The 1,153,433-nt window shown below is 46.2% G+C and overlaps 1 protein-coding gene, 1 long non-coding RNA gene and 1 pseudogene across 3 annotated transcripts; 2 read left to right on the top strand and 1 right to left on the bottom strand.

Moving 5' to 3' along the window:
• The first annotated feature begins 64,376 nt into the window (after positions 1–64,376).
• LOC138526411 (ubiquitin carboxyl-terminal hydrolase 7 pseudogene) lies at positions 64,377–69,196 on the top strand (annotated as a pseudogene).
• Positions 69,197–474,937: 405,741 nt separating this feature from the next.
• Positions 474,938–1,136,596, top strand: TMEM255B (transmembrane protein 255B). Of its 2 annotated transcripts, XM_069637126.1 has the most exons (9): positions 474,938–475,128; positions 601,738–601,880; positions 653,371–653,433; positions 720,733–720,822; positions 805,409–805,489; positions 870,709–870,794; positions 944,073–944,232; positions 959,961–960,104; positions 1,134,551–1,136,596. In XM_069637126.1, exons 1-9 carry the CDS (start codon positions 475,077–475,079, stop codon positions 1,134,716–1,134,718), a joined length of 987 nt encoding a protein of 328 aa, XP_069493227.1. In that variant the 5' UTR covers positions 474,938–475,076; the 3' UTR covers positions 1,134,719–1,136,596. The 2 variants fall into 2 exon arrangements, with proteins under 2 accessions (XP_069493227.1, XP_069493228.1); XM_069637127.1 differs by lacking the exons at positions 474,938–475,128; positions 601,738–601,880 and adding an exon at positions 615,580–616,891.
• On the bottom strand, positions 779,091–915,534 carry LOC138526410 (uncharacterized). The gene is made up of 4 exons (XR_011283571.1): positions 915,306–915,534; positions 870,416–870,518; positions 831,076–831,219; positions 779,091–779,876 (listed from the first exon to the last, which is right to left on the bottom strand). It is a non-coding gene; the product is annotated as an uncharacterized lncRNA (long non-coding RNA).
• Positions 1,136,597–1,153,433: the final 16,837 nt, after the last annotated feature.

The raw sequence follows: 1,153,433 nt of genomic DNA, 5'->3' as shown, positions 1-1,153,433 counted from the left end.
CTGGAGGCATGCACTTCAGCCCGCAGTTCTCCCAACAATTGGGCCAACTGGTCAGTCTCTGAGGTTTCCATAACGCCCAGGCAGAGATTCGGAGAGGCTTTGCGTTCTGTTACGCTCACCTGGTCTCTGTGGGGACGTTGGGGCACGGTTGGAGCCCTCCCTGGATTTTGTTTCCCTGGATCCTACTTTACCCCCAGCTGCGGCGATTTGGTCTGGTCAGGTTGCTGGCAATGCCCTTGGGGGAAGGTAAGAGGCAGTGAGAATGCTGTGACTGAATTGCGATCCCCTCGAACCCATCATGCCAGAATGAGATGCGCAAGCGTTTTCCCATAGGCTCTCACCTTTTATTTTGCAAAGAGGAGCTCTCCGTTCTGCTTCTCTTCAGCAGAGGCGCTATAGATGGACCCAGTTGCTTCACTGGCCCGTATGCGTAATGGCTCAGACCGGCTGCGACCAATCCTCGTGGGAGGTGAGTGTTGATAACAATGATTATTGTCTGTATGCTTCTATAAAGTCTTTCCCAATGATTATTGTCTGGATCCTTAATAATGTCTTTCTTTTCCCCAATAGGTGTTGAAGATGGCTCAGCTGAGTCGCGCTGCTGACAGTGTACCCACGCAGTATCAGAAAAGAATGGAGCAGACCCCACTAGAAGGTAAGTAGGGTTTCTAAATGAAACGCATGGCAAAGCGTTAAATGTGTATGCGGTTTCTAACCTTGTGCTGTCTTTATTTCTTGCAGGGATGGCCTGGCGTCGGAAAGTGGAGAACGGTTATCCGGGAAGCTGTCCGCGGCTGCGAGATGGAAGAACCGCTAGGATGCCTGACGAGAAGAAGACTACTGCGTGGATGAAGACTCCTACAGGTGAGGAAGAGGCACTCAACAGAAGATGGATTTGAAGACAGGTAAGGTGCGCGCTGGAGATACTGGCGTGAAGCTCGTAGTACTTCAAGCGGTGGTATGACTGGCTTCAGGTAAGGTGCACGCTGCGGATGCCGGATCGAGGTTGGATGCGCTCCGGGCGATGGTATAGCTGGATCCAGGTAAGGTGCGTGTTGAAGATGTACAGCTGGAATCAGGTAGGTGCGCGCCGAAGATGTGAAGCTGGAATCAGGTAGGTGCTCGCCGAAGATGTGGAGCTGGAATCAGAAGATGCAGAGCTGGAGACAGGTAAGAGCTTCAGACGGCGGTAAGCGTTACGCTGCATACAGCAGATTAACGCAAAGCCTCGACATGCGGGTGGGGCCGGCTTAAATAGTCTGGCCCTAGCCACTCCCATTTAGCTCCACCTTGTGGCCCCACCTCACCACTCCCATAGATGATTGCACATGCCTTCCAATGCTTTCTAATGGCCACGCCCGGCCGGGATAGACGCGCCTTGGATCCAAAGTGTGCAGAGCACACTTTCTTATGAGCCTGGCGCCAAAGGCGCCAGGACAGGGTCCATTTGGACCATTTGGACCCTTTGGAAGGAGGAAATAAGGGCCCTTGGTTAGTGGCCATGACAGGAAGGTCTGAGTCAAAGAGTCAACTTAAAAGTCTGTCTGTGTCCAAAACCTATGCGTGCCCTCACAACTATAATTAACCAATGTGTAGTAACGTCAACATCAAAAGAAATAGTGTTCAACTCAAAGTTCAGAGCTTCTTCCAGCTTGCAGCTTACTTTCAACTCCCCCTCCCCTAAGCACAAGAACGTTCCATAAAAAGTCTTTATGATTACCTTTCTTAAGTGAACGTTCCATAAAAAGTCTTTATGATTACCTTTCTTAAGTTCAGGATATTAAAGTTCAAAATCCATCCTTGGGATTCCCTTCCCCAAGTTCCAAGTAACACAATTCAAAACAAAAAGGATTCTAAGACTTCGTTGTCAAGACAACCGATGTAGTTCTTCTGCAGTGGATTAATTGGGCTGTTTCACAGTTTCCTTAATTCCACCATTCCGGGCTCACTGATCTAGGCACAGTTGTTAGACCGCACAGTCCGCCCATCACAGGTCACTCAACCAGGATCCCCTGATTCCTCAGCCCACACAGCTTCCTTGGCACTTGCTCCTGTACAACAAGTCACCTTTAATTAGTACCTTTTATTGGCCTCTTGGGTTTATGGGTATTCTTGTACTTCTGTGGCTTCTCCTTATAAGCCTCGTGTCTCAGCCACCATGTGTCACACACCTCTTGCCAATCTGTGACCTTAACTCACTGCAGTCACTCATCAAAGTTCACTGTGTGGCTCTCTTTAGCCTTTGATGTATTTGATTTCACAGTTCAAGTCGATGTGTGGTGCAACATACATTTAATATTGTTTTACTTTCAGTTCAGTGTCCCATGTGCACTTATGTTGCTCAATTATAAGATCTCATTCAGTTTGGTATTGAATATGCACTTATTTACTTCAAAGTTAAGTGTCCATTTCGTTCGGTATTCAATATGCATGTATTGGCTTCCAAGTTAATTTTCAATTTAGTTTGATATTCAGTATGCAAGTATTGGTTTGTATGCACGTACCTTTATTCATTTTTGATCCCTCAGAGGGGCCCCGGTGCCCACATGCCCTTCCGACACTCACTGGCTTGTTACATGTTATTCCGGTGGTTCCCGCAACTTCCGTCTGACTTTGTAGGCCGGGAAACCCATTGGCGTGAGTCCCACTCACCTTCGGTGTGATTCTCTGCACGCCATCGTCACAGCTTCTTCCTGGAGGCGGGTGGCGTCCTCTCTGCACAGGAGTTCTCTTCACATGCAACTCCTGCTCGTACTTGGTGATGATAGAGGCCCAGGTGGCTTGCTTCCACGAATCTCTGTCGCATCCTTACCATACTAGCCTATTTGTACAGTATAATCTCTGCCCCAATTGAAATATGCATCTTGCTGTGCCTCATACTGTATGCTTTCTGCTGTTTTCTTAATGCCCTGTTCATAAATGTAATGCATTTGTGTGCTTCTGGTAAATTTGAATGTAGGTGTGCCTTACATCTGTGCATCTTCCATTTTAATGCTGCATTTGTGTGCTTCTGGTCAATTTGAATGTAGGTGTACCTTACATCTGTGCATCCTCCATTTTAGTACTGCATTTGTGTGCTGTCTGGTAAATTCGAATTCCCAAAATCCGAGAAGATCCCTCTAAGTTTCAAGAGGGATTACACCAGTGCTGATCTTCACAAATTATTGAGAGTTGCTCTACCTGCTGACACATTCACCCTGCTTAAGCAGAAATGCAATTGGCCAGCTCAAGAGCTCAGTGCCCAAGACTTAAAAGTCTTTACCGACAGACTGGTACAGTCCTTTCTGGACATCTGCCCCAAGAAAACCGATCGGGCCAAAATCAAAGCATGCAAACAAGCTAAGGGTTAAAATCCAGCTGACCTTCTTGAAAGCAATGTTTTGATCAGTATTCAGGAATTCCACATGCTACCGCCACAGGTCCACAAGCCGTTGTCCGCCAGTTTGCTATGGGTCTGCTACTGAAGGTGGCAGAAAGAAAAAATATGTTTCACTTATCTCAGGACATAATGGGCAGCAATCAGAAAAAGCCACTGTGCCTTAACTGAGAGAACTGGGCACTCTTTGCCTCAGTTAAGGCCCAGTGGCACAGAGCCTTCTCTGATTGTTGCCCATTTTGTCCTGCGATAATTGAAACAGTGCAGCATGTTCTTTTTAAATACCTCAAGTATGTCTACATTCATAAGAAAAACTGGAAAATAGAGGTATACAATCTCAGATTACCACTGAAGAACTATGTAAATTGGCAAATACCTATGATTTGATATCCTCAATCTGGAGCTATCTTGGCAAGGCATGGTAGAGAAGAGAGAAAACCCTTAGCAACCTTAGCTAAAGATGTTTTATCATCTCCAAGGACAATTATTTTATGATTATTATCTTAACCTATTTATGAACTAGTATATGGTAATAATATTGGATTGTTTTAACCTATCCAGTAGAACGTGTAAAATATTTATGTTAGAAACTAGTTACTAAGTGATATTCATGGCCTATTATGTTATCGATTTTCCACAGGGATTTAACACTATAATACAATGCAGAATGACACTACGAGTAGAAAACCAATGGTAAGGAGACTATTAGAACAATCAATATAAAGATTATGTACCTAGAGGAATTCTTACTTCGAACTATAATTTGCACAACAAATTATAAAAGGCATCTACTATGATAGGAACAATTGCACTACTTGAATTTGAGATTTTAGAATAAAAAGAGTGGTACCTTGTGAGATACAATTGATTATTAATCTAAAATTATAATTAAAGTATGATTCAATGAAAGATCCCAACTATTTAAGTATTAACAACGACAAATGTACCAATGCCTCATGGTTTGCATAACCCAGTATATATTTACTTCAAAGGTGATTCTGATACATATACAATTTTCTTGTCTTGTTTCCCTTATCTCTCACTCCCTAACAATCCTCCCCGTCACCAACGCTTGAATCTCTGTCACCAAATTATACAATTTTATGTTGGATTGAATATGATTGTATATGAATGTACACCTTGACTTTACTGATACTATTTAAGTCTACAGAACTTTCTCTTTTCTTGTATGAAATTGTAAATATCACAAGCCCTGATTTGGAAAAGGCGGTGAACGCCGAAACACGTGTTATCACTAATGGCATCTTTTGAGAATAAAAACTAGCTTTTTTCACCAAACCTTGATGTTTAAAATTTAACTGGCGCAGATCTTCAAGAGTGTGTTACTTCATATTTTGGGCGGTTTTGTAGCTTTTTTGACTGCCACACTCAATAAGACGCGACACAGAATCCAAAATCAAAGAATTTGGCTCCAGCCAACGGAACAAACACCCTGAAATAGTTACATACAAAAAAGTTTTGCTAATTTGACCAGCCTTAACTAAAGCCAAGTTATTAATTTAATATTTTTGGGGGGTATTTGCCAATTATTGCAGAGTAAAAGTGGCTGATACTCCCCTTATCTGTAGGGCTGATTGTTCTCTACATTTATGGTTTCTAATCGAAATAAGGTATGCACTGACTGACTGAAAATCTGTTTTTATTGGTTTATAGCTTCTGACAGAAGTTTTTGTGTTGGCTGCACAGCACTTATGAGAAAACCGAAATACAGAAAGAAAACACAGACACAAAGATCATGGCTTTACAGATACATAAGTTACAACCCTCAAAGGTAAGGGGAGGTTTATGGCCCACTTCAGCAGGGCGGGGAAGGAGAGTAGGGAGAGCCCGCCATCGCAGCCTGAGTATGGGAGCAACAATGAAAGACAGACTGGGAATGTGTATGATGATCAATGTAACTATTGTAAAGAGTTTGGTCACTGGGAATTTGAATGTCCAAATACACTGCTGACCCAGGGCAAACAAGCCAGGACAGCCAACAGCCCCTCTCTCTCTCTCTCCTGCCTTTCCCCCACCACCACCGCCAGCTGTACAAAACATACAATAGGGCAGCCAGGGGGTTCATGAGATTATTGCCTCATTTATACAGCTTTATCCTACTGCCACTTATGTTGATTGTGCTGTTGGCGGACAAAAGGTTTCATGCTTGGTTGACACCGGGGATTCACGCTCCACATTAAAAACTTTGGAATTTCCTCCTGTTGTGAAGCCATCAATGCAGTTGTTATTGGGGGTACGCTGATACCCCATCCTACGTCCCGCCCTCTTACTGTTACCCTAGGTCCTATTTCAGAAGAACATGCTTTTCTGCTAAGCCAATGTAACCTCATTAACTTGCTCGGTTAAGATTTATTGTGCAACATTAGTTGCTCCATCTATTGTTCCCCTTAAGGTATCTTCCTTGACATTCCAGCTGCATTACAGGAAGAGGAAATTTTAACTCATAGCTCCGGAATAACCATCCCTCGTTGCAACAGTGATTGTTGGACCAGGTTCATTCCAAACTGTAGTCATCTCATGAAAATGATGTTGGATGATTACAGTATGCCAAACCTATAAGGATTACCCTGAATTCAGCCAGCCTCTTCCTTGCGTACCTCAATACCCCGTGCCGCGGGACTGAGAGTGTCCTAGTCTCAGTCATGGACGACCTGACACAGACTCGTGACCAGGGCGGCGTTAGTTCCCTGATTTTATTGCACCTATCTACCGCCTTTGATACCATCGATCATGATGTCTTGCTGGGTCGGCCGGCTGGGGCTGGCCTCTAATGGACCATTTTGGCCTGGTTTTCCTCTTTGCTTGCTGATCGTCACCAAATCCTCTCTCTTCCTCCTTTCTTCTCTATGGTCCTAACATGTGGTGTTCCTAAAGGGACCGCCATTTCCCCGGTTATATTTAATATCTATGTTCAGCCTCTGACCAGGTTGATAGTCTCCCACGGCATCCTCTGCTATTCATACGCTGACGACACGTAAATCATGGTTCGCCTGGATGTTTCCAGGCCGGAGTCAGCTGCCAGATTTCATGACTGTCTGGAGGCTGTAGGGGAGTGGATGCTTGATAATTGGCTTAAATTGAACAGTGATCAGACAGCGGTCCTAATGGTGGGCCCTCCTGCAGCAACTTCTCTGTGGACACCTGCATTCTGGCCAGCCTCCTTGGGCCCCTTCCCTCAACCAGTCTCCACAGTCAAGGACCTGGGGTAAACTCACATCTACCTTGTCCATGGAGCCGCGGGTAAGCTTGGTCTGTCATCAGGGCCATTTTCAGTTTAGGCTCTTGCGACAGGTCACTCCTTTCATTCCTGCTCACCTCTTGGCCTCCGTTATTTCAGCATTGGTCATATTTTCATTGGACTATGATAATGCCCTGTATCTTGGCCAGCCTGCATATGTTCTCCATCGCTTGCAAGTTCTTCAGAACTCTGCAGCCCTGCTGGCGACCTCCACTCCACCGGCTGCCATATCTCCCCTGTCTTCCGCAAACTTCATTGGCTACCAGTGACTAAACGTATCCAGTGCAAGGCACTTTGCTTGGTCCACCGGGCCTTCAATGGCCACGGGGCAGAATATCTTAGTGATACATTTCCTGAGCCGAGCACTGCGGTCAGCTAATGCTTGTCTGCTGATCGTCCCTCCAGTTAGGTATAGCCATATTGGCGTCCGCTCCTTCTCAGTGGCTTCTGCTATTCTTTGGAACTCTCTCCCTCTCTTGCTAAGAGCTACCCCTTCTCACCGCAAGTTTTGTACAGCTCTAAAAACACTCCACTTTTAGACTTTTTTTCTTTCACTGTCTGATAGGGAGCGCCAAGATGCCTATGGGTGAACGCTGCGCTTTATAAATAAAATTCAATTCAATCCAATCCATCTCCAAACAAGCAGAGGCAGGCATTCACCCTATTACTGAATCAGTGCTCAAACAAGGAATTACTGTGCAAACTCGCAGCCCTGATAAAATTCCCAGACTTCCAATAAGAAAAGCGGGTAAAGATGTCTATCGTTTTATTCATTCAGGCTCTACACACGGATAATGCCACTGTGTTACCTATTTTCCCTGTGGCCCCTTACCAAACTACCATCTTCTCTTGCATCCCATTGACAGCCATGCAGGACCACACTCCATCCTCAAGTGAAAGAGCCAACACATATCGAATCCCGACTCACCAAGTATGAAAAGCTTCTTATCTCTGCTGTCAATGTCACTCTTAGCCGATGTTCTGTTTTGAATCCGGCCTCTCTGCTTCCAACTTCCCAAGAAGGGGAACCACACAGCTACCTGCTAGTAGTTGAAAGCCATTTGTCCCCGGTGCTGCTTTCAAAGACGTCCCTTTTCAGAACCTTGACTTAATGCTCTTTGCAGATGGTTCTGGTTTACGATATCAGAGAGAGAGGACTGGTATCTGGGTATGCTGTATGTTTCCTCTATGATATACTGGAGGCATATCACTTGCCAAATGTAAAATCCTCCCAGGTAGCCGAACTGACTGCCCTCACTTGAGCATGCGTTTTGTCAACAGATAAGTCGACTACCATTTACCATACCGACTCCCAGTATGTTCATAGGGTTGGCCACAACTATGATGTCCTCTCTAGCAAAGGGGTTATTTGACCTCATCAGGTACCCCAATTCTGAACGGAAAATATGTGTCTGCTCCGTTACAAGCCATGCTACCCCCTTCTGCCCTGGCCATTGCCAAGTGCCATGGGCAGAAGGGGGTAAGCAGAAGGGAAAAGGCACAACCCCTCAGAATCCTTTACTTCTGTGGCCGCTCTCTTGCTGATAAAGCAGCTTGTAATGCAGCCTTGATAGGGGCCCTGACTCTAGGCTGGCCGTGCTTAAAGACCAAGCACAGAGTGTGAAAAGAAGTACTGGTCAATACATGACTAAGTTGTTGGCTGGCTCATTTTGACGCTCCCCTGATAGCCACCTAGTGTTGTGCAAAGTTCATTTTCTATACCTGGCCCAATTGGCACACACCATTGCACACTTAGGTAAAGAGGCTATGAATGATATTATGAACCGCAACTGATTTTCCCCTACGTTTACTACTATGAACCTGGTCCATTGTGAAAAGCGTTGTGTATTCCTCGCTCACATTGTGGAAAGAGCTATGAGAACCACGCAGTCTGTACATCTGGCAACAAAACTAGTTTCCGAAGGTGCAGACTGATTTTGGGCAGCTCCCTGGAAGCATGAGATACGAGTATTGCCTCACTGTGGATAATATTTTTCTATGGTTGAGAATTATCCCTGTCAAAAAGATGATGCTATCCCTATTGCGACAAAATGTTTGGTTTACTTTATTCAGCGGTTATTATAGATAGTGATCGAGATACCCATTTCAATGTACAAGGTATCTGAAAATTGTGCAAGGCACACAACATCGCTCGACAATTCCACTGCGCTTACGACCCCCAGTCTATCGGTGCAATGGACACCAAAACGATGACCTAAATACTAGTTTATCCAAAATGTGTCACAAATCCGGGTTAAAGTGGCCTCAGGCACTCGCCTTGCACTACTACACATGTGCAATCATCTTCACTGCAAGCATTGGTTGTCTCCGAACGTGATTCTCACTGGGTGCCTGATGCGTCTCACCCCTGGTGCCTCCTCGCTCTCTGAACTTGCATCTAGAAGATGAGACGCTCTTAAATTACTGTTAAATATTTGTGAAAACTGTAGTTCTCTCCACCTCAAGTTAAGGCTGCCCTGCCAGACCAGTCTACAGAGAACAGCTATCAGCTGCAGCCGTGTGAGCTGGTTTACATCTGGAGTGCATCAACAGAAGTCAGCCCGGAACCCTGCTGGCGAGGACAGAGCAGTTGCTGTTCACGACCCAGACCCCGCCGTTAAGTGACGAAGGAGTCACCTCCTGGACGCATGCTGCCCTTTGTCAGAAAGTGCTGTCCGCTACTGCCAACCTGGAGCAGGAGCTTCAATTAGCCATCCCTCAGGAACCGATTAACCAGGAACCTGCACAGTTCGAACAGACACCTCGAGTACTGAAGGATCGGTGACCGCAAGCCCACCATCCCAGCCTGATCCTCTTTGCTATTCTAGTGCATTGACGGAGGCTGACACTGCATCTCCTGTTCTACCTGTATGCCCAGGTCCTGAATTGGTATCCACAGATGCTGAGCCTGTCCAACGTAGTGGGATCTCTTCAAGAATTTCTGTTCTGGCTCCTTTGCCAAGCCACAGAGCCCCCACACGAGACAACGCAGATTCAGGGTAGACCATGCATCATATGGTGGCAACAGTATACTATTTTTCAGCAAGAATTCCATGGTTCCCGGAGTACAGCAAATAAACAATGATCAGGTTCTCACACTTTGGCGAGTAAACTTTGCAACAAGCAGTAGAAATTCCTGGATACATGTCTTGCCCACTCAGCGGTTTTCGATTGCAACTAAGGTTCTCACACAACTTAGGCAGTGCCTGTCCGCCTACTATTTCTAACTCTACCTGCAAAAACCTGCTCACCTAGCGAGGCAGTGAACTAAAACACATTTGCTTGTGCCAAACAGGAAATACATCAGAGGTGAGTAAAGCAGCAGTAAGCTGTATCTAGCATAGTATCTAGAATCACATTTGAGTTAAAACATGCATACAATAACAAAGGACAATGCAGTTAAGACAATGAGGAACAGATTAATATGAGAGCCGTGGGTGGCTGAACAAACAAGAGAGAGAAATGGAGAAGTACATAAACAGATGATCAAATACTATTTCTGACACCTAGTCCCATTTTCTGCCATTTTGCTAGCACCCTTTTCTTGAATACGAACAGAGTACTTTTGTTGTTGTGGATCTGTGGTTATCTTTGGGACTGTTGATCTGCCTACAGAGAACCAAGTAAATGGGTCCAGTGGTGTTTCTAGACTCGAAAGAAAAGACTGCTCCTATGTGAGACCTATTGACTCTCGCTTACGCCTCTTGGAACAGAACTTTTGGGATTTGACTGTAAACTTGTATGTGTATGTACTACATTTGAACTTATACCCCTTTCCCTTGGAGACTCCTGGGTGCGCACCTGCAGCGTGATTAGCGCATCATGACTCATTTTGTACGGTGCTGGTTTCCTTTACCCTTTTCGCTGTAAACACTGCGTTCAACACCACTTGTTATAATTACCATAGCTCCTCTGCTCATCCTTGGACTCACAGTGAGAACTCTTTCCTTCATGTGGTGTGGCAATACGCCTGTGTGCAGAACATTTCTAACTGTTGGGTTTGTGAGAACTTCCCTCACGATTTGTCTTCTGGTTTCCCTGTAGCTCATGTACCCTTTAACTGGGGAAAATGTCTGCTTGGACCTTTAGCTGGTATCCCAGACCCATGGTCCTAGACTCTGTGGTGGTTACTATTGCTACATGGGGTTTACTTGTACTCCAAATGGTCCCTCCTCAGATCAGTTATTACGAAGGCCTACCGCACTTCACTTCTCCAGCTACAGGTTTGTTGTGTTATGCAAACCAGGGAACACTTTTAATGGCAAATAATAAATGTCAGTATTACCTTTCAAGCTGTACTAGTGTGATTATCAATAACGTCCCTTTCACATTTAATCAAGGTTTCTCTTTCACTGAATCTGGGTTTGCCACCTACCCTTGGACCTACTTTATCTGTGCAGTAAATGTATATTCATGGTTGCCCAAAGACTGGGGATGAGGAGCTATATATCTTAATGGAGATGCATCATTCTAAAACCTTCCCTGACTCCCCACACCGTAAGAGAAATACTGGGTGGGAAAGTTTCATTAGCGTAGTTCTATACCACATTCCGGTATTGGGTGTGAACGTGAACCAGGTTAAAGTGTCCAAAATGTCTAGGTTATATAGGGAAGTCACCAACTCCACATCCTCTTTTCTTTTCTTGCTGTACCACGTACAGGTGGCCATCCTATCCATGCTACTCCAGAACCGTATGGCTCTAGACATTGTGCTACTCGATTCTGAAGGAGACATGTGCACTCTCTTGAAATTTGAATGTTAAACTTAGATACAAATTTCTGATAGTATTCTGATATTGTCTCCCATATCCACAAGACAGTAAAATGCCCTCCATGAGGATAACTCCCATGGGTGGTCATTGTGGTTCTGGTTCACGAATACCTTCAGCTCCTTTGGAACATCCTTCCTGCACATCGTATTGAGAATACTCATATTCATACTGTGAGGAACCTAAGGGCGTCCTCATTTCCTTCTCCCCAATATTCTCTGCTTGTTCAGGTGGCCAGGGAACGGACATTGCTTTTAAGAATCTAATTAATTGTGGTCATGCAATTGAATGGAAGGACTCACACCTGCAACCTGTTAACAGGTCACAGGTGCATAACAGGTGTAGCCGCCAGCAAGGAAGGGGAAACCATCAAGAAAACCAGCAGGAGAGAAGCCGGGCTGGGAGAGACAAGCCTGAGAGGGGAGAATTCCTTCCCAGAATAGGGCTGCCGAGGAGAGTGAGGGCTGGTGGCCAGGACGCCAGCTATTGCATAGGAGAGACAGTGACGTCGGGACTCGAGTGAGCCGTGAGAGGGGTCAAGCCATTGGAGTCTCCTCTGCCTGGTGCCCACAGCCGAACCCTGAGTGCTGCAGGCCACCGGTAGTGTCCGCGAGTGAACAGCGGAGCTACCAGCAACCCACTTTAAGATCCACAGAAGGCGAGCGATGCTTGCAGAGCTCCAGAGAAGTGAAAGGATGCCCAGAGGAGCCACTGAGAGCCGGTGAGTTCATTGAATGGAATATTCGTACCGGGGCGTTCCTGGGGATACACTGGGCATATAGTAATGCCGGATGAACTATGGGTGCAATTATTGTTGAACCCAAAGTAAGGTTTTCTTTAACACAATGAGTAAATTCTGAATTATAAGTAAAAGAACCTGACTATAAAGCAAGCATTATTGAATACTGAACTAAACGAAAGCTTTGATAAGCCTACGAATGAATTGAAAGGATGTGTGAAACACACATAATGAACACTTAAAGACAAAGAATTAATCTTTATGAATAAAGGAAAAAGCACAGTGATGTGCACTTATGAAGCTGGAAGAGCTGACGTCTTGGGGAAGGGAAACCTGAGACATTGTGAACTGTGCTGTCGCCTTAGGGAAGGGAACCCTGAGGCCTTTTTGGAGTTATAAACCTACTTTGATGAACGGAACCAAGAGGCTCGTTTGGAGCTGTGTTATCTTCTTGGGCAAGGGAATCCCTGATGGCTTTTTGGAAACTGCTTTGAGCCTAGGAAAGAGTACCCTAAGGCGTTTGGAACTTTGTTGCCACCTTAGGGGAGGTAACCTTGAGGCCTTTTCAGAACAGTGTTGGGGAAGGGAGCTGTAATGGTTAACCTGAGACAAAGTGCTTGCTGGCTCTGAAGAGAAACAATGCTTATCAGTAAATTAATGTTTCTTCTTTTTGGAAAAGAAAAGGTCTTGCTGCAGCACCATACTCCTACAACACCCCAAGTCCATGTGTAAATCATTCGGCATTGGCAATGAACCAGTCTTTCTGTTTGTGCTTCAATACCAGAAGGTAGCATTCATGATCTGAATGTATTGCAAACAAATAGCTCATTACACTCAGCGAAGAATATGCTGGAACATTAGTAGTGCAATAACCTTTTACCTGCATGTGATCTTCTCACAGTATTCACAGGGTAAGTCACTTTGCAATGTCCGTGCTGCATACTTTTACTGCAGCTAAAACCTGCGGTCAAAAGGCATACCAATTCAATTTCATGTCCAACAAGTAGTATTTGTTCAAATAGGATCAGCAAGCATGTCACACTTACACAATGCCTTCTCTTTTTTAATACCTGTTGGCAGTTTGCCATGTGTGAAGGCTACCACCAGGAATAAATGATTTAAAGAACAAAAAACAAGTACCCTATTTAGGGAACTCCCGTCCCCTGCACACTGTCAAAATGCCTAAAATAAGCCAAACTCTTTTGGGTGGTGGATCAAGTCACCCTAGGGTGACCAACTTGACTACTTTACAGCTTATGTAAATCTTAGATACACTTTAATAACTCTTCAGTTTGTTGAGAACTGTGCAAACAATTCATCAGGTCATTCAAATGACCATTCAATAGTTTAAATAAGTACAGCCATTTATTATACAATAGGCCCAACGCGTTTCGAGTAAAACTCTTCATCAGGGGCAGGTAGATGCACTATGAATCTACAAAAAAGTAAAAAATTCTAATGTTAATTTCAATACATTCTTTCAATTTACTATATTCATACCATTTGTTGATAACCATTGATAATAATTTATAACTCGGATTCTGAACCAAAAGTTCTTGGACCACAACCAGATTCAGAATATTTTTCTAAATTCCGAGAAGAACATGGCACATTAATTATTAGTGCATAACGAAATTATTCTACATTATTTGACTATTGTTAGGTCCTTGTTAGGTATTTAGTTTAATCTTTTTCACAAAATAAATGTGTGGTTTATAGTGATCCTGGGTCTAGGGCTATTCAATGTTTGTGGAGTCTCATGCTAGAAAAAGTCATTACATTGATGCAAAGATGTGTAAAAAATGTGTTAAAAAGGAGCTAACCTGTACTTCCATCCACACAGTGTCAAAGTTGAAAAGGAAAACCAGATTCTGAGTTCAGTGCGTCACTGATGTCATCCCTTTATGTATCCAGCAATCTATCTGATCTCCACTTTGGATGTCCAAGATTAACAACCTAATACATCATCCTCAATAACTACAGGCTTAGTGCTTTTTTAGAAGGAAGACATGAAGAGGGAAAAAGAAAACCGCTGCAAAAAAACAAATAGGACAACCATTGGTGCTTAATATCTCCTCCAAACAACTGTCAAAAACTCAAATAGACGCACTTAATTTAGGTATTTCCTTTATTCCTATTAACAACACCACTCTATTTGAAGAAGAGGTTAACCTCTTTAAATTAATCACGAAAATAGAGTTGAAGGTATTTTTTGACAATCTCGATACGACTACTAATTAGCAAGAAAAACCAGAATACCTAGAGAAGAAGAACAAAAGCTCCTTTCATCCTCAGATAAATCATCCATTGATTAACACGTTCAAATTAAAAACCACCAGAGACTTAAAAAGATTGAAATATCATGCTGGGCACAAACGTAACATCAGAAAACATCAACTGAGAATAATCAAAGAACTAGCGGAGGATAGTATGATTACAATGAAACAGGCGGATAAAGGTGGAGCATTGGTACTTATGGATATTAATCTTTACCACAATGGTTGCATGAAGCTACTGACAGACCCCAAAACTTATTTAACTCTAGACAATGAGCCGGTGAGAGCCATTAAAGAAATAATCAAGGCAACAATCAATAAGGCTTATGAAATGTATTGGAATATAGAAAAAACAAGTGAATTTCTGATCAAAAAATTCCCAGTTACGCCTACTGTGTACCTCGGGCGTCAAAAAAAAAGTTTAAAAAAAAAATCCCAGTTACACCTGTATTTTACACACTGCCGAAAATACACAAAAACAAACTGGACCCACCTTTCAGACCAATTGTGGCCGGAACAGAAAGTGTTTTCCATCCATTGGCAGTGTACTTGGATACAGCACTTCAACCATTGATACAAGCTACTCAAACTTACATGAAGGATACCACTCACTTCTTGCAAATCCTGGACAGATTTAAGATTGTGGAATCCAATCTACTTCTATTCACCATGGATGTGAATAGCCTTTATACCTCGATTCCCCATAATGAGAGGATTGAAGCAAAAGAATGGTACTTAATTCGACATGATGATACTGTAATTCACAAAGTTTTTGCAATTGAACTCATTATATCAGATTGTACAACAACTATTTTAGGTTCAATGGACAATACTATCTGCAGATAGCCGGGGCCTCAATGGGTTCTTCGGTAGCCCCTTCTTACACAAATATATTTATGTATTACTTTGAGTATACCCACGTCCCAGAGAAACAACCTTGGAACAGTAAGATCAAATGTTGGAAAAAATTTAATAATGATATCTTTGGTATTTGGGCATGAACTGAGGAAGAACTTTTACAGTTTTTTGACTACCTCAATGGGTGTTATGAGAGGATCACATTCACTATGGAAATAGGGAAACCATCAATCAATTTTTTTGATGTTAAGATTGAACTAACTGGAACTACATTCAGGACCAATATCTACAGGAAACCTACAGATGTTAATAATACGCTGCATTTCAACTGTTTTCACCCTAAACATCTAAAAGAAAATCTCCCATAAAGTCAAATACTAAGACTCAAGAGAATCACTTCAGAATCAGCCAATTTACAACAAGAATATGAGGATATAAAATCAAGGTTTGCAGAAAGAGGCTACCCAGAAGACATACTCAATAAATCAATTGTAAAAACGGATCCACTTAAAAGGGAAGAACTGTTGGAAGGCAAACCTAAAAAGGAGACCAAAAGTCTAATTCACTCACTCAAATATTCCACTCAGAGTCATCAAATTAGAGGGATTATCCACTAGAATTGGGGCTTGATTAAATCTGACCCAAACATCAATTGGTTGTTTCCTGAACCACCAATGTTGGCCTACAAAAGAGGCCACATTTTGAGAGATAAACTGATTACAGCCAAAAAACCGAAACACCAAGGACAAACCACCTTAAGTAAACAGAAGACTGGCACTTTTGCATGTCTCAACTGCCAGAATTGCTCCAACATTACAAAGGGTGATCATATTCTCCATCCAAACACTGGAAAAAAATCCCCTTAATGGATTATGCCACTTGTGACTCAAGAAATGTCATCTACGCATTACGTTGCCCATGTGGCAAGTATTATGTGGGGAAAACAAAACAAAGGGCCAAAGAGAGATGGGCCGAACACAGAACGAATATTAGAACAGTGAATACAAAATCACCCATGTTCAGGCATTTTAAAGAAAATCACCACAACATATCACAACTTAGATTTGTGATTCTTGATGTTATACACCCACTATCTAGAGGGGGAGACTTGCCCAAAAAACTTGCAAAACATGAACTCTTTTGGATTCACAAATTAGATGCTTTGACTGCATTAGGAATCAATGAGGAGTACTATCTGGATCATTTTCTTTGAATATAGATATTTCCAATGCAAGTGTAGGATGTGAGTATCCTCTAAGACTGTGAACTCCACATGAGAAAGATTAAGAGACATGGGGCCTCATTACAACTGTGGCGGACACAGTATGACCGGCGCCAGTAAGAGGCCGGCACCGTTCATACCGGGCTGCCACATTACGAGTTCTGCCGCGGATGCTGCTCTGTTCGCCTGGTCAGACAAGACGTGCAGATTGGCACCCGCTAGCAGAACAGGATGCTAACAATGATCCGTTATTAACAGGACCGTTGTTAGCATCCTCCCCATTCCCATTGAGCCCTCTGGGGGCTCAAATGGAAATGGGGACGTACCGGGTCTGGGTCCCGCGAATGGGAATTACCGGACCTGCAAAGGTCGGAATGGCCCAGTAATTCCCATTTTTCCAGACCCGAGTTTGGGGGTAGCCATGCCGGTAAAAACAGCATGGCTACCTCCAAACTCGTAATCAGGCCCATGGTGTTTGCTGTTTCAATCACTCTTTGATATGATGAGGAATGCGTTACATATTTTATTCCACATAAGGAATTGATCACCTCCTCAGGGTGTTGAGAATGTGCACTCTTTTATGAGACAGAATGAATTAAGCAACAGCATTGTTACAGGGTTTGTATTGATCCTGGGTTACTAAATTCTTTCCATGACAATGAGAAGAACAGAGCCCTATTTAACTACATTAGTATCCATATAGAGCAGGCAACTTTACACGCGTTTTATTAATGGCTAGCCCTTGGTACACTATGAGCACACATTAGTATGATCATCCGCATTACTTTAGACTTCACCTCTAACCATTTAATGCCTGACTGCTCCCAGCAGCAGTTAGAACATGTCCTTACACTGCATTCATTGGGTCTCCATGATAACACCCATCAAGTTCTTAGGAATAAGATCTCTTACCAATAATTATTATTCATTTACTGGATTCTATTACATTATCAGTTCAATTTCATGATAACTGACATTTTTTTTTTTTAAACCTGCGCAATTTACTATTAATTCGCTGGATTCTGTCTTTCCATAAACAGCAGTAACCCACCTTCCAACCATATTATTGACAAAGCGATGTAGACATCTTTTTTGAATTAATATAGTTGCACTATATACTAAGCGCACGTTTGTATGTGTTTATGAGCGAAATGGGTTTGTTTACCTGTGACGTCATTCACGTTACTACGTGGTGATGTCACGGATAAAAAAGCTGTAAATAAAAGCGGACATTTTGTTTGGATCAACAGACAGCACGGTGAGATCTTCTCGTGCTGACCTATTTTGGAGTTCCAGCTGGACCTTAGCTTAAAGTAAGTTCCTTTTCCCCAGTTTTCATTTGAAAACCTTACCTTTGAGAGTTATTCAAGGAAATCTATCCCTACTTTAATAGGGTAACGTGGACCCCTTAGGGACGCTTGAAAAAATATTTTATGAAAACCTCTCTACTTACCGGACATCACAGGATAATGATGGTAAATCATATTCTTTAATCTGCATCTCATCAGATAATTCTATCATTAAAACACTCATGACATCTTATATATATCTTTACAGATCAGATTGGTTTCTTGATACATGAAGGGACCACAACCCCCTAGGGACCTTTGGGGATAATTGGGGAAAACCATTTTATGAAAAACCTTGCTCTACTTACCTGACATCGCTATATATTTATGGTAAGCCATATTCACTTATATGCATCTCATTAGATAAATATTTTATTAAGATACTCAAGGCATCTTATACATCTTTAGAGCTCAGACAGATTGCGGGATACATGAAGGGATGACATCAGTAATGCACTGAACTATTTTTTTACACATTTTTACACATTTCTGCATCAATGTAATTACTTTTTCTAGCATGAGACTCCACAAACATTGAATAGCTCCAGGATCACGAAAAACCAAACATTTGTTTTGTGAAAAAGATTAAACTAAATACCTAACAAGGACCTAACAATAGTCAAATGATGTGGAATAATTTCATTATGCACTAATAATTCATGTGCAATGTTCTTCTAGGAATTTAGAAAAATATTCTGAATCTGGTTCTGGTCCAAGAACGTTTGGTTTAGAATCCGAGTTATAAATTATTATCAATGGTTATCAACAAATGATATGAATATAGTAAGTTGAAAGAATGTATTGAAATTAACATTCTACTTTTTTGTAGATTAATTGTGCATCTACCTGACCCTGATGAAGAGTTGTACCCGAAACGCGTTGGCCTATTGTATAATACATTTCTGTACTTATTTAAACTATTGAATGGTCATTTGAATCACTTGATTAATTGTTTGCACAGTTCTCAACAAACTGAAGAGTTATTAAAGTGTATCTAACATTTACATAAGCTGTGAAGTGGTCAAGTTGGCCACCGTAGGGTGACTTGATCCACCACTCAAAAGAGTTTGGCTTATTTCAGGCCTTTTGAAAGTGTGCAGGGGACGGGAGTTCTCTAAATAGGGAACTTGTTTTTTGCTCTTTGTTATTCACAACCTATATGCCACCGTTGTTGGTTTCTTCCCTGCACCTAGAATATTATCTATAGTCAGTTGTAACCATTCTAATCTATAGAAATACTAACTTAACATGTGTGCTTAGTTTAAACAGAGAGTTGTTATCAAATTATTTAAACCCAGACTTTCAACCTCCCAGGTTCAGCAGAGATTGTGTGGTGTGGCAATAGACTACAATCCTGTTTTTGAAACTTTTAAACTACCTGGAGTCTGCAGCAGCACGACTCAGAAGGGCAAAAATACTCACATATTAAACTCTAATCGTGACACCCCATATACTGTGTACGGCCTGCAACAGCGCTGCATGTATAGGGATTATGGGATACAAAAGACCCCCAAACCTGCAACAGCATAGCCATGACTAAAGAGTAGGTGAAGAGGGGTGGGAAAAGCAGGTTTGACGTTTGCAAAAGCACAAACTCCTGTCTCCTGCTTACCCTTCTTAAGATTGCAGCTGTAACTGGCAACAGTTTGGTACCATCCTCATCATTGGTCTCTGCTTGGAGACAAAAAAACACAGGCAGAGGACAAGGAGGGGCGGGGCTTTGTAAGTCCTTGAGCGAGTAAGTGTAAATTCCGGAAATTTTTCCCAACTTGGTTGGTTTCTGTTTGGGAAGGCACGGAGTCTTCATTTTGTAAGGACTGTGATGAGACAAGGGTGAATGTGAGGTAATGTCAGTTATTAGTCACTGTTCAATAACCCTAAACGATGAATCCACTCAAGGGATCGGAGAGGTGGCATACCTTTAATATTTCCTCAACTACAAACACAAAGGAAATCCTGCTCTGAGCTTCAAATGTGGACAGAACAGCAAATGGCATTCAGTAATAAATAGCCAATCAGGACTGTACAGTGGGCATATAAAATGATTCTCAAAGAGTATGGCCTTCATTACGAGTTAGCCTGTAAAATGCCGGTGATTCCGTTTTGCCAGTAGTGCAGTTTCCCGGAAACCCGAAAGCCGAATTACCAGCATATTCCAGGTCTGCAGACGCACGCTTTCTCCATTGCTGGAAACAGTACTACCGTCATGCAAGAGTCATTGGCATGAACATAAAAAAGATGGTGATTCCGGCAGAAATAACGCCTGGAAAAAACGTTACGGCACCTGTACTGCCAGAATCACCGGCGCTTGTGATTCTGATTCAACAATCCAGCATCCAATACATCAGTACCAGAAGCCCTGTGTGGAGCAAGTCCGCCTGAAGAGAATGCAGCAAGAAAGAACAGAGCTGCAACTGCCATGATCTCCACTGCACCCAGCTACCCAGCTCCACTGCAGCAAGCTATCAAGTACCAATGATAAAATGCGAGATTCAAACAGTAAGGAAGGGGGGATGAAAAGCTGTGTCAAAATGTCTGCCACTGTGGCACACACACCTCTGCCTCCTAAGCTACCTGCCTTCATCATCATGTGTGATTGGCCCATGCAACCTACAAGTGGACCAATGGAGGCAAGCCGGCAGGCGAAGCCGGCCCCCTCCAAAGGCCCACTCACAAGGTTGCTTCCTGTCTCACCCTGTCAGGCCACGAAAGGCCTGGACACTCTGACCAACCAATTACCTGCAGAACCATCCCTTTCTACTACATTAGGCTCCACTGTACACGAGGTAATGTCTCACAATTGCAAGTTAACAGTGTTAAGAAGGATTGCTGAACTCTGACCTGGAGGGGCAGAGGTTCCGAAGGCCAACCTAGTTTCTTGGAACAGGGTAACCTCTGGACAAGCCAGACCAATCAGGGTAGCTATGGCAGGCGCTCAAGACTAAGTCTCAAGAGGGGTGAGGGTGACTGAAAGACCTAAATGAGCACACAAAGCAAGGACAGTTACGAATTACTTCAGAAAGGTGTTATATTAAAAATATAGACACATTAATTACAAGGCCTTTGTAATATAGACCATAGCAAAGAATCACAATAATACTGAAGTAAACCAACACATCACAATCAACACAATATATATACAAGACCAGAGGGGTCTAACGGATTAAGAAGCACGAAAATATGTAGACCACCTAGATGGGGAGGAAAACAGGCAGTGCGAGTAATCTTTAGACCCAATTCCACATCAAGAATACACCTAACTAAGAGGCAGTCCAAGCCCTACGAAGAGAGGAGCTTTATGCTCAATTGTACATGCACACGCTTGTGCCACTGGAAAAAATAGGGTCTCTTCAAGGGTCACTAGCAGCTCAGGAAGGTGGATGCGGTCGATGAAGAACAAGTCCCCACTATTCAAGCAGGACCTCAACTTGCGGGCAGAGGCAGGTTGAGAGTGCGGGATAGAGTCGCTATTTTGCAACAGCGGTAGAAAAGAAATGGGCTCCTGCGCTACGGGCCACCGGTTGGGGTATGTACTACTCACCGGTCCCCGACGCAGGCAGACCCAGACTCAGGGACGTCATTTGGGGGGTCACCAGAGGTCGCAGAACGACCGCTGGCGATTGGCCAGCGACCCCTATCAATCTCTTGCGACCTCTGGCGTTGACCAATCAGAGGAGGAGGGGGCGTGGCCACAGCGTGCTGCGACGCTTGTGTTGGCCTCCATTTTGATTATTGTTGCACGTGAAACGCGTGTGGTGCGCTTCTCGTCTCGCTGGCGCTGCTGAGGCTGAGAGTTTGTTGTGTCCACATGCAGGCTGCATCCACGTCGTCGATCCACCAAGGAGGCCTCAGGCCAGAGTGACCAGTGACTTTGACTCGAGGTGAGTGACTGAGTTCAGCGGTGGTCGCCGCCGACCGACGGCAGGCAGGCAGCACCAAATTCATTTTACTGACATGCAAATATGTGCCGGCGGCGGCTTGTAAGCTGCCGCCGACACATATTTGCACGTTAGTAAAATGAATTTCGTGCCGACGGCAGGCTGAAGACAAGCAGTTGCAAGCACAGTATTCCAGAGACCCATGGTACGAGGGTACTAACATGAAATGTAAACCAATTTCATGCATGTGCCCTATGACAAAGATTATTAATTTGGCACACAAGTAGACTGCATACTTGAATGCCATTAAGAATGAAGCTGCAATGTCCTTGAAGCGATTTCAGGAAGACCGATGCATACAAGGAATGGTAGAGCAGCCATTTTACAACACAATCGCACACTTTAAATGTTTTGATGGCCACAGTACAACCATCAGTACAGCAAATGGGTAGAGCCTGAGGAGAAAAGCCCCCCCAAAGTGTGGCTGCAACATGGGAAGTGCCCACATGAGCTGCTTCTGGTAGCAGGAAGAGTAACATCAAATACCTAAACATAGTAGTACAGTGGAGGGGCGGGTGGTGATCCCTTAATGGTGGTGGCTCATAATAACAAATGGGGCAGACACATAAGACTGTGAAAGTCAAAGAAACTGCGATCGAAAACGTTTTAGCATATTTATGCTGTGTCCTTTTGTATTGATTATGTATAGTTTTTATCCTGCTGAACCGGTATTTATGAACAGGTTTGAATCCTAGTATCTCTGGAATTCTTATTAATGTTTTTGGGATTTGCACTGTTAATGTTGTATGTAGGTTCGGCTTATATGGCTGCATAGCTGAAATAAAGTGATTTGAATGACACATCTGTTAAAGTACTTTCTTATGTCAAAGGCTGGATATTAAGACCAATCGCTGACTTTTGTCATAGTTCAAAGATGTCCAATGGTCTTACAAGAAATCCTCCCATTGCTAGAACAAAGATTTCATGACCACAATAGACATGCACCTATACTTTACGTTCTTGCATTAGAAGAACAGTACCCAAGATTCAAAGTGGGTGCACTGCATTCAGTTCAGATATCACTTTCAGAATAAAATACTACCAAGGCTATTCAGATGCTTGCTTTTGATAGTGGCAGCCTACCTATGCTGTCAATCCGTGCATATCTAGATTGGCTGATAGCTTAGCTAGAAGCAGTGCAAGCCAGTTCATCATACATGTGCAAACGCCCCCATTGTACCAATAATGAACCAATTGGGGCTCAACATTAATGTAGCCAAGTAGCGCATAATACCAACTTAATGCCGGCAGTTGCACAGAGGGAGCTGGCAACAAGTGCACTTACATGCACTGCAGTCCCCGTCTTACAATTGTCACTGTTTTCACTCCGAAAGTGCAAATAATGCACTTAAATCCATGTGGTCCAGGCCTTATATGCATTATTTGCAATTCACAGTGCAAACAACATAACGGCCTCTCACTAAGTGCGCCGATGGGAGGCATCTCACATGGATTCCTATGAAATCCACCAGCTTTTAACAGGTGCTGAAAGGTCTTGGATTCCATAGTAACCTAGTGCATTTCACAGCAGCATCACAATGAGATGTTGGTGCAAATGCATTCGTTTTCGGCAAGCAGAGCAGATACAGGAGGCAGGGCAAGGTAATTGGGTTCCTTCTCTTCTATTCGCCTGCCACAATGAGCAGAATCCCACAGAGTATTTAAGCATGAAGAAAACCACGTGTACACCTTTTACACATGTTTTTTTTTAAATGCTGTAATACCGCAGGAACTTCAAAAGGCAGCACCACTGTCTTTTCTAGAGAGAGTTCAGAAGTCACCGTGCCCTAGGTGCATGGCAGCTCAATTCCTGAAATCCATGAGGAATAAGCACCCTACACTGCTGGGAGGGCACAGAGAAGCACAGCAAGTCTGGAAGAGCCCCGTGATCTGCATCTTCTAGGGCAGGGGGCGACGTGTGAACTCAGGTTGACATGATTTCATTGACATCTGCCTCATTACTGTGTTAATGGGGGGGCCCATTGGCAGCCAAGGGAACGTTTCATTGCAAGGGCATACGTTTCCTTTCCCCCACAAATGCACAAGAGAGACCCAGTGTAGAAAAGGAGCCCCACCAAACAAAGTTTTAGAAAGAGGGGTGTCACCCTCGAGAATGTTTTTAAAATAATGGACTACAATGGTACATTTTACAGCACACATTTTGTGAATGATTTGGCAAAAAGCCATGCAATTGGCAATCAGTTTTGTAGGGTAACGTGAAGAAATCGTCAGGTCACCAACAGTGCACGGTAGCATTTTCTAATGCATTTTCATGATTCCTTTGCCCACAATAAAGGCCAGAGTCTGCCATTGCAATAAGACATTTTTCTTCTGGCTGTACTCAGAACACCTGCTAGGATCACTCAGAACCCTATGAGCCCATCCAGAAATCAGAGGCTGGCTCTACCAAAAGAAAAGATGCCTTTACCTACACCTTTTCAAATATGGACCTGTAAGAACCACTGAGATTAAGTAACCCTTTCTGGTCTCCCCATCAAAGTGTGTCATGTATCCACTCTGCTGAGCTCCGATGCCCATCCGCACAGAAGCCTGGTCATGACATCCCTGCCAGCTAGAGCCCTAGAACCAGACGCGCGATTAGGCATGCCCCACACTAACACTTAAAATGTATATGTAAGGAGGAACATTTTAGGCGGAAAGGTCAGGAGAAAGAAACTGAAGTACAGAATAAGTGACTACGTGACAGGCAGATGCGGTGTGATTGTGTTACGCTCTGCCACTTGCCTTTGTTAGTGGTTCACCTAAGGGCTGTCCCGGCCAGAGTGCAGGGCAGAGTCACATAGCTGTCAGGTCACTGGATTTGTCTGAGTCCAATCAAAGTAATCACCTACCAGTCACTGTATAGAGAGAGTAATGTGTTGCATGCTATGTCCTGTAGCCTGCCTTAGAGTCACATAAATTACCTGCCACTGTAAAAAGCAGTAGGATCTGTCACTGAAATCTGTAGGCGGTAGGACTGCTTAAAAAGCAGTAGCCTACTGCCTAAATCTGTAGGGTTGGCAAGTATGTTAGTATAATGAATTCAGTGTTGGCACGGCAGCGGCTTTACATTAGGGAAAGTAAACAAGTCGCTGATGCCGGCAGCAACAAATTCGTTTTACTAACGTTACATTTTGTCTTTTATAGATCATGTGGGGGAGGGATTGAAGGCATTTTTACTTCCTGCTGTAAGATAAGTCATCGCCGGTTCCATGTGCCCCCGACCCCAGCCAGTGTGTCCATGTGTCCCTCGTCACTGTGTCCATGTGCCCCCTGCCCCTCGCCACTGTGTTCATGTGCCCTCCTGAGCCCAGTTTACAGCAACAGCTAATGCAAATTAAACTGCTTAAATTAACCAGAGGCAGATGAAATCCAAGTCATTTGTGGCCTGCAGCCTATACATTTTGCAATGCATTTAACTAGGATTTTACATTGTGACACGACATTATGTAAACTGCTCCTTGCCTGAGCCACACACTCAACCTGGGCCTGCTGCGGCCTACAGAGCTAATTCCTAGAGATCCTAGGGCAATGGTGCATAACATGCGTCCCTCTGAGTCACAGAAGGTTAATGATGAATCGTTGCCGGGCCTGAAGTCATTCTCTAGGTCTATCATGTGCAAAGCCTCCGTGGTCCAGTTTGTCTTTGCATGATGCGTGCACCCCAGAACTCTAAAACTCTATTAAAAATGAATATGGTCTGGTGTTGCACAAATGAATCTTTCTGATATTTTGTTATTATTTTCAGACCTGCATCTTCGTGTGGGAGTTCCTTCCTTTCTGTGTTCTCAACGCCAGCAAACAGTACCACCATTGAGCAGCTGACATCCAGCCTTATCTGTGACCAATGTGAGAGGTAAATGAACGTGAAGCAACATATTGAAAATGTGCAGCATATTTTAATGATCTGATCTGTTAGTCCATATCTATTTATGCATTGCAGCCTTGTTCTAGTTGTTCCAACATTAAAGATGGCTGTCTCTCTTCCATTTAATCAGAGAATACCACAAAATTAACTTCAAACTGTATGACACTGAACGCATGCTTCACTTCAGTTTTTTCGAACCCACAGGTTTCCTTTTTTTTAGGGGCAGAGTTTGAACAGGTTGCAACTGTTAATCTCTCAAATGTAAAGTATAACCCTGACAGATAGGACTGACCTAAAAGTAAGCTACGAAAATAAATACTTGAAATCACTGCTTAGGTATGTACTCAGTGCTCCAGATAAGATTTTGAAGTGGGACTATTGTATTCCCTATTTTGTAAACTTGGAAGTAAAATGATTTTTAGGGAGTAAAAATGTAAATCCAGTTCCCCACAGCAGTATTTTGTAAGCAAGTAAAAATGCTTTAACTGAAAAACAGAAAGGTTTTTCTAATAAATATGTTGCACCTAGTTACTCATACACATTAAAAGATCATGTGCATGTCTACCGATCGAGCAGTAATAATAGTACTTTCTTCCTTTGGAACTACGTGAGATACCTCTCCTAACATCCATGGAGCTGTGTGCGTGAAAGCAGGGGGGCAGGGTCTACAGTGTTTGTTTCCTATTTTTTGTTGGGAATATTTGTAATCTGTTTTTCTTTTTGAGGAGTACTCGCTTATTTTCAGGGAGTACAGTGATAAACTTGTAAGCCAAAGCAATACATTTCAGATTTGTCTCCTCTTTGGTATTCAGCAGAAGTGGTCCTCCAAAGAAGAGTGAAGCACAAAAGTGTTGGGAGGACACTGAGGAATCCCTCATTTGCTTGAATAATAGCTTCTGATTTAGCAGTACTAAAAGAACGAACATGTCCACACCTACAGGAAAACCCAAGGATCCAAAACAGAGGTCAATCGTTGATATGTTTTCTCCAAAAGCAAGAGGAGCTGGCCATACGCCAGGCTCTGATTCAAGCAAGCGCAAGTGGCAGTTCAAACACAGCTGCACATGTTGTCCAACCATCGACCAGCACATCAACTCTTGCTGGCAGCGAAGCTGCTTCTTCAGGTGCAGACAGTGCATCTACATGTGCTGACATTGGTTCACTATCTTCGCATGCTGACTCTTTGTCTACAGCTCCACCTTCCTTGGCTGACATAGCATCTCCTTCATTTGTGGTAGCCACCGAAGGCTCTTGTTCACTTGCAGACATTGCTGTGATGGTTTCACATGATGCTAATGACCTAAGCAACACTTCAACTTTCCTGGATAGCGCTGAGTGCTCTTTCAACCCTGATGTTGAGGATTGTTCTTCCCGTATTGGCATGTTTGATGATCCCCCCACTGTTGCTTGCTCTCCGACATTTCACTCCTCGGGGAGAGCACAGGCAGCTCTTGGTTGCAGAGTGATAACAGTATGCAGATGTCTCTAGCTGAGCAGGGCATTTCAAGAAGATCTCCAGCTCCCAATTTAGATGACAGTGTGATGACTGATCTGTCACCAAATCCTTGCAGTGACCCGGTACAGCCTAAACTTCCTACATACCCTGTAACTGGTTCCCATAAGTTTAACGGAGACTACCAAACATATCCTTGGTTGGAGTATTCAATTCTGAAAGATAAAGTATACTGCTTTGCATGCAGACATTTTGGTTCTAATTCTGGAGGAGGGGTGCGTGCACGTGGCAATGTTCCATTTGTTGACATTGGCTTCGCTAAATGGGAAAAGACACGTTGTTCTTTAAAGATGCACTCCTATTCTGATAAGCACAAGTCTTCGGTTGTAGCTTGGGCAGACTTTAAGCGTGTACAACAACGCTCAATTGTTTCAATGCTAGAAAAGGTTGGGACCAAGAGATTGAAGAGAATCGTCAACATGTGCTGCAGTTACTAAAGGTTGTATGTCTTTTGGGTCGTCAAGGACTTGCTTTCCGAGCCACAGATGAATCGCAAGACTCCCACAACAAGGGAAACTTCATAGCAATATTGCGTTTGCTGTCTGAAAATAATGAACTTCTTAAAGTAAAAATGGCTAGAAGATATGGGCACTACACATCTCCTGAGTATCAAAATGACATGATCTCAGTTGTGGCAAATCTTGTACGTCAGAATATCGTTAGGAAAGTGACAAAGCACTTTGCAGTGTTGGTTGATGAAACTAAAGACATTTCACATAAAGAACAGATGAGCTTTGTGATCCGGTTTGTAGATCAAGATGGGAACATTCAGGAAAAAGCCATGGGATGTTACCACATGGAGAAGTTGGATGCCTCCAGTTTAGCTGCAGCCATTGACAAATCTGTACGCAATGCTGGCCTTGACTGGAAGAACTGTGTGGCACAATGCAATAATGGGGCATCACTTATGAGTGGCTGTTTCAATGGAGTGCAAGAGAAAATAAAAGAAATTGCTCCACAGGCAGTTTACATTCACTGTCATGCACATCGTCTAAACCTTGCGTTAGTGCAAACTATCACTAACATACAAACAGTGAAAGATTTTTTCTGAACTTTGCAGGCTGTGTATGTGTTCCTTTCACAAAGTTCTACTCGACACGAACTCTTTGTAAAAGCTCAAACAGAAAGCTGTCTGGCAGTACAAGAATTAGAAAGACTTTGTGGCACTAGATGGTTTTATTGGTATGCTTGTGTTAAAAGAATACAGGCTCGATTTGAAACCATTATAGTTGTTCTCAGTGTAATATAATCATCGCAACACGTTACAAGCAGGCTTGTTCAGAAGCCAGAGGACTTCTCCGAAATATGCAGTGCTTTGAGTTTTTGCTAACTTTGTTAAGTATGAAATCAATTCTGAAAAAGATTAGTGCGTTATTTGATGAACTTCAGAGAAAGAATCTGGATTTGCCAGATGCGAGTAACCTAATTCAAGTGACAAGAACTGCCCTTGTCAACCTTCGACAAGAATGCCATTGGGTGAAAATCGTCAATGATGCAACGGAATTGGCAGAAAAATGTGGTATTGAAACAGTTGAAGACCACGACCGCAGAGCTTTAGCAGTAAAGCAGCACCAACTGAGCAGCAAACTAAAAGAATACCTTGTTGATACTACTGTAGGGAAGAGGCCTGGACATTATGAGCACTCTGAGGATCGAATGCCATAGACTGAACGGATAAAGCAAGAGGTGTTTTTCTCCACCTTGGATAGGTTTGTAAGAGAGTTGGATGCTCGTTTTATAGATAACATGGGGCTTATCAAGGCTGCCGGCATGTTCAATCCAAGGGCTAAAAGTTTCTTGGAGGACTCATCTGCAGAAGTTCTTGCTCGGCACTACCTAGGGCCCCAAGCAAATTATGCTGGATTGCATGCAGGCCTTGACATCACAAGGAGCTATTTATCTGACAAGACTTTAGCAGGTATTCACTCAATGTATTCATCTCAATGAATATTCAACAGGCTTTTGTGAGGTCCTAAACCTGTTGGATCTGGTTCTTGCATTGCCGATTACAACTGCAACAAATGAGAGGTTCTTCTCCTGTTTGAAAAGAGTTAAAAACTATTTGCGAAATAGTTGTGGAGACAACAGACTTAGTGATTTGTTGGTAATGGCATGTGAACCTATGGAGGTTTAGGGGTAAATTTAAGTGATGCCATTGACCTATTTGCTGACATGCGACACAGGAGGTATCCTCTGAAAAGATGAACCATTATATTCTTTGACACTGTTAGATTATAGCTCAATTTTCCAGTTAGGTCTTTCTTTTCAAGTCACGCAGACTTAATCAACACCACAGTCTTCAAAACCATCTGCTACTCTCCTACACTACCAGCCTCTTCTCCTCATGAAGTCAGCCATGATACATCGCTCATGCACTACAACCAGTTTGTCTTATCTTCAAAACACTGCATGGTATGCTGTTGAATTTTGTCAACATCCTATTATTTACCAGTGAGCTAAGCAACAATGGACCATTACGTCAGAAACATCATGTGTGTCTTTAAAATGGCAGCATCTGCCACACTGCCGGCATCCTACAGATTTTCAGTCTAAGCAACAGCAAGACATTCAATTAACATTTTCCTGTGAAGCCAGACAGGCACTACTAGTAGCACAGCCACAAGCATCTGTCAACCGCCAGTCTCTTAGAATTTGAATAGCCTCCATCAGCATCTTCTTGACAATTCAGCCAGAAGCTGAAGCACTGCTGGAGTTTTGTGTCATGAAAACATTTGCTATCCGATTCCCGCCTGGCTCTTCTTCATTTTCAGTCAATGAAGCAATGATGAGCCATCTAAGCATCAACTTCCTTTAAGCCAGTCACCAGCTGCCCCACAGCTACAGTTCTGTCTTCACAATGCCAGCACTGTATCCTTGATTTGTAGTCAACCAAGCAATGATGAGACACATCCAGTCAGTGTCCTCTGTTAAAACCAGCCCAGCACCATCGGCATCACAGTCAGTATTCTGGGACCTCAAAACAGCACCTGCCATACTTGCAGCCTCTTCTCTGCCAAACACCTGCAGCTCCACTACCAGAGTTCTGTCTTCTTGATCTGTTGCCATTGAACACTCACAGACCTCTCTCCTCTTGTTTCCGGTCACCTAAGCAACAACCTGCCTTCGAGTCAGAATATTCAGCTCACATGCCACTGAAACAGCAGCATCGGCACGTCTGTCAAGCCACTGTTCTGCTCAATCTGGTAAGAAACTACATTTTAAGTCTTATGATCAGAGTGAAGGAAGAGCAACTGTTGGGCATTATCCCAAAATCTATATAATAGTACTAATTGTTGGAATGTGTACCATTGTGGAGAGGTGCGGTGTGTGGAGGACAATGAACATGTAGGAACAGAAACCTAGGCATATAAAGAGTGTCGGTGAGTGTGGGAGTAATGCAAAATGCAGCCAGGATTTTTTTCCCCATAAAATATGGGGACAGGACTGATGAGGCTTTTGGTACTGAAGTTTGTATCACTCAGTAAAGCACTGTATGCCTTGAACACATTTTGAACTAACCTTTTGGCACCCAAAATAACACAAGAAGAAGAATCATAAAAAACTGAGGATGCCATACATGTTTTCTGGTGAAATATTCTCCCTCTCCCCTTTTATCCTGGCTTTCCCCTATCCCCATGCCAGCCTATCCGTCTCTGTCCCCCCAGAATGTGATTTCGCTCTGTAGTCCTGTTGAAATAACAGGGCAGATCCACATAAAGAGGGGATTGGGGTTCATACACTTCACGTGGCAACATCGACCTTGACACTGCTACATATGATGATCCATTCTTGTATGAAATGTCACAATACACTGATATCGTAACCATTTTTTTCTTAGTGCACTGAGGGATAATTCTGTATGAGGCCACGTCTGTGATGTCATGGTGGGGTCGTGGTCAAACGACATCACTTCCTGTGGCGTGTGGTCTAATGACATCACCTCCTGTGGGGGTGTGGTCAAATGACATCACTTCCTGTGATGTCACTCTTGGGGGCGTGGCACTGTGATGGCACTTCCGCTACCCCTGGCATTTTGGTGAAATGACATCCCTGCCCAGACTTCGCCAGTTCAGTCCACTTCACTGGCAGGTTTGAATGCGACAATCAGGACGTCTCGACACTGTGTAGTTTCTGCGGTAGCAGGCTTCAGGGTCAAGAGGGTCAAGAGGGTCACAAGTACAGCGAACTTGCCGGGCGCACTCGTCTCACTTCAGACCTGGGAATGCCAAGTGTACGAAATTTGGTGTGAGGGTGCCGTGGACACAGAGCAAGCAGTATACCAAGTTTCGAGGGCTTCCTCGAAACCGCGGCGATGACAGAGCAAACGTCTTGCGTAAGCTGGTCAGCCCACTGGTTGGCCCAGGGACACTTCCGAAGAGGCTTACTTGCAGGGTTTGATAAAGGTGCCGAGAATACTTGGTCCCACTATTCCAATGGGTCAAAGCGCCTTCGCAGACGTTCTAGGACGATCAGATGCAGAGGGGTCTCGCAGGACGACAGCGGGCTCAGGGTGCCAAACCTTCCTGCAGGTCACCGGCAGTTCCTTGACTCGACTTCTTGTTGCAGGATACTTTATTTTTTTAAAAAAATATTTTTGTTTAATTTTGAAATCAAACAAACACACTACAACTGTTTCAAAACATAGAACGCATCATTAGACCAACACATTTTCATTAGAACTCCCCAACTCACCCCCCCTTGAACTAGAGCCGGTTCTCACATGTCATTTACAGGAGCATCATCGGGTAGCACAGTACTTAGGCAGTCATCATCCGGGTCCTCTGTTCTGTTGTTACCCTGATGAGTTTGCCACAGAGGCCACCAATTGCCGCCAGGCCAGCAAGGGCCCTACTTCCTCCTCGCCCCCCCTAGTGACCGCTTCAAACCAGACTACAGATTCAGCTTCCGCCCACCTCAAGAGGTCCGCCCACCATAGCTCCACCCTAGGTCTGTGGGCCGTCTTCCAGCCCATGGCAATCCTGCGCTTGGCCAAAACACAAGCCAGGTCTTTCATCTTGCTTATGTGTTTTGAATGTCGGGGTCTAGGAAAAGCCCAAGCATGCATGACCAGGCCGATTCCACATCCAGCACCACCCCCCCACCAGGCAGTTTCATCTTAACCTCGTCCCAAAATCTGTGCACTTCCGGGCAAGCCCAAAACATGTGTAGCAGTCCCGCATTCACCTCCCCACACCTGGGGCATTGCTGCGTAGCTGGTCCCCCAAACTTTGCAATCTTCCCGGGGGTAACGTACAATTGAAGCTGTTGGAATCTCGCGTTCCGGGACACCTTTTTATGGTACCTCTGGGCCCATTCCCATTGCCCGTCTGTCATGGGTCCTCCCACCTCTTCCTCCCAATCTTGTCTTATTTGAAGCAACTCCTTCCCTGCCCTTACTCGCAGGAGCTCGTATATCCTCGATATTTCGTGCCCGCTCTCCGATACATCATACATAGTTTCCAGGGAGGAGTCAGGGTCTTCCGCTAGCACTGTCTGGGGCCATCTTTCTCTAGTCTTTTTCACAAGCCTAGTGTAGGTTATATATTGGCCACCATGTACCCCCGTCTCTTCCTGCAACCTCTGAAAGTCCAATGCCTCCCCTTCCTGCCATATGTCCCCGAGGGTGGCCAGGCCTACCTGTTCCCAGTATCTGCGGACCGATTCAAGTAGTTGAGAGTCGCTCCCGCACAGCGCCGCCAAAGGGGCCTGCTGGGAGTACAGCTCCGAATCCCCCCCAATCTTCCATGTCCTGTGCCAGATCTCCCAGCCTAGCCTCAGTAGTCGCCCCCTGCCCACCAGTTTGTCTCTGCGCAACCACACCACTTCCATCAAAAAGTATGGGGCTGAGTCTCCACGCAGAAGCCTAGCTTCCGCCGAGTCTTCAGCCGAAAGCCACCTTGTCACATATTGCAGCTGCCCCGCCAGGTAATAGAGTTAAAAATTAGGCAGGCCTATCCCCCCCTTGTCACATGGTTTCTGGAGCTTCCACAGAGCAACCCTATTCCTAGAGCTGCCCCACACGAAACCCCTACACACGCTGTGAAGCTTCGCGAATAGGCTCCTATGGATCAAAAACGGGACATTCACGAAAAAGTGCAAGAGTCTAGGCAGGACCACCATCTTGAGCAAGGCCGCCCTCCCCATCATGGTCAGGGGCAATCTAGACCAAAATACCATGCTGTTCTTGATCCCCTCTATCGCTTTTTCCGTGTTATGCTTGTGTTCTGCCTCGACCCTGTGGTAAATATTTATTCCCAAATACCTAAATGTCACGGGCTGCCATGGTATTGGCAGGACAGGCAGCCTCTGTACCGGGACATTCCTGTATCTGCCCAAAGGAAACAGACTAGACTTTCTAGGGTTCACCAATATGCCCGAAAGGGTGGCGTACCGTTCTATTACCTCCAGCACATCCTGCAGGTTTTCTTCTGGATAACGCAAATAAAGGAGCATATCATCCGCATATAGTGATATCAGGTGCCCTACACTGACAGTGCTTATGCCCACCTCCCCATATTGTAGTCGCAGGCATATTGCCAACGGCTCTAATGCCAGTATATATAGCATGGGTGACCAGGGGCATCCCTGTCTGGTCCCCCTGCAAAGTTGCCAGGTATCTGAGACTGTGGACCCTGTTTTGACTCTCGCCATCGGGGTGCTGTAAAACAACTGGACCCATCTGAGGTATACAGGTCCCATTCCGTACCCCTTCAGGACTGCTTTCAGCCAGGGCCATCGAGTCGAAGGCCTTGACCGCGTCTAACGACACTATAGCCAACTCGCCCGTGTCCTCCTCAGTTTGGTCAATGATATGGTGTAGCCTCCTGTGGTTATCGGTGATGTTCCTGCCTGGAACATATCCCGTCTGATCTGGGTCTATCAGTTTCCCAATCACCTTCTTCAGTCTATTAGCCAGCACTGCCGTAAGTATTTTGCTGTCCTGGTTAAGCATGGACAACGGTCTGTAAGACCCGCATTCCACGGCCGGCTTGCCTGGTTTCAAGAGTGGGATGATCACAGCCTCGCGGAGGGACAATGGGAGTTCCCCCAGCTTATAGGGTTCGTTGAAAGTGGCAAGCAGTGGCTGAAGCAGCTCTTGCTTGTATGTTTTGTAGAACTCACTAGGCAGCCCATCCGAACCAGGCGCCTTGCAAGGGGGCAAATTCTGAATCACCACCTCCAGCTCATCCGAGGTGACGGGTGCGTCTAACTCCGCGTGTTCTAGGTCATCCAGGGTGGGCAGTTCTATGTCCTTCAATGTGTCCAGTATGTCTTGACACCTATCCTCCCCCGTGTCCTCATACAAGTGTCTGTAAAACTTAAGGAACTCCTCATTTATCTCTTCCTGGGTGTTGCAGATGCAACCTCTCCCATCCATAATCTCACTGATCACCGAGCGGGGGGTCTCACTCTTATACAGCCAGACCAGCAGTCTGCCCGGCTTGTCGCCCCCTGCGTGTATCCTCTCCGTATATTTCCTGTAATTGAGTCTGCATAGCCTATCCCAGAGTGTGTTGCAGGACAACTGTAGCTCCTTTACTTTGGTTCTGTTATCATGAGCGGTGCTCTCACAGCGTGTGAGATCCTCTAGCTCCCTTTCCGCTTCTTGGAGTTCCCTTTCGATACCCCCCTGTAGCCCCTTAGCTTTGGAAATGGCTACCCCGCGCACCACCACCTTAAACGCTTCCCACTGTGTGCCCACAGAGCTTACGCTTCCCGTATTTATCTCAAAGTATTCTTTGATGGCATCCCTCAGGCCCTCCCGAAACCCCTCGTCCTGCAGAGCCTCGGTCCTGAGTCTCCATGTAGGAATCCGCGGTCTTGGGGGCTGGTGTCTCCAGTCTACCACCAAGGGCGAGTGGTCAGATAGTACTCAGGCCTTGTATTCCGCTCCCTCCATGTCTTTCACTATCTCAGCTGTTACAAACATGTAATCTAACCTTGTGTGCAAATCATGTGGCGCTGCGAAGTGTGAATACTGCCTATCCGTGGGATGCAGCCTTCTCACGCATCCTCTAGGCCTAGGTCTTTCAATAAGGTACCCAGCGCTTTGGCCGCCGGTGCCGTTTTCCCTACCCTGTCCTTGGACCTGTCCATTCTGGGATTCACGGTACAGTTAAAGCCCCCCCCCCACACTACCGTACCCCCTGCCAGGGGGCCAAGTTTACTGTAGAGGGTCCTAAAGTAAGCCGCTGTGTCGTTATTGGGGGCTTACAAATTTATGATATGCACTTCCCTGTTTTCCAGGAAACCCGTTACCACCACCATTCCACCCTCCGGGTCCACCGTAGAGTCAAGCACCCGAAACGGCACATGAGGCGCCACCCAAGTAATGACGCCTCTAGCGTACGCCGAGTACGCCGCCCCACAACATTGCCCTTCCATTTTCTCCTGACCACCTCCAGCCTTTCCCTAGTAAGGTGGGTCTCCTGCAGCAGGGCTATGTCTACACGCATCCTCTTTAAGTACAGCATCACTTTATTACGTTTCAGGTAGCTGTTAAGGCCCCGTACATTCCAGGTCACAATTCTGAGATTACCCGATGCCATCTGGTCGGACTATCCCCATCCCATCCCTTCCCATAATGCTCCCCGTGCTAGTTAGTTTCCTGGCTCTCTCCCTTCTATTCACAAACCATACCCCCCTCCCCCCCAACTTCACACCACTGCACACAACTCCCCCCTCCCACTTCCCCGCCAACCCCCAACAATAGCCCAGCTCCATCCCTGGATCTCAGGCCTACCCACGTCTGGACGTGTCTCGTGTCCGAGGACAAGGACCCCGCGGAGCGTCACCTATCTAACAGTGACCTAACTAAGTGTACTACTATTGGCTTCAGAGGGTGCTTCCCAGGAGCTTCCAGTCATCTATTTAGGAGAAGTGCATTCAACGGGACCCGCCGGCAGATACCATGACTTCCTCCCCACAAGCACAATATCGTACTATATTCCAGTTCCAATGTCATAACTATGGCCTCACGGGTGCCTCAGCAACGTGCTACTTATCTCCAGCCGCTTCTGTCTGGGCATCTGGTTCCTGAGGTCGACCCTGCATATCCAGCCACTCCATCGCTTCGGTCGGCATCTCAAAGAAGAGGGATCTATTCTTATAAAACACCTTTAACCTAGCATGGTAGAGCAAAATGTAGCGATGGCCTGCTTCTCTAAGCCTCCTTTTCACCGTTCCAAAGTTCATTCGACTCCGCTGTACAAGCAGCGTATAGTCCGGATATGCCGCTATTTTCGCTGACCCCCTTTCTATCGTACCTCCTTTCCGGAAAAATTCGAGGATCTTTCCGCGGTCACGATAGTTCAAGATCTTCGCGATCAACGGCCGCGCGGGGCACCTGGGGCCGGTCTCCTGGTCAGGCCTCCAATGCGCCCTTTCAACCGCGAACCCCTGGGTCAGCTCCCCGCCTGTAATCTCCTGCAAGAACATGGTTTCAACGTATTCCGTGGGGTTCGATCCTTCCATTCCCTCCGGCAAACATCCACTATGCGAATGTTGTTGCGCCTGGCTCGCCCCTCTGCCTGCTCTGCTCTGTCCTCCAGATTGCCCACTCATTGCACAAGGGCATGAAGCTCCTTAGCATGTTCATTGCACGCCTCCGTGGTCGGGGCCAACTCCTTCTCCGGTTCCCTAGTGCGCTCCGCGATCGTTCGCACGTCCTGTCGCAACAGGTTCACCTCTTCTTGGACCGCTCCGATCTTAAGGTCTAGGCCCTCCTGCAGCTCTTTCATGGCCAGGCCCAACTTTGTTTCCCAAGCCACCTTCAAGTCGGCAATTGCTGCCAGCACCTCCTGGATAGTACCCGGTGGGTCCGTCGCCGCCGCAGGGGCCTCTTTGCTCTTGCCCCCTTCCGCGTCCGGGGGCGACCTAGCGTAGGCCTCCATCGTGGGCTGCTTGATCCGGGGTCGCACCACCTTGGAGGACATCCTGCTGCGTCGGTTGGGCACACGCACCCAGCTGTGGAGCGCCTTGCGGGGCTCGCTGACCCCTTCTCAGCAAGGCTCCGCTGATCTCGGGTTCGCTCTGCTGTCACGCCACAATCCAGGGCCTCCTCAGTGGGGGCCCGCACTTATGTTCTTGCCACCAGCCAGAGACGCATACGACGCGTCCCTCTAGTTGGGCTCGCCCCCGCTCCGGCCGGCTCTGTCTTCCTCAGCTCCACGGACCATTTATGGTCCTTTGTCCACGAGCGGCCATCTTGGGTGCTGCCCTTCCACTGCACGACCGCCACCTTCTTCGGAGTCTAGTTCTGTGGATATGCAGTCTCGCTGGTGGGGAGGGCACTCACCATGTGCCCCCCACTTTCATGCACCCTTGGATGCACCGTGGGCTCGAAAGTTCGCCGGAAACCATCACTTCTTCCCAGGATCAAAATCGGATCATCGGGAGCTCCTCCAAGGAGCGTCCTCTCACGTAGCCATCAAGCCACGCCCCCCCTTGTTGCAGGATACTTAGCTCCTTATCCTTTGTTCGTGTGAACTCAGGAGATCGAATGGTAGTGGTGTTTTCGGCCTCCTCTTATCCAAAGTTCCCTTCAAGCCAAAACAGAGAGGACCCAATGGGAGATCTGCTCACAAACACTCACTCCATACGTGGACCAATCACGGACCACGGTGGTCCCAGGCATTCAGGACACTCCAGACTCTCTGGCACCCTGGATGTGTATTGGGAACAGACATCCCAGCCCACATCCTGGAGGCACACACACAAGGCATGCAGAAGCCCGCGAAAGCTTTGGGTTTCGCAGGAAAGTGCATGACCAAATAAGGACTGACCCGGGTCGGCTCGACCTGGGGAAGGTGAAGGGTCAAGATGGCCAACGGACAGGACAAAGAACCTTGTGGCATGGCCATTTTGGAGCCAGGCCACCTATTCGTGCCAAACGCGGTAAGCGCGGATAACATGGCAAAAAAGGGTTCAAAACATAAGATAAACGATAGCTGCCACCAGTCCTGTCCGTGACACATCTGCACAGTTCATAATAAGTCCAGCGAGAGTTTCTAGGGCCTTTGGAAATGACTAGAGACCCAAGGGTGCGGTAAATTAAGTTACATTGCACTCTTGTTACATGGTGCACAAAAGCTGCAACATGAGGAAAGGACTAAGGGAAACAAAGTCTCCCAGTACTGACTGTCTTAAGGGCATGTCAGTTTCCCCATAAGAAGTGAGCGAAAGCCCAGAGGAGAGCGGCTGAGGGCTGCGCTTCTCTGGCAAAGGTTAGATCAGGGTGTAAAACAGCAGCAAAAAGTTTGGGGGTTGACACATGGAGGGAAAATTACATTCAAATATGAAATCTTTCCTAACAAACAGAACTTCCCACCACCTGCACCTCGGATCAGCGTAATGCGCGCCTGGCCTGGAGAACAACCAGGCCCTCCCCACTGAAAATGGACCCTTACAGTTGCTCTGGAGATTCACAGGTCGCAGCAGAAAGCAATCTGCATTCCACACTATGGCGAACAAAAATCTCCTCTTAACAAACACTTTCTCAATCGCCCTTCATTTAAGGCTTCATCAAAACAGTGTCATGCCGGCACAATCTCCATTCACAACTGACAAGCCTGCAATCCGTGCTGCTTACAAGCAGCCTTCCCATCGTTGCTTCCACAGGAAGGAAAACACAACACGACTGTACAATAAGCATAAATCTCCTTCCGGATCCTCGGCCTACGCCATCAATTGTCCGGAGACAAGGTCGCTTGAAAATGCTGACACTATCAACAAGTGCTATGCTTACTCCGCCACCCTTATTGCCCAACATAAAACCAACAGCACCTTCACTCACCCTCCACATAGTCATCACGCTGACACTATTGAAAACACCTGCCATAGCCTCATGGCTCCAGCTCCGCAGACCTCCTGCGTTTAATCGCTAGCCCTCCAGCTGTTCCTAAACATCCGACCAACACGCAATCTGAGTCAGACAACCGCAACGCCGCCCGTAACCTCATGATCCCAGGCTCACAAACTTCCAGCAAAACACGTTTGTTTTCGAGTGCTCCAGCAGCTCCAGAGAACCTGCACGGCAATCAATCCAAGCTGGCAAACAGTAACGCTTGCTCTGACCCACAATTCAGAGCGTCACAGCCGTTAATCGAGTCAACGCCTCTTGCCCATGACATAATCTTTAACCCTATGCTCACCACCACGAACGACAACAATACTGTCCTCACTCCTACGAACACTGTTCCCACTGAGAAAATTATTCGCCCCAGCACAACGGAGTGTAACCAAAGACCTATCTTCACTTCTGACTCAAACGTACTACCTTGCCTTGCAATACATATTATGCACAGCCCTGTTTATTTGTTCGCACCTAGCCTTATTGATTTTAGTGCATCCAGCCCAGATTTAACTGTGCATAGCGCTATTGATTTTGTTGGTTGCAGCCAGATTTAACTGTGCCTAGCCCTATTGGTTTCATTGCTTGTAGCCCAGATTTAACTGTGCCTAGCCCTATTGATTTCGTTGCTTGCAGCACTGAATTATCTGTGCCTAGCCCCATTGATTTCATTGCTTGTAGTCCAGGATTTACTGTGCCTAGCCCTATTGATTTCGTTGCTTGTAGCCCTGATTTAACTGTGCCTAGCCCTATTGATTTCATTGCTTGTAGCCCAAAATGAACTGTGCATAGCCCTATTGATTTTGTTGATTTCAGCCCTGAATTAATTGTGCCTAGCCCCATTGATTTAAGTGCATCTAGCCCAGAATTAATTGTGCCTAGCCCCATTGATTTCATTGCTCGCAGCCCAGAATTGATTGTGCCTAGCCCTATTGATTAAGTGCATCCACCCCAGAATTGATTGTGCATAACCCTATTGATTTAATTGCAACTAGCCTGGCTGAACTGAGTGTGCATAGCCCTGCTCATTCAATTGTACCGGGTCAAACCGACCTAGCCCTACTGAACCAATTGAGCTGCCTGGCCCTACTGTTCCAAACGTGGTGCCAATCCCTACTGAGTGTGACCAATTGCCCATCACCCCTACTCAACCTAATGCATTACCTAGCCCTCCAGAATCATACGTGCTGCCTAACCCTACTGAGTATGACCACTTGGTCTTTTCCCCCGTTGTAGCAAATGTGCCACCCAGACCTAGCAAATGGGACCAACAGCACATTACGCCATCAGAGCCTAATATGATACCCAGCCTCATCGACAGCACTCTAACGCCCAGCAATCCTACTGAGCTAAATGATACACCCAGCCGTACTATTAACTCCCCAGCACACAACGACCTGAAAGACACACATACTACCGCCTACAGCGAAACTGCCATGAAGGGCAGTCTCATTAAAGCTAGATCACTTCCAGCACATGCCCTTGACATATCCGACCTCATAACCACAAACCAGCTTGACATCCTAGCGGTCATAGAAACCTGGCTGCACCCCGCAGCAGGCCCTGCACTGTCACTAGCCATACCTGAAGGCTTCACATTATACAGAAAAGATAGAACCACTGCCAAATGAGGTGGCGTTACCCTGATTGCTAAATCTAACCTATCCATCAGAGAATCTCCTAACCAAGCCTTCCCCTCCGGAGAACTTCTCTCAATCAAACTATCCTACCCTAAAACCGCGACTACCACTATGCACATCATATACAGACCACCAAGCGCATTCCAAACCTTCGACAATGACATAACCCTCCTCCTCTTAAAAAAAATCTAAACTATCTAAACAAATCATTCTAGATGATTTCAACCTTGGCCTTCACGATAGCCTAGATCCAAATGCAACAATCATTCACAACACTACTGCTGCTCTAGGACTTACTCAACGCATTGAACAAGCTACCCATAACAAAGGCTACACGCTAGACTGGCTTGCCGACCTAAATGTATCAACCAGCATTACAGCCAACTCCCCTTGCCCTTAGTCGGACCACAACATCATCACATTCACTATCCCTAGACAAACCCAACCTAACACTGCACCATACCTAACCGCAGATACTTTCTCAAGAAACACTTGCAACATCAAACGCACAAACTTGCTCCCATTACTAGGCCCTATCACAGAGGGGACCTGCTCCCAGGCCAACTCATCATCCATGGTAGATCTCTGCAACACCACTATCCGCCAAGCCACTGACATAATTGCACCACTCAAACACCGCAAACCAAAACCCACAGCTCACCTGAACTCATGGTTCACACCTGATCTCAAGATTCTCATATCCAATAAACGTGCTACTGAATCGCTCTGGAAAGCCTCACCATCCAAACATAATAGAGACCTATTTATCTCCTCCGCCAAAAAATGCAAACAAGCTATAATGCTAGCCAAGAACGTCACGTACAACGGGCGCATAGCAAATGCCAAATCGGGCAGCAAGGAACTATTCACCATCTTGAGGGAACTCGAGTCTCCTACCAGCCCACCAGACACTTGTAAAAAAGAAAAAACATGGTGTGCTAACATACAGCATGCACTTCTGGAAAAAATAGCAATTGCTCTAAACTAAAATCACTAACAGAAAAGAAAAGGTAACTATGCCAGTCACAAACACTGACCCTCCAACCAGAAGAAATCCTGTCCCCCCCATTCGTATTCAGGCCAGTTTCCACAAATGAAGTCATTAAAATCATTTCCTGTTTAAAACCATCCAGATGTCAAGGCGACATATGCCCTGCCCCAGTCATCAAAGACTGTGTTACAGAACTAGCCCCATTCATTACCTCTCTCATCAATAACTCCTTTTCACAAGGCACAGTCCCCAAGAACCTGAAAGAAGCGTGGGTCCTCCCACTCCTAAAGAAAACGTCCCTTCATCCCAGCATCCCAACCAATTACCATCCCATTATGACGGTCCCCTTCCTCCTGAAAAAATCCTTGACCATGCTGCCTACCTCCAGATCCAGGAACATCTGGAAACTAACAAACATTTGGGCCTATGCCAAACAGGCTTCAGACCAAGACACGGCACCCAAACGGCACTCCTCGACCTTAAAAATCAAATGGACACCATAATTGACAACAAAAACTTAGCCATATTACTCCTCCTAGACCTCTCTGCAGCATTTGATTTAGTGAATCACAAAATACTGTGCCATCACCTGGACAGCGCGGCCCAATTCTCACCTAAAGCCATCACCCTGATAAAATCATTCCTCTCTGAGCACACTATGAGAGTTTTCTTCAACCTAACTAATGCCGCCCCTGCCCCCGTTCTCTGTGGTTTACCCCAAGGATCATGCGTGTCACCAACGCTCTACGATTTATTTACCAAGCCTCTATTTGACCGCCTTGATGAACATGGAGTGTCCTATACATACTATGCAAACGATACGCAGTTACTTCTCCAATCCACTGGAGACTACAATACAGACTCTTCCATTCTCAACGACATATACCAAATGATCCAATCCTGGATAGCCCAACATGAACTTTGTCTAAATTATGACAAAACAGAGCTACTCTTGGTCGGTACTCAAACACGCCTCAAAAAACTTTACACCAAATACAAACACTTCATAATTGACAGGAATACCATCACCGTCTCCAAAGAAGTTAAAACACTGGGAGTGTATTTGTTCTCCTCCTTAACCTTCCCCAGACAAGTCAACTCAACAATCTCATCAGCAGCCTATACTGCCAAACTCATTAACGCTTGCAGACCCTACTTATCATCCGATAGCAGCCTAACCTTATCAAGAGCCCTCATTCTGTCGAAACTCGACTACTGTAATACTCTCTTGGCTGGCACATGGACTAGCAGTATCAATAAACTTCAGGACACTCAAAACAACGCCTTACGGGCGGCCCTAAACATACCAAGAAGAGAGCATATCTCTGAAGTCAGTTGTAAAGTGTGCTGGCTACCAGTCCAGGACCGAATCAAATTCAAAACTATGGCAATCACCCACAAATGCCTCACTAATATAGCTCCTAAATATCTCACAAACCTGCTTATTCCAACCCAAACCACCAAGCCCACACGCTCCGCCTCAGCCTTCCTTCTTACAGTTCCTAAATTCAAAAGATGCAAAGCCGGGGACGCAGCTTCCCAGTTGTGGCAGACAAAGGCTGGAACTCCCTATCTCTAGCTATTAGAGGTGACCCTTCCTACGCCTAATTTCGCAGAAAACATAAGGCTTGGCTCTTCACATCCAACCTGTAGCCCTCCTTTTTTATTTTTTCTAAATATATGTTTATTGTGATCAAAAAAGAGCATAACTTGGACATTGCAATATTCATTGGCATTTACAACTTTACTTTTCAACAAGGTAAGATTTGAACATTTTTCAGGACAACAAAGAGAAAAAAGAAAAAAAGAAAAATAATATATCTTTGTTATTAGACCTTTCGTGCCTGAGTGGGTATTTAGCATATTTTCAAAGCGGGTGAGGGGGCGTTACAGCTCCCCTTTCCATTTTGAAACTGTGAGGACTCCCTTCAACTGCAAGTGTGGAAGTGACTTGATACCTAGGCCCTATTGTGCATTCTCCAGTTCCTCCTTGGTTAGGAAGACCCTGCCTTCCACATTTGGCCTGCCCTAATTCGGCTTTGTTCGTATTGCGGCTGGAATCGGATCGGGTCTATAATTGAGTCTCTAATGGGGGGGAGGGGCCCAAATGCAACTGAGAGGGGAGGGCCATGTTGTGACTCCTGCCATACTAGGGTTCTTTCTATTTCATATTGGCCACAGCGCTTCTGGGATTGGATGTTCTTGTGCCTTACGCAGGAAAGATTTGAGAGGGACCCATAGTCATTCCCCTAGGGTTACTGGGGCGAAGAGGCCGTTTTCCAGATGGACCCACTGTTTAATTTTGGACTCTTGGATGTGGTCTACAAGGATTCGCAGTTTTGATGCCCTGTAATACTCGTGGAGGTCTGGGAATGCCAGGCCACCTTTCTCTTTCTGGAGAATCAGTGTATTGTACGCGATTCTGGGTTTCTTCCTCTCCCACAAGAAGGCCAGCGGGGCATGCTTTGCTGTGGTAAGGAATGAGTCTGGGACCGTGACGGGAGAGATTGGAAGAGAAAGAGAAGTCTCAGCAGGATGTTCATTTTAATGGCGGTTAGTCTACCCGCCCACAAGAGATTAATTTTCCCCCAGTTTTCCAATTCCTGCTGAATTCTGGCCCAGAGCGGTTTGTGATTGACCTGATATAGGTCACGCAATTGTTTGGTTATTGTAATCCCAAGGTAGCATATGTCGCGGCGAGCGACCCTGAGGCCCCAATTCTCGGGATTTGCATCTGGTTGTGGGCTGACTTCAGTGAGGAGGGGCTAATGTTTTATTACGATTCATGCGAAACCCTGAGTGAGCTCCATATTCCTCTATCTTGTTCAGAAGAGCTGGGATGGACTGCACAGGATTTGTGACATAGACCAGAACGTCATCTGCAAACAGGGCAAGCTGATACTCCTTCGTATTTCTCAAAGCCCTTTATGCTAGTGTCGGTTCTAATATTTTGGGCTAGGGGCTCCATGACCAGAATGAAGACATGGGGCGATAGAGGGCACCCTTGCCTAGTTCCTCTGGTAAGTGTAAATTGGGGCAACGCTACTCCGTTGACTGTGACCCTGGCACAAGTATTGTTGCACAGAGCTAGTGCCCCTCGTACCCATTCCGGCCCTGGGCCCGTTTTTTGCAGGATTTCCGTCATAAAGCGCCACTCCACTCGGTCAAAGGTCTTTTCGGCATCCACCGAGATCAGTGTGGAGTCTACATCTTGTGCATTGAGTCCCGCCATCAGGTCCAATGTTTTGCAGACATTGTCGGCGCCTTGTCTTTCTTTAACATACCCAACCTGGTCATTGTGGACCGACCTCGCTTAGTCTATTCGTTAGGCTGCTTGCATAAATGTTCGCATCTACATTTAGTAGTGAAATCGGTCTATACGAACCGCATTCCAGCCTGTCTCTTCCCTCCTTTGGTATGACAAGGATCCTGGCTTCTGTGAACGACGGTGGGGCTTACCCTGTGGTCATAATGTTGTTAAACAGGAGGGTTAAGAATGGGATAAGGGCTCTTCTCAGCCTCTACTAGTACGCTGGTATGAACCCATCTGTACCAGGTGCTGATCCTGCTTTTAAGTGTGAGATGGCATGGTATATCTCTTCTGGTGTTATGGGGGCATTTAGTTTGTCTCCGTCTGCAGGTTGTTTTGGGGGGAATGTGACTCTGGCCATAAACTCTGTTGTGCTTTCTTGTGTGGGGTTGCAGTCTGAGGTATATAGCTGTCCATAATATTGGGCGAAACAGGCAGTGATGTCTGTTGGGTTTACCAGAGTGATTCCGGAGGAAGATTTTATTTTGAGGGCTGCCCTTTCTGCTCTCTATTTTCAGAGTCTGGCCACTAACAAAGTGTGTGCTTTATCTCCCTTCTCGAAATACCTCTGTTTAACGTATCTGAGGTGGGTTAGAGCCTTTTCCTGCCAGACCTCTTTCACTTCCTGCCTGAGACTTCTAATTTCTGCTGTGGATTCAGGTGTGCCTCCCCCTCCCTTCTCTACGGCTGCCTCCTTAGTTTTGATTGTCTGCTTGATTTGGGCTTCCCTGGGGAGTATTATTCTTTTCACGGAGGCTCCCTGTGCTATAAGCAGGCCCATTATAGTTGTGGGGGATGTCTTCTGTGTCGTTTCTTTTAAATAAGTCCCGTATTTCCTCATCCAATAATTTCCTAAAGAGCTTATCTTTGAAGAGCGTGTGATTACACGTCCATCGTTTGTCTATGTGCCCGCGCTGGTGGAGCCTCACCGGCCTTCATAAGCCTATATAAGTATGTGATCAGGTGCTTGTCCCCCGATTCTCTACTAAGAAACTTTTCAAAGGGTGTGAGTTGTCGGGTCGCCGCTTGCTTTATCGAGGGGTGACTGAGCCAATGTCTTAGTTGGCAGTAACGGAACCTTTCCCCCTCTCCCAAAGTGAAGTCTAATTTACACTTATCAAAGGGCTTAACCTGACCCTCCCTAAACATGTCCCGTACCATTCTACATCCTCCCTGGTGCCAAGCCTGAAACGCTGACGTGTTGTAGCCCGGGGTAAACTGCAGATTTGTAAAAAGAGGTGTGTAGGGGGAAGGGTGCGTCGTTAGATGGGCCTGCTGAACCCCCTCGTCCCAGGTATGACCCACTTGGGCCAGGATTGCGCTACAGTACATCCTAATCGGCCTATCTCGCCTCGGCTTCCACAGGACCCCCTAGAGGTCCTCCCCCAATACCGCCCTATCTATGGCCCACCAAATTGTCCCCCGATCGTCCTTCTGCCAATCCCGAAGCACCTTCAACTGCGTCGCCCTATAATATACCCTGAAGTTGGGTAGACCCTAGCCCCCCCAGTCAGTTGGGGTTCGCATCACCTTGAGCGCTATTCTTGGGGGTTTGTTAGCCCACACAAACCTGCTAGTGATTTTATTCAAAGACCTAAAGAAGGATGGGGGAACATTCACCGGCAGGACAGCAAAATTATACAAGAGTTTTGGAAGGACCTTCATTTTTATGGTATTAATACGTCCTAGCCATGAAAGCGCAAGCGGCCCCCAGTCTATTAACTTTTCTTAAGTTTCTCCAGTAAAGGCAGGTAATTTGCGTAGTAAAGGTGTTCCAATTTTGAGGTCAGTTTTATTCCCAAGTAGGTAATGGAGTGGTCTACCCATCTAAAGGGTGAGCTGGCCTTCAAGTCGCCAAGTGCTGAGGTCGATACATTGAGATTGAGAATTTCGGTTTTAGAGGGGTTGACTCTCAGCCCCCGCCATGCTTCCAAAATGAGCCAGTTCGGCTTCAAGTGGCGGTATGGCCGTGCTTGGACAGGTAAGGGATAGTATCACATCGTCAGCAAAGGCTGTGATTTTATGTGATTCCCCTGCGAAGGGGATTCCTGTTATTAGATGGTTAGAGCGTACCGCTTCAAGGAACGGTTCTAGGTAGAGAGCATACAAGATAGGGGAAAGTGGGCATCCCTGTTTAGTACTCCTTTCGACATGTATTGGCTCCGATAGTTGTCCGTTCACCACCAGTCTGACGGTCGGCCTTCTGTAATTAGCTCTAATCCTGTCCATGAATTTAGGACCGAAGTCCATTCTCAGCATAGCCTCAAAAAGGAATCCCCACCCGATCAAATGATTTTTCTGCGTCTATTGCCATGAGAAGAGCGGGGATTCCTCCTTTATGAGCCTTCTCCACCAGGTGTGTCAGCCTCCTAACGTTATCGCTGGTTTGTCTGCCTCTAACAAATCCCGATTGATCCGGGTGGACCAGCTTCGGTATTAGATGGTCAAGCCTCTTAGCTAGAATCTTGGCATGGATTTTGGAATCAACATTAATTAGGGCTATGGGACGATAGGAAGCGCATTCGGTTGAGTCCTTGCCCTTTTTGTGAATAAGGACAACTTTTGCCTCTTCCATAGTTCGCGCAATTGCGCAGTCCCTACCCATTTGGTTGAATAACTTAGTTAGTATGGGGGCAAGAACTTCCCTATGGCTCTTATAAAATTCCGCCACGTAACCATCCGGGCCAGGGGACTTAAGAGTGGGCAGGTCTCTTATCGCCTCCCTTACCTCGTCCTCTGAAATATCTCTTTCCAAAGCTTCACTCTCTTCCAGCGTTATGGAGGGTAAATGCACCTTATCCAGGTACTTTAGCTGCTCCACCTGTACCGGGGCTTCAGACGAATACAGGGAGGAAAAGAAGCGAGAGAATTCCCTCAGGATATCTTCAGTATTAGTGGTAGTGGTCCCACCCCCCACCCTGATCTTGGTTATTAACTTCCCTGACTGCTCCTTTCGAAGCATTCTCGAGAGCAGTCGGTCGGTCTTATTGGCTTTGATGTAATATTTCTGTCGGAGACACAGCGGGCTCCGCTCAGCTGCCCGAGTGTGGATCAGGTCTAGTTGGCCATGCACTACTCTATACTCCCTTTTGATAGCCTGGGTCTGATTTGGCCCCATTTTGGCCATTATTCCCCTTAGTGCTTCCTCTAGGAGCGCCTCCTCCAATCTCAGCTCCCTGTCGCGTCTTGCCTTGATTGCTATAATAGATCCCCACAGCGTAGCCTTAAAAGTGTCCCACCTGACTTGTGGCGTTGTGTCCCCTTCGGGGGGTTTTCAACAAAGAAGCGTGCTATATCTTCCGCAATTTCCCGAGCCTGTACAGGATCTTTGCAAAGGGATACAGGGTAGCGCCACTTCCACAACCCTGCGGGTCTGGCCCCCATCTTCAAAGATATGGACAGGGGAATATGGTCAGACAACGTTGTAGATCCCAACGAGATGTCCAGCACACTCCCCAGAAGGTTGACTGATAGCCAGATATAGTCTATTCTTGAATGGGACCGATGGACGTGAGAGTAAAAGGTGTGCCCCCGAGCTTCTCCCTGTACCTCCCGCCACGTGTCTACTAGGGCCAGATTGGTGATTTTCTCCTTCAGGGCCTGTGATGGTCTCCCCTGCAGACCCACCCCTCCCAGAGTTCGATCCCTCGCTGGGTCCCATGCAATGTTAAATTCGCCAGTGAGAATGATAGGGAACTTAGCAAACTTCTCTAGTTTCGCCAAGGCATCCTGCAGGAAGCCATCCTGTGCAGTATTAGGAGCATATAACGTTGCCACCGTAATAGAGAGGTTGTTGCCCTCAAGAGACACTGCTAAAAACCTCCCTTGGTCGTCTGTCGTTTTTCCAGCTATACGTAGGTCCAGCCCATCCCTGAGAGCCAATAGGACTCCTGCTTTCTTTGCCGATTGTGTCGCCTGTAGTGCCCTGGCATAACCCCAAAACTTGACCCTTCCCCTGTCAATCGTTCTAATGTGTGTCTCTTGGAGCGTAACGATATCCGTCCTTTCTCGCCTGATGAAGCACTCCACTTTCTTACGCTTAATCAGTGAATTTAGGCCGTTGACGTTAAGAGAGAAGATCTTCAATGCTCGCTGGGTAGACATAATGGATCAATATACAGAGGAAGAAAAAAAAAGGACTGTCCCCTACTGAGCACAGTATGGCGGCTGGCGCTCCCTTGATGGGCCTCCGTTATCTAATTCGCTGCAGAGCCCCTGAATGTGTTGTGGACCCATGACTCTCCCAGGCCCCCCCAAACCCCCTAGCAAAATGGAACTACTGGCCTCAGACCCCCTCGAATCAAAACCTCGAGAGTAGTCCCTTCCAATGCTCCTCAAAAGTTCCAACGCAGGATATCCCAATCCCATTCCAGGCATCATATTTCTACCTCTTCGGCAATAGGACATACAGAGGAATCATTTCTGCACCCCCTGGCCACTACCCGTTTGCTGACTCCTCATGGGCGATCGGCTGGCCTTTTTCTTCGACTTCCTGGAGCGGGCCGTGGACCATTCCCAGGCCCTCCGGGTAGCTCTCTGATATAACGGAGGGGGTGATGGCGGCAGAGCCTCGTCTTCAAGCCCCAGCAGGGCTAAACCCTGGTCACATGAAGTGACCTTCTGCGCAGACCCTCAACATTCAAAGGCCAATCCAAAGGGGTGCAGCCATCTGTATCGCACACCTTGTGCTCTTAGATGGGAAAGAACTGGGCCCATTCTCCGTCGTTTGTTTAAAGTAACTTGTGCCAGGTCCTGGTATAGCGCAATCTCTGTGCCATTATAAGTGATACGTCCAGCCTTCCGTGTAGCTGCTAGCCTGCGCTCCTTCACCGTGAAGCTATGCATCGCTACCAGGACATCTCGGGGCCTGGCACCTGGATCCGCACGCTTGGGGCCAACTCTATGTATCCTATCAAACACAATGGGCCTCATTACACGGTAGGCGGTGGACCAAGGTGCTATTAGCACCTTGGTCCATGCCGGTAAAATACCGACACCGCCTTGGCGGAAAGGGGATTTACCGCCCCATTCCAAGGTTGGAGGGGCGGTAAATCCCCTTTCCGCCATTGCCCTTCCCCATTCCCATTTCTGCCCCATAGGGCTCTATGGAAATGGGGAAGGCGCTAATTACGGCACCGCAATTTTGCGGGCCGTAATTAGCTCCGAGGTCCCTTAGCGGGTTGGATATTAACGCCTGCAAGAGGCAGGCGTTAAATCCTCCAACCCGCAAAGGGACCTCGTAGTACGGCGGTAAGGGTTAACGGTCACCGTTGCCATTAACGGTGACCGTTAACCCTTACCGCCGTCCGTGTAATGAGGCCCAATATCATCTGACCCCGGCTCCTCCTCCTCCAGGATGTTCGCAAATATATCCTTCACTGCTTGGGGGAGATCTTGATCCAAGATGTTCTCAGTAAGGGCCTTTATCCAAATGTTCGAGTGCCTAGACCTGTTTTCCAGGTCCTCGACCTGAAGCTCCAGATTGTGAGTGGCAGTCGCCAGCATGTCCAGGAGAGTCTCGGTTGTCCTTGCGTCTTGGGCGATGTCCTGGATCATCCTCTCATTAGTGTCCACCCTTTCCTCTATTTTACTAATGTCCCTTTTGATCTCCTGGAGACCCTCCGCCAGATCTTCCCAGAGGGCATCCATTTGCTTTTGTCCAGCCGTGGTGATCTTCTCCACTATGTCGGCCAGCATGAGTTTCAGCGCAGCCTGGTTGACCGGTTGTTCCAACGCGTTCGTGTCTGCAGTAGAGACCCCCAAAGACCCCTCGCTAGAGCATGCTGGTTGGGAGTCCTCCATATCTTTAGCCCATAGCTTGGTGAGAGCATTCTCCTGCGGCCTCCTCAGGGGTCTTTTGAGGGGGCTGGGAATCCTTGAGTTTATTCTTGGACATACTGCTAAATGCTCAGGATGGCGTGATCAGAAACTGGAGATCCGGGGTCCCTGCAGGGCCAAAAAGGTATGTCTGGACGCCGATCTGAGGAACCCAGGGTCCGATGGTCACTACAGTCCCCAGCGCCCCACCGCAAGCCCCCAAGCACTGGGCGAAGATCTGCTGGATGTGGTAGTATGGCAAAGGTGAGTGGGCACCCAAATTGCACAGAAGTAGAGAAGCAGTCCCCAGCCCACACCTTCAATTCCTGGGCCGTACTGTCGGGTGCACCAACCAATTCCACCCCGAGGAGTGGTGGGGGCCCTGAGGAAGGGGGGGCCCGCAAGGTGGTCACAATCCACTGAGAGAAATACGAATGGAGGAGGAGCTGCTGGTTCCCAATGCAGAGACCTCCGTGGATAGGCGTGATAGTACTGGCCGGAGAGCCCCCCCTCTCACCAGGGCGGCGACCGTACCTGTGATGATATTTTCAGGAGGACCCCGACAGCCTCCACAGCTCCCACACTGCGGGCCAGACCGACTCCAGGTGGGCGCCGCTGCTGAAATGGACGCGGAGGGGGCGGCCCCCGGCAGGGCCTGCCTCTCTCCCCCAAGGCCTCCTCTGAGCGCCCACTCCCGTGCCAGACAGCGCAGCCTCCCGCCGACACGGGCTGATCACTGCGGTCCGCTTCACCCGCCCCTCCAAGCTGCTCCGTGGCTGGCAGGTACGGCAATTCCCAGTAAGGCACGGAGGGGAAGGGAGACGCCCCCCAATGCCGCGATCCTCCTCCTGTCCTCAGCTGCCCGCGGAACGAAGGCTGTCCCCTGCTCTGACGCCGTTGCGGCAGTCGCGGAGCTCCGACTCCGGCTGAGGCCGCCTGTGGTCACAGGCCACCAATGTCCAGCGCCCGCCCCCCAAACTGCCACGGGAGCAGGCTCAAAGAGCACAGGTGCAGGTCCTCAGCCTCCTGGGGCCCCCGCCACCGTAATCTGTCGCCTGGGGTGGCCAGCGCCGGCTAGATGGGCAGTAGTCAGGGTCTCAGGGGCCGGAGCTCGGCGGCTGTGGTATTCAAAGCACCGCGGCCATCTTGGAATCTGTGATCGGTTTTTTAAAGGATTTTCTGTCGGGGTTAGTGCTCCTTCCCTGTCGGACCTCCAGTCCAGGTCTGAAACCATGATGAAGTTAAAGTCTGCCCGCAAATTAGAGAGCCCGTTCTTTCCCTGTCTAATCGCGAGATGAGGTCTCTGCAGTAAGCTAGCTGCTGCGAATTTGGGGCATATGTGGAGCATAGAGTCACCGCTTTGAACCTAATGGATCCCTGCACTATAAGGAACCTTCCAGCCGGGTCTCTGTGTGTTTGCGATATTTGAAGCTCAAGAGATGAGCGATATATAATACCCACCCCACCTTTTTTATCTTGCCTGAGGCCCACAAGACTCTGTGAATTCTTCCCTGTGCATAAATGTGGTTTCCTGTACGAATAGGATATCTAACTTGGACTTTTGGAATGCCCTGACCAGCATGGATCTTTTCTGCGGCGAGTGGTAGTGTGCTTTCGGTGTTAGTCTGTATGTGTCCCATGCCTGTCTGTGATGTGGATTGTGTAGACTGGAATTCTGGACTTTCGGCTTCCCTTTGTTTTCCCCTGTGTTCTGAGTGGACTCTCCTGTACCCCCCTACTATTCCCCCGCTGAACAATAAGAAGGAGAAAAGAAAAAAGAAGAAGTAAAAGAAGGCTTTCTCCCAACAGTGGAGACGCCCTAGGTGTAAACATAGGGCCACACAATGGGGGGAGCCGCGCGAACCCCTTATGCATGCATTGCTTCTGCCGCTTATGATTAGCGAGTAAGCGTGATGGCAGCGTGTTCGTATGCCCAGCCCGGCTTATCTCGTGCAATGGGGCACTCGGGGGGCTGGAGGGGGAATGGGCCTCCTCCGTGGCCGCAGGGAGCTTTTCCTTTTCCCTTTCCCTGAGTAATAGTTCAAGCTCTGTTCCTTTTGTTTTTGTCAAGATCTCAGTTCAGTTGCCCCCCCCCGCCAGGCCCAATGGCTTTACAATGTTCACAACCCTGCGTTGCCCGTTCAGGGGGTGTTCAGCCTTGTAAACTTCCTCTTGCCTTTTGAGAGGCCTCTCTGTGGCCAGGGGCCAGTCGGCATCCTGACTGGTTCAGATGAGGATGGCATTTCTACACCTTCAGTTGGGCCTTCCATATCTTGCCTTTAGGACATTGGTTGCTTCCTCTCCCGAGGTCACTCTATATTCTTCTTCCGCTTAGGTGAACGTGAGTGCGGAGGGGAAGCGCCACCTGTATCTCGTGTTGCGCTCCTGCAGCCAAGATGTGAGGGGTCGGCAAGCTCTTCTCCGTGCCAAAGTCTCGGCTGACAAGTCCTGGTAAATGTTTACCCTCAAGTCCTCGAAATCAATGAAATCTTTGCCTGGCGAGTTTGACGATCTCCACTTTATGCTTATAATGGTGGCATTTAGCCAGAACTGATTGAGGGCCTCGTGGGGGACCCCCTGCTCAGTGCACTCTCTCAAACTCCAATTCTGGAGTTAAGGTAGAGGGCAGGAGGGCGGCAATCAGTGCCTTGATCCTTCTTTCTAGGTTCGCTGGAGTTTCGTTAGGTGGTTCTTTGAGGCCTTGAATTCTGCAGTTTGGTATCCTCTCTCTATTTTCTAAGTCATCGGCTTTAGCCTCAAGTTCCCGGTTTCTCTGCTCCTAGTCTTGGAATCGGCCTTCGGTTTTCAGTTCCATGAAGTTCGCCGATTGTTGGTAGTTTTCCAGTGCTTCGATTTTATCTTCTATCCTGTGCAATTTCTCCTGGAGTGCGTAGACTGTCGTGGTCATGCTGTTCCTGAACGAGCAGATCTCATCCAGTAGCAGGCACACATCCGCTTTAGTGGACGTTTCTTGGTCGCCCCCGGGGATGAGGGGGATCTCTTGTGATTGGGAGTCGGCCATTGCTGTGTGTCCTCGTCGAAACTTCTGCAGTCTTTGAATCGTGGAGGGGTCGATCTCTCTCTGCATGTACCTCTCACTGTTCATGCTCTTTCAGTGAGTTATGGTTGTTGTTTTGCTAGGAATGTTGCGGGGGTGCATCTGTCTCTCTTGTTATTTTGATGCGGCATGGTGTTATGAGCAGCGCCACGTAGACCTGTGGTATTAACTGTGGGCCCTTTCACAGGAAGAGGGGAGCATGACTAGTTCACTTGCAGACCCCCAATTTTGTCGCTTCCTGCCGTGAGTGTGTGCAGCTTCTGGGCGTCTATGTCGGGCCGAGTTGGACGATTGACGGGTTGGGTGTTAGGCTTTGGAGGGACGCTTCTTTAGTTGGCTCTTCTTGGAGCCTGGCTGCCTTTCTGCAGATAGCTTGCCTGTGGCTCCGAACTGCGGTTTTGCCATTGCACAGTGCCGGTGTGAAGCGTGGTGTTCTTCTGCTCTTGTCTGAGTGGACACTGGTGTTCGGGTCTCTGTTGGTTTCCTTTGCATTCCAATGCCTTGTGCGCCTGCCATAGGTCCAGGCTATGCTTTTGTGGGGGAGTCTTGGGGTTGTGGCCCTTATTGTCACTGGGAGAGCGATATTGCTCTAACAGATTGCAAGGGAAAGAAGAGTTTGCGTTCAACAAAGTTGTTAACTGCTTGTGTGAGGGGAGGTATTGTCGTTCCTCCAGGGAGGCTGGAGCTATCTGTCCTCTAACATAGCCGCCGTGAATACGGGTGATTACTTGCGGTGCCGGGGGTCACTTGCCTGCACGGGGGAGGGAGTTTTTCTGATCACCCCGAGGCAAGCCTTTGCTGCTTCTTTCGAGGTCTGTGCTGGAGCTGGGACTTCTCACCCTGTTTCGTGCCCGCTTCCACCGCTGGATATGGGGCTCTCCTGGGCCCGGCCGACAATGCCGGGTGGTGGGGCACTGAGGCCTCCTTGTCAGTTGTGGCGTCTGGGTTGGGCCTAGGCCCGATTATGCTTTCCCAGAGCCTCCCGGGCTTTATTGAGCGCTCCACTTATTGTTTGTGGTGCGGAGGGAGGACCTTGTTGGAGTTTGTCTAATGGCCACTGCAAGGCTATCTCCCCTTCTGTGGGCGTCCCACCGCCTAATGGTCGGTGCTGTGGCTTGCACTGTGGGTTTGATGCGGTCCGGTGTTGTCTCAGTCCCGGTCGTGTTATCTAAGAGGGAGAGATAGGGGGGAGAGCTTGCAGCACTCTTTCAGAAGTGAAGTAGCCGTGGATGCGCTGGAAATATGGTGCACAAGTCTGTGCTGGGGTCTCAGTGCTGTTCATTGCTGGCCTCCTCCTCTCTCTTTACCTGCCGTTCAAAGCTGTGCTGGTCTCGTTGAGGCAGCTGCAGCAAGGATCTTGCTCGCGCTTCCTATTCCGCTGCAACGGGTGGAGGGAGTTATCGTGCCGAGCTCTGCTGTTCCCTTACTGCTCTGGCCGACTGGGTAACGTGGAGTCGTGGCTCGGGGCACCACCGTACCGAGGCTGCTCCATCGGAGGGTGCCTCAGAGAAACCTCTCTGTGGCCGTTCTGTGTGTTGTTTCACTCAGAGCCATTTTCTCAGGGCAGCTGAGGTCCCGCCTGTTCCGGGACTGCTTCCCGCAGGCATAGCTGGGGCATCTCCTTTGTGACTCGGTGGTCCTGCAGATTGGTGCATTCAGTTTTCTGAGGGCGGCTGGGGTCCTACGCACCTAAAGCCGGTTTAGGTGCAGTGAGGGTTGCATGGTGTACGCTGGGTTCTCCAGCTTCTATTTGGCCACGTGGCTGGTCATGGCAGTGGCTCAACCATCGTGTGAGCACTGCAAGCCTCTGCTTGTCTTGCCCCGATGGCAGTGATGCAGGGTCTGGTTTCTTTCCGGAGTCGGTGTGCTTGATGCAGGCTCCTTCCACCCTGTTTACGCTTACGGGCTGGGCAAGCGTCGGTTCGCTGCTATAAACTGAGGGTTCTGACGGAGCCGAATGCTTAGGCGGCCATTTCGCCTGCGCCCCTTGGTGGTCTCCCCATGTAACCCTCTTTAATGAGAATACTCATCAAACCTTGCCTCTATGTCCATAGCAGCATCACTATACATTAATACTGTTTCTGTAAATACGTCTGAATACTGCATCTGCAAATACTTATGGGAATAACACGGTATCTGTAAATACTGATGATTACTGTATCTGTTAATATTGATGGGATCACTGTTCCTGTAAATATCCACTGACTGTAAATACGCTTCATCTGCTTCATGTCTAACATATGTCTTCCATTGTTGCCTGTGGTAACACTTGTAATTTGTATTACCTGCTTTCTAGCGCCGAGATACCCACCGGTTAGATTCACTCTAAAAATGTTAAATAAACATGTTCGAGTGTTCGAGTGACTTAGGGCATCTCACTGTCAGAGAGTTAATATAAACTTTACAGTGGCGATAGGGCAACTGGGAGTGCTGCCAGCTGAATCGCTCTTTACTTACTTGAAAACCCCAGCCAACAAGGAAAATAACATGTATGCAACTCTCCTGATAAGGGGAGACTTAAACACCATCTATTATCGCCCATACCAATTTCCTGAATTGGGTTCGACACATACAAATCATGTCAACTGGTTTGGAGGTAATCTAGTTTATCCACAAACAAATGCTAGACATGGACCAATAGCCACACCCAAACTGTCACTAGAATTTTAGACCAGTTTCATCCAAACCGCATAGGGTCCTTTTTACAAACAGACTGTGAACTACTGGCTAGACATTTTGACACTGTGCGTAATCTTGCATTGCAATATGCTGTGCAGCATGGCATAGTACCTGCCCAGCAGCCATAAGGACAGATAGACGCCGGAGGAGAGCAGCTACAGATATTGAGAATTATATTAGGGTCATGCCCTTCCAGAAATTAGGACACACCCAATTGGTATTCAGAAAAGCTAGGACAGCTGCAAGCCGCCTATCCCCAGGTTACACCACAGCATAGGGCACTGACAGTTAGATCCCAATTTATAGATGGCTTTATTTACAGCTGATTGGCACACTGTCTATCACAACGCTAGCATGAATATTGGCAAATATTATGGGAACACAGGGCGCTGCAGCCCCCAATAACTTAGGTTTGTCCATAGCATCCAATAAATATCAAATGGTTGAGAGCATAATTCTACCCTCATTGAAAGGAGAGCCTGCAAGGTTAGAACTTCATAGAAAATTGTCCCAGTTAAATGAGCAAGAAAAAGGGGAGCAATTTGGGGACATAGTGACGTCCACTTATCAATCACTAGGCAGAGATCACCTAGGCAGGAGACCTGCATAGACACAGAAGAAGGCTAACAAGGATAGTAAGCCAGACAAGAAGACACATCAGGAAGGGAATCCTCAAAAGGAAGGGGATTGTTTCAAGGTAAAAAGGGTGGTAAACCACATAGATAACAGCTTTTGCCAATAGAGGAAAAATACCCAGAGCATGAGCCAAAGAATGGGAGAGCTACAGGAGATAGGGATGCCCCGCAGTGGCAAGGCATTCACAGGGGTAGACGATCTTGGGGTGAACCTAGGGGGCAGTGCCAGTTTAGACCAAGCGACTATGATTTCAGAGACAGAAGACAAAATGAAAAGTCCACAAAAGTATGGCACTGATGAGAGTTCATCTTGTTCCTCACAGGCAAAGACGCCAGAACGTTCTAAAACAGAGAGAAAGGATGTGAAAGTTGAGAAAAAACACACTGCAGCCCTACGGGTTTTACAGGATGCAGAGTTTACGCACTCAGCGAGTTACTAACAAGAATAGCTCATTGTGAGGTCACCTTCTTAGGGTTCACTCTTACAGATGAGGGCAGAGACTTGTTAGCAGATTGTCTAATTTTGCTGAGCTAGTGAAACCTTTGTATGCTTTGATAAAACCAAATTTCAAAGCAGCTCATGGGTTGCCAGAGCACACCCCATTCTGCACCATGTGTACTCATTAATGACTAACACTGGTCCTTTGCAAGACAGAAATACAGAAAAAGACTTCAAAATAAACCTATTGGTGGGAGATGATACTTTCACATGCACAGTTTGTAATCTAAGGGAGACTAAACCAATTGCATAGATTGTTGCTTGCATAGCGTGCCCAATGCAAAAGCATTACATACTAGATGGATTCAATGGTCAGCATCCCAAGATGCTCCAGGTGTAAAGTATCATTATAAAGCAGAATTGCAAAGAATGAGTGGATTGTCTTGGACAATGGATACAGAGCCAAGCCAAACACCTCACTACCCGACATGCCATTGTTTGATTTTTTTCCAAATAATTTACTGTGATGGCTCAGCCATACCAGCTGTTGGAACACGTTCCAAATATGCTGCTGCATGGGCAACAGTGGTAGGACATTTTACACATGAAGAAGTATTTATACATACTGATATTCCAACAAAGCTTCTGGGAGACATGTCTCCCCAGACTGCTGAAGTGCATGGATTGCTGATTGCATTGCGCCAAGCAGACTCAGAGAACACACTAATAGTCTTGGATTCAGATTACATTGTCAAGGCTTATAACACTGATTTGCATTGGTGGATTCAAAATGACTTTAGAAACATTAGGCATAAAACTATTGCTTCCAGGCAACTCTGGAACCAGTTTTGGGACCTTAAACAGACTAACCCTTTGCTATGGGTGATGCACAGAAGAGCACATACTAAAGGGCACATTCGTAGCATTGGCAACGCATTAGCAGATAAATATGCCAAAGAGCGCACAGTGAGAAAAACAATAGCAGCCATAACTTGCTCAGCAACTGCAATGGATGAGGAAATAAAAGAAGCCTGTTTAGGTATTACACCTAGGCCGAAGGTTTTCCCAAGTAATTACATTAATGACATTGCGATTAATAAAGGAGTGGTCACAATTCCTATGAAAAAAGGGGATTCTATTCAAAGATGAATCCCTAATAGAGCAGACAGGGAAAAGCTAATAGCAGCCACACATGCTGGACTTGCATCTACCCATCATTTTGGGGTTACTGCAACTGCACAGCTGCTCCTTGACAGGTATTGGTGGTCAGGATTAAGGCAACGGGTTAAAGTACACATAGCGAACTGTTACACATGTCTGAAGACAACTGTGGACCACAGCAAAAAACCTAAAGAGACTCCTTTAAGAAAGGCAACCTCGCCTTTTGACATTCAACATCTGGATCATATAGGCCCACTACCAGCCATAAATAAGTACAAATATATTCACCACTTGTTTTATTATGTATCTATTCAAACATGCTCTTTACCTAAATGGCAATTTTGTTCATAGGTGTGATGTTATGTTATTTCTGCTTTTGCTTTCACTTGTTTAATGAAAATAAGAGCCCTCAGAAGATAGGGGGTCATATTAAATGCATTAATATGATAGCTCTTATGTCAAGTGTATAATTCAGAGTAATGCGTCAGAGTGGTATCTCTTTGAGTCACGAACTTTACAATTCCTGGCTGTATATGTTTAATCATGTTGATAAGCACATGAACCTAGGCATGTCTGTCTTTTAGCATTGAGACACAGAATAGGGTGAATGTTGATATGAATGACTGATGATCAAGGGTCTATTTTCACAGCCTCAGACGAGGTGGAGATAAGAGGCTTGTGGTCATGCCTAACTATAGGCAATCAAGACACTTGCTCCGGCCCAGCCACCACCAGCGGCCCAGCCTATACATCCTGCAGCCCACTCACCTCCTATACCAGTGGTAATGGCTGTATAGCCGCAACAACCCTGCCCACTACAAGACATCCCACACAAGTCCCCAGTGGCCCCATCATCACACCTGTGTGCCACCGGACCCAGATGCCACACCAGTCATCGGCCTATCCTGGCATGTAGAGCGATGAGGAGGCGGCGGAGAAGGAGTGGAGGGTGATGAATCAGAAGAGCAAACCCCCTACCCAACACCTTCATTCAGCCCAGCCACCATGCACAGCCCCCCTCCACCACCCATGCCCAACATTTGGACCATGGATGCTTGGACCTGTGGGATGGAGGAATGGCAAATGGCTATGGCCGACATGGTGCAACAACAACCTAATGAGTCGCGCCTCATGAGGGAGTGTGGGCAGGCCAGCAGCCCAGGGGTCTGATCCGCCCTCTATAGTGACCACCGAGCAAGTTCTCAGCAGGGCAGCCTGAAGCACCATTCCCATCGGCTAACAGGCACCTCTGGGTCAGGCAAGGGCCCCATGGACAAGAAGCAAAAAAAGTGGCACTAACGTTTTGACACTGGAACATTTAGTTGTTTGTGGTGTGTGGGGGCAGGATGTGCGGGGACAGAGTGTGTGGGGAAGGGGGTGTGTGGGGACAAGGTATGTGGGGAGGGGGAGGTGGGCGCAGGGTGTCAGTTGTAGTTAGAATATTTAGTTCAATACATCATGGTTTTCACATGTAGCTATGAGTGGACTTTCCTTCTTTTGGTGCAAGTATTTATTGTGTGTGCGTATCATATGCTGTAAGGTGCATGGGTAGTGCATAGAGGAAAGGGGACTCAGAAGAATGTATCAATGATTTCTTGACTTGCTATGCGCCCATCCCTGGCCTCCATGCGTATGTGCCTGGGCTTGGCAGGAGCTGCATCATCATCTTCACCCTCTGGTGGTGGAATGTCCAGATCTAGGGGCAGGGGTATGTTGCGTCTGATGCAGATGTTATGCAACAATTCACAGGCCGAGACTATCTGCCCCATCTTTTCTGTCCTGTACATGAGAGTACCCCCAGACAGGTGGAGGCATCTGAAACGTACCTTCAAGAGCCTGAAGGTCCGCTCGATGGGCGCCCTGGTCGTCACATGCGCCGTTATATGCCATTCCCTCCTCCGTCTGGGGATCCCTCGGGGGTGTCATCAGCAACAGAAGCGGCAGGTATCCTGAGTCACATGCAAGGGGTACGGACACAATGTTATACTTATCTTGCATGTAGCAGGACTGTGTGAATTAGACATATATCACACCTAGACTGTATGTGTAAATTAGCCAGATCATGCATCTGGACTAATGGTATTGCAGAGACTGGTGCTCCCTGCTGCCCCGAGACAGGCACTGTGTGACATCTGTATCGTGCTGGGTTCTGCTCCCTGAGACAGATTCTTGTGGGCAGGAAATGTATCACACCTAAATGGATCATATAGGGGTGGACAGTGTGTCACACTTGGATGGATTGCTGGGGGTAGGAAATGTATTGCCACTGACTGACCATAGTGGAAACACACCATTATGCGTTTGCAACCTCAAAGTCTGAACTGAACACAGCCATGCCTCTAACGTACCACTAACTGCATGCACTTCATGACACCCAATGTGACAACCAACCATAAACAATCATACATCAACACAACGTGACTTCTACCAAGCATGTAACACACCAACGCTCAGTGACCGGTTTCTCCAGACTGAATCTGCCAACAGCACATCAAAGCACTCTTGCTCTCCTCCCTCTCAATCCCACTTACAATCCGCCCCCACACCTATTCCATTGCAGACCCACTAGAGAAACAAGAGACTACGCAAGTGCCAACACTCCGCATTACAAGACCCATTTACAGTGACAAGTGTGAATAACGATGCCCAGCAGTGGTGTTGCCTGTGACAGCGCTATGTCAACGGTTTGTCTGTGCATGCATACCCCATGTATCACCAGGACAGACATCTCTTGGCTCTCGGTGGACTAGTCTACTGAATCACTTGCATTTGAAGGGTGGCAGTGTTGCATTCTGATACCTTTAGTGGAGTGCATGTTGATGTCCATTGTGGTTTTAAATGGCCTGGTAAGTGACTGATACTTCTCCAGTCATATGCTACTCCTGTGTGTTGTGGCCTGTCAATTGAGACTACACTGGTTGGTCCTGCATGTGACGGGCGATTGCCAGACATGCATTTGTGGCATTAACCCCCCCTTTCTTTGCCTGTCACCCATGCTACAATGTAGTTGTAAGTGCACATGTACTCACCCAACATCCAGGTCTTGTTTCCTCCGTGATGCGCCATGTGAACCGGCACAGCACTGTTCCGCAGGACCATGGATTTGTGGGTTGATCCTGGGAAGCAGGCACAGCAGTGCGTGATGGTCAGGTCGAGGTCGGCATCACAGGTCACCTGGGCATTGAGTGAATGGTACTGCTTCTGGTTCCTGTAGACTTCCTGAGGCGTGGGGGCCACCAGCTCAACATGTGTGCAGTCCAATGCTGCCAGCACATTGGGCGTGCGTGCAATCGCATTGAATCAGGACTTGGTGGCGTTTACCTGGGCCTGTCGGCTTGGGAGGGCAATGTGCTGGCCAAGTTGGCGCAGGAGGGCCTCCAGTACCTGCACCCTGGAGAAAGCAGGCTGTGATATTGAGTGCTGAAACATGCCAGTGGCAAGGAAGTGCAGAACCGACACCAGCTTCAACAGCAGTGGTATGGCTGTCCTGATGCCGATCCTGCTCCCAATGTTCATCCTGGATGAGGGTCTGGAGTTCAAGTATTGTCTCCCTGTTCAGGCGGAAGAGGGTGTGTATCTGGCTGGTTGTGAGAGCCCAGGATGTGGTCCTTGTGCGGGGAATCAGAACATGCCTCCACCTCATCACCTGCATCCCAATCATCAGCCTCCTCCTGTCCCTGGCGTCATGTCGCCACTGCTCCACCTCATCAGTTGCACTAGAGCATGCAGTACCTTCATGTCCATGGCAGCAACTATGAGTGGCAGCATGGTTGTGTTGGGAAGTCTTCTTGTGGTGGGTGTGGCCCGTTAGTACTGTTTCTGTGTGTATTGGGTGCACCTAAGTGGATTGGGTACACCTGTGGCCTTGTTTCCCCCACCTGGGTCCATTTACCGGCAGCTCTGTGGTGGTGATGTTTCCATTAATACCAGCATATTTCTGCCTGTATTACCAGCAACTCCATGCTCATAATGGGCCAGCTGTACCATCATGCCGGTATTGCACACTCTTCTTGACGTCATTGCCGGTACTAGAATTGCCTGTTATCATGGGTGGTGTTTCCAGCACCAGTGATTCCGGCTAATGATGCCCATGTCACTTGTGGTTTGCCGGTTCGGTAATAGTGCCAGTATATGTTATTACCGGCACTTTATTACCAGGCCAGCAACCTTGTAATGTGCCCTTATGAGTCTCATTTTCAAGTCCCAGCGTTATTCGGCAGTGGTGACCAGTATGCATGCATTTTGACGTGTACAGGTCCCCTCCCGCCGCCAAATTGTCTTCATTTGTATGGCTGAGTGCACTTCACCATGCAAAACTAGTAAACGCTGCGCAGCATTTACAATGGATTCCTATTGAGTCTGCCTGCACTATGCTGGTGCACAAAGCCGACAGACTCCATGGGAATCCCCAGAATTTGCACCACCATGAAAATGCATGCCGGTGCACATGTTGGGGCATTTGTATGGTGGAGAGGAAGGGTGGCAGCGGAAATAAATGCTATATAAATGAATGAAAATGAGCCATGGCGTCAATGGAAGGAATAGAAGCCTTATGCAAGGCTTTTACGTGTTCTATTCACGTTACGGCACTGATGAAAATGAGTCCCTAAATGCTTCTTTGAAACACATTAGAACTACCCATAAAGAGGAAAGAGGGGATCCTTACAACATATGGATACTATTTTTCGAATGCTGGGTTGTCCTTTTAAGGTTGAATGCTCCCTGGTGCATAAAACCAATTTATCCTACCAACATGTAAAAAATGCGCCTCACAGGTGGCATAGTGTTCTACTAATCTGGTCATCTGGCACTCGGAAGGTTTGCATTCAGGAGAAAGAGGCTAGCCTAGTCTCAAACAAAAATTAATTTCACTAGCATGCTTGCCTTCGTTTGAGGACCCTGAAAATATTAGTTTACCAGAATGGTTCTTTTAGTTGTAAATTAAACTTCCGATGCAAGGAATACGTGTTTAGCAGGAATACAATCGAAACATTACGGTTTTAACAATAAATAGCAACAAATGGCGAATTGTTATATATTTTGCAGGATGTTAGTGTAGCATCGCATTTTCAAGCTATTGTGTGTTAAATCATAGAAGCAATGTCTGGAAACTTGAAACGTACACCGTGTGCGTGAATTGCTTTGAGCGTTTTAAAATGTATCCCAACACATTTTAATAGGGCAATTACCCTATTTTCTTCCCTCTCAATATGTTCCACGTTTATATTTCAAACATAACAAAATATGTCAACCCATTAGAAAATATATGGTAATCTCCAAATCAAAAACGTTTAAAATGGTGTTCTTTCACATACCTATGTTATGACTGACACTTGCTTTAGTTGCAGGTGACTGACGAACGTGTTGTTTCAGGTCATTGATTCGAAATGGCGAGGACTCATCAGGCATCTAAAATCAAGCTTCTGATGAAGGTGGGCATGAACATGTGTTGAGACTTGGTAAGAGTTGGGCCTCACCAAGAAGCAACGCACCACGTGGTTCAGATGAAGCGCGCGAAGCCGAGTTTGAACAACTCCAAGCTGGAGAGCTTGACAGTTGGTGGGCGGAGCGCTGTCCCGGTTCAGTAGGCGAGCACGCGCAGGCACGAGAAAGATTGGGGGCGGGAAATAGAAGTTTGCACCGCCCACAAGGAGCGTAATATATACGCTTCACTCCGGATAGTGTGTCGGCATGAGCCAACCGGACTCAGGCGAGCTTGATGACATGGAAGTGGAAGCCGAGGCGGACGAAGTACGCGCCGAAGTGGAGCGCCCCGCCGAGGAAGAGGAGGAAGAGTGCAGCTGGCGCGCAGAGGCCTCATTCCAATTCATTATCGATCACTTCAGCCTGCAGCGGGGTCCGGTACTCAGCCAGCCCTTCTACGTCCGTAGCCTCCCGTGGAGAATCCTCGTGATGCCCCGAGTTGTGCCCGAGGGACCTAACCCTATCACAGTGGGCTTTTTCCTCCAGTGCAACGGCGACTCGGACTCGCAGGATTGGGCCTGCCAGGCTCAGGCAGTCCTAAGGGTCCGGCACCGCACGCATGATGCCCAGTCCTACGCCAGATATATCAGCCACCGCTTCCATCAGGGCCAAAATGACTGGGGATTTCATGGCTTTATATCAAGGCAGCAATTGACCCACCCAGCCAATGGCTTCATCCGTGATGACAAGGTGACTTTCCAGATATGGATGCAGGCTGATGCCCCGCATGGGGTGGCTTGGGACTCTAAGAAGCATACAGGCTATGTGGGCCTAAAGAACCAAGGGGCCACCTGTTACATGAATAGTCTGCTGCAGACCCTCTTCTTCACCAATCAACTACGCCAGGCAGTCTACATGATGCCTACAGAGGAGGACGACCCTGCCAAGAGTGTTCCATTGGCACTGCAGGGAGTGTTCTATGATCTCCAACACAGTGATAAGCCTGTGGCCACCAGAAAGCTCACCAGATCTTTTGGGTGGGAGACCCTGGATAGCTTGATGCAGCACGATGTTCAAGAACTATGTAGGGTGCTACTGGATAACATGGAGAATAAAATGAAGGGCACATGCGTAGAAGGCACCATACCCAAACTCTTCCGTGGGAGAACTACCTCCTACATACAGTGCAAGCATGTTGCATGCCGGTCCGAACGCATTGAGGATTACTATGATGTCCAAGTGAACATTAAGGACAAGAAGGACATATTGGAGTCCTTTGCTGACTATGTGGCAGTGGAACAATTAGATGGGGACAACAAGTATGATGCTGGTGAGTATGGCTTACAGGAAGCAGAGAAAGGTGTGAAGTTTCTCACGCTGCCACCTGTCTTGCACTTGCAGCTCATGAGATTTACATATGACTCAAGAACTGACCGAGATGTCAAGATAAACGATCGATTTGAATTTCCTGAACGTTTAAACCTCGATGAGTTTCTACAGAAGGCAAATGATTCTGATCCTGCTAACTACATTCTCCATGCTGTTCTGGTTCATATTGGCGACAACTATCATGGCCACTATGTTGTTTACCTGAATCCCAGTGGGGATGGCAAGTGGTGTAAATTTGATGATGATGTGGTGTCAAGGTGCACAAAGGAAGAGGCCATTGAACATAATTATGGGAGCTATGATGACGGTGTGACAATACGACAGTTTACAAATGCTTACATGTTGGTTTACATCAGGGCATCTAAGCTGGAGGAAGTGTTGCGGGAGGTCACAGACAACGATATTCCACAGCAGCTTGTAGAACGACTGCAGGAAGCCAAAAGGATTGAGGCGCTTAAAAGGAAAGAGCGTCAAGAAGTACATCTTTACATGGAAGTGCAGATCGTGACAGAGGACCACTTTTGTTCCCATCAGGGCAATGATCTGTATGATGAAAAAACGGTCATGTATACAGTTTTCAAAGTCTTGAAAAACTACACACTAGAAGAATTTGTTCAGATTCTCTCACGGAGCTTTGGTTTTTCATGTGATCAGATACGATTATGGCCAATGCAAGATAAAAATAATGGGACTAAAAGGCCAGCTATGTTAGATTACGAGGCCAATTACAATAAAAGAATGATTGAGGTCAGCAACAGTGAAAATCCTTGGACTGCGTTTTTGGAACGTTTAGATCCAGAAGAGGCAGTTAGTGGTGCAGCATTACCCAAGTTTGATAATGATCGTGATGTGATGTTGTTTCTGAAAATGTATGACCCAAAATCTCATACCTTAAACTACTGTCGACATGTGTTTTTGCAAGTATCTTCTCCATTGAGTGATTTGCTGCCAGTTATGTGTGAAAGAGCAGGTTTTCAACAGGGGACAAACCTTATCATTTTTGAAGAAATAAAACCAGGTGAAACTGAATTAATTAAAGACTGGAATGTGTCTCTTGACAAAGCACTCGACGAACTTATGGATGGAGATATTTTAGTGTTTCAGAAAGATGACCCAGAAAATACCAATGATCTGCCATTAGTAAAGCACTACTTCAGAGACCTCTACCATCGTCTAGACATAATCTTTTGTGATAGGTCAATTCCTAATGATCCTGGTTTTTCGGTCACACTGTCAGACAGAATGAGTTATTCTCAGTTTGCAAAAGTAATCGCACAAAGACTTAATACCGATCCAATGCTTCTCCAGTTTTTCAACCACCACGAGGATGGGCCAGGCAATCCAATAAAACATGACTATACTGGTTCTTTAGGTGAACTATTTCCTTCCTTAAAAACAAGACCGTGTCATAAACTTTGCTACCAGCAACTCAAAATGAAAATTACTGACCTTGAAAACAGGATAACTATAAAATGCATGTGGCTTGATTCTTCATTGAGGGAAGAGGAAATATCTCTGTACCCAGACAAACATGGATGTATTTCTGACTTATTGGAAGAATGCAAAAGTATAGTACAACTATCTGAGAATGGTTCTGGAAAATTAAGGCTTTTGGGAGTTGTAAACAGTAAAATACTTGCTATTTATCAAGAATCCGAGCTTTTAGAGCATTTATTACCAGCAATAAGTCACAACCTTCGAATAGAGGAAATTCCAGTGGACCAGGTGGACGTGGGTACAGATGAGATGCTAATAGCAGTGGGCCATTTTGAAAAGGAAGTATTCATAACATTTGGCATTCCTTTCTTGCTGAAAATACAACAGGGTGAACCTTTTAGCGAAGTGACCAAAAGGATTCAAGCAGGACTAGACGTTTCGGAAAAAGAGTTTGAAAAGTTTAAGTTTGCCATTGTAAGTGCAAGCCACCGACAGTATATAAACGAGCATGAATATGAAGTGAACTTGAAGGATTTTGAACTTTTGCCTGGTTGTGGGTTGCATCTGAGAACTTGGCTCGGGCTTGACCATGCCAACAAAGCTGTGAAAAGAAATCCATACTCCTACATACAGAAAGCAGTTAAAATCCACAACTGAGTTGAGTTCATATAACATGGGGCATGATTTGGTCAGGTTTTAATGAAATTGGGCATTACTACTAATGAACTATCAAAGAAATCATTGCCAAACGCTCCAGCAGCTGATAGCCTTGTCTACCAAAGCCTTTTTGTTTGCCCACTACGTCTATTGTCTGATTTGTCCACCACTAGTGTGATTAGAGTTGATGCAGGTGAGAGATTGTGACAACTAACAAGGCAATGAATGTCTGCATGCTTAATGCAGTGTACTAGGGCAAGGTAGTAAAAATGTATCTGAAGCAACATTGGAAAACGGCTGCCCCTATGGCCATCCTGGGGAGGTTCGCCTTTCAGCTCATATTTATTATGTTCACATACCTGGCTTCATTACTAAGGAGATTTCCTGCTAAATGCAAATCGTGTACATTCATGGTGTAGTTTTGGCCCTTTTATTAGTGGCTTTCATTTCATAAGTTTCACAGAATCCAATGCCAAAGCACAGTTCGTTTGTGTGTGAACCACTTCTTTGCATTCAATTTTGGAAAGCGGGTAACCTGGTGAAACGCTAAAATATTGTTTGCTACATGATGCTAAACTTGCTAAAATAACTGTGTGCCCGTCTGAATGTTTCCAAACTTGGCAGAAATGGGTGAAGGATTCTAAAGGTTTGGGATGAACAAAATAAGAAGGCTACAAGTAAACACATTAAATGTGAAGCCTCTTAGCACAGAGGTCGTGGTGTCCATGGCCGCTGATTCTGCAAAACTAAATCATTTGTGTATGTATCAGTTTGAAACTTGTTGATACATTTTTGTCCTGAGAGTCATCTTAATTTATTTCTAGTGATTATTGGCCCTTTACGTTGCTTCTTTATATCAGCAGTGTACACCAAATTTTTCTTTGTGTAGCGTTTTGCTGAAAATGTTGGACAGGCTTCCAAATTAATTTTCTAATAACTTGTAGGTGCAGTGGCGCTGACATTTAAATGAGATTTGTAACATGACACAACAATTTTCAATGGTTGAGAACATTGATACAGTAAACTGCTTTTTGTTGAATTGTTTAGCAGTTCAGTTAGCAAAACCAACATACTATGATGTTTCTAAAAAAACACCATATTAATTATTTCATGCTGACTTTTGTACTGGTTGAATGATTTTGTGTAGTTGTTTACATCAAACATTGTTCAGGCAGAAAACATATTAAGGTGAAGTAATCAGTGAAGCATAATAGCAAAAGCCGGGCTGTGAACGTTTTTACAACGAGAATGAAGGGGTTTGTGTTTTGTTAAAGCTAACACAACTACATAAGATTCAGGCTGTACATCCATTACTAAAGTGCAGCCCTATTAAAAAAGACCTGACGAGGCAAATTTGATGTATTTACAGAGATACGATTTTTGGGTGGTAAGCCTTCATGCTGCCCAGGGTGTTATTTTAGTTTTTCTGTAAGGTTAATGTAGAGATATTTCGCCAAATGGTGTGGAAGCCGTTTAAATATCACACACAAAAGGGTCTTTTGTAAATACAATCAGAAATAAAATTATTTTTATGAACTCTGTCAGATGTGCCTATGTTTTTTTTTTAATCTGTTTATGTTCCTACAGTTGATTTCTTGTAGTTTTGATAAAGTGTGTTTTGGGCATGCTTTTCAATTGCATGAGGGGCATTTGCTATGTTGTATCTAGTGATGTCACTTCGACTTGACCATTGGGACAAAAAATACATGTGGTTTTGTTGTTAGGGGTGCCTGAAAGATTTTGAAGTGGAATTATTTTAATCCTTAGTTTTTGAAGTTGGGAGTATTTTTAGGAGTAAAATGCTAATCCCACATGATTGGGCTATTTCTTAGGGATGTAAAATATTTAGTGGAACTCTAAAACAGATATCCGTTTGTTATCCATACTTTTCACATAGTAAATCATCCAAATCAAGGCACACCTTTACCTTAAAGATCATCCTCAGGCTCGGAAGAAGCAGTAGTAATATTGTAACACCTTCCTGTGGCAGTCTCAGCTGGTACAATAGATGGGATCATGTCTGTGGAGCAGCGTGGGTCAAAGCAGTGTGCAGGCACATGTGCCTGTTTCCTCTTTGGAGGCAGGGTTGGGCTCTTTGCCCGTCTAAGGGAGTACACGTGTCTGGTACACTTCTTATTTTTGGGGTTGATTTTTTGTGGTCTGTTCACACTAGCATTTCTGAGTTGACCAATAGAAAACATTTACATTATTTTGTAATATACATTCTGTTTGTATTTAATCATGTGAGTGTTTTGATAATATGTACTTTTTGTACTCTACAGATTTTTTAGAAATGTTACCTTCAACTACATCTAGCTTGCTTGAGTCCATCTGCCACAACTCTATACTATTCACATCTACCTGTTCAAAACGAACATGTATTAGAAATGCACTCTCACATGATGAAACTAAACTTTTATTTTATGATCTAAATCCTATATTTTCCAGAGAACTAAATCAGTTCTACACCAGACCGAAAACTCAATTTATGCCTTGTAATTGTCCCAGATATCAGGAAGAAGGAACATTACAAGTAGAATGCCTATTGCCAGCGCTTTTCCAGCTGCCATGAAAGTCATTGTTCCTTAATTCTAAGGCATGAACAAAAACACATACCTGCCTCAAACACCTGTTCTGTCATTCTTGAATTGATGACCTTTTTTTCAAAAGTGGAAGATGGATCCTTCAATAAATTCTACTTCAAGTAGTGTTGAATTCAAGTGCTCAGAGATCAAAATAAACCAGCAATAAGAGGTGCTAAGAGTAACATCTGGGTGTAAGACATCACACACTGAACAGGAGCAACCCCTGGGGAGCAAACAATATATGATTGTGTGCAGCAAATTTTACCTAATCATGACAGTTTGGAGCAATGTCACATATTCCATCAAGTTTGATAACTAAGTTATTGGCACGTCGTGTTTTTTGGTATGTTTTATATGAATCCAAATATATAACGTAAAGACTGATGAGCAAACTTGCTCATCTAGTTCTTAAAACCAAGCACACTAAAACAAAGTAAACTAATTATACTTGTAATTTTACTGATGATCAACAACTGACTTTCAAATGACACGCAAAGTGACTTGCTAAATTTGAATAATTCAAAAAAATCACATTTATGTGAATTCTGAATGCTCATTACAGGTGTAATGCTGGGTGTGTTTGTGTACACGTACAGCCATGGTGTAAATACATTAACACGTAATTGTTTCTCAGAATTGTTACTACTGCATATTTATGGGGAACAGGTACAGAACAACCATGTCGGTTCATACCGCTCAACTTAACTAAAGGTTTTGTTTTATATTTTGTAGGCCTGATTTTTGGGGTGCACTATGGAATATAACCTTACTTCTGAGTTTGAAGTGGATTTGGGTTTGTGCCTCTAGATGGGCTCAATATATAAAACCCCAGCCCTCTGTTTGAACAATGGGGAGAAGGATCTACCTTAGTTATATTGACACACCTGTGAGAAGGGTATGATGGAAATGATATGAACTATGAATGGACACCAGGAAATGAAACTTGAATCTGCACCAACGAAACATACATATATACAGAAACATGCATATATACAACAGTGTATAAATTAAGCAACATTGCTCTCTATGCAGTATGGGATTCAGTAATTCTAAAACAAACAAAAAAAGGAAATGTATTTGCCATTTCACTGCTCAGAAGTTGAATCATGATATCAATAATACACGCACACCATCTTGACCCTAAATCGGTATCTGCGGAACAGTCGGAGGTGGTGTGGTCACACCAGTACAGATAAGTTCTGCGATAAGTGTTGGAGCCATTAGCTTTGGTATATAATTAGCAAAATGCAGGTGTGGTATGCCTCCAGCATTGATAAAAATAACTCGGTTAATTATGTATGGTCCTGTGCGTGGTGGGCAAGGAATTCTCTCAGCAATGATCCTGGACATATTGTGAGTTCAGATGCTCAGCACTTTGCTGTAGCTGAGATTTGGAAATATGGAAATATAATGGGTATGATTGAACTGTCTAGGAGGTACAACTCCCAACAATGCTTGCATTTCTCCCATTTATGATAATCAAAAGGGCTTCAGGCGCTAATCTGCTATGTGCAAATAAATCCCCTTCTTTTCTGATGATCTCTGCAGCTCTTCTTTTCTGCTTGCATAACAACAAAGTGTTTCTCTTATTTTGGTAAATATTCATCATTGGCTCCACGCAGAGGCACACTGTCATTTGACCTCTGTACACAGCTGATAGCATGGCTTGCAGGTGATGTGAATTCTGTTTCTTGTCATTGCTCTAAGTGTATTAAGTGTATCCACCATTCTATTCCAGCTTTCTTTCAGGTGTTACTTGAAAGGTACCCCCTGGAGTCTCTTGGCATGTCTGTGCCTTTGCTTAGTTACCACTCCTCACTTCTCGTACAGTCCACAGTGTCATCTTCTGTGGCCACCAATGTACTTCTTAATGATGTGCTGATATATCAGCAGTCTTTCCCCTCACATAGTATTCCTCTGTGCAGTTTTGAGCATGACAACCATTTATATTTGATTTGAATTGAATCTTTTGTAATGTTGTAGTGGCCTGACAATTATTAAAGTTGAACAGCAAAAGAAAAGGGTAAACAAGTCAGATAAAAAAGCAACATCTTCATTCTAGAACCAGCAGCTGTAGAGGTGGCAGCACTCTTCCTCTCCTGATCTCCACATTACTGTCAAAGACTTTGGTGAGATATTCCACTTGCTTTGGTGAGGATATCCTGTAATACAGGCTCAAAGACTGCCTTCCCACTTAGAGACTCAGGAGGATGATGAGACACCAACTAGCACATAGTCTAGAGTGGGGGGAATGATACATTTATGGAGATGATGACCAGTGTGACCACTGGTATTGCTGAAATATAAAAGAGATGTACGTAAGCTTCAGAGCAAAAGACATACAGATCTACTTGAGGAGCAGGTAGCCAAGTGGGAAATCGCTGCACTACCACAGAGAGCTCTATACAGTCACTGACTGGGTACCAACAAACTATCTGAACAACAGAACCTCTGGAGAAGAAACAGCATTCACAGTTCTGGTTTTCAGGGGGAGGTTGAGAGGGGGAACATGTCTCACTTTCTGCATAAAACCTTACATAAACTGCTACTGTTGTCTTCTGGTAAGCCTTCAAGATTGAGCGGGCTTGCAGGTTCTTGCGCTCCAACCAACGACTGGGGAATTGATCAAGGCAGTTAATTGTCAAATTCTTACTCTTCCAGGAGAGGGAGATATTACTCAGGAAGGTTGAGGGGGATATTACTCAGGAGAGCCTGAGAGGTCAAAAATATCTTCTAGAAGAACGACAAGCAAATTATCATATTCTTTGCTGGCTTCATCTGAAACCACTTTCTGGAGAATAGAAAGTTGTTTCAGAAATCCAAAGAGCTGGCTGGGCAGCATCAGCTTCTTATATAGCATACCCTGCCTACCGCAACATTTTCTAGTGGTGTTAACACATACTGTTCTAGATCACAACAAGCTAAAGAGTTCCTGCTTGGTCCAGTTGGGGAACCTATGGAACATTTTTTACAGCTCTTCTAAAAGACATGCTGGAGTGACAAGACCACATAATTAGGGCAAGACAGAAGGTGCAAATGGAGTCAAACCTCTGTGACTATTTTTGATGATGAGTTACTTTTTTTGGTGATTTTTGAGTTATCTTGTAGAGGTTTCTGATGTGTTTCTTACTGTTCGAAAAGATAAGGCATTCTTAGCATATTTAACCCTTTCCTCTGGTTCTTTCTTTTATTTCTTTATTTTCTGTTATGATATTAAGCAAGGTACACAATTTTCAGGCACCACTAGCCATTCGCTAGTGATATTTGACTCTTGGCGAGTAAGAAATGGTGTGCTATGTGTAGGTATATATTTGAGGTGATTTTTATGGCTGACTAGTAGCTTGGTACTTGAAATGTTACCATCTGTTATTTAGGCATGTTTTACTTTTCTCAAAATGACAGGCTATTACTTGTCTAAACAGTTGTCAGAGAAGCCAAGCTCGAACATCAGTTTAGTGTAGTAGCAAAACAGAAACCGCTTTATTTGTATGGCAACACAAAAGACGAGATGCATCTTAACACAGCTGGCACTGACTGCAACAACCTAACCTGCCGCCCAGACTTCTGGCTTTGTAGTTCACGGTTAGGTGACCGATGTGAAACCTACCAGGAATCTTCAACAACCCTCAGTCGAGGCCTACACGACAGGAAGAAATCCTCCTACCCTATCAAGTTCATTAGAAACATTCCTTTAACAGTCTGTCATTGACACAGTTAGCCATTGGACAAATCACATGAGTTCCTTTGTATGCTCATTCCGAAGGGGATAACCTACACCGCTCTTCCTCGTATTCCCACGCACACATTCCTTTTGTGCATTCTGGTTTGCACTAGTTCCTTGAGTCACATGCTTACTAAAGTCCTTAGCACGACAGCAGTTTTTGATCCGTGCATGTCAAATAGCGCAATATAGGCACGAACAAGCATTGTACAAGCAAAATACTTTTCATTGTAGTTTAAAACAGAGAAGAATACATGACCAATTAATCTGCACCACAGGCCATCCTTTTGCACTGTAGTGCAACACAGAACCTTTTTGTAACATAACTTGTCCCTCTCCCTGTTACACAGTCAAAAGCGTTTCAGTGGAAACAGGTCTATGCAGACATCCATTCATTAATATTCCTCAATACAGTCTAAACCTAATTTCGAATCAGGATGTCAATCTCTTTCTCTATCTTGCTTTCAGAGTACCAGATGTATTTGTCAATCCAGACCCTAGGGTAGAATACTATACTGTAGAAATATTCAGAGGTCTGGAGGCATATACACTACATTTATTCTAACATCTGCTACATTTGCAGCAAAATATTATGAAACCTGTTACATTTTCTTGTTTCAGTTATCATACATGTAACATCTGATGGAGTGCTTTGGGTAGCATACCGTTGTGCGACCTGAAAAGTCTGCTCATCTTCATCAAAGACGGCTTTTGATATTTTTTCACTTCCTCCATTTTTTGCACCAGGAGCAACATTTCTAAGAGGTTTCAAACCTTCGTGGAATTAGTCAAGTTGTCTCACAGTTCAGCTTTCAAACTTGTCTTCTTTTCTGACTCCCTCTATTGGCCGGAAGAGATGTTAGGCTTTAATACTGGTCTTGAACAAAAGCAAAAAGTATACATCTACTGATGGTGTCCTAGTCATCTGAAATCAAATTCTGTTAGCTCTAAACTGTTCTATACGTTTTGTAAGGTGCTGCCTGCTGCCAATCGCTCCCAATATATCCTATTTCCTATCAGCATTACATATCCTCTAGCTAACTTGCTAATGCATTGCAGCTGTGGAGGTTGTGGGGCCATGATAACCAATTGGTGGTTAACTCTGTCCAGAGATCTGATGTTATTCCTTGGATGCTTGCAACAGGTTGGTGGTCCTTGGACTTTTACTTCCCATACACTACGGCAAGTCACCCAGTCCTAACTACAGCAAGTTCAAGGACGAGGTTAGATGTTAGAACACATGTGGTGGGCCAAATGTTGACACATGCGTACAATGGAAAAGATTACTGCCTCACAGATAACTAGGCTAAGTACATATCTATTTAGGATCCGTTCATCTCTTATATGAACGCTGAAGATCACAGTTTGGCAATTCCCCAGCAATGGAAATACTTTTTCTTTTGTCTTGTCAGCTTTTTTAAGTAGAAACAATCTCAATTCACCATCACCAGTGATATGGACTTAATGTTTGTTTGTTTGTTTATTTGATATTGCGCTCCAAGTCCTTTAATGCTGGACTCAGTTACTATAGACGTTGTTTTTATTTATTACTTTCATAATAACATCGACAGTTCTGACATTTCAACCGTTCTCATTGTTTTGTTTTCTCTTTTGTTATGCTCTGACAGGTTATGATTTTTTATTTGCTTGTTTCCTTTGCTGAAACCCAATAAAAATATATATTAAAAAAACTGTTTGTGGAAACAGGTAACCATTGAACGTATTGTATCGCGTGACAAGTTCCACTGTACGCCAAAAGGGCTTACCAACGCCACCTTCCATGACTCATCCTTGTATTCCCTCACTTAGTTCCTTTGTGCTTTCTCGTTCGTATTGGTTCCTTGATTAACTTGCTCACAAAAGTCCTTGGCTCTGGAAAGTGCCAGACAGCAGTGTTTGAGTTCTAATTCCTGCATGTCAAAAATAACACAATATAGGGAAGAAAAATAATTTGTCAAAGCCAAATACTTGGACAATACAAAATGCAAATAACCCAATCAGCCTGCTACAATAGAAGGTTTTCAATGGAGAAAGACTGCAAAATCACAGTTTCTCGAACATTTAATGCTAGTATGAAAGAAGGAAGAAGCAAACCGTCTGCACCTACACAGTGTTTGTCAATTCATAATGATTACTACATAGTTTGTGTGTTTAGAGCACTTCCTGAATGTTGTTATATTTTTTTAGATGTTTTTTTAACTAAATATATAGATTTTTTATAAATATTTAGCCAAAAAACAGTGGTTTGTAGTTAACACATGTGGCCACGGGACGGCAACCACTACTTGATCTTGACCCTGGGGGTAGCTATTTGAGGGAGGATCATATGAGAGGAGGCTAACCTCGGGGAGGAAAAGGCTCAATCGGATGAGATATGGTATTCCCCTTTCCCCTCTAGGGCTATCCCCTCCATTCCTCATGCCTTGATGGCATACTGTAACAATCCCCTTCAACAACTCGCAAAGTCTACTAACAGGATCCTTCAATATTCTGTAGCAAACGGACTGACAAAGACTGAGATGAGAAAGAACACTGCCCAAATGAAGATTACTAGGCTGAACCACAAATAGCAGTTTAGTGTTTGGAGGAAACAGATTGGTTTCAAGGAACTCCCTTCCTTGCAGCGGGAGTTCAATGATGGAACAGCTGAGAAAGAGAGAGTGTTCCGACCGGCTAGTCGCTGCTGGGGAAGCCAAGCTGTCAGGTGGACAGGCGAGCACGGAGACATGGGATAACCGTGGAGAAGACTTCCCAACTCGGTCAGAGAATCCAGGAGGCAGCGAGCGAGGCAGATAAGTGGCATGAAGAAAAGGGGAGGTGGCGTCTGGAAGCATTCCCGCCGGCTGGAGAGACACCGAAGTGGGACACGAGGCAAAGGAGCTTTGTGCCGCCAAGGGAAGCCGAGTGATCCGCAGACCACTACCAGCCTTTGACATGCCGCCCGAAGTGGAGAGAGAGCGGAAGCAGAGAAGGACCAGAGCGGGGTCGGATAAGCCAACACAGCCATCCTAAAGCTGGTGAACCCACAGAGGAAGGTCTAATCCCCAGGAGGGAGCTGGAGAAGGCCTTCCTGGTCCCTAACTGGAACGGGAGGCACATTTCCTATGGCTTACATCACAAACTGATTTTCAAAGTCCCAGTGTTTGGGGGAGATACTCCAAATACACCAGAGATGAGAGGAACTTGGGAGGTGTGGGGGGGGAAGCATATGACTTCAGATCATGAAAGGGGATGAACAAAGTGAGAGAACCTGGCAGGACAGTATACCAGGTGTTTTGCGAGTCTGGGACCTGCACCAAAGTTGTGGTATTTTTTTAAAAGAGAATTCTAAGGAAGATTCATACCCTTAGGATTGTGAATTGCATTGAATGTGGAAAAGACTTGGGGAAGGGTGTCCTTTCCCCTGGAGTGAATTGCAAACCCAAGCGGAGGGGGTTATCCTCTTGGGCTACAAAGAACTTGGTTATTCTTTTGAACTTTTGTTTTGCTGGAGAGAAACCTGGGGTAGGGAGTAATTCCCTTGAACTGTGAACTTTTATCGATTTGGATTTTTTGTTGGAGTTATACCTTTTGTTGAACTTGAACATTTGTGCACTTTTTGAAAAAAAGACAATTCCCACAACACCTTAGAGTTCGTTTTAGAATGTGAGGGCTAGGATAGGATTTCTGGCACAGGACATTTTTTGCTTTGGACATCTTGGAACAGGACAGACCGTTCATTTTTGTTCGAGGTAGGGAAATAATTATTTTAAATGCACAAAATCACATTTCCTTTTAAAAACGAAATGTTTCATAATGAACAATCTTTTTTGTTTTCCCTCTCTCTGTGAACCACTTTTTTTGATGTGATGTTCCTGACTCGTTCTTGCAGGAGCGTCATTCTTCGCTACTGGACTAGAAGTTTTGAGTATTTGTTCCTGGAATATGATAAAAGCGAAGGTAAGTTTTGCATTTTTTTCCTTCACACATCATCTGCCACCCTTCTTGCCCATTCATCACCGGACTACTCGCAATGACTATTCCCAGCAATCTTGTTTGCAAAGTTCTCAGTGCGGAACAGAATAGAGTTGGGTGTTCTAATGTATCGTCCACACCTTGACAAAAAACGACACCTGCAGTCCTTGAAATGCTTTTTTCTCCAACTTTCCAGAATCTCCTTTGCGGGGAATAAGTTGTAGCGAAATTTCCTAATTTCCTAATCGATTGCATTGGCTAGGACATTTTTCCAAGTATTTTGGCACACTGTTTTGGGCTTTAGCTGTGCCAGCTATGTTCTTAAAGAGTCTATATTTGTGTCTTTGGTCGTTGGTCTCGGACCAATCTCTATCCCACAGTCTCCTCTTTGCTGTCTCTGGGTTATTTCTTAAAGTTTCCACAGATTTGCCAATATCGTCCAGCAATTTTAGGCAGCAATTGTTCCACTCTTTTAGGAATGGTTCATCTTTATATTTGCAACTAGATTGCAGGATTACAAGCTGGGTAGCGCTGTCATCCACTATAGTTTTTCTATACAGCGATAGAGCACTCCATGTTACTCTTGAGTTGATGGATACTAGCCCCAGCTCGTACCTTATGATGCTGGTGGGAACACTCTTTGGAAGATGCAAGATTGTTCCCCAAAATGTGCTGCCCAACGTTGCCCACAAGCTCCAAGGACAACATAATGCACAATCAGCACTGTGGATTAGAGCAGGCACTACTTTCTGTTTATAATACGAGATTACTGGTAGGGAAATACCTCCTAGATTAAGGCATTTTCCAACCCCCTGTATTATTTAGTACATGTTTATACCAATCACCATGAGTCCTGTGTGTCTGTGTCTCATTCCTGGTTCCTCACAAGAAGTAGATATAGGGCTGATTTGTTTCCTGCTGCCACCTGTTCTTGGGGAGTGTCTAACTCTGGATTCTCTTGGTCAGACCGTGGGCAGGCTTGGACTGAAATGCACCTTGTGAATCTATCAGGGTGAAAAGCATAATAATACTCTGTGGTGGTTTGCGGAATTGTAAACAGTGGGACATGAGGTTTTTCCCCAAAATAGTGCAGGCAAATTGAGCAGGCCCGCCTGAAGCCACTTACGAGGGCACATAGAGGATTCTTCTCTGGAGAAATGTTTATAATATGTAGATATGCTGCATATAACAGCACACATTTAAGAAGATTTTTGATTAAAAAAGCTATAGGGTAACATTTCAGTAAAATGACCATGTGAATTATTGCAATTGTTCGGATGCCAGATTACCTACAGTACGCAGGAGCTTTCTACTGAAGAAAATCATGGATTTGCTTATTGGAAAAATCAAAAAGTATTGCCATATTTGTACCATATCATCATTGAATCAGTACCTGATAGAGTTACCACTCGCATTCTGGAAAAAATGTCAGTCAGAATTACATTATAAAATACGGAAGCGTTTGGAATAGCTGTTTTAATTACATTTTATGGTGTAATTTTTCAATATGAGTTTTTCATGCAAGGTAACCTTGTTGGGTTCTTTTTTCTACGTAAGAGTGCTAAAGCTGCACGGGCAATGTCGCACTAGACTCCCAAAGGAACATGGACTTAAGGATGATTGTAGATTCATGTTGGTCTTTAGATACTGAACATGTGAGTTCCTTGTTATGGTATGCTCCAGGTATCAGTGATATACCGTTTTGAGCTTCAGAATAATTGCATCTCTGTCTAGGAACAGTGACACATTTTTTTATATGGTCGCTGCAGAAAACAAATACCATTTGTTTTTCACTTAAACGCATTTTCATTCATTTTTCACCTTGCTTTAATATCCTATACATTTAGTATGTTTTGCTTTTAATACAATGGCACTTTCAAACAACCTGCAGAGACTCATCTCTGTTGGCAGTGCCTTTCTCGCAACTTATGGAAAGTGGTGCCACTAGTGCCGAATAACCTAATTTTTGCTCTACGTGTCAAAATGTGCACTGTTTGGGGGGCGTTGTTGCACATGAGCTAAAATGGCCGCGTGTGGTTCAGGCTCCGTCTGCCTGACGGCTTCACACAGTGCATCCTATTGAATTCCTGCACCATTAAACTTTAAAGCTGTAACTGCATATAGGCCGTGCACCCGACCTCCTGCGGACCGGCTTTCACGTTCTGAGGGGTCACACCGCCGTGGCCCGGCCTGTTTGTCTCCACGTCCCCGCCTGCCGTGACTTACTGACGCTGCAGCCAACTGGCCTGGGTCCTCCTTCTCTTCGGAGCGGACAATTCACGGCATCGATTGTCCACTTCACTGTGATCGCCCTGAGCCGGGCAAGCCTTTCCTCCAGGTGCCTTAGTACGACATCTCCTTTCTAGACTAGAGGTCGGAGCTCATTTGGCAGTGAAAGTGAGCTCCCGCTGTTGTGCGGTCTTCGGGGTACTGGAGGTCACGGCCATTCGGACCGGGCATTGGAGCTGTTTCCCTGCCTGACATTAAACCCTTAGCCACCCCCTGATTGCAGCTGTGGGGTGGTTCACGTGGCATCAGCTGCAGCACTGAGTTCCCGCCTGCCGAACAGACTCTGTCGCATGGCTGGTGCCTAACTGCTGATGCCTGTGCCCCGGACCTACAGCGGATTGGTGCGGTTCCCTGACCCACTTGCTGTCCAGCCTGGCTGCTCTGGGCTGGGTTGGGGGTACCACCTCCGGCACTCCTTGCTCTGCACTTGCTCCTCGTTCAGACACCCCTGGCTGTGGCTCCGTTTGGGGCTTGGTCTGCGTCTGGCTGGACGCTGCTCGCAGAGGGCTCCTGAGCTTCCTGGCCTGCTGGGAAGCTGCACCGACAGGGGCTCGTGATGTGCAGTTGGGAGTGGGGCCACACTGTACCACAGTAAGTGAGACATGCGCCGGCAGCCCTTCTATCCCTGCTGGGCTGGCCCTGGTTCATCTCTTCAACCCTCCCTCCTTCCTTTCCAAATCCCGCTGTCACCCTGGACCCACCTGCACATATTGGTCTGCCCTGTTACTGGGGCGACCGGCCTGCGCCATCCCAGCCCGAGGCCTGGTCATTGGGGTAGGCCTACCTCCATCCACTTGCAGCTGGCTTCCTGTGGCCCCTGACCCTGTAGACACCGTGAGGCTATGGCATCTGGCTGCAGGAGCCAGTGAACCAACAACACCTCCCATATAAAATGTGTGGCTAGAGACTGGTGCACCCCTTCTTTTGACCCAGGCCCGGGCCGCATGAAATGCGGGACGATAGAGGGTTTGTGAGTTTAGGCGCGGGGTGGGGGAAAACGGCACGAAAGCGTAGGGAGGGGCACCCGAATGGCGCCACAGGAAACAAAAGCCCAGGAAGGGCAGGAAACAGCACCTGGGTAGGTGCGAATTGTAACAGCAAGGGGTCAGGGGGGGGTAACCCGGCCGCCCCCGGGAAGGAACAAAAGGCCGGGGGGGGGGTATAAGTAAGCCTGGAAAAGGAGAGCACCTGGGTAGGTGCGAATTGTTACACCAAGAGGTCGGGGGGTTAACCCGGCCGCCCCCAGGAAGGAACAAAAGGCCGGAGGGGGGGTATAAGTAAGCCTGGAAAAGGAGAGGCGGCACAAAGGTAAGAGCTCACCTCTCTTGGGTAGGCTCTTGGTACCTGGAGAAGGGGAAGGAAAAACGTTTGCTCTTGCGGGCTCACGCATTTTCCTACCTCTTGGAATTCGGCCTAAACGCAGTGGCTACGAGCCCAACTGCGAACAAACAAAGGACTTTCGCCGTGGTCAAACGGGAAGCGTGGCTGACAGAATTCAGACGAGAAGGATGGCGGAAGGAAGAGCAAAAAGGGCCCAAGAATTCTCAGAATGGGCAAGAAAGGCAGAGAAGGAATACGGGGCACAATGGTTGCTGGAGAGAATGCAGAAAGATGAAAGGGCGAGGACAACGTCACCTCTGCTGTGCATAGAGCCCAGCAGCAGCGAAGGAGAAGACGAGGTACCGCAAGGACAGAAAAGGGGAAGAGCGGAGTCGAAGGGATCAGATGAACGGACAGACGCACCGACCAAGAAAAAGAAAAAAAGGATAAAAAGAAAGGTACTGTGAATAATAATGTGGGGAATAAAATCGTAAAAATGTTAAAAAAATTGCATCACAGTTTCGGGTAAGTCACCCAGAACCAATTACAAGAAGAGCAGACGGGGGAAGGGATCCAGGGAGGAGCAGCAGGGGAGTTCCTCAACTGAAGCAAGCAGTGATGACGAAGAAAGGGATCATCTAAGGGCTTGGGTAAAATGGAGGGGAATGGTCAGCAGGGAAAAACAGAGAGGGACAGGGGGGGCTGGGGCAGAACCCAGGGAAACCCCGGACCCGGCACCACAAGGGGCACCAGTAGAACCCAGGGAAACCCCAGTCACGGCACCACAAGGGGCACCAGTAGTCCCGGTGCCGCAAGGGGCACCAATAATCCCGGCACCACAAGGTGCACCGACAGGGCCTAACGTAGGGGCAGGGGACACACCACCGGGGGCAACACCGACGGGCAGGGGCAGAAAATGGGGGGCCACTCATGACGAAATATGACAGGCCAACCATGGGTAAAGATGCACAGGGCAGGTCAATAAAAGCGATGGCTTGGTACATAAATGAGAAGTAAAGGAAAAAATAGGGAGGAAGGAATTGATCGATATCTTTACATTGTTAGATTGTCAAAAGAGGGGGATGAATGTGGCCCTAGAGGACATGAAGGAGGACGAGAAAAGTTTACTTAAAAAGGGGCCAGTAGTAAGGAATTTTGACAACTGGTTGTCGACCTTCACCATAATGTCTACAATTATATTACAAAAATTCCCGCAAGACGGGGTAGCATTAGTTGCGTATCAACAGAGGGTGCTGAAGGTACACGCAGTGTTTGGAGGTGACGCATGGCTGGAGTACGATCACGAGTTCAGGAAGGAGATGGACTGCTTTCCGGATATGGGTTGGGATGAAGAAAACTTTAATGTCTACATATTTAATGTGCTAAAGGAGAAATGGGATTCCAAGGAGCGGAGCGCAAGGGGGCAGCAGGGAAGGCAGTATTGGCAGAAGGATTACAAAGCGGAGTATAGATACAACAGCAGTAAGTACAAATCCAGTTATGACGGAAATAGAGACCAGAGTTTGCAGAGCAGAAATTATCGGTCACAGAGAGAGTGGCAGAGCAGCCTGCCCCTGACAACGCAGGGGGGGGCAGTGGGAGCACGGAGACAACGCGAGCAGAACCAAGACAATGTAGGAGTTTTGAAAAGGGGGTACCATGTAGCTGGGGATGGAAATGCAAGTTCAGCCACAAGTGCGAGAGATGTAAGGGTGACCACAGCAGCTCCAAGTGCACAAGGGCCACAGCTCCAAGCGGCAGAAGCGATGAGACGCAGAAATAAGAACTGGGGCGGGAAGGGGGCCACGCCGGGAAAAATCGAGAGATGGAAAGGTGGCTCCAGAAATACACAGACAAGAAACGACCTAGAGCGATGCAACGGTGGCATATTCAGACTTCGAGGAGACAGTAGAACTGGTCAGGAAAGTGGGATAAGGGGCATGGATGGCATTCCGCCCGTTGCCAGTGAACATCAGATCGCGAAGAAGGTTATATAGGCATTGGGAGGGGGAATACTTTGTCGACAACTGCCTCCCGACGGGGTGCGCCAGCTCAGGCACATATTCTATCATAGAAATAACAAGCAAGTGGGGTTTTCCTCTGGCAGAGGGGGAAAACGGGGGGCCCAACGCAGATTATCCAATTCCTAGGGAGAGAAATGGACTCAAACAATGGAAGGTGCCGGATCCCGGTGACAGGAGGACGGATCTGCTAGCGACAGTGAGAGAATTGCAAGCGCTGGCAGGAAAGCGGAACGCCGCAGGGAGAAGCATACCACAGGGGAGGGCGTTCCAGAGAAGTAGTGAGCTGAAAACGAGAGGTGCTACAATAGGGGCACCACAGAGTCAGGTTAAGTGGAGGAATCAAGAAAGATCTGGGAAGAACTGCTGAAATCTTCAATGGGTCGGTGATATGGCAATCACCGGTGGACGAGGAAGTAAAAGGGTATTGTTCACCATGCAGCAGGTGGCCTTGGGTTTGGCGCAATACTGGGGAAACAATGGCGTGCAGGCGAGTGGCCAAAAAACATGGCAGGTGGCGGAAAGGACAAATAATATAACACGGTAGAGCCCTCCCCGATATGGGTCGCGTTATGCGCTTGGGAGGAAGAGCTAGGGAACAGGGAGTTAACAGTATGTTCAGATAACAGGGCAGTGGTGCACGTGTTGAATAAAGGAAGTGCGTCAGGCACAAGAGTGTTGGAAATAATGAGGGCAATCACGCTGGAAGGCCTAAGATTGATTAGATGCATAAAGGTGAGGCATATCGCTGGGGAAACAAATGTGGTGGCTGATGCAATCTCACGCGTGCCGTGGGAAAAATTCAGGGAGCCAAGACCAGACGCCGGCAAGGAAAGAACGCCCACGCCACGGAAGGCATGGGTCCCGGTGGAGGCAATAGAAAGGAAAGCACGGTTGGCCACAAGGTCGACTCAAAAGAAGTGGGAGAAGAACAGAGAAAAGAAAGGGTCAGCGGCAAGCTGACCAGGAACGCCCTAACGTAAAAGACGGGTAAGAAGTACGAAGAGCATGCAAAAGATGCGTTGGTGGAAACAGGTGTAAAAGAGGTGGAAAAAATTACAAGTGGAGAAAAAGTGTGAATTTCTCAAAGGGGCATTGGCCAAAAGGAAAAAAGTAAAGTGGGAAAAGAGGTGTTGGCGGAAACGGGCGTTAAGAGGTGGAAAAAATTGCTATTTGAAAGCAAGGTGTGAATTTCTCAGAGGGGCATTTGCCAAAGGGAAAAAGAAAAGTGGTAAAAAGATGTGTTGTAAAAGTGGTGGAAACACTTGTATTGATAAAGGTAGAAATGTCTCGAAGGGGCATTTACCAAAAGAGAAAAGTTAAAGCTGGTTGGTGGAGACAAGCTAAAAGAAGTAAAATCGCAATTGAAGAAATATGAGTAATTCTTGAAGAGGAATTTGCCAAAGGGAAAAAGAAAAGATGGGCGCCGGCGCACCACAAAAATGTCGGGCAGACGGAACCCAACCGACAGCACTAGAATAAAACATGCTGTGAGAGGAGGGGCTAAATTAGAGGGGAAGAAGCCAGGTAACAGTAGACGGGTGAGCTCTGGGAAGCTGATAAGTCGGTCAAAAGTATTATGGGAGGCAAGTAGCAGCACGGGCGAAGCCGCGGCGTTCAGGGCAGCACATTGCGCTGGCATATTACGGGGCTTTCAGGGTAGGAGAGCCGAGGGCCAGTAATGCGGTGGGAAGAGAAGGCCTGGCAAGGAGGGATGTTAGTATGGGTGACAAGGGGATGTCTATAATGCTAGAGAAAGCTAAAGCATACCAAACGGGGGAGTACAACGACAAAAAATTACAGGAGAGAGAAGGACCACTGTCCCAGATGCATCACACAAGAATTCCTAGACCCCCTACCAGAGGTCGACGGGCAGCTATTAATGCATAGGGACGACAGCGATTACATCCTGGTGAGGTCTCCCGGGGATGCACTGGGAGGACATTCACGACTGGCTGTCAGTCCGGATAGTTTTCAGGGCCCCCCCAATCCCCCGAGTTCTGGTTATACACCTCTGAGGGAACGACATGGCGAGCACAAATAAGGGGGAAATTACAGAGGAACATTTGCGAGCCGCGGCATAGCATAGCCCGCAGATGGCGAAAAACCGAGATCGTTATGACTGAAATAATACCAAGAAGAGTCTGGTATGGGGCACAGAGGAGGCACGCAATTGAAATAGCCAGAAAGAAACTAAATAAATCAGTAGAAAAGTACTGCAGGAGCACAGGGCTGCATTTCATAAGACATGGCCTACACCGGAACAATCCGGACATGTTTCACCAGGAGGGAGTGCACCTATCAAGGAAAGGGATGGGGTTTTGTCAACAACAATTTTAGGGCACTCCAAGAACGGGGTTGTAGGTAAGGTGCTTTTGGGGGGGACCTGAGCGGGCGTAAGGAACACCCGCTCAGGTGTGGCGGCATGTGCCCAGGAATGAAGGCCCAGGGATAACAAGGACGACTCAGGAGGAGCCTTGGGCAACTTCGGGACTGGACACAATGTGCCCAAAAGCATATGGCAGTGTAATTATATTGTTGTGTTGTATTTTCTGTAAGAAAATAAAATGCCTATGGCCTACAACTTTTCCATACACATAAGTTGTCTGTGTTTTATTACTTGGGTAGGGATCAGGTAAGATAAGCTAAGTGAACCCACACTACTCAGCCTATTGCCTCACGGGGAGAGGTATCACCATAAGCCTCGCTCAGTCTTCTGCCAGTCGCCTTGCACTTCCTGGTAACCAATGTTTCCTTGCTCTGGGTCGGCTGGGAGCTGCTGCAACTGGTGCCTGCCTCTTCTGCTCATTTGGGCCTCTTGAAAAGCTACGTGGCTGACCCATACGGTCAGGAGACCTACTCATAACTACACCCTACATCCGGCCCCCTGCTGCCTAATTCTACGTGCCTATTCCCTTAGTCCAGGGGTGCACAACTGATTTTGACAGAGGGCCGAAAGTACCTTACATGATGGCTATAGTGGGCCGAAAAGTAAATGTGGGTGGGGCGGTAGGCGCGGTGGGGCGTGGTGTGGCAGGAGGCTTTTTCAACCCCCAATTTTTATTAAACACTTGGAAAAAGAATACGTTTTTGAGGTGTAATGATTTTTATTTGTATTTCAAACTTACATTTTGTACTACACATTTTCCATTGTTATCATTTATTTCTATTTAGTTATTGCATATCGTCTGTTTAATTAAATTATATATATTTTATTGACCCTTGATTGGACATTCCATTATTTTGGACTGCTATACCTTGCTGTTTGGGTTGCCCAAGAGGAGTATGGCCTTTGTTGAGTCAGGTTTCCACAAAAAGCAAAGGATGTACATCTCCTAACTGTGCCTGTTTTAGCTTTATTTTTGGGTTCACTCTTGGAGTGTGACATTATGCCCCATGGTCCCCACCCCTCAACCAAACACTATGCCCCATGACACCCAACCATCAAGCAAACATGTGCCCCAAGACACCCACCCCTCAAGCAAACACTGTGCCCCAAGACATCCACCCCTCAAGCAAACACTGTGCCCCAAGACACCCACCCCTCAAGCAAACACTATGCCCCAAGACACCCACCATTCAAGCAAACACTATGCCTCATGGCCCCCACTCCCCAACCAAACACTATGCCCCATGGCCCCACCCCCAACCAAACACTATGCCCCATGACACCCACCCCTCACTAAACACTATGCCCCATGACACCCACCCTTCACCAAACACTATGCCCCATGGCACCCACGCCTCAAGCAACGAATATGCCCCATTGCCCCCACCCTCAACCAAACACTATGCCCCATGGCCCCCACCCCTCAAGCAAACACTAGACCCCATGACACCCACCCCTCAAGCAAACACTATGCCCCATGACACCCAACCATCAAGCAAACACTGTGCCCCAAGACACCCACCCCTCAAGCAAACACTGTGCCCCAAGACATCCACCGCTCAAGCAAACACTGTGCCCCAAGACACCCACCCCTCAAGCAAACACTTTTCCCCAAGACGCCCACCATTCAAGCAAACACTATGCCTCATGGCCCCCACTCCCCAACCAAACACTATGCCCCATGGCCCCCACCCCCAACCAAACACTATGCCCCATGACACCCACCCCTCACTAAACACTATGCCCCATGACACCCACCCTTCACCAAACACTATGCCCCATGGCACCCACGCCTCAAGCAAACACTATGCCCCATGGCCCCTACCCCTCAACCAAACACTATGCCCATGGCCCCCAACCCCAACCAAACACTATGCCCCATGGCCCCCACCCTAACCAAACACTATGCCCCATGGCCCCAACCCTCAACCAAACACTATGCCCCATGACACCCAACCCTCACCAAACACTATGCCCCATGACACCCACCCCTCATCAAACACTATGCCCCATGGCACCCACGACTCAAGCAAACACTATGCCCCATGGCCCCCACCCTCAAGCAAACACTATGACCCGTGACCCCCACCCCTCAAGCAAACACTGCCCCATGACCCCCACCCGTCAAGTAAACACTGTGCCCCATGACACCCACCCCTCAACCAAACACTATGTCCCATGGCCCCCACCCCCCAACCAAACACTATTCCCCATGGCCCCCACCCTCAAGCAAACACTATGCCCCACGCCACCAAGCATGCACCATGCATACATACTCATACAGACCCCAACCCCCCCACCCCTGCATACAAACTAACAAGTATACACCATGCACCCATACAGACCTGAACCCCCCCACCCCCGAACTCAGCACACAAACTCACAAGCATACACCAATACACTATGCACCCATACAGACCCGAACCCCCACCCCCAACTCAGCACACAAACTCACAAGCATACACTATGCACCCATACAGACCCGAACCCCCACCCCCAACTCAGCACACAAACTCACAAGCATACACCATGCACCCATACAGACCCAAACCCCCACCCCCAACTCAGCACACAATCTCACAAACATACACCATGCACCCATACAGACCCGAACCCCCACCCCAACTCAGCACACAAACTCACAAGCATACACCATGCACCCATACAGAACCAAACCCCCACTCCAACTCAGCACACAAACTCACAAGCATACACCAATACACCATGCACCCTTACAGACCCCCACCCTCAACTCACCATACAAACTCACAAGCATACACCATGCATCCATACAGACCTGAACGCCCCCAACCCCCAACTCTCCAAACAAACTCACAAGCATGCACCCATACGGACCCGGACCCCCCAACCCCACATCTCAACACACACTGCACTTGCACACAAACACATTCAGGCAGACCCGACACACACACCCCCTCCGCATCTCAACACACACTGCACTTGCACACAACACATTCAGGCAGATCCGACACACCCCACCCCCGCATCTAAACACACACTGCACTTGCACACAAACACATTCAGGCAGACCCGACACACACCCCCCTCTGCATCTCAACACACACTGCACTTGCATACAAACACATTCAGGCAGACCCGACACCCCCCCCCTCCGCATCTCAACATACACTGCACTTGCACACAAACACATTTAGGCAGAGCCGACACCCCCCCTCCGCATCTCAACATGCACTTTCACACAACAACAAACATTCAGGCAGACCCGACACACCCCCCCTCCGCATCTCAACATACACTGCACTTGCACACAAACACATTCAGGCAGACATGACACACACCCCCGTTCTGCAAATCAACATGTGCTTTCACACAACAACAAACATTCAGGCAGACCCGACACACACACCCCCTCCACATCTCAATATACACTGAACTTGCACACAAACATATTCAGGCAGACCCGACACACACCCCACACCCGCATCTCAACATACAAGCAGCACAAAGATCCGACACACACACACACACACACACAAACACACACTCACAAACATCCCCCCTCCCAAAAAAATCTGTACTTACCGGATGACGTGCTGGAAGGCAGGCTAGCTGGAACACTGGCGAGGTCCGGTACTACGGCTGGCGTGGGCGTGGCAAGGCTGAAATGCCTTCCGTCATCAAGCCTTACTGGCCACCCCAGCCGTAGTGCTGGCCCTCCATTGGTGCAGCACACACGCACTACATGGCTCGTAGGAGCTGCGTGGTGTGTGTGCCCTGAGCCAATGAGCCCAGTGTTTTGTCCGGCCCGGAAGACAACAAAGACTTTTCCTAATGGAGGGCGGCCGATTCTGCTTGCAGGCTGCGCTCCATTAGGAAAGTGTTTGTTGCTGGCGAGCCGGACAAAACGGCATGGCGGGCCCCAACTGGCCCGCGGGCCGTAAGTTGTGCACCCATGCCTTAGTCCATCTGACGGGACTGGCAGGCTGGCGGCGGGCCCCGCTTTACACACAGAGAGTCGATCATGTCCGCCTCGCTCATCCTCCGTACCAGCATGGACTCAGAGCTCCATTAAAATGTTCACCAAGTCATCAACGCCGAATCTTGCTGAAGCTCACTCAGAGGCCGAGGCCCTCCCCGCAGCTCCTAGTGAACCTACTGAACTTCAGAAAATGATGGAGTATATGCAGGAGGTGTTTACAGTGCTGCACACGAAATTGGACGACATAAGCGGGACGATCAGCTCTATCAAAGCCGGCTGGAGAAGACTGATACCCGGGCCACAGAGGTGGAGTCTAGGGTTAGCTCGACTGAGGATAACATCACAACACTCAGGTGCGAGGTGGCCTCGCTGTCTAGACAGGTCCAGGCAGTTAGTTAAAAGAATGAAGGTCTGGAGTCCAGGTCGAGGCGCAATAACCTGCGTATAATCGAAGTGCCAGAGGACAAAATTGATGGCCCCATGGAAGATTATGTTGAACACATCCTCCTTTCTCTAGTGGATGGCCCTTAACTCTCACCACAGTTCGCGATTGAGAGGATCCACCGATCCCTAGCTGCGAGACCCAGACCCGGCGCTCCTCCTCGACCTGTCATAGCTAGGATCTTAAACTACCGGGATAGAGATGCACTGTTACATGCGCCCAGAGCCGCTGTCAGATCTCTGTCCACCTTCCCAGACCTCCTCCTCACCTGAACCTTCAGAGGACTTGTCCTTGGTTGTAAAAGTTGTCTTCCTGCAGGACTTCCTCTTGTCTGTAGGCTGTTTCTCCTTGGACCTTCGGTCGTGTAAGTAGGGTCTGGCTCCCTCGGAGGCCACCTGGGCAGGGATTGGCACCTGCCCTTAGGGGACCCCAAGGAGCCAAGCCCCAATTCAGGAAAAAAGCCAATGGGCGGAAAAAACCCTGATCCAAAATGCACTGAAGGATGTCTGTAGTAATAGGCAACCCGGATCCTGTTGCATCAGCACAAAACCCGGAATCCCAGCATGAAATTACTTCAAAGGATAAAACCCACAAGTAGACAAAGGGAAGAAATTAGAATGAAACAAAAAGGTAAGAGATAGCGGAATCAGAAATAAGAAGAAGACAGAAAATAAAGTCATGCTACAGAAAGTTTACTCCTTCAGGTAAGAGAAGCATAGACTCCATGGGTGAAAATACACTAGGCAAAAAAGGTAATAAGGGTGAATAGCAAGGATGGCAAAGGCATATGGTGATAACCTTCAAGAACCCGAAATGGCTAGGCAGGCACCTGAAAGACTGTAAGCCGCCTGACCCTTCCACAGAAGTAGCCGCACAGAGCCACGGAAGAAACCCGAAACCGAAGGACGGTATCAAGTAAGATCGAAAGGCGATAGAACGCCAAGAGATAGAAAAAACAAGCAGCGCCTTTCTAAAGACGCTGACATTTACCCCAGCAGAATCGCAGAAGCGCCACGAACGAACAGAAGTAAGCTGAGGCTCGGTCAAGCGGAATCAGACTGGAGTCGCCCAGTAATCACAAACCATGAAAAAGAAACAAAACAGTAGCGGAACTAAAGTAGTTATAGAACCGTAAGGCACAGAAGAGGACTTTCCCAAAAACGCACGGGAAAAAGCACGGGGAAGGCAGAAAGGCTCTGGTAAGAATACCGAGTAAGCAGCGGAGCAATGTAGGGTGAAAAACAGATACAACACACAGAGTGGGGGGCAGAGTGGGGGTGGAAGTCCACCATCTTGGATGAGGACTAGAGCGGGAAATTGTTCCTATGGCTAATGCTTCCAGCTATGCCACAGCTTCCACCTCTGATTCCACCTCTGATTCCTGACAGAATACCCCCTTCCCCTTGGGGGATCCCCGATCTTCCAGGGTGTAACCGGTGGAACTTCTTCACCAATAGTGGGGCATGTATGTGAGTCACTGGTTCCCAAGACCTTTCCGCCGCCGGGTACCCCTTCCAATGGACCAGGTATTGGACTCGGCCCTTGTGATATCTTGAATCAACAAGATAGGCGACTTCATATTCGTCTGGAACCTGAACGGTAGGTGTCTGTACTCTGCGGTAGTGTCTCTGATAGGGATCTTCCTTGTATGCCTTCAGAAGGGAAGTGTGAAATACGGGGTGCACCCTCCGGAGATGCTGAGGCAAACTTAGTTTATAAGCCACTGGATTGACTCGAGATACTATGGGAAATGAACCCAAAAATCTTGGGGAAAATTTGCCAGAATAAACCCATTTGGGTAGAAATTTGGAAGATAGCCAGACCAACTGGCCTGCCCTCCAGTTAGGATTAGCACGTCTTCTCTTGTCTCCCCATCTCTTCTGCGACTGTTGACTAGCCTCATGAGCTCTCTCGGCTAGATTAAGTGCATCGTGCAGGTCTGAAAGCACCCTGTCCAGAGCTGGAACACTTGTAGATTGCATGCTGGACCAAGGTAAGTGTTGAGGATGGCAACCATAAGTGCAATAGAATGGGCTAATCTGTATGGATGTGTGGAGTGAATTATTATAGGCAAATTCTGCCTGAGGTAAAAAGCTAAACCATTCCTCTTGTTGGGAGGTGCAGAAGCATCTTAAATATTGTTAGAGGCTGGCATTAAGTCGTTCGGATTGCCCATTACTCTGGGGATGATATCCTGATGAGAGGGCTATGTGTATACCTAGTAACCGACATAGGGCATACCAGAATTTAGAGGTGAATTGGGTACCCCTGTCGGACACTATGGTTCTGGGTAGACCATGAAGTCGAACAATCTCCCTTAAAAAGGTGGTCGTAGTTTCAGGGGCTGAATGGATCTGAGAAAAGGCCGCAAAGTGGGCCAACTTACTGTAAGAATCCACGGTAACCATAATAAATGTCATGCCGTAAGATTTAGGGAGGTCAACAATAAAGTCTGTGGATATGTGTTCCCACGGACGTCCTGGTAACTGAGGTTGTTGTAACAACCCGATAGGTTTACCCGTTTGATATTTACAGGATGCACAAATGGGGCAAGAAGACACATACTCCTCTACATCCTTCCTGAGTGTGGGCCACCAGAACCCTCTGCTGAGTAACTCATAAGTCTTCCTTGTTCCTGGGTGTCCTGATAAGGTTGAATTGTGACACCAGGAAAGGACTTGTTCCTGAAGCTTCTTTGTGGGGACATAGAGTGCAGAATTATGGTAGTAGAGCCCATCGATTCCCTGTGTGACCATAGAGGGAAGGATTGTCAGACCCTGATAAATTGGAACCAGTTCTTGGAGAAATGGGGTGGCTGCAGCGATTATTCTCAGTTCTGGGAATACCCGTTCATGGCCCTGGTAGACCCCAGAATCCTCTCTGTGACAACGGGATAAAGCATCAGCCTTCTTATTCTCAGACCCAGGAATGTAGGTGATGAGAAAATCAAATTGTAAAAAAAAAAGCCCATCTGGCATGGCGTGCATTAGAACATTCCATCTGTTGCAGTACACGAAGGTTGCGATGGTCCGTCCGGATAAGAAACCTGTGAGCCGCTCCTTGTAGAAGATGGCGCCATTCTTGGCAGGCTAACTTGATGGCTAAGAGTTCTCTTTCGAGAACTGAGTAGTTGCGCTCACTGCTGGTCAAGGTCTTGGAATAGTAAGCCACCGGGAGCTCCAGGCCATCTGCTGACTCTTGAAGTAGAATGGCTCCGACCGATCCTATCGAGGCATCTGTCTCTAGGATGAATTGTCTGCCTTGATCCGGTTGTACCAAAACCAGAGCTGAAGTGAACAACTTCTTGAGAACTTGGAAGACTTCTCTGGGTTCCTGACTGAATGCAAATCTGACTCCCTTCTTAAGAAGAGATGTAATGGGTAACATTATTCTGGAGAAGTTAGGGATGAACCTACGATGAAAGTTCGCTAGCCCAAGAAATCTTTGTACCTCCTTAACATTCTGGGGTTCCTTCCACTCCAGATAGCCTTGATCTTGCTGGGATCCATCTCGATGCCCTCTTCAGAAAGAACGAATCCCAGGTAAGAGACTGATGTAACCTCGAACTGGCACTTTTCTGGTTTAATTAGTAGTCTATGCAATTGAAGGCAGTGTAATACCTTCTTTACTTGATGGCGGTGATCCTGTAAGGTCCGGGAAAATATCAGGATGTCATCTAGATAGACTACTATAGACAGGAACAACACGTCAGCAAATACCTTGTCCATAAACCTTTGGAAAATCGCAGGGGCATTTACCAACCCGAACGGCATCACTCTGTATTCAAACAGACCCAACGGGGTACGGAAGGCCGTCTTCCATTCGTCACCCTTCCTCATTCTTAGCAGATGGTAGGCTCCTCTTAGGTCAAGTTTGGTGAAACAGACAGCACCTTGCACTGCTTCCAAAATGTCTCGTATCAAGAGCATTGGATACCGGTCTCGAATGGTAATCTGATTTAGACCTCTATAGTCGATACATGGCCGAAGTTCAGAGGAGTCCTTCTTGGGAATAAAGAACAATGATGAACCACAAGATGACTTAGATTCTTGGATGAGGCCGTTCTGCAGGTTGGCGTCTAAGTATTCCTTTAAGGCACGCCTTTCTGGTAACGATAAAGGGTACATGCGCCCAAAAGGTACCGTCGTTTCAGGAATCAGGTCTATGGCGCAATCCTCGGCTCTGTGAGGCGGTAATAATCTGGGTAAGGTATCTTGGAATACCTCGGAGTATTCTTGATACTGAAGTGGGACTGCAGATATCGTCATGGTTCCGCAAACACTAGTCTCTTCCTCTTCTGTCTTCTTTTTTTAAAACATTTTTTAAAACTTTATTTTTGTATTTTAGTAAACATGTATACCAACAAGCCCAAACAGTGGGCTACTAACATGCCGCCGTTGCTCCCCTCACGCCCCCCCTCCCACCCTCCGACAGTCCCATCATACAACAGGCAGTTAACGCTTTTACATTTACACAGGAGAAGTCTGTGGTGTCTGATCAGTTGTCTCAGTTGGTGCTGCACTAGAGAGGAGGTGCGAGATGTACGGGCCCCATATATCTGGAAGTGTCTTTATAAATTCTGCTTCCGTTTCTTGGCAGTATGTGATGTCCCTCTTCCAGTTCGCAAGAGTGAGGGGTGTGCCTCGTCCCCACGCCATGGCTACTCTTCTACGTGCCAAAACCAATAGCATGCTTGCCAGTTTCCTGACGTGTGAGGACAGGGGTGTCATTAGGCCGAGGAGCGCCACCAGTGGTGAGTGTCCCACTCTCTCTCCGATTATTGCATCAGTTTCGTCGAGCACATCTGACCAGAATTTAGACACTGGCGGGCAGCTCCACGCTAGGTGCAGGAAGTCAGCATCCGGGGACCCGCATCGGTCGCAAGATGCATTAGACCCGGGGTGATGTCTGTTTCTCTTTTTAGGGGTATAATAGGTTTGGTGAAGATAGTTAAAGTGGATTTGTTTGAAGCGGGATTTTAGTGCCACTTTTTGAATCTGCTGTAAGATATAGCTCCAGTCTTCATCAAGAATGGGGGTTTGAAGCGTGGTTTCCCATCTTGTCTTTGTTTTGGGGTTCGAGGGAAGAGTGTCTGTGAGCAGGGTTTTGTAGATGGATGAGACTAGTTTGCCCTCCCCTTGTGCCTGAATGGTTCTATGCAGTAGTTGCCGGGTGGGAGGTTGTTGTGGGAATGATGGGATGAGGGCCTGCAAGGTGTACCGCACTCTGAAGTACAAAAAGATGTCAAGAGAGGACGTGACCCCCTTCTCCCTCACCTGCTGGGGTGTTATGAAGGTGTCTTGTATGAAGAAGTCGCCAAGTGTTTTTATTTTGCACTTGTCCGCCCAGATCAGATACACTTTCTCGGCGGTGAGTGGGATCCCGGGAATTAATTTCGCGGGTAGAAGAGGAGAGTATCTAAGCCGAATCTTGTACTTTTGGGCCATTTTCCGCCATATTGCGAAAGTGGAATGCACTATGTTCAGCATCGTGTGTGGCACAGCCTGATTGCTGATGATCACGGCACTTAGCAAGTTGGGTGAGGCTAGTGCCCGTTTGACCTGTACGTGCGGTTTTACGAATTGGGGTTCGTACCAGTGACTGAGAAACTGAGCTTGTGCTGCCCAGTAGTACCGTTCTAGATCGGGTAGAGCTAGGCCACCCTTATTGACAGGAAGCACGAGGGATGAGTATGCCAACCTTGCGGGTTTGCCCGACCATATGAGGTCCAGAACTAGGCTTCTCAGATTACCCAGGAAGCGCCGGGACAGCAGGATGGGGATGTTGGCGAAAAGGTACAGGAGTTTGGGTAAGATTACCATTTTTACCAATGAGGGTCTCCCCCAGAGAGTGAGCGGTAGCGATTTCCACCTGTTTACCTTGTGTCTTAATGATTTCAGTGTGCTTTTGTAGTTGTCTTTGAATATGTCTTGGTGGTTCAGGGACACTCTAATTCCTAGATATCGGACGTGGGCTGTCTCCCACTGGAAGTTAAAATCGTCTTGGACTATTTTGGTTTTTGTGTTTAAGGGGAAGACGATTGATTTAGATTGGTTAATTCTCAAGCCTGATACCAGCCCAAACGTAATTATTTCTCGCATGATCGGGTTAAGGTTTTCGCTGGGGTTTTGCATGAACAGGACTATGTCGTCGGCATAAAGGGATATTATTAGCCTGTGGGGTCCTATTTTAAGACCTCTCTGGATATGACGCTCCCTTAGGCCCGCTGCTAAGGGCTCCATCACAAGGGCGAATATCATGGTGGTTAGTGGGCATCCCTGCCTAGTGCCGCGCTGGAGGTTGATATGTGCCGAGCGAGTCGGCCCGAGCGTGATTGCTGATAGGGGCTGATTATAGAGGAGTGAGACCAGCTTGATAAACTGTTTCCCAAGTCCGAGCTGCTGTAGCACGGCGAACATAAAGGGCCACTCAACAGAGTCGAATGCCTTTTCGGCATCCAGCAGCACCGTCACTGCCTGCTGATCGGGGTCAAGTGCTGCCAGAACCCCAAACATTCTGCGTATCTCGTATGTGGTGTTTCGGCCAGGTACGAATCCCGCTTGGTCAGCGAGTACCAGTGCAGGCATTAATGGGAGAAGCCTATTAGCGAGGATCTTGGCCAGGATTTTGTTGTCCAGATTAATTAATGATATGGGGCGGTAGGACTTACAATCTTCGGGAGGCTTGTCTTTTTTGTGTAGTAGTATTACGTTGGCTTCTCTTAATGTCTGTGGGAGAATGCCGGATTCGATCGCTTCTTCGAAGACGTTTAGCAGGAGAGGGGCAATGAGAGGGGCGAAGTGTTTATAAAACTCACCAGTTAGCCCGTCGGGCCCCGGGGCTTTGGAAGGTGGTAGACTTTTGATGGCTTCTTGGATCTCTTCCAGCGTTATGGGCGCATTCAGTGGCTCACTGAGTGACCCCGCCACCCAGTAAAGTTCTGTGTCGTTGAGGTAGTTCCAGATCGCATCGGAGTCTGCTGGGCCCCCGGCGCTGTATAGATCTTGGAAGAAAGCCCTGAATACTTCGACTATGTCTTCTTCTTTGTGCAGCATATTTCCCTGTGGTGTCCGGATGCTGTCCACCCTTGTCGGCCTCCTGTCTGCCGCTATAAGACGAGCAAGAAGGGCTCCAGGCTTCTGGCCTTCGCCGTATTGTCTAATTCTGTGATTGTGACCCAGAAGTTTAATCTCCCGTTCAGCCAGGTTTCTAAAGTTCACAAGTTCATCTTTCAACCTCGCTTGGATTTGGTCTGAATTGTGGGCGGCTTGCTGCTTTTCCAATTCCTTCAGGTGCGTTTCGCTGGTCTCTAGTTCGCGTCTGATAAGTTTCAGGATTCTGTTTTCTTTGGCTAGGCAGACGCCTCTTATTTAGCATTTGAGAGATTCCCATAGCACTCCAGCAGAGTTGACGGTGCCTTGGTTAATGTCAAGAAAGGTGTTGATTTCCCCGCTTAGCTCGGTGGCGGATGTCGGATCAGCGAGGGATCTGGGTTTGAAGCGCCATTGGGGAGGTTGTGGCCTGGTGGTCGGCAAGTGGCATTCGAGTGTTACCGTGGTGTGGTCTAAGAAGGTTTTGGGGAGTATTTGACATGTGCCCCATTGCCAGTTGCTGTGAGCGGAGACCAGCAGATAATCAATGCGAGAGTTCGTATTATGAACACTTGAGTGGTATGTGTAGTCTCTGGCTTCCCAATTCTGGGTCCTCCATAAATCCGATAGGTCAAACGCTTTGCAGATCTCCTGCACTTGTAGGCTGGCTTTGGACGGGTGTGCGGTTGTTAACTTTGATTTATCTTTTTGTGGGTCGAGATGAGTATTCAGGTCGCCTCCCCAGATTATGGTAGCGTTTCGCACTTGCGAGAGGCAGGATAGCACCCAGTCAAAGTTGTTTGCGCCGTCTGTGTTGGGGCGTAGGAGTTGACGAACACCACCTCCTCTCCCCCCACTATGCCCCGAACCAAAAGAGCCCTTCCCTCGTTATCTCTTTCTGTTTGGATCAGGCGAAACCCCAGTGAAGAGTGCAGAAGAATAGTGACTCCCCTGGCATAGGATGAATATGAAGAGAAGTAGCGATGGCATCCCCAGCCGCGGGCCCACAGGTGCTTATTTTGCGGCAAAAGGTGGGTTTCCTGAATAATTGCCACCTCAACCTTGTGGTGTCTAAGTAATTGCAGGATCTTACGTGTCTTAGCCGGAATGTTGCCCCCTCTAATGTTCCAGGTAGCTACATTGAATGTACCAGTGATGATTTATATGACAACTGATTGCAGCAAGATCGGAGTCGGAGTCCCGACACATGGGACGGCTGGATTGCATGGGAGCAGCGTCAGGCGGGAGGGCGCGTGAGGAGTGGCGGCGGGGCTCTGGGTGAGGCCCGCGGTTAGGCAGTGGCGCATTGAGCGCGTTTTGAACGACAACAACAATAAAACAATTTTCCTTACACGGACAACCCCCAACTCGTCCGTTTGGAACCCCCCCCAACTGGAACATAAGGCGTGCTGTGCACAGGGCGCGGGTGGCCTTCCGAGGCTTAGTCCCCAACCTCCCGTCTGCGAAGATTGTCCTGATGGCTTGATTCCTGCTTGCTTTGGATCAGTGTTGCAGGTGTTTGTCACGGCGGGACTCTCTCCGCTCTTTCTCTGTTTGAGGCTCCGGGCCTTTGGTTTGCGGATTTACATCCCCGCCGGTCGAGGTATAGTGTGGCTTCTTCTGGGGAGTTGAAGAAGTGGGTATTTCCCTCCAGTTGAATGCGAAGCCTCGCCGGGAAGAGCCTCGAGTACGTAATCTGGTTGGCGCGTAGTCTGTGTTTCACCTGGGTGAACGATCTCCTTTGGGCTTGGACTGACGGCGAAAAGTCCGGGTAAAACTGATTGTCATCCCCGTCGAAGTGGAGTTTGCCCTTTTCCCTTGCCATTCTGAGGATGGAGTCCCTGACCTTGTAGCTTAGAAGCTTGGCAATGATCGGGCGGGCAGGGGCTCCAGGAGCAGGTCTTGTTGCAGGGATTCTGTTGGCTCTTTCCACTACGAACATTTGCAACAGGACTGCGGGACCGAATAGCTCCGTGCATAATTTTTCGATGTGTTCTTCCATTCTGACTGGTAGTTGTCTTTCTCTGACTCCGACTATCCTGATGTTATTTCGTCTGGAGCGGCCTTCCAAGTCCTCGTTTTTGGCGAGTACAGCTTTCATTTGCCCCTCAAGCGTGGAGACCCGGGAAGTGAGTGTTGATGTGCCGTCGTCCAGATCTGACACTCTCTGTTTGACGGAGTCGAGCATGTCGCTGTGTTTGTCGAGCCGTTGCTGTACAGGTCCACCTTGGACGAGAGCGAGTCTATCTTGCTGTCCAGGCCGCCTATCCCTGCTTTTAATTGAATCAGCATTTCCCTAATGTCTGTTTGTTGCTGCAGCTCTGCTTCCGACTCGTTGTTCGGGGATTCTGGGCGGTGTTCCGGCCTGGGTGTTTTAGGCGCTGGGCCTGCATCAAAATTGAGTTGTTTCTGGGACTTGTCCGCTTCCCCATCTTGAACTTGGATACAGTGTCGGAGCGTCTGATTTTCGGGTGTAGCAAAGGCGCGGGCGAGGCGATCAGATTTAGCCGCTTTATGCCGTGCGAGGGGCCGAGACCCAGACGCGCGGGGAGTCGCTATGGGCCAAAATGGCGGGGACGCCGCGGAGCGACCCCGGTTTGTTGGCGAAGCATAGACTCGCTGTCCTACCTGTTTTGCGTGCTTCTGTGGGTCTCTGCGCGCCTCCCGCTCCTCACCTGCAGGTGTTTCGCTCCGCCACAGTCCTACTGCTGGCTGTGGGCGCCCCGACTCCGAGCGATTCCCACCGTGCCGCTTTCCGCTGGAGGTGGCCGCGGCAGGTCCCGCGGGTGGCTCTTGTCCGTCTACTAAGGATTTTGGACAGGCGGGTCGGGTTTTACAGGCCACACGCAGGTCGTGGTTGTGCAGGCCGCACTACGCAGCGAGTTTCTCACGGAAGGCGAGTGTGATTCACTCCGAATTTTCGACAGGGATGAGATGCCACGCTAGGATAGAATATTTCTTGCAGATTTAGTGGTTTCGCCACAGGATTGCCACGATTAATCAGGATTCATGCGGGAGGTAGCCGGGAGCTCACAGGGGAGCGGCCATCTTGGTCGGCCCTCTAGCGCCCTCTTCTGTCTTCTTGAATGAAGGATTCATACAGTGGGATCCACAATATTTTGAATTAAAACTCACTCGATTGGAAGACCAGTCAATCTGAGGGTTGTGTCTTCTCAACCATGGAATTCCGATTACCAGAGGGAAGTGTGCAGCTCTGATCAAATCGAAGATCATGTACTCTTGGTGTTCTCCTAACTTCATCTTCATTGGTAACGTCTCTCTAGTTATGGGACCAGACGACAGAGGGGTTCCGTCGACTCCTTCTACTGGTATGGGTCTCTGCTTGGTTCTAGACGGCACTAGATTCTCTCTGGCCCAGTTTAAGTCTATAATGTTGCCTGCAGCACCACAGTCTAACATAGCCAGTACCTCCTTGGGTTCTGAACCAGGCAACCAAAGTAAGACTTTGCAGACCATAAATCGGCTGTCCTCTGTGTTCTCTATTGGTCTTGAAGTGTTGCACCGGTTGAGGGTTGCTCCCCCGATACTTCCCTTGCAACATATCGGGGGCTGGAGTTTTCCTTCCTCGCAGGTGGTACTTCAGGACAATTTCTTAGTAGGTGCTTGGAGGAACCGCAGTACATACACAGGCCTGCTTCACTACGTCTCCTTTGTTCTTCAGAGGTCAAAGGTCCTCGTATAGCACCAATCTGCATTGGTTCCTCTGCTGCTTGGCTGCTTTTAGGAGATTGGGAAGGTAGGCTTGTTGCCTGAGGAGTGACTCGAGGTCTTCGTCTTTCTTGACGTCGTTCTTGCAATCTGAACTCTATCTGTAGGGACAAAGTCATCAGTTCTTTAAAGGATGCTGATCTTGCCACCCTTGCCAGTTCATCCTTTATATCATCATGAAGTCCACGTCTGAAGATGGTTTGTTTGGCTGAATCTGACCAGTCCGTCTTAGTTGCCAATCTCAAAAAGCGGGAAATGTATGTCTGTAGATCTGTAGTTCCTTGACGCACATCCAAAATAGCTTCCAAGGAGGTGTATAGGACCTCAGGTCAGTCAAATCGCTCCTTAAGTGATCCCACAAAACGGTCATAGTCGTTTAAGGAGGGATCATTGCCAGTCACCAAAGGAGTAGCCCACGTTAAGCCGTTTCCCATCAGATTTGCAATGATAAATCCGACTCGGGATCTTGCCGTCTCGTAAGCATGTGGTCTGAAGGTAAAATATACCTGGAAAGCATCAAGAAAGTCCTTGAGTCTTCCTGGATGACCATCGTACTTGCCAAAAGATAGTGTCATGGGTGGTAGATCCCACGGTCGTCCCGATGTAGTACAACCTGTTGCCGAAGTGCAACATTCTCTGTCCTCAAAGCCTGGACTTCCACAGTGAGGTTCTGCATAGCTGCCACCAACTCCTGGTACTGCTCCAAGGGCGCCATGGGAAGTATCGGACGTTGTATGCTGTCAGACCTCTGTCCACCTTCCCAAACCTCCTCCTCACCTGAACCTTCAGAGAACTTGTCCTTGGTTGTAGAAGTTGTCTTCCTGCGGGACTTCCTCTTATCTGTAGGCTGTTTCTCCTTGGACCTTTGGTCGCGTAAGTAGGGTCTGGCTCCATCGGAGGCCACCTTGGCAGGGATTGGCACCTGCCCTTGGGAGACCCAGAGGAGCCAAGCCCCAATTCAGGGAAAAAGCCAATGGGCGGAAAAAACCCTGATCCAAAATGCACTGAAGGGTGTCTGTAGTAATAGGCAACCCGGATCCTGTTGTATCAGCACAAAACCCGGAATCCCAGCATGAAATTACTTGAAAGGATAAGACCCACAAGTAGACAAAGGGAAGAAATTAGAATGAAACAAAAAGGTAAGAGATAGCAGAATCAGAAATAAGAAGAAGACAGAAAATAAAGTTGTGTTATCGAAAGTTTACTCCTTCAGGTAAGAGGAGCATAGACTCCATGGGTGAAAATATACTAGGCAAAAAAGGTAATAAGGGTGAATAGCAAAGGATGGCAAAGGCATATGGAGATAACCTTAAAGAACCTGAAATGGCTAGGCAGGCACCTGAAAGACTGTAAGGCGCCCCGTCCCTTCCAGAGAAGTAGCCGCAGAGAGCCGCCGAAGAAACCCGAAACTGAAGGACGGTATCGGGTAAGATCGAAAGGCGGTAGAACGCCAAGAGATAGAAAAAACAAGCAGCGCCTTTCTAAAGACGCTGACACTTATCCCAGCAGAATCACAGAAGCGCCGCGAACAAACAGAAGTAAGCTGAGGCTCGGTCGAGCAGAATCAGACTAGAGTCGCCCAGTAATCACAAACCATGAAAAAGAAACAAAACAGTAGCGGAACTAAAGTAGTTATAGAACCGTAAGGCACAGAAGAGGGCTTTCCCAAAAACACACGGGAAAAAGCACGGAGAAGGCAGAAAGGCTCTGGTAAGAATACTGAGTAAGCAGCGGTGCACTGTAGGGTAAAAAACATATACAACGCACAGAGTGGGGGGCGGAGTCTGCTTAAATACGGATGTCCACCATCTTGGATGAGGACTAGAGCGGGAAATTGTTCCTAAGGCTAATGCTTCCAGCTATGCCACAACTTCTACCTCTGATTCCACCTCTAATTCCTGACAGCCAAGGGCGAGTTGCTACTGGGCTCTGCTAGGATCCACTTGTATCCTGATTTCTCCGTAGCTATCCAACAGGAGCGAAATACCTTTTTGGCCACCAAGAAACGCCTTCGGGAGCTGGTAGTAAAATACTCCATGTTATACCCATCGAAGCTGAGGGTCGAACATGCTGACAATGTCTTCTTCTTCACCATCCCAGAGGACGCCTCCAAGTTCCTTGATGAGCATTTCCCAGGCTAGCTCCTATTCTTCATTGCACTGTACGGACCCCTCTTGACCCTCCCTAATGCAATACCTTGCCCAAAGGATGGATGGTGTCCTGCACAGGTTTCACTTATGTTCCCTGCAGTGTAACTTTGATACTCCTGATATGTTTGTTTGTTTTAATATTTATAATGCGCGCCAGACCAGAGGGTATCACGGCGCAAAAGGCAAAAGAGGGTTGTTCAACTTGGGTTACATTGCTGTAAGATATCATACATATAGACACATTATGGCGAGAAACAATAAGAAACAATTATATACAATTATATACAATATATACATGGAGGGTAGGTGAAGTAATCAAAGTGTGGTAGAGTGTCAGATGTCATGTTCCTTAATCCAGTGGATGAGGTTGGATCTAAAGTGAAGATAAGGTAGGTCTTCCCTTAAGGACGGTGTGAGCGAGTTCCAGTATAGGGCATCTTTGACCGGGAAGCTGCTTCCACCGGTCTTCATACGTTTAAATCTAGGCACAAGTAAGAGGTTGGCGTTAGCTGTTCTCGTAGGGAGTTTGGGGGATTGTCTCACGAATCTGGCAATGAGGTATTGTGGAGCTGCCTGGTGTAAGCATTTATGTGTCAGGGAGGCTGTTTTGAGGAGATTTTTGTCTTTTGTGGCGAGTCAGTTATTGGATCTTCTGAGGTCATATATATGGGCTTTCTTAGGGATACTAAGGGCTGCTCTCAGGGCATTGTTTTGTAGAATCTGGATCTTATTAGTAATGTATTTGTTACTCCCTACTTATAAGGCATTGCAATGATCCAGTTTGGATAAGACAAGGGCTCTTGCTAAGGTGATGCAGTTATTAGATGAAAGGAAGGGCTTGGCTGTTCTGATTAGCTTACAGGTATAAGCCGTTTCTGAAGCCATGGAGTTGACTTGTTTTTTGAAGGTTAGAGTCTAGATAGAATCCCAGGCTTTTGACTTCCTTGGCTACTGTGATGATATTGTTGTCTATTTTGAAATTCAAGTACAGATCGCCCAGTTTGTTGAGGTTAGCAGGGGTTCTGAGAATGAGGAGTTCCGTTTTATCATCATTCAGGCATAGTCCATGAGAGGCCATCCATGCCTGGATGAGGAGGTACACTCTGTTCACAAAGGCCAAATCCTTGTTGTAGTTTCCCGTCAACGGGATGAGGATCTGTGTATCATCTGCATAGTTAGTGTAGGTGATACCCAGGCCATCTCGATCATCAAAAAGGGGTTTTGTAAAGATATTGTACAGAGGGGGTGAGACGCATGAGCCCTGGGGCACACCGCAGGTGATAGGTGTGGAGTCAGTGGCTGCTAAAGGTGAGAAAACCCGCATAGTTCTATTGTTGAGGAAGGTTCGAACCCAGCCTATGGCTTCTTGTGAGAAGTGAATGGCAGAGTCCAAGTGGTTGCAAAGAATCTTGTGGTCAACCAGGTCAAATGCAGCTGAGAGGTCGAGTAGCAGTAATAGTGCTGTTTTACCATTATCTCTCAGGGTATCTATTTGTGCTTTAAGGTCGATTAGCGCAGTTTCCGTTCCGTGTTCTCGTCTGAAACCTGACTGACATACTCCTAGAAGGTGGTTGCATTCCAAATATTGTTGGATTTGGAGATACACCATCTTATCTAGTATTTTAAGCAGGATGTGCATCATATTGTGCTTTTCTACGTCTTGCGTATGTGTTGAAGCCAATCTTGGCTAGCGCACCGCCCCCATGCAGTGCTGCTATTGTTGTTATTGTGGTTTATTGTTTAGTCAAGGTTTCACTCCTTTAATTGGGAGGGGGTTGAGGGTGGGGAGTGAAAGGGAGGGACAAAAGGTTAAAAATCAGCTTGACTTGCGATTGTCGAGGCGAGTGGAAATGTATCTCTGATTGGGTGACACCATGCATTAATCCTTTCTGACCTGGTCTAGATCTCAGCTGATCTATTCATAAGTCCATCAAGTTTACCCACAGGGTGACACATATGGATCCCAAATCTTATTGTATGGCTCATTACTGGGACGGGAGGTGAATTTACTTAATATATATGATCCAAATATTGATGATTCTGAATTGTATTCCCAACTATCTTCCATGTTGGCCGAGTTTCACCTTATCCCCTTACTGTGGGGCGGTGACTTTAATACCATTGTGGACACTGATCTAGATAGGTCTGGTACCAGATCACACCAACTATCCAGAGCTGTCAAGACCATCATAGAGGCGCAGGACTCACTGACGGTGGTTGACGCATGGAGAATGCTACACCCTAATTCCTGTGTTTTCTCCTTTTACTTGGTACATGATTTGTGTTCTCGTATTGATAGATGGCTAGTGTCAGATGTACTCGTCAGATGTATAGTGCAGATGTACATCCTGTCTAGGACTTTTTCTGATCATTCCCCGGTCACTGTGTCGTGGTGGGGTGAAGGCGGAGGGACGACGCGTTCATGGAGGCTGAAACCAAACGCTTTGCTTGATCCAGTGTTTGAATCGGAGCTGGGGTTGAGCATTGACGACTATTTTGAGCTCAATACCGGGTTGGTAGATACTCAGGCCACTCTTTGGGAGGCTATCAAGGTCTACATACACAGAGTGGCCTTGGTGAAGGACTCTGGGATCCTCAAAGTGATCCGTAGATCTATCGGATTGAGCAAGCTCCTCTTAGGCCGGCTTGAAGCACAATATGCCTTGTCTCCGACCGGTGCCACGCTTGGCGAGATAAAGGCTGCACTAGATTTCTTTAGGGCCCATGCAGATCGGAAACACAAGTTCCTTAGATGATCCACAGACTGCCAGACAGGATGGCGAGGGAGAACATCCCGGCTGGCTAGTGGCCAGGTTGATCCAACAGGAGAGGGGCGCTCCTCATATTCCGGCAATTGAGAGAGCAGGTGGCATACTTGCCCTCTCGGGTCATGAAATTAATGAGGAGTTTCGCCCTTTCTATGATGCGCTATATATAATTGTGGACTCTTCCCCCTTGGCAGATATTGAATCCTTTCTTGACAGTCTCCCGCTCTCGGTGCTATATGCGGAGACTTGGGAGAACAGCGAAATAATGTTCCCGCGTGAAACATTTTTTTTTTGGTTTGCTTATAAAGTTTTTTTAACTTAATATTGCATCAACAAGTGATTTAATCATATGACTCATCAATACATGGTACCTGTGTATATTAAAAGTATATATGACATCAAAACAACAGCATTTTGGTGGAACAAAAATATTATGAGGAGAAAGAAATCACAATTACATTCTTTTTTATTTTGTATGAAAAATATACAATAAAGTAAATAGACAAACCTTTTGGTGTGACAATAGACAAACAATGTTCACATGTTGTTAAGAGAGTTAATAAATATACTAATATAAGGAAGCGACAACCGAGAGACAATTATTAGAAAAACACAGTCAATGTGCTACAAAGCATATTAAACATAAAAAACTGACTTCTGAAAGCATGAAAGTTCATACCGGTGCCGAAGCAAAACTAAACTTACTAACTGGCCCTGGCTAATTCAAGTATGATATATCATTTGGACATCATTGTGTGCCAATAGACCAAGAAGCATCAAGATAAATTTTGGGAAGAAAACAATGAAAATATCATTGAGTGTCCTCCTGGCTGTTAAATGCCTGGCTGAGGCTGATAGAGAGAACTACGCCGTCTGCTATCATTGAAGCAATCTTATAGTGTTAGCGTGAAAGGCCAAACACTGTTATTGTAACTAATGCATTCTGTACATAAGAGTACTTAAGCGTAGGTGGCACAGTTGGCGTTTCGGTGGAGATGAAGATATACACCACCTTCATCAGGAAAAAATTGTCTCTGTTCAGTTCCAAGGTGAAGATGTAAAAATAAAATGTTACGGAGACTAGGGAGGCACTTGATCGCCCAATGACTAAAGATGAAATATTAGAAGCCATAGACTCACTATCGACCGGGAAGGCTCATGGGGCCGATGGACTCACTACCGAGTTTTATAATTGCTACATGGGGCACCTCGTATCCCGGCTGGTGGCCGTTTGGGAGGAGGCGTGCGTGATGGTGAAACTTCCCCCCTCGCTCCACGAGGCGATTATTTCTGTATTGCTAAAATCTGATAAGCCAGCTACACAAAGCGGCTCATACCGGCCCCTCTCTCTTATAAATTGCAATGTCAAGATATTTGCCAAAGTGCTGGCCCTCCGGTTGGCTCTGTATATGTTGTTTATCATTCACCCCGACCAGGCAGGATTTATCCCGGGGCGCTCCACCGCCCTCAACCTGCATCGCCTGTTTGATATCCTGGCACGGATTGATCCGGAGACGCAGGCTGTTGCAGCAACATTGGACATGCAGGAGGCATTCGATTTGGTCTCCTGGAGGTTTCTGTGGGCAGTACAAGACAAGGGTAATTTTGGCCCACGCTTTCTGTCTTGGGTGAAACTACTTTATGCATCCACTGTCGCTAGGGCCCGCATTGAGGATCGCTGCTCCATCCAGTTCGAGATTGCCAGAGGCACCAGGCAAGGCTCCCTCTCCCCCCCTGATATTTTCGTTAGCTATCCAACCTCTGGCAGACAGGATCCACCAGCGGCATGCACATAGCGGTATAAGACTCACGGGGGACCCAGAGATCATGGAAGTGAAAAGGGGAAGGTGGGCACCACTAAATTGAGTAGGTCATTCTGGTCATTTCAAAATATATTAGTAAGATTCCAAGGAACTGGCTGATGAGAGACACCTGGACCTAAAAATTGACGCTCAAAGAAAACTGAATGGATTAACACCCAGCTAATCAGTCGCTCACATACTGTGCCCCTTTTGGGGTTACCACAACCTTTGGAAAAGTTCAAAATACTTGAGTTTAAGTTCCAGTAATTACTAGCTGTGGAATTCTCAAAAAATTGAATCAAATCCTTAAATGTGCTCAAACAAATTGATAGTTTCATTCTTAAACAAAAAAGAAGGCCAGCTGTAGCCTCAACATATTAAGGGCTCCTTTTGCCAATGCATTTTGGAGTATATCACTCCTTCATCAAGGCTGGGCCCTCAATCTTGTAACCCGCCGTTCTTTAGTGGCAAATATTTGTGGAAACTGTTGCAAAATTTGCATAATGCAATTCTCTGCACGGTCTGTGCAGGCAAGTTGTGTAAAATAAATGCGTGCACTGCTTCACACTGGCCCTCATCAGGAGGTTGGAGGTAACCATGCCTCTTTTAGCAGCATCGTTGCCTCCTTACCGCAATCCGGGCCCGGGTCCATCGAATGAGGACTTACCGGGCCATCGCAACCTTGGCGGACCCGGTAATTCCCTGTCCGAGGAACCCGGACCCGGTCCATCCCCATTCCCATTCGAGCCCTCATAGGGCTCAATGCGAATGGGGATGGAGCTAACAACGGACCCTGGTGTCCTTGCGGGACCCGGTATGGACGCCTGGTTTTTCCAGGCACCCATTGCGGGTCCCGCGAGGAGACCTTGTGGTAGGGCGGAATGGGTTTACCGGCACCGGCACCTTTACCGGTGCCGGTAAACCCATTCCGCCAACCTTATGATGAGGGCCACTGTGTTCAAATGTCTCCGTATGGAAACCAATACTGAAGTCTGGAAAAAATGTATATGTATATAGGTTGCCAACTCTAGAAGCCACAAAGGACTATCGCAACCACTCTGTCATCTCACGTTGCCCCTGAAGCTGCCATAACTAGACGCGTAGGGCCTATCTCACAGTTTTTTGTATAGCCTGTGACTCATTTCTGCTGTTTTCAGCTATCTTCGTTGCTCTGAGCCCGTGTGAACAGATACTTATACTAGCATTAATATCTATTTTAATTTTGTAGTATAATGGCAACAATACAGCCCTAGCAGTACGAGCCAGAGTATTCCGAGGCAGAATTAGTTGATAGAGAAAGATGCGAAAACGATGGGGCATCGGACGACAGTTGGGAAGACGAATCACTGGATCCTGAGCCAGAGCCTAGTTGCATAGAAGACGTTTCCACCTGGTGTACCTCCAATAGGTGAGAGGTCATGCCAACAGAGGAGGAGAACTGCTGCTGCAGAGAAAACTCTGGATGCTTGGCCTACATATCGGAAGAAGACAAACCACTGCTATGCATTACCGAGCTGCATGACTTCAGGGCAGTCTGCCTCACAAGGTCCGTGGTGAGGATTATGATGGTGCTTATGCACGAACTTCGTGCAACAGTTCGCCCTCGCAATCCAAGTAATGAGTAAATGTACTCTAGATGTGATGTCACTTTGACCACTGAGGCCACCAACATTTCTTGTTTGTCTCCAATATTGTTGTAACTTTGATCTATCACTGCCAAATGAATGTAGTCTGCCAATTGAATACATTTCTTGCGCTTTAGGGGAAATCAGAGTGTTCATGTTATGTGTCTTTCAAGTTCAACTAAGAAACTATATTTCTCTGTGCCCCAAACGTGATTGATTGCACAGGTGTTCACTTTTGTAATGTTTCTTCACTTTAAAGCCCAAGTTGATTGATCCATGAAGTAACATTGGTACGGGCAACTATGCCATAGGATACAGGATGCACTTTCAAGTAAGGTTTGAACACTTATCAGGTTCATTGAAATACAGTATGTGTGTTTCTCTTACACAGGTGGTACAGGGTGGTGGCCTACCGTTAATTTACAGGGTGGCTTTATGGGAGACTTGGATTCCGCGTTCGACGAGTAATACCCGCCTTTGTCGTTGGAGCCATTCGCGCCAAATTCCCCAGTGACAGCGGACAGTACAGTGGATTTTCCAACACTGCTCTGCAACCCGAAGTATACAATGTGTAGTATATTTGTGCCAACAACATCAGCAACAGAATAAAATACAAAAGAGCTTTTATGAATATTTGTTTCAATTTTTCAGTGAATCAATGACACGCTCACTTGTCTATGAGGGACATGAAAGCATGTTTGGTGCCCTTTTACGCTCACCTCCTCTGCAACAATCCATCCCCCTGCGCTATCAATGGCAGTTCACACGTGTGGCTGTGCGCTCCCAAGGAGACTGGCAGGGTGGGAATGGCCAAGGTGCCAAACACCAAGTACACTTCAAAGGTATCTTCCACACAGGGGCCATTGTTTACATGGCCTTCTCAGACCCAGTGTCTCCAGGCTCCCCTGAAGCAGACCGCGCCCCTGCAATCCACATAAGTGTGTCTACCTTCAGCAGTGTTCCAACCCTTTTCTGCACGCCTCTTGCCCATCCATCCCCCCTCCCCTATCAATGGCAGTTTGCACGTGTGGCAGTGCGCTCCCAAGGGGGCTGACAGGGTGGGAACGGCCAAGGTGCCAAACACTATGTACACTTCAAAGATATCTTCTGCACAGGGGCCATTGTTCACATGGCCTCCCCAGAGCCAGTGTCTCCAGGCTTCCCTGAAGCAGACCGCGCCCCTGCAATCCACATAAGTGTGTCGCCCTTCAGCAGTGTTCCGGCCTTTTCTGCACGCCTCTTGCCCATCCATCCCCGCTCCACTATCAATGGCAGTTCGCACGTGTGGCTGTGTGCTCCCAAAGGGGCGGGCAGGGTGGGAACAGCCAAGGTGCCAAACACCTTGTACACTTCAAAGGTAACCTCAGCAAAGAGGCCATTGTTCACATGGTCTCCCCAGACCTAGTGTCTCCAGGCTCCCTTGAAGCAGACAGCGCCCCTGCAATCCACATAAGTGTGTCTCCCTTCAGCAGTGTTTCGGCCCTTTTCTGTACACCTCTTGCCCATCCATCCCCCCTCCACTATCAATGGCAGTTTGCACGTGTGGCTGTGCGCTCACAAGGGGTCTGCCAGGGTGGGAACGGCCAAGGTGCCAAACACCATGTACACTTCAAAGGTATCTTCCGCACAGGGGCCATTGTTCACATGGCCTCCCCAGACCCAGTGTCTCCAGGCTCCTCTGAAGCAGACCGCACCCCTGCAATACATGTAAGTGTATCTCCCTTCAGCAGTGTTCTGGCCCTTTTCTGCACACCTCTTTCCCAAACAACCCCCCTTCCACTATCAATGGCATTTCGCACCATTATCAATGGCAGTTTGTGCGTGTGGCCGTGCGCTCCTAAGGAGGCTGGCTGGGTGGGAACGGCCATGACGCCAAACACCATGTACACTTCAAAGGTAACTTCCGCACAAGGGCCATTGTTCTCATGGCCTCCCCAGACCCAGTGTCTCCAAGCTCCAATGAAGCAGACCCCGCCAGAAACATGTAACACATTCACATACACACCCACTTTTCTAATCCTTTATAAACCCCTTGATATTTATCCGGAGAACATCTCTGAGCACTGGAAGTCAACTTTTGATCGTGCTACTAACTCCCCTGCTTGCTGAATCTAATTGTGTGTTAGTCAAGGTAAGGGCAGGTCACCTATTAACTTCACTATATTAATCTCTTTCTGATCTCAAATTTTCTATTTCGACCGAATGTACCCAGTAGTGTAATGTTCATTCATCTCAATGAATTTACCATTGTCTAATGTTTCAAGTGTTCTGATCTCGATATATAGCACATTTCATCAGTGCCATTGTAATAGAATCGCATCTTTCTCGGACCATGTCTATAAGCATGTTTCCTTTTGATGCATGAAAGTACATTCAACGGATGAGTAACATGTTACGATTTGCGTTATATCAATCCATTCTGTATGAAAGTTATTCCAGTGTATACTCAACTACACTACACAGGTTTTGCTTCTTTGACCAACACAAACATTGCATAGAAAACTGTGATAAAATTCCATCAATCACATGCATCCAGTACAATTGTTTTGTAATTATTTATACTTTTTATTATACAGATCTTATAGATTTTTCAAGAATGCCTGCTTGTATGGTTTTGGGTTGCCGTTCTAGGAGCCATGTCAAATGTCAGGGCATAATCCTGCATACATTCCCGAAGGATATTGATTTAATAAGAAGATGGGTTCAATATTGTGGTTTTGCAGTGGACGAAATTGAAAGTAAAGCCCAGGCTGTCTTGGGAGCCTTGAGGGCAGATCGATTCCACATCTGCAGCCTGCACTTTACCCAAGATATATATGGCAAATCGAACTACACAAAAAAGCGTTGACCCAGAATGTTTCGTAAATTGCTTTCAAATGCAATTCCAACTCTATTGATGCACACGCTGCCTCAGGTTAGTCCCGGATGATGAATTAGCTGTAGGCGGTGGAGTACTGAAAAGGTAACTTCATGAACGGATGTGTGCTTTCGGTGTAAATGGGCCTTATTATAAGTTTGCCGGTCCGGTAACAATGGTACCGCTAAGCTTGCCGGTACCGTTGTTATCGGACCGGCAAACTACGAGTTCTCATAATGAGGCCCAATGTGTCTTACCAAAGTTTGCATATTTACCACATTGTATTACATTTTAACTATACCACATTTTACTATACATCTGTCCCTGGTTTATGGAGCCTCAAATTAAGTAATTATAACCATGGAAAACAATGCCATAGTGCCCTTCAGAAGAAGCATAATGTTTTTGTAATCGGTTGCTTGACATATCCATTTTTTAGGAAAGCATAATTACGGATGCACAGACCCTCGCAAGTGACGAAACCACTGACACGTCCAGTATACCAATGGTGAGCCCTACAGGCTTACAGAAGGTCATATTCTCGACAGTTGGATTTTCCCACATATCTAATGCAAATCTAATTTTCCCTTTTACCACTTCATGACAATGCACTGAAAATGAAGGAGTAAGATTCTGCATCCATTTCTTTTCAGGTGTCAACAACAACTTACTTTAACCGCCTATCATGTAATTTTATTTCATTTTTCAATTACGAGAATGTGTTATGCTTGGAATTTCAAATAATATGAAATCATTTATTTATCCTGTCGGTTGTTTACACTAGGTGTCATTTATAGGCTTCTCTTTATATGTACCATTGTGTGCATCCCATTGTTGCTGTTCCTTTTCGCTGTTTTCATCCGTACTAAAACAAGTATTGTGTTACAGGGGGATGCTGGTACTTCGACTACAATTACATCGTCCTTTGCAGCTGGTCCAGAGTATGAGGCATGCGTACTTACAGTCCCCTTGAATGAAAGAATGTAAATCCTTCATAGGACACTATTAGATAGTGACAATCATATAAACGTACAGTGTTTCAAACTTTTTAGATTTCAGTTCTAACATTACACTTCCTCCCTTATGCAGAATACATTGCAAAATGTTTGAGTGCAACATGACTATCAGTATGTTTTGCACAGTGATCTCTGATCAAGTACACTTGCCATCAATCAGGTGAAATTTGAAATGTATATTTTGACTAAATTGCAAGATTTTAATTTCCAATACGATTGACTTTTGTTTTTTTTTAATGAATATTCTATTCAAGGAATGTACACAAGGTATGGAATAAGAAGTGGAGGCACATGGATCAGAGGTGGTGGATCAGCTTGCTGGTGCGGTCGTTACAGAGAAGACCACAGTTTCACAGAAAATCAAGAAAACAAGGGTAACTAACAAACAATTTCATTTTCTAGAAGTGTTTTGGGCTGATGTTTTCTTCATAACATGTTTTTGCATTTAAAGTGCTATCTGCTATATGTGTGCTATACATTGAACATGTTTTTACAACACATCTCCTAGAGGCCCAGAAGGAAAAGAAGTATAAAGACACTGATAATAAATGAAACCAAAGATGTCGCTTGCCAAACAGATTTCACCATGGAGCAACTACTATTTGAGGCGCAGCGCAGTCCAGTCAATAAGCAGATTCGTGATGCTTATGCCCAATGGCCTGAAACTGAATTCAATATGACCGGCGAAGCCAGCTAGAACTCGACAAGATGAAAATGAATATAACGAAGATGCATTGAAATTCCTCGCAGACCACTTGACACAATCTACCCCCACAAAAAAAGGTCCACCCAATAAATATTCAAATTTGACGGTTTCCCCAATTCGTGTGCAAATAACACAAGCTGATCTAACAGAGGCTGAAGCTTCAACGCAATTGACCGATGAACTTGCCAAATATCTCAACTTCAGTTAGGCTAGTTTTGGGCGATTTGTCCACCACAGTTGAGTCACAAACCACATTCATGCAGGACGATTGGCTAATAAAGGAGCAAAAGTACATTGTATTCGACAGCTGCCTGGTAGACATTATACTGATGCTGAAATGTGTCTGTACATTGAGGGGGAAAATCGGGCAGCCATTGGTGCATGTGTCTCATGTATTACAAGGCACTAAGCTGAAAATCCAAGGCAGCTGTGTCCACCTCCATCATACATTTTCATGGTCTGCAGAACCGATGCTGTGCAAAGTGCCGGTTGGAAATCTACTATGTTCAGCAGCTTTACTTTTCAGTGGGTCTACTTTCAGTGTCCAGTTTCTGTCAATTTGTGGGAGTTCAGTTCCTTGCTAAAACCCAGTACTACAAATTTCAATGTGAATTCTTATTCCCTGCTATTTCAAGCATGGAAAATTGAACAGATGTCAATTGAAAGCACATTCTCTGGCAAACGTTTAAGGCTAGCTGGCGAAGGACAGTGTGACAGCCCCGGATTTTAGCAAAGTACTGCACATACCACTTTCAAGACATGGAAATTAAAAGAATTGTGAGTTTGGAGATCATGCAGGTGTCCCAATGTAAATCCTCAGTGGCCATGGAGAAACATGGTTTCATAAAATCCCTTGAACATCTTCAATCGAGGGGAATGCAAATAGACCTCACAGACATATATTTCAATAGCCAAGGCCATTCGAGAGCAGTTTCCAAACATTCGTCATCAATTTAATATATGGCACATTGCCAAATAAGTGAATAAAAAAATCACAGCTGCTGGTAAAAAAAGGGGCTGGAAAATATATTTTACAGTGGTGTCAGTCTTTGAGCAACCATCTTTGGTGGAGCTCCAAAGTTTGTGATGGGTCTGTGGAAATTCTACTTGAAAATGTGCGCTTATTGATGCACCACTGTTCCAATGTTCACTCATGGGCAGAAAACCAACATTTTCAAGAATGTGCACACGGACCATTATCGGAGGAGCAGGAACGCAAGAAGAAGTGGTTAGTGCCATGTTCACCCTCACACAAAGCTCTTGAGAAGATTGTGTATGACAAAACTCTTTCAAGAGACCTAAAGGGACCCACTGAATTCTGTCACACCAAAGATTTTGAGGTGTTCCACAATATGTGCCTAAAGTACAGGCCCAAAAGGTTGCATTTCGGCATAGATGGTATGCAAGCCAGAACATGACTAGCCGTATTAGTGCATAACGAGAACCAAGGTAGAGAACAATCGAGAACTGCCGGAAACCTTGGGATGCATCATTACACCTTGGCCTTTGCAAAACGAAGCAAAAAATAGGTGGCAAAGCTAATAAAACAGGAAATGGAATTCGATTTTGTGAAAGATCTTACTTTGACTGTGTTGGCCATTCATACTCATGGAATGGATCCTGATTTTGTTCCTAGGACACATAAAATGCCACAAAGCATTGCAAACAAGCCCTGTCCACCTAAAGCTGAACTTGTTGAACAGTTGACTTCCTGGTATAAAGGATTTGCAGCGGTGTTCTTAATGTACGCACTGTACATTGTACACCAACAATGGAATGCTATTAAACTCGAATTTCAATGTTACAAAAAATATTAAGAAGTGTTTAATAATGCAGATTTAATCCGGTTTATGATTAGTTAATTTATATCTTTTGCCTTCCCTTCATTTATATTACTGGTCCTCGAATGATAACATAAATATCTGTGGTTGCTAGGTGCCTGTTAATCCCTCTGCTACACCAAAACCACATCCACACATGCAGTGCATGGCTCTGTCATTGATGGCCTAAATTGTCTTTTCAAATGTACCCTCTTTGTCAATTCTTTTGCCCCGCTCTTTTGCCCTTTCCCCCTCTAATGGACTTGCGCAATCATCTGCCCTGCTTGGGCCCTCAGGTAGACTTGTGTTGCTTTTTTGGAGAATATATTACTACATGGGATAAGGGCTAAGATGTGGGTCCTTGACTGATCATGGCATGGGAGGGTCAGAGGGCTATCAGCATGAAAGGAACTGCGGGGTCTGAGCTGGCGGGGTAGAGGTTGTTAGTGCACAGGAAGTTCAGTGGAGATGAATGGGCACTTGGATTTATGACTTGTCAGTGTCTCACGTTATCCGCAGTGCACATTCCTTCGCGAGAACAGGGTGCGTGCAGACGTGGCAATGGGGAGGAGATGGTGTGGGCTGACTGAGCGAGCCGCTGTTGATGGGAGAGCTGCATTTGTACAGAGAGATGGATTTTCGGGCCTAGTGGAAAGATGTAATTCGGGCTATTTCAAAATGTTTTCCTAATGCTGGCCTTGAAACTATAGTGTATGTGTTATTTGAGATGGGGTGTGGTACAACGGAATGTCGCGCGGGTTGGCTACGCCTCCCCCCTTGGTTATTACATATGTTATGTTTTGAGAGTGACGAACGAGGGGGAGGGAGGCAAGGATAGTCTACTTCCCAATATTAGTAAGATTGTTGTCTCTGGGCCTCATTACGACCCTTGCGGAAATCGAAAAACGATGGCGGAAATGCAATACCGCCATCGAATAGCGCTCGGTGCGACTATGACCCGTCACCGCAAAGTACGATGCCATTAGCGACACCGTAGTGAACGCCAACGCTAACTGCACCAAGTACGCGCGCGCGCGCCATGCCAAACCGCAAAAACCACCATGGCGCAAGGGTACGCAAATTCCGACCCTAGCGGACATGTACCCAACGCCATCAAGCACGGCGGAAAGTACCATTCCGCCATGGCGAGAAGTACGGCATCGCGAATCAACCGTAAACGGCCCAACTGAGTGCCTGTACACCGCTCCCTGCCCACATAGTACAACTCCCCGTAGGTGCAATGAAGTCACAATGCAACCAGTGAAATGTACAAGACACCCATGCATGCCAACGAACAAATGAATCTCAAGAGGGCCCAATGGGAGCTGCAGGGCACAGATGGCACGAATACAGAAGCCATTCCAATGGACATGACCACAGTCCCCCACTAAGAAACGCACGCAAACACAGGCACCTGTGACCAGCAACATTCCGAAAATCACATCATTCCACCAGTCCACCTGGCTGACGGGCATCTGTTACACAAAACCTAATCCCCCGCCCCTGAGCATGACATCATTCAAACAGTCATATTGGCAGCCCTCATCCCTGACCTCACTGGGCTTCGTAGGCAAACGCGCCCAGCACAGTACCACGCAACTATACTCCGAAGCTGGAACCCAATGCAGATCTCCTCACAATACATCGCTCCCCAAATAGGAACATGCCACATCACTTGCAAAGAAGAACGCTACACGGCCCATATCAGAATAGAAATTTAATGCACAACAAAATCACCAAGGCCATACAGCCATTAGGCCATGAACTCCAAAACACATTTCACCATTGTGGGCTGCATCCGCAAGAAATGACCAGCTACTTCTTGTGTGACGCCCTGTTCCTTCATGGTACACAGAGCCACATTCACGTACGAAAAGGCAACATGGAAGCGCACAGTATCGCAGGGCCGTCCCAATGGGGAGGCACTAGTCCAGCTGAAAGGCCGAAATGTTGCTCCGAGCCACTAGTACTGCGTAAGGGCATGTGGCCCATTGGCGATCGTCCCATAAGATCGTAATGCTGCTCCACTGATTAACACGAAGCAGCAGGTGTCGGGAGTAAAAGCCATCTGCAGGAGTGGCATACAGATGGCAGTGGCAAAAGGGGAGGAGATACCTGTCAACCAAAACAAAAGAAAAAGAACAGAATGGCCATCAGAACTACATTCGAACAACTCACTTCAATGATCACACTAAATCCACAGCCATATGCATGCTAGCCCACTCCAAAGGATCATCACCACCCCAAAACCACTTGCGACTCATAACTATCTATATCGAGGTGGAAACACCATCACACACGAGTGTACCTGTGCATGCGTCTGTGAAAACAGAATCCATCAGATGGGATTGGTAACGTGCATGGACACAAGTGTCTGAGGGCGCGTCGAGACAGGGAGGGCTCAACAAGGCCAGATAGACGATGGTCCCACTATGGCAGCCCTGCATCACATAGCGCAGGGGAGGCGGACAGATTCCAAGAAGCCCTGTACATGGCAAACTCTGTATCAAATCATCTGTCCATGCATCCATTCATCATTCCCTCATCCCTGGATAAAAACGCCTGAATATATACTCACATAACATTAGAAATATCCATTGAGTCTGTGCGTTATGCAGCCTGCAAAATCCACAGTGCCCCAGCCCGTAATTCCAGTGTAGTGAAGTAACATGTATTTGGGAACGTCCGGCCTCATCGCCCACGTCGCTATTGCGCATCCCAAACTATTCATATCAATCATTGCATCCTCGCCATGGCCCCTGTCTCAAGGACATTGAACAATAGAACGTTATATTTGCAGTCAGACCTGTGGGCATCTCCTCGCCGCTAGCTGATAACCGAAAGCGCCGCCCTTCGAATTCCTCATTTGCAACATCACGTCGAAAAGGCATCTGTGGCCGCTTGAAATCACAAATTAATCCATCTAGAGCGGCTGTGTGTGAAAATGGCAACTGCCTTCACTCACAAATGGGACGCCCCGCCCGTCGTTGCAACTCGGTACAGTGATGCATGAGGGCCCACCGTTACTCGAGTACTACGTTCCACTGACCCCTCACAAGTCTGTTCGCGACTGCAAAGATTGCATGTGAAACAATGGGACCATAGCCGAATGAACATATCAACCAATGTTACACGGCCATCGGGTACAAATACATGATTGCAATAGCAAGATGCCATGCGTCGAAGTGCAGCGTTGTGTGCGGGACGTGCTCGGCCAAAGGGGAGAGCAGCTTGCACAGGTGGAATGAATCACCACAGGTGGAGGCCATACAGCCTGAAAACACATAAATTGCACACCCAGTCTCCTCCCACAACCACACCCACTCCGAAATGCTACCGGCAGGACTCGCGATGTTGGCCCTGGGGGACCTGATAGCACTGCAAGTACTCCAACTCCAAGAAGAAGACGAACACCAACTACAACCGGCCGCACGGAGGAGACGCAGGAGGAGGAGGAGGGCAAGGCAGGGCCAGCAAGGGCCGCCAGCACAGCCACTACCACCACGCAGGCAGCCCGCAATCCCACGCCTCCGAGCACATCCGTTCAACCTCACTGATGAGCAGATCCACACCCTCTACCGTTTGGACCGGGACACCATAGCCGCCATCGTGGACATGACACAGGCTGACCTTGTCAGCATGATAGATAGCCCAACCGCCATCCCACCCCTACTGAAGGTGGTGTCTGTACTCCACTTCCTGGCCACAGGCACCTACCAGCACACAGTCGGACAGTTGCATGGCATTTCTCAGCCACTGTTCTCACGGACACTATTGCAAGTGCTCGATGCCCTCCTGCAGCACGCAGACGACTACATCTCTCTACCACGCTCGGAGCAGGAAATTACCAACACAAAAGTGGGATTCCATGCACTTGCCGGCATACCGGGTTGCATTGGTGCCATCGACTGCACCCATGTGGAATTGGTCGTCCCACATGCCATGGAGGCCCAGTACCGCAACCGAAAACAATTTAATTCTCTGAATGTACAAATGGTGTGTGACTCCAACAGGATCATTACACATTGTTGTGCCCGATTCCCTGGATCAACCCATGATTCTATGGTCTTGAGTAACTCTACAATACCACGCTACATGGAGCGACACGCAGGGAACAGATCCTGGCTACTCGGTGAGTCTCATTTCATGCATGATGATGTGGGGTATGTGATTCGGCAATGACCTGGCAGGAAGGGGGGGGGGTGTGTGTGCGTACGTAGCAATGGCATTCCACATTATACGTTTATCGTCCACATACAGGTGATGCTGGATATCCACTGAAGAGATGGCTCCTCACACCAGTCCGGAACCCACGGGACCAGCATGAGGAGGACTACAACCATGCCCACTCACATACCCGTGTAGTCATAGAACAGGCATTCGGCCTACTGAAGACTCGTTTCCGCTGCCTCAGCAGGTCTGGCGGGGCACTCCTGTACCGCCATGAGAAGGTTGCAAAGATGGTGATGGCATGTGTCATGCTACACAACATGTGCGTACGTAGAAATGTGCCCATGCCCCCTGACGCAGAACTGCAAGCACCTGACGATGGTCATGATGAGGGTGGGGATGTGGCAGCACCTCAAGGAGTCCCCGAGGCACAGGAGGGCCGTGACATTCGTCAGCATCTCATTGATGCATGCTTCTAGCACTCACGCCTGGTGGCTGATACATGGACACGGTACTCGTGGCACTGTGTGTGTCTGGTACATGCACAATATGGACTGTACGCCTATGATGGCCTAGTACACAAAGATCATTGTCCACACATCTCATTGGTTGATCGTGCATTGTTTATGGCATATGTGATATCATGTTGAACACCCTATCGACCCGCCACCCAAGTGAGCCCAACACACCCCCTCCACCCTCCTACCTCCCCCCCCGAATACCAGTGTCCAAAGATGCTCATTGTCAGTGGGCAGTCGCTATTGCAAGCCCCCTCTGCGGGTATCAGGGGCACCCCTGCCTGTGGAGCGCAGGTTCCTCCCAGATCTACGTTGGGGGCTGCCCTGGACGGAACTTGCAACGGATGATGTCTCTGCCTGCTCACGTCCATGCATGTCCCTAAGGGTTTGTGAGAGCTCAGTGAGCACACGGCGCACTGCGGCAAGTTCGGCACATACGTCTTTGGACGTCGCATGCAGTTCCCCCCTCAGGCTCTCGGTGCTTCTCTCCATTTGGACTCTCAGGCTCTCTGTACTTCTCTCCATTTGTGCCCTAAGTGTCTCAGTTGATGTTTCTATGTCTGCCTTAGTGCCCCCACATTCATCGGCATGGTCCTTGAGGAGCGTGGCCAGTTGCTGCTGTTGCACGATTAACTGGTCGAGGGACTGTTGCCTCTGCTGGGCCATGGCCATTTGCGGTGGTGTCACAGAGTGGCTGTTCGCCTCATGTTGCCCTGCCACAGGGCTTGTGGGGGATGGCCAGTCGTCGTCTTGTGGGTGCTCCTGCGTGGTATCCTCATGTTGTACGGGATGGGACAGACAGGGGGATTGGGACAGGTCATGGATGGATCTGACTTCGACATCCCCGTCTTCTGTGTCGGAGCATGCTGCCATCAATGGGGTGTCACCTATGGTGCTGCTGCCACCAGAGGCAGTGCCTTCTGTGGCATCCATTGGGGGGACCTGTGGTGCTGATGTTGTGGGCATGCTGGCTGCTGGGGTGCCTGTTGGAGTCCCCTCCTGTGTGCTGCCACTTGATTTGTGCTGCTGCCGTGTCTTGATCCGTGCAGCTGAGGTGGAGGGTCTTTGGCCGTTGGTCTTGGCCCTCTTTGCAGGTGTGCTGGTAGGGGTGTCCTGAAGCTCGTCGTTTGGATCGGACCCTGTGGTGGAGTAAAGGAGGGCGAGGGTTATTAATGGGTCTGTGGGAATTGGAATGGCATTGTATCACATGCATTGGGGTGGTACCTGAGGGTGATTTGGGTCGGGGCCTTGGAGGTGGTTTCATTTGTGTGTGGAGTGAGGGTGCAGTTGTTTGGCAGCCTGCAGTTAGGGTGTGCCTGCTGCACGTGTAGTGGGTGTTTTTGGGGTTTTTAATTATTTATGTATTTATTGTGTGTTTTAAAGTGCGCTATCAGGCCAATGTGTGTGGACGTCCTCCTGGCCATGTGTTTCTGTTGCACTATGTGGACACATGGTACTTCACATGATTGGACATTGTGGATTTGGCATTGTTTTATTTGGGCCACCTACCTGATTCTTCGGATGTCTGCACTCCTTTCTCCATCCCTCCGACTCCCTCTATACTCTCCATTCCAATGGTGGAGGCACAGATTTCTTCCCAGGGGGTCAACTTGATGGGTGATTCCGATCCTCCCCCGGTGGCTGTGGCAATGTTGCGGTTGGCAGAAAGTATGCTACGGACGCGTATCCGCAGGTCGTCCCATCGCTTTCTGCATTGCTGTGGGTTGCGGGGTGCGGTCCCCACCGCACTTACCCGCTGTGCCACCAGAGCCCATATGGCCTTCTTGTTCGCAAGTGCCGTCCTGGTCATTTGCGTGGAGAAGACGGCGGCGGCATTCTCCTGGAGGGTCTCTGTTAGCACGGTGAGTTCCTCACGGGAGAAGTGGACCTGCCGCTTGCGGTCGCACGCTTTCTTCGCTGCTTTTCCCATTTTTCTTGGTTTCGCTAGGGTGGATGACGGGTTGGGGTGTGTCTCAGGGTAGTGTTTTTAGTGGTTGTGTGGATTTTGTGGTTTTATGGGTGTACGGCGGGATGTTTCCCGTTCTGGGCCCATGTTTTTACTTCCGTTTCCGTATATTTACGGTCACCGTACTTTCCGGTTGGCGCTCACTGCGGTGTCCGCTAAGATGGGTGGCGGTATTGCACCTAGGGCGCAGTACGGCGGCGGTTTGGGCCGTTTTGGGGTCATTTCCGCCATCGCGGACTTTGCACTTCCGCCATGCCGTGGTGCTCGTGCCCGATGGGTCGGAATGGGCCGCACTTTGCTCCATCGTGCAATGGCGGAAACGCTATTTACGCTGTGGCGGTCCGGTCTGTCACTTTCCGCCAGGGTCGTAATGAGGGCCTCTGTCTTCCCTCTGTTCACCCTGCATTGCGTCCTTGCACCTTGAAGCACTTGTGCATTGGCGCGTAATAAATGCAATATAATATCATCATATGCTATCAGGGTCTGTTTCAGACAGACACAAATGGCATCTTAGGTTACACCAGACTTTCAGTGGCTTGTATTATCTGTTTTACTGACCTTCAGTGTAACTGTTGGATGCCAGCAAACAATTCGTTAATTTTTCGAACATGTTTCGAATGCCACATTGGTCTGCCGGGCTCATCACTCCCATGGAGTGAAGGTCACTTCGTTTGATGTTGCTTGTGGGGAGTTCACACTGATGCGTATTGTACAGTATCTTTTAGATTTATGATTTTACTTCACAAAAACGAAATCCGACCAGGCATACATGCTTGAAAGAAGCTTCACTTGTTATTCGACCTTGGATGAAAGGGAAGATTCGCTATGGCTTGAAGGGTGGAAGGTGTTTAATACCCGCAAAAATGATAAGATTCACTATTTTGAAACTGGACATTGGAACATTTATTTTCATTCTACGGAAACCGTTGTTCTGAGCGGACACTCTGGAAATACCAAATATTATGTAAGTTTAACTATTCAGTTTAAAGACGAGTTTATAGATGAACGAGTAAAGGTTTCATTTTCTAAGCGCTTTTGCTTGCTTACATTGTTACGGGTTGTTAGTTGGAGCATATTATGACGATTATTCATCGACGACCCGCAAACAAAACCTGTATGCATGCTAATGATATCTAAACCACTTTGTCCCATGGCATATCAGTGTGTGCTATCAATGTTGTATTATTGGATGAGCCAGGTGCAGAACATTTTCCAAGGGGACTTGTTTCGCTTGTCGAAATTTGATGTTGCCAGTTCCGTTACACTTTTAAAAAAGGTAGCAGGTCCCCCTCACCAGAAAGAACATGGAATGATAACCTATTATGGTTTTTTTTCACCCTGTAAATGTCCGCATTTGTGTGTTTCCATTGTTTGTGTGTTTTTTGTTCGTTATTAGGTTTGACCTGGTGCAGAATTACAGGGTAAATGGATAAAATTGAATAAAGGATGGCTACTAAAATATATTTTTATTATGTTTTCCACACAGCTACATTTTGCCGTTCTGTGAATGCCATTGCTTCCAGATAAAGACAGATGGTTTCTTCAGCCAGAAGTGGCAGATACGCCTAAACGGATGGATTTGCATTAAGCTGATGTGGGACGATCGCCCGGGACCAATATGCCCTTTCGCGGTACCAGCGACAAGGAGCAACCTCTCATCGCTGATGCCGAAGCCTTGAGATTCAAGGTGCGTCAAATGCGTATCTTCTCCCGAAAGGAACACTGTGTGCCTCATGATAAAGTTTTGATACTATAACCCAAGGACTTTCAGTAATTGCTGGTAAATTGAAATCAGTGGATGTTCTCCAAGCCTTTTTTGTGAAATCAAAGCAAATTGTAAATGACAGAGTACTAATGTTTCCTTTAAAAATAATATTTTCTATTCCGATTTGGGACGTGTTGTGCTGTGAGAGGATGTGTGTGTTGATATTCCGGGTTCTGCGTCAACTGATGTTAAGAAGTAGGTGATGACTGGACGCGTTTGGCTATGCTGCCCACTAACGTCATGAAAATAGGTGGAGAATATCGCTAGGAATAGTGATGTCAGCTTAAAGGGCGGGTGATATGATTTAGTGCCGCAGGGGCACTTGAACCTAATGCGATCGATCCAAGGATAAGATCAGCACAAGGTGGCCACGACCCGCTCATTGATTTCACATGTGTAAAAGTGCAGAATACTAAGGGAAGGTGCATAGGAAATGGTTTTACGATTGATCACAGTTTGCTTAAAAACCACATGCCCCAAAGATCGGGACTATAACATTTTTTAATGCACTATTCCTTTAAGTCATAGCAAAACCACCTAGTGATATGGTGCGTTCAGTGCTCCTGACACTGTACAGTGGTGATGATGTTGAAAGGAAAGGATTTGGGGATGGTTTCATAGTTGTTTGGAGGAGGAGATTATTTTAATATCTCCATTTCTAAGTATTGTTATTTATTGTAAATCTGAGAATGCTTTGGGTAGCCCCCCATGCAGAGTCCTGATGCTGAAAGGGGACTTTAATTTGGGGCCCTGATGGGTTCACTGCATAGTTTTACTGTAATGATGAACGCCTCCTTGCTCCTTTCCAGACTAAGCTTTTTAATGGATGCATGAGAGATGTCTGCCTGTCTTGAGAAAGCAGTGCCAGGTATGAAAGTTACAGGCCTATTTCTTTGTTGAATGTTTATTTTATGTATGTATGTACTTATTTATTTATTTATACTATTGTTGATGCCAAGGTCTTTGCAAAGGTCCAAGCCTGTACATCGAATGGAGTGTTATGCACTTCACTATAAAAGTTGAAATATTGCTTTATTTTGGGTAGGCCCAGTAATGTCGACATGGAGATCTAGGTAGATTTGTTGAGTGCTATGTTATGTTACGATATCTTGCATTTGTAGAGCTCCTGTCATAGTTTATGACGTCAACATGCTTTTGTTTTTCAGAGAAGCAAAGGAGTAGTATAATAAAACATTCTGTGGTGATAGGGAGGAGCAAAGTCGGGTAGGTAGTTGGAATGAGGGCGAGGGATAAATAAGATGTTGAGGAAGGCATGAGAAGGAAAAGTTGGAGGAACTATTTGTGCAATTATACCAAATGTATTGTGTCTACTCATCTGTATTATAAGAGGTGCAGCGACAAAAGGAGAGATAGCTGGAGAAGAGGTGTTCGCTGCGCATGGGGGTATGTCTGGAATTTACTCACTCCTTGGTGAACCTGGGCAGGTTGAATCCAGGCCCAAGAAAAAAACAGATGGCAAAGACCTTCTACTTACACCCCTAAGCCCCCACCAACATTTAGGAGGGGTTGTATGTTAGAAATCCGAATTTGCCAAGTTTGCAAAGCTCCATAAAAAGCAAGAAAAAAAAAAACCTTTCCTCATTTATGTCCTGGTTACCAAAACCTCAGGCTTGCGCTTGTGTGCAATGTGCTTAAGGTCTGTGGCTTGGCAGTGGTCAGACCTTTGAACCTTCCACAGTGTCATGGTGCACCAAGGCATGCAAAACCCCTCTACCTGCTCCCCTTAGCCCTGAACATCTAGGTTCTATAGATGGGAAAGCTGGAAAGAAATATGGGCACATTTAACTGAAAGTGGAATTTTGACTTGGTCTTCTTCTTCTTTGGAGGCAGAGGCCCCAATCCAGCCTTCATGAGGTTCCTTAGTCCTGCTAGGGTCCTTAAGGTAATGGTAATATCGGGGGGGGTAAGGCTGCTATCCTCTGAGGCTGAGTGCTTTTGGGGGTTAATTGGCCTTTGACTAGCCTTCTCACCCTAGGCTGCACTTACTGGCCCTCATTACATGTCCAGCAGTAACCATGCTGGTAAAACAGGCAGGTAGCCGCCAGACCCATAATTATCTACCGCCGCTTTACTTGCCGTAAACACCGGGCCATTACAACCCGCAGTCCGGTAAGTCAGGCGCCAGTAAAATGTTGATCCCCATTCACATAGAGTTCCATAGGACTCTATGGGCGTGGGGACCACGGAAGCACCAGCACCGTTAATAATGGTGCCGGTGCTTCTGTGAAAGTCTGCGGGCGGGTGTCGTTCCTCCTGCCAGGTCTGACCCTCGCGAGCGGTACGGCTCCTGCCCGCAGACTCGTAGTTTGCCGGTCCGGAAACAACAGTGCCGGTAAGCTTACCGGCACTCTTGTTTCCGGACCGGCAAATTTGTAATGAGGGTGTCTGTGTCCTGTTAACAGAGGGCATCATGTGAACGTTGGTTCAAAACAGGAATTTATGGTCTAGTTAATAAATTAGATCTCAAAGTCTAATCTTCAGATTTTCTTTTTTGCATAGTTAGGGTGTTGTTGTCTGATGTCTTATGGCTGCTTCAACGGTGCTTGAAAATTAGTAATTAGCAAAACATAATGAAACCTCAAGATAATGTAACATTATCAAACTAGTGTGAGAAACCTGAAGGTGTCTCACCCGCTAGTCCCCGGAGATCTGTCATCCAGGTGGCCAGGACAAAGCCATCACTTTTGGATGCAGTTCCTGGGGGTGGACCAGTGCGGGAGGATCAACTGGATGAGGGGTCTTCGGGGAGTGAAAGTGGGCACCGGATGGCGAGATGTGGTATCCTTTTCCCTGTAACACCTTTACCCCATCCTACCATGTAGGATACTAAGGACTCAACCCCTCCCTTTTCCAACACAAATTCTTTCCCACGGACAACTCCCTGTGAGCGAAAACAGACTACCACCTGAACCGTATGCCTGACATGTGCCAATACAATGGTCAGGCAGAGTCAGGCAATTAATGATTATTACACACACCTGACTTCCATCATCCTTCCCCACATAGATAAAAAGTGGAGCACATAAGCACACTCTGAGCGAGGCAAAGCACATGAGGATGCAGCAGTTCGAAGATCGCAGTTTAATACAAGGGGGAAGACGGCGAGACAGAAGAGGATTGCCAAAAAGGTAGTACCCTTGTGTCATGCCTGCGCCATGGGCGCATACATTGGCGATCATTATGGACTAATGGTTATTCATTTATCTACAGAAAACTCTTGCATCAACCGCTATTCACTTCTTGGACCTTATTTCCCATTTGCGAGACTTTGGTGCTTTTCTATTTTTCCCAACAAACTACACTTACCACAATGCACTTGGCTATAACTATCTATTCCTGGCTATTCCTATTTGTCATCATCGGAACTACAATCCCCAGAAGCCCTAGGGATCAGCTCTGCTTCCACCAGTTCAGGAACAGAGAGGGAGGAGGCAGATTGTATGCAGCTGTGCTGATCCAGGTGCGACCAATTAGCCTGGTTCTGTGCTGGGCAGGGCGGTATAAAAGCTGCTGCCTGCAGGAGCTCAGTCTCTTGCATTAAGAGTCCTTCCAGCACCTTTTTGCTTCGAGCTACGTATTTTTGTATGCTGTTACTGCTTACACCTGCTTTTGTTCCAGTGCCCTGCCGGGCTTTCTGCATTGCAGCCGATCACGCTCTGCTGCCTTCTACCTTCTGCCCTGGCCCTTCCGGGTTCCTGCCTTGCAGCCGATCACGCTCTGCTGCCTTCTACCTTCCGCCCTGGCCCTTCCGTGTTCCTGCCTTGCAGCCGATCACGCTCAGCTGCCTCCTACCTACGGCCTTTGTCCGCTGGACATCCTGCCTTGCAGCCTGCTACACCCTGCTACCTACAGCCCTAGCCTTTTGGGCTCCTTGTCTCAGCCCTGCTCTCTGGGCGTCTTGCCTTGCAGCCTGCTACACCCTGCTGCCTACAGCCCTAGCCTTTTGGGCTCCTTGCCTCAGCCCTGCTTCTCTGGGCGACCTGCCTTGCAGCCTGCTACACCCTGCTGCCTACAGCCCTAGCCTTTTGGGCTCCCTGCCTCAGCCCTGCTCCTCTGGGCTTCCTGCCTTGCAGCCTGCTTCACCCTGCTGCCTACAGCCCTAGCCTTTTGGGCTCCCTGTCTCACAGCCTTACTCCTCTGGGCGTCCAACTTGCAGCCTGCTACACCCTGCTGCCTACAGCCCTAGCCTTTTGGGCTCCCTGCCTTGCAGTCTGCATCTCTCTGCTGCTTACAGCCCTTGTCCTCTGGAACCCCTGTCTTGCAGCTTGCTACACCCCTCTGCCTTCAGCCCTTGTCCTTTGGGCTCCTTGCCTTGCAGCCTGTTTCACTCCGCTGCCTACAGCCCTTTTCCTTTGGGCTCCCTTCCTTACAGCCCTGCTCCTTTGGGCTTGCTCCTTGCTGTCCTGCTCCTCTGAGCTCTCTAAATTTGCACCCTACAGTCCTCTGCAATCCACAACAGTTTACCTGCATTTATTACTTTCAGTTATTCTAGCCCCCCTGTTTCCTGACTGCTGCTCCCTTGCTCTGTTTCTCGTTTTCAACCCTCTGTTCATAATCCCTGTCCAATTCAGTTATACTGCTTTCCTTTCATTTCCTTCTGCTAGTTTGCTCATTGACTTCCCTATTCCTGGATTTGTCTGTTATTGTCTTCTCTTGTATCGTTTGTAGACCCCTTTGTACTGGGCTTGTCTGTTGGTTTCCGGCAAGCAACCTCTGCCCCTTCCCTTGTCTAGTTTCTGTGTTACAGACACCCACAGCTGTTGTTCCCAGCCATGAGCAAACAGCGTGGGCCTCTGTTATAGCAAACTGTGCAGAAGGCTACAGTTTTTCCTAAGGTCCGTGGAATACTCTTTTCCTATATCTGCATATACCCCAAGAGGGAATCCATTCTGTTGTACCTTATTTCCTTGCTACACTTGCCTACTCTTCGTTCTCTTTACTTTCAGCTGTGTGTGTACTTATCTGTCCACCTTACTTCGGCACAACCACCCAAACCCTTCCTGGGTGTCCTGTGCCACTCTTAACAGAGTGCCATCCGTGACACCTTGACCTTTTCACCGAAAGATTGCATCTTTCATGAGCCTTTGAAAATAGGAAACGTAAGACCTGAAATCAAAGCTGAATTATCCTGCTTTGTGTGTTGGAGATACTCAGGGCTCTCCCACGTTGATAGTCAAGGCGGGGAGAAGTGTTTGCCGCGGTAGTACTGTTCTTACCCCTACAACAAAGCAGCACCAGTGAAGACAGCACAGCCGGTGAGTTGGGCAGACTAATACCAGACCGGGCTGTGTGGAAACCAAGGTTGCAAGCAGCAACATTGTATAAAGAAGATTATTTAAAACAGCGGATGAGTGAATGAACTTTGAAGCTAAGATACAATACTGTAGACAGAGTGGTTCCGCATCATGTGATTGCTCATTCGAAAGTCTCTGTTAGGTATCCAACCAAAAGGGTGCGAACGTTAAAAGAAAGAGAATTGTGAAATCAAAGTGGTCCTGCAAAGGGTCAAGCCAAACCCTGTGCACATTCAAAAGTCTTAGATACTTGATGTAAAACTGACAGTGGTTCGAGCCCGGCTGAGGGACACTAATTGTGTTGAAGTGATTGGATCCCAGCTGAGGGGGATCCGGGGCAAACCTAGTGTCAGCCGAAAAGAATAACCTACAAACACTGTGAGACAGGCTTGAGCCCGGCAGAGGAAGGCCTATGCAGAACTTTGTGCTAACAGGATCTGAACCCGGGTGAGGGGGATCCGGGGTAAATAGTAACAGAGCCCCGGGCTCAAAAGGCAGTAGCAGCAGGGCCATCATGCCTTACATTGGAGAGCCACAACCATGGCTTTCCCCCTCCCCTCATCAAGGGGAAGATTTGTGCTATGGAGGGAGTTGTTTCCAGTCACCTGGCAGCAAAATCAAGTGCGAAAAATACAAGTACCAGAATCCTCAGAGCTAATTAACTAGCCACACCTGAAGAAGAAATGCAGACCTGCCTGAAATAACCAAGAAACTCAGCCTTCCTGAAGATTGATGAAGTCATGAAAACGTGCGTTAGGAGGAGATGCTTAAGACTGGTAACAGAGCGCCTGCCTTTACATCTTTAAATAGTAACAGATCTTTGTGCTAAAAGGATCTGAGTCCGGCTGAGGGGAATACGGGGGGTGAATAGTAAATCACCTGATGTGAATACTTCTGAAAATGTAAAGAGGAAAGAACTTGTTGTTTATTTGGTTGCATCAGGCCCTTTCAGTGAAGAGACTTTGAGAAGCAAGGAGACTTGTGCTCAGTAGGCCCTGATGCTGATGTTTGAACTGTAACCTCGTGCTCCAGAAGCCTGAGACTGTGTTACGCTTGAGTGAACCTCCTTGTCCTGTGCTGAAAATGTGGGGAAGGGAGGCCAGCAGCCTGAACACCTGGCATATCATTTTGTAACACTTCTTTCTTTGTCATAAACACTACTCCACACTATTTGTATTTAGAGGTAAGGATTGGCAATAGTTATTTTTAGTATAGGCCCTTTTTATTTGATAAGACACCACTCGTACTGCGTTATTATTATTTGATGGTGGTAGCTTGCTCCCATGTGTAGATTTAGGCTTAGATAGGCGTTTATCATACCCTTGTTGAAGTTCAATAAACATCCTTGAACTGCGGTCAGCTAAGTCTGTCTTTCTGTTGATGCCATGCCTTCCTTATATGTGGTATCAGTAGTGGGATGTGACTCAATTGAAACAAACTGGGGAACCCTAAAATTCCAGAAGCTTAGTCATAGACCCTCAGACCCATCTGTTGCCACAAAAGAATCAATAGGCTTCGATAGCTATAGCAGCAGAGATGCTACTATCCCTTCAGGGAAAAGAGGAATGATTCCCACAGATGTAGTTGTGACACCCCCTCCTGGGTGTTATATAAAATTGGCCCCAAAATCTGGCCTTGCTTGGAAGTTCGATCTATACGCTCTGGCAGGCGTCAAATATCCTGACCTCCGGGGAGATATAAAGGTTCTCTTACAGAGCAATGGTGAAATTCCATTTGAAGTACATCGTGGGTACAAAATTGCATAGGGAATTCTTGAAAAGGATATATATGATTGTTTTAATGAGAGTGAACTGGAAGATACTGAGAGAGGTACCTTAGGCTTTTGGGAAGCTGATGAACCTTCTACGACTGAAGAAAAAAGGGATGAAGAGCTTACCATCTTTCCCGACCTAGCCTTCGCTCAGCGAAATGATCCAGCGCTCGCTGAGACTTTCTTACAAGCAATTCCCGAAGGAAAGGAGAGGGAGTAGAAAAGGGAAGTTGTTTCTTTCCTGAAACACTTGTGTATAGGCACGTTATAAATGCCATATCATATCATATCATTACTGTATAGAAAGGAAACATCCACAGAAGGCCTAAGCAAAACTCAGTAATCCCCAAATCCCACCAGAAGATTGTACTAGAAATTGTGCATTCTCATCTGACAGGGGGACACTTAGGACAATCTAAGACCCAGGCACATATCAGTGGGAAGTTTTGCTGGCCAGGTGTCCATGCTGATATAAAAAACTTTATTCAGACATGTAAAATATGTCAGAAAACCAGTGCTCACATTCCCTTGCCTGCCCCTCTGAATCCTTTACCAAATAATAGAAGTTCATTTCTCAAGGATTGGGATGGATATCATTGGACCTTTGGAAACTGTCATGCCTGCGCCATGGGCGCATACATTGGCGATCATTATGGACTAATTGTTATTCATTTATCTACAGAAAACTCCTGGAACAATCCCTATTCACTTTTTGGAACTTATTTCCCATTTGCGAGACTTTGGTGCTTTTTTATTTCACCCAACTAACTACACTTACCACAATGCACTTGGCTATAACTATCTATTCCTGGCCATTCCTATTCGTCATCATCGGAACTACAATCCCCAGAAGCCCTAGGGATCAGCGCTGCTTTCACCAGCTCAGGAACAGAGAGGGTGGATGCAGATTGTATTCAGGTGTTCTGATCCAGGTGCGGCCAATTAGCCTGTCTCTGTGCTGGGCAGGGCGGTATAAAAGCTGCTGCCTGCAGGGGCTCAGTCTCTTGCATTAAGAGTCCTTCCAGCACCTTTTTGCTTCGAGCTACGAATCTTTGTATGCTGTTCCTCCTTACTCCTGCTTTTGATTCCAGTGCCCTGCCGGGCTCTCTGCATTGCAGCCGATCACGCTCTGCTGCTTTCTACCCTCCGCCTTTGCCCTTCCGGGCTCCTGCCTTGCAGCCGATCAAGCTCCGCTGCCTTCTATCTACAGAAATCAAAGCACATTGTAAATGACAGAGTATTCATGTTTCCTTTAAAAATAATATTTTCTATTCCGATTTGGGACGTGTTGTGCTGTGAGAGGATGTGTGTGTTGATATTCCGGGTTCTGCGTCAACTGATGTTAAGAAGTAGGTGATGACTGGACGCGTTTGGCTATGCTGCCCACTAACGTCATGAAAATAGGTGGAGAATATCGCTAGGAATAGTGATGTCAGCTTAAAGGGCGGGTGATATGATTTAGTGCCGCAGGGGCACTTGAACCTAATGCGATCGATCCAAGGATAAGATCAGCACAAGGTGGCCACGACCCGCTCATTGATTTCACATGTGTAAAAGTGCAGAATACTAAGGGAAGGTGCATAGGAAATGGTTTTACGATTGATCACAGTTTGCTTAAAAACCACATGCCCGAAAGATCGGGACTATAACATTTTTGAATTCACTATTCCTTTAAGTCATAGCAAAACCACCTAGTGATATGGTGCGTTCAGTGCTCCTGACACTGTACAGTGGTGATGATGTTGAAAGGAAAGGATTTGGGGATGGTTTCATAGTTGTCTGGAGGAGGAGATTATTTTAATATCTCCATTTCTAAGTACTGTTATTTATTGTAAATCTGAGAATGCTTTGGGTAGCCCCCCATGCAGAGTCCTGATGCTGAAAGGGGACTTTAATTTGGGGCCTTGATGGGTTCACTGCATAGTTTTACTGTAATGATGAACGCCTCCTTGCTCCTTTCCAGACTAAGCTTTTTAATGGATGCATGAGAGATGTCTGCCTGTCTTGAGAAAGCAGTGCCAGGTATGAAAGTTACAGGCCTATTTCTTTGTTGAATGTTTATTTTATGTATGTATGTACTTATTTATTTATTTATACTATTGTTGATGCCAAGGTCTTTGCAAAGGTCCAAGCCTGTACATCGAATGGAGTGTTATGCACTTCACTATAAAAGTTGAAATATTGCTTTATTTGGGGTAGGCACAGTAATGTCGACATGGAGATCTAGGTAGATTCGTTGTGTGTTATGTTATGTTATGTTACGATATCTTGCATTTGTAGAGCTCCTGTCATAGTTTATGACGTCAACATGCTTTTGTTTTTCAGAGAAGCAAAGGAGTAGTATAATAAAACATTCTGTGGTGATAGGGAGGAGCAAAGTCGGGTAGGTAGTTGGAATGAGGGCGAGGGATAAATAAGATGTTGAGGAAGGCATGAGAAGGAAAAGTTGGAGGAACTATTTGTACAATTATACCAAATATATTGTGTGTACTCATCTGTATTATAAGAGGTGCAGCGACAAAAGGAGCGATAGCTGGAGAAGAGGTGTTCGCTGCGCATGGGGGTATGTCTGGAATTTACTCACTCCTTGGTGAACCTGGGCAGGTTGAATCCAGGCCCAAGAAAAAAACAGATGGCAAAGACCTTCTACTTACACCCCTAATCCCCCACCAACATTTGGGAGGGGTTGTATGTTAGAAATCCGAATTTGCCAAGTTTGCAAAGCTCCATGAAAAGCAAGAAAAAAAAAACCTTTCCTCATTTATGTCCTGGTTACCAAAACCCCAGGCTTGCGCTTGTGTGCAATGTGCTTAAGGTCTGTGGCTTGGCAGTGGTCAGACCTTTGAACCTTCCACAGTGTCATGGTGCACCAAGGCATGCAAAACCCCTCTACTTGCTCCCCTTAGCCCTGAACAGCTAGGTTCTATAGATGGGAAAGCTGGAAAGAAATATGGGCACATTTAACTGAAAGTGGAATTTTGACTTGGTCTTCTTCTTCTTCGGAGGCAGAGGCCCCAATCCAGCCTTCATGAGGTTCCTTAGTCCTGCTAGGGTCCTTAAGGTAATGGTAATATTGGGGGGGGGGGGTAAGGCTGCTATCCTCTGAGGCTGAGTGCTTTTGGGGGTTAATTAGCCTTTGACTAGCCTTCTCACCCTGGGCTGCACTTACTGGCCCTCATTACATGTCCAGCAGTAACCATGCCGGTAAAACTGGCAGGTAGCCGCCGGACCCATAATTATCTACCGCCGCTTTACTTGCCGGAAACACCGGGCCATTACAACCCGCAGTCCGGTTAGTCAGGCGCCAGTAAAATGTTGATCCCCATTCACATAGAGTTCCATAGGACTCTATGGGAGTGGGGACCACGGAAGCACCAGCACCGTTAATAATGGTGCTGGTGCTTCTGTGAAAGTCTGCGGGCGGGTGTCGTTCCTCCTGCCAGGTCTGACCCTGGCGGGCGGTACGGCTCCTGCCCGCAGACTCGTCGTTTGCCGGTCCGGAACCAACAGTGCCGGTATGATATGATATGATATGATATGGTATTTGTAACGCGCCTATACACAAGTGTTTCAAGGCGCGACGAGGCAGGGAGGGAGGAAACAAGGGGAAGACAGACAAACGATCCTACTAGGCCAGGTGTCATTCAGATCGCGCAAGTGCAGAGGTAAGGGGAAAAAGGAGAAAGTGCAGGGGGAGGAGGTGGGGGGGTAAGTGCAGTAAAAGGTAAGTGGCGAAATAAAATAATAAATAATAAATAATAAATAAAAAGGGCCAGCTGGTGGCAAGTGCGAGGTAAGTGCAGAGCAAGTGCTGGGAAGGGGGCTGTAGGGATACAGTGACAGTTCCACAGTGCAGGGGGAGCCAGGGAGGCAGTGCAAGTGGAGAGTGGCTGGGCCCTGGACCGAGGTCGCTGAGAGTGGCCCAGATGCAGGTTAGGTGCAGAATTCAGTGGGGAGTTAAGCAGGTTTAGCAGGGGAGAGGGAGAGAGAAGGCAGAAGCGAAGAGGAAGGTTTTGAGGTGCTTCCGGAACCGGAGATGGTTCTCCTCAAGTTTCAGGGAGGCAGGCAGGCTGTTCCAGAGGGAGGCCCCTGCTGCGGAGAGAGATCTACCCCCAGCTCGTTTCTTCGAGAAGCGGCTGACCATGAGGGAGTTGGAGACGGATGAGCGAAGGGCTCGTGAAGGAAGATATTTAGGGAGAGAGAGTTGAAGGTATTTAGGCCCCAGGCCCCAGAAGGCCTTGTGGACAATGCAGAGGGTTTTGAACTTAATCCTCGCAGCCACTGGGAGCCAGTGAAGAGATTTCAGTCCTGGAGAGATACGGTCCCTGGGCTTGAGGCCAAGGACAAGTCTCGCAGTTCTGTTCTGGATAAGTTGCAGAGGGCGGAGAGTGGAGGCAGGGAGATTAAGATAGAGGCTGTTACAGTAGTCCAGCCTTGAGAGAACCAGGGCTCGGGAGACAGTGAGCTTCTGGGGGAAGGAGAGGAAGGGAAGAATACCTCTGAGGAGGTGCAGCTGGTAGTGTGATTTCTTAGAGACATCAGATATATGAGGAGAGAAGGAGAGTGTGGAGTCGAAGATGACCCCAAGGTTTTTAGCCTTGCAGGTAGGGGCAGGAAGGGGGCCAAGGGAGGCCGGCCAGAGAGCTGCAGGGAAGGAGGGAGTGGGTGTGCCGATGAGTAGAATCTCAGTCTTACTGGCGTTAAGGCAGAGGTCATTGGCGGCACACCATTCCTGGATAGCAGACAGACAGTCTGAGATGAGGGAAGGAGAGGAGGAGGCCGAGGGTAGCCTGAAAATGAGCTGGGTATCGTCCGCATAGCACTGGAAGTGGGGGCAGAGAGCGGCGATGCGGTGGGCAAGGAGTGCCAGATACTGGTTGAAAAGCCAGGGAGAGAGGTTGGATCCCTGGGGGACACCGCAGGTGGAGAAAAAGATGTCAGAGAGGAAGGAGCCCATTTGGACCTGGGAGGGTCGACCGGAGAGGAAAGAGGTCAGCCATGCCAGAGCCTGACCAGTGATACCCAGGTTATCACGGAGACGGTTGACCAGGATGGCATGGTTGACAGTGTCAAAGGCAGAGGAGAGATCGAGCAGAATGAGAACACAGGGAGTGTTGGAATCGAGGTTCAGGAGAAGGTCCTCACGGATGTTCAGGAGAGCAGTTTCCGTGCTTCTGGCCGCTCTGAAGCCGGATTGATGGTCATGAAGATTACCAACAGATTCAGCATGGAGGTTAAGCTGGGAGATGGCCAGTTTCTCCAGAAGCTTGCCCAGGAAGGGAGTAATGGAGATTGGGCGATAGTTGGCCGGGCAGGAGGGGTCGGAAGAGGGTTTCTTGAGGAGGGGGTGCACAAGGGAGTGCTTGAGGGGGGATGGGAAGACTCCAGAGGCGAATGAGTGGTTGCAGAAGTCAGCCAGGGCAGGAGCCAGGGAGACGATGTGGTCCTTGATGGTTTTGGAGGAACAGGGGTGAACCTGTTTAGACGAGGCTTTCATAGATCGGACTTGTCTGGAAACCTCATCAGCAGAAAAAGGTGGAAATGCAGAGAAGGAGGGCGGAGGGGCGGCTGCAAGAGAGCAAGAGGAAGAGCCGGGAAGAGAGGGAGGGGAGAGGAGGAGAGTGAGGACAGGATGTCCTGAGTTTTAGAGATGAAGTGCGAGGCCAGTGCAGTGCAGAGGGCCTGGGAGGGGACAGGAGAGGTAGAGACTGCAGCAGGGTTGGCCAGCTCCTTGCAGATTTTAAAGAGTTCGGCCGAGTTGTTAGATGCCTCAGAGATGCGGGCTTGGATAAGGGCTCTCTTCTTAGTGAGAACGGAGAGCCGGTATTGCCTTTGGAGCAGGCGGCAGGCCAGTTTGTCAGAGGATGAACATGAAGCACGCCATTTCCTCTCTGCCACCCTGCACTTGCGTTTTAGGGTGACGAGATCCGAGTCATACCAGGAGTTACATTTGGCTTTGGGCTTCAGGCGGATTCTCATGACGGGGGCAAGGATATCGAGAGTATCAGATATAGAGGAATAGAGCATGGCGAGGGCTGTGTCAGGGTGGGAGTCAGCCGAGGGGGGAGGAGGGGGCGAGAAGGTAGCAGCGAAAGCCTCAACTGACACGCGCTTCATGGGTCGGATGACCGAGAAGGTGGGTGGCAGTGAAGAGAGTGGCTTTGCCTGTGGGGTAGGGAGGGAGAGGTGGGAGGATAGGAGAAAGTGATCGCTCCAGGAGAGAGGAGTGGAGAGAGGGAGGGAGAGGGGAAGGTCAGAAGAGATCAGAGCATCAAGAGTGTGCCCTGCAGAGTGGGTAGGACCAGAAGGGAGAATAGAGAGTGAGAGAGAGTTGCAGAGTTCGCGAAAGAGACCAGTGGGGGGACAGGAGGCATCGAGGTGGATGTTGAAGTCACCGAGAAAGAGGAGTTGGGTGGTTGAGGACAGGAGTGAGGAGGAGAGATCAGCCCACTCAGAGAGGAAGGAGGAAATTTGACCAGGTGGCCGATAGATAGTAGCCACGGTAAGGGAATGGCTAGGAGACAGGTAAGCTTACCTGCACTGTTGTTTCCGGACCGGCAAATTTCTAATGAGGGTGTCTGTGTCCTGTTAACAGAGGGCATTATGTGAACGTTGGTTCAAAAGAGGAATTTATGGTCTAATTAATAAATTAGATCTCAAAGTCTAATCTTCAGATTTTCTTTTTTGCATAGTTAGGGTGTTGTTGTCTGATGTCTTATGGCTGCTTCAACGGTACTTGAAAATTAGTAATTAGCAAAACATAAGGAAACCTCAAGATAATGTAACATTATCAAACTAGTGTGAGAAACCTGAAGGTGTCTCACCCGCTAGTCCCCGGAGATCTGTCATCCAGGTGGCCAGGACAAAGCCATCACTTTTGGATGCAGTTCATGGGGGTGGACCAGTGCGGGAGGATCAACTGGATGAGGGGTCTACGGGGAGTGGAAGTGGGCCCCGGATGGCGAGATGCAGTATCCTTTTCCCTGTAACACCTTTACCCCATCCTACCATGTAGGATACTAAGGACTCAACCCCTCCCTTTTCCAACACAAACTCTTTCCCACAGACAACTCCCTGTGAGCGAAAACAGACTACCACCTGAACCGTATGCCTGACATGTGCCAATTCAATGGTCAGGCAGAGTCAGGCAATTAATGATCATTACACACACCTGACTTCCATCATCCTTCCCCACATGGATAAAAAGTCGAGCACATAAGCACACTCTGAGCGAGGCAAAGCACATGAGGATGCAGCAGTTCAAAGATCGCAGTTTAATACAAGGGGGAAGACGGCGAGACAGAAGAGGATTGCCAAAAAGGTAGTACCCTTGTTTCATGCCTGCGCCATGGGCGCATACATTGGCGATCATTATGGACTAATGGTTATTCATTTATCTACAGAAAACTCTTGGATCAACCGCTATTCACTTCTTGGACCTTATTTCCCATTTGCGAGACTTTAGTGCTTTTCTATTTTTCCCAACAAACTACACTTACCACAATGCCCTTGGCTATAACTATCTATTCCTGGCTATTCCTATTTGTCATCATCGGAACTACAATCCCCAGAAGCCCTAGGGATCAGCTCTGCTTCCACCAGTTCAGGAACAGAGAGGGAGGAGGCAGATTGTATGCAGGTGTGCTGATCCAGGTGCAACCAATTAGCCTGCTTCTGTGCTGGGCAGGGCGGTATAAAAGCTGCTGCCTGCAGGAGCTCAGTCTCTTGCATTAAGAGTCCTTCCAGCACCTTTTTGCTTCAAGCTACGTATTTTTGTATGCTGTTCCTGCTTACACCTGCTTTTGTTCCAGTGCCCTGCCGGGCTTTCTGCATTCCAGCCGATCACGCTCTGCTGCCTTCTACCTTCTGCCCTGGCCCTTCCGGGTTCCTGCCTTGCAGCCGATCACGCTCTGCTGCCTTCTACCTTCCGCCCTGGCCCTTCCGTGTTCCTGCCTTGCAGCCAATCACGCTCAGCTGCCTCCTACCTACAGCCTTTGTCCGCTGGACGTCCTGCCTTGCAGCCTGCTACACCCTGCTACCTACAGCCCTAGCCTTTTGGGCTCCTTGCCTCAGCCCTGCTTCTCTGGGCGACCTGCTTTGCAGCCTGCTACACCCTGCTGCCTACAGCCCTAGCCTTTTGGGCTCCCTGCCTTGCAGTCTGCATCTCTCCGCTGCTTACAGCCCTTGTCCTCTGGAACCCCTGTCTTGCAGCTTGCTACACCCCTCTGCCTTCAGCCCTTGTCCTTTGGGCTCCTTGCCTTGCAGCCTGTTTCACTTCGCTGCCTACAGCCCTTTTCCTTTGGGCTCCCTTCCTTACAGCCCTGCTCCTTTGGGCTTGCTCCTGGCTGTCCTGCTCCTCTGAGCTCTCTACCTTGCACCCTACAGTCCTCTGCAATCCACAACAGTTTACCTGCATTTATTACTTTCAGTTATTCTAGCCCCCCTGTTTCCTGACTGCTGCTCCCTTGCTCTGTTTCTCGTTTTCAACCCTCTGTTCATAATCCCTGTCCAATTCAGTTATACTGCTTTCCTTTCATTTCCTTCTGCTAGTTTGCTCATTGACTTCCCTATTCCTGGATTTGTCTGTTATTGTCTTCTCTTGTATCGTTTGTAGACCCCTTTGTACTGGGCTTGTCTGTTGGTTTCTGGCAAGCAACCTCTGCCCCTTCCCTTGTCTAGTTTCTGTGTTACAGACACCCACAGCTGTTGTTCCCAGCCATGAGCAAACAGCGTGGGCCTCTGTTATAGCAAACTGTGCAGAAGGCTAGAGTTTTTCCTAAGGTCCGTGGAATACTCTTTTCCTATATCTGCATACACCCCAAGAGGGAATACATTCTGTTGTACCTTATTTCCTTGCTACACTTGCCTACTCTTCGTTCTCTTTACTTTCAGCTGTGTGTGTACTTATCTGTCCACCTTACTTCGGCACAACCACCCAAACCCTTCCTGGGTGTCCTGTGCCACTCTTAATAGAGTGCCATCCGTGACACCTTGACCTTTTCACCGAAAGATTGCATCTTTCATGAGCCTTTGAGAATAGGAAACGTAAGACCTGAAATCAAAGCTGAATTATCCTGCTTTGTGTGTCGGAGATACTCAGGGCTCTCCCACGTCGATAGTCAAGGCGGGGAGAAGTGTTTGCCGCGGTAGTACTGTTCTTAGCTCCTACAACAAAGCAGCACCAGTGAAGACAGCACAGCCGGTGAGTTGGGCAGACTAATACCAGACCGGGCCGTGTGGAAACCAAGGTTGCAAGCAGCAACATTGTATAAAGAAGATTATTTAAAACAGCGGATGAGTGAATGAACTTTGAAGCTAAGATACACTACTGTAGACAGAGTGGTCCGGCATCATGTGATTGCTCATTCGAAAGTCTCTGTTAGGTATCCAACCAAAAGGGTGCGAACGTTAAAAGAAAGAGAATTGTGAAATCAAAGTGGTCCTGCAAAGGGTCAAGCCAAACCCTGTGCACATTCAAAAGTCTTAGATACTTGATGTAAAACTGACAGTTGTTCGAGCCCGGCTGAGGGACACTAATTGTGTTGAAGTGATTGGAGCCCAGCTGAGGGGGATCCGGGGCAAACCTAGTGTCAGCCGAAAAGAATAACCCACAAACACTGTGATACAGGCTTGAGCCCGGCAGAGGAAGGCCTATGCAGAACTTTGTGCTAAAAGGATCTGAACCCGGGTGAGGGGGATCCGGGGTAAATAGTAACAGAGCCCCGGGCTCAAAAGGCAGTAGCAGCAGGGCCATCATGCCTTACATTGGAGAGCCACAACCATGGCTTTCCCCCTCCCCCCATCAAGGGGAAGATTTGTGCTATGGAGGGAGTTGTTTCCAGTCACCTGGCAGCAAAATCAAGTGCGAAAAATACAAGTACCAGAATCCCCAGAGCTAATTAACTAGCCACACCTGAAGAAGAAATGCAGACCTGCCTGAAATAACCAAGAAACTCAGCCTCCCTGAAGATTTATGAAGTCATGAAAACGTGCGTTAGGAGGAGACGCTTAAGACTGGTAACAGAGCGCCTGCCTTTACATCTTTAAATAGTAACAGAACTTTGTGCTAAAAGGATCTGAGTCCGGCTGAGGGGAATACGGCGGGTGAATAGTAAATCACCTGATGTGAATACTTCTGAAAATGTAAAGAGGAAAGAACTTGTTGTTTATTTGGTTGCATCAGGCCCTTTCAGTGAAGAGACTTTGAGAAGCAAGGAAAATTACACTCAGTAGGCCCTGATGCTGATGTTTGAACTGTAACCTCGTGCTCCAGAAGCCTGACACTGTGTTACGCTTGAGTGAACCTCCTTGTCCTGTGCTGAAAATGTGGGGAAGGGAGGCCAGCAGCCTGAACACCTGGCATATCATTTTGAACACTTCTTTCTTTGTCATAAACACTACTCCACACTATTTGGATTTAGAGGTAAGGATTGGCAATAGTTATTTTTAGTATAGGCCCTTTTTATTTGATAAGACACCATTCGTACTGCGTTATTATTATTTGATGGTGGTAGCTTGCTCCCATGTGTAGATTTAGGCTTAGATAGGCGTTTATCATACCCTTGTTGAAGTTCAATAAACATCCTTGAACTGCGGTCAGCTAAGTCTGTCTTACTGTTGATGCCATGCCTTCCTAATATGTGGTATCAGTAGTGGGATGTGACTCAATTGAAACAAACTGGGGAACCCTAAAATTCCAGAAGCTTAGTCATAGACCCTCAGACCCATCTGTTGCCACAAAAGAATCAATAGGCTTCGATAGCTATAGCAGCAGAGATGCTACTATCCCTTCAGGGAAAAGAGGAATGATTCCCACAGATGTAGTTGTGACACCCCCTCCTGGGTGTTATATAAGATTGGCCCCAGAATCTGGCCTTGCTTGGAAGTTCGATCTATACGCTCTGGCAGGCGTCAAATATCCTGACCTCCGGGGAGATATAAAGGTTCTCTTACAGAGCAATGGTGAAATTCCATTTGAAGTACATCGTGGGTACAGAATTGCACAGGGAATTCTTGAAAAGGATATATATGCTTGTTTTAATGAGAGTGAACTGGAAGATACTGAGAGAAGTACCTTAGGCTTTTGGGAAGCTGATGAACCTTCTACGACTGAAGAAAAAAGGGATGAAGAGCTTACCATCTTTCCCGACCTAGCCTTCGCTCAGCGAAATGATCCAGCGCTCGCTGAGACTTTCTTACAAGCAATTCCCGAAGGAAAGGAGAGGGAGTAGAAAAGGGAAGTCGTTTCTTTCCCGAAACACTTGTGTATAGGCACGTTATAAATGCCATATCATATCATATCATATCATTACTGTATAGAAAGGAAACATCCACAGAAGGCCTAAGCAAAACTCAGTAATCCCCAAATCCCACCAGAAGATTGTACTAGAAATTGCGCATTCTCATCTGACAGGGGGACACTTAGGACAATCTAAGACCCAGGCACATATCAGTGGGAAGTTTTGCTGGCCAGGTGTCCATGCTGATATAAAAAACTTTATTCAGACATGTAAAATATGTCAGAAAACCAGTGCTCACATTCCCTTACCTGCCCCTCTGAATCCTTTACCAAATAATAGAAGTTCATTTCTCAAGGATTGGGATGGATATCATTGGACCTTTGGAAACTGTCATGCCTGCGCCATGGGCGCATACATTGGCGATCATTATGGACTAATTGTTATTCATTTATCTACAGAAAACTCCTGGAACAATCCCTATTCACTTTTTGGAACTTATTTCCCATTTGCGAGACTTTGGTGCTTTTTTATTTCACCGAACTAACTACACTTACCATAATGCACTTGGCTATAACTATCTATTCCTGGCCATTCCTATTCGTCATCATCGGAACTACAATCCCCAGAAGCCCTAGGGATCAGCGCTGCTTTCACCAGCTCAGGAACAGAGAGGGTGGAGGCAGATTGTATTCAGGTGTTCTGATCCAGGTGCGGCCAATTAGCCTGCCTCTGTGCTGGGCAGGGCAGTATAAAAGCTGCTGCCTGCAGGGGCTCAGTCTCTTGCATTAAGAGTCCTTCCAGCACCTTTTTGCTTCGAGCTACGAATCTTTGTATACTGTTCCTCCTTACTCCTGCTTTTGATTCCAGTGCCCTGCCGGGCACTCTGCATTGCAGCCGATCACGCTCTGCTGCTTTCTACCCTCCGCCTTTGCCCTTCTACCTACAGGCTCCGTCTGCTGGGCTTCCAGCCTTACAGCCTACTTCAGTCCTCAGCAGCCTTCTACAGTCATTGGCCCTGCTCCTCTGGGCTCACTCCTTGCTGCCTGGCCCTTCTGGCTCCTTGCCGTGCAGCCTGCTTCACTCCACTGCCAACAGTCCTTGTCCTCTGGGCTTCCTGCCTTGCAGCCGATCACGCTCCACTGCTTTCTACCTACAGCCTTTGCCCTCTGGGCTTCCAGCCTAGCAGCCCACTCCAGTCATCTGCAGCCTTCTACAGTCAGCGGCCCTTCTCCTCTGGGCTCACTCCTTGCTGCCCGGCCCTTCTGGGCTCCTTGCCGTGCAGCCTGCTTCACTCCGCTGCCCTAAGCCCTTTCCCTCTGGGCCCTGCTCCTTTGGGCTTGCTCTTTGCTGTCCTGCTCCTCTGAGCTCTCTACCTTGCACCCTACAGTCCTTTGCAATCCTCAACAGTTTACCTGCATTTATTACTTTCAGTTATTGGAGCCCCCCTGTTTCCTGACTGCTGCTCCCTTGCTTTCTTTCTTGTTTTCAACCCTCTGTTCTTTATCCCTGTCAAATTCAGATATACTGATTTTCCTTCTGCTAGTTTGCTCATCGACTTCCTTTTTCCTGTATTTGTCTGTTATTGTCTTCTCTTGTATCGCTTGTAGACCCCTTTGTACAGAGCTTGTCTGTTGGTTTCCGGCAGGCAACCTCTGCCCCTTCCCTTGTCTCGTTTCTGTGTTATAGACACCCACAGCTGTTGTTCCCAGCCATGAGCAAACAGCGTGGGCCTCTGTTATAGCAATCTGTGCAGAAGGCTGGAGTTTTTCCTAAGATCCGTGGAACACTCTTTCCCATATCTGCATACACCCCAAGAGGGAATCCAGTCTGTTGTACCTGTATTTCCTTGCTACACTTGCCTACTCTTTGTTCTCTTTTACTTTCAGCTGTGTGTGTACTTATCTGTCCACCTTACTTCGGCACAACCACCCAAACTCTACCTGGGTGCCCTGTGCCACTCTTAACAGAGTGCCATCCGTGACAGAAACCTCTAGACTGGGTAACAAATATCTACTTGTGATTGTCGATTACACAACCAGATATCCCGAGGCATTTCCAATGAGGAACAACACCACCCAGTAGATTTTAAAACGCCTATTATCGTATTTCTCCAGAGTTGGTTTTCCTAAGGAAATCCCGATGGATCAGGGATCAAATTTCATGAGCAAGCTCATGGGTGAAGTGAAGGAGCTACTCCATATCACCACCTTAAGAGCTTCAGTTCGCCATCCCCAAACAGACAAATTGGTAAAAAGATTCAACAAAATGCTCAAAATGATCCTGAGAAAGTTGGTAGAAAATGATGTGAAGGACTGAGACCGTATGATCCTCTGAGCACTATTTGCAGTAAGAATTACCCCTCAGACATCCACTGGATTCTCTCCTTTTGAATTAGTCTATGGCAGAGAGCCCAGAGATGTTCTGGACATTCTCTGGGAGAACTGGGAAGAACGAGAAGAGGCACCCATTCCCCTTTCGCAAACCGCTACCTGATTGCAAGAGCATCTGAAACTTGTTCGAAATTTAGTATATACTCATATGGAAAAGCCCCAAGCACAACAAAAGTCCACTTATGACAAAAAAGTAAATCTGAGATCATTTTCTGTAGGACAAAAAGTACTGGTCCTCTTGCCAACTTCGGAAAGCAAACTTGTCTCTAAGTGACATGGGCCATATGAAATATTGGAACGAACAGGAAATTGTACTTGTAAAGTAGCCCTCTGGATGGGAAACAAAAGACCCATCTATACCACGTAAATCTGTTAAAAGAGTGGAAGGAACGTCCTTTAGCCACCAATGCCAGAATACTATCCTGTTTGGTACCAGAAGAAATAGATAACTTCAAATGAATCCCCCAAGAGTTATCTAATCAACAACAAGAACATTTAAAGGATTTAGTTATCTTATTTCCTGATGTATTCTCCGAGAAACCAGGAAGAGTGAATTGCACCTATCACTATATTAGAACACCTAAAGTAAAAGTGGTCCATCTGAAACAATATATAGTCCGGGAAGCCCGTAAACAGATAGTGGTTGATAAAATGCTAAGGGTGAATAATATCGAACCCTCTTCAAGCCCTTAGTCCTCCCCTATAGTATTGGTCACCAAACTGGACCATTCCTGGACGTTTTGCATAGATTTCCGCCAAGTTAATGCCATCTCCGATTTCGATGCCTACCCCATGCCACGCACCGACCACTTGATTGATAAACCCGGAACCGCCATCTTTCTATCCACCCAAGACCTAACCAAGGGGTACTGGCAGGTCCCAGTGCATAGACCTGATAAGGAGAAGACAGCCTTCTCAATGCCCCTGGGGCTGTCTCAGTTTAAAATCTTCCCTTTTGGCTTACAAGGGGCCCCCCGCCACTTTCCAATGCCTTATGGACAGAATATTACAGCCCTTCTCTTATTTCTGTGGACCTTATATTGACAATATAGTAATTTATAGTAAAACCTGGGAAGGCCATCTTTTCTACCTGTTTACTATTATGAGAGCCCTCAGAAAAGCCGGCTTAACTGCCAATCCATCCAAATGTAGGCTAGCCCAAACAGCCGTGAAATACCTCAGCTTCTTTGTAGGGAATGGTAGTGTCCAACCTCAACGCGAGAAAGTGAAGGCGGTCCTAAATACCCCTATACCTAAAACTAAGAGATACCTTATAGCGCTCTTAGGGTTAATTGGTTATCACTGTAGGTTTATCCCTAACTTCTCGGACAAGACAGCTAAACTAACAGACAAATTAAAGAACATCAAACCCCAGAAAATTCATTGGACTGACGAGGACGATGTATGTTACAACAACCTGAAACAAAACCTGTGCCAGAACCCGATCCTAAAGGTAGCAGATTTCTCGAAAGAGTTTGTATTACAGACAGAGGCCTCCCTTACAGGGCTAGGAGCAGTCTTGTCACAAATTTACTAGTCGCAAACTCTTCCCACATGAAAATAATTACTCTGTGCTGGAATTAGAGGCCCTTGCCATCAAGTGGGCCATTACCCACCTTAGATATTACCTCCTAGGACGAAAGTTCACATTCATCACGGATCATTCTCTACTAGTTTGGATCAGCCAGCAGAAAGATTCTAACCCTCGAGTCATGCAATGGTTCTTAGACCTGCAGCCCTACTGTTTCACTGTGGAGCACGGAAAAGACAACGATCAAGGGAACGTGGATTTTCTTTCTCGGTTCCCTTGTGAAACAGATGTGGCTACATTGCATAGGGGAAGGGTATGTGAGAAACTTGAAGGTGTCTCACCCGCTAGTCCCCAGGTATCTGTAATTCAGGTGGCCAAGACACAGTCATCACTTTTCGTGCTTAGATATTTTTATTGATTTTCAGTATATAAAGAAAAAAACAATAGAACAATTAAGTCTCCAGAATTTCCTTTTGTACAACTCGGAAAACATTTGCATCTCGACAATTCTTCAACATATCACATGCTCAACATAGATGTTAGCGATGAATAATAAAGTGTACAATGCATTAATTCCTCAGTTCATTCTTTTGGTATAATAAGAAGAAGCTGGGAAGGGGGAACGAAGAAGGAAAAAAAAAAGGGGGGGAGTTAATACATTAAGTTGAGTTAATTGGGACAATCATCTCTCTTTTAACCATAGTAAACCATCAGTTCATTGAGGAGTAGAGGATATCAAAATTTCATAAACATAATTACCACTGCTGTGCCTTCTCAATTCGAAGTGTGCAAATGCAAGTTAGTGAGACCATGGATAATTCAAGAATTCATGAAGTGCTTTAAGAGTTGAGGTCGAAAGTACATATGTTCCTTATCAGAGACAAAGTCTAGGAAGGGGTGCCAAATTTTCCGGAATCTCGAGAGTTTCCCTTCTATTACCGCTGAAAGTTTTTCTACACCTAGCAATTCCCATAATTTCAACCACCAATATGCTAGATGTGGGCCTTCTATCATTTTCCAAAATCTAGCCCTAGTAATGCGGGCCGCTACTAATAAGTGGGAGATTAGGCTTGCTTTATGCCCTGACATAGGGAAGGACCCATTCTCTGGGACATCTCCGAGCAAGAACACCCTAGGGTCCATGGGGAGCAGGGAACCGTGATTTCCTTGATTCTAGACCTCACCTCCAGCCAATATGACTGGATAATCCGGCAATGCCACCACATATGGGCCATGTCCCCTCGCTCACCACATCCGTACCAGCATGTGTCCGGGTATTCTGGATTAATGGAGTGAAACCTGCTAGGGGGGAAGTACCATCTAAAGCAGATTTTCATAGTGTTTTCTTTTATTAGGGTACAACGAGAGCTGGTCTGGGTACGGTGCCAGATACGCTGCCAAGACTCCTCCGAGATCTCCAGACCAAGCTCCCTCTCCCAAGCTTTCATATATGGGAGCTTCTCCTCTGTGGGGGCTTTTTCTAGGAGTTTATAACATAGTGAAATCTTATGGGATTGGTGGCCTTCAAGGATTTTCAACTCTATGCCCAGGGGGATTCTTTGGGCTGCTCGGCGGGTGTCTCTATTAGTGAGCCAGTGGCGCAATTGTATGTATCGGAAGCGTTCCCTCTCTGGGAGACCAACCTTTTCTTTACATGTCTGAAAAGTCAATGGTTCCTGATTTGCGTATAGGTCTCTTAGGCACAGAAGTTTGCCTAGGGACCAGATTCGGTACGCTGCGGGTGCAAGGCCTGGGGTGAAAGCCGGGTTTTGCGTGATAGGGGACAGTGGCCCCTAGTCCTGAAGGGATGCCCCTCTGCGATCGCGCCTTATCCCAGCTCATCAGAGTGGACAAGGTGGTTGGTAGTATTCCAGTCCTGAAATTGCGCGCTCCTTTCTGAAGGAACGGGAGATGCGCCAAAGGTAGCGCAGCCGCTGCTTGTTCTATCCCTAGCCATTTGGGAGGGTCTGGGGAGTCTTTCCAGGAAAGCATTACCGCTACCTGCGCAGCCCTGTAATAGCGCGGTATTGAGGGAAGGCCTAGTCCTCCTAATAATCTTCCCCTTGTGAAGAGTTTGCCGGGAATACGTGGCTTCTTCCTCCTCCAGATAAACTGGTAGATCTCCTTTTGAAGATTTATAAGCTCAAATTCAGGGATGGCTATTGGCAAGGAGTGACAGGCGTACAACAGCTCCGGGAGAAGGGTCCTCTTAACCGCATTAATATGGCCTAGCCACCAGATTTCCTGGGAGTCCCAACGTCGCAACCATTCCTTCAACTCTTTAAATAAAGGGGGAATGTTCGCTCTGTAGAGGCCCGCGTATGTTGGGGTCAGTTTTACTCCCAGGTATGGAATCTCCGCTGGGGACCAAGGGAAATTCGTTAGTGCGCGCAGATCTTCTAGTCTGCTCAAGTCATCTGACAGAGGCATACCCACCGATTTGGCTGGATTTATCCTGAAGCCAGATATCATGGCGAAGTGGTTTAAAAGGCCTAAAAGGGGCGGGAGTGTGCGGGGGGGCGTCTCGTAAGAAGCAAAGTAAGTCATCTGTGTATAACGCGATTTTGTGGGATTGCCCCCCTACTTCAAATCCCTGGATGCCTGGAGGTAGTCTAATATGCTGAGCAAAAGGCACCATTGCTAAGGCAAATATCAGTGGGGACAGAGGACAGCCCTGTCTTGTACCCTTGGCTGATTTAATTAGGGGGGTCCAATTCTTGTTAACTTTAATTTTAGTTGAGGGAATTTGAAAATTTGAGAATATTAGTCTGGAGAATTCCGGGCCAAATCCAAACACCTTTAATACTTATTCCAGGTACCCCCAAGACATACTATTGAAAGCCCTGTGGGCGTCCAGGGACAGGATAGACAGTTCACCCGGGATCTTCGAGGCGAGGGCAATTAGGTTGATGGCCCGGCGTATATTATCATAGGTGGATCGACTACGTATAAAGCCTGTCTGGTCATTATTTATCAGTAGCGGAAGGGCCGGGTCTAGACGATTTGCTATTATTTTCCCCAACAATTTGGCATCCGTGTTTAATAATGCAATTGGCCTATAGGAGGCACAATCTGTAGGGTCCCTCCCCGGTTTCAATACTAGTGTCGTAGCTGATTCTGCCATGGATGCTGTGACCACCCCCACTCTCCATACTGAGTTGAAGAGTTTCGTTAGATGAGGGGTCAATTCCTCTCGAAAGGTTTTATAAAACTTATAAGTAAAACTATACAGCCCTGGGGCCTTACCTACTGGGAGGGAGCGAATTGCCCTGTCTGTCTCTTCCAAGGTTATTGGGGCCTCCAGACAATCCCGAAACTCTCTAGATACCTGTGGGAGATCAGCCTGCTGAATAAATTCCCTGGCTAACTGTGAGTCTGTCACATGGGCAGCAGCCGAGTTTCTAAATAATTCCTCCACAATTCAAAGTTTCCCTGATTCAGTGAAGATCCGCCTCCCCTCTGCATCTTTTAAAGAGTCTATATGGTTACGTCTAGCTTGCTGTTTAAGTTTGGCCGCCAACAATCGATTCGCCTTGTTCCCTTTAGAATAGTAGTATTGTTTTGTACGCATTATACCCAGGGCTGCTCGGCTCATATGGTGGGCCTCGAGAGCTTTCTTTGCCATGCGGACCTCTCTAAGTGCCCGTCTAGAAGGCTTCCTTCTATGTGTCGCTTCCGCCTCGCGAAGTTGCGTCTCCAGATGTGTCTGGGTCTGTCTATGTATTCTATTACGTTCAACTGTTTGAGTTATAACCTGACCTCTAATAACCGCTTTCGCCGCATCCCATACTATCGCATATTCCAGTTCCCCCGTATCATTGTCTGCAAAGTATTGATCTATACATTCAGCAATGCGGGAGCGGGCCTGCGGATCTAGTAACACCAATTCATTCAGTCGCCAACTTCGAGGAGGTACTGGAGACGCATTAGGCGGAGACATGGAGATCAGTACTGGGGCATGAGCGGATAAAGCTTTTGGGAGGATCTCTACTTCTGTGACATGGGGGATCAGGGTATTCGAAAGGAGAAACATGTCCAGCCTAGAAAACCCTCTGCGTACAGGAGAGAAGAAAGTATAATCCCGCTCACCCTGGTGGAAAAATCGCCATCCCTCAATCAGGGAATGTTCTCTAAGAAGAGAGGTCAAGGCCACAAAATTCTTCTTGTCTGTCGGGGTTGGAGGGAGAGACTTGTCCTCCAAAGGGTTAACCACTGCGTTAAAATCTCCCCCAATTATGAGGTCACCCTCAGCATGTTCACTCAGCATTCCCGATATGGCAGCAAAAACTGGTGTTGGTTGACATTTGGCGCATACAATGACAATAGGGTCATCCTCCTTCCATATAGTGTTGCTATCGCTAGAACATATCTACCCCTCTGTCCAACCAAGTGTTATGAATTGTCAACGGGGTCCCCTTTCGAATGAGAATGGCCACACCACATTTCTTCGTCCCCGAATAGAGGCGCAGAGTTTGGTCGGGTAGAGTCTATCGTTCAGGCGAAATTCATCCGCCGGCAACAAGTGGGTTTCTTTTAAGAATATTACTGTAGGGTCGTATGTTGCCAGTCGGTGAAATAACGCCCTTCTCCTGATCAGGGAATTGAGGCCCTGGGCGTTGAGGGTCAAACAGACTATATTCGGTGTCATGATCTCAGTATTCCCTTGTGTGGTATACATATATGTCATAGGTTGCTATTACACACCATCCTCCCCTCAGCCCCCTCCCAGCCCGGGTCTGAGAAGTCCAGAAGGTAATTGTCAGTGAGACTTTCAATTCCTCCCAATTGACCCAGTCATCAAGGTACTCTGCCAATGTTGCAGGTTTAAAACTGACCTTATGAGAATTAATTTGCCGCTGATAGCCTCTGTCCTAGGCAGACCCCAACATAGTGTACCAAAGTAGAAAAAAAATAATAAAAATCATTTTGAAAGACAATCAAATTAGTGAAAAGAACAAGTGAGAAAACAGGTTGTACTGTTGAACAATACGCTGCAACCTCTCGAACCATGGTAACCAGAAGTCGCAAGTAGTTTTCACTAATCTCAACTTCCATTGAAACTACAGTTAACCTCAACAAATTCGGGCGCTTTCAGACTTAGGTGCCTCCACTTTGAGAACCACATGCAGTCCCGCACATTGCGTAAAACCCCCCTCAAAAGTGATCTCTCTTACGATTATCCGGAGTCTCAAGTTCAATCAGGGGACCCGCACCAGGCCGCATGGCCCTCAGGTCTATCTCGCAAAAGCAGGTTCATCAATATTTCTCAAGTCTGCCATGACTCCAAACTGCTCAAGGCTGGGCTGTCGCAATCAGTTGAATTACAACTCCACTTCCATGTTCTCTCCAGTAAAGCTAAGAGTGTGCTCTTGTTTCGAAATCGGTTCCAATCGCCTTCAGGCAGGGACTTCGTCCGACCGCAGGGGGCTAGGCGAGTTAGAGCGGCCTCCCGGACGGTTCGGGGCCAGGCGAGACTGACCTTCAATCATAGTTCGGTCGTTGTGCGAGGTGGGACCACCGACTCATCTCCAGCCCCTAGGCTTCCTTCTTCTGTCCGGTGCGGCAGGGCGGAGGCTGGAATCTTCATTTGGAGGAGCCTCCAGATCCAGCGCAGATGTCTCATCAGTCTCTGCCATCAGTTCCCTCGCCTCCAGCTCTGTAGAGATCGCATAATGTTGGTTGCGGAAGTCAAAGAGTAGTTTACAGGGGAACCCCCAGCGGTAGCGGACTTTCTGTGACTGGAGCCATATGGTGACTTTATGCAGGGGCGACGGCAGGCTAGAGTATATGAGGAAAGATCCTGAAATAGGCAAATTGACACCCCTCGAAACTGAACAGGTTCTGTTTTCCTGGCCGCCAACATGATCTCTTCTTTTTGGCGAAAGTAGTGAGCTCTGGTCAGGACGTCCGGGAGAAGATTTCTTCTCTGCTGTATAGAAGAATACACTTGGTGGGTTCTGTCCAGTAGCAGGGCATCAGAGGGGGCTAGACCCAGAAGGCCTCGGAACAAGTCGCTAACATACTCTGGCAATTCCTGATCGGTAATTTGGTGGGGAATACCTCGAATACGCACATTATTGCGCTGAGATCTATTTTCGAGGTCTGCCTGCTTAGCCCAGATCTCCTCGAGATGGTGCTCAATCACTCAGACTCGTTCCGAGAGGACCTCTGTGTCATGTGTCAATTCGCAGGTAGTGTCCTCTAGGTCATTCACTCTGGTCTCGATACCATTTAAATGGGAGGTGATGTCCGCTAAAGATTTGGCCAGTGTGTCCTTAGAGGTAGCTATCTCTGCCTTGATGTCTTGAGTGATTTCCTGCTTAAGCGTTCTCAACATGTCTTCCAGGTCTGACCTGGAGAGGGCCATGTCTGCTATAGGGTCTTTAATAAGAGCCGGGTGAATGTCTACTGATATTGTGTGCCTCTGGGGTTTAGAAGCTGCCTGGGATGTCAGGAGAGCTTTTATGTCGTGTACTTGATCTCTCTTTTTAGAACCCGCCTTGGGCATCGCTGGGGAGCCGAATCTCGTAGTTCCGAATAGCACGTTGCAGAGGAGCTCTTAAAGTCGGTGAGACTTTACAGTGTTGTCTGGGGGAAGCACCTGGTGTTAAATGTTCAATGAGGAACCAGTGCTGGGATTCGCGGCGAGGAGGGGGACGCATAACCGCTGCAGCGGAGGCCAGAAAACGCAGCGGGACCCGTGGAGAGCAGCAGCCCAGCACCAGATTTTCAAGCCCCCTTCCTCCTCTGGATACAGCGGCCAGGGATCCGTCTACCTCCCAGTGGGTCGGGGACTCACCTCGGGTCCAGGAACAGAACCGTCACTCCCCCGGGTCGCAGCGGCGCAACTCCATGGTCCCCCTCGCAGGTGCCGGAGGGCAGAGACTCCCGCCGCAGCAAGGCTATCGTTAGTTCCACTGTTTCTCTGATTCTAAGGCGAAGCTCGGAGCGCCGTCGCGGCTCCCAGCCCCAGCAGGCTCCGGGGTTCTCGGCTCGCTTCCTCGACTGTGGTCGGCCACCTTGTCCGCCTTCCCGCACCAATGTAGGGCTCACTCTGCACGCTTTCCGATGGTCGGAGGGCATAGCTCTCAACCATTTATGTCGCAAAGGCGGGTGAAAACACCATATTTTAATTTTGGCGGGTGAGGGGCCCTTTGAAATGAATGGGCGAGCAGGGGGCGTGGCGGGTGAGTCTGCTGTGTACAAGGCGGGTGACACCCGCCAAAAGCGTGTGAGTTGAGAGCTATGCGGAGGGCGAGGTGGCTCTCTTGTCCGTCAGGCGTGCAGGCGTGCGGCTGCCTCAAGTCCCCAGGGGTAATGGAGCCTCGCAGCGGCTCAGGTCCGGGCTGCGTCGCAGGCACTCCAATCAGTAAGGGGCAGGGGGGCTCACAAGGTTTCCCCGTCACAACGCGGAGGATCACAGCTCCGGGCACCGGAATCTCCCTCGGCCGCATGGCGAAATGACGCGTGTCGCCATCTTGGTTACAGCCGTTGTTGCCGGGGGGCTCTGCCTTGTCGCGGTGAGTTCGCCCATGCACTTACTCCGTTTCTGCTCGGAACCACACTCCAAAGGGTCCTGCCAAGTTTCTCTCCAATTTCGTGTGCTTGGAAGCCATGCAAGTGCGCAGGGCTGCTTAAATAACGCCAAGGAGGGGGCCCTTCGGCGGAGCTCACATCAGACACGCCTTCATCGTGTGCTGCCTAGCCACGCCCCCACAGTCATCACTTTTGTATCCAGTTCCTGAGAGTGGATCGTGTGGGAGGATCACCTGGATGAGGGTTCTTCGGTGAGTGGAAGTTTGACACAGGATGGCGAGACGCAGTATCCCCTTACCTGTAACACATTTACCCCATCCTACCAGGTAGCATACTTAGGGATTCAACACCCCCCCCTTTTCCGAAACAAACAATGTCCCACGGGTGGGGGGGCGTGGCTTGGATGGCCACGTAAGGGGACGTGCCCTAGAGGAGCTCCTTCGATCCGGCAACGATCCTGGCGAACAAAGTGTATGTATGGACACCTGTCAGCTTGGATAATCCACATCCTTGCTTATGAATATGGCAGCTGCACTCGCTGAACTTCTGGTGCGTGAGTGAAGCACGGATGCAGAGATATATACATCTGCTCTCAGTGAGACCCGGACCGGCGAGCGAAACAAAATGGCGGTGGGAACAAAGGGAATACTGAAGGTCACAAGTGCGCACTAGGGACCCGGACGGCACCCTCATCGGATCTCAAGATCCTTTATCAGCTGTAAACCCGGAGGGGCCGTGGCGCTGGAAGGCGGAGGAGCAGCACCGTGCTGCCCTGACCTTGCTTCTGTATTGCGAGCTGGAGACGGCGCACACCCGTGGCAGTGCGCACTTGGAGCTCGCGCATCCACAGACAACAACGGAAAAGACCCGCAGACGAACTGGAGGCTGACGCTGGGCCAGCAAGATGGTCGTATCGGACGTCGGTGGAACGCAGGCACGCTACATAGTAGCAGCGCACCCTGGGGAGGATCAAACGAATGTTGCGCTCGGAGCACAGGGCGTGCTTTTGAGCTGGCAACAAAGTAACCGCAGGCCCTGGTTCTAACGGGAGTGATTGAGCGGACACAGCAGCACTTCAGAACGCTGCAGATCAGACTCCAGACATACAGGGCACGAGACAGATCCTGCCTGTAGACTGAGTGAACGCTCCACACGCCCTGAACATCTGTAGGCAGGGCTGCCTGTGAGGAGGACGGTAACCGGTCCTGGGAGAAGTGCTGGAAACAGAGGACCAAGCACGACCCGGGGGGATCACCTCCCGGAAACACGGGAGATGGGGGACAACACAGCGCCGGGGGCCCCCCGTAGAGACAAATAACACTGGGAAGGGGGATCTAGGCCTGACGTGGATGGGTCTCTATTATGAAGCTAATTTGTGATATTAGCTAGCCCCCCGAACAATCTCAGGTGGCCTCCCTGAAACTGGGCACGAGTGCACAACATCTGGTACTGCATTGTGTGCTGGGTGGCCTTGAGATCGACGAGGCGCCGGATAAGGGGGTGCAGTGGGGCAGAGTGCGCATCAGTGCGCTAACCACGGAAGGATTCAGACAGAGCCGGAGCCACGATACCAAGAGGGCACAAGCACGTGGGAAGAGACAGCCCATTCTGGGTGCGAGGCGAGCGACAAGGACACGCATGGACTACTGAGAGTGTCTTGGTGCCACGAGGACATTGGTGCATGTGAAGGCGCGGCTGGCTTACGCCCGGCCGACATAGCAAAATGTCCAGTAAAGCTGTTAGACCCAGGATTAAACAGCCCACGATGGAAGCCTATGCCAAGTCGCCCCCAGGGGCTGTGGGGGGCAAGAGCAAAGAGACTCCCACGACAGTGGTGGAGACGCCGGGCACGATTCAGTAAGTGCTGGCGGTGATTGCGGACTTAAAGGTGGCATGGGAGACTAAACTGGGCTTGGCAATGCAAGAGCTGAAGGAGGGCCTGGACCTCAAGATTAGAGCGGTCCAGGAGGAAGTGAACCTGCTGAGATAAGATGTGCGAACGATCGCGGAGCGCACAGGGGCCTTGGAGAAGGAGGTGGCCCCGAATACGGCAGCGTGTGCCGCACACGGCGCAGAGCTCCATGCCCTTGTGCAGCGGGTGGGCAACCTGGAGGACAGAGCTGAGCAGGCTTTTGGGCGTGCCAGACGCAACAACATTTGTATAGTTGGCTTGCCGGAAGGAATGGAAGGGCCTAACCCCACTGAATATGTGGAAACTATGCTCCTGCAGGAGATAACAGGTGGGGCGCTGACCCAGGGGTTCGTGGTTGAGAGAGCGCACAGGGCCCTGACAAGGAGACCGCCCCCGGGAACCCCCCCCGAGACCACTGATTGCAAAGATCCTGAACTACCGAGATCGGGAGAAGATACTTGAATTCTTCCGGAGGGGAGGAATGATTGAAAGAGGGTCAGCGAAGATCACGGCGTACCCGGACTACACGTTGCAGGTACAGCGCAGTAGGATGAACTTTGGGTCGGTGAAGAGGAGACTGAGAGAAGCAGGCCACCGTTATATGTTGCTCTACCCAGCCAAGCTGAAAGTGTTCTATTTTTTTTTTTATTTATTTTTTTTTTTTTATTGAATATAGTTGAAATTACATCAACTTTTTCAATTTATAAGAAATAGAAAATCCATAAACATCAAATCCAAATAACACAAATATTCATAAAGATTACAAAATGCTAAAATATCATCATACAAATTTTTTTCAGAAAGGGATAAGCAAAGAACTCTTAATTTCATTCCATATTCAAGGCTTTTAAAAAATTGATGGTTGCAATTCTTATACTCATGCATTCAGTGGCTGCCATGGCGATCCATCTATTTCTAGGATCAATTTGTGCAAAATACGCAAAGTGGTTAACAAAGTGCAATTTTCTTAAAGTAGATAGCACAGGACAGTTCAGTAATAAATGTTGTAAAGTTTCGACAATCGTTATATTTTTGCAAAACCTACACCAGTTAAGGTCAGAGGGGATTTGCTTTCTTTTTGTTTTAACCTCACGGGTGGGCCAGATGTTAAGCCGCAACCGAAGAATGGCCGTTCTTATAGCAGCAGATGGTGCCAAACGTAAATAAGCAGCTATGTCTTTATAACGCTTGGGACCAAAGATTGCAGAGTCAAAATCTTTGTAGGTTAAGCACTGAGTTCTTGTATCAATCCAGTCTCTCATGTACACCTTCTTCTTGGCTTGCTCTGGATGAAGTACAAGAAACTCAAATGATATGTCAGCGTTCACCATAATTGATAAGATTTTTGAAGACCAATGTCTCGGAAATTTTTCTGCAGAGCTAAGCAAATAGCTAGAAATGGAAGATAGTGTGGAGTTATCATATGGGGCTCACAAACATTTGCGAAATAGGGCACATAGACGCCAGTTATATATGGCAGTTACAGAGGTTAATCCCAATTCATAGCGTATCAGCACACCAGGGATACACTGTGAAAGATGTAAAGTTGCACGCCAAAACTTGGCTTCTAGTTAATTGAGAAAACCTGGGGGAACAATTAACGTTTCTAAACCATAAAGGATAGTTGCTACAACATTCTGATTCCAATATGTGATGGCAGCTTTGATAGAGAATTTGCCATATTTAGAAACAATTACTCGAGTTTGACAGATTGCCGTGACTAGCTTATGTTTAATTTTATTCAAATGTGAGTCTAGCGTTGGACAACCATCAAAAGTTAGGCCCAAGTAAACGTAATTTGGTACCATCATTATGGGTATTCCCTCAATTTGCCATTCTAACAAGTGTTTACGTAACCCTTTCGGGACATACGTGACAATTTGTGTTTTTCCAGTGTTTACTACTAGTTCATTTTCTTTAAAATATGAGCATAGTGCTGACAAAAGATTACGTAAACCACTGGGAGTTTTAGACACTAAAACAAGATCATCCGCATACCACAAGGCACAAATTTTTACACCGTTCAGTTTAGGAGCATCAGTTGTTATTTTGCTAAAGATCCAGCGTACGTCGTTAATAAAAAAATTAAACAGGGCGGATGCTAAAACGCACCCCTGTTTCAACCCTCTAGATGTTGGAACTGGGGATGAGAGCAGACCCTCAGAATTCAATCTCACATAGACCTTAGTGTATGAATGGAGGGCAAAAATAATATCAATAAGAGTTGGAGGACACTCCGCTTTGAGTAACTTATCTATGAGTTTTGGTCTTGAGACCGAGTCAAAAGCGGAGTGGAGATCTATAAACGCAAAATATCTGGCTTGTCTCTTATTAACTGCTTGTTGTCTTATAGCATTTAAAGTAATTAAATTGATGCCAGTACCTAAACCTACAACAAAACCAGTTTGTGCTGGGTCACGTTGATTTGCTTTATCTGACCAAGCATTAAAATCTCTTAATACCAACCTAGAGAATATTTTGCCTGGAACATCCAGTAACGTTATTGGACGATAGCTTTTCGGGTCCATTCGATCAATTTTTTATTGATCGGAATGATCACAGAAGAGCGCCATGAATCAGGAATATTTTTGGTTTGTATGATGTGGTGGAAAGCATTGTTCAAAATTAGTGCCCATTCTGTTATATTTTGTTTGAGCATTAAATTAGTAAGACTATCCAGGCCTGCTGCTCTAGATGAAGAAGATGATTTGATAAAATCTTGAATAATAGATCTTGTACAGTACAGAGCCCACCCATTTATAGAGCTACTGTTGTACCTATAGCTAGTCATCTTGGAGTCATCATATAGAGTAGCAAAATGTGTGACCCACACTGATTCAGAAACTCCATTGAGTTGTATATGACCTTGGGGTGATGTATTACATTTGTTCAACAAGTCCCAAACCAATGCAGAGTTTTTGCTACGACAAGCTACCAAAAAGTGTTCGCTGTCTATTTGATACATAGTTGCTCGCCTCATGCGAACCCAATTTCGATATCTCGATGCAGCAACCTTAACTGCCTTAATTTGATCGATCATGGGGAGTTTACGATGATTTCTGATCTCTCTTCTGTAAGCCTTTTTTCTTTCACAGAGAGCTAGATCAAACCCATGCACATGTCTTTTAGGTAATTTACTATGAGTGGGATAAAGATTTGCAAAAGTGCTTAACAAGTCTATATACGAACCAGTCTTATGTAGCCGTTGGTTGTCTAGAATAGCACCATTCAGGGCTAGTAATTTATTAACCGACCATTTGAAGCGGTTTTTACCATTATTAACAGATACAGATTGATTATAGTAAGATGCAGTTTTCGAATGATTTTCAATTTCGGCCGCCCAAAATAGTGCTGAAAGATGGTGATCGCTAGACGACTGTTTTACTATGATAAATTTGGTGGTATTCGTAAAAATGCTATTGGACATACAGATGTAATCAATTGTAGATTTTGAGTTGCCTCTCTCCCAGGTGTTCATTGGGGGAATGTCACCTATAATCGCACCATTTGCCATCTTTAAATCGTGATCTTCCATATAGGAGATCCATTTTGCACCCTCACGATTCAACTTTCTAGTGTGCGAATCAAAACAAGAAAGGTTCAGATCACCCATAAGTAGGATTCCAGAGATATTTTTTTGTGCAGAAATGTACTCGAAGAAAAGAGAAAGCGTATCATAAAAACAGTCATCATTGATTCCTACCGGATTTCTGTAAAGATTAATAAGTGCGTATATGTGTGAATTAAAGGAGATTTTAACCAATTGCATAAATTTATTTGGTGCTTTCCAGGGAGATATCTTTAGACCCCTACTCACTTTCACTGCAACTAACAGTCCAGCTGTAGGTCTACCTTTATCAGCTTGAACTGCTGGTAGCAGACTAATCTCATGGTCATCCCATATAGGGGGATTTACTAACCACTTTTCTTGCAATGCCACTATATCATAAGTGTTCAATTAATTGTTTATAGTCCACTGCAGGTGAGAATAGCCTCTGGTATTCCAGCTGGCAAGTGAAAGATCAGTAGTGGGCATAACTGCTCGTGGTTATAAGCGAGAATTACAAGATGCTCTGGGGTCTGATGAAGAGTCTTTAGTGCAAAAATTGCAGGCACAAGATGGTGCAAGGGTGGTACCTACGACAGATTTGTTACCATAAATCTCCTTAGATTGCTGACGTGCTGGATCTTGGGCTAGTAAAAAGCCAAGATTGAATAGATCCATTCTGGCGTTCCACAAAGTATTACGAACAATTCCAGACTTTATCCAGAGTCTAACGATGGAAAGATTTTTGTCACACAGAAACTCAACTTGATCCAAATCAGTGGAAGAGATGGCATCTAACCCCTCAATATCTCCAAATATATTTAGAACACTAGCACGACATAAAAGTGTTCTATAATAACAAATCTCTGTTTTTCGAGACGCCGGCGGATGCGATGGATTGGTTGGATGTGCAGGGCCGACCTCAAGAACTGGATATCCAGACGGGAGCTGCGGAAGATAAGTAGCATGCCGCTATGTCACCCAGGGTGACTTGGCTAAGACATTGGGACTTGAATATAGAGTTACACCATGTTTGCGGGGAGTGCGTTGCAGTAGTAGTTGGCAGGTCCCGATGGACGCACCAATCTTTAGATAGATGAGTAGGAGCTCCTGGGAGACATCCCTTGAACCCACTAGTAGTATATTTAGTTAGGTCACTGTTAGATCGGTGACGCCCCGCGGGGTCCTAGTCCTCGGACACTAGACAGGACCAGACGCGGGTAGGCCTGAGATCCAGGGATGGAGCTGGGCACTTGTTGGGCAGGGTAGGGCGGGGGGAGGGGTCGGGTTGTGTGCAGTGGGGAGGAGTTGAGGAACAAAGGAGGGGGAACTGTTGAGGGGGGGAAAGGGTAGAGTCGCAACTCGGGCTATCAAGGGATGCATCGAAGGGGGAGGTGGACAGAGAGTATACCGAGTAGATGGCATCGGGTAATCTCAGAATGGTGTCCTGGAACGTACGGGGCCTCAATAGTTATTTAAAACATAATAAAGTAATGATGTATCTGAAAAGGATGCGTATTGACATAGCCTTGCTACAAGAGACCCATCTCGCGAAGGAGAAGTTGGAGGTGTCAAGAGGAAATGGAGGGGTAATGTCACGGGGGCCACGTATTCGGCGTATGCAAGAGGGGTAATCACATGGGTGGCGCTGCATGTGCCGTTTCAGGCGCTCAATTCAACAATAGACCCAGAGGGCAGAATGGTGGTGGTGATGGGACTCCTGGAGAACAGGGAGGTGCATATTATAAATCTGTACGCTCCTAACCACAACACGGCGGCTTATTTTAGGTCCCTTTACAGCAAGATCAGCCCCCTAGTGGGAGGTGCGATGGTGTGGGGTGTATCCTGAATCCTAGAATAGATAGGTCAGATGACAAATCAGGGAAACTGTCGCCAGCGGCCAAAGCACTGGGGACAATGTTGAACGACTTAGGCCTAGAGGATGTGTGGAGAAGGCTGCATCCAACGGATAGACAATATTCGCACTATGTTGAACCACATGACTTGCACACACGGTTGGATTATGTGTTTGTAGCTGCCGGGATAGCGGGAGAAATGGTGGGAGCGGAATATAAGGCCCGAGTACTATCTGACCACTCGCCTTTGGTTGTAGAGTGGCGACATCAACCCCCCAGAGTGCGGATCCCGACATGGAGACTTAGGACTGAGGCACTACAAGATGAGGGGTTTCGGGAGGATCTGAGGGAGGCCATTGAGGAATATTTTGAAATAAACATGGGCAGTGTACGCTCCATGGGTACAGTATGGGAGGCATTCAAGGTGGTGGTGCGTGGAGTAGCTAAATCGAAATCTGAGGGCCTCCAAGGGGGTATTGAAAGGGAACTTCAGGAAACAGAGAGAGAGCTAGAGGACCTCACACGGGACGAGGCGGCCACCCGGGAGAACAGCGCCAAGATAAAAGATTTACAGTTAACCTGCTGCGGACACTGGGATAGATTATTTAGATTAAATTCCAAGAAATACACGGAGAGACTACATGCAGGGGGAGATAAGCCAGGCAGATTGCTGGACAGGCTGTACAAGAGGGAGACCCCTCGCTCGGTAATCAGTGAGATCAGGGATGAGGAAGGTCATATCTGCAATACCCAGGAGGGGGTTAACGAGGAGTTCCTCAAGTATTATAGACATCTGTATGCAGACACAGGGGAGGACATGAGTCAGGATATACTGGACACATTAGAGGATATAGAGCTGCCCACCCTGGATGACCTAGAACGTGAGGATTTGGACGCCCCCGTCACCTCGGATGAGCTGGATATGGTGATCCAACATCTGCCTACGTGTAAGGCACCCGGGACAGATGGGTTGCCTAGCGAGTTTTACAAAACATATAAGCAGGAGCTGCTACAGCTGTTGCTCGCCATGCTTAATGAGGCCTATGAGCGGGGGGAACTGCCATTGTCCCTCCGCGAGGCAATGATTATCCCACTTCTGAAACCAGACAAGCCTGCCGTGGAGTGTGGGTTTTATAGACCCCTCTCCATGCTCAATCAGGACAGTAAATTACTTACGGCAGTGCTTGCCAACAGGTTGAAGAGGGTGATTGGTAAGCTGATACACCCAGATCAGACGGGCTATATCCCTGGCAGGAACATTACGGATAACCATAGGAGGCTACACCATATCATTGATTATACGGAGGGGGACACAGGTGAGTTGGCTATCGTGTCGTTAGACGCGGTCAAAGCCTTTGATTCAGTGCGGTGGCCATGGCGGAAAGCGACCCTGAAGGGATACGGAATGGGGCCTGGATATATCAGGTGGGTCCAGATGTTGTATAGCACCCCGATAGCAAGGGTTAAAACAGGATTCATAATCTCAGATAAATGGCAACTCAGCAGGGGGACCAGACAAGGATGCCCCTGGTCACCCATGTTGTATATTCTGGCGCTAGAGCTGTTGGCAATATGCCTGCGACAACAATACGGGGAGGTGGGGATCCGCACGACAAGTGGTACACACCTAGTATCGCTGTATGCAGATGACATGCTCCTCTATTTGCGCTACCCGGAGGAGAACCTACAGCATGTGTTGGAGGTGATGGACCGATAAGCCACCCTCTCGGGCATATCAGTGAACCCCGGGAAGTCTAGCTTGTTCCCCTTGGGTAGGTATAGGGGCGTTCCATCGCAGAGTCTGCCTATCCTGCCAATACCATGGCAGACTGTGTCTTTTAGGTATCTGGGAGTGAATATTTATCATAACATCGTGACGGAGCACAAACATAATACGGAGAAAGCAATTGAGGGGGTTTAGAATAGCATGGCGTTCTGGTCTAAATTACCCCTATCTATGATGGGGAGAGCAGCCCTTCTTAAGATGGTGGTCCTGCCCAGACTCTTGCATTTTTTTGTGAATGTCTGGTATCTGATTCCCAGGAGCTTTTTCGTGAGACTCCACTGTATGTGCAGGGGCTTCATATGGGGTAGCTCCAGGAACAGGGTGGCTCTGTGGAAACTTCAGGACTCGTGTGACAGGGGGGCATAGGCCTGCCGAACTTTGAACTTTATTATCTGGCGGGGCAGTTGCTGTTTGTGGCCAGGTGGTTGTCGGTGGAGGACTCGACAGAGGCTAGGCTTCTGCGTGACAACTCGGCTCCATACTTCTTGAGAGAGGTAGTGTGGCTACAAAAGAGTAAAATGGCTGGAAGAGGGGGTTTATTGAGGCTGGGCTGGGAGGTCTGGCGCAGAACGTGGAGAACGTTGGGTGACCCGGACCCGCTCTCTCAGCAGGCCCCGCTGGTGACACTGTGCAGGAACGACTCCCAATTGCTGGAGGCGGTCCGTAGATACTGGGAGCCGGTGGGCCTAGCCACCCTCGGGGATATATGGCAGGAAGGGGAGGCATTGGAATTTCAAAGGTTGCAGGATGAGACAGGGATGCATGTAGGCCAATATATAACCTATGCCAGGCTCATGAAACGGGTGAGGGAGAGATGGCCTGAGACGTGCTAGCGGAGGACCCAGATGCCGCCCTAGAAATGATGTATGATGTTTCAGAGGGCGGACACGAAATATCCAGGATATATGAGCTCCTGAGAGCAAAAGCACGGAGGGAGCTGTTACAACTGAGGCAAGATTGGGAGGAGGAAGTGGGAGGACCCATGACAGAGCGGCAGTGGGAGAGAGCTCAAAGATACCATAAAAAGGTTTCCCGAAATGCGAGATTCCAGCAGATTCAGTTATATGTCACTCACAGAGCTTACCTGACCCCCGCGAAAATATCATGGTTTGGAGGCTCGACCACACAGAAATGCCCTAGATGTGGGGAGGTAGAAGCAGGGCTGCTGCATATGTTTTGTGCTTGCCCCGAGGTTCATAGATTCTGGGAGGAAGTGAAAACTAAAATGGCCGGTGGGGGAGTGGTGCTGGATGTGGGATCGGCTTGGGCATGCATGCTCGGGATTTTTCCCAGGCCACGCAATCTAAAGCACATAAGCAAGATGAAGGACTTGGCTTATATCCTGGCTAAGCATAGGATCGCAATGGGCTGGAAGGCAGCCCACAGACCCAGAGTAGAGATATGGTGGGCGGACCTCCTAAGATGGGCGGAAGCGGAATCCGCAGTATGGTTTTAAGTGGTTACCAGAGGGGGAGAAGAGGAAGTAGGGCCCCTGATGGCCTGGCGACAATTAGAGTCCTCTATGGCAAACCCCCACCAGGGTAATGATGAGACAGGAAACCCAGATGAGTCCATAAGCACTGCGATACCTGAAAATGCTCCTGTAGAGGCCACGGGAGAACCGGCTCAAGTTTGGGGGGTGGGAAGAGGGAGGACGGAGAATGATAATGGATAATGTGACGATTTGATGTTGATTATGTACGTCCTGAAAAGTTGTATTGTTTGTTGTTTTGTTTGGTTAAAAATAAATTTAAAAAAACAAAAAACAATGTCCCACGGACAACTGCCTGTGAGCAAAAACATACTATGCCTGTGAGCGAAAACATACTACCACCTGAGCCGTATACCTGACATGTTCCAATACATTGGACAGGAAAGCACACTCTGAGCGAGACAAAGCACATGAGGAAGCAGCAGTTCCAAGATAGCAGTTTAATGCAAGGCGGAAGACGGCAAGACCGAAGAGGATTGCAAGGAGGGAAGTGCCCTTGACCTTTTCACTGAAAGGCTGCATCTTTCATGAGCCTTCTAGAATTGGAAACGTAAGACTTGGAATTAAAGCTGAAGAATCTTGCTTTGTGTTTCAGAGGTACCTGGGGCTCCTCTCTGTCGATAGTCTAGGTGGGGAGAAGCATTTGCCGCTGTGGTACTGAAGAACCCCAGCAGGTAAGTAGTGACTGTGCATGAAACTGTTGACTTAACCTTTTACTTGGGGCATTTAGGATACACATAGAGCTATAAGAAGCAATTGTACCCTCTGTGTGTGGAGTGTGTTTCATTTACTTAAGGAGATAAACTGCATCTTAAGTTAGACATCCAAATTATATGTGTCTCTGTAACCTCCACTAGATAGATATTAAACGTTTTGAGTGAGATTATCAGGCAAATGCTGGTCAAAACCATTAAAGAAGGGTCAGTCTGACTGTTTAGGCAAACCATGTCCCCCGCCCCAACAGGTGCCCAATTTATTCATGTAAATTATATAATTACTGTAAGGTACCCATGCTGGCAACAGTAAAAACAGACACAAGTGATCACAGTTCAAGGGTGTTTAGTAAACTGTATACAGGTTGGAAAAACACCTAATCTAAACCTAAATCTAAGATCCGAGCAAGCATCGACAATCAAATGAAAATAAGGTCTATGGCGTTGTGTCAAATCAAAAGGGCCTACACTAAGAAACCTATTGCCAAACCTTACAACTAATGCAAAAAGGGTGTGGGATGGTTTTCAAGAAAAGAAAGAAGTGCTCACAAATAATATGTCAGTATGCAGTAGCTTGGGTCTCCCTTTCCCACATTTTGAGCACAGGGTAAGATGGGATCTTGGAGCACAGCACACATTCAAGCTTTCCCGACACGAGTCGACAATTCTGTTCCAGTCTACCAGGAGCCTCAATGGCCAAGTTTCATTTCCCTGGAAAGTCTCTTGCCCTCGAGAGCCTGGCGTATTCAAATAAAAGTTTCTTCAACAAAATGAAAGTTTGCTTCCTTGTTTTACTTAGGGTGAGGATTCTTCACCCCCTGAAACCCCTGCTTCTGGGTGCTGACCCCTCTTTATTTTCAGCCTTCCACCTCTGGGTTCAATATGGCTTATCCTTTCAATCACAAATCTTAATGTCTTTTTAAACAGTTCCAGTGGACATCCCTTTCATGGGACTGTAGACTTTGCTCCTTCCTTGTCAGCATCCCTCTTCCGGGTTCCCTCGTGCCAACTTCACATTCACATTTACTTTCAATGTTTACGGGATTCACTTCCCTTGTTTTCTCATGTGGCGGTATTCACTTCCCTTGATTTCTTTATAGTTCTTAGCTCAAAAGCTTTCGACTGTACAGGGCTTGACCTCCTGTATGACAATTTTTTTTTTAAAACTCTTTTTATTTATTTTCAGCAACTACAACGTAAGTAAAAACAAGTCCCAACTCCCCCCTCCCCCCCTCAAGCAGCGTAAGCCAGTCCTTGGGCCCTTCGCCCTGAGTCAATCGAATAAGATCATAACATTGAAGCAACCCCAAACTTGGCCCCCCCTTTCCTCCCCCCTCGTTCACCCTAGACCCAATACCTCCGGGTGTAACACGCAAGGGTCTACTGCAGGTCCAGGAGCCGCAAACGCTGGGGGTGCCACCCAATCCGAAAGTCGTCCTTGAGAAATTCCATAATTTCCTCCCAGTCCGTTGCAAAGGAATGAAGCTTATCGTCCATGGCATACGTTGCCCACTCAAGGGCCACAATTTCCCAGAGTTTCCGCAGCAAGACCCTCAGGAGGGGGACCTCAACACTCCTCCAACGTTGCGCTACTACTGTCATGGCTGCAATTACGAGGACCACCCTCGCCTTCTCCCTAGATTTCGGTTCCACAGGGACAGTTCCCCCTCCAAGTCCCAAGAGAGAAAGTTCTGGGGGGCTGCTGCTCCCTGCCCCAAACATCTGCTCCTGAGCCTCCCCAACTTCCTGCCAAAAGGGCTTAATGACAGGGCAATCCCACCAGATATGTTGCGCAGTGCCCTCCTGTCCACAACCCCTCCAGCACCTCCCCGTGGTGTTAGGATAGAGTTCCCGAAGGGACGATGGAGTATAATACCACCCAAACAGAATCTTGTACCATGTTTCCTGAATTTGTGATGCCCTCGCCAGCTTGGGGATTTTCCTCGATAGCCTCTCCCACTCCTCACGCTCAATTTCCCTTACTATGATCTGCTCCCACCTGCCCATGTATCGCCATTGGCCTCTGGCGGTGGCATCGGCCAAGATTTTGTATAAATTGGATATCAATCCCTTGGACCTGTCGTTAGATATGAGAAATTTCTCAAAGCTGGTCATGTCTCTTGTTGCGGCCTGCCTATTTGCTGGGTGCAACGCCCAGTGCCGCAGTTGCGCGTATAGAACCCTGTGCCCTTCTTTTATCCCGTATTCCCTTTTACACTCCTCAAATGAAAGAATTCTTCCCCCACGGAACAGCTTGCCTAACCACTTACACCCCCCTCCTGCCACTGCGTGAACGCACCCACCTCCCACCCTGGTGTAAAGTCCCCATTGCCAAACAAGGGAGTGAAAGGAGACAGAAAGGTTGTGATTCCTTTTGTCCTCACTAGCTTGTCCCAGTTCTCTGCCATTCATTTCGTAATAGAGCTCTTGTAAAGGTGCCTGGGCCTTGACTGCCTAGGGAGCCACAATACCTCCGCAAGGTTATGATGCGCCACCGCTCTATCCATTTCCACCCACGGCTTGTCCTGCGTAGCCTCCCCTTCCCGAAGCCACTCTCGAATTAGTCGCAGCTGCGCAGCTTCATAATACTGTTGAAAATTCGGGAGTGCGAGACCCCCCTCCCGCCTGGGTGCCATCATGAGCCGCCTACTAATTCGTGCTTTCTTTCCTGGCCACAGAAATTCGCTGGTCAGGGTTCCTAACTCCTTAAAAAAGCCCACGGGTACCGCTTGCGGTATTGCCTGAAAAAGATACAGAAGGCGTGGCAAAGTTATCATTTTAACCGCGGCCATCCTGCCCAGCCATGACACACGGAGGTCCTTCCACCGACGATAGTCCCCCTTGATCTCCCTCAAGATTGGTGGGAAGTTAGCCTGATACCAGCCGGCTAAGGTTGGTGTAATTTTCACTCCCAGGTATTTAATGCCGCCCGCACTCCATAAGAATGGGGTAGCCGCCCTAAGCGACTCCCCATCTCCCGAGTTCAGGGTCAGAGCCAAGAGCTCTGATTTACTAAAGTTAATCCTCAAGCCGGATGCTTCCCCAAACTCCTCCAGCACCGCCCTACTTGCTTGGATCGACTCCCGAGGGGTTGTCAGCTTTAGTAACATGTTATCAGCAAACGCTGCGACTTTCTGTTCCCTCCCCCCAAATGAGATGCCCTTTATCGCCCGGGTCTCCCTAATGGCCTGCAGAAGGGGCTCAAGATAAATTGCGTAGAGCATAGGAGACAGAGGGCAGCCTGTTTGGTGCCCCTGCTCTGTTTAAAAGACCTTGACATGACCCATTCACTGCTATCCTCATGCTTGGTGCCTGGTAGTTAGCCCGGACCATACCCAAGAACTCGCCATCAATGCCCATTTTTTTCATCGTCCTGAACAAAAAGGACCACTCCACGCGGTCAAACGCTTTTTCTGCGTCCAACGATAAAAGAACCGCGGGAGTCCCCGTCTTCTCTGCCTTTTCCACTAGGTGGGCCACCCTCCTGATGTTATCCGCCGTTTGCCGGCCCCTAACAAATCTTGCCTGGTCCGGATGGATCAACCCGAGGAGGAAGTCCTCCAGTCTATTAGCCAGGATTTTTGTAAAAATGTTTGCGTCTATGTTGATTAGTGCTATGGGCCTGTAAAATGCCCTCTCCTCGTGGATGAGGGTCAGTCTTGCCTCCTCCATAGAAGGGGATATTCTCCCAGATGTTCTGAACGTGTTGAAAAGGGTGGTGAGGTGGGGAACAAGTATGGGCGCAAAGGTTTTATAGAAAGCCGCAGTATAGCCATCCGGGCCCGGCGCTTTATTCGGACGCAGAACACAAATCACCTTTCTCACGTCTTCCTCTGAGACCTCCCTGTTAAGCAGGTCAAGCCCCTCATTCCCGGTCTTCTCCAGTTCCATTCTCTCCAGAAACTCTGCTTGTGCGTTAGCTTGCGGGTCCTGCGACGCGTAGAGGGACTCATAGAATTGTACTAACGTTTCCTGCATCTCCCCCACCCGCGTCACCCGCTCCCCTGAACTCGTCCTCAAGGCCGTAATTGTGTTTCTTGAATAGGCTCCCCATAACAGGCGGGCGAGGAGTGCATCTGCCTTATTCGCTCTAGCATAAAACTTCTGGCGGACGCGAAGCAGCGCCCCTTCGGCCTTTTTGGTGCAAAGGAGTTCCAGCTGGCCCAGTGCTCTGCGGTATTCCCTCATAGCCGCCCTGGTCGGAGTAACTCCCGCCTGTTGCCTAGCTTTCTCGACATCCCCCTCTAACTGCGCTTCGAGTGCCGCCAGTTGCCTCTTTCTCTGCGCCGCAGCTGATATAAGCTCCCCTCTCAGCGTGGCCTTAAAGGCGTCCCATCTCGTCCCTTCCCCAGTGTCCCCCCTCCTATTGAGCTCGAAGTAGGTTTTAATCTTTTCTTCTATTTCCTGCCGGATGAGTGGATCCCTAAGAAGATATTTTGGGAACCTCCAGGCCCATACCCCCCTCTCCCGATGCGCCTAAAGGCATCCTCATCGAGACCACCTTGTGATCTGCCACGCCAATGGGGCCCGTGACCACCTCCCTGATGCTACCCACCAAACTGGACGTGACCCATATGTAGTCGATCCTAGATTGGGACCCATGGACCCCGGAGAGAAATGTATAACCTTCCTCATCCTCCCTTAACTCCCGCCACAAATCCCGCAGGCCCATGCCACCTATCTTCTCCTTGAGGCCCGGAGACATCATCGCCCCTCCCCCTCTCGTGGGGGCCCCCGACCTGTCTCTCTCCCTCTCCCAGACTATATTGAGATCCCCCAGCAGAACTATTCGTCCCCAGGCCTTGTCCTCCAGGATTCCCAGCACCCGCCTCAAAAACTGCTCCTGGCCCGCATTCGGGGCATACACCACCGACAGCGTGTATGGGTCATCTTGGTGAGTTCCCTTGACTATGATATATCTTCCCTCCTTGTCCCTTTATAGTCTCAGCGACCCTAAAATTCACCAAATCTTTAATGGCCAAGGCAACAACCCCCGACTTACTTCCCCCCGAGGCATGTAGGATCTGGCTAAACCCCCTCAGTTTTAGGCATCCCTGGTCCTTTTGTCTGAGATGAGTCTCCTGTAGGGCTAGAATGTCTGGCCCCTCCTTTCTCGTAAACTGCTCCAATTTCTTCCTCTTAAGAGGGGAATTCAGTCCCCTCACATTATGCTTCAGCTACTTGAATGTTACTCATATCACGCCAGCTCCACTCCCAACTCGCCCTTCCCCCAACTCCACCCCCGCCATGCTCGGGGCATAGCATGGTCCTGCGTGAGCCCTCCTACCCCCTCCTGTGGCAGTACAATTATCCACCGCTCAAGGACTGAAGCCCTGAGCAAGCCGCTGCTGCTTGTTCTCCCTTTTCGCCACCCTCCCACCCCCTACCTCCAGCACGCCCCCCCGCCAACTGTCCCCCCCCCCAAAAGGGCGTGCCCTTGCCGCCCTCTCCTCCCCACCTTCTCGGGTATACCCACCCCTCCCGATTCACAGATGAACGCCCCCCCTGCCACTTACACCTTTAGAGGCCCACCACCCTAGTATTTCCCATTGGCTTATGCCTCATCCTGAACATTCCTCCCCTCTCCATCCGGGCTGTTCTTGTTCATTTCCTTGGGCGGCTTCCCGCTCCGCTTCGCGCCCTTTCTCCTTTCCCCCACCGTCGACCACTGCCAGGGCTTTAGTTCTGGCCCAGCGCGCGCAGGTCGCCTCTCTGCGCTAGTAGAAGCTTCCTCAAGATCAAGGCGTAGGATATCTGCACCTTCTTGCATCGTGGTTATCCGCTTTTGGGCCCCCTCCCATTCAAACACCAGACCAAAGGGGAAGGTCCACTTATATTTGACCCCCTTGCTATTGAGTTCCTTGAGGACTGGGCTCATTTGGCGACTCTTGAGCAGGGTGCTGCTTGCCAGATCTTGGACCAGGGAGATACGATGCTCATTATACTGTATTGGGTCTTGCTTACGTGCCTTCAGAAGGACTGCTTCCTTTTGAGCGTACCTGGTGAAGGTCGCCAGGACATCTCTGGGTCTCTGGTTCGCTCCCCTGCCCCCTCTGCCGACCCTGTGAACCCGGTCCAATTCCACTGTATCCGGGGACGGGAGGCCCAAGATCCCAGCGAAGATGGCCTGAACCACTCCCTTAAGATCCTTGTCCCGGACCGATTCTGGGAGCATTTTAATTCTTATATTGACCCTGAGGGACCTATTCCCCATGTCTTCCATCTGCGTCTCTAGAAAACATGCTGCTGAGAAAACACACCTGGATTCAAACATACTGCTGTGTGAAGAATACATCTCTGTTCAAAACATGTTGTTGTGTGAGAATTACACCCAGATTTCAAATATGCTGTTGTGTGAAGAAACATCTAGGTCTTAACATACTGCTGCGTGAAAGTGTTCCCAGACTCAAACATACTGCTGTGTGAAGAATACACCTAGATTTGAACATACTGCTGTGAGAACGCACCTAAATTCAAAACATGCTGCTGAGAAAATACACCTGGATTCAAACGTACTGCTGTGTGAAGAATACATCTATGTTCAAAACATGTTGTTGTGTGAGAATTACACCCAGATTTCAAATATGCGGTTGTGTGAAGAAACATCTAGATTGGAACATGCTGCTGTGAGAACGCACCTAAATTCAAAACATGATGCTGAGAAAATACACCTGGATTCAAACCTACTGCTGTGTCAAAGGTACATCCAGATTCAAAACACCCGGCCCATGACCTAAAACATGTTGCTGTGTGAGAAGTACACCCAGAATCAAAACATGCTGCTGTTTGAACAATACACCTATATCTAAACATACTGCTGTGTGAAGTTACTCCTAAATTCAAATATATAGCTGTTTTACTACTGTGGATTTCTCTTGTTTTGCAGTGATGTTATCATTTAGGGGCGTTCTTCAGTTAAGATTCTTAAAGAGCCATGTTTTTAGCAGCTTCCTGAAGTTGAGGTGATCCTCTGTTGTTCGTATTTCCTTTGGGAGTGAGTCCCAGAGCTTCTCTGCTAAGCAGGAGAAGGATGATCCGCTAAATATTTGTTTTGAGTAATGTTTCAGTTTCAGGCGGGTGTCGTTGCTGGATATTAGTGTTCGTGCTGGTTTGTAGATGGTGAATTTTTCTTGTATGAATTCCGCTTCTTGGCCCTGGATAGCTCTGTTTGTTATGCATAGGGTTTTGAAGAAGATTCATTTTTTGACTGGCAGCCAATGCAGCGGTCTTAGTGCTGGTGCCATGTGTTCTCTTCTGGTGAGTTTAAGGAGTAGTCTTGCTGCTGCATTCTGTATCCGTTGTAGCTTTCTCAACAGGTAATCTGGCATTCCGATGTAGATGCTGTTGGCGTAGTCTATTCTTGGCATGATGAGAGAGATGATGTCAAGTGTTATGTGTGTGAAGGAAAGGTAGGGAAGTATTCTCTTGATTGTGTGCAGGTGGAAGAAGCATTTCTTAACTATCTCATTGACTTATGGTTCTAGAGTTAACTCGTCCATTAGGATTCCAAGTTTTTTGTCACTTTGGATGGTCCTGGCAATTTTCTCTGCTCAGACAGCCATTGAAAGTGCTGGTTGTCTGCATTGTCATTGGATGCAATCATGATTTCAGGTTTGTCCAGGTTAAGTTTAGGGCTGTTGGTCCTCATTCATTGGTTTCGTTCCTTGAGACAGTTGATTAATATCGGGTTTTCCTCTTCGTGGCGTCGATTTTTATAGATGATTTTGGTTTTGTCTGCGTAGTTGTAGCAGGTTAGGCCTTGTCTTTTGATGAGGCTGATAAGAGCACCATGTAGATATTAAAGAGTAACAGTGGAAGCGAAAAGCCCTCTGGGACTCCATATGTTGTTTTTCGAGGTGTTGATTTAAATGGCGCTAGCCAAGTTGTTTCTGTTCTTTCTGTCAAGACTGATATTAGCCAGAGGAGAACTGTGTTGCCAATCCCAATATATTCTATTCTTTTGATGAGGGTGTCGTGGTTGACCATGTTGAAAGGCTGCTGAGAGATAGAGTAGTATTAGTGCTGAGTTTGAGTCAGAGTCAGCATTGGTCTTTAGATCCTCCCAGATGGATAGTAGCACGGTTTATGTTCTTCTCATGTGTGACTCAATCCTACTTGTGCCAGATATAACATATAGTTGTTTTCCATGTATTCCACGATTTGTTCGTAAACCTAGATTTCTAGGAGTTTTGCCGGATATGGGATATTTGAAATTGGTTGGTAGTTGGTAAGGTCTTCCACCTTTCCCGTGGTGTCTTTAAGGAATGGTCTGATGTAATCCGATTTGAAGGCTTGTGCCACGGTTCCTGTTTCTAGTGAGAGGTTGATGAGGGTGAGATAGTATTCTGTCGGTGTACTGAAGGACAGGATGGTTTTGTAGACATTTGGTGAGAAGTGATCTGCTGGCGAGCCCGCTCTGTTGCTTTTGCTCACCAGGCTGTTGAATGTATCTGTTGCGATTGGGGGGGGTGGAATGTAGTTTAGTCTGGTTGTATGTCTTCCATCGGGTTTCTCAGACTCCTGAAAAACTTGTTGACTTTCCCCGTGACTACGTATCTCTGTAGATACGGTCTGATGTGCACAGAACTCGGGGATCCATGCTCCCCCAAACGGCCTTGTATCTGCATCTGTTACTGACCCACAACAGGTACTACATGGTCACGCCACCAGACGAGATGGGTGTCTTTCCGTCTCCGCTCCCGTTCCGACATGGTCGTCTAGGTCGGGAAGAAAGCCAACACGTAGTCATTCGATTAGCATTTTGCTCTCCCTCTTTGTTTCCGCTGGCTCCGTAGCCTTGCATGTTTCTGCCGCTCCAGGACATCAATACTGTAAAGGCTCACCTCTGTGTAGCAGCCCCACTGCCTCCATACGAGTCTCGCCTTGCTTTGCAACCCGTCCTCTTCTTATACACTTCAACAGAAACAATTTGAAAGGTGTCCTTCTTTATTTGCCATGGCATTCAGGTTGTGTTCAGCATTACCTGCAGCCAAAGAGAGGTAAAGAAGAATTGTTTTAGAAAAAACAGTGGTTACAGGAGGTATACAAATCTTTTCCATATTCATATATGCAGACAAGCTGGTTTGGATGGGGTGTTCCATTCTGGAATGGGAGTCCTTGTTCCCAAGAGAGGAGTAACTTCCAGTGAGGTCCCAATTGCCCAGACCTCTATGGAGGGTCTTAAATATCAGGCTCACCTCCCTAGCCTCGAAGGGGATGGTTCTCTCTAGGGAGACGGGACAAATATTCCAGGTTCGTCACATACCACTCCCGTTTAATGAGAGCCTCCCCCTTTCATTTGGAAGTGGTAAACGACTTAAAGTGATCCATGTTGCTTTGTTCTTTCCTCTGTCGATGTTCAACCGAGAAACAAAACAGGTGTAGATCTAAAAACCATCTCATTACACGGTCGTTGGAATCTTTTTCTCAGACTCATCCAGGTTGACGAATGGTCAGCCACAAGCTGGAATCTCTTTCCAGTAAGGTAGTATCGTAAGTTCAGGATTGCCCATTTGATGCCTAGGGCTTCAAGTTCCACCTGTGCACATGCCTGTTCTCTGGGAAATCATTTCTGGCTGGTGTATAGGACTGGATGTTCCAAGCCATCATGTTTGTGTGACAGCACAGCTCCTATTCCGACTTTAGAAGCATCTATCTGCAGAATGAATTCCCGATGGAAATCAGGCATTTTTAGGACAGGCTCTTAGCATAAGATTTGTTTGTGGTCTTCAAAACTTTGTTGGTCTTCACTCCCCCCAACAAGCTTTTATGGATGGGAATTCTTGAGTTTGTCAGTAAGATTGGCAGCTATTGCGGAATAGTTGGGTATACAATGTCTATAGTAGCTAGTCAATCCAAGGGAAGCACAAAGTTCCCTTTTGGTTTTTGTTACAGGTGTTGCTTATACCGCTTTGTCCTTTTCTGTCATGGGTTTAATTAGTCTGTTTCCCCACAAACTAACCCAGATACTTTACAGCCGACTGGGCCAGATGACATTTCTTTGGGTTGGCTGTTAAACCTGCTCTCTGGTGGGCTCTTGCAATCACATAAAGATGGTACATCTGTTCAGGCCAGGTCTTGCTATGCATAATAATGTCATCTAAATAAGCTCTGGAGAAGGTAGAAAAGGGTCTTAGGATATTGTCCATCAGTCATTGGTAAGTGGCAGAAGCATTGTGCAACCCGAAAGGTATTACTTTGAATTGGAAGGGGCCTTGAGGGGTGGAAAGGGATTTTTTTTTCCAATCGGAGGGGTTCATGTGTACCTTCCAATAGTCTTTGTTTAGGCCCAGCATAGAGATATACTTTGACGACCCTAGCGTCTCGCTGAGTTCGTCATTTTGGGGCATGGGTAAATGTCAAAAGCAGAGATGGAATTCATTTTTCAAACGTCTATGCAAAATCTCCAAGACTTGTCCGGTTTGGCAACTAGAACAAGGGGGGACAACCAAGGACTCTCTGAAGGCTCAATTATATTAGCCTTCAGCATCTCCTGGAGTTCGGTCTCAATCATTTTCCTCCTTGCCTCTGGGATCTGGTATGGCTTTAGGTCTACTGTTTGTCTGGCCGGCGTCTGGATATAATGATACAAATTTTGTACTCTGCCTGGGTGTTCAGAAAAGGCCACTGGAAATTGGTCTAACAGATCGCTGAGGTCTTCCTGTTGGTAGAGCGGTAGATGGGTATAGATTAGCTGTTGGTTGAGCTCAGGGTCAGTAAGGAGGGTGGCCATGGTCAACATTGTCTCCTCCACAGTATCAACCTTCCACTCTTTCAACAGGTTGATATGGTAAACCTAGGTTTTCTGTCGTCTGACTGGTTGAGCCACTAGATAGTTTAATGGACCTTTTTTTCAAGTGTTCAAGGACTTTGTAAGGCCCATGCCATTTTGATATCATTTCGTTCTCTGAAGTGGGAAGGAGAACTAGGACAGACTCCCCAGTCAACAAAGACCTGGCTACCGCTTGTCTGTCATGTATGGTTTTCTGATCTTCCTGTGCCCTACTGAGATGGTGTTTGACAATTTCCCTTACTGCCTCCATTGCTGTTTGGGAAATGGGTAGGATGACTTCTTCCCTATCGTCCCAGGTCTCAGTCAACATAATATCTCAGTTTCTGCCATCTGTCTCTACCAACTTGTGGAGAATACTTTTCAGGGTTTGATTAAACCTTGCTATCAATCCACCTGTTTGGGGGGTGATAAATTGAGGTCCAAAGGGTTTTGATTTTTAACATCTCTTTTATGTCCCCCATGATCTTTGACATAAAAGTAGTACCCTGGTCGGTGACTAGTGTTGTTCCGTAGTGGAAAGGCCTCAAGGTAGCGGTTGGCATAGTCAATGATCACTGACATTTTTTGTGCCCTACTTTTGATGGTTGTAGTGGGCCCACTATGTCCATGGCTATTTTCAAGAAGGAGCTATCAATAATGGCAAGTGCTTGTAATAGGGCTGGGGAAACTGGACTGGCTGCGGTTTTCTGGCAGATTTCACATGTCGCAACGTAGTTCTTTTCTTGTATCAGCAAACACTCCAGGTGAAGGCTAGCAGTCTCTATGTGCTCCACTGTGATCTCTGGTACAGAGGTAGACCCCATCAGCAGTTGTGGGTCCCACTCAGGGATCAAGAATGAGGCAAATGAAATTCAGACTTTGTAAACACGTCAATTATTAGCCTTCAAACGGTACACTATGGGAGACATGGCTCTTGTGCATTTTTCATCAACCGGGGGAAATGGGCCACTGATTACACTTCAATGTTGTCTTTTAAATGTCCCCCTCACCATGTGCTTTCTATTAGAGCCTCCTAGGGGCAAAACCTCACTATCTATGGGGCTCCAGTTGGGGAACAAAGCCTAACATGTGGGATTGTCTAGAATCCACAAGCAAACTATGATCAGGTGGTTAGTAATCCAAGTCCAGGAGCTGCCAAAATGTCAAGGTGCACTATAGAATGTGAGGATATATGTAGACCATTAGGTGGCAACATTATTTGCTCACTCCCAAACACTTCAGTGGATGCTGCAGCCAGGACAAAGGACCAGGATGCAATCAGGCCTCTGAAATCAGATCCTTTCAACAGCTGTTGATAAGAATGTGTACACTTCTTTTAAAAGTCCTCTATTTTAGATACAGATGACTTGAAAAGTGCACAAATCATGAAAACTGCTCAGACTAACATGCAACCCCATACAGAAATACTTTAAACACGAGAGTCTGATTGCACAATAATTTCCTATCGAGAATGTAATTCAACTTGAGGTCTGGGGATAAAGATGGCTTTTCTGATCCATAAATATACTGTAAAAACCCTCACCCGATCATTGGAACCACTGCTGGTTTAATAATAGTGTGGGTGTGAGTAGGAGTTTTACCACTCAACCCTGTACTCCTGCAAGCAGTATTCATTTAGTCACACTTGTGTCTGAGAGGCTACACTGTCTGAAATAAAGACACCAAAAGCCTGGTGACAAAATCTCTGATTCATTGTTAAACGTCACTGCAGATAGCTAGCGTGCCAATCAAATTAAGAAAAAGTATCTATAATGCATTGGAAAATGTGCAAATGTTTATTATTAGCCCATTTTGATCATCATATTTCTTTGAATCATGGAACATAAACTGAGCATCCTATCAAATTGCTTCACACAATTCATCTAAACGGAACCATTGCTGTCTGTGCCACCACCAATCCAAACTACAAAATGCTATCTCCAAATTGCTTGCAATGACGCTTAACTTAGAGACAACACAACTACATTCCTCCAAACACAAGCTCAAAATCCAACTTCCCGAATTGTGGAAAAACAGCTTTACCTGAATCAGCACTGCATCACACAACAACGAAGACCACCTCCTGCTTCTCCAAGTGACACTGCCCTTGATCATTATTATGCAAATGTAAATGACAATGGGGCTGTTGGTTTCAGCTCTGCACCATTGTTTGTTTCATGTTGTTATAGATTTCCATCTGCTAGGTGGAATCTCCGAGATGCTGTGAAATGTTAGGAGCTCTAGTACATTGATCCTGCCATGAATAAAAAATAAAAGGGGGTTGGCTGGAGGGTTTAGAACTAACCTTAACCTCTGGCATGGCTCTGGGCAACCCTCCAGACCATCGGTCTTCGCGTGCAAAGCCATTACAAAAGAGAAAAAACATATGCAAATTAGGCTTGGTCCCACCCGAACAGGGACAGTCCAGCCCGAACTGATTGGTTGTAGCCCTTTTGAACAAGACCACAAGCACCCCCACACATATTTCAGCCTTGTTGGGTCTCATCAGTGAGGCGTAGCTTGGGTCTCTAGGCCTAGCAGGCATGGCACCCACGTCTGGGCATACCCATCCCACTCAGGATGACTCTAGCAAAACAAAAGGGGTGATGGCTGGATGGTTTAGAATTGACCTTAATTGGCCAAAATATCCTCCTGTCTATTAGGTAATAATGAAACCTACCAACATCCATATATAAGACACCCCATGTATATTCACTGCTGGATATAATTAACTGGCATGCCAGGAGCATGTTAACAGAAATGGAGCTTCACTTTTAGAAAGTAGCCCAGCCAATTAGTTTACTAAAACGTGTAACCACCTATTGGTTGCCAAATTTGATATATAAATAGTAGCAATCTACAAATCAGAGGGAACGTTCATAACTACTCTGCGATGGTTACTGTGCAAGGTTTTATAACAAGCAAGTATAGGACAAAGTTACGCTAAATGTCTCCTCCTTTTTGGAATAATACATTAATCCCTTATAAAGTAAGCAAGCCGTTTTAAATGGCATTTTACATCATATAGGCTTGGTGGCAGTATGATTGAAAAATGTATATAAGCCATATCTGGTTTGGTATTGGGGTCTATGTGAGTAACTATACTGGCCAAAACCTTTTGGTGTCATTTTATTGTCAGCCTGGGTCCTAGTCACTCAACCATCGGTGTTTTTTGTGTAACCACTATCTGCAGCTGGGTATCACCCAGAACAAACTATTTGGGTCCCTTTCTAGAAACTCCCCTTTATTCTCTGCAGAAAGGCATGCCACCTTCCCAGGAGGACAACATATACCCTAGGGGATTAGCTGGGGGCCACTTCTTCAATTATGAGTACTGCAAGGACAATTGGGAAGTCACAACAGGTGGTAATTACTGGAGTCTCTTTGATGCTGGGGAACAGGAGAGAGGGTGGAGTTAGAGTAGACCAGGAGCGCAGTTACAATCCAGAGAAGGATCACACTATCTTGGAATCTGTTAGACTACTCACACATCCTGTTCCCCCTCCCCACTTCCTACAGAGAAAACACTCTGCAACCGGCATCACCACGAAAATACTCTTGTCACTGCAGCCATGATTGGTTCCTTACAGGCTTCAAATGGACCAATCCACAATGGAAAATTAGTATATAGTCTGTCTTTGGCTGGGGCCTCCCTTTGGAACAGCCTACCTGCCACCTTGAAACTTGAGGAGAACCATCTCCAGTTCCGGAAGCACCTCAAGACCTTCCTCTTCGCCTCTTCCTTTGCCACTCTTCTCCCCTGCTGACCTGTTTTTCTCTCTTAGCACCATGCACCTGGCCACCCTATGTCCATCTGGCCCAGGTATCTGCTCACCCTGACTCCCTCCTGCACTGCCTGCGGGCCACCCATTGCACTACGATCTGTATCTGTACCCATTCAGTCCCCCACCCTTCTTCTCCACTTATTAGATATACCCTATCTGACCAATCATGCACTTGCCACTTGCGTGCTGCACTACCACCTTTTACTTGCCTGTATTTATTTATTTATTTCACTTATTATGTAGTCTTTTCTCTCCTCTGTTTTTGCACTTTCCACTTCTCCCCCTTCCACGCACTTTCCCCCCTTTCCCTTCTCCATGCACTTGCGCGTTCTTAATGTCACTGGGCCTAGTAAGATAGTTGTTTTCATTTTTTTGTTCTCCCTTGTTCCCATCCCTTTGCTTGGTCACGCTCTGAAACACTTGTGTATGAGCACAATATAAATAAAAAAATCATACCATATCATATCATATATAAGGGGGTAAGACCACCCCCATTAAGTTAAATTATCTTTAGACATCAGAAGAAGAAGGTTTAACCTGGAACTTTGTTGGGGTTCAGTCTGCCTAAAGCCCTCTGCATAGATATGAAGATACAGACTGCAAGATGGAAGCAAGCCCCTGCCATCACCCATCCAGAGGACAATTGGAGTGACCTGCTATTTGGACAAGGCCCGACTACTACTTAAACACTGGCAACAAGGATTCTGTCTGCTGGGACTGGGACCCTTGCAAGTGCTCTCTGGCAACGTTCCTGGCTGGGAAGGGCACCTCATCTTTGGGACCCTCAACTGAACCTCACAGTAACCCTGGGACAAAATAACAGCCCTAGACTCTAAGTCCTGCTCGGACCTCTTGTGAGCCACACTGACCTGCACATCACCTGCCTGTCCCAAGTTGCTCCGTAAAGGCATCCATAGTGGTTTTGCCCCTGACATTGTTTTAAGGTCCCTAGTGACAATTAACACTTCACCTTTCTAATAGACATGTATTTGAACTTGAACATTGCTGCAGTGACTATTGCCCTGACTATTGCTCTGTCTTCAGCGTCTTCGTTTACAGGGTGGCTTATAAGTGTCTTTGTATTTTTAGTTTAATTAAACTCTCCTATTGTTTATGGAACCTTAATAATACACCCACCCCCTTTCAAGCGTAGAGCCTGCCCTTGGCCCACGATACCACCAGAAGCAAAGGAGGTGTACTATTAATATGTGCCTTTTTCACCTTTATCTCGGGGATCACTTCTGGATTAGTAGCTGTGTGGGGCTGTGTAGGAGTTTTAATCACTTCTCATCCCTGTACTTCTGCAACTTCTGCAAAGCAGCAGTCATTTTGTCACACATGTGTTCTCTCTGAAAGGATGCACTGTCTGCAGTAAAGACACCTAACCCCTGGTGACACTATGGCCTTATTACAAGTTTGCCTGTAGGCCACGCAACCTCAGCTTACTATTTCTGCCGCCCGATATCCTGTTATTACCGTAATATTATGGGCGACGGTGGAACGATAAGTTCCCATTCCTGTGGAGTTCCAGAGGACTCCACAGGAATGGGAACAATGAAGCACTGGCACCGTTTTTAACAGTGCCAGTGCTTCATTGATTTCTCTGTTAGTAGGGGCCTGGTCAGGCCTGCCCGTTGTTCACTGCCCATACCAGCAGACTCAGAGTGTGCTGGTCCAGAAAAGGTGCCAGTAACTTATTAGTGTTAAACGCGTGATTTATTGTTCCTGGACAGGCCCAGGCTGGGCCCAGGGCTGGCTGCTTGAGCCTCTTAGGGCAGGGCCAGGGGCGGGCCTGTGGCTGTTGCTATGAGCACAGGAGCAGAGCAGCTTAGTTAAGTGCTGCTGTGCTCAATGCTCATGCGCTTTGCTGGCCTGAGCCGGCCCGCCCCTGGTTTCTGGGTGCGGCCGACGCCGACACACCCAGCCAGTCACTCAGTCACTCAGCCAGCAGCCTGGAGGACAGGAACTTGAGACAAACCACGCACAAGACACACAGGCCCCCTGCCTCGAATAAAGGAGGCACTGCGGGAAGGTGTGGCTACCACGCTAAAGTTTGTTTCTTTGAGGTGGGTGCATACTGGCAGCCTGTTGTAAGAACCCAATGGTGCAGTGCTTAATGCCCCCGGTGAGAAGTTGCAGAGGGGTTGGGGATTCATACGAAGTTGGCGCTGTACACATAGTTCACATGTTTAGGTTGAATTCAATTGCATTTGTCATGTTTCAATTCCAAAAATGACAAGAGCTTGTTAGTTCCATTGTGCCATTGTTTTTAATGTTACAAAAGGTGCAGGCACGTGTTTCAACCATTTGGGGGTCTTTATCAGGGCTGAGGTTGTCAATCATTAATCAGCAGTTTTTACATTTTGAACAGATACTAGGTCCAACTAGAGTGTCGCACAACATTAAACCACATGTGTCCCCGAGAGGATAGGGTAGTACAGTGTTGCATAGTGTGTTAGTGACATGGGTGAGAAGGTGGTGTTTAAAATCAATCAACATATATACATCGTCAAATCAGATTGAATGTAATTTTATACATGTAGTTTGTTACAGTTGATGTGTGTGTATGCCACAAGAGAAGAGGAGGAACAAAGCACCAAGGAGAAAAAGAGAGAAAAGGAGATGGAGAGACTGTCAGTTGAGTGAGAGCCTGGTAAAATCTCCTTAGTGAGTTGTATAGGAAGGTGATAGCTTACTGGGTGGGTTTATTTCATGTACAATGATGGGGGGTGGCAGTATTGCTTGGCAAAGTACTGGGCACTGAATAGTGCTTCTGTGGGTCAAAGTGAAAAGTCAAGTATCAGACTGTTGGGTTAAGGTAAAATCACCCTGTTTACATATTCATCATGCCACAAAACTCACTGATTGTCTGAGAGATTAGCAAATTGTCTGTGTGGTGTGGTCACAGTGTAAAGTGTCTGACGTGCTATCACGTGTGAGCCTCAACTATACAGGTCTATAAATCAAGGTGAGTTTATCAATTAAGAACCGGCTAGGTCAATTGTGAGTTGCTGCAGTAAAGCGCGTGGCTAATTGCTGCCATAAGGAGCCACGGGTTGTTTATTATCTGTAGGAGTGAGCCTCCGAGGTGACGATGATGCCTGTGATTGAGACCTGGGCTCCATGTTGTGTTGGGCTGCAGCTACATCGTGGGTAATGCAGACTAAAAATCTATAACCGCTGGTTGGGGTACTGTAATAAGAGGATTGAGGCTGAAAAACATTATAAGGCGACCCGTGTTCAGGGTTGGACAATATTCGGGCTAATTGGATCATGCTGGGTACATAATCACCATTAAAGCGGGCGAGATATTGGAAAGGCAGCAAAGCCCATACATGTGTACCGACCTTGGTGCTGTTGTGCCTATTGGGGAATCCTGTTGTCCGGTTAGAAGCTAGTCACATCGGAGAGTGTGCATACTAAGTGGCGTAGTTGCGAACCAAGTGTCTGAACGCAGAACACATGTTGTAGATGTGAGCATAAAGTTAAGGAGAATGTGCGCCCATACCTAAAGTAGGATTATCTAAGTCCAAAAGGAGGTTACCGAAATTCCCACCTACTTACGTGACACCATGCATGCTTTAGCATTGTTGCAGGAAGTTGAATGGAAACCAGGGCTTTACCTTGTGTCAAAGCCCTGTATACAGCTATTGAATACAAGCAAGCCCTTGAGGCAATTGATTATGCCTTTGCTCAAACCTTGGCATCCCATTACTCCCACCTTATCATGACCAAGGAATCCTTAGAATTCTCTCTAACAAATTACATTTTCCTGTTTGATGGGACTTACTACAGACAGAAGAGAGGCATAGCAATGGGGGCAACCTATGCTCCGGCTATAGCAAACCTATTTATGGGTCGTTATGAGCAAATTCATGCCTTCAGTAATTAGGACTTCAGCCCTTAGAGTGGTACTGATTCATAGATGACATTTTAATGATTTGGTCCGGTACCAGTGACTTACTCGATGCGTACAAAGAATACCTCAACACCAACAGCTTCGGTATCGAGTTAACAGGAACACAAAGCCAACACACAATCGATTCCCTAGATATCAGGATCTCTATGGATCAGAGTGGCATACAGGCACAAACCTATAGAAAGCTGACGGAAGTGAATTCTGTCCTTTTCTCAACAAGCTGTCATAAAAGGATAGTAATAGAGCATATCCCCAAGGGGGAATTCTTTTCATGCCAAAAGGAACTGCAGCACCAATGAAACTTACCTGGAAAAATGTAACCTTTTGAAGGATTGTTTTCCGAACAGAGGGTACAAACCCAGGAATATCAATGCAGCCATAACAAAAGCTAGTGGCATACCAAGAGTCGACCTGCTGCAACCAAAGAAAAAAGAATTGGTGTGCCAAGATGAAACCATGAGATATGAAACCCAGTACCACGGTGATAGCCATAAGCATGACAAAATCCTCAAGAAACATTGGCAGATCCTTTCCATCGCCCAAGATATACAGGACTGGGTCACAGATAGACCCCAAGTCTCGTATTGTAGAGCACCAACCTTGAAACAGATGCTGAGCCCATCGTTTATGGCAATGCAGACACCGGCTACTGAAAACTGTCTTTCCAAGCAAACCAGATTAGGTTTCCACAAATGTGGAACATGTTCTATGTGTTCTCACCCACTTATCACTGATCATGTACAATTTGGCACCAGTTTGAAGCACAGTATCAAACAATTCATGAATTGCAGATCTAAATATGTCATTTATGTAATAATCTGTGTGTGTGTGTGTGGACTCAAATATATTAGAAGAACCATCCGGGAACTGAGGACAAGAATTCAGGAACATTTGAACACCCTTAGCACATCAGACGTGAGATATCCGTTGTCGGTCCATTGGCAAGAGTTACACCAAATGGACAATCAGAAAGATATCAAATTTGTTGGTCTTGAATGTGTGAAATGTGATTCCCGAGGTGGGAACCGAGAACTAAAGCTGCGCCAGCATGAGGCCCGATTGATATGTGCAGCCAGAAATGTAGAGCAACCTCTTAATGTTGAACATGAATTCAATGTTTTTCTGTAATGCTATGTATCTTATGAAACCCAGCATCGCATGCTTCACACATGCAACCATATGGGGTTGTCCCATATTTGACACCATATCATACAGATTATGGGACTCATGCTCCCAGCCCATCCCTTCACTTAATCATACAGATTGAGCACTCATGTATTCATCTTCCTGAACCGCGTCTCAGGGACATCCCCATCAGCGCCATCCTCACGCCCACCGACACCACGCCACTTCATTACCACCACCTGATTAATCTGGACTACTATGTAGCAGTAGTCCCATTCCTGTCTCGACACCTCACTGAGGAACAACTGAGGCCTGTTTGAAACCATATCTCTATCAGTGTCAGTCTTACCCACTGGGCACTTCATGTACTAGTACCACCAATCTAGCAGCATTAGATTGCATGGATAGGCTAAACCTGCTAAACACATCCAATCTGGAATCCCATTTCTTAGCATCTTAATGCACACTCCCCTCACACATACAACCATATGGTTCATCCGGGAATCTCTCACAGAGCAATGCTCTTTATAGAACCTACACCGTCAGTGTCACCATTGTGAACGCCATCAAATCCAACACGTCACACTAATCCAGCAGCACCAGATCCCATGTGCCTGGGGACACTGGTATGCTTTTTCATTTACCAAATGCTTCGTGCTGCAATCCAGCACTCATTCCACACACAATAGCTAATATGTGTCCATCCCCATGTTCTGGGGGACACTAGCAAGCATTTTCAATTAACAGCTTCATGCTACAATCCTAAATTCATTCCACACAGAATAGCTAATATGTGTCCATTCAGTTATCTCCAATTTAGCGTTCCCACATGCTATTGCGACCGTTGATTATAGACAACTCTACAGGCTCAGAATAAGTTGTCAAGACAACTCACTCCCACCTGCGACCACATGACAAACAGGGCCTATCACATTAACGGAACAATAGGGCCAATCACCACTCTGCCCTTAGAACCAATGAGCAGAGTCGATACAGATTATTTAACAGGAGGTTCTCTGGTGGTACATAGATTCTACCGGCCAGAGAGCAGACGTTATTTTGAAGCATCCGCCACACCATGTTAAGTGAATCATGAGGAACGAATAGCTGAACACAACCGCGTGTTCTCGCACATAGATAATTTTACTTTAATCACAGATGCCGTACCTAGTTAACCAATGATATTATGTTCCAAATGCACCATGCTTTCTACGCCAGCCCACTGGGCCTTTTGATAGAACGTGGTGTGAACAATGTTGTCTGTCCTGGTAATGTCCTTTTCTGCTTGTGGTGATGAAAATGGACTGAATTAAAGCCCTCATGCGGGACTGCATAGGTGAACAAATAAGGCTGTTGCTGCCTGGGTGTGCCCAGGTTTCCTTATCAATGTTTGTCTGAACCCGGCACGGCTGATAGGTGGGGAGGCCAATGCCTTTGATAGACATCTCCACAAAATGCAGTGCATGTCAAGTGCATGGCAAATGGGCACCCGGTGTGCCTCTGCACACACAGGCTCCTTCTAGGAGCCAGCCCAAGTGCAGTTGTGTTACCCAAACAGCATTTTTTTAGGGGCCTGCAGGTGGGGGCGGGTGGGGACGAGGCAGTGCTGCTGTTTACCCAGTTCTGATTCAGACAGTGTGCTGGGCTCAGTGGTGGGCCCCGCCAGGACCAGGTTGTCTGAGAATGAAGGCTGCCGCTGACTTCCGGCCAGCGCAGAGGCTCCCCCACTGCTTCACCTCCAGTAGCCGACACACTGGGACACGAAGCCTCTCTGCACTGAGCAGCACCCCTAAAACATCACAGGTAAGACTCTCTGGGAGGGGGTGAACACGGCCACTGAGATAGACCAATGAGTTTAGGCCCTCTGCTAATAAGGATGTGTGTGTTCCTTAAGGCTGGCTTACAAATAGACTCCAGAATAAGCTAGGTCCATTGAGGCAGATTTTAGCTCTTATCCTTCTGACTACTGCTCTATGACTACCGTGTTTAATCACTGATAACTTTTTTTTTAAATGTATTTATTATTTCTAAGTTTAATAATCACAGAATGATTGTATTGCAATATGCCTCAGTATCCCTCATACTATCCCACCCGCCTCCCCCTTAGCCCAACATCAAAGTAAACCTGGATTAAACTTGAACATGCTACATAAAAAGATCACAGGTGATTGATTGCCCAGACTTTCCATGCCTTGGGAGACCTCAAGATTAGGACATGTCTGACAGCAATGTTTCACATACGCCCTGCACTTCCTGTGTTGCTCAAGTGTGCTCAGACGGTTCTAGTTCAGGAGGGTCTGTCATCTGAAGAGACAAACAGGTCCTGTAGTATCAGATTCCATGTAGTTATGTCTATGGAATTTTCTCTTCTTCCAGTTCGTAGTCCCTGTTGCCAAACCGCTGTCTCTGCAATGGTCCACCTCTGTAGGTCCTTCCACCATGTCTTAATGCTCGGTTCTTCTGCCGCCTTCCATGTCATTGCTATCCATCGCTTGGCTAGCACCCATGCCAGATTTATCATTTTTGCCATTGCGTTGTTTTTGTTTGGAAAATTGTAGATGCCTAGTAGACAGGCTTCCATGGTCAAAGTTTTCGCTTTTATTCCCTTGTCTCGCAGGCGTTGCTCAATCTTACCCCAATATGATCGCACCTTCAGGCAGTGCTAAAACATATGTCCAATATTGGCATTTTCTTCTCCACATTTCGGGCATGTTTGTGCGGTTGCGCCTGGGAAACGGGCTATTCTTTCTGGGGTGAGATAAGCTCTCTGGAGTATGTAGAATTTCAGCTGCTTTAGCCTGGCGTTCCTTGATATGTTTTTTGGATAGAGCTTTGCCTTTTCCCAGTCCTTGGGGGTCATTCCGATGTTGGAGGTAAGGGAAAAACGATGCCGGTAAAGGATCGCTTACCGCTACAGGCTATTCTGACCAACCAGACCGCTATTTACGGCATCATACTTTACAATGCCGTAAATAGCGGTCTATGAGCACGCGCGCGTGACACACCATACCAGCATTAGCGGCATGCCGTAAACCAGAGCTGATCCCAAGTAATGCAGACATGCAAATAACGGCCTTCTGAAGGCCGAAAAAGAGCTTACCGGCATGGTGTAAATACCGGCATCTCCGAGAAGGTGTAAAGAACCCTGAGCAGTGTTAAGAAGTGCCACAGGTGCACACAATCAACACAGGTGGAGGCAATGGAGTCAGGGCCAGTACAAAAGGAGCACAGCCACACACAACACCCCCTCCCACACCAAGATGATACCAATAGTAGTAGCATTACTGGAGCTGGAGGCCCTGCTTGCAAGGCCTCAACAACAACAACAACAACAACAACAACAACAACAGCCCACACCACAGAGGAGACACAGGAGGAGAAGGAGGGTGAGACAGGCCCATCATGCCCCACCAGTGCAGCCACCGTTACCACGCCGGCAGCCCCCAATCCCTTGCATCAGAGCCACCCCCTTCAACCTAACACCTGAGCAGATCCACACCCTGTACCGGCTTGACTGTGACACCATCACCACCGTAGTGGACCTGATACACAACGACATAGTGAGCCTCATAGAAATACGCACCGCCATCCCTCCTCTACTGAAGGTAGTGTCTGTGCTGCACTTCCTTGCCACAGGCACCTACCAGCACACAGTGGGTCACATGCATGGCATGTCACAACCCTTATTTTCCAGGATACTGAACCAAGTGCTGGATGCCCTCCTCAAGCACACAAGGGCCTACCCAGGAGATATTCGATACAAAAATTGCCTTCCATGCACTGGCAAGCATGCCAAATTGTGTAGGTGCCCTTGACTGCACCCACGTGGAGTTGGTAGTCCCGCATGCCATGGAGGTGGTGTATCGCAACCACAAGCAATACCACTCCATCAATGTGCAGATGGTATGCAACGCCAGCAAAATCATCACACATTGCTGTGCCCGATATCCAGGATCAACTCATGACTCATTGGTCCTGCGGAACTCCACGCTACCACGCTTCATGGAGTGACATAATGGACGACGGGCCTGGCTGCTTGTTGAGTTGCCTGACTGGCCCATGGCAGTGCATCAGGGTTGTGAGGTGGGTCGCTGCATACTCCAACTGGGTGGGAAGGGGGGGGATGCATACTCCACTTGGGTGGGAAGGGCGGGGATGAATATTCCACCTGGGTGGTAATGTTGACGTCAGTGCACGATGCGCACATCGCCGAACACTGTGCCCCAAAGCAACTGAAACGGCACATGACAACCAAATTCCATAGTGATGAAGTAAGTCAGAGACCTATCACTACATGACTAACAGTTAACCATCCCACATCCCACAACACATGCACCACTCATCGGCAGCCCTCACACACTGTAAGGCCATCCTGCACTATGCACTGCATATGCACTATGTTGCTGTATCCAGCATATCACCACACATGACAGTCATCCCTGGGAGTGCATTGAATTGAGCCAACCAGGGATACTACAGTGTGTCCCTGGTTCCGCACACCCATAGGACCGCTGCAAGTCACCATGGAATTGATCAGTGCAGAATGACGAATATGGTACTGACTGCAGCCAACACTCCCTACTACAAAATCTCACAGGACACAACACATGAATGATCTTACTCCAACACTGCTGCATGTATATACGATGCGCGTACAACAAGATGTGCACACCATGACCCATCTCGAAGATGCAACCCACTCCATCAGTCCATTGCACAGGACACATCCAGGGACATGTGCGTGTGGGCAGAAATTACCTGCTGCCATGTGAGACTAGTACAGTTGTCCACCATGAATGTACGAACACTTACCTTCATTCCCCTCTCATGCAGGTGATGGTGGCTATCCCTTGAAGCGGTGTCTCATGATTTCTGTCCGAAACCCACAGAACAGGCACGAGGAGGACTACAGTCGTTCCCATACCCGTACACATGTAGGTGATTGAGCAGACCTTTGGCCTGTTGAAGGCACGATTTTGCTGCCTCAGCCGGTCGGGTGGGGCACTCCTCTACAGCCATGAGAAGGTGTCCAAGATCACCATGGCATGTGTAATGCTGCACAATATGTGCATCTGTCGGAACGTGCCCCTGCCCCCTGACATGGAACTGCTACCACCATATGATGATGAAGGAGAGGAGGAAGATGTGGCAGGACATCATCAGGGTGCCGATGCACAGGAGGGACGTGTCGTGCGCCAGTCATTGATTGGACAATATTTCTGACACACAAATCAGCAGAGGGTGTCATAATTTGAGGACATAGGGCATTGAGTGTGGGGATACATGTACACTATGCGCTGTTATATATTAAATGACACATGCACAATGATGAATGTCCACTCTGGTTTTTCTTTGCAACACAACCGGTGTATTAAAAGTGAAAATGTCTAAGTGAAAAACAAACCCTCCACTACCCTCACCCCCTCCCTCTCCCCCCAAATCCCCCACACACCCTCACCTCCCTCCCCCCCAACTCCCCCAGACACCCTCACCTCCCTCCCCCTCCCCCCAACTCCCCCACACACCCTCCCCTCCTCCCCTCACCCCCCAACTCCTCCACACACCCTCACCCCCTCCCACTCCCCCACAACTCCCCAACACTAGTCCCATAGAGTCCACGTAGCCCACATGTGGCTGGCAGTAAAGTCACTCTGCGCTCTCGGAGCCAGGGCGAGGCATGTCCCGGTGGCACTGGCCACGGAGTGACCGACGGAGTGGGCTGGTCTGGGTGGAGTTGCTCGTTGAAGGGGTGTCCTCATGCTGAGCTGTTGGCCAGGATGAGCAGCCTCCAGAGCATCGGCTATGCGGCCGAGCACCTCACAGAGCCGGTTGGTGCTGTCCTTTATTAACTGGCCCAGTGCCCTCAATTCATCACACCACTCCTCCCTGGCCTGCCGATTGTCCAGCGCAAAATCTGTGATCAGGGCTGTGAGCTGGTCAGCCCGCTGTGCATCAGCGGATGAGGTAGTGGCCCTGCTGGGGATCGGGCTGACATGTCCTGCCGGTGCTTCCTCAAGGGAACTGGGCACATGACTGGCATGTCCCTGTGTTGGTCCTTGGCCAGATTGCTCAAGTGTGTTGGTCTCACCCGAGTCTCTAAAGGATACCTGGTGGTTAGAGTAGGCTTCAGGGGTGTGCAGGACTTCAACTGTGTCGTCCTCAGTCGCTCCCCAGATAGAATTGGGGCTGTCCGCAACTTCGAGGGGGGCCGTGGCTGCCACTTCCCCAGCCACACTCGACTCCTCAGACCGTGGCGTTGGGCATGTGTCTGCAGCCAGTGCAGGGAGGGGTGGGGTTGGGGGTGGTGCACCCGCCACGGGCCTTGCTGTAGCTGGTGGTGTACGTCCAGGTGTTGTCTTCCTCGCTGGGAGACGGCGGCCCTTGCCTTGGCCCCTGGAAGTGCTGGGACGGTTGCTCTCCTGCTCCTCACAGTCATGCTCACTGCCTGTGGGGGTGGAAGACAGGGACGGCATGAGTGATGATTTGAGAGCCAGCTTTTATACATGGCTACAATAGCACATTCAGATATTTGTGGGTTATCGGCATGTGAGTAGGGAACGGCACATCATTCAATACTTGGGTGGTAAATGCATGCATATGTTGGTGTCAGTCATGTTCGGTGGATACTGTGCTGTCTAACATGCACACTGTTTACATCAACTGCCCTGTGTGCCTCATGGAATGGGCCACTTTGTGTGGTATGTGTCATATACGTTACGGCCTTGCACCTGGCACTAGCTTGGGTCTCACTTGCTTCGGCATGATTTACAGGGGGGGGTGTGGCCGACCATGCCGTGACTCCTTGGCCAGACCTTAGCAGTGACTTTCAAAACATTGGCGTTCGCAGTATTGACTTTGGACACTCACCTCCATCAGTGGATGATGTTGCACCACACTCCATTTCTCCGACCCCTTCAACGGATTCGGAGCCTATCATGGCTGCACATGTCTCCTCCCACGGCATGAGTTTCATAGGCGAACTTGGGCCTCCTCCAGTCTGTCTCCAAGGCCTGGTTTCTATTCGCAGAGAGGATGCTCCGCACCCTCAGCTGCAGGTCGTCCCACTTTTTGCAGCAATCCTTTGTGGTGCGGGGGGTGTTGCTCACAGCACTCACCTTCTGGGCCACTAGTGCCCAAATTTCTTTTTTTTTCACCACCGCTTCTTACGCATGTCGCTGCTGAAAACACTCCCAGCATGCCCGTGGAGGGTATCCACAAGCATTTGCAGCTCATCTGGGCTGAACCGCTCCTTTCTTTGGCGCTTTGGGCATTCCTCGGTAGTGGTATTTACTTTCCGGTAGGTCAGCAGTGTGCCAGGGGTCCTGCCTGGTGAGAATGGCAATGGATTGTGTTTTTAAAGATGGCCGCCCTGCTCCTTTCCGTTCCTGTGCGATGACGCTATTTCCGGTTCAGCAATTTACCGGTGACCGTAAATAACGTTGACCGCTATCTACGGTCACCGCTAATGCCGCGTTGCTCTATGGCGGTAGTGTTCGCCGCGGTGCGGTACATGCCGGTAGGGTTTTTTTCGGGACCTTTTGCAGCATGCCGCAACGTTCATTACCGTTATGGCGCAAAGCTCGTGCCCGCAAACTCGTAATGGTGCGCTTTTAGAGGTCTATTGCCAGCTCGGATACGCTATTTGCTCCATGCCGGTAATGGACGGAACGTACCTCCAAACTCAGAATGAGGGCCCTTGTCTGTTATTTCCTCCCCTAGTACCCGCTCCCAGTCTCGTCTTCCCCTGTTTTTATCTTTAGGGCGTTCCTCCGCCATTATTTGGTAAATTCTTGATACCATGTGTCCCCCTTCTGCTACATCATAGAGGAGTCCCAGTGTTGAGTCTTCTGTTTGCTGCTCTTCTGGGGCCGGCCATCTAGTCTTCAGCTGTTTGACGAGCCTTGCATAGTCTAAGTATTGGCCTCTACTAGTTCCTGAAATTCTTTTATCTTCTCTTCCGGCGCTAGGTCTACAATTGTGATAATTCCATTGGATTCCCAATGACTTCTACTCTGTTGAAGGTGTTCTCTCATAGTGCCGTTGAGTGCTGTCAGTGGTAGAGGTGAGTACGGCTCCTTGAGCTTCAGTAGCTTCAGCGTTCTTTTCCATATTTGCTTACAGATGCGCAACAGCATGGGGGTGCGTAAGGACGTCACATCCTCTATCCATAGTGTTTCTTTTAGGCGGTACAGGGACACGCTTCACTTAGGAGGGTGTGTTCCACTGTCTCTGTGCCTGCAAGCCAGTTGGGTACATGCTGCAGCTGTCCAGCCAAATAGTATAGTTCAAAGTGAGGAAGCCTCAGTCCTCCCTCAGTGTATTCCCTGCAGAGTGTTTCCATGGCTACTCTTTTCCTCCCCTTATCCCATATGAAGCTACTTAGTGTTGAGGTCCACAAAGAACTTTTTCGGAATGAGATAGGGTACGTTACTAAAGTGGTACAACAGACTAGGCAATACAATCATCTTAACTAGGGATACTCGGCCCACTACTGACAAGGGGAGCTTCTCCCAGAATTTGATGGAGGCGTCTATACTGTATTTGGCTTGCTGTGTGTTGGCTTTATGTGTATCTTCTAAGGAGTAGTGTATGTTCACACCTAAGTAGCAGAACGTGCGGGTGTTCCACTTCAGTTCCAAACACGGGAGTTGTTCCACTGTGCTCCCTGCCCAGCCTGCCAGGGGGAATAAGCATGACTTGGCCTTACTAATGGCTATCCCTGAGAAGCGTGCAAAGTTATCTAGCACCTCTAGATATGATCCCAGTGCGTCTACTGGATGTTGTATGAATAAGAGAATGTCGTCTGTGTAGAGTGACATGATATGCGTGATTCCATTAACGAACATCCCTGTGTCACTAAACATGTCCCTCATGTATATGGCAGAGGGTCTAGCGATAAGATTTACAAAAGCAGTGAGGGCGGGCAACCCTGCTTAGTACCTCAGGAAATGTGGAACGGGTCAGAGATGTATTTTCCTATCCACCCTCAGGCTGTTGATGTTGCATACAGCATTCAGGTTCATCTCATCAACCCCTGGCCCATCTCATAGTGTTCTAGCGTGGTAAACATCCACTCTTATTTCACTGAGTCGAAGGCCTTTATGGCGTCTAGGGCTGCCACTGCACAGTTATCGGATCGGGTGCTTGTTTCTGCTATGACTGCCTGTAGGCGTCTTAAGTTGGCTGTTGTGGCCCTTCTTGGTACATAGCCCACCTGGTCTGGGTGAATCAATGTGGTGATCACTCTTTTTAGGCGATCTGCGAGGATTGCAGTTAGAATTCTTGTGTCCTGATTAATCAGTGCTATGGGACGATAGGATTCACACAGTGTGTGGTCTTTGCAGGGTTTTAAGAGAGGACGTATGAGTGCCTGTTCCATTGATTCTGGTAAGGCGCCCTTTTCATATGCTCCTTGTAGGACTTGTAGTAGCCTTGGTGCTAATATGTCTGTGTATTCTTTATAAAATTCGGGGGGCAGTCCATCACAGCCGGGTACTTTGCCCGTGGGCAAAAAGGTTATGATCCCCCGTATTTCTTCTAGTGTGAGCGGGTTGTCTAGTGTTTCTCACTGTTCCGCTGTGAGAGTTGGCAGCCCTATATCTTCTATGGTCTCTAGTATTTCGGTTTTATTAGAGGGGGAGGTGTCTTCATATAATTTGGTGTAAAAGCTCTCAAAGGGTTGATTGATCTCGTGTTGTGACCTTCTCAGCTGTCCTGCCTCGTCAATGATTTCTCTTATCTCTTCCCTCTTGTATAATCCTTTGACCAGCTAGGCCAGTAACCTGCCCAGTTTATCTCCCTGACCGTGTACTTTTTTGGTGTATCTCCGAAAGCTAAAGTCTCCCAGCTTCTCCCAATGTTCCATACATTGCAATCTGAGTTGCATGAGGGCCTTTTCGGTGTCTGCTCCCAAGGTTTTACTTTTTTCAAGGTCTTTGATCTTTGTTTCTATCGCAGTGATTTGATTTTCTAGATTTTTCTGAGGCCACCCTATCGCGGCTATTGCTGCACCCCTTATGACCACTCTACATGCCTCCCACTCTACGCTGGTGTCTTTTGCACTGCCCGTGTTTAGTTCAAAGTATTGTTCTGATTGGGATCTCAGTTCCCCTTTGAAGGCCTTGTCCCGCAGTGCCTCTGCTCTGAGCCTCCAGGAGGGGATGGGCTTTGGGCAATCTGTGAGGGCCCATTGGAGCATCAAAGGTGAATGGTCAGATAGTGTCCTTCCTTCACATGTTGCGTCTATTGCATTCCCGAGGTCTTCCCTCCATGTGAAGATAAGGTCTATTCTTGTGTATGATTTGTGTACCCCTGAGTAGAACAGGTATTCGCAATCATTGTGGTGCAACCATCTCCACGTCTCTTGTAGGTCCAAATCCCTGGTTAGTGATAGTAAGGCTCGAGCTGAGGGTGAGTGGGTCACCTTCATATGGGTCGATCTGTCCTTAGTGGGATCTAGGAACACAGTTGAAGTCCCCTCCCCAGATCCAGTGTGCTTCTCTATATGGGGCCAGAATGGGGTAGAGTGAGCGATATTATGCGGCTGCATTGTGATTGGGCGCATATGTGTTTATGATCCAAAACTCTGTTTTGTCGAAGTACCCATGTACCAGCACGACTCGCCCCTCTGTGTCTGAGTAGTGATGGAGAAGTCTGAACGCCTTTCCTGGTGCCATCCATATGAGTACACCTCTGGCATAATTTGAGTATGCTGAGCCATATCCTTTACCCCTCGTCTTGCTGAGGACGTTCTTCTGTTTGTCTGGTGTGAAGTGGGTTTCCTGTAGTAGGGCGACCTGGATGGAATTTCTGCGCAGGTAGGACAGGATTCTCATCATCTTGACGTAGTTGTTTAAGCCTCGCACATTCCATGTGGCTATTCTCAAGGTTTCCGCCGTCTGGGTTGTTCTAAATGGGCTCCTCTTAGGTCCTACCTCTGTATTACAGTTGTGATGAGTTGGTTGGAAGGATTCTGATTGCTTCCTTTTGCTTTATGCTTTGTGTGATTTATGACGGTGTAAAGTTCGTCGTCCTTATTTGATTTATTTCATCTTTCCCCCTTAGTGTTTTCGCCCTTGCTTCCAAATCGAGGCTTCTTGGCGTTTGGTCCTGTGCTGGAGTGATATGTGAATCTTAAGTGGTTCATTCTGCTCTGTGACTGTAGCTTCAACCACAGACAATAAATCAAAACTTGTTGCCCATCAGTGTGATTCCGTAGAGGCACCCTCACCACTGCCCGCAAGTCGTGGGTGTTGGTGGGTGGACACTGATTGTGTTTTTTGTCTATTTCAAGTGGGTGGGACATCAGGTCCCTCGTGGGGACAGCTCTGAGTGTCCGCAGGCACACGTGCCAGTTGCCCGGATTCGCACGTGCCAGTTGCCCGCATTCGCTCCTGTGTCTGGTTGGGTCCTGTTCAAGCGAGCTCAATTGGGTCTCGGAGTCTAGGTCCTGCTGTGTTTTTTGTCTGCAATGTCGGTGACTAGGTGAGTCTGCATTTGTAGGGTGCTCAATTCTGTGAGTTGTTTTCCCCGGATCCGTTCTTGTTTTGGGTGGGTAGGTGGCCTAAATTGTGGTCATCCATCCAGGAATTTACTTCTTCGGGAGTGTCGAAGAACCAGGATTTTCCGTTGTACAGTATTTTCATTTTGCAGGATAGGGGAGCATGTATTTTAAGTTCTGTTGCCGCAATCTCTCTTTTGTGGGTACGTATTGCTCTCTCCTCCTCTGAAATTGTACCACATAATCAGGATAAATGGCCAGGGTTGCAGAGTTTCTCTGGATTGCGCCGCTGAGCCTTGAGAACGTGAGGATCTTTTCTTTGTTGCGGTAGTTAAGTATCTTTGCTATGATGGGTCCCGGCGGGGGTCCCGGCAGAGGCCTCTTGATGGGGGACTGGTGCACCCTTTCAACTGTGAAACCTTGTGACAGGGTCCACGGTCCTATTTCTTGAAGGAGTACGTTCTCTACATATTCCGTTGGGTCTTTTCCCTCTGTGCCTTCCGGGAGGCCTAAAGTCCGGATGTTACTCCGGCGCGCCCTACCTTCTGCATCTTCTGCGTGGTCTTGTAGTGTTCTCACTTGGGAGATCAGCTCTCTCACGGTGCCTTCCAGGTCTTTGGTTTTGGATACCGTCTGTGTGAGTGTCTTCTCTGTCTCAACAACACTACCAGCCAAATTTCTGAGATCTTGACGCAGGAGTCCCATGTCGCATTTAGTCTCCCCTATATGCATTTCCATTGAGGCGCGCATGGCCGATATCGCTTCCATGACCTCTCTTTGGTCTGTTATCTGCGGCGTTCCTTTTGCTGCACCTTCAGGTGTTTTCTCTCTGCTTTGGGGATCTTCCGATGAGTCCGTCTCCTTCACAAAATTATCCATCATGGCTTGTCTAGGGGTCACCTGGGTGTGCTTCTGTTGTACCGCCGATTTCTGCCGTCTGCCTGGCATTTAGGAGCTTCTCGTGGATTAGTATGGACCAGGCTTGAGTGCACAGCAGACCTCAGTGCCAAGTTCTTACTTTGTGTCTGGTCGGTACTCTCTTGTTTGCCTCTGACCCCAATGAGAATCTTGTTGGCTTGTCTCGCAGCTCGGTTAGCGGCAATTGACTTATTTCATGGGTTTTATAATAACCTGCTCCTCGCCTTCTAAGGTCTCCCTGTTGCACCATCCCTGCTGTGAGTGCTTGTCTTATTTGGGGTGGCTCGTTTGGAATTCAGCAGTAATCAGGCATGTATCTGTGATGTCCAAACTTCAATGTAGTCAGTGATCTTTGGGCCTTATGAGAATTTGCTGGCTCTCTTCCAGTGGAGCAGGTTGTGTGATGCTGCCACATACCTCCCTTCAGAGCCTAATGTGTATGGGTTCCACTCCCTGTTCAGCTTCGTCTCTGGGGGATCTGGGCTGCACCAAGCTACTCTTCACTTCTCTTCATGTGCCCCGGCGTCTCCCCCAAGGCCAGCCGTTGCCTTCACAGGTCGCCGCTGTCTGGGCAACTCATCAGCGTTCCCAGTATATGCTGACGTGCCCTATGTTGTGGCGTCTGCTTAATGTGTCTTCCTGCAGGTGCCCCAGTGGCCCCCGCGGCTCCCCTCCTCATTGTTGCAGTACAGGGGGAGCCCAGGCTAGCCGCCAGCTGCTTGCGTGTGCTAGGGGTTAGGCGTGCTAGGACACATGCGATCGGCCCCACTGGGCACTCCAATATCCCCGTTACGCCTGAAGCACTGCGGGTAGCGGGGGAGTTATTGCAGCGTTCTGCTTTCTATTTTTCGGCCCGACAGCCGGGCTTGGAGGAGGACCTGAACTTCTCCACGTTCACCGCAAGGGGCCCGGATTAACTAACAGCTGCGCTGGTCTCATCTCGCGGACCACCTTCCTGCTGGGCTCGATCTGTCGCACACACCGGGACCAGCGCTGCCCTCCGCCCATAGCGCCACCTTAGCACTCTCACCGTACACCTCCCTAGGAGGAGCTATTGATGCTGTCTGTCACTGATATCAGTCCCACGCTGCTCCGTCCTGCTTCAGTTGCTTTCGGCGGCTTCCTGGGTACTTCCTTCTCTTGCCTTCTCAGCGGTCCACGCCATTTTGGATTGGATCATCTCTTCCCCGCTTCGCTACTCTGCCGTTCACTGCCAGAACTCGCTTAATCACGGATTTTGGCAGATGCTGGCTGCCCCTCAACTCAAGGCCCCTGCTGCAGCAGTCTGTAACTAGCTTTTCACCCTCTGTCTACCGGGTGCATGATCATTTGCCGGGATCTAGCAGGGGAGCGCCGGAGAACACGTCTTCTTCACATACTCGCTAGCCACACCCCTCTTAATCACTGATAACTAATCCTGTCTACCGCCAACCTGCACTGGTAATAGGTACATTGCCACTTTATCTGTATGCTCACTGCAATTACAATGTGAAATGATGTACCTCATTTATTGTAATGTAATTTACCTGTATTTTGACTGTAAACTGTTAAACTGTTTGTCTTCAAGTGTAACATGTAAACTTGTGCCCAGATACGCTTGGGTGGGGAGCGCTATATAAATAAAACAAACAAACAAACAAACAAACAAACAAACAAACATAATTATTAGTAATACTGCCATATATAGAAGCGAATTGAGATGGTGCTTTTTTGCAGAAATGTTTCTAGTGGGATCCTTGGGATCTCTATAGCCACAGGTCTTTTGGTTATAGCCCCGGAGAGAAGCTCAGGGTCTACAACCAAAAGGCTAGGTAGACCTGAGTACCGACAATCCGAACATTGACGTAGCCCTGGATGTTTTCCAGACCTAGCAACACCCCTGTGTGTGTGGTATGTAAGGGGTCGATGTTTGAACTAAATAGGGGACTCTGTGAAAGGGTGTTTTCAGATGTAATTTATGGACACTGTCTTCCAAGGCGCAGCTCCTGCTCTCTACCCCTCCCACTATGGTAAGTTTCCAAAAATCTTGTCTATGGCATCAACCTTAATTGTCAAAGAGCTTACCTCTCTGGACAGTTTTTCGAAGATCTGTATGATACTGCCCTGCTCGTTTTATAGCAAGTCTGCAACGTTTTCCATTTCTGCAGGATCAGGATCAGAAGGTTCACAAGACCCTCTTGGTTTTTTAGGAAGTTTTCACAGCTTTGCAGGACAGGAGCTGTACATCAGCAGTGGCTCAGCAGGAGGAAGCTGTGGTTTTAGGTGCAAGAGCGCACGCCCCGGGAAGCAATCACCATCACTAGTCAGTCGAAACTCCCATGTTGGATATTTTGTGTGACTCACAATTATTGTGAAAAAACAAGAACCATGGTGCAAGCTCAAGGTCAAGAAATTGATATTTGCGTCTCAAAATGAAGTCGACATAGTAAATCTCCTGACACCAAAATGTGATGCCCCCCATCTTCCTTCCTGGCACTTGCAGAGATTGTGTTCACTCGCATATTGGATTTGGTTATCTACTCTGCAGAATGTGAAAAACGAATGTCTAACATTCTTGATTCAAACTAGTCCAGAAGAGAATGAAATCTAATTTATTTTGCTAAAAGTTATGTTATGTTAAATTGATTTTCATACAGCACACCACCATCACCCAAGGGCATGCTCCAGGTGCTCATGTGGCTCTGCAAGAAAGAGGACGGGGTTGGTTAGTGAGGGTAGAGTGATAGGGTAGGTCCATAACCAGGAGAAACTGGCATGTGTGTGTCTTGGCTTGTGGATGGTTGGTTGCGTGCACTGGCTTATTGTATCGGTATGGGCAAGGTCAAATGCCTGGGTCGTTTCGATGTGACTGTTTGTTATGTAGGAGTGCGTCTGTGTGTTTTTCTTTTTTTAAACAGTTTTATTTTCATTCAGAGGTAAATACATTTTACATTCAACAAGTACGTCATTGAATGACTTATAGGCAAATTAACTCACATTATAACTTTGTTGTCTACTGCTGTTCATCTGAAACCCCTGAGTTCTTACCCTTTTATTCTTGGTCTTTTTCCCCTACCCTCCACCCCCATCTCTTTCCTCTAAGCCCCGGAGTCTTTTATCTCTTCCTCTAATCCTTCCCCGTATGGGAGTCTTGCATCCTTTGTGTTCCTGGCTGTCAAGAAACATGAATGTTCTTAAGGATCTGTGGTTTATAGAATTGGGCTTCTCTTTCCCCGACAAAGTCCTGGAAGGGGGACCAAATGGACAAGTATTTCTGGTATTCCCTGCTTTTATGGCGGTTACGTTCTCCATTGCCATGACTCCCCAAACTTTGACCCAGCACCATGGTACGTTGGCCCCTCTTACGTCTTCCAACGTTGTGCCAGTGCCATTCTTGCAGCTGACAGAAGGTGCGTAATTAGGGAGGCAGTGTGACCTGATGCAGCAATAGACCCCTCTGCTACTGCTCTTAGGAAGATTATTTTGGGTGATAGAGGTAATTCCCTGCCACTTATGTCTTTGATATGCCCTAGTACCTCTTTCCAGTAGGTCGTCGCTGTAGGAGATGTCCACCACATGTGGTACATATCCCCCCTCTCTCCACAGCGTCTGTGTGTTTTATGTGTAGACTGGATGGTATTTCAGGTAGTGCACACTGGCTTGTTGCATCCATACGGATATGGTCCAATGCCTGCGTTGTTTCTAAGTGACTGTTTGTTATGTAGGAGTGTGTTTGTTTGTTTTATGTGTTGATTGGATGGTATTTCAGGTTGTGCCCACTGGCTTGTTTTATCCGTAGGGAGGGAGGCAGGAACACAGAAGAGGGTGCAGGGAAGGGGGCAGCAGAAGAAAGTGCGCATGGTAGAGCGAAATGGAGGCATACGTGACAAAAAAAACATTTTTTAGAAACAGGATGCAGGTCGCAGAACCATATCTTACCTCTTCCTCAAGCTGGAAGCTAAAGATGGCTCAGAGGCAGACAAGGGGAAGAGAGACCCTCATTGGGGATGCAATGGGCTGCCAGACCCAATCACAGAGCTTGGAGGGTGTGAGGGTGGTAGGAACACGGAAGAGGGCAGCAGGAAAAAGTATGCATGTTAGTGTGAAATGTGGTCAAAAGGGACACAATTATTGAAAAAAAGGTGGGAAGTGGGTCGCAGATCCAGATCTTACCTCTGCCTCAAGCTGGAAGCTAAGAATGGCTCAGAGGCAGACAAGGGGAAGAGAGACCCTCACTGGGGTTACAACGGGCTGCAAGGCCCAATAATGGAGCTCAGGGGCAGCAGGGAGGCAGGAACTCTGAAGAGGGCGCAGGGAAGAGGGCAGCAGGAGAAAGTGTGCACTGTAGTGTGAAATGGAGGCAAATAGGACACTTTTTTTTAAAAAGTGTGAAGTGGGTCATAGAACCAGATCTTATCTGTCTCAAACTAGAAGCTAAAATAGTAATATTCTTCCAAATGTTGACAGTGGCCTGGAAAAGAGCAAGTCTGGGAACGGATCTGCTGTTTTAGTGGAGGGAGAATTGCCCTGCATTTTACACGCACAGGTTAAAGTGGAGGCACATTAACCCCTTGAGCAATCTTAATAGGTGAGTAAATTCCGACTGCAGCTGGCACGGTAACACCATTATAAAGGAACTGAAACTTGCATTGACCGATTTTGTATTTGAATTTTTTAAATGTGCCTCGAATACCAACAAACATCTTCAAACCTACTTATTAAGTAGGTTTTCCACCTTTAATACCAGGCACATTTTAATTAATCGAAACCTCAAACTTATCTGTAAAGGTTACGTTCTCTTATAAGGTCACTTCAGATTCTGTTTGGGCGTCGTCACTTATTGTCCCTGACCCCAATTCTCCCATACCCCTCAATTTTTCTCCACACTACTAGCACGGATGCCTACTCCGGTACGATTAGCTGGGGTTAGAAGGTATGTGATGCAGTGTGTGAGCAATGAACAATATATTTGCAGATCAGTGAATTTGAAGTCTGCAGTAGCTGTACTGGCCAGTTAGGAGACCTTTTTGGCATTCAAAGAACAACGTCCCTCAATGAAGTAAGGCAACCAGTGCTCTAGATAAGGTTTGTAAGTGGGAGTATTTGTGCCTGAACATGCACCTAAGCCGGTTACTGGAAGTGGCCTTCATCACTAGGCTCCCTTGAATTCCTTTACAGTCAACATTATTTTACATTCCAATTCACAATCTCAGCTAGAGCTACTTCAATGAGTAGGGCACACTCGTACAGGTGACACACCAACACACACCCATAGTGAGAAGTGCCCTTTGTTTGAAAAGCATTGTTTGTCAGGAGGCAAAACTTTGCCCTGGCAAGTCGAGTGGTGGGCAAATACTCGGTCTCTGCAGCGAATTGAATATTGTTATGATTGTGCTGGCAAGCTGCGATTTCCAAAGGCGGGAAAAGCTCATTGTGTCCAGGTCTGCTCTGCCAGGTATGAGAAACCTGAGGGTGCTCTCACCTGTAGACCCTGGGGATTCTTTGTTTAGGTGGCCAGGGGAGGGCCATCGCGATTGGGTCCCAACCCTGGGGGTGAACAAGTGAGAAAGGATCACCCGGGGTGAGGGGGTCCTTGGGGAGTGCAGGAGGAGTGTCCTCGGGTGAGAAATGGTATCCCCCCTTTTCCCGATGTATCCCTACCCAACATCCCCACAGTCTTTATGGGATATTGCCAGTAAGATCCCCTCCTACCCCAATAATTTCCCAATACTTTCCTTTAAAGACAAATAAGGGGAAATCAGGATCATCCCTAAACTGGCGTGAGAACTTCCCCTTAAAATAACGAGAATCTGATTTACCCTCAACTATACATCTACCCCCTTCGTCCTGACAATAACTCACATGATTTTTCCATAAACCGTTTGAGAGGCTACAACTCGCACAATCCTTACTTCCACTCCGGAAGTCCAACTACTGGGAAGAGGAAGAGAAGGATCAAGGCTAGAAAGATTACCACCCATTCAAAGCAATGGCCCTGTCCCACTAATGAAGTCAGGCAGGGTCAAGCACTCAATCACAATTACATACACCTGAAACCCATTACCCACCTACTTAGGTATAAAAAGAGTGAGCAGAAATCACAGAATGAAGGAGTTGGGAACCAGAGAAGAAACATGAAGAGCAAGGGTGATGTCGGAGGGAGCTGCAGAAGGGCCATTAGAAGTCCAAAAGACGCTGTAGTCCTATGAAAGACTGAGAAGAGAAAGTCATGCTGGGTATGGCAAGAGAGCAAGAGCTCTGAGGACTGAGGTCAAGCATGCGATGGAGGCTGTATTAAAAGCCTGCCTTCCACTTTTCTTTTGAGAATATGTTGACCGTGGTTTGGGAAAACACAGGAGGGTCCGTGGGTTAGAGGAAAAGCCCGAAACTGCATATACCATCGAGATGCGGTAATCAGAAGACATCAAAGGAAAGCTGGTGAAGCTATGAAATGGAAGCCCCTTTGAATCTTCTAACCGCAAGGTAGCTAAAAACAAGATTTACACTGTTGACAGTTTATCCAGCAAGTACAATGTAGAGGAGCATATGAGTTTGAAGAAAGAGCATGTGGTGGAAAGACGCCACAAGAACAGTACCCATTCTGAGAGTTGCCCGCGTATGATTGAAAACCATTTTCAAAGTGTTTTCTACTATTCAGAAACAAAGTGTGTGAAAATAAAAGTAACAAGGCAATATTCACCATTAAACTGAAGTGATTCAAAGACACAGATACTTGTTTAAAGTGAAAAAACAGCAATTTGAATCAATACAGTAGAACTGCATTGTGGGACAGCCAAACCACTATATGAAAAAGGACAATGTGAAACTATTGGAGGTAGTTTGGGACTTATGCGTGAAGAAACTATCTGTGATGCTAAATAAATCTGCAGGCCTGAGCCTGATTTAGGGAGGTTTGTGTGAACTGTGAAAAAAGGTATTGAAGGCCTGAGACTGACTGGGGAGGCTGATGTGAATGCTAAGAGGTCTGAGCCCAACTGAGGGAAACCAGTAATATTGTGAGTTGCTCGAGCCCGACGGAGAGAAGCCCATAATCTTGCAACTACAAGTACCAGAAAGCATTGGGAGAAAGTGAAGGTAACGGTTGTCGAAGTGGTCAGGCATAGTCAGAAGCCAAACCCTGCCTTCTCGAAAGTCTTCGACCAAGAAAGCTTGGGGAAGGGTATCCCTGAAACCTTTGTGAAAGATTGTATCTATTAAGGTTTTGTTTCAAGACTAAGGAGTCTATTTGTGGGAAAACACTTGTAACCTTTCTTTTGGAAAGCCCAAACTGACATTTGAGTACAAAAGAAGCCTGAACATCCTCGCCCCGGTAAGCCAGAGTGTGCCTCAGTGGGGAGAAATGTGCTGCCTAAGTCCCTCTGCCCTTGAATCCCATTGCCCCAAGGCGAAATTGTGGGGAAGGGATTCATCCTTGCTTCAAACCCTTTGCCATCCTGATCCTTTGTTTTTAGAACACTATTGTGTGTTCGTTTCCCTTGCACCTTTTTGTATTAGAATTAAGGCAAGCATTAGGGTTAAAACCTTTTGTTTTGACTCTGCTGACTAAGGACTGTTTTACTTTGACTTTATGGTCGAGTTTACTCACACTTTAGATTTAGGGCCAGTCAGGAAGTATCCAACCCCTTGTAAAGTCATAAACAAAGCTGTTAAACTTGTATCTCTTGTTTGTGACTCTTCTTTTGATACCATCAGTTCCTCACACGGGTGAGAAAGATGCCAAGCAGCTTGATCAAGAATGCCTTTTGCACTAGCTGACCAGTGCACAATAAGTATTTTGCACCGGACGTGGGCTGCGTGACTCTGAGTAAATGTTACTTCCCAATTGCCCGTCACTGGTGCAATATATGGAGTTTGGCTCCTGGATGTAACCAGATAACATTAACTTCACTGGGGCCTGGTTTCGATGTCTATGGTGCACTGTACAACAGATTTCCCTGGTACACTTTTACATGTATTTCAAGCTTGCACTGTGTGCACCTTATTCTGAAGCAGCCATTTAAGTAGCCAGATCCTCACAGCTGATTTGGGGAATACACATCTGCTTTTTCGAATATTCCCTTTTGCGTCTGGCTGAAAGATTTGAATATCATAAACATGTTTGTTAAGTGGGAGGTATTTGCACAATATTCTGTTTCCCCTCCAGTATTTGCTAAAATGATCTTTGCCGGGGCAAATACTGCATTACGAAATGCTCCCTTAAGCTAGAAAACCAACTTCTGGTCACCTCTCCTGGGGCCCAAATGCAGCTGTGGCAGCAAATGCAGCCTTTAGTCATGTTTAAAATGTGCATTGTTGTCATGTCATGATATTCAAGGAGGGTTACATGCCCTGCCAAAATTCCAACAAAGACAGTAGCCCACATCTTGCTTCTCCAAACATGAGATGTCAGAAAGGCTGTGGTAAAAGCTGAAATAGCAGCAAACCCGAAAAACTGTCCCTTTTGGCAAACATCAGAATCCCCAGGATTCACAAAACTGAAGATAAGCCATGTTTACAGACCGGTTGAAATATTGCACAACGTTAAGACTAATATCAACCACCTGGTCAATATCCCCATGGTTCTATAGACCAGCAGTGAAGAGGAGCAGCTGCATACCTCTGCCGGAAACCCTGCACCTCTTCCTCCCATATATTGGAGACCTGAGACTGTGCCATATTTGACACCAGCAGTTATGCCAATACCACAGCATGTGTTTGAAAGAAGATACCCGTTGAGACAACCCTACCGAATGTACCCACAAATGGATGACAACCTAAGGGAGGAACTACCTGAAGGAATATGAGAAAGAGCAAAAATAATACACTAGTGACAACACAAAAAAATATGTACAACGTCCCGAGATACTGACTGAAGAGGAAGTATAGATTCTAAGGATGCTAATGACGAAGTAAAGAATCAAGTGAACTTTTAAATACATAGAAGAATAGTACATGTTTATTTATTTGTACATTTGTAGAGCCCACCAAGCCCTGCTGAATCTGGGTGCTTCATTTAAGAATATGTTTACATGTTCGTTTACAGTCATACCACAGAGCTTGCATATGTGTTAGGTTACACACAAGTTGTTATGGAACGGGTACCATTGATTGGTTATATACAGGTTGTCATGGAGCGGGTACATTGATTGATTAGTTGGTGGTACAAAGTGCTGCAGAAAATTAACCGTTCTATAAATGTACAGATGCTGAAACGCAAGGTAGACCAAGTCATCATAGAAGCTGGCTATACGTAGTGAACAGAGCGCAGGTGAAGCTGCCATTATATAGAAGCTGAACATCGGTATCATGAATTTAGTAAGCCAGGACCTATGAAGAGGGAAGGGAAAGCGGTGTTGCAGCAAGAATAAGTAGAATCATGGAATTGCAAGACAAGGCTGCCTGGCCTGGAACCAAGACTGAAGCAGCCAAGGTCAGCTATCTATTGTGGAAATGGGTGAACATGCAAAGGATGAATCATCCATTTTTAATGTGCAAAGAAAGAACATCTAGAGTGGCAAGTTTCATTCATTTAGAGCATTTAAAACCTGCGAAATTGATCAAATTGTGGTCTCCTGTCATGTGAGCCAAGGCTGAAAATAGAGTTCGAACTTCGAATCCCAGGACACGACAGTGAGTGCTCTCACTCCAACTATTCTGAAAGACAAGGATACTTTGCAAGGCCAAGTTGAAAGACATTCTTCATTGCCGAAAGGCATGGGTGATGAGAGATGCTGGGCTAATTGGGTGGGGAGGTAGTGTTATGCCCCATCTCCTTGCACCTGGGTCTGGGCTTACGTGCTGCTAAGTGGACCGAATGTTCCAGGCCTGGCACAAGCATGCCAACCAATTGTATTAGTCCATATAACGAAGGACCTTTTAGTTTAAAAACCAATGAGAAACTGTGTATCCAATGTTCTGAAGATGACATGTTTTAGAGGTAGGAATATGCCGTCCACCTGATAGTGGGCAGCCAATCACAATTCAATTGTACTTCCTAAAGAAGGTAAACTTAGATGTTCCCCTTGAGCCAATCCCAACCCTTGATAGGGTGTTCATTATTGCCACATAGTATGACATCACATCTGATGTATTTTTAATATAAAGTCTATGTTTTGTGAAAAGATCGCTGAGAGAACCTGAGCGTAAATCGGTTGATGTTCGTTGTAAACTCCCTGTTTTAGATCATTGTTAATAAAACAGTACTTTGCCATCTTCCTGAGATGGTTCAGTTATGATTCCATCCATTACATATGCACGTTCCTAAAGGGCCCTAAGGTTACGTGGTAGCGTTGCAGATGGTTTAAAGATCCAAACTAGTTCAGCTCCCGAGTTTGATACGATCGGGCATCCTCTGCCATTAGCTGGAAGAATGCAGAGTTTCCTGTAGAGAGCGGCTGAATAGAAATAAACTTGCAAGAAGAATCGAGACGGTGGGCAGGTCCCCCTTTGAAGAAATCCTTGTTCGGTTTCCATGGGCGGTATGCGGATGGAAAGCGAAGTGGTCAGATTGGAGGAGGAGCCGATACCGAAGGCCATGAGCCGGTTAACGAATGGTGAGTAGACTAAGGGGAATGGCAATATAAGGGGACGGAATTGTGATCATTTTGAGTAACGGGAAATATTGCGAAGATAAGAGAGACCACCTAGGAGCCCTAATTCAAGGGAATTAGAAGGAGACATTTCCAACTCCAACGGGAGTAGGAAAAAGAGAAAAACGCACAGGTCAGGACTATGTAAGGTGATGTCCCAACACCTGTACAGGGTAAAGTAAAGGCAAGAGAAGAGTACCCCATATTTATGAATGAGACATAGATAAGTGGGAAGATGATCACAGTGTTTTATAATGTGTAAATGTCTGACTAGTCTAAATGTTGTTTTTTGAATAAAGTATCAAAGAGCGATAGAATTGTGAAGGGTTGGAAAAATAATAGTGATTAAAGATAAAGTGTAGTAAAACGATTGCTGCCAATGAAAAGAATAGCTAGGTTGTTGAAATAAGAGGATTGAGCAGTGATTGATGGTGCTCGCTCATATTTGTTGTTTTAAAACATTAAAAGTGGTGATTTAAGTTGAGATTTAAGGTTTATTTAATTATCTGGTAAGTATTGACAGTCAATTGAGACTTGTCATTATGGAGGACACTCCACTCATGCACCTAAGCAGGACATTTCCAAAACACGCGCCTAAGCTCAAACGGTACAGTGCAGAATGGGTAAAGGGCACAGCAGATAAAATGTTCATGCCCTGGCCTCAAGGGCTATCGTTGTCAAGAGCGGTTTTCAACAAATGACCACATACTTGCACACCGCGTACACAGGTAAGAAATTAGAGAAAAGATTAGCCATTTTAGAACTTTGGAAGATGTACCAAAAGGAAAGAGAAGACCTGCCACCTGAGGAGTGGATGCTTAATCAGCATAAGGGGGAAGGCGTTGAGTCCGTAGCTCCCCTTACCTTGCCTGTAGTGAAGAGTGTTGCCATGAAAGAAATAGGAGTGTATCCTTGAAAGGAATTAAGAGCAGCGACAGGGTATAGTAATCCGATATATGAACCTCCCGCTTACAGTAGTGACGATGGTCCGGAAGAGAATAAATAAAAGGAAGATATTTTTAAATTCATACAAGACCAGGAAGAAAGAAGCGAACGGTCGAATCTGACGACAGATAAAGACAGAGAAATCAAGAGATGGAAACGAGAAAAATATAAGGCTGACAAGGTAGCGCTCAACCAAAATGAATGGATGGGAGGACAGATATTGCTTAAGATAAATGGGAAAAGTATTGAGGAAGTTAGGAAAAGAGTAGATAAGGACGAACAAGAGAGGAAGGATAAGGAACGAGAGAAGAGATTAAAAGAAGATGAGCAAAGAAGGAAAAGCACGGATTGACGAAAACAGATTTATCAGGAGGAGCAGGAGAAGGTTGAAAAGTGGGCAGAGGAACAAAGGAAGTATGACAATAGACAAAGGACGATAGAAGAAAGGGACAGGAAGGAATGGAAGAGAGAGGAGGAAGAAGCACAAAGATTAAGGGACAAAAGGTTATTGAGGAGAGAAGAGGACGAAAGAAGAGAAGGCGTAAAGAGGGATGAATGAAGGCAGGAAGATGAAAGAGTTAGAAGAGATGCGTGAAAGCGAAGGAAAGTAGATGAAGAAATAGAACGAAAGAGGAGATAGCGCGGTTTCGATGGCAGTCTAATACGTAAAGAACAAATGAGACTGAGCCCAGAAATACAATGGGATAGAGTGGAAGGGATTCTCTCGATAAAGGAAGTAACATCAGCAGCATCTAGAGTAGCTCTAGAAGAAGAAAGAGATGATGCAGAAAGCATTGGGGAAAGGATCAATAAGGTCTATCAGCAATTAAGACAAGATAGAGAGTATGGAGCTCGAGGGAACGATAATCGATCCCCAGTACCACAATCACAAAGTGAGGAGAGAAACCTGTTTAGTGATGAACGTCAAACATTGTCTTTGAGCAGATTGAACCTAGACAAAGGTGAGGTAGATGTTAGTCATACTAGCTGGGGCCTACACACGTTGGACGAGGAAAGCGGGTCCAGTCTTGGGGCACAATGAGGAAGCGCATCCGCCCCAGAAGGAAGCCCGCAAATGGAAAAGGAAGTGAGATGGTCAGATCTGGAACAGCCTAAAGATAAAACACCAGATCCCATAGCATATCCTGAGTGTCCCAGAGGATGATCACATAGTGAGAAGGGAGAGTCTCCACCATATGTAAGTAGGTTAAGGTCATTACTGACAAGAAGACAGACAGGCACGATTATCCCTGCCATGGATAGACTAATAGTGGGATCTGACTATGGGATGGGGTTCACACAGTTCCTCTTGTTAGAGAAAGGGGGGCAAGACTGCAATACATTCCATGGCCACAGATGAACAAGGATAACTTAAAGTGTAAGCTCCCTAGTTTCCCTTCGGGGCTGGGAAATGGATATTCAAATTAGAGAAAATGATAGGAGGAAATACGTTGGCCATAGGGGACAAAAAAAGTCTCCTGGCAGCCATTCTTGGAGAGAGGGCTGATGACATATGGAGGAGAGCGGGATATTCATGTGTGACTGCACAAAACACGGTGCATGATGGAGCACCATTCAATAATTGTAGGGCAAATGTTTGGAGGGCTCTCAGGGTACAATATCCTGATACATCGGATATGGGTGCAATTATGACATATAAAAGGAAAGAAGATGAAGACCCTTTTGCTTATATTCAGGAGAAATGGCAGCTTGAAACATGCGAGCCACGGGAAAGACGGTGACATTGTTTTTATCATATTCTATGTCAGGGGTTGCCAGAACCAGTACAGAGACAGATGAAAAAACAAGTGGGGATGAAATCGAAGCCATGGACTGAGATACATTTGACAATAGTACACCATTGCCGGTTATTACAAGAGAATTACAAAAAGAAAGATGAAAATAGAAAAATTGAGGAAGCCAAGTTAGTTCAGAAAAAGTTGTTAAAATTTGCCATAGAAGGGGCGGTATTGACAAGCAGAGAAGGAATGGGAATGCAGGAAGTAATGAGTACATCACAGGCAAATAATCTGTGCCCGATGGACCAAGGTGGGTATGGGTTTACACTACGAGGCTGAGGTATGCGTTATAGGGGAAGAGGAGGCGGATTTCAGAATAACCAAGGTGGGTATCAAAACACACAGAACGAGAACCAGAGTGCTTAGGGAGGATATAACCAAGGAGGGATTAACAGAAGGGTGCCCCCACTATGTCGGAATTGTGGAATGGCAGGACATATTTCTTGCGTATGCGAGAGCCGAAGGAATGTACAAAATGGCCCATTTTCCAGAGGGGGACAGCTTATCCTCTGGCATACAGTACACAGACCAGAGAGGGCTTTGTCCAAAATCACACAACTTGTCAGGCACAAGCGCCGCAAGTATAGCAGGTGCCACAGCAGGGACAAGCACAAATGAATCCACCACAGGGGCAGTCGCAACAAGCCCCTATGCAGACGCAGCACTATGCAAACACGGGACAAGTATTGACACCTAGAATAGGGGGTATCACTGTGGTAGGATAAAATCCTTTCACAGGGGTGAGCTTGTACCCAAATAGGACAGCTCACAGGGTGACTTGTTGTGTTCAGTACTATCTGTGACCCAGACCCCCCAGAGGAAGCAAGGGTTGATGTGATGATAGGAGGCAAATCCTTTTCTTTTCTTGTAGACACTGGAGCAACTTGTTAGTGTATACGAGAGGGAAAATATCCAATGTCAGGTATTGCCATGAATGCTCAAGGTTTCTCTGGAGCTACGAGTCGAGTTCCTTTTACTGATAAATTACTAGTCTCCATAGGAGAATGTGCATGTCTGTTCCTTTGTTATATTCATGACAGACACCAGTTAACATTTAAGAAGAGATTTAATCTTCTTAACAAGTTTATTTGAATCCAAATTATCCATTAAACAGATACAAAATGCAGTAACACAATACATAATGACATAACATTACTGCTCACAATGCATATAAAAACACAAATTCCAGAAAAGGGAGCCAATCAATATACAACGCTCTATAGAAGTTGATTAAATCACACAACATACACAAAGGACGTAGATATGATATGATATGATAGGTTATTTATAATGCGCCTAATACCCAGAGGTTTCTAAGCGCGGACCCGGGGATCGAACCTGTGTGGTTCCATGTCGTCTTGCTGCCAAGGCGAGCACGTTGCCGCTGAGCTGTCCTCCCGAGACAGATACCAAAGAAAATTTGATCCAATAAAATATATACTTAACAAATCGTCACGTTTGACATCGTGGAATAGTTAATAAAAAGGGAGAAGGAAACCCCTAAAATGCCCCCAGTGCATTTGGGACAATACTCATTAAATGTGTTCAAAGGTTACCCTATTTTCAGTGCAGTTCCATGAGCAGCCTCTTTCTTTGGTACGAGGCTCTTTTCAGAAAACCTAGTAGTGCCCACGCAATTAGAGCGGAATCTGCTGTCAGAAGATAAATAACCGCTGGCCTATAGTTATGGATATTGACTGACCTAAGGACCGGCAGTATAGTAGACCATCTGATGTAAGCAGGACAGAATAATAAGATATGGACCATACCCTCTCTAGCAACACCACATGCTGGGCAGTCCGCCTCATCAGAATGCATGCTCCATTTTGCTATGGTTCCGCTCAACTGCAAATAGTCAAATCTTGCACGAGTGAGCAGCCAGCAGTCTCATAGTAGAGCCCGAAATTAAATAGGGCTGGATATCTTGAACTCGGCTGACCACTACATGTGCTCTATCTGAATCGGTTGCAAGCTCCATGAGATCTCTTTTCCTCTTAAACACTTCTTGCATACTACTTTTAAAGGGTTTCATTTGGCTTTTAGTCAACAGATTCACTGGTGGAGAGAGTGTCCGAATGTTTCCAGTGGACAATGCACCATCGATATAGGAGAGCCAAGGAATTTTCCTCCAATTGTCCCTAGCCATTAGGGACTTAATAAAGTGGCATACAGATGCATACTCATTTGTCCACAGTCTAATCCAAAATGTTATAGGAGCCAGATCCCACTGGTCCTCCCAAAATTCCATTCCCAGTTCCCTATGAATAGAGGTACAGGGAGCCGATCCCGGGAAGTCCCAATAGCCTTCTCAAAAAATGTATTCTCTTTCACCGGAATCTCAGGGGCTTTCTGGAAGCTACATACAAAGTGACTGCTTTCGACTGGGCAGAGTACATTTTTAGGATAGCATCCAAGGTTGTCCCTTACAGCGGGAGAGAAATCGAGAAATCCCTCCCACTTGTTGACGAAACTTGGCAGATTGTCGCTTAATATGTGCTGTGCCTGTAATTGCCTCTGAAAATCTGACCCCCCAGATAATCAAATTCCTTAGCTGAGGGAATAATGTCTCCATTGCAGAGCATTGGATGCATCTCCGCTGACTGCCTTCGCCTATATGAAGTTGCCCAAGGATGGGGGCAGAGTATGTTCCCTGGTGCTCATCCATGTTCCATCATTAGTGATTCCTCAGAGTGATCTAAACATTGGTGAATTTCCTAAGGTGGATGTCCATTTGAGAAAGAGAAGATCACTTGAACTCATACGGACAAAAAGGGAAAATTATTTCTCAGCCAAATCAATAACAGCGCAATGAAACCATTCCTGATGAGCACAAGATGTTCAGCAAGACTGCTATGATAATGGCTGCTATATTTATGCCTGGAATTCAAACAGTGGCAAACGCCAAATGCTTGCAAATCACCAGATGGGAGCTTCTGCAGATAATCAATGCTTCCATAAAGGGATTCAACACCATTAAAGAAGAGCTGAGGGCCATACGATTAATGACCCTCCAGAACAGGTATGTCCTTGATATGATCACAGCGATGGAAGGAGAAGTTTGCGCCAAAATCGGGCCATCATGTTGCACATTTATTCCTCGATGGCCAGCATGGAACTTTTGAGCACAAGGATACAGAGTCGAAAGGCTACCCCTCTCCTTGACGCACTGGAGTTGCAAGCAAACTACAGAAGGCTAGGTATAATTATAGACTAGCCATTGATCACACAACTGGAGTGGGAATAGTACAGATAAAACAAAATGTATTTGTATTCAAGATACATATTCAAACAAACACAGGAACTAGATTGTTAGTCATACACAGAGCAAGAAAGCATACAGTTCTGTACGTAGTGTGGTTAGTAGAAAAATGAGTGACATTTCATGTACTGATAAAACATTAACAGTTTGTATCTTCTGTCATGGAACCTTGACAGAGGCCCTAACAATGTTAAATATAGAGGAGCAGTTGCATGCTTCTGCAGGAAACCTGCCCCCCCTCCTCCCGTATGTTGGAGACCTGAGATCGTGCCATGTTTGATACTAGCAGTTGTGCCAATACTGCAGCGTGTGTTTGAAAGAAGATACCCATTGAGACAACCCTACCAAGTGTATCCCCGAAGTGATGACAACCTAAGGTATGATCACTTCGAAGGAATATGAGAAAGAACAAAGAAAAGAAACTAGTGATGTCTCAAAAAAATATGTACTACATCCCGAGATCCTGAATGAAGTGGATGTATAGATACTAAGGAAACTAATGACAAAGTAAAGGACTCGACCAGAGGGGGGTATATAGAGTAGCAGTTGCATGCCTCTGCAGGAAACCCAAAGAATCAAGTGAACTTTTAAATACAAAGAAGAAGAGTACATGTGCACAAAGTGCTGCAGAAAATTAACCGTTCAATAAATGTACAGATGCTGAAACGCAAGGTAGACCAAGTCATCATAAAGCTGGCTGTACGTAGTGAATAGAGGGCAGGTGAAGCCGCCATTATATAGAAGCTGGACATTGGTATCATGAATTTAGTAAGCCAGGACCCAAGAAGAGAGAAGGGAAAGCTGTGTTGTTAGCAAGACTGAGTAGAATGGTGGAGCTGCCAGACATGGCTGTCTGGCCTGGAGTCAAGACTGAAGCAGCCAAGGTTGGCTATCTATTCTGGAAATGGCCGAACTTGCAAAGGATGAATCATCCCTTGTTAAGGTGCAAAGAAAGAACACAAAGAGTGCCAAGTTTAATTCATTTAGAGCATTTAGAACCTGCAAAATGGACCAAATTTTGGTCTCTTGTCACGTGAGCCAAGGATGAAAATAGAACTCGAACTTGGAGTCCCAGAACACGATAGTGAGTGCTCTCACTCCAATGTATTCTGAATGACAAGTATACTTGCCATGGCCAAGTTCAAAGACAATCTTCATGGCAGAAGGGTGATGATGAGAGATGCTGGGCTAATTGGGTGGGGAAGTAGTGTCATGCCCCATCTCCTTGAACCTGGGTCTGGGCTTACATGCTGCTGAGGGAATTGAATTGAATGTTCCAGATCTGGCACAAGCATGCCAACCAATTGTATTATTCCATATAACAAAGGACCTTATAGTTCGAAAACCAATGAGAAACTGTGTATTTAATGTTTCTGAAGATTACATGTTTTAGAGGTAGGCATATGTTGTCCACCTGATAGTGGGCAGCCAATCACAATCCTAGTTCCTATAGAAAGTATACTTAGATGTTCCCCTTAAACCAATTCCGACCCTTGATAAGTTTTTCATTATTGCCACCTAGTATGATGTCACCTCTAACATATTTTTGATATAAAGTCTATAGGGGTCATTATGAGGTTGCCGGTAAAAAATGTTCGTACATTTCCCATGCAAACATATTATTAAAAACACTACAAAACCCACACCAAAACACCCCCCCAAAACACCCCGACCCACACCCCCAACACACCTGCAAGCACACCCTACTTACTTGTGCCAGTTCCCTTTCACTTTTGTGAATGGGAACCGGTGCCGCAGGGTTCTTTTTTTTTTTTTTTCGGGCAGCTACAGGGGTTTCCCCCTGCAACCCCCATCACTATACTATGAAGTATAGTGAGCGGGGTGTTGCTGGGGACAGCCCCGCAGCCTCTGTTTTTTTTCTTTCTTTTCTTTTCCTGGGAGTGCTGCGGGGGTGTACCCCGCAACACCCCGCTCACTATACTGTACAGTGTAGTAAGCGGTGTGTTGCGGGGGAAGCCCCCGCAACCCCTGCTTTTTTTACCTTTATTTTTTATTTCTTTTTTTAGTTTTCTTCAGTTTTGTGCTGTGGGGGTGTCCCCCCAACACCCACTAACCATACTGTGTAGTATGGTGAGTGGAGTGCTGTGGTAGACAACCCTGCTGCCCCTGCAGTGTTTTTTTTTTAATGCATGCCACCAAAGGTTCGCACTTTTGGTGTTCGAACCTTTGGTGTCATGCATTTACAACCTTTTTGTATAGGTCAAACTTTTTTTCGGTAATTTCTACCGATACCAAGTGCTCGCCAGCTGTGGTCGCTCACGGTGGAGCCAGCCTGCACTACTTGACAAGTTTGAATCCTGAATTTGAGCCCATTCAGTCTTTCATCTTTGAGGTGGTTCATACACTGTGACCACTGCTGTTCATTGGAATAATAACACCAGCTATTACAGCATTTAAAAGCTGAAGGAATCGGGGGTGCGTATAAAGCACACCATAGGCCTTGCGAAATCTTTAAAAACCTGCTAGACCTGCAGTTCAAGTAACTCAGTTGATGTGCTCGACCTGAGAGAAATGCCCTCGACCCAAAAAACTGGATGGCAATTGCCTTATTATTGAAAAAACATGGTGCCCACCTGAAGAAACGTTACTAGTACTATGTGCATTTTCATAACAGTGAGAACTAACACAGCTTTGATTTTTTTAAATATCAAAACTAGTTGGAACATTTGGGCAAACACATATTTTTTTACTGTAAATGCATGGCGACGCATGAAACATGATATATGCACAAATCTATAGATATTGATCACAGGCAATGACTACGGTTCCATGTCATTTCATCGTGGAATGTTTTTTCATGGGTTTTTTACCACAGATTTGTTTGCGAAAAACTCACCGAATATTTTATTTTTTATTATTGGGAAGGTTACACCACGCAAACCTCCCATCCCCTTTAATTTTTTATATATTCCCGTACACCCACACCCAATTTATATATTTTTCTAACCCCCCCCCAAAAAATGTGGATTTGTTTTTTTGGCAAAAAATGTGCAGTACAAAAAACCCTGCAGAAAAACATCCTGCGATGAAAGGACGTCGTACCATGACTACCACCAGGTATATATAAAGTGCCTGTTGCTCTGGCGGCCGAAACACTTTGCATCGCAAGTTGTTACACAGCGATTCTTCCTGCTTGTGATCCCATGACAGTTATTATCCCACTTAAAAGTGCTCATGCTCTCAACCTCAGAAGCATGAAAGGCCCAGCAGGAGACTAGAACATTAAGTGCACGCTCGACTCACATGAAAGGAGAACACTTAACTTGGGAGGCGTTGTGAAAACCTGGTGATGTGCGACATATGATACAGGATGTTTCCTGCACAGCACAGATATGGGGCAGACATTTAGCACAACGACAAACACGCAATCATGGTGCATCCTGTCATGTGGCATGCTTAGATTGTATAAATACTCCGTGTTGTGTAAAAGCCCAATTTCATAACTATGGGCCTCATCACGAGTTGGCCGGTAACATCGGCGCTATTAGCGCCGGCGCTAATAGCCCTACAGCCAAACCCCCCGGCGCTATTAGCACCAGATCACGGGTTTGGCGGAATGGTAATTGCCCATTCCCCATTGGGCCCATTCGGGAATTCCTCATTCCCCATTGGGCCCAATGGGATTCCGCCGGCGGAAATCGCACCGAAAATGGGCAATTTTCCCATGGATTTCTGCCAAAGCCATGATCTGGCGGAGCCTTAAATGTGGTGGTAATAGCGCTTCCGCCGCATTTAAGGGTTACCGCCAGACTCGTGATGAGGCCCTATATGTAGTAACTTCTGGTGCTTCATTAAACATGCAGCATACTCAGGACCCACGCCAGAGCCAGGGTTATCAAAAGGTAAGTCGTCTTTATTAGTTACAGAATCAGTAGGAAAGGTGAGGCAGGAGATCAGATGGAGTGCTGCTTCTACCCTTGCTCTCTCCCTGCAAGTCCTGAACCGTCATCCCTGGAATCCTCTCACTCACCCCAATCCATGCCTCACACGAACACTCCAAGCTCCACTGCCCACTCACACAGAGACACAGCTCACATAGCAGATGGAAACCAACCAGTGGCACTAGGTTACAACACTTTACATCCTAACGGGTTTCTGATCAAGGCTGAGACGTTGTGCCACCAGCAACCTGGCTTCCCAAAGGTCTGCAGTGATATTACCAGGAAACCCTGGTCCAAATTCTGAGACAGGCCTTGGAGTTCAGACCACCTGACAAAATATATCTTAAAATCAAAGTAATGGACATCCACTGGGGTTTCATGTCATGAGAGCACCTCAAGACTTAACTATACTGCAGATCCAATCTGGACACACACCATCTGGGATGGAGTCACGATTAACTCCTGCCATGCGCGAAGGTGGGGCAGTGATGGAGAAGCATGGGTGGTCTTCGCCCTCTGAACACGAGTGCTTTAAAAACGCGTAGCATACACTCTATGAAAACTCATGGCGTCATTGCAAATAACACAAGGGTCGCACAGTCAACAGCGACCCACATTTAAAGCCCCCCCTGCACTTCACTCTGCCAGAGTGTGGCAGCTTCACTTCTGACGAGTGGTTGACAATTCTACTTTCTATGCATTTCTACGGGTTTATCCGCTTTTAGCAGCTGGGGGCGTGGGGATGGCGTGTGGGCGGGTGGTGTGCGGTGAAATCCTGGCCTACTTCAGACACTGGAGAAATGCTTGACACACAAATGCCTCTAAACCGCTTCACACCGAACTGAGAGCGGTTTCAAATTTGGGTAGTGAGTGGCGAGGTAGGAACACATTTTCTGCAACTAATCGAGCGTACATTTAAAAAACGCTCACACTCATCAGCACTGGGAGGAACCCAGGGGTGGACTGGCCTATACGGAACTCCTGGTAGGCCTCTGGATCCTGGGCCTCTTTTGTGTGGTAACCTATTTTATGTCCATATTTTCTCATAGGACACGGGTTGATCTTTCTGAAAATGTCGAACATGCGGCCATTTTGAACATGACTTCTAGGGCCTCTTTCGGCTCCCAGCCCACCCCTGGAGAAACCTTTCTAAGGCAGCTTGGTTGGTTTGGCACCTCTGGCTGAAATCCATGGGTAACCAAAATGTTTTAGGACAACATTCCAGACAGATGGCTCAGACTTTTATCATTCAACAATCGGATTAGTCACGGGTTTTGGAGCTGATCATGAAAGGCTCGCTCAGCCTTAACCCTTTCCAGTTAAATATAAAAACCCAAGTACCAGAGAGTTGGTTGAAACAGCAAGAGACTGCCCAACCAGTGGTGTTGCACACACGGTCAAATTTAACTGAAAGATAGGGTGGGTGGGCATTCCTTTTTATGGGTACGAGGGATCAGATTAGTGCACCTGCCTGCAGACATTTCTTTAAAGCAGTTCCCCTCCTGCAGCACAGTCATTTTTTATTATTTTCTTTAAGGCAGGCCTTTTTATTACACAAGAATCTGAAAAAAGACAAATGTTGAGTGTTCAGAAATTCTGCTTATGGAAGAGTCGATCCGTGCTGCTCTTTAGGATTTACCTGTACAAACGCAATTTCCTCTCTAGGAAATATCTAAATGTAACCAGGGTCGTTTGGAACACGACTGCTTGGTTTTATTCTGTCACTTGCATTTTGTTTGAGGGCTAGAACTGTCAGCATTGACCTCATGCCCTGACAGCTGCCACACGTTTCATTCGATTTACACAATATGTGTTTTCAGAAATTGTACAGTTCGTTGTTTAACAATGCTCAAATCCACTTTGTCATTCAAGTTGTGATTTTAATACTTTGAATAAAATGAATGGGTGAGAGGGTGCAGAGCACTACCTATTTCTGCAAATGTCTTAATTGCCAGAGCTGCAATACCTTTACGCTCTTGCAACTACAGCCCGTTCTTAGGTGTTTCATTTGTTCTGTACCACCTTCTCCAACAACACATTGGAGAGCTGTATGCCAGGTCCCACCCATACCTCGAGGTACTCTTACCGTTATTTGAGGAAACAAAACAAGCCAAGAAACACCCGCCACCTAAACCTCCTAGTCCCGAGTCCCATAACATTGAAAGGCCTGGTGAAGTGCACTGCTGCCACCTAGAGGCTTGTAAAGATGGTGCATGCATCATATTTAATACAAGCAAACGATTTCCTGAAGGTGCTTGCCGGCCTGGTCCAGTAGCTTCAACATAGTACAAGCCCCTTCAAAAAAGTACCCGCCAATGCATTTGGCGAGGGGATTTTGTTAGACCTGCACTATATAAGAATGCAAATTATATGATGGGTGGAAGTGGGAGCCTGAATGTAGAGTGTCTGGTGTGGTCAGATGTATGCATTCCGCTTGCTGTGTTGGTTTTCTCACTGCCCTGCAAGAATGCTGCAGTATCTAGACTCATTTAACTGTGGGATAGTTATAGTTTACAGGTGTGGGACTACTAGCTATTCACTGTGCAGCCGCAGGGATCACACCTGTTTTTTGGATGATGCCGGATATCCAGGGGCTTCTTTTACCTGCAATCATCCCAGAACTATATGTATGTGTATGTATACAATATATACTGTTGAGTGTTTCTATATGTATATTCTTTTTATGTTTGTTTTCTCAGTCAGACAAAACCTGAAGTATCCACTCCAGCCACCGACAGCCAGAGAAGCCCAGAACTGAGGTGGGTAAGTAACCACTAGTAGTTGTGTACCTCTAATGCAGTGTGATGTAAGGGAGTCCTGTTTGGCAAACTTCTGCCTTTTTGGCGGCCTCTCTGCCCACCTCCCTTCACCCAAGGTGAGTGTATGAGCTGTGTTGTAATGTTTGAGCATAAATACAACTGGCAAGGTACTTTCTGGTGTCATCATTTGGCTGAATTGCTTATTAAATGCAACTCTATTTGCATTACTGGTGGCAACTAGTAGATATACCTAGAGCCTCGCTCTGCAAATTAAGTATAGGATTTAGCGATGTTGTCTTTTTAAAAAAAGAACAAAAAGAATGTTATCACTGGTTTTCTCAAGCGGTTACACAAAACATGACATGCAACAAACACCATTAACCCTCCATAAGTAGCATTTTCTGTAAAGTCGTGAATTGACACGATGCACGGATGACGGTTAGAGGGCTACTTCTTTTTTAGGTGCCCATGCCTATTTCTTGTCCAAGTCCGACCCTGTGTAGCTCTGAAAAAAAAACCATAAAGGAAAGGAGCACAGGTGCACCAGCAACAATGGGATAGTTACCTAGAATGGTACACCGAAACTACCAAGAATCAGAATCAATGATGAGATCACTCAAAGGCACGCAGGAAAAGCTACAAAGAATAGGTTAAAAATAGAGTACGCCACCTTACGGGTGCCGAAGCACAAGTTTGGTTATAGTCGCCTCTAGCCAGTCATATTTGATATTGATAATTGATTAAGATATAGGAGACAACCCCTATAAACATTTTGGCACATAATAATATGCTCAAGACTAGTGGTCTGGAGCAGTAATAGGCAACAAATCCTACCAGATGATGTTAATACGCAGCATCAGCCCCACATGCTGCGTATATTATGAGATAATGTTACCTAAATGCATACAATTCACTTTTTCTTGCAGTAGGCAGCCATCACCCAAGCATCTACCACAGATTATATTTGAACAAGGAATTAAATTCGACTCACTATAATACGCATATCGTCTTTATAAACAAATAAATGATCGGTGGAATTTGAGATGATTTGAATCTAAACAACTAGTACTTTCTAACAAGCACCTAAACGACCTAGTTCTTTTAATGGACTAGGTCGAGTAAACATGAAGCTTATAACTACTTCCATTTAGTAATGGCCGCCGCTTTCGACACTGTAACAACAATGGCCCCAAAATTAGAGAACGGACTACTCTTGGAGTACATCGTCATGACGACTCACTCTTAGTTTAACAACGAAGGGGATGCCTTCGGACGCCCCCTTCGAACACTCGACACGCGATTATACGCGATTCATGCAGTTTCAGGTGAGAGACCATCTCAGAAGTGCGGCGGTTTTTCTCTTTCTCTCTTTACGATTTCAATGTAATGAAAGACCGCGAGCACCGAGTGTGCTGTATCTTTAAATTGCACGCTGGATCACATCTGGCGGAATAGTAAGATTTAATCTACATAACTGAAATAATATTGTGATCACACGACTATTAAATTGGAAATACGGGATTCTTAAAAAGCCACTGGCAACATCTACTAATCTTTACGGAAACCTATTTATGTATACTAACTGGGAACTAGGAAACTGGATTAAGATGCGCATTACCTTGGTTGGAACTTGCCTATTACATTAGACTCACAATGCCGAGCGGCATCTGCAGAATGCTTTAGTTAATTATAATTTATGTCATTTTTTTAAAGGGATCTAACCCATTAATGGAAGCGGATATTCTCTGTAAAGCTAAAATAATAGGGGCAGTTCTAAGAGGTAACACAACTATTACTTACCATACACTGTAAGAAGGTATTATGAGATTATGGATGAAGCATTAACTAACTGAGCCTTTTATGCCCTTCTCTTGACCCTTCCTGTCCCTCCCAATCCCTCACCTATTTTTGTCTGTCATATTAATTTACATTATTGTTTTGCTTTTTGATTTATCATCCATATGAATTGGATATGTGACTTGTTTCCTTGTTCTATGTTCATTCTTTTGCTAATGTATAATATGTGATCTAACATAATGTCTTTTTGTTATTTTTGGCATTTAATTACTGTATATTCACTATAACCAGCCCTGATTTGAGAAAGGTCTATTAAGGGACCGAAACACGTGTCATCACAAAGGGCACATCAACACATTAAATATTATTTTCTTAAAACTGGGTGCAGTCTCATTCTCGGTCTTTTTTCCTTTTCTTGAATATTAAATATATAGGCTGCATCTAGAAAGTTGGCATACAGAGGGCAGTTGCATTCGGGTGATGTGAGTCCACGCTGCAGCGATGGAGGCTGGGTAAAGCTAATTTAAGAGGGGAAAAGACCTGTGCTGATAGAAGGGCAGTCGTTATACTTGGAATATGTATCTTTCCAATGTGAGTAACAAGGGCGCTTACTTTGCTGTATTTGGACTGGGCGTGATGTACAGGATGAGAACAGGAAATATGCACTTTTAAAATTGAATGCATTTAACATAGAAAACCTTTTGTTGTTTTTCACCCATAACGACTGCAGCTTAAGCAATCTTTCTGCTGTTTGGGCTGATTGCTATTTGTGCCTTGATTCCTATTATATTTTATGCAGCTTGCTTGATACACACACATGCTTTGAGAAGATAATGACATTGAACTGCATTGTATATTCTCTTATCAAGTGTAATTTATTCAAGCAACAATTCAGAGCTGTCATCTTAAACAGAGAGGACTTAAGTTCACTATAATTTCGTAGCATTGTGTTAAATCATGCTAAAGACACATTTAGCCATGCACAGATTTGCGAAGTGCTAGCAACAGTATATGGGGTTCCTTTAGTTAGGAATAAAGACTGGTGATCAGGCAGAGGAATGTGTCCGCCCTGTCATTGACACATTGTTTGAACAAGGGATGATTGTGCCCATTCACAGCCCATGTAACACCCAGATTCTTCTGATGAAGAAATTAGGTTAAGCGGTCTACTATTTCATAAAAGGCAAGTATGCGGTAAATTACGTTATACTGTCGACCTTCCAAGTGTTCCCTAATCCTGCAACCATTTTGTTTGCATTACTGCCTCTGCCACTCACTTTACTGTTGTTGACTTGTGTTCTACTTTTTTCTCGATGCCCATAGATCCCGACAGTTAGTACTTGTTTGCATTTACTTTAAAACCTTGCAGTACATGTTCACTCAGCTCCCATTGGGGTGCGTCGATAACCCCACCCTGTTCTCCCAGATCTTGGAATGAAATCTTAATTCGCTTGAGTTCAAAGGAGGGGCCGTCCTATGCGGTATGTCGATGACCTTCTGCTGGCCTCACCCTATCTGGAAGCATCAGAGCGGGATACTCTTGTGCTACTGACAGCCCTTGCTCATAAAGGTTACAAGGCTTCCAAAGATAAGCTACAGTTGTGTTTGTCCTGGGTGAAATACCTAGGAAATGACATTTCTACAGGCCAGAGACATTTGTATTATGATCACATTAAGGCGATTCAGCAGGTTCTCAAACCCCCGACGAGAAAGCAGATCAGAGGATTCCTCAGGATGGCCAGTTACTGCAGGAAGTGGATACCAGGGTACACCACCATAATTATGCCCTTCACACTCTCATGCATGATTCTACCTCTGAACCCCTGCCATGGCCTGAGGAAGCAGAGGAAGCCTTTGTCACTATTAACTAGAGCTCTCAAATGCTCCGGCCCTTGGCTTGCTGGATTATCAGAAACCATTAATGCTGTATTGTGATGAATGTGATGGATCTGCTCAAGGGATACTGACTCAACTCCATGATGATAAGGAAAAAGCTGATGTATTGATCCCGGGTCATCCAGTCACTGCATCCGTACCCCACTCAGTGCTTGCTCTTCTGCTCAAGGGCAAGACACAGCACGTTTCAAAATCCTGATTGGCCAAGTATGAAAAGAAAAGATTGTTATCTCTGCTGGCAATGTGTCCCTTACCTGTTTTGAACCCTCCCTCTTTGTTGCCAGCCCCCCAGGATGGAGAGCCACATGTTTGCTTGCTAGATGTTAAAACCCAACTGTCCCCACATGATGACTTACAGGATGCCCCGTTGCATAACCCCTAATTGATCCTCTTTGTAGGCGGATCTTATATGCACGATCAGGGGGGAAAGGGGCTGATGTCTAGGTATTCTGTTTGCACCCCCACTCCGTTCTCTAAACCTATTGTCTACCAAATGTCAAGTCTGGCCCTCACACAAACATGCAGTCTAGCAAAAGACATATCAGCCACTCTTTATACTGACTCACTTTATTGGTCCAAAACGTTGGTGTCCTCTTGCAACAGAGAGGCTACTTAACCTCCTCAGGTACCCCTATTTTAAATGTCCAAAAAAGGTAGCAAGTGCCCCCCTCTAGAAAGAACATGGCAGAATAACCTGTTCTGTGTGTTTTTTCCCACCTTGAGAGTCCACAGCCATCGCTTTTTGCTCACTGTACTTTTCACAAAGGAGGAATACCCATTTGCATATCAGTCTTTGTCCCGCTCACAAGGGCAGTCCAGCACCGAAATGCCAGGCAAACCTCCTTTGAACAAGAGTACCAACAGCAACCCCAGACACATATTTCAGCCTTGTTGGCCCTCATCAGTGAAGTGAAGCTGTGCCTCTCTGAGCACAGTGAGCAAGGGGTCCATGTCTGGGTTCCTCCAGGTGACTTAGGGTGACCAACCCCAAATTCCTTGCAAAAATACAAAAAAATACAAAAAAGGTATTTTAAATGGTAAATATGTGTCCGCTCTGTTACATGCCCTGCAACTCTTGTCTGCTCACGTCATAGTTAAATGTAGGGGTCACAACCCCTCACAGTCCTTCTCTGCTGTGAGCAACTCACTAGCTAATAAAGCAGCTTGTTCAGCGGCCTTAAATGGCCCCTGGCTCCTAATGAAACTCTTGTATTTCAGTCCAACAGTCACTGATTGCTTCCCTTTCCAGACTCGCCCTGCTCCAAGATCAAGGACCCATGCCTGAAAAGGAGTCCTGGTCGAAGAGTAATTGTAGGTTGCATACCGATTTCGTTCGGCAATCCCCAGAGGCCTGCCTCATTGCGCCCAAGGCACTCCTCCCGTATCTGGCCTGACTGGCACACTCCATTGCAAACTCAGGTAAAAGGGTTATGTCCTTCCAACTGAATTGCGACTGGTACACCCGAAACTTTCACCCAGTCTTATTGTGACAATTGTGCAGTGTGCTTCTCTCACAATGTATGAAGAGTGGTGAAAACAAATCTGCATGTACGGTACCACAAGGGCTGTTCTTAAACCTGCAGGCGGACTTCCTACAGCTCCCTCATTGCATGTCACATGAGTTCTGTCTCCTTTGTTGTCGATTATTTCCCAAGTTGGGTAGAAGTCTGTCCATGCCAGAAGGTAGATCCTATCTCTGTTGCAAAGTTCCCGTGTGCCGAATTCATCCCCCGTTTTGCTCTCCCTCTCCTCATAGACAGTGACCGAGGTACCCATTTTGCAAATCAGGTTATCAGGGAAGTGTGCAAAGAATTGGGGATTTCCCAACAGTTTCACGTAGCCTATCACCCAGTCTAGCGGCACACTGGAACGCAGAAACGGTAATTTGAAGCCTAGGCTATCTGAAATGGCCCCATCGGTTTCCCCTTGTCCTGCTCCATATTCACAATCACCCCCACTGCAAGCATGGATTATCTCTTCAGGAGATCCTCACTGAGCACCCAATGTGTATGGGCCATATTCTCCCTGTGGCCCCTCACTTGCTGAACCGGAACCAGGAAGACGGAACTGTTCTCAATTATTGCCATGGACTAGTCAAGACTATCCATTCTCCCCATTCTAAGGTCCAAGCTGCTACCTGGGGACCCACTACCGACCTGCAGCCCCCAGATTGGGTGTATATCCGAGTACACCAGTGGAAGTCATGCTCCAGTCCCGTTGGAGAGTCCCACATCAGGTCCTGCTCACGACCCAGACTGCTGTCAAGTGCACTGGCTGTACCATCTGGGTGCATGCTGCCGAGTGTCGGAAGATACCAGCCCCAGCAGACGGCTCCAGAACTAGCTCCCTAGATCCCCTGATGCCAAGAACACGCACATCTCCAACGGACAACCCTTCCTCCAGAGATTCAGCAGCTACTACAACCCTGCTGCTGCCAGCTCAGCTCGATCCTCCAGACCATCCTCGAGCAAGGATGGAAGCCGGCACCACCACTTTCTCTCTACCTTTATGCCCAGGCTCTGAATCAAGAACCAAAGCTACACTAGACAGCCTTTTCTCTGTGGGAGGGGGATATGCACGAGTTACTGTTGAAGCTTTTTCATCGGACAACCAAGGCTCTAGAGGGGAGCACTGCGATTCAATTTCCTCTGCTCACCTACCACCTCCTGCATCTGACCCTCTGGACCTCACCACACTTTGCAGGGTAGATACTCTCTGTGACCCCAAATAGGTGTTACCAGAGTCATTAATCTTGACAAAGTTTTTTGCGTTTATCACCACTCACCCCTGGACTTATTGGCTAGCAGGAGACACACCTTCCAGATGTCGTAGTACACTGGCAGATAGAGGACACTTTATCTGCCAAAATGACATTCCCTGAAGGATTTGGATCCTTTTGTTATCACATGCTTGTCATTCTATTTGTACTGATGACCTCTGTGTTCCTGTGGTTTTGGTTCTATGGGTATCTCTGACTTTGATGCCAATGGGCCAGGGAACTAGCCATTGACGTCACTGTCCCCTATCCTTGCATCCCCGTAATCTTCTTGTGTCCCCTACAAGCACATCTATTGTGAAGTTGCATCAAAGTTAAACACATCTGTGCCCGTCCGGGTCTCTGCTGGGCTATGGGTTACGGATATTCTTGACTCCAACGACATAACGCCTGGCCAACCGGGCAAGCACAGTAGAGGTTCGTACTACAGAATATCATTCTGTGGCTTGGCACCTGTGATACAGTGTGGACCTATTTTGTTAACATGTGTTCGAACACAGTGTGAGCAGTCATTTTCTACCTCCTCTCAGGATCATTTAGTTGCTCCTCAAAGGACTTTCACGTTTGTGGCTGACAAGTTAGCCCTGGTGAAAATAGAAAATAGGGTATGCAGACAGTCTGCACAACGGTTCACAGCTTCCTTATGCTTTATTAAGCTTCAGTATAAGCAAACAGAGAGTGTTCAGCATTCGGCTTGACGACCAAAGGATAACATCCTACTGAAAACATGTTGTTTGATATATCATAAAGCTATTAAAGAGGCCAAAACCATGTACCTTACTACCCGTGTTTCTGAGGCTTTAAATCAGCCCACTGAGCTATTTTCTGTGGTAATGGTGTTATCAACCCCTAGTAGAGTCGCTTCTTCAGTGCTTTCTGCTCAGGCTCTCTGTGACTCTCTTTCGGAGTTCTTCATTGAAAAGATTGTTAACATTAGGAAAAAGATCTATGACTCAGAAAGAGTTGCAACAGTATCCCTTTGCCTACCTTTGCCTACACCATTTCTAAAGGGTGTAACATTTTCAACCTTCAATCTTAATACCGAGAAGCAAACTCAGAAAATTATCTTGCAGCTAAACTCTTCTTCACCATTGGATGCTATTCTGGTGAAAATAGTAAAAGATTAGTACCGAGATAACTCCATCTGTGACGTTGGTTTTGAACTCTTCACTGCTACATCAGTCCTTAAGCATGCCCTAGTGCCTACCTTAGACCCTACGTCCCCTGCACATTTTTGGCCTATTTCACTTTTAATGTTTCTCATGAAAGTGCTTGAGGCTATTGTTACACCCAGTAAAGGAACTTTGTAGAGGAAGCTTCCATTTTAGATCAATTTCAATCTGGTTTTAGAGCTTCTATGGGTACTAAATCTGTATTGGTATCAGTCATTGATGATCTTGTCAGAATGCAGGACCCTGGTGGTGTTGGCTTCTTGATCCTGTTGGACTTGTCTGCAGCATTTGATACCATTGACCACACAATCCTTTTTCATCGCCTGGAGGAGATTGGGGTCACAGCCACTGTACTTTGCTTTTATAGGTCTTTCCTTGCAGACCACACCCAGACGTTGTCACTTCCACCACTTAAATCAGCTCCATCTGCCCTCAACTGTGGAGTTCCACAAGGGTCTGCAGTTTCCCCTCTACAGTTTAATGTTTGTTTTTTCCCTTTTTAAACATTATTTTTATTAACATTTTGCATCATAAACAGCATCAAACATCAGCCTTTAAGGCACACTGCAATAACTAATAACAACCCCTGGTCAATGCGTTGGTGGATTACAGAGCCCCCCACTTCCACAAGTTGTTTATACTTTACAACAATAGTGCATCGCAGATTACCAACATCTCCCAGACCTTGGTAGTTCGGGCATCTGTCTTTCAGTAGTGGCCCGGATATGTCCCCATCACCCCTCATCCTACAAGTTAACGCATCCATCCCAGTCATGCATTTTCCCGTGCCTGAGAGGAGGCCATCAAGTAGTGTATATATGGCCCCAAATATTCCTGGTTGTAGATTGGGCGTGTGTTACCCTGCCAAGTTCAGTCTCCATTTTGTTACAATACAGAATGTCAGCATGCCACTGTTCCACCCTCGGTGATTGAGACCCACCCCAGACCATTGCCACTCATCTCTTCGCCAGGACCAGCAGCAGTCCAGCAAGTCTCCTCGTTCCCTTTGGGACCAGGGCTGTATAGCCTGGCAGCGTCATCAGAGAGTCCGGGTCTATGTCTTCTCATAGTTACATATCTCCTCGGTTATCTCGCCTATTAGCAAGCTCTCCCATTTACTTCAGGACTAACACATTCCTCCCACCTTAGCTGCCATGCAGGTCTCATACAGCGTGTATATCACCCCTCTCTCCTGGACCCTCCCAAGCATTTTGTCTAAAATTGGGGTTACTTCTGGTTCCCGAGGGAAACTCAGGAACTCATGTTTCATGGAGTTATTCAGCCAGAAGTATAAAAACACTTTCAGGGGGGGTGGCAGCCCCCCACTCTTTCATTACTTCCAACGTTAGGAACTGCCTACTGGGGAACAAGTCCTGGAACATGGTTATATTGGCCTGTTGCATACATGCTATATAGTGTTTTTGGCTGGTCAATGGAACTCTGAGTATATAGGTCACCAGAAGATTTAGGGAATAAACTACCTCCCCTTTAGCTTTCCTCTCCAGGGGGAACCATGATCTGCAGGTCAGCAAGACCATATTTGATGCACTGGTGGCTCTACCTGGTGCAGTCAGTTAACTAACCGCAGTAGAAACGGGGACGGCAGTGCTCTCTCTACCTCCACATTTCTCCTAACCGTTCCGATCTCATACCAGTAGAGAAGAAACCCTGACTGGGCCTCCTCGTGGTATGTTTCAAAGTCTGGGAGTGGAAGCCCCCCTCTCCAATGGCTCTACCAGTTTCTCCCAGGAGATCCTGACCTGTTTCCTGGCCCATATGAATCGCAGAATTACAGATTTTAACTCCCGGCAGTATCCCCTCAACAATGCCAATGGTGTGATAATGAAAACATATACAAAGCGAGGCAACAACGCCATCTTAACCAAGGATATTCTCCCGTATAGTGTAAGAGACAGGTTCTTCCACCTGTCTACTGTCTCCTTGGCCTGCCCCAATATTAGCTGGTAATTGTGCTTATATAGGTACTCAGGAGAGCGGGCTATATTTATCCCCAGGTATCATGTTAACACCCCATACCATTGAAACACAAATTGATCCTTAAAGTGTGCAGTGCCCTCCATCAACGTAAAAAGAACCGATTTCGTGGTGTTAATTCTCAACCAGGAGAAGTCCCCGAACTGGACAACATCCTTCATGACTGGGTTCAAGTTGTCCTGCGGGTTCTTGACATAGAGCACCATGTAATCCGCATAGAGAGAGACTAAGAGCTTATATTTACATGCCTGTATCCCTAAATAGTGTTTCCTGATTAGTGCAGGTAGGGGTTCTATCGCCAATGCAAAAAGCAGCAGCGAAAGTGGACACCCCTGTCTTGTGTCTCTCTCCAAAGGTATTACAGGTGTAAACAAGCCCTTCACTCTGACCCTACCCCTGGGCTGTGTATTTAACAATGAGACCAGAGAGACAAATCCTTCCCCCAAACCCATTCTCCATAGGATTGTGAACAGAAAGGGCCATTTGACTGAATTGAATGCCTTTGTGGCATCGAGAAGTGGGGAAACCACAGATTCATCCTGTTGCACTGCAGCCATTAACCCAAATATTCACTGTAACTCAAATGAGGTGGAGCGCCCCGGGATGAACCCTGATTGGTCTGCCTTCCCCATCCTGTGCATTAATGGTGCCAGTCTGGATGCCAATTTCTTGGCCATATTTTATTGTCTAGGTTTATTAGAAATATGAGCCTGTATGATGAGCATTCATTCGGCTCCTTGTCTGGATTCAGCAGGACCACCACTGTTGCCTCCCTCAATGACTCCAGCAGTCTGACGTCTCTCAGCCCCTGATGGTACATCTCCAGGAAGTGGGGGGCTAGCCTCCCAGCAAACAGTTTATACAACTCTGCTCTATACCCGTCAGGGCCTGGAGCCTTCCCAGATGGCAGAGGCTTAATCACTGACATAACCTCTCCCAGCGAAATAGGGCGTCCCAGGCATTCCCACTCTATATCTGTACACCAATATAACGCCACTTGTTCTAAATAGTTACTATCCTCCTGTTGTGAGACCTGTATTTGGGTGGTATACAATTGTTTATAGAATGTGCAGAAGGCATGGACAATATCAATGTCTCTGAATTTCTCTATCCCTTGTTCATCTTTAACTGATGTACCTCAACCATTTGACCTGTCCTTTCTCACCACCTTGGCCAACCATTTCGCCGGGCGCTGTGCCTCCCCATACTGTCTCGCAGCCGCCTCTCCCCTCACGAACCTCACTTCCCTGTTTGCTAACTCCCTAAACCATTGTAGCTATTCCTTAATCACGGCCTCTTCTACCAGTGTAGGTGCCTTTAATTGCAGCTGTTGAATATAGGTCTCTAATTTGACTATTTGTCTACGGATTTGCTTAAGTACCCCAGCCTCTTTCGAAATACATTCCCCCCTGATAACACATTTGAAGCTCTCCAATAGTGTTGCATCAGACTCCACCGATCCCGCGTTAAGCTCAAAAAAGTTATCTATAGCCTTGGTTAGGTCCTCTCGGAACACCTCATCTGATAGTCCTCCACTTTTGAACACCCATGGCGGTCTCCCGCTCTCACGGCCGGGGACCCCTAGAGTCAACAACACCGGGGCACGGTCCGATAATGTGCGTACCAGTATGGATACCTCAGAGACCCTTCCCGCAACTAGGTATGAGACCAGGAATTAATCCAACCGGGAGGCTGAGTTGTGGACCGACAACTGAAACGTGTACCCCGTATCCCCAGGGTGCCTGGCTCTGCAAACATCCCCCACTTCCCATGTCCAGCACATATCCCTGAACTTGCTAGTTGCCTTAGGTGATGAATTGCAGGCTCCCACCGTCTGTCACGGTCTGGGTCCATAACAGCATTAAAATATTCTCCCCAAATGATCTCCCTGTGTGGTGCACTCTCAAGTTGTTGATGTATCCACCCCAGGGATTCCACCGTGACCTGGTTAGGCCCGTAGTAATTTATTAAAGTGATTTGTCGACCTTGTATAGAGCCCCTTACCATGAGACCTCTCCCCTCCCGGTCCTTGGCTACCGACTCCAGGCAGAACCCCACAGTAGCTTGCAGGAGAATGTATAACCTCCTCGAGTATGCGGAATAGGAGAAGTACCAGTGACACCCCCAGCTTTTCACAAATTTTGCTTCCCCTCCCGGGGTCAAGTGAGTCTCCTGGAGAAGCGCCACATCTATTTGGTGACGTTACATGTACAACAAAACCCTGCAGCACTTGGATGGACAAGTATCTAATTGAGTGAGCCATATTGCTCCCATAATGACATTATGTCCTCCGAAGCACATTCTGTAGTCCCAGTATTCAGTGTACCACCAACGCTTAACCTCTTTGTCCGCCATGAAACCCACAAGGCCACCTCCCCTGTCTCCCCCCCACCACCTGCACCAGCAACCTGCCAGTTTCCCCCAAACTCCCTTTGACCGTCACAACCATAATAACCAACTTGTGCTCCCGCTTGGGGGCTCACCAGGGCCCAGCCATCCGGGAACTCTGTAACTGTGCTCTGTCCCCAGTCTGTCGATGGTGTTCAAGTACCCATAGTTCTGTGTCGTGCTCACTCTATGGTGCACTTTCCAGGGATTAGCTCATCCTAACCTATTGATCCTTCATCGGCTTTGCGCCCTAGGCAAAGTCTCCAGGAAGGCGTTCGCCTCTTCCGGTGTGTGGAAGAAGAAAACTTTTCCATTGTGTTCCAATAGGAGTTTGGCTGGAAATATCATTGCGTATTGCAAGTTCCTTTCCCTGAGTCTTCTCTTGACGTCTATAAAGGTTTTCCTGTATGTCTGAACTTTATCCAAGAAGTCCGGAAATAAATGGAGTTCTGGTATGACAAGGGACCCTTTTCCCTGCACTGGTTTTCTGCCGCTTGGTATGCAATGGCCACTCTCCACTCTAATCACAGCTGAGAACCCCTCTCCTGCCAGGATCTCTTTCAACAGGGATTACACCATCACTCAATGTCCCGCTGGTCTGCCGACTCAGGCACCCCTTGTGCAGATTGTTCCGTCGAGATCTTGATTGAAGGTCATCTTGCTTATTGGTCAGCTCTTTAATTGCTCTCTTAATGGTGGCCAGGTCTCTTGTGACTGCAGTGGTTTCATCCTCAACTGTGGCAGCCCGGCCCTCCACCTTGTCCAGGCATTCCCCATGTTTATGCAGGCGGACTTGCATGTGGTTCAGTTTGCATGTTAGGGTGTCTAATTTGCCATCCAGTGATTGAATGCTCGCCTGTACTGAACCCAGCATTTTTTTGTATGTCCCCCAGTGCCTTCTCAGGGTGCAGAATTCTGGCCTGTGGGGTTTCCTCTGTGGGGTTCTCCCCCATTGTTGCCAATCTGACCGTGGTCGAGGGATCAAAGTCTCATTTCGATTGCTGCTTCTCAGATTTTGATGACTTAGATATATTGCTGTTCGTGCACCCAGTCAGTTCTGCGGGGTCGACAGAGGGTCACAGCAACAAGACTAAGGTTATATGAGTCCTCTGTGGTCTATGCCTGGTTGGTGTTAGTGGAGGTCCGGTGAAATGTTATTCCTTTACCTCAGATCGACTGCACTCAGGCTCCCCCGGTGTTTTTCATCCCCACTTTCAGGTCCCTGACCCCCTCCGTTTGGTGTTACTGCCCCCCTTTGGTTTATCAAGTGGCGGGGGTTTGTTCCACTGTACTCCAGGCAGGTCGCTTTCACATGTCCCATATGTGCTCTCCCCTGTTGTGGCTCACCGGCCGCTAGCTCACTGGGTGTTGGCTATTTGCTGGGTGACCACTCCAATGTTTTCTATTGTGCTGGTTCCCCCCTGCCCCCGGCAGCAGGGCTAGCGTCTCTGTCGGAGACCAGATCTGTTCAACCGTTCCTCACTCCTCCCTCCAATTGGGGCTACACCTCCACCAGCCCTCCAGGCGCAGGCATTTTGCCCGGTGTTTATCCCTCTTTTCTCCCCTGCCCCTCACTGCAGGGCCAACGCCGCTGTCGAGCCCTGGATCATCTTCGTTGTCCCTCAGTACCTCTTTCCTCCCCCTCTTTCGGTCCTCTGTGATCAAAGATGGTCCAGTGGGGGGAGAGCGCTGCACCCACCTTTCGGGCACAGGGCCCTTTTCTGGGCTGTCCACTTCGGTTTGGCTCCCTCTCCTCCGCAAGCATTTGTGCAGTCCTGCTCCGTGGCTCCTTTGCAGCAGGGTGCCTCTGGTTGGTGTACTTCCACTGTCAGTCCCCTGCTCCCCTTCACCTGCAGATCGCCGGATCTCACTCCACTGGTTTGCACCTCCTCGAGCACCCTGGCCTCCACCAATTCGTTCCGGCATACATGATGGTGCTCCTCCTCGGTCCGCGCTTCTATTATCGTGGGCGCTGTTTCCTCCTGAAGTACAGCACCACAGGTCCTTAGATTTTCCCTGCACCTCAGTTTGGGTATCCTGTGTGTATTTATACCAAATATGGGTCTCAGCAGTGTATTTGGATATTGGCCAGATTTCTAGTAGGTTTCCCTGGAGCACACAGGCCTGCAGCCATTTTCACCGGGCTCTCTAGCGCCCCCTTAATGTTTATGTTTGCCCTTTAGCTGACTTGATCCATACCCATTGATGTTGCTTCTATGCTTATACAGATGATACCCAGTTGATCCTGAGAGTTGATCATAACTTGAAGGAAGCCACTCTCCAGTTGCAGGGCTGTCTGGCAGTTATTGGTAACTGGATGAATGAAAACTGGTAGAAACTAAATGGAGACAAGACTGAAGCAAGTTTTAATGGTCGGTCCACCGACATCTCATTCTCTCTGATCCGCTTGCTTTTGGCCCCCGTCCCGCCCATGGTAGATTCTGTCAAGAATTTGGGTATAACAATGTCTGCCACTCTGTCTGTGGATCTTCAAATTTCTGCTACATGTATCATAGGTTTTCTCAAACTAAAATCTTTGAAAAAGGTCATTCCTTTTGTAGCCGTAGTTCTGAGGGGGCCGATGGCCGCATCCTCTGTTATTTATTTATTTATTTATTTGCATTTATAAAGCTCAGCATCGGCCCTGGAGGATCATGGCACTGTTACAGAGAACTCACTTAGAGATAGGTATAACAAAGAACATGGGAACAATGCTGCTGTTCATAAGGTTACAGTTGAACAACGTAATTACAGATGTTGGTTGGATCTAGCAGAATAGTGTGGTTTTAAGCATTTTGCGGAATACAGTGTAGGATCTCTCATTTCTTAGGCTTGTGGGCAGTGCAATCCAATTTTTGGGTGCCAAGTGTTGAAAACTAGACACTGCAGCTTTGGTTCTCTTGAAGGCTGGCACAAAGATCTGGTTAGTCAGGTGAGATCTAATGGGTCTGTTGGATAGGTTGCGGGTGATTCTTTCGGATAGGTAGGGTGGGACATCAAAGGAGAGGCATTTGTGTGTTATGGCCAGTGTTTTGAAAAGTATGCTTTCTTTTACTGGCAACCAGTGTGCATCTTTCCTGGCCTGTGAGATGTGTTCCCTTTTGGGAATACTCAGGGCTGCCCTAAGGGCATTGTTCTGTGTGATTTGGAGTTTGTTGAGGTTTTTTGCAGAGGTGCCCAAGAATAGTGCATTGCATTTGTCAAGTTTAGTACCTACTGTGGCTCTAGCTATGGATAGGCAGTTTTTGGTATAGAGGAAGGGCTTGACAGCATTGATCACCTTAGTGGTGAGTGCGGAGGAGGAAGCTATAGTATTGACAGGGGGTGACATGGACAATGATGACTCAAGGGATTTTTGACCGCTGTAATGCTACTTTTCTAGCTCAGCCCAAATATTACCTCGGGAGACTTCAAATTCTGTCATATTCTGCAGCTCACCTAGTGGTCGGCCTGCCAAAATATGCTCACATCTCCCCGGTACTGAACCAACCCCATTGGCTACCGGTTGAGTACAGGGTTAAATTCAAGGATTTGTCCCTGGTACATCGAGCTGTACATGGAGGCGGGGCTTACTATCTTTGCAAGAAGATCATTCCATATCTTCGGGCAACAGATCTTTTTTCATCTAGCCAACAGTTCTTTAGGGTGCCACAGATTAAGAGGGCTACCGTGGACAGGAGGGCCTTTTCTGTAGCAGCTCCCACCCTTTGTAGTTCCCTTTCCCTGGCGAAAAGACCTTTGCAGGATCATGTCCAATTCCATAAAGCTCTTAACACCTTTCTCTATCCTAAATTGTTGCTACTGAATTTCTCACAATGTCCTACCCACTCTCGTAACTTTCCATCCCACTCCCACCAGAAGAGAGCCCCAAGATGGGAAAGCCTTGTCAGTGGTATTGGGTTTCCCCATCCCCAGGCTGGGAGTCAAGCTGAACCAGGATCAGTTATCCTGCCAATCCATACTCATTAAAGATGTTGTGAACGCCACTGCCGCATCCCTGATCCTACTGTCTCGCGAGCAAGTGGCTATCCGATTTATGGTGCTACAGGCACCCACTTAGCATCCAAAGGAGGGAAGAGAGCTCCTGTGAAGAATGATTGTTGCACTTACATTGCAAACTCTGTTCGCAACATCACTTATATTATCTCCCACATCCACCACACTGTAGCTGCTGTAAATGAGAACACAGTGCACGGTGGCCCGTTTGGTCTTGGGTCACCAGTATCTTGAGGTCCTTTGGGACATACATGGTCCAGATTGTCCTCATGATACTAGTTTTACTCCTGAGGCTGTATTTTGTCTCATTGATGTGCAAATGGTTATGCACCTGTATCTGCACCCAATGCAAAAAGTACACCAAAAGAACACAAATACTGTATTTGAATACCACTGAAGAATTACACTGCTATGATGTGCTGTTTTGCACTGTCTTTAGCCCGGAAGAAGTAATGCAAAGAGACTGGAGTGAAGACACAAAGGAGGGTGTTGTGTTGGCAGTCAGAAATTTAATTTGGTCATTTATGTATGTACTCCTCTGACTCCACCCACGGCTGTCATGTTTGCTCGAGCCTTGCTGCCTATAACTGCTTTGTCCTATGTCGTTGTGTGCATGTCTTTACTGAAACGTATAGATGTTGCTCGCTTATACCTTACCAGTTTCTGATGTTGTTCCTGTTTGGCACTAGCAAGCATGTTTTTGATCACCGCCTCACTGGGCGAGATGGATTCAGCAGGTAGAAGTACCAACATTAGGCTGACAGGCGCTGGCTGAGCCATGTGAGAAGTGAAGTCGTAGTCGAAACTGCTGATCCGCGAGAAATGTAACTGACACTGTCTACTGCATGTTCTCCCCCCCTCCTTCCCTGCAGCTCTCTGGCCGGCCTCTCTTGGCCCTCTTCCTGCTCCCACCTGCAAGGCTAAAAACCTCAGGGTCAGCTTCGACACCACACTCTCCTTCTCTCCTCACATCTCTGACGTCTCTAAGAAGTCACACTACAAGCTACACCTCCTCAGAGGTATTCTTCCTTTCCTCTCCTTTGCCCAGAAGTTCACCATCTCCAGAGCCCTGGTTGTCTCTAGGCTAGACTATTGTAACAGCCTCTGTCTAAATCTGCCTGCCTCTACTCTCCGCCCTCTGCAACTCATCCAGAACAGGACTGCGAGACTTGTACTTGCCCTCAAGCCCAGGGATAGGATCTCTCCAGGACTGAAATCTCTGCACTGGCTCCCAGTGGCTGCGAGGATTAAGTTCAAAACCTTCTGCATTGTTCAGACGGCCTACTGGGGCCTGGGGCCGCATTACCTTCAACTCTCTCTTCCCAAATATCTTGCTTCTCGAGCTCTTCGCTCATCCGCCTCCAACTCCCTCAGGGTCAGTCGCTTCTCCAAGCAACAAGTTGGTGGTAGATCTCTCTTCAGCTGGGGCCTCCCTCTGGAACAGCCTTCCTGCCTCCCTGAAACTTGAGGAGAACCATCTCCGGTTATGGAAGCACCTCAAAACCTTCCTCTTTGCTTCTGCATTCTCTCCCCCTCTGAATTCCTGGTTGAAACTGCACTGACTGCCTCCCTGGCAACCCCCGCACCTGGGGACTGTTACTCTGTATCCCTACAGTCCCCCCACCAGGACCTATGTTGCTCTTATCTTGCACTTGCCACCATCTGGCCGTTTTGTTTATCTTATTTATTCTACTATCCCTGTACTGCACTTTCCCCTCTCCCTTCCCCCACGCACTTTTCCCTTTCCCCCTTCCCATGCACTTGCGCGATCTGAATGACACCTGGCCTAGTAGGATTGTTGGCTGTCTTCCCTCTGTTCCCCCTCCCTTGCCTCGTCGCGCCTCGTAACACTTGTGTATAGGCGCGTTATAAATGCCATATCATATCATATCATATCATGTTGCAATGTACTCTCTAAGGTGTGAGAAGCTCACCGGGTGTCTGCATACACTATGGTGAGAAGCTTGTATCGTATGTTGAAACACTGTATACTCTTGCCATTATACGATTCATGTCCCACTCCCTTCCACCGAAGAACCCGTGTGCATTACTGTATAAAAACCCTGTAAGCCCGCGAGGGGGTAGCTGCACCCTATACAGTTTGTTCGTTGGTTTCGTGTTCGGTCTTAGGGATTGTCTGTATGCTGCGTTGCTGAATGCAGACACTGGTAACCTTGCTCATCTCTAAAGAACATGCTTGTTTCTTTCAGTTTCACCTGATCCTAACACTCCTTCAGGTTCTTTTCCAGAGGTGTGTGATTGTTCTTTCTAGATCTTCTATTTCCCTGTTTAGGGATTCAATCTCTTTTTCAATTCTCACTTTCGCTTTTCTCTATGATTATTGTGACCATGTTCCGGAGGCATCATTTAAGTTATCTTCTCATTTTGTTGAAATTATTATTAACTTCTTGTGTAACGAGATACTCGACTCTGCACATAAAAAAGGAACATTCCAAGGACATCTCATAGTCCTGAAATATCGAAATATCAGCCAGTGGCTGTGACTACCCCTTGCCTTTCCCTGTTTCATTAACCACTGCCCCTCAACCCCTGATAACTGTCTCCTCCCATTCCCCCACTGGCTAAGCAAGACGTGATGAAGTAGCCAGCATTGCTAGAGTTGTTTACTTTGATAAAAGAAGCATGTGGGGGTGGGTAACCTTGGTTCTTTCACAATGCCACTGAAGCCAAGGCACCTACTCTGATGCCACTCCAGTCCCTCAAGCACCACAGGCAGCCATTCCCCCTACCTCTCTCTCTCTCTGAATTCCCTACGGCTCGAAAAATGTTGTAAACCGTTCCGTTCCATAGCATTGGGTCGTCTGCCATCTTACCCATCTTGGGGCCGATCCCACTCAGCTAAAGTTAGAGCCTACACCACCCACCACAAAGGGACGTAAAATCAAGAGCCACTCAACCAACAGCCAAGTGCCTCAGAAACCTTCGTAAACTCAGTTGTAGCTAGCAGTTCCCATTACCTGTCCCACACCTTTTGGGTAAAAACCATCGCAGATCTTGCTGATCCTAATGGCAATGCAGCCTCAATCATAGGCTAGTAGCATTTGATACAGGACTCTGAAGATAAGCATACACATGTATACTCACACAGTAGGATGTACCCATTATGTAAGAGAATCAAAGATGATATAACCTAAGTGGCCCACCCCCACATGCTTCTTTTATTACACACACAACTCTAGCAATGTTCTCCTGGGGCCACTTTGTCCCTATTAGAGTTCGCATAGCACTCTGGCCAAACAAACAAAGCAACTCCTGTACCCCCTTTTGGTCCTCTTAGCCAACCAAACAAGCTACTCCAGCAACTGTAACACCAGCGTTGTTCGCCATCATCCAATCCCAATAAGAAAACAACTGCAGCTCCTTTTAACCTGGCCACTCAGCCCCACCTGTCCCATCCAGCCCCCACTGACCAAATGAATAAAGTGAATCAAGTCGTGAGCCCTCCACCTCATGCCCACCTCTAGTTGAATCCACTGCTGGTTCTCCCCCTGGCCCTGCAGCACTTTTTCTTTGGGGACTGCAGCTAAATGTTAGGCACCTTATGTGCTGGGGGAAGTCCAGCTGGAACATTTGGTCTCCTGTGCTCTTGCTAGAGTTCAGGACATGTTACGCAGCCAGCGTCTTAGCAAAGGCATGGCAATTACTTTTTTTTTAATTTAACACATCTCTCTGCTAATAGCAGTCCCTTTAATTAGGACAGTGTTACTGTGATGGGACATTGCCAACTAAAAACCTGCACAGGAGAGCTCCAGTTACATACCAAATCAGTGCCTTCTTCCAATAAAATTTAAATTAGTCACAGAGTACACCTCCTTTTTAGTTTGGGCTATTAGCTGAAACGATTGCTTTGGAGTTCAGATTGGGAGGAATGGTATATGAGGAGGGACACAGAGTCTGTAGGTGTTTGGTTAAGTGCCACCGCTTGCCTGCGTATGGCCATGCTAATCCCTATGGTCATTCCCACCCATTCCTGCCTCTGCCCGCCCAAAACACCCCCTCATAGGAACTCTTGGAACTCACTTTAATCAAGCCTTGCCATCAGGCTTTGCATTCAAAGTACCTGCCAGGGTTTGTTCAAAACAGTCTTCTGGGAGTTAATGACTTAGAAACCCGCTACTGGTGTAGTAGAAATGTCTTACCAGACCGCCTTCAGCCACTCGATTTATAAGCATTCTGTGTGTCCTTCACTGAAGTCTTGTTAAAAAGCATTGACGAAGCCACTGAACTCCTGTTTAAAACAAGGTTTGGCAAAGCCATCATTTTTATTGCCAGGCACTGCTATTAGATGGCCAGGTACTTGTACCGTTTTGCACCTGCCACCAACAATAGATAGTTAATACCACTACGGTGCCTGGCAAGTGCCTGTCCCATGTCTACTCAAATGTCCAAACTGTTGGCATTGCCAATGCTTTTTTAAAGCTTGAGTCTGTTAGTTTGACGTGCACAAAAAAGGTTAGGTCTTCTGGCATCATGGGTGACAACAATGTAGGAGGTTGTGCCAAATAATTGCTGTAGGCGGCTGACCTTCTGGCGCCATTTCTTTTATTGTGTGTCTTTAAGTGCAGGAAGAACTTCCATGTATAACAAAGGAGATTGTCGGTATGCAGTGTTTATATCGAATATTTTATAAAGAATGAACAGATATCGTTTATTTTATAATGAACATTTTTACAGGGAATGCATTTAGGGGTGGGGTAAAGGATTAAATATTTTCGGGAAACGTTTGGGGTAGGTCTTTAGGACTGGGAAACAAGAGTTTGGGGGTGGAGCCCCCAGCCCGCCCCGCACCAAAAGTGCATTCTCAATAAAAAGTGTTGTTAGAAAATATTCGATATATGTTCATTCTTTATAAAATATTTCGGTATAAAGACATTTAACCAGATTTTCAGGCTTGCGTTACTTAGCATTCTGGGACTTTTAGTCTTTCATTCTGGTTGTGGCAAGTAAGGACACAGTCAGACTCCTTTTGCACAGCATGTTTCTGTAAGGATTCATGTATGGCCTGGTTGCTTTACTCGGTTATTTAGGCACTTTGCAAACATTCCCTATAAAACAGTGGTGTAGTTCTTGAAAGCCAAATCTTGAAAATATTTCTATCAACTACAGCTCGGATGGTTTGTGCTTAAGTATCGAAAGTGCACAGTAGAGCAAAATCCCAGCTTCACTGTTAACTAAAGTGTGTAACGCTGGGCAGATAATTTAATATCACTGGGGCATATTTTCTAAACACTGGAGTACAAACATAAGGTGTGAAAGCAAGGCATTAGACATTAACACCTTACATCTCCAGTGCATTTTACAGCCATTAGGTATCAAAGAAGAAACATGAAACGGAATTAGCGTTTGCGCTGTGCTTTCCTTCTCTGGCTTCAAGGAGCACATGGTTTATGATTTTATGCAACCATTAAACTAACGGATTCCTGGGAAATCTGCTGGCATTTTTATCACCTGCTAAAAGCTGGTGGACTGCACAGGAATTCATCTCAAATGCTGTCTGCAAAGCATCATTTGCATTGTTTTGTATCATATTGTATTGTATATTTATTTAGCGCCTATACACAGGAAAGTGTTTCAAAGCACTCAAGGAGGGTGGGAACATGGGGAACAAAAACAACAATCGCTCAGACCCCTTAAAATTCAGTGACAATAATAGTCTGCATAGGCAGAGTAAGTACGTAAGATACATTTAACAGTGTGGCGGACAGCAAAACAGCGATTCTGCAGTTTCACCAGTGCAATTTAGGGAGAAGAGAGGGAGAACAGACAGACGATCTTCAGGCACGTTGTATTTGTATCGTGCAAGTGCATAGGCGGTGACGGGAAGGGGGTGGTTCAAGTGCACCCAGTTTGTGGAGACTGGGATAAGTGCAGAGAGAGCCACTCTCTAAGTGCAGTGAAGGTGGGTGGGTGTAGGGCTCTGAGGCAAGTGCGAGACACGACTGGCAGGGGGGAACCGGGACCGGTGAGACTCTGAGGTACACCAGGCATCCAGTCAGCAAGCTGTAAGGAAGAGGCGGGAGAGATGAAGAGTGCCGGATAGCTCGGTTAGCAGGGCAGAGGGAGAGCGAAGGAAGAGGAGAAGAGGAAGTTCTTGAGGAGTTTTTGGAACTTAAGAAGGTCAGGCTCAAGACAGAGGGCGGGAGGCAATTCCAGAGGGAGGCAGCTGCTGAGGATAAGGATAACCCTCCAAATCTCTGCTTGGAGAACCGGCTCTCTCGAAGAATGTTCGAGTTAGATGAGCAGGTGGCACGCGAGGGACAGTATTTAGGTAGGCAGCGTTGCAGGTAGGTAGGTCCCAGGCCCCAGAAAGCCTGGTTGACAATGCAGAGGGTCTTGAACTTGATCCTTGCAGCCACGGGGAGCCAGTGAAGGGGCTTCAGTGCGGGTGAGATGCTGTCCATGGGCTTGAGGCCAAGGATAAGTCTTGCGGTTCTGTTATGGATGAGTTGCAGAGGGCGCAGGCAGAAGAAGGGAGGTTGAGGAAAAGGCTGTTGCAATAGCCAAGCCTAGAGAGAACCAAGGCTCTGGAGACAGTGAGCCTCTGGGGGAAAGTGAGAAAAGGTACAGTACCTCTGACGAAGTGTAGCTGATAGTTAGACTTCTTAGAGATGTGAGAGTAGAAGGAGAGAGTGGAGTTTTTTGACGTGGAGCATGGAGGAGCGATAAATCCCACAGAGAACTGTTGCCTTTAACAAGGCTGGGAGTTGGAGAAACTTGGCACCACCAAACAGAAAAGAGGCGCAACCTCACGGAAAGTGGTCAACCAGTACCTACTGGAACTGACGTGGCAGTCCCGTCATGAGCCAATGGGAAGCACCAATGCCAGCGAATAGACCTAGAAGGCCGAGGAGAAGCTGCAACCACGCTACGATATCTGGCCAGGAGAACTCCTCCACCGAGGAACACTGCTAGCGAACAAGGTATGCGTTCCACCCAGGAAACCAGGAGGAGGATCGTCAGGCCCGGTTAGACCCTGAGAAGGGGTGAGACACCAAAAAGCCCATGAGAGGCTGAGTAACCACAGAGCTCATGAGCGTGCGAGAAATCATATCCCCCAAGACGGAATGAGAAATCAAATTGCCCAAGAGGGGCTGAGAGACCAAATAGCCCAAGAGGGTCTGAAAAATCTTAGAGCCCAAGAGGAGTCGAGAACCCAAAGCGCCCAAGAGGGGCTGAGAGACAGGTTCCCCAAGAGAGGGTGTGAAACCTGAGACTCCAGGATGGGGTGAGAATCAATCGGGCCCAGCGTGGGCCGCAAGCTAATCGACCCCAAGAGGGGGGTGGAGGGTGAAATCTGAGTGCTCAGGGTGGGGAGAGAATCATTCGGCCCAGAAAGGGCCACAAGCAAACTGACCCCAAGAAGGGGTGAGAAACCCAAGACCCCAGAGGAGATGAGAGGCAAACCTCCCAAAGTCAGGTGATAGAGAAAGTGCCCCAAGCTGGAGTGATAATCTAAAGGCCCTAGGACCAAGACAGAGAGAGTACCCCAAGCAGAGGTTTAAGCCCACAGCCCCCAAGACAGGATGATAAAAGCTATAACCCGAGAGGGGGTGAGACCACAGTAACAAAGGTGGAGTATTAGAAAGCAAATCCCAAGATGGTGAGGAAATTACAGCTATGCAAGGAACGACGAGAAACACCAAACTACAAGTCAGAGGGATAATCGAGGAACCCCAAGCCAGGGTGAGAAGTTGAGTTCCCCAAGCTGGGACATTAGAGACAATACCCCAAGTTAGGGGGAAAACCAAGAGATCCTAAATCAGGATAAAACCCGAGGGACCACAAATCGGGAGAGAAATACAGTATCCCAAGAGGGGATGAGAATCACGATGGAGACCTGGTAAGAAAACCCCAAGATGGGGAGAAAAGATCAGGAACACAAGCAAGGACGCAAGACTCCAATATTCAGGATGGGGTGAGAGATACAGTAATCCAAGATGGGGTATGAGAAGCAGGATCCTCAAGGCAGGGAGTAAAGAAAAAGCCTCTCAAGCAGGGAGAAGAAACAGATACTCCAAGGCAGAATGCACAACCATATCATTCAGAACTGAGAAAGTACAGTATCCATCCAAAGGAACAGAGACTGTTACCACAGTTTCAGAGAAAGACCACAGGGGCATTGGACAGTCTCGAAGTGTGGACTGTACAACTGGGTAGATTGTCCAAGAGAAGATTTAAAGAAATGTAGGTGGAGTCCAGGATGAAGCACCACCCAGAAAAGAGGAAAACTGAAGAGACGCTCTGAACTGTGTAATCAGGCATGTGGCCTAAGAGAGAGTCCCAATATCCATTTAGGTGGGGGTCAGAAACCAGTTACCTTTGCCAAAGGGAGAATACCCTTTCTGGTTAAGCTTATATTTATTTCATGTATTAGTAGTAGGTTCAGACGATAGGCAGATTAGGTTTTGGACAGAGGACAGGATGATTGTAAGACCTCCTGACAAGCACCCTTTTGTTATTGTTGTTAGATAGTTGCTGTACTATCATAGAAGCAGGGACAGGTCAGGCCTCATTTCTTTAAAAAAATATTGCAGTTACAAACATCTCCTAATTCTGATTTACATCCCTTGCATGCAATTTAACCTTTTAGAAAATCACCCCCAATGTGTCTTATCTACAAAAAATGGGGGTTCCAAGAGATGATTCAGTTCACTCTATTTGAATAACCTCCATTACAATGGGGTAGAGTTGTTGATGTTAGCAAAACAGTGTCACCTCGAGTTTCTCTGCTGTTGGCCCATAGGCTGTCATCTAGAATTGTGTTTTTGCAGCATGAACTGTGCCACAGTCCCATATCACTTGTTTTGACAGGAGAATGTGTATGCCCAATAGCCAGTCAGTGTTAGGGAGAATTCTCATTTCTGTGCTAATTCCCTTCAACCTTGGAGAACCCCAGCTCTTTTGCTGGACTTTAGGACTTTTACATTTTAACCCTGGAATGAGTGAGACGTTTTTCTCACTCTCTCATGTGTTTTGACCGGATTTCGATTATGTGTTTCCTCTATCTTTGGAGTCTGACAAACTCCAAAGGCATCCACTTTTTGTATGTTGACAAACAGGACCTTCAGTGCTGTGTCACAGAGAAATCCTTTAGATTTCTCAGAAGGTTTAAATACCATTTCTTGTGTGAACTACGGTTCCCAAGAATAGTAAAGTGAAATTGACTTTACTTACCTTTTCTCTTTGTAGGTCCAGCACACCCCATTGTATCTGGAGTGCTTGGGGTTACCTAGTAGCCTCCTTATCCTACATTCTCATGTAACATTTTATATTTTACCGTCACTACTTTAAATGTCTGGTGGCAGTGGTTTAATTTTACTGCCATTGTGCTTTTCTACCGCAGGCTGAATCCTCAGCTGCAGTACAGCACCCATGGGAGACCATTTCTGTCAAAATGGCCCTGGTCTTCTTTTTCCGCCATTTTCTGTTTGTGAGGTCTTTCTTGGGTTTTACTCTGTGTGTTAAACCAGGTTTGTGTCATTGTTTGTTTTGCCTTTAGCGGGCTTCAGCCCTGAAACCCGCCTCTGGCTCCAGTGTGTCTGGAAAGGCAGGATGTTGAGGAGGTTCCCGAAACTCCCCTGTCCTTTGTCTCTAGGAGAGCCTGAATGAAACCAGTCCTGATTGGCTGCTGGCTGTCCTTTCAGGACATCCACCCTGCTGTGTGATTGACAGCCTAGGCTGTGCATGAATGGGCGAAACCTGCTTAAATGGTGAGGGTTTTGGGACTAGAGGCAGAGTCGACCACTGGGCGAAACACCAGACGAAGAAACTGTGAATGAAGCTTGCGTTATCCTCCTGGACCTTTGAATTGCATGGTGAAGCTCTGCTGCTGTGCTAAAACTCCTTTTCCATTTCGACAGAGAAACTCCGGAAGGGACAACTTCTTCCCTTGGGTTAGTGGGACCAACTAACCCCAAGACAAACTCCACTGGAACATCTTCCCCAATAGGCTGTACATCTTCACTGCTGCATGAACCGAGTGCCAGGGGTCAAGAAATCCATAGTCAAGTGCAACGTCTGAAATCCGGCTAGAAGCTCCAGGAGTCTCCTAAGGACCCATAAGAAGTAGGATGACCAGAGCTCGAGTCTCCTCACCAGAATGCAGGACCCAAGGATTGACGGAAGCCCAACCGGTATCTGAGATTTGCGACGGTGCTGTTTATTGAGCGCTGAAACCGTGAAGTGCTGCTGAATTGAAAAGAGCCCGTAGCTGCCGATGACCTACAAACTGCAGCTGCAGGAGCCGTCCAGACATCCTCCCTCATGTCCCCATGACTGAGGCTCAGGAACCCATGGTCTGTATCACTGCAGCAGGAAAGAATCCAGCTGGGCCACTCTTCTTCTAACTAGAGGTACTGTTTAGACTTGGGGTACTTACCTCAGTGTCTTTTTAGCTGTGTTCTTCTCAGTTGCGAATTTCACTAGCTTACCTTAGAGTTGATTTCAACCCTGCTTTTCACAGGCTTCACAGCTTGTGACCCTAAAAGTGATTTCTACAAACTCTCTTACTTTGTGCTAGACTTTTTAAGTAAGAAGTGCCTCATCTCTATAGTCTGTGCTCCAATTGACGTTGGCTGTCCTGGCTCCCTGCAGACTCTTCTAGTCCATTGACTTTGATACTTGTGTTAGACTGTTATTGCTGGGAAATGCTTGTCTAGATCTCATTGGAAGATGTGTGTCCTCACCTATACTGGGAACCTGTTTAACCTTTTTTCTTCGTTAAGCCTTTCCTTTTTGCAACCTCAGAATCTGCAAAGTGTATTCAGTGTGATATATAAATGCCATTACTGTCCTTGTGAATGAAGTCACCTCAGGGTGTAGGAAGTGTGTAAAAAGCATATCTAAAGAGTACATTAAGGGATGTTATGAGCTTAGAGGAAATGCAGCCCCCGGCACTATGCTCAGTCTTATTGGAGGGTTGGTTTGATCCTGCTGTCGGGTACAGGGTTTGCTTGGGACAAGCTCACGGATTCCCAAAGGTTGAAGGTACGAGAGGTGGTAGGAAACCCTGTTTGTATTGGTGGTGGAATTCACTCATATCTTGTTGGTATTGATTAGTTAAAGAAGGTCAGTCCAACTGGATCTGTTGCAAAGTCTTAATTTATTGAGCATGTGAGTGCTAGTGGTTACATATAAAAACTATGTACTGAAGTTCAGATTTAAAACAGCAATTTAAAATGTATTGGATGATGGGAAGATATAAGGAGCATGAAGGACCAGTATGGATAAAGTCACTTTGGAAACTCATAGATTAAGGAGGGAGAAAAATACACACTATTTTTTCATAAATCTCGACCCTCATCTCGATTCTGGCAACAGGCCGTCCGAACATGGAGGTGCTTGACATCGGAATCTCCATCTTCATTTATAATCCATATATAAAGTTCATATAGCAAACAGCTATTTAATATTTGCTGCGATTAATGGAAAATCGAAGTCGAATGAATGAAAAGTGTGATCTAGAATTTTGCAGATAATGTTACCATAGAAAAGAGAGAAAAAGTCTGTTTTTTAAAAATAAAATAAGGAAGGAAAAAGGGGGCTAGTCCAGGTTTCGAGCTAATTCTTCAATTACTAATGATTACTATGGTGATAGAGACACAAGGGGCTTCTGGCAGCACTGTTCTGAACTGGTGTGACCCTAGCTCTGAGTCAGGCGAACTACTGAAAGGTTGTCCAGAACAATTGCGCTCAGCCCCTATATCAATAAGAAAAATACTTGGGCCTATTAGTCCTTAACCCCTCAGAATAAAATACAATCCTCAATTGATGCAGTCCTTAATTGAAATTGTCTTTTTATTCCTAAAAGCATCTACAGCCAACACATGTTTCGATCAATCAAGGTCCTCCTCAGGGCTGTGATCAGATGATTGATAAACACAAATAAGTCATCATCAACATGTAACGAACACGATAAATCAAAAACATGCATTATTCTGTGTATACAATTAGTAATTTCAATAAAAAAGGATTCCAAAATATTAAAAATCATAATAATTGGAAACGTACAGGGTCAAAGAAAAGGGATGGGGACAAAAAGACCCTCATTGCTCATAACACCCTCCTGCCCAACATGTAAAGCACCAAGTCTCAATTCAGCCACCCCCATCAATGACCTTGCGCAACTTCACAACTTCATCCATGGCCCAAGACCAAAACACCAAGAACCAAAAAAATAGTGTGACTTTGCCACTATTTACAAACATTCCTTCTTACAACACTGCAAATGCTCAACACCATCAAAGCTCCATTAAATCAAGAGATTCACTGAAAACAAAACACAACATGAAGACGTGTTAATTGACATCTCCCAAGTAACATTACCAAGTTCCAAGTCCCTGGGAAATTTAGACAACTGGTCCCAAAATGAAGTGTCCTTTTAACAATCAGGAAGACAAGTAGATACTCAAAAATATGATACCAGTCCTTCCACCACTCACTTCAGATTCAAAACTCGGCAGTGCTTATTATCAAAACCTAAAGTTGAGAAACTTTCCAAATATGTTAGAAGAGTTACTCCCAAAACCCAAATGTGATTCAAGTGACATTCCCCGTTCTCGTACTTGCCCGCCATTTTGTGTTAACATAAATACTCTGCGTGACATCACACATACGCGTGGGACGTGACCCACATCTGTTCCAATGTAGACAAAGCTTTCAACACTTTCGAGTGTTATCTTTAAACGTTGTTTGACACATTATCTCCCTATTGAATTTGCATTGCACACCAATGAGCCTAAAGAAAAAATACATGCATCCAAGATATCAAAGCCACCCTTTTAAATACAGAAAATGACACTCAATATTTCTCCAAATGTTAACATCTTAATTGAAAACATCGACACCGTGTATCTTTCCTGGATCTACCAACCATCATTTTTTTCGTGCGTGGGACCGCCTCCAATATACTCAACTAGTCTTGCCACGCTATCTGTATTGATCACACACTGGTGAAAAATTACAAATGTACTAATGTCCTGCACTCAATCATCAGACCTTGTATCTCTAACTGACCGGCCTCCCTATGCATGGCTTTCCATCCCCTCACACTTCATTAATGGGATGCACAGAATTGCGAACACTCGGTCTCTATTAATTTGAGTTACAGCAGACCCCCGTCCACTCAAAACTCATCAGTGTTGGTTTGCATAAACCTCCCGCAATACAGTTTCTCACTCTGCCCATGAACACATACGTACCATAGGGGCCATGGCAGATTAGCTAGAAGGTACAAAGCCTTGAACCATAAAGGGGTTAACTAATACTGTGTATCCTGTACCTATGCTCCAATCTAGTGCAGTTTTATCAACACATTCTAACAAAGATTTTATGGCCCTCACTTTGTAAAACACATTTTGTCCACGGTATGTTTAAGATTGCTGGCAGCAAACAAAAGCTCCCATGTTGCATCTTCATCTGTGTGCATCAAGAACAATTATTCAACATGAAAGTAGCCACACTTTTATAAAACAAATAGCTAATTTCATGATCTGTGTTCAGGCCCTGTGACACAGTTCGATATTTGTAGATCAATCTTGATTCCAGCTGTCACAGGCATAATTCCCTGTTCCCACCTCTTGGGTCATCCTTGATAAGTTGAAGTCCAACAAATCATATGCCACTCTTCTTATTCATTTGGTGGCTTTCCTGCCAGTGTAAAGGCAATGACAACCTTGGATCCTGACTCCCTATTGTACTGAGGTGTTCTCTTGTTTGTGTCCGAAGCTCTCGAATCGTGGTTCCAATGTAGGTCAGGCCACAGGTACATAGTATAGCATAAACAACATACTCGGAACAACATTTGATAAAGTCTGTGATAACAAAAGGTTCCCTGATGTTTATCTCTAATGTGTTGCCACTGAAAGAGTACTCATACTTACTGCAAGTCCCACACTCGTAAAACCCTGATAGGCTTGCATGTAACAATGTTTTCATTTGTTGATCTATTGGTTTCAGAAAAGAAGGGCTCAACACAGTTTTCATCGTAGGAGCTCTTGTAAAAACAAAAGTTGTTACATCATTAATATCATTTCTCAAATCAGGGTCAGGTGTCAGCAGGTGCCAGTGTTTTTTAAATGTTTAACAACCCTCTTCGCAATCATTCTAACCAAGTTTTCTGCTCCTAGCAGTTTTCCTCAATTTGGGCTTGAGTAGTTCTTTTCTTTCCATACCCAGGCCCTCTTGTCTATCCTGGACTAAATAGTCTTTGTACACCCTGGCCTGAAATCTTCTGGTGAGAACATTGCATTCTGTTTTATAATTTCCCAAAGTACTGCAGTTTCTACAGGCACGCACAAATTCCCCTGTACGGATATTTTTAATGACACTCTTTTGTTGACAACTGAATGCAAATAAGACCGAATTCACCTCTGTGGACTTCCTGTATGTTTCAAAATGGATTTTATTTCTATCAGTATACAAATGCACATCGAAAAAGTTAATTTCTGTTTTGTGAGTGCTATTTGTGAAACACTGAAACCAAAAAAGTAATGGGTGGAAGGTTTTGAATGAATCTGAACCACTGGCATTGCTCTGGGCAACCTTCCACACCACCGTTCAGCCATCATCCTTTTGTTTTGCTATAGTCACCTCGAGTGGGACGGGTATGCCCAGATGTGGGTCCCATGCCTGCAGAGCCAACCTACTTCTCACTGATGAGGCCCAACAAGCACGAAACATGTTTGGGGAGGCTTGTGGTCTTGTGCAGAAGGGATGTGACCAATCAGTTTGGGCTGGACTGCCCCTTTTGCGGTTTGACCAAGCCTGATTTGCATATGGTTTTTCCCCTTTTGTAATGGCTTGGCAGGCGTAGAACGAGGGTCCTGAGGGCTGTCCAGAGCAATGCCAGAGGTTAAGATTTATTCTAAACCTTACAGCCGTTGTTTTGCTATTGTCACCCCGAGTGGGACGAGTATGCCCAGACGTGGGTCCCGTGCCTGCTGAGCCTAGAGACTCAACCTACTCCTCACTGATGAGACCCAACAAGGCCGAAACATGTTTGGGGATGCTTGTGGTCTCGTACAGAAGGGATGTGACCAAGCAGTTTGGGTTGAACTGTCCCTTTTGGAGTGGGACCAAGCCTGATCTGAATATGGTTTTTTTCACCTTTTGTGGTGGCTTGGCAGGCGAAGAACGATGTTCTGGAGGGTTGCCCAGAGCATTGCCAGAGGTTAACATTTATTCTAAATCTTCCAGCCATCACCCTTTTGTTTTGCTATATGTGAAACCACTGCCAAAATCATTTGAATTTAAGTAATCAACAAACTCTTGAAGTAAATCCTCATTACCTTGCCAAATGAGAAATATGTCATCAATAAACCTGTAGTACGAAATTTATTTATTTAATTGTAGTGCACCAAATCGCCCACAGGCATCAGGGCGCAACAAAAACACTATGAGAAAAACGTTCAACTCACCTAGCATTCTGACTAAAGAAACGTCATATTACATGACCAGAAAGGATTTCAGCGCTCTGCGGAAAACCAGAGTGTTTTCTTCAAGCTTGATAGCCAGTGGGAGTGCGTTCCACAGCTTTGCCACAATGACCGGGAAGGGTCTCCCAGTCCATTAGATTGTTTGTAGCCAGGACAGCTGATCAGTCCAAGAGTAACATATGCCTGTGCACTCATAGAAGACTCCAGCCAAGTTCCTAGAGTTTTCACTTTGCCCTTTACGGGGATCCTACATTTTTTAATGTTAACGTTTTTGTAGTCGGGACTCAACTTGGAATGGGCCTGCCACGAGCCAAAGAAAAGGAGCTCTGTTTTGTTGACACATCCAGTTCAATGTCATCCAAGACTCAATAAGATTGTTGCGTGTCCTGTTGCGTGTCATCGGTGTAGTTCGTAAAGAACACGCCTGAAGCCTCAAAGAGTGCACAGAGTGGTCTCAAATATAGATTGAAGAGTAGAGGTGACACACTAGCACCCTGTGGCAGGCCACACAAAATTGGAGCCCAGGCAGAGAAATTATCACCCCAGTGGATTCTAGATGTCCGGTTGGACCAAATATTATTGAATCCACTGTATAGCTCCCCTTGAACAGTTGCTCAGGCATTCGAATATCTGGAGAAGACAACCATGATCAAGCAGATCGAAGGCTGCAGATAAGTCGAGTAAGACCAGCACTCCAGTGCTCCCACAGTCCATGATGTTCAGCATGTGGGTCTGAAGGTCAACCAGTGCCGTTTCGGTACTGTGTGCTGGCCTAAACCCAAATTGTTGCTTATGGAGAATCCCCTGAGTTTCCACAAAGTGCTGATGTTATAAGCAAAAACATCATTCGAGCAAACATGCACCTTTTTAAAGAACCCCATGAACAAATACGCCAACGATGGTGCATCATTTCCTTCCATTTCAACTCTTTTATCGGTACATTTCTCCATTAAATAAGAAAACATTATTTGATAGGGTAAACTGTAATATTTCCTTCGACATCAATAGGTGCGCTATATATGATGCAGGTCTATTTCCAAATGTGAAGTCCATGGCTGTGAGAGCTAGATCATGGGCTATTGAAGTATATAATGACCTAACATCAAGAGTCACAAATCGGAGATTACTATCCCAACTGTAATTCTCCAAAAGCTGGAGTAGATGCATCGTGTGCCTCAAATAAGCCAGGAGTTTAATAACTTCTGTTGGCATGACAGCATCTGTAAAGTTGGAACACTTCTCGGTTACCCAGCCATCCCACTATGGGCCTACCTTCTAGAATATCCTCAAAAAGATTATGCACTTTAGGCAAAAGTGAATCGTTGGTCATTTATGGTGTTCTGCTGTTAAAAAGACTCCTTCCTCATCCGTGAGTAAACCTGTCTGTGACCATTTGTTAATCAAGGCTTTAGCTGTCTCTTTTATCTCCTTGCTGGGATGTGTTAGTACCTTTTCATAGCATCCCAGTGTTTCCAAATGGGTGTTACCTGTCTATTAATCCCTACACCATTACCCCCTTTATCTGCATGCTTAATAATGATCTTATCATCTCCGCTCAATGATCCCTAAGGCCGTCTTTCTGCTAGTGTCATGTTTTACTTGTCCCGGCACAATGCGTTTTGTCCTGAATCTTATACATATCTAGAGTCTCTACTCAATAAAATGTGTCTATCACGTTGTCTGTCCCAAGTAATGGTGTGAGTTTGGATTTTCCTTTCGTCCTGAGATAAGAGTGCTTCTGAAAGGATTATCTTTCGCACCATCTGCTAGTATCAACTGGATAGAAGTGCAAATTGTTATTTTGGGGATTTCAAGGAAATTGAAACTTAAAAAATATGTTCATCTGAGAATCCCTCAAGACCGAGAATCCATATATGAAATGGAGATTTTTGGAGGGATTTAAATATACTTCCCAAGCAGATGTTGAGATGAAAGGAAAATCAAAATGTACACCATTACATGGGACAGACAACTTCATAGACACATTTTATTTAAAAGAAATAACTTTTGTCCCGTCGATGGATCAGAATGGCATTTTCCAAACAAATTGTCAGGTGCTGGCCAACTCTCTTCAGCGCCTTGCATCAGATATAGGACTATTCTCTGCCACCAAAACCTGCCACATCCCCGGTGGATATTGAGCCTGCCTTTGGGATGGTGGTTAGGTTCTGGTATGCAGGGTGTGATAAAAATCATGACAGCAAAACGTGTATGATTGTTGCTTTATTTTCCCCAAACAATGCGTGCCTAAAACATTGACTGCGATTTTTGAAAATCTGCTTTCAAGATTTAAAGGCACACAACAAAACATACAGTGTCCTTATGTCACATGCATGTACTCGTTTCACACCAGCGTGCTGCTTGTTATTATGTAATGTTAAGAAAATGTTAAGTTCTACAAAAAAGCAAACCCATTTCTGTATACATAAAAAAGCACACTTTTTCCTTCCAAGAAGGCACGGATTTTGATAGCTGCTTGGATGTGAACTTTCAGAAACCATTGCACCTTTCATTTCCCATCAAGCCAAGCATAAGCAATTCTATGACAAGACAGGAGGCTCGCATTATGCTTATCTTTCTTTATTACTGCCAACTCAGCATTTCAAAGGTTCAACTTTAACTTTTCCTTATTTTTTTTTTTTACCTAACTTAGGAAAAAATAACAAATAAATGTAAAAGTTACAAGTTTCTTATCCAAACAAATTTCACAAAAGCTCTGTGAACCATCAGTCCCATGATCCTGAGGTCCTTTGTAGTCCTGACCTCCTCTAACCCACCAATCCGGGCATAGGTCATAGTATAAACTCTCTGCCCTCTCAGGTCCCTTCCTCTTTCTTTTTGCTGCCTCAGTGAGATAAGTGCTTACCTAATACTTTCATTATGTTTAGAGTTGGGCACTAAATTTGTGTATTTCTGTGAGGATTTAGATCGATTGGTTGTGTACTACATGAACATTGGTGTGGTAGTAGCCGTTCGAATTATTTATCAGCGCGTAACTATTTTCATACAGCGCGTTCTTCCCCGGCCTGTTGGAAGGACAGGCGGGGTGGAGCCGCGAGCAAAGCCGCTCGTCACAGGCAGCCACCCCGCTCTCCATGTGTAGTACTACAGGTTCGACTCCTAAGTATGCGCTAAACATTATGAATATCCCTTATAACAGGAATGCTGCAAATATTTAAAGTGCGCATTACGCTCTCCGTGTGAGGTACGCGACCGTATACGCGAGCACTAGGACCCAGCGGCGCGTATTCCGGCATACGCGCGTATGCTTTCAGTCGGCTCCTGCCGCCGCATATGAGGTTTATAGGACCCAGCGGAGCAGCCTTCCTCCTGAACTTTCCCAGCATTCCCCTCGGCTCGCCAACGTTCCTTACATTGCAAAACAGAACGTTTGGAGAGAGTTGTGAGAGTCGAGTGCGGAGAAAAGATATTTGTTTAAAAAAAAAAAAAATAGAAAGTGGGCATTTGAATTCCACACAAGACGGAGCTAGAAAAGCGCAGAGTGCAATAATACGACCTCTGCTGGAGAGCCGGATTTATAGCTGATTCCCAAGAAGCTAGCTCTGTTAGCACGTGAATATGGCTCATTCTTCACACCCGGGAGACTCCCACTCCACCTCTCCTGAATGGAGTGAGCAAGAGTGGGACGAGGAACGCACATGGCAAGAGGACGACTTGTCTCTCAGCTTTAAAAAGGTGCTGGGGGATTCCCTCGCGCAAGCAGTCTCCCAAGGAGTGCAATCTTTGGCGCAAAGGTTAGATATGCTAGAAGCAAGCATGGCTGAGCAGCGAGAGCATTTAGCAGCCAGAAAAAGACGGGCAGACAGCCCTGGGGAGGGAACTTCAGCTGGACACCCGTGTAAAAGGGTTGACAAAAAGGGGTGTAACAAAGCCCGAGAGAGCCTAGACTCTTTGACACCCGCGGGCGCAGATGAGAGGGACAACACTGTTCCCCACAGTCGGAGCGACCCTGTCGCCAGATTAAAAGAAGCTTTTCTAGCTAAGATGACTGAGTGTCATGATAGACCCCCTACCCTAGGGGTGGATAATTCAAGGGATTTTGAGAAAGGCTATGCCCCCGATGATGAAGGGGGTGAGGAGGAAGATATAGTGGAGCCCATAACGCAAAGTGCACACGAGGATGAAGATAACATCATTGACATGTTCGACCCGGAAACTATTAGACACCCTAAATCATCTGAATGGGCGCCCTCGCCCAGAGTGGCATTGTATATGTCGCAGCACATTAGAAAACCGCTGGACAGAGAAGTCCGATCCCGAATGCGATCGGAGTGCCCTAGGCCTGAGTTACCGGGAAAATTAGCGGATACACCAGACTTAGACCCTAAGATGGTCACCTTTGTTACTAAATCCGCGCAAGACATTAGGAAGGGTGTGGATCGTGCTTGGAGAGGTTGCCAAGACAAACTCCTGGATTTAACAGGACCGCTTGCAAAAATTATGGATTTGGCAGAAAAAGCGAAAGACACCAGTACCCCGGTAGATGTCCAGGCGTTGAGTAACTGGGCGCAAAGAGCGCTGTGCTTATTAGGAAACGCCAACTGCGCACTATCATCGGAGAGAAGAAGAGGTGTTCTCTTGAAGATTGACAAGAAACTTAGCGACCTGGCCACATATGAAGCCGGGGAGGGCGCCAAAGGCCTACTGTTTGGTGAAGCCTTCGCTAAGGAAATGTCCCAGTTTGTGGGAACATACACGGCCCTTGAAAGAGCCCAAAGCTCGATAAGGAAAATTTTCCCACGACGTGTTTTTGCCGGGACCGGACGTTCTCGAGGTCGCTCGTCCGGTCGTTTCAACTATCAACGAAGGCCTCAAGGTCCACGCGCCCAATATTGGGAAGGGCGTCAGCAAGACACCTTGTTCCCAGCAAGAGGAAGACATCCGAGAGGTCGCAGGGGAAGAGGCGCCTTCCGTCAGCACAGTGCAGCAGGTGGTGAGTACTCCAAATGTTCCTATCGGAGGGAGAACTCTCCTCTACATGCAGCAATGGCAAGCTTTATCAAGCGATGCTTGGGTTTTACAAGCAGTAGCGGGGCTGCGTCTAGATTTCACAGATATCCCTGTGCAACACAGGGAGCCTTTCCCCATTCGCATGAATCAGGAGGAACAGGCGATTTTGCACAGCGAATTAATAACTTTGGCAGGCAAGAATGCGATAGAGCGCGAAACGATGGTAGATCGAGGTTTTCTCAGCAACATGTTTTTAGTGCGCAGGGGAGAAAAGATTCGTCCTGTCATAAACTTGAAGGATTTGAACAGCTGGTTAGTGTACAACCATTTCAAGATGGAGGGCATCCACCTCCTCCGAGACCTATTGCGTTCAGGAGATTGGTTAGCGCGTCTGGACCTCAAGGACGCATACCTAGCGATTCCAATAGCGGCAACCTTTCGGAAGTATCTGCGATTCCGATGGGGGAAAGAGATATGGCGTTTCTCATGTCTTCCATTCGGTCTAGCGTCAGCCCCATGGGCCTTCACGAAAGTGATGAAGCCGGTAGCGGCCGCTATCAGAGAGAGAGGAGTACGGATGATTATCTACCTGGACGACATCCTAGTGATGGGATCCTCCAGGGAAACTCTCGCGAGAGATGTACGGTGGATTTTCAATTTCCTATCTTCTCTAGGGTTCTTAGTGAATTTAGAGAAATCACAATTGTCACCGGTGCAGAGACTGGAATTTTTAGGCTTCACCATAGACACAGTGAAAGCGATCTTGGAGCTCCCAGCCTACAAAGTAAGGGCGATAAAGAAAGAGCTCAGGGCCGTGATAGCGAAACAATTTATTTCCCTTCGGAATCTGGCCAGAGTAGTGGGGTTGCTTGCAGCTTCTATTCAAGCCATTTTCCCGGGTCCATTACATTATCGAGCATTGCAAAGATTGAAAATAAAGCACCTCCGCGGAGGCTTGAAATACCATCAGATGGTGAGTCTGGATCAGGAAGCCATAGCAGAACTCCAATGGTGGTTAGAAAATATGGAAGCCTGGAACGGGAGAGCGATTTTCGGAGACGTGCCAGAGCTGACCATAGAGTCGGATGCGAGCAGGACAGGCTGGGGAGCCAGGTGTGCGCAGATTCAGACAGGGGGGAAGTGGTCGGAGGAGGAGTTGAGTCTCCACATAAATTGTCTCGAGCTTCTAGCAGGCTCCTTCGCGGTTCGAGCGTTTACGAAGGACAAAGTAAGATGTTGTATACTGCTGAAGATGGACAACATTTCAGCAGTCCGTTACATCAACAAACTAGGAGGCACGAAATCCAAACCACTAGCAGAATTAGCGAAGGATTTCTGGCATTATTGCCTGCAGAACAACATTGCAGTAACTGCAGAATATCTTCCAGGGAAGCAAAACAGTATAGCAGACTGGAATTCTCGATATCTTGTGGACTCCAGCGATTGGAGACTACACCCCAGAATATTCAGACGCCTTCAGGAGATATGGGGACCCCTAAGCATAGACCTATTTGCCTCCCGGCTGAATGCCCAGACTCCGCGATATTACAGCTGGAGGATAGACCCGGGAGCAGCGGGTACAGACGCATTCCTGCAACCTTGGAACGGAGCGCTTCATTATGCCTTTCCCCCATTCCTGATGATCACGAGAGCTCTAGCCAAAGTCTGCAGAGACAAGGCAGAACTAGTGATAGTATTGCCTTGCTGGAGAGCTCAAGCCTGGTTTCCAGTGGCGATGGAACTTTCTACGGAATTTCCGAGGCTAGTTCCGAACCTGCAGGACCTTCTACTCGATCCGTCCGGTCGGACCCACCCGATGATAGAAGCAGGATCCTTGCAGCCAGGGGCGTAGCTAGGGGGGGGCTAAGGGGGCTAAAGCCCCTGATCTTTTGGTTGTAGCCCCGGATAGAATCTCAGGAGCTACAGCCAAAAGACTAGCTAGCCCCCAGTCCCAACAGTTCCGACATCAGCATAGCCCCGGGTCTTTTCCAGACCTAGCAACTCCCCTGCTTGCAGCTCATGGCATGCAGGGTTTCAGGAAGAGATGGCACTTGCCAGGAATTTCGGAACTCGCTGCAGACTGTATCCGAGATTCCTGGGCACCTTCCACCGTCAGGAGCTATAACACAGCGTGGAACGGATGGGCTCAATGGTGTTCACAACACAGTTTGGATCCCATTTCGGCCCCTCTAGTACACATCCTCAATTTCTTAGCCTCTAAGTTTCAGGACGGCTGTGCCTATAGAACTATAGGATTGTACAGATCAGCGATTTCAGCGGGCCACGACAAAGTGGAGTCTAGGCCAGCGGGAGAACACCCGGCGGTGCTGCGTCTCCTCAAGGGCATGAAGTTGCGAAGGCCACCAGGACCCAAATATTCAGTACTTTGGGATGTCAGAGACGTGTTTCAGTTGTTCCTGAGATGGCCGGATAATGACGCTTTGTCCAGATCTCAATTATCTGGCAAACTAGCTATGCTTTTGTGCCTAGTAGCTTGCCGGAGGGTATCGGATGTTAAGGCATTGGAGATAGATAGAAAAATATTTTATCCGGAAGGAGTAGCTTTCACTATCGTCAAAATGACAAAGACCGATTCCAGAGTGATTTTCTACCCGTATTTTACAGGAAATAAAAAACTATGTGTAGCGCAATGCATTAAAGATTATGAAGCAGCATCCGCACAGATTAGGCCACGCGGCGTAACGCAATTGCTTATAGCGCGCAGGAAACCCCACCATGCAGTAGCTACAGCGACCATTGCAAGATGGGTGAGGGAGGTGATGCAATGGGCAGGGATAGATTTATCCTTATTTGGGGCTCTTTCGGCGAGAGGGGCTATGGCCTCTAGAGCGTTTGCATCAGGTGTCACTTTGCAAGATATTATGAAGTCAGCGGATTGGTCCTCTGAGTCTACCTTTAAGACATTTTATTTCAAGCCAGTATCTGATATTCCGGATAGGGTAATAGCAAGCTTTGAACAAGCATAATGCGAGCCTCCTGTCTTGTCATAGAATAAAGATTGCCCACGCTAACAGCTCAGGAAAGTCTTCATTCTATTAAAGACAAGGAGGCGAGCTTTATATCCCACCCGAATAGACGAAATGATGGGTTGAATGTGATAATAAATAAAACATTAAAGTACTTCATGTGATGATGTGTATGACACCTGAACATATACCCGGCCTTATGTGAATATCTTTGTTCTCGTAGGAGACGATCAGAAGACGTCCTGAACAAGATGGACGTGAAGCGGCGTTTATTCTAGCAAGTTGTCCCCGCTGGACCATTGGATATTCCAGCTTCGGATCTTCTCAGTTCTGCTGATACGAGTTGGACAGTTAAAGAGTTAGATGGTTTATTCTGAGAGCAAAGAAAGAGGAAGGGACCTGAGAGGGCAGAGAGTTTATACTATGACCTATGCCCGAATTGGTGGGTTAGAGGAGGTCAGGACTACAAAGGACCTCAGGATCATGGGACTGATGGTTCACAGAGCTTTTGTGAAATTTGTTTGGATAAGAAACTTGTAACTTTTACATTTATTTGTTATTTTTTCCTAAGTTATGTAAAAAAAAAAAAAAATAAATAAGGAAAAGTTAAAGTTGAACCTTTGAAATGCTGAGTTGGCAGTAATAAAGAAAGATAAGCATAATGCTCGCCTCCTTGTCTTTAATAGAATGAAGACTTTCCTGAGCTGTTAGCGTGGGCAATCTTTATTATAAGTGCTTCCCAAATCAGGTGCATGGCACATTTTAGCCCTTCACTAAAGGGCTCTAGGTCAGACCCCAAATCTCACGACCCTTCCTTGGTGCTGCACCTGTTTGAATTGATGAAAATGACCATGGGTTTATTCCCATCGGCTCTGTTCTGGACATGGCCGTCAGGCCTGATACATTGCCCGATCTCTCCGGCAACAAAACCATCAGTATTCAGCCTGCCAGAGAGCTGAGATCCCTGTCTCGGTCCCCCAAATGGAAGCTTGGCAATGGCATGGAGGGAAGACAGGGCGCCAGCCCCAGCAACTCACACACTGCATGCCCTCTCAGAAACGTTTTTATCGGAGGGCAAAAGGGGCAATTGCCCAGGGCCCCCTCCTTGGAAGGAGGCCCCACAAGGCTGACTGATCTAAAGAAGTAAGATTACATTGTTCACCAGACTTAAGTAGCATGTATCAGGCTGTCTGTCTGTTTTGACAAGTACATTCTGCCTTGATCAATTCAACATGTAATGCCTTCTGTGTTCACTCTGTTATGCATAGTGTGTGTGTTCCTAACGGCACAACTCTGTGGCATTCTTTCCTTTCTGTGGGAATTATGTTTATCATGTGCAATAGCGAAAGTTGAAATGCATATTGATAAATCGAATGCCACAATTGTTTAGAAGTTAGCTCAGTGTGTCAAGCACTCATTGCAGAGATATGTGTTCATATGCAAGATTAGAATAGCACATTCCAGCAAAGCTGGCTGAGCCTTTCCTATGTTTGAAGTTTATAAACCTACCTGCATATGTTCTTGGTTTTATAGCACAACAGGTGCTATTATCAGCAAAGTACCTGCACCAGATAGGGGTTGCTATAAAAACGAACATATCATCTGTATGGTGAAGGTCTAGAAATTGGTTTGATCAGATGGGGTATTGTAAAACCTAGGCAATCACCTCCAACAATGAGTATAGACTGTTAGTCCAAGAGGTGAATACGTATCCAAATTCAAGACAGTGAAACAAAAGCATTCATGCTTGTATCCTGGCTTTGTCAGCAGACGATACAGTGATCCTGGTCAAATCATCTAGTATCTTTATCATTACTGTGCTGTCTTATGTGTGGTTTGCCTTCTTGTATGCAGTGGCATTGTTTAGCCCATTACTTGATCTTTCTTCTTATGTAGGCCATTTGACTGGAATACGAAAGTAAAACCCAGATTAAATGTGTTAAATCACATTGATTGGTAATCTGGTACTTATATATTTCCCTTAATTATGGAGAAAATGAAGCTAGATTAATTCCCATTTTGCGTAAAAAAAACCTTCTATAATATTTTGGTTTTTATAAATGGTCATGTTTGGTAATGTGATTTGTGTACTTTCCAAGTCAGCTTTATAAAATGTGATTGTTTTAGTTCATGATAAGAACTGGAAAAGAAAGTGTTCAAATGTAGAAATTGCAGAGTTTACACAAATCCACTTCTTAACCACTGTGGAATCCTGGGCATCTCATTTAATCTTGTATTGCCTAACCTCTCAAAATTTCCAGTTCCTAAAGCTTTAAAAATTGTCAGCCCTTCAGAGTGATTTCCTTCTCAGGGTATGATCTTCATAAAAGCCTCACTTAGGTTCACTGGCTATAGTGGTGTTTCCACTATAATAGTGAGCAGTGATATATTTCACACCACCGCACTTGTTCCTTTGATCTCTAATGGCACCACTATTTGAAAACCATATCCCACTTCTTATCTCAGCCTATCTGGATACAGACACCTTCCTGGTAGCTTCTAATCTGCCTCCACTATCCATGCTACGGTATGTGTAGATTTCTCCTTCCTTCCCACTGATCTCCTCTATCCATGCTTGAGCACTTTTGCATTCTGTGAGGCAGCTAATGTAAGTTCTCTGTCTATTCTGGATTACATGTACCTTTTACATACGGTCCTGCATTAATACTACAGGCTGCATACCTTCCTGGATGCTATTGATAAAAAGTATCCTGTATCTATACTAGAACAGAAGTAACCTCTTCGTAGACTACTAATGCTGGCCTTCAAATGCTACTTGTTTGTCATACTGATTCATTCTGAGCAAGAATGAAGAGGGTAAGGGGACCTAAAGGGAGTAAATATGCTTATTTTGAATACTGCAAGGCAGCATATCAACCTATAGGTTGTGATCAGGATGAGGTGCTGGGGGTGCGACCAGATATTATTGATCACTTAATTCCTTTGGTTTGGTGGAGGGGGACCCCAAAGATGTCCATGCCCAGGGCCCCAAAAGTGGTTAAGATGGCACTATGCCCTCTCACTCTTCTCACCATTGATGGCCGCCATGAATCAAAGGATCCATACTCTGAAATGTTCCCCAATACAACCCCGATGACTCCCTCCATCAAAACGTGACACTTGCCCCAGCAACTTACACACCACATGCCTGCTCACTCACCTCTTCATGGGCTCATGAACCAAGAGATCCCAAGTCCCAAGTGTCCCCCATGCAGCCCCGACCACTGTCATCAAGATATGAAGCCTGCAATCCCGCACTGCTGCTTGCAGCAATAATCATAAATATATATTTTATCAGGTATGTAATTGGTTTATTCAAACCTTCCATACCGTAGATAAAACAATAAATATTCAAGCATGTCATTAAATATCAACAATATATATATACAACAGCTCATTTGGCTAGACACAATACATTAACATATTATCAATTATTATGCTCCTACATTATATTCCTCAGCTTCAATTCTAATTTATCCCCAGAACTTACAATAGCAAAAATGGAGGCATTTCTGGCCCTCATTATAAGTGAGCTGGTCTGGAAATAAGGTGCCGGTAAGAGCAGTACCGGCACCTTTTCCGGACCGGCACACTCCATGGCAGGCTAATACCAGCAAATAAATCACTGAAGCACCGGCACCGTTAACACAGAGCTGAAGAGAGTTGGGGTTGGCCAGCAACAGACAATTTGTTTGGAAAATACCATTCTGATCCAGCCTAAGGGCCAAAAGTTATTTATTTTCAACTAGCTGATATACCTGGCATTGCCCGGCTTTCATTCCCTCATAGGTACAGGTAAATGTGCAAAATTTGGTGCAGATTGGTGAAATGGTGTGGAATTGTATAAGAAACAACGCTTTGACAAGCCACAAACCCTCAAACTAATTCTAAGAGTCCTAACAGGTGACTGTGCAAAATTTGGTGCAGATTGGTGAAACGATGTGGAATTGTATAGGGAACATATGCAAATCCACAAACCAACACCCACATTTTCACTTTTGTGGAAATCCGGCGAAAAGAGTCCAGATGTCATGTATCAAGTAATGTCAGGAGGGTCCTAACAGGTAACTGTGCAAAATGTTGTGCCAATTGGGAAAACAGTGTGCAATTGTATAGGGAACATATGCGAAGCCAGACACCCACAAACCCACACACACATTTTCACTTTTTCTGAAATCCAGTGAAAGGCATGGGGTGTCCAGATGTTATGTAGCCAGTAATGTGCAGTGGGTCCTAACAGTTGACTGTGCAAAATGTGGTGCAGACTGGTGAAATGGTGTAGAATTGTATAGGGAGCAAATACAAAACACAAACCCACACCCAAATGTTCACTTTTGCTGAAATCTGCGGAAAGGGGTGGTGTGTCCAGATGGCATGTAGCAGTAATGTCTGGAGGGTCCTAACAGGTGACTGTGCAGAATGTGGTGCAGATTGTGAAATGGTGTGGAATTGTATAGGGAACATACGCGAAGCCACAAACCCACAAACCCACACATAGATAAAATGTGTCTGTCACGTTGTCTGTCCCAAGGGATGGTGTACATTTGGATTTTCCTTTCATCTCAACATCTGTAAAATGCCTGGGAAGTATATTTAAATCACTAAAAATCTCCATTCCATATACAGACTCTTGCTCTTGTGAGGAAAGTAGCATTTTGGTATTCTGTATATCCTGTATCATTAAACCGCTATCTGTAACCTTAGGGACTGAAATGGGGTCCTGAGGGATTCTCTGATGAAAATATGTTTTAAGTGTGAATTTCCTTGAAAACCTGAAAAGATCAATTTGCATGTCTATCCAGTTGATACTAGTGGATGGTGCAAAAGACATTCCTTTCCAAAGCACTCTAATCTCAAGACCAAGAGTCCATATATGAAATGGAGATTTCTAGTGACTTAAATGTACTTCCCAGGCATTTTACAGATTTTGAGATGAAAGGAAAACCCATATTACTTGGAACAGAAAACGTGATAGACACATTTTATTGGGTAGAGACTCTAGATATGTATAAGATTTGTAAAACCTGATAGGTTAACAACAGTGCCGGTGCTTCAGTGTTCCCATTCCCGCAGAGTCCCACGAGACTACCTGGAGTGGGAACTTACTGTTCCGCCGCTGCCTGTAACATCCCGGTATTATCAGGATATCAGGCGGTGGAAACGGTAAGCCGAGGTTGCCGGTAGGCCACCCGTACTGCCTACCGGCACCCTCGTAATGAGGGCCATTGTCTTCACATTTCAATATTCTACGCCACAACACCTCAGTATGCACATCTTTATTGGTACCAGTAAAATCTTCCAAAAAAGTGTCTTGTACCAAACCTTTATCTAACTAATACATTCCATAAACAGCAACCACCTGCTACAATACAGAGAAAGCCGAGATACAGAACTAATACCTTTGATTGTCATCCACCATTCATCACTAGCAAACTTAATTGGCTTGATAAGGACCTACAACCAATATTTAACAGGGATGATGAGCTATGATGCCTTTTCAAAGAAGCTCCCCAAATTGCATACTAGCAACCAAGAAACCTTGCACGGTCTCTGGCAAGGAGAACATTTACCTTATATCAAGAACAAAGAAGACCTGTAATGTACCCATGCAATGTCACGAGATGCAAAACATGCCAACACATCTGCAATGGATCTGCCATAACAACCCCAAAGAACCAAACAGTACAGACACAAGGGTCATCCAAACCCCAGATCATCCAATGTTGTATACCTCATGCAACACAAAAAATACATGCGTGGAAAGTATATAGGTGACACCTGAAAGGTGCTGTGGGAAGCATCACTGAAGATTGTTGGTGGAGACCCAGGATTGGCTCACTTAAGTTAGGCTTGGCCTACACCAATCCGTGGGCCCTGTTTGGCTTTAACAGAGGGCTGAGACCCTCACTGATGAGATAATATGTAGACTTTGCAAGGTGTAAGAAGAAGGAGGACTCATTTGGACCAAAGCTGAAGGTACAGTCTACCTTACATCTTCCGCCAGTGATGGAAGCAAGACGATCCCTCCCTTAAACATCTCCCAGGGAACAGAGGGAGATTCTGGACTCAGAGGACCCGTCCAGCAGCGCCCCAACTGGTACCCAGCCAGCACACATCGTGCCCTGCTAGGTTCTGACAGCAAGCTTCCTAGGTGGGAAGTACTGGAGAGTCTCTGAACAAAGGACAAGGCTGTTGCCTGCTAAAACCCTTCTGAGCTTTGTGCCGTCCACCTTGAAAGGACATAAGCCCTGCAAAGAAGCTAGAAGGAGTGCCACACAAGCATCATCCAGCGCCCATCTTTTTAAGGACACTTTCGAGACAGTTGAATCCTCGAACCGCATCCAGCTGCACCGTTGACTGTTGTCACGCCACAGTCACCAGAGCCGTCCGAGACGCCTCGACCAGTATTCCAGATCCTTCAACCAGCACAGAGACAATGATTCTTGGCCACGAGACGCTGCACTCAACAGCCTGCAGACGTCTGTCCATCCTTGCTTGCCGAACTACCTGCCGTCTGTTACCTGCAGCTGTCTCCCGCCACTAACTCTGTCTCACAAGCTGCAAAGCGCCCTGGAAATGCCTTTATGCTGTTGAGCACCAAGAAATTCTTCAGCAACAGGTACATTGTAGTTCTGCCCCCCAGGTCCTTCTCTGAAGGCCCCTAGAGACAGTTACGAACCTTTGCCCCTTTGGTGTTGAAACCAAATAACCTTGAACAGTAAGACTGATAGCTTTATCAACTAACCTCCTGTTAGTATCCAGTGTACATCCCTTTCCTTTGTGAAACTGTCTGTCCTCTGTGTTCCTTTACAGTGGGTGTTGTAATTGTAGTGTGCTAGAACTGTCTGTTGCAGTAATAATAAAGTAGATATTTGTATACAACCTTGACTGGACTGTCCCTTTTATCATTGGGAAATAACTGTATTGTCGCGGTGTTGCAACTAACCAATGATCCACCACCTTGCAGAGATAAGCCTGCCGCTCCGTCCACGTTACCAAAAAATGGACAAGGAGGTCTTATAATTCACTGTTCGGATCCCCTGTGGTGTACTAGAGGTGTGGGGTTAATTGATGGTTTAGAAACCGATATTCATCCCTGGACCACTGGTTCACAGTAATTTGATTAATCACAGTACACCTCTGTAAAGTGCTCCGTTATGTATCTGTATTGGTGCATACCTCTGTAAAGCGATATGTTGCTTCTCGAACATAGGACCATGCTCAATAAATACCATAATAAAAAATAATAATAATAGTTTGGCGATGAGTAAAACTGTATTTGAAAACGGTTGGGTGTGCACTGTGCTGCTCGCTCCTATGTATTTTGAAGGCATTTTATTAGAAGTATTTGCTGGAATAATGCCAGTAGTTAAAATAGCTGAGCTTGGGATAGCGAGGTAATTAATGGCGAACCCGGAAATGCCTATCGTGCGCACGTGAAGGTGTTTCTAAGAGTTGATTGTGGGTGTGTCTCAGGAAATATATATCGTCCTCATCATAATGGGCCATATAGCCACACCAACTTCATTGGACCTAATTCATATGGGTTGCAATGCCTACCCAATCTCACGGTGTGGGATGAGCAACCCAAACATTTACCAAGTGGGCTTAGAGGGAAGGTTTACTTCTTCCATATATTTTTGAAAGAAACCACACCAAAGTAAACAGTCTGGGTTTTTATATATGCGTGTGTGGCATAAGCATTTGCCAGGTACTACCATAATGGTAGGTACTACCTGGCCAAAGTGGCCATAGGATGTCAACAGCTGGAAAATGGTGTGAGCACCTAGGCATATGATTGCAGTGCCTGGAAAAGATCTATCTAATACTAACACACTGGCCAAAACTGATGGCCTAGAAAATGCTTGCTTTTAGTAAGACTTCAGTGCAAGGAACAGATGCGAGGAACCACATACTATAGCTCTGGTACCTGAAGTCACACATGGTCAAGCAATTCTAATTATAGAAGCAGTTCATTTACAGCTTAAATTGAGCCATTAATTCTCAGAAGAATGCTTAGAAATAACACTGGAAAGCATTGTACAGCACATAGCTTGTTGTGGTGAACTAAAACCCAACACGAAGAGGGAGAAACTAAGCACTGGGAAATTAGAAATGTCTTTCTTACCTGTTCATTGTTAGCACACACAAAGGAAATAATCAAGATGCTTTCCAGGCCTTACAATTTAGGCAACACCATTGACAGGGTGTCCATCCGCCACACAATCTTCTTGCTAGAGATCTGCATGTAGAAAGGCCTGATCATACCAGTGGACAGCACTGAGCACTCACAAAGTGGGAGCAAATAACGCCATGGTCTGCAGAGCGGGCCCAAGGGCAGGGCACTGCTGATTTTAGCCCAGAGATGGTGAAAAACAAACAAGTTCTCTACCCCCAACAACCCACACCACCCCCTCGCTCTATTGCCATGCACCCTACCCCTCTCCCTACCCCCATACCGCATCCACTCATCCTACCCCCTCTTTATCTTGTTAACCCTACCCTCTCTCTCTACCCCACAATGCACCGTACCCCCTCTCTCTAGCCCCTCCCACTCTACACCCCTTATTCCCACACACGCCCACCCTACACCCTCTATTCCCCCATCCGCCCACCTTGCTCGCTCTCCCTATCCCCTATCATCTTTCCTCTCACACTCTCACTTAATTTGTTGACCTCTCACCCTTTCTCACACATATTTCCTCTTGCTCATCATCGGTACCCTCTATCAATGGCTTCCTCCGTTATGCTATTCCCCATCTCATTCTATTGCACACCTGCACTCCTTATAACATCCACTTTTCAAACTTTGCGCTCTCCTCCTTGCACCCTGGTGCCTATAAATGAATAATGCAAAGAACAACAGAAAACGCCAAAAGTACTGGCATTGCCAATGATAGTTAAACTATAATGTGTGCAAAAGGCAATACCAACCCTACCTTCCAATTATGTGTTCTTAAACCTTACACTTGAACATGACTTCTAAAATAACATCAGTGATTTTACGAAATTACAGGGACCCATTTTAAAACACCCTGCACCTAGCTTTTGAAAACATATTAGTAGTTGTTTTCTTTAAATGCATATCTCATCTAGAAATGTGAACTGTTTTCAAACTGATTTATATGTGTTCCCTGCTTCTAGGAATTGTTATGGTCTTTTAAATAAGACAGAAATTCCGGACTTGCATTCCATTCCATGCACACTATTCCTTCTGCTAGTGAAATTTAAAATACTCATTTTTTCTCTTCAGTTTGAGAGGGAATTGTCCTGTGTTTTTTCTTTACTTAAGCAATAAACACCGAGACGCGGGGGCATTACCGAGTCAGGTAAAGCCTCGGTGCCCATAGTTACTTAACGAAGGCCCCACGCCTTTAGCTGACTCGGTAATGCCCCGTGTTGAGGGGCTTATTGCTATTAGTACCCTGGCTCACAAGACCAGGGTACTAAGAGCATTGTTTTTCTGTTCTGAAACGCTCTGGCGTTTCGGAACATTAAAAATTAAAGTAAAAAAAATGGCCGCCGGGGAAGGGAAAACAGAGTCCGTTTTCCCGTTCCATGGCGGCCATTCAAAATGAATCGAAAAAAGGTAAACAAATAAAATGGACACTGTGTAAAGGGAGAAGGGACTACAAGTAGTCTCTCCTCCCTTTCCATGGCGGCCATTGAAAAAAATTGAGAAAAGTAAACAAAAAAAAAGGCTGCCATGTAAAGGAGAGAAGGGACTACGTGTAGTCCCTTCTTCCTTTTCATGATGGCCTGTTGCAGATCGGGAGCAGACGCGCTGGGGACAGAAGTGTTCCCAGCGCATTCGCTCCCGAAATGGACCAAAAAAAAGGTAAGTGGGGTTGGGAGGGTGGGGAGGGGATTATTTGAATTGAGGGGTGCGGGGGGAGGGAATAGACCTACCTGAATCCCTGGTGGGGGAAGATGGCAACCTCCAACCGTGCGGAGGCTCAGTGCGGGAATTACTACCTTCCGAGCCTCCTCATTGGATGAGTGGCTGCCACACCTCCCGCTGGGGACACAAAGGAATAGGAACGTCTGGAGAGGGAATCCCCAGTCGGGTAAAGCCCCAGTGAGGCAGATTTGTTGTAACAATCTGATAGTCCCTCGCCGGGTAATAATAACCATTTCACTCTGGACCATCTGATAAATAAGTTGGTTTGACTTTGAAAGCTAATGTACTGTCACAGCTTTTTTGCAGAGTATTTTCAGTTAGTTCAATCAATTAAAGATGTCAAAACCTGTATGTTGTGTGATTTATAACTGGACTAACACAGTGCCAAACTTTTCTTTGCACATTCTATATGTAAATGGTTCAAAGTTTCTGTTTGGTCTGTTTGATTACACAGTCGATAAATTCTCTCAATTCTAACTATTTTATTTTATTTTGTTTTATTTGTAGAGCACTTTACCGCATGATTGTGCCAGAATTGGGCTTGTCATGCTTACCTCTATTTTTACATATATATATATATATATATATATATATATATATATATATATATATATATATATATATATATATATATATATATATAGTTGATTAAGCCAGAGTTTAAAAAATATTCTCCTTTTATTTTGACACAGAAATAATAGCAAATAGTGAACACCAGTAAAAGTTTGAGTACATTGCCTAGGTACTCCTCCGTTATTTTGTCTTCATTAAGCTTTTTTATTTGATTGCACTTATTTGTTCTACTTTTTACCTCTTATTTGATATAAACATAATCTAGTCACTAGTGCCATCAAAGAGTTACTTACCATTTGTAGAATTACAGTGTCCAAATTGGAGTTTAGATCAAAATATGTCTACATAATTATTCATTATTTCACTCGTAATTACTTAGACAGAATATTTGTTTCACAAGATGTTTTAATTAAGAAATGTATTGCTTTGGTATTAGCCTGTGCAGACCAAGATATTAATCCAGTTTCTAAATTGATGTATTCTGTGAGAATGCTATGGGTGAGGCCCATGAATTGCCTATAAATATAATCAGCATAGGTCACCATAGACCCATACTCCATAGGCTCCATACAGTGGTATGTTTATTCTGTTTGCTCTGTATGCTCTCATTAAGGGGCTCACCTACGTATTTATTGTCAAATGCTGATAAAGCACGAGTCACGCTTACAGCCTTCCCGTTTTCTCTCCAATTTAATTTCTTATTCATTATGACCTCTAAACCTTTATATTGTGTATCCACTTCGATTTTCACTTTATCCTATTTCCATTTATGCACAGATTTTATTTGCTTATGAGTGAAACACATATTTTTGGTGTTAGGAATATTTATTTCTAAATCATGTACCTTAATACAGCCAGAGAGTCTGTTCATACAACCTATATTGGTAGTAACCAGTAAGATACTATCATCTGCATATACCGGGTATTGGATGAACATGCGAGGAAGTTCATGTGGAAACATCCAAGTGTCATCTAATATGATTTGTAAATCAGCCAAATATAAATAAAATGAGGTTGGGGCCAAGACAGAGCCTCAGTTAAACCATGATTAATCACCATTTTAGAAGTTAAGTCGTTTCCATTTAAAAAATATTGGACCATTATACGTTCATAGGAAAATGTAAGCATGTTCAAAAGGCCAGTGTCAATTCCCCATAACAAACGTTTATTCCACATTAAAGTACGTATGACTGTATCAGCCATGAAATCTATAAATGATACACTGTTGTTTTTAATCCATTGCTCGATTAATTATTGGAGCCAGGGCCATTACAATCAACTTAGATGACATTCCTTGTCCAAACACAATTTGTGAAATAGAAAGTATGCTTAATTTGTTAAGGACTTCAAGTGCAAGCTTTGCTTATATCTTGGCAGCAAAATCAAGCATTACAAGGAAGTGATGATTGTGTTGATCATTCCTATCACCTTTCTTATATGTGGGCAACAGGATACTTTGTTTCCAAATAGAAGGGACAATACCACATTTACTACCTGCCACAAATAGGCTACTCAATTGTGCCATCACATTGAATGATGGCATTACAAAGTTGGCCTGGACTAGGAACCGGGGATTGTTTAATTTTCACAATAATGTTTTCAATGGTATATTCTGAAAATATATAATCACAGTAGGTAAATGTGCCCTGGTATCAATTCAGACTTTCTCCCTCATTCATATAAATAAGTATAACATGTTCTTGCCGCCATTGAGTTTTGGTTACTGTACTAATCTGGCTGGTTTTCACAGTGTGGTCACTGTTATTGACCAGTTTACAAAATGCACACTTGTTAGGAACTTTACTAGCTACTAACATTAATTTCCGTTTCTCTTTATACTTTTGTTTTCTTTTATACTTCAGCTACTTCCTATAAGACTGTTTGGTCTTCTTGACCAGTTCCACCTTTATTCTATTGGTCTATTCAGAATCACATGGTATTTGCTCTAAAATCCCTTCTTCGTTTGACAATTAGTGGATTATAGGTTTAGGGCCACAATGTTTTTTTTAAATCCCTCTGTAGTTATATTGTTGCTTAATGCAAATGTGATCTATGAAATACTTATATTTGTTGCAATGTCATCCTCGTATTGCATTCAGTCCATCTGATCTGATTACTTGATCTCACTATCTTATTACATATAGAACAGTATTTTGTTATAACTCCTAAACAGCAGTTCACACTTGTTGGGAAAGATCACTCTCATTTCTTTGTTCATCATTGAACTTCCAAAAAATCGTATTAATGGGTTTTACCATTAAAAACATGTATTCAATAACTGATTTACTGGTCGTATTGACTCTACCATAGTTTGCATGGAGATCACTCTCCATCCTCAACTGGTGGAAGTAGAGTGGTTTAACCCTGCTATTGCTTTTACAGTAAATATAATATAATATTATCTATTTCTTATATAGCGCTACATACCCATGGGTCACAGAGCACTGAAATAACAGATGCCAATATCATCCCACACAGTGGTATCCAATGTATCCACCTCCGAATGGTGAAATGCTGAGCTGGCCTTGCTGGGTTTTGAACATGCCACAGCAGGCTCCGCACAGATATCATGGTTCGTCGTTTAACACGCTGTGCTATTTGACTGGCATAAATATGGGGTCTGGCAGGTTGAGGTCTTATTTTTTTCATAAGTCATTTAGTATGAAACATTCCTCTTTCTTGAACTCTCGTCCGTTTTCAGATGGACATTTAGAATGCTATCACCCATTATTACTATCTGATCTGATGGATGAGATGGCGTCTGCATAACAAATTTGCACAGTGCACTTCGGAAAAAGTGGATCATGAACATTACTGATCAATAAACGTTTTGTTCTATATTTGGGAGAACTCAGTTGCGCCAATGCAACTGATGTATAAAGAGAGAGGTGCTTCAAACTATTTGGTCAGTGTGTGGTTATTCTGCACTCGTACCAAAAATTCACTTGTTTGTCAATCAATCAGCGATTGTATAGTGTGCTCTTGTATGAAGTTAATTCCATCAAAATAGAGTTCATTTGTAGCCCACGCCTCCTGTCAACAATGTATGCCATTTTCGGTGATAAACTCACTATTAGTTAAATAATGGTAATTGACTCTGGTATTCCAAGGAAAGGGAGTCCATGTGTCAATATCACTCTTGCTACAGTCGTTGGAAATGGCTTAATTGCAGTACCTCAGGTAGTGAAGTCAGTTCCCATTTAAATGAGCCCTTTTTGCTCTTCCATCTCTGTAAGTACTTATATTTGGTTTCCAAGTAACTATCCTACCATCAGCACCATTATTAATGATCATATGACCATATTTCATAGCAAAAAATAAGAGGGGTTCTTGGAGTCCCTCTGCCGGACATTAGTCCTGGTTAAGAGAGACTTATCCAGAGTCTTTAGCTCACTATCTTTCACAGAGGAGAAATATCTAAAACATATCCGTTTGTGTCCTGCGCTAGGGCAGTCCAGCACCAAAATGCTAAGCAATTCTCCTCTGAACAAGAGTACCAACAGCAATCCCAGACACGTGTTTCGGTCTGGTTGGACCTCATCAGTAGGGTGGAGCTGTGCCTCTCTAAGAATAGTGACCAGGGGGTCCACGTCTGGATCCACCTAGTAATTTAGGGTGAGACCCAAAGTTACTTAAATATGCAAAAACAAGGGGGGGTCCTGAGAGTCCCTCTGCCGGACATTAGTCCTGGTTACGAGAGACTTACCCAGAGTCTTTAGCTCACTATCTTTCACAGAGGAGAAATATCTAAAACATATCAGTTTTTGTCTTGCCCTAAGGGCAGTCCAGCACCGAAATGCTAAGCAATTCTCCTCTGAACAAGAGTACCAACAGCAACCCCAGATGCGTGTTTCGGTCTGGTTGGACTTCATCAGTAGGGTGGAGCTGTGCCTCTCTAAGAATAGTGACCCAGGGGTCCACGTCTGGATTCCACTAGTAACTTAGGGTGAGACCCAAAGTTACTTAAATATGCAAAAAACAAGGGGGTACTGGGAGTCCCTCTGCCGGACATTAGTCCTGGTTACTAGAGACTTACTCAGAGTCTTTAGCTCACTATCTTTCACAGAGGATAAATATCTAAAACATATCAGTCTTTATCCTGCCCTAGGGCAGTCCAGCACCGAAATGCTAAGCAATTCTCCTCTGAACAAAAGTACCAACAGCAACCCCAGACACATGTTTTGGTCTGGTTGGACTTCATCAGTAGGGTGGAGCTGTGCCTCTCTAAGAACAGTGAGCAAGAGGTCCACGTCTGGATGCCCCTAGTAACTTAGGGTGAGACCCAAAGTTACTTAAATATGCAAAAAACAAGGGGGGTCCTGGGAGTCCCTCTGCCGGACATTAGTCCGGTTACAAGAGACTTACTCAGAGTCTTTAGCTCATTACCTTTCACAGAGGAGAAATATCTAAAACATATCAGTCTTTGACATTCCCTAGGGCAGTCCAGAACCAAAAGGCTAAGGAATTCTCCTCTGAACAAAAGTACCAACAGCAACCCCAGACACGTGTTTTGGTCTGGTTGGACCTCATCAGTAGGATGGAGCTGTACCTCTCTAAAGAATGGTGAACAAGGGGTCCACGTCTCACCCCAGGTTTTTTGCATATTTAAGTAACTTTGGGTCTCACCCTAAGTTACTAGGGCAATCCAGCCAGACGTGGACCCCTTGCTCACTATTCTTTAGAGAGGCACAGCTCCACCCTACTGATGAGGTCCAATCAGACTGAAACACGTGTCTGGGGTAGCTGTTGGTACTCTTGTTCAGAGGAGAATTTCTTAGCATTTCGGTGCTGGACTGCCCCAGGGCAGGACAAAAACTGATATGTTTTAGATATTTCTCCTCCGTGAAAGATAGTGAGATAAAGAATCTGGCTAAGTCTCTCGTAACCGGGACTAATATCCGGCAGAGGGACTCCCAAGAGCCCCCTTGTTTTTTGCATATTTCATAGCAGTCACAGTGTTTCCTATTTTCTTTTACCTCTTAATTTGATATCTTTGATTGTTATATTTTTTCTCTTGAAATTCATAACTATGTTGTACCATGCTATTTTTACATCATAACCTATTATATGTAATGATATAAGCTCCACCATTGGGTGTTTGATAAAAAGGTAAGATTTACATTTTGATAATCCTTGTCATCAATAATTCAATATAATCCAAATCCCTACTTTCAATTAGACATAGTTGAGGAATCATAACAACATACATTAGTATTATTCATTTTGTGACATATCTTATCTTATTAGTTCGACCTTAGTGATCATATTTCCTATATCCAAGCAGTCATTACATCACCACCATTTTGTACCACCTTGGACCTTTTTAGTAATTTGAAAAAATCATCTAGTTTGCGAATATTTAGCCTTCTTAAGGTTTGAGTGGTAGGGAGGGAATTTATACTATTGTTGTAATAACATTATCAACATCACAATCACTTATTATCCACTTCACACGCACTTTCATTCTACCTTTAATATTCACAGCTCCACCAACGTTTTCAGCTACTAAATTTGTTTCTCGGCCGCAATTCTCTCAAGTTGGCCGATTTCACTTGGACTTTATTTCTACTCTTTCTATATTGCACTGATTGTGGCCAGTTTTTTGTCTGGGTATTTCGGTTATTGCTTGTGGAGCTTTCACTAGCCATTGCTTTTTTCCCCCTTTTCCCATGTTTTCGTCAGCTTCTGAGACTATGTGTGTCCTTTCAGACAAGGGCCGCCTAAATGCTCGTTTTGTTTTGTATTTTCATTTATTTTCTTGATTTGTTGGCCTTCTTTTTTTCCAATTCACCAACCATAACACAATCAGAATCCTTTCTCTCTAGAGAATGACTACTGGGGCTTGTTCAGTGTTAAGATTTAAGCCGTGGCTCTCCTTGATAATGGCACCCGGTGTGAAGTCCCCCTATATAATTAGATGCATCAGTAGCTACCTCTCCTTCATGAACTGGTTAATTATTCATCTTAGAAGCAAGTTTAATGTTGTTATCCAGAGTTAAGTTACATACTCGTTACACAAATGTAATATCTTTACATCATTTTTCTAAAACTAGGCTATAAACATACTAGCTGTTATTCTACTAGTTTTGTAGAATGTTTTATTTTCATGTATTTTGAGCCGGTATTCTTTAACATGCTGATTTTTTTAGCAATAGTGCTTATTTTAGTTATTCAATGGCTGTTGCACCAATGAGTTTTGGGGGAGCTATTTTTCTTAACCGTTCATACGTCTCAAAGTGATTCTATTTATTTGATTATTTATTTTCCGATAAATACATTTTACCTAGTTTAAAGCCCTGGCACTGTTAGGTTTTGGCTATAAGATAAAGCACCACCTATAAGCCAAGACTATTGCATTGGAGTACAGCTAATGGGTGATGGTATATGAGGAGGGACACAATCCTTGTAGGTGTTGTTTGAATATTTACCCATCCATTGTCTGCCCATTGCTAGACTCATCCCTATGGCCATTCCCACCGACTTCCTGCCCTTACCCACAAAAAACACACCTTCCTAGGATCTCTTTGATCCCACTTTTTCAATCCTTAACATCAAATATTGCACTGGAAATGGCTGCCAGTGTTTAATTGTAATGGTTTAATTGTGGCTGTAAACGGGCTACTGGTGTAATAAATATGTATTAACCAGCTCTGCCTTTAGACACTTTATAAGCAGTATGAGTGTCCTTCACTGAAGTCCTATTAAAAATAAGCACCAGCAAAGCCAACCGTTTTGGCTTGTGAACAGGTATTAGATACACATTTGCCAGACACTGCTGCTATATGCCCAAGTACTTACACTTTTGTGCAGCTCCTACTATCGATGGCCAGTTAGTACCCATATGACAGTGCCTGTCAAATTTCTTTCCCATCTCTACACAAAAGCCCATATTGTTGGCATTGCCATTGCTTGTGGCATAAGAGGGTGGAAGGAGTGTATGCGTGGTGCATGTTTGATCTCTGTGTAGTATTTTGGTTTTGTTCCCGCAAGCACGTTAGGACGATGTAACCACTCTGTGTATTTTCTTCTGCCTTTGTATTAATAACTGGCCCATCACTTTTGTTCCTGGCCCTGCTGGCCTCGTCCAGTGTGCTCAGTTACAGAGACACAGCAATCGACATATCTGACTGAGGACGAAACAAATCGTTGTCTACTGGTCCTTCTCTAGCCCAGCCTTGTCACGTGTAGTCCAGAGTTCATTGTCTCCATAGGCCGTCCATATTTTTCTGAGGTAGGACATTTATTTCCTGTTAAATTCGACATTTTGCAGGTTAATAGACAGTTTCTCTTCAGCAAGCGACTGTTTAGTGACTAGAGACCCCCTGGGGTAAAGATGCGCTATGCCAGTGTTCTTATTCAACCAATCAATCAAGGGCAGCCAATCTATAGCCAGGCACTGTGTTTATGTTGCATGGAAGATGGGCACGTGGAACTCAAAATGACAACATACAGGGGCCCTACACTAATGCAGATTCTGAAACGCATGCTACTTCAAGTCGATACAACAAAGAGTATTGATTCAAATATTAGTCATGTGAAAGAGATGACATTAAATCATTCAAATTATACAAGCACTTTCAACCGAAACATTGTTTCCCACTGCTTGTACCTCTACCCAGATCGCAAATAGCCAATTTGGCTAGACTTGCAGCCAATGCCCTTTCTCCTTTCACGCGCGGCTTCCTGTACACTGGGGTGTGGCGCGCAGCAGATGGCGTCTGCGGGCCGCCAATCCCCTAGGAATTCTGAAATGAGCAGGCCCGCCAAAGCATAAACTTAAATGGCAACATGTGGCCACTCGCTGTGTGATTACAGAACAGATTCGATTTTATTTGCTCCTTCTCGTCCATAAAAGGTTTCAATTTCTTCAAAAACAAAGAATTGAATTACAAATACTTCGATGGGCGCTGCTGCGTACCTGTAATTGAGGCGCAGTTGTGCGCCATGTATGAATGAGTAGCAAGACTCAGACTGGTGCCCAGCACAACCATTCTTAGTTCAGAGGAAACATACATAGATACCCACTGTTACAGCTACTCACATGTACCCCCACCCTTGCATCCCTCTAACTCAGGGATCAAGTCCTAAAAAAAAAGTGGAGGCACTCATTAACATACCAATTGAGTGTGGCATCACCAGAAAGTAATATATCAGGGTGACCTTTGAAAAAAGTGTGGGGGGAGGAGGGGGACTCCTTCCATCCACGTGTACCCTCGACTTGTGCCCTGCACAGCCATGTAAGTATCACAAATCAGAATCAATGCGTCACGTTAAAGACACATCACAGCACATTTCCTTCCTACAGGAGCAGAAGGCGGAGAACATATAAAGGGTATTCACAAAGCAAAATAGATATTCAAGTGTTCTGCTGCAGGGCACATACGTCAGCACGTTCATGCCACTGTAGAATAGGACTCAATGGACCGTTACCAAAGGAAGGAATCCTCGGACAACTGTGCAGAACCACAATGCACCACCTCACATTTCTAGACATGTGTAACAAAAGAAGTGCACATATATATAACCAGTAAACAATTTTACACAGAATATCTGCACCCTACTAAGAGAAGAACACACTCTCCTAGAATCATTCTCCCCAACTGCACAGTGTGTCCAGCACCACACCTGCCCAGGGCAAAGCACATGACACACCAGGCAGGTAAGTCTCATCTGCACCCAGAGCTAGATGCAGCCAGGCCGTTTTAACGAGCAGATGATGCACCTCATCTGTGCCACTCCATTCTGCAGACTGGCATCTTGAGTGGGCAGTAGATACGAGAACACTGCACCCTCCTCGGCATTCCTGGTCATTTCTGGCTCAGGCAATGAGTAACCTAAAGAAGGACATCCATAAAGTGGATGCATGGATGCTTCTTCTGTGCATGGTGTGGCGCCAGCCTTTCACACGTTCCACTAGCTGCCCCATGCTTTCTCCTGTGCTTGTTATCTGCGGAGAAGCACGTGATTTTCCACGCGCTTCCCTACCATATGGCCTTGTGTCCAGGGGTCAAGTAGTAAAAATTAAAGTGGGGGGACTCATCAATAAATGCAAGGGAATGTGACGTCGCCAGAAATTAGCAGATCAAGGTGAAATATGCACATTCCATTAAATTGGCTTTGCATAACCACCCAAATTGAACAGCAAGGATGGCAATTGCCCTTCATAAAATAAACACGCACACAAAACCAAGAGAGGATATTTTCTTCTGATAGTGTTTTTGAAAACGTTAAAAGGTGTGCATGTTTTAAACTTCAAGAACCAATTCAAATGTTTTCCCTGGGACTTGCAGTACCAAAATGGGACATGGAATTATTTGCGCCAAAAAACGGGGATTTGTGCGCCATTCTGCCCGCAAATCCCTGTTTAACAAATGGGGATTTGCGGGCAGAATGGCGCACAAATCCCCGTTTTTACGGCGCAAATAATTCCATGGATCAGCCCCTTAGTTTTTAGTTATTTTTCATCAGGTTATATAGTACAGTGGTGAAGTGTCCAGATACAAACATGACGACTGCAGGTCGATCCCCGAGGTTGGCTTTATTTAATAAATTCAAAGAGGACAATCAATGTTTCCCATTTTAGCTGGGGGGGGCTGAAACCGCTCTCTGAAAAAAGTGGGTGGACTCCGTCCCCCCGCGTGTAGCATCGACTTGAGCCATGCTTGTGTCCACAGCAACACTTCCAGACCTTGCTGCCAGACCTCTGGAATCCCTTGTATGACCCTTTTCTGTTCTTTGTGGCCATGTGATTTTTTTTCACCCGTGCATTCATTCGCAAAGGAAGCTTTCACTTTTGTTTATAAACAATGGCACCTGTGATTTCACGGCAGCATTTTCGTAAAATAACGAATCTGTCGTTATTTTACAAAAATGCTGCCGAGATATGATTGTGCCCTAACATCTTCAAACAGGCGCAATCCTCACAGATCACTGTCGTGCTCTCTGAGGACGCCCAGGCCCACTTGGGAATAGCAGTGGAGCCTGGGCGTCCTCTTTTGGCGCAGTAAATCGTGCTGTTTAGCACCTTCACTGCGCCAAGTTTAGAATAGGGCCCTCAAAGGTGAAATTGCCACATTATACTTATGAAGGTTACATACAGTTTGAAATGTTCATGAGGCACAGTGCAGCAGGTCCCCCACCCGTGTCATCTTCCTTCAAGAGGCCACTGGCACAAGGAAGACAGACTATATTATACATATTACTTTTAGCAATTTATCACCTTTCATTGCTAAAAGAGAAGGGCCCTGGAAAGGTTAATATCTGTCTTCAAAGGACCAAAATGGCAGCCAGTAATGGGATTGCATTTCAATTAACGGGGCCTCATTTTATTTATTTATTTATTGGTCATTTGTTAGGCGCTTATACAATTAGTAACAACTGTTTCAAAGCGCCCACAGGGCAACAGGGTGGGGACAGGGGAAGGTAGACAATGAATTACAACAAAGATACATAAATTAATGAATAGAACTAACAAATAATGAGAATAATAGGGAGGGGAGACAAACGTACTATGCCTTGTGAGTGGCGTGAATGGGCAAGTGCATTTTAAAACCGATTGATATTTAAAATGTTCATGTTTACCTGGTGGCGGGGTGTCCAAGCAGCCTATAGATTGGATGCTTGGAAAAACTAAATATAAAGCATTATTTAGCCAATGCTATTGCCATATAAAGTGTGATCAAGACTAAAGATATTACATTTGCTGTGCACTCATTGGTTATAAAAATGAAAGGGTCCTTTTCTGGGATGGCAACCCTTTTCAGGACCAATGGCTTCAGTCCATCCTTGGAATGCTCTCTATGATCCCAACTGAGAGTTTCACACCTAACTATCATGTGAGGGTGAGGGCTTCTAAGGGTTGGGCCGAACCGACAACAAACCCTTGGAGTCTGTTGAGCAAGGAGTGATCTGAACCAAATAAGATAATTGTAGGCAGATCCTTTTGTTCTCTGCTTGGCAGGGCATGTGCAGTGCCTATGCACCTGGGGAAGTCTGGCACAAGAAGATCCGCTCCACCATCTTTGAATCTTCTCGCGTGGTTAGATCTGCACCCCAGCAACTACACTTGCAGCAATGTACTCCTGCAATTGCTGAAAGAACGGGCAGACATTCATCTATGGACATGCCACATAACTGCGTGCCACCAGGAGACTCTACTGCATAAATAGACGGGGAGCCCAAACCACACTGTTGGTTAGTTGTTGAAGCTGTTGATATTTCAAGGTTCTCTACCATACGGGTGAGAGTGTTCGATTAGGGGAGCACGATCCTTTCCTTGCTGTCTCTGGAGGACATAAGAGACAGCATTTGGAAGAACGTAACGCTTGCTGGCAACTAAGGATCAAGACACTGGGATACCTAGGTAACTAGAGGGAGACAATGTACCTGGCAGTGCCTCAATACTCTTCCGCCTTAGTCGGAAACAGCAGAAGGGAACTTCATATATGGTTGGCTCTCTGTGGTGGATCTCTTTAGGGGACACCTAGTGCCCCTACGTCCAGTGGCATCATCTCCGACAACTACTGTTGATCAACATACCAATAAAAGGGCATTATCAAAGTTTTGAACCATCGTGCATTGTCAAATCACAAATAAGCAGCCAGGCAAGACCCCTTCAAGAACCGGACTCCTGCCTGACTTGCGTGCGATCGCTTTGCATGTCGAGTCACCTATGAGAATTAGTTGAGCGCTCCTGGTTCTAAGCTGTCCGCACTTCAGTCAAGCACTTTTGGCTACCCACTAACTTTGAAAAGTCTGCTGTGAACCTTCCACGTCACTGCGATCGAGACGCCTCTCGAAACTAACAGACTGTGCCCATTTGAAGATACTGCTGTCCTGTTGAATGTTGGTGAGCCATCTAGATGCAGTTTGACACATGGTATTGTGATCTACTAACATTGAGCTAGCTTACCACCTCATACCTGTAAAACGTGCCCGAAGACCAGTTGGACACTGTTGAGCCGTCTACAAAGACCAAGGCGGAGAACATGTGGTCTAGGTGTTATTGCCAGGCATCATATGCATCAGGAACCAAAGGCCTCATCTTGGCCTTAAGGATTGGTTAGTTCTCTAGTTACCCAAGACAATACAAAAACTAGTTTTGTAGGTTTTAATTTTTAAACCACGCGCCTATTTTTGCTACTTGCACTACAAATCCCAGTTATTCAACTTATCTATTTGGGTATAGATATCCGACCTGTATTTCCTGCGTGTTTTCGATTGCAGGGGTGGGTTTGTAATGTTTTTAATCAGTGTCTGTGTTTGTAGTAAAGACTTTTTTTCATAGAACTTTGCTTGCACATGACTTTTATTTCAGTACTTACCAGATTGATGTATGGAAGTTTCCGCTGCTGACCCACGTCTATCTTAATCCCTTACTTCTTCTGGCCAAAAGAAGAAGACGCTTTGTTGACAGGGATTTGATTTTTCCTGGCCCCATAGCATCCCCTACATCCCATATTTATAGGTGGCATGAGGGAGTCAGTCAGTGTTGTGAGGAAGGCTTGATGAAGAAACAAATGAATCCAGGCAGTTAGGAAGCAGGTCTCCAAAAACGAAATAACGGTTTGAGTCATGAAACTAACTCTTTGTAGCCTTTATTTTTTTAAATGTTTTATCCACTTTATTTAACACTTTAAAATGAACATACAAAGATCAGAACAACAACACAATCACAACATCATAACCTTACATCTAGATTGCTAGATTGTATCCTTCATTTTTAACCAAATTATTATTTTATTTTTGCTATTTATTTTTTGCTGAGGAAACAAAAAACAAAATCAGTATTATAACTATTTACATAATACAGGGCGCTAAATTAAATTTATTAAGGTATTAAATTATTAAACTAAGTTGACTTGGGAGGATAGCTCAGGGGCAACACGCTCGCCTTGGAAGCAAGACAACGCTGAGCAACACAGGTTCGATCCCTGGGTTTGCGCTTAGAAACCTCTGGGTATTAGGCACGTTATAAATAACCAATTATTATTAAATGCTAGATTGTCCATAAAACCTAACCAAAAGATGAAAACCAAGGTTTAAAAAAAAGATAGCTCATCATATCAGGAAATACATTTGGACACATGTCAGTAAGAGCAAATCCCTCCGACATATTAACCATCTAAGACGTTAGCTAGGCACATACATATGCTCTTCTACATCAGTGACACCAATCCCCACTCCTGGCTCTTCCCTGAGCTCTTCCCTGCCCTGGAATGATCATATAAACCTTGCCATTATTGCTACAGGAGATGGGACTCTTATATCCTCTTCCCCTTTACCCTGGCGTTCCCTGAAATCACCCTTTCACAAGTTACTCAGATCCTCAAACATACTGATATAGGATAAAACACCTATTGCCAGTACCAGAGTTTGTAACGTTTTGTGAGTGCAAGTTTGGGTAAAATAAAGCTCAGGCCAAAAGAAGCACTGCATTTTTAAATGGGATTTGAGAAGCGAGGACTTGTTGTTGAACTTCAACATACACTCGATTATCTGTCCATGAAAGCTAGATCCACGGCGAGTTGGAGTCAGCACATCCGCATCGATCCGAATATATATGGCGTCAGCAGAAGGAATTTACGTCTTGTTTTCAGTGCTACTAAGCATCTTGTTTGAGTTGGTGTCGTCTATTTAGAAGCGTGATACCAAACTGATTCCTGTCCCCAAAGGGAAATAATTCATACCTTTGCAGACACGGTCTGTCGTTGGGACTCCTAATCGCCACATTTCACACTGCGTGAAGAACAAGAATACTAGCCTAGTCTGGAACAGGCTAAAGTGAATGTTTGAGGCTGTTTTGTTTAGTTGTTTGTTGTTGGTCCCCTGAAGAAGTCTACAGACAATTGAAAGAACTTGTCTTTGTGAGATAGACGAAACATGTTGGGTCATACACACTGAAAAACAAGCAGTGTGGAGAATTGTTATTAAATTGAAATTGACGTCCCCTATAGGCAGATCAAGGGAGACTATAAAGAACAGATTCTTCTGGTAAGGCATCCTCAAACGAGAGGAGGTGTTTGATACTGCCCAGCCAACATTGTATTGCACTTTATTAGCTAATTTGCACATCATTATTGCACTGTGAAATGAATTGGTGATAACACTACACTATTGGTTTTAGTTTTGTATAGGAAGGGTGTGGTTTTATGAATATTTTTATGTATGTTTTTTACTTCGAATCATTTTTAGGATAAATTTTAGAACAGGCAAGATGCTAATATTGTAGAATTGTGCATCTGAAACCGGTATGTTTGTAATGTTTGCATATATTAACTTTTGCAATATATATGTGTGTCCTCTTTTGACAAAATAAGTGAAACATGGTTTAAAGAAATTTAACGACTCGGGACCTATTTGGTACATGGCCCTAGTAGGTATATTATGGACTGAAGAGGTAGAGTGAGGAAGACTGTTTGGTTCTTTAGTTTTTGATTGTCCGTAGGCAGACTAAGGGCTGAACCTAGCGGTCTATAAATGAGCCCGATCCAGTCTCTTTATTGTTTAATGAGCTAGATCCAAATGTCATGCTGTGTGTTACAATGAAATGATCATCTGTTATATGTCTGTGCTGCAAAAAGAAATCATACTGAAGTTGTCTTCTTATTGAATACTGAGTGCATTAGCATCAATTTACGGGACCTCTCCTTGGCGAGTCTACATTCACTGTTAATGCTAATGTTAAAGGATATTTATACTGTGCAACATCACCACCAGAGTGGTCCCCTGGTGTAGATACTTCACAGATGCTTCAAGGTGTGATACATAAAATAAGGAATAGACACAGTCTGGCTGAGGACTTGAATTCACTACATTTTGCCAGTGTTCCCAATTCATTCAGGTGCTATAGAGTTCTGCGTTTTGAATTCACTGACCTGGGGGACAATGCTCACATTGTGTACCTTGTCTTCTCTCATCATCTTCACGCCAAAGTCTCTCTACCCTTAACCGCTGGCTGAGTCCTAGTCATGCCATTTTAAATTATCAAAAACTGAAAGCCTTTTCTCTGCTCTTGTCCCCATTCCTTTATCCCACCTCTGCATCTTTTCTGTCCCTCCCAATGCTTGTCTTCTGCCCGGCAACTTTGTGGTTTGTTTGAACCCTCACTGCCGCTTTCTGCTCACTTTGTAATCTGTAACATTTGGATAATTTTCCTTTCAGTAAAACTGACTTCGGTAGTCTCCTGTCTTGACCATTGCTCTTTGCACTTTCTCGTTCTCCCTCCTGCTGCCCTCTCAAAATTACAGTCAATCTTTTATTCTCTTATTTGTCTACTGTTCCATCTCACACCGCCCCTTCTCTTGCGACTCTTCACTCTTCTTTGCTTCTCGGCTCAGATTGCGCTATTATACTTAAGTGTGTCCATGGTCTTGCTCCTTCCTATCTGTCTATCCTCCTCAGTCACTCTCTATTCTCGTTCTCGTTCTCTCCATTCTCTGCGTCCCCCATATGCTTAATCACGTTTTCGCTCTTTTTTGTCTGCCGGCCCCTAAGCTCTGGAATGCCCTTCCGCTTCATTTCCCTCAGAAACCACTCTTGCCGCTTTCTGCACCCTCCTTAAAACCCACTAGATCTACTCCACCCTCTGATAATAGTTGACCGTTCTGTCATTTGCATTTACACTTTAAATTGTTTCGCAACTACTTTGTTTAAATGTTATGCTCAGCTCTTTGGCGAACACTCTTCATAAATTCAGATATATACAAATGAACTAGAAAAAACATCACCTTCTGACAAACGTAAGGTAGGTACTACTCATAAATTCTGAAAAGTGTTTGTGGCACGGGCAAGACTTACTACTTTCTTACATCCCATCAGGCCTTTGGTAGTTTGCATTTTTCAAGTCCTGGTCAAACAAAATGATGTCTAAAACCTCTTCTGCCATTTGAAACTACTGCAATGGTAATACCTTGGAGCAGTTTGGATACCAATAACACTTCAACACGACAAATGCTCATTTAAATCTTTACTGCTAACCTTTGGACTATTTGAAAACGACAAGCACCCACTTCAAGCAAATACATCTCTTTCTCTGTGATTTTAACAGGCCAACCTACTGGTATGATCTGCGACACACACAAAACTTGTAAAGCATTAACATTTAATGAAAGGGAAACATTTAGTAAAATCTTCCCAATTGACCTTATTCTGAAAACAAATGTAATGCGCAAGTAAAGGTCGGTTAATAAATGCCATTGTACATCCCTTTTTAGTTTGAGCTATTAGGTGGCACTGAAAGTGCTATCTTTAAGCTGAGACTATTGTCATCAAAATAAGATCCTTAACATAAGAGCTTCAGATATGAGCTTTGAATGAGGTTCTGTATTGCATTTCAATGGAGTTGATGTTTGAGGAGTGATACACAATTGTTAGGTTATTGAATCCCTCCCATTCCCTGCCCCTAGCCATGCAAATCCCCATGGCTAATCCCACCCATTCCTTCCCATCTCAGCTCTTCCATGGAGGCAGCCATCTTGGATGACTGTCTCTAAGGAAGCTCGCTGGAAACAAGCCGTAACTAGTTGCCATTTTTGAATCCGAAAGATACCATGCATTTTAGTGTGGAAAATCTGCATTCAGAATACGTTTACCTTTCTTTTGCAGAATACAATTTATGTCCATGCCTGCACATTGATCCGTTTTCCTCTTTAAATCTCTGGAAGATCATTTTTGAAATGACCATTCAAGTGTTGATTGAAAGTGGAGAACCTATTTAAATGGAGAGAGGGAAAAGCTGATCACATCAGGGCCATGTGATGCTTCCTGCACAGGTATATTCACCTGCTGTGTTTATTCAATGATGCCTCAAAAGCAATGTCACTCCAGTGGAACCAACAATACATGGAGTAAGCAGATACACCTACACAATAAGCTTTAATCACACTGTACTGAGGCTTGGTGCCTGCACAGGGATCCAGCTGAAACATAAAGCCCTTTGCTGCACCACCATTTGCCCATTTCCTCACTCAAATTTTCACTACAAAGCCATTTTGGCAACTAGATGTCATGCAGAATTTGGCAGGAACCACGCAGTGCTCACGTTGGAGCCCTGCAATCCTCTCTGACGTGAGCGCTGTCCACTGTGTGTTCGCAGGATTTTGCTCGGATTCAGGATTTCTAACTCCCTGCTGCCAGCAACGTGGCGCATGCCGGCAACAGGAGCTAGAAATCCGAAGTGCAAGCAAAATCTCACTAACACACAGAGGACAGTGCTCTCTCCACTTAAATAGGTTCTCCACTTTCCACTTTTTTAAATGTCGCCATCATCAACAATCCCTCTGCCTGCATGCTGGAAAATTAGATGCTCTCATGCTGCATTACGCAAAAGCTACCAGTAGGGGGCTTTTGCTCGATTGTTGCAGCGAGAGCACATCATTAGCTTTCACACACAAAACTGCTCCAACTTAGAAAACTGCTGCCTCCAAGTGCTTGAAAATCAACACTTGAATGGTCATTTTAAAAATGATTTGCTGTAGGAACGTTTTAAAAAAAACAATGTAAATATACCTTTTTTATTATTGCCAACATTTTTCAAGCATAACATTTTTGAGTGAACTACCCCTTAACTGCATTTGACCAAGGAATGTCACTGTATCTGCATGTTGGGCACGTTGTGTATTGGTTTTTAATCTGTTTTAGATCAATATTTCTCCAGCACTATGTCTGTTTTTTCACACTTCGTACAGACTAAAACCATAGCATCATTCATAGTCCTTCAGCTGAGAGGCCCTGTGAGAGGTACAATACTCTGAGAAGGGAGGCCTCTTCCATCATTGGCCACTCTATGAGAATGGAGTGCAAATAAGCAACAGGGGAAAAGCTCGCGCAGCTGGTACTTTTTGCTCTCACTGCATCCATGTGATTGCATCCAAGAGGAAGGCATGTTAGTGGCGCTATGTGCCTTCTTCATGACACTCCCCAGGTTCAGTTGCTGCAGCTTGTCGGAAACATTCTGTACCCAGATGGGCTTCATTCCTCCTGTAAACCAGCCGAGCTTTGCAGCCGGTGCTCACATCCAGGAAAGGAGTTTACGTTGAATAAATGAACATTTTCTGAAGTTTCAAGCTCACTGATGATGGGCCAAAAGAGTGAATTTAAAAGTTGTTCCTACTTCTAAACAGTACTTTGTAGACTTCTTGGATTTCATATTTATGTTTGAAGTGCTCCACCTTTCGCCCTGTGCCTGCGTCGTTAACTCTGGGACATAGCTTCTCTTTGAAACATCCAATGATAATTTAATTTCTCACTCACACAGGCGCACCCACCCCACACCATCCAACATTTTCCATATAGGGAGGCCCACTTTACAGAATGGTTTTCCAGGTCTCTTTAGACGTAATAGCTCAGTGCATCCAGTTCCATACAGTGTCATTCACGTCCATGCCACCATCAACTTTTTAGTAACATTAGTGGAATATGGCATTTTAGCACATACGCAGCCTAAATAAATAACAAAACTGTGGGCTCATTATCCATACAAGATCTGAACTGTTAGAGATCTGCCCAGGCCACATGCAAACCTCCTAATTTGTCTATGTATTCACACCAACAGAAGTGACTTCACAGGAAAGGGCACTGCGAAGAGCATCATCAGTCTTTGATAGTTACTGATAGAGCACAGCGAGCCCGGTTGGGCTTGGCCGGCCTGGGCCGGAACTGGGGCTCTGGCCTGACCTTTCTCTCAGGTCAGTGTCTACCCTGGTGAAGCAGCAGCAGTGGTACGTACTGAAAGTGCTAAGTCGACTGCAGGGCTGTGCCCTTTGAGCCATAGATGCTGATCTCTCGCAAAGTATGCAATGCTAGATTATCTTGCCATAGCCACTTGCCTTTATTCTTTGCTTCAGCCCTCTGCTTTGCTCAGCGTACTACATGACATTGCATGTGATTTTGTCAGATGATCCACACTTTGAATCAAGCTGTTTGATTTTTACATGAATAATATCACCTCGGTATACTCCATTCATTCTGTTGGCTGGCCCTGAGGCAGATCTCCCCTCGCCCCGGAACAGCAGAGGAAGCTCGAACGGTAGCAGCCTGCGGGAGTCGGACCTATTATTGGTGTGGTTTTTACCGCACTGCTGTGGAAGAACTTTTATTGCCGCTTATCAAAGCACTTAACTTTATTTCTACTGCCACATACTTCTCTGTATAAGAAAACCGGCTTGACCACTTCCCTTGCCTCAACATTATCATTATTCTGCAGTACTCTTCCTGAGTAAAAACAAATAGCACTGCTACTGATTGCGAAGTACTACCAATACAATGGGAACGCGGGCACGTAACCCGATCAGTGGCAAACGCTCAAAAAAACTTTCCACTTGCACTAAAAAAGGTAAAAGAGAAACAAACGATGGGAGAAATGGAGATCAACCAAAGATCACGGGTAACCTCTATAAGCAGAAGGCTACCATTGTGGAGGAAGACCCTGGAGACCTTCCTGTAGAAGTGGCGGTGGGAATTTCCCCCACCTCCAGAATCGCTCCCTCTGACCCAAACACACTAGTGGACTTAGTCCAAACACCTGAAAGTGTGCAGGGGACGGGAGGGTTCCCATGTTGAATCCTCATCCTATTTGTCACAATAGTGGACTTAGTCCAAACACCTGAAAGTGTGCAGGGGACGGGAGGGTTCCCATGTTGAATCCTCATCCTATTTGTCTCATGGAGATGAGTTGTCTGACAGAGGACATGATCCCATTGGGAATCTGGGGACAAGCATGTGACCAGGAGGCCAGTGCTTATCCCACTATGATGCATCTGGTCCTCTGAAAGAAGCCAGTGGCGAAGAAAATGCAAGGCTGCTACCAACTTCCCTAGCAGTGTATGGCATATGCCTGCATGGGAGGTGCAGTCTGGACACCTCCCATGCCAACATGGCCAGTACTTAAAGAATTAAATAATTTGGGGATTAGCACCAGCATTGACAGCGCCCTTGTAGTAAGTGCTGCATGAAAGTCTATATGTAGTTAGAGAAAATGGCTTCAGTCTTCATCGCTCTGTGTTACATTCTTCATTAGTGTAGCTCCTTCATCCTCATCATTTCTTCGGTGGCAGAGATAATGGCCAATGCATTTGGGGCTTACTGTCCTACATGAGGGCAATCTCTGATGCCAGGCAGAACTCATACCGTGATAATACACCCTTGTCTTCAAAATATATGCATGCCAGGTTTTTCATAAAGCCGATACTGTAAAAGGTCAAAGCTTTTATCGCCAAAGTTTTGCACTCTGTGTGGTAGAAAGAGGCATACACAAGTAGGAGATCCCGCGTGTATAGTACTGCAAACGGTTGATATGTTTATCATGTTGAGGACTACCTACGGGACAGGGTGGGGGTGAGTGGCTCCTCAAACAGACCTCCTAATCTGCTATATCAAAGATTGACACTCGTACTGTGAATGTTTTCCCTCCTCTTTCTCATGCGTCCATATGTATTGTGTTCTGGAGCAGCTATTTTGGATATGTGTACCTACTTGCAGGATTGTCATAGACTTTTGCTTTGTATTGTATCCTGATTGGAGAAATTGGTGACAACCATTTTCTTGAGCAAATCATTGTCACACTTTTCTAGCACGCTTGCTCCATTTCCGGATTGGACTAAATACTGACAGGGATTTAATTTTTAGCAAATCACGTGCTCACTTTTTGTGGGTTTTTTTGCGTATTTCTGTGTACTTTCCATGGACACGCTGTTTTTCCACGCCTGATTCAGCTACATCTTTCGCCTGTATTTGTGCAATTTCCTGCACATGCACATTGTCCTAACAGTTTGGGCTTTGCACCTGCTACTATCAGCGTCCAGTTAATACCACTATGGCAGTGCCTAGTTTTTCAATAGTTTTGTGGTATGCAGTAGACAGGAAGCAAGTAGGAGTTTGCAAGTAAGTCTTCAATGTAAGTTCCTTATTTAAGTTCATTGCCACAAGTAAATATTAAGTACATAGTAGTGACCATACATGTATTTCACACCAAAGATATTTGTTTTTCAACGTACTCATTGCAACTTCTTGTAATGTCCCTTCTCATGTTACCACTGAGTAGAGCCGGCAGAGGCAGGGAACTATGGGGTAGGAACGAGCCAGGACCAAGCCTTTGGGTCTCGCTCTAGAGGGTCAGCGCGGGCCGAGCCAGAGTCGCATGGTGGCTGGACCAGGGGTGGAGGTCAACAAACAAATTACTCATGTTCTTTTGGAAGAATTATTCTTTATTTATTTAAGGGGGATGGCGGCACGCCGGTAGGTGGGGCGGAGGTTAAAGAGGCAGCGTCAGTCTTTTTTATGGGAAGAGGTGCTGAAAAAGAGAACAAAGGGGTGTTGGTACTGGGGAGAGGGACAGCGCTGCTGTTTTGGGGACGGCAGGAGAGCAGGGGAAAAAAGGAGATGGTGGCACTTGGGGCATGGTGTGGACAGCATGAGTATTTTTTTCAAATAATGAGGAGAAAGCTGGGGGAGAATGGGTAAAGAGAACAAACAATGTGGAGGTAAGTCGGATGTTTGACATACCTTTAAATTCCCCTGCCAGCCTCTCCCTGGTTGTTTCAGGAAGTGCTCTGGCCCATCCCAGTCAGTAAGGTGGCTGGGATAGGACAGGAAGTCTAGCAGTCGAGACAGGAACGTGCAAGCAGCATGCCTGGAGCATTTTATTTTAATGATTTTCCATGTTACGGGGCAGCAGGCAAAGCTCTTGATCAGCCCCTGCTTTGGGCAGACAATGACCTGAGAGAAGGGTCAGGCCAGAGCCCCAGTTCAGGCCTAGGATGGCCAAGCCCCACCAGGCTCATTGAGCTCTATCTTTTTTTAAATTGTTTTTATATATTAAGTGCACATGGTCAAAAAACGACCTTTCGAACTACACCGTAAAAACAAAGTGATACGAAAGGTTCTTCAACGGTATAAATTAATATCATCATATAATTTTGTCGATAGCATCATGTTGGACAATTAGATAATACAATGCTTTAAAAATGTAACAGCAGTCTGAAACCATTAACAAGAATTAATTTGATTATTCTTCGTTAAATAAAGTGCAATATCAGTGCATATATCCCATTAAACACATTAAAGAAAATTGGTTGAATACAATTTGAGAAGTAATCAATTTGGCTTTCACAATCTGCCAAATGTGGAGTGCAGATGCGGTTGTGACCAGAGATTCCGCAGGGAATATATTGCTCCAAAATTGGTCAGATTCGATGTTGTGGAATTTGACATAGCCCTTCTTGTACAGTGAACTCAAAGAGATACATTGAGTCAAGACATGGCGTGCTGTTTCAACATATACATAATCGCTGTTCCCTTTCCAGGGACCAGTATTCCACAGGACTGGTAACATGTTGAATCTTAATTGTAATTGGCATTCTACGGAATAGCGAGGTTCCAACGGGTGTGAGGTACCGTCAATTCCATTCAAGAGGTACTGAGACCAACCTTGACCACAGAACACCTGTACAGGGAAAGGAGGTTCCAGCATTCACTGAACGCTCAGCAACACTATGCAGAAATTGAATACTATTTACCTCAGATCCACTCACTACAGTGATTTTGATTGCCGCGCGTCAAATTCACACCAATTTGAGGCAAGAGAATATGGTGAAACATGTTTGCTTGGTATGGGTAGAGGGCATCCCAGTGCAACACATATCCCCATGCACAGACTGTGACACAGTTGACACAAAACCTCTAATTGCAGCCAGATGATATTGGGTATGCCCTTAGGAGGCATCTACTTAACCCTTTTTAGAAACCAGTGGAGAAAGGGCAACGTAGTGCATACACCCACAGACACGCCTGTAATCCCATTCAGCAGACATTTGGGATCCTCCACACCCAGCTCAGATGCCTCAACCATACTTGTGGAGTGCACCTGATGATCCTAAAGGTGCATGAGATCCTACCTTCTGCAGAGAGGCATTTTATTGCCCCACCGGGGCTTTTGCGGTTAATGTATGCAGGGTATGGACAGCCTCAAGGTTTGATGGACCAGCAACAACTTCAGTGCCCACACTTTGGGTAGTGCTGTGCCATATGGATAACACTTGCTGTTGTTCCATGAAGATGCACTGTCACATGTATTAATTAGAAAAACAATCAAATTCCAGTATACAATCCTTTGTTTAATCAGAATTGCCAGTTTAAGTTGGTACAGTCTTTGCCAATCTTTGCCAACACGTGTTTCGACTACTTTTGGTCTTTTTCAAGGCAAAGCTTTCCGAGTTGAAATGATAGTTCGTTGGACTGCATGTACTTGGAATGGACCTGCTATGGGGCCTATTCCTTAAATGAAATGGCAACAAATACGCGTAACCCACAAGCGTTCGTATGTCTTCTTGTTATGTGTACTTTCAAGTGTGACGCCCAAAGATAAGTCTTGTATTCAGAGCTCCATGTATATTCTGGGGTTGCTTGTGTTTTCGTGCAGAGGGGACCTGACCTAGCAATTCGGCAGGGCTGCTCCCATTGGTAGCAGTACCTGACTGATTTGCATAGGGCTTGACCCCTTTTGGCGGAGATGGGCTACAAAACAGTGGTGTGGAAGGTTGCCTAGAGCAATGCCAGTGGTTCTGATTAATTCAAAACCTTCCAACTGTCGCTTTATTGGTTTTAGTTCATTGCCCACTTCCTTACTATCAAGATGCATTCTATGGTCATCCAATTGTCCAAAAACGTTTTTAATGTGTCAGAAAGAAGCGGGAAAATAACTAGTAACCCGTGACTCATGCATCCCTATAAAAGAATTATTATTACATAAAATGTGTAAAAAAGAGAACATACCTGTCCTGCAAGCACCAAATACAGCCACCAAAACTGAGCTATAAATATACAAACACCTGCCCATGTGTCGTTGTAACGCTCACCTGGTTCCCCCGGAGGCGCAGGTCTTGATCTGGCGAGGATACTGTCTTCAGTGTTAGGCGCAGGGTTCGTTTTGCTCCCGGACTGGGCCCCCTTCCCCCCGACAGTTTAAGCTGAAGAGTGAGATGTCTGCAAGGGTAAACCAAGGTATTAGTGTTTGGAAGGTTCGGAAAGTTCCTAGCCCCTCTCGCCCTTTCTTTCCCCGTGGAACTGGGTTGATATTGCGCTTACCTTATATAGGTAAATGCCGGGCTCTCCATCCTGCGTCTTGTGCAGGGGCGCTGGATCCAGTTGCTTCACTGGATGCGAGCTCTGCCCCTTGATAGCAGAGGATTTGCTGAGAGCGAAGACGCCGTTAATGCACGAGCGTGCCTTGTAAGTATTAAAGTTCCTTTTGCATTGTTCTCTTCTCTTTCAAAAGTCTTAAGTCTGTAAAGTCTATGTCTTTCCCTTTTCAGATGCTGTGACGATGAAGATTATCCTTCTAATGGCACGTAAGTAGAAAGACTGCACTAGCGCTGGATAATGCTCCGTAATGTCTCTTTTGTCTTTGCAGGTGCTGAGGTGCAGCGCGAACAGATTGAAAGCGACGGGTAAGCAGTCTTGTAACTAAGCGTTACTAACCGATGTATCTTGCCTTGCAGGTGCCGGAATGCAGCGCGAGCTGAGTTGGAACGGGCGTAACACAGGTAAGCAGAACTTGTAGTTGAATATTACTGACCGAAGTTCTCTCTCTTTGCAGATGTCGGATGCCGGAAGAGAAAGGCAGAAAAAGGCGCCTTGGATGCTGCCATTGGAGTAGGTAAGTAGATTCACTGCCTTTACTTTAGCCTAACCTGTGCCTTTGTTTTGCAGGAGCTGCAGAAGACTGAAGAAGACTGAAGATTGGATTCCAGCAGGTTATTTCGTGTTCACAGGATCTGGAGCTGGAGGTTTCCTGGAGCTGACACGGTGAGCGTCCTGCTGCAGATGCAGAATAACGCGAAGCACGTGAAACCAATCGGGTGTGGTTTAAATAGCCTTCTGTAGTGCTTAGGGGTCTCCTTCCACGGCCCCACCCAGGTAAGAAAAGAGTTCCAGATTTCTAGAAGAGTTCCTGTGTTCTGCTTCCAGGGAGTGGCTCCTGCTCCACCCAGACAGAAAAAGTAGTTCCAGGCAGAGAAGGATCAGGAGACCAGTTAGCTGGTCAGTAAGCAGCATGGTCTGCTACAGGTAGGTCCACCAAGCACTCTTATCTAATATGAACCCGGCGCTTCCTGTGCCGGGACCAGTCACCATCATGAGCCTGGCGCCACTGGCGCCAGGACAAGGTCCAGAGGGTCCCTATAGGGACTGGCTGGTTCCTGGGATCAGAGTCATGGGCCTGCTTCCAAGGTCGTGGGGCAAGTCCTGACCCCTTGGAAGCAGGGATCATGACAGCACCCCCCCTCAAGGCCCCTCCCAAGGTTGACTTCTCCGGAGGTCTTGGTTTGTTAGGAAATGTCCGATGAAATTTCTTGATTAGTCGGGGTGCGTGTACATGTTCTGCAGGTTCCCAAGATCTTTCTTGGGGGCCGTAGCCTTTCCAGTCAATCAGGTAGTGTAGTTTTGATTTGGAGATCTTGGAATCCAGGATATTTTTGATTTCAAACTCAAGTTCTCCGTCAACTAGGATAGGTTCAGGAGATTTAGTCAATCGGGTTTCTGGTTGAACTGGTTTTAGTAGTGAAACATGGAAGACTGGGTGCATTTTCATGCGAGGGGGTAAATCCAACTTGACCGCTACTGGATTTATTATGGCAGTAACAGAGTAGGGTCCCAGGTATCTTGGGTTAAAGGTGCGTGGTCCCTTTAGGGGTAAATATTTGGTGGATAACCAGACTTGATCTCCTATTTGGTATTGAGGGGCTTCCTTTCGATGTTGATCTGCTCCTTTCTTGTATTGTTCCTTGGCCCTTTGAAGGTGGGTAGTAGCTTCCTTGAAGGCTTGGGTGATGGTTGAATGTAGGTGGTCAACTGCTGGTGTTCCAAGATCCTGAGGTGGATCCAGGTTAGAGGTTCGAGGATGATTACCATACAAAAGAAAAAACGGGGTCTTTCCGGTTCCAGAGTGGACTGAGTTATTGTAAGCGTACTCGGCTATCCAAAGGATGTCCTTCCAAGTTCCTCCTGTCTGTTGCAGCATGCAGCGTAGGTACTGTTCCAAAGTCTGATTGGTCCTTTCGGTCTGACCATCGGTTTGTGGGTGGTGACTGGTGGAAAGCCTCACATCAATTTGAGCTAACCGACAGCAACTCCGCCAGAAGTGGGAGATGAATTGACTTCCTCTGTCTGAGATTAAAACTGAAGCAAAGCCGTGCAACCGAACGATGGTTTCAAGAAATTCTCGAGCCAGGATTGCTGCTGACGGTAACCCCTTTAGTGGGATGAAATGTGCCATTTTTGAAAATAAGTCTACGATTACCAGGATTGTATTGTATCCGGAACAGGGAGGTAAGTCGGTGATAAAGTCCATGGAAAGGGTATGCCAGGGATGAGGTGGGATTTCAAGTGGTTGTAAGAGGCCTGCTGGTTTTTTCTTAGGACTCTTGTTCTGGGCGCACACTCCACAGGACATGACAAAGTTTCTGATGTCTTTTCTCCAAGATGGCCACCAAAAGTGACGCTTGACCTTTTCCGAGGTCTTGGCCATACCCGGGTGTCCTTCCATTAAGGAGTCGTGATAACAAGAGATGACTTGATTTTGTAAGCTGGTACAGGGTAGATAAAGTCGTTCCTTGAAGTATAATAAGTCGTTCTTTACTGTGAAGTCTTCCCCCTGAAGCTGCCATTTTTGTATGTCCGTTGGAGTTACAAGTTGTTTAACCTGGGTTTCAATTTCTTCAATGGATTGCATGCTGATCAAACCCAGGATTCTTTGTTCAGGAATAATAGGTACGAGCTCAGGGTTAACCATGTGTTCCTCTACTCCGATTCGAGAGAGGGCATCCGCTTTACCATTCTTATTGCCTGGTCGGTAGGTGATTATAAAATCAAATTCGGCAAAAAATAATGCCCAGCGAAGTTGTCTGGAGGATTGAGCTTTGGCTGATTTAAGATACTGTAGATTACGATGGTCAGTAATGACCGTGACTGTGTGTCGGGCTCCTAAGAGATAATGCCGCCAGGCCTTAAAGGCGGACTTAATAGCCAACAGTTCCTTATCGGTAATGGTGTAATTGATTTCTGGGGCTGATAATTTACGAGACCAAAACGCCACGGGGTGCAACTGGTTGGTTTCTGGATCTCTTTGTGAAAGCACTGCTCCCATAGCAAGGCTGGAGGCATCGGTCTCGACGATGTAAGGTAGTTCCGGGCGGGGATGTTTTAAAATCGGGGCGGAGGTAAATTTAGTCTTTAGCTCCTGAAAGGCTTGTTCTGCCTCGGTAGACCATTCAAAACATTTGTTTTTTCTGAGGAGAGCTGTAATGGGTTGGACTACCCGAGAAAAGTCTGGAATAAACCTGCGATAGAAGTTGGCGAAGCCCAACATACTTTGAACCCCTTTTACAGATGATGGTGAGGGCCACTTGATTATTGCATCTACTTTCCTCGAGTCCACGTGAACTCCGTTAGGTGACAAAATAAATCCCAGAAATTCGACCTCAGTAACATGAAAGACGCACTTCTCTAATTTTGCAAAAAGTTTGTGTTTGCGGAGCCTCTCCAGTACTGCGGTTACATGTTTTCGGTGTTCTGCCTCAGAGGACGAATAAACCAGAATGTTGTCAATGTATACAACTACACACACATCAATGAGTTCACGGAGCACGTCATTCATAAAGAACTGGAATGCGGCCGGTGCGTTACACAACCCGAAGGGCATCACTTGATACTCGAACAGTCCATACTTGGTACGAAAGGCCGTCTTCCATTCATCGCCCTCCTTTATTCGCACCAAATGGTAGGCTCCTCTGAGGTCTAACTTAGTATATATGCAGGCGTTTTTGACTTGGTCAAGTAGTTCTGGGATCAATGGCAATGGATACCTGTTCTTAATTGTAATCTGGTTCAGGGCACGGTAGTCTATACACGTTCTTAAGTCTCCCTCCATTTTTGGCACGAAGAACAGAGCTGAGGAGGCCGGGGACCGCGAAGGACGGATGAATCCGTTAGCCAGGTACTGGTCCAAATATTGCCTTAGGTGGAGATTTTCAGGTTCAGTAAGGGCATAAATCCGACTGCACGGAGGAGTGGATCCGGGAATCAGGTCTATCTGACAGTCGTATGATCTGTGAGGAGGCAAAGAATTAGCTTGGTCTTTCCGAAAGACATCTTGGAATTCCTGGTATTCAGGAGGCAGTTGCGGACTCTCAGAAACAGTTGCAGCTAGTTTGGTGGAGAGCTGAGGGTAGCAGGTAGAAGCGCATTCTGGAAACCGGATTGTCTTTGCTCGCCAATCAATTTGAGGATTGTGTTTCTCCAACCAAGGAACTCCCAAGATGACTTGAAACTGAGGGGCCTTGATCATATCAAACACGATCTTCTCTTGATGCCCATCTTGGCTTACTAACGTTACTTCCATGGTGGTGTGAGTTACGGGTCCGGAAGCTATTTCCGTCCCATCCACGGTGGTAATGACGTCTTTCACCGTCTTTGGACAAAGAGACAGATTCATCCTGGCGGCCAGCTCACAGTCCAAGTAATTCCCGATTGCGCCACTATCAATGTATGCTTTAATGGCATGCATACGATTAGGTTGTTCAGGACTCACGAGGACCATGGGCATGATGAAATGCGAGGTCAAAGAACTGGTTTTAACGCTCGGCAAGCGGACCTCTACACTTGCCGGGCGAGGTCGTTTCCCGGCTCAGAATTCTCGGTACCTTTATCAGACGCCCCTACTATCTTCTTCTTGGGCTTCACTGGACAATCTCGAAGAAAGTGCCCTGAGTTTCCGCAATAGAGGCATAATTGCAGTTGTCTCCTCCTTTCCCTCTCCTTTTGCGTTAAAGGTCCTTTTACACCCCCTATTTGCATGGGTTCCACGGAATCAGTTCCTTTCGTAGAACTTTGTGGCCTTGAAAAAAGTCGGGTTTCAAATCTGGATTGATCGGCTTTCCGATTCTGTAGTCGATGATCCAATTGCACTACCAGATCAATATATTCGGAACAGTCTTGTGGAGGATTTACCACTTGAGCCAGAACGTCTTTTAATTCCCCACGCAGACCTCTGTAAAACAGTGTGATCCTCTTATCCTCCGGCCATCCGGTTTCCACCACTAGTCTGTTAAATGATGCAATATAAGTCAGAAGATCTTGATTGCCCTGTCGTAGTGAAAGAAGTTCATTGTCCAAGGCCTGTCCCTGATAGTGCCTTGCGAACAGTTTCTCCATACTGGCTTGGAAGTCCTGGAAGTTATGGAGAATGGGGTCATCTTGAGACACTAAAGGAACAGACCAATCTGCGGCACTGCCACTGAGATAAGAGAGCACGAAGGCCACTTTAGCCTGGTCCGTTGGAAAAGCGGCGGGTCTGCACAAAAAGTGCAAGCGACATTGATTGAAGAACACAGCAAACCTTTTTGAATCACCTGAAAAGCGTTCGGGCGAGCCAAAGGTATATTTCCTGGTAGATTGATTTGTACCGGATTCGAGGAAGCTGGAGGAGCGTGGCCCCCACTTGGGGTTGGTAGAGGAGTTTGTCCAGCTTGGGCTTGCAGCAATTGTCTAGCCAAATCATCTGTTCGCTCTTTGGAGACCACTAACTCCCTGTTTCCTGACGTGTAGCGTGTACTTCCGCCCTCAACTCCCCGAGTAATTGGGCCAACTGGTCTGTGTCTGAGGTTTCCATTGCGCCTGGGCGGGAATTTTGTGGTAAGGCTTCGCGTTCTGTAACGCTCACCTGGTTCCCCCGGAGGCGCAGGTCTTGATCTGGCGAGGATACTGTCTTCAGTGTTAGGCGCAGGGTTCGTTTTGCTCCCGGACTGGGCCCCCTTCCCAATGACAGTTTAAGCTGAAGAGTGAGATGTCTGCAAGGGTAAACCAAGGTATTAGTGTTTGGAAGGTTCGGAAAGTTCCTAGCCCCTCTCGCCCTTTCTTTCCCCGTGGAACTGGGTTGATATTGCGCTTACCTTATATAGGTAAATGCCGGGCTCTCCATCCTGCGTCTTGTGCAGGGGCGCTGGATCCAGTTGCTTCACTGGATGCGAGCTCTGCCTCTTGATAGCAGAGGATTTGCTGAGAGCGAAGACGCCGTTAATGCACGAGCGTGCCTTGTAAGTATTAAAGTTCCTTTTGCATTGTTCTCTTCTCTTTCAAAAGTCTTAAGTCTGTAAAGTCTATGTCTTTCCCTTTTCAGATGCTGTGACGATGAAGATTATCCTTCTAATGGCACGTAAGTAGAAAGACTGCACTAGCGCTGGAGAATGCTCCGTAATGTCTCTTTTGTCTTTGCAGGTGCTGAGGTGCAGCGCGAACAGATTGAAAGCGACGGGTAAGCAGTCTTGTAACTAAGCGTTACTAACCGATGTATCTTGCCTTGCAGGTGCCGGAATGCAGCGCGAGCTGAGTTGGAACGGGCGTAACACAGGTAAGCAGAACTTGTAGTTGAATATTACTGACCGAAGTTCTCTCTCTTTGCAGATGTCGGATGCCGGAAGAGAAAGGCAGAAAAAGGCGCCTTGGATGCTGCCATTGGATTAGGTAAGTAGATTCACTGCCTTTACTTTAGCCTAACCTGTGCCTTTGTTTTGCAGAAGCTGCAGAAGACTGAAGAAGACTGAAGATTGGATTCCAGCAGGTTATTTCGTGTTCACAGGATCTGGAGCTGGAGGTTTCCTGGAGCTGACACGGTGAGCGTCCTGCTGCAGATGCAGAATAACGCGAAGCACGTGAAACCAATCGGGTGTGGTTTAAATAGCCTTCTGTAGTGCTTAGGCGTCTCCTTCCACGGCCCCACCCAGGTAAGAAAAGAGTTCCAGATTTCTAGAAGAGTTCCTGTGTTCTGCTTCCAGGGAGTGGCTCCTGCTCCACCCAGACAGAAAAAGTAGTTCCAGGCAGAGAAGGATCAGGAGACCAGTTAGCTGGTAAGTAAGCAGCATGGTCTGCTACAGGTAGGTCCACCAAGCACTCTTATCTAATATGAGCCCGGCGCTTCCTGTGCCGGGACCAGTCACCATCATGAGCCTGGCGCCACTGGCGCCAGGACAAGGTCCAGAGGGTCCCTATAGGGACTGGCTGGTTCCTGGGATTAGAGTCATGGGCCTGCTGCCAAGGTCGTGGGGCAAGTCCTGACCCCTTGGAAGCAGGGATCATGACAGTCGTCTACTAAATTATACCCCAAAGATATAAACTGTCAGAAGATTAACAAAATCTATCTATCTATAGAAAACGCTTAGGTATGTTTCCTTACTCAGCTGATGCAATTTATCAGTGTTAGGTTGCCCTCTACTGTCCAAGTGCAGCCACTTCAACAATAGCTATCATTTCAACAAACAGAATGAGCATGGATACAGTTAACTTCAGCTTCCACTATCGAAAAACATCTGGAATAATTTCAAGTTACTTCTTTCCTCCCCACTTCTCGTCACACAAGGCACAGTGATTTCAGTGTAAATGAACAGTTAATTACTGTCTCAACATTTCAGTCTCTAAAGAGCGAAACACTGTAGGACGAATGCCTCCTCACGAGATAGAACTGAAAGTAGGTGCTGTAATGATGCTGCTACGCAAACTTATGCCATCACGGGGACTCTGCAATTGAACAAGGTGGACAATTATGCATCTACAAAAATACATTGTGTGATCGATGGAACTTAGATACTGTTCTTATACCACGCATACCTCTCATTCCATCCAATACATTTAGCCTTTTCAATGACCATTAATAAGTCACATGGACCTACGCCCCCTTCCTGGAAGCAATCAGTAGTAATTCTGATATTTAAGCAGGGGGGCAGAAGTGACTCTATGAATTACCGACCGATATTGACCTTTAAGATATGCTAGACGGCGTATGTTACACCGGGAACAGCTAGTCATATTGAACAAGTGGTACCTGACAATAAAATGTCATTAATGCTGCCCGAACATAAAAGCAACCTGAAAAGGAAAAAGAAGAGCTTTTGGTCACAATTCTGTGTCACTAGCAACTCTGATCAATCAAAGACAACATTTGCATTGGGCATCAACCTCTGTCTCCATTATCCTTCCACTTTTTGCTTTAACACATTAAAAGGTTTTGGGACAATTGGATGAACAATCGAATCTTATCTTTATATTAAGAAAGTGTGTTATGAACTGAGATTAGTTTAATAGATAGACAGACAAAACAGCTTTATTCAGCATAAGAGCCATAAAAGCATAAGATACATTATATTGTTAACAGACAAAAATTAAAATACAATACCTTATTAACGGGCAAGAATAAAAACATTTGATAAAATGCAGTGAATACATAAAATAAAAACGACCTTGTGGCAGAATTCACAACGTTATATACATTGCACCTAATTCAAACCTATAAAAACAATGGACAGCTAAAACAAGGAGAGCTATGCTTGCAGTGTTGACAAAATAGGGGTGCAAGGCTAGATCAGGGCCTTTTTTCTTAACAACCATGCCCTATGGCTGTATTAAGCAGCTGCAATTACTACATGGGGGAGTAAACATTGAGTTAGAATGCCAGCATCTTTCAGAATTGGTCTCTGGTGCACACGTCTTAATCTCAAGGTCCTGTGGCAAATCAATAAAAAACGCATTCCAGTTTCTTTGGTCGCTCCATACAGCGGACAAAAATCGGAAGCTGTTACCCCCCCAGGAATGGGTAAAATAAGCGACCAGAAAAATGCCCAGTCTACGCCCAGTCTACGGCACATGTACAGCAATCTTTCAAAAGGTAGGGAAATTAGATCCAAGTAATGTTTGCAAATGATCTCTGGGTTGTGAGATAAATAGTATAAACCCAATTTACATATCATAATATCATTGGATTTTCCCACAGCTCTGGGGCATCCAAAGCACTAAGCATTTTCTTTATATATGTAAACTAATTAAGGATTTTCCCTGCGTTTAGGGACAGTAAATGAGCTAATGCATCTCTACATTTGCCTAGGCCTGGTTGGTGCCACACTCTAAACTGGAGGAAAACAGAACTTAACATAGCCTTGGCGCCAATCAAGCCAGTGCCAGGTTCTAAGTGGGTAAGAGCTGAAGGGGCACTCAGGGAGAGTAGTAGCAAAAGTTAAAAAAATATATCTTATTTTGTCTTTAATGGCCCACAGTTAACATGCCCCCAAAGCTCTCATCCATATAAAACAGCAGGTAAAACGTGCTTATCATACAAATTCAGTACAGGAGATACGGCCCGTCTCTGATGCCTTGCAAAATATGTCTTAGTGGCCCCATGTAAATGGACCACTGCTTTTCTTGCTTGTGCCCCCCAACCGGGATACTCCTGGAATCTAACCCCAAGATAATCAAAGTTCTCAATTAGTGCTGTTGACCTTCAGCCAAATAGATTTACGTTTATGCTGACGGGGATTGAACACCATTAATTTGGTCTTGGCAGTATTTAAATTTAGTTAGAGCTCCTCGCATTTAGCCTTAAAAATAGATCAGGCTTTCTCTAGACCCATGGTGGTTGTTGATATTAAAACAGCATTGTCCGCATAGAAGAGAGCTGGATATTTGTCTGCAGACAATTTCGGGCAGTTTTGGCACCCCTTTAACAAAGCATCAATCATTTCCTGAATATAAATAATGAAAAGATGGGGTGCCAATACACACCCTTGTTTCACACCTGTGTTTACTGCAAACTGCAAGGTTGACTGCCTACCCAGACCATAACGGACACAAGGCTTGGTTCCGGAATACAGTTGGGTTATTATCGAGATCAAGGTAGGATGGGCATTGCGAGATGACAAAATCTGCCACAGGGTCGCCCTCGAAATCGAATCAAAGGCAGTTTTCAAATCTAAATACACCATATAAATTAATTTTCAATAAAACTGTGCATTTTAAAATTAACCGATACAAAAGTAAACACTGGTTTATTGTACCTCTGTTCTTTCTAAACCCAGCCTGCAATTCAACAAAGATATTAAATATATCCGGCCATTTCTGGGCATGGTGTAATATAACCTTTCCAAAATGTTTACCAGTACCGTGTAAAAGAGAAATCGGATGGTAGTTGGAAGGGCTATCCAGTCCCCTCTCTGAAGAATAGGAATAAACTTTGCATTACATCAGGAGCTCAGGAAAGCTCCCTGCTTTAAGATGGCATTGAAGATCTTACAAAAGATGGTGGCCCAAGTGGCCACCTCGTCCTTGAAAAGATCAAATGGTACTAAATCAGGGCCTACGGCGTTTCCCCTCTTGAAGGAACTCATAGCGATTTCTATTTCTTTCACTGAGATACACAAATGGTCAGGAACCAATGAAACTGGTAGGAGACAAGGGGAATTAAAGGAAGGATCATAATATGAAGCTGCGAAGTGTGACTTCCAAACTTCGCCACTAATGCAACATTGGTCACATTGTTTATCACTCGAGTCTCTATTGTGAACCAATTTCCAAAAAAGGGAATTATTCCCAGGCTTGAGCGCAGTTTGCAGAGTACTCCATTTATCTGCAATGGATTCCCTCTTTTTGGATGAAATCAAGGTTTTGTAATTAGCGCTTGAAGCTTAATCCTGTCCACGCCGGGTTTTGAGTTGACACAATTTTGAATATCCCTTTTTGCTGTACGGCACACTCCACCATACCAGTTGGGCTGAGTTAATGTTTTCTTCCTAATTGATTTGACAGAAGCAGATACTAGTGGTAGCATTTTTACCTTCATGTGTTCATATTCTGTTAATAGTACCTTATCAGTAAAATCCAGCTCAAGACTTGTTTCTAGGTTTCGAATAATTGTATCATACATATGGGATTTCGTTAGTTTAACATTTCAGCAGCATATACTTCATGGGTTCAACCATTACTAAGGACTGGCTTTCTTGGTCTTTTGGGTTCCACGGTTCCGCATTGTGCAAATGTGGTGACTGCTTTGCACTACATACCTATTTGTTCATTTGTTGAGTCTATGATCAAGAAATATTTTTGTTTGTTTGGCTGATGCCCACTGCATGGGTTTGAGATCACCTGCCACTAGATGGGGAATAGTGGAAGCTATAAATAGGTCTGCACCTTCAAAACACAGACCGAAATTTGTACACATGCTGAATGAAGTCCAAAACCATTCAAACCTGGTGGGAAAGAATGTGTTTGGTGTATCATTGAAAAGCCCTATGAAGAAAAACTCCAAGCAATACGACAGATGTGAATGCATGTGGAAAGAATGCCAATTTGTAATTAATTAGCAAGACTACAATTCCAGAATTATTCACAAAACAGGAAAGGATGCTATTTGGCTGATATTTTTGCTCATCGCCAGCTTCACTCCAAATCCTCTGGTATGATCAATGAGGGAAGAGAATGTTAATTACATTGCAGTTAATGAGAGACCCATAGCTGTGTCTCTGGCTGATATGGCTCACCTGTTTTGCGCTGATTCCATTATACTTTAGCTATGTGTCTCATCAACTCCCAGCAATGGCGCCATATTGATGTAGTACATTAAGACAGTGGTCACTATGCGGGGTCAGTAATGTGATGTGGACAACTGCTTGTAGTTTTCTCAAACTAATACATTTTATTAAAGTAAAAGTTTGCAAATAAAGCCTGCTTGCCCTACTCTACTGAGGAATTCCCTACCTAGTCTAAAGGCTAAAGGAACAATCTCAAGTATGGGTAAACTGTACCTCGCTCTAAACAACAGCCATTCAAAGATGTGTCAAAGCAACATTAGATAATAAACAATAACTGGACAATATTTGAATGACCTTCACCTGTCCTGGGTAAAATCTGGTTCCCAGGGTTTAAAATCAGCTTCAAATGTTCAAAGGAAAAGAAAAGTCTTGAACCAGTTCTTATCAGTTCCAAGTCAAAATAAAAGTTCATCAAAGAAAAATCCACTGATAACAATTCTTTGGTTTGGTTGAAAACATCCCCTTGCAATTCCAGAAATGAAAATAGCACCAATGGTAATCTTGGTTATTTTCTCTTCAAGATTCTCTGGCACAGTTCAAATGGAATAGTTATATAAGTTCTCCAGCTACAACTTTACAATGGGTTAGAACTTCTGTAGTGCATTTGGCTTATTTGTCAGGATGCTTCTCTTTAGGTTGCTTCTACAGTCACCTTCGTCCCACAGTATGCCACTACTTCAAACCACTCCAATGTGACATCCGCTGACAACTTTATATACCACCACAGTTCAAGAACTTCTCCCACTGCTTTAGACCTCTTCATTATCAGGCAAAGTCTGACAAGACAATCCAACCTCCTCAGGTAGGCAAGGCACTTCCCTTTAATGACTTCCAAAAAGGGGGCTGCCTCTTTGCCTCTTCCGTCTGTCTGACTGCCACAAAGTTAACCTGCCTCTGCCCACAAGACTTACTTCCTTTCAGCTTCAGCAGTCTTTTAACATTACAGGTCAACTTCTGTACATTCTTTACAAGCACCCAGCTCCCCTTCCCCAGCTTGCTCATACCTTTTCTGCTCAAGTAATTACCCAGAAGCCATAGTGCCACTCTTCATGCTTCAGATAAGGATGCCACACTTATATCTGAGGCTACTGAACTGTTGACAACTTCACAGATTAGGTGGATGGGTTTTAACAAGGCTTGCTTCATTATATAAGGGGTTTGTCTCTTGGTTTGGGTAATGCTTGTTCTCCTCTTTACTATAGTAACGTCTTGAAATAAAGAATGCCAATCCTGTATAATGCAAGGTTCATTCTTTAAAGTGAAAACATAATTAGGCACACGCAACCACTCTTTAAGGTAAATTGGATGTAATTGTATTCCTGTGTAATCTCAATGAGGCAACTTGCGACTTCTCTTGGGAAACACAATTAGTTATACACAACCTTCCTTTGATGCAGTTTTCACTTCTAACTATGTAACTATTATAAGATGTTCATGCCAGGTTTTTGGAATGGATCCAGTAAGCGTTCTGTCTGCACAATTAAGGACACGCGACCACTCCGGTAATACGAAAGAGTTCAACAATGGATGTAATAGCTTTTACTTCTCATGCAGACACTGCAGCTTTCAGAATAAGCACAAAGGTTATGTTTCCATTGTTAACAGCCTACTTAAGAATAACAAACAACTTCTACTTGCTTTTATCTATATGCAAACCTCTTTGGAGCTGGTTATAGTTACTGGCAGGGCTTGTTGAGTGAATATGGATGCCATGTTTCACTCACCGGCTTCAGCAACAAAACGTTTGCAGGTTGCTCTGCTTTCCTAACCTCCTCGACTACTGCTACTACTTGAGGCTCACTTGGGACTCACACCCTTCTCCAGTACAGGTATCTCCGGTCTGGCCACCTTAATTGGGAGTCTCTTCCACTCCTGAGACCCTCTGCTTGCATTCTGCTTCTGTCCTTGGGCTCCTGTATGCCCTTGGCTCTGCAATCACTGCAACTCGGCTCACATGGGGAAAACTTCACTTTCAGCACGTCTTCTGCATCTGCAATACAGGTTTAGGGAACATACGACCCTCTCAGAACTTGCTGGTGAAATGTGCCACTTCTGTGCTCCCACTTCCTCGTGAATTGCCAGCCTTCCGCTTCTCCTCTGCTACTACTACTGCCAGCCTTCCTACTCCTGCTCAAGCTCCTTCCTCCTCTGCTTTCGCGCGGGGGCCTTTTATGCCTCACAGGTTTGACAATTGGCTTCAAGTGTTAGCCATTTGTTTCAGTTGCCTGACTCCAGCCATACTTCTTAGGCTTAATTGCCTGACCACTAAATCTACATGACTCTTCAGCCCTCTTCCTCATTTCAGTCCGTCTAACCTTTTGGGACATGTACTTTGTTTTAACAAAGTTTGTTTTTTCTGCTTATAAGGGTATATTTAATTCCCTTCATATTATTAACAGAGGGTCTGTGGGTTTTAACTTTTATGGAGGAGTATGCTTTAGAGAAGGTAGCATTTCCACAAATCCTTTGTAGTGTATCCTTGGAACGGAGGAGGACATTTAATTGTAGATGTCAAAAAGGGTCTTTCTTTTGGTATTGTGTGCTTTGACGTCACAACCTTAGGGTTTATAACCGTGGATTTAATGAGAGGTTGAAAGACATTAAAATGACAATAAGCCATCACCTCTTTTGGCGCAGTGGTAAGAATATCCCTATCAGAGGAAAGATAATGTGTTTCATCTGACGGAATCTCCTCACTACCCTAGGTTCCTGTCTTTACCCAGGTGATCCTCCCGCAGTACACCACCCCCAGAGTTGGGATCAGAAAGCATCTGCTTTCCACTGACCAACTGAGAGGAGACCTTAGGCTGGGTTTTAATGAGGGATCCGCAGGATTCTTCACATCACATTCAACTCGGAAGATACAAAGATGTTTTGATGCATCCAAAGTGAACTTTAGTTTTCAAGTGCTAGTCTCCTTCAGCATGATGGACACACAGTGATCTACACATGTCTACTAAACGTCTTATGAGGCAAAGGTTTTGGTTTCTGGGCCTTGATAAAATAGGGGCAGGCACCCTGGTACACTGTCGAGTTTGCCATAGCTTCAGGAAGAAGCTCTCAATGGAGCCTTTACACATGTCACCACTTCCAAAAAACATATTGGAATAAGTATCAGTTGATTTCTTTGGTCCACTATGTAGTGTTCTTTATATTCTAGTTTTAATGGATGCATTCTTGAGGTATACTGAAAACAGGTAATTCACTCGATGGTGGCAGCATTAGTAATTCCGAGTCTAGAAAAGATATTTTCAACTGATGGGATACCTTCTGTTGCAAAGTCTGGTAATGAGCCACCCTTCAGTTGGAAATGCTTTTTGCAGACTATTTAGTATTTTGTGATCGATCGCAATGTAACTAACATATGGCACCAAGCCAATGGCTTGCCTAAAAACTTCATAAACAGTCACAAATGACTGGTTCAGATAAGCCACATGAGGAATAGTGCAGTAGTTCAGGTGCTTTGCTAATTCCTGCAGGATTAAAGAAGTATGCCCATGGTATCATTAACAAATACCCATCTGAAATAATGTGTGGTAGAGCAGTGTGGAGAACACTTCCGCATCGCATCATGCATGTGGAGAGAGCCCCTTTGATAAGGGATAACGATGCCCACAACAAAACAAAAGCTGAACTCATATGCTGATCACAAGAGGGAAGCCAAATCAACACAATTAGAGGTAGTATGCAATACACTAGTGCGACCAGCTATGACACACAAAGCACTTACACCCTCTGACATCCAACCACTGGCTTTGGTGGGAATGAAAGGGTCCATGGTCAAAGCTGAGAAGTGTAATAAATCCATCTCAATGAACTCATCTCCTTTTACGACGTTTGTAAACTACGTTGCATCCATGCTAGAAAAACTCAGGGGCTTGGGGCAATTTCTGAGTGCTCCAAAATTACTGGGGATTGTAAGTGAAAGTGAGTTGGTGTCTCCAGCAATTAATGACTTGTATTCTTTTTTTATAGTTTCAGTGCAGTGTTATGAAACCTAAACCTTTAATTGATCATTTAGACAATTAGTGAATTACATGTTATTGTGTAAGTTCTAAGAGGATGTCAGGTCCTAAACACATATTTAACCGGGAGGACACCAGCAAGGGACAGGACATAACATTGGCGGTTAGCGAGGGAAGAGGAAGTTATGAGGGATAGCAAAGGGAGGTATTCACATAAAGATGGTTGAATGCACACTTGGTTCTGTGTTATTCTTTGAAGTATGGCCAACATCACAGCAGTGGAGATAGAGAACCACGGGGGAGCCAGTGTTAGGGCCCAGTGCCACATATATTGTCACTGTGACATCTGCAGCATTCAAGATTACCACCAGCCCTGCAGATTATTTTTAAACACTCCGGTATGGTCCTCCCCTTAGTCCAGATTATCACATGGTCGTCTGGGCTGTCACCCTGAATGCCATTGGTTTAATAGGCCATCCTCCCCATCTGCCCACTGCCACTAATGATTACAAGATCCAGCTTACCTAGCAGTAGCAGCAGGACTCATCTTTACGTCAGGCTCTTCTAGTTAGACACCATGTAGTTCCGACAGGTTTGGGTTATACATCTTTAACCCTACATACTTCTGGATTCAGCAACCAGCCAGTCCACATTCACTGGAACACGCAAAAGGACAAATAACACAAGGTTAGCTGGCCCTGGGGCATGGCTTGGCAGCCATGCAATAAATATGCAGCACCTTGGAGCTCCCGCATGATCCGACAAGCTGATGCATCAAGCTGGCTGAATATGCGATAGCAACTCAAACTAACACAAAGGAAGGCTGCCTAAAGGTCTGGAGCTCAGCTGGTGAGAAACCTAGGTGAAACCTGAGCTCAGAGCGGACGGGAGAGAGTCTGAAATGAGCACCGCACCACCTCACAAAATGGCGGGCGGAACTCGTCCATCTAGCTGGTGAGCCCTCACTGAAGCTGCCTGGGAAGCGGTGTCGGATGAGGGGTGGGAGTCGAGAGACGCACAGCACCAGCACAGTGGGGGGCACCGACAGCGGAATCAGACTGGCTACTTGAAGGGAAGGTGATCTCAGGACACCCTGTGGTGGCCGGCGCTGACCCAGACCGCGGTGAGGTGAGAACCAGACCGGACAAGATCCTCGGAGCACCGTGACCAAGAGCGCGTTAGAAGAACTTCTATAGCCGACACCGGCCGAGTGACGCCCAAGGAGCGGGGCCGCAACACAGAAGGATTTAGAGGGAAGGAACGGAGTGCGGAGAGCAGAGTCCCCAGCCCTGAGACTCCGACAAGGCTCGTGTGCTGGGAGGAGCCTGGGACTCCGCCACGCAACTTGGTTGGACGCAGACCGACACCCTGCAGCTGGTGAGGACGTGCCTGCAAGGATTCCGCTAGCAGACCCGCTGGAGTGAGCCGCGAGCCAGGATCACACGAGGCTCATCAACAACTTTTCCGGTGATCACCTACCACATACCCCTCAGGCATACACCCAACCCAGGGGAAGCTCCAACGCCAAGGAGAACAGATTGAACGATGGAGAGTACGAAGATGGCGAGGGGGCTGGAAGCCGGGCCTAAATTGATTTGGGCCAGCGCGGTGCAGCAGAGACAACCAAAGACAGGAAGCACACTAGAACACACTAGGAACACCGGAGGGGTGTCCCCCCCTAAAGCCATCAGCAATCCATAGACTCAGGGGGATCTATTAAACTCTGACAGGTGTAAGAGCGCCCAAATGGAATTACGGAGGGGCCTGGGAGGTGGAGACCACAGCAGAAACCGGAGGAAGGAAGAGAGGTGGGTGAAACAGTGTGCGCTGCGACGCAGCAGGGCCCAATCGCCACCAACAGCCGCCATCAAGCAGGCAGCCTACATAGGTGGCAGGAGACGATCGATGTGTGAAACAACAATGCCTTGCACGTGGGAGGGCATAGTCCACTGACCCATAACACCACGGCTATCCGCCAAGGGGCCCTCGGCCCAAACAGGCATGTACACAATTAGAGAAGAGATAAGAGGTGGGTGAATTGTGCTGGGACTCTTGTCACCAACGGTAGCTGCCACACAGAGGGCGGCCTACAGTGCTGAGTTGAGAACGCTCGAATCGTCTAACAATAATGCCTCACACGTGAGAGGGCACACTGCATCGGCCCATAGTACTACGGTTGCTCGCCACAACGGGGGCTTTGCCCCGGACCGGAATGGATACACTCAGTGGGTAAATGGGGGAGAGGCAGAACGGCAAGAGCTGCGACAAGGACAAACAAATGGGTCCCAATTGCCACTGGCAGTCGACATATTGCTGGCGGCCCACATTAGCAGGCAAGGAGTGCCTGTACTGCATAACAATAAAGCCACAATACTTGGGGGGCCCCAGTCCATCGGATCATAGTACCACAGCTACTCGCCGTAAAGTAGTGGCCTCAGCCCAAACACGCAATGACACAAGAGAACAATCATATCCATGAGAACCACGAACAGCCTCGACGCAAACAGAGGTAGTCCTGAAATGGCACACAAATAAAGGGCCAAAAAAAGGTAGCCGCACAAGAAACGGTGGCCAGGGGACGCTCGATCTGCAACTTAATATAGTCTCATACGTGAGAGGGCACAGACCAACTAATATCACCCCACACGTGGGAGGGCACAGTCCATAGATCTAGACCGCAGCAGATAACCACCTCAGTGGGGGCCTCGACCCTAACAACCAAGGACACAAAGGGACAAACATAAACTATGTTAACAAAGTGCGGCCTGACGCAATCAGTGCCAGTTCAGGAACGGCACGCATCTAAGAGCTAGACTGTCAGACAAGTAAAGCAGCAATTGGTCGCACCACATCTAGCAAAGCGCCAGCACACACTGCACTGTTGCAGTCTCCAATATAGGTATAGAGGAAGCTGGGGCCCGACACAAACACACAAGAACCATTGGCGGAGGCATACCTGAGAAACAGAAAGGCAGAAAAGGAAGACAGATCAGCATGGAGGCATTCGCCCGGAAGAAAGACTCACCTCAGCCCAAGACACCAGAGGCCTGCATGAGCACAGCCAACTCCAAACAGTCGGAGAAGAGACCGGGGGAGGGCCCCATATTCGAAGCCATAGTGGCTCTAAAACATCACTGGAGTACAAAATGGACGTGGTGAGCGTAGATGTGGGGCTCCTCAGACAAGATGTAAGGAACATGGCGGAGAGGGTGAACACGGCGGAACAGCAGGTGCAAAGCAACACGGCGTACATTACGACCACCCAATCCCAAATGGCGGAGGTGCTAGACCGCATACGCACCCTGGAACATAGGGCAGAAGATGCAGAAGTGAGAGCCCGACTCAACAATGCGTGCATAGTGGGCTGCCAGAAGGGGAGGAAGGCAGAGACCCAACGAACTACATAGAGAGTCTACTGCTCCAAGAAGTGGGGGCAGGGAACCTATCCCAGGGCGTTGTGGTGGAGAGGGCACATGGAGCTCTGACCAGGAAATCCCACCCAGGGGCACCCTCAAGATTGCGAACATCATGAACTTCAAGGATCGGGAAAATATCTTGGCATTCTCAAGGGAGGGAGGGGTGATAATGAGGAACACAGCCAGAATAACTATCTACCCGGACTACACAGCACTGGTGCAAAAGCAAAGGGCACAATTTTGGCCTATAAAGGAGCGCCTCCGGCCCACCAATGTGCGATTCATGCTGCTGTACCCTGCCAAAATGAAGGTGCTTCGTAATGGCAGACCATACATCTTTGAGACCATGGCCGATGCCCACGAGTGGATGGATCAGCAGGTGATCCCACAACTTAGAGCAGGGAACGAGCAGAACAACAGGAATGCAACCCAATGAAGTACAGGGTGCGACAAAGATGGATGACCCACGTTAAAGACACATGAAGCAGCAGTTTGATAAGCAATAGCCCGCAAACTCTGAGGGCTGGCCGCCAGATGCCATGAATGGAAACCCACGGAGGAACAGATTTTGAGATGCTGGTTTTGAGGCATCACGCTGCAGCGAGTGCACCCACGAGAAGGAGGATGGTGCAAGTAAAGCAGCAGAGCCCGCGCAGGGGGAGGGTTGCTGGGCATTTGTTAACTGTTATAGTTAGTGTGTGGTTAGGTTGGCTGGGAGACGGCACGAGTGGAGGAGGAAGCACCAAGCAACATGAACATGGACGAGGCGCAAGTGGCGGAATAACAGAAACACACCCCAACAAGGGAAGTCAGAAAAGTACATCAAGGCAGCGGTCCTGCACATAATCCGTGCAGACAAGATTCAACAAAGAAGGGAAGGGACAGAATCACCCCAGAAGAAGGAGATCGGCAATGGACTGAATGGGAGTGCTCGTCGCCAGGCACAAGACAGAACATGGGCCCATGGGAAATAGCGGCCGCAGGACACAGTAAACAAATGGGCCAGGAAAAAGCCATCATAGCTACCTGGAACGTCAGGGGACTGAATGACTATGTTAGGAGGCCAAGGGTTTATGCCTGACTGAATAGGCGAAAGTTCAAACCGCAATGCTGCAAGAAACACATTTGACAACTGAAAAACAAACCAAGATAGCCAAAAAATGGGGAGGACAAATGTACAGCTCAACATATTCTAATGGGAGTGCTGACGTGGATTGCCCCGGGAGTACCCTTCCTGCTCATAAAACAGGAGAGAGACTCGGAAGGCAGAATGGTAATTGTACACGGAATGTTGGCGAACAAAGAGCTGTGCCTAATAAACACGTACGCCCCCAACCACAACGCTACATAGTTCTTCAGGACAATCGCACCTCGGCTGGCTCCATACAGGGCAGGAGACTTCAACCGCACATTGAACCCACAGCTGGATAGATCTGACACTAAGCAAAGAAAGCCAGCACCGCCGGCCAGGGCACTGCAGAAAATTCTGGACCAGCTAGAACTGGAAGACGTCTGGAGGAAGCTACATGCAGACACCAGGGGATACACACACTACAGCGCCCAACACGGAACACACACCCAAATAGATTATCTACTCATGGGCAGGAAGACTCTGGGGGAATTCGTAGAGATACATATCAAAGTATGAACGCTATCTGACCATGCCCCACTGGTAGCGACATGGGCATACACATACAGGGGAGCCCCCCATACTCACATGGAGACTCAGTGCGGAGGCACTAATGGGCAGGGATTTCCAAGAACATATCCAAGACACGATAGACTACTATTTTGACCACAATGCGGGGAGCGTGGACAGCACAGGAACGGTCTGCTAAGCCTTCAAATGGTGGGCAGGGGAGCGGCGATAGGGAAGTCATGAGGACTCAGGGGGAGCATCTTGGCAGAGCTGGGGGAAATAGAAAGGGAGATAGAACATGTAGAGACACAGGCGGGCATGTCCCGGTAAGAACAGGGGAACTCACTACTCTGAGGTTGCAGTGCATTGTCATTTGGGAGAAATTGGGGAGAGTGGATTATGGGAGGTAAATACAGAGGCTACACACGGAAGGGGACACACCCAGCATGCTTTTAGCCTGGCTTACCAGGCAGGAGAGCAGACATGACCCAATAAATGCAATTAAAGATGAGAAGGAGACAGAAGTGAGGACCCAGGAAGGTATTAATAAGGTATTTTCATGATTCTATGAAGGGTGTACTCCTGGAACCAGGAGGCAGAGGCTGGGGACATAGCCGATACCCTGGTGGAGATCAATCTTCCCAAGCTAACGGAAGAGCAAGCGCAGACACTGGAGGCACCCCTGATGGCCGTAATAGCAGATCTCCCAACAGGCAAGTCTCTGGGACCCGACGGGTTACACAGGGAAATTTACAAGACATACAAAGACACCTTGGCCCCACGTTTGCTAGAGGTGTATGAGGAGGCATACGAGAGAGGACAGCTACTGCAGAGCATGTCGGAATCAGTCATAATACCTATATAATAAAATCAGGGAAACTGCCTCTCGTGTGCGGCTCCTACAGACCAATCTCCCTGTTAAATCAGGACTCCAAAATCCTGACAGCAACCCTAGCTAGTCGACTCGAACAAGTCATACCTACGCTGGTGCACCCAGACCAAACACGATATGTACCGGGGAGGAACACAACATGGAATCTGCATAGACTTCACCATATAGTACACAGTACAAATCAGAAACAGGTAGAATGCGCAGTGGCGTCACTGGATGCTATGAAGGCCTTTGATTCCGTAAATTGGGACTGGCTGCTGAGCGCGCTCACCCACTTTGGGATAGGAGAGGGATTCCTACGCTGGATAATGCTCCTGTACAGGGACACCAGGGCGAGGGTGAAGAAGGGCAAACACATCTCGGAGGGCCGAAAAATGTGCAGGGGCACCAAGCAGGGATGCCCGCTATCCCCGATGCTATATATACTGGCCTGGAACCATTCGCGCCTTCCCTTAGGGCAGAGTACAAAGAGACTGGGATAGAAATAGATGAGGTAGTACACCAAATTTCGATATACACTGACGACATGCTCCTCTGTGTCGAGAACCCATGCGTACACTTGCTGGACCTGCTAGAAGCCTTGGGTGCATTTGCTAGACTGTCGGGAATCACTATTAATAAAGGGAAGTCCTCGCTGTTCCCCCTAGCGCATGTGAGGCGGGTTACCCCTGACCAGCTGCCTAATCTTGGCCCAACATGGACACCAGACATCTTTCGGTATTTAGGAGTGGACATACATTGCAACACCACAGAGACGCATAAAGCTAATACACAGGTGGCCCTAGACAAAATAGGGAAAGCAATGCAGTTCTGGAAGACACTCTCACTGGGGATGATAGGGAAAGCAGCCTTACTGAAAATGACAGTACTGCCCCACCTGCTATACTACTTCACTAATATCCCATACAACATTCCCAGGTACTTTTTCAAACAACTGAACACAATGGCAAGGGAAGTCCTGTGGGCGTGGGGAGGAACAGAATCGCTCTGAACACATTACAAAGGGATTATGAATGGGGTGGGATCAGGCTTCTGGATTTTGAACGTTATTACCTGGCAGGACAATTGTAGTAACGTGGCTGGGAGATGATAGATCCATAGACTCACTGCTCTTTCTGCCGGCAATACGAAAATACTATCCGAGGGAGCTCTTATGGATAGACGAATCCTTGACCAAACCACTCCCCAATATGGTCAAATTGGGCCTGACCCTATGGAGGAGGGTATGGAAAACTCAAGGGACACAAGAACCCTGCTCCAGGCAAATTCCCCTTGCGGGATTAGTCGACGCCCACACAGTCTCTAGCAACATATTGTGCACAGTGGGAAGATAAGGGAGTGGCCCAGATCAGGGACTTATGGCGAGATGAACATTGGGTGGACTTCCAGACCCTGATGCAAGAGCAGGACATACATACAGACCAATTTGTATTGTATAATAGCATGGTCCGGACAATCAGGAAGAGGTGGGAGACGTTGCCAGAGGGGGAAGACACCAAGGGGATGCTGGATGTGGTATGATATGTCAGAAGGGGGACATACAGTATCCAGACTCTATGAACAGCTCCTGGACAGCATAAACACGAGAGAGCTACAAGCGTGAGCCAGATGGGAGGTGGAACTCCAAAAAACCTTCACAGATGAGAAATGGCACAGAGCCCTCCGATATGCAAAGAAAGTCTCCAGGAACGCGAGATTCAGGCAAATACAGCTCTATCGCATACACAGAGCATACCTCACGATCAGGAGAATGTCTACCATGGGAAACAAGCAAACCCGAAGCTGGCCACGCTGTGCGACGGAGAAGAGTGATATGCTGCACATGTTCTGGTCCTGCCCGGTGATCACTAATTTCAGGGACGCTGTTGAAGATAGGGCGGCGGAAGGAGAAATTCAAATGCAGGTGTGGTCGCCGGAGATCTATCTACTGGGCTTGTTCCCAAGGGGCAGCAAACAGAGGACACACACTGCAAAAATTATGAGTATACTGACGAAGCGCTGCATAGCAATAGCATGGAACACAAGCACGGGCCGTCAATAGAAATGTGGTGGGCAGATCTGAAGAAATGGACGATAGCTGAAACGTCAGTGTGGACCAGATTGCTGCAAAGAGGTGAGGCCGAAAGTGGGGCCAAGATACTTGCATGGAACTCCCTCATACAAGAGCTGTTTCAAAGGAATGTAAGGTACAGCACAAACGACCCCCAGTGGGCCATGGGAAGGCTGATTAGCAAGCAGCAACGTGGGTGGAGGACTATCAACGAGGAGGGAGGCAAGCTGCGATTGGACAATATGGACAAGGCCAGACCCGGGGGACATAAACAAAAGGAGGTAGCGAACATTGAGGACAGAGAAGAGGACGCCACGCAAGTGTGTCGAGAAGATGGATAACGAAGTGCGTAATCCAACATGAAGTGCCAGTTGAAGTGTGATGTTTGTTGGTGTTGTTGATTGTTATGTGTAGAAAAATAATAGAGTTTTTTTAAAAAAAAGGTTAGCTGGCCATACCCAATGTAGTCATGTCTATTTGCAAATACAGCTGTCACCTGAGAGAACATTGTGAACTTGCTTTCACTCTTCTACCCACTTATAAAATTGGATGTATTCCCACAAGGATCAGACATTGACTACAATCATGGTTTGGACACTTCCATTGGGGATTTTGCTGGTTACTGCCCAGTCAAGAAGAACATTCCTCCAGAATTGTGGAGTTATGAAGTACTACCTCCTTCACCCATACGCTATACACCACATGAGATGTGGAGTCAAGGCCACTGCCTCTGTAAGGAAGCTTTTAAGACCTCAGCCAGAAATATACAGGTGCTTAGGGATCCAAATAGGAATGGAATTCATGGTGATTGTGCCCCTGAGGTGCATGCTGCTATCTACAGATACAACCACCTGCACTATTGAACAGGTCTATACAGCTTTTACCACATCCCATTTCTGCCCACTGGGTATCTAACAGGTCGGTTTGATTTCACCCCACTTGTAGATTCACCAAGAGTTGTGAGGAATCCCCAGCAATTCTGGTAGAAGACTAGGTAAGATAAGATACCCTGCTTGTGTTGAGCAAAAAGGTAGCAGGGCCCCAGGTAAAGGAACGGTCGCCTTCCCAAAGGAAGTTATAGATGAAGCGAGTGCTGGAGCTACAGAGAGAGGCAAATAACTACACTTTATTCTTTATAAAGAAGATGTTCAGGCAGATCCCTGGCTGTTCCATCAAGCATCAGTCCTTGTGCAGGTGGAACCAAAAGTAGGGGGGTCAGCCAATACACCTTAGAATTCCTCACCTGTCACTCTTTTCTACTAAGCTGCAATCCCTGATCCAACATTCCCTGGTATATTCCCCCACTTCACAATTCAATAGCATTCAATTCTCCACCACATGTAACAATGGTACAGAGTTTTGCCAGTAGGTGCATGCAATTTGAATGCAAGGTTTCATCTAATTCTATAGGCTTGGATTAGGGAAGCAGCTGTATCAATTTAGAACTCACAGGATAGGGGTTCATCCACCCAATTTGAGAAAATGATTTTTATGATTTTTCAATACAGGGATCAATAAACCACATTCCACGTCACAGATTGGGTCCAACAATGTTCAAAACCCTTGCCCTACTGTGCATTGTCAAGGGAGAGGAGAGAATGTAATATACATTGGCATCATGACACTGCTGGACTCGCTACATCTCCCAGTGTTTCTTTTGAAATATCTATTGCTGTCATGGGTCGCAAGCTATCAAGCAATTGCCTGGAGCCTGACCATTCAAACCATTCAAATGACAGCCTAAGTGATTGATTACAGCTGTAAAAAATACTCGAGGTATAATTTGATTGGATTTAATTTACAAACGACTGTTTTAGCTGCACAGATATGCTATCAGTAAGGTACTGCACATATAGCACAGACAAATACGATTGTGTTAATCGTTAAGAAAATCTCACTTTGCTGTACAGGGAGAAAACAAAATAATTGCCCACATTAATATTAAAGTATTCTTTTTTTAAAGCACTGCCCCAGTGGCCTTATTTTCCAGTTCCCTCCTATTCCAGGGACTTAGCAGGGCAATGATCCTAGGGGACTTATGTAATTACATTTGGGGGAATTTGTATACTCACTATGGAATAATTCTTTAAGGTGCTGAACCCGGTAGACCCTGTTGAGTTTTCAAGAAACAGATGATCTTTCAAGAAACAGTCAGCCTGTCTTTCTGCTTGGAAAGCGGGTCTGCTCCATTTATTAGTCTCCTTGTGGATAGGGCCCAATACTACAAGTATTATCCAGACTCATCTCTCATCTATTTGGAACATGTGTTATCCCTTCTATGTAGCTTTTAATTCCAGAGAGACATCCCTATTACCTGTGTGTTACTGCTTTTCTAATGGCCGATATTGGCACACATTTTCATGATAGACCCCACTTTTTGATTGATCTAATCTTTACATTGGCTTGTTTAATAGTCAGACACTCCAAGTTAATACACCCGCCAGTTCTTATGTGTTAATCGTATTTCTGAACATACAAAATGCTAGGGGCTGTATTCTCTAGGGGCTGTATTCTCTAAACACCTTTGAATGTAAAATCATTTTTTTCCATAGCTCATCGTAGCGACATGGCACATAGATGGAATGCATATTTCTGGGACCCCCTGGCCTAGACAGGCACAGGGACATGCAGTGTTAGTGTATATACAGTAATTTTTCATGAAATTATTAATATTCATAATTTTAAAAATAATTTCAAAACGCTCTCGATTTGGACTCTTGTGATAGGGGAATATGTCACAGAGGATTTATATTTTAAAAAGTTTTAAAATTCCTGAATAATGTTGATTCCAATGGCTCATTATATTTTGGAAGCAGGGTTCCTGTCTCACGTTTCATTTCCTAGAATTGCAAAACCTTGTGTTCAGCTTAATGAGTGATGTAAACAGTTCTCAAGGCCCCATTGACTATTTTCCATAACTGGCAAGTGTGCCTCCAAGTGTGCAGTCAGCAGGAAGGAATGACTCTACTGTTTCTATTGCTGCCCAAGAAAGTTCCACCTACCATCCTACATAGCAGGTTTACCCCTTGAAGCGGGCAGCAACGTGTGGCTCCAAGTGTGTAGTCGGCAGGAAAGAGTGACTATACTGTTTCTATTGCTACCCAGGAAAGCTCCATCTACCATCCTACATAGCGGGTTTCCCCCATGAAGTGGGGCGTGAAGTGTGGCTCCAAGTGTGCAGTCAGCAGAACTGCGGGACTGCAAACTCCATGGATATCTCCACTGGACTCCTCATATTGTGAGTAAGGGAGGTTGAGTGACTGTTTGCCTGTTTGGAGATTGCAGGGTTGAGCCGAATGCGCTGGTTTTGAAACCCACTGCTTCAACTGAACTTTATTAGCTTTCAATTGAAACCTATTATCCCATCCCTGTCACTGAGACCATTCGCCTGCCAATATACTTTGCTGTTCCTCGTAACTAGACTTCACTACCAGTTTTCTATTGGGCGACTGCAGGGGCGTGCCTCTTGGAACCCAGAGGCTGAGTCGAGAGACAGCGGTGCACAACAAGTTTCACAGCAGTCCAGTGGGGGGCCGCATAGAGCTGTGGCTAGCCATATTCTCTTTATTATGTTAGCCAAACCCATCTACTTTGCTCTGTTATCTGTGGTCAATGGCCTATATATTCAATTATGAAGTTAAAGTTCCTGGACAGAGTGGGCTTGCATAGTGATGTCGCAAAGGAAGGAAAGGAAGGGGAAACAATTACATAGTCCTATACCTACCCGTAAATCACAGAAAGAATCACCAAAAACAAAAAAGGAAAGAAAGATAGTGGTTTTAATGGTCATGTCCCGTCCACCACACAATCGAGTATTTAGGGATTCTTCACAGGACAAATGAAATAAATAAATACATAAAATGTGATTGTTTTTTCCCCATTATATGTTTTATCACACTCATGCTTATGAATGCACAAATATGCACAAAAACACACCTATACAATCATGCGCGCACACACACACACACACACAAACACACACCCAAAATCAGTGGGAATAGTTTTATTTTTTTTAAAGTTATGGTAATTATTTATAAAAAGGGTAAAGTTTACAAATGTTGTCAATGCCATCATTAAGGTTACTACCAACACTCCAAATGAACAAAGTAAACTCTACAAATATCTGGCATTCCAACATTAAGCTTGCTCTTAACACTCCGAAAGCAACAACAATTTCAAGTCTCCAAACGTTGGCATGACAATTTTAGGGTTACTACAAACAGTATTTTTAAACAAAGTTCAATACGCTAAACATTAAACCCTGCCTCCAGCTACTCCACTGCTTCAGTCTACTTTCTTTAAGTTTTAGGTCTGTTACTATAGTACTTACTTAAAATGAGTACTGTGAAGGCTACATGTTGTAAGAGCATATTAATGGGTATTGTGCTCTGTTGTGGTATTGTGTTACTTGTGTTTTATTCTGGGGATGTAAATGTTGGTCATGGTGAGGGCTTGTATGCATGTGTCATACATGAAATTTCATATAATCACATACAACACTTTAAGTGAGGATATATGAATAAATAAATATTGTCCGCTGCTGTTGTGGTGGATTGTATTCTATGTTATGTTATTCAGTATATACTGTGCCTGTCACTACAGTAGTGATTTTACAGCTCCTGACCTTGTCCGAGATGTTGTGCATTGTGACTATGGGCCTCATTCCAACCCAGGCGTTAAGGGTTTAACGGCGCCGTCGGCGCCGTTAACCCTTAACGCCTGATTTCCATCTTAACGCCTGCTTTTAGCAGGCGTTAAGTACCAAGGCGCTAAGCATCCTTGGCGCTAATTACGGCACCGTCATTTACGGTGCCGTAATTAGCGCCTTCCCCACTCCCATTATGCCATATGGGGCAAAAATGGGAATGGGGAAGGGTAAATGGGGTTGGGGATTTACCGCCCCACTCACCTTGGAATGGGGCGGTAAATCCGCCATCCACCATGGTGTAAACAGAGTTTACACCATGGTGGTAAAGTAGGGAACTTACCACCTGGGTTGGAATGAGGGCCTATGAGTGAGTGTTATGTGTGTATTGGACGTCTGTGTTGCCAGGGCCCATTTGACTATATTGTTTTATGCCATTCTATGTCAAAACCGGAGGCGAGCATTATGCTTAACTTTCTTTTAATTCCGCTCCTTACAGCTTTTCCAAACTTTAAACTTTATCTTTTTATTTTTTCAAACAGACATAATAAATGTTCAGCGGACTAGAAATCCCTATAAATCGCTTATTTTCTGTAGTTCTGTGTCCTCCAACTTCCACCTATCCCCACTCAGGACCTTGTATGACCCTCATCCTGTCAGGGTCCCATCCTCTTTCTTTTTGCTGCTCATTTACAGAAAAGTGGGGATCAGGGTTTCACTGTATTAATGTGCATCTTTGAATGTTTAATTTCATATTAGTTGGCAGAAACAAGCATGTGCAGCGCAGTTTATGTGTATATAATCATAGTGCGACCACTCAGTGTCTATAACTGGTTGCTTTCAAAAGTGCAGGTTGTAGAAGGGCTCATGTAGAGCTGGGACCGGAGCCGTGGGCGAACATGCTCCTGCTGGGCAGCCGGTCCCGCTTGCGCAATAGAATACATTGTTTTTCCCTTGACACAGGAGCGAACCACAACTCTGCAAAACAGGCGGTAGGACCGCAGCGCCGCTGCAGGCGATGCCGGCTCGCCTTGCAACGGTGAAGCGATCGCCATCATTTCTGGTCCCCGGAACGCTTCGAAAAAAAGTGCGAGTTTCGATTTCCTTGCGTTCTTTGCTGCGCACCAGAGCACATTAGAAACAGCAGCTTGGTAAATATGTTCATAGGACAATACGATTCCTACGCTGTTTAGACTAATACACGTGCAATCAAGTGTTTACAATTACTTCTTTAGTGGAGGAAGGTGTCAGAGTATTTTTGGAGCTCCCAATTGCCTCAGGGTATCCTATATTTAACACTGAGTGACTTATAGAGTGTACTGTTTTAAGAAAGCAGGTGACCCTCAGAGTAGCTTGCTAAATCCAAGTACAGGTTGGCACAATATATATATTTTTCATTTATCAGTACACTCTCCCTGGATTCCCGAAACTGGGCATCACCAGCAGCTTGCAGAGTTAAAGCGCATTGTACCTTAGCCTCAGTGAGTCCATTGTGTCTAGGAGCACCTCCCTGGAGTGGAGTGAAGAGGAATGAACGGAGGACATCCCAGATGAAGAAAGGGACCTGTCCATGAGTTTTTAAAAAGTCTTAGGAGACTCTTTAGTAGTAGCAGTTTCACAAGGGGTGAAACCTCACAAAGAACGCCTGGAGATTTTGGAGTCCATGTTAGCCACCAAGAGTGTTGGTGGGGAAGGAGTGCACAGGAAAAGAAGGGTGAACAGCCAAGGTGAGGGCACATCTGCCATACACCCCTTCTCTGGGGTTGGACAAGTGGGGAGTAAAAAGGCTCGGAAGAGGCCACCCTCTTCTACAGCCCGAGCCATAAAGACAAGGATGACAATGAGCCCCGTGAGGTGGTCGATACCTTCAGTAAATTTAAGGATGCAATCTTACAGAAGTTGACAGTGCCGCACCTCTTACCCCCTACCCCAGGGGCGAATAACACAGGGGATGATGATGGTGGATACTCATCTGATGAGGAGGATGACGCAGATGATGAGGAGGTGTTCAGAGGCTCCACAGAAGCACTTGACTAAAAGTTCCACAATAGTGGAGGACAACACTGTTGATATGTTTGACCCAGAGGCCATCAGACACCCCCAAATCTACAGAATAGGTACCCTCAACCAAAGTGGCCCTGTACATGGCACAACATATCAGAAAGCCATTAGATTGGGAGGTCTGCTTGCATAGGAGAGCGGAGTGCCCTAGATCGGACTTGCCCGCCAAAGTCACAGACACTCCGGAGCTATATCCCGTCTAGAGACACCTGAAAAGGCATGGATCGTGCCTGGAAGAGCTGCCAGGACAAGGTTTTAGATTTGGCAGGACCTTTAGCAAATATCATGGATCTTGTAGAGTGGGCCAATAATATGAGGGAGCCCCTAGACGCGCAGACCGTTGTGAACTAGGCGCAACAGGCAGTTTGTATCTTAGGCAATGCCAACTTTGCGCTTTATTCAGAGTGGCGAAGGGGTCTGTTGCTAAAAACAGATGGCAAACTCAGGGACATGGCCACCTACAAGGCAGGCGAAGGGGCGAAAGGAATGCTGTTTGTAGACACCTTCGCTAAGGAGATGTCATTATTCGTTGGGACTTATACGGATTTGGAAAAGGCACTGACATCAATGAGAATAATCTTCCCAGGGCAAGTTTTTGCAGGGACCGGCTGGCATCGGGGTCAATCGACCGGTCACTTCAGTATGCAAAATAGGCCCAAGGGTGAAGAAGCCCAATACTGGGAAGGGAGACAACATAATGCCTTTTTCCTGACAAGGACCTGACACTCCAGAGGGCACAGAGGCAGAGGCACCTATAGACAACAGAGTGCCACAGGCAGTACATGTGCAGAGTACAGTCCTCCCAGCAATAGGGGGCAGGACAGAGTTGTTTTTGGGCAAATGGCAAAGAATTATCGAGCAATGCCTGGGTGTTACAAGCACTATCAGGTTTGCGTTTAGAATTCGTAGACATACCCACCCAGAGAGCAGAGCCCCAGCCGATGCATATGGTGCGAGACGAAGCAGTGTTAATACAAGCAGGGTTGCGCAGCCTAGAGTGCAAAGGGGTGATACAGCGCAGTACGTTGGAGAAGCCGGGTTTCAATAGCAATATGTTTCTAGTACACAGGAAAGCGAAAGTGAGACCTGTGATCAATTTGAAGGAGTTGAACGGATGGCTGATTTATAGGAATTTCAACATGGAGGGGATTCATCTCCTCCAGGATGTACTCTGACAGGGAGATTGGTTGGCAGGGTGGGATATCAAGGATGCCTACCTTGCCATACCGATGGCGACAGATCAGTGGAAGTTCCTCCGTTTCCATTGGAACAGGGAGAGCTGGCAGTTCAGGTGTCTCCTTTTCGGATTGGCCTCGGGCCCCATGGGCATTTACAAAGATAATGAGACCAGTGGCGCCTGCCATCAGAGAAAGGGGAATCAGAATCATTGTCTACCTGGACGATATTCTCGTCCTAGCACAAGACAGCGTTACACTCCAAGAGCAACTGCACTGGATTTGCGCTCTGATCACCTCGTCGGGTTCCTAACAAACATGAAGAAGTCAGAGCTAAAGCCCAAGCAGACAATGGAGTTCTCGGGGTTTGTGAAAGACACCAAGAAGGCTGCCCTCGAGCTGCCCATGCAGAAACTGAAAGCCATCAAGAAGGAGTTGAGGGCAGTGATCAGGAAGAAGATTATTTTGTTTCACAAACTAGCCAGAGTAGTGGGTCTGCAAGCAGCGTTGATTCGGGTGATATTTCCCAGACCACTGAATTACAGGGCCTCACAGAGGCTTTAGTGATCAGGCACCTACAAGGAGGTGTGGGATATAACCAGTCGGTCCCACTAGACGAGGAAGCACAGTTAGAGCTAGAGTGGTGGTTACAGAATATAGAGGCATGGAACGGCTGTGCTATTTTTGGCAGTTTTCCAGAACTAGTGATAGAATCAGACGCAAGCAGAGCCGGTTGGGGTGCCAGATGCAAAAGCTTACAGATAGGAGGCAAGCGGTCCGAGCAGGAATGACAACTACATATAAATTGCCTGGAGCTGTTATTAGGCTCGTTCACAGTTTGCACCTTTGCCAGGGACAAAGGGCCTCATTACGACCCTGGCGGTAATCGCCCGTCATTACCGCCATGGCGTAATGAGCGTTTACGCCGTGGGACGATGGCGTAAAGAGCGCCACATCACGACCCATCGCGCACGAGCATTACGCCATGGCGGTAATGCAATTAACGCCATGGCGGAAAAGGCCCCTACCGCCATCGCTAAGCGAGCAAGGTGCCCTTCCGCCAGCGTAAGTAGCGGCCACCGTAATTTACGACCACCGTAATTTACGACCACCGTAATTTACGGCCACCGTAATTAGCGGCGGCCGTAAAAGGCCAAACCGGAAATAGCGTCATCGCGCCGGAACGGGAAGCAGCCCGTCGGCCATCTTTAAAAACACAATCCATCGCCATCCTACCAAACAACACCAGACCCAACCCTGACACCTGTCCCAACCAAACACCCACCCATCCAAGTACCCGAAAATGCCAAAATCTGTCAAAAAGGCATGTGACCGCCAGCGCCAGGAGCGATTCAGCCGGGAGGAACTCTGCATGCTAGCGGAGACCCTGCAGGACAACGCAGGTGTTGTATTCTCCCCTGAAATGACCAGGACAGCAATCGGGAAGAAGAAGGCCATCTGGGCCCTGGTGGCTGAGCGCGTCAGCGCGGTGGGGACCGTACCCCGCACCCCACAGCAGTGCCGGAAGCGCTGGGATGACCTGCGCATACGGGTCAGAGCCGTCATCTCGGCAAACCGCAACCTTGCCCAGGCAACCGGTGGAGGGTCGGAATCCCCCCTGAAACTCCAACCGTGGGAGGAGATCTGTGCTACCACCATCGGCATGGAATCCATCGAAGGCGTTGGAGGGATGGAAAGTGGAGCCCCGACATCAGGTGATGAAGGTAGGTGCCTCATACAAGACATGCCATAGTCACAGCAGTCCAATCATGTGTAGCACAAGGTTGCCCTAGAGTGTAAATGCAACACAAATCAATACTGCCCATAGCCACATGCGAGCACCACCCTGCATACACTGCTGGCACCCGCATACCTGCATCCACATACCACACCAAAAGGAGACTACCTGCATGGCACTGCCTGAAATCTGCCTCATCCACTGGCCAAAATAATGTCAACCATTGTCATTCAGAAGTCCGTAGACCCATCAATAACGCCCTCCCACCTTTGCTCCACCACAGGCACAGAATCACACCCAGAGGACCAGGACACCCCTGCGCCGAAGAGAGCGAAGTCCAACGACAACCTCCCTGCACCCTCAACCTCAGCTGCAGTGAGGCAGACCCCACGACAATCAGGTCCCACTGCAGGCATACCGGAGGTCCCACCGGCAAGCACCCCTGTTGTCAGCAGGCCAGCAGCAGCTGCTCCACCTCCACCGACATTGCCTGCCACAGAAGGCAGGGGGTCAGCGGCCAGCAGCAACATCGGGGAGACAGCTGCAACAGCTGCATGTTCTGACTCGGACATGGAGCAGGAGATCAGAAGCCCCACTGACCAACTACATTCCCCCTGTTTCTCAGACGCCAGCCCCCATGAGGGCGACACACAGGGGCACACTGAGGCAGAGGAGTGGCCTTCCACCCCATGCCCTGTCCACACTCCACAGGAGGGGACCAGCCCCTCCATCACTCCACCTGCACTGGCCATGGGCCAGCACGGCCAGCCGTCCCTCGAGGACATCACTCAGCGGCAGCATCAACTGTCCGCAATGCTGGATGAGCATGCCGCGGAATGTGTGGGGGCTAGGTTCAGCATTGAACAGGCCACGGAGACACTAAGGGCGGAAGTGGCGCGGAGCACTGCCACCCTGAGGGATGCCATGCAGGCCATGTCCAGGGACATCTGTGCCGAACTTGCGGGCTTGCGTCGTGCGGTCACTGACCTCACCCACACACGACAGGAGCTGCATGCACATGGGCAGCCAGGGACATCCTCCACTGCCAGTTCTGCGCAGAGCAGCCCCGTGCGCCGTTCTGGACGCAACCTGCGCTCCACAGCCAGGGGTGCCCCGGGTGCCGGGAGAGGGGGCTTGTGACGGCCTGTGGACACGGCCACAGGCATCTGTTGACAGCTACATGGGGTGTGGGAGGTGGGAGGGGGTGTGTTGGGGTGTGCAGGGGGGAGGTGGGAGGTGGGAGGGGGTGTGTTGGGGTGTGCAGGGGGGAGGTGGGAGGTGGGAGGGGGTGTGTTGGGGTGTGCAGGGGGGAGGTGGGAGGTGGGAGGGGGTGTGTTGGGGTGTGCAGGGGGGAGGTGGGAGGTGGGAGGGGGTGTGTTGGGGTGTGCAGGGGGGAGGTGGGAGGGGGTGTGACACGACAGTTCATAGTTCCAATACACTTTTTTGTCTCAAAAAAAGAAATGTGTGGACATTTTCATTGCGTATGTGTGCTTTATTGGTGTACAGTCCACAGCGTGCATGTCCCAGAGACACACAGTGCCCCAAGTGCAGTCTCCATGCCATTAACACCAGCCGTGTGTGCTAGAAGCAGTGGTCGATGATACTTTGGCGCATGGCACGCCCCTCCTGTGCATCGCCTCCTCCATGTGGTGGCGCCCCATCTGCACCCTCCTCATCCTCATCGTCAGGTGGTTGCAGTTCTGCGTCAGGGGGCAGGGGCACATTCCGTCTGACGCACATATTGTGCAGCATGACACATGCCATGACGATCTTTGCCACCTTCTCATGGCCATACAGGAGTGCCCCACCAGACCTGCTGAGGCTTCGGAACCGTGCCTTCAGGAGGCCAAATGTCTGCTCTATGACCACACGAGTACGTGTATGTGCACGGTTGAAGTCCTCCTCGTGCTGGTTCTGCGGGTTCCGGACTGGCGTGAGGAGCCACCTCTTCAGGGGATAGGCTGCATCACCTGTATGTAGGCGAGAATGTATGTGTCAGTCATGTTGTCTGATCAGGAACATGATGTTCCACCATGGCTGGCATGGAACTGTTACCTTGGCTCACTTCTCCATGCACTAATTGATTCACACTATGCAACCAGTATATGCTCATTGCTGCCATGGCCTGTTTTGCATGCCATCACCCTATGTATGCAGAGGGGTTTTGTGCATTGTGGGTGCCCTTCCTCTGTATCCGTTCTCTGTGTTACTCACAGCCAGGTGGAGTATGCATCTTCCCCCCCCCCCTTTCTGCCAGGTGGAGTATGCATCTTCCCCCCCCCCTTTCTGCCAGGTGGAGTATGCATCTCCCCCCCCCTTTCTGCCAGGTGGAGTATGCATCTCCCCCCCCCCTTTCTGCCAGGTGGAGTATGCATCTCACCCCCCCCCCTTTCTGCCAGGTGGAGTATGCATCTCCCCCCCCCCCCCTTTCTGCCAGGTGGAGTATGCACTGGTACGTCATTCCCATGCCCACTTCCATGACATTGCACTCACCGAGTAGCCAGGATCTTGGGCCTGCATGTCGCTCCATGTAGCGTGGTATTGTGGAGTTCCTCAGGACCATTGAATCATGGGTTGATCCGGGGAATCGGGCACAACAATGTGTGATGATCTTGTTGGAGTCACAGACCATTTGCACGTTGATGGAGTGGAAGTGTTTCCGGTTGCGGTACGGTACCTCCATGGCACGTGGAACCACCAATTCCACATGGGTGCAGTCGATGGCACCAATGCAACCGGGTATGCTGGCTAGTGCATGGAAACCCACTTTGGTGTTTGCAATCTCCTGGGCAGTCCGTGGTAATGAGATGTGGTCGTCTGTGTGCTTGAGGAGGGCATCGAGCACTTGGATGAGTGTTCGTGAGAATAATGGTTGTGAAATGCCATGCAGGTGCCCCACTGTGTGCTGGTAGGTGCCTGTGGCAAGGAAGTGGAGTACAGCCACTACCTTCAGTAGGGGGGGGATGGCGGTTGGACTTTCTATCATGCTGACGATGTCGTCGTGTGTCATGTCTACGATGGCGGTGATGGTGTCCCGGTCCAAACGGTACAGGGTGTGGATCTGCTCAGCAGTGAGGTTGTTTGGATTGGCTCTGATGCGTGGGATTGGGGGCTGCCTGCGTGGTGGCACTGGCTGTGCTGGTGGGGCTTGCTGGGCCTGCCTTGCCCTCCTTCTCCTCCTGCGTCTCCTCTGTGCTGCCTGTTGTTGTTGTTGTTGCTGTTGTAGTAGCACATGCATTGCTATCAGGTCCTCCAGCCCCAACATTGCTAGTCGTATTGCCATCATTGTGGAGTGTGACTGGGTGTGGGTAGGGGTGGGGTGTGCTCTTTTTGTACTCCCCTGAGTCTGTATTGCCTTCACCTGTGCTGTTTCTGTGCACCTGTGGCAGCTGCATTCACTTGAATTGGCCCTTTACGGTTGGTTCGCGATGGCGTTATTTGCACCATGGCGGTAAGGTACTTAGCGGCCTCGGTGATGGCGTTAGGTGCATGTCCGCTTGGGTCGGCATTTGCATACCTTTCCGCCATGGCGCTAAGTACGGTGTGGCCGGTCGCGTGCGCGCACCCTTAGCGCAGTTAGCGGCAGCGTTAACTACGATGCCGCTATTGGCATCGTAGTTTACGGTCAGGAGTCATGATCGGACCTGGCGGAAAACGATGGCGGTAACCATTTACCGCCATCGATTTTCACTTACCGCCAGGGTCCTAATGAGGCCCAAAGTCAATTGTTGCAATCTGCTGAAGATGCACAACATCTCAGTGGTCCGTACATAAACCGGATGGGGCGTAGGAAGTCCAGAATGGTAGCTGAGCTGGTGAAGGACTTTGGCATCACTGCTTGGAGAGGAACATAGTTTTGATAGTGGAGTTTATGCTGGGAGAGCAGAATGTAGTGGCCCACTGGAACTCATGTTACGTCATAGACAACAGTGATTGGAAGTTTCATCCAGCAGCATGCCTCAACCTTCTAAATAATTAGGAAAATCATGCACCACCTTTCTTGCAACACCACCAAGCAACCCTTAACCACTCTTGTCTTTTCTAAACTGAACTACTATGCAGACCCCCCCAGAATATTGCAGCACGAAATATGAAAATTTGCAGCACAAAAAGGAAAAAATGGTGGCACATAACTGCATTTTCTGTGGCATTTTGCGCAGCACTTTTTATTTTTTATTTTTTTATAAATCTGTTTATTGTTTTTTACAGAACAAACAATACATAACAAGTACGACTTATGCATGATTTAGCAAAAGGCATGGTCTAGTAAACATTTTTATTGTCCCTACGGGTCGGCCATGTTTTTTTAAGCCTAAGTGGCTCGATTTTAGAAAACTTTCCTATGGACCTTACCCGAGTTTTCGTCCATTAAACGCACGCGAAAACAAGCACCAGGGAGCTGCCATTTTCTGATAATCCTATCTTTTCCCCCATCGCCCTGGCTGACCTGCTTTTGCGGCACTAAATCAATTCCCCCGCCCCTGAGCCTGTCATCAGCAGACTCGTACCGGCCATTTCCCAACGCCAAAGCACGTCTCGTGTCAACATTCGCTGCGCTTCAGCTAATGACGTGTCGCCATGGAAATGGCAGGGTGCCTCTTTGCTCAATAAGTATAAACAGACCGTTTCACAAGACACAGCAGCAGATTTTCGATTCCATTCCTCTCTCTGTGTTACTTTGAGTATTCTGTGACTCGTTTCAGTGCTCTGGTCAGCTACCTTCGCCGCTTGTAGCCCGTGTGAACACCTGTACCATCTCGGTAAATTATTTTACTCTGTTTACCACACAATGGCTACAATAATGCCCTGCATGTACGAGCCCGAGTATACCGAGGAGGAACTACTGGAAAGGGAAGCACGCAAAAACTATGGGGATTCGGACGGCAATTGGCAGGACGAATCAACAGATGAAGAGCCTGGGCCTAGTCGAATGGACAGCGTCTCCACCTGGTGCACATGCAATCGGTGCGAGCTAATGCCAACTGAGGACGAGAACTGCTGCTGCCGAGAAAACTCGGGATGCCTGGCCTACATTTCGGAAGGCGAGCCACGACCGCAATGCATCACCGAGCTGCCAGACTTCAGGGCAGCCTGCCTCACACGGGCCATGTTGAGAATAATGATGGTGCTTATGCACGAACTTCGCGCAACTGTTCATCCTCGTAATCCGAGTAACGAGTAAGTATACTCTGCTTGTCATGCCACTCCTATTTCATGCTCTTCTACTGTATCCAAAATTACATCTACATATCATTGTAACGCATGTAAGTCGTTCAATAGTGTGCATTGTCTAGATAGCATTTGTCCGTGCAGAATGCCATTAGTTACAAGAATTGTCATTGACAACAAACGTTTATTAAACTTATCTTGGTCATTTAAAAACAGTTTGTTTCATTCCTTTTCACAGGTGGTACAGGCTGGTGGCCTATCGTTCCTTTACATGGTGGCTCCACGGGAGGCTTGGACACCGCGTTCGAAGAGTGATACCCGCCTGTGCCGTTCGTGCCATTAGAGAAACGTTCCCGAGTGACAGCGGTCAGTACAGGGGATTTTCTCTCGCTGTGCTGCAACCTGACCTGTATAATCTTTAAAGTCTTGTATTTTTGTGTCATGAAAATAAGATACAAAATAAAACACCACATATATTTTAACAACGTTTGTTTCGATTTTTTAAATGAATCAAGTGTGTCTCCATTCAAGGATGGACGTCAGACATCTGTGCTCCGAATGGGTGAAGGTCTGGTCGCTGTGAAGCAGGGTGGTCACTATCTATCTAAGCTAACATAACATATTCTCGATAATGCATGCACTAAATAACACTTGTTCAAAGTCTTTCAGTAGGTTATGTCTCTATAAAAGTCACACATATATCTATACTAACAATTACCATTGGACCAGTATAATACACCGGTTGAAGTGTGGGTCTGTGCTCACAAGAATCTCCGGTATGTGGCATTTGTTATTGATAAGCAACGATATACTATCATTGATATAAAGGCGATATACTATATATTGATATAAAGGCGGTTCGCGCCGGTGGATGCGCGCTGGCATGGGGGGCTGTCAGGGGCGCGAAAGGCCAAGGTGCCAAACTACATGTACACTTCAAAAGTTGTCCCACGCCAAGGGGCCATCGGTCACATGGCCTCCTCAGACCCTGTGTCTCCAGCCAGGCCTCCCCTTGAAGCAGGCCGCCCTCCTGCAATCCACATAAGTGTGTCTCCATTCAGCAGTCTTCCTGTGCCTTATCTGCACGTCCCAGGCCCATCCATCCCACCCCCCTGTATCAAAGGCGGTTCGCGCCGATGGATGCGCACTGGCATGGGGGGCTGTCAGGGGCGCGAAAGGCCAAGGTGCCAAACTACATGTACACTTCAAAAGGTGTCCCACGCCAAGGGGCCATTGTTCACATGGTCTCCTCAGACCCCGTGTCTCCAGGCAGGCCTCCCCTGCGGCAGGCCGCCCCCCTGCAATCCACATAAGTGTGTCTCCATTCAGCAGTCTTCCTGTGCCTTATCTGCACGCCCCAGGCCCATCCATCCCACCCCCCCTGTATCAAAGGCGGTACGCGCCGGTGGATGCGCGCTGGCATAGGGGACTGTCAGGGGCGCGAAAGGCCAAGGTGCCAAACTACATGTACACTTCAAAAGGTGTCCCATGCCAAGGGGCCATCGGTCACATGGCCTCCTCAGATCCTGTGTCTCCAGCCAGGCTTCCCCTTGAAGCAGGCCGCCCCCCTGCAATCCACATAAGTGTATCGCCATTCAGCAGTCTTCCTGTGCCTTATCTGCACGCCCTAGCCCATCCATCCCACCCCCCTGTATCAAAGGCGGTTCGCGCCGGTGGATGCGCGCTGGCATGGGGGGCTGTCAGGGGCGCGAAAGGCCAAGGTGCCAAACTACATGTACACTTCAAAAGGTGTCGCACGCCCAGGGGCCATCGCTCACATGGCCTCCTCAGACCCTGTGTCTCCAGCCAGGCCTCCCCTTGAAGCAGGCCGCCCCCCTGCAATCCACATAAGTGTGTGTCCATTCAGCAGTCTTCCTGTGCCTTATCTGCACGCCCCAGGCCCATCCATCCCACCCCCTCTATCAAAGGCGGTTCGCACCCGGGGATGAGCGCTGGCATGGGGGGCTGTCACGGGCGCAAACGGCCAAGGTGCCAAACACTTCAAAAGGTGTCCCACGCCAAGGGGCCATCGGTCACATGGCCTCCTCAGACCCCGTGTCTCCAGCCAGGCCTCCCCTTGAAGCAGGCCGCCCCCCTAATACCACGACATACATACGTCATTCATTCACAAACACACCCCAGTTTCTAATACTTAAAAAACCACTCGATATGTCTCATGAGAACATCTTTGTGCTTTGCAAGTCAACTCCTGAACGTGCTACCTGGGAACCACTGAGATCTATGCTAATCTGCTCGTCGTCATGCTATCCGTGAACTTCTGTGACCGCTTCGAGCATACCTATCAGTGCGCTACCTGTGGCCATCCACCTTTTCTCCCGCAACATACTGCTATGCTTGCTGAATCCAACTGTTTGTTGGTCAAGGTAAGGCCATGTATCAGGGTCATATTTCGCAGATTTTTAAATTTCTATCTATTTGCGAGTAGAGTACCCAATAGTGCTATATTCATTGGTCTCATTGCTATTGACTTGAATATTTCCATTGCTATGCTAACAATAGATCTATTTATTTTCATCTGTGTCAATTGTCATCGAATTGCATCCTTCAGAGGTCTAGTCTATGATGTAAGCATGTTTCCTTCTCGTGCAATACAGAACATCCAAGGGATGGGTCACATGTTCAGTTTTTAGTCACATCATTTATACATTTCTGCAACTTATGCAAATACTAAGCCGCACATAATGAACTGGTATAGTTACTGCGACCAAAACAAACCTTGCATTGATCATTGTATGATTCATTTACTTTTGTATCAAATCTTTATTCTTGAAGATTGTATAATAATGTCGATATTTACTTTTCAGATTTATCAACAATGCCTGCCTGTTCGATCAGTGGTTGCCCTTGCGAAATCTGAAGGCACTACAATGCATGTTTTCCCGAAAACTGTTGATCGAATAAGAGAATGGGTCAGACATTGCGGATATCCACTGGATGAGCTGGAAAATAGAGTCCAACAAGTCTTACAGGACAAGAGGGGTGATCGATACCGCATCTGCAGCCGGCACTTTTCCTTGGACATGTACACAACATCTTGGGTAACAAAGAAGAATAAACGGCGAACGACACTGAAATTGCTCGAAAACGCTATTCCCACTCTATTCGTCCACATTCCGCCACCGGTGAGTCAAGTGTCCGGATTTAGCTTTAGGCCTTGCAGTAGTGTGTAGGTATCCGAACGGATTAATTGATATTGTAGGTGTTCTATCCCTTGTAATAATTTCGATATTGATATGATTGTATAGTTTTTTGAATAATGACATTTACCAATATATTCTTTTTCGATTTCATAACCCACAAACACAATGAATATATATGGGAACAGGGAACTGTGCTGTATTGAGCATTTTACAAGTATTCTGTCGCCTTACATGGCTATTTTTAATATTGGCATTTCATTATCAATCATTAATTTACCTTTACAACTTCTTGACTATCCCTTGATTGAATCTGAAGCAAGAACATTCTACATCCTTGACGTTGTCGCAGTTATCAACCACTTCTAGCGCGTATCAGGTAATCGTACTAGGCTAATCCGCTACAGACCTGTTTTATGCATGTCAAGTAATATTTTTATTTTATTGTGTAATCATTTTACCGAATGTTTGGTTAGTGCTTTCCAATTGATATACACCTTAGTTATCGTCCACTGGTGTTTGTTTTCGGTTATAAGTAGTGTTATCCATACTAATGCAAGTACTGTCTTTCAGGGAGATGCTGAAGCGTCCGCCACATCTACAACATTTCTAGATGTTCTTCAACAGCAGGAGGTATGGATACTGACAGCTCCATCGAGCGTCATCATCAGAGCTGGAATTCTTGTCGTTTGATTGTTCTACACAATGTTTCATTCGTGGTTAGCCGTTGATATGTACCTGTGCTGTCGACCCCAGGTGTGTGTTATGTTTTCACTATTGTAATCCTCACTAATGCAAGTACTATGTTTCAGGCAGTTGATGGAGCGTCAACCCCTGCACTTGATGCAGAGCCTGACATTCTAGTAATTCCAGGGGAAGTGGAAGCGGGACCATGCGTATACGAATCGGCGCAACAGCTTTCGGAAGTGCGCACTACATTTGCAACATCCATAGATATTCTTCAGCAGCACGAGGTATGGATAATGACAGCTCCATCATGCGTGATCATATAACGTGATTCCATTTGCTATACTTTCTTCCCTATTAACGCAAGTGCTGTGTTTCAGGGAGACGACGAAGCTTCCACTACAATCACAACATCCAATTTAGATGATGCAGATGTAAATAAATTGGAGAAATAAGTCAATGAAATGTGATCATATTTAGATTTTCCTTGATTCTTTTGGACAATGCATCATTTGCGGTTATCTCTTTATATGTACCTGTGCGTTCGACCCCAAGTGTGTGTTATGTTTCCAATATTGAAAACCATACTAATCCAAGTACTGTGTTTCAGGGAGACGACGGAGCTTGCACCACAATCACAACATCTCATTTAGATTATGCAGATGTAAAGGAATCGTTGAAATAAGTCGATGAAATGTGATCATATTTGGATTTTCCTTGATTCTTTTGGACAATGCATCACTTGTGGTTATCTCTTTATATGTACCTGTGCCGTCGACCCCAAGTGTGTGTTGTGTTTCCAATATTGAAAAGCATACTAATGCAAGTACTGTGTTTCAGGGAGATGCGGATGCCTCCTCTCCAATACAATCATTCATGGCAGTCCATGCAGAGCCAGAGGTATGGATACTGACAGTTCCATCGAAATAGATCATCACTGGTCGAATACTTGTCGTTTGATTGTTGCACACAATGTTTAAATCGTGTTTGGCTATTGAGATGTACCTGTGTGGTAGTCCTCACGTGTGTTTTATGCTAACAATATTTTGATACATAGTAATGAAAGTACTATGTTTCAGGGAGACGATGGAGCCTCATTCCGTGCTGTCTATGCGGATACAGAAAATATAGTCGTTGCAGCGCAAGAGGAAGGGAGGACATGCGGAAACGAATTGGAGCTACAGCGTGCAGATGTTGAAGGTCGAGTCAAAAAAGTTGCAAAGAAAAAAAAACAAAAAAAGGTTAGTTACAAACAGTTCATAACTTTAAAAAAAATGTTTGTGCTGGGGACTATTTTATGTTATTTTCCAGTCAATTCTACTACACTCCATCTTGTGTTTAAACTGAACATCCCTTTTCCAATCTCTCCTCCAGTTACCCGTGGGTGTCAGAACTATACACACACAGACAGTGAAGCGAATGAGAGATGTGGCTTGCCAGACCGTCACAGGCCGAAACAACGTTGACGCAGGATGACAGTCTAATGAAAGAGAGCAAATACATTGTATTCGACAGTTGTTTGATGGAAATTATAAGTATGCTGAAATGTGTGCATTCCATTAGAGGGAAAGTATGTGGGAAGCCATTGATTAATGTGACTCGTCAAATAAAAGGCAGTAACGTCAAAATAAATGCCGCCTGTAGATTAAATCATAGGTTCTCATGGTCTGCACAACCGATGCTGGGGAAACTGCCAGCAGGCAATCTACTGTGTGCAGCTGCATCACTTTTTAGTGGCTCCAGTTTTAGAAAGTTAGAGGCTTTCTTTCAGTTTGTGGGACTCCATTTCATTTCTAAAGCGCTGTACTACATATACCAACGTGATTATCTGTTTCCGGCCATTAGTGATGCTTGGAAAATTGAACAAATGTCTCTAGCAAGTACATTCGAAGGCAAACGATTCAGGCTAGCCGGCGATGGACAGTGCGACAGCCCTGGATTTTCTGCCAAGTACTGCACCTACCACTTTCAGGACACGGATAGTAAGAAAATTGTGAGTTTGGTGGTCTTGCAGGTAACACAATGTACATCGTCAGTGGCCTTGGAGAAACTAGGATTTATAAAATCTGTGGAATATCGACAATCAAGGGCAATGCACATCGACCTCATAGACACGGATAGACACGTTTCAATTGCCAAGACAATGAGAGAGCAGTTCCCACATATTAAACATCAATTTGACGTATAGCATCTTGCTAAATCAATCAATAAGAAAATCTCGGCTGCAGGGAAAAAAAAGGTTTTGAAAGTATTTTGCAGTGGTCACATTCTATCACCAACCATCTTTGGTGGAGCTCAAAAACTTGGGAGGGGTTAGTGGAAATACTACTTGAAAAATGGCGGTCAATGATGCACCACTGTACCAACGTTCACCGCTGGACAGCAAATGAACATTTCCACCTATGTGAACATGGCCCTTTGTCCCCAGAGGAGGCACGGAAGAATAAGTGGTTGATTCCATCTTCACCGACACACAAAGCCATTGAGAAGATTGTTTTCGACAAAACTCTATCAAGAGATTTGAGAGGACTGACAGAATTCTGTCACACAGGAGATTTGGAGGTGTTCCACAATATGTGCCTAAAGTACAGACCAAAGCGCTTGCATTTTAGCTTTCGGGGCATGAAACATCGCACTCTACTAGCGGTCTTGGCCCATAACAGCGATGTCGGACGTGAACAATCTAGGACTAGGGGTAAAGTAAGGATGCCTCGCTACACTAAGGTGTTTTCAAAACGCAGTAAGCAATGGGTGATCAAACCAGTCTATGATGAAATGCAGTTCGACTTTGTGAAAGGCCTTATTGTTGCTGTGTTAGAGAAGCACAGATATGGAATTTTGGACGTTTCTGTGCAGAGCAGTGATCCATTGCCACCGAACATTGCGACTGTGCCATGCCCACCCGAAGCACAGCTGATTGTGAAGTACAAATCCCGGTTTAAATAATTGCAATACAATTGTCTTTTTGTAAATAAATGTTATTGTACAGTGTACCTGTAAACCTAACCCCTAACTTCACCATCATGGGTGGCGAACAAGCTGGGTGTCATCTTTGAATTCTCTCTATTCACCTCACATATGTGTATGTATATATTTTTCTCATGTCTCATCTCATGTAAATGTAAATGCTGCGCACTGTTAACGGAGGGGAGGCTTGCGTATTGCAAATAATAAATCAAACAAACAAACAATAAATCTCACTTGTAACTCAACTCCTCTGGTACTTTATACTTTCCCTGACCTTCCGCAAAAAATTAAATGTCTCAATTTGGGCTGCAAAGCTCGCAGACAACAGGGCCAAAATTGGGGCACTTAGAATGCGCCAGCCAAGCGGGCCGTGGCATTTGGGAGAGAAGCCAGTTCGCATTTGCACATTGAGGCACACTACATAGACGGATTCTAAACTTCAAGTTCTCACAGATGCCTATACCACGTGATGTTGCAAATAAAGAATGCGAAGGACAGCGCCCAGATGAGGCCCACAAGTCGCACTGAAAGTATAAGGGTCTATTGTTTTTTTATCTTGAGACAGGGACCATGCCGAAAGAACTACATTTGAAGGGAGTGCGCAATAACGTAAGAGACGATAAGGCAGAAAATTCAGAAACTAGACCGAGTTTCATTTTAGTTCAGTATACGAAAAATCGTTGTCAAGAGCACGGTCCGTTTTACAGGCTGCATTACGAAGAGACACAATGGAAATTTCAAATATAATGTAAGTAAATCTTTACATGCTTTTATACCGGAATGAAGATTTAAAGAATGGATGCATGAATAAATGAATGAATGAAGAGCTAGGAAAAGCAAGTAAAACGTGATCATAGTGGGCACATGGGCATGCAGGTCCACTGGTCTCACCGATCTCGGTCCTTGGCCCAGCCACTTTTCCCTACACTGCCTACCTGCACTACGGGACTGTCTCTGTATCCTTCAGCCCCTTCTCCCGGCATTTACCTTGCACTTGCCACCAGCTGGCCCTATTATTTAATTTATATTCAACTAACCATGTACAGCCCTTCCCCATGCGCGGTCAGAAAGACACCTGGCCTAGTAGGATCGTTGTCTGTCTGCCCTTGTTCCCCACCTGCCTCGTCACGCCTAGAAACACTTGAGTATAGGCGCGTTACAAATGCCATATCATATATCATATCATTCCTCACGCATGTAGACTAACTGTCGTTTATCATTGTGTGTTTGCCTCGATTTATATCGTTACTTTTCGCATTGATTTTAGAGACGAACATACTCCATTGAACTATCCTTGCAAACAAATAGTTTCTGATCGGCCGTAATAAATAACATGAGTAATATTAATGAAGTTCGGCTAGCGAGACTAATTATAATGTTTTTGTTTTCATAACAGGTATTTGATCCCATTCTGCCACTGCCATCTGTTTGAGGCACCGGCGGATGGATTCTTCAGCAGACACCTGCAGCTTCGTGTCAACAACTGGAGCACGATCACCATATTATGGGGGGATCGCCAAGGGCCCACATGCCCTTACGCTGTACTAGTGGCTAGAAGCAACATATCAACCTTTAGGCTGGACTAGTGCCTAGTTGATGGAACAGCCTTGCGGTTCACCGTGCTTCCAAAGTGATTCTTTTTACGAAAATGAACACCCTGTGTACCATAAAGGAACAGCGCGTGACTCAAGATGAAACGGAACAGTTATTGCGGATACAGATAAAACAAAATAAATGGCTTCCGGAGTTCATATGGCAATTGCTGAATATTCTCTAAACATTGAATGTCAAATAAATGTACTTTACCAAATGTACCGTGTTGCTGTTTCATTTTAAAGTACAGTTTCATATTCCGAATTGTGGCGCGCTGTGTTGTGAGTTGATCTGTGTTGGTTTCCGGGTTCTGTGTGGAGTCGCGCAGAAGACGACTGGGCGCGTTTGCCTACGCAGCTCAGTAACGTCACGGAGAGAGGCGGGGAATATGAATGTTTTGATAATGTCAGGCTCAGGGGCGGGGGAATTGATTTAATGCCTGCAAAAGCAGGTCAGCCAGGGTGATGGGGGAAAAGATAGGATTATCAGAAAATGGCGGCTCCCTGGTGCTTGTTTTCGCCTGCGTTTAATGAACGAACACTCGGGTAAGGTCCATAGGAAAGTTTTCTAAAATCGAGCCACTTAGGCTTAAAAAAACATGGCCGACCCGTAGGGACAATAACATTTTTTACTAGACCATGCCTTTAAGGTACAACATAGGATTCTTGCTGGTCTGTGAGCATGCCTTTCGGGTCTCGGTGTGGAAAATCCATGGTGGAACATACCAGTTCTTAGTGTTCAGGCGTTCATCCAGTTAGGCCTTATCTTCCCATTTCCCCCATGTCTTCGTAATTTTCCGGGGGTTACCCCTGGCTCTATATACCCTCCTTTCCAGACCCATACAGCGGTCCATGTCCGACACCCATTGGTTCAGTTTGGGGCGTTCCGCTGAGCCCCATGCAGTTGCTATCAGTCTTTTAATCAACTCTAGGGCTACGGCCAGAAAGGTTTACTCATAGCTGTTGAAGTCTGTGCTTTCAAAGAGTCCCAGTAATGCCAGTTTGGGTTCCAAGGGGATCGGGGCCCTCATTAGGATGGACGTTTCCGGGTGCATTTGGCCCAAAAGGTTCTGATTTGTGGGCATTCCCAGAGTGTGTGGAAGAATGTGCCGCCCCCCATTCCGCACCTGAGGCAGGTGTCATCATCTATTCTCCCCCACTTATTTAGCATTGTGCGAGAGTAGTATACCCTGTGGAGGATTTTAAATTGAATCAGTCTCAGCCGTGCCGCTATCCCGATTTCTCTTGGGAACATCAAAGCCTCTACTCATTATTCAGGTTCGATCCTACCCAGATCTTGCTCCCATTTGCGTTGCAAGTTGGCTAGGTCCTCTGCCCTGAATGCCGTTAGTACTTGATTATAAGGTGGATGTTACCTTAGTGGGAATGCCTGCTTCAAATAAATTGGCTTCCAGCGGGGAGTTGCTAGGGATGTTGCTCAGGGATGGGAACTGGGCTGAGATGGCGTGGGATATTTGCATGCATCTGAAACCCTCTGCTGTGGACAGCCCGTATTGCAATTGTAGTTCTCGGAACGGCCTATGCTTGGCGTCCTATGTAATGTCTGCCAGGGTGTCTATCCCTTTCTTTGCCCAGCTTTCCAGGTACTCCACTTTCTTGAGTTCCCTAAGGAGTGCGTTGTGCCAAATGGGTTGTGCGAGGGTCGGTTTTTGGCCCCATCCAATATCTTGATGAGCTTCAGCTCAAACCCGACACGTGTGTTTCATTGGTCTGGGTAGGGTTCCCTGGTACCGTTTCCCCCCATACAGGGCTTGTCTGGGTTTCAATCCCAGTCGTCTTCTCTCCGCCGCAATGTGTGGAAGGGATTGGTGTCCGTGCAGCCCGTCGTTTACTGACCCTAGCTGGGCTGCCCAGTAATACCTGCGCAGATTGGACAGGTCTATCCCACCCTCCTAAACAGACCTGTGTAGTGTCCGTAGTGCCACCCGGGGTTGTTTCCCACCCCACAGGAGCCCTCTTACAGATGCCTCAATGTTAGTGAAAACACTTTTTGGGGATTGGGAGCGGGGCGTTTTGCCGGACGTATAGAAATTTGGGCAGGACCAGCATTTTAAACAGGGCCGCTTTTCCCAGGAGGGTCAGTGGGCGGGATTGCCAATGCGCGACGTCAGAGGCGAACATGTTCATCACCGGGGTTAGATTGAGTGGATTCCAAGGTATTTAAAGCCTGCTGTGGACACCGTGTATGGGCATCCACGAGGAGGCCCAGTAATTTCACCACGTATTGGGAAGAGGACCAGTTGATTTTAAGGCCGGAAAAAGTCTGGTATTCCTGTAATATTCCAGTCACGATAGGGCATGAGATTGTGGGGTTGCTCATGTAAATTAGAAGGTTGTCCACGTAAAGTGATACCCTGTCCTCTCCTCCCCATGGCCATTTAAATCCCTCCCAGTTTGTACACTCACTGAGTTGTGTTGCATGTGGTTCTATCGCAAGGATGAAGACTAGTGGCGAGAAGGGGCAGCCCTGTCTCGTGCCTCTTTCCAGTGAGAAGGTCCCGGATGTGATCCCATTTACCCTTACAGTGGCTGAGGGGGAGGTGTAAAGTAGTCGGACCCAGGCCAGAAATTTTTCGCCGAATCCCATTCTATCCCACCTCAGTCGAATGCCTTCTCAAAGTCTATGGAGAGCAGCGCCAACTCAACCGGTATTGTAGTGGCCAAATCAATTGCCAGTTGAGCCCTGCGGATGTTCATTCTGGTGGATTTGGAGGGCATAAAGCTGCACTGGTCCGGGTGTATTAGTGTGCCTATCACTGGCATTTGGCGGTTGGCTAGAATTCAAGCCAGGACCTTGGCTTCCCCATTTATTAAAGAGATTGGCCTGTATGATGCACAGTATTCCGGGGGTTTGTCCGGCTTTGGAAGGACAACTATGCATGCCCGTTTCAGGTCAGGTGGGAGGTCCCCATCTGTTTTACATTGTAAAAAGAGGCAATGTAAATGGCCAGTAGTCTTATTCCCCAGTCGCTTCCACACCTCTATCGGAAACCCATTGGGTCCGGGTGTCTTCCCAGGCTGTAGCTGGGCGACTGCTTCGGAAACTTCCTCTCCGGATATATCAGCTTCCAATCCGGAAGCCTGTTGAGCCGATAATTTCGGGATAGGCACCTGTTCAAGAGCTGCCAGGTCCCAGTCTTTCCAGTCTCCACTACCCACACTGTATAGCGCTTCGTAGTATTGTGCGAAGGCTTCAGCTATTTCTGTGCCCCCCGTGATTTCTTCTCCTTGGCTGTTTCTTAGGGCTATGACATTCCTCGACCCTTCATCCCTCCTTTCCAGCCAGGCCAGCGTCTTGCCACCTCTATCCCCCAATTCATGGATCTGGCTCCGACAGACCTAGTGGGCTTCTTTGGCGTTGTCGAGCGCAATGTTGTGTAGCGATTCTTGTGCTGTAACGAGTGCTCGCTTGGCTCTCTGCGCCCAGGAGGAGAGGAACTCTACCTCCGTTTGTTGAACCACCCTTTCAGCCTCCTCCACCCTCTCCCTGTGCTGTCTCCTTTTGGCTGCGACCATTGACAGGGCCTCTCCCCGCAGCATAACCTTATACCCTTCCCATAATGTGATTGGGCTGTCTACTGTCGCTGAGTTTAGCTCAAAGAATTCATTGGTTTTGGCTGCAAGGCCATCAGTGAACTCGTGGTCCCCCAGGTAGTAGGTGTTGCGGCAACAGGGTCCTTGGGGTTTCACCCTCCCATTCTTTAGTTCAGTGATCAGGGGAGAGTGATCTGAAATTCCCCTTGCTAGGAATTTAGCTCCGAGCAGCCGGTGCGTCATATTGGCAGGGGACAAACAGGTAGTCAATACGTGACATCGAGGCGTGGGCCCCCGAGAGAAAGGAGTATCCCCTCTCGGTGGGGTGTAGCCACCACCACATGTCCACCCATCCCAGGGCCTCAGTGAAGGATCGCAATTTAGTGCAGGTCGACAGGCTTCTAGAGCCTATGTGGGATCTGTCGATGCCACGATCCATCACCTCGTTGAAGTCCCCGCCTAGTGCCCAGGTGTCAGTGTGGCATTGAGTCGTAAGTTCCTGCAGTTCCGTCAGTCGGTCCATAGAGAGTGGGGGGGCATATACTGCTACCATTCCCAGGGTGTTGCCCCCAGTTCTCCCCTGACCAGGACATATCACCCCCTTGGGTCAGCCCTCACCTCCATCAGTTGAAATCAGACCCTTTTGTGCAGGAGTATGAGTACCCCCCTGGAACCCTGGGAGAAGCCCACGTGGAAGGCCACTTTGTAGTTGGTCCTAAGGAAAAACCTGCATTCCGTCCCTGCCAGGTGAGTCTCTGTAAGGAATACAATGTCGGGGGAGTGCCTGTTGAGGTATTGCAAGACCAGTCTTCTTTTTATCCCCGAACATAACCCATTTACGTTCCAGGTCATCACTGTTATTTTCCCTTCAGGAGCCATCATCCCAGGGGAGTCCCATAGCTACCCGTGTGGTGCCTCCTCCTCTCGCCTTGATCCAGCGATCCACCCACCCTTTTCTGCATGTACCCGTCCCCGGAGGGATGCCAATGCGTGCTGCGTACAATCGAAACTTTGATAGAAGCATAATCAACCCAACTGTGATTTCTAATCTACCCCTTAACCCTCCCTCTACTCCTCCCCAATTGGAAGCACCTGTATCCCTAACTTCCCGCAAACTGGCTGCAAAGAACTGAGTCAACCGATAGAGGGGTGGTCGCTGCAGCGGAATACGAGAGCCATTGCCTCCGATCCCGAGGCCGCTAAAGTCTCCTGCTCCTGTGCCACCTGCGAGGGTGCTGTTGGGGTCTGAGGGCCCCGGATCATCCGTTGCTCTCTCCCTCGGGTTCGGGTTCAGCGGTAGCTGCTGGTACCATCGGCCGCACCCCATTCAACACTGGAGAGCGGCTTCGGTGTGGTCCTCCGCTGGGTTGTCCACTGGGTGTAGGGTGTTCTGGCTGCGATAGGATATGCGTTTCAAGCCACAGCCATGTTTCCTTGGGGTTGTGAAAGAGGTGCACCATGCCCTCATACTGGACTTTGAGTTGTGCCGGAAAAAAGAGCGCGTACTTAATGCCTAGTGAGTGTAGCTTCTTTTTAACAGATTCAAAAGATTGGCGGGCTTTTTGAACTCCTTTAGTATAGTCCGGAAAGAATCCGATTCGGTTGCCATTGTACGTAATGGGGCTGGCGGCGCGTGCCATCTGTAGCAGGGAGTCTCGGTACCGGTAGTGTAGCAGGCATGCCATTATGGTGCGGGGGGGTGCCCTGGGGATGGGACGGCCCGTTGGCATCCTGTGCACTCTTTCAACTGAAAAGAATTTGGAAAGTTTCTTGGGGGCAAAGAGTTCGGTCAGCCACTGTTCCAAGAAGAGCTCAATGTCGGGTCCCTTCTCTTTTTCTGGTACTCCGAGAATGCGGATATTGTTCCGCCTGGCTCTCCCCTCGCTGTCTTCTGCCCGGTTCTCTATCTGCGTGAGTTTCTGGGTGACCGCCGCTAACTGTTTTTCCATTTTCTTTATGGAGTCCTCTGAGTCTGATATGCGCTGTTCTGCTTCCCCAACTCTGGAGCTCATGTTCCTCATGTCCTGTCTGATGAGGTTCACCTCCGACGAGAGTCCCCCCATTTTCTCTTCCATGGAGGATCTGGATTCGCTTATGGCCTTCATTATGTGTCATAACGTAATTTGGGAATCAGTCAGCCCCACTTCCATTTCCTCTGTTCCACTAGTGCTTGCCCCTGTTGCTTGAGAGGCCCCCACTGTGTACTGATCCATCTTGCTTTGAAGACCGGCCTTCTTTACTTTATCTTTCCCCATTGTGTTCTGATGCTGGGCCACAGCGCTGCAGGCTTCAGCTTGAGGTGTTGTGGCAGTGGGGGCTGAGGTCTTGTGCTGGTAGGGTGCATGATCTGTGTAGTGCTCAGTTAGGCACAGCGCCTCCTCCTGCTCTTTTGTGTGCTGCCTTGTCTGGATGGGGTGGGCTTGGCCCCGCTGCAAGGGGAGTGTGTTTTTGCACCTCGTGGTGCCGGGCGTCCAGTGCATCGGCGCTGGGCTCTCTTGTTCAGTCTCCCCCTGTGCCTTATTCCTGGTTTATGTTCCTGGCTAGAGGTTATCGAGCAGGTCTCTTCCAGTGGGGCCCTTGTTTAGCCCTGCTGGATTGTGCAGCACCCAGGACCATGTGTTGGGCTGCTTGTTTTTCTCCCCAGAATATGTTCCGGAGTGTGAATTCCCAGCCCTCCGTTCCGTAGCGTGGGGCTGGCGGCCCGGAACCGCCCTCCACTCCTCGCTGCAGGGTTCAGACCCCCATTGCAGGTGAGGGCTGCCCTGGTCCTGCGGGCGCTGATGCCTCTCCCGCCACCCTCTGGTATGCCGCCGAGCTGCTACCCTCCTGCGAGTCCTAGCGGGCGAGTCTGGGTGTGCTGCTGGGCTCTGCCCTCATACAGGTCCCAGCGGGGGAGTCGGAGTATGCCGCTGGGCTGCTCATGGCGGGGGAGTGCGGCGCCGGTTCCCCTCCTCACCTGATCTGCACTGCCGGTTGCCTCGCCGGCGTGCGGGATGGGTGCCGGTCCTAGGATCTCTGGCAGACCTCCGGCGGGCACCACTGGAGTCAGGTCGGGATCCGTGGGCATGGGGGGTTCCACCTTGGTGCTTGTGGTCAGTTGTGGCCAGTTGGGTTCCAACGGCGTCCCAGACCTCGATGCGGGCAGGCGCAGGAAAAGATGGCGCCCATCACCCTTCTGGGCTTTAGGCGGTCCGTTAGAGTGGATCCCGGCTCTGATTCTCCCCGGGATCGCAGCCGTCGGCAGCCCGACACATCTGCTGTCCGGGGCTGTCTTTTGCCAGTATTTTCTCGGCAGGGAGTCAGGACGAGATTTCAGGATGTTTGCCGTGGCTCGGGAGCTATGGCCGCTCACGTCTGCATAGTTCTGCTGCGCAACAGCGCCCCCTCGCGCAGCACTTTTTATTACTGAAAATCAATAATTTAACATCTTTTTTAGCCCAAAACAAAGCAAACTTGAACAGTATAGAGCATTGTACCTTGAAACAGGTATGTTTGAGGTAATGTGAGGAACTTTTACCAAACCTAAAAATAGTATGTTATTCTTCATCAGCCTCATCTTCAGCTTCTGCTTATGAAAGGTGCCGTTTTGTTGTAAGTCCTCAGATGAACCGGAAGCAAATTCAACATCCCATTTCTGCTGATTCTAATGCAAAAACACAAGTGCCTGGATTGTTTTCTCAACAAGTGATCATCACCTGGCAGACAACATTATTTTGTAAATGCTGTTACTCCACTCTCCATCAGCAGAACTTATTACACAGTTTTTGTATCCCCAAGACAAATTTGATAGCACAGGTAGACGGTCAGCCATCCCATGCCAGAAAAGGTCTGTGTCAGAGACACATGCGAGACCTGACACTAAAGCATGCTGGATTACATATACATACCTGCTTTAAGAAGTTTATCCCAGGCTGACCATGACCCATGTATTTGCCTAGCTTGTCGAGAACATTTTCAAAAGCCTGATTAAGCTGATTCTTGAGCTGTATTTTCGGATTTCGACTCAATGCAGTTCCTTCTCCAGCGTTAAGAAAAGGCTGCAATGACCTCATATTCAGCACAGAATTGTTACTAAAATGAATGTGTAGGTCTTTGAAATAATCATAAACCTTCATGGCTACAGGTGTCTAACTCGAAAGGATGTCTGTTAGAAACAGGATGCTTTGGCACTTGTTCTCATCTATCTCCAGCTAAAATTTGATGCAATTCTTGGTATTGCCACTGAGTATCCTGTGAAGGTTTTCAAAGGAATCGAGGGGTGGGGTGACTTGCTGAGTTGTATCTCAGATTCCACAAAACAACCATTAGCACCTGGGCGAGGGAGCTAACCAATCAGGTGGCTAGGAACGTGGGCTGACACTACAAGTGAAAGCCTGCGTTCTATGCTGCCTGATGGCCGGCTCCCGTGCCCGCCATTTACACCTCACCCGACCCCGATTTTTAATCCCTCCCCCCAATCCCACTTACCTTTCTGCTGCAGTGGCGAGTCCCGCCACCGCAGCTGCTGCTTCTACCGTCCCCGCTCTGGCTGCCATGGAAATGGACAAGGAGCTCCAATACAGTGCCCGAGTTCCCAATCCATGGCGGCCATGGAGCGAAAATAGTTTCCATTTTAAAAAAGATTCGGGACTGGTAGGAGTCGGTTGAGGGCGGAGCTTGTTCCGCGGATGACGTCTTCTATGCTCCTAATCTTCAGACGACTTCTATACCCAATTCATTTGCGTTATTTGCTTCTACTTCAACCTCCACCCTACCAATCTCACAGCCTAATGAGAGACTGTTGTACAATGTCCCAATTAATAAGACTTGGGACATTACTGGCTTGCGATTATCCTCTAAATCGTCTCTTATGAATGAAAGAAATCAAGTATTGGAATCTGTGCCTAATATACAGAAACATCTGCTGCCTCTAAATCTAGAAGTAGATATAGAAAGTGCAGATAACTACAACAGTAATGAAAGAAGAAACTCGTTAGAAGTAGTGAATAAACTTCTAAGAGACAACGCAAATTAACACACCAAGAAGCAGTGTAAATAGAGATGAGGCTGAGGATAATCTGAAGCTGGATCGGCAGAATGTACATGTTAGTCCGACTACGCCGGAGAGTCCCTCTCGGAAAAACTGGCATAGTGGGGCACTAAAACGAAGAAGAATTGACGAAAGTCTATCGCCTGGACTACTTTGTTCTCAGCCATGGAAAAATAAAAACTCAAATCAAACCAGAGAACCAACATATGATGAACAACAGAGTCTGGCCCAGAATACTAAACATTTTGTAACCAAAGCAGCAAGTACTGTGGACCCTCACCAAAATGAGATGTCCATTGATGACTCCTCGTCTGACTCATCCATAATGGAACGAGAATTTCCGAAAATAAGGTGTTCCTATTACAAGGTGAATAAAACAACTGAATATTTTGAAGGTGAATCAGGAACAATAGTGAAGAAGGTTATTCAGGAACTCCAACCAATCCTGATGTCAGCGTTGACAATAACCACCTCTCCACTCACAAAGTTGTATGAACAAGTAAATGACAATGTCAAAGACCTGGCCACACTGATTGCTCTAATGAATTCAAAATGAATACACATTGAAGGTGAAAATACCTCCTTAAAACAACACAGGAAGCGATTAATAGAATAGACCGATCGCTGAACACACTGGCAGAACAAAAACGTAATAACAGTGAAGATAGAAGGTTACTTGCTGAAGTAGCCAAAGAAGCCCTAGGTCTAGTACAATATAAACAACACACTCCCTCTGGGGAGAATCGTAAATCTGGGAAAGATCCAAGTAAACGACATTAGTCAGAAACTCGACATACAAGAATAAATGTATGTAATAAAGAAACCAACATGTAATGCAGTCCCAGAGAACAGATGAGTGTCTCTGTTTAGCTAGGATAAATCTCCAGCTTTGTTTCCGTTCTACTCCTGTCTCTCTGCACCTGGATGCCTGCGGGCTTTGGCGCATTACAAATTCGACTAACTAACTAACTAACATGAAGACAACACAAGCGTACCTTTGGCCCTATTGGATCTTAAATTAGATGGCCGTGAGTCCATCCCAACACAGGAAAAAAGCATGGTCTCCTCGATCACAAGTGCTGTTACAGGATCAACTCAAGGAGATAGCTGCACGAACCTGGATATACAAATTCCTATTACATCAGCGGATGTTGACGGCTTAATTGGTAACTTGGACTTAGTACCACATGCCATGTCTAATGAGATCGGAAACCAGAATGGGATATTTGCCATTTTCAACGCCAAAAATATATCAAATGGCAAAAATCTTGCATCTAAATTACCTCAAACAAAGAAAAAAACGAAAAATCTAAATAATAAGAAGTCCCGACTGTCGAACTCCTCAAGACAATTTCTTTGTAACATCAAGTCTGTAAGCTTCACTCTAAATTCAGATAAAGCTGGAGATGTAGTGGACAAAATACCAAAAAACAAAACAGTGGCGTTATAGATCTAGAAGAGAATGAAGAAGTGATACAGCCAGTAGTTACACCCAACATTGAAGAGATCTCAATTGATCTATTAAATATGTCCGCCTATGAAATGAAGATTATTTGGAGGAGGCACAAGCAGATTCTACATATCATGGGGTGACCGGTCAAAATAGACCTTTGGAAGACGGTCTTGGGAGTAACGTCAAGATGATGAAGGGAGCAAGTGCGGGGCGTGTATACACTTTGCTATTAACCAATCCACCTGAACAACTAAAACCCACTAATGCTCTGAAACCAATATTCATCCCGCTAGGAGAAAAATGTAAACAACTAGCAAATACTGAGGTGATGAATACATCCAAAATAGCGTTCTCAGACAATGCTTCCACAAATAAAATTGAAGACCCTGACACAAGTCCTGTCGTAATTCCAAAGTCTAATTGACAAGCTTCACTTTTTGAGAACCAAGTACAACAAAAGGATGCAAACGGTTGGCAGGGGAGTACAAACACTAGAAGTACCCAAACAGCACTAGTGAAAAACCTCACTCTGCCTATTCCTTAATATTGGAACGTATCACATCAATCCGGGATAGTTTCATCCTGAATCAAAATAATGTCCTACGGCTTTTACATCATGTCCCCAATCTAAGAACTATTGAATCAAATGACATAAAACAGTGGAGTTTATTAAAGAACCACAGAACGATAGAGTCAGGCTGCATATAAACCCCAGAATAATATGCAATATTATGTTAGGGGCAGCCTCACTGCTTTTAATCCCTGGGCTTTGATATATCTGAAACACCAAATGACTCTATCCTTGAAAGTGAAGATAAAGTTAATGCTCATAATGTGTCTTGTGCTATAACTGAAAATAAATCCAGTGACAAAGGAAATAATGGAAATCTGAAAGTCAGGAATTATGATGCTACCCTCAATTTGGACAAGACGAACGATCATCCTTGGGAGCAAGCCCATAATTTACCTCAAGAAGTCCAAATAGGGGAACAAATTAAAATCACTTTTGACTGCGGTAAGAAAAACCCTAATGAAGATGCAAGCAGTAAAGAAAACCGAAATGAAGCACATGAATCTAACAATTGGGATTGGCTAGCTAAACCTTAACAGGTCAAAACCAGAGCTAATGTCAAAAAAAGGGTATCAAATCACACATTCAATCGGATCCTGGAACACTAGAGGATTTCCACATCTTTTCCCATCAAATTGGCTTGATGGTTTGGACTTAGCGTGTCTACAGGAAACATGGCTTGAGAGGAGTTTGAAATTGCTATAAACCCGTCCATCAAGAAACAAAAAGGTAGACCGATAGCGGGCCTTTTAACTCTGGCAAGGAAGAGTTCTGGGTACAGGATTATTAACTCCTAGAATATATCTTTGTGCATCCAGACCACAACAGTTACGTGCGAAGGACAACCTAAGTCAGTAAATGGGACTATCCACATAATTAATTTTTATTGGCAACACAGAGCTGCTGGGACAACCACATTCATTGATCAAGTCGCAACACTAATTGATGAAATCAATGAAGAAAAGACTTCTCCAAACATCCTCCTGTGTGGTGACCTAAATATTAACTGTCGAGAAACTAGATTTACAACTGCCCATGAAAAAGGTGGAAATTGTGATGTGAAATCCAAATGGTGTATTGAAATGGAAACAAGAGATATGGCAATGCTAAACGGAAATATAAAAGGAGATCTGCCGGCAAAACCCACATGGAGAAGAAATCGCCAGTATTCAACATTAGACTATTTCTTTGTGTCTATCAACATGCACAAATGTGCAGTCTTAATGCAGGTGATTCCTACAGCACAGAGTGACCATGATATGGTGAAGCTACTCTTTGCTGCACCCACAAAAAGAGCTCAGTCGTCACTGGAACCACAAGGTGGCAGTGGAATCCTGTAGGGTTAGACTTCGGCTTAAAGACAAGGTGGTGGAGTCGATTGTAAAATCATACTGTGAGGATGTGGACAAAGTTGAATATGAACCTCTCATGACTGAATTTGTTGAAAAAGAACAGGGTTTACGTAACTGCCCTTTTAAACCTAAACATACCTTTGATCTTGAGATTTTGACAAAGAAACGCCTAATGAGAACTGAACTTAGGCAGTGTCTAAAATCAGATAAGACATCTTACCACGCCCGAAAAAGACTGACAAGACAAAAATATAAAACTGGCTGAAATCTCATAAAATCATTATCCTTTCAGCGAGATGCCGAGTTCATGATGTCTAAACTGGCGAATAAAAACAGCTGTGATTTCTGGAGAGTAAACAATGAAGAAAGCGGAAAGCAAGCCGCAATTCAGAACAATATGGTGTCTGAAATTGTTTGGATGATGCACTATAGCTAGTTGTATACCAAAAAGGGCAATGTAAGTGAACTTGGGCTTCTGAAAGTTTCTTCATGGGAGCTTAAATTTGACAATGAAGATACTTCAAACATCATCAAAAAGATAAGCCCTTCTCGTGCTACGGGCCGTGACGGGCTGATGAATTACACGTTAAAGAAGAACCCAGAAAAATGGGCCGAATTTTGTATTTCATTGTTTACAAAAATCATAAGTGAATGTGCAACTCCTCAGTCCTGGAAAAGTGTGATAATTGTGCCCATTTTTAAAAAAGGTAATAGAGAGAACCCCAAGGATTACCGGCCCATTGCACTTCTGTACGTGCTGGGGAAAATGTATGCAATCCATCTTCAACCTCAACTTCAAGAATAGGTTACATCCAGCCAACATTTCGATCTTAAGCAATTTGGATTCGTCAAGGGCGTGGGTTGTGGTCTAAACCTCCTAATAATAAACCTTATGAAAATGGAGGCTATAAGAACAAGAAAAAGGTTTCTCTCACCCTCATAGACCTATCCCATGCCTTCGACAGCATCGATCATGAAATCCACTGGCCGAAATTGCTCACGTGGAACTGCCCCATGACTTTACTTCTGGCTATTAAGGAATTGCATACCAACATGGAAATTAAGATCAGGCTAGACCAAGCTGGAACTCTGTCAGAAGCAATAAGAATGTTCTGCAGAGTAAAACAGAGATGTCCGCTGGCTGCAATAATCTTCAATTTGTTCCTTTAAGATATTGGTGAAACCATTGAAAGCGTATCTTCATTTCCACCGAAGATTCATGGATCTCACATCAGTTGGATCCTTTACACGACGACCTTATTCTGTTAGATGTAACACAAATCGGTTTACAAAGAAAACTGCAAGCCGTGGAACAATATGCCAACTTCACCGGCTTATGTATCAATACGGACAAGTCAGAAATTCTCACATTACAAGATCTAAGGAATGATAAACACGGTAAAAACAAAAAATGTCAATGGCACCTTGCAGTTGAGGCCTAACAAATTGTATCACAAACTAGATATTTGGGCATTAAGATTAACTCAAATTTGAATGACTCAGCATGGGTTGAAAATGTTAAACTAAATGCCAACAACTAGCAACTCAAGTTGGCTTCCTGAATAAAAAATATGGGAAATTCTCTCTTAAATCAGCAATTGCCTTTTACCAACAAAAAGAGGTCCCTGCTTTAATTTATGGAGCGGATTGTGCCCCAGTTTGTCCACATGCACTATGGTCCTCGCTAGAGAACATGTTTTGAACCAAAGTCCTATGGCTTCCTAAGGGGACCCCCACAGCGTGCATTCGCTATGAATTAAATCTAATTTGTATGAATGCAAGAATATGTTGGAATATGCTCACTGTGTATTGTAAGATAATTATGGATGATTCCCCTTCTCAATTTGACTTCTTGTATGATCCAAGTAGTGGAAATAAACAGTGTATGTTGACACTTTGCACGGATCGATGGCAAAGCATAAGATCATGAACAATGTACCCATTGAAGCGAAAGCGATGAACGAAACACAGCAATATCTAGCAACATTTTCTAATCAACATCGAAGATTGCTGTATATGAAATTCCGTCTTAATTTGTTCAACACCTATGAGAGGATAAGCTTGTGGTCAAAAAATGCTGAGCTTATACAAAAATGCAGGCTTTGCGATCAACAAGAAGAAACCCTGAAACATTCAACATTGTTTTGTTCAGCCCTCCGTTCGGAAAGAACAAAACATTTGGTTAAGCACCTTGCAGAAAGGCGGACACTTAGCGCTGAAGATTGGTGGCAAGTGTTATTTGATGAATCAGACAGGAAATTAACAATTGCACTGACCTATTTTCTGGAAGACATGATGCACCGCTTGACAAAAGTGCCGGGCAAAACTGAAGAATAGGCCAATGACTTAATAAAACTGGCATAAATTACCCCCTGTCTGTGAGCCTTGCTGAAAATGGACTTATACCGTTTTGGACTTTTTATCTTTCTTTTCCTTCTTTGTTGACTATTTGCTTGTGATGAAGTGTTAATTTTGAATGATGGAATTATTTGTATTTTAAAGGTTTGTAATAAACCAATACATTTGAAATTAAAAAAAGAAAATACTTTCCATGCTACAAGCGTGCTAATATAATGGCGTTGTGCCCATCGGGTGAATGTGATGTGATGAAGTGTTCATTTTGAATGATGGAATTATTTGTATTTTAAAGGTTTGTAATAAACCAATAAAATTAAAATAAAAAAATGAAAATACTTTCCATGCTACAAGGGTGCTAATGTAATGGCATTGTGCCCATCCGTGGCTGGGCCCACCCTCTGGGGAACAGCCCACCACCCTTGTTAGGGGACCCTCGCTTCACTCGGGCCCTTAACTTGGGTGGGGGCCGTTACCCAGAGGGTGAGCCCGCCAACTTGGGGCATATTGCCTCTTTATATGTGTGGAAATGTTTGCAGTGATACTGAACTGCAGCAAACCAAGAATTCCAATGGGTACTGTATTGGTCTGGTGCCATTCGGGGTTGCATTCCATGGGTCTCAGCAAGCTGTTGTAAGAGTCTCAGCTTTCCGCTACCAGACATATAGAAAATCCTAGACAAGTACATCAGAAAACAAATGGTTTTCGGATAGACTACCCAACAAGGTTGTGGATGTGTGCCAAGCATGTGATCGGGATTGAGTTTGGATACAGATATTTTACTATAGTTTTGTATGCATTAAGCATGTATGCAGTATTTTCCGTGTTGAAGCACAGAACATTTCAGAATGTGATGTTATAGTTAGTGAGGACCCTCACAACTGCTTGTGCAACTGTGGTATGGTTGCACTGCGCCAGGAAAACTGTGTCTGTCTGCAAGGTATGTGTGTATTATTTGACTGCCATCCTTCATCAGAAATGCTTCAAATAATATATTGAGGACGCAGCGTCCTACACCATCTGGTGTCTCATTGAATATGACACATATCTCTTGATTTTTCGATTTTCCCTTGAGGCCATGTTTGGCCTGTATGTATCTTTCAGGCAAATACCTCTCATGAAGCTGGTGACTTCCTGGGATGGCGCCACCATTGCAAACGTTGTCATGAAGGAACCTGCGCAACACAGGGGGGTCACTCTTGCTCAGTGGGATATTCAAGGCTGTACAAACATTGATCCAGTCAGGGTCGGAACGGCCTGTCTGCGATCCGGGGCCATGGGGCCGGTCTACTCTATGTGGGCTGGCGCCGCCTGGCTCGGGGCTGGCTGGCTTGCCTGCAGGCTGTAGCCCGCTCAGCAGCCAGCTTGCGCCTCGGTCACGGCACAGCGGATGCATTCATTAAAGAAAGGTAACACGCAAGTGTACATCTTTCTTTGATGAACGCATCACGTAGGCGTGATGGCCTGGGCCCTCAGCTGATCCGGCGATGGCATGGCGCCAGTTGTAACTTGCAAATGCAATGAATCGCAAAAGGAGCGGCTCCTGTGTCAGGAGCCGCTCCTTTTGTTGCTATTCATTGCATAACTTTTAGCCTACTGGGCCGTGGGGTGGATAGATTTCAGCACGTGACTGATGTCCTAGGACACCATGGCTTTGCAGAAAGCTCCAGCTGGAGGTACAGAGACGTTTCCCTTCATGGCTGTTTCTCGCTTGTGCATGAGTTCAGTCTTGCTTTAGTGGAGTGGGTCCACACCACATGCTAATTAGAGTGGGATGTTATGCAGCAGACCAGGGAACAAGCAGTCTAGATGGGATCAGCTCTCTTATCTACGAGGGGTCATTGGGGAAGACTTTATGTTAATACAAAAAAGGACAGTTTTTTCCAACCTGAAACAAGTTACAATTGTATCATCTGATGTAAACATATGGTATCATATGCACCAGGGACCCGAATCTTGGCGTCACTCCAAGATGGGGTCCAACGTACAGAAAGAGATATAGGGCCTCATTACAACTCAGGCGGTAAGGGTTTTACGGCGGCGCAAACAGCGCCGACCCTTACCGCCTGATTACGAGGTCCCTTAGCGCCATGGAGTTTTTAACACCTGCTTTTAGCAGGTGATAAAATCCATGGCGCTAAGGGACCATGGAGTTAATTACGCCACCGTAATTTACGGTGGCGTAATTAACGCCTTCCCCACTCCCATTATGCCCTATGGGGCAAAAATGGGAATGGGGAAGGGTAAATGGGGATTGGGGACTTACCGCCCCGCCAAGGTCGGAATGGGGCGGTAAGTCCGCCAACCACCATGGCGTAAACGTAGTTTACGCCATGGTGGTAAAGTCACGGCCCAGGCGGTAACTTACCGCCTGGGTCGTAATGAGGCCAATAGAAACGTACACAAATATTTGACCATAGCACATCAAGTTGCCATTGACTTCATTGTGCCACAATGAATGCTTTGTTGTAATGTGTCTATCTTTCCCATCTCCCTGGCATGCTGTTAGGATGTTTGCTTGCAGGTATGAGGTAACGAGTGCTCAGCCTCAGAGTATGGGATGTCGTGTGAGTGCGCTGCTTTCCCTATTTTGCCAACCTCTGCTCTGAAGCCTGAAAAGTAGATGAACGCAGGCTTGACATGCGGCCAAATTTGCACCAGACCTGCAGATGAACTGGCCTGCTGTTAAATCTCATCTACCAGTTTAATGGTATCCAGTGGATAATAATTGCTCATTTTACTATAGCCGATATGATAGCTCAGTGGGTTGAGCACTCGCTGCTGCAATGTGTATGTGCTCTGCAGGTTAGAATCCCAACAAGGCCATCTCAGCCTTTCATCCTTCTGAGGTCGATAAATGAGTACCAACAAAGGTTGGATGATATTGTATACATATTTGTTCTATAAAAAAAGAGCTTAAGTGTAAGTGCTATACAATAACATAGTATCATTTGACCTTGGACGTCTGCTTGCATTCACAGTAATTTGTTAAGTTAATATGAATCTATACACACAGATATTAATGGTATATATGGTGATCCATTCTTGTATGCAAATGTATGTTATTTTATGAGTAACAGACACATGAAACCTCCATAAGTAGCATTTTCTGTAAAGTCGTGAATAGACGCGATTCACGGATGATGGTTTGAGAGCCACTTTTTTTGAGGTGTGGGGTGGGCCACTTTTTTGAGGCGAGGGGTGGGCAACTTTATTTTGGGTGTCCGGGCCTATTTCGTGTCGCAGTCCGACCCTGGAACCAGTCATTGATTAGATCCTGATTGGCTGCTCTAGCACCTGTACTTTTGCCAAAGTTTGAGGTAATAGCTGCTTTTTCCCAGGGATGTTTTAAAAATGAATGAGGCTCAGCATCATTTGCACAGCGCTTTGTGTGCTTTTGTGACCGCACTTGCATATCAACCACGTCTTTTGAGACGTGGTCCACAGCTACATTACATAGGGAGCAAAACAGGACTCGACCATCTGCATCCACTATCTTGCTATACTCTTTTGACCTGTCAGCTGCAGTTATCTGGGTGGACAAATGGAAGCGATTCTTCTCAGGCTTCAATGGTTGCAAGAATGTCTCCATTGTGCACACTTGACTGGGCTAGAAGTCTCCTGCTGCGGTTTGGTGCTCTCCTTCCCGCTTGACCCGTCCGGAAAATGTCTGCAGCGGTGTCAGCTACAGTGGATTCTTCTGTGATGTACGGATCCTGCTCCTTGGCTCAGGGCTGGCAAAATATGTTCCTGGCGGAATCCAGAAAAAGGGGCATCCTTGCTAAGCTCAACGTTACATCATTTTGCAACCAGCAAACAAATGATCACTCTGTTCCCATGCTGCTTCAACGTAGGCTGTGCAGACTGTTGGGCCAGTCAGGGATGCACACAATAATTGCAATCTGAACATTGCATTGTCATTGCGCCACCGGAAAACAAATTAGTTCCCAAGCTACACCCAACAGACTGTGAAGGCTGCTGGATCAGCCGGGGAACTGTCCTGCTGTGGCCACCCTGGTCAAAGAACAGAAAAGGCAAAAGTTTGGGTGCATTTTACAGCAGAACAAGAAAAATGGCTTGAAAAACGAGATCGCTTGAAAAACAGGATGTTTTGTTACTGGGATTTAGACTGCTAACATTTGCACGGTCCCTGTTGAATCTGAAAGAGGTGGGCGGGCTAGTTTTTGGAGAGAGAGGGAAAATGCATAGTAACATGTCCGTTGCATGATGTATGCAGACCGGAGGCACACTGACCTCTGCGTGCAGGTCTGTTTCTAGGTCTTCTGTGTTAAGAGCATGAGTCCAGAGGGGAGCCTTGTATTTGCACGCAGCTAAGATGCCGGCACAGTGATATGTAAGTTGATTGTAAAAGGTGTATCTTTTTTTATGTCTGTTGGGAAGATTATTCAGTTGTCTTAAGGCCGTACCTTGAATATTCCCTATCTTTGGAGCATGTTTCAATTTGAGGTTGTTTAAGCTTTTTTGAATTGTGTCCGTATTAGGTTACTGTTGGACTGACATTTAGATTTGTGTTTGAAAGTATCATATTTGTGCCAGAGGTTTGTGGCAAACCACAATGTCCTGAATAAAACAATAATAATTGCTGTGCGTGGCTGCCTTTGTTGGGATGCGCATAGAGTGATTGGAGGTAGCAGCTGAGAATGTTGGAGGTTAGTGAAGTGCCCGGTGGCCAACCAACCATGTCTGCCTGATTCCGGGCACCTGCCACAGCTGGCACTGCCACTTGACACATTCCTCCAGGACACCATCAGCCACCCACTTCTTCAGAACCCCTATGCCTGCTTCTGGTCCACCCCCAACCGGTTTCTGCTGTCTACCTGCTTACTCCTCAAAATGCCTGAAAACCAGAACCCCAATGATCTGCACAGGACTCTTAACATCCCACCTGCCCACACAAGCATGGAAGACTAACCTTTCTAACTGGTCTTTGCTCTCTGGCACTCTTCTTCAACCAGGAAGTGTTCGTTGTCCACTGTAAAAAGTAAACATTGTGCAATTGGAATTTGATAAGGCTATTGATGCGCCGCCACCAACTTGCGTTCACCGTTGTCGGGGGTGTCATTTGGTGGTAGCCAGAGGTACCAGCTCGACACCTGGTGATCCCTGTGGCCCTTAGAGGGAATCTGACTGTGCTTGGCAACAGGTGGGGCTGCAAAGCAGGTATTTGGGGGGGGGGCTGCATGGCAGGTAGCTATGGGAAATGGAGGTGTAATGTGGGGGCTGCACTGCCTATGACCCAGGCTGGTGGTGGTGAAGGGCTATCAGCTAACCTCTGGGGGGTGGGGCAGCACTACCAGACACTGAGGTTCTGGATAACGTGTTAGAGATTGTGTGTGTGATTGTGTGAGAGAGGGTGCATGCAAGCTAGCACGTGTACAAGTGGTTGCAAAAGTGACAGAGAGGGAGAATGTGTGCATACCAGGGTGTGAGTGTGTGTGCAAGGGTTGAGGAGTGTGGATGTGTGGGTGTGAGTAAGGCCAGTGTGACTGCAGCGTGCATGTGGGGTGTGTTAACTGAAGAGGAACACAGGGATAAAGGAGGCACAGATCGGTACAAGAGGAGGTGGCTAGTATGTGTGAGAACAGCAAGAGCAAAGGGTGACTGAGAAGCACACAGGGTGTCATCCTTCCAGTAGCTGATTTAGGATTTCAAAAACGTTCCTATGGGATCTCAACATAGGAACTTGTGAGGAGGGCAAGGGTGACTTCCATCGAAGGGTAGGGGAGGAGGGACTTTCTGACATTCCCCCACGAGACAGGACAGTCTAGAAGAAGTGTGATAGCATTGGTGTATTTGTGCATCTCCTCTCACTCCTTTTCTATTGCTATCTGCCTCTTTACCTTTATCCTCCCACCCCACACTCTCTCCTTCCGTTCCTGCCACACTACTTTGCCACATTCTCCCAGTCAGTCTTCTCCCCTTTGCCTTCACTGCTCACTCTTTTCCTATGTCTCTGTCCCTTCAATGCCTTTCTCTGTCTTTTATCGCTTTCTGCTGCCTCATGCCCCTTCTCTCGCCCTCGTGCACCCACTTTCTTAGTTTCTGTATAGGTATCTTTCACCCCTCAATGTCTCATTTTCTCTATGCATTGTTCTCACTCATTGTCTTCTCTCTTTGCTCCCCAGTTCACCCTCTCATTCATGTTCTTGTCCATCCCTAATGTTTCTATGCTTCACTGTTGTCCATTGCTCTGTTCTGTTTCTCTTCTCTGACTCTCTCATTTCTCTTACCAGTCCTATCCTTTCTTCCTGTCTCTTTTGGTTTGCTTTGTTTTCTCTAGTGCCTCGTATCTTGCTCCCGTTTTCCACGTTTCTCTTTTATCCTCTGTCTACCCTTTCTCCATCACCATTTCCCATTCTTCATAACACCCCCCACAGTCAGTTTGTCACCCCAAACCAGGGATGGCATCGGGGCCAGTTACAACCATTTCAGTTGTAATGGGCTTGAGCCTCTGGGGGCCCAAGAGCAGGTGCTCTAATGTTGGCAGTCTTATTAAACGCAACATATTTCTTTAATTCATGACAGAATTAGCACATTCCATTGCGCGGGTTATAGGCTGCTTGCTGAAGCACAGCATCCAGCAGTGTTGTTATTGCCTTGTTTCGTTTACTCTGGTTTCGTCTGCTTAGCACCTACCTGGCTCACAAAGAGCAATTCGCTTTTCCGGGGACATTGGTGTTTCAGCTCCCCATTTACGCCCTGCCCTGTGATAATCTGCGATTAATAAGCTTGCTGTTTTCCATCAATGTTTATTTAAGCAGCCCATGGGTCCCTCAGTCTATTTCCTCCCCACTTTAGGCAGGTGGCCCCGAAACATCTGGATATGGCCCCTCACGAGCCCTGAAAAATGTTCAGCAGGTCCTGCCCCAACAACCAAACCTATAATTTTCCATATCATGTTTCCCTTCACTTCTCTGAACGCTTTGCATTTTGCAGTGTGGGTCCCTATAAATCATTATTAGGGGTGGGGCAAACCAGGGAGCACAAATAGAACAAAGGGAGTTTGGGGGTGTGGGCGGTGACACATCGAATAAGGGTCATCATGCCAGACTGGTTTCAGTAAATATATATTTTAAGGCGCTGAATAATAAAGGTGACCTTATTAGGGTAGTTCAGAGTAGATTTAAGACTATAAATGTTTTGCATCAAGTTAATAAGTTAATATACACCCGAAAAAGTTACCTCATGTTCAACAGTTGGAAAAAAGGTCTCTCCAAAAACTTCTTTAGTCTTACAAGCGTTTTACTGTGTGTTTTTCATTGAAAACAAATCATCATCATTTGTTTTTGTATCTTTAAGACAATTAATTAAAAGTTAAATAACTTGCACAGTCTGAAATCTCCTTCAAGCTCCCCTTTATCAAGAACTCTCAAGGTCAAACCTACAGCACTCTGAATGCACCCCAGATAAACTTACGGTTCAGCTACCTTCCTTAATGTGCCCTCTGAGTGTTTTAAACAGTTCATCCATGCCAATGTTCTATCTAACCCAAGTCTGTTATTTCAAGTTTAACAATAATAATCATATCACATTTTTATTTAGTGCTTCATGGCAGATACCTTCCTCGCCTAAGTGCTGTAAAAGTGTTATTATTCCCCAAATTAATGGGAATCTAATACAATTTAAAGGGGTCCTTTATTGTGCATCTCTGACATTTGTCATGGCCTTTCTGTTCGTGATTTTGCCAGAACCAAAGAGGAGAGGTTATAAGGGGAATGCCAGGTACTAACCATTTGGCATTGATGATTGTGGGTCAGAGGTACCAGAGGCCCCAGTGCTGGTATGGTTGGTTCTACGTGGTTTGTGGCATTGATGCTTGGCCAGGTGTTCTATTAGAAGACAGCTCTGGGACACTGAGAAAGTCTCTGGCAAAGCACAGTGTGTGATAGAGCTAAAGATGTAGCAAGCTGTGCAATCAGCTTCTTACCAAGGTTCCAGTGGTTGGAACAGTGCTAGCAGGCATGCATCTGCTTGCTGTGTGTGTTATAGTCCTTGTGTGTAATTAGGGTTTCCTGTTTTCAGTGTGTATGTGTTTTTTTTTAATCCCAGTGGTGTTTTTCAGTGGTTTTCAAATTTCCCCAAAATCTGTGTTCATCACAGACCGCTGTGTTTTCCTAGTGTAAACAAAAATGTATCTTTTATTGCTGCATATAGATTATGACTAATTCTTTAGAAACAAAAACAAAAAATGATATCAGATCATGCTGATGCATCCCTTACCTTATTACCGCCTCGTGCTCTTGGACCTGTCCTGAATTTATAATGGAATGGAAATCTGCACATACAAAAATACAAAGAATGAAATAAGGACTTGATGGGCTCCAGTTGCCTAATAGGGGGAAACCTAGAGACCAAATTCACTTTGCAGTGAACACTAAGGAATACAAATGTTTAAATAAATCATTTAATAAATCGTGAACGGGCAATGAAGGGAAAGGATCAAGGCAGGTTGCTAAGTATGTTAATTTTTTAAAAAGCACTTGTGTGGAAGCAAGGTTCTCATCACAAAGATTACAATGAAGCCCTTCGTACAATAAATGTTTTCTTATTTACTAATTGAATGGCCACATAGTTTCTGGAACCACAAAAAAGTGCTGGATTTTGTTAATGTGAATTAGGGATTACAAATCACACATGTCACTCTGTCATTTTTTAATAGAACTGTACAATCAAAATTTTGCTGAAAATATTTTTCCTTTGTTCCATTTCCCAAATAGAAGTTCAATGGACTACTAGTGTGTTATAGAGAATCATTGGAATACAAGATGACATTTGATCAAGAAGTCCATTCGGATCCTCTCTGACAAGTGGCTACCAAAAGATGTTCACCCCTGTAGCTTTGGGAATCCAATGATCAACTCCAAATTGCTGGGTGCATGCAATAAATAATTATTAAGGGGAACATATCATATGGTCTATTTTAGCTTGCATCATATCAAGGTCTGAAAATGCCTATGCATTTCCACTAGATGGCAGCACCGACCTTGCTCTTTTATTTTCAATTTAATACAGGAATCTATGGGTCTCATTCCAAGTTTGCCAGTACAGTAACAATGGTACCGGTAAGCTTGCCAGTACCGTTGTTACTGTACCAGCAAACTATGAGTTCTGCTCGCGGGTACATTTTCGCCAGCCAGGTCTGACCTGGCGGGCGGACCGACACCCTCGAGCAGACCATGCCGGATGCACAGCCACCATTCTGAATGGTGCCGGTGCATCTGGCCTCCCCATTCCCATTGAGCCCTGTGGGGCTCGAATGAGAATGGAGAGCAGTTTTTACCGGCGCCTGGGAATGGGCAATTACCGGGTCTGGCACAGTTGTAATGACCCGGTAATTGCCCATTCCCGGGCTTCGTTAAAAAAACAACTATCACCGAAGTCGTAAACAGGCCCTATGTGTAGCAAGGTCAGTGCTGCCATCAGGTGGATATTTTCAGACATTTTCCAATAACCCCTAAAAGGGAAATTTATTTCCCGGGGAGGTGGTTGTGCGGGACCGAGGGGCAGAAATTGGATTAAATCGGATTTACTGAAATGCAAACAGCCTATGTGTAATTTAAAGGTGCTAGCAGATTGAAAGATTGTGGAAATGAGATGTCTGATGTGGCTCCTGAGGAGACCATCTACAACTGTAGGTTATACTGAACCAGTAGAGTTCAGGTGCTGTCCTTTTTCATCTTGATAGGGTGGTATTACTGGGATCAATTTTATGAATACTGTAGGGTGGTTTGAATGTCTTATGTGTGATTTATTTATTGATGGCTTTTTTACGTAACGTCCAAACCTAGGGGTATCACAGTGTTTGTTACAGACAGTAAGTGCAATTCACTTACTGCCTGACAGTAAAACAATAATGCAGTAATTACAAACAGACATTAATTGTAGTTCACAAAGAGCCAAGTTGTGGCTAGATTTTTTTTAAATTTGTAATAGGTTTGTTAATTTCTAATGGAAGGGGGTAGAGTGTTCCAGAGGGTGGGAGCGGTAATTGCAAAACAAGAAGCCTACAGCCCTTTTGCTCTTGTAACAGGGAGCGACAAGAGAAAAGCTAGTACTGGATGTTAGGGTGCAAATAAGTGTTTTCCAAATGATACAGCCATTGAGATATGGCGGAGCATCTTCGTAGCTGCATTTGTGAGCCAGGGTAAGTGTTTAAAGACAATCCGAAATTTAATGGGCAACCAGTGGGCATCACGTCTGGTGGCAGAGACGTGGTAACTGTGTATGAGCTCAAGGCTGGCTCGTAGGGCTTTGTTCTGTAGAAGCTGCAGTTTGGATAGATAAGAACCTTATGTGCCCAGGAGGAGCACATTGCAATAGTTCAGTTTTGAGAAGATTAGCGCACGTGCAAGTGTCAAGCAGTTATCATGTGATAGGAATTGTCTACTCAAATATATGAGCCTGGAAGTGTATGCCTTGGAGGAAGAAATCACGTTTATCTGTCTGGACATTGTCAGCACGGCATCCAGGTAAACTCCCAGTGTTTTCAACTGTGTTAGGACTGGCATGGCTATGCCATCAATGCAGCTGGAAGAGTAGTTGCTGTAAAGAGTTTTTAGTCGAGAGGGGGAGCCCACGATGAGAAACTCTGTTTTATCATCATTTAGACAGTGGTGATGTCCAGTGAGTAATGGGGATGAGTACTTGGGTGTCATCCGCAAAGTTTGTGTAAGTGATACCCATTGAGTACACAAGGTCAAAGAGGGGTTTAGTATAAGTGTTATACAATGTTGTACAATGTGGGTGAGAGGCAGTGCCCTTGGGGACTGTGAGTGGCACAGGGACGGGGCCAGCAGCCTCTTTAGGGAGAAAAAGATAGGAGAACTAGCATGACTGGGTTTAGATCTGCAAGGGCAGCACTTTAAATGCACCTGTCCTAACCAGCCCTCATTACCTGCACTTCACATTTTTACCATATTGCGTACCTAGAATTCTCCAAGATGAACGGGAGAACCATTACTCAATTATGGGAGCAGCTGAAAAATGAAGATTTAATTGCACAGTGATGAAGAATCAGCCCATAAAGCCTTGGTTGTGGAAGGTAGAGCCTGCCTCCTCCTTCTCCCTCCCACATGCACAGTGCCTATCAGGTCACCTTCAGGGACGACCATGCAGAAAAAAAAGAGAACCAAACATACAGCTACAGGACTGCTGGTGTGTTTACTGGATGTGCAACACCATTTGGCAAATGGAGCTGTATCTGTTGCTCACAGGATCCTCCTGAGCTTTCATCTGGAGGATATATTCATGATCGATGTTCCCTCTAATCATTTTTTTCTATGTGCGGAACTGCTTGGCTGTTGTGCGCACATTATTTTCTATGTGTGCAACTGACTAATGAGGTAAGTCACTTTGTGAGCATCCATATCTAGTGAACTACCATCGCAGAAGAGAGTTTGGAAAGGAATGTCTTCTTCCCGGCCACTGCAATTCTTTACAAATCTTAAGACACTTTTTCCAAACACATAGGTTTAAATAAAATATGTCATATGTGATTATACAGAAAACTCATCAACCAGTCCAAGACTTTAACATCTGCCAAAGTACCTTGCAAACGTAGTTCTATGCAGAGAAAAATGTATGTTTTATGCCACTGGAAAATCACTTGTTTCACGTGTATTCCAAAACACAAATATCTCGTGTGATAACTGATGTGGCTGTCAAGAAATTCAGAAAGAATACAACATTTTCCGATGGATTAATGGCAATTAAAAGCAATGTGTCAAAAAACATACTGATTGGAGTTCAAGTATCACTTTAATGAAGTAATTCAAGGGCCAGGAGAACATGCTTCTAATAATGTGTAAGGATGATAATTGCATCAAAATAACTGCACCTCAGAATATGACGAACAGAAATTCCTGTGCCTCTGCTTACTATCCACATTATGTTGTTGTATGGTTAGTGATAACACCATTATCAAGTAGTAAGCAGGAACCACTCCAGAGCCAGATATGTACAAAAGGTAAGCCTTACCAGCCGTACAGCTAAGAGACATATGCACCATCCATGTTTACTCCCTAAACAAATGTGCCTTACAAAAACGAGGAACAATGAACATATTGTAGTGGTCTAGAACCTAGGTGTCACCTAGGTTCCAGGGATGACGCTTGGTGGGGAAAGAGAGAGGGGGTAGAAGCTTGTTACATGCTCTCCTTACTCACCATCCTCCCTGTAACTGAAACAATAAAGCAAGCTTACCTTTTGTACATATCTGGCTCTGGAGTGGTTCCTGCTTACTAGTTGATAATCCCTGCCACCCAAGATACTATGCATATCATTGCTTCAACTCACAAAGCTCCACTGATATTTTATTGAATTAGTGACCAGAAGGAACCCTAATGATATTAATGCCTTGATCTCAAGAGGAATTTTAAGGTGAAAGAACATCTTTTAATACACAGAAAGTATCTATATTGCCAAAACGAATTACTTTTTTACTCCCTCAAAAGTCATTTGACTCCAGGTAGGGAGCAAAATCGGATTAGAGCCCTGCTTCTACCCTGACATAGGGAGTGAAATTACAGGGCACATAAAAAAATAATTTGTTTTGCCCACCCTTGCGCACCAAGAGCCTTACTGAGGTTTATTATTAATTACCCCATTGAAGAAAATCACATATATATGCCTTTTAATTGATAGCATCAATTAATCAGAGATACAACTGATTGAGAGCCTTCTTCTGTAACTATGGATCCCTCTTCTGTAATTCTTTGTTATCAGTTAAATAAGATGCAGCGAGATGCTAGAGACGATACACACAGAACACGCGTTTATATTGAAAAGCCCTCAGTAGCTGAGCATGGAAAGAAAAAGAAGGTGCTGTTGTCTAGACGGTGTGAAGTGACATTTTTTTTTCACTTTCCAGAGAAAAAAAATATTGATTTAGAAAGACTGCTCTGTGACCGCACAGAGCAGTCTTTCTTAATCAAACTGACACGCCCATGCCGCACACAAGCGCGCGCAGGGGCTGACATGCATAGCGAGACCCAGAGGAGCCGTTGCAGGAGTGTCAGGTGAGTGTCAGGTGAGTGTCAGTGTGTGTGTGTGTGTGTGTATGTGTGTGTGTAGGTATGTGTGGGGAGTAAGTGTGCGTTATTCAGGGAAGGGGTGGTGGGTGCTGAAATGGGGTATTCGTGGGGTTAAAACCCCTGATTAACAAGACAACCAGCAGGAGGGGGTGGGGTGAGGAAGGGATCAACTTGCAGGGGCAGCATGTAATATTTTGCATTTTAAAGCCAACACAAAAAGGGCCGTAAAAAACAGTCTTTTTTGTGTTCAGTCTTTCAAATGTGGAAATATCACATATAACCGTTTAGATGGGTACTAGAATTTCCTATTCTTTAGCAAACAATCAACACATTTCCTTCCATGTACTGCCGAAACATCTGCCTTGGTTTTTGAAATGTGCTGCATTGTTCATCACACGCAAGGAGTGATGACATGTGCTGTTCGACCCATACCCTCCCCTGACCCCTCTGCTAGCCTCCAATACTAGTTGAGAGAGCACTGTAAAAAGTGAGGCATTGTAGCAGTAAACATCCACTGGGATATTTGCAGACCCACAATACTTTGCAAGCAAGGCATATTTAATGCCTCAATTTATGTGAATTTTAAGAGTGTCATAACTCTGCATGTACACAATTCTTTTGCAGTGCACACAAGATTGTTTGCAACATACCCCACCCTTATATCATTGTGTAGGATTACACAAGTGCTCATTGAAACCGTTTTTGTATAGCACCGAATTGCCATATAATGTGATAAGGTCTCTGCCCAAGGGAACTCTCAACACTTGGAAACTATGCAGATTGAGTGAAAAGCATTCTCCTGTCTGAATATCCAGTGCCCTGATACTATGGACGAGTAATTCCAGGCATAGTCCATACCCATTATCCCTTGTAGGCAAAGTAAATGATATTGCAATGTTGCTCTCCAGTTATAGGGTAATGATAGAAATACTAAAGTAGGAGATGCTGAGCATCACATTAGTCTTCTCAAAATCCTTAACGGGCAAATTAATATTTGAGTGTTATAATGCGTTAACTTGCAAGGGGGGGCGCTTCAAAGCACATGTGCGACATATGTACAAAGAAGAGGAAGTATGGGATAAGGTTACACATCCGAGTAGCCTGCTTACTTACAGTCAGTATCTGATATTTGAGCTGGTAGTTCGATTATATATTGTGGGTGACGCTTTTGGTAAGGCACAATGAGTAACAGAAATTCTGGCGCATGAACGTTATTCATATTACAACAAACATAAAAATAGGGATGTAGCTATATGTCTGCTAACCTTTCGCAGAGCCAAGAGAGGAAGAGTCAAGATTGTCCGGTAGTATCTTAATGTGTTCTGGGGCAGAAGTTAGAGTCATAAGGTGAAAAGTGTGGTAGTCAAGTTTAGGAGTGATGGGTGGGGAGGGAACATTATTTGGTTAATGTGTGCAGGCATATATTGGTTAGATTCTTCTGTTCATGGAGCCAGTTTTTCATATTAGTTTTTAACCTCTTGTGTGTGTTTTTTGCTGTTAGGGATTTTAGGTGTTTACGGTCACCCTCGAAAATGCAAATGATCATAATATCAAGACTAGTTGCTTATTTTAAGAGAAAGAACATTTCAGGTAATTACTGTGGCTTGTGCCTTATTAAATCTTTTTGAATAGGTGAGAAATGTCTGTGTGCGCTGCTAAAATTCTTCTGAGCGGCACCGAGAAGGAAGCTGGGCAAGCGCACATGCGTACAGCTTAAAGGGAACATTGTTCATGAACATAGCATCTGGCGAACCCTGCACTTGCAGCACCTTAAGAAGGGCTTGGCAATTAACTTGAACCTGTTTATTTTGTATTAGCAGTGCCTTTTCTTATTTGGAAATGTTGAGGTGATTGGAACTGTGACTGTGATCTGTGGATGAAATCCTGGAGGAGCGCCCATTGGAGGCTTTGTCAGTCAGTGTCGGAAGCAACCAATGTTTGGTGTTGTTTGACACAGTGTGACTCGTAGTGAGGTCCATATTTATCCTCATTTGAGGGTTATTACCTCTGAGGACTTGGCCCGGGTGGTTCTACTGGACTCCTCATGGGAAGCCAATTGGACGTGTCTCCATTTTCAAAACAAAATGATGGTAGAATTTATTATGGCAATAGCAACATGCTTCTTGAAAATTGGCTATTTTTTGGAGCTTGTCTCCCCTTGATGTAGAAAGATTGAATACGAAGGACAGATAATGAAGATAGCATCACTATAATGTGCTGGAACACAAGGAGACACTCCCATTTTGTATACAAGGAATTTGGGTTAGCCAAACTATTAGCTAGTGATATTTCTATACTTCAGGAAACTTGTCTAACCACTAATTTTCAATTAGATTGCTATGTACGCATTTCTAGACCAGCTATTAAAGGTCTGTTGGGTAGACCACACAGGGGCCTGATCATTGGTGTCAGGAATTCTATTCAAGCAGCAGAAATTGTAGTAGGGGACACCAATACCAATGTCCTGGCAGTTCACCTCCAAGAGTGTGGTATTAAAGGGGAGGCCCATGTCCTTTTCATTCATATATATGATCCACCGGGAGGGGCAGTGACGTAGGCTATAATGACCTTCCTGACTGGGGTATTGGCTGAATGGCACTGGAATTATCCCAATGGGGAAGTGATCATATGTGGGGATTTCCATGCACATTGTGGCAAAGCCGGTGCCCTTGGGGAGAGTAATGTAGAAGGCTTTAAAGACTTGGGTCAGAGAGCTAGGTACTTGATTCAATTAAATTAGGGAGTTAGGTAGTTAGGCTTTATGAAAACATATGACCACACGTAGTTAAATCAGGATGGTGGTAAAAATCCGAACACTAGCTCGACTTGGTCCAATGGCATTGTTTCCAGTCGTGTGGACTATATTTTTGTGTCTGGCTGCATGAGACTCCCATTGCTGGAGCTTTGTGTGAAGTCCACAGAATTAAGTGACAACAAACTTTGTAAACTGGAAACTGATAAGTCAAACCCTAACACTCATTTATACCTGGAAGGGAACTATGAAATAATCATTTAGGGTAATCGGATACTTTGGTCTGGAAAACATGTGGGTTCATTAAATCAAAGGTTACTCACAGATTGTGGTTGCAACAAATGGGTTACAGTAAAAGTAAATGCTCATGTGATGTCATCAGTGATGTCATCAATGACATTTGTGATGTCATCTTTGATGTCCTGGGTGTTAGTGTTAGCAGTGCACGGTGGCGCGAGTTATGGTTGCTTATCTTACCATAACTGCCGAATTTCAGGGGTTTTTCGGTTTTACTTTGAACCATAACGTCCCTTTAACAAAGTTTTTTTACTGAATTTGATAGATTTTTAGTAGCGCAACTTAACCATAACGTCCCTTTTAACAAAGTTTTTTCACTGAATTTCATATGTTTTTAGTAGCGCAACTTGACCATAACGTCTCTTTAACAAAGTTTTTTTACTGAATATATATATATATCTGTACATTTATTACACTGGATGCATGTTTGGCCAAAATCAGGAGGTGTGCCCAATTTCGCTGGTACATCTGCATTAATGTATCTGTATATAGTGTAGCTCATTAAACGTAAAATGTACTGTGTTTGTTTACCTGCAGCAATATGTTTGGCCTTGGGGTGCGTTCTAAAGCTCCCTTCTCAACAGAGGCTTCGACCAGTGGGGACGTTCGCGAGAGCGAATCTCCAGTTCGGGGATTTTCGTCAGTATCACCCTCTGCTCTAGTGGTTTCAGGCCGCAAAGGCTGAAAAGGAGACAGAGGTACATGTGTCCCAAGGTGTGTCCTAGTTGTATTAGAGGGCACATTAAATATTTAGGCATTGTAGAGGTGCAGCTCTTGGGCTTGTGTGGCTCGTGAGCTGTTCTTACCGGAAGGTAGGCTGTCCTGCCTGTCTGGTGGTGCAGTAATGGGTGCTGGCGTCGGTGAGCCAAATGCGGCCTCCCTGCATCTGTGTGCAGAACTGTGGTGGGTAAACACAAGCGGTTGCTATAGTAGCTATCACCATGATCGATCCACCTCACTGATTGGTACTGCATGCGTTGGCGTGATGATGTCAAGTTGCTTCTATTCCGTTGGCCGTGTGGGGGGTGTGTTTGTCAAGAAGGGGGCAGGCAGGTGCTGGGAGCCCTATGCTGGACTAACTTGAAAAAGATTCTTCACCGACCAGGGCTATAGATGTTTCCCTGACTTTCAAAGCTGTAGAACGGCATGCTGTGTTCCTCCCTGCCATGTGTATCACTCATATGGCGGGTGGCAGGATACTATAGATCTATTCTGCCCACTTCTCCTGTGCAATCTTATTATCGTGGATGTAGACAGGAGACAGGGCAGGTCTATTAGTAGCCTAAGTTTGCCATAATGGTGTTGTACACCCTCGTCCTAGACGGTCATGTCATCATGGGTGTGGACCAGAATGGAGGTAGGTGCCTCCATTCAGTTTATTACAGGTGTCAGTGTTTATGTAGTGTCTCATAGTGCATTGTAAGCCTCATTGAGGCCCTCACTTTGCGTATTCATTTTGTGAATCCACCACCCCTCTTTGTGATTAAGAGATGCATTCACATTAGGTGTATTATTGACCACTGCGAGTACCCACCATCGTATGTCACCCTGCGAGTGCTGTAGGTGTACGAAATGTGGAACTATGGGGACTGTCAGTGTCCTGCACTTGATTTTGGACCGATGTTCAATGATTCTTTTGTGGATTGGTCTGGTCATTTGCCCAACATATATAAGGCCGCAAGGACATTGCACACAATACACAACATTGGCTGTCTTGCAATTAGAATGATGTTTCAGGTACCAGATCCTGCCCATAATGTAAAAGCTAGGTATTTTTCTTGTAAATTTGCATACACTGCATGTGCTGCAGGGGAAGTGACCAGTTATTACTCTCATGTTCCACATTATGCTTCTGCTAGTTGGACCTCGGAAGTATGAGTTGGTTAGATAATCTTTCAGATTTGTGTATCAGTTTAGTGCCATCAGAGGTACTGGTTCACTGTGAAGGGCTGTCTGGACCAAGGGCCAGAATTTCTTGATCATGGCCTTGATCTTGGTTGTTTTGTGATTATACGTATGCACGCATACTAATCTATCCTCTGGTGCTTTTCTGCATTTTGGTATGAGCAGAACTTCTCTTAGGGTACAGTTTGTGCACTTGTGAACATGTTTGACAATGTTTTTGGTTTATCCCCTAGCTCTTAGTCTCTCATCCAGTTTGTAAGCTTGCTCTTGGTAGTCTGCGATAATTGAGCAGTTGCGTCATATGCGTAAAAACTGACCATACGGTAAGTTATTCCTCAGTGTTGTCATATGGTGGCTAGAGTAGTGCAGTAAGGTGTTGAGGTCTGTGTTTTAAAAAAATAAAACTGTGCACTGTAGGGTATTATGGTTGACCCAGATTGTGAGGTCTAGGAAGTTGACTTGTTCCTGGTGCCAGGACATTGGGAACTGGATATTAGGATTTCTAGTGTTGAGCTATTGCCAGAATTCTTCAAGCTTCTCTGGGGTACCATGCCATATAAAGATTACATCATTGATGTATCGATTCCACTTAAGTATTTTATCATGGAATGGGTAGGTGGGGTTCAGTACGTGCATCCTTTCAAATTGGCCCATATAGATGATGGCTAAGCTCTGTGCAAAATCTACACCCATTTCTGTTCCTCTCATCTGTAGATAAAAGATTTTATCATCCCTGAAAAAGTTCTTTATCAAAGCCATAGCTAATAGCTCTGTGATAAAGTCAGTGGGCACTCTGTTTTGGTTGTCCTGGGTGTTTAGTTCCTCCCTAAGGCATTCTATTGCCTTTTGCTGTGGGATACTGTCCATGGTGACAATAAGGTACATTGATAGTACTATTATTGTGCCTTCAAAGCATTTGATGGCGTCTGTGGTGTCTCGCAGATAGGTTTTTGTTAGTTGACTTAGAGGCTTAAAAAGCACTCTGTACATTTGCCCATATGTTCAAGAATGGACCCACATCCTGAGATTATCCGTCAACCCGCAGGATTTGTGGAGTTTTTATGTATTTTGGGATGGCATACATAGTCAGTGTCCGTCTTTCACAAGTGTTCAAGAAGGTGTACTCCTGCTCTGTTATCCATTCATTGGTCAAGCCAACCCCTGTTAGCTCTTGCCTCATCTCTGGCGTGGGGTCTTTTACCTCAATTTTTTGTCATCATCATTGTAAAACACTAGTGTGATTTGAATTAGAGGAAATCCTCCTCTGCACGCACTATACGCACCTAGAAACGACACTATCCAGAGGCAGTTGTAGTTTTTGGCGCACATTTCCCTCCAAACCCGGAGCAAACGCGCCACCGTGCACGGGACAAGCTAGTCTGTGCTAGTCTGTGCGCAGACAGGTGGACCGACGGCTGGTGAGTACATTGTGTTCTATTTCAAGTTTTGATACATGGGTATCGCAGAAATCATTCAAGCCATTGTCAGGGCTAGAGAACAATCTTGCGCTCGTTGCTCAGAGTTTGAGGAAACTCTTGTTAAGGCTCAACATATTGTGCGCACAGTCAGTAAACTGGCTAACCCCGATTTCGACATGGGAAAAGGATTAGTTGATAGTTCACCTACCCTCAATCAAACCGGGGCGGTGATAGTACAATGTATACAGCCTGTTGGCCCCGACCATGTCACGACAGCTGACGTACATCCTATTTTAAAGACTCCCCAGAGAGTAGATGCCCCATTTAAGAAGAGTTTGTTTCCGACAAAGCTGACATTAGTATTATTAAACACTAGATCCCTTGCCAAGCACATGATTGATGTCCATGACTTTGTTCTTGAACACAGTGAAACCTGGTTCACCGACGCACACAGCACCACCATCGAGCAGGTGACCCCTCCCGGTTATGTTTTCTTTGGGAAGCACCGGGACGGGGGTTTAGGAGGCGGTGTGGCTGTTATATGTAATAAGGAGCTTGGAATTTACCAAGCCAAAATAGAGTGTGTAGGCTTGACTTACTGCATATTAAAATGCTTCCTGACTTCAATCACAGTATTAACCTGGTCTTGCTCTATCGCCCACCAGGTGACTCTTCAAAGTTTAATGAGGACCTTGTTGATGCTGTAGCCCCTTTGTTGACAGCTAACTCTTCCCTATTGATATTGGGAGATTTCAACCTTTGAAAAGGTCACGTAAAAGATAATAAAGCTCTTGACCTTGAGAAGGCCTTAAATAGCCATCAGATAACAATCCACAATTCCGAACCAACACAAATAAAAGGACATATCCTTGACTGGGTGGGAAGTGGAAATATCCTCCTTGACAACATCATTACTGCACCATGCATCTGTTCGGATCATTTCTCCATTTCCTTCCAGTTGACACTTTCGTCCCCCCATCTAAAAAACATGAACCTGCGCGTAAAGTGCTGATCAGGAACCTGAAGGCAGCTACAGCACCTACCCTTTCAAAGTGCCTAGAGACCATAATGAAAAAAATGAATGATTCTGACAGCCCGGAAGTCCTCATCAGCAATGAAGAGATCTTAAGCATGTTGGATCAGGTGGCACCTGTGAAAACTAGAACTGTTAGAGATACCCCCAATCACCATAAATGGTTTACCCCAGAGCTGGCAGAACTAAAAACTATAAAAAGGCAGGCGGCACACACTTGGTTGCGAAATAACACCCCGGGAAACCTGGTAGCCTGGAAGCACAAGGCAAAGGAATATAAGATGAAAATTGTGGAAGCTAAGTGCAATTTTTATAACAATCAAATCCTTCAGGCCGGGAATCAAACTAAGGAACTCTTCGGACTCCTCAGGTCCTGGGAGAAACCTGTGCGTATACATCTTGTCATTAAACCAACAAATGAAGACTGTAAAAGAGTGCAGAAAGCCTTCTCCAATAAATTAAAAACTGCTCCAAAAAAATCCTGGAAGAATTAACCAGGAAAATGTTACACTCTACAGTTTCCCATTAAAGTCCCAGTAACAATGGTAATGAGGAAGGACATGCTAAGTTTAAAACTGGCTTCCAAACCTTGGTTGACAGAGAGCAAACTCATCAGAAACCCCAGGCTGGCTTTAGGTTTAGGGAGCACACTACGACAGAAATCTATAATGTCTTGAGGACTATGCACCCTACGAGTTGCCGGGGTGAACTTTTATCATCTAAGACAATACTTGAACATAAGGACATCTTTGCCCCGTTCCTCTGCAGGTTCGTAAACTCCTCCCTTTGAACCGGCAGCATTCCACTTTCCATAAAAAACATAGCAGTTACACCATTACTAAAAAAGGCCAGCTTAGACCCTAATGATGCGGCCAATCTTAGGCCAATCACTAATATGCTTTTTTTCCTGAAACTTATTGACAAAGTAGCCACGCTACAACTACAGACACATGTTTCAGAAATGGGTATCCTCCATAAAAAACAATCAGGCTTTCGCAGCTTCCACTGCACTGAGAGTGCTCTGCTGGACCTGCAGACACATATGCTCTCCGGGCTGGAGTCTGACAAGTCGGGGCTGCTGATGTTGCTAGATCTATCGGCAGCTTTCGACTTGCTAGACCAAGGGATCCTGCTGGACCGGAGGGCCACTGTCGGGGGCCTCTTAGTGGAGGCAATAACCTGGCTTAAATCCTTTCTGGAGGGACGTAGTTCCCGAGTTCACTGGGGTGACAGTGCATCAGATGCCGAAATCATCACCTATGGAGTCCCCTAGGGGGCCTGTCTCTCCCCCCTGTTTTTTAACATTTATATCATTCCACTCTGCTTGGACCTCCAAAATGTGGATCTCTTCTTCTGCAACTATGCAGATGATTTCCAGTTGGTACTAGAAATCTGCGGGGACCATGAAAAAGACCAACAGACGCTGGACTCAGTCTATCAGATGGTCAAGAGTTGGATGTCGGCAAATTGGCTATGCCTTAACACAACTACGACATAGCTAATGCTATATGTCCCTTGACAAGCCAGAGAGAAGATGAGTCTTCCCTATATCAGATTTCTGGTTGATGGCTGTCAGATCCCAGTGGTAAACAAGGTGAAGACCTTGGGCACTTACCTGGAAGCTAGTCTGGACAGTGGTGCTCATGTGGATGCAATTGTGAAAGGTGCAAACTACCATCTGAAAGTGTTATGGCAAGTGGCCCCACTGGTCTCTGAAGACAACCACAAAACTTTGGTAAGAGCCGTGATACTCCTGAGAGTAGATTATTGTAATGCCCTTCTAGGGGGAGCCAGAAAGACTGATATTCAAAAACTACAGAAGATTCAAAATGCCACTGTGCGCATTATATTCCGGATTAACCGTTTTGAGCCTACATCTACGGCCACCTGCCATAAGTGTGCTTTTGATGATGCCATTGCATTCCTTAAGAATAGGCTGAGGCTCTATAAACCCAGAAGAGACCTTCGATCAGCTAAGGCCTGTCTTTTAGAAGTAGACCGCGTTAAAAGAGAGTGCGGAAATGGCTGTGCCTTTCTTGTGCAGGTGGCACGGGCTTGGAATGCCCTACCAGAATACCTACGAAATATGGCAAATCATTTGGTCTTCAGGAAACAGTTAAAGACCATTTTGTTTGTGTAACAAGACAAGGTAGCTCCCCTTTCTTTCTCTCCATGGCACCCGGATGCCCTCATGCTTTGGCGCCTTACAAGTGAATTAACATAACAACATAACAAGATGTCAGTTACCATTCTGTGGTATCGATGGACCCCCGAGGACAACGATACCCCTCCTTTATTGGATGTTTTTATGACCATCTCTTTGTTGGCGCGTAAGGATGTCAGTGCTGCCCTTTCTTGTTTTGTTAGGTTATTTCATGCTGAAGATTTTTTTTTTTTATTTGAGCATTTCTTGTACGACACATTTTTCAAAAGCCAATATCTCCCTTGGGGTTTGGTTGTCCTGTTGTTTAAATGTGGGTTTTGCTCCAAGCCCTGTACCTTCAATGGGATCCTGATTACGTTGATCTTGGAAAAATATTTTCAATCGTATGCTTCCAAAGAACCTATGAATTTCCAATTCGAGGTTGTACCAGTCAGTGGTGCTTGTCGGTACAAAGGATATGCCTTTGCTCAGGAGCGATAGCTCTTTCTTGCTGTTTTATACCATAACACTTTTAAATAAAAATAAAAAAATAAACTGTGATGGGATTTTTTCAGACTGAAAGCCCACTCACCACTCCAGTTACCTACCAAATATTGACCTTCTTACTAGGCCGTGAAAGTGAGCAAAAAAAGAAACTCACTGTTTGAATGTTAGTTTTTTATTTATTATGTCTCTTAGTTTGACATGGAAAAAAGAAAGGATTTGCTTTTATGTGGAGATATACATACATAATAAGAAGCTGAACGTTTTTCTGAAACAATTATTCAGGCAGGTGAATTTATCACAACATTTCTTATATATATCTTTAAGTTCTGAAAGTAAAGTAGTGTAAAAACAGAGGATATGTTTTAGGGTTGTAGTACTTTGCTTTCTGGGACTTGTAGTTCTCCTTTAGGATGTGTGAAATAGAGCTGCGATCATACTTATTTATCCTAACATGTTTTTAAATGCATGTGTAATGTCACGTTTTTTAGTAAGTAGTTTGTGTACTTTGCAAGTCAATTTAAAAGATTGTGTTCTTGAAAGCCAAAACCAAAATGTGTATCCCAATTGCAGCTCAGACGGTATGTGGCCAGGTGCCTGAATTGCACAATGGGTTCAAATTGCCTCTTCACAGTTTAAAGAACTGTGTATGCCATGGCAGTTAATTTAATCTCAGGGTACCTTATTTGCACAAATGGTGAGGTCTCAAACTCTCCAAACCTTTGAACATCAAAATGCTGATTCAGAAAAGGGGTGAAATCGGTCTGTGATTGACAATCATCTTTGAGAGATTGCTGCATTAGACTGACAATTGAATTTAAAGTTAATGACTTCAGGGTAAACCATAATAATGGTTGGAATCACTGGCTGGGATGTTTCAGCTCATCATGCTCCAAGGCCCAGGCTCAGAAAAAAGAGGGACTTGGATAGTTTAAGAGGGGGTGAGAACTAGACTGGAGTTGGGATGTGGGTAGGTGAGCAAAGAGACAAATACAAAGGTGCACAAAGTTGGAGATACACAAGCAAAGTGAGAAATGTATTTATTTATTTAATGTGATATAGTTTATAAATAAACTTTACACATAATTCGCAAATTAATCATAATTCATTAAAATATACTAAAAAGAAACGAAACATTCACAATGTTAATATATTAATACTATAAAATATATAAAGTCAAATATTAATTAAAAAAGAGAACATTCATCTTAATACATTAACAGCGAAAAAATGTAATTAAATCTGCGAGACATTTCTCCTGAGGGACTCATAGGGCTAGCCTAAATTGCTACAGCCCATTCATAATCACTCCAATAGTCAGATGGACTTTCTGTTAAAAATAGAGCATAGTGAATGATGTTCCCAAGCATATTGAGTTCTCAGCCAGATTCAGCATAATTCTACATACTGTAACCATTTTAGCTAGTTGTTTTCATGTAGATATCCCCAAGATGCTCTCTATGACCGACCACACATTATATACTGCTATGAAAAGCTTATTATTTGTTGTATTAACACAGCGTAGCCAAAAGGTTCTCTCAGTTATAAAATCCTTTTCATGTACGTATCTGCCATAATGTGTCTTGTTGTAGGTCTTTGACATATTTGGGCATTCAGTCAATACATGTTTGCCTGTCGCTGTTATTTCTTTATTTTTACATAACTGGCAGTAACGTTCTGACAGAGGAAGCTGATTTTCTATTCCAGTGATTGCCAGAACAGGTAAATGATTAATCGTGGTTAGCAATATAAATCATCTTAGTCTAATTGAGGGGCACAAGGTTAAATATTGCTGCAAGCTCTTATAAGTGAGAAATAGAAAACTATGCAAAAGGCCACCCAGAGTGGGGTTAGTAAAAAGACCCTCGGTACGAGTGCAGTACAACAGCAATTTTTGGAACTGCTAGGGCTGGTCCCTGGCCCACTTAAAGCCTAGATTGAGTAATACCTGTTCTTCTTTTTTCCATTAAAAGCACTGTGCAAGGCGTTCTTGATTTAAGTGTTGTTGAGAGGCAAATTGCACAAGTCAATGAAACTGCCGCAAATGTCTTTATTTCTTTCTGGTTTGTGAGGTTGGTGCTCTGATAGGAATTTGTGTCCAGGTTAATGATATCTATTATCATTTTAAAATCTGAGTGGTCCATCCCTTGGGAGTTGTGGAACCCTGCTTGCTCATCTGGGTGGTTCTGATGGGTCTTAAGTCAGGGCCTGGGGTAGGTAGAGGTTGAAAAGTTTGATTTCTTGGGTTTTTGGAGGCACCATGCTAGTTTGTTGCAGTCTAATTAACAGACAGATTTTGAGAGATTTTCCAAAGGCTAAGGCCCTGATCACAAGTTTAGTGGTAGTGCTACAACACCCAGTAATTAGCATTACCAGGTGTTTTTTTGCCACTATATCAAAAGTAAAGGTTCATTTTTAACAGTTGCTTTTTTGTGGCGGTAATTTCCACCACACAAATGCAGTACAGTATCTGGTAATTACTGCATATAGTAAATGCCGGCTCCCATGGGACTCCAAAATGGGAAATAATGGAAAGGTCCACTTGACTTGGAATCATATGGTCCTACCAGGCACTGGGTAATTACCACATGGGGAAAGATAACAGGTTGGTCATGTTATTCATAGTAATATTGCCTTCTTAATCTGGCCCTAAGTGATTTAACTGGTTTGGCATCTAGAGTTTGGCGGCCTGAAACCTTTTGGCTACGGCTTGAAGGCTATTTTTGGAAACAAGTCTAATTTTCCAGCTAGGTAATACATGTGATAGTCGATTGCTTTTAGTCATTGGTTGAAAAAGACATGCAGCTTCCTGTTATACATAATATGCATACATGCAAGAGACAGGATACTTTTAATGAGAAGACATAACTCATAGCTCAACCACCTAATAGTTTTCACTCAGCAGGAGACGGTTTCCTTTTGACTAAACAGACACTGCTCCAGGCTCTGCTTCAAATAATATGTAATAAGAGATGGTGGTTAGCCGAAAAGACACCACTCACAGCACAACTTCAAATATTATGCACACAAAAAAGAGTCAGTCTAACAAAAAATAAATCACTCATAGCTCAGTTTCAAATGGTAAGTAGTCAAAGACAGCTGACCCGATTATGAATTTAGCTGTTTTACCAGAGGTAATTCTGTCAAACTTTGTTACCATTACCACATGTGGTAATTAGTGGGTGCACCTGTACGTCTGCATAACTACAAGTTAGGAATCCTTTCCCTTATTTCCCATTTTGGAATCCAATAGGACTCCATTGGTTCCGGTAATTACCGCTCCCTGCATATATCACATGTGGTACTGCTTTTGTGTGGCAGCAATTGCCATCACACAAAGGCAGCTGGTAAAAAGAGTTTAAAAAACAAAGCTCACATTTTGGCAGAGTGGTAAAACACCAGATAATAGTAATCTCTAGGTGTTTTAGCACGACTGTTATACAGTCTGTTTAACAGAATATATATCACCTAAGGGTGCTGAGTACAGAGGGAAAGTGGGCAACTGCACCGTTTGGTCATTAGCAATGGAGGCATTAACCTCACTATACCCTCATAGAGATGTTCACAGTTTCACTTTCTGAAGGTACATCCCAAATGACTCTGCGAGGTGTCAGTCTAGTTGGCGATAAAACACCATTGACTTCAAAGTCATCCATGTGAAGTGCACTGTTGGTAATAAAGGGATTTTGAGCACAATAGGAGATTCAGATCTGATGGTGAATTCTTAGAAGGTAGAGTGACATGTCCTAAAGTCGAAAGCTTCCACCAAAAAACTGTTGTTGCCAACAGCTAATCTTAGTGCACTCTAAATTGGAGTAACTCCAATGACCCCCCCCCCTTCAATTGTGGATAGAAAAATCAATTTTCTTCATTCAAAAAACATTCCATGGCTTCAAAGTTCAAAAATACATATTTACTTTCTTTTGCCTCTCGACAAAAGGACTCCTTACTTCATCAATCAAAATTCAAATTTGTACATGTGTCAAAATGTACCTATACAATGTTAGCAACCCATATGTTGCTTCCATTACAACCAGCACGTTCTTTCATGTTTTTCATGTTTTCAAAAGTACTCTTACACACTTGATTCACTGTGTCCACATCATGTGGTTCTATACATCAGAAAATTAAAGAATAACAATTCAATCAGCATATTTTCACTTTTGATGTTGCTACCGACGTGTTTCGGGTATCTCTCTTTAGCCTTCTTCTTGGGCTACACTGATGTGGTTTCTTTGTTCCCTTGAATATTCATATGTTCTACAAAACAAATATAACATAATATGTCTCAGTTTCATTCTAGACATCTTGCCTCATATTCTTACAATTCTCTATCTAATCTGTTGTCAAAGATTTGTCAATCAACCACCTCAAGAACTCCTTTGTCTCTTTTCTCCAATTACCTAAAACGAAAATCAACAACACAACTTTATCAACTTGACCAATAAACGTCCTAAATTTAGGCTGGCTTGTCTCTATTATCATTAACTAACATGTCTTATAGCTCCCAAGTTAACCGACTGTTTGTCGGCTAATGCATTCCAAGTGTTTCAGCTAGGTTCGATCTCCCTGCTTCATATTCCTTATACATCTAAAAATACATGTGTCCTCATTACTATAATTCCAAAAGGGACCGATTTTGGACCTAATGTCCCCTGACCGCTCTTCTACTCACTGTATTATTTCCTTGTCATGCAGAACGTTATGCATCTGCCCGGAAAGCCACCGGGTGCCCCGCGTTTGCATCTGTGTATACAGTGTGTCCTTGCAGACCACTTCGGCGAGAGAGAGGCTCCGCTCCCATCCATGTAGCGACCATTTTAACCTAGTGCTTGTTGCGTGCATTAGCTCAGGTTACGAAATTCACATATGATAATATAGGTTAGCTGTGCCTTTTAGAGGGCACCTATTCACTCCTTCCCGAAACTGTTCCCCATATATTCCTTCAGATTAAAATCAAATTAAAATCAAATTTTCAATTAAATTTACATTTAAAATTAAATTAAATTAAACATGCTGAACATTTATGATAAAATGTCCATATATAATCCGGGGCTTACATACACTGAGTGCTTAACCTAGGAAGGCACCTCTCATCTGTTCACTTTCAAAAATATATATAATTGAAATTATGGACTCTAAATATTGATGTATCCATATCTTGTCCGGGGCCTCCATACGCTACGTAGTTCATCCATCTGTTATTCCCTGTTATGTTGTTATCAGGTGAACCCTGGCACCAGCTATGCCTATTCTTATTGCCGATTCCTACGGGCTTCCACTCCAACAGACTATTCTTTGTACATTCTCATGTGTGCCTGTAATGCAGCATCCTTCATTTACCACTGTGCACAGTTTATAGCCCAAATGGCCTGTTTTCTGGAAGGCTTCTGTGAGCCTATTTTTCTTGTACGTTGACACTGGTTCCCTTCTCAGTGGCTCTAATTAATGCATTCTCCATTTAACGCACCACATTTGGCTTTTCTTCCTGTGTCCCTAACATTTCTCACTATAAACCATTGCTCATATATACATAGATGCAGACGTGGTGCACTTGACCGGCTTACCAGGTGGATGCCTACACTGCATGGTGCCTGCAAGAGATTTATCTTTTTTAAATTTTATTTTTGATTGATATACTTGAAAAAATAATCAACCTTTCAATTAGTGTCAAAGGGGATATACCATTTCTATGTCTTCTCATTATACCCATAAATTTAGAAGGAATGTTACAATCTGAAAGAAAATTACACTTAATTGAGACAGAATAATAGATATCCTTTGATAAAAAAGAAAGAAATAAAATAGACTAATTCAGTCTAAGTTAAGAAACAGCAAAAAATGTACAACAGCAATTGTAATACATGTTTGCTGACAATTAAATAGTCTATCCCACAAGGATTCACATGTGACAATGAGATGATCACCAAAGAAGTGCTGAAAGTACAATTTCAGTTTCATGAGCAAGGCTGGACAAAAGGCAACCAGGGGTTTCAAGCTTTCATATTCTCGCTAGTTATGACAACATCTACATATATTTCCAGACTTAGGAATGAGTCTGTGTTTTGCTAAGATATCATTTGTTAGCCACAGGTTGAGTTGAAACCTAAGAATAGATTTCTATATCTGGATGATGGAAACTTTGTCAAATAAGACTCCAGAGTATGATAACGCTTGGAATAAAACTGTTCAGCTTGGAAGTGATAGTAAGTCCTACACAATTCTCTTGTACGGATCCAATCATGTTGCCACCATTTTTGTTTTTCCCTAGCGGGATTTGTCATCAGAAGCTCACTAGATATGTCTGCTATGGTCATACGGTCCATTATTTTCTGTCTCCAGGAAGTCATGGATGTATGTTCAGTGGATTGGACGTATGTAGATAGAACATTCAACAAGGAGCCTGGGTTTGAGGGTAGTAGGCACTTTCTGTACTGAGAGCAAAGTTTCCATACATACGAGCTGTTTAGGGATAACAGGCCCAACTCATGCCTAACAATGCACATCGGCTGACTCTGAGGCAGCCATAGGACTTGTTTCCAAAAATAGCTTTCAAGATGTAGCCAAAAGGTTTCAAGCCGTCAAACTCTAGCTTCAGCACCGTATGTAATAATCGGAACAACCTTTTGATTATAGAGCGTCAGGAGGGACAGAATGGAGAATCTGCCATATTTTGCATGTAAGACGTGGGATTGAGCTGTGGCCGTTCGCATTTTTTTGTTTAATTCAAGTGAATAGGGAAGATCTGATACGTGATTGTTAGTACTAAGTATCGATATCCATCAATCACATGCAAGCATTTCCCTTGTACGAGCACTTATTAACGTGATGCCTAGTGGCACATATCAATACTTTGGTTTTGTCAAAATTCACTCTTAGTAAATTCAAGTCAACATATTTTTCTAATTCACTTAGAAGTTGTTGCAAGCCCCAAAGAGTATTTGCTAGAAGGACGAGATTGCATTTGTTTATCCGGTTGCCTAGCAACAGGCAACGAAGCACCTTTGAGACCTAATCCGATCACTGGAAGGCGTTAGCTGGCCACTGCAGGTAAAGCCCCGTAGTGAAGGCCCCTGTTTGTGCCTTCATCAGGAGCTTCCTTCAGCCTTTGCTTTCTCCGTCTCTACTTGGGCAGGAGCACCCCCACGGTGCTGCAGGAGCAGCCTGTCACTCACCAGCAACATTGTGGCAGGTTCAGGGGTGGAGCTCGCTCCCCCTGTGAACAACATATCTGATTTGAATCCTCACCACACTCTGCAGCACGTTGACTAACCAAGGACTACGAGTCATCTGCAACGTGGCATGCTTACCTCAAATGAGCTCATTCGTACTTGCTCATACGCCAGCTGATGGCTATCACTGACACCAGTATCTCTTCTAAAATGGCTGCACTGCTTGCAGCACGCCAAGCCAACTTAATTTGCATTTGTGTATCTGGTTGCGTAGCAACAGGCAACAAAGCACCTTTGAGACCCAATCTGATTGCCGGAAGGCGTTAGCCAGCCCCTGCAGGTAACGCCCCATAGTGACAGCCCCTTTCTGTGCCTGTTAGCGCCGGAAGTACGGCAGGGCGGATCAGACCCATGCAGCGCCTTTCCATGATGAGCTCTGTACCCTACCGTACGAATTACTAGACCACCTGGGCACTCACCAACACTTATGGATGGCCGGAACACGCCCACCACCACCCGACACCTTTCAGGAGTGAGTTTTGCTCATAGCACGTCTGTCCCAACCACGGTATGGCGCCATAAACTCATGCAAGATTATCTATCAGCTAATTGTTACCTCAACTACTGTATGGAATTTAATGTACCTAAGGGCCGCCCTACCTGAAACGCCAACCTGTACACATTGATATTAATTCCTTCCATACGAGCCTTTAAACGCGTACTACTGTCTGCTCTCCTGAAGCACTCGCATGAATTTGCTGCACACATAATACTCGTAAAAATTATGCGTGACTAGTCATTCCAATGTTCGGGGTGATTTCATGTGATTAAATATATCTCTCACTTACCTTGCCTTAATACAACACTTTGGCGATTATCTATGTACTTTGGTCATCTCGCCCATTTCAAATTGTAACCGCATGTAGCCTCCTTGCAACATGAGGTCAGGCTTTCCCATTGCATGTACCTGGACTTTCAAACTGCAACCGGATGTTCTGATGTAGCCGCCTTGCAACATGAGGTCAGGCTTTCCCATTGCATGTACCTGGACTTTCAAACTGCAACCGGATGTTCTGATGTAGCCGCCTTGCAACATGAGGTCAGGCTTTCCCATTGCATGTACCTGGACTTTCAAACCGGTAACCTGCTCCAACCTGCTACGCTTCTTGTAACGAGTAGCAGTGACGTAACCTGTAACTAAGTCACTCTCTTGTAACAGTGCCTCGATGCCCTTGGGCTGCCAGTGTGCTTTATGAATGCAAATAAATAAACCGTCAGCATAAAATAACCAGGGGATTGCTTATTGATCTAGCTTTGGCGAATCAGAAATTACTTTGGCGAAATGGTGTCTCATGTCTGAGATAAAGTTAAATAGCGCAGAGGCTAGCATGCAGCCTTGTTTGAGGCCTCTAAAGGTGGGAAATCGGGTCTGAAAGCTTCCCATCTAACGTTAGACGTATCTGAACAGTGGTGTCAGAAAGCAGGCTTGAATATAGGCAGGACAGGCAGCATTTCTCAACTTGGTTCTCAATAAGTCTCTAGAGACAATGTCAAATGCTGTTTTGAAGTATATAAAAGCCAAATAGACCGGATGTTTCATTTGAAGCCCATGCATTTTGATTGCATTAAGAGTTTGCAAGTAAACCGACATGCCCAAACCAGGAATAAAACCCGTCTGAAACGGATCATGAAGATTTACAGATCACATCCAATTGTTAAAGTATCTTAGTATCAGACGGGCGAACAATTTGCCTGGGGCGTCTAGCAGAGTAATTGGTCTATAATTCTCTGTCAGTCGACATTTTCCTTTCTTGTAGATAGGAAAAATGATCAATTTGCATGACGAAGGAGGAATTTGTCAGCATTCTAGAGCTCTAGTAAAAATAATGTAAAGAATCTTAGCCCACGCTTTTGGATGCAATTGCAGCATGGCATTGCTGAGACCACCTGGCCCTGGTGCTCTGGATGAGCTAAGTTTTGAGCTAAGTTTTGAAATATAGAAGATGTCTTCAAGACTGAAACTGATGTTGATGGTATCATGGCTAATTATTCTTGTTTGGTGACCGCATAGGAGAACAGAGGCATATAATGTTCAGTAATAGATGTTCCAGATTTCTTCTGGTACCGGGTTTATTCGCATTGGAGTTTGGGTAACATTATTAGCCCGATTCAAAAGACCCCATATTATATTAAGGCAGAATCTTTTTAGGCTAAGGCCTGTAATATTTGTTGGGCATCTTGCTGCATGTAATAGCTTTCAGTGACTTCATCCAGTTTTTATACTTAGTTTTAAGTTGCTTCAATTTGACGGATTTAATCACCAGAGGTAGATTTGAGAGCTCTCTTGCAGATAGACAATAGGCAGTTTTCTTATTATGCAGTTCACGGTCGTATGCATGTTGCTGCTTCAACTGTGGTCTATAAAAGGATGGCGTCAGTAGTTTGAAAGCCTGTAATACAGCAATATAGAGGCCATGAAAGTATATTAGCTCTAGATTTAGTATGTCAGTTGGATTCTCACTTTGTAAATATAGGTCTCTCAGTAGGTTTGGAGTCCACCTAAATCGATTTCTACCACCGGATACAGTCAAAGTTGGAGTGTAGAATTGATGTTGTGAGAGAATAACAGAGGGAGACCAAGACCATGATAGGGATAAAAGCTCATGATCGCTATGTTTCTGAGATTTGACTTGGAAGTCATTGATTTTTGCAAACAGATCGTGATCAGTGTAAGCATAGTCAATGAACGCCACTTGTTTGTCTCTCTTCCAGGTGTTGCGACAAGGGTTATCACTAGGCGTAGGTCAATTGACCATGATGAGCTGTCCTTCATCCATAAAGGACACCCAGCGATCTAAAATATTGGAATGTCTAGTAGGGCTTTCGGTCAAGCAATTCATGTTAAGGTCCCCGGCTAGAATTGTATAGTCTGTCGAGTGGTCGTTAGAGATTAAGTCTAGCATATGTTCCAAGTTGTGTAAAAAGACATCATCTTGTATGCCAACATGGTTCCAAAAGATGTTAATTAGGGCCAAAGTATGGCAGGAAGTCTTAATTTTTACTAATTGTGTAAACATATTTGGAGTAGCCCAAGGTTGAAGTTGAAAACTAGATTTGGTTTTTACTGCTACGAGCAGGCAAGCCATTGGCCTACCTCTGGCTCAAGCTTTCGCAGGAAGCAGGGAAGGGCTATAATTGTCCCAAATGGGAGGTTCAAGGAGCCAGACGTCCTGTAAAGCAATGAAGTCATATCAATTCAGGGGGTTGGAGATGGTCAACAAGAGATGCTTGTAGCCTCTTGTGTTCCAACAAACAAAATTGCACTTGGAAGATGCTTTGTCCCTGGATTGTTCGTTTTGGTGTCGAAGTAGGGATTAACTTGAAAGTGGTTCTACATGAGTGTTTGAAAAGCTCCCTGAGACCAGGTTATCTTTAAGGGTATTGGACGAGAATCAATATTTGATAGGTCAATGTTCTTATTTTTGGATGCAGATAGGATATGTTGATCTGACAGAGGTTGTTGCGTAAGTAAAGATCCCAATTTGTAAAGAGCTTCACAGGCTCGCCATATGGTGTTGAGTACGATGCCCGATTGTGTCCACAATCTCACATTGGATGAATCGTTGATGTTTATAAACTCGATCTACGCTATATCAGATGAGCAAAGATCTTCCAACAATGGAATATCACCAAGATATTCAAAACTCTAGTTCTGTTTAAATCATAAACAGAGAAGAGGACATCTTTGCATTGGAGGGTTAAATGATGATGAGTACTAAAAGTGCACATATCATTTTTTGATTTAAGTGTGATAGCATTACTAATAGTTAGTGGTGGCTAAAATTGTTTGGTGCATTCAAGTTGTGGAGATCACGCTCTGGAAGTGGTTTCTATGGTCTGCTTGCACATCACGTATTTGGTATTCCAAACATTTGTGAGTGGAGCAGTTGATTTTGTTTGGGGGCGAGCAACAAACACGGCAACTGACTTGGCAAATTCTGATCATCTTTCTTCCAAGGTCATTAAATTGTCATCAGTGGCAGTTGAATGGATATAAGGAGACTCACTCGATATAGCAGCAGAGTTAGTTTGAGTGACTGGGGCAAGACTCAAAGAGTGTTTATTTTGACAAAGTTCCACCTCGTGTAAAAGGTCATCTAGAGGATTGTACTGTAGATCAGCAGAGCTTGTCTTATGAGATGAAACATCATTTTGCTTTTTCTGTACATCTCTCTTCAGTCAGGCCAAGTGAATTTTTTTTTGTGACAGCAGTTCGCGCTATCTGAGTTTGATTTTTTGGCATAGTTTAAGAGTGAATGAAGTGTCGAGAACTCGACAGATTTACTGTCATTGATGACTTAATAATTTATTTTTTTTGAGGGGCGTTGTAGTTTAGAAGATCTGCTCGTTTTAGAGAATATAGTAAACACTGGTTTCTCTAAAGATGGCGGTAGTGAGAGTTTGCCTTGAGACTGAGTGTCGGAGATCTCAACAACATTATTTTGTGAAGAAGTTAAGGTGTTTGGTAAGTCTTGACGAGAGTTGTTACAAGATTGAGTATTGGAGATTATTGTTGTTTTAGCTGGGGCTTTCAATGGCATTTCAAGAGGGCTAGCTGTGATCAAAGTCATATCTGGTGAGAAAATCTCACTGCTGTTGTTCTCCGAGATCGGAGTTTTATTCTTCATTTTACTGAGGGGCGTATTAGTAGTGGTAGATGAATTCGTTCCCAGCAGTGCCATTAGTATAACTGTTAGAAAATTCATTTTTGTGTCTATATTTTCATATAGTTTGGTTAGGGAAAAAAGGGCTGTGTTCACAGCGTTAAGGGTAAGTTCTATGAAGGGAGCATTGGATGATCACGGAGACATGGGTGTGATTGAACGCGTAGCAGCTATCTTCCTGGGTGTAGGGTTTGCAAGGGAAAGAGATAACACAGAGAAGTTATGTGTCGAGTTTGAAAACATGACTGGGGATTGTGAGATGCTGATCACAATTGGTAAGGATGCCAAAACAGAAGGCGACAAGATAGGTGCTTTAACATGTGGGATAGGTGACATCCGAGGCGTGTTATCTGCGATCTTGACATTTCCAGCATCATTAAGGCTTCTCTCTAAGTCTCTGACAGCACTATTTGGATTTTGCATGGGTGATTTCGATGTCTCATGAGGAGTTAATGCACAACTGTGCACTTGGGACACAGTAACCGTTTCACTATGGCTATCCGATGTCATGGGGCTGCTGACAGCAGTAGGCATAGATGACAGGGCAAAGCCCGCCGCCAATAAAGAGTCTGTCAGAGTACATAAATCAACTGTTTGTAGACTATGGCTGCAGCATTCCGTAGGTAACTGGGTGACAACTTCAAGAGCAGAGTTGTTATCTGCAAGTCTGGAAATCGTTTTGATCGATGACTCCAAAACACAAAAGCCACGAATATATGTTGTCAGCGACTGCTCCCGGTCAGGTTCAAGGAGTGAGCTACCCATTTGGGAGTGCGTTTCGACTGATTTAACAACTTTGAGATTACCTTGGCTGGAGGCATTGCTGAAGTCAGCATGTAAACACCAGGCATGGAAATTCAAAGAGTCGTTGCGACTGGTCACTTTAGCAGTCTATTAGTAGGTTTACTAACAAATGGTGACAAAAAGAGATAATAAAGTAAAAACAGTAGTAAACGCTCACTAGCAAAACAGCGAAACAGCGAAACAGCACTTGACACATGCACTTTCACAAATGCTCATGCACAAATGCGTGCACGTTCCATTAATATGGGGCTTCTGGGGAAAGTGGGAGAGGCCAAGGTTTCCACAACAACGTAGCTTTAAATTAATCAATATATCAATAAATCTTCTTCCGAGGCGGTTAATGCTCGGGAACAGCGAAACAGCACTTGTCACATGCACTTTCACAAATTCGCACCAGTGGGGTAAGTGCTCCACTATGTCCCTCGGTAGTCATGCTAAAGAGGGATGGCCGCATTGAAGGGGCCTCAGAGTGATGCTCTGTTTATCCCATTGTGGAATTTGATTGAGGACAATTATTTTCCTGATCTGCATCCACCGAAGGTGGATCGCCATTGCCACTGCGACTGGCATGGCATTCATTTGTGAATTGACGTGCTAGAAGAATTCTGACACAGTAAGCTTCTGTTTTGGCTACGTATTGCACACTTTAATTAATATCCCGTACTCAGATCCAAACAGCAGATTAGATTTGTCTTTTTAGAATACAGCCCAAACTGCAATTCTTCATCCTGATGAAGGCCATCTAACTTACAGCCAACAGAATATCCTAAAGGCCGAAATACAGTGGTGTCAACTTTTTATACTGCACAGTGACTGTCACACACACTGGGCACTCATTATTTTATTGTTAAAACCAACATCAATACAATGCCCCCTTTTCTCAATCATAATGCGATGTACCGAAGAGATACTTGATACTCTGAACATGTACTAAGTGTCCCTATTATTTTGAATTTCACTGTATGTTAAATGTTGGGAATGTGTTTGGGCTCACTTACCTGTGGTAATCACTTACTTGTACGAAATATCACATGTATTGTCCTTGTCAGAATCTGTATTAAATTGTTCATGGGTCCTTGTGGCTTTTTGAACTCTGAGGCCATGGAATATATTTTGAAAGAAGAAAATTAATGTTTCTAACCACAATTGAAGAGGGTTTATTGGAGTTTCTCCAATCTAGAGTGCACTAAGATTATCTGTTGGTGTCAGGAATAAGCAATGGGGCGAGAGAGGTGCAATCAGGCGGTGCAGAAGGGTGCTGGTCCAAGGCAGGACTACGCTTCCCAGGGTCCTGGGAAAGAGGCCACAGAACGCACCGCACGCAGGTGCGCCCGGAAAAAAAGCTTGCCCTCTGCCTGTGCCAGGTGCGGCTTATTGAAGTAGATTATGGCATGGGCGCATGCAGTTAGGTGCAGGAAACAAGCATCTGGAGACCCGGGGCAGCGGGGGTGATGGCGTGCAAGGGGTTTTTGTTCAGCGCATGCAGTTTGAGGCAGGAGACCCGGGCCGGATGGCGATGATGTGTGCAGCTCGCAGTGAATTTCTTGCCATACTCATCAGTGTCTGGGTGCCCTCACAGGGCTCCTGTACCTTCAGTTAAGTGTCCTGAAATTATTTGTGGGTCACTGGTTGAGTTTCTGCAAATACACGTATATATAAGCTGTGGGGGTTGATTGCTCCGACAGTTGCTCTTCTGTTTAAGGGATTGGAACTGCCAATGAAAACACTGTGTGGAAGGCAACACGGTTATGCACATAGAGAATAGAAGTTAGTAGATGCTGTGTGAAAGAAAACACATGATTAAGCGCTCAAGGAGTACAAACTTGGGTATGCTATGTGAAGGGAAACATGGCTTATCTTACAAAACGTGTGGGACCATAGACCGTTAGGCTCCTGTTGAGGGAGAGACTTTGTTGCTCGTTTCCCATCTATCATCTTGCCTCTTTGGCCATGCGTATTGTGCTTCATGTTGGGAACTAATTCCCACTTGTTTCATTCATTGTTTCATCCTGTTCTGTGGTATTCAAGTTACCTGCATTTGTTGCCTGCTCATTGTTTGCTAGGCCCTCATCATGTGCAAAGGGCAATGTTCACTAATCTATGATTATGTGTTGTGAGGGCATACAGTGTGCTAGAATCCTGGTAATGAGAGGTTCAACTGACAGGTGTGGAAGATATTACAGTAGGAAGGTGTAAGAGGTATTCTGGCGGGGCAGGTGCACGTTAGGCCAGGTATTCAGGAATGTGATACGATGTTCTGTGTATATTAAGATGTGTCTTGTTCCTAAACTCCCCTACCTATCCACTCTGGCTACCCTATCCTCTTTCCGGTGTTCCTAAACTCCCTCTTCCCCGCCACAACCTCTCCCTAACCCCTCCTCACCACATTGGCTGCCACGTGGTCACCTGTACAATCTACCATCAGGAACCTGTGCCAACCACGATTGGAGCGTCAAGTTCATTCGGCTTTGGTGGTTTGGGAGTGGGTGTCGGTATCCTTCCCTCACAACTTGACAGTTGGCAACAACAGTCCTTTGATGTATGGTTTCTGTTAGGCTTGAGGCAGGGAGTTCTATTTTGGTGCACCAGAAATAGCTAGATAAATGTTTTAAGAATCATGATGCGAATATTTCAAATTAACTAACAATTAAGTTGTACACCCCTATCCCCCAGTTTACTGTATATTGTTCTAAAGTAGAAAGCTACCAAGGTAGCTCAGCGGGTTGATGACTTGTTGAGATGGTATAGGTTTAAAGCTGGCTGTAAATCTTGTGTGCTTTTTGCCATTCCTTATAAACATAGGTGGTGTAAAATGCACTGTTCGGCGAGAGGATCGGTTGGGCTGGCTAATTGCTCCTAATCAGAGCAGGACTGGGGAATCTCTGCCGCAATGGAGAAAATCTAAATTTAGCGCCCATGAACTCACAGCTTTGTTTCGAAATGATTGTTCTGTGAACCATAGAACCGTTTACTTTCAAATGAGCAGTTGACAAACAAATAAGAGCTTGATGAGACTATATTGCAGGTTTTCTATAATACCCTTAATTAAATTCTATAAGGGAAAAGTTATTCTAACACTAATTTATGGTATGGGTATAGAATCAAAGGCAATGCAGTTGAACTGGGTAGAACTGGAGCAGAGATTATGGAAAAAGTGTTGATCTCCTGCAGTAGCTGCCAATGGTCTCTTTAAGGCATGAACTCAGAATGAGCTCCTTGAGTGTCTAATTGGTTCAGTTATATAGATCTATACAGGTTCCTGCTGCAGACACCTTACATGAAAATGTGTATTCTATATTGAAGGAGGTCTCTAGTATCTATCTTGGAGCCTTAGAAAAGGAGGTGTCGGAAATACTTAATGAAATGTGATAAAACCATTTGAAGATCTTACAGTTAATCCAATTGGTGTTAAAAAAATGCTCTATTTAGTATGGATTCAATTAAGACAATTGGTGGTGTACATACTTCCAAGTTACATAACAATTTTTCAATTCTGCATAAACATAGGGGAATTTTACCAACATATTTAATTATATTTCCGAATGCCAATAGAAGAGGCGATTTCCTTATATTCTGAATGAATTTATTACCAACTAGGCAACTATTAGAATTGCATCAGAAAGATCCAGAATTTGGTAGTGGTTGTAACTGGTGTGAGGGGCGACCAGAACAGACATTATATTATATTTGGTAAAAATGCCCAGGAACACTAGTTAGAAGAACTAAGCCGCTTGAACGCTTTGTGAACAATGTTGAGTGGTTGGAAACTGAAGAATTTTGGTTGAGATTGTCCTCTGGGCATGAAACTGCTTTGGCTTTGGAGATAATTAATTTGTTGGATGAATTTGGCCTTTTGAATTTGTATAATGAAAAAGATTAATAGGTTCAGAGGACTTGTTAGGTAGAGACTTATGCATTTTTAAATTCAAATAAGTTTGAAGTAGGGTAAAAACGCACACTGGTAAGGAAAGGTAATTCTGCAACAAAAAAAAATGTTTTAACCTATAGTAACAAAAACACTTGTGTTGATTTCACAAAGATATTTATGGCCTAATTCACAGAAGCGTTTTATAATGGCAAAACCCCATTGGAAAACGCTCTGTGAATCAGGGCCTGAATCAAGTAGTGAACAGCCGACACGTGTTTCAACCCAACTGGTCGTTCTCAAGGTTGTGTACTATAGATATGATACAAAAAGAAATAACCACAAATAATATAAAGTAGGTGAACGCCCAATACCAAACCTCAATATTGTCATAGTAAATATGAACCATTGCAAGTCAACATAAAGGATCTTATTAGTTTGGTTTTATGTAAGGTTTTTATTAGTAATGTATGTTTTAATAACTAGAGTACGTATGAATTTATATATATATTTTATTATTTCCCTTTTTCGAATAATGAAGAAAATATATGTATTTTTGTAAAGGTTTTTTTTAACCATAGACAAATAAATAAAAAAAGAGCTAAAAAAAGAAAAGAAAAAAAAGGCAGAAAAAGAGCCAGCTCTGTCACAAGCTTTGACACTCTCCTCCCTGATGGCTACAAGATCCTCTCTGCTGATCTTCCCCGAGTGGATTCCTGCCTCTGTCATTCCTATGCAGGCCTACTCCTCTTTTGAATGCCTGATCTGCAGGCTCTCTCTCACCCCTAGCTATTCCCTTATTGTGGCTACTATCTATCGGCCTCCTGGTGAGATCTCCTCCTTCCTCTCAGAGCGGGCTGACCTCTCCTCTTCACTCTTGGCCTCGACCACTCAACTCCTCCTTCTTGGTGACTTCCACATCCACCTGGATGCCTCTTGTCCTCCCTCTGGACTCTTTCGCAACCTCTGCAACTCACTCTCTCTCTCTCTATTCTCCCCTCTGGCCCGACTCACTCGATAGGGCACACTCTGGATGTGTTGATCTCCACAGACCTTCCTCTTTTTGTCCCTCTCACCACTCCTCTCTCCTGGAGTGATCGCTTTCTCCTTTCCTCCCATCTCACCCTCTCGGCCCACCAGGCCAAGCCACCTCCCATTGCGGCCACCCACCTTCTCTGTTATCCAACCCATGAAGCGCGTGTCAGTCAAGGTTTTCGCCGCCACTTTCTCACCCCCCTCTCTCCTGTTTGCTGACTCTCACCCTGACACAGCCCTTTCCATGCTACACTCTGCTATATCTGATACTCTTGATATTCTTGCCCCTGTCATGAGAATCCGCATGAAGACCAAAGCCAAGTGCAACTCCTGGTACGACTCAAACCTGGTCACCCTTAAACGTAAGTGCATGGTGGCTGAGAGGAAATGGCGCGCTTCATGTATTTCCTCTGACAAACTGGCCTGCCACTTGCTCCAACGGCAATACCGACTCTCTGTCCTCACCAAGAAGAGAGCTCATATCCAAGCCAGCCTCTCTGCGGTATCTAACAACTCGGCTGAACTGTTTAAAATCTGCAAGGAACTGGCCAATCCTGCCGCAGTCTCCATCTCTCCTGTCCCTTCCCAGGCCCTCTGCACTGCACTGGCTCCTCACTTCATCTCTAAACTCAGGACATCCTGTCCTCACTCTCCTCCTCTCCCCTCCCCCTCTACTCCCTGCTCTTCCTCTGGCCCTTCTGCAGACGCCACTGGAGTCTTCCCATCCCCCCTGAAGCACTCCCTTGTGCACCCCCTCCTTAAGAAACCCTCTGCCGACCCCTCCTGCCCAGCTAACTATCGCCCAATCTCCATCACTCCCTTCCTAGGCAAACTCCTAGAAAAGCTGGCCATCTCGAAGATCAATCTCCACAATGAATCTGTTGTTTGCCTTCATGACCATCAGTCTGGATTCAGAGCGGCCAGAAGCACGGAAACTGCTCTCCTGAACATCCGTGAAGACCTGCTCTCCAACCTTGATTCTAACACCCCCTGTGTCATCATCTTGCTTGATCTCTCTTCTGCCTTTGACACGGTCAACCATGCCATCCTGCTCAAATGCCTCTGTGATAACCTGGGTATCACCGGTCAGGCACTGGTATGGCTGACTTCTTTCCTCTCTGACTGACCCTCCCAGGTCCAACTTGGGTCCTTCCTCTCCGCTATCTTTTTCTCTACCTGTGGTGTCCCCCAGGGATCTGACCTCTCTCCCTGGCTGTTCAACCAATACCTGGCATTTCTTGCCCACCGCATTGACGCCTTATGCCCCAACTTTCAGTGCTATGCGGATGACACTCAGCTAATTTTCAGGCTACCCTCGGCCACCTCTTCTCCGTCTCGCATCACTGACTGTCCGTGTGCCATCCAGGAGTGGTGTGCCGCCAATGACCTCTGCCTTAATGCCAGTAAGACTGAGATTCTCCTCATCGGCACCCCCACTCCCTCCTTTCCCGTCTCTCTCTGGCCAGCCTCTCTTGGCCCTCTTCCTGCTCCCACCTGCTAGGCTAAAAACCTTGGGGTCATTTTTGGCTCCACACTCTCCTTCTCTCCTCACATCTCTGACGTCTCTAAGAAGTCACACTACCAGCTGCACCTCCTCAGAGGTATTCTTCCTTTCCTCATCTTCCCCCAGAAGCTCACTGTCTCCAGAGCTCTGGTTCTCTCTAGGCTGGACTATTGCAACAGCCTCTTTCTAAATCTGCCTGCCTCTACTCTCCGCCCTCTGCAACTCATCCAGAACAGTACGGCAAGACTTGTCCTTGGCCTCAAGCCCAGGGATCGTATCTCCTCAGGACTGAAATCCCTGCACTGGCTCCCTGTGGCTGCAAGGATTAAGTTCAAAACCTTCTGCATTGTCCACAAGGACTTTTGGGGCCTGGGGCCTCAATACCTTCAAATCTCTCTTCCTAAATATCTTCCTTCTCGAGCCCTGCGCACATCCACCTCCAACTCCCTCAGGGTCAGTCGCTTCTCCAAGCAATGAGTTGGTGGTAGATCTCTTTCCTCGGCTGGGGCCTCCCTCTGGAACAGCCTCTCGCTTCTGCTTTTTTTCCTCCTCTCCCCTGCTGACTTTCTGACCGAAACTGCACTGGTTACCTGGCCACCTTCTGATCTCGGGCCCAGGTCCCCTCCCCGCGCCAGTCTCACACCTGCACTGCCTTCCTGGCAACCCCTGCACTTGAGGACTGTTTCTTTATCCCTACAGTCCCACTACCAGCACTTGACACCTGTTATCTGCACTTACCCCTGCACTTGCCACCTGCTGGACATACTTTTACTTATTATTTATTCTATTTATGTACTGCACTGTCCCCTCCCCCGGCACTTTCCCACTTCCCCCTCCCATGCACTTGCACGATTTAAATGACACCTGCTCTAGTAGAATAGTTGTCTGTCTTCCCTCTGTTCCCCCTCCCTTCCCTCGTCGCGCCTTGAAACACTTGTGTATAGGCACGTTATAAATGCCATATCATACCATATCATATCATAACATCAGCGATAAAAAAACAACGAAGGAAATGGTTAACATGCCACATGGAAAATAGTAATTTAAAGACAACACACCACAGAACAGGTTTTTTTGGGGGTTCAGGGATGAGCGCAAAGCGCACATGAAAGCAAAAAAAAAGAGATAAGAGAGAGAAAGCAAATAAAAATGACAATCATATGGAAATTCCATCAGTTTAATATATGTGTTCATAAAAGTGTAATTGCACCTCATTTGCCCCAGTGCTAACGTATTAGAATAATGTTATGAGCCTTATTATTATCAGGACACCCAAGGCCAATGCGCCTGTGAGTGAATAATTATAGTGCCGAAAAATAAGCTAACTCATAAAAAGACGACACCACACCTGTCTGATAAATGTGGAGACTGTTAAAAATCCAAAAGACATGCAAAGAGTAACATGCACCAAGTGACAAGCGTGCCAGCTTACCCTGATATATTGAAAAAGGAACATAGTGAATCTATTGGTCCAAAAAATAAATTGAATTGATTTAGGAGGTCTTCCCAAACAATAAAGACAGGAATGTCAAATTTGACAAAATAAAAATAGATCGTACCATATATTAATGCTGTCACAAAAATGGAACGGCAAAGAGCGTCTGCAGAGTAGCACGTAAGTATATTTTGATCAAAAAGTACCCCAAATCTGTAGTTCGTGTCCTAAAGAATCACCTCTATATGGGACAGAAAAACAAGGAGAGGAAGAAAAACAAAACCAGTCTTCTGAATAATCATAATAGAGAAGGCTTTATAGCTTCGAACCTAAAAAAGTTAGAACATGAAATTCCTCACCACATGGTGTCGTAATAGAAGAATACTGTTCTTAGAGAAGCAAAACATTTTTCTTCATGGAATTGTCTTCGCATAGACAGCATGGATCCGTGGGTCGTGAATATTGCAAGTAAGAAAAATAAAGTGCAAGATTAGATAGAATTTCATGTGCTCATAATGGCACGAGCCCCGGCAACAGGGCATATGGATAAGAGAATCCCAAAGTTGCAAAAGGTCCAGATGCTGGCGGTGTGGGAAGTAAAACATATTTTTCTTACCTCTTATGACGTATTCCGGTTTCTCACAAGGCGGTAATGGGTTTAATCTCTTGAGAAAAGCAAAGTGAACACCGACTGCCGTACTATTGTACGTGTCAGTGAGCGGAGGTTGGAGAAAACACGTAGCAACCGGCGGCGTGTTGCCGCGATGACATCACGCGCAACTGCGCGCGTGATGTCATATTTAAACAGTGACGTCATATGTAAACAATAATAAGTGTCATCATGTCCAGAAGGGACAAGTGATGGATCCCTTCTGGACATGCCTGATGTCAGATAGCACAAGAGATGCTTAATAGCTATGAGGCATTTAAACAACCCACAAATATTAGCAAACATGCTTAACAGAAAAAGATCTGAGAATATGAGTAAAAGCACAGCAGGTGTTACATGACAGAAACACTTGATAATAAAGCTTTGGGCTACCAGGCAATAAGAAAAAGAAAAAGTGAAAACGGTGCATGACGGATGTCTGTAAAAAATGTCCAAGATGCTAGTGATTAGTTGGGAAATGAAAAAGGTCCTCTCCCGAGAAAAAATGCAAATAAAAATAATGAAGATTTGGTATCATACTGAATCAGAAGAACGTATAAAGAGGAGTACAATAATCAAGGATGTTATCAAAGGCAAATGACCGAGGGCAAATGAGATGCAATAGCACATAAATGCATTGCAACGTGACAGGTACAAAAGCGAGGAGCTCATGTCATACAAAACATTTGTGAAGAAACATGTCCCAGAACGGCAAGTAAGAGCAAATACATTTCATTTGTGATCCAAGATTTCGAATACAAAAAATGTAAATAAGACATGCTCATGAGGAGCATGTGAAAAGTCATTTTTTGTATCTGGCTGTACCACATTAATAATGAAAGAAAATACAAAAATACCAAAATAGCTTTAGAAGTATAGCCTGCCAAAAAACTCAAAAGTAGGTGCACACAAATCACAAGGTATTTGTGGGGGTAGTGCAATATAAAACTAAACACAGTTCAAAGCAAACTGGTAGATTTAAGTTTAGGAAGAATGTTTCACTATGGAAATGCCTTGTTTTTTGGTTTCCATGAAGTTGTAAGCTGCGCATTTCCAAAACAATATTGTGCCCAGTGTGTAGGAAGCCTGCTTTTAGCAAAAATGGCTCCTCCCCAATGATAGCCATGGCTCATCAATTCATGCTGTGTCCCCCTCAGGTTAGAAGAAAGGGCAGGTTCAGCAAACAAAGAAAAGGTTAATGCAAATGCCAGGGCTGGTCAAAGGAGCATCTTCAGAGCTCATGAAAAGAGTTGTTTTCCAGGGTCGGGCGGCAAGAAACCAAGGAGCGGGCAAAACAGCAATTAAGGGGGGGAATTGCCTCCCTTTGCCTTCCCATAGGGACGCCTATAGTTTTGTAACTCAAAGCTGATAATCTTAAATCTCCAGTGACAATTAAGAAACCAAAGGACAGACTGATAAATGTAGCCCGATCCTTAACTCATTTTGTGCATTTTTAGTTTTGGCTATTAGGTGGAGCTGAAAGCGCTATCTTTAAAGCCAAAACTATTGTCATTAGAATAAGAGCTTTAACATAAGAGCTTGAACTAGGGGCTTTGAATGTAGGTTTCTAGTGCTTTTCAATTCAGATGACATATGAGGATGGATTTATGTAGTTTGGCTATGTGTCCCACCCATTTAACACCCATCTCTAAGTGAAATCTATATAGGTTTTCTCCCATTCCCACCCATCTTTCCTCCAAACACACCCCTTTTGCACGCTTTGGCTGCACATGCATTGTGTGATGAATTTATCAGCCATTTTTACATCCAAATTTACGGACGCCAAGTGTTACTGTTAATAAAAATGTATTTGACTTGTTTGATGCTTTAAAAAATATGTACTGCAGATTTTCATTTATGTTACAAATTTGAATGTATTTTGTATTAACAATAAACAAGTTACTGGCCCTCATTACGACCCTGGCGGTAAGTAAGCTACATTACCGCCATGGCGTAATCATCGTTTACGCCATGGACCGATGGCGTAAAGAGCGCCATATTCCGACCCATCGCGCACGAGCATTACGCCATGGCGGTGATGTAAACTACGCCATGGCGTAAACAGCCCTTACCGGCATTGAATGCCGCGCTGGGAGACCTACCGCCACCCATCACAGCGGCGACCGTAATCAGCGGGCTCCTTAATTAGCGGTCACCGCAAATAAGCGGAACCGGAAGTAGCGTCATCGCGGCGGAACGGGAAAGAGCACAGCGGCCATATTTAAAAACACAATCCATTGCCATCCCACCCAACCACACTACATCCGACCCTGAAACCCTGTGAATCCCATTACCCATCCATTTCCTCACCTAACCATGCCAAAAGTTGTTAAAAAAGCCTGCGACAGGCAGCGGCAGGACCGCTTCAGTCGCGAAGAACTGACTATGCTGGCAGAAACGCTGCAGGAGAAGGCAGACGTCGTCTTCTCATCAGAGATGACGAGACCAGCCATAGCTCGGAAAAAAGCAGTATGGGAACTCGTGGCACAACGCGTCAGTGCCGTATGTACCACCCCACGCACTGCCAGACAGTGCCGCAAAAGGTGGGATGACCTCCGGCTCCGAGTAAGGGGCATACTGTCAGCAAACCACAACCTGGGACTGGCAACTGGCGGTGGAGCAGACTCCCCACTGAAGATGCAGCCATGGGAGGAGACATGTGCCTCATTGATCGGCATAGAGTGCATCGAGGGCATCTGCGGAATGGAGAGAGGAGCCCCGACATCAGGAGACACAGGTAGGTGCCTCCAAATCAGCCTTGCAAAACACCCTGAATCACACTTACATGGGAATCACAATGTCGCCCCATATGGCAAACGCAACACATCAGCAGAAGACCCACACCCTGCACACATGCAGCATGTACACTCTACAGCAGGCACACACATTCCTGCATGCTCAACCCACCCAAAAGGGAGACAACCTGTATGTCACGGCCTACAAAGTCCACCATCTATCCATCTAAACCATGGCACTCATCACAATGCCTGCTCAATGTCCGCTGAACCATCAATAACACTTTCCCTCCTCTGCTCCACCACAGGCTCACACTCGGACACCGGCAGGGACAAGAGTGGCACCACCCCAGCCAAGAAGACCAGGACAGAGGGAAGAGGCCACCAACCATCCACCTCTGCTGGACCCATGGCCAACCCACAGCAGGCCAATATTCCTGTTGCCGAACAGCCCAGGGCAGCAATTCCCCTCGAGGAAAGGGACATGATGGCACCCACGGCAGACCCACAACCACTGCTGCCCACTGAGTGGATCGTGTCTGCGGGGAGCAGTACAGTCGGGGAGACTGCAGCCATCGCAGCCTGTTCCGACAGCGATGTGGCGAATGGGGATGATGACATGGAAGGTCCCCCCCACACCCAACTTACCTCCCCACACCTGTCCCCATGTAGCCTGCATGGACAGGACACACAGGGGCAATCCCCTGGAGGTTCATGGCCAGCCACTCCAAGCCCAGTGGGAGTAGGGGAGGAGGGGAGTAGTCCTATTGGGCCTGCAATTGCAACCCCCATTGTGCCTGATTACAGCCAGGTGCTGGACCAAATATCAGCGAGGCAAGAACAACTGGCGTCAATCCTAACGCAGCATGTTGCTGATTGTGGAGGTGCCAGTTCAGGCATGGAGAGGTGTGCTGACAGCATCAAGGCAGCCATCCAATCAGCAAGCACGAACATATGCACGGAACTAGCCGCAGTGCGGAATATGATTAGTGAACTGATACGGACAATCATGGACACACGGCGTTCCGAGCAGCCCGGTACCTCCTCAGCTGCAAGTTCGGCCCCATCCAGCCCCGTCCGCAGGTCATCCAGGACCCGGAGGAGTACAGGCAGGGGGGCCCCAGGTTCCGGGACAGGGGGCTGGCAAAAGTGCCCGCACAGTGGACCACTAAAACATTACCCACTTCACCACAGGCACTGGCACTCCTTTGCAGGGATTTCTGGGGGGAGGGGGAGGGGGATTGGGTGTGTTGGGGTGTTCAGGGGGAGGGGGGATTGGGTGTGTTGGGGTGTTCAGGGGGGAGGGGGGATTGGGTGTGTTGGTGTGTTCAGGGGGGAGGGGGGATTGGGTGTGTCATATCTTTTCAGGAGCACAATACACTTTTACGTTTATCACAAACCAAATGTGTGGACATTGCTCATTGTGTATGTGTGCTTTATTGTTGTACAGTCTACAGTGTGCATATACCAGACACACACAGTGCCCCAAGTGCCGTCCACATGTTACACGCACACGCAGTGTGTGCTAGAAGCATTGGTCAATGAGATTCTGACGCATTTCACGGCCCTCCTGTGCATCGCTGCCTCCTTGAGGTGCTGCCCCATCCCCACCCTCATCATCCTCATCTTCAGGTGGTTGCAGTTCTGCGTCAGGGGGCAGAGGCACGTTACGTCTGATGCACATATTGTGTAGCATGACACATGCCATGACGATCTTCGCAACCTTCTCATGGCGGTACAGGAGTGCCCCGCCAGACCTGCTGAGGCAGCGGAAACGCGCCTTCAGTAGGCCAAAGGCCTGCTCTATCACCACACGGGTACGTGCATGGGCACGGTTGAAGTCCTCCTCATGCTGGTTCTGTGGGTTCCGGACTGGTGTAAGGAGCCACCTCTTCAGGGGATAGCCTGCATCACCTGTAAATGGGCAACAATGTATGTGTCAGGAATGAGATTGCTTTCTGAACATGACGCGCCACCATGCCTTGCATTCAACTGTTACTTTGCACCAGATTTAGTTGTGCTAATGGATTCACACTATGCAACCGGTATATGTTCATGGCTCTCATGTACTGTTTTGCATGCCAAGACACAATGCAGGGGGGACAATTGCCTTGTGAGTGCCCATCCACTGTGTCCGTTCAGGCCATTACTTTATGTGACCTGGCACGTGTCCTGTGAGGTCAATGCTCACATGATTGCAACATTGCTGTCTGGCTCATTATGACCCCAGGGAACAATACTGGTGTCAATGGGGGGAGTTTGTGGGTCTTGCTGTCTGTGTAGTGGTGCATTGATGTTCCTGTCCGACATGTGCCTCCTTTGTGCACAGTTATGGGGGACAGGCCTTTCAGTTGATGGTGTTTGGTGACGTGAATGTAGGTGCGTTCCTTTGGAGTCAATGTGGTCACATTTCGTACAATGCACTTGCAGATGGTTGTGTCATGGTTGGGGTACACTTTCATTCACATGTTAGGGCTGATTAGATCAGGCATCATGTATACTGTTGTCAGATGACGTGAGTGCTGCCTCAGGGTATGATCTGGCTACTGCTAGTCGCAGCCATGTGACGTATGCATCATTCCCCCCCCTTTCTGCCAGGTGCAATATGCATTGGTACGTCGATCACCTACACACTTCGCATTTCCATGCTCATGACATTAGACTCACCGAGTAGGCAGGATCTTGGGCCTGCATGTCGCTCCATGTAGCGTGGTATTGTGGAGTTCCGAAGGACCATTGAATCATGCGTTGATCCGGGGAATCGGGCACAACAATGTGTGAAGATCCTGTTGGAGTCGCAGACCATTTGCACGTTGATTGAGTGAAATAGTTTACGGTTGCGGTATGGTACCTCCATGGCATGTGGGACCACCAATTCAACATGGGTGCAGTCGATGGCACCAATGCAACCAGGTATGCCAGCTAGTGCATGGAAACCCACTTTGGTGTTGGCAATCTCCTGGGCAGACCGTGGCAATGAGATGTGGTCGTCTGTGTGCTTGAGGAGGGCATCGAGCACTTGGATCAGTGTACGTGAGAATAATGGTTGGGATATGCCATGCAAGTGGCCCACTGTGTGCTGGTAGGTGCCTGTGGCCAGGAAGTGGAGCACGGACACGACCTTCAGAAGGGGCGGGATGGCGGTGGGTGTTTCTATCATGCTGACAATGTCGTTGTGTATCATGTGCACAATGTTGGTGATGGTGTCCCGGTCCAGTCGGTACAGGGTGTGGATCTGCTCTGCGGTGAGGTTGAATGGACTGGCTCTGATGCGTGGGATTGGGGGCTGCCTGTGTGGTGCCACTGGCTGTGCTGGTGGGGCTTGCTTGCCCTGCCTTGCCCTCCTTCTCCTCCTGCGTCTCCTCTGTGCAGGTTGTTGTTGTTGTTGTTGCTGTTGTTGTTGTTGCAGTTGTAGCACTCGCATTGCTATCAGGTCCTCCAGCCCCAACATTGCTAGTCCTATTGGTATCATTGTGGAGTGTGACTGGGGCTGGTAGGGGTGGGGTGTGCTCTTTTTGCACTGGGAGAGTCTGTATTGCCTCCACCTGTGCTGATTCTGTGCACCTGTGGCAGCTGGGAACACTGCACATGGCCATTTACGGTTGGTTCGCGATGGCGGAATTAGCGCCATGGCGGTAAGGTACTTTACGGCCTTGGCGATGGCGCTAGGGGCATGTCCGCTTGGTTTGTGATCTGCGTAGCTTTGCGCCATGCCGGTATTTACGGCATGGTGGGTCGCGCGCGCGCGACATTGGTGCTGTTAGCGGCACCGTAAACTACGATGTCGCTAATTGCACTATCGCGGGTCATAATCGGACCTAGCGGTAAACGATGCCGGTATTCATTTACCGGCATCGTTTTCCGCTTACCGCCTGGGTCGTAATGAGGGCCACTGTTATAAATACGTTTTTGGCAAAATGTCTCTAAATGTTTCCATGTACTTATTTGTGGGTGGGTGTCTAGTATAGTCTGATGATGCAGTACCTGTTTAGATGAAGCTTGATGTCAGTATGATTTGGGTGGTTCTCCAGTCTGTGGGCCTCATCACGAGTTTGGCTGTAACCCTTAAATCCAGCGGTAGTGCTGTTACCGCCAGATTTAAGGGTCCGCCAAATCAGGGCTTTGGCGGATTTCTCCCCAGCTCTGAGCTGGGGGGGAATCCGCTGAAAATTTGCGCTCATACCGCCGGCGGGAAATCCGTATGAGCGCGAAATTTCCCCATCGAGCCCAATGGGGAATGGGGCATTCCCCAATGGGCTCAATGGGGAATGGGGAATTGCAAATCCGCCGAACCCGTGATCCGGCGCTAATAGCGCCGTTGGGTTTGGTGGTAGGGCAGATAGCGCCAGCGCTACCGCCCAACTCGTGATGAGGCCCTGTGTGTTTACCCAGAACAGCCATTGTTTTACTTTTGTGTGCTACTGCTGTGCTTTAGCAAAGGTGGTGGCAGTGATCGTGCTGACTGTCGCAAAGTGCTAAATATATGGTTGCTATTTTGCCCATGGGGCACCCTGCATGTGCTGCTAAGCTCGTTGTACCGTGCTCATCTCCTACTCTACAACAACAGCGCCGCCTCATATCCCCCTCCCCTCAGCCGCAGTGACATGAGTGGTCTCTCTGCATTGCCACTGCTTGTGGGAGAGACTATATGGCAGGGCTGGCTCCAGCATCGGGTGAGCACACACTGGAAGAGGCAGTGTCTATGCTGCATTATGACAGCTGCTCCCACAGGCCCACAGCCCGTGCCACCTGTTTGCACTGAGCACAGAAGCCCGGCCTGCAGAGATTTTCAATTGGGTGCCACTCTCACCCACGAAGTGCACCCCATGTGCTGGCAACTCAAATTCTCAGATCAACTGTGTGAGGAGATCCTTATCCCGCCCCGTCCCCTACATAACATGTTCACTCCCTCTCTCTTTGGGACAATGCCCCACACACGCCCATTTCCGCAGACTAATTCACTAAAAGGATCTGGATAAATCAGGGCAACACCGGGTACCTGGTGACTGGGATGAGTGGCACATTGGGAAAGACCTCTGGTACCATGAGCGGGGCGAGGGCGGTCATGGTGGGTGCCAAGTAAGCTTCTCCCCCTATTCGCCTCTGCTGCTCTCTGAGCCAATGTCCCCATCGGTAAGGGGACAGGCACGAACCCAGGAGGCGTGCAGGTACCGATGAGGCGGAAACCAGGATACATGTGCTCCCTGCGACTGGAGGATCCAGGCCCGGCGGGAGAGGTGAGGGGCAGCTGGACAGTGCAGGTCGTGAGGGCACAGAGCCCAATACCGGTTCTCATTCTGAAGTTGCTGCATAGCCTCAGGTCCTCGGCCATGTTGAATGAGTCTGCTGCTGTCAGGCAGGGAGCGGCGTACAGTGCTGCGTTCACTGCCCAGCACTCTCTGTGGACCACCTCCAAAGATGCAGCTACTGAAGAGGTCCTAGAAGATGATAACGAATGAATAAAACACTGTTTTTTTCTGGCATGTCATACAAATTTGTGATAATTTGAATTGATTGAACCAGAAATACACATTGTCCCTTTTAAAATAAATGTGTGAAAAGTGTCCTCTTCCTAAATTGACTTAGTCAGAGTACCTGAGTATAGGATGGCATGACTGATTAGGCATGTGATGGCAATAGCTGCTGATTGTGCGAGTTTCTGGGCCTTCAATAACTTCTGTAAATAGTTGCACGCCAGATGAAGTGGGGAAGGATATTTGTGAGTGGTTTGAAGTGCTCAAGCTTGCTTTTCAGCTACAGTAGGTGGGCAAGGTACTGTGGGGTGCAGTCCTGATGAGTTGCTTACTGACATCAAGGACTGATGCAATTCTTCAGTTAACTCCTGATGAAAGGCCCATTTATGATTGCATGAAGGTGGCCCTTCTCAGGAAGTACTGTAAAACCCCTGAACAGTATCTGAAGAGCTTCAGAGAGCTCGGAAAGAAAGGTGGGCAGACATTTGAAGTGTTCAAACACTTGTCTTTGAAATATCTGAGCCGGTGGGTGTCTGGAAACAAAGCTGACACATTGAAAGGGGTGTACGATTTGTTTGCGTGTCAGCATGTATTGAGGAATTGTGAGGTTGAACTACACCAGCATCTTGTGGACAAGACTATTACAGACCCTAGGGAGCTCGCAAAGGCTGCCGACAGTTTTGTAAGTACTCAAGTCCAGAAAAAGGCTCAAGCGAGCGCACCTAAACCAGATGAGAAATGTTCAGACAACCAAGTTAACAAGGATGGGATGGACAAAGGTCCAACCCACTCCTCTTCGAAGTCAGATCCCCAAAAGAATGAAGGGAAATCCCAAAACTTAAGTTCAGGCGTACACACCGAAAAGAAGAGTGCAGGCACCCCTAACACTGGGTCACCTACGTTCTCACCACCCAAAGTTTGTATTGTGTGTATAGGAAAGGGGATCCGGCTTGTAAGGGCTTACCCAAGCAAGCTATAGTGAATGTTGGAATCATGGAGGAGGCCATCATTAGTCTGGGCCTCCCAAAGGAGTACTTCCCACTAGGTCAGGAAGTGGCTGAATGTGGACTAGTTACACTGAGTGTGAACGGTACCGGGTCTCCAGAAGAGATCCCAGTTCCCAATAACACTGAACTGTATTTAGAATATGGGTATACCAATGGACACAAAACTCCTGCTGTCAGAAACAACATGGCTAGCCTCACTGCTGTCACACAACAGTGGGTACAACCAGACCAGTACATTAATGGGCCTGATTTGTGCGTCAGTGAGTTTGACGGAAAGAGTAAGTGCCCCTTGGCGATAGTAGAGTTCAGCTGGCAAGGTGAAACAACCCAGCGTTGTGTAGCAGTGAAATACTATATCCCTGTCCCATGTCTATTGGGTAATGATCTTCCTGACCCCAAGATAGTTGCAGCAGCTACCAGATCGAAGGCCAAAGAGGCCGCCAGTTTAAAGACTCTCACAGCCTTAGGGCCTGGAGTGCTTCCAGACGGCTTGTTTTAAGGACTGGCATGGCCGGTAGCCTCTGGTGTAGTTCCACATTCTGCTGAGTCACCTACCCCTGTGGAAGAGGGGCCAGTAGCCACTGAGGAGTCTACCTTGGTAGCAGTGGACTCAGTGACTTCAGAGTTGCCTGGCGCAACACAGGCACCTGAGGTGGAGGACCAGGTAAGTTCAGATCTGAAGGGCCTGCCCTAGCTGGATGAGTTTTCATCATCTGGTGGCCCAGATCAGACTGCCTTCTTTAAAGCCCAGAAAGAGTGTCTCACTCACGCGGGCCTGCGGAAGCAGGTGGAGGAGAAGGCTAAGGGAGAGGCCCACTGACTGTTCAATGTGTACTGGGAGGATGGACAGTGAGACAAAAGACTCTGAGGGTGAGGGCACCCGAAGGTTGGTGATTTCCCAATGCCACAGAAAGTTCCTTTTGGATTTGGCTCACCAAATTCCTTTAGCAGGTCACTTAGGAGGGACTTAAACATCGGACCGGCTGTCTGCACAGTTTTACTGGCCTCAGTACGGCGTAAAAGTTAAGGAATTTGTCTGGTCCTGCCCAAAGTGTCAGGCTTCTGGCTTGTCAGGTGGTGTCACAACGACCCCCTTAATTCAAATACCCATGGTTGGGCGGCCTTTTGAACAAATAGGCATGTACATTGTGTTTTGGGTCCTTTGGATCCTCAAACCAGCTCAGGGAATAGATACATCTTGGTGGTGGTAGTCCATGCCACAAGGTACCCTGAGGCTGTCCCTCTAAGGAGAATCAAAGCCCCTGTGGTTGCAAAGGCTCTGATTGGGACATTTTCCTGTGTTGATTTCCCCAATGAAGTTGTTTCTGACAGGGGATCAAGCTTCATATCAGGGTATATATAGGCTGTGTTGGAAGAGGGTAAAGTCACATATCGGTTCTCTACATCCTTCCATTCACAAACGAATGGGCTTGTTGAGTTGTTCAACAAGACCCTAAAAGGCATAATAGGTGGCGTTGAAGTGCAACTATGGAGAAAATGGGATATTCTCCTGCCATGCCTACTGTTCACCTACAGGGAGGTGCCACAGAATGGAGTAGGGCTTAGCCCCTTTCAGCTTCTGTTTGAACACCCTGTACGAGGTCCCCTCTGACTAGTGAAAGAGGAATGGGAGGGCAACCCCTTATCCCCTACGTGAGATGTGATAGACTATGTACTTGGCCTTCAGTCTAGAATGACAAAGTGCATGGGACAGTCGACGAAAAAACCTAAAAGGCCAGTCAGGAGCTGATAAAGCACTGGCAGGAGCAGAAGGCCACAGTGACAGTCTATTATCCAGGCCAGTGGATGTGGATTATAGAGCCTGTCAAATCCAGTGTCCTTTAGGACAAGTGGACTGGGCCTTACTGTGTGCTGGAAAAACTCAGCGAGGTCAATAATCTCATTGTTGTATAAGGACCTAAAGAGATGTGAGGGTCTTTCACGTCAACCGGCTAAACCCCCATTATAGCTGGGATGACTTGGTCATGGCAATAGTGACATATGGAGAGAATGAGGAAGAGACCGATCTCATCCCAGACCTCCTGTTTACTGAAGCCACAGATAGGTCAGGTGAAGGAGTGAACCTTTCAATGGACCTGCAGAACAGCAACTGACAGACTATTGCTCTTTACTGCAACAGTTTGCCTGTCTGTTTTTGCTGTCTCCAGGTCGGTGCAGATTGGTGCACCCACGATGTGGACTGTGGAGACAGTAAGCCAGTGAAGAGTAGGATTTACTAGATGTCCGATAAGGTCAGGGATACCATCAATATGCTGTACTCATGAGTGACAGAGCCTTCCCAAAGCCCATAGCTTGCCCAGTGGTATTGGCCCCTAAAAAGACCAGGGGTTGGAAGACTGAAGTCCACTTTTTTGTGGACTACAGGGGGCTTGATTCTGTCATGAAGACAGATGCTCACCCCATTCTTCGGGCAGATGAGATCATTGACAAGCTCTGTCTTGCCAAGTACATGACTACTGTTGACCTCATGGCAGGGTACTGGCAGGTCCGCTTGACAGATGGAACGTGAGAAAGGTCTATTCTCAAAACACGGTTCTAAGTCACAGAATAGGGATCAACAAACTTCTTGCACTGTGAGCATATATTTCTTCTACAAAAAGAAAGTCTGATAGTCTATTGGGTGTCATCTAAACACTCTTCCCACATCAAAATGCATTCAATATCACAACATTTTAATGATTAAGAATCAATACATTTCATAAAACAATCATAAAAATGATCATAGTGCATAAGACATATACAATATGTTAAAACAACACAAGTAGGAACACCACGGATGAGTAATGTTATCACAGTTCTTTGAGGATCAAAATGATGTGTGTATGCATCACACCTTGATTCCTAAGCTTCACTACTCTCAGCCTATTTAATATTAGTGTATTTCAAAACAACCCGACTTGTACAAGTTTCTGTCCTTGATATACAGACATGTAGGACATTCTTCAGGGGGAAGTGTCTTGTGCCGGAATTAAAAATCTTCTTTTATTGGGGAGAGACCCTGTTAATCAAAACATGGACACCCTATTAGTATTCAAATCACAAAGTATTAATCTATAAATATAGTAGTCAACCATCATCCCTGGAAGGGTATTATGGGTACGTTGATTATTACATACCTCTCTTTCCCGTAATTAAATATGGGGCCTGTCCTGGTACTTCTTGCAGATTCCAAATTTCTTCAGGAATTCTTGCAAATCCACTTTCCTTCTCTACACTAGTGTACAATTGAGAAAAACAGTGTTATAGTTCTTCTAAAAAAAGCCTATTTCTAAACTAGTAAAAGTGTCAGGGGCATCTGTGTATAGGATGGTACAGCTTACCTCTCTGGGCAAAAATACAGAATACAGAAATCCTATGGATAGTCTCTAGGCAGGATAGTGGTAGATGTACGCCACCCTGTGTAACAGAGTAAAAGCACTCTTGTTACCAATTAATCAAAGCTGGACAAATAAAAATGAGCAAACAAAAATGAGCAGGGAACTGCCAAAAGGTCACAGTCACACTCACGTGTATGTTGCTGTAAATGCCAAAGTGCACCCCAATAATGTCTGGGGGAATCTTGGGAACAAACGTAGGTTTAGCCGCTCCACTCCCTTCTCTGAGTCAAGCTCTGTATGGGTAAAAAAAGGTGAACCACCTTTCATCAGAAAATCTCGAGATTGAAGAGGAGACTCTGAACAAAAACTCCTAACTGGAATCTGTCCACTCACCTCTATGAATAGTCACACCAGGATGGCAAAGGAATCCCAACCGCAGTACCGCTAGGCTCTGCAGTTGTGTCCTCGATCGCGGGTGTAAAACACACCCGCGCGGCGTCGTGACGTAGTCACGCACGGGCGGCAACGTCATGACGTCACGACGTTGCGTCCGCTTATAGCAGAAACAAATCGGGCCTGGGAATTGTAGTCCCCGGAGTGCCCGCACAGCTCAAACACACCACAAGGATAACCTTAAGGTCTCCTCCCAACAACTGTAGGCCAAATCTCAGGTGACAGAAAGTAAACACGTGAATTGCTCATAATGGTCAGGTACGCCCCCAAGAGATAGAGGGGAACATAACCCAGAAAAAAGGACGTATCCCCCTTTCTAAGTGGAGACATCATTATTCTGCATCTGTCACGTAGCATAAAGTTATTTTATGGAACATTACAATGGCAATAAATTATGGCAAAACGTCTGGGTTCAGTAGACATCACAGTGAACCTATCACAATTATTGAAAGGCAAGAAAATACATGACTCCTAGTACATCCCCATTCAAGAGGTACATAGACAAAGATGAACCAGTTCATTTGATCAAAAGTTAGAATGAATAAACCAATGTGCCAATCAAAGTTATTACAAGGAAAAGACATGACTGCTGGTCGCCCCTGTTCAAGAGGTACTTCGCCCCAGTTACGCAAATTCATATAATCCATAGTTATATCACATTGGTATTTCAGGGTCCCACGTCAGGTGGTTGCAAAAACACCACAAGGACATACTGTCACAGACAAACGCAGCTCATCAAAATGTCGCTTCTAAAGTTTCCACATATAGTGAAAAGTTAGATTCATCCTATCATAAGGCATATTAGTGTTTCTCCTTAATTACCTAATATACTGTAAAAAGATGACTCTAGTTGGGATGAGATGACTCTAGTTTGGAAAAACACTATTGGGGATCTCTAATGACATGATTAAGCCTTATGCCATTCAATTCCCTCATTCAAACCATTGATGTGACTTTTAGATAAGAAAATTAGTTTCTGCTCCAGGTGCAACAGTTTCTTATTAATTGCTGTCTGAGACTGTCCTTTGATTTGTTTCAAGATGCACCACTCAAAATCATTACATGAATGTTTCATTTCCATAAAATGCTTCACCATAGGGGCTTGTTCCACCTCTTTCCTAATTCAACTTTTATGTTCGATCATTCTAGTCCTGCATTTTCTATTGGTTTTACCAATGTACATGCGTTTACATGGGCATGTAATCAAATAAATGACATTGTTCGTATTGCAATTGGTATGTTCATTAATGTTCCACGTTCTCTCAAGGCCCAAATCAACATTCAGAGTCTTTCTTGTTTGGGTACACATAGAACAATTACCACAAGGAAAATGACCTACTACTGGAGGGAGGCCCCATAAGTTAGTTTGCTGCGGAGGTTTTCTTTTAACACTTACATCATTTCTCATTATTAAATTGCGTACAGTAGTACTTTTCTTAAATGCTACAATGGGACTCCCCATTTCTTTGGTCATAATCTTGTTCCAATTTCTTCTGATAATACCCTTCACCTTGTAGGACAAATTGCTAAATGTGTTAACAAAAACCAGAGGTGTCTCTTTGGACCTTCCTTCTCTCTGAATTTGTTTTTAAAAGCTCTCTTAGCTGCTTTTTTTTACCAAAGGGGATGGGTAGCCACGATGTACCAATTTGGAAATTAGATTGTTCGCTCCATTTATTTTAATTATGGGACAATTTTATAAAAAAATTGAAGGTACAGCAACAGGTAACATAAGTAACAAGGAGGTAAATTACTTAGATATATGTATTTACCATCAGAATGGGTCCCTTCTCATTCGACCTTATACTAAAGCCACCGACAAGAATGCTTTGCTTCACTTTAAGAGTCACCACGCACAACATGTGAAGAATAATCTCCCTTTCGGGCAATTCTTACGGTTGAAGAAAAACAGCAGTACGAATGAATCATATGAAAATGGAGCGAATAATCTCATTTCCAAATTGGTACATTGTAGCTACCCATCCCCTTTGGTAAAAAAAGCAGCTAAGAGAGCTTTTAATAACAATCGAGAACCCCTTCTTGACCAACAAATTCAGAGAGAAGGAAGGTCCAAAGAGACACCTCTGGTTTTTGTTAACACATTTAGCAATTTGTCCTACAAGGTGAAGGGTATTATCAGAAGAAATTGGAACAAGATTATGACCAAAGAAATGGGGAGTCCCATTGTAGCATTTAAGAAAAGTACTACTGTACGCAATTTAATAATGAGAAATGATGTAAGTGTTAAAAGAAAACCTCTGCAACAAACTAACTTATGGGGCCTCCCTCCAGTAGTAGGTCATTTTCCTTATGGTAATTGTTCTATGTGTACCCAAACAAGAAAGACTCTGAATGTTGATTTGGGCCTTGAGAGAACGTGGAACATTAATGAACATACCAATTGCAATACGAACAATGTCATTTATTTGATTACATGCCCATGTAAACGCATGTACATTGGTAAAACCAATAGAAAATGCAGGACTAGAATGATCGAACATAAAAGTTGTATTAGGAAAGAGGTGGAACAAGCCCCTATGGTGAAGCATTTTATGGAAATGAAACATTCATGTAATGATTTTGAGTGGTGCATCTTGAAACAAATCAAAGGACAGTCTCAGACAGCAATTAATAAGAAACTGTTGCACCTGGAGCAGAAACTAATTTTCTTATCTAAAAGTCACATCAATGGTTTGAATGAGGGAGTTGAATGGCATAAGGCTTAATCATGTCATTAGAGATCCCCAATAGTGTTTTTCCCAACTAGAGTAATCTCATCCCAACTAGAGTAATCTTTTTACAGTATATTGGGTAATTAAGAAGAAACACTAATATGCCCTATGATAGGATGAATCTATCTTTTCACTATATGTGGAAACTTTAGAAACAACATTTTGATGAGCTGCGTTTGTCTGTGACAGTATGTCCTTGTGGTGTTTTTGTAACTACCTGACGTGGGACCCTGAAATACCAATGTGATATAACTATGGATTATATGAATTTGCGTAACTGGGGCGAAGTACCTCTTGTAGAGGGGCGACCAGCGGTCATGTCTTTTCCTTGTAATAACTTTGATTGGCACATTGGTTTATTCTTTCTAACTTTTGATCAAATGAACTGGTTCATCTTTGTCTATGTACCTCTTGAATGGGGATGTACTAGGAGTCATGTATTTGTCTCGCCTTTCAATAATTGTGATGGGTTCACTGTGATGTATACTGAACCCAGAAGTTTTGCCATAATTTATTGCCATTGTAATGTTCCATAAAATAACTTTATGCTACGTGACAGATGCAGAATAATGATGTCTCGACTTAGAAAGGGGGATACGTCCTTTTTTCTGGGTTACGTTCCCCTCTATCCCTTGGGGGCGTACCTGACCATTATGAGCATTTCACGTGTTTACTTTCTGTCACCTGAGATTTGGCCTACAGTTGCTGGGGGAGACCTTAAGGGTATCCTTGTGGTGTGTTTGAGCTGTGCGGGTACTCCGGGGACTACAATTCCCAGGCCAGATTTGTTTGTGCTATAAGCGAACGCAAAGTCGTGACGTCATGACGTTGCCGCCCGTGCGTGATGACGTCACGACGCAGCGCGGGTGCGCTTTACACTCGCGATCGAGGATACAACTGCAGAGCCTAGCGGTACTGCGGTTGGGATTCCTTTGCCATCCTGGTGTGACTATTCATAGAGGTGAGTGGACAGGTTCCAGTTGGGAGTTTTTGTTCAGAGTCTCCTCTTCAATCTCGAGGTTTTCTGATGAAACGTGGTTCACCTTTTTTACCCATACAGAGCTTGACTCAGAGAAGGGAGTGGAGCGGCTAAACCTACGTTTGTTCCCAAGATTCCCCCAGACATTATTGGGGTGCACTTTGGCATTTACAGCAACATACAAGTGAGTGTGACTGTGACCTTTTGGCAGTTCCCTGCTCATTTTTGTTTGCTCATTATTGTTTATCCAGCTTTGATTCATTGGTAACAAGAGTGCTTTTACTCTGTTACACAGGGTGGCGTACATCTACCACTATCCTGCCTAGAGACTATCCATAGGATTTCTGGATTCTGTATTCTGTATTTTTGCCCAGAGAGGTAAGCTGTACCATCCTATACATAGATGCCCCTGACACTTTTACTATTTTAGAAATAGGAATTTTTTAGAAGAACTATAACACTGTTTTTCTCAATTGTACACTAGTGTAGAGAAGGAAAGTGGATTTGCAAGAATTCCTGAAGAAATTTGGAATCTGCAAGAAGTACCAGAACGGGCCCCATATTTAATTACGGGAAAGAGAGGTATGTAATAATCAACGTACCCATAATACCCTTCCAGGGATGAGGGTTGACTACTATATTTATAGATTAATACTTTGTGATATGAATACTAATAGGGTGTCCATGTTTTGATTAACAGGGTCTCTCCCCAATAAAAGAAGATTTTTAATTCCGGCACAAGACACTTCCCCCTGAAGAATGTCCTACATGTCTGTATATCAAGGACAGAAACTTGTACAAGTCGGGTTGTTTTGAAATACACTAATATGAAATAGGCTGAGAGTAGTGAAGCTTAGGAATCAAGGTGTGATGCATACACACATCATTTTGATCCTCAAAGAACTGTGATAACATTACTCATCCGTGGTGTTCCTACTTGTGTTGTTTTAACATATTGTATATGTCTTATGCACTATGATCATTTTAATGATTGTTTTATGAAATGTATTGGTTCTTAATCATTCAAATTTTGTGATATTGAATGCATTTTGATGTGGGAAGAGTGTTTAGATGACACCCAATAGACTATCAGACTTTCTTTTTGTAGAAGAAACGTGAGAAAGGTCAGCATTCTCAACCCCAGAAGGACATCATCAGTTCACTGTGATGCCCTTTCGGATTGAAAAATATCCCTGCCACTTTTCAGATGATGGTTAACCAGGTTTTGTCTGGACTGGAAAACTTCAGTGTCGCCTATTTAGACGACATTGCTGTGTTCAGCTACACCTGGGAAGATTACTTATCCTACCTGAAACAAGTGCTTCAGGCGCTGCAGAAATCAGGTCTGACTATCAAGGCCATGAAGTGCCAGATAGCGTAGGGCACAGTGACTTATCTAGGCCACCTGGCCAGTGCAGGTAAGAAACAGTCTCTTGAAGCAAAGGTACAGGCTTTGAAGGATTGGACATCCCCACCATACAGATAAGGGTGAGAGCCTTTCTAGGTCTCATCAGGTACTACTAGTCATTCATGAAGGTGTATGAGAGCTTAGTCATGCCCCTGAATGATGTAACTTCCAAGAAAATACCAAAGAAGGTAACTTGGACCCCTACCTGTCAAACCTCCTTTCAGGATTTAAAGGATGGATTGTGCAGGGCCCCAGTACTGAAAGTGCCAGACTATGGTCAGGAGTTAATTATCCAGACAGACGCCTTTGATTTTGGGATTGGAGCAGTGTTATCACAGCTGAATTCTCAAGAAGTAGAGCACCATGCTGCCTACATTAGCAGGTGATAGAAAAAAAGGGAAAGGAACTGGGCCATCATTGAAAAAGAGTCTTACGCGGTCGTCTGGGCAGTAAAGAAGCTGAAACCTTACATCTTTGGGTCACACTTTACTATCCAAACAGACCACCGTCCTTTTCGATGGTTAATGGCCATGCAAATGTAGAACCCTAAGCTTTTGCGCTGGGTCATATTCCTACACGGATTAGATATGGACATCCAGTAGAAGCCAGGCTCCCAACATGGAAATGCAGATGACCTCAGCCGGTACATTCGCCTAGGTGTCAAACCAGACCTTCAGCAGGTTGGTGGTTCACATGTTGAGGCTGGGGGGCATGTGAAGAATTCGACCATCCGCACGGTGGGTGTGCGCACGCCTGGGCTAGTTTTACATTTTTTATTAAATAGAATGATGGTAGATCAACCTCCGGAAAATGTGTGGGGCTAATCCACACACATTTTCCTATGCTCATGCTCACAGCATGACAAACGCATAGACCTGCGTACTCTGGGTGGACCCAGACTACAGGCACAGTGCCCATTGTCTTATTTATATCTCTCGGAACGTCTATACTTTTGGGGCTTGCTTTATTGAAGAATACTTTATGAAAGTGATCCTGCCAGCTCGCTTCGCTTATTCCTTGCGAAAGTTTGGTATCTTGAAAAACAGTTTTGTTATTTATTATTCGCCAGATTTCTTTTGATTGACGACATTTAATTAGTTTTAGGATATGTTCCGCATGCTCCTGATCTCTCGAAATGGCAAAGGATTTCAGCCAGTTGTGGTATTTCATGTTCTGTCTTTTAATAGAAAGGTGAAGATCTAGTCCTCCCAACTTTTTGAGCTGCTTTATGGATTTATGCAGTTTTTTCTTTTGTTGATTTATTGCCGTACTGAAGACATATATTGTTTCTTAACCAGTCCTAAGCTTTATGGATGTTGTTTTAAATTGCATTAGGAGAGATGAATAATTGATTTTGTTATTTACAGGCGCTGAATTGGAAGAAAGGTTGTCTCTTAAGGTGTTAATTTGCCATTCTGATATCTTTAGTCTATTAGCCCCTTGGTTGATTTCAGGTGAAAAAGGATAGTTTACTTTGACTATAGAAGTAGATGGGACCCAGGACAGTATCAGAATGTTATGATCACTTGAGGAAGACTCTTGCACTTTTAGATTGTCAACAGTTGACCATAGTGACTTCGAAATCCAAATGTAGTCAATTATTTTCCTACTTTGATTACGATGCCAGGTATAATTGGGTGGAATGTCACCTTTAATTTTTCCATTTGCCATTACGCAGTTCCTGGCTCAGAGTGCTGCTTTAAACATGTGTCCTCTTCTTAAATATGACGAGATACTATGTGTTTTGAGATTTTTTATTTCTTTTTTATTGTTGTTAAACCAAGAAAAGTTCAGATCACACATAGAATTATTGACAGATCATTATATTTTAATGTTCTTGAATCGATCATCACAGTGGTGGCATCTATATATTGCAATGTCGAAATCATCACTGAATCCCAATACGTGTTTATTAATAAGAGGTGTTTTCCCTTTCTAACAACGTTTCCTTTTTGCTGCAATAGAGTACCCTGAACAAACAGATTTGGATTCCAAGTTTCAAGTATATTCCACCCATGAGCATTATTGACCATGGTGAGCAAACTAGAAAATGGCCTTCCTTGATTGTTTTTCCCTGCTGGATTTAGCAGCATCATGTAGCCATCTCTTAAATGGGATTCACGCAGCCAAGTTTCTTGAAGGCAGATGGCGAAGTTGTTGTCTAATCCAAATTCGATTTTCTGGAACAGATGTTGGAATCCTCTTGTGTTCCACGAGATTATAGCGCCATAATCCTTGGTGGCTGGTCTGAATTGTTAATCTCCCTGAGGATTGACGTTAGACAAAGGTTTGCTGATTGGCTTCCTCGAGTTTGTCAGTCGTTCGTCACAATCAACTCTTTCTTTTACTCTGAATTGATTTCGCAAGAAGTCTCGTCTTATTTCGTTTATTAATCTTGTCTCACCATGAGCCTTTGGACTTGTTTGCTGGGGAAGGAATGTGATTTTTCTCGATGAACAAATCAAAGCCAAAAGTTAAAAGTTCATCTTTTGCAGCCAACAAGGTGTTCTCAACTGCCTCAGAGCTAATGTGTAGATAAACTTTATCTAGACAGTCTTCATTTATATATTCGACAATCACTATATCGTCTGATTTTATTGTTCTCAGCGATGGAAAATTATGAAGAAGTCGCATTATGTTTCCTCTCTTTAGATTAACATCTAATTCATTTGGGAAGATATTTTCCACACAAATCTTCCAAGAATATTGTCTCTGTGAACAAGGTGACCGATTCATTGGGGTCGATTTATTACATTTTTGTTGCTGGGCAGCTGTCATTTTTAGATTAAACTTCGATGACTGAAGTCTTTCTGCTGTCTTCGCTTTGTCTGGTTGGGTCTGCTGCTCATCTTCTGGCCCATCACACAGGCTCTTCTCCTCTGAGTTCTTCGTGTCAGCTTCTTTGGTCGTATGCTGTTTTATGTTAGAGATGGTGGTTTTGCCATTCTTAAACATTGATACCACTGCACGACATTTGTCTGTCGGTTCGTGGTATGGGGCTTCATCAGAATCATCTTCTGAATCGACAGAATATGTCTAGACTCCACATGGATCAATTGAACAATCAGAGAGAGGAATTGGGCTCTCGTCAGAGTCCATTCTTGGATGTTTATTTGGCTTTTGTTGCATTCTATGAGAGTTTTTTTCTCCTTCTTTGTGTTTTGATCCAGTTGGAAGTAATTTGTGTGAATCCTCTGTATTTTGTTTACTTGAGGTTTTTGTATTTCTTGTGAAGAGGCCTGTTTTCTGTGGTGTGGAGAGATTACGTACAAATTGCTTCGTCTTTGCTGAGCCAGCTGACACTTTGTTTTTCTTTGATTTGTTTGGTATTTGCATGGATTTCCGTGATGTCTTTGCTTCAGGTTGATCCTGTTTATTTGATATTGTTTTTGCTGTACCCAGAAAGATTCCAAATGTAGTTAAGCTGGGTTTTGGGAGAAGCGGATGTTTAAGCGGAACATGCATATCAGTGGATTTTTCTTGAGTGTTTTTTTGAATATTAGATCTTATTAAATCTGTTTGTCTTTTATCACAGTCCGGGGGCAAGAATGGTCCTGTGAGACAAGAAGACGGTATTGGTGCTGTAACTCGTTCTTCATCACTCCCGCTCTTTTCTTTGGACTGTATTTTTTCCGCTACTATTTTGTTTTCGTCACACTTCGTTATAGGCGCTTTTTGACTTTCTTGAGATCAGACACGTTTTTTCTGATCCTGTAACAAATTCGATAGTTTTACCTCTTAACAATATAAAGATATGGCAGGGATTGGACCTTTTTTCAAGAACTCACCTTCGGAGTGGATTCCGAGAGGCGTCTGTGTCAGAGTTGTCGGAGAACCGATGCTATAGGAATCCCCCTGGAACTCCTCTCCCAGACCGCGACATAAAGTCTCAGTCGGAGAGAAGAACCCCAGGGAAACCCTCTGGGGGAATAAAACCCTGCATGTTTGGGAATCGTCTGCTTCACGGATTTCTTCTAGCCAGAAGGCTGGTTCCAGACGGAGATGTCTATCCAGTGAAAGACGAGAAATTGAAATGGTAAGTAGTTGTAAAGCAAAGGGTAAGTGAGGTAAGTGAAAGGAATGACTGGACTAGATACCCTTAAAGTGTAGATTAGTGGGAAACGGATGCTGGGACTGAAGATCCGGATGCGAAGGTAGTTCCACTATTTAAGAAACAAAGTTAGATCTAGACAGGGAGAAATGATAGTGACTGGGCATATATCGGTAGCATGTACCGGTAGAAGAGTATCTTTACCTCAGAGGAAGCCGGGTAGGAATTGGAATGGGCGCGCGAATGAGGTTTGTGTGTATGTGGACGCGTTTGTTCCTGAGATAAAGTGTAGAGGCTTCTGGTCTGGGGGTACTAGTCGCTCTTTTCTAACAGTTGGAAAAGAAACAGAATTAGTAGCTCAGAGTACGTAAGAAAGGACAGAGAGACAAGCCTAGGTCCGTACTTACGAAGCGTTGTCGTAGGAGAGTAGCAACGCATCGGCTTGCTGGTGAGGACGCCAGATAAGCTGTTCGTGAAGTAGGGGGCGGAGACCCACTGCATTTCGTGAGTTACATCTAGACCTCTGCATGCGGACCGAGCTGCCATCTTGGGAGAAAAATTGGAAGCTGCATAACGTCGAGTCCACCGATGCCAGAGGGACCAGCGCTTCCTAAGAGGCGTGACAGATCTGGTATATCCAGCGCAGCTTTGCATCTTTCTGAATGGCGTAACCATTTAAAACATTCCAGGATAGCGTCCATAAGATAATTTTTTTTCGGTATGATCTTTCATGGCAAGGTCTCCCAATCGATGTTACCAATGGGAGGGGATGTCGGCTGCACTTTCAATTTTTTGTTGGAGAAGAGCGTTGGTCTGCTCAAAAGTCGCTAATTTAGCTGTTAAGTTTATCAGCAGTGTGCGTTGATCTTTCATGGTTTCGGTAATCGACTCATAGAGTTTCACAATGGTATTAGAGCTAATGAGGTCGCAGCTAATACGTTGTTGTGCATTTGGATACCTGCAGCCACAGAAAGATTGGCTTTATCGTCTTTGCTTATAGAAGGATGACTTGTGTCCATTATTTCTGTGATCGGTCTTTGTTTATCACATTGCTCTTGATTTGCTGCATCGCTGGTTATAAGAACGCCTGCCACTTGCTTTTGAATCAGGCCTGGAGGAGTCTGTGAAGTAGTCCCCAGCAGAGAACGCTTCCACTGCGGGGTGCTTGTTCTTTCCGCATACGTTGAATTTGCGGTCTTATATTTTGTACCTGATTTCGATTTGCAGTATTCGGTTCTTGGTGTAATTTCTTCTTGCCTTACGGACTTATTACTCAAAGAACAGACAAAACTGTTTATACGTTTATCTTTCACTTCCTGAAAGTCAGCTGTTAGACGTTCTCTCAGCCGTGCCTCACGTCCGGCTAGATCACCATGTCTTGTCCCCTTTTAAGTTGCAGATTTTCTTGCCTGTTACAGCACCATTTTCGTTCATTTCAGTCGCAGGTGTTGAGGCAGCCGAGTTTACACTCTGACTGTGCACAGATGGAATAAATGTGAAAGCCACCCGATCTGCAGCACAGGTTGGAATTTGAAGTGCTAAAAGCTCGACATCCGTTACATCAAACAGTGACTGGAATGATGCTGTGTCGACTTTGACTAGAGTTATGTTTCCAACCGCCGCAATTTGTTCCTCTACTAGCTTGCCGACTTCGCAAACACTACCCTGCGTTGCCAAGTCGGTCACGCCAGTTTGCTGGAATGGCGCACAATCAGTTGGTGGGTCCGCCCTCATTTTGGGATCGATGTTTGTTTCACTTAATTTAGCTTGTGCTAATGAGCACAAACATGGCACTTCCCCACCGATTCCCCCACAGATCGGTACAATTGTCACCACAGAGTTGGTTGTCGGAGATACTGTCGGTGAATCATTTAGTGAGTCATTTTACGAGTCAGTCAATATAGAGTTCGACATTATTGTCTTTAATGTAGATGTCACTTTTCTTACCTCTGATTCAACTGCTGTTGCTGAGTCCGGGTCAGAATCTGATTGAACAAGCTCCTTTAGGCATGGTGAATTAACACAGCGCTTATGCAAAGTCTTTAACCGTGTCTATGGCCCGCTGGCAGCCCCCATTATGCGTCGGCTCCTTGGCGTTTGTGGCGGACTGGGGCAGACTGGAGAATCACGCTCGGACTCATGCGCGGCGCTCCGTGCCCGCACACACCTTTTAAGGTGGAGTTTCTGGCTTAAAGGGCCAGACAGGAAAAAAAGCACAAGGTACACAGAGCTCACGTCGCTGCAGCTCCTCACAGGTAGAGAGATTGGGGCAGACTGGAGACTGACGCTCGGACTCTGCAATGTTAATTTATATATATTTAGACCTATGAGGTATGATATATATATGCACGTTAATGCATTTTCATTGGTTCTTCTTGCTGTAAATGTATTGTACTATGATTGTTGTATTAGATCTTATTCTGAGTGCATTTTATGTATTTTTTACTTTACTTGCATATATGATTGTTCATTTATCACGATTGCATTTGTATGCCTGCTTTGATGGCTAACGCTGAAATAAGGCATCTGATGAGTAAGTTATGTTATTGATTGAAATGTATTACTTGGTTTTTGGGGATTAATTTTTTTTTTACTTTATTTTTGAATTTATGCATAACAACAAACAATCGTGCACCAATTGGGTGCATCAATACCCCTTGCGCCATTCAACCCGCCCTTTCCACCCACCCTCCCCCCCTTGTGTCGCTGTTAGGTGCTCGTGTTCTGTGGTCGCTGGCTCCCCTTTTGGATGGTTTATAACGAGCAGCGTTGTGGGATAGTTTCTGTTTTGAACAGTATTTCATTCGGTTTGTTCTCCTGAGTCTGAGTCTGTTGCTGCTGTAAACAGGTACGTGACGTAGGGACCCCATATGTCTGGTGGGCGTGCATGTAATGGGAGTGTCCGCAGATATTCAGTGTCTATATCTTGGCAGTACAGGATATCTTTTTTCCACGCCTCTATGGAGGAGGTTGGGCCTCGGCCCCATGCCATGGCTATTCTCCTGCGTGCCAACACCAGGAGGAGGGCTGTCAATTTCCTTATTAAAGGGTGTAGGTATTTGGTTAGACTAAGGAGGGCCACCAAGAGGAGCGGCACCAGCTCCTCGCCTATTATTACTGCCACTGTTTGTAGAACTTGAGACCAGAATTGGGAGACCGCGGGGCAGCCTCAAGCTAGGTGAAAAAAGTCAGCCGGCTGGGCGTTGCACCGCTCACAATGTGTGCAAAGAATCCTGGTGTTGTCTGTGTTTTTTGGCCGGGGTGAAGTAGGTTTGGTGTATAAAGTTGAATTGAATTTGCTAGAGGCGTGTGTTTATTGCCAATTTCTGTGTTTGCCGAAGGATGTACGTCCAGTCCTCATCTGGTATCCTGGTTTGAGTAGCTTTTTCCCAGTGTTCTTTTGTTCGGGCGTCTATGGTTACTGTGTCCATCAGTAAGGATTTATATATCAGTGAGGTTAGCCTCCCTTCACCTTGTGCCTGGATCGTGTTGTGTAAGAGATTCCATTTGTCTGGTTGTTTGGGAAATGATGGGAACATTGACTGCAGCGTGTACCGTAGCCTGAAGTACATGAATATGTCAAGTGACGAGTCAGCACCTCTCTCTCTGACCATCTGGGGAGTTATAAACATGCCTTTGGGGAATAGATCGCCAAGTGGTTGGACATTGACCTTACGGAGCCACTGGTGGAATGTCTTCTCGGCTGTCAGGGGGACGCCTGGGATGTTTTTAATCGGCAGCAGGGCGAGAGAATCTGACTTGTACTTTATATTGTCTTGCTAGTTTTTTCCAGATTGCATAGGCTGAGAGGTCGGTATTCATTGTATTTTGGGGCACTGGCAAGTGGCTGATGATCACTTCCCTCAGTAGATTGGGTGAGGCTAGGGCCCTTTCAATCTGTACGTGGGGACGGATGAAGTGTGTAGTATACCAATGGCTCAAGAATTGTGCCTGGGCTGCCAAGATGTACCTTTCCATGTTGGGGAGTGCAAGGCCGCCTTGAGATGTTGGTAATGTTAGGGTCGTGTAAGCTACTCTTGCCGGTTTTCCTGCCCATAGTAGCTCTAGGATAAGGCTCTTAATTTTCTTAAAAAAGGTTTGTGGCAGAAGTAGCAGTATGTTAGTGAATAGGTAGAGAAGCTTGGGGAGGATCATCATTTTGATTAAGGAGTCTCTGCCCCAGAGTGTTAGTGGGAGAGATTTCCATCTCTGTATGCGCTCTTGGAATGATCCCAGCATCGGACCGTAATTGTCGTTATAGATATCGTTATGATTGAGGGACATAGGTACCGGACCCGGGAGTCTTCCCATTTGAACCCACGATCGTCTGCAAATGTAGTGGTTTATTGTGTTAGGGGGTAGATCACTGATTTGGAGTGGTTGGTTTTGAGGCCTGAGACATTACTTATTTTGATCACTTCGCGCATTATTGGATTAAGGTTGACTTCGGGGTCTTGTACAAATAAAACTACATCGTCTGCATATACAGAGACGACTAGTTTGTGGGGTCCAAAGGTTAGGCCTCTGTGGAGTTGTTGTGCGCGTAGTTGAGAGCCTAGGGGTTCCATTATTAGGGAGAAAATAAGTGCTGATAGGGGGCAGCCTTGTCTGGTACCGCATTCTAGTTTTATGCTGGCTGACTTTGTGTTGCCCAGAGTGATGAAGGAGCGGGGATCATTATAAAGTAGTGAGACTAGCTTGATGAAGAAGTTGCCAAGTCCCATTCGAGTTAAAACCGCGAACATGAATGGCCATTTGACAGTGTTGAACGCTTTTTCGGCGTTGAGAAGGACTGCTATTGGTTGTTGCGATGGGTCTTGTGCCTCTATGACACAGAACAGCCTTCTGATACCATATGTTGTGCTACGGCCTGTGATGAATCCCGCCTGATTGCCCAGCACCAATGCGGGCATGAGGGGAAGTAATCGTTTTGTCAGAATTTTGGCCAGTATTTTATTGTCTAAATTAATCAAGGAAATTGGCCTATAGGAGGTGCAGTCATCTGGGGGTTCCCTGCTTTGTGCAATAGGATAACATTGGCCTTGCTCATCGTTGGTGGGAGTGTTCCGTGTTCTAAGGCTTCTTCACATACCTGTGATAGGAGTGGGGCTATGGTAGTTGCATAGGCTTTGTAGAATTCACCTGTGAGACCATCTTTAAGGCTGAGGTGATCTCTTCTGCCGATATAGGTGCATTTAGTGGTTCTCTAAATTCGCTGATCACCCAATAGAGTTCTATGTCGTTTAAGTAGTCTTGTAGTGCCTCGGGGTGTGGGTTGTGCTTTGAGCTGTATGGAGTCTGATAGAATGTATGGAATTCCTTCACAATGCTTTCTTCTGTATATACTAGGGTTCCTTGTGAATCCCAGATACGTTCTACCCGAGCGGGTGTTCTGTCGAGCGATATCAGGCGTGCTAGTAGGGCCTGGGCTTTTGGCCTTCACTGGATTGCCGGACTTGGTGTTGGTGGCTGAGGAACTATAGTTCCCGGGCAGCTGATTCATTGAATTCTTGTAGTTCTGCTTTTATATCACCTTGATGCTGTGGTTCGTTGGTTGTAGTGCTTTTGCGTTCAAGCTCCTTTAGTCGCTTTTCGTTGGTTGCTAGTTCACGCCTAATCAACTTCAGCATGCCGTTCTCTTTTGCCATACATACACCACGTACGTAGCATTTCAAAGTCTCCCACAGTGTGCCCGCGGAATCGACAGAGTTTTGGTTTAGCTCTAGGAAGGTTGTAATTTCTTGCTGTAGTTCTGCTGCGAACACTGTGTCTGACAGTGAACCTGGTTTAAATCTCCAGTGAAGCGTGGCCGGCTTGGTGTTGGGTAGGGTGCATTCCAGAGTTACCATTGAGTGGTCGGAGAGGGTTCTGGGGAGGATGTCATTGGGTCCCCATTGGAAAGGGCTTTGTGCTGATACAATAAGGTAGTTGATGCGCGAGTCGGTGTTGTGGACAGCAGAGTGGAATGTAAAATCTCTCGCGTCATGGTTGGCTTGTCTCCATGCGTCGATCAGGTCGAATGCTTGGCAAATTTCTTTGATTTGTAGACTGGCTTTGGAGGGACGGGCAGTTGTGGGATGTGACTTGTCAATTTGGGGGTCTATGGTTGTGTTGAAGTCGGCTCACGATACGATTGTGCCAGGGTTATTCGTTCCCAAGTGTGACATGATCCAGTTGAGGTTATTTGAGCTGTCTACTTTTGGGGCATAGGAGTTCACTAAGGTTACCTTGATCCCTGCTAGGATCCCTCTCACCGGTACCGTTCTTCCGTCAGAGTCTTTCTTGGATACTATAAGGCTGAAGCCTGTTTTCCTATCGATCAGGATGGCTACCCCTCTCGTGTATGATGAGTATGACGAAAAGTACCTGTGGCAGCCCCATGATCTGGCCCAGTGGCGTTCCGAGTCGGGAAGGAGGTGGATCTCTTACAACATGAATATGTCGATTTTGTGTCTTCTGAGATATTGTAAGATCCTTCTGGTCTTTGCCGGTTGGTTGCCTCCTCGGATGTTCCAGGTAGCTACTTTAAACAGTTCTGGTGGACGGGTGGTAGTTGATGGAGTGCGGCCGTATGGTGGATTGTGAGGGGCTGTGGGTTCCCCCCTGTTTGTGGGGCGCTGTTGGTTTCTTGAGTGGCGGGGGTGGGGGCCCGATGTCGAGCCGTGGTGGAGGATAGGTGGGCTGCAGGTGGCGACTTCTCAGAATTGTTTCCCCCCCTCGTGTGAGCAACTCCCAACTGGCCCACATTGATCCCTCCCTTATAAACAAACACAGAGACATCCGCAGTGTTGTGCTTGTCTGCTACGTTGGTCGGGAGGTGTTCTGCAACGGTGCAGGTCCGTCCTTGACGTTCTTCTTCCTTGTTAGTAACAAACTGTGTTAACTTTGCTGTGCAAGGGGCCCTAGGGGCTTCCCGAGTTGCACGACCTTGGAGTGTTTAGCTCCTGTGTCATTTCTTCGGAATAGATGGTGGGTTTTTGTATGTCAATATTAGTGCCACTGACTTTGTATTTGGTTATGTTGAATTTCTGTTATTTCTTTCTCTTGGTGCTCGTGCCTGGTTGGCGTTTAGGCCAGAGCATCCTGCTCGATCTAGGAATTCGTGTGCCTCTTCTGGTGTCTGGAAAAAATGGACCTTTCCCCCATGTTGGATTCTGAGGCGCGCTGGGAACAGCATTGAGTACGTGATTTGGTTGTTTTTGAGTCTCTGTCTGGTGGCGGTGAATGATCTTCTTTGAGATTGGACTGTTGGTGAGAAGTCTGGATAAAAGTGGATTCTGTCCCCGTCGTGGTGGATCTCTCCTTTCTCCCTGGCTTGTCAGAGGATGGTGTCACAATCTTTGTAATTGAGTAATTTGGCAATTATTGGTCTGGCCGGGCCACCTCGGATAGGTTTGGAGGAAGGGATCCTGTGTGCTCTTTCTATGACGAACAGGTTGGAGAGGGCTTCATGGCTGAAGAGGGTGGTGCATAGTGTTTCAACAAAGTCTTCCATCTTCGCTCCAGCTTGGTGTTCTCTCACCCCGATGATCCTGATATTATTCCTTCGGGAGCGACCTTCTAAATCATCAAATCTGGAGGTGGTTGCTTTCATTTGGGATTCGAGTGGGGTAATTCTTGCTCCCAAGGTCACTGCACCGTCGTCTAGATTGGACACCCATTGTTCGACCTCGTTGAGGCGTTCGGTATGTGTGTCCATTCGGTGTTGAAGGAGGTCTACTTTTGAGGCAAGGCCATCCATTTTGTTGTTTAGGCTCCCTATGCCTGCTTTCAGGTCTAGTAGGAGCCCTTTGATGTCTATGGGGGAGGTTCCTTCCTCCATTTGGGATTCGCTGGTAATAGGGGTCTCAGGCTCTTCTTGTAGTCTTGGGGTTTTAGGCACTGTTCCGGTTTCAAAGTTTAATTTTCTTTGCGACTTATCTGTCCTCCCCATTGGACATGCGTTGTTGGGGGTTATTATTTTATTGGGCTTGACGCTTGTATGTGATTTCAGGGCGTAGGTTGTCTTCCTTCAATGAATTATGATGTGTGTTTTGCAGCAGGGGTTGAGGATAGCAGAGTGTTCCTATGGCTCTGCGGAGTACGGGCGCAACGCCTAGTTCAATTTACAAGCGTCAATTTTTTGAGTCTCCACGAGGCTTGGTGGTCCAGTATTGGGAGAGTAGGGAGATTTGTCACCTCCACGGTGAGGTTTTGTCCGTGGTTTATTTCTCTGGGTATTGCGGGGGTGTGGTAGTTGTTTCCCCTTAATATTTTTGTTGGAGTAGAGGGACTTGGCATGCAGTACCTCAGGCCAGGTAGTGAGGACTGGAAAGGACCGCGCTGGCTCAGCGGGGTTTGCAGCTTAAAAACACTGATAATCCGGCTGCGCAGGGGGGGGGGCACGGGCTGGGCACTAGAAGTGAAGTCAGCTTTCCCCCCTGTGCGCTCCGTAAATGCGAATGGTGCTTGTGGCTCGGTGTCTGCTCCTGGTCTTCCGCTCACTCTGCCGGTCCCTCGAGGGTCCGTTCACGCTCGGGCAGGGAGGGAGGAGGAGCTGCCGCCTGCAGTTTCTGTGCTGGTGTCTGCGCTCTGGTCTTTCCGTCCTGTGCAGCAGTCTTGGTCGCGGGGGAAGAGAGGGAGCTGCGGGTGCGGCACGGACCTACACCCTGCCCAGCATTCCTCCCATGCAGGCGAACAGGTGTCAGCCCGGTCCGCTCGGGATACACCTCTCGAGCCGCGGCCGTTGGCCTCCCTCTCTGGATCAGGCCGCAGGCGCTGTGGTAGAGTTGCTGACGTCGGGGGGGGTGAGGGGGCCCCGTCTTCAGTTTTTGCCCGTGTTCCGCGGGGGTTATTGTGGCTCTGTCTCCCGAGGATGTGGAGGGGGTGGGCAGCTTCTGCTCGCCTGCGCCTTGCTTGGGTTCAGGCTGTCACCCGACGCCCTGGCTTCCAGCGGGCCTGCTTGCTTTTTACGGGCGCTGGCTCGAGGGGTTGCATTTCGGGTCGCAGGTTTTCCATTTGGGCCCCAATTTTCACCATTTGGCGGAGCAGTGTCTGGCGAGCAAGGGTGTTCTTCTATCAGGACAAAAATAATCCGAATTACGGAGGATTGGGCAGGATTAATCACGGGCCGTGCGGGAGCCTACTAGAAAGCGCCCATCGTGGTTGGCCCTCTAGCGCCCTCTCTTTTTGGGGATTAATAACACACTTTCATATCTCAATGGCTATGTTTTGATTTTATCTAATTTGATAATGTGGTTCCATTAATTTGCATCAGATAAGCACATTGGTATGCAACTTTTGTTTTGTTGTGGTTCATTGTTGTCCATTGTACACTGCTATTACGCATGGCATCTGTGTGTGTTGTTTGCGCATGTTGTTTGTTGTATTGAATTTCCTTACGCATGTCTTATTCTGACTTTGCTGTTCTTGGTCTACGTGTTATCGGTGCATATTGGTTGCATGTGTAGCCTGGGACTATTGCAGATGTTCTGTCATTTTGCAGATAATTAATGCTTGCTGTTGTTGGTTGTTTTCTATTGTGCTAAAGTTATTACGCACCTATTATTTCGAATGTGCTATTGTTGGTCATGGTGTCTGCGGGGGTTATTGTGGCCCTGTCTCCCGAGGATGTGGAGGGGGCGGGCAGCTTCTGCTCGCCTGCGCCTCGCTTGGGTTCAGGCTGTCACCCCACACCCCAGGGCTTCCAGCGGGCCTGCTTGCTTTTTACGGGCGCTGGATCGAGGGGTAGCGTTTCGGGTCGCAGGTTTTCCATTTTGGCCCCAATTTTCACCATTCGGTGGAGCAGTGTCTGGCGAGCAAGGGTGTTCTTCTATCAGGACAAAAATAAATCCGAATTACGGAGGATTGGGCAGGATTAAACACGGGCCGTGCGGGAGCCTACTAGAAAGCGCCCATCTTGGTTGGCCCTCTAGCGCCCTCTCTTTTTGGGGATTAATAACACACTTTCATATCTCAATGGCTATGTTTTGATTTTATCTAATTTGATAATGTGGTTCCATTAATTTGCATCAGATAAGCACATTGGTATGCAACTTTTGTTTTGTTGTGGTTCATTGTTGTCCATTGTACACTGCTATTACGCATGGCATCTGTGTGTGTTGTTTGCGCATGTTGTTTGTTGTATTGAATTTCCTTACGCATGTCTTATTCTGACTTTGCTGTTCTTGGTCTACGTGTTATCGGTGCATATTGGTTGCATGTGTAGCCTGGGACTATTGCAGATGTTCTGTCATTTTGCAGATAATTAATGCTTGCTGTTGTTGGTTGTTTTCTATTGTGCTAAAGTTATTACGCACCTATTATTTCGAATGTGCTATTGTTGGTCATGGTGTCTGCGGGGGTTATTGTGGCCCTGTCTCCCGAGGATGTGGAGGGGGCGGGCAGCTTCTGCTCGCCTGCGCCTCGCTTGGGTTCAGGCTGTCACCCCACACCCCAGGGCTTCCAGCGGGCCTGCTTGCTTTTTACGGGCGCTGGCTCGAGGGGTAGCGTTTCGGGTCGCAGGTTTTCCATTTTGGCCCCAATTTTCACCATTCGGTGGAGCAGTGTCTGGCGAGCAAGGGTGTTCTTCTATCAGGACAAAAATAAATCCGAATTACGGAGGATTGGGCAGGATTAATCACGGGCCGTGCGGGAGCCTACTAGAAAGCGCCCATCTTGGTTAGCCCTCTAGCGCCCTCTCTTTTTGGGGATTAGTAACACACTTTCATATCTCAATGGCTATGTTTTGATTTTATCTAATTTGATAATGTGGTTCCATTAATTTGCATCAGCTAAGCGCATTGGTATGCAACTTTTGTTTTGTTTTGGTTCATTGTTGTCCATTGTACACTGCTATTACGCATGGTATCTGTGTGTGTTGTTTGCGCATGTTGTCTGTTTTATTGAATTTCCTTACGCATGTCTTATTCTGACTGTGCTGTTCTTGGTCTACGTGTTATCGGTGCATATTGGTTGCATGTGTAGCCTGGGACTATTGCAGATGTTCTGCCATTTTGCAGATAATTAATGCTTGCTGTTGTTGGTTGTTTTCTATTGTGCTAAAGTTATTACGCACCTATTATTTTGAATTTGCTATTGTTGGTCATGGTGTCTGCGGGGGTTATTGTGGCTCTGTCTCCCGAGGATGTGGGGGGGCGTGCAGCTTCTGCTCGCCTGCGCCTTGCTTGGGTTCAGGCTGTCACCCCACACCCCCGGGCTTCCAGCGGGCCTGCTTGCTTTTTACGGATGCTGGCTCGAGGGGTAGCGTTTCGGGTCGCAGGTTTTCCGTTTTGGCCCCAATTTTCACCATTCGGTGGAGCAGTGTCTGGCAAGCAAGGGTGTTCTTCTATCAGGGCAAAGATAAACCCGAATTACGGAGGATTGGGCAGGATTAATCACGGGCCGTGCGGGAGCCTACTAGAAAGCGCCCATCTTGGTTGGCCCTCTAGCGCCCTCTCTTTTTGGGGATTAATAACACACTTTCATATCTCAATGGCTATGTTTTGATTTTATCTAATTTGATAATGTGGTTCCATTAATTTGCATCAGCTAAGCGCATTGGTATGCAACTTTTGTTTTGTTGTGGTTCATTGTTGTCCATTGTACACTGCTATTACGCATGGTATCTGTGTGTGTTGTTTGCGCATGTTGTCTGTTGTATTGAATTTCCTTACGCATGTCTTATTCTGACTTTGCTGTTCTTGGTCTACGTGTTATCGGTGCATATTGGTTGCATGTGTAGCCTGGGACTATTGCAGATGTTCTGTCATTTTGCAGATAATTAATGCTTGCTGTTGTTGGTTGTTTTCTATTGTGCTAAAGTTATTACGCACCTATTATTTCGAATGTGCTATTGTTGGTCATGGTGTCTGCGGGGGTTATTGTGGCCCTGTCTCCCGAGGATGTGGAGGGGGCGGGCAGCTTCTGCTCGCCTGCGCCTCGCTTGGGTTCAGGCTGTCACCCCACACCCCAGGGCTTCCAGCGGGCCTGCTTGCTTTTTACGGGCGCTGGCTCGAGGGGTAGCGTTTCGGGTCGCAGGTTTTCCATTTTGGCCCCAATTTTCACCATTCGGTGGAGCAGTGTCTGGCGAGCAAGGGTGTTCTTCTATCAGGACAAAAATAAATCCGAATTACGGAGGATTGGGCAGGATTAATCACGGGCCGTGCGGGAGCCTACTAGAAAGCGCCCATCTTGGTTGGCCCTCTAGCGCCCTCTCTTTTTGGGGATTAGTAACACACTTTCATATCTCAATGGCTATGTTTTGATTTTATCTAATTTGATAATGTGGTTCCATTAATTTGCATCAGCTAAGCGCATTGGTATGCAACTTTTGTTTTGTTTTGGTTCATTGTTGTCCATTGTACACTGCTATTACGCATGGTATCTGTGTGTGTTGTTTGCGCATGTTGTCTGTTTTATTGAATTTCCTTACGCATGTCTTATTCTGACTGTGCTGTTCTTGGTCTACGTGTTATCGGTGCATATTGGTTGCATGTGTAGCCTGGGACTATTGCAGATGTTCTGCCATTTTGCAGATAATTAATGCTTGCTGTTGTTGGTTGTTTTCTATTGTGCTAAAGTTATTACGCACCTATTATTTTGAATTTGCTATTGTTGGTCATGGTGTCTGCGGGGGTTATTGTGGCTCTGTCTCCCGAGGATGTGGGGGGGCGTGCAGCTTCTGCTCGCCTGCGCCTTGCTTGGGTTCAGGCTGTCACCCCACACCCCCGGGCTTCCAGCGGGCCTGCTTGCTTTTTACGGATGCTGGCTCGAGGGGTAGCGTTTCGGGTCGCAGGTTTTCCGTTTTGGCCCCAATTTTCACCATTCGGTGGAGCAGTGTCTGGCAAGCAAGGGTGTTCTTCTATCAGGGCAAAGATAAACCCGAATTACGGAGGATTGGGCAGGATTAATCACGGGCCGTGCGGGAGCCTACTAGAAAGCGCCCATCTTGGTTGGCCCTCTAGCGCCCTCTCTTTTTGGGGATTAATAACACACTTTCATATCTCAATGGCTATGTTTTGATTTTATCTAATTTGATAATGTGGTTCCATTAATTTGCATCAGCTAAGCGCATTGGTATGCAACGTTTGTTTTGTTGTGGTTCATTGTTGTCCATTGTACACTGCTATTACGCATGGTATCTGTGTGTGTTGTTTGCGCATGTTGTCTGTTGTATTGAATTTCCTTACGCATGTCTTATTCTGACTGTGCTGTTCTTGGTCTACGTGTTATCCGCACATATTGGTTGCATGTGTAGCCTGGGACTATTGCAGATGTTCTGCCATTTTGCAGATAATTAATGCTTGCTGTTGTTGGTTGTTTTCTATTGCGCTAAAGTTATTACGCACCTATTATTTCGAATGTGCTATTGTTGGTCATGTGTCTGCTGTATATGCATGTGTCATGTGTGAAATCATGCATACTTGATGGTGCATGCTTTTTGTTCATGCATAGCTTTTTCAAATAAAGGTAATATCTTGAGTTTGGGCGTTCTGATTTATGACGTTGTTTGGCGTATTCCAGTTCAAGATATGGACAAGGAGTGTGTCGAAGATCTTGGGATTCGAAATTGGACAATTTTGTGATCTGCATCAACAAAGTGTGTTTTTTTTGGGGTGATCCAATCAAAGCTCAATTAGAAATTCTTTCTTCAACGTTCTTTTTCGCTAGGAAAACCTTCCTGAAACTTCGTCTTATTTGGCATTAGTGTTCAGAGTTGCCAGGTCAGTTATTAGACACACGTGGTTCACTTTCATGATCAGTGTCACACGTTATATATGAAAGGCAAACCTTTTCACATTTTCCTGTGCACAGCGTCATATAACCTTAACCATAGTGTTGCGAATTTAAATGTATGCATATATTTCTGTCAAAATAATGTACGTTCATAATTCCTGAGGAGGTCCTTAACAGGGTTGAAACGTGTTTCTTTTTTACCGATGAGCGACAAGTTGAACAGAACCTCATTAAGCAGTGATTTGAAGCAGGCGGTGCTAAATGCCATGTGCCACACAAATCAAATTTATAAAAATGTTTTTCATGTTCCACCCCTAATACCAATGGTAACAGGAATATGTTACATACTTGTTTTCTATTGTTTTACTTTTCTGCTAAGCCAACATCTATCAAATGAGTAAAAAATAAAATACAAGTATGGATCGGATGCTTTGCTTTTGCCCCATCTTTACCATCAAGGAGCAAAACAAGATTCTTCAGGTATAAGGCACTGCTAGACACAGGGCACAAAGTACCAGCAGATATTTCTAGTGCACCTCTACTGCCGGCAGAAACACTAGACTGCTCAGCCGTTTTTAGTGTTGTTTTATGTGGAGATGGACTTGTGCTCTGCTCTCTCTTAATCTGATTTTCGGTAAACAGGAAAAGCCTGAAAAGCAAGCATTGAAAAAAAGAAAACACTTCTGTTCCATCGAAGCCGTGATCATTAAATGCTGATCATCACGGAAGGTAGAGTTTATCTTGGGTTGGCATACACCCTACCAAGATGGGTGTTAATGAAAAAATGAAGGACCTTCTTGATAAGGCAGGAGGCAGGCTTAAAAAGTGCATTTTCATATTCTCCTCTGGCGCCTGCCTGCTCATTCTGCCCTCCAGACCAGTTCCTGTTTATCGTCACTCAGGCAAACACATTCAGAGAACCCTCACACCAGCCTACATGCGTCCGAACACAGAAGATCTTGTCACTGTAGGCCTCACTTTCTAAATGCTTTCTGCTACAAAATTATAGTTTGTCCATGTGTACTTTGCTCGGCCCTCTTTACTGACACACCAGCAGCTGCAATGTGATCTGTGGCGACGTGCCAGCCACACAGACATATGTGCATTCCTGAAGCAGCCTGCTGGAACCAAAATGCTTCAGTCGTCATGGATTGCATTTATCAGTGGTATATCTGTGGACTTCCAGGCAGGCCTCTCATAGCACATGCGCACACTCACACCAATAACTACGCAGGAGACGGTTGCTCTCTCTCGCAACATCTTCTTTATTTCACTGCTTAGCTCTCACTGCCCATCCCCAACTTCCCCCTCCCTAACACCAACATCACTTCCCTGGGGAAGAGCACGCAATGGCAGCCTTCCCACATAATGATGCGGAAGGGCTGTGTCTCATGCCCATTACTGCACGACCTGACATCTCCCCCCTTTTAAAGCACACGCTCGCTTGTGCCAGTTATCCCATCTCTTCTATGAGTCTGTGGGGCTTCATGCGACTTCTCTGGGGCCTTCGGTGGCCAACAGGGGTTGAGGGTCCCAGTCGTTCTTGTGTATGTCGCTCTTCTTCTTCTTCTTCTTCTTCTTCTTCTTCTTCTTCTTCTTCTTCTTCTTCTTCTTCTTCTTCTTCTTCTTCTTCTTCTTCTTCTTCTTCAGAGGCTTCTATGTCTCCTAGGTACGGTTCTTGTAACCAGTGTCTTTCCATGGCTTCCTCATCCTGTGACCATGGCGTGTCAAGTGGGGTCAGCACTTTTTTGAAGTATAACACATTTCGTGTTATTGACGACTGTCCTTCCCTTTCAGCGGTGACCATGTGGCCTTTCCTTTGTGTTACGGTCAGCACCTCCGGAGCAAAAGTGGCATCCTCCTTTCTCCCTTTCGGCTGGCGTATTAACACCTGGTCTCCTGGTTCTACGTTTGACTCTTGAGCCCTCCTTCGCCTGTCTGCAGTTTGTTTCATCTTTCCTTTTTCCTCCATGTTCTTCTACTTTGCTTGGCGTTCTAATGACGTTGGGGGCTTGGGCACGGGTCCTCCGGTAACCTTGTCTTAACAGGTCTACCGAACATCAGGTCCACAGGGCAGACCCCTGTGGTGCTTTGTGGGGTATGCCTGTAGTCTCGCAGTAGCTGATAGAGGGCTTGTTGAAAGGGTTTGTTTAGTATGTTGGCTATCTGTAAGGTCCGTTTGATGTGGGCCATGAACCTTTCTACTGTGTCGTTTGCTTGCGGCCATCTTGGGGTTATTTTTCTATGATGAAGCCCATATATCTCGCAAAGTTTTTGAAGTACTTACTGGTAAATGGCAGACCGTTGTCGGACTTTATTACTCTGGGAAATCCATACGCTGATAGCATGCGACCAGGGCTGGGATGATGCATGTGGCAGCTGTGCTCTCCACTATCTGTGCTTCTGGGAATCGCAAGTGTTCATCCATCAGTACCGGAATGTACGTGCCGTCGCGAAGGGGTCCAAACATGTCTACCGCAAGCTTATCCCAGACTTGGGGCCTCATTACACGGTAAGCGGAGAACCAAGGTGCTATTAGCGGTAAAATACTGGCACTGCCTTGGTGGAGAGGGGAATTACCGCCCTATTCCAAGGTTGGCGGGGCGGTAATTCCCCCTTCCCCCATTGCCCCTCCCCATTCCCATTTTTGCCCCATAGGGCTCTATGGGAATGGGAAAGGCGCTAATTACGGTGCCGCAAATTGCGGTACCGTAATTAGCACCCTGGTCCCTTTGCGGGTTGGTTTTTAACACCTGCTAAACAGCAGGCGTTAAAGTACCTACCCGCAAAGGGACCTCGTAGTAAGGCGGTAAGGGTTTACCGGTACCGGTGCCCTTACCGGTACCGGTAAACCCTTACCGCCGTCTGTGTAATGAGGCCCTTGTTCTGGTAGCGGGGACATTTGCAGCGGGTTTGGGTGTGGCGCAGGGGCGACTTGTGCGCATGTTGTGCATCCACCTACAAGTGACTCTACCAGAGCATCAAGCCTTGGGAACCATACCTCCTGTCTTAATAGTCGTTTGGTTGCTGCAACCCCTCGGTGTCCTTCGTGTGCCGGCTGTACTGTTTTCTCTCGAAGGGATTCGGGTATTACCACTTGGCAGGCTTTCAGTATGATCTGATCTTCCACGATCGAGTTCTTCCCTGACTTGGTCGATCCAGCGTATGTCCTCACGTATTGCCTCTGATTCGTGCTTTGCCTGTTGCTTCATGTGTGCACGTTTGTCCGTCTGTATGCAGTGTCTGACTGTCCGTAGTGTTGGGTCTTGTTCGGATTTGATGGCGACTTCTGACCACTATATTGGGAATGGTTGCAGGTGGTGCACCACATAGTTAATATATGCGTCAGCTATGGAAGGTTGTGCGCATGCAGGACCTGTGGGGTGGCGAGATAAGTAGTGAGCTGGATTGTCCTTCTTTCCCGGGCGATGTTTGATGCTGAATTTGTAGTCTTGGAGTCTCAGCCCCCACCTTGCTATTCTCGGAGGCATCCTTGCCTTGGGTTCGCCGTAGATGGTTAGCAGTGCCTGATGGTTTGTGACGACCGTGAAGTTCTTCCCATACAGAAACAAGTGAAAGTATTCCCAGGCCCACACCACTGCCAAGCTCTCTTTTTCGGCCTGTTCTGTGGGTGTGAGGCTTCTGCTGGTGTATGCCACTATGAACACCTTGGCAGGAACCTCTGGGTCCCTCTTTGAGAGGATGGCCCCGAGCCCCAGGGGGCTTGCATCGACGATCACCTCCGTGTCCCATTGCGTGTCGAAATACGCCATGTGTTCTGCTCTTGAAATGGCATTTCAAATGGACTCAAATGCTTGCTGACAGTCACTTGACCACTCAAAAGGCTGGTCCTTGCGCGTGAGTAGTCGCAGAGGGTTGCTCACTGTGGCGTAATAATTCAGGTATCTGGAGAAGTAACTTGCGAGTCCAAGGAAAGAGCATAGCTCTGTTGTGTTTGTGGGCGGAAGGGCCGTGTTCAGAGCAGCAACCTTGTTTGGGACTGGGTGCATGCCCAGGTCTGAAAAAATATGGCCGAAGAACCTTAAAGAGCCTTTTCTGAATTCACACTTGTCTTTATTGAGTGTGAGGCCCGCTGTCTCCAGGGCGGCGCACACTCGATGTAAGGCTACATCATGCTCTTCCTTGGTTTTTCCGAACACCAGCATGTCATCAGAATAATTTAGGCAGTTTGGTACGTGACGAATGACTCTGTGGATCTCCTCCTGAAAGATTTCAGCAGTTGATGCGATGCTGTAGCTGAGCCTCTTGTATTGAAAAAGGCCCAGATGTGTTACGAATGTTGTGATGTATCTCGATTTGGGACTTATTTCAATCTGGTAGTAGCCTTTTGTCAAATCTAGTTTTGAGAACACCTTGGCTCCGTGGAGGAGGTGCATCATACCAGTGATCCTTGGCGCCTGGTGTCTCTTCCTCTCGATGGCTATGTTCGCTCTCTGCATGTCTATGCATAGGCATATTGGGCCATCTGGAGATTTCTTTGGGACTAGGACTATGGATGACACCCACTGTGTTGGCCCCTGGACTGGTTCAATTACTTGCAGCTTAATCAATTTGTCCAACTCTTCTTCCACCTGCCTCTGAATGTTCACAGGTATTCCCCTATAATGTTGCGCCACCGGTGGCACGTCAAGGTTGATGTGTAGGTGGACTTTTCTGTTTTTCAGTTTGCCGAGTCCTTTGAACAGCTTTGGGAATGCATCCTGTACTGCCTCCGGTTTGGTAAAATATTTGTGTGCCATGATTTGATATGAAATGTGCACTAGGCCCATGTCGACTGCTGTTTTGAAGCTCAGGATGCATCTGTTGTTGGCCTCTGTCTTCATAATATGTAGGGGGATTTTCGCAGCCTGTGACTTGTGGGCACACCAGGCAGTGATGGTGCCCTTATATGGCAGTGGTGGTGTTGCGCCGTAGGGATAGATGTCCACCGTGGCCTTGCGTATATTTGGCGGTCGGGTTAAGGAGTTTTAGGCCTGTTCTCTGATATTTACGGTTGTGCCCCTGTCAATCAGGAACTCTAGGGGTGTGTCATTTACGTGCAACGTGAGGATGGGGCTGTGTTAGGCAGACATTTCGTTGTTGAGGGCCCAGACATAACGTTTCTTCCTCTGATCGTCCTCCGACTATGGGGTTTCGCTGCTTGAAGGCTAGTGCATTTCGATGTATCTGACAAATCGCCTTCTCTGACTGGGCTCCCTCCTTCTGAGGACAATCTGTTTTCCTGGGCGTATATGCTTCTGCGCTCTTTGTCATCCCTTCTTAATGCTTTGGGGTCCCACTCTGCCCTGCTGCTTGGTGGGCTTTGTCAGGAGGATCGCCTGTGCTCTTGCGTCCTCAGTCTGTTGGAAACGGAGGGGGGTGCATTCTTGCATACGCCCTGAAGTGGTCCATTCCTCTGCACGCGACGCATTGCTGACCCATCACGGGGCATTCCGTTGTGTGCGAATATTCGTAGCCGCACCTGTAGCACGTGGCATCAGAGCACCCTCCGCCTGGATTTGTGGTTATATCTAGTTTGCTGACAGTGTCTGCAGACGTCGCGGGCTGTTGTAGGGTTATCTTGCCCAGATTGTCGAGTTGCGACTCTATGGCTGCTTCCATCCTGGCTAAGGCCAGTATTTCTTCCAATGACATTTGTTTCTGTAGCAATTGTTGTCTGAATGGTTGGGATAGACTGCCCGCGATCACCGGTGACCGTAGGGCCTCCTCGTCAGACTAGCGATGGAATTCGCAATATTTCAGTTGGATGCAAAGGCGCATTACAAAGTCATCGAGCGACACGCCTTTCTCTTGTCTGGTGGTGTGGAACACATGACGCTCATAGTCGATATTGGTGTGTGGGGCAAAGTATTCAGATAGTTTGCGGTATAGTTCTTCGTAAGCTGCATTGTCCAAGTTAATGAGTTCTCCTGCTAAGTCTCTGACTGCTGAGCCTATGGCCATCGACAAAGTATACTAGTCTGGCGTCGTCCGTGAGGCCTACCGCTCCAGCATCAAATTTAAAATCCCTTAGCCATGTGGCCCAACGGGGCCCCAGATTCATGGTGTCACGCACTTCAAAAGGACTAGGCATGTGCATCACTTGCGCTGTACCTCCTGCCACTGGTGCCTGGTTGACAGCACCCCCTGCAGCTCCATCCGTGCCTGACGAGGATGCTGTGTGTGCCGAGGATGACATCTGATCGGTCATGATGTGATCTGGTGGTGTACAACCTTGTTTGGTTTGAAGAGTTGTGGGCACATGGTTTTAATCTGTGTTTGTGTGTGCCCACACGCTTGTGTTGTGGCAGGACACTGGGTTTGTGGTGACTGGGTGTACACTGCCGTGTGTGAATATGCTTAGTCCTCGGTTTCTTTGAGCTTTGGAGTCTCCTGAGGCTCTTATATCCAGTGACCAATGTTTTCCCGATTGCCAGTGAACATGGGGGCCTTCGGCCACCATCCCGTGTTGCCTTGAACACGGGGCTATGTCAGGCCACCGTGTCAGAGCGCTTGCCTTGCGCCGTATGCTGTAGCCGTGTTGCCTTGAACACGTGGCTATGTCAGGCCACCGTGTCAGAGTGCTTGCCTTGCGCCGTATGTGGCTGCCGTGCCCTTGGTTGGCCTTGCAGCTTCCCCTGTGCTTCCTAATGGTGTCAGGGGCCTCGCTGCAGCTCCTCCTGGAGCACGCTGCTTTGACACATCGTGTCCGCGCTGCTGGGCCGCCGCCGCCGCTTCCAACCGTGTCGGTGTCGGGGGATGCGTGGAGCAGATGCGTGCTGATCCGCACGTGCTGCCTGACTCTGGACTGCATTGTAGCACCTGCAGTCCGTGCATGTGAGGTGCGTGACGTGCTTCACTGCCTGACAGCAGCCCTCGGTGAGGAGCGGGGTTCACGAGAGCCTCCTCGCCATTGTGGACTTTCAGGCAGGTCTCTCATACCACACGCACACACTCACACAAATAACTACGGAGGAGATGGGAGCTCTCTCTCGCAACGTCTTCTTTATTTCACTGTGTATCTGTAACTGCCCATCCCCAACTTCCCCCTCCCTAACCCCAACATCATTTCCCTGGGGAAGAGCACGCAACGGCGGCCTTCCCACATAATGATGTGGAGGGACTGTGTCTCATGCCCATTACTGCACGACCTGACAATACCTTAATTCAAACTATATATAACTGTGTTTCCCAGGACGTGGTGAGAGAACTTCGGTTCAAGTGGCTTATGAGTAAATAGAGTTATTAATGCCAAAAATCATCTGATGTCATTTTATTGTCAAACTGGTTTTCTGTGACTTCTGCAGCTGCAAGAGCCCTTTCTGTAGTGCTGTCTCGGGCTGGGGGTTTCAACGACAACAGATGTTGGGCTGACTTCTGGATGCCCATTTGTTCTCTGCAACAAAGTGTTGACATATTCCCAGAAGGACAGCAGTTTCTCCCAGGAGTTGTGGTGTGAGATAGGTATTTTAAGGGAATCTCTGCAACACAATGGAAAAGTCAAGGGAGATAATGCCTTGGGTCTTTTTAATCTCAGGATGACATGAGAGTGGGGCTTTAGTGTCACAGTGGGAGGTATCTGTCCCCTCAAGGAAAAGCCATCTTGAAAATGCCTAGATAACACTTCCTTCCTCTGACCCCTCCTAACATCCTGCAGACAAGGCACTCTGGGGGCTGACTGACACATAAGGTAAACCCCTGATAGCAGCAGCAAGGATAGGCCCCTTACAGAATGTTTGGAATGGACCAAGCAGCTGTGGAACAATGACTATATAATAAGGTGAAACCCACCCTTAATTGAATATTCTTTGAATCATCTTCTCTGAACCATCTTCTGGAGGTTTCTTACAAGATTTCCCCAGAACCTTGTTGGGATAAAGACTGCCCAAAGGCCCCAGCCATTAGAGTGCAGATAAGAATTTCTTAGGCGATGCAGACCTTCCCCTTAACCACTTAAGGGAAATATTTGAAATGACCTCCAGCTGGAAGGCATGACTGCTGCAGGAAGACTGGTACCCAGGACGTTTCCTGCTGAGATGGCAAACCTGAAGTATCTCCTGTAAAATGTCCTGGCTGGGAAGGGCAGAAGGTAGACTCCACTTTCCTCAGAGACTCCGCACAGAGTCTGAAAGCATCCCATGATATGCCGCTGTTCTCGCTACAGCACCAAAAAGCGGAGAACCAGTTTGAGCTCCTTTTAGAACCTTTCAGGTGCTGCAAGGACACACCAGATTTGCTTTTGGCACTCTACACTTCGAAATGCACTTTGAGCACCGCTGAGTCTGCTTACTCAACATCACCTGCCTATTTAACAGCTTCTTGGAGCTTTGATCCTTTGCTGTTACTCAACTGCAATGCTGTGTTGAAGCCAGGTGAGCTAGCTCACAGCGGAAGTTGAAATGCTGCACCAAGGATGTCCTGACTGAAGCTAAAACAAGCAGAATGCAAGTGGCACTTGTCCTATGGCCCTAATGGAAAAGGGATTTTTCGCATACTTTCTAAGAAATATCACAGTTATTCAGTTGGCTAAGCAGAATTTCTAAGGTTGAAACTGCCCTCAACCGCTCTAAAGAGCTATTTTCAGTAGTTAAATCTTTTACATTTACAGCACGGTTCATGCCAGTAGCAACCCCTTCTCAGCCACGTTGTGATGCCCAGGCTATATTCTTTCATACTAAGATCGAGGTCTTTCGTCATCGTATCCCTATTGGACCAGACTACTATTCTTCCAGTTTTAGATCAGCCTGGTCAGCAGGCTGCTTCTAGTTGGTCATGCTTTCTTGTTTTTTCCAACAAGGCCGTTCTTACGGCCATTTGTCAGCTCAAATCTTTGCTCCTTCTAACCCCATTCCGCTTAGTGTCCTGAAGGACATTCTGTTGGAAGGGATCTCTTGGGACACCCAACCCGTTAATTTATCTTGCCAATAGGGATGTATTAAGCAAGCGATTGTGGTCCCCCTTTTAAAAAAGCTGTCATTGAATGTTTCTGATCTGGCTAACTTTCCTCATATTTATTTCCTCCCTTTTGTTATGAAACCTCTTGAGACTTTGGTATCCCCTCTTCTTTCTTCCTTTATTGAGTCTTCTTCCTTGCTTGACCCTTTCCAGTCGGGTTTCCGGCTGGGAAGAGGCACCAAGAGTGTTTTGCAATCAGTTGTGGATGATCTGGCCAGGCTGGTTGACAGAGGTGGTGTAGATGCCCTTATATTGCTCGATCTGTCAGCAGCTTTCGATAATGTTGACCACTACATTCTCCTGTCCTTCCTAACCTCAGCTGGTCTCTTGGGAGCCGTCCTGGCCTGGTTTACTTACTTTTTGACTGGCATGGGCCAATCACTATCTTTACCTCCCTTTCTTTCTCCTTCTTTCACTTTGTCTTGTGGTGTTCCTCAGGGATCCTCCTTGTCCCTAATGTTGTTTAACACATTTCAGACCCTGGTTGGGCCCATCCGCTCTCACAGCTTCAGGTGGTACTCGCACGCGGACGACATGCAGATTCTGGTTCATTTAGATCTTGACCAGACTAAAGTATCGTCCCGTTTCTGTGAGTGCCTGGGGGCGTGAAGGGCTGGATGAGCAACAACTGGCTTACACTGAACAGGGATAAGACTGCGGTTCTTGCGGTGGGTGCTTCTTCCTCTGTTTCTGGTTCTTGGTCTCTCTCTTTTTGGCCAACTGCACTTGGTGATTTTCCTATTCCAGTGAAGGTTGTGAAAAATGTGGGGGTTTATTTGTCATCTTCCCTCTCCATGGCATCTCAGGTTAGTGCAGTTTGCAAAACTGGCAATTTTTTATTGAAGGTGCTTCATCAGATTTTGCTGTTTCTGCCCACACACCTTAATTCAGCTGTGGTTTCCTCTTTTGTCTCCAGTTGCCTAGATTACTGCAACGCCCTGTACCTAACTTAGCCTAGTGGCCTGATTCATCACCTTCAACTGTTGCAGAATCTGGCGGCTTGTGTGGCCACGGCCACCTCCTATGGTTCCCACATCAGTCTAGTCCTTAGACTTAGGATCTTTTTTAAATCTTTATGCCTGGTTCATCAGGCTAATTATAAGGTAGGTTCAGATTTCCTTCAGGATAACCTTCTGCCATATGTTCCAAGCAGGCTTCTCCCATCAACCAACGATTGCTTGGTTGTGGTCCCCAAGTTTCGTTTGAGCAGAGAGGGAGGCCGGGCCTTTTCAGTGGCAGCTGTGGAATGCTCTACCGAAGAGTTTGCAAAATACTAAAAACCACCTGCAATTCTGCTGTCTCCTTAAAACTCTGTTTTTTTAGCTTTGGGCTGGTTATTATTTTATATGTGCTATCCTCACGCCAAGATGCTTTTGGGTGTACGTGCAAGTGAACTGGCTCAACACATGTCAGTCAAAGCAAATAGTCAGATCACACACACAAACATGCCAGAGGGTGCAGGTATACGTTGCCATGCACAACCACTGTAGCACAAATGTACAAACCCACACGTAGGCACATGAGAAGTGCCCATGTGTAGCAGGGAAGCCCATGACACTGATCATTGTTCCACCGCACACATACACAAAAATCCCATTGGCATGCCAACAGGCAATCTGCACTCCCAACACCTACATGTAGGAACACACATTAGGCCCAAGACCCCAAAGGGGGAACATGAATAGAACAGGACATACAGAATGTTACATGAGTGTATTGCAAGCCCACAGACATGGCTCCCAGATGACTAACAGCATGCCCATCTCTTCCCAACAGGCACGCGGTCCACAGACAACGAGGGAGCTGGACCGTCTACATCAGTCAGCCCTGCGAAGACCACACCCACAGCCAGCTGGCACAGGCAGCATGGCAGGGCCACCGGCACAACGTCTGTATCAGGTGCCCCACCACCTCTGTGTCAGCCGCCCCACAACCAGCTGCAGCAGCCGCCCTACCACCAGCTGCATCAGCCACCCCACCAGGAGCTGTGCCACCACTGCAAGTGGCACATCAGTGGTGCCAGTGTCTGCTGCAGAGTGTTTGGGGAGGGTGGGTGTTTGGGGCAGAGGGTGCTTGGGGAGCGCAGGTGTTTGGGGAGAGTCAGTGTTCGGCGAGGACGGGTGAGGGTGTGTGTTTGCAGAGGGTGGGTGTTTAGGTTTGCTACTGTTCACTTTTGAATACAAAGAATTTAACTTGAACCTATTTTCACACAGGTGCCTACTGTGATGGTTCATGATCTTCACAAAGGTGCCAAGGGTGTGCAGAGTGGAGGGTAACACTATAATCAGTTCTCAAGCAGTTCTTGCCTGGCCTATATGCACTCTGGGCACACAGGCATGGGATCGTCTGGTGCTGCATCATCATTCTCTGGGGAGGCATGTCCGGATCTGGGGGCAGGGGTATGTTGTGCATGACGCATATATCATGCAACATTGCACAGGTCAGGACTATCTGTCCAACCTTGTCTGGCCTTTACATCAGTGCTCCTCCAGACCAGTGTAGGCATCTGAATCAGGCTTTCAAGAGGCCAAAGGTCTGTTCAATGGCCACACTGGTCCTCACGTGGGCCCTATCATATGCCATTTCCTGCTGCATCTGGGGTTTACTCATAGGGGTCATCAGCCACGGTAGAAGTTGGTAACAAGAGTCACCTACAAGGGGGTAAGACACAGGTGTCACTCATCATGCCCGGTATTGCCTATCACGCGTCTTCTCAATAGTCATTCTGAGCTTTTATGTCTCATTTTACATTGTGCCACATTGCTTCATGTTCCAGTCCTTGAATGCGTATGAAGATACTAAAGGGGTTGTCCAGTCTGACATGGTAATACTTGCACACAGTGCACGGCCAACACACATTGCAATTTGTTATCTAACTGGGAGGGCACCATGCCATGGGGGTGTGGACTGGGCCTGATGGAGTCTGGGTCACATGTGAAGGTGGTCTGTGTGTCATCCATGATGGTGTGTGTCATTACTTGTGAACACAGTGCATGCCAGGTGTGGTGGCATGGTAGTGACCCTTAGTAGTTGTTTGCCAGCATCTCATTCCATGCATGGGTGAGTCATTGGGTGGCGCAATTTACGGCATCACCATGGGCAACATTGTTGTTTGTGTGTCCTGCACCTAGTCTTGCACAGTACCCTAGAGCTTACGCCAGGTGTGTCTGGGTGTGGACAGCCTGTTCCGATCATGTGTGTCATTGGATAGGCACAGGTAAATGTGCGTGACTGTATGTAGAGCTTGGTCTTAGTGGTTGTTGCTTTCAGTCATTTCCAGGCTTGACACCGGGCTCTTGGGAGTGCTACTGGATTCCCCTAGATGGCCATGTCAAGCTATTCACTGCCATCGCGGAGGTGCGGGGGGAGTGTTGCATTCTTGTAACTGCATTACATTGCATGTGGTTGTCCTGTTGGTGTTGGATAGGCCTGGTCAGTGACTGATGCAGCCCCAGTCATGTGCTACTCCTGTGCGTTGTGACCTGTCAATTGAGGGGTGCACTTGTGGGTCCTGCATTTACAGGGACCATTCCGGGCATGCATTTGTGACGTTATTGCCCCTGCCTCTTTACCGGCCACTCATGCTCCAAGGTAGATGGGACTGTACATGTACTCACCCAACATCGAGGTCCTTTGTCCTCTGTGACGTTCCATGTAGGCCGACAGTCTGCTCTTAGTATCTGTCTGCGAATGAGGGCCCAGGGTGTGGCCCTTGTACAAGGCATCACTGCATGCCTGCGCCTCACCACCTGCATTCCCGTCATCCTCCTCCTCTCCCTGGCCTCCTGATGCCTCTGCCGGTACTCCAGCCCCTGCATCTATGGATTGGCACGCAGTGCCTCCAACTTCATGTTTGCGTCAATGACTCGCATCATGGTTGCTGTTGGAAATGTTTTTGTGGTAGGTGTGGCCCTTTTGTACTCTTTCTTTGTGGATTGGGTGCACCTGGGTGGATTGGGTGCACTTGTGGGCTTATTTCCATCACCTGTGTCAATTTTCTGTCTGCTCTTGCGTTTTGTTATGTCTGCCTTGGTTTTGCTGGTATTACCAGCAAATATCAGCTCGTATTACTGGCCAATTCAATCTCGTAATTTGCTGCTGTTCCCATTGTGCCAGTATTACCAGTGTAGGTTTCCAGCCCATCCGGTATTTATGTTGCTGGTATTATCGGCGTTGGTAATTCCAGATGAGGTGATAGCGGTGCCTGTAATTCTGGCAACTGCGCTCCGGCAAACTCATACTTGGCACTTTTACTACCTACTGGCAAACTCGTAATGTCCCCATAAAAAAACCTATTCTTGAACCGACCGCAAAGACCATGTACCTGTATACCCTTGTTCTTCAGTACCCAGATTGGCCTTGTCATCAAAGGTCTGCATTATCTGTGTATTTCATGTCAGGAGTGGGCTACTAGTGTTTTTAATAGTTTATTTGTACATTTAGGGCCTCATTACGAGTCGGCCGGTAATCCGTCAGATTTCCCGTCGGGCGCTATTTGCGGTAACTCCAAGCCCCCGAGGGAAAGCCCGCCCGATCATGAGTATGCCTGCACGCACACAGGTACATGGCGTAAATGCAAATTGCGTTTGGCGTAAAAATTGGCCAGTAACCCGTAAATCCAGCGCACCGAGCGCTACCGCCGTGCCGCGATGTGAATAGCGTGCGGGAAACGCGTCCCCGCCAGAACAGGAAATAAAGCGGCGGCCATTTCGGAAACCACACTCCGTCGAATATCACAGCCCCTGCAAGCCATCCATCCCCGTGAGGAGTGAAAAATGTCACAGGAGCGCACTAGGGGCAAGTCAGCCCTGGATAGGGTCAGGAAACCCAAATTTAGTGACCAGGAGCTGGCCGTACTTGTGAAGGAAGCAGTGACCCACCATGAAGAACTACATGTTGAACAGCAGCGCAAGACATGCGGGCAGCGTCAGGCACAGATCTGGCGGGAAATCAGCCAGACGGTATCTGCAGTGGGGTGTGTGCCCCGGGATGGGGAAGACTGTCGCAAGCGCCTAAATGACTTGCGTGTCAGAGTATGTGGCATACTATCCCAGCACAGGAGTGCAAGCATGGGTACTGGAGGAGGGCCACCACCACCACCACCCGAGCTCACACCCTGGGAGGAGAAGATGACAACGCTCATCGATATGGGCACTATAGAGGGAGTCGGAGGAGCAGAGGCTGGCACCGGTATCCAGCAGGCTGCAGGTGAGCCCCCACCCCCCCCCCCCAAAATGCATGAACCTGTAAGGGCCACACATGTAGCCCCTGAGTGAATGAATGTGCATGCAATGTGCCTGAGGCACTGTAGACACCAATAACTGACCCCTTGTACCACCGTACCGTAGCGCCCCCTAGACTCCCTTGTACATGCACTGCATCAATACAAGAGCCAGGGGACAGACATCCATGGCCATGGCACAGCTATGTGATGTGTGAATGTGCATGAAAAAAAAAACAGCAACATGGGCACCGTGCATCCTCAGCACGCATGTGATGATGACACACAAACATGTCCGTGCAGTGTCCCTCCACAGTGACACATTTCACCAATCACAACATGGGGAGTGAACATAATGCAAGTGCAATGCATGATTGCTACTGTCTACAATCCCACTTGAAGGCATGATATGCATGATACTTATCTAGGCCGCCCTGAACTCATACCACACCCTATGTACCCCACAGGCACATGGCGATCACCACAGGGCGACGATGATGGTGAGGAGGCCACTACATCACGGCGCCCGAGGCAGCGCTCATCGACCAGCACCACCACCCCGCAAAGGGCCTACCCGGAAGCAACCCGACGCCAGACCCATCCCACATCACCACACTGCAGCCCAACCAGATGGCTGCAGCACCCACATGGCCACAAGGGGTCAGCGCCTCTTTCACCCCAACCCATCATGCAGACACTGGATGTAGAGGGAGCCACCAGTGGGTCAGAGCCCGATGAGGGACAGACAGCTACAGCTGCACCTCAGCCAGAACTGTTGAGCTCACCCAGTCGCAGTGACAGAGAAGGAATGGCCACACCTCAGGGGAGCCCAGAGCCAGTAGCACAGGAAGCACACACCCCACGTGTGCGTGTGCGTCGTGTCTGCACACCAGAGCCTGATGTCGATACTCCATCATATGGTACCCCAGAGGATAGGCACTCGGACCGGAGCAGCCCCATCCAAGCTGCCAACATGTCCCCATACAGCCCCCCTTCCAGGCAGCGCACAGCTGTCAGCCCGGACCCCGTCACACCCGAGGTACCTATGATCACTGGAGCTGCCGTGATGGCACGACTGGAAGTAATTGAGGCCAAATAGGCGAAAAGTCCATGGCCAAAGTGCACAGCTGCCACATCAAGGCCATCAGTGGAGCCATACGGAATGCCCCTAAGTACATGGCCCGAGACAGCGCGCGGACCCGGAAAGTGGTGGAGGGATGCACCGTGGCCCTGACAGGTTTTGGGCAAAGGGTACGGGCGTTGTACGAGGGACTGTCTGCACATGCAGAGCAGACAAGGGAATCGTCACCAGAGCCATCCCATCAACCTCTACCACGCCCACGGAGGGGTCCCTGGAGCCTTCACCTAGGCGCCGGTCAATGCGCCACCTGAGATCCCACTCCCCAGAGGGTCCCGGACTTGGAAAGCACCTGCGACCATCATAGATGGACATGGCACAGTTTTTGTGGGCCCTGAGAACATGCACATACCTGAATTGTTTTGAGGAGTTCACTGGGGGGTAGGGGGATTGTGTGCTGGGGAGTTCACTGGGGGGAGGAGGGAGTGTGTGCTGGGGTGTTCACCGGGGGGAGGGGGGATTGTGTGTTTGTTTTGTTTGTTTATTTATTTATAATGCACACCAGACCCAAGGGTATTATGGCGCAGAATAAGGAAAAGAGGATTCTTCAGTTTAGGTTACATTGCTGTGCATTGAAGTACAAAACGTTGATAAACAGTACTGGCCTATCTCATACAAATGAACAAATAATAGCAGAGAACATCACGCAACAGTTATATACAATATATACAAATATATGTAGAAGTGGGCAGTGGTAAGGTAGTGTTCCTTGATCCATTGGATAAGGTTGTATCTGAAGCATGGGTAGGGCATGTCTTCTATTAAGGAGGGTGGGAGTGAGTTCCAGTTCTGGGCGGCTTTGACCGGGAAGCTACTGCCACCTTTCTTCATGCGTTTGAATCTAGGCACTTGAAGTATTGGCTGTTCTGGAAGGGTGGTTAGTATATTGTCTCCGGAATTTGGAAGTAAGGTACTGGGGGGGTGCCATATGTAAGCATTTATGAGTTAGGGAGGCTGATTTGAGGAGAATTTTATCTTTGGTGGAGAGCCAGTTGTTGGCTCTTCTAACGTCCGATATGTGGACTTTCTTGAGAATGTTGAGGTCTGCTCTCAAGGCATTATTTTGTAAGATCTGGATCTTGTTGGTGATGTATTTGTTGCAGCCTATGGATAGGGTGTTGCAATAATCCAGTTTGGATAATACCAAGGCTCTTGCTAGGGTAATGCAGTTGTTGGGGGTAAGGAATGGCTTTGCTGCTCTAATTAGCTTGCACGTGTAGGCGGTGGCCGAGGCCATGGAGTTGACTTGTTTTTTGAATGTGAGAGTGGAATCTAGGTAGAAACCAAGAGTTTTCACTTCCTTGACTACTGGGATGTTATTGTTGTCTATGGTGAAGTTAGAGTAGAGATGGCCTAATTTATTGAGGTTTCGCCGTAGTGCCCAGAATGAGGAGTTCCGTTTTTTCATCATTCAGGCATAGTCCATGAGAGGCCATCCATGCCTGGATGATGAGATACACTCTGTTCACAAAGGCCAAATCCTTGTTGTAATCTCCCATCAACGGAATGATCATCTGTGTATCATCTGCATAGTTAGTGTAGGTGATATCCAGGCCATCTAGATCGTCAAAAAGGGGCTTCGTGAAGATGTTGTACAGAGTGGGCAAAACACATGAGCCCTGAGGCACCCCACAACGTGATAGGAATAGGGTCTGCGGCTGCTAAAGGTGCGCAGACCCGCATGGTTCTATTATCTAAGAAGGATTGAATCCAGCCTATGGCTTCTTGTGAGAAGTGGGTGGCCGAGTTTAAGTGGTGGCAGAGAGTCTTATGGTCAACCAGGTCAAACGCCGCTGAGAGGTCGAGCAGCAGAAGTAGTGCTGTGTTACCATTGTCTCTCAGGGTGTCTATTTGTGCTTTAAGGTCGATCAGTGCGGTTTCTGTTCTGTGTTGTGGTCTAAAACCTGACTGACGTACTCCTAGGAGGTGGTTGCATTCCAAGTATTGTTGAATTTGGAAGTACGCTACTTTGTCCAGAATTTTAAGCAGGAAAGGCACTGTCGTGATGCGACGATAATTAGTGGGAATGGACGGGTCGAGTGTTGTTTTTTTTAGAATTGGGAGGACCCATGACTGTTTCAAATTGTTGGGAACGGTACTGGTAGAGAATGAGGCATTTATACGTTTAGTTATGAAAGGGGAAAGGTCCCTTGTGGCATCCTTTATAATTTGTTCAGGGCAAGGGTCACCGTGGCAGATGGAGGGTTTGAGAGTTAGGATGACTTTTTCAACTTCTAGAGTGGATACTTTCTTAAAGTTGAAGAGGGGTTTAGGCGGTTCGGACAGGGTCTAAGGTAAGGTGTTCGAGGGTGCAAGGGCCGAGATATTGTTGGAGTTGGAGGCGAGGAGGAGGGATTCTTTTTTATTGTTAATTTTGGCCTATAAGGTCGTTATTTGATTAGCTAGGGCACTCTGAATACTGGTGCACCAGGTTTTGTTCTTAAGGCAGGTGTCAGGGGCTTGGATAGGTGTTTCCAATTCTTTAATGATTGTGAATATTTCTTTTGTATTGGAGTTAGATTGGGTGATACGCAAGTTGTAGGATTCTTGTTTGGCAAGGATTATTTCTTTTTTGTATAGAGAAGCTAGTTCAGTGAGGTTGTTTTTGTTAGTTTCAGAAGGGTTTGATCTCCATATCTGTTCACATTTACGTTTCTCAAGTCTAATGGCTTTTAAATGTGGAGAGAACCATGAGTTGACATGTTTTTTCTGTTTGCATTTTCTGGTTTTCAAGGGTGCTATGGTATCCAAAGCAGATAACATTACTTTATTATACTCTTCGACCAAGGTAAGTGGGTCTACTGAGTCAGGGAGAGAATTCGAGGTTGGGATGATCAGAGGAATATGTTTGTCAGCTGTAATGTTCTTTTTATTCCTTGTAGGAACAGCAGGAGCTATACTGATGGTATGATGGGGGGCTGTGACTTCAAGGGAGAAAGAGATCAGGAGGTGGTCAGACCAGGGCAAGGGTGTTATGGCATTGATGGACGTTACACAATGGTGTTCCGCTATCCAATCAAGGGTTCTGCCCTTAGTGTGAGTGGCGCCTGTTACCTTTTGGGTGAAGCCTAATTCCTCGATGAACTCGTTGATCTGAGAGGCATTGGGATATGAGGGGTCTTTATAGCCAAGGTTAAAATCTCCTAGAAGAAGACTTGGTGAAGTGTTTTTGAGGTTATCCGAGAGGATGTTAGTGAGATCTTCTTCAAAGGATCCTAAAGGGCCTGGAGGTCTGTAGATGAGGTGGATAGATAAGGTTTGAGAAGTTGAGGTAGTTAATTTGGCGGTCAGGAGTTTGCAAGAGTCAACATTTAGTGGAGGAGCAAGTCTCAGTGCTAGGCTGGTTTTTGCGATTATGGCTAGGCCACCGCCTCAAGAGGAAGTGCGGTCGATTCTTAAAAGGGTGTAATCCTCAGGAATAGCTAGTATAATTGCTGGGCCGGCTGCTGAGTGCAGCTAAGATTCCGTAATGGCGAGGAAGTTGATTTTTTCAGTTGTGATAAGGTCGGCTATTTCTGTGGCATGTGCCACCAGAGACCGGGCATTTATTAATGCTCCTTTTATACCTGGCAGTGTCGGCTCAGTGGGAGGTATTGCAGTATTGTGGGGTTTAGGGCAGGTGGTAGAGTCTCGAAGGAGTTGGCTGTTGAGCTGGAGTGGGTGCTCAGTAATAGTAAGGTTATGTGAAGAAGTTTTGGTATTGGGCTGGGCACTTCTTAGGTTTCTAGACAGATTGTTAGAAAGGAGGTATAGAGATTTGGCTGTCGGTTCAGAGATTTTGGGGAGTCTAGTGAACATGTTCTTTAAGTTATTAGGGTCATTCAAGGGTGTCGCAGATGCCAAGGAGGGCAAAGTGTGAGGCATGTTAACATCTATTGTGATTAGTAAGTGTAGGATAGTCCTCAGTAGGACTGTATAGGTAGCTGGCAAATACATAATTTATGTGAGGGTGGGCTAACTAATGGTAGGGGTACCATGTATGTGGAATAAGCTCAATGGGCACTAGTGCCTCTGTTTAGGGTGGGCAGACAGATAGCGGCACATTAGTCACAGCGCTATGAGACAGGTAAAGAGACGGCACGGTAAACAAATGGGAGCAATTTTAGCAGCAAGGGTTCACCTAAGTTCAAAAGTCACAGTATGGGCTAAAATGCAATGTGCAAACATGTAGGTGTCATGACCTACAGAACACGCCCCTTTTGGACTTCCTGGTCCTTGTCTCAGCGGGGCTTACACACCCTGGTACTCCCAACATGGCCGTCCACTGTGAAACACCTTCCTTGCTCTACACGTTGGACGTAGCGTATTCTATTTATAGACCACGCCTCCCACGGCTCTGCGCGTCTCAATGCTATTGCGAAGTAGCAACCAGACGAGTGCTCCGTAGCTCGCGGTATTGTTTTCCTTGGTTCCTTCCCAGCCAACCCCATTCCTAGTCCCTTTCCTTCCTTCCTTTCTTGATTCCTGGACTCGTGTGCTGAGTAGCGCGCTCTGTAAATTTCCTGGATTCCTGGATCTTTGCATCCCGGAACTTTGAACGCACGCTGGAGTCGGAAGAGACTCATGCAGCCTTATTCAAGACCCGATCCGTCCGCAAGAAGGCATCGACCAAGAAACCCAGCAAGGATCGAACTCAGGTGAGAAGGGGGGAACTCCTTGACAGTTTGAGACGCCACCCGACTGAACTCGATATGGACATGGAAGCGGCCGTCCAGGACCTGATGCGTGGCATGCAAGAGCTATCAACCGAGATGCAGAATCTAAAAGTGGAAAATGCTGCTCTCAAACAATTAGTTCTTTCCCGTGATTCTGCCACAAAAGAAAGTGTGTTGCTGGGCGGCATAGTGGACAAATATGATGGGTCGGCAAAAACCCTTTGCGGATTCCTGGATTCATGTTTGGTCCACTTTACTTTTAAGCCCTACTACTTTTCGAATACCCAGGGCTAAGGTGGGGTTCATAATTTCCCACTTTTCAGGAAATGCCTTAACCTGGGCTACGCCCCTCGTTAATTCCGGCGATACTCTCCTAGATGACTATGATGGGTTCATACAAGCCCTTAAAACCATGTTTGACCGCCCAGAGCAGGTCTATAGTTCTCAGGAACGCCTGTTAGACTTTCAGCAAGGATCCCAGGATATGCTCACCTATGTAACCCGATTCAAGCAATTAGTCAAGGAAGCTGATTGGTCTCCTGAGGTGAGTTTTACCCTTTTCAGGAGAGGGCTGAATGAGGAGATCAAGGATGAGTTGGCCAGAGTGGCTCGTCCAAACTCATTCCAGGCACTAATGGACCTTGCCATGCAAATAGATTTCCGTATCCAGGAAAGGAAGGCAGAGAAGAAGAAATCCAGAGGTAATCCTCCGAAAGTGTCCTTTGAGAGTACCACCAAAACGGACACAAACCCAGGCTCAGTCCCTGAACCAGAAACCATGCAGATAGGAGCCTTCCGTGGACCTATATCCCCGCAAGAAAGGATGAGAAGGATTCATACGGGGTTGTGCATGTATTGTGCCTCAGACAAACACTTTATTAGGGAGTGTCCTTTAGCCCCTCCTTGGCATTCGGGAAACGCCAGCTCCCGATCCTAGATGGAGCAGAGCTTCGGGAGAGAGATGTTTGCTCCACATCAATTCCATCCTTGAACTCTCCTGAACAAAACAATTTGGTGATACTACAGGCCTTCCTATCGCCCTCCAAGAATAAGACCTATCCCATTCTGGCCTTGGTAGACTGCGGAGCTATGGGAATTTTCATTGATCAAGATTGGGTTGTTAGTCATCATATTCCATACGAGACACGAAGCACCATGCAGCCGGTGGAAGCAATCGACGGAAGACCCCTCACTTCTGGACCCATAAGCCTGCAGACAAAAGAGATCCAGCTTTCTATAAATCATCACCAAGAGCGGATTACATTTGACATCATTAAGCTCATTACCCCATGGTATTTGGTATGCTCTGGTTACAGAAGCACAATCCGTATATCAATTGGACAGCAGGATCACTATTCCTAGGCTCAGAGTTTTGTATGCCCCACTGTCTATTCCTGGATCCCTCCTCGACATCCCCTAAAGAACCACCAAGAGACCAGCAAACACCACTCATGGTTTCCAATATCATACAAGTCCCAGAGGCCTATCAGGGATATGCTGATGTATTTTCAACTGCCATAGTCCAAGCCTTACCCCCTCACAGACCTGAAGACTGCGCCATAGATACAGATCCCTCAGCAGTGATTCCCTTCGGCAGAATGTTCATCCTTTCAGAACCTGAGAAAAAGGCCCTCCGAGAATACCTGGATACCAACCTTGAAAACGGCACCATAAGACCCTCAAAATCTCCAGCAGGCGCTTCGTTGTTCTTTGTACCCAGAAGGACACCAAGGAACTCAGACCTTGCCTCGACTATCGTGGCTTAAATCAATGCACCCTCAAAGATCGGTACCCACTGCCCCTGATCTCGGATATCCTGGTAGCTGTGAGAGGCGCCATAATATTCACGAAGTTGGATCTCCGGGGTGCCAATCATTTGATCCGTGTCCGGGAAGGAGACGAATGGAAAACAGCCTTTAGAACACCCTTTGGTCACTATGAATATCTTGTCATGCCCTTTGGACTAGCTAATGCCCCCGCAGTTTTGATAGGGGGTTTTCTGACATGTTATTCCTCTTCGTCATTGTTTATCTGGACGACATATTGATCTTTTCCAAGGATCCTCTAAAGCATGAAGAACATGTAAAAGCAGTATTACAACGACTACGTGAACACAAACCTTTAGCCAAACCCGAAAAATGCTTGTTTCACGTTACTTCTCTTCACTACCTAGGATTCATCCTTAGCCCAGAAGGAATTGGTATGGACCCTTCAAAGGTAAAGGCCATACTGGCATGGCCCGCTCCCACGTCCGTGAAACAAGTTCAATCCTTCCTGGGGCTTGCCAACTTTTACCGGAAGTTCATATCTACCTTTTCCGAGATCGTTGCTCTCTTGAAGAAAGACATCCCCTTTATCTGGTCTCACCGCAAGATAAGGCATTCCAACGTTTAAAGACCGAGTTCACGCAAGCCCCCATCTTGGCCCAACCCGACATAAATCGGCCATTCCTAGTGGAAATGGATGCCTCTAACTACGCCATAGGAGCGGTCTTGAAGCAGGAACTTGAGGATAAAGTGGAACACCCCATTGCTTACCTTTCACGAACCCTGACTCCCAGTGAGACACATTACTCCGTCCTGGAAAAGGAACTGTTAGCCATCCGCCAAGCCTTCACTGAATGGCGACATCTACTTCTGGGTGCTAGATATCCAGTTCAGGTCCGCAAGGACCATCAGAATCTTCAAATTCTAAAGTCATTGGAGTGTAGGAACAGTCGTCAGGTGCGTTGGGCCTACTTCTTTGCCCAGTACCAGTTCCACATCCCTCATGTTCCCGGATCACAAAACCTGATTGCTGACGCCTTATCTCGACGTCCTGACTATGTAGCTACTGAAGATAGGGCCTATCCTAAGATGTTTCCCCACACAATCTTTGTAGCTCAAGCAGTCAATCTCCTGGAAGAAATTTGAGTGCAAACCCAATCCTCTGATCTCTGGAAGGATATTTCAAGGAAAAATCAATGGAACCTAAGAGTTAAGGAAGGATATTTATTCAAGGACAATGCACTGGTCATTCCTACACAGAAATTACAACAAAGAATAATAAACCTCTGTCATGATACCCTTCACTCTGGACATCGTGGCATAACCAACACCCTCCGTCTCATACAAAGACAGTTCTGGTGGCCTGGAATGAAGACCAACGTACAGCAGTACATCAAAGCTTGTACTATCTGTAGTCAAAATAAACATGATAACAAGAGACCGGCGGGTCTTCTACTGCAACCTACACTGCCAACAAGGCCATGGGAATTCATTGCTACTGACTTCATTGTGGAATTACCACCTTCCCGAGGATACACGACCATCATGGTTACCATAGACTTGTTCACTCATATGGCTCATTTTACACCCCTGTGTAAGCTACCATCCTCGTCCAAGCTTGCTGGAATCTTCCTGAAACACATATTCCGTTTGCATGAACTTCCTTCCAAGATCATGTCTGATCGAGGACCTCAATACGTCTCTCAATTCTGGAAACATCTCTGTCGCATTTTGGGAATCCAACGCGCCCTCTCATCTGGTTATCATCTCCAAACCAACGGGGCCACAGAACGTGCTAATCATACCCTGGAGCAGTATCTTCGATGTTTTGCCACCAAGGTTCAGGATGACTGGCGCTCCTGATACCCGTGGCTGAATTCGCCTACAACAGTTCCGATAATTCAGCACTTAAGACCAGTCCCTTTTATTGTAGCCAAGGTTTCCATCCTTCGGTTCTACCCTCTGTTCTCCCTCATCCTACACCAGTACCTACTGTCGACTCCTGAATAGAAACCCTCATCAACGTACACCAGGAGGCCAAAGAAGACTTAGAGAAGTCCAGAACACAGACTAAGAGGTATGCGGATTTTAAAAGAAGACCAGGCCCTTCTTATGCAATTGGTGATCAAGTCTGGCTGTCCTCGAAATTACTACCCCGACATCTACGGCAAAACAAGTTGGCTCCTTGGTACTATGGTCCATTTACCATCAAGGAAATTATCAATCCAGTTTCATACCGGATCAGACTACCAGACTCCTGGAAGAAAATTCACCCAGTATTTCACACATCCTTATTAAAACCCTACACTCAATCCTCCCGGAAATCCTGCTGACCTCCTCCTCTGCTGGTCGACAACCAATTGGAATATGAAGTATCCCGAATATTTGACTCCAGGTATAAACGGGGTCAGCTTCAATACCTGGTTCAATGGAAAGGATATCCTCCTAGTGAAAGAATCTGGGAACCACTTTCTAATCTCAAGGCCCCTCGACTGCTCAGAAGATTTCACCTTATACACCCGGGCAAACCCAGAGGAACGGGTCTTCGGAGGGGGCATGCTGTCATGACCTAAAGAACACGCCCCTTTTGGACTTCCTGGTCCTTGTCTCAACTGGTGCTCCCAACATGGCCGTCCTCTGTGAAACACCTTCCTCGCTCTACACGTTGGACGTAGTGTATTCTATTTATAGACCACGCCTCCCGCGGCTCTGCGCGTCTCAATGCTATTGCGAAGTAGCGACCAGACGTGTGCTCCGTGGCTCGCGGTATATCTTTCCTTGTTTCTTTCTCAGCCAACCCCATTCCTAGTGCCTTTCCTTCCTTTCTTGATTCCTGGACTCATGTGCTGAGTAGCGCGCTCTGTAAATTTCCCGGATTCCTGGATCTTTGCATCCCGGAACTTTGAACGCACGCTGGAGTCGGAAGAGACTCGTGCAGCCTTATTCAAGACCCGATCCGTCCACAAGAAGGCATCGACCAAGAAACCCAGCAAGGATCGAACTCAGGTGAGAAGGGGGGAACTCCTTGATAGTAGGAACATTTATGGAAACAAGGTCCATCTAAATTCAAAAGTCACAGTATGGGCTAAAATGCAATGTGCAAGCATGTAGGAGCAATTATAGCAAAAGGGTCCATCTAAATTTAAAAGTCACAGTATGGGCTAAAATGCAATGTGCAAACATATAGGAGCAATTATGGCAGCAGGGCACCAGCGCCTAGGTACAAATTCTACCAAGTGCAGGCAGGCAGGGTAGAGGCAGAGTCACAGGTGGGCAGCACAATGAGAGATGCACAGTGCTTGGATACAGTTCTACTAAATGCAGGCAAGGCAGAGTGGTGGCATGTCACATAGAGTAAGTACACAGCGCTTGGGTGCAATTTCTACCAGATACAGGCCAGGCAGGGTAGAGGCAGGATCACAAGTGGTGACAGGAAACATTACAAGAACAAGATACAAGCATTGTGCCTAGATGTACTTTGCGTGTTGTAGGTGGCACCAGGCAATTAGCTGTAGACAGTGTGTGGGGGACAAATCACAAACTAGTAGGGTGGTAAATAATAGTTCTTACATGGCTCAGTGTTTGTTGTCAGATGCTGTTTGCAGGACGATGAAGCGGCTGTGAGTTGCCTTCAAGATCAGGATTAGGCAGCAGGTGCAAGGTAAACCGTGTGGTCGGAGGTGAAAGGTGTAAGGCTTGTGGCCATGGGCTCCGAAAGGCTCCAGACAGGCTCACGACAGGAAAGGTGCCTTTTTCTGTGTGCCGGCTCGCAATTGGATAAAATAAAGGTGCCGTTGTCCAATCAGGACGTTTCTTAGCCTGTTGTTGCTGTTCAGGCAAAGAGAGTCTTGGAAAAATGGCGAGCGGCCATTTTGGAGTGGCTTTGAGCCTCGTGGCAAATGCTGTAGTATTTGCACTAAAAGTAAAATCATGGCAAATTGCAGTGATTTTCAGGCGCAGAGGGGCATCAAGGAAGCAGGAACGAGTTGAGGCAGGGATTCAGTAGTTTTAGGCATAAAACGCTAAAACAGACTGCAGCGTTCGTAATGCAGGGGTAAAAGCCAGTTGGCCTACCTGCATTCAGGGTGCACTTTTGGGCGTCTCCGGTGAGCACTGCTCCTGCAGTGTGGGCAGTGGGGGGGGGAGCTCCAGCTCCTCCACAGGGTCCAGGCATGAAGTGTGCTGGGGAGATCACTGTGGGGAGGGGGGATTGTGTGCTGGGATGTTCACTGGGGGAGGGGGGATTGTGTGCTGGGGAGTTCACTGGGGCGAGGGGGATTGTGTGCTGGGGAGTTCACTGGGGGCAGGGGAGATTGTGTGCTGGGGAGTTCACTGGGGTGAGGGGGATTCTGTGCTGGGGAGTTCACTGGAGGGTTGGGGAGATTTGTCAAACATTTAATAAATCACATTCCAAAATCATGCAAAGCATGGATATTCATGATTGTCATCATGTGCTCTTTAATGTACAAGCGGTATCTGAGTCAATTCTCAATCAAGCCCTGTCTGGCCAACCTCCCCTCCCCTACCGCATCCCTGTATACACATGCACCAGCTCTGGGCACATCATCATCTTGACTTCCATCCCCAGGTGGCTGCACATCAGCATTGGAGTCAGTGGCACATTCCTGCAACAGCAAATGTTGTGCAGCATGGCACATATTAGGACGAGTTTGCAGATATTTCAAGGTGCATATGTCAATGTCCCTCTCGTACGGTATAGGCACCAATAGCGTGCCTTCAGCAGTCCAGATGCACTCTCAACCTATATATGTGTACGTCCATGCGCAATGTTGTATGACCGCTCAGCTTAAGTGTGTGGATGACGCACAGGGGTCATGAGCCATGTATAGTGGGGACATCATGTATCACCTGCAGGGGAGAGAATGCAGGTATGAGGACATGGTTGGTTAAGTGGGTGCACATGGCTCAGTAATCAGTGACATTGGCAGCAGAATGAAGTTTGTGTTGAAGAGGTCCTGCTATCTCATTGCTATGTTGCCAGGCGCACTGCGTCTTGCAGGACATGCATGGTATGAGGTCGACATGCAGCTGTGTTTCGATGTATGTGTGAGTCTTCATGTGTATTACACTCATCTGGTACATGTGCAATACTTGTAATATGGGCACTTCCATTGTGGTGTGTGGTGTGCAAAGGAGCAGCATTGGATCGATGGACTACTTACTGTTAGCACCACACCCGTGTCTAGATGTATCCGGTCTGTCCCTTGTCGCTGGATGAGGGGACCCTTGCATCTGTATGTGCATGCGACATGTTGTTTGGCCATGTGGCATTGGCATTCCCTTTGGGTGGTGTTGCGTTTGCCGATTTACACTATTATGTACACTTATCCTGGCATGTGATTGGCCAATCAGGACTCATTGCTTCAGGGTTGTACATTGTCGTGGATCAAGCAACGTCTGTTGTGTTGTTGTGCATGTGCCTACTTTCGGGCACCAATGCCATGACTGTCGAGTGGCCAGGGTGGGATGTCTTTGGTGTGTCAGGGTGGAGAGCAACACTGTGACACACACAGGATGCATTGTGGTAGTTGGCCTTCCATATCTGACTGTGCTCCCACGTGTCTTTGTCATACAGACTGGCTGTATTCTGATTAGTTCCACGTGTCGAAGGGTTATCGTGCAAGGGACATGCATGTGAAAGTTGCTGTGCCAGTGCTGCCTATGTTTTTTGCTGGCATGCTTGGATTTCGCTGTGTCTCCACCCCCATCAGATGTCATTTGACATACATTTTGGACTTCATTTGTACTCACCGAGCATCCCTGTGTTGAGGGCTCGGTTCCTTTTCATGTACGGTGGCAGGGTACTATTGCACTGGTTCATGGAGTCGTGGGTGTATCATGGATAGCGGGCACAGCAGTGGCTGAGAGTTAGGTCAGGTCTACATGTCATCTGCGCATTCATGGAATGTTAATTCCTACGTTTTATTTACACCACATCATGTGACCTGAGTGCTACTAGTGGTACATCTGTGCAGTCCACGGTTGCTATGACGTTCATGTCTTGTCCAATGGCACAGCACTGGCCCTTCAGCTGGTTCTCCTGTGCATGTGTGGTTGCCAATGCAATGTGTTCATTGACATGGAGCAGCAGTGCATCCAGCACCTGTCCCAGCATGGCACTGAGGGTGGACTAGGCCATGGCATGCATCATGGCAACGGTGTGTTGGTAGCTGCCAGTCCCAAGGTATTATGGCACGTACAGAAGGTACACGAGCGGGTGTACTGCAGTGCTGATAGCCATACGGCTGCCTATGTCTGCCTGGATTGTGTCCAGCAATTGTGTGATGGTTGCGATGTCACGCCTATACTCGGTCACCAACTGCCCATCAGTCAGGGCCCAGGGTTTTGGCCTGACCCTGGGGATGGCTGTCCGCCTTGCTGGTGAAATTCTCCTCCTCCTTCTCCTCATCCCCACCACCCCCTGTGCTCCCAGGGCCCTGGCTTGGTTGGCTGTTCTCTCTAGCTCCAGGTGCAACAGCTAGATGCCCACGTCAAGGCTCCCGGCTCCAAATGGCAGCATGGTGTTTGGAAGTGTGTGTCGTGCATGTGTGGGTCCTTTGTAGGCCTCTGATTTGCATTGGTTTCACCTGGGCACTTTTTGTTGTCTCTTGTTGTCTTTTACCTCCAACATTTGGCTAGGGGTATTTTCTGCAGATTTTCCGCTAGTTTTCTTGTGCTAATAGCGCCTACGCCGGACTTGTGATGGCTCTGTAATTGCGTGATTGGGTGCCAGCGCTTCTACTGCCGGTGCTATTACAGCTGGCTGTACTTGCGCCGGCTGTCATAGCGCCGGCGGTATTTGTACTCGTGATCCAACGGACCCTTAAATGCGGCGGTAATAGCGTTACCGCCAGATTTAAGGGTTCCCGCCCAACTCGTGATGAGGCCCCTAGTGTAATTAAAGTCTTATTTTTATAAAGCCTTGATTTGGCATTTTTTAGTTTAGGCTATTAGGTGTCGCCTGCGACACCTATAAGCTGAAACTACTGCATTAGATTACAGATAGGGAGGAATGACATATGAGGAAGGACACAGAGTCTGTAGGTGTTGTTTGGTTATGTGTCCACCCATTGTCTGCCCATGGCCATGCTAATCCCTATGTCCATTGCCACCCATTCCTGCCTCTACCTGCCCAAAACACCTCCTCATGGGAACTTTTTAATCAAGTGTTACCATGAGGCTTTGCATGCAAAGCGCCTGCCTGTGTCTGTTCAAAGCAGTCTTCTGAGAGTTAAGGACTTAATTGGAGTTGAAAACATGCTACTGGTGCAATAAAAATGTCAACCAACCAGGTCTGCCTTCAGCCACCCGATTTATAAGCACTCTGCATGCCCTTCATTGAAGTCCTGTTAAAAACAATCATTGGGTCGGCCACCAGGGGGTGCGGGGATGCACTAGCCTTTCTGCATAGCTCTCATCCCTCTGGAGGTTTTGGGGTCCTGAGCCCCTGAATAAACGCATCAGAGACCCCTGCCAGTTCCTTGTCTTCCAGGGAACATTTGACGAAAAAACAGACTCATTTTGCCAAGGAGCCACGCAGTTCTGGGCGAGGTTCTTTGCTGGGGAATTGGTACGATGCTGGGAACGGCCGTAGCTCTACGGTGCAGAGAGGAGAGGTCGGGGAGCTGTGGAGGGGGCAAACCTGCTGGACCCTGTACATTGAGCAGAGTTATTGACGAGAAGAGACGTGGTCCCAAGTACGCGCTCCTGGACTCGGAGCTGCAGGTGCACACGGGGGCCCTGCCCGAGGAACAGCAGCAAGCCAGCAGGTGACGTAGGTGCGGGCGGTGACCATAGCCCGTGACATGGGCTTGGCCTACTAATATGAGGAACAAGGTTGGGCAGCTGACCCCGCTGACATAAAATTTCTGCCATGCAGCCCACCGATGGAGATCCGGGAAGCTTGCAGAGAGGAATCCTGTTGGGTGGCCGCGGCGGCTTGGAGGAAGGTATGTGAAACCCCAGGAGTGGGGGATGGCTGGATGTGGCCCTCCTCGGCCCGCCATAGGAAACCCTGGTAGATTGCAAGCGGAACTGGTGCCCAGGCACTCAAGGGTGGACAAGACCCCATGAACGTCCTTGAGTGGGGTGTGTGCTGTCTCCCGCCTCCATCCCAGTGGTGACACACTCCACCACAGCTGTCTAAGCTCCGGACGCATCAACCTCCATGCACATTATGGAACTCCTTTGGCACAACCCAGGAGGCCTACCAATTGAAGAACTACCCCATCCTGACTGTGGACAGTGGGAGTGAACATGAAGCCGAAGGGTCCACTCGAAAAGGGGCAAGGAGCCCAGGAGTTGAGCAGTGCCTGGACCTGAAACATCCCAGTGCAGCCCCAAGGCAACACCTTCAGGTGAATGTCTGTGAAGGGTGAGAGGGTTTAGGAGATTAGGAGAGGAGAGGCCAGTAGGAAACTCTGGGGAGCAGAACATTAACAAATATCGATCACCACTCAATCTGAAGTCAGAGGGGGAAGTTGCGTAGGCTCCTCCTGTGCCACCTCCTCCAGACTGGGGGTACGAGACTTCTCAGACCTCGGTGGTGACGCCTCCACCCTAGTCGTCTACTATTCATTGTGATTGGGGAGTTCCCCCGGTCGGTCAAGGTTTAGGACACGCAGGCGAGGTGAACAACTGGGCTCTGGCCTGAGTAACCTGGGAGTGAGGTACACATCAGCGTCCACACAGCAAAAGGGCATGTGCAGGAGAGGGAGCTTCTGTGTGGAGGAGAAACACCCCTCTGACCTTGGTGGGGCCTGGAGGAACATACTGGGAGTGAGGGGTTCGACAGGGTTCTACTCACTATCCTTTGAGTTGGAATGACTCCCTCCAGAAGTATAGATTTAGTGCACCACCGCTAGCCCAGCGGAAGGAGCTCCTTGACCCAGGTCCAACCATGGCGGAAGATGGGATGTCCACAAAAAAAGTAATTGCAGCCTTAATGGAAGAAATCATAGGCATCTGTACCGATATTAGTTGCTGATTTGATGGCCTTGATAGGAAGGTGAAGGCGATCGATTACAGACTGGAGGCCAATCAAGTTTCAGTTGATATCCTAGAAACCCAGATGGACATGTGTGTGTCAGAACTAGAGAGGAGAGAAGAGGAAATTACCCTGAAGATGGACGACTTTGAAAATCGAGAGAGACGTAACAATCTGAGGTTCTTCGGATTCCCGAAGAGGAAGATTTTCAAGGAGGACAACACCACAGTCCCGACAATTGATAGGGCACACCAAGTGGGATGGAGAGCTCGAAGGCCCTGCTCGGTGCTTGCAAGATTCCTTTATTATGCTGAAAAATCTAAAGTGTTAAACAAGACCAGGAGAGTGGGTCCAGTGGATTGGAATGCCACTCGAATTTCCATCATCCAAGACATGTCCTCATTTACCCTATCCAAGCGGGGGCAATGTGGCCCCTTGACCAAGTGGCTTAACACCAAAGGGGTGAGATACAGATGGGGATTTCCATTCTAGTTGTCCTTTGAGCTTGACGGGTTCAAGTACAGGCTGATCACAGAGGAGGACATTCATAGAATCTCTGGGGAGCTCCCTGGGTAAGAAGATATAAGGCGAAGACCATGCCTACAGATGAGATGGACAAGGGGGATGGGAAGAAGGGGGCATTCTGGGACCGGCAACGGGTCCTAGGGGCTTAAAAATTTAAGAAACTGAACACCCCAACCCTGCCAGATCTTGATGGAGTAAGACTGTATGAGGAAAGACGGGAATCATTGAACGGGTCGGGTGTGTGCTCACCATGTTAGGAGAAGTTAACAAAGTTACTGTTTACAAAGTTGGTATGGGTATGGAGGGGTAGGGCAGGAAATTGAGGGGCAGGGGGAGGTGGGGAGGCTGGGCGAGGCCCAGAGACTGCTCCAATGAATAGCTTTCAAGAAAGTGAAGGGACTGGGGGGAAGAGGTGTTAAGGGGAATGGGGATCGAGGGGCGATTGAGTTCTGGTTGCATTGGGAGGTGAGGAGGTATTGGGGGAAACAGTTGTGAGGCGGTAATACAGTGGATGAGGGTGACTGGTTGTCTGGTCATAGGGTGAAATGCTTGCTAGCATAGGGCCGGACACTGACGAAGGGGGGGAGGGGTTGTTGGTTTTCATTGTGGGGGGCAACAAAAAGTTATGGGAGTTGCATGCACTAAATGGTCGTGGGGCAATGGGGAACACGGGTGAACAAAGTTATGGGGTTAGGGGGTAGAATGGTGGATTTGAGTACTAGGAGGAAAACAAGATACTCTGGAGGGGTCCAAATGACTGACACAGCCCTTGTCCTACGGGTGGGGTCCCTTAATGTGCAGGGTTTAAATTCCCCCTATAAGCGGTTCCTGGTGGTGCGGGACTCAACTGACTCAAGCTGGACATGTTATTCCTTCAAGAAACCTACTGGCTAAGAGAGATAGACGGCAATGAAAGCAAGGTCTGTAGACATGATTTTTGTAGCGTCAGACTCAATCAAGAAAAGGGGGGTGGCGATCATGGTTGCTAGTAAGCTAGGTACGACGGTCAACGGGGAACTCATTGACCCAGAGAGGTGTTTTATCTCTCTGAAAGGAAGGGTGAAAGGGATTAAGTTAATGGTGGGGTCCATTTATTGTCCAAATGAGGGACAGATACAGTTTTGGACCAGGTAATGGAGAGGCTCCAGCTGTTTGTGAAGGGCTGCCTTGTAGTGGGGGGACTTTAATATGGTCCTGGACAACAGACTGCAAATGAATGAATGATTCTACCGCCTCTCAGTCTCAGCTGCCTCTTTCCCGCCACTGTTAACAAATTAATGGTGATTTCGGGGTAGTTGACTCTTGCGTTCAGGTTAAGGGGGCTACTCCGCCTTACACGTATTACTCTCAGGTCCACAGCTACTATTCGAGAATCGATTACACCCTCCTTGAGGGGAGCCTGAAAGGGCAGGTTAGGGAATCCAGGACGGAGCCAATACCTTTGTCAGATCACGATCTGGTCAAAATTGTGATAGGAGATTGGCAAGAGGAGGGACACAGAGGAAGGTGGATAAGTAATAACCTTCTCCTCAAGGATAAAGAGTTGGCCCAGGGAATCTTGACCAGTATACAGGAATACTTCCATATTAATGACAATGGGGAGGTGGGGATAGTGGGCGTATGGGATGCCTTTAAGGCAACAACCGGGGTGGGTTGTGGGGGGTGCTCATGAGAATAGGGCCCTTTAAGAAAAGAGAACGGAATAAACAGGAGGTGGATTTGAGAGGTGAAATTGGGGACTTACAACCGGGGGAACGGACGATTTATAGTGACAAGAAGATTGGGGATGAGTTCAGGAACTTCTACAAGGAATTGCCCTCAACAGAATACCGGGGCAATGGGTCGCATGTGGATTTGTTATGACTATTCTGTGTATTTATGTCTCGGGAGGATAGCTCAGGGGCAACGTGCTCGACACAGAGCAACACTGGTTTCATCCCCGGGTCCCGCTTAGAAACCTCTTGTATTAAGTGCATTATAAATAACCAATTACAATTTCGCACCTTGAAACACTTGTGAATAGGCTCGTTATAAATGCCATATCATATCATATTTCGCAAGAGTCCTCAACTGCATTGGAGGCCCCGATGTCAGAGCTGGAGGTGATCTGCAGTATAGAGCAAGTGAAGATGGGAACTTCCCATGGGGATGACAGCTTCACCGTCTGCTTTTGCAAGAATTTTTGATCAGCACTAGTGCTGTTTATGGCCCAAATTTTCAACTATTCCCTTGAGGATGGGGGTCCATAATCATGGTGATCCCTAAGGGAGGGAAGGACCCAGCCCAATGTCAGTCGTACCATCCAATTTATTTATTGACCACCAACGTAAGAATCTTGGCAAAACTCATGGGTAACAGATTAGACAGTGTTGCCGTCTTTGATTCACGGTGACCAGGTTGGATTCATCAAGGGGCGTCAGGGGTCGATAACATTCACAAGACTATCGATCTGATACATCATGCCCAAGAGCAGGGACTACATGCATGCCTGGTGTCGATCGATTCGGATAAGGCTTTCAATCGAGTTGAATGGGTCTATATGGGAAAGGTCCTGTAGAAAATGGGGTTTGGCCATAACTCTCGACGATGGTACTCAGTGATGTATAGAGCCCCAAAGGCCAGAGTGCAGATTATTGGGATACTTTCTGCCCCGTTCCCGCTTTCCAGAGGTACGTGGAAGGGATGCCCCCTTTCACCCATCTGATATGCCTTGATGATGGAAACACTGGCGATTGACATAAAGAAGAATCCAGAGATTAAGGGGATCCAGTGTGGGAAGGTGACTTTTAAATTGTCATTGTTTGTGGACGATATTCTCTCGTATTTGGTCACTGTCCCTCATTACCTTCTGGCACTCCTGACACAAATAGACACATTTGGTTTCTTTTCTGAGTTTAAGGTGAACGTAATCTCTTGTTTTTTTTTTAAATGTTTATTTACATTTTACCAAAACAAGAATACATCAATCACAAAGCAAATACAACATAGTATGAGCGAAGAACAACAATACAAACAATATTTGAATTCATAAAGAGAGAGAGAAAGAAAAGAAAAGAAAAAAAAGAAAAGAAAACACATTTATTATATACATTCCTCTTGTTAATACAGGTTTATACACATTCCTGTTGCTAATACAGATTTAACAATACATCCCACACCTTAGCATGTACTTGCAATTTCTTCAACCGCCTGTACATCACCTTCTCAATATTTGCCAAGGAAATCATCTCATCAGTCCAACCTTCCGCTGTTGGCGGGATCCGGGATTTCCAACCGCTCAAGATCATTTTCTTGGACACTGAAGATCCCCTGAACAAAAATTTCTTCTCAGACACAGAAAGATCCTCAAGCAATACACCACAGCCCAGAACCATCGTCTTAAAATACAAATCAATGTTGCAATCCAGGACCGTAAGCATATAGTGCAAACCTCCTGCCAAAAGCCCCTTACCCTGACACAATCCCAGAGCATATGTTCAAGAGTTCCAATTTCCAAACCACAACACCAACACACATCTGAATCAGACATGCCCCTATTTTTGAGCCTTATCTCTTGTTATGTAGTTGAGCCGCATAGAATGTGGCATGCAGAAGCGGAAGACCATCCATGGCATGACAGTGGAGGCGGAAGCAATTACTTATTTGTGAATTTGCGTGCCCAGGGATCTACAGGAGTTGGGGCAACTTAACTTTACCCCATTGCTGAAAGAGATCAGAGCGGACCTTTCTTGTTGGGCCCCCCTCACGCTCTCATGGTATGGTAGAATGACCTACGTGAAAATTAAAGTTCTGCCGTGCTTACTATACTTGTTTGCAGCGCTTCTGTCAGAGCTCCCGGAAGCGTACTTTAAAAACCTCAACACCATGGTGTCTAAATTTATTTGGCTGGTGAAGAGGCAACGGGTTAAGAGGGCTAATCTGACGCTACCCAGAGACTTTGGGCGATTCGGGTTTCCAGATTTCCAGCTCTACTATAAGGCGGCCCAGCTATGGGTACTCGTGAAACACATGAGAGATGATTTAGGTACATACTGGCCCTACCTAGAGGACATGTTCACACATCCTAAGAAAGTCAGAGACCTGTTGTGGATGCCATCCAAAGCTGTCCCTGACAGGGTGAAATTTCACCCTAGCTTGGGAGTTCTGTGGTCCCTATGGAAAAAGGGGGGTTAGAACGATGGACTCTCCTACTGGCCATCATCGATGAGCTCATTGTGGGGGGGGCGCCTCTCAACTTGGGCAAAAGTGGCTTCCGAAGTACTCAAGCAAGTTGAGACAAAGGGCTCGAGAGAGCGGGCAATTGTTTGTGGAGGAAGTTTTCAAGGAGTATGAGGAGGTTACCATAATGTTGGGGTATGAGGCAATCGGTATATTTGAATACTTAGGATTGAAAGGAATTCTAGTAGAACGTAGATGGAAAGAAAAGTTGTCTCGTCCCTTGACATCATTTGAAAATGTACTGGACAGAGCGGTCTCTAGGAAAGGGGTACTCGCCAAGCTATACAGAGTTCTGGCAACAGCGGACATGACTGGGAGGCAAAAATATAAAGAGTATTGGTCTAGGCAAACGGGGGTGGAAATTCCGGAGGATACGTGGGAGAAAGTGTATGCCATTATGTTTCACGGCAATCTCTTTATGGCAGCGATGGGGCATAACTTCAAGAGGCTTCATGGGTAGCATTTGGATCCGTTAAGGCTATCTAAAATGTATAGTGGGATGTCCCTGCAGAGTCCTAGAGGGTGTGGCCGGGTGGGCTACCTGTACCACATGTGGTGATCTTGTCCAAGAATTCAGATCTACTGGACTGAGCTGCTTAGTTGGATTAAGGAAGTGGTGGGGGCCTCAATAGTGTTGGATGCGTTGCAACTACGGTTGGGAGTCCCGACGGGGCACCAGGAATACTATTGATCATCCAGAATGTGGGAAGCAATGTTCCCGGGCAGGGAGACTTTCACTGGCTCAGACGTGGAAGATTGTGGCAATACCTACAAAAGCTGATTGGTTGACTAAGTTGTGGGACATATTCCCGATGGACAAGTTGACGGCTATGGTTAACGATTTAATGGTTAAGGATTGGGGTATGTTTATTCTGAAATGGGGTTACAGCAAGTCCAACCACTAGTCCTGTCTGTTGAGTAAATTTGGTGTGTGCATCCATGCTTGGGAAGGAGCGGGCTGGAGTGAGGGTCCGGGTTTGTACACCCTTACTGATGGGATGAGACAACAGAAAGGACCGTGAAAGGTTTTAATAGGGAAGGAAACACGACGGAAAGTCCCTCTAGTTGCGGTGACGTAACTTACCGAAGATCTTCATGTGTCCTCTTTGGGAGGGTTTCAGTAACTACACGACCTGGTGTGCAGTTGTTGGGCATGTTGGGAGGTACGGGCGGGATGGGTGGGGTAGAACGGGGGTTCGCTTATGTGGAAGTGGAATTTGGAAACTATGGAGTTGTGATCCTTCAGAAAATGCAAATAAGACTAAAGTTTTTTTTTAAATCATTGGCAAAGCCACTGATGTCCTGTTTAAAACAAGCATTGGCAGAGTGTCTTGTGCGTACGATTTAAGCTTTTTCCAGGCACTGCTATTAGATGTGAAACAGGTGGGATGGTGCCGGAAAGCAACTGAGTGAATTAAAGGTTTTTTAACATCCAATTTTAATTGTACCATTGTTTTTTCTTTTTAGAAATGTTGTTAGGTTCATCCCTATCCTGATGAAGACATAGATAACTATCCAAGTCGAAACTATGTATTAAGAAGCCTATTTGACTAAGAAGACTTATTTATCTTGGCATCAACAGTCTGGGCACTAATAGTCAATAACTTTTGTCTGGAATGAACCATTATCATTGAACACTGGAAGTGTTGTTGACATTTCCATTACACAGAATTTGTATCTGTTTGCTTTTGATCCCATTAATTGTTTTTTTAGAAAGCGTAATTTGTATCCTAACAATGGAACAGTTGTTGCACCTTCTTCACATTTCCCTTTAAAAAATATAAATGTACTATTTTTAGAGCTGTATTGAGCTGTATTAGTATGAATGAATGTATGAATGTCTGTTATATAGGATGTGTTTTACAAAATGAATTAAAGAGTTTTTTACAATCTATAACAAAATAAAATGAATTTTTGATGTAATACCCTTTGCCTTGTTCTTCAGTTGCTCTCGTGTTTCCGGCACCACCACCTGTTTCATATGTATTGTTTTACCTCTAGGTGCCGGGTTTGGAGGTTCCCACCATTGTTTGTTGGTTTACTGCTATTAGATGCCCAGGTACTCACACCGTCTTGCACCTGCAACCAACCATGGGTAGTTAATACCACTGTGGCTGTGCCTGGCAAGTGTCTTTTCCACGCCTGCACAAAAGCCCAAACTGTTGGCATTGCCAATGTTTGTTTTATGTTGGTACCACAGCAGTATGGTAGTTCTGGATGCTCCATTGCTGGCCCATCCCCCTCTTGAAGAGTACAGCCTGGCCTTGGCTCGGCCCATGCTGCCTTAAAGAGGGGAAGAAGGCGTAACATGCATGCTGTGGCCCCTTTGACCTCTATGAGTGAGATCACTGCTCACTGCTGGTTTAGCAGTGGCGCACTGCCAAGCAGAAGTTTAGATATCTCTGCTTGCACCTGTACTCCCGCTGTAGTCACGGTGTCGCGGTCACCCCTTGATATAATGTTTGATATGGCATTTATAACGCGCCTATAACAAGTGTTTCAAGGCGCGACGAGGCGGGGAGGGGAACAGAGGGAAGACAGAGACAGCGATCTTACTCGGCCAGGTGACATTGAGGACGCGCAAGTGCATTGTTTCTGTTGCATTTGCACACTTCATTTCGTCGGTAGGGTGCTTCGGTTTTTTGTATTTTTTCTTTTTTGCGTACTGACACATTGTTTCATGCAGCTGTCGACTTGGTTTGGCCCCTGTGCTGGCACTTTACACGTCTGTTGTTATTACTCTGCTAATTCAATTTGGAAACAGTGTAGATTGCGGGTGAATTTCTTTGCGCAGGGACATTTTGCGCGCAAATATTCGAGGACTTTGGCGTAACTTTGCACGCGCTCATGTCTCGGTGCGTGAGCTTACGAGACGGGGCTGGCTCTGCAACTGACACGGAGCAACCTGAGATCCCTGCGTTACATGTAAATAATTAAATACAGGCCGACTAGCACACACGGTCGCAGGCACGCGTTTTATTGCAAATGAACTTAAATGACACGAGAGGCAGCGACGACCCATTGAAGTTGTGGTAAAGTTACGGGGGCTCCAGTCCAGCTGCCAAGAAAACTGGACAGAATTCAGAAACAACAAAACTCGCACAAACATTTTAAAACGTTCATCTCTTGGCGTAAACTAGCTGGGAGATGTATTCCGAGAAAGAGATGGGGTAAGAGGAGGTCATGCAAATTAGGGTGTGACCCTCCTGCAAAATGTACTTATCTCGTTTTACTTGTGGCTAAATTCTAAATGTGTCTGTTTGATGTATATATAAACACCCCCCAACCCAGCTGCTGAATTGCACACCCCACTGCCTTGCCTCACCGGCACGCTCCCCACCCCATGTAGTCAGGTTACCCCAAACCCTAAGTTCGAGATGCAATACTCTCGCAGTAAAGTGCGCTGCTTTCCCCTGGTAATTATAACTGATTAAATATAAAGCGCTTAATATCCAGAGGTTTTCAAGCGCGGAGCCGCGGATCGAACCTGCGTTGCTCCGTATAGTTTTACAGCCATGGCCAACACGTTGCCCCTGAGCTATCCTGGCGTCCCTGGAGTTTGGTGCCTGCAGAAGAAATGCATAGAAACTGCCAACATCGATTTTTCCAGGTGAACATTAATGTGTTAAATCGCTTAGTATACTGACCCTTTGACATTTTTATTTTCAAATCTATGTATTGTGTGAGCCGTACTTTAGCTATAAATGCGAGCCCCGCACTGAGTGTTCAGCTGGCTCGTCGCCAAGCCTTGGGGTCGAGTCACAGGTGCCTCTGACACCCGCCCCCCTCCCGTTGCCAGAGCGAGGTGGCGCCCCCAGTGCTGCCCAGTCGCCGAGCACTCCGGTCGCTGCCGCGGGACACGCCGCTGCCGTCGCCTCCCCTCAGAGCACAGCACCTGCCGGCCGGAGCCTGCACCTTTCCTCGGGAGCTGCTGCCTGTCCCCCGCCACAGGGGACCAGCGGCGGCAGCAGGATGCCTCAGCAGCCGCCTGTGCTCGGGGGGTCCGCGGCTCTGGATCCAGAAGGTAGGAGGCGTGTACCATGTGTCTCCTACCACACCCCAGGAGGGCAGGCGGCCGCCCGTGGGGACGGGCTGGGCACCCTGCTGCGGGCGGTGTTGCTTGCCACAGGCGAGCATGCACTGTCTCCTGACGCTTGGCTTGCACCTAGGCACGGCTACTCTGTCCACAGAGGGCCCCATGCTGCCTCGCGCCTGTCTAGGAATACCCTGTCCCTGGCCGCACTGGTGCCCACGTGCCGGGGCTGCAGTTATTGCATGCCCACGTACGCTCTAATCACTCAAAATGGACAGATGGATGGATAGCGTCCAGGGCTTTATTTTTACTTTTAAAACAATGTTTTCACTGCCTGAACTCGCGAGGGGGCCATTCCCAAAGCTGTTTGTGTTCCTCGGCAGGAGAGATCGTTTCCAATGTGTATTTACAGTCGCATGGCAAGGCTTGAACTTGCTATTTTCTGGAACTCTGCCCACTGCTGTAGTTCTAGTACTTTATTTTCCCGTTTGCCTCCTCCATTTGAGTTGTGTGCTCAGAGATTAATATTGTGTTGCTATTTGACCCCTGGCAAGATCTGCCCCCCATCATTTCCTAGACTCTATTTCACTATTTTCATTTTTTTGTTTGGCTTTGTCAGCTTCTGTGGATGCCTCGTTGGTGCAGTAGATGAACATATGCTTTTTAGACAGACATATCCTAGAAGGGAAACGACGTCTCCTAAACATTGAAGCTCTTAAAATAGAACGTGGTTTACAAGCGCAGCTCTCAAATGATAGGCGCTAAAACGGGGCAGACGGACACACATCGTTAGATTATACATGAGAAGGTGGGTGGACGGGTTTGTGTATTTCTTTCAGTTATGTATTTATCACACGCAGGAACGGCATCAGGACCTTTTAACATTTTTAGTTGTAGTGGGCACCGGGGCACTGGGAGGCCCCCAGCTGCTTCCCCATGTTGACAGTCTTAGGACACATAAATATATTCCTATGATTCAGGCTGGGCACATTACTGTCTGCCTTTGCTGGCTTTCTCAAGCCTGTCCACTCCATCTTGCTGTGTCCAACAGTGTTCTGATCACCTTGTTGCCTTTTAACGCAGGTTTCAGCGGACATTTAGTGTTTTAGTTCCATGCTGGCTGCCTGTCCTGTGAGAATCTGCAGCCATTAACCACCTTTCTGAATTCTTTTGATTTCATTATAATAACTGCTGAGCTTTAATCAAGTCTATGCAAAAAGAACACTTAAAGGGTTAAGCACCCCATGGGTCCCCCAAACTGTTTTTCATAGCTGTAAGGCAGCGTGGTCCTCAAACATCTTATGAAATCGACCCCCACCAGCACTGAAACATCTTCATCTGGACCTGATTACAAGGCTATCAGAAGAGCGCTCATTATCCCACGGTTAAAAGAAAAGAGGACCCTGAGAAGGCTTAGTGCTTTCAACACACCTCCTCCCCAAAGCCAGTAAATGTCAAGTATGCCATTGCTGAATAAACAAAGCAATCACTGGTTGACCACCTATAACTACTTTCTTGATTGTTTATATCCCTTTGTTTCATTTTGGGCATTTATTTCGTGTAACCCTATCTTGGCCTTGTTCCTATTTTGGACTTAACCCTAGCTTTATTTAGCGTGACTCCACTTGCATCTCCAATTGCTGTTTTTCTAAATACAATGAAGTGACGCATTTTCAATTTTCTCTTAATTTAACACAGTTCTGGAGATTTTACTCATTGAAAGTGCGATATTGATATGTTATCATGATACTATAATGCACCAAATCAACAACATACTACTATCAGAGTGCCTAGGCTTGTCCATGAAGTGCCGTATGGTATCCTGGCCTGGGGTAGGCAGATCTGAGTCTGCTGGAGGAAAGAAAATGAGTGCGAGGAAGGTAGGCAGATCTGAGTCTGCTGGAGGAAAGAAAATGAGCGAGGGAAGGTAGGCAGATCTCAGTCTGCTGGAGGAAAGAAAATGAGCGAGAGAAAGGTAGGCAGATCTCAGTCTGCTGGAGGAAGAAAATGAGCGAGGTAAGGTAGGCAGATCTCAGTCTGCTGCAGGAAAGAAAATGAGCGAGAGGAAGGTAGGCAGATCTCAGTCTGCTGGAGGGAAGACAATGAGCAAGAGGAAGGTAGGCAGATATCAGTCTGCGAGAGGGAAGAAAATGAGCGAGAGGAAGGTAGGCAAATCTCAATCTGCTGGAGGAAAGAAAATGAGCGAGAGGAAGGTAGGCAGATCTCAGTCTGCTGGAGGAAAGAAAATGAGCGAGAGGAAGGTAGGCAGATCTCAGTCTGCTGGAGGAAAGAAAATGAGCGAGAGGAAGGTAGGCAAATCTCAGTCTGCTGGAGGAAAGAAAATGAGCGAGAGGAAGGTAGGAAGATCTCAGTCTGCTGGTGGAAAGAAAATGAGCGAGAGGAAGGTAGGCAGATCTCAGTCTGCTGGAGGAAAGAAAATTAGCGAGAGGAAGGTAGGCAGATATCAGTCTGCGGGAGGGTAGAAAATGAGCGAGAGGAAGGTAGGCAGATGTCAGTCTGCTGGAGGAAAGAAAATGAGCGAGAGGAAGGTAGGCAGATATCAGTCTGCTGGAGGAATGCAAATGAGCGAGAGGAAGGTAGGCAGATCTGAGTTTGCTGGAGGAAAGACAATGAGCGAGAGGAAGGAGGCAGATCTCAGTCTGCGGGAGGAAAGAAAATGAGCGAGAGGATGGTAGGCCGATCTGAGTCTGCTGGAGGAAAGAAAATGAGCGAGAGGAAGGTAGGCAGATTTCAGTCTGCAGGAGGAAAGAAAATGAGCGAGAGGAAGTTGGGCAGATTTCAGTCAGCTGGTTGAAAGAAAATGAGCGAGAGGAAGGTAGGAAGATCTCAGTCTGCTGGAGGAAAGAAGATGAGCGAGAGGAAGGTAGGCAGATCTCAGTCTGCTGGAGGAAAGAAAATGAGCGAGAGGAAGGTAGGAAGATCTCAGTCTGCGGGAGGGAAGAAAATGAGCGAGAGGAAGGTAGGCAAATCTCAATCTGCTGGAGGAAAGAAAATGAGCGAGAGGAAGGTAGGCAGATCTCAGTCTGCTGGAGGAAAGAAAATGAGCGAGAGGAAGGTAGGCAGATCTCAGTCTGCTGGAGGAAAGAAAATGAGCGAGAGGAAGGTAGGCAAATCTCAGTCTGCTGGAGGAAAGAAAATGAGCGAGAGGAAGGTAAGAAGATCTCAGTCTGCTGGTGGAAAGAAAATGAGCAAGAGGAAGGTAGGCAGATCTCAGTCTGCTGGAGGAAAGAAAATTAGCGAGAGGAAGGTAGGCAGATATCAGTCTGCGGGAAGGTAGAAAATGAGCGAGAGGAAGGTAGGCAGATATCAGTCTGCGGGAGGGAAGAAAATGAGCGAGAGGAAGGTAGGCAGATGTCAGTCTGCTGGAGGAAAGAAAATGAGCGAGAGGAAGGTAGGCAGATATCAGTCTGCTGGAGGAATGCAAATGAGCGAGAGGAAGGTAGGCAGATCTGAGTTTGCTGGAGGAAAGACAATGAGCGAGAGGAAGGAGGCAGATCTCAGTCTGCGGGAGGAAAGAAAATGAGCGAGAGGAAGGTAGGCCGATCGGAGTCTGCTGGAGGAAAGAAAATGAGCGAGAGGAAGGTAGGCAGATCTCAGTCTGCAGGAGGAAAGAAAATGAGCGAGAGGAAGGTGGGCAGATATCAGTCAGCTGGTTGAAAGAAAATGAGCGAGAGGAAGGTAGGAAGATCTCAGTCTGCTGGAGGAAAGAAGATGAGCGAGAGGAAGGTAGGCAGATCTCAGTCTGCTGGAGGAAAGAAAATTAGCGAGAGGAAGGTAGGAAGATCTCAGTCTGCTGGAGGAAAGAAAATGAGTGAGGGGAAGGTAGGCAGATCTCAGCCTGCTGGAGGAAAGAAAATGAGCAAGCGGAAGCTAGGCAGATCTCAGTCTGCTGGAGGAAAGAAAATTAGCGAGAGGAAGGTAGGCAGATATCAGTCTGCGGAAGGGTAGAAAATGAGCGAGATGAAGGTGGGCAGATCTCAGTCTGCTCGAGGAAAGAAAATGAGCGAGAGGAAGGAGGCAGATCTCAGTCTGCTGGAGGAAAGAAAATGAGCGAGAGGAAGGTGGGCAGATCTCAGTCTGCGGGAGGAAAGAAAATGAGCGAGAGGAAGGTAGGCAGATCTGAGTTTGCTGGAGGAAAGAAAATGAGCGAGAGGATAGAAAATGAGCAAGTGGAAGGTAGGCAGATCTGAGTCTGCTGGAGGAAAGAAAATGAGCGAGAGGAAGGTAGGCAGATCTCAGTCTGCTGGAGGAAAGAAAATTAGCGAGAGGAAGGTAGGCAGATACCAGTCTGCGGGAGGGTAGAAAGTGAGCGAGAGGAAGGTAGGCAGATATTAGTCTGCGGGAGGGAAGAAAATGAGCGAGAGGAAGGTAGGCAGATGTCAGTCTGCTGGAGGAAAGAAAACGAGGGAGAGGAAGGTAGGCAGATATCAGTCTGCTGGAGGAATGCAAATGAGCGAGAGGAAGGTAGGCAGATCTGAGTCTGCTGGAGGAAAGACAATGAGCAAGAGGAAGGAGGCAGATCTCAGTCTGCGGGAGGAAATAAAATGAGCGAGAGGAAGGTAGGCCGATCTGAGTCTGCTGGAGGAAAGAAAATGAGCGAGAGGAAGGTAGGCAGATCTCGGTCTGCAGGAGGAAAGAAAATGAGCGAGAGGAAGGTGGGCAGATCTCAGTCTGCTGGAGGAAAGAAAATGAGCGAGAGGAAGGTAGGAAGATCTCAGTCTGCTGGAGGAAAGAAGATGAGCGAGAGGAAGGTAGGCAGATCTCAGTCTGCTGGAGGAAAGAAAATGAGCGAGAGGAAGGTAGGAAGATCTCAGTCTGCTGGAGGAAAGAAAATGAGTGAGGGGAAGGTAGGCAGATCTCAGCCTGCTGGAGGAAAGAAAATGAGCAAGCAGAAGCTAGGCAGATCTCAGTCTGCTGGAGGAAAGAAAAGTAGCGAGAGGAAGGTAGGCAGATATCAGTCTGCGGAAGGGTAGAAAATGAGCGAGGGGAAGGTGGGCAGATCTCAGTCTGCTTGAGGAAAGAAAATGAGCGAGACGAAGGAGGCAGATCTCAGTCTGCTGGAGGAAAGAAAATGAGCGAGAGGAAGGTGGGCAGATCTCAGTCTGCGGGAGGAAAGAAAATGAGCGAGAGGAAGGTAGGCAGATCTGAGTTTGCTGGAGGAAAGAAAATGAGCGAGAGGAAGGTAGGCAGATCTCAGTCTGCTGGAGGAAAGAAAATGAGCGAGGGAAGGAAGGCAGATCTAGTCTGCTGGAGGAAAGAAAATGAGCGAGGGAAGGTAGGCAGATCTCAGTCTGCTGGAGGAAAGAAAATGAGCGAGAGGAAGGTAGGCAGATCTCAGTCTGTTGGAGGAAAGAAAATGAGCGAGAGGAAGGTAGGCAGATATCAGTCTGCGGGAGGGAAGAAAATGAGCAAGAGGAAGGTAGGCAAATCTCAATCTGCTGGAGGAAAGAAAATGAGCGAGGGGAAGGTAGGCAGATCTCAGTCTGCTGGAGGAAAGAAAATGAGCGAGAGGAAGGTAGGCAGATCTCAGTCTGCTGGAGGAAAGAAAATGAGCAAGAGGAAGGTAGGCAAATCGCAGTCTGCTGGAGGAAAGAAAATGAGCGAGAGGAAGGTAGGAAGATCTCAGTCTGCTGCTGGAAAGAAAATGAGCGAGAGAAAGGTAGGCAGATCTCAGTCTGCTGAAGGAAAGAAAATGAGCGAGAGGTAAGAAAATGAGCAAGTGGAAGGTAGGCAGATCTGAGTCTGCTGGAGGAAAGAAAATTAGCGAGAGGAAGGTAGGCAGATCTCAGTCTGCTGGAGGAAAGAAAATGAGCGAGAGGAAGGTAGGCAGATCTGAGTCTGCTGGAGGAAAGAAAATGAGCTAGAGGAAGGTAGGCAGATCTCAATCTGCTGGAGGAAAGAAAATGAGCGAGGGAAGGTAGGCAGATCTCAGTCTGCTGGAGGAAAGAAAATGAGCGAGAGGAAGGTAGGCAGATATCAGTCTGCGGGAGGGAAGAAAATGAGCGAGAGGAAGGTAGGCAAATCTCAATCTGCTGGAGGAAAGAAAATGAGCGAGAGGAAGGTAGGCAGATATCAGACTGTGGGAGGGAAGAAAATGAGCGAGAGGAAGGTAGGCAGATCTCAGTCTGCTGGAGGAAGAAAATGAGCGAGGGAAGGTAGGCAGATCTCAGTCTGCTGGAGGAAAGAAAATGAGCGAGAGGAAGGTAGGCAGATCTCAGTCTGCTGGAGGTAAGAAAATGAGCGAGAGGAAGGTAGGCAGATATCAGTCTGCGGGAGGGAAGAAAATGAGCGAGAGGAAGGTAGGCAAATCTCAATCTGCTGGAGGAAAGAAAATGAGCGAGGGGAAGGTAGGCAGATCTCAGTCTGCTGGAGGAAAGAAAATGAGCGAGAGGAAGGTAGGCAGATCTCAGTCTGCTGGAGGAAAGAAAATGAGCGAGAAGAAGGTAGGCAAATCTCAGTCTGCTGGAGGAAAGAAAATGAGCGAGAGGAAGGTAGGAAGATCTCAGTCTGCTGGTGGAAAGAAAATGAGCGAGAGAAAGGTAGGCAGATCTCAGTCTGCTGGAGGAAAGAAAATGAGCGAGAGGTAAGAAAATGAGCAAGTGGAAGGTAGGCAGATCTGAGTCTGCTGGAGGAAAGAAAATGAGCAAGAGGAAGGTAGGCAGATCTCAGTCTGCTGGAGGAAAGAAAATTAGCGAGAGGAAGGTAGGCAGATATCAGTCTGCGGGAGGGTAGAAAATGAGCGAGAGGAAGGTAGGCAGATATCAGTCTGCGGGAGGGAAGAAAATGAGCGAGAGGAAGGTAGGCAGATGTCAGTCTGCTGGAGGAAAGAAAATGAGCGAGAGGAAGGTAGGCAGATCTCAGTCTGCAGGAGGAAAGAAAATGAGCGAGAGGAAGGTGGGCAGATCTCAGTCTGCTGGAGGAAAGAAAATGAGCGAGAGGAAGGTAGGAAGATCTCAGTCTGCTGAGGAAAGAAGATGAGCGAGAGGAAGGTAGGCAAATCTCAGTCTGCTGGAGGAAAGAAAATGAGCGAGAGGAAGGTAGGAAGATCTCAGTCTGCTGGAGGAAAGAAAATGAGTGAGGGGAAGGTAGGCAGATCTCAGCCTGCTGGAGGAAAGAAAATGAGCAAGAGGAAGCTAGGCAGATCTCAGTCTGCTGGAGGAAAGAAAATTAGCGAGAGGAAGGTAGGCAGATATCAGTCTGCGGAAGGGTAGAAAATGAGCGAGGGGAAGGTGGGCAGATCTCAGTCTGCTGGAGGAAAGAAAATGAGCGAGAGGAAGGAGGCAGATCTCAGTCTGCTGGAGGAAAGAAAATGAGCGAGAGGAAGGTGGGCAGATCTCAGTCTGCGGGAGGAAAGAAAATGAGCGAGAGGAAGGTAGGCAGATCTGAGTTTGCTGGAGGAAAGAAAATGAGCGAGAGGAAGGTAGGCAGATCTCAGTCTGCAGGAGGAAAGAAAATGAGCGAGAGGAAGGTAGGCAGATCTCAGTCTGCTGGAGGAAAGAAAATGAGCGAGGGGAAGGTAGGCAGATCTCAGTCTGCTGGAGGAAAGAAAATGAGCGAGGGAAGGAAGGCAGATCTCAGTCTGCTGGAGGAAAGAAAATGAGCGAGGTAAGGTAGGCAGATCTCAGTCTGCTGGAGGAAAGAAAATGAGCGAGAGGAAGGTAGGCAGATCTCAGTCTGCTGGAGGAAAGAAAATGAGCGAGAGGAAGGTAGGCAGGTATCAGTCTGCGGGAGGGAAGAAAATGAGCAAGAGGAAGGTAGGCAAATCTCAATCTGCTGGAGGAAAGAAAATGAGCGAGGGAAGGTAGGCAGATATCAGTCTGTGGGAGTAAAGAAAATGAGCGAGAGGAAGGTAGGCAGATCTCAGTCTGCTGGAGGAAAGAAAATGAGCGAGAGGAAGGTAGGCAGGAGGAAGGAAGGTAACAGGATGGGAAAGCAGGACATGGATGCTATAAACACAGGTAAGAAGGGATGCAGTGGGGGAATAATGTATTGTAATGGCATGGGTGCATGTCAGTCCTGCTAGGTGGACCATAGTTCTGCAAAGGAGAGGAGGTGCGTTATGTCTTGGCCCTCCCCTGCCCTGCTGCTGTGTGAATGCAAGCCAATAGAATGCCTGTGGAATGTCCATGCGTGGAATGCTTGTGTGTCAGAGCCCCTGAGTGTTCCTTGGTTGTCAGTTGGTGAGCTGAGTGCCCGAGAGAGAGGGTGCCAGTGGATGTCTCCCATGTCTTCCTCGTAACTTACCTAAGAACTTACCTGTACCCGTTAACCTTGTCAACTAGACTTCAGTAAAGAAGTTTCACTTCCCTAACATGGCGTCTCAGAGTCTTCTTCATTAAGGACACGTCTTTACAAGGTGGATATCTCCTAAAGTGCGGTGATAATTGGGCTGTGTTTCCAAGACAGATTTGGGGAATTGCAAGTTAGTACACAATGTAATGTTGGATGCAGGAGGGGCTTGAGTGTTGTGCTCAGGTCATCAATGAGGTTTGGTGGCTTATTTGCCCCGGCGTCTCTGTACTTCGTATGCCAGGTCAAAACTCCAGAATGTTAATTCTGTGACTTCTAACCCTGACCCAATAGCGGCCTAGTCAAGAATAGACTCTATGAAGGAGAATCATGTTGGTAATAGACAGTAAGGGAATGGAGTGGTCCAACTAGTACTGTGAAATTGAAAAGGGAGGAACTTGAATTAAGAAATCATTTCAATGGGCTTGACTGAGAACTTCTTCAAGAAGTTGTAATTTTGTATTTCTCAATGTCGAGTGTCTTTATTCTTTCAAACTGCATACAGACAGGACTTTATCATCACTAACCCCCAATGTTGTTTAACCTATTGCAGGCAGTCTGTTTTCTGTTTTTCTACCCCACTATATCCACCGCAGATTTCCACCATTTCCAGCATACCTTTCTTTCTTATTTTCTGATATTTTATTTGTACAATCTTTGACTTAATGTTGCCATATCATTCACCACAGTTTGGTGTTCTTCACAAGCAATTGTTAAGATGCAGCAAAGAAGCTGTGCTGCCGGGATAGGTCATTGGCTACATTTGACGGGAGCCGTAAACGGCCGTAGCCATTGCTTTCAGCTGACAGCGTAATTGTTGGGGGTTGGTCGGGACCCCCCAGCGCCTTCCGTAAGCCCCCAACCCCGAAGGACTCAGCCAGAGACGTCCTCTCGGTTCGGGCTTCCCGGTTTCTCTGTCGCGGCCGGGAACGCCCCGTTTATTTATGTTGCACGCGGCGGCGTGCAACGTCACGCCGCCGCGTGCGCGCCCAGTCATCGGGCAGCGCCACACTCCTCCTTTTTCCAGGAGAACAATAACAATACTAACACTAGACACTGCAAACCAAAATGAGTCCTTAACACTTTACGAAAACCCCATGTTCAAAACACCCCTTTATTGACATCCACCCGGGTCCCTTTACTTAACAGTCCTCATCCTCCGGACAAACAGCCAGGTGACCCAGCATGTAATCGCTGAGGTGAGCAGGTTTCCCTTGCCCAGCCCGCTGGGGGTACCTCCTGCTCACCTCCGGCATGGGTGATCCGTCCAGGAGCATGCCACGGGCCGGGGACTCAGGCAGACAGGGTGTTTCCCTTTCGTCCTCAGGGATCTCTCCTGGGTCTGGATCAGGAGGTGGATCAGTTCTTGGATCCCGCAGTTTCTTGAAGAAACTCACATTGCGAGTTACCGCCGACCGTCCGTCCGAGGCAGTCACCATGGATCCCCGGACCGCGACGACATCCAGCGGTTCCGGTTCATACGGTAGGGAGAGCTTCCCATGGGGATGCCTATTCCGAATGAGGACCTCATCGCCAGGCTCCAGCCTCTGCGGGCGAAGCCCTCTCCGAGCGTTCTCTTGCTCAATCCTCAGACGCCGGTCCATCTCGACCTGTTGGTCATTGATCACCCCAGGTTCTTTCTCTCCTACCTCCGGTAGCAAACCCCGAGGACACCGCTTGAAGAATGCCTCAGCCGGGGCCACTCCAGTGGATGCATGTGGCGTGGTGCGGTACACCCTCAGAAACTGGTACAGGGCTCTCTGAAGTGACTGCCCCTGAGCAATTCTAAAGGTCTTATTTAGATTCCTCATGAGCCGTTCCGCTTCGCCATTGGCCCGGGGCCAGAGGGGCATGATTTTCCTGTGCACCACCCCATAGCTCTCCATCAGCTCCGAGAAGCGTTCGCTCTGGAATGGCGCCCTGTTGTCCGAGCACAGCCTGCGTGGGAAGCCATCGGCCGCGAACACCTTTTCCACGGCCACCACGACGTGCTCAAACGCCACAGAGTCCACAAACTCCATCTCGGGGTATCTATAGTACTCGTCAACCAGAACTAGGAAATGGGTGCCCATGGTGGTGGATCCAAAGTCCGCATGAACGATTTCCCAAGGGCGCATCCCCCTCGGCATTGTCTCTATTGCAGGTTCCCGCTGCAGGGGAGATGCCGCCTGGCACCAAACACAGGCAGCCACGAAGTCATCCACCTTGCGTTCTAGCTCGGGGAACCACACCTTCAGCCGTAGGCGTGCCTTGGTCTTGGCGGCACCCTGATAACCCCGGTGAGGCAAAGCGATCACCTCGTCCACCTTCGACTGGGGGACTACAATCCGATCTCCGCGGAGCAGAAGGCCAGATGTCGAGAACGATAACTCCTCCCGGACTTTCTATAGGTACTCAAGTTCAGTCCTGGCACCCTGGATGCGCCCCGCCAGAGCCTCCAGCACCGACTTCCAGGAGCCCTGTTGCATCGAGTGTCTTAGGATCTGGAAGCACTCATCTTGCACTGCAGCTGCCTCCAGCTCCTGGAGAGGCATAGCGTTTGGCGTGGCTGCCTCCACCACCACCCGGACGTGCTCTTCTGCTTCTTCTGCGCAGGCGTCCTGGACTTCCCCTGCGTACGCCCCAGGGTGTCTGGAGAGATAGTCTGCAGCGTTGTTCGCCCCTGGCCGGTATACCAAGGGGACTCCATACTCCAAAAGGGCGAGCATCCACCGCTCAATGCGTGCCGGTGGCTTGGATGACGACCCTGCTAGGATGTGAAGCAGCGGCTTGTGGTCTGTCACCACCATCACCGGGCGTCCAAGGACGTAGAGCCGTAAGTGCCGGCATCCCCACAGTACTGCCAGCGCCTCATGCTCGATCTGCGAGTATCGCTGCTCCGCATCGGACAGGGCCTTGCTGGCATATGCCACCGGCGGACGCCCCCACCACTGTCAATTTGTGTTAGCACCGCGCCCAGGCCGAATGGGCTGGCGTCGACGATGATCTCCGAAGGCAACGCGGGATTGAAGAAGGACATGGTGTCTTCAGCCACCAGGGCACCCTTTATGTCATCAAAAGCCGCCTGTTCTAGAGGGCCCCAGTTCCAGATGACATCCTTCCTGGTCAGTGCCCTGAGCGGTTCCGATCTGGAGGCCAGATTTTTAATGAATCGTCCACAGTATGTGACCATGCCTAGGAAGCTTTGCACCTCGGATACAGACTCCAGAGGCTGCGCCTTCTTTATGTCCTGCACCTTCCGGGGATCAGGAGACACCCCCCCTTCTTTGAATATAAAACCAAAGAATTCTATCGATGGTCGGAGAAATTCACACTTCTCTTTGTGGAGGGTGAGTCCCAAGGACTGCAGTCTTCCGAACGTCTTCGCCAACCACCTCAGATGGTCTACCTCCGTTCTGGCAAACACCAGGATGTCGTCGCTTATGTTCAAAACGCCCTGTAGATCAGCCAGGGCGCCCCGAATAATGTTCTGGAACACCTCAGCCGCTGAGGACACACCAAAGCTTAGCCTCTTGTAGCGGTATAGCCCTCAGTGTGTCGTGAAGGTGGTAATGTACCTCGACTCGGGGTGGAGGACAACCTGTTGATAGCCCGCTCGAAGGTCCAGTTTCGAAATGAAACGAGCGCCCTGTACCTCCGCAATGATGTCGTCAATCGTCGGGGTGAGGTGCATCTCTCTCTTAATGGCCTTGTTCGGGAGCCCCATGTCGACGCAGATTCTCACAGCATTGGGTTGTTTAGGCTTCCGTGCCACCACTATCGGGGACACCCAGGGTGTCGGGCCTTCCACCTTTTCTATAATGTCAAGATTGACCAAATTGTCCAGTTCCTTGTCGACAAGTTCACGGAGGTGGAACAGCACCCTTCGATGTTTCAGGGCAATGGGCTGCACCGACTCATCAATGTGTAACCTCACTGGGTCACCGGCCATCTGCCCGATACCCTTGAACAGCGCAGCATACTTTTCTAGCAAGTCATTAATGTCCTCCAAATAGACAGAGTATGCGAAGCTGACGATACCGAGGGCCTCTGCAGCAGCACAACTGAGCAGCGTTTTGGTGCTCACCGGTGTCACGTAGAATCGTGCTGTGATTTGGGAGCCCTCATGTTCTACTTTTGCCACGAACACACCGTCTAGAGGGATGGGATCAACACCACCGAAGGCAAAAATGCGGGCCTTGGGAGCAGCCAGTTTGGGGGGCTGGTTCATGGCATCATAGTGTCCACGAGCCATTACATTCACCGACGCCCCAGTGTCCACAAGGACGGGGACTGGAGATCGGTTCACCTCAACCCCGCACCTTGGCTGTCTCCTGTTCTTACTTCTCAGGATCCCCACACTCGAGACAAAGAAGATATTCTCTTCCTCCTCTTTTCAGCCTCCTCCACCTGGGCATCCTCCTCAGTCTGGTCCACCTGAGCGACGTTGGAGGGTCGACCCTGGCGATTGAGACTGGACCGTCCCAGGCCCCTCGGTACCAATACTGGCATTGCGGCTTTGCATACACTCGAGAAATGATCCGTCATCCCACACCGTCCACAGGTCTTTCCAGCCGCAGGGCACTCAGCAGGGTGGGGCAGATCATAACCACATTTTTGGCAGATTTCTCCTGCTCTACCGGCTCGATCCCGGGGACTGCCGACAGGTCTTCGGGTGCCCCTGCCACCTCGCCACATCGCACATACCTCTTCAGTCTTGATGGGGCGCGACCCGGCCTCCATTCTCGCAGCCCTCGCCTCCGACACCTCATGGCACCTCCCCAGTTCAAGGATGCGCTGAAGTGTAATTCCAGGCTCCCTAAGCACCTGGCGCCTTAATTTGCCTGATGAGCAAGCCTGGATCAGCATCGTCCTGATCATGTCTTCCGCATCACCCCAAGCGCAAGCCAGCGAGAGACGCCTTAGGTGCCCATAGAAAGTGTCCAGAGTCTCATCGTCTTTCTGTTTGGCAGAGAGCATGACAAAACGTTCATAATCCGCATTGGCGAGAGGCAGGAAGTAGGCCTGCAGAGCGGATTTCGCCTGATCATAGGATCCATCCCCTGGCGGGAGCGATTCAAAAGTCTCTTGGACAGATAGACCTGCCGAGTACAGCATGGTTGCCAGCCGGGTATCATCATCTACCACCTGGGCAGCCCGAAAGTACATGTCCAGGCGGTCCACCCACCTCCTCCATCTGGGCCCCAAGCTGGAAGGTGGGCCCGATACATCAAACTCCGGGATGGGCTGCAGAGCCGCCTGTGCACGTACCTGAGCCATAACAGGGAGGATCTGTTGAACAATGGGTGCTGCCGCAGGCTGCGCTGGAAGTAGAGGACCTTGAGGGCCTGCCTGACCACCTGGAGGCTGCTGTGCCGGCTGTACTGGAGGTAGCAAACCTTGAGGTGCTGCTGGCGCACGTGGAGGCTGCTGCTCTCCCGCTCCGTCCTGGTCCTCAGTATCACTCATTCGTTCGAGCGCACAGGCACCCCCACCGTGAGGGACAGGGGCTGCAACTCCAACACCAAGTCCAAATGCCTCCAGCCAGCACCATTGAAGAAAAACAGCTGCTGCACCACACCTCTGTGATGATGAAGAGGAAGAAGATCAGTGGGGCCACCAGTCTGATGATGAAGAAGATGAAGAGAAGCCTCAGCTTCCAGCTGTTCCACAAATTAGGGCAAGAAAGAAATTTGGGCTATGCAGGCCCAGCCATTGTAGCCCTCCTTCTTGCTTGCACTCGACGTAGGAGACCCAGGAAAATGCAAAAACACCAACTGGGCAAAGTCACATGCAGGTATCACTGCCTGCTAGCAGGATTTCCAAAAATTAGGCCTGGATGCCCTTCTCAGCTCAAACCGGAGCTCGAAGAAGTTTCACGGCCTGATTCACAAAATGGCCACCAGCCGCGTGGGTAACGCACGGCCTGCGGGCTGGAGCGAAGTCTCAAGGCGGCCTCGCTGCAAATAGACAAAAATTGCTGGTCAAGTCACCGCCGGGCCCAGGCATTGTTTCCCCCACTCGTCGCCACTGTTGGGGGTTGGTCGGGACCCCCCAGCGCCTTCCGTAAGCCCCCAACCCCGAAGGACTCTGCCAGAGACGTCCTCTCGGTTCGGGCTTCCCGGTCCCTCTGTCGCGGCCAGGAACGTCCCGTTTATTTATGTTGCACGCGGCGGCGTACAACGTCACGCCGCCGCGTGCGCGCCCATTCATCGGGTAGCGCCACAGTAATTACTGCTGCGTAGACGCCGCCATGACAATGCCATTAATCCACGTGCGCAATGCACCCTTGCTGACTCCTGTGCGTCCATATTAGAGAGTTTCCGGGTCCAGGCGAGCCTCGCCCCAACTCAGAGCCTTCATTAACTTCTTGCCCCGGATCCTCGTCTCACTCCTCTTCCTCGTCCCAGACTTATTTCTTGAATCAACCCCGCACCAAAGCCTTGTAGATAGGCACCCCTCTTGTCTACCGACCATCTTTAAAATCACCTAACTTTGTGAAGTGAATTAACCACCCTTAAAAGTACTTATTTTGCATGTTGCACAGATGAGCATATTAACCTGACCTGTACTAGCAAGGCTTCTTAAGGCCCATCCTGGTCGAGGGCCACATTGGAGAGTGTGACAGGTTCACATCTGCGAGCGGGAATCCATGTTATGCTAGGGTTGTTCATACTGCATCAGTCTATAGCAGACTGACTAGGTTTGCCAGGGATTGGACGTATTGAGCCAGACCTTGAGAGAATAGAGATGGGAAGCAGGGTAGCAGGGGAAGGGTAAAGGGGGACGAGGCGGGGTAGGGGTGGCGTTTTGGAGAGTGTGAATTAGCCCTATCCATTAAATTCTACTTTCCATGTCTTCTGTGGGTGGGGCTGAGCAGGGTTACTGGGTTCCTTTGGTGGCTACTGCGGTGCTCAGGTAGGCTTAATGTTCTGCCTATGTGAGCAGTGGTGAGCAAGCTCAGGATGACATGCTTCCGGTGGCTGACAGGATGTGCACAGGAGCTTTAGCTACTTCCTGGGCGGGCACTTCTCTGGTGACATCTTGTAGCGTGCAGACATCTTGGTCTTCTCCCACATCCTTGTGGCGCAGTAACAGAGGAAGGAGGACTTGAATTCTTAATCTGTGGTGCTATCAAGCTGTGCTCGGATATTTGCTCTGTGCGAATTCAAATAAAGCAATTACTTGCTTACCTTTTACGTACCGATAAACCGGCTGCCACCCGTAGTCAATGCTTTCTTGCGGCCGTCTTTGTGTCCTCGCTTCCCTTATCTAGTATTTGGGTTGGTTTGCTCTACTCTTGAGAGTTCACCGCTGCCGTAGATGTTGTAGATGTTGCATGTCTGTGAGTGGGAGGTTCTCTGTAGGTGCCTGTCCCAGAAATGTGGCTGCACAGCACATTTTAAGGACCCGAAGAGGAAGCATTGGACTCAAATGGGCCTCATTACGACGATGGTAGTATTTTCTCTATGCAAATCTAACTATATTCGGACTTCGTATTCTGAGGAAATTCTGACCACAACTGCCCTGGTTTGCCTTTTGGGATTTCTATTTGATTGCGAAGATGAGAAAATACTGATCAATCTTAATAGCGCTCAAGGACAATGGTCTGGTAGTACTGATAGGTATCAGAGATGGGTGGAAGAGGGGGGAAGGGTGGGCGATAAGGAGGTGCAAGGCAGGCTAACTGGAATGACTGCATCATTTCTCCACCTGCTAAAACATCATTATGTAGTAAATTAATGAACATCTTCATAATTCCCTCGTTTCTTAAACGTGCAAAGGGAAATACAAGTATATGCTGTGGATGAGAAGGGGGGTGCATGGGGGAGTCCTGGTCACGCTGGAAAACGCACATAGTGTCGGTATAATGTGAAATAAATCTAATGGAATGATGTCGTAGCAACATAAAAAAAAACGATGACTGCAAACGCCCGGCATTGGCCGCACAACGATGTTATTACGCGTTTATTTTCCGACAGCATTTTTTTCGAAGTCATTTCCTCATCGATACATAGGGCGGTTGGGGGGCTACAAATGGATGGGGAAGAGGTTGGGGTAGGGAACAAACAATAGAGAAAGGGGAGAGCTTGTGTGGGGACACCCTACAATAAAAAAATAAAAATTCGATGTCTTTTTTTCGAAGTAATTCCGACGTCGAAAAGTACTTCGAAAAAAGTGTGTGTGGGTAAGGATGAACATGCTTTTACCTTTCTCAGCAAAGGGTCAGAGGACTTGGGGAGCAGATTGTTGGGGTGATCAGTGGAAGTTTCATTAGACTGTCAGTGTTCTTAAGAACGTATCAGCTGTCACTACCTGTCCTTTATTCCGCAAATCGTTGAAACGTCATCTGATCCGACAGGCAGCCTTCATCTCAGGCTCCCTTTATCAAGCTTTCATTTGTTTTCTATTGTACCATTTTTATATTGTAGCTATGTTAAGCGTTTTGGATTAAGGCGCTATATAAATCCCAAATAAATACAAAAAAATACAAATACAGCTCAGAGCGCAGACTACCGGAATAAATGCTTCTAGAATAATTTATGCAATCAAGTCTTTTCTTGAAGCTGCTAAAACTCGAATAAAATATGTACACAAAGCAGTTGTTTGTCCCGTATTACAAAAAGGGGGACCACATTCAGATGTGTTAGAAGTGCCAACTTAATGACCTTAGGCCTACACAAACTGGAGAGAATAACAGGTCAATGTTCAAATGCCAACAGAGTGCGGGCACGTGGACGTGATTTGTTAGAGAGAGTTGGACCGACAGATGGAAAGAGAGCAAGAGAGAGGGATGGGGAGAGAAAAAGAGGGACAGTGGAGAGAGTGAGATGAAGGAGGGGTTGTGAGAGAGAGAGATGGAAAGAGAGGGAGAGGAGAGAGGGAGAGAGAGACGGAGAGAGAGAAAGCGAGAGGGAGATGGAGTAAGAGTAGAGAGCTGGAAAGGGAGAGGGCGAGAGAGATGGAAAGAGCGAGAGATTGCGAGGGGCAGAGAGCGAGAGAGAGAACGAGACAGGGTGAGAGAGATGGAAAGAGAGTGAAAGCGAGCGAGAAAGAGAGAGGGGGAGAGGGAGCGGGAGAACGAGAGAGCGGAATGAAAGAGAGAAAGAGCAAACGAGAGATAGAGGGAGGAGGAGAGACAGGAGAGAGTGATGGAAAGAGAGTGAGAGAGAGGAAGAGAATGAAAGAGAGAGAACGAGAGAGGGAGGAAAGAGCATAAAAAGAGAGAACGAGAGAGACACGGGTAGAGGAGAAAGAGAGAGAGAGAGAGAGAGAGAGAGAGAGACAGAAACGTATTACGCCCCTGGAGGTGAATTGGGATGTTTGCACAATGGGTGACTGCTGCATGGATAAGACTTGCCCCACTACCTCTGCTATTAGATGGGGTAGAGGGCAGCATGCGCTTGTGAGATGCTTTTCATTGCCTGCTTTTACTCTTGCTCTGAGCAGACTTGGAACGGGGCCACACAGTAGCTACTTTAGGATTCTGGATTCAAGTAAAACGTTGCTATTAGAACTGCAGCACACGTTATGCTCCCACACCTTCTGCCTCTGGCATCTCTCCTGGTGGATGCTTCTTAGTAACACGCGGAACCTCTCGGATCTGAGACCTCGAGGGACTCTCTACCTCTTTACGTATTCATCCTCTTTCATTCTCATAGGCCGTTGCAGCACTGGCCCTGGGCCACTCCCTCCCCTTTGCAGTGAATGGCTGCTTTGAGCGCAGCGTCCCAGCAGGAACCGAGAGAAACCTCCCAGCCTGGAAAGGACAGAAACGGCAACGGTTGCTCACTTGCCCATTCCACCTTCTCTCCGGAACATGGACACTACTCTCCCTATCTCAGTGCTTTAAGTGGGATTGGAAAACGAGGGGGGCCTAGTTAGGGGGTGTGGCCTAAGGACACGCCCCTAACGAGAGGCCCCCCTCGATTAAGGGGGGGTGGGAGGGTTGGTAAAAGTTGGAGCTGGGGCACACTGGCATTATTTACCTTTGATGCACCCAGCCCCTCCTTTTAAACAAAAGCAGCCGACACCACAAAACCCATGGCGCAAAATATCATCTTAGGAGATTTCAACCTCGGTTATAAGGACACTAGCGACACACACACCATCTCTCTAGCCTCGGCACTACTAGAACAAGGCTATACTCAAATCAGCACCAAACCTACCCACGAAAAAGGAAGGATACTGGACTGGGTTGCGGTTCTAAATTGCACCATCACCCTACTAGATCCGACTCCACTGGTATGGTCAGACCACCACCTTATCACCTTTGAACTGCATATCAACAATTTGGAAAAGAAAAAGTCCATTATTGCTCCCCCCTGCTTCACAAGGAATAAACGTAACATCACAGCAGATAGTCCCTTTGGTAGCCCCCCTACTCAATGCCTTACCGGACACCAATATCCCAACACTCTAATTAACATTTACAATGAGAGCATGACTAAAGCCATTGATGCTATTGCCCCGCTAAAATTACGGAAAAGCAAACCCATAGCCCATCTTAATTTGTGGTTCACTCCAGAGTTAAAAATACTCCGTACTGAAAAAAGAAAATGGGAATCACGTTGGAAACTATCCTCTACACCTGAAAACAAAACTAACCTGGCCACTATCACTACCACCTATAAAAATAAGATAATCCAGGCCAAAAAAGAAACCTATAATGACAGAATAGCCCAAGCCAGCTCCAGCACAAAAGAATTATTCAACATTCTAAGAGAACTAGAGAACCCCAACCCTCCGCCAGATACATGCACGAAGGATCAAGCCTCGTGCACCAGCATTCAAAATGCCCTCTCTAATAAAATTAAAGGACTGCAGACCAAAATAGCTGACAAAAGATCCCAACTTACAGTCATTACACCAGCACCTAGCCCTACCCCTCACATTAACTCAGGTTTCACATTAAAAAAAGTCACCATTCCTGAAGTCCACAAAATCGTTGCGTCTCTTAAACCATCTAACTGTAAGGGCGATAGCTGCCCAGCCCAGATTATAAAAGATGCAGCTAGAGACCTTGCCACATTCATTACTAAACTTGTAAACTCCTCCTTCTCTAATAACTCTGTCCCAAGTAACCTCAAACAGTCCTGGGTTCTACCACTATTAAAAAAACAGACCCTTGACCCGGCTATACCCACTAACTACAGACCAATTACGACAGTCCCCTTTCTACTGAAAATTCTGGACAGAATAGCCTACTTGCAAATACAAGACTATCTTGAAACTCACAAATTACTCGGTACCAGTCAATCTGGCTTCAGACCCCAGCATGGAACAGAAACCGCACTTGTCGACCTCAAAAGCCAGATCGATGAACTGAAAGACACAGGAAAGATGGCCATCCTACTTCTACTCGACCTCTCTGCAGCCTTTGATCTGGTGGATCATTCCATACTTTGTAACCACCTATCTTCAGCGGCCCATTTCTCCAGTTCTGCAGTTGCCTGGATCCAATATTTCCTCGCTAACAGAACTATGCGCGTGTTCTCACCTTCAGCAGCTGCGGACGCCATCCCCATCACCTGCGGAGTCCCTCAAGGATCCTGCGTCTCGCCCACTTTGTACAACATTTTTACAAAGCCACTATTTGACAAACTGGACCATCTGGGAGTCACCTACACAAATTATGCGGATGACACCCAGATGATCCTACCCCTCTCAGAAACCTATGATATAGACGTCGCGCGGATTAACTAAGTCTACATCATCATTCAGGCATGGATGGCCACACATGGCCTCTGCCTGAATGATGATAAGACAGAATTACTCCTAGTCGGATCATCCAACAACCTTCTCAAATTAAGTCCTCACTACTCAAATATCCTCATCGACGGGAACAGTATACCCATTGCCAAACATGTAAAAACTTTAGGTTTCTACCTTGATGCCCAGTCTAACTTAACTAAGCAGATTAACATGACTTCATCGGCCACAGCCTACACTGACAAGTTGATCAGAGCCTGTAGACCTTTACTGTCCCCCACCAGCTGCCTCACTCTGGCGAGAGCGCTCATGCAATCTAAATTGGATTATTGTAACAGCCTTTATCTAGGAGCGAACAAAACCATCCTAAAAAAACTACAGATCATGCAAAACAATGCGCTCAGAGCAGCGTTGAACATTCCCAAAAGAGAGCACATATCAGAAACTAGAAAGCACTACAGGTGGCTCTCTATAAATGACAAAATTGTCCTAAAAACCATCTGCCTCACTCACAAAGCGCTTAACCACCAAGCCCCCCCTATCTCACAGACAAGTTCACATGGAAGGTATCCAACAGAATCACTAGATCATCCAACATACCATGTCTGGCGGTGCCCAGATACAATCTAAAAAAGAGCTGGAGGCTCTAGCTTGCCGGTATTAGCCGCCCAGCTTTGGAACACTCTCCCTCAGAACATTCAAACTATTCAAACCTTCAACAATTTCAGAAGCCATGTTATCACATGGATACTTAACAAAACATAAAATAACAGCTCCCGATACCACCACCCGCTAGGTGGTCTGCCCAACTAGTATATGTGTCGATCCTGTACTACTGCTATGACCCAATGTATAATATGTATAATGTTTAATATGTATATATGTACCACTGTAATCCTTATCTTGAATGCTCATGTCTATACTATGCCTTGTAACCATTACTATCCTCTAGCGCCCAATTACCTCTGGGTCAGGTGCGCGATATAAATAAAATAAACAAACAAACAAACAAAAGAAGGGGCTGAGCGCACCAAAAGGTGTGACACCAGTGTGCCCCATCTCGCATGCAGCAGGCAGCCCTTTCATTCAAGGTCTGTGCTTGAAACAGAAGAGAGGGCTGGAGGGCCCAGTCCCTCCTTTTGTTTTCGAGTAACTAGTCATCACTGAGCACAATGCTGGGTGATGACTAGTTAGTTACTGGAAACAAAATGAGAACTGGGCAGTTCAGCCCTCCTCCTGTTTCGAGTACATAGACATCAGGCAGCCCACACTGCACAGTTACGCCTGCTGCTTGCAGCTGTCAGTACTTAGGTTTCGCCTTTTCTTTTTTCTAAACCGAAGTGCTGACACCTGCAGGCAGCTCGTGTAACCATGCAGCCTCTACACGGGCTGCCTGAGGTGTCGGCTGGCTGAGGCTAGTTGGAGGTGGGCCCAGGCAGGGCCCCAGCTCGGGAGCCTTTTCTGAAGACTGCCGGGGCCCGGCCCTGGCTGGCCCAGGCCCACTTAAAGCCCTGCCTTATCTACACTCATCCAATTGGATGGCACTACATTATCAGCTGATTCCATTCTCCAATGGTCTCACACATGCTTTGCAATGTAAGTGGGCCGGAAAAGAGCCATTCTGGAATGATCCTGCACAATAATATAATGATGATAATAATAATAATAATAATAATAATAATAATAATAATAATAATAATAAATGATATGTTGTTTTTGACAAATGTCACAACAATGCAAGAAAAGCCCACCATTGATTACACTGTTATGTCATTTTGTAGCACATCATATTTGCATGCTCTTAAGACGAGAGAACAGACACTAACACTCCCTTTAAAACAGGACCATTTGTTAATGAAATCCTTTCACGTTCTTCAACATTTATAAGAGGGTTTCATTGAAGATCATTTTTAATATGACCTTTTCTTTGCAAGCCTTCTTTTGGGTAATAAAACAAACACATTCCATTGATTCTGCTTATATTATTATACATGATTACAGGGACGATCTCTACTGGTGAAGGGTTGCTTTTGGCATGATTACAAGCAAATTCTCTACTGGTGAAGGGTTGCTTTCGCCATGATTACATGCACAATATCTACGAGTGAAGGGTCTTTTTGCAATGATAACCAGCACGTCCTCTACTGGTGAAGGGTTGCTTTCTCCATGATTACATGCACAATCGCTACTGGTGAAGGGTTGCTTTCTCCATGATTACATGCACAATCGCTAGTGTTGAAGGGTTGATTTTGCTATGATTACAGATGCAATCTCTACTAGTGAATAATTGCTATTGTCATGGCAACAGACACAATCTCTACAAGTGACGGGCTGCTTTTGCCATGATTACAAGCAAATTCTCTACTGGTGAAGGGTTGCTTTCTCCATGATTACATGCACAATCGCTACTGGTGAAGGGTTGATTTTGCCATGATTACAGATGCAATTTCTACTAGTGAATAATTGCTTTTGTCATGGTAACAGACACAATCTCTACCAGTGACGGGCTGCTTTTGCCATGATTACAAGCAAATTCTCTACTGGTGAAGGGTTGCTTTCTCCATGATTACATGCACAATCGCTACTGGTGAAGGGTTGATTTTGCCATGATTACAGATGCAATTTCTACTAGTGAATAATTGCTTTTGTCATGGTAACAGACACAATCTCTACAAGTGACGGGCTGCTTTTGCCATGATTACAAGCAAATTCTCTACTGGTGAAGGGTTGCTTTCTCCATGATTACATGCACAATCGCTATTGGTGAAGGGTTGATTTTGCCATGATTACAGATGCAATTTCTACTAGTGAATAATTGCTTTTGTCATGGTAACAGACACAATCTCTACAAGTGACGGGCTGCTTTTGCCATGATTACAAGCAAATTCTCTACTGGTGAAGGGTTGCTTTCTCCATGATTACATGCACAATCGCTATTGGTGAAGGGTTGATTTTGCCATGATTACAGATGCAATTTCTACTAGTGAATAATTGCTATTGTCATGGCAACAGACACAATCTCTACAAGTGACGGGCTGCTTTTGCCATGATTACAAGCAAATTCTCTACTGGTGAAGGGTTGCTTTCTCCATGATTACATGCACAATCGCTACTGGTGAAGGGTTGATTTTGCCATGATTACAGATGCAATTTCTACTAGTGAATAATTGCTTTTGTCATGGTAACAGACACAATCTCTACCAGTGACGGGCTGCTTTTGCCATGATTACAAGCAAATTCTCTACTGGTGAAGGGTTGCTTTCTCCATGATTACATGCACAATCGCTACTGGTGAAGGGTTGATTTTGCCATGATTACAGATGCAATTTCTACTAGTGAATAATTGCTTTTGTCATGGTAACAGACACAATCTCTACCAGTGACGGGCTGCTTTTGCCATGATTACAAGCAAATTCTCTACTGGTGAAGGGTTGCTTTCGCCATGATTACATGCACAATATCTACGAGTGAAGGGTCTTTTTGCAATGATAACCAGCACATCCTCTACTGGTGAAGGGTTGCTTTCTCCATGATTACATGCACAATCGCTACTGGTGAAGGGTTGCTTTCTCCATGATTACATGCACAATCGCTACTGGTGAAGGGTTGATTTTGCCATGATTACAGATGCAATTTCTACTAGTGAATAATTGCTTTTGTCATGGTAACAGACACAATCTCTACCAGTGACGGGCTGCTTTTACCATGATTAGAAGCAAATTCTCTACTGGTGAAGGGTTGCTTTCTCCATGATTACATGCACAATCGCTACTGGTGAAGGGTTGATTTTGCAATGATTACAGATGCAATTTCTACTAGTGAATAATTGCTTTTGTCATGGTAACAGACATAATCTCTACCAGTGACGGGCTGCTTTTGCCATGATTACAAGCAAATTCTCTACTGGTGAAGGGTTGCTTTCGCCATGATTACATGCACAATATCTACGAGTGAAGGGTCTTTTTGCAATGATAACCAGCACGTCCTCTACTGGTGAAGGGTTGCTTTCTCCATGATTACATGCACAATCGCTACTGGTGAAGGGTTGCTTTCTCCATGATTATATGCACAATCGCTACTGGTGAAGGGTTGGTTTTGCCATGATTACAGATGCAATTTCTACTAGTGAATAATTGCTTTTGTCATGGTAACAGACACAATCTCTACCAGTGACGGGCTGCTTTTGCCATGATTAGAAGCAAATTCTCTACTGGTGAAGGGTTGCTTTCTCCATGATTACATGCACAATCGCTACTGGTGAAGGGTTGATTTTGCCATGATTACAGATGCAATTTCTACTAGTGAATAATTGCTTTTGTCATGGTAACAGACACAATCTCTACAAGTGACGGGCTGCTTTTGCCATGATTACAAGCAAATTCTCTACTGGTGAAGGGTTGCTTTCTCCATGATTACATGCACAATCGCTACTGGTGAAGGGTTGATTTTGCCATGATTACAGATGCAATTTCTACTAGTGAATAATTGCTTTTGTCATGGTAACAGACACAATCTCTACCAGTGACGGGCTGCTTTTGCCATGATTACAAGCAAATTCTCTGCTGGTGAAGGGTTGCTTTCGCCATGATTACATGTACAATATCTACGAGTGAAGGGTCTTTTTGCAATGATAACCAGCACATCCTCTACTGGTGAAGGGTTGCTTTCTCCATGATTACATGCACAATCGCTACTGGTGAAGGGTTGCTTTCTCCATGATTACATGCACAATCACTACTGGTGAAGGGTTGCTTTCGCCATGATTACAGATGCAATTTCTACTAGTGAATAATTGCTTTTGTCATGGTAACAGACACAATCTCTACCAGTGACGGGCTGCTTTTACCATGATTAGAAGCAAATTCTCTACTGGTGAAGGGTTGCTTTCTCCATGATTACATGCACAATCGCTACTGGTGAAGGGTTGATTTTGCAATGATTACAGATGCAATTTCTACTAGTGAATAATTGCTTTTGTCATGGTAACAGACACAATCTCTACCAGTGACGGGCTGCTTTTGGCATGATTACAAGCAAATTCTCTACTGGTGAAGGGTTGCTTTCTCCATGATTACATGCACAATTGCTACTGGTGAAGGGTTGATTTTGCCATGATTACAGATGCAATCTCTACTAGTGAATAATTGCTTTTGTCATGGTAACAGACGCAATCTCTACCAGTGACGGGCTGCTTTTGCCATGATTACAAGCAAATTCTCTACTGGTGAAGGGTTGCTTTCTCCATGATTACATGCACAATCGCTACTGGTGAAGGGTTGATTTTGCCATGATTACAGATGCAATTTCTACTAGTGAATAATTGCTTTTGTCATGGTAACAGACACAATCTCTACCAGTGACGGGCTGCTTTTGCCATGATTACAAGCAAATTCTCTACTGGTGAAGGGTTGCTTTCGCCATGATTACATGCACAATATCTCCAGTGAAGGGTCTTTTTGCAATGATAACCAGCACGTCCTCTACTGGTGAAGGGTTGCTTTCCCCATGATTACATGCACAATTGCTACTGGTGAAGGGTTGCTTTCTCCATGATTATATGCACAATCGCTACTGGTGAAGGGTTGATTTTGCCATGATTACAGATGCAATTTCTACTAGTGAATAATTGCTTTTGCCATGGTAACAGACACAATGTCTACCAGTGACGGGCTGCTTTTGCCATGATTAGAAGCAAATTCTCTACTGGTGAAGGGTTGATTTCTCCATGATTACATGCACAATCGCTACTGGTGAAGGGTTGATTTTGCAATGATTACAGATGCAATTTCTACTAGTGAATAATTGCTTTTGTCATGGTAACAGACACAATCTCTACCAGTGACGGGCTGCTTTTGCCATGATTACAAGCAAATTCTCTACTGGTGAAGGGTTGCTTTCTCCATGATTACATGCACAATCGCTAGTGGTGAAGGGTTGATTTTGCCATGATTACAGATGCAATTTCTACTAGTGAATAATTGCTTTTGTCATGGTAACAGACACAATCTCTACCAGTGACGGGCTGCTTTTGCCATGATTTCAAGCAAATTCTCTACTGGTGAAGGGTTGCTTTCACCATGATTACATGCACAATATCTACGAGTGAAGGGTCTTTTTGCAATGATAACGAGCACATCCTCTACTGGTGAAGGGTTGCTTTTACAAAGATTAGAGACACAATCTCTACTGGTCAGAGGTTTCTCTTGCCATGATTTTATTTTTGTTTTTTTAAACACTCTTTATTGGTATTTTGTTATAACAGTTCCACAACTTCCCCCTTAGCCTCCCTAACCCCCAAGTATCAGTCCCCCCACACACATTAGCGAAATTTAACCAACAATACAACCAATTCCCACTCCCCGCCCCCCCACCCCCACTCCCTCTCCCCTCCCTCCCAATGTCCCATCTGATTCCTCCTTTCTCTGTTCGGTGAGATTAAGGCCGATCCACCTTCCACCCACACCTCTGGCTCCCCCCTCCCTCGTGACTCGTTCATGTCTCCTCCCCTGCACATGTTACCTCACGGTGGACGCAAGTCATTATCCTTTGCCAGATCATTCAGCAATTGGGACCAATGGTTCTATCGCCATGATTATGGGCACCATCTCTACTGGTGATTACAGATGCAATCTCTACTAGTGAAGGGTCTTGTTGCCATGGTAACAGACACAATCTCTGTCGGTGATAGGTTGTTTTTACCATGATTAAAGGCACATTCTCTACTTGAGAAGGGTTGCTTTCACCATGATTACATGCACAATCTTTAGAGGTGAAGGGTCTTTTTGCCATCATAATCGGCACATTCTCTACTGGTGAGAGGTTGCTTTTGCAATGATTAGAAACACAATCTCTACTGGTCAGAGGTTTCTCTTGCTAGGATTACGGGTGCCATCTCCACTAATGAACAGTTGCTTTGGCCATGGTAACAGACACAATCTCTTCCGGTGACGGGTTGCTTTTGCCATGATTACATGCACAATCGCTACTGGTGAAGGGTTGCTTTTGCCATGATTGCAGATACTATCTCTACTGGTGAAGGGTTGCTTTTCCCATGATTACAGACAGTCTCTACTGGTGAAGGGTTGCCTTTGCCTTGATACAGGGACAATCTCTACTGGTGAACGGTTACTTTTGCCATGATTACAGGGCCAATCTCTACCAGTGAAGGGTTGCTGTTGCCATGATTACAGATGCAATCTCTACCAGTGACGAGCTGCTTTTGCCATCATTAAATGCAAATTCTCCACTGGTGAAGGGTTGCTTTCGCCATGATTACATGCACAATATCTACGAGTGAAGGGTCTTTTTGCAATGATAACCAGCACGTCCTCTACTGGTGAAGGGTTGCTTTCCCCATGATTACATGCACAATTGCTACTGGTGAAGGGTTGCTTTCTCCATGATTATATGCACAATCGCTACTGGTGAAGGGTTGATTTTGCCATGATTACAGATGCAATTTCTACTAGTGAATAATTGCTTTTGCCATGGTAACAGACACAATCTCTACCAGTGACGGGCTGCTTTTGCCATGATTAGAAGCAAATTCTCTACTGGTGAAGGGTTGATTTCTCCATGATTACATGCACAATCGCTACTGGTGAAGGGTTGATTTTGCAATGATTACAGATGCAATTTCTACTAGTGAATAATTGCTTTTGTCATGGTAACAGACACAATCTCTACCAGTGACGGGCTGCTTTTGCCATGATTACAAGCAAATTCTCTACTGGTGAAGGGTTGCTTTCTCCATGATTACATGCACAATCGCTAGTGGTGAAGGGTTGATTTTGCCATGATTACAGATGCAATTTCTACTAGTGAATAATTGCTTTTGTCATGGTAACAGACACAATCTCTACCAGTGACGGGCTGCTTTTGCCATGATTTCAAGCAAATTCTCTACTGGTGAAGGGTTGCTTTCACCATGATTACATGCACAATATCTACGAGTGAAGGGTCTTTTTGCAATGATAACGAGCACATCCTCTACTGGTGAAGGGTTGCTTTTACAAAGATTAGAGACACAATCTCTACTGGTCAGAGGTTTCTCTTGCCATGATTTTATTTTTATTTTTTTAAACACTCTTTATTGGTATTTTGTTATAACAGTTCCACAACTTCCCCCTTAGCCTCCCTAACCCCCAAGTATCAGTCCCCCCACACACATTAGCGAAATTTAACCAACAATACAACCAATTCCCACTCCCCGCCCCCCCACCCCCACTCCCTCTCCCCTCCCTCCCAATGTCCCATCTGATTCCTCCTTTCTCTGTTCGGTGAGATTAAGGCCGATCCACCTTCCACCCACACCTCCGGCTCCCCCCTCCCTCGTGACTCGTTCATGTCTCCTCCCCTGCACATGTTACCTCACGGTGGACGCAAGTCATTATCCTTTGCCAGATCATTCAGCAATTGGGACCAATGGTTCTATCGCCATGATTATGGGCACCATCTCTACTGGTGATTACAGATGCAATCTCTACTAGTGAAGGGTCTTGTTGCCATGGTAACAGACACAATCTCTGTCGGTGATAGGTTGTTTTTACCATGATTAAAGGCACATTCTCTACTTGTGAAGGGTTGCTTTCACCATGATTACATGCACAATCTTTAGAGGTGAAGGGTCTTTTTGCCATCATAATCGGCACATTCTCTACTGGTGAGAGGTTGCTTTTGCAATGATTAGAAACACAATCTCTACTGGTCAGAGGTTTCTCTTGCTAGGATTACGGGTGCCATCTCCACTAATGAACAGTTGCTTTGGCCATGGTAACAGACACAATCTCTTCCGGTGACGGGTTGCTTTTGCCATGATTACATGCACAATCGCTACTGGTGAAGGGTTGCTTTTGCCATGATTGCAGATACTATCTCTACTGGTGAAGGGTTGCTTTTCCCATGATTACAGACAGTCTCTACTGGTGAAGGGTTGCCTTTGCCTTGATACAGGGACAATCTCTACTGGTGAACGGTTACTTTTGCCATGATTACAGGGCCAATCTCTACCAGTGAAGGGTTGCTGTTGCCATGATTACAGATGCAATCTCTACCAGTGACGAGCTGCTTTTGCCATCATTAAATGCAAATTCTCCACTGGTGAAGGGTTGCTTTCGCCATGATTACATGCACAGTAGCTACGAGTGAAGGGTCTTTTTGCCATGATAACCGGCACAATCTCAACTGGTGAGGGGTTGCTTTTGCAATGATTAGAGACGCAATATCTACCGGTCAGAGGTTACTCTTGCTATGATTACAGGCACCATCTCTACTGGTGAAGGGTTCACCTTTTGGTGATTACCAACACAATCTCGACTGGCGAAGCGGTGCTTTTGCCATGATTACATTCAGGCAAGTCAGTCCAGCAAAATGCCAAGGGCAGCAGAAATGAGATCACTCACTGGGTGTCATCACAAGAAGTGCAGTCACACAACCTTTGACTTGGATGACATCACTGAATGTGGCATCACAGATGTAACAGAACAATTGATATAAGCTCATGATTGACAAAATAAGTAGTTACTTAAATAAGAATGTGTCTGTTTTAGTTACCACCCATATGTTAAATTGGTGCTCCCTTGCTCTGTCTTTGGCAGGGTTGTGATTTGGCAGTGATGCATCCAGTTGAACTAACATAGGCCTGGAGCACTGCTATCTCATCACAGGTGAAGGCCTATGGTAATTACAGTCCCACATTCCAAAGTGCTGGCATAATATTATTTTTTTATTTGTTATTTATTGGGCATTTATAAGGCACACTGTACCACAAGAAGAGTGTTTCTAGGTGCCACAAGGTAAAAAGGGGGTTGGGACAGGGGAAAAACAACAGTAACGGTCCTACTAGGCCATGTGACATTCAGGTCGTGCAAGTGCAGGAAGACATAGTGGGGGGTGGAGGAGTGGTGGTGGAGTAGGGGATATAATGCAGTAATAGATGCGGGGGGGTGTAGGGGGTGCATATGGGCCTAGCACAGGGGACAGGCAAGTGCTTACGGGGGGGAGCCCAGCCTGGGGTCAGACAAGTGCTCGGAGGGTGGGGGGCAGGAGAGGGCCACCGTCTAAGTGCAAGAGAGGGAGGGTCAACCCTTCAGGCTGATCAGGGAAGAGGCCGGAGGAGAGCAGTGCTGAAAGGGGGTTCTGATGGAGACTGGTCAGGGAGGGCCTGGTTCTCAGTGTGGCTCATATGTGCACCAGGCCAGCAGTTGCAGTGACAGGCGGGGTCAATTAGCAAGGAAGGGGGAGGGGGAAGGAGGTAGAGAAAAGCAAAGTCTTGAGAAGCTTCCGAAACTTAAGTAGGTTCGGCTCAAGACTGAGAAGGTCAGGGCGTCCATTCCAGAGGGAGGCACCTGCAGAAGAGAGCGATCTACCCCCACTCTCTGCTTGGGAAAACATCTGATCTCCAGAGTTGGACTGAAGAGCTCTAGCAGGAAGGTATTTAAGGAGAGATAGTGGTAGGTAGCGGGATCCCAGGCCCCAGAAGGCCTTATGGATGATGCAGTAGGTCTTGAATTGGATCCTTGCAGCCACCGGGAGCCAGTGGAGAGATTTAAGGGCTCGAGAAATTCGGTCTCTGGGCTTGAGGCCAAGGATAAGCCTTGCAGTCCTATTCTGGACAAGTTGAAGGGGGCGAAGAGTGGAAGGAAATAGATTGAGGAAGAGGCTGTTGCATTAGTCCAGACTAAAGAGAACCAGAGCTCTGGAGACATTGGGGATCATTTTGAGTGCGGCCGTAACCGTGCCGGTACTACCGGCAGCTTGCCACCAGAACCGTAATGATTTGCTGGTAACACCAGGGGATTACTACTCGGCGGTACAGAACGTCAGGTGCCGGTAAATTGTAAATCCCCTTTCCCATACAGTCCCATAGCACTCTATGGGAATGGGTAACACAGAAGCACCGGTACCGTTAACAACGTTGCCGGTGCTTTCGTGATGTGGTGCTTACGATGGCCGCTGTGTCCGGCAGGGTCCGACCTGTCGGCACAGCGGCTCCGGCATGCAGACCTATAATATGCCGGTCCAGAAACAACTGTGCTGGTAAACTTACCGGCACTGTTGTTCCCAGACCGGCAGGTTCAGAATGAGCCCCATTGAGTTTCTGGGGGAATGTAAGGAAGGGAGAATACCTCAGATGAGGTGAAGCTGAAAGTGGGCCTTCTTGGCAAGGTCCGTAATGTGAGGGGAAAAGGAGAGAGCGGAATCAAAGATGACACCAAGGTTTTTTGCCTCACTAGATGATGAGGGGACGGGACCCAAGGAAGGTGGCCAGAGAGAGGGAGGGAAGCAGGGTGAAGGGGTCCCTGTTCCAATGAGAAGAATTTCACTCTTACTGGCATCATGCCTGAATTGCAGTCAGAAATGAGAGAGGATGAAGAGGAACGAGGGGGGGGGTTTGAAGGAGAGCTTAGTGTCATCAGCATAACACTGGAAATAAGGAGATAAGGAAGAAATCAGGTGGGCCAAAGGGGAAAGGCATATATTGAAAAGCCAAAGTGATAGGATAGAGCCCTCAAAGACGCTGCAGGTGGAGTGAGAGGTCGAACCCAGTTGCACCTGGGAAGGTTGATTAGAAAGGAAGGAGGTCAACCAATCCAGTGCAAGGTCTGTGATACCAAGGTCATGGAGCCGCTTTAAGAGGGTGGCGTCATTGAATGTGTCAAAGGCAGAGGAAAGATCAAGAAGGAAGAGAACAGAGGGGGAGATTGAATCAAGGTTTGAGAACATGACTTCATGGGCGTTCAAGAGAGCAGTTTCCATGGCCCTGGATGCTCCGAAGCCAGACTGGGGGTTATGGAGGAAGCCAACAGATTCAGTGTGGCAGGTTAGTTGGGAGATGGCCAACTTCTCCATGAGTTTACCCAGGGAGGGGGCAGTGGAGATAGGACGATAGTTAGCCGGGGAGGAGGGGTCAGTGGAAGGCTTTTTTTGGAGTGGGTGCACAAGGGAGTGCTTGAGGGAAAGTGGGAATGATCCAGTGGCAAAGGAATGGTTTCAGAAATTGGACAAGGCAGGAATGAGTTTGGAGATGTTGTCCTTGATAGTTCTGGAGGAGCAGAGGAGCACCTGTTTGGAGGAGACTTTGATAGAGCAGACAGCTTTAGAGACCTCATCCGGTGCTGTGGGTGAGAAGGAGGAAAAAGTAGGGGAGGGAGAGAGGGGTGCCAAGAGAGGCTTCAGAGTAGGAGGGGGATTGGGGAAAGGGGTGGGGAGGGAGGACAAGATGGAGACTGCAGCAGGGTTGGCAAGTGCCTTACAGATTTTGAAGAGTTCAGTCATGATGTTGGTGACCCCAGAGATTCGGGCTTGGATGTGGCCCTCTTCTTGGAGCGGATGGAGAGACGGTAGTGCCTTTGGAGCAGGCGACAGGCCAGTTTGTCAGTGGATGGGTTTGATGCCTTCCACTTCCGTTCTGCTACTCTGCACTTGCATTTCACAGCAGGTAGGTCAGAGTCATTCCAGCCGATGCATTTGCAGGCAGACTTCAAACGGAGTCTCATGACAGGGGCGGGGGTATCAAGGGCGTTGGAGATAGAGAGATGGAAGTTAGCAAGGGCTGAGTCAGTAGGAGAGACAATGGAAGAGGTGGGCAGAGGAATGAAAGTGGCGGCAAAAGCAGCAGCAGACACTCACTTCATCGCACGAACGATGCAAAAGGAGACTGGCAGTGCTGGTAGAAGTGGGTCCAGGGGTTCCAAGAGCTCGAGATGAGAGGTGAAGAGGGAATGGTCGGACCAAGAGAGCGGTGTGGTGAGAGGGTTTGAGATGGGGATTTCAGTTGAGATGAGTGCATCCAGGGTTTGTCCGGCTGAGTGGGTCAGACCAGACAGAAGGATGGTGAGGAAAAGAGAGTTATAGAGGTCACAGAAGAGTACAGCGGCTGCTTCTGAGGAATCAAGATGAATATTGAAATCACGGAGGAAGAGGAGCTTGGAGTTAGAGGTCGTGAAAGAGGAGGTGAGGTCAGCCCATTCAGCGATTAAGAGGGGGAGTGGGTCAGGGGGCCTGTAGATGGTGGCGAGAGTAAACGAGAAGGTAGGAGAGACATCAAGCCTACAGACGTGGCATTCGAAGGAGGAACAGGATTGAATGGGTATGGTAGTAGCAGGAACCCATTCAGGGAAGATCAAAGCAACTCCGCCTCCTGACCGGCTGGGCCTGGGTTTGGAGAGGATCTTGTAGCCCTCAGGTAGTAGACTGTCAAGAGCAGTGACAGAAGTGACATCATATGCCAAGTGTAGTTTCCTACATGCAGATGCTGCAAAGATATGCCTTCTGTAGCCACACAGGTCAGGTATAGTCTTGATATGCAAGGTAGACATGTACACGTCTAGTTTCTAGCATGACATTCCAAGCCCACTCTCAAACGCTACAGCAATGTGGTTAAACCCTAGTTAATGCCCCCTATTGATGTTAGGGCTACCACTTGGAAGGGGAATCCTCACACATCTAGTTGCTGTCATCATGTGCGATCTACAGAATCAAACGACCCAGCAAACCATCCAATACTGGTTAATGCTTCATATTCATTCATTCATTCATTCATTCATTCATTCATTCACTTTGTCATGTTATAGTGCCTTTCACCATAATTATGGTCCCAATGCACTTTTGGTTGAACGTCCTCAGAGGAACTGGAGTCCAAAAATGTGGAAGGATTTGGAGATGCTATTATGCGTGTATGCATTTCAGCTATTACTATTATGCGAGGATGCCCCTGGCCCTGCTAGTCACCCATGTCTAAATGGAATGTGTTTATTGGCTTATCAGAGGTATACAATGAACTAAAAGGGGGTATTGTGTTTAAGGAGATAGAGAGTTATGTGGGAAGCTACAGTTCGAATTTCGGACTCAAAAGTAACTTAATTCTTATGGCAGAGGTGATGCGCAATAGTGTTTGTGTTGTATGTGAGTGCACGGTGTGTGGAAGTGAGCCTGTGCCTTCTGCTAAATTGCAAAGTTACAGTGTGCGAGAGGAGAAATGAGCTAGCTGTACAAACCATGATGTCTACATCCAGGGTTCCATCTATTTACCTTGCACAAGTGGGCTAAAGGCAGGATATAGCTGACTAACACAAATGGGCTACAAGCAAGGTAAGGCTACCTTACACAATTAGACTAAATGTGAGATATGGCTGACCAACACAAATGTGCTACACGCAGGGTAAGGCTACCTTACACAATTAGGCTAAATGTGAGATATGGCTGACTAACAACCATGGGCTACAAACAAGGTAAGGCTACCCTACACAATCAGGCTAAATGTGGGAGATATGGCTGAATAACACAAAAGTAAGGTAAGGCTACCATACACAAAAGACTAAATGTGAGATATGGCTGACCAACACAAATGTGCTACACGCAGGGTAAGGCTACCTTACACAATTAGGCTAAATGTGAGATATGGCTGACCAACACAAATGTGCTACACGCAGGGTAAGGCTACCTTACACAATTAGGCTAAATGTGAGATATGGCTGACTAACAACCATGGGCTACAAACAAGGTAAGGCTACCCTACTCAATTAGGCTAAATGTGGGAGATATGGCTGAATAACACAAAAGTAAGGTAAGGCTACCATACACAAAAGACTAAATGTGAGATATGGCTGACCAACACAAATGTGCTACACGCAGGGTAAGGCTACCCTACACAATTAGACTAAATGTGAGATATGGCTGACTAACACAAATGGGCTACAAGCAAGGTAAGGTTGCCTTACACAATTGGGCTAAATGTGAGATATGGCTGACCAACACAAATGGGCTACACGCAGGGTAAGGCTACCTTACACAATTAGGCTAAATGTGAGATATGGCTGACTAACACAAATGGGCTACAAGCAAGGTAAGGTTGCCTTACACAATTGGGCTAAATGCAGGATATGGCTGACTAACACAAATGGGCTACAAGCAAGGTAAGGCTACCATACACAATTAGGCTAAATGTGAGATATGGCTGACCAACACAAATGTGCTACACGCATGGTAAGGCTACCTTACACAATTAGGCTAAATGTGAGATGTGGCAGACTAACACACATGGTTCCGATGTAATGGGCAGCCTCATTTGAACAGTTGCTGCCCTCATATACCAAGTGCCGCCTCCAATGTATCAGAAATGCTAGTTAGTACCACCTACACATGATAACGTCATCATATGTAATGCATGGTTGCTTCTATCATATATGAAATGCAGCCAGAAAAGTGCATGTCATGGTGGCCACATGCAGCCTGCAATACCCCAAAAATACCATTTAGTTCCTAAATGTATGGTATTTGTCATCATAGGCGCTGTGCCCCCTCATATGCCAAGCACAGCCTCAAATGCGAGTTAATGCCTCATACATGTTATGCCACTGAATGTAATGCACATCCTCATGTCCAGTTGCTGCCATTATATGTCCAGGCCAGCACAGCCGCACATTCTTATGATGTCCCATGCTAACTATAAAGTTGCAAGATGAAATGTGTGGCCTGGGTGTCTGTGCCACCCACCCCGCACCCCAATTACTAACACACACCGTTAGGCTCTGATTTGGGCTGCGGCATTGCTCGGACTCACCCCCTTGTACCTTCTTCTTTCCGCTGCCAGTGTACACTGCTCCAGTTCCCTTCCGGCTTCCTCCAGGGCAGCCCTACTTGCCGTGCACTTCCAGTAGCATCCCATATGCACCGCATCAGCAGAAACAGGAGTTCCGCCTTTGTCGCGCCCTCAGCCCCATTGCAGCCAATAGACCGAGGGGCCTGAGGTTGGAGCTTCCCAGTGGCAAAGGCAGGTTTTGATGGCGGTGAGCACAAGTCTAGTGGTGCCACCAACAATTCACTACTTTTTGCTGGTACATGCACATGTTTTTGTCTGGTGACAGGAACATGGTCGCGGGCCAGGGTTCCAGAGTCTTGGGCTTCCTGGAAGGTTCTGCACGGAGACCTAGCCCCAAGCACTTTCACACTTAGGTGATTAGAAATGCATTTATTAAGGATCTGTGTGCTATGCATAGAATTCTGTAAATCAACAAAACATAACTTATCATAACATACCTTGTTTGTTTACAATACATATCATAAGGCCATATCACAGCATGTTTTGAAAGGGCAGCTGCTGCTTAAACACATATGCACATTAATCTGGCTACTGCAAGGGCTTTCATGTAACCCACGAGCAAAAGCGTCTAACCCCGGCAATCCAATCACCCACTCATGCCATTGAGGAAGAACACATGAGTAACCCTGACTCTGGTACTAGTAACATACGTTAGCCATTACTGAGATTGAACATACAAGAGTATTTCAATCTGATACAGCTCGGTCGTAGCAACAATGGTTTTGGGGATTTTGTATAGGGCTGTTCTGGACTTTGAACCGAAAGCTTCCCGTTCTTGAAAGGCGGTCTATGCGGGTGAATGCCAGGCTGCGGCACCAGCGGTGCAAGCCGTGCCAGCCCCAGCACAGCACTTCTTGGCTTGGGGTCCAGGGATGAGGTGCGTTGAATCTTCTGCCAAGGATAGCCTCCAAATAGGCGGTCTTCTTTGTGGAGTCAGGTCACACATCTCTTCCTAACAACCACACTCACAGCCCATTGTGCACTCACTTGACGAATTTACTGATGTGAGGACTAGCCCCAAAAAGCCCTACACTTGAAAAGGCCAGCTGAAGATATGTGTCAACATGGGTCTTGGGAGAGCATGGAGGAGGGGAGGAAAGAAAGGATGGCTAAAGGCTGAGCAAGTAAGCCAGCAAGGAAATGAATGAGCTGCTTCAATAGGTAAGTGAGCAAAAGGATGATGTGATATGATAAGTCATTTATAACGCGCCTGGAGACAAGTGTTTCTAGGCACGACAAGACAAGGAAGGGGAGACAAAAAGAGGACAAAACAATGATCTTACTAGGCCTTGCGTCATTTAGATCGCGCAAGTGCGGGGGGAGGGTGGGGGTGTAGTGCCATGGGGGGAGGGGAGAGTGCAAAGGAATTCATACGTGTTTCATTGAGGTGGCTCCTAAGTGCCGAGAGTCGGTGACTGTAGGGTTGCAGATACAGTCCCTAAGTGGTTGGGAGGCCCCGAGGCAGTGCAAGGGCAACTGGTCGTGCAGGAGCCTGGTCCCGTGGGGTCAGTGGGCAGCAGACGGGGACATCAGCAAGGGAGAGTGAGAGAGAAAGCGGAAGCAAAAATGAAGGTCTTGAGTTGCTTCCTGAACCTTCGGTGGCCCTGCTCAAGTTTGAGGGAGGCAGGGAGGCTGTTCCAGAGAAAGGCACCAGCCGAGGACAGAGATGCAGATGCGTGAGTGAGTACCTGATGACCATCAATGTGCCTGAAGCTTCTAAGCACAACACACACATGCCACGAATGCCTCTGCTTTGACATGCAGGTGCTGTATAAAGATGCACTGGTTGGTTAGGGGTATTTAATTAAAATGCATCTTTTATTTTATTTCATTTTTTTGCATTTTTGAAGCGCTCACACAGCCCGTGGGCATCGAGGCACTGTTACAGGACTAGTTTTTTTTCTGTTGCATGATTGTTTTTTTGTCTTAGTTGCATATTTATAACACGCTTAAATACCCAGATGTTTCTAAGCACGGACCCGGGGATCAAACCTGTGTTGCTTCATGTCGTCTTGCTTCCAAGGCAAGCACATTGCCGCTGAACTATCCTCCCGGGTCTGTGATCCTCTCAAAGACAATATCATTCAATGGCTTCAACCAAAAGGGGGACATAAGGCCCCATGTCAGCGCATCACCTGCAAGTCTGTGATCATTTACACACCAGTGCATTGTGGGACCTCCAGTCATGGCTTCCACTGCGCACATCCACACCTAACCCTGGGATGAAATCTCAAACCACTATTGTGATATTAATTTTAAAGAGCAAACGCCACACACTGGCCTGACTACCCTTATCGACACTTACCTAATAGTGGGGTACTATCATTCACTTCCATGCAGCTGTTGTTATTGTTCTGAGAAGTATGAAAAGTTGGCACTTTGGCTTAATCACAGATCTGTGAGGCAGGTGCTCAACCCGGTGAGCTATTTTGATACGCCCCCAGAGATATTAAGACGTCTACGTAAACTAGGGGCAAGGGTGTGAACTGAGGGTTATCACTTTAAAGATCCTGCATCGGTGGCCTTTTAGGCTTTTATGTGTAGTGTTAATGAATTGACAGCCCAGGCCTTCCATCACAGTGTCAGATTCTTGATTCTATGACAAGCAGGTCATATAAATGCTCTGATAGGTCTGGGGCTAGGTCTTGTCATGTGGTAGGACCCATTCCGCCCTGTAGGGGGTAGAATAACACATGAGATACCATTTAATGTCACCATTCCCCTCATATAGTGCCTTAAAGCAAGTAAGCAAGCAAGGTGCTATACGCTTATAAGGCAGCACACAACAACATAGTTAGAATATAGTGCCTAGACAAAAGGCCAGTTTATACTGCATAGCAGTATAGCGCTTTATTCGGTTTGGTGGTGTTTGATCGTCTGATAATTGATCGTGGCAAACTGTCCGAAAAGAAACTGCCCACATGCGATCAATTATCAGAGGATCAAACCTTGAACCAAATGTGCTCATCCCAACCCCCACCCTCGCCCCATACTTACCTGTTTGTTTGCCGCCTGGTCCCCTTCCCCCCTGCAGCGTCAGATCCGTCCCTCTAATGCAGGTCCGTCCCTCTAATGCGGGTCCGTCCCTCTAATACGGGTCTGTCCCTCTAATGCGGGTCCGTCCCTCTAATCCGGGTCCGTCCCTCTAATACGGGTCCGTCCCTCTAATGCAGGTCGGATCCGACGCCGCAGGGACCCTTCTTCTTCTTTTTTTTCGATTCCCTGCCTTCCATGTTGAGGAAGTGGGGGACACCCCTGAAACTCCCCCAAGGCTAATACATAATGATCATGGGGAGCGGAGGACACCCCCACAACCCCCGCTCCCCATGTTCGGTATGTATTAGCCTAATTGTTCATTTTTAATCGATCGAATGGAACTGTCCGAATTTGGTCAAATGTACCAAATCGATCAATTAAAAACGACAATTATGCTGATACCCTTTTTTCAGCAAGAAGTACTCAATGCACTATAGCCCTGTAGAGGCCTATTTAAGCCTCATTTTGTAGATGCAGCCCTGTAATGTGTTTACTTTCTTTTTTTAATTTTTTTTTTTATTTGAACTTTAGTCAGTTACAACTAAGTTTTGTCAAAACGTCCACGTCTTCAGGAGCTTGTTCTCAGAGAAACTACAGAAACCTCCCCAAAGCTGGCCAAGACACTTAAGCTTGCTTAAATAATTCATTCCTGATTCTTCATTTCTTTATCCTGGGTCAGGGTCCTGCAAAGTGCAGCCGTCGGGCTGTAGACGGTTAATCTGATCAAAAGCAAGTTCGATAAGTTTGGCCAAAGCTGTGGTCCATCTTGTGTTCTTGCCAGAAATGAATCTGTTCCACAGACGTCCGTTTGGAATATCCAGAGGTTTTCCGCCAGCGAGGGGAGGTAGATGTTTCTGTTTTCGTTCATTTTTACTCACTCCATCACAAGGTGCTTCAATGTTTCGATGGAAGATTCCTTTTTACGAAAGCGGCATCGCTTGTCGGTTGAAGCTCCTCTGATTGTTATGATCTCTCTGGTTGGCAGTAGATTGAGTCTTGCTCTCGTAATACAGATTCTCAGGTTCTTGTCTGGGAACTTGGCAGAGTAATTCAGTGGTTTTTTCGCCTTATTGAATGTTGGAGGCAGGTTATATTTTATTCAGAATTGCTGTATGTATTGGATGCATTTCATTACTCTAATTCCCACTGCATGCTACTCTGGCACGCAATAGCATGGAGATCACGCTGTACAAAATACATAAATAAACACATCGATGCTCAAATGTCCAGGATCCAGCCATGAAACAATCATAACTGATATTTTTTAGCAAGGCCTCAGTGATATTGTTTGGACATCTACGTCGACTTACACCTCGCAGGTCTGTGTACAGATACTGGAAATCAGTGCCTGAATACATACAATGCAATGTTATCCTCGTACAGTTGACATTGCAAGAACCATACTACTAATATAGGAATAGTTAGCTAGCCCACGTTCTATGTTTTGTGTACCCAAATATTACGAGACATACTTGCATCATCTGAATGATCCGGCTATGGAATTAATTAAAATGAATTCATTAATTAATCTTTTGTAACGCGCTAATCAGAGACTAGTCTCTAAGCATGGGACGGGATTCGAACCTATGTTGGTCTGTGTTGTCTTGTTGCTCCTGAGCTATCCTCCCGGTCCTTACCTTGACTTGCCAAGTGTATTGAAAACCTAAAAAAAACTCCTCAGGTTCAGAACGACCATAAAAAAAGGAAGTGTTCAAAGGAGCCTTGCCCTGATTCGAGATCTTATGATGCCTCTAGCCTCAACCAATGGACACGCAGATCCCCCGAAGAAGATGAGCACTTCCTAGCAGGCAGCTCATTGATCAGTTGTCTACCTGTTGTCTTCCGCTTATCCGTGCTGATGTCTGCTCATCTGCCGGTTCTATGTCATAATTGCGCTTTTTTGTAGGTCGCCTAGCAAAAAGCCCGATTTTGTTTTTGCGGATTATTTTTGCCGATGTCAGTTAGCCTTCAAAAAGCAAAAAAACATTCCCTCGCCCACCCCCCAACCACCACCATCGACCCCTACCAGCCCCCCTTCTCAGGGACGATGAATTCAAAATCGGGGGGGTTTCACCGCCCAGACCACCCTCCCTCAACCTCCCCCGCCTCCCTCCCCACCCAGGACTCCCCCTTCCCAAACCTACACAAACATGCAACACACACACACTTACCCGGTCTCCCTCAACTGGAATGCACTCCCACTTGATCTTAGAATAGACCAATCCTACTACAGCTTTAGATGTAATACTCTTAACTGGCTACGATCCAACGACCAGCACGACTAATCAATATGCACTAGCCTCTGAACTTTCTCCTGCACTTGCTTGTATCTCTGTACCCGGCCCCCTACTGCATTGTATACCGATTCTTGTATTCATGTATGTATGAACTTCATCGGATCCTCCGATTATACAATGTATGTATGTACCTTACCTTACCCTCTTCCTATTTAACTAAGCTTTAAGTATCCTTCGTACTCTGTTGCGGCGTTACCTACGTGTTCAGTGCACCCTATAAATTAATAAACAAACAAACAAACGGCGCTTCCAGGTCCTGGCGTGGCTGTCAACCTCTGCGCGCACTGGTGTGTGGCAGAGGCGTGACAGTTCGTTTTAGAAAGACCACTCCCTGCAGTCACGGAGCAGTCTTTCTAAATCGTTTTTTTAAATAAATCAATTTGCTTAAAAATGTCTCTTGACCTAATACCCATCTGCCACTACCCTGTTAATCACTAATGTGTTCCTGACTGAGATCCGGGAAAGTGACTCCAGTCACGCCATGAATGGATTTGTGTTCCGCCCTGTCCTTCCCGACCCCCACTTGTTTCATATGGTTTTCTCCGCCACTCTTTATCTTGCCACACATACCTGTGGTGCACTTAAGCAACCTACCTGCAAGAAGCACAAAACAAATTCCAATTAAATGAATTGAATAAATCTCTCAAGTCTGTCCTCATTTTCCACTACTTCTTAAGCCCACTGCTTCCTTACCATTGTATCAGGAAAGGAGTGGTTAGTTTACTCTGTGGAAAGTTTACAATGTAGTTTCCAGTTCTTTGGAACCTAACAAAGAACCAGGAGGTTCATCCCATGCCTGACAAAACAAGAATACAACTCTAGGTTAACCCTTCGTACTCTTCTGCATTTCACTTGTTATGTTTCACATCCGGTCCCAGCGCTTGAACTGGTTGCAGCTAGCAGCCCGGGCAATTTGAAAATACGGTCTACTTTCGGGAACTCATGGCAAATTCTGCTCCACATGTGACACTTTGAACGCCTGCTCTCATACAAACTGGAACAGAAAGAGAAAACGCCTGCAACCAGTGGAGTAACTTTGCTGAAAATGTTGGGGAGGACATCATCACAGAAAGAAAGGGGCGGGGTGGAGAGGGTTGACGTTGGCACTGAAGAATAAGACTAAACTACTGCACGACAAGAGTCCATTGCCGACGCGCTCTGTTCTAACTATCATAAGACTGGTGGCGCATCTTTAAAATTCAATTCTAAAGAAAAGCCAGTCTTCTGAAATGTATAACACCACAGTTGGTCTTTAGAGTTCAGTGCATTGACAACAGTAAAAAAGACTGAGCCCCCTCTACCGAAAAAGGGCCTGCAAGCAGGCTGAAGAGTATTATGAGAGAATTGAGTGTTGTGTGAGTAAAGTAGAGACTGTGTGATAAAAATAGAGACTGAGTAGGGCGAGCATTGTGCAAAGGGGCACTTTGTGAAAGAAAGGGGCCAGGGTCAGGCTTCAATAGCTCAGAATGCCCTTGTTTTTGTTACATTCGTTTGTTCAAAAAAGCAAAAGAAAGCCAACATGTAATCTTACAGAGTATACCCTTATTATATGCTAAGTCAATTTGCTGGCTTTAAGCACTAAAGTCCTTTCTTTAGGCAGTCCTAGAGCAATTGATACAGCCTTTATGGGATGCAGCAGGCTATTTACAAACCTTACCTCCTTGCATGCCAGCAGCAAGGGGGACACGTCTAAATCCACTCTTTTACCTGTGATGGCTGATCCCAGGGGCTGCTCCTCTGATCTCACTATGCTGCAGGGGCCTGGGCTGTGTGTGATCAAGTGGGATTGGGCTGACCTATAGGACAATTGGCCCATGGCCGAAACAAAAACGCAAAAGGCCGGTGTGGGCCAGTTTTTTTGGTCAAAGTGGGCCAGTTTGATGAACTTCTGTGAATTTAATAGTTTTGATAAGGGATGCTGAATAAATATTCTTTAAAATTCACATTTTGCATCCTATTTTATCCAATCTCCCCCCCCCCTCCACAAAAATAAAAATTGGAATTGCAGCTCGTATATTTGCAGATAACGTTAATAAGAAGTTTTTTCACACGGAGAAGTCATAAGCATACAGAGGAAGGCTATCCACGCCTGCCCACGCTGACTGCTCCATTCCCTAACCCCACGCAGAGAGGTGAAACGATGCTGCACCGATACACACAAGAGCCATCCCTGAGAAAGCCATTCTGGTATGCTGAAAGCCTGTATCCAATGCCCACAGAGGGCTGATGATCCCCTATGCCTACCTCTCAGAAGGTTGGTCATATCAGCAAGACGCACAACCGGTCCATATGCTGTAATATGGTCCTACAACTAGACACCTGTAAGAAGCCTATCCTGCAGATCCCTGGGAAGTGTGCCCACCCCTCGGGTTAGTAGAATGAGCTACCTCTTCTATGCAGAGAAGAACAAAAATACATTAAATAACGTGTGCAGCAATGCTCGTTACTGCGTGTTTGCAGTAAGTAAAGCATTTCGTTAAAAAAAAGTAGTTTGCACATGTGGAATTTTGGAATTTACACTTTTTAATGAAAGCGTGAAATCCCACCTCTCTGGGCTCTGTTTATCAAAACAAATCTCACCCATGCTGTACTGTATCTCTGACAACAAGTACAACCCCCAAATAAAAACAAGCACTGGCAATGCCAACAATTTTTGCTTTTGTGTTGGCATGGGAAAAGGGCAGACATTTGCCAGTTACTGCCATAATGGTAATAATCGGCCATCAATGGTAGCGGCTGTGGGAGCACCTGGGCATATAATAGCGGTCCCTGGCAAATGGATAATCATTATTTACAAGCTGAAACAGTTGGCTTTCCAAAGCATGTTTTTACAGGACTTTAATTTCAATGAAGGTGATGCATAGTGCTTATAAATCGAGTGGCTGAAGGCAGACCTGGTTTATTATGTGCTAGAACTACAGTTGTACATCACACCTTTCAGTGTTTGGGTCGAGTTGGCACCCAGATTCTGCAGCATGATGAAACATACGCAGATAAACCACAGGAGGAAGTCAATGTCAGTCTCAGAGGGTTGATGGGATGGGGGCAGTTAACCTCAAGAAACATGGGACAGGTGGCCGTGAGAGTACGAGGCACTGAACGGCTTGTGTAAAGTACAGTAAAGGAGGGTGTAAGCTTTCATGATATTTAATTTAGCAGAAACCGCCCAAGAAGCAGCCGCTCCTAGGGCAACAAGGAGGGGGGCATTGAGGTGGAGGACATAGTGGGGGGGGGGCAACAAGGCCGGCAGTAGGGAATGCAGGAAGGGAGGGCAGTGAGGCAGGATGCATGTGGGGAGAGGTCCGAGGCAGCAGCGAGGGCCACAAGACAAAGAATGACAGCAAGACATTGTGGATTGAAAAGGTGGCGTGTGCGCACATCGCGCGGCTGTCAGAGCGGGCAGGTGTGCGTGTGAGTGCCGAAAAGGGCAGTAGAGAACATGGTAATATAAAAACATGAAAGGCACTCCATGCCACAATGTTGCTTCAACGTTGTGCAAAACAGGCTGCAATAAAACAGGTTCAGAAACAAGGATGCATTCCTCTCGCCAGTGCCGTTGCCTTCCACAAGTGTGGAATGTGCTTTACCCATCATAAATAACACTCATAAAGCACTAAGTATCATAACGACAGACATCCTTGATTTATGAGCCACTCAAATGTAAGTCACATATTAAAAAGATGCACTTATGTTAACATGCTTCACTCATATCGTTATCTGTGATGCTTTTTATTAACATCACATGCACTGGGCCAAGAAAATGGGAACATCCGTATACCAGACATCTCAGTGAGATGTAAAGTAAGCTTGCCTTTCAGAGCAGAGGGGGGTGTCATTATTGCTTGCTGCCATGGTCGAATAAGGAATTTAGTGGGTGCATCGCAGTCTACTCTTACCTGCTGTTTGATTGAATCTGGGCGGCTGACTGTGTAATTTGAATCTTCGTTCCTTCGGGCGCCTGCACTGCCGCAACTTACGCAAGGCAGAAAGCACACACCGACCGTGAGAGTGGGGAAACACGGCAGTCACAATGCAGCACCCCGACCCTCCTGCCAAAAGATGGGGGGGGGGCAAAATGGCATGCCACAAAATTTGAGGGGACAAAACCCCCATCACCCCTATAATTACGCCCATGTCTGCAACCATTACAAACATGCTATGTTCCAATGCTGCATGTAATGGGTTAATGCTGGCTCTCAAACACTCTGCTCTGCACCAGGCTATGAGCGAAGGCAGTGATGCGCATGGGCTGAGGGAGAAATCACACTGAACTGAAATTGTAATTTAAGGTAATGCGCAATATTCATAGAGCGCGAACTAAGGCCCAAGAGAATCTAGGCGTTGAGGAAGAACAACCTGGCGTTCTACAAAGCCCCAGGCGACGACTAACTGGAGATAACCTGCAGTCTCGCGCCTGGAAGACGGCAAAGCATTCTCCCTTCCTCTTCCCTGCTGATCTCCTGTCTGATACTGCACTGGTTACTTGGCCACCCTCTGAACCACAGGCCCAGGTCCCTGCCCTCCCAGTTGCCCACTTGCACTGCCAACCCTGCACTTGGGTCTGTAACACTACAGCCTCCCTACCGGCACTATCCATCACTTGCTGTTCTGCACTTAACCTTGCACTGCCACCTGCTGGCTGCACTTCTTGTTTCTTGATGTTGGTCCTATGTCCTGCACTTGCTCCTCCTCCCCTTCCCTCTGCACTTTTCCCATTTCCTCTTCCCTGCACTTGCACGGTCTCAATGTCACTGGGCCTAGTAAGACCGTTGTCTTGTCCCACCCTTCTTTCCCCTCCCAAGTCTTGTTGCGTTTCAAAACACTTGTGTATGGGCACGCTATAAATAAAATATCATATCATATCATTCCACAAGGTAGGGGCAACAACCAAAAAGGAACGGCCACCCGTCCGAGCTCTCTGATAGTGTGAAACATTTAATAACATTTTTAGACGCTGAGCGGAGACGCCCAGTGAGTGGATAGCACTAACTAATCAGCTTCTCTTTTTATGTAGTGCTTTCTGCATTTATGGACTATTATCCAATCCGCCCATTGGTGTCTGAATTGCAATTTCTCTCCGGCGGGATTCATCTTTCTCCCTGCCTCCAGTGCCAACTCCACTCGCCCATCCCCCACGACTTTCCCGTCTGACCGCCTCAGTCTGTTACTCTCTCACCTGACGCTGGCAAGCTTGGGGGGGGGGCGTACCTCAGACTGCGACAGCTAATCACAAACCCAGCCACCATGCCAGGATCAACCTTCTCACCCCACCTAACACACGACTCAAACACAGTCTGATCTCTTCCCAAACCAGGGCTTCATTTGCACAATCCATGAGTGCCAGGGTCAGCGTACTTTCTAGCACGCCTGTATCACGCCAGGGTGATATCTCGCCACTACAGGATCATCATATTGAGGGAGGGCTGCATCCGCAGCTTCCACCTGCTCTTTGGGGCGACGGCTGCACTATCCATGCAAGAGGGTCGATTTCCAAATACCGATCAATCTTTCTTATTTTGATTCCTTATTTTATTATCTTGCATGAAAACTTGAGAAATGTTTAAATGAATGTATAAAAAGTGGATAATTGTTTGTGTAAATGTACAATTTGTATTAAACAATCCCCGTCAATGCAACATACAATAACATACTATACTAGCTGTGTCTTGAAATGGGACACTAAATGTTGAACTGCCGCTTGAAACATATCATCCTTTTGATAATTTCCCCCCAGATTCTGTTAGCAAGACCGGACCATTATGTAATTACAGTAAAGTGATGGACAAATGCAAGGAAAATCACAGCACTTTTGCATTTGCCTGGCCAACACTGCTGCAAGGATTATTTTAAAGATTGGCAGTTAGCACGTGCACTTTTCTTTGGCACTTACCTATTCCCTGGGCTTCCCCCTTGGGGTATCCCTACATATTATCCCCACCAAAAATATTGCCGTACATATGGCCGTCTGTCTCGCCATAGGCAATATTTTTTTGGGGGGGATAATTTGTGGGAGCGGGGGCTGCGGGGATGTACCCCGCACATTTAAAAATAATGCAGGGGTTGCAAGGGTGTCCCAGCCGGGTCCATGGCTCAATATCATGGCAAAAATAGGACGATATTTGTGTATCGCAATATGTTTGCGGGCATATGAACCCCCTTGGTGGTGCTGCAATTTGGTGACTTTACTTGTGGTATCCACTGGTGGCCCTCGGCCCCCCTAATGGGACTGGCGATTGCGCTGCACCAAACACATTCATTTGCCTCCATGTGTTTAAGACTCAGTGAGTCGGTGGCCTGGCACAGGCTGGCAGACTGGTGCACCCTAGGCTGGTTGCAGCAATAAGAGAAAGCAGTGCCCGACTTAAGAACGCCCTGCATGTGCTGCCTGGGTGCCCCTCCCTGCAGACGCGCAGCAGTGCAAGAGCTGTGCATTCCTGGTGCCTGGTGACTCCTGCACATATGAATGCCCATGCCCTGCTGCCTCCTGAATTAGTTAGCTGCCCTTGCCTGCATGCAAAACCTAGCCACCCACCCAGCTGATGCGGTGCCACAGCCATTACAGCAGTGGAGCAGGAGCAATGCTGTGCAGGAAGACCAGTGCTGTGGTGGGTGTGGCCTGCATGAGCCTCTAGCGAGGTAACCTTCTGGCTCATAGATATTCATGAAAATACAAAACTAACACAGCAGTGCCGGCATGGCTCACTTGATTTATGAATAGCAATGAGCCGGGATGCAGAGCTATGTGGCCTCTGCACACTGCTGTTGCTTGTTGTGTGACTGTGACTGACAGTTCAATCAAAAGAATTGCCCAAAAACCACATCATTAGCAAACTTCGGGCCTGATTCACATAACATTTTTCAATGGGATTGCGCCATTATAAAAGGCTTCTTTGAATCATGCCCTAAGTCTGGCATAAGTGCCACTGCTCAGAAATAGGTCCCAGGGCTCAACCCTGGCAAACACCCCCACACATTAAGTGCTGTGAAAGTTTCCCATCTTCACTCTGTGCATCATTTAAAGCCTACCCAGATCTTCTCCCACCTCCACTTAACTACATTTCACTCGACCCTAACTGCTTGCCCCTTGCACTGCTCGTCATTCAGTGGTTGCCAGTTTGGACTGGTAGACCCTTTTAACCGGTCAAGCTGTCCAAGTGATCGACCACTAGGGTCGGAGGGTGCAAGGGGAACGTGTGGTGGGGAGTGTGCATGCAAGTTGGGGCGGGGGCTGAGATGGGAGGGGTGGGGGCAATGTGTGGTGGGGATATGCTTGTAAGGTGGTGAGGGGATGGGGTAAGTGGGGGTGGTGGAATGTATGGTGGGGTATGCTTGTAAGGTGGTGAGGGTATGGGGTAAGTGGGGGTGGTGGAATGTATGGTGGGGTATGCTTGTAAGGTGGTGAGGGGATGGGGTAAGTGGGGGTGGTGGAATGTATGGCGGGGTATGCTTGTAAGGTGGTGAGGGGATGGGGTAAGTGGGGGTGGTGGAATGTATCGTGGGATATGCTTGTAATGTGGGAGAGAGCAGTGGTGTCTCGGCAGGGGTAACTAACAGGGTTTAGGGTAGTAGGGGGTGGTGTGGTCTGGGTGGAGCAATAGGGATTTGAAAATCGGGTTCAGGGAGTGAACCTCCCAAAAGAAAGAGAACAGGGAAGGTATTGGGGACAAATAAAGGGGCAGATGTGAAGGTGGAAGGATTCGATTTTGGGGGGTGGAGGGGAGAGCAGTTGCACATGTCGACTACCTGGAGTTGAGCAATATGCAACTGCTCATGGGGAATTATAGAGGGCGAGCAGTTGGAGTTGAGCAAAAATCCCTTCAAGCAGGTTGTCTCTATGTATATAAAAGGGAAATTTGTGGGTATGTGTGCGTGTCTGTTCGAAATGTTCAGCATAATTTCCAACATGCTACAAACCTCACATTTGGCATGTGGATAGGTACCATGGTGTAAACAATGTAAAACGTATAGAATATACATTTTTCAAATGTTTGTGGCATGCAACGCTTGGATATGTGTGTGTGTGTGTCTGTTCGAAATGTTCAGCATACTTCCTAACATGGTACACATCTGACATTTGGCATCTGGGTAGGTTCCATTGTGCAGACAATGTAACAAGTATAAAATATATCTTTTTCAGATATTTTTCTTTAAGCAGTCCGTAATGCCTTACACCTGCCATATGGCTCTTCGGGATGTAGTTCTGCCGTAGTTCTATGTTAATTGTTTCTAAAGTTCAGCAGTTCATGAAAACTTCAGTAGTTCATTGTTCCTAAACTTTTCACACTATCAGCACTCTAGCTGACATTAGCGGCACTCCCTTTTGAAGTCATGCGGGGGACACAATATGGTGCTTTTGTAGTAATGCGGGTGACAGGAAACGGTGCATGTCTCTTCAGTAGTGTCCGCAATGACGTTGTTTGTCACATCGTGGCAAATCTCTCATGATAATTACAGAAACTTCATTTCCCACAGAAGTTGCCTTCTCAACAGTAAAGCATGCCATTCACGTGTGCATACAGCACTTCAAACTCACGTGCTTCAGCCCTACACGCACAGCACTTATGTTGAGGTCGCTGCTTCCTCTGCTGTAGATCAGATCAACAATAATGTTGCTGCGCAATCTCATCGCTCCAACTCAAAGTAGCTGCAACCGATTTACGGGATTCATGCTTTTCTCATAGTCAGCTTTATGAAGCTTGCTCCAGAGTTAGAAACAAATACAATTTGTTCACACTAGCTCCTACAGGAAAGACTAGCAATATTGTCTACAAAGAAGCATTGGTTTAGTTCATTAAATAAACTTCAAACTAGGACTGAAGTAGGAATTACCGTGCAAAGCACGGGTACACCTGCAAGTAGTCTATAAGAAAACACATAACCGCTACTCCGCGGGCTCAGGCTTTCTATGCCAAATCAATCTCCAAGTTCCTATTGCTTGTCTTTAACTCAATGTATGGTCTCACACCCAGTACCTCGTTATTTGTGTCTCCCTTTAGCCTTCCTCTTGATGCTTGCGATACCCCTCTGTACACAACCTTTCCCACCCCAAAACCTCCATTGCACACTCCTGCTCCACTCCTTCTCTTTACTTGTCCCACTCCACTAGAATGCCCTTCCCAGCTATCAAAGCCAGCCAGTCAGTGGATTGTTGAAACTCTGACTCAAGCACTACTTACCAGCCAGAGAGGGAGCTTTTCTGAGCTTTTCCTACCCTCTCTCTACCCTTCTTTAACTGACCCCCAGGCCATACTCTTGTAATGTAATGTAATTAATTGTCTTTTGTATAGCGCTTTTGCCCATTGATATGACCTCAAAGCGCTGTAGGTGAACGCCCTCGGGGTACCGAAGTCCAAGGTATGGGAAATTCATCAGTGGAGTTTAGAATGTGTATGTGCATTTGAGTCATACGAACGTGAGCAGGGGCCCCCAAGTCCCTGCTAGCTGCCCAAGCCGAGCTGGCAGGAGGATGGGTGCTGTGAGGCAGTCTGGCGAGTATGTGAGTGCAGGAAACTCAATATGTGTCCAGTTAGAGCAAATTTTGTCATGGGGGATAGCTTCATTCTAATGGCAGAGGTGTTGTGCGATGTATCATAGCAGATGCGTGCAGGTGGGGGGCGTGCCTTCAGCTATCTTCCATAAGCATGGAGTGTGATACATACCCATGTATCCTGGCTGGTTTCTTGGTTTTCAGAGATGTGGTGTGGTTTCTGTCCTGTTGTCTGCTGGAGATTAATCTCTTGGTCGCTTAGTGTATTTCGCGGCTCAGTACATTGCAGCTGAATTTACACAGTTGGAGAATTCTAAGCGCAATTAAATTCAACACATGGGCTATACTCAAAATGCCGCTAAATAAAACCCAGTGGCCATACTCAAAATGCTTCTGGGTGGAAGGAGGCGAATTCAAGGTGCTGCTAGATTCAAACACAGTGGCTAAACTCAGAAAATGCAGCTAGATTTAACACAGAGGCTATATTCGAAATGTAGCTGAATTTAACAGGGCAATACTCACAAAATGCAGCTAGATTGAAATGGGGTGAATTCGAAGCGCAACTAAATGCTACACAGTGGCTACATTCAAATGCAGCAGAATTGTGATTGTAAATGTGATAGTATGTGTATTGAGCTTTATATTTCATGGCACTAGGCCCTTTATGTGTGTTTTATGTTTGTATGTTGCCTCGTCATTGCCCTTGATGTTTGGCTAACTAAGTACCCCTCCACCAGCCGGTGCACACTCAGCCCACAACAATAGCATGCAGTAAAGGCCGCCTGCCTGGGGGTTGCCTCCATCGTCTGCAAGGGCATCCTATGCAAGAAATGTCAGTTTCAAATGACGTTCTTGCCGTTTCAATAAATACAACAAACATGCAGTTTAATGGCACTCGATTTATTGGCCCCAGTTTGCTGGCCTTTCTGAGACTTTGAGCTGAGGCATGGAGTGCAACACACATATCTCAGTTGCAAGCACATTAGACATCTGACCCATAGGCGAGCATTAGAGGTGTAGATATGACTGGTTAGTTACATCTTGTAAACTCCTCTAGATCTGTTTTAGCTTTATATGACATAGGCCCTCATTACGACCCTGGCGGAGATCATGGTGCAATTTGCACCATGGAGCATGGCGGAAAGCTGCAAGCACCGCCATGGGGGTTGGCGGATTTACCGCCCCATTCCGACCTTGGCGGGGCGGTAAATCCCCAATCCCCATTTTGCCCTTCCCCATTCCCATTTTTGCCCCATAGGGTATAATGGGAGTGGGGAAGGAGTTAATTACGCCACCGTAAATTACGGTGGCGTAATTAACAACAAGGTCCCGTAGCGCCATGGATTTTTCCGCCCGGAAAAATCAGGCGTAAAAGGCTCCATGGCGCTACGGAATCTCGTAGTAAGGCGGAAGGGTACGCCATGATTTTCGCTGGCGTAAACCCTCTCCGCCAGGGTCGTAATGAGGGCCATAGTCCTGTTACAAGAGACATGGCTTACCTCCCCCCCTGTGTGGGAAAATCACCATATAATTCTTGAACCAGCTATTAAATCTGCGAGAGGTTACCCGAAAGCTGGGCTTCTCACTGCTGTTAAATCAACTAGTGGACTAACTATTGAACCATGGGCGTCCTTTAATAGTTATATACAGCTGGTTCGTATCTCACATGAAAGTCACGCTATTGCATGTATCAATATTCATTGGAACCATCTAGATATCAATGAAAAATGATTTTTTAAAGATCTGATGATGTGTATGGATAAAATCGATAAAGATCACTTGATCAAATCTATAATCATTGCAGGGGACTTGAACATGGATTGTATGAATGACAGAGGGGCAAAAAGAAAGAAACTAAGGAAAAGTGGAGAAACTTGATGTATGAGAGAGGTTTTGTCATGGTAAATGGTGCGGTGCAGGGTGATATCCCTTCCAAAGTTACATGGCAGCAGGGCAAATTAACATCCACCATTGACTATGTGTATACCAACTGTGAACTCTTTTCCACCATCTCCTCCTTTGAAGTATTAAAACAGACTAAGAGCGATCATAGGGCCTCATTACACGGAAGGCGGTGATCCAGGGTGCTATTAGCACCCTCGACCATGCCGGTAAATTACCGGCACCGCCTTGGCGGTAAGGGGATTTACCGCCCCATTCCAAGGTCGGTGGGGCGATAAATCCCCCTTCCGCCATTCCCCTTCCCTATTCCCATTTCTGCCCCATAGGGCTCTATGGGAATGGGGAAGGCGCTAATTACGGCACCGCAATTTTGCGGTGCCGTAATTAGCTCCGAGGTCCCTTAGCGGGTTGGTTTTTAACGCCTGCAAAAAGCAGGCGTTAGAGCACCCGCTAAGGGACCTCGTAGTACGGCGGTAAGGGTTAACGGTCACCGTTGCCATTAACGGTGACCGTTAACCCTTACCGCCGTCCGTGTAATGAGGCCCATAGTCTACTTCATATGACATGGCCCAGATTGAGTGAAATTGCTACAAAAACCAGCTCAAAACATATAACCAATTTAGAAGTATCCATTAAAGGTCATAGGTTTAAATGGACGTCTAAAAACTTGAATGAAGTGCTTGTGGCAATATCATATCCTAAAGATATCTTAAAGCCAGACTTACAATATATACACGGAGGTTATGTCAGCACCCTTCAGCTATTTAAAAAATTGTATGGGACATGTAACAAGCCCCAGAAACACCATTCTCATTCCTAAAATGAAGAAATCAGCAGTAGGAAAACAGAGCTTAGGAGGGAAATTCGACAAATCACTCAACAGAACCCTAGTGATAGGATCTCTATGATATCCAAGTGTAAAAATCGGTATAGAAACTGGATGAAACAGCGGAAAGCTAAAATGATGCTAAAAGATGCTCATTCCATGCTCCATTCCATCTCCTCTAAGAACTCTGCCTTAGTATGGGGCTTAATTAAAACTGTGTATGGCCCCAAACAATCTATAAGACAAATAAATGCAGTATCAGAAGAAATATGGATCCAATATTATAACTCTCTGTATGCTGAAACCCATTATTCTGATAAGTTACCTGAGCAGAGGCATGATGGGCTACAGGACATCAGTTATGATAATCTGGACAGAGAAATGTATACAAAAAAACTGAGCAAGCCAAAAGCCCCTGGTCCAGATGGTCTTTCTAATGCAATGCTGAGGACTAATCCCGAGACATGGGCTGTTATTTTGGGAGTGATATTCAATCAAGTAATAATGAGCAAAAGAATTCCTGCATCGTGGCAAAAATCTATTATTGTCCCCATTTATAAACAAGGAGACAGATTGAATCCCAAAAATTACAGACCTATCGCGCTTCTTGATGCGCCTGGGAAAATATTTGCCCGTTTGGTACTGAGAGACTTTAATAAATGGACCAGAGAAGCCAATTTGAATGATCCTTACCAAACGGGCTTTACTGTGGGTGTAGGGACCGTGGTAAACTTGCGAACTCTGGAAGCCATAACACAACACGAATTACAAGTAATTCAGCCTCTCTACATGGCCTTTGTAGATTTTGAGACCGCATTTGATTCTGTGTCGAGAACCCTTTTGTGTGATAAATTAAAGAAAAATGCATGCCCAAAGTACTTGTTACATTGGATAATGCAATTTCACACAGGGACATCTATTCAAGTCCGTCTGTTGATGGACGGTACACTATCCAGATCAATCAAAACATACAGGGGTCTGAAGCAGGGGTGTCTGCTGGCATCAACTCTTTTTAATTATTTCATCTCCGATGTGGTGAAGGAATTCAGCACAGTTCCGGCAGACGCTCTGCGCCTTGGTAAACATCTTATACCATGGATGTTTTATGCGGACGACTTAGTCCTATTAGCGAAAACAATCAAAGGGCTACAAAATCTACTGGACCAACTATGAAAGTATGTACAAGATAACGAGCTAATAATAAACATCCTGAAAAAAAAATTCTTAAAATTGAAGCCAATAAAAAAGCCGGGGCATCTCGTCTCTCGTTATCTCTAGGAACGAAAATACTGGAAAATGTTACTCAATATAAGTACTTAGGAATACATGTAAACACCTCCAGAGTAGATACACCATACATTGATGAACTAAAAATAAAAATTGGAACCTCTGTTTCTCAGGCATCTATCATAAATTATAGATTCTGCACTTTTTCTCTGAAACCTATAATCACCTTTTATTGTCAAAGGGTAGTCCCAATTGTACTTTATGGTGCAGAAACCAAGGCTTGGAGAGACGAGATGGTCTGGCAAAGATTGGAAGGCCAATTCTGGAAAAAGGCCCTACATATACCAAAAGCTGCTCAGATGTGTCTATTGAGATATGAATTGGGTATCTCCTCTCTAAACTGTATGTATATGTGGAGATTATGTAGCCTGTACAGGAAATGCATCATGGCAAATCAGGATAATTCTTTATTGCAAATCTTGTCTAGTTATACAAGAACGAGTGAGCACAAAGCAGTGAGCGTGTGGCGAAACAACAGGTCAAAAATCTTATGGCGAAAACAGAGGTTTCAGAAGAGCTATTAGTTATGAATCCTGAAAGAGCGAAAGAAAAAATTATTATATGGGATTGGGTAAAGACATACGAGAATTGTCAAAAGACCGCACATGCTACCCTCCATAAAATCACCATGAAAAAAGTTCGAACTACTGAAAGCTACCTGCTAAAATGTCCAGGTGCGGAACCAAGAAATGCATTTCTGAGGTTCAGAATGAACTGGTGGCACACCAGAAATAATCTAGCTAAGTCGAATGTCGTTAGTAAAACGGAGAACTTGTGCAGATTTTGTAAAAAAACAGATAATGCAGAAACTACATTTCATCTGATAGCAGAATGCCAGGTATTATTACCCATGAGAATTGAGCACTTTAAAAAGCACTTCGAAACGTACACACCTCTTACAATTGAACATTTTTGGTATAGAATCTACAACACGCAGATAACTACGATAAGATTGGCTGTAGTGAATTTTTTAAAAGCACTAAAGTTAAGGGAACATTTTCCAACAACGTAACAAATCAGTGACTGAATATGCGCAGTTTACTTTGTTTTGTCTTGCTTTATCTGTTTTAATATGCTTTTATTTTTACATTACGGAATTTTTGTCTTGGTAGATGGTTAAAAGAAAATGTAATTTTATTTATGTTATGCCTTAATGGACAATTGGACAATTGTGTGTGTATGTTAAGTATCAACGAATTTTCGAATGATGAACTAACTTTTAGTCTTTTATGTAAATTTGGGGTTTTTTTTAAATGTTTTTTTAAATGTAAATTTTTTACTAATGCAAATTTATAAATGTAAATTTATATTGAAAAGTTGATTTATCAACTAAACCAAAAAAAAAAAAAATGACTGGTTAGTGAACGATATCGCCTCACAACAATGAAGTGGAAAATAACAAGGCCGAAAACACGACATTTTGTTGATAGAATTTTTGGATTTTTTTTGCACTTTTAGAAAAAGTTTGGTTTAGAAATAAGTTTGGTTTAGGGAATTAATTTAGGTCAGGGGGAGGAGGATGGGGCTGCACAGGTTCTTCCCCCATATTTAACATCGAAAAAACATGCAAATAAAAGAAAAGGCATTTTCGAAATTCGATTTTGAAAACATAGGTGTTTTCATCCTCGTTGTTTTATTTTCGGCATTAACGTAAAACCTAGTGAACAGCCATTCGTTCACAAGGATAACTGTAGGAGAAAAGTCCAGCAGGAATCAAGTGTCACAGTGAGTACTTTGGTTATGCCAATAAAGCAGTAGTGTATTCTTGTGTCTCTGTTGAGACTAGCCCTGTCCTGCTGGCTAAAGGGAGGAGGATGAAGAGGATAATACTTGCATGAAGAGTTCAGTCCAAAGCCCCCAAGGGGCCAACCCTACAGGGTTTGATGCTGGGGAATGGCATTCTCCCCCACCCCTTGTCCTTTTAGAAGGCTAGGAGACTGCCTATAGGGCAATATGCCCATGGCCGAACCAAAAACACCAAATGCTGGTGCGGGCCACTTTTATTGGTCAAACTGGGCCTCTTTTATGGCCAAATTTGAGCTTGTTTGATGAGTTAATTCACTATGTGGCTAATAGTTTTAACCAGTGTTGCAGAATAAATAGTCTTTAAAATGCACAATTTGCATAACACTTTATAAAAAAAACCTCCCCCTTAGTTACTATTCAAACAGTGTCACAAAAGTAATGAATAGCCGTTTGCAACTGTGAGTCACTTTTTCATTGGTGCCCGAGGAAATGTTATGGCCCAGTCCGACCCTGCTAGGAGAACACTCGTTAAGCAAGCTCGCAATCAGAAAGAGGCGCCCCGGCAGAGGGTGACTTTTCGGGGTCAGGACTATAATAACACGGGACGCTGTACATTAGGATTGATGCTGATTGGCGGCTGCTAGGAGGCTGAAGCAGGCAGGCCCGATCATTGATATGAATGAGGATGGATAGAGCCGCAAAGGTTCACAGTTCAAGGCTGTCTGCACCTTGTGATTTAACAAGGCAGCGTGTGTTTAATTTCCATTTTTTTCTCTCGCAAAAACAGGACTGGGCAGGCATGCGAGTTTGTCACAAAAATGATAACAAGCATTGGCAAAGCCAAAATATTTGACCTTTCTCCATGCAGGCCTGTTCATCTATTCAGAAATTGTTTACATTACAACTTTCTGCATCAGAATTTTCTACAAATATTAGTAACATGTTACTATTGGTCTTTACTGTTCCCATAACAAAACAGTAGTACATACCATATACGAAAGAAAAAGAAAATGGGAAAAGCTAAAAACTTGAGTTTAGAGCTGCTTGCTGGAATACCGTATTGCTTGGAAACTAAATGGCTGCTGGCACACTTTGCTATTACGTTTTATTCAACCAGAAGCTGATAGCTGCAATTAACCCTATACCTTTCAGACAACTGTTTATACAGGCAGAAATGACTGTAAAAGTGTGCCCAACCAATATACAAGATAACGAAGCCTGCATGAACCTTCTCAAAGTACTATATCACTCCCTGCAGGTCATGAACAATGTCCCCCTACTGGTATTTTAGACCATTAGTTTTGTCTCATAGATGTGCGGCTTAAGTAACACCCCTGAGCCAAACCTGAAAGGGGAAAAACAAGCACATTTTACTACCAATCACGTTTGGGGAAATTAGGTTAAAGCATGGGAAACAGTGTACGGCTACTTAGAAACACCCGTCCTTTCATCACGGAGAATAACTGTGCCACCGTTGCCTGAGCAACCATTCTGTCGAGGCTTGACTATTGCAACTCGCTACTGATCAGAGCCTCATCCTTTAACTTAAATAAATGCCAAGTACTTCAAAATGACGCCAGACCACAAGAAGGGCCAATGTCTCTAACCATCAGAGGGACCTCCATTGGCTCCCGATACAGGAGCGCATACGTTTCAAAGCTTGTACCTTGAACCACCGGTGCATCTTTGGAGAGGCGCCATCATACCTAAAACTTTGGACCCCCTGTTACATCCCAAATAGAGCACTACGCTCTTTGAACCAACAGCAGGTGCTCTGGCACAGCTTCAAATGATCAAGAGGCCGGGAAAGATCTTTCCCAGCAAAAGCAGCTAAGCTCTGGAATTCACTGCCCCTCGCCCACAGATTAGAGGCTGACTTAAAAACTTGTCCCTTCAATTAATTTGTATTGAGCCTGGCTTGGAATCGTTTCCTTAAAACGTATTCGTTTCGGCCCCAACCTCCCTGGGGGCCCGTTTTGTCTTGTCTCTTTACATTTGTTCTCAGTGTGTAAGTTGCACCCTGATGCGTGCGGGCTTTCGGCAAAGAATACAAATAAATGAATAAATAATAATAAATAAACTAGTTATGCCATGGCAGATCGGGCCTGGGTGTGGTGGCAGCAATATGTGTAGAAGTTATGTCTGGTTCTATTTCATTTTGTCGCAGGGATTTTACCAAATCGGTTTTTACCACATGTTACAGTGGAGGGGGGGGAGACCCCTGCACTAACCCCCCACCCACCCTTCGATAGCCAAACCGATCCTCAGTCTACAAATATGCAGTAAAATACTTACAGTGTAATGGGATTCAATGAAACTGGCCTCTGATGAAAAGGGGCATTACCGTGAACATTGCAGCCATTTTCTTGTATTGTGTTTAACTGGCGTGGATTTAAAACAGCTTGTCAGAATTCTACATTTGAATATTTGTACGAATCAACATTAGATGAGCTAAAGCAGAGAAGGGTTCCCTAAATGATAGAAAACAATAACATATAATGAAAGAATGGCATTCGAGAAATTGTAAAATAACCAAAACCTAACAATAAAGACAGCAGAAAAGGGAGGAGCTCTACTGATTTTGAATACAACTGAATGCACTAATGAATGTTTAAGACAGTAATGGGATCTTGCAACTTATACATTATTGCACTTTGATAAACCAGGACCAAGTATGCATTCAATAGAAGCAGTCCTACGTGAGGCAGAACGTGTAGTCTGGATTACAAATGACACCTGCAGATTTCTTACAAAAACCACCAAATCATGCCTATGGACACACTACCCGTGGGCATTCTTAGTTTATGCATCTCTTCCCTACATTCAAAAGGAATAGATGGCAGGCGTTGTTTTTTCTATAACAAAAAAGAATATCAGAACAATAAAAGATGTACCCTTACATTACTGGAACTGATACTGCACACATTTTGTTGTAGCTATGAGAAGCAACTCAATTTGAAGATACCTGGAACTGTAATGGCCAGTATGGCTGTCATTTATGCCAATACGTTTAGGCAACATTTCAAACAGATATGTATACTTTCAAAACTAATGTTGAATACCCAGATTACATTTTCTAAACCTACTGTGATGAATCAGGCAATGTCATCACTGCTTCCTTGGGGAGAACCTCCCCATATATGGCCAGGGTGAGGCAGACGCTCTCTGATCCAAACCCTGGGGGCCACGGGCGTTGCTAGATCTGGAAAAGATCTGGGGCTATGCTAATTTTGGGACTGGGGGCTAGCCTTGAGCTTTTGTCAGGGGCTACAACCAAAAGATCCGGGGCTATAGCCCCCTCAGCTCCCCCCTAGCAACGCCTCTGCTGGGGGTGGTTATTTGAGGGAGGATCATGGAGGGGGAGACGACCCTCATGGAGGTAGAGGTGACCTGCTGGATGAGATAGAGTATCCCCCATTTGTTCCTGAAAATAACCCTCCCATATTTAATACCCTCGTGGCCTATTGTGATACACCTACTCATTCACTTATGAAGAATAGGGAAATCACTCTCTCCAATCTCACCTACCATTCATCCAATAATCATTCACCATTTAAGACTTCTGAAAATGTCTATTCAAGTCTCCCAGAATTGCCAAAGTGCTGGGACAAAGAAGAAGAATTGAGCAAAGCAGAATGAAGAAAGGCCCAAGCATCGTGAGCATTCTAGTGTTTACTCATGCACACCTGTTCCCATGAAGTTTAAAAGCCAAGTGAGGCAGAACATCAATGTCTGCTGCTGGCAGGAGAGAACAGCGTCTCTCTGTGAGGTTGAGGATACCAAAGGGTGAGTACTGCGTGATGGAGCAGGCGGCTCACCAGCAAAGAAGGAGAAGGCTACAGAGCAAGGAAGACCTGCTGTGGGAATGCCAGGAGCCGGCGAGGGACTCCTGGGCGTTTGCAGGTGATCCAGAGCAGCGCTTACCTTACCGGAGCCCGGAGCAAAGCAGACACTGGAAGTGAAAGCTGCGAGACTCAAAGAAACTAGGCAGAGGCGATCACGAGAAGGAAGCAGATGAAAGCGCTTCTCTGGTTGACCACGGGAGCATACAGCAACGCCAACGAATGCCGGTGAGTCTTCCCAGAGGCTGTGGGAAGCCCAGGGCGTGTCGGTGGGTATGCCGGATGCAAGTGAATGAACAACAAGCAAGTGAGAGCGAAAGAGAACATGTACTTGGCATTAAAAGGAGAAACAAATAGGAAATTAAACAATTACAAGCAGATATGTGCAAATTGTGTGAACGAAAGAAAACCCAGGACCGGATTATATATCCGGTGGACATATTAGCAAACAGTGTGTGTGCAACTATGGAAACGCAGGAAGCCCATCTGAACATAAAAGGTAATGGCAGGAGAGTATACCAGGGAACCAGAACTGTGTTGTTTAACAAGAGTAAAGAACTGTGTTGTTTGACAAAGAGGTCTTGAGAAGGAACATCAGGACTAGTAAAGGATTGTATAAACCAGATATTCAAGAGAGATACAATTGCAAAGTCAAGACAAGGTTTTGACATCAACATTGTTGTGGGCCAAGAAAGGCACAATGAACAGTTGAATGTGAACTTCAGATATATTGTTGTGAACCAAGAAAGGCATAAAGAACTGTTGAACATGAATCTTCAGAGTACCAAGAGGAATAGTCAAGAAAGGCATAAAGAACTGTTGAACATGAATCTTCAGAGTACCAAGAGGAATAGTCAAGAAAGGCATAAGGAACTATTGAACGTGAATCTTCAGAGAACCAAGAGGAATCCAGGGGAAGGGCCCCATCCTCTGGAGCAAGAACGTATGTCCTTGCAGAACCTTTTTTGGTGAAAGACAGTTATTTTTCTTTTTGTAAACACTTTCCCAAACCTTGCAAGGTTAAAGACATTTCCTGTTTCACCTTAGAGTTTAGTTTTAGTGTGGGGGGAGGGGCAGAATAGAACTTTGGACAAAGGACAGTTTTCAATTTGGTCATTCCGAAGCAGACACATCCTTAGTTTTGGTTCAGGTAGGGATATACCTTGTTGAGCGGGGAGAGAGAGACATTTTCCCAACTCCTTTTATTTTATTTTTTTCTTTTTTTTAAACTTTTCTTTATTGGCATGAGGCAAGAGTAGGTACACCATACAGTACAGTATTAAAGCAACAAAGAAGCTGTAGCATATTTACACAAGGCATTACGTACAGGGAGGGGTTTTCTACCGAGGGCAGGCGGCCGCTCGCCTAGTTCAGCTCATTACAGGAGGCAGCTGGATCTATGAGTCTACCGGGGGGTGGGGAGAGAGCAGTTCAATATCGTCTTTACTGTTCAGGTAGCTGCAAAATTCTGTCCAAACATTTTTTGGGCGAGAGGTCATGGGGAGGGTGTTGATGTAGTACACCTCGCACGTCTGAGACCAGTTGAAGGCCTTCAGCCACATCTCGAATGAGGGGGGAGAGCGGTGCTTCAAGTGCTGCAATATACATTTTTTGGCCACCATGGTTGCGATATTCAAGAACTTGGACTCCTTTCTCACCCTGTCCCCATCCCAAAGCCCAAACAGGGCGGCCAGTGGGTCAGAAGCGATCTGGATCCCAATTATCTCGGAGAGGGCTTCCATGATGGCTTTCTAGTATGGGCCCAGCACCTCGCAAGACCAGAACATGTGCATGTGGTCTGCCTCCAAGGATTTACACCTCAGGCAGGTGTAAGCCTGGCTGTGTGCAAATCTCCCACCCCCCTGTGTGGCGTGTAGTATAGCCGGTTCAAGAGCTTATATTGCATACACCTGAATCTGGCGTTGAGGGAGACTTTGCGTGTGTGTACGCACATCCTACCCCACATATCGTCAGTTATAGTTAGACCCAGATCTGCGCTCCATGCTTCCCGTGGAATCTGAGGTGCATCCTCTAACTTTTCCAGCAGCATTTTATACAGGGAGGATGTTATGCCCTTAGCACCAACTGAGTTAGTTATGAAGTGGATTGCAGGCGAGTCTGGGGGTTCGTCGGGATAGGAGGGCCACATGGCGCGAGCTGCTGCCCTAAGCCTGAAATATTGTAGTAGCTCCAGCACCGAGCCCGACTGACCAGGACGCCAGGTCTGTGGGGTGATAAATTTCCCATCGGTGTATAGGTCGGACAGTGCCCTATAGCTAAGGTCATGCCAGTGTTGCATGAGGAGTCTATCATGTGTAGGGCTTAGGCCCAGGAACCGCCAGATGGGCAGCCACTTGTAGTATGAATGCTGGTCTGGATGGGACTGCAGTAGTCGTTTCCATGCCGTGGTTGTGGCGGCCACGGGGTCTGATGGGCGTCAGCGCGGTAAGAGTGATGAAGGATTAGGGACAGACTGTTTACTTCTTCGCTAGCTAGCTTCTCAAGTTTCACATGAGGGGGTGGGTCCGAGTGTGCATAACAGTGTGTAGCGTGCTGGGCTTGTGCAGCTATCCAGTATCGAGCGATGTCAGGGGCCTTGAAGCCCCCTTTCTCGTATGGAAGAGCCATGTGTTGCCGCTTCTTGCGAACCGCACCAGAGTGCCATAGGAATTGAGCGCATGCGGAGTGTAGGTTCCTGAAGTATTGTTTCCCAGGCCAGATCGGGACATTTAGGAAGATGTAAAGCAGCTTAGGGACAATTATCATTTTGATTAGGGACAGCTTGCCCGATAGGGAAAGTGGAAGGTTGCGCCATTTCACCATCCGGGCTTCCGCCACCTGTGCTGTACACGTGTAGTTGTCAACCAGTAGCGAGGATCTAGAGAGGGATATCTGGCCCCAAGGTATTTGACTCCGTCTGGGGACCATCAGAGAGGAAATTTGCATGCTGGTTGGGGGGTTGCGGCAGTGAGTGGGAATATTTCAGATTTCGTGTAGTTAATAGTGAAGCCCGAGAATGTGCCAAATTTGGTTATATCGCGTATAATCGGGTCTAGATGGGCGGAGAGGTCCCGGACATAGAGAAGTACGTCATCGGCGTACAGTGAGATTATCTCCGGTTTGTCCCGCAGCCGTATACCCTTTCAGGTATGCCTATGTCGGACATTGTCAGCCATGGGCTCGATAGCCAGTGCAAACAGTATGCGGGAGAATGGGCAGCCCTGGCGAGTGCCCCTGTGAAGCCTGAAAGGTGATGACACCTGGGAATTAACTAGGACTCTGGCCACCGGGTTTGTATACAGTAGCTTAATATATGATATCATACAAGGGCCAATTCCCATTTTATGCAGTACAGCCCACATATATTGCCAAGAAACCATGGCGAAGGCCTTCTGCGCGTCAAGGGTGACCGCGGCGGCCCTGGCTTTGGGGTCAATTCTTGACATAACATCAAGCAGCCGGCGAATGTTGAGGGCCGTTGATCGACCAGGGACAAAGCCACTATGATCTGGATGGACTAGGTACGTCAGTATGGGGAGGAATCTACCTGCGATTATCTTGGCAAAAATTTTGTGTGGGTCTTTATGAGAGACAGGGGTCTGTAAGACCCGCATTCATCAAGGGGTTTGCCCGGCTTGGGGAGCACAGTTATGAGGGCTTCGCGCATGGATTGGGGCAAGGTGGCCGGACCAAGCGACTCATTCCAGACCTCGAGGAGTCTGGGTGCGAGGATGGCGACATGCTCTTGATAGAACTTTGAGGTGAGTCCATCCAGGCCGGGGGCCTTGCCCTTCGGAAGACCCGAGATAGCCTCTGTGATCTCATCAAGCGTGATCGGGGCATTTAGCTGCTCTCTAGTGGCGCGGGAAAGGAGGGTCATGGGGATTTGGTCCAGAAGGAGATTTGTGTTGTATATGCTGTGTTCTTGCTGAGGAGCGTAAAGGGCCGCATAGAATTCAGCAAAGGTCTCGAGGATGGTTTGCTCAGACCAGTGCAGCACTCCATTCCCGTCTCTAATACAGTCTATGCGGGTTCTACCCTCTTCCACACGGACCAGCCTGGCCAGGGTTCTCCCTGGTCTGTCCCCCTCGCTGTATTTCTGCGTGGCCAGAGGTCGGGCGTAGTACTGCACTTCCCTGTGGGCATGCGCTTCGAAGGCCTCCAATTCTGACCTTATCTGCACCAGTACGGCTGGGGAAGGTGCAATGGTATACGTCCTCTCAAGGTCTTTAAGCTTTGTTTTGGAACATTGTAGGCTATTTTTAATGTCTTTAAGAACCCCAGCCTCCCTAGAGATACACATTCCTCTGATGAAGACCTTGAACGCCTCCCACCGGGTCCCATCAGATGTATTGTGTCTTTTGTTGCAATCAAAGAAAGTGTTAATGTCTGCTAGGATATCAGCTTTGAAGACGATATCCCTCAGTGCCTCTGACTTGAAACGCCAAGCTGAGCGGGCAGGTGCTTCCCGTCCCAGTTTGATCCGCAGTGTTACAGGGGAATGGTCTGAGAGTGTACGCGGGAGTATCTGTGTGTCGGTGGCCCTGCCTACCATCCCACCAGATATGAGGAAAAGGTCAATTCTTGACAATCTATCGTGTACTGAGCAGTAGAAGGTAAAGTCTCTTGTATGTGGGTTGAGGGCCCTCCACACATCGCAGAGGCTCAATGAGCGATATGTGCATGTAAGCAGACGGCTGCGTGTGGGGTTGCCCTGAGGGCCGTGCTAGATCTGTCCAGTTCATTATCAAGGATCAGGTTCATATCCCCCCCATATGATTGGGATTCCAATGTATCTCATGAGTATGGTGGTCACCTCATCGAAGAAACCAGGGGCATCAAAGTTCGGGGCGTATGTATTCACGAGGAGGCATTCCATGTTAGCTATTAGACAGTGAAGAATTACATATCTGCCCTCCGGGTCTATATGGCTGGCCCGCAGCGAGAATTTGACTGATTTGCAGACCAGGGTGAGGAATCCCCTAGATTGGGTTGAATATTTTGTATAGTATCTGTTAGGGCCCGAGGTGGGAGCCAGACAAGAGGCCAAGCGCCCCAGGGCATGTGTTTCTTGGAGGAGGAGTATATTGATCCCGTGCCTCTGGGCGTTAGCGGTTATTCGACGGGCTTTAGTGAAATTACTTAACCCCCTGATGTTCCAAGACATCAGATTAACAGACATGGTGCCTTATTAAGGAACATCCCTGCAGTGATATTTGTTGCCATTTAGTACCATGTGCCCAGCAGAAGTAAGATTGTACCGCCTTGTGACTGTGGCCCCCGCTCTCATGCCGTTTTCATTAAACCGCCCCTGAACTTTGCCACCCCCCACCCCCACTGCCCTCCCACAACTAGCAGTGCAGTATTCCCCACCCAAGAGTGCCGTACCCAACTTGGCAACCCCGGCCCAATTGCCCAACAGGGGCAGAACTGAAACCAAACCGTCAAAACAGACATTGCAATCGCAGTGGGGGTCGCCACTGCCGTGTACCCAATTCAGCAGATAGTGCGGTGCGCAAGGCACCCCTTGTCCATGGGCGACAATTTTGAAGCAGTGTTACAGAGGAAGTATTGTGGTGGATGGTATCTGACAAGAAGAGATAATGATGACTTTAGTGTGGCATGACAGGTTGCTGAGAGACATTGGAGGGGGGGGTCCAAGGCTGGGGGGCACTGCCTAACCATATGGTGGCGGCAGCAGTGGACAAAGTGTGGCCCTCCAGAAGCGAAGACGGATGGAAGCTAACGTCTGTTCCATGCAGTTGGTAAGGCATGCTGTTGAGTTGAAGGAAGGAGGAACTCGCGCCAGTGACCGTAGGGATGCCCAGGAGGTACCCCCTCCGAGTTGGGATTATAAGTCACTTCAGACATCGTTCATTGGGTCGTCTGAGGGATCTCTCAGTGGGATCTGTGGTTCAATGAATTTCACTGCTTCATCCAGAACCGTGAAGAAGTACAGTTTGTTGTGCGGTGAGTGAGTTTCAAGCGTGCCGGGAATAGCATTGCATATTCGATTTTCCTTTCCCTGAGCATTTTCTTCACCCCATTGAATTGACTGCGCTCCGCCTGAACCCCCACAGAGAAGTCTGGGAAGATTCTGATGACTTGCGACTCCATCTTCAGTTCACCCTTCTCGCGTGCCAGGCGCAGTATGTGGTCCCTGTTTCTGTAGCTAAGAATCTTAGCTAATATTGGCCTGGGGAAGTGCCCAGGTTTGTGGCTGATGGCCTACGCACGATGTGCCCGCTCAACTGTGAAGGACGGAGAGAGCGGAGGGTCGCCCAGGAGGTCCCTGAGGAGGGACTCCACCGCCAGTTCCATCCGACCATTGAGTGCAGATTCCGGAGCACCCACAATGCCGATATTATTCCTGCGTGACCCCGACTCCAAGTCGTCGCACTTGGCCTTGACATTTTTCATGTCTCGCCCCAGCTCAGTGACCGTGTTCTGGAGGGCGAGCACACCATCTTCATTTGCCCCAATTCTGGTTTCAGCTTCGGAGATTCTAGTGCCATGCTGGTCCAGCTTTGTCCTGAATCTTCTCAGAAGAAAGTGAATTGTGCACAAAATATACTCCCAACAGCTAAATTCAGACCAAGATGGTTGAAGACATAACAACAAATAAGGCTTACTAAAGCAGATATTGTTAGAAGAGAAGATATTGTGGGGCATGGCTGTCAGCATCTGTAATGGCTGACTTCTAACAGCTCTCCGGCTGCTCTGTGTGTAATCGCCTGCCTGCTGCTTTGAAGCACCCATGGTTGGAGGCTGTTTTGCACAATGCCCTTGTGGTGCACGAAGGAGGTGTTGACGGGCCGCTGCTGTGCCGTGATAGCCTAGAGGGATATTGGAGCTTCATGGCATCAGAGCCCCTCTGTCCTGACGCAGGCTCCCGGTGTTGTGCTTTGGCCACTTGGGTGTAGCACCTCCAAGGCTCCCAGTGCTGGTATCTAGACACTCAATCAGCACGGTGCCTGGGAGCAACTGCCTCAGCCGGAAACGCGCTGCAGCCGTGTAGGCAGTAGGGGGGCTGCTGACTGCCTTTGGGCATGAGCTGGGTCGAACCTCATGCCTGTTTGGGTGGTGGGGTGGGGGGGTGGTCCATTGCTTTCACCCACCCAACGAAGAAACACAGAGCACCCACAGCATCTCACCTGGTCCCCTGATTCCTCACCGGATTGAAGTTGTGATCCTCAGCAGCTCCGGCGAGCCATCGCATCAGTGCCCCCGGGCTCTGCTAATGGCCCAGCCAAGCATTATCTGTGATGTGGTAATGATATAGAAAGGTGCATTCACTCTTCATCTGAGTGCAGACATTCTCTTCAAGAAGTCTTGGTTGTGAACTTGAGGTGGTGATCCACCCGGGGGCTTTGATGTACAGTCAACTATCCACCCATGGGGTGTCACGTGCCCTGGTCAGGTGGGATGGAATGCGGCTGCCTTATCATGCCCCAATGTCTGCGTTGATTGTAATGTTACAAGTTTCTTTAGTTTAACTGTTTTGATGAAGCACAGTATTGTATTGAGGCATTTGATATTTTTCAATGAAAACTGGGTGCTTTCTACTGCTCGCTGCACCAAAGATGTTGTTCTTTTCTTACTTATTGGGAACAAGGTGTTCAGCCATAGTGAGGCAAGAAAATATCCCCCCTTACAATATGACACTATATCATATAATGTTAGGTGTCTGGAATCATCAAGGAAAATATCCCAACTCCTGATTGATGTGTCATGCATCCAGGAGATTCATTTGAAGAGATGTGAGATGGCCAGGCTTTGCACAACATTTTTCCCACTCCAATTGTACTCCTCCAATAAGCAAAGAAGCAAGGGGTAGGGATTTTAATACATGATAGGACCCAGTTCCAATTAGAACGCACCAAAACCGTCATGGGGTGCAGATACATTTTTCTGGTAGGTCAGTTGAGCAGCTCCCAAGTGACCATGCCGTCAGTCCATTGGCTGAACTCCGGTCAAAATGAGTTCTGGCATTGTAACCTTAAAGAACTATTTTCTTTGCTACTGGATACATTATCTTAGCAGGAGATTTCAAACTACCCCTTGACAGAAATTAAGACATCTCAAAAGGCTTGTACTGGGTGTGTGATGGGGTGTCCTCGAAGGAGCCCACTCTGACACTCAAGGGTATTTATTTTAGTATTTTACAAAAGCTGTAGATTTGGTTGGAATTACTGTACCTTCAGTAATTCAAGGAGCTTTGGATGATTTGGCGCCAAAGCTGTGCCTTTCTGTCTCATCTCCCTTGGGTCTGTCTCATCTTCCTTGGGTTACCCCCACCCTATCCCAGCTGTCCATAAGATGAGTTAGCACTAAGGCCCGGTCACCCGTACTGTCTGTTTCTTTTAACAAAGGCTGCAATGGTATCTCCAAGGCGCTGACTCTCGGACTCCCTAGCAGAGGTCGAAGTTTACGAAAAGAAGTAGTGGAACTATGTTCCCTGCTACCCTGAACCCACTCCTCACAAACCCCATCACCACACCGCCTCCGACAAACAGTACAAACCCCCAAACACATGCACCTGCTGTTTAAGGGAACGTTCAGTGCAATTCACTGGAAGTGAACGTTTCAACTTCTTCTTACACTGTTATTTTAAAACGAAACCGTTCCAGAAGCGGTAAAACATAATTTAAAAAAGTAGAGGCGCACCGCTCCCAATCGCTCCCGCTCACTTCGACCACTGCTCCCTAGGAACCTTTGTACTGTCCTTACTCTAGCCCCGCTTATTGGTCAATAGGGAGCTGGGTAACAGTGCCTTGCACACACCCAGTTGGAATTGTCAAAGCCAATCACCCACAGTCTTACCTCGCCCTCCTACTCTTCCTCCTCTTTGGTTCTCCTCCCCATAACGGCGTTTGTCCCGCTGATGCTGCACTCCACTTTCCTACCGCCCCCCCCCCCACTTAGATGTAACCTTCTCCTCCACCTACCCCTAGCACCTCTCCCTTCCACCAGTGCTCTCCTTTCGGCTATTACAACTTCTCAGCTACTACAACTACTACTTCTCTACTTACCACTACTACTACATTTTTATTTTATTTTATTGTGCATTTGTCAGGTGCTTATACCGTAAGTCAATTCTGTTTCAAAGCACCCACAGGGCAGCAGGAGGGAAGATGGGATTGAAAAACAATGAATACAGTGGACGATAAAAGACAAACCTACTATATCTTGTGAGTTTTCAGAACGTCAAAGTGCAGCAAGGAAAGGGGAAGTGAAGCGTGGGGGTAAGTGCAGGATTGTCCGTGATTGTGGGTGAGCAGCAGATGAAGTGCATAGTATGGTAAGTGCAATGCGGCCTGGAGCTGCATTGGGTAGAAAGTGCACGCCTACAGGATTGAGGCCGGTGGGTGCAGAGGCAAGTGCTGAGAGGAAGGCAGAGGCTGGGGCAATTGGGTATGGGAGGCCAGCTCCCCGCGGGATACATAAAGGCCCTGCCCACCAGTCACAGCTACTGTGAGATTAGCTGAGGAGGGACAAAGGGAGGGAGGAGGTGAAGAGGAAGTCTTCAGGAGCTTCTGGAATTTGAGGAGGTCCTGCTCAAGATGAGGAGGAAGGGGGAGGCTGTTCCATAAAGGGAGCCCGCTGAAGAAAGTGGTCGGCCTCTGGCCCTCTGTTTAGCGAAATGCTTTATACACAGAGAGTTGGGGCCAGAGGACCGCAGAGGTCTAGAGGGAGATTATTTAGTAAAAGAAAGTTGCAGATAGCATGGTCCCAGGCCCCAGACAGCCTTGTGGATGATGCAGAGGGATTTTAATTTAATCTGTGCTGCAATCGGGAGACAGTAACAAGTTTTTATGGTAGGAGAGATGCAGTGGCTGGGTTTAAGGCCAAGGATAAGTCTTGCTGCCCTATTCTGGATTAGCTGGAGGGTTGTAAAGAGGAAGAAGGTAGTTTCAGGAGAAGGCTATTGCAGTTGTTAAGCCTAGAGAGAACCAGGGCTCGGGTGACATTGAGCTTCTGGAGGAAAGTGAGACAAGGGAGAATTCCTTTGAGGAGGAAGAGTTGAAATTGGGACTTCTTGGCAATGTCCTGAGTGTGAGGGAGGAAGGAGAGAGAGAGGAGTCGAAGATGACTCAAAGGTTTATGGCTTCAGAAGAAGGAGTAGGGGGAGAACCCATGGAGGATGGCCAGAGTGAGGGTAAAAAAAAAGGGGCAGGGGTCCCAATGGGAATGATCTCAATCTTGCTGGCATTGAGGCAGAGATTGTTGGAAGTACACCCGGACTGGACGGCTGATATGCAGTCAGGGATGATGGAAGATGCAAGAGGGTCAGCAGGAGGTTTGAAAAAGAGATGTGTGTCATCTGTGTAGCACTGGAAGTTGGCAGAGAAGTAGGAAAGGAGGAGTGCTAGCTGAGCAAGGTAAGTGCTGAAGAGCCATGGGGGACACCACAGGTGGAGAAGGAAGTAGGTTAGGAGAAGGTGCCCAAAATTACTTGCGATGAACAGTCAGTAAGGAAGGAGGTAAGCCAATCCAGTGCCTACTCCGAGATACCAAGGTTATCATGGAGCCGTTTTATGAGGATGGAACGGTTAACTGTATTGAAGACAGAATAGAGATGGAGTAGGATGAGGACAGCTGGAGAGTTAGAGTCCATAGAAGCAAGCATTTCTTCACGGGTGTTCAGAAGGGCAGTTTCCGTGCCTCTGGATGCTCGAATCCAGATTGATGGTTGTGGAGACCACCAACAAGTTCAGTGTGTGAGGTAAGCTGTGGAAAGTCCATCTTCTCCAGCAGTTTCCCAAGAAAGGGGGTGAGCGAAATAGGGCGGTAGTTGGCTCGACAGTTAGGGTGTGCTGAAGGTTTTTTCAGGAGGGGGCACACAAGGGAGTGCTTGAGGGAGGATGGGAAAGATCCAGTGGCAAAGGAGTGGTTGCAGAGATCAGCCAGTACAGGGGCGAGAGAGCCAATATTTTCCTTGATGGTTCTGGAGGAGCAAGAGGAAAACTGTTTGGAAGAGTCCTTCATGGAGCGGACAACTCTGGTGACTTCTTCAGGTGTGACAGGGGAGAAGGAGGAGAGAGAGGAAGAAGGAGGGTGAGAAGCCATAGAATGCAAGGGAGTGAGGGAGGGTTTGAACGGGAGGATAGCAAGGGTTCTCAGGATGCCCAGAGTTAAAGTGATGAAGCGTGTGGCCAGTGCGTTGCAGAGGGCCTTGGACAGAAGAGGGGAGGAGACTGCAGAAGGGTTAGCTAGTTCCCTGCAGAGTTCAGCGGTGTTGGTGGATGCACCCGATTGGATGCACCCGATGGGCCCTTTTCTTGCAACGGATGGACAGTCTGTATTGCCTTTTGAGCAGGTGACAGGCCAGTTTGTCAGAGGGTGAACCTGAGATTTGCCACTTCCGTTCCACAGCTCTGCACTTGTGTTTCAGGGCTGCAAGTTCAGAGTCGTACCAGGTGTTGCGTTTGGAGATGGGTTTCAGGCAGGTCCTCATGACTGGGGTGTTGCTAATGGCCAACTGGAGGTTGCTGAGAGCACAGTCGGTGGAAGCGTCTTGGGGTGGGGCAGGGGGGGCATGAAGGTGGATGCAAAGCCAGAAGCTGACACTCGTTATTGGACGGATGTTCGTGAACGAGATTGTCAGGGCTTTTGGAGGGGCAGTCAAAGGGCCAAGGGGACCCAGGTGTGAGGAGAAGAGAGAATGGTCTGACCAAGAGAGTGGAGTGACCAGAAGGGGGGAGAGAGAGAGATCAGAATGGGTGAGAGCATCCAGAATGTGTCCAGCCGAGTGGGTTGGTCCAGAAGGGAGAATGGAGAGGGCTAGTGATGTGCAGAGGTCAAAGAAGCGAGTGATGCTGTGACAGGGGAGTCCAATTGGATGTTGAAATCGCCCATGAGGAGGTGATTAGAGGTGCTTGAGAGTAGGGAGGAACATAAATCAGCCCATTAAGAGAGGAACAGGGTGGTAGCAATGGTCAGAGAGGAGGAGGGAGAGATGACCAGCTTGCAGACCAGTCTCTCAAATGAAGAGTAGTGCTGGGTGGGTATGATGGAAGAAGGAACTAACTCAGGGAAGTTTAAGGCAACCCCACTGCCAGCGCGGTGAAGTCGTGGCTTGGAGATTATCTTGAAGCCATCACGGAGAAGGGAGTCAAAAGCAGCGACTGAGCTGGCATTGAACCATGTCTCGGTAAGAAAGTTGAGGTCAGTGTCTTCAAGAAGGAGGCAGATGTCGGTGGAGTGTATGTTGGCTGATCAGGCATTAAGAGTAGCCAAGTGTCGGAGGTCTCCACCTTTGAAGGTTTTCTAATGTGGAGTAAAGGGACATGGTTCACCAGCCAGAGGGGGAGCGACAGAGAGAGTGGTAGGGGGAGAGGCATGTGAAGGAAGGAAGTTAATGTGGGATGGCAGGTACCACTAAGGGGATGAGGTTGGGTGGAGGACCCTGAACCAAGATAGTGCCTTTGTGGTAGACATAAATGATGCAGAGTGATGATGAAAAGCTGGCCAAGAGGACTTCCCTCTTGATGCCTTCATTAATGGGAGAAGATATGAACGGGAGGAGAGTGGAGATGAGACAAGGAGTCCATAGATCTGGAGAAGGGACAGAGAAAAGCATACCAGTGAAGACATGTCTGGAAGTTGCGCTGACGTAGGTGTCTGCGATGGGCAGGCCTTTGTGGACAGGATGTCTTTTGTGCTTTTTCCTTACAGACTTCGTGAGAGAGGGAGGATAGGTGAGAGTGTAGTAGTTAGAGAAGATGGGTGGATGGTGTGAGCCATAGAGGTTAGTAGAGGAATGAAAGAAGAGTGGCAGCAAAAATAGCGGCACAAATGCCATGCAAAGAGTGCAGGGATGTGGAATCACACACACCTAAATTTGAATTTCAAAACTAGTGGCACAAATGCACTGCAGAGAGGGTGCAGAGATGTAAAAGCACACACACCTTAATGCAATTTCTTCTTTTTTTCATAACATTTTATTGTTTTTTTCAAAGCAATATAACAATTACAACAATGCAATAAGTATGAATTATTTCACGGTGGAGTGTCTCTCGGAATATTTGTGGGTTGAGGGGACAATTGCTGACCGTATTGCCATTATCGATGGTCCATATTGTTCATAAATGGGTGTGAACCTTGTCTTTGATGTGTTTTGAGTGAGGTTCAGCGTTCAATAAAGTGGGCTACATTGGAGCCATCTGGTGAGTGGAGGTCTCTTTGTGAGGGCTGGGAATTTAGCCGCGTAGTCCATAAATGGGTCCCATATGTTCAGGGTTCTGTTCAGGGATCCTGCTCGTATTGCCGTGATTTTCTCGGCTAATGCTATTTCCCACCATTTGGACCACCATAGAGCTATCGAAGGGCCGCCTTTGTCTTTTCACAATCGGGCCATTGTGATTTTTGCCGCTAGCAGTAGGTGCGTGCATAGGCAGGGTATTTGCCCTGAGATCGGAAATGCCCCGTTTCTAGTTTCACCCAACAGGACAATTCCTGGGTCCCAGGGTATGGAGAGACTGGAGATTTCTTTAATATGTTTTAAGATTTCTTTCCAGTGTGCCTCTGCCTTTGGGCAGGACCAAAGCAAGTGGAATAATGATCCTTGGACTGGGCAGCCACGCCAGCAGGTTCCAGGGATATCCAGGTTGGCCTTGTGAATTTGGGTTCGGGTTATATAGTATCTATAGCAAAGTATATAACCCCCTTCCCTGTTTGTGATATATTGCGAGCATTTGTGCAATCTGGCCCATATCTTCCCCCGGTATTTCTCGCCCTAGGTCCTTTTCCCATTCTAGCATATATCTATCTTTTTTTTCAGGGTCTGACCTATCTAGGAGGCGGTAGATGATTGAGGTCCTACCTCTATTGGTTGGAGTTGTTAAGGAGAGCTCCAGCGTTGTCAGTTCTCTAGAGCATTGCTCTTGGGTTATCCTGTGAGACATCCATTGCCTGATTTGGGTATAGTGGAATCTTTCCTGCTCCCCCACTCCAAATTTTATTTTGCACCTCTTGAACGTGATGGGTGAGCCCTCTTCTAAAAAGTCGCTAGTTTTGCCCAGCCCCCCCTCTATCCAGGCTTGAAAATCCATCAGGGACCTTCCCGGTGAGAAGTCAGGGTTATTCCAGACGAGGGTCAGGGGTCCCAAGGCGCTACGTATGCCCCATTTCCGAACTGCAGCTTTCCAGCACTGGACCGTTACAGTCGTGTCTGATAGGGGACCGCTATTTGCCTGTGGCTTCATGTTTGGTAGGTGTGGGAGATCAGATAATGGGACCGGGCACCAGAATTCTTCGATTTGCTTCCATTTCGGGGGGTCTGTTTCTTGCACCCAGGAGAATGCGTGTGATAATTGAGCGGCTACGGTGTATCTAGCTATGTCTGGCACTCCCAGCCCCCCTGTGCTTTCCCCCTCAGCATAATTTGTTTGTTAATTCAGGGTTTTTTCCCTCCCCATACAAATTCTAGTATTTTCTTTTGTAGAGCTTTTAGGGCTGTGCCCGGGACGTGTATTGGTAGAGCTGCGCAGTGGTACAGCCATTTGGGAATCAGGTTCATTTTGACGGCGGTAATTCACCCGAACCAAGAGATTTCATGATGTTTCCACCTTTTAAGGTCGTTTTGTAGGTCACGGATTAATTGCGGGATGTTGCTTGGATACAACTGTATCAGGTCTTTTGTGATTTGGACCCCAAGATATTCGATTGCACCCTTAGCCCATGGGATTGGTGACAGGGGGGTTAGGGAATCTCCTTCTTGTGTGGAGAGATTGATGGCTAAAGCTAAGGACTTTGATAGGTTCACCTTGAATCCTGATAGGGCCCCGAATTCCCTAATTTCCTTCCAGGATGTTGCTAAGTTTGTTGCTGTGATTAATACATCATCTGCGTATAACGCGATTTTGTATTCGTGGTGTCCCACCATTATCCCCTTTATACTCCCATTCTGTCTAATTCTAGCAGCGAAGGGCTCCATAGACAAGGTGAAAACCAGGGGTGAGAGTGGGCAACCCTGTCTGGTGCCCCTAGATATGTGTATGTGTCCTGACCTGGCGCCATTGACCCGCAGTTGCGTCATGGGAACTTGATAATTAGCCATAACCCAGGTGGTAAAATTAGGGCCAAAGCCGAAATGTTTGAGAACGGCTTGCATGTAGCCCCAATCTACCCGGTCGAAGGCTTTGTGAGCATCTAATGAGATCACGGCCATCCCTACCTTCATTTTGTGGGCGGTTCAATTATATTTATTGTTCGCCTAATGTTATAGTGGGTCCCTCTTCCGGGAATAAATCCTGTTTGATCTTGGTTAATTAAGAACGGAGGGACCGGCCCCAGTCGCCTGGCTAGTACTTTGGTGAAAATCTTGCAGTCATGGTTCAATAGTGATATCAGGCGGTAAGAGTCAGGTAATTCGGGATCCTTCCCGGGTTTATGTAGCAGGACTGTGATCGACTCGGCCATTGATCTAGTGACTGATCTTGCGGACAGGAAGGAGTTGAATAAGGCAGCCATCTGGGGTGCTAAAGTTCTGGCAAATTTTTTTTTAAAGTTTGCGGAGAAGCCATCTGGTCCAGGAGCGGTGGATTTGAAGGTTTTGATGGATTCGATAATTTCTTCAGTAGTGATGGGGGCTTCCAGGGATTCCAGCTGGGTTGAGCTTTGGGGGGATAAGGCACTGAGGTATTCCGGTAGTTTATAGTGGCACACATGCAATGCTAAGAGGTTGCAGTGATGTAGAAGCACACACATCTAAATTCGAATTTCAAAAATAGTGGCACAAATGCAATGCAAAGAGGGTGCAGAGATGTAAAAGCACACACACCTAAATTCGAATTTCAACAACAATGGCACAGATGCAGTGAGAGAAGAAGTAGGTTAAGTGAGGCAAAGGAAGGCAGAGTAAATAGGCACAGTAATAGTTCAGAAGTTAGTGGAAGAGGCAATAGGAGAGTTCAGCCATCACTCACTGGTATATCTGCAGGGTGCATAGAGGTTCAGTGGTCCAAGGTCATGGGCTAGCAGTATGTAAGTCTGGAGGCCGATTCATAGTTTGAGGAGGGGGGACAAAAGGAGGAGGACATCCTGGTCCTCCTCGGCCCGGACAGGCGCAGACAGGGGCGGCTATCACCTGCCTGTGTTCCAATTGACCAGATGAATGCTGCCCTGACTAATCAGGAACAAGAAGGCAGGTCACAGTGAGGCTTCGGGTGCCTGGCTGCTGTGAATGAAGGAGAAGGTGGCCATCTTGAAAAGGCCACGAGGAAAGCATGGTGAATGAAGATACATCTGGATAAGAGGTCTGCAGACAACAACAAATTGCCACAGAGGTCAGAGAGGTATCCTGATAATTGTAATCACATTCATCGATTTAGAACATGATTTTGAAATAAAAAAATAAACGTTTAATTAGCTTTTTACGTTTATTGCAGTTTGTGCAGCAAATGTGCCAAAATGCCCAATTTAGCTGACACAATGGCCCTGTACCTTGTGGATTGCAGGAGGGAGCCTCAGCACGACTGGCGAGGCAAGCAGAGGGAGACCAGCTGTTTCGAGGATCGCTGGAAGAAGAAAACAGCCAGGGGCTAGGAGAGGATCTTGGGGAGGAGGGCCGGCTACTGCCTGCCAGTGTTCCAATTGGCCTGGGCCTGATGAATCAGGAAAAAGAAGGCAGGTCACGGTGAGGCTTCGGATGTCTGGCTGCCTACCACTTCTTTTCTACTACCACCACCTTATTACTACTGCCTCTCCACTTCTACTACTATGATTCTCTACTACAGTCTCTTCACTTCAACTTCTAGCACTCTCTTCTCACTACCACTACCTCTCCCTACCTCTCTCTTCTTACTACCACTACCTCTCTCTACTACTACTACTCTCTTCTCACTACCAATTCCACTCACTACTACAACCTCCCACCTCCGACTACCACTACCTCTCACGCACGCAACAGCACTCATCAGTACCCTTGCTCCTATGACAGTCTCCACACTCCACCACCTCCTGATGGTCTTTTGGTCCCCCTTCATTCCACTGTGACCTGCTGGACTTCACCACTGAAAACCCCTTTCCTTTACCTCCTTAAATTTCCCTCCCTCTCCATTGATTACCTTCCTCTCCCTGGACAATCACACTTTGACTGAAAATTTACAAAAAAGCCTTAACCCCACCCCCTTTAACACATGAGCAGACAGCCCATGTGGGCCGATTTACCACTGCATTGCTGCAGCTGTAACAAACACTGCCCATCCCTTGTGATGTAGTGGCGGTACGGCCACTGCCATGGACCCGCTTGGTCCCGCCCCCATTCCGCATACACTCATCTGCGTGCAGGGGCACAGCCGGTCACGCAAGGAACTCTGATCTTGCTCTGCCCGCGGCCTCCCCTCAATGCCCTTCTTCACGCTCCAGGAAGAACTCTGCCGCCACCCGTACATGGCCACACTGATGCTTCATGATCATCCAGGAAGTTCCCCCGCTACAGCACCAAGGTGAGTTCCCTTCAGGCGAGGTGAGGCTGGTGTTGCTGGGTTGCTACTGGCTTGCATACCAGTACACAGAAAAGAGATGCATATTGGGCTTCCTCTTCCCCTCTTTGAGAAAGAGCGGTACTGCAAAGCTCTCTAAAGATCTTAAGAATCAAATTGCAGAGTTCAATCTGATCAACTCCTGGAGGCACGCCTACTCAAATGAACAAGATTACACTTTCTTGTCACACTCAACGCATATATTCAAGGGTATTGGCTATGTACTTGTTAGCAACGATCTACTAGACGTGATGGATAATGTCAAACTTGGAGGCATAGGTTTCTCCGATCAGACACCTCTCCACATAACGTTTAATATACAATTACAGGATCCAAGACCCAAACGTGCGCTCTGAGGCCTACGGTAGTGGCGCGCTCTATACAAATTAAAATAAATAAATAATAAATAACACTGGAAATGTATGACCCTGTCCTCCATAAAGAGATGGAAGTGGATATTAGCGCCCATTTTGCAAACAACCCCAGCTGAGAGCTTCCTGACACTCTTAGGTGGGTCTAGCCATAACTATTTTTAAGGTAACAGGTGTATGCATCCTTTGTTCCAGCATTTTTTAGCTGCACCCAACGCCTGAGTGACATCAATATAAATCGCTTCAGGTATGCATTTGCTTCATTTCTAGGCGCAAGATCACTGTGGTTAATGATTTATGTACACATAGCCATGGGGTTTTAATCAAGGTATGCGTCAATTTGTGATGCGCTCCGCATCTTTACTGTTCACCATTTTCAATTCAGGTTCATTTTTCACTCTAGTAAGGAACACATTTCCTTGACTGTCACTGCACGGAGGATCTGGGGGCTCTTGCCTACATGCATGAATGAGCATGCCAAATTCCATGCACATGGCTCGGGTGTGACCTAAAAATTGTTTCCTACTAGTGATTGATTATGTCTTATTTTCCACGAAGTATCCCAACTAATTCAAAAGTACTTTTGCCTCTTGCGTTGTCTGTCTTCTTTCCCTCTCGGCTCCTGATTTGATTTATTGGCACTTGCCCAACTTTACCCTTTTTTTTCTTCTTTTTTCTTGTGGTCCCGATTGACAGTTGTTGGATATTTATTGCGATTGATTTGTTTTTGCCTTGTAATTGGCCTGAATGTTTTGTAATGACAATACAACTTATCAGTTATTTTTTCTGTCTTTGCGAATTTTCCATACCACTTGCACCTGATGTCTGTGCTCTTTTTGTTTCCAAATGATGTCATTTTATGTTATGAATTGTGTTTTTTTTGTGTACCAATATGTTGTATCTTGCGATACTAACACTGTTACAGCCTAGAGGAAGACCGTGAGGTCGAAACACGTGTTGGCTCGTTTCTTTAGAATAAATTACTGTACTTTTTGTGGTTCTTCAGGGCAGTGTGGTCGTGACTTTGTTGAATTAATTGTTACTGAGGGCACTTGGGGCATAGGGTCCTTCACTGCACAACCACCCGCAGCAGACATAGCGCATCCAACTGGTGTAGCAATAATTTCTTAAATCATTTTCTTGTGCAGTTGGTTCAGGCTCAATTGCCCCAAACTCTTTCCTATTAGGTTGTTTCCAGTGTAATCTGCTCTCTTTGTCCAATTTCAAACACTATTTGAAACAACGTGATGGTGCGACCGCGCCACCATTGTGCCTAAAGCAAGCCTTCTCTGCTGTCCGCGCTGAGTCTAAAGCCGAGTCCAACATATATTTTCAAGAACATCAATACACTGACGTTGATAAAGTAGATTGTCTAAATGTCATTCTAAAGTGATTCCCAGCATACTTTTTTTCATGACCACTCTTTAGATCAGGAAACCATTGTTATATTGAAATGAGATAACCTGTACCATACTAGACCCCTTACCAAAAAACCATTGTACTAAAATGCTCCAGGCGAACAAGCACAATAGTAAAAATGTACCTTGCCTATTACTAAATGCCAGGTTGGTAGTTCACAACATATACCTAATCCATGACCTTATTATTGACCATAATTTAGAAATCCTACTCAATACTGAGACCTGAATACCCGATAATCTCTGTTTAGTGGCAGATTTAACCATAACTACCCAAAGATACATTTTGAAATCAAGAATAAACAAAAAAGGCAGGGCTTTAGCAATCATTCAAAAATCAGAACTGAACATTACCTCTCTTGCCAACTCTGACTTAGCCCTAACTGAAATATCTATGCTAGAAATGTGCACTGAACTCCTAGATCCAACTATTATTGCACTCCTATATAGACCTTGAGGTTCAAAAAATCATGTTGTGCATAAATTGTCTGAATTACTATTGGACCTATTAATGACTACCAACATGATTCTTTTACTTGGAGACTTTAATTGCTGGACGGAATCCAGATAAAACCCTACAATATTCCATCTATTGGAATCTTTGGAAGATCTTGTCTTCAAACACCATGTTAACTATTAAACCCATAAATCTGCCCATAAATTGATCCAACTTTTTACATGACAAGTAAGTGTAACCATAGATTCCCCTCTATCCCTCTCCTGGTTGGATCATTTAGGTATCCCTTCCATCTCTCCGTTGAATCACTTACACCCTCAAAAATCTAACCCATTGCCCCTTTCCCATCATGTCCTTCGAAACAAGTCATGAAGGAAGGAGTAACTGATTACCTGCTTGCAAACCCTGGCATCACACCTTGATAATGACCCAAATAATTTAGTAGAAACACTACATTCCCGTACAACAGAGATCTTAGAAAACATTGCTCTGCCGTCGGCTTCCACTTGAAGGACAAATAAGAGAAGTGGCAGGAAATGGTTTACACCTGAATTGAATGTCATGCGGAATAAAGTGAGAACCTGCAAAGACAATGGCATCATTCACATGACCCAACAGCCCTAAGGAACTAAAACAGCACCAACGCAGCTATGATAAAGAAATTGAGGCATACAAACTCTGTTATGGTCTGTAAATGGATTCGGCTTTTAATTCCACCCAAAACTTATTTACAGTAGAAAATGAGTTATGTGATGTACCTGAAACTCCAGAATTAATTCCATCTGAAAAACTAGCAGATCTTTTTGTGTCTAACTTCTCACAGAAAATTGAAAAAATGAGAACTGATTTAGACAGGTCACCCAACTTGAATTATGTTCACCCAGAAACTTCATTATCAACTGTGTTTTAAACCTTTACACCTCTTGAGAGAATGCACTATTGCAACTCCTATTATTAGCCAAATGCTCAGGGTCTCCACATGGCATGGTAACACTGAAAAGCGCCCAGGACATCTACCCTCTATTTCAAGAAGAAATTCTAAAAGGAATTTTCATTGAAAGAGTCTCTGTCAAACTGTTGCTCAAAAAGCCTACCTTAGACCCTAATGACCCAGAAAACATTTTCCAAATATTGCAACTCCCCATATTAGCAAAACAACTGGAGACTGGAGAAAGGGGCTGTGTCCCAAATAAAATCCTTTACTAAAAGCTCAGGAAAACTAGACAGGAACCAATATGGTTTTCGCCCACTTTGGAGCGAGCACAGAATACACCACAACTTCAATCTTAGAACAGTTAAGAGAGAAAACGGATAAGAAGCAATCAGGTGTCCTAGTATTATTGAACCTGTCGGTCGCAGCAAACTTTTCTTTAGACTCTCTGATTGTGGTTTTAGAGGTAAAGTCCTTCTCTGGATTTGCTCCTTTTCTAACAGACCGATACCAGCAAGTATGTCCCAGGCCTTTCTTTCACAACTCTTGTCCGTAACCTGCAGAGTACCACAGGGTCCACTCTGTCACCAATTCTGTTTAATATCTATATACATCCCCTAATGAAAATTATACATCAACATGGCCTAATGTTCTTTAATTACGCCGATGATACTTGCATTTTAATAGATCTTGAATAGGCAACAAATCCTCAGCTTCAGCAAGACAAAAATTGTCTAGTTGCAATCAAAGACTGGATGGATACAAACTATCTGAAAATCAATCCTGTTAAAATAGATATTACGCTCATCAATTAGACTCCCAGTCCTCCAGCGCTCTCCTTCTTGCTGGAACATTTCGGCACCTGTCCTGAACCTAAACAAAAAGTAAAGAACCTTGGTGACATTCTAGACAACTCTCTTACTTTAAAAAGTCAAATTAGTGCAGTGACTAAATCCTGCTTCTTCCTTATCAAGGAAATAAAGCCCATACTTGCCTTTTCTTCCTTTCTCAATGAGTAACTGCCATGAATTCCTTAGTATTATCCTGATTGGACTTTAATAATAGCATATACTTAGGTATGCCAGAGCTTCTCCTTCAATGTCTCCAAAAAATTCAAAATGTGGCTGCCAAAATTCTTTTGAAGTGGAAGAAACAAGACCACATCACTCTGGCCTTGAGATCTTTACAGTGGCTTCCAGTGAGGAAACGTGTAGTTTTTTAAATCTTATGTATAATCTTTATAAGCCTATATTGGCACGAATCCTCCCCTATCTCAAACAAATTCAAACTCTGCACTTCCAATCGTCACATCAGAACTAATCAGACCCAAGTACTAATCATCCCCTCTTACAAGAAAGAAAGGAAAGGTGGAGGGTCCTTCTAAGTCCAGGCAGTGAAGACTTGAAACTCCTTACCCCCATACTTACGAAATGAAACTAAACTGTTAACGTTCAGTAAACATTTGAAAACTCTCCTCTTTAACCAGAATAAATGCAGAGACTAAAATTTCATCTTCTTGTCAAGGAGTTCCCCCCTTCTCACCTGAGTTCGATCTTTGCTGGATTTCTTGATCGATGCCTTCTTGCGGACGGATCGAGTCTTGAGTAAGGCTGCACGAGTCTCTTCTGACTCCAGGGTGCGTTCAAAGTTCCAGGATGCAAAGATCCAGGAATCCGGGAAATTTACAGAGTGCGCTACTAGCACACGAGTCCAGGAATCAAGAAAGGAAGGAAAGGGACTAGGAATGGGGTTGGATGGAAAGAAGCAAGGAAAACAATACAGCGAGCTACGGAGCACACGTCTGGTCGCTACTTCGCAATAGCATTGAGATGCGCGGAGCCGCGGGAGGCGTGGTCTATAAAAAGAACATGCTACGTCCAAGGTGTAGAGCGAGGAAGTGTTTCACAGTGGACGGCCATGTTGGGAGTACAAGGGAGTGTAAGCCCCGTTGAGACAAGGACCAGGAAGTCCAAAAGGGGCATGTTCTGAAGTTTATGACAGCATGCCTCCTCCGAAGACCCGTTCCTCCGGGTTTGCCCGGGTGTATAAGGTGAAATATTCTGCGAAGTCGAGGGGCCTTGAGATTAGAAAGTGGTTCCCAGGTCCTTTCACTAGGAGGATATCCTTTTCATTCAACCAGGTATTGAAGCTGACCCCGTTTATACCTGGATTCACATATTCGGGATACTTCATATTCCAATTGGTTGTCGACTAGCAGAGGAGGAGGTCGGCAGGATTTCCGGGAGGATTGGGTGTAGGGTTATAATAAGGATGTGTGAAATACTGGGTGAATTTTCTTCCAGGAGTCTGGTAGTCTGAGCCAGTATGAAACTGGATTGATAATTTCCTTGATGGGAAATGGACCTTAGTAACGAGGGGCCAACTTGTTTGGCCGTAGATGTCGGGGTAGTAATTTCGAGGACAACCAGACTTGATCACCAATTGCATAAGAAGGACCTGGTCTTCTTTTGGAATCCGCATACCTCTTAGTCTGTGTTCTGGCCCTCTCTAAGTTTTCTTTGGCCTCATGGTGTACGGTGATGAGGGTTTCTATCCAGGAGTCGACAGTAGGTACTGGTGTAGGATGAGGGAGAACAGAGGGTAGAACCGATGGATGGAAACCTTGGCTACATTAAAAGGGACTGGTCTTAAGTGCTGAATGATCGGAATTGCTGTAGGCGAATTCAGCCACGGGTATCAGGAGCAACCAGTCATCCTGAACCTTGGTGGCAAAACTTCGAAGATACGGCTCCAGGGTCTGATTAGCACGTTCTGTGGCCCTGTTGGTTTGGGGATGATAACCAGATGAGAGGGCGCATTGGATTCCCAAAATGCGACAGAGATGTTTCCAGAATTGAGAGACGTACTGAGGTCCTCGATCAGATATGATCTTGGAAGTAAGTCCATGTAAACGGAATATGTGTTCGAGGAAGATTCCAGCAAGCTCGGACGAGGATGGTAGCTTACACAGGGGTGTAAAATGAGCCATATGAGGATAATGGTTGTGTATCCTCGGAAAGGTGGTAATTCCACAATGAAGTCTGTAGCAATGAATTCCCATGGCCTTGTTGGCAGTTTAGGTTGCAGTAGAAGACCCTCCGGTCTCTTGTTATCATGTTTATTTTGACTGCAGATAGTACAAGCTTTGATGTACTGCTGTACGTTGGTCTTCATTCCAGGCCACCAAAACTGTCTTTGTATGAGACGGAGGGTGTTGTCATGATGCCTGCCCCTGGAAGACCACACCAGGCCCAGCAGCCCCGGAAGCAGGCCTCATGCCACTTGGAGCATGCCCAAAAGCCCCAGTTAGGGGCTGTTTGGGTACAGTCCTGGCGCCTATGGCGCCAGGCTCATAAAGATAAAGTCAGTCCTGGCGCCATGGGCGCCAGGCTCATTATTGATAGCTTACCTGAAGCAGACCATGCTGCATACTCACCTGAGGCAGACCATGCTGCATGAAGGCTCAAGCCAAATGAGGCTTAGGAGGGACTATTTTACTGAAGGGACTATTTTGTTACTTGGGTGGGGCTGTGGAAGAATACTTACCTGGATCTTCTTCCAAGGCTATTTAAACCACGCCCGGACAGCCACACGTGCTTCGCGTTATTCTGCTTGCTGCAGCGTAACGCTCACCGTGTTTTCAGCAGCTCCAGTCTTCAGCCACGCCCGCTTCAGTCCTGGGACTCCTGAAACAAGAAGACAAAAAGGATAAAGGTTAGAACAGGAGTTTTAACTTAATCCTTACCTGAATCCTGATCCAATTCGCCACGGAACTGAAAGACAGAAGTCTTTGAAGCATCGCTTCGCATTCCTACGGCGCCGCGCTGAACTCACCTGCTTGGCGGTACTTCAGCATTCCATCACGCTCTCTCCATCTCGCGGCCGCCCTCCGACACCTAAGGAGACAAAGACAGCAAGGTGAGCAAGGGGACTCTCTAAGGCCATACAAGCTACCTCCATGGACTTACCTGATTTACCACGGGAGGTACTCACCTTATTTCGGGTCGGCGCAGTCAACTCTGCTTCATCGCCGTACCCCGGCCCCTAAGGGGAGAAAGCAAGGACAATACCAGTTACCCCCCACAAAACTTACCTGATTTACCACGGGGGTCTCACCTCATCTCGGGTCGGCACGTCAACTCTGCTTCATCGCCGTACCCCGGCCCCTAAGGGGAAAAACACAATAGACTTACCTGAATCTTACCGAGTGCCATTTGGAAATCTTCGAGTGGATTAATCGGCAACCTGCAAGGAATCAGACAGAGTGAAGAGCAGACATTTGAACTCTTATGAACAATTGGACTTTACAGTCAATACTGGAACTCACCAATTCCTCTACGCCAGTGAAGTAACTGGTCATCAACGCGCCCCTGCGGTCGACGCAGGATGGAGAGCTCATCCTTCCAAACCATCAGGTGAGACTAAGGAGGGGACATCAAGAGTGATCAGTGGGAAGACAACGGGAGTGGGGAAGGTGGGTTGACACTCAATTCCACGGGTGGTTAATTCCTCTTCTCCTTTGCAGAAGAATATTCTTGCGAGCCAGACAAACTAGGCTGAGCGGGCCAGTCCAGTCAGTCATCTCGGCGCTACACGTCACGCTGGTGGAAATAACAGCGGCCCAGTTCCGGTCGACGCCCCCGTGAGAACCAGGTGAGCGTAACAGGTGTTGGTTATGCCACAATGTCCGGAGTGAAGGGTATCATGACAGAGGTTTATTATTCTTTGTTGTAATTTCTGTGTAGGAATGACCAGTGCATTGTCCTTGAATAAATATCCTTCCTTAACTCTTAGGTTCCATGGATTCTTCCTTGAAATATCCTTCCAGAGGTCAGAGGATTGGGGTTCCCCTCAAATTTCTTCCAGGAGGTTCACTGCTTGAGCTACAAAGATCATGTGGGGAAACATCTTAGGATAGGCCCTGTCTTCAGTAGGTACATAGTCAGGACGTCAAGATAAGGCGTCAGCAATCAGGTTTTATGTTCCGGGAACATGAGTGATTTGGTCTTTTGGTACTGGGCAAAGAAGTAGGCCCAACACACCTGACTGTTCCTGCACTCCAACGACTGTAGAATTTGAAGATTCCCATTGTCCGTGCGGACCTGAACTGGATATCTAGCACCCAGAAGTAGATGTCGCCATTCAGTGAAGGCTTGGCAGATGGCTAACAGTTCCTTTTCCAGGACGGAGTAATGTGTCTCACTGGGAGTCAGGGTTCGTGAGAGGTAAGCAATGGGGTGTTCCAGTTTATCCTCAAGTTCCTGCTTCAAGACCGCTCCTATGGTGTAGTTAGAGGCATCTGTTTCTACTAGGAATGGCTGATTTATGTTGGGTTGGGCCAAGATGGGGGCTTGCGTGAACTCTGTCTTTAAACGTTGGAATGTCTTATGTTGCGGTGTAGACCAGATAAAGGGGGTGTCTTTCTTCAAGAGGGCAACGATCGGCTGAACGATCTCGGAAAAGGTAGAAATGAACTTCCGGTGGAAGTTGGCATGCCCCAGGAAGGATTGAACTTGTTTCACAGACATGGGAGCGGGCCATGCCAGTATGGCCTTTACCTTTGAAGGGTCCATACCAATTCCTTCTGGGCTAAGGATGAATCCTAGGTAGTGATCAGAAGTAACGTGAAACAAGCATTTTTCGGGTTTGGCTAAAAGTTTATGTTCACGGAATCGTTGTAATACTGCCTTTACATGTTCTTCATGCTTTAGAGGATCCTTGGAAAAGATCAATATGTCATCGAGATAGACAATGACGAAGAGGAATAACATGTCAGAAAACACCCTATCCATAAAATGTTGAAAAACTGCGGGGGCATTAGCTAGTCCAAAGGGCATGACTAGATATTCATAGTGACCAACGGGTGTTCTAAAGGCTGTTTTCCATTCGTCTCCTTCCCGGACACGGATCAAATGATAGGCACCCCGGAGACCCAACTTTGTGAATATTACGGCGCCTCTCACAGCTTCCAGGATATCCGAGATCAGGGGCAGTGGGTACCGATCTTTGAGGGTGCATTGATTTAAGCCACGATAGTCGAGGCAAGGTCTGAGTTCCTTGGTGTCCTTCTTGGGAACAAAGAACAATGAAGCACCCGCTGGAGATTTTGAGGGTCTTATGGTGCCGTTTTCAAGGTTGGTATCCAGGTATTCTCGGAGGGCCTTTTTCTCTGGTTCGGAAAGGATGAACATTCTGCCGAAGGGAATCACTGCTGAGGGATCTGTATCTATGACACAGTCTTCAGGTCTGTGAGGGGGTAAGGCCTGGACTATGGCAGTTGAAAATACATCAGCATAACCCTGATAGGCCTCTGGGACTTGTATGATATTGGAAACCATGAGTGGTGTTTGCTGGTCTCTTAGTGGTTATTTAGGGGGTGTCGAGGAGGGATCCAGGAATAGAAAGTGGGACATACAAAACTCTGAGCCTAGGAATAGTGATCCTGCTGTCCAATTGATATAAGGATTGTGCTTCTGTAACCAGGGCATACCCAATACCATGGGGTAATGAGCTGACTTAATGATGTCGAATGTAATCCGCTCTTGGTGATGGTTTATGGAAAGATGGATCTCTTTTGTCTGCAGGCTTATGGGTCCTGAAGTGAGGGGTCTTCCGTCGATTGCTTCCACCGGCTGCATGGTGCTTCGTGTCTCGTACGGAATATGATGACTAACAACCCAGTCTTGATCAATGAAAATTCCCATAGCTCCTCAGTCTACCAAGGCCAGAATGGGATAGGTCTTATTCTTGGAGGGCGATAGGAAGGCCTGTAGTATCACCAAATTGTTTTGTCCAGGAGAGTTCAAGGATGGAATTGATGTGGAGCAAACATCTCTCTCCCGAAGCCCTGCTCCATCTAGGATCGGGAGCTGGCGTGTTTGTCTGAGGCACTATACATGCACAACCCCGTATGAATCCTTCTCATCCTTTCTTGCGGGGATATAGGTCCACGGAAGGCTCCTATCTGCATGGGTTCTGGTTCAGAGGCTGAGCCTGGGTTTGTGTCCGTCTTGGTGGTACTCTCAAAGGACAGCTTCGGAGGATTACCTCTGGATTTCTTCTTCTCTGCCTTCCTTTCCTGGATACGGAAATCTATTTGCATGGCAAGGTCCATTAGTGCCTGGAATGAGTTTGGGTTAGCCACTCTGGCCAACTCATCCTTAATCTCCTCATTCAGTCCTCTCCTGAAAAGGGTAAAACTCGCCTCAGGGGACCAATCAGCTTCCTTGAGTAATTGCTTGAATCGGGTAACATAGGTGAGCATATCCTGGGATCCTTGCTGAAAGTCTAACAGGCGTTCCTGGGCACTATAGATCTGCTCTGTACGGTCAAACATGGTCTTAAGGGCTTGTATGAAGCCATCATAGTCATCTAGGAGAGCATTGCCAGAATTAACGAGGGGCGTAGCCCAGGTTAAGGCGTTTCCTGAAAGGTGGGAAATTATGAACCCCACCTTAGCCCTGGGAGTTGAAAAGTAGTAGGGCTTAAAAGTAAAGTGGACCAAACATGAATCCAGGAATCCGTGAAGGGTTTTTGCCGACCCATCGTATTTGTCCACTATGCCGCCCCGCAACACACTTTCTTTTGTGGCAGAATCACTGGATAGAACTAATTGTTTGAGAGCAGCGTTTTCAGCCTTTAGATCCTGCACCTCGGTTGATAGCTCTTGCATACCACGTATCAGGTCCTGGACGGCCGCTTCCATGTCCATATCGAGTTCGGTCGGGTGGCGTCTCAAACTGTCAAGGAGTTCCCCCCTTCTCATCTGAGTTCGATCTTTGCTGGATTTCTTGATCGATGCCTTCTTGCGGACGGATCGAGTCTTGAATAAGGCTGCACGAGTCTCTTCCGACTCCAGCATGCGTTCAAAGTTCCGGGATGCAAAGATCCAGGAATCCGGGAAATTTACAGAGTGCGCTACTAGCACACAAGTCCAGGAATCAAGAAAGGAAGGAAAGGGACTTGGAATGGGGTTGGATGGAAAGAAGCAAGGAAAACAATACAGCGAGCTACGGAGCACACGTCTGGTCGCTACTTCGCAATAGCATTGAGATGCGCGGAGCCGGGGGAGGCGTGGTCTATAAATAGAACACACTACGTCCAAGGTGTAGAGCGAGGAAGGTGTTTCACAGTGGCGGCCATGTTGGGAGTACAAGGGAGTGTAAGCCCCGTTGAGACAAGGACCAGGAAGTCCAAAAGGGTCGTGTTCTGTAGTTCATGACACTTCTTTGCGCTTCAATAAAGTCAGCGCCAAGACGCCTCCGGGTGGTAGTTGCACTTTATCAAAAAAACCCTAAAAACAAGCGAGATCTGTTGCTACGCCCGATAAGATCAATGTGATTTCTTGTGCTACATCCATTCTTTTCAACTTGTCATACTTTGTTTTCACTCATTTTATATTTATTGCCTCTGTACAGTCGACTACTAAGTAATCATATATCATGCAAAGGTGTTATGTGAACAAAGTGTTAATAACACATTTGAATACAAAGAGTGAAGATCTTTTGAAGGTTAAACCATCGAGGACAGTGTCCAATTTGTTACATGTTTCTACTTTCTCTAGTCAGAGTTCACAAATTACAGCGACTAACAGAGCAATTGGATTGTTTTTACCATACCACAGTATTACCATGACTATTCGCATACTTTCCAGACTTCTCACGGAAGAGTACTTTTATTGAAGAAATACTGGAGAGAGAGCAGCATGGCCGACCATGACTCTTATAAGAACCTTGGAACCATCTAGGTGCAGCACATTTCCATGCTTAACCTGCCAACATTTCCATAAATGAATACAAATAGACTTGATTCGTCATCCAAAGAAGGGCACATTTTTCAAAGTAAGGGATTGTGATTACTTTGAATCACAGAATGTTATTTATGGTATTAGGTGGTGTGTGGTTTATTTTTTAAGGGTTAAACAAAAATCAGGTTGACAGAACATGCATCCGACATTAAGAACAAGAAACTTAAAAATCACCCACAGCGGCACATTGTATAAGAGAAACACACTCAGTTGCAAAGTTAACCTTTGTGATCTTGAAACAAATAATTGGCCCCAAATGTGGCAGTAACTACAACATGATTTTGCCACATATTGGTTTGATACTTGTGAGTCCAGAAAACAATTATGTCAGTGGGCCTCATTACGACCCAGGCGTTGGACCATGGTGCTAATAGCACCATGGTCCATGCCGGTCTCCGGCATGGTGGATGGCGGAATTACCGCCCCATCACAAGGTTGGCGGGGCCGGTAATTCCCCATTCACCATTTGCCCTTCTCCATTCCCATTTCACCCCATAGGGCATAATGGGGATGGGGAAGGCGCTAATTACGGCACCGTAAATTACCGTTGCCGTAATTAGCTCCAAGGTCCCTTAGCGGGTTGGATTTTAACGCCTGCAAAAAGCAGGCGTTAAAGCCTCCAACCCGCTAAGGGACCTTGTAATCAGGCGCTAATGGTTTAACGGCGCCGACGCTCTTTACGGCGCCGTTAAACCATTAGCGCCAGGGTCGTAATGAGGCCCAGTGTCCTATTGCTTGAGGAAATGCACATGTTAGCTTTGCAGTAACCTTAGAGATAACCATTCTGGTTTTGCTAGTGACAAATAACCATGTCAGTTTCATATTACCCTTAGAAAAGGTCCATGCCAATTTAATTTTGCATTCAGAGAATAACTATTGAACTTTCAATAGTGCCATGCCAATGCTGCTCTAGTTAAGAACATTTTCATGCTAGGCACAATGCTCCCCCAAAAAATAAACACAGCAATTTTCCATGTCCTCCTTATCTTTTTATCGCCACCATTTGATATTCATCATTGTATTCACCTTCCAGGGCAGATGGCCATTCTAGTTTTTACACTGCCTCCAGAAACTTGCTGCACCAGTTTCATCCTTCCGACAGAAATTGCATATGCAGGGTCAATGGTTCCATACCAGTGTTTTAACAGTGAAGTAAAGTAGCAGCTAATTTCCACAGTGGGGCCAAATAACAACTGTGTCAGTTTCCTATTTATTTACATTTTTTTATTTATTCATAAAGCGCCAAAGCCTGCAGGCATCAGGGCGCACAAGGTCTATTGCTTTGAGGACATGCACATACTAGTTTTGCATTGCCTTCAGGGATAACCATTCTGGTTTTGATAATATTTTGAATTTAGCTACTTTTTGTGCCACTAGCCGGAATCTTTTCCCACAGGTATTGTACCATAGGCGATAGGCTGTATTTTCAATTTAGCTGTATCTCTGAAACTAGCTACTGCCGTGTGCCACTAACCTGCATATTTTCCCAGAGGGATAGTACAGTAGGCCTGTATTTTGTAGCCCTACAAGCCCAACACAAACATGAGATCTGGCACACTTCTTCTCCTTGTCATCCCATATGCCAAATCGACCAGAATAGGGCGATCCTCCTTCTCCGTCCAAGCACGCACCATATGGAACTCAATCCCTTTTCGCATCTGCCACATTGCGGACCACGTCGACTTACGGAAGGCACTCAAGACCTGGCTCATCCCTTCTGCATCTTGACAGATCTAGTCCAGCTCACAGGTGAACTATCACCGCTAGACAGGTAGATGGGGGTTTCAATGAATCACACGAGGAGACAAGACAGAACCATGTACTGGGCATGCAGAGAAAGGATTCCAGGCGATCTGCATGATATGATCTGCATTCACTAATAGCAACTACACACCAGCCATGACTCACGTATCACACTGCATCTCAATGGAAGATAGCTGTGTCCCTCCCGGGGCACGGCTGTCCACCTGCATACATCTGCAATAATCCTCTACTCGTACTCACATCGCACATCACCTATGCCACTAGAATTCAGCTAAGTCCCATGAGAAAATTTGGTCTAGCTGATCACATAGTCAGTCTTCTTGACTCATATGCTCTCCAGACAGCCCATCTGAGCACCCATCCACTAGCCAGATCTCCATGGGTCGCTAGCAGGGACTTAGTAGCTCCTACTTACTTTCCTACTGGGTAAAATGCACACACACATTCTAAAATCCTCTTATCAATTCTCATACCTCGGACTTCGGTCCTCCAAGGGTGTTCATCCACAAAGCTTTGAGGCCATACAAATGGCATTAGGTGCTATGCAAATTCCATATAACATAACATGACAAATAATGTCAGTTTCGTATTATCTCTAGAAAAGGCCCATGCCAATTTCATATTGAGTGTATTGTGTCTGCATTCCACCTTTAAACTCTACTCATTGCCACTGTGCATCCTTTTCCACATCCATGCACACCTCGCAAAGGATTGAGAGAACATTCAACCACCACACATTGTATTCCATCACACAACCCCACTTCTGCTTCATGGTCACACATTCCTTCTCCTGCAGCAACACTCCGGGAAACCGGTCAAGCAGTTAGCCATGGGACAGTCAGTCACACCCATCTCAAGACCATCCCATTCCCTGTGCAGGACTGGGGCTTACTTTTACCCTTACATCCACATTCACTCCCTCCTTCCAAGTGTTTGCAAGAGGCTGTTGTCAGTGAAGTAAAGGAAAGGTGCCTGTGTACTAGTTAATGGTGAACAATCTTTAATGCTCTGCAAGAGAATGGCTCTTGTGGGATTAATGCTGAGATATCAATACTAAGGGACCACCTCACTAATTTACTCACCATGCCCCAGTGTGTGGCACTCTGAGCTGCCCAGACATGACGCAATAGTCAAAAACTAGCTGCAGCAGTACTTCAGTGACAGAGTTTGCTTACGAAAAGCAATGCAAGTCTGACCAAAGTCACGCTTTTTTGTAAGACCAATGCAGTATTTCGGGACATCCAATGTCCGCAACTCGACCAAGTCTATCGTCAGAGCCCAGCACAACAATAACAATACATCTTATTGAGTACCAAGAGCAATTTTAATGGTCAAATGCCTGGCCTGCTAATTCCTTCTTTCCTCGAACTACAAGGAGACCGACTGCTTTTCTTTCCTCCGTTACACGTCCCCAGGATGAGAAGAATAATTACAGCCAATTTAAGGAGCCGTGCATGAAGAAGACACACAATCTCTTGAACCAGTGGATCAGAAAGCAATTCAATATTTATAGGTAAAACAATTGCAGCGCAGGCGATTGGGTTATTCTGCTGTTGTGCGGTGTCTGCTTACAGAACCCTCCTCTGCATGCATACATGATCAGGCTGTAGCAACTGATGCGGGTGAGTTCAAACAATGTGCCGAATTTTATGGCAAGACAGGAGGCTCATTTTCTGCATTACAATCTTTACTCTGAAACCACAGCAGCAAAAAAATAAACTTTACAAATGAAAAAGTTTAAAAACAGAACTAAATAGAGTTCAATGTAACTGTAAGGGGAACTCCCCTATCCATCATGGAGGACAGGTCATGCGCTGCAGGAGACCAATGAGCAGGGACCCTCCTCTATATAAGTCCTTCACTCCAATCCCAACTCCTCTTTCTTTGCTGCTGGCTCCACAGCTAAGTCACTCCTAATTTCGTTGTGCCTTGCATGTTAGTCAGTAGTAGGCCTTGATAATATTTGGCCTTAATTTATGTAAATGTATCATGTAAATGTAGTATATATTTGGTATATTTGGATACCTTTCATTTGAAAGGGAAAATGTTCTGCTTTGGTACATTGTGTATGGCAGGCCGTGTGCGGCCGTTATTTATTTATTAATGGGAATGTTAGCGCTGAGTATTAAGAGAGTGTTTGTATAACTATGGATATTTTCAGAAAGAATTTAGGTCCCTCATTCATTTATATTATGCTTCTTTTCACTTTGGTTCGCGTGAGAGCAGTAAAGCTTATTTTCAAGTTTGGGCGTTGCCGCCCTCTATGTCCAGGCGCGCGCCGGTCTGTCAGAGGCTTCTGTTCAGACTCTGCGCGCGCGAGAGCTGTAAAGCTTATTTTCAAGTTTGTGCGTTGCCACCCTCCATGTCCCGACGCACGCCGGTCTGTCAGAAGCTTCTGTTTAGACCAGGCCCGCAAGGAGCTCATGATTCAAACATCAGAAGCCTGTTTCTATGGCACAGTCTGTAAGTGTTGTGACCTGTACCTGAAAGGTTGGGTGTTCGAGCCATACTCCAGTGAGTGTTGTAAAAAATCAGTTCCAATTTTTCTTCCATCTTTTCCTATTATATTTATTTATATATTGTGTGTATGTATATATGTTTGGACTGTAGCCCGACGCCGTGGCTTGCTTGTTTTGAAGCATATTTAAAGCTTCTGCTTCAGCCAGCAGCAGGATAGCTCAATAGTACAGCTGCAGGTTTTCCATGCAGGAAGACCTGGGTTCACGTCCTGCCATGTCCACTGTGCACATAAGTGTATGTGTATATATATATATATATATATATATATATATATATATATATTTTTTTTTTAATTGATATTTTAAGTTTATGTTTGGGAGGTCCCGCCTGTTCGAGAGTCTGTTGCGCTGCCAGTCTGCAGCTTTATGTTAAGCGCTGCTCATGACATGGGTGATTTGCCTTCACTATAGGTGTGCCTTAACCTGCTCGGTTTCAGGCTTTGCATGGGTTCTACTGCGAGGTTCTCCCTCGTGTACTGCTGGTTGCCACATCCTGCTAGGGTGAGCAGTTTGAGGTGCACTTGCTCGTGTATTCCTCCCTTAAAGTCGGCAGCTTTGTTTAGGTGCTGCATATGGCTGTAAGTGTGCCATAACCTACTTGGTGGCAGGCTTTGCCTGTGTTCTAGTGTGAGGTGGCCCCTCGTGTGCTGCTGGTTGCCAAACCCTGGTAGGGTGAGCAGTTTGAGGTACACTTGCTCAGTGTATTCCTCGCTTAAAGTCAGCAACTTTGTTTGTGTGCGGCATATGGCATTGGTGATTACCTTCACGGTACGTGTGCCATAAAAAGAACCTGCTCGGTGGCAGGCTTTGCCTGTGTTCTTCTGCGAGGTGAACCCCTCATGTACTGCTGTTTCCACACCCTGCTAGGGTGAGCAGTGGAGGTGCACTTGCTCAGTGTACTCTTTTGCTAAGAAATATATTTAAGAGGGGCCTGGAGCACATTTACGTTTTCAGGATTGTCAGTAGCCCGGATAGATCTATAAGGGGCTGGGGTTCGGACCCCTGTGGGGGCGTAACCCCACCTCCTTGGGCATTTTTATATTATTTTATATTATTTTATATTACTCTATTTATTTATTCATCAAGTACTTTAAATAAAAGAGTGTGTGGAGGTGGTTGTAAACAGACCCATGTGGGGGGGGGTTGTACCTTCCTCTTTAGCCATCACTCAGGTGTTAACCTTTGTATTTTAGTTAAATTCTGTCACCCTTTACGTTAGTTAGTTTCAGGACAACTCAGTCCGTTTCCTTAGGCATTTCCTTCCCAAATAACAATTGCTCCACTGTACCTGTGTTGATTAAGTTACAGAATTTTCTCTCGACATGAGGAGGAGAAAAATGGCACTTTTATGTCCCTATTGAGGGCTGCAGGGCTTGAGTCTCTCTTTAGAGGGGCGTGTTTCCCTTACTATTTGTCCCATTATGACATTCATTATACAATTTGGACTATTGGTGGGGACAAGATCAGCTCGAGGATAACTGTTCAGTTTTGTTGCAAGGCAAGTTGAGCAACCATGTTCTGATTTGGATGGAGTGTTTGGAAACACTTGCTGGTATCAGAGGGACGGGTTACCAAATAATCTCTTTCTGGCGCCCGCCCCATGGGTTTTCCTCCCAAGGCTTGGCCTGTTTTCCGCTAATCATCCAGCGGTGTGTTACAATTTCTCCTCTGCTCGAGGAGTACAAGCAGGGTTCTGTACCCTCAAGAGAGTTGTTTAGTTTCTTTCATTATATATTTTGCCTACAGTGCAGCGAATTGAGTGCTTGCTTTCAGATCTGTGCAGAGCCTATTGATGCAGGTTCCTAATTTGTAAGGGTCTAAATCAGTCTTTTATCCTGTTGAGATCGATAAGTGAACACCTCACACCACACACCGTTGGTAGTAATGATGAGCAACACTTGTATACCTGAGGGTTCGTAGCACTATATAAGTGCTATTTTGCTCTGGGCAATGTTATTAATTTTTTCCTTCCCCTGATCCCCAGAGAGGCCAGTCAGCCTTACATACATACGGAGGCTCAGGCCTCAGTGTTTGAAGGGACAGTGGTCCCAGTATTCTTTTATAACCTTTCAATTACGAGGCACGATAATTATCCCAAAGTCCTTTCCCCAATCATTCCCCTTCCTTCCACCCTTGCGGGGGGATTGCATCATAATGTTACACCTCTTGGAGTAACACGTAATGGTTTCCATTTTTCCTTTACCAGGAGTTCTGGCTCATGACCAGTGCAAAACTCGCACAGGGCAGTTCCCTCCCGTCAGTTTACTTCCCTTTGCAACAATTTCCTGGTATTTCTCTAAGTTAAGCGGAGCCCCCTTCCATGGTCATGGGGTTTGGTTAGAAGTGCAAGAGTGTATTTATTTTAAGGGTGTAAAGCGGGGCTTTAGTGTGGTCCTCAAGGTAGCCTTCTTCTGGGTTGCAAGGTTTTTTTTCCTTTGATAAGTGGAGGAGGTTTTATCTCCTCCTTTGGGAAAGCACAATATCCCTCGGTGGGACAGAGGGGTCTGGGAGTGCTACTCATCCTCCATCCTTGTTATTACAGCCCTCTATCACAGGGCGTTCCAACGTCTCTACATTAACCATCTCAGAAGGTGTCTGTCAGTGCGATTGCCAGAGGGCTGTGATATATATATAAATAAATATATATTTAGTTAATGACTTGGTTCTCCTAGTCACCTGCATGGCAGGTAGACCTTTTGGGTTTTCACAGGAGATTGTTCTGCACAAGGTGCCAGCACAGAGTACTGGGGGTTTCAAGATTCTTCAGATTGGCTAAGATAGAGGTTAGTCCTCTTCTGGTGAGCAACTTCATTTTAACTGTTTAGTGATCAGTTTCTTTGCAGTTTAGTGTCTTTACTAAGACTATGGAATTTAGTGGGTCCTCCTTCGATTAGTTTATGATCCTCTAGGGGATTTATCAACCATGGGGGAGGGGATACGGTCCAAGCACCTGGCTCATCTACAAGGGGTTCAGGTATCACTATACTGGTAGTGATTGGATGTAAGAAACGTTTTTTCTCCTTGATAAATTCCGTATCTTAAGGGTCAGGTTTTGTAAATATCTTCCTTTTGTCATGGTAGCAGAGTCCTTCTTCAAGAGCTCAGGAGGTCTGAGGGTCTCTGTCTTGGTGGTTTGGCAGGTATAACTCTTCCTGGTGTTTCAAGGATTTTTCGGGAATATCTCTTTGTCATCAGGGTTCCCTGGTTGGGTTTTTCTTAGTCCGGGTGTTATGTACCGGGTGTTATGTAACGCTAGCTGCTGGGTTTCAGGTGAGGCCCGCTCTTCCATTCTGCTTCTTCCTCCAGAAGACATACCTTTCTTAGTATACACATATGTCTGGGGACAATTGTGTGTTAAGGACAGGGCTTGCAGTAGACTTTTCTGGGTACACAAGGCCACGGGTCTATTGCAAGTCTATTGCTTTCAGCTCCGCTCCGGCTACGTAGTCCTATAACATGTTAATAAAATGTCCTTTTACTCCCATTTGACCTTTTATGAAGATTTGCCTTTCCCTCTTATCCCCAGTGCAAAGCATAACATCAGGTTTTAAAGATACTGATTCTCTAGAATGGGCATATATAATGTTCGCATAGGAAAACCTGGTGTTCAATTTTCCTTTTTTGCCCTGATTTCTGCTTTGATGGTGAATTAGAGATGTCCAGCCTATGGGATGGACAATGTTTAGTGGGGTGTCCCAAATTCCCACAGAAAAAACATTCCTGTTCTGGGGGTCGATATCTGACAGGGAAACCACATTCCTCCCATGAGGGATCGGGTTCATCTTCACAACATTTTTCTATCAAGGGAGTCTCTACATCTTCTCCTCCGACTTCGAGGGACCCCTCTTTGTCAGGGGGAGTATCACCCAAAGGAATGACTATGGCCCTCATTACGAGTCCGGCGGTAGCCGTGCCGGTAAAACCGGCAGGCTGCTGCCAGACCCGTGGGGATTTACGAGCTCCGGACTTGCCGGAATTACCAGGGCAATACAGACCCGTTGGTCCAGTAAATCCGGAGCCGGCAATCTTTAAATCCCCATTCCTGTGGAGTAGCACTCCACGGGAATGGGGAAGTGGAAACACCGGCACCATGTGGTAATGGTGCCGGTGTCTCCGCCTCTGTCTGCGGCCGGTGGTGTTACACCCGCGAGGTCAGACCTGGCGGGTGTAACACCACACAGTCACAGAACTCGTAGATAGCCGGTCCGGAAAACATGCCGGTACGATTTTACCAGCACCGTTAAATCCAGACCAGCTAACTTGTAATGAGGGTTTTGGGACTGTGAGATTATGCAGTTCTGTCTCTAAGGGACGGGAAACCTTTCTAGGAGGTGGGGAATCAGGAAAACTCTTATTTTCCTTGTCGGGTATCCAGACTAGAGAGGCTTCTACTAACGGGTCAGATGTTCTACATCCTCTGAAGAACATGACAGAGTGACCATAGTCTCAGGAGTGTTGCAATTTCCTATTTTTCCAGGAAGAGGGATCTCCCGTAGTATTGGGGCATCGGGAGCTTTGCTCTCTTCCCTTGGTAGTCTTGACTGGTCTGGTTGTAAACGGAGTCAGAGCTTTTCTCTGTCTCCAGCTTCAAGTCATACAAAAGAATTGTTTGATCCCACTTACCATCAGGATGCTTTCCTGGGTTCCTTCTCTCTCCCTTCCAAAAGCTAGACTGGGACAGAGATTTTCATGGGGTTTTATGCACCAAGAGTTCTACCAGCTCACCCCTCTTTTTAACTGGCTTGTACGACAATATGACTCTCATCCTCAGAAGATGACTATTGCGTCCCTCCCAGTAAAGTTACTACTCCCCCCCTGATAGCCATCTCCTCCCAACTACAGGTTTGCCGGTAGGGTTGGAGAATTTACCTGTAGCTGGTAGCTAGAGGTAAATCTGACCCCTACCAGCAAAACACTGCTGGTATTGCCGGCATGGTATTACCGGCATGGTATTACGGGCAAAACTCCTCCATGGAGTCCTGTAGGACTCCATGGAATGGGAATTTACTGTTTAAACCGGCATTTGTAATCTTCCAGATATATAGTCAGACAAGTGCCTGAAACGATATTACCGTTTCCCGGTTTTGTGGCGGCATTACCACCGGGATACTCACAAACTCGTAATGAGGCTCATAGTCTGGCTCAAATAGAAACACAGGGGCCCAGCAGGAAGAAATGTTGATAAAACATGGTCCAAAACAGGGCATTCACACAAGGAAATTCAAGAGGCATGGTTACTTCCTCCTGGACCTTCTGGCTGAAGAGCATGGGCTAGACGAAGTACACCTCGCAGGTAGGAGCAGGATGGAGATGTGGTGGATGCAGGGGTTTCATGCAAGATCAGCAAAACAGAGTTAAAGGGCCTTATCCACATAATCTCAGAATAGGCCAAAGTGTGCTGAGCTTGCAGCAAAGTTACTTGGAAAGATTTTTATTAGCATGAACAACCAGAAAGATAACTTTAAAAGCAATGCTTGAAGGTTTGACTCAGAGTACTCGCCCTACAATTGACTTGTTGCGTTTGCATTTCAAGTGGAAGTATTGCATATTTATTCAGGCAACTTTAAAACTCCATGAATATATTAACTTTATTTTGGTCACACAGGCAATTGTGAGTTGAATTTCTTCATCTCTGGGTGAATTCAGAGCTGCAGGCATTATCTAGCAAAGTTAACAAAGATGCCCAAATAATTTGCAATTTTGTATATTGGTCAAGTCTTGCTGTCTTTGCCAGTATATTTACATACAGTGCAGGTTATGAATTCAAGATAGGCAGACTGGCTATGAATATGTGCATGTTAAGGGTAAATGCATAACACTCAACATGTCAAGGTCTTATGTGGGTCTTTTGATGTTAAAATACTGATCACATTTTAAACGTACTGTGAAAGTTATTAAACAAATGGAACTATTTGTTAGCTCATATTAGGAGTCTGATAATGGAGAAAAAGGCATGACACTCCAAATTGATGGCACTTAAAAGCAGGGCAGAAGAAACTAATAATCCACTGGGGGTGCTATTGACCTTAGAATATGCTGATGGCACCTTCCTGCAGTGCACTTGCGCTCAAAAGCCACATATGCCCTAGCCAAGCTGCACTGCCCTATTTCAGAACTTGCTTGCTGACTGTCCCCTGCCACCTCCTTGGACAGCCTGACATTGGTTAGTGGGCATACCGGACAAACCTGGGAATTGAGACTTTTTTAAATGGGCAATGATCATGTGTGTTGTGCAAGCTAGCAATAGCTGCCCTTACCACCCCATCTTCTTCACAACAACCTTCCACCCCCAACCAAGCAAGTCTGGTAATGAGCTATTGCAGAGCCAGCCTGATCACAAGTTGGGCGGTAGCCCTTATATCCGTCGATAACGGTATTAGCGCTGTCAATAATGCTCCACCGGATTACGAGTCAGCGCCACCGGATTACGAGTCAGCGCACATACTGCTGGGCCCAAAAGGAACCAGCGCTATTACATCTGGTGCAATTACAGCTGGCACTATTACAGCTTGCGCTAATAGCGTCGACAACACATAGCACAATTACAGCCGTATCAGAGGTGCATGCACGGTGGTATTAGCGCTGAAAACCGGCGCTAATACAGCTGAAAATTATCCCCAGCCTAAAGTTGGAGGTAAATGAACCCAGGTGCCAGGAATCAAGCCACAGGTGAACACAATGCACACCAGAGGGCCATATAAGAAGCACCCAGGCCGCAAACACTGATTCCAACACCATGCTGCCATTCATCTCTGCAGGCTGGGTCAGGCAGCTGCTCATGCTGCGCCTGGACCTTGAGATGCAGGCCAACCAGGCCAGGGCACATGGAGCACAGCAGTGGTATGAGGGGGAGGAGGAGAGGGGGAGGAGGAGAAGAACAGACCCAGCAAGGTGAGCACCCATCCCCAGGGTCAGGCCCTCACCCTGGGCCCTCAACGAAACCCAGTGACATCCAGCTGATAACTGAGTACCGACCTGAACAGGGAGACCATCACTGAGCTGCTGGCACCAAATCATTAAGACATTGGGAGCAGGATCAACATCCTTACAGCCGTGCCCCCACTGGTGAAGCTGGTGGCAGTCTTGCAGTTCCTGGGCACAGGCACCTCCCAGCACTCTGTGGCCATGATGCATGGCATGGCACAGCCCACATTCATTGCAGTCCTGGGCCAGGTGCTGGCTGCCCTCCCACGCCATGTCAACCGTCATATTGCACTGCTCACCACCCAGGCCCAGGTCAACGACATGAAGGCAACGTTCCATGCCACTGCACAACTGCCTAACATCAAAGCAGCAATCAACTGTACCCATGTTGCATTGGTGGAGCATGAGACCATACACGGAAACCGGAAGCACTACCACTCCCTCAACGTGCAGGTGACCTGCAGGCGTGATCTCATCATCACCCACTGCTGTGTCCACTACCCAGGTTCAACCCACAACTCTATGGTCCTACACAACAGCACACTACCAGGATATATGGAGAGACACAGAGGACAACAGACCTGGATTGTGGATGAGTACAACCCCAGCCACATATACACAGTGAAGCATCAGACAAAAAACGGTGCGTGTGGCAACTGTGAGAAACCTGAAGGTGTTTCCCTGACTGGTCCTCGGGGATCGGTCAACCAAGTGGCCAGGACACTGCCATCACTATTGGATCCAGTTCCTGGAGGTGGACCAGTGAGGGAGGATCACCTGGTTGGCGGGTCCTCGGGGAGTGGAAGTGGGACACCGACGAGTGAGACGGGTATCCCCCTTCTTATACCTTTTCCCCATCGTACCCCGTAGGATACTCGAACACTCTACACCCCCCTTTTTCGACACAAACACTTTCACCCATCACGAAAGGTGATGGACAAACACCAAAGCCATTTGCCTGACATGTCCCAACACCAGGGTCAACCATGTCAGGCAATGGACCAGAATCGCACACACCTGACAGCACTTTTCCTTCCCCACAAGCATAAAAGGTGGAGCACGAGATCACAATACGAGCAAGGCAGACCGCAAGAGAGAGATAACTCAGCAAGGCAGTTCAAGACGAGGAGAAAGATGGCGTGAACCAGGAGGGTGTCAAGGTAGAAGCGACCTTGCCTTTTCCGAGCCAGGCCTGTGAATCCTCCACAGCCTGTGAAACCTCCACAGAAGGAATCATAAGACCACGAACATAAACCAGCATGTGTTGCAGCAGGGGTCAACGGTACACACGGCCCTCCTCCGCTGATAACCAAGCCGAGGAGAGACACTTGCCACTGTGGTACTGGCCTTGACTCCAGAGACAAGAAAAGCCAAGAGGTTTATCACAGCCGGTGAGTGGAGGGGAGAGCCGATAAGACACCGAACTGTGTTGGACGAAAGTAGCAAGCGGCTGATTACAGAAAGTAGAAAGAACTGTTGATACAACTACTGTTACCAGAAGTCCTTGGGAGAAAGGAGAGAAGGGGGTCAAAAAGTGGTCATACAGGGGACAAGTAAACTCCTCTATACAGTCGAAAGCCTTTGACCAACAGATGATTGTGAAGCTAAGGGAAGCGAATCTCACATCATAAACTTGGCAAGAGGGAAACATGCACTTGCCTGTCGACTCTAGACCGGTACTTTTTTTGAGGGACGCGTCCATTGGCTTTTTTGTGAGGCATCTTTCACTTGACCATGCTGTACCGTTTTGAAAGAGGTTTGCTCTTGTTGTATAAATGCTGTATCTGTTTGAGATGGAATGTTGCACTAGCACTGTCCATGCTTTATGTATACTTGGTTGTTAGGGAAGCTTGTAGTGATCCTTGACATAATGTACCTGTTTGTGGAAACCGTCCACTGGCCCTGTCCAGGCGGTTCTTGTTGGATCTTTAGGAAACCTTGCAATAGCCTAGTCTATGTTGTACCTGTTTGAGGAAAGCCGATGCTGGTTCTGCCTATGCTCTGCTGTACCTGTTCTATTTGTGAGGGAATCCTGTGCTGCTCCTATGCATATCGTTACTGTATGTGTTGTATTTGTGAGGATATCTTGTACTTTTGGAACCTTTGCAGCACTGTTGTCTAGATGTCTAGACTGTGGTCTACCGATGTATGTATGGGAATTAGGACCTGCTGCTTCCCATGCTGTACCTGTTTGGTGTGTGATAGTATCCTGCAGTCTTGCTGATCATGATGTGGCTGCTGTTTTTTGTGTGAGGGTAACATTCTCCAACACCTATAGTGTACCTTTCCTGTATGTCAGAGATGCTTCAACGTCTGCTGCATGTGTTGTCTTGTCTTTTCTGTGTGTGAATGTTTGCACCAGTACTTTACCTGTAGTGACTTAAGGAAGCAGTGTGGCACATATTCGTGAAACACAATTAATAACGTTATGCGCAAACTGAGTAGTACCAGGATGACCTTTTTTGGTCAGTTTGTGAGGAATGGAACATTTTTTAAGATCATGGAGCCAGTAAAATCGGTTAAAAGTCCCAGCTGCACAGCGCACTAAAGCGCCTATTTAGAAAACCTGGTGGAAGTAGAGCTTTCACCACATCTTCACTCCATCTCATGGCGGCCTGTCCAGGAGGCAGAACCACTGCCCGGTTTTTGTAGCTTGGCCTAATGGTAGCCCAATGTTGGCCATCATCCTGGCCAAAGAATTTTCAACTGGTGGATATCCTGAATCACCAGATGGTGCTTTCCACCTGCTTAGGGATGTCGGGGGATGGCTCACTTCTGTTCTCCTCTCCATCCCTAAAACGCAAAAGGAATTCCCCTCACTCGTCTGCAAATGCGGTCATGCAAAGAGTACTTTTTTGCCTTGCCTGATATCTGGAAAGATGATGTGAGGGGGCTACCATCAAACAGAGCTATCAGTGGCGGTAGCAAAACTATTTGCAGCCACAGCTACTAACACTCACTTCCAGTGACTTGAGTGGCGGTTTCTGCCACTCACTTTAGTGGAGGCTTAGTTGATGAAGTTGGAGACAAGGCAGAGGCAGAGATTGGCAAGCATAGCCAGTGTTAGTTTCACCTCCATATAGGCAGTGCTTGAAGAGATCCAGTGGGGTTGTTGGAAGGAAGCGGTAGCCTCCTTCCAACAACCGTTAAATAGACACCTACTGCATATAAATAATGTGCATCAAAATAGCAAAAGTAAGAGATACGTGGAGAAGGCCAAATCCCAAACAAGAAGACTGCGTTGTGTTTCAAAGGTGCCAGCATCCCTCCTGGGTGAACGACAGAGTTGGGAAGGCGAGGCCAAGCCTGTGGTATTAACCTTGACTCATGAATTAAAACGGTGAAGACAAGAAGGGATTGCACACATCCAGTGAGTTTGCGAGCAAGATAAAAGACCAGTGTGCGTTAAGGAAAGATTGAAGTGGCAGTAATATATCTTACAACTGAAGGCTGCACGCATGTGGATGAGACCCGAAGAAAGGCAGACCAGTAGTGAACTTTAAAATTACTGATAAATTTGAAGCCCATGATAGCGGAGTGGTCCGGTGAAAGGAAGTACCCCACTCGAAAGTCTCAGTTAAAGTTGAAATGTTTTGTTCTAAAGCTACGAAATTAATGAACTTTAAAAAGCGTGATGATCATGATATACCATGGTAAAAGGGGAAGTGGAAAGTGAACATTGAACTCTTGCGCTTATGATAGAGAACTACATATACCAAGAAACACTGGGGCAAATAACACAAGTGTGTGATTTGAAGGGAAAGTCGAAGTGGTCCTTCGGAGGTCTATAGTAAAAGCCTCGCACATTTGAAAGTCTTCGACAACAGGAAAAGGTCTGAGCCGACTGAGGGAGACCAGAAGGGAACCCCTAACAAATGTGAATCAAGCTTGGCAAAGGGAACCCCTACAAGTGCTGTGATTAAGAGGTCCGAGCTTGACAGAGGGAGGCCCATGGGAATTTTTTGTTTATGCTTTGAGAGATCCGAGTCCGACAGAGGAAGACCTGCAGGAACATTTTTTTATATTTTGAGAGGTCTCCCTTTTGTTTAACTGTGAAGGAACTTTTGGAACACTGGAAAAGTGACTTTAACATGGCAGGCCTGGCTGCCTCAATCCACGTTTTGAACTGCTTTTTTTTAGAATGAGCCAGAGTGTGTCATCCTGCCTACGGGTACCACCTTACTCCATGCTGTCCTACGTTGGGAGGAGAGCTGGCTCAGCCACTTTGATTCTTTATATTCTAACACTGATTTTCCTTTGCATCCATATTCCTCTTTGCACACTTTTTTGTATAAGAGATAAGGCAGGCATAAGGATTTGCTACTACAGGCCATATTGATTTGACAGAGACTGAATAGGACTGCGTTTTATTTATTATTTGATGGTAGCGACTACTCCCATTTTAGCTGTAGGGCAAAGTAGGAGTTTTTCCAAACCCTGGGAATTTAATAAAGGTTTTACAAATTGTACCTTTTGTGTCAGTGTCAGTGTACCATGCCTCCTTTACAAGTACCAATTACCACTCTGCTGCCCATTTCTCTCACTTGCTAATCCTGCTACCTACGGTATCTGCTTCCAACTACTTCTACCTCCACCACTGCTACAAGTACTACTCCGCTACTTATACTGTACCTCTACTACTCACACTCTTACACACAAACACTCTACAGACCCCATACTTAGAATATCCTCTGCACTCCTTTTGCGCTCCCATCCTCTGGTTTCTCAGACGTCCACCATCACCTCGTATCCTCACCCACCTAACCTACTCTTACACACTCACACGCACCTCATTACATAACCGACCCCTCCCAGGATTTGTCCACTTACCTTAGCAAATCACTTTCCTTCCTTGAGGGGGTGTGACAGGGAAAGGCTTCAGAGGCTTTAAAAGGTCTGGGTCGCCCGCCTGCTTCATCATGTAGTCTAACTACATTCCTAGCATGGAGCCTATAATGACTCTCAGAAACCCCACATTTCTACAGGCCTCCTTGTCGACGTTTACCACTTACCAATCTCACTGGGGATTTAGTAGGGATTTTACTTTTAAGACCTCTACAGAGGTACTCATCTGAAAACATCGATCCCTGATGGACTAGTGGGGGTTGGGGCACTCCATGGAGTGCAGGCTCCAGTTGAGATTGTCAGTCAGAGCTGCACCCCATTGTGGTACTGCACAGCAGCTCACTGCTCCGCTGTGGAATCCTTCTCTTTGCCGTAGCCTATGTTGCCATGTTCCTGGCACCCCTGGTCCTGCGTGAGCCGCTGCCGCATCCCACAGCATCTCCCGGGCTTTTCACTGCAGCATTGGCTGCAGTGCGGTGCGGCGGTGGTGTGATTCTCACAGGCGGTGAGCCTCTCAGACCACCTCCCCGCCCACAGCTGCTGGCATCCACTTAGGCACCAGAGTCGGGTTGGGGTGTGTGGTCCCTCCTAACTATCCCTCCTCCCCGACCAGTCCACAACGCAGCCCATGTCACAACACATGGGGTTGGTAGTTGGGAACGCTGACCCTATCACAACACATGGGGTTGGTAGTGGGGGTGGCAAAATTACCTTTCGCTTAGGGTGTCAAAAATGTTTGCACTGGCCCTGTTCAAGGCATCGACACCGTCCTTCAGATCAACCCATCTTTTTGCTTTCTGAAATCTGCCAAATATTTCCTTTGGTATATTTGTGGCATTTGGGGGATTTTTCCAGAGGAAAAGCAGCTTCTTAAAACAGCCTGGTTAATGTTATATCTCTGTTACCCCATCTGAGTCTGCCATTTCTAATCCAAAAAAGAACAAATAACTTTTTTTATAGCAACACACAATAATTTTAATTTCAAACAGCCAGCCAAAAGTGATGCAATTACAATAAAATACAGTATCTACCATTTACCTTGCTCCATTCCAGGGTCTCAGGGATGTTTCCCAAATAAGCTTGGGAATTCAGGTCGAACATCCTCGCGCCTAGCACTTAAGGGTTAAAAGGTGCACCCATATTTGTTACAGCCTGTTCTTGAAGAAGGACCTGCCTCTCCCCCAGTGCAGCAAGGAGACACTACTTTAATCACCACACTGAATAATCTTTACAACAATCAGTTCCATTTCCAACATCCATCCTAAAGTGACGCAGTTAAAATAAAATACAGTATCAGATCCCCCTACCATTTATCTTGGTCCATTCCAGAGTCAGGGTCAGGGTGGACTGGGAACGAAAAGAGGCCCTGGAAATAATTTTACAACTGGCCCCATATTAGACATTCTCAGCAAGCCCAACACTTTTCCTTTGAGAACATTTGGAAATAAAATAGGTTACCACACAAAAGAGGCCGAGGGTGCGGAGGCCTACTGGGAAATCTCTGGAGTTCCCTATGGAGTTCCCAATAGGCCAGCCCATCCCTGCTCAGGGGTGTATACCCCCCACAATAAGGTTCTTACAATGTGGCCCGTTTATGTGACATCCACTTTTTTATAAGGAAGGATCTACCTCTGCCCCCACTTAAGCCTGTTCCCTTCTACTTGGACAGGTTACACAGTGCACCAGGAAGCCGCTGCTTTACCCACCAAACCAAATACATTTTACAACAATTGTTTCCAACAAGCAGCCAAATGACGCAGCTACAATAAAACAAATCAGAATTCCCCATAACATTCATATTGGTCCATTCCCGGTATTTCATAGGTGTTTCCTAGCCAAAATAGTTCTTTAACCTGACCCAAAATAGTTTGAAAAAACGAAAAATGTAAAACAAACCAAAGCTACCACTACCTCTACTTCCGCAGAGCATTTAAAACTCACTTGTTCTAAATCAGTAACTGTACATGTTTTGAGTATGAGATGTCCTCACGTCACCGCTGACACCAGCGCCTAGATGCCCTTGAGGTCTTTATCACAGCACTTGTAGGGGTTCCAACAAGTGATTAAAGTCAAGTGCCCTCACCCGATTAGCGGGACATGTCCAATAAGATATGTAAGGGTTAGTCTTGTTGCTCTCAGTCACCCTCTTGCTCTGCCCAGTGTTTGTGTAGAAAAGGGGGTTGAGGGAGTTGGGACATCAGAGAATCCTATGAAATAGGAGGGGGCATGGGTATGGGAAAGGGGGGAATACTGCGTCTCACCATCGGTCGCCTCACCCCACCCTTCGAAGACCCCTCACCTAGGTGATCCTCCCGCACTGGTCCACCCCCGTGAACTGGATCCAAAAGCGAGGGCCACGTCCTGGCCACCTGGATGGCGCTTTATACATCTTGAAATAAATAAAGGTTGAGACCACTACTAAGCATCAGCGAGAAAAAAAGAGAAGTACCCAGTGTATTCTGCAGATTACACTTTGCCTGAAAAGTTTGGATTTTTATTTCTGCAAGATTTCCATTTCCCCACAAAGCAAATACAAAGACGACGCTTTCCATATATATATATATCTTTATATCAATCGTGCAAGAAATCCGTGAGAATTCCCAATTGCGCAATAATCCAGCCTTTCGGCCTGATTCGTTTGTTTTCGTTCTGCATCTTCCTTATTCCAGCGGCTGCTTCCAACTCTCAGAGCACCCATTCGCCACCTGCGCAGTTCTCACTAGCAAACATGCAGGCAGGGGAGTTGCTAGGTCTGGAAAAGACCCGGGGCTAAGCTGATGTCAGAACTGTTGGGACTGGGGGCTAGCTAGTCTTTTTGGCTGTAGCTCCTGAGATTCTATCCGGGGCTACAACCAAAAGATCAGGGGCTATAGCCCCCTTAGCCCCCCCCTAGCAACACCCCTGCATGCAGCTGTACAGTGTCACAGAAGCCAGTAATCAAGCAGACGTTCCAATCAAGGTGCACAGCACTGCTGACTTGCAGCGGTATCAGGTAATATTATCCCCACCAAAAATATCGCTGTATATATGGTCGTCGGGAACGTCCATAGGCGATATTTTTAGTGGGGATAATATTAGGGTTTTTTGGGAGCAGGGGTTGCGGGGGTGTCCCCCGCTCCTTTTAAAAAAATAGGGGGGTTGCGGGCGTGTCCCCCGCAGGTTCCATGCCTTAATATTGCTGCAAAAATATGGCAATATTTTTGCAGGGATATTAACACATGGAATCCTTGCAGCTACAAACCAACTAAACCAGCTCTCGTTGTAATACAACTGGCTTCACAGAGTGTGCCTCTAGCTACTTCGTTTATAACCAGCATGTGTGCCCTTGCATCTGTTCCTTGGCCTGATTTCCTTCTAAAACAAGCAAAGGCAATAATGTTGGCTTTGGCACGGGCACTAGAAATTAACTTTTGCTTTTTGGGTTGGGTTTTGCTTCTCTTTAAATTAACAGATTTTTTATTTTTGACTCAAAAATAAACATAATTTTCTACCATGACAAAATTGTTCATTTCTTCTTGTGAAATAATAGTTAAATAATATTCCCAGCACATGCTTATTCCTCACTGGTGGTAGTGGGACAATGAGGCTTGGCTCACATTGTGGGGCACAGGTGCAGTGCTGTGATCCAGAGAGAAATGGGATCAAGCATTTGCAAGTGGTCACCAAGGCCTATAGGCACCTCACTAGTAAATTAATAGACCCCACCAGCAATGGGCACTGCCCATGTTGCACCAACACAACTAAATGTGCAAGGGCCACTGGCCATTGGCCCATGTACCCTTTTGCCCACCTTCTTTGATGTCCGTGGTAATTTTCCCTGGGGAATTCCTACTGAAACATGTAATAATTTGGAATGCCTTAATGTCGAATGAAAAATGTCGGAAAAAAAATGTCAAATATTTTTTTTTTAGGGGCGGGTTCCCCCCCAACCCCCTGTTTTTTTTAATTGACCCTTTTTTTACTAACTAAACCCAAAAAAACCCATAAACTAAAAAATATATATTCTAAAAAAACAATTCGACATTTTTTTTCCGACATTAATGCATTCGAAATTGTGCATTCGATAATTTTAACTGGATACCGCATGGATAGTGGATGCAGATTAGAAGCTACCAGGATGGTGTCTGCATCCAGACAGACTGAGATTAGAAGTGGGACATTGTTTTCAAATAGTGTTGTCATTAGAGATCAAAGGAACAGGTGCCTGTAGTGTGCAATTTTTCAATGCTCACTATTATAATGTAAGCAACACTGTAGCCAGAGAAACCATGAGTGCAGCTTTTTTGAAGATCATATCCTGAAAAGGAAATCTCTATGCAGGGCTCACAACTTGGAAAGGTTTAGGGACTGGCAATTTTGAGAGGTTAGGCAATACAAGATTAAATGAGATGCCCAGGATCACACATGAGTTAAGGGGTGAAGCTGTGATGTGCGCCAACTCTGCAATTTCTGCATTTGAATACTTCCTTTTCCAGGTCTTACCATGAACTAAAATAATCTAATTGTATACAAGTGACTTGGAAAGTACACACATCACATTACCAAACATGACAATTTGTAAAAAAAGATATATATATTATTGAAGAGTGTTACTCAAAATGGGAATGATTCTAGCTTCACTCTCTCCATCAACAAGGGAAGTTTATAAGTACCAGCATACCAAATGGTGTGATTTAACAGATTTAATCTGGGGTTGTCGTTTGTATTTTAAAGCATTAAATACGTCCAAAACACTGATTTGGGAAATTGTAATTTATAAATCTGCAGAAAAATATTTGACTTATTTTTAAAAAAGCAAACCGTTTTTTGTGACAAATGAGCAGACCTTAAAATATGCTTTCCCAAGGCCTGCAACATCTGGTCTGCTCTCTCCTGTTTACCACTTCTTCCACTCAAATGGCCTACATGGGAAAAAAGATCAATTAATGGCCAGTGGTGGAAGTGAGCAGGAGCGGTTGGGAGCTCTGTTCCTCTACTTTTTTTAAATTAAGATTTACTGTTTCTATACTTTTATTTTAAAAATAAACCATTCTGGAATGGATGTGTAGGAAGAAGTTGAAGCTTGCACCGCAGTGCACTGAATATTCCCTTAAACAGCAGGTGAATTTGTTTGGGGGGTTATATTGGCGTGGGATGGAGCTTGGCAATGGGGTTTGTGGGGCGTGGGGTCAGGTCAGCAGGGAACATAGTTCCACTATTTCATTTCATACACTTCGACCACTGGTAATGGGCTAAACGATGCCACCAGCATGCGAGAAGGTCAACATCAAAGAAGACAGCACAGTAATGTAAAAGATATTTCATGATTTGACCAGGATCACTGTATCGTCTGCTGGCAGAGCCAGGATACAAGCATGAACGCTTTGGTACCAGAATCTTGAATTTGGATACTTATTCACCACTTGGTCTAAATGTTTATGCTCATCATTGGAGGTGATTGTCTAGGTTTTACAACACCCCATCTGAACAAACCAATTTCTAGACCTTCATCATACAGAGGACATGTTAGTTTTTATAGCAACTACTATCTGGTGCATGTACATTGCTGATAATAGCACATGTTGTGTTGCAAAACCAAGTACATATGCAGGCAGGTTTATAACCCTCAAACATAGGAAAGGCTCAGCCAGCGTTGCTGTAATGTGCTATTCTAATCTTGCATATGAACACATATATCTGCAATGAGTGCTTAACACACTGAGCTAACATCTGAGCCATTGTGGCACTCAATATATCAATGTGCATTTCACCATTGGCTATGGCGCATGATCAACATAATTTCCACAGGAAGGAAAGCATGCTACAGGATTTGTGCCATAAGGAACACACATACTATGTATACCACAGTGAACACAGAAAGCATTTCATGATCAAGGCAGTATTTACTTGTCAAAAGAGAACGGCAATAGGTTTAGAGCCTCAGCAGAATGCCATATCCCAATCTGTGCTATTTAAGTCTGGTGAACAATGGAATCTTACTTCTTTAGATCAGGCAGCCTTGTGGGGCCCTCCTCCACGGTGGGGGCCCTGGGCAAGTGCCCGCTTTGCCCTCCCATAAAAACGTCTCTGAGCGACCCTCTCCTATTGTCCTCTTTTTGTTGCTGTTCCATGTGATTCATTTTTTCCCGAGCGTGTCTTGCAACGTTTCCCCTGGGAATCCTGTGGGATTCACCCAGTAAGCCGAAAACCTTCTGTCACAAAACAAGCTCTCTAGCCCACCTTGAACTCTTCCCATTTCACATGTGCTCCTCTTTCCCAGTGCCCACCTTTAGCATAATGTGAAACTGCCCCCGTTTTGAGCCCCTTTCGTTTTTGACTTCCTGCAATGCACCATAGGAGCTACGTAAATGTGTTTATGGAACGGGACTCCCCTTCCCTATTCAATGTCTTAAAAAAAACTACTGCACGAAATTATATTTACCTCAAAAAGGACTCTGTGAATCTTTGCTCCCAACTTTTTATTTGGCGCCAATCCATCCAGCCGTTTTCGTACTATAGGTACTCAATGGAAGCACTTTTTCTCTACGAGAAAATGAATGGGAGTGGGTCAAAACAGATTTGTATTGTTTTATCAATACGTTGTAAACCGTTTATAATATTTTTGACAAAATGTCCAGTGTAATGGGGCCCGTGCTAGACAGTTTTTCTTGGAAATTAGTTATTAGCAATAGATTTTTGCAAAAAGTCAATGAAATATGTGTTTATCATAACTATAAGGAGACGGCTGCTGTCCTATAATAAATATATATTGCCATGTTGAAGGTTCAGCAAATTGTCTATGGAGTTTTAGAAAATAACTTTACACTCTTCCATTAAGAAATCTGAAAACATTTCACAGTTAAATTTCGAGGTAGCAACTCCTGCATGGAACATATCTGAAGTTTTCATCCACCACTTCATATTTCAAAACATTTTTTAGCCTTGTGTTTTGTAATAGGGGAAAAATATTTTTTGACCCAAATATCTCAAAATTGGTCACTTCGATTTTCAATATTTTTGGCATGTTCCTGTATATAATCATGTATTGGTGCACTGAAAACCAATTTGAAAAACATGCTGGCTAATTTAAAAATATACACATGTTATGGTTTATCGATATATGACACTTGGGCTGAATGAATGTGCATCGTTTATACACATTTTACACAGAGGTGTTGAAGATTTACTTTACGCACGTGTACGCTACAATAGGCATGAAAACTCACATCAAAGTAAGTACTGACTTTGATGCCATTTTTCATATGTATACAAGATGTATATATGATTTAAATTGCGTAATGTATGAATTGTACAGCTAATAAATATACCTCTTAGACATACTGACAATTCACATCAAAGTTAGAGCTCACTTTAATGTGAGCTTGTAAATGTATAAGTGGCATACCATAAATACAAGGGCAGAAACAAATCTAAAGTGTATGTATGAACTGTCCACAGACATGGTGGAGATGTATATTTAGTATATCTTATGTTATTTGGTATTTGTTTACGGCTTTATCATCATTGGTATGATCTCAAAGCGCTGTGGGTTGAATGCCCTCAGGGACTGTAGTCTAGGTCAGTGGAGAAAGTGCGGTAGGAGATAGTGCACGGGCGCACTCGGTATGTATGCAGCCAGTGCCATGTGCACTTACACGTGTCTAAAAACTCACATCAGTCAGCAGTGGCTTTGAGGTAAGCTTTTAGGAGATATAAATTGCAAGATGTACCAAATATAAACCTATTATACTACTATTGTACGTATTAACAACTCACATTAAAGTTACAGCTCACTTTAATGTGAGCTTGTATATGTAAATATGGTGTATAATAAATGAGCAGAATGACTGTATATTTTATATACGAACTGTACACGTACATGGGGGAGATGTTCATTATGTGCATCTACACGAATATAGGTGGGAAAGCACATTAAAATCAGGACTGACTTCGACGTCTGTTTTCAGGGATGTAAATTGAGTGATGGACTAACTGTACAACTAATAAACACCTCTTATACGTATTAAAATTTCACATTAAAGATAGAGCTCACTTTAATGTGAGCTTTTTATATACAAAAGGTGTACAAAACATGAGCAGAATATGTGTACATGTTATGTGTGAGATATACACGTATGTGTGGGAGATGTACACTTTGTACATGTACATCAATATACTTCTCAGAAACCACATCTAAGTCAGACACTTCAATGTCAGTTTTCACAAGATTCAATTGACTACATGTACGAACTGGACAGCTCTTATATACCTTCTATATAAGAGACAGCATTACTGGTATGAATAATGGATCTCTTCTTATGTTATTGGACCTGCCTGAGCCTTCGACCTGGTTGACCACTCCATCTTAGTCACCAGGTTGAGGGAGATTGCCCATTTTTCGGTTGCAGCGGCTTCCTGCTTTTCGTCATTTCTTAGTATTAGAGAGTGTCGAGTGTATTGTGGAGAGGAGGATGCACCGCCTGTTGTCCTGGAATATGGCTTTCCCAGGGTGCTTGTGTACTCTCCTCCCTTTAAAATATATTCACAGTCCCCTTTTTTTAATCTCTTGGAACAGAATGGTGTGGCTTTACAAATTATGCAGATGACGCACAATGTATCATCTCTATGACCGGGTCACATGAAGATGATGAAATCAATATTAATAGAGTCTATAATCTCATCCAAAGTTTGATGTTGCAGAATGGCTTGGCTTTGAACAAAGATAAGACCAAGCTCATGGTGGTTTTCACCCTAAATATGATTTAAAAAACTAGGTTCTTCTTATGATGGCTGCACTATTGCGGAAAGTAACTTTGCCACAAAAAAGAAAGTCAAGATGCTAGGCACTACCCTTGATCAGCACTTAAATATGAAGGCACATGTCAGTAGCCTGGTTTCATCCTCTGCTTATTACATGAAATTGCTGGCCCATCTTCGTCCATATATCTCTCAAACTAATGCAAAAACCATTGCCAGGGCCATAATAGGTTCAGAAATTGACTACTGTTGTAGGCTCTTGATCGGCATCCCAAAGTCAGAATGTAACCGCCAACAGGTAATTCAGAATAGTGAGGTTGGAGTGGTTACAGGCCTTGGCTGGAGAGATCATGTTTCCAAAGCCAGACAGAGCCTGCACTGGCTCCTGGTGGAATCCAGAATAATTTACTGTCTACTTCTGATCACACACAAATGTCGCATGGGAACGATGCCTTCTTACCTGCAGGAACTTCTCACTGAGAAATTGAGAGTGAGATGCCTTAGATCGAATAACTCAAATCAACTGAAGCACCCTAGATGTAACACTAATACATCTATGAGATGGGCTTTTGTGAATGCGTCTCCCAGGGCTTGGAATACCCTTCTGCTTGACATGAGAGAACTCAAGACTACGGATGTTTTTAGGAAAAATTTTCAAACATTTTTATTTTCTTAATCAACCTTTTAATCTTATGCGTTTATATAGGATGTGCTTTTTAATACTATGTATTATGTTTGTTTAGCTGTCTGTTTATTTGTGCGCCATTATGCCCAAGAGTCACTGGCTGTGCGTTATAAATGTATTAAAGTAAAAGTATACAAATCACATCAAAGCCAAACCTGACTTTAATGCCCATTTTCAGATGTATAGGAGTTGTATAGAAAATGTGCATTTCATGACTTTTTCATGTGATGGACACTTACACACCAAACATTCATATGTCTTACACCACACACTTTTATGGCACACAGACCTATGATACCCACGCATACGGCACACATTCTTATACCACACACTTGTGCGACAAACGCTCTTACAAAACTCACACTTATGACACACACATGACACATACTTATGACACTCCCGTCAATACTAACATATACATGGCATGCTCTTACAACACTTGCTCTTATGACAAGAAAATTTATGACACTGGTATGGCACACGCTCTTACCACACATGCTGTTATGAAACACACACTTGCTCCATATGTTCTTACACCACACACTGACATGACACATCTTCTCCGACACACACTCTTACTACACTCCCACTTAGGACACAAGCTGTTACGATACACACACTGTTACTACACATGCTCTTAGCACACATGCTGTTGTGAATACACACACACACCTATGGCACTCTTACAATACACAGTTACAACATTCACACTTACAAGACTTGCTTTTATGTCACATGCTCTTTTGACACACATGGCACACACACACTTACAACACACAGTCTTATGATACACACTCTTATGACACACAATCTTACCACATACACTACAATGAGACACTGTCTTGCACAACACACTTATAACAGATGCACTTATGACACACATACTCACGACATACACTCTTATAGCACACCTTTTTTATTTGTTAATGAAACATTTTGGAGATGGAAATTGTGATGACTGTAAATGTTTATACAAAACCAAATGCTCATATGCCTTATACTATACACTCTCAAGCCACGCACTCTTAAACACACACTTATGGCTCCCTGTTGCCAACTAATGAAAGGGCTACAAAACGTGCTAAATTAATGTACATTTTCTCTATGAACTTCACATGTACATGCATGAATTGTACATTACTTACACTACTATATGTATAAATACTGACATCAAAGTCAGGACTAACTTTTATGTTAATTTTCGTGTGCACAAAAGACGTATACAATATGTAAATTGCATAAATATATGAAGTGTAAATCCTATGCTTTATACGCCATACACGCATACTGTGATACACTCATACGGCAAACACTCATACTGCATACAATTATAAACTCACACACTATACACCATAGTCCCCACAACAAACGCTGAAATTAAATATGAAAACCTTTTTAAATAAACAGTTAAGGTCAATCTCATAAAAAGTTAAACTCCAAAAAGAATGGAAGTAACATTATTGAGGTACAAACATTCTCTCTATACCGCTACAAATGAAACCATTAACCTCTGACGTATAAACACTCACTCCACACAACTACAAATACAACCTTATCCCTCACTTCAAGTATCAGGCAGGCTACATCAATACTATTCTTCAACTTGTTGATATAATTGCAGTTTCTCGTATTTGTGAGTTTGCAGGCTAATAGCCTGTTCCCTCAGGGATAATATATTTGCTTAGTTTGGATCAGGGATTTTGTACTGCGTTCAGATAAGTGAGCCTCAAGTGTTTCTCGGACTGTGTCTAAATGCTTTTATGGTGCCTTTCAGTTAATGTATCTTCTCACACCGACCCACCTCAGCTTCCAGCTCTGGGTGAAGCGTTCTGCTGCATTTAATAGATGCTATAGTTTTAGAAATGTGTTTTCCCCTGACAACTGCATTAAAACATCGAAAATTAAAATAATGCTCATTCTCAGTTTGTTACTGCTCAAATAGTAATCAATCAGAGACACAGTTCCTTGGCAGAGGAGACACAGTTCCTTGGCAGAAGAGACACAGTTCCTTGGCAGAGGAATGGGCCTCTCCGCCTCTCGTGGGAGAATCCTTTTAATTGTTATTCCTTCTGGCCAACAGGTAGGATCTGTCTGGGCCGTTGCTGCCATTATTAGTCCTCTGCATGGCTGGTCAGTCTATCATAGCCTTTAGTCCAGCCAGACGGCCCCCAGATCGGCCAGGAGGACTCCCTGGCGCAGCTTCTCGAACTACCAGTAACAGTCCTTGGGTTGGGTGCTGTGCCATGTCTCCTCCACCGAGGAGTGGACTCCAATGAGCCCTTGCCTGCATTCTGTGATGCTGGGTGCTTCATAGCTGCCGGGTCTTGGGGCATATGCACAGAACAAGTCCATTCCTTATGTGAAAGTAAAACAGTACATGGTGGGCCCTAGCGTTATTTCATACTTTTTGTTTGTAACCGGGTCATTCCTTCTTGCATTAATCCTCACGTAGCTAAAACGGATGCATAGAGATCCTGATAAACTTGCAATTTTAGACCTTCGAAATTGACGAGGGTGTTTAACACTAGCTCGCCTCAAGATTCTCTCTTTTAAATGGAAAAAATGCACTCTTGTGAGGCCGCCTGGCAGCTGTCCCGTGCCTCATTAGTAGGAGGTGAAGACTATGTTTGCGCGATCCAAAAATATAGGCTCCTCCACCGGTACTGACAAAATGCCTGTAAAGAGATCTATCATATAGCGTTCCAGGATTTGGTCCCCGATGTCCTTGGGTACGCCCTTACCTGAAGGTTACTCCCCCTTGAGCGGTTCCCTGAATCCTCTTGCATTACCGACACAGGCTCACACAGTGACTCCCACTGTAAATCACAGTAAATCTCATCAGCCTGTTCTCTAGAAGAGTTTTCCATCTCGCCTCACACCGTTTTCTACGGTAAGGCCCAATTTGAAGCCACACTTAGTGCCTGATTCACAGAAACGTTTATATAATGGTGCAATCCCATTAGAAATCTCTCTGTGAATTAGGTCCTGAGGGTGGTATTACCAGCGCAAGTGAAATTAGCGCTAGAATAAACATTGCACTAGTGTAAACAACATATTTTTTTCCATGGGTTTTTGCATGCGGGCACTGTTTGTCCTTGTTCTAGTTCTTTGCACTGGTGCAAACATGCATTGAAAATATATGTTTTTTGTACTGCAGCAAGGGTATGAAATTGAAAGTTGCTGGGAGCTATTTAGCTCCTGCTTGTAGCTTAGAAGAACCTAGTTAACTTGACACCAACAGCAACCAGGAGCTACGTTTGGCTCCCCAGGGCAAATGATGCCGAACAAACACACCTATGTGATTTTAACTCTGTGCATTTGAGAAAATCTATAAACACACATTAGGATATATATACATATACATCTTTTAAAGCTGTAAGGGTAATATTAAATTAACAAAACAATATGTTTGCATCTTATGTGGAAGTTAGATTTGTGTGACGCTGTGTACTAGCGCCTCGTTCCCCAGTGGAAGCTCCTGGTCACTGGTTAATGCTGGATACCCTGGAGCTGCTTCTAGATCCTGCTTTTCCAACCTTAATTTTGAACCCTGGTCCCTAATTGCACGTGCACTGGTGCACAGATTCTGTAATACAACAGTTAAGGTATTTGCAAAAACATGGATGTATTTAATTTACTGACTGCTATGACTTAGGGGGTTACCTGGCGAATGCCCTCGCCCCCACCTCAGGGTGTGTCCTAAGGGGTCCCCCTGTCTCTATCTTCAGGGCCTCTCAGCGCCTGACTATTGGGCCCATGCTCAAATCTGACCTGGTGCCAGTTTCCCTTGTGGTTCTGTCTATTCAATAGTAGCCATGTAGTTAATGTTTTAATGACAATTCTAATAGAATGTGACATTTTGGTTGTAAAACCCAAACAGGAAGAGAAAATAATCGAATACGTGTGTTTATTAGTCCATTTTGCGGATGATAGTTGAGGAAAAGTTGAAGAAGTATTCACTTTGCTCAGCAGAACAGTGAAAAGAAGACAGTTCCTTAACACCAGAGACAGTAGATTTGGGGTCAACTAACTTGCAACAATGGCAGCAGTACTGCCTGGCCTCCATGACCAAACCATGCTCCATTGGCAACAATCTCCCAAGTGAACAAGAAAATGTGGTAAGCGGTGCACACCTATTTTTTTAGAGGGAGAAAAGTTTGATTTAGGTAATTCAGCACAAGCTGATTTCAAGAAATTCGAGGTGCGGGGGAGGAAAAAGGCCTTGGCACAAAGCCCTACTATATAGAAGAAAGAGGAAAGGATCCAAGTTAGGGATCCTCCCGTCCCCTGCAAACCTTCTACATACGCCCATAGGGCGGTCAAAAATTCAGATGTATATACATACCAGATAGATGTATAGAAGTGGAGCTGTCATTTAAGGACACTTACATTCAAAAACTTGCAGAGATACTGGGCTCAATGTTATAGTGAGCCATGTCAAATAATCTAACTGGACTAGAGTGAACTATGTGATGAGGGGAAAAGTGAGGTGAAGTTTCACTGTTCACTAAACGGAGGGATATGTAATGTCTTAACTCTCAGCAATCATAAAAAGGTAAGTATTATATAGAGAAGAAGCAAACAGCTGTGGCAAAATGTGGCACAGCCGCCTCCTAGTTCCCAAGGGGTATCTTGGTAGGCGTTCCTAATAGTGTATACAGATCCACAGTGTAACAGAGTAAATTCAGTATAAAGCATAATAAGTGACACTCACCACCCATATGCAAATACTTCATAAGCCATACAGGCATTGATATTGTAGTTCAGCACAATGCATCAATCACGCTCATAGATCTGCAACCGAAATGATCTAATCCAGTAATAGAGCAAAAAGGGGTCATGTTAGATTGGTGTTGATTACGCGACTGCTTTTAAAACTTAGCGGGCAAATGCATGGACCTAAAGACTCACCATATTCAGATCAAATGGCACTCATATTAAAAGTGGAAGGTCTCAAGCTGGGGGAATACCCATGTATGATGTTGTAACACATATGCCGTAGTCTGTAGAGAAATGGGTATACACAAGATGTGTTCGATGCCATTGTCAACCGTAAAGAAGGTACCGAAACCTAAGGGGAACCCCAATAAGCATACCTTGTAAGATTAGCGAGCCTCCAGGGAGCTGCTACTTCAGTGTTGCAAGAATCACGGTAGCAGCACAGCGTGCAAATAAAACAGCAAGCAGGTGCTGAGCTTATGGGTAGATGTCTGGAAAAGTAGAGGGTGATATGCTGCAAGTAAACTAGATTCCCATTCAATTACCTTATCAGGATGGTAAGCAGAATAGCAGCGGCTTCTCTGATATCCAAGAGCGGGGTAATGGCGTGTAGTCCTCACAGGGTACACCTCCCTGGTGAGATCGCTGGTATCTACTGAGTGAAATAAGGAGTGACAGGCTCAGCGCGAGATACTCACTACACGGTTAGAGTGCTGATGGTGCAGGTTAAGTTAATAGATTGAACAGCGGCAGTCTCAAGACAAATGTACCTCTCGATGATTTATCACTGGATGTAGCCAGTCGTTCCTACGTAGGTTGCCATGGCAACCTGGGTCCGCGTCTGTTGTGAATGGAGAGCGGTCGCCGAAAACTGTTGAGTCTGTTTTATGAAAAATGCAGGGAAGTGTAAATAAACCTAGTTAAAGTTGGTGAACATAGTGTTCAAGTTGAAGAGAGATGAACGACAAATACCTTGAAAGTTCGTACGAATGAGATCCGAACGGCAAGCAGAGTCCAAGCGCGTCCATCACCAAGGAGACGGTGGAAGCGGGCAGTGCACGGCACCATATTAGTTAAGTATATTCAAATATGGAAACTGAGGAGGGACTCACTGTCGCTGAGAAAGAGGTCGTCCATCTTAGAGTGGCTAAATACTAGGCTGTTGAAGCCAAAAAGCGAGTGTGATCAAGACGAACCCTTCTAAAAGCATAAATGGGTTGAGATATATATGCAAGTAGGGCCGTAGCCCTCTGGGAGAAAGGCGTGGAAAGGAGATAATAGAAAATAAATAAAGGAGGATGAGAATAGGCAGTAAATGTAAGGTATGATAGGCTCAACAACTAGTATCTATCGTCTACATCACATAGTCAGACACAGAAGGATGGTGTGTACCCTTACATTATAGTGATAATAACTCTGGGAAATCAGGTCATTATATACATTACTAAACATAATATCTCACATGTAGCCGCCCGGTTCATCCTTGAGGAACACCGATCCACTCCCATTCACTCCTCTGCTGCACACTCTGCTGGCTACCAATGAAAGTCAAGTTTGAATTCAAACTTCTCTGGGTTACTTTCAAAGCTGCATGCCTACAGCAGTCCTTGTAATTGAAAGAAAAACTGGGGATCACTGTAGCTAGGAGAACCAACAGATGAAAGTTTATGTGTCGTCTAGACTTTCAGGAGATGATGAACACTGAAATTTAAATATAAAAAGTATGGCATTGTGGTTAAGAAAAGTGTTGCTAACTGAATGACCTCCATGTTTACCGCACTGCCATACTACAAGTTTGGAGGTATTACCATTCATGATGTCATTTGAAATCCCTGTGGGACAATCGCCACCAGTCTACCACTTGTAATTGGGTCAGGTGATGTTTGCCTGCTTATAAGTGGTGGCAACACTAATTTGGCCGAATGAGCCGAGTAATTTCCTGTGCTTTTCCCAGACTCTGGAAACTGTTACCTTTCCACTTCCACCTGTGATCTTAGGCTCCAGACTTTCCATAAAAAACGAAAAAAAAATCTTTTCAAGTACCTTTACTCAAATGTGTGAAACCTTTGCTCAAATGTGTGAAACCCAGCTCCAAACAGACTGCTTTTTTCACTTCTGCTGGTAATGTTGCTTTCATATATTGTAAATAAATAAACTATAAATAAACCTTAACATTACTGTGTCATATAATGTTACATATTACTCTGGTTGTTGCCAGAAAGTTTCAATGCCTTTTATAGAAGTTGCCAAAAACACAGAAACTCAGCCATTTTCGGCATGTAACCTGCCTGCAACAGGGGTGTTGCTAGGCCTGGAAAAGATACGGGGCTACAGTAATGCCAGGACTGTCGGGACTCAGGGCTAGCTAGCCTTTTGGTTGTAGCCGCTGAGCTTCTATCTGGGTCCACAACCAAACGACCCGGGGCTATAGTCCCCTCAGCCCTCCGCTAGCAAAGCCTATAGACTGCAATTATAAATTCCGGATCACAGTGCTGAGACTGCCGCAGGTTGGTGGCATATGAGGTACAAGCGGCAGCAGTGCTTCATGACCTGAGCCCTGCTTTAGAGCAGCCACCTCCATTTCATGCTATTTAAGGACAACCTTTCTCCCAACACTCTCCCTCTTTAAGATGCAGATTCAAAACATATCAGGTGCGAAGCGGCTTTCTCTGGAAATGCTGGGATTCCTTATTTTCTCTGGCCTCCAGCATTACTGCACGAAGAATGGATGTCTGCCCTGGGAGCACCTATAGGGGGCGCCAGTTGGAAAGGGCTGCACACTTTAGTTGTAGCACAGCAGAGTCTCTCTTTAATGTTGCATGGGGAGCCAGCCAGAAGTGATGACCATCCAGAAGTAACAATGTTGAACCTGGCAATCAAAATAAAAAAGCTGGCAGCGCCATTGCCTCACCCTCACTCTGAAGTGAGCCCTCAAACCGAACACCATAGTAATGCACTTGGGGGACAGTGACCTAACCGCTACGGGCAGGAGACTTGTGCTATATGAGATAGAAAGCCCAATTTTAGCCCTAGCACAGATGCTGGAATAGGCGGAGATGGTATGGTCAGAAATAATACCATGATATTTTAGGCAATGTGCTAGATTCCTCGCAGCAATAATAATACCATGATATTTTGGGCAATGTGCTAGATTCCTCGCAGCAATAATACCATGATATGCTGGGCAATGTGCTACATTCCTCGCAGCAATAATACCATGATATGCTGGGCAATGTGCTAGATTCCTCGCAGCAATAATAATACCATGATATGCTGGGCAATGTGCTAGATTCCTCGCAGCAATAATACCATGATATGCTGGGCAATGTGCTACATTCCTCGCAGCAATAATACCATGATATGTTGGGCAATGTGCTATATTCCTCGCAGCAATAATACCATGATAAGCAATGTGCTAGATTCCTCGCAGCAATAATACCATGATATTTTGGGCAATGTGCTAGATTCCTCGCAGCAATAATACCATGATATTTTGGACAATGTGCTAGATTCCTCGCAGCAATAATACCATGATATGTTGGGCAATGTGCTAGATTCCTCGCAGCAATAATACCATGATATTTTGGGCAATGTGCTAGATTCCTCACAGCAATAATACCATTATATTTTGGGGAATGTGCTAGATTCCTCGCAGCAATAATACCATGATATTTTGGGCAATGTGCTAGATTCCTCGCAGCAATAATACCATGGTATGTTGGGCAATGTGCTAGATTCCTCGCAGTAATAATACCATGATATTTTGGGCAATGTGCTAGATTCCTTGCAGCAAATAAACATTCTCGAAGGCGCCAACACTCTGATAGTACTGATTTCATTAGATATGCCATGACCAATTCCAGGCACCCTGATAATTTAGCTTCAGGTGGTGTGCGCTTGTCAGATGCTGGCACAGCCCTAGTTCAAATCGATATCAGGGAGGCGTTATTAAGTTTGGGCTGCAGCTAAAACATTGGACAGCAGACGGGTCAGAATATTCCGTGCAATGGGAGCCATCCACAAGGGGTGGGGGAGTTTTAGGGTGATCACAAGCTAATAGAGACTCAAAATCAAATAATCTGCAAGCTGGCAAAGGGTCCAGCCATCAGCAGTCAAAATAGGGCCTTTAGAGCAGGCTTTAGGCTCAATGTGACGACGCTCAACCCCATGGTGGTGGCACTTGGATGCCATGGATGAACCACAGAGCTGGCCGCTCTACCATGACCGGTCGCAGGCCTGGGCTGGAATAGCCCTAAATGAACAGAAGCCACCCTGCAGATGGAAATCCTCAATGCAAGCAGTGATGCCCTTCACCCGGAGGAAATGCAGGACAATGGAATAATCGGCTTCCCTTAAAGAGTAAATGCCTGTGTATGCTTGTTGCAATATTACAGCAATTGCTAATAAAACTCTGTTATAAAGGCCCAAAGGTGTCCGTTGAGTGCTACACAACTATATCCATTTATTTATTTGATTTGATTTTGTATTTTAAATATATATATATATATATATATATATATATATCACAGGACCTGCAGTAGAGGTCCTGTAGTTATGGTTAAGTTGCTCAACCCATTGGAAGAGCACTTTTTGGGCGGCTTATAACTTCCTCCCCCCACCCCCACGGACGAATCCACACGCAACTTTGCAAAAAAAGTATATGGCCCGTCATATCGATTCTGCGAAGCTTGGTGAGGTTTCATGGAACCAAAATATGTGTTTTTCCTATAGACGCATATTTTTAATTTGCCGCTGCCTCTCTTGGCGTTTTTGAGGAGCTACAATGATATTTAAAATACTAATTTTGAATAAATAAGACATTTTAAACTTCATTTTGTGGACCCTGGTGATTCTTAGATGACTGCCGCTGTTACCGTGAAATACACTGACTGGGAGTGCGACTCATACCTGCCCATGTTATATATATATATATATATATATATATATATATATATATATGGAACAATGCTAAAGAACGCACAATAGATAAGAAATTAGATTTGACAGGAAGCAGTGAGTTTGTTACAATGGGGTGAGTTTGTGGGGTATTCTGACCAGGTTATGGAGGGGAGTAAATGGAACAGTCACCGGGGACAATACATAAGTGGACATACATAAAGGACAGCCAACATTGGACATTTGTAAGTGCACTGAACACTTTGCAATGTGAAAAGGGTTTGCTGCTGTGCAAAACACCAAGATTCCGCTCTGGTAATTTTAACACAAGCTTTTAGCTACTTTGCAACAAATGTGTACGTCTACGGTATACTCTGAGAAAAGTAAACAGCGCATTTTTCTTTAAGTGGAAGAAAATGAACGTGTTAACCCCAAGGCCAGCTCGTTTGCCGAATGCTCAAAGGAAATGAGTGTTGCGGCTTTTGGTTTTTGCCTTTAGCTCAAGGTCGAAGGTCTGGCTTTCGCCCGTCCTTTGCGGGCAACGGTTTATATCACCCCATAACACCGCTAAATGGAGATTAAACACCCTTCTCCCTTAACCAAAGGGGTCGGCTGTTCTTTATCTCCCTCTGAAATTAAATGTCACTCTGGAAAGATAACCGTTATCAAGCGCCCTCTACCAGGGCGAGGTGCGTAAGTAAAAACAATGTGCCTACATTGTGATGAATGTGTCCCTCCGCGGGTGACTAGCTTGGTTCTGCCCTTTTAATTCGAACGCCTGAGGCCAATCAATGCGTGCGCGTTAGCCAATCCTCCTCGTCCAGCTGCACAGTCAGGGCAGTGGAGTAACTTTGCTGAAAATGTTGGAGAGGGGTGGGGAGGGCATGACATCTCAATGAAAGGGGCCCCTGCCAAATGAGTGGGGCAAAATGGTGTACCTCAAAAGTTGGGCGGAACAAATACCGTTGTAAGACTCCTAACAATCTATGAGGGGGAACTGCTGTTTACAAGACTTCCAGCTCCTGAAGTTTACCTCCTGCAATTCTCACGTTTTCTGGATCAAGCAAAGTATCATTTTCAAAGATTTATGGCGCCATTTTGGACAAAAAAAAAACGTTGAATCATGAAAGCTTACTTCAAGATGAGAGCATCTTTTGCTGGTGATTTGCTCTTAGTAACTTCTATTGAAATGAAGTGATTGAGTGCTGACCATAAAGTGGGAGCCATGAATCCCATGACAACGGATATGTGCACCATGGTACGCGGGAATTCATGTGTGGAAGTCAACCAACCTTAAATGTGACAAGGGATTAGTCAGTGCTGGAGTTGTTCCAGTGTTGCTGGGCTGAATGTAGGTAGATTTCAAGAAATAGCGAGATATAACATAACAGCACTTGTGCAAATACCCTTATATCACAGTCAAAGTAATGCTGTATGTTGAAGAGAGTGCGTGATTTAGAGGCGATCTGATGCAGATAAATCTTTTTTCTGTCGCAGAATACTCACAACCATAGCTGCCGGGATGGTCTATAAAATGGTTCCACAAATTAGTCAATCTGGTTCTTGGATGGCCATGTATGATTTTTATATCCATGCAGGGTTTTAGTATTTCAGCAAATAATTAATGTTTTTCAGCTGTTTGCATAGCTCCAACTGGAGGTGAGCTTCCAGGGATGGCTACTGGGTGGCGCTGTGGCGCCTGTAGCTTGTTAGCTTCAATGGCATAGTCTACGCACTCACATTTCAGATAGAGAATGGTTTTCTTGTGCTGTTTTAAACCTAACATAACATTGTTAGTTAATAGTTATCAAATTCGAGGTGGTATTAAGCATGTAATAAAAGAACAATAATAATTATAATAATGTTCCTAATTATATATGTATTTGATAGGTTATGTTGTGTTTTAGGCAGTAGTTTGTATTTAATGTTTTTACTTTATATGTATTTTTAGAGGAACTGAACAATAAGCAATTTCTTTAATATTCATAGGACTATAACTCTTTTCTGTTTTCTTGCAGAACAATTTTCAAAAAGAAAGCGGTCTTCCCTTTGGTTCACCATCTCCCTGCTGGTCGTGTCCATCTTCATTCTGACCATAGGCCTTGCAGCTACCACAAGGACGCAGAATGTGACCGTGGGCGGCTACTACCCGGGAATCATTGTAAGTACACGGCCCTAGAATATTAGGCTTTAGGCCATTTTCAGTGGCATTGGGAAATGTGGACTCTGGGCAGGAGACTATGTCAGAAAGCCATTTTCATTACCAAGGACTTTAAGCAGAAAAGTACCCCAATGGAGACAAGTTATCTTCTGCCGTATTACTTGCTTCTGTTTTTAGATTTCCACTTGGATCATCAAAACCTTTTACTATATTTCAGCCTGCAATTACTCAAAGACGACCTACTATTTGCAGGTGAATTACAGGGGAATTACCACATTAGGCAAAAGGAGCACCTTGATTTACTTGAAAAAAGCAACAAAAACAACATGAGAGTTTGCTCCCATTTATTTATTTAAATAAGGAATTGAGATACTCCTCTGCGCGAACCACTCACTAATAAAGACAGCTGATAGACAAAATGCTGCACTATATCAGTTAATGTGCTTCTGTTGCATGAACCTATGACAACAGACCCTATGTCCCAAAACAGGCCTTGCACAAGAAAAAGAGAAATTAGTTTGTCTGTCCAATGCGCCAAACACTCAGATACTAAGCTTTGAATGATTAATGACATTATTTCTATTCACTCTTTGCCTGAATATATTCTCCACACAATGGGGGTCATTACGAGTGTGGTGGTAAGGGGTTAATGGTGCCGGTAAAGGTGCCAGAGCTGTCAACCCCTTACCGCCACATTACGAGTTCTGCTCGCGGGACCCGCTAAGGCCGCCTGGTAAAACCAGGCGTCATTAGCGGGTCCCGCGAGCAGACCACGGTGCTAACAACGGGCCCGTTAATAACGGGCCCGTTGTTAGCACCCTTCCCATTCCCATTGAGCCCTATGGGGGCTCGAATGGGAATGGGGATATACCGGGTCCAGGTTCCTTGAATGAGGAATTACCGGGCCCTCCAAAGTCGGGATGGCCCTGTAATTCCTCATTCGAGGAACCCGGACCCGGTACCCGGTAAGGGGGTAGCCATGGCGGTAATAGCAGCATGGCTACCTCCAAACTTGTAATGACCCCCAATGTAAATGTTCAATCTTTTCCCAATGTTATTCTTCGCACAATAGTAGTGTTTCAATCTTTGCCACATGATGATAATGTTCAGTCTTCGCCACACAATGATGGTGTTTAACATTGGACATACAAACTAATTTCTCTATTTATTTATTTATTTATTTATTTATTTATTTATTTATTTAATGTATTTATTGGACATTTGTATGGTGCCTATACACTAGTGTTTCCAGGCGCCACAAGACAGGAAAACGTGGGGATTGGGGTATAGAGGAGAAACAACAACAAAAACAATCAATGGTTCTACTAGGCCTTGTGACATTTGTACTGTGGAAGTGCAGTGAACAAAAAGTGCGGGGGCAGGGGAAGGTCAGGTCGGTCAGGGTGGGATAAGGGAAGGGGAGAGGGGGAGGAGGGAAGTACGGGAGGCAGGGTCCCCAGGTGCTGGGCAAGTGCAAGGGGAGCCCAAGGAGGGTAAGTGCCAGGGAGAAACCAGGGGTAAGGGTCAGTGGACGGGGTGGGCTTGTCAGGGAAGGGTGCCTGATGGCAAGTGCTAGTTAGGGGTTCTGGGGAGGACATGATACTTTTATTAGGCAACTCATATTTTTGGGGAGAGGCTTTCAATACTACACAGGCCCATTGCTCAGGCAGTTACAGTACAACAGGAAGTACATTAAAAAATAGGGCAACACAATCCACACATTACATTGTGTACAGAAAGGCAAGATGGATACATTGATTTCTGTTTGCTATGTTCATTCTAATTGCATTTCGAAGTGAGTGGAAGGGAAATGCTAGTTAAGTAAAGGTAGGAAAGAGGTTGCATGACAATTAAAATAAGGCTCATTTTGATCCAGGCGTTCCGCAAATAAAAGAAGTAAAATAGGCAATGTCTTTCATTTGAAGTGTGCCCCATTTTCATTCATTTGTGTGGCGGGAGAGGAGGTGCGCAGTGCAACTTGCGTTTCCGCCGCTACCTTCCACTCCGCCATATAAATACTCCAGCATTTGCACAGTTATGCATTTTCATGCTGTTGCAAATGATGGGGATCCCTATGGAGTCAACTGGCTGTTTGCAGTTGCAAAAAGTCAGGGGAATCCATAGGGATCCATTGTAAACGCCTGGTATGTGTATATGCCAGGTGGCATTTACTGTGTTTGCAAGGCAGAGTACAAAAGGAGAGGATAAAAGGAAGCGAACACGCTTGTACACTGCCTTTTGCCCTGCCCTTTTGCACTCCCCTGTGCAAATGTCAAGATTTGGAGGCGGGAGCCTATTACACTGAAGTGTTAACATAACGGCTCCCTGCCGCCCAATTACGGGCTCAAGGAAAATTAGCTTCTATGTGTTTGAATCAGGTGTCCTTCAGAACTGTTACTTGCAAAAGAGTATTCATGATCTGCGAAGCGTTTGACTGTGTTTACCTGCCAAGCTCCACTTGGAAGGTAAAGGGCAATCATGAGTTTGCGGAGATGATCAGCTTAAAGAATGAGTTTGAACAAATTAACAATTTTTCCGATGAACAGTCCAAAGGTTGGGGGCACTTTGAAAGGTAGAAGTTGATTTTAGGTAGTCAGAAATAATTAATCTGAGCATATTTATTACAGTTTGTAGGCTGTTAGATGTTTGAATCAATTTTTAACTCAACTATGTTCCTGTCTACCTAAAATTTCAATTTCCCTTTAAGCGCTGCCTCCTTAACTCCCAGATCCATCAAATAAAATGGGTAACAACAAAGATCTCTCCTTGGATGACCATACTTTGAGGCCACATTACAGCCTCCTGAACATGTCTTATACCTGCCTCCAATAGCAGAGTTTTCAATCATTTGGACCTCAGAACAGAAAAGTCAGGAAATAATAATAATACTAATAACAATATTAGTATTATTATAATAAATGGAAGTTCCAGAATTGTTTCACAGGGTCAAAAGCAGTTCAAGGGATCAAGGCCCTTCCATCACACCATCGAAAACCCAATGCGGATGGCACTAATGCGAAAGCTAATATGGGGAGATCACATGTCAGGATTAAACATCATATCTAGATTTGGCTACTGTTCTTGCATCATTTTTAATCAAAATAGTCATGGTACCTTGGGTTCGAAGAAGCCGCTCTCCCCAATGCCAGGCCATACCATGGGCTTTGTATTTTCACAGTTGATAGTACTGTGTTTCTTTCTGTAATTAATACTGCAGAAGGGTGCTTTGATTATTGCACTGTCTGCCCAGTTTTCATAACATGGACAATGATATTCGAATGTATGGATGGGCCCCTAATCACCTTAACCCAAAGCAGGCCCATCGCTTAAGGAATGAGTGCACATTTGTACGTAAAGCAAGTTTATTGTACAATCATCAGGGGAGGGGCTAGATGATGCTGGTAGAGTCAAACTAACACGAGTCTCAACGAACCACACAACAGACGCATTATATACATTTTTGTAACAGGTAAAACACCCCCATATATTTTATTGCAATCCATCCCCCATACATGATTGGTCAAAGCCTATACAAGGAAATACACTCTTTCTCCAATTCCTACATTCCCATTGGTCACTGTTACCTTAACTACCATCTTTAGATTATATTCATAGCACACCCCTTTTTAGGATTTGTTCATGGCAGGTCATGACATTATCACAGTCACACGTTTACATACAAACATAATTGATTACAAGTCCCAACTGGTCTGAGAACTCTTAATCCTAAATGTAATTGCACATGGTTTGCATGGATACTTCAAACAACATGAGGAAGAGCAGAATACACAGCTTCACTTTGAGCTATCAATAACCACTTCACCCACCCCAGTTTACTGGCATCATTGAAACATTCTAATTTAACACAGGGAGTATAGGTCACTTTGGCCTTGAGCATCACCACATCCCACGTTTATTGTTGGACAAAAGCAAATGGCTGGACCACTCTGCTAGCTCTCATGCACTTAAAAGAGATTAGATATACTTTCTGCAAAACTACCAGTTCATAAACCCATGGCCAGTTTGTTTAATAAATATTGTCTCTTCTTTATAAAGGGTCCTCCATGACAAGTCCCCTTCCTCGCATGCGCATTATTAAACTCCTCGACGCCAAGCCTCTAGGCATTTCATCACACACCATATCTGGAATGTGTTTTATACTTCATTTGGCAGTTTTGGCATTAATCTATCTACACACATGCAAATCTAACTTGTATCAATCTTGAACACAAAGTAACCTTTCAGATTTAACTGCACTGGATACAGAAAAAATTGTAACATCGGGTCAACTTTGTTGCACCCGCAGTCACAAAAATGGCACGCGCAACTTGAACCCCTCTTCATCAATGGGACCTTTCCTGACCACCCCAACAGACCCCCTTTTAGGTAATACTTTAACTAATAAATTGTATTCCTGTTCTTTAAAATCATCTTCTAAGGGAAAGCACTACAATAATCTCTCACATTGGTCCAAACATAGGCATACTCCTCTGCTGAACAAACCCAACTCATCCCTCCACCATTTCCTCAATCATCCACTGCACCACACAATCATCACAACTTGGAGGAGGACAGCTTCAGTCGGAGTACCTATGTTATATGAACTGGTAGTGTATCCAGCTTCGAACAGGGTTAGAGTCATCATGGCAGATGCTTTCAGTACCTGGGCAGAACAGCATCATAAGAACATTTGACAAAAGCAAAACATAATAAGAAAAAAGACAAAAATAGGTAGTAGGATTTTTACTGCAAGGCTCACCCAGGACGGTACCCATGGGTCATTTGTGACTCCTGCTTCATTCTCCATAATCACTCTGAGCTTATGCAAGGCAGCATCAGTCTGAGTCAGGGACCCATTATCTGAATCATTGGGAGGCAAAAACGTATAGCACGTGCATCCTATGTTCTGGCATACCCCTCCCTCCATAGGTGTAAGGAGGTTGAGATATACCTATTTTGTAAGGTTATGAGCCGCAGGGTCCGAAGTTGTTCTTTGATGGCACTCAATCTTAATTCAGATGAATTAACAAATAGCAAGAGTTCACACCGTGTCACCTGGAGCCACTTGCCATTTGCTGCAGCTTGGAGTCCAGGTGTCAGGAGGGATGAGAAAAACATGTCTTTGACTAAACAGTAGGTACTGTTCAGGGATGTTCATTAAGGCATTTGATGGTGCTGCCGAAAGGTAGTTAGATCGCATGGCTCATCGCAATAGTCCCTCCTTTCCATGGTCAGACAGAGTCATTGATTTGTCCTTATGTGTTGATAAAGGGGAAGCAAGGGGCAGATGGGATAAAGGGGGCACAGATGTGGCTTTGGGCATCGGGCAGGTCAGAATCAAATATTCCTCCAGAATGACAAGGGCAGGCACATGTAACATGGGGAAAATGCAAACACCTCACCAGGCTGGAGACAACTGCCTGTAAGTGTACAATCCGCAAGTACAGAAAATGTCCAGAAGAGCAGCTGTACCTCCAGCCAGGTCAGCGATGTGAAGTGTGCGGCTGTAGTTCCCATTTGTGCCAACAGGCACTGTGCCATCACCCTTAAAACACAGAGAAAAATGGGCACCTGTCTTTATCTTAACAGGTTTTTCTGGCTCCTTAAGCCATGTAAGATGTTGTAGATAGTTTTTCCACACTTTGCCACGTTGTTAGTATACCTGTGCCACCCCTTATTCTGAGAATCCCCTCATTCTTCCAGCTCTGCAACTCTTCACCCCTTGCTCACATCAGTTATTCGTAATAATAGCCCCTTTTAAACTCAATTGGACTCTTTGCGTACACCGAACATTCTTCTGTTCTTTACGATCTGTAGCTGAATATTCTTCGTCAACAGGTAAAATGGATGCTGTGACTGATTGCTCTTTGAACTGTTATCGGTACCTGCACAAAGCTAGAAGCACAAGACACAGTGCGTTCATTTGGGATGAACACCGTCAGGAAAACCAGAAGCATTGAGGATGAGAGAGCAGATGTAACAAAATCCTAAAGATATTTCTCTCCCAACCCTCTGCAAATGGCTATACATCTCCTGCAAAATCATGTGCGCCTCCTATTGGGTCTATATCTCCATCATCCTCATTGTTCAGGAAATCAACCTCAACATTTCTTCTTGATCTTAGTAATATACCCTGGTGAACGTAGATACATTTAAACCATTCACAATCATACTCATTGAACATGATGACAAAAGAAACAAAAAGACATATAAACAATCATCCTAAAATACATTATAAATTCAAAGATTTTCTTTTTTTGGGACAAATCTCAGTACCTGGTTTTCTATCCGCAACCCCCCTTTTCCACTGGAATGAACTGCAAATCTTAAGGGCATACTTAACTTTGAGCCTGGCTCCTGTGCTGGTGCAGGGGTACTGATATTTCATTGTATGTTGCTGATGCAAACCCAGCTCTTGTTGCCCTCCACCTTCACAGCAGTCGGAGCCGCGTAAATCACACGGTGCGGCTCATGGAAACACTGCTCATTCCAGCAGCGTACAAAGGTCTGAATGTAAATCCAGTCTCCAGGGAGTAGTAGTTTCTTGTGTTGATCATCAGTTTCCTTGCCACTTCTTTCTGTGTACTGTGGTGTGAAGACACAACCTGTGAAGATATAATCTTAACACTTTTGGTTAAAGCCCTCAGGTACTCCCTAAACTCCTCACCCAGGACCTCTGCAGTCTAATGTGCATCTGCTGCTTTGCATGCAGGTAAAAGTGATGTGTGTAATCTATGCCCGTCACGATCTCATGAGGGCTGAGGTAGTGTTCTTTCCCTGGCTAATTCCTCAAATAAAATAGAACCATTGACAGACAATGCAGCCATGATTTCTTTAATTCCTTACACATACTAGCCAACCGGACCTTAAGTACCCCATTAAGATGTTCTACTATGCCATTGGACTGTGGCTGGTACATTGAACACAACCTGTGCTTGATTCTCAAGAACAAAGTAATTTCTGAGAACAATATAATATCATATCATTAAAAAAGTGGGTTCCATTGTCAGATTTCAAGACCTCACAAATTCCCCACTGTGGAAATACCTCTCTCACCAAAAATTCTGCTGCAGACTTAGCATCAGGGTGTACGCAGGGTCGAACCTAAAGCCACCGGGAGAATGGACAAACTATGACTATAAGGTACCGGTAATTATTACATTTCATGAGCATGTCAACACAATCTATGTGGAGCTCCCAAAATGGCCCAGAGAGCCTAGGCAAAACTCCCCTTAGTGACTACATGTTGTTTCCAGGATTGAATTCCTTACAAACTACGCAGTTTCCTACAAATCTACTTACCTTTCCTGGAGGTTCGGTATAAACCATTCCTCCTGGAGCTCTCCTGCAATTTGTCATTGAGAAGTGTGTAACGGGAAATGTAGTTGTACTAGAGCCACAAGGAGCAGTTCTACAGGAATTACTACCTTCCCTATCAGCTCCTGTCTCCACAGCAAATCTGTGGGTGAGAGAACACATCCTCTCTTTGCCCAAAGTTCTTGTTCCTCTTTAGGTGATTGCATTTCTATGATTTGAAGCAACAGGACTGCAGTATATGAAACTGGAAACTGTGCCTGCTTGGACTCGGTTTCCATTTTCTGCGAATCTGTAAATGACAAATATGCAGTGTTGGCATGGTAGGTTGAATCGCATAGGTCTGTGCAGCCCCAGTTCCTGGGTTCTGTTCAGCCCATGTCTGCTGCGATTGCACAGAACCTGGGGCATATGGCATGGTTGGAGATTGCAATTGCTGGGCAATCTCGCGGTACATGTCGCAGCCTTCTGCACAACCAACACTGAATCCCATACAACCCTCCATAGCTATTTCCCATTGACCCCCTCGGGAACCCTCTCATTTACCTTGTACCATGGGCATACCCATCCATCCAACCTTGTGCCATACCCGATTCACCATATCCTAGTTCTCCCGATTGCCCCTACTGTCTCTCAATAAAGCGGGTAATCACTGCCCCTTCCTAACAGATTTTCCCAACCTTTTCTGAACAAGCTTGTCCTCTGCCTTTTGTGCCTGTTCTATACTATTCTATACTCTCCTTTTCCTTCTCTTGCACAATGTGTGCCTGAATTTCCAGCCAACTCTTGTCCTCCATCTGTATCTAATTCACGTGTCCCTTCTTTATCACGTAGTAAAAAATTGCCACATTTTTATCCCACACTTCTCCCGCCTCTGCCCTCCACATCTCCTGAATTAACTGGATTTGTGCAGCAGGCTCATCATCCAACTTTATTTTAGCTAAAATAAAATGTATATCTGGTGTATTGGGATGCATAACCCGCAGGGTAACCCATACCTGCGCTCTGCAATTATTAAAAGTTGCTTCCTCGTGGGCATTTGTATCCAACTGAACTCTCAGGTACACGGCTCTCCTCCAATGTTCATCTGACCATTGTCCCATTAGAACCGTGAATAAGCTTTGGCCAACATGACAGCGGCAGTGTGTTTCTCTAATGCATAAATCCATTTCCCTACACCTGCAGTGAGCAAAGGGAATGTCTTCATCAAATTATTCCGGTCCATGTGTGACCACAGGACATAATACGCCTTTCCCAGACCCTGAGTTACACCCACTTTTACTAGGGCTTCCCCCATCTCTCCCCTGCTACTTACTATGGTCATGCGAGTACCACAGCACATCTTCAGACGCCATGGAGTACTCTCTGTCGCTGCTACTGGAGCAGGAGGTAGGGCTGCTATGCCCTGCTCTCCCTGCTCGCATCCGATTCCCATACCCCTTCATCTCCTAGTTGTGTTATCATTTCCCCAAACACTTCTATAGGCAGAGAACTAAACTCTGCACTTCCAAAGGGTGCTAGCTGCTGTTCTCCCTGCTCAAACCCTGTACCCACGCCAATGCTCCTGTTCTCCAGATCCACATTGACGTCTTTGATAATCAATTTATCCAACTTAACAAGAACTTGTCCATGCCTCCACCTTCCTTCCTCTACGTCCTTTGCCTGTCTGTTCACTTCTTCACACTTTTCACTTCTCTGCGGCCGTAACAACACAACCTCTTTCTCCGTTAGCCCCAGTGCTTCTTCCAATTTTTCCACTGCGGTGCCTCTAATATCATTCGCAGCCTAGCCTCTATCCCATCAGACATAGTCTCCCCTTTCTCCCTCATTCTCAAACCTCATCTTCTCTTCTGACTGCCACCCTGACTCTCTCTTGTTCTTCCATCCTTAATCTCTCTGCTGACCTAACATGCGGGGGAGTTGTTCCCTTTCCACTCTCTATTCTCAACCTTTCTTCAGTCCTAACCATTGAAGGAGTTACCCTTCCCATTTCCTTGCTATTCCATTATCTAGGCATTGTAGCTGATGAAGGCATTCCCAGCATCCATTTCGCAACCACTGGAGCGGCCGCTAGAGAAAATGGAGATTCAAACTCAGGGTCTATATACCCCTCTACGGGCGATAAAGGATAGCACCCATATGGGGGTGGTGCAGAAGGAATTCCCGAACCCTCCTTTTTCGGCCCTTCCTCTGGGACCTTAAAATTATGGGCATTCCCACCTTTTTCATACATCTTCCATATCTTTAAGATGTTTAACCGCTTCTCTAACTTTGAACTCTTGTGTCTTGTAGTTAAAAAAGTATGCAAGTTTTCCAATTTCCCCTTATTATAAGTCCCCTCATTAGGCCAAGAATTGAGCATTTTACCCTTAGTTTCCCACAGCCACTCCTGATGGTATTTTAGAATGTTCAGCTTATAGCCATGGAGTACTTGACACAAATGATTGAATTGAGTCTCCATGCTCCAACCCAAGTTACCCAAAATAATTTCACAAAAAACACCGAAGCCGAACCTGCGGTAAAAAATATCCACTGGAAAAAAACCCTTTTTCCTTTCCCGGTTTCTTAATCCTCCCCCACAAGCACTCACCTTACTTGCTTTCACCGTAATCACCTCCTTACTTTAATTATAGATCTCATTCTTACACAAAAGACAGCATCGGCCAATATCTCTGAGATATCTCCTTCACTCAAGCATAGAAGGAGCACAATGTCTTCCACTATAACACGGCTTCATCACTAGTACAGTATTTTTTATTACAACACCATCTTTTCCTGACTACAGGAAGTTACCCTTCGCTACTTTGACTAACCAAGAAAAGCGAGGTGAGGGCTCCACCCTCACAGTCAATACCGAATGAAAGATGCCAAGGGTATATTTCAGGAAGGTGTCTACGGGTGGACTTAACATAAGATGCCAACTCACCCCTAGGCGAGGGATCCAGCCAAGCAGACAAGCAAACTTAAGGGTATCAGGATAAACCTCACAATGAACGTGCTGGGTGGGATACCACCTCACACCTCTAAAGTAACAAACTAGGTAAAAATATATACAGAGAACTTACAACATAAAACAGTTCACTCACTCCTTCAAAGCATTCACCATTTCAATCCCTGTAATCCTTTCAATCCCCGTAACCTCAGCTAACTCCACGCACACACTTACATTTTTGTATCCTAAGATTTAATTGATTAAAAAAAAACAGATGGGAAATGTATTTGAAAATCAGCTGTATGAAAATTATTGGTGTCATTATAGTGAACACCCCTATTCACTATAATACCATTGGGGGTTGCGCGGGTATTCCCCACTTATTCAATAAAAATTGAAGAAAAATAAAAAGGCGGACCCTGCGGCGCCAGCTCCCATTCATGTAAGTGAAGGGAACCAGCGTCACAGAGGGAAGCAGGAGACAGAGGAACATAAGGAAGTGTGCTGCCAAGAGGTAAGTAAGGGGTGGGGGACAGTCAGTTGTCAGAAATGTTCAGGGGAGTGAAAACCAAAAGTAATTTTAGTTCAAATGACTTTCTTTTTTTTCTCCCTCGAACATTTCTAATTTGTTCAATTCACGGTAATCCTCCGATTCTACCCTTACCAAAACCCTTAAATCAAAGAAACAACCCTCTTTTCCCCCTATTTTCCCCTCTTGCTTTAACCCCCAAAAGTGGGCCAAAGTGCTCTGAAGTGGTTCTCCATCAATTTGCCCTGCACAGCTGGACCGCTAGACCATGCCTCCAGGGAACAGACAGGCATTGAACCATCATGTCAATTTGCATTTCTCTGTCAATTCGCCCCAAAAACTCTCTTTTTCACTGTGCACAGAAGACTGGTCCCTGCAGAGATTTGCCAGTTGAGATCTCCGGACAGGAGACCCCCAACATCTCAGGAAAGCCTGGGGTCCCTTCAGAAGTCAAGTCACCAAATGAATGGATGAGCTCAAAATCACCTTAACTCAAAGACGGCCCAGCACTGAAGGAACGTAGAGCAAGTGTATTGTACAATCGTCCGAGGAGGGGCTAGATGGCACTGTAGAGTCAAACTGGTGGATGTGGAAGACATGGTTGCTTTGCAGTGTGTTGATTGTGTCTGTTGCTATGGTGTGTGGACAGGATTTCCGCCATATTTATTGGCAGCACTTTTTTCCATGTTCTGTAGTTGGGATTATGAGCCTGTTTTTGACAAAAATGTGCTGCACATTGTTAGGCTGTCTGAAGACCAGTGGTAATCTTTCTGGGTAAGCTACCCCCAAAATTTCATGTTATTGGCTAATTAGTTGACGGATCCGAGCACAATCATTGTCCTTCTTTTGTTTCTATTCCTTGAGTTAATTTTGAACAGTAAGCATTGTTCTGTAGATATGATCATCTTCTATTCTTTGGACCATACCAGCTGAACAGAGCAAACCTATTTGCAATATGTTGGCTAACTAAACATAGTGACAGTTTTGGACCAACTCTCAAAGAATCACAAAAGCAGCTGAAGTGTGGTGTTTTGGCTTGATAAATACGCCTGGCGGAGTTGTCTTGTGTGTTTGGTCGTGCTGATCATCTATTCATGGCATAAGAATGTTGAAGCCTGTGAGTGAATGACAACTCTGGGACTGTTGGATGTGTGTTGAGGCTTCAGTGTTTCCTGAGAGTGAGTTGGTCCTGAGCTGAGTATGGTTGCTGGGTATTCTCCTTGCCTTCATGAAACATCAGAGTAACTGGATTGTCATACATACTGTATGAATAAAGTGAAATATTTTTTACAGCCTGGCTCCCTACCTGGTCTTGCTAATCCCTATGGCCATTCCCAGCCAGATCCTGCCCCTCCCCGTGCAAAACACCTCCTCATGTTTGTGCTTGCTTTAATAAAGCCTTACCTTCAAACGTCGCACTCAAAGTGCCCACTACTGGTGTAATACAAACGTGTTACCAGGTCTGCCTTCAGCCACTTGATTTATAAGTACTCTGTGTGCCCTTCACTGAAGTCCTGTGAAAAACAAGCACTGCCAAAGCCGACAGTTTTGGTTTGTGTATCAGTATTAGGCATTTGCCAGGCATTTCCATAATATGCCCAGGTACTCACACCATTTTGTACTTGCTACCATCAATAGCTGGTTAATACCACTACAGCAGTGCCTGGCAAGTGCCTTTCGCACACCTACACAAAGCCCAAACGGTTGGCATTGCCAGTGCTTGTTGAGGAATAGCTGTGCAAGTGGCCCATCGGCGGGCATGCTGCTGTTGTTCCACTATAAAATAATATGCAGGAATATGTTAGAAATGCCCATATCATGCACTGTCCATACCCCTAAGTGTGTCATGTTGGAACTGAACACACCCCTTTCTGGGTCATGTAGGTGGGAGTTGGCTTGCCTTCTTGGAGCCCTTGGAAGGGCTAACATGCAAGAATGAACAGTCCTTCCAAAACCGAGCATAATGTATAGGAAATGGAGAGAAAAGATTCTTGCACTGGGGCAGCCTCTCTGTTCAGCGTAACATTGAAGGGGCTATTTTGCTTTGCCACCTTAAGATGCGCAAGAAGGGTCCCCCTAGTTTCCCAACGTCTAGGGATTCAAATTCAAAACTCCTGGCATTCAGTTTCTCGGGTTTCCCCAGCAACCATGCTTCCATGTTCTTGTTCTCCCGTTTGTCTCTATTCTGCGCCCTGATGCCTGCGGGCTCCGGCGCGTTACAAATGGATAAATAAATAAATTAACCGTAATTTACAAACTTAAATAGCGTCCGCTCTTGTGCACCCTAAGATTTACATTGCTAGCTCGTTCTGCTCGTGCTGCCCTAGCAGCACATTAAAGTGACGAACTGCAGCTGTACGTAGGGCCCTTTTAAACCACGTTTTGGAGTAATGTGTGTAGGGTATACCTGCCGGGATTTCATGTTTTTGCGGCAATGCTTTTGCATTTACCCCGCTGCATTAGAATTGGTGCATGTGCCACCTTTTTTTTTTTTTTTACTATACCCTCAATCCTCATTTTTATTCATATAAAACTCTTACCGTTTTGTACACCAGTAAAACAAGCAAAACTGACATCAAGGTGCTTTTATCTTTTCTGGCACAATGGGGGACCGGCCCGCACCCTCCCTTTTTTTTTTGCTAACTAAAACCAATTTTTTACATCTAGTCTGTGTGTTCCCTGAACAAAAAAGGCAAAACCCATGTAAACGCACCAATGCAAATGCATAATGGTCCGCATGCATTAATGTAAAGTAGGGTGACCAGATAAAAAAAACGGGACATGCTATAGACATAGAAGTAGGACTAAAAAACAGTAGTCCTACTTCTATGTCCCTGGCCTGTTGGAGGTAGTGGAGGGGGGGGGGGAAGCTCACAGGCACACTCCTCTCATTGGAGGAGAGCGCTGGGGGAGGGAATGGGGGCTTGAAAAGCATTCATGCCCCATTGAAGTGCAGGAAGAGTCGCGCCAGGACCCGATTTCGGGATTTTTAAATCAGGTCCTGACAAAAACTGGGACCGTAGCCACCCACCCTTCCAATCCCGGGACAGGGTTTGGGAAATGAAAAAACTCCTGGGACCCCGGCAAGGAGGTGGTTTACCCGGACTGTTGCAGGAAAACGAGAAGTCTGGTCACCCTAATGTAAAGGCATGTCACCCCCTGCAGTTATGCAACTGGCCTAGAGTGCAAACCTTACAATATTTCTCCACCACTCCAGTTTTGCTTCATCTCTTTCGCCCGTGAGGCATTCAGAGAAGCAGGCAAGGAGTTGCTCTTCAGTAGTGCGTAGCCAAAGTCCAGAAAGACAGTCAAATAATAGAAACATTTAGGCAGTACACGGAGTGCTGACTTTCCGCACCCCTGTCTGAAATCGGTATTAGACGCTTTTGAAGTTTTCACAGAACTCCCACATGTTTCTGTTCAATCCAGGCAAGCTGAGCTATTTTGATGGATTGGTCTAAGCCGGTTTAAATGAGAGTGGTTTGACCAGGGGGCCCATGCTGCTTTCAATGGGATCTGTGGCCTGTGCGGTGATGCCCCAGGGAACCTCTTCCCGCCTATAGTGAGAGAACCACTGCACCCTCCACCCCACCCCACATGGCAGAGGCATTTCTACCTGGCTGTCCTTTGAATCAGCGGACTGATCAGGCTGGGAGCCAGGAAGATGAGCTGTCTTGCCCTTATTCCTGTATGCGCAGGCTGCCAGATTACATCTTCTGATCCCTCTCCGCCTAGGCTTTTCCTTCCAACAAATATAGTGAGTGCCTGCTTAAGTGGACAGTGATTGTTATATAATATGGCCCAAAGTTTTTATCTTAATCATCAATATTGATTCAGGAGGTAACTTCAGATTTTAGTATCAATAAAGAGGGACTTCTCTTCATGTTTTATTCCCTTGTCCCCACCCTTTGAAGACAAAGAAAATGATGAGAGAAGGGCTGTGAGATGTTTTAATAATTGCATAAAAGGGTCCCGGTGGCATTACTTTAATTTGTCTCCTTAATGGAGGAAGTGCATAAGAAAATAACTTCTGAACCTGGACTTTTTACTGGATTGGCCGTTTATTGCCTCTTGCTCTGACAAGGAGAGCGCTCACCGCCCTGGTGGAATTCCTGACCGACCCACTTAACAATGTCAGCTGCCAAGACCGTTCAGAAACCGTTGCCTATTTCTATGATCTGTCGCGCAGCCACGCGGGCTTCCGTTCAGCTATCCTGTTCAACCTATGCTCTGCAGGTAAGCCTGAGAAAAGATCCTGTATTTGGTCAAACTGCCTCTTTGAATCTCATTACCTTCTGCATTGCCTCGCCACAGCCGCTAGATTCTCTCAGTATTCTCTGTTTGGAAATCTCTTCGACGTTAAAATGAGATTGGGGTTAGAGTAAAGAGACATTACTTACCAGTGAGATGTTGAGAATTCATGAACGTATCCCTCGGCTAGGAATGGCCACCAATCTTCTCAGCTCATCTGTAATTCTTTGCACCGCTGAAGCGGACTGCACTAAATGTAAGGCATAATTGTCTTGGGCATATGATCGATGTTATGCACCCACTACTTCATACGTGTGGCAGAACACATGTCTCAAAAGAGAGATTTTCAATATTTTATTTGTAGTGAGTATATGGTTAGGATTATGTCCCATAGCTACTAAGGATTTCTCTTCAATGAAAAAGGTCATAGCTATGAAGGAATCTTGCAAAACAAAGTTTCAGGGCTGGTTTAGCAACAATTGTCTTGGCTCGCTTTATCTTCTTTGTATTTGGGTTACTGGCCCCTCTCTGGAGTCTCTAATCTCTGCAAAGTCTCAGGGGTTTAGCACCCACCACACGTCTTTATCACAAGCACCTTTATATAGTGCTCAACCGCTTCTTGGACACAAATTACAGTCTCTCTGATACAGCACCCAGCCGCTTCTGGGCCTCAAATCACAGTCACTGTGATACGGCACCCTGACGCTTCTTGTCCCTATATCACAATCACTGTGATACGGCACCCTGACGCTTCTTGTCCCTATATCACAGTCGCTGTGCTATGGCATCCGGCCGTATCTTGACCCCAAATCACAGTCACTGTGATACGGCACCCTGACGCTTCTTGTCCCTATATCACAGTCTCTGTGATATGTCATCCGGCCGCTTCTTGGCCCCAAATCACAGTCACTGTGATACGGCACCCTGACGCTTCTTGTCCCTATATCACAGTCGCTGTGATATGGCATCTGGCCGCTTCTTGGCCCCAAATCACAGTCACTGTGATACGGCAGCCTGACGCTTCTTGTCCCTATATCACAGTCGATGTGATATGGCACCCGGCCGCTTCTTGGCCCCAAATCACAGCCACTGTGATAAGGCACCCTGACGCTTCTTGTCCCTATATCACAGTCGCTGTGATATGGCATCCGGCCGATCCCTGCGAAGGGCAGCACATTACTCTTTGACACCAGGTAACTTACAAGAGTGTAGGCGGATTGACAGGTGCTGAGACTTGTCCGAATTGGGCATTTAGATAACTGATTCTGACATGACTGGTTTCTCTGAAGAGTAGAGAGGAGGAGGCGAGAGAAGCTGTTTGTGGTAAAGGGTCCCACGACTCCCCTTCCATATACATTCTCCACCCACTGTTCCAGCACCCGAGGTTCTTCCCTGGGTGGCGCCATTTAAAAAAGAAAAATGGATGTTGGGAGTCTCTTCACTGCACTAAACTGCCCCTTCTCTGCTCTCAGCAACTGCTGGCCGATGAAGCCTTGCATCTCGCTTGCACTGCTGCGCTTCTCAAGTCTCCTGGCACCTGGTGGTGTTGGTTGTGGAAATGTACATAACCGCTAGTTTCCACATTCAAGGATCCACAATGTATATCAAAAAGAATAAAAATGTGTATAACAAAAAAAGAATTATGTATTCACGTATGTCCATTCCATCTGTCTGTGGTCCTAACACAAAATCATTATTAGTTCATTCTTTCTCTATTGACCATATATTAATCATTATAATTTAATTGGTAATCAATACCATAATGAATAGTCTGTTGCTGACTATTTCAGTCACGAGGTAAAGATCTGTAAATTGTGCCACCCCCCACTTTTTGCTGAGACGTTAAGTGTCAGTAGACTAAAAATCATTTTAGAGAGCTCCTGCAGTACTGTTGTCCCGCATTGTAAAAACCTATGAGAGCCATTTTAAAATAAATGCAAATTGCATTCTGGAATGTCAGTTACATGCAATTTTCAAATTTTCCATGGCGTAGTTCAAAAGAGTAAAACAAGACAAAATGGCCTCCCCTCTTTACTTTTGCTCTACGCTTTGCCAAAAAGTAAACACTTCCTGGATATTATGCTTTGCAGGTAGCGTTTACTAACGGATTCCTATGGATTCCGCCTCCTCATATGCAGGTGCTAATGCGATATGAATCCATTTCTTTTATGCCTGTGTGAAAATCTCATGTAGGCGTAAAACAAAATGCTCACTGGAGACCGAGGAGGAAAGCATGGTGAAAATGTTAACTCCTCTCCGTGCCCCTCCTCTGCCTTGTGTCAGCAGGAAAATGGGCAGGAGGGCAAAATGAAGGCATAAAAGTCTTGCGCCTTGCTTTAAAGCATTCAGTTTACACTTCAGCCGGTTCTAAAATGACCCCTAGAGTGTCACCCTTCACCTTCAGACCTGCTTACTAGAAAGGGTAACATACCCTTGTACTTACTTACCATCCCAGGAGCATGTTCAAGCTTAAACATACAAACTAAACTAACTACACAATGGGCCTCATTCCAAGTGTAGCATCCGGGAACAAGGGTGCCGGCCCTTGTTTCCGGACTGCCACACTACGAGTCTGCCTACAGTGCCATTGCGCCATACAGGGTCAGATCTGCTGGGCGTAACGGCCCCTACAGGCAGAATTTTCAAGGAAGCACCGGCACCGTTAGCAACGGTGCCGATGCTTCTGTCTCCGCACTCCCATGGAATCCTATGGGACTCCACAGGAATGTGGAGATACAAAGACCGCCGCCTAACTTCCTGTGCCGCCGGGACTTGTAATGAAAGTTAGGTGGCAGATTCTATGTTTCTGGGTCGGCGGCAACCCACCGGTGGTACCGGCTGGGTTACTGCCGACCTCACAATGAGGGCCAATGTATATGGAAATATGCGATTGAAGGTGTAAATGTATGGCTTTGACCTCTATTTTCCATTTTGTAAGTTGAATCAACAGGAGGATTCTTTTACAGCGTTTCATATGGACTGGGAGGTGGCAGCTTTGGCTTGGCCTCTCGGCCTCTAAATTGTTCTCCCCAGCCTTGGGCTTGCCTTCCTCTGCCTATGTCCGCAAGCAGGGCCAATGCCTGTCTTCTCCTTCTGACTCTAGCTCATCATTAGCACAGAGGCCATAAGGGTTAGGAAGGGAATTAGGAAGAGAATTCAGCATCTCCCACCCTGTGCTGCCTCCAGGCAGACCATGGCTTTGGTAAAGGCCTAGGAAAGGAACATGTTCACGTTACAGCTTTGAGTAATGGACCTCTTCAATAAACACTTCACATTACAAGCAACCTCAAAAGTCATTATATTTCTAAACCACTTGGAATAAACATACCAGTCACATGACTGTGAATGCAAGTAGTGAAGCAACCCACTGAGATAACTGCAGCACAATACAATCAAGGCTACCCTTCATATATAATGTCCTTGAAAACAATTCCAATACTGTGACATGTAGCCACAAATAGACCCACAAAATTACTTCAGTCCTACAGTGGGAATTCCTCAATGTAGGAGAAATGATGTGCCATAGGTAGTTTGTGATGATTCCCTCTCTTCCTTTCAGCAGAGTGTTGAGTCTGGTTGTCGATGGCCCCTGAATAAGAATTTCCACCAAAACCAATCTTCAAAGGTCCCACAAGAAGAAGCAACAACAGCGTTTCCAAGTCACAAAAGCTCAGTTATTCAGTTGCTGAGTGAGAACAATGATTCCTTATAAAAAAGAGATGAGTAAGTAGGGGTTTAGGGGGAGGAATGTCAAGGTTACAGAAGTGGTGAGGAAACATACAAAGTTCACCAGGGTCAATCTTTGGGATCAATCACCTTGACTTCATGGGCATGATGGCTCCATCTAGCTGGAAAGCCCAGGAGAGGAATTTAACTTTGGGACATATGAAAGAGAAGTGAAACAGAAAAAATGAAAAGGAGTTCTAGTCATGATAACCGGAAGGTGGATACAGTTGGGGGGAATTCCCCTTCTCAATTAGATCTCTGTAGAATTGATTTTAATGCTAAATCTTCTTGGCTAGAACATGTCATTATTGGTTGGTGAAACCTGTGCGCTTTCTTGTCTATGGTCTGAAAAATACTGAGGTCTGAAGAAAGACTTTTGTGAATTTGTTGTTTTGTGCAGATCATTTCCGCAGACAACCATGCTGGACTAGACACTAATGCAAGGTGGTTTGGGTGCAGCCTGTGGAATTGAGCCTAAGTGTTGTTTCCTCTTAGGACTTCAAATGTGGTCAGTCCATCTTTTCAGAGCCTCATGTGAGCACTTGGTCTGGGTAACCACCCTATTTTGCTCAGAGTGTCCCATATTTAAGGTGGGCCAGCCATATCATTGGACGTCAATTTGGTTTAGTTCTAGCGGCTTAGTCCTTCATAATAGAAGGTGAAACACCAAGCACTCTAAGTATTCTTTGTACGATGTTTATTTGGTGTAGGTACAGTTTTTAGACACTCTTTGGGAAGGAAAGAGTGTAAAATTTAGAACTATTCAAGGTGCAGGGGAGAAAATTGGCAACCCAAACGGCTTAGTCCTTCATGGCAAGGGATGCCATTAGCCATCTTGTGATGATTATAAGAGTACCCACAAATACACCATATGTGCTCCTTGAAGCCAAAGGACTTCAGCAATGGATGGAAATGTCTCTCAACGAGGTCCTGTTAATCTCGTGTAGAAGTCTGACATTCATTCCTGCTCCACTGTCCTATAGCAGAGCAATCAATGGGTTCTTGGAATTCTTGGTAATGTTGGATATATTTATAGACAACAATTAAGGCAGGGAGTTCAGTCCCCCTTGACGCCCAATCACAAGCGCCATACCAATTTACATGTGTTGTAATTCAATCTTGCCCTGTCTGTGACTCATACCGAGCAATGCAGATCCCTCGCCGCTGTGCCATAGATAAGCTACGAATCAAGTCGGTGTGTAGAAAGAATATACATTTATTAATTTACAGGAAAATTAGTATTTGTACAAAATCACAAATCATGCCACATCAATCTGTGGCCCAAATGCTTTTCTTGCCTAACAATTCCCTTTTCACGCAAATTGAAAACACTAGTTGGTTTAGGATAACACAGCTCACAGACTCGTTAACCCCACAACAGTTTCCTTCATTGGTTATCTCCACTCTGGTTACTTAGAAGCACAGATCTATGGAATACTTTAGATGCCTGGGTCACTCACAAAATACTCTTAATATACAGAATTGTGCAGCACCCTGGACATGACAAACGATTTAACTTCCCCATTTATTGTGCTTGGGGTTTACTCTAAATAACATGCAACACTTTCCTATTGGCAAAAAAAGTTTCACACATGCAGCGCTCTATATTTATAATCTACCTGCGCACTTGGCAATGCTAGCAGTGTTGGAGCACAACAGAGTTTTAAAAACAAAACACTTTTTATATATATAGAACGTCCAGTGCTGAAATGCTAGGCAAATCTCTTCTGAACAAGAGTACCAACAGCCACCCCAGACATGTGTCTTGGCCTAGTTGGGCCTCATCAGTGAGGTGGAGCTGTGCCTCTCTGAGCACAGTGAGCAAGGGGTCCACGTCTGGATTACCCATGTAATTTAAGGTGAGAACTCAAAGTACCTCAAAATATGCAAAAGAAGTCTGGGGGTCCCTCTACCGGCAAACAAACACAGCCCATTGACCTATTCTTGGGTGGATGGTCCCCGGGAGAGTCTCAACCATGGTTAAGCTCACTGCGCTTTTCACAGAAGAGAAATTTCCATATGCATATCAGTCTTTGTCCCACCCAAAGGCAGTCCAGCACCAAAATGCTAGGCAAATCTCTTCTGAACAAGAGTACAAACAGCAACCCCAGACACATGTTTTGGCTTATTCGGGCCTCATCAGTGAGGTGGAGCTGCACCTCTCTGAGCACAGTGAGCAAGGGGTCCACGTCTGAATTATCCATGTAACTTAGAGTGAGAACCCTTGGTCATTGTGCTCAGAGAGGCGCAGCTCCACCTCATTGAGGAGGCCCTACTAAGCTGAAACATGTGTCTGGGGTTGCTGTTGGTACTGTTGTTCAAAGGAGGATTGCCTATCATTTCAGTGCTGACTGCTCAAGTGGGTGGGACAAACACTGATATGCAAATGGATATTCCTCATTTGTGAAAGGCACAGTGAACTAAAATGCAGAGGGGCACCCTTCCCTCTTTTTTCTATGTTAAAGGAACTTAGGGTTGGTCACCCTAAGTAAGGTACCTAGGGTTATCCAGGCGTGGACCTCTTGCTCACTGTGCTCAGAGCGGCATAGCTCCACCTCACTGATGTGCCCCAACTAGGTCGAAACATGTTTCTGGTGTTGCTGTTGGTACTCTTGTTCAAAGGAGGATTGCCTAGCATTTTGGTGCTGGACTGCTCAAGTGGGCGAGACAAAGACTGATATGCAAGTGGATATTCCTCCTTTGTGAAAGGTACAGTAAGCTAAAATGTGGCTGCGGACTCTCGAGTGGGCACCTTCTCATAGAACAGGTCATTAGGCCGTGTCCTCTCTCGCAGAGGGGCGCCCGTACCTCTTTTTCTGTCTTCTCATAAGCTTTCCAATGATATCTGAGTCATTGTCATACGACTTACAATTCCTGTGAAAATGAAAAAAAAAAGTCTGATCCTCCATATATACCTATGGCAATGTCTAGGCATATATGCATATGTTTACTTCAATAGCACATTACACTTCTTTTCTTCAAACTTAACATGTGGTCAAGGCCATCTGCTTCTTTGTTTATTTTGCCTGCATTTGATCCATTAACATTCTTTCTCCCAGGGCCAATGCCAATGTGGGTCCTTATCTTTGAGAGCAGAGAGGCAAGCACCAGCAATGCAGATCCCTCGCCGCTGTGCCATAGATAAGCTAAGAATCAAGTCGGTGTGTAGAAAGAATATACATTTATTAATTTACAGGAAAATTCGTATTTGTACAATGTCTAGCCATATATGCATATGCATATGCATATGCATATGTATCTCTGCGGGACCAGGAAATGGAGGGCGAGGAGAACAGGCAAGTGTGTGTGTGTGTGCATAACATTCTTTCTCCCAGGGCCAATGCCAATGTGGGTCCTTATCTTTGAGAGCAGAGAGGCAAGCACCACCTCCATGCTCATGGGAAATCCCTCAGGGACAGGTCTGCTATCATTCTCTCCAAGCAGAGACCACAATTTGGATTTTATTTTCAAGGATTATTCAGAGTTCAACCCATTAAGAAGCTGCCTCTCTGACACAGTTGTTTAGCACATCAACCCCATAAATTCCTTCGTAGGCACTGCTGTGACTTCACAGAACTGTCCAAATAATTGTGGGTAGGTCCCTGTATGGGGGTTCTGAACAGGCTGAAGCCAATTCTTCTGAACAGAAACTGGTGACTTTAAAGGCCTGCCGCACACAAGTGCTCACAGGGGCTGACAGGCTCTGCGGGACCAGGAAACGGAGGGCGAGGAGAACAAGGAAGTGTGTGTGTGTGTGTGTGTGTGTGTGTGTGTGTGTGTGCGCGCATGTCTGTTGGTTTGTGTGTTGTATGTATGTGTTTAGGTTCACGGATGGAGTGCGCAGGGGCTGGGCCCGAAATCCTGCAGGGTTGCATGGGGGTGGGCGGCAGGGAGGAAAATTGGGCGGCTCCCCGAATATTAAAAAAAAGGGAAAACAACATTTTAAAGGTCTCAAGAGAAAAATACCTTTACAATGCCGTTTTTCCGATCAAAACAAAATCACTCAAAGTAAATTGGTCTTTTTCTCTTCAGACCTTTAAAAAAAGGTAGTTTCCCATAGAACCGAGAAACTGTATTTATATGATGGGGGTTCCTTCCCAGATCTTGGGGGAGGGAGCTGGAGGGGTTTTTGAAAGAAGAACAGCCTAGGTCAGGCACATACATATTTCTCGCCCTACCAGAACTTCTGGATCTCTGACTGACAGCCCCAGCTCTCTCTGCCCAACAGAAAATTCCTGTCAGGAAACCCTTTCTGGGGTTCTTTCCCTAACATGTCAGACAAACATTTTCTTCCCAAGTTACATAACCTAAACAAGAAAGCAGTGCCCTCTACAGAGAAGAACGTTCCACCGCAGGTCCAGCATAATGATTTTGATTTTTTGATTTGTAATAGTCATATCCAAACAGAGGCTGCATCTAGACGCAGATGTTAGAGGTGCTTGAAGCAGAAAAAGAATGCAAGCCATTCAAAAGGAGAATTTTATTTAAAAAGTTATGTTTTCAGCAGCAGATGACAAAGGAAAATGTTGTGCTGTCCCGTTTAAAAGAGGGAGAAGAAGTAACCTTATGCTCTCCACCAGCAGCTCGCTAAGGAAAAAAACATAGGGGCTTATTTTTGAGTTCCCTGTATTTTGACGTCAGGGCCTGTTCCATTTACACTTCAAAGTTAATGGGATCCAGCTGCAAAATGTTCCTTATTTTCATGGTGGAGTGCAAAAAAGGAGAGCAAACGTGGCGTGCAAGCATGTACGCCCCCCTTTTACCCTCTCCTTTTGCGCTCCACCGTGCAAATTTAGTAAACGCTACCTGCCATGCATGCATGGCAGGCAACGTTTACAATGGATCCCTTTTCAATCTGCCTGCTTTTTTGCTGGCGCAAAAGGCTGGTGGACTCCATAGGGATCCCCTGCAGTTGTGCCGGCATGTAAATGCATGCCAGCGCAAATACTGGAGGATTTGTATGGTGGAGATGAAGGGAGGCGGCAGAAACGTATGCCATGTTCGGCCCCTCTTCCCCACCGTAAAAAATGTACGAAAATGGGCTGTGGTGGGAATCTACAGCATAAATGCCTTACGGAAGGCTTTTGCGCTGTTGATTCCCACCGCGGTTCCTTCACGCAGAGCTGAAAACGAGCTCCATACGTACTCATTTTCGAGTCCCCTAGGTCGTAAACCACCGAAGAGCTAAAGACAGGTGTAACAGTGGTAAATCAGAACAAATGAACCGTGATAGTGAGGCTGGATAACCACATAACTCAAGCACTAATTATTAAAAATATATTTATTCAATACACTGATTATTCAAAATCACATAAAATACACTGTATCCTATAGGCAAATGAAATTCATTACCCAAGAAACCAAAGAAACACAACAAAACAACTCTTCCATCAGTCATACACAGTCACACCAGCAAATGTCCACTTTCACACTCACACGAGGTAGTGACAGGGACGGTCAGATCTCACAGAGACCTCCTTATGGCTCAACACAAAGTATTTACACAGTTGGTGGTATAACCTAGATGAATCTACAGTTTATACATAAATCCACATATGATTCATGTAGGCTTATCACGTCTACATATGTTTCGGTCAGTCTCAGGCCATCGATGGTGGCCACACAGTTCAAAAGGACCTTCTTCAGGACAAATATCCAAATCGGCTCTTGCGTTCTGGGTCCGCTAGCCTGCTCTGTGTACCTTCCTTCTGCCGCTCTCATTTGGGTGGGCCGTCTTTCTCTGTGGCGGCAGCCCAGTTGTGGAATGGCCTGCCATTCACACTCCGTAGTATCTCTAACCATCTACAATATACGAAATCCCTGAAGACCTTTCTGTTCTAGGCTACAGTATCTTAGTTACGTGGGCTCCCAGTGTCAAGATACCTTCAGGCAGTAGAGTGCTTTATAAACTTTGCGAACATAACATAGCGCTGACAGCTGTGATGCATCCCTTTCATCAGTGCACACACTCAGCTAGTATGTGAAAAGACTTAATGGGAACTTGCTCTCCATTCATATCCTGCCCCATGATAGGAAAATCCTACAACTATGGACTTGAGGGTGGCCTGCCATTTTCTAGCAGGAGCATGGTGGAGGCGGCTACCTTTGCACTGCTTTCACATGTCACTGCAGCCAGACCGATCAGCGAGGCGACCCTCCGCAATTGCTTTCGTTGACGCTCACTCTGTAATGTGGTTTTTGGATTACCTGCGCACAAGAAGGAGCACCGAAGCAAGGCTGACAAGCACTCGGCCTCCATGTGTTAAGGGTGGGCGATTGCTCTACGTCTCAGTCATTATCCATGGCAACTCACTGACTTGATGGATGAGCGAGGGTGCTTAATCCGGATGTATACTAATTGACCTTTTGACAATTGACCTCGGGAGAATTGATCTAATTTAAAAGGTCAATTAGGACATATATGCGGGGGAAACCCCCTGCAACTCCTCACACAATACAAAACACCCTGCAACCCCCTACCCAACCCCTTATATTATTTATAATCCAAAACCAACCCAATACATATATAAAATAACTAAAATAATATAAAGATCAATTGTGCAGAAGGTCAATTAGGATCACTATATAATTAGGTCAATTAGGCAAAAAGGTCAATTGTAAAAGGTCAATTTGGGTAATACCCATAATCCACTTTCTGGGAGTTGTGGAGAGTGGTTGCAGGACCTCTCGTTCTCAGGGCAGGGCTTGTGGTTTGAAGAGCCAGTCAGGCAATGGAAGGCATACCTTTGCAATGCATGGGCCCCACCATGGCAGTAGTTTCGGAACACCTGGGGGGCCTTTGAGAAATTGATCACACACAGGAATGTAATCTGACATCCGTTTCAGATAGACTGCGAATGTTTGAAGATGGGCAAATGCAAGGACTTTAGGGGGTTATGCAAGATCAGGAGTTGTGAGTGGGCTCGGGATCCACCTTCCACCATCTTGGGAGTGGTGCCAAAATGAGGACAGTATAATTTTCTTCTCTTTTCTATTGGCTAGATGAGAGAGGGGCAGCCAGCCGTTCAGCATGAGTCAGCTAAGACAGTGGCGGCTAGGGTGGGGGGGAGCTTAAGAGGGGCCATGGTCATCCTTATAAAAACGCTGCCCCACCACCCCCCACCGATGCCCACCCATTTGATTTTTTTGATGTGCCACCCCAAGATTTCCCGTGAGCTACCGCTTATAAAAAGAAAAGGCTTGAGGCGCCACTGAGCTTAGAACGTTCTACATGTGCATTCTGTTCGATGTAGTATAAGGCATAGAGGCTGCAATAGAAAGGGGATGCAGAAGGCTCTGGAATTAGTAGTAATGATAATAATGATGTGTTATTTATATAGCGCCTTAATCCAAAGCACTTTACAGAGCACATATTTACATACAATATCACCCAACCGAAATTGGTACTCATTTATCGACCTCAGAAGGATGAAAGGCTGAGTTGGCCTTGCCGGAATTACAACCTATGACCTGCAGGTCACGCTCAGATCGCAGCAGCGAGCGCTCAACCCTCTGAGCTATCTTACCGGCAGTTAGGTAGTATGGGCCCAAATGTCCTAATGGTGGCGCAAAGTTGCTGTAGTCTAGAAACCCGAGAATTGGGCAACAGGTGTTGTAGGCAGAAGTAGGAGGTTGAACAGGGAATAAACGCATCTGGATCTCTTTTCAGCATGGTTTGGTGTACTCACCTCATCCCTGAGCAGGATCCCATCCCACCTGTCAGCATTGCAGACACCACGAGCTTGCGTGGGTCTCACCGCTTTGGACGCGTAGTGCGCCGCAGTCCTGGTTAGCAGCACAGAGAGGCGACACCGCCAGAAACGAAGGCCCTGCCCTGAACCTTGCCCTGATCTTCCAGGGTGCTCTGACAGTAGAGGAAATGTGCAGGCCTGCCAGCGTCACATCTGTATGATGCAATGGCGACGGCATGGTTGATGTGACGGTAGATCGCTCCAACTAGCATCTGAGCAGACTTACACCTCGATACCGCCAGTGGCACCAAATCCTGATCTTTGGGCACTTAGAACATCAAGCGCTCCCATGTTCAGCTGAATGTTCCCGTTTGACTCGTTATCTTATTAAATTCCCATCTTTATGTTACTAAAGTTAATGAGGAAAGTTTAACAAAAATAATGGTCCGTATACTTGAAGAAATAGTTTCTTCCTACACTCACGGCAGGGTATTTTGTAGCGGCTTATTGTGTAGCTCTTTCCATTCACAGCCATGGCCATTGACAATCCTTCACATTGAATGGGGGTTGCTTACGCAGCCTGACAGAGCTGTGTGAATCGGCGACTTCAGATTCAGAAAGATGCCGGGTAGAAACCTCGTCTTCTTGACTCGCACCCCCTTTTCCCCTCATAATTACTTTTTTCGAGGTCTCCTCCGCACCCGCCGCATGTTTTTCCATTTCCCCTCTGCCAGCCTACTCCACTCCACAAGACCTTTTCCCAACCACCCTCTCTGCTTTCTATAATGTTTTGGTTTATTTTAACGAATTCCATTTGTTCACAGGACATTCGTTAGAAGCGCAGCATCCCAGCCTCGCAGCAGATGTGGAAACAGGTCAAAATGAGCTGATGCTCATGCACTGCTGTCTCGCGGGTCCATTGAACTTGCCTTTCCTGTACTCTCTGCCCGCTGGGAAGAGGGCCCATTGAACTTGCCTTTCCTGTACTCTCTGCCCGCTGGGTACAGGGCCCATTGAACTTGCCTTCCCTGTACTCACTGCACGCTGGGTACAGGGCCCATTGAGCTTGCCTTTTCCTGTACTCTCTGCCCGCTGGGTACAGGGTTCAATGAACTTGCCTTTCCTGTACTCTCTGCCCGCTGGGTACAGGGCCCATTGAACTTGCCTTTCCTGTACTCTCTGCCCGCTGGGTACAGGTTCCAATGAACTTGCCTTTCCTGTACTCTCTGCCTGCTGGGTACAGGTTCCAATGAACTTGCCTTTCCTGTACTCTCTGCCCGCTGGGTACAGGGTCCAATGAACTTGCCTTTCCTGTACTCTCTGCCCGCTGGGTACAGGGCCCATTGAACTTGCCTTCCCTGTACTCTCTGCACGCTGGGTACAGGGCCCATTGAACTTGCCTTACCTGTACTCTCTGCACGCTGGGTACAGGGCCCATTGAACTTGCCTTCCCTGTACTCTCTGCCTGCTGGTACAGGGTCCAATGAACTTGCCTTCCCTGTACTCTCTGCACGCTGGCTACAGGGCCCATTGAACTTGCCTTCCCTGTACTCTCTGCACGCTGGGTACAGGGCCCATTGAACTTGCCTTTTCTGTACTCTCTGCTTGCTGGGTACAGGGCCCATTGAACTTGCCTTCCCTGTACTCTCTGCACGCTGGGTACAGGGCCCATTGAACCTGCCTTCCCTGTACTTTCTGCACACTGGGTACAGGGCCCATTGAACTTGCCTTCCCTGTACTCTCTGCACGCTGGGTACAGGGCCCATTGAACTTGCCCTTTTCCTGTACTCTCTGCCCGCTGGGTACAGGGTTCAATGAACTTGCCTTTCCTGTACTCTCTGCCCGCTAGGTACAGGGTCCATTTAACTTGCCTTTTCCTGTACTCTCTGCCTGCTGGGTACAGGGCCCATTGAACTTGCCCTTTTCCTGTACTCTCTGCCTGCTGGGTACAGGGTTCAATGAACTTGCCATTCCTGTACTCTCTGCCCGCTGGGTAGAGGGCCCATTGAACTTGCCCTTTTCCTGTACTCTCTGCCCGCTGGGTGCAGGGTCCAATGAACTTGCCTTTCCTGTACTCTCTGCCCGCTGGGTACAGGGCCCATTGAACTTGCCTTCCCTGTACTCTCTGCACGCTGGGTACAGGGCCCATTGAACGTGCCCTTTTCCTGTACTCTCTGCCCGCTGGGTACAGGATTCAATGAACTTGCCTTTCCTGTACTCTCTGCCCCCTGGGTACAGGGTCCATTTAACTTGCCTTTTCCTGTACTCTCTGCCCGCTGGGTGCAGGGTCCACTGAACTTGCCTTTCCTGTACTCTCTGCCCGCTGGGTACAGGGCCCATTGAACTTGCCTTCCCTGTACTCTCTGCATGCTGGGTACAGGGCCCATTGAACTTGCCTTCCCTGTACTCTCTGCACACTGGGTACAGGGCCCATTGAACTTGCCTTCCCTGTACTCTCTGCACGCTGGGTACAGGGCCCACTGAACTTGCCCTTTTCCTGTACTCTCTGCCCCCTGGGTACAGGGTTCAATGAACTTGCCTTTCCTGTACTCTCTGCCCGCTGGGTACAGGGTCCATTTAACTTGCCTTTTCCTGTACTCTCTGCCTGCTGGGTACAGGGCCCATTGAACTTGCCCTTTTCCTGTACTCTCTGCCTGCTGGGTACAGGGTTCAATGAACTTGCCTTTCCTGTACTCTCTGCCCGCTGGGTAGAGGGCCCATTGAACTTGCCCTTTTCCTGTACTCTCTGCCCGCTGGGTGCAGGGTCCAATGAACTTGCCTTTCCTGTACTCTCTGCCCGCTGGGTACAGGGCCCATTGAAATTGCCTCCCCTGTACTCTCTGCACACTGGGTACAGGGCCCATTGAATGTGCCCTTTTCCTGTACTCTCTGCCTGCTGGGTACAGGGTTCAATGAACTTGCCTTTCCTGTACTTTCTGCCAGCTGGGTAGAGGGCCCATTGAACTTGCCCTTTTCCTGTACTCTCTGCCCGCTGGGTACAGGGTCCATTTAACTTGCCTTTTCCTGTACTCTCTGCCTGCTGGGTACAGGGCCCATTGAACTTGCCCTTTTCCTGTACTCTCTGCCTGCTGGGTACAGGGTTCAATGAACTTGCCTTTCCTGTACTCTCTGCCCGCTGGGTAGAGGGCCCATTGAACTTGCCCTTTTCCTGTACTCTCTGCCCGCTGGGTGCAGGGTCCAATGAACTTGCCTTTCCTGTACTCTCTGCCCGCTGGGTACAGGGCCCATTGAACTTGCCTTTCCTGTACTCTCTGCTCACTGGGTACAGGTTCCAATGAACTTGCCTTTCCTGTACTCTCTGCCCGCTGGGTACAGGTTCCAATGAACTTGCCTTTCCTGTACTCTCTGCCCGCTAGGTACAGGGTCCAATGAACTTGCCTTTCCTGTACTCTCTGCCCGCTGGGTACAGGGCCCATTGAACTTGCCTTCCCTGTACTCTCTGCACGCTGGGTACAGGGCCCATTGAACTTGCCTTCCCTGTACTCTCTGCACGCCGGCTACAGGGCCCATTGAACTTGCCTTCCCTGTACTCTCTGCACGCTGGGTACAGGGCCCATTGAACTTGCCCTTTTCCTGTACTCTCTGCCCGCTGGGTACACAGTTCAATGAACTTGCCTTTCCTGTACTTTCTGCCCACTGGGTACAGGGTCCATTTAACTTGCCTTTTCCTGTACTCTCTGCCCGCTGGGTGCAGGGTCCACTGAACTTGCCTTTCCTGTACTCTCTGCCCGCTGGGTACAGGGCCCATGGAACTTGCCTTCCTTGTACTCTCTGCACGCTGGGTACAGGGCCCATTGAACTTGCCTTCCCTGTACTCTCTGCACACTGGGTACAGGGCCCATTGAACTTGCCTTCCCTGTACTCTCTGCACGCTGGGTACAGGGCCCATTGAACTTGCCCTTTTCCTGTACTCTCTGCCCGCTGGGTACAGGGTTCAATGAACTTGCCTTTCCTGTACTCTCTGCCCGCTGGGTACAAGGTCCATTTAACTTGCCTTTTCCTGTACTCTCTGCCCGCTGGGTACAGGGTCCATTGAGCTTGCCTTTTCCTGTACTCTCTGCACGCTGTGTACAGGGCTCATTGAACTTGCCCTTTTCCTGTACTCACTGCCCGCTGGGTACAAGGTTCAATGAACTTGCCTTTCCTGTACTCTCTGCACGCTGGGTACAGGGTTCAATGAACTTGCCTTTCCTGTACTCTCTGCATGCTGGGTACAGGGCTCATTGAACTTGCCCTTTTCCTGTACTCACTGCCCGCTGGGTACAAGGTTCAATGAACTTGCCTTTCCTGTACTCTCTGCACGCTGGGTACAGGGTTCAATGAACTTGCCTTTCCTGTACTCTCTGCATGCTGGGTACAGGGTCCATTTAACTTGCCTTTTCCTGTACTCTCTACCCGCTGGGTACAGGGTCCATTGAGCTTGCCTTTTCCTGTACTTTCTGCCCGCTGGGTAGAGGGCCCATTGAACTTGCCTCTTCTGTACTCTCTGCCCGCTGGGTACAGGGTCCAATGAACTTGCCTTTTCCTGTACTCTCTGCCCGCTGGGTAGAGGGCCCATTGAACTTGCCTTTTCTGTACTCTCTGCCCGCTGGGTACAGGGTCCAATGAACTTGCCTTTTCCTGTACTCTCTGCCCGCTGGGTAGAGGGCCCATTGAACTTGCCTTTTCTGTACTCTCTGCCCGCTGGGTACAGGGTCCATTGAGCTTGCCTTTTCCTGTACTCTCTGCCTGCTGGTACAGGGTCCAATGAACTTCCTTTTCCTGTACTCTCTGCCCGCTGGGTACAGGGCCCATTGAACTTGCCTTTCCTGTACTCTCTGCCCGCTGGGTACAGGGCCCATTGAACTTGCCTTTCCTGTACTCTCTGCCCGCTGGGTACAGGTTCCAATGAACTTCCTTTTCCTGTACTCTCTGCCCGCTAGCTACAGAGCCCATTGAACTTGCCTTTCCTGTACTCTCTGCCCGCTGGGTACAGGGCCCATTGAACTTGCCTTCCCTGTACTCTCTGCACGCTGGGTACAGGGCCCACTGAACTTGCCCTTTTCCTGTACTCTCTGCCCCCTGGGTACAGGGTTCAATGAACTTGCCTTTCCTGTACTCTCTGCCCGCTGGGTACAGGGTCCATTTAACTTGCCTTTTCCTGTACTCTCTGCCTGCTGGGTACAGGGCCCATTGAACTTGCCCTTTTCCTGTACTCTCTGCCTGCTGGGTACAGGGTTCAATGAACTTGCCTTTCCTGTACTCTCTGCCCGCTGGGTAGAGGGCCCATTGAACTTGCCCTTTTCCTGTACTCTCTGCCCGCTGGGTGCAGGGTCCAATGAACTTGCCTTTCCTGTACTCTCTGCCCGCTGGGTACAGGGCCCATTGAAATTGCCTCCCCTGTACTCTCTGCACACTGGGTACAGGGCCCATTGAATGTGCCCTTTTCCTGTACTCTCTGCCTGCTGGGTACAGGGTTCAATGAACTTGCCTTTCCTGTACTTTCTGCCCGCTGGGTAGAGGGCCCATTGAACTTGCCCTTTTCCTGTACTCTCTGCCCGCTGGGTACAGGGTCCATTTAACTTGCCTTTTCCTGTACTCTCTGCCTGCTGGGTACAGGGCCCATTGAACTTGCCCTTTTCCTGTACTCTCTGCCTGCTGGGTACAGGGTTCAATGAACTTGCCTTTCCTGTACTCTCTGCCCGCTGGGTAGAGGGCCCATTGAACTTGCCCTTTTCCTGTACTCTCTGCCCGCTGGGTGCAGGGTCCAATGAACTTGCCTTTCCTGTACTCTCTGCCCGCTGGGTACAGGGCCCATTGAACTTGCCTTTCCTGTACTCTCTGCTCACTGGGTACAGGTTCCAATGAACTTGCCTTTCCTGTACTCTCTGCCCGCTGGGTACAGGTTCCAATGAACTTGCCTTTCCTGTACTCTCTGCCCGCTAGGTACAGGGTCCAATGAACTTGCCTTTCCTGTACTCTCTGCCCGCTGGGTACAGGGCCCATTGAACTTGCCTTCCCTGTACTCTCTGCACGCTGGGTACAGGGCCCATTGAACTTGCCTTCCCTGTACTCTCTGCACGCCGGCTACAGGGCCCATTGAACTTGCCTTCCCTGTACTCTCTGCACGCTGGGTACAGGGCCCATTGAACTTGCCCTTTTCCTGTACTCTCTGCCCGCTGGGTACACAGTTCAATGAACTTGCCTTTCCTGTACTTTCTGCCCACTGGGTACAGGGTCCATTTAACTTGCCTTTTCCTGTACTCTCTGCCCGCTGGGTGCAGGGTCCACTGAACTTGCCTTTCCTGTACTCTCTGCCCGCTGGGTACAGGGCCCATGGAACTTGCCTTCCTTGTACTCTCTGCACGCTGGGTACAGGGCCCATTGAACTTGCCTTCCCTGTACTCTCTGCACACTGGGTACAGGGCCCATTGAACTTGCCTTCCCTGTACTCTCTGCACGCTGGGTACAGGGCCCATTGAACTTGCCCTTTTCCTGTACTCTCTGCCCGCTGGGTACAGGGCCCATTGAACTTGCCTTTCCTGTACTCTCTGCCCGCTGGGTACAGGGTCCATTTAACTTGCCTTTTCCTGTACTCTCTGCCTGCTGGGTACAGGGCCCATTGAACTTGCCCTTTTCCTGTACTCTCTGCCTGCTGGGTACAGGGTTCAATGAACTTGCCTTTCCTGTACTCTCTGCCCGCTGGGTAGAGGGCCCATTGAACTTGCCCTTTTCCTGTACTCTCTGCCCGCTGGGTACAGGGTTCAATGAACTTGCCTTTCCTGTACTCTCTGCATGCTGGGTACAGGGCTCATTGAACTTGCCCTTTTCCTGTACTCACTGCCCGCTGGGTACAAGGTTCAATGAACTTGCCTTTCCTGTACTCTCTGCACGCTGGGTACAGGGTTCAATGAACTTGCCTTTCCTGTACTCTCTGCATGCTGGGTACAGGGTCCATTTAACTTGCCTTTTCCTGTACTCTCTACCCGCTGGGTACAGGGTCCATTGAGCTTGCCTTTTCCTGTACTTTCTGCCCGCTGGGTAGAGGGCCCATTGAACTTGCCTCTTCTGTACTCTCTGCCTGCTGGGTACAGGGTCCAATGAACTTGCCTTTTCCTGTACTCTCTGCCCGCTGGGTAGAGGGCCCATTGAACTTGCCTTTTCTGTACTCTCTGCCCGCTGGGTACAGGGTCCAATGAACTTGCCTTTTCCTGTACTCTCTGCCCGCTGGGTACAGGGTCCATTTAACTTGCCTTTTCCTGTACTCTCTGCCTGCTGGGTACAGGGCCCATTGAACTTGCCCTTTTCCTGTACTCTCTGCCTGCTGGGTACAGGGTTCAATGAACTTGCCTTTCCTGTACTCTCTGCCCGCTGGGTAGAGGGCCCATTGAACTTGCCCTTTTCCTGTACTCTCTGCCCGCTGGGTGCAGGGTCCAATGAACTTGCCTTTCCTGTACTCTCTGCCCGCTGGGTACAGGGCCCATTGAACTTGCCTTTCCTGTACTCTCTGCTCACTGGGTACAGGTTCCAATGAACTTGCCTTTCCTGTACTCTCTGCCCGCTGGGTACAGGTTCCAATGAACTTGCCTTTCCTGTACTCTCTGCCCGCTAGGTACAGGGTCCAATGAACTTGCCTTTCCTGTACTCTCTGCCCGCTGGGTACAGGGCCCATTGAACTTGCCTTCCCTGTACTCTCTGCACGCTGGGTACAGGGCCCATTGAACTTGCCTTCCCTGTACTCTCTGCACGCCGGCTACAGGGCCCATTGAACTTGCCTTCCCTGTACTCTCTGCACGCTGGGTACAGGGCCCATTGAACTTGCCCTTTTCCTGTACTCTCTGCCCGCTGGGTACACAGTTCAATGAACTTGCCTTTCCTGTACTTTCTGCCCACTGGGTACAGGGTCCATTTAACTTGCCTTTTCCTGTACTCTCTGCCCGCTGGGTGCAGGGTCCACTGAACTTGCCTTTCCTGTACTCTCTGCCCGCTGGGTACAGGGCCCATGGAACTTGCCTTCCTTGTACTCTCTGCACGCTGGGTACAGGGCCCATTGAACTTGCCTTCCCTGTACTCTCTGCACACTGGGTACAGGGCCCATTGAACTTGCCTTCCCTGTACTCTCTGCACGCTGGGTACAGGGCCCATTGAACTTGCCCTTTTCCTGTACTCTCTGCCCGCTGGGTACAGGGTTCAATGAACTTGCCTTTCCTGTACTCTCTGCCCGCTGGGTACAGGGTCCATTTAACTTGCCTTTTCCTGTACTCTCTGCCCGCTGGGTACAGGGTCCATTGAGCTTGCCTTTTCCTGTACTCTCTGCACGCTGTGTACAGGGCTCATTGAACTTGCCCTTTTCCTGTACTCACTGCCCGCTGGGTACAAGGTTCAATGAACTTGCCTTTCCTGTACTCTCTGCACGCTGGGTACAGGGTTCAATGAACTTGCCTTTCCTGTACTCTCTGCATGCTGGGTACAGGGCTCATTGAACTTGCCCTTTTCCTGTACTCACTGCCCGCTGGGTACAAGGTTCAATGAACTTGCCTTTCCTGTACTCTCTGCACGCTGGGTACAGGGTTCAATGAACTTGCCTTTCCTGTACTCTCTGCATGCTGGGTACAGGGTCCATTTAACTTGCCTTTTCCTGTACTCTCTACCCGCTGGGTACAGGGTCCATTGAGCTTGCCTTTTCCTGTACTTTCTGCCCGCTGGGTAGAGGGCCCATTGAACTTGCCTCTTCTGTACTCTCTGCCTGCTGGGTACAGGGTCCAATGAACTTGCCTTTTCCTGTACTCTCTGCCCGCTGGGTAGAGGGCCCATTGAACTTGCCTTTTCTGTACTCTCTGCCCGCTGGGTACAGGGTCCAATGAACTTGCCTTTTCCTGTACTCTCTGCCCGCTGGGTAGAGGGCCCATTGAACTTGCCTTTTCTGTACTCTCTGCCCGCTGGGTACAGGGTCCATTGAGCTTGCCTTTTCCTGTACTCTCTGCCTGCTGGTACAGGGTCCAATGAACTTCCTTTTCCTGTACTCTCTGCCCGCTGGGTACAGGGCCCATTGAACTTGCCTTTCCTGTACTCTCTGCCCGCTGGGTACAGGGCCCATTGAACTTGCCTTTCCTGTACTCTCTGCCCGCTGGGTACAGGTTCCAATGAACTTGCCTTTTTTGTACTCTCTGCCTGCTGGGTACAGGTTCCAATGAACTTCCTTTTCCTGTACTCTCTGCCCGCTAGCTACAGAGCCCATTGAACTTGCCTTTCCTGTACTCTCTGCCCGCTGGGTACAGGGCCCATTGAACTTGCCTTCCCTGTACTCTCTGCACGCTGGGTACAGGGCCCATTGAACTTGCCTTCCCTGTACTCTCTGCACGCTGGGTACAGGGCCCATTGAACTTGCCCTTTTCCTGTAGTCTCTGCCCGCTGGGTACAGGGTTCAATGAACTTGCCTTTCCTATACTCTCTGCCCGCTGGGTACAGGGTCCATTTAACTTGCCTTTTCCTGTACTCTCTGCCCGCTGGGTGCAGGGTCCAATGAACTTGCCTTTCCTGTACTCTCTGCCCGCTCGGTACAGGGCCCATTGAACTTGCCTCTTCTGTACTCTCTGCCCGCTGGGTACAGGGTCCAATGAACTTGCCTTTTCCTGTACTCTCTGCCCGCTGGGTAGAGGGCCCATTGAACTTGCCTTTTCTGTACTCTCTGCACGCTGGGTACAGGGCCCATTGAACTTGCCCTTTTCCTGTACTCTCTGCCCGCTGGGTACAGGGTTCAATGAACTTGCCTTTCCTGTACTCTCTGCCCGCTGGGTACAGGATCCATTTAACTTGCCTTTTCCTGTACTCTCTGCCCGCTGGGTACAGGGTTCAATGAACTTGCCTTTCCTGTACTCTCTGCACACTGGGTACAGGGTTCAATTAACTTGTCTTTCCTGTACTCTCTGCATGCTGGGTACAGGGTCCATTTAACTTGCCTTTTCCTGTACTCTCTGCCCGCTGGGTACAGGGTCCATTTAACTTGCCTTTTCCTGTACTCTCTGCCCGCTGGGTACAGGGTCCATTGAGCTTGCCTTTTCCTGTACTCTCTGCCCGCTGGGTAGAGGGCCCATTGAACTTGCCTTTTCCTGTACTCTCTGCCCGCTGGGTACAGGGTCCATTGAGCTTGCCTTTTCCTGTACTCTCTGCCCGCTGGGTAGAGGGCCCATTGAACTTGCCTTTTCTGTACTCTCTGCCCGCTGGGTACAGGGTCCAATGAACTTGCCTTTTCCTGTACTCTCTGCCCGCTGGGTAGAGGGCCCATTGAACTTGCCTTTTCTGTACTGTCTGCCCGCTGGGTACAGGGTCCAATGAACTTGCCTTTTCCTGTACTCTCTGCCCGCTGGGTAGAGGGCCCATTGAACTTGCCTTTTCTGTACTCTCTGCCCGCTGGGTACAGGGTCCAATGAACTTGCCTTTTCCTGTACTCTCTGCCCGCTGGGTAGAGGGCCCATTGAACTTGCCTTTTCTGTACTCTCTGCCCGCTGGGTACAGGGTCCAATGAACTTGCCTTTTCCTGTACTCTCTGCCCGCTGGGTAGCGGGCCCATTGAACTTGCCTTTTCTGTACTCTCTGCCCGCTGGGTACAGGATCCATTGAACTTGCCTTTTCCTGTACTCTCTGCCCGCTGGGTACAGGGTCCAATGAACTTCCTTTTCCTGTACTCTCTGCCCGCTGGGTACAGGGCCCATTGAACTTGCCTTTCCTGTACTCTCTGCCCGCTGGGTACAGGTTCCAATGAACTTGCCTTTCCTGTACTCTCTGCCCGCTGGGTACAGGGTCCATTGAACTTGCCTTTTCCTGTGCTCTCTGCCTGCTGGTACAGGGTCCAATGAACTTCCTTTTCCTGTACTCTCTGCCCGCTGGGTACAGCGCCCATTGAACTTGCCTTTCCTGTACTCTCTGCCCGCTGGGTACAGGGCCCATTGAACTTGCCTTTCCTGTACTCTCTGCCCGCTGGGTACAGGTTCCAATGAACTTGCCTTTCCTGTACTCTCTGCCTGCTGGGCACAGGTTCCAATGAACTTCCTTTTCCTGTACTCTCTGCCCGCTGGCTACAGGGCCCATTGAACTTGCCTTTCCTGTACTCTCTGCCCGCTGGGTACAGGGCCCATTGAACTTGCCTTTCCTGTACTCTCTGCCCGCTGGGTACAGGTTCCAATGAACTTGCCTTTCCTGTACTCTCTGCCCGCTGGGTACAGGGTCCAGTGAACTTGCCTTTTCCTGTACTCTCTGCCCACTGGGTACAGGATCCATTGAACTTGCCTTTTCCTGTACTCTCTGCTCGTTGGGTACAGGTTCCAATGAACTTGCCTTTCCTGTACTCTCTGCCCGCTGGGTACAGGGCCCATTCAACTTGCCTTTCCTGTACACTCTGCCTGCTGGGTACAGGTTCCAATGAACTTGCCTTTCCTGTACTCTCTGCCCACTGGGTACAGGTTCCAATGAACTTGCCTTTCCTGTACTCTCTGCCCGCTAGGTACAGGGTCCATTGAACTTGCCTTTTCCTGTACTCTCTGCCTGCTGGGTACAGGGTCCAATGAACTTCCTTTTCCTGTACTCTCTGCCCGCTGGGTACAGGGCCCATTGAACTTGCCTTTCCTGTACTCTCTGCCCGCTGGGTACAGGGCCCATTGAACTTGCCTTTCCTATACTCTCTGCCCGCTGGGTACAGGTTCCAAAGAACTTGCCTTTCCTGTACTCTCTGCCTGCTGGGTACAGGGTCCATTGAACTTGCCTTTTCCTGTACTCTCTGCCCGCTGGGTACAGGTTCCAATGAACTTGCCTTTCCTGTACTCTCTGCCCGCTATGTACAGGGTCCATTGAACTTGCCTTTTCCTGTACTCTCTTCCCGCTGGGTACAGGGTCCATTGAACTTGCCTTTCCTGTACTCTCTGCTCGCTGGGAACAGGTTCCAATAAACTTGCCTTTCCTGTACTCTCTGCCCGCTGGATACAGGGCCCATTGAACTTGCCTTTCCTGTACTCTCTGCCCGCTGGGTACAGGTTCCAATGAACTTGCCTTTCCTGTACTCTCTGCCCGCTGGGTACAGGGTCCATTGAACTTGCCTTTCCTGTACTCTCTGCACGCTGGGTACAGGTTCCAATGAACTTGCCTACTGGGTACTGGGTCCATTGAACTTGCCCTTTTCCTGTACTCTCTGCCCGCTGGGTACAGGCTCCATTGAACTTGCACTCTCTGCCCGCTGGGTGCAGGGTCCAATGAACTTCCCTTTCCTGTACTCTCTGCCTGCTGGGTACAGGGTCCATTGAACTTGCCTTTCCTTTACTCTCTGCCCGTTGGGTACAGGGTCCAATGAACTTCCCTTTTCCTGTACTCTCTGCCCGCTGGGTACAGGGATCATTGAACTTGCCTTTCCTGTACTCTCTGCCCGCTGGGTACATGATCCATTGAACTTGCCCTTTCCTGTACTCTCTGCCCGCTGGGTACAGGGCCCATTGATCTTGCCCTTTCCACTACTCTCTGCCCGCTTGGTACAGGGTCACTTGAACTTGCCCTTTCCTGTACTCTCTGCCCACTGGGTACAGGGTCCATAAAACTTGGCCTTTCCTGTACTCTCTGCCCTCTGGGTACAGGGTGCATTGAACTTGCCTTTCCTGTACTCTCTGCCCGCTGGGTACAGGGCCCATTGATCTTGCCCTTTCCACTACTCTCTGCCCGCTTGGTACAGGGTCACTTGAACTTGCCCTTTCCTGTACTCTCTGCCCACTGGGTACAGGGTCCATAAAACTTGGCCTTTCCTGTACTCTCTGCCCTCTGGGTACAGGTTCCAATGAACTTGCCTGCTGGGTACTGGGTCCATTGAACTTGCCCTTTTCCTGTACTCTCTGTCCCTTTCCTGTACTCTCTGCCCACTGGGTACAGGGTCCATAAAACTTGGCCTTTCCTGTACTCTCTGCCCTCTGGGTACAGGGTGCATTGAACTTGCCTTTCCTGTACTCTCTGCCCGCTGGGTACAGGGCCCATTGATCTTGCCCTTTCCACTACTCTCTGCCCGCTTGGTACAGGGTCACTTGAACTTGCCCTTTCCTGTACTCTCTGCCCACTGGGTACAGGGTCCATAACACTTGGCCTTTCCTGTACTCTCTGCCCTCTGGGTACAGGTTCCAATGAACTTGCCTGCTGGGTACTGGGTCCATTGAACTTGCCCTTTTCCTGTACTCTCTGCCCGCTGGGTACAGGCTCCATTGAACTTGCACTCTCTGCCTGCTGGGTGCAGGGTCCAATGAACTTCCCTTTTCCTGTACTCTCTGCCCGCTGGGTACAGGGATCATTGAACTTGCCTTTCCTGTACTCTCTGCCCGCTGGGTACATGATCCATTGAACTTGCCCTTTCCTGTACTCTCTGCCCGCTGGGTACAGGGCCCATTGATCTTGCCCTTTCCACTACTCTCTGCCCGCTTGGTACAGGGTCACTTGAACTTGCCCTTTCCTGTACTCTCTGCCCACTGGGTACAGGGTCCATAAAACTTGGCCTTTCCTGTACTCTCTGCCCTCTGGGTACAGGGTGCATTGAACTTGCCTTTCCTGTACTCTCTGCCCGCTGGGTACAGGGTCCATTGAACTTGCCCTTTCCTGTACTCTCTGCCTGCTGGGTACAGGGTCCAATGAACTTCCCTTTTCCGTTACTCTCTGCCCGCTGGGTACAGGGTCCATTGAACTTGCACTCTCTGCCCGCTGGGTACAGGGTCCATTGAACTTGTCCTTTTCCTGTATTCTCTGCCCGCTGGGTACAGGGTCCATTGAACTTGCACTCTCTGCCCACTGGGTACAGGGTCCATTAAACTTGCCTTTCCTGTACTCTCTGTCTGCTGGGTACAGGGTTCAATGAACTTACCCTTTCCTGTACCCTCTGCCCACTGGGTACAGGGTCCATTGAACTTGCCTTTCCTGTACTCTCTGCCCGCTGGATGCAGGGTTCAATGAACTTGCCTTTTCCTGTACTCTCTGCCCGCTGGTTACAGGGTCCATTGAACTTGCCTTTCCTGTACTCTCTGCCCTCTAGGTACAAGCTCCATTGAACTTGCCTTTCCTGTACTCTCTGCCAGCTGGGTACAGGGTCCAATGAGCTTGCCTTTCCTGTACTCTCTGCCCACTGGGTACAGGGTCCAATGAACTTGCCTTTTCCTGTACTCTCTGCCCACTTGGCACAGGGTCCAATGAACCTGTCTTTTCCAGTTCTGTCTACACACTGGGTACTGGGTCCAATCAGCCTGTCGTATCCAGTACTCCTTGCCCACTGGCCATAGGGTGTATTTTTAAAAAACGTTTTTTTAATGTTTATTGGTTTATAAGGAAAAAAAACGTTCACATGTCCACTCCCATTTACAACCATCTTCACATTCAATCAAATGTCAACAACTAATGATGAACTATATACCCGCATCAATTTGATCATTTTCTTTCTAAATCAATTAATCTTCTTTTAAAATGTACTCCACAAATGTCATTGCTGCTAATACTGAGCTTGTTTTTTCTCCAATCAATACTCTCTCCCACCACTCTTCTGCAGTTAGCGTGTTTGTTTCAAGTGCCCCTCCAGATATCTTGTTCTTACCTCTGTCAGGGCCTTACAGGAAGTTATTAGGTGGAGTGTGTCTACTTTCTCATTGACTCCACAGTATCTACAGTAGGATTTATTCTCCTCCCTCACTCTGTTTCCTTGCTAGTAGCACTTCCCTTGTTGGGTGCATGTTCATGTGACATCGCATTAGAAGGTCTCTATATTGGGCTGATGGAAACTTTTGTAGGTATCTCAGAGAGGTTTATTTAAGCCTTTCTACTCGGTCCTCAGAATAGGCCTCAGTCTATCGCTACTTGTTGTCAAAATAGTTGTAATGCAGTCTAGGGATTGCAGCTTTTTTTAGCCTTTGTTGGATTGGACAGAAGTAAGTCTCTTGCGATGTTACATCCTTTAGGAAAGTTCTCACATTCATCCATACAGAATTTCAGTCCGTTATCTGGGGTGATCTCATTTGGTTTCATAATGTCAAACAGGGCTGAACTGTCAGGGATAATACACTTTCGGAATAGGGATATGGTTTTCCACATTACTATTGACTCCAGGGATTGTAGCCGCAGCTCATATCGAATGGAGCATACTGGCAGTGAGTTGGGTAGTCTTAGAATATTCTGCCAGAATAGTCCCTCCAATAATCCCCACACTTTCCATGATAGGTTCAACAAAGACTCTGCACCATAGGTCAAAATCTGCACCACCTTCTGCTTGTAAAATGTGATGAGAGGGAGAGTTGAATAGACCCCATATCTTCTATGTAGGGTGGCTCCCTGAATTACCAGCCTCCCCAACTTAACTCTTAACATTGCACAGTGGCCTCTTTCATCTAAGTTTTTATTTACCACTATGCTCAAATAAGTCATCAGATCTACAATCGCCAGCTTTTGGTCCTCCACTTTCCACGCAGATGACATGGTTAGAATTTTGGTTTTTCCCACATTCATTTGCATACCATTCTCTTTCAAAGAGAGAGCAAAAGCCCTAAGCGTAGGTTGGAGTCCAATAGGCATCAAATCAATGAATACCAAGTCACGTGCATACAGGATCCAGGGGATGTCGATGGCGTTCATTTTCGGCGGCAAAGCTCAGATCTTTCTTTGAGACTCCTTCAGACCAGACATATAGAGACTAAATAGCAGGGGAGCCCGGGTACATCCCTGCTTTAGGCCTTGTTGTTGTGAATTGTCCTCACAGAGCCCCCTCTGCTGACAATCTTACCATAATCAATGTGTCTGTGTATCAGGCTCTAATTGCCTCTATCAGGTCGGAAGGACAATTCCAATCTGCCAGCCCGGACCACAGACTTTCGCTACTGAACCCTTCAAAGGCCTGTTCCAGATCCATGAAGGCCAAGTATACTTTTTTACTTGTATTGCTTTATTTCGACAGTATAGTCATAAAAGCAGTTCACAGAAACGTTAAAAAACACATTATTTACATCATCACACTCGCTTAGCTCGTAATTACTCCACTAAAATTACACAATCAGTGCTTTACCTTAAAACCAAATAAAACAGATCAACATTATACGGACAATAGCAGCTCGTACAGAAAGATGTCTTTACCCCATAGCACTGTTCAGCAACGTAACCTTCCTCGTATACATTTTTCCTACCCAGCTCAGATAACTTGAAGTGGCAAGCACAACCTCCTTATCCAAGGCGTCCAGGCAACTTGCCATAGCACCAACTAGGGACCTACATCAACGGCTTAAGAACAGAGGCTTCAAGGCGCACTTCCTCAGAGGCATGGTGGCCAGACAGAGTAACAAATGGTGTTGTACCGTCTCTTCAGACTCACCACAAAGGATACATGACGTGGAAACGGCATTATTCCATCTATGCCGAAATACAGCAGTCAGAAAGATTCCAATACAGAACTTTAAATATAATTCTCTTTCCCACCCGAGCGAGACATAGTCCAGGTATTCTTTGCAGCCCGCCCGTGTCTTTATTGAAAGATATCCGGCCAGCTGCTCATAATACATTATTCTTGGACTCCAGGGACCTCAGCTTTAAAAGGATGAGGACAAACAGATTCAGGGAGGTGCCCACTCCATTTACAAAACCTGTTTGTCTCAGGTCCAGTCAGCCTGACCTTGACGCCCATGCTCTCAGGTCTCTCAATAATACTGGAGCAAATAGCTCCCCTAATGTATGAGTAGGGCGATCAGACAATCATTTTTGGGGTCGCCTCGATCGTCCTTCTTGAAGATTGGCACTATAATGGCCTCTCGCCATGAGGCTGGTATTTTCTTTGTTTTCATGATCTGTCCAAACAATCTTAGCACAAAGTCCCCCCACGCATGGACCTTTCTCTTTAGGACATGGTTTGCCAAACCATCAGGGCCTGCTGCCCTTGTGGAGCTTAGTTTAACGATCATTGCTTTTGCGTCTTCCACATCCAATTCAAAGGACCACGTGTTTACCGCCCCCCCGATCGCTACTAGACCCTGTCATTCCTTTTTGCGCAAATAGGTTTGTGTAGTGATCCACCCACCTCTCCTCTGATACCTGGCCCATCATACGTGCTGGTTGAATGTTGCCCCCATTATTAATGAGCTCTTAGGGTGTAATGACGCTGTCTCATTTTCTGCTTAATCCTGAGGGTACATGAAATGTTACGCCGGTGCAGCTTCATCACATAACGGGTCTACAGTCTATGTTTTTTTTTTTTTTTTAAATGTATTTTATTTTATAACCACACAGTGCAACAGAACATAAATAGAACACATCAAGCCACAACAAAGGCCAAACAACAGATATGAAAAAGAAAAGAAAGAAAAAACAGAACAGAATTAACTTAACAATCCCCTTCCCTCCCCCCTATGAGCCTGTAGGGTGTCCACCATCATTGTCCGTTCCGTGTGGTGGGGTTCCGTCGCTCTCAGATCCAGCCGAGGTCGACCCCGTACTAAACAGTTCAGCCAATAGCACCTTCCATGCCGTGAGGGAGCTCACCTCTTCCTCCCCTCCCACCCTGCTGGCCTCCCACCATGCTGTCGTCTCGGCAGCAGCCCATTTCTGGAGGTCACGCCACCATACCTCCACCCGTGGCCTCTGGCAATTCTTCCATCCCATGGCTATTCTGCGTTTGGCAAGTGTATAAGCCAAATCTTTAAGCTTCTCCACGTGCCGAAGCTTGCGCGCCCTGGGGTACCCCCCAAGCAAACAGGCCCAGGCCGAATCTATCTTAAGTACAATGCCCCTCCCTGCCAGCTTCTGCGCCACTTCACTCCAGTAGGTTGCAATCACTGGGCAGGCCCAGAACATGTGAATCATATCAGCGTTCTCTGTGTTACACTTGGGACACGCCTGGCGCCCAGCGTCTCGAAATCTGGAAATTCTCAGGGGGGTCATGTATGCCCTATGCGTGATATATAGTTGTATCTGTTTAAACCTGGCATTCCTCGATACTTTTTTGTGGTACCCCAGGGCGCGCTCCCACTGCCCATCCGCCATCGGGGCCCCCATCTCTGTTTCCCATTCCAACCTCAGGTACCCCAAATCCTTCCCAACCTTTGCCATCAGCATCTCGTACAGCCTGGAGACCTCGTGCCCGCCCTCGGATGCGTCATACATAATCTCCAGCGTCGCATCCGGCTCGTCAGCCAATACGGTCTCGGGCCAAGTGCTCCGGACCTCCCTGACCACTCTATGGAACGTCATGTATTGCCCCGCATGCAGCCCCGCCCCCGCCTCCAGATCTGCGAACTCCGCCAAGGCCCCATCCTGCCAAATGTCCCCCAAAGTGACCAGCCCCACTGCCTCCCAGTATGTTCGCAGGATGGCCCTAAGCTGTCCGTCTTCCCCTGCCAAGGCCACCAGCGGCAGCTGCGGCATGCACGGCAGGGGATCCCCCATCATCCGGCAGGCTCTTCGCCACATGTTCCTGCCCAACGCTAGCATTTTAGGACGCCCCCTCATCCATGTGCTGGATACCCAAATAATCTCTCGCAGGTAGAAGGGGGAGCAGTCCTTTCCCAACAGTCTATGTTCCGGGGTTTCGTCGTCCGAAAGCCACTTGGCCACGTACTGCAGCTGCGCTGCCACGTAGTAGGCCTCAAAGTTCGGCAGCCTCACGCCGCCTTTCTCATAAGCCTTCTGCAATTTCCACAATGCGACCCTGTTACGCGTGCCCTGCCATAAGAAATCTCTACATGCCCCATGTAGTCTAGCAAAAAACCCCTTGGGTATCATGTGTGGAATGTTATTGAAATAATGCAGCAGCATAGGTAGCACAACCATCTTAAGCATAGCACCCCGGCCCATCATCGCTAAGGGTAGTTTCTCCCAAAACCTCATGCACTTCTCGATCCTCCCCACTGCCAATTCAGTATTGTGCCTGTGTTCCTCCCCGGTCGTGTGATATACGTCTATGCCAAGGTACCGAAAGGTGCTTGTCGCCCATGGGATTCGCAATACTGGCAACCTCTCAGCCGGTATCCCCACATAGCCGCCCAGCGGGAACAGGGTGGATTTCCGAGGGTTGACCGCTATACCAGAAAGCCAAGCAAACCTCTCCATCACCTCCAAGACATATTGCAGGTTCTCTTCAGGGTATTGGAGGTACAACAGCATATCGTCGGCATACAGGGATATCAGATGGCTCTCCCCCCCCACCTCTATGCCCACCGGGTCATACTGTTGCCGGAGGTAAATTGCCAAGGGCTCAAGGGCCAGGATGTACAACATTGGGGACCAAGGACATCCCTGCCTGGTGCCGCTACCTAACTGCCACCTATCCGACACTACTGCCCCCGTACGAACTCTGGCTATATAATAATTCGGCCCACCTCCTGTACCCTGGCCCCATTCCGAAGTGATCCAGTGCCGCCAACAGCCACGGCCAACGAACAGAGTCGAACGCCTTGACCGCATCCAGCGCCACTATCGCCATTTCGCCGTCTTTGCTACATCCCCATTCGACCACTCTGTGTAGGCGTCTATGGTTGTGGGTAATGTTCCTGTCCGGGACATAGCCCGTCTGGTCAGGGTGAATCAGCTTGCCTATCACTCTCCTCATTCTAGCCGCCAAGACAGCTGTTAGGATCTTGCTGTCCTGGTTCAGCATTGACAAGGGTCGATAGGAGCCGCAACCGTGTCCCGGTGTATTGTGCTTGGGGAGTGGCACTATGACCGCTTCCCTGAGTGATTCTGGTAGCTGTCCCAGCTCAAACGCCTCATTAAACATGTCCAGCATGGGTGGGAGTACCTCCTCCTCATACGCCTTATAAAACTCGCTGGGGAACCCGTCCGCCCCCGGGGCCTTGCAAGTGGGCAGCTGTCGCACTATTTCTCTGAGCTCTTCCAGAGTGATCGGAGCATCCATCTCCTCTCGCTCTTCATCGCTGATTCTGGGCAGGCCTATATCCCCGAGTACTTCCTCTATCTCCTCTCGGCTCCCCCCTTCCCGATCTTCATACAATGTTTGGTAGTATTCTGCGAATGCCCCATTTACCCCTTCTTGCGTATCGATCTCCGCACCCCCTTCAGTGATGACCGATCGGATCGGAGCCCTAGGGGTTTCGCTCTTATATAGCCAAGCGAGGAGCCTGCCTGTCTTGTCCCCACCCGCATGCAACCTCTCAATGTACTTCGTATAATTCAGGTTACAAAGTCTGTCCCAATGCCCAGTGCACCGCTGCTGCAGCTCAGTAACTACTTCCACATCGGGCCCACCCTTCTCCAATTCTTTTTCCAGCTCGATCTCGGCCTCTCGCAGGTCGGTCAGGATTCCGCCCATTAATCCCTTGGACTTCGCGATAGCAACTCCCCTCATCACCACCTTAAAAGCCTCCCACAAAATACCAGCCGATTTGACACTCCCTGTGTTCGACTCAAAGTACGCGACTATCTCCTCCCTCATGTCCTCCTTGAATACCGGATCCCGTAGCGCTTCCGCCCGAAGGCGCCATGTTGGAATCCGTGCACGTGGGGGGCGCAGCCGCCAATGCATGATTAGGGGCGAGTGGTCCGAGAGGACCCTCGCCCTGTAGTCAATCTGTTCACACTCCGTAAGAATGTCTGGAGTGGCAAAAAAGTAGTCGAGCCTCGTGTGCAGTTGGTGCGGAGCCGAATAGTGCGAATACTGCCTCCCACCCGGGTGTCTCGCTCTCCACACGTCTACCAGGCCTAGATCCGCTAGCAGCGACTGCAACACCTTGGCCGCTGGGCTGGGCCTAACCATTTTGTCATCCGACCTGTCCTCCCTGGAGTTAAGCACACAATTAAAGTCTCCACCCCAGATTACTGTGCTCCCCATCCCTTCACCGAGTCTCGCGCACAGGGTCTTGAAGTAAGTCGCTGTGTCCTGGTTGGGCGCATAAGTGTTTATGATACAGACAACTCTACCTTCCACAATCCCCCGAACCATAGCCAGCCGCCCGTCCGACTCCACAACCTCCCCCAAGAGCTTGAACGGGACATGTGGTGCAACCCAAACCAGCACACCCCTGGCATACGCAGAGAATGTGGATCCAACCACTGTCCCCCTCCATTTTCTCCGCACCATTTCAAGTTTATCCCGTGTCAAATGCGTCTCCTGTAACAAGGCCACGTCTATCCTCTGCCTCTTCAAATACAACATGACCTTATTACGCTTCAGGTAGCTATTCAACCCTCTAACATTCCATGTCAATACCTTAAGGTCTCCCATGATTTATCCGTAGCTCCCACTTCCCCCTCTGGTCTGATCGCCTCCCCCCAGTCCCGACTACATCCCTTCTCAGTTTCTTCCCCAGGCTCACATAACAACTAACCCCCCCCACCCCCCTAACCCAACCAACCGCCCAGCTCCATCCCTGGATCTCAGGCATCCCCGTGTTCGGTTCTCTACGGAAGCCCCCGTAGAGAACCCGACAGGGTGTCACACCCCACACAGTGACTAACCTAACCACACACTGGGGTACGAATAAAACGGCCCTCGGATGCCCCCTACACATTTATATCCGCGCTCGCGGACCATGTTCGCAACAGTTAAAAAATGCATCCCCATCACAAAGTGGCAAAGACTATATTCCAGTCCAAATGTTCAAAGTCCGCCAGGCCCACTGTTTCACTTAACTCTCCCTGCTCCGTCCGCCATCTGCTCATCAGGCTCCTGAGGGCAGTTCTGCGCATCGAGCCATTCCATGGCCTCCTCAGGGGTGTCGAAAAACAGCGTCTTAGCCTTGAAGAAGACCTTAAGTTTGGCTGGGTAGAGTAACATATACTTGAAACCGGCCGTCCGCAGGCGCCTTTTGACCGCCCCAAAGTTCATCCGACTGCGCTGCACTTGTAGAGTGTAGTCGGGGTAAGCAGAGATGGTTGCCTCCCCTCGCCGTATGGTACCCCCTTTACGAAAATGTTCCAGAATCTTCTCCCGGTCTTTGTAGTTGAGGATCTTGGCGATCACGGGCCTGGGCGGATTACCCGGCGTTGGCCTTCTGATCAGGGCCCTGTGTGCCCTCTCCACTGCAAATCCCTGCGTTAGGGCACCTCCGGTGATCTCCTGCAGCAGCAAAGTCTCAATAAAATCTGTGGGATTCTGGCCCTCAGCTCCCTCCGGTAGGCCCACAATCCGGATGTTGTTTCTGCGGGCCCGACCTTCTGCCTCTTCAGCCCTGCTTTCCAGGTTGCCTACCCTCTGCACCAGGGCATGGATCTCTCGTTTGTGCGCGGTGCATTCCGCCACAGTCGGGCCCATCTCCTTCTCCAGGGTCTCTCTGCGCTCGGCCAGGGTTCGCACATCTTGCCTCAGGAGGTTCACGTCTTCCTGTACCGCCCCGACCTGAAGTTCCATCGCAGTTTTCAGTTCGGCCACCGCAAGTTGGAGTTTGGTCTCCCATGTCGCCTTCAGATCTGCGATCGCTGCCAGGACCTCCTGGTTCGTTCCTCCTGCGGCCATCTCCTTGGGCTGGGCCTTTTCTTTGCTCCTGGTCCCCTCGGTGCCAGGCGATGTCTTGGCAAATTCGTCGAGCGTGGGCTGTTTATTCTTCGCCCTCAGGAGCTTGCTCGTCATATCTTCGATCAGGAGCGTCCCTTCGATCTCGCTTAGGCCCCAGGCCTGGGGGCACTATGTCCCCCCGTCGCCACACAGTTTCGGCTACCTCCAGTCAAGCTTGCTTTCGCTGGATCGCGCTGAACGTGAACTGAGGGAATCGCCTCCAGAATCCGGTCCCCGATCCTTTGTCCCAACATCAAGCGACGGCAGCCATTTTGTCTGCCGGCGAAGCTCCGGCCCAAAAACTTCACGCGGCTCCTGAGTACACAAGCGCTGCACAATCCCGTATGAGAATGCATCCACATGTGCAGCCGAGCTTCGCATTTACAGTCATCACCGTCTATGCCACATCGTAGCGGCCGTTGCGCGGATTCAGCCGGATAATGTTCGGATCAGCGGGAGCTCCCGTTCAGGCACGTCCTTTCACATGGCGTCCAAGCCACGCCCCCCTACAGTCTGTATGTTAATGTAATAGTGCCTCATCTAGCACTTAAGGGGTTAATGAACCAACAAACACTCTGGGGGCACAAGTACAATGTTAGCTTTCAGGATTCACATAGTTGAATGTGTATGTCTTTGGAGTCATTACGAGGTGGGCGTTTTTCTTTTTACGTGAAATACTGCCATCCGTAGTTATCACCTCCACTAGTGGTATTTCATCAAATCTACCCAATTCAGAGTTTTAGAATGCTGAAGGTGGAATTTTTGGAATACCTTTCGAGGTAGTCCAGAAATACCTCCTCCACCAGTGGTAACCTCAACATTTATTTTTGAAAAATATTTCTACCCTTTCCCACCTTCAGTTTGAAGGTTGAATTAAGTAATCTACAGTTGCGGCTCATACCACTAATTCTACATGTTTTAATGTAAGAACGGGTTAGTAATTAACATTTTAAGCATTGGTAAGGTGGTGGTGGAATGGGTTATCAGCAGGTCTTGGAAGCAAGACAATGCTGAGCAACACTGGTTCGAATCCCAAATCCGTGCTTAAAATCGACCTTGGGTATTAAGCGCGTCATAAATACCTGTACAAGGCCTAGTTGGATCATTCCCTCCTCCCCCATTCCCTTGCTTTGTTGTGCCTCGAGACACAGATGTGTATAGGCGAGGCGCATTACAAATGAACAATAAAATTAAAAAAATAATGACCATGGACCATATTACTTCCCTTCTGTAAAGTAAAACATGTTTTTAAAAAATGTTGCACTTTGGAATGATTACCTACACTGAGGTGGTTGTTAAAATAGGCGAACTCTCAGATGAAAATCCACCTGGAATATTGTAGCGATATTCTCAAGAAATATCAACTGTGGTATTTTGCACAACCCTGAAATTGGTAAATACCACCAGATTTATCACTACCTTCAAACTCGTGATGGCACTTTGTTTGCAAGGTTTTTAGCCGTGACTTGGGTGGTGCTCTTTGAAATCGCTGATCGTGGATTGTATGAAATTTGGAGTGGTGTGGGTGATGTTCGCCATTCAAGGTACAAGTCATTAGGGATCTCTTGATTGCTGTGATACCTGGGAATCCATGGTGGGGACTCCCTGGGCAGTAGGAGATTTTGCTGATCTCTCAAAAATATGAATTCTGTAATGTCTGCCCTGAAACATATGCCAGTGGGATGTCCGCACACCAGCCCCAGTGATTCATAAAACTTCTTGAATGAAATGAAAAAAGCATATACACTGTCCCGTTACCACCATAAGGCATGATATGATATGACATGGCATTTCTAACGCGCCTATACACAAGTGTTTCAAGGCGCAACATGGCAAGGGAGGGGAAACAGAAGGAAACCAAAGACAGCGTTCCTACTAGGCCAGGTGACATTGAGATTGCGCAAGTGCAGGGGAGGGGGGCAAGGGTAAAAGTGCAGGGGGAGCGAAGGGGGCAGTGCAGTTCATAGGATGGCAGTGAAATAAATATAGTAAATAAATAGAATAAATAGAAGTGCAGCCAGCTGGTGGCAAGTGCAAGGGTAAGTGCAGACAACAGGTGTCAAGTACTAGTAGGGGTGCCTTGGCTCTGATGCTTGTCCGAGTGGTTATTGTGTATTAATACCCGGCGACGGTCCATTCACTTGTAACAAGCAAGCTCATTGGCCCTCCCTGGGTCGTACACGCCTGACAAATCCTTTGTCATGTCACTGCTTCTTTTTTGGGTCAGCAGCCACATCCACTGCTTACTTCATTAACTTTCCCAGATGCAGTCCTTGTATTGCTAAGCAAGCTGCAAGCACAACTTCCTCCTCTCAATATAACACACACAGCCATTACATTAGCAAGGACACTAGTAACCTGGTGCAATACAAAACATAACACAAAAAGCATTCGGTGAACATTTCAGTAATCAGGTTTGCAATTCTTTTGGCTTACCAGTGGTGTAGTGATTTTGTAGCAAATGTTTAACATTCAATATTCCAAATACATATCATTGGCACAGTTTCTGTTTTGCGTGCTTTGATGCTGACTCAGACCTGTTGTTTGTTTCTTTCCTGTAGCTTGCCTTTGGGTCTTTCCTTGGTATTATTGGAATCCACCTGGTAGAGAACAGGAAGCAAATGGTGAGTGAACACATTTTTGCATTCCTTTTCATTGTCTAAACGCCTCGACAGGGGAGGACTGGCCTATAGGGAACTCTCGCGAATTACCGGTAGGCCTCTGCACCCTGGGCCTTTTTTGTGTGGTAACCTATTTTATTTCCACATTTTCTCATAGGATATGGGTTGGGCTTGCTGAAAATGTGCAATATGGGGCCACTTTGAAAATGATTTCCAGGGCCTCTTTTGGTCCCCAGTTCACCCCTGCGCCTCGACATCAAGTTCACTCCATGTGTGCCACTTTTCAGGTCCGGTACACTTTTACAGCTAATTTTATTGATCCACCAGAATTTCGTTGATTTGGCAGGCACGCTTATTTATTTATTTATTCATTTGTAAAGCGCACCGAACGCTAGGGTATCTGGGCCCATTCCTTGAAGGTTACAGTGTTATTACAGTAGGGAAAGACAATTCATTACAGTAGGGATACAGATAGATATATTGTGAAAAAGACATATCATGACAGTGCAGATACAATTGTAACCAAGCAGCGATTATACATTACTGCTCATGTGCAAAGAGCCATGTTATCTGATTTTGTTTCCATAAATCCAAAAGGACGGTTCAGCTCTTAAAGCTAGGGGGGTGGAGTTCCAACGTTTAGCAGCTAGTACCGGCAAACTGTTACAAACTATTGGCAAGCAGAATTGGCATAACACATTTTCCAATCTGACTGCAAAAAAACAATAGATTCCTAAGGAATCCACGTGAAATGTGTACCTGGTGGTTGAACCATAGGAAGCCATTGTTGATGTCTTCACTTATTCGTTAATTGTTGGAGGCATTTACCATTTTGAATCAAATGGGAGTAACATGCGGTGTAAAAGTGATTTCAACTGGGTATTACACTGACCTGAATGGTGCTCATTTCATCATTTGCTTTTTAGAGTACAAAAGGAAGGTGTATGTAAAATGGGGGTGAAATCATCTTACATCACCCATTTACACTAAATGAGGAAAAACGCTGCCAGTCTTGTGCACATGGCAGGCAGCGTTTACAACGGATTCCTATGGCATCCGCCTACTTTTTGCTGCTGTGAAAAACAGGGTGCATTCAATAGGAATCTGTTGGTTTTACTCCAGCATGAAAATTTCATGCTGACATCAAGTGAAGGTGGAAAGTAAAAGGGAGGCTGAAACGTAACTCCCGTTTCGCTGCCGTTCTAAGCCTTCAAAAACCACCAAATTTCCCTGCAGCGTGTCTGGAGGCATTAAGACCAGAGTAACTCCATTGCCCCTGTTTTGTAAATCTTTTATGTTCCGGGGACTTCAAAAATAAGATCCTTGGAGGTTGCCAAAGTTTTGCCCATCTGTTGCAAAGTGTGTGGCCATTTCATTCATCCTGTCAAAGCCTGGAAAATGCTGAGAAGATTGCTAACTGCTAATGGCCTGTCCAGATGGAATTCAACCATATATATGTTTCAATGCCTCTTTGAGCAGCACAAGGCTGTATGTAATGTAACACAAAGGTGAAGAGCAGGGTCATTCATGTCTCTCTGGCCGATAGGCAATGGGGTCTTGCGAAACGGCTCATTCAGCAGCTGGCATCTTTTTAATAGTCTACACTGGCTGTACTAACGCTGCAAAGAGTGATGCCGCACTTCCCTCTGGTTCCTAAGCACAGAGCCTAGACCCTAATGATTGGACAGGACATTAGAGAAGTGTTTTTAAAGCTTTAGGTATGGCCTACAGTGTACACCAGCACTTGCACCGGGCATAGTTAGTTCTGAGGAGTTCATCAGTGCTACAACTTTAAACCCAGGCTACAGCTCTTGACTGTCTGCTTTTTTGCCTCTTTCACCTGCTGAGTCGCACTGTCTGTCCTGAGTGCTACCAAACCCAAGAAGATCTTGTTGCAGTGTTTGACAGGCAGTTGTGCCCGCCTTTGTCCATTAATTTACCATAGGAGAAAAGTATGTTTGCTCTATTTTCGGTAGCTAAGCAGTCATAAATATCCATGTGCCACCTATCGAATCAGCGAAAGTGTTTAATAATGATAACGTGTTTAAAGAAGCAATTAAGCATGTATTTTATTTCAAGACACAACTAGTATGTTATGGTATTTGTAAATTGCACAACAGCCATAGTGAGTGAATCCATTACCCTGCAACAGCTGTGGGTGGTGGCAACTGTAGTAGAATGCTGCCTCCCCTAAGACATGCTAGAACATATTTGGGCACTTTCATTTATTGTGTGACAAATAAAGCACTGCCCAGGGGTACCCCCATTACTGCTACCATACTCTCAGGTCATTGGACATAATTAAGTTCTCAAATGTCTCCACCTATTACCAGAGAGCATAGCAGGACAAATGGAGGTCTTTGGTTTTTTTAACAGGAGCTTCCCAAGTTCAGTCAAAAGCACAAACCCCAATTTGGATTGGCTGAGCAGAAATCTAGCCAAGGCTCAGCAAGCAGAACACATGCCCATATCAACAAGGGCAGCAGACAGAATGCTCCAGCAGAGGCTCAAAGATGCAACTGGCAATAGAAGATACACCTTTGCATTATTGGCCCAGCAAATGCAGCAGTGACTAACACCAAGCAGGATGACAATCATGTTTCTGTTGCGTCTTGCTGCCGGCAAAGCTCTTTATGTTTTTAGTGCAGTGGGGACAATCATCTAAGACAGAAGGGCAAAATTGTGAAACCGGAAATGTAGAAACTGTAACTAAGCTGAAGATGAATCAGCACTTTCTATCACACATGTTTACTGTTGTAGATGATGTTGTAGATGATGCAGATTTTGAGTATGAGCAACTGGGAGACTTCAAACATATTCCTAGAGATTCTGACTCCGATGACAATGATGCAGAGAATGGCTACATCATCTATTAGTGCTGATTGTGTCTGCTACAGCACTCTGCACCAGAGAGCTTGTCATACAGCTGGACATTCAGCTTCACTTAATCTACTCCATCAGACAGACTATCTTTACTGTTATTTCATTTGATAACCTAAGCTATTGAACCCTAGATCTCAGTTTCTTCTTCCTATATTGGAGGAATATCACCAAGGGCATTGGTGTGGCCTGGTATATTGGTCAGGATAAGTGGATTAAATGTGCCTGGACCTTGGTTAAAGTCCTGGATATGGCACAGGAAGTTAGGGCATTTAGGGAAAATTTTGACCAAGAAGAAGAAGTGAGATGTTGGTTCAAATGGGTCTCTGTTTTCTTTGTAATAAAAAAGCTTCCATATCAATATAAAAAGAGAAAAGGAATTGTTCTTAAAAAGTTAACTCAGAGCTGTGAAGACTGGCAGAGAAATGAGGTTACTTTGATATGGGTAACTATTGTTTTGGAGATTATTTTGTCAAGGTCAAGGACTTGGGCAAATATGTGGACACATTTGCATACCAACACAGAGCCCAAGTCTCCTTACGAAAAGGACTTTTCACCTCACGTCTATCCAGTCATCTTTCACGTGCTGCTGGCAACTTTACCCCTCCTGATCTAGTGAACTCCCTTTTCATGCCACATGATCCAGGTGACATTTCTTCCCACAATGTGGTCAGCATTTGCAGTGGTAGTGGCCATTATGGATTCTACCAGGGTGTGTGCAGATTTTATTCAATAAGAGGTTTTCCATTGTCGTAGGAGGATTAGTCATTTATTTAAGATGCCTTTCTACACATTCTTAGAACCCACAGATTTCACAGAAATCCAAGACCAGCTTTAAATTTTGTTTTACCACCTTGAGTCATCATTGAGCCACTTCGACTGTTCTTTGTGCTTGATACCCTTTGGGGAGATACCGGACCTGTGGTGCTGCTTTTGGTGAGCTGCTTCCTTGAGCACTGTGAATGTCATCTTGCACCCGTATAGTTCACTGCCACCATGATTCTAGCACTGGCTCACTGCTTTGGAAGCACCCTACTTGCCACATCCTGAGCATTGCATCGACTTAATAGAACCCTGTCTCAACCCCATTGACCACAGACTCAGGCCAGTGAAAGCCACTGTGTCACTCGCTGACTGGACCCAGCAGAAGCATCGTTTTGACCCAAGTCAACAGCTGAGTCAAACTTGTTGGGATCACATTGTCTTGAGCACCATCATTCGATGGTGACTTGACACGACTCGCTTCTGGATAAACAGAATGTGTCCCTTTTCGACACCGCCTCAGAAAAGAAAGTACATATAGAAGCCTGGCTTGACAATGTCGAGCTCCCAAGACAAAGAAATAGCTTACTGTGATTTAATGGACAACCCTCCTCATCTTCCTAGAGTGATATTCTATAACAGCTTGCATTTTCCCAGTTTCTATAAAGTGGTTGGTTTCTGCTTGTGTTTTTGCTTAGTTATTTGCATTTTTATTGTTTAATTAAAAGTCCATATAACATTGATTGGACATTCTTTTATTTTGGAGTCTTTGTACTATTGCTGTTTGAGTTGCATCTGTAATCAGCACACACCCCTCCTGAATCTATAGCCTGCACTCTGCATGCACTTCTACAAACGATGAAGGAGGTATACAATTTGGGCGTGGCCTGTTTTACCATTATGATTGGGATCACTGCTGGTTTAGTAGTAGCCTGAGGCTAAGTAGGCGGTTTAGCCACTACTCATCCTTGTACTACAGCATAGCAATAGTAATTCTAATCACACACTTTGACCATATCTGTTTTATTGTATCTGGATCAGGTGGAGTCTCTTTCTGCTGGAGATTTTTGCATCTCACCTAAACGTTCAGTGTCCTCTGTTCTACGGTTGCAGGTTGCATCCCGAGACAGAAGCCCAGATGCACATTTTCAGTATTTAGACTATTCCTCAGTTGGCAGTGATTTCAAGGATTCACCTATGTCCTCAGAATGCCAGAACAAAGATTGTTTTAATCACCCTTTTTTGGCAATGGATTTGAGGGTAGGAATGGTGACGCCCTAAGGTGACTCTTGGGAGTATGAAACATGACGCACTTAGATGGATGTTTTGGGGGGGGGGGGCATGAAATACATTATAGGTGAGATCCTTACAATACCTGCAACACCATGCCAGAGGGCTGGGCTAAGGCATGTGGGTGGCCTGACATTGCAACTAATTAACAAATGTGCTTTCAATTTGAGCATTACGCCTACAAGGTTCAAGCCCCCCATGACTCTCCAACATACTTGTTAACACCCATGATGCTCCAAGAAACTCGTTAGCAACCCCCTTTGCACTTACAACGGTTTAGGTTAGCCATTGGAACGCACAGATGTTACATGCTAGTATTCCGTGACATTGCGCTTATTAGATCACTTGGTTAGCGTCTTTAGGACATGGAAGACATGTAGTAGCTATGTCTATTAAATGTACTTGCCTATTGCCCTCAGAGAATCCCATTAGCCTGGTCCTTTCCATGGTAGCATGTCTGCACCTACTAGAAGATGCTCTAGGACAACCAGCCCATCACCCTAGCAGACTTGGGTAGCCGGCCCATAGTGCCAGAAGAAAAAAGAAAAGGACCAATTGGACACAGCGACATTGAAGATAATCTCCATGAGAGATTAAGGTATGAATAAATGCAACACTTCTGTGGACATCTGCCGCAGGCACGGGTTTCCGTACACGCACTCTATAACTGCTGAACCCATATGCATGCATTAGTAATGGCCGAACCCCAAACCCTCACCCATAATGATAGGCTCACAACTTGTTTCAATTGTTGGCAATAAAAAGGCCGTAGGATTTTATTGTACAGATATGGGTTATGACAATAACAATATCACATATCATGATGGTATCATACTTTTGGGCACCGGGTCCTGAGGTTACCCCCTCGGACCCGTGCCGCCACACACGGGCAGGTTCCCGGCTGGCCGTGTTCCCCCAAGAGTATGCCCTAGAGACAGCCCCTGAGAGCAAGAGTTTTATTGATTTCCCGAAAGAAATGCTCCATGCCCTGGCTAGACAGATGGGTGCCGTCGTCGAGAAAAAGGTCTGGGTTGCCTCGTGTAATGGCTGGGTGTTTTATGAAACCCAGTCCTCTAGTCATACAGAATCTCTCTATAGTCCTGTTCAGTTTTCTTCTGGATATGTCTATAGATTTGTAGCAGTTGGCCCCTAGCCATTTCTTTCTTGGTAAGATGGCTGAGAAATATATTTCGGTACCCCTCCAGTTGTGCGAAATGCCTGCTAGGGAGGAGCACATTTCTTTGCATAGGGTGCGTCTAGCTGTGTTGACTAGGTCGTTGTCCCCTAGATGTATGATCAGGAATTCCGGTGGGTCCCTGCATGCCACCAGTTCCGCTAATGTTTCGTGGATGTCTGCCCACCGCAGGCCTCTGTATCCCCACCCTGAAGTAATGGTGTTTCTGAAAGGTGGCCCATCTTTAGTCTCTTCTGCCCATCTGCCTGTCCTGAAAAACGAATGAGTGGCCAAATATCCATGCTGATCGGCGTGTGGTCCTCAATTCGCCTGTTGTTTCTGTGGTGGTGGGAGGGAGGGAAAAGCAAGACAAATTATTGGGGCGGATGGCCATATCGATTGCGGTCTGATATTTCTTTTATAACAGTCTGACCTCCATCCCCCTATGTTTTTTCGTAGTTGCGGTGCTAAACCTACTTGACATGCAGCGGTGGCGGCACCTATCCTGAAGGAATGAGTGCCGAAATGTTTGGGATCCCACCCTGCTCTGCTGATTGCTTTCATCAGCACTCCTTTAAATTGGTAGCGGCTTAGGGCCGATGCATCCTTGTGGATTAAAAAACTACCCCCCACTTTAGGTCATTGTGCGTAATAGAGGTTGGTGATGCACACCGGGCAGTTTGTTGCCTCATCGATGCAACAAATATTGATGGTTCTTTTTGCACCCGTTTTCAACTGTTGCATTTCTATATTAACACTCTTCTGTCTCACCCTGATTTCCATGACGCCCAGGCCGTTTGTGGCCTTGGTGCTGGAAGCGATGAGTTCACCTACCCGGAAAGCCCCGACGTAGGCTAGGAAAAAGGCTGTTTTAAATAACATTATCTCCTAAGGGTGCCAACATATGGCTTCCAAATGGCTTGCTATCTGTACCAGTTTGGTGAAATCAAGGGGTCGGCGGATGTCCACTTGCGGCCCCTCCAATCTGCCCCATCCCTTCATTGCATAAGAAATGAGTGTGTTCTGAGTGGGGTCTGAATCGCCCCAAATTTTCGTAAAGTATGAGATTGACACCATGTGTCTTTTAGCCCAGTCCCTTTTGAAACCTTGTTCCCGGGCCCATTTTAAAAATACTTCTATATCTTTAATCGTTATTAGTTCTACGTTGTTTACACCTGTGGCTTTGAATACTGTTTGAAAACACTTACTGTACTGTGTTGCTGTGGTGTTTGCCACCGCCCTCTCTGCCATCTCTGTTAGGAAGCCTGTGAGGTTGTTGGCACCCGTTGTTGTTGTGCCTGATTCTTGTTGGCCATCCCGGCCTGGGCTCTCTGGTGCTGGCGTTGAAGCCAATGTGTTGTTGGCACCCGTTTTAGAGATGCCTGCTTTGTCATGGTCATCCCGGCCTGCACTCTCTGGTGCTGGCGTTGATGCCAATGTGTTGTTGGCACCTGTTTTATAGGTGCCTGGTTTTCGTTGGGCATCCCGGCCTGTGCTCTCTGGCTTTGGCATTGATGCCGTTATCCTTGTCTTCCCATTATTGCCCAGCATTCTGCTGGTATTGGCGTCATCTGTTCTTGGGCGTGCAACGGTAGCTCTCGGAATCTTGTCCACTGGAAGCGAGATAAGGCATCAGCAATGTTATTATCTGCCCCTGAAATGTGCTTTGCTTTGAGTACAACGTTTACTTGTAGTGTGACTGTTGTAATGGCTCGTAATACTTTTAGTACTAAAGGGCATTTCGTAGACCTTCTGTTTATGGAGCCCACTACAGCCATGTTGTCGCACCAAATCAAAAGTTCCGTATTCGCTAGTCGTCTGCCCCAGATGTGTAATGTTAGCCAGATGGGGAATATTTCTAGTAAGGTGATGTTTCTTGTCCACCCTGCTGTTTGCCATGAATTGGGCCAGTGTCCTGCCACCCATTCGGAGTCTAGTATGGCTCCAAACCCCTTGCTCCCAGCTGCGTTGGTGTATAGGACCCTGTTTGACCAGGTATTTAAAGGCGTTCGCTAAAGCAAAGACCTGTTGAAATCTCTCCGAAATTTTTCCCATGTTTCCAGATCCTGTTTCACCTCTCTGCCTAGCCGGATATGCAAGTGTGGTTTGGTGAGTGATTTGATTTTGAACTCTAGACTTCTGGAAAATATCCTCCCTTGAGGTATTATTTTGGATGTGAAATTGAGGCTGCCTGCTAAGGATAGTATTTCCTTTACAGTCCCCTTTTCTCTCTTTATCAGGTTTTGTATTTTAGCCAGGAGTTCTGATATTTTTGTTTCGGGGATTCTGCAGAGCCCCTTTGCCGAGTCTATTTCGATGCCCAGAAAGATTATGTTTGTGTCTGGTTTGGTGGTTTTTTCCCCCGCTAGGGGAATTCCCCATTGAGCGGCCATGTGCTCCAGTTTTGTTCAAGCCTGGCCGCATTCCCCGGAGTTTGGTGGCCCTATGACCATGAAATCGTCTAGGTAATGCACTATTTTTGTCCCTGGTCTCTGCTTTAGGAAAGCCCAATGGAAAAAGGAACTGAATTGCTCAAATAGTGCACAGGATACTGCGCACCCCATGGGAAGGCATCTATCTACATAGAATTTGTTGTTAAAAGTGAAACCTAGCCACTGTTGTGACTCTGGGTGGACGGGCAAGAGTCTGAAAACAGATTTGATGTCCAGTTTAGCCATCAAGGCGTTTCTGCCGCACTCTTGTATGAGCCTTACCGCTTCTTGGAAATGCGTGTAAGTTACAGCAGATTCTGTGTGTGGGATGCCATCGTTTAGAGACTGGCCTTTTGGGTAGGAAAGGTGATGGATTAGTCTCATTTTTCCGGGTTCTTTTTTGGGGACCAGGCCTAATGGAGATATTAAATAGTCCTTTAGAGGCATGGCGTCCTAGGGACCTGCTACCCTGCCCAGTTGCAGTTCTATCCTGATTTTGGTTTCTACTATATGGGGGTTGTCCCAGGCTGACTTTAGGTTCATCGGGATGTTTTGTGACCCAGTGCCCTTAAATGGGATAAAAAAACCCTTTGGTGAAACCCTGCAATATTATCCCGCTGGTTTCTGTGTCTGGGTAGCTGGTTAGAGCGTCCCTAAAATTGCCCGTGTTAATGGGCGTTCGTCCTGGTTCTAAAATTGGGATATCATTCTTTCTTGGCTTTTAGTCTGGTGCAATTGCTTGTTGCATGGTCGCCGTTGCAGTTTGTGCAGGCGTGTTTGTACCAGCATTCTTTGCCCCATGTACACTGGTTTTTCCCAACATTTCTGCATGGGATGTTGGATTTGACAGCCTGCTGTTTGTTCTGTCTGTGAGCATTATTTTTAGCCGCCCCAGGCTGGTTCCTCCGAAAGGGCTGTTCCCCTTTTTTGGATCTATCGTTGTCATGGGATTTGCTTACTTGCAAATTTTTGCTATTTTTGGAAGAAGATGCATGGTATCTTCTTCCTGGGGAGGTTCGGCGTTGAGGGTGTATACATCGTTCTGGACTTCATCCCACTCAATGGCCGGTCTTTCTGACATGCTCCTCCTAAATCTGATGTCGTATGCAAGCCATGTCTTCCCCTTCTGTGTTACTTTTACTTCCCTTATTTTATCAACGTATGCCCAGATCTTCCTACCATCCATGGGAAATTTGTCTTCATATATTGTTGCTAGTATGGCAAAGGCCTGTAACCAGTTGTCCCAGTTTTGTTCGACCTGGGCGTTGCTCGCAATGGCTTTCTCTTCTATTTTTTTGGGATCTCTAAAAGCGGCTTTCCCTTTGCGCTGTGCTTCTATTAGGGAAAAGATTTTTATAGACTCTTTGGCCCATATGGCTTCTTTGATTGTGGTATCAATGTTACATGCCAGGCATCTTTTGTATCTATTTAATATCTCTGTTTGAAAAGATTTCATTTTTTGTTCTACTTGCGCATTACAGATTGATATAATGTCAGTTGTATTGCTGCCGGGTGTCCCTGTCGCGCCTGTGTTGTCTGCGCCTGGCGTTGTCCATGCTTTTAGGGCACCTGTTGGATCAGTTGCTGGAGTTGTGGAGGCTGTTGCATTTATAGCTGTGGCTGCTATTGGCAACTGCTGTACTTGTTGTGGCGGAGTTGCTATAGGTAGTGTTACAGGTGGATTGACAACCGTTATAGTAGGTTCTATTATGATGGGGGGGTTTGAGGCCCCAGGTTCCCTTGCGGGCGGCGTCTGTTTCCCCCTTATTTCTACCATTAGTTGCTGTAATTCTGCTATATTGTTGCTTAATTTTGAACATTTATTGGTACTTTTTCTGGTGTCTTCGGATATTTTTCTCTTTTTCAATGGTGCAGGTACCTCCTCCTGGCTGGGTGGGCTGGTAATTCCTTCCCTGGGTAGGCCGTACATGTTTTCTCTAACCCATGCCCATCCGTAGTGCTCTGCCGCTTCAATGGCTGCTAGCAATTGTGGTGATTTGGGCTTCTACGCGGTGTTGGGGGTGCTCGTGTTTTCCGTTTGGGCCCCATGTTTTTCTATGCCTACTATAGGAAAAAGAAAAAGGGTTTTTATCACGGAGTTAAACCGTTGTTATCGGCGAGTTCTTTGCGCCTGTTCTATTTGTTGCCCGTGGTGGGTAACTGTTGACTGGTGCCTTCTTTGCCTGGGTTTCAGAAACTTGGGCAGCCCCCAGGCTTAATTTACTGGATTTAAATAATTGGTTTTGCTGTGTGATCGCCCTGCAATAGTACAGAAATTATTTTAAATCTGCAGTCTTTGGGCCTGCCGAGTTTGAAAATGTGTTCGCAGCTCTGCGTTGCTGTCAAGCAAAGACGACCTCCCAAGCTGGTTTGTGACTCTGCCCAGTTTAAAATTGGCTTGCGTTATCCTGCCCTGTCTGCCTTATAATGCGGGGGTTCCGGTCCACTGTAATAAAATGTATCTTTTCTGGACATAAATGTCAATTTTTCCTCCCTCGTAGCCCCAGCGCGTTGGCTCACCTGAAAAGTGTTGAATCGGAAACCGTCCGTGCCGTGATGTTCGAGTGGCGCTTCTCCTTCATTCGCAGTGGTTTTGTGGCTGATTCCGCAGCACGTGTCTTTGTTTGCTGTGGATTGGACACGCTCGTCGCTCGCTTTTCGGTCTATGCTGCCCCTCTCCCAGCTGCCGATGGTAACAGCAGTTAACCTGCCTCGCTTGTGGGATGCCCATGCAGCATTGCCCAGAATGCAGCTACAGCTATGACAAATTCAGTCTAGCTGGTCACGAACATTTCTGCACTGAAACATTAGACTTGCCTCAACAGCTCTACCATTAGAATACAGCGAAAACCTACGACAAATTCGGTCTAGCTGGGTGCACATCGAGTCTCTTGCCCCAGTGCCCTGTCATGACCACCCTCAACTCCTGGCCATGTACCTGACCGCTTGGGCTGCTTACTGGAGCCTAGCCAGCCGTCCTAATTTTAGCCAAATGCACACACATATCTTAAGTATCCTCTTACAACTTTTCCCACACCTGGACTTCTAAGGCCCCCTTAGCTCGCCAACACTGCCTGTCTGCATTGTGGATGTGCGCAAGGGATGGTTGGTTGCCTCAACCCCAGTGCACATGCGTAGGCACGCTTTACCCTAGCTTGTGGAGCAAATGACTACAAAGTCCAGGAGCATAGCTCACAAGTTAAGTGCTCACCTCTCACGCAGGGCAAGCCTGCACTTTGCAAGTTCAAATCTTTTCTCATTAACGCCTCTTCTTCCCTTTTTGGTAAATTGAGTACCGTTAAATCGGGTAATAACAGCTACCATTACAGTGCTTAGAGGTGGGTGTAACCAGGCATGAAACACTATATAAATCAGGTAGGAGCTCATGTTCTATTTAATAAGGCTTTAATGCCTTTCATTTACCCACGACTCATTTGCCATAATGTGTATGATGGAGAGGAGGGGAAGAACGCAATGTGCATTTTTGCTGCCTTCCTTCCTCCCTGCTATACACATGCTACAGCATTTGCGCCGGCAGGGATTTTCATGCCGGCTCAGATGCTGGAGATCCCCATGGAGTCTGCATGCTTTGTGCACCGTCCATTATACACACTGCATGCCATGCTAGCATGGCAGGGAGCGTGTTCTATTAGAATTAAATGGGGAGGGTTTGCATTGTAATTGGGAACCCAGCTTACTATGAGCGCATAGTAAGCAGTGTTCTGAATTGAAATTAAACCATACCCGTGGATTTAATTGTAATTGTGAGCGCCACTTGCCCTGCTCGACAGAGTTTACTCACTCTGCGTGGAGGAGTGCAAAAGAGCAGGGCAAAAGGAGGCGTGCATGTGTGCACGCTAACTTTTGCTCTTCACTTTTGCACCCCACGTGCAAATGACGAACATTTGGCAGTGGGAAGCCATTTACATTGCAGTGCAAACACAACGGCTCGCCGCCGTCAAATTACTGATTTATTGAAAATGATCTCCATATTGTTATTATTATAACTGGTATAATCTTTAAATATTAAAGTAATGCAACCTTCTTCTGAGGGTATCCGGTAATATTGCCCCCACACAAATGGTCGCCATAGATATAGTCGCTGGGCAAAGGCGACATTATGTATGGTGACCCTTTGTGAGGGGAGCCGGGGACAAATAATTAGAAAGGGGATTGCAGGGGTGTCCCCCGCAGGATCACAGGGATAATGTTGCCGCAAACCACAGCCTATTTGTGGCAGCTTTTTTGCCACACAGCCTTTTGCTGGGACATTGTCACATGGAACCCTTTTTAGGCAAGTGCCAGAGGACTAGGTGAATCATTGTCCCCTGGCATGCTGCATTCTGGGATGGATAGCACTAATCCTGCTCCTCCCAAGGACCCAATCTTCTTCTACCCTAACAGGACTGCTTTCCTCTGTAACAGCGCCTCGATGCCTCATGGGCTGCAAGTGCGCTTAACAAATGCAAATAAATAAAAAAAAAAAAAAAAATAAGGACCTATGTAGAACTATGAAGTAAAGGATACAGGGGTCTGCAACCTTTGGCTCGCCAGATGTTTTGGACTACAACTCACATTCATCCCAGCCAGCATGGTCAATGGTTAGGGTCATGGGCGTTGCAGTACATCACATCTGGAGAGCCAAAGGTTGCAGACCCCTGTAGGACAATGCAAGGGGTTAGTCCGCTTGATGGAGGAATGTGTGATGGTTTTTCTTTGTTTGTCTTTCTGCTACATAATAAAGTTAAACAATTAAAATAGATTGCTTATAACTTTCGATCTGTTGCTTAGTATTTGGGGCCTGATTTACAAAAATGTTTTCAATGGGACTTTCCCATGTTAAAACCTTTTTGGAAACCAGGTCCTTAATGCGGAAATGCACAGTATTCTTTTTTGCACAGGGGTTATATTTTATGGCACAGGAGATGGCGATGATGTCATTATTGGTGATAGGCGGCACGTGACCTACATTTACCGGTTATTGTGAGACAGGACACCATCCTTGTATTCTGGCACACGCATGAGGCATGTCCCATGGGGAGCCTGTGGGCCCTTGAAGCGCTTATCAGTTCGCGGTAATAAAATGCTTTCTCATTAGCAACATGACTGCACTGGCGCTGGCCTGCGCCGGATAGCCCTGTAAAGCACACCTGCCTTGCTCTCGGGTTGCGGGCGCCTCGGTTTCCACCCATAATGGCGGACAGATAAACATCCGCGCAGCGCGTGAGCCTTCTTAGGCCCCCATCAGGGCAGTAATGAATGCCATTTGCGCGACGCTATTAAACTGCCTGCTGATTTGGCATACATAATATCTCAGCCAATGGGGCCCGGACCACCGCAATTTGTTTTGGAACAAAGTAATCCGTTTAAGGGTAGGAAATGGGCTGGCTAATGTATTTTCAAATACAGGTTTCTGTCTGAAACCGGACCGCAGCATGAGCGTGGCCCAGTGGTAACAAGGGAAAGCATAGGTTTCACAAAACGTACACGGCGTTCTCAATGAGCACAAAATTAGCTAGGGTTTGTCAATAAGGTATATAACGTAAAAAGGTACTCCTAGCACCTTTTCACTCTACCGTATGGTCGTAATATAATACAGCCAGCATCTCACCACAAGGTGGGTCTCCACAGCATACATGTGGGTCTAGCCAGGCGATACATTAATTTAACAGGGATGTTTAATTTTGATCGCCCGAGCGACCATGCCCAAGTTTGAATCGCTATTGCATTGTTATTCACTCAATAGTCGATCCTTCTACAAATTCCAACTCATTATTGTAGCTTATTACTGTGGCCCCTTGCTGTACAGCGCTCAGTGGCTTCACAGCTGTGTAACATCGAGTACACATAAACACAGGGCTTTAAGTAGGCCAGGGCTAGCCCGGGCTAAGCCCTGGCAGCCTCCAAATATTGCCCTTGAGCCAGGGCGATGCCAGGGCTCTCCGAACGGACCTCTCTTAGGAAATGTCTTTAAAAATATGAGTGGTAATACTGCTTTTTGTCAGTAGTTGTCACCTTTTAGCAATGTCTAGAATCACATCAGTTAAAGAAATGTGAAATTTGGTATTTTAAAAACAGGAAAGGGAAATGATAAGATAATACATTGTTTGATTGTTGACACACATTGTATTATAGTATTATCATTAGATTGCCTTTAATTAGTATGTGCAAATAATGGATTTATTCCACAAAAACTGTGGCATTGCATGGTGTACTGACACTTGATGTTCTGTTTCATAGTTTAATATATTTTATTTGGTCAACATTTTTACACGCATTAACCATGTATAAATACATATTTTAAACCAGAGTTGTTTCCCTTTCACTGCACATTTGTAAACCCCATTGGCTCTCTTAGGCCACTCCTTTAATTACACAGGCCACTCCTCCTTTAAAGCTTTAATTAGCTACTTGTGATTTGAGGCTGCGTGGGACCATGTTTAGGCCCCGCCCCCAAATATTGAATCACGATGCATTCGAGCCATCCCTTGCTTCCTTATACCACTTAAAGCACTGCACAATCACATGCATAGGAAGGGTGCTACCATAAACCGATCTAAATAGCACTCATGTCATCCACTATGTAGGGTGAAAGGCAGAGCACACCCTGCCAGACTTTGTGCATATCTAGAGGAAAGTTACACAAATCTCTCTGGAGATCTACATAGATAGGTGATTCTGGGCCCAATGTGCTTCCCAGGTTCTCCCTTGTCTCCTTCACTATTCCCAGCCCCCGCCCCCTTTTTTGTCCAGTGATCCGTGGCTCGGCATCTAGGTTCATGCTATATACATCCTCTACATAGAGAGCTCTATATTTCCTCTTATGCCGCACAGCAGTAATCTGCACGGATGATTACTGCTGTGTGTAAAGGCTAAGGGCCTGATTCACAGAAGTGTTTTCTGATGGCGCAATCCCATTGGAAATCGCTTCGCTCTGTGAATCAGGGCCTGAATGTACAAACCACTGCCACTTTTATCTGCCAACTACTTCTCCAACACTCTTGTTTCGTGCAGTGATGATGAAAATATCTCTCAGAGGATGTATTGTAAGTCCTGGCATTTTTACAACATGCCATTTTGCATTTCTATACAGTGTATAATTACAGGAGTGCAAGGACCAGAATGCAATATTATGTGAGCCTAAAAGCCGGGGCTGGTTAATTATTTCACACCTGGCGTAGGACAACTTGTAATTCAGCCCAAGTAGTTTTACTACTTTCAAGATTTAGACACACCCCAGAAGTGTCTGTGTGATAAAGTCACATGTTTGTTTTCATGCACAACATTTGCAGTCCCACAAAAAAGCCTAACACGGTTTCTGCACTTAAAATATGCAACTATGCACCCATATCAACTATGAGGGATAGACCCGAACACAGCTGAACCATGGCTAGCACGGAAGGTTGGGGTTTCGGGCAATGAGGGTGCGCCTGACCCCTCATTCCATACTACCCTATCTGCACCTCTTCAAGCACAACAGAAGAACAAATTACTTACCCCTGGTAATGTTATTTTTGACTGGATGTTCCTCCCACGTATTCCTGATCTTTGATATATTCGTAAGTCTGCTTGCAGCTTTGGAACCTTATTTAATAGTATTGGGCGCCGAGCGTCGTCGAGTCGTAGCCCTCGATGACTACCGTCCTGTTCTCAGTCATCATGTCGACACTGGAATAAGTTGCTTGTTCGGCGCATGTAGCATAAGTTCTAGTTCCCCACCCCCCATGCTCAGCCGTCTTAAAGGTATGACCCAGACGTTGAAAGAGAGGAAGGTGTAAAAATACAATTGTCGGCAAGATAAAGGGGTAGGATGAAAGGATGATCAGGAATATGTGGGAGGAACATCTAGTCGAAAGAACATTACCAGTGGTAAGTAATTTGTTCTTCGAATGGATAGTGTCCTCTCACGTATTCCTCATCTTTGGTAGACCCCCAGAGTAGCATATGATTATAATTGTTCTTTTACAATGTGCTTAATACCAGAATTTGTTTTTTAAGCGCGGGATCGGTATTCAAACCTGTGTTGCGCTGCGTTGCCTTGCTTACAAGACAAACACATTGCCCCTGAGCTATCCCCCTCACCTGTAAAAGGATGCGGGAACAGATAATGCATTGCTGATTAATGCTGTGAATTACAGCCTTGCCAAATCTTGCATCCTGACCTGACATAGAATCTAGGCAACAATATTTGGTGAAAGTGTAAAAAGAGGGCCAAGTTGTCGCACTAGAAATGCCTTGTACGGGCACCCCTCTCTGAAGGGCCGAAGAAGTAGTCACTCCTTGGGTGGAATGCACTCGTAAACCATCAGGCAGATATTTGCCAGCCAATGTATAGCATTCCGAAATGCATAAAATACATACCATTTTCCAGTGAGAGGTGGTTTGTTTGGGGGCAGCGTTTCCCAATTTGTGACCTGCATAGCCCACAAACATAGAAGCTCTAGGCCCTCTAAAGCTCTCAGCAATGTCATCTCTCCTCCTCCTTAGAGGGATAAGGAGGTGGATCAAAAGCAGGCAACAGAATTTCTTGAGCTAATGGACCTCTGATAACACCTTCAGTAAGAGGGAAGGATCAACCCTCAAAATCACCCTATCCTTAAAAAAGGTAGTAGAAGGTGGTTTAGAAGAAAGTGCTTGACTCTGCAGGCTGGTGTAATCGCTATCAGAAATCTAGTTTTACAAGCTAACATTCTGAATGGACAAGAATGTAATGGTTCTAAAGGGGTCCCCATCAGGTACCTCCACACCAGATTCAAAATCCAAACTGGTACCAGTGGAAAGATGGGCCCAGGGGAAAGATGCTTGTTATTCCCTTTAAGAACTAAACTACTGTAGGGACTTTGAAATATGATTCCTCATCTGGTGGACGCTTAAAAATAGAAAAGGACGCCAAATAACCCTTTACTGTAGAAACCGGAAGCCCCTGATGGGCCTGATGTATCAAAAATGATAATACAGTACAAGTTTTGCATGTAAAAGGATCAATACCCTTATCTCTGCACCAGCTGCAAAATGTATTCCCACGGCAGCAGTACAGAGGTTTTGTTGCTGGCCTTTTGGCCGAAAGCAACATCTTCATTACATCTTCCAGAAGGTCCCAATCTTTGTATCTTATCCTCTCAGAAACCAGACGTGAAGGTTTGTGGTATTTATTTCTGGATGAAGGGTTAACAATCTATGCAGTGACGGACCTTGGATCACAGAACTTGGATCACAGAAATCACTAACCTGATCAGCAGGCAATCCCTGGGCGTATGGGAAACCCCCCCTGAGAGCCTTACCACTCTCTGCCTGAAGTAACAGGAACAGAGTGAGGCAAAATCCCCAGGGAATCCCTCTGGGGTAGAAAACCCTGTCGCTGGAATTGGGAGCGATGTAAAACCTTGTTGCTGGAATTGGGAGTGATGTTGTAGCTGGGACTGTATTCTTCGACTGCTGGTCTGGAGACTTTCTAAGACGAGTACCGGCATCGCTTCTGAGGTGATATATGGAAGAGATAAGTAATAGATCAGGCTGAGAATAGGATAAAGAAGGAAGGCTATCATAGGGTATACCTGACACCAATGCAACTGGTATCTTTCAGTAGCTGAAACAGCAGTAGAGGCAATCGAGATGGGCGTAATAATGCCCGCGGTGGAGAAAGGAGGAAGTTACCCAGACGGGTGCGAGAATTCTATGGAGGTACGAAATATATATGAAGTACCCACGTATCTGACTGCTTCCCCGGATCCCTATACCTTGAACCCACCTCAGCCGGGTTATGGAGGAGTATTGCTCGATTCCCTGGAGCGGGCACTTCTTTTGAAGTGCACGTGGGTTCAGATTTCGGTTCTAAAGAGAGGATTAGAAGGTTAGCTCCAAGTTGCGAGAGGCTGACAAGTTTCTGCAGAGTAATAATCCTACTGTACAGAGAAGTATCCTGCAGGTTAGAGTAGCTGCAGCTTTGTGAGCCTTGCCAGGGAGTAGGCAGAGATTGCCCCCGCACTGAACTGGGCGTGGACCAGGTGAGAGATCCGGGAGGGAGAGACGGAGGAGACCGGGAGCACCTAATGAGATAGAGAAAGATAGCAGGCAGATAGGAAGATTGGAACAATGTTTCTCCTAGTAACAAACTTACGAAGCGTCAAGGAGGAGAGTAGTGACACATTTGGATGTTGGAGTTGGGTGTTGATATACAGTCACATGACCGCCAGGAGGCGGAGACACCTTGCATGCATGAACAGTAGTAGACACAGAACACATGCAGCGTGAAACAGCCGCTATCTTGGAGGAATTAATATCACCCAGACCACAGGGAAGAACTACACAGGAATTAACGTAGTGCTGGTGACCCCATTGCCACCAAGACCAACGGACATAGGGAGATATGACAGAAGGAGACCCCCATTTTGCGATAGTAGGTCCTCTCTTTGGGGAAGACGAATTGGAGGGCAGATGGTCATCTCTAGAAGTTCCAGGTACCACGTTCTCCTGGCCCAATCTGGAGCAATCAGGATAATGAATTTCCCAAACTTCCTCAACCTGCTGATGACATGAGGGATGACGGGGACTGACAGAAAAGCATACAGAAATTGAATTCCCAGTCCACTACAAATGCATCTCCTAGAGCTCCTCTCTGGGGTTATTCCCTGTTCTTATTTCTTGTTGACGCCGGATGCAAACAGATCCCAAAGGTTGAAGATCTCTAGAAGTACTTCATGAGCCAACTCCCACTCGTGGGAGACAGTGCTCTGCCTGATCAGATCATTCACCACTATGTTTTCTTCTCAGAATAGGTGAACTGACAGCAGAGAGTTTCCTTCTCTTAGCGCCCAAAACCAGAGCTGCATTGCTTCTCTGCATATAGGTAGTGACCCTACACTCCCTCTCTTGTTGAGGCTGTACATGGCTACTGCATTGTCTGTCATTATCAGGACTATCTTCTCCCTCACAGAAGGCAGAAATGCCATCAGCTCTTGAAAGGTAATTTATTTGGGCTCCCCACTCTGAGAGGGAGGCATCTGTGAGAACTGTTATCTCCGACCATGGTTGTTTGGGACCTGAAGAAGGTCTCTCATTCTGCCAGAGAACTGACCACTGGGATCTGAGGGCCCACTGAAGGGACCTCATTCTCAAATGAGCTTATGGCACCAGGAAAATGCAGGATGCCACGAGGCCGAGCAACCTTAGCAAGTCGAAGGCTGAAGATACTGGCCACTCTGAAACCTTTGGACCATCCGTGAAAGAAGTTGAGCCGTCAACTCTGGGGAGGAGGCTTTCCACAAGGACGTATCCGGGACCACGCCAATAAACTGAAGCTTCTGAGATGGTGTCAAGTGGGACTTCTTGAAATTCAGGGAGAAGCTCAGTTTGTGGAGGAAGTGCCAAGTATGACTGAGATGATCCAAAGCCTGTTCTGGAGAACAAGCTCTGATCAGCCAATTGTCCAGGCAGCGGTAGATGTGAATCTGATCGCTCCTTAGACTTGCTCCCACCACCACCATGAGCTTGGTGAAGACCCTTGGAGTAGCGGTGAGCCTGAATGGTTGGACCCGAAACTGATACTGAGAACCCCCAACTGTGAACCTCAACCTCAGGTACTTTCTGTGTTTGTGATGAATTGGTAGATGAAAGTAAGCATCGTTAAGATCAAATGACACCAATCAATCCTGAAGTGGAAGGGCCTGAAAGATCTGCAAAAGAGTTACCATCTTGAAATTCTCCTTCCTGACCAACTTGTTCAAGCGTTTCAATTCCAAAATGGGTCGCAGTCCTCCGTCCTTCTTGGGGATTAGAAAGTAGAGAGAGTACCAGCTTGATTTGTTTCTGCTACAGGTACAGACTCTATTGCACCTTGCTTCAACAGGGTGAAGATCTCCTGCAGGAGGAACAGATCCAGGTCTTTCAAGGTGTGGCCCTGTGGAGGGCAATCTGGGGGCCTTCTTAAGAAAGGGAGGCAGTAGCCGTGAGCCAATGTCTGCAGTGGCCAAGAATTGGAGGTTATGCCCTTCCAACTCTCAAAATGCTGAGTCAGCATGCCACCATCGCAGTCCTGTGAGCCAAGGTCTCAAAGGGGTTTTGGGGTTGTTGCTGAAGCCAAGGGCAAAGAAGCAGAGACTGAGAGAGGTGTTTTTCCTCCTCATTCTCGTGAGCCACGGAGAGCTCTTCTTTGGCCCCTCTGTGCAAACTGGCCTCTTCCTCTAGCAATTGAGTAGTAGAAAGGAAAAAAGGCCGACCACTTCAGCCATGGGAAGACCCTTGAAATTGTTGAGACTGCGTATCGCTCCTCCCAACGATTTAGCCGCCGCCTTGTACGCCTGTAATATTTCTAGGCTCTCAGCAGCCTTGTATCCCACGGTTGGGAGCCATCAAATGGCATGTCCAATAGTCTTTTCTGGACGTCAGGCGCAACACCTGATTTCCTTAACCAGCAAATCTTTTGGAGACAGCAATCTTTGCCATACCCCTGCTTACAGAGTCTGCAGAGTCTGGACCAGACTGGCGAGATTGACACTTGGCATCCTTACTGTCTTGCACCAGGCTAAGAAACCCCTCTCTCTCCTCCCCCCTAGGGATATGGTATACGGCCAAAGCTATAATGCCCCACAAGGTATGTGTATACTTTGCCAGGGCACAAGTCACATTTATGGCCTTGAGGGCCATGCTGCCTGTGGAAAATGCTCTATTACTTAAGGCTTCAAACCTTTTTTTCATCTCTATCTGGGGGGATAGAAGGATAGGCTGCAGCCTTAGGGGTTGACGTGGCTGCTTGGACGACCAAGCTCTCGGGAGTGGGGTATTTTGATAGGAAATCTGAGTCTGTTGTGGCAGGCTTATATTTCTTGGTCAGATTTTTGTTGACTGCTGGTGCGGTATCTGGTTTCAACCAGTTTTTCAACTCTCTGGTTCTTAATTCAGTGTGGAAGGGTAACTCAGGCTCCCTTGGGGGTTCACTATCCAGGATGTCTGTGAGGTCTTCCTTTTACAGGATTGCCACAGGTTTCCTCCATCCTAGATATTCTGTGACCTCGCCCATCACTGCTCTATATGAGGAATATGAATGACCTGAAGAGTCAGGAGTGGCGAAATCTGTCTCAGGTGAGATGTCTGAGCCACTAGCATCCTTTAGAGGGTTCACAAGATTTTGCATCTTGGACTTCTCTGAGATTAATCCATCAGGTACATTGTGAGTGCCATAGTCGAAGCGAAAAGGTACATTGTCTTCTTCTTCCTCCTCCCCAAAAAATCCCATGGTCTTAAAGAAATCATCCTTAGGTAAAGGCTTCTAAGACTTTGATGAGTCGATAGAATACCTCAAAGTCTTTCAGGACGTTGATAGCATTGAAGGTAACTTCCCATTCAACCAACCATTACCCATTCCCATTGAGCCCGCATAGGCATCCTTAGGTAAAGGCTTCTAAGACTTTGATGAGTCGATAGAATACCTCAAAGTCTTTCAGGACGTTGATAGCATTGAAGGTAACTTCCCATTCAACCAACCATTCCCCATTCCCATTGAGCCCGCATAGGGCTCAATGGGAATGGGGAAGGCGCTAATAACGGGCCTGCGAATAGCAGGCCGTTATTAGTGCCATGGTCCCTTAGCGGGACCCGTAAAGGACGTGTGGCCAGACCACACGTAATTTACGGTTCCCGCTAAGGGACCTCGGAATTGGGTGGTAAGGGATTACCGGGACCGGTCTCCTTACCGGTGCCCGGTATCCCTTACTGCCCTTCTCGGAATGACCCCCCTTGGACTTCAATTAGCAGAGAGGCGAAGACTCCTTCAACGGCTGTTGAGGAGGCTGTCTGCTCAGGCTCCTAGGTGTACGTGTAGTGGTCTTAGAAGATACCCTGCCGGTTATACTAGAAGCAGTGGGTTCTGAAGGCCTCTTGGGCTCCTTCAAAGTTGCGATTGGACGATTGGAGCCGCCTTTTGAAAAATGTCCAGCCGTTGGAGACAAAATGTCTCCCAGTCAGCAGAAGATGCCAACTTGCTAGGACAGTTTACACATCTGTCAGGAGAGGAGCCTGAAGAAGACAGCGACCAATGGTGTTTTTTCTTCATCTTTTCGTGTGATGAGGACGAGGGTGAATAATGAGATCTGGATCTCGAGCGCTTCAAATGTTTGGAGCACTTTTTCACAGGGGAACCTCCCTGGACCTGTCTGATGACCTCTTTTTGGAGAGGGTAGTAGAGGGGGATTTAAAATTAGGTTTACCTGCCACGAGTTTCCCCATCCTCTCCCTCAACGCCTTCACTGTAATTGATTGACCTGAACAACAGTCAACAACTCTGTGATCCACACTGAGACATCACAGACAGATTTGATGTGGGTCCTCAATGGACATTTTAGCACCACAATCGGACCACCATTTGAAACTGGTGTTCGGTGTAGACATTTTCGAAGAATTTCGAAAATTAGAAATACGCAATGAGAAAATAGCTGAGGCGATGAACTGTCAGAAGCATGGTGAGCATGCAGGAAAATTGAACTAAGACAATGAGCACCAGGCAAACTTCTCATACCTGCGCCAAGGTCACAGCTGAGAACAAACCGGAGGCCATTGAGGGACATGACGCATCAACGCACAGCACCCGAAAAAAGTTTCAGAAACTGCAAGCAGACTTACAAATATATCAAAGATGAGAAATACGTGGGAGAACACAATCCATTCGAAAATTATTTCAGTAATAACTATGCATCCCTGCCCTCTGCTCCCATGTGTAGCAGAACAAACAAGGAAATGGACCAAGTCATTCAAAGTTCAAACCAGCCCAGGTTGCACAGTATAGGGAGAAATGTGAGATTAGAACATTCTTTGGTGGTTAGTGACAGGAAATGAGACTACGTGGTATAAAATATTGAAGGTGGGCTTTGAACAGCATATGTAATTATTTTCTCAGCAAAATTCCCATGCGACACACAAGTGTATTAGGAAGATTCTTTTTTTCTGAGATTCTCAGTGTGCGACAATTAACCGCTAATACAGGTTTGAGTCTCAAGTGCAGGACTGCAGGACCATCAACAACCAATGCCTCAGCTGTCAGTGAAAGAAGAACAGAGTGGGGTTCAGTAGGGAATTAATATCTAATCATCTCCTGGATATCGGACTTAACCTCCAGTCAGAAATCTCTTAGTGCAAGACAGTCCCAATAGATATGGAAAGAGAGCTGCACACTACAGCCCACCCTGTAAAGACCAGACCTATCAGGCTAGACCTTTCCAGTAGAGCTAGGGGTGGTACCTTCACCAGCTTATATTGTAGATTAAGTGTCTGGACACTGAGCTAGGTCTTGTCTGTTGCCCAGCCAATCAGTGTCATGGCAGTTCTCAGATCACCAAGATCGCTGCTCCAAATTGTCTTATCGGTTTCCCTATGATCTTTTCACAGACCCATCTCCTCCGAATAAAGGATTGATATTGGACCGGTAGGATAATTGAATGCACTGCAAAAATGTTTTCAATGTGGTGGGGGCCCTGTATTTTGTTCTCCCCATAGATTGCCCAAAGTCTCAGCTGGAGATACTGCAGCCAATCGTTTCCCGACAGATCATAGCTTTACAGTCAGGAAATTCTTTAGTGGTATCGCTGATGAACATACCATTTCACTGCTCGAAGATGTCAGAGAACGCACCATTTAGCCCCACTCTTGTTTGTTCAATAGATGCATGAAATCTGAATGTGGTTTTATGAATATGGACCGCATTTAAAATAAATAAGTAAATTGCATGGAGGGCCATATTATATTTGTGCTTTTGTGCAAAAAGGCCCCTCCTTGTAATTTTCATCATTTACACCATGAAGTGCCAAAACGGCTTATGAACAGGGCAAATCACGTTTGCACCTTCTTTTTACTCTTTCTACTGCAAGTAATGCAAGTCTGGCAGACATACAAGTCTAGGCTTAAGGCAGGGTTGCGTATTGGCCCCCTGTCTTTATAACCTGTATCTTGGGGATCTGGCTGATGAACTTAGCATGCTCAACTCCTTTCCAACTGAGATGGGGCATCAACATTGGAGATTTCTAGCTTTCACTGACGATATCATTCTGTTGGATCATACGAAGGTCGGGATCCAAATGCTCCTAAGTGCTAGACAAGTGTACTTTGATACTAACAACTTAGTGATGAATATGTCACAATTCCTGCCCCCAGCCCCCCGGCATATCAGGCTGGAGCCAGGTCACAGCCACCTAGTCGGCCCCTAAGGGCCTCTTCATCTCCCCAGACACCTACTTGGACTCAGACTTGGTGCCTTTGGCACCAACCTCACACACAGTCCTGAGATCCACTTAGTATTGGACTTGCAATGTATTATGGGGCAATAGATGCCCCCATGTAATTCAGTTCCTTGAACTGGATGAGCGGTCTAGTCTTTCGGGTGTGGCTCAGCCCAGGGATACCTGGGATACCTACAGACTATTTAAACCACACCCGGCCTGAGAAACATGCTTTGCGTTTCTCTGCACCTGCAGCTTGACACTCACCGTGCTCGGATCTCCTGAAGAGGCCCACTTCTTTCTTCAGCGCCAGCGCACCTGCAAGAATAAGAACTTTGTTGCCAATACTCATCTCGAAGAGCATCCAACTTCTGTCCAGCTCTTCCCAGTCTTGCGGATTCCTACGGCAGAGTCATCTCCATCTCGGCACGCCGCGCCCTACCAAAGGGGAGAAGAATAGAAGAAAAGACGTTAGTAAGCATTCTGCAATACTTAGCTCTCTCGAATTAAAACAGAGTTTAATCCTTACCTGAACTCCCGTCGATCGGACAACTTCTGCTCCGGAGCATCCCGCCGATCTGAAAAAGGGGAAAAGACACATTAGGTTAGTGCAAAACATTTAAGAGATGCCGCACATCGCGCTTTCTCACCGCAGCTCATCTCCTCAGCTCGCTTCCATGCTGGCAGCACCTAAAAGGACACGGAAAGGACGAACATTGGTTAGTGCTAAGGAAGCCAGGCTCTGCATTCCTACTTACTTCAGCAGCGCATCACCATCCTCAAGACCTTCATCACCTAAGGAAAGAAAGACACAGTATTAAAGGGACTAGAGCCATCAGAACTTTTGTAAGACTCATTCCAATTACTGGTCGGGCTGAAGCCGCAGCAAGCCCCGTCCGCCGGGCCCGTGCCAGTGAAGCAACTAGGCACCCTCCAGCCCGCATCACCCAACGCACCCCTGCATCGACGGCAGGATGGAGAGCGCCCCACTTCAAAAACAAGGTGAGGAGAGGTCCGGGGGAAGGTTGGGACCCCGGGAAGAAAAGGGAGGCCAGACAAGCAAGACCAATAGGGAATTGACCTCTGATAATACTATGTTTCAGGCCTAGTGCTTGGTTGAGCAAGTCCAGGGAAGGGTTCGAAGTGGTCGGAAGTCCGGACCGGCTGAGTGGAGTCCCCGTGGATATCAGGTGAGCGTTACAGATCGCAAAGCCTGACACCAAAAATCCACCTGGGCGTCATGGAAAAATCAGAAACCGACCAGTTAGCCCAAATGTTGGGACAGTTACGCTCCGAAGTACACGCATCCCGGCAGGAGACTAACACCCTCAGGAGGGAGTTGATAGTTGCTAAGGAACAAACAGATGACCTAAGACGACAACTTCTCCAGTCGCAAGCGGGACATGCACCATTGCTGGGAAATGTGCCTACAATGCCAGTACCATCAGCCAGCCCTGTTCAGATAACCCTTCCTGGGGCAGTTCCCTTGGCGCCACCTGAGCGATTCACTGGGGATCCTAAGAAATATGCCACTTTTATGAACCAGTGCCGTCTGCACTTCCTTTGCAGGCCCGGGGCCTTTCCAAATGACCAATCACGGGTCGCATTTGTGCTATCTTATTTGAGCGGAAGTGCTGCAGTCAGTACCATTTGTGACTCAAGTCGATCCTCTGTTACGCAATTTCAGGGGTTTCAACAGGAAATGAAAAAACATTTCACCCGTCGTACTCATGGACAGGCTATAGTCAACGAACTTCTATCCCTTCGTCAAGGGAACCAAGACCTATTGACATACATCGCCACGTTCAATAGACTTGTGGTTGAAGCTGAATGGCCTGCAGAGAAGAGAACCACGTTATTTCATACAGGTCTCCGGGGAGAACTAAAGGATGTCCTCGCACAAGTAGTGGACCCCCCTCAAGACTGTGCAGAATTTATTAACCTGGTGGTTCAGCTACATCAAAGATTGCAAGACCGAAGAGCAGATCGGATCAGACCCGACTCTCGCCCTATTTATGTGCGTTCAATGGACAATGTTTCTCGATCATCAACAGAAGGCTCAGGGGAACCAATGCAGATTAGAGGCATCAGGTCACCCTTGACTAAGGCGGAAAGAGATAGGAGGAGGCAACAGCAATTATGTTTGTACTGTGGAAAATCGGGTCACTTTCTAAAGGAGTGCCAGTGAAGCCACCGAGAAGGATAGTAGAAGCTACGGACAAGGAAGACCCCAACAAAGAGTCGGAAAACTGCCCAGCCCGGCAAGTATAGGGGTCCACTTGTCGAGCAAAGAAAGTGAACTACAGACCTCCGATTTTGCACTACCTGTGATCCTGATCGATCACCAACAACCATTGCGGATGCACGCAGCAAAGGCGTACATAGACAGTGGAGCTGTTGGGAATTACATAGACCAAGATCTCGCAGCAAAGGTGGGTGTTCCTTTATGTCCAAAGTTAACCACAGACACTGTAACACGCACGGAAATAGCCTCCGGTCCAGTATCCCAATGCACTACAATATTAACCCTTCTGTGCCAGGATGGGCATCAAGAATCTATAGCTTTCGACCTCATCAAGGCACCTCAGTTTCGACTGATTTTAGGGATGCCCTGGTTGGTAGCTCAGCTCATAATCCTCAAATAGATTGGCAAGCAAAGGAGCTGGCCTTCTCCGAGACCTGTGCTCAAACGTGTTATCGTCAAGAGAAACAATCAATCAACGCCAGAAGCTCTACGCTGGGAACAGTGGCGGCCGGGACCCTACCAAGAGAGTACCAGGATTTTCAAGACGTGTTTCAGAAGGAACAAGCTAATAGCCTACCTCCACACAGACCATACGATTGCCAGATTTACCTGATACCCGGCGCCCAGATCCCTTGTGGACGAATCTACGCACTCACAGAACCAGAAAACCAGCTCCTGAAGTCCTATATCGACCAATAGCTGGCAAACGGGCTCTTCCGTCCCTCGAAGTCCCCGGCGGCCAGTCCTCTGTTCTTTGTACCAGAAAAGGAAGGGGACCTAAGAACGTACATCGACTATCGCGCATTAAACCAGATTACCGTAAAACACCGTTACCCCCTGCCATTGATTCCTGAACTGCTTGACCAAGTCAAAGACGCCCAAATCTACACAAAACTAGATCTAAGAGGAGCATATCACCTTGTCCGTGTTAAAAAGGGCGACAAATGGAAAACCGCCTTTTGTACCAAGTATGGTCTGTACGAATATCAAGTAATGCCCTTTGGCCTTTGCAACGCACCAGCTGCATTTCAATATTTCATGAACAATGTTTTAAGGGAATTAATTGATGTCTGCATTTTAGTATACATTGACGACATCCTAGTGTACTCCACATCAAAACAAGACCACATCAAACCCGTTCGATCCGTACTAGAAAAACTCCACCAGCATCAGCTCTGTGCCAAGCTTGAAAAGTGTTCATTCAATGTTTCTGAGGTGGAGTTCCTTGGTGTCATTCTTAGTCCAAAGGGTATCCGTATGGATGTACACAAGGGGGATGCGATCCTAAAATGGCCATTACCAAACTCGTTCAAGGGAGTACAGAGCATGTTAGGTTTCACAAACTTCTACCGCCGGTTCATCCCGGAATTCTCACAGATAGTACATCCCATCACATCGTTACTAAAAAAGAGCAATAAAAACTTTCAATGGACAGAGGAAGCAGAAAGAGCTTTCCAGGAACTTAAGGCTCAATTCAATTTGGCCCCAATTCTACGCCATCCTCGCCCAGAACTCCCATACGTGGTGGAAACGGACACATCAAACATGGCCATGGGAGCCGTCCTCTCGCAAAAGGATCCTGAAACGGGTCAGTTACACCCGGTTGCCTTCTGGTCACGTAAATTTACACCCCCCGAGCTCAATTACGCCATCACAGATAAAGAGCTCCTAGCCATCAAGTCTGCCTTTAAGGCCTGGCGCCATTACCTTCTGGGTGCAAGACACACCATCACTGTCATAAGAGATCACCGAAATCTCCAGTATCTAAAAACTGCTAAAGCGCAATCTTCATGACAGTTACATTGGGCCCTATTCTTCGCTGAATATGACTACGTGATTACATTTCGACGTGGAGTCAAAAACGGGAAGGCCGATGCCCTTTCCCGTATGGGTATTGAAGAACAGGACTACAAACCACCGGACCCGATACCTATTATCCCATGTGATAAACTCCTGGGAATTACAGCAACCATCACTCAGAAAGAACTGCACGAAAAAATCCAAAACTTGATGAGTCCTAAGCAATCACAAGAGTGGTGCACACAAGGGGAACATTACACGATAAGGGACCAGTTGCGCTACTTCAGAAAACGCTTGTTCTTACCAAATCAGGAACTACGAGAGCAAGTCATGTCCAGCTATCATGATTCCTTAATCGAAGGCCACCCTAGGATTGCAAAAACTTTAGCCAAAGTAAAACGGAATTATTGGTGGCCCACGTGGCATAAAGACATTGTTCAATTTATCCGATCTTGTGGAGTATGCGCTCAAAACAAATCATCCAAACAGAAACCGGCAGGACTCTTGCAACCATTGGATATCCCACCAGCATCCTGGCACAAGTTATCCCTCGACTTTACTACTGACCTACCATCCAGTCAGGGATTCAACACTATTCTAGTAGTTGTGGACCTGTTTTCAAAAATCGCTATAAAGGGGCTCCCAAACGCTTCCATTCTAGCAAAAGTATTTCTGGAATGCATTGTACGGCTCAATGGTTTCCCCTCGGTACTGGTTTCAGATCATGGTACTCAGTTTGTGTCCAATTTCTGGAGGAAGTGCTGCTCTTTGGCTCACATTGACATCTGACTATCCACCAGTTAGCATCCCCAAACAGATGGTCAAACTGAGTGAACGAATCAGACGCTCGAACAGTATCTACGCTGTATGCTCCATCAAGCTGAGGAGAGCTGGTCAGATATATTATGGATTGCTGAATATGCCTATAACAACTCCCTACACACCAGTACTGGGCAAACACCCTTCTATACCATATATGGTCGACACCCACGCACTTCCGAGATGGACACCCCTACGACCTTAGAAATGCCAGCAATTAAAACCTTACATACAACCATTTCACAAACCTTCAAAAGGGCAGCAGAACACCTACTCCGAGCTAAGGATCGTCAGAAACAATTTGCAGACCAACACCGAATCAAAGCCCCTAACTACCAAGTGGGAGACAAAGTCTGGCTGGCATCCAAGCATGTACCCATTAAAGGGACCCAAACGTTCCGTCCAAGATATCTAGACCCATACACTATCACCTCTGTGATAAATCCAGTAGCTGTCAAACTAGCCTTACCAGCTAATATGCTAATTCATCCTGTGTTCCATGTGTCTCTCTTAAAGCCTGTTCAACCTGGGACCACGTGAGACCAGCACTGAAGCCAATAGAGATCGCAGGAGAGCCAGAATTCGAGGTCAAGGACATCCTGGATTCCAAGTATGTCAGATCCAAACTATACTATCTAGTGGACTGGAAAGGGTACGGTCCCGAGGACAGAACATGGGAACCCTGTGAATACATCCACACACCTCTTCTGCTTAGGAGGTTCCACCAAAACCACCCAAACAACCCGGGACCTGAGGGGAAAGCCATCTTCAGAGGGGCCTTGGGGGGGAGTGCTGTCACGATTCCTGCCCCCAGCCCCCCGCATATCAGGCTGGAGCCAGGTCACGGCCACCTAGTCGGCCCCTTAGGGCCTCTCCATCTCCCCAGACACCTACTTGGACTCAGACTTGGCGCCTTTGGCACCAAGCTCACACACAGTCCTGAGATCCACTTAGTATTGGACTTGCAATGTATTATGGGGCGATTGTCATGATGCCTACCCCCGGGGACCCAGACCAAGTCCAGCAACCCCAGAAGCAGGCATCAAGTTATTCCAAGCAAGCCCAACAACCCCTGCTAGGGGCTATTTGGGTGCAGTCCTGGCGTCTATGCTCCAGGCTCATATGGAGAGTCAGTCCTGGCGCCATAGGCGCCAGGCTCATAGATTAAAACTTACCTGATGCAAACCATGCTGCAAACTTACCTGATGCAGACCATGCTGCAAGAGCTCCAAGCCAAAAGAGGCTTGGAAGGGACTACTTTACCTAGGGACTATTTTTTTTACTCGGGTGGGGCTGGGGAGGAATACTTACCTGGGACTACTTTGGGGGCTATTTAAACCACGTCCGCGTTATTCTGAATCCAGCAGCGTAACGCTCACCGTGCCTGCAAGTCTGCATCCAGTCTTCTGCCACGCCCGCCTCGAGTCTGGAGCTCCTAGAAAAAGGGAGAAAGAAGGACAAAAGGTTAGAACAGGAGCAATATCTTTGATCCTTACCTGAATTCCCGATCCATCGCGCCTTCGAGCTGGAAGAAAGAAGTTATTTTATGCGCGTCGTCTCGCCTGCTGCAGCGTCGCACAGAACTCACCGGCCTTTGCAGCATCTTCACATTCCACCGCATCCTTCTGCATGTTCCCGCCGCACGCCCGCACCTAAGGGGAAGACAAGAACAGCAAGGTGAGCCAAGGGAATACACAGAGGCAATATTAGTTACCCCCCCATAGACTTACCTGATTTTACCACCGGGGGTACTATTCCTCTTCATGGGTCGGTGCAGCTTCCACTGCATCCTCGCCGAACCCCGGCCCCTAAGGGGAAACAAAAGGACAGCAAGGTGAAATAAAGGGACAAACAAGGGGAAACCTCCTCACTACTATAGACTTACCTGATTTTACCGCCGGAGGCATTAATCCCCGAGACTTCATACTTTCTCTCAGCGCCTGAATAAGGGAGAAAGCAACAGGTTACATATGGACATTATTTTATCAAACTGTGTTGGATTATACAAATCCTTACCTTAATATTACCGGTTGCCACGAGGAACTCTTCGCTAGGGTCAAGCTGCAACCTGCAAGGAATCGGACAGAGTGAAAGTCAGACATTTGAACTCTTACGAACTACATACTTACGGGAATCTCAGAGTCAATATTGTTCTGGAACTCACCAATCTTTCGAGCCAGTGAAGCAACTTGTTATCTACACGCCCCTGCGCTCAATGCAGGATGGAAAGCTCATCTTTCCAAACCATCAGGTGAGACTATAAGAGGGGACATCAAAGGTGATCAGTGGGGAGAACAGCGGGAGTGGAGGGGTGTGGGGGTTAACGCTCAACTCCACGGGTGGTTAATTCCCTTTCTCCATTTGCAGAATAATATTCCTACGGGCCAAGCAAACGAAGCTAGGTGGGCCAGTCCAGTCCGTCATCTCGGCACTATGCGTCTCATTGGTGAAGACCGCAGCTGTCCAGTTCAGATCGACGCCCCTGTGGGAGCCAGGTGAGCGTAACACAATGGATGCCCCCATGTAATTCAGTTCCCTGAACTGGAAGAGCGGTCTAGTCTTTCGGGTGTGGCTCAGCCCAGGGATACCTGGGATACCTACAGACTATTTAAGCAACACCCGGCCTGAGAAACATGCTTTGCGTTTCTCTGCACCTGCAGTGTGACACTCACTGTGCTCGGATCTCCTGAAGAGGCCCACTTCTTTCTTCAGCGCCAGCGCACCTGCAAGAATAAGAACTTTGTTGCCAATACTCACCGCGAAGAGCATCCAACTTCTGTCCAGCTCTTCCCAGTCTTGCAGATTCCTACGGCAGAGTTATCTCCATCTCGGCACGCCGCGCCCTACCAAAGGGGAGAAGAATAGAAGAAAAGACGTTAGTAAGCATTCTGCAATACTTAGCTCTCTCGAATTTGCAAATAGAGTTTAATCCTTACCTGAACTCCCGTTGATCGGACAACTTCTGCTCCGGAGCATCCCGCCGATCTGAAAAAAAGGAAAAGACATATCAGGTTAGCACAAAACATTTAAGAGGCGCTGCATATCACGCTTTCTCACCGGAGCTCATCTCCTCAGCTCGCTTCCATGCTGGGTTACTGCGGCACCTAAAAGGACACGGAAAAGACGAACATTGGTTAGTGCTAAGGAAGCCAGCCTCCGCATTCCTACTTACTTCAGCAGCGCATCACCATCCTCAAGACCTTCATCACCTAAGGAAAGAAAGACACAGTATTAAAGGGACTAGAGCCATCAGAACTTTTGTAAGACTCATTCCAATCACCGGTCGGGCTAAAACCGCAGCAAGCCCCGTCCGCCGCGCCCGTGCCAGTGAAGCAACTAGGCACCCTCCAGCCCGCATCACCCAACGCACCCCTGAATCGAAGGCAGGATGGAGAGCGCCCCACATCAAAAAACAAGGTGAGGAGAGGTCCGGGGGAAGGTTGGGACCCAGGGAAGAAAAGGGGGGCCAGACAAGCAAGACCAATAGGGAATTGACCTCTGATAATACTGTGTTTCAGGCCCAGTGCTTGGTGAGCAAGTCCAGGGAATGGTTTGAAGTGGTCGGAAGTCCGGACTGGCTGAGTGGCATCCCCGTGGATATCAGGTGAGCGTTACAGAATACTTCCAAAATAGCACCTTATGCTATTTAAGGATAATAAGAAAAGAGACGATAGTACCTGGTTTTTGAATAATGAGAAACGTAGGATTTGTGAGCCCATGGCATATTTAGGTTTCTCAATAGTTAACTCCTTTAACAAAGCAGAAGTGTCAAAACGTCTCAATAACAAGTTAATATCCTTGGTATCCCAACTGAAGAGAGTCAAACAACAGTTTTGTACCTTTTCCATCCGGTCCGCTGGTTTTATTTTAAAAACAAAAGGCCATTGCTTCCTTTACGGAATGTAAGTCATTGATACGCCCAGTGCAGGGGAAATTGGATAGGATCCAGAAGGGAATTCTAGACCTTCCAAGGTGTACCCTGTTGGCAACTATAAGGCTGGAATTGGGATTACAATCGCCTACGTCCTTTCTTATCTGTAAGAAGGTGATGATCCTGTTCAAAATGTGAAACCCTCCGATGGACTCAATATATGTCATTTAAACAATATCTTGACAAGTGGTCCATCCAAGGTATTAAACACCTTCAAGCGGTAATGTATAGATGCCTTAAACGAAGCAGGGTGTGAGGTGGAACTTCTGGTGAGGAACCCTATCAGAGTAAAATTTAAAAATTGTGAACAGGAGTGGGTGAAGCAGAGTGAACTGCTTAATAAGTATGGTTCCTTGAAAGAATATTATGTCACAATAAGGAATACAACACTACTCCTGATTATTTGGAAATGTTTCCCAGTCATCAGCATCGTCTGGTGTTCATGAGACTAATAGTAAATCAGTTACATCCTCTGTAAGTATGGGGGTTTTAGGAGGAAGTTTGCTTGTGGAGCAAAGAAGTTGTAAACTCTGTAAAAATTGAGGATGTGTTGGAGACCTTGAAACACCTAAGTGTTAACTGTCCAAATACCCGTTATGTCTTGGTAGGACCACTCAGGGGCAACACGCTTGCCTTGGAAGCAAGATGACATGGAGTAAAAGAGGTTTGATCCCTGGGTCCGCGCTTAGAAACCTCTGGGTATTAATTCCATTATAAATAACCAATTACAAAATTAGAAATTACTGCATATGTATGCTTCCAAAAACGGGTTCTTAACAAATCTTAAAATTAATTTTTGTGCTTACTGTTGCTGGGCAATTGGTTTTGGATGATTATTGCACTAGTGCACTTTTCTGAGGAATTTTATAAATTGTTGGGGAAGCATGGACATTTTAAATGTTATTACTGAGATTCAGATTAATTTAGAGGCTTTGATTTTTTTAAATTGCTTGCGGTTGTCTGTAATATTTTTCTTTTCAAATGTTGTAGTATTTGTGTAGTGTTTTCATGGTCTTATGTTATATAACTATGGCTAGGTGTTTTCTTTTCAGACAGCAATTTCAACTGATCCTTGCCTCCTTTTACCAAGAAATAAAAACAGGTGGATTCCATGGGTTGCCATGCATTTGTGCCAGCTTGAACATATTAGTCTGGCGAAAAAATGCCCTGGAGTGGTATCTTAGGCGCAAAACAATGCGTTTAGATGCCTCAAATACTGCTCCACTGACTTAGAAAAGGAGGATATGATTACATAGGGCCTCATTACGACCCAGGCGGTAAATTACCACCTGGGTCGTACCTTTACCACCATGGCGTAAACTATGTTTACGCCATGGTGGTTGACGGACTTACCGCCCCATTCCGAGGTTGGCGGGGCGGTAAGTCCCCATTAACCCATTTACCCTTCCCCATTCCCATTTTTGCCCCATAGGGCATTATGGGAGTGGTGAAGGCGTTAATTACGCCACCGTAAATTACGGTGGCGTAATTAACAACAAGGTCCCTTAGCGCCATGGATTTTAACACCTGCTAAAAGCAGGTGTTAAATCCTCCATGGCGCTAAGGGACCTCGGAATCAGGCGGTAAGGGTCGGCGCTGTTTACGCCGCCATAAACTCCTTACCGCCTGGGTCGTAATGAGGCCCATATACTTTGTACATACATGTGAGTAGAAAATATATGCACACTAATGTAGGATATTTAACATACATCAATTTGTTCTTTTCCTTGGTCATCAAACCTTGGTAGTCAAACCATGAATGTATCATCAAACCATCCATCTCATTGTTTTTTTGCGAACATTTGAAATTATAAGAATGGATATACATGCAGCAAACAATTTCTGTCATTTTAATGAAATAATGAATTCCTTATGCAATCTCTTTATTACGGGCCAAAATGTTATCTCTCTTATCTGCTTTATTATCAATGATTCTGAAAGATTTGGCTGCAGAAGATATTGAAATGTCTTCGATTTATTATCCTCTGATTTTCTAAATTCATTTGCTATTAGCTCAGAAATGCATCTATCATGTTGCCTTGTACTAAAAGCTGTGTTAATTGTGATCACTTCTTGAGCTCAGAATCTTAACTCTCAAAATATTTGACGTCTAACTTAACCATAACCATGAAATATTTGATGTCTAACTTCTAAATAGAAACAAGTTTGAATATTCCTAATCTCTTGTAACTAATGTATATCTTCCCTCATTGCATCTTCTCTAGTAAGAAGGGAACATTTTGATGTTGTTCAAGGGAGCACACTCATGGAACCTTGTAGAGTAGTGTACCAGACACTTGAGTGAAAGAACAAAGAGGTTGACACAAGAATGTAGTTAGAAAAAGATAGCCTTTATTTACATATGCAAAACAGGAGGTGAATTTGTTGATGATGAATTGTGAAACAAAGGCAAGTCTCTTACAAAGTTCTTCTGTTTGGCTCATCCTGCCCACCATCCAGTGTCTGCTTGATTAACCTGATCTTTGTCTTCAGATTTTCTTTTTTTTTGGATTCCTGAATCCAGTTCTGTTGAGACCATAGCAAGGGCCCTTTTAAGGCCCCTAATCATAAAGTTGCCAGAGTCTTAGGTTCTCCACCAGCGGTTTGAGGAAGAGGTGGATCTTCTCTAACATGTGAAACAAGAGTAAACAGTGGAACTGCACCACATCAAGGAAAATCCAGCAAGTACAGTTGTACTTGTATATTTTATTTTATATCCGAGACAGCCTGACACGTGTTTCGAGCGTAGCTCTTCCTCTGAGGCAGAGAATACTTGTCCAATGTGATACTCTTAAATTAAAAATGAGATTGCAAATGTACAGAGTTAAGGACTGTGATCAAAGGCATGCCGTTCGTATGCCGAAAGGCAGTCCTTAACTGTGCATTTGCAATCACATTTTTAATTTAAGAGTATCACATTGGACAAGTATTCTCTGCCTCAGAGGAAGAGCTACGCTCGAATTACGTGTCAGGCTGTCTCGGATATAAAATAAAATATACAGTACAACTGTACTTGCTGGATTTTCCTTGATGTGGCGCAGTTCCACTGTTTACTCTTGTTTCACTAAGTTTGCTGTGGGGTGTTGGTCAAGGCACCCACAATCTATCAGTGGACCGCTGCCGCAATGTACAATTGTGATTTTACGGCAATAGCGCTGGAACTCTCAGTGACCTTGCTTGACCAATTCTCTTGTTCTTCTCTAACATGGTTTACTCTCTCAGTAGCTGAAGGATGTACTTGAATAGGCCCCCGTTCGCTGATCACCTCTCTTCTATCAGAACGTAGTGCTTGAGACAAATCCTTCCTTGCTACTTCTGTGGAACGCTCTCTGTGTGAGGCTGCACCCTCTCGTCTCTCCTCCCACCTCTACAATCTGTTGTGTACCAACCTGGTCCACTGGAACATCCCTGATCTTGTTGGATAGTGGGGTTTCCTGTATTCCTTCCATATCAGGCATTGAAACTATATATTTCTCCCTATACAGGTGGCTCCCCTCCATACCTCTTCTACCCAGACAAGGGAATCTCTCACTCTCTTCGGCCCCCTCAATACAATCTTCCAGATGATCACCTTTTCTCCTTCAGTTTAACTCTCTCCTCCCAATGTCCTTTATCCAGTTGGTAGCCCTCCTCATCCTCATCCAGTATGGCCATCTCCAAATGATACTTCTTCTACTCCAATACCATACATCTCCAATGACAACCCTCGTTCTCCATTACAACGCTCTCCCTCCAACCTTTAACTACCTCCTTCAAACACATCCCCTCTCAATAAACCTCTCATATGCAATTCTCTCCGAACACCCTTGTCAGCTTCCCCTTGAATAACCAACACCAATGGGCTGAGCAGACTGTGTTCATAGTCTGACCTTCCCTTCCCTTGGATGTTGCTTTGGGATATGTACTGAACCAGTGAATGCTGATGAGGATTGGTAGGTGATTAGCTAGTCTCTTGTTCTTCACCTTTTACTGGCTTGTGCTCAGGGGTAGAACAAATGTCAAACAAAGGCCACCCGCCATCTTGGATTCACTTAGGCCACTTCTCCGCGTGCACAAGTCGGAGCTTGCTTAGTTTTTCCCTCCCATGTTTGAAGATGAAAAAATAAACTATTTTGTAGGTACGCAGGAGCATTCTTGCCTGAGAAAATGTTGTTTTCCTGTCTCAGTGTGAACAATCTGTCAGGTGTATGGTGCTGCGAGTTTGTTTTGCTCTTGTTGGTGTTCCCCGGCATCTATGCTGCAGGAAGTTAAAGGGTTTCTCTGTTTGCTGAACCTCATGGAGGCCTCTGTTTTAACAGGAACACTGTTTCACTGCGTGCCAATTGTCAGCATGTAAGGAAAACATTGATCTTGAATGCCAGACAAGTGTTTTTTTATTCTCTCGCCAGGATCTGTTTTAGAGGATTTGTGTCTCTTGTGTCCCCGCCCAAGAATATAGACTTTTGGGGTCTGGGGTTTGTGGTCTAGAGCTTTATATATCTGCGAGTGACTGCTCCATGCCTTAGTATAGGGACACAGTGCGGGTGACCTGTTGATCCCACCTATAAATCCTCAGAGTCCAGTGCATCCAATAGCTCCCCTTTGACCACCCCACTGTTGGTCCCCGAGGTAGGACAGGGTACTTTGTCACAGTAGTCACAAAGCAACAATTGTCGTTGATCTGCCCATAGAAGGCGTGGCTCCTGTAGAAAAACACATCAGGATTTGCTGCTCTTAGTTCCCTGAGAAGGCATCAACTTTTATTTGGGATATTAGGACTCCATACATTTAAAGATTATGATTGATAGGTTATTTATAATGTGCTTACTACCTGGAGGTTTCTAAGCGCGGCCCGGGGATCGAACCTGTGTTGTTCTGCATCGTCTTGCTTCCAAGGCGAGCACGTTGCCCCTGAGCTATCCTCCCGAGACAGGAGCTAGCTATATTTCACGAAGTGTAGGAGAATAAAGTATCAAAAATGCCTTTTCAACTGTCCCTAGGAACAACAACCATTTAACCAAATCCAACCAAGGGGTGTAGGTTATCCCCCACCCCCTACTGTACCCACCTATGTTACCCTCATCCTTCCACCTTTCTCCTGAAAGGTGGCTAGATGTCATGGTCCACAGCACTGCCAGCCAGTAAGTGAGGTTGTTCAGTGAGTTTAGCAGCCTCATCGAGGTATGTGCGCAGCCTGCTTTCATATGATGGAATCTCAGTCCTTCCTTATCTTCTGTTCCTCAAACTTGACTGTTATTGAAATTGGGAACCCAAAGCACCATGCTTAGAATTGGTAGTGCTCCAATGTGCAGCTCTATATAAAAAGTAGCATAATATCAGTTTACTTTTTTTTTTCCTTGATTGGCTGACAAGGTTCCACGCACACAAGCCTCCACAACCTCCTGGGATTGAGGCACAGCCTCTTATGATACGGGGTTTTAGGTGCAGGTAAGGCTGTAGCTGAGAGGTGCACTTGGCATATGATGGCAGGACCTGGGAGTGGGAGGAGGTATTTTGCATGCGGTGATACAGTTGCCATCTGAGGCTATAACTGCATACAATATGAAGCCATATCTTGCGCAAGATGCCAGGACCTACCAGCAAATGGCTGAACTGCAGGTGGAGGACATGTCCCCCACCTATTATGGTTCTGCATTGTATGTATTCTGCATAGCATCATGACACCCAGGTCCTATCACAATAGCACACTGGATAATATATATTCGGAAACCAAAAAGACGTTTTGTCTACTTTAGAAATGATTGTCATTTATTTAATGTACACTTAATGTAGTTTTTTACATCAGTAATACCACTCAATGGGCCTCATTACGACCCAGGCGGAGGACCATGGTGCAATGAGCACCATGGTCCATGCCGGTGTCCGCCATGGCGGAATGGGGAATTACCACCCCATTACAAGGTCGGCGGGGCGGTAATTCCCCATGCCGCCATGGCCCTTCCCCATTCCAATTTTTGTCCCATAGGGCTCAATGGGAATGGGGAAGGCGCCAAGTACGGTGCCGCAAATTACGGCACCGTACTTAGTACCAAGGTCCCTTTGCGGGTAAAACCAGCCGTTAAGGTCGGGTCCCGCAAAAGGACCTCGTAATTAGGCGCTAATAGGTTAACGGCGCCGCAGCCTTTTACGGCCCTGTTAACCCATTAGCGCCTGGGTCGTAATGATGATGTCATCAAGGTTACAGGCCTTGTGACAGCACATACTGTTATGCACTTGATGTCCAATGGCATGTGATGTCACTTACTATGATATCATAGAGTGAGCAATGTCACTTCCATTACCCCTAATATGAAATGGCACCCCGGAGAGAAAGCATTAATTGATTGCATGAAAGAGCCGTAGGAGTGTTGTATCCCGCCTGTCTTAGTATGAGTGGTTGGTGGTTGTATTGGGTAGGGTATGAGGGGGAAGGTGGATTGCTGCGTAGTGTCCTCCCTGTTCCTATGGCCTTCTCTCCCTCAAGATTACACTTCGAGACGAAGTTACATGGGAAAGGAGAAAAGAGATAAGAACACAGACCAGAGGTACAACTTTTGGTGCTACTTCGTCCAGTTCAGTGAAGACTGCTAAGGCTATATAAAGTTGTAATCAATTCACATCAAAACCCAGCTTCAAATTCATTGATTGAGATGCAGTAAACAATGGAACTCAAAGTAAAACCTATCATGTGGAACAACAAAGAAATGTAGGCCTAAAGCAATGAAAATTCTGTGTGCCAAGTATTTCAGGCTGTATTCGTCCTTCGTTAGAGACAATCACAGAAAAAGTCGGAAACATTAATTTACATATGCAGGTCATACCAGAGTTCACACAAAATACAATGGGCCTCATTACGAGTTTGGCGGCAGCCTTGGAATGGACCGGTAATTGCTCCATTCACCAGGGCGGATTCGGAACAAGTTTGAGGCCCAATGTGTCTACAAAAAAATTGAAAGAAATGGAAACAAAAATAAGGTATCAGGTAATATTATCCCCACCAAAAATATCGCCGTATATATGGTCGTCGGGAATGGCCATAGGTGATATTTTTAGTCGGGATAATATTTGGGGTTATTTGGATCGAGGGTTGCAGGGGTGTCCCCCTCCCTTTAAAAAAATATGGGGGTTGCGGGGGTGTCCCCCGCAGGTTCCATGCCTTAATATCGCCGCACAAAATATGGCGATATTTTTGTATGGCAATATTTTTGCTGGGATATTAACACATGGAACCAGAAATAACAAATTGCATGTTAGTTATAGGAGGAATTAGGTGCCTGATGGATTGCCGAGGCTCAAACAATTCTGCCCTTGCCTCCTTTCACTGCAGCAGGATATGTAAGGGGGCAATAATTTCAGCAAAAGCTGTCAGATTACATATGTGTTGTTTGTCTGGTGGCAGGGCTTGTGGGTAAAGGTAGAGCTACTTTTGGGCACCCAGAAGAAAGAGCCCCAGAGGACAAAACAGGAGGGGGCATTAGCCCGTTTAGCTCCCTCTTCCCCCCCTCTACTTGAAATCCCCCTTTGTTGGCTAAGAATGTGCACGGGGGCGCACCTGTGTTTGAGACTCGTGTCGACTGTTGGTGAAGAGGCGACGGTTGCAGAGCCATTTTACAGATTCCGTGGGTGCTGTTGCGCCCGCCTCCCTCCCGTCCGGTTACATGGTTATCTACAATAAAGTCAAAGTATTTACATGTACCTGAGTCTGTGTTGTTCTCTGATCATACTCCTCAAAGTGGCGACGAGTGCGTGATGTCCCACGTTGTGTTGTATGATACCAGGCAGTGGAACTGAGCTGTGGTAATCCGAGCACATAGCTCTGCACGCCGTTGTCAGATAAGCTCTGTCTCAAGAGCAGAGCAAGAAGCCGAAGGAAATATAACCCCCGAGGCAGCAGCCAGCAGGAACAGAAGGTGGTAAGGAGAGAGAGAGCAGGTTAACTGATAAGAAGGAGCTGAAAGTAACACAGGAAGAAAGGATGGAGAGTTGAATTTGAGTAAGAGTTCATTCAAACTAAGGAAGGAAAGGCAAACACATTTCAGAGGCGATTCTTCAGAATGGAAGAAGGAAGGGCACATAAGGTGACAAGAACCAGGATGATGATTCCGACAGTGACAACTCTGCCTCCCTTTTTAAATCTGCCTGGGCATCCTAGCATGAAATGGAACCTGTGGAAAGAGTTGTTTGAGGCATATTTGGGTGTTTCGGATGGGGAGGAGCTGAGAACATCTAAGAAATGATTGCTGCTGAAAACTGCAGTAGGAGCAGAGGCAGTGAGGATGATGAGATATTTACTGGTGCATCAAGATGAAGAAGACAAGGATTTATATGGTTTATGGATGTGAAGATTAGGAGACAGGGTCACAGAGAAGAGAAATGAGGTCATGGAGCATTTTCATTTGTAGTCTAGGTAACAGTTGCCAGGGGAAGGCATAGATGACTATGTTGATGCATTGGGAGGCCTAGCAGCAAATAACACATTTGAAAGGATAATGCTGGAGCAGGTACTAAGGAACCAAATATTTATGAATGCATACAACAACAGAATAAGGGAAAGGTTGTGGACTAGAGCAAATCCTGATCTGAAGTCAATGATCAGGATAACCAGAAGTACTGAAACTTCTGAATTAAGTGTGAAGACATTAGAAGGAGTAGAAAAAAAAGGAACTGTATGCGATCGGTTCAGCAAGGAGCGAAGGTCCAAGAGGAAGAAAGGACATGCAAGGAGCGTTTGGGAATCCTACAGGAGGAAGTCAAACTTTTTGTTTCAGATTTGGAAAACAGGATTGCTTAGCAAACAGCAAACTATGTCCAGCGGCGGAAGAGGAGTGTTTCAATTGTGGGGGAAGAGGACATTTTGCAAGGATGTGTATGTGAAGAATAAGAGTAGAGTGGGCTCCACAGAGCCACATATTGAAATGACAGAGGAAGAATATGAGGATTTTGTGTTGATGGTTGATGGGAGAGGTGACATGAATGGGTTTGATAGACCGTAGTGTGTTGTGAGATTCAATGGTCATGAACAAAAGAGTTATGGCTGATTCATGTTCCAAATGCACCATTTTGGTATTCGAGAATTTCAAAGACGTTTTTGGAGCATGCGTGTGCAATCCATTTATCTATCCTAGTGGGTATGGGTGAGGGGGAGGAAAGATTGAGATTTTGGGGTATGTGGTCTATGATATCTCTTACAAGGATCGAAGTACAACTGCAAATATGTTTGTAACTACCCAGGGTGCACCAATTTTGGGATGCATACATCAACAAGACTAACTAATTAAACTGCAAGTCGGGGAGAGACCAGGCACTGTGTGTTGAGGAACAAGTTGTAAGAGAGGCAGTGAAGACGTTTCCAAGAGTATTTGGGAAGGATTTGAATGGGTTGAAATAATTTGTGCACACAATAGTACTGAAGGAAGGAGCGGTTCCAGTGGCAAGTAAGGTACAAAGCGTTCCTATCAGTGTAAGGAAGGAGCTGGAGGAGTTGCTCAAGCAAATGGTAGATTAAGATGTCATAGAGGCAATTGAGTGTCCAGAATGGGTGCCTCCTATAGTGATACAAAAGAGTGATGGGAAAATAAGGATGTGTGTAGAATTGCGTGGTTTAAATGAGTTTGTCATCCGTTGCCCAACCGGCAGGAGATGTTAGCATTGTTGGGAGAGGCAAGAATATTTAGCACTATGGACATGACAAGCGTATATATCACCAAATCAGACTTAATGAGCAGTCAAAATGATTGACAGTATTTTTCACACCATATGGTTTGTACTATATGGTGTGAAAAACCAAGAGAATGAATGCCTTTTGGGTTAGTGAGTGCTTCGTCTGTGTTTCTTCAAAAAATGCATAATCTTTTGTGGAGAATTGAGGGCACGGTGGCTTGCCAAGATGACATCTTGGTGTACGGACAAACAAAAGAAGAGCATGATTCTGCTCTGACGAAAGTTCTAGAAGTGCTGGAAAGAAGTGAGATAACACTGAGGTTTAGAAAGTGCAAGTTTTGAATGGAGGAGATTGAGTACTTAGGGCATAGCATATCAGGTAAGCGGGCCAAGCCGAACCGGATCATGTGGATACCATAGAGAGAGCACTACGTTCCAGGGAAGAGCAATGTTGAGGCTGATTGTTTATCATGAATACCAATAAATACACTGGGAGAGAGAGTAGATTTAGAGAGTGAAGTAGCTTGGATAGAAAATACAGACAAATGACATACTGAGATAGCATGGCTAGAAGAAAGTGCCATTTCAAGGGAAGAATGGAGAGAACCTGAAGTAAATGATGATGCGTTGAGGAGAGTAAAGGAATATCGTATACAGGGCTGGCTATCTGAAAGGTTTTTATGGGGTGATATGTGTGCCATGTGGAAAGTGTCAGAAGAAATCATCGTGTAAAGAGGGTGTGTCATGAGAGGAGAATTATTGGAACCCCCTTCTCTTTTGAGAGTTAAACTGATTAAATTGGCATAAGCCGAACAAGGAGGAAGTTGTGAGCAGATTCTTTTGGGACAGGAAAGGACACAGACATGGAAAGCAGTGTGAGGGCATGTGTACCATGTCAGAGAAGTGTCAAGAGTATGGTTACAAGGAAGAGTCCCATGACCCCTGTGAGTTTGCCAGAGGGGGCATGGAAGAAAATTGCGATTGATACTACGGTTCCATTCCAAGTGCTGTACAAGGACTGTGGGTACTTAATGTATGCAATGTATACTATTCAAAGTGGACAGTTCTTCAACTCATGAGGGAAGTAAACACACCCAACATAATTCATTTCCTGGGGAAGATTTTTCCAAGTGAAACTATGCCTGAAGACATTGGGCCTCTTTATGAGTGTGCCGGTGCAGGGTAATAACATGCTGGTATTATCGCACACTGGCATGTTACTGCACCAGCACGCTCTTAGTTTGCCGGAAGGGTAGTGGATTTACCTGCAGCTCTGAGCTGGAGGTATATTTGCCATCCTACTGGCAAAAAACTGCTGATAATACTGACGCCGGTAATACTGGCAAATGCCCCCATGGAATAGGGATTTACCAGCGTTTCTGGCACTTGGAATCTGCCAGTAATTTCGGCAGACCAAATGGCGGAAACTGAATTACAGTTTGCCGGTATCCGGCCGGTAATACCAGCCGGATTCCAGCAAAATGTAATGAGGCCCAACAAGGGCGTGCACTTTAAATCCGGTGAAATTAAGGATTTCTTTTTTTAAAACAAAAACTTTACTTAACACGTTGGCAGAGGTTTACAGATGGTGTAGCAGTGTTCATATCATAATCACAAAATTCACATGTTACAAACATAACGGTATTTTCACAGAATGTATCTATACAATTTCGACTTGTTCACATTTAGTCTGGGTTTAACATTTCTGGTTCAAAGTGTATTTTGGCGTTTTTAGGAGATATCCAAACTTTCAATGTATAAGCGGTACGGGGCCCATATATCCTTGGGCCTAGATTTTGCGTTGACAGTTTGTACACATCGTTCCTCATTATCATTAACAATCGCCATCTCTCTGGGCCATTGCAGCGTTGTGGGCGCTTCTTTTGTTTTCCAGTTGAGCAGCATGCATCTTTTTTGCAAGTATACATCCTAAGTAGAAAAGTCTTTGGCCTTTGGGTTTCGTCTTGCCAATATCGCCGAGAAGGTATTTTAATGGTTGAAGAGTCGCAGTGACTCCAGTCATTACATGCAGAATATTAGCTGTTATCTGCCAGAAAGTTGCAATAGTAGGGCGGCGCCAGAACAGGTGTATGGTGTCGGCTTCTGTACTTTTGCATTTCGGGCATAATTGTACCCTCAGTGGGCTAAATCCAGTGATGTGTTTGGGGGAGTAGTGGAGCCTATTCAATGGGCCTCATTACACGGTAGGTGGTAAGGGTTTACCGGTACCGGTATTTTACCGGTACCAGTAAATCCTTACCGCCTTACTACGAGGTCCCTTTGCGGGTTGGGGAATTTAACGCCTGCTTTTTGCAGGCGTTAAAAACCAACCCGCAAAGGGACCAGTGGAGCTAATTACGGTACCGCAATTTGCTGTACCGTAATTAGCGCCTTCCCCATTCCCATAGAGCCCTATGGGGCAAAAATGGGAATGGGGAAGGGCAATGGTGGAAGGGGGAATTACCGCCCCGCCAACCTTGGAATGGGGCAGTAATTCCCCTTTCCTCCAAGGCGGTACCGGTAAATTACCGGCATGAACCATGACGCTAATAGCGCCATGGTTTACCACGTACCGTGTAATGAGGCCCAATAACTTGAACTCTATCAACCTCAGCCGTGCATTGAGCGATACTTCATGAGTGAGGCTACACATTTTTTGACATTATCAATTACATTCCCGGTGTTGCTTTCCCATTTGGTTTTTAACGTATCTACTTGTGGGGTCCCTTCTTGTGTTTTTTGTATAATCTAGACAGAAGTCTTTTTCTGTTTTCGCATTGTACCATCATCTCAATGTATTCATTGGGGTCTGGTTCCTGAAGGAATGTCGACCATTTGTTTTTCACAGCTGCCCTAATCCGGTAATATTGCAGTGTTCTCACTGGGTTTTCACCTAATTTATCTGTGAATTTGTCTATGGTGACAAATCTGCCACCCGGGAAGAGGTCCCGGAGTTTGATTGTACTATCAGGATCCCATGACCGCTGGATAGTGGTGTCCATTGTAGGGGGCAGTCCCGGGGTGTTCCACAGAGGGATATCTTTACTATATGGGTTTGTTATGTCCAATCTGATCATTAGTCTTCTCCAAACGTCTAGTGTGCTGCTCAATGGGTCAAATTGGCATGGGTCAGCCACAGGGGGGCATATGAGGGTAGGCCTGATGTCGTTCAGTGCAGCAGAGCATTTCTCTAGGTCTATGTGTGCATATTTATTTTTCGGCTGTATCAGTAACCGGCATACTTTGCTTGGGCCGTTAAATAATACAACTCAAAGTCGGGAGCAGCTATGCCCCCTTTACTATAAGGTCTTGTCAGGGATTCACATTTCATGCGGGCAGTGCCTCCACCCCATACAAACCCCACCGCCAGTTTCCGGAGTACACTGAAGAGTTGTCGCCCTGGCCAAATCGGGATGTTATTAAAAAAAATATAGGAGTTTGGGCACAATGTTCATTTTCAGGATCGCAATTCGTCCATGTAGTAACAGTGCGAGCTTGGTCCAGAGATTCAGTTTTTTTTCAAGTGTGGTGAGGTATTCAGTGTAGTTGTTCTCGTATAAGGTCTCTTGGCTCTGTCGCGGCGAGCCACAGCCTCGTCCGTCAGGTTTGGCGCCGGTCCCCAGGGCTCATTGAGGAATTCTTGGGTGTATCTACTCTATTGTCTCCCTTTCAGTTGAAAACTGCTCCACCTAGAAAAGCCCTGGTGCCGGTCTTAAGGATAGGGGCAGCGACTCTAAGAGCGCGAAGCCGTCCTTCATGGGCAACGCGGCAGTGAAAAGAATCAACTCCTCCCCCTCCTCAGGCCGCAGATCCCTCCAAGTATGCGGTAGTAGCCGGCACGTCCAAGAAGGGCTGTTGCTGGAGTCAGCACTTGGAGCCCTCAGCTATACACAGTGGGTGCACAATCGGTTCCTGTGCAGCAATCTTCAGTCATTTCTCTCGTACAATCAGGGGTCAAGTCCTAAGAATTAAAGTGGAGGGATTCATCCACAAACGCAATCGGATGTGACGCTACCAGAAATTAGCATATCAAGGTGAAATATGCCCATTTCATTAAATTGGCTTTGCATAACCCCAAAATTGCGCTGGACGAACGGCATTTGCCTTTCAAAAAATCAACAAACACACAAAACTAAGAGAGGATATTTTCTTCTAATAGTGTATTTGAAAACGTTAAAAGGTGTACATGTTTTAAACTCCAAGAAACAATACAAATGTTTTCCATGGGACTTTCAGCAACGAAATGAGACATTTCACCGTTAGTTGTTTGTAATTTTTCATCAGGTTACATAGTGCATTGGTGAAGGATCCAGCCTGGAAACCTGACAACTGCTTTTAGATCTCTGAGGTCGTCTTTAATTCATAAATCCAAATAGGACATTCAATGTTTCTCATTTTAGCAGGGGGGACTGGGTCCGCCCTCTGAAAAAAGTGGGTGGACTCCATTGCCCGCGTATAGCCTCGACTTGAGCCCTGCGTACAATGCAGGGCAACGGATATTCGTTGTGAGGATTAATGGCTGGGTTGGAGCCTCTCAATTAGGCGGCCATCCCGCTTGGCTGATCAACAGCGTGCCCAATTTAAGGAATTCTTGTCCGAGCACGACAGTAAACAATTGTGCACATCTCTATATCATCCATAGTCAAATGGGATGATATAAAGATTCAACTAGAGATTAAAAGAACTTGTGCATATGTGTATGCATAATGAATAGGACATCAAGAAAGAATTGACTAGATTTCTTTGCTCATACCGAACGACACCTCACAGCGTGACAAATATGACTCCATTTGACTTGATGTGAGGATGGTTACCTTGCACTCATTTCAGTCCAGGTTGGATGGTGAAAACAGGAAGGCATTTCAGGTGGGATAATACAACCAGGAATGAGTTGGAGGAAAGAGTGAGAGAAAAACATAGTCAACAAAAAAAGTTATACAGATTACAGATGAAGAGAAAAACTTCCTTTGATGAGAGAAAGGGAGATGACACATGTGAAATGACCTGGGAAAGTATTGTGAAGGTTTTCAAGTCCAAGTAGAGTGCGCGCAGAGCAAGCTGTGTGTGGTTGGAAAATGTAGAAAGGTGGAATGCAGATTGACTTGTACCAGATGAATGAGGGAGATGAGACATGCGATGCGAGCAGTCTTTGGCAAGCCCAACTAAGGTTAGGAGATAAGGAAGACCGATCGCTACATGTGAATAAAGGAAATGGGACAGTTGAGAGTGGGGATGCTGTACAAACGCAGAGTGTGGAACAAGGAGGGAAAAGGATTCAATATAAGAGTAGATGGAGATCAGCAAGGAAAGCAATTCCCACAAAGTACAATGACGTTGTGTTGTTTTGAATTGTGCTAACCTGTTGCTGTTGTTTATTTAAATGAAAAAGGGGAGATGTGTTGGGTAAGAATGTCCACGCTGGCTTACCTGCGCATGAGAACTGCATGGGATATTGGTGAAGAGGCAACGGTTGAGGTGCCATTTTACAGACTGCGTGAGTACTGTTGTGCTTGAATCTTTCCCACCCAGCTACATAGTTGTCTGCAATGAAGTCAAGCTATTTACCTTCACCTGAGTCAGTGTCGGTCTCTGATCATACTCCACACCCTTTGTCTGCTTTTATCCCTTTTCTTCTTTCCCAAATACGTTATTGTTGGAAGGAGAGTGCTATAATGTACGATGTCTTCACAAGATGAGTTCGGCATGCTGTGATGATACAAATACTTAGGGCCTCATTACACGGTAGGCGGTAGCCCAAGGTGCTATTAGCACCTTGGTCCATGCCGGTAAAATACCAGCACCGCCTTGGTGGAAAGGGGAATTACCGCCCTATTCGAAGGTTGGCGGGGTGGTAATTCCCCCTTCCACCATTGCCCTTCCCCATTCCCATTTTTGCCCCATAGGGCATAATGGGAATGGGGAAGGTGCTAATTACGGTACCGCAAATTTGCGGTGCCGTAATTAGCACCAAGGTCCCTTAGCGGGTTGGTTTTTAACGCCTGCTAAAAGCAGGCGTTAAAGTACCAACCCGCTAAGGGACCTCGTAGTAAGGCAGTAAGGGTTAACGGTCACCGGTACCATTACCGGTGACCGTTAACCCTTACCGCCTACCGTGTAATGAGGCCCTTAGTCTTTATTTACGGTTGCTTGTTACAGATACAGTAGCTGTTCATGAGATATATGGACACAGAAGACTCCCACCGGTCAACTTCACTTATAACACACTGTCATGCCCATCGAACACTCATTCAACTCATTCATCCAGCATTCTCAGAACTGCTTAGGCACAACGCTCACCAACATTCTCTCTCACTCGGGAATTTCCCCCCATCCACTTGAATTAACTGTGGTAACGTAAACTGCATGGGAAGTGGATTCTATTCTCAACAAATTGAAAGAGCACATCACCCACCATGTATTCAGTAAAATGCCAATGCATATCGTGATGCCGGATTTATGTTTCCAATACTTTCCAATACTTGAACTACTGAGATGATTGACTTATAAAAGATGCTTGGCCATTTTTAAACTGTAAATGACATGTGCAGAATAACATGCAAACCCGTTTTACCAGTTGATTTTTTGTGATCTAACAGATTAACCATAAGTACTGTTGGGCGCATGAGGGGCATATTGGAGCTAATCTGTGGGTTTATAGAAGACGGGCCCACATCCCACAACGTTACCTGAGATCAAGGTATTATCCAAACTGATGGAAAAATTGTGAACGGATGTTAGATTTTACCGAATTCGGTCACTACCATTAGTTTGAATTTTTGCGATCAATTTGAAACTGAAAATGCCGAACCTGCTGAGTGGGTGTTCCAGGGGTGTCCCCCGCCCCCCATGTTCAGTATCTTTGGTCTCGGGGGTTGTGGAGGTGCCCCCTGCATCCTTAACATTGGCGGTGGGGGACAAAAATTGCGTGGGCTCCTGTTTATAATGAACGGTCAAAACGTAGGCCTGAGCAGTTACCCTGTGGGCAGTCCACCCGCGAACAAAACGTTTGCGGGCTGTCAACCTGCATCCGAGATCAAGAAGTACTTGAAACAAAAGATATCTGGGATCATTTTATAATCGGCGGGGCAGTAAACCAAGACAAACAAGCAAGGTGTAACGTGGTTACTCCACGCACTTTTGAAACCTTTTGAAGGTGGAGACGGGGCTCAACACTTCCCCCTTTCTTTCCTCCTTCAACTTTAAAGTGCACTTGGTTTTCAAGCGGATTTCAGAGGAAGCCATTAGTTGCAGATTTTGAGTCTTTTTTGAGACTCATTTTCAGTTAGTCCAATAAGAGGTATAACCATCTGCAACTTGGGTGATTTTAAAACTGGACGAACACGGCATAGAAACTTTCTTTTCAGAGAAATTCATCACAAAATGCCATCTGCAAAGCGTAGATTCCAGTCTGCGTTCTGAATTTTTACATAACAGTGTCTAAAACCAAATAACAGTAATGTTGCCTTGTTCTACACTCAGCTTGGCAAAAGTTGAAAATGACATGTAGGGGACCCAACACCACATGAGAGGTGCCAACATTAGTGGTCCCCTACTTGCAATTTGCCCGTATTATAAAATAAACCGCAGTGTTCTGAGATGGCGGGCAGTGAAGTAGTGGTTTGAATAGGGTATTATATCTAACTTGTGCCTCCACCTACCACATGAGAGGGTTTGGTAGGTGTTCCCAAAAACAGCTCATATAATAGCAACCAGCTCGGTAGAAAACACCACTACCTTATAATTGAAAACCAATTAATTTATTTATTGACAGACAAGCTCTAAATCAAGAAACTTATGAAAGTGCACACAAAAATATACATGGCCCAGTCGGTTCCATTTTGGAATAAATGCTCCTATCAATTCTATAGGGGGCAGAGAGTAAAGGCCGATTAGACATACAGGAGTTGAGTGTATGTATGTTGTCACTTAATTGAAACCACAAACTGGCTTTTCAATGCATTCTTTTTATGAAATCTGCTTAAAGTCTTCGTTTGCAACACAATGCAAACTGTATTTGGTAGTATTTGTCTAACCTTAACAGATGCATTATACTACCATAAGTAGAAAGGATTTTACAGGGATCCAGGACCCAACAAAGGAACTAAGGCTTCGGATTACTTCTTCTTTCTGATGACAGAGCCCCTCACTAACTTGAATATCCTGTTTCCCTTACAGCTCCTTAATCCACATATGGCGATTTTTATGTCACAAAAAAGGATGTGAACCAGTTCCTTTAGAAAACACTCTCAAAACATTTTGAGTGAGGTGCCCTTTCATATTGAAGGCTTGCATTTTCAGGAAATCATGAGTGCGCCTAAATGAGTTACCTGGGTTTATTGAGTGCATTGGTGCTTACAGGCACGAGTAGGAATATTTCAAACAAATTCTAGAAATCACTTTTTTGTGGGCAAGTCCTAGACGGCATTCTATTACTGAAACCAGACAAAAACTGCACTGGTTGCCCATTAAGCACCGGATTTTGTTCAAGATCCTTGCACTTACCTTCAAGTGTCTGAACGCTGAAGCTCCTAGCTACCTCACTGAGCGCATTCAGCGTTATGTACCGGCGCAACCTCTTAGGTCACTGGAAATGGCTAGGCTTAGCCAGCCCAGATTTCGCCTAGCCAAATTTGGGAAAACTGCATTTGATGTTGTGGCCCCTGTTATGTGGAACTTAATTCCTCTGCACCTCCTCAAGCTTTCCATCTCACAGGTCAATTTCAAAAAGAATCTTAAGGCCTTTCTTTTTACGTGCCATTAGAGTGTTCTTTTTCTCTGGATTCCTGCATTTTCTCTTTGTCTGTCTGTCTGGTCTATGTTTTGTGTGCGCCTTGAGGCCTGTGGGCAATTAGGCACATTAAGAAGAATTAAAACAAATAAATAAATAAATAAATAAAGCCGCTTTTGCAGAATTAACTGGCTTTAAAAACTGGCAATACAGTGGAATACCTAATGAAACAGAAGTGTTCAAGCGTTGCAGAAACTGTCAATGGTTACATTACATTCAGTGTGAGGTCTTTGTAGACAAAACTTGCGGACAAAAGAGTTGGTGGAAATGCTCAGAAGATGGCCATCACTATGACTTGGAGTCCTGGAAAAATGTCGTAATTCCGTCAACGGCATTTTTTCCAGACTTGCAAAACACAAGTTTGCTGGTAGGGGCCACAGATCTCCAGGCAGGCCTGACCTGCTGGTTTATCAGGCATCGACCAGCAAAGAAATGCCTGAATAGTTTGTCGAACTGGTTCATCAGTTCTGTTGTATAGACCTTGTAGTTGCTGTTCCTAAACGCATCTTTGCTTAGGGCCTTATTCTGTGGTAAGGCATCAATCGCCCTCCTCAGGAGGAATAGCTTTTTCTAGCAATTCCTTATCTGCTTCCGGAACTTGAAGTAGATCCACTTTACACACAATTTCCTTTTGTTTGTCTAGGACTAGTGACCTCCTTTTTCTGACTTATTAATTGTATGATGCTATTATTTTAAGTTTATCCTGATTTCCCCTCTGAGCCTTCCCAGCTCTTTCCGTGATAGGGTTTCGAACCCTTAACTTTCAAGTTTCGCAACAGGAAGCGGTTTCCCTTTCTCCCTTTTATGTAATATCCATTGCTTAGCGTGCAGAAGACTATCTTGCCTATTTTTTAAGACCCTCTGGATATTGCGCCTTTGAATTCAAAATGTTTGCAAAAAGAAAAAGGTAATATTGTGGTACAAATATATACATTTTGAGGCATCTATGCTTAATTAAAATAGGTATAGATACAGATTTCCATTTCTATTCTTACTGTGTCTCTAGATTTAAAACAATCTCCCAGAAAGCAAGTGTGTGGGGCTTGCGGCCATTGGTGCTGTGGGCACTGGGTATCTGCTATTGACATGGATTGGTTGCTCATAATCATTACATTAAGTGTGAGAGGGTTAAATTACAATACTTTGAGCCTTTTTAGCAGTATTTCTCCACTGTTGCAGCACATTTAAAATGTTAAAAATGCCCGCTTTTGTTGCACTCACAAAATACCTACGAGCTGGGTGGTGTGTTTTTTGCTGCATTCTAACCATGATTACGAAACCTAGGAAACTCATGCAGGTGGAAGGCCTTCATTACAGGCAACTAGAATAAGAGAAAGGGAAGCAAAAAATGTAACGCCAGCTAAAGGCTCATTTTTACAAAATACTACTGAAATCTCACACACTAAATTCTGTAGGAATAAAATGCTTGCAAATATTCTCTAGTGTTAGAAAATACTGTAAACACAATTGTGCGGAATTACTCGCTGTGCTGCAAACGAAGTGAAAGATCGAGTTTTTGTAAACAAAATAATACATCTTTTAAAAACGTCCACGTCCATCATTAAAACTAGCCTCTTAAATGGCCCAACAGAAGACACAGAACAAGACTTTCTTCATGGATGAGGTGGATAGTTACCTCGTCCTTGGCACTTAAGGGGTCGATGAAACAGAAAACGTTAGAAGGCATTGAATGACAAAATACCAAAATCACCAAAAAAGGCCTTGGCACTGGGTGGGGGGGCCAACCACTGCCTGCATCCTTTCTAAAGTAAACATGTATGGGGGTGATGCAGCATCCCTGCTTCAGCGCCACGGAAGCTAACCTTGTGTTAGATTTGTGGTTCACCAACAGTAAAAGTTACACCAACCCTTGTAACCGCTTGTCACTTTTATAAATGATGCAACATGTGGCCCCCTTCTTAGGGAGAACCCATGCTTCACCTAAAAGGAACCATAGTAGCCAGTCACCGTTTGAAAGGCGTTCTTTCATGCTAGAGCCCAGTTGATGGGCCTACAGCCCAAAGCTACATGGTTCAACGCAAGGTTCAGACTTTTCTGCAGTTTCAGTCTGTACCTTCCGTCAGAGGTCACAATGTAGATGTGCAGTGTTGCAATGAATGTTGTCCGTACAATCCAGCCGGTGAGCGGATTCTTCAGCAATGCCAAGTGCTGCAATTCACCCACCAGGCAGGCTGATTTCTCCAGCATTGGATCTTTCCTAGATTCGCATACAGGAAAGTAACGTATTCCTTCCCTTTTCATCAGCCCGACACTCCTTTAGAATCTAGCCTTTGGGGTTCCCCTCAGATCTGTCGATAAGGTTGAGTTGCTCAAAGTGTTCTTATGGCTACAGCAGCATCTTTCTTTTACAAAGGCCTTTGAAGTGTTCTTCACAGGCTCTGTGGAGGTTTCAGGGGTTTCCCAAACCTTCAGTCCCTGTTTGCTGTTGGAGATGGCCACAGAGATGCCACAAGGACTGGAAAATGCATTTGTGCATCTTACTATATGGACCTTATAGAAAGAGCTGTTGGATTTGTGGTATTAATTATTAGTAGACTATGAAGTAGGGGTCATTCAGCGTTGGTCAGATTTTTATGACTTACCATCTTCACTGATGGTAATTCTAAAAATCCATCCATTTCATAGTGGTAGTTCTGGAATACCGTTGGTGGTATTTTAGAAATACCACCTCCAGTGGTGTTAATGTAAACATTTTCCAGCCATTTCCTCATTTCAATGTGAAGGTGGAAATGGTTTATGTACTGTAGTTGCTCATACCACTATTGTACATTTTATTATACACAAAATGCCAATGATGACCTTTGTATACATTACATAGGTAAGGTGCACAGGGGGGGCATAAGAGAGAGACCCTCATTTTCACCCACTAATCAGGGCCTTGTGTAAACCCCTTTTTCACTCTATAGAAGGGAAGCACCTGTAGTTCCCTTCTGTACAGTATCAAAAGGTTTACTGTAGGTTAAAATATACAGATTTGCAGCAGGACGTCCACCTAATTTACCCTTCTGCCAGTATTTGATCAAACCATAAAATTGGAAATTAAGGGGGTGAGGGGGGGGGCTTCAGTAAAATGCATAGTATTTGCCAAATGCTGCCTATTTTACCATTTCAACCCAACTCCAAATGACGCCCTAAGGATTTCATTTTTTCTCTTGCCCCAAATGCTATCTAACTAACGCAAGGCACACATACAAATCAACATATTCTCGTGTATTTATATGCATAGTCACGTGAATCCAGTTACATCCTTACACATATACTTTACTCAGTCACAACACACACAGACTCCACCTTCCTTGAAAACACAAATAAACATGGTTGGTCACTCTTATTCCCTCTCCATCACCAGATCCCAGGCAGACACCCCTTACAGTTCCAACTGCTTCCCCGAACTGGAATATGCAGCAGTATTTCCACGAAAGTGCATCTTTGGAGCATACATAAAAGCCAAATCCCCTTGGCAACATTCGCTCTGCAGTGTATACGTGCAGACCACATAGCCACAATTTCCAGCAAGGCCCACACCCTGCTGCCACAGTTTTTTGTCTAGTTTGGAAGTAGCAGACTAGAAAATCAAGGTGGTCTACTATTTACATATGAGTCAGGATAATAGAAGGGGAAGTGTGACAGCAAATTGATGACTGAGCCGTGTGGGCAAGGGAAGGGGTTGGTGTGCGAGGTAAGGGAAGTTGATTGAGTTAAGGGTGAAAGATTGGACAAAAAAGAGGAACATACATCTGACAGTTCATTTTAGGGAAGAGTGTGAAAGAAAATCGAGGATTGATTGATTGATATTTTATTTCTGAGGATTTATTGATTGATATTTTATTTCTATTGCGCTCATACACAAGTGTTTCAGAGCGCGACCAGGCAGGGAAAGGGAACAGGGGAGAACAAAAACATCAATCTTACTAGGCCCAGTGACATTGAGAACGTGCAAGTGCAGGGTAGAGGGAGAAGGGGGAGAAGTGCATGGAAGGGGGAACAAAAGGAGAGTGCGCAGCGAGAAGGAAAAAAAACAAAAATAATAATAAAATAATAAATAAAAAGGCAACAAACAATGGGAGTGCAGCCAGCAAGTGGCAAGTGCTGGGTTTATGGCAGCAGGCCGTGTAGGTCTGAAGGTGCAGGAAGAAAAGGGGAGGGCTGTATGGGTACAGATAAAGACCCCAGTGCAGGGGGTGGCCCGGAGGCAGTGTGTGAGGGTGGCAAGATGAGCAGGTACCTGGGCCCAGAGGACAGAGGGTGGCCAGGTGCATGGTGCCGAGGGAGAGTAGAATCAACAGGGGAGAGGGGAGGAGAAGGCAGAAGCAAAGAGGAAGGTTTTGAGGTGCTTCCGGAACCGGAGATGGTTCTCCTCAAGTTTTAGAGTGGCAGGGAGGCTGTTCCAGAGGGAGGCCCCAGCCGAAGACAGAGATCTACCCCCAGCTCGTTTCTTTGAGAAACGAATGACCCTGAGGGAGTTAGAGGTAGAGGAGCGGAGTGCTCGAGATGGGAGATATTTGTGGAGGGATAGCTGAAGGTATGTTGGACTCAGGCCCCAGAAAGCCTTGGGGACAATGCAGAGGGTTGGAGAGCCAATGGAGAGATTTCAGAGCTGGAGAGATACAATCCCAGGGCTTGAGGCCAAGGACAAGTCTCGCAGTCTTGTTCTGGATAAGTTGTAAAGGGCGGAGAGTAGAGGCAGGTAGATCAAGAAAGAGGCTGTTGCAATAGTCCAGCTAAGAGAGAACCAGAGCTTGGGAGACAGTGAGATTCTGGGGGAATGAGAGGAAAGGAAGAATACCTCTGAGGAGGTGCAGTAGGAGGTTTGACTTTTTTGATACATCAGCGATGTGGGAAGAGAAGGAGAGTGTGGAATCAAAGGTGACACCAAGGTTCTTGGCCTCGCAGGTGGGGATAGGAGGAGGGCCAAGGGAGGCCGGCCAGAGAGTGAGGGGAAAGGAAGGTGATGGTGTGCCAATGAGGAGGATCTCTGTCATGCTGGCATTAAGACAAAGATCATTGGCGGCACACCAATCTTGGATGGCAGTTAGGCAATCAGTGATGAGAGAGGTGGAGGAGGTGGCCGAGGGCAGCCTGAAAATGAGTTGAGTGTCGACTGGTAGCACTGGAAGTTTGAGCAGAAAATGGCAATACAGCGGGCGAGAGTTGCCAGGTATTGGTTGAAAAGCCAAAAAGTGGTGCAAAGAAAAGACACCAGAGGGATGTGGGTCATTAACACAGGATAAATGTGACAGAGGTGCAAATCTGGAAAGCCAGGTCAGTAGATTAAGTGGCTGTGGCTGAGATCTGTGCCGGGCCTGCATGGCACTGCAACCGATCTTGGGGCTGGCTCAACCCCTTGCTTTTTTCTTATGAAGTGATGCATACTTGCCTTATTAACATATGTTTCAATTAAGACTTCTCTCATATTTTTCAGGTTGCTTTGTCATGTGACTTGTCGTTTGAAAGCCTTTTGCTGGTTCTAATAGTGAAGATGGAATAAGAGAAGATAAAGTCTCCTCTGCTGTCTAAATTTGAAACTGTTGCATCAGGAAGCTAGGGCTCAAAACCCCATTTTACACAATGTACAATTAGGTGATCCTCAGCAAAGCACTTTATTCATCACTGTGCATTGTTTTCCGTAAATGGGTTTATAATCTATAGTGTTACTCCATAAATATATATCAACCATTTATATAATACATACTGGTGGTGAGGCAGGATGCCAAGTGAGGTTCTTATGTTGTTGTAAATGGGTTGTGGCTGGGAGCTAGTATGGGTTTTGTGTTGTGGGGTGGGGGATTGAGGAAGGGCAGTATGAGTCTTTTGTCGTGCTAGCGTTTTTGGTTTTTAGAGCAAAGCAAGGCCCCCTGACTCGGCTCTACCAATGAATTATCTAGCTTATCTGACTCTTAATTGGTCTAAGACTAAAAATGGGATGGGATGGAATGAGATGGGAGCAGATGTAGCCTGCTGTCAAACTACAAACTGGGAAACAAGAAAAACTGTGCTCAAATCCCATCTTTTCCATTTCACCAAATGATATTTTCCTGGTAAAATCATTTTCCTATGTTGGGTATGTGGTGGAGGCCCCGGGGGCATGGGTCTCAAAGAACCCACAAACACACTAAAAGATATGTCCCATAAAAGAAAAGTAATGACAATCACTTCTACTATATATACTTGAGAATATGCGGGTTAGGACGGGGTTGGCATTGAGTGTGGTTATTCTGGAAGTCAGGGCTGCTGCATTGTGGACCTCGACCACTACATCATGGGCCAGAAAATTGTACCTGCGGCCAGGCTAAATGTTCTCACTACTCCCCTGGTGTCCACCTAATTTGCAATGCACACATCTCACTCTGGGCTTTTTCACGTTTCACAGTCGCCTGGGGAAATCACAGACTTAAGTCTCTGATACCCTCCAGGTTATGGTGACGGTTAATGGATAAACATGCTCCACCTCAAGGGTACACTGGAGCACATCTCCAACCCATCACACAAGCACTTCCCTGTAAGTTACTAGAAACTTCCCACACATGTATGTCCTTGTTCACAGGAGCATCAAGTGTTGGCCCTTTTATTGTTGGCTCTATGCTTCTGAGATGTCCAACTCCAGGCTTGAGGGCCGGAAACATGTCAGGTTTTCAGTATACACCTCATTAAAATGCATGAGATAAATTTGCATAGAATGATTCTACATGTATTCAAATTTCATCTGATGAATATTAATGAGGGGTATCCTGAAAACCCATCAGGGTACCAGCCCTGGAGGCCTGCAGTTAGAGAACCCTACACCGCCTCCACAGGAATGCAAACTATTAAATCCCCATTCACTTCTCATTCCCTTATATGTATAAATCTTTCATGCGCGTTTAACCTTTTACCCCTTTTGACCCTTTCCCTTTTCTGATGCTCTTTTATATTCTCCCGCAGACCACATCTAGATACACTGGTAGGAGCCCAATATGCTACTTTTTGGACACGCCTCTGCATTGCTGGACCACTAAGATGTGAATGACTCCCAGCAAACTATCCTAACATAATATGAGGAAGAATGGTTTTTGTACATGGGTGCAGGGGTGAGCATTTCCTGTGCTGGAGTGTGCAGCTATGCACAGGAGTATCCACAAGTGGCATTGTGAGGGAGGCAAAGTGTGTTCAGTGTGTGGTCAACATTGGATTTCACGTTGTATTTATATTTGGCCGCAAAATGGTGGCATTTTTGTTGAAATTCACTCACGCCGTGTCCGAAAAAGAGGCGCCATTTTAGTTGATGTCATAATGAAAGGCGGTCAAGGGAAAGATGAATGAGCTTGAGAAGCCCATTCATATTCGTTGTGCACAGGCCAAGAATTGTCAGGCTATTCTTTTGGATTCCTCTTTGAAAATCTTAAAGCTTGCTTTAATGGTGTCTTACCAATATGATATAGAACGCTTGCAACATGGAGAGGATCTAATATTAAGCCAAGGCGCTAATATTTCCGGTTCCGTGAACCATTGCCGCATTTATTTCACCGACATACACTTTCGCTGACTTTTTCCCTTTTTTTGTGGCAAAATGCGCAGGGAGATCCCTGCACCCGTCCTACTGCCCCTACCTCCCACCCCCCATATGTACTTCAACCCCACTTACCATATGCATTTTGCCACAAAAAAAGTGCAAATCAACCCAGAAAAATCGCATTCCACGAAAGTGTAGGATGGCAAAAATGGGCTAGATGACTTTCTCCTATGGTGCCTGAAAGGTACCAGTTTGATATTACATGTTCTATAGAAGCAACATACTAATAAACAGGGATAAATACGGCTCATCCTAAAAGTGTGCCCTAGATAATTTAGCAGTTCTGAAAATGAATGGTGTGTCGTTGAGTCCTGTCGCCATATTTCCTCCAGTTTTTACAGTCGCCTATAATGATGTACATAAACAACCCCCAGTATCTAATTGGCCCGCTGCCTGTGGTCTGCAGAGGAACCACATGAAATTACTTTGCACAAGATGGCGCTCACAAAACCTCTTCATCACTGGCGGGCAACATATCCAGCAGGTGACGTGATGACAAAAGCCTATCTCTTTTGTGTTAGGGCAGCCTTTCAGCAGAAGCTCAAGTGCACAGGTGCTTCGGCTGAAGGAAGGACCGACCTTTACAAGTTTTCCTCAGACACACCGTATATTTCCGGGCCCATTAGCAAGCGCTGCAATAAACATCCTTTATACAGAAGCAGACAGAAGCCGGCCATGGAGGTCTTCCAAAATTCTTATAAGGGAGCCAGAACACGGATAATTCATTTTTAAATGACGTGGCGTAGAACCCGATGTCTCAACGTCGCAGAGAAGGTGTGCCGAAAAGCGTTAAATCAGAACGAAGATATCACATATTGCTGTCTCTTTTGTTGCTTTTTATCAGCATAGTCAGCAGAGCTGTCCTTCACAGTGAGTTGTCATTTTAAAAAGAACAAACAGTCGTATTTCGTTTGCTGTCCGTTAAATCAGCCTGAAACAAGGTACTCGCTGAGGAAAGGAATACATTAAGCCCACGCCCTCTTCCTCATTCCAATACATACTTTTATGCAGACAGACTTCCCACTAGCATTCCCTTCATTAAAAAAAATGTGTATTACTCACTTTTCATCACTGCTACGTCAATGTGCTTACCAAAGGATTCAACTAACCAACAAACCTCCTGTTGTTGCTTTTTTGGACTTTCAGGACCATTCTTTTTTTAATTTATCGTGCCATAGCCAACATTTGACTTTAAACACATTACAAAAAAAATACATACAAAAAAAGTAAAACTAAAACCTTACAAACAATAAATACACTCCAATTCCTAAATTATTAACTTAAAAAACAGCAGCGGTCACTCTAAAATCTGAGAAACAGAAGCAGAAGAAAAGAATAAACGAGGCCACAAAACCACAACATATTTCTAAGACAATAAAACTCTTTAGTCTCATCGAGACTACGTTTTGCAGAAATGACTCCGTTAGACACAACAGAAATAGAACAAGGTAAAAAAAACTATTTCATCCCACCCTAGCTCCAAAATTAGCCTTCACTTCATTCTCTCTTCTTTTGAGCTCCTTCATTGATCAGATTGAGTTCCCTAAAAGCTCGAACAAGTTCCATGGAGAGAGCAGACTCCTGACATGAGGATAATCTACCCCAGAATTCATTGGTATTTAACCATCAGGCATGATGTACAAACCTACCAAATCTTCTAGTCCTCATACTCCAAGTACCTGGACAATTTGATAATAAGTGTTTAGATGTCTGAATATCGCTGTTATCACACTTATCACAACTCAGAAGTATTTTCCCTTCAATATCTCTGGTGGCCAGAATCTCTAGAGTCGGGAGTAGATTTAAACAGAATTTTAGGATGGCTAATCCCAGACGCAGATCTGTTGACTTTTTTAGGTGGGTAGGGTACATTGATAGTCGCTTATGAACCATTGTGAAAGAGGCAAATCTCTTTGCCCTCCTTATGGTATCTATCCAATCACGCTGCTTCATCGTTTCTTTCACCTTATCCGGATTCCCAAGGAGGAGATCAGCATCACAGCCAGCTTCCGCTAATATTTCTGAGCATCTTTGCTGGAATTTGGACAAAAAACAATTTTTACCCACTTGCAACTCTTGAACTACTTCCTCAAATAGAGAATTCTCGGGAGGATCTAAGACCGATCTATATAAAGTCATCCTTTTCCATTGCAACCAAGATCTAAGTGAGGCAAGGCCTAATTCATCTATGGGGACAGAATCCGGTAAACCCAATGTGCGTTTCCACAGCTTGGCTTCAATTGTATCCCATTCAATATCCATGGCTAAACAATTATAGTCCAAACCAAAAAGGACTATCGGAACAACCTTGTCTATATAGAACCTCACTAAAGGAAGTATGGAGAATTTACAGAATTTAGTTTAGATTTTTTTCATTTGCGCTCCCAACTTTACAATTTTTAGTTCAATTGATCGCAACAGGTTGCTTTTTGTTGGAAAAGAGCTGATTGTTGCTCCCAGATAGGTTAATTCCGACACCAACTCAATAGGTAATTGGTCCAAATTCCATACATAGTGCTTCACTATCCTCTTAGGTTGTTTAAACCTTAGTATCTTGGACTTCGATGGATTAATAGGGAGATTATTATTTTGTGCATAGTTTTCTAATGCAAACAGGAGACGTTGCAGCCCTACTTGGGAGTGATCCAGGACTACAACGTCATCTGCATAATAAGCCAACCAGTTGATTTTTGAATGACCAGTGTCTTTCAACCACCCCGAAGGTCTGCCATAAACAGGATAAAAAGAAAAGGAGCTAACAAACACCCCTGGTGGACCCCTCTCTCTATCCTGATCGGATTTGACAGTAGGCCTGCTCTACTCAGCCTCACCCGCATAGAGTTGTTAGAATGCAGCTCTCTCAGGATTGCTAGTAAATTGGGGGGAATACCCCAACCATCCAGTTTTTTCCAAAGGAGATTCCTATCAACTGGATCAAAGGCTTGGGAACGGTCTAGCCATGCCCCAAAAAGGGGAGGTCCCCCTTTTTGGAAAGACTGTGCTGTCAGACAACTCAAAACCAGACCATTAAGTGAAGTGGAAAACCCTTTCTAAAACCCGATTGCTGCCTTGGTATGATGCCCATCTTTTTTGCCCAAACTTCCGATTCCCCCAGGATGAGACCAGCAAAGATTTTGCTGTCTGCATCCAAAAAAGGAAATTGGCCAGTAGTTAGCTGCTAGCAGTCTGTCTCCCTTTTTGTAGATAGGAATAACTATGGAATTTTTCCAAGAGTCGGGGAAGGTCTTCCACAAAATTATATTATCGAACAATTTTTTTAGAACCCTTGCCCACAAAGGTGGATCAATTTTTAGGATTGAGTTGCTCAAACCATTTGGTCCCACAGCTCTGGAGGCTGAAGATTTCCATATCAGCACTTCCAGATCCGAGGCAGAAAAGTCCAGGGACCAATTGCCCAGATTATTTCTCTCCCCAAGTATAACACTCGGACAATCATAGACCCCTGCAAAATGTTCACACCAAACCTGTTCTTGAATAACAGCATCCTGTTTTTGTGAGCGACTTAGTTCGTTCATACCTACCATTGCCCAGAAATTTCTTGAGTTACCCCGCGAGAGAGCAGATAGCATTCTCTCCCCATCTTGCTGGAACATAAGACCGCTGTGAGCTCTGGGCCAGTTTCTATAGCTATTATTAAGAACTCTCAGGCCCTCCTTGAGTTGTTCCAAATCTGGACAGTATCTCTTTAGCCAGCCTCTTTGTAATCTAAGTTTCTTCTTTTGAACCGTTATTTCAACATTGAAGGTATGTTTGTGAATCCTATGTAATTTCTGCGTGTTTACTTCTGCAGGGGCTGAATCGGACAGAAAAAGAGAGAAATCATATGGATTACAAAAGTTTGCTTATTGTTGGTCAGAGAGTTGGTAAACTAGACTCCTCAATTCACAGTTTAACACTTTACCCTCCCTTTGAAATCTTCTTACAGCATTGCCTGCACCATTCATAGACAACTCATGATCATAAAATATTGCATCGGGATCCCCCTCAAACCGTAAACTTGCAGTTAACATTACATGATCATCAATGTTACCCTCCCCCAACTGAAAATCAAAACATGTTTCAAAAATGCATTTCGAGGCAAAAAGATAATCAATCATTGAGAAAGCCTCCCCTCTCTTCCAAGAAGGCGCATTCGGGATATCGCCCCTGATGTTACCATTAAACATTTGTAGACCACATTCTGTCAGGAAATCTACCCAAATTTCTCCATTACTAGTCTTCTGACGAGATCTTCCCGATATCGGGTCTACCATCGTAATACATTGAGAGTTAAGATCACCTGCAAAGATAAAGTTATCTAGCGGAAACTGCTGTCCACGTTCCACTAGACCATTGGAGAGATTAAGCAGAAAATCGTTTAAAGAAATGATTTTAAGGTTCCAATAAACATTTATAATGATCCAGCTTTTACCCCTTGTAGCACCTCTTTTTGTTGCTCTCAACATTAGAATGCCTTCACTCGTCTCCAGTACATTCTTCGATGACTCAAAAATATCATTACTGCAGGCCACCAACAAAACTCCACTTGGCCTTCCCCTCGTCTGAACCTCGAGCCAATTGCTGAAAAATAGCAAAACCTTCAAAACCCACTGAACATGTTAACCAAGTCTCTTGAAATAGTATTAGATCAGCTGACTTAAAGATTTGAGTTTTTCTTGGTTCTATTGTCTTTCAGGACAATATCCCTCAGGGCACAGAACCTGCTGTGTTCCTTTCACCATTATCCAAGATATATTGTTTCCACTGTGGGGCAGTCAAGGAACAAATGGTATTTCTTGTGGGCCTTGAGAGACCTGCCCTGCAGTTCAGATCACTCAAATGAGACCCGGGGGTGTGTAGACGACCCGGGGCAATGAGTTGGGCCAGAGGTTGGGGACACCTAGTTGTGGCTCCATTTACCGGCTGTGCTGGGTCTCTCGGGGACAGGGAATGAAGTTCTGAACAGTAGAATAGGGGAGTGCATAACCTGCAATGCATTTCTTGTAAGTTTGGGGGAAGCGGAGCATCGGTATGTGTCATGAGCATTTTGCCTCTGCCTTGGTTTCCTCTCGAAGCATTCAAACCCTTTAGCAATTGTAATGATGGCCAAATTAGCTGCAGCCATCCGCTGTGATCACTGTTTACTCTTCCTGGTGATCTGTGGCACAAGGAAGTGAAAACACAGAGAAAAGGAAGCGCTGCAAAGTGAATTCACATGCAAGAAACACAAATCCAAATCTACTGAATAACTGAAAGTCCTCAAAATAGAAATAATCCAGGGGAAGAAAGCTGGCAAGGAGAAAACCAGAGGGAGAAGGCACAGAGGCCCCCCTCCATGGCTCCCTACCCCTTCAGTGATGTTCTTCCCTATCATCCCCTGATTAATCTATTGAAGATCCCACCAAAATGTTGCTAAAAACTTTGGATAATGTGTATGCACAAGTATCTGATTGCATGCAAATCGACTCTCCCAAGACCTCCAGCCCTGCATCCCGGGTGCAAATGGTTTCTTTTTTTGGGGGGGGGGAATGGTCGCTGCGCGTATTGCGCAAGCCCATTCTCCTGGCAAAAACAGATGGCCTCTGCCATAGGAAAAGGAACAGAGTCCCTTTTCCATTTCTATGGCGGTGGCCCTGGGTGGGAGGAGCACAGTGGCCAGAGCACTAAGCTCTGTTTCAGCAAGTAAGTGGGGAGTGAGGAAAGGGGTGGGGGAAAGGGTAAGGTTTTTTTGAGGGTGGGAGTGAGGGTGAGGATGTGGGGAGGCAACATCGAGTGGCTACCTGTTGCCTCCCTACAATCAAGATGGTGCCACGCGGGGAATGGCCTTGGGTGGCTGGAAACCGTGGGCAGTGCATAGTGTATTCTCACCTGCTGTCCCAGCCACCTGATTGGCTGAGCGCCCTTCCCTACTACTCAATGACTTTTAGAAGCTGTATACTAAGATGGAGGAAGGGGAAGACTGGTCAAACCCGGCAAATACAATGCACCAATAGGTTGAGTTCCTGCCATATATGACTTTTGAGGAGGTCCAATCAGCAGCTTTCATCACCGGAACCTCAGTGGCTGCAGGAGGCAGATTCGCTTGAGAGACTGGGCCACAATGCAGCACAGATGTCATTAGACCTCCAGCTCCCATTCCAAGCTGCAAAAGTATTTGGAAATCAATTGGTGGAAAATGTTCACAAAGAAGACTAATACGTTTTTGCAAGAAGAGCAGTTTGAACACCTCCAAATCTCAACCTTCTCAGCCCATGGGCTGTAGACCACAGCCTCAGGCCAAATGTAGAAAACCAGGCTTCAGGGGTCCTCCCATGAGCTAAATCCAGCTAGCCACATCATAATAACCCATCAAAAGGCGTATCTTCGTATTGGGCCAGAAACCTGATGGATGATCGGGTGGGAGGAAGAGTGTAGTTGTTCTTCAACCAATCCATCAGAGGTCCTTGACTACTGACAGTAATTAAACAGGGGTATGCCATCAAATGCAAGCTCGCAACTCCAAATTCAGGAGCAGTCAGTACATCCTGGCCAAGGGACGCACAGAAAAGGAGGGCTCTTTGGGAGGAGATGCTCAGGAAGGAAGCCATCACTAGAGGCCCACGTCACAGAGTGGAAAGTGTGGTTATTCCATCATGTTCCTAGTCCCCAAGTCAGCAGGAGGCTTTCAAATGGTTCCGGACCTCTGAGACAGAAATCTTTACATCCCGAACCTGAGGTTCGAGATCACATCTCTGCAGAAGTTCATCCCCTTGATAGAAGAAGGAAACTGCTTAGCCTCATGTACACCTATCTACACATCCCAATAAAGCCAGCAGTCCAAGTTTTCCTGAAATTCTCCATACAGTTCTTTGCTGCAGGCTGATATGTTTGCATATTGTAAACTTCTTTAAGCTTGAACCCATTTGTCATTTTAAACCACTATAGCAAAACCCTTAATTGCCAAATATATATAATGAATTAGTTAAAGGTTGCTGTCCAAGTTGTGGGTACTTGATCACATTCAACCTGTCAAATGTGTACTATTCAAATTGAGTTATTTCTGATTTAAGTACTTTTTCACAATTTATGCCAAGACCGACGGACCTCAAACTATCATACAACTTTACAATGCGATGATCATGGTTCTGTGTTTGCCTATGTTATGTCTTCTTGTCAATTGAAATTGGTATTACAAAATAACTTGTCACTCCATTGGCTCTGAAATCAGTGATTTGCTTATTATTTCTAACATTGTGATCGTGTTCTCGTCTATGGGCCTCATTACGGCTTTGGCGGTAGCCATGCCGCTATTGGCGGCATGGCTGCCTCCAAAACCGGGTCCGGGTTCCCTGAATGGGGAATTACCGGGCCATTCCGAGTTAGGAGGGCTCAGTAATTCCTCCCTCAGGGAACCCGGGCCCGAACCTTCCCCATTCCCATTCGAGCCCCCTTAGGGCTCAATGGGAATGGGTGCAGGGAGCTAACAACGGGCTAATTATGACCGGCCCGTAGTTAGCTCCCTGGTCCCCTCGCGGGACCCGGTAAGGACGCCTGGTCCTTACCGGGTCCCGCGAGGGACCAGGGATTCAGGCGGAATGGGAATAACGTGTCCGCATCCATTAGCGGACCCCGTTAACCCATTCCACCTGACCCGTAATGAGGCCCACTGTATCTATCTGGTTTGCCACCTTTTGTCCCATGAAGTGTCAATATAATGTTTTAATTGCCAAAATGATTCATGACTTATTTGTGGAAAACAAATGGTAATGTTTTTGGTTCTTTTTTTTCTAGTTGGTGGCATCTATAGTGTTTATCAGCTTTGGAGTGGTAGCTGCCTTCTGCTGTGCTATAGTGGACGGTGTATTTGCTGCACGGCATATCGTAAGCAACATCTTTCGTATATTTTCTTCTCATTGTGTTTCAAATCACCATTAACTTAGTTAAATTCAAGTGTATCTCTAATACTGTGGTTCAAGCTATATTACAGTAATAATCCCTAACTTTTGTTGTTCAAGACTTCACTCATTTCTAAGTAAGCCAGTTTCACTTATGTTATCCTAAGAATTTGCTTCCCAAACTTTCTTTGAAGGATATGGGAGCTAATCTCCCATTGCAAGGACTTCCAAAGAGCAGTGCAGTTAGAATGTATACCCACACTCTTAAAATGTGTACATTCTTGAAATATTCCAGAATAAATGTTTTGCAAAATGGAGGACACAGATTTAGGGTACATTCTTGATGGAGGAGAGCACCCATCTGTGTAGCTATTATTGATTTTTTTATTTTATTTATTTTATTTATTTGTTTATAAAGCGCTGAAAGCCAGCGGGCATCAGAGCGCTAATAAAGAGACAGGACAACAAGTAGTGAGAATAGGACACAAGTGAATTGACCGATTTCCTCAGGAGAGACTAACCTGTTTCGTGAATTTAGTTGAAAAGAAATGTTTTCAATTTTTTTCGGAAGGAAATGTAGTTGGACTCGAGCTTCAGTGTGATGGGTAGTTCGTTCCATTTTTTTATACTTAGAGTCGGAAAGGCTTTTCCAAGTCTGTGCTGTTTTTTAGTTGTGGAGGTTTGTAGTTGTCCTGTATTAGAGGATCTGAGTCGCCTAGTAGGGGTATACCAATTGAAATGTTTTTTGAGGTAAGCTGGTGCATTGCCATATAAGCAGCGGTGAACCATAGTAAGAGATTTAAAAATGATTCTTTCTTTCATGGCCAACCAATGGAGGGCCTTTCTTTCGCCAGTGATGTGTTAATTAATTTTGAACTGCCTTAACCATATTATGGCAATCACTGTCATGTCGGGGGAGTGGACATTGCCGGTAATGGCCCGCCGGCCCAAGCCTAGGCAGGCTAGAGTGAAGTAACAATGGCCATGTCCCTCCCCCCTGACCGTTTGCACAACGGGTTCATCCAGGGTGCGAATTGTTTCATTTTTTGTATTGGGAGATGGGTTCTCTGCATATTTTGTGAGACCATTCTCCCAAAAAAAGAAATAAAAGATGGCATCCGCTATCGGAAAAGGGACTTAGTCTGTTTTCCATTTCTATGGCCGTCGCAGGTAGGAGAAGCACTGTGACTGAAGCACAATGCTCTATCTGGCAGGTAAGTGGGAAGAAAGAGAGGGTTGTGGGGAAAGGGTAAGGTTTGTTTTTGGGGGGGGGGGGACAACAGAGAGATCTCCCGGTTGGCTCACCACAATCAAGATGGTGTAACCCGGGGAAGGGCCTAGGGTGGCTGGAAACAGCAGTGTAATCATGGGTGCTGTTCGAGCCACCTGATTGGCTGAGCGCCCGTCCCTGGCTGCAAATTCTGCTTCTTCTGGCTCCCAGCATAGAGGTGTAAGGGCTTCAGTAATATAAACCTTCTTGTCAAGAACGAAGGATGGGGGAGAGGTGTACTCATGGGAACTATGTTTGACTGAGAGGATTGCCAGGTTGTGAAGTGGGCACCATGCTTTGCCACAATAAAGGCTCTTTCTTCTCGACATTTGAACACCCCTCGAGGCTCTGAGTACGAGAACATCTAGATGCCTAATTAGTACTAAGCTTCATCTCACCCAAAACCTATTTGTTTTTTGTCCTTGCTCTTTACGCAAGAAGACAAGCCAGACACAGAATGCAATTTACCCCGCCAATTTTCACCCAGGAAGTAATCATCAGACATTTTACCCTATCATGTTAAAAAATGACAAAATTCCTACTGTAACATAAAAGCTCAAACTGGTAATTAGGTATATAATTATATGTTAAGTCACCAAAGAAAGAGGGGAGTCCTAAATTCTGTCTTAGATATAACTTTCTTTTTTAATTTGCATTTATTGCATTTCTTAATATCTATAGAAATGGGAGTGAACATCCAGATTACAAATTCAAGACAAATACAAACATAAAAATTGGCTATATGATTTACAAGATAAGGAAAACCCACTCCTGATTACAGTCCTCTACAAGACCTTGCATTGATCAACATAAGTTCCTATTACATAAGCAAAGAAAAGTCAGATGTACCTTATGTTAACAACCATGGTACTCTAAAGAACGTATAATTAATATGGCTGTGTGTGATACTTTAGTCACACTGAAAAATCTGCTCACTGAACTGGGACCGTGCCTTCTGCCTAACTGGGGCTTCTGTCATGTGGTGACTACACCATCGTACTTTTCATCATGGTCACCTCTGTTTCCGCACAGCATGCCTGCCTTGCCTCCTCACTGATTTGCAACTGACCCTCACATCTTGGTCAGTCGGGAGCTAGTAGGCAAAGCCGGCACCTGACATCAAAGGCCCTCTTTCAAAGGCCCTGTCTGGCCCTGGCTGGGCGCTGTGGGCCGCCTACTCTTAACAAAACCCCATCCCCACTATGCATCTCGATGCTGGGGACCTTATCCCGGTGCTCCGGGCCTATGTGATCGCACCCTCAGCAATCACCTAAGTGTGGTCCATTTCCATACTGCCTGCTGGACTCCAAGCCTCTCCTGACAATCTCTTTTAACTTTTTTCTCTCCTGTTGTTTTAAAACACAAAATCATAACACCAACATCTTCCTGGACTTTCAACACCACTGCCAATGCGTTATGCAGATGCATTGATATTGATGAGGAAAAAGAGGTGGGTGAATATATAGAGACGGACACATATGGATTGAGAACACCACATTTAAAAAGGAAGACTGTTTTTTAGCGATAGACTTATTGAGCATGCGTGGGTCAGTCAGGCTGTACAGATTGAATGCCTCCATGCCTTTGCAATGTGTCAGAGAAGTAATGGTCTTCATACTTTACAAATAAAAGCATATTTGTTGCATGATAAAATCCATACATTGTCAGCCTCTTTGCTCAGCCTTGTGCAAAGTCAGACCATAATGTACAGTTACTATCAACCACACAACTAATTATTCTTTTCTTTGCACTCCATGTTCTGTGTGCAAGATAAATTGCAACACATTTAATATCACATCTGGCACCTGTCTGACTGTAAAGATTCAATTTTGTCATGGCACTCCTTTCCATCAATGTTCCTTTTCTCATAATGAACATTTTAATATGACCTTTTACAATTTTTAAAGAAATGAATAAACATATGCATATTGAATGTTTATAATCAAAAAAGACTTTCCCATGATTTTTCAAAAAAAGACACAAACTTAAAATCATCACATTCTCGTTTATTATTATAACATCAATCAATTATATAGAGGAAAAAAATAAAGAAAGGTAATTAAAACACATTTATTAATACATATCTAATAAGATCACATCACAAACAGTGATTAAATCAAAATAAATTCTGAAACATTTACATTTCAAGTAGTTTACAATTACATTATTCGTGTGATCAATACATTTTCCAAACATTATAGAAATGATTTAAATTTGCTTTGGATAAAATTGTAAAGACCACAACTAATAATTTGAATCTTGAAGTCAACCTTTCAACAACTTAAAGTTTTGGAGGACAAACCACATTAGCAATGACTGGCCCCGGGAAACAAAGGGCCTGATTCATGTAACGTTTTCCTATGGGATTGCGTCATTATAAAACACTTCCATGAATCAGGCCCATAATATGGTGCCAGTCTGTGCGTTTGCATTGCCAGCACAGTCAATGCCAGATCTTTAACCAAGTCAAAATCCATTTGCTGTACTATTGGCTTTTCCACCCATTGTTTGTTTCTTTTTGTAAACGTCATGGTGTAACAAAGCATCCCGAAAGGGCCTGCAGTTTTACGTTCTCATGTTGGCAAGTACAGTCAATCTTATTCTGGCCTGCATACTGTCTATGCTGAAATGCAACCTTTAGGTCTTTACTTTAGGCACATATTGTGTAACTCTTCAAAATCTCCAGTGTGGCAGAATTATGTGAGGCCCTTCATGTCTCTTATAAGTGAAGCCCAGGACCTGGGGCCCTTTAAGACGAGGTAGCAATACTTAGAGATGGATGGGGATGCAGAACTTACTCATACACCAATAATCAAACCAACCCAGGAATTTGGCAAAAATTAGTACTGTTTTATTAACAAGTATCTAAAACAGGAAGTTACAACAGACATCAACGGATGTTCGCTCGATTTCTCGCACTCAAAGCATTTCATGAAAAAACAACATTCTTATACTAAAAATTCATTACTACTGACGTCATCCTATGTGGCAAATAAGCAAAACCTACCAGGGGATTTGATAGGTTAAAGGGAACATCTAGGTATACATTCCCTACTGACGGGGGTTGTGATTTGGTCTCTAAGATCAGGTGGACAACTAAGCCCATCCCAATTACAAGTTATCTTCCATGTCATACTAATACTCAACACTCTATTGGTTACACAAACTATAGGGCTCTTTGCTACGTGGCCCTCTATAATTGGATTGTACGCTTGTACCCTTCTGGAATATTGCACTTGCTAGCAGCACGCAAGCTGGTACCCCAGGTGCTAGGAGGGTCGGCCTGGTCATGCCTCCCCACCCAATTAGCCCAACATCTATCATCCCTCCTGCGGTCTGTCATTCAATTAGGCTTTGAACTTGGCCTTGCAGAGGCTCACTGTGCCTGAGAATAAAAGGGAGTGTGGCATGGTCTTATCTTCTGATTTCAGTGTAGCTCGACCCACAAGCTATTTCTATCTGACCATGTGAATGGAGACCACGTTTTTGAGCTTTTCATTGCATATAATACTATTAAAAGATTAACTCTTGGCACCTTCAGTATTGTTCCATTTCACCTCAAACAGAAGTTTGTTTCTTTCTCACGTTCATGTAGCTTCTTGACAGACAACCAGGCTCGCGGTGGCCTCAACTCTTGGTGCTGGGCCAACCGGCCTTTCTTGAATTCACCTTCGCCATCAGCTATTTTCAACTACGCCACACTTCAAGCCCTTCATGGAGTTTGAGATTCGCCGCAATCTATTCACTACATAGCCAGCCTCAGCATTACATTGTCTGCTTGCGTTACAGCATCTGTACAATTGTAAAATGACTTTCCATTTTCTCCAGTGTTTCTTCGCACAAGCATCTTCATTTCGGTCTCGAAATGTTGCTTTTCTTCGACACCTCATCCTCAGATACTACTGAATGTCTATATTCTTTCTTTATTTGTGTCTTTTCTGGGGGGTCAGTTCAGTTTCGTGTGATGTCGCCCGTCTTCTTTCTCATTCATTTTCATACTTCTTCCGGACTTTTTCCAGAAGGCCATTACTTTTTTGTGAATACGTATAGGGTTTTCGCAGTGGATAGCTTGTCTCAATGATTCTTTGCGGTATAGGCATCCTCACTGGTATCGCGCATGTCGCAATTTCCGGCTCCCAACATATGGGCAACATGGGGGAGGAGCTTCTGGTGGGGGTATTTGGCTCCTCCTCTACATAAGTATTTTGTCACACAAAATCTTCTGTAGTGCTGTGTGAGGAGGAGCACCTGGCACCAGGGCTTTAAGTGGGCCGGGGCCTGCCGGGGCTGGGCCGCGGCAGGCTCCGAAATTTCGTTTTGAGGCGGGGCCCTGCCAGGGCCCACTAATTTTCCCTGGCAGCCCCGGCCACTACACAAAAAGGCATTTTTTTCTACAGCCTGAAGCTCTCACTCGTGTGCGAGAGCTTTAGGCTTCAGTAAAAAATGCCTTTCAGCCATAATGGTGGCGCCGCACCTGCAAGGCATCCCTTTAAATCAAGTGATGCACGTGGGCTGGCGCCACCATTATGGAGAAAACGTGAGGCCGCTGGAAGCAGAGGCCTTGCTTTCTAAATACTGACGCTCCCGCGGATTCGCGGGAGTTTCAGTCTTTAGGAAAAAGGCCTCTGCTTCCAGTGGCCTCACCCTTTCAGCCTTGATGGTGACGCTGCCCCTCCCCAGCTGGCGAGTGGCAGCACCACCATTAAGGCTGAATAGGGAGGCGCTGTCCCCTGCCAGGCAAGACTATAGAATTCAAATGCAGAGATTAGCACCCTCTCCCCCATAGTTGAGAGGGTGCTAATCTCTACAACAGGCTGCCTGGCAGGGGTGCCAGTAGCCCATTGAGCCGGGGCTCGTCAAGGGGGCGTGGCCTAACGAGCCATCAAGGCCCCCCGCTGTTAGGCCACGCCCCCTCGATGAGCCCCGGCTCGATTTGTAGTGCCACTTAAGGCACTGCCTGGCACCAAACACTTTTTGTTACGCCACTGCTCCTTACTCAAGGGGGCATGCACATATGTGTGGAAATGCTTGTTTTCTTCCCAAGAGTGCATGTTTGAGCTATGGTGCAGCATTGAATGCCACTTTTCAAGAAGAAAATCTACAGATTCAGTTTTTGAGCTCCACCAAAGATGGTTGCTGATAGACTGTGACCATTTCAAAATGTCTTATGTACCCTTTTTTAACTACATTATGACTGCACTACCACAGTTTTTGGTGACACCACCAAACTCATAATGAGGCCATAAGAATTTGGAAATAGTGTGTAGAGAGGTGAAGGTAATGTTGAGTAAATGGATAAACCTTCCTACCTCTTTTATGGGTAGGAAATATATATATATTACACAGCCATGGTAGTGGCTGTGTAGTTATGGTTAAATTGCTGTTTCCATAGGAAGAGCACTTTTTGGGTGGCTTATAACTTCACTCCCCCTGGAAGAATCCTCACCAAACTTTGCAAAAAAGGTATATGGGCCACTCTGAATGTATTTGCAAAGTTTGGTGAGGTTTGGTACGGGGGGCAAAGTTATAGGGGGGGTCCCAAAATGTATTTTTTTCCCATAGACATAATGGGGAAAAACTTTGCTCACGCCTACAGCTCAAACCGCTGGACGGTTGTTCACCAAATTCGTGGCAAGAGCGGCGGCTTGGTCCCGAAAGCGTGCTTTTTTTATTTGGTGTAAATCCGTCCAGTAGTTTTTATTTAAATGACCAAAACGTGAGGCAGAAAAATTAGTGATATCTATGTCCGGTCCACGGACTCACTTCCCTGTTCGGTCCGCGGACTGGCCTCTGATTGGCTGTGCTGTCCGTGGACTGGCCTCCGATTGGGCAGAAAAATTCACAGACTTTTGCGTAGTCTGCGGACTTTGGGACGCGTCCGCTGATTGGATGGTGAGAAAACGTGAAATGCGTCTGTTTTCTTGAAACACCCGCCATCTTGGATTTGCATGCTTTTTTGGGGTCCACAAACAGCGCAGTGAAAACTTAAAAAAAAAAGCAGCATTTCACTTGTCAAACTCAACAAACAATCTTTGGGGAGGTGGGGCAGATGAGGATTCCATTGGATATGGCCATAAAAAGCCAAAAAACGGGTTGTTTCAACCCCCGAAGGTCTGCAAACATTCTGGATGTCCTGGGACAGTCCTGTGGTGTTCGTGGATGCTTCAGATGTCCTAGGACATCTGTACCTATTTCTGCATTACAGGCTTGGGGAAAAGCAGTTTTTGGATGGCTTATAACTTTTGCGCCAATCAATGAAACTCCATGTAATTTTGCAATTTTATTCTAGAACTAATCCTGAATGGTTTTGCAAATTTTTCTGGGATTCTGTCAAGAGGGGGAAAAATTAGAGGGGAGTCCCAAAATATTGTAAAGGCATATAAATGTGGTGTCATTTCATGAATCTGCACAACATTTGGCAAACCGATTTTGGATCTAGATATAAATGGTTTTCTAAAGTTTGATGGGATTTTCTCAGGAGGGGCGAAATTAGAGGGGGGGTCTCAACATTTTTTGATGGCTTATTACTTTGTTGCTATTTGACGAATGTGGACAAAGGTTTTGAGAACGATTATAGACCAAACCTTCAATGTTTGTGTAAAGACTGAATGGATTTTGTCGAGTGTGGGCTAAGTTATTTGACTATTGTATGTACATACATTTTGACACTTTAAAAAAAATAAAACATGGACGGATTTCAAGCAAACTCGTGAGGAGCATTGGCAAGGACATTAAAGCATGGTTTTGCAAATGTGCCAGTGTTTTATTTTTTCACAAGTGTAATTATGTAGGTACAAAACATATTCATATACCTTTGGTGACTGAGGTATAGCCTGTGGCCGTGGGAGGAGCCAGATTGTCTGGGTCATGGCATAAGGTTATGACACAGACAATCTGGCTACTGGCCATGAACACTAGGGATGAAAAATGGTGTTAAAGTGGCTATGTTTACCTGGGACCGGCTATGTGGTAAAGATATTCGAAGGTAGGATAGGTTTGAAAGGGAAAAAAGTGCTTGTGGTAATATGTTCATCGGGTTTTGCGGGCTGCCATGGCAAGGGAAGAGGGGCTGTGTATGGAGCCCCGCCTTCTCTTTTCATGTTGGCTGTCTTGGAAAAGGATTTTCCTTCCTACAGCGGGACGCCGCAGGCGTCCTGCTATAGGATGAAAAATCTATGTTTTAGCACCCTGGGTTCCCGCTTTGGGAACCAGGGGTGCTAATGGCCTTTATCCCCCATTTCAGGGGCTGCATTGGATGATAATGGTCCGTAGCCCTCCTTATTTATTTATTTATTTATTTATGACACACCAATGCCCGCAGACATCAGGCTGTGTGGTTACAGTATTTGTTGAGAAAGATGAGGTGGAGGAAGGCACCTTACTACTTGCTGAGAAAGGAATAACCTTTCTGAGAGCATTGCGGTCATTGGATTTGGTTTGGCGGCACATGGAGGTGGTCCCATAGTGCATTTCACTTGTGTACACTCCCAACAGTAGCAAAGAACTGGTACACCCATGATTCGATCTTGGTGCTAGAAGTAGGCACTTCCTCTACCTCATCTTCTTGGTCCTCTTCATTGTCTTTGAAAGTAGTGTGCTTTTTTTGTTGTGAAGGTCCTCCAGCTGGAGGTGGTGGTGGCTCTTGGGGATGAGGGATGGCAATAACTGATGCCATTTTTAGGATAAATAGCAGTTTTGATAAAATTCTTCGAAGTATGTAATGTGTACTAGATTAATAATGGATAATGAGTACGAAAAGGTGTAGGAGGTGTGCAAGGGAAATTTTGAAGTTGAAAGTTCCTAGATCAGTAGAAAATGCAGTTCCGAACTGTCCGCGAAAGACGGATCTTTTTGTGAAGTGCGGACGGGTTCTTGGACACGTCATCATGCCGCGCGCCAGTGTATGGTCATGCGGCACTGTCCGGAAGGTCCGCAATGAAGTCAGATGTTCGTAGATATCTACGGATGCAAAACTAGTTGAAATAGTTGCAAAAAGTGTATAGACGTGTTAAAAATGATTCTAGAAGGTGGGAAATGGCAGAGTTTTAAGGTGACACTTTGTAAATTGGACACAAATATTGTTATATTTGGTAAGTATTATATTAGTAAGTCGTAGGAAAATAGCAAGCACTGGTAAAAACCCATGAAATTCACTGAAAAAACGTTGTTAAAGGGACGTTATGGTTAAGTTGCTCTAATAAAAACCTATGAAATTCAATGAAAAAACTTTGTTAAAGGGACGTTATGGTAAAGTTGTACTAATAACCTATGAAATACAGTTAAAAAAAAGTTGTTAACAGGACGTTATGGTTACAAGTAAAATCGAAAAAACCCTGAAATTCGCCAGTTATGGTAAACTAAGTAACCATAACTCGCGCCACCACCGTGCACTGCTAAGACTAACACCCAGGACATCAAAGATGACATCACAAATATCATTGATGACATCACTGATGACATCACATGTCTAGCCCCTTCTTTTTTGTTCACTGCCATATCTAGGCCAGGTGGGTTTATTTACTGACAGTCAGAAACTTAACTTTCTAAAGGTACTACATTTATAGATATTGCTATTCTCACATGTTTTTACACTACTTTCCTTAGAATTTAATCGCATTTTATGATGTACATATATAGGGGTAGAAGCAGGCCTGAAACACAGCAATCATTTTTGTGCATGAATACAATCATGTAGATTATACACAGTTGCTAATGGTGCTGCCTCTTGTTTGCTTACTTTACTCTTGATATATAAGCCCCATATTTGTATGCAGTGTAGTCTATTTATGTTTTGTGTGCATTAGTAGAAATATGTAGTAAGTGATGCATTATTAGCTACTAAAGTCTGATACAGAAGCATTCACTGTTTAATTATATAACTTTGGAAAATTTCAAATATAGCACCTCTGTGGTGTATGCTGCAACCAATACCTACATTTCTGTATGAGTAGGTTCCTGTACTACAAAGAACACTGCAATGGAATGTTCTTTAGAACGCTACATTGCGTGATGAAGTATGTAGTTTATTACACATCTCCTGATAATCCCTGATACTTTTTTGCCAACATTACATTCACAACCCCTTGTATGAAAAGTAAATGCACATGTGATGTCATCAGTGATGTCATCAATGATATTTGTGATGTCATCTTTGATGTCCTGGGTGTTAGTCTTAGGAGTGCACGGTGGTGGCACGAGTTATGGTTGCTTAGCTTACCATAACTGGCGAATTTCAGGGGTTTTTCGATTTTACTTGTAACCATAACGTCCTTTTAACAACGTTTTTAAACTACTGAATTTCATAGGTTTTCATTAGTGCAACTTTACCATAACGTCTCTTTAACAAAGTTTTTTCATGGATATATATATATATATATATATATATATATATATATATATATATATATATATATATCCTTTGTGCCCTTTTTATTTAGCTCAATGATGACTTACTTAGACCCACTGCTCTATGATTGCTTTGTTACTGTGGAATAAAAAGAATCCACAACATAGTAGTAGGACTTGGGAGTTTTGTGATTTATCACTGCCAACATTGTTATAATTGGGCAATATTGTCAAATCAGACAAAAGTATTTTTCCCTTGAAGGTTGATTCTTAAGGGCTACAGATATGCTTAAAATAGACATGGTAATCACCATACTTACCAAAATAAGCAATTTTCAGATCCCTTCATTAAAGTTTTTATAAAGGCTCACATTGTGCTGAACTATTTGTTTATCCCTAAAATATGGATTTATTCAAGAAGACAGTGTAAAATGTAAAAACTACTTAACATTGCTGCAGTGAAAAATTAGGCAATAAAATATTGATACCAATATTGCACAAATGCTCCAAACCTTTCATCCTGTTACCTTTTGATACACTATTTCAATAAATGTGTGATCATTTTGACAAAATATGTATATACACAAATTGTGTACATATGAAAATACCTAAACTTTCTGTGTTCACTACTCACCTGACTCAGCATGTGCTGAAGTACATTTGGAAGTGCATTGGGAAGTCATTTGCGACAGAGTCTGGGCAACGCTTTTTAGTTTACTTTGATGGTTCGTACATATCTTCCGAGGCGTACATGCTGCAGACGCGGAATTGATTGCCCCTCACGTCCTCCGAGACATCCTTGGCTCTCCTGTCAATCTCTGATACTGGAAATCCACAGTTCAACAACCATGTTCTTATCAATATCATATCCTTTGGGAAAATATGTATAGCTGTACTTGGAGTTTTGACATGGCTGATATTACGGCTCCCCAAAACAATGCACAAAGGCATTGTTTGATTGCCAGACGATCTAGAAAAATAATATAAAGATTACAATTAATAAAGTATCACAGTGAGTAATTCAACCATCACATAGCTTGGAAAGGAAATGTTTTTAAGAGTTTGAAAAATGCCCTGTTACCTGTTCTAATCATTCCAGTGATCAAATTAGTCACAAATCATTGGTCTATCCGAAGAATAAATATGTTACTGGTACATTGATCATCCTTTGAGCCACCTAAAGAAAACATCCCTTGAAACATGGGTTACAAAACATAACATTTCCAAACAATACACTTTCATGTGATGTGGTAATTGCAGAGATAGAAAAATACATTGAAAGGTGGATAATGGTGAAGTCATTGAGATACATGAAAATAAAAATATGATGTATATTGAGTAAAACTCACTAGCAAAGTACAGAACTGAAAACAATGACACTCGAGAAACCAAGAGTTCACTGACCTATACTTGGAAAACTAGGTGAGCTGATTCAACTACCAAAGTAACAAGCTGCGCAATGACGAAATCCCTTGTAGACTGCAGAGATGTTTTCTTGCTAACTTTCAAGGTGTTTATAAACGCTTCAAAATATGGGTGTGAATGTGAATGTGTCACGTGTGCGTTCCCATCCACTCAGCCCCTTTTAGAGTGCACGGTCACAGGTGCGAAATGCCTTTGATAACTGAGGGGGGATGGATGTGGATGAGGTGAGCAGAACAGGCCCTGAAACTAGTCAAAGGACACAGAGTTATGTTGATTGCAGGGACAGGGTCTTCAAAGAGGAGTCTGGAGACATTGTGTCTAGGGTAGCCATGTATTCAATGGTCCTCATGTGGAAGACCCCTTTGAGGTGTACATGGTATTTGGCAAATTGCTCTTTCCCATCCACTCAGGCATGGGCCCAGGTTACAACTGCCTTTGTAACCTGGGCCCATGGGCCCAGGTAAGGCAGGGGGGTGGATATGAATGAAACTAGTACAAAATGCCAGGAACCTTGATAAAGGATACCGAGATGTGTTCACTGCAGGGACGTTGGCGAGTGAGGTGGGTATATAGACAGAGAACAGGTCCTAGATGGATAATTGTTGATAGATCTTAGTACACATTGGGCCTCATTCCGACTTCGGCGGTAAGGGATACCGGGCACCGGTAAGGAGACCGGTGCCGGTAAACCCTTACCACCCAATTCCGAGGTCCCTTAGCGGGAACCGCAAAGGACGTGTGGTGTGACCACACGTTGTTTAGGGGTCCGGCTAAGGAACCAGAGCGCTAATAACGGGCCTGCGTAATTAGCGCCTTCACCATTTCCATTAAGCCCTGTGGGGGCTCAAATGGGAATGGAGAATGGTCGGGTGAATGGGGACTTACCGGGTCCGCACAGGTCGGAATATCCCGTTAAATCCCCATTCACCCAGACCGGACACAGACCCGGGTTTGGAGGCAGCCATGGCGCAAATAAAAGTTTAGAATAGGGAAATATTGTTTTTTAACTTTAAAGTAAAAGAAATTGTGTTGTTAGGTCATTGAATACTTTGGCTTGAGCTAAGAAGGAGTCCCTTTATCTTATATAAGAACAATTCTATCGTCAGTGAACCATCAAAGTTACAATGTAGTAGGAGAACAACATAAAATGTTTGAGTTCTAGGTTGCCAAAATACAACCTATAAACAGGAAACATACTCATTACTTGGATTATGAGGGCAGACTGTTGCTCTAAGTTCATGTATTAGGACGATCATCATTCGCAACACAGATATTGTAAGGTAAGCTGCACTGAAATCATGCACCTGGGTAACGTATAGTGGTGGGGTGTCTTCTTCGGCTATGTAGGCCAAGCAGCCACAGTTTTCTCTGCAACAGCAGTTCTCCAACAAAGTTGGCAGTACCTCACATCGATGTCAGGTACACCATATGGAAATGTCTTCCATGCGACTAGGATCATGATTCGGTGATTGATCGTTACGACTTTCATCATATTCCCCATCTTTTCGGCTTCTTTCTTTCTCAACCATTTCTTGTTCTGTATACTCTGGCTCATACAGGTAGGGCTGAATTGTTGCAATCATTCCTGAGTATTGAAGAAGTATAAAATCAACAGTGAGAAAAATAAAAAAGTAGTTGTTTGGATAAAGTAACAAAATGAGGTTCTTCTTAAAAATCATTCGTTAGAGGTAGTGTAAGTCCTGTTCTCAATACGTCCTTCTTGGTAGATGGCTGAACAGAGCAAAAAATACTTTTGGAGGCTCGTAATGACATGCACTGACACTAAGGAAGAAGAAACTCCAATGTTGTCTGGTTGGAAAGGGTTTGTTGATAGTTATCGAGGTAAGAGTCATCTTGACATTTCCATCAAGACATGTCAATCGATTGCGCACAGAGGATGTTGACATGCGACGTGCATTGGGGTTGTGACAAGGGGTGTAAGCGTCTAGTGATGTCAGCTTGAGGGGGATGATCTGATTTACTGCCGCGAGGGCACTTGAATTTATGGTGATAGATCAACAGATAAGATGGCGGTTCCCGAACTGTGAGTTTCGTATGTATAAATGTGAGAAAATCGATTGATGTATGCTCAAAAATACATGCGCAATCGATTTGGGCCAATAAAATTCCTGAGAAAAATTCCTCTTTAATGGCAGTAGTATATAGGGCAACCACAAGATAGGTCACTGATGGAACATGAGTAGCATAATATGTTAGGTAATTTCAAACCATGGACTTAGTTTTAGTAATACTGATTTTGTACCTTGAAACTGCCCCACAATCCAACGTACACTGAAAAAGATTGGGCATCCCAATATGGCATCCGGGAATATATACCAGCTAAAGGGGTCTGCATAAAGTGCTCTATCTCAATTGTATGTGCAGAATGGTTGTATATGCTGCTTCTGCCTGATCATTTGGGTCTGAGGCTCTAAAGAGTGCAATTAATAAGGGTGAAAGAGGACAACCATGGCAGGTCCAAGCAGTGATTTAAATGGCCAATAATCAACACAGTCCAACTGCACAATCCTCACAAATTACAGACGCACACCTGAATCCTCCTAATGTTACTTTCCGTGCTGCACATGTTTCCAGCTTTGTTTTGAAGGAATCTCCAGCCCACCCTATCTAATGTTTTCTCAGCATCAACAAGCATAGCAGAGAGCTGGAGGTTCATCAATCAATCTTTTAAATATATCCATAAAAGATAAAATAAACACGATACATAAAAATAAACAGGATGAAATAAAAACCAAAAATACCATTAAAATATAATAACCAGTAAATAAATATAGTTACACACATAGAATGGATCTAATAAAAAAGAAGTAAAAGCTTTTGCTAAAATCCCACCAAACCCCATCCACTGCATATCTATTTAACCTATTAAGGGATGACATAGTAATGCATCTTTTCCTAACCTGTCATGATACTAAAATAAAGGAAGGCGAACTACATAACAGATCACCTGATGGTAGCAAGCCATGCAAAGTGGGTTGATATCATCTTATGCCCATAACCCAAAATGTTCTTCCAACATGAGCTATAAATACTGTGTAAAGGAATGAGTATCCCCTCCCCCACAAACTCAATGTAGTGGAGGTAGACCCCCTCTACCTCAAACCGAATGTCAATAACCTATTAGGTTGTTCAATGCATTCAAATGTTGCGGAAACTAGAATTATAGTGCTTCGCAGGAAATCGCTTTAAGGGATGATTTTGTTTATGGAGTCAGAATGTCATGAACCATAGAGAATGTGTCAGGTAGTAAATGTTATGATATATTATCAAAGAAACTAGATCCAAATCGAAGCAGGTCCCATGAGAGAATGTTAAATCTCATGCATGCCAGAATAATATACTGACAGGCCGATTCATGGAATTAATGTGCGCCGAAAATTCCGGCACAGAGGTGCCAAAACGTGCCATTCGCAGTAAAGGTGCGAAAATCGCAGTGCAACTGCGAAAATCGCAGGTAAACCAGCGCACATCGATTCATGGAAGTCCGTGCGCTAGAAAAACATTGGATGTGCACTGAAAAAGTGCGCGGCGCATGCCGGCGCACAGGTCATCCAACGGCGTGCGCCACGGCCGCTGCGAAATCGCACATAGTGCGGCGCATATTATAAAAGTAGGCGGAACACTCGGAATGGGGAACAACGCGTGAAAATATGGGCATCACGGGGGAAGTACAGGAGGCAAGTGCACGGAACGCCCACACGCACGCCTACAACTCGTATTCATGGAATCGAATAGGGCAAACCAGCGCACGGTCAAAGACACGCACAGGGCCAAACAAGTATGCCACAAGAAAGCAGGCGGTAGCGTCCCTGCGCCTGAAATAAATGTGCGCCAAAATGTGCGCTAACAAAAAGCACCCATATACAGCTATGATGAATGATCCATACAGTGGCCCTCTAGGACAAATGAGGTGCAAAGGGGTACCGACAAACACGGACACCCGCTGTGTGAAAAATAGCGTGTGCGTGTATTACGGGGTTCGTGGGAAGTTCCACACGCGATTGGCCTGGGTACATGTATTCCGGGGTGCGCGTGAAGTTTCCCATGTGACTTAGCAGGGTACGTGTATTTCGGTGTGCGCGTGAAGTTCCACACGCAATTTCAGCAGGGTACGTGTACTCCGGGTGCGCGGAAAAATCCACACGCGAATCCAGCAGCCTACGTGTTTTCGGGGGTGCCGGGGAGTCCCACACGTGAATTGGCCGTGTGGGTCCTCCCAGCTGTTCCCTCTACACCCTCCACGGCCCCTGCAGGCGGCCCACACCACAGGGGACTACCCTGCACCCCTGCACATGTCCCGCAGGCAGCTCATCCACCATGGCCATGCCCCCCAGCCAACCCACATGTCACCTTGCACAACTGCCCACCAACGCATGTATCCCAGCACCCCCACCCCCCAGCATCCAGGGGCAACCTCCACCAGGCCCCCACTCATGTCTCCCTGCACCCCAAACCCCCAGCAGTGCAGGGCACCCTCCACCAGGCCCCCACTCATGTCCCCCTGCACCCCCACCCCCCTGCATCCAGGGGCACCCTCCACCAGGCCCCCACTCATGTCCCCCTGCACCCCCACCCCCCTGCATCCAGGGGCACCCTCCACCAGGCCCCCACTCCTGTCTCCCTGCACCCCCACCCCCCAGCACTGTAGGGCACCCTCCACCAGGCCCCCACTCCTGTCCCCCTGCACCCCCACCCCCTGCATCCAGGAGCACCCTCCACCAGGCCCCCACTCATGTCCCCCTGCACCCCCACCCCCCTGCATCCAGGGGCACCCTCCACAAGGCCCCCACTCATGTCCCCCTGCACCCCCACCCCCCTGCATCCAGGGGCACCCTCCACCAGGCCCCCACTCATGTCCCCCTGTACCCCCACCCCCCTGCATCCAGGGGCACCCTCCACCAGGCCCCCACTCTTGTCTCCCAGCACCCCCACCCCCAGCACTGTAGGGCACCCTCCACCAGGCCCCCACCCCTGTCTCCCAGCACCCCCACCCCCAGCACTGTAGGGCACCCTCCACCAGGCCCCCACTCATGTCCCCCTGCACGCCCGCCCCCCTGCATCCAGGGGCACCCTCCACCAGGCCCCCACTCCTGTCTCCCAGCACCCCCACCCCCCAACACTGTAGGGCACCCTCCACCAGGCCCCCACTCCTGACCCCCTGCACCCCCACCCGCCTGCATCAAGGGGCACCCTCCACCAGGCCCCCACTCCTGTCCCCCAGCACCCCGACCCCCCAGCACTGTAGGGTACCCTCCACCAGGCCCCCACTCCTGTCTCCCTGCACCCCCACCCCCACCCACCTGCATCCAGGGGCACCCTCCACCAGGCCCCCACTCCTGTCTCCCAGCACCCCCACCCCCAGCCGTGCGATTTGCCTGGGTACGTGTATTCCAGGGGTGCGCGGGTAGTCTCACACGCGATTCCATCAGGGTACGTGTATTATGGGTCTGCGTGAACTTCCACACACGATACCATCAGGGTACGCATATTATGGGGTGCGCGTGAAGTTTCACACGCGAATTTGCAGGGTACGTGTATTTCGGTGTGCGCGTGAAGTTCCACACGCAACTGGGCCTGTGAGAGTGGGGTACGTGTATTCCAGGGGTGGGCGGGAATATTTACTCACGACTGGGCCTGGGAGAGCATGTTACGTGTATTCCTGGGGTGGGCGGGAAGATTTACACGGTCGCCTACAACACGCCAAAAAATAAAAGGTCCAATCCTGAAACACGTACTCCAGCATGAAGCAGGCGCACGTCCCGCGCAGCATAAAAGAGTGCGCAAACAACAAACAAGCTCAGACGCCAGGATGAATATACCGTTCCTAGCAGCAGTGGCCGCGGGATACCGCAGGAGGAGGAGAAGGATAGTCAGGGCCAGAATCTTCACACCCAGAACCAGCCTATTTGGTATGCCTGATGACCAGGTGTATGGGAGGTACAGATTTCCACCACACATAATACTCGACCTGGTCAGTGAGTGGGAGGATGACCTCACATCACCCACCCTGTGCTCCCAAGCACTCAGCCCCCTAGAGAAGGTCCTCAATGTACTGCACTTCTTGGCTACCGGATCATTTCAGCGGACAAGTGCCATAGTGGGGGGGGGGGGGTCACAGGCCACGCAGTCACGGTGCCTACACCAGGTGTTGGCCATCATCACTGCACGCCCATCAGTCCGCAGACACATATACCTGCCCAGAACACCTGCAGAAAGGCAGGCTGTCAGCCAGGATTTCTACAGGGTGGCACAATTCCCCAAAGTGCTAGGTGCCATTGATTGCACCCATGTGGCTCTACGTCCCCCCAGGGCATCTGAGCACATCTATAGAAACCGCAAGCACTGGCATTCCATCAACGTCCAGGTAGTATGTGATGCCAAGGGAATCATCACCTCAGTATATGCCAACTATCCAGGGTCCACCCACGACAGCTTCATTTACAGGATGTCAACCCTAAACCGGGACATGGAAGCTGGGCAGCATGGCTGCTTGGTGAGTAGAAATGCCACAGCACATGCATGCATGACAGATACAGAGTAATGGCAATACCCCACTAATGATCCCCATCACCACCTCCCCAGGGGACAGTGCCTACCCTCTGAGCACACACATGATGACGCCAATTCGGAACCCCATCACGCCTCCCGAGGTAAGATACAACACAGCCCATATTGCAACACGGGGCATAGTGGAGCGCACATTCGGAGTGCTCAAGTAACGCTTTCGCTCCCTTGACCGTTCTGGTGGGCAGCTGTTATACGGTCACCCAGTAGTGTGCAGGATCATAGTGGCAGCATGTGTCCTGCAAAATGTTGCAACACGCCGGGGCCTGGCTGTGGACATGGTGGTGCCCGCACATCCCCAACCACATGCACGCCCGCTGCGCATGGGAGGGGAAAGGGCACGGGGTGAGGCAGCCCGTACGCAGCTGGTGGCTAATTACTTCACATAGAAAGCACACCCCTGTGGAGTGCACACAGCCCTGGCACATACCATCTGACAATCAATGATGACTCAATCTGACAATTCTGATGAATTAAGGGACAGTCAAGTGTCAGAACCATAGCAGTCTGAGATTGTTCATCTGGAAGTGTCACAATGTGTGCATCCCTACCTACACAAACACCACCAATGCAGTGTCATCAAAAGACACACTTCCATGCTGCAAAAATGAATACCCACTTGCAAAATACAACATGAGAACAGTTCCATGTCACCCAACCCCTCCCCGGCACGGCCACACAACACACCATGGCATGTCATGCAATGTGAGAGCAAACAAATTAATCCCCACAACATGACCCAAGTATCACCAACTACAGTGTCCCTAATGGAAACTGGCCACACATGAAATGCTCACAGTAATGCAGGACCAACAACACACATTACCAAATACTTACCAATAATACCAATCACCTACACAACCTCCAACCTACCATAAACATGACAGTACGGACTTAAAAAATTGGTAGCCTCACTACCTGATAATGCCAGCACTTCGAACACTTCCAACTATACAGTGTTAGCGCCACGCAAAAGTGTAGGTGCAATGCTTACAACATGGACTCCAGTTCCAAAGTAGTCCGGCTTGTGAAGACATGAGAAATGGACCTGCAAAGTAGGAGGATGAGATCGATGCAGAGGCACATATCAATACACCATGCAGTGTACAATACAACAACAATATGCACTAGGAATGTATACACAGTATTGACTACAGACTGCCCACACATCAAATGGGAGTCCAACGTCACCGTGTAAGTCAATGTCACTTGGGCACGCCCTTTTTTTCTTTTTTTTTTTTTTTTTTTTGCAATTTCTAGTTTCTTACAAACTTTTATTACAACTTTCTTCCTCAGTCGCTTCACTTCTGCAATAGATCGGACAGCTTGTTGGTTCATGATTTCATAGTTTGCTCCAGAAAGTTTATGACTGCACAAGTCAAGTGAACTGAGGTCCCGCTTAAAATTTTCAGCCACAGTTCTTCCATACAATCCGTTTGAGGGGCGAACTTACGTAGGTGGAGAGACCTTATATCCTTCAATGCGTAACAATCAGTCAGAAGATGTTTTAGTGATTCTGAGTGATTTCGACAAAACCTACATGAGGGGTCTTTTACGTTGTCGATGTGTCGGAGAAAGCACATTTGTCTGGTTTTATAGAGGTTTGTTCTTAGGCGCAGAAAGGCATCTCTATGATGGCGAGACGGGAATGTGCTCAGGTATTTCGGTAAGCAGTCTAATTTGTTCGGCGTCATACTCAGATCTATTGCAGTCTTTAGTTCATTGAGTTTTTCCGTGTTGTCAATCCAAAGCTGACGTCTCAGTTTTTTTTTGCGTTTTGGGGTCGTTCTATCAGCATCTCCATGTTGATGTTTGCGGCTTGCATAATTGATTTTACTTTTTCGGCCCATACTTCTTGTAAGGTGTTTGAATTTAAGTTTTTTTGTGAGTTGAACAGTTTAAATGCTGGCTCAACCTTCTCTAACGACATCTTTCGTAGTAAAGTCATTGATTTCCAAATGACAGCTCCATACATTGGTTCGAGTCCCAATTCATGGCGCATTACTGGTACTGACAGGTATTTGGGTAATCTCAACACCCGACGCCAAAATAGGCCTTCCAGTTTAGACCAGATCTTAAAGTCGATGTTCCAACCTGACTCAGCACCAAACGTCACGGATGGTATCACTTTTTGTTGGTAGAAGGTGCGTACTGGAATCAGGGAGAATTTTCCGAATTGCGAGTGTATCTTTGCACCTTGTAGGGACAAGGTTTATATTCTTTTTTCGAGTTCGGACACCCAGTTCCATTCTCTTATAGACATAGAAAATGGAATGCCCAAGTATCGGATTGAGGTCACTTCCTCAATCGGAACGTTGTTTAGAATCCATTTGAATTTCTTGTTTTTCTGGCCCTCGCCATGTCCTAATTTCAGAATTTTTGTTTTATCAACATTCATTTTTAGGTCGTTGTCCGTCATATAGATGTTCAATGCATTTAGTAGCCTCTGTAGCCCTATTTGCGTTTTGTCAACTAGGACAAAGTCATCGGCGTAGATCAAGTAGCTCACAGGAGTGCCATTGAGTTTGGGAGGGAAGCAGTGAGTATTTGTTAGCGCATCTGACACATCTGCAATGTATAATTTGAAGAGTTCCGCAGCGAGAGGGCATCCTTGCTTCACTCCCTTTTTCGTTGGAATTGCTTCAGAAAGAACACCACCTTCGTTCAACCTTATTCTTACTGATGTTGATTCATGTAAGGCTTTTATGGGATTTAGTATGTTTGGAGGACAATTCCATTTTTTCAGTTTTCCCCAGAGTTTTTCTCGGTTGATTCCGTCGAAAGCTTGTTGCAGATCTATAAATGCAAAAAACAATTTTCCCTTACTTCTCAGGGCTTCCAACTTTAGTAGATTTAGTATAGCAAGGTTGTTTTCAGTGCCCACTCCCTTTGTAAAGCCAGTTTGACGTACATCGTTTAAACCGCAGCGGCGTGCCCAAGCTGAGATCTTTTCTTGTAGAAGCGAGGCAAAGACTTTCCCGATGGTATCCAATAACGCGATAGGGCGATAATTTGCAGGAACATCTCTGTTGCCCTTTTTGTAGATCGGGACAATGATGGCCTCCAACCAGGATGATGGAATTGTCCTGGAGGAGGCTATTGTCACGAATAGATCGGCTATGAACTTTGCCCATTCTTGGGGATATTGTTTAAGCATGATGTTCGATATACCATCTGGGCCAGCTGCTCGGGAATTTTTTAACTTTGATATGGCGCCATGTATGGTCTTTGCGGTCTCTGCAGTATCCCAGGGCACCTTTTCACCGTTTTTCTCATCCACCAACATATTGCTAGTGGACGAGAAGACGTTTCTAAAATGCGCTGCCCAAGCCGCCTCGGGTATACCGTTTGCCATGATTACAGCTTGATTTGGCTGGTCCATATTTAAAATTCTCCAAATGTCTCTGGTGTTCTGAGATCTTATCAAGGACAACATTTCCTCGCCACGTTCTTGGTCACGTTGGAGGGCAAAAGCTTTTGTCCAGTTTCGATATAATTGTTTTCGATGTTTGATTTTTGCTACTCTATTAACGCTACTCTCTGCTCTTAGTGCTTTCAGATCTTTCCTCAGTTTCTTCTTCTCATTATTCTGAGATACCCTCCATGTGTGTTTATGTTTAGACATTGACATGTTCTTGCTTGATTGGGAGCTGGCCACAGTTAGGAGAATGGCAGGATAATCGGTGAAGACTGTCGATGCCTCATTTCTTGATTGAAAGTCGGCAGTGAGGTATTGTATCTGTTTTGAGGACATCCGAAGTCTATTGCGGCTGGCGTTCACCTCTAAGTGGGTGCATGCCGTGCCGCTTAGATGCTTACAGTGGGGTTGCCAGTGCATTTTCAGCGGAAAATGGTCGCTGTTCTTCGTTGGCGTGATCTGCAAATTGGTGATTGTCGGCATCAGGTTATTTGAAACCCAGATGTAATCCAGTGTTTTCTTTAGTCCCATGTTCATCCACGTAATTTGTGGCGGAGTGTCACCCGGGACATTGCCGTTTAACATGGTGCAATCTCTGGCTTCCATAGCCTCCTGCCATCTTGTTCTTTTAGAAGAATCCTTTAGATCCTTATTGCAGCGATGATTGAAGTCCAAATGGTTGCCATTAAACCAAGATGTATTTAAGTCACCGCACACAATTATCCACAGATTGTCACAATTCCTTAGATTTGTGTCGATTGTTGTTGTTATTGAGTGGATAAAAGCTCCAGCCGAGATCTTTGCAGGGTTCCAATATACATTAACTAGCAAAAGATGTTGAGGTGAGCTGAGGTCTTTTCTAGGTTCGCTGGTTTTTCTTAGGAGTAAAGATGCCTGTACATGGCCATTTGGATTCGATGTATCTGCCACTTCCCAACCTGTTCCTATTTTTATCAGTGTCAATAATCCTGAAGACGGACGACCTCTCGCATTTTTGCTTGCAGGATTTATTAGTATGTGGTAGCCGTCTTTTACAGGCAGCTGTCGCATCCAGGTCTCTTGAAGGCATATTATGAAATTGTCCTCGAGGCCCACTGGAAAGTTATTGTATAAGTGGCCGAATCCTCTGGTATTCCATGAGATCAGGGTATTTACGGCCTCTGGTCCACCATTATCTAGTTAGTATTTTTTCATGTCATGTTGTGAGGTCTTGTTGGTCTTAGTAGGTATCAAATTTGAGTTTAGATGCCTTCGAATCTGCTCACGCCGGTGACTCAGGATGGTTTTTTGTTCATGTTCTTCAGATAGGTTATCTCTGTGCTGTTTGGCTGATTCAAGATATTCAAGAATTTCAAAGCCAAGCCGTAATATGTCTTCTCTTGTCCCCATCATAGATCTTCTAACTGCATGTGAGTTGACATGTAGTAATACGCAGTCGAGTCTTTCTTCGGAGTAGTATTCGACAATTTGGATGTCGTCGGATGAAATTGTCCTTAGAGAAGGGACTGCATGCAAAAGGCGCATGACATTGCCACGATTCAAATTTACATCGGAGTCGTCAGCCAATACGTTGGTCAGTTTGATTTTCTTTGCTGTTGTGACACGATGTTGCTCCACAGTGGTGCGTTTTCTTCTTGTATCCCTGAATTTATGATTCTGAGCAATTGTACGCTTTGGATTTAGAACTGTGACTAGCTTTTCCGCACTGATGTTTAAGTTAAGACGTTTTCCACTAAACGTTTTACTGTCAGACTTTCTTGCAACTGGTGTGCATTTCTCACTCAGTTTTGTTGGCAAACGTGTTTGGTTTTCTTTCGTTTTCCAAGGGTTGTTGTATGGTTGAATGTGAAGCTCAAGGGGGGTCTTATCAATGTTCGACATGTTGTCATCAAGGATATGGCCGCCGTCCCCACTCACATCGTGTGAGTAAGTGGACAGGTTACAAAGTTCCTCAAGGTCATTTATGGATGAGTCACTGCCAGAATCCGAGACAACCCTCCTGCGCTTGTTTGGATTTGGTTTTGTTGACTTAGTCACATGATTTTGCGCAATTTTCTTCAGGGAAGGAGGGTTGGCTGCTTTTTCTTCTTCTTTTTTTTTTTTTGCAGTTTTCTCTGCTAAAGACCGGGGTCTGGAATAGAGATTGACTCTTTAGCGATTTTCTTGACGTGTTGTCACGATCAAAGATTTTAGATTTTGGAGGCGTTGTTAGATTTCTAATGAATTTCTTTGAGATTGGAAATTGTTTTGCGACCGTTGTAAATCTTGTCTTTTCTTTCTTTTTGTTGTGTGGATCACTACTTGGAGGACCTCCTGGTTTTCTATTTTGTATGGAGCTTGGAGTCTTACCAGTTTGGAGGTTTTTTGCGCCCCCGTGAAAAATCCCGAAAGAAGCCTTTAGATTTGAGCAACTAGGAGCTGCTGGGGGGAGATCCCAGATGCTAGGAGGGACTTTTCCTTTTAGATTTTGCGGTGCTTCGCTTTCATTTGGCAATTGAGAGCCCTCCACTAAGCAGGATTGAGGTTTCGCAGGAGTGTCAGGTTTAGAGCTTGTTTCTTTCATTTTTGACACCTGCTTTAGTGCATTTGCTTCAGCTTTTGCTTGGGGATAAGTGACACCTTGCACGTTCACCTGGACTGTTTTCCCAGGGAGTGTTATTGGCAGTACAGCTGTGTCGCCCGAGTTTATGTATTGACAAATTCCACTTTCCGGAGTAAACAATTTTGTTGGGGCTAGACTTGGGTACAGAAGAGATTTTTGCATGAATGTCAACAGGTCATCCATTTGTATCTTTGCTTCATTTGAATTTTTTCCGATCAGCAGGACTATTTTTCTAAGGCCGTCTTCCATCTCCGATTGATCTTTTGTTCGTTGTTCCAACTGCAGATTAAAGTTATGTTCCAGCAGAGATACTTTTTCTGTCAGGTGACCAATGATTGCACCGTTATTGTGAAGTAGTTCATTCATGCTTTCGTATAACTTTATGAAGGGTATTAAAGCCTGAGATGTCGCTGCTAGCACGTTGTTATGTATTTGTATTGCTGCAGCGACCGAAAGATTTGCTTTTGCTTCGGAGAATGAGTCCATTGGATTTGGCAATTTTGGCTTGTAGTGACCATTATATTCGAAGTCGTCCGCTTGGAATGGTAGGCGTTGTTTCTCTCGACCTGCATCGGCGGATACAGGTTTGTGAGCGTAACAGGGGGTCGAGCACTTTGGTGCGTTGTCACCACTTTTGTTTGTTGCAGGCTTTGGTCTGAGCATAGTCTCACTCGCTTTCTCAACTCGATCATTTTTCAGTACATGGGGCCGATGTGGACTAGTGACACTTCTCACCCGTTTCGGTGAGATGACCAGTGTATGTTTTTCGTTTTCTTGAAGACTAGATTTTTGTTGGTAGTTTGTAGTTCCTAATTCAGCATTGGGAGGTGACCCCAAAACTGACTTTGTCTGGTTTTTAGTCCCATTATCGTGTTTTCCTTCAGGGTAACTTTCAGACAGTTTTGCTTTCATTAAATCAAAGTCGGCTTGTAGCCTTTGTGTAAGTCGGGCCTCCCGACCAGATGAATCAGTTGCAGTGTTTAATAGTCTTGTAGAGGGAGTAAAATGTATGGAGTTTGCTGGCGTATTCTCTTTATTGATGTACGCTGGTTTAAAGCTGTTTCCTGTACTTAAATTAACTGATATCTTGTTTGTAAATTGATTAATCAGGGGATGACTGTTCTGAAACATACTGCGGGGAGTTGTAATGGCAGCAGATTGAGGCCCATCCTTGTTGCGAAAATGAAATCGTAACATTTTAGGATTTTGTTGGGTGCGTAAAGGATCCGAGTTTAAGAGCTCGGCATCCGACACCTCAAAGGGGGAATAAAACAACTCTTCGCCATCCTCGTTACTCTCTACTGGTGGACAGCGTGGATGTAGTATCTTGCATACAGCATCGGAATGTGTTTTGCAAGTGTGTTCCACGCAATCGGTATTTAAAACAGGTGCAAGTTCTGTATTTGAGTAGGTGTATTCAGGTAAGTTTGCGGTTTTCTCAAGGAGACCAGCATTTAGCTGGTCTCGTTGGACATCTGGACAACCGTTTCGATCACCGCTTGCCACCTCTCTGGCGTGAGGCTGTTCCAATACGTTTCTCACAATTACCTGGGAGTCAAAGGCTAAGATGGCCTCATCCATGGACGCAGCAGGTGAGGAGCGACTCTCCACAAGGCACAATCCATTTTGTGCAGCATCACAGCCCGGAGTTGAGGGAGAAAGTGCTGATGCTAGTGGAGGCACAATGATGGTGAGTTCAGGGGGAGCATTTGGCAAAAGGGATGAGGCCAATCGGCAATCCTGGTTTGAACTCAAAGTGCTGATCGCATTTCCCACTAGTTTTCCTCCTGGGTTGTTGGACTTATTTTTGTCTCTGAGGGCAGCTGTCGGGGGAATGGAGCCTGAATCGATAGACATCTGTTTCGAGGGTGAGTCACACCCAATTTCGCTCAGGGTCTGTTTTGTTTTGAGGCGAGTTAATGAACGGGTATCCATGGGCAGGAGTCTTCCTGGTAGCTGGCTGCCTACCGCAGACTGCGGCTCAGCACGATATTCTGTATGTTCTGCTCGTGTACCGTGATGTATTGGATTAGCAGATTATGTGGGACTTTGCAGGGTTTTCTGGGGGGATCGAAGATGATTTTGTCTCCACAGTCACCCTCCTGCACCACCAGCGCCTAACAGCCGCACAACAGCCGATGGACTTTACTCCCTCGGGCTTAACGCCGCGAGGGTGGCAGCCTCGATCTTATGAAGGCGGCCTGTGTCACGTGATAGGTCACGTGCACCGCTGTAGCCCCGCCTCCTCCAGGAAGCGCGCGGAAGGCGACAGGAGCTTCGTTCCAGCTCGCAATGTCAGGTAAGTGAGGATGAAGTTTCCACAAGCGAAATTAGCACCTTCAGCACGCCGGGAACACAGCGCTCGGGCGGCAGCCTCGATCTTATGAAGGCGGCCTGTGTCACGTGATAGGTCACGTGCACCGCTGTAGCCCCGCCTCCTCCAGGAAGCGCGCGGAAGGCGACAGGAGCTTTGTTCCAGCTCGCAATGTCAGGTAAGTGAGGATGAAGTTTCCACAAGCGAAATTAGCACCTTCAGCACGCCGGGAACACAGCGCTCGGGCGGCAGCCTCGATCTTATGAAGGCGGCCTGTGTCACGTGATAGGTCACGTGCACCGCTGTAGCCCCGCCTCCTCCAGGAAGCGCGCGGAAGGCGACAGGAGCTTCGTTCCAGCTCGCAATGTCAGGTAAGTGAGGATGAAGTTTCCACAAGCGAAATTAGCACCTTCAGCACGCCGGGAACACAGCGCTCGGGCGGCAGCCTCGATCTTATGAAGGCGGCCTGTGTCACGTGATAGGTCACGTGCACCGCTGTAGCCCCGCCTCCTCCAGGAAGCGCGCGGAAGGCGACAGGAGCTTCGTTCCAGCTCGCAATGTCAGGTAAGTGAGGATGAAGTTTCCACAAGCGAAATTAGCACCTTCAGCACGCCCTTTACAAGCCCATGGAAACAGGAAGCAGGAGGGGTGTGTGTCACACAAACCCAAGCATCTGACCCAAATTCAGGACAAGCCTGCATGTGCCCAGCCACAATACAGCTTATGCCCACGGGAGCCACACAAGGCAACACATTGTCCAAAAAATCAATAATCAAAAATAAAAAAAAAAACAAAAAAAAAAATCAAAAATCAAAAATCACCATGAATGGGCCCAGGGGGGTGGGGGAGGCCACCCAGGAGGTCCGAGGACAGGGTGCAAACCAAAACCCAACTGTGTGGATCTTGCAAAAAAAAAAAAACACCTCCATGGGCTCATGGCCTGCACGGCTACCCTATTGTGGGAGAATTCCTGCTGTCGCTCTCCTCACCCTCTGCAGCTGCATCAGGAGGTGGTGGCACTATGGGAGGCAGCCCACGCAAAGCCCTAGTCTGTTCCTCCATGGCAGCAAGCATGCAGGTGTGGAAGGTCTGGTTCTGGAGGATAATTGTGCGGAGGTCCCCATGCAACAAGTCACAGGATGCCCGTACCTCCTGCCTAGTTGCCTGCATCTCAGCTGAGAGCGTACGTTTGAGCCGCTCCAGCTGCTGTTCTGTCCTTGTGTTAGCTGAAGCCTCAAGCTCAACCAGAGTTGCCCTGAGCTGACGGAGTTCCACCCTCAGGGCTTCCCTGTGGCCCTGGGACTCAATAGAAATGGCTTCCCGCAGAGTCTCCAGTGCTGCCCGCCTGTCCCTGTTGGACGCCAACATGTCCTCCCTGTGTGACTGGCTAATGGAGTCTGTTGCCTGCTGTAGTTGTTCAATTAGCCTTTCTTGGGGGACAATGGAAGTGGCCACCCTATCCATGGCCTGAGCCATCATCTCAGTTGATGCTGCCTGTTGGTTTGCCATACCGTATATGGATTGCTCCCATGCGGTATTGCCAGGTGGCGTACGGCCACCGCGTCGGCGGACACCACACCTGTCTGGGGCAAGGCGAACTGCGCCTTGCTGTGCCGGCACTGCCTGAGGCTGCAGGACTACATTCCCCCTCTGATCTGCTGGCCCAGGAACAGGATCAGATGTAGCGGAGTGTGACCCTGCATCCGTAACCACCAAAGGCGTACCTACCAACACTGGCATCCCCATTGAGGGTTCTACCCCTGGTGCAGGTGGGTTGGACAGTACAGAATCCCTCCCAGAAACACTTACCTGCGACGGCACATAGGTCTCATCATCCGAATCAACACCTGAATAGAGCTCGGGGGAGGTGCACCCAGAGACACCCCTTGAGATGACGGTCTGCAGCAAGTGTGGGTTCTCACCCACCACCACACCACATCCCTCGCTGGTGCCCGGTCGGGCCTGAGACCCCTCCTGGGTCTGCACCATCTCCACAACCCCAGCAGTATCAAGTGTGTCATCCCCTGCAAAGACATGAAAGAAAAGAAATGGGAACAGGCATTAGCACCATGGAACACAATTAGGGCTGAGAAGCAACAGAAACAGTACTTCATTGACTATGACCCTCCCATGCATGCACTGTCACTGCGTATGAAGGGGGGGCAAATGGCACACATTGATGACACCAAGATGGAAGACCAACAAATTTGCTGCATGCTGCCTAGCAGTGCCATCACACATTGGCCTGTGATTGGCATGTCCAATACACATACATGACACATGCCATCACACAGATGGCATGTACCCTAGCCATGTCACACATGTGACAATAGGACTGAGAAATGCCTAGTGAAAGTGGTGGAATGCAATCAGCCTGAATGAACACAGAATAACATGCAACTATGTTGTGGCAAGATGACACTTCAAGGGCAACTGGCGTGAGGTTGGGCTGAATGTCGACTGTTGCCAGAAGGGATACTGCAAAACCCAAATCCTGGTGCGCAGAATGTATTGGATGAAGCACATGGGTGACCCAAACCACTCAGGCACACACCCCCTCACCTGGCACTCAATCTATAAGCACTCACACACACACCATGCACATGGATGACACACACATGCATGTGCACTCACTGGACAATGCCTCGTAATCTGGCAGGTCTCCCACGCCTTGGATCTGTTCCTCCGTGATGTAGGTCCCAGCAACATACTCATGTGGAGTGAGTTCTATGCCCTCTGCCGGAGACCCACCTCCATTCACTAGAGTTGCGGCATGACTTGAGGCCAGCTTTTTCTTTGCCCTGCGCTTAAGGTCATTCCAGCGCTTGTAGCAATCATTAGCTGTGCGCCTCACGAATCCAAGGGCGCTTATGAGTTCTGCAATGGTCTGCCAGTGTGCCTGACGTTGTGCAGGTGTGGTCTTGCATCCTGCAGTAATCACCATTTCGCTGTCATGTGCGGACACATACTCCACAAGTGCATCAAGTTCAGCCTGATTGAAGCTGGGCTTCCTTGGTGGGCCGGACTGTGTAGCCATGTCTGGGGCATCAGCCTGTACTGGATGAGCACTCTTCTTCTTCCACTTGGAAGGTGGTGGTGATACTGAGTGTCCTACGCCGCTCTGGACACTAGGGGCAGGAGCCCCGGTGGACTGTGGACTGGGAGTGTGGGAATGAACACTCACCATGGGACTTGGTGCAGGCATTAGCTGAAGTGTGATGTAGTCAGGGGGAATGTCAGCAGGATGGACTAGGATCGACACTGTCCTGGCTGGGAGACTCAGAGCTGGGGTGGATGGAGCCGCAGCTGCCCCTGCAGCCTCCCCACCCTGCCTACTCGGGGCAGCAGATGACATAGCTGCCCCTGATCCACGTGGGCTGGTGACACCAACGTGCACCGCCACACGTGGCCTAGACCTGCTGACCTGGAAGTCATCCATGGAGTCACCCTGTGCCAGGTCTGGTGCCACAATGAGCTGGTCCAACAAGGGCTGAGCAGGGATGGTGTCAGCCACGTTACCCTCAACCAGGGGGGGGGCATGGGTGTCCCTGACTGGTCACCCACACATGGGGGGCTAGGGGCACCCTGCAAGTCCTGGCCACGTCCCCTACCGTATCCACCAGAGCCACCTCTTGTGGCTCGCCCACCTTTGCCACCCTTACCGCATGCTCGCCTCCCAACCATGGCACTGATGTTGTTGTGCGTATGGGAGTTGCAGTAAACTATTGTCCTGGGCAATTGGGGGTCAAAGGGGTAGGGTACTAGATGGAATTCGTACCCTAGTGCTCTAGCAAGGCTGTATGTGACCCCTGGGGGAAGATGACGGGTCACGCAACGCACAGGCACCCTGAAAAAGGAAGATAATGTGCACGCAACCCCTCCTAGACCACGTGCGTGGAAAAGAAAACGTGCACTACGCTGTGGCAACCAGAAATACAAAAATGAACGTATGCGTGTCACACGCAGCCTAGACTGACCTCTGAAGGGGTAGGCAACACACGGGGCAAGCACAGATGTCAAAAACGTGCGCGACTCACCGACTGCCAGGAAATATCGCGTGAAAAATACGCGCATGTGCGCGTTGGCAACACCCCCGCCAAAAGAAGAATTGTACGCTGTCTGAGGAGACAGGACAACAGGAGAAGTGAACGCTGTTTGAGGAAACAGGCCCAGGAAAAAGACAAGAAGAGAAAAAGCTGTCAGAGGTAACAGGGAGTACGAACTTGGAACGCCGCGAAGTAAATCGCGTGTGAACCGACAAGAAGTACAGATTTCACCCACTCGCTCTCCAAGAAAAGCACGTACAAGGAAATGGCGTTCTACACGTACCTTTTAAAGATGCCCACACGTCCAGCATCACTTCCGCGTGTACGCGCTAAGGCCCCATCCTCCAATTACACGAGCTGACACTCTGACGTGCAGTCATTGGACGTGTAACATGCACCCGTGTACAGGGAAACGCCCGCGCACGCACATCACAGACACGCATACGCGCTGGTGGCCTTTGAGCCAATGAATTCGCGTACGTGTGCTGACGCGCTTACGCGCTAAGGCCCTTTCCTCGAATTACACGCAGGCGTGCTGGATTTTCACGTGCCAAATCACTCCGTATCAAGCTGGCCACGCGTAAGCACACGGAAGACCACGCTCCTGCCCAGAAGGCCGAATTACTGCCCCCCAGTGCCCCGAGCACGCTCCCACCTGCCATCTGCTGCTGCCTGATTGCCTGCTGCCCACGTGCCCTGCCATTTGCTGCCTGCACATCAGCCAGGGGTGCTGTTGGTGTGACCACCCCTGCTGGAACCGAAGACTCCCGACTGGGATTCCATCGCTCCACAGACCACCCCCAGGACCCAGTTGCCCACCCACTCCTGCCTCTGGGGTTGTCATGTCGGGTACTGCAACATCTGGCACCACTGACAACCCCCGGCCAAAGAGGCAGAGGGTCACCAGCTTCACTGCCACCGAAGTTGGTGTCCTGGTGGAGCAAGTCCTGGGGCAGTATGATGCCCTCTTCGGAGGTTTGCGCACCGACAAGGAAGGACGGACTCGGATCTGGACGGACATCGTGACTGCCATCAACGCGGAGGGGGTGGCAGCCCGACTATTCCATCATGTCAAGAAGCGCTGGGAGGACTTCAGGTCCAGGACCCTCAACAAGGCCCGGCGCCTCTTGAAGGCAGCGGATGCTAAGGGGCACCGGGGCCACTTGTCGGGCGATCAGATGAGGGTCCTGGAACACATATCCCCAGCGCTCCACATCCAGGTCCTTGAGAGGCAGACCCGTCTGGAGTCGAGCGGTAAGTGTACATGCATCATGATTGTGTGCTGTGCGTGTGGTGATGTGCCAGTAGTGTGCAGGTTGCACATGTGTTTTTATGGGGCCAAGTATGGGGGGGGGGTGTACAGGGCCGTGAGGTTAACACATGCAAGGGCAGTCATGTGTGAGACATGAATGGTGCTTGTGTGTGTAGGCTTGCATGCCAAATGCAGTTGTGTGGGCACACATGTTTGGATGAATGTGTATGTAAGTAGGCATGTTCGTGATGTCACACATGGATGTTGTTTTCATGTGCATGTGTGTGTATTTGACAAGGGTGCAACAGTGATGCAACATGGATGCATGTGACAGCGGGATGTGGAAGCCTGATTGGCAGATGTGACATGGATGCCAATCTGAACACTGCCACAGTTGGCAGAGGTGTACACATGCATGCACGTGTGGTGGTGTGTGTGCATGTGTAGTGCAATCCCTGTGTTGCATGTGATGTCTGGCTCACCTTTGCCTGCTCATGCTGTTGTATGTGTATGGATGGTGCTGGCTGTTGCGATATGGCTGTGGTATAGCTCATGTGTGTGAGTTGAAATGACATGTGTGTTGGCGATTGTGATGCCATGTCTGAGGTTTGCCAATGCCACTCATGTACAACTGTCATGTGTGTATGTGTCCATTGTACAGTGCCCTGATGCCTGTGTTTTATTTCTCCCTGTCTGCAGCGTCAACTGATGAAGAGGGCGGAGAAGGTGCTGTGAAGCACAGCGGCGGGGATCGCACCGCCAGCCGGAGGCGCAAGGCCCGGCTCCCCTCCCAGGTTGTGATCTCGTCAGGGAGTGAGGAGTCCGGTGCCGCGTCCCAGGCCGCAGCTGCCGGGGGGAGGTCCAAGAGGCGCAGGTCGGAGTTGGACTCCTCGGCAGCAGAAGGGGCAGCTGGGACCCCACAAGGCCCAACGGGGGAAGATGGCACGGAGTCATCCAAGAAGGTGGGGTGGTGGAGGAGGAGGCCGTGCAAGCGACAGAGACGGGGTCTGGAGGTGGGGATTCCACTGGTGCTACTGGTGCAGTGCAGGACCAGGGACAGGAGGCAGCACAGGCCGCCGCGGAGGTGCCTGTGTGCAATCCTGTCCCGGATCCTGTCACTGCATCATCTTGCACCAGCAGGGATGCCTACGTCCAGACCCGTTTTCAGGCAGGGGATGAGCTCACAACAACTGGCCTTCCTCTGCCTGCGGGCGTGGCTATCCAGGTACGGGTTGAGCCTGTCCTGACTGGTGTGGCGTTGCGTCAACGGGCCATGCGAGGTGACCTGCAGTTTTTTCATGAGGAGACTGCACGTCATCTCGAATGGCTCGTTGACCGCTTCGGCCTACTGGGACAGGTCGCCCAGGCCGGATACCTCCGTTTGCTGCAGCTTGCTCCGACCCCCTCCTCAACTGAACACCCTATGCGCCAGTCGTCCTCCGTGCCATCTTCCCACCCATTTGTCACCTGGGTGCCGTGTGGAACTGCCTCTGACGGTGCGGCCAGGCTGGTGGAGGAGGCATCCCTGCCACAGTCGGGAGTCGAACGTCCAGCAGGGGTGGCCACATCAACGACTGCACCCCAGCCGGTGGAGGATGTGCAGGCAGCAGGAGCCAGGTCACGGGCAGAGGCACAGCAGCAGCAGCAACGAGGTGGGAACCTTGATGGCTCGGGGCCTTTGACATCGGACATATTTTTTCATCATACTTCAATGGCCCTCATTACAAGTCAGGCGTTAAGGGTTTAACGGCGCCGTCGGCACCGTTAACCCTTAACGTCTGATTCACACTTTAACGCCTGCTTTTTGCAGGCGTTAAAGTCCAAGGCGCTAAGCGACCTTGGTGCTAATTACAGCACCGTAATTTACAGTGCCGTAATTAGCGCCTTCCCCATCCCCATTATGCCCTATGGGGCAAAAATGGGAATGGGGAAGGGCAAATGGTGAATGGGGAATTACCGCCCCACTCACCTTGGAATGGGGCGGTAATTCCGCCATCCACCATGGCGGAATCCGGCATGGACCATGGTGCTAACAGCACCATGGTCCACCGCCTGACTCGTAATGAGGGCCAATGTGTAGTATCGTCTCATTGGTTTCATGCATGACATTCCCTGACACCCATTGTGTGTATGTGAGGGAGATGTGTTCATTTACATACTTGCCATTGGGGTTGTATCATGTAATTGGCATTTCTAAGTGGGTGGATGCAATACTTGGGTTGGTGTTTGGCATGTGGAGGCTGCCCATAAGGGCCAGGGATCTAGATTGTGATGATGTGTTGGCTGGGGGACATGTGTGGGGGCCTGCTGCCAGGTGCCCCTGACTGGTGGGGGGTGGCGGTGCTGGGAGACATGAGTTGGACATGAGTGGGGGCCTGGTGGAGGGTGCCCCCACAGTGCTGGGAGCTAGGGGTGCAGGGGGACATGAGTTGAACATGAGTGGGGCCTGGTGGAGGGTGCCCTGCACTGCGAGGGGGTGGGGGTGCTGGGAGACATGAGTGGGGGCCTGGTGGAGGGTGCCCCTGGATGCAGGGGGTGGGGGTGCAGGGAGACAGGAGTGGGGGCCTGGTGGAGGGTGCCCCACAGTGCTGGGGGGTGAGGATGCTGGGAGACATGCGTTGTTGATCAGTGGTGCAAGGTGACTTGTGGGTTGGCTGGGGGGCATGCCCATGGTGGATGGGCTGCCTGCGGGACATGGGCAGGGGTGCAGGGAGTCCCCTGTGGTGTGGGCTGCCTGCAAGGGCCATGGAGGGTGTAGAGGGAACACCTGGGAGGACCCACACGGACAGTCCACGTGTAGTACTCCCCGCGCACCCCTGAAATACACGTGCCCTGATGGAATTGCGTGTGATACTTCCCGCGCACCCCGGAAATACACGTACCCTGCTGAATTTGCGTGTGATACTTACTGCGCACCCCTGGAATACACGTGCCCTGATGGATTCACGTTTATTACTTCACGCGCACCCCTGATGTACACGTACCCAGGACATTCGCGTGTGAAACTTCCCACGAACCACTGAAATACACGTTCCCCGCTTGGCGTTTGCTGTTTGGCAGCCCTGTGGACTGGTCCAGTGTTAGCGCAGACATTAGCGATGAATTGGGAATTTTAATGGCTTTTTCTTGCGCGAGGGCGTTCTTGGGGGCGTAAGTGGCGCTGCTGCGGGTCGCTGCGCCACGGCTGGTTTTGGAGGCTAAAATCCATGAATACGCTGTGCGATGAAATGGATTTTCGTGTGTTGCCGACTTTAGGTAAAAACATCACAAACATTTGAATGCTCTATAATACTTATTCAAATCACTTTAAAACATGCATTTCAACTTTGCTGAATGTGTCTCGATTATATCCAGTCTGGGCACCTTATTCGTACACTATGTTTTAACAACTACAGTATTTAGTTATATACATATACATTTGCAGTAAGTGAGGTAGTAGCAGGGTTGGTGGAGTACATAGAAAGTAACCCGCCACTGTACGTGATGGTGGTGGTACATAAGGGGCTTAGACATACACGCGTGACGAGTGCATTCTCGCACACTCTTCACATGTGCCCTCTGTATGGTTACATTCGTTTTCTTGTGTACCCTAGCAGCATTAGTTCAGTTATGGCGCGGGACCGCGGGGTGTACGGCTTTCAATGATACATATAAAGAATAATCCTCCGGAATGCTTTTATCATTTGCACACCCCTGCAGGGGTGTGGGTCCTTCACGGCTGGTATCATGTACGATAATTACACAATTTTGCAGGTTTCTTTAGTAAAAGTGGTTGTATGAAAAGGAAAAAGTGGTTTTCGACATTCACATTTGGGTACCTTTCTGCTTTCATCAGATGACCATTCTACAGATCTTCCCATCGCCCAGGCCTTGCTGACCGGGTCATTCTGGGAGCAGTGATACACTGCGGAAGGTGAACTGTTACAATGTTAGTGTACTACGCTAGATCATGTCCGTCTTGTTCGTGGGAACGGGCTCGCAGCGGATCTGCCATGGTGCTGCGGAGACAGGGAGAACTGAAACTTTCCGAAGGTGGGGGCCGCGCTACAGTGCGCTGAGCTCACACCATCTTTAGTAGACAAAATGGTTTCTGAGGCCTAGCTAAATTTAATACGTGCGGGCAATGTCTTCAGCAGGTGAGCCATCCACCACCTGGGCCCTGGTGGTAAGGAGGGGACGCCCGCTGAGCCATGACCCTCACCTGGGGTGGAGGTGTAGGCAAGGGGGGTCTTTTGGACCATTCCTCCCCTACAGAAGACAGAAGGGATCCATCCATATGGCACCATTGTATTATTGGAAACTGGTCACTGAGGATGCACATAGAAGGGTGGGCCTTGGGAAGACAGAAGGGATCCATCCATATGGCACCATTGTATTATTGGAAACTGGTCACTGAGGATGCACATAGAAGGGTGGGCCTTGGGAAGACAGAAGGGATCCATCCATATGGCACCATTGTATTATTGGAAACAGATCACTGAGGATGCAGATAGAAGGATGGGCCTTGAAACAATGGTGTGTCCTCATTAGAAAGTGATGCAATTTGTGCATTTTAGAAAATATTTATTCAGCAACACTGGCCAAAACTACTAGCCGCATAGTGAAGTAACTCAAACTGGCCCACATTGGCCCAAAAAGTGGCTTTCACCAGCATTTTATATTTTTGGTTCGGTCATTGCCCTATTGCCATATAGGACAACCTAGCTTGTGGGTTGGGGGACCTAGGTCCCTTAGCCCTGTTTTGATATGATATGATATGGCATTTATAATGCGCCTATACACAAGTGTTTCAAGGCGCGAAGAGGTGAGGGTGGGGAACAAGGGATGACGGACAATGATCCTACTAGGCCAGTGTCATTCAGATCGCGCAAGTGCGTGGGAAGGGGGCAGGGACAGTGCAACACATGGGAATAATTATAACAATAAGTAAGTGCCAGCATGTGGCAAGTGCATGGGTAAGTGCAGACATCAGCTGTCAAGAGCTGGAACAAGTATTGATGGGGACAAGTGCTGCACTCCCTAATTTTTTATGATAACTACATTGTAAAAGACAAATTACAGTTACAAAGTAATAATAATACTGACAATTTATATTGCGAAAAACCATAAACTGAATTATGTTTTACCACTAAGAGTTGTTTTTAACCAAGTAAACGGTTGCCATTTTGTCACAAGGCAGAAGAATGAAAGTAAGGTTGGCCTTGTCCGGTATATCAACCTGTGGAGTGCAGGCTACACGGAAATCTCTGCTTGGGACTGCTCTACTGGACCATGTGACTGTTGGGAAACCTGAAAGAGCTCCCTCTTTGGTTGTCTTTATTCCTAGTACACGCAGGTGGATGGAGTCCCATCACTTTTTTCAGGAGTCTTCCCACTTTTTTTCAGAGGGCACCTTGATATGCTAATTTCTGGTGACATCACATTCAATTGGTATGTCAATGAGTCTGCCCACTTTTTTTTGTATGACTTGACCACTGTTCCTAGCTTCACTGGTGTGAGTGCAAAAGGACCCGAATACGCGAAAACCTGAAAAAGCAGACATTTGGGTTTTCCCGGTCTCGGGAGGCTAGCTCAGGGGCTACGCGCTCGCCTTGGAAGCAAGACGACGTGGTGCAACACAAGTTCAAACCCCTGGTCTGTGCTTAGAAACCTCTGGGTATTAAGCGTGTTATAAATGACCAATTATAAATCACGAACCTGCTCCATGTTGGATTGCATTTTATGCAGAGAGGAGGGAGTAACACGTGAAATCAGCTCTGTGCATTTGCACGCTCTGTGTAGACAATCTAACCACTCCCCTATGCGCGTCAGTATTGTGATGGGTGTAGATATGCATGGGTCCCATGGATTCTGCCCGCTTTTTAGCTTTTCTTAGAGCATATGTTATCTATAGGGATCCGCTGTAATGACGGCCACCATGATTTTTTCATGGCGACTGCATTATTAATCATCGCTGTGCCTGCATGCACGCATCACAGATTTCTGGAAGGTTTCACCACATGACGTGTTAGGCACAGGAACCCTGGTTATGCCTGGGTTCCTGTGCATATAGCTACATCATGAGGACAATGACAGGGGTGGACTGGGAACCAAAAGAGGCTCTGGAAATAATGTTCCAAAGTGGCCCCATAGTACACATTTTCAGAAAGCCCAACCCTTTTCCTCTGGGAACATTTGGAAATATCACACACGAGAGGCCCAGGGTGCAGAGGCCTCCCAGGAAGTTACCAGAGTTCCACTCCACCCCAGGTCAATGATCAGAATCCATCGTAAGGAACGTGTATTGTGGCAGGGGCGCGGAGTACGGGGGTGTTTCAGGGGACCCGGACCCAACAGCAGAGGGCATCTGCGCAAGAGTCCCCATACTTTCAAAGAGACTTTTTTTTTTGTTGGACGCCGGCACCCCTCGGGAATCCAGAAGTTGGTGCCCTTGCACTGTGGAAGCCATATTGGTTTGGGTGTTTCTGACCGGTTCATAGTCAGCAGCAGTGTGAGCCGGCCTTCTCTGCGGCATTTTCTTCGCCGTCATTTGCATGCTGATAAAGTTGTATCGGCCAATGAAAAATATTCAAACTCCCAGAAAGGAGAGAAATTAGGGTTTCTTTCAATCACTGGGGAGATGTGCAGGAAAACCCTAAACAACAGTTAATGCTGTTTGTCATAGCATGGGCCCTCATTTACGCATTGCAGGATTCCTCCATCTTGGCAGTTCCAGTACTTAAGCCTCGTTGTGAAACACTTTGCATGATATAAGGCTTAGCAGAAAGCACTCACACAACAAAACAACAGCCTAATGGCATCTCGATGTGTCATTAACACTAACTCTTTTCAGAAATATGAACGCACTTTGACTTAAAGAACAAGCTGTATCTTAATACACGTCCAGTAAATGGCCCTTTTTTAAAAACATAAACTACGTCTTCGATTGCAATTCATTCATGGCGAAAGCTTAGAAAACCTTTAAATGTGGAAAAAAAGAAACAACACTTCACGGTGTTTGGTGGATGTACAAGTGGCATGTGCAGGCTATGTATGTGTATTTTGGCTTCTGGAGGTGGGGACTGGGCTGCTTCCACTGCTGAGGGACCCGCAACCACCAGCAAGGGTGGGTGGCTGCTGAGGACCTACAGTTGGCCCTGATTCTGTTAACCCCGGTGGGTCTTGGTGCTTCCTTCCTGTCAAGGCCATTTCAAGGCCCTGCTGCGTTCAGGTGTAGCAGGGAACACCATGAGTCTTATAAAGCCAATTATGGAACGGGTATGGGTTCTTCCACTGTCCAGTTTATTGCTCTTGTGTGACTTTGACATTGAGTAAGTATGCTTCTTCTTCTAGTGCACATTTGGCTACTCCCTGATCCCATAAAGAAGGCATTTGTGGTGAATTTGACCTCTTGGTTGGGTTCATCAGGCACATCAGGGGCCGGATCCATGTCGGATTTTCAGGATACCCCTCATTAATATTCATGTGATACATTTACATACAATAGTTCTAATTGTTTGGAACTTGTTCCTCATGAATATTAATGAGGGCTATCCAGATACTCTGTCAGGATTCCGGCCCGGGAGGCCTGGAGTTGAACAACCTGATAGTCTCCATGGGACGCTTACTTCCTTTGTGGCCTGAATATTTTGCTTTGAGGAAGTGTAGAATGCAATAAAGGCTGGCCTCCTTGACACTTTATCCTCTTCTGTCTCCAGATGTGCAGAGTTTGGCACTTCTGATTTTACCTAAAGCCTCATTTGCGCATCAGGCCCACCTTTAGGTGTTCTGAAGTTGACAGCACCAAAAATAATACTAATATCATGTTTTGTGGAGCATTTCATGCAGGTTTGCATCCCCTTTCCTATACCACATTATGATGTCTTTGGTGGTAGCAGTAGAAACAAGAGGTGTTCCAAATTCCACCAAGGCCAACAGTTACGCAACTGGCAATGGACTCCTTAAGTTATAAAGGAACCAAGCTCTAATTTCATCTGATGATTTTTTTTTATCTTGAATCATTCTTAGGTGCACTTTGCCAGGAAACACATTGGTCCAAAGGAGACACGATACATTTCCAACGTGCAAATGTCTGAATATGTTCTTTGCAGAGCATCAAAGGCATACATGATATAAGCACTTATTAGTCATTCCCAAATATGACTCCAGAAGGAGACAAAGAAAAATGTAACTAGTTGTCATCAGTTTTTTGACAACACTAATAATGTTTTGTGCCATCGGAAGACCTGATGGGGATTGCGCTTTTCCCTGGATATTTCCTGTCATGGAAGACCTGATGGGGATTGCGCTTTTCCCTGGATATTTCCAGTCATGGGAAGACCTGATGGGGATTGTGCTTTTCCCTGGATATTTCCTGCCATTGGAAGACCTGATGGGGATTGCGCTTTTCCCTCGATATTTCCTGTCACGGGAAGACCTGATGGAGATTGCGCTTTTCCCTGGATATATCCTTTCACGGGAAGACCTGATGGGGATTGCGCTTTTCCCTGGATATTTCCAGTCATGGGAAGACCTGATGGGGATTGTGCTTTTCCCTGGATATTTCCAGTCATGGGAAGACCTGATGGGGATTGCGCTTTTCTCTCGATATTTCCTGTCACGGGAAGACCTGATGGGGATTGCGCTTTTCCCTGGATATTTCCTGCCATGGGAAGACCTGATGGGGATTGTGCTTTTCCCTGGATATTTCCTGCCATGGGAAGACCTGATGGGGATTGCGCTTTTCCCTAGATATTTCCTGCCATGGGAAGACCTGATGGGGATTGCGCTTTTCCCTGGAAATTTCCTGCCATGGGAAGACCTGATGGGGATTGCGCTTTTCCCTGGATATTTCCTGTCACGGGAAGACCTGATGGGGATTGCGCTTTTCCCTGGATATTTCCGGTCACGGGAAGACCTGATGGGGATTGCGCTTTTCCCTGGATATTTCCAGTCACGGGAAGACCTGATGGGGATTTCCCTGGATATTTCCTGCCCTGGGAAGACCTGATGGCGATTGTGCTTTTCCCTGGATATGTCCTGTCATGGGAAGACCTGATGGGAATTGTGCTTTTCCCTGGATATTTCCTGATATGGGAACACCTAATGGCGATTACGCTTTTCCCTAGATATAGAACCAGCTCATTAACCTGGAATCTCCACCAATGAACTGAGCTCCTGAAAAAGGGATGAAGGCATAAAAAGAGTGGGTTCCCCTGCTTTGAGTTACAAGGATGGAGAAATTACTTTGCAGAGATTCATTTCTTGGCATCTTTTGAAGCCAACAAGCACATTGATCTATTTAGTTTTCTTTCTCATTGAAACTCCTTTTAACTGTTTTCTTGAACTTTTTGAATTACCAGTGTCTGTATTATTGACCTCCAGTTTTTTTAAGCGCTTTGAAACACATTGTGTACAGGCGCTATATAAATAAATTATCATATATCTAGTGGAGGTGCCTATTTCACAAATTTGATAACACTTAATTAGATGTTTCTTCACTGTTGCCGGTAATTTCCAAACCTATAGTGAGGTCCTAATCATTGGAATAATAGGTGTTATTTTCCCATTGAATGGACCTTGGAAGGGCAATGGGATGATTTGACCCTCCCATTATACAAACCTGCAAGTTACTGGTTGGTGCCATGTGTGAGATAAGTACCTACTACTGCGAGAGCCATCCATCCATTGCACACGGATGAGCGTTAGAGCCCTTTTGGCAGCACGCATGCAATGGATGGGATGCAGAATAACTCTGACACCAAATAATTGAACCAACTCAGGAAGATGGCAAACTGTTTTCTGTTCTAATATCAATTGTATAAAACAGGGAGTTACAACAGACATCAATGGATGTCGCACAAGAGTTCTCGAAGCATTCATAAAAAAATCACACTGATATGCACAAAATTCATCATAGGTGATGTCATAATACACAGCAAATAAGAAAAACCTACGGGGGGTTGTGATACGCTCAAGGGGAACATCTAAGTATACTTTCTATAAGGGGTTGGGTTGTGATTGGACATCTACTGTCAGGTGGACCACTTATGCCCACCTCTAGTGCAAGTCATGACTTTTAGCTCCCCACCCAATTTGCCCAACGTCTCTCATCACCCATGTCTTCTGCTATGAAAATTGTCTTTGAACTTGGCCTTGCAGTGTATTCTCATCTCTGGGAATATAAGAGAATGTGAGCATGTGCTATCATAGTTCTGGAACTGCATGCCCAACTCCATTTCCATCCTTGGCTAACGTGACAGGAGACCACTTTTTGGCCCATTTTGCAGCATTTAATTGTCTTGAATGAATAAAACTTGGCTCTCATGGTGTTCTTTCTTTGCACCGTAACAAGGGATGATTCAGCATCTCACGTTCACTGCCTTCAGGAATAGATAACCAGTCTTGGCTGCTTCAGCCTTGACACCAGACAGCCCTTCTCAATTCTTCCACGATCCCAGCTAATTCTTTGCTACGACACAGCTTTTATCCCTTCTTCACCATGGCTTTGAACTTACTATATTTGTGAATCCGATGTCCAGTTTCTATACAATGGTCGGCTCCGCCTACAGTTTATTCACTACTTATTGCCAGCTTCTAAGATTACTTAATCTACTGGCGTTGCTGCATCTGTACATTTATTGAACAGCTTGCATTTTCTGCATTGCTTTTCACACGTGCAATCTTCTTTTTGTACTTTAAAGTTACTCAACTCCTTTTTTTCGTCATCAGTTTCTATGTGACATTTTCTTCCCCAGCCATTCTTCAGGGCGTCATGCTTGTTTCTTGTGACATCACCAGCTTCTCTTTCTCTCATTCTCATATTCCTTCAGGAAGCTCCTCCATTAGATTATCTTCTTTTCGGGAATACATTTGATAGGGCTTTCTCAATGGATACCTTTTCTTGAATATTTGCCGAGGAATGGTCACAACTGCTGGTGTCAAGCATGGCACAATTTCAGGCTCCTAGCAAATAGGTAGTAGGCGGGTGGGACCTCCTGCAGAGGCATGTGGCTGCTCCTCTACAAGGAGTTTTCACTGGGAATGAGGCTGCCATTCGACAGCAGAACTCTGTCCAGAAGGAATGGGGCTCCTGAAAACTACAATTGTGATGCTTATAAACTTGTCATCCATCTTCCTCACCACAGTCCTGTACAAAGTGAGACTGATTCAGACAAAGTGATACACATTTATCTTTATAAATAGCCATAAACTGGTCCCCATCCATTCAAGGAAAGGGATAAAAACTATCATCCAATCCCCCAATCCTTTTTCTTTTTTCTCGGGAGGGCAGTATGCCATTGATAATAAAGCTTAACCTATTTTATGGGAACATGCTGCAGTGCTCGGCAGTACGGCAAAGAAGTAGGATAGTTTGTAGAGCAAACATTATTATTGGGGGCTCCACCAAGAACGTGGAGTCAGATGTCCTGTAAAGTGGATGCTTCTGAAAACCCTTCGCTGAGAGTTGGAGGTAGCTGAGCCCATCGCTCAGCTACCTCCAACTCTCTAAGGGTGAAACGCTTCTCCAGGCATAGAGTGGGGTAGATCGCCTCTGTAGGTGCCTCTCTCTGGAATGGCCTCCCTTCCCCTCTCAAACTTGAGCCGGACCACCTGAAGTTCCGGAAGCAGCTCAAAACGTTCCTCTTCTCCTCTGCTTTCTCTCTCTCTCCCTCCCCTGCTGACCTACCTGTCTGCTGTACTGACGGGTTGCTTGGCCACCCTCAGAGTCTCACTGGGTACCAGGCTCTTTCTTGATCAGTCACCCTTGCACTGCTTCCGGGCCTTCCACCCACTTAGGTGATGTAACAGTCTCTTGTTCTCCTTGCACTACCCAAAGCCGCGCTGTCCTGGCTGCACTTCGTGAGAGCATTGCTGCCCTGTTTTCCCCGCCTCTCTCCCTTGCACTTTCCCCTTCCCTTTACCCTTGCCCTTCTCGTTCTCTCACTTGCACAATCTGAATGACACATGGCCCAGTAAGATAATTTGTCTTGTCCTCCCTCTGTCTTGCCGCGCCTAGAAACACTTGTGTACAGGCGCGTTATAAAGGCCTTATCATAACATATCATATAATTCCTCTCCTTCTGAGGATCTAGAATCAGGATGGACCAGGGCACAAGAGCAGAGAAGTCACAACGGGGCAGAACTCATTGGAATATCCAAATGCGTAATCTTCACAGTGATCCCCAGAGTTCTAATCAGCGCGGTCCATGGACCTGAACCCAGGTGCGCAACAAGGCTGCACACAAAACTTCAAACAACCTGTGTTGTGACTGTTGAGGATGAGTGACAGGTATTGTACCAGCATGCTGAACTCTTCTAGAGAATGAGCTGAACCTCCCAGAAGCTCTTCATCCCTGCCTGACAATAGGTTCACAAAGCACAAGCATATGCGCCAGCCCATTGAACGACTTGAGCTCAGAGATCCCTCCAAACCTGCTTGCCTAGACCGGATGACCACTCTGCTGTTCAGTGAGACCAATTACTATCCATGATTGATACGACAGCATGGATGTTCTAATGAGAAAGGAAGCACTCGCTGAGTCTCAGGAAATACCCATGTAAATGAATGAGTGGCCTGAGGTAATGGATCCTGCTGAAGAAGGAATGGATCATCGGGGAAATACATCTCTAGAGAAGCTATGAAAGGGATCTTTACATATGCCTGTACTAAAGTGGGAATCTAAGACCCTGATTACCTGTTCATATCTGCATGTCTACAATGGGATTAAAGTTGCTCTGTCAAGGGACTGGAAAGAACCAGATAAATCTGGAGCCACACACTTCCTTATCCACCTAGTTTCTATCCAGTGGTTTGAGGATCGCTAGCCATCTACTCAGAAAGTTCAGTCTCGGCTCCTCACCTTGTCTGAATGTACTGGCACAGCTTCCGGGAACGCAGCTCCCTCATATCTGGCAGACAGGAAGGAAGAAATTGATTAATATCTCTTCCAACTCCTCAATCTGAGCATTTCCATAAACTATGTACCTGATTCAGTACTTTAAGATATTTCAATGGCTTTTACATCTGCAGAAGATGATTTAGATTGTAGAGAAGGATATCTGATGATGGAAAAGCAGTTTCGGTGGCTTTCAGACATTGGCCCTCATTACGACCCTGGCGGAGTGGGTTTACGCCAGCGTTATTCGCGGCGGACCCGTCCGCCCTACTACGAGTTCCCGTAGCGCCATGGAACGTTTTCCGCCTGGTTTTTCCGGGCGGAGAAATCCATGGCGCTACGGGACCTTGATGTTAATTACGCCACCGTATTTTGCGGTGGCGCAATTAACGCCTTCCCCACTCCCATTATACCCTATGGGGCAAAAATGGGAATGGGGAAGGGTAAAATGGGGATTGGGGATTTACCGCCCCGCCAAGGTCGGCATGGGGCGGAAAATCCGCCAACCTCCATGGCGCTATCGGCAGCTTTCCGCCGTGCTCCGCGGTGCATTTAGCACCGCGATTTCCGCCAGGGTCGTAATGAGGGCCATAGTCTTGACACCCTCAGGTCCACTGCTCAGCTTCTGCACTGTTGGAGCGAGAGGCCTGTATTGGCTCTGATATCTAAAGGTCAGTGTGATGCTAAAAGCATTGCTCCTCTGCCTGGCATTGCAGGGTCAAGCAAATGTTTGGTTTAATGTTGGAATAACTAATTAAATCGGCATAGGATGTTTGCATACGCTCCCTACTAGTTTAACCTAGGCCTTTAGCTATCAAACAAAGAATCCCCATGTGACCGGAAAATCCATAAACTTCAGTTTATAAGGATAGCAGACTTCCCACTGAAGAAGAAGTTGATAAAGGTGTACATCTCCCGTGCACCCTTCACAGACATTCTGCCTGTTCTGGCATACACAGAGAAAGAGGAAAGGGATGGTCTGTCCGGTGGACACATAGAAAGATGATATGGAATGTGAGCAGATTCACTTTCCAACCAATTGGTTCTTGATATAATTCATCTGGGTTGTGAAATCGAATGTGTTCATATCCCAGAATGTTTCATTGTCTGAGTAACCTAATTCCAAAGGATTTATGGAAACACACAGACTCCCCTCCAGGTCATTTAGGATCTCCTGAGGAAAGGACCTAGGCCCTCATTACGACCCTGGCGCAAAGCGAAAAACGATGGCGGTAAACGATTACCGCCATCGTCTTCCGCTCGGGCCGATTACGACCCGTGACCGTAAACTACGATGTCACTAGCGGCATCGTAGCTAACGCTGCCGCTGACTGCGCCAAGGGCGCGCGCACGCGAACATCCACACCGTACTTAGCGCCATGGCGGAAAGGTGCGGGAATGCCGACCCAAGCGGACATGCCCCTAACGCCATCACCCAGCCCGTTAAGTACCTTACCGCCATGGTGCTAATTACGCCATCGGGAACCAACCGTAAAGGGCCATGTAAAGTGAATGCAGCTGCCACAGGTGCACAGAAACAGCACAGGTGAAGGCAATACAGACTCAGGAAGTACAAAAAGAGCACACCCCACCCCTTCCCACACCCAGTCACACTCCACAATGATACCAATAGGACTAGCAATGTTGGGGCTGGAGGACCTGATAGCAATGCGAGTGCTACAACAGCAACTACAACAACAACAACAACAACAGGCTGCACAGAGGAGACGCAGGAGGAGAAGGAGGGCAAGGCAGGCCCAGCAAGCCCCACCAGCACAGCCAGTGCCACCACGCAGGCAGCCCCCAATCCCACGCATCAGACCCAGCCCATTCAACCTCACCGCTGAGCAGATCCACACCCTGTACCGACTGGACCGGGACACCATCACCACCATTGTGGACATGATACACAACGACATCGTCAGCATGATTGATACACCCACTGCCACCCCCCCCCTACTGAAGGTAGTGTCCGTGCTCCACTTCCTGGCCACAGGCACCTACCAGCACACAGTGGGGCACTTGCATGGCATATCACAACCATTATTCTCGCGTACACTGATGCAAGTGCTCGATGCCCTGCTCAAGCACACAGATGACCACATCTCATTACCACGGTCTGCCCAGGAGATTGCCAACACCAAAGTGGGTTTCCATGCACTGGCCGGCATACCTGGTTGCATTGGTGCCATTGACTGCACCCATGTTGAATTGGTGGTCCCACATGCCATGGAGGTACCGTACCGCAACCGTAAACATTTCCACTCAATCAACGTGCAAATGGTCTGTGACTCCAACAGGATCATCACACATTGTTGTGCCAGATTCCCCGGATCAACCCATGATTCTATGATCCTTCGGAACTCAACAATACCACGCTACATGGAGCGACATGCAGGCCCAAGATCCTACCTACTCGGTGAGTCTAATGACATGAGCATGGAAATGCAAAGTGGGTGTTGAATGACGTACCAATGCATATTACATCTGGCAGATACAGGGGGGTGGGTGCAACTAGCAGTAGCCAGATCATTCCCTGTGGCAGCACTGACGTCAACAGAGTAGTGTACACATCATGCCTGACCTAATCATCCCAACATGTGAATGAAAGTGCATCCCAAAAACGACACAACCATTTGCAAGTGCATTGTGCAAATTGTGGCCGCATTGACCCTAAAGAATAACACCAACATGCACGTCACCATGCACCAACTACTGAAAGGCCTGTCCCCCACAACTGCGCACAAAGGAGGCACATGACAGACAGGGACATCAATGCACCACTACAAGACCCACAAACTGTCCCCATTGACACCAGTAATGCTCACCGGGGTCATAATGAGCCAGACATCGATGTTGCTATCATGTGAGCTTCAAGCTCACAGGACACGTGCAAGCTCACATGAATGACGTCCTGAACGGACACAGTGGATGGCCACTCACAAGGCAATCGTCCCCCCTGCATTGTGTTTTAGCATGCAAAACAGTACATGAGAGCCATGAACACATACTGGTTGCACGTTGTAAATCCATAACCACAACTCCAATTGGTGCACAGTAACAGTCAGAATCAAGGCATGGTTGTGCGTCATGTTCACATATCAATCTCGTTCCTGACACATTCTTTTCTCACATTTAACAGGTGATGCGGGCTATCCCCTGAAGAGGTGGCTCCTCACACCAGTGCGGAACCCATCGAACCAGCATGAGGAGGACTACAACCATAACCATGCACGTACCCGTGTGGTGATAGAGCATGCTTTTGGCCTACTGAAGGCACGTTTCCGCTGCCTCAGCAGGTCTGGCGGGGCACTCCTGTACCGCCATGAGAAGGTTGCAAAGATCGTCACGGCATGTGTCATGCTACACAATATGTGCATCAGACGAAACGTGCCTCTGCCCCCTGACGCAGAACCACAACCACCTGATGATGGGGATGATGATGATGGGGATGGGGCAGCACCTCAGGGAGGCAGCGATGCACAGGAGGGCCATATAATGCATCAGAATGTCATTGACCGATACTTCTAGCACACACAGCGAGTGTGTGACATATGGATGGCACTTGGGGCACTGTGTGTGTCTGGTATGTCAACACTGTGGACTGTAACAATAAAGCACACATACGCAATGAGCAATGTCCACACTTTTCGTTTGTGAGAAAAGAAAAAGTGTATTGTTCTACTGAATAGGTATAACAGTACCCCTCCACCTCCCCCCTGAACACTCCAACACACCCAATTCCCCCCTCCCCCTCCCCCTCCCCCCTGAACACTCCAACACACCCAATTCCCCCCTCCCCCTCCCCCCTGAACACCCTGCAAACATGTGACAGTGCCCGTGGTGAAGTGTGTATAGTTCAGCACACTATTGACTGCCCCCTCTCCCGGAACCTGGGGCCCCCCTGCCTGTGCTCCTCAGGGTCCTGGATGACCTGCGGACGGGAGAGGCTTGTGCTGAACTTGCAGCCGAGGATGTACCGGGCTGCTCAGTACGGCATGTGTCCAGAATTGTCTGGATGAGCTGGCTCATCATCTGCCGCCCTGCAGCAAGTTCGGTGCAAATGTCCCTGCTGGCAGTTTGGATGGCAGCCCTGATGCCATCAGCACTCCTCTCCATGGCTGCACTGGTACTTCCACATTCTGCAACATGCTGCGTGAGGAGTGTGCCCAGTGCTTCCTGCCTGTTGGCAATCTGCTCCAGCGACAGCTGGAATTCTGGCCCAATGGAGGGTGCCAATGGGGGACCAATGGGACTACTCCCATCTTCCACAACTCCCACTGGGCTTGGAGTTGCTGGCCATGAATTAGCTGGCGATGGGCCCTGGGTGTCATCTCCATGATGGCTGATTGGGGATAGGTGTGGTGAGTGCAGTTGTGTGTTGTGGTCAAGTCCGGTGTCATCCTCCACATCACTGTCGGAGCAGGCAGCGATGGCTGCAGTCTCCCCAACAGTACTGCTCCCTGCTGACACATTGCCCTCAGTGGGCAACAGTGGGTGTGGTTGGGCTGCAGGTGCTGTCACGACCCCTTCCTCGGGGGACTTTGCTGCCCTGGGCTCTTCAGCCTGGCGTGGATTCTGCCTGGGTCCAGCAGAGGTGGATGCATGGTTCCCTTCTCCCACTTTCCTGGCCTTCTTGGCTGGGGTGCTGGTGCTGTCGTCCCTGCCAGTGTCCGATTGCGAGCCTGTGGTGGAGCAGAGGAGGGTGACTGTTATTGATGGTTCAGCGGACATTGAGCAGGCATTGTGAAGAGTGTAATGGATAGATGGTGGAGTTAGTAGCCCGTGACATACAGGTTGCCTCCCTTTAGGTTCGGTTTTGCATGCAGGTGTGTGTCTGCCTACTGTACAGTGTACATGCTGCATGTGCGCAGGGTGTGGCTCATCTGCTGATGTGTTGCGTCTGCCACATTGTGATTGTCACGTGCAAGTGTATCAGGGTGTCTTGCAAGGCTGGATATGAGGCACCTACCTGTGTCTCCAGATCTCGGGGCCCCTCTCTCCATCTCGCCGACACCTTCGATGCACTCAATGCCAATCAGAGAGGCACATGTCTCCTCCCATGGCTGCATCTTCAGTGGGGAGTCTGCTCCCCTGCCAGTTCCCAGGGCCAGGTTACGGTTGGCAGACATAATGCCCCGGACCCTGATCCGCAGGTCGTCCCATCTCTTGCGGCACTGTTTGGAGGTGCGTGGGGTGGTTCCAACAGCACTGACACGTTGTGCCACAAGTTCCCACACCTCCTTTTTGCGGCCTATGGCTGTTCGGGTCATCTCATTGGAGAAGTCAACATCGGCCTTCTCCTGGAGCGTGTCTGCAAGCATTTGCAGTTCCTCTCGACTGAAGCGCTCCTGCCGCTGCCTGTCACATGCCTTCTTGACAACTTTAGGCATGGTTGGCTGAGGAAATGGGTGGGTTATGGGAATGTCAGGGTTTGAGGGTTGGTTGTGGTGTGGTTGGGTAGGATGGCAATGGATTGTGTTTTTTAAGATGGCCGCTGTGCTGTTTCCCGTTCCGCCGCGATTACGCTATTTCCGGTTCCGCCTAATTGCGGTCACCGCTAATTACGGTGACCGCTGACTACGGTCGGCGCAATGATGGGTGGCGGTAGGTCACCCTGCGCTGTTAACGAGGGCGGTAAGGGCTGTTTACGGCATGGCGTAGTTTACGTTACCGCCATGGCGTAATGCTCGTGCGCGATGGGTCGTAATGTGGCGCTCTTATCGCCATCGGACCATGGCGTTAACGCTCATTACGCCATGGCGGTAATTTCAATCACTTACCGCCTGAGTCGTAATGAGGCCCCTAGTGTTCTAGTTCCCCGTTAAGAGCAGGGTTGGTACGCATTCAGTCTTTTCAGTGGTAATAAAGCTCATTGGGGGTTCAGCCTCTCAGATGGATTCAACACATAGCTTTCAGGATGCAATCAGCTCAGGTGATTGTATCAATATTTGTCTAAAGATGAGTTTATGGTTTAACGGACATACAAAATGCTTACTTCCATAATCCCATTCATGAGGCCCACCAAAGATTCTTCTGATGTGCAGGTGCTCAGTATATTTTCCAGGCCCTATATATGAGACTGCACTCAGCATCTGGATTATAGACTAAAGTGTTGGACACAATGATGGATTTACTGCACAAATATGTTATTGTGCGGGATCCATACCTTGAGTCATTCAGGCCTGTTCATTTTATCAAACCATCAAGGACACTGCAGATATGCTTATGGTTTTAGAAGTTTGTTGTTACAAACTAGCCAAATCACATCGTCTTCCTTGACAGTTTATGCAGCTAATTGGAGTGGAGTGTGACGTCAACCAAGCCAGTATTTTCCTTTCTCGCTATCATGCTCAGAATTTGCAGGTCAGATTGAAGTCTCTTCTGAAAGAGCGTGTCTCCTTGAACTCGTCAGTAGTTACATTTCATGTGCATTGGTAAATGGCAGCATGTGTGCCCATGGTCGCCTGGGCATGACTTTATTTGGGCCATTGGGGAGGCCCATCCTGGACATTTGGACTGCCAGATTCCACGGACTATGAGGGTCGGATATCATTTACCCAGGATCTGGTCATTTCCCTGCAGGGTGGACATTCTGCTTTATGAATCCACTGTTTCCTCCAATTCCTGTTAATTCTTCAAGATTAATTCAGGGACGGCCAGATGATCTTAGGGGTCTCTCACTCACTGTGAAAATCATGCTTTTCCTTCCTGCTTCAGGTGGTGGTTCAGACATCAGGGGTCCTTAATATCTCTCCAGGTCCTTGGGGTGGGTGGTACTTCCAGAACAGGCCGTACAGTGCCTGCAACTGATGGCCAGTAAACTGAAAGGAGAAGTTGAATGTGTTAAGGCTTGTCTGCCAGATTACCTCTGGCTATCCAGCAATCCGGGCCCTCGCTTGGCCTTGAGAATTTCAAAAGCCCCTGGAGTTCTTTTTGTTCTTGGCGTGCTACAAAAGATCTAGTTTCTGTGCCTTGCGGCCTATTTCCAGAGCCTAGACTTCCTGAGATTATGGTTGTTCGGTTTGCTTTCTAATAGCTCAACTGGCTGCAAATTGAGTTCTCAGGGATTCCTATGGGGGAAGAGTCTCTGAAATAAAAGTGCATTTATCTCTCTCTAGCTGAGGAGGTTCCTGTTGCCTCATCCTCTAGTTATAGAACTTACCCTTGCATTTGCACTTCATTCCCAGAGCCCTTCAGTCTGCTCCTTTGGAACCTTGCAAGACACGCATACTTTTTTTCTTGAGGAAGCAGAAACCCACACTGACTAGTCTTCGAGTGACACAGGCAAATGAGTGATCCGCCATGCATGTGTAGTTTGCCAACATGTTACAAGGCTTGGACAGCAAAGCCCACATATGATTTGACCGCTAACTCCCTGACAGGTGTAACTGGGCATGTAGCGATAACAATGTATCTAATGCCCTTGCTGCCAAAAGATTTAGTAATACCATGCAGAACTTTTCCTTCTTCCATGTTTCCTTACCTCCAGTGCAAGCCTGTAGATGACATGAATGATCTGGCTGAGAACATCTGCTTGAATTACAGCTGGTCATAGAGTGTCAAAATGCACTGCACAAACTTCATGTGCACCACAGTGTGCCACTTCATCTGCAAGGATCGTTTATTCATAATTGATGATGGGGCATCGACCCGCCACTTATTATGAATGAACCAAGTCAGCCCAGCGAAAACACTGTGCGCTTCCCAAGCTGCAGCAAGTAGCTTTGGGGGTGCTTCTGGGCTGGCTTTAACTGAACTGTCAAAGGGAACCATAGTTTCCCTTTAACAGTGCAGTAGTAGCACAACTTGCACGCTTAATTAGTCATGCAATGTATTGGCCATTTAGCTTCCCCATCCTTGCATGACCCATTGGGGAAGCAGGCTGCGGTACTGCAGGACTGAATGTGCAAGGGGCGCTCTTTCACCTCCCTGCACACCCAGGGCCCGACGGGCGGCATAATGTATGTGCTGTGGCCGCAACATGCATATGCAGGAGCCAGGAAACATACTCTGCCTCCTGGTTCCTATTTATGCTAGTGGTATGCTGTGCAGTATCCATAGGACCTTCATTGGAGCAGCGTGTATTGTTGAATCCAGAGCAGGGCTGCTGGTAACAAAATACAATCATGCATGTATGTGTATGTATGTGCTTGTATGAAAAGGTTTGTGTTAGTAAGTGAGTGTATGACTTAGAATGTGTCTGTTGTTTGGTTGTGGGTGTGAATGGGCCCTAAATACCTTCAGCTCTCCCTCCGTAAATACCTTCCCTCTCGAGATCTTCGCTCCTCCACCTCTAACTTCCTCAGGCTCAGTTGTTTTTCAAAGAAACGAGTTGGGGTAGATCTCTGTCTTCGGCTGGGGCCTCCCTCTGGAACAGCCTCCCTGCCTCTCTGAAACTTGAGAATCAGCTCCGGTTCCAGAAGCACCTCAAGACCTTCCTCTTTGCTTCTGCCTTCTCTCCTCCTCTCCCCTGCTGATCTCTCGGCATCATGCACCTGATCATCTTCTGACTTTTGGTCCCAGGTACCTGCCCACCCTGCCGCCCACCCGCACTGCCTCCTGGCAATCCCTTGCACTGGGGTCTGTATCTGTAACCCTACAGCCCACCCCCCCTGTATTTCTGCACTTATCTGGCACACCCTGTCTGTTGCCTTATAACTAGCACTTGCCACTTGTTGGCTGTACTACCACTGTTTGTTGCTCTTGGTATTTATTTATGTGTTATTTATTTTTCTCCTTGCTCAGTACTTCCTTCCCCCCCCCTCCCATGTACTTTTCCCTTGTTTCCTCTCCCTTGCTCTTGCGCGTTCTCAATATCACTGAGACTAGTAAGATCGCTGTTTTGTTCTCCCCTGTTACCCTCCCTTGCCTTCTCGTGCTCTGAAACACTTGTGTATGAGCGCTATATAAATAAAACAGCAATATCAATGAGGAAGCTTATTAATGATGTATGGGTGCGCCGGTGAACGTGAGAGTGAATGAGGAATGAATGCTGATACGTGTGTGTGTGTGTGTGTGTGTGTGTGTGTGTGTGTGTGAATGTGAGAGTGAATGAAGAATAAATTCTGTATGAATGATGAATGCTGATGTGTGTGTGCCGGGCCGCAGGCCTCTGAATGGGGTGGTTAGGGAAGGGGTGGCAGCCAGGGTACATTTGTGTTTATTGTGGCATGTCATTTTGTATTAGCCATCAAGGGTGAAGGCCGCATGATGAGTGTTCCTGCGTGGTGCTGGCCTACATTAGAAGGTCCAGTCTTGACATGTTTCTTAACTCTGGCATGGCATTTTTTTACAGGGCATCAATGTGTTTTCATAGGTGATACTGGCCCACATTGGTGGGTCCAGTCTGGACACATTTTCACTGTGGCATGGCATTTATTACTGGGCATCAATGGTGAGGAAAGCCTGGAGAGTGCTCCTATGTGATACTGGCCCACATTGTTGGGTCTATTCCGGATATATATCTTTACTGTGGCTTGGCATTTTCTACTGGTAATTTCAACAGGAGTAGGTTCTTAAATGGTAATACTGGCATGTATTGGTTCAGCCTGCATGGATATTTATGGGCACAACCAGCATGAGCATGTTTTTTTTACTCTGCCATACATTGTGGGCAAAGGCATCATGAAAGGGAGTTGGCAAATACTCCTGTGCAATGTGGGTGAACTGTGAATTGGATTTTTATATATGGCACCCTTCAAACCCCATTGGCTAACGACCACCGTTTGCATGTTTTCACATAACGTGTGTTTATCACAGTTTTAACTCAATATTGTATAAATGTGCTTGGGGTAGACCCGCCCCCAACCCCATAAATCCCCTTGGTTGGTTTGGCCTTCCTTCGCCACACCACTCCGCATATCCAGGGAAAACATGTATGTACCTCCAGGCTCCAATTAAAATAATTGAGCAGCCGCCCCTCTGTTTATGGCTCTGCTATAGAGCAAAGCTGCCCTCTTAAATTATGTACAGCTCTCCCACACGGCAAAGCCACCCCCTCAAAAATCTGTGTGTCTCTTTCAGTCCAGAGCTCTTTCCTCAGTATGTACTGCTTTTCCTCAGTCGACATTTGCTCCCTCCAGCTGCCTTTTCCCCCTGCCCAGCCACACACAGGAGAGTGGCATATTGTTTGAGCGTGTGCTTTTCCACTACATCAGTCCAGCTTCCTGGACTGAGCAGCACAGGATTGATACTCCAGTCAAAATGTGCCTGCATGCTGATCCAGCTGATTGATGCAAATGGTGGTAAAGCCACAATATCCTGAAAAGGAGGTTAGGGAGACGACACAGACCTGCTCAGTACGATCATAAGCCATTTCTGCGACCCCCAGAACTCTGACTGCCGAAAATGTCGACATTAATTTTTCGACCCCCTTTACACCACATATATATGCACGGGGAGACTCCCTACATCCCCCCATACTTGTGTTATATCCGATACCCCCGTCCACATATATATGTGGTGTAAAGGGTGTCAAAGAAATAGAAAAGTAAGACCTTTCGGCAGTCGGAGTTCTGGAGACCAGTAATGGTAATATTCCCTTAGGGCCACTGCCTCTGACCCTGGCAGTGCCTGGGGCAGGTCTGGAAATTGGTTTGGTGTGGTGCACTTACAGCATCCTGACGCTGTTTTAGGCTGCTGTAGAGTTTGTTGAATGCCACTACTGAATGTGTTTGCAAATTACCGTTACCCTCCCTCCACCACCGCAATTCCTTCTTTCAATGGATGCAGAGCGGATCAGCCCCACGGTGCCACACAAACGCGTAGAAAGGAAGTTCAAGGTAGCCCTATGCCGGGATGTAGTCTCGTGAGATCACTGCAGCGCGGAGATCTCGCGTGACTGCAATGCGCATGCGTGGAGGCTAGGCGCGCATAGGGGGAAATCAGAGAGCGACTGCGGGACAAAGGCTCCTGCTATGAAAGGGCTCGAACCTTCTCATATTATACTCCGGGAACTACAGACTGTCACAGAGACACTAGTGACGTTCACAGTAGTGAAGCAACTACTGCACCTTCACAGAAGGACGTGTGTTAACAGTGAATCAACTGTTACTTCTGACACCTTAGCTGTGTGCTGCGATCAAAGCCGTCAATACACATTTCGTATGTGTGAGGCCACAACACTCATATGTCTCTTGTGGGAGTTCGAGGAAGGCTAGTTTATCAGTGCATCACGTGTATAAGAAAGACTATATGGGTAAAAAAAAAAGTAGTATATACATATATGTAGCTTCAGTACCTGATAAAAGACTGTATCCATATCACATTGTAGGGATGACTCTCTTTGCCAAGGTAGGCTTTCCTTTGGCAGATGATGAATTTCCCCAGGTCCACCTCCACATGAAACCCTCCCCATGATGCAAACAGGCCGTGTGCATGCAGTGCGGGCCGGAGGTAAACGCTAACAGTAAATAGCAGAACCTGGGTACATAGCACTCCCAATAAGACACACCCAGAGCTTGGGAGCTTACAGACACACTGCTTATTACTTACTTTATTTATTTAAATGTATATAGCTGCAAACAGCCCTTGGGCATCAAGGCTCTGTTACATGTGATGAGCTTAGTTACATGAGGCATCAGAGTGGCCTTGGGAATCAATGCAGACTAAATACATAAATGATATATTACAGGCAGGTAATATTGATAGAGTTGTATACAGGTAGCACATGGTCAGGATTAGGTGAAGAGTAGAGTCTTAACAGCTCTACGGAAGGCCATGTGGGAGTTTTCGGCTCTTAGCGATGATGAAAGGGCATTCCATTGCAAGACTGCTAAGTAAGGGAAGCTGGCTCCTCCTGCACTAACTCGCTTGATTTTTTGAACTGTGAGCATGTAGAGCAAGGATTTCTGGTTGGTCTTGTGGATGCAGCTATGTGTATTCTCTGGGACAAGCGGGGTGGGGGGGGGGCAGTTTGGTTGACACATCTGTGGGTTGGAGCGAGGGTTTTAAAGAGGACACGACACGCTCTTTGATAGGTAGCCAGTGCGCCTGTTTCTTGTGGCAGTAATGTGTTCCCTTTTGGGGATACCTATAGCTGCACGGAGAGCGCTGTTTTGGATAATCTGCGGCTTCTCCATGTTTTGTACTGATGTGCCCAGAAAGAGGGCATTACAGTAGTCAAGTCTTGACCCTGTTATAGCTCACACAATGGTAAGGCAGTTGTCATTGGATTGAAATGGTCTAGCTGCATTTAAAAGTTTGGCGTGGTATGCCGCTGCAGAGGCAATGGCATTGACTTGCCTGGTCATGGAGAGGTTTGAGTCTAAGTGTACTCTGAGAGTTTTCACTGATTCGGAGACTGAGATTTTGATGTCGTCAATAGTGAAATGGCTGAATTGGGTGTTGAGTTTCTTTAAGGGTTCAGTGGACCCAATCAGGAAAAGCTCAGTATTGGCAGTGTTGAGACATAGTCCGTTCATGGCCATCCAGGCTTGGATGGTTGTGTAAATGGCGTTGAGGGCTCTGGAGTCAGTTACTGTACCACTCACAGACATCAGCACGACACCATGCCCCATAATCACGCAGCTGTGGTGGCTGCTGACAGAGCATTTCTTGGGGTGAACACGCAGTGGACACCAGGTCACAGTTGATATTGATATTTTATTTATATGGCGCTCGTACACAAGGGTTTCAGAGCGCGAAGTTCTGTTGTGAGATTATCGCTAGGCATGTGAAGCAGCAGCTGCAGTCAGTGGGCCTGAATTCCAAAGCGTCTTTCAATAGGGGCTTCCCATTGGAAAACGCTTTTGTAAATCAGACACAATGGGCCTAATTCGTGGAACTTTTGGCACGGTGCAAAGGCAGTACCAAGTAACTTTGCACTGCAAAAATACACTTTTCACTGATCAGTGAATCCGGGTGTTTGCTGGCCTTGCAAAGTCGGTTTGCACCAGTGCAAAGTCACTTTGCAGCGTGCTAAAAGTTCCATAAATCGGGCCCAGTGTCTTTCTTGTGCGGTGGCCATGTTGCAGTTATGCAAATGAATTACTCCCATTTGCTACACTGCTGTTAGTCCATGGGCTGGACCGGAGCAAGTCTTCCGCACTGGGCACATATTTGTCTGACAGATACACATACAGTGCAACATGCAATACACCAATCAAAAAGCCACAATTCAATTGACCAATCACAAGTCTTGTATGTTTTAATTACCAGCAGCAGGTTTTAAAGTAGAGCTAATAGCTGGGTACATGCACTTTTAATGCCATGCAGCAAAATCTTAGAAACTTCTTATATCTAATGTTGGTGAAAGCTGCTTAAGGCTTTAAAACTTTTAAAAGCTGTCTATACAAGGTCCACAACACCTTTTAGCACAGTGCTGGCAACAATTGTGAATGGAATTATGCATAATCAAAGTGGGTTCCATGTAATAATGTCGCTGTGAAAAAGTCGCCAGGTAAGGTCTATTTTTTCCTGACCTGCAACATTCTTTGCCCAAATATTCTAGGAGGGGTATAATTATATGTTATTACCTCCAATCCTAGAATATTTGGGGAAACGTGTTGATTGCCTAGAGAGTGTATTTTTAAAGAAATGTCGCCACCTGGCGGCCATTTTCATAGCGACATTATCACTGGATACCTCAACGTGTAGTAGATTAACTTTCAAAGAAAATTGAATAACATTTGTGAGGATCATGATGAAAGCGGTTTAAACTCAAACCTGCAGAATTATTCACTTGGGGATGCAAACAACGCTTATCAAGAGGTGTCTACAAGTTTGCTCTTCATTTAGTCAACATTTTAGAAAGTAGATTCCAGAAATGAGTAGGACACTGTGCCTGGCCTGGTCAATTCTTTCATCGCCGTATGCAGCAGTTAGTTTGCTACCATGTGAACTTATTTTTCCAAATATTAAGTGACAGCCTTCTTCTTGTTTAAACACCGGTCTGCCAAGGAGCTGGAAAAAAGTTGCAAAAATATTACTTTACCGGAGTCGTTCAACAAAATAAAAGATCTTAGCTTTGATGCTCGTAGCAATGTCTTGCGGGCCATGCTCTCGTACAATGAAATAGCGCCAAAGATGTTTCTGGTTTAATGAATAAAGCGAACTCTTTTAAAAAATAGCAGGTCACAATGAATGGGAGAAGCTGCTTAAAGCCCGAATAGGGACCAACCTTATTTTGTGACCTTGTGTTTTGCATTTGTAAAATAAAAGATGCATACCTAAGAAAGTAGAAGTCAAGGACTGTCATTTTTGTAATGCTTATTTCTCTAAAATATGACTTCCAGTTGTGGAGCCTTAGAAGTAATCCTAAACACTGACTGCACCCGGAGTATCATACAGCAATTTAGCAGTCTGTCTCCTCTATCTGCCTGTCTCTGTCGCTCTCTCACACACACTAACTCTGCTTGCGCTCTCTCTCTCTCTCTCTCTCTCTCTCTCTTGCTCTAAATCACTCTCTTGTTCTCCCGCCATCTCACTCAATGTCTCTGTGTAAGTTGCTTTCTAATTTACACATTGGCTAGAGCCTCCCCAGCCGTTACTTACAGCAGGGTAAGTAACCAGAGAAAATATGGCCATATCTGAGGTGTGTGTGTGTGTTTATGTTTTAAAGTAGAATGAGAGAAACATAAACAGAGGCATTCCCTGTTTTGTGGGCCTGCTCGTGTGTGTCTTGCAGTACACAGAGGAAATGCTTTCCATATGGGGGATGTGGGCAGGACGCATATACATTCAGCAAAGAGGCGCAGGGGTTCTGACAGACCTTTTAAGGGACCGGAGGACCAGGCTGCCTTGTGTACAAATGCAAGGATTCAGCAGCACTACCAACCAATCCATGGCCAGCACTCAAAAGTAAATCTTGCATCGGTGCCCAAAGAAGAAACAGATCATTGGTTTTTATCAGAGCGTGGCTCTTTCCAAGATGGGACGTCCTTTTAAGAGGCAAAATGGTGTTTATTCTTGGCAAAAGAAGCTTTTAAGAAAGACAATTGTTTAGGTGTACTAACATTATAAGCTACCTCTGTTTAAAATGTTACAGTGCTAATTTTCGAATGATCCATTTCAGTATATAGTGTATTCATAGTAACGAAGTTGCAAGGTACATTCTTGAATAACAATATAAATCATTTTCTGATAGAAAGTTGTCATTCCAAGATGAACAGTCTGGTACTCTTTAAAAATACCCGTATGAGATGGGGTAAGGTGACAAATAGTATAAACGAGGGTTACTGGCTGATTTGCATAAGATCAAAGAGCATTTTGGAAATACAAGAAGACCGCACATCTTTATGTCTGTGATACAAGGGTCGTATGCTTGAATCACTATGTAATGCACAATGGGCATGTTGCTCATTTAATGTTTCACAACACTCACCATATGTACTCATTTGGACAGCCTTAGGGTTTTGATGTGACAATAAAAGTCCTCTGGCATCTGTAACTCAATTAGGACCCAACCGCTGTCCTGCTTCCTGTTTCCTAAACAATGATGGGGACGTAAGGACAGATGGCTCAATGCAGTCAGTTTTAGTAGAGGAGTTGGGAGTAAGGGCATGCAATAGTTTTCAAGATGATGTTTACTTTATTTGGAAATAATTATTTGGAGTATGATCAAACATTGTGCAGTGTTTACTTGCATATTTTTATATGGCAGAGTATTATTCTAAATAGTTAAAGTAACTGCAGAAAAATACAGCTAGCCACAGGAAGATTATTAAGAAGGTTGTAGATTTGATGTCACTTCCTACTTTCATTTCTTTATTTCGGCAATTAAACAATTCCCATAAAAGATAAAACCATCATAGGAACAAACAAGTTCACAAAACAAAGTTAACCATAAATACATCTATGCACAATACAAAAATACATAAATAATTAACTCAGTCCTCATTACGAGTTTGGAGGCAATTCAGCAATAAATCTGTCGAATTACTGCCAAATTAATTTATTGTTAGCACCTCTTGGTCCCTTGGACTTACCACAGAATTATGAGTGGTGAAGGGGGGGTATAAATCCCCATTTTTGGAGTCCACAGAACTCCATAGGTATTTTGTCAGAATTACCGCTCATGGTAATTCTGATGTGGTATTTCTGATGATTTTAGGAGGAAAGGCAAAGGATTTACCTCCAGCTTTTTGCTGGAGGTGAATCCTCCACTTTTCCTCCAAACGCGGAATTAGGCGGTGCAATAAAAAACAGCAGCAATTCCGTTACGGACAAAAATGTGGTTAGCAATCCCCGCCACTTTTTTACTGCACAGCCAAACTTGTAATGAGACCCAGATTATTCAAATTGTAAAAACTCCTCACTGAAGGTCAGGAGGCGAAAGAGCTAAAAGTCTACTTCTATTTCTTAAGCGGTGCTCAAGGAAAATAATAAACTGGCAATACAGAGCACTTGTCTTGTAATGCAAGGGTAAAGCATAGGGTTTAATCCCAAATTCCTAAACAAAGGGAATACATATTTCTTTCTGCGAGAGTCATGATTTGGACAAAACAAAAAGAAATGAAACAAGTCTTCATTTTAGAACCCACCACAAATATATTTGCTGCTTTTATGTACTTTTTGTCCCAACAACATACTCTAGTGGCTAAAGGAAGCGTGCTTATCCTCAGTCCCCAAAAGAGTGCCATGTGCCTTGGTTTAATCACCCATTCCAGGTCGCTATTCTGAAATTAGTTGTTCCTTGCATGAGAGATAAAACTTGACTATGGATTTCCTTGACTCTGCAATTTCTCTCTCATCATTCAGGAAACTGTTTTCAAATCTCACTACCGCTGATACTCAGGGCACCGGCTTGTTAGGGAGAATTCTCATAAATGTGCTAATTTACCTTACCTTTTGAGACCCCCAGTAACTTTGCTGGATTTTTAGGACTTTAATTTACCTAGAAAGAGTGTGAGCCTTTTTCCCCACTCTTTCAGGTATTTTGATGTGTGTTTTACTTTTGTGTTCTTTGGATATGGAGTTTTAGACAACTCCATTGCCATCATCTTTTCTTGTGTGTCACACAGCACCCTCAGTGCAGTGGGCACAGGGATATCTTTCAGACTTCCCAAGGTTTAAATACCTTGTCTGGGATTGACTACTGTCTCCCAGTGAATGTAAAGTTAAATTGACTTTGCTAGTCTTTTTAAATTGCTAGACCCAGCACATCCTGCCTTACAGCAGAGTGCTGGAGGGAATACCTAGTATTCCCTATGCCTAGAAAACTCATGTAGCCCTCAGAAGCTACCCTTTCCTCTCAGAATAGCTGGTGGCAGTGGTATTACCATGATTTTCCCGACCGCGACCCGTTTAAATGCTCTGGTAGCTTAAATCCACAAGAGCCATGATTTTCAAGATGGCGTCTGAGCCCCTCTATAAAAACAGGTTCCGCCAAAACAGGTTTGGTCCCTTTGTTCATTTGCATTTGGCGGGCTTCAGTACTGAAGACCGCCTCTGGCCCCTGAGTGTCTGGGGTGGACAGAAAGTGAGGGAGGTGCCCGAAACTCCCTGTGTTTAGTCTCCTAGGAGACCTCAATGCACTTTGGCAAGATTGACTTGCTGACCGTCCGGCAAGGACAGCCACCCTGCTGGGTGAGTGGCAGCTAGGCTGGAATGAATTGGAGAAAACTGTTTAAAAGACAGGTAGGTCTCTGGGACTTGGAAGGCAGAGTCGACCACAGGAATGAAAGAACCGAAGTCGAGCTGAAGGAAGACGACTGCTGCAACTCCTGGAACTCCCTCGACAGAGAAGCCCCTTCAAGGACGACTTCTTCCCTTGAACTGGTGGAAACAACCAACTCGCAAGCCACCTGGAAACCATCTCCATACTGGTCGAATTTTCTTCGGCGTGCTGTTGAAAACCAGATAGACAGTGAGAAGGATACCAGCTTGTGGACTTTAAGGCACTCACACCCAAAACCGATGTTTTGCCAAGCTTGTGGATCCGTCCCTGTGCAGTGCAGGAACCTCCCGATGTCCTCCCTCTTGTCCCCACGACTGAGGCCCAGGAACAGTGAGATATGCAGGAACTGCTAGGAACAATTGCCGCAGCTACAGCTTTTCTTCATTACCAAGGTACTGTGCAAACGTGGTTGAGAAATCCTCTCTGCCGCAGTGAAAGTTTGTGAAACTTTCCCAACTTTGGAGTCTTGTTCGCTCCTAATCCGACATATAACTTTTTCATGCAAACTACTTCTAAGAACATTGGCAAAGACTTAACCGTTTACTACCAGAACTGTGCTATCCTATCCAAGACACTGATCCATTGACTTTGGCCCAGGCCTATTGAATTGAACTGCCTCCTGTAGTGAACTGAAACTATTTGCCCTGCCAAAGAAAGTATCTGTGTTTAATTCTTATAACTTGTGTCTTTTACTCCCATTTAAAGTTACTGAAGTGCCATTTTGCTCCCGCTTCTGGGGAGCCTAACTTGTACAGAAACCTATTGGTTTGGTACTGGAGTATATTATAGTGTGATATTGAGCTGCTTATTGCTAGTGGAATGTTTTCTAAATGACTGTGTAGAAAATGTATATTGTTTTACCAAGAAACTTTGAGTGAGTAAGTGTTTGTTTGAACCACTGTGATTGCAAGTCCTTTGTGTAACACCTTGTACTGCTCACATTCCCTCTTGAGATAAGCCTGGCTCGCCAGCCCTGCTACCACAAAACTGTGTAGGACAGACTCATACCAAAGGTGACATTGTGCTTACACCTGTAGTCTTAATTGTGTGTAGTGTGCCCAAAGGGTACTGCATGTAATTCTGCCTAACACTGCTGTGTTTGTAAACAGATGTAAATAGGTCAGCTTCGCCAACTCCTTTTTAAAAAGCATAAACCAGGCACAGCTTTAGCAAATGCCAGAGAGCAAAACACCTCCTACCAACACATGGATTAGTGCTCCATTTTTATTATGCCACAATCGGATCGAATAAATGACAGGGTTTCCCTGCGATCTGAACTTCTATGTGACTTTTGCCAGTTTCACAATGTAATGGGTAAGTCTGGAAGCTCTGGGGAAGTCCCATCACCATGGGCAGAAACAAATGTTCTTTAATCTTTAGTGGCCTGGGCCAACAGTAGCCCCACAGCACCTTGATGTCTCTGGGCCTTAGTGCGCCCTATAAATACCATGAATAAATAATTGACCGAAGCATAGGTGACCGCTGGCATGTATTTAGCCTTATAAATCTCAATCACATTGTTGACAGGTAGGCCGCAGACATTGTTCTCAAATGTTTTTTATTTATTGTATTGTTCATTTATAAAACACTTAATACCAGCGAATGGTTTCTAAGTGCAGGATCGGGATTCGAACTTGTGTTGAGCAGCGTTGTCTTGCTCCCACAACAAATGCGTTGCCACTGAGCTATTCTTCCTCACCTTCTTAACAGGGCCCCATTCCCCTATGCCACCTTTGTGGCCTGATCTCTAATATGTGTAAGTCAGATTAGGCCCTAAGGGTAACCCCAAAAAACAGAAAGTGCTCTCACCCACTCAAGTTTTCCCCCATTTGCCACTCATGGTCTGAGCGAACGTCTAGCCTTGCCTGCACACATCCCGTTTTAAGTCCCTCCTATTAATATTTTTCTCGTAGCTACTAGCAGGAGTTTGTAAAACTTTATGGGTCCTTGCAATTAAGCATGTGTTGTCTGCATATACTAAGGGGCATATGGTTTATTCTCCCATTTTTGGTGTGTCAGTGGTCAATTTACTTAATTCTTCGAGCAGAGCAATCGCATTCAAATTGAAAACGTAAGCATAGCACAAGGAGCCTGCACTACATGGAGCTATACGCCCCAGGAACAGCTATACCAGCACCAGCATACACTTGACACAGTCTACGCCTCTGTTGAGACTGAGGGTTCTCCACTGCACTAAGCGGAGACCCACGCCTGGCTTTGACGAACAAACAGCCACCTCCTACTAGGACATGACCACACGTGACCACACGTTCAGGATTGGGGGACGGAGGTGCCGCCTGATCCGCACCTGCGGACTACTGATGGAGGGAAACTCATCCCAGAAGAAATGTAGGTCCTGAAGAAGATGGTATTAGAGGCCATTGAAACTGGTCGACCATAAGATCATGAGCTTTCTCATGAATACATCGATGTTTACACAGTAGTGGTTTAACACATCAGATAAATTACTAATCCTAGATATGCGTTTGGCTCCTAGGTCTTCCCTAATCTGAGGGTTGTTTGTTTTATTATTCCAGAACGAGCGCTGATATGTGACAGGCCACTACCGAGTTAGTGATTAAACTTGTACAGAAACTCCAGGTAGTGGAAGCCTATCATTACACACAGCAGAGTAAGATCTAATGTTCACTGTCTCTATCATACTTGTCTATGGTCTTTTTAGTGAATGGAAGTGTTAGATGTGTCTATTTTTGTAGATGAGGATGAGTTCTTTCACTATCCCTATCAGATAGGCCACGCACCACTGGCCTCCTTGGGAGAGCTTTGCCCCTGAGGGTCAGGGTGTTCTTCCTAGTAGGGACAGTCTGTATGTGTTTTGTGAATTCGTTTAGAGTATTACCTCTTTTTTAGATAACTTCTCCAGAATCCGTTTTGTTGTGCTATAAAAATAGCAGTGAATGCAACTGATGTTCTGTGGTTGATTCTTGACCTAACACTGCATGTTTTTCTCCCTTACATTTTGATGAGGAAGTAGTTGATGGATTGGATGATTTGGGATAATGAATGGTCCTAGGGGTAACACTGCATTTCTGCTTTCTCTCCTGACTTTGATGTGCTAGCAGTTCGTGAAATGGAAGATGTCCACTTCAATTGTTGAGATTTTCACAATACACCTAGTCCTTACCCGGAACTCGTGCACACCACAAACATTGGACTATCACAGTAGGAACACAGTATTAGAATATCATAATAAGTTCAAGAATTAGCACAATATGCTAATTAGGAAAACACACATGCGCGCACTCACAAACACGCAAGAAGCGGACAAATCATACACAAAGTGTTCCGTCTATAAAAAGGCAAAATGGGGCAGACTCATTTACACATACACATATACATGAAAACTACTAACAGCAAACATAGACAATGCGTAGAGACATACAAAACACTCCAAATATAAGCAAGCACAATACTCATATACGATATGCTCAGATTATAGGCATGCACTAAAGCCACGATTGGCACATTGAACACACATTTGCGTACACACATACACACAAGAAGCAAAAGTGAGAAGTGAACACATCATATGCAGTACTTATGAAATAAAAGAAAGTTGAGGAAAATGCATGACACAAACACACACACACAAAACACAAATGGAACATATGTATGATGATTCAATGCTATTGTAAAATTAAGTACACAAAATAGATAGAAATAACACCCACATAAGTAGGAATAGGCACTATGCTTGCAATATAAAATGCACACACATTATGCTCGGAATATCCATATACATTGTCACAAAGTTGACCTGGACGATTGATAGGTGGGAGATACAATTATTAAATGCAAATATATATTAGGGACAAGGGCAAAATAATAAAGGGGAACTGGGAGTTTCAGCTGAACAATTTGATTAATGGGCCCCTTAAGCACCAACTCTGGTTGGTGATCTGTCACCCCACGTGTCCATACCAGATTCATATCTTTTCCTTCCAGGGGTGCCTTGAGATCCTGTATTCAATTGTGCATATGGTCCAAATCCAATAACAGTACCTTGTATGGGAACCCAAAATCAGCGCAGTAGAAAGACTAACAGGCTGGCTTCCCTTTAGAAGAAAACAGTCTCTCTACTTCCCCTTGTGGATGGTCAAGTTCTCTCCGGATCACTCACAGTCGTTGGGTTTTCTTTGTGTCCTTGCGGCAATTTGTCTCTCCTCCTTATTCTTCTATTTTTGGGGGTGGTAGGGTGGCGCCACGGGTCATGAGCTGATTTTTCACAACCACCGCTGGATTCACTTGGGAGATATAGAGAGTTGGATCTTGTCGACAGATGCAGGCCAGCAGCAATCAGTGCCGCTCCCTCATTGAAAGAGGCTTCTTAGAAAGGCACCTTACCCTCTCCCTGCTCAAGAGTCTTTGCTGTACTACCTGTCAGCTGGTCACTCCAACTTTCCTGCAACTCTATTCCCCTAAGACCCTTTGGGGAGTCCCTCCTCTGTTCCTCTCTACTCCTGTCAATCACCCGTTCCTCCTTGTTGCTTTGCCAAAGGATTCTTCCTCCACCTGCCTCAGACATGAACACTTCAGTTCAGTGGTTGACTCCTAAAACCAGTTTTGGACACACATATCTGTATCTTGTACCTTCCTGCTCTGATTAACTTTTTCCTCTTTCTTGTTGGGGTTTTGTGGTGGTCTCCAGCTTCCATTCTGGATGTTTCATCTCCCCCTGGAAAACTCTCTTCCTTCTTGCTTCTGATTGTATTCATCACGGCTTTCCACTTTTTAACATTCTCCTTAGGGGTGTGTTCCTCATCCCCACCCCACTACTTTTATCCGCCTCCTGCGAATGATCCTCTCCAACCTCTTCATGGTCACATTTAGGCTCCTCCTCCTGACAATGTTCTCCAACCGCCTCCTGCTCTCCATTAACCTCCTCCTGATTATCGTCACCAATATGCTCCTCTCTTAACCCCCTCTCCAGAATAATAATCTCCAGCCTCCTTAATCTTCGCCTGATGATCCTCTTCAATCTCCTCCTCTCTACATTTCCTTTTGATGACCTTCTCCAGCCTCATACTTCTTTCTTTAAACTTCCTATTCATGATGACCTTCCCCAACCTCCTCCTGTCTCCACCTCTCCTCCAGATGTTCTTCTTCAATCTCTTCCTGTCTCCATCTTTCTATTCTCCTCTCCTCACGCCATCATTCCTCTCCAGCTTCCTCTACACATTAGTCTACCTCCCTTGCCAGCTTCCTCTGAATATGCCTCTGCTCCAACTTCAGCACCGCTGCTACCGCCTTATATCCACCCCTGTTTCCTCCCTATCATCTAAGCTCTTAACGAGTAACTGAACATGTGTTTAAACTATTTTACTGGCATGTGACTGGTGGGCTTCTAAGAAGCCTTTTATCACAGGTGTCATTACCTACGCATGCAGAGCACTCGTGCCCTCTGAATCATGGCTTCTAAAGCCAGTCCGCTATCATGGAATTCTTACCGGCCTCTCGTACAACAGCAGAAATGCTGAGGGTCCACAACGGTCTGGTGAGGCCAACTCTGCTCCTGCAACACCTTCCCGGGTAACTGTTCTCTGAATCCTATTGTCAACAGGACCACAGTAGTTGCATACTAAGATAGGAAAACACAGGACGGACTGCAATATAATTTACTATTTTCTACTGTATTTTACGTAGATTCTAGGGACGAGTATATCTCACCTAGAGAGATATACTCAAAAGGTATAGACCACACAACAATGGTTCCACTCTGAGCATTAAAGACCAGGACCTCACAAGTACAGAAATACTGACATAGACACACACACAGCTATCAGGGGCAAACCTGGATGCATACAAACACCCTCTCAGCATTGCTGCACACACGCACACAGAAACACAGATACACACTCTCTGCATTGGCAAGACACACACACTATTCAACTGCATTGGGACAAGCACACGGTCAGTATTAGCCCTCAATTCCCCACACACCTTACCAGCATGTCAATACTTGATGAAAGGGCCACACAATGATTCCTACCATTTAAGGAAGGACCTGTTTGCCTTGTGAGTAGCCAAAGTGAAACGCGAGGACTTGTGAGGACCTAGTTGACAGACCCAACCCACTAGCGAGGACCCAAAAGGTCCTCACTAAGAAATATAAACACAGTGGGTGCCAGACCATGTTGAAGTCTAATTGTCTTCTTCTATTCTTTGCTGCATGGATTCTGGAGATGTAAATTAAATCATATCTCACCTACAATCATATATATATACTAAGAATAGATTGTGGGGATGCATGACAATAGTTTAACTCGAATTGTTAAAGCTGAGGGCACACACACACTCGCAAGTGGCACACACGAATAATCATCACACACACACACTACAACACACATATGCCCAGAGACACACACACCTAACATCGGCAAAACACAACACTCAGCAACATCATTGGGACCCAAACACATGCAAAAACACACTCAGCGTTGGCAAAGACACACACACACACACACACACATACACACACTACCATTGCTATACTTGTAAGGGGGGTTTATAGTGATAAAGTCGAATCACAAAATGTCAAAAGTCAAAATGTCGAAAAAAAATGTCCGAAATGTTTTTTTTCAAATGTCCTTTTTTTTTTATTTTCTGTTCGAGATGGGGGGGGGTTCCCCCGCAATAACTCCCTTTTTTTTAAAACACTTTTTTTAAACGCACGAAAGCAAAAAAAAATGTAAAATAAAAAATGACATATTTGAAGAAAAAAAATGCAACTTTTTTTTTTCAACATTATGTCTTTTGACATAATGTTTTCAACTTATTCACTGCCTACCTGTAAGGGGCACCTGAAGATTACCACAGTTGAAGTATGGATCGTTTTCACTATTGTGGTCCCAAAGTGCAAATCGAAGAGTTGTTTGTTACTTTACTACACTTGTGAGGACCTAGTTCACACACAGCCTACAGGAGAAGACCCAAACAGATCCTCACTAATATAGGAAAATACAGCATGTGTGTTTGATGATGTTGCAGCCTAATTGATATATTCTTATCTTTTCTAGGTGCATTATGGGGATGCCGTAATTCATCTATAGACAAAGGGCCTCATTAGGACCCTGGCGGTAGGGGGTTAACGGCGATGGTAGAGCTGCCGGCGCCGTTAAACCCTACCGCCCCATTACGAGGTCTGCTCGCAGGACCCGCTACGGCCACACCTGGTTTTACCAGACGTTCTTAGCGGGTCCCGCAAGCGGCCCAGCATGCTAACAAGGGGCCCGTCATTAACGGGCCCGTCGTTAGCATGCTCCCCATTCCCATTGAGCCCTATGGGGGCTCGAATGGGAATGGGGATTTACTGGTCCGGGTTCCTTGAATGGGGAAATACTGGGCCCTCCAAGGTCAGACTGGTCCGGTATTTCCCCATAAGGGCATGGCTACCTCCAAACTCGTAATGAGGCCCATAGACACTAAAAATAGCATATGTACAACAATGTTTTCACATGGAGTGTTAAGGGTCAGTGCATCACTAGTATGGCAATATAAGTACACACATGCCCACACTCAGCAATAGCATTAGGCAATAGACATACACAAGCACAAAAACACACACATCATTGGCACACATACACCACCACACCCGTATACAAACACACACTCAGCAACAAAATTGGGGGACACACTCAACAACACACAAATACATACCTACATGCATAAACACATGTATGCAAAAAAGAGACACATGCTGACATACACGCACACACACACTCAGTATCACACACACACACATCTGACCATTGACACCTACACACCCACACACATACATACTCATCAGTGATGTTAAAATATAAAAACATACAGCAGCACACACACTCTACATTGGCAAAACACATACACGTTCAGCAACATCATTACCACAGTCAACTCTGGCAAACACTCACACACACAGATCGGCATTGATACACAAGGTCTCCACTTTTAAGTAAGGACTTGTTTTACTTGTGAGGCTTCAAAGTGAAAAGTGAGGAATTGCTTGTTACTTCACTATACTTGTGAAGACCTACTACTCACTAAAATAGGAAAACACTTCACGTATGTTTGACCAGGTTGCAACCTAATTGACTATGTTCTACTGTTTGATTCTGAGGATTTAAGTTAACTCATGTTTCATCTACACACATATACCCGAATTATACCAGATGCACAACATGCTTTCACTTGGAGTCTTAAACATCCGGTCCTCCCAAAGAAAGCAATATCAGTACACACATTCACACACCCAGCTACAGTAAAACACACATACACTCTCCCCATACACATACACACACCATTGACACACACAGACACTCAGCAACAGAACATACACGCGTATGCACACAAAAACAGGTACACACAGCCATATATTGACAGGGTATTGCGTTCTTTCATCAGCAGTAATCACTTTGTGGTAATTTACCACAAAGTAATTACTTTGAATGTTCATTTGATTATTTAGGGAATTGTGGGGTAAAGGCTTAAAAGGGGGCAGGGAGGGGTTTGGTGGAGGGGCAGCAATGAAGGGGGGCAGGGTATGGGGGAACCTCCCAATTCTTTTTTAAAAGTTGATGAAGAAATTACCACAAAGTAATCACTGTCTGCGAAATGACAGGGAACCTTGACAGACAGACACACACACACGTATAAATCGGTGAAAACATTTTCTTTCTTAAAAAAGAGTCAAGTTTACTATCTAGAAAGAGATAAGTCTACAAACTTAGAAAAGTCCAATGCTATGGTACAAAACATTAGTCCACCAAACTACAAAATAAAGCTTAACTCACGTTATACCACTGCTTCACAGCACTCGCTCTGAACATATTATGTTAATTTATTGCATAAATCGCTAAGCTAGCTCAAGAGCAGTGGAGCGCTTTACAACAAGATTGTCCCAGAGTTGGGCTTGGCTTTTTCGCTCTAAACCTAGCTTATTTTATTTGATTGCTTATATCGGGAACTTAGCTCAAGAGCAGCAAAGCGCTTTACAAAAGGATTCTGCCAGAATTGGGCTTGGCATTTTATACAGTAACGCAGTAAAGGCCACAGTTAAGTGAGTCTTATGAAGTTCTGTAGTGGTGTAGTGTGGGTTAAGGTTTAATTTGTGTTGTGTTGGACATTTCATTAGGAACATAGAAGATTTGGATCGAATGTGTACACCTTAATCTTGGCATTCCCAACCTTGGTAGACTGCACCTTTTTAAAGATAGTGAGCTTACATCTTTAAAAAGAAAACCTATGTGTATGTGCTAAAATACAATCTCTCAGCTAGCAGACTTAAATATCCCTTTGGACATATGAATAACCCTCCCAATTAGGCTCTTATTTTAAAGCGGAAAGCTACAGACTTTGATCGTTGCAAAGATGTTCATCGACTATCTTCTATGACACTATACGCTGACTATAGTACTGCGGGTTTCTGTAGACATGTACCGAGCACATATTTAAGGACTGTTTATTCTACACCAAAACAGCAGATTTATTATCTATCTTTGTATGAATATTTGACCAACACTCGAACATACGGGTAGAAGGAAGAAATTGCCAAGGGATAAAAGAAAATGTTGTCTCTGTAATTCTGGAAGTGGAGGCAGCTCGCCCCATCCTGACACAATACCCAGTAATGTCTACTTCTTACATAAAAGGTTATGATAAATGTGTCACTAGTCAGTCTAATCGAGAAGGCGATCAGTTCTGGAGTGCCCTATTGGGGGCAGAATATGTTGTTATTACGGGCGCAGCATATTATGTATGAACTTCTAGCAATGGTTACTGGATGGTGCTCGGTTGTTCACTGAAATGGCCTAGTCTTCTCTCTCAGTACGTTGTTTTCATTTTCTGCAACCCGGCGCAATATACAACTTCAAATAACAAATAAATAAATATATATATATATTACATGACATACATTATCATGTATGTCATAAATAAATTATATATTATAATATAGTTTAATATAGATGAATTATATACATAGCTGGATTGCTACTAACATGACTTTTAGCGAGAGAACATTGTAGTGGTCTTTCTGAAAACTGCTCTGTGTCGAAAACCTTTCATGGGCTAATAGATAAACATTGCACGCTGTGCATTAACAGTGAGTTATTGACGCAGCACATAAAATGCACAGGCTTAATCACCGCATCTCGAGCCACCTGCAGGGAGGCAGTTGGTTAGACTAGGAGTGATATTTCATGAAAAGTCGTCAATAGACTTTGAAACATAGTTTACCTGCGTGTGTCATAAAACCGGCCAACATGAACGTCTGACTGTTATCACAGAGGGACATGGGGTAATATTGTAGAGAGGCTGCCATTTTTTATTAGCCTTCGACTGATATATGGGGTTTTGTTTTACGCATGTAAGCTGTTTTAATTGGTTTAATTATCATCCTGGGAGGCACATCATTAAGTGTCAAGCGAAGAAATGTGTGCTCACTTGAAATATATAACGATTCAGCTTATGAAATGAATGGAGACCTACTACAGACTAGTTCATTATTTTTTTTAAATAATTGCTTATCCATGCAAAGTGCTTGAAGCTGAACATTGCGTGTCTAGCACTGTGGCCTGCTGTTGGACCAACTGAATATTCTCTGGGCAGTCCGAATTTAAGGGTTGTAATTGGTTATTATTAATAACGGCTTAATACCCAAAGGTTTCTAATCGGAGCCGGGGATCGAACCTGTGTTGCTCGCGTCCTTCACAGGAAACCTTCTTTCTACTTCCCTGGGCTGCAACCGGCTTGTTGTTTGATCCTAGACTCTTGGTTAGCAAAGAAACACATTCCGTTAGTGAATATTGAAATGGTGCCATGTTATCACACACCTTTCTGTATCTTGGGAAAGACGACACTATTTTAAGCAATGAGTTTCTACACCTGTGCATTTAGAGGCAGGTGTCTGAAATGTCACTGTGGCATGGACCTGAAACAGAAAGGCAATACTACGTGGAAGCATATGGAGCCCCAAGCAGGAGAGTTCTAAGGGGCCCCAGAGTGGCCTACAAACATCCAACCTGTGGCAATTGCAAGCATGAGGCCGCGACAAAATGGCGCCAATTTTGCAATTTTTATCTGCTGACGTGCAGGTATTGTTGTGCAGAAAAGGAATCCTACAGCCAACTTTGGAATGTTTCTTTTAAAGAACAGAAGCCCCCCCACGAAGATAGTGAGGGATTTTGCTCGATATGTCTTGCTTCAAAGAGATGTTTAGTCTTTAGAGTTAACTCAAGAAGTCAGTGTGACAGGGGCCGGCCTAGTTATATTTCTATAGGGCCTGGAGGATAGGTCAGGGGCAACATCTTAGAGGTAAGACGACGCCAAGCAGCACTGGTTGGATACCTGGTCCAGTATTTCAAACCCTTTTAAGTCTGGCCGCAGGCTGCTTCAGCTTTCTTCTAGAACCCTTGCAGAAGTAGCTAGTGGGGCACCGCTATCAATCATCTCCTCCATGGTTTAAAACATACCTTTGGTTCGCCCCCTCCATAACATTTCTGCCAACTATTAATACTTGCTAGTGAATCGACCTCCATAGTCAACGCCATACCAAGACGTGAAGCCTGGGCTCAGTTATAAGCATTGTTATGCAAGCAAATTGTTAGGCCTGCCGTACGCATCACTCATGCACACACCTTATTAAAGACACGGAGCCTGGTGTCCTGTCAACTTGCTTTATTCTCTCTCTCACACGTTCTGCCTTCCTTCCTCTTGTCCTCTCCCCTTCCGCTTTCCTCCCGCTCCCCTTGCCTTGGTCCTCTTAAAGGGGCCATGTCCTTTTCCATATACAACACCTCCCCCGTGCTTAACATGAAAGTCCAATTACATCTGTTCGATGAGTCTCATTGGCTTCTTTATTGTCCGAGGGGTTCTCCCTGGTGATTCGCGGCTCTCACCGGTTGATTCCACTGGGGGCTCTGTTTCTTCTTCCTCACTACTGTTCTCATTAGGTGTTTCTTGTGTCTCGGGTTCCTCTAGATACAATTTCTTGAAGAATGAGGAGTTGCGGGTGATGTCTCCTAGGTCTCCGGTTGCTGTGACCATGGGTCCCTTAATGGCCATGATGATTCGCAGTTCGGGACTGTACCGGGTGTCTGTTTTCTTGCGCTGCTTTTGTTGCACTAGGACAGTTTGTCCGATCTCTAGCTGTTGTTCTTTCGCTCTCCTTCTCGTGTCGGCCCATTGCTTTGCTTTCCTCTTCTTTTCGGCGTCTCGTTCTCTGATGGCTAGGTCTTCTTCAGGTGTATAATCCTCCCATCGGGGAATGCGCGTTCTGGGTTGGTATCTCACCATGAGTTCGGCTGGTGGCTTTCCTGTTGCGTCATGTTGGGTATTCCGATAGCCCCGGAGCATGCTGCAGATGGCCTTCGGATGTGGCGTCTGCTCTGTCACTGCCTTTTGTCTTGCCAGTTTGATGGTAGACATAAATCGTTCCACCATCCCGTTGGCTTGGGGCCACAGTGGGGTGATCTTTTGGTGGTGGAATCCTAGGTGGCTTGCAAAGTTTGCGAATTCCCTTCCTTGGAATGGAGATCCGTTGTCGGTTTTGACAACATTGGGGATGCCCCATTCGCTGAACAGTTCGTCCACTATGGGTGCGGTTTCCTCAAATGATGTTGACATCGTTTGTTTGACAAAGGGGAATCTCGAATACTCATCTATTATCACTAATAGATAACCCCCTTCTTCTAGGGGTCCATAGAAGTCCATTGCGACTTTTTGCCACGGTCTTGAGGGAGCGTTGTTAGCTGCAGAGGGTTTGGGTTCGGTCCTTGCTCTGCTAGTTGGCAGGGTCGGCAGTGCTTGAGCATGTCTACTACTATCACATCCATATATGGGAACCGGACGTAGTTCCTGAGGAATCGTTTGGTGTTCTCTATGCCTCTGTGGCCTTCATGAGCTAGGGTTGCCAGGGTCTTTCTCAGATCTCTGGGTGCTACTAGTCTCTTCCCCCGTAATAGGAGTCCTTGGTCTGTGGCTATGAGTTTGTCGTGTATCTTGGACAGCCGGTCGAGTTCTTTCTGGTCTACCTCCTCCATTTCCGTTTTTCTTGTGCGATGCTCTCTCCATTTGTTGGAGCGGGTGAGAGAGACAGCGGCTCTGATTGTCGGGTCTGCTTTGCATCTTTCCTCAAATGTTGTTAAGGAGATGGTGGGTGGCATGGCATTTGCTGACAGGTATGAGATATATTCAGCGGCTTTGTGTTTTAGTGTGTCCTTTTTGTCCCTTAGGGGATGCCTGGATAGGTAGTCCGCTGGATTGGCGCCTCCCCCTGGTTTGTGGATAATGGAGTAATCGTACTCTTGCAGTCTTATCCCCCACTGTTCAATGCGGGGCGGCATTTTCGTCCTGGGGTTTCCAAAGATTGATAGCAGGGCTTGGTGGTCCGTGACCAGGGTGAATTTTCGACCGATGATGAACTGGTGGTACTTTTCGCATGCCCATACAGCGGCTAGGCTTTCTCTCTCCGCTTGAGAGTAAGCTTTTTCAGTGTGTGACAGGGCACGGCTAGCGTATGCAACTATTGCGTGATGACTACTGTCCGAGGGGTCGGTCTTGGCTAGGATGGCTCCTAGTCCCACCAGGCTTGCATCAACTGTAATAATGGTATGCCAGTCTGGATGAAAATATGCCAGTTGCCGGTTGTTGGAGAGGCCTTCCTTTATTGCCATGAACGCTTCCTGGCAAGGTGCGTCCCAAGTGAATGGTGTATTTTTCTTTAGGAGGTTGCGGAGCGGGTCAGTTGTTGAGGCATAGTTTGGGAGGTAACGCGCGCAGTATCCTGCCATTCCCAACAGGGAGCATAGTTCTGCAGTGGTCGTAGGTACTTGGAGTTCGGTTATTGCTTTAATTTTGTCCGGGTCGGCTGTTATGTCCCTGTTCGAGAATGTGTGTCCGAAGAATTTTAAGCTTGTCTTGTTGATGTCGCACTTGGGCTCGTTGAGGGTCAGTCCAGCGTCTTGTAGGATGGAGCAGACGGTTCTTAGGGCTCTGTCGTGCTGGTCCTGATCTCTCCCGAATATCAAGATGTCGTCACTATAGTTTAGTGCATTCATCTCCGATGCTATGAGCCGTCTGATGGTCTCTTGAAAGATCTCTGCGGCGGACGATATGCCAAAATTTAACCTTTTATATCGGAATAACCCATCGTGCGTTGCGAATGTGGTGATGGGCCGTGACTCTGGATCCAGGACAAGTTGATGATATCCTTGGTTGAGGTCAAGCTTCGAAAAGAACCTGGCTTGGTTTAACCTGATCAGCATGTCTTCTAAGCTTGGGCCCGGGTGCCTTTCCCTTTGGATAGCGGTGTTTGGGATGCGCATGTCAACGCATATGCGGAGACGACCATTGTCTTTGGGGACGATGACTATTGGCGATACCCACGGTGTCGGTCCGTCTGCTTTCTCTATGATATCATTGGAGAGAAGAAGTTGTATTTCTTTTGATACTTGTTCTTGAAGGTGGAAACCCACTTTGCGCGGGTGTTGTGGGACCGGTCTGATGTTGTTGTCAATGTGCAGCTTGATGCATGAGTCTTTTAACATGCCCACCCCTTCAAATAGCCTGGGGAATTGGCGTTTGAGATCTTCTTTCGATAAGGGCTCGTCTGTTACTGACCCGATGAGTCCGTGTGGCAGTGGTAGCCCTTCTATTTCTTCTGACTGGTCGTAGTGTAGGTCAATTAGGGCAAGGGCCTTAGCTGTTCGGTAGCTGAGGAGGCAGCAGCCAACGGACGGGCTCCTTATGACATGTATCGTGGCTGGTATTGTGATGTTTCTATGCCGTAGATTGCATTGGAACTTTCCTTTAGAAGACATGGGTTGTGTCGCTCCCCATTGAAAAATGTGTGTTCTGGATTCTTGTAGGGGGTATGATGAGGCTATGTTACCGTAGATGTCTTCATTCATGACATTTACTGTCAATGATGAATCTGTTTCTGATGTTGCCCAGCTGGACCGTTACTCTGGGGGCCGACGTGTCTTCATCTTCAACACTGAGGAGACATACGTACTCTCTGTCGTAGCCATCTTGCAAGTATTGAGTGTGGTCATTCCCTCCTGGGTGATGTTGGGGTGGGAAGCTGAGGTATGGGTCTCTGTCTTGCTCACACGAGCTTGTGGTCTCTCCCTTGTGGGTCACTTCATACTCCACGTTTTGCATGACGTGACTCCTGTGCGTGTCATATAGTTCATGATCTTTTTTGACTGGCTCGATCTGGAGACCTTTTACAGTGTTTGGGCGTTGATAAACATTCGCGGAGGTTGAAGTGTTTCTGTCCGTCTGGCGAGGTTGGTCTGTGTGAGTTTCCATCATGCGAGTGGCAGGTCTCGGGCATGATGATCCTCCTTCCAGTAGCAGTTCTTTACACATCACTTGGAAGTGATTTTCCATGCCGCATCTCATGCAGCGTTGGCCGATGGCAGGACAGGGACCTCTGTGTGGGTATTCAAATCCACAGCGATAGCATTGGCGGTCACTTTGTGTCCGTTGTGACGGGTACCTCGTGTTCATCCTTGTTTGTTGTGCTGTGTTTCGGGCATAGGGATGTACTGCTGCTATTACCTCTCCCTTCTTGGGGTTCTCGATGGCTGCTGCTTGGATGTCCACTCTCTCGTAAACTCTGGCTAGGTCTAATACTTCCTTTAGGGATAAGGGCTTCTTTAGGAGGTGTTTCCAGAACATCGACGATACACAGCCTTCTATTATACATAGCCTGATGGCTTCCTCATCATTAAAGTTGGCGAAGTCGCACTTCGATATTTTTCTTTGAAGGCGAATGACAAATTCCCCAATTGATTCGTGGGGTAGTTGACTGCATTGGTTGAACGTGTATCTCTCATATTCGCGATTGGGTGAGATGACAATTTTGTCATTGATGGCTTGTCGTAGTTTTGCATACGTGGAACGGTCCTGTAATGGGATTGTGCGTATGATGTTCTTAATTTCTCTGCCTGCTACGTTTGCGAAGATGCTTAGTATGTTGGGGGGTTGTTGCGTGCCTATGGCACCTACAAAGTCCTCAAATTCTTCCATCCACTCTTCCCATCGTTGGCCCTGGTCATGGTGTGGGTTTAGAGTGAACGCCGCGGGTCTCCTCATTAGGCTGGCGTATGAGGATGGTATCTCTAGTGGTGCTGGCTGTGCATTGGGGTCTGCGGCGTCTGGAGCCGACATGATGGTGTCACTGAAATTCCTTTTGTTGGTTAGGTGGCACTTAGGTGCATATAGTGGTTAACTATGGTGTTACGGTCCTTTGTACAGCTTTCAAGTGGACGCAGGTTTTCCATTCTCCCGCGTGGTGTGGTGATAGTGTTTCCCCTTTTGATTTTTTTTTTGATTGGAAATGTCACGTGGGAAGACACGGGGTTCTTTTTGTAGAAGCTTCCTCGTGTAAATTGCAGTTTTCGCGTATAAATTGTAAATGTCACATGGGGCGACACAGGGATTTCTTTTGTTGTCCCTTTCTCTTGTGACCCGAAAATGTCACGTGGGGAGACACAGGGTTCTTATTCTCCTGTGATATTTGCGAGTGTCACGTGGGGGGCACGGGGTTCCTTCCCCGAGTTACGGTCCTTTCAGATTGCTTTAATTTGTCACAATCGGGAGACGCGAGGCTTCCTCCCCCCCCCTCCTTATTTGAAGTGGTCGTCACGGTCCACCAGTCTTCTTGTCAGTGTTGGCACTTCTCTCCTGGGCGCACGGGCCCACTCCGCTCCTCCGGCGCTCTCTCCTCACTTCTCCGGCACGCGGGCTTCGCTCCCTCGAGGCGTGCAGACTTGCTCTGTGCGGGGCGCACAGGCCGCCGGTCGATGACGGGCACATGGGCCCTCTCCGTCCACCGAAGCGCGCGGTCCTCTCCCACCTGGGGGCACACAGGCCTCACCTTCTCGAGGCGCACAGGCCTCCGATCAGCAACGGGCACACGGGCCCTCTGGTGAGCTGCAGGGCACACAGGCCACTGCTGGGCCACAGGGTACACGGGCCCACCTCGAACTGCCGGGCACACGGGCCCTCCTCAACTGCTGGGCTCACCGCCCTCCTGCTACTGCTGCCGGCACGCGAGTCTTCGCATCGGCTTCGTCGCCAGTGTTAGGCCTGCCGTACGCATCACTCATGCACACACCTTATTAAAGACACTGAGCCTGGTGTCCTGTCAACTTGCTTTATTCTTTCTCTCACACGTTCTGCCTTCCTTCCTCTTTTCCCCTCCCCTTCCGCTTTCCTCCCGCTCCCCTTGCCTTGGTCCTCTTAAAGGGGCCATGTCCTTTTCCATATACAACACAAATCATGGGCAGATGCATCTAATGTGCAAAGAAACCTGGTCTTCCCAACCTCTACTTTACAAGCCAATAAGCTGAGGCCTAGTACGAGGAGAAGAGAAGCTTCCCATGTAGACCAATAGGCATTCCACTTCGTAACCTTGGCCAGTCTTTCTCCGGCACTGGATAAACACTGGGGCGGCCATTTTGCTAATGAAGCCTTCCCTTTCTGCAGAGGAGTGAACACAAGACCCCCATACACTAGGCTATCCAACCTCAGCAGGAATCTAAAAACAGACGTTCCTTCATTAGCGGCTTTGCTAATAGCAACCTCCCATTAGAAAGAGGAGGGAAAAGGCAGTTTGGGACAGTTATATCAATCTTGCCGTTTCATCCTTTCAAGGTGTTTGGTATTATGTTGATGGTTTCATCTTCCGTCACATGCTATTTTTTTTTCTCAGTGTGCCACAAAGTTGTGCATTATATTTGGCTAAAGCACCACCTATGAGCCAAAACTATTGTGTTGGCATACAGCTGGGATGGAGATGGGATGTGAAGAGAGACACGCAGTCTGTGGGTGTTTCTTTATTTACCTACCTCTTGACGGCCGATGGCCATGCTGATCCCGATGGCCCTTGCCACCCACCACCTGCCCTTCCCAGCTCCAAGCACACCCTCCTCTGATCTTTTTGAACTAGTTCCATAATGATATAACATCAAACCTTGTGTCTTAGAGGGCCCAGGTTATTTTGAAACAGTATTCTGGGAGTTAATGGCTTGATTGCCACTGTAAATGAGCTCCAGGTGTAATAAAAATAAATTCACCAGGTGTGCATTCAAGCACTTGATTTGTAAGCACTATCTGTCCTTGCTTCCCTTCACTGCACTGCAGCCTTGATAAAACAAGCAATGACACATTTAATAGTTTTGACTGGCGTATACTAATTATATAGTCATTTCATCAGCAAGGCCATTATCTTCCCATGTACTCACACCATTTTCCATCTATTGCCATCTTAGAGCCAGTTAGTACCATTATGACAGTGCCAGGCAAAAGCCTATCCAATGCCTACACAAAGATCTAAAATGGTTGGCTTTGCCAATGCGTGTTTCTTTTGTTTCCATTCTAGAATCTTGCGTGGTCTTTTTCTCTCCTTCTCGAGTCACTTGGTCTCTCTGTGCAACACCCACAGCCTTCTTTGGGTGCATGTCCTTTAAAGGAAAGCTAAGAGGTGGTCATTTTGCATCCACATCTGGTGGTGGTCATTTTCTAATGGCTTTTCTGGTGCTATTTTGGTAAACCTCAGCAGTATGGCACGCCCATGCCAGGTTGGACGATGCCAGCTTGCCTCTTCTCCCTATGTTCTGGTCTGAAATGTCAACAGATTTTGAGGGTCGGCAGTGGTTTTGCTGTCGGTGTACTTTTCGAGGCGGGGGCTCTACACTTGTAGTACTGGCATAAAGTAATCTAGCCTGATTTACCGCAGACACAAGTTGGGTGTCGTGGGTAAATTGTGGTGGTATTAGCGTATACCACCACATTGCCACACTGTTACGAATATGCACCCAGGAATATCCATACAACGATCAGCTTGCATTGTCTTTAGTGCTTTTTTAGTTACATCTCCCGCTAATGATGTCCTTTCAAGTTTGAAAGGTGAAGATGGGAGCACTTCTGAACATATCCACCAATGCTTTTCCACAAAATTGAATCATAGCAAAAATGGGCAAAACATTGATAGGATCTGATCCTCTCAGAACTGGTTACCCTCCTGCAGTTGTATGTGCAAAACTGTGGCAGTAATGATAGCCCATGCTCTCTATCTGCGAATAGTTGCTGTGGGTACATTTCTTTGAAAGAGATAAGTAGCCTGAAGTCCTATCTTCCCACGGGCAATCATGGAAGTACAGTGTCCACTTTATATACCTACTAGCGGTACCACCCGGCGTTGCACAGGTCTGTAGCTGACATGCACGTGGGGGTCTGCTAGCCTTGTGTATGTTTTACTGTGTCATAACTTCCTATTTTTAAAAAATCGCATACAGTGACAATCTCCCGGACCCAGCCCTACCCCTGTGCAGGGCGAATGGGTGGGGTTGGTCAACTGTCGCTATTGCCAGTACACCCCAGACTGGTATGCTGACCTTGTGTCCTAATTTCCGGTTACTGGAAAAGTCGCAAAATCGTCAATCTCCCGAAATTGCCTACACTGATAGCACAGGGCCAGACCCCACCCTGTGCAGGGCAAATGGGTGGGGTTGGTCAGATTTCACTATCGCCAGTACACCCCAGACTGGTATGCCAACCTCAGGCCAACATTTCAGCCCACCAACTGTTAAGGAGCTGGTTGCCAACAATCGCAAAATCGGCAATCTCCCGAAATCGCCAATACTGATAGCACAGTGGGCACATTTTCAGCCCACCAACTGTTATGGGGCTGGAGCCAACCCCGAACATACAAACACACTTTTACAAATATATATATAGATTTCACCTTTGAAACATGCATACATTCATGTATGAATAGACGCAGACACCTCCAACGAGAAGAATATTACCCGAAATGACACGATGCAGATCATCTATCATGCAGCGATAGAAATACAGAGTAATCCACAGCCGCTATCATTCACCTTTTACATGACATGCACAAACATATGCTGCCAATCATCAGGCAAGCTTTGGCAATAAAAGAATGCATTGTTGAGTATAGCATATCACAAGTCAGCGTGTGCCATAAACTTGACTTAACAAATGGAATGCCATAAACGAAGTGCAAAAGAGACAGTCGCTGAGCTGTTGAACTACTTAAAGTTATACCTCATATGGGCAGTAGTGGAGTCTTTGCTGCAACATAAGCCAACATTAGATATTAAAGTTACACACAAAAAAATGCAATATACATAAATAAGTCAATCAACCACACTTAGGTTGAACATATTATTTTTAGATTTTTTGGTGTGCAATTTCTCTAAAACTGTTGAATCAATTGTAACATTTTCTTTCTAAAAATGGAGCCAATTTTTTGTAGGAAACTGTGATGAAAAAATCGTTTACCAATGTTGAATGAATTTCTGAAAATGTCTTAATGTTTTTGGCTGAAACTCTGTACCACCAAATTTGGTGACTATAGGTTTAGGATTTCATGAGCTGTTGCTAAATCTTAAAGTCATCTCAACATGAAAGTCTGATCTAAGCTTTATTATGTGGCCAGGAAATAATGATTTGCTTTACTTGGGAACATGATCTACCATTTATTGCACTTCATGTTTGTGTCCATCACTTTAGAAGAACTTGAAAGTTTAATTAAAGAACTACCACCAAGTAAAGCCCCAGGGGCGGATGGTCTCCCCGGGAAATTTTAAAAAGCGTATTTTGCCGAAATACTCCTTCCCCTATTAGCAATGCTGAATGAAGCATTGGACACGGGTAAACTGCCGGGGTCTCTAAGAGAGTCGATAATTGTCCCACTCCTTACACCGCACCAGCCAGACACCGAATGTGGCTCCTATGGGCCACTTTCATTGCTGAACCAAGATGGGAAAATTCTCACTACAGTCATGGAAAAGAGGCTTAGACCAGTCATTGATAAACTTGCACACCCAGATCAGACAAAGTACGTGCCATGTAGGAACATTACTAATAACTTGCAAGATTGCACCATATTATACACTATACCCAGAGGGATGTCGAGGAGGTGGCAGTTGTGTCATTGGATGCAGTGAAGGCATTTGACTCTGTCAGGTGGCCGTGGCTGCTGGCGGTGCTTAAAGAATTCGGTATTGGGCCCGTAAATATTGAATGGGTGGATATGGTACATATGTTCTGGGCATGCGCAGAGATGAGCAGATTTTGGAGAGAAGTAGCCCAGACAATGGCAAGAGCAGAAATTACCCTGGATGTGGGATCCCCGAAGGCGTGCCTACCAGGAGGCTTCCTAAGACCTAAACAAGCTAAACACATGAGCAAACTCAAGGACCTATATATATATATATATATATATATATATATATATATATATACTAGCAAAATGCAGAATAGCAATGGGATGGAAGGCACAGGAAGACCGGCTGTGAAATTATGGTGGAGGGATCTGCTTAAATGGGCCAATGCGGACTGTGGTATGGCAGGAAGCGAGAGGCAGAAACCTAGAACAAGAGGAGGGAGGCTTGGAGGCGTGGAGGCAATTGGTAGCTGGTCTGGCTGTCACAGTACAGGATGCACAGGATTTGTAATAGACCTCTAGGCGGATGACACTGTGAGGAGGAGAGATGAAGATTGATGGATAGAGACACAGTAGGAGGAGTGCAAGGTGGGCCAGAATGGGGGGAGTTATTTGGGGGGAGGGTGGGGGTTGAAAACAGTTAAAGAATGTGAATGTTTATGCTGATACTGATCCACAGTTGTAAATTGGAATGTGTGTGTGTATAAAACCAATAAAAATGTTTTTTTTTAAAAAAACAATGTTGAATGTGCATTTTGATCAAATAGAATCCCAATGATTGCTTCTGATAGTTCAACAGTTTCTGAATGTATGGCTTTGTTTTTCTCTTAGGAACCCAGGCCTCTGTACACAGGAAGGTGCCAGTTTTATTCAAGCAGCATGGGGTTCATATATGACAACTACCAAACTGAAGTAAGTGATCAAATGTGTCACCAAATGGTGTCTGTATTAGATTATTTTATGTTACAGCACTGGGCACAACTTGCTATGGCCTCTCTGTGGTGCTTTGGGTCCTGCAAGAAAAAAGGAAGGGTTAATGAAAGTAGTAAAATGGAAGAGTAAAAGAGCAGCGATTGCTGCCCACGAGCAGGCCATGTTTTGTTGTTTGTGTGCAGATGTGTGTCCTTAATGCTTTCTATGCAACGGTAGCTAGGGAGTTGCTAACTGGTTGTGTACAGCAGGCCAGCAAGCAAGGTGCCAATGTTTTATCACCTTTTGGAGGACAAAAGTGTGGTACCGTAAGCAGAAACAGCTCTTGGATTCACAAATTACACAATACATGACATGGTCTAGCTAAGAGGTGAAACCTAAAATCTTATTCATTTGGAGTCTTTGCATTCATCTGGAATAAGGCTGGCTAACAATTACGCTTGGAAGCCCTGCACACTTACGTCTCGCTCGGGCCAGCAACAGTGAGCAGAAAGCAGAATGAGGAAGTGCAGGTAGTTTAGGAAGGCTGTAAGGGAGATCATATACTTTATTTGTCCTGGGTGGTGTTTGCAGCAATATGACGAAATCTGGTTTGAGCATTAGGGGAAAGGACAAGCTTCATATGCACAGTAGTTGGAATGGGACAGAAAGGAGGTAGCGAAGGGTAGTAAAGTAGTACAAATCTTTTATTTCACACACTACCAAGGGGTGGGCAGATAGATCTGTAGTGTGGGAAAAGTTGCAATGTCACAGAAGACTGTATCCTAGCGCAGCCTCTCTATTCGGGCTAGGTCCTAAGTGCAAGGCACATATTCAGCACATATTGTGTTCTAGGGGGAAATTAAACTCTAGTGTCTGTCCTCTTTCTGCTGTACAACTTGGTGAAAGCATTTGTTGGTTAGAGTGTTACATAAAACATACAAATACATACATCCTGGTGTATCAAAGAATGTTCTGAGTTGTCATTTGATGGCCAAATCGCAGAATGTATATGTTTTTGAAATCTCATATTGTGGTTTACTAACTTTGCCCCACCTCCCACAGCAAATTGCTACTCATTCACTTTGACATCGACCACCAGAATAACATACCTTTCCTGCACATCTAGAGATCGCCCACTTACAACTTCACCTTCGCAGAAAGTCTCGGAGTATATCGACAACTTCATGGTGGAACATATGCACAAAATTATATTTAGAAATGCCACTTCTTTTTCAAAGACTAAAATGATACTTCTGTCAAGTCCCTGAGCTCCTACATGGTCAACTTTCACCATCAACCGATGGCCAAGGGGACTCATCTGGTCTTCTTCAAAGAAGGCCTGTTGTCTACAGCCCCACCTAACCATGTCTTGTGGAACCTCATGGTATTGTTTGTGATCAACGCACCAACTTGCACCTTCCCTACTCACAAAGACCCATCACTGTTTCCAGGGGAGACTGGAAAACCCTCAACCCAAAGTAACATGGAGGACACACAGCCAATACAGAGATGCTCCATAACAGGATTGGGAAGCCCTTAACACCTGTGAATCAATTCACCCTGTCACAGCAAAAGGAAGCAGTAAGGTGCTTAACTCCCTACAACGAACCCTAATGAAAACTAACCAGAAACTAGAACAAGCATGGAGGAAACACTACAACCAGCATGACTTAGCAGCATCCAGTGAGCAATCCAACACTGAAAACTAGCAATATGGAAGGCTAAAAAAACACTAAGCCAAACTCATCTGGGTGACAAGCAACCCACAGATAAATGTATGCAATCCTCAAGGAACAACCCTCTTGCAAAAAAACTCCTACATGCTCCCTAAATGTATGCATTGACATTGCCAATCATTCCTGAGACAAGGTAAAAACATTCAGAAGGCCATAGACACTGCACAAATAGGTATGAATAATAATATTCTTCACAATGAAACCCCACCAACACCTGCAACACCCCATCAACATCTTGACAGGACTTCCATTCACCAGGAGGAAACACAGACACCAGTTCTAAGATCACTCCATTGACTACCGGTCAAAAAAATCATCCATTATAAAGTACTCTAAACTTTCCATAGGGGCCTTAAGAGCTATGAAGCCAAATTCACCCAAGGAAATATCATCCTGTACCAACCACGGAGAAAGCTAAGATCCAGCAATGACTTTCTCCTAGAAATCATACAATACGCCAGAAAGGAATACAGAGGTTCATGTTTCCCTAACATGACAGTGAAACTCTAAGCCTCCCTCCCGAAGGGAATCCTCACAATCCAGGATCACCCCCCTTTCTAGAAAATCTCGAAGTCCTGGCTTTGCAACACCCCTAACTCACCAAGGCACCAACCAGGCAGCCCTCTACAGGCGTATCTGATGGATGCTTTAAACCACCTGACTGGCTCTCCGTTAATGTCCCGCAATAACATTCTCAACTACTGCGCCCAAATGCACTAAATACACACCAATAATGCTGCCATCACAGGGAACACTAAAGATCCCTTTTATCAAACATCAAACAGCACAACACTACCCTTCGATATCCAACATATGCAAAGCACCCACGGCCAATGCATCCTAACATCACAGGCACACAAGGCTCCCCTAAGGAGACAAATGCCTCTATGTCCCAGACATACCACACCTAGAAAAAGACCTGCACTCACAGCTCATGGTACTTCTGGTCTACATGCATCACTGCAACAGATGTGCTATTTTGCACCTTCATAGAACATAACACCTTCCCCTCTGCTTTAGATCCACCAGGGTATCTAGAGACCTTGCAATTGGCAATGGCTTATGGTAGAAATCTAAGTAGCATAGCATCACATAACTCATTGCATTCATGTGACGTTTGACAGATAGTTTTAAGTCACACACCACTTCCTCAGACTCACTTCAGCTTCCATCTTTCGGTCAATTCACTGCATTACCAGTTTTCCAGTGATCGTCAAGAATACTAAACTATCCAAAATAAGACTTTGCAGAGAATGGAGGATCTGCATAGACTGTGAGGCCCATACACGCCTTTCACCGCTTTCATAAAAAGTCACTTAGCTCTGCTATCTTTGTGTTGGAGAAACATTGTTTCGATTTAGAGACGACTCCAATGTCGACATGCTTGTACCATCCAACTCCAAACTCTTGTTTTCTAGATTTTTTATTGATAAACTTACAGCCAATATTGGCTTTGTATAACATTTTACACATTACATCCATTTACAAGTTTAAAATCCAAAATAGCATGTATACCAAAGCTAAACAATGGAGTTTAGAAAACACTATGCGAGATATTTAAAAATCTCAACGATTTTCAGATAAAATGAGACTATAAAATATATCAGATTGATATCATCATCTTTAAGAAAAATCTCCCATACACCATCTAAAATGTTCATGTCAATAGTATTACTGTATGATTTAATATATTTAAAACAAAGGAGTTTCAAACTTTCACAATCAATAATGAGATGTTGCAGGGTTTCCAACACATTAATGCTGCATGGGCGGCAACAACGTTTATCACGACTGAAGCCCATCCATGCACCCTTCGTCTCCAGCGCATCTGAGATGTTAAATTTCATTAATAGATACGTGCAAAATGTTCTCACGCTGAGATAGGCCTTGAGAGATTCCAGAGTATGCGTATGCATGGCCCTTATATTACAATACGATCCACTGTTAGTCTTGGCCGTTAGTGCATTCATATATATCTCATAGCTATAGATTCTTAGGGCCACCTTTAACTTAGGTTTTATCTTGACAAGGAGACAAGCAAGTCTCCAGTGCAAATCCTGTGTTATGAATCCTATTCACCACAGAAACACAGAGAATAACTGCTGTGATCCATGTTTCTGTGACTAATCAGGTGGTGGGGCTGAGCCAAATGGCTCACAAAGACATGAATTGGGTCTTCAACTTGCAGTGCAGAGCCAGTATTTGTCAGTGTGTTGAAGTACAGTATGAATCTGAGGAGAGAAGGTGTAAATTGGACCTCCTGGACCAGCTGTGTCAGAAATGGGCGTCTACACAGCCCTGAGAGGGAAATGAGCACCCAGTGTATGTCTGAGAGTGAAATTGATTTGAGCAAGGAAGGCTAGGTCTATGGTGCTGTCCACGCCAGGAAGACCAGGCAAGAGATCATGGCCAGCAGATGCAGAAAACCTTTTAGAGAGCCCCTAACGTATAAAACAAGTGAGGTGAATGAACTGTTGTGCACCACCAAAATACTAGCGGGACACGAGAAACCAGACCGGCAAAAGTTCACTGTGAGCCAAGGGGAGGGAAAGAGCTTGTGAATCTGCAATCACTTCTACGAAGTCCGATAGTGAGAAGGCTCAGGGAATGAGAAACACAAGCCTTACCAGTGAGGAATGCTGTCCAGGAGGCCATTAAGGACATGCCCAAGCACCTTAAAAAACACCACAGAGGGAACAGTGCAGAGTTGAATCCAGGTACAAATGGGGAGCATCGCAGGCTAGAAGGTTGACAAATATTCTTGAAGAACTTAATTGAGTGATTCATCCTGGAACATTAAGGACTAAAGTATATATCATATTGTGAAACGTCTTACTGAAACATTGAGCCCTGGGACATTTATTGTGACAACCCATAGCACCATCAGGAAAGCCTTGAACCCAAAAATGCCATTGCTTTGAGCATCATTATTATGGTGGCTTTAAAACATGTATAAAAAACATCTACTTGAAATGTGAGGGTAGGATAGGCCATTTCAGATAACAAGCAGACATGCCACAGTTCCAGCCAGTTGCCATCCCTGAAAGTTCACCTCAGGTTCTGAACCATTGACCAATGCATTGTGGGTATCTAAATTAAATGGAAAACATAGATATTTGCTATATGTGAGAAAAGTGTCTTTTTCCGGAAGGACGGTGATACTTTATACATAGCTTTATATGGGGATGATCATTCTAGTGCAGTCTGATACCCTTGTGATTGGAAGATTGAGGCATGTTTACTGACCACCATCAAATTTACAATGCATTTGTAAAATGCATGAAAAAATCTTCTACCTGAAATTTGTATTTGTATTGTATTTTATTATATTTTATATAGCGCTTTTTACCAAAGCGCTTCACAAAGAACAATCAACAGTACAATAAAATCAGCATAGACAATTGTGTTCAAGATCAGCCACTAACATTCAGACAGGTGACTGAAGTAAGTGAATTTTTAAGGAAGAGCGAAACAGAGAGTCGGAGGTTATAGAGCAGAGAAATAGAGCAAGGAGATTCCAGTGAAGAGGGGCAAGTAGTTGAAAAGATTGAAAGCGAGATTGAGCACAAGGGACACGAGGGACAGAAAGTAGGAAGAGTCCAGCAGAGCAGAGAGTCCAAGGAGGAGAATTGAATGAGAGAAGAGAAGCAAGGTAATCGGGAGCAAGACCATAAAGAGATTTGAATACTAGACAGAGGAAATTGAATTTGAGCTGAGAATGAAAAGAAAGCCATCCAAGAGAGTCAAGAGAAGGGGAGATTCAGTCACGATAGGAAAGTAAACAAAGTGAGCGAATGGCGGAATGATAGATTGATCTAAGAGGGGCTAGGCAAGAGCAAGGAAGACCAAAAAGTAGAACAGAGCAGTAGAAAAGCTGAGAAAAGATTAGCAAAGAAACCAGGAGCTTAGTGGCATGAAAAGTAAGAAAAGGGCACATTTTTACGAATATTGTAGAGGGAAAACGACAGCCGCGAGAGGTGAGTGAGATTTGATGGGTGAAAGAAAAATTAGAGTCAAAGTAAAGACTGAGATTGTGGGCAGTAGGGGAAAACAATAGATTTGAGGGAAAAAAGAGGTTAGAGGGAGGAGGAGACGGAAGTGGGAGAACAATGGCAGGAAAGAAAAGAACTTCAGTCTTTCCTGTGTTTAAGGTGAGAAAATTAGAAGTCATCCAGGACTTAATAGCAGTAAAGCAGGAAGAAAGAGTGGAATGGATGTCAGGTGTGAAAGATGAGAAAGAGAGAAAGAGCTGACTGTAATCCGCATAGAAGTGATGTGACACTCCGAAAGAAGAGATAACAAGTGCAAGAAAGGAGGTGTATGAAGAAAAAAGAAAAGGACAAAGAACAGATCCTTGTGGGACTCTGTGACTGAGAGGGAGAGGAGGAGTGATATTGCCGCCCCAGGATAGGGCAAACATTCGGTTGCATAGATAAGAGGAAAACCAGGATAGAACAGTACCATGAAAACCAAATGAGGAAAGAGAGTCAAGAAGCAAAGAGTGGTCCAGCGTGTCAATAGCAGCAGAGAGGTCAAGAAGAATAAGAACAGAAGAGTGTTTCGTGTAGCGAGCAGTAAGAAGAGAGGTGAGTACAGAGGTCAAGGAAGTTTTGGTGGAGTGACGGTCAAATAGACCATTTCAGTGAACAAGCATGGTATCCATTGATTTGAAAACAATCACAAATAGGTATTTTTCAGTGAATGAATTACATCAGAAAAAAATAGAATTAAAATATATATATATATGGGGATGGGATAAGGAGTTATAAGAGTTATAATGGATGGTGTTATACAAGGGGGGGGCTTGGGGAGGGATCACCCAAATAAAAAATCAGTATTTTTTCAATGTAAATATTTCTCTGAAAAATACCTCTTTGTAAAAAATAAAATTGGTAAAATCACATAGAGCCAACAAACACATATGTCACAGCACCACTTAGTACTCACCCCAGAGTATTCAAATCCAGCTCTGAACCACTGGGCAATGCATTAGGGGTACACAATTTAACTAGACAGCATCTTTTTGCTCCATATGCAAAAAGTGATTTGTCTTGTAGGGAATCGCTATTTTATACATAGCTTCATCAACCCAAGACAGACAGCTCTCAAAGATGCAGACAACAACATACGCATTTCACCCTTGTTCAGGATCCTCAGTGTTGTGTAGTCTGACATCCTTCCCAGTGAAACTTTGGGACATGTTTGCCAAGCATACTCTGCAACACATCTGCCTCTTCTAGCACCCTTGGTCTTTGGGTTACGTTTGCATGTTCAGTTTCCACATTTGTGTGGACAGCTGTCATAGGTTTTGTATATAGTAATTTAATGTAACTTACAAAAGTGTCCCCCAACCCACATTTCTCCATGAAACCATATTGAATGCCTTTTTAGCATCTATGGCTACAGTCACCGCGTTTGCTTCCGGGGATATACGTGCCATGACTTTAAATAAATGCCTCAGGTTAAGGAATGTTCCTCTGCCTGAATAAACCCTGCGTGGTCTTGATGGATCAGAGCCGGCATTAGGGGGAGCAATCTGTTAGCTAGGACTTTAGCGTACATTTTGGTGTCCACATTCATTAATAATAGCAGCCTGTAGGAGCCCCATTCATCATTTTTTTCCCCAGGTTTGAGCAAAACTATCACTATGGCGTCACGTAAAAAATAAAGGTAGTTGGCCAATGCGGACAGATTCTTCCCAAAGTGTCAATAGCGAGGGGACCAATAAAGCACTGTATTCCTTCTGGAGTTCGGCAATAAGGCCATCCGGTCCCGGTACTTTGTTTCTGGGTAGGTCTTTAATCACCTTTAATCTGTATCTGTTATAGGGGCATTCAACTGGTTTCTCCCGTCAGGGGACAGCAGGGACAGAGGGATATCATTTGATAGGGCACCCAGTCCTTGTTTGTCTAATTGTCCATGTGTATGATACAATGAGGTGTAGAATTTTGTAAACACATCATTAGTGCCTTGCTCGGTATGGACCGTCCACTGACTCTCGTCTTTTACTCCAACTATATAATTCGGCCCCACTCAATTCTCACCAGATTGGCTGGCATTTTCCCAGGTCTATCACCTTCTCCATATTTCATGGCCGAAGCAGGTTTGGTAAAGCACTGTATTTCCCTATGCGCCAGTTTTCTTAAGTTTTCAAGTTGCACTTGAATAGTTGCTAGGGTGTTTCGGTTGGGCGCTGCAGCATACTGCCGCTTCAGTGCCTGGAGTGTCTCTTCGCAATTCCCTCAATTCCCTACATATAGTACGTAATGCTCCCAGTTCTCGTGACATCGCCATTCCTCTTATGTATACTTTAAATGCTTGCCACAAGATAGCCTCCGAGACTGTTCCGTTATCATTGGTTAGAAAGTATGTGTCAAGATCTGTTCTAAAGACTAGGTCCTGTAGCACCAGTGACTTGAAACTCCAAACACCAGGGTCTAACAGGGTGTTAACCCACATCAGAGATATTGTGATCAGAGAGTGATCAGAATAGGTTTGTGGATATATATCAGTTTCCGTCACTTGTCCCTCTAGATTGTCTGATATAAGGAACATGTCTATTCTTGATGCCATGTTGCGTACCGTGGAATAATATTTAGTACGCCTCTCCACTGGGTGCAACATCCACTATATATCAGATAGGTTTAGTCTATCAAGTATTGTGACTATACAGTTGGCTGCCTTTGACAGCGGTCTGGCACTGGATCCCAAACAGTCAAGGATTAAGTCTAATACAGCATTCATGTCTCCCCCCAGATTACTGCAACAAGTATTTATGGCAGCACCAGATCTGATATCTTGGAGTAAAATCCAGGGTCGTTGATGTTAGGCCCGTATGTATTCACCAGAAGGACCTCTTTATTAGGTAGTTTACTGTGCACTGTAACATATCGACCCTCCTGATCTATATGTGTATGTGATTGCGTGAAGGCAGGTTTCTTGTGTACCAAGATTAACACCCACCTAGATTGTGTTGAGTATTCGGTATAATACCTATTTGTGTCCCACGTTGCAGCGAAAACGTATTACCTCCACCAACCGCATGTGTCTCTTGTAGGAGCACGACCTGTACATTATGACGGTTCACATATGCTGTAATTCTTCTTGCCTTGGTGTAATTCCCTAACCCTCTGACATTCCAACTGAGAACTCTAATGATCTCCAGGGTGACATAGATTAGTGGTGTATACCATGCTGTTGTGTAAATACCATTTTGTTACAATTGGATTTAGCATATCACACTGATTCTTTGTGTGTATGTAGCTGAAAATGTTTCCCCCATTTTTACCCCGATTTTTTAGCCCCTCCTGCATCGCCTTCCCAATTAAAGCCATATTCACCTCCCTACTCCCCGCCTCACTACCTCAACCAACTGTGCACATGCCCAACTTGTGTTTTCATACAATGACAAAACAGAAACCTGCAACCTTGCATGGCGGGGTCACTGTTTAACTCCCGAACCAAACAAGAGCCACCGCCGATATCTGGACGAGTACTGTCGATATATTCTGCCGATATCTGCAGAAGCCCAATTCAATGTTAACCCCATAACATTATAAGATATTCAGTTATAGGTCAAATAACATACATCTTGTACAAAGTAATTGAGCCAAAGTACTTAAAGAGTTTGCGCCCACCACTTTCATGAAATCTTCAGCGTACTTCTAACTTGCTGAGGGTGGTGGCAGAGATGTTGCCCCCATGCCTTCCTCCACTGCTCTAGAGGTGAATGGTATGTTGACCACTATATAGTTCGCTGCTTCCTTGGGAAGGGTAAAGAATACTGCCTTTCCATGGCATAGGAATCGTAAGCGTGCTGGATATAGCATGGCGTATGGGATTGCTCTTTCCTGAAGCATACATTTCACGCCCAAAAGGATCTGTGTTCTTGTCGGACTGCCAAGGAGAAGTCTGGGTATAAGTGAATTGTGGTGTTGTCATAGTGCAGCAGCCCTTTTCCTCTGGCGAGGTGCAGTGCCATGTCACCGTCTCTATAGTTAAGTAATTTTGCAATGATTGACCTAGGAGGAGCCCCTGGTTTAGGACGTGACGGCAGTGTTCTGTGAGCTCTTTCCATCACAAACATTCAAGAGAAGTTTTGCTTATCGAACAAGTCTGTCAGTAGGTTTTCAACGCTCCCTTCCATGGGTCCTTTACCAAAGTTTTACGGTGTTCCAATTATGCGTATATTACCTGTCTGTGAACGCGATTCCAGATCAGCACATTTTAACAAGGCTCTTTCCAGGTCAGTAGTGACTCTTACCATTTGAGATTTCAGGGCAGTAATGTCTTCCTCCGTTGACCCAAGGCGTGTTTCTGCTTCCATCATGCAAGTGCATATTTTCTCCATTTTGCCATTCAAAGTGTTTATATTGGTCATAATGCCGTCCTTTTTATCAGTCATGGATGCAAATCCGGCTTGCATGCCCAACATCACCTGTTTAAGGCTTTGTGTCTCCTCGGGTGACCTGCAGGTGGTCATTTCAGTTTGCAAATCAGCAGTCTTATCTGGGCGAGATGGATTGATTTGTCTGGCAAAAGCATCCAGCGTATTCTGCGTTTTCTGGCTGGCTCCCCCTCTGGGCATGGTTAGATATGTCTCTGCTCTGCGAGGCCAGGCTTCCGTCGTTAGTGTCAGCAATACAAGAAAGTGACGATCGTTACCCCACAGACGCTGGTGTGTGCCATTTTATACACCAGATGAGTAACGTAGCACAATTGGCAGACCAACAGTGCTGGATTATCAATAGAGCAATATACATTCTACAGCACCACTCTCTATCGTCCACAGAACCATCGATTGACCCACCGCTGGGGTCTATGGTAGAAGCGTGCACATGGGATCCACGGGTAATGGTCACCAGTAAGGGGTAAATAAACTAAAATTAGGTTATTTAAGTCATCTCTCACCGGGCCTCAGCAAGATCCTCCTGTGCCTTGAGCAGTATTGTCTGGCGGTATTCGACACTTCGTTGTCCCACACTCCATTGTTGCTGCTGCTGTTGTTTTCGTTGGGGGAGCGTCTCCGGGTCAGCACCCCTTGACAGCCCCTTCTTATGTGTGGCTATCGGTATATGCCCATGTGCGTGCGCGGTCTGTGTTCAAGGTTCAGCCTGTCCAGCAGCTTGGCCGGCCAGCCACCGGTGTGGATTGCTCAGAACCAGTGGTTTTCCACCCATTCCACACGCTGCCCCATACTTTAGGATTATTTCTGAACAAGGAAGTAAACAGTTACTGTCCAGCGCCCCAGGCCTCACTGCCGTGCCTTGCAGTGGTCAAGTAAATTTACCTTTCAAATACTGCAATCCCGATGTATGACCATGGCACTCACCAGAGTCCTCACAGTAGACAGGAGGTCTGATTGCAAGTCCCACCACGTTGGGTGCAGAGCAGATGTCCATTCATACGATTCCTGATTAACGTCACAAATAGTTTTAGGCGCTGCAGCCATCGAGTCACGCCACCTGTTCTGCAGGTTTTCCCGCTGACGCTGGTTCTACGAGTGCACCCACTCTCTCCAAGCACTATCTGCACAGGCCGCTGAAGTTGTGTTGATCAAAACTCCAGATTCCCAAAGAGTGTTGATGGGGACTCAGACAGATTATGGCAGAGTACCTCCAACATCAATATATGGGTTCAAATCATGACGATGTTTCCAGAAAGCGAGTTTAAGTATTATTCGCTGGCGGCCCACATGGGGGTTCAGAGGGTTGCAGCAATCTTGTGGCTGCTCAACAGCGCCCCCTCAGGCCCCTGAAAGAATGCATTTTCTGAAGAGGCCAATAGGTCTAGACAAAGGCAAGACCATAGCTTATTGTGAATTGTATAAAGAGGTCCAGTCCAGATAAAACTCCTATGAGCCTGGGAAGGTGCTGCTGAGCCTTTTGTTCTAACTGCTAATTGTCTGTACCGGTGGTTCACGCTAAGCCTGTAAGTAACCGGTGGTTCACGCTAAGCCTGTAAGTAATATTTGATCATTCTCAAAGTATATCAGAGTTCTTCTGTACAATACATACATTGAAAAGATAAAAATTAGTTCTGCTCCAGATTTATTTTCTTGTTACAGTCGGCACATGTTTTGACACTGGGTCGTTTTCAGGGCACTGATACTATAGTAGTGTTGCCCGTTGGGCGTGTGCTATCTTGTCTGCATTATCCAATATATTACTGGTCTCCTAATGTTACCCTTTCTTTGGTTGCTCGAATAGTGTATAATGTCTAGGGTGTAGCCTCGGTCTCTTTTCCATAGTCCTTAAGATGTCTTGCTTTTCTATTCAACGGGATTAATCCCAGGCACCTCGAGCAACCGATAGGCATTGCCATGTCCCCCAACTCAGATTCAATAGATTTTTATGTCTTTATAGTTTTGATATGTGGTCACTGCCACCACTTGGTAATCTCCTTGTGGTGCAGTTTACTTTGTGCATACTTCTGGTGTCGGATGATTCCTGCCTGCTCATTCTCTACTTTAAGCAAACCTATAGTTCCATGTTCACTCACCCAGAAGAGAGTGGCTGCAGCCAAATCCCTCCTGTCAACCTTTGCATCGTCCAACCTTTTGTTCATTTCTGAAAGTGGTGTCATGGACAGTGGCCTCTGGTGAATGTTTTCACTTTAGGGGAGCAAATATGTGTTACTACTTTATGCAAGCAGGTGAGTACACCAAGGAAGCTCCAGCCAATCAAGGGTGGTTAAGAATGGAGGGTTTCTCCTGTAGACATTTTTTTGGAAATAATAGGTTAATTGGTGCATTATTCTGCACCCTTTTGTGGAAAATGGGTAAAGGCCATACAATATAGCATCATCTTCACCAACAGCTCGGAGCATTTTCTAACACATTTTCATGATGCTTTTAATAAACTTTTACCCTACAATGAATGTCAGCATTGTCAGAGCCAAACACGTCATGATGCATGTTCCCACAAGAAATATGACAGTAATTGCCCATTATAAGATGCCAGTTTCTTACCGGACGTGCCAATATATTCCATTATTGCCACAGTTGAGAACACATTCCTTTTGGCTGAGCCCAGTAATACCAGTATTGCCACTGTAAAAGCACACTTGTTGGTTGTTCCCAGAAAATTCCAGTATTGCAGCGTAATAAGCTCTCATTCATATTAGATGTGCCCAATAATGCCACGATTGTCACTGTAAGAACACGTACGTTGTGTTAGTCCATTTATTTCTTGGTTGCCATCATAAGAAGACATTTTAATGTAGGGTGTGCTAATAAACAACAGTATTGTCACTGTACAAAGAGGACTGTGCTCAATAATGGTAGTGTTGCCACTTTAAGAACACACTCATGCTGGATGTCCCCAAAAATGCTGGCATTGTCAATGTAACAAGTTATTTTCATGCTGGCTGTGCCCAAGTATTTCCACTGTAATAATAGTCATGTTGGCTGTGTCCAATAAGTCAGCCATGATCATGCTGGCTGTTCCAATATATGCCACTATTGCCACTGTAAAAACACACTCATTGTGGCTGTACACAATTTATGTCGTCCCCAGTGTGCACTGAGAAAAACGAATGTCGCACCTAAGGGAGTGCAAAACATTAATTCTTCATTGTATACTAATTGAGGATGTGCTGGGTTAGGGTCAGTGGTGCAGAGGGCGGCAGCTGAGGAGGTGAGGACATAGGGGAGGAACAGGTTACCCAGGTTACCCAGGGCATGAGTAGACACAGGGGGCACCGGAAGTGCCAGGGTTTCCCCTGGATGAGGAGCAAGGAGCGCCTGGGGTATTTCCTTTGCACGCTTAATGTTTTAATGAAGTAGGCCTTGCAAACAGATGTGAAAACGGTGTGAAAAGCACCTATACTGCCAAGTTATACTTGTACTGATACTGCAAGAAGAAGTTTGGTGTCATTACAAGTGTTCTGGTCTGGAAATAAAGTGCCAGTAATACCGTTTACCGGCACTATTTCTAGACCAGAGCTTTCAGAGTCGATTTGCCGGTAACACTGACACCGGTAACACTGCACACTGGGCTACCAGTGGCTGTAGCACAGGCAATGGTAGTTGCAGCACTTTCCCGGACATGTGCCAGAAACACTGACATCACAGAAACACACTGACATTATGAGCATAAAAGAAGGCTGCAGGTGCACCCAAACCATACAGGTGCACCCAATACTCACAGAAACAGCACTAAAGGGCCACACACACACCAGAAATACTTCCAAACACAACCATGCTGCCCCTCATTGTTGTAGCTATGGACGTGGAGCTGCTGCACGCTGCAGTTCAGCTGTATGAGCTGGAGCTGCATCAGTGGCAAAAGGAGGACAGGGGGTGGAGGAGGAGGAGGAGGAGAAGGAGGGTGATGAGGATGAATGTCATGCAAGTGGCGATGCAGAGGTGTGCTGTGATTCCCCTCACAAGGGCAACACCCTGGGCCTGACAGACGGCCAGATACACACCTTGTACCGCCTAAACAGGTAGACAAAACTGGAACTGGTGGACTTCATCCAGGATGACATTGGGAGTAGTGTTGGCATCCGGACTGTCATATCACCCCTGTTCTAGCCGCCTGGTGAGCTGCAGAGCTCTGCGGCCTGGACTACTGCGTCTCGCAGAAGTCAAACAGGTACCCGGAGGGCACACTGCCTAACTGCAAAGCGAAGCGAGACATAGGCGCCCCACATTCCCTATCCCTTCTGTTGGATACTGAGCTTGCATTCCCTGTTCCCCTCTTTTGTTTCCGGTGCTGCCATAGTGCCAAGAGCTGCATCTAAGAAGCTAAGATACTGCAGAGCAATCCTATCCCCCCACATGACGGACCTTTTTAATTCCTTTGCTGATGCAGGTTCCATTACACCTCAAATGGGGGAATCGGCCTTGACCCTGCTTGCTAAACAAGATAAAGATCCCACGCTATGCTCATCCATTCAGCCGATCGCAGTCCTCAATTATGAAGCCCGAATTTATTTGCTGGCCATAAGACTGGTGCGCATCCTACCAGAATTTGTAACAGCGGACCAAACAGGTTTTATACCGGGACATGAAGCATACGATAGCATCCAGCGGACGATCGATGTCTCAGTCTAAGCACAGAAATATAAACTAGCCATGGCTTTGCTCTCCATTGACGCCAAGAAAGTGTTTTACCGTGCCGATTGGTCCTATTTGTCTAAGGTCTAGGAAGGGTTTGGGTTGGGTCTATGCTTTCATAGGTTGCTTCTGGCCAACTTTTTATTGCCATCCACAAGGATCAAAGTGAATGGGATTCTCTCTAACCCGATAAGCCTATACAGAGGTACCCGCCAGGGATGTCCGCTATCCCCATTATTGTTCGCCCTGGCCATGGAACCCTTAGCCTGCATGGTATGCTTATCTGTGAATATTAAGGGGTTGGATATAGCGGGCCACCATCATAAATTAGCGTTATATGCAGACAACCTTCTCTTCTACATGCAAGACTCCAAAACCACGTTACCATGTATTGTATCATTGTTGGAACAATTCTGTGAGATTTCGGCCTTTAAGATTAACAAAATCAACAATACCTAACATCTCAAAAATCACCAGTGACAGATTTGAAGGGTGCTTTTCCTTTTTCATGGGTCCCTCGGACCTTGAAATACCTAGGGGTATTCATGACAGCTAGATACGCAGATCTCTATTTCGGCTAATATCATACCGCTTTTCGCGAAGGCCAAGCAAGATCTAACCCAATGGGGACAGTCTGAAATCTCCTGGTTGGGGAGGATAACGGCCATCAAATGGCACTGTTACCATGTTTGCTATATGTGTTCCATGCGTTACCAAGTTGGGTTCTTAGAACGGCTCTGAAAGATGTGCAATCACAGATATTTAGGTTCATATGGTCCCAAAAGAGGCCAAGAGTAGCCAGGCGGCCAAAGGATTAGGGGGTCTGGCAGTGCCAGATATAGAAAGCTACGTACAACGGACACAACTCGCCCTGGTATTTGACAGCCAAAAAGCATCTCGGGCACAAGAAGTTAACCATTGGGTGAACATTAAACAAAGTATCATGGGAACCCCCCTACACAAAGTGTGCTGGGTTTCCCCAAAGATTTGTAAGAAAAGTGTACAAGCGCTCCCAACCTCTAAAGCCACATTAGAATATTGGGACAAAACTATTAGTAGATAACCGGTGATGACGTTTACCTCGCATAAGGCAGGATTATGGGACAATAGGGAGCCACCCCTTCCCCCGCCAGGATGGATCAGGGTCATTTCATCCTTTGGAAAGAAGGGGGTTTACACAAACTGGGCCAGCTATACAAAGACGATCATCCCCTCACATTTGAAATGTGCAAACAGGGCTATACGGTAGAAGAAAGGGATAGGTTTGAGTACATACAACTTTGTCACTGGGTGACTCAACCACAATTAACTGCTCAGGCAAAGCGGAAACTATTCTATTCAAAGATTTATTTACAGGACACCCTCTGAGATCCAACATAGCAGCACTTTATAAGATGTTAAATGGATCCAGGTTTAAGCGCCCCCACACATATATGACCAGATAGGAGGAGGATATAGGGAGACCTATCAACAATCTCACATGGCACATCTGGACGAGGGCCAAGACCTCCCAAGCTGCACACCTTAGAGAAAATAGCTTCAGGCTGTTGTTCTGCTGGTACCTTATGCCAGAACGCTTGCTTAGAATCTCCCCGACCCTTCCTCCTACCTGTTGGAGGTGCAAGGCACCCTCCGGATCCTTTTTTCATATGCGGTGGGAATGTACGCAAGTACAAACATTTTGGCAGGCCGTGATTACCCAATTTAGAGAAATACGTGGGTTTGAACTGGAAAAGGATCCCCTGGTTTTACTCCTAGGGAATGAAGCTACTCAAGGGCATTACACGTTGAGAGCCAGAAGCTCCAGACTGGTGACGTTTTTTCTGGTAGCGGCACGCTTAGTAATCGCACAACACTGGAAATCACAAGTCATACCGGGTACAACGGAATGGTGGACTAAAATGTGGTCTATAGCTCCCATGGCCAAAATAGGTGTAGCAATGAAAGGGGAAATGTCACAGTATCTAGCAGACTGGGCCCCGTTGATCGAGTTTGTAAATAACAATAATAACCCCAACATTCATCATAGGCCCACAAAATGTCTTCCTTTTCACTACTATAATGGAGAAGGCATATCAGCTCGACCTATACCCCTGCATGTGTTCTATTCTGCAAAGCTTGTCTCACAAGTTATCCTTATCTAATGTCTATGGATGTATTCACATATTTGTTTTGTTATATTTTTAAGTTGTTTCTTTACCATTGGGAATGACTGGTTTAAATTGCTGAGAGTTTAAGAGTTATGGACCTGTGCTATGCTAGCAGAATGATAAAGTCAGAGTTGCCAGAGTTTCCAAAAGAAAGACGAGCTGTAACATTCAAGCTCTGACATTGAATAACCTTAAATGTTTGGCATAAAGCACATCGCTGTACATGTTATAATTCGATAAACTTTAAATGGCAAAAAAAAAATAATCAGAACAAAATTGGAGCCAGGGGGGTTCTCCATTAGACAACAATTGGACACACTTTCTCAAGATTTTCGACCCAAACTGGGCAAGCTAAGCATATAGGAAGACTGTGACAATGTGCTACTTTTCTAGCCACTACAGACTGACTTACATCAGCACCAAATCCAACCCCGCCCAACTACAAAACACACTCTTGTCCTACCTGTCAACAAAAAAAACAAAATCCTCATATTGGACTCTTCCCAGCACTGCAATTGATGCTATGCACCACACACCTAAAACTGCACTCACCCCAACACTCAACGCAGCTCTTTAGCTGCTAGCAGCACACCAAAATGCGCACACCAACTCCACCTGCATCTGGCATAGCTGTAGCATTATCCCAACAGTGCAGTGTAACCTTGACAAGCAACGCTGATGACAGTACAACACCCCATGACCATCTGAGGAAGGTAAGGAGGAGTGAAATGAGGACAGGTATTTCTTTGTGTCGCTTTTTTGGGGATGGCGACACAAGGACGTGAGTGGGACAAAGAGCACCAACCATTTTCTGACACGCTGTGGAGTGGGGGGAAGAGTGGACGTACGCAATGTATTTCTAACCAATGTCCGGTGTGCTTCCCTCATAATACTCCCACCCACCCCTCTCGCCACCTGCAGAGCTGGTCCACGGGGGACAGTTCAGGAGGTGGAAAGTGATACAGAGGGCCAAACATGACATGGAACCATGGACACGTAGATATCACCAACATGGAGTGACTTGAGAGACCACTCGAACTTCTCTCTCGTAATGTACGGTATCATTTCGAGACCTCTTGGCAAAGTCCATTTTGTTGATAGCTCCCCATCTTCATTGTTAACCAAGAAACCAAAGGCACTAAAGGCCTTTTTATTTAAAGAACAAACACACCTGCAAATAAACCTTTTTGAATAAACCTACTCTTATTATTTACTAAGCATTTAAAACTTCAGCGTTCTACTAGCCCTTCCTCAACTGCCTATGTTGGCGTTTGGGGTTTCTAAGCGAGTAAGGGGCAATTTCTAGATGATTGCCAGGCAACCCATGTGGTAATAAAAATACACAGAAATAGAGTAAACTACCCGTCTTCAATTATAAATGTTATACATATGAAAGCTGCTGGGGTTGCCTGTAAGGCTTACGTTCTGTAGCCGCATCATTAACCCGAGTTCTTTACTTGATTGAAAGCCTTGCGAGACTGGGCTGTCAAGGTCTATGGCTACTAGTGGTTTCACTTAAGAAACCTAGCTTGAAAATGCCTGGTAAGCATAAATATTATTTTAGGACATTAAATATATATTTTTCTGTTGTATTTCATGTTGGTAATGTGAAAGGACCATACAATGTCTGAGTAAGGCCCCCAGTAAAATTACACAAAGTCTGTCCTAGATCCGTTTAAGACCAGTCTGAAGAGATTTGTCCGAAGTAAAGTAGGACATTTGCGCCCGATAGAGCTTGGGTAAAAAACGAAACTCCAGAGAATTACCTCTTTAATGGTGATATATTTTCTTCCCGCTGAGAGTGAGTTGAAAACAAGAGGGTCAATTGAGCTCAACCTGCAGAGGGGGTCTTGCTTATGTGTGTGCTGAGATTGGCTTGGAAAGGTCGCCTCGAGCATGTCCTTGCAGTCCTCTGCCTGATGGAACAAGGACTTCATATTTGTAAAGGTAGCTAAGTAAGAACATGGAGAGCAAGACCAATTTGGTCGCACAGTGGGTATCAGGTCTTTCCATCAAATGAATTACCATCGAATTACTATCCATTGAAATGTATCCATCGAAATGCTTTTCCATTGAAAAGCATATTCATTGAAAACATTTAGATGGATGTTAGGGTTAGGGTTAGGGTTAGAGTTAGGCTTAGGGTTCCATCGACCCTCTCCATATTTTCGATGGAAAGGTTTTGACGGATATGCACTTTTAATTCAAAAAAGTTAATTTCGATGAATTTTTTTTTCGTTGATTTTATTTCGATGGATTTTATTATCGATGGTTTATTTTCGATAGAAAGACTAGTAACCCGCACAATGTGTAGTTGGCCAGCTGTAATGAGCATTACGCACACTGGGAGCAATTGCTAAATCTTCGAAAGCAACAGCATTTTTCTTATGCATCCAGGCATTTTTCTGACATCAGGTAGCATACCCCACTTTTGGTTGTCACTGCACATTCCAAAATACTCTGGCGTAGCCTAGGCAACCAGCATGTATATGGTTTCAGGCCCCCTCAAGGGTTGCTGTTGCCACTAATGCACCTTTTCAGTGTATGTTCCCTTGGGCCAACCCTAAAATTCGTAGCTATGAGCAGTGTTCCTCTCATGTTGCCGATAATTCCTGACAAACTGGATTGTCATCTCAGAAACAAAGTGTGCCTCAAGGAGTGCTACAACCCCAGCATGGTCCAATAAACCTGCCAGAACGGCTGTGTATGAGCAGCACTATTTGTGGAATGGTGGCCCCACCAGAATTTCTTCTGTGGAGTAGTGAATTAAAAAATAGTTGTTTTTACCACAACAACGATAACACAGTAACAGCAATAGATAATGTCTGCAGAGCAGGTGGAGACTGCACGGCCATGTAGAGTGTGCCACCACCTGCAATGTTTCTCCTTGAATAGGGAGACCCAGTCACGCTATGGAAAATATGGCTCCAATTGTTTGAGAACTATGCAAATGTAGTATATGGCATCAACTATAGCGTGGAAAGGAAGATGTCACCACTATTACTTTCCCTAGGCACGGTAGGGCAAGAGAAGTTTGAATACTTATCGGATCAATCAGAAGAGGAAGCTTTCTATCTCAATGAATATGACAAGTGTGTAAGAAAAAATAACAAGCACTAGAAAAAAATAAGAATGATACTAGAATGCTACACCTTGAGGAAAAGAACACAAGAGGACGGGGAAACAGTAAAACAATACATTACGGCATGAAGAGGGTTAGCCAGATCGTGCAACTTTGGGAAGCAGCTTAATGAAAGATTGAGAGATCAGTTTATGTTAGAATGTAGGAGCAGCAAGGTGAGAGAAAGGCTATGGTTGGATTATGACCCCCGCTAGAAACAGTGCTCAGAATAGCCATGGAAGTTGAAAACATAGAAACGTGTGTCAAGATGCTAGTAAGCAGGATCAAACAAACAACGGTCAGAGACTCAGAAACAATGCATAGCACCACCATAGAAACAGTAGCTACACTAGGAAGCCAGACAGAAGGTGCAACGGCAAGGAAATGGGGACAAGAAGAAAGATCTCACAAGGAAAATATTTCCTGAATATGGAACTCCAGAGAATGGACAAAGTACATGGGTCCACCATGAAAGTGTTACAGGTGTGAAAACATGTTTTACTGGACAAGCAACCCGTTGTGTCCAGTGTTTCGTATTATATGTAGATATTCAATGGCAGAGGTCACATGGCCAGATGCTGCAGAAGCAGGAACAACACAACAAATTGGGTGAATGAGATATATGATGAAGCTGAAGAAAACATCTTTATAGTTGGGGATGAAGATGAAGATTTGGATGGCCCAAAGGTAATGGTGGTGTTGAAAGGTGTACCACTTGCAATGATGATTGACTCATATATATCCTGCTACCAGAAGTAGTTTGGAAGACCAAGTTAAATCACAAGTATCTACATGAACTTGCTATTAACCTGAAAACATATGGAGGGGTGGAAATATAACTCCTGGGCTAGTTTCAACCAGCATAACAATTCAAAGGGAGAAAAGCTACAGGGAAGTAAATATCTCAAAAAAGGGGTTGATGCCACTGTTGATCTGGGCTTACCAGATGAAACTAGAAGTGAAACTGGATCCGGATGCACAAGAAACAGTAATGTCAACAGGAGAAGTGGAATAATTCAACATACAGCAGATACAGGAGAACGTTTTCAGAGATGTGGGATATGTAAGGGGTTTTGTATATCAAATCAGACTGAAGATGGGATGCAAACTAGTTGCACAAAAAGTATGCGATATATCAATTGTTATGAGGGAAGATGTGAAAATAGAACTAAGGAAATTAAAAGAACAAGGTATCATAGAGAGAATATATGCCTCAGATTGGGTGCCACCACTTGTAGTGGTAAGAAAGGCATCAGGTAAAGTAAGAAACTGCATTGACATGTGTTTTACAAATGTGTTACACCGGAAAAGCGTTCACTGCCAAATATTCATGAATTTATAACAACAATGGGACCAGCAAGGATTTTCTTGATGCTTGATCTCACATCAGACTCAGACTATCATCAGATAAAATTACATAAAGAGTCAAGTCATTTAGCAGATTGCATAATGCAGAGGGATTATTTCAATATGTAAGTATGCCATTTGGGCTTATATCTGCAGCTCCAGTCTTCCAGAAAATAATGTACAAAATATTTGATGGCGATAATCGAGTTTTATTTTTCCAGGATGATATCAAGTGTATGTGGGTGTTAAACAAGGCTGCATCCTTGCACCTATATTGTTGAATCTGTATATGGCTGATCTGAAAGAGGCTTTGGTTGTACCTGGTACAGACTCCATCAAATTTGGTAGGCTTGCGGTATCCTGGCTCTGATACACAGATGACCTGCTGATCTTAGACTACACCCCAAAGGGTTTACAACTCAAACTTGAAGCAGTGGGTGTGTTCTCTGAAATAAATGCTGATAAATCAAAAATCATGGTTTTTGGACCCACAAATACGGCAACAAAGAGATATTGTTGGACGATGAATAATAATAAGATTGAGCAGGTTACTAAATATAAATATCTGGGTGTCGGACTTGATGAAAAACTGGAGTGGCGTGACCACTGGGAATGTGTGTGTAACAAGGTTAAACAGCAGATTGAGGCATTGAATGAATTTGCTGGAAAAAGTATTGGTCACTCACATCAAGAGTTTGCTGACAATTTATCAGGCTAAGGTTATGTCTTTAATTTTGTATGGAGTGAAAATTTGGGGTATGCGATACAGAAGTATCCCGACTACTCTCCCAATTGAATATATATATATATATATATATATATATATATATATATATATATATATATATATATATATATATATATATATATATATATACCTGGAATTTAATATGATAAGTGTAGAAACTGTTTTAGAGAAAAGAACATTATCATTTGGCTGCAAGTTATTGTTTGAAGGCGAAGGAACGTTACAGGGTAGGATAGCTCTTGAATAATCCATTGTATCCTTTTGCATTAAGGGTGGTTGCACAGAAGGCATAAAATCAGTTATATATCACTGGACATTAGTGATGGGTTTACATTCCTTTGATCTACCCCACAAAGCCTTCATGGGGCAGGTGAAAATAAACACTAAACAGTTATGATGTGGAGCAGGTTACTGTCTGTCCATCCACTAAAGTTAATAGTGGGCTCTTTTTGGATTATTGTATTGGAAGATTCATCCGCCCTAAATACATTGAGGCTTATCGTCATGGTTACATTGTAGGGCATTATATTCATATCAAATTTTACCTAGTGGATACCCTTGAAATTATAGGTGTACGTAGGGGCTTGAGCAGGTCCTCCATAGGCTGCATATTGTGTGATGATTGTGTGCTCGAGACTATCAAGAAGTTTTAAGTCACCAATTCATGAAAACATATACTTGGGCATGGAGGGACAAAAGAATTTACGACTTATGGCTGAATTTTATGGCTGGAAATAATTGTGATCTAATATTTTATATGGTTACTTTTCATGACTTTGTAAGGGGCATCTTAAATTAATTGGATTGTTATTAAAATTTTGTATTTTCCTATTTCCTCTAATTGTATTGATTGAGTAGTTTTTGGTATTATGTTGAAATTGTGATATTGACGTCTTAATTGTATATAAGGTCATTTATATGGCTATAGCTGTGCAATAAAAGAAATAATAATAAAACATGTGGAAAATATGCAGCAACACAATGAGAGTCTTGAAGAAGTTGTGCAGAAACCTGAAGATGTGGGAATGACAGTCAGTAGAGAGAAATGCAAGCTAAGCAGAAGTGAAATTGAATATTTAGGCCATGTAATATCTAAAAAAGGAATTTACCCAAAAAGAGATTTAATAAATAGTACAGAAAATACACAAACTCCCATCAATAAAGAACAGATTAGAAAATGTTTAGGAATGGAGGAATACTATTTCAAATGTATATCAAATGTTACACATAACACAGCAGCAATGAAAAACTTAGTGAGAATGGGATAATATTCAAATGTGACCAAGAGTGTGAGAAAGAATTTAACAACATAAAAAAAGCACTTGTGAGTGCACCGGCTTTGGATAACAACAAGAGGGAGAAAGACAATAATTACAACAGATGCCTGCCACATCTGTCTGGATGCAGTTTTGACTCAGATTTGGAAGGGAAAAGTACACAACAGCCTCTGCTACAAGACTATTGAAAGGCTCTGAGAAAACATATTCCACAATTGAGAAGGAAACATTAACAATCAAATGGGCTACTGGCAAATTAAGATAATTTATTTGGGCTACAAGATTTGAGATACACACAGACCAGAAGCCTCTTGTAGAGATATTAACGTTGAGTCGAAGGATATGGACAAGGTGTCTGCCGGGATGATTAGATGGGGGACTCATTTATAGAAGTACGATTTGTCAAATGCTGTACATACCACAAATAAAGAACTACACTGCAGATTGCTTCTTCTTTGTTAGTTGCCATTCTCGAAAAAACAATCAGGCAGGAAGAATAAGAAGTAGTATTATAAATAACAGACAAGGTGATTCCAGAAGAATCGAAAGTGGCCATGGAAAATGATGCAGCGATTACAGCCATCATTAAAGGTTTGAACGAGAATAAAATAAGCAACACATTTCTTAAAGAAATAAATATGGAAGCATTGTGGAACATTAAAGACAAGCTATATGTGCAAAACAAAATATTGCGAGAGAGGAGAAAAGATACTCCCACCAGAAGGAATCAGGCAGCATATAAATAAGTTTAGGGAACCAGGGACACCAAGGAATCATGAGAACAAAGTGAAGATTCAGAATGGCAATGTGTTGCCGGGGTGTGAAATACAGAGAGGAAGAAGCAATAAGAATATGTATACTTTGGAAAAGAGTAAGAAAAATATGTGTAGGTAGAAAACTGCCAATGGCTGAGACAGTCATACCACAAAAACCATGGGAAAAATTGGGTATGGATATAGTGGGTCCAATATGGAGCGGTTGGACTAAGACATATTGTTTAGTAGTGATTTATTTGTTAACTATGTGTGCAGAGGTACTCATAACACATTATGTTATGGCTCAAAAGGTAATTGAGTTTTTAGAAGAAATATGCAGTCAAGAAGGATACACAAAGACCATATTAATTGACAATGTGTACAGTTCAAATCATTTGAGATGAAGAAATAACTATAAGACCATTGAACATTACACAAGTGAAAATATACCATCACCAAACTAATGGGAGTGTGGAAACGTTCAATAGAATCATCAAGTAGGCAATAAAATGGGCATGGGTGCACAGCAGAGACTGAAAAGTGCAGTCAAAGAAATTATAGTGACGCATAGGTTCACACTGCACGCCACAAGAGGGATCTCCCCTTTTGTATTTAGTTGAGGCAGTAAGCCAAACAGACCATCCCTTGAATGGTTAAGGAAAGGAAAGCGGGCAGAAATAAATAGAGACATTGTAGAAGTCAAGATCAGAGAAAGTGAAAGATGAACTATTAAATGACAGATTATGAGTAAAAGTTAGGCTCTGTCCTCAAGCAGGGGAGTGGGCCAGAATAAAATTGCAAATGGCAGTCAGGGAAGAGGGTAGTCAGTGCTTGAGACATATCAATATTTAGGAGGTGTATGGAAGGGTAATCAGGACTGCAGATGGTAGGATATGGAGCATGGAGAGAGTAAATGTGATGTGAGGTAGAGTGCACAACAATGAACAGAAGGAGGCAAGGAGTGATCAACCGGCAAGAATGTCCATGCCTTGGAAAACAGTTATTGGACCATTGATTTCTAGATGTGGCAGAAGATGCAAGAAGCTGAGGTACCTGGAAGACTATACACTGTGATGGAGGAGAGATCATCTTAGTAGGAAAGAGGATGTGTGGTGATGCCATGTGGAAAGGAGAGCTGAGAGAGCATTGAGGAGGATGGGAAGAGGACAACGATTGCGAGTGTACAGCAGAACTCCATACACCTAAAGATATACTTAAATAAATATATAAAATAATTCTTACCATCCGGGCCATCATCACTACAGGTTCACAAATCTTATTTAGGTGAATCAGATACACATTATAGATCATACATGTATTTACTGACTAATGTAAATCACAGGGTAGAATGACTGCTGTTTCTTTTGCTCCAAAATGTCCTCAGACTCTCACCATGTTAACATCTTCCTTCATGTGGTGTCCTGAAGAAAGTTGCCATGCTTTCATGTGACTTCCTAGGCTGAAGCCTGTTCAAACTTCTGTAGTGTAGACATCTGTCCTCCACATCAAACTTTAGGGAAGGCCAATCATAAAATCCTGCAAAACAATTCCATATCTTCTTAAAGTGCTCACACCATATACTTACTATGTTTCATTAAGAATTCTGCCAATTATGCATTACACAAAACTTCACCGGAGAACTGCAACCATTTTATTGAAATAATTGTGAAAGATGATAGCTGTCAAAGAATGTTAATTCACTAATATTGCACCCCTGCCTCTAACACTTTACCTCTCTCCTCCCCTGTTTTCATTCTGTAACATATCACTTACCTCCCCGTCACACCCCCCTCCTTCTGCTAAGATCATCACACAAAAGGTTAAACTAACAAACACCTTGAATTTGTAAGGCAATCCTTTCAATTACAGCATAGAGACTATGGGCCTCATTACAATGAGTGCGGTAGAGGGTAAACAGCGCCGGTAGAGCTGCCGGCGCGGTTAACCCTCTACCGCCTCATTATGAGGTCTGCTCGCGGGTCCCGCTACGGACGTCTGGTAAAACCAGGCGTCCTTAATGGGACCCGCTAGCAGACCAGGATGCTAACAACGGGCCCGTCGTTTACGGGCCCGTTGTTAGCATCCTCCCCATTCCCATTGAGCCCTATGGGGGCTCTAATGGGATTGGAGATGTACTGGGTCTGGGTCCCAGGAAAGGGAATTACCGGGCCCTCCAAGGTCGGAATGGCCCGGTAATTCCTCATTCCTGGAACCCTTACCCGGTACCCGGTACCCGGTAGGGGGGTAGCCATGGCGCTAAAAGCGGCATGGCTACCACCATACTCGTAATGAGGCCCTATGTGTCCATGGAAGTCTACTAGAAATAGCATCAGCTGGCTGGAGCCCTGTTTCTGTATTCATACCTGACTCTGAGCTAAATAACTCCATGCTCACACTCTGAGTTATTTCCCCTGCTCATATTGGCGAGTGGTAAAAATCACCTCTCTAACCTTTCCGCAACATTTCTTTGGTTACACAAAATGTGCTGTGTCATTAAACAAATGAGGTTAGTACCTGGAACTAATGGGAATCCTGATGCACAGTGGGGCTACCTCTGCTATAATGGCAACGGAGTGAGTGCCCCTGTATACAATGAGAAAGCCTAAGGCACAGTGGGGGTCATTTTCGAGGGAAGGGAGTGTGTTGAATGGAGGAGTAAAAGTGAGGCACAATGCTTTTATGCCTCCATTTAATGCTGAATAGCTCAGGGGTAACGCGCTCGTCTTGGAAGCAAGACAATGCAGAGCAACACAGGTTAGATACCCAGGTCCGCGCTTAGAATCCTTCCATGGGCACTATTCCAAATGGACCCCAGACACCACCTTTGAGGAACTTCTTCCCATCACTTGATCAAAACTCACATCACACCTTTACTTAGTCAAGTCAACTATCTGTGCCCTCGAACCGAAACCCTTTTTCCTTATACCTGTGATTTTCCCATAAAACTTACCCTCACCTATCTCTTTAATGTACGCCTTGTTTCTGTCAAAGATCCCAGTGCCTTAAAGATGTACTGCTAACACCATTTACAAAATAGCTACTCCTTCTAACTACCTTCCCTTCAGCTGTTTACCCATCTCACTTCTTCACTTTGCCTCTAAACAACTGCAAATTATGGCTTACAGATTCACACTGATGTATTTTCATGTGCCACACGTTCGTGGGTCATTTATGATATGGCTTTGACCCACTCAATTTCAAATAAACAGCCTTTTCCAAAGTCTCCAATCACACCATTAGTGCGAGAGCAAACCCATTGCACTCCCGACTCCTCTCACTACATTGGCTACATTCCACGCAGTCAACCACTCTATGACAAGCTGTGGCTGCGGTGTTCTGCACGTTACACTGTTAAGCCTATAGTGCTATTGTTGTTTTACACCGTTGCTCCTACACTTGGGGAACTGTGGCATGTAGGCTGTCTATAGGAGGAGAGGTCACTGACGACCCATGTACTGTCTGGGATAATCGGGATGGTGAAGGGACAGCAGAAATTGGATCAGTTTTTGGGTGGCAAGGGGAGACCTTTAAGGGCCACACAGCAGCCGCAGCACTTGCGTGAAGAGCCTTAGGCGGCGGCTTCTGCGGTGGGCACAATTACTATGGAGGGCCTTATGGCAGCTACCCAAGACTCGAGGACCTCGACTGGAAAACAAGGTTCAGACGGTGGGCATTGTAGTCTCCCTGGTGCAGGCGGATCTTAAGAAGGGGAACGAGAGAGTCACCAAAGTCAAAGAGAGGGTGAGGACACTCAGGATCTGGTGTCAATGTTAAAGGCTAGGGTTGACGCCCTCACAGCAGCAACGAGACAGTAGAAAGTCAGAACGGAAGATTGGGTGAGCCGCTCACGATGTTGCAATGTAAGGATACTTGAAGTGGCGGAAAGGTGAGGAATTGTACCTTGAAAAGCTATTGACTGATACATTGGGTATACAGGGACTATCAAAATGGTTCACCATTGAAAGGGCTCACAGGGAGCCTGGAAGGAAGCCGCATGTTGGGGCTCCCCGCATGCATTAATTGTGAGGTTTTGAGACAGGGAAGCTGTGCTGCAGGACGCCAGGAGGAGCTTCTCCTATTAAGTAGGTGCATCAAGGATCCTGATATTTCTGGACTTTACGCAGGAGGTGCAGAGACAGTGTAAGTCTTTTGAGGCTGTGAAGAGGAAACTTTGGTAATGTGACTTTAAATACATGCCTGGCTATGCAGAAGGTTCTGACGCAGGATAGGTCCTTCCCCGCAGGAGGTATGGGACTGGTGGGAAAATCAGGTGAAGACCAACGTTCTACAGAAGAAGCCTGGGCGAATGCCCTTGGGATTGTGCTTGAACGTTCACCTGCTGTTTCTCTGATGTGGGGCGTCATTAGGGGTTGGTAGTTGGATTGGTATTGTCTTGGTTGTCTTTTTTGTTTTTCGTTTCTGGAGCTGGTGCTGAGATGTCGACGGGGCAAGTGGAACTCCATCTTGGAAACCTTGTTGCGGGTGGCAGTAAATGCACACGGTCCGAGCACTTGGCCACACTACGAATTATTAGCTGTGCGAGGGATTAATAGTGCTGTGAAGTGAAGTAAAATATATTCTTATTTGATTAGGCACAACGCTGTTTGGACATATTGCAGGGAAATCATCTGATAAGTGCAGAGGTACTTCGACTCTTTGTGAGGTGGAGGGGAGTGTGGTTGGCTCATCAGTCTCTTCCTGTGCACGGGGAGTTCTTATAAGGGTTTGGGATTTGGTGCCTTTATCGATTTATGAGACACTGATTGAACTGGATGGGCGATATGTGCGGAAATTGGGCAGATTCATGAGCCGATCAGTACTGTTGTTGGGTACCTATGCTCCTAACGTGGACCTGGCAGACTTTTCTGAAGGTATGAGTGTGTTTATTGTATGGCATGGAGTGGATGGGGTGTGTTGGGCTGTGGACTTTAACTGTGTTTTATGTAAGGAACTGGACACACTGAATAAATGTACTCGCCCGCCGAATCGGGTGACTAAGATACTCTCCAGGCTGTCAGATCTTATTGATGTATGGCGACTAAAGCATGGGACAGAGTGATGTTACTCCTATTATTCTGGAGTCCATGATTCCTTTTCGCGTATTGATTCTACATTCTGTGGGGAAGAAGAGGCTAGGTTGGTTGTGGGTGCAGAATTTGTGGACAAGACGTTATCTGTCCATTCACCCCGTTGGTTAGAGATATCGAAGCGGCTTCTGGTGGCCCCTATTCCGATGTGAAGGTTCAATAATACAATACTGCAGGACAGTGTTTCGATCTTCTCTTAAAGATGACATTATTCAGTTTCTTGAGCATAACGGGGAGTCCACTCACTATCGATGTACTGAATGAGAGATGCTGGAGGTGTTTATCAGAGGCCTCTGTCTTTCCGTTAGGGTGGGTGTATGCAGAGCACCCACCAATACGGTCCAGAAGCTGGAAGGGTATATGGTTAGGCTGGAGAGATTAAAGGGTATTGGGGAGGATGTGCAGGCCTCCAAGGGTCAGGTGGGGAGAGATATGGCCGAGGGACATGATAGATTGAATGTTTTTGAATATGCAGGATATGTGGAGTGCAGAAGGTGTTGGCCGGGCTAGCTCCTTGCATGGTTGGGGAAGCTGTAGGGGGTAAGCGGTCATGGGATGGGATAAGTGATGGGGATATGTTGGTTAATCAGGAGCATATTTGTAAGGAGTTTATGGGACTTTTAGAGAGGTTGTATTCTAGAAAGGAAGGGTTTGAGTTGGATCGGGCTGTCAGGTGGTTTGATGAGGCTGGATTAGACAGACTGGTGACTGAATAGGGGGAACGAGCTTTGTGCAGAATGTGATGCGTGCAACTGATAGTTTGATTCTGGAGAAGACTCTGGGAATTGGTGGCCTAACGGTGGATGATTATAGGGCATTTAAGGATCCTCTTGCTCCAAAGCCTCTGCAGGTGTATTTGGAAGCGTTTGCTTTGGGTAGGTTTCCGAGTTCTGTGCTGGAGGCCCTGCTGGTAGTTCTCCCTAAAGCAGGCAGGGACGGAGGGGATTGTCCATGATCATTGTGATATCAAAATTATGTGTACTATACTGGCTCACCATCTTCGAAGGGGGTGCAGAAGCTTGTACACCCGAAACAGACTAGATTCATCCTAAGCAGGAGCACTGGTGATAATCTTAGGGGGCTTTTCCTTATCCTTGATAAGTTCCGGGCCTCTCCGGACAAGCTGGTGAGTGTTAATTTGAACTCCATTTGTTGCGAGTTTCAATGGCTGGTTTTGGAAAAGATGGCATTGGGTTCTCAATTTATGGGGTGGGTTAAGTTGTAATATGAAGGTCCACTTCTAGAGTGCGGGTGAATGGGCTTGTATCCTCAGCATGGCTGGTCCAGAGGGGCATGTGCCAGGGCTGTCCTGTTGCCTTTGATTTTTGCCCTAGTGATTGACCCATTGGCAAGAGTGTTACATAGAAGGCACAAGCCTGTTGGCATAGCGCTTGGAAGGGTGCCATACTGCATTTCTCTGTGTTCTGATGATATATTGTTGTACGTTCGGGTCCGGATCCATAACCTGGAGGCTGTTTTGGGGTCGGGGAGTGAGTATGGTGAGTTGTCCAGATTGTTGGTCAATAGGACGAAATCGGCCATTTTTACCTTGTCTATGGGGATAGGGGACAGATTGCAGCATTTTACGATGGAATCCCTAAGTGACGGTTTTAACTATCTGGGGATCATGGTGGAAGGTAATTGGCAATGGGTGTATCAACACAATGTGGAAGATGGTATGATAGCGTTCAGTAAATTCACTGATTTTTGGGTGAAATATCTTTTGTCTGTTTTTGCACTAGTAAAAATGATAGTTTTGCCACGTCTGCTGATGTTTTTCAAGTCATGCCCACGCCGTTACTGAGTTACTTTTTTCAGAAGATCCATATGATAATGGGGACGTTTTAGTGGAAGGTAAGAAAACGTAGAGTGTCTTTGGAGACTTTGTAGCTTCCTGCGCGGAGGGCCGGTGTAGGTGCGCCTGACTTTCGGTTACACTGTTGGGCAGCTGCCCTCCAGCACCTGGTGGACTAGTTTATGTACCTTCAGGCAGACGCGGTCACTAATATGATTACTTTTGAATGATGGCCACTCCAATTGTTTGAGGTAATTGGTGCCCGAGAGGGGAAATGAGGTTACCTGTGTCTCCGGGAAGCACGCTGATAGAAATAGGGAAACAGGCGACCAGAGGAGACGGACATAAATTACTTTTTTGATCAAAAATGAGTCTTTCTTGTGGTAGGTTAGGGTATGTAGTGGGTAAGAGAAGGCTTGGAAGCATTGCCCGGATAGGATGGGGAGGCCAGATTGAGGACAAGGGTGATGGGGCCACCACGTATTCAGCTTTCTGAGAAGCGCATCCCAGTGTACAACTTAATTTTTTGAGGTTTGCCAGGTTGATGGCTGAGGTTCAAGGGATGGGTTCCAGTTGCATCCGGAGAAACATGTGATGAATGTTGCATTGAGGGTAGCAGGCGTGTCACCGAGATTCACGTTGCAAGTAGGGAGAGGACCTAAGTAACCCGCTCACTGACAGTGAATGGATTAAGACTCTTGCGCATGTGAAACAGGTATTCAAGAATCCACCTTTCCAGTGAATCCAGTATAAATGTGTGATGCCCTCATGCTTGAAGCCAGTTGTGGTTACTAAAATGGCCCACGGGTCAGACCCTAATTGATGGAGATGTAGGAGATAGGTTGAAAGATATCAGCATATATGGTGAGGTGTGCAGGGATTCAGGTATTCTAGGATGGGGTGTTAGGAAAGTTGGTGGAACTTACCGCACTACCAATACAGGCTACTGTCCGACAGTGCATACTGGCTTTACTCCCCTGTAAAAAGGGAAAGAGGAATAACATGCTCACTTGAGTACTGTCTCTGGGGTTGATCATTGATAAACGTACCATTGCAATGGCCTGGAAGGTGCCGGGGAGGACAGGATAACAAAGGCGAGGTATTGATGTATTTTGATCACGGGCTCCATGTCGAGCTCAGCGTTTAAATGTTGTGTATTATATCATGTGACCCACTGATGTGATTCTAACGGATTGCTTTTAAAGCATTTGCTCCTGTCTTAGTCTTATTGTGGTGTTTTCTTTTGTTATGTAAGCTCTGTAAAATAAATAAATAATGTATTGAAGTAAAACTATATTAAAAGAAAAGCGCAGTATTGGAAAGGGTGTCCCTGGTGACATAGAGCCATGTGGTGACTTTAAACTAGCCTCTCTACTGCCGACATTTTACAGTTTGCCCCTGAAGACACACATTATTTGCTTCCAACTTAATGGCAAGCTCTACTTCTACAGTGACCTCTTCCTTTCAGTCCATGCTTGACTCTGCTTTGTTGATATCATCCTCTCCTGGATAGTGTGTCACCACCAAAGCTGAACGAGAAGATGAGAGCTTCGGTTAAGGGTTGCATTATATGGTAATTGCCCGGCATCCTGAAATAATGGCCTGACCCAAGCAATGGCATTAACGAGGGTGGTGGGCAGTTACCACGCAGTATGCAGCCTTCCCCTGAGGACTTTGCCATTAATTAGCACCCCTGGCGTGCTGGCAAAATGGCAGGGTGAGGTAGGAAAATTCATGGGCAAAGTGAGGCAACGTGATTTGCGTGCAAGATCAGAGGGCCCGTTGGGGCGAAGGAAGGAGGATGGATGGGCCAACTGGCGGACACTGTTCCGCAGATGTATGATGCAAGTAACAGATGTGTGCTTATGTGTTATAGGATATGTGAATAATACCGGACATCTATGATCGCCTCTGTTTGGTCCCATTAGAGTGACCAGGAACGTGTTGTAACGATCGCGAATGGTCTGGTAAGATGTGGGCACTCCTACAATGATATTGCCGTGGTAAGAGTAAAGGGTGACAAATGCATGCTGAGTTCTACTTCTGACCCAGGTATAAATTGCTGGTCTAGTAACAAGGCTCACATCCTTGAAGGGGTTGGTAAACTATGGGGCCTCACACAAGGACATGCCAGTGGTAAGACTGAAGGATGGGAAAGTTATACAAAAGGTGTACAGAATTTTGAATTATGTTTTGGCTACAAGTTAAGGGTCGGGGAGTGAGGGAGGGGAAAAAATGTAGGCCATTCAATAAAGGGTCCTGCACCTGGAGGAGCAAGTGCCGTTTCTCTCATCAATGTTTTAGATGTGGAGGCAGCCACCCAGCCATTTCCTGCTCCAAAAACTCAGGGCGGACTCAGGGCGGCAGGAGGGCAAAAAGGAGGGAAATGAGGCGGCTTGGTCGATGGGGCCACACCCGGTGGACAGGGGGTGCCCCTTGAATTTCCGCAGGAACGCCTGAGTGCTGGGGATAGGCAATTATTGTGGGTAGGGTTCTCTCAGGGATTTAGGATGACTTAAGGGCCCCTTGTGGAGGGATGGCGATGAACACCATGTGGCAACTACATCACCAACGGAGCGGGATGGTAAGTGGTTGGAGCATGGGGGCATTCGGGATAGCGTGGGGGGGCCACCCCCAAAGTGTGGCGGAGTTAGGGGCAGTCCTAGCCAGGGAGTATGCCGCGGCTGGAATTGTGGGCGGTTTTCCGATGGCCGTACTCAAGCCAAAGTCGGACGACGGGCATTGGATCCCTATGGACACTGGAGACTCCTCACCTTCATGTGCAGTGGCCCGAGGGAGAAGCACTCTGTGCAACAATCTGGCGCAAATGTCCGGTGCCTTGCGACATGCATGGAGGCAGCAAAGGGACACCGGAACAGTCAGTTTTGCCCCACTTTTTGGGGGCTAAGCGTTTTGTGGTATAGATGATCAGGAACCATGGTGCTTTAGGGGCTGGGACTGCCCCCTATGTATTGTATGCTCCAATAAACTGTGATCTGTGTTTCCAAAAACGTAAACTGTTGTCGGACTGTTATTCACTGACTGCTCAGGTTTGGGTTCCCAAGTTATGTCATCCTCACACGACAGGGGGGGGGGGGCGCAAATGGGGGCTGACACCGCTATATCATGTGACACACTGATGTGATTCTAAAGGATTGCTGTTAATGCATTTGCTCCTGTCTTTGTCTTATTGGGTTGTTTTCTTTTGTTATGTAAGCTGTTGTAAAACAATAAAATAAATAAATAATGTATTGAAGTAAAACTATAAAAGCGCAGTATTGGAAAGAGTGTCCCTGGTGACATGGAGCCATGTGGTGACTTTAAACTACCCTCTCTGCTGCCGACATTTTACAGTTTGCCCCTGAAAACACACATTATTTGCTTCCAACTTAATGGCAAGCTCTACTTCTACAGTGACCTCTTCCTTTCAGTCCAGGCTTGACTCTGCTTTGTTGATATCATCCTCTCCTGTTTAGGGTGTCGCCACCAAAGCTGAACGAGAAAATAAGAGCTTCGGTTAAGGGCTGCAATATATGGTAATTGCCCGGCATCCTGAGGTAATGGCCGTGCCAAGCAATGCCATTAACGAGGGTGGTGGGCAGTTACCGCGCAGTATGCAGCCTTCCCCTGAGGACTTTGCCATTAATTAGCACCCCTGGCGTGCCGACAAAATGGCGAGGTGAGGTAGGAAAATTCATGGGCAAAGTGAGGCAACGTGATTTGCGTGCAAGATCCCAGGGACCGTTGGGTGACGGAAGGAGGACAAATATGGCAGGGAGGAGGTGGCGGGAGACCAGCAGAAGGAACAGCACATAACGACCGGGGAAAAGCATGGTGATGGGCAGCGGGGCGTGGGAGATGAGGCCTGCTCAGGCAAGACTGGAGGAGCACAGCCGTGGCAGAGAGTTATTGGACCGGAAGCAGCAGCCGTGGGACGCAGGGAGCACAGGCTTTTCATGGCAGATAAAGCCCACATTCTTTTCATTGTCGTTGGCTGTCACACATTCTAAGGGTGCTAATAAACATAGGCGTAGGAAACGGGGGCCAGTGGAGATAAATATGATTTATAGCCCCCATCCCCACAATCTAAGCAGAGCAAGGGAAAAGATGGGCAGTTTATTTTTCCATTGCAAAGCAGGGCTGTTTTTTCAGAAATTTGCATTGCTTCTTCCAAGTGGTCAAAATAAAGGCTTCGATTTCCTTAAATTACAGTGCTCGTTAAGGTCATTGTCCTGGCGGAGTTGGGGGCGAGTGGGTGCGCAGCTGGATGCTGTCACAACCCCTCTCCCCTTCCTGTCAGAGGCTGGAGGGCAAATCCAAAAACTCAAAAACAATCTGCAGAGCATCTTTTCAAAGGTACTGAGAAGATTTGAGCTTTAGGCCCAAAAAGGTACATCATACACTGTATGATTAAGAGTACAAATGTATAGATATTTAAATAAAATCACTTTTTAATTTTTGTAATTTGCTATATCAAATTAATGCCTTTGTAATAAAATATTTCTGTGAAAAATGTCACTGTCTAATAAACACAAGATGACATGTTTTTTTCCTGCGCAATTTAGCAGAAAATACAAACATTAAGGTTTTCTTCTTCAACTAAGAGAAACATTGAATTCTTATTTGCTAATGGGATAGTATAGAGAGACATTCTGGGCCTCATTATGAGCTTGGCAGCACACAACCCCACTGCACTGTACATCCACACCACTCAGCACTGCACAGAGCTGCACACACACACCCACCCCACTACACCCCCACACTCAAACCACCCTACTGCACTGCAGTCATGCACACAACCCTAACAATGCTCTACACTCACATCATCCCACACAGCGCACAAACGTACACAGCTCCAACACTTCTCTCCCACCCTGTACTCAGACCATCCCTGCAGGGCATGCATGCACACAACCGCAGCACTGTTCTGCAGCAATGCTACCCCTACACTACATATATACACAACCACTCTGCACTCATTTACTCATGACCTCAGCACTGTACTGCATGCACACACACCACCTCAGGAGTGCACTGCACACGAACACAAACACTGCACTGGAACTGCAATTCACAGACACCACTCTCGTAACTGCAATGCATACCCCATTCTACCACTGCACTTCACACAAATCACCTCGGTGTGCACACTGTGCCACAGAACTGCACAATCATACAGCACCTCACTCATGCACCCCACTTCAACACACACACATATAGCCCTTGCAGAATGTGTTAATGCTCTGCTAACTGGGCCTACTAAAGTCTGGGTTTACTGTGCTGGGGTCAAAACTGTGCTTTGATATACTGTGATGGATACAACTAATTGAATGTGCCCTTGCTGCACTAGCTGGGAATATTTGAATACGCCATTGAATGTGATCATTTGACATGTTGGTCTAGCCCTTCTGTGCTAAGTGGGCATTATGAAACTTGCCATTGCTGTCTTAATTGGGCTTAATGGAATCTTGAACTGCTATTCTAACTGGGCATAGTATATGCTTGCACTTCTTTGCATACTGGATATAATGGCATGCAACACATCCTCCAAATTAGGCATTGTGGAAACTGCCACTCTAATGCTTATTGTGCGTATCATTGATAATGGATTGAATACCTGGGCGTCGGATGATAATGGTGCAAGAACCTGGTGTATTTATGGCAATACCTGGTAATGGCATGAGTACCCTGGATTTTGATAACAAAACCTCGAAACAGTGAGTGCCCGGGCTTGTGATGGCATTACCTGTTATTGGGTACTGTGACGATTCCAGGGAATTGTCCCTTCTCCCCAAGGAAGAGCCATACCCTTTGGGACTAGGGAGGTGAGCCTGGTACGCAATACACTCCCTAGGGGCAGGGCAAGCGGGACCTCACTGGGGGTGACCCCCTGCCCCTCTTGTGGGACAAGGAATATCCAAGTAAGGGTTTTATTACACCCAGGGCCGGCTCAAGGAGCAATGGAGAGCTGCGGCTGCAAGCTTTCTGAAGTCAGAGTGCATGTGCTCCGAATCCAGAAAGAAATGATTTAGTTGTGGGACGGCGCGTGCTGCGCTACAACTAGAAAGTGACTTTTGTTTCAGCCCCACTGCCCATGACCGGAAAACAGGAAGCTCTCCCAGTTTCCTGCTTTCCTGTCTGCGTTGCGGAAGTGGGAGTCTGATAAGTACAGGAGATGGAATGGAGGCCTTCCAGGCAAAGACCAAAGACGGGGCAGGTAAGTGAAAATAAAATGTTTTTTTTGTGCTGGAGGGATGGTACCACAGACAGTGCCCCACCCAGGTCTCGTAATGGGACCGGGGCCACACCCAAAAGTCTCCGAAAGGGCACTGGGAGAACCTGGGGCCAGCACATATTCCACCTCCCTTTACTTTTTTTTTATTGTATATGGTTACAAAATAACCTTTTACAAACAACAAAATCATATTTCCACAAGACATGAGAAAACAAAATTGAAAAAGAAAGATACAAACAATTTACATAAAATTAACTCAAAAGACGATTAGATACTTTCCAAATCCTTAAAAACGTTTAAAAAAAGGAAGAGAACTTTTACAGATAATTGGTTGTTAACAATTACAAATCTTTCCAAGGGCCAGACAATTATCACACTGTCGACCAACAAAGCCTTCCATATACTGATTCATAGATATTACCTTAAGCCAGAAGGGAGGCTCATCCTTCTTACCAATGGCTTAGTGTCCTAACTTGCAGTTCTCAAGCATCTATGTCACCGCTATCCCATAAGTGATCTTGTGCCCAGTATGTTGAGTCAGAGACAAATTTGCTAAAGAACTATTGTCTGGCATCTCTAGTGCCTTCGCACTCCATCATCAGATGTTTGATGGATTGATTTCTGGTTTAGAACATACCTGGCACAGATATGAAGCCAGATCCCCCAGACCTCTTCTCGCTAAAATTTCCCCAGTGTGTAAGATGTTTAATCTCAGTCTAAGAAATGTGTTCCTCATTCTCCAGTCTGGAAACTTAATGAAGTATTTGCTAAGGAAGCGCAACTTTCTTCTGATTTTTGGAATGGATTTTGATTGGGCCCTGATCTAACCTTTCCAATAGTCTTGATCCACTCCATTTCCTCCCATTTTTTGGGGATTTTATTGGGTTTTCCTCAAGCAGTTTGTTCACTAGATCCGCACCAGTAGCTGCTCTTTCACCAGTGAGTTTAACTGTCCTAGATATTTTGATTTGCCGCCTCCAGATGTTTTCTCATGTCTGTATACAATGAGTAGTCTTGGGCAGTGGTAATACGATGTTGCAATAGTATCAGTTTCCACCCCGCTTGGCATTTTAAGGATCTAAGGCCCAACGCAAATCTGAGATTGTCCATCGATAGGCTCATTGGGAGACCCAGGGCATGCTTCCACAACATACCTTCCCATTTTTGCCAAGTCGTGTTCCATAACTGCGATTTGGCTTCAAGTCCAAATAGCAGGACAGGAATTACTTTGGCCTGGTAGAACTTTAGTACCGGGGTAACTGAAAATTTCCCATATTTCCACAGAATTCTTTTCATCTGTGCTGCCAAGGGTTTTATTTTTGCTTCAATATCCAGTTCCACCTTACAGATTGCTGGATTTGCATAGATTGTGTACCCCAGATACACAAGGTGTTCCACCCTTGTTATCACCCACCCCCCCCATTGACCACCTCGGAATACAGTTTTTTTGTTTTTTTGCCTGAAGGCGAGCCAGTGGATTTTATTTTCATTCAAAACTGGGCTGGTCAACGCATATGGCGCTAAGTAGTCACCCATGTCTGCTGTATACAAATTGAAGAATAAGGGGGCCCCTAGGCAACCCTGCCTGACCCCCCAGTTCACTCTGACTGGTTCGGACAAATGGCCCTCTGCATCTAATATCACTCTGATGTCATTCTTTTTATGTAATTCAATGAGCATCCCCAGGAGCCCCTCCGGTATGCCTTTTGCTCTTAGCTTCTGCCAGAGCCTTCCCCTGTCCACCTGATCGAAGGCTCTGGAGAAGTCAACCCAGGCTCCATAGAGTTGTTCTTTCCCCCTTTCCTGTGTTTTTTCACTCAGAAGGCTCAGCACCATACCATTTATTGCAATTGAGAGCCCCCTCCTAAAGCCCGTTTGACACTTGGAAAGCACCCCGACTCTTCTTTCCCATGATTCCAGTTCCCCCAACAAGATTTTCATGAAAATCCTGCTGTCAATGTCCACGAGGGTAATAGGGCGGTAGTTTGTTGCCAACTCCCTATCGCCCCCCTTAAACAACGGGATGACCGTGGCGGTTCGCCATGAGGGTGGCAGTTGTTTCTTTGTCAGGATCTCCCGAAAATGCCAATTGAGTAATGTTGTCCACAGGCCCAAGCTATTCCTCAGTACCTGATAGGTCAGACCGTTTGGTCCTGCTGCTGATGAGGTGAAGCCTTTCAAAATATATTCTTCAATAGGCAGCTGGCGAGCAGGTGTAAGTGGATCTAGGTCACCTTGCCTAAGCCCTGCCCACCTGAGGCCTTCCTGTCTGCCGCTCTTTTTCACCACTTAGCAAGCCCCGCCCACCTGGTTCCTTCCTGCTTGCCACTCTTTTCCCTACTTAAGGAGCCCTGCAGCCTCTTTTCCTTTGCAGCTGAGGAGCAGGTGTAAGTGGATCTAGGTCACCTTGTCTAAGCCCTGCCCACCTGAGGCCTTCCTGGCTGCCGCTCTTTTTTACCACTTAGCAAGCCCCGCCCACCTGGTGCCTTCCTGCTTGCCGCTCTTTTCCCTACTCAAGGAGCCCTCCAATCTCTTTTCCTTTGCAGCTGGGGAGCAGGTGTAAGTTGATCTATGTCACCTGGCCTAAGCACCACCCACCTTCTTAGTCCTGCCTCTTCCTTCCTGCTCTTAACTCTTAGATCAAGGGTGTCTCTCGCCCGGGAGTCCAATGTGAATGGCAGTCAAAGAAAAGGCCAATTCCTGTTTGGACCTGTTCGGACCAGGAGGATCCAGGGTCTGACCCCCTGTTAAGACAGCAGGTAAGCATGTACCAACATGTGTTTACACCCTCTGTCCCCACATGCCATCCCCACCCTCTTGCCCCCCCGTGTTGTTCCCTTGTGCCCCCCCTTCCCACACACAGGAGTCTGTCCTGATACCTTCTGGTTTCACCATCACCGTCTTGTGGCCAATGCTGAATTTACTTTTATGGACTTTATTGATTCATGGTGCGTCACCCTTTCTCAACTCTCATGCTGGACTTCCTTTGCATCTTGTACTCATGGTGGCCCTGAATCATGCTGTGCCCATCTTCATCTTGTATCCTGGCTTGCAACATTATGTGTTACTACTGACTTCTGAAATTGTATTCGCTCTTGCTTCACTCTTTTTGACTGCTTACTTTCTGTTCTCTCCTCCCTGTCCCTTTTCCTATCTCCTCCCCTCCACCCATCCACCCCTTACTTACTTCTATGCACTTACTCTATCAGAATTGTCCCTGGAACTAGTATGATAGCAACCTCGTCTGTCGCTCCATTTCCCCTTACTGTTCGCCCCCGCCCTCTAGCACTATCTGAAACATTGTCAGGCCTAGTACGATAGTTGCTTGTTTTGTTCCTACTCTCCCTTTCTGCACCCCTCTCCCTCACCATTTGTTTTTCTCCAGCTCTACAAGAAATGTCGTCAGGCCTAGTACGATAGTCGCCTGTCTGTTTCCATTTCCTTCCCACTCTCCCCTATCCCTTCCTTATCTATGTCTTAGCTCTTGCACTATCTGAAATGTCATCAGGCCGAGTACGATAGTTAATTTTACATTCTTACTGTTCATGGCCTGTAAGACTGTCGTATTTTCCCTTGTTCCCTCCCTTGCTTTGAAGCGCTTTGAAACACATTGTGTATAGGCGCTTTATAACTAAACTATCATATCATATCATATCAATATCTGCGACATTGCAATTTAGATGTCGGTTGGCCTGTGGGTTATAGTAGTAGACTGTTTTTTTGCGCTTACCAAAAACTGAATTTAGATACTTGATCCATTCTTTCTCTGGTACCAAATTGCATTGTTGAGTTGTTTTGGCCCCTTCCATTTCATGCATTATGGCCCAAAACCCCTTTGGATCCCTCTTGCCAAGTAGTTCTAGAATATGTTCCCCGTCCTGTTGATATCTTCTTATGTTCCTCGCCAGGGACCACCGTTTATGAGAGTTTTTTAGGATTCTTATTTCCACCTTTTGATCTTCCTTATTAAGAATTTTTTTTTGCCAATCTCAGGTTCTTATTGAGTTCATTTTTTCGTTACCATGGTTTCCTCATCATAAATATGTCGATGGGTTTGTTTAGGACCTCCCCCCTTGGTGTTGGGAGGACAGGTTAGCCAAATAAATTTTATAAAGCCTGAGCGAGCATTTTTCCTTTTGAATGTGATCAGGCAATGCTAACAACCTTTCATTGAGAATTGCTCCCCCTGCTTTATATTTTGTGGGATGCATCAACCCACTCATCCAAGCCCTGCAACATAATTGTGCATTGCTGGCAGCAGAAACATCAGAATGGCCACTGGAAAGCATGCTGCTCGCTCAAAATCACCAGAAGATGCGCAGTGAAAACCTGAAAAACAGGCCACCATTCACTTTTGCCTATCTTAGTGAGCACAGGAGACCACTGCCGAAAACCACCATTGAGCTACCCACAAAGTAGCCTGAAACCACTTGGAAATAGCAATGCTGATTGCAAAAGAAACAGAGCTAGTTTCCAAAAAAATCTGTTTTCTTGATTGTCAAAAATTGCTAAAATCAAGGCTCACAAAACCACCAAAAAGATCCAACCTTCTTGTTTGGTGATCTACATTACTCTACTGCAAGAATCCACATCAATACAATATCAGCAAAGAATCATATGCTATTAGAGCAAAATCCCCTTTTAAAGATACTGATGGAAAGAAAACTGTCAAAATGGGTGCAATACCAGTGCTCACCTCTACCAGAAAGCCAGCGTTTTTAAAACCAGTTCTCAAAAGTTGAACATGGAACACCAAACTATGCCAAAGAAAGACTTGCTAAGGGGTGGAGACAATTTAAAACTATATTCTGAAAAGGCTTGAAGCAAGACATTGTTTAATGAATGTATTAAAAATGTGGGTTATATTATAAAAAAAGACAATTTGTAGACACTGGTTGCAGAGGTTAAAGGGTTCCCACACTGATCAAACGAATTCCACACCTTTCCGCTGGACAAAAGAAGTTTCCTTCTGCCCTTGGCCAAGAGATTGACAGACTGGTGTGAACAGGAACAAGCCAAGGCACCCTGGCATGTTGCTCTCAGTCAAGACAATGGAGGGTTTGGGATGAATAGGAATATGCTGATTTGGGTGTGACTGGGCAACAACTGCTTTAGGAGAAACAAGACATGTGACCCTCTGAGTCAGCCAGCTCTGGAGGCGGAGACAAACCATTGTGGATTCAGGTAGCCCAGCAAATATATGTTTTATAAAATTGCGTATAACAAAGTGTACCAAGCTGACAAAAATATGAAACTTTGGGATTCTTAAAATGAAAAATTCACTCACAATTTAAGACTAAGCTGGACGCTGTGTGATGTTCTGATAACAAGTCCGGAATGTATTAATATTGCAGCTGCAGTGTTGTTGCTATGAACATAAGAACTTACAGTAATATGCCCAGGGAGGATCTGCATGCATGTATCAAATTTGGTGTAGAACCAATATTGGGAAACCCACCAAAAATGCATTTCTGAACTAAAGCTCTTATGAATATCAGAGCTGGACAAGAATGTACCTTAAGTAATTTGTGATGTGTATATGTATTATGAACAAGTTGTGCACCTTGGAAATATGTTTGTTATGAAAAATTGATTTTCTAAGTAAAAGCATAGGGGAGTTTCTTCCCTAGATGGTAAATGGCAGCATCATGATGACACCTCATGACACGCTGATCCTTTCTCCAGTCAGGGGACAGCGAATACTCTAACCTATCAAATCCTTAGAGGCTTGGGCATAGAGAATCAGCCTACCCACCCACTTTGGAAACACATAAATAGAGACTGCTTAGGACAGATAAGGGACACTCTCTTTTCCACTACTCACTGATTCCTGCGAAGCACTCTGCCAGACCAGATCCAGACAATATCCAGACAGAGACTCCAGACTCCAGATCTAGATCCAGAGACCAGAACTCTAGAACCCAAACTCTAGACCCTTGAAGCAGAGAGGCCTAAACCAAAAGCTGAATCCTTTTCAGCAGGCTTCAGAATCTTTTGCAAACCTGAGTCTCACATTCAACAGCCGGGCTGAGCTGTCTGCTTCTAGCTAAGAACCCTGTGCTAGAACCGAGGTCCAGACCCAGAAAGCAGTGCTGTAATCCAAGATCCGTCAGATCCAGGTCAAGAGGCTGCAGACCACCGTGCAGTGCTGAACGCAGAACCCAGTGGGCCTGCGACCTGTCCGATGGCAAGATTGAAGCCAAACCCCTTGACCAGATCTTTGACGAGGCCCATTCCATTCCAAAGCTAGGAGTGAGTATCTAGTCTAGAACTGTCCTTAACCAAGCTCTTAGTTTAAAGTAATCCCCTTCCATCCATTTCAACCTGTCCAGAACTGCATTATAGAATCTTGTGTCCATCCTATTGATTCAAAATCTGTAAAGCTCGATCTGTCATTTCTGAAATCTTGATTCTATTTCTGAAAATCTACCTTCACAAAAACCTCCGTAACTTTTGAACCGCACATCCTAGAAGGCTAAGGCTAAGATCCTAAGCTTTCCAATAAACCCAAAACGACATTCCAATTCCTTATGGTTTTTCTGTAATCGCGATTTATGCACACGGACAAATTGCCGTGAATTGCAATTTAGCTCAATTTCAACACGTCAGAATAGCTGTTTCTTGTTTGCCACCGCTGAATTTCGTTTTCAATTCGATAATCGTTCATAACTCATTGCTAGTGTTAACTTGAACCGATATAAAGTAATTCTCACCAGTGATGAATCTCCTTTAGTGAATTAAAATCAATTTCGCATATTTTCCCATTCATTGTAATCACATTCAAAAGTATTTTTGCCAGTTTTAAAATCATACCTGTTTTCTCTAAGCTTGCTGGGGGAACTGGGATTGGCTTGCATTGTTGATTAATATTTCTGAAACCTGTGTGTCCTCATTTCCCTCTCTTCATATTGCATAGGGGGTGGGGGGCTGAGTAGTCACAAGGGAAAAAATGATCATATTGTCTTTTGTTGAAATCATATAAAGTTTATTTCTGTGTTGCATTCTTTCCCATTATTGCATTTCCTTGAATCATATAAGGTATTCTCTGCTACAGTATCCTTCATATTCATATTCCTAAGTGATTAAAGAGATTGTCAATGTTGTAATATTACCCCTTGTTGATTATCGTCCATATTCATAAGTGTGCTATTCAGATATTATTTTGTTCATAAAAGTGTGATATATATATTGTTTAATTCTTCAAATATTCCTTTTAATTTGCAAAACAAACCTACTTCTTGGCTCAGTGAGGTCAGGGGGATTCAAAGAGAGGGGCGTTATATAGGGGTTCATCATCCAGATTTAAAAAACTTTGACATAAAAATATATAAATAAGGACTTCCATAGGGCATCCCAGACTAGGCATTGACTTAGTTGGAGTGCTGCATTGAAGTCACTTACAATTTAAGTAAGCAAACTCTTCCCTTCCTGGCTTCAATACTCTGGGTGTTTTTTAGCAAGGTTTCTTATGTTAATTCTGGGAAGAAGGGCTCTAGCCTAAGATGGTCACTCCCTCCCCCTTCTTTAATATTCAGGATGACTTTATGTTCGAGGAGGCGACCTGAGAGAAAAAGGGTATCCAGTGTGGAGACCGAGCTACCTTGAATCCTGGAGGGTTTGGCTGGGATGTCTCCTGGCAAATTACCATTTGACATATTAAGATCACAGTCATTTAAAAAATCTACCCATAACTGACCATTTTTAGTAATGTTCCTCCCAATTAATTTTGTTTGGTCTCTTGACAATTGGATACATTGTGCATTCAAATCGCCCCCCAGAATTATATCTGCCCCTGGGTATGCTGTTTTCATTTCCACCAAGGATTTAGCTAACTGATCCAGGACCGCACAGAGCTCTAAACTTGCAGGATTCTGATACGCAATGCAGAACAACATCACCCAGTCACATTCATTATTTCTAAGTGTTGCTTTACATATTTGCAAGCCCTCTGTGTTCTGGTCTGCAATAGCAACATCCTTAGATTTTGAGTTTTTAAAGGCAATGAGCAACCTGCCACTGGGCCTCCCTCTTGCTTTCTGAGAAGCCCCTTGTACCTCTATATGATAACCCTCTACTGCAATTGAATAAGTTGACCAAGTCTCCTGCAGCAGAAGGACAACCCCCTCCCCAAAGAGAACATTTTTCATTGCCCTTGATGTGCACTTATTGGGCCCCCATGTGTTCCAACAGATAACCTTTAACCCTTCATGTTTAAAGATGTTGTTGGCCTAGACCACATGAAGAACTTCAGGAAGAATGCTCGGTAAGCCAGAGAACTATCCTTATTGATGTCTCTCGGTAGATCGCCAGAACCAACAGAAGACCTAGCCAGAGTTTGATGACAAATACCCCCACCCTGTTTTTGGGCATTCTTCCTGCCATCTGGACATCTGCAATAGATCTGGTTGATTTTTTGATACTAGCAAATCTAATTTCTTCAGGTCCATTTTTCCTTCAACAATTGCCACAAACACCTCTCATGAAGCACATCCATCAGGGCATTATTTGGGTCTGGGAATCTTACAAACTCTATAGCTTTGCTGTTAATTAGAAAAAGACTAGGTACTTTTTTAGCACTGAGAGGATTGCGCCCCGATTTAAGAATTTTGCATGATTTTTTTTATGGTAAGTGTTAACCAAATAATCGGCATTGCAAATGGAGATAAAGTTTTAGTTTCTTTACGCTCTTGCACTTCCAATTTTCCCTCTTTGAGTGGAGTGCCAGGGACTAGATTCAAAATCTCTCCTGGATCTTTGAATTTTCCTGCTCCAATCCTGATTTCTCCCAGACTCCTGCATTTGATTTCTCCCAATATTATTTCTTCCACCTGGTGTGGGATTTATTTCTGTACTTGCGACCTTTTAAAAAAAATAGGGGTGATCTTCTAGTTTATTTTGGCTTCTCCCATATTTGCATCCTTAACTGGTTGTATCGTTGCCCCTGTTTTTGACCTGGCCTTGAGGAATATAGGGACTATTGTAAGGCCACCCTTTGCGTTTGATGACACTGTGTCCAAGGCCTGATCGCTCTTCTCTTTTTCAGTTTGCGAGCCTCTCGATGTCATAGTAGTATTAACCTCTTTTTTTGTACCAGTTTTCCTTCTGCCTTCTTCGGCTTCCTTGGAAGTTTTCTCTTGTTCTTTTATCTTCAGTTTTGTTTCCACTATTTCATATGGACTTTCCATTGAGTCTAGCTCCAGAATCTCCTGATCCACCTCCGTTATTGGTGTTTGTTGGCTATTTTCTTCAAGAATGAATTAGTGTCCGAGTTCTTGTTTTTCAGTTTCTTTTGATTTTTTGATTTTTTTCCTGTTTTTTTTTTTACTGCTTTTTCTTTTAATCTTTTCTGCCTCCTCGCTTCCCTCTTTCTCTCTTTTTTTCCACCCACAGGGACACTTTGCGGACAGGTTTCTTTTTCACCCACCACATGATTTCCTGTTTGGCTTTGGGAGTTGACCACTCTGGATTGACTGGCACTTCACCTTGAAAACCTTCACCAACGTTAGCCAGTCTCCGGAACTCCTCTAGTACTGACTCAGAGAGAGGGGTGTCATCCATCTGGGAGTATTCCTCTTCCTCTGGTTCCTTTTGGCCCATAATGTTTTTTTTTTTTGGTTCAGGATTTGTAGTTGTATCAATATGTCTTGTTTCACTGCCTTGTCTGCCTCTTCAAGTTTGTTTTTGGTTGCCAGGGACCTTTGGATCGCTGAGAGGTCTAAGCCTTGCTTGACTGATTCAATCTTAAACTCCTGCAGTTTTGTGCATGACATTTGTGTTAATGGCATTGAAGCAGCTAACTACGGCCCTGTCCAGAGTGGCCACCTCCTTTGTCATTTCCAATAGGGAGCCGGTTTGCGACTGAACCTCTCCCTTTAGTAATTCAAAGACTGAGACTAATTAGTTTAGTACATAGTTGAGTGCACCCAAGGTGTTTTCATTTGGATGTGCCACTCTGGGACCAAACCTGCTTGAAGGTCACTTGTGTCCAGAGATGTTTCTAGTTCTGCCAGTCCTCCTTCCTGACCAATGTTTAACAACTCTTGTTTTTTGTCTGTGCCAGAAATATTCAACTTTCCCACCGATTGTTCACTTGTATCCCGGTCCAGTGTTATCCTTGCAGAACAACTGTTGCCTCTGGGTCTTTTGTTCAAATTTAACATACAGTCCCTTTCCCTGGTAGATTCGACTTCACTTAAGAGTCTTTTTTCACTAAAGTGATGTTCTATTTTTTTTGGTATTTTTGTTGTTGTGATTGTGAATTCTAAACCTCTTTTCCAATTTTCTGCCAGAGTGATTTCTTCTTCCTGCAGTCCGGTGGTTCTTGCAGGTGTAGAAAGAGAGGTTTCCACATGGTTTCCAAACTGGAGTAGTGCCTGGTAACTTAAAAGATGTTTGGGTCATTCCTCTAATCAAAAAACCGACTCTTGACCCAGCCAACCCGTTTAACTATAGGCCGATAATAATGGTACCCTTTTTACTAAAAATATTGGATAGAGCTGCCTACCTGCAGATACAGGCGTATCTAGAATCTAACAATCTATTGGGACTCAGGCAATCCAGTTTCCGACCAAGACACGGCACGGAAACTGCCTTGATAGATCTCACCACTCAAATTCAAGTACTAAAAGACAATGGTAAACTTGCACTCCTCTTACTGCTTGATCTGTCAGCAGTTTTTGATTTGGTTAACCACCAAATGCTATGCCACCACCTGAAATCTGCAGCACATTTCTCCGACTCAGCCACACCTTGGATCAGCTCCTTCTTGGCGAACAGAACTATGAGGGTCTTCTCTCCTACTGACTCTGCTGAACCTTCCCCGGTACTTTGTGGGGTTCCACAAGGTTCTTGTGTGTCCCCCACACTCTATAATGTCTTTACAAAGCCCCCATTCGATATCCTTGACTATCTGGGTGTCACGAACACCAACTATGCAGACGACACCCAGATACTCATTCCCATCTCTGGAGACTATGTAACTGACAGCAAAACCCTTAACGAAATCTACTCAGTAATACAAGCATGGATGGCGCAACAGGGTCTTGGTCTAAACGACGAAAAAACTGAGTTGATTATCCTTGGTACACACGCTAAACTGAAAAAACTAAACCCTGCCTTCAAATCCTTTACTATAGATGGCAACTCCATTACCGTCTCAAACAACACTAAAACTCTTGGCATTTGCCTTGATGCCACCTTATCCTTCTCCAAACAAACTAACATGGTAGCAACATCATTCGCACATACCTGTAAACGAATCACCACCTGCAGGCCGTTCATTTCCACACCTAATTGCATTATACTTGATAGAACTCTAGTTCTGTCCAAATTTCATTATTGTAACATCCTCTATTTAGGTAGTAGCCACAAAAACATTAACAAGTTACAAGTAATTCAGAATAATGCCATCAGGGCAGCCCTCAACATCCCCAAGAAGTCGCATATTTCTGAGACTAGACGCAACCTGCGCTGGCTTCCGGTAGAGCACAGAATATCTCTCAAAACTCTTGCTCTAACACACAAAGCCAGGGCCAATCTCGCTCCAGCCTACCTTACCAACCAACTCACTTCACATACATCCTCAAGACCACTTAGAGCGGCTCAAGCAAACACAATGTCCATACCGAGATTCAAACTCCGTAACTCGGGAGGTGCTATCTTCCCTGTACGGGCATCAAAGCTATGGAACACACTCCCTGCATCCCTCAGGTCAGAACCCTCCTTTCACTTATTCAAGCGCAACACTAAGCGCTGGCTTCAGGATTTGGATATAATGACAGTTTAACTTCCTTGATCTTAGGCTTGTCGTCTGCCCTACTGTATTTATTGTAAATACTGTACTGTATTATTTAACTGTATCTTCCTTTATTTACTGTATGTAACTGTAACATGTATGTATCTGCAACATGTATGCATCTCCCTCTCTACTGTATGTAACGGTAACGTTCTGCAACCCATTTGTAAAATGATGCGCCAGGATGCCCATGGGCCTGGCTGCGCTTTATAAATAAAATAAATACAAATACAAATACTTGCACTTGCATCTGATGTTTCCCAGCTGCTGGCAACAAATCCCTCCCAACAACTTCTAGGGGCGCCTCTATGCTACCAGCAAGAAGACTTCTGGCAGTTTTTGGCTCCTCCCATTTTGGGGCTCTTAGGTCATCCTGAATAGAACTGCTCTGCAGCTTCATAGCCTCTTCTGTCTTCCAATGTCACCTGGCCAATGGGTAGGATTTTTCCCTTATTTCGGCTTTTAAATTGCCTTAACGGCGCCCGTCTGTCTAGTTATGACCTTTTAATATTTTTGACGTTACTTGAAATCCATGGCTCCAAACTGCCAACTGCCTGAGGTGCGGCGGAATCAAAGCAACCTAGTTCCAAAAGTCTTCTAGTTCCAATAAAGGCACTGCTATTTCCTGCTCCGCAGTGCGGTCAATAAACAATGGGAACGTGTGGCTCAAAGGCCAAGAACCACAGTCGACGCACCGTTCACGGTGAACCCCCATGCTAAGGGTGCAGCTTAGAGTCAAACGGACTAAGTTAAATGCACAGTCTAAGGGACTGCTCATCGTCAGGAATCGGCGTGTACTCGCAGAGATCTTAAACAGTCAGCCAGAGTCAGCCCGCGTAACACTAGCAAGTTACTTACAAGTTACTAAGTTTAAGGAGTTGAAGAGGCTTTACCTGGGGAGTAGACTGAAGAAGGGACCTTGGCCCGGCCCCCAGCCGGCAGCACAGACTGCGTCTCTACTCGCACACCACTCCGCTCCGCAGACTTTTTCAGTTTTTGTATGCTCCTCCTCCTAAGAGCATAGGCAGCGTAGAGAGACTTCCCACAGCAAACGAAAGAACCATGGACTGCACAGACTGCGTCTCCACTCGCACACCACTCCGCTCCGCTCAGCTGACTTTTTCAGTTTTTGTATGCTCCTCCTCCTAAGAGCATAGGCAGCGTAGTGAGACTTTCCACAGCGAACTAAAGAAACGAGCCCAGCACAGACTGCGTCTCCACTCGCACACACCACTCCGCTCCGCTCCCCAGACTTTTTCAGTTTTTGTATGCTCCTCCTCCTAAGAGCATTGGCAGTGTAGAGAGACTTTCCAAAGCAAACGAAAGAAACGGGGACTGCACAGACTGTGTCTCCACTCGCACACCACTCCGGAATACATTACCAGCCTGCATCAGAGCTGCAGGCTCGATTTGTCTTTTTTTTTAAATGGTGAAGCACCACTGTTTCAACCTCAATCCTGGCTAAAAGTCCTGTGCCTGTGTCCCTTCGCCGTGGCATTGACTACCATCTGGAATATTGTATTTGTCTTGTGCCCTCGGTCCTCGGTCTTTCGTCTTCCAGTTTTATGTGCCCATGGGCATGTGGAGTGTGGTACAACAATTTAATAATAATAATAATACCTCCTGGTGACGCCACCTCCCTTTACTTCAGAGTCCCAAGCATGTGTTGACTATCTGGGATTTGAACAGGGCAGTAATGTACACAGCCTTCTAAAAGTGGATGGCTTGGTTTCTAACTTAAACTTGTTGCTGCACTTTATGAAGAGTGGAACCAATGGATTCTCCCCTTTCGTTCCAGCGAGGAACATAAAGGTCCCTGGATTCAAACCCAGGAGGAGCAAACTAGCCGGAAAGCAAGAAAAGCTGACTTGTTCAGCTGCAAGGTGGAGGGAGTCCTTACCTCGCAGTGGAGCCTGGAGGAGGAACCATGCCGTCAGCATGGTAGGCAGAGAGTCATGGTTGAAGGCGGGGAACCGGGTGAGCTCGGATCCACCAAGGCAGAAGGAAGTAAAGCCAAGGCAGAAGCAGTGTACTGGCATCCCGTCTCAATGATGCGAAAACGTCATCAGCCCCGGAAGGGATGAGCTGATGAGAGAGACCCGACCACACAGACCAGAGCAAGGTCAGGAGCATGGGTCTACACTGAACAGATAGACGGAATCTCCTGAAGACAACCGCGACTGGAAACAAGGCACACAGCCACATACTTGGAGTGGTTGGCAGGTGGTGAGGTCACAGCAGAGCCCATGCAGGCCTAACTAAGAATCTGCATATCCCAAAAGGACATGAAAGTGACAATCCCTGTCAAACTGAGAAAGCACCTAACCCATACCAGGCTGGGAATCTGCAGACCCCATGAACGGGTGAAGAAACTGACAAACGCTCTTGGGCTGAGAAAGCCTCTAGCCCATACCGGCCGAGAATCTGTATACTCCACAATGGGGTAAATGAACTGACAAACACAGTTGGGCTAAGAAAGTCGCAAGTCCACGCCTGGCAGAGACTGCACGTATCCCATGGGGGTTTAAAGAAATGGATAAACAAGGGAAGGCGGAGCAAGCCGATAGCCGACTCAGGGCTAAGAGTTCAACAACCCCATGAGGAGGAATGAGATAATCAGTTTACAAAGAGAGGCTGAGAGCTCGGCTGGACAAAGAGATTAAAGTGTCTACAAGGAGATAAGAAGTCCCACAACTCAAGCAAGAGTGAGCAAGGAAATGTCCCCAAGTTGCAAAGTACCGCAAGGTGGAGTGAGAGCCTTATTAGGTGTTGTGAATACTGACCAATCCAGGTCAGGAGGACCTGTCACTGCCATGGAGGAGATGCACCCCAGGAGACTTAATAGGCATATAGTTGTCCGAACTGCCAGACGAGGCCTTTTTACTAAGTGGAAAGCTGAGAGACATTACTTTCTTTTGTTTATGAACTACAATAACAGGTCAATAGCCAAAAAAGACATTAAGAACTCGCTGGGTGGGGTCAGAAAACCAGCCACCACTAATCCACCTTAAGGGAGTAGTAACCCTACACCAATTAAATGTTATGTTATTGTAGATTATCTTTTGTTTTGTTTCATAGTGGTGGGAGAGACGTTACAGTAGTCTAGGTTTGGACAAAGGACATAGTTTCTTTGTATGACATCCTGACAAGCACCAGTTTATTGTTTTTTAGTATTGGGACCACGTCTTAGACATAGGGTTTAGAGAAGGCATTATTTCTTTTAAATAAAGAATCCTGTTTCAAACATGTTCTCTTGTCTGTCTTGCTATTTCTGACTTACCACAGTATTATGTACCAATATATGGGGCTTGGTGTGCGTACAAGAGAACATAATGCCAATGCCTGTCAAATTGTGGTACTTTCTGGGTTTATGATGAAATTAGCTGGTAATTAGCATGCATACTTAGGGTTATGAAATCAATACCTATAAAATGCAAATGACTTTTAAATTCCCATATACATAAACTGATTATTTCTTCCTCTCCAACAACAACGTTATCAAGCGTCCACAAGTATTCTTCAGTCTCAGAACTGGTAGACATTTTTCAAAGGATGCTTCCTACAGAAAGAGTACAGGAAGAGAAGCTACCGCAGAACTTCTTAACTGTTCCAGCTTCTTCCGTGAGACTCAGAGAAGTTTTAACATTTTGCGACTACTGAAAAACTTAGCTACATTCAACTATGCCTTAAAAAAGAAGGAATCCTGTTGCTGTATACAATATACATGAAGTATCATGGATCTGAAGAAATATGAATAATAACAAAAGAATTGGTAATGCGTACTGATCGAATGATGACGCCATAAAATTGAACTTTTTTTAGACAAATATGTACGATTATCACTGGCTATGAAATAATTGGCCCTTTTTACTCTGTTGCTATGCCTCTTTAGATGAAAGAGAGGGAAACAGCAGTGCTGTCAAGGAAGGGAAATGGGGCCGGTCAGTCTAGGTGGAATTTCATTTTTATCCTGCCCTATTGTATGGATTTCATATAATTGTATTGTCAACTTACGTTTCTTCATACCTTTAAATGTATCAGTTTGTGGTATGTAGTATATATGTATGAAAACAAAATATATCAGCAGACTCCACACTCTTAATTTATTTCTAATGTTGTATTTATTGAGTATTTATAAGGTGCACTGTAGATCAAAAAGAAATTCTAGGTGCCACAAGGCCAGAAAACCAGAAGTGCAGGTGGGTGGTAGAGGAGTGGGGGGGTGGGTTATGCAGGAACATAAGATGCAGGCATCTAGGGTGTGGGAAAGGGCCTAGCACAGGGTCCAGTTAAGTGCTAAGGGGTGCCAGAGTGGTGGGTGGCGGCAAGTGCCAAGGGGGTGACAGGGGAGTTCCATCATCTAAGTGCAAGGGAGTGGGGGTGGACCACACTCAAGGGTGGGTGGGGGAGAACATGTCCAATCAAGAAGGTCAGTGACAGGACCTGGGAGGAAGTGCTGTTGGAGGGGGGGCTGGTTAAGACTGGTCAGAGAAGGTCTGGTGCTCTGTAAGACTCATGGGTGAGCCTCACCACCACTCAAGCGTCAGAGGGAGGCAGGGGAAGGTGCAATTAGCAAAGAAGGAGGAAGGGAAGGAGGTTCAGAAGAGAAGGGTCTTGAGAAGCTTCTGGAACTTAAGGAGGTCCAGTTCAAGTCTGAGAGGGGCAGAAAGGCAGTTCCAGAGGGAGGCTCCTACCGAAGAGAGTGATCTACCCCCCACTTTCTGCTTGGAGAAACGGCTGATCAGCAGAGAGTCGGAATTATATAGGACCAAAGGTCTCTAGCAGGAAGGTATTTTGGGAGATAGGGTTGGATGTAGCGGGGTCCCAGGGCCCAGACAGCCTAGTGGATGATGCAGAGGGTCTTGAAGTTGATCCTTGTAGCCACTGAGAACCAATGGAGAGCTAAGGGCTGGAGAGATGCAGTCCTTGGGCGTGAGGCCAAGGATAAGTCTTGCAGTCCTGTTCTGGATTAGTTGAAGAGGGGAAGAGTGGAAAGAGTTAGACTGAGAAAGAGGCTGTTGCAGTACTCCAGCCTAGAGAGAACCAGTGCTCTGCAGACATCGGGTTTCTGGGGTAAGGTAAGGAAGGGGAGAATGCCTCGGAGGAGAAGAAGCTGAAAGTGGGCCTTCTTGGCAAGGTCCGAGATATGAGGGGAAAAGTGAGAGAGGAGTCAAAGGTGATACCAAGGTTTTTTGCCACACTAGATAGTGAGGGGAGGAGACCCAAGGAGGGCGACCAGAGAGTGGGAGCGAAGAAGGTAGCAGGGGTCCCTGAGCCGATGAGAAGGATTTCCGTCTTACTGGCATTAAGCCAGAGATCATTGGCTGTGCACCATGCCTGAATGGTGGTCAGACAATCAGGAATGAAAGAGGAGGAGGAGGAAAGCTTGAAGGAAAGCTGAGTTTCATCAACATAACACTGGAAGTGAGGATAGAAGGAGGGAATTAAGTGGGCCAAGGGGGGAAGGTAAATGTTGAAAAGCCACGGCAATAGGATAGAGCTCTGAGGGACGTCGCAGGTAGTGAGTGAAGTGGAGGAAAGGAAGGCGCCGAGTTGTACCTGGGTAGGTCGATTATAAAGGAAGGAGGTCAACTAATCCAGTGCGATTTCTGAAATACCAAGGGTTTCATGGAGCCGTTTTAAGAGGGTGGAATGATTGACCAGAGGAGAGATCAGGGAGGATGAGAACAGTGGGAGAGTTGGAATCAAGGTTTGTGAGCAGGTTTTCACGGGTGTTCAGGAGAGCAGTTTCCATGCCACTGGATGCTCTGAAGCCAGACCGCTGATCATGGAGACAGGCAACATATTCAGTGTGGTGGGTCAGTTGGGAGATAACCGACTTCCCCAAGAGTGTGCTTTTAAATGTTTTAATATCCTTTGGGAAAAAACAGCAAGCACAACCCTGCAACCCTTCCAAAAAATGACCCACAAAGCGTACAATGACAGTGCACCCCAGCCCAATCCGCACAAAACTTCTGCTTCCCCCTACCCCACCACACCAGTAGCCCCCTAACACCACCCAGAACAACCCATTAGCCCATCCCAGGAGCATAAGTGCGCCACCACCTAGGCTACAGTGTGATGCTGTCAAATCACATGTCGTGATAGTTTGTATAGTTTGTTTGTTTGTTAATTAATTTGTAGGGCGCACCAAACCCTTAGGTAACTGGGCGCACAGCATAACAAGAATACTTATAGCTTAGTTACAGAAATAAACAGGTAAAGCAAAGCTTGGATGCTTAGTTAAAAAATGTTGAGATATACAGGTATGGAGCATACACATAAACATACAAATGCAATCATTAGTCTTAGTGGTCGTTAAGGCGTAACCAGGTGAGGGTGTTGTGTCTGAAGCTATAGTAGGACTGATCCCTTCTGAGCTTAACTGGTAGTGCTTTCCAATGCTGGGCCAGTTTTACTGAGAAGCTGTTACCTCCTGTTTTTTTAGTCTGAATCTAGGTATTTGTAGGCAGTAGGAAGTTTTCCTAATTATTCTTTCCTTCAGGTATGGAGGGGCTATGTTATTAAGACATTTGAAGGTTAATAACACAGTTTTGAATAGGATCCTATCGCTAATTATTAACCAGTGATGGTTTCTCCTAGCATTGGATATGTGCTCACTGGTGGGGAGGTTCAGGGCCGTTCTGAGCGCATTATTTTGCAGTGTCTGTAATTTGTTGATTATGTATTTATTGGCTCCTAGGAACAGTGCGTTACAGTAGTCCAATTTTGATAAAATGAGAGCATTAGCTAATATGATGCAGCTTGCTAGTGAGAGGAAGGGTCTACATGCTCTGATGAGTTTGCCAGTGTAGGCAGTGGATGAGGCCAAGGAGTTTACCTGTTTTTTTAGAGTTAGCGTGGAGTCCAGTTACAAGCCAAGTGTCTTCACTTCTTTGACAACTGTAATTATGTTGCCATTGATGTTGAAGGTGCTATAGTTGGTGTGAAGTTTTTTTGGGTTATTGGCCGAGCCAAGAATTAGGATCTCCGTTTTATTGTCATTCAGGCAGAGGCCACGGGTTGCCATCCATGCCTGAATGAGGATGTATATTTCATTTACTATGGCTGTATCTGAGGTGAAATTGCACGAAAGGGGAATCAGGATCTGAGTGTCATCCGCGTAATTTGTGTAAGTGACTCAGTCGGTCCAATTTGTCAAATAAAGGCTAAGTAAAGGTATTATACATGGTTGTTGAGACGCAGGAGCCCTGAGGGATGCCGCAAGTTGTTTGAATTGGGTCTGCTGATGCTGAAGTGGAGAAGACTCGCATATTTCTATTGTCTAAAAAGGACTGGACCCAAGCTATAGCTGCACTCAAAAGGTGGGCAGCCAATGCTAGGTGTTTGCATAATACTGCATGGTCCACCAAGTCAAATGCTGCCGACAGATCAAGGAGGAGTAACATAGCTGTGTTTCCTTTGTCGTTGAGCTCGTCAATTTGAGCTTTAAGGTCTATTAATGCTGTCTCCGTGCCTTGTTGGGGTCTGAAGCCAAGGTAATTTTGAATTTGAAGATAGGCCGCTCTATCTATTATTTTAAGGAGGAATGGGACTGTTGTGATACGCCTGTAGTTTGTAGGGATGGATTGGTCTAGAGTTTGAGAAGGGGTAGAAACCAGGATTCTTTTGAGCTACCTGGGACAGTATTAGATGAAAAGGAGGCATTCATGAGTTTAGAGATAAAGGGGGCAAAATCTCTGGCCGCATCCTTAATTATCTGAGCCGGACAGTTGTCTCCTTTACAGTTTGACGGTTTTAGAGAATCAATGATTTTTTCAGTTTCCTGAATGGTGACTTTGGAGAATTTAAATGGAACTAGATCGGGCTTGGCATTAGGAGTGGTAGTAGTTGGTATTTCGACAAGGGGGAGAGAGGCTTTTTTTACTGCTATTTTAGTTTGCAGTGTTTTTATTTAGTTTGTTAGGGCATTTTGAATGCTGGTGCACCATTGCTTGTCTTTAGGTACGTTATCTGGCGGAGGTATGGGTGATTCTAATTCCTGCAGGATCACAAATAGTTCCTTGGTATTGGAACATGCTTTGGCGATTCTTTCATTGTAGACTTCTTTTTTGGTTTGGATAATTTCTTTCTTGTAGTTATTGGCACAGAGTTTTAGTTTTAGTTTATTTTCTTCCGTAGAAGAGTGTTGCCATGTAGTGTTGCCATGTAGTTTCTAGCTTCCTTTTTTCCAATCTGAGTTCTTTAAATTGAAGAGTGAACCAGGTATTAAGGTGAGTCTGTTGTTTACTCTTGCGTACCTTAAGTGGGGCAATAGTATCTAGGACCTTAGCCATAGTGTCATTATAGGAGTCCATCAGAGGATGTGGGTCGGAATTGCTTGGCAAAGCATTCATCACAGGAAGGAGTAGAGGTAGAATGTTGTCAGGTGTGACGTTTTTCTTCGATCTAGTGGGAAGAGGGGGTGCTATCATTTTATCTTTATCTATTTGTTAAGTGTTAAACTGAAGTCACTTAGGTAGTGGTCAGTCCAGAGTTGGGGTGTAATTTTAGTGATGGCTGTTGGGCAGTTTAAGGTGGCTAACCAGTCTAGGGTCCTGCCTTTATTATGGGTAGGGGAGAGGACTTTTTGGATAAGGCCATGTTCAGCAAGCATGGTAGCTATCGCTTGTGCTTGTGCTTGTTTGTCGTCCGGATCGTTAAATCCTAAGTTGAGGTCGCCTAAGATCATTATCTGTGATAACTCTTTTGTATTGTTATGTAAGAGGCTAGATATGTCCTCTATAAATGAGCCTATGGGTCCTGGTGGCCTATATATAAGGTAGATTGTTAGTCTGTCATGGGGATATAGGCAGTTTCGCTGAGAGTAGTTCACAAGATTTTAGTGGGGGTAGCGTGGATAGTCTTAGGTCCAGGTTAGCTTTAGCAATGATAGTTAAGCCACCTCCTCTCGAATTGGGTCTGTCCATTCTTAAGAGTTGGTAGTCTTCTAGTATCGCTCATTAGAGTGCTGGGCCTGCTGCCTCATGCAGCCATGTTTCTGTGACCGCTAGGAGGTCGAGGTTGTCAGATGTTAGAATATCTGCTATTTCGGTGGCATGAGCAACGACTGATCTAGCATTAATCAGTGTTCCCGCTATCGTAGTTCTGCTAGATAATCTCTGGGATTTCAAAGTTATTGGTATGTGTTCTTTCATTTTGGCATCTGAAGTAGTTTGCATGTAGGCTTGTGCCATATGCAGATTGGTATATTTAGAGTGGGTACGGCGGTTTAGGTGGGTGTTGCAAGTCATTTTAGGTTAGTGGAGAGTCTAGCTCAAAGCCTAGTATTTCTGTTCATTGTAAAACAGGGTACATATTTGATTTGATCCCTAGTTATCAAGATTATTTGTATGAGTAGCAGTGGCACCGTTAACAGTAGGGTTTTGCTGTCATACATCGTACGACAGTTAGTACCGGTTACAGTAGACTAAATTAGAGGGACTGGAGCTAGTACCTAGTTGGCATAAGCTAGCTCACACTACAATCAGAGTAGGTAAATTGGCTGCGATAGTATATGTACAGCCTAGGCATAGCTTAGCTGAGTTCAGTCTGGGCGTATTGGTTCGCATGGGCTAAATTCAAAGTGGGTACAGTGGGCTAGATTCAGCAACATAGGCAGAGTCGGCTAAGTTAAACATCATAGGCAATGTAACATCAGCACAAGAAACTTAGACAGTCCAAACATGGAGAGCATGCAGCAGTGTTAAACACAACATTTCTACGTTACTTTTGGCTACAGTAGGATGCACTTAGTAGTTATTCAATGGGCACAGGTAATTTATGGCGATGAAGAGTGGGATCACTTGCAGACTTCTCAAAGTTCATGTAGCAATGAAGGGATTTTAGTGGGCACATGTGAAGATAGTCATAGGTAGGGGAGAAATGTTTGGTGCACCTGCGGAGTGGGGTACACTGTGTTTTGAGGGATACAAGAATTGTATTAAACGCATCTACAGGCAAATGTAGGCATAGGTAGAGGTAGAGGAAGTTTCTTGTGCGGGTAGATAGTACCTAGTAGATGCAGCTGAGATCCATATGAACTGGCCAGGGTGTCTAGCTGATGGCGTGTACAGCTGGGGACAGACTGGGGATAGGAGAAAGCCTTGTTTGCTTAGGCCTTTGTTCCAGTGGGCTGGTTTACGCTTGCCGGCTGTGATAGGTGCTTGAGATGGACACTACAGCCTATCCGGGCTCTGCTAGGGCAGGGTTAAGCAAGTGGTGAGAGGGCCAAAATTAAGGCAGCCATCTTGAAGAGTGCAGCCTTGTGGTACACAATGGTGATTGCTCTGGGGTGCAGGTCTCTGCACCTGCACAGGTAGCCTTAGAACCAATAAAATATAATTGAAGATTTCCCTCGGGCGCACACTGTTCGAAGTGCTCAGTATGGGATCACAAGCTCAATGTAAGTGGCGGTATCAAAGTATGCTGGGCTCTCATCTGATGGGTGTGTGAGCTTCTGGTGGTCTCGGGTCGTCTCCGGTGTGGGGGCCGCAGCTCCAGCAGCGGTCCTGGTGCTCCTGCTCCTCTGATGGAGCCACGCAGTGAATAGGCAGTGGGACTGTCGTGGCTCTGAGTCGGGATGGGTAGTGCCCGTGGTAACTCAGTAAGCTTGTGTCGGGATACTCAGATTTTGTGGGAAAAGTTTGAGGCAGTGAGAGAGTTCCTTACTTGCAGTATTGGCGTGTAACGATCTATTAAGATCTATGACAGTGGTGCAGAGGTGAGAGGCGTTATGCCGGGCGTGGAGCCTGATGGCACAGCCTCAACGTGGCCCGCCGCGGACAGCTGCAGACAGGCCCTTATGAGCGACCCTTGGGAGCTAAGCACGGCTTCCGCCTGCCGGTGACGTCGGTCATAGTTTGTAGGGCCGGGGAGCCAATGGAAGCGGGTGGCAGTGCCGGATGCAGAGGCACTCAGTAGTAGATGTTAATGGCGACGGCCATCTTTAAATTTTGCTGGTTATTTGGAAATGCATCTGGGCAAAATTATTGTGAGATGCCGTTCAGGGGACACGGCTGCCCGCATTCTGGATGGGACAGTTGGTGAGAGGGCTCAATGGAGTGGGTGATAGCCTTGGCTGGAGGTAGAAATGCAGCAGGGGCGGTACAGTGATATTACCCTGTTAGCTGCAGCTTCGTGGCCGCACGGACGCCGATGCTTCCATCCAGATAGGGAGAGGGCTCCAGCCCTCTTCCATGAGGAGGATGTCGGTAAAGTATATAGTCCAAAAAACATCCAATTTTACGGCACCCACACATCCTCCAGAAGCACTTAAGACTGACCAAACATGTTCCAACTGTGCTACACAGGCTGGAGCCAACCTAGCCTCCTCCCTGGGCCACCCGTGTCCATTTCGTACATCTTATAGCCGCGGATAAACCGTGTTCCTGTTCCAGACAATAAACCGTCAGTTATCGAGGCCCTGCGCTGCAGCTCTGCATTTCCCCAAGTGGCCCCTCGATAACACAATGGTCACCCGTGGTCAGCAGCATCACCAAACTGGGCCATATCGGACCCCCCAGGCCACCCTCTTACCCTCGAGGTTCCCCCTGCATCCTTCCAAAGCCTATTGCCAGAGTAGTAACATCTGCAAAAGGGCGCACTTATGGAGAATGCAATTCAGACGGCAGGAACATTGCCTGCACCAATGCATCCACACTCCCCTCTCTTATCCCACTATGCACTGCCTTGCGCCAGACAGAAGACTCAGCTAAAGCCCATCCCTCCAGGTCTGCCTACCAAGCTTCTAATCTGGGGCGCTCCACCTGTTTCCAAGCCATTGCGCGCCTTCGCGTTAGGCAATAAGCAGATAAGGTCAACTTCTCCAAGAGTTTGCCCAAGAAGGGAGTAGTGGAGATAGAGCGATAGTTAGCTGATGGCTTTTTTAAGGAGAGGGTGCACAAGGGAGTGCTTAAGAGTGGAAAAGATCCAGTAGCAAAGGAATGGTTGCAGAAGTTGGACAAGGCAGGAGCAAGACTGGAGATGTTGTCCTTGATAGTTATGGAGGAGCAGGGGAGCACCTGTTTGAGGAGACTTTCATAGAGCAGACTGCTTTGGAGACCTCACCTGGTGTTACGGGTGAGAAGGAGAGAATCGGGTAGGGAGAGAGAGGGGCCAAGGGAGGCCTGAGAGACATTGGGGGAGTGCGGGAGGGGGTAGAGGAGAGTGAGGACAGGATGTCCTGGGTTTTGGTCGTGAAATGGGAGGCCAGTGCAGTACAGAGGGCCTGAGATGGAAGAGGAGGTGTGGAGACTGCAGAAGGATTGGTGAGTTCTTAAAGATTTTTACAGTTCAGCAGTGCTGTTGGTGGCCCCGGAGATGCAGGCTTGGATATGGGCCCTCTTCTTTTAGCAGATGGACAGACAGTAATTCCTTTGGAGCAGGGGTCAGAGGATGTGTTTGAAGCCTGCCACTTCCATTCAGCAATTCTGCACTTGCGTTTCAGTGAGGCTAGTTCGGAATCACACCAGCTGTTGCTTCATACAGATTCTCATGACAGGGCTAGGGTGTTAAGGGTGTTGGAGATGGAGAGGTGAAGATTAGAGAGGGCTGTCTCGGTGGCAGAGTCAATAGCAGAGGTGGGAGAGGGGATGAAAGGGGCAGCAAAGCAGCAACTGACACTCTCTTCATCAGTCAGATGATGGAAAAGGCGACTGGCAGTACAGGCATAGGCTTGGCCAGGGAACCCAGGAGCTCCAGATGAGAGGAAATGAGGGAATGGTCAGACCATGAGAGAGATGTGGTGAAAGGGTTAGAGGTAGGGATGTCAGTTGAGATGAATGCATCCAAGCTGTGTCCAGCTGAGTGGGTTGGACTGGAGGGAATAATGGTGAGGGAGAGGGAGTCACAGAGGTTGCAGAAGAGTACAGTGGCCGCTTCAGAGGAATCAAGATGAATGTTGAAATCACCAAGGAAGAGAAGCTTGGAGATAGAGGTTGTGAGAAAGAAGGTGAGGCCAGCCCATTCAGTGAGGAAGAAGGAGAGTCGGCCAGGAGGCTTGTAGATGGTGGCAATAGTAAGCAAGAAGTTAGAAGAGACATCAAGCCTGCAGATAAGGGATTCAAAGGAGGAATTGGGTTTAATGGGTTTGATAGTAGCAGGGACCCACACTGGGAAAATCATGGCCATCACCAAACCGGTTAGGCCTGGGTTTGGAGAGAATATTGTAACCCTCAGGTAGAAGAGTGTCAAAAGCAGTCACAGAGCTGTCATTGAACCACATCTCAGTGAGGGCAAGAAAGTCGAGGTCAAACTCTTTAAGAAGGCGACAGATGTTGGAGGAGTGTTTATTGACAGAGCGAGCATCGAGAGTAGATAAGTGAAGCTGATTACCCCCTTTGAAGGTTTTCATAGGAGGGGTGCAGGGATGTGGTACAAGCATCAGAGGAATAAAATGAGCCAGGTGGTGGCAAAGGGAGGAATGGGAGGAGAATGAAGGAAATTGAAAAGCGACGGAAGACACCTATCAAGAACGAGGCGGTTTGGCTGAGAGCCCTGGGCCATGACAGTGTCATTTTGATGGATATTAATGATGCACCTGGAGGAAGGGAAGTGTGCCAGGAGAACTTCTCATCTGGTACCACCATTAATGAGTGGGGAAGAGAAAGGGTAGAGGATAGAGATCATATGAGGAGTTCATAGGATTGAGGAAAGGGTGACAAAGAGGATGTCAGTGATAGTCTGCCTGGAGTAAGCATTGGTGTAGGTGTCAGCAATGGGCAGGCCTGGGTTGGAGACCAGGAGTGCGTTCTTAAACTTTTTCCTTCCAGACCTCAAGAGAGAGGCAGGATAGGTGATAGAGTAGCAGTTAGAATAGACAGGGGAGATGTAGAGCACCATAATGGACAGAAGAAATGGGCAATGCATGAGGAACTGAGCAATGAACTCACCAGGCAGCCTAGCAGCTGTTCAAGGAAGACAATCAGAAGAACAGTAGGTTAGGCACAGGGGATAGGAATTCAAAGTAACAGTAGAATGCCTCACAGTTTATACAGGCAGCGGTATATTAAGAAAGGATTTAGTTGTGGCTTTCAAGTCAAGATAAAAGCCTTAACAATTGGACACAGCTAGTAGATTTTAAAACAACTAGATTTGAATTTCAAGTACTTAAGAAATTATAATACTTCTAGCTTTGACTTTCTAAATACCTTCACGATTCAAACCACCTAAATATTTCAGAAATCTAAAAAACCTAGGGTTCACTTTCAAATACATCAGAAATATAAAACACCTAGATTTGACTTTCTAAAAGCATTCAGAGTTTTAAGAAATCCGGTTTTGACATTCAGAAACCCTCACGAGTAAGATACAGCAGGGTCCACGATCAAGCACATCGTTGAGCAGTACATACATTGAAATTGTAGGCCACAGTTGTAAAAAACAGCATAGGTAGCATAGTGGCTGGTGGGCTTTAAGCAATCAGTGCCAGCACAGTATATAGAATACGGTGAAGGTAGGTCTGACCAGGGACACATATATGGTGGAGAGTCCGCAGCATGTAACTGCTAAAGTTAATGAGTCAGAGCAGGTAGTTTGCAGGTATAATTGTTACTTAATGCAGATAGTGCAGGGAGAGTCAGGAACAGACAGCGACGCACTGAACTCAATGAAGTTGTAGCCATGCATACTGCAGTAGATGGGGTGAGTAATGCTGCCTGTGAATGACGTGGGATAGCGTCAATTGGTGCATGCATGTGAATGGTGTGGGGATGGGCCTGTCTTTGTCACATCTCATTCACCATGTGTCAACACAAGCATTTTGACTGAGCTTCCACCAACAGTGCTCAGTTAGTGCTCTGGGGCCCCAACAGTGGCGTGCCAATGGAACAGAAATCACACTTTCTTCCAACTATGCCATCTTGCTGCTTGTGACACTGGTAGTGCGGCTTTCTCCACTAATGTATTGTCAGTGAAACAAGGCTCCAAAGTTGTTTTTGTAGACCACATAAGCTTCTCTCTAGTGCACCCAATGTTACATGAATGCAGCAGGGCAGTAACATACCTTTAAACTGTATTATCCCATTTGGAGGAGCCTCATTGAAATGTTGATTTATTTTATCCTTTTTTATATAAAAGACAAGCAATTTTTATTATGACCCTCAAAAGCATTCAAGTCCAACAATTATCCATTGAACAATATCCAGTACCCTCACTACAACTACATTGAGAGTTTCAAAGGGAAAGAGCACATTTTTTCGTTAAAACAGATGTTTGAAAGTGCCTTCTAGCAGTGAACAAATACTTAATTTCTACGTCTGGTGTATTTACTTCATGACATACACTCAACTGCTTACCAACGCTTGCTGCTTATTCCTTCACAGAATTGCCAACAAATGTGCATTTCTGGCTCTGCCACAATCTTCTTCCGCTCCTTCGCACTCTCCTGCCTGAACATTTATGATTAGCCAGTCTTTCCAACGGATTGCTGCCTGGATCTTTCATGAATCCCCTCGTTACCTACGCAACATATTTCACTCAGTCTAAATCTAGTTGTTAGTTACACCTTCCTCATCACTTAGGCCAAACGCGGCTGCCTATAGGATTTTCCATGCCGCAAGCCAAGCCAGCAGATTCTCTGTAATTTCCCATACCTACATCATTCACCATCACTGCTTCCATCATACCCCTAACCCCCGCCATCTCCTCGGCATCCACCAGCCAATCGACTCAGAACCACTGCCAAGTCCTACTCCCCACTCACACTCATTCTACTTTCATTAAACTTTTCTTAAATACATCAATTAATGAAATATTTATCTTCTAATACTACACCCTTTCTCCAGTCATTCTACTGCCCCATAATGTGATGCTTTTCTCACCCAGTTGCCAGTGCATGCCGCCATTCCTCTCCATCGTATTCAGGGTGTTTTTCATCCGTTTGTCAATGTATAAGTGCAGGAACTCTCTCATTAACCAAGAAATCTATAATATCAAACATTACAAGTTTAACCAATTGTGAACTGCATTGTATTTTTTGTCATGTCCCTGTATTTAGAATTTGACCCACAATGTTGAGAAACATTACAATAATTCCAAGTCACTAACAGTAATGTTGACATTCCTATAGTATTGACTTGACAAACAGCTAAAATTATACCTTTTCGCTTCACAGGTAACATGCCAGAAATTTAACAGCGTTTGCAAGTTAAGAGTGAAAAGCCACACATGTTACTGCTGTGACCTGTACAACTGTGAGAAGTAAGTACACTCCTGCACCATACAGACAAGCCGAGAAGATCTTCGCTAGTGCACTTCCAGAGCTGGATTATCGAAACGTTTTTGGGCCAGCAAAACGTTTGACTGGTGATCATTTGCTCCACATTAAAGAACAACAAAGTTTGACGTCTGTTGTGCTTTTTAATGGCTCTGCACTAACCTATTTCACATTATAATGTGACATTTACCATTCCGCAGCAAGCAAAGTTAAAGGCCTAGAATGACTGAAGTTCTCCAGTACGATATATTCCGCCCCGCTGAGCCATTGGTTTTTACCCACTCCTACTTTGTACCACATCTTTTCCCCTGTACTATATCTCTACTTGTATTATCCTCCCAATAAAGTTTTGATTTTACTACCAATTGTGGCTTAAACAACTACAGATAATTCAACCACCTGTAAACAAAAGTAGCCAAATGATGATAAAAGCTTTTTTAAAAATGTAATTTTGCAGAAGAGTCATATAAGCATAACATGTGAATGTACAAAAGGCATTTAAATGAGCCATAGTTTATTAATGTTACAACAATATCTGCTTTGCGTATTCCTTTAGTACATTTGATGTAGGACTAGATGCTTTGCATGGTGGGGTTTCATTTATTGAAATTGTGTTATATGAATCCAACATGCATTTTATAAGCTCCAAGCTGCGTATGCTCAACTTTCACTGAATAGAACTGACTGTTTAGGCCTCAGCTGACTGGATAACTGAACGGTCAATAGGTCCGAGCAGGGCCTGTGACTGGATATGCATGTAAATGGCATGGGCTGCTCCAGCACTACTGGTCGTTAAGAGCTGTAGCTATGTTATAAATGATCTCCTTTCCCCTATATGTCAGAAACCTCTGCTTGCGAGGAGATGTGGGTATGTGACTTAATTTGGTGAATAATACCATATGAATATAGAACAATATTTAACCTTCAATTTTAAATAGAAGTAAAAAAAGAATCATTTCATGGCTACCTTACGTTACACTAGAGTGTTTTGCAGGGTCTCCTCTTATTAAAACAACTGTATCATTTGATCATCTCTTGCTATGATAACCTATGACCTAGCTTTATCTATGAATCCCAGGGCGTGAAGTACCTGGATCACTTGAATGGTTAAAGAAGGATCTTCACCTGCATTCAATTTATCCCAGAACATTTTCTAGTGCAACATATCGTCTCTATCTATTGCACACAACCATTGTCTCCTAACCTCCCATGTTCCGCTGTACTGCAGCACAATTTGCTTAAGGGATTGGACTATATTTTCCTTACACAGTGGGCACCCTATCCCACTTGCATAACCATCACCCTGTGTCATTAAGACCTCCCCGGTTGGCACAGGATTGAGATGTATCCTCAAAAATTAATGTCTACATTTTGGGCTGTCTTGGAACTATTCCCATTTGCTTATAAATTGTAAGAAAGGATTTCGGCAAGATTCAAGACACATTTTATCTATGGTACGAATCGAATCCGCTCTTTTCAGCAATTTCTTGGTGTGCAGTGGATTAGAGATAAACCAATCAATATCGCTTTCACACTCCGACAGAATTTTTACCACCTGCAATTTTATCTTTATTTATTTATTTATTGATAATATGTATATAACAATTCAGTTTTACATATTTTTTTTATCACATACATCACATCTAAAACACTTGCTAAATATATACATCTCTTGGGTGTATCCTTTTTCAAATACTTCACTATTCATTACACATTTAATAGTATAAAATATCCTGAGACAGGTCTTTTAAAATTACTAAAATCATCACATACAATTTAATTAAGTAGAAAATTAAATTTGCATCGTTTCCTTCACCTAGCTTCACCCATACACTACGCATATTGCACATATTCATAGAGTTATCATATTTCATCAGACTTTGACTACGTATTGTTTGCAAACTTTCACACTCAAATAAAATGTGGTATGCTGATTCAAGAACGTTGGTACCACAGAGTCGACAAAATCTAAGTTCGCGGGGGATTCCCACTCGCACCCCTAGTATTTCTAAAACCTCACATGCATTAAATTTGAACAAGAGGTACCATCGAATGGTAGAGCAATTTGGGTATGACATCTGGTATTTAGGTTTCATCGTCCTCATTTTGATATACTCTATATATGTTCCACTGTTCAATTTAGTTGCCAGATTTACTATTTTTTGTTCTCTATCTAGTTCCCAAATCAGTTTTTCAATTTATTTTTTATCTGGGCTACAGAGTATAGTAGCCAGCAGTGAGTCTCATTTTTGATCAGTTGGAGGTAATTTAATCTCCATCTGTCTATTGTTTTAAAATCTATTTTGCGGTCTATTTCCTTATATTGCTCCATCATTCGTACTATAAAAGTATCGTTAGTGAGTCGAGTAAGTTTCGCATATAGTATGGCGGAGGACAGTTGTACTTCTTGTACTCAGTATATCGCATTTTAGTAACATGTATTCATATGGTAATGTTTTTGGCATTCGCAACAGAATTCTTAACATCTTGGCTTCAAATTTATCCATATTGTTACCAAATTTGCTGCTCCAGATTTCTGCACCATATATCAAACATGAAACAATTTTGGCTGAGTATAGTTTTACAACTGTTGCGACAGAGTAAGTACCCTGATTGCCTATGAACTTGCTCAATGCCATAGTTGCAGTCATACATTTCCTTTAGTTTCTATCCAGTGTGTCTTCCATGTAAGCTTGTCGTCTATGATAACTCCTAGATATTTCTATTCGTGAACTACTTCAATCTGTTGTTCGTTTAGTTTCCACCCACCAGTATATCTCTTCTTATTAGCTGACTGTATTTCAAACTTCATAATTTTAGTCTTGCTAATATTCACAGCAAGATTATTAGCATTTGCGTACTTTTCGAGTTCATTCAGTTTTACCTGTAGACCTTTGGGCGTATAGTCAAGCAAAATAAGGTCGTCAGCATATCCCAGCCATCTTAGCATGATTTTACCTAACTTGATATCATTCATGTTAGTGGTATTCACATTTTGGAGGAAATCAGCGTGATATAAGTTAAACAGGGTGGCATCCAATTTTATCTTTGTCATGAGCCCTGAGGAGTTCAAACCTTATATGGCATCGATATTTCATAGAGAGAATTGGCCTGTGGGACTATGATCGACCTACATAATGAGATGATGCACCACTGTACATGCATTCTCAATGATGAAAGCCCCAATTCAAATCTTAGGCTTGCTACAGGGATAGTGGCAAGCCCAGGGCCTTTTTCCATAGGTGACCCTACACTTTTGCTCAGTTAGTCTCCCAGAACAAAGGTTTCATATTAATCCCATAAATAAGCGCCAGCAATACCGTTGCGATGTAGAATTTCAGTAGGGGTTCCAAGGAAAACTTGCAATAGGATTTAAGAATGTTCCTCATCTGACTTGCTAAGCCTTTAGACTTATCGTCTAGATCTAGGTTTAATTTTGGTTGGGACGGTCTGTAAAATTGAGTTTGAAACCCAAGTAGGTTACCTGCTTCACTATGGGTATCCCTTCTTCCCCAGAACTCATTTTAACCTACCAACCGTTTTCCCCGGCCTTTTGCAGATCATTATTTACTTAGATCACAGATTTACTCACTATACCCAGATTCAAACTAAAGAAAGCAGGGGGTAGCAGTTTCCCAGTGGTAGTGGCCAAACACTGGAATGCTCTGGCATCTTGATTAAGATCTGAATCTTCCTTTTGGTCCTTCCGTAAAAACTTGAAAACCTGGCTTTTCACACAAGAGCGGCTAAAGAAAATTCTCTCTCACAATTCTGCCTGAAATATCTACTCTCCCCAGCACTGTTTTACTGTATGCATTACTCTGAACAGAACTATTAATCTATACCTTACTACGCATGTATGTATGTACTTTTTTGCAGAACTTTCAAAAACCTGCGGCTAGATGCCTCAGGTTTATGTGCACTTTACAAATGTCAAAATAAATAAATAAATACATTATTTTTGATTTCTTTCCATTGATCTCAAGTTCGTTTAGCTCTGCATGCTTCCAAAGAGCTCTTAAAAGGCATTTTAGGCCTACCGGGGAATAGTCAAGGAGGACTATGTCGTTGGCATAAGCCAACCAACTAATACGAGTGCTTCCAATTTTGGGACTGATTAATGCCACAGGAGCCAAGCTTCTATCTAGGTCAGCCAAATAGTGGTTAAAAAGGATAGGCACTAGAAGGCAACCCTGTCTTACCCATCGCTCTACCCTTACTGGGTCTAACAACTGGCCTGCTGCATTCAATTTTAGCCGGGCATCGAGTTTAGCCCAGAGGCATTCTCTACACACTGTATCGAATGCCTTTGATAAATCAATCCAGGCTCCGTCCAGTGCAGGAACTTCCCTTTACCCATGAGTTTTCACCTGCTAAATTAAAAACAAGGCCATTCAAGGGCGTGGATTGCTCCCTTCTGAAACCTCTGTTGGCCTTTGATAAGATCTTATGTTTATTTGACCATTCCTCCAGTTCTCTCAATATCAGCCCTGAGAAAATCTTAATCTCAGCATCTAGGAGTACGATCGGGTGGTAATTCCCTGGATTCGCCCGCTCGCCACCCTTATAAATTGGAATGACTATAGCTGACTTCCAGGATATAGCCAGACGTTTACCCCTTAAAATCTCCTCAAAAATATTTCCCAGGACTGTAGCCCAGGTTGCTGCATTACTCTTCATTATGGCATTGGAAAGCCCAATCAGGGCCAGATACCCTGGAGGAGGACGATTTAGTAATTTGCTTTAAAATCACCTCCTCCGATATCTCAAAATGCCATGGGCTAGCACTCTCTTTCCTTGCAGGAGCATTCAGAGGCTTCTTATAAACAGTGGCAAAATGGTTACACCACTCCTTCTCTCCTATCACATTGTTCAAGGCTGAGGGTTGGAAACTCTCTGACGAGTTAATAAGAGACCAGAAATGTTGTGAGTTCCCCTTGCCCAAAGCTCTAAGCATGGCGTCCCCATCATTCTGATGGCGTAGATGTTTCTGGCCCTGTATCCAATTTTTATATTCATCTTGTGGAGGTTTTTTCTTTAGCCTATAGGCCTGCTGATCCAATGAAGAAGTTATTAGGGCCATTAAAGCTTTCCGTAGTAATCTCTTTCTCCCACATACCTCTTCATCAAACGAATGTAGGTGATTTAAATGTTGGATAGTGGATCAAGCTTTCGGCTGCTAACCTGTCCAAAGGAAGGCTTGAAGGTTAGAAGGCGTGAGCTTCGTCATTCATACTACCACATTTTCTAGATAGATCTACATTTAGCTTTGCCCCCCCCCCTTAAAACTTAATATATTCTTGCCTTCATTTAAAGACACATCGGGGCAGAGACCTATATGAACCACAGGGAAAGCACAATTTATTGATCCAGAGATTTTACTATGGTCACTTGTGCCACCCTCCCAAACTTGAATCTTCTCACAGAGGGCAAATAAACAGGGGGACAGAAAAACATTATCCAGTATTGAACTTGTAGCTCCCCGCTTCCATGTCAAAGCCGGGGGGACATTACCCCTCATGGTACTATTTGCCATAACCAGATTCCACCACTCTGCTAAAAAATGCAACCATTGCTCGTCTTTTCCCAAACCACTTTTCTTCCCATTGCTTCCCTTCTGCTTATTGGTGGTGATACATTGAGAGTTTAAATCCCCCTCTAGAAGCACTTCTGGAGCCCCTTTACTCGTTCTTATTTCTAGGAGTAGTTCAGCCAGCCCTTCCAGAAATGCTTCTAAATTGGTCCCTTGTTCATTCCAGTAGAAATTCACTATCACCACTGTTTTCTGTATGGTTTTCCGAATGAGGTTCAACCTCACTGCCAGTATACCCCTCGTGTTTGTAGGGATCAGCACTGAATCCATGCAACAAGAATTACGAACGGCTATTACCAGACCTCCTCAAGGTTTGTCACAGTTTTTATGTAAGACCAATTGATGAAAAGTTGGGAAGCCATCTATCTGGAAGGGCTCGGTCAGCAAAGTCTCCTCTAGCATTATCAAGTCATGTTGACCAAAAAGGAAGAGTCTCATGTCCTTTGTTCTGAATGAATTGGGGCCTCTGGTATTCCATGTCACAGATCTCCATTCTTGTGCGGCTAGAGAGAATCCTCCCCTTTGCCCAATTTCTCGAATACTTGATTTAGTATTTCGGGCAACATTGACCAGGCCTTTGCTTTATTGTCGCTTGTCCTTGTACCACTTCTACTAGTTGTTTGAGAGTTGATGGCTTTATTTGGGGAGATATCCAGCCCCAGATGGGGAGCAGGTGCAAGTGGATCTTGGTCACCTGGCCTAAGCCCCAGCCACCTGGTGCCTTCCTGGTTGCCGCTCTTTTTCCCCACTTAGCAAGCCCTGCCCACTTGGTGCCTTCCTGGTTGCCGCTCTTTTTCCCTACTTAAGGATCCCTCCAGCCTCTTTTCCTTTGCAAAGGGGGAGCAGGTGCAAGTGGATCTTGGTCAGCTGGCCTATGTCCCGCCCAGCTGGTGCCTTCCTGGTTGCTGCTCTTTTTCCCCTCTTAGCAAGCCCTACCCACCTGGTGCCTTCCGGGTTGCCACTCTTTTTCCCTACTTAAGGAGCCCTCCAGCCTCTTTTACTTTGCAGATGGAAGCAGGTGCAAGTGGATCTTGGTCACCTGGCCTAAGTCCCGTCCACCTGTTACCTTCATGGTTGCTGCTCTTTTTGTCCACTTAGCAAGCCCCGCCCACCTGGTGCCTTCCGGGTTGCCACTCTTTTTCCCTACTTAAGTAGCCCTCCAGCCTCTTTTACTTTGCAGATGGAAGCAGGTGCAAGTGGATCTTGGTCACCTGGCCTAAGTCCCGCCCACCTGGTGCCTTCCTGGTTGCAGCCCTTTTTCCCCACTTAGCAAGCCCGCCCACCCGGTGCCTTCCGGGTTGCCACTCTTTTTCCCTACTTAAGGAGCTCTCCAGCCTCTTTTACTTTGCAGATGGAAGCAGGTGCAAGTGGATCTTGGTCACCTGGCCTAAGCCCCAGCCACCTGGTGCCTTCCTGGTTGCCGCTCTTTTTCCCCACTTAGCAAGCCCTGCCCACTTGGTGCCTTCCTGGTTGCCGCTCTTTTTCCCTACTTAAGGATCCCTCCAGCCTCTTTTCCTTTGCAAAGGGGGAGCAGGTGCAAGTGGATCTTGGTCAGCTGGCCTATGTCCCGCCCAGCTGGTGCCTTCCTGGTTGCTGCTCTTTTTCCCCTCTTAGCAAGCCCTACCCACCTGGTGCCTTCCTGGTTGCCGCTCTTTTTCCCTACTTAAGGAGCCCTCCAGCCTCTTTTCCTTTGCAGATGGGGTGCAGGTGCAAGTGGATGCTGGTCACCTGTCCTAAGCCCCGCCCACCTGGTACCTTCTTGGTTGCAGCTCTTTATCCCCACTTAGCAAGCCCGCCCACCCGGTGCCTTCCTGGTTGTCGCTCTTTTTCCCTACTTAATGAGCCCTCCAGCCTCTTTTACTTTGCAGATGGGAAGCAGGTGCAAGTGGATCTTGGTCACCTGGCCTAAGCCCCAGCCACCTGGTACCTTCCTGGTTACTGCTCTTTTTCCCCACTTAGCAAGCCCCGCCCGCCTTGTGCCTTCCTGGTTGCCGCTCTTTTTCCCTACTTAAGGAGCCATCCAGCCTCTTTTCCTTTGCAAATGTGAAGCAGGTGCAAGTGGATCTTGGTCACCAGGCCTAAGTCCCGCCCACCTGGTGCTTTCCTGGTTGCCGCTCTTTTTCCCCTCTTAGCAAGCCCTACCCACCTAGTGCCTTCCAGGTTGCTGCTCTTTTTCCCTACTTAAGGAGCCCTCCAGCCTCTTTTCCTTTGCAAATGGGGAGCAGGTGCAAGTGGATACACCTGTCCTAAGCCCCACCCACCTAGTGCCTTCCAGGTTGCTGCTCTTTTTCCCCACTTAGCAAGCCCGCCCACCCGGTGCCTTCCTGGATGCTGCTCTTTTTCCCTACTTAAGGAGCCCTCCAGCCTCTTTTCCTTTGCAGATGGGGAGCAGGTGCAAGTGGATCTTGGTCACCTGTCCTAAGCCCCGCCCACCTTGTGCCTTCCTGGTTGCAGCTCTTTTTCCCCACTTAGCAAGCCCGCCCACCCGGTACCTTCCTGGTTGCTGCTCTTTTTCCCTACTTAAGGAGCCCTCCAGCCTCTTTTACTTTGCAAATGGGGAGCTTGTGCAAGTGGATCTTGGTCACCTGGCCTAAGTCCCACCCACCTGGTGCCTTCCTGGTTGCAGCCCTTTTTCCCCAATTAGCAAGCCCGCCCACCCGGTGCCTTCCGGGTTGCCACTCTTTTTCCCTACTTAAGGAGCCCTCCAGCCTCTTTTACTTTGCAGATGGAAGCAGGTGCAAGTGGATCTTGGTCACCTGGCCTAAGTCCCGCCCACCTGGTGCCTTCCTGGTTGCAGCCCTTTTTCCCCACTTAGCAAGCCCGCCCACCAGGTGCCTTCCGGGTTGCCACTCTTTTTCCCTACTTAAGGAGCCCTCCAGCCTCTTTTACTTTGCAGATGGAAGCAGGTGCAAGTGGATCTTGGTCACCTGGCCTAAGTCCCGCCCACCTGGTGCCTTCCTGGGTGCCGCTCTTTTTCCCCTCTTAGCAAGCCCTACCCACCTGGTGCCTTCCTGTTTGCCGCTCTTTTTCCCTACTTAAGGAGCCCTCCAGCCTCTCTTCCTTTGCAGATGGGGAGCAGGTGCAAGTGGATGCTGGTCACCTGTCCTAAGCCCCGCCCACCTGGTACCTTCTTGGTTGCAGCTCTTTTTCCCCACTTAGCAAGCCCGCCCACCCGGTGCCTTCCTGGTTGTCGCTCTTTTTCCCTACTTAAGGAGCCCTCCAGCCTCTTTTACTTTGCAGATGGGAAGCAGGTGCAAGTAGATCTTGGTCACCTGGCCTAAGCCCCAGCCACCTGGTACCTTCCTGGTTGCTGCTCTTTTTCCCCACTTAGCAAGCCCCGCCCACCTTGTGCCTTTCTGGTTGCCGCTCTTTTTCCCTACTTAAGGAGCCCTCCAGCCTCTTTTCCTTTGCAAATGTGGAGCAGGTGCAAGTGGATCTTGGTCACCAGGCCTAAGTCCCGCCCACCTGGTGCTTTCCTGGTTGGCGCTCTTTTTCCCCTCTTAGCAAGCCCTACCCACCTAGTGCCTTCCAGGTTGCTGCTCTTTTTCCCTACTTAAGGAGCCCTCCAGCCTCTTTTCCTTTGCAGATGGGCAGCAGGTGCAAGTGGATACACCTGTCCTAAGCCCCGCCCACCTGATGCCTTCCTGGTTGCAGCTCTTTTTCCCCACTTAGCAAGCCCGCCCACCCGGTGCCTTCCTGGTTGCCGCTCTTTTTCCCTACTTAGGGAGCCCTCCAGCCTCTTTTACTTTGCAGATGGGAAGCAGGTGCAAGTGGATCTTGGTCACCTGGCCTAAGCCCCGTCCACCTGGTACCTTCATGGTTGCTGCTATTTTTCTCCACTTAGCAAGCCCCGCCCACCTGGTGCCTTCCTGGTTGCTGCTCTTTATCCCTACTTAAGGAGCCCTCCAGCCTCTTTTACTTTGCAAATGGGGAGCAGGTGCAAGTAGATCTTGGTCACCTGGCCTAAGTCCCACCCACCTGGTGCCTTCCTGGTTGCCGCTCTTTTTCCCCTCTTAGCAAGCCGTGCCCACCTGGTGCCTTCCGGGTTGCCGCTCTTTTTCCCTACTTACGGAGCCCTCCAGCCTCTTTTACTTTGCAGATGGGAAGCAGGTGCAAGTGGATCTTGGTCACCTGGCCTAAGCCCCAGCCACCTGGTACCTTCCTGGCTGCTGCTCTTTTTCCCCACTTAGCAAGCCCCGCCCACCTAGTGCCTTCCTGGTTGCCGCTCTTTTTCCCCACTTAAGGAGCCCTCCAGCCTCTTTTCCTTTGCAAATGGGGAGCAGGTGCAAGTGGATCTTGGTCACCTGGCCTAAGTCCCGCCCGCCTGATGTCTTCCTGGTTGCTGCTCTTTTTCCCCTCTTAGCAAGCCCTACCCACCTGATGCCTTCCTGGTTGCTGCTCTTTTTCCCTACTTAAGGAGCCCTCCAGCCTCTTTTACTTTGCAAATGGGAAGCAGGTGCAAGTGGATCTTGGTCACCTGGCCTAAGCCCCGTCCACCTGGTACCTTCATGGTTGCTGCTCTTTTTCTCCACTTAGCAAGCCCCGCCCACCTGGTGCCTTCCTGGTTGCTGCTCTTTTTCCCTACTTAAGGAGCCCTCCAGCCTCTTTTCCTTTGCAAATGGGGAGCTTGTGCAAGTGGATCTTGGTCACCTGGCCTAAGTCCCACCCACCTAGTGCATTCCTGGTTGCAGCCCTTTTTCCCCACTTAGCAAGCCCGCCCACCCGGTGCCTTCCGGGTTGCCACTCTTTTTCCCTACTTAAGGAGCCCTCCAGCCTCTTTTACTTTGCAGATGGAAGCAGGTGCAAGTGGATCTTGGTCACCTGGCCTAAGTCCCGTCCACCTGTTACCTTCATGGTTGCTGCTCTTTTTGTCCACTTAGCAAGCCCCGCCCACCTGGTGCCTTCCGGGTTGCCACTCTTTTTCCCTACTTAAGTAGCCCTCCAGCCTCTTTTACTTTGCAGATGGAAGCAGGTGCAAGTGGATCTTGGTCACCTGGCCTAAGTCCCGCCCACCTGGTGCCTTCCTGGTTGCAGCCCTTTTTCCCCACTTAGCAAGCCCGCCCACCCGGTGCCTTCCGGGTTGCCACTCTTTTTCCCTACTTAAGGAGCTCTCCAGCCTCTTTTACTTTGCAGATGGAAGCAGGTGCAAGTGGATCTTGGTCACCTGGCCTAAGTCCCACCCACCTGGTGCCTTCCAGGTTGCCGCTCTTTTTCCCCTCTTAGCAAGCCCTGCCCACCTGGTGCCTTCCTGGTTGCCGCTCTTTTTCCCTACATAAGGAGCCCTCCAGTCTCTTTTCCTTTGCAGATGGGTAGCAGGTGCAAGTGGATCTTGGTCACCTGGCCTAAGTCCCGCCCACCTGGTGCCTTCCTGGTTGTCGCTCTTTTTCCCCTCTTAGCAAGCCCTGCCCACCTGGTGCCTTCCTAGTTGCCGCTCTTTTTTCCTACTTAAAGAGCCCCCAAACTCTTTTCCTTTGCAGATGGGGAGCAGGTGCAAGTGGATGTTGGTCTCCTGTCCTAAGCCCCGCCCACCTGGTGCCTTCCTGGTTGCAGCTCTTTTTCCCCACTTAGCAAGCCCGCCCACCCGGTGCCTTCCTGGTTGCCGCTCTTTTTCCCTACTTAAGGAGCCCTCCAGCCTCTTTTACTTTGCAGATGGGAAGCAGGTGCAAGTGGATCTTGGTCACCTGGCCTAAGCCCCGTCCACCTGGTACCTTCATGGTTGCTGCTATTTTTCTCCACTTAGCAAGCCCCGCCCACCTGGTGCCTTCCTGGTTGCTGCTCTTTATCCCTACTTAAGGAGCCCTCCAGCCTCTTTTACTTTGCAAATGTGGAGCAGGTGCAAGTAGATCTTGGTCACCTGGCCTAAGTCCCACCCACCTGGTGCCTTCCTGGTTGCCGCTCTTTTTCCCCTCTTAGCAAGCCCTGCCCACCTGGTGCCTTCCGGGTTGCCACTCTTTTTCCCTACTTAAGGAGCCCTCCAGCCTCTTTTACTTTGCAGATGGAAGCAGGTGCAAGTGGATCTTGGTCACCTGGCCTAAGTCCCGCCCACCTGGTGCCTTCCTGGGTGCCGCTCTTTTTCCCCTCTTAGCAAGCCCTACCCACCTGGTGCCTTCCTGTTTGCCGCTCTTTTTCCCTACTTAAGGAGCCCTCCAGCCTCTCTTCCTTTGCAGATGGGGAGCAGGTGCAAGTGGATGCTGGTCACCTGTCCTAAGCCCCGCCCACCTGGTACCTTCTTGGTTGCAGCTCTTTTTCCCCACTTAGCAAGCCCGCCCACCCGGTGCCTTCCTGGTTGTCGCTCTTTTTCCCTACTTAAGGAGCCCTCCAGCCTCTTTTACTTTGCAGATGGGAAGCAGGTGCAAGTAGATCTTGGTCACCTGGCCTAAGCCCCAGCCACCTGGTACCTTCCTGGTTGCTGCTCTTTTTCCCCACTTAGCAAGCCCCGCCCACCTTGTGCCTTTCTGGTTGCCGCTCTTTTTCCCTACTTAAGGAGCCCTCCAGCCTCTTTTCCTTTGCAAATGTGGAGCAGGTGCAAGTGGATCTTGGTCACCAGGCCTAAGTCCCGCCCACCTGGTGCTTTCCTGGTTGGCGCTCTTTTTCCCCTCTTAGCAAGCCCTACCCACCTAGTGCCTTCCAGGTTGCTGCTCTTTTTCCCTACTTAAGGAGCCCTCCAGCCTCTTTTCCTTTGCAGATGGGCAGCAGGTGCAAGTGGATACACCTGTCCTAAGCCCCGCCCACCTGATGCCTTCCTGGTTGCAGCTCTTTTTCCCCACTTAGCAAGCCCGCCCACCCGGTGCCTTCCTGGTTGCTGCTCTTTTTCCCTACTTAAGGAGCCCTCCAGCCTCATTTACTTTGCAGATGGGAAGCAGGTGCAAGTGGATCTTGGTCACCTGGCACCTTCCTGGTTGCTGCTCTTTTTCCCCACTTAGCAAGCCCCGCCCACCTAGTGCCTTCCTGGTTGCCGCTCTTTTTCCCCACTTAAGGAGCCCTCCAGCCTCTTTTCCTTTGCAAATGGGGAGCAGGTGCAAGTGGATCTTGGTCACCTGGCCTAAGTCCCGCCCGCCTGATGTCTTCCTGGTTGCTGCTCTTTTTCCCCTCTTAGCAAGCCCTACCCACCTGATGCCTTCCTGGTTGCTGCTCTTTTTCCCTACTTAAGGAGCCCTCCAGCCTCTTTTACTTTGCAGATGGGAAGCAGGTGCAAGTGGATCTTGGTCACCTGGCCTAAGCCCCATCCACCTGGTACCTTCATGGTTGCTGCTCTTTTTCTCCGCTTAGCAAGCCCCGCCCACATAGTGCCTTCCTGGTTGCTGCTCTTTTTCCCTACTTAAGGAGCCCTCCAGCCTCTTTTCCTTTGCAAATGGGGAGCTTGTGCAAGTGGATCTTGGTCACCTGGCCTAAGTCCCACCCACCTGGTGCATTCCTGGTTGCAGCCCTTTTTCCCCACTTAGCAAGCCCGCCCACCCGGTGCCTTCCGGGTTGCCACTCTTTTTCGCTACTTAAGGAGCCCTCCAGCCTCTTTTACTTTGCAGATGGAAGCAGGTGCAAGTGGATCTTGGTCACCTGGCCTAAGTCCCGTCCACCTGGTACCTTCATGGTTGCTGCTCTTTTTCTCCACTTAGCAAGCCCCGCCCACCTGGTGCCTTCCGGGTTGCCACTCTTTTTCCCTACTTAAGTAGCCCTCCAGCCTCTTTTACTTTGCAGATGGAAGCAGGTGCAAGTGGATCTTGGTCACCTGGCCTAAGTCCCGCCTACCTGGTGCCTTCCTGGTTGCAGCCCTTTTTCCCCACTTAGCAAGCCCGCCCACCCGGGGCCTTCCGGGTTGCCACTCTTTTTCCCTACTTAAGGAGCTCTCCAGCCTCTTTTACTTTGCAGATGGAAGCAGGTGCAAGTGGATCTTGGTCACCTGGCCTAAGTCCCGCCCACCTGGTGCCTTCCTGGTTGCCGCTCTTTTTCCCCTCTTAGCAAGCCCTGCCCACCTGGTGCCTTCCTGGTTGCCGCTCTTTTTCCCTACTTAAGGAGCCCTCCAGTCTCTTTTCCTTTGCAGATGGTTAGCAGGTGCAAGTGGATCTTGGTCACCTGGCCTAAGTCCCGCCCACCTGGTGCCTTCCTGGTTGTCGCTCTTTTTCCCCTCTTAGCAAGCCCTGCCCACCTGGTGCCTTCCTAGTTGCCGCTCTTTTTTCCTACTTAAAGAGCCCCCAAACTCTTTTCCTTTGCAGATGGGGAGCAGGTGCAAGTGGATGTTGGTCTCCTGTCCTAAGCCCCGCCCACCTGGTGCCTTCCTGGTTGCAGCTCTTTTTCCCCACTTAGCAAGCCCGCCCACCCGGTGCCTTCCTGGTTGCCGCTCTTTTTCCCTACTTAGGGAGCCCTCCAGCCTCTTTTACTTTGCAAATGGGGAGCTTGTGCAAGTGGATCTTGGTCACCTGGCCTAAGTCCCACCCACCTAGTGCATTCCTGGTTGCAGCCCTTTTTCCCCACTTAGCAAGCCCGCCCACCCGGTGCCTTCCGGGTTGCCACTCTTTTTCCCTACTTAAGGAGCCCTCCAGCCTCTTTTACTTTGCAGATGGAAGCAGGTGCAAGTGGATCTTGGTCACCTGGCCTAAGTCCCGTCCACCTGTTACCTTCATGGTTGCTGCTCTTTTTGTCCACTTAGCAAGCCCCGCCCACCTGGTGCCTTCCGGGTTGCCACTCTTTTTCCCTACTTAAGTAGCCCTCCAGCCTCTTTTACTTTGCAGATGGAAGCAGGTGCAAGTGGATCTTGGTCACCTGGCCTAAGTCCCGCCCACCTGGTGCCTTCCTGGTTGCAGCCCTTTTTCCCCACTTAGCAAGCCCGCCCACCTGGTGCCTTCCGGGTTGCCACTCTTTTTCCCTACTTAAGGAGCTCTCCAGCCTCTTTTACTTTGCAGATGGAAGCAGGTGCAAGTGGATCTTGGTCACCTGGCCTAAGTCCCACCCACCTGGTGCCTTCCTGGTTGCCGCTCTTTTTCCCCTCTTAGCAAGCCCTGCCCACCTGGTGCCTTCCTGGTTGCCGCTCTTTTTCCCTACATAAGGAGCCCTCCAGTCTCTTTTCCTTTGCAGATGGGTAGCAGGTGCAAGTGGATCTTGGTCACCTGGCCTAAGTCCCGCCCACCTGGTGCCTTCCTGGTTGTCGCTCTTTTTCCCCTCTTAGCAAGCCCTGCCCACCTGGTGCCTTCCTAGTTGCCGCTCTTTTTTCCTACTTAAAGAGCCCCCAAACTCTTTTCCTTTGCAGATGGGGAGCAGGTGCAAGTGGATGTTGGTCTCCTGTCCTAAGCCCCGCCCACCTGGTGCCTTCCTGGTTGCAGCTCTTTTTCCCCACTTAGCAAGCCCGCCCACCCGGTGCCTTCCTGGTTGCCGCTCTTTTTCCCTACTTAAGGAGCCCTCCAGCCTCTTTTACTTTGCAGATGGGAAGCAGGTGCAAGTGGATCTTGGTCACCTGGCCTAAGCCCCGTCCACCTGGTACCTTCATGGTTGCTGCTATTTTTCTCCACTTAGCAAGCCCCGCCCACCTGGTGCCTTCCTGGTTGCTGCTCTTTATCCCTACTTAAGGAGCCCTCCAGCCTCTTTTACTTTGCAAATGTGGAGCAGGTGCAAGTAGATCTTGGTCACCTGGCCTAAGTCCCACCCACCTGGTGCCTTCCTGGTTGCCGCTCTTTTTCCCCTCTTAGCAAGCCCTGCCCACCTGGTGCCTTCCGGGTTGCCACTCTTTTTCCCTACTTAAGGAGCCCTCCAGCCTCTTTTACTTTGCAGATGGAAGCAGGTGCAAGTGGATCTTGGTCACCTGGCCTAAGTCCCGCCCACCTGGTGCCTTCCTGGGTGCCGCTCTTTTTCCCCTCTTAGCAAGCCCTACCCACCTGGTGCCTTCCTGTTTGCCGCTCTTTTTCCCTACTTAAGGAGCCCTCCAGCCTCTCTTCCTTTGCAGATGGGGAGCAGGTGCAAGTGGATGCTGGTCACCTGTCCTAAGCCCCGCCCACCTGGTACCTTCTTGGTTGCAGCTCTTTTTCCCCACTTAGCAAGCCCGCCCACCCGGTGCCTTCCTGGTTGTCGCTCTTTTTCCCTACTTAAGGAGCCCTCCAGCCTCTTTTACTTTGCAGATGGGAAGCAGGTGCAAGTAGATCTTGGTCACCTGGCCTAAGCCCCAGCCACCTGGTACCTTCCTGGTTGCTGCTCTTTTTCCCCACTTAGCAAGCCCCGCCCACCTTGTGCCTTTCTGGTTGCCGCTCTTTTTCCCTACTTAAGGAGCCCTCCAGCCTCTTTTCCTTTGCAAATGTGGAGCAGGTGCAAGTGGATCTTGGTCACCAGGCCTAAGTCCCGCCCACCTGGTGCTTTCCTGGTTGGCGCTCTTTTTCCCCTCTTAGCAAGCCCTACCCACCTAGTGCCTTCCAGGTTGCTGCTCTTTTTCCCTACTTAAGGAGCCCTCCAGCCTCTTTTCCTTTGCAGATGGGCAGCAGGTGCAAGTGGATACACCTGTCCTAAGCCCCGCCCACCTGATGCCTTCCTGGTTGCAGCTCTTTTTCCCCACTTAGCAAGCCCGCCCACCCGGTGCCTTCCTGGTTGCTGCTCTTTTTCCCTACTTAAGGAGCCCTCCAGCCTCATTTACTTTGCAGATGGGAAGCAGGTGCAAGTGGATCTTGGTCACCTGGCACCTTCCTGGTTGCTGCTCTTTTTCCCCACTTAGCAAGCCCCGCCCACCTAGTGCCTTCCTGGTTGCCGCTCTTTTTCCCCACTTAAGGAGCCCTCCAGCCTCTTTTCCTTTGCAAATGGGGAGCAGGTGCAAGTGGATCTTGGTCACCTGGCCTAAGTCCCGCCCGCCTGATGTCTTCCTGGTTGCTGCTCTTTTTCCCCTCTTAGCAAGCCCTACCCACCTGATGCCTTCCTGGTTGCTGCTCTTTTTCCCTACTTAAGGAGCCCTCCAGCCTCTTTTACTTTGCAGATGGGAAGCAGGTGCAAGTGGATCTTGGTCACCTGGCCTAAGCCCCATCCACCTGGTACCTTCATGGTTGCTGCTCTTTTTCTCCGCTTAGCAAGCCCCGCCCACATAGTGCCTTCCTGGTTGCTGCTCTTTTTCCCTACTTAAGGAGCCCTCCAGCCTCTTTTCCTTTGCAAATGGGGAGCTTGTGCAAGTGGATCTTGGTCACCTGGCCTAAGTCCCACCCACCTGGTGCATTCCTGGTTGCAGCCCTTTTTCCCCACTTAGCAAGCCCGCCCACCCGGTGCCTTCCGGGTTGCCACTCTTTTTCGCTACTTAAGTAGCCCTCCAGCCTCTTTTACTTTGCAGATGGAAGCAGGTGCAAGTGGATCTTGGTCACCTGGCCTAAGTCCCGCCTACCTGGTGCCTTCCTGGTTGCAGCCCTTTTTCCCCACTTAGCAAGCCCGCCCACCCGGGGCCTTCCGGGTTGCCACTCTTTTTCCCTACTTAAGGAGCTCTCCAGCCTCTTTTACTTTGCAGATGGAAGCAGGTGCAAGTGGATCTTGGTCACCTGGCCTAAGTCCCGCCCACCTGGTGCCTTCCTGGTTGCCGCTCTTTTTCCCCTCTTAGCAAGCCCTGCCCACCTGGTGCCTTCCTGGTTGCCGCTCTTTTTCCCTACTTAAGGAGCCCTCCAGTCTCTTTTCCTTTGCAGATGGGTAGCAGGTGCAAGTGGATCTTGGTCACCTGGCCTAAGTCCCGCCCACCTGGTGCCTTCCTGGTTGTCGCTCTTTTTCCCCTCTTAGCAAGCCCTGCCCACCTGGTGCCTTCCTAGTTGCCGCTCTTTTTTCCTACTTAAAGAGCCCCCAAACTCTTTTCCTTTGCAGATGGGGAGCAGGTGCAAGTGGATGTTGGTCTCCTGTCCTAAGCCCCGCCCACCTGGTGCCTTCCTGGTTGCAGCTCTTTTTCCCCACTTAGCAAGCCCGCCCACCCGGTGCCTTCCTGGTTGCCGCTCTTTTTCCCTACTTAGGGAGCCCTCCAGCCTCTTTTACTTTGCAGATGGGAAGCAGGTGCAAGTGGATCTTGGTCACCTGGCCTAAGCCCCGTCCACCTGGTACCTTCATGGTTGCTGTTATTTTTCTCCACTTAGCAAGCCCCGCCCACCTGGTGCCTTCCTGGTTGCTGCTCTTTATCCCTACTTAAGGAGCCCTCCAGCCTCTTTTACTTTGCAAATGGGGAGCAGGTGCAAGTAGATCTTGGTCACCTGGCCTAAGTCCCACCCACCTGGTGCCTTCCTGGTTGCCGCTCTTTTTCCCCTCTTAGCAAGCCCTGCCCACCTGGTGCCTTCCGGGTTGCCGCTCTTTTTCCCTACTTACGGAGCCCTCCAGCCTCTTTTACTTTGCAGATGGGAAGCAGGTGCAAGTGGATCTTGGTCACCTGGCCTAAGCCCCAGCCACCTGGTACCTTCCTGGCTGCTGCTCTTTTTCCCCACTTAGCAAGCCCCGCCCACCTAGTGCCTTCCTGGTTGCCGCTCTTTTTCCCCACTTAAGGAGCCCTCCAGCCTCTTTTCCTTTGCAAATGGGGAGCAGGTGCAAGTGGATCTTGGTCACCTGGCCTAAGTCCCGCCCGCCTGATGTCTTCCTGGTTGCTGCTCTTTTTCCCCTCTTAGCAAGCCCTACCCACCTGATGCCTTCCTGGTTGCTGCTCTTTTTCCCTACTTAAGGAGCCCTCCAGCCTCTTTTACTTTGCAAATGGGAAGCAGGTGCAAGTGGATCTTGGTCACCTGGCCTAAGCCCCGTCCACCTGGTACCTTCATGGTTGCTGCTCTTTTTCTCCACTTAGCAAGCCCCGCCCACCTGGTGCCTTCCTGGTTGCTGCTCTTTTTCCCTACTTAAGGAGCCCTCCAGCCTCTTTTCCTTTGCAAATGGGGAGCTTGTGCAAGTGGATCTTGGTCACCTGGCCTAAGTCCCACCCACCTAGTGCATTCCTGGTTGCAGCCCTTTTTCCCCACTTAGCAAGCCCGCCCACCCGGTGCCTTCCGGGTTGCCACTCTTTTTCCCTACTTAAGGAGCCCTCCAGCCTCTTTTACTTTGCAGATGGAAGCAGGTGCAAGTGGATCTTGGTCACCTGGCCTAAGTCCCGTCCACCTGTTACCTTCATGGTTGCTGCTCTTTTTGTCCACTTAGCAAGCCCCGCCCACCTGGTGCCTTCCGGGTTGCCACTCTTTTTCCCTACTTAAGTAGCCCTCCAGCCTCTTTTACTTTGCAGATGGAAGCAGGTGCAAGTGGATCTTGGTCACCTGGCCTAAGTCCCGCCCACCTGGTGCCTTCCTGGTTGCAGCCCTTTTTCCCCACTTAGCAAGCCCGCCCACCCGGTGCCTTCCGGGTTGCCACTCTTTTTCCCTACTTAAGGAGCTCTCCAGCCTCTTTTACTTTGCAGATGGAAGCAGGTGCAAGTGGATCTTGGTCACCTGGCCTAAGTCCCACCCACCTGGTGCCTTCCTGGTTGCCGCTCTTTTTCCCCTCTTAGCAAGCCCTGCCCACCTGGTGCCTTCCTGGTTGCCGCTCTTTTTCCCTACATAAGGAGCCCTCCAGTCTCTTTTCCTTTGCAGATGGGTAGCAGGTGCAAGTGGATCTTGGTCACCTGGCCTAAGTCCCGCCCACCTGGTGCCTTCCTGGTTGTCGCTCTTTTTCCCCTCTTAGCAAGCCCTGCCCACCTGGTGCCTTCCTAGTTGCCGCTCTTTTTTCCTACTTAAAGAGCCCCCAAACTCTTTTCCTTTGCAGATGGGGAGCAGGTGCAAGTGGATGTTGGTCTCCTGTCCTAAGCCCCGCCCACCTGGTGCCTTCCTGGTTGCAGCTCTTTTTCCCCACTTAGCAAGCCCGCCCACCCGGTGCCTTCCTGGTTGCCGCTCTTTTTCCCTACTTAAGGAGCCCTCCAGCCTCTTTTACTTTGCAGATGGGAAGCAGGTGCAAGTGGATCTTGGTCACCTGGCCTAAGCCCCGTCCACCTGGTACCTTCATGGTTGCTGCTATTTTTCTCCACTTAGCAAGCCCCGCCCACCTGGTGCCTTCCTGGTTGCTGCTCTTTATCCCTACTTAAGGAGCCCTCCAGCCTCTTTTACTTTGCAAATGGGGAGCAGGTGCAAGTAGATCTTGGTCACCTGGCCTAAGTCCCACCCACCTGGTGCCTTCCTGGTTGCCGCTCTTTTTCCCCTCTTAGCAAGCCCTGCCCACCTGGTGCCTTCCGGGTTGCCACTCTTTTTCCCTACTTAAGGAGCCCTCCAGCCTCTTTTACTTTGCAGATGGAAGCAGGTGCAAGTGGATCTTGGTCACCTGGCCTAAGTCCCGCCCACCTGGTGCCTTCCTGGGTGCCGCTCTTTTTCCCCTCTTAGCAAGCCCTACCCACCTGGTGCCTTCCTGTTTGCCGCTCTTTTTCCCTACTTAAGGAGCCCTCCAGCCTCTCTTCCTTTGCAGATGGGGAGCAGGTGCAAGTGGATGCTGGTCACCTGTCCTAAGCCCCGCCCACCTGGTACCTTCTTGGTTGCAGCTCTTTTTCCCCACTTAGCAAGCCCGCCCACCCGGTGCCTTCCTGGTTGTCGCTCTTTTTCCCTACTTAAGGAGCCCTCCAGCCTCTTTTACTTTGCAGATGGGAAGCAGGTGCAAGTAGATCTTGGTCACCTGGCCTAAGCCCCAGCCACCTGGTACCTTCCTGGTTGCTGCTCTTTTTCCCCACTTAGCAAGCCCCGCCCACCTTGTGCCTTTCTGGTTGCAGCCCTTTTTCCCCACTTAGCAAGCCCGCCCACCCGGTGCCTTCCGGGTTGCCACTCTTTTTCCCTACTTAAGGAGCTCTCCAGCCTCTTTTACTTTGCAGATGGAAGCAGGTGCAAGTGGATCTTGGTCACCTGGCCTAAGTCCCACCCACCTGGTGCCTTCCTGGTTGCCGCTCTTTTTCCCCTCTTAGCAAGCCCTGCCCACCTGGTGCCTTCCTGGTTGCCGCTCTTTTTCCCTACATAAGGAGCCCTCCAGTCTCTTTTCCTTTGCAGATGGGTAGCAGGTGCAAGTGGATCTTGGTCACCTGGCCTAAGTCCCGCCCACCTGGTGCCTTCCTGGTTGTCGCTCTTTTTCCCCTCTTAGCAAGCCCTGCCCACCTGGTGCCTTCCTAGTTGCCGCTCTTTTTTCCTACTTAAAGAGCCCCCAAACTCTTTTCCTTTGCAGATGGGGAGCAGGTGCAAGTGGATGTTGGTCTCCTGTCCTAAGCCCCGCCCACCTGGTGCCTTCCTGGTTGCAGCTCTTTTTCCCCACTTAGCAAGCCCGCCCACCCGGTGCCTTCCTGGTTGCCGCTCTTTTTCCCTACCTAAGGAGCCCTCCAGCCTCTTTTACTTTGCAGATGGGAAGCAGGTGCAAGTGGATCTTGGTCACCTGGCCTAAGCCCCGTCCACCTGGTACCTTCATGGTTGCTGCTATTTTTCTCCACTTAGCAAGCCCCGCCCACCTGGTGCCTTCCTGGTTGCTGCTCTTTATCCCTACTTAAGGAGCCCTCCAGCCTCTTTTACTTTGCAAATGGGGAGCAGGTGCAAGTAGATCTTGGTCACCTGGCCTAAGTCCCACCCACCTGGTGCCTTCCTGGTTGCCGCTCTTTTTCCCCTCTTAGCAAGCCCTGCCCACCTGGTGCCTTCCGGGTTGCCACTCTTTTTCCCTACTTAAGGAGCCCTCCAGCCTCTTTTACTTTGCAGATGGAAGCAGGTGCAAGTGGATCTTGGTCACCTGGCCTAAGTCCCGCCCACCTGGTGCCTTCCTGGGTGCCGCTCTTTTTCCCCTCTTAGCAAGCCCTACCCACCTGGTGCCTTCCTGTTTGCCGCTCTTTTTCCCTACTTAAGGAGCCCTCCAGCCTCTCTTCCTTTGCAGATGGGGAGCAGGTGCAAGTGGATGCTGGTCACCTGTCCTAAGCCCCGCCCACCTGGTACCTTCTTGGTTGCAGCTCTTTTTCCCCACTTAGCAAGCCCGCCCACCCGGTGCCTTCCTGGTTGTCGCTCTTTTTCCCTACTTAAGGAGCCCTCCAGCCTCTTTTCCTTTGCAGATGGGCAGCAGGTGCAAGTGGATACACCTGTCCTAAGCCCCGCCCACCTGATGCCTTCCTGGTTGCAGCTCTTTTTCCCCACTTAGCAAGCCCGCCCACCCGGTGCCTTCCTGGTTGCTGCTCTTTTTCCCTGCTTAAGGAGCCCTCCAGCCTCATTTACTTTGCAGATGGAAGCAGGTGCAAGTGGATCTTGGTCACCTGGCCTAAGTCCCGTCCACCTGTTACCTTCATGGTTGCTGCTCTTTTTGTCCACTTAGCAAGCCCCGCCCACCTGGTGCCTTCCGGGTTGCCACTCTTTTTCCCTACTTAAGTAGCCCTCCAGCCTCTTTTACTTTGCAGATGGAAGCAGGTGCAAGTGGATCTTGGTCACCTGGCCTAAGTCCCGCCCACCTGGTGCCTTCCTGGTTGCAGCCCTTTTTCCCCACTTAGCAAGCCCGCCCACCCGGTGCCTTCCGGGTTGCCACTCTTTTTCCCTACTTAAGGAGCTCTCCAGCCTCTTTTACTTTGCAGATGGAAGCAGGTGCAAGTGGATCTTGGTCACCTGGCCTAAGTCCCACCCACCTGGTGCCTTCCTGGTTGCCGCTCTTTTTCCCCTCTTAGCAAGCCCTGCCCACCTGGTGCCTTCCTGGTTGCCGCTCTTTTTCCCTACATAAGGAGCCCTCCAGTCTCTTTTCCTTTGCAGATGGGTAGCAGGTGCAAGTGGATCTTGGTCACCTGGCCTAAGTCCCGCCCACCTGGTGCCTTCCTGGTTGTCGCTCTTTTTCCCCTCTTAGCAAGCCCTGCCCACCTGGTGCCTTCCTAGTTGCCGCTCTTTTTTCCTACTTAAAGAGCCCCCAAACTCTTTTACTTTGCAGATGGGAAGCAGGTGCAAGTGGATCTTGGTCACCTGGCCTAAGCCCCGTCCACCTGGTACCTTCATGGTTGCTGCTATTTTTCTCCACTTAGCAAGCCCCGCCCACCTGGTGCCTTCCTGGTTGCTGCTCTTTATCCCTACTTAAGGAGCCCTCCAGCCTCTTTTACTTTGCAAATGGGGAGCAGGTGCAAGTAGATCTTGGTCACCTGGCCTAAGTCCCACCCACCTGGTGCCTTCCTGGTTGCCGCTCTTTTTCCCCTCTTAGCAAGCCCTGCCCACCTGGTGCCTTCCGGGTTGCCGCTCTTTTTCCCTACTTACGGAGCCCTCCAGCCTCTTTTACTTTGCAGATGGGAAGCAGGTGCAAGTGGATCTTGGTCACCTGGCCTAAGTCCCGCCCAGCTGGTGCCTTCCTGGTTGCCGCTCTTTTTCCCCTCTTAGCAAGCCCTGCCCACCTGCTGCCTTCCTGGTTGCCGCTCTTTTTCCCTACTTTAGGAGCCCTCCAGTCTCTTTTCCTTTGCAGATGGGTAGCAGGTGCAAGTGGATCTTGGTCACCTGGCCTAAGTCCCGCCCACCTGGTGCCTTGCTGGTTGCCGCTCTTTTTCCCCTCTTAGCAAGCCCTGCCCACCTGGTGCCTTCCTGGTTGCCACTCTTTTTTCCTACTTAAAGAGCCCCCAGACTCTTTTCCTTTGCACATGGGAAGCAGGTCCAAGTGGATGTTGGTCACCTGGCCTAAGCACCACCCACCTTCTTAGCCCTGCCGCTTCCTCCTGCTCTTAACTCTTAGATCAAGGGCGTTTCTCTCCCGTGCGTCCTAAGTGAAGGACAGACAAAGAAAAGGGCAATTCCTGTTTGGACATGTTCGGACCAGGAGGATCCAGGGCCCGAACCCCTGCTCAGACAGCCGGTAAGCATGCACCAACATGTGTTTACTCCCTCTGTCCTTTGGCCTGTTGAAGGCACGGTTTCGCTGCCTTAGCTGGTCGGGTGGGGCACTCCTCTACAGGCATGAGAACAGAGGGCCAAGATCATCATGACATGTGTCATGCTGCACAACATGTGTTTACTCCCCCTGCCCCCACAGGCCATCCCCGCCCCTCTGTTCCACCCTTGATGTTCCCTTGTGCCCCCTCCTTCTCGCACACAGGTGTTGCATGTTTTGCTTGATTCTTCTACCCTGCCCTCCCTCCCCCCTCCAGTCTACTTCTGCAGGAGGCTATCCTGATACATTCTGGTTTCACCATCACCGTCTTGTGGCCAATGCCGGATTTGACTTTTGTGGTCTTCATTGATTCACGGTGCGGCACCCTTTCTCATGGTGGCCCTGATTCATGCTGTTCCCATCTTGTATCCAGGCTTGCAACATTATGTGTTACTACTGGCTTGTGCAACTGTATTCACTCTCCCCTCTTGCTTCTCCGCTCTTTTTGACTGCTTACTCTCTGTTCTCTCCTTCTCTCCCTTTCTCCCTTTTCCTATCTCCTCCCCTCCTCCCCTTACTTTCTTCTATGCACTTACTCTATCAGAATTGTCCCTGGACCTAGTATGATAGCAACCTTGTCAGTCTCCACCCTCGCCCTTACTCCCCTGCCCCCCTCCCAGCACTATCTGAAATGTCGTCAGGCCTAGTACGATAGTCGCTTTTATTCCTCCCCTCCCTTTCTGCAACCCTCTCCGTCACCTTTTGTTTTCTCCGGCTCTACCAGAAATGTCGTCAGGCCTACTACGGTAGTCGCTGTCTGTTTCCATTTCCTTCCCAATCTTCCCCTCCCTTCATTATCTAGGTCTTAGCTCTTGCACTATCTGGAATGTCATCAGGCCGAGTACGATAGTTAATTTCACATCCTTGCTGTTCATGGCCTGTAAGAATGTCATTGTATTTTCCCTTGTTCCCTCCCTTGCCTTGAAACGCTTTGAAACACATTGTGTATAGGCGCTATATAAATAAACTATCACATCATATCATAGTGTCCGCTCCCTCCTGTTCAATCTTCCCTGTGGCCTCCTTGGTTCCTTCTCAGGACATTTCGTTGAGACTTCCTTTTGCTTAGCTCTTGACTAACCTCCAGAATCGAATCCAAAGCCAATTTGAACTTCAGGTCTATTTCCACTATGGTCACGAAATCCCTGTCTGGAAATCTGACAAATTTGATGTCCTCACTGGAGAGTAAATATAGGTCTGGTATTGTCTTGAAGATTGCTAATAAGGCACTGCGATTCAGGGCCCTATGTTCTCCCCTTTTTTTGTTGATTTGAACCAAAGCCTCGGGCTGGCATAAGGGCGCGGACCTCTATCTGCCAGATCACTTGTTTTGGTCTGCTCAGGCAGAATGGTCACCTTCCCTGAAGCTTCATTGACTGAAGGTGCTTTATCAGTCTGGCAAGATCGGAGCAAGCTTGATGGGTTTTTCTGGTTGGGTGAACAATGGAAACAGAGAACTACGGTCCAGCCCACCCCCCCCATGACCCTTCAGTCTGAATGCCAATGCTTTCCTTCACCTGCACGTTGCCAATTGAATTCATTCGGTCAGGTTCCTGGAACTGAGTGGAATCCATCCTCGTTAGCGCTTCCGCCTCTGGATATTTACTGCCATTAGAGGGGAATCGCTGCTGATGTTTCTTACAGAATTTTTTTGCTTGCTTTTTTTTCTCCATTTGGGCATGGTTAAGTCAAGATCAGATAGTGAATGTAGGAAGCTCATTGTGATGGAGTTGTTGTTCTTCCTAATTTGTTACTTTTTAGTTTTAGGAACTTGGTACGCTGGAATGAGGTTCCCTGTTTTTCCTTTCTGTTTTCTTGTCTTATTTTTAATCCCTTTTAGAGGGGCGTGAGCCAGAGTAGGTGTACCATTAGCATCCAACCTTGTAGGCTCTAACTCTTCGGACTGAGCTTTTCTTGGTCCTGCATCACACTCACTCTCAACCACATGAGCCAGTCGCCTGAACTCCTCCAGGACTGAGTCTGATAGCGGTGTGTCATCCAAGATTGTTATTAAAGAGTTATCTAGCAGCACCTCTGACCCTAATTCGGGATTTTCGATTGGCTCCTTTATAGTCTCGGTTGGTGTTTGGCATTTTTCCAGAATCTTATCCAATTTTATCTAAACCTCTGCAGTTAAAGTCTTATTTGCCGCCCCCTCCCTCGACTGACTGTCCAGGTCCGAATTCAACCCCTTGATACTTGCCATTATGGTGCTATTTATTACAGATCGCAGACCTGTCAGGGAGGAGTCACAATCCCCCATTTCCGTCGTAAGTTCCATCAGGCTCCCTGAATGAGTCTGGACTTCTCCTTTAAGTAGTTCAAAAACCTTCACAAGTGAGTTCAAAACAAAATTCAAGGCCTGTAGCGTCCCCTCGGTAACCGTTGCTCCTGGCTTCTTTTCCATAGTTGTTTGTCCGGATTATCCAAAGACAAAGGGGTCCATTACGAGGTTGGAGGTAATTGGAAAACGATGCCGGTAAACGATTACCGGCACTGCATACCGCTCCGGGCTATTCCGACCCAAGAACCCGGTATTAGAGAAGCCGCTAATAACATTGCTGCTAATAGCGGTTTTGGCGCGGGCACGCGGGCCTTCAGGCTGGCAATACCGGGATCCCGCTAACAGGAGGAAATCACAAGTCAGGCAGACATGCAAATACCGGCATCATGAAGGCGCTAATACGGGATACCGGCATGCCAGCAATACCGGCATCGTTAAGCACCCGTAAACTGCTATGTGCAGTGTTCCCAACTACCACAGGTGCACACAATCAGCACAGGTGGAGGCAATGGAGTCTGGCCCAGCACAAAAGGAGCACACCCACACACCACTCCCCTTCCCACACCAAAATTATTCCACTAGTAGTATCAATACTGGGTCTGGAGGACATGCTTGCATTGCCACACCAGTAACAATAACAACAACAGCAGGCACCACAGAGGAGATGCAGGAGGAGAAGGAGGGTGAGACATGCCCAGCATGCCCCACCAGTGCAGCCAGTGGTACCACACAGGCAGTCTCCAACCCTTGAATCAGAGCCAGTCCATCCAACCTAACCCCTGAGCAGATCCACACCCTGTACCGTCTGGACCGGGACACCATCACTACCATTGTGGACATGATACACGACGACATTGTCAGCCTCATTGAAATACGCACCGCCATCCCCCCTCTACTGAAGGTAGTGGCGGTGCTCCACTTCCTTGCCACAGGCACCTACCAGCACACAGTGGGGCACATGCATGGCATACCACAACCCTTATTTTCTCGCATGATGAACCAAGTGCTGGATGCCGTCCTGAAGCACACAAGGGAGTACATATCCCTACCACGACTCCCCAGGAGATTTTTGATACAAAAGTTGGCTTCCATGCACTGGCAGGCATGCCAAATTGTATAGGTTCCCTCGACTGCACCCACGTGGAGTTGGTGGTCATGCATGCCATGGAGGTGGTGTACCGCAATCACAAGCAATACCACTCCATCAATGTGCAGATGGTATGTGACACCAGCAAGATCACACATTGTTGTGCCCGATATCCCGGATCAACTCATGACTCAATGGTCCTGCGGAACTCCACGCTACATGGAGCGATATGCAGGACGACGTGCCTGGCTGCTTGGTAAGTTGCATGACAGGCACATGGCAGTGAAATGGGGGGATAGATGCACACACCACCATGGTGTCAATGTTGTTGTGACAGCACCATGTGCACATCACAAAACACTGTTCCCCAAAGCATCCCAAACTGAACATGACAACCAAATCCCATAGCAATGAAGTAAGCTGCACACCTATCGCAACATGCCAAACTTAAAACCACCCCACATCCCACAACACGTGCACCACCCATCCTCGCACCTCACCCTCCGTAACACAATCCAGCAACATGCTGTGAATATTCACTATGTAGCTGTCTGCAGCAAATCACCACACAGGACAAGCATCCATGGGAGTGCACTGAACAAAACCACCAAGGGAATCCACTGCATGTCACAGGGCCGCCACCACCACAGAAGTGCAGCATGTCACCATGGGAATAATATGCGCTGAAAGGTAAATAATGCAGAGAGTACTGGCAATGCTGCCAGTTAGAAAATCATACAGAACACTACACATCACATATTCAACACAAGCACAGCAGTGTGCGTCCACAATGCATGACCAACATCAAGGCAGTGTACACCGTGTATTATCTTGAAGATGCAACACACACCATAAGTCCATGGCACAGAACACATTGAGGGCATGAGAAATGTCTGCATACAACCATGGACATGTGCATGTGACCATCAATCATCTGCAGGCATGTGTGACAAGTACAGCTGTCCATCATGAATCGACTAACATATACCTTTAATTTCTTCTCATGCAGGTGATAGTGGCTATCCCTTGAAGCTATGGCTCCTCACCCCTGTTTGAAACCTGCAGAACAGGCACGAGGAGGACTACAATCGTTCCAATACCCATACCCTTGTGGTTAACGGACAGACCTTTGGCCTGTTGAAGGCACGGTTTTGCTGCCTTAGCTGGTCGAGTGGGGCACTCCTCTACAGGCATGAGAAGAGGGCCAAGATCATCATGGCATGTGTCATGCTACTACACAACATGTGTATCTGACGGAACGTGCCCCTGCCCCCTGCCATTGAACTGCAACCACCTGGTGATGCTGAAGGGGATGAAGAAGATGTGGGTGCACATCATCGCGGTGCCGATGCACAGGAGGGACGTGCTGTGCGTCAGTCAGTGATTGCATAATATTTCTAACACACATGGGTGCAGAGGGCGACATGAAAGTGGGACAGAGGGAACTGGATGTGGGAGTAAATGTACACTATGCACTGTATATCAATAAATGACACATATGCAATAAGGAATGTCCACTCAAGATTTATTTTCACACAACGGGTGTATTAAACTGTCCAAAAAGAATTAAGTGCTCAAACCCTCTACCTCACACACCCTTTCCCCCCTCCGTCTCCCCCACAACTCCTCCACACACCCTCTCCTCCCTCCCCCCACAACTCCCCCACACACCCTCTCACCCCTCCCCCTCCCCCCACAACTCCCCCACACATGGTGTCCAAGCAAATGCTTCATGTGTCTGCGTCTATTGCCTTAATCAGGCTGACCCATCTACATCCTTCCACTTCCTGTACCTGGTGGCGGCATGTCCGAGCGGTGCTAGGTGCGCGCTGACCTGCGTAGGGGGCTGGTTTGGGTGGAGCTGGATGAAGAAGGGGGGGCCGCTTGCTCCAGTCTGGGGGCCGGATGCTCAGCCTCCATGGAATCCGCAATGCGGGAGAGGACCTGCCTCAGTGCAGACACCTCCTCGCATAGTCTTGTGGTGCTTGCCTCTATGGCCTGCCTCAGGGAAGCAGTGTTGTTGCACCCCTCCTGCCTTGCCCGGGCATTGTCTGCAACAAACTGCCTCACTAGGGCTGTGAGCTCCTCCTGGTGCTGCACTGCGTGTCCTATCTGCTGCACCAGTGGAGGTGGAGGGTGCATGTGTGACATCCCCAAATCCATGTGGGTCCTCTGTGGAACTCATGCTCCCTTGTATGGCCTCCCCTCCAGACTGCTCCGATGTGGTGTTGTGGTAGGAGTAGACAGGTGTGACCTGGGGGCATGGTGCGGGACTGGGTGTTGCAGGACAGTCTGAGGAGTCGTCCTCGACAGGTACACACACCTGGCCCTGCACATCATCGTCTGTCTGGGGTGCCGTAGCTGCCGCCTCCCCAACAGAGCTGTTCTCTGCTGATTGTGCCCCATCGCTCACTGCCTCCTGGGCAGGTGACACAGGTGTTGTGGAGACAGTGGTAATGGGCCTTAGTGGCACCAGTGCCGTGGCATCCTGTGCTGTTTTTGACTTCAGTGCCTGTCGTGCCTTGTCTGGGCCTTTCGAAGTGGAAGGCCTGTTGCCTTCATCCCTGGCCCTCTTCTGGGGTGTAGTTGCCTGTGGGGGTGAGTCCCGGGCCTCGCTGTCAGGATCTGAGCCTTTGGGGGACCCAGAGAGGGACGGCATGAGTGATGGTTTGACAAGCATCATGCATACATTTGTATTATTCCTCTTCTACACATTAGAGGGGATTAGGCAGTGGAGTTTTGATGATCACGTTGCTTGCTATATGGGTGGAGCATGCAGGCATCCGTCGGGGTCACTCATGTTGGGGCTGACGTATGCTATGTGACATGCATTTCTGTTGTGGACTGCTTGCAGTGTGACTTATGCCATTTTCATATTTGTGTGGTGTGTGTCAGGTATGGCATTGCCATGCTGCATGCATGTGCATGCGTCTGTGCTGCGGACGGCATCTAGACAGGGATGTGTCAATGTGTATGTATTGGGCCATGCATTGCCTCTTTGGACTGACAAATTGGTGGACTATCATCATACTTAGCATTACAGTGTTTTCTTAGGATACTCACCTCCTTCCGCCGATGAGGTGGCGCCACGCTCCATCTCGCCCACACCTTCTATGGCCTCTATGCCAATCGTGCTGGTGCAGATCTCCTCCCACCAGCTTAGCTTTATGGGTGAGCTAAGACCACCTCCAATAGCCATGGCCTGGCTCCAGTTTGCAGACAGAATGTGTTACGCTCACCTGGTATCCACAGGGACGCCACCCAGCCGGGTTACTCGCTGGTATGCTTCTCAGCTTTGCCCTGATGTGGTCTGCGGGGAAGGTTCAGTCTTGTGGTAGAATTAGGCATGCTCTCCGTCCTGCCTTCTTTGCAGGGGCACGTTGTCTTTCATGGGCGAGTGCGGTCCATTTACTTCACTGACGCCGGCCCGTTTGATATTGTTCAGGTAGGTCTTATTGCTGTTCTTTAGTTTTGTTGCTATCCTGCATGCCTTTTTTTCTTTAAAATGTCTCTTTTTTCTCCCTTAGGTATGCAGAGCTTCAGCGCGGCGAACTGGCTTGGTTGAGCCCCGCTGGTAAATGATGGCGCATTAAGAGCGCTATGATGCGGTAAGTAAGCGCTATGCGCAGCGCTGCGAAGTCTTGCCTTTGCTAACCTGTGTTTTCCTTCCTTGTAGGTCGCAGTGTTCTTCAGCGCGAGTGGAATGTCCGGAGTGGTGCCAGCCGAGAGGTGACCAGCCAGGTAAGCCTTTTGAGCAGTTCGTAATTTGTAAATGTCTCTACTGCTTTCTTTAATGTTGCCTCTATCTTCCTCTTTCAGGTCGTTCTGTCCGGGAGGCATGCAGATTCAAGGAAGCTGTTCTCAGTAGCTGCTAGTGTTTAAAGATGAAGACTGCAGGTAAGATGCTGCTGCTAAAGTTGTTCCTTTTGTCTCCTTGAAGGCTCGGCATCTCTGAGGTTCGAAGGAATAGCTGGACACGGTGAGCATCACGTTGCAAGCTGCAAAGTAACGCAAAGCATGTTGTCTTGCTCGGGTGTGGTTTAAATAGCCCCAACAAAATAGTCCAGGTAAAGTAGTCCTAGGCTGCCACACCCAAAACACTAGACCGCTTAGCTTGGTTCTTAAGAACCAAGCTATGTGGATGCCTCCATGTTGGCTGACAATACAATAAAGTAATTCCCAAGCACATTGTTTTTCATGGTATATGAGCCTGGCGCCATAGGTGCCAGGACTGGCCCCATGAGGGCTTTTGAAGAGGATGCCAGGCTCTAGAGGCCGAGTCCTGACTCCACCTGGTCAATGGGTTTGCCAGAGGGGGTTTTGGGCGAGGGTCGTGACAGAATGTTCCTCACTCTCAGGCGCAGGTCGTCCCATCGCTTGCGGACATCCTTGATGGTGCGGGGGTGTTGCCTAGGGCAATGACTTTCTGGGCAATAAGTTGCTAGATCTCTTTCTTTTTTATCTGTACCTCCCTCTTGAGGCTGTTTGCAAAAACAACCTCTGCATTGTCTGCCAGTGTTTCTGCCAGCATAGTTAGTTCATCCTCATCGAAGCGCTCTTTGCGCTGCCAGGAAGTGCCTTTTTTTACTGCCTTGGGCATGATGCTGGTGTTGAAGGTCGATATCTGTAGTCAGGAAAAGGCTCCAGGTCCTGTGTGGCGAGGATGGCAATGGATTGTGTTTTTCAAGATGGCTGCCGTGCTCTTTCCCATTCCTGTGCGGTGATGCTACTTCCGGTTGAGGCTTATTTACGGTCACCGCTATTAGCGGTCACCGCTAATAGCAGTGCCCGCCAATGCCGTATCCATTGATGCCAGTCACGTTATTAAGAGGAGGACGCAGGCGGTTGTGCTGTCTGCGCTTTAATTGATGTCGCTAAGGGGCATTTTAGGGCCTTAGCGGCATGCCGGTAATGTCGTTACCGGCATGCTGCTAAGCTTGTGCACGCAAACTCGTAATTGCCCTCTATTAGCGGGCTCTTTAATACACGGATATGGTATTTGCTCCATGCCTGTAAGGACGGTTACTTACCTCCAACCTCGTAATGACCCCCAAAGTCTGGTTCCTGTTGTATTGTCTGAAGCTGGGCTGAGGTCAGGATCGGACCCAGATGGAACAACATAATTGATGCGCTGGCTCTAGAATGCAGGACTCCTCCTTCCTGCATTCCGCTCAAAAGGATTTTCTTCATTCCCTATGCCCATGGGCACCCTGTCTCCCAGGCTCCTACTTCTCTTTTTAGGAAGAAGTCCTGGATTTAACATTTGATGGTGGTCGTCGTCACCGTAGATTCAAGCCAGGGAAAAAGTAGAGACATATGTCATTGTTTTAGGGGAGTAGTCGCCCCCCTTTCCCTGAATAGCTGGAGGGGGCGTATTGGCAGCCCTTATCTGATCAGATTAATGCATACCTATATTTATGGGCGGTGTATCAATTCTTGCCTTTGAATTGGAAGCGCACTCATGCACCTGTGCTTGAATTTGTTAACAGTTTTTTATCAACACCAGTGGTTGTGGCGGCGCATCCTCAGATCCTATCACCACACATGGCCCATCAAGTTCCAGGGCCCGTAGGTCATCTATAATTGCCCCACTAAGTAGGAAGTAAATCGAGGCCCTGTGATTTGATTTCAACCCGGAGCCACCACAGCTCGTGTTGTGACCCCTCCTCGCCCCCTAGTTAATTGGGACGTGGGCGGTGGGCAGTGTTGGGTTCAGAAACAAGATCAAAAGGCGGGTGGTGAATGATGACGGGCCCCAGATAGCTAGCTCGAACAACACTCTCCTGGTAATCCCCAAAGTACGTCTTATTTCAGAACAAACTCACTGCACCTGCAGGGACCTATATAGGTCCACTAACTCGCTTACAAGGTCCTTGCTCCAATACCTAGAATATTTCCTTTTCCCTTTCGTGTGTGCTGCTAGTCCCCTGCAGCCCTCGAGTCCTCAAGCCCAAGGACCACAGACCACTTTGCCTCGAGTTTCACTTATAGTACACACAGAGCAATGTGTCAGAGGCCAAAGCCCCATAGTCACCACCGCTCCTTCCTTCCTCTGCAGTTAGTTCAGTGTCGGTGTATGTGTCGCTGACCCGTGTTTCACTATTGGAGTCTTCTCGGCATACACTCCACTGCACGATTATTGCAAGTCCATGAGCATGAGCAGCCACCTTCACATACACCTACATGCAGCAGTGCTAAGGTGCAGTTATCTGACTGTTATCTGCCGCGCCCACCGCCTGTTCCATATCGGGTGCTGTCAGCGCTTAGACCCCTCACAGTTCCTACTCCAGCCCACACAACCTTAGTTCAGGGACAAGGCAAACCCTGGGTCAACACGACCGTGACCCACAATTGCTACCAGATCAGTGCCTCACCTGCCTCACCTGCAGGCACACTACTCGCCTTCTCCCTGCTTGCCATTGCCAGACCGTTGGCTGCGAGAGTGGAGCTAAGCAGAGCTAAGCCATACAGAGAGTAGCGAGAGTAGCGAGGAGTAGCGAGGAAAGAACCTCACATGTTCAAACGTAGCATTGCATAGCGTTTGAAGTCGCACCTCGTCCACAACTCATTAAGGCCGCTTACGACACAATCGCACATCCCCTCTTGTCTTTGGTCGATATAGTCTCAGGTAAGATGTGTTATAATACTGGGTCGTCATGTAGTCCACATTTTGACAGCCTTGGAAACTCTCTTTAGCTCATTAGTGCCCAGGGAGGGGTGAAACGCCAATCAGGTTGCTTGTAAGAAGAGGAGAAACTAGTGGCACAGGAAAGCCAGAGTTCCCCAGCGCTTGCATTCTCAGATATATGGATAAAGACTAGAGGCTGCGGGTCACTGGGAAGCGTGGGTATACTGCCTATATATACCACATTCAATTAACAACCTGAAAGATAATTCCAGAGACATTGCGCCACAAAAAGTCCAAATTAAAGATGCCAGTTTGCATTTATTGTGCAAAGGTAGTCAGCCTGACACATGTTTCAAGCTATCCAGCTCTTCTTCCGAGGTTTTTGTGATAGCACGACTTGAATTCCGAGTCTATTTAGAGGCAAAATGCCAAAACAGCATAGCAATTACTCTTTCGCTTCGCATTTGCGGGTGAATCTTGCAGGATTGTGAAATCACACTGCAGTATCCTGCAGGTGCTCGAGGATACTGCAGTGTGATTTCACAATCCTGCAAGTCAATCCATCCCCCTCCTTAACTCTGTTAAGAGACTGGTAGCTCCCTCTTTGCTCACACCTGCTCAGACACGGGCAGTGAACCAGAGAGTTGAAAAATTATTTCGCCCTTCTCCTACCGACCCTCTGTATATCAAAGAGCACGCCATCCCGGTCTCACTGGTAGTGACTACCACTCGAAAGAGGGCAGGGGTACCCCTTGCCATGGGAGAATCACCACCGGACAAGGAGTCTAAAAGGTTGTATGCCCTGGGCAAACGTGTCACATCAGCAGCTGCATACACCATTCGGGTTGCTAATAATACTACGTTATTAGCAAGCTATGCTGATGTCCAATGGAACTTACTCCAAGAAGGCCTCCAGGAGGTCCCTGAACCCGCCAGAACAAAGCTTCTCGCCATTGTTTCGGAGGGAAAACTGGTTAACCAGAATGTTGTGAAGAACACCCTGGACACTGCAGGAACAGCAGGCAGGTCTCGAAAAACGTGACAGGCTGACTACCTCTGCACAATAAATGCAAATTGGCATCTTTAATTTGGACTTTTTGTGGCACAGTGGGCCTCATTACACGGAAGGCGGTGAGCCATGGCACTATTAGCGCCATGGCTCATGCCGGTAAAATACCGGCACCGCCTTGGCGGAAAGGGGATTTACCGCCCCATTCCAAGGTTGGTGGGGCGGTAAATCCCCCTTCCGCCATTGCCCTTCCCCATTCCCATTTCTGCCCCATAGGGCTCTATGGGAATGGGGAAGGCGCTAATTACAGCACCGCAATTTTGCGGTGCCGTAATTAGCTCCGAGGTCCCTTAGCGGGTTGGTTTTTAACGCCTGCAAAAAGCAGGCGTTAAAGCACCTACCCGCTAAGGGACCTCGTAGTAAGGCGGTAATGGTTAACGGTCACCGTTACCATTAACGGTGGCCGTTAACCATTACCGCCTTCCGTGTAATGAGGCCCAGTGTCTCTGGAATTATCTTTCATGTTGCTTGTAAGAAGGCCTGCATTCCAAGTACGCTGTTGGCTGCTCTGGCTCACTCCCCATGTTGACCGTGACGCTCTCAACACATGCACTTACCTACTGCTAATGAGAAACTTGACCTCCATCTTTTTAGTCTTCTTCAATTCAAAATGAAGATGGTTTCTCAGCAGGCGAGCATTCACTGCGAAAAAAACAATGTCCATGTATGGTCTCTTACTAAAATGGAATGTCAGTGATTACACCTGAGACGGTTTCAGGCTCTTTGAGCATGAAACATAATCACTGTGATTCAAATAGTGAATACATGTCCACCTCTGTTTTGCACAATCTGCAGACATACCAGCATATGAAATTTGAAGTGACCAAATTTCACATGCAAAACAAACTTGCCACTTCAAATGTTCACGTTCAGGAACGGTGTCATGTTTTCTGAACGTTAAGTTTCCCTTTGACAGTTTATTTGGAAGTAAATTAATTTAATGCTTATGTCTATTGACACCTCTCTCTATATACTAAATATATCCAAGTCAGAGAAAGTATGAGCTGATTCTATATAGCCTAAAAACCATAGATCTGTTTGTAGCAGTCAGTCTTGCGTCCGGGGCGTACATGGCTGGTAACGACCCTGCAAGCCTGAATTTAGGCAGCCCCGAGCGAACCGAGCGCCTCGTTGAGGTCTACGGGCCATTACTTTCTATGTAGGCACCCCTGAAGTGGGGATGATTGTTATTCGCATTCTGGGGCTCCACGTGTATTGCAGAAGACAAATATCCCATGAAAAAGAAAAAAACAAGACAGCCCCAGCAAGAGAGATAGAAAAGAGACTTAGCCCCTTTTCTAATTCTATGTCATGCGCCGAGGAATAGGAAGGAGTGCCAGGACTGGAGCACAAAGCTGCGGTCCCGCAGGTTTGTGGGTGGGATATCTTGGGGTGCGAGGAAGGGTGGCAACATGGGAAGGAAAAACGGAGCCCCTCCCGGTTGATTCCCCATAATCAAGATGTTGGCCCTCTGGGGAAGGCCTCTCTGGCTGGGAAAACACGGGTGGTACACTGTGTGTTCTCACGCGAGTTTCCAACCACCTGATTGGCTGAGTGCACCTTCCCTGACTGCAACGTTATAATACTGGAGCTTCATATTAACTAATTTGGCTCACATACCTGCTGGCGGTATCACATGCGCCTACAAGTTGTAGACTTGATTAATGTGAAGATAAAGCAATAACAGAGAGGAGTATAGAGGTAGGAGAATAATGATAGCTATAACCAATCTCAAATGTGTTGTTTAAAGTGCTATCTAGTTTGTCTCCCACTCATTGGCTTCCAAGAGAAAAGAGCCATATGCTAATTATATTGCCATCTTCTGCAACTGTTATGTATGTGGCCAACATACACCCACAAAACCCTTTGTAGTGCCAAGCGAGAAAGGGACACCACACCACAATGTGCAGGGGCTGCCTTCCTGTTAATGGCTGAACCATGTGAATTTCAAAGGAAGCCTTCTGGCAAGGGAATTATCCTGTGATCTTTGATATTCCTGGCATTACTTCCTCCACCCCTAATTGACTTCTTGGAGACACAAGCCTCTGGGTAGGACAACAAATGAGTGAAGACACTTTATTAAAATGATTATAATTGGCCCCAGCAGAGGACTTGAAAAGGAACCGATCCCTTGCAAGGTGTCCGCTTTTTGAGGAGTGGCAACCATTACTTTTTTGAATACTTGTTGGACATGTGAACACTTCAGTTTCCCATTCAATGCAGCATCGTGGGATTTAAAATCTCTCTCCTCGGTCTCTGAGGTAATTCCTCTGTCTCTGAGGTAATAGAGAGGTTACATGTTAGTAAAACCAAAAAGCCTGACTGCAGTTAAATAATCCAGGACACCCATCCTACCCTTAGTGTCTTGCATGTGACTTTACCCACCTTCTGTGGCTTAGGAAGAGCAAAACCTTTCAGGGGAACCTGTAGTTTGAAGCCCCAGCAGTCTAAAGTCCAAGGGAATTACGGCGGGCAATTTATGTTACATCATTTCAACATTTTATTTCAAAACAACTTTGAAAGAATTGAGCCAATGCTGAAATGCTTTCGAGATTCTGTGGCTTCGCGCCCCCAGATGACATCCATGCACCAACCCCCCACTTTACTTCATTAAATCACCAGGGCTACCAGTCGAAACACCTGATTCCAGTTATTTCTTCGCTGATTGAGACCCGGCAAGCCAAGTCACTGCATCGAGGCCTTTGGACTAAATCACATGCTTCATCTTTGTCTGAGCTGCCCATTGAGCCATGGAGCAGCACCGATTCGAACCATTGCCTACTGCATTTGAACGCCATGAAGCCATCACCCTGTCACCGATCATCGAGCCATGCTGCATTACTTCTATCCCATTGAGCCAGCTCGCTGAATCAAACCAAAAGTACCAAGAAGAATGGCTCGACACTGTCTAGACACCAACAAAGACTAGGTTAGTGTTTGCGTCATCTCGAGGCCATGGTCGGGCTGAGACATAAAATTGTCTCTGCCACCAATTAAATAGTGGCCCACAGTTGCAAATGGCTATTCATTCCTTTTGTTAAACTGTTTGAATAGTAACCAAATGGCAGGTTTTTTTGCTAAAATATGATGCAAATTGTGCATTTTAAAGAATATCTATTCAGCAACAATGGTCAAAACTACTAGCCGCATAGTGAAGTAACTCATCAAACTGGCTCGCTTTGACCAAAACACGGGCCCACACCAGCATTTTGAGTTTTGAGCCTACTTGAGGCTCCTTCCAAATTTTATCTGTGTACCCTGACCCCTCCTAGCCTTTACCTTTTACCCTGAAAACTAGTTACAAAAATGTTTCTTACCTTATCAATGCCATTTTAAATAACTACAGTTGTATTCATTCTTGCTGGCATTTTTTGGCTCCTGCATTCTAATACCCAGAATGTTCAGTCTATTTACCTCCAAACTGAACTGTGTGATTTCCTAAAAATCCAGGAGTGGGTTTTTATTAGTTATCTGTCTTGATTGGACAATCCTCATATTTTGGCTTCGACTGCTAACTCTCATTTATAAAGAGTACAGCGTGCCTTTATTGCAAGCTACTATTACAGAGGCAAGAAGGATACAATATACTTTCTATTTGTTTTACATTTATAATTAAAAATCCACTGAGCTGAGTTGTGTTACAAGTTCAGAAATATACCTATAACCCCTATGTCAGGACTGTACATGGCAGGTAATGACACCCAGCCCAGGTATAGGCAGGCCCGAGAGAAGCAAGGCACTCAGTGAGGACCTCGGGTGGTTACCAGCCATGTACACACCCCTGACAAGGGAGTGATTGCTATTCAACAAATCATTATCATGATTATCATTATTCGCACCCCAGGACTTCATCCTGTGAATAGTTGTTTTTCTTTACATGTGGACAGGCTCGGCACTTTTTGCGGGAGCTCAATCTCCCATGAAACATAACAAAACAAGATGGCACCCGCCATAGTAAAAGAAAGGTGACATAGTCCCTTTTTTATGTCTATGGTGGGTGCTGAGGAGTGGAGGGAGCACTGGGACCAGAGTAGAAAGCCATGATCCAGCAGGTAAGTGGTGAGGCAGGGAAGGGGCTGGGGGAAGAGGTTGGGGATGTCTTTGGTTGTGGGGAGAAGGTGGGGCGTGGTGAGTCAATGGGGAGAGGCGCCCTATTGCCTCCCCACAATCAAGATGGCAGCACCAGTGGAATGGCCTCAGGTGGCTGGATAAAGGCGGGTGGTACACTGTGTGTTCTCGTGTGCCTTTCCAACCACCTTATTAACTAAACACTGATCCCCAGATTAGAAGATTGCACAGAGGCTTTACTCTCTCCTGTTCTTCTTCTGGCCAGTATCTACTTTGGTCACATGGCTTTTGACATTACAAGTCACCATTAAGGGGAAAGCATCTTATTTTCCATGAAGTGCATTAATCACAAACAACACCCTCCCTATTTATGATCGTTGTCCAAATGTAAAACAGAAGTTAATCGTATGTATATATAAATTCAACATATTAAATGCTTGGAAATACTAAGCAACTCAGAGATGTTAAACATTTAGTAAATGAGTATCTCCCCTTTGGGTTCTGCACAGTTGTTTCACTTTGTTGCATAGGGAACACATCCTCACAAGTTACTTTGTCAACGGGTTGTACAGCATAGCAAAGTCCTAAACATTGATGTCCTCACCCCCTACAATCATTCCCGCTCACCCCGGCTGCAAACTATCCCAAACGCCACCTTGCTGGTTGCCTGCATGACCAGTCAATGAATACATCAGTCAATAAAACCTTTACTTCAGAATAAAAATTCAATTAAAACCCACAATATAATATAAATATACTTGGCACAAAAGAAAGACCAAATCAAATCTATAGCAAGTGCTCAGTACTCAGGTAACCGTTTACATACTGCTTTGCATGATGTTTCATATAAATAACAGCTTACAATTAATGATGGAATGCAGTCACTAATCTCACTGACAACAATTACCTGATAGTCCTGTTGGCCCTCATAGACTGCATTATGCTCTTTCATAGTCATCCTGTATTATTGGCAAGTATGCTTTGAATCAAGCTGTTTATTTTGGATCTTAAACATAACATATTGCAAATACAATGAGCAATAGAAATAAAGTAGTGTAAAATGTTAAATGAATCCACGCACTCTACACATTTCTTCTCCTGGTCTTCAAATCTAGTCCTAGCCTTGCTCCTCTTGATCCTGCAACGCTCTAGCATCCTTCTCAGTGTTCCTGTCAGTGGTCACCATGCACGTACGCCTCCTTCCATACCTTCTCCATCCCCCTTTCCCTCCACTGGAAGTACCCTCCTCTGACTTAAAGACAACACCAACATTCACACATTCATGCCAGCTCTCAAGCTCCACCCCCTGGCCCGCCTTGAAGGAGCACCCATCCTCTTGCACAACACAACCCGCCTAAATCCTCCCAACCCTTCTCTACTGGACTTATTGCCACCCTATTCTAGCATCCCACCCTGAAGGTCTGAGTAGCTGTGCTGTTCTGTGTTTGTCTTGGGCCAATGTGCTACTTACACCGTCATCATCAGTAGGTCCTGTGACTACTATAAAGTTTAAAACTATGTTATCGGTTGTGCGCTTCTAATTTACTTCAATTCATTTATTTTACTAAAATGACTGCAGTGCTTACAAACACTTCAGGTGCAGATTGGTAGTACCTGTTAGCATCTAAGGTGTCCTCCTATTAAATAGCTTCTGGGGATCCCAATCCCACTCCTCTGGCATATAAACCCATTCATGTAGCTTATCAAATATAATAATAATTCATATGTATTTCAAAATAAATGACAATGTTTATTTTACAGAAACCATAATCTTCCATAGGTTAATAGGTTAAATTCTATCACTTTAATTATCATAATTATACTTTGATGATCATCTTATTTACAGAATCACAATAGCAATTTCATATTGCTAAATACAAAAAGTAAACAAAAATTAATTTGTGCAGACTTGTGTGCCCTTATGATTGATTGGTTACGTTGATGTTTCATTTTTTTCAATCTTTGACAGATCTCTTCAGGTGTAGTAATGATGTCTTCACTACAATATTACTCTGCGCATTTGGGTCTCATCACCCTTTTTCATGAGATTCAAATCTGTCTTCCTGTCAATATTTATAAATATTTGTTTTAGTCACTCTACTTCAGAATGCCTAAATATTCAAGTTCACCCTAGTCTAAATCACTGACCTTATATATTTATAGTTCACCTTCTCTTTGATCAATAATACTGGCATTATAATAATAAAAATACCATCACTTTCAAATGCATTACCTTTGACTTGTACATTGCGTGATAATAATCATCACCTTACCTTACTCTATCTTGGGTAAATGTTAATGAGTGTCTTCCATTAGGATAATTCCTCATAAATTATCCAGACTTGTATTCCATGTGGTATGATCATAAATATACAATCTTAGACCATAAACTATCCTTGCTGACTCATATCTTACACCCATATTGTACATGCTATTCCTTACCTGTGGTCCTTTAGTTATATTGTGCAACATTCCATGGCTGAAGACTCCCCTGGCTAACTGGATCAAGATTTGCAGCATTCTAAAGCCGTTATTTAACATTTTAAAATGGAGTTATGTTCCATTACGCGATGACATCATAGGTATGACATCATCAACATCTGGGTGCCATTTTAACTGCACTATTCAGCCCCAGTCAATCATTAAATTGAGACTTAATTATAATTATTGATAACTATCTTATTTCCTCATTTCTTCTTGTATTTTATAAATTACGTCTCATTTTCATTACTCATAATACTTTGAAATCCAGTCATTAAGTCCTGTGACCAATATTAATGATCTTCTTTCAGTCTCTAAATTCTAAGACTTAAAGGTATGGTGATAAGTCCCATTCCATATTCATCCCTCTTGGTCCTAATGCTTCCATATTCTTTATCCAAAAAATGTCCTTTCTTGCAAATAGTGTATTCAATTTCCCTCCCCTGTGGTAATTTAACCTGTTCCAATATATCAACTTGCAGTTGTACCACTGTGCGGTTTGCTCTCATATAGTGTTTGGCTATTAGGGATTTTTCATTGTTCGTTCTAATGTTGGACGTGTGGTCCGTTCAGCGTATCTTCGCTTTTCTTTTTGTCATTCCAATGTAGAAGATGAAACATGGGCATCTAATTACGTATGCCATATATTTTGCGTCCCATATCAATGAGGGTCTTAAATCAATTGCTTTCACAGTATAACAGTGATCAATTGTGTTTACTCATGTTAGATTACAGCAATGTTGACAGTTTGCACATGGTTGTGTACTTTTCCCTTTAACATTAGTACTCCTAGTCTGAATCATGTCAGCCTGTACCAGATCATTTCGTATGGAATTACTCTTTCTAAATGCAAATATTGGAGGTTCGGGAAGTAACCTGTCTAGAGTGGTATCCAGTTTTAAACATTCTTAATTTTTCTTTATTATTTTCTTAATTTTCTGACTCTGTAGGGAGTAACTTGTCACGTATACTAAATTTGGAGTCTCTTCATTTGTTTTCACCTCAAGTAGTGTAGCTCTCTCTATCTGTTCAACCACTCATATGACATCACCTAATTGCACCTCCTCAAAATTTTGTGCCATAGATCTTTGTTTCACTTCTTCATTTTTCTGTTTATACCCATTCCCACCTGAAATAATTTCTCAATATCGTAGGAACTGACTACAAGGGATATTCTCTAATTGTCTTCTCTGGTGAAAACTGTTTGCCAATAATAAACTGCTCCTGTCGGTAATTTTCGAATACACAGATGTTTCCAAATTGTTTTCCCTGGAATACATTTCTACATCAAAAAATGGAATCTTCTCCTTACTTTGACAACAATTAAATGTAATTCTCGAATGTAGAGAATTGACATATTCAAAGAATTCCATTAATTGTGTTTCAGTCACATACCATACTCCAAAAATATCATCAATACATCTCATATATTCTTTTAAATGACTTTTAGAAAATTAATTTTCTAAGCGATGTCTTGATTCAAAATTCTACATAAATGTATTCACATAGACGGGTACCGTAGCTGACCCCATTGATGTCCCAGATATATGGAGGTAAAAACCATCTTCATATCGCGAGTAATTATTCATTAGTACAATTTTCAATAAGGTCAATACAAAAATCCTATTCGCCTGACATTCTTCAGTTTATAACGAAAGCCATTCCATAGCTTTCAGACCCTCCTAATGTGGTATACTGGTGTACAGACACACAAAATCCATGTTTACTGTATCAGTACCTCAAATGACAGCAGGAAAACATTTGTATAACTCACAAGTCTTTAAATGTTCCTTTGTATTGCAAAGTATAACCAATTTTAAGGAGTTAACAAAACAAACATTTTAAATTAACACAAATGAAGCTGGCAAGCCCCAAAGCTTTACACCCACAAATGTAATGTTGTGTGCAACGCCTGAGCTAAACTTTAATAAAATATTCCTCTGGTGATGTAATATAATCCCTAAGTAGCTTTGCTTCTTTTGCAAGTATAGCTTTTACTCAATTTGAGCCAAACCTGCTATCCGTAATTATTTTACACAGAGCATGCATACGCTTGAATTCTATCACTCGGTTTACAACCATTGACTACAACTCTTCTCTTAAGTTAATACAAAACAGTTCAATTCATCATTTATATGAACAATTCACAATTTTCTAAAACTTTCGTATGATTTCATTAAATAGTGGAAATAACGATAGTGTTGGAAAATGGGAGCTACTCTATGAGCCACCACTTGTTCTTTTAGTTAAAAAAATATATTTGCTTACACATTCAACTTCCATTCCAGCCATTCACACACTTTCTTCACGCACAACCCAACATGTTTCATTCCTCTTCCACTCTAATTATGAAAAATTAAACAGGAATTTCATCAGGGGAACACTATATTGCATTTCCACATTATTTATATAATTCTCTAGCAGGTGTATTGTTTAAACTCCAATGTTCTGCTACTTCTGTGTGCTATCTTGTAGGTTGTCCATTTTTATTCTGTGTCTGTCTTCCACAGCCTATATGTTCTCTTATAACACCAGCTACAATGGGATCTACAATACAAGAAAAACTGGTTTTCTTTACCTGTTTTTGAGCCATACATGTACAGGCTATATACTGCAATTTTTAATTTGCATGCAAGAGTGTTATTCTCTTAGTCTAATATTGGCACCATTAATTATGCAATTGTACTCACTTTGCCTAGGTGCGGTGTATTCCTTGCGGAGCTCGGCCGCATTTGGGTCTAACTTTCAATACTCTTGTTCATTTCTTCTTGTCTGCTTTCAGCCAATGTGCTATACATCAGGCAGATGACTGGGAGAAGAAAGAGAGAACAGAAAAAGGGGGCAGGGGGAGCCAAAACGTCACTAGACTATGAACGTTTTTCCCCGGCTAGTTTAATTCCATTTCTGTTTTGCACAGTCTCCTACCGACTCACTTAACTCCCTAACCATTATTAAATCAATTTCTAAGATCGATGAAGGAAGAGCTAGCAATCTTTTTGTCAAGAGCATGTTTTGCGCTTGACTGCTAGTACCATCAGGTGCGATGAAACGCCCTTAGTCTAGCTACCTTACTACTAGGCACGTATATCTTCATCATTTTCTATTTTAGCCGACTCCTTTCACTGGCGATTTAAAGAACCAAACTGATGGGTCTCGCCTCCTTTCTAAGTGGCTGTGCCACGTATATGGTAGGGAAAGGATATTTTGAAATGATTTCTTACATGTTTACCTAATCTTTATTTTCATTTTCTACTAAGTGCATCTTTATGGCACTGTGCTGGCTGTAAACTTTGCATGTGCTAGTTATATTGCTGCGTTACCTTCATATATAGCTGTGTGCATTTCAAATGATTTATATCCAGAGTGATCTTGGTATTATCTCATGCATCTGTTAGAGACTGCCCGCACATCTTGTTTCGCAGTTGTTGCAATGCCCTAACTGCTTATCAAATAGTCGTTTACCTTTTAATCGGTCGACGCCGGCGCTCTCCTCCTAGTGCTGCTGTGATTCAAAACCAGCTCAGGGTTCGTGAGTCTCATAATTTTCGCAGCTTTCAAAATGATGCGTCTGCAGATCTACGATAAAAGAACGCTCTGATAGAACCTGCCATAGATTGCTGCATACTAAAAGTCCTCCTCACTTGCTTCCAGTAGCGTTCTTGTTCCTGCTCGAGTTTGCGGGTCCATTAGTTTAGCACGTTCACGTTGTTACCTAGGTGACCACTTTTAAACCTCTGCCTTCCGGAGGGTCCATTCCTCTAGCGGTTCAAACACTGTGTCTCTCATAGCAACGGTGGTGTTAGTTCTCAAGTCACCATGCTTATGTTTTTATTGATATGCTTCTTATACTTTTCGGGAGAATAGACCGCTTTCTTGTATTAATATTGTATTCTTACAAATTTGGTCATCATGACTTAGTAGATGACTGAGGATAGAATAAAGACACTCGTATAGGACATATAAGGTCCGTATATGTTGCGAGCGGTCAGCATTCAAAATGGACTATCTTGGTTACATGCCCTGGTGGGCGATATTATTCTATTTCTTCGCTGACTTCTAAATACAATAGAGGGAACATCATGTTTACAGTTAGTAATTATTTATATAACCAAAAACAGTAATGTTTTCTTATTAATTTGGTGATTTATTTCCAATATTCTGGGACTGAGGAATGACTTATCACGGTATATTTATTATAGCCTCAGTGTATTCTTTATGGCCTCTGGTTCTACTCTTTACTCCTGCTAGATCGTATTATGTCTGCTCTTCTGAGTGTTCATTGAGACCAGTGATAGCGCTCTTCATCAGGAAAATCATCTCATTTCCTTTTTGGAGCAGTTTCCTTTTATTAAGGTTTGGCTCTCCTCCTGTTTGCACCTGATATAGTACTGTCCATCTGAGATCTTGGGCTTTATGGATCCATTCAAGTGTCCCACTAAGGGCGCTGTATGTACCCGGTTCTTAATGCAACTTTTGTGTTCTGTTATTCTTGTTTTGATTTTATTTTATTTTACAAATACAAACATGTAAATCCAAATGTGTAAAATACAAGGATTTGGCATTCAATGGGTGTGTGTACTGCAATCTCACAGGGCAACGCCCACAGAGTTCTCACGGAAGCATCGGCATTGTTAACAATGGAGCTGGTGCTTCCGTGAACCCATCCCCATGGAGTCCTATGGGACTCCACAGGAATGGAGACTTACCAAATCTGCTGCCTGACTTCCTGCTTTGCCGGGACTTGTAATGTCCCAGTGGCACCGGGAAGTCAGGTGGTGGATCCGGTGTTACGAGGACGGAAGCAACCCGCCGGTAGCACCGGCGGGTTACCGCCGTCCTCGTAATGAGGCCCAGTGTGTTATTTGAAACATGCCTTTTCCAGGAATGTTTTGCACTAGTCAAAGCAGGCTGCAAATAAATTCTGCTCTTTTTTTTGCTGATCACTAAATGAAGACAAGACCAGCAAAGGTAAAACATAGGGTGACATTTAAGAGGATAGCAATTTTTTTAGCAATGTTCTATCCTTGTTTGCAAAGTGGGAAAAAAACATACAATACATATTTGTATCGTCATTAATATGTGTCGTGGTAGCCTCTTTTGTCAGCCAATGTTCTAGAGAGCCTCCCTTTTTATTTTTCCTGTTTATTTGTTTCACCCCATTTTCTCTCTACCCATCTCGTTTTCTCTCTCTCTCTCGCTTTCTCTCTGTTTGTTACACTCACTCTTTCACTCACTCTATTTCTCTCTCACTGGCTTTTTTGTGCACTCTCTCTCTTACACCCACCTTTTACCGCTCTCCCTTGCTCTCTTTTTCTCTCAAACACTCTCGCCCTGTCTTTATTTTCATATCTCTCGCTTTCTTTCTCTCGTCTCGCACTTCATTCGGGCTCTCCCTCTTTCGCTGTTCCTCTTTTCTCTCTTTACATAAGTGCCTCTCCCTATTTCACTCACTTCATACTTTGTGTGTGTCTCTCCTTCTCTCTCTGGCAGCAATTTTATGCTATGTTTGGTTTTATATTGTGCAAACCTAGCTCGAGATCATTGAAGCACTGTACAATAAAGGATGCGGGGTGTAGGGAGGGGTCAAAGCATGCAACAGACGGTGCTAGTAAGGGGGCGTTTTTTTCTCTCCCTCCATTTTCTCTATCTCCACTGTCATTCTTTTCTCTCTACACCTCTTCTTTCTCTCTCTGTCGCCCATCGTCTATCTATCTATCTATCTACCCATCCTTTTTTATCCCACGTTTTCTGATTTTCATAAGAATTGTGGCCACAGAGAGTAAGAGATGAGCAGTGTAATTATCAAAAACATGCAGTGATGCACACAGCAAAATAGTGAAAAGTAAAATACACAGGAACATGATAAAGTATTGTCCAATATATGTACTCATGAAGGTTCATTGGAAACCTGCACAAATAAACATTCAGCACTGAATCTGTAACTGTAGAACATTGGCAAAGTGTTAGCTGCGCATGTGTTGGCAAGCCAGGCTAATGCAATGATGCCTGGGCACCTCTCTGGTGGGCTTCGTCATTTGCTGGAGACATATTAAGATTATGTATTTGGCTAGGATTGGAACCCCCTTGTACGTTGGCGCAAATACATGTACTCAGAAGTTGGACTGCAGGAGCTCTTTCCATTTGGAAACCTACAGGGCAGCAGGAGATAACTGGTTCACTACAAACCAAGCACCAACACAAATAAACAACCTAGCGCAGAGATCCACGGTCCTATAAGCTTCAACCACCAGTCTTAAAACATATTATGATTACTTTTTTCCTATTTGAAGATATTGGGCCTTATTATGAGTATGGCAGTGCAGTAAAAAACGGCAGGAATGTGGTGGTAATTTCAATACCACCGCACGACCACACTACCTTACTACAGGTTTGGCGATCTGGTGGAGGATTTTCTTCCTGCAAAAAGCTGGAGGGAACTCTGCCACATTACTGCCAAAAATGTGAAAAATTGGCGGAAATACCACCAGCAGTAATTCTGCTGAAATCCCCAGGGAGTACTATAACATGTGGCCATAAACCACCTACCATCACTTGTAATTCTGCAGTAAATCCATTTGGTGGTATTTTGGTAGATTTACTGCCGGAATACTGCCAAACTTGCAATGAGGCCCATTGAACTGAACGAATATGACCTGACCTATTCTGTCAGGTTTAGAAATCGCACTAACTCCAGACATACAACACCAGCCTGTCCCAACCCATACTTGGGATACACCAGCCTTCTTGGCAGGTTGGGTTGCCCGTCTCCTCACTGGAGTGCTTGAGGTCTCTCAAGACGACGACTATTTCCCTTAATACTGGAAAGTAGAGAAATAAAAACGATCTAAATTGGAACACAGCAGAACTATGTTGAAAAATGATCTCAGAGACGTGTAGTCAGTAGTATCAAAGAAAAGAGGGCAGTGTTGTGAAGTGGCCTATTCCAGTGATGTCCAGGAGCCGCCAGTACAGAAGGAAAGCTTCTTTATTGTTGCAGTACAGAATAGGTAACCCTCTCTCACAGCCAGCCTCCCTCCAGCTGTCATCCTTAGAACATTCGGCTGTCAGCACTCACACCACATTCCACTCTTAGAACTCTCATGACGTCACCATTCATGCAAGGCAGACAAAGCAGGAAGAAATCACATTACAACCCATCACCCCCTTATCAGAAATCAGAATTTTAACAGGATCACAAGAGACTCACGCATCAAGAGATAGGGCCTCATTACGACTCAGGCAGTAAGGGTTTTACGACGGCGTAAACAGCGCCGACCCTTACCACCTGAGTACGAGGTCCCTTAGCGCCATGGCGGATTTAACACCTGCTTTTAGCAGATGTTAAAATCCATGGCGCTAAGGGACCATGGAGTTAATTACGCCACCGTAATTTACGGTGGCGTAATTAACGCCTTCCCTACTCCCATTATGCCCTATGGGGCAAAAATGGGAATGGGGAAAGGTAAATGGGGATTGGGGACTTACCGCCCCGCCAAGGTCGGAATGGGGCGGTAAGTCCGCCAACCACCATGGCGTAAACGTAGTTTACGCCATGGTGGTAAAGTCACGGCCCAGGCGGTAATTTACCGCCTGGGTCGTAATGAGGCCCATAGTATCAGGGCTCAAGTTGAGAGTACACGCAAGTGGACGGAGTCCACCCCCTTTTTCCCAAGGGTGTACTCAGTCCCCCCAGCTAAAATGAGAAACATTGAATGTCTTATTTTAATTTATAAATTAAAGCCGAGGATCGAACCACAGTCGTTAGGTTTGCAGGCCGGATACTTCACCACTGCACTATATAAATAACAAACAACTAAAGGTGAAATGTCCAATTTTAGTACTGCATGTTCCAGGGAAAACATTTGTAGTGGTTCTTGGAGTTTAAAACATGCAGACGTTTTAACTTTTTCAAAAACACTATTGGAAGAAAATATCCTCTCTTGGTTTTGTGTGTGTGTTGATTTTATGAAAGGCAAATGCCATTCGTCCTGTGCAATCTGGATGGTTATGCAAAGCCAATTTAATGAAATGTGCATATTTCAGATTGATATTCTCATTTCTGACGACGTCACATCCCATTGTGTTTATTGATGAGTCCCACCACTTTATTTTTAGGACTTGACCCCTGGGCAGTATAGAAAAACATAGAATCACCAAACAACCTAACTAATTAGAATCCACTACTACTATAACTCCACACTGCAAAATGAGCACCACCATTCACACCAGGGGCATCACTAAACCTCACCATCGCCGGGTGACACACTTCACAAACGGAGCACCCCACTACCCAGAGACTAGCAATCTCAGAACGCCCTTGCATGCCATCCAAAACACATGCCCACAGGACAGCGGGACAACAACTCCAAACCCTGCCACCGCTCAAATTACACATGATAAGATGGGAGGGTGGCAACACTCCAACTGAGTAAAAGGATACCTTCACAAACCTCTCCAAACATTCTTAAGCAATCTTACACCATAAATACTGAATCTCAATCTAAACACCAACAGCGATGACGCCAAAACATACCTCCAAGACACTCCAACAGCTTCACACAAAACCTCATGTGACCCAGTCACTTGGCGCACTCCGTCGACTGCGGCATCTCCCAAAACGGTGTCCAACATCATCTATAATTAAACATAGATGTTTGACTCCTCCCTAAAATAACAAATGGTGCCCCACACCACACATAACTAACATAGGTGTCCAACACGCCCAGAGTGGCACATAGGCAGTGCATCGCAAACTTTTCAATAGCCGCCTCAACTACGGCAAGCACTCACGTACACAACTATAACACCATCGCCCCCACCTTGGCCCATGGTTTGCTAAGCCACGACCCCAGTTTGCAGTGGTCAAAGTAAAAACTGGGTCTCGTACATAAATGGTGCATAGTACACATACACGACATGCACCTCCACTAACGCAATAAGCACGCAGTAGGCATTTGTAGACATTGGTAAATGTGGGACCTTAAATTAGCGCAGCAAGTCCATAGTCCAAGCCTAAGGTTTGCAAAGTTGGTTGAACCTGAGGAAAAAATATTGTTAAGACAAAACATATCTGTAACTAACAGGTGCAATTCATCACCCCAATACTCCAATCAGACTTTGCACAATCCTTAAGTTCTCAACCGAGGTCATGACAGGCCTACTCTGCCCACACAAACGTTCTCACTACACTCAACAGACCTCACATGACACTAAACATTGTGCTACATAGTTATGTCACATTGAACACATTTAACCTCAATTGGGCCACCATCACCACTGCCCCACCCCAACGCCATAACATTTCTGCCACCTGGATGTCTAGACCAGTGATAGGCTAACAGATCTTGTGCAACTATGAATCAACATTTCCAGAGCCATGTGGTTTCCCACCAACCAAAATAAATGCAGTGCAGTAACCTCAACCTGACCCCAAATACCTCTGGATTCTACAACCAAACGAAGGTGTATCAATGTGTGTTCAATGTCGATACATCCAAGAAACACAGGGAAATCAAGAGAGGCTTGAACAAATAACAGACCCTCAATACACTAACTCTACATAAAGCAATTTAATACAAATCAATATAGACAATATACACCTGAAATGTTCATACACACATCTATACAATGTACAATTTACAACACAGACCATGAATGTACATATATACATATATAAAAAAAACATAAAGGTATGTAAAAATGGTCGGAACACTGCGTATTAATCCTATGAGTGATCTCCGAAATGTTAATAATATGCTTAAACTGATTGCCCAACTTTCACAAGTTTCTGTCCTCTTTGGCTCAATTGCCGGACATTCATCAGGGGCCTTTCTAACATCAAAGGTGAACATATGGCCAATTCCTTTTTCCTTGGTTACTTCTCTCTCCCTGGTTTCTTGGAGGGATTCCCTGATAGCGATAAAAAGACACACAAGTTTACAATTAGACCATTAACCTTAAATAGTCTTGTAATTAGACCTCTTATCAGAACCCTTCCCCACGGGTTCGATACTTTGACTGTAATTAGTGTACCTGGGCAGGACCATTGGGTTTCCTTGCTGATGTCACCAAACAATTAATTGTTGTACTTCGCTGTCCTCATTAGTGCTGAGGTAACAGTCAGTTATCCTCGTGTTCCCCTGAAAAAATTAAAAGAAAACAACTTAACTGAAGTTGTGTTCCTTTCCCTACTGCTCATTTCCCCTGTATTAGGATCTTTCCTCTTAACATCACTGTCATGTCCTTTTCTCATAACCACATTCTGGGTCTCGACTCTCTTTTATTGCTGATACTGGATCTCACTAAAACACATAAAGCCATTGCCAGGAATTAGGATCTAATATATCAAGAGGCTATTATGTAGAATAGTAGTTAGACTATTACTCACATTCAGGATAACCAATAATCTCTCTCCTTAAGGGAAATATTCTGTTCTGTTTCTCAGGATGTTCCTCGTACTCCACCTGGACTCCTAAGAGGAACCACCATACAACTAGTAAACATGCCCCATTGAATACAGTTACTGTAGAGTAGGGTGCTCTATGGATTGCCGTCATCCTTCCAACTTAAGTCACGGCTGAAGAAGGAACCAAGCAGCTCCACCAACATCGCCATACTGGCAAAGCTACCAACGCAACCCTATCAAGATTGCTGCTGAACACCAAAAAGACTCCTGGCTCTACACTGCCAACTTCACTGGCGCATGACGTGCGCCAAAGCAGTGCTGAACCCAGGACCACAGCCAACACCGGAGACCAATGGAAAGTTCTCGCATGGGAGCTCCCTTCTCTGCTTTTACATCCCACCATACTCGCTCACCATAAATTGTAGGCCTTGTACAGTTATCACAGGCAGTAATATTGATTATTTTGTTGTCCAGAGGTTAGAGGGCCACTACAAAACAGGCACCAGCTGAATAATAGTGGCCCTGATGGACTGGTATAGAGGCAGGCTCCTGTCTTGGTAGCAAAAGAACAATTATTGGTCAAACACTGGGAATACCAGGGTCTTTCCTGGGAAGTTTGCTTATAAAATATAGTCAGAGAGAGAGAGAGTACTTATTTTCTACTTTCTTTGGTTTAGTTTGGGAGTGGTGGATGCCCTCGGGCTGTCCCCCCAGCACAGGGCAAGTACCTCAGCCAGCAGGTAAGGTAACAGGTTCAGCCTGTCGCCAGCGCAGTGAAGTGGCCATTTCTAATGGTGACCAGGAGTCGCCAGTGCAAAAGGAAAGCTTTTTTATTGTTGCAGTACAGAATAGGTAAGCCCCAAGGATATACAGGGCACAAGACTTAAATACATTAGGGACCATCCACCAGCACCCACTCTCTTACAGCCAGGCTCTCTCCAGCTGTCATCCATAGAACATTCAGCTCTCAGCACTCACACCACATTCCACTCTAAGAACTCATGACATCACCATTCATGCAAGCCAGACAAGGCAGGAAGAAAGCACATTACAACACAAAGCCAGTCCCTCAGCTCAGACTCAGTACAGAGATGTAAGCGTTTCCGGTCCGCCCTTCCCTTCACACAGGCTCTGCATGAGGGGAAGCTGGCAGCCTGGTCAGTGTGTCCTGAGAAGGCTTTTGGACTGATTCAGGATCTGCTGGCTCAAGGATCTCCAGGAGGGTCACATGCGTTTACGCTATGAAATAAGGTTGACAAAGAACCCTGTAACTGTTATGGATATGGAATGCATTATAAAAAGAGTTAAGGCAAGCAGGCTCGAGAAAATGTGAGCTGGAAGTCAACATTGACTCCACTGTACCGGCCCATCACCTTCTAAATCAATCAGTAGACTTTCAGCTTGTGCTGTAGAGAGAAAGAATGACATTGGGGGTCATTACGAGCTGGGCGGTAAGGGGTTGACGGCACCGGTAATGATGCCGGCGCCGTTAACCCCTTACCGCCCTATTACGAGTCTGCTAGCGGGACCCGCAAAGGACCCCTGGTAAAACCAGCCGCCCTTAGCGGGTCCCACTAGCAGAACAGGGAGCTAACAACAGGCACCGTTATTAACGGGCCCATTGTTAGCTCCCTCCCCATTCCCATTGAGCTCTATGGGGGCTCGAATGGGGATGTACCGGGTCTGGGTTCTCCAAGGTTGGAATGGCCCGGTAAGTCCTCATTTGAGGAACCCGGACCCGGTACCCCAGTAAGGAGCTAACCATGCCGCAAATTGCAGCATGGTTACCTCCAACCTCGTAATGACCCCCATTGTGTCTTTCAAAGTGATATTTGCCTGCCAAGGTCATGAAATTGACAGTTGCCCCAATTTAAAAGGAGGGGCACCTTTTGCATCTGTTGTTTAATAGAAATTACAGGAAAGTGATGCATTTTTGGCACCAAAACATCTTCCAAGATGTAACATTGATAACACAGTGGAGGACATCGGTCCTTCACATTGGGATTACAGAATGTGACTTGAAGAACAGATGTTGCAGGGGAAGGTTGAAACATAAACCTGGGATGAGGACAGGACAGAATAACATAGAAACAGGGTAGTGGAGGAAGTGCTAAATTAAGGATGGAGTGGTGAAGAAAAGTGCTGTACGGTTGGGTAAGGAGAGAGGAAAGCCGGGAGGAGTAACATACAGTCCAAGGAAACAGGTTCTTCAGAAAGTGGGAGGGCTAGGAGTTTGGATTTAAATAGTGGTAGAGTTGGAGTAGTACAGAGAGCGAGAAGAAGAGCATTCCCGCATAGGCGAGAGTGCGGGAGAGCCGGTGGCTCGCGTAATGGCAAGGAGGCGAGCCGAGGATGATCGTAATGAGTGAGGAGGAGAGTAGGGAGTGAGATGAGCAGATAGGTAGTTGATAAGAGTTTATACTTCACACTTTGTTTCAATGTTTCGTTGCATATGAACTGCCAATCGATAAAGGCTTAATCCTTCTAACTCGTTTCTGGACCTGTTCTTTTAAGATTTTAAGAGGAATCTATCAAAATAGGTTATGATTAGGTGAGACAAGGAATGACCTGACAGTCTTTGAAGCTTTAAAAAATATTAGTACCCTTATGGTTGTGCTTGCAAAGCATTGCAATCCAAGCACTTGGTTCCGCTCAAGGTGCTGCTGCGTGGCCTTACACACCCTCGCACTCTAAAGGCGCTAAACTGCCGTCCATTGCATCCACAACCTGCTTACCTCCCACAAACTCCACTTACCTCTGTGTCCAAAGGCCTCCATGTCTATTTCACCCACTCCACATCTCACCATCGGCCACAATGGAAATTAAGAGACTTTCCCTTCACAATCTCCTTGCTGGCTATTTTCTTTTTGTGCAGGTCTTTTGTACATGAAAAATGGCCAGCACACTCTGCGTGTTCTGATTTGCATGTTGAAAAAACCCTAGTATTATCCTGGATGTTTTGCCGGGTTAGTAATAGCTGTGTCCCCCTAAATGGTGGGGCTTTACCAGGCCGTAGCTGCCCTGGGGACCCCATGAAAGGCCCTCACTTCACTTGCGTAAGTAACTTGGCCACCTAGTTGTTTCTGCATAGGAAAGGCCCTTATGTTGGGAGTAATTGCTTAAAACAATCCTAGTTATTTCTATCAAACCGATAACAAAGGCAGCCATTAATACCTGCCCACACAAAGGCGCGTAATACCATAAAAGCCCAGAACGTGGAGTGCACTGATAAAATGTCATTGTCCTCTCTGCGCATCTCAACCCAATTGTTTAGGAAGTTGGGCATGTACTAGGTGGCTAAAGCGCAACCTTTGAGCCAAAATAATTAGAGTTATTTTTTCTTGAACAACTCCTTTTCAAACAATTTAATAATTCTGGACTGATGTAAAGCCCCCCAAAAAGGTGAGAGCTATATTCAATAATTAAATAGAAAAAGGAGGATACAAGAAAAACCACTAACCACAAAGTTACTGGAACTAACTGTAAAAAAAACACCTCTTCACACACATGATAAAAGAAGCATGTGAGGGAGCCAGCAATAACTCCAAAGAAGAACTAAGTTTACTGCACTTGACACCTGACGTCTGCACTTACCCTGCCTTCCTGCATGCCGCTCTTTTCCCTACTTAAGGAGCCCTCCAACCTCTTTTCCTTTGCAGCTGGGGAGCAGGTGTAAGTGAATCTAAGCACCACCCACCTGGTGCCTTCCTGGTTGCCTCTCTTTTTCACCATTTAGCAAGCCCCGCCCACCTGGTGCCTTCCTGCTTGCCGCTCTTTTCCCTACTTAAGGAGCCCTCCAGCCTCTTTTCCTTTGCAGCTGGGGAGCAGGTGTAAGTGGATCAAGGTCACCTGGCCTAAGCCCCACCCACCTGGTGCCTTCCTGGTTGCCTCTCTTTTTCACCACTTATCAAGCCCCGCCCACCTGGTGCCTTCCTGCTTGCCGCTCTTTTCCCTACATAAGGAGCCCTACAGCCTCTCTTCCTTAGCAGCTGGGGAGCAGGTGTAAGTGGATCTAGGTCACCTGGCCTAAGCCCCACCCACCTGGTGCCTTCCTGGTTGCCACTCTTTATCACCACTTAGCAAGCCCCGCCCACCTGGTGCCTTCCTGCTTGCCGATCTTTTCCTTACTTAAGGAGCCCTCCAGCCCCTTTTCCTTTGCAGTTGGGGAGCAGGTGTAAGTGGATCTAGGTCACCTGGCCTAAGCCCCGCTCACCTGGTGTCTTTCTCGTTGCCGCTCTTTTTCACCACTTGGCAAGCCCCGCCCACCTGGTGCCTTCCTGCTTGCCGCTTTTTTTCCTACTTAAGGAGCCCTCCAGCCTCTTTTCCTTTGCAGCTGGGGAGCAGGTGTAAGTGGATCTTGGTCACCTGGCCTAAGCCTGCCCACCTGGTGCCTTCCTGCTTGCCGCTCTTTTCCTTACTTACGGAGCACTCCAGCCTCTTTTCCTTTGCAGTTGGGGAGCAGGTGTAAGTGGATCTAGGTCGCCTGACCTAAGCCCCGCTCACCTGGTGCCTTCCTTGTTGCCTCTGTTTTTCACCATTTTGCAAGCCCCGCCCACATGGTGCCTTCCTGGTTGCCGCTCTTTATCACCACTTAGCAAGCCCCGCCCACCTGATGCCTTCCTGCTTGCCGATCTTTTCCTTACTTAAGGAGCCCTCCAGCCTCTTTTCCTTTGCAGTTGGGGAGCAGGTGTAAGTGGATCTAGGTCACCTGGCCTAAGTACCGCCCACCTGGTGCCTTCCTGGTTGCCGCTCTTTTTCACCACTTACCATGCCCCACCCACCTGTTGCCTTCCTGGTTGCCTCTTTTTCACCACTTAGCAAGCCCGGCCCACCTGGTGCCTTACTGCTTGCCGCTCTTTTCCCTACTTAAGGAGCCCTCCAGCCTCTTTTCCTTTGCAGCTGGGGAGCAGGTGTAAGTGGATCTAGGTCGCCTGGCCTAAGCCCCGCTCAACTGGTGCCTTCCTGGTTGCCTCTGTTTTTCACCATTTAGCAAGCCCCGCCCACCTGGTGCCTTCCTGCTTGCTGCTCTTTTCCCTACTTAAGGAGCCCTCAGCCTCTTTTCCTTTGCAGCTGGGGAGCAGGTGTAAGTGGATCTAGGTCAACTGGCCTAAGCCCCGCCCACCTGGTGCCTTCCTGGTTGCCGCTCTTTTTCACCATTTAGCAAGCCCCGCCCACCTGGTGCCTTCCTGCTTGCTGCTCTTTTCCGTACTTAAGGAGCCCTCCAGCCTCTTTTCCTTTGCAGTTGGGGAGCAGGTGTAAGTGGATCTAGGTCACCTGGCCTAAGCCCCGCCCACCTGGTGCCTTCTTGGTTGCTGTTCTTTTTCACCACTTAGCAAGCCCCGCCCACCTGTTGCCTTCCTGGTTGCCTCTTTTTCATCACTTGGCAAGCCCCGCCCACCTTGTGCCTTACTGCTTGCGCTCTTTACCCTACTTAAGGAGCCCTCCAGCCTCTTTTCATTTGCAGCTGGGGAGCAGGTGTAAGTGGATCTAGGTCGCCTGGCCTAGGCCCGCTCAACTGGTGCCTTCCTGGTTACCTCTGTTTTTCACCATTTAGCAAGCCCCGCCCAACGGGTGCCTTCCTGCTTGCTGCTCTTTTCCCTACTCAAGGAGCCCTCCAGCCTCTTTTCCTTTGCAGCTGAGGAGCAGATGTGAGTGTATCTAGATCACCTGGCCTAAGCCCCGCCCACCTGGTGCCTTCCTGGTTGCCGCTCTTTTTCACCACTTAGCAAGCCCCGCCCACCTTGTGCATTACTGCTTGCCGCTCTTTTCCCTAATTAAGGAGCCCTCCAGCCTCTTTTCTTTTGCAGCTGGGGAGCAGGTGTAAGTGGATCTAGGTCGCCTGGCCTAAGCCCCGCCCACCTGTTGCCTTCCTGGTTGCCTCTTTTTCACCACTTAGCAAGCCCTGCCCACCTGGTGCCTTCCTGCTTGCCGCTCTTTTCCCTACTTAAGGAGCCCTCCAGCCTCTTTTCCTTTGCAGTTGGGGAGCAGGTGTAAGTGGATCTAGGTCACCTGGCCTAAGCCCCGCCCCCCTGGTGCCTTCCTGGTTGCCGCTCTTTATCACCACTTAGCAAGCCCCGCCCACCTGATGCCTTCCTGGTTTCCTCTTTTTCACCACTTAGCAAGCCCCGCCCACCTTGTGCCTTACTGCTTGCCGCTCTTTTCCCTAATTAAGGAGCCCTCCAGCCTCTTTTCTTTTGCAGCTGGGGAGCAGGTGTAAGTGGATCTAGGTTGCCTGGCCTAAGCCCCGCCCACCTGTTGCCTTCCTGGTTGCCTCTTTTTCACCACTTAGCAAGCCCGGCCCACCTGGTGCCTTACTGCTTGCCGCTCTTTTCCCTACTTAAGGAGCCCTCCAGCCTCTTTTCCGTTGCAGCTGGGGAGCAGGTGTAAGTGGATCTAGGTCGCCTGGCCTAAGCCCCGCTCAACTGGTGCCTTCCTGGTTGCCTCTGTTTTTCACCATTTAGCAAGCCCCGCCCACCTGGTGCGTTCCTGCTTGCTGCTCTTTTCCCTACTTAAGGAGCCCTCCAGCCTCTTTTCCTTTGCAGCTGGGGAGCAGGTGTAAGTGGATCTAGGTCACCTGGCCTAAGCCCTGCCCACCTGGTGCCTTCCTGGTTGCCGCTCTTTTTCGCCATTTAGCAAGCCCGCCCACCTGGTGCCTTCCTGCTTGCTGCACTTTTCCCTACTTAAGGAGCCCCCCAGCCTCTTTTCCTTTGCAGGTGGGGAGCAGGTGTAAGTGGATCTAGGTCACCTGGCCTAAGCCCCGCCCACCTGGTGCCTTCCTGGTCGCCGCTCTTTTTCACCACTTAGCAAGCCCTGCCCACCTGGTGCCTTGCTGCTTGCCGCTCTTTTCCCTACTTAAGGAGCCCTCCAGCCTCTTTTCCTTTGCAGTTGGGGAGCAGGTGTAAGTAGATCTAGGTCACCTGGCCTAAGCCCCGCCCACCTGGTGCCTTCCTGGTTGCCGCTCTTTTTCACCACTTAGCAAGCCCCGCCCACCTGGTGCCTTCCTGGTTGCCGCTCTTTTTCACCACTTAGCAAGCCCCGCCCACCTGGTGCCTTCCTGGTTGCCGCTCTTTTTCACCACTTAGCAAGCCCTGCCCACCTGGTGCCTTCCTGCTTGCCGCTCTTTTCCCTACTTAAGGAGCCCTCCAGCCTCTTTTCCTTTGCAGTTGGGGAGCAGGTGTAAGTGGATCTAGGTCGCCTGGCCTAGGCCCTGCCCACCTGGTGCCTTCCTGGTTGCCGCTCTTTTTCGCCATTTAGCAAGCCCCGCCCACCTGGTGCCTTCCTGCTTGCTGCACTTTTCCCTACTTAAGGAGCCCTCCAGCCTCTTTTCCTTTGCAGGTGGGGAGCAGGTGTAAGTGGATCTAGGTCGCCTGGCCAAAGACCAGCTCAACTGGTGCCTTCCTGGTTGCCTCTATTTTTCACCATTTAGCAAGCCCCGCCCACCTGGTGCCTTCCTGCTTGCTGCTCTTTTCCCTACTTAAGGAGCCCTCCAGCCTCTTTTCCTTTGCAGCTGGGGAGCAGGTGTAAGTGGATCTAGGTCAACTGGCCTAAGCCCCGCCCACCTGGTGCCTTCCTGGTTGCCGCTCTTTTTCACCATTTAGCAAGCCCCGCCCACCTGGTGCCTTCCTGCTTGCTGCTCTTTTCCCTACTTAAGGAGCCCTCCAGCCTCTTTTCCTTTGCAGTTGGGGAGCAGGTGTAAGTGGATCTAGGTCAACTGGCCTAAGCCCCGCCCACCTGGTGCCTTCCTGGTTGCCGCTCTTTTTCACCATTTAGCAAGCCCCGCCCACCAGGTGCCTTACTGCTTGCGCTCTTTACCCTACTTAAGGAGCCCTCCAGCCTCTTTTCATTTGCAGCTGGGGAGCAGGTGTAAGTGGATCTAGGTCGCCTGGCCTAGGCCCGCTCAACTGGTGCCTTCCTGGTTACCTCTGTTTTTCACCATTTAGCAAGCCCCGCCCAACGGGTGCCTTCCTGTTTGCTTCTCTTTTCCCTACTCAAGGAGCCCTCCAGCCTCTTTTCCTTTGCAGCTGAGGAGCAGATGTGAGTGTATCTAGATCACCTGGCCTAAGCCCCGCCCACCTGGTGCCTTCCTGGTTGCCGCTCTTTTTCACCACTTAGCAAGCCCTGCCTACCTGGTGCCTTCCTGCTTGCCGCTCTTTTCCCTACTTAAGGAGCCCTCCAGCCTCTTTTCCTTTGCAGTTGGGGAGCAGGTGTAAGTGGATCTAGGTCACCTGGCCTAAGCCCCGCCCCCCTGGTGCCTTCCTGGTTGCCGCTCTTTATCACCACTTAGCAAGCCCCGCCCACCTGATGCCTTCCTGGTTTCCTCTTTTTCACCACTTAGCAAGCCCCGCCCACCTTGTGCCTTACTGCTTGCCGCTCTTTTCCCTAATTAAGGAGCCCTCCAGCCTCTTTTCTTTTGCAGCTGGGGAGCAGGTGTAAGTGGATCTAGGTCGCCTGGCCAAAGCCCCGCCCACCTGTTGCCTTCCTGGTTGCCTCTTTTTCACCACTTAGCAAGCCCGGCCCACCTGGTGCCTTACTGTTTGCCGCTCTTTTCCCTACTTAAGGAGCCCTCCAGCCTCTTTTCCGTTGCAGCTGGGGAGCAGGTGTAAGTGGATCTAGGTCGCCTGGCCTAAGCCCCGCTCAACTGGTGCCTTCCTGGTTGCCTCTGTTTTTCACCATTTAGCAAGCCCCGCCCACCTGGTGCCTTCCTGCTTGCTGCTCTTTTCCCTACTTACGGAGCCCTCCAGCCTCTTTTCCTTTGCAGTTGGGGAGCAGGTGTAAGTGGATCTAGGTCACCTGGCCTAAGACTCACCCACCTGGTGCCTTCCTGGTTGCCGCTCTTTTTCACCACTTAGCAAGCCCCGCCCACCTGTTGCCTTCCTGCTTGCCAGTCTTTTCCCTACTTAAGGAGACCTCCAGCCTCTTTTCCTTTGCAGCTGGGGAGCAGGTGTAAGGGGATCTAGGTCACCTGGCCTAAGCCCCGCCCACCTGGTGCCTTCCTGGTTGCCGTTCTTTTTCACCACTTAGCAAGCCCTGCCCACCTGGTGCCTTCCTGCTTGCCGCTCTTTTCCCTACTTAAGGAGCCCTCCAGCCTCTTTTCCTTTGCAGTTGGGGAGCAGGTGTGAGTAGATCTAGGTCACCTGGCCTAAGCCCCGCCCACCTGGTGCCTTCCTGGTTGCCGCTCTTTTTCACCACTTAGCAAGCCCCGCCCACCTGGTGCCTTCCTGGTTGCCGCTCTTTTTCACCACTTAGCAAGCCCTGCCCACCTGGTGCCTTCCTGCTTGCCGCTCTTTTCCCTACTTAAGGAGCCCTCCAGCCTCTTTTCCTTTGCAGTTGGGGAGCAGGTGTAAGTGGATCTAGGTCGCCTGGCCTAGGCCCTGCCCACCTGGTGCCTTCCTGGTTGCCGCTCTTTTTCGCCATTTAGCAAGCCCCGCCCACCTGGTGCCTTCCTGCTTGCTGCACTTTTCCCTACTTAAGGAGCCCTCCAGCCTCTTTTCCTTTGCAGGTGGGGAGCAGGTGTAAGTGGATCTAGGTCGCCTGGCCTAAGCCCCGCTCAACTGGTGCCTTCCTGGTTGCCTCTGTTTTTCACCATTTAGCAAGCCCCGCCCACCTGGTGCCTTCCTGCTTGCTGCTCTTTTCCCTACTTAAGGAGCCCTCCAGCCTCTTTTCCTTTGCAGCTGGGGAGCAGGTGTAAGTGGATCTAGGTCAACTGGCCTAAGCCCCGCCCACCTGGTGCCTTCCTGGTTGCCGCTCTTTTTCACCATTTAGCAAGCCCCGCCCACCTGGTGCCTTCCTGCTTGCTGCTCTTTTCCCTACTTAAGGAGCCCTCCAGCCTCTTTTCCTGTGCAGTTGGGGAGAGGTGTAAGTGGATCTAGGTCACCTGGCCTAAGCCCCGCCCACCTGGTGCCTTCCTGGTTGCTGCTCTTTATCACCACTTAGCACACCCCGCCCAACTGATGCCTTCCTGGTTGCCTCTTTTTCACCACTTAGCAAGCCACGCCCCCCTTGTGCCTTACTGCTTGCCGCTCTTTTCCCTAATTAAGGAGCCCTCCAGCCTCTTTTCTTTTGCAGCTGGGGAGCAGGTCTAAGTGGATCTAGATCACCTGGCCTAAGCCCCGCTCAACTGGTGCCTTCCTGGTGGCCTCTGTTTTTCACCATTTAGCAAGCCCCGCCCACCTGGTGCCTTCCTGCTTGCTGCTCTTTTCCCTACTTAAGGAGCCCTCCAGCCTCTTTTCTTTTGCAGCTGGGAAGCAGGTGTAAGTGGATCTAGATCACCTGGCCTAAGCCCCGCCCACCTGGTGCCTTCCTGGTTGCCGCTCTTTTTCACCACTTAGCAAGCCCTGCCCATCTGGTGCCTTCCTGCTTGCCGCTCTTTTCCCTAATTAAGGAGCCCTCCAGCCTCTTTTCCTTTGCAGCTGGGGAGCAAGTGTAAGTGGATCTAGGTCACCTGACCTAAGCCCCGCCCACCTGGTGCCTTCCTGGTTGCTGCTCTTTATCACCACTTAGCAAGCCCCGCCCACCTGATGCCTTCCTGCTTGCCGATCTTTTCCTTATTTAAGGAGCCCTTCAGCCTCTTTTCCTTTGCAGTTGGGGAGCAGGTGTAAGTGGATCTAGGTCACCTGGCCTAAGTCCCGCCCACCTGATGCCTTCCTGGTTGCCGCTCTTTTTCACCACTTAACATGCCCCGCCCACCTGTTGCCTTCCTGGTTGCCTCTTTTTCACCACTTAGCAAGCCCGGCCCACCTGTTGCCTTACTGATTGCCGCTCTTTTCCCTACTTAAGGAGCCCTCCAGCCTCTTTTCCTTTGCAGCTGGGGAGCAGGTGTAAGTGGATCTAGGTCGCCTGGCCTAAGCCCCGCTCAACTGGTGCCTTCCTGGTTGCCTCTGTTTTTCACCATTTATCAAGCCCCGCCCAGCTGGTGCCTTCCTGCTTGCTGCTCTTTTCCCTACTTAAGGAGCCCTCCAGCCTCTTTTCCTTTTCAGCTGGGGAGCAGGTGTAAGTGGATCTAGGTCACCTGGCCTAAGCCCTGCCCACCTGGTGCCTTCCTGGTTGCCGTTCTTTTTCACCACTTAGCAAGCCCTGCCCACCTGGTGCCTTCCTGCTTGCCGCTCTTTTCCCTACTTAAGGAGTCCTCCAGCCTCTTTTCCTTTGCAGCTGGGGAGCAGGTGTAAGTGGATCTAGGTCACCTGGCCTAAGCCCCGCCCACCTGGTGCCTTCCTGGTTGCCTCTCTTTAGCACCACTTAGCAAGCCCCGCACACCTGATGCCTTCCTGCTTGCCGATCTTTTCCTTACTTAAGGAGCCCTCCGGCCTCTTTTCCTTTGCAGTTGGGGAGCAGGTGTAAGTGGATCTAGGTCACCTGGCCTAAGTCCCGCCCACCTGGTGCCTTCCTGGTTGCCGCTCTTTTTCACCACTTAGCATGCCCCGCCCACCTGTTGCCTTCCTCGTTGCCTCTTTTTCACCACTTAGCAAGCCACGCCCACCTGGTGCCTTCCTGCTTGCCGCTCTTTTCCCTACTTAAGGAGCCCTCAAGCCTCTTTTCCTTTGCAGCTGGGGAGCTGGTATAAGTGGATCTAGGTCACCTGGCCTAAGCCCTGCACACCTGGTGACTTCCTGGTTGCCTCTGTTTTTCACCATTTAGCAAGCCCCGTCCACCTGGTGCCTTCCTGCTTGCCGCTCTTTTCCCTACTTAAGGAGCCCTCCAGCCTTTTTCCTTTGCAGCTGGGGAGCAGGTGTAAGTGGATCTAGGTCACCTGGCCTCAGTCCCGCCCACCTGGTGCCTTCCTGGTTGCGCTCTTTTTCACCACTTATCAAGCCCCGCCCACCTGGTGCCTTCCTTCTTGCCGCTCTTTTCCCTACTTAAGGAGCCCTCCAGCCTCTTTTCCTTTGCAGCTGGGGAGCAGGTGTAAGTGGATCTAGGTCACCTGGCCTAAACCCCGCCCACCTGGTGCCTTCCTGGTTGCCGCTCTTTATCACCACTTAGCAAGCCCCGCCCACCTGATGCCTTCCTGCTTGCCGATCTTTTTCTTACTTGAGGAGCCCTCCAGCCTCTTTTCCTTTGCAGTTGGGGAGCAGGTGTAAGTGGATCTAGGTCACCTGGCCTAAACCCCGCCCACCTGGTGCCTTTCTCGTTGCCGCTCTTTTTCACCACTTAGCAAGCCCCCCCTACCTGCTGCCTTCCTGCTTGCCGCTCTTTTCCTTACTTACGGAGCCCTCCAGCCTCTTTTCCTTTGCAGTTGGGGAGCAGGTGTAAGTGGATCTAGGTCACCTGGCCTAAGACTCACCCACCTGGTGCCTTCCTGGTTGCCGCTCTTTTTCACCACTTAGCAAGCCCCGCCCACCTGTTGCCTTCCTGCTTGCCAGTCTTTTCCCTACTTAAGGAGACCTCCAGCCTCTTTTCCTTTGCAGCTGGGGAGCAGGTGTAAGGGGATCTAGGTCACCTGGCCTAAGCCCCGCCCACCTGGTGCCTTCCTGGTTGCCGCTCTTTTTCACCACTAAGCAAGCCCTGCCCACCTGGTGCCTTCCTGCTTGACGCTCTTTTCCCTACTCAAGGAGCCCTCCAGCCTCTTTTCCTTTGCAGCTGGGGAGCAGGTGTAAGTGGATCTAGGTCACCTGGCCTAAGCACCACCCAACTTCTTAGCCCTGCCTCTTTCTTCCTGCTCTTAACCCTTAGATCAAGGGCGTCTCTCGCCCGGGCGTCCAAAGTGAAGGGCAATTCCTGTTTGGACCTGTTCGGACTAGGAGGATCCAGGGTCCGACCCCCATGCTAAGACCACAGGTAAGCATGCACCAACTTGTGTTTACACCTTCTGTCCCCACAGGCCATCCCCACCCTTTGTGGTCCCCCCATGTTTTTCCCATGTGCCCCCCACCCTTCCTGCACACAGGAGTCTGTCCTGATTCATTCTGGTTTCACCATCACTGTCTTGTGGCCAATGCTGGATTTTACTTTTATGGACTTCATTGATTCACAGTGCGTTACCCTTTCTCAACTCTCATGCTGGACTTCCTTTGCATCTTGTACCCACGGTGGCCCTGAATCATGCTGTTCCCATCTTCATCTTGTACCCTGGCTTGCAACATTATGTGTTACTACTGACTTCTGCAATTGTATTCGCTCTCCCCTCTTGCTTCTCTGCTCTTTTTGACTGCTTACTCTCTGTTCTCTTCTCTCCTCCCCTCTCCCTTTTCTTATCTCCTCCCCTCTTCCCCTTACTGTCTTCTATGCAATTACTCTATCAGAATTGTCCCTGGACCTAGTATGATAGCAACCTCGCCTGTTGCTCCCCCATCCCCTTACTGCCCCCCCTCCCTCCAGCACTATCTGAAACATTGTCCGGCCTAGTACGATAGTCGCTTGTTTTGTTCCTCCCCTCCCTTTCTGCACCCCTCTCCCTCTCCTTTTGTTTTCCTCAGGCTTTCCCAACTGCCCTGGAGCACTCCCTTGTCCACCCTCTGCTCAAAAAACCCTCTGCCGACCCCTCCATTTGGCAAACTACTGCCCTATCTCCATCACTCCTTTCTTGGGCAAACTCCTGGAGAAACTGGCTATCTCTTAGCTGACCCTTCACACTGAATCTATTGGTTCCTTTCACTACCATCAATCTGGCTTTAGAGCATCCAGAGGCATGGAAACTGTTCTTCTGAACACCTGTGAAGACCTGCTCTCAAATCTTGACAGTAACACCATCTCTATCCTCAGTATCCTTGACCTCTCCTCTGCCTTTGACATGGTTAACCACAACATCCTGATCACCTGGGAATCACAGGTAAGGCTCTGGCGTGGTTAACCTCTTTCCTCTCCGACCGCCCATCCCAGGTGTAATTCAGAGCCTTTCATTCGACTATCACTTTTTCAACCTGTGGCGTTCCCCAGGGATCTAACCCATCCCCCTGGTGCTTCAACGTCTATATGGGTACCCTGGCACGTGTGATTGCCACTTTCACCTCTAACCTTCAGTGGTACACGGATGACACGCAACTATCTTTCAGGCTACCCTCAGCCGCGACCTCCTCCTCGCTCATATCTGACTGGTCTGTCCGCTATTCAGTCTTGGTCTGCTGCAAACTACCTCTGCCTCAACGCCACTAAGACTGAGATCGTTTACATTGGGACCGCTGTTCCCGCTTTCCCACTTTCGCTATGGCCGGCCTCCCTTGGCCCTGCGCCCGCACCCACCTGCGAAGCAAAAAACCTTGGGGTCATCGTCAACCTCCCTTCTTCTGCCCTGCGTGCTCTGCAACTCATCCAGAACAGAAACGCAATACTTATCCTTGGCCTCAAGCCCAGGGACCACATCTCTCCAGGGCTGAAATCCCTTCACTGGCTCCTCGTGGCTACAAGGATCAAATTCAAGACCCTTTGCATTGTTCACAAGGCTTTCTGGGGCCTGGAACCTACATACCTGCAATGCTGCCTACCTAAAACTGTCCCTCACAAGCCCTCCGCTCATCTACCTCCAAACTTCTGCAAATAAGCCAGTTCTCCAAGCAGAGATTTGGAGGGAGATCCTTATCCTCAGCAGGTGCCTTGAGCCGGATCTCCTTAAATTCCGGAAACTCCTCACGACTTTCCTTTTCTCCTTTTCCTTCTCTCTCCCTCTACCGTGATAACCCAGCTCCCTGTTTTTTTCATCTCACCCTCCTCTTCCTTACAACATGCTGACTGGCCGCGGGTTGTACCTCAGAGTCTCACTAATCGCCGACACCCCCTCTGATCCTCTCTCGCACTTGCCTCTGGGCCCTACACCCCACCCACACTCAATGCACTTGAGAACTTACCCCAAGACAGTGGCTCTCTCTGAACTTACCCCAGTCTCAAGCGACCAGGTGCACTTGATCCTCCCCCTCCCTGTGACCCTCTGTGCACTTACTTGATCGGTACGCAACGCACCCGAAGACCGCCTGTCTCTTCTCCCTTGTCTGCACCCCTTAATTGCACTGTTAAAACTGCAGAATCGCCGTCAGGCCTATTTGCTGTCTCCCAAACTGTTAAATGTATTGTTTACGCACTTACTCTGCCTGAAAAGACTATTATCATCTCAGAATTTCAAGGGCTCTGAGCGATTGTTTGTTTTTTCCCCTTGTTCCCAACCTCCTTGAGCGCTTTGAAACACTTGCCTGTGTATAGGCGCTATATAAATAAAAAATACCATACCATACCATACCATAACATATTTATACTCAGAACAAATCAGTTGAAACGTTACACAGTGGAACCGGGACAGCTTCTACCTTCAAGAGCAGTAGTGCTTTACTGCACTGATTTGTGAACCCGTTAGCCAAGATTGTATTGGAATCTTGCTGATTGCCGAACATGATTTTACTTGTCCACCATGCTTGTCCTGACGTCATTTAGAGAAAAAGTGTTTGAGGGATTTCGAGCAATTTGTACTATCTGTTTACATCTGTAAAGAGAGTTCACCATGAACTGTTCTGGCTAACAGTTACCTAAGGTAGTGGAAAAAAGGCTCTAGTTATTTGAGTCACTGGTTTTTTTGTTTGTTTTTTTTTCCCAAAACTTTATTTACACATTTAGAACTTTACAGAAGCAATAGCACATAATACAGTATCTCAAATGCACAAGGTGGTACTTATTCACCCATCATTTCCTAAATAAATCTTTAAGAAGTAACAGAGGGGATCTGAATAGAGGGAGTAAGGTGACAGAAGGTAAAGGAAAGAAATAAAATGAAAAAACAAAAACAAAGCAAGATAAGAAACCTGGAACACGATCACTCGTTTTTTATGCAAGTGTAAAATGCTACTTTTGCACTACTTGCTAGGTCACACATGGGTCAAGGCCAATGCTGAGGCACACGCAGCTGAACGTTCACTTGATGGTCATTGTGAATGCTGTTGGAAGAGTCATTGGGCCTGATTCAGAGAGCGTTTTCCAATGGGATTGCACCATTATAAAAGGCATCTGCGAATCATGCCCATTGAGTGTTTAGGTCTACAATACAGCATACTCCTCTTAAGTGGAAAATATTTATTTAATGTGACAAGTTTAAGCTTACAATGAGCTGCTAACCTGGCTCAAACTGCCTCACAGACTAAACCCACACAACATCAGCTCAGAACTTTCACACGTTTCCACCCCCTACTTCCTCACTCGTGCTACTCCTCCCCCATTCCATGTCCAACTGCAGTCAAGGAACAAGGGCAAGACTTTTCCTGTTGTTAAAAAATGAAAGCAAGAAACAAGGCGTGTGGCAAGAGGATGAAAGCAGTGTTGTCTTGACAGGGACCCAGGCTGGGAGGGAGGAGGAATACTCTTACTGGCGTATCATGTAAACTCTTCCTTTCCACCTGGTTGCATAGAATTGGCAATGCGAGTGGGGGCCTAACATGTAGTTCACACGTTGGCGAGCGCAGTGCTGCTGAATGGGGTTGAAGTACATTCAGCCCATGAAATGAAAGCAGTGCAATTAAAGACATTTGCGATTAAAATAATGTACAATTAAGCGGTATCAATAGAAATCAACATTTTACTTTATAAAATGAGCCCTGAAATCCATCTCATCACGGGCACCTACAGGTATGTACCATTAACATGTTCTATGAAGCTGACCATGTAAAATCAGTGATCCCCTGCAGCGGTGTGGGAATCCTGAATGGGAACTCTAGTGTAGGAAGTGTGGTGTTCATGAGCATCAGAATGTCCAGAGGCAGTGACAAAACATGTAACCCTATTTTCCATGTTGGCACTCTCTGTACAAGGTAAACAGCGGACATGGTATGGCAGTGCCCACGTGTGGCTCTTTTAATCTACCACCTTGCACGAATCACCAACCAGGATTGGGTCCCCTTATTTCTGCTATCAGTGCCTCCACTTGTTCTACCGGGCAAAGAAAAGACCCGCAAGGAAATTCACAGCAACTGCGAAACACTCCCCATATTCTATATAAAGACATGGGCTCTCATTACGAGTCTGCCGGTAACCCGCCGGTGCTACTAGTGGGTTACCGGCAGACTCATTTTACCATTCCCACCGCCTGATATGCCAGTAATACCGGGATATTACGGGCAGTGGAGGAATGTTAAGTTCCCATTCCCGTGGCACCAGCCACGTTAGTAACGGTGCCCGTGTGTCAGTGAAAACTCTGCCGGTAGGGGCCAGATCTACCGGCAGGTCAGGCCTGCCAGTAGTTCACAGTCATACTCGGAGTGACCCTGTCCCGATAAGGTGCCTGTAACTGTTGTTACCAGCACTCTTTTCCAGACTGGCAAACTTGTAATGAGGGCCATCGTCACTGTGGTTGGAGAGATGATGACTTGTATTAAAAATGCTCTTGTTAGGTATAGGGGGCGTGGGGTTCTGAATACCACTGGAGGGCAGCGGTCAGAGAGACTAAATGTAGCAGTGTGCAGGACTATCCCTTAAAGTTAAGTTATGCCAATCTAACCAGTAAGAATGACTGAGCAGCAAGACTTTACTCTTCAGACTAGTGGAGACTGGTGTAAAGTATTAATCAGGGTACCACCTATAAATATATTGACCACACAAGTAAGTATGGAAAACTTATATTGGAGGTCATTACGACCCAGGCGTTAAGGGTTAACGCCGTCGTTAACTCTTAACGCCTGATTCCAATTTTAACGGCTGCTTTTAGCAGGCGTTAAAATCCATGGCGCTAAACTGCCTTGGTGCTAATTACGGCACCGTAATTTTCGGTGCCGTAATTAGCGCCTTCCCCACTCCCATTATGCCCTATGGGGCAAAAATGGGAATGGGGAAGGGTAAATGGGAAATGGGTATTTACCGCCCCACTCACCTTGGAATGGGGCGGTAAATCCGCCATCCACCATGGTGTAAACATAGTTTACACCATGGTGGTAAAGTTGGTGTACTTACCGCCTGGGTCGTAATGACCTCCATAGTCTATTAACAATGATGTGCATAAAAGTCAAGTTCAAACCGCTGTTAAGTAAACACAACATTATAGACACAAAACAGCAATGGTTTCCAAAGAATATCTGGCACACTTTTGATATAACACTACGGTACACTTTGGCAACACAAGTTGCATTTGAAGGTGGGAGAAACACAGGAGTTAGTAATGTGATAATATAAAGCACACACATACAAATCTAACTACTAGCCTAAACTGATACAGCCCTCGCCCCTGTTCAAATGTCGAGCAAAGGTCAGAGGTTAATAATAGTTTTCAATTACTTAAGAAGTTATGGGAATATTATTTTAAAAAAAGGCCTTCCCACAGAATTTAATAGAGCAACGTCTCTAGATAGAGTGCAGTTACAAGGACAGAGTCCCAAAACGTTTTCGGGGCGCAAATGATCAGATGCGCGAGAGGATCTCATCACTTGCGCCAAAAAAAGAAGCACCCAAGGGCATCTGAAGGGCATCTGATTAAGCGCATCTTTGACATTTGAGGATAAGGTGACCTGCGCATTTCAGCAAAAGCACATAATTTGCTCATTTTGCTCCTCTTTGAGAATCTGTGCTATAGTGTCAAATCAGGTATGTATGTAATTATGGGTTGCTGTGAAAAAAGAGCAGCAACCTGTATGAAGATTCACAAGGACCCCTGGAGATTCCAAAGACCAGGGTCTAGTACCACACTCACCAGAAGTCTCCAAGAAGAAGACACACACCTCGAGGTGGAGCAGAATACCTGGCATGGACTATTCACACCATTGTCCACTGCTGCAGAGGAACAGGGATTGCCAATGCTGGGGTGAGTTTCAGGACATGATTGGGTCTTGATGGTGTTGCTTCCATTCTCTGCTAGTGGACTCACAGCACTGGAAGTTGACAGATGTACCACAGAATCCTCGACAATGAAGGACCCCTGTACAGCAAACAACAGCGATTAAGAAGCCAGAAGCAACAGCATGCGGTGAGCAGTCTCGGTGTGAGCTGCCAGCAAGTGTATGATAGCAGTGATGCAAGGACAAAGGACTCCCGCTGATAACTCTGCCAAATAGCCAAGAGCAGAAGCAGTGCTCTGAGGATCAATGTCCCACAACAGCTTCACACAGTAGGTTGAGCAGCAAAAAAGGCAGCCTGATGTCCCAGTACTAGAGGAGCCCTTTCTCAGGATGTACTGGCCTTCTGGAGTGGATAACGCTTGGAAGTCCTATGAGATTCGGGATGGCGACAAACAGGTCTGCAGGATGGTGAACCAGTTGCCCTAAAGGGTTCAGATGAGAACATCAACTGGACAGGCTTCCACTGGTCTAGTGAGAGACGCGTATTTTCACCTTATGGTAGTTTCCTTTGGCAATGAAGCCTTCAACAGCAGAGCTTCCAGTGTTCATCTGGGCCCCGTCAGTGCTTTGGAATTCAGGCTCCAGTGGTCGACTGAGAAAGGGTTGAAAATCCATCCCCAGGTGTACACAATGCTGGGCTGGGGTTAACCACAGTCAACCTACAAGAAGACTTGCATCATCCAAAGTTGTGGCAGCCATCCAGTACTGGCTGGCAGGCCAAACTCTACTCATAACTCAGTCAGGAGTTGGACATGCATGAGGTATTCAGCCAAAACCAATTCCCATTCATCCAGTTTCTCCTTTGTGACCTTTTTCCTGTGACCCTGAAATGTAAGGACAGTGTATGGCTAGTCCTACCACCAAACAAAAGGAAGAAGGTCAACTAAGTCCGAGGTTCACAATGACAGGGCTTACAGCAACAAGAACGCCATTGTAACTAGTACACAGCACAATGGGGTGGGCAGTGGTGAACCTTAACCATGTAAAAATAATGTTATTACTGCCACTAGCCTGTGTAGTAAATCCACCCATGGTAGAGGGAATGGGGGCAGTGTCGCCCTATAATGTTAGCGGAACGGTCTAGGGCTACGACCTGTAAAGGAGAATGAAACCTAGGGACTCCCTGCACTAACAGCCATAGCGGCTGGTCATTGCTCCCCAAATGAAATTAGTTGAAGTGGTGAGGATGAAGAAGAACCTCACTTACCAATAAAATAGAAGAGGAACACAATAAAGTCAGCAAACATACTGGGGGCTTGGGGGGGTCTCATAGGATGTGGCTGAAAAGCAGCAAAAAGGAAACTCTTTCCTAACAACTTCTCCAGGGGTTCTCTTTCTCTCCCCTTTACACTCTACTGGCACAGGCTGTTTAGAGCTTCCCGCATTATGTGTAACATGTCCAATATATCTAAGTTGGGCTCTGCGGCAGAATTTATTTACATAGTTATTGGCACATGGTTTATCAGAGAGAATACAGTTCGCCAAGATTGGCATAACAGACACCACCAACTGACTCCACACTCAGAAAAACACAGCGTGAACAAGCAAGTAGTATCTCTTTGGGTGATCAGGCAGATGAGCAATTAGTCTAGTGACTAGTCAGACATCTTTTGGTAGGTCATGTTACCAAAATTGCACAATGTTAACACATGTTCCTATCTCTTGTGGGAGGTCACATTGAGTATTTGCTTATGGTAACCATCGACTCATGCACTCTCTGTCCCTCATCCAAGCCTGGATGCCAACTGCCTACCTTATGCTCAGTCCGACAAACGCCTAATTCATTCTCCGAGAGCACCTGACCAAGCATGCCCAAGCCCAGACCTGACTAACGTAAATGAAGCTCAAACGATCATTGCCAAAATCTCTCAGACTTGAAACAAAGGTACCGATGAGCAGTCATCCGTTGAGGGATGGAATTCTAAGACATATTGAGTAGCCCTATATGGGGCAACAAACAAAGACGTTTTGCGTGGATTTTCAAATCAGTGCATGCTGGGAAGATGTTAGCTTGTTAACCTTCTTGTCCAGTGAGAAAATATAAACAGCTCTATAATGCCATCCTTGTGTCAAACAGGGAAACTCTTGCTTTGGGAGCCCCGCGCACAGAAGGCACATTGTTTTAACAACCGTAGAGGGCATCCAGCCATACCTGCTTCATAGCCATAAGCCTTCTGACCGGTGGGCACTGATGCAGGCTCGTTTTAACTCTCTATGGCTCAGGGCACGAACCAAAAATTGGTCACATAATGAACAGCCTATAGCATGCCCATGCTGCCAATGGCCTGAGGAGGATCTATTGCATTTTGTGTTGTTCTGTCCGGCCTATATGGATTTGAGAAGAAAAACATTATTACCATTGCTTAAAAACGCAGGCCTTACCCAGGCTAGACCCGCTTTATTCAATTTGCTGTCAGCTGCCACGATGCCTGTGGCTTGGGATTCTGTGGATTATTTGAGAAAAGCATGGTACCGGTGGAAAAAACGTTCTCTTTGTAATCTGACTGAACATTCATAAAGCCAAGACCACCTAAGAATATATTGGTACTGGTGGAACACATTCTTACTGTAACTTGACTGTACACATGCACTTTTTATCGTCTTTTACTTGGTTCTCTTTTTTTAAAATTAAGTATGTGCTGATGTTTTTTAACAAAATAATTGTACGTTGTATTGATTCAGTATTTTATTTTGTAATGCTGTTTATGGATAATTTCTTTCTGAATAAACTTATTTGATTGATTGATTGTTAACCTATGGCATAAACTATAAAAGCACCAGTGGATAGAGTGATATCCCTACAGTTCTAGTTGAGGAGCATGGAGCAGGACTCTGCGACTCGCTCGTGATTGTATCAGTTACGAACTATGGCCCAATCCTCACTCAGCTGGGAACTAAATATTTTATCAATGTGTGCACTAGGGTGTATATTTTTTTGTTTTCATAAAGGTGACTCATTTTGCTCTATTTGTAAGGTTATAAATGCGTTATTCTTTCACGTCTTCTGATACTTGTTTATGTTTTGTAATGGTAATATGTATTAATAAGTAATTGTACAATTGTAAGAGTTGCCCTTTCCATTCCTCCCCTTTGCAGCCCAGAACAGTCCACCAGTTACTACCAGTTTGTTGGTGTGAGCAGCTGCAATGAAGTGGTCCACTTATACCGCCTACTGTGGTCGTCCACTGTGTTGAACATTCTTGGAATTTTCCTTGGAATTATCACTGCAGCCATACTTGGGGCATTTAAGGATATGGTAGGCTTTACTGATAACTTCTAAGTCCGCTTCTAACCAATTAGAGGGGGATGTATGTCTTTATTTCTTCTACACTCACTTCACCATACATTCATTGTGTCACCTTTACTTCTTCAAACTTTCCTTCTTCTAAAATGCATTATTGGCATTACAGAGGGTGCTCTCCCTTCTTACTGATCCATATTCTTCCCTCTAGCCCACCCTTAACTCCAACCCTATCCTAATAGATAACCTTAATCATCTCCAATAGTTTAAGCCTACCTGTAAACCTAGTCTTCCCCTAACCCCAACCCCATATCCCTAACCTTTTCCTTACTCCTACCCTTAAACCTAATCCTAAATGAAACTCTTAACCTAATTCTGATCCTAACGCTAACCCTGATCCTAGCCCTAAACCAGTCTTCTTCTAAAATCCACTTCCCCATTAGAAGGAGACACCCATTCTTTCCTTGTCCATATTCTTTCTTTCACTAATTCAAACCCTGCACCTTTACATCTTAACCTAAACTAAACCCTTACCCTAAGCCTGCTACTAACTCCAGCCCTGATCCTTTCCGTAACCTCATCTCTAACCCTAAACCTAAGCTTGACAGTGTGAAGATGCAGACAACCTGCATTATGTTAAATTTGTTTAAGATTTGACAGAGTATTTTTCGGGGAACCACCATACATGATGTATCAATAGTCTTATCCGTATGTGACCACTGTGTGGACTATTGCAACTTTCTTTTTTTTTTTTTTAAACATTACATTTATTTGAGTCACAATGGTACAAAGAAGGCAGACTCAACAATTAAAAAATTGTCCAGCCCAGACATACTTTCACAAACCTATAAAACATAGCAGTATAGCCTAGCTATCTCATTCCCAATGTACACATCTCCATCCCTGCATTATAATTACTACACCTAGAGTAGAGAAAAGACCTAGCGAAGGACATACTATATACCGGAAGCAGAGGTAAAAGGAGAGGCCTGGGGGATCAAAAGGGGAGGAACCACTTTTTAGAGTAAGATGGTTTCAATGAGCCTGCTTGCATGTCTAGTTAGTGTACAAGTTATGGGAAGCCAAAACAAATGTTTCCATGCCTCTCAGGTTGATCCTCCCTCCAGGCCAAACTTTTCCCCTAGGACACCAATTTCAACAAGTCATATAGTCACGCTGTCTCCCTGACTTTCATTGCCTCAATATAACCCGCTTGGCACATGGATTTGCCTAGAGGACCTAGCTCAGCTTTACATTTCACGAATCCACTGAGGAGTGTGACAACCCCAGTGTGACAAGCAATTATTTTTGAGGGTGGGGCAGAAAAAGTAGTAACCCCATTTGAAGGAGCGTAATTGCACAAATATATTCTTGCCAGACATTATCACTCCCGGGGTAAATGAGAGTGTGTATGTAAACATCGTCATCATAGACTTAATGGATAGGTATTAGTGGAAGAGCCCAAGTTGTACACAAATAACAATTAAAAGGTGTCAACTTGGTCGATGAACAGGAACTGTTTGTGCCACAAAGACACTGCCAATTTGTTTGCATCCAATGTTGCATTTTGCTCAGGCAATGTGCGATGCGTTGGAGGTCCCTAGACATAGCTTACATGTAGGCACTTGATGATGAACACCAGGTTGGGAAATTGATATACTGGATAGGATCGGCTAGTGAGTATGGGTCCCAACTTGTTTGGATCAGTTCAATTTTAGAGGATAGATGCAAACTAAGTGAGGACCACTTATTCCTGCCGATGCTGCAAGGCATTCGGTAGTACTTTGTGATCGATGGCTCAAATGAGGCTGGAAAGGCCTTTATTGTAGTGCAGATGTCATGCCTTGAGAATGCCTTGTGCTCTTCTGTAATATTATGTAGTGTGGATTATGTGTGGGTAGGTGGACTGAATAGTGACTACAAATCAGTCATGCCAGTGGACTCCATGTTTTAGGAGAGTTTAGTGGTAACCACCTTTTTCAGGACAATACAACTAAAGCCACAGAAGGGTCAGTGGTACGGCAACTTTTTGGGATCCCAGATGGTTTTGTCAAAAAGGGAGGAATTATCACATATTTCAGACCGCAGGGAAGCACCAAGCAAAAAATCGGCATTGATGAGGCTATTAATGAGAGGTGTCAGTGTGTGGGGGTCTGGATGGGCGACTTTCATGTTACACAGTTCAATTTCAGGTGATGATTGGAATGTTATGATGCTAGTCTCTTGGACAGTTGGGATCTCGCAAAAGTATGATTTGCTAGGGTATCACTGGGGTGTAGACTGTGCCACATCGATTCTGAGGTTTGGATATAGTTAGGTAATTTTATCACTGTAGATTGTTAGGGCAGAGTGTAGCTGGTCTTGGTGCCACCAATTCACTACAGAAAAGCTCTTTGGTGGAGTTCCCAGCATCCATAAGGCGGGCCTGGCAATGGCCTTCTTCACGCTTCAGCAGGCAGCCTTTTATGAGCGTTAATGTATGCAGCACTCAGTACTGGGGGTGGGTGATAGTGCCCTGCTTTTCCCCATTAGCTGGTGCCTGAGAAGAAGCAATATTAATTAGAGTGGCCGACAGTATGGCTTACCCTCCTGTCTAGGGTTCCCAAAGGCAGGAAAAACACTCACACTTGGCTCAAAGAGCATTAATGAAAAATATTAATTATTTTTAACAAAGAAGCCTTTGTTTACAAATGTGGCATGTCAGACGGAACACAGAGCTAAAATCAAGAAGGTACATGGGAAGGAATGAAATATTGAAAAGGGGCAGAGAGGGGAACAAGCAATGTGCATAAAAGCAAAGACGGTTTCGAAAACTAACCAGAATGTGGGAAGAACTAGAAAGATAGACATTATTCAACTCATTGAGTGATTTAGTTCATAAGAGTATGAGACAGACATAGTCCATGCCGGGGTGAAGAGGGTCATTCTTCAATATCTTTCTGAAGTCAACTAAACATATGAAGTGAACTGTAACCCGAAGCTACAATGCAACCAGTGAAAAGCAGCATCCGATGCTGATGTTATTGCTCGCCTCTGTCAGCACTTGACTAGATGCCAACATGCAGGGCGTTTTAACAATACACCTGTCAGCGGGTCTTGAAAAATCATTTTCCTGTGAGTTTGTAGGAAAGCCCCCAGACGCTCGTACCAGAAAAAATACAACCCCCTAGGGAAAAAGGCCCAATACACCTCTTGCAACGATAACAAGGTTTATTTCCACACAAAAATGAGAAGCGCCAACAAAGAACTCTGCTGCCGTGGAACGTTCTGCCAGGATCTGAATGGACTGCACATGATGAAGGCACAAAGCATCATCAGTGGCAATCATCACATACAGTAAAAGCCCACGGGGCTGGTTTGTGAGACCCTTTACGTGGACAACCTGCTCTATAGGGGATCCCAGGCCATTGGTCCCAACGCCACCTGTCCATCTTCTCCCACGTGGGTGCTGTTGCATTCGTCATTGGTCCCAAGCCGGGTAATTGGTAATTATTTGCAAACTAAACACCACATCTCTTTCTATGTAGCAGTGCACCTGGTATGAGCAGATAGGAGGCGGGGGGGGGAGTCGAGGTCATACTAACTCACACATACTCCACTCGCTCCCAGGTAGGCCGGCACCTCTCCAAGATCTACCACCCTCGTTCGGGGCTATAATTCTATGCCTCCCTGCACCTCCCAGAACAAATCACGTGACCTAGGAGGGAAGGCAGAAAAGCCCTGCTTTCCACTCTTTTTGATTCATTGGGGGACTAACAGGTTTTTGATCCTGATGTGGGCCTGGCTGTTACCTTAAAATGCAGAGGTCCTAAAGCTAGGGCATTGGGGTGCTATAATTTAGGATTGGGACTGGTGTGGGTCAGTTGTTTGCAAAACTCAGCAGAGGGAGTGCAGCGAGAACGAGAGTTCATTAAAAACCACAAAAAGTTGTTTTCTGTAGGTTGGAAGACAATTTATTATGCAATTAATAAAATATGTGTTAACCAAGTCAAAAGGTGCACTTAGAGTTTTTACATTGACGTTGATAAAGGTCTCTAACATGGATGGAGTAGGAATGGCTCCAGCGGCATTCGGTAGTTTTAGTAATGATTTTAAACATGGTAAGTTCTGAGGTGAACCATGACTTAGAAGTACAGACTGGGGACTTGCATTGAATAAAAAAATCCAGGGCTATAAACCAGTGGTTACAGGCAGAAAGGCCCACATCTGGGTCTTTGAGACAGGGCGAACAAGTGAAAGGGAGAGCCCAGTGCCGATCATTAATAACAAGCTTCTTCCAGGGTCTCACCCAGGAGGGCGAGAGGCTGGAGAAATACTGGTAGACAAAGAGATGGTGAAAGGAATTGCAGCATGGTCAGCAGAGGAATAAATGCAAAGACCGAGACGAGATTGGGAGTGCTGAAGATGAATACAGGTTGTGTACCGCCAGCTGCCGAGGGCCAGCATCCATTTGGGTTAGGTTGTAGACAAGCATAATGTAGACAATGCATTGCACAACAGGTAGACATGTGGTTATCCCACATATACAAAATATCAAAGAACAAGGAGGCTCAAAGGTGAAAGGGCAGGATGAGATGGGGCATTCATAAAAGAATCAGCAAAGCCGGGTCTTGTCTAAGAGGCCCGTAAATTAGAAACAAAAGAAATACTCAGAGCAGGGGAAGTCAGCGGTTCAGCTAACAGAATTTCAGCAATAGAGATAGGGGAATGGGGTAATAGATTTTCAGAAGGATGCTCAGAAAATGATGTCTACGCTTACACCCGCTGAAGTCGTCCTATCAAGGTGAATGAAGCAATAATTGGGGAGAATGATAGCCATAAAAGCTGGACCAGAGCAGATCCACTGCCAGGTCTTTGGAAAGAAGACCAGGCAGGAACATAGTTGGACATCTGATTTTGAATCTCAGTAGCATGTTTAAATTAAACAAACAGTTGGCATTTTATAACAATGCATGCAAAGAGAAAGTTGTAGAAGAGTCAAGAAAAGGCATCACAGGGGTAGAAGAGGCATGAACAGTGTTAGAGTAGAGCAAATCCAGCTTGCTCGGAACAGCAATACTATTAAAAACCATGGCTAATAGGGCCATGGTTACCGCCTACCGTGTAATGAGGCCCTTTGACTTTTGCATTCCTTTGGAAGCCACAAGCTTCACAAAGCTGGGAGGGTCAAGCTATAAAGAACCCTAAATGGAAGCCATCTTAGGATGGTCGGGATGGTATAATAAATGGGGGGAAAAGCGCAAGAGCCCACGTAAACTTCACCAGCAGTTCCAGTCTCAAGAAAATAAAGATTAGTAAACGCCTGGGCAGGCACCACTGGCCACCCCGGGCAAATACAGTGAACATAAATAAGTAAGTAAAACATGAAGGTAGAAAAAATGGGAACATAAAAACCTAGTATCATAAAATAATAGCATTTAACTAGAGATGGTTCCAGTTCAAAGGCCACTGCACAGACGTCACTGCAGCTAGCACATAAGGAAGCTGGCAAGATTACGTGGTCTGAGAGCCAGCCCATGGAGGATATAGACACAGCCTAAAAGGTGGCCATATTTTAGTAGTTTCAATAAGTTAAATAAATAGGAGAAAATGCACAAGAGCCCAGGCACACTCCACCTGCTGTTCTGGTTACAATGAATTTAAAGGGAGTAAAAGGATATCCAGGCAACCACATGACACCATGTGCAAATGCAAGACACTCAAATTAAGTAAATAGATAAAACAAGGGGGAAGAAAACACCATTTTTCAGGGGCCAGTGCACAACCAGAAGCAACGACATCATCAAACTAGAAAAAAATTAAAGTAAGAATAAGTGAATGAGAAATAAAATCCTTGTACTGCTACTCAGCAGGAAGGCGCTGCTAACCACAAGGCTGGCACAAAGAGTTAATGGCCCAAGCACAGAAAGGGTGTTTATGCAGTCTCAGTAAATACTGGGTGGTTATCGTCATTAGTACCCGCAGTTGGGAGACCACGGTACTTAAGTCTTTTATTTAATAAAAACAAGTGTGACTAATCAACTTCCCGGCCATCAGTGGTCCAGGGATGAGTATCGGTTTCTAAACCATCAATCAGACCCACACTTCGATTACACGAGAAGGGATCCAAACAGATTGGAAACATAAGCAAATTATAAACCTCCTTGTCCAATTTTGGTAACATGGACGGTACGGCAGGCTTATCCCCGAAAGGTTGTGGATCGTTGGTTAGTTGCAACACAGCGAAAATACAATTATTACCCAAAGAATAAAGGGACTGTCCATTCAAGGCTGTATAAAAATACCTACTTCATTATTATCACAACAGACAGTTCTAGCAACACGAAGAAATACAAACCACCCTGTTAAGGAATGCAGAGGACAGATAGTTTCAAAGAAGGAAAGGGAATGCACTCTGGATACTGACGGTAGGGTAGTCAGTATAGTAAATAATCACAGCGGTTCAAAGATACTGGGCTTCAGGGAGCAATGGGTCTTAAAATGTCTCTAGAGGTCTTCGGAGAAGGACCAGGAGGACAGAATCACAATGTACCTTGTGCTTGTAGGTGTTCTTGGTGCTCGACAGTTTCAGGGTGCTTTGCAGCTTCTGTGACAGACTTCAAGATGGGAGACAGCTGTGGGTATTAGGTGGCAAACAGTTTGGCAAATGAAGCTGGCTGGCCTACATGGCCTACATGGCCTACATGGCGGGTCGGGTCAGGAATCATTCTCAGTGCTGGTCAGTGATTCTGAAGCACCGGTCGAGACGTCTCGGATGGCTTTAAGCGACTGCGGCATAACAACAGTCAACGTTGTAGTCGGTTGCTGCTCGAGGACCTCGACTAGCTGAAAAATGTCTTTTAAGGCTGACGTCGGTAGATGCTTGTCGAGGCACTTCTCCCAGCTACTTCAATGGACTTGTGTTGTCCTTTAAGGCGGACGGCCCAAGCTGAGGAGTGTGTTGCAGGCAGCTGCCTTGGCCTTTGTTTCGGGTTCAGAGACCTTCTGGCACTTCCACCTAGGATGCTTGCTGCAGAGCCTAGCAAGGCACGCTCTGTGCTGGCTGGGTACAGGTTCTGGAGCAGGTGGAGAGTCCGCTGGATTCGGTATTTCCCTCTGCTCCATGGGAGACGTTTAGGGGACAGAACTTGCTTCCCTCTTTGGAGGTCCTAGCCTTCCTTCACTGGCAGACTGTACCTTCAGCCAGGGTCCAATTATGAATTATTCTTGCTACTCCTTGCAAGGTCTTCAGAATATCTTCCAAAATAGAGGCTCAGCCCTCTTTTAAAGCCAAATGGACCACAGGGATTGGTATAGGCTAAGCGTACCTTAACAAACCAATCCGGGGTGCCCACCAACAATCTCCTGTATGAGTGAAGTCATAACCAGAGTGCTTTGCAACAGAAACAGTAAAGGGGTGAAAACATGTATCTCCTGTCTGATGTAGATCAAAGGGTAGCTCTGCTTAATGGAGCTCTCTGTGGTACCTGATTAAAGGGACAAGTCTCCCTTGAAGCTGCAGCGAGACAGACTCTCTGGCTCCTACAAACCACATTCTCATACCCTATGAATGGCATCCCCCTGCACAGTGAACTACTGTAAACACACAGTCCCAGACATGACAGCTCACTGTCAATTGATACTGAGGATGGGACCGTGATTAAAATTGACACAGTGCCTAGATGCCTGAGGGCTTTGTGCGCTGAAATAAATGAAAAAAATGTATATGAAAGGTGGCTGGGGTTTCCTGTCTCCCTTGTTACCCTCTGCAGCCAGGCCCCATAGGGGTCTATTTGAAGTACACTCTACTAGTATGGTCATTATGGTAATCGCTGCCACCAGCTTCAGGACCCAACTAAAGTACATGGTGGATCCATTGAGCCTTTGTTAGTTAATCAGGCTGGCCATGGCAGGGGCAATGTTTGGTCCTCCCCCTTCTGGAGGATGTACTCATCCTTTCATATCCCAACTAAATATGACCGGGAGGACTGTATGTCGTGCGGTGAGCACACAAAAATGTGTGCGGATTAGCTGCACAAAGTTTCCGGTATTGATCTACCATCATTTAAGTTAATTTAAAAACATGTAAAGAAGCCCTGGCGAATACACAACCACTGTGCGGATTGGATTGTCGAATTCCTCACATCAAGTACCTTCCAAATTCACATAAATGCATCTGTTTTTAGTTTTGAACATGAGGCTGTAAAGGACAATGAAAATGAACTACCGGCGAGAGGATGAAACAACGGGTATGCGGCATGTATGGTTATTGTGAAACAAAAAACGTTAGCATCTGTGTTTAACATGTGTGTATGCGAATTGGGGTACCAGTGGGTTTGGGGTGAATTGGCAGCAAATGTGAGGGGCATGCTGCTCTCAAGATGCTCCAAACAGGGACAGTAAGTCAGTCACTAATGCCTGAATTCAGAGTATCCTGATTGGCTGAGTCCCCTTACGGGGCGGTAATATGCAATAAACGACTTCCATCTATCAGACTGATGCCCTCTGTTTCGCACTTCAGGGAGGAGTTGTAAAAAACTTTTCATCAGACACTGGGCCTCATTACGACCCAGGCGGTAAGTTACCGCCTGGGTCGTACCTTTACCACCATGGCGTAAACTACGTTTACGCCATGGTGGTTGGCGGACTTACCGCCCCATTCCGAGGTTGGCGGGGCGGTAAGTCCCCAATCCCCATTTACCCTTCCCCATTCCCATTTTTGCCCCATAGGGCATAATGGGAGTAGGGAAGGCGTTAATTACGGTGGCGTAATTAACGACAAGGTCCCTTAGCGCCATGGATCTTAACGGCTGCAAAAAGCAGCCGTTATGATCTCCATGGCGCTAAGGGACCTCGGAATCCGGCGTTAAGGGTCGGCGCCGTTTACGGCGCCGTAAAGCCCTTAACGCCGGGGTTGTAATGAGGCCCACTGCCTGCTGGAACATCGACAGCCTACCAACACCCTACCTGTGCCACACCTTGCCCTTTGTAACTTTTTACCCCACTCTATATTTTCATACCAGCTCCATTGATAGCCAAGAACGGTTGCACTTGGAAAACCCCACATATACATACATACATCCATGAAATTCAAGAAGAATCTTGTACCAAGAGCCCAAATTATCAGAAGCCAGATGCAATGCACGTGATGTACATTTAATCAATCAAAGGGACTTTATTCGGGAATAAGCCCATGAAAGTGCATAAAGGAAATAACATACAATCATCACAAAAAATGTGAATCAAGTACAATTGGTTACATGCAATTATGAAAAAATAATGAATACAAAATAACTAATTCCAAAATAACGAATTCATTTTTTGTTGTTTTTGGGGGGTACACTCCCAAACCCCACCCCTTTCTTTTAATAATACTATCCCCACACCCAAAACCACTATTCCCTCACACAACCCCATTTTAAGTTTTTTTCAAAATTAGTTATTTTGGCATTAGTTGTTTTTTCATTCGTTATTTTTTTCATTAGTTGTTTTGTATTTTCGATATCATCACTGCATACCAGTACAATCGATATTCACTGATACAATACATTCATCACAGGATTTGAGAATAAAAAGATATGTAATATCGATACAATCATGTACTACTGAATTCCCCTAATTACTTTAATTTACAGCACTTCTAACCCAACTTGCATTTGATCTAATCCACTGGGCCTTTGCGAGAGAGTTTGAAACTTCAAAAACTACCTTGTTGTGATTGGATTTAATTATAGAGCGCATAATCTCCTACAAATGGAGAAACCGAGCAGACTGAACTGCTTCTAGGTGCAGATGCTATACATTTCCATGTAATAAAAGGAATTAGTGAAAAAGATCGTTTAAAAAGAAAATTCTGAAAGCCAAGAAGGAGCTAATTGTTCTGAGCTGATGGGAAGTGAGTTCCATAATCGAGGACCCAAGACTGAGAAATACCTGTCCCCTCTGTGAACAAAATGAGAGACAGGAAGTACTAAACGCTGTAACACACAGAGGAACACAAAGCACGAGGTGGACCAAAAGGAATTAGTTTTGCAGTGAGATAGGCAGGGGTCAAGCCCATTAAGACATTTAAAAGCAAGGCAGAGGATCTTAAAGGTAATTCTTCGTTGAATCATAACCAATTGAGATTTCTCCGATATGGTGAAACAGATGAAAATTTAGGGGCATGAAAAAGAAGCCCAGAGCAGCTTTTTTTGCTTTATGTAGCCGTGCAAGTTGGTTTGATGAGATCAATGTCAGGATGGAATTTCAAGAGTCCAGCACGGAATTATTCAGTGAACCCACCACTCCGGGTCACTCTGATTCTAGGAGGAAAGCTAGAAGTCGTAGAAGTTACAAGGGAAAGTAAATTGTCTTGATTGTTTCCCTTACATGGTGATCATAATCCAGGCTGGATTTCAGATACACCCCAAATTCCTTACCTGGCTAGCAAAAGAAGTGGGGAGATCAAACAGCATGGGGCAAGGAGGCAGCTTGGACTGGTTGTGATGCGTATTTTTTGGACCCAAAAGAATAACCTCAGTTTTAGAGGAATATTATTTGTAGTTTGTTAGTCTACATCCAGTTTGTAACTTCTAGTGCGCAGTCCACAATACACTGAAGAGAATCGGGAGAACTGGTCTTGTGCAAATAAATCTGAGTATCACCCATGTATGAATGATAAGGTTACTTAAATTATGAAGAAAAATCCACATAAGTGGTCGGATATATATTGAACAATATTGGAGACAAAGCCAATCCCTGCGGGACCCTACAGACGACCGGGATAGAAACATGGTCCTATCTTAACCCATTGGGTGATGTTGCTTAAAAAGGATTTTAACCATTCTAAAGAATTCCGAGAGACATGGGCAATGCTAGAGAGTCTGGATAACAGTATTTCAAAATCGACAGTGTTGAATGCTGCAGAGAGGTCGAGCAGCACCAATAGGGTTAGGGTCCCCCGTCAGCAGAATTCAAAATATCGTCCCATACAGTTAAAAGTGCTTTTTTAGTTCCATAACAATGCCTAAATCCGGACTGAATGGGTTCTAAGAGTTGGTTTGTTTCCATAAATTGTTGCAACTGGAGAGTAACTACCTTTTCAAGTATCTTTGCTGACCATGGGAGGCCAGCTATAGGATGGTAGCTCTGTAACATATCATGGTTCAAGGAGAAATCTTTTCAACAAAGGTGTTAAATGGAAGCGTTCAGCTCCTGGAGGGGGCAATCCCTCGAGTGATGGACACATTAACAAAGAAAATTTGTGGAGAACACTAGCCTCATGGCGCGCAAGGCAGGCTGGAAGAAAATCTTAAGTATGGTTGGTGGGTTTCAGTGAAGCAAGTAGTGAAGGGGTAGCCGCAGCAGAAATTGGCAAGAGCATGAATCTCTTGATGGGCTGATCACCCAGAGGGGTTTTGTCCAGAGAGAAGCTTTTAGGGCCCACTGGTAGATTTGCAATGTTGTCCGTGATCATGCTAACTTTACCTAAAAAGAATTAATTGAACTCATTTGCCACTTGTAAAGTGGCATTTGCCACTTGTAAAGTGGGTGGCATATTTGATGATATAGATTGTAGATTACATAATATTTTTATAATCTCGAACAATTATTTGGGTTTGTTCGCAGCTTACTTGATATTATTCTGTAGAAAGATAGTTTTGGCAGACAAAATGGCTTTCTTATATTTCGTGAGGTCAATTTTAGCTGGAACACGGTAATTGTGGTCTTTTCTTTGCCACATTTTCCCTTTTTTGCGAAAATCACTTTTAAGGACGCAAAGGGAATTTGAAAACCATGTGTTAGTTTTCTTTGTTATTTGCCTGGTTTTTATAGAAGCAATTTTATCTCATATGTTGCACACATTAATCATATTGAGTTGGAGATAGTCCTTGCATAAAGAGTTGGGTTTAGCTGGGTCTAGACCTGAAGAGAGATCCAATTCCTTAATGCTATTAAATTTTGGCAATGGGGCAAACTGTTTTAATAGGACTCGGAAGATTATGCAGAATCCTGAAAATCCTTGCTGAATGGTCTGACCAGGAAATCGGTAGAGTGTTAAGATAATTAATTCTGCTTCCTTTGAAGAGAATTTAGTCAAGGCAGCGTTCCTGTTGGCCAGAGGAAGATGAGTCAAGTGAAGATCCATTATGAGAGTGTAGTAGTTCTCCTAGTCTAACCGTATCGTTGTAATATCTCATTTTACATAATACAAGATCATCATAGAGAGTACTTGCTTGGTATTTATAAAAAATGAGAATAACAACCTTTCTCGAAACTGGACATACTTTGAGCAATCCAGAAGGAAATGGAGTTCTGATTCGATTTCAGTGGGTCAAAAGGGGCAGTAATTGGAAGAATTTGGATACCACTTATAAGAATATTCTGCCACAGGAAATACGTTCAATAAGAACTGTATAAACAGTGCTCGATTACTAGTAGGAAATATATCTTTCATTAAATAGGTTTTATTTATAATGTAACCAGGAAACATTGATTGATTTGTGGATTCTGATAGTCGCATGTCTAGATACACAGGACCTCGTCATGAGTTTGTAACAGGTTTACCACTGCATTTAAGGGTCAGAGCTGGGGGTAAACATGCTGAAAAAATGCAGATTTTTGGTGCAATTACCGCACAGTAATGCAGCCAGCAGTAATTGCGCCAAAAATTCCCCATTGTGTCCAAAGGGGCCAATGGGTAATGGGGAATAATGTTTACTGCCCAAACCGTGATCCGGCGGTAATAATGCCAGATTTAATGCAAATAAATCTAGGCGGTATCCCACTAGGGATACCGCCCAACTCATGATGAGGCTCACAATATCTAACTTATTATTGATGTCCATATGAGATTGCCCAGTGGTTTTTGTGTTTTTTGCAAGTAAATTATTGCAACCTATTTTACTCATCAAAGTTGATATATGGCGAGACCAAATACACAATTTTCCCCCCAGAGACTGGATTACATCTCATAACATCTCTTTGTAGTAGTTTAGTTTGTCTAACTTCTGCAAACGCCAGCAATAGAGGACAGGTTTGCACTGGGCTGTGACGTTCATCGATTTCACCCTAGCGCCAATGAACAGCAAAGTTGTCGGGGTACATCTAGGTGAGCTTAAACATGTTTCACAAACCTATTTTCCCCTTTGATTAAACGTTCCCATGCTTCTGTGCCCCCGGAGTGTGCTACTGTATACTGCAGCTGAGACTGCTTGGGCCTTGTAGACCTCTAGCACTGTCAGAGGGGAAGGATTTCCCAGGAGTCGGTTTAAATGATAGAGCAGCATTTCAGTGTCAAATCGCTCTGCTTTGATTGTGAAACCAATTTTGCATCGTTTTGGAATCTTATTCCTACGTAATCATAATGATTAACCTCCAGAAATAATTCACTTTCTATTTAATATTGTCTTTAAACTTGCGGAATGGGTGGCAAGTCATCACCATTGTTTTTTGGCGGTTTACTGATAGGTTCCTTTCTTAACAAAAATCAAACACAGTATCTACCTGTTTTTGTAAGCACATCTTCGTTTTAGAAATTAAAACAGCATCATCTGATATAACACAATGCCAATTTGTGGGGCGTCTACTTTGGATTTTAACAATGTTAGCGCCAAATCCTTTATATATATATAAGGAAAATTAAAGAAGCCAGAACGCATCCTTGGCACACCCGCTAGTCACTGGGAAGCCATCCGTTCTTGCCCCATACTGCCCCAATCTAACCACTGCAAAGTTTTCTTCATAAAGTCTCTGGATAGGATTAAGGACAGCAGATGAAACTTTTAATTACAATTTTCCACAATAAACTGCTATTTATTGAGCCATAGGCAGTGTTCAAATCAATAAAAGTCAAGCATAAATGTTCTTTTTTTAAATTTCTCATTTGAACCTTGCTTGAACGTCTGAGATTACGTTCTCGCCTTGTACCTATTTCTCATGGCGGTTTAAGAATGCACAAACAATTATACAATGGGCACGATTCACAAAGATTTGCACTGGAGCAAATGAAGAAATGTCCCTGAGCATCCCTGATTTCCATTGATCACATTATGCCTGATTCATAAAGTTAAAAGCTGAAACACCTCTGGAGATGCCTGATTCAGCTTTGAGGTGCTTATGCGAAAATGGATTGAGAACATTCTCTATGGGCATCTCGCAGATGCTGCAGGCATCTAAGTCTTAATTCCAGTTTTAAGCTTTGTGAATCACGTATAAGGTAGCAGGTGCGTACCTGGGATGACGCAAAGATCCCTTTGTTTGCCGCAGGGCAAGTCTTTCTGAATCTGGTCCCATGTGTCTACTAAAACTCTGTGAATATGATCAACAATACAATATTAGGCCAGGAAGCCCAATCGTATTTGGACATTTGGGGATGACAAATGACCTTGCGGCAGAGGAGCAGAAGCTGCTGCGCTCCCTGTGTCTATTAGCCAGGTTTAAAAATCTGGGAATGCGTGTTTCCAAGGGTCGGTATGAAGATGGAATGGTTAGCCTGGGAGAAGAGCTCAGTGGAGGGATCGGGATTGGCAGATTACTGCGCAGCATATTTGGTCGAAGGAGAATTTGTGGCAGTTTTTTGGATGAATTTTGCTGCATATATATGTGGGGGATGGGTTTAGAGAAATAATATAAAATAATATAAGAGGGATTTAGGGATTTAGGGGGACTTGTGGGGGGACTCCCCCCCCGTGTATATATATATATATATATATGGCAAAATCAACGTGTCAACAAAAAAAATTGAATTTCGAAGATCGAAGACCAAACGTGTTCGCTCAAATAACCCTAAACCAAGTGATCTATGAAGTTCTCCAGATCTCAAATGCAGAAATATCAGCATGTGAAATTCTAGTCCGTGCTGTTCCTAGTTGCGATTGCAGGTGGCATTTGAATACATGCAGACATGCCTCTCGTTCACATCCTTTCCTCCTTTATACCTCTGGCAGCACAGTAAATATTGGACCAACTTAATAAATGGAACAGGTCCCTTTTTTGCCACTGTGATTTGGAAGACCACTGTTCCACAAGGAAAACATAACAAAAAAGAAGATTGGGTGATGACCTGTGAACGGCGGACACCTAGTAGAAAGCCCGGGGTCATGTGGGTGTCACCCGTGAAAGGACACCCCCGACGGAGCCGGGCTCAATAAATGCTTTGCCATGTACGCCTCAAAAGTGGCGCCAGGAATGCGTAATGCACAACAAAAGCAAGAGAAGGGACGAGGTGACAGGGAGGGAACAGAAAGAACCTTGGGGATGAGTGAACCAGAAGGGGTAGCGGGCGGGGAGCAGAAAGGGGGTGCACGGGGAAATATAACCCTGATCCGAGTAAAGGATTTAGTGCGAAGAGGAGTAGCAGCACCAGGTTGTATATGCTTCCATCCTACTTCCAAAGCATGTGCTCATCACAAGTGAAGCACAGAGAGTATTGTACAATCTCCCACTTGTATCCCTCCGTAAACACGAAAACATCCAAAATAAATACATTCGATGTTCTACACGGTAGGCGATGATTGCACTTTGTTGCTTTAAAATCTCTCTAAAATAATCATAATAACATTTCAAATCAGTTCAGAACATTATTCATGAAGATAACGTTTACCTAATCTCTACCTCCAGTTTTAATTGGACAAGATGTACTCTACAGACGGACGCACTGCATATCAATGGTCACCTTGCAGCAAAAAGGAGGGAATATTCTTAACACTGCATTCACTCGAGCTCATTAAAATTCCGCCCACTCATTTACCTATTATGCTTGTCCATCTTGTCTTTGACAGGTACCTTTGTCTCAATCGACCTTCAACTCTACGCCTCCACCCCAGATCCTGTACAACCCCGCCCAGCAGATCCTCACCTATGCTGGATTTTGCCCTTCGGTGTCGACCATCTCTGGCTATGCCCCATACCCTCTGCCTCTTCAGGTACAGTACATAGCTATTTCAATGCCTCTACTGCTTGCCCCCTTGGGAGTCAAAGGGTCCTTCTTTCCTGCCAAAGAAGAAGTCTTCTTATCTTTATATGTACCAATGGTCACCTATGGGAATGTGAATTGTCATCCTAAGTAACACATTCTTTAGTGTTGAATGCTGTGATGGAGGTTCCACGCTCTTGCCTGATCACTATCGTACACCTGACAGTGCTTCCGTGAAACCTTTTCCTGGCATCGGTGTAAGCACAAGATCCTGACCAGCTACCTTTTTTCTGCAACCTTAGTTTTTAAATAAAATAAAAACACTATGCATGCCTACTCAAGTATTGCGAATACATTGTGAGGACAAGTCCTTTTTCAAAGTCCTCTGAGCTCGCGAGAAGTGTTGCCTAATCTTTCAGCAGGTAGATTTTTGCAGACGTTATAAAACTTAACAGTACGATTTATAAATGATATGCTTAAATACATAGGGTCCGAATAAGGAAACCCATAGTCAGTAAAATGTGTGACTATTGAAGGCTGACTATGTGATAGCACGGTTCCATGTCATTTCATCATGGGATGTTTTTTCACAGGGTTTTTTATCACAGATTTTTTTCACGAAAAAACTCATAGAATTTTTATATTTTTATTTTAGGGCCCCCGCCCCAAGCTCCCCATCCTATTTAATTTTTTTATATATTTCCAAACACTCACACCCCAAATATATATTTGTCTAAACCCCCTAAACATTTCGATGAGTTTTTGTTCGTGAAAAATTCCGCTGTAAAATAATGCGCGAAAAAACATCCAGCGATGAAAGGACGTTGCACTGATAGCACAAGTCCCTAACATTTTCACCTTCCATATGATTACCAAAACCAGGAAAGAAGGCATTCATATGTGACTAAACAGTAGTCCCCAAACACCTACAGGCTCCCAGTTGAGTGACTATTGCAGCGTCAAAAAAACCATGCCCAAAGCAGAAAACGACTACCACTTTTGAGCCAATGATACAGGACTCAATAACAGCAAACACTGAAGGTCACTCCACACATTTCCTACAAACTGAAGTCCAAAACAGCAATCATGCTCAGAACATGTTTACCAAATGCACACCAGCAGAAACACCCAACCTATGAAGATTCATCCCCAGACAGCGCAAATGCTTTACAAGAAAAGGTTAACATGTGAGCACCAATGCAGCACTACAAGGAAAAACGTGGACCTATAAAGAAAATATTGAACATCTTGGATTAACACAAGTGAATTACAGAAAACACAGAAAATCATGGCACTGAAAAATGGCGATAAGGGACAAAAATACATAAACGCCCAATAACGGCAAAGTCCTTTTGAGGCTATTTTGCAGCTTCAAGAGCCAGGGTTTTCAACCAGTAGATCGCGAGCAACTGGTAGCTCACCTGAGGCTTCCCAATAGCTCTTTGCATCAGACACCAACATGAGCACTGTGCATTTATTTTGGTGTCTGAAGTACCTGGGTCTCTTCCCCTGCCCCTCCCTCTCCTATTCCTGCAAAGCAAACAGTCTAAAGCTGTCTGCACTTCAGAGAAAAGGGCTGTATCTTGGCTTGCAGGGCCTCGGCAGTGTCCCAACTAGGGGATAACTATTAAAGGAATGGTTCGGTCAGAAATATTATTGGCCAAAAAGATGGCCAATAATAAAACAAATACCTAAAATATATTTTTTTAAGTCCCTTTGCAAAGTTTCGAGCAAATGAAGCTCAAACTTTAAAATTGCAAGAACTAGGGGGCATCCATTTTGTGATTTCAGGCAGCCTCCTCGGCTCTGCCTTTGCGGCACTAAACTGCAGCCTAAGCAGAGCTGAGGAGGCTGCCTTCACTTTCATTTTACGTTTTCTGTGCTCCCCAAGCCCAGGGAAGCACAGAAAACGTAAAATGAAGGCAAAAAGCCGAGGCAAACCAATGGTTGGAAAACCACAGTAAAATAAATACAACAACGTTGTTATTCTGACAGTGGCAGCTTTCACTGGGAGTCTCCTGGGCTCCCCCAACCCTGAGGGAGTCCAGGAGACTCTCAGCGAAAGCTGCAGCATTCAGAATAACAATGTTTGTGGATTTGTAAATACTGCGGCATTTACAAAGACAAAAACGTTGTATTTCTAAACACCACGGCAGGGAAACACAACCGCGTTGTGTTTCTGCCTACAGCAGCTTTCACTTTGGGGCTCTCGGGAGCCCAAGAGCCCCAAAGTGAAAGCTGCTGTAGGCAGAAACACTGCTGCATTTCTAAACACCAGCATTGTGTTTCTGTCTACAGCAGCTTTCACTTTGGAGCTCTCGGGCTCCCAGGGAGCCCGAGAGCTCCAAAGTGAAAGCTGCTGTAGGCAGAAACACCGTGGCATGGAAACACAACTGCGTTGGGTTTCTGCCTGCCTTGGCTTTCACTTTGGGTCTCTAGTGCTCCCCCGGTGGAGCACCGGAGACCCAAAGTGATAGCCACGGCAGGCAGAAGCACAATGCATTTGTGTTTCAAAAACGCTGCGGTTTTTCTTTCTAAGTTTAAAGCTGTGTATTGCTACCCAGCAAGCCCAGATGCACTCAACAGGGACAATAAGTACCCTCTATTTTAAATCAAAATTCATTTAAACATTTGGCGCCAACAGGGCGTAAATTCTACGGTGTACAAGCACCGCCTAAGTTTCTCTAGTTTCCAAAAGAAAATGTCATTACACAATTTAACGGTGTTAATAAGGATAATTGTAAAATTTTAGGTGTAAAATGAATGGAACAATCAGAACCAAGACATTAGAGTTAACTTTTGGATTTTAATCCTCTTAATCCAATAAATCGTACATGAATAAACAAAAAGTAGTACGATCAGTGTACTCTATTTACATATGAAGAGAGCACTTGTGGGTGTTCCATATAACACAAGTAGGAACAAACGGCATAGATAGAAAACAGCTTGTATAGAGCAGCACAATTGCAAATCTGTATAGCAGTTTACAGTTTACAGTTTACAAAGCTCTAAATGCATAGGTTCAACCATTCAACAATTTACAAATGAAGTCTCATATTTAGATATAACAAATGAGGCCGACGCGTTTCGGTTCAAAGAACCATCTTCAGGGGATAGACTTCATTTTTCATATTCATAACCATTAAGTCAAAGCACAGTCTCTGTGGAGTAGTAAAAGAAACAAGATTTTTCAGTAGAACTTTTCAGTTTGTAAGAAATCCATTATCAAAGTGAAAAGAGTCAAAGTCACTAACCTTGCTGATACAAGAGCAGAGCCACAGAAAAGAAATCCAGTCAAAAAGCAATGGGTAGCCGAATGCCACAGATTGCTAGGATATCTGTGGGGGTAAAATCAAAAGAAGTACCCCTGAATCCTACTGAAGCAGTAAGATCCCTTATCAAGGGGATACTGGATGAGGCGGAAGCCAATGATGTCATCTCAGAAAAGACACGTCTGTTTCTTGAAATCAGCAAGGTTAGTGACTTTGACTCTTTTCACTTTGATAATGGATTTCTTAGAAACTGAAGAGTTCTACTGAAAAATCTTGTTTCTTTTACTACTCCACAGAGACTGTGCTTTGACTTAATGGTTATGAATATGAAAAATGAAGTCTATCCCCTGAAGATGGTTCTTTGAACCGAAACGCCTCGGCCTTATTTGTTATATCTAAATATGAGACTTCATTTGTAAATTGTTGAATGGTTGAACCTATGCATTTAGAGCTTTGTAAACTGTAAACTGTAACTGCTATACAGATTTGCAATTGTGCTGCTCTATGCAAGCTGTTTTCTATCTACGCCGTTTGTTCCTACTTGTGTTATATGGAACACCCACAAGTGCTCTCTTCATATGTAAATAGAGTGCACTGATCGTACTACTTTTTGTTTATTCATGTACGATTTATTGGATTAAGAGGATTAAAATCCAAAAGTTAAATCTAATGTCTTGGTTCTGATTGTTCCATTCATTTTACACCTAAAATTTTACAATTATCCTTATTAACACCGTTAAATTGTGTAATGACATTTTCTTTTGGAAACTAGAGAAACTTAGGCGGTGCTTGTACACCGTAGAATTTACGTCCTGTTGGCGCCAAATGTTTAAATGAATTTTGATTTAAAATAGAGGGTACTTATTGTCCCTGTTGAGTGCATCTGGGCTTGCTGGGTAGCAATACACAGCTTTGGATTTGTTTGGTTTTCTCTGTCCCAAGTGGCCTTGTGACGACAGCCCGATTGCACCAGAAGTCTTTGTATAACATTTGCACACTATTTCTTGTTGATACATTCTTATTCACAATCCTTCCACTCTCAAACCTTTATTTAACTTGTCTGTGCACCCCTATACTTCTCTCTTTTTCTTTCTAAGTTTCTCAGGCTCCTCCGGCTTGGAGGAGCGCGAGAAACTTAGAAAGAAAAACTGCAGCGTTTTTGAAACACAACAACGTTGTATTTATGTTTGCGGTAGCTTCAGCTTGGAGCCCATAGGGCTCCAAGCTGAAGCTACCGCAAACATAAATACAACGTTTTAAAAGCTGCGGTTTTATTTCTAAGTTTTCTGGGCTCCTCCAGCCCGGAAAACGTAGGAAAAAAACCGCAGCTAGTGCTTATTTTTTTTAAAGAAATAGCACTTACCACGATGCAGCTGCAGCTTTCCTGCCTGTAGTCTTTGGAGCCCGTCCACAGAGTCCTACACCAATGAAGCAAAAGCCACCCAGTGGTAACTTTTGTTTACTACAGCTGGCTGGCTTTTGCTCCATTAGTGCCGCAAACGCAAGCACAGGCGGCATCCATTTCACAAAATGGATGCCCCCCTAGTGCTTGTAATTTTAAAGTTTGAGCTTCATTTGCTCGAAACTTTGCATAGGGACTTAAAATAAATATATATTTTAGGTATTTGTTTTATTATTGACCATCTTTTTGGCTAATAATATTTCTGACCGAACCATTCCTTTAATAGCAAAATTAAATGGGAAATTTGCTGTGCACATTGTCCTCAATAGGGGCAAATGATGGCTGATTAGAAAGGGAAGGGGTGCATAAATCTTCCTGCCATGTGAAACAAAGGTGTGGCTGTGATTGTGTCTGTCTCACTTTGTTTCTTTAGATTTATTTTGGTTAGCATTACTCTGCATGCGGGTAATTGAATGGGGAAAATAAAGCTACATCTGTAATCAATTTTTCTGTGTGTGTGTGTGTGTGTGGTCACGCGCAAGTGCATGAGTGTAGAAGAAGACAAACTGTAAGAGTCCCATCTTGGAAGAAAAATGGTACATCTAGAGATACTTGTTGCTGTTTATGTTAAAACTGTGAATTATTTATTTTATTTGAAGATACTGAGTTTTCTGTTTTTAAGGCAGTAGGACTGCAACTGCAATAAAGGTTAAAATTGCATTTTCTGTTTATGGAGGAGCCAACCTCTATGCGTGTCCCAATACAGGATTCTGGTGCTTGTCCAATTACATTTATAAAACTAAACAGAAATGTAAAATGACATGTGCTGTCAATGCCAGGACTTAAAAAACTTGATGTGAGAGTTCCGTTCAACCTATGTTTTATGAAACAGGGGTGTGAATGAAGTAATTAGGTGGGAAAAATGGTTTGTATGTGTATATTTTGATATGTATAGGATAGTTAGTAACAGAGCACTGTACGAAATAGGATGGCGAATACAGGGAGAGTACATTGAGAAGAGCCATGGGATGTGTAAGGAACTCATGGTGGCAACAGTAAAGACAGACACAAGTAATCACAGTTCAAGGGGGTTTATTGAACAATAAACGCAGGGTGGAAAAACGCCTACGCTAAACCTAAATCTAAGATGGGAGCAAGCGTTGACAATAAAATGAAAAATAAGGCAGTCCTAGTGGCGTCTTGTCAAAGTAAAAGGGCCTATACTAAGAAAACCTATTGCCAATTCCAGACAACTAATTACAGAAAAATTGTAGGATGGGTTTTAATAAAGGAAAGAAGTGTTCCAAATAATAAGTCAGGATTTGATTGCCAGAGGTCTCCCTTCCCCATGTTTTCTGCACGGGACAAGGTGAGACCTTGGAGCACAGCACACGCTCGAGCTTTCTCAGCACGAGCCGACAGTTCTGTTCCAGCTATCAGGTTCTTCGATGGTAAAGTCTCTTTTTCATTAAAAAGGCTCTTGCCTTTGAGGCCTGATGTATCCAACCAGCAAACACAAAGTTCTATTGCACAGTTCTCTTTGGGTGATGGCTTCTCCCCTGGGTCCCCCTCTTCTGGGCGTAGACCCTTCAAACAGTTCTGTATCGATATCAGAACCTTCAGTGGCGGAGTCTCCGGCTTCCCAGGGTCTAATAGTTCCAAAAGAAAGGAAAACAACACAATAACCAAAATGCCCTTTCGGATTGCACTCAAGGTGAGGATTCGTCACCCCTGGGTCCCATTCCTCCGATCGTAGACCATTCCTAAATCACAGCCTCCCTCCGCTGGGTTCACTATGGCTAATTCACTCATTCTACAGTGATGTTTCTTCATCCCTGGGTCCCCCTATTCCGGGCGCAAATCCCTTTCAAATATTTGTCTCGGTTCTCATCCTCCCTCTTCCGGGTTCACTATGGCTTTGCTCAAAGACAGTTCTCCTTTTAACTTTCAGCATTCTTAACGTCTTTTCAAACAATTCTCATGGACATCCCACTACCAGGTTCACTTTTGTCAACACACTGTTTCTCGAGACTTTAGACTTTGCTCCTCTCGATTGGCATCCCTCCGCCGGGTTCACTCTTGCCATTTCTCAATTCCCTTTTACTTTTAATGATTGTGGGAGTCACTTCCCTTGCTTTCTCTTGGTGCAGGATTTACTTACCTTACTTTCTTAACAGTTTGCCGGTCATAGACTTTCAATTGTACAGGGATTTTGCTAGACCGCCTATATGACCACTTTGATCTCTTTTCACCTCTTCCCAAGGGCTTCTGGATATGGTAGTTAATACCATTGGGTAATCACCCAGAGTTTCCTGCTTAAGCACCCATGTGGTGCCGGCCACCTCTGTCGCTGGCTTTTTCCTCCTCTTTCTTCAATCGTATCTTTACAATTTCAAAGTTCAAATTAGCCGTTGGCTACATTTCATTCAAGACAGTTCGGTTTCTTATCGATTCTCCCCTCGACTCAACAGCTATGATGAACCGCTTGCCTTTCTTTATCCTTGGAGTCAAGGTTGGTACCTCCAAGACCAGCATTCTTCCCTGGCTTGGTTATTAGCTGAGGAGGGTCTTGCATACCCTAGACATCTGCTGCAACACACGCTGGCTATTGTTTGGGGTCTTATATTTTCTGCTGAGGTTTCACGGGCCTTGGTCGGAAAGGGCAAGGTTGCTTCTCTCCTGGTCACCCTCTCTGTCTGTGCCAACATTCCCCTCTCTTTGAACTGCTGTGCTGAGTTAGCCTTCATATCATGCAGTCTGCCTTGCCCTTCCTGTGCTTTTGTGCTCCACCTTTTATCCCTGTGGGGAAAGGAAAGGGCCATCAGCTGTGTGTGATTTTGGTCAATTGCCTGACTTTGCCTGACCCTCGTGTTGGGACCTGACAGGTAAACAGTTTCCGAATTAGTCATTTGTGTTTTTTGTCGGGAGAAAATGCTTGTATCAGAAAAGGGGAGGGGTAGAGTTTCTGAGTGTTCTGCAGGGTAGGAAGGGAAAGAGGTTTTATATGGAGTTATAACCCTCATATTGGTGATCTCGGAAGGGTAGGTTTTGAAGGGTTTGTGAAATGAGTAGGATGGTTTGTAGAGTAAACAGGAATTCCCGGATCGTGAAATGAACAAGGGGAATTGTGGGAACGGTAGTTTTCAGTCATAATAGATTGGGTGTTACTGAAATGAATAACCAGAGAAACGTGGAGCCGAAGGATGGAGCGTATTCGATTGGAGACCGGGGAACCAAGGATTTTGTCAAGGAAGGTTCTTTGGATGGAAGGGAGGTAGGGATGCAATAACCAAGGAAAACCTCAGGGACTTCGTCCCTGTCACCCTCCTCCTCAGTATAATACTGCGTTGCCCTTTAAGCATTGCCATGAGCATAGCCCTGGGCTCCAATACCCAGGTGATCCTCCCTTTCTCTTCCAGCCCCTAGGTTGGGGTCTGAGAGCGCCAGCCCTCCCCAGGCCACCTGAATAAGGGATTCTTGAGATCTGCTTGGGAGAATACCCTCAGGTTTCTTACAGATGGGTGAACAATTAATAGGGTTGATCCCCTTTGGCTATGTACACGAACCGGAAAATCGACAGAGATCTGTGGGGAACCTGTACTCATATGTTCAAATTCTGGCAGGGGATGTTCAGCCTTTCAGTACTGGATTGAAATGGCGCAATTTACGAGCACTGTTTTTGCTAAGAATTTGGAGAATCACCATACAATTTACAAGTAATTCTCTAACACATTGAAAATCCCAGTATGTCTGAGAGAGCTGTATGTGCAAGCCAGGCATGGCCCCTTGGTCATGCTGGATTCCTGCAGGCAGAGGCAGCGATACTGTGCGCTGTTCTCTGTGATACTGCCTCTTTCATAAAGGACAGACAGGTGCCACCCGTTATGAATAATTTGGCCCTCGCTACAGTCAGACTCTCCTTTGCTCAAAATGTTAATATAACTATTCATATATTGTCCGGTTGGGTTGTTATAAGATCTGTGCACATTTCAAGTCATCACTATGATATGATATGGCATTTATAACGTACCTTTACACAAGTGTTTGTAGGTGCCACAAGACAAGGGAGGGAATACATAGGGAGGACAAGACAAACCATCCTGCTAGGTGTTGTGTCATTCGGATCGTGCAAGTGCGACACTAGAAGTGCAAGGGGAAGGAAGCTTGACTCTGAGTAAGTTTAGCCAGGGCAGCGCAGCTCTGGGTAAGTGCTAGGAGGCAGGGGGCGGCAGAGGTTACAGTTACAGCGCCTAATGCGTGGTAGGCCAGGAGTCAGTGCACAGAAAGCTGGTCGTCGAGGAGCCTGATACCCAAGGAGACTCTGACGGAACCAAGCAAACCAGTCAGAGCCGATGATCGGTATAAAAGCAAATGTTATTTTAGCCCTGAGATTGACACTTTTTTTGTATATCACTTGATCGCATGGTTTCCACGTGTTCATCTTTTTAATCTTGCCAATTATTTTGACATACATACTTTTAAGGGTAGTCAACAAAGTAGGCTTTGGCTTACTTCTTGGCTGAATTCTGTGACCTGGCAAGTGAACAATTTGCATGACTTGGGGATATGCTAAACTGGCAGTGGATTTGTGGACCAAGCACAACTTGGTACATGCTATTTTTTAACAAAACTGTAAAAGACATTAATTGAAATAATCCTCAGATTGTTTTTGCACATGTACCCCCAAAAGAAACAAAATAACTATCATTGTTAAAATCCTGGATGCAGCTGAGCTGCGATGCAGATGCACCATCCAACAAAATATGTACCATTTCCATCTAGAGTTGGAAACCATTTTATTTTCTTCCACCGTAAAAAAAGAATATACGCATCTTTAATCTACGGTGCCCAAATTACAGTGGGAAAAAACAGTAAAGTTTATAGGTATTTTGCAATAACGCACACAAAATATGAAAATAATGTTCCCAAAGGAAGCTGTCTGCGATACCATAATGTAGGAAAACTAAACGCTGCAATGCAAATGCTGTTATAGAGGCATCCTTCAAAGTTGCTAATTTTTTGATGACAAACAATTGTACTTTTACAGATGGTGCAATCGTGAAGGGAGCAATGACTCACGTGGGTGAACCTGTTGTAAGAGATTTAAAAAGAATTCCTGAATTTATGTCTGCCTTGTCAGGTGTGCAGTTAGGTGCAGACACTATGGCAAGGAGGGCATCTGCACTATCAGCCAATGTGAATGCCTATCTCTGCAAATCTGCCTTTTTCACACATGAACTTCCTGAAATCCAAACGTTGATCCCGTCTGGCAGCGTCAGAGTGCTGTTACCGCTTCAAGCTACACATCCGTTCATGAATGTCATGCACTCTATTTTAATGTCTCTGGGCCTCATTACAAGTTTGGCTGTAGCCTTGACAGTAAAACCGGCAGGCTGCTGCAATTTTTTCCGGCACCCGCGAATGGGCAATTACCAGGTCATTATGGCCCAGCCGGACCCGGTAATTTACCATTCGCGGGCGCTGGAATTAAATGCTCTGCATTCCCATTTGAGCCCGATAGGGCTCAATGGGAATGGGGAGGTCAGATGCACCGGCACCATTCAGAATGGTGCCGTTGCATCCGACATGCTCTGCTCGCGGGTGCCGTTTTGCCCGCAAGGTCAGAACTGGTGGGAGAACAGGCACCCGTGAGCAGAACTCGTAGTTTGCCGGTCCCGTAACTACGGTACCAACAAGCTTACCGGTACCGTAGTTACCAGAGCGGCAAACTTGTAATGAGGCCCTATGTCTATTTGTATGTAACCTGATTGTAACTATGCTGAACACATAAGCAACGCGCCCGGATATCTTTGGGTTAGGTGCGCCATATAAATACACAAAATAAATACATCAAATTACTGAGCACTGGTGGATAGCGTGCAGTGCCAGCCTTCACATTTAATATCCCAATTGGTTTCCTACATTCTGATATGCTTGAAAAATGTTGGGAGACAGCTACCAATAAAAGATAATTAAATAAAGATGTTTTAGAAGTTATTAATATCATGGTGAATGCATCTGTTACTCCTTTTGTATATAAAGAGCAAATAAACCGCCCATAAAATGTCTTGGTACAGATTCTCATACTCTGGGATATCACCACCCCAGTAGCTCTCGCCAGTAGCTGCCGCCTCTTGGTCATTAACTGCAAGTAGCTCTGGCCAACGTAAAGGTTGGAGACCCCTGTTCTAGAGCGTTCACATGTTATGCTGCCTATCAAAACTCACATTAGAACACATACACATATATGGTTCCATGTCATTTCCTCGCGGGATGTTTTTTTGGGGGGGTTTTGCAGTGGGTTTTTTTAACAAAAAAACCTGTCAAATTTTGTTACAATTATTTTTGGGGGGTTCACCCCCTAACCCCCATTCCCTTTAATTTTCTATGTATTCCCAAACACCCACACCCCATACATATAATTTTCGAACCCCCCCTAAAAAATTCAATGGGTTTTTTAATTAAAACAATTGCGGTAAAAAACCAGCGAAAAAACATCCCGCGATTAAAGGATGTCGTACCACATATATAAAGCAACAGAATATGTACACAGAAAACATGTATTACCACAAACCGATTCATCTACTACATATCAAGTTAAAAAGTTTAAAAAATATATATATTTATTTTATTCAATCCATATATCAACAATAACTACAAAAATCTTGAATAAAGAAAAGAAAACGAGCAAAAACTGCAATGGAAGAATAAAACGTAGTTAAATAAATAGTAATAAAAGTCAATTACATGTAGACTAATTCCCCAATATTAAGGTACACCATACAGGTAATAACGTTACCATTTTCAATGCTTCGCCACTGAAATCCCAGAGACGGTTCTTGTAGTCCTCAGAGCATTGGTGACCGTCTGACCGGACACATTTCACAAAGAAAGACCTGGAAGAGCGATGCGCGCCGCGCATGAAACAATTCATACTCGCAAGTAAGAATGACATCACGCTGCTATTGACACCATCCTGCTAGCTATGCGAATACTCATGGACCTTCGGATGCAGCTGGCCAAGGCATGTGTCAATAGTTTCCTCAGGTGGATGGCACACAGGACCAACCAATCCCACAAGCAAAGAACGGTTCCACGTGATAATGTCCCCGCAAAAATGTCGCCATGCAAAAAATTCGCCAAAAAATTGGAATAGAATTCTGCAAAGTGGTCTTCAAATGCTCCAAGCAAGTTGTGCCCTATGATATTGGCACAGGCGGAATTCAGAGAATGATCAGCTTCATTCGGAATCGTCGCTGCCTCCTTCATCCACTAGAGGGCAGCAGACGTCCAGGTTCGTTTCATTGGGCCTCATTACGACCCAGGCGGATTTCGCGGTGCTAAATGCACCGCGAAGCATGGCGGAAAGCCGCCGATAGCGCCATGGGGGTTGGCGGATTTACCGCCCCATTCCGACCTCGGCGGAGCGGTAAATCCCCAATCCCCATTCTGCCCTTCCCCATTCCCATTTTTGCCCCATAGGGTATAATGGGAGTGGGGAAGGAGTTAATTACGCCACCGTAAAATACGGTGGCGTAATTAACAACGAGGTCCCGTAGCGCCATGGTTTTCTCCGGCTGGTAAAACCAGGCGGAGAAAACCTCCATGGCGCTACGGGAACTCGTAGTATGGCGGAGAGGTACGCCATGCACTACGCTGGCGTAATACCCTCTCCGCCAGGGTCCTAATGAGGCCCATTGTGTCTATTTAGATTGTCCAGGATCTTCTTAAGAGAAGGCTATTCCAGCCTATGTTTCGTGTTATTGTTACTTCTGGTACCCCTAGCTGGGGCCTCCGCATTGAATGAAGACGGCCCCCCTTGAGCAACTCACCAACTGCCCGAGTAATACCGGATCTAGATTCAGACATGCGCAAGTGCCCTGTGACAGGTAGGACGCCATTAAAGCAAATACTCTACAGTGATCACCATTAGTTCTTACGTATATTCTCTGCTTTATCTCACGTTATCCTCCAGCCTTACACTCTAGCGATGTGAGGAATTTCCTACACTGCCTGCAAGTAGAGAAACATGTCGGCTGTGATTTGTTGATCGTTTCCATAGAATGGATAAATTGGAATAGAAAACTCTCCACAAGTATAGACTTCTACTTACTTTTTCGAGCATTATCAACGCTAAACAATAGTGCCTTCCATGTCATGAGTGTTCAGATGGCTCCATGTCATTTCCACGACAGTAATTACTTCGAAATTTCACTTCGATTTTTTATTTTATTTGGGGGGTCGGGGGGGGGGTGTGGGGGAGCTTCTCAACTACCCCTACCCAAATTCGCTGTGCGGCCCCTTTCGAAGTATTTCCAAAGGAATTACTGTCATGGAAACAATGGGAGACGGTTCAGACAATAGTTGTTAGTAGGCTACAGCGTCTTTTCTGTGCGTTTTGGCTTTTTTAATACTGTTTTTTACTGAGACATTATTACATGCAGGGGACACCTCCACAACCCCAAAACCTTCTTTTTTTTCAAGGGGAGCGCGTGGCACCCCGCAACCGCCACTCCCCCTTTCCCTATATATATGGTCACCTATAGGTCACCACAACCTTTTCCCGGTGACATTATGTACAGCGACCATATATATAGGGACATTATTACCTGATACCCAAAGAACAGTGGCATACCACCTAAATAAGGACCGTGGGCAAAACCTTCTGCACATGAAACACCACGAAATCAGGCCCGAAAAGAGAATCCTCCATTTCATGATGGCTAAGCTGAAAGTGCTTACGGTTCTATGCTATTGTGGAACAGGGTTGCTGCAATAAGTCACGGGAGATACCCTGGGCATACCCTAACCCTCCCTCAGCAAAGCAATATGGGAAGTCACAAAGGTGCTAAAGCCACAGGTGGCATGATAGGTGACCTTTATACACTCCCCAGAAGATATCAGGGCAACCAAGGAGGCCTTCCGGTCATTGAAGGCACACACGTGTCTATCAAACAAATGATCACTGGGGAATGTGCCTACTACAAATGCAAAGGCATATCTGCATCAACATATAGCTGGCATGTGACGCTCGTCTACGGGTTTCCGCCTACGTCAAATGATTCCCCGCTTCATGGCACGACCATTCAGGTGTCAAGGCACAAATGCAAAAGGATCAATATAAGAACTGTGTCCTGTTAGGTAAGTCAGTATACAAACATACGTCTAGGCCACCACATCCCCTTCACGCTCCAACAGCCTCCCCCATCCACAGGTGCCTACCTACACCCGACAAGAACTGTGCTGTCGAGTAACACTGCCCGCGTCTTCCTCTCTCAGCTGCCAGAGGATACCTACTGACGGCGTGGCTTATTCTGCCACGCAATAGTCCCAAACCAAGAGGTGAGTTGATAGAAGAGGGCCCACATCAACGACTCATTGCCATTAAGAAGCAACCCCTTTACGTGTCTGTAACAGGACATATGTGTTGTGACTAGAGTGTGTGTGCCTTGAATCTTTGCAGGGAGAGGCCTGTTGGAATGCTGTGAGTTATGTGGAACCCTGGACGACTGGAGGTTCTGGGAATGTCAGTTAGGGACTTGGAGATGAGACAGGGACCAGAGTGGATGCATGCTACCTTCGCTCCCACCTCCTAACTGCTCTGCTGTAACTTGAAGAATAAATCATGAATGTTTCTATTCATAACTTACATGGGTCAGCCTGGTTCCTGCTCCTTGCCTCATCACCTGGCCCAGGATCTAACAATATGCCAGCGCCAATTCCCTTGATTGGAAACTGGAGACTCATTGCAAGTCTACTGTATGCAACACAACATGGCCACAGATGCCCACCTATCCATACCCGACCAGCGCCGACAGCCTTGCCGGGAGGTCGATGGTGTAAACTGTGTAGAACTATGCACAGATAACCATCACAACAGCCTCGTCAAGGTGCAGCTCGGGAACCGTGGAGAAGAGCCATAGCCAGGAGAATGAGATGACAGCACAGTCAATGCACACCGCCTCCTGGAGTGACAACAGAGAATAGTGGGAGGCTTGGCTAGTACCCAGGGATTGTCCCCTGGCAAGCTCTCGTAAAGGCACCTTCATGCCTATGTATGCCACCCAATCTCCTCCATCGTGCAGACACCACCTGCTCACCACCTGTGTCAGCCTGCACATCACCAAGTACGATCAGGGAGGCGGTCTGGGCAGCATCAGCTTTTATCCCTGCCACTGTACCGGTTATTTCCTTATGTGGCCCGGTTCTGTGAGGAGGCCTGATCACCCACTCCTGTGCGTAATGTGACAGATGTGGTCAGAAGGCCAGGCATGACGTGCGCGCGCGTGTGTGTGTGTTACAGCACAAACAGACGTTCCCTCTGTACAGAAAGTAGGCAGGAAATGACCTAGGTTTTTGTAGCTGTGGTCTGTCTTGCCTAAGCCATTTCCTCTCTTATATCCACATGGGCCCTTTCCTTCCCAGTCTTACCCTGCTTACCCCTACGCCAGGCTGGCATCTCACTTTGGACTCATCCTGTACCTCAAGGGCGACTCCACCTCACCCATGACCCGCCTCCTGCTCCTGATAATGCCCCATCCCCTGATGGCTTCACAATCAAGGCCATCCACCCCAGCATTTAAGTCTTCTAAATCTGTGGCACCTGGCTCTCCTTGGTTCACAGTAGTGCCTGGCCTATCGAGGGAGGGAAGTGAGTCAGCCATGTTGGAATAATCAGAATGAACTGTGTCTGCGCCCACTGACCCAGGCAGAGCCCCTACACTGACGCCTTCCCTTGCCCAGCTCTACTGACCCGGTGCCCCATCGGAACTGCAGGCTCAGAGTGCTGGTCCAAGACGCCCCTGGTATCCTGGGCACATGCAATTATTAACTTCAGAACAACTTGAAGGGAAGAGTTGCTAAGGGCTGGCATAACAGGGGTGCTTGTAGCACCCTAAAATTTTGCCCACTTGTTGCTCTGAACCATGGTGTGTAGGCCACGAGGAAAGAGGCACTGCATGTATGAGGCAGCAATGGTAGTGTAGGCTGAGCCAGGATTGTTCGGGAAATCTAGCCAATCAGCATGCTCTGGCAGAGATGTTGTACCATTTGCTGTGGAGGCATCAGCAAGGTGGGCTAGGCATGGGGATGGCTGCATGGGTTTGAAGTGCAAAAGGGGCACAGGGGAGGCTGCTGGGAGGTTTCCAAAGGCTGCAGATTAGACCTCACGGTGACCACACTACTGCTGTCGAAATCATAAGCAACAACACTCTACTGGAGCCACTGCATTGCTTGGCACCTGTGGGCAAGTAACACAAAGAGTGCCAGTGAGGCAGAGATTGAAGAGTAGCTGAGGCCCAGAAATGAGGGCGTCCTGATCATCCCAGCGAAGACTCAGCATTAGGGACCACCCACCAATGACTGTGCACTTATGGGGGCAGGCCCACTGTACAGTCGCTGCATCACACGGAGCTGCATGATACCAGGAGGTGAGCTGCTGGCTGGAGTAGGTACCCAAACCGTGCAGCAAGCGTTGCACTCCACCGAGCGTTTCCCAGTTGCTTGCAAGTAGGTATTTGCAGGAGCTTAGCAGTTGCATAAGGGGAAAATAAGTAACATCAACGCCCAATCCTCCACAATTAAAAAGTGCCAATTGACTCTTTTTGTACATGCACAATTTCCATGCAAATTATTTGTTGGAAATGTCCCCATACTCATTGCCCTGTCCTTGTGACTGCATTTCCATCTTCTCATACTGACGCACTACTTGCCAAACTAATCGAGGCAGCGGTCCATGTTTGTGTCCTGATGAAAATTGCCATCTTCTGTACTTTGCACACCTGGCAAGTGCATTATGGGCAAGCGACAAGAAATCTTTTCATGAAACAATGGGCACATGCACTTTTTTAACTGGTAAACTTTGTTTGAAGCCACCCTGCATAATTGTCAGAAATGTTGCATTCCCATTACAGTGTCCGGGTGGATAAATACTAATTGTCTGTCTGTCATAAAGAGCAAACAAGGCAAATGTGTGATACATTGTCAGCCGTAAAGTAATTGGCAGAACTTCTGATTCAAATCCAATGAAGTCACAGTCACTAAATTCTATGTTTCTGCCAAATATCAAAGTAAAGCCCCAACGAATTCTGCAAAGTGGTCTTCAAATGCTCCAAGCAAGTTGTGCCCTATGATATTGGCACAGGCGGAATTCAGAGAATGATCAGCTTCATTCGGAATCGTCGCTGCCTCCTTCATCCACTAGAGGGCAGCAGACGTCCAGGTTCGTTTCATTGTGTCTATTTAGACTGTCCAGGATCTTCTTAAGAGAAGGCTATTCCAGCCTATGTTTCGTGTTATTGTTACTTCTGGTACCCCTAGCTGGGGCCTCCGCATTGAATGAAGACGGCCCCCCTTGAGCAACTCACCAACTGCCCGAGTAATACCGGATCTAGATTCAGACATGCGCAAGTGCCCTGTGACAGGTAGGACGCCATTAAAGCAAATACTCTACAGTGATCACCATTAGTTCTTACGTATATTCTCTGCTTTATCTCACGTTATCCTCCAGCCTTACACTCTAGCGATGTGAGGAATTTCCTACACTGCCTGCAAGTAGAGAAACATGTCGGCTGTGATTTGTTGATCGTTTCCATAGAATGGATAAATTGGAATAGAAAACTCTCCACAAGTATAGACTTCTACTTACTTTTTCGAGCATTATCAACGCTAAACAATAGTGCCTTCCATGTCATGAGTGTTCAGATGGCTCCATGTCATTTCCACGACAGTAATTACTTCGAAATTTCACTTCGATTTTTTATTTTATTTGGGGGGTCGGGGGGGGGGTGTGGGGGAGCTTCTCAACTACCCCTACCCAAATTCGCTGTGCGGCCCCTTTCGAAGTATTTCCAAGGGAATTACTGTCATGGAAACAATGGGAGACGGTTCAGACAATAGTTGTTAGTAGGCTACAGCGTCTTTTCTGTGCGTTTTGGCTTTTTTAATATTACTGTTTTTCTCTGTTGGATGCATAATGACCTATGTATTATTGGTACACGCTATAATGTATGTTTAATCACTCTGGGTGCGACAACACATTTTTTAAATTTGATATTTAAGACTGTGTCATTGAAAGTTTTCTTTAATGTTTTTGCACACTATCCCTTGCTATGTTTTCTTGTCTGGATTTAGTGTGACCTTGGTAGCAGGATAGGAGCACACCTTTAGAGAGTCCTATGCTGACCTCTCATCACACCACCCTTAGTAGTGCACATACCCATGATATTGGCTTCACGTTTTTAAAATTCCCCACTTGCCCCTACATTTCCCAGAAGTTGGCTCAGAGGAAGTCCTTTTGTAACATTTTCTGTTATTCCTAACCACGTTTTGACCAATGTAACCGGCCCTTTGTGCTTTAAAACGCACTGTTTGCTTCGATATTTCATAGGAATTAATAGGAGAGACCCCCTAAACCCCCAAATGAAGTGATTTTGTAATCTCCTTAAGGGGAAAACCAAATATATTCACCTGTATCATTTGTTTTCAATACTCTAAATCATTGCCAATTTTACTGTACAAATGTGTTTAAATAAAATACAATATTTGTCACTAAATTTCTAGAAAATCTCTTACTCTAATATTTCTTAAGTGCGAAAATCTTTCTGAACAATTTCACTGTCCCTGTGAGTCTAAAAATGCATTGTTTGCCACTTAATTTCCAAATTGCTCTTTGTAAACACCAAATCAGGGCCGTCTTTGGCTCCCAGTGGATGCAAGGATTACATTTAAAACCCTGTGCATTGTCCACAAGGCTTTCTGGGGCCTGGGTCCAAAATACCTTCAACTATCCCTCCGTAAATACTTCCCCTCTCGAGCCCTTCGCTCCTCTACTTCTAACTCCCTTAGGGTTAGTCGTTTTGCAAAGAAACAAATTGGGGGTAGATTTCTATGTTCGGCTGGGGCTCCCTTTCAAACAGCCTCCTGGCCACCTTGAAAATTGAGGAGAACCATCTCCGGTTCCGGAAGCACCTCAAGACCTTCCTCTTTGCCTCTACCTTTGCCCCCCTTCTACCCTGTTGATCTGTTTGTTTGTTTTTTTTTCCTCTTGGCATCGTGCACCTGGCCACCCTCATTTGGGCCCAGGTACCTGCTCACCCTGCCACCCTCCTGCACTGCCTCCAGGCCACCCCCTGCATTGGGGTTCTGTACCCATACAGCCCCCCTCCCACTTTTCTTCTGCACTTATCAGATATACCTTATCTGACTAAAATTTCACATGCCACTTGCTGGCTGAACTACCATGGTTTATCGCCTTTATTTATTTATTTTATTTAGTATTTATTCTGTTCTCTCCTCTGTTCTGCACTTTCCACTTCCTCCCCTTCCGCGTAATCCCCCTTTTCCCTTTTCCATGCACTTGTGCTTTATTAATGTCACTGGGCCTAGTAAGATTGCTGATTTTTTTTGTGTGTTTTGTTTCTCCCTTGTTCCCCTCCTTTTTGCCGGGTCGCGCTCTGAAACACTTGTGTACGCGATATAAATAAAATATAATTTCATTTCAAATGCAGTCAAAGACCGTTTCAAATTTCCTGAACCAGAAATGCACTAGGTCTAGATTACTGTTATTTAATGCATGTTAACATATCATCTCAGAAATATTAGGTTTCTTTATGTTGTAATCCTTTTTCCATCTATTGAACGCCAATGTGTTCCATCGAAGTATGGATGTTGCTCACTGTTACATTTGAGACAGACATTTTGCTCATTGCCTACAGAAGGTTGAGGACCCCGTCTGTAACACGATGGCTAGAGGCGGTATGGGAGCTACTTGGGAGCACATGTTCTGATGTCGATGTGTTAGGCAAAAGTGTGGGTAAATGGATCATGGCGTAATGGCACATGAATCCAATTGAGCAATATGACCGAAGCACGGGGTATTACTGGTCAGGTAATGCCCCTGGGCATCAGTTAAAAGCCTGAGCGAAGCAAGGGCTTTAACATAAGGCCCGAGGCATTGACCAGTAATGCCCCCCTGCAAGGGTTATATTGCTATTAGTATCCGGCACGTTGTATGGGGGACAAATAGTGTTTTTATCAAAGCTGAGAAACTGTGAGTTTGAGAGGTAGGTTAAGAGGGTAATTCGGAGGCGAGGAGGTAGGCTTTTAGTTTGGTTTTGAACAAATCAGTGTGGACTGCATCTCCGATGTCCGGGGAGCAGAATTCCATGCAAGTGAAGCAAGAAGAGCTCAAGCGAGAGGAAGCACAGGGAGGGTGAGATGCCCCAAGGGTAGTCGAGGAGGAAGACCAGAGATTACGAGAAGGATTGTGGAGTTGGATAGAGGATAGATACGGTGGTGCATTGAAAGTCTGTGCACGACCACTAATTGATATGCATCTGCTCCTTCACACCATCCAGTCCTTAATAGGTTGGCACATATGGCAGCATTTCACCTTGAATTGTGCAATACTTCTGCGGCTCTGTGTACAGACGTGCCTCCAAATATGGTATCACTACAAAACGTTGCATTCCATTACTGCGAGGTAGAAAACCTTGCATGTAAAAACGTTTTCAAATGAAAAAATAGATGTGGGGGAGGGTTTGGTTGGAGCATTTATTAAAACGGGGTGATGTGGGAAGGGGCAGTGGGGGCTCTCCCCCGCATTTTTTAAACGAAATAAAATGCTTTTTAGCGTTAGAGGGTTTCGCCTTTGCAGTAAAAATGTGTTGTTTTAACGTAGATCCCCAAATATCTTTTCAGGCAGCCTTCCGCAGCTCGCAGTTAATTATTTAGCAGTAGTTTCAGTAATTTGTCATGAGGCTTTACCTCTTAGGCCAGTATGAGCATTTTAGCTTTGTTCAAGTCTGGTATTTTCCAGCTGGTATCTGAGCTGTTGCGCTGCAAGTGTTGCGTCTTTTGGGGTCTTTGTGGGGGCTGCTGCCAGCGATGCATCTGTGTCACTCATTTATGTAGGTGCCACAAGTTCAATCTGAACGGCTGAGGTTTTGTTTGGCTGGATGGTGTCAGTGGTACCTGATTGTAGGAAGGGGGGGTCCGCCTCTGTGGGTGGCATGACCACGCAGGGATCTATGCAGCTCAGCTTCATTAGAGCTTCTCAAAGAAGGGTTGCATACTGTCTTCGATGAAGCTTTACATCTCTCCATTGCTGCATGAAATGCTCACCTTGATGGACAGGTTCTGCTTCTTTCTGCCTTCTTTTTTTGTATGTTCTTGGATGTGGCAGATCAGCGATCAGCCGTGGGCATGCACACAGGGATTTGGTCATGTGCGGATCCCGTTGGAGTCTTGGCTCAGCAAGATTAGCATGATGGAAGTGCTGTGTACCAAAGGATCTGCGCCTCTGTGGGGTTGGGCTGGTTGTCCCAGAATGCGGCCAGAGCAGGCTCCATCCTGACCACTGAAGGTGGGAGGGCGACGCTAGTGTGTGCCCAAGGTGCATGCTAGGGTTTGCCTTTTCCTGGCTCTGCTGTCACTTGCCAAGGTATTTGCAGACTGATGTGTACCAGCAGATCCATGGTGTTGCACATGGGGAACATCCAAAAAGCCAACAAAAAAAAGCCTGAATGGGAAATTTGGCCGAATTTCGGCCAATCGAAAATTCCGAACGGCTGAAAAGTTCAACCAAATCCCCCCCGCACCCTTGATCACTATATTCTGAGCGGTGGTTGCGTGGGTATCCCCTGCAGCCAATCCCAAAGCCAGAGAAGTGTGCCGCCGCAAGTTAAGTAGGGGGTGGGGTTGGGGCTGGGGGTGTGGGTGGGGTCAAGTCAAAAATGTTCAGGGGAGAAAAGACCAAAGGTTATTTTCGGAAAAAATAATCTTCGGTCTTTTCTCCCCGGAACATTTCCATCACAGGCTTCTATCCCCGATCCTGCCACATGTGCATGGTATTTTGATTTTCAGTGGAAATAAGAGCATTCTGCGAGGCTTGCACAGCTCTGGTGTGACGGTGGATCAAGGCCCGGTCTCTCTGGCCAAGCCACCGGGCGCTGGGTTGCAATCCATGCTCCGTTAGTCTCCTAGGCATTTGTGTATGAAGCATATTTTTGCATTCCTTTGTAGCAGTATTATTTGTGTGTATGTGCGGCTTGCTACTGTATGTAATGATGGCCTTCGATTGGTCATGTCCAAGGGCAGTGTCTGCACTTGGTTGTGTGAATGGGATTTCGTTTGTGCATGCTTAGCATTCGGTTTGGTTTGACAATGCATTGAATGTGTATACTACTGCACCTGGGGCCTTGGAGTCATGGATTCCTGCCTACCTGCCAAGGTTTCAAGTTCCATGCATGACACCTCGAGCCAGTCCTGCTTTTTTGCTTGCAATTGCATGCTGGAACTTGCAGCTTCGTTTTTCCCATTGCAAGGGTGGGCCTACAAGTCCCAGCATGCAGTGTGGGGAAGAAAAACACACAGGACTGGCTCACAGATTCCGCATGGAACTGGGAAACTTGGCAGCTAGGATCCTTTAGCATATATCGGAGTGCTGTGCAAGCTGCTCCTCTCCTCAAAGCATGTTTCAAGTTTTTGCACGTGCACAGTGTGTGTTCTGTGCTGTAGTTCCACAGGCGCTGTAGTTCTTCAGCTAATGGGAGCCATCATGCTGATGGCCCATTGTCCTTTTATGGCATTTGGTGAGTGTGCTTTTTGATTCCTGATGTCGTGGTGGCGGCCTGCTGGTAGGTTTGCCAAAATGATGTCATCTATGGATTTGTGCTCTGCCCTCTGTGGGCTTTTTCCTCAATTAGTGTAGGTGAAGTGTTAATGTTTTCAGGACTTTGGGGTTCATTATAGGTTCGCCGGTGTCTTGCCGGTAATTCTGGTAGGATACCAGCCAGCCTATCTATGGTTTTCCGCCGCCTGATTCCCGGTATTATCCGGATATTGCAGGTAGTGGAAAGGCCGGTAAATCCCCATGGAGGGGTTTGCAGGTATATCGGTACCGGCAATTCCTGCATTCCTTGGCAGGTGGGGGCCTGATTTCCCTCCAGCTCTTGGCTGGAGGTAAACCAATGACCTCCACCGGCAAACTTGTGGTTTGGCGGTGCAGTAAAAGGGCCGGTAACAGATTTACCAGCATTTTTACCACACCGGCAAACCTACAATTACCCTCTTTGTCAAAGATGATTGTCTCATTTTAGAAGTCAAAAAATATAACAAATTCAATGCACAAATGTCATTTCCGCAGCTTGCTTCTGTTTTGTAAAGGGAATGACATCTCGAGTAAAGGATACATGCTTTTGGGGCAGGAATGGCATACTTGGGGCAAGATTCTCAGAACCTTTTTGGTGCAAATGAGCATAAATGAGCCATCTGCATGTACCTGCTCAGGGGGAGGTGCAAATCATGGCTGGGTCATTTCTTACCCTGTCATGATTATTTCTTGACGTGCGACAGCCGCGGTTTAAACCGCAGCTGTCACACTTAAATACATTTCAAGCCTTTAACAAGACGGGCAATTTCCCAGTAGACTTTCAATGGTTTTGGATTATGATAATGATAATGATTTGTTATTTATATAGCGCCTTAAGCCAAATCGCTTTACAGAGAACATATTTCCATACATTTATCATCCCAATGGAAGTTGGTACTCTGCCGGGGTCCCCCCTGATCTATAGCAACGTGGGAATAAAATGCATGAATCTGTTAGGCTGCCCGAAATGCCTGCAGGGAACTACAAACAAAGAGGTATTCAGCCCAAAATCTGAATATAAACTGGGGTATTCGGTGCCTTTCACGTTGCTCCTCCCCCTTGGACAACCGGTATATATACAGAGTTCATGAAATATACTGCGTCACTGACAATTCTTCCATGTCATATAAGAATTGGAATGAAGAGGGCTGTGGCATCAGAATCGATCGGATGTCTTGTCATTGTCACTTTCATCTCTTCACAGGCCTGTTGAATGCCAGGAATGCAATTGGCCAAATGTGATATTGGAGATAGACAATGCCTGGACTTCTAAGATGATACCATTCACTGAGAATGTAGGATTAGGCTCCCTTTTGTTACTGATGTCATGCCATTGTGCAAAGGCAATAGAGACATTTTGCTCACTGGAAACCTCAAGTGTTCTGTGTGGGGATTGCATTTGGCAGAAAAGGGATCCATGGTGGACCAAGCACAGCAATGGTGGATCCGGGTGGGTGGATCTGATGGTTTCAGTCAAGATCCGGCTGTGAAGTGCCTCATCCAATACAGTGCCAGGAACGATGGTTGTCAGGCGGGACTGAGGGTGTCGAATGCTGCTGACAGGTCCAGCAGAAGAAGGAGGAAGTCGTCGCCCCAATCAGAGCAAGGCGCACTCGACCACCTGGACTGAGGCCTTTTTAATGTTGAATCATGGGAGGGACTGTGGTTGATAAGTGCGAAGGAAGTAGATGTGCGTTTGTAATTGAAGTGTCCTTTCCTTTTTACAATGGTGAGGTTTATTAGTACCTAATGTGATGAGGGAGGGTTCATTGGAAAGGAGGGTTCTTGCTGTGAGGAAGCCATTGGCAATGGTGGATGGGCTAGCCAGCTAGGGCTTCTTGGGGGCAGGATTTCATGATTGAAGAAGGTCCAATGTCGTCCTTGATAGTCACTGCCATGATGGTAGTGTGGATATTAGTGAGGCTTTCTAGGGGGACCAGAGAGATGGTGTGACAGGTGGAGTTGCCACAGGATGAAACTTTAGCGCTGTTGGGGGAATTGGATGCAAGCTCAGAGTTGTTCCTTATTTGTCTGATATTTTGAATGACACATTGATTGATTCCTGTAGCTGTTTTAACTTGGCATATAGCAGTGTGTGAAGGAAAGGGGGTTGATGTGTTTTGTAGCCTTCACGTGTACTTTAATATTTTGGCTAAGTGCACGTGATGGTTTTAAGGTCAGACTCTGCCTTGATGAGGTGCTGTTTGGGAGCTGTACCAGCTGTACATCTCTGCAGAGGTCTTAGCGTGAGAAGAATTTAAACCATGTGTTAATATTTTCGCATTAACCTTTTGTTTGTGTTTAGCTCCTGGGAGTACCATGGACTGTGGGTTTGGGCTTGGGTTTTGGGTGTAGGGATGTGTGAAGGTTAGCTTGGCAGTGAAGGATTGGGAATGTCTACGATGGGTGTCTATGATATGTCTATGATAGAATGTCTTTAGATAGGGTGAGAATATGCCCAGCTTTTCACTCAAACATCTAAAGAGCAGCACTAAAGACACATTAAGGGAAACCCTTCAGAACTGACACACTCATTGCCATGTATATAACTAGGCACCTGCCACCATGTGCTGGTTCATCATGGGCAATGAATACCGTAACCACCATACAAGGAATCCAATTGCATTCACACAGGGATTATTTTAGTTACACATTCTTTGCTTATCCTACAGAACCCACAAAAATCCCCAGAAGATACTTGCCAACATACCTTAGCTATGCTGCAAGTAGCAAATACATTGGGTAGTGAGGTACTTGTACAATGGATGCACTCAGCACCAATAACTAACCATCTCATATCATATGCCACATGATCCAAAGACTCTCCTTCATGAATAGCACTGGTGATATTCCTGGATACCCCAAACCGGCATGAAATGTACACAAGAATTACTTGCGTTCAGTCAAAAAAAGGATGCAGCAATAATAACTTCAATTGCTGTCCAGTCATACTTTCGAAAAGATAGTTTCGACATACAAAAGTTCCCAATGAAAAAGTTTCAAATGCATTTTTTTAAATGTTTTAGGTTTTATTTTAGGTTCGTATAGAAAAAAAACTATTTAAAAAAAAGAAACAGGGGCTTGGGGGGAAACCCCCATTAAAAAAAAATGCATCCAAAACTTTTTTTTTCAGTGCTTTTGTGTCAGAACTTTTGTATGTAGGAACTTTGACTGTCGAAACTATCACTATGAACCCTTCAATTCCACTCCCTTGTCACCCTGGTGTGCGGTGAAAATCAGCAGTGTGTGATGCCTGCTCACCTTCTCCATCTGCAGCTTTGCCCCTGTCGCCCTGGACTAAGGATTCATCTTACCAGCGTTTACCATCAGTGCCGCTGCCGTGGGGTCCTGTGTTTGTCCCCATCCCCCCTGAACGTGCAGCTTTGGTCACGTGACTGCTGTTTGAGGAAGTGCCTATATGGTGGCCAGAGCCCCGTGCATCCCATTCAAAGGGCGTCCTTCTAAGGGCTCTGTCTACTCCTGTTTGCCCCTATACGCATCTGGTCCACCTCAACATCTTTATATTCCTGTGTACCAATGTGACTGGTTCTGTCTATTGCTATGGTGATGACAATATCATTATTGTCACTTTGCTACTGTTCGGTTCTTTTTTGCTTTGTCATGTCTTACCCTATTCCGTTTCACATATCTCACCGCCCCCTGCCTATCATTATCCTCACTTTCGCTCTGCCTCCAGCTTTACCTTTCCTCTTGTGTTAACTCAGCCGTTCATCCCACTTTCAATTGGTCACTGTAACGCTAGATCCCTATGCAATAAATTGCATGCCACTCTTGATCTGTTCCAGAGATAGTCTTAATTTTCTTTGTCTTACAGCCACTCCTGCCTCTTTTCTCCTCAACTTCTAACTTGTTCCACACCCCCGTCCGGCCGTGGCAGCGGGGTAGGTATTATTTCCCATCCCTCTTAGTTACACCAGGCCTCTTCTGATCCATCCATTTCTTTCTCTTCTTTGAGTATCATTTGTCATTTTCTAAGCCTTTGTTAATTTCTTTTCTAATTATCTTTCGTCCTCCTGGACCACTAATGTCATTTATTTCTGTTCGTGACACTGTACTCTCCACTGTTCCTACCTCCTCTTCTCCTATCTTTCTACTTGGCAATTTTAATCTACATTTCAGCTCTATTCCTTCCTCTTCCACCTTTCTTACCACCTTTCGGCTATTGACTGTCCTATGTCCCATTCCTCTGGTTCTACTCTTGATCTTATATTCTCTACTATTCCCTGTGATGCTCTGGTCACCTCTCACCCTGTTCTGGAGATCCTGGGAAAAACCCTTTTGCTCCTCTGCATCTCTGCTGGGCTCTGCTGGCTGTGCTTGGCTCTGCTGGGTTCTCGACACTCAAAAAACTACTCAGACAGCATACCATGAGACGGAGACAGGCTTATTCATGGACATCATGTTTATTCACGCCAGACTGACACAGACACAGCATTGTTGTCAAGTACAAGAACTCTGTCCTCGCACTGAAGTCAGAACTAGTTTTATACTCATTCTGAGAGTGGAAACCAGCCCCAACCTTTTTTAAATGCACTCTAAAGCAAAGTGTTTCCATTGACATTAATCTCACACCCAGCCATTAGTCATTCTATGCTTAACCTTCAAATTGAGATACATTTTGGCACTCGCCACTGGATTTCCCAGTTAAGCAACCCTTATTTGATCCTGCAGCTGTGTCCTTTTGCTTAAGAAACCCAGACACGGGATCGTTATCTGTCTGGTCTCAGACTGTTATCTGGCTCTGCAGTGAACATTGGCAAGATTAGGGCTCTGTGGCCTTGAAACTTTTTGTACAGGGCTGACTCATTTCAACACTGTCTGCAAAGATGAGCTTCATTAAATACCTTCTATTGGTCATTAAAGGCAAGGTCTGGAAGTAAAGGGGTGGCTAGTATACACAATAATGCATTCTTTTATGTCTGGTCATATTTAAAAACTTGTTTTTTTCTACCTGATTTTTTTATAGTACATTTCTATATCTTGCCCTTCTCAATACATCATTCCTGATTTAAAGCATTAAACACATTTATGATTTTATAAACACAACATAATTTAAAGCACTCACGTTTTTTAAGCATTATGATTTCAATTTTGCATATTTGAAGGCCTAGATCACCCCACACGGATTTCCATGCCTAGTTTAAGTGGGGGGGGCTGCCCCCCCTTCATTCAGTTGTCAGTACCTCCTCTTTATGTCGGTACCTCCTGTACATTCCCCCATCTTGAAAGTTCTTGGTTCTTAAACAATTATGTTCAACTATACCCATGTCCACCCTCCTTGATACTTATCAAAACAATATTCTATCACAATCCTACAATTGTCAAATACTAACACATTTTCTTCTTAAAACAAAAACATGTGCGTCCCTAAACTTCCTTAATCTTCTTTTATTTGAACCCCACCTCCCTTTCTCAATGTATTTTAAACTAACTATATATTTCAGAAAATGTTGCAGTCGTTATGCATTTTTTGAGAGATGGTCATTAACTTGAGGCAACCCAACAGTCCCATCATACACTTTAGCCCTATCACGGCTTATCGTCCACATTTTTTCTTGTAACCCCCTGCTCAAGACATCATATTTGCTCCCATCATGCTTATCCACGCAGTTGTTCCCACATTGTGAGAGTTCATGTTTTATTCTCTTGCTGTTGATGAATCTTCCACCGACTCATCTCGGTTTGGCATATGTGGACCGTCCGTGTCCTGTCTCCTTCGTCCTTTCTTTTGAGCTGTTTCACAGCCAGTCTCCTAGGCCTTTGTTTTATACTTAGGCCAGCGGTCCATTGTCTTTTTTTATTTTCTTTTCACGAAAAGTTAAACTTTTGCACCATTGACATTAAGCATGGAAAACTTGCATTTGCACCGGAGACACAAGAATGCAGGTTTTAGCAAATGTGACTGTAGTGCTGGGAACAGTGTGAGTTTTCTCGATTACCGCGCTCAGTTCCCACGGCCAACTTTTCCTGCTCCATATAGGTCCCTCATTGTCCATCTGCAATATAGAACTGAATGAGTTTCCTTTGCAAATTAAGCATCTAATATCACATTTCCTACCAACCCATCCCTTAAAAAAACCTTTGATTGCATATTCTAGCAATCTTACTCTACCTCCTAAACACACAACAGTTTGTCAACAGTTTATCATGTCTTCTGAACTTCCCTGCCTCCTAGAAAAACTAGTTTTTTACCATTTTCATTTAAAACATTTTATGGGCATTCCTGCCTCCTAGACAAGCTACACCCACATCATTTGCTGTGTGTCAGTGTGCTGGAACCTGGTTTGTTTTTTGTCATTTAAAACATTAAGTCCTTCATGGGACACATTTTTCTCCTGAGGGTGACACATGCAACCCTAAGGAAATAAAAATAACAACTAAAGAAGGACGTCTTCTTCTTTTCTTGTCTTCTAGGCACATCCGTAGTAGATGAAGATGTTCTTGGGGATCCCCGTTGTCTGTAGGAAATTGAAATAGAGACATAAGTCATTCGGGGACTGGCAAGGGGGTCAAGTTTTCTTCCTAACTTAAACCCCTTCCTCCTTTTTCTGCTAACAAAAAATGCTTTCTGGAACATTGTTTATTGTCTTTCAGCTCATTGTATGCAGACGCCCTCCCTTATTCATTGGTGCACATATACAACTACTTTTTGACGACCCCATATAATACTCAATGTTTAGACTTTGTTCTCTGTTCAGCTTAACAGCATGTTCTTCCTGGTCAGCTGTAAATACTTGCTCCTTAGCAGTAATTCTTGCTGCTTTTCGCTTCTTCATCCTTTTCCCGGTTGTGTCGGATCATGGTCTTTCCTTCTTGGGCTTTACTTTCATCCTGTTGAGACAAACAGAGGCATTTCGCTGCACACCGTCCCTGGCTAACTTAATCTAGCCGACCCCTGTTTTTGAGACTATGGCACCAATTTTTGCTATGTGCCTCTATTTTTTATCCTACACAACAGTGTTAGACATATTCTAAATAATTGTATACCCCTGTCAAATCAACCTTCTTTGGCATTACAAACACAAAAATAATTACCCACCTTCAATTTGACTTCTGTTTTCTGTGGTTGTCTGAAATGGCCATGCTGTCATCTATTTTCTACTCTTTCCACACCTGATTGCACCTATCTTGGGAAAAACACCTACACACTAAAAGACATTGTGTCTCTTAATACCTCTTTTCTTGTTACTCACCTGGATCGTCTTACTTTTAGTACTGATGGACAGTGTGTCCACACCCTTTTAGCGCGAACTAGTACTTACCCTTTTCTATTTCTCCCTAATTAAGGCCATGTAGACATTTCTCGTGCTTCCGTTCAAGATTCACAACTTTTATCTGTAACATAATTCAAAATCGTTACAAGCACTTAAAATGTTTTTTTTTAACTTACCTCAATATATTTTCTTAAATTGGCTTTGTGCACAATCATCCTTGTGTGGTTGACCCAATTTTTGGTCAACCATACCCTTTCCCTCATTCTCCATGGTAACTGATAACTTTTATTACTCTACGCAATTTTTTTATTGTCAGCCAAGATTTTTCATCAATGCTATTTGTTTTCAATTTCTTTTTTTTACCCGTTTTACGCTTCTGGATTTATGCCCTATCCCTTAATTCATTTTGCCCAAACGTTCCTTTCTCCAATTTCTCTTTTATTCATTTTTTATTAAACATAAATCAATTCTTTTCATCTTTACCCAATTCATATTTCTGTTCCTGTGCCAAAAAGGCCCAAAATCTACCTAACGTTTTTAATCCTTTTTCTAATCTTTTTTCATTTTTTTTTTAATTTTATTGGTTTACAATCAAACCTTTAAAATACATAAAACATTACAAGACAAACAAAACATTCATCCATTTCACTTTAACTCCTCGCGTTAAAGAAGGAGTTTCTCAATATACCAAGGAATATTACACGTCTTCAATTGTTTACAGATACATTTGGGATCAACAATCGGTTTTCAATTATTGCTAAAAAATGTGTTAAAGGCAAGACTAATTTCATGTCTCTCCCATTGAACATTTGTTGCCACCAGTCTTCAGCGTCCATCGACGGGTGGGAGTCACTCCAAGGGCCCAAAAGGCGAGTTCTTTCAAAGTTTCAGGTGCTTGCGAACAGCAGCGACACATCGGATCCAGATTTGCATATGTTGCCCATGCCCGTAACCGCTCTTTGGTTTTGAATCCATTTAGCCTAAAACACAAGAACAGTCTGCGGGCATGCGGATCGGGAAATAATTCGATGTATTTGTGTATGCTGTTGTATGCCCGAGCTTCGAGTGGAGCCTCACCCATTGATTTAGAGGGCAATCTTTTGGAGCATGTTAAATCCCAATCTTCTCGCCATATTTTTATTTTTGCTGCATTCGGATTCCCTTGGAGAGTCTCAGGCTTGATGTTATACTCGAACATTAAACCTTCACAGCGTTTTATCCACATTGACAATACCTCTGGTCTGGAAGAAATCGCACCGTGGAGAACTCCAAATTGTGGAATTTGTTCGCATGTTTTTGTTTTGCGGTAGAGAGATAACAAATTCCAACAAACTCTCGCATGGATTGAAATTAATGATGGTTCGTATCTTATGGAAGTCGTAGCTGTTCCTTTTGGTAAATTGAGAACTTTGGACCAAAAGCTATTCTCAAGAGTAGACCATAGCTCCCATGAACAGCCCAATGCATTTTCTACCCCATACGTAAGTATAGGTATGACCTTTTGCTCGTAGAATCTTACAACTGCCTTCAGAGAGAATTTCCCATATTTATTGTTTATCACCAGCGCTTGACATGCCAACTGTTTGCATTTACGTTTAGTCTCAATTATCCATGGTTCGTCATTGAGGCTGGAACTGATCATCATTCCAGGATATTTCACACTAGGCAAGATCATCAGTTTTTCTTGATTCAATGACCATGTTAGATTTTTTGCAAGCTTTGTTTTGCCACTTCTCAGATCTTTAAAAACCAATATTTCACACTTCTTTTTGTTAATAAACAGGTGGTTTTCAACCACATATTGCTGGATTGCATTGATTTTCCTCTGTAATCTAATGGGTGTTAAGTCCAGCAATATGAGATTGTCTGCATAAAGCAGCCAACTTAGATTTATGCATCTTTGGAGGAAAGATGTTTAACCCCTCAAAAGAATTCCCAATGTCAGAAATAAACAGGCCAAATATCGCCGCTGCTAGCGGGCAGCCTTGCTTAACCCCCTTGAAAGTGTTAATTGGTTGAGACAGCGCACCCGTTTGGGCCAGAAGAACCCTGGTTGAGGTTCCTGTATGCAATTCTTTTATTGCGGCAACTAGATCTTTCGGGCAGCCCCATCCATTCATTTTGTTCCATAGACGTGCACGATCTATTGTGTCAAATGCATGGGAAAAGTCAATGAAAGCAAGGTAAAGCACGGTTTGAGCTCTTATTGCCTCCATTTTAAGTAGATTCAATAACAATAGATTCAACAAGCAGCCAACCTGCTTGACAAAACCAGTTTGTCTTACATCTACATGTTTTGATTGAGTTGCCCATTTAACTAACTTGTGCTGCAACATGGTCGCATACACTTTCCCCAAGACGTCAAGCAAGGCGATAGGCCGATAATTTTTAGGGCATATTCTATCCCCCTTTTTGAATATAGGTACAATCGCCGCAGATTGCCAAGATTGTGGTGTCTGTCGCTGAAGATTCACTCTCTTGAAGAGATCCGCACAAAAGTCTGCCCATAGCCCTGGGTGTTGCTTGATCGTGAAATTAGTCAGGCCATCAGGCCCGGGAGCTCTTGCATTTTTGGCTTTACTAATTATACTCACAATCTCCTCTCTAGGGAATGTCAATGACCAACTTGCAACACAATGATCATCTAGGTTGAAGGAACTTCCACTATCCTTACATAGATCTTCAAAATGGGCAATCCATGCTGCTTCAGATACCATAGGAGCTTGTAGAGCTAATTGAGGTGCTTGTGTGCCGTTAATAATCTTCCAGAAATCTCGGGACTTCTTGTTGTTCAGGTTTTTTAACATGCATTCCGAGTCACCTTGAAACATAAGCCCTTTATGTGATTTGAGCCAGTTTTTGTAGCGTTGCTTCGCCCCTCTTATCTTCAGACTACGTGTGTCTGGTGCATCAGTTTGTGCTTTCCGGATTATACTCCTCATAGGCCGTTTCTGTTGTAATATAGCCAGGTCAAAGCAATGCGTTCGTTTCAACATCATGTGTTTTGAGCCATCATTCTTGGTTTTAAAGTTTGCCAGTAACTGAGCATATTCTAACCTCGCAGCATCCCTGTTAAAGTTCTTTGCCATCAGTTCGATGTCTCTTTCAGCTATACGTAGGCGGACCCTACTTGCTCCCACGTCAATCTTCACCTGCCATTTTGGTTTAACATCTACATTGTTACTTTTGAATTCCATCATCAATATGCCGTGGTCGCTGTTTGAATTTTGCTGCACTTTTAGCGATGTTACACGTTGATGGAAGTCGGCAGTAACAAATATATAGTCAATGGTGGATCCCTGATTTACTCGGTTCCACGTCAAAGCCGGCGGTAAATGCCCTAGCGTACATCCATTGAGCACCTGCAAATTTCTTACGCCCATTTCTTTCATCCATTCAGTTGCCAAATTTTTTATCTGAACTGATTTAGGCTGGAAACAATCTATGTTCAAATCGCCACATAAAATTATGTTTGCTCCTTCTTGGTCAACCAATAGGCGATCTATAATGCTTGAGACCTCATCAATGAACACATTGGTTCCAGCCCTCGCATGATTCCAATATAAATTCAGAATGGTCATTTGTTCTTTATTGCGGGAATGTTTGGCCAATTTGACAATCGTTGACTCTTGGATGAAAGGCGAATGATTTACAGACTTTTTAATGCTGTATCCGGATGATCGCCTTACTAAGGTTATAAGACCAGCCATTGGACGGCCTTTCGCCAATTTTATGGCAGGATTTAATGTTATCTCAAAGTCTAATGCAACAGGGCTGCTGCTTAACCAGGTCTCTTGCAAGCAAACTATGTCCAAACCTCCCAACCACTCAGTGTTCATCAAATGAGTGAAGCCACGGGTGTTCCAAGATCCTAGTACACAATTCTGCAAGACGTCAGCCTCCTGGCATTATCGGTCGGAGCTGTTATTTAACGTACCGTCCAACCATTGCCATTCATGTGTTACGCCCTGATTGTGAATGTTTGTAGGAAAATTAGGCGCTAAAACGCCTTGTTGCATTTTGCCTTGTATAGTTATGGTGAGTCTCTCGCTCTCATCTTTAGGTACAAATTTTGTATCTCCATCCATGGCGACCCATTTTTTTCTGTGATGCACGGTCCTGTTTTTAGCACCAGGTTCACAAGGCGTGTTGCATGTTGTCGTAGCTAGACCAATCAGGCGTGTATGGACTAACTCAGTTGATGATTCTGATGGTTTAAGTAAGGTTGATATACGTGGTGCTTGAAGGTCCATCTCCTTCCTAGCCTTACTAGGAGATCCGAGGTCACCATTGTCTAATTTATAGACGTCAAAGCCCAATGAAAAAAGAGACACATTTGCCGCCAAAATAGAAGTGGCTATTAACGGAGAAATGACATGTAAGACCACTTTATCATTTCTCCGCTCGTCTGGAAATTCCACAATATTTAAATCCTCAGTGGTAACTGCACGTAAGCTAGGAACGTGGTGAAGTAACTTAATGATGTTACGCCTGTTTAAGATCAGCTTGTCAGATGAATTTAACCTCTCGACCAACAATCTGACCAGAGGTACCAGTCCATTGGCTTTGGGGACTATACTCTTTAAGCCAGCATCAAATTCATTTGATGTTTGTTTTATTTGAACGTTCTTATGCATATCGATTTGCTTTACATGCTGTATTTCTTGAAATTTAACTCGTCTACAAGTCTGATTCTCATTCAGTTCAATATCCGTCCAGTCGTCAATCCCCCTCCTTACAGGGTTTGCAGAACAGGTTCCCGTTTTCCTATCTCTTTTTTCCTGCATAGTCAGGAAAGTCGAGTTCTTTAACATTTCGCTTGTAGTCACTAATGCAGTTTTCACTTCATGGTTGGTAGTCAAACTTTGAAGCAACTGTACTGGTTTCGCCTGGGCAGCGAGCGTGCGCTCTAAGCGAATTCCATTTAACTTATTTCGTTTTTCTTGTAAAGTCTGGAATATTGGACTGCTTAATTTCTCAGTCGTAGACACTGTTTGAGTTACCATTTCATGGATATGAGAGGAACTTTCAAGGAACTGTACTGCTTTGACCTGGCATGCTACAGCTACACGTACCTTCGGTATTTCTTTTTTCCAAAGTGACAATTCTGCCGTCTATCTGATCATTTCTCATAATCAAGACATTAAGACTAACATCACTGTTACTTTGAACTTCACTAACAGAAACAGCTGACTCCACAATATCTTCGTATTCTGGGTCGTCATAAGTTGTCATATTTAACAACTCAGACGATAATTCAGTCTCCTATATGGCGTTATCACTTAATCCTCCTTTGGATTCCCTTTCACTAAGAGGTTCAACAAGTGGCTTTTTAAGTGCAATAGGGGCAAGGGCAATTTTTTTGTTAGCGAGCACGTGAACCACCTTAATATTCCTTAAAAACTTTTGGGCCCCGGTCATTTTTTTCCCCTTTTTAGCCGGTAGGTTTTTTGTTTTTTTACACTGCTGAACTTTCTGCTGTTTTACAGGGCCCATACTTGGTGGTTTCGCAGCTTCTTTATTAAATAGTGGAAATAGTTTTATCACTGGTTTTGGAGTAATTATTTTGTCACAGTAGCCAACTCCATTGCGTTCAACATTACTATTGGATGTAGATTCATCTTGAATGACTTCAAGTGCCGGATTTGCCAAACTTCGTGCTTGCTCAAACGCAGTATGAAAAGACACATCAACAATTTCCACAATCGGCAAGATCACAGGACCCACATTTCCTGTACTTTTCAGCCTTGTAGGAACCCTTGTTGAGCAATCCTCTGGTTCATCGGTAGTTGTAATCAGAGCCAAGTGCACAATAGACAACTTTTGAAGGTTAGATCTTGCACCCTCGGACTCTGATTTATTATCCTGAGTCACGATATTTACAGTTTGTAAAGAGGAGTTAGGTACACATTTATTAACGGCCATAATGTTATCTTTTAGCAGTGGACCTTCGAGTTGTGGCTCAGGATTGGGTACACCGTTTATAAGATTCAAGGTCTCCATTCTTTGCATATTACTATTAGAGGCTGACTGTACACTGTCCTCAGATATCTCACTAGGCTCCCCTTTTTGAAGGCTACATGTGTCTTTTTTAAACAGGGCAAGAGCTTCTTTTGCGACTTCAGCGAACAGTCTTTTGTCGATTGTATCATTCTTTTTTTGTTCCTGTAACAGCTTATGCCATTCTTTCCACTTTTCAAAACCCTCATGTGTTGTTCTGTTAGTATTGGCACAGATTTGTTCCAGTTTTACCACTTTTGAGTTTAACAAAGCCACCACTGTGGTTAAATCTCTGGTCGCTTCGTTTAAATGTTCATATAATTTCATGAATGGGGCCAGAGAAATAGCTAGTGAGGATAGAATCAATGCTGTAGGTCTAACGGGGGCATAGCAGTACTTGATTCGGGACCTTGTGCCAAGGTTTTTATACACTCGGGTGATTTATCTAATCTGCCTCTTTTTCTCCTGATTTTAGGGAACGGTCGTTCCATGAAGGACGAGTTAGTTGTCTCGTTTATCTCAGAGTCATCAACGTTAGAAATCAAGAGTCTGTTTGTGTTACTGGACTACCAAGTGACTCACGTTGTTTACTAATGTGCAGCCTTTTCTGGGATGGTATGGGTAAACCTGAAATGTCATATGCGTATGAAGTCAATGCCTCTATTTTTGACATTTTTGCACGCTTGTGAGGCACATCATCCAAAGTAATCTCACACGGATCAATTAAGACATTATTGGTACGCTTCACTAATGTTTTTGAACAATCTTCATTGATTAAGGGTGTAGCCATACTTACGCTATTCTTGCTGCCCTTAGTCAATCCAAGTAAGGTCTGCAAGACATTATTGGCGATTTCCAATGAATCACGTCGCATGTTGGGTCTTACTGAAGGTAAGGAGTCAGGTGGCGTCCCTTTGTTTGGGGCAGCGACAATTTCTTCGCACCACTCTTCACCAGTGGTAGTATTATAATTAGGCTTGATTATTCGTTCCAGGTCATCAGATGTCCTAACAGATGACTCTGTATCAGCAAGTTGGCATGGGGCCACTTGAATGTCGCTTCCCAGTGAGCTAGCCCCTAGCGGGTACTCAGCACAAGATTCGGCATCAATTGCGCTGCTCTCGACTACCTTGGTCTGAATCGTCAATCTCTCCCAATGCGTGGCTGCGACCACCCGTCTTGGCTGCTCGTACAACAGCAACAGAGACCTGGCATCCACAGGCCCAGCCGCTGCACGCCCAGTCCCCCCAGTCTCCGCAGCCCCCTCAAACGCCCGCGGCGACTCCCCGAACTCCACAGGGCACCCCACACCCATCACCACCACCTCCATGCCAAGAGCACCACCGCGCTCAAGAGGTAAACTTCCACGTTCCGGTGTTTGAGCCGTCACGAAGTTGGACTTTGATAATGTTTGTAACGGATTTGTCGGTCCGCATTGAATCAATGCCACTTCTTTGGATGGGGACTTTTGGGTATTATTGTAAGATGTAGACATAACCTCACCAGGGTCAAGCTCAATTTGTGTATGCGTATTTTGTATACATCCAGCATTGCTTCTTATCGATGAATCATGCAAGGAAAAATCATTGACATTTTTAGATGGAGTCACTCTAACGAACACATCGTCAAGCACATTATCTCCCTCTATCTGTGAAAGTGGTGACAAGGAAGTCGCAGAATTGTGTATGTGTGGCAATGAAGGCAGTGAAGATGGAGCAGCCAATTCACTATGAGCCTCACTTATAGAGGAAGACAAATAAAAATTGCTTACTTTTTTAGTTCGAGTGTGCTGTGACCCGGGGATAGTTGTGTTATCTTCATTACCATCACGTCGCTTTTGTGCACACGTTTTCAACATCAATTGACAATTCGTACCTTTCGATTGAGCGAGTTGTACTTTGTCCATCGTACTCATGATGAACACTGTCAACTAGTGCACTCCGCCACTCGCCAAACAGCCCAACAGCACTCCTTATCAGCCCTTCGCTCCTCAGGGCTTAGCGCCGCAAGGGCGGTGGAGGCGGCCTCTTAACCCCTGACCCAGCTGACCACCTGACAAGGCAGCTGTAGGGCTAAAGGGGCAGGCACACGCACCTCCCGTTAGATCCGGTGTCTCCAATGTCTCCAAAGTGGGTAGTAGGTAAACGCACTCATGTTCTGCAGTCTGACAGATAAGGACACTCGCCACAGCCCAACAGCACTCCTTATCAGCCCTTCGCTCCTCATTTATATTGAGTACTCATTTCATTTTTGTCATGTATACTAAAACATACTTCCTTTCTTTTTACTGGGTGCTGCTTTAAGGAAAGTACCACTTTATATTCCATTAAGCCCTGTTTACGTATTCCGTCATCTATGACATTGTTTAACCTAAATCTTTTTTATCTGAACCATTACAGTCCTTCATGATTCTTATTTCATTTTGTTTGCTCCTTAATCATTCGCCATGTTTCCCTACTTTATGGTTTCCTCTGATTACATGAGGTCATCTGTCTCGTCCTCTTGTTCATAAATGTTCATGGCCTGCGTCTGAATTTATCATATATCTGCATCATTTTTCCACTAGGTTACACAGCTGTCTATATTACTGCGCTTTTGCCACAATAATAAATCCTTTTGTTTTTACCCAAACAATCTCTTCGGCCTTCTGCCTTTTTCATGCCTTCAGAATTATGCCCATATTATATATATAATTATATAATATCCTTGATAACTTAAACAACTTCATTATGCTTTAAGGCTTTGTCATCCAATCCTTTCCTCAACCATCTGAATCCTATAATAACAGAATCTCAACTGTTCGTTCTGAATCAAAAAGATTTTCACTATTTTCCAAAGAATTTTCTCCATGCCAGCCGCCAAGGCCTCAAGAAATCATAAAAGACCAACCAACACCATATTGTCTGTCCTACTACACAAGGTGGAGCTCCTGTAAAAGAAATTTTAAGAGCACTCCAAAAATCCACATTATGCTATCCTCAAACTCCCCGAAAAAAGAGGTCACAAGGGACCCAATAACACCTTTCAACTTCAGAGGAATCTCCAAATCAGAAGTAATAGAGATCATGAATAAAATCAGACCGTTCAGATGCAAAGGCGATGCCTGCCCCTGCCTGCATGCTAGTTTGAAAGACTGTGTAGAACCAATTACGTTGTTTCTAAAGATGTTCACCAATGCCTCCTTCAATCCCAACATAGTTGTAAAACAACCCCTAGGAGTGTTTCTTGACTCACCGCTGTCCATGCCAGATTTAATGCTACAATCTCTTCTGTTGCACTTATCATTAAGTGCCATTGCCTCAGTCTCAGCCTCACTACCAAGCTCATTTATGCCATCAAACCTTTCCTTTCCCAACAAAACTGCTTATCCATCGCCCGTGCCATTATTACGTTGGACTACTACACGGCCATCCTTGCAGGCACCTTAAAAAAAATCTCAACAGGCTCTAAATAGTGCAGGGCAATGCTGCTTGCAGCTCTCAGCATTCTCAAGAGTACACATTACTCAAGCCAGGCGGAGCTGCTCACTGACAACCCATGAAGGAACAGTTCATTTCAAAATCCTAACCATGGCGCACAAATGCATGAGTCACACAGTCAGTTCAGCCTGACCCAAAAAAGTCACTATGCCAGCCAACTGCAAGTCCCCCTAATTGCTAATGCTGGAGGTCTAGGCTTCCCCTACATAGCTCCCAAACTATGGAATGCTCTCCCTAGCGAACTTAGAGCAGAACCATCCCTCCTCATTTTTCGCAAAATCTCAAAACTACCCTGTTCAACTAACCCTACCAGTTCTTTCAGCAGGATCTGTATGTATTCCCCCTGCCGATTAATTAAGCACTATCCCATGTATTTACTCAACTTCTACTGGATCCAATGTAAGCTAAACATGTAACTAATCCACTGTAACTACATTGCATATTTTTTGTCCTAAGACCACAAGCAAAGCTGTGGCGTGCAACCACAATGTATTCCACTTTCTTTGTAACCTGCAAGTCTCTTCTTTGTAACAGTACCACACTGCCTAAGGGCTGCTGTGTGCTCTATACATTCTAATAAATAAATAAATAAAAGGTTATCTATGCATTTAAGCCTTTCCTCTCTACCAGGAATTACCTATTCATTGCCAAAAATACAGTAGGCACCAATGCTGAATTACTGCAATGCCCTTTTCCTGGGCATCCATGCCCAAAACCTCAACAAATTATAAGTCACACAGAATAATGCCTCTAGGGCGATACTGAATATTCCCATAAGGAAGCCTCTCATAGGCTAGGAAAGAAGCACACTGGCTATGAGTAAATGAACGCATCGTTTTCAGACCCATGGTCATCACACAAAGATGCCTTTTTGTCGACGCTCCTTCATACTTATCAGAGGGAATCACTCTCATTAATCCACCAGACACATCAGGTCTCACCTACTTAGTCCAATATATGTGCCTGCTTTAAAATAACCAAAGCTGGGGGGTCCAGCTTTCAACATCTGGCTCTAAAAGCTGTAATGCACTGCCCAGAGCACTATGAAATGAAAAATCCTACACTGCCTTCCTCAAAATGCTGAAAACCTTCTTGTTCAACCAAGCCTCTTTGTGATCTTACCACGATGAAAAGCTAAACTGGCTACAAGAATGCCATCCATGTGCTAATTTTTCCCTTGTTCAATGTATTCCTGTATCTGTACCATTGACCCTTCTGTACCAGCCACATTGCCCCTGGGCTGATGTGCGCCTTACAGATTCAAATAACCACCACTGGTAAGTGCCTATTGCAACTATACCACAGCTAACACATTCTCCTCAAAAACTGCTGAAACAACACCCCATTTGTAATCTTAAAAAGCCTTCCTCAGCCTTTTAATATTTATGCATCCTTTTTTCTGTCTTTGCTCTATGGACACACAGTCCCAATGTCTATCATTAGACCAAAAATGTGTCTTTCTTTGAAATATTTCTCCTTGCACTATAAAACCCTAGTGCCACTTAACACTTCTAAACACATCAGGTCACCCTATGAAGCTGTCCTACTGTGAACACATTCATTCTTCTGTTTTGCAAAACAATTCCTTATTTTTAGGTTAACACCTTTTATTCCCATGTGTCTCTGTGACAACACCATCTGTCTCGAATGACTTGATTATTTCTCAAAAAACCAACAGAAAGGAAAATCATCCTTGCTGCCCTTCCCCTTATGGAATTCATCAAACAAGTTGTCAAAATGCCAACATTCATGAAGTTGCTTATTGTCTGACAGTGAATTGTATTGCTGCGCCCCTGGCATAATTCTCATTTTTTATGTCTTCTCATTTGCTCGTCAGTTTACCGCAATCCCCTCATAGGCAACAGCCTTTGGAGATGTCAATTTAACCCCCTCTTTTCTTAATCAGAAACAATCCTTATATATCTAGTACATTGTGTCACAAAATTGTTCAGCTCCAAGGAAGCCTGACTCATGCAGTGCTTAAAAAATGCAAAAATTAAATAAAATAACCAAATCTTAGCATCTGGCATGCTTGGGTATCCACACTTATAAATGCTTCCAAAACTATTGTACTTTCAAGTGTTTGCAGATGTTCCATAATGCGCAAAAATGCTCAGAAAACAAAACCCTTTGCATCTACAATCTGCATTTGGCACATGCTTTTGATAACTGAAGCCTGTCTGTAATGCACTTGTTGGTACGTGATTAAAATGTGGCTCACGATGCACATGTTGCATTCTTTCCTGAACTCGGCAATGTTATCTCAAGGCCGACATTGTGCATTCCTGTCTAAGGCCTCTTCGTCCGAGCTCACATGTTTTTTATCTCAATCCTTGCTTCTGAGCAAAACGAAAATGTTGTAACGATTTCGGATTTACTACAAATGAAACGTGTTCACAATTATTAAAGTAGCACTCGGATAGCAACAAAAAACAACACTAAACTGGTCCTGATGGATTTCTTATAGAAGAATGGAAAGCTCACCTACCTTCCTCTCTCAGCGCCCGAGAAACCGGGCTCAGAGAGAAAGAGGCATGGAAACCCTCATGGGGAATAAAACCCTGGCGAGCTGGAAAGTCGGGATCCACAGGTTGTGTGCTTCAGTTCCCAAGGAGTTACTTCGGGAGATGCTTGCTCGCTGTCACGGATTCTCCTAAGGAAGGGGAACAGGGTGAGTATATTTATGAAACGACAGCGAGAGCAGTCTTTGTACAGAATGCTATACCTTTAATTCAAAAGGGCTGCCGCCGGGATTGAAATGGAACGGCACGGTGTTGATAGTCCGTCTCGTTCGTTCTGGTGTAGGAAAAAGAGATTCCTAGACTCTGCAGAAGGGACTAAAGAAGTGGGGAAAGGTTAGAGCATGAATGAATGTAGGAGTTTGGGGTACGGGAGAGCGGTGGACTGATACGTACTGATCTGAGTGAGGATAATGCTTCCGATTGAAGAGTGTTGAATGATGTCTCAGTGAAGGTTTGCGGAAAGAGAGGATTGTCACTATAGGAATAGGTGAAAAGTAAGAGAAAGAGGTTCACAAGAAAAGCTTTACCTAGCGGTAACGGATCTAGTCTAACTTCCCTGACTTACTATGCGTGGCTTCTGCTAACAGTAGCAACGCGTCGCTTCGGAGATGCCGCCGAAGGAAATCCCTTCTCCGAGGCTGGGGGTGGAGCCCCCTGGCACTTCCTGGTTCGGAAGCATGGAGCGCTGCTCTTCCTCGTGGCATCCATGTTGAAGGTAGTAAAAGCACTATGAGGAACAAGCCTCCACTTCCGCCATAGAGACCACCTCCTTAGACCCTCACCAGGAGCGGATGTGACAAATGTAATTGCTATTCGTGTGGCAGTTTGCCTACTTCAAAAAATCACAATGTTATTTATCATAGGTCTTTAGCACTGCGCACTTCATATTTTCACAGTTAAATTACTTAGCCATAAATCACTGTAAATCCAACGCGATTCTCTGTTTGCACAAAGTTTCTAAAGGTCCTGACCTCATATTCTATCTTTTAACCCTGCACAGTTTCAGCGCACTCATATACGACAGCACTTCTCTAAATCATGGTAACTCAGTTATTTGAATGCGTACCTCTGTCGTTCCTGACGCGATTAATTAATTATCTTGCCTAGTGTTAGTGAAGTCAAAAATGTAATTCCGTAGTTGTTGGTTTTAATTTATTTATAATGGCTTAAAAGGGGGAACAGTTCTTTTTCATTTATTTCAGACATGCTTGGCTCTTTTGAAGTGGAACCATCACGATTGTGTTCACCTTGAATTATAGTATCTAGCCATCTGACATTTTTTTTAAATTTTGAACACTTTAAGATTTTGACTAAAATCCAAGTTTTTTAGATCATCTTGAAAATACATTTTTTGTCATAAACATTATCATACAGTGCACACAAACAATATGACACATAAAATGAAATCAAACAAACAATAACATATAACATGACATATAAACAAAAACCAAACAAACTCGGCTAGCCACATATATGCGGACCTCTTATGCCATCTCTCTCAGTTGCATCATGCCCCTATTAATATTCCGACATGGAATGTAAGCCCATTTCTTTCAAAAACGCCTTTAATCGCTTTGGTCTCTTATAGCATCCTATTTTTTTCAGGACTTTAAATGCAGTCTTCTTCTAGCATTATATTAAAGCGTAGGTATCTGGGCGTATCCTCTAGCTCGGATATCCTCCCGGTATCTCTCTCTAGCTCGGGTATCCTCCCGGTATCTCTCTCTATTGCTCAGGCATCCTCCCGGTATGTCTCTATTGCTCGGGTATCCTCCCGGTATCTCTCTATTGCTCGGCCATCCACAAGTCAATATTTTCTTTTCCCTTATATATAAATTATACTCATACTCTGACATCATTTTTGTTCATATCCCACCTCCCTCCGTTACCTTTTAAGGGGGTTCCACATGAATGCTTTACAGTTGTTTGTAAAAATCTGTTAAAACGTTAACTGAAAAATACTTTTATAAAAGTGGTCTCCTAATGATTTCTAAAAATGGCCCCCAAAAATGGCCCCCAATAAAATGGGTCCCCATAAAATGGCCCCCCAAAAAATGGACCCCCAACATGTTCCATGCGGGGTACCCCAATAATTTCTGGGGGGGTACCCCAACATTTTCCATGGGGGTACCCCAATAATTTCCTCACCCATCCCCAGGTGGCAAGGCCCTCTGTCATGCTATCAGGCCTGCAAGACCCTCAGACTTTTTGCTCATTTTTGGATTTCTTGGCTTTATTCCAAATCTGGACTCTGACATTATTTTTCCCTGAAAAGTTGCCAAAAATATATAGTCCCCTTCTGCCATACTGTTCTGCCTCCCTATCCCTTCTTTTCTATCAGCTAGGGCAGCTGCAGACTGCCCTCCCCCATCTTATTTCCTGCTCCCTTGACTCCACTCTCATCTTGGCAGAGCAGTATAGCTCACCTTAATCTTGAACGTCGAGGTTCTTTTGGGCTTGAAGAGACGGTCCTTCATCATCCTATCCCTCTTGGACTGGCTCCCCATGTGTTCTGGAGGTCCTGGGACCCCTTTTGCTCCTCTGCATCTCTGCTGGGCTTTGCTAGGCTCTGCTGGCTCTGCTGGGCTCTTGACATTTATAAAAATACTCCGACAGCATACCATGAGACGGAGACAGGCTTGTTCATGGACATCAGGTTTATTCGCACCAGACTGACACACACACACACAGCATCATTGTCAAGTACAAGAACTCTGCCCCCGCACTGAAGTCAGAGCTGGTTTTATACTCATTCTGAGAGTGGAAACCAGCCCCAACCTTTTTTAAATGCACGCTAAAGCAAAGCGTTTCCATTGACATTAATCTCACACCTGGCAATTAGTCATTCTATGCTTAACCTTCAAATTGAGATACATTTTGGCACTCGCCACTAGATTTCCCGGTTCAGCGACCCTTATTTGGTCATGCAGCTGTGTCCTTTTGCTTAAGAAACCCAGACACGGCATTGTTATCTGTCTGGTCTCAGACTGTTATCTGGCCCCGCAGGGAACATTGGCAAGATTAGGGCTCTGTGGCTTTGAAACTTTTCATACAGGGCTGACTCGTTTCAACACTGTCTGCAAAGATGAGCTTCATTAAATACCTTCTATTGGTCATTAAAGGCCAGGTTTGGAATTAAAGGGGTGGCTAGTATACAAAATAATTAATTTGTTTATGTCTGGTCATATTTAAACACTTGGTTAATTTCTACCCGATTTCTTTTATAGTACATTTCTATATCCTGCCCTTCTCAATACATCACTCATGATTTAAAGCATTTAACACATTTATGATTTTATAAATACAACATAATTTAAAGCACTCATGGTTTTTAAGCATTATTTTTTCAGTTTTGCATATTTGAAGGCCTAGATCACCCCACAAGGATTTCTATGCCTAGTTTAAGTTGGAGGGGGGGCTGCCCCCCTTTCATTCAGTTGTCGGTACCTCCTCTTTATGTCAGTACCTCCTGTACAACCCTATTTACCTCTGATCACTTTCTTCTATCATTTTCCACTCTCATTTCCCCTCCCCCTCTACGCCTCTCTGCCTCCTTCTACGACGTCTTTCCTGCATCATGATCTCAGCTTTTTTGACTCATCCTCCTTTATATCCTCTCTGATGTCTTCTGTTCCCCCTCTTCACTTTTTATCTGCCTTAACTGGTGACTCTGCTCTTGATGCTTTTCAAACAGCTCTTATTTCTGCCTTAGATTCCCTTGATCCGGCTCAACCCTTCACTACTTCTCGCAAACCTCCGCACCCATGGCTTACTTCGTCCCATCGTACCCTCTGTACCTTCCTCCGCAAACTTGAACGCTGGTGGAAAAAGTCCCAATCCCCTCTTGATCTTGACCGTTTGTCCTCTGCCCACTCTTCCTATGACTCTCTCCTTTTATCAAGCAAAAAACAATACTTTTCTGCATTGACTATATCTCTTTCTCACCACCCTTGTCGTCTCTACCAGATCTATTGTTAATTCTATTTTCTCTCCTCGTCCAACTGACCCTTCCCTCTCCTCTTCCCTTTCTGCTGCTGATCTCGCCCACTATTTTGCTACTAAAGTTTCCAATCTCCATGCCTCTTACTACTCCACCCCTGGTGCCCTCTCTGCCTTCCTCTTCTTCCCTGCGTCCTTTTTTCTCTGCTTTTTCTTCTTGCACCAAGACATATATTGATCACTTTCTTACTCTAGCTCACACTACTCCCTCTGCTTCTGACCCTATTTGTTCCACATTAATTCCTGTGGTCTATCCTCAGGATCTCTCTTATCTTAGAAAGGGGGGATGCCATTGAGTCGAAGTATGTTCTTTATCCACCAAAAAACTAAATACAGTAATAGTCACTTGTTTGTTACATACAGAGGACTAATGCCTTTTCCAACGGCTTGTTTTTGTTAAAAATTCTGAACACTTTTGTAGGTATGTCTTCACGATAAAGACTCATTTGCTATTCAATATAAATTGAAATATGGTCATCCCTTCAATCATGATTATGAAATTACCTAATGTTGGATACAAAATGAGAACCTTTTTGAATTGTAGTCAAATGAAGAAATGGGGGAGGGGGTTATGAGCCAAATTCTCCTCTCTTTGACCGGGAGGTGTGCTGTTGAAGAAGCCATTGATATGTGTCATGTGAGCCTCCTCAAATCAAATGACACATTTGTGATAAAACCCTCTGGTCTTTGACAATTGCTGTGCACATGGGGGTACATGGGCTCACCTTCACCAGAAGGCAATCCACACCCAACTATAGATTTGTCAGCAAGTCACTCTTTCAATTCTCAAAATCCTTTCCGAATTACTTTGGATATTACATTTAGTGATGCAATAATACTCACTATTTTTGGTGTGAGCCTACTCTATTAGGTCCCCTCTGATGTCAACTTTAACATAATATATATGCACTGTTCCACATACATTAGTTTGTTCGAGTACACATGTACCTGCTCTTAGGTCTGCAAAATGCCCTTTATGAATAATTATTTTATGTTCATGTTCCTTTAATGTTTCCTAGCCGTGTATAGTTAGTTATCTATTTACCGTGTGATTACATTTGCACAAAGCAAAGACAGAGCTAGAGACCGGTTTTGCATTTTCTAATTTTAAGGTAATCTTCCACTGACATTTTCCACACAGGGCAAAAGTAAAAATCAGTTCATAGCACAAGGGGCGCGGACGGTGACTAGCCCGGTCAAAGTGAAGGAGTCATCACAAACTGGGGATGGCCTGACAAAAGGTCAACATTTTGTATGTGCCGTTCTAAATTTTAGCATCACATTATATATCTTCAATGTTTGGATAGGGTTGATCCAGAGTCAAAGCACTCTGAAAGTAAGTTCAAGCAATATACGGCTCTTTGCCAAAGAGCACATGAGTTGAAGAAAGTTACCAGATTGGGATGTGAGGGTTTCCCATTATTTTTGGAAAATTGTAGCAGTCCCATCTCCCGGTGTCTTACAGTTCAAAGAAGTGATGGAGTTATAAGGGAACAAAGGCCAGGGGAGTGTTTTCAAGAACAAGTTATAACACTACAAGACCAACATAGGGAGGATTAGGGAGTAGAGGCGCACTGGGAAAACGGGGGAGGAATGGGATCTACGAAAACAGCCAGGGAGTACCCAGAATCACTGTGGGGAGTGTCTCCAGGCAGCAGCTGCGGGAGCAAGTCGTATAAAGGTGGGGCACTCAGTACCAGCCAGGAAGTGGACAAAGGCGGGGTGGAGCCCAGCTAGAGGAGATAGCATGATAGATGGGAACACAAAACATGATATGCATGTAATGGTTTTCACAAAGACAATTTGTCATACCAGTCTGTTGAGATAGCCACCATTTCTAAAATGTTCTGGGGGAAATGGTGAGGAAACCGAGCAAGGTGAAAAGGCAACCAGGTGTGTCCTTGATCAAGCGGCCCTTCGCCTGGCTGCCGGGCGCTCATCACATTGTCCCCAAATTAATTAGCCAGTGATAGTTGGTTACATGTGCTGTAAGGAGGCCAATCATGTCTCTTTGTTCTGGATGCTTTGGTGGGTGGTAGTGTACTCCTCCCAAGAGGCAGCAGGAGGTATGGATGGTGCTCCAGTGGCCATCACAGGATATAGCCAGCCCCCCAGGTGCTCTTTGCTGGTGATGATGGGGAACAGAGGTGCTGCATGGAACCCAATCAGTGTTCTTTGTTCTTCTTTATTCCAGGTGCTTCAGCTCTGACGTGATGACAGTCCTGGAGCAGATTTTGTCAGCTCGGGGAGGAGCAGAGTAGTATGTTCTTTTCCTTCAGACTGAGGACTCACATTGTCGCTGTGTCTGTACAGTGCTTTTAAGAAGCTGTTTTTTGGTGGGAAGCGTGTGGGCAGAACATCAGGGCAAGCAGAGTTCGTCACTGCTCAATATCGCTCACGTGATTAGAAGATCAGCGTCATGTGAATGTGGTGCTGGGTCTGGGCCAGGTATCCAGGTGTGGCCAACCTGGCAATGATGACGTGATGCTCTGGAGAGCGAGGTCATACGAGGAATCTAGAAGGACCCTGGGTGCAATCAATGTGTTATTTTACTTATGCCTGAAATCTCCGTTTGATGTTTTAAACTGTTTTAAAATGCTACAACTTCTCCAACTGAGGGCAGTGTACAGTAATATAAAAAATAGTGTACAAACACATACCGTTAACACACACAGAGAGAAAAGCCAAAACTCAATAATGAGTCTTAAAACGAACCCCGAGGAAGCACACCATTGGTGTCTGAAAGCAGGTAGCACAGCACGTTAGAAGTTATAGCCTCAGAACAGTGGATGAAGCATCCTTGGCATAGTGAAGCGTCCACCACCGCAGAGCCTGAGTTTGTGTGTGTTGCCCTAGCGCATACCAAGTGGAGCTGTGCACAAATTGTCCATTTCCCTTTGCAACTCCACAAGTGATCATAACCAGCTTGTATTTCACACAGAAAACAAACAGTAGCCGGTGCAGATCGCGCAACGTAGAGGTTGTACACCTCAACACTTAAACACACGCTTTTGTTGCTAGTTGAAGAATCAGTGTTAAATATACAGAGAGATACTGACATGCATCAGCAAATCAACTGAGCGGTCGATTGTACACCAGAATAGTGTGTACGGATGTGTAAAGCAGGTGGACACATAGCTCCAAGGTCTAAAAGGGAACACAGGCTCTCAGAACATAAAGGCAATATTCTAGCCATAGACTGCCATGCCCCTGCATTGCTGTAAGGATGGGGAACAGAAAAATGCCAACATCGCTGTTAACGAACAAAATGCCAAGGGTACCTAACAGCGGGGAGAGAATGTCGACTCCAACAAATGACAGGGCTAACCAGCTACAGAGCCTGTTTGCTTCTTAGAATGTAAGAACATAAATACACCCTTGCAACACTGACCCTGCCTCTTGATGCACAGAGAAGCAGCCCACAATACCAAAGATAGCTTGTTAGGTCAAACGGTATGACTCCCCAGCAGCCCCTCCCACCATCCTTTCATATGGGACAACTGAAAGCAGTCAGCCGTGCGGCTATAACCAATGGCTTTAGAGGGAGGGCAGGGGCGGGGACAAAGAATGTTCTGTAGTCATCATTAGAACCTGACCATGAGCATCATGGAAGGGTTAAAGGTTATAACGAAGCAAGGCATTGACATAAACAGCACGCTCTGAGGCCCTGAAGCCATAGGTCTTGCAAATGCAAAGCATTGCATTTTAAAAGGAGTTGCCTAAAGCATTGAATACAAAATCATTGCCAATCCAAAGACCAATTTTTATTAAAAATGTAGGGTACACCAAACTACAGAATGGGATTGTTAGGCTTTCAGGAGAAAGAACAACTAAGAAATCCCAGGAAAGAACTGAAACTAAAAAACTGCCAACTGAAAAGTGTGGTGGCAGGTACAGAAGAAGGGCAGGCAGGACTGCAAGAGCCAGAGGTGGGGCAAAGAGGAACACACCTTCTCCAAGGACAAGGCCCATGGTGTCCCACTGGGAACTCCATTTCTCTACCACCACATGTAATGGGGACACACAGGCCTCATTCCTGCGAGGCTGGAGGATGCAGCAAACACAGGTCAGGTTGTCCTGATCGGATTCTTCTCATTCAACACATGCAGTGTTGTAAGGCACAGGAATCCAGGTTGCCGTGTCTTTCCCAACTGCATTCAGGGAATCCACGTTTCACTTCACACAGGTGCACACAGCAGAGATCAGTAATGGTGCTGTTATTGTAAGTATGGTGGCCATCATTGTCAATTGATGAAGTGTGGATTGCGCTGGCTTTTCCCAGATGTAGGAAACACAAGCACAGTCCACAGGAACCCAGCCTTTTAGCGTGGATCCGAATGCTGTTCCCTGTGGGTAGATTTCAATCTTCCTTCAGTCTGGGAAATCCCACATGCAAACTCCGGCTCTGAGTTTCCTAGTTGTGTTCCTGGTCTGCACAGGAAATAAGCAGAAAAGGGGCATGCACGGTGAATAGCAGGGTACGAATGTTTGTGTTTTTCTACCGCATAGGCCGCTTATAGAATGAGGATGAATGAGGAGTGCTGGGCACCGAGGGCTGAGGTGTGGAGACCGGACCATGAGGATGAATGTCAGACATTGAATTATCCTTGGTGTCCAAGATAGCCAATCGTGGTAAGGTTTAACAACTACAGATCTCCTAACCACAACTAGTCTGCAGGAGCAAGGACTTCATTATGCCCACCAGCCAATTCTAGAAAAAGCTGTCATTTCATCCTTTCAGCCATAGTGGAGGTGTTCAAAAGCCTTCTACTGCTTGATCTCTGGTATTGCTGAAAAACAAAAACGCAATTTATAGAAGTTTTTTGAAGCCCGGAACCTAGACCAGATCATCAAAAACACACAGTGGTGTTGGGTGGAGGGTGTCGAGGGCAGGCTAGTGGGATATAACAATAAATAGAAAACGGAGACACATCAGCCATAGCTCAGCATTTGTATGTCTGACAGAGACAAGATTACCTAGCTCACAGGATGTGATCATACATAACATGCATGCTGCAGTGTACCCTTTCACCAAGAACAGCAAAGAAATAATGTAATGATAATGATAGGTAACTTAGATAGACACAGAGGCTAGGGATAGCCCATCCAGCTATAGCGGGGCTCCGGGTGTGCTGAAAGACAAACAAGACCTCTGAAGTGGGGGATCATATATAAGTATACTGAGGTTAAGGGGAGAAACCAAACAGGTATTTGCTTTAAAAGAAAACAGAGGTGCCTCTCTTGCTTTGAATAGACTCCCCTTAAATTATATAAAGACTGTGTCAATGGGATGAGGAGTCAATGGTGATTATGGACTGGTTGGACCACTTTATTACACTTCTGTTTATAAATATGGCACTCAAAGGCTTAAAGACTGAGGGCCTCATTACGACCCTGGCGGTAAGGGGTTTACGCCAGCGTTAGCTGCGCCGACCCCTTACCGCCAATTACGAGGTCCCTTAGCGCCATGGCGCTTTTAACACCTGCTTTTAGCAGGTGTTAAAATCCATGGCGCTAAGGGACCATGGAGTTAATTACGCCACCGTAATTTACGGTGGCGTAATTAACGCCTTCCCCACTCCCATTATGCCCTATGGGGCAAAAATGGGAATGGGGAAGGGTAAATGGGGATTGGGGACTTACCGCCCCGCCAAGGTCGGAATGGGGCGGTAAGTCCGCCAACCACCATGGCGTAAACGTAGTTTACGCCATGGTGGTAAAGTCACGGCCCAGGCGGTAACTTACCGCCTGGGTCGTAATGAGGCCCTGAGTGTGTGTACCCCATTCTGAAGAGAAAAAGTGAAACGATGTTAAGTTTGCGTTAGGACCTTATGTGAGTACTCCATTCGCTGTTGAACCCTTCAACTGGGCCATATCATAGCAGAGGAATCAACAGACATCTCAAAACCAATTCAAGCGCACTTTTTCCTTTTATTTTTTATCAACAAAAAAGGGATTTGATTTTGCCTGAGTCCACAGAATGGGGTTAGGGCTCCACAAATGAGTCAGACTTTCTTTCGTCCTGAGGTCCTCAGTCCTTCCCTCTCTCTCTCCTAGTTCATGTCCACTGTGTTGGTGGAAACGGTCCCTCAGTCTCTGTGATTTATAGTGCTCTGCACTTCTTTCTTGGCCTTTGCTGAGTCTTGCATTGCATAAGTGGTCATGAGCCAGCATTGGTCCACCTTGACTCTCCTACCCGATAGCCCCTGCCGGTACCCCTAGGGCTTTCGACAGGGCTCAGGCATTTAGGAATATTCACAAATGGTTACATCTCAGGGATTATCAGCGTTCCTCTCAGCATAGCAATGAGTAACCTCGTGTTTATGGACACCAAGATTGTTAGTTATAATTGGAGGCCTCTCCACCATTGTTTTATCTCTCTTACAATCGAAGTTCTGGGGATTGTCTCTTGCTTCCCTTCCTTCCCTCTTTTTACCTCTCTTTGTTTTCTCCCACCTCTTTCTTCCTCCCCGTTGCTTACCACTGCTTTACTTCTCACCCCCTCACTTCTCGCTCAACCTCCACTTTACACCTTTCTCCTCCTCGCCCTCCTCTTCCATTGTTCTCTCTCTTCCTTGCCTTCAACTACTCTCTTCCTACTTTCCACCTCTTCTGCTTCTCTCTCTATCTTCCCCCCGCCTCTTCTCCTCTCCTCTGGTCTCTCTCTTCGGTCTGACTACCTCCTCACTACCCTGCCATGCTTTCTTCCTCCTCTCCTTGTTCCCTTCGCCTTCTCTCTCTCTTCAGCCCCTTGCTGCACCGCCATGCTCTACTCTGCACTTTCTACTGCACCAACAACCTCAACTCCAATTCCTAACATCCACACCTCGCCATATAGCTCTATGGGGCTGGGGCAGGGCCTGAGCTGTGTAATCATGGAATTGGGCCCAGGTGTGTCAGAGGTGTAAGTGTCAGTGGATTGGGTTAGGCATGCGCGCATCGTAAATTCCCCATGTGGTTTATATTGTGCGGTGGACTGCCCCAAGTCATCATCACTGAGGTATCCCTATGGAATCTTTGAATGGTATAACTATTGACTTCTTCCTTGTAATCAAGAGACACTGCCAGTGGGTACGAGCATGGCCCAGGGCATCTACTGCGAGTGACGCTCATAAAGTCCTCCCTCTCCTTTCTTTGATAATGGAGATTTGATGGTCGCCGATGTCCATGCCATCAGGTCTGTGAGTGTCTCGCTTCTGCTTCATGACACGTATATTTTCAACATAGCACATATGACAGTCTGTCAATGCTACGGCTATCATTGGTCAACAATGGGGGTCTGTTCTGAAGTATAGCGTTTTCTGGGGACTACTATTGGACTAAAGTAGGCCTGGGTTATTTCTATTATGTCAAGAGAGGTACAAAAACACTTTAAATGTGAAAATGCACATGAAGGAATTTCAGACACAAATAGATATTGATCTGTCAGCTTTTTAAATTTATTTTGCTAATTTAAATTTTTTTTTTAAATGCTATGGCTATCATGGCAGGGCAATCTCCTTTGCACACAAGAAGAGAGATGGGAGGAGGTGAGAGTGGTGCCCCAATATGCCGCCGCCAGCGCCTTCATCAATTATAGGTGGCAGTCCAGGTGGCAGTCCACTGGCCCCGGGCGCACCCAATTTCAATCCACTAGCCTCATGCCAGGAGCACTCCTTTTGTCTATGTTCAAACGCCAAAGTCATCTAAAGGAAATGTGACAAGTGCAAGAGATGAACCACCTTCAGGTCGAGTTTGTCTTCCCAAGATCTGTTTCAATGATTAAATGTTATGCTGTATCAAACCACAAAAAGAAAAGTAAACTAGTGTAATGGCCTGCATGCTGTAGGATTGGATGATGTCCTAGCTCACTTTTCATCACATTGGTTCCAAGACAGTTCTCTCACCGTGAACAATTTAGCTTGGTTGTTGGGGTGATATTGTACTCAAACCAATCAACGAAACTAAATCAATGACTTGGCCAAAGCAAGAATATTTACTTGATGGATTTTTAAAAAATAATGAATAACAGACGGTCTGCTCTGTCGATACCGTTTTGCCCCTTGCTATGTTTGTGGCCATGGTTTGGACAGCACTGGTGTTTTCTTTGCTACTGTGCATTAAGTTGTTTGTTCCCTCAGGTCTAGAGTCAGTCACACAAGAGAGGAAGAGGATTGGAGATGAATGGTGCACAGCAGTAGAGGTAAAGATTTGCACCTGCACATTCAGTAAACATCTTTGTTACAATAAACGGGAATAATAAAAAAAAAAAAACGCTTCACAAGAGCACAGGCCAACAGTCCGTACGATCCATGATGAACTCTTGCTTCAGCTTTTGCTAAAAATTAGGAACTCCTCACCAAAATCGAATTCCAGTTGCACAAATACTCATTTCATCTCAATTGAAAGTTTAACCTGCACTACACTTCTACAAAGAAGGCTAAAACATTGTCACCCCTCCGCACTGTTAGAAAACAAGACTTGAACACTGTCAGTGTCAAAGACAGACATTTTAAGAGCACAGCTGTAAGGAGGCACACAGTCCAAGTTTAAATTGAAGAATGTCTCTGTTTGCGCAACTAGTTTACTGGCCGTTGCAAGTATTGCTATTTAACTTTAAAATGAACCACATCTTTATTTTATGTGATCATAGTTTAATAATAATCATTCATATTTGCCAAGAATTAACATACTAACCATCTTAAGCACCTACACATCGGGACGACAACAGAAACACATTCCTGAGGTTTGTAAGCAGCGGGGACAAGATTCATTTTCACCGACTTATAAATGTAGATAGTTGTAAGTAAAGGCAGAGCTTTATCCAAGAACGATTCAAGCAAAAATTAAGATAAAATACACTCACTTCATTTGTTATATTAAGTAGAGCGCACTAGGAGGTTTAAAGAGACGAAAGATATAATTTTCAGTTTTAAAAAAAATCTTAGTTCAAAGTTCAAAAATGCATTGCTAAAACACATTTTGATCCAATACAAATCTGAGCCGCATACAATGAACTGATTCGAAAGTTGATTGCTCTATTACAGCCCAATGACGTATTACTGACTCGCCAGCCATTGCTTTCCTGCCAGTCTGAAAATCTCATGCTCACAGGAAACCGAGTTGTTTTTAGAGTCAGAGGGCAAACGGGTGGCGGAAACTTAACTCCTGTTACGGCCCCGCCCTCCGCCTTCAAAAACAATGAAAACCGCCCAGAGCACGAATGAAGGTGTTAATACAGTCGTAACTGTGTTATGCTTGTCCTGAGCTGCTCCATTTACGCTCCGGGGGACATCGAAAATGATCTCCGAGGTGTAAAAGCTACCAGGTGAAACAGATCCCCATTCCGTTTGTGTACACAAGGGTGAATAATTCTCGCATTCATTCAATATTTGCCAATGAAAAGGGATAAAGTAAGAAATGAAGTATTCGATTGAAACAGATTATTGGTTTGCCCACTCCACAGCTGACCCGACGAGAGGAGCGGGCAGGAGCCCCCTCTCCCTCTCCCACAGGACGGAGCCTTCGATTTTGAGGTCACGCCGTGGCCTGCAAATTGCATCCTGCCGGATGCATTTCTTCCAACAATGTGCACTGGGCACCTTCGGCAACACCTGCCAAGCTCTGAGGGCTTCTAACTACAAAGGCATCTTGAGACGCATCCCGCGCCCATTTTATTCAATGCAGTCAATAGCCGGCACATTGTTCGCTGGCCGATGCACACTGTAAGGTGCACAACCTGCGGAGGCCCTGATTGGCTGCCTGGCACCTTATCCTGCACCCGCCCCCACCGCCAGGCGGAAGCAACCGTGCGGAAGCTCGCGCTGAAGGGCGAGCTAAAGGGCCTGACTGCGCCTGTCCGCGGCCGTATGTGCCGTCGGCCTAAATCTCTGCCGTTGCCTCATTCGATTATGGAACCATGTGAGTACTTTGATTCCCTCATCAGACATAGACAATGATCTAAACCCCCTACCGATCATTGCATTCAAACTTTTGCACTTTCTCACTAATTAGACACAGTTTGTGTTATGCACCGAGGGTCTCCCGGGTTGCATCAACTAATTTAATATGATATTCAGCATGTTGCTCGGTCTGCTAACCAGACGACTATTTACTTCCCTGCCTATATATGCACATGCCCTGCCGCAATGTACTCATATTATGCATTTTAGTCATCGCTGGGTTTGCTGCACTTAGGTGCCTCCCTTTGTTCATTGCATTTTAGTCATTGCTGGGATTGCTGCACTTAGGTGCCTCCCTTGTTCATTGCATTTTAGTCATTGCTGGGATTGCTGCACTTAGGTGCCTCCCTTTGTTCATTGCATTTTAGTCATCGCTGGGATTGCTGCATTTAGGTGCCTCCCTTTGTTCATTGCATTTTAGTCATCGCTGGGATTGCTGCACTTAGGTGCCTCCCTTGGTTCATTGCATTTTAGTCATTGCTGGGATTGCCGCACTTAGGTGTCTCCCTTGTTCATTGCATTTAGTCACTGTTGTACTTAGGCGCTATTGCTACATGCCTCCTAACATGTGCTCTACTAATACTTACCGTACACTCATACTCTGTTCCCTACTGTGGGCCATTCTCATTATCATCATAACAATAGCCTACACCAACGCCACACCTTGTAACCTTCAAGAGAGAAATATGCGATTTAGAGAGAGATTACCACGGTTGTACGACCTCAAAAACAAAAGAACTAGACCACCTGGTTCCACACTAACTATAACTCCCTCCGACTCCAACCCTCCTGCCCTAGCTGCAGAAAGATGCCCAAAAATACACACTGACGTCTCTCACAACCATAAGAGACCCAATCTCCCTAATCCTAGACCTACCCAAAAAATAATCACAACTCCTACCTTATCAGGAGCCCTCATCAATGCAAGGTCCCTCATAGCCCGCAACACAGAAATTGCCGATATACTAGCCATGGACAACTTAGATCTACTAGCCATTACTGAGACCTGGCTCCATGATGCTGCTGGCCCCGCACTCATGATTGCCATACCAGACAGTTACAATATACTAAGAGTCGATCGGCCTAACTCTAGGGGAGGTGGCCTGGCCATCATTGCCAAAACGAAACTAGCTGTAAGGCTCACCCCACACCCAGCTATCGATCTTGTGAACTTCTTTACGCCAAAATACCTGTCTCGAACAACAGTACACTAACTGTCCTTCTGGTATATAGACCACCAGGCCCACTAGGTAACTTTGAGGAAGACCTATCTAACCTCCTCTCGAATATCATCAAAGATTCCACTCAGCTCCTGTTGCTAGGTGACTTTAACCTGGGATTCAATGACGATACAGACAAACAGGCCCACTCCATCCAATCTATCCTAGTCGATCATGGCCTTACCCAAAAAGTCCTAGCCCCTACACACACAAAAGGACTGACATTAGATAGGATAGCCAACCGAAACTGCACCATGACCATCTCCAACATTTTACCACAAACGTGGACTGTCCACCACCTCATTTGCTTCTCATCCACCATAGAGCCTCCTAAACTAGGCAAGCTTGCAACAGCTCTGCCTATGCCTACTAGAAGCAAAAAATAAATCACAGCTGAAAAACTACTTCCTCTCCTCCTACCTGCCCTCACCGCTAGCGCCGTCAATTCTGACCCTAACATGCTAGTTGAGACTTTCAACAATACTATGTCCAAAGCCTTGGATACCATCGCCCCTATTAAACTGTGCAAAAGCAAACGAGAATCTCATCTTAACTCTTGGTTCACCCCCCACCTCAAGGAATTACGAATCCAAAAACGCAAACTCCAAGCTATTTGGAGGCATACACCTTCAGTTGAGAAGAAAACCTCACTTGACAACTTGGCCATAAAATATAAGAAGGAAATAATCCAAACTAAAAAGAATACATTTAATGAGAGAATTAGCAAAGCCAACTTTAATTCCAAAGAGCTCTTCTCAATCCTCCGAGAAATGGAAAACCCAATCACTCCCATAGATAATGCCCCCAAGGACAAACAATGGTGCACCAGCATCCAAAATGCTTTAGCTAATAAAATCACAACTCTTCAAACGAAAATTGCTAACAAGAATGCATCCCTGAATTTCACTGGCAACCATACCTCCCACATGGCAGATATACCTAAAACAGTCACTCAAAGTAACTGCAAACTTTTCAGATTTTCCACATATCCATACTGGAAACCGAAAAGGTGATATTATCCTTGAAACCATCCAACTGCCAAGGTGACAGCTGTCCAGCACAAGTCATTAAGGATGCAGCTAGAGACCTAGCGCTCTTCATTTCTAAATGAATACATTCCTCCTTCAGATCTAGCACCGTAGCCGTTAACCTTAAAGAATCCTGGGTTCTGCCACTCCTAAAAAAACAGACCCTTGACCCAGCCATCCCAACCAATTATAGGCCCATTACTACGGTCCCATTTCTCCTTAAAATCATTGACAGAGTAGCTTACCTCCAGATCCAAAATTATCTGGAGATAAATCAACTACTAGGATCACGCCAATCTGGCTTCAGACCACTACATGGTACTGAAACGGCCCTAATCGACCTTATGACACAAATCGACGAGTTGAAGGATAAAGGTAAAACAGCTATGCTCCCCCTCCTTGACTTATCGGCAGCCTTCGACCTAGTGGACCATGCAGTGTTATGCAACCATCTAGCGTCTGCCGCCCATTTCTCAAGTGAAGCTATAGCATGGGTACAATCCTTCCTAGCCAACCGTACGATGAGAGTGTTCTCCCCATTAGCCTCAGCGGACCCAATACATATCACCTGTGGCGTCCCACAAGGTTCATGTGTCTCCCCCACAATGTACAATATCTTCACTAAGCCACTCTTTGACAAACTTGACAGATTGGGGGTAACCACGCAGATCCTCATACCACTATCTGGCAACTTTGTTGAAGACACAGCGCTAGTAAATAAGATCTACCCCATCATTCAGGCATGGATGGCCTCTCATGGCCTCTGCCTGAATGACGATAAAACAGCGATATTGATACTGGGTACCGACACTAACCTCCAAAAATGTAGCCCTAACTATAGTGCCTTCAACATAGACGGCAATATAATCAAAGTGGCAACGGAGGTAAAAACACTAGCTTTTTACCTTGACTCCACTTTATCTCTCAAAAAACAAGCCAATTCCTTGGCTTCTTCCACAGCCTACACCTGCAAATTAATCAGGGCCTGCAGACCTTACTTGTCCAAAACCGATTGCATCACACTAGCCAATGCCCTAGTAATGTCCAAACTGGATTACTGTAATGCCCTATATGCGGGCGCCAATAAAACTGTCACAAACAATTTGCAAATATTGCAGAATAATGCTCTTAGAGCAGCCCTTGACATACCCCGCAGAGCACATATATCTAACATTAGGAAAGACAACCACTGGTTAAAAATTAATGACAGAGTTCTCCTTAAAACGCTATCTCTCACACATAAAGGACTGAACAACACTGCGCCCCCGTACATTTCGGCTAGACTGACCAGAAAGTCCTCTACTCACCACACCAGAGCCTCTAACCACTCCCTACTTGAAATTCCCAGATTTAGACTAACTAAAGCAGGCGGAGCTAACTTCCCTGTTAGAGCGGCCTGTGCCTGGAATGCACTCCCTATGGCATTGAGAGCTAATCTACCCTACTCTAGTTTCAGGAGTAAGGTGAAAAGTTGGCTCTGGAGTAACAACAACTAACCTACTGAACCTGGCCCTATCTATGCGCATAACCACCTTTAACTCTCCCGACACCAGACCTATGAGAGGGACCCACATTTCCGCATTTCTTGTATATTTGTATATTGGTATTGTATATATGTTAATAACTCACATAACGCATATTCTGTATGTATCCTTTTTATGTATGAAACCATTAAGCCTAAGTATTCTTGTAACTGCTGCGCCCGGCTACCCCTGGGTTTTGGAGCGCATTATCAAATACTAAACTAAACTTCTGTTTGTGAGTCTGACTAGCTTCGTCTGCTTCCTCTTCGTCTCTACGTCTGTTGCCTTTCTGTCCCCTTTACCTCTCTATGTGTCAGGATTCGCCCCCGAAATCAGGAAAGTTGGAATAAATACCCTTTCCCCAAAACTGATGCTGCTGCCCACATGAATACATCATCTGCCGCTTGTGACGCTACTTACGCGAGGAACTCGCCCCATGGTTTTCCCTGGACTCGCTCTAGCTTTTTTTCTACTCAATCCGCAAGGTTGCCATGGCGATTATGGCATCCGCTCCATATTCATCACATGACTCAATCCCAGAGAGGCGGAGTTCCTCAAGTTCGCGGTGACCCGATATAATGGTTCTGGGTTACCGCACTCGCCGCTTCTGATTTTGTTTTGGAATCTAGGCTACGCTCCTGAGTACTTGTTTGGTACTTTCTTGTCCTTGATCCTTCCTACCTTGCCCCGTCCTATTTCCTTCTGAAGTCTTCCTGTTACCGACCTCGGCCTGTGTTACGACCTGTCTTTGCCTATCGTCTGCTAAAATTTACCACCAGCACGCTGCCTGACTTGGAATGTTTACGACCCATCTTCTGCCTCCTGAACTGGTCACCTCGCTGCCCGCAACAGAACAACCCGGAACGAATATCGACCATGCTTTTGCTTTTTGCATTCCAACAAACACCCCGTTAATGAGTTGCCAGACCCGGAACGTATGACCATTCTCTCCATTTGTCTTGTGATTTTCCTCTCGTCGGCGTGTTACCATACTCACGCTGCACCTTTGATGCAAGCATCCGCAGCAGGAGATCCCATTTGTGTCTACTTCACTGCCCCGCTTTGGACAGTGCTATTGAGGAGTTCACATCCATTCACCTGAAAGAAACTGCATAACCCATAATACAGTGATTGGACTAGAGACTGGCTATTGGCGCTAGAGTCGACAGGCGTCCTCGTTCCGTTGGGACAGGCACTGGACTAGAGACACTTGCACTCGCATAGGTGTCCTCGTGCCGTCGTGGTTTCAGGGCTAGACTGGGTTGCACAGTATTCCTCTCTGGCAGAACTAATTTCCTCGCACCATTGGTAAGTTGCTTTTGATCTTGGTCTTGTAATACTTATATTTGTTCATTGTTTTCCCGCTACTACGGTTCTAAGTCTGTTTATCTCTGTGATTCCTCATTGTTTAGTGGTGATGAAGTACGTTATCCTTCTCTGCATCCTACGCTGTTCCTGCCTCCTCAGAAGTCCTGTCTGGTGTTCCATCTTCCGATTAATTGACACCTTGGTACTTATTTTGGAGGTACAAAGGGACACATTGGTAGTGAGAACTCAACTACTACACTATGAGTTCGACTACCGGTTTCTTGATATATCTTGACATACTTGACATAATCAGAAGCCTTTATATGAAATGGACACCAATGAAACCTTAGCCAATATTATGCTACTGATGGCAGAGTTACGGGCCGAAATGACGGCAGCTCATTCTGCCACACAAGCGAGGATTGATGAGTCGCAAGCCAGGAACCCATCCGCAGGTGTGGTACCCCCACCGACTGTGGCTTCTGGTTCTGCTGATCCAGTCCCTCAGGCAGGGCCCACGCCTTCGGTGGTTATGGCCACTCACTTTCCGCTGGCCCCCCCCCGAGAGGTTTCATGGTGACCCCAAAGTCTATCGAACCTTCCTGAACCAATGCCGTCTGCATTTCCTGTGTCATCCCGCGGCATTCCCTGATTCGGCTACAAAGGTGGCCTTTGTCTTGTCCCATCTCGCTGGTACTGCGGCAACTTGGGCCAACCCCTTGTTGGAGGCCGGTAGTCCGCTTCTCTTCAACTATGATGCCTTGTTGGAAGCAATGGGTCGGGGGTTTGATACCCACTACAGAACACAAGCTACTGAGATGGAACTGCTGGGTATAAAGCAGGGTGAATTGCCTCTTTTGGCCTTTGTAGCTAGGTTCAATCAACTCGTCACTGAAACCAGCGGGCCTGAGGACAAGAAAGCCTCTCTGTTCTATAAGAAACTGTCTGACTCCCTTAAGGATAACTTAGCCTCTGTACCAGTGGTGCCTACAGCATTCCATGAAATGTTGGATCTCGTTCTCCAGATCGATGCTAGGCGAGCTGAACGAAAGGGGGAGAAAAGGGGAGCTATGCCTGTTTTGGTTACACCCCCGATAACATCAGTTAATGTTTGGTGCCGTAAAGGGCCCGTTATCTCCAGCTGAAAGAGAAGGGAGACGGGTGAAGAATTTTTGTTTCTATTGTGGTTCTTCCGAGCACTTCCTGAAGGCATGCACAAAGAAGCCTAAGAAATGGGAAACGTGATGACTCAGTAGTAGAAGGGGTCCCACTACTGAGTCCTTCACCATCGGACTCTGCCATGATTGTTCCAATCACAATAAAGGCTACATTCTGCCCCGCATTAGGCTCTTCTTGGTTTGGTGAACCTATCCTGGATTCTGGGGCAACTGGGAACTACATCGATCTTTCTTACGCTCGTGAAAACGGCGTTTTGTTTATTCCCAAAGCTCAGCCTGAGATCGTTAATGCCGTGGATGGTACATCCTTACTGTCTGGGTTGGTCGAGGAACAAACAATCCCCTTGAACATGACTACCACCGCTGGCCACACTGAGACGATTAGTTTCGATGTAATAGCAGCACCACAATTTAGGTTAATTTTGGGTTTGCCACGGCTGAAAACCCATAACCCGGTTATTGACTGGGGGCCGAGTAAAGTCTTGTTCACATCCGAATACTGTACCAAACACTGCATATGCTGCAGCATACCAAAGGAGGAGATCCATGTGAAACTCTCATAAGTATTGCTCCAACGGTAGCTGCTCTTACCACGGTGTCTTTGCCCACAGAATACTCTAGTTTTCAAGATGTGTTAGATGCCAAGGGGGTGGAACATTTGCCACCCCATCGACCTTATGACTGCCCTATTGATCTCATCCCAGGGGCGAAAATACCAAATGGGAGAGTATACTCTCTAACCGCTAAAGAAGACATAATCTTGAAAGAATATATTGATAACGCTCTCAGTATGGGTTTCATTCGCCCGTCTCGATCTCCAGCGGCTTCACCTATGTTTTTTGTGCCCAAGAAAGAGGGAGAGCTCCGGCCTTGTATTGATTACCGGGAACTGAATGCCATCACAGTCCAGAATCAATACCCCATACTCCTGATTTCAGTGCTCTTAGATCAGTTGGGGAAGTCCAAAATATTCACGAAATTGGACCTGAGAGGAGCTTACAATTTGGGCAGAATGCGTTCTGGGGACAAATGGAAAACTGCATTCAAGACTAAATATGGCCTCTATGAATATTGCGTCATGCCGTTTGGTTTGTGCAACGCCCCGGCTACCTTTCAGCACTTCATAAATGATGTTTTCTGTGATGTCCTGGATACGTACGTAGTGGTGTATTTGGACGACATACTCATTTATTCATCCTCTTACGAAGCCCATATTAAACACGTATCAGCTGTCCTTCAACGCCTCCGAGAGCATCAACTATACGCTAAATTGGAAAAATGTGTGTTTCACGTTACCTCGGTCGAATTCCTGGGTTATACCATAACTGGTCAGGGGGTGAAAATGAGCGACACCAAGGTCAAGGCTGTGTTGGACTGGCCGGTACCATCTACTCACAAACAACTCCAATCTTTCCTGGGTTTTGCCAATTTTTATCGGCGATTCATAAGATCCTTTTCCAATATTGTTGTCCCTCTTACATCTATAACCAGTGCTATGAAACCATTTAGCTGGAATTCATCAGCTCAGAAGGCATTTGAAGTACTCAAATCCTCCTTCACTACTGCTCCTGTACTGATGCACCCTAACCTTGATCTTCCTTTTGTAGTAGAAGCAGATGCTTCGGATCTCGCCATCAGAGCTATCCTTTTGCAAGAGTGTAAGGATTCAGGAGAACTCCACCCAGTAGCATATCACTCCAGAAAAGTGACCGCTTACGAAGCTAACTACACCGTCACAGAAAAAGAGCTGTTGGCTATTCAAGACGCCTTTATGGTTTGGCGTCATCATCTCTTGGGTACGGCTTTACCAGTGCAGGTCTTTACGGATCATCGCAACCTTTTGGCACTACAATCAGTAAAATGTACAACCGCACATCACACCCGTTGGCATGAGTTCTTCTCAATGTAGCGCTTTCAGGTGACTTACAGACCAGGTACGAAACATTCTAAAGCCGACGCTCTCTCTCAGGTACATGGAGTCATCTCACTTGCTATACAAGGTCACTCCGTTCTCCTACCACGTCAGGTAGTGTGTGTATGTGGTATACAAACACATTTTTGTGCTGACTTGTTGAAATGGGTTAAGGAAAATCAATCAACAGCCCAGGAGCTGAACCTAACCCTGATCAACGATATACCATACCATAACGGTTTAGTTTAACTCCCGGATTCAGACACCCATAAAACCGCCATGCATTGGTGCCACGACGCCAAGTTTGCGGCTCATCCAGGAGGTCGGAAGACCTTGGACTTGTTACGACGTTGGTGTTGGCGGCCTCAGATGTCTAAGGACGTTTTGGAATTTGTGGCCCCGTGTGCCGTTTGTGCCCAATGTAAAGTGATTCCTTCCAAGCCCATCGGTCTATTGCAACCCCTGCCCATACCTGAAGAACCATGGGTCATGATTTCCATGGATTTCATAGTCGAACTATGCTTGGATCACGGTCATGACACCATTTGGGTGGTGGCGGACTATTTTTCTAAGTTAGCATTGTTTATACCATGCCTTGGCTAACCTGTTTTTGTGTCATGTTTTCAGGTTTTTTGGTCTTCTTCACATCATTGTTTACGATCGTGGGTCTCAGTTCACGTCTCGCTTTTGGCGAGCCTTGACTACCTCACTGGGTATTGAGGATCGCTATTCAAGTGCCGACCATCCTCAGACAGATGGACAAACAGAGCTTTTAAATGCTACTTTGGAACAATACTTACGATGCCTTACTTTGCAATATCAAAACACATGGTTGTGCATGCTAGTTACTGCTGAATTTGCATATAATAAATCAATCCATTTCACCACTGGAACGTTGCCTTTCTTTGCCATGTATGGACGCCATCCACGTACTCTTCCCATCCAAACCATCCCATCGCCCTCCAGCCCTGCGGCAGGGGCATGTGTGCGTGACTTGGCCAAGGTGAGAAACAACGTATCGGCCCAACTCCGGAAAGCCAAGTTGAGTCAAAAAAAACATGCCGATGCCCATAGATCACCAGCACCTGCGTATCGAGTGGGCTCGAAGGTCTGGTTGTCGACAAAGAATCTGTGCATTTCCGGACGATGTTTCCTTCTTCCACGTTTTGTGGGTCCTTATAGCATAACTGCTATCATCAACCCTGTAGCGGTTCGTTTGGACCTCCCGGCTCCCTGGCATGTTCATCCGGTCTTTCATGTGTCCTGTTGAAACCTTGTCTTCAGTCCGCCAGGCTATCCTTGCAACCTCCTCCTATTACCATTGAAGGCTCCGAGGAATATGAGGTGAGCAACATATTGGACATGAAGGTCCGTAGAGTACTTTGTGTATACTTGGTTGACTGGAAAGGTTATGGTCCCGAAGACAGGACCTGGGAACCTGTCACTAACATTCACGCTCGGCGATTGCTTTCTGAATTCTGGTCCACGATGGGGAGGCTTCCTTTGAGGAGGGGAACTGTCAGGATTCACCCCGGAAATCAGGAAAGTCGGAATAAATACCCTTTCCCCAAAACTGTTGCTGCTGCCCACATGAATACATCATCTGCTGCTCGTGACGCTAACAACTCGCATCATAGTTTTCCCTGGACTCGCTCTCGCTTTTTTTCTACTCACACCGCAAGGTTGCCATGGTGATTATGGCGTCCACTCCATATTCATCACATGACTCAATCCCGGAGAGGCGGAGTTCGGCAAGTTTGCGGTGACCCGATATAATGCTTCCGGGTTACCGCACTCGCCACTTCTGATTTTGTTTTGGAATCTAGGCTACGCTCCGGAGTACTTGTTTGGTACTTTCTTGTCCTTGATCCTTCCTGCCTTGCCCCGTCCTATTTCCCTCTGAAGACTTCCTGTTACCAACCTCGGCCTGTGTTACGACCTGTCTTTGCATATCGTCTGCTAATATTTACCGCCAGCACGCTGCCCTACTTGGAACGTTTACGACCCATCTTCTGCCTCCTGAACTGGTCACCTCGCTGCCTGCAACAGAACAACCCAGAATGAATATCAACCACGCTTTTGCTTTTTGGATTCCAACAAACACCCCGTTAGCAAGTTGCCAGACCGGGAACGTTTGACCATTCTCTCCAATTGTCTTGTGATTTTCCTATCGTCGGCGTGTTACCATACTCACACTGCACCTTTGATACAAGCATCCGCAGCAGGAGATCCCATTTGTGTCTACTTCACTACCCCGCTTTGGACAGTGCTATTGAGAAGTTCATATCCAGTCACCAGAAAGAAACTGCATAACCCATAATACAGCGCTTGGACTAGAGACTGGCTATTGGCACTAGAGTCGACAGGCATCCTCGTTCCATCGGGAAAGGCACTGGACTAGAGACACTTGCACTCGCATAGGCATCCTCGTGCTGCCGTGGTTTCAGGGCTAGACTGGGTTGCCCAGTATTCCTCTCTGGCAGAACTCATTTCCTCGCACCATTGGTAAGTTGCTTTTGATCTTGGTCTTGTAATACTTATATTTGTTCATTGTTTTCCCGCTACTACGGTTCTAAGTCTGTTTATCTCTGTGATTCCTCATTGTTTAGTGGTGATGAAGTACGTTATCATTCTCTGCATCCTACGCTGTTCCTGCCTCCTCAGAAGTCCAGTCTGGTGTTCCATCTTCCGACTAATTGACCCCTTGGTACATATTTTGGAGGTACAAAGGGACACATTGGTAGGGAGAACTCAACTACTTCACTACGAGTTCAACTACCGGTTTCTTGATATATCTTGACATACTTGGCACTATGCCCTGGCCTACAAGAGCAGCATCCTGTTGTGGCAATACCCTGTAATGATGGGAGAACCTACCAAGGTTAAGATCTTTAAAGGTTGATGCCCCTTCAAGATGCACTACCTGAGCAGAGGGCCTTCAGTTCCTGACTAACAATAGTGTTGGGGTTGTTGGGATGTTTATCCACGTTTTCGGTGCGTAATAGTAGGAAACCTGTTCCGATCGTCTTCTCCTTCTGCCAGTTATTATTTTCCACTACTCCCAATGTTGTGGCTTCAGGAATTGCACTGGCCCGTGGACATTTCTAGCTTTTTGGTCACCTAAGGCGGGGCTTGCTGTTCATTTTCAGTTGCTTATCCTGCTGCTCCTCTCATGAGAGCCCTGTTACGTCTCCCTCTTGTTTTTTTATCCTGGTCTCACTACCTCTTATTTTTTTATTTCCTGGTACATTTTTACTCCCCATGGCCTCCACAGTTATCTGCTAGCCCTTTCTCTCTACTGACCTCCAAGTCAAGCATCCATTGATTCTATGTCAAGACAGGAGGCTTCATATTATGCATTATTCTTTACTTCTGAAACCACAGCAGCAAAGAAAAACTTTTACAATTAAAAAGGTTTAAACAGAACTAAAAACAGAGTTCAAAGTCAATGCATGGGGGAACTCCACAATCCAACATGGAGGCCAGGTCATGCCATGTAGATGCCCAATGAGCAGGGACTCGCCTCCATATAAGTCCAACTCCTCTTTCTTTGCTTCTGACACCACAGCGAAGTCACTCCTTCTAGTTGTGCCTTTCATGCTAGTCAGAATTTGATACTTTGTGTTGAGTGTATTGTGTTGCAGTGGTTCAGAGCGACGCAGTCGCTTTTACTGCTCGTTCACTTGTGAAGTGTGTTTCCTTTCAGGTTGCATTGTTAATATTGGTAGCCCGCGTGTGACCGTCGCTTTATATTCAGCGTCCGTTCACACACGGGGGTCTCCGCCTCCCGGCAGAGTTTTTGTATTATTATTATTACAGACGTTTGCGCGCCCTTGAAGCTTCGCTTCAGGCCAGGCGTGTGAGGTTTTTCTTTATCTATTGTGCCTCCCTCTGAGGATTCTCAGAGTCAGAGGCCCTCCCCATTCTGCACCTACACAGGCGGGCCTCTTCAGAATCTTTTCCTTCAAGCCCACATTTAATCCCGCCCATTCCTCTATGACGCACGCGGCCCTCAGAAGCTTCATTTCAGGCCTGACGCGCGTGGGGGACATATTATTTTCTAATACTGTCACTCATCCCCTCGGGAATTTAGACGCTGGAGGACCAACCACGCTATTTGCGTGCTGCAGCCTGCTAAGCTTCTGGCTTTGCCTGGCAGTTACAGCAAGGTTTTACCCTTGTGTGCTGCTAGATACCACACCCTGCTAGGGTGAGCAGCTTGGAGGTGCGCCTGCTCAGCGTTTTTTCCTCTAATAAGTAAAAAGTGTGCCCTGTATACATATATTAACTCTTGCTTTCTGGGTTTTCTGTCCCACACAGTTCCTAAATAAATTACACCCATATATATATTTATATATTTTATTTTCCTTTCACATTTGAGTAGTTGTGCTGTCATGGCAGATAGAGGATCGGAGGGTCCCTCTTCAACAGATGCCAGCACTCAAGTTAGGCCTTCTAAAAATAGTGATAAGTTGGGGGAGGCCATGGGGGACTACTGTTTTCCTATCCAGCCATCGGTGTCTCAACCAATACAGTCGTCATAAGACACAGCTTTGTCAGACCTCAATTCTACCCTTGCCTCGGCATTTGATAGGCTCACTCATAAAATCTCTCACTTTCACCCTTCCCACAAGGTGGTTTCCTCTATGCCAGATCAAGTTCCCCGTAAATGCACTAAAATGTCCAGGCATGTACAAGGACAACTCAGTCCGTTCACTGCCCCTAGTCATATTTCCTCCCCGTGAAGGGGTCAGAAGAGTAGGTTGGAGGAGATCCAACTGTCCCAGTTTGTTCTTCTTCGGTCTGGTAACTCACAGCTTCCCGTTGGGGCGCCTGCAGTCCCTTTTTCTTCTACAGATAGTTAAGAGGACTCTGACTTGCCCTCGAAAAGGCGCAAAAGGAAATTGGACCCCGTTCCTCTATCAAAAGAGTCAGTCCTGGATGCTCTTGGGGTTCCATTCTTCAATTCTGCTCTCATCCGTCACCCTAGATCTGCAGAATGGCATCCCTCGGATGCAGTGTCAACCTTCTTGAATAATTGGATAAGACATCCCTTACCAATGGAGGACAAAAACAAGTTGCGGTCGCAGTGCCCTAGGCCGCTGGTCCCTGATAAGGTGGCCCTCACTCCAGAAATTGACCAGTCCATGCTATCCTTTTTGTCCCAGAAAGGGAAGGACCACAGAAAGGGCGTAGATAAGGCCTGGAGGATTGTCAGGACAAGTTGCTGGATGTGTTGGGTCTGGTGACCCAGATTTTTGAACTGGCTAAGGTGGTAGCCGTTTCTAACCTCCCTATTGATGTGCAGGCCCTGCAGAGTTGGGTTCAGAGAACTGTTTGCCTGCTCGGCAACGCCTCCATCTTAAAAGAGCTGCATAAGTCCCTCCTCATGCGACTTGATCCAAGTTGGCTGACATGGCTGAGAGAGAGCCGGGTCCTACGGCCCAAGGCAATCTATTTGGTGACAGATTTCTAAAGGATCTTTCTGCCTATGTTCATACTTTCACGGCTCTAGACAAGGCTCAAGCCAATATTAAAAAGGTTTTTGCCCCTAAGGTTTTCAGTAAGCCTGGAAGAGGTAGAGCCCGCTCCTATGGCCATTTCTCCCAGGGCTCTACCTGTCCCCGGCAATGCGCATCAAGAGGTGCGCACAATTCCTCCTCTGCTCGGGGAGCGCAAACCCAGTTTTACCCTCAAAGGAGTTTTCATTGCAGAGGATGTGCCAGAAGGGGTGCTGGTCGATCGAGAGCAGCCCCAGGTAATGCCACAGGTGTTAAACATTTCTTCCCAAAAAGCTTTAGGGGGTAGACTGGCCAGGTTTCTTCCTCAGTGTCAGGCTCTCACGTCAGGGTGTTGCAGACAGTGAGGGGATTTCAAATAGAGTTCTATTCCCCTCCTTGTCAGCTTTTCTTGCCTCCTCCCCTAGTGTTCGACAGGGTCAAACAGGATTTGGTAGATGCGGAGATCAGAGACCTCATTTCCAAAGGGACGGTGGTGCCAGCGTCCTTCACAGCTTCTCAGTTTCAGAGCACGATTTTTCTGGTCCCAAAACCCTAGGAGGGGTTTTGCCCAGTCATAAACTTATGAGCCCTAAACCCATTTGTAGTATATCATCACTTCAAAATGGAGGGGATTCATCTTTTCAGGGACACCCTTCTCCCAGTAGATTGGGTGGTCAAGTTAGAACTCAAGGATGCGTACCTGGTGGTCCCTGTCTTCCCTCCCCACCAAGAGTTTCTTCAGTTCCAATGGGGAGCTCGCACTTGCCAGTTCGCCTCCCTCCCATTTGGCCTTTCATCAGCCCCCTGGTGCTTCACCAAAATAATAAAGCCGGGGATGGCTCACCTCAAGTCCAAAGGGATTCGGATAATAATCTACTTGGACGACATGCTTATTTTAGCTCAGAACTCTCAGATTCTTCAGACTCATCTGTGGTTGACGGTGTCCCTTCTACAGACATTAGTGTTTGTTTTAAATAGAAAGAAATCCATATTGAAGCATACGCAATGTATCCAAATTCTGGGCTTCAACATAGATTCCAAGCTCTGCATCCCTCTCCTTCCAGACTGAAGACTCTCCAAGATAAAGAAGGAAATCCGTCTCCTCCTCAAGAAAGGGAGGTTTTCCCTCAGGCAGCTAGCCAGGTTTGTGGGGATGTTTGTGGGGATGCCATCCAAGCTATCTTTCCGGCTCCTTTCCATTGCAGAGCGTTGCAACGTCTCAAGGTCAAACATCTTCGCAAGAGGCTGTCTTACTCCCAGTTAGTGGTTCTGTCTCCCGAAGCCAGGTTGGAGCTCCTCTGGTGGCTCAAGCACATGGATGCCTGGAATGGCAGGGCAATTTTTTGGTCCCTCTCCGGATATCATGCTGGAGTCAAATACCAGAAGAGCGGGCTGGAGGGCCAGGATAGGTCAGCTTTCCACAGGCGGAAATTGGTCGACTTCAGAGAAGCAACTTCATATCAACTGTCTAGAGCTGTTAGCAGGCTCTTTTGCAGTCAGGAGCTTTCTCAAGGACCAAGAGAGCTGCTGTGTCCTTCTCTGCATGGACAATATGTTGGCAGTGCGATACATTAATCATCTGGGGGAACCAGGTCCAACGCCCTAGCAGATCTAGCAAGGGAATTTTGGCATTTCTGTCTGGATCGGGACATTGTGTTGAAAGTGGAGTATCTTCCGGGAGTCAGCAACACTGTTGCGGATTGGAACTCCAGACATCTCTAGGACAGGAGTGACTGAATGTTGGACAGAACACTTTGCCAAGATCCTGTCTCTTTGGGTCCGATTCATGTAGATCTCTTTGCCTCGAAACTCAACTGCCAGGTTCCCCCGTTCTACAGTTGGATACCGGATCCCCGGCACTGGCACCCCGACGCTTTCCTGCAGGATTGGTCGGGTCCCCTTTTATATGCCTTTCCTCCTTTTGCCATGATAACCAGAGTCCTAGTTCAGGTGCGCAGGCAGGCGGCAACTCTAGTGTTGGTTGCCCCCTTTTGGCCTTCCCAGGTGTGGTTCCCAGTCCTTCATGGAATTGGCAGTGGATATTCCTCATCTTCCCCCTCTCCATCCGAGGCTTCTCTCCGACCCGTCAGGTCTCCCTCACGAGCTGGTCCTTCAGGGACGATTCTAAGTGATCCGGCCGCAGCTGATTTTGCTGCGGCTGGAAAATTTGCATGAGAAAGGTGTGAACTACCAAACGTTCGCACCTTTCTCATGCAAACACACTTACATACTATGGGGGCTGCAAGGGTTTCCCCCGCAGCCTCCGCTTGCTATACTGTAAAGCCTAGTGAGCAGAGTGTTGCAGGGGTGCTGCGGGGGGTGTCCCCCGCAACACCCCACTCACTATGCCACACAGTATAGTGAGCGGCTTGTTGCGGGGGACCCATTAAGTGGGTTATGCGAGAGGCAGGTGTTGACACATCTGCCTTTGTTTCTTACTCAGTTAGAGGTGGTTTGGCATTTAAGGCCGCTTTCCTGGGGGATAGCCTGGAGGAAAATGTTTGAAAGCAGCCGATTCGAGAGAATCAACATTCAAAACATTTTATCACAAGTGCATTGATCATGTTGCGGTTAATGTGATGCAAGGGCTTTAAACTTGCATAATATGAAGCCTCCTGTCTTCACATGGAATGATTAATCCCCCTCACTAATGTGAGAGGGGGGGAGTTAGATTCTATTAAAGATAAGGAGGTGAGTATTATCCCACCCACCCACCCTTTGTTTCTTATTCTTACAGCCTTACGGTGAGATGGTCTGTTCAGGAGCATTTCATCACAGTTACAGGATGCAGAGAGGTTGAGATCCTTGAACTTCATTGGATCCTGTCTCGCGCTACACCATCTGGGCTTTGCAGTGGGCGTCTGATGCAAGACAGCTGCAGAAAGTGGAGTTGGGATTAGAGTAAAGGACTTATATAGAGGCGGGTCCCTACTCATTGGTCATTACGGGGCATGACCTGGCCTCCATGTTGGATTGGGGAGTTCCCCATGCATTGACTTTGAACTCTGTTTTTAGTTCTGTTTTTTAAACCTTTTTAATTGTAAAGGTTTTTCTTTGCTGCTGTGGTTTCCGAAGTAAAGAATAATGCATAATACTTGCCTCCTTGTCTTTAATAGAATCTAAACCCCCTCTCACATTAGTGATGGGGATTAATCATTATTCACAGGTATTTTACAGGGACGCTGCCCGAGTCCACCCTTTTCTCCTCTGCTAACCATTCAGCCATGCATCGATTTATCATTTTCAACCTTACATTTTCATCATGTTTTTTCAAACTTAAATGGTTTCAAATTATTTGTTTTGTTTACTTTTATCTGTAAACGTTATTTTTCATATTTTTGACCAGAACCCAAGAAGGATTTTTTCATTCCCATTGGCTCCACACTTAACCGCTGATCCTTCCCCCTTCTATCCTCCAAGTTAAGTGTCCTTTGTTATCCCTCAGGTATTTCACAGGGGCTATACCCATTGCCACCATTTTCAAAAATCCCTTGAAGGAGAACATAGCTACCACTGCCAAGCTGTCCTAAATGAAATCACTGGAGTTAGGCTGTTTAAGAGAAATAAAAGCCAGAGATTGTTGTAAAAGCAAGCAAAGGCCCATTCTTTTCAAGAGGCACCAACGTCAGATGTTCCCGCCTTACTGCTCTCTTACATGTGATGTGAAAAAGGGAACCAATCGTAGACGGATGTTTTCATTCTCACTTCATTTTGCATATATATTATATCTCCTCAAAATGCTTCAACAAAACTGAAGAGGTTTGAAAGCATTTGAACACTAGTGGGGAATGAAACAGATTCACTGGGTGAGGCCAGAGAGCACTACATCCATGGAAAGTGAGTGGGTAGTAAAAGAGAAGGAAGCCTGCGCAGAGATAAAATGAGGTGATTCTGCAGGCCCAAGACTCCTTGACCAATAATAAAACTAAATGACCTTTTGAGAAGACTTACATTAAGGTTATTGAATGGAAGGAAGATAGTATTGTTCCCCCTCTAACTGCTTGCCAGTTGTGTATGTCACTTTGACAGGGAGAAGGCATTTTAAGGCCTGGTGGTTGAGAATTGAAGACTCTTTGCTAATTCTACAATGTTGAAGAAGGTGGCCCGATAGGTGGGTATTCAGCTGAGACTGCCAGCCTTCGTCACTGTGTTAAAGAACCCTAGCCCATATATCTATTGAGTCCATTAAATATCCCTTGTATAATTTCTAAATGTTGTTTCTATTTTTATAAGTGAACTGTCCCTTTGCATTGTGCCATACTGTTTTCAACAACTCCGATTTTTCTCCAACACTACATCCATCCCAGTTTTAAGCTTGGAGTGCAGGCGGTCTTGAGAAGCTGGGGCAACTTCACTCCAAAGACACTCCCTTGGACTTCGAACCTTGTAAAAAGACCTTTTCAACTTTTGAAATAGGAAGGTTTCGCTACTATCAACACAGGCATTGGGTAAGCCATGCCAACCTAGAATACAAATGGGAGGAAGCAGGCATACATCTGAATTTGAAGATGTATCTTTAATACAAGATAGATGTCCGCTAAAAACTCCTGAGAATTACAACCGGCCTGCCCAATAACTCATACGCATCACAATGGGAAAGAGATTGCCAGACAATGATGACCTCTACACAGAGGAAGGCTGCATATGGAATTCCATTCCGGATAAGGTGACGCTGTGGGAACCATTTCACGTGATGCAGAGGAGTGCTGCAAATGTTGGAATGAGTTAAAGGCAAGGGTTCACAACCTCATCTCATGCCACAGAAGGGAGAGTGCTGCCACCATTGGTGGCACTGTGGAACCCTTCACCCTCATGCTGTAGGAGGAGAAGAAGGCCAGCTCCATCCTTCACAAGGACTGCATTGAGGGGATCAGGAGCGCAGAAGCCTGAGCAGGAAGCCACGGCAATGGTGGTAAGTCTAGCAGACCCCACATTCTTGTGAATGCACTGGCCAAAAGCATCGGTCTCCGAGCATAGATGAGCACAATGGCCAAGGGAATGGGCAAACACATGGCAATCACAGCAAATGCACAGTGAATGTTCGGCATATGCCAGGCGAGGTGAGGAAATGTAGTAATGAGCATGCTCTGTAGGTGAAATTTTCATGCCAACATATGGAAACATGAGAAGCACCCATGTGTGCCATGATAGTCCACGTTGGCAAGGGAAGCTCCATTCCACCTACCACAAGTGACCTTGGCAGGCCAACAGGCAATTCGCACATGCATGCGCTGCATACACCCTCTGCAGGCACTAACTCCACCTAGCAGTAGCAGCACTCATTGGCCTAATACCACCCATACCAATCATACAAAATGTCGTACAAGCCTGCTGACATGTCTGCAAGATGACTGACAACATGTCATTGTACTCCCAACAGATACACAGTCAACTGACAGTGAACATGCCGTACCCTCCACTGCTGCCAGACCATCCACCTCCACCCCTGCACAGGCCGGACCCATAGGCAGCGGGAGTGAGAGGCAGAGAAAGGCAGCAAGGTCACCACATGCCATTGCAGTGGAACCTTCGGCAGGGCCAGAGGATAGCACCATCCCCACAGTGGTGCCCAGTGGCCCCTCCACCAGCCATGCAGGTGGAATGGATGCCACTAAAGCTGCCACAGCCACAACACAGTGGGCATCTTTGGCAATCAACAAGGCTGCAGTCTCCTCTCTGGCACTCACACCCTCTTCACAATCTTGGATAGTGCATCAGCAGCCACAAGACCATCAAGACACTGGCAGTGACCGCACCACCGACGAGGAGAAGGAGGACATGGGCTACCGCTCCTGGTGCTTCAGCCCCATCTCTCCCCACAGCCCACCACCTCTGCACAGGTACAACATGCCAGCCATTTGGGCTTGGCTAGATGCCATAGAGAGGCACCAGGCATCTCTCGAGACACTGGCGGCCGGCAGGTGGAGCACATGCAGACAATGAGGCAGTGCAGCACTGCATGCAGGGATCATGTCACCATTTCCTGTTCCCTCTGCCATCACTACAGTGCCGCAGACGATGAGGGAACACACAGAGGGAATGTCGGCCTTCGCTGAGTCCCTAAAAGGAGCCCTGCAGCATATCTGGGGCCAGGGGGTCTGAACCCTCCACCTCTGTCACCCCCACAAAAGGGGCACAACCCAGCAACCTAATGCGCCACTCACAGCGCGATCTGACTCATAAGGTGCAGGCTTCCAAGCACAAGAGGCACCGGGGGGGACTGCCAACTGTGTGACATTGCAAGGGTTTTTGGTGTATGTGTTTTGGCAGGGTTTTTGGAGAAGGGGAGGTGTTCTAGGGATGATGTATTGTTTTTTTTTGTTGGGGCGATGGAGGTTTTGTAGGGATGGTGTTTTGAGGATGGAGCGCTGGGAGGGTTCTTGGGGAGGGGGAAGGTGTTTTAGGGATGGGGTTTTGGGGATGGTGTATTGGGAGGTTTGTTTGGGGAGAGGGGAGGTGTAGTAGGGGTGGTGTTTTGGGAGGTTTGTTGGGGAGAGTTGTTTGACATGTGTTCATTAAACAGTTCAGTTGAAGCAATGCCAGGACCTTCCTTAATTGTGTGCAAGTGTTTAATTAATAATGTGACTGAATACAGAGGTGCGTTGCAAGTACATAGCAATTGGCCTCAAAAGAAATTGTCAATAAATTCTTGCCGAACCAGCCGTTCATCACTACCCTCTTCCTGCTCACTACGTGGCAGCACTGTACCCGCAAGTAGTGAGTCCTCTTCTGGGGGTGGCATGGCCTCATCTGGGGACAGGGGAACATTCCGCCTGAGGCAAATATTGTGCAGCATGGCACAGGCAAGGACAATTTGTCTGACTTTCTTTGGCCTGTACATTAGGGCCCCTCCAGACCGGTGTAGGCAACGGAAACATGCCTTCAACAGGCCAAAGGTCCACTTGATGCAGAGCCTGGTCCGGATGTGTGCCTCATTGTAGGCCACCTCCTGTGGAGTCTGTGGATTCCGCACGGGTGTCATCAGCCATGGAAGCTAGGGGTATCCAGAGTCACCTGCAAGGAAATGGTCATAGGTGGCAGTCACAGAGCATTGTGGATGTGTTGCCCATTACAAGAGCATGTTGATAGACAGTCTGTGCATGCATTTCACAAGTATTGTCAAACTACATGATTTACCATTCCAGCACTTGCATATGGAGTCATTCACTCAAGGGGTACATTTGCTCTGGTGTGGAACATCATGCAGACAGCTCACAGCCAGCACTCGCCGCTTTCGGGGTCTTTGATTGACAGGGCAGCATGCCATGGTGCCTTTGTTGGGCTTGTGTGTTGCTCCCATGCATGTGCCCTGTTGGGTGTTTAGTTGTACTTGTGCAAGTTGCCTGCATCTATTCCATGATGGCTTTACATCCATGGTCACCAGGGTACATGGCATTAGATCTGCCAGTGTTGTATTCCTTTGTTGCAGTGTTGAAGCATGTAGTTCCATGAATAGGGATGTGTAATGTTGCATTGTGGTTCCTGTTGTCCTATGTGTGTGTTGCTAGCCTGTTGAGCGAATATGCATTGGCAATTAACTGCAGAATTGTCACTCATGTACTACTCCTCTGGGTTGTAGTATGTCATGTTCAGGGTGTGAGGGCAGATACTGCATGTACAGAGCTTTGACAGGGCATGCATTCTTCAGTTGTGCTAATCCCCCTCCCCTCACAGGGCATGTCAATTGTGCTGTGAGAATAGTCTGTGGGATGGCACTTGTACTCACCTAATATCCACGTCCATTGCCCTCTGTGCCCCTCCATGTATCCCGGCAGTGGGCTGTTCCACCGGACCATGGCATCATGGGTGGAACCAGGGAAGCAGGCATAGCAGTATGTTATGAGGAGGTGAGGATCCCAGGTGACCTGGACATTCAGGGAGTAGCACTGCTTCTGGTTGTGGTATACCTTCTCAGATACCTGAGGGGGCCACCAACACCACATGGGTGCAGTCCAGTGCAGCTATCCAATTGAGCATGTGTGCTGCTTCATAGAATCGTGCCTTAATGTCCTGTGCCGGGGTGGTGGGCAGGGATATGTGCTGGGAGACATGGCCCAGGAGGGCTTCCAGCACCTGCACAAGCACATTTGAATATGTGGGCTGGGACATGCCTTGCGGCATGCCCACACTGTGCTCAAAGGTGCCCATTGCCAAGAAATGGAGGACCAACACAAGCTTCAGAGGGGGTAAGGCTGTAAAGATGTTGATTATGCTCCCTATGTCACCCTGGATCAGGTTGAGCAGCTCAGCGATGGTCTCCCTGTTCAGCCGGTACAGGGGGATTAGCTGGTTGTCAGTCAAGGTTCAGGGTGAGGGCCTGGCCAAGTGCCCTCGCCTTACATGGCATCTCATCCATCTCCTCGTCCTCCACCTCTCCTCCGCGTCCTGCTCTTCAAGCCTCTGCATCTTAATTCTGAGCTGGAGCAGCTGCATGTTCACAGAAGCCAGTGGCAACATGATGGTGGTGGAAAGTGTGTTTCGGAAGGTGTGTGCCTTATATAGCCTTCCTCAGTGGTTTGGGTGCACCTGTGGCTTAATTTCCATGACCTGTATGCATTTACCTCCACCATTTTGTGATTTTGACGGTAATTCCGTCAGCATTAATACCATTGGTGTTAATTACGCCAACGATATTACTGTTGGCAGTATTACCACCGATGGTATTACCGTTGTCTCTTAATTTGGCAGAACTGTAAAAGTGGTGGTAATACCATTACCACCACTTTAAAAGTATACCATCAGAATTATAAAATAATTACCAAAAATTGCCTCAGTGGCATAACACAATATGTGTGCGCCACCCTGTGAGCCATCCTGAGTGGGTTCCCCCCTATCCTCCTGAACAAAGCACGGGCCATGCCACACTCTGGGCCGGCCCAACCACCATGTATGTGCAATACCCAAGATGATCATGCTGCTGCAGGGGCAAGCAGCGCAATGCACTAGGTGAAAGATGTTTGTTCGTTAATCAAGCTTTAATCGTTCACCTATCATAGAAATAAGGGTGTGATGCCTGTCCCCTGTCCACCCAGATGTCCCAGCTACATTTGTGCTCGGCCAGTAACAGCACAGTAATTATACCATAAGAAAACATGTTAATGCTGGCTCTGCCAATATATGCTAGCATTCCTGAGTAAGAATATACTCCTGTTGGCTTTGCACTCATTGCCAGTAAAAATGTCATGCCACATGAAGAAATGTGTTATTGCTGGCTGCAAACATGCTTTAAACACTACCATGTACTCTTCATGCCGACTTTACCCTTAACACCAGTAGAAAATGTAATGCCACAGTAAGGAAAAAGCCAAGCCTCAGTAAGACTACATCATCTCCTAGCTGGCTGCACAAATACTCTCCCATCCTCCAAAAATGAAAGAACACTCATGTTGCCTTTGCCCTTAATGCCAGTAAAAAACGCAATTCCACAATAAGATAACATTTCCTGGCTGGCTTCACAGATCCCCCCCATGTAAGAACACCCATCATGTAGACCAGACCTTGATTTTAATGTGAGTAAAATGCCATGCCACAGTAAAATAATATACAGGCTGTCTGCCCCATTGAAACTCCACACCCTACTTCACAAGATAACAGTCAAGTTGACTTTGCCCAAAATTGCCAGTAAAACATGCCATGTCATTGTAAGAAAACGTCATTGCTACAATGATACCTGGGCCCCAGTCCTGTGTGCACACATTTATACCCATTCTCCCACCAGCCACTCACCCCGACAGCTTCTCTCACAGTCACACAGAGGCACACTCAGAACATTGACACTGCATTCTCCACAAGTGCACCCCGAACATTCACACACACTGCATTTTCATTCACAAGACATGCATACTCACACCCATACATACACCATGCACACTGAACTCTCACTCATACACGCACTTACAGACTAATTCACTCTCACATGCATGAACACATAAATATGTACATACATACACACACATCCAACATGTGCATGCATAATACCCACATATAAGTTTCCCACTCAGCCCGGACCTGATTGAATGGTCTGTCATCTCTACAGGTCTCCGGCTCATGCACACCATGCAGACAGAAACCATGAAGCAGGGAGAGCTTGCCTCAGGGGAACTAGAGGCAGAGCGCCCCCATCTCACGCCGCCAGACAGCCGCCACCACCCCAGCCCAGCCCAAGCCCTGACTTTAGAAAGACATTATTTATTTCTAAAGTCAGAGTGAGGGCTGAGAGGGGGCTCCACCTCTTCCCGTCTGAGGACATGGGGTGGAGGGGGCCCTCGCTACACAAGTGGAGGTTTTCCCCTTTGGCCCAATGACTCTTCTTCTGTGAGATGTGTGTGATGAGGAGACATTCTGGTTAAATGGAACAACTTCAAAATGAATGACACAATGGACTTCATTACGAGTTGAGTGGTAAGGGGAAAAAAGTGGTGATAACAGAATTACCACCACTTTTACCACTCTGCCAAATTAAGGATTCCAGAAAATGGGAACTAATTCTGCCAACGGAATTAGCACTTGTAAAATTAGCACTGGCAGAATTACCCCCGAAACCCGGCGGACATAGCCCCAGCGGTAATTCTGCCAGCAATATAGCACCGTTCATGAAAATAGTAATTACACCACATTACAAGTGGAAATACCACCAAAACTTCTGTGGTTATTCCACCAAAAGCAAGGTGCAGTTACCTCCACCTAAAAGGTGATGGAAATTAAGCCAGAGGCGCAGCCAATGGACTCAAAGGGTATGTAAGGGCCAGACCTTCCCCAAACACACTTTCCAATACCATGCTGTTCCTAGCACTTGCAAATCTGAGATCCAGCACCTCTTGTTCTACATTGAGCTAAAGAGGCATGCACAGGAGCAGTACAGTGCACAAGCAGTCGAAAGGGAGAGGAGACGCCATGTAAGAAGAGCGCCCATTCCACAGGTCAGGCCATCACCATGGGCACCAACTGATTGGCAGCTAATAACAAAATATTTCCTCAATAGAGAGACCATCGCAGAGCTACTCACCCTGAAACAGGATGATCTACAGTCCAACATCAGCATCAGAACAGCAAAATTGACAAAAACGACAAAACTGAAGTAGTTTTCTTCCCCTCCAACTCCTTTCCCCCCACTCCTCCTCCCTTTATTCATTTACCCCCCTCTAATCTTACTTTCTCCCCCCACGACCGCAATTTAGGCATTCACTTTGACTCCTCTCTCACTTTTTCCCACCATATCTCTCTTACCTCTCGCGCCTGTTGCTACCACCTCTATAATATTCACAAAGCCCGCCCCTCTCTTACTTTCCATGCCACTAAACTCTTAATCTCCTCCCTCATCTTCTCTCGCCTCTTCTACTGCTCCTCCTTCCTCTTTGGTCTACCCACTTCGCATCTCGCCCCCCTCAAATCTATTTACCATTCTGCCATACGTACCCTCTGCTTCCTCACCTCCCGAGACTCTATCTCTGCTTCCCTATCCTCCCTTGGTTGGCTTCCCTTTCACTCCCAACTTAAATTTAATTTCCTCTGCCTAGTTTTCAAATTTCTCCACAATCTCGCTCCCCCTTATCTCTCTTCCCTTCTCTCTTTCTACAATCCCTCTCGCTCCCTTTGCTCAGCTGACCACTTTCTTCTCACTGTTCCTCCTTCCCCTTGTGCTTCCTCTCGTTTCCGCTCCTTCCAACTCCTAGCTCCCCTCCACTGGAACTCCTTACCTCTCTCAATCCGCTCTATTCCTACCTTTTCCTCATTCCGCACCTCCCTCAAATCTCTCCTCCTCCACTCTCCGCCATGATTCCCCTCCTCTCATCACCCCCTCTCTCCCACCCTCTCCCTCTCCCCTTATACACCTCCCTCCACACCCCCTCCCACTCCTTCAACACCCCCCTTCACTCCTCCCGCTCCCCTTCTCCTCCTCCTTCCCATCCCTCCCTCTTCCTCCCTGAACTACTCCACTACTCTCCCCTCCCACTCTCTCTAATTGCTCCAAATACTGTTTTGTTGGTCTGATTCAAAATTTCAAAATTGTTATTTGCTTCTACTGTTACTGTTAATTCGTTATCGTTAAATGTACCCTGTTGTTATAATGGGAAGCGCTTTGCCGTAAAGCGCTATATAGACCTAATAAATACAGATACAAAATGCCACCACTGTTGAAGACTGTGTCGGTGCTGCACTTTCTCACCACAGGCACATTTCAGCGCAATGTGAACATGCTGCATGGAATGTTGCAGCCACGTTTTCTCTCATGCTCACCCAGGTGCTAGATGTGCTCATGCAGCATGCACCACATATCAACTCCCTGCCCACCACCATGGTACAGGTAAATGCAACCAAAACACACTTCTACACAGCAACGTCATTGCAGCTTTGGACTGCACGCTTTGAAACAGAATTGACTTACTGTATAAGCGTCTAACAAATGCACAATAAAGAAATAAATGTGTCAGTGGTGGCCCCCGGCATCGGATTAATGTTACAGGAACAGGAAACAATAACATTCCCTTAATGTACAGGTGCCGTGTAACTCAGAAATCACTGTGACACAATACTGCGCCTGCTTCCCACGTTCCACCTTTGATGCCATGGTCCTGCAAAACAGTACACTGCCTGCATATACGCAGACACACAGAGGGCAACGGACTTAGATCCTGGTTAAGTGAAATCGCAATCATACAACGCACACATGCACTACAAGTGATATTGGTTCTGACAATGGGGCAAGGGAGGGTAACACCTATTTGATGTCAATGCAGGGCATGCCCTATCAAAGTCCTGTGAATGAAGGGCCTGCTGTCAGACACAACATATAAGAAGCACCACCACACTGGACAAGGCCCTGCATGACAACGCCATAGCATGAAAGACATGCATGATCCCCAATGCACTACAAATGCACTAAGAGGGAACTACAGGCACCACACTTCAAAGGGAAACCATACCTACACAGGTAACCGGACTGTTCAGAGCTGCGGAACGGAAGTGGCAGACCCCAGGCTTACCCTCTGACAAACTGGCTTGTCGCCTTCTTCCAAGGCAATACTGACTCTCCATTCGCTCCAAGAAATGGGCCCGCATCCAGGCTTATGTCTCTAGTGCATCCAACAAGACGGCTGAACTCTATAAAATCTACATGGAATTAGCCATCCATTCTGTAGTCTCCACCTCACCTCTTCCCTCTCAGGCCCTCTGCAATGCTTTGGCCACCCACTTCAATGCAAAAACTCAAGACATCCTGAACATCCTCTTCCCTTTCCCCATCCACTCCCCCTATACCCCAGCCACCTATGGCCTCCCATCCCCCTCTGACTTTCTCTACTATCACATCCGATGAGGTCACTCGAGTTGTCTGCCCTATGAAGGTCTCCTCCAAACAGGTCTCCCCCTGTTCTTCCAGAACTATTAAGGACAATATTGGCTCTCTTGCCCCTGCACTTGCTGATTTCTGCAATCAGTCTTTTGCTACTGGGTATTTCCCCTATGCCCTGAAGCACTCTGTGTGCCCCCTCCTGAAAAAACCTTCCGCCGACCCCTTGCATCCAGCTAACTACTACCCCATCTCTATCACCGCCTTCCTTGGGAAACTCTTGGAGAAGCGGGTCTCCCCCCAACTGACCTAGCACCCTGAGCTTGTTGGTAGCCTACACAGCATCAATCTGGATTCCGATCATCCAGAGGCATGGAAACTGCTCTCCTGAACACCTGTGAAGAACAGCTCACATCTCTTGATTCTAACTCTCTAGCTGTCCTCATTCTATTTGATCTCTCCTCTTTTTTTCATATGGTCAATCATGACACTGTGGTATCTCGGAGCGGGCACTGAATTGGCTGACTTCTCACGTTATGCTGGGCTCTTTCTCCTCCCCCACCTCTCTCACCACCTGTGGCATTCCCCAGGCCTCCAACCTCTCTCCCTGGCTCTTTAACACCTATCTTGCTCCAATTGCTCCAATTGCAGACAATTTCCACTTTCTCCCCTTACTTCCAGTGTTATGCAGATGACACACAACTCTTCTTCAAACTTACCTCTGATCATCTCCTTACTTCCTCCATCATTCCTGACTGCCTATCTGCTATCCAGTCCTGGTGTGCCTCCAATGTTCTCTGCCTCAACACCAGCAAGACTGACATCCTTCCCATTGGGACTCCTGCTCCCTCTTTCTTACCATCACTCTGGTGACCCTCTATTGGCTATCCCCCCTTCTTTATCTGAAGCCAGAAACCCTGGAGTCATCTTCAACTCCTCTCTTTCCTTCTGCCCTCCCATCGAGGACCTTGCCAAGAAGTACCACTTTAAACTCCACCTCCTCAAAGTAATCCCTCCTTTCCTTACTTTCCCCCAGAAGATCAATGTCTAGAACACTGGTACTCTCTAGGCTGGACTACTGCAATAGCCTCTTCCTTAATCTACCCTATTCTTCCCTACGTTCCCTCCAGATTATCCAGAATAGGGCTGCAAGACTTATCCTTGGCCTCAAGCCCAGGGACTGCATCCCTCTACCCATAACATCTCTCCACTGGCTCCTGTTTGCTACAAGGATCAAATTCAGATGTCTCTACAACATCCATAAGGCTGTCTGGGCCAGGGACCACACTATCTACAACTGGCCTTCACCAAATACTCTCCCTTCAGATCTTTACGTTCCTCCAGCGCCAACTCTGCGTGTCAAGTGTTCGCTAAACAGCGAGCTGGTGGCGGTTCTCTTTCTTCGGTTGGCTCCCCGCATTGGAACAGCCTTCTTCTCCATCTTGAGCCGGATCTCCCGAAATTCCAAAAGCTCCTCGAGACTTTCCTTTTTACCTCCTCCTTCCCCCTCTCTCTCCCTTGCTAAACCCCACAGTCGCTGAGATTGGTGACCAGGGCCCTTATGTGTCCTTCTGAGCCCTGCCCCCCCAATCGCCTTCTGCCTCCTCCCACTCGCAGCACTTGCCTTGTCTTGTGCTATTTCAAAAGCCTGCTTTTATTACTGGCAGCTGACCACTCTTACCAAGCAATCTCTGTCAGACATTTAACAGCTGCTTGCAACTTATCTCCTAGCACTTCCCTCTGTGGTACTCCTAGCACTTACACCCCCTCCCTCATCCCTTCTCTCTCTCTGCACTTGCACGTTTTGAATGCTCACAAGGCCTAGTAGGGCCGCCTCTCTCTTTATTGCATTATATGCCTTTCATTCCCATGTTCCCTCCCCATTGCCCTGTGGGCGCTTTGAAACACAATTTAATTAATGTATAAGCGCCTTACAAATGCACAATAAATAAAATAACACACATGGAATGTCTGGAGAAAAAGAAAGAGAAAAATCAACATTTATCAATCTATTGTCAACTAAAAAAGGCTAATGCTGACTCTAGATGGAAGCACACCCTGTCCCTGCATGGAAGTGCTGTCCCCAGATCAACGGTGCTGCACCGCCTATCTAAAAGGAAAGGAGGGAGAGCTGCCCCTCCACTAAACTCTAAATGATATCTGCAGCAAAAAACACTTGGTGGCCCGCAGGTGAGGCCAACAATTGTCTCTTGTGACAGAATCAGAACATTCCAAAGGGGAATTTTTAATTATGTTCCTTTATTAACCCACAGTGCAGTGTATCCAGAGAAAGTACGGGCCCAGTGTGTCTACAAGGTAAACTATGCTCTAAAAAGATCAAGTGGTATATGTTCCGTATATCGCCCTGTGCATGGACCCAGAGGGCTAGTGCAGGCTTTAAACATGGAATCCTAAATCAGTAAACGGATATCAGGGAACAAAGGTCGACCGGTTTCGATGACAATTCTACTAGTCTGTCTTCTTCAGGACCAAGGAATTTATTTGTTTTGCTTTGTCCACAGGACCCATTGCTCAGTTAAATGCGGATCTGGCTGCCATCCCTTAACCTATAGGAGAGGTCATACATTTTCCAAGTGGCTGTTTAATCAGCTATATTCGCATATGTGCAAAGTAGGAAAACAGTTGGTGCCACAATTGAGGGCAACTCAAGAGCAACTCAGTCCCACATGGGCCAAACCCACATACCTTCCAACTTTAATGTTTTGTGTGTCCCGATTGTTGTAGAAAGGTGGTTTTGTGCTTGAAAATCACCTGACTAGAAAGAGAAACAGAGAATACCTGTTCTCAATGGAACCCATCTGTAGCTGTGATGTCAGTATCGAGTATATACTTCTACATATATGAAGGATGACAAGACCCACCACAGACTGGGAGGAATTTCCCTCTATGTAGTCCATGTGCTTACCTTGAGAAGGCTGCTGATGGACGGGTGCCCGAAAAACGGTCATTCACTACGTCGTCTCCTAATACTAAACGAACGGTTGCTAAGCTACTGCTATTGTGGGAGCGTGTAATCGTGTGTTGGCCACGCTCCTCCAGTATGGAACTCGAGCAAAGGGCATGTTGAAAGGCATGCCCCATCTTGGAATGGCTGGTGGTGCCGGTAGTAACAGAGTGCAGAGCGTAATGCTTGTCTATGTCTAGGCACATAGGGGGTGCCTCATGTACACGGGGCATTGCTCGTGCAGCAATGTGAAAAAAATCTAAATCATTTCTTCAAGGATTTTTTTAAAAGCCAGAAATCACTGTCAGACTCCAGTCCTCTCATGGGGGGACTGGAGAAAGAGCTGTATATTTATTTATCCTGCATAATGATGCAATCTGTAGATGTACAAGCGGCTGCAAAAGGTTATGCCGCACCCTTGCAGTGTTGTGTGAGATGAAGGGGCATGCATACCAATGCCGATGGGACCAGCTCTTCTAATATTCAAAAGGCTTATGTCCATGGCAACTGTAAGCGTCATGGCTGTGTGGAGCGCCATGTTGTAAGGGGCTGCTATGAAGTGGAGCAATTGTGGCATTGTTGCAGATGCACTCTGTCGTATTGCACACCATCACCCATTGAGCCTCTCAAGGATGCAGAACTCACAGAGGGGGGAGTTACGGATAGTGGCCCCAGCAAGGGTGTATTTAGGGGCATCTGTCGGGACAAAGAGAGGGGTGTGTGTTGTGACAATTGTACGATGGCTTGGAATGTGTCCTTTTAATGCACTTAAGAGGAAGGTTGTGGTATTAGGGCAGCAAACATCTCCTTTGGAGTGTGCCTCCTCACTGTGCTTGACTGGGGTGGAAGCTGGTGATCTCACAATGACATTCATGGTCATGAAGTGAGTCAATGAATGAGGTAGGGTCCCCAATGAAACAGGCTGGAATGGTCCCACAGATGTGGCCGTGTCACTAAGGACCACAGGCGGAGTCACCTCGTTGCATGTGTAGAATCAATTACATCACAGCCAAGTCGTGCCATTGGATTTCTTCGTTCAGACCCTTTCTAAAGGTGTAAAATGGAATATCCATTGTTGCTCTTTCTTTAGGAGGATGGGCTCGAAATCACCACCCCAGCAGGGTGGGTCCAATTTCTCTAGGATGGTTCATTTAAAGTTATCTGCTCCTTGTCCCATCTCTACAAAATGGAACACCATTGGTGCAGCCAGTTTGTGAGTGCGAATGCACGATGGGTGCTCAATAAGCCTCTTTTTGACGGCTCGCAAAGTCATGTCTACATATCGTAGTGAGCATGGGAAGGTTATGAGGTATATGATCCCTGCGCTATCGCAGTTGGTAAACTGTTTTTGAAGCCTGGGGGTCTTCCAACCAATGTCAATCGTCATGCTCAAGCATGTATGTGTAGACACTGAGCAGCAGACACATGTGTGGGTTGGATGACCATAAAGTTTGTTGTCCACTCTTTGCTTCACTAGTGTAGATGGGCTTACGTAGAGTATGGACTAGCCTGTCACGCAGATTCTGTCTGTGTGTGATGGCGAAACATGGTCACTCAAGAGGGGTGTTGCTTGTGTTCGAAATGGGCCACAGGTTCACAATTTCTTTTCTGAGTCGGTTGTAGAGCGGGAGTAGCTAAAACAGCCCTTATGTTGCCTCTGCGTAGCAGTTTTGGTCTTTGTTGCAATATGATGTCCCTTGGGATGTTTCTCGCTCTCTTGTATGGGTCTTTTACGATTTTCTTAGGATATCCCCTCTGCAGAAGCTATTTTTTCATGGATCCTGCTTGATCTTTGTAATCACCTGGGTATGTGCATGTACGCCTGTACCTTAGAAATTGGCCATATGGCAGGCTGTCCCGCAGTGCTCTTGGATGATAGCTGTTGTATGCGAGGAGTGAATTACGGTCTGTGGATTTCTTGTAGACCTTGGATGTGAGTCTTCCATCTCTGGCCATGATGTGGAGGTCCAGAAAATGGATTTCATTTCTGCTGGCCTCCAGGCTAAACTTGAGGTGCGGATTGCATCTGTTCATCCAGGGCTTGAAAGAATCTAGATATTGTAACATTGCCAGGTAAGGAGATGGTGATGGAACGGGTTAGTCTCAGGGTGTATGGGCATATGTTCAAAAAGATGCAAATATAGATGGGCCAAACTGGCGGCAAAAGTGGCGCCCATGGCAGTCACCGAGAGCTGCTCATAGAATGTCTCTTCATAGAGAAAAGCATTCTTAGTAACGGCTATTTCTGCCAATTGGAGTATGAAAATGGGGGGTGAGGGCATGTTGCCCAGATGAATTGTGGAACTAAGCAAATGTGGTAGTGCAACCAGGGTTTCTACCTGTGGAATCTTGGCATAGAGTGCCCCGAAGTCCATGGTAACCAACCATTGAGTCTCGGGATAGAACTTTTGGATGCTAAGGAGGTTTATTATGGCTGTGGAGTCCTTGACATAGGATTCCATTTTTGGAATCTCATCCCGGATGAAAAAAAATCGATGAATTGTGAAAGGGGCTCCAAAATAGAATTGAAACAAGACAGGATGGGGCATCTAAGAGGCGGGGTTATACCTTTATGAATTTTAGGTAATGCATAGAATGCTAGGATGCGCGGATGGCTTGGTGTAAGAAAGACAGCTTCTTTGGCGCTGATGTAGCTTTCTGCTTCAACGATGATAGGTACAATGAGCGTCCCGATTGCTGGAGTGGGGTCTGTGGCTAGTTTCAAGAATCCTATGGATCCCTCACTAAAACCCTGTCTAAAGTCTCCTCCCAGGTGGCCAGGAAAGGGGAAAGGCAGACGCTTCCTGATCCTGAACTTGGGGGTTGTGTACTACGGGAAGATCACCTGGGAGGAGACAGGCCCCTGGGTGGTGAGGCGATCCCGTGGGATGAGATGCAATATTTGTCTGCTGAAAGGAGGTGCCTTTCTGGGTTGCCAAAACAGGTAATGGCATATTGCCATGATAATGTCCCTGACCCACATATAAGATCTGTGACCCAGCATACAAATTCTGTTAAATCTGAGAAAACCTTGTCAATAAAAATACTGTGTAAGAAAAAATACCCTCCTTACTCTCTAAATTATGATGTAAAAGGATCTAGAAAAAATGCCTTGAATACAAATGTACTCCCCTGTAACAGCTAATCCTAATAGTCCCTCTTTTACAGAGTTTAAGGGAATTAAATCTGCCCTTAATAATAGCTCAATTGTTGAAAAACCGAACTTTGTTGAAGATGTGCAGCAGAGAAGTCTTGTTTCACATGTGAGCCTAATTGCTTTGGTTGCCGAGTTGCACACATGAAGGAGACTGAGGCAAGAAGTACTTATCAAGCCGCTTGTCTCAGGAGCGAAAGATGCTCCCAAACAGTGTGCCCGGACCAGAGACACCTTTTCAGGAGAAGGGTGCGTGTCCCCAACGAGCCAGAAGTTGTGGCAGAAGTCGGGAAAGCAGTGAAACCCTCAGAGCAAGTGTCCAAGAAGCCGGTGAGTGAAGCACAATGCTCTAACACATTGTGCGAGCCTTACCGGTAACAGTATCCAGCTTCTGTCAACTCCCCTAAGACTTTAAGCGAGTAGAAGTTGTTTGCTGCTTCTAGAATACATCAAACAATGGAAAAGTGACTGAAATCCATTGTTCTGCTATTGTAAGACTGTTATTGCTTAAAAGAGTGGTCGCATGTCTTTAATTAAGGAGAGGGAACGCTGCTGGGACCACTACCGAATATCTAACGTTAACAATACAAGAGTTACAATATTTAACTTGTGAAGACTACATGAGAGAATGGTTGCGTGTGCCCAATTGTGGTTCCCAGAGGAGACTTGAACTCTATCCTTTACTTTCCAATGGGAATACAATTAAATATCAATCTTTAAACCCAAAAGTGATCGCGTGTGCTTAATACTGAATTTCAAAGAAAGACTGAATTCTATTCTTTATTTTAACATGGCATACCTTTCGATTATAGGAAGTTTGAAGTGTATAACAATTGAAGAAGACAAGCATTGCTCAAGCCAAGAGTCTCCCCGTATTCACACTGAAACCAATCTTTCCCAGAGTTAAGATGCAATCTAACTGTACTGTGGAGATGATAACAGTGTATTGGCCTAAGATACAAGTGTGCAAGTATTATCTGAAGCTAAGAGAGTGGCACCAAGGCTTCTGAAAGGTGCAGATAAAGTTGGGGAAGGAAGACTGGCTGCTTGTAAAGACTATTTTGAAGTTGTCATAACCTATAGAGCCAGAGACTGTGGAAGACAGAGAGAAGTGAGTCTCCAAGGCAAACGCAGGTTATTATTGTTGTGGCAGATAGAAAAGAGAGGCAAAGAGGCTGTCCCTTTTGGAGAGAGTTATTCAGCAGAAGAGTGCCTTGCCTACTTGAAGTTGCTGAAGTACTTTGAAGTAAATCTTGTTGAAGTATGTCTAAAAGGATAAATCATTGAAGCTGCGGTGGTAGTCCAAAAGTACTGAAGCTGTGGTGGTATATATGATTGTCATTGGATGCAGTGCTGTAGTAGTCCAAACCAAGAGGTGAGACAAAGGTGACTGTTCTCATAGTAAATGGAGTAGAAGTCAAGTGGTTGGAAGTTGAAGCAGTAGTACTATTAAGTCATCCTGACAAATATACCATTGTGAATCCAAGTACAAGTGAAGTTGTTGAAGTTGCAGCAAGAAGTTATCCTGACAAATAAACCATTGTGAAATTCAAAACTGTAACCAAGAGAATACAAACTGTTAACCAAGAACTGTATATCACTGGTGTAGGGGATATTACATTTCTTTTTTAACTGTGGCAAGTCTTCTTGAAGAAGGTGACAAAGCATTGTGGCTGGGATTACCATAGGTACTATTTGGAGGAAGTGTAAAGTGGATATTTCACCAAGAAGAAGAGATTTGCTAGTGGAACTTTGGCTAACAAACCTTTCCATTGACTTTGAAATATCAAGAACAGATTTGAGTCATTTCTTTCTTTGGTTGAACGCTAACAGACCTACCTTTGAATCCTGGGAAGGGAAATCACCTAGGACATTGGAAAGTTATTCAGAGACTTTGAATGTTGTTCATGTGATGTTACATTGCCATATATTTTCTTTGTATATTTATTGTTAAGTGTGAGGGCCAGTTGTCCTGTGTTAGAGCCTGTTCTCTTAGCTTTAGTTAGGCAGGGAAATCCACAGCAGAGTAGGAACAGTGTGGCATTTTTAACATAATTTCTTTAATAAAATGGCAAATGTTGTTTAATCAAGCAGTTGTCTGCCTCGCATTACTGGCCCCTCACACTAGCCTCCAGTAGCTGTTATGATCTGATAAAACTGGATGACCATATTGTTATAATAGGTCGCAATGACAGTAGCACAGCCTTTATCTGTGGGTTTTATCACTATTGGGAGATAGTTGGCCAGTTCAGTTAGGGCGGACAGTTCTTGTTTTGAGCACTTGTTATGTACTAAACGTAAAATTGTTATGGAACTAACATTAAATTCCCCCTATTACTTAAACATTAGTCATGATTGAATTGTTTGAATTTATTGATAACTAATGAATCTCATATATTGAACAAATCACTCACCCAGCGCCTTGTGACTAGGGTTCTCACCCAAATCCTTCTACCAATTGGGATGGTAAGGCACTATCTCCCTTGAAAACCTGTAACTGGCAGCAGGGTCCCTGGACAAGCACTAATTGATTAGTGCAGTGGTCTATATATTCTAGTGCCCTTCCAGTATGGCCTCTGCACACACTTCCAAACTTGATATTTTCTTATGTTTACTTCATCGTATATTGTATCTGCCTGGTATAATATCCTACATGGGCTTTTCTCACATGTGTATTGCATACACTCACAAACTTGAAAGTCTCTTACTTTTGTTCCATTTTCTTTGAAAGAAATGCTCACTTGCTCTTTCTCTTTCATGTACTTCATTTGATTCATTAAGTTATTCGGGTTTGGGTTTGGCATGGCTGCCAATATGCCCCGGTATCCCCGCTTCCCTTGGGTGGACTCACCGGCTCTTGCTGGCGCACTGTTTCTCCTGCGGTAAGCCAGCAGCGGTTGTTCAGTGTTTCCTTCTGTTTCACCACCTCCGTTGTTCGGCTTCTATTCCTCTAGCAGTTCCTGCTGGGCTCTTCTGTTTCGTTTCGGCCTTCAGAAAGGGAAACGCTGCCTCTCAACACCTGCAAACGTCCAGGAGCCCTGCATTGGCTTCTGGCGTTCCCGCAGCATGTTCTCTCTTGCAATCAGATTTCCTTTTCCTCTTCCTTGAGCTGGTTGGCTCCACGGAGCTCAATACAGCCCCACAGTCTCTCGGTCCATACCGAGAGGAGCAGCTTTCTCCCTCCAGCAGCGCGCCTCAGTCAGCTGCTTCTGCTGGTTAAATTTCCCTGCCACAGATATGTGCTCCCAACAACTAGAGTGCAGCCTGTGCTCTTGGCCTTCTTTGCTCTGCATCACTCCGCCCATCTTCCTCGTCCCAATATTCTTGTAGTTATGAGAATGGAACTCCATTCTTGATGATTTGTAAATAACTTCTGAGTAAGAGTTCTCATTGATCTTTGAGGGCAAGTTCGCTCTGGATGACTTGTAGGCAGAATCAGTCTTAAAAGTTAGTCAGATTTTGACGGCTTACATACAGATCTTATGAATAGGTCTTCAGTATCCTTCCTAGGTGGATGAGGGGAGGTATAACAATTTGCCATTAAGGCCATGGGCATGGATGGGGTATTCTCAATAGAAGAAGGGGGATACCATTTCTCATCCGATGGTGCCATGATATTCTTCAGCAGGCTGTCTCCCCCCATGTGATCCTCCCTCATATAGCCGCCCCAAGGGTCAGGATCAGGTAACGGCTGCCATCCCCGGCCCACATGTGAAGAGGTCACCGACAAAAAAGGAGTGATGCCACAATCGGATTCATCAAAATATCCTCACATCACGTGGCTGATGACACCTGTCCGGAACCCACACACAGCACAGGAGGAGGCGTACAATGAGACACATATAAGGACCAGGCTCTGCGTAAAGCAAACATTTGGCCTACTTAAGGGATGTTCCTGTGTCTCCATCAGAAAGGAGGCTCTCTAGTGTTCAAGCCAGATAAAGTGGGCAAAATCGTTCTGGTACCTGTCATGTTGCACAACATTTGCATTAGGAGACATGTCTGGCTGCCCCTGTAGGTCGACATGGCTACCCCAGAGATGACACACATGCCAGGGACCACTTGCCGCCACACAGTGGCAGTGAAGAAGGCAGGGACGGACGTCCAATCGTGCATCAAGAACTGATTGACAATTTCTTCTGAGCATGTTTTATTACACACTCATCTCACAATTGTATATATTCATATATTCACACCCTCTCAAAAATCACTGTCTTTGCATTTGTTCAAGTTTAACTGATGTAATATGTACACAGAGAAACACACATGCCCTACAACCTCTCTCAATCCCCAACACACACGCCCTCCCACCTCTAACAATGCCCAACACACATGCCTGCCTACGTCCCTCATTCCCCAACAACCATGTCCTTCCACCTCCCTTGCGCCTGGAATGAGTGGCTAGTTTGCTATGCAGTCTCATGCCTTTACCCTCTTGTGCATTTGCTCTTCCTGTGCGCATGCCACATTCCTTAGAGAGTGCTGAGGAGGGCTGCCAGACAGTGAGTCCTCTGTGGAGCTGACATAGGTGGAAGGCTCAGACTCCTGGCCCCAGATGTGTTGTAATGTGAGGAGCAGGATACTCTGCATAGTTTCAGGACCAGCAGAAATAGCCTTGGTTAGCTTCCTGACCCTCTGGCCCACTACAGTATCAGCTGTATTTGCCACAGACAGGTGGCAGCACTGCTGATCCATGGCACTTGTCATTCTGTGGGATGAACCTGGCACAGAATACCTGATTGCTTGCAAGTGTTGGCTCTTGCAGCTCAGCAACGTTCTCTATACGCTCTTGGCGTTGCTCAATCGTGTTGTGCCTCCTCCATATCCCTTCCAAGGAATGCTCTGGCACACTCTCAGGGGTGTGAGCAGGGTTGGGCACCCACTAGAGGACCTGCCCGTCAACCACCTGCATCCACTGGTCTAATGACATCTGACTCAGTGTCAGTGTCCCAGTCCAGATGCCAGTGGCATTGAATCGATAAGGGTGAGGTGGGTCAGTCAAATGTCAGGAGAGTGGTTTCATGTGTCACCTGATGGGTAGGCGTGGTGGTATGGGAGTCATTGCATGTTTCCACAGGGGCAGGCAGAGAAGTGGACTTGTCAGCAGGTGGAGGTGCTGCATCGTTAGCTTTGCTGACTGTAATGGCGGCAGGTGGTGTGCCAGCATTCGCATCAGCATCAATGTTGGTGGGGTCCACAGCCACACTTGGTATGATGATGGCGGTGTTGCTGGTTTGCGCAGCTGGCATGCTGCAGCTGGTTGTACCAGATGTTTTTTCCTGGTGCCTTCCTGTGTGCATCATGGCTGCGGGGTGGAGGCAGAGTTGTTTGTGCCTGTAGACGTGCACCCAAATTTACTCAGGCTGGCTTCATCCCCCTGGATGGTGTAAGGGATCAAGAGTAAGACTTAGACACAGTGGCATGTTAGGTGTTGATTATCAACCTTTATTTGTCACAAAGTAATAATGGGTTTGGGAGAAATCCTATCTATTATGAATCCTAAGAGGGGTTTCCCTGCCTCTACGAAACTAAGGAACGTCTGTGCTAGGATGTTAAACAAAATAGCGTCCTCCGTCATGTGTCCAAAATCCTAAACTGACCCTTACACACTAAACTCAATATAAGGTGTAAAAAGGGTATTTATGTAAGCTAGGTACTTGTAGCTTTCTTTCAGAGTTCAAAACATACATTTCTAAGGTGTTGAAAAACAAAGGAATAAAGTTCCACCAGGAAAGGGGTCTTCCCTTCCCCTAGATTACGTCTGCTAGTTTGAATGTCATTTTATCCCAGTTCAGGGAGGAATACTCATCACTTGAGTCTCCTTTATATACACAGTTCTTTGAAATATTCAGTTTATCCCCCTCTATATCTCAATTAACCTTAAAGGTGTATGGTTCTTACCTTTTGACTGTTCATCTTTTTACCGCTGGTGTACTCTCCTGCCAGGTATTGTGACTATCACTGATCCTTAAAAGGCGTATGGGTCTTCCCTTTTGTATTCGTTCTCACTGTTCCTTGGTTTCAGGTTTACTTCTTTTCTTCCTCCTGGTTTACTCTCCTGCCAGGCTATCACAGTTCTGTTTTTTGGGTGCAGGCCCCAGACTTGCACAGTGCCTGGTTTGCTCTCCTGTCAGGATATCACAATTCTGTTTCTTGGGTGCGTGTCCCAGACTCACACAGTGCCTGGATACCTCTCCTGCAAAGGTTTTATATCCTTTCATGGGTGTGAGTCCCAGACTCACTATTTGCCTGGTTCACTATCCTGCCAAGGCTTTTCCGTTCTCCACTCACTCTTTCTTTCATCCAAGAAATAATGCTTTTCCAGTATTGGGTCACCAACACTTTCCCAGCAAAGTTCTTATTGGTATCAACTCCTCTTTTAAATATTGGGTCACTGACCCTTTAACACTGGTCGTATTCGTGTCGATGTCCTTTTACAAGCATTGGGTCACCGACCCTTTCTTAACACTGTATCAATCTCTCTTTTGAAGGGGGGCGTGGCCTGGTGCTCATGGCGTAAGGAGGCAGAGACGTCGAGCTCCGGCCGAGGGGCCATATCCTGATCCTAACAAGGTATTCTTAAGGGCACTATTAACTCAACGAAACAGCCGCAGGGGCAGCGGAAACGGCACCCGACATAGCGCTGCAACCTGCAGGAAAATCGGACACGGGGAGGGCTAGAAATCCGGTTCGAGCCGAACCCCCTCCCTCCGGGGACGTGCGCAAGATGGAGGCTGAGATCTAAAGCCTCTACCTGCAGGGGAAGAGCCTGCCACCGACCACACTCCAGGCAGCAGACAGCGAGGACGTGCCTGCCCCGCCCCTCGGCGCAGACGGAAGGAGGCAGCGCCAGACGACAGCACCAGCAGTCGGAGATTCAACCCGCTCTGGAGAAACGAGCGAGCCGCCCCAGACGCCTGAACGCAGAAGCCCAGCTGCAGGCAGAGGGAAAGCAATGAGCCCGCTCCCGAGAAGGCGCGATCAACTTCAGCATGGAGGCGGGAGGAGAGAAGGACCCCGCGAACCTGCACCGGAGCCATAGAAAATCGCTGTGGTGAACCCCAGCAAACTTAAGGTGAGCCACGGTGCAGGGGGGGCCAAAGGGGGCACCCAAACAACAAACGAGTCAGGGCAACCTGACCCCATCCCACACTGGCCCACAGAAACAATGGCAACATTAACCCCCTGGGAGTAGATCTGGGGACACAGAAACAACGCCCGGAGCCCCCACCACCAAACACAGTGCCCACACACCAGAAGCGGCCTGCATGGGGCACAACCGCACCGGCGGACAAAACTTGCAACACAGGAAGCTGGCCCATTACCGTGACTAGAAAGGCGCAAAACTAGTAGCCTCACCACGCAAATACACCAGACTCCACGGTAAGTGAGCCACAGCCCACAGCAAACTGTAGATACCTCATCATGTCCTCATCCAGGAGCAAGGGTAAGGTAGCAACAATGGACACTTTCATTACAAGCAAAGCACATGCTCCGACTCAAGCCCCGACCTCCGCCGCAGAACTCACACAAGCAAAAGACGGGGAGGGCAAAGATAGCCAAGTGCTGGATGCCATTGCAGCACTATGTACATTTATTGACACTAAAATAGATGAAGTGAAAGCTGACAAATGCGCCAGGATGCCCGAATTCTCACTGAGAGGGTGACTAATGCAGAAGCAACCCTTCAGGAGACTACAGAAGACACCGCAGACCTAAAAACCAAGATGGCTGAACTGGAAAAGAAGGTGGCTACGCTAGAGGCAAGATCAGAAGAGGCAGAAGGGCGCGCCAGACGGAGTAACGTTAGGATACTCGGAGTACCCGAAGGAACCGAAGGCTCAAACCCAACGGCCTACATAGAAGCCATGATACAGCAGGAAATTGGAGCAGGAAAACTGACACAAGGCTTCGCGTGTCATGCCTGCGCCACGGGCGCATACATTTGCGATCAATATGGACCTTATTTCCCATTTGCGAGACTTTGGTGCTTTTCTAATTTTCCCAACAAACTACACTTACCACAATGCACTTGGCTATAACCATCTATTCCTGGCCATTCCTATTCGTCATCTTCGGAACTACAATCCCCAGAAGCCCTAGGGATCTGCTCTGCTTCCACCAGCTCAGGAGCAGAGAGGTGTGTCTGCAGGTGTGCTGATCCAGGTGCGACCAATTAGCCTGCCTCTGTGCTGGCAGGGCGGTATAAAAGCTGCTGCCTGCAAGGGCTCAGGCTCTTGCATTAAGAGTCCTTCCGGCACCTTTTTGCTTCGAGCTACGGATCTTGTATGCGGTTCCTCCTTACTCCGGCTTTGGATCCAGTGCCCTACCGGGCTCTCTACATTACAGCTGATCACGCTCTGCTGCTTCCAAGCCTCCGCCCTTGCCCTGCCGGGCTCTCTGCTTTGCAGCCGATCACGCTCTGCTGCTTTCCAGCCTCTGCCCTTGCCCTGCCGGGCTCTCTGCTTTGCAGCCAATCACGCTCAGCTGCTACCTTCCGCCCTGGTCTTCCAGGCTCCTGCCCTGCAGTCTGCCTCACTCCGGCTGCCTACAGTCCTTGTCCTCTGAGCTCCCTGCTCTGCAGCCTGCCTCACTCCGGCTGCCTACAGCCGTTGTCCTCTGGGCTCCCTACCTTGCAGTTTACAGTCCTCTGCAGCCTTCTATAGTCATCGGCCCTGCTCCTCTGGGCTTACTCCTTGCTGCCCAGCCCTTCTGGGCTCCGTGCCGTGCAGCCTGCTTTACTACACTGCCTTAAGACCTTTCCCTCTGGGCTCCCTACCTTACAGCCCTGCTCCTGTGGGCTTGCTCATTGTTTTCCTGCTCCTCTGAGCTCTCAACCTTGTTCCTTACTGTCCTCTTCTATCCAATCCCGTTACACGACTTTCCCTTAATTTCCTTCTGCTAGTTTGCTATCGTCTTCCTTTTTCCTGGATTTGTCTGTTAGTATCTTCTCTTGTACTGTTTGTAGATCCTTCTGTACAGAGCTTGTCTGTTGGTTCCATCAGGCAACCTCTGCCCCTTCCCTTGTTTCTACATTACAGACACCCATAGCTGTTGTTCCAAGCCATAAGCAAACAGCGTGGGCCTCTGTTATAGCAAACTGTGCAGAAGGCTAGAGTTTTTCCTAAGGTCAGTGGAATACTCTTTTCCTATATCTGCATACATCCCTACAGTGTATTCCTTGCTACACTTGCCTACTCTTCGTTCTCATTACTTTCGCTGTGTGTGTACTTATCTGTCCACCTTACTTCGGCACAACCACCCAAACCCTTCCCGGGTGTCCTGTGCCACTCTTAACAGGGTGCCATCCCGTGACAGAATGCAAGAGCCAAAAATGTCTTGTTCTATAGGCAGGAAAGGCACACACAGACCAAGGATGCTTTCCTTTCGGGTTAAGAAACCTTTGCAAAAATCTATAGGTTCCCTAAAGTCAGCAAACAAGAACATTAGTCTAAAGAACAGTCTCGCCTTAATAAACAAAGATTTACAAGCACGGTACTACACTCACTGGCTTGCTGACCCTTCTATGTGTAACTATTATGACATTTGCAACTATGAGCCGCAGTCTCTATCTGTAGAAGAACTACAACAAGAAAATGAATTCCTGCAGATTTTGTTAGCCCAACCAATGGAAAACACTAATGCGTTTTCTTACAATTCTTCTAACACTGCTACAGCCAAGGACATAGCACCCATTGTGGGGGACTCTAACCCAGATTACGCTGTTGCTACAGTGTTATGTTTAAGATCAGCTTGGCAAGCTCCCCAGACTGCTGGTAACCCTCATCGGATAGGAAACGGCATTAAGTATCCTGAGGTTAGTCCACCTGGTCCTGGGTACAAAAGATCAATACTGACCATCGGTTGTCTTAATACTTCCCCAGTATCTACTAATCATAATAACCTTAAGGTCAGTCTTCCTATTGCTACAACCAAATTTTCTGCTACACCAGATTCTGAAGCTTTAGATCAGGCGAATGAAACATACCTGCTTCAAGAACAACTCCTACGCCTTTAAAGACAGACCGAAGATCTCTATGATGACTTTGTTGATATACATAGTAAAAACTTAATGAAGGGACACAAGATTCCAGACCTTCTGACACTATGTCCTACACCTGATATTCTGTCTTTAGAGATCGACATGATAAGGCCTGGAATTGTCACACAGAAAATAATACAGACTTATACCAAACAGATGGAAGACCTAAATTTAGCATATGCATCCCTTCTAAAGTCTGACACAGCTCTTTCACCTTCAAACCACAGTAACTCAGGTTGTTGTACAGACAGTAAAAAATTAACTCCTTCGGTGGGCCAAATCACTCACACTGCCATTACACCACAAGACAAGTGTAATCTTCTGATGAGATATCCTTCTGAGTCAAAGGATTGTTCCGCTCTTACCTCTGACTACTGTCCTTTACTCACACTTACAGCCTCTTCTGAAGTGATCAAATCAGAAATGTACTCTGCTTCTAAGGGTTTTTGTACACCAGACCACGAGTCAGATTCTGAACAATACCCAGTACCTGTCTGCAATCCAGTCTTTCCATCAGTCCATACCACAGATCCACCTAGCAATCTGAGCACACCAGACTTTGAAGATCAGCCTTCAGAACGCCTACTCTAGCCTGACCCCACATCTGTTATACTACCTGTTACTGTATCTGCTAGCCCAATCTCTGCTGCTCCTCCTGTTAATAATTCTAAATCTGCTACTGTTGCAGCATCTCACATCACTCTTTCTGCAGTAGAAGCACCCCCTTCCTCTCTGCCTGCAAGGACAGAACCGGTTGCTAAGTCAGATAACAACTTTTCTTTTAGGATTACAGCTCCGGTTGTTCTTGCTGGTGCCTCTGCAGCACTAAAACTACCAGACTCTACTCTATCAGTATCAGGTGCGTCACTGCCCGCTGGTTCTTCTACGACACCCACACTCTCAGTTGCTACAGCATCGGAACTATTTACAGTCATTCATGATCTCCCTGCTGCGGTGGTTTCTGAACTTCCTACTAATCATGGAGAACCCTGCCACCGTGACTCCTGAAATTTTTGCGATTAATCTTGACTTTGCCATTGCTGCTTCTGATGCCATGGAAAACCTTCCTAGAGCAACCAACTCTGCTGTACCTCTGGCTCCACCTTCCAACACCTTACTGTTGCCTTTCAAAGCAAGATTTGCGATGGAGCCTGCAGCAGTTTTTCACAGTTCCTCTGAACACACTGTTGGGTTTTGTGCTCCAAAGACTTTGTCTTTTCTGAATTCACCTCAAAGGTTCAGAACATTGATACTGTCTCCGTCCTTCAAGACTCCCACTTAGCAACCTTAAACAGTTTTTGGTGCCTCATGATGTGTCTTTTTGGGATAAGACTATTTCACGGTGCAACAGACATTCTTCTTGTTGGTCAACCCTTAGGGAGCCTGGAGAGGGGCATACTGTCATGCCTGCGTCATGGGCGCATACATTTGCGATCAATATGGACCTTATTTCCCATTTGCGAGACTTTGGTGCTTTTCTATTTTTCCCAACAAACTACACTTACCACAATGCACTTGGCTATAACCATCTATTCCTGGCCATTCCTATTCGTCCTCTTCGAACTACAATCCCCAGAAGCCCTGGGGATCTGCTCTGCTTCCACCTGCTCAGGAACAGAGAGGGAGGTGGCCAATTGTCTGCAGGTGTGCTGATCCAGGTGCGACCAATTAGCCTGCCTCTGTGCTGGGCAGGGCGGTATAAAAGCTGCTGCCTGCAAGGGCTCAGACTCTTGCATTAAGAGTCCTTCCGGCACCTTTTTGCTTCGAGCTACGGATCTTGTATGCGGTTCCTCCTTACTCCGGCTTTGGATCCAGTGCCCTGCCAGGCTCTCTACATTGCAGCTGATCACGCTCTGCTGCTTCCCATCCTCCGCCCTAGCCCTGCCGGGCTCTCTGCTTTGCAGCCGATCACGCTCTGCTGCTTTCCAGCCTCTGCCCTTGCCCTACCGGGCTCTCTGCTTTGCAGCCGATCATGCTCAGCTGCTACCTTCCGTCCTGGTCTTCCAGGCTCCTGCCCTGCAGTCTGTCTCACTCCGGCTGCCTACAGTCCTTGTCCTCTGGGCTCCCTGCTCTGCAGCCTGCCTCACTCCGGCTGCCTACAGCCCTTGTCCTCTGGGCTCCCTACCTTGCAGCTTACAGTCCTCTGCAGCCTTCTACAGTCAGCGGCCCTGCTCCTCTGGGCTTACTCCTTGCTGCCGGTCCTTCTGGCTCCTTGCCACGCAGCCCGCTTCTCTCCGCTGCCAACAGCCCTTGTACTCAGGCTTTCCTACCTTGCAGCCGATCACGCTCCGCTGCTTGCTACCTACAGCCTTTGTCCCCTGGGATCTCAGCCTAGCAGCCCTCTACAGTCCTATGCAGCCTTCTACGGTCAGCGGCCCTGCCCCCCAGGGCTCACTCCTTGCTGCCCAGCCCTTCTGGGCTCCGTGCCGTGCAGCCTGCTTTACTCCACTGCCTTAAGCCCTTTCCCTCTGGGCTCCCTACCTTACAGCCCTGCTCCTGTGGGCTTGCTCATTGCTTTTCTGCTCCTCTGAGCTCTCAACCTTGTTCCTTACTGTCCTCTGCTATCCAATCCTGTTACACGACTTTCCCTTCATTTCCTTCTTCTAGTTTGCTATTGACTTCCTTTTCCCTGGATTTGTCTGTTAGTATCTTCTCTTGTACTGTTTGAGACCCTTCTGTACAGAGCTTGTCTGTTGGTTCCATCAGGCAACCTCTGCCCCTTCCCTTGTTTCTACGTTACAGACACCCCTAGCTGTTGTTCCAAGCCATAAACAAACAGCGTGGGCCTCTGTTATAGCAAACTGTGCAGAAGGCTAGAGTTTTTCCTAAGGTCAGTGGAATATTCTTTTCCTATATCGGCATACACCCCTAGAGGGAATCCATTCTGTTGTACCTTATTCCTTGCTACACTTGCCTACTCTTTGTTCTCATTACTTTCGCTGTGTGTGTACTTATCTGTCCACCTTACTTCGGCACAACCACCCAAACCCTTCCTGGGTGTCCTGTGCCACTCTTAACAGGGTGCCATCCCGTGACATCTCGGTGGAAAGGGCACATAGATCCCTCCAAAAGAAACCGCCGCCAGGCTCACACCCCCGCCCATTAATCGCCAAGATCCTCAATTTCCAAGATAGGGAAACCATACTGAAATACTCCATAGAGGCAGGAACTATTGAACGTAATAACTCCAAGATCACCATCTACCCCAACTACACTCCCACAGTGCAAATGGCGAGAAATTAATTTGTTCCTATCAAGGCCAGGCTCAGACAACTGAACCTGAAGTATATGCTACTATACCCATCCAGACTGAAAGTGATATTTAAAGGCCGGGCAATATTCCTAGAAACACCAGCAGCTGCCACTATGTGGATGAAGCACAATAACCTGGCAGATGGGAGAGAGGCACACTCCCAAGAACCCTGAGGCGGACACAGAGAAAAATAGAAGACATGCGACCACTCCTAACCCCGCAAACCAGAAATAAAAGAAACGCACTGACAAGCCAAGAACACCATAAAGAAACGAGACAACAAGATGGATATGGCCCTCGCTCGGCCTCCCAACTGAGCACACAGCACTAACCCACGAACAGAAAAGTACAGGCCCGTTGCTGGTACGACCCCACTCGCGCCCGAAACCCGGGATGGGTCTAGACAGCGCGAGAGTGCCTGAGCACCGCAAAAGAAACGCAGTCGCTAGGTGCAACAATTTTAGTTACGTTGTTTGTTTTGTTAGTCACACTGTCTTCAGACCACAGACAACTGGAGGGACGGAAGGTATAACAATTGCGAGATCCAAAACTAAAAAGTGATGGAGAACATAAGGAGGGAGTCACACACTGGAAGCGATGGCCACCCTGAGGTTCTGGCAGGGGCCGAAACAGCAAAACCACTAAAGACCGGCAATGGCAACACAATTTAGGGTGATGACTTGGAACGTGAGGGGGATGGGGTCTTACCTACGGAGGAACCGGATTCATTCCTATCTGCGAAGGAAGAAAGTCCCGATTGCAATGCTTCAGGAGACCTACCTCACGGAAGAAGCCACGACTAAACTCGCGGAACGCTGGGGAGGCCAAGGAATATGCACGGGGAGTATTCACATGGGTGAACCCAAACACACCATTCCAATTGTTGGGGTCGGAAGCCGATAAGGAGGGCAGGTACCTCTTAATGTGGGCCTCAATCGAACATATCGAAATATGCTTGGTAAACTCTTATTTCCCCCAACACGGCATACCCTCACACCTTAAACTGCTATACCAAAATAGCACATCACAGGGAAGGAACCTTCATATGGGGTGGAGATTTCAATTGTGTCAGAGACGTAACCCTCGACAGGTCCGACTCGCCACAACAACCGAGCAACGCCGCCTCGCAAGCCCTAAACACCACGACCGAACACCTGAACCTGGTTGATGTCTGGAGAGTACTACACCCCGCTGAGAGAAGCTACTCTTATTACTCATCCCCACACAAACTGCATATGAGGATAGACTACCTCTTCATAGACAGTGAACAGCCACCGCTAGCTGAATCCGCACTCTACCTAGGCAGATCGATCTCGATCACTCTCCCCTACTCATGCAATGGAATCTCAGGGGACCCAGACCACTGATCCCGATGTGGCAAATGCCCACTACAGCACTCACGGATCAGGCAATTAGAAAAGACCTCAGCAACAAACTGGAGGAATATATGAGCATTAACAAAGGCACAGTGGGTAGCTATAGCACGCTGTGGGAAGCCATGAAAGTGGTGACACGAGGGGAAACGACAGCAGGAGCAGGAGGTGTCCGAAAACAACTGAGAAGATAACTGGAGGAAAAGGAAGAGGAAATAAGGCACCTGGAAACCAACACCAACAACACTGCAGAGGATGAGTCAAAACTGAAGGAAATCAGAAACAGCCGTCAACTAGCCTGGGAAAGATTGTCAAAATTTGACTTCACAACACGCACCGCCAAGGCACACAAAGAAGCCGACAAACCAGGTAGACTACTAGCTTGGCTCTGCAAGCGAGAATATCCGAGACACCTACCGACATAGATCATAGATGAAAATGGAGCAAGACATAAGACGAAACAAGAGATCAACAGCACTTTTTCAGCATTTTACTCCAAATTATACGCACACGATACACTGGTGCCCATAGAGGACATTAAGGCCACTCTAGAAGAAATAGGACTCCCGAAAGTAACCACTGAACAAAGAGGCACTCGAGGAAGAAATCACCACGGAACACCTGACAGAAGCAATTAGATCACTTGCAAGTCCCCTGGTAGCGACGGCCTTTCGCCGGAGTTCTATAAGGCCTATGAAACAACCTTAACCGCGATATTACATGAGGTATTCCTAGAGGCATACGAAGCAGGAACTCTACCTCCCAGCATAAAGGAAACAATCATAATCTCCATGCTCAAACCAAACAAACCAGCAAATGAATGCGACTCTTATCGCCCACTGGCGATGCTAAATTACGAAAGCAAGATCTTAACCACCATACTGGCCAAAAGACTCGCAAAAGTGGTGGGAACCCTTGTCCACAGAGACCAGAATGGCTTTGTGCCGGGCCGCAACACCACAGTCAACTTACGGAGGCTTCAACACGTCATGGCACAAACCCTGGAGAGGGACGAAGATTTGGAAGTACTTTCGCTTGACGCCATTAAGGCCTTTGATTCCATATTCTGGGAGTGGCTAATTGAAGTCCTGAGGGACTTCGGCTTTGGTGAGAGCTTCGTGAGGTGGGTCAAGGTACTATACAACGCGCCTGTGGCCAGGGTGAAGATTGGGGGCACGGTGTCAAAGTCCTGGGCAATACAGAGAGAACCAGGCAAGGATGTCTACTCTCACCAATGTTATACATCCTGGGCCTTGAACCGATAGCTATCTACTTCAGAAAGCAGTGCTTCGACGCAGGGATAAAGGTGGGCAATGAACACTGCATAATCTCACTGTACGCCAACGACGTCTTCCTATATCTAAAAGACCCACAGACAAACGCCAAGGTTGCACTGGACACACTAGACAACTATGCACGCTACTCAGGGATAAGATTCAGCAGGCAGAAATCCTGCGCATTCCCACTGGCCAGACTCAGAGAGTCAAGAGAAGCAGATCTACCTGATGTGGGAATGTTCCGATATCTAGGGGTCAACATGAAGCACACACCGAAGCGCACCCACGAATGCAATACGGAGGTTGTAATGAGAGGGCTACGTAAATCTATAAAATTCTGGTCCAAGCTCCCACTCTCGATGATGGGCAGAGCAGCCATCACCAAAATGATAATCCTCCCGAGATTCCTGTACTATTTCATAAATATCTGCTACTACATCCGACCGTCCTTCTTGAGGAGGCTAGAGGCACTGCTCAAAGAATTCTTATAGGGACCGACCAGGCACAAACTAGCCCTACTAATTCTCACGCTACCACACAAAGAAGGAGGGATAAAACTCTCCGACCTCCAGAGGTACTACTTGGCAGCACAGTTTAGCCATGTGACGAGATGGCTACCGGACAAACCAACAGCCGAAACAGAATTACTACGACAGTCACAGTCTCCATTATTCCCCAAGGAAGTACTATGGAACCCATAGATCGAACTCCAGGACACCCCTAAGATTGCAAAACTAGGCAGGCAAATATGGACCAAGACCTGCTCAATGCTTCAGCTACATCACCCATATTCACCCAATAGCCCCATACTGGCTGACGCATGCAGAACCATCAACGACCTACCTTCAATGAGGAGCTGGGAAAGGGCCGGGATATACTCCTGGGGAGATATGTATAACGAGGGAACCTTCAGAGACTTTGAATCAAAAAAATTGAGAAGTGGGGGTGTCCTGATTGACTGTTGAATATCCTTAGAGGTCTTCATTTGAATACCCGAGCCAGAGTGCGACTGGATGACCAGGGCACTATGACGAATTTGGTGAAAATATATAAGGGTGTAAAGCAGGGGTGCCCGCTGGCCCCTTTCTTGTATAACTTATATCTTGCTGACCTGCAGCCGCACTTTAGGTCGGGCCTGGGTTGCTTCCCCAGGATTGGTGACTGTCACATCCCGTGTATATTATACGTGGATGACCTGGTCATGTTCAATCATGCGCTCATGGGGGCGCGCGCTATGTTTGAAACATTGTCCGGGTACGCAAAGGAAAACGATCTGACAATCAACCTGGGGAAGACAAAGGTAATGACCATCTCTGCTAAAGGGATTAAGCAGGTTAGCTTTGCCACCAGCCTATGGGTTATTGATTATGTAGACAATTATCCCTATTTTGGGCTCGATATTAGCGCTAATAGGGCGTATAATGAAATTAAAGAGGCAAAGAGCACTAAGGGCCACCGTCTGACTGCCTTGGTGGGAAAATTCTCCACCAGGACTGCTGGTTATACCTTGGATGGGACCATAGCTCTATATAAAGAATGCTTCTGCCCAGTGGTCCTTTATGGGCTGCAGGCCCTAGGTGTGGTCGATAATAAGTGGCTTGATCATTTTGAGAGGAAGCGCATTTTAAAGTTGATCTCCTTTATTCCCATAGAGTATTTATGATTGGAATTGGGTCTGGTTTCTTTGAAGGCCCAATTGATGATACGTCAAGGCCATTTACATATAAAAGTCAACTCTAACCCGCAGTGTCAGTTACTTGCTAAGTTACGTGAGAAGGGTAAGCCGCATTTCCGCCACAGTGAAAATGAATACAGTCATTTAATGACTAGAATCTATGAGCAGATAGGTTGGCGACCTGACTTCCACAGAGGGACTAGGATACCCGTCCTGAATCAATTGTATAAAAATCAAATTAGGAAATGGGATTGGGTGAATAATTATACACATTTAGAGACACTTACCAATTTTAAATATGTATGTAATGCTGTGTACTCTTGTTTGCAGACCCAATGTTACTTCAGGCAATGTCCCTGTCCGGCAATGCAAGCGTTGCGCCTGAAATTACGTACGAACCAATTGCCCTTATTAATTTTTTTGGTTGCTAGAACTAAGGTCCCCAAAGCTAATAGGACATGTCAGATATGTGATATAATTGGGGGATTAGAAACTCCTAGACGTGTCCACACTCAGAAGCTAGGCACTGTCTAAATGACATTGCTGGGTGTGTTGGTTGATGACTACAATGCAATAAAACACAAAGACTTTTGGAATTATTGTATGAATTCTGAATCCGAAAGAGTTACTATCACGCTGTGCATCATGTCAGGGATGTTGTGGAGAAGGGCCTTGCTGAAGCTAACAAGGTAAGGCAGGCTGAAGATCGGTCTTCCGGTGATTAGGTTGCCCACACTTGTAATATTTATTTATTGTAAGAGGCCATGTTTCTGGGACCTCGTTGGTTTTATTAGTGTTATGTACGTTGGGAGGTGAATTGTACCTACCATTGTGTGGGGCAACCGGGTAGATACTGTACAGTGGCCTGTTGAGTAGATGGAATTGCTTATGGCCGAGGGCCACAAGACAAAACGTAGTTTGCTGCTCAACATGGTATGAGTATCTGTACATTCTAGCCTTGCATTGTAATGTTGGAGTAACAGAAGTGTAATTGTATGCTTAAATATTATGTCAAAGTGTATGCTAATAATTGACCAATTTGAAATATGCTGATTGATTGATGTATCTATTGTATTACATGTTGGAAGTATAATCATGCATTTAAATTGTATTGTTTGTAAAGGTTCCTTGAACCATATACAAATAAAATAAATAAATAAAAAGAAAGCCGTGGCTTCTCTTGGCCCAGGCTCTCTGCACGCCATTCTCACCAGCCTCCATGTGGCCTTTCACAGTGTGCTCGCCTCCAGCGCTCCAACCAGTGTCGGCACAAGCTGCGTTCCGCTTCAGTCTCTGCCTCTCCCTCGTATTCTGTTCAGCTGTGTGTGTTTTTAAACTTCCCTGCATTGGTTAACACTTTCCAAATACTTGAATGTGGGGTTTGCTTACTGCTTCTGTTTATCCTCATTGTTCTGTCCCTCTTCCTCATCTCAGTACTAAAAAAAAGTGGGGGATGATAAATGAGGTTGTTGGTCAAGAAAGCTCTATCTGTGCCACAATAAGCCACACATGCATGTTGCAATGGCACATGTATGTCAATCAGAATTACATATGAAGGTTTATTTTGGTTCAGTGTTTTCCTGCCTCTGGAGTTTGTCCTCCCCTAAATGGCCCCCCTGCAGATAGCCACCCCTAAGGCCAGAGTCAGGTAGCTTCTGCCTTTCCCCAGCCACGTAAGAGAAGCTTCCTTCCAGAGAATCAATGACAATGTTGCTAGATTCGTCACAGTGGACAGTTTACCTGTTGGGTGATGAATGATATGCAGTCAGTCATTATGCAGACTTGTAAATTGCAAGACACTCGCACTATGATGGGTGCTGACCAAAATTCATGACATTACAGTGGGTTAACGTACTAAGAGACACACACAGCTTGCAGGATTTGAGGGCTGATTTTCGTGTAACATGGTGTTAGGTGTGATGTCTCATTTGTAGATTGCTCAGTGGTGTCAGCATGAGGCATGGGCAGGGTATTTTTTTCCGGTAGCATACACTGCCCCTGCAAGGTTGGACTAGGCTGAGGTGACATGGGAACTTTCCCCGCCATGTATGCAGGCCCTCATTGGCAGGTGGTTTGATCACATTGCATTTATATGTGTCGGGCCAGTCGTTGGTGTTTCCTATGTAGGTTTATTGGCTTTTGGGTGTTTCATGGATGGATGTGGGCACAGAGGATTTCTTTTGGAACATGATCATGGCATGCCGTGATGAGTGCATTTAAAGATTGTATGCGGTCACATATTCATATAGATATGGTAAGTTTCTATTTTCACAGTCATGTGGACATTGTGAAAAGTCAGAAATAGGAGACCGTCAAGGAGGCATTGTGAGAGACCTCCTTTATTTCTCACAAAAAGAACCTGAACTATGCCTTCGTCTAAAATTCTAGCCTAAAGAAAAGATGTTAAAAAGGGTGCTCGTCAGGATGTCAATATGAGAACCAATAAAGTCCCCTGTCGAAACCTACACACTGTCCCTAACACTATTACAAAGATACAAATAACTCAACATAAAATGCACTTTGGCCCTTGGCTCTTGCACAGGAATGGTGGTTGGTTTGTGACCCCCACCTAGGTGTGCTCCTCTCAATAAGGCTACTTGCCCTTGCCACACAGTCTATGCTCAAGTATCTTTTCCAGTCATTCTTTTTTTTTGTCATACCAACTGTTCTTCACAAGTGTCTATCTTTATGTTTTGTTATCTCTAGGAACGTCAGGTCCATGCCCCCCTTCCACAAGGAGGGTACCCCTGGTACCCTTTACAAGGCGAGCTCCAGGCTTCCGGGCTCAGAAGCCAACTGTTGGAGTTCAGGCGATCTTGGGTGTTGGTTCTCCTCACCCACGCTTGGGGTATGTGTTTTGGCACCCCTCCTTGGGGTATTGTGTTTCTTACCCTGCACAGCAGTCGGGTTTCAATCACACCCCCTTTGGGTGGATACATTTCTGATTTGCCGTGACAATTGTGGTTCATAGTGATAATTTTGAAAAAAGATTTTCGACAAACAAAAGTGTCGAAAACAAAGTTTCGAAAAACAAAGCTGTGACAGCCTATATTTAACATGCAAAGTGCATTTCTTGCAAAACCAATCCGCCGACAATAGTCATGGACTGGTTTCAATTGAAATGCACTTTTACATGTTAAAAGTAGCATTTCAATACTTTTTTTTTGTAACTTTGCAACGTTCGATGCAGCTGTCCAGTGCTGAAATTACAGCACTGGACAGCTCCATGTAACGTTTCATGGTTTTAGTGTATATTGGGGGTGTTCCCCACCAGCCCCCCCAACCACCACACCACCCTCCCACCCCCCAAACCTAACCCAAGCCCCAACCCTAACCCTAACCCATGTCGACGTCACTTTCACATTTTTTTCAAAGAAATTGTCATTCGAAAGAATGGCATTTCGACAAAAAAAAATCAAAAGTTTGCCATTCGAAACTTTTACGCTCGAAAAAATGACAGGACACCACAATTGTTCAAGGCCGAATTGATTGTGGTCAATTCGGCCGCAAAGACAATTTTGCTGCGGCCAAATTGGGCCAAATTTAAAACCCCCACCCCCAAAACACTCCCCCACCTACCCCCTACTTACCTTTTTCACTGCCACTTTGTTTCTGACACTGCATCGTTGGATCCGTCCCTACTACGCGGGTCGGGTTTGACGGTGCAGGGTCTGCACAGTTTTCCACACTCCGCCTTGGGTATGGTTTCTTGCAGCCCTGCTTGTGCTCTGGCTTTTCACTCCCCGCATAGGGGTAAGGTTGCTCTCAGCCTGTCATGGGGTAGATTTTTGAGCACCCTGCCGTGGGTATAGTTTCTTGCAGCGCCTCAGGTTCCGGCTTCTCTTACTCTCTCTAGGGGCAAGGTTGCTCTCACCACACCCTGGGGTATGGTTTGGTGCACCCCGCTTTGCGGTATGTTTGGTCCTTGCATCCCTCGTCCTGTGGAGCTGCTGCATAACTTTAGCTTCTTTGCAGTGTTCCTCGGGTAGATGGGGATGTTTGTTGTAGGCACTGCTGGTTCATATGCATCTTCTGTCTTCTCTGCCATGGACAGAGCGTGTGCCTTTCTCTCTTTGGCTTTTCATGACTCTGCGGCTCCTGTTCCTCAGTCCGCCTGGCTTAAGTTCCACCTGCTCCTACACTGGCGTTCTCGGTTTCTCCTCCAGCAGGCTTGATGGTACTCCACAGGCTCAGCTTCCATTAGGTCTGCAACGCTTGGTGTGAGCGGTCTTCTTCCTGCCCCCCCTCCCAGGGGGAGGGCTCCACAACTGTTCAGGTCAACTGATACATTTCTCCAGATCTTACCATTGATTTGCTCTTTATCCCCCTGTCAGGGAGTAGGACTTCCAATGGCTTGCTCAATCCAAGCTCACCCTATGCACACATAGGGTCAGAAACCACACCAGCATCCATACAGGTACTTTCCAGTCATCAACCATTTGTAAATAACAATGGTAGTATTGGAATTTGAGGAATAGTGGGGATAACTGCTGACTTTTCTTAGGGACCTCCTCTCCTTTAAGGGGGGGTCGCCCACATGGGATCCAGCTTGCCCCGTGCCCTAGGGGGGTTAAGCTGAGCAAGCTCACCTCCGAGTCCCAAATGGTGTGGCTCCCCCTTGGGGAGATTGCACAAATTCCCTAATAGTGCCACAAAATGGTGTCAGACTTTTGGTAGCACATGCATGTTTTTGCCACAGCAATAGTCACATTTTTATTTATTTATTTATTTATAACGTGCCGAAGCTCGCAAGCATCAGGGCGCGACAAAGACACGAGGACAGAGGGTTCACAGGACGACACAGACAGTAGAAGAGAAATAAGAAGCAGAAAGGGAGTAGGCCAATACTGATATGGAGACTACGTAGTTATTTGAAGAGTGAGGTCTTCAGCTGCTTCCTGAAGGATTGGATGTTTCTTTCCAATCTAATATTGCAAGGCAGTTTATTCCAGTGAGAGATTGCCAGGCTCGGAAAAGCTCGACCTAGGCCTGTAGATTTGCCGGGAGAACTGGGGTTGAGTAATCCTTGTTTTGCGGATCTCAAGCTACGGCTTGGCTTGTACCAGCTGAAATCTTTCTTTAGGTATATTGGGGCCGTGCCGTAAAGACAGCGGTGGACCAAGGTCAGTGATTTAAAGATAATACGTTCCTTCACTGCTAACCAGTGAAGGTCGTTTCTGTCCTTAGTAATATGCTCCCGTTTGGATTTTCCTGCAATGGACCTAACTGCATTATTTTGAATGATATGGCATTGTTTCAGGCAGCTGCTACTGGCGCCAAGCATTAATGCATTGCCATAATCTAATCGGGACAGAATGGTGGCTCTCGCGATCGTGGCACTGTTTTTAGTGTTAAGAAATGGTCTGATACGGCAGAGAAGTCTCTGGTAGTATTGCCAATTTCGCTTTAAGTATGCGGTTTGGGCTTCTGATCCTAGTGAGGCTTGTAGATAAATACCGAGGGTTTTGACCTTGTTTGAAACTGTGATAGTGGAATCTTTTATGGTAAATGAGGAGTAATCCGGATCAAGGTTGTTTAACGCTTTTGCGGCTCCAAAGGTCATAAGCTCCGTTTTAGAGCTATTAAGGCACATCCAATGTGATATCATCCAGTTTTCGATGGTATTATAGATGATAGCTAGCTTTTCGTTGTCTATGAAATGATATCCGCTAAGCTCTAAGATGAGCTGTGTGTCGTCTGTGAAGTTGGTAAAGAAGATCCCAAGCTGTGATAAAAGGGTGCAGAGACATTGGATATAAAGGTTAAAGAGTAAGGGGGAAAAACTAGCTCCCTGAGGGACACCACAATCCACAGGTTTGGGCAAGGTCGAGTGCCCTTCCCAAGTGATTTTTGAGTTCCTATCTTCCAAGAATGATGATACCCAATCGACGGCGTCTTGGGAACAATTTACGGCTGAGCCTAGTGCCTCTCGGAGCTTTCCGTGATCAAGCAAATCGAAAGCGGCCGAGAGGTCCAAGAGGATTAGCAATCCAGCTTTACCTCGGTCTAATATACTCAGCATTTTTGTCTGCAGATCTAGCAGTGCTGACTCAGTGCTATGTGCACTTCTAAATCCCGATTGTTGGGGGTGTAACAAGCTATGTTTGTCAACATATTCTTGTAATTGTTTACTAGCAGTTTTATCGAGAACTTTCAGCAAGAAATTGCAATTAGTAATAGGTCTGAGACTCGTGGGATCTTGGTCTAGTCCAGGTTTTTTTACCAGAGGGGTAACTCTGACTGTTTTGATTCCTGTATGGACTTTCCGGTCCCTGAAAGATGTGTTTGTCATGAGACAGAGGAAGGAGGAAAAGGTTTCCACATTGTCCAAGATGAATTTCGGAGGTAAGACGTTGCCATTTGGTAGGCCTTTGACCGGACCTGGAGATTGTGCCCATTACTTTACACAGCCACATGCAAGGGATAGGTCATGCATTGTCATTGGAGGGGTGGCATTCATACTCACCAGCCTCAGGTTTACTGGATGCTCCCACTTCAGCTCCTCCCTTACACTTAATGCCTTCGATGTGGAGGATGCTGCTTGTCTTTTCCTGCCACTGCATGTGTTTGAGTGGCTCCACTGTGCCATCTCCTGTGGCAGCGGTCTTCCACCAGTGGATGGACAACAGGCTGCAGACCCTGGCCCTGTGATCATTCCGGTGCTTCCTGCAGTCATTGTTGTCAAGGGGTATGGTGCCAACTGCCACCACCTTATCCCTTATTTTAGTTTAGATGGAATTTTTCCTCTGGACTGACATGTGCATTGGTTTGCCCCAAACTACTCGTCCGCATGGCTCACAGCCTCATCTGCAAGGACTTGCAGCTCCGCCTAACGTAATTTTGGCTTTCACAGACACATTTACCCTTGCCTTTATCCTGAGATATTTTTACCACACGCTTTGGCCTCTGATGGTAACAGAAAATGGTTGATTCACCATAGATTGTATCTTTAAAGATGGCCGCTGCTTAACTTCCCATTTGCAGCATGAGGTTTTTCTGCTCTTTGCTTACCAATCAGTAATTCCACTGGCAGAATTACCATTTAGTAATTCCTCCAATTTTCCAGCAGTTACAATAATTCAGCCGAAAATTGGTGGATTTATCATTCAGGGTTTCCTTTTGGTGATGATTCCGCTGAACATAATTACAGTTACCGCTGATGGATTGTGCACACACCTGGCAATTTGTAATGTGACAGTAATTTTGCTGGAGATGGTGGAAAAGAGGTCAGATATGAACATTGACAGGGCACCTAGGTGGGACAGTACTTGGCAGCAAAGTATACCAGGTCTGTCCAAGTGGACACTAGGTAACAAAGGGACAAGGATTCCGCCATGCCAAAGTAACAGGGACTGAGCCCCAGATGAAAGCGGGCAAAGCCCACCAGTGGACTGCATAAGGGTCGAGGACCCACCTCAATATCAGAAGAAGTATAACCAGTGGGCTGGAGCCCAAAACACAAATATCTTTGAAAGTCTACATACTTGGTATACTATTGTTCAAGTCTACAGTGAGGTCTGGCATGTTAGTGAACCATGAAATATTTATATAAGTAGGGTTTTTAACCATTTTTTTTTTATATTACTGCTATGAAATAATAAAGGAAAATATATTTTTTGCTAAAACCGATGGACTAATGCAGTAAGAATTATTTGCTGTGTATAGTGCTTTTTGGAGTACATTATGAAAGGGGATTTGTTTTTTATATAAAGAGATAATACCTGGGATATCCCTTTCATATCCGGGTCCCTCCTTATGTGTTTTATAATAGGTTAGTGAACCAGACATGACAAAAGATTGGGAAGGATCCATTTTTGTGCTACAGACTGGGGAAGAGGAATCCCCAAGAAAGTTTTTTGAGGAATTTTTGAGGAATGTCATTTTGGTGAATACAAGGAACCAGGACCCCAGGAAGAGGTTCCTTCCAGGAGAGCGGGGCACTGGGTTATCGTTAAGTTGGTTAAACTTGTAAACAATGAACATTGAACATTTTATAATTCTTGTGCAGAAGAACTGCGATTTGGTGTTAGCATGCAGAATGGGAGAGGCCTCCTTCTAGAATCAAGAAGACACACACTTTTCTTTTTGTTATATTGAGTGTGTAAGGGATGGAAATAGGAATAGACACAAGACGGTGGACATTTTTGTTTGATGGACATCCTGACCGGGTCCATAGTATTCCTTTGTTGAGGCAGGGCATAGTAGGTAGTGACAGTTTGGCAAAGATCAGATATCTTGTATCCAATGACTCTGCAGCATTTACTGCTTTTCTTTTTGAATAACTCTGCTACACCAAGGATAACTAAAGTTTCCAAGTTGGGATCAATGAGGCAATGGATTTACTGAATTGTGTACATGCAACTGTATCCCTTCTCAAGAATACCACTTTGCTAGTGATTTAACTACGAAGCATTGTCTTTCTGTTTTGTTATATGCTTTTTTTCTTTAACAATTCCTTTGTAAACTGTTCATCACCTTAAATGTACCTGATTATTTGTACTATGTAAAAATAATTTTTCTTTTTTCCATTTCCTTTTTGTTACACATAAGTGCTGAAAATATATGATTTTACCTTTTTACAAACCTTTTGTTGATTCTCAGTTTTTTCTTGTGCTTACAAAATTCTCTAGAAGAACCTGGCACAATTGGTTAGTAGGTGTAGACCAGCACCTAGCGGCTGACTCATCCAGAGGATTTCTAGAATCAAGAAGAACAAGTTACTTCTTACCTGGTAACGTTCTTTCGACGGGATGTTCCTCCGACGTATTCCTGATCTTTGATAATACGTTTCCAGCTTGCTGGCCTCGGAAATATTTTCTGTGGAGGACACTGCGCATCGACGTCCGCCGAGTCGATGTCCCTCGACACCCACCGTATCGGCGCCGACGTCACCATGCCCATAAATAGCCACACACTGCGTCGTTCCGTTTTGTAGCATAAGAAAAGACATGCCTGAATCGGTTAGCAACCTTGAAGGAGCGAAAGCTGCAACCACAAGGGAAGTTATCACTGTGGGGATGGATGGGAGGGGCGATAACGAATACGTCGGAGGAACATCCCGTCGAAAGAACGTTACCAGGTAAGAAGTAACTTGTTCTTCGAAGGGATTGTGTCCTCCGACGTATTCCTTATCTTTGATAGACTCCCGTAGAAGTGGTATGTAATTGGAGGAGGGAGTGATAGTGTTATGTATCCCTTTAGGGATGGACCGAATGTAATACGGCCTTGCCAAATCTGGTCTCTTGAGCAGTGGAGGAATCCAGATTGTAAAATTTTGTGAATGTATATGCGGACGACCATGTGGCAGCCGCACATATGTCCCGGACCGGTACCCCTCTCTGGAGAGCCGAAGAGGCTGCGATACCCCTGGTTGAATGAGCCCTGAGATTTTGGGGTGGCTCTTTCCCTGCTAGTCTATAACATTCCAGGATGGCCAAAATAATCCACCTGGAGATGGTTTGTTTTGGTATGGGTAGTCCCAATTTGTGACCTGAGTATCCTACAAACAGTTGGTCTGCTTGCCTGATCCTAGCCATTCTGCTGATGTAAAAGCTGAGAGCTCGCCTAGGGTCCAGCCTGTGTAGCATTTCCTCCTCTTTCCCAGATGGGGAGGAGGGTAGAATGAAGGCAAGGTAATTTTCTGAGTAATATGGAATTCAGAAACCACCTTTGGGAGGAAATTAGGCTTCACCTGTAGGACAACCTTGTCCTTGTGGAAGATTGTATGTGGGGGTTTACAGGAGAGAGCTTGTAGCTCACTCACCCTCCTAGCAGATATTAGTGCTACCAGTAGGACAGTTTTAAGTGTGAGAAATCTCAATGCGCAAGAGTGAAGTGGTTCGAATGGAGTACCCATTAAGAAGTTTAAGACTAAATTTAAGTCCCATAATGGAACCTGGAATGGTTTTGGAGGGTAAACATTAGTTAGACCCTTGAGAAATTGTACCACTAGAGGAATTTTGAAATGCGATGGTTCCTCCGCAGTGCACTTGAAGATAGAAAGCGCTGCGAGATAGCCTTTTACAGTGCCCACTTGAAGGCCTGAGTTTGCCAAGTAGAGTAGAAACGATAACACCGTTGGTGTACCACATGAAAAAGGGTCGATATTCTCTTCCCTACACCAGCTGCAAAACTTGTTCCAACGGCAGCGGTATAAAGAGTTTGTTGCTGGTCTTCTGGCCGAAAGCAACACCTCCATGACGTCATCAGGGAGATCCCAATCCTTTTACCTCAACCTTTCAGAAGCCAAGCGTGAAGGTTGAGGGTTCTGGTGTCTGGATGGAGAACCTGACCTCCCTTCTGCGAGAGAAGATTCTCTTTGAGTGGAAGAAGGATTGGAGGGTAGATGGACATATCTAGAAGGTCCGGGTACCACGTTCTCCTGGCCCAATCCGGGGCAATTAGGATCATGGTTTTCCGAAATCTTCTCAACCTCCTGATCATTTGAGGAATAACAGGGACTGGTGGTAATGCGTAAAGGAGTGGACACTCCCAGTCCACTATGAACGCATCTCCTAGAGCTCCTCTCGGGGGAAATTCCCTTGAACAGAACAGATCGCACTTCCTGCTGGTTCTTGTGGCGAACAGATCCACCTGAGGGGTTCCCCAAAGGGCGAAGATCTCTTGAAGGACTTCCTGAGCTAGCTCCCACTCGTGGGAGACTGTACTGTGCCTGCTCAGAGCGTCCGCTGTCAAATTCTTCTCTCCGGCTAGGTGGACTGCCGATAGAGAGATTCCTTCCCGAATTGCCCAAAACCAGAGCTGCATTGCCTCTCTGCAAAGTGGCAGTGATCCTACGCCTCCTCTTTGGTTGAGGTAGTGCATGGCCACCATGTTGTCCGTCATTATCAGGACATTTCTCCCCTGTACTGATGGCAGGAAAGCTTTCAGCGCTAGTCTGATCGCTCTCAGCTCTAATAGGTTGATATCTAGTCTGGACTCCGATAGAGACCAACGACCGCTGATGGCCAAGAAGTTTGCATGGGCTCCCCACCCTGTGAGCGAGGCGTCTGTGACTACTGTTATCTCCGGCCATGGTTGCCAAAAGAGTTCTCCTTTCAAGATGTTCTCTGGATAGGCCCACCATTGAAGGTCATGGGCTACCTTGTCCAGAATCCGGAGGAGGTCTGTCATTCTCCCTGAGAATTGTGACCACTGACTTCTCAGTGCCCACTGAAGAGATCTCATTCTCAGGCGAGCCTCTTAGCACAAGGAAGATGCAGGATGCCATGAGGCCTAGCAACCTCAAAAAGTCGAAGGCTTGGAGACGCTGGGAATTTTGAAACTTGGTGACCATCTGTAGAATATCTTGAGCCCTCACCTCTGGTGGCGAGGCTTTTCCCAGGGAAGTGTCCAGGACTGATCCAATGAACTGGAGTCTCTGAGATGGTATCATCTGTGACTTCTTTAAATTGAGGGAGAAGCCCAGTCTCTGAAGGAAGAGGCAGACATAATCTAGCTGGGTCTGGGCCTGTTCCGAAGATACGGCTCTGATCAGCCAATCGTCCAGGTAGGGATAGACGTGGATCCCTTCCCTCCTTAGATTCGCCGCCACTACCGACATCAGCTTGGTGAAGACCCTCGGGCGGAGGTCAGCCCAAATGGCAGAACTCGAAATTGATAATGAGAGTTGCCAATTGCGAACCTCAGGTATTTCCTGTGCTTGAGATGGATTGGCACATGGAAATAAGCATCCTGAAGGTCCAGAGATACCAGCCAGTCCTGGAGCTAGAGGGCCTGAAGGATCTGAGAGAGAGTTACCATCTTGAACTTGTCCTTCCTGAGGAACTTGTTCAATTCTCGTAAGTCCAGGATGGGTCTCAGTCCTCTGTCCTTCTTTGGTATGAGAAAGTAGGGGGAGTACCAGCCCTTGTTCCTGTCCGCTACAGGTACCGGTTCTATGGCACCTTTCTCTAGCAGGTCCATAATTTCCTGCAAGAGGAGCGGATCTGGAACTTTTAGGGAGCTGTTCCCCGGTGGATGACTCTGAGGGATGTGTAGAAAGGGTAGGCAGTAACCTTGGGCAACTGTCTCCAATGCCCAAGCATCTGACGTTATAGCCTGCCATTCCGTCAGATGGTGAGTTAACCTGCCCCCTAAAGGTGTCTTGTGTGTGAAGGCCTCAGAGTGGTTTGGGGGCGGCTGATGCAGATGCCGAGGGTAAAGAGGCACCTGCTGCTGCTGCGGTCTTAGTACCTTTGACCCGTCCACCTCGGGTGGATCTCCGTTGGCCTCTTTGAGCCGGCTGTCCTCTGCCTTTCCCGAATGCGGAATAATAGCGAAAGGACTTTCCTCTCCCAGAGGTTGCTGAGGGGCGAAAAGGAGTTTGGTGGATAGCAGCTGCTAAGGATTTTGCTGCTGCTTTATGTTAGGGAGAATTCTCTGGTTAGGCTGAATTTCCCTACCTAGTGAGTCCCCCAGCAGCTTTGCTGGATTTCTGGGGTTTAATTTTTTTCTCCTGCCAAGAGTGAGACTCTTTTACCCTCACTCTTGGACATGTTGAAGTGTGTTTTCTTGGTTAAACCTTGTGTTGAATGGGCTATGGGGTCTTTTACTCCATAGGGCCTCATGTATTTTTGTGATGTGGGTCACACAGCACCCTCTGTGCCGTGACCCAGGGGTGTCCTAGGGACTCCCCAACATAGACTCCATACCCTGGGACTGACTACTGTCTCCCAGGGCATGTAAAGTCACCAAAGACTTTGCTAGTCTTGAATCCTGAACAGAACCAGTACAAACCATCATATTGTGGACGTACTGGCTGGGGCAATTCGATTGCCCCAGGGTCTGTTAGTCGAGGGGGCACGTCTCCGTCCCCCCTGATCGAGTTTTGGCTGGTGGCAGTGGAAACTACTTTTTATATTCGACCGCGAATATTTCCCTATGGGATTTCCCATTGTTTTAGGCTAACACATTTAATTATTTATTTACGGTAGCCTTAAACATACCGCCGGTTTATATATTTATTTTTATAACTCCGGTTGGGACTTTTTGCCAAAACTTGATTCTAAAATGGCGTTGGTGTTCGCCTCTGTAACTCTGACCCAAAGTGGAGCCCTTTGTTCCACTTTTGGCGGGCTTCTCCACAGAAGCCCTCCAAAGTGGTGCCACTCTGTCTGGGGTACTTAGGAGGGGTGGAGGGGGATTTAGGCACCCTGGACTGAGTTACCTTGGTAACTCAAGTCGCACTCCGTCCTGATTGGCCCAAGTGGTGAGCCGCCCGGCTCACCACTTAGCATGTTTGAGTGACAGCTAGGCTGGGTGAATGGGGGTTTGCTGCATAAAAGCAGGGCTTTGGGGACTGGGACTTCAGAAGTCGCCACAGGACCAAGAATCCGACGAGGGAAGAGCTGAGCCGACCTGCTTCGACGACACCACCCGGTGGAGCCCTGCTGAACCGTCTCACCACTTTTTCCCGACGACCGAGGAGAACTCTTAACGGAGTGGCTCCTTCCCTTGACTGGTGGGGACAACCAGTTTTTGCCTTCTTTCCGTCCTTTTGAGGTATCTCGTGGCCGCCTTGCCTGTGCCAAGCACCCCGGCATCCGGAATACCACACTTTACCCCCATACCGCGAAAGTCGGTACCAACCCTTGAACCGGAGGACTCCGCGGCTGGTTTCTTCCCGGGCAGTGCTACGACCTTTCTCTTCTGCTCTTCAGCGAGATATTCTTCTCCCCTGACCGACGTCGAGCCTTGCTGTCGCTGCCTGGAACAACTGCCCCCGCTGGAGGATCCTTTCCGCTTAAGGTACTGTGTTCCGCCTGGCTTCCCTTGCTACCGACTGTACGGGGTAGATTTAGTCCCCGGCTTTCGAACCTGGGAGTGCCCGGGACACTTTGGCTAAACTTTCTGAGCCACTCTAAACTCTTTTTGACTCTTTGCAAGACTTTGAATCTCTAACTAACAGTGTGATCTTGGGCACATTTTCGCTCCGGCTACTCTAAGAGTGGGCCCTGCCTAGTGACTTTTGCTCACCTGTGACTTTATTCTTCTTTAAGCCTATTGCAAGTGTTCTGGACCTTAGAGTGGTGTGTCTAACCTATTTCTGCTTTTTCTCTCCCTTTCTTGGAAACTACTAGAGTGTCATCTAACGTTAAGCACTCACCTCTGTTTTAATTAAGTGGTGTTAACCTAGAGTTGTCTAGATAGGAGAAAGGATTGAATTTACTTTCAGTATAACTGTGTTGAAGTGCTTTTACTATATTTTTGCTAGAGTGTTTTTAACTTATGTGTATTTTAAATAAATAACTATATACTTTTGAAACCAAGCTCTGGTCAGTGTTTGCTTGTGCTATTGTGTTTTGGTACATATTGTGTATACTTTACATACTGCCTAACTCTTCTTGAGAGAAGTCTGACTGCTCAGCCACAGCTACCAGGTAAATCTGGGTGGTACAGACTGCTACCAAAGGGGTTTACTGCTCTACCTGTAGTCTTAAATCTTTTGCAGTGTTCCCCAAGGGAACTGCACAGGTTTCTGCCTAACACTGGTGTACAGCGGTGGGATTTGTATTGAGTATACATTTTATTGTGCTTTAGATACCTTAGTGCAACTAACCACAAAGCTTAGCACTGAAAAAGTAAAACCTCTAACATGTCAGTTATAGAAAGCTATAGTCAAGAGTCCCTTGCAGCCAAAACTGCTGATTGTTTAAGAGTGCTCTGTAAACATAAGGATCTCCTGACTAAGGGCAAGAAAATGGAGCTGATTGAAAGATTGTTAGCTAACCAAAGTCTGGGTGATGGTTCAGAGGAGCCTACCACTCCAGCAACTGTAGATGACAGTATTGAAGTTAACATGGAGCAAAATGTTGATGTTTCTGAGGAAGAGTCAGAAGAGGAGGGTGAGGCTGTTGTAACTGTCCCCCCTAGGCCTCTGCCTGCTCTACCTGCTGTGCCTACTGGACCTTTACCAGGTCCCACATTTAGTCCTCAGTACTTTGAACTGGAGAAAATGAAGCTAGAATTGGAGTATAAGAAACTTAATGCTCAAACTGACAAAGAACTAAGGCTAAGAGAAATGGAGCTCAAGTATGACTTAGAAATGAAGAAATTATCTGTTGAGAATGTTTCTCTCTCTGGCTCCTCTAGAAGTTCCAGTCCTAAAAGACCCCGGATGCCTAAAGAATTGGTTGGTATGTATGAGCCTAAGTTGGATGTGTTGGATTGGTTGTCTCTGTTTGAATATAATCATGGGCTCCAGAACATCACAGGAAATGACTTACTCACCTGGTTGTTCTCTAGGCTTCCCCCTGTTGCAACTGATGTGGTAATGGAGATGGGGGAGGAGGATAGGAAGGACTATGAATGTGTGAAACTAGCTTTGATAGCTAGGTTTGGGAAGACCCCTTCCCAGTATCTTAAGAGGTTTAGGAGCCTCAAAAAGCATGATGGTACCCCTTGGGCTACCTGGGTGAGTGAATGTTTGAAAAACTTAGAGGGATGGATTAAGGGTTACAAGGTGAACACTTATGAAGGTATGAAGAATTTGTTTATGTTGGAGACTATTTATGATGCCTGCTCTCCTGAGCTCAGACAACACTTGGCTGATTCCAGGGAATTAGATTCCCGGAAACTAGCTAAGGCTGCTGACTTGTGGGTTGCCAACAGGGCCACTCACAAGGATTCTGGGGTAACTCAGAAGAAGGATGGGGAGAAACAGCCTAAAAAAGACTCCAAAGAGAATTCTAATAATTCCTATCCCAAAGAGGGCCCCAAACCACAAAATAACCAGGGTAAGCCCCATGGGAAACCTAGTCAGGCTACTGTACCTTCTGGCCACAAGCCAGAAGGAGGTCAGAACAAGCCACCCTTCCAGAGAGCATTTGGACAATGCTATGTCTGTCAGGGTACTGACCATATCAAAGGAGATCCCAAGTGCAAGGGTAAACCTGCAGGGATCAGCACAGTCTCCTTAGCCTTCACTCCTGAGGATGAAGTACAGATGGCTAGTGCCCACTTTGAACTCTTTGCTGAAGAACCCTTGGGTCTTCAAGCAACTGTAAACTTAGAGCCTATGGGTCTGGTTAGTCCCCAGAATAGGGTTGTGTATAACTCCCTACCTGTTAACTCTAAGGTGTATTATGTGGACAGTGTTCTTGTCAATGGCCAGGATACTCCTGCCAGGAGAGACACTGGGGCCAGCAGAACAGTAGTGGATGAAAGCTTCTTTCAACCTGAGGATGTGGCCAAAGCACCCAAAGGTCCCACTAAAATGTCTGGAGGCCCTGTCCAAATGGTTCCTATTCTACCAGCCCTCATTCAGTGTAACAACATGACAGTGAGGATCCCTGTCAGTGTTCAGACTGAGGTACCTGGGAAGGTCCTGTTGGGGAATGACCTAAGAACTCTAGGAGTAGTGTCACATACCCCCAGGCCTCCCAGTATGGAGAAGCAGAACTTAACCAAATTGGCTAGACAGGCTACCTTGAAGGACCCTTCTAAGCCTGTGGGACCCTCTACTGAGAACCCCACTACAAGCCCTGGTGTTAGTAAGTTGACCTCTAACCCAGGCACATTTCAGGATAGCATGCTAGGAACATGGGAGCCCCAACCAAGCTCCACCCTTGTTCCCCTAGTTTCCGAGTCTCTGACCCCCCCTGCTTCTGAGGAAGAGGTGGATAGACCAACTAGGCCCCTATCTGGACCTGAGAGAACTGGTAATTCTCAGTGCTGGTGGAAAACCAGAAAAGAAAAGTCTAAGGCCAAAAACCTTCGGACTGTTGGACCTTCTACTGAAGACCCCAACTCCAATCCTAATATTAGGGGGGAAACTCCTAAAATAGGTAAAGGTAGATCTAAGAGGAAGGGGAAGCAGGTACATTGCCTAACCCCAACCCCTCCAACCAAGAGGCCTAAGACCCAACCTGCTCCCACAAGAGAGGTGGTGAGGAACCTTGGAGGCCCCTCTAGATCTAAGGGAATCCTTTATAAGGACCCCTTCAAAAAGCCTAACATAGGTTCAGAAGTTGTACCAACTTCTGAGGGACTGGTCAACCAGATCCCCTATAACAAAAAGACTGATGTTCCTCAAAGGGTCTGTAGGTCCGTTAGCTTGCAAAAGAAAACCTTTGAGTTCTCCATTGAACATAGGTCAAGGTGTCACCATCAAAATGCTGATGGACTCTCTAGGATGTATATCATCGACTAGAGGTATGAGGTTCATCCAGGAGTGGATTAAATCCTCCTGTCCCTTAGTCTGGGGGGGGCGAGTGTTAGGGAGAATTCTCTGGTTAGGCTGAATTTCCCTACCTAGTGAGTCCCCCAGCAGCTTTGCTGGATTTCTGGGGTTTAATTTTTTTCTCCTGCCAAGAGTGAGACTCTTTTACCCTCACTCTTGGACATGTTGAAGTGTGTTTTCTTGGTTAAACCTTGTGTTGAATGGGCTATGGGGTCTTTTACTCCATAGGGCCTCATGTATTTTTGTGATGTGGGTCACACAGCACCCTCTGTGCCGTGACCCAGGGGTGTCCTAGGGACTCCCCAACATAGACTCCATACCCTGGGACTGACTACTGTCTCCCAGGGCATGTAAAGTCACCAAAGACTTTGCTAGTCTTGAATCCTGAACAGAACCAGTACAAACCATCATATTGTGGACGTACTGGCTGGGGCAATTCGATTGCCCCAGGGTCTGTTAGTCGAGGGGGCACGTCTCCGTCCCCCCTGATCGAGTTTTGGCTGGTGGCAGTGGAAACTACTTTTTATATTCGACCGCGAATATTTCCCTATGGGATTTCCCATTGTTTTAGGCTAACACATTTAATTATTTATTTACGGTAGCCTTAAACATACCGCCGGTTTATATATTTATTTTTATAACTCCGGTTGGGACTTTTTGCCAAAACTTGATTCTAAAATGGCGTTGGTGTTCGCCTCTGTAACTCTGACCCAAAGTGGAGCCCTTTGTTCCACTTTTGGCGGGCTTCTCCACAGAAGCCCTCCAAAGTGGTGCCACTCTGTCTGGGGTACTTAGGAGGGGTGGAGGGGGATTTAGGCACCCTGGACTGAGTTACCTTGGTAACTCAAGTCGCACTCCGTCCTGATTGGCCCAAGTGGTGAGCCGCCCGGCTCACCACTTAGCATGTTTGAGTGACAGCTAGGCTGGGTGAATGGGGGTTTGCTGCATAAAAGCAGGGCTTTGGGGACTGGGACTTCAGAAGTCGCCACAGGACCAAGAATCCGACGAGGGAAGAGCTGAGCCGACCTGCTTCGACGACACCACCCGGTGGAGCCCTGCTGAACCGTCTCACCACTTTTTCCCGACGACCGAGGAGAACTCTTAACGGAGTGGCTCCTTCCCTTGACTGGTGGGGACAACCAGTTTTTGCCTTCTTTCCGTCCTTTTGAGGTATCTCGTGGCCGCCTTGCCTGTGCCAAGCACCCCGGCATCCGGAATACCACACTTTACCCCCATACCGCGAAAGTCGGTACCAACCCTTGAACCGGAGGACTCCGCGGCTGGTTTCTTCCCGGGCAGTGCTACGACCTTTCTCTTCTGCTCTTCAGCGAGATATTCTTCTCCCCTGACCGACGTCGAGCCTTGCTGTCGCTGCCTGGAACAACTGCCCCCGCTGGAGGATCCTTTCCGCTTAAGGTACTGTGTTCCGCCTGGCTTCCCTTGCTACCGACTGTACGGGGTAGATTTAGTCCCCGGCTTTCGAACCTGGGAGTGCCCGGGACACTTTGGCTAAACTTTCTGAGCCACTCTAAACTCTTTTTGACTCTTTGCAAGACTTTGAATCTCTAACTAACAGTGTGATCTTGGGCACATTTTCGCTCCGGCTACTCTAAGAGTGGGCCCTGCCTAGTGACTTTTGCTCACCTGTGACTTTATTCTTCTTTAAGCCTATTGCAAGTGTTCTGGACCTTAGAGTGGTGTGTCTAACCTATTTCTGCTTTTTCTCTCCCTTTCTTGGAAACTACTAGAGTGTCATCTAACGTTAAGCACTCACCTCTGTTTTAATTAAGTGGTGTTAACCTAGAGTTGTCTAGATAGGAGAAAGGATTGAATTTACTTTCAGTATAACTGTGTTGAAGTGCTTTTACTATATTTTTGCTAGAGTGTTTTTAACTTATGTGTATTTTAAATAAATAACTATATACTTTTGAAACCAAGCTCTGGTCAGTGTTTGCTTGTGCTATTGTGTTTTGGTACATATTGTGTATACTTTACATACTGCCTAACTCTTCTTGAGAGAAGTCTGACTGCTCAGCCACAGCTACCAGGTAAATCTGGGTGGTACAGACTGCTACCAAAGGGGTTTACTGCTCTACCTGTAGTCTTAAATCTTTTGCAGTGTTCCCCAAGGGAACTGCACAGGTTTCTGCCTAACACTTTAGAAGTCTGTAACTTTTTCAGACTGTCATCAGCCTTTTTCCCGAATAATGAAGAGCCGTCAAAGGGCATATTCAAAAGTCTGGCCTGTACATCAGGGGCAAAGCCCGACTTTCGCAACCACGCATGCCTGCGGTTTGTTGTACTTGCCGCCATGGCCCTGCTGATACTGTCAGCGGAATCAATGCCCGTTTGAAGTGATTCGCACATGGCATCTTTGCCATCTTTAATGATGTTAAGGAAGGCTTCCTTTTCCTCTCCATCGGGTATGCAGTCAGCCGCTGATGAAGCACACTCCCATAGTGTGTATCTGAACCTGGCGAGCGTACAGGTGGCGTTGATGGACTTCAACGCCATACTACAGGCAGAGAAGACCTTCTTTGCCATAGAGTCGTACCTCTTGTCATCCCTATCCTGTGGGACAGTAGGGTAAGCAGTCCTACTGCTGGATGAAGTTGCCGCCTGAACCACCAGACTCTCTGGGGTCAGGTGTTTTGACAGGTATTCAGGGTCAGCAGCCGCTACCCTATACTTTGTCGACAATCTTTTATTGACTGCTGGGATAACTTCGGGAGTTTCCCAATTGGATGCTATTTTTCTCTGTAGGGCTGCATGGAAGGAGACCACCGGGTCCTCCTGTGGGCCTTTGTCTAATATATCTGTTAGATCATCCTGTTGGAAAACAGGTGAAGGCGCAGACCAACCCATAAACTCAATTATTCTTGCCATCAGGGTTCTATATGGTGTTTCGGCATGTTCCCCTGGGTCTGGCTTTACAAATTCCACTTCTGGGGAAGTGTCTAGTCCACTTGCCTCATGAAGGGACTCCTGTAGTTCCTTCAGCCTTCTTTCTTCAGAGGTGAAATCCTCTGCAGTAGGCAGTGTGGTTCTCTGTAAACCAAATGTTTCCTGGTCAGAGTCTTCCCCTTCTTCATAAATTGAAGAAAGACCAGGGTATTCTGATCTCTGAAATGGAGTAAAGCCCATCTCTAGGGCCGAAGGAGCCAAACTCGTTATTGGACGAGAAAATGTCGAAGTCGTTGACGCCGATGTAACAGGCTTCAAAGGCGGCAAAAATGGTGTTGAAAAAACTGGAAGGGGTCTCGAAGAACTTGAGAGGATCGGGATCTTACTCGAGGGCATCGACGACGGTCTCGGCGTCGTGCCGGAGGCCCTTGAAATCACCGTTGGCTGTGGAGCCTTGGTCCTCTCTTTCATCGGCGTCGACGATGGCGTCGAGTCGATTGATCGATGCGTCGAGGAACCCTTCGACAACGGCGTCGATGGCGCCGATCTGTGCGTCGAAGGAATCTTCGACGACGGCGAAGGAACCTTCGACGACGGCGTTGAAGACGGTGCCTTCTTACCCGATGGCTCATGGCGCTCTCGGGTGGAATGTTTTGCCGGGTGCTGCGACTCGCGGCGTTTTGATTTTTTGGGTTTTTCACCCGGGGTATCACCCTCAGCTGTCTTCGAGGGGGTCGAGGCCACGTTCTCGAAGATGCTTAACATTTTCTTTCTGAATTCCTCCCACTCAGCTTGAGAACTGTGTTTGGTGGGACAGGAAACTCTTTCTGGGGACACAGAAGACGACGAGGAATGGGACCTTCGACGTCTCTTTTTTGAGTGTCTAGATCTCGACGAATGGTGGGAGCTGCTTCGAGATCTAGAATGGGAGTGTTTTCCATGGCGAGGAGACGAATGCCTCGACTCAGCCGACGAAACCTTTGAGGAGGATTTGGCTGACTTACCTCTCTCGAGCTTCCCCTTTCGCTCCTTCAGGGCTTTCGCCGTCATGGACATGCAGTCCTCACACTCCGAACACTGGTGCTCGGACCCCAAGCACCATAAACAGACCCTTTGTGGATCCATTTTTGACATTTTTTTACCGCAGTCTCGACATTTCTTGAAGCCGAATCGCGGCGTCGTCGGTTCTGATGAAGAAGCCATCGAGAACGATAAGGAATATTCGAGTTGAAATAGATAGTAAACCTGACTGAACCGAGCAACGACGTTCCGAGGCCCCACGAAGCACGGAAAAACGGAACTGAGCAACGGACGCAGCGTGTGGCTATTTATGGGCATGGTGACGTTGGCGCCGATATGGTGGCCGTCGAGGGACATCGACTCACGGACGTCGACGCGCAGCGCCCTCTACAGAAAAAAATTCCGAGGCCAGCAAGCTGGAAACGTATTATCAAAGATAAGGAATACGTCAGAGGACACAATCCCTTCGAAACCTCATTTCTTTCCAACACCGCTTTAGTGACTAATACACCTGTCCACCTTAGATTTCTGTGGTCCAAAATACAACTAGTAAGGGTACACTCATTGTTTAATTGGTAGTGACAGTTAGACCTTTCCCCACCCTTTTTCCTTTCTTTTTGAATACACATCTTCAGCAAGCAAATATGCCACCTCTGTCTTGTCTCTCTCCTTCTGCACCCTGACAGGTGATGTTATTGTATTTCTTCAGTCCTGTGATTTGACAGAGTGAAAAGCTAGACCGCTTTCAGCGGGGCCAGAAAGGATGTTTGTAAACTCTGGTGAGGAGGGTGTCCAGGTTTGAGTGCAGAGCGGATATTACCATGTGAGAGAGAGTTGATGTTGAGCCATTGCAGAGTGAGAGTGATGATGCAATTGGATGCAGCTTGAGATAGGAATGTGTCCTCCAGGAAGTGTGCAGGTTTTGTTTTGGCAGTAAGGTGATGGGGTAGACAGAGACCCATGTGTTGGAATATTTGGTAGTGGGGTTGGAAGTGGGAAGTAGAGGGGAGTACTTGTCTGATGTTGTGTATTTTAGAGTTGGATTAGTCCAAGAGGGAGTTGCAGACTGAAGTGGATGTGGGGTGTGGATTGTGGTTTGGAGAGGAACTTGACAATGTTTAAAGGTTTCTATGTACAATTGGTGGCGGACTGGAGTTATTGGAGGTAGGGGGTGGATTTGGCATAGTGGAAGTAAGCAGAGTGGGAAGCCATGAATGTTAAATCCAAAAATGAGTGGTGGAATTGAAGTGTGTTTGGTACAGTCCCAAGTAAGTGTTTTATAATTATTCTTGAATAATTGAGAGGCTGAGTTTTAGTTTATGGATGTTTTTGGAAGACTGATTTTTCAATAGAGCTTGATGTCATTAGCATATTGGTGGATCTTGATTTCAGGGTTAATAACAATTTAACTTGTGTTTTCCTGTAGAGACTGGAGATTACTCAAGAATAGATGGACCTCTTTGGCATTCTACAGGCTACAGAGCAGAACTGGGATTTATTGGTTCTGTGATGAAATCCCCAGTCTGGTTTTAGGTGGTGACTGAAGTGGCTGGGTGCCGCCCCTGACCGTAGATGTTGGGCTTATTTACAATATGGGGAGAATGCATGGCAAAGGAACATCACAGTGGCCCATCACAGGCCAGTCCTTGGCATCTGGTTTCTGCCCACCGCACAATCTAAGAGGGGAAGACGAATGCTGGAATACTAGAACTTGCTCAAATCCCCTGTGAGTACTGCTAGGACAATACCGGTGCACCTGCTGCCCTATCAAGTAACCCTAAACATTTCTGTGATAGGATCCAAACCTCTACCAACGATATAGACATATTTCCTTTCAAGGGAAATGTTTCCTCTTCACTCGACATTGGTAATGAGCATTTTGTCAAAGTTGCAATATTTTGCTACAGTTGCAAGTTCACCCGGCAGATCAAAGGATTCAGTTGAGGAGGTTTGCAGGACATTCTATTAACTCTGTGGACCGCAAGCACAATGGCCCTCATTACAACCTTGCTGGTATCCTGGCGGTAGAGCCACCAGGATACCGGCAAAGGCTGTTGCCGTTTCCAGCACCCGGTTCAGCAGCATTGCCGCTGGATTACGGGTTCCGGCAGAACGGTGTAAATCCCCATTAAAAGCGTCCCATAGGAGTCCATGAGGGGATTTGCCAGCATTACCGCCACCAGCAATGCCGGTGGCGGTAACAAGGGCTTTTTTGGCCTGTAGGGCATCTGGCTTAAGCTGGAGGGGACCCAGATGCCCCACCGGCACACCCGTAGTCGGGCGGTCAGGTAAGGTGATGGTATCCTCAGATGCCAGCACTTTTTTACTGGACTGCCCGATTCGGAATGAGCCCCAATGTTATTTATCCAAAGCTTCGCAAACATTGATAGTTGAGCAGAGATAACATAATTAACAAAATACTTTTCCCCGGCAGGAGATCCTCATCCGATGGACACAATGTTTCAATTTCCCTTCATACCCAGTGTAATTTGTGAAATGAAAGATTTAGAAAGGTTATCCAGTGTGTTTCCAGCTTTGAATTCACAAAGTGCAAACATCAAAAAGTTGAACTCAGTACAGACATCCCCTGGGATGGTCATAGTATCAGACAGGACTCTTATAGGCTTGTTCCAACCCCTTGATCCCAAAGAAAACACTGGTGTCCTCAGAGAGAACCACCAACCACAGCCCTCACCTAATTAAAGTCACAGGTGCAGACCCTTACCGGAAATCAGACCCGAGAGGAGGAAGGAACGCAATATAAAAGCTCCCAGTTGATCACTTAGGGTAGTTGGAAAAGGTTGTTAGAATGCAATAATGGAGATAGCAGAAGAAGGAACATTTGAGCAACGTAAAGCGGGCCATGCCTTATCTAGAAAGAGCAGGGGAGTACCAGAGGACATATGAACCCATACATCCATCAGGACTTTAGGTAGCAATCAGAGTTCCTATGTGTGGTACCCACAAGGCTGGTCTTACTTATTGGACTATAGGCAACTGGAAGACATATTGTGTTATGGCAGTCGACACCTGCCATGAGATAAGGATGTTGGGCATTGGGCATCCATCCGTTCCATGACAATCAAGAGAGGAGGTGTTGAGATAATGGCATAGGTTTTCACTCAAAACCTGATGGATCAAAGCTTCATTGTATGTTTTTAAAGACTTGCTAAAACAATCAGGAATCGCCTTCCTCTCTGACTCAACCGCGGGTACCCCCACTCCTCACCGAAATGTTGAGTAGGAGGGCGCCCCACTGTTCTCCATGTCTTGCGTACTGGCATGTGCATATCACTAGTGACAGAGCTGTTCTGGACCATCCATGCACATAGCAATAAACCTAAAGAATGCACCTTGATTGCAATAAATAGACAAAGGACCCAGTTAGTGTCCAACATCTCATCATATTTTTAGGAGGTAAATCCCTTCAATTCATCTAAAACGTTGTGAGTTTAAATTATTGATTTTTCTTTTGCTCTATTTTGCATACAAATAAAATAAATGCACATATGAAAGGAGCATATTTCATTCTGTCCAGCAATTCACTTGACATCTGCTTTTCTGAACGAGACAATGAGCCTCACTTTCAGAAATGATGGTCAGTTGTGAATAGAAACAGTGGTAGAATGCTGCCAGTTATTGAAGGGGCAAATGGTATAAGCTGAAACATTTGTTTTTCCAGTTTATCATTGATTTAACGCTGGTAGTAAAACTATTGCTGGTAATAAATGTATTACCGCTATCAAACCACATCACAAAGTATGATGCCCTAAAATTGTGGTAACTGCCAACGAAATCAAGATCAGTTCTGCACTTGTCTTCGAAATAGTCTAAAGCAGATGCTCTATGTGTTTTCTCGTAACATAGACACATCACATAACACTTGTGTGATTTTAAGGAAGCAGTTGTTTTCTGTAACAGCTCTACCTCTGTCCTGGAAACATTCATGTATTTTATTGTTCTATATGAAATGTTATACAAAGCTTTTGCTATAAGTATATCAAATAAACAAATTTCAAATTTCAGAAACATTCATGGGTTTTGTGTAGTATTTTACAGCCGATTTGCACTCAGTGGTAGATATTTGCCACCTGTAGAATTCAGTGTTGAAAATACACAAAAATGTGTTCCACCTGAGTCATTCTTACAATGTGGTACTTATCAACAAATGCACAGTATCGCTTCTATTACCACCCTGCTTAGTAGTTTCAAAATTGAGTGGCAGTGTGCCCATGGCGCCTACAAGCCACCAATTACCACCATGGCTCATGGACACTGTGCACAGGACATGGCCTTTAGCCCCAGGCTCCTCGAAATGTCCAAATGTTCACACTGGGCATGGTCTGCAACTGTGCCAAGAGGCCACTTTACCCAGGGCACCACTTTCAATCATGTTCTGGGCTCCTCACAGACCATTAATGCGGCCATGCACAGTCATCCAATGTGCCCACTGTATTTATTTATTTATTAATTACATTTATATAGCGCGCAGGCAGCCCAAGGGCATTGTGGCGCTGTTACTTGCAAGGGAACTTAGTTACAGGTACAGGTATAGGTTGTGCCTTGGGTTAGAGTGAGGCAGGATCCTGTGTCAAGCGATAAGGAGAATCATACAACAGGGTACATCATACATCATAGTACATCATACATGTTAGTCATTCAAGTTTAAACCCGAGAGGTTGGTTAGGTGAACAGGGTAGTTTTCATGGCTTTGCGGAAAGCAGTCAGTGAGGGTTCACCTCGCAGAGAGGTGGGAAGGGTGTTCCAATGTAGTGCAGCAAGGTAGGGGAAGCTGGCGCCACCTGCTCTAGCTCTTTTTACCCTGGGCACGGAGAGCATATTGGCATAGGGTGTCCTGGTGGGTCTTGTGGATGCGCCTGGGTGGATTCTCTGGGATAGGTACGCTGGGGCTGAGAGATGGACACATTTGTGGGTGATGCTTAGCGCCTTGAATATAATCCTTTCCTTTATGGGGAGCCAATGGGATGCTTTTCTGGCAGCAGTGATGTGCTACCTCTTGGCAATGCCTTGTGCAGCACGCAGGGTGCTATTCTGAATTACTTGCAGCTTCTCGAGGTTTTTGTTGGTGGTCCCTAGGAAGAGAACATTACAGTAGTCTAGCCGGGAACCAGTTATGGCTCTAGCTATGTTGGTGCAGGTGTCTTTTGACAGAAAAGGCCTGATTGCGTTGAGGAGTTTTGCATGGTAAGCCGCAGAGGAGGGGATTGCGTTTACTTGTCTGGTCATCGATAGGTTGGAATCTAGATAGACGCCTAGCGTTTTTACCGTGTCGAGTACTGGAATTCTGATTGACTGTACTTGCCTCTGGCCATGGCAAGTGGTCATGTAAAATGGCCCAGGAACCTGTGTCCACTGGGGCATGGCCATACTGTAGGCACCTACTAGTCATGCATTGTGTCCACTCTGCTTAGTCTCCGAAAGTGGCTATGCCTAGTGGATACTTTTCCTGGGGCATGGCCTTTCGGCTATGACCCAAGCACTTCCAGACAAGCCATGTGTCCACTGAACATTGCTGACAGCCGTACGAGTGGGCGATTTTCCAGAGGCTCGGCTGAAAGTCATGCACCAGACTTTACACAGAGCACCACTGTGGCTATTGGGCATGGCAGCTGGTCATGGTCAGAGTACACTTTGATTACGACATGTTGTTTGGCCATTCCCCAGGCCCCTCCAAGATGCCGCCTTCTGACATGCCCAGTGTCCACTTTGCTCAGGGGACAACCTTTGGCCATGCCCCATGCACCTCAAAGCTACATGATGGAGCCAATGGTCATGGCCTTCTGCCATACCTAGTGGCCACTCTGCAAAGAGGTCAGCCTTTGAATTGAGCATGACCTGCTGCCATATCCAATGGCACCTTTTCCCTGTGCCCCAAAAGCATCCAAAAGAGGACTCTGTGCATGGTTGCTGGTCTTGGCTTTGGCCATTCTGCCAGAGGCATGGCTATTGGCCATACCCCTGTCATCACCAAGCCACCAATGTGGTCACTGGGCATGGACACATGCCACGTAGAGTGGCCACTTAGCCTGGTGGTATGGCTGAAAGTCATGCCATTCAGCACCACAGAGCCACCCGCTGTGGCCTCTGGTATGGCTGCAGGACATGCCTAATGACCAGTTTGCCCTGGCCTTCACCTATGCCATGGGACCCCCTAGCATTCTGCCATGTCCACTTGATATGGCCTGCGACCAGTAGTCATGGTGTGTCCATGGACCACTACTAACCCCGTCGGTCTGATCCTTTGGTCTAATCGGGGTCGCCCCAGCTTCATCCAAGCGATAACTCACAGGTGTGGCTCGAAACCCGCTGTCTGTTCTGCAGGCCCTGCTAAAACTGTTTCTTTTTACTTTTTGTGGACATTTTACATTGGTGTGCATTCTCCTGTATCTTGCGTAGGGTAGTGATTGGCTTAATATGCTTCTTGTAAAGTTTTCTGATGTGCAGTATATGTGGGACCCTAAGATAATCACGGGTGATGCATGTTTCCGAGTCCCAGACTAATCACAATGGCCAATCTGGTTGTTAGTTACTAAAATATGCAGATATAACCGAGGTCCACAATTGTTAAATGGTCAATCAATCAGAGCCCCAAAAGCATTCTGACTGTCTGCGAATGAGCATGCAAGCTATATATATAGGATAATCTATTTGAGCCAAGCCACATATGCCACATCGCCACTTAGTAACCATTGCTGGAAATTCACCTCCAGTTCAGTAAGCCATTGTGAGCTGGCTCAAATGGATTATTCATCACACAAGATGGGTATCCCCTAAACCATGGAACTGGGGAGCAACAATAGGACAAAAAAAACCCCGAAGGGGAGGAGTTCACATGGAGGAGTACTATATTAATTTAAGTACCCAATTACAGGAATAGAGGTGGAAAAGAATAGTGGCCCAATCATAACAGATTCATATTTTCATATTTTAATAATCATCACAAAACATTTATAAAATTACATAATATATAAACAACATAGCAACAATAAAATAGATAAATTAATGTTAGTATAACATACTTGTCCAATCTAATACATTAAACCATTCAATCGCAATTTAATTACCACAATTCATGACCCAGTATTAATCAAGGTAAAGCATCACTGTCTCATATTTTTAAATTTCATTCGAATAATAAGGATGCTGTAGAAAAGAAAATTACTGCCAATGGAATAAAGTGCTAGGTGCAAAAAAGTAATGAGTGCCTAATCAAAATAAAGTATCACTGTATCATATTTTTAAATTTCATTTGAATGATAAAGATACTGTTGAAAAGGAAATTGCTGCCAATGGAATAAAGTGCTAAGTACAAAAAAGTGCTAAGTGCCTACTGTACATACATGATCTTCAAATGTCGTTACAGTTTCGGCGAAATCAACCTATCAGGCTCAATTAAGTGAGCCAGTAGTCGCCTTCTTCAGGGCGCACTATATACTGTCAATATTGATGCTAAACTTTTAACAATAGCACAGTAGTTCTCACAGGTGAAGCTTTAGACAATTCAAAAGCCTTGATTGTAGATCTTGAAGTCTGTTAGAAGCCTTAACCCTTAGTGAAACACATTAAAACAAACAAATAAGAAAAAAACACAAAAACATATGTTAGAATAAAACATGAAATGAAAGGGCCTCCTAATACTCGCCACCTCTAGCCGTTAAAAGAAAACCAAGAGATATATATTCACCTAAGTTAGTCCACATATGGTGCCGAAAATTATATAATTGTTTCGAATCCGCCACCCAAACAGGACTGGAGATGAAATTGAATTTACATCTAAAGAAACAAAGATATGAAGATTGTGAGATATCACAAGATTATCTCAAACTTCAAATGCTAACACACAGTGTCCCCTGTCTCCACAGGGAGTAGAACACTAAATTTCCTTCTGACACTAACCTTAAAGTATTGAATGTTTCGGAATCTGGTCATGTCGCCAATGGACTAAATTGTAGATAGAACTGAAGACATTCCAAACATAAGGGTCTTAGATGACGTTAGGTCGTGCCAAGAGAAAAGTCCACAAGGTGCAAACCTTGGGTTAAAAACCCTAAAGGAAAGACATAAAAAATTACATTTTGGTAGTGTAAGAAACTAGGCTTGCAAATAAATACATGCACATAATACGAGTGCATTTTAATTTAAAATCGAAAACATCAAAAGTAAAGAGATTCTATCCGGTAGGCAGCCCCGAACCTCTAAGATTTAGAATGTTAATGGAAAAAATGGATGGCTGCTTTAATAAAACAAAAGTCACTTGCACGGCCAGATCCATGTTTGTCAATGAAATAATTAGTCACCAAATAGTCGAAACGAATTCACACGAAAATGCTATCGACTTGTGCCTATAATATCCTGCAGATGTAAAAATTCCTACTGATTAACAAACAGTGGTTGTCCTGGACATTTACACCATTTTAAACTGAGGAAACCTGCATAAGCCCGCCACAGAGAGAGGCTAAAAAAATACTGTAATCGCAACTCCCAGCCTCGCGTGGACGCACTTTCAACCCATATATTAGTGACGAAGTCCTCACCTCGCACAACCTCCCGGATCGTCTCCGCAACAGCCGAAGTAAAGGCACGCCATCAGATGTTGGAACCGCGGCTGTGTTTATAAATACACGCGGGAATGAAAATAGAAATAGGACTACGTGTATGGGTTTGTAAATACAAACGAGAGTGAAAATAGAAATGGGACTACATATATGGGCCCTATGTCCCGTCGATACTAAAAAGGGGACAAAGTTCACTTTGCAAAGGTAAAGCAAACAAATGCATACCCGCAAGTGTTGCATGCGCGAAAAGGACAAGAAAGCACCAAAGGGGCTGCCTATGGAAGACCCTGGTCCCATGAATGCTGAACAGTGAAAAAATGACTACTCATAAGCCGGGATGCAAAAAAGCATAAAAAACGTACAGTGCAGCGGCGAGCCAAACAAATTAATATTCGAAGAAAAATCTTACTGCCACTCAATATATAAAGAACCAAAGAACACAAATTGTTAAATTGATAAATCACACTAATAATATCACCAAAAAGAATATTGAATATGTATGTCAAGAGTGTAATAATCTGATTACAGAACGTAAAACGAGAATACAAAAGGATTCAAGCCAACAGATGTAACTCCGTAAAAGTTGCCCTTACTAAAATAGAATGCTCGAAGAAAATCCTTTGATTTTATTTTTAGGGGGTACAATGAAGCCATTCTTCTTGGCGATTAAGTCCTGTTTCATAGCTAGTGGTGTTGTACATCCACCATTGTTCCCTTTGCGCCAAACGGGCTGCTGTATTATTGGCGTCAGTACCATAAACTTTTTCCAACACACGCCATTTCAAACTATTCGGGTCATGGTTATTTTCAAGAAAATGAGAAACTAACGGAGCAGACACGATTTTATTTCGAATTTTAGATTTGTGTTCGCCAATTCTGGTTTTGATAGGCCTAGATGTTCTGCCAATATACGTTTGAGCGCAAGGGCAAATTATTACGTAAATAACATTTTTAGTGTTACACGTAGTGTGATGATTAAGATTCCAATTCTTTCCACTAATCACTACAGAAGTTCCGGTGATAGAAGAAGCACATTGATTACAGAAACCACATGGAAAGTGACCTTGGATGGGCTTGACGCCCCACAGTCCTGTCACCGTGTTCGATTTAGGTCCAATGCTGGACCTATCAGCTTTAATAAGCCAATTTTTAAGGTTCTTACCTTTTTTAAATGCAAAAATAGGTTTTGCCAGTTCTGGATTATTTAGTTGGAGCAGATGCCAATGCTTCATAATACTTTGTTTAATCTTATGGTGAAAAGTATTGAAAGTCATGGCACAAACTAGCCGCTCCTTAGTGATATCTTTCCGAGAGTGTTTCTCGAGGAGAATATCACGATGTTGAAATCTAGCTCTTTTTCGAGATTGTCGAAGTATATGTTTAGGGTAACCTCGCTGCAGCAATCTATCTTTGATAATGTTTGCCTGGATCTTGTAATCTTCAACTTTCGTACAATTACGTCTAGCCCTAAGAAACTGACTATAGGGAATGCTCTTACGCAACGATTCAGGATGGAAACTATCGAATCTTAAAATAGTATTCCGGTCAGTTTCTTTGCGATACAAGTCGACAATGATATGACCCTCTGAATTCTTAATTAACAAGTCCAAGAATGGCAAAGAAGTACTATTTGCTGACATAGTAAACTTAAGATTCATATCCATAGCATTAAGCCATGGGAGAAATAGAAGATGGTCTGCCTTTGTTTTGTCCCAGATTATAATTATATCATCAATGTAACGTTTATACAATTTGATGGCATCTCTAAAGGGATTAGTGTCTGACAAAATACACCTACTTTCAAAGTTCCACATAAAGAGTGTGGCGTAATTAGGGGCAAAAGCTGCCCCCATCGCTGTTCCTTTCACTTGTAAATAGTAAGAAGACTTGAAGCGAAAATAGTTGCGTGAGAGAGCTACCTCAAGCAAATCTATTAGTATTTCAGTTGGAACTAATTGAATACCTGACCGTAAATCCAAAAAATCCTTCATTACTTTTAAAGATTCCATTTGTGGTATATTGGAATATAATGACTCCACATCTAAAGTCATAAGTATGTCAACCTCAGGGTTAAAAGGAAAACCCTCAAGGTGCTTAATGGCATCAGTGGTGTCAGCAAGGTATGTTTCAGTGGAAGCCGCTAGTGGCTTCAAAAAATGATCTAGAAATTGGCCAATGGGTTCTAATATGGAGCCACGCAATGAAACAATAGGGCGTCCCGGCGGATTATGTAAATCCTTATGTATCTTAGGAAGTACATAGATAAGGGGAGTCCTAGTTCCCTTAATAGTGAGGAAAAGGAACTCCTTATCATTAATAGCTCCACCTTCCAATGCTTGTTGAGCAATTGCTAAAATTTGGGCTCTAATGCTCTCTGTAGGGTCACCCTGAAGTTTCCTATATATCGCTGCGTTATCGATCTGACGCACAATTTCATTGTCATATTGGACAGAATCCATAATAACCACTCCACCGCCCTTATCTGCTTGCTTTATGATTATGGAAGTATCAGACTTAAGTTTTTGGAGGCTGGCCCAATCTTGTCTACCAAAATTGAAACAAGAGCCTCTGCTATAGTTATTAAGTGTATTATAGCAGGAATTAAAGTCTTTAAGGACCGCCTTTTCAAATACCGCTGTCTCATCAGAAACCATTTGTAAAGTAGGAGTAAAAGTAGATTTACATTTCAAAGTAGTATGAAGGCCATCGTCATCGTTGTCCTGGGCCTGATTCCCAAAAAAATCCCGCAATCGTATTTTACGAAATAGACCGCGCAATTCTATCTCTACCTCCATTTTGGAGGGGTTTCTCATGGGTACAAACGAGAGACCCTTCTCCAAAATTCGGGTCTCTTGTTCACTGAGTTGTCTCTTCGAAATATTGTATACTGCCGATGGTAGGGCTACCTGCGGTACGCCCTTCTCCTGGTTTCGAAATAATTTTGTAATGGGGGGGCCCCTTGTTCCGGGGGCGGAAAAGGGAGATTGGGAGGAGGAAATGGGGTATGTGGCCCTTGAGGGACAAAATCAGCCTGGCGAGTATAGTTTTGATAATGCCAATGAGGCCGTCCTCGGCCTCGATTATATCCTCTATTCCAATTCCTGCCTCTATCCCTATTGCCTTGAAAATTTTTAGTGGGATATGATCCACTGCCATCGGATGATGTGTCCGAAAAAGTAACTCTCTTATGAGAATAGATAGTACCATGTTGAGAGTTATTTGAATCTCGCCAATGTCCTGGGCCCTGATAATCTGAGGACAGGTAGGGATAGGCCGCCTCCTTAGAAAAGGCTAGAATATCCTTTTTTAATTTGTCCATCTTTTTACTAGTAGTGATTTTAACAAAGTCCTTGGTATGCTTTTCTATAAGCTCCAATTTCTCCTTTATGTTGATGATGGTGGTATCAAGAGCAAATGTTGTTTCTGCCTTATCTATTTCATCCCCGATGATGGAACTTTTTTTGAGGGCAGTGTTTATTGTCAGTAACATCCAGTCGCGGCTACATTTAGTCGCGACTCCTGAGAACAGTGTTTTATATTCTTCATCATCTATGAATAGACATGGCTCATTTCTAACCAAGAGACCCTGAGGGATGATATTCTTTTTTAAATATTCTGTCAACAAGTGGCTATGCATCTCTGTTCGAAATTTTTTCTTTTTCAATTTGATAATAATATCACTAGTAATCATAGAACCATCGTTAAGACCAATTGTCCCCTCAATGTTGTCAAAAAATGATGGAACATTAATAGCATCCGCCAACTGTTCTTCACTAAACGAGACCACATCAGCAGCTGCCATGGTCAAAGAATCGCACAAGAATTATTTATGTAAAATCTGCAGCCAAGATGAAGGAAAGAGTATCTACCATGTAAGAAAAGGGACACTGTGCCCGGCAATACGGGTAAATACCCTAAACATTGTCTCAAACTTCAAATTACCCTTTCTAATAGCCCATGCAACACACAGTTGCACTAATAATACATCACACAAGATGGGTATCCCCTAAACCATGGAACTGGGGAGCAACAATAGGACAAAAAAAAACCCGAAGGGGAGGAGTTCACATGGAGGAGTACTATATTAATTTAAGTACCCAATTATAGGAATAGAGGTGGAAAAGAATAGTGGCCCAATCATAACAGATTCATATTTTCATATTTTAATAATCATCACAAAACATTTATAAAATTACATAATATATAAACAACATAGCAACAATAAAATAGATAAATTAATGTTAGTATAACATACTTGTCCAATCTAATACATTAAACCATTCAATCGCAATTTAATTACCACAATTCATGACCCCGTATTAATCAAGGTAAAGCATCACTGTCTCATATTTTTAAATTTTATTCGAATAATAAGGATGCTGTAGAAAAGAAAATTACTGCCAATGGAATAAAGTGCTAGGTGCAAAAAAGTAATGAGTGCCTAATCAAAATAAAGTATCACTGTCTCATATTTTTAAATTTCATTTGAATGATAAAGATACTGTTGAAAAGGAAATTGCTGCCAATGGAATAAAGTGCTAAGTACAAAAAAGTGCTAAGTGCCTACTGTACATACATGATCTTCAAATGTCGTTACAGTTTCGGCGAAATCAACCTATCAGGCTCAATTAAGTGAGCCAGTAGTCGCCTTCTTCAGGGCGCACTATATACTGTCAATATTGATTCTAAACTTTTAACAATAGCACAGTAGTTCTCACAGGTGAAGCTTTAGACAATTCAAAAGACTTGATTGTAGATCTTGAAGTCTGTTAGAAGCCTTAACCCTTAGTGAAACACATTAAAACAAACAAATAAGAATGGGACAGAGGGGATTATCGGTGCTGAGGCTGTTGTTCAAAGAAAGGGGCATTAAAACCTTTTTCCATTAATGTGCGTAATGAACATGGCTGCCATGTTTGCAATTACTTGGAAAGCTAATGTAGCATAGCAGAAATTGTTGCAAATTCACTTACACCTCAAAGCTATGCGGGCCACTACTCTGTTCTAAAACAGAAATTGCAGCAGTTGTGGGGTATGGCCTTTTATACGGCTGCCGTGGAGACATTGCAACCTGCAAAGAGGCATACATTGTTGCACCAAATACAAACCTGTGCAATGGCACATTGTGGGGTGTTTGTAAGCATGCACTTTCCCAATAACATTCCGTAGATTACACACCATTGCACTTTTCCACTGTCCGAGGGTCCGGATTGTGTGCCACGATGTAAGGGCCCACGCGCAGCGTGGGTGCGGTTGCCTGGTGATGTCGCAAATGTTTTCCACTGGGACAGTTGTCCGCAGGATGCATTTTGGGCAGAATACTTTGTGTGCGTATCTATATGTGTCCTAAACACACCGTTGGGCTCTCTAGAGTGATTAATAGTGCGGCACACGTGCACCAACCATTTTGGGACAAGCTGGGTGTTTGAAGGGTATAGCAGGAGGGATGTTTGTGTACCTGTAGGACGTTGGTGGACGCCTCAAACAATTTACAGTTTGTGACAAGTTTCTTCGCATATGCTGGACAGCGGCAGTGTTACTAGGAGACAGAGGAAGAATTACGCATGCGCGTATTTGTGCAATGGACAAACGTCCGCTCCTGCAACTACTTATAAGTGGTTCACAAAATACAGACATGCGGTTCGTACTGCCTTGGTACGGTTGCCTTCATTGTGATTGTGGATAGGCCCGCCAGGTGCCGTGTTCGTAGGACATCTCCCTTTTGCTTAATTGCGCTCCTTCCCACCAGTACTGTGGGCCACTGAAGCATAACAGGATTTTCAAAACAAAGAAAAAGCCACATTTACACTCAGGAACAATTTACATATGCACCTTCATTTCCACACATTCATAGCTACTATTACGAAAGGGAAGGGGTAGCAGAAGTGGATCAATATTGTGGGGAATTGGGGATTTGCACAAGTTGCTTGTGAGGGGCGGAAGGGATTGAGGTATAATCGTAACGTCTCTGATCACACAGATTTTAAGGGGATGGCGGACTATGAAATGGGTAAGGGGTACACGCGCGGTCTTGCAGTGGTATTTTATTTTGTCCATAATATGTCCCTGAATGTAATATTTTAAGGCGGCACAATTGTTCACCAAAGCCAGACCTACTCTATTTTCCCTTGCAATTCACGTACATGGTGCTATTTGTATATGTTCCTTGTGTTTCCTGAATGGTACCACTATGTATGAGAACCTGTGCCCAGGGGAGCACCGGAGACCCAAAGTGAAAGCCACAGCAGGCAGAAACACAACGCGGTTGTGTTTACATGCCGCGCAGTGTTTCTGCCTACAGCTGATTTCCCATTTGGGGCTCTCGGGCTCCCCATGGGGAGCCCGAGAGCCCCAAATGGGAAATGCTAAATGCTGCGTTGTGTCTGCTTAAATCTGCTTTCCCATTTGGGGCTCTCGGGCTCCCCGTGGGGAGCCCGAGAGCCCCAAATGGGAAAGCAGATTCAGGCAGAAACAACGTGGTTGTGTTGGAAAATGCTGCGGTTTTTCTTTCCGAGTTTCTCAGGCTCCTCCGAGCCGGAGGAGCCTGAGAAACTCGGAAAGAAAAACTGCAGCGTTTTCCAACACAATAACGTTGTATTTATGTTTGCGGTTGCTTCAAAAGCGACCGCAAACATAAATACAACGTTTTTAAAGCTGCGGTTTTATTTCTAAGTTTTCCGGGCTCCTCCAGCCCGGACAAACTTAGAAAAAAAAACGCAGCTAGTGCTTATTTTTTTTAAAAATAAATAGCACTTACCGAGATTCAGCTGCAGCTTTCCTGCTCTGGTCTCCGGTCCCCGTCCTCCGCGTACAGCACTAATGAAGGGAAAGCCACCCAGCGGTAGCTTTTGTTTACTACAGCTGGCTGGCTTTTCCTTCATTAGTGCCGCAAAAGCAAAAGCCAGCACAGGAGGGCATCCATTTCACAAAATGGATGCGCCCATGTGCTTGCTTTTTGCGAATTTTGAGCTTGAATAGCTCAAAATTTTACATAGGAAGTTTTAAAAAAGAGAATGCTAGTATTTTTTTTTATGTTGCCTATCTATTTTTTAAATACATTTTTTTACTAGACCATGCCTTTAATGCCACTCAATGTCCGCAACCAGACGCATACTCTGCGACTGCTGTGCGCATTATCATAGTGCCAGCAGGTTCAGTCTGTTGTATGGTACATCTTTACAAACTATGGGTATCCTGGTAAAAACCTATGAAATTCAGTGAAAAAAACATTGTTACAGGGGCGTTATGGTTAAGTAGCACAACTAAAGACCCATCAAACTGAGTTCAAAAACATTGTTTAAGGGACGTTATGGTTACGTTGCGCTACTAAAAGCATATCACCTTTACTGGAAAAACTATGATAAAGGAACGTTATGATTAAAGTGCCCTACTAAAAACCTATGAAATTCACTGACAAAAAACATTGTTAAAGGGACGTTATGGTTAAGTTGCGTTACTAAAAAACCCATCACCTTTACTGAAAAGTCATTTGTGAAGTCATCTTTCAAGTCATGGGTGTTAGTCTTAGCAGTGCACGGTGGTGGCGCGAGTTATGGTTGCTTAGTTTACCATAAATGGCGAATTTCTGGGGTTTTCGGTTTTTACTTGTACCCATAATATGGATAGGTTGTTATTAGTGCACAGTAAGTGTAATGTTCCTTTCAAGTACTTGTTGCACTAAATGTGTTAGGTTTTTCTTAGGGCAACTGAACCATAACGTCCCTTTAACAACGTTTTTTGTCAGTGAATTTCATAGGTTTTTAGTAGGGCACTTTAACCATAGCCTTCCTTTCCCATACTTTTTTCAGTAAAGGTAATAGGTTTTTTAGTAGCGCAACTTAAACATAATGTCCCTTTAACAATGTTTTTTGTCAGTGATATATATATATTATTATATATATAGACACACAGCTTATACAATTTACAACCTTATTAGCATTTAAAATAGCCATACCTTACATTAACAAAAACATCTAATTTCAATTTACTAAATAATTCAAAATGTAAGTAGTAACAAAAGCACTCCCCAAATGCAACAAACATTAAAAACATAAATCCATACAAATGGTTTCACATTTTTAGCAAACACAAACCAATATACATAAAACAAATGACATCACCTTAACTCTAAAACATTTTAAACACAAGCTAAATGTTACAAAACAAAAACAGGGTCAGTTAAGGTCACCAAGATAGTTGATTGAAATATAATATTTCTATACATTTATTGATAATAATGTTCATGTTGTTGCCTTAACATTATTTTTTCTAATGTTTGTAGACTTTACGGTTTTGTTGATTTGAACCTTAACTCTTTTGAATTTTTCAAATTATATGTACATTATAGTGCAGTGGTCGCCGCACTATATTTAGGGTGAGTACTGAGTACCATATGAAATCACCAAAATCAGTTGCTAATAACTTTTGACAGATTTGGATGAAATTTTGGCAACGGTTTGTTAAAAAATAGAAAAGTTATTAAGAAAACTAAAAAAGCACTTTCAACCTGTTCCCCATTCATTTACCCATGGATAAAAAAGGTCAATTTTGGGACGCCCGAACAGCGAAAAAACTGGACTGATTTGTACCAGATCCAAAACAACTTGGGCATGAAGCATTGACTCGCAATCCTTTTGTGGTTTGGGGTTATTCTGTCCAGTAGTATTTTAAATATTTGAAGGAGAAGGGGGTGCCCCCTTCTCCCATAAAAATAGATATATTGACCTGGCCATGGCTAGGGGTCAGTGAGTGTGAAAATATACAGTTAGCATGGCCAAAGGCCGTGGACACTACCCATGGCTGAAGGTCCTGGCTACTGACGCTTAATGTGTTATAACATACAAGGAGGTTGGTCGAAGGGCGTGGCAACTGCCCATGGATAAAGATCTTGGCTGGTGGCCCCTTAATGTGGTACAAAATACAGTGGGCATGGCCGAAGGCCATGGCTAGAGTCCTGTAACTGTTGTAAAATATACAGTGGGCACAGCCGAAAGCCGTGGCCACTGGCCATGGCCAAAGGCCATGTCTAGTGGCCCTTGAGCCATGCCCACTGACTATACAGTGGGCACGGGTAACGTCTGTGGACACTGGCCATAGTCGGTTTGTGGTGTTCTCTAATCAGAGATTCCATCAGTGATGTCATAGATGTCATTAGTGATGTCATCAGTGGTCATCTGTGATGTCATCATTGTAGTCATTGTAGTCATTGTAGGCTGCACAACAGGGGGTGTGAAGTTAAAGTGGCTTTTGCTGAATTTCAGGATTTTTTTTGTCTTAGGTTCTAACCTTAACCCCCCCTAAAACTAATATTTTTTCCTTGAATATATGAAAAATTACCTTCATGGTGATTCATGTTCTCTTAGTCCAGGCTCTCCCTCCTACACTACTGGTTGGGAACGCCTGCATCCACATGTGGGCTGGAAAAAGGTGGCTGAAAAAGATAGCTGTCACTTTAAGAAAATTGAAGGTGTAGGGCTTACGTCATGCCTGCATCCCTCTGTGGCCGGGCCCACACCGTACCCCTACATCGCCAACGTTCCACACCCAGTTCCTGTAGTTCCACCAATGGTGGTAGAATTTAATTATATGCTTACCATAGGGGATGGCTGTGTGGGTATTGTGAAGGAGGGAGAGCCCGGACTAAGAGAAGCTGAATCACCATGAAGGTAATTTTTCATTTCTCTTTCATCCCGGCTCTCCCTCCTTCCCAACTGGTTGGGACTAGACTAAAACGCCTTAGAATAAGTACGGGTAGAGGAGACAGCATGTACGGAACTCAGGCAAACAAGTTACGGAACACTTCTTAGCCGAATTTAGCACCATTTCTGGAGGATGTATCCCTAGCATAGTGCTTGCAAAAAGCAAGAGGGGTAGCCCAGGTAGCAGCTCTACAGATTTCTACAATGGGAACATGCCTAGTAAAGAGTATGGATGCTGCCTTGCCTCTTGTGGAATGAGCCTGAAGTGTCTGAGGAGTCGCAAGCACTTACATATCAAAAGTCTTGGCGATACAGGAGACAACCCATCTGCCAATGGACGCTTTAGCTTCTTTATTGCTTGGAGATGGACCACTAAGTAATGAACGGTTTGATCCTCCCTGAATAACATTTTAGAGTTCTTACAGATTATGTAAGGTCTCCTCAGCCACGGAAGCATGTGGCCACGGAAGATAAAAAGGAAGACCTATTTCATGATTCAGGTGAAAATCAGGAACCACCTTTGGTAGAAAGGAGGGAACCGTACGAAGGACTACTTTCTTTATGGAAAACTATATGCAGTTCCTTTGAGGAGAGAGCTTGGAGGTATCCAATCCTTCTAGCTGAAGTAATGGCGACTATGAATGCTTTTTTCCAGGTTAGTTGTTCTAATTCGCATGATGCCATAGGCTGGAATGGTTTTTGTATTAGAGCTGACAAAACTCATATCATAAGCCTTGCCGATACAGGAGACAACCCATCTGCCGATGGACGCTTTAGCTGCTTTATTGCTTGGAGATGGACCACTGTAAGTAAGAGCTAGTCTGCTTTCCTGAACGGTTTGATCCTCCCTAAATAACATTTTAGAGTTCTTAAAGATTATGTATTGTCTCCTCGCCCACGGAAGAAAAAAAGGAAGACCTATTTCTTGATTCAGATGAAAATCAGTAAACCACCTTTGGTAGAAAGGAGGGAACCGTACGAAGGACTTCTTTCTTTATGGAAAACTATATGCAGTTCCTTTGAGGAGAGAGCTTGGAGTTATCCAATCCTTCTAGCTGAAGTAATGGCGACTATAAATGCTTTTTTCCAGGTTATGAGTTCTAATTCGCATGATGCCATAGGCTGGAATGGTTTTTGTATTAGAGCTGACAAAACTACTTTGAGATCCCACTGAGGGTGAGGTTCACGAATAGGGGGATGTAAATGTATAAGGCCTTCAAAGTGCCTATGAATGACTTTGTTTGAAAAAGAGAAAGACTCTGTTTAAGTATGCTCCAATAACTGCTAAGTAATGTTTGCAAGTGTCTACTTTGGCACCTGTGGAAACTAGATAAGACATGAAGGACATGTCATTATCAATAGAAGCCTATAGAGGATTAAGTTTGTGGTCTAAGGCCCAGTGACAGAACCATAACCATTTGCTACAATATTGCTTCATAGTAGAAGCTTTTCTTGGAGCCGACATGATGGTTAGATTTTGTTCTGACAATTGTAAATGGGATTGTTTTTCAGGAGGCAAACCTTCAAGTTCAGCAACTGATGGGAGGGACGAAGAACCTGTCCTTTCTATTGACTTAACATATCCCTCGATGATCGGAGATCTAATTTGGAAGTCCCTGCTAACTCCAGGAGGTCTGGAAACCAAATCTGCTGAGTCCGAAACTGAGCTATAAGACATTGTTAAGATTCTGTGACATTTTAAATTTTAGCAATGTTTTGTGTACCAATGGGAGAGGTGGAAAAGCATAAAGTGCTAGGTTCGACCAATCCAGGTGTAGAGCATCCCCCAGGGACTGAAGACCCCGACTTTGCTTTGATGCAAACTGAGGACATAGAGTGTTGTGCTGGTTGGCAAAGAGGTCTACTGATGGATGGCCCTACATCTGAAATCTTGTGACACAGGGGAAGGGAATGAGTACCCACCACTTGTTAATATAGAACATTTCAGTGGTATTGTCCATGAGAATTTTCACCACCTTTCCTTGAAGTGAGGGAAGAAATGATTTTAGAGCGAAAAATACGGCTCTTAGTTCCAGGACATTTATGTGGTCTCTTTTTTCATGAGAAGACCAAGTGCCATGTGCGGTTAGACTTAGATAATGGACTCCCCAACCGTACTCGGATGAGTCTGTCGTAATAACTATTTGGTGAAGGGGAGGCTGAAAAGAACCGATTAATAGGTTCTCTGGGGAGTTCCATCAGATTAGTGAGTCCTGAACTTGCTCTGGAATTAGAATTTTCATTTCCTGAGAATGCAACAGTTGGCTCCAATTGCAAGCAAGATGCCACTGAACTGTTCACATGTGAAGCATTGCAAAGGGAACTAGGTTTCATACCATTAGCCCCAAGAGTCTTTGAAACCACCAAGATGTTTGAACCTGATGTGTTTGGATCTTCAAGATGACTTGTTGGATTCACCCCCCCCCCCCTCCTTTCCGGGGGAGGGAAGGCTCTCTGTAGAGTAGTATCTATTACTGCTACTAGAAATTGGATCCTTTGCGAAGGGATGAGTTTGGATTTTGCCACATTAGTGGAAAACCCTAGGTGGAAAAGAGTGTGGCATGTTAATTGCATCTTTTGAAGCAAGTCCTCTGCAGACTGTGCCTTGAGGAGCCAGTCGTCTAGGTAAGGATATAGATGTACTGTCCTTAACCAAAGGCAAGCTGTCACTGTTCCCAGAATTTTTGTGAATAAATTCCCCCCATGCCTAGTAAAAATCCTTTCTGGAGGAATACCATCGCTGATGTTGAAACAGTCGTTTAGGATTGGTCCCATGATTTCATTACCTAAATCAATAAAATAATGTTGGGCATCAACTGCCATTCCAATAAAGGGGGCTGCGCCCAAAGTGATACTTGGAGGGTCGCTGTTATCCACCAATATTCGAATGGTGTTTTAATGGTGTTGTGTTCTAGGTATTTGTATTTGTAATGCGCCGACAGCCCGTGAGCATCAGGGCGCAGAGAAATGAAACCAGATTCGGATAGACAGTCAGGGTGCAGGTAGGAATAGTGTTTAGTCGAGGGATTACTTAAAAAGGTGAGTCTTCAGGTTTTTCCTGAAGATTTTGTAATTCGGTTCTACTCGCATTGCCACTCAGAGTTTGTTCCACTGCCAAGCCATCTGGACTAGAAAGGATTTCCTGGCCCCCAAGGCTCGGTTTGCCAATGGTACCAGTAATTTACCTAGTGCTTGTGATCTCAAGGTCCTGTTAGGGATGTATCGGATGAACTTGGATCTAAGGTACAACGAGGCCGCCCCATATAAACATCTATGCACCAGCGTCATGGATTTAAAGAGGATTCTCTCCTCAACCCAGAGCCAATGAAGAGATATCCTGCCCTCCGTCACGTGGTCTCTTCTATTGATCCCTTTTACAACCCGAACCGCGTTGTTTTCCATTATCTGCCATTTCTTGATGCATTTTTTTGGATGCTCCCAGCAATAATGAATTGCCGTAATCAAGACGCGACAGTATAATGGCGCTGGCTATCGTAGCCGTGTTGTTCTCGCTAGGGCGCGGGCAGATGGCTCTCAGGAGCCTTATATAATAGGCGTTGTTTTTATAGAGGTAGTTTGTCTGAGCCTACGTACCGAGGGTGGATTCCATTATCATCCCAAGTGTACTCTTCCCAGTGTACTCTGGCTACTCGATCTGTGATAAAAGATGCCAGCCAGGCCAGGGCCGCTTTGGAACAACCTGCTGTTTTCTCCAGTACCTGCTGTAGTAAAAGGTGATCGACAAGATCAAAAGCAGCGCTTAAATCCAAAAGCATTAGCATCCCTGTCTTGCCCTTATCCACTATAGAGAGCATTCGTGATTGTAAATCTAACATTGCAGTTTCTGTGCTGTGTGCAGCATGGAAACCCGACTGCTGCTCATGCAGAATGTTATTGACTTCAACATGTATCTGCAGTTGTTCTGTGGCAATTTTATCCATAATTTTCAGGATAAAATTAGTGTTGGTGATTGGGCGCATATTGCCGGGATCCTTAGGATCCAAACCCGTTTTTTTTAGCTATGGCGTGATGGTCACCTTCTTTATGGCTTGGGGAATCATGCCATCATGGAAGGAGGTGTTAATTATCTTAGACAGCACTGGGGCAAACAATTCCTAATTTTCTACGATTATTTTAGGAGGAATTAAGTTTTCGGCACAGGAGGACGGTTTCATCTTAGCTTGCACCTTCACCATCTCGGCTTCAGAGATAGGTTGAAAGTTGAAGTTGTCTAGCTTATAAGGCTGTAATTTAGCCGCATTGGGGAGGTGAATCTCTTTAGCGGTTTCTCTAGCCTGAATGATAGCCTCTCTGGCTTTTTATCTGCAAAGGTCTTTTTCACAGTTTCACAGTCCTCTTCCGTAGGTGTATAGGGGGGGGGGAGGGGGGGAAAGAATTAAGGTTTCTCGAACTAATTGAGGATACTGAAGAGCTTACTTGTCGAGTTGGGTGCAGCTTTGATCAGCTCATTGTAATATTCTGCTTTAGCCTTTCTTATGCCCTTTCTGTATTTGAAGTTAGCCTGGTTCCATTGTTCTTTGGTCTCTGGTGAAGGATCTTTTTGCCATATTCTTTCCAGCCGTCTTTTCTCAGTCTTGAGATCACAGAGTGTACTATTGAACCAACTCTGATGGTTGTTGGTTTTCCAAACTATTTTGGATTTAAAAGGGGCATGCTGTTCCACCATCTCCAGTATGTGGTTCGAAATAGTGCCTCAACAATTGCTCACAGGAGTCCCCAGTTTGGAAGCACTCTGCTATTTGACGAAGGCAGGGTTCCAGTTGTTCTGGACCTTTGCCTTTAAAATGTCTACTCCGAGTCCTTATGTGGGGGCTGTGTTTAGATTTGGGTGCATCTTGCAGACATATTTCAAACAAAACTTTGAAATGGTCGGACCAGATGCATGGCTGGGTTATTATATTCTGAATTATGAGATTCTGAGTTACAACCCAGTCCAACTGATTGCCTTTCATTGTGGTGGGTTCATTGTTCGGAATTAAGTAGTCAATATTTTTTTATGACTTTTCAAGGCTGATTGCTTCTTTGTCAAGAGGATTTCTACACCACCTATTAAGATCGCCCACCAGATTCGAAGAGGAGTTGGTAGATTTCAGTACATTCAGCTGTTGAGTGATCTCACAGCTGAAGTCTGAAACAAGGGAGGGAGGCCTATATATCACAATAAAATTGATGCATTCTCTAGGGGTTGGAGAGTATTTGAGGTGAAGGGTTACGCAACATGTGCAGGACAGTGAGACTTTAAATAGGCAAAAGGACTCTCTTGCTATTATGGCTACCCCACCTCCTGCCCCTTTATCCCTGTTCTGATGGTAAATAATATATCCTTCTGGGACTGCTTTATTACAAACAGGTCCAATTAGTTCCTTAAGCCAGGTTTCTGTCAGAAAAAGCATGTCCAGCTCTTCCTCCATGATAAAATCATGGATGTTCTCCAAGTGCTTACTGAGAGACGTCAGAGGTTACTAGAGGTGTCAGATTGAAATATAAACCTTGTTGTTGGAGATGGGAATTTAGATTTAAATATGCGTCCTGATGTTTGAGGTTCTTTCCTCTTACTTTTGAGGGGAAGAGTAAATTGTCGCACCTGTCCTGGGATGGTAACCTCTTCTCTCACTTGAACTTCAACCGCATAGGGCAGCAATTGAGCTGACCCTAATGCTTTTTCAATGTTGTCAAAGCCATGGCGTTACTCCAGTCAGGACCAGGTTTATTATTAATTAGGTCCAAATTGATTGCTAATTGGTTGAGAATGTCACTTCCCAGATAAAAGGCAGAAGGGACATCTCTCGCCGTCTAAGCTTTTGTTGCCAATGGAACATTTTAGCATACACCTGCTAGGCAGGAGATGTTTGGAATTTGGGGTTTCCAGTCCTTCTTCCCATTTGTCAATACATTTTAATGTAGGAATTGCCTGATCTTTTAGGAGTTTCCTGAATAATTTTTTGCTGATGAAGCTCCTTCCATTATTCAGGCATACTCTGGCGAGCACTGGTTCCTCCCCCTCATATAACTGAATGGGGAAAAACAACTGCTCGCCCTTTTTCTGAATGTCAGTCAGACTATCAGCGGACTCATCCCTGTCTGGTTTCACTGGACTCAACGTTTCCTCTGATTGTGGACTTGTGTCAAATTTTAAAGCGTTACCTTCCTGTGTGGATTGCCACTTAAAACTGGGACAAAGGTTGATTTTCAATAATGGAGAAGGGTTCCCATCACCAGTTTTTTTCTCCTACAGAGATGACTGTGATGTCTGGGACTTGGTTATTTTTTTAAATGGAGCTCTACATTCTCAGAGCATTGATCGTGACAGGTACCATTCAGGCTTACATTATTGGTACTCATTTTTTATTTGATAGGGCAGTTAGTCTGAGTCCAAGTCCAGAAGACCTTGTTTACATAGTCGATCAGAGGTGATAACCTTCTCAGGAAATCGTTCCCCAGTAAACAAGGTGTGCCCTCGTCACAACGATCACTGGATGTCTCAGCCAGTGCTGTTCAATTTTATGTCCAGAGCTGCAGTCGCTTGGATGGAAATATCATTCCCGTTGACATTTTGGAGTTGTCCGGGAAATGGTGTGAGTGGAATTTGGTGGCTCTCACCCACCCTGTGTTTAGTTGCTCAAAGGCCCCCTTTGACAGGAGGGTGGCTTGGGATCCAGTATCCACCAGAGCTGATAATTCACACTGACCTTGCACCTTAACTGGTGCATAAAATCAGCTTTCCTTCTCCTCCAAGGTGCAAAGAAAGTGTGATTTGACAGCCCGGTGGTCATTTTCTTAATATTGAACTCCGACACAGTGTGATCTTGGGCAGTTTTCTGTGTCAAGTTCGGTAATCTGTAAAAAAAAAAAAAAAACTTTGCAACTTGCAATGGTTGTTGTTGGGGAATCTTCCTTTTCCCCGGCTCCTTGGCTGTCCCCGTTACCTGGCAAAAGTTCTCAGAACCTGTTTGGAGAAAGGACACCCCCTCTGTTTCACTTCTGTGTGGCTCACATGTTTGGGGTTGAATAATTTCTGGTTCTGGGTCAGTCTCCATACTTGCCCTGTCCCACTCAGGGTCTATTGGGACCCATATTTCTTTAGGAGGGATCCCCCTGTTTTTGAAAGGGATGGTCTGCTTACCTGAATCCTCCAGGGATTCTTCTCTTTCAAAGGGGATAATCCGGAGTTCCTCCACAAAGTGGGTTCTTCTTTGGCCTCTCCTACTTACCCTGTCCTCTTTGGGTGCTAACATTTTAGGGGTAGAAGAGACTCTTTCAAGCGGAGAGGTTTTTAGGGGTTCTGTTTGGGTGAGAAAAGAAGCTTCCTCCAGGGCTTGGCATCTCCCCTCCACTCGGGCCCCCTCTGACGGAACCTGTGGTTTTTCAGAGGTTTACTCCCATCATTTCCCCCCTAGGGCCTCAGACCTGAGTGTTGGGGAATTCTGGGAAGCAGGTTTAGGTTGAGAGTTGGACTGAGCCCTCAGTATGCACCCTAGATCATTGGTCAGTTGCTGTACCTGTCGCTCCAGTTGCGAGACATTGTATGGGTAGTAGAGAGGTCTCAAGGCATGTCTCTGCTGCTCCTGAAAGGGGTAACTGTCCCTTCTCCCGGAGTAGCTCGGGGACTGGAAATTCCCACCATAATTTTCCATCCTGAATCTCTCTTCTCCAGAGTTCAGGGATCTATCGTCCTGGAACCGGGGAGAGAGAGGAGGATTGTTTTGAAAGTTCTTGTTTGTGCGATATCTGGGGAAAAAGTTCAGATTGGGAGGTGGAGTGATACTTCTCTCTTGAGGGAAGTTTGGCGGGAGGTTTCCCGGGGCAGTACTTACCTCATGAGTTCCCGCCCCTTGGGCCGGGGGAGTGTATACATAGTAGCCTTGTACCTAGGACTTATTTAGGTGGCAGGATCAGAGGGATCATTGTTCTGGGCCACCGCCTGATTACCATTTGATTGGGCCGGGTTGGAGGGTCCCTTCTGCTTGTTGGCAGGAGGGTTACTTTTAGTCCCCCTACCTCCAGATCCAAAGTAGGGGTCGTTTTTACCTCTGCCACCTTTGCAGCAGCAGGGATGTTAAATGGTTTGGGGGTTTTGACAGTATTTTTACTCACAGCAGGCTTTTGGACCTCATAAATCCTGGTGGCCTGTTCAATCACCCAATCCAGGGTCCTATGCTCATGAAAGTCACGCACCAACTGAGCCATTATGTATTTGGGGAGAGCATGGAAATATGTATTTATGAACTCCCTACTATGTGTTTTCACCCACCGGGAAGTCTGAGCAAATGCCTGCTTTACCTCCTGCACAAACTCCCTAGGCGCCTGATCTTCCCCACACTGCAAGTTATATGTAGCCTTACAGGCCTCTTGTGGGTTCCTATGGGTGGAAAAATGTTTCAATATGGCCGCCTTATAAGTGGACCATTTATGATGATTCTCGTCCTCCAGTCCTGCAAAGAAACAGGAGTACTCAGGTGAGAACCTGCATTTAGCAAATGCTACACAATTCACATCATTCCTGATCTGGAATCATGACATCATCTGCTCATAACGTTCCATGTGCTCCCACATCGAATACTTGGCATTCTTGTGGTATGGGGTCAGGAAGCTCTTTATGGCCTTAATTTGTCTTTTGTGTCTTTCACAAATCCCTTGCTCTACTTCTCTGTCTTTTTCTTCCTATGCACCCAAGTCCATTCACCTTCTGACTCAGAACTGCTACCGGTTCTCCCTTCCCTGTCTTCTAGGTGCTCCCTATCTCTATGAGACTGAGAATATCTCCCAGAACCATGGGGTCTGGACTCCTCTCGCATGGACCAAAGTGAACTCTCTGGGTCACTCTCCCTGGAGTTCCCTTCAGTCCCAGGATAGAACCCAGTTTCCTCATCCTTCCTACCAGGTGTTGTAAAGCCTTAATGCCAGACATTCAGAGTGCACTTCTGAATCACAGACCAGCTGTAGTCTATATTGGTTCCAGGTAGGCTTTATTCACATATGTACAATCTGTACAATACTCCAGTTACTCTTCTTGTATTTACAGCACGCATAGACAGGAACATGGGAAGGTATAGCATTACTTATAAAGCAGCTGTCCCACCGGCCATCCATTCAACCCAGCTCAGGCCCCCAACTGTCACTCACAGAACATTCACACACAGATCCACCAAACATTCTCCTGAGCTGCATTCATGCACCAACATTCTACAGCAAACACCCAGGCCAGTGGCAAGACAAGACTACACTACACTACAACATCTCCCTTTCATACCAGACTCACCACAGACATCTCCCCATCACCAAAACCATCTAACCAAACAACACCTTCCATTCGGACCTGCCACATCCAAACAGAGCCTGCCACACTCTGGCACCAACCATAAACAACCAAGGAAATCAGTCACACACCCGGGTGGGGAAAACAGGGGTGGATGATGCATTTGCCCCGCCACGAACCCGGTATCCCCACAACATGACACCCAACGGAACATAGTCCAAGTTCAACCATCTAACAAACAAAAAGAGGTGTTGCCATGACAGGACAACATTTGCAGAGGGGATAACTTTGGATCACACCTCTTTCTCTTTACACCCTCACGTCTCATCCAAACACAAATCGCTCCCACTTGACTCCCTCAGACCTCTCACAGGATCACAGCAACACAAAATAACAGCTACCACCACAACTGCAAGCAAACTCCAACCAACCAAGGAGAACATACGCACACATCACTTATCACAAATATCATCCAAACCAGACACTACCAGACCCATGCCAAAACACCAAAAAACAAATGAAATGCTCCTGGTTTATCATTAACCTTTTTTTTTGTAACATAGCTATAATAACTAAAAAACACATTTTTCAAAACAATGGGTACCCTAAAAACCTATACACTCTTCACTCTCCTTAGTGCACTATAATTACATTTGAATTTCCCATTTGGCATAAATCCTCACGCCTTTTTATACTTTTACTTAGTGTTCTTTACTTCACTTATCACACTTTAACTGCAATTGCATTTTCACATTTGTAAACCTCACACCTTTTTATATTGACTTAATAAGTGTACAAATAATAAAGATTGGCGCACCATCCAACCAATAAAATACTTGGTGGATGTCCCCATACAACTTTGCATATTCATATTACATAAAACCTTACACATTTTATATAAGTGCACAATTAATGAAAATTGTTGCACCATCCAACCAAAAAAATATTAGGTGGATATCCTCTCTAAACATGACACCAACCACACTTGCAAAAACTTGCAGTGTGACCGCTTAAATAATGTTAACCTAAAAATTGGCTGAAAACAGCGTCATGTATTAAATATATAAGAATTCATTTTATTTCCTGTATTCACTCATCCAATACACACCAGTATTAACTCCTTGGGCCACAACATAAAAACAACACACCAGACAACCGCCCATGCACACTCTCAAAATTTACAATATCCTGAATCTCTAGTAAACATTTTATAAATTACATGTATTACACCATTAATTGTGTCATTTGTCCTCTTTTTACCTGCAAATGTCCAATATATCTTGCTGCCTTATAAATAATACCCAAAACATTACTAAAGTTTGCTACTCATGCCAGCAACACCCCATACAACAACAAAATCACATGAGAAGCTTGTAAGAAAACGTTAATGCAAACTGCAAAGAAATTCAAATTTGTATCTTTCACTGTATTTATAATGATAAAAGGTTTCATCTGTATCATAATAAAACCTCCAAACCAGCACCCTGCTGTGCAATTTAAATGTGCCTTCAGTCTTCAGGCATTGTCCACATAAACTCATTAGTACAAACTTTATTCCCCAAAATCCCACTGTCGTTATGAATGCCACATATAACACGTAACTTTCAAAGTCATACTACGTTGCAGTGATTTTAAAGTAAAAAAAAAGTTCCGGAAACATTTCCTTTGAATCATAGAATTGGTGCCAATTCCATGTAACATTACAGTTAGCTGCTTGCATAACCACAAGAAATTCACCCCATTCCCCTGAAAACTAGGAGGTTTTTAGAATGCCCTACCTAGGCTGAGGGTCTGGATTTTCTCCTTCAGCGAAGCAGGCATGATGGTCTCTTTGGAATTGCATCTTCAGCCAATCTATCTCCCTGACTTTCTCCTCATAAGGGTTTTGATGTTCTGAAGTACTTACTGTATTATTCCTTACTTCCCAGAACACACTGATCCGGCCCATTTCCCTTCTGTGTGTTGTAGATGAATACTCACCAATATCAGACAGGGACTGGCCTTCTTGATCAGCTGAGCTAGGCCTGGGTAAGTTTAACTGCCTCATGTCACCCTGTTCTTGATAGGTGGAATGCCTGAGGTTGGTTCCCATTGTGCACGAGAGGTTGTAAATGACTGGCATGAGGCCCCTGTTTATAATTTTCAATTTCCTTGGTGAGTCTCTATTTGCTGTTGGTAGTAAGAGAGCTGGCTTTTTAACTCTGACACTAAGGCCTGCTTAATCTAATGCACCCTGCTCTGAGCTACCAACCGATCCTTTGTTTGCTGCACCTCCTGCTGAAGTGATTCATTTTCCCGCTGTAAGCCTTGTATGCTGCGTGCATATTCAAGGCACTTTTCCTTCAGGAGAATAAACTTTTTCTCTTGTTCATCCCTACATTTTGCTGCCTCTAATAGTTCAACTTCTTTTTTTTTGTGAAGCATTAAGTTAAAATACAAACTTTTAGCTTTTCCTTTCAATCCTTGGTCATTAGCCAAGAGATAAGATTACAATGCATGGCAAGTACCTGCACTCCATATCTCTCTGGCCACCGTCTAGCACTTGCTGACCAATTGCTCTATCCAGGTCACGATCAGTCTAACCACTATAGTTATCAATAGCCGTTTACCTTTTGTATAAGGCCTTGTCTAATTGATTGCTATTCTTCAACCCATTGAGCCTCTAAGCTTTATATGCCTTTGTATTGCCACATCCGGGCACTTGTGTTACAACTGCTTCTAGGTGAGCTATTGCTTTTGCATTTAAACTGCTGTTTCCTAGACCTAGTGTTAAAATCGAATCTAGCTGCGCCACTGGCTATATATGTGAATTGCTGCTTCAAATGCCTCAACGCTAATTGAACCTAGCTGCGCCATTGTCCACGCAATTGAACTGCTGTTTCTTTGGCCTTAGTGTTAAAATCAAACCTAGCTGTGCCATTGTCCACGCAATTGAACTGCTGTTTCTTAGGCCTTACTGTTAAAATCGAATCTAGCGGTGCCATTGTCCACGCAATTGAACTGCTGTTTCCTAGACCTAGTGTTAAAATCGAATCTAGCTGCGCCACTGGCTATATATGTGAATTGCTGCTTCAAATGCCTCAACGCTAATTGAACCTAGCTGCGCCATTGTCCACGCAATTGAACTGCTGTTTCTTTGGCCTTAGTGTTAAAATCAAACCTAGCTGTGCCATTGTCCACGCAATTGAACTGCTGTTTCTTAGGCCTTACTGTTAAAATCGAATCTAGCGGTGCCATTGTCCACGCAATTGAACTGCTGTTTCCTAGATCTAGTGTTAAAATCGAATCTAGCTGCGCCACTGGCTATATATGTGAATGGCTGCTTCTCATGCCTCAACGCTAATTGAACTTAGCTGCGCCATTGTCCACGCAATTGAACTGCTGTTTCTTAGGCCTTAGTGTTAAAATCGAACCTAGCTGCGCCATTGTCCATGCAATTGAACTGCTGTTTCTTAGGCCTTGTGTTAAAATCGAACCTTGCTGTGCCATTGTCCACGCAATTGAACTGCTGTTTCTTAGACCTTACTGTTAAAATCGAACCTAGCTGTGCCACTGTCTATGTATGTGAACTGCTGTCTCTTAGGCTCTAGTGCTAAAACCGAACATAGTTGTTTGCAAATTGTACCGCTGCCTTTCAGGCCCCACTGCAAAACTGTACTTGGGTGTTACATAACTGCACGCTAACTGCCAGCAGCCTCAATCCCATCCCGCCCACGCATACAATGTATCTCCCGATGCTCTACACGGCGCTACTCAGATCACTACTCTACATTATGAGCACCCAATATCTTACCATGCCATTAAACACATCTCCTCATGAGTCAACTCCTAATCTCCAAAAACAAATTGTTATGACCACCACACCCTGCACAGTTCTCCAGAGGAATCTTAAACTACGTGCCAGACTCTCAAGACTTTACGATCCTTTAACCAAATCTTTGCACAGCAAGGTCAACACCGAGCACCCATAATACTAGCATAGCCCAGCATCCTCTCTAACTGAACAGTAGACTTTCCCGCGAGCCCACCTGCGCCCAGAAAGGCACTCATAAAACTCTGCTACCACCTCCGAAACCAGCACAACCTGGGACCAAGGGTGCACTTATAAATGCCCGCTCTATGGTAGCCCACGCAATAGATATAGCTGACTTACTGCACAATGAAGACTTAGACTTCCTAGCTGTCACTGAATCATGGCTCCATCCAACAGCAGGCCCCGCAATCATGTTAGCCCTTCCAGATGACTACACTCTACTAAGACTGGATCGCACCACCTCTCGAGGCAGAGGTCTTGCCTTCATAGCTAAAACTAAATTATCCCTGAAAATCTCTCCACCCTTCAATGTAGGATCATGTGAAACCTTAACTGCAAAATTAAACTTATCTAATACCCAGACTATTTCCATTCACCTTATTTACCGACCCCCCGGCCCTCTAGGATCATTTGAAGACGACCTTACAAACACCCTTTCAAATAACCTCAAGAATTCCTCCCAAAGCATCATACTAGGAGACTTTAACCTGGGCCTTAGTGACCCGTCAAATGCCAATGCTACCTTAATTAACAACACCTTACACGAACTGGGCTTTATCCAGAAAATCACAGTTCCCACTCATACCAAAGGCAGACCCTGGACTGGCTAGCAGTGCACAATTGCCCAGTCCTGATCTCATCCATATTACCGCAGCCCTGGACAGATCATTACTTGATCTCGTTCACATTAGAGGTGACTCCAGCGCTAATCGCCAGTATAGCCCCAGCTGTCCAGACCAGAAACAAAAAGAACATCAATCCAGAAAGCCTTATCCCTTTGATCCTACCGACCTTGAATGCCATCCTGGATCACTTAGATCCTTTCATTATGGTAGACCTCTACAACAAAGTCATACTTTCATCTCTTGATGACATAGCTCCCCTGAAGTTAAGAAGGAGCAAACCTCGGAAACATATCAACATATTGGTTCTCTCCTCATCTCAAAGCCCTCAGACAGGAAAAGCGACGATGTGAAAAAATCTGGAGATCACAGCCCTCTGTAATTAATAAGAAAAATCTGAATATACTAGCCTCCCAATATAAAAAAGAAATGATCCTTGCCAAACAAATGTCATTCAGCACTTGAATCTCGCAAGCTAAATCTAACACCAGAGAACTCTTCACAATACTGAAAGAGGAATAATCCCCTATCCAAGCACCTGACTCCTGCCTCAAGCATAAAAACTGGTGCACGGGTATACAAAACGCCCTAGCCAATAAAATGTCCTCACTCAAGACAAAGATAAGCATTAAAAAAGATTCCCTACTCTCATCCACTAAACCGAGCACCTTCACCTCCAAAACGATACTCCTTGATCGAATGCACTCCTTGACACCCATTCCCCACTTCAACTTCCACAAAGTATCCACCAAAGAGGTTGAAAACCTCATTCTCACCCTCAAACCTTCAAATTGCCATGGAGACCTATGCCCTGCACAATTTATAAAAGATGCGGCTCGTGATCTCGCACCATTTATTACCAAACTAATAAATGCGTCATTCACCTCAGGCACCGTACCTAATACCTTGAAACAATCTTGGGTCCTCCCCCCTTCTCAAAAAAATGAACCTAGACCCCTCCACTCCTACTAGCTACCGCCCCATTACCACAGTATCATTCCTGCTTAAAATCCTCGATAAAATAGTATATCTACAAATCCAACATTACCTCGAACACTTCCACCTTCTAGGAGTCCGACAATCTGGCTTCAGGCCTCAACATGGAACTGAGACTGCCCTCATAGACCTCAAGGCCCAGATCGATGAGATGAGGGTAAGACTGCACTATTGCTACTTCTTGATCTCTCAGCCGCTTTCGACCTGGTTGACCATGAGATCCTATGCAATCACTTACAAATGGCAGCCCAGTTCCTTCACGAGGCCACCATCTGGATCCAATCCTTTCTTAACAACCGCACGATGAGAGTCTTCTCCCCATTAGCAGCGGCCGACCCAACTCCTATTACCTGCGGCGTGCCTCAGGGGTCATGCGTCTCCCCGACTTTGTACAACATTTTCACAAAGCCCCTTTTTGATGATCTAGATGATCTGGGTATCACCTACACTAACTATGCCGATGATACCCAGATCCTCACCCCGTTGATGGGGGATTATGATAAGGATTTGGCCTTTGTCAACAAAGTGTACCTCATCATCCAGGCATGGATGGCCTCACACGGCCTATGCCTGAATGATGATAAAACAGAACTCCTCATTCTAGGCTCATCATCCAATCTCAACAAACTAGACCAACATTACTCCACTCTAGTAATAGACAACAATAAGATCATCGTAGCCAAGGAGGTCAAATCCCTTGGCTTCTACCTAGATTCCACACTCACCTTCAAAAAACAAGTTAATGCTATGGCATCTACCACTTCCTACACATGCAAACTTATCAGAGCAGCCAAACCATTCCTCTCACCCTCCAAATGCATTACTCTAGCCAGGGATCTGATCTTGTCCAAGTTGGATTATTGCAACGCGCTATATATAGGTTGCAATAAATATATCTCGAATAAAATTAAAATCCTACAAAATAAAGCCCTAAGAGCGGCCCTTAGTATCCCGAAGAAGGACCGCATCTCTGAGACTAGAAGATCGGTCAATTGGTTATCTACTAAAGATAAAATCTTCCTTAAATCCGTCTCCTTGACTCACAAATGTCTCCACCAAGCAGCCCCTCAATACCTTATAACTAGATTCTCCAGACTAGCTTCATCTCGACCTTCAAGAAGGACCAATTCCAATCTCCTCCTTGTGCCCAGATTTAAACGTTCGATGTCTGGAGGGAATAGCTTTCCTGTAAAAGCAGCACAATTCTGTAACTCCCTTCCACCTCCCTGTAGGGAGGACCTCCCAAATTCTCAATTCAGAGCCAAGACTATCAATTGACTCAAGGATCATGATATATAATGCCCCTGGCTCCGCCACACTACAAATGAATGTAATTATGTATACACTTGATGCCAACTGATTACAATTCAGGATACTCCCTGCATACGCTGTATATAGGACTGTATATTTTGCATATTTCTTGTAACCATTTGCCTCTTCGGCCCTCAGTGCTTCTGGATGCTCCAGTACTGTGACCTAGCTGGACCTAATTCGCTACTGTATGTATGTAACTAAGCTTCGCAATCCTCTTCATGCCTCTGCGCCTTGTTACCTCTTTGTTAGGTGCACAATATAAATAAATACAAATACAAAATATACATTCAAACGTCCCCCTTCCTCATCTCATTAATTTTACACCAGTCCTTCCTGTGTCTTTTGCGAGCCAATTCAAGCTTTATCTGGAGGAATCAGATCTCTTGGCTTAACGTGATCCTTGATGGTTCATTTCCATGTGACTTTATTCCGATTATATACCTTCCGAATTCATACCAAATATCACATCTAGGTACATTCCCAGAGCCCTTGTTGCCCTTGTACTGGTTCCTCTATACAGACATTCCCACCATAGATCAGGGTTCAGGCCACATTTTTTTTTCAGAATATCATACAGGAGTCTGGTTCTTTCCGATGTTAGTGTTTGGCAGAATAATGTCAGATGTTTCCGTGACTCTTCATGTATTCCACAAAATCGGCACTTGTTATCTCTGGTTGTCCCGTATTTGAATAAGATTTTCTTTGTTCTTAGGATGTTTAGCTGAATCTCAGGATCAAATCTCTGCGTTTGGAATTTGGTAATTTTTTCAGACAATTTGGAGTAGTGTTGGGGCACCCTGTCTGAAGGTCAGTGAGGGTGTAGGAGTTGTGCCATGCTCTACTTGTTTCTATGTCCACCCAATCTGCACCCATGATCACGATTTTGATCTTCTTTGGATTGGCACGTAAAGAATTGAATCATATTGAGGTTTGCAAGTATTTCAACACATTTGTCTCTCCAATGTGTCAAGGGCCAGAAAGGTATTCAGCTTCTATTTGCCTCACTTGCTCTACAAGCTCATTTCTTTCTTCTCTACATCTAGTCAGTTCCTGAGAACCTGACTGTTCCTTCTCTACCTCAATTTCCAAATGATTTATCCTCTGTAATAGGATGCTGTTATGCTGATTCAATAGGTCTTTTTACTGAGCCAGATGCATCCTATGTTGTTTCAGAGTACTTACCTGCTGATGTATCTGATCAAAGTCATTTTGGGAATAAACCCCTTTGATAATTGACTATTTTCAGTTTTCAATTGTTTTATTTCTTATTGGAATGCGATAATGTCCTCCAAAAAGACTCCATTAAGAGCAGACTGGTCATTTAGCTTGTGCTGCAGTGCGCTCTGATTTTCTACACACTCTTTTTGAGAATTTGTCAGTGCAAACAACTGGGTTTCATGCTCTGCTCTCTCTTGCTGCAGTGTTTTTAACTCAGCTTTGAGTTGTTGAACAAGATCCTGGGCCCGTGACAGGTCTCCAGCCTGATTCATCCTACTAGCCTCACTATTTTGCCAAAGATCTTCTACTAAAAGCAAATGAAAATATAAGTGAGCAGTTAGCTGAGCCATTTGTATCTGTTCACCATGAGCACTTGTGGTCATATAAAATGCTTTAAGTGCTGTGTGCAATATCCCGGCTTCAGGCCAAATTTCATTGCTTACTGAGGTAACCTCTCACCCAATTCTGGTTTGCCAGTTTCCTGCATCGTCCTCAACCCATTCTCCTTTGAGAAATAATTTAGTTGGGATGTGCTCCCAGGCTTCCCCAATTTGTACAGTAGTCATTTTCACAATTGGCTTTTTGCACTTTAATAAAACTTTCTTTATTCAAGGGCAAAATCACACTGTTCCTGCTTGATTTCCTCACTCAAATTCTTACACACTCTTAATTTTTTATGTTATGTTATTTGGCATTTACATAGCGCTTTATATATCATTGGTATGACCTCAAAGCACTGGTAGGTTGAACACCCTCGGGGACCGTAGTCCAGGTCAGTAGAGAGAGGCAGGTGTAGTAGGGTGCATGGGTGCACCAGTTATGTGTGCAGCTGATGTAATTGCCTGATGGTAGCTGCATCCTAGCATTAGGTGTGGTGGTTCTGATATCAGTTGAATGTGTGCAGTCTGGCGGGTGGACATCCAGACTGGGTTCTGGCTGCGTTAGGCCTGAAGGATGCTTATGTGAGCAGCTAGGCCGGTTTGTCATGGGATATAGCTGCGTTTTATTAGAGTGATGAGGTGTCCATGGGGTAATGTTCGTATGTGAGCAGCTAGGCTGAATTGATCGAGAGGAATAGCTGCACTCTAATTGTGTGATGGTGTAGAGCAGAGAGTGAGCATAGTGATATGGGGACGGGAGTTTTGGGTGGAGTTATGATCTAAGGAGATCGATATTACGGATTTCAGGCATGGGTCGCTTGTAGCAAGTCACTAGGCGTATTCAGTGGCGACCTTGCTCGGATCACATTGAGCAATTAATCATCGGTTGTTAGGTTCAGTCGTTTCAGATGGCTGTGGTTGGTATTATGGAAAGAGCCACGTCTTTAGAGCTTTGCGGAACATCATATAGTCTTGGGTGTGACGAATATGTGGGGGAAGCGAGTTCCACAGGGTTGGGGCCACGGTTGAGAAGGCGGACCCTCCAATCCTGACACAGTTAGTGGTTGGAATTACTTGAAGGAAGACAGTGCTTGATCTTAGGGTGCAAGACAGGAGTTATGGTTTTATCTTTTTTTGTAGGTATAGTGGGCCAGTCTTGTGCACTGCTCAGTGAGTGTTGCATGGGGGCTTTAAGGTGGTCCTTCGTGCGTCAGGGAGCCAGTGGAGGGTTCAGAGAGCTGGCGAGACGTGGTCTCTGGAGCCCAGGGCAAGGAGTAGTTTTGTGGCAGGGTTTTTGGCTCTTTGGAGTATGTTGAGTTGGTATGCCGGGGCTCCTAGGTATAGGGAGTTAGCATAGTCCAGTCTCGACATCACAATAGACATAACTGCGGCAAATCTGTTCGGGAAGGAGGGGTAGGGAAAGATGCATCTGAGAAGTTTGAGGTGGTAGTGACAGCATTTTGACACATTGTTGATCTGACGGGAGAGGGTGAGGCCTGAGTCCATAGTGCAGCCTAGGTTTTTTACTGTGTTGGAAGGAGGGGGTCGGTAGCGAGGGGGATGGCGGGGCATGGGAGCGAATGAGGTAGAAGGGCAGTGTTGCAGCACACCATAATTTCAGTTTTGGCAGGGTTCAAGAGGAGGTGGTTTATTGTCATCAATCGATCAATATCGCTCAGACAGGCTACAAGGTCGGGTTGGGGCTTGGTGTCTGAGTTGGGGATTCTTAGGATGATTTGGGTATTGTCGGCATAGTTGTAGCCAAAGATGTTGTGCATGCGGATGATTCCAGGAAGGGCGGTCATATAGAGGTTGAACAGGAGAGCAGATAGGCATGCGCCTTGTGGTACTCCGGTGTTCACCGAGCGAGCAGCTGAGACAAAAGGGGAGAGGAGGGTTATTTGTTTCCTGTTGTTGAGGAAGGAGGCGATCCACTTGAGAGCAGCGCCACAGATTCCAAGGGATTCCAAGGGAGTGGAGGCGGTCAAGGAGGATTGAGTGGTTAACTGTGTCAAAGGCTGCAGAGATTGAGGAGAATTAGTGCAGCTGTGGTCTGAAGCCAGATTGTGCGGGATCGAGGAGACCGTTGGATTCCACAAAGGGATTGAGCTGGGATTATGCTGTTCGGTCGATGAGTTTTGCAAGAAATCTGGTGTTGGAGATTGATCTGTAGTTTTTGGGGGCAGAGGGGTTGAGGGATGCCTTTTTAAGAAGAGGCTTGACATGCACTATTTTGAAGGCATCAGGGAAGATGCCAGAGGTGAGGGAGTCATTTAGTATGCCTCTTGCATGTTATTCTGCGCAGGTAGATGAGAATATTTATTTCAGGACAGAAGTGGGGCAGGGGTTGCGGGGTGACCCGGACAGTTTTCTGGCAGAGAGTAGGTTAAGGAACACGTCTCCGGAGATGGGTTTGAAGGAGTCGAAGGTAGGGAAATTGGGTGTCGGGGCAATGGGGATGGGGGGGGGGGTCAGTGGAGGAAGGGGAGAGTGGAAGAACAGTTTGGTGTTAAGGGAAGTCGTCATGTCAAGGGCGGTGGTGTAGAAGTGTAGTGAGAGGGAATCACAGAGTGATTGAGATGGGGTGGATTGGGTAGAGGTGCAGGTGGGTTTGACGAATTCTGATATGATCATGTGAGTTCTTTGCTGCGGTTTCCACAGTTGAGAATGTGTCTACTGTAATAGGCTTTTTTGGCCTTCGGGATTTCAGCTTTGTAGTTACGGTGGTGCAGGGTGAACATGGATCTGCTGAGAATGGTTTTAGAAGCTCGCCATTTACGTGAAGAGTTATTTTGTTTTTCGGCGTTCCTCAAGTGGGGCGTGAACCATTTGGGGGATGGTCCATTGCATGAGGAAGCAGGGTGTGAGGTGTGAGAGGAATTAGTGAGTCATTAAGCCAAGAGTCGAAAGAGTCAATGGTTACGGCTCTACGTGGGGGAACGGGGGGTGTTGCAGGGGGACGAAGAAGTAGGGCTTCGGCTAAGTTGGGAAGGATCTTGATTTTGTTCCAGCATTTCAGATCCCGTGGGAGGTCCGGGGGCACTGTAGGAGGAGGGACAGGGGTGTGGATAGAGAAGGGAATGACATAGTGGTCGGTCCAGATGAGTGGTTTGGGACGGGATAAATAAACCAGGTAATTGGAGTTGAAAATTGCATCAAGGGTGTGTGTCCCCTAAGTGGGTTGGACCAGTCTTATGATGGGAGAGGTTGAGCGCATCAAGACTGTCAACCAGTGGATGGATCATGGGGTTGTTGGGAATATCAAACCAGATATTGAAGTCTCCTAGGAGTGAGAGAGATGGGTGGTTTACTTGAATGGTAGCTTTTGAATCACAGAGGTTGTCGGCGAAATGTCCGTCATAACCAGGGGGTCTGTAGATGAGTAGGAAGATGTGGGAGAAAGTTAGTGGGAGTTTAACTAGATGGGATTCACAGGGGGGAATGCATGTCTGGGATTCGACGAGCGAGACAGAGAAGTGAGAGTTGAAGAGGACTGCCAATCCGCCTCCACTGGAGGGTCTATTGCGGGCGCTGAGCGAGTAGCCGGGGAAGAAGGCTTCATGTGCAACCGGGGCAGAGTCGTCGAAGAACCAGGTTTCGGTGATAAAGACGAGGTCTGGCTTGTCAGAGGATAGGAGGTCAAAGATGCTGTGCATGTTCCTTGCTATGGAGCGGGCCTTAAAAGGTATGCAGGTGACTTTATGAGGCTATGTGGTCTTCGTGGAGGTCATCGTAGTACGAGCATGAGGAGCGTGGGTACTGGGTACGATGGTGGGTGAGGGTATAACATTCAGGGGGTTGAGGCAGGATGAGGTGGGGTACGGGAGGGGCAGGGTGCCTGTGGATCTTGAGTGACGGGTGAGAGGGTTACGTCAATCAGGGCTGGGAAGAGTAGGCGGGCGGAGGTGGATAGGTGAGATGCGGGGGGTGGGTTAAGGGGAGGATCAGCGGGTGGTGAGTGGATCAGTTGGTGTGTGGGGGTTTAGGCCAGTAGCTTTTGGGGTGAGTCTGGAGGGTGCTGGGGGTTCTGGTGTACAGGGTGAGAAGTTAAGAGAGAGGGGGTGAAAACTGGGCGAGGGGAGTGTGTGGAGATAGGGGAGGGGGACACTGGGAGGTTGGGTTGAGGCAGAAGAGGTGAGGAGTAGAGGGTTGAGGGAGAGGACCAGGCTTGTTTTCTGCATTTTGTGAGATTTGGTGCTATACGGGTGTGAGAGGGTGGGGTCAAAGGGGGCGGGGTGGAGCTACAGTTCTAGCAAGGGCAAGATGCGCTGCTTTCAGTGAGGGGAAGGGATATGATGGGGGTTTGTTGGTGGGGGTCGAGTAGGGGTTAAGGGGGAGGGGAGAGTGGCAGGGGAGGAAGGGCGAGAGGGTGGTGAGTTCCCGTGTGGGCTAAGGGGGAGGGACTGGGCGGAAAGGGAGGTCGGCAGGGAGGGAGGGGAGTTCCTTGAAGGGTGTAAGGGAGGGGTGGATTCTCGCTGCTTTACCTATACATCTCCCTGGAACTCAGGAGTCAAGTCCTATCGGCACTAAAACAAAACAAAGATGACTTTCCCTCCACCTTAACGCAATTGCATCACAATGAATAGACTATCACAATGTACTTGTCATGGGTCAGGAATAGGAAGCTAAATCCCGGCCCGAGCCCCCACTATGTAACGTTTTATTGAGAAGCCAACCTCAACACAGGATGTTCCGTCCCTCCCCAATCAAATAGTTATTCAACAAACTGTACGGGAAATATATTGGTATTTATTTAAATTAACAGTCAGAAATGAGCGCAAAAATGTCAAACTGCCACTTTATCCGTGGCACAACACAATCAACTTCTCTCAGCATAAATAAAGCACAAAAGTGAGTTGAAAAGAACACAATCACAATTCTTACTTTCTGCAAATTTCAATTCACAAAATAATTACACTGATCAATAACAAAGGCACGTATGTAATGTGCTATTTTGATTTTCCTGCAGGCTTAAAAGCGTAGCAGTAGGATTTCAAGATTGGTAACAATACATATGACACTTATAATTTCGCCCACACTTTGGTTTAAAATAAACACAGGGTGATTTATCGCTTTGTTTTTCAGAACACCCCTCACAGCACCTCCCCTTGCTTTGGTCTAGGTTGGGAAGTCAGACAGAACAATTGGAATGCTTTGGGGAATTTTGGATTTCAGACCCTCCTTACTGAAACGCCTGTGTTGGTGAAGCTGGATAAAAAGGTTGGACTGATATAAGAACAAAAGACACCCCTCTTGCTTAAAGAAGTCTGGAACAGCTGGACAACAAGGATTATCCAATTAAATTATAGGCTACAGTTTTCAGCGCACACTGGGAAGTGAGCTTTGTCAATTTTGAATTTTAACAAAATTCACCCGTAGTGTTCTGCCAAATGGGGAATTAAATTAATATTTGTTGTTACATAGGCTAAGGATCTACTCAGTTTTGCCCCCCACACCCACTATAAAGCAAAAGGATTCAAGACAAGCAGACTCCCCCACCTTTTGGTTTCCCAGGGCTCAGTTCTACTTACATAGCAAGCCTCTGTTTAAGGTTCAGGAAAATCCAGCTGCATCTCGGGACACTCTGGAAAGATAGGGCAGGGGTCTGGTGACTCGATCCTCAAAGGTGGCCTCCCGCTCTCCACCATAGGGCCCAGTCAGCTTGACGCCTTCACAGGGATAAATATCTCCACCCAGATGCACTCTCAGCAATCTCCTCTGGTGTCTCCTTACAGCAGTCAGATGGTACATTTTAGCAGCAGCCTTGCTGAAGGTTTGTCTCTTCTCTCTGTCCTGTCTTTGTGTTTCCTTTTTCTGACCGTCTGTCCTAGTGCAGTCCCCCTTATATAGCAGTGATGACACAACCAATTGTACCATCTTTGGAAGGTGCCCTGCAATAATTCCTGCCACTAGGATTGGACAGTTACCCTTCTCTCCCCTCCCAAACCCAGCCTCCAAGTCAGGATTGGTTTAGGGGTCTGGAGCAACATATGGCAATTCCCATTTGTCACCATCCTTTGTTCTCCTTTCACCTTTTTGGCAAAAAACTAGTTCTGTATCAAAACTTCATAATTTTACAAACAACTTCCAGACTAAACATATTTTCAGTTTCAGCTAATCATGGTGAATTGGATAAGCTGACCACCAAATCTGTATCATGTAGCACAGCCATGTGGCACATTTCTGCCATTTCCTTAAAAAAGCCCAATAGTTATGAATATGTATGTTATTAAGCATATCCTTAATTTCATTTTGCAGCCGCTCACCAACTCTCACATTTGGATCATTTTCAGGTCAGCCAGAAACCTATTTTAACTGGCCATTACAGTTACCAGAGTCACAGGAAGATGAATGTTATATCCCCAAAATCACCTGGGAATTACATTAAAAATGGTACATCGATGAAATCCATCTACCTTATGATGGCTGAAAAAAAAGCCTAAATGATAATAGCCCTTTTAAATAAATTGTGAATCTTCATGTGGGACAAATGGTTCTGCTCCTGTTACAAGCAGGTCTGGAGAACACTGAATTACGATGCCTTTAGCATGACATTTGTATTGCGGTTGGTCTTAGATGGGAGATGTGACATCCAGTCTGGCAATGGGAGTTTGCCTTGTGAAGTTTTGCCCACAGCCAGCAAAAGGGTCTGCCTTGGTCTGACATTTTTTTCATGAAGACAAAGTGGCTCTTCAAATGTCACTGCAGTTTTGTGGGTGAAACATAATATACATTGCTCTTTGTCAACCCACACATTGTTTTTTTTTTGTTGTGAGCAGTGATATGTTTCTCCACTTTACTTTTTTCAAACTGTTTTTATTTGCATACACATGTGCAGGCCATTTTTGTTTTCAATGTGTAAAAATCCTGTTTTCCATGTGACAGGGATCTTTGATTCCTCTTTCTTTTGTAAATTAAAATGCTATTTATCCATTGGTAATGACGGGTAGGCCCCTTTCCACATGGCTCTTTAATTTTACTTAAAAAACCAAAACAAAGGCCAGGCTGTTTTTGTTTCAGTGTTTAAAATCTTGCTATTCATGTGAAAGGGACTTCTGTTTTTAGCCTTTAAATGCCCACATTGTGTAGAGCCAGCTAGGATCCAACCATCTCCCCATTTTCAATGTCAGCCCTCAATAGGGGGTGGGAGGTGTTACCGACAGTGTGGCACTCTGTTGCCACAACAGTGTTGCAGAAAGACTTGCACCTGCACGCGGGACGCCTTACGAGTCTTTCTGCAACATTAGGAAGGACCACAGGATTTAACCCATATATAAAAGTGGGAGGAATCCTCAGAATGAATGGATAATAGGATTAGAGAAAAACTGTGGATACAGAATGTGATTTACTTGTGAAGAGATTTTTTGTTTAGCCATTATTAAGCCCGGTTTCGAGAAAGGCCTTGGTGGAAACATGTGTCAACACAGATGGGCATACGGATGCACTTTTGATTTGAACCGAGCCTTCGGCCATTATTTTGCGGTGGCTGGTGCAACATAAGAGTACAACCTTACAATGTATCTGAAATACTGCTCTTCCTATGGGAAGTCCGACTCAACCAAAAATACAGAGTCGCCTGTAGTTGAAAGACTGCCATTTAGATATGTCTGGGACCTGAGAACATTTCTAATTGGCCACTATTTTGGCCTATGAATATTTGTGGGTCCTGCAGACCCTGTGCTACATAAAGAAGCCTAGAAAACGTCAGGAGCGCCCAAGGAGGCAATATAGCTGTAAATAACGGGAAAAAAAGGTGTTTCCATTATATGTCTTATATTGCACCCTGGTGTAGCCCGGTCCCTGGACCCCAGAGGGCTGTGCTATGCCATTTTTAAAATGGATGGCCATGATCAGGGGTCATAGGGGATGCAATAGGATGCCCAGGGAATGGTCAAATGCCAAGACTATGGCAAAACAGGTCCTGGGGATGGCCATGACCTCGGAATAGGCCATTCCCGTTGGCCACACCAGGGACACATTTGTGGTTACCTGAACATGCACTGGACAATGTGAGCTCAGCCACATCAGGGTGCTTGGGGATGCTGGGTAATGGCCATATGCCATGTTCTGGATAAAACCACCACTAGGCATGGACACAATGGGTGGGAAGTAGGATCCTGGGACATGGCCAAATGCCATGCGCCCTACAAAGTAACCAGTGGGTATGTCCTTTTGCACATTATGCCTCTAGGAGGTGCTAAGGCATGGCCATGCTCCAGATAAACTGTCAATTGAGCATGGTTGCAATCCATGCCCAGGGATGACATTGGTGAAGCCAATGTCCAGGACACATTGTCCAATGGGACATAGGGCATGCCCAGTGGGCACAATGGATGGTAGGGGGTGTGCAGTACATGGTAAAAGGCACAGCATCCACTAAGCATGGTCATAGGCCACGCTTGGTGGGCACAATGGATGATGGTAGGAAGTGCCTGGACAGAGTGGCAACTGACCATGGCCATAGTCCATGCTCAGTGTGCACATTAGGGCTCGTCATCGAGCCCAGGACATAGCCAAAGGCCAAGACCTGGGCACAGTGTTTGCTGGCCGTGTTTGTGAGTCATGCCCAGTGGGTGCAATGGGTGGCTTGGAGGTGCCACTGGTATGGCCAAATGCTTTGCTCTTGCTAAAGTGCCCAATCGGACATTGATGCAGGCCATGCCTACTTCCACAGGGCAATGTCGTTATTTTCATATAGATCGTTAAAAACTAAAATTCAGGGAAATGATTTGATTAAAAGGATGTTTTGTTTAAGCTGAAATTCATCTTACAAAAGTATTTCAAATTCAATAGAAAATGTTGCTTACAGGGACATTAGGGTTGCAGCACCTCACACGTTCACCAATTCTGGTTTCTACACTACATTTCATAACTCGGCCACTGCCATGTACTACTCATGATGCCCCACGTGTCACCACAAATGACATGCATGTACCGATCAGTTGTAAGGACATGAGGTTCAAAGTATCAGCCCAGGCTGGGTATGTTCACCTTTAATTTAATTTGGGGAGTTAACACAAAACAAAGCCCAAATGGACTGCAAAGATTATTTTCAAGAGCTGATTTTGAATGTCAATGAGCGCAACATGAGATGTCATGAGATGTCAATAGCAGTATATTGTGTTGGCTGAGTTATCCTTGTTTAGGTACCATAACAGGCAAGTTTATGAGGTGGTTTTGTGCTTACACCAAAACATCCCTTTCACCAAAGTGTGTTGTACTAAATATAAATGGGCACTGATATGTTATGTACATGTTAAGTTAATAAGCTAATATACTCTGCCAAATCACCACCGTAGTAATTTCAGGGTGCCTACACCTGCCCATGCAATGGCATACTCTGCCCCACCAGGAGTATCCACACTTGGACTGCTGGAGAAGAGAACATAAGGGAGGGGGTGATGAGAGGATAGGAAATGGGAAATTGCATGTGTGTCCGTCCTGTTGAGTGGACCATGGTTCTGCAAAAGGTTGGAGGCGGAGATGTCCTAACCTATTGTGATAATTGGGTTGTGTTTCCAAGGCAGATTTAGTGAAGCATAAGTAAGTTCACAATGTAATGTTCAAGGGAAGAGTGGCTCAGGTGTGTTCAGGTAATCCTGGAGGTTTGGTGGCTTATTTGCTTAGGCACCTCTATACTTTGTACCTTAGCTCAAACTCTAGATTATCAATTCTGTGATTGCCAACCCTGCCGCAAGAGTTGCTAGTCATGGATAGATGTTGAAAGATGAATGTTGCTGGTAACAGAAGGTAAGGGAGTTGAGTGGCCAAATGAAAAAGGCCTAGAACCTTGAGGTCATAAAGGTTATTAAAAGTTTGTTCCACATTCTGGCATACTTTCTTTTAGTTTACAGTGAAAAGGGAGGTGCCTTACTTGGAAGTAGGGTATCAAAGTATAGTTACACTCAGCCTTTATCATGAGGAAACATAGCCCGAGCATCCTATACAGGAGGTTTTCATTAGACTATTTGAAAAGCAGGAAAGGATGTGCAACAAAACAGAGTAGGTATTGAGAGAAGGGCCAGATATCTGTTTTTCAGTATGCAGTGACAGACTGGCACTCTTCCCATATATTATTATGCTTTCACTATTACCATGAGGCCAAGACACACTTTGTGCAGAGATGTATGGCACTGCAAGGGCACCTCACAGGACTAAGGAGCAGGGAGACAAACCTGAACACCAGTGTGCGCAAACATGAGCACTGCAGGGCCACTCAGTCAGCCAGCCAAAGTGCACAGAATGGGTATGATTGTGCCACAAAACAGACTCGACAGCAAGACTATTGGCGATCTTGTACACCTAGAAAGACTTTTAGTAACAACATTTGTGAGATGTTGTATGCTAGAAATGCAAATGTCCATGGTCGCAAACTCCCTGAAAAATGAGGAAAATTACCCTTTTTTGTATGCCCCCTTTATGTTATGCTAACAAAGATTTTATACTGCACCCTGTCACCACTACAGAAGTTTCAGACCAACCTAGTCTTGTGATTTAGTGTAAAGTATTTAGGGGCATGAACTCTCGCTTGGCATTGTTCAGACTTTTACTCCTACCATAGTGCCAAGCTGGGTGTCATTGTGAGCCTGGGTAGGTTGAAATACTGCCTAAGAAAGCACAGAAAGTAAGCTTTTTTTCCTTAATCACCTAGGCCCTGATCAGCTAGATGTTATGGGCAGCAAAAACTGAAGAAAATATGGGTACCTTTAAATTTGGGTGGGTTTCCAATCATGGCTGCAGCGGGCCAGGCATTTTGGAGGTTCCTGGGGCCTGCTAGGACCTTTATGGGGATGGTGCAAAATCCAGCTCTTGTATATCCTTTACCTCAGCTGCAGTTACCAAGTCTGGGTATAGAGGACTGAATGCAAATCGGGGGTCAAACCAAGGATGTGGAGTCTGATTACCAGTTTATATTTCCAGGTCTTCTATTTATAAATGTATTTTACATGCACATACCAAATGTGTACACGTGGATTGAATCCATGTGTTAATAAAAGAGATGAAGTTCACTAAATGACGCATCATGTTTTTCTTGCAGCCGGCCAGTGCGTTTCCAGCATCCTCCCCTCTGGAAGTCTCTTCACCTGATGACAATCAGCCTCCAGCTCAGTTTAGCTCGAGCTGCGGCCTGCGCCCCAACACCCCGCCACATTACACGCCAGCCTTTTCCCGTCCAGGAGAGAAGCCTCCGCCATATGCTCCCTGAAATAAGAAGCCATTTCCCACAGACCTGATTTCTGAAGAGACTACGCTGGACAATAGTGCTGATGTATCCTCTATCCAATACAGACTCGGACTGGCCGATAAGGCGATGTAGGCTAGTTTTTTGGCTTGGTGCACTGTGCAGCTGGTAGTTTTGACCATGTTACTGGGCCAATGTGCATTAAAAGGCTCCATTTGCCACACACTTTCCCGAGCATATGCTCCCAGGTCCCGCGCAACAGTTTATTGCAATTTGATTTAGGTTGCCCACAAAATGAGATGGCACACAAAAATGGCATCACCTGATTTGAGTCATCGCTTGACAATCCATATGCCTTTTCCAGGAGCAACCTGACTTTTGAAATCTTTAAGACAAGCTAAAAAGTTTGACACCGGGCTGCATTAACAGAATCCAATACAGAGTGAATACTCGCATGCATTGTGTGTGTATGTGTGTCTATGATCCAAATACTTCACATATTCTAGAAAGTAGGGACTATCCTGTAATAGTGTATTTAATCAGTTATGCAAACAAAAATTAAGATAAGTGATGCAATGACATAGAGCATCGTACAATAAATCCAATTGTGTTTTAAGTAAATATTGGTGACAGCTTCAACTGCCATGATACTCTTTTTTAAAAAATATATTTGAAATGTTAAGTTTATCAACATTCTAATTCCTTGCACTTCTTTTTCCTCACTTGGTGAAATTGCTATTACGTTGTAGAAGGAGACCAACAGAAAATCAGTGCTTTGCTGTATGCCACCCGACTACTGTTAAATAATTATTTAAACAGAGTTAGTGGAAGGAGAGACCCCACAGGTCAGCTTCTGTTATGAAAGGTGTCTACAAACGCTGACTCTCCAGATATTTGTACTACATCGCCCATCAGCCCGAGACAGCATAGTCAATGGGGAGGGTTGATGGGAGGCGTAGTCTCAAACTTCTGCTACACGCAGGTTGCGGACCCCTCTGCTGGGGCATGGATCCGGAACAATTGGTTAATTGCATGAGCAAGTGGCGTGTTGCCCCTTGGAGGCCTATGAGAACTCTTCTTAAATGTTCTCACCAAGTTTGAGAAAATGCTATTTCAAACATTATGCTCAGAAAGAAATGGCGAACTACCTCTTTCTGGTCTCTTCCCTATCTGCCTTGTAGTAAAGTGTGGCCAACCTCACCTCCTCCTTACGACACAAGTCCCAATTCTTTCTTAGTCCATGCCCAACTCCACAAATACCTTTCCACTCAGTCATTCCATCGGCCACATTTATTTTATGGTCTTCTAGTTGCTTCTGCTATGCTGACTTTTTTTGTTGTGTGTGTGTTTAGGGGTAGTGGGTGAAGGGGGATTGGGGTAGGGCCAGGTTGAAGAGGTGTGCGGGACCCCCATTAAAAGGAAGTAAACATAGCAGAGACGACCTAGGAGACCACAAAATAAATGTGGTGGATGGAATCCCATAGAAGAACCCTTTCTCCGAAAAGGCTGATTCCAAAAGGTATGTCTGCCTTCTTCTCTTTGCGCAAGGAGGAGACCTCCGCTGATCAACAGCAAGAGAAAGGGCACACTAGTAGCAAAATTGCGGCAGAGAAGCCACACTGAAAAGAAATACCTTCGAAAGAAACTGTATTTCGCTCTATTAATGACTGGAAAAGTCAATGGCGAAGAAGCACAGGATGGCCATTTTATCTCCATGTCATATCTTATGTTACTTTTAAAGTGTCTTAAGTTATTCAAGAACAAAATAGACTTTAGTTATTACTAATGTTATACTGCCCTGTTATGCTAGTTCGTAAATATGTATTGACTAAATATGTCTTCTCAATGTTTAGAGCAAAACTGAAAGCAACAGGCCAGTTTAATAGAACAATAAAACATTGGTTTTACATGAACAGTGTTGTTTCTTGTGTACTATGCGTCTGTTCTCCTAGAAAGATGTATTACATCTGCTGACAGAATTATTAGCATTTCTTGCAAACGGATACAATTATTATAACGGAGTTCCTGGAGCCAAGAATTCTTATAACGTTAGGACTTTTGAATGGCTTCCTATCCAGGATGGGAATGAACAAAGCAGAGTGGATACACAAGCGCGCGCGCACACCTCCCAGGCCCACACACCTCGTCCTACCCCCGCGATTACCCACGTTTCTTCCCTTCTATCAAAGCCTGGGACATTGTCAGGGGTGGCACAATAGCTTGGGGGATAGCGGACGTCTTTAATCTTGAAAAAAGAAATCTAAAAACGGGGCAATCCCCGCTCCAAGCCTCCCCAAGGCTGGAGGCTGCCTTCGTTCCCTGCCGGGGACTCGGGTTCGTTTTTTTCCTCCACCCTTCTCTTCTGCAAACTATCCCCTCCCCACCCTCCCAACCCCACTTACCTTCTTTTTTTTTTCTTTTCTCGGGAGCGAATGCGCTGGGAACACTTCTGTTTCCAGCACGTCTGCTCCCGATGGCTGCCATGGAAAGGGAAAACAGACTACGTTTTCCCTTTCCAGGTGGCCATTTTATTTGACTTTTTTTTTGTTGAAACACCTCTTTTTTTCATCCTACTCCTCGAAGATCTTTGGCCACCGCCCAGGGTAGCCCTTTGCTGGTGGAAGTGGCTTTATCAACTAAGAACACAGCCTTGATGGCCTTGGCCAAACTGTATGAAACTATGGACCAGAAATTAGGTGTCCACTCTACTATGTTGTCTGAGTTAACACCGATAACTCAGAAGAACAAGTTACTTCTTACCTTGTAACGTTCTTTCGATGAGATGTTCCTCCGACGTATTCCTTATCTTTGATAATTCGTCTCCAGCTTGCTGGCCTCAGAGATTTTTTCTCTGTAGAGGGCGCTGCATGTCGACGTCCGCCGAGTCGATGTCCCTCGACAGCCACCATATTGGCGCCAACGTCACCATGCCCATAAATAGCCACGCGAGACGTCCGTTGCTCAGTTCCGTTTTGTAGCATAAAAAAAGTCATGCCTGAATTGGTCATTTACCTTGAAGGAGCGTAAGCTGCAACCACAAGGGAAGTATTATTGCGGGGATGGATGGGAGGGGTGATAATACCTGGCACTCCTTGCCCACCGCATTGCCGCTCTCTGCCCCAACTTTCAGTGCTATGCGGATGACACTCAGCTCATTTTCAGGCTACCTTCGGCCACCTCTTCTCCATCCCCCCATCTCTGACTGTCTGCTTCTATCCAGGAGTGGTGCGCCGCCAATGACCTCTGCCTTAATGCCAGTAAGCCTGAGATTCTCCTCATCGGCACACCCACTCCCTCCTTCCCTGTAGCTCTCTGGCCGGCCTCTCTTGGCCCACTCCCCGCTCCGACCTGCAAGGCTAAAAACCTTGGGGTCATCTTCGACTCCACACTCTCTTTCTCGCCTCACATCTCTGACGTCTCTAAAAAGTCACACTACCAGCTGCACCTCCTCAGAGGTATTCTTCCTTTCCTCTCTTTCCCCCAGAAGGTCACTGTCTCTCGAGCACTGGTTCTCTCTAAGCTGGACTATTGCAGCAGCCTCCTTCTAGATCTGCCTGCTTCCACTCTACGCCCTCTGCAACTCATCCAGAACAGGACTGCAAGACTTGTCCTTGGCCTCAAGCCCAGGGATCATATCTCTCCAGGACTGAAATATCTGCACTGGCTCCCGGTGGCTGCAAGGATTAAGTTCAAAACCCTCTGCATCGTCCACAAGGCCTTCTGGGGTCTGGGGCCTCAATACCTTGAACTCTCTCTTCCTAGATACCTTCCCTCCCGAGCTCTTCGCTCTTCCGCCTCCAACTCCCTCAGGGTCAGTCGCTTCTCCAAGCAACGAGTTGGTGGCAGATCTCTCTCTTCGACTGGGGCCTCCCTCTGGAACAGCCTCCCTGAAACTTGAGGAGAACCACCTGCGGTTCCGGAAGCACCTGAAAACCCTCCTCTTTGCTTCTGCTTTCTCTCCCCCTCTCCCCTGCTAATGTCCTGGCTGTTACTGAAACTGCACTGGTTACCTGGCCACCCATCTTATCTTGAGCCATAGCCTTGCCAGTTGCACACCTGCACTGCCACCCTGGCAACCCTTGCACCTGTGGACTGTTTTCTGTTTCCCGACAGTCCCCCCACTAGCACTTATTTTCTGCACTCACCCTGCACTTGCCACCTGCTGGCCGTTTATTTATCTTGTTGTTCTATTATCCCATGCACTCACTTCCCCCCCCCTCCCCCTTCCTTTGCACTTGCGCGATCTGAATGACACTTGGCCTAGTAAGATCGTTGTCTGTCTTCCCTCTGTTCCCCCTCCCTTGCCTCGTAGCGCTTTGAAACACTTGTGTATAGGTGCGTTATAAATGCCATATCATATCATATAAGGAATACGTCGGAGGAACATCCCATCGAAAGAACGTTACAAGGTAAGAAGTAACTTGTTCTTAGAAGGGATTGTGTCCTCCGACGTATTCCTTATCTTTGATAGACTCCCATAACAGTGGCATGTAATTGGAGGTGGGAGTAATAATGTCATGTATCCCTTTTAGGAATGAACCGAATGTAATATGCCAAATCTGGTCTCTTGACTAGTGGAGGAATCCAGGTTGTAAAATTTTGTGAATGTATGTGCGGACGACCATGTGGCAGCCACACATATGTCTCGGACCGGTACCCCTATTTGGAGGGCTGAAGAGGCTGCGATACCCCTGGTTGAATGAGCCCTAAGATTTTGGGGTGGCTCTTTCCCTGCCAGTTTGTAACATTCCAGAATGGCCAAAATAATCCACCTGGAAATGGTTTGTTTTGTTATGGGTAATCCCAATTTGTGACCTGAGTTTCCTACAAACAGTTGGTCTGCTTGTCTAATCCTAGCCAGTCTGCTGATGTAAAATCTCAGAGCTCTCCTTGGGTCCAGCCTATGTAGCCTTTCTTCCTCTTTCCCCGGATGGGGAGGAGGGTAGAACGAAGGTAAGGTAATTTTCTGAGTAATATGAAATTCAGAAACCACCTTTGGGAGGAAATTAGGCTTCACCTGTAGGACAACTTTGTCCTTGTGGAAAATTGTATGTGGGGGTTTACAGGAGAGAGCTTGTAGCTTGCTCACCCTCCTAGCAGATGTTAGTGCTACCAATAGGACAGTTTTAAGCGTGAGATGTCTCAGCGAACAAGAGTGAAGTGGTTCGTATGGAGTGCCCATTAGGAAGTTTAAGACTAAATTTAAGTCCCATAAGGGAACTTGGAATGGTCTTGGAGGATAAACATTAGTTAATCCCTTGAGAAATTGTATTACTAGAGGTAGTTTGAAATACGATGGTTCCTCCGCAGTGCGCTTGAAGATCATAAGCGCTGCGAGATATCCTTTTACAGTGCCAACTTGAAGGCCTGAGTTTGCCAAGTAGAGTAGAAACGATAACACCGTTGGTGTACCACATGAAAAAGGGTCAATATTCCCTTCTCTACACCAGCTGCAAAATTTGTTCCAACGGCAGAGGTATAAAGACTTTGTTGCTGGCCTTCTGGCCGAAAGCAACACCTCCATGACGTCATCAGGGAGGTCCCAATCCTTGTACCTCACCCTTTCAGAAGCCAGGCATGAAGGTTGAGGGTTCTGATGTCTGGATGGAGAACCGGACCTCCCTTCTGCGAGAGAAGATTTTCTTTGAGTGGAAGACGGATTGGAGGGCAGATGGACATATCTAGAAGGTCCGGGTACCATGTTCTCCTGGCCCAGTACGGGGCAATTAGGATCATGGTTTTCCAGAATATTCTCAACCTCCTGATCATTTGAGGAATAACAGGGACTGGTGGAAACGCGTAAAGGAGTGGGAACTCCCAGTTCACTACGAACGCGTCTCCTAGAGCTCCTCTCGGAGGAAATTCCCTTGAACAGAACAGATCGCACTTCCTGTTGGTGCTTGTGGCGAACAGATCCACCTGAGGGGTTCCCCAAAGGGCAAAGATCTCTTGAAGGACTTCCTGAGCTAGCGCCCACTCGTGGGAGACTGTGCTCTGCCTGCTCAGAGCGTCCGCTGTCAAGTTCTTCTCTCCGGCTAGGTGGACTGCCGATAGAGAGGTTCCTTCCTGAATTGCCCAAAACCAGAGCAGCATTGCCTCTCTGCACAGTGGCAGTGACCCTACGCCGCCTCTTTTGTTGAGGTAGTGCATGGCCACCGTGTTGTCCATCATTATCAGGACATTTCTCCCCTGTACTGGTGGCAGGAAAGCTTTCAGCGCTAGTCTGATCGCTCTCAGCTCTAATAGGTTGATATGTAATACCGCTCTAATAGGTTGATACCGCTGATGGTCAAGTCGTTGGCATGGGCTCCCCACCCTGTGAGTGAGGCGTCTGTGACTACTGTTATCTCCAGCCATGGTTGCCAAAACAGTTCTCCTTTCAAGATCTTCTCTGGATAGGCCCACCATTGAAGGTCGTGGGCTACCTTGTCCGGAATCCGGAGGAGATCTGTCATTCTCCCTGAGAATTGCGAACACTGAGTTCTCAGAGCCCACTGAAGAGATCTCATTCTCAGGCGAGCCTCTGGCACAAGGAAGATGCAGGATGCCATGAGGCCTAACAACCTCAAAAAGTCGAAGGCTGGGAGACGTTGGGCATTTTGGAACTTGTTGACCATCTGCAGAATATCTTGAGCCCTCGCCTCTGGTGGCGAGGCTTTTCCTAGGGAAGTGTCCAGGACCGCTCCAATGAACTGGAGTCTCTGAGATGGTATCATCTGTGACTTCTTTAAATTGAGGGAGAAGCCCAGTTTGTGAAGGAAGTGGCAGACATAATCTAGCTGGCTCTGAGCTTGTTCCGAAGATACAGCCCTTCTCAGCCAATCGTCCAGGTAGGGGTAGACGTGGATCCCTTCCCTCCTTAGACTCGCAGCCACTACCAACATTAGCTTGGTGAAGACTCTCGGGGCGGAGGTCAGCCCAAATGGCAGAACTCAAAATTGATAATAAGAGTCACCAATTGCAAACCTCAGGTATTTCCTGTGTTTGAGATGGATTGGCACATGGAAATAAGCATCCTGAAGGTCCAGAGACACCAGCCAGTCCTGGAGCTGGAGGGCCTGAAGGATCTGAGAGAGAGTTACCATCTTGAACTTGTCCTTCCTGAGGAACTTGTTCAATTCTCGTAAGTCCAGGATGGGTCTCAGTCCTCCATCCTTCTTTGGTATGAAAAAGTAGGGGGAATACCAGCCCTTGTTCCTGTCCGCTACAGGTACCGGTTCTATGGCACCTTTCTCTAGCAGGTCTATGATTTCCTGCAAGAGGAGCGGATCTGGAACTTTTAGAGAGCTGTGCCCCGGTCGTTGACTCTGAGGGATGTGTAGAAAGGGTAGGCAGTAACCCTGGGCAACTGTCTCCAATGCCCAAGCATCTGACGTTATAGCCTGCCATTCCGTCAGATGGTGAGTTAACCTGCCCCCTACAGGTGTTTTGTGTGGAAAGACCTCAGAGTGGTTTGGGGCCGGCTGATGCAGATGCCGAGGGTAAAGAGGCACCTGCTGCTGCTGCAGCTTTGTATTTTTGACCCGTCCACCTCGGGTGGATCTCCTTTGGCCTCTTTGAGCCGGCTGTCCTCTGCCTTTCCCAAATGCGGAATAATAGCGGAAGGACTTTCCTCTTCCAGAGGTTCCTGAGGGGTGAAAAGGAGTTTGGCGGATTGCAGCTCCTAATGATTTTGCCGCTGATTTAGATGTCTGCAACTTTTCCAGACTGTCATCAGCCTTTTTACCAAATAAAGAAGAGCCGTCAAAGGGCATATTCAAAAGTCTGGCCTGTACGTCTGGAGCAAAGCCAGACTTCGCAACCATGCATGCCTGCAGATTGTCGTACTTGCCGCCATAGCCCTGCTGATACTGCCAGCGGAATTGATGCCAGTTTGAAGTGACTCGCACATGGCATCTTTGCCATCTTTAATAATGTTAAGGAAGGCTTCCCTTTCCTCTCCTTCGGGTATGCAGTCAGCCGCTGATGAAGCACACTCCCACAGTGTGTGACTGAACCTGGCGAGCGTACAGGTGGCGTTGATGGACTTCAACGCCATACTACAAGCAGAAAATACTTTTTTGCCATAGAATCGTACCTCTTGTCATCTCTATCCTGTGGGACAGTAGGGTAAGCTTGATGAAGTTGCCGCTTGAACCACCAGGCTCTCTGGAGTTGGGTGTTTTGATAAGTATTCAGGGTCAGCGGCAGCTACCCTATACTTGGCTGACAATCTTTTATTGACTGCAGGGATAACTTCAGGGGTTTCCCAATTAGATGATATCTTTCTTTGTAAGGCTGCATGGAAGGGGACCACAGGATCCTCCTGTGAACCTTTGTCTAATATGTCCGTCAGGTCATCCTGTTGGAAAACAGGCGAAGGCGCAGACCAACCCATAAACTCAATAATTCTTGCCATCAGGGTTCTATAGGGTGTTTCGGCATGTTCCCCTGGGTCTGGTTTAACATATTCCACTTCTGGGGAAGTGTCCAGCCCACTTGCCTCATGTAATGACTCCTGTAGGTCTTTCAACCTTCTTTCCTCAGAGGTGAAATCCTCTGAAACAGGTAGTGTGGTCCTCTGCAACCCGAAGGTTTCCTGGTCAGAATCCTCCCCTTCTTCATAGATTGAAGATAATCCGGGGTACTCTGAACTCGGAAATGTTATAAAACCAATTCTAAGGCAGAAGGCGCCAAATTCGTCATTATTGGGCAAGAAAACTTTGATGTTGTCGACGCCGATGTGACAGGCTTCGAAGGCGCCGAGAACGGCGTCGAGAAAACTGGAAGAGGCCTCGAAGAACTCGAGAGGATCGGGATCCTACTCGAGGATGTCGACGACTGTCTCGGCGTCGTGCCGGAGGCTCTTGGTATCACCGTTGGCTGTGAAGTAGCTGTGGTTTTCTCTTTCATCGGCGTCGACGATGGCGTCGAGTCGATCGACCAATGCGTCGAAGAACCCTTCGACAACGGCGTCTATGGTGCCGATCCATGCGTCGAAGGGATCTTCGACGACGGCGTCGAAGACGGTGCCTTCTTAGGCCGCTTTCTCGAAGACGCTTAGCATTTTCTTCCTGAGTTCCTCCCACTCAGCCTGAGAGCTGTGTTTTGTGGGGCAGGAGACCCTTTCTAGGGAAACAGAAGATGAGGAAGGGGATCTTCAACGTCTCTTCTTTGAGTGTCTCCATCTCGACGAATGGTGGGAGCTACTTCGAGATCTAGAATGGGAATGCTTCCGACGGCGAGGAGACGAATGTCTCGACTCAGCCGAATAAACTTTCAAGGAGGTTTTGACTGACTTACCTCTCTCGAGTTTCCCCTTGCGCTCTTTCAAGGCTTACACCGTCATGGACATGCAGTCTTCACACTCCGAACAATGGTGCTCTGCTCCCAAGCACCACAAGCAGATCCTGTGTGGATCCGTTATCGAAATCTTTTTACCGCAGTCTCGACATTTTTTAAAGCCGGATCGCGGCGTTGTCGGCTCCGATGAAGATGCCATTGAGAACCAGTTGGTTATATTCGAGTAAATGTTGAAGGTTTATTTGAATGAACTGAGCAACGATATTCCCAGGCCCCACGAAGCGCGGAAAAACGGAACTGAGCAACGGACGCCGTGGCTATTTATGGGCATGGTGACGTCGGCGCTGATACGGTGGCTGTCGAGGAACATTCACTCGGCGGACGTCGACGCGTAGCGCCCTCTGCAGAGAAAAGATTTCCGAGGCCAGCAAGCTGGACACAAATTATGAAAGATAAGGAATACGTCGGAGGACACAATCCCTTCGAATATTGACTTTTGTTGGCCTAAAGCTAATGCTCATATCCGGCTCTTGCAGCCTGCTTTGTTGGGTCAGAGGGGGAATTATTCAGTTGATATCCCATTGGGAGAGAAGGTGTTGGCTGATGCGAGTGTTGTGATTACGCCAAGTCTGTGGCAAAATTGCCCGGATAATTTGGAAAATGAGAATCAGAACCAGGGTTGGGTCATCACAGCGGATCTGAGCCCCTTTTCTGCATTTTTTTCAAATAAGAAAGCGAATAACTAAACAAGCTCAGTTGCCAAAAAAAAAAAAAAAAAAAAGAACAGCCCCTGCCTCGTTCCTGTGTCCGGGTTGCATAAATTCATTAGACCCCTCACCAATCCTCTAAAAGATTTGGTCATATCATGGTGTACATCGATTAAACCCAAGCATAGCCAAAGAAAGAAACCTTTAAATATTCAAAAGTTTGTTCTTGATTGAATATAAACTAAATGCATAAATAAAATAAATAAAAAAAGAAAGAAACCTGACCTCTCAACGGTCTCTGAGATATCTATTTCGGAGGACTCTTTTCGAGGTGAGGAGCCTATTGATGAACTGCTCCAGGCAATTGATCTTATGAATGCCTCGGCAAGTGGGACTCCGGTCTCTACCCCTCAACGTTCCCATAGAGTAACCTCCATGGTGAAGATGAGACCATTTCTAATGATTATCAGCAGGTCTCTGATGAGTCTTTTTCTACACAAGCCTCCCAGACTGCAGAGGACTTTTTGACCTTGGAGCAACAAATATGTCATTTCCACCCTACTGGGAATCCCCGGGGTCTGCCCTTGCCAAAGTGTCCTGCCCTGAGAGGCTATTACCATTAGGTGGTAATGCTAGGACGGACACAGGGAGAGGGATGAGCGGTATGGGGATATCTCCTCGTAGCCCGATGGCGGAGAAAGAGGGAGGGATGTCTCCTCTGTCCCCGCCCCCACCTCGGTCATGGAGGAAATCGAGCCTACTCTCACTATGCATTGATTTTGCATTGCAGGGGGAAACCGCTTGCGGAATTCCTATTGAACAGGTCCAGTGACTTGAATCTGTTGTTTTATACCCCACCCCAGCACTGAGAGAGATCCGGTCATCAGATATTGAGTTGAGTATTTTTTTTAAAACTTGTATTTAACATGCTTGACAATACAACAAGGTGCTACGAGCATACTTATACACCCCATTCACCACCATCTGTAGCATAGGATCCGACCATGTGACCAAGCAGAGTCCTAAAAATAGAACTTGCATATTTTACAAGATGAGAGCCAGGAGACAGCTAAAAGTGTACTGACAGTGTCAATAATCACGGGGTGGCGGGAGTGTCTCCACCTCCCTCCTCGGGAGCAGTCAGGGACTGTAGATAAGTTCGGAAGGGGCCCAAATGTTTGTGGGCCTACTCGTGGCTGGAAGCATGGTGGACCATCGTTCCTCAACATCTGAAGCCCAATTTACAGCATGAAGCCAATGTTCCAAGGTAAGAGCTACAGGGTGCAACCATGATAGCAATACACACCGGGTTGCTAGCAACATACACAGACCAGCCAACGGCAAGTATTGGGAAACTCATGAAACAAGCATGACATTGGGGTCGGTTCAATAGTACTATCAAGCATCCGTGATGTAACCTCACAAACCCCCTCCCAGAAGATAGTAATTCTTGGACAGGACCAGAGCATATGAATATATCCTGCATTGTCAGTGTTTTATCTAGGGCACTCAGAGGGCCGCTCCCCATGCATATGGTGCAACCTAGCCAGGCTGTACTGATATCTGTGCAGCACTTTAAATTGGATCAACCGGAATCTTGAGTTAAAGAATACCTCACGGGTGCGCATGGATTCCCATTTCTCGTCAGATATGTCAATACCCAAGTCCCTAATCCATGGAGCCTATCTAGTGGTTGGCAAGCCCGTTTCTGGAGAAGATCATAAAACCTGGCCACCCCTCCATATGTCGAGAAGCTGCCCATGACCACAGTTAAGGAGTCATCAGGGGGAAGCAAGGGGAATTCCTGCCAGTTGTCCTTGATCGCTCGACGCAGGCCAGCCTACTGCAACCATCCGGAGGGGCACGCTCTCAAGGGCTCGGCAGGTCATGCCACTCTGTGAAGGACCCCATAAGGTACACATCTCGTAGGACATCAAAGCCTGCCATCGACCAGTTGTGCACAGTCGATCCGTCCATGGGGGGAATCTCCGGCAGACAGTTCCAAAGGGGGAAGTCACAGCAGAATGGGTCGGGGGTGCCCACCTGCCTCCAAAGTTTGTTCCATGCAGTCATCGTGACCCCAGTTCGGTCGGAGTGTTCCAATTTCAGGGCTGAGGGGAGGGCTAAGGAACGGATATCTAGGTTCCCTGCAGCCAGGTGCTCCAGTTTAATGTGAGGATGAGATCCGCCAGGATCAAACCAAAACGCAACATAGTGAGCTTGGGCAGCTATCCAGTATTGCTCAAAATTAGGGGCAGCGAACCCTCCCTGTGCATACAGGGTGGTTAAAGTGTCTAATTTCAAGCAGACCGCACCAGAGTGCCATAGAAAGCTATTGATCGCTACAGTGAGTTTCTTGAAAAATTCAGACCCCGGCCACAGCGGGACGTTCAGGAATCTATATAGCAGTTGTGGGAGCATAACCATCTTGAGGAGTGCCACACATCCAGCCACCGTTATCGGCAGTCTCGCCCAGCCATCAAATTTCTGGGGTAATTTCCGTAATTGTGGTCGTATAGCGAGGACTGGTGACGTGTGACTCCAACCCCTAGGTACTTTATCTATGATTGAGACCAAGCAAACCCAAGAAAGTTTCGGGGAGCTCTGGTGATGCCTGTTAATGGACAGTGTGGATTTTATACAGTTAACTTTTAACCCAGAAAGTTCACCAAAAAGGAGAACATCCTTTACGATCGGTGCCAGGTTCTCCTCAGAGGACCGGATTTAGAGCAGTGCATCAGCTGCATAACGCAAAATGATCTCTGGGTCCCCTGTGAGTCTTATACCCCTATGGGCATGTCTCTGGCGAATCCTGTCAGCCAGGGGTTTGATGGCTATTGCGAATAAGAGTGGAGAGAAAGGGCAGCCCTGTCTGGTACCCATGGCAAACACAGATTGGGTGGGGTACCGGTCCCCGATGCAGATCCTTGCTACAGGGGATGCGTAAAGCAGTTTTACCCAGTACTGCCTACAAGAACCACCAGGAGACCGAGTCAAATGCCTTCTGCATGTCTAAGGTTGCCACCACAGCCTGCATCTGTGGATCAATGCGGGCCAGAATGTCAAAGAGATGGCGTAGGTTAAGTGCCGTGGAGCGCCCCAGAATAAATCCTGCAGATCTGGGTGAATGAAAAACTTCATATATGGGGCTAGCCGAAGGGCCAGCACCTTAAAGAACTTGACATCACAATTTTGAAGAGAAAGAGGCTGATACAAGCCACACTGTTTAACTGGTTTGTCGGGCTTTAGCAGCAAAAAGATAATCGCCTCGCGAAGCGAGGGGGTGGGCGGAGTCTACCAACCATGCACGCCTCCTCCCACACGGCAGATAGTCTGGCAACAAGACGCTCCTTATAGTACTCATAAAAATATGTGGTGAAGCCGTCGGAGCCAGGGGCCTTCCCCATCAAGAGCAAACCGATGGCTGCCAGTATTTCCTCCCTTGTCATTGGGCTGTTAAGACTATCAAGAAATTATTCGATATTTGCTGAAGGGGCAGTATCGGAATTTGCATATAACGCATCATAATAGGAGCAAAACTCATCATTTACATCCTGAGCAGAATGGGACAGTGAACAGTCCGCTCTCTCAATTGAAGAAACATGGAGAGTACCATTTTCCTGCCGGACCAATCTGGCCAGAATTCTGGGGGAAGTTCTCCCTCGCCATACTGTCTTGTGGCCTGTGGATCCTCTACGAACTTGCATTTCCAGCCTGCATGGGTCCCTAAAGGTATCCAGAGCTGACTATCTCGTCAAGTGTGGCAGTAGATGGAGAAGAAGCATATTGCGTTTCAAGTTGGGCAAGTAGCAGCTTGCTTTCCTTAATGGATCTGAGGATCCTGGCCTCTTTCGCTAGGGTTATGCCACGTATGTAGACTTTGAAAGCCTCCCAGAGGGTAGCTTGAGTATCCACCGTCCCGCTATTAAGCTCAAAGTAATCATCGATGCTTGAACCAAGCTCTGACTCAAACACCAGATCAAGCAAAGCGTTGGGTTTCAGTCTCCATGAATGCGCCGTCCCACAACCCTCAACCCATTTCAATGAGATTGTGACTGGGGAGTGATCCGAAAATGTCCTAGGCAGGATTGATCCCTGTTCTATGCAGCCAACAAGTACATCTGACAAAAGCCATCTGTCAATATGAGAATGCGAATCATGCACCGTCGAGTAGAAGGAAAACTCACCAGAAAGAGGGTGTAGCAATCTCCATGCATCAACCACCTTCAGCGTGGCCTGTGCCTCTATGATGACCTTAGCCGCTCTGGACATTTGACGAGCTCTGGCACTAGATCTATCCAGATCGGTCTATTATGGTGTTAAAATCACCGCCCCACAATATAGGAATAAGAGGGAAACGATCAACAATGAGGCGAGTTGGGAGTAAAATTCAGAGTCTTTGATGTTTGGACCGTAGAAATTAAGTAGGATCACCTGCCGACCCAATAATGAACCGTACAGCAAGACGCAACGTCCATGAGGATCTATATGTATCACTTTGTGAGTGAATTTGAGAGATTTATGAATTAGGATCATCACCCTGCGTCTCTGTGTGGAGTAGATGGTGTAATAGCGCTGGGGACCCCAGGACCTGGAAAACCCATTGCATCCCCCAGCCAATGCATGTGTCTCATGCAAAAAGAGAACACAGGCCTTCTGCCGTTCCACATAGAGCTGCAATTTGCGCCTCTTGACAGGATTTCCCAGCCCCTGATATTCCAGCTCATGCATATTAAGCTCTCATCCGCCATCTAATCGGTGGACGGATGTCAACAGGAGCCTGACCAAGGTCAGGAGGGAATAGCTCACTAAAAAGGTTAACCCAGAGAGTGGTTCATATCATCCCACCAAGCGTAAGCCAAGCAACTTTTTAACATTTTGTCCTCACCACGCTCCTCCTCACACCCCTCCCAATCAGAGGACTGAAACCTAGCCTGCCCTTCAACCAATAATAGCAACAGTTCCAACATTGCATGGGGGCTGTGTGCCAATTGCAGCCCAGCCTACATCTCAACAGTACGTTACATAATATTACAAGTATATGGTGCATTTGCAGCATGGTAACCATAAATTATACCAGAGCGATTTCGCAGTACATTCCGCAAGTAGGAACACAACAAGAGATCCAGAACTAATTCCTGGTCAGGTGAAAAAAAAGTAGACAAGAAAGGCAATTATAACATGTACGGATCAACCTGGGAAATTTTCCTCCAGAAATTTCACAGCCTCTTCAAGAATAGTGAAGAAGAATACTTTCCTGTTATGTTCGACCCCGAGCTTGGCCGGATACATCATGGCATACTTCACCCCCAGATCTCAGAGCCTCTTCTTCACCGTCAAGCAGGACTTGCGCTCGTTCTGTACCGCTATCGAGAAGTCGGGATATATAGATGGATCCTGCTGGAGCCCAGCATTAGCTCCTGCTTGGCCCTGGCCGCCCTTAGCAATGCATCCCTGTCCCGATAGTTGAGAACACGGGCGACTATAGGGTGCAGAGGTGCCCCCGGTCTGGGTTTGTGGTGAAGGTTTGGGGCCATCTACATCTAACAGTGTTAACAAAGTTTGTTCAACAAAATCTTCCATAGGAATGTCTTGGTTGTTCTCAGAGACACCAATGATGCGTATATTACTACTTCTCGAGCGAGACTCCAAATCTTCATTTTTCCTACTGATGGACTGCGCCTGCCTTGTAAGTGAGGACACATCTGCCCTCAGAGCTGTGATGTCATCTTCTGTTGTCTTTACCCTGGCCTCAAGCTCAGTGAATTACACATCTGTCTTTTCCATACGAGATTTGATTGCGCAGATGGTGCCGCTCATATCGTCCAACTTGGCATGCAGACCGGTAAACCCTTTGCGCATATAATCCATCATGCGCTGCAACTCAGTGGGCTCCTCCTGCATCTGCGGATCACCAACATCCCCTTCAGAGCCCCCCTGAATCTTGGGAGCTGCTTTAGTGTAAATGTTAATAGAACTTTGCTTCTTATCACCCCCTTGGCCATGATAGCAAGTCGATGCCCCTGAAGAAACCAGGGATGTATATGAATGAGGGCAAACAAAAGACAATAATCTGGGGCTAGCACAATGTACACAGTGTAGTGCAGTTACAATGGTCACAAATGGCAGCCCCGATCTTGCTCAAAGCCCGAATAGGGCCTCTGAATGTCTGCCCCCAACAAAGACTTAAAACCTGAGGAGGACAGACCGTCCAGGGGGATCGTGGGAAAGGAGGGCCGGTTTAACACTAAGGGCGAAGCTGAGATCAGTGTGAAGAAAGGTGGACCAAGCAGTCTTCAGGGGTCCACCGTTGGTGCCCCCCAGCAGCCACTGCTGCAGTATTACTGACACACCCACCAATGACCACCAGATGTCGTCTGTATGCACAGCCACAGGAAAGAAAGGGAAAGCTCTTGGGGAGCGTCCCTGATATGGCAGCAGCAGGCGGGATAATAGATTTTGATCTTCTTAGGTAGGAGGGGCCCCCCTCTTAGGAATGGGCTCTGGAAGTGTAAGGATGTAATTCGGTGGATTATGTTCACCTCAGCAGAATTAACCTGTGTAATCACCCAGGTGCCCCCAGGTCACGAGGAGATGAGCACCGAGGCCAGCAGCTGACAAGTTATGATGAGATTAAATATGGATAGAAGCCTTCATCCAGGACAGCGGGAGTGAGCGGGCCACAGAAGGTTAATGTGCCATCCGGAGGCAGGGACCACCAACAGGTCTGGGAACCATTCAGCAGCTGGGGAGACTCCACACCAGGGAACCAGTGACCCCACAACCCGCTCCAGCAGAACTCCTCAGCATCAGCAGGACTCCAAGGACCGCCCACACCATGGCGGCCGCAATGGAAATCCTCTGCTTGGCGAACTGCTCCTGGTTCCACCGAGCAGACTGCAGAGGCGGAGAATCAATAAACCAGACTTCAAGTGGCTGCAGCCCGGAGTACGATATCCCTTACCAGCCGCCACAGTCACCGCTGCACACTTCCACACAGTGATGAGTTCCGCCCTGAAAGTACAATATCGCGTGGGCCTCCAGGCCACTGTCGTACGCTCTGGCAAAAGGACAGTCTTGTGGTTAATCTTGCAAACCAAGCCTTCCACCGTTGGACTAGCTGAAGCAGAGTTGGTCCGAGGGTATAATCGCTCCCCAGTGATTGAAATAAATGCACCAGCACAGCGTAGTTGGTTGAGATGGGGTCTCGGGCTGCAGAGCCTGTAACTCAGGCCACCATCTCCGTCGAGCGCAACAACAGCCCCCCGACCAAGTGGAGTTTTTAAATCGGATTTAAACATTGGGTAAGGTCTTACTATGAATCCAGTCTCATCTATATAAATCTAGTCTCGCTTAGTGGTAATGGCTATGTTAGCAGCTTCCTCCCATTTGTATCGGTCAGGTTTTCTGCTGAGCGAAGAATGTCTGGATGATCTCCGAGACAGAGCTGACTATGCTCAATCCAGGGGAAAACCAATTTACAGACAACAGCCTTTGACAGTTTCCGGCTTTCACAGGGGAATAGAGATTGCCCGACGGGTTGATTTTGCTACCTCAGTTACGACTAGACCTTATGGGAAATCTGGGATCCAAAGAGAGTGGCAGCAGGATGGCCTTATGTACTCTCCAAATTAAAAGCCACAGAATCAGCAAGATCTAACTCTAAAATTGGCAGTTTGGAATACTCTGGGGTTCAGACGACACCTGATAAAATCTGATAATCCTCTGCTTGGCCAGGCAACTAAACGAAAGAAATGGAGACCCATGGCAGGCCTCTTGACTGCATGTAAAAGGAGCTCCAGCTGCTCCGTGGCTCAGTGGGCCTCCGCAAACTAGTCTGTTCATCTTACGAGGTCGATAACACCTGCGGGTACATTTGCTCTATTAAATATCTACTGGAACCATACAGCCATTCTGGCTGATCTATTTTTTAAAGGGGTAATTGAAACGCTGGATTTGGTTATAGCTAATAGGGAGGTAGCTTCAAATTGTTAAAGGTGGTGATCTAAACCTTCAATGTATTACTACTGTCCTGTGTCCTATTTCGTGTCTTGCCAAAAGATGTCTTACTTTAATGGATGCTTATATCCAAAGATTGGATCAGTAGAATGGGATGACACTCTTTTACCACTTGGTTTTGGAGCCGTCGGAGCCGAGCGGGTGATCGCGGCCTTTTGAAGGAATTCATCTGTGTACTAAAGAGCATTGTGAATGGTTTACCGAGTGTACAATTCCTACGCTGGTCTGTGAGTGACCGTTCGGTTACGAAACTTCGGTGAAGATTCCCGAGCTGCACCACGGGTGCCTGTTCAGTATTTGCACTGATTCCAGTGGAGGATTAATGTCTATTATCCCGCTCACCTATCCTTGATTTGGAACCTGGGGATTGGTTACAGGCCCACACTTGTAAAGAACTGGGCGAAGCATTCTCTCTTCGCCCCACGTCCTGAAGAAGGTCTCCGATCGAAACACGTGTCAACGCTTTTCTTTGAAAGATATCTGACCTAAATTTGGTATCGGATATACCACGACACCTAATATTAGCGACTGGGTCACTGTTCAATATACTAAATGAAGAGAAATATTATATTTCCAATACCCATTGATGTATGTAACACCATGGGTGTTCTTATTTTGTGAATGTTTGAATGAGTTCTGTATGTGGCTATGACTGTTGGTATGAAATTGTTTTTTTTTTATCATCAATTTTTATGATATCTAGATGATTTGTTCGTGTGATGAATTTATTG

This window comes from Ambystoma mexicanum, chromosome 7p (assembly GCF_040938575.1).
Source record: "Ambystoma mexicanum isolate Mex_15411 chromosome 7p, UKY_AmexF1_1, whole genome shotgun sequence".
Lineage (NCBI taxonomy): Eukaryota > Metazoa > Chordata > Amphibia > Caudata > Ambystomatidae > Ambystoma > Ambystoma mexicanum.
This window is presented reverse-complemented; position numbering and strand designations above follow the sequence as displayed.

What these genes read in the sequence shown, in the direction of transcription:
- TMEM255B (XM_069637126.1), top strand. Translation starts at nt 475,077, where the DNA reads ATGCCTCAGCAGCCGCCTGTGCTCGGGGGGTCCGCGGCTCTGGATCCA. An exon ending in GCTACTACCCGGGAATCATT is followed by an intron (nt 601,881 to 653,370) that starts GTAAGTACACGG and finishes TCTTTCCTGTAG; the next exon opens with CTTGCCTTTGGGTCTTTCCT. An exon ending in TAGAGAACAGGAAGCAAATG is followed by an intron (nt 653,434 to 720,732) that starts GTGAGTGAACAC and finishes TTTTTTTTCTAG; the next exon opens with TTGGTGGCATCTATAGTGTT.